This window comes from Prionailurus viverrinus, chromosome A2 (assembly GCF_022837055.1).
Source record: "Prionailurus viverrinus isolate Anna chromosome A2, UM_Priviv_1.0, whole genome shotgun sequence".
In the NCBI taxonomy this organism is placed as follows: domain Eukaryota; kingdom Metazoa; phylum Chordata; class Mammalia; order Carnivora; family Felidae; genus Prionailurus; species Prionailurus viverrinus.
Genome location: NC_062562.1, coordinates 148,203,001 through 149,150,979, shown reverse-complemented (window position 1 = coordinate 149,150,979; position 947,979 = coordinate 148,203,001). Strand labels below are relative to the sequence as shown.

Here is a 947,979-nt window from a genome sequence, read left to right as displayed (position 1 = left end):
ACTCACAGGATAATTCTCTTTTCCCCATTTCGGTGAGCTGTTGGAGCTGACCCTTTCAAGATTTAAGAATTAGAGCAGGTGAAGAACAATCAAAAGGGTAGCAGTAACTTACTGTGATTCAGACCAAGTGAACTGAAAACCAGGAGTTTGTTTTGAGTTAATATTCTTGAAAAGCTAACACTTTTCTTTTAAAAAAAATTTTTTTTTTCAACGTTTATTTATTTTTGGGACAGAGAGAGACAGAGCATGAACGGGGGAGGGGCAGAGAGAGAGGGAGACACAGAATTGGAAACAGGCTCCAGGCTCTGAGCCATCAGCCCAGAGCCTGACGCGGGGCTCGAACTCATGGACCACAAGATCTGACCTGGCTGAAGTCGGACGCTTAACCGACTGTGCCACCCAGGCGCCCCAACACTTTTCTTTTAGAGAGAGAGCGTGTGAGTTGGGGAGAGGGGCAGAGGGAGAGAGAGACACAGAGAGAGAGAGAGAGAGAGAGAGAGAGAGAGAGAGAGAGAGAATCTCAAGCAGGCTCTGCCCTCAGCATGTAGCCCGATGTGGGGCTCAATCCCACAACCCTGGGATCATGACCTGAGCCAAAACCAAGAGTCGGACGCTCAACTGACTAAGCCACCCAGGCGCCCCAAAAAGCCAATACTTTGAATGAATGAATTCATAATCCACTCTGTCACTGAGCCCCTACTTGGGGCTTCATCCCCTTCTCATCCATTTCTCTGCTTGCCCCCTCTGTCTTTTCCATATGTGTTTCCTCTTCTAGCTTCTTCTGTCTCTTTAAACTTCTCTCACCCTCCTTGGCCTTTCAGGTCCAGCTCCTGGGAGGTGTTATTATGAGAGTGCCGAGGGCATTATCTTGGGGGCAGAGTCTTGGGCTCTTACTCTGCTTCTGCTGCTCTTGCCATTTGGGGCAAGTCATTTCTCAGGTTTTTCACTGTACCGTCTCTCTGTCTCTCTGTCTCTCTCTCTCTCGACATAGACATAGATAGATATTTCTTGTTGTATTCTCTCTCTCTCTCTCTCTCTCTCTCTCTCTCTCTCTCTCTCTCTGTCTCTCTCCAGGTATTTCTAGCCTCAGTATTGCTGGAAGAACCACACCCCTCCTCCCCACTCCCCTCCCCCCCAAGTTGAATTACTTTAGGAAAGTTGTCATCTGAATCAAGTCTTCCACTTTTCCTATCAGTTGTCTTGAACCTTCCAAATAGACCTGCAGCCTTATTCTTGTTTTTAGGTAAGCTCCGTGCCCAATGTGGGGCTCAGACTCATGACTCTGAAGGTCAAGAGTTGCACACTCTACTGTCTGAGCCAGCCAGGTGCCCTAGACCTGCAGCCTTCTTTGGACCATGATTATATGCCCTGTATTTATGGAATAGTCCAGTATTAAGCCCAGTTTATTTATTTATTTTTAATGTTTATTTTGAGAGAGTGTGCATGCACGTGAATGGAGGAGGGGCAGAGAGAGAGAGAGAGAGAGAGAGAGAGAGAGAGAGAATCCCAAACAGGCCCCGAGCTGTCAGTCCAGAGCATGACACGGGGCTCAAACTCACAAACTGTGAGATCATGACCTGAGCCAAAATCAAGACTCGGACATTTAACCAACTTAGCCACCCAGGTCCCCCAAGCCCAGTTTAGATTCAAAACATATGGTCACCATATTTATGGCTTTTCAGTTAAGTTAACTGAAACTGTTAAGTTCCCAAAACTCCCTCAAAGCAAGTCCACATTAATGGAATGCCTCAGACCTCTTGAAGTGAGTGTGATTGGGCAAGGCCTCCATACACCAGAGAGTTTCCAATGCAGACAAGCTGGACTTCCCTCACCTATTTATTTCTACATGATCTCCCGGCTCCCTCTCCTGGGAGGATCCCTACTGAGCTGTGGTCACCATCCCTTGGCCGAGAAAGCAGTGTGCTTTGAATATAACTGTGTCTTCAAAGTAAGTTACCTTTCCATAATGGCTTTTAAACGCAAATGTGGGAACCAGAGGTCAGTGGCCAGTTGGCAGGGTTCCTACCGCTGCTCTGCTCTCGCTATGCCTCTCCTTCCTGGGCTTCGTCCTGGCATACATAACAGCCTTCCCCAGGCCTAGAGCCTCCTGCAGTGCCCTTCCTGTCAGGCCTGCCCACTGACCAGGCTGCTGCTAGGCTCTCCTCACTGGCCGCAGCACAGGTTGCTAGCCTGTGCTCACTCTGTCTGGCAAATATATGAAATCGGGGTTGAGGGCCAGGTGACTGGGGCCAGCTGCTCATTATCCGCCTGTGCAGCCCAAGGTAAAACCATTTTCTTCATTTCGTAGCCACAGGCTGCTTCCCTCAGTCAGCATCAAACCAGAAACCGAGTGCCAGCCAGCCTGCAGATTTCAGCTTTGCTTTGTCTCTCTTCCTGAGGCAATGTACACCCTAGCCTCAGAAATTCGTCCACAGAGTCATTGAAAATACTCTTCAACATAGGGTCAAAGTGTCCATGTCGTCTTATTTCCAGCTTGGAAGACAGGCTGCAGAGCAAGCACCCGTGACTCTGCTTTAGCTGAGGGTGAATGGGACGGCCGCTCACCTGCTGGTGAGAGTTTATTTTGAATTACCTTGGTGTTCTTAAAATGCCTTTGCAGCAGCCACATGTTCAGTGTGAACCCCAAATAAAAGAGCCACACTCGTCACTTTCGGGTGTATAACACAGCACTTGGAAATCTCAGTAGCTAAGGCAAAAGGTGATTTTCTTCTATTAGAAATGAATTTACCAGTGAAGTTAGAGAGATGTTAGTGTGTAGAAGCAGAAGAGGAATTACGGACCCCCATTGCGTGATGCTCTTTCAGGAACATCAGAAGTTACTGTCCTGAGTTTGTATACCCACTTACAGCTTCCTCCTCAGTGTAGGAGTGGCTTGTTCATCACTTTGTGGATCTACCCGCACCACTCTGCTCACCACTGCTGCATTCTCTTCCACCCCGGGGAGGTGGTTTTCAGCCACAGTGCCATGCCACACTGGCATTGACTGAATCATCCACACATTGATGCAGCAGAGCCTACCTTTGTGCCTTAGGCACTGTCCCCCGAGTCAGGGATACAGGGATCAACATGATAGAGAGGGTCCTGGCCTCTCGGAGTTTACACTGGGTGGGGGGTAGGGGAACTGAACAATAAACCCAATGGCAGGGCAAGGACTAGAGAGTTCAGGGAGAGGGAAGAGGGCTTTGGAAGGCGGGGGGATTGGTACTATGTAAGCTTGAGTGGTGAAGATAGCTAGAAAGAGGTGACAGCTGAGCAGATTCTTGAATATAGTGAGTGGTGCATTCCAGGCTGGGGAGAATAGTAAGCACAAAAGACCCGAGGTAAGAAAAAGTTTGGTGTGTTAGGGGAACAGAAAAGGGGTCCTTGTGGCTTGAGTGGAGTGAAAAAGGCAAATGGTATTGGGAGACGAGTTCAGGTAGGCAGGGTCCAAACAGGTGGGACTTCTTTGTCCATCGACAGAATTAAGTCTTACTCTTAGTGATTAAAAGCATTGGAAGATTTGGTGCAGGGCCATTAATTGATGGGAAGAACTATCTGAAGTTTGGGTTAAGTGGAAGCTGAGAGAACATTAGGAGGTGATTGCACTAATGATGTGCTGACTTGGTGCTAGGGTGGTAGCAGTGGGGAAAGTGAGAAGTCCTCAGATTTTGAACATCTGTAGATAAAAGTAGACCCAGTAAGACTGACTATGGCTTTAGATGGAGGGTGTGAAGGCAAGAGGAAAAGTGTAAGAACCCCGAGATTTGCCTGAGCAACAAGCTGAGTGGTGGTACCATTTACTGGGATGGAGACACAATACTAGCAAGATGGAGGCAGGGGCAGGAATTGAGGGGTCGATTTTGATCATGTTACATTTAGTATGTAAATTACAATTCCTAGTAGAAATGCTGAGTAGGCTCTTTGGTAAGCGCTGGGACTAGATAGAAGATGGAGGAATCCGTGTGGACATGAGACAAAGCCTTGGTACTGATTATGCTCACCTAGGGGGTGAACAGAGGACTTAGCCCTATGGCTCTCAGGAGAGAAGTAAGCAGAAAGAAATACGTGATTGGCCACTGAGGAAGGGGACAAACCAAGGCCAACTTAAAGGCCAAGGGAAGAAAGTGTTCAGAGGAGGAGGGAAGGCCCAGCTGTGTTAAAAGCTGCTGATGGGTTGAATTAGCCAATGGATTCAGCAATATGAAGGTTACTTGACAAGAGCCATTTTGGTGACTGTGGTAATGAAAGCCTGGTCCAGGGGGTTGAGGAAAGAATGGGTTTGGGAAGTGGAAGCAGGAGAGGCAGCACTTCTGAGAAGTTTTACTAAAAGGAGGAGAAGTAGGTGGAAGAGCTATGAGGCTCTAGGGAGCTTTCTTTTTAAGATGAGATATTTTAGCCCTTTTTGTATGCCAGTGGAAATAACCAGAAAGAGAAGAGAAATTCAGTGAAATGTTTCTGAGCAAGCAGGCCAAGAGGTGGGGATACAGTCTTGGATGGGCACAGTTTGTCCATTGTGATAGGAGGGAAGGTCGAGTTCATGAATATAGATGTAGACAGTCTATGGGTTTGGTCATGAGAGGATTAGGTCATTTCCTTCTGATGGCTTCTATTTTCTGATGAGCCACGAGGAGTGTCTCAAGTTAATGTTCACCAGTGATAATTAAGGTAGCTGAGCGCTTTCCTACTTGCTTCCTTTTCTTCCTTACTGAACAACTCAGTCCAAAATCCATTAGGTGGGATCTCTCAAGGAAGGCCTCCAGGCTAGAGGTTGCGGTGATGGTGGCCCACATCAGGATGCCTGAGCAGAGTGAGGAAGGACATCCATTCCCGGTAGGGGAACTTTACAATGTTGTGTCAGAGCCTGAGTGATTGGAGGAGGGTGGCTGTATTGGTAGGGAAAGAATAGAGTCAGTAGCAACGAGAAAGTGGTTACATACAGTGGATACTGATCTAATAAATATATTGAATGAAGATGATCAGAGCCAACTTCTTACTGTCAGATGAGGGAGTTACGAATATGGAAAAGGAAAAAAATTAAGGTGAAGTCTGTGGTTATGGTTTGGAATTGGAGGTATGGGTGTGATTATGGTTTTAAATATATATGGGTACAGAAATAAGTAGATATAAATGTGTGTGCATATTTATATGTACATATACCACTGTATATACTAAGTACATATATGTGTATTTATATTTGTGTGTATATTCATGCATATATTCTTTAGCTGTGTCACTGAGAGGACTGGGAAGCAACAGCATCCTAATAGCAATGAGCATCCCAGATGCCCAGATCTTGGTTTCTAAATACCATCCACCATGAAAAGGAACCATATCTTCTTGAAGAAGTGACTAACTCCAGGGTTGGGGCAGGGAAAATACAAGATGGGAACATATCAAAAGGACAGAGCCAACTTGAAGGGGATATCATTGTTCATAACTGGAACACTTTAAGTATCAAATATTGAGGGTAATCCATGGAACAGGTACCTGCCATGGGTAGGTAGGGTTCATACTGATAAATAAATGGATGAATAGATAGGGAGAAGGGAATACTTCTTCCTTAAGATAGAATGTAAATATAGGAAAAGAAATAATTGCATTATAAAATCATCACTAGAAACCATTTCAGTAATAATTCACCCAAGAAACATCAATGGACATTAATACTAGGGGTGAAAGTTTTTTTAAGAAACATAGTCTCAAACTGATGCCCAACTTACGAACTATAAAAGTAAAAAAGAATAACCTTGCAGTAAAGAAACCTGACATAAACCTTAATCAAGTGAGCAACATTCCCATTTCAGTAATGTGTCAAATCAAGATCTGATGAGACGCAGTGAGAAGAACACAACAGCGTCACCTCTGTGATATTCCTACCAAAAAGCCCAAAAATGTACAGTCTGATCTAATCACGCAGAGACAGCAGACAGACCCAGAGTGAGGGACATTAGACCAAAGGCCTCCAAAGTGTCAAAATTCCGAAAACCAAGAAAAAAAACTGAAGAACGATTCCAAATTGAAGGAAACAAAAGAGACACAATAATAACAGTACAGTATGTGATCCTAGACTGGATCTTTTGCTGTAAAAGCCATCTTTGGGATACTTGGCAGACCTTGAACAGGGACTGGACTATGGATTGGATGATAGTAAGGTGACTTTTTTTTTTTTTTTTTTTTTGGATGATCATATGATGGTTATGTAGGAGACTATTCTTGTTTGAGGTACTTGGGGTGATGGGGCACATCTCAGCAACTCACTCTTAAATGGTTCAGGAAAAAAAGTTACTTGTACTATTCTTGAAACTTTTCTAGAAGTTTGAAATTTATTTCAGAATCAAAAAAGAATTATAAAGTAGCCATGGATAAAGAGATTCACTTTTAAAAAAATTTTTAAAAAGGGATGGCTAAGAACTTTTTTGAAGAACTAGATGAGAGGACCTCCTGTTCTAGAGTCATCATCAAGTTACACTATTGAGGAGAGAATGACCTTGGACAGATAGTGGAATAGCATAGGGTGTCCACAAACGAAATGGCGCATAGGTGAAAGGTTGGTTTATATCCAAGGTGATACTGCAGGCCAGAGAGGAAGGACTGGTCTTTAAAACACATGTCACCTCACACCTATTTGAGTGGCTATTTAAAAAAAAAAGACAACAAGTATTGGCGAGGATGTGGAGAAAAGAATACCCTTGTGCACCTTTGGTGGGGATGTAAGCTGGTGCGGCCACTATTGAAAATAGTATGGAAAGTCCTCAAAAAATTAAAGATAGAACTGCCATATGATCCAGAAATTCCACTTTTGGGTATTAACTGAAGAAAATGAAAACACTAACTCAAAAAGATATATACACCCACGTTCATTGCAGCATTATTTACTACGGTTATTAACCATAATGACCAAGATAGGGAAGCGACCTGTGTCCATCAACAGATGAATGGGTGAAGAAAGGATCTATGTATAGACACACACCTGGGATATTATTCAACCATAAAAAAGAAGGAAATCCTGCCATTTGGGACAACATGAATGGCCCTTGAGAGCATTATGCCAATCAGAGAAAGACAAATACTGTATGATCTCTCTTACATGTGGAATCTTAAATAAACCCAAGCTCATGGATACGGAGAACAGATTGGTGGTTGCAAGAGGTGTGGGAGGAGGGATGGGCAAAATGGGTGAAGGTCGTCAAGGTACAAACTTCCCAGCTATAAAATAAATCATGAGAATGTAACATACAGCATGGTGATTATAGTTAATAATACTGTATTGTCTATTTGAGAGTTACTAAGACAGTAGGTCTCAAAAGTTCTCATTACAAAAAAAATGTGTAACTGTGTGTGGTGATGGATATTAGACTTATTGTAGTGAATTCTTCACAATATATACAAATATTGAATCATGTTATACACCTGAACTATTATAATTGTATATTTCAGTCATATCTCAATAAAAGTATATATAGTGCTGTGTCAATTTGATATCTACATGGAACACGGAAGGGAAATTGGACCCTACTTCATTCCATACTCAGAGGTCAATTTTAATTGGAGCGCGTTTAAATGAGTAAGTAAAACACTAACACTTCCAGAATACAATGTAGAAGAACAGCTTTGTGACCTCAGCATAAGGGAATATTTCTTAAACAGGATATTAAAAAGACGTCATAAGGGAAAAGGTTGATAAATTGGATCAATTCAAAATTAAGAATTTCTGTTCATCAAGACACCATGAAGAGAGTGAAAAGGCAGGCCTTAAGAGAGAAGATACTTGTGAACCATAAGCCAACAGAGGGCTCATATCCAGAGTATATAAAGAACTACAAATCAGTAAGAAAAAGGCAACTGAACAGAAAAATGAGCAAGAGACCGAAATAAGCACTTCACAGAAAGTAAATATCTAAATGGCCCATAAGCATATGAAATGTACTCAACAGCATTACTAATTAGGGAAATGCAAATTAAATTCACAATGAGATGTCACCATTTACCACCAGAATGGCAGAATTTTAAAAACATGGAAACTATGGAGTGTTGACAAGGATGTGAAGCAACTAGCTTCTAATACATTGCTGGTAAGACTGCAAATTGGTGTAGCCAGTTTGAGGAATAAGTTGGCATTATCTGTTAAAGCTGAACATACTGCCTTAGTTATAACAAAACTGCTCTAGAGGACTGGCTTTTAACATCAGAACAAAACAACAGAAATTTCTCTCTCACAGTTGCAGGGCTGGGAATTCCAAGATTAAGGTGTCTGTCTGGTGCAGATGTGCTCCTGGTTCTTAGATGGCCATTTTTCTCCCTGTACCCTCTGGTGGCGAAAGGGGCAAGGGGGCTCCATGAGGTCTCTTCTGTAAGGGCACTAATCCCATTCATAGGTGATCCACCCCCATGACCTAATCACCTCCCCTAGGTCCCACTTACAAATACCATCACACTGGGGATTAGGTGTCAACACTTGATTTGGGGAGGACGCACACTCATTCTATAGCACATACCCAGAACTGATGACCCAGCAATACCATTCCTAAGTACAGCCCAGAGAACATCCAATAGCATTCATAATAGCTACAAAGTGGAAACAACCAAATGTGCGTTGTAGTAAAAATGTATATATGGAGGCATGTGGACTTCTGTACATTAATACAGATGAATGAATCACGGCTACATGTAAAAATGGGCGATTCTCACAAATGTGAGGAAAAGAAGCATTAAAGAATACATGGTGAATAATTCCATTCGTTAAAACTTCTCAAAAAGGCAAAGTATGTGATAGCGTTTATGAATGGATACTTATGTGGTAAAACTATACAGAAAAATGAAATATTATCATTTCATAAATGGATAGGAGTTAACTTTCTGGGGGTCACAGGGGGTATTGATGAGAAGGGACACAAATGGGTCTTCAAGCGTCCTGGTAGTATTCTTTCTTTGCCTGAGTGGTTAATGGATCTATTTCTGATAATTAATCGGGCTGTACATTTATGTACTTACTGTGTCTTATACTTCACAATAAAAAGTGCTCAAAATAAATGTAAAGAGGTTTAAGGTTATCCCTATGACAAAGTCATTTCTGCTCCCTTGACAATACTTACTAATTAGCACTTGATATTCAAGGGTATTTTGAGCCAAGCTCTGTATTAAGCATTTTTATATACATCATCTTTTATTGCAGTAATCCGCTAAGTTAGGTGCTTTTATTATTCCCACTTTACAGAAAGGGAAACCAAGGCTTAGAGAGGTTAAGTAACTTGCTAGGGGTCACACAGCTAGGAAACTCAACCCAGTTGTGTTCTCCCCAGAAGTCTGCCTTTTAATTGCTACAGGTTCTCCTTTCTGTACATGCTCCATCCTGCTACCAAGACGTTTAGGGCATCCCCGTTTATTGTAAACTGCCATACCCCCCCACGGCCTCTAGCCCAGTGCATTGTACAATATAGGCCTTCAAGAAATGTTGAGTTGAATGAATAATGACTGAAAGCTCCGTTCGTTTCATCCACTTCCTCCCACGTACTGGCTGCACTAGTGCAAGGTTTCCTTGACTGTGCAAAGTCACTGAGGTTTCAAGCAGAGGAAAAATAACGGAAAGCTTCCTGCCTGTGGCTGATGCTACTTTTGCTTGCTGGGGTTTGTCAGACAAATTCCCTACTTCCTTTTTTGCCTTCCCTGAGCTCCAAGACATCTGCCTCACTTCCTCGTGTTCCCTCCCTTGGCCTGCCACCCAGGAAGCGATAGATGGAGAAGCAGCCAGGCTGCGTGCATGCCTGCTGCTTCTGCCTCCGGAGGGTGTCCCAGGTGCAACCATTCCGCAGGCCTTAGGCGGGCCAGGAGGGTGCAGGGCAGAGAGCCCAGCCATTCTAAATAAAGCTCCTAGTTCCATGTTGCGACTGGTTTCGGAAGGTCGTCTGAGGCAAGAAGACTTCCAAAGAAAAGTAACTTGGTTTGGAACTTTCAGGCCATATTCGGTGGCGATTTGTCACTGCCTTTGAAGCCGTAGCTGCTCAGTAATGCAAGTACAGAGGCAGGTGCGTGGGACTCCATGAAATATCACCAGCTCAGTCTTTGCCATTTGCCTTCACTGTATGCCCTTTGCCTATTGATAGAAGATTACAGAAAATAAACGACGGAGGTGCCTGGGTGGCTCAGTTGGTCGAGGGTCCGACTCTTGACTTAGGCTCAGGTAATGATCCCAGGGTCATGGAATTGAGTCCCATGTGGGGCTCCACACTGAGCATGGAGCCTGCTTAAGATCCTCTGTGTGTGTGTGTGTGTGTGTGTGTGTGTGTGTGTGTCCCTCTGCCCCTCTCTCCCAGCTTGTGTACTCTAAGAAAATAAACAAAAAGAAGAAATCAAATCCTGAGAACTCTGCATATTTTCTTGGACCATTTTTACCACAATCTCAAGTTGTTCAAAGCAGCTAATTACTTACAGTTCCCTCACCTCCGCTGAACTGGCTGCTCCTCCTGATTTTGATCCCTCAGCCACCTACCTCAGGTGTCTGAAGTCCATAACACTCCCTCCATTCCCTCCCACTTACCTGCTCTTGCCTGCCTTTAAGGTACCATCCATTTGGACCTGACAATCCTTTAGGTCCAGGAAAACTTGGGCCAATGCTTTGTTTTATAGACAGCTTCAAGTCACATGAATAATGTCCTTAGAGTGAGGATTACTAGGCACTAAAAAGGTTATGGGCGGTCTATAACATCCTTCAGGAAAATCTCTATAAATCTGTGTAGGGTGATATAAAAGGGTCAGAGTCTCTTCAGTGCTTTTTTCCATAATCTCTCACACAGACTGTAATAAATGATGTTCACTGTGTCCTACCTAAGAGTATCCTTCCTTGAGTTTGTTCAAGTATCAGGTGGCCAGGTCTTTCAACAGGAAACTTGCCTTTCCAGCTGCAGGGATGAATCTTGATTAATCTATGCCAATCATAGTAATTCATTTTCCTTGCCAGTGATTGGCTTAGGAGTGGACATGTGTAATCCTGGCCAATGAGGTGTGGGGAGTTTTCTGGGTGCTTCTGGGAGGGTCAAATACGTACATTAGTGAGGCTGGGTTCTGTGTCCTCTGATGGCTTTTATGTTGCTGTGTGAGTGCACAGGACTGGAGCTCTGGTGCCCACCTGTGACCATGGAACAACAGGCCTGAGGATGGAGACCAAGACAGGGGAGTAGCAGAGATAAAATGTGGGAAGAACCCAAGTGTCAGCCAAAACTGTTCTACCATTGGACATGGGGCTTATTGTTACGAGAGGTGATACATTGCTACTTGTCATTTATGTGATTGAACCAGGCTTACTGTTACTTGGGCTGAAACCTGATACATCTGCATTTAACAAAAATACAGCCTTCTCTCCCACCTCCCTCATTAGGGTACCAGCTTCAGGCTAGCTTTTGTCCTAGCAGGGGGTTGGGTTTTTAATGATATCCTCATATTCAGTCATCTCAGCCTCTTACCAAATGCTTGCTCAAGGTTAGACATTTATTTATTTGTTTAAAGTTCATTTATTTGGAGAGAGAGAGCTCACACATGTGAGTGGGGGAGGGGCAGAGAGAGAGAGGGAGTCCCAAGCAGGCTCCACACTGTCAGCACAGAGCCAGATGCAGGGCTCAATCCCACACACGGTGAGATCATGACCTGAGCCGAAATCAAGAGTCCAACACTCAACCAACTGAACCACCCAGGCACCACCTCAAGGTTAGGATTTTAATCTCTAGAATCCAACAGTATGAAATGAAGTCCCCCGAACAGGTACATCAGAGTCACATGGGAAATGGGCAGAAGATCCAGAGAAGTTAAAAAAATAAGACTATGAGAAGACTTTCAGCATCACTTATCATTAGGAAATGCAAATCAAAACCACAGTGAGATATCTATCACTTTCCACCCACTAGGATGGCTGTGATCAAAAAGGACAACAGAAGTGTTGGTGAGTATGTGGAAAGATTAGAACTCTTCATATGCTGCTGGGAATGTGAAATGGTGCAGCTGCTTTGAGAGAGTCTGGAAGTTTTCTCAAACGGTTAAACATAGAGTTATTATATGACCCAGCGTTTCCACCTCTAGAAACATACCTAAGAGAACTGAAAACATAGGCACACATGAACACTTGTGCCTGATTGCTTGTAGCAGCACTATTCATAATAGCCCAAAAGTGGAAACAGTCCAGATCTCCACCAGCTGAGGAATGGATAAACAAAATGTGGCATATCCGTACAGTGGAATATTATTTGATCCTTGTAAAAGAGAATGAAGTTCTGATACCTGCTACAGTACAGAAGAGCCTTGGAAACATGCGAAATGAAAGAAGCACATGTTGTGTGAATCCATTTATGTAAAATGTCCCAAAGAGGCAAATCCACAGAGACAAAGTAGATAGTGGGTGCTGGGGTAGGTGTTAGGCGCGATGGGGAATGACTGCTAAAAGGTACAGGGTTTCTTTTTGGTGTGAAGAAAATATTCTAAAATTAGATTGCGGTAATGGTTGTACAACTCTGAATATACTAAAAACTGTTGGATTTGTACACATTAGATGGGTTATATGATAGGTAAATTATATCTTAAAGATGTTTAAGAAAGGTCCAATTCAACCATTTTTGCTTTCTGAATTTATGAGAATTGGAATCACTCCCATTCGTTTGTTAAGTAACAATATGGGCAAAAACATTTGCTATATAGAATAATAATTAACGGACTTTATGCATCTAAAAAAAAATCTGGGAAGTTTTTTTGTTTCTTGTTTTTTTTTTTTTTTGAGAGAGAGAATGAAGGAGGGAGAGAGAGGAAGGGAGAGAGAGAATCTTAGGCAGGCTCCATACTCAGCCCGGAGCCTGACATGGGGCTCTATCTCATGACCCTGAGATCATGACCTGAGCCGAAATCAAGAGTCAGACACTCAACTGACTGAGCCACCCAGGTGCCCCACCCCAACTTGGGGAGTTTAAATTATAAATTCCTGGGCATCTCCTCATACCTACAGACCAGACCCTCTGGGAGTGAGGTCAGGGAATACATAGCTCTCCAGAGATGCTCCTCATGCTAAGGTTTGCCAACTGAGAGATCAGAGAGAGTTCTGGCCTTCAGAATAATGGTTCCTGCCTAGTGGGAAGTGTTTATTTGCAGAAAGGATGCTGAGGGTTGCATACATAACCATAGCATGATATATCATGAATACACAGTTATGGCAGAGTTTTAGCGTCGCAGACCTTCCTTGAGTCCTGGTTTTGTTAACCCAAAAGCTGTGTGAAGTCTGGGAACTTACTTAAACTTCAAGTCTGTTTCATAATCTGTAAATGAGGATAAGAACATTGCTCTCAGTGGCAACTGATGTAATAACAGTTAAAAATCTGAGGTGCTTCATACAGTGTCTGGTCCCCAATAAGCTTTCATCTGAGTGGCATGCTGAATTCAGTATATCCTAAAGTATATCCTTACATCAATTTAAGTCTTAGGAAGAGTCTATTTGAAGGGCATTAGCTCAAGAGCACACAGAAATGTCTTTATTGAATTGCTAGCCATATGGTGAAGTCCATAGAATATAAACCCTGTGAGAGCAGGGCTCTGGTTTTGGCTCCATGCTGTGTTATCAGCACCTGGAGAGTCGTTGATTCTTAAATATTTGTTGAGAGCAGGAGGGATATGGGGTTTTTCAGCAGTTGTGAGTTAATGTTCCCTGAGTCCCTTGCCATAATGTGAGTAGCTCCATTTGCCTGATTGTGGACACCTGGTGTCTTAGTTGGCTTGGGGCTCCATAACAAAATACCATTGCCTGGGTGGCTTCAACAACAGACAGTTATTGCTCACAGTTCTGGAGACTTAGAAGTCCAAGATCATGGCGCTGATTTGTTGCCTAATGAGGAATCTCTTCCTGGCTTGAAGATAGCTGCTTTCTGTGTCCCCACAGCTGTGTCTCTTTTTCTTACAAAACCACTAACCCCGTCATGAGGGCCCCACCTCCTATAACCCTCATTGCGTCTTAAAAGCCTTAAAAGCCTCCAGTTACCATCACGTTGGGGGTTAGGGCTTCAACGTATGAATTTGAGGGACAGAGTTCAGTCCATAGCACCTGGTTCCTCCTCCAGCCCCAACTCATCAGCTAATATCTGTGCTTCTTTCGGTACCCCCCAGCTAGGTCTGACAGAGATCTGCCCTTCTGCTTCTGCCCACTCCTGCACTCAGCTCCTGGCCAGCTTTTATTCACATTACGGGAACTGCTCACTGCCCTGCTCGGCTGACCCAGATCTAACCTATAAACTTGCAGTAGGCAACAACTTGTAGAGCCTTCTGTCCTGATAAATCTTTGTTCTCAAAAGTTCCTGTGAGTGCCACCTGCCATAGAAATATCTCTGAAAAGGTGTCATTCTATCATGGTAGGACCAAGATCTTTGCTACAAGAGTTGGCAGGTGCTGTTTGGACTGGCTGAGCTAATGGCTCCACGTTGCATGGCTATTTCCATTGATACATTCTCATCTCAGTTGCCGTAGATTATCATCAGGAGCTGACATCAACAGTTGTGCCTCCTGGGCCTAAAGGAACCAGCTTCTGCTCCTCTCTGCCAGGAGTGTTGGTTGACAGACATTGTTTTCCAACACACCTCGCTTGGTGATCATTTGCCTTGGGTTTCTAACCTCTCCCTCCACAGATAGTTTGCTTTCTCTGTTCGGGTCGGTGTTTCCTGCACCTCCCAAAATAGTATCATCTGTGAATTTCATCACCCACTGTTTGCCCCCACTTCTCCCGGCTCATTAATAGGCATCAAAGTGTAAAACCCTCTCCATCATGGCAGGAGAGACCGCCAAGCTGCCATAAGCTCTGGGGGTGGTTGGGAATGTGACTGCCTTCAGTGCTAAGAGCTATATATAGGCCTCTGCTGAGGAGGTGACACCTGTCTAGAAAAAGGAAACCTTGGAGCATTCTAGAAGCCAGTTGGGAGCTTGGAGAGTCAACAGTGGATAGATAAGAGAGGGCCCCTGAAGGCTCAGATGGCCTGGCCCTTCCTCTCTACTTGAGAAGCTCTCCTGAGCCATGAGCTGGGGGCTCAGAGACATCATATCATCCCCTGCTCCTGTCGGTGGCTCCTGTCCTGGCTCTCGTCTTGGCTCAGAGGCTCCTACCCAGCAGACCCTTTGCTACCCACTGTGTCTTCATCCTGACCCTGGGTGTTAGCACAAGGTCTGGCAGAAGGTAAATAGCCCAATGTTTGAGTGAAAAGTATCTAGGTCTACTAATCAACCTATATTCCATCAGTATTGATGACCATCAGTATTGCCAAGCTGAGGAAATCCCAGTGAAAAGCAAAACTGTACATTTAAGTTGACCTACTTGGTTTCATAACAGGGTTACACCATATTCTTAGTGTTCAAGAACAGCTTGTTGAGAGATCTGTACACCATACAGTTCCCCCTTTTCAAGTATACACTTCAGTGTCTTTTAGCATAATCACAAGATTCTGCAACCATCACCACAGTCTAATTTTGGAACATTTTCGTCATCCCAAAAAGAAACCCTATGGCCATCAGCCATCACTCCCCATTTCCCACACCAATCCTCAGTCCCCGGCAACCACAAATCTACTTTCTATCTATCTAGAGTTCCTTATTCTAGACATTTCGTAAAAATGGAATCCTACAAAGTGGGGTCTTTTGTGACTGGCTTCTTTCACTCAGCACAATGTTTGCAAGGTTCACTCATGTTGTAGTCATGTGTCACAACTTCATTTCTTTTTATAATCAAATAATATGCCATTGCACGAATACAGGAGATTAGGATTTCCACTTTTTGACTATTATGAATAATACGCTGTGAACATTGGTGTACACGCTTTTGTGTCAACTTTTGTTTTCATTGCTCTTGGGTATATACTTAGGAGTGGAATTGCTAGGTCATATGGTATGTATGCTTAAAATTTTGAGGAACTAACAAACTGTCTTCCAAAGTCTCTACCATTTTGCATATCCACCAACAGTACCTGGGGGTTGTAATTTGTCCATATCCTCATCAGTACTTACTGCCGTGTCTTTTATCATAGCCATCCTAGTTGGTGCGAAATGATGTTACACTGTGATGCTGATTTACATTTCCTTGATGACAAATGATACATCTTGTGTGCTTATTAGTCATTTGTATATCTTCTTTAGAGAAATGTCTGTTCAGATTATTTGCCCATTTTTAAACTTGGGCTACTTTTTAGTATTGTAAGATTTCTTTACATATTCTGGAAACAAATTCCTTATCAGATATATGATTTACAAATATTTTTCCCATTCTGTGAGTTGTCTTTTCACTTACTTGATGGTACCTTTGCAGCAGAAAGATTTTACTTTTTAATGAAGTCTAGTGTATCTGTTTTTCTTCTGTTTCTTGTGGTTTTGGCATCCTATCTAAGAAACCATTGCCTAAATTAAGGTTATAGCAGTTTACCTCTATGTTTTCTTCTAAAAGTTTTATAGTTGCATTTCAAGTTGATTTTTGTATATGGAGTGAGGCAGGGGTCCAATTTCATTCTTTTACATGTACAGTCATTTCAGAAGAGTGAAAATAACTCCACCCCCTTTAGCATGTGCTGTCAGGTTGTAACCCACGCCCTGGCCCATACCATCTCCCAGGGCATATAGCAGTAAGTGTGGTGATGCCTGAGATGCCGTTTGGGGAAAGATTAGCATAGAGAGTATGCAATAATGAAACAACAGACCAAGGGACCAGCTTTGGATTTCAACTGGCAGCATCTCTTTTGCAGCTGCCCACTCCTCTCCTGGTTATTAAACTGGGAGCAGTGTTACACTGGAGGTCAACTTGGACTTTTAAAAAATACCGGATGTTAAATGGTGCCTCGATGTTCACGCCCTTAGCAGAACACTGCCTGGGGGAAACCGCTAAGGCACAGTGTTTACTAAGTCTCAGACACCATTCTGGGCATATTACCCGCTTTTACTTACTGATCAGGGTTCCTGTGAGCTCTGCTTTTCAGGCCTGTGTATCTCCCCTTGAGGGAGGAGGGTGGAAGTGGTGGCAGGGGCTGGAGGGGGAGGGAGGGAGAGCAGAGTGATGTTAGGGGAAGGAATCCAGTAGAAGAAGAAGGTGGCATGTGTGGAAGAGAATGTGGGGGTAAGGGAGGATCTTAGAGCAAGCCTACCAGAGCCACTTGAAGGTTGGATGCGAGTGCATACGTGTGGAGGGGCACCTCAGTGTCTCTGCCTCCCCTTCCTCCCAGTGCCCCTGTGTCTCTGCTTCTCTGCACTGCTGCTGCTCAGGGTGGGCCTCACGCCGTGGGCACCCACCCTGCTCTGCCCCTGTCCCTCGGGGAGCACCTCCCCAGACAGTCACTTATTATCTTAGCAAATCATCTAAACCTCAGCTCTAGGTTAACCAAACCTGATGATTTATTTGCATTTTGGCTTATCAGGCTTTAAAATGCTTTAGCTTTGAAGGGGCCAGTGTCAGGGTCCAGTACCTCATTGGGTTGGGAAGGGAGAAGGAGAAGACCTGGGGGAGGAGAGGATTTTTTTCCTTGGTGCTCAAACCCACAGTGGCCTTTGTGTCTTAGCCCCTCACTCGTGACCCCATGGTGGGCTAAAGCCAGGCTCCCTAACCCAGAGCAGTGAATCTTCCTGGTGTGCCCCCCCACACCCCAATCTCTGCCTGCCCTGAGCCAGCCCCAACCTACAGTTGACATGAGAGGTAAGAAATGGAAGGAGCTCTGAACAAGGGGCCAGCCTATGTGGGCTTCAGCCATGCTGAATCTCAAACTACTTGTGTGCCCCTGGGAATTAGGTCCTCACCTGGCCTTCTCTGGCCAGGCCCTCACCCCCCATTTCTGGTTTTCCATATCGTCCTCCCAGGCACAGCTGGCCACTCGGGGTCCTGCACTGGGCTTCCATAGCCGGTCTCCTCCATCGGAAATAGATGCCTGCACCTTTCTCTTCCTCCATTTTCAGGGCACGTGGGGCCTGCCCTCTCAGGCGGATACACCTTGTCTGTCTCTCATGGGAAGCAGCCGTGGGACAGCCACTTACTAGCTCTGTGACCTTGGAGATTCTCTGTAGCCTCTTTTGCCACAGTTTATATATATATATATATATATATACACACACACACACACACACACACACACACACAGGGATGGGTTGTGAGGATTGAGTGAGTCAATCATAAAGCTCTCAGAACAGTGCCTCGCGTAGAGGTTAACCGAGGGCTCCCGTTACCACAACCACCACTTTTCTGCCTGGTTCCAACTGATCCTGCACATCCGCTTACCCTGTCTACCCTGGAAAGGCTGCCGAGTGTCACCATGCTGCTGTCCTGGTCACCATTCCCCACTTTGTGAGCTGAGTCCTACTCCCTGTCACATCTCCCTTCAAGTTCCCCAGCCTCTGTTCTCCTTCCTTGTGTAGTCTAGGGCACATGGGGATACACGTAAGTCAGACTTGGGACATCCGCAAGTCTCAGGTCCGGAAATCTGCGTATCTAGAACCTACGTTTTCATACCTACAGAATCACAGTTTTCAATACCTTCCAGTATGTTCTATGTGTACCCTGTAGGCCACACATTGAGGTTTTTCCTTCTGTTTCCTTGGCCCTCCATGGTCTCCTCTTGGTCCTACATCTTTAGCTGTTGGGTGGCAGATTATTTTAAATTATTTGTTTTGTATTAGTTTATAAGTGATACCTATTTGTAAACTTGGAAAATGCAAGGAAGTGAGATAAAATAAAAACAAAAGCAATTAATGTTTTCTTTATTAATCCTATAGGTAAAAATATACATGAACAATGACATGATTTAATCCTTTAAAGAGATTTAGCTGACGTACTTTTAGTAACAAGTTTTAAGAGAGGAGTTAAACATGCTTATTTGACAATGATAATGGTTTTAATTCCTTTTAATTCAATAATCCTTTATTTCTGTCATGGTGAACAAATGCCCACTGTAGTCTTAGCCACTGATGTTTCTACATCCTGCAGCACTTTCTCTCCAAACCAAGATGTTGATAGAAACATTACTTGTGTTGTCAAATGCTGAACTAAACAAATTTATAACCAGCTTCTTCACTGCAAGACTTTTCAGAGCCTTTAATTGCTAATTTCCCAGGAATGACAAGCTGTACATAGTATTACCCAAACTTGACTACGAATCCCAAACTTGACTACGAAACAATACCACACTAGTTTTAAAATGTACATTGTAACATCTTGCTAGGAGTTAGGATTCCCTGGCACTCCATTCGAGAAACACCACTTTATATTAAACCGTCCAAGTTTTCCCCTGGTTCACTTCACACCCCAAAACCAATAGCACAGGATTATGTGTAGGTGAGTGGAAGAGCAGCCTATAGCCATTACTGATTTCTAAGTGAAGCAAATCTTGGATGAAGTAGGACGTTGGACGTGGAATAGAACACAGGGCTTCATGTCTCGGCATTGTTGCTCAAAAACTAGGTGAATTTGGTTAATCACAGCTGAGGCTGTTTCCTTGCCGACACACTGGGAATAAGATGTGCCTCCCAGGGTTGTTGTAAAGAATAACTGACATTGTTTACGAAAGTGCTTAGTTAAATAAAAATGCTCTAGACAAGTAATTTTTAGGTGTTTATTAGTATAGGAACAAACCCAAAAATTGTAACCTTGTTGGTATTGTGTTTTATCAACTTGGCTCCTGCCTGGTGCTCCAGAATCCACAGGCCTTTCTAACCTGACAAACAGCATCCTCACTCTCTAGGACTTCCTGGAGAGAAACACAGAAGCACCTGCTCTGCTGTGCCAGCCCCACCCCAGCCTGCCATGGGACCCACTCCATCCACATCGGAAGCCCCTCTGTGCAAGGATGCCCAACTGCTGGGCCACGAGAACGGCTGCTCCATCTGTCCTGGAGGGTAAGAAGTAGCCAGAGCACCAGGAAGCCCTCAGTTCCCTTCCCACTCACTCTGTCAACACGTCTTCACTGAGCTGAGGCCCCGAAGGGAAATAGCACAATAGCAAACACTCAGAAGTAGAAACCATCCTCTCTCCGTGGGTGGGGCAGGGCGGGAACCACCAACTTCAGCGTCTCCATTTCTTCATCTGCCCAAATGTCTGATAATGTAGAAAAAAAAGAAAATGTCAAACTTCTAGCCCTCAAGGGGCTTCATTTTAGTGTGGGAGGAAAGTCTCGTACTCTAAGAGCAAGTGAGGGGTGCCTGGGTGGCTCAGTCGGTTAAGTGTCTGACTTCGGCTCAGGTCATGATCTCACAGTTCATGAGTTTGAGCCCCACATTGGGCTCTGTGTTGTCAGCTCAGAGCCTGGAGCCTGCTTTGGCTTCTGTGTCTCCCTCTCTCTCTTCCCCTTCCCCACAGGCACTCTCTCTCTCTCTCTTAAAAATGAACATTTAAAAAAATTTAAAAAAAGTAAATAAGTAAGAGCAAGTGACTTTTTATGATGAAGTAGCTGCCATAAGGCCCAATGTGGCATCCACGCATAGATGCATGGCTACCTCAGCTGACTGTGGCCGAAGAACCTAACATCACAGCATGGTGGTGGCTCAGCTTGGGATGCCATGACACAATACCATAGACTGGGTGGCATAAACAACAGACAGTTATTTACTCACAGTTCTAGAGGCTGGAAGTCTGAGATTAGGATGCCATCATGATCAGGTTCTGGTGAGGCCTCCTTTCCTGGCTTACAGACAGCTGCATGCTCACTGGGTCCTCACGTGGTCTTTCCTCAGTGCACATGTGAAGAGACAGAGAGAGAGAGAGAGAGAGAGAAAGAGAGAGAGAGAGAGAGAGAGAGAGAGAGAGAGAGAGAGAGAACTCTCTGGTGTCCCTGCTTATAAGGCCACCAATCCAACCAGATGAGAACCCTACCCTTATGACTTCATCTAACCTTAATTCTTAGTACGGTCACATTGGGGTTAGGACTTCAAACATATGAAGGGAGGAAGGGGCCCAACTCAGTCCATAGCAGATGGTAGTGAGGTCAAGGCTGTGCCTCATGTTCCCAGGGGATCAACTGAATCACCTTGGTTCTAGCCACAGGTAGCATTCTACCTAGGTCTGCTCACAGCATGGTGGGGGGGTGAGGGGGGGCGGCGGTATGGATTAGATGTAGACCATCCTAACCACTGGAATGGCAAAATGTTAGACCCCTAACTCTTTTAAACCCCTCACTTTGAAGGATGAGGAAATCAAAACTCCCAGAAATTAAGTGGCACTCTTGAGGTCCCACAATCCAAATCCTTGACCCCCCCGCAGGGATGACCACTTTAAAAATACGATTTCTAAAATCCCATGCCCATTTAGGGCACTGCAAACTACTCCCAGGGCTGTGCATTTCAGGCATCCCAGGAAGATACTCCCAATTGATCTTGCTTAATGTCAGGCCATTGTAAATATATTTTTAGCAGCCCCCATGATTAACTCTTAAGGCAGGGAACACCAAGCCCAAACTATTCTCTTCCTACTCCCTTCCCCTTTGAAGCTTCTGGAACCTCCAAGGAAACCCTGGGGCTTCTAGGACATAAGCAGGAATTCACTTATTCAAGTCCAACATCCTTATTTGAGAGATAGGCCCAGAAGAAAGTCACTTGCCCAGTGTTACATAGGAAATTAGTGCCATACCTGGAACAGAACCAAGGTCTCCATTCAAAATCATGAATTCTTCCAGTCCAGAAGACTCCAAACTCAAACAAGTGTCAGAATCACTTTAACATAGATGTCTTCAAAGAATTCAATTCAGTAGGTCTAGTGTGTGGCCCTAGTGTGGAGATTTTTAAGAAACACCAAGTTACTGATGTGGCTGCTCTCACTATAACCAGGTGTTTGTGTTCATGATGTGCAAGCAGCTTTATTGAAGGCAGGAATAGGAGTCTCTGAGGCTTTCAGGCCAAGTTGTCATTGGCTTTTTATGTCCCTATAAGCACCATGGGCTCTATTCCTGCTTCCACCAACTGAAGGGTGATTCCTTGCAATAGTTTGTGTCTGATCCCTCAGCATCACTTGTTAGACTCATCCAGAAAGTTCCCAACACGTTCCTATAGGTGAAATGTGTACATAAACAACAACAGGTGCAGGCAGGCGATCCCACTAATTATCACCATCTGGATGAATAGACTAAAAAAGAAATCCCCTAAAAATATGTGATGGAATTTTCCCCTTTTTGTTTTCTTATTTCTGGTGGCTTAAATGTTGTGTTTGGTTTAAATACAGGCATGATCCGACCACAAATATTATGGGCAGAAAAGCCAACACAGCAGACTCTGTGGAAAGACTTGCTTTCAGGTAGGACGTAAAAATAGTGCTCGCTGCGTCTGCAGGTGTTCCTGGCTCTTGTTGGAATGTGTCACTTTGCTCCTCCATAGGAGATCTCTGCAGTTAGTTTACTCCCGTTTTAGGGAGAAGTAATTGGGGAGGAAGAGGTTAGATTAAGGTCACAGAAAGTTGGTAATGGCATGTGAACATGTGGACGGCATGTCTTAGCTACAACCAGGTCTGGGCTTGGCGTCTGGACCCCTGAGGTGGGGCTGACAGGGCTGAGTTGTTGGCCCCTGGAATAAAGGAGCCAGGAAAGGAACTCCAGTCAAGTGGGCTTGTTTTTGTTTTGATGATTAATAAGGAGCCTTTGAAAGGTAATCATCTGTGTAAAGTACAGTCCAGTCCTGTGCAACGTCCTCTCAGCCCCCAGATAGTTGTTGCTACCTGTACGGTAACGGGGTGGGGAGTGTTGAGCTCAGCTGCCAGGGAACCCCCAGGGAGAGGTGTCTCTGATCAGCTGGTGCCCTCACTATTTGGGAAATGAGATTTTAATCCTGAAGATTCAGTCTTGGCAGATCGTCACGGTTTACATTTTGTTTCTGGGGACTCTGCGCCTGACCTTTTCCTACGTCCCACTGTCCTTGCAGAGAGGAGAACTGGGACTGACGTAGTCAGGAAATGAGGACAAAGTTGCCCGCTTTCCTCTCTTCCTGTAGCTCTGGAATCAGAACCAGGGCTGGTGTAGCTGGGGCGGGGCGGGGGGGGGGGGGCGGTTAATGCCGATTCCATTTTGACCTGCTAAGCACCATGGGACTCAGAGATATAAAAGATGAGGTCCCTGCCCAGCCCCATCCCAAACGTCACAGGATAATGTCAGTCAATGGGACACGGGACTGGGTCTGCTCAAGCACAGTTCTGTGGGACCGCCAGGGTAGGAAAGACCTTGTTGCAGAGGGATGAAGCTGGGGTAAGGCAGGGGTGAGCTGGCTTGTCCAGGTTTCTGGAATCAGACTTTGAAACATGGCAAACCCAGGTTACTTACAGAATCTCTTTATTTTATATCCATACAATATTGGTATGAAGACACTGAGCTTGCCTGTTTCTTTGAGTCTCCTTGCTTCTGCGGATGGGGTTCACGCCAGGCGAAGCCCATTACCTATGAAAGTGAAAACATCCCTTGGGCCACTGGTCTCTCTTGAATGAGGCATTGGAGCCCTTGTTAAAGGCAAAACATCATCTGACCACGTTATTAGTTGTAACACCTTAGTTCCATTCAGCAAAGCAGATTTGCTACTTCCCAGCCAGGGCCCTCGAAGGACAAGACTTGGGACAGGTCTTGTGTTAGTTGTGAGATAGAGGGAGGGAACCAGGAGGGTGAACTGACCCAAGTGCCCCATTCCTGAGGTGGAAGGAAGTTTGCTGGAGGATGCTGGGCAGATGCTTAGCTGGGGTGGGAGGGGCCCTCCCACCTTGCCAGTGATGCCCAGAGTCTGCCCTTGGGATGCAGCGTTTGTACTGTTTATCCTCGCACCTGTGGTCTGTCTGGCTGAGCCCCCACACAGGTGGCCCACCTGTGTGCCTCCCTTGCATCCTCCCTCACCACCCTTATCAGTCATCAGTACTGGCTTCTCTCATGTGACTCAAGTCCTGCCTGCTGCCGTGTTCTCTTCAGTCTGGATCCTCTGCCTTCCAGCATGGGAAAACCGGCTCATGGCTAGAGCCCGTAAGGAGTCTTCTTTTGTAAAGCTTAAGCAGTCTCACCACTTAATGCAAATCTGGTGAATTCTTTCTGACACAACTGTGGTAAGCTAGGCAGTTGAAAGCAGAGGCATTTTAAAACAAGCGAAGATGCCACCGTCCGATGAGCTGAGGTTGCAATAAGCAGAAAGGAGTGCGTTGGCTAGTTCACTGGGGCTGGAAGGTTCGGGCTACCCCCAGAATTGGTGCTAACCCCTGTAAGAGTGTACCAAGGAAGAAGGCCAAGGGACAAACCACAGCACTCCCTTGTGGGCCTCACGCTGACCTGCCATCTCGTTAAATGTCAGCAGTGGGTCTGGGGAGCAAGGAGTCCTCCCCAGTCCCTCTCCTGGACCCCTGAGACAAGAAGCTTTCATTTTCAAAAGTACCAGTCAGAGTTAAGAACATGGCAGGTGGCTATAGAATACTGCAGAGTTGAGTTGCTCCCTCTGATACGCCATGGGGTGGGTCTACAGTAAAGAAACTGAGTTTACACATAGAAAGGTCTAGCCTTTGCTCTCAGCTACTGGGAGCTGATCTCTACTGGGAGGTGATCTCTAGGCCCTTGGAATATTCCCCTTGATAGGAAGTGGAAGCCTTGAGCCACACTGGACAATGTGATTTCTGATAGGGGCTTTTGGCCATGTGGTATCCACTCTACTTCCAGAGGGGTCAGCCATGTTGGCAGTTCCACGGAGCCCCAGTGCAAACTCTACACACCGAAGCTCAGGCGGGCTTTCTCGGTTGGCAGTGCTCCGTGCATATGTCATACATCATTGCTGGGAGGAGTTAACGCGGTCCACGGCTCCATGGAAGCTCTGCACATGGAAGCTTCCTGGACTCTGCCTTATGTGCCTTTTCCCTTGGCTGATTTTAAGCTACATCCTTTAGTTGTAATGAACTGTAACTGAATATAACAGCTTTCAGTGAGTTCTGTAGGTCCTAGTAAATTATGCAACCTCAGGGGAGTCTCAAGAACACCCCCTCCCCCCAACACTAACCAATTGCAGTTGGTAATTATGGAGGGGAGTAAAATCCTTTATCATCTGAAGGTCTTTTTAATGCTGGCTTTGTGACTCAGCTAACTGACTGCAGACAGACAGACAGGTTGAACCTAAGAAAAATCCAAGAAAAAAGTGGTGGAGACACAGGCTCTTAGAGGCAGATGTCACAGCAGTGATACTGGGCTTTGGGCCAAGCTCACTGCATGACGGGCCGTGTGAGCTTCAAGTGCAAATACAAACTGAGCTAGCTGGGCTGTCACTGAAACACTTTCTGCTGCCAGGATGGAGAAATCTCAAGTAAATATGCAAGGTTAGAGTGTAATCATGGCCCAAATGACTATAGTGCCTCCTTGCTGGAGGGGAACTCTGATTCCTAGGGTTCAGCGGGCATAGCAGCTGGGTGGATTGGGGGTGGAAAGGTGGGTTGGTAACAGGAAGAAAAAGAATAAACAGGTGATGAGTCGGAAGCTGAGGATTTGGGTCCTAAGATTGTTATGGACTGGTCATGACCTTGGGCAGGTCATTGCTATTGCTGGATCTTTGCCCATTTGGCATCTTGCAAGCAGGTATTCATATGTTTTATAGGAAGATGAGATAGATCCAGGGAAGATAATGGAAGAGAATGAACATTTGGGTACTTTCTCTGTCAGGGGCCGTGTGGGGGCTGGACTTACTATCTTAATCAAGGTTCTTCATGGAAACAGAACCAATAGCACACACACACATACACGGAGAGATTGAGAGGCTTGTTGTAAGGAACTGGCTACGGAATCGTGGGGATTGGCAAATCTGAAATCTGTGGGGCAAACCAGCAGGCTGGAAACTCAGGGAAGAGTCGATGCTGTAGTCTTGAATCTGAATTTCTCAGCAGGCTAAAAAACTCACATAAGTTTTCTATGTTGTAGTCTTGAGGAGAATCCTTCCTTTAGAAAAGGAATCTCAGTCTTTGTTCTTAAGGCCTTCAACTGATTGGATGAGGTCCACCCACATATGGAGAGTAATCTGCTCCATGCAAAGTCTACTGAGTTAAATGTTAATCACATCTTAAAAACAGCTTCACAGCAATACCTAGACTGATGTTTGACTAGACAACTGGGTGCAATAGCCTAGCCAAGTCAACACATACAAATAACCATCACACTTTTCCATTTAATGCTCACAGCAATAACACAATGTAGACAGAAGTAGTAAAGCATAGCAGTGAGGCTGTCTAAGGTGTTTCTGGCTCCATTTTCACATGATACCATGCTGTATCTTGTACATAATCCCCAAGATCTTCCAACTGGATCATTTAAACTCTTTGTAAATCCTAACAGACCATTTTTCTTTCTGTCCCCACCCCCAAAAGAATTGTAAGTATTACTATCCCCTTCCTTCCTTCCTTCCTTCCTTCCTTCCTTCCTTCCTCCCTCCCTCTCTCTCCCTTTCTTTCTTTCTTTCCTTCTTTTCTTTTCCTTTCTTTTCTTTTCCTTTCTTTTCTTTTCCTTTCTTTTCTTACCTTTCCCTTTCTTTCCTTTTCTTTTCTTTTCTTTTCTTTTCTTTTCTTTCTATCCCCCACAAGGTAATGATTTAGTAGGATCCGGGAAAGCTTATTAGTAGCCAAACTTGTCCTTGTGTCCAGCCTCTGATACTTACTAGCTTCCTTTAATCTCTAAATTTGAATATCCACTGAATGGTTCAGGGAATGCATTTGTTCATTCAACAAAGTCTATTAAATATTTATGACGTTCCAGGCATTATGATGAAGCTTGGGGATGGAATATGGCTAAGACATATGGCTCAGTCTAGCCGGTCTTGAGAAGATTATGATAAGATGAGCAAATGTTTGGAAAGTGCTTTTGCTATTGTAAAATGCTGGCTCTAAATTTCTACATGCTCATTGTAGCCACTGAATGCACAGGCTTCCACGATCCTGCAGTCAAATGATGTCGTTGTACCTGCAGTCAGCATGGTTGTGACTCAACACTGCATGCATTCTGAGCATTTATTTGCCTAAAAGTTTAAGTATATCAATTGCTTAACCACCTGTAAAATCTCTGGAATCCCAGAAGAAATGCTAAAGAAAGATCTTAGCTGAAAGTCAACCATGAGCTTCACCAAAGAGAGGAGAGAGTGAATAGAAATGAAGAGTGTCATTATGCAGGACCAATTTCTTAAAATGCCGTATGTTAATAATCAAACTTTCCCTAATGGAGAAGAACACAGCAGAAGAGATGTTACATTTGTGAAGTTAAAAACTCTTCTCATGCCTAAATGACTCACATTCCATTTGGGAAAATGCCCCTTTCTAAGGAGATGAATTAACTAGGTAAATTGCCTCATGACTGGAGAGACACAGAGCACCCTTGTCATGTATTCACCTGTAATGTCATGGATGAGTCATTTTCTTAGCAGTGCAAACTTTGGGCTCAAGGGTTGTAACTGGAATGATATTTTTACCCTGAAACGTATGAATAAGTAAAATACATATTTTACCAGTGAAGACCAGTGCAGTTCCTTCATAAGTGATTTTGAAGATATTCCAATGGAGAGAAAAATCAGTTTTATCAGCTCATGTGGGCTCTGAAATAAAAGTGACCAGGAAGAGAGAAAGAACTCAGATGGGCCTGCAGAAGCCTAAGCTGTTTGTTTGTTTTTTTATATACCTGCAAACTTATAGGTTTTAAGAGGTGTGAATTTCATTGCTTCCTCTTCACCCCAACTTCCTGAGACCCCAGGGTGCTCACACTGTGCTCTACTCCTGGTACTACTCCATTGTTCAGGTGATGGGAAACCGGGACAGTCATTGCTGAAGGATTATCTCCAGCTTGACCTGGAGCTGAAGCTTTGTGCCCACCCTCATCCTAGCAGGTCCTGGCCATGGCTGGACTGGTGAGGGCAGGGAAGGGAGGCAGTTTCCCTGGAGCTGGGCAAGGTCCAAGGGCTTACTCCATCTCTCAGAAGCATCTTGGGACAAACATTTGCTGAGGCTGCAGAGGGGGGCGTGGAAAGGGCATTGCCATGGCAACCCCCAAATGTGTGCACTCCAGATCTGTTGATGTCTCCCTCTCTGGCTTTGTGACTTTTCTGAAGGGAGGGGACAGATAATCGGGAATGACCTGGGGATATGAGTGAGTTTCCACAAGTCATCTCGTAGCCCACAGCCTAAACACAGTTCCCGGAGGAGGGTCCAGCACCAGGACACCACGCAGCACATGTAAGCAGTGCTGCATCCCAGAAACAGTTTCCTGGTGCCTCTCAGTCTGTCTTCAAGGCCTGACCCAAAGCCCACCTGCTCTGAGGGGCCCGTGGCAGTCAACCCCCCATGGTTCTGTCCCTTCTCTGAATTCACTCAGCATGTATGTTGGTACTGATGTGCATTATACCTGTGTAAGTATCCTTAAGGTTTCTCAGCTGTCAAAGGTTTCAAAGCTGTCAATATAATAGTTAGCCTTAGTCTAAACTGTTTCTACGATAAATCATGTATGTAACCATGTACTGGTAGCATAGGAAGAAATGGGTGGAGTGAGCGGAGATCTGTGCTCAGGTGTAAGGAATAAATAAACAAGGAAAGGGAAGATCAGAGAGGGAGTCACCCAGAGAAGCCAGGTAGCTGAAGGAGAGGAGAAGGGGGTGGAGAAAGAGAGAGAGAGAAAAAGAGAGAGAGAGAGAAAGAGTGAGTGTCAAGGGATAATGGATCCCATGTGATTCTGGAAGGGAGGTAGGAAAATTAGAGGCAAGAATAGATACAATTTAATTAGGCAAAAGCTAAGTGTAAATAACATTGTTAGTTGCATCAAGGAACCGGTTTTGGTTTCGGTTCCTGAGCGTCAGGGCCTGCGGGGTGGGTGGCCACTGAGAGCCTGCTGTGTGGGCCGCAAGGCACGAAGATCACTTCTGCTTTTCCTTCTCGTGGCCCCTTCCAGCCCTGGAGCTGCTGCCCACCAGCCCCTTGCTGGTGCCCATGGAGGCTGGAGGGACTGACCACAGCGTTTCGGAGCCTCCGCTCCAGTCACCGCTGTTTTTAACTTAGAAGAAGTTGGCAAACAGACCCTCAGAATGGCCTCAGCTGCCCCCCACTTGTCCCCCACAAGCCTGTCCATGCTGAAAAGACTTCTGTTGTCCTGGCTGCTCCCGGGCCACTGAGTTGTCAAAGCAGGCAGCTGTTGGGCGGTGTATTCGTCACGCACGTGAGTTCACTGGAGTCTGGTGTGCGTTGCCGAGCTTCCACTCTGTTCTCTCAGCTTTTTCCTCAGACTCCGTGGCTTGGAAGAGAGCTCTGGCTTTCATATCTGTATGATATGAAAACAAGATTCTGTGTGTGCTATATATAGTTGTGCACAGGTGTTAGATAAGAAGTACATGTGTTATGAGTGTAAAATATGGTCTTAAGACACAGATGCATGTATCTATTTATTTCCAGCCAAGTGCATCTGTTTACAGATGACCCGGCGGTCCCTGCCCTGGTCCAGAGAATTAGTTAGGACCATTCAAAATGAACCATACTTGTCAACATGTTCTAAAAGCCAGTTAATAAAAAAAGAAAATGTCAAGTTGCTTCCACATTGATCTAAGTAGGATTTTTTTTTTTAATGTACCCAATGAAAGTTATTTATGAGACAGTTTCTATCATTTTACACTCAAAGAATTCCAATGACATCTCATTGCCTACAGTGAACAACCCAGATTCTGGCTGGTCATCCAAGGCCTTCTACAGTCTAAACCTAGCATTATTTATCTTTTAAGATATGGCCTCCACTGCTCATACCCCAGAGATTATTTTTGGTTGTATCCTTTTGACCATGTGAAAAATTCAGTTTCTTGGACAAATATATAATTGACACACACATCCATTTTGCAGATGGCTCAAAGCTAGAAGGGAGAGTGCATTCATTTATCAACTAATATTGACACCTAGGCTGGGCTGGGCTTGGTTCCAGCACTGGGGATGTAGCAGTGAACAAAACAAAGCCTCTGCTGTCATGGAGCTTACATGCTGGAGGGGGAGACAGACTGACATGTCAGGTGGGGTAAGAATGGATACCAAGCAGCTTGTGACGGGGGTTATTGCTGGCCTCAGAAAGACAGCTTCTCTGATAAGGTGACCTTTGAGCGGAGACTTGTGTAACGTGAAGAAGAGGGCCAATTAAGATTCAGGAGAATGGTGTCTTTAGGTGGTGGGAAGAACAAATGCAGACTCTGAGGCAGGGGGATGCTTGGGAGGTTTGTGCCACAAGAAGACGCAAGAAGGCCAGTTGTGGCTGTGATGCGGTGAGTGGAGGTGAGAATAGGAAGAGGTGAGATTGAGGGGCAGCTAAGGCCAGATCGTACAGAGCATTCTGGCCATGGTAATGGCTTTGGATTTTACTCTGGGTGACATGGGAAGCCACTGAGATGAGAGGTACAGATGACTTATGTCTTAAATGATTACTTTGGCTGCCATATGCAGAAAGGGCTAATGTGGGCTTTAAGAGCAGAAGCTGGGAGACCAATTAGGAGAATATTCTAACAGTCTGGGTTTGGGACTAGGTGGTTTGGACTAGGGTGTGCATGGGAGTGGTGGTGAAAATGGTAAGACTCTGTAGATACTTTGAAGGCAGAGTTGTAGGGATCTGTTGATAAGTCAGATGTGGAATGTGAGAAGGGAGTCAGTTTTTCCAAGGGTTTTGGACTGAGCAGTCAGGAAAATTGAGAATAGAGTCACCATGGAGATGGGGAGGAGAAGTTGGGGGGAGAAGTAAGGGTGGAGAGTTAGGGGTTCTATTTTAGATAGATTACATTCTTTTCTTTTTCTATTATTTTTTATTTTTTTAAAGTGTTTATTTAAATTCAAGTTAGTTAACATACAATAGAATATTATTTTCAGGTGCACAGTATATTGATTCAACACTTCAGTACAACACACATTGTTCCTCACAAGTGTACTCCTTATCCCCATTACTTGTTTAACCCACCTCCCCACCTCCCTCCCCTCTGATTCCATCAGTATGTTCTCTATAGTTAAGAGTTCGCCTTGGTTTCTTGGTTTGCCTCTCTTATTTTCCCTTCATATGTTTTGTTTCTTAAATTTTACAAATGAGTGAAATCATATTTGTATTTTTCTGACTGACTTATTTCACTTATAATACTCTCTAACTGTATCCATGTTGCAAATGGCAAGGCTTCATTCTTTTTTATGGGTGAGTAATATATTATATATATTATATATATCACCTCTTCTTTTTCTTTTTTTTTATTTCAAGTTTTTATTTCAATTCTAGTCAGTTAACATACATGGTAAAATTGGTTTCAGGTAGAATTTAGTGATTCATCACTTATGTATAATACCCAGTGCCCTTCCCAACAAGTACCCTCCTTAATGTGCATTACCCATTTAGCCCATCCCCCATCCACCTCCCTCCATCAACCCTCAGTTTGTTCTCTATGGTTAAGAATCTCTCATGGTTTGCTTTCCTTTTTTTCCCCCTTCCCCAATGTTAATGTGTTTTGTTTCACATATAAGTGAAGTCATATGATATTTGTCTTTGACTGACTTATTTTGCTTTGCATAATACTCTCTAGCTCCATCCATGTTATTCTAAATGGCAAGATTTAATTCTTTTTGATGGCTGAGTAATATTCTGTTGTGTATATATTCTACATCTTCTTTATCTGTTCATCAGTTGATGGACATTTGAGCTTTTTCCATGGTTTGACTTTTGTTGATAATGTTGTTATAAACATCGGGGTGCATGTGCCCTTTCAAATCAGTGTTATCCAATTATCCTTTGGATAAATACCTAGCAGTGCAATTACTAGGTTGTAAGATAGTTCTATTTTTAACTTTTTGAGGAACATCCATACTGTTTTCCAGAGTGGCTGCATCAGTTTGCATTCCCACCAACAGAATAAGAAGGTGCCTCTTTCTCTGCAAGATAGGTTACATTTTAAGATGCCCATTCTGTAGTTAAAAATCTTCAGCAGGCAATGGGATAATATGATTCTGAGATTCAGAAGAGATATTAGGATGGGAGAAATAGTGTTGGGAGTTGTTCAGTCTATAGATGGCTTTAGGGAGCTAGGTAGATAAAGAAAGAAGAGGTCCAAAGACCCAGCAAAGACTCAGAAGGAACAGCCAATGGGATAGGATGGAAACTGAGACAGATTTTTGTGAGGAAAGAAAGCATCCCCAGGAGGAGAGAGTGATCAATCAACTAGGTCAGAGGTTGTTGAAGACAGACACTTCACCATTGAATTTAATGTTGTAGAGGTCCATTGCTATATAGAGTTTGGGTTTCAAAAGTCCCCTACAGGCCAAAACTGTTATGACCAATTTAATAGGTACCTACACATGGGTTCAAATGGTCAGGTTTTCATGTACAAGATTTGGAAGATGTGGCTTCACAACTGTTCATGGGAAAGGGTCTATGATTTAAGATCCCAAGTGCCTTATGAACAACTATGTGATGGGGATGTCAAAAACGCCACACTAACACTGACTTTGCCACATGACCAGAAGCACAGCGTCTAGACCAATGCGATTTGCAGTCTCTCTGAGAGGTCCATGGTCAGAACACAGGTGCGTGTGTTTCTTTACTGAGCCCCACACTTGTAAAAAAGAGGGACAAACCAGAGCACCTTTCGCCTACTGCAAAAATTTGTTGAAGAACTAAAGGTGTTCAGAAGAGTATTTAGCCATTTGAAGGCCTGACCTGTGGAAGAAGGATCATTCTTCCTTTTATAAATGGAAGGTAGAAGTTAAAGGGGGAAGTATTTCAGCTCTCTATTTCTGTATAATGAGCCATCCCCAAAATGTATTAATTTAATACACTGGTTTATTATTTCTCACAATGCTATGAGTTGATTGGGTGGTTCTTCTGCTGGTTTTGCCAGGGCTGATACAACTATAGTCTGATTGTAGATTGGCAAGGCTCTGGGCTCAGCTGGCTCCCTCAGACCACTTGGTCTTGAATCTTCAAGGAGGTAAAATTGGACTTCCTCCAATGGTGATGGCAGTGATCCAAGAGGGTGAGCCCAAGGCACAAAGACTTGCATCATGTGTATCCCATTGGCCAAAATGAATTGTAGGGGCAAGCCCAAGGTCAAAGTGGGGAGACAATATCAGTATATGAATACCAGAGATATGATTCACTGGGGGCCATTAGTGTAAGATCTCCACTGGCAGATTTTGACTTGATATGAGAAAGAAGCTTTAAATAACTATAACCATGCAGTTAGCTGCCTTATGAAATAGTTGGCTTAGTGATGGTAGAGATATTCCAATTCTAATTCATATGTTCTTGCACTCATAATATTTTATTAAATATCTATGATGTGCAAGATCGTGGGTTAGATAGTATGGGGGATAAAAGATGGATAGAATGAATCTTTGGAATGACTTTTACAGACCACTGGGAGAAATGAAAAACAAAACAAAAAAGGAGAGACTTACAGATAAAGTACAGTAAGCAAGCAGAGAAGAGAGAGAAGTGGCTGAAGTCAGGATGTGGAGGGTAGAGGAGGCCTCTAGAGCCTTTACGGGAAAGGTAACATTTTAGTAGAGGGCTGGGAGCTAAGCTAATGATTATCAAGTTCTTTTTGCAAGGCAAAGCACTAGGTTCTGTGTGAATGTTTTACCCTTTAATCTTTATGGCAACTGCATCATTCTCATTCAACAAATGAGAACTGGATATCAGAGTGTTTGCAGATGAATTAACAGGCCAAGAATGTTGGTCTGGGTGGTCCAAAGTCTGTATTCTTTACAGGAAGCTAGGCTGCCTCTGTAAAATTATCATGGACATTACAATTCAAAGATTAAAAAAAATTTTTTTTCAATGATTATTTGTTTTTGAGAGACAGAGAGACAGAGCACGAGCAGGGAAGAGCAGAGAGAGAGGGAGACACAGAATCTGAAGCAGGCTCCAGGCTCAGAGCCATCAGCACAGAGCCCGATGTGGGGCTCGAATCCACAAACCATGAGATCGTGACATGAGCTGAAGTCAGACACTTAACTGACTGAGCCACCCAGGCACCCCACAATTCAAAGATTTTTAAAGTACTTCACATACAAAATTTCATTTGAACCTCACAACAAGTTTGAGGAAAATACTATCCCCATTTTATAGATGAAAAAACTGAGGCTCAGAGAAGTTAGGTCAGACAGATATGGGAGTTTTGCATTAACTCTTCCCTATGTCTGCACTGCTGTTTTCCATGACTTTATGTACCTGGCTCCCTCTGTCATTCAGATTTCAGCTTAAATGGCACCTTCCCTCATCACCAAGTCTGATGTAGCTCCCAAGTCCTAGGCTCTCACATCATCCTATTTAAATTCTTTATATAGCACATGTCATTTTTGGAATGATCTGTGTACAACATTTTTTTCCCCTCTTTTTTCAGTTAACTTGACTTCTGTAGTTTCATTATGACGTGCCCTGCTTGGAATTGTTGGGTTTCCTGAAACTAGGAAGTGTTGTCAACTCTGGAAAATTCTAACCCATTAACTTTCAAGTATTTTTTCTTTCTCTTTTTAGTTACATCTTTTGTAACCCCAATTATACTTAAGTTGTATCTTTTCCTTCTTTCATTTATGTGTCTTAATTTTATTTTTATCATTTTTTTTCTTTTTTCCTGATGCATTCGGATAAGTTTTTAGCTATATCTTCCAATCTAGGTATATATTTTTCCTGTGTCTAATCTGCACTTTAACCCACTCCAATGAGTTTTAAATTTCATATTATAATTTTTGTTTCATGAAGTTATATTTGGTTTCTTTAAAGTAAGTTTGTTCAACTTTGATAATCTTTTGCTCCTTCATAATACTGTGAATTACCTCTTATTTTTTAACCATGTTAAAAATCTTTCTCTGATAATTCAATACCTGTAGGTCCAGTGGGTCTGATTCTGCAATTTATTGTTTCTGTTGACTCTGACACGTATTGGCTTGTACTCCCCATGTGTTTTGTGATTTTGTTCTTCATTTGTGAAAATATCAAGATGTCTGAGTTGAGGGTCCATTATTTCAGAGAAAATTTGTATTTGGGATGACGATAACCCTGGCTATAGATCACTAGGAAATACACAGTTTTCCACAAGGAAAATGTCTCTGTAGCTTACTCATTCCCATCAAATTGCACTTTTTTATTTTTATTGTGTCTGATTGGTTCCCTTATTTTGCTGCTAGCTAAGCCATACTTTGAAATGTGTTCTTTGTTTTACCCAGCATTTTTAGGTATTCTCTACTGGGAAGATATTTTCTCTTCATTTATTCTAACATATTGCCGGAAGCAAAAGCACCTCTCCTTTTCCCACAATACACTGTGTGGCCTCCAAGCTTGACAAATACTTGCCAGAGATGTAGCAAAAAGTCATTTCTATTTTGAACAATGTTACCAGGATCCTATTCTCCTGATATTAAAAGTATCCCTCTTTCCTTCAGCTTCTCTCGCCATAAAAGAAACCAAAGGTCTTAATATAAAATGAAGGGATAATGCTGCTAGAACACAATAAGAAATGGGAAGAGAGGTACAAGAACAATTTGGAGATAAAGATTGGAATCAGATCAGGAAGGGCTGTTGTAGGGAACTGGGTTTTATTCTAAGTCAGATGGGAAGTTATTGAAGGGTGTTAAATAGGGAAGGGATGTGAACTAATTTTATTTAAAGAATATAATTGAGAGTAATAAGTTGTTGGAGAGCAGAAGTGGGAAAACGGAAACTATCACAGTAGTCCAGATAAGAAACGGAGGTAGGTTGGAGGGGCATGATAGCCATGAAGTGGCTGAGGTGTCAGCCATGAGGTGACAAAAATGCAGATGAGTGTAGTATCTATTGTCATATAACCAATTACCCCCAAATTTAGCAACTTAAGACAATAAATACTTGTATTATAGAGTTTCTGTGGGTTAGGGATCTAAGATCAAGTTACTTGGCTATTTCTGGCTTAGGGTCTCTCATGAGATAATAGTCAAACTGCTAGCTAGGGCTATAGTCATCTCAAAGCTTGACTGGTCTAGATACTCCACTTTAAATCTTATTCATGTGGTTTTTGGAATGCTTAGTTCCTTTTTTGGCTATTGGCCAGAGGCTTCTGTTCCCTACCACTTGGGCCTCTCCAAGGGCTGTTTACAACATGGCAGCTTGCAGCTTGATTCCCCCAGAATAGGGGTGGTAATGGGGAGAACAAGATGGAAGTCACAGTCTTCATAACCTAATCTCTGAAGTAACATACTATCAATTCTGTCATCTACTATTGGTCATGGAGACCAACCAAGTACAATGTGGGAAGGGACTATACAAGGATGTGAATACCATGACAATGGAATCATTGGGGCTCTTCCTGGAAGCTGCCTACCTTAACAGTTATGAGGTCTACTTTGATTGTAGAACAAACAGAACATTGCTGATGAATTTGGTGAGACATATGAGGAAAAGAGAGAATATCAGGATGGTTCCTAGGCTTTTGGTTTGAGCTGCTTACTACAATGAGGACTATTGGAAGAGAAACATATTAAAGGTGAGGAGAAATTAAGAGTTGTACTTTCAACTTGTGAAGTTTGCAAAGCCTTTTAGATATCCAAGTGGACATGTCAAGTAGGTAGTTTGAATGAATGATTCTGGAACTCTGGGTAGAGCCCAAAACAAGAGATTAAATTTGCTAGTATAGCCTATGGCTAGGATTTAAAACCTAGGCACTAGATAAGATCCCTTAGTTGCAGTTCTTGACCTTAGTGGATTAGGATCATCTGAGAAGCTTCAAAAAAATTTTTACACCAGGCTATTCTCCAAATCAACTAAATCTGGGGGTGCCACCCAGCCATTGGGATTTTTAAAACTCCCAAACGATCCCAATATGCAGCCATGGTTGAGAATCCTTGACAAGGGAGAAAATGCCAATGGAGGAAAGAAGGAAACCCAGGACTCTTGCATGTGTGTAAGGGTAGAGGATGATGTGGTGCTCCAGAGAGAATTATGGCAAAAGACACAGCTCATTTTGCAGTGCCTGAGAATTGGTTAATTTTGTGGTTACTGTGCCACTGAGCCAGTAACCAGCTGGGGACAATAGTTTGTGTACTTCACATGCAAAGGGCTATCATCTGTGGCCAGTGGAGAGCCTAGGATCACTTTGGAATTTCAAAATGTAAAAAGTTGAATACACTTATTCCATTTCGTCATGCAATCAGACTTAATTAGACCCAAAGTATTTACCAAGTATTTCTCTGGCCTTCTTAATTAGGGATAAAAGTTAAGCAAATTTGAACCTGACACTCTTTAAAGGGTGGATGATTCTGTGCAGAGATGTGGCTTGATTCCAGCTGGAAGCTTCTGAAGCCAGGCTGCAAGGGAAAAGAATTAAGTGTCCAGCCCAGTTCAACTTCAAATTAACAATTATGCCACTCTTTGCATGCAGAAAGAATTTGGCGCAATCCAGTGTTGAGTAGGTGTTTGGAGGTATTTTTCCATCTGTGGAGATTTGTGCATTGAGAGATCTCTTTTCTTTCTTTCTTTTTTTAAAATTTTTTTTAATGTTTTTATTTATTTTTCAGACAGAGAGAGACAGAGCATGAACAGGGGAAGGGCAGAGAGAGAGGGAGACACAGAATCCGAAGCAGGCTCCAGGCTCTGAGCTGTCAGCACAGAGCCCGACACGGGGCTCGAACTCACAAACCGTGAGATCATGACCTGAGCCGAAGTCGGACACTTAACCGACTGAGCCACCCAGGCGCCCCGAGAGATCTCTTTTCTAAAATTGAGGGCTCTATGTGTTACTTGCCCCCTATGTGTTACTAGTATACCTGAGTGAGCTAAGAGAACAATGGCTTGCAGTTATGTTCTCAATCCTGCTCCCTGAGACACTGAAACTGTGACTTTGATATCATTAATTAAGATTCTAGGACCGTTTTTTGTTTTTGTTTTTAGTAGGCTCCACTCCAAGTCCAATGTGGGGCTTGAGCTCACAACCCTGAGATCATGATTGCCCCACGGTGCCCCAAGGACTCTTGACCAACAAATCAAACAGGTCAGGTTTATAACTATTGAGTCCTTTGGAAGTACATAGCATATTACCTTACCCTATACAAAGCTGTCACTTTGTCTATGTTCCTATTTTTATTAAGGTCATTAAGGGAGCCCTAAAATACTCTATAGTTGGAGTACAAAATCCTCAGTTCAAGATTAGCTCTACCACTTGTTGGCTGTGACCCCTAGGGCAAGCCACTTAGTCTACAAATCCTTCTCCCCCTCTGTAAAATGGAGAGGATCCCTGCCTTACCTCTTTCCTGAAGTCATTGTGTAAAGAGAAATGAACGAATATAAATAGTCTTATCGTCCTGATGTAAAGACTGGCTGCTCTTACCATAACCCCTCCTTCTGGGCACATGTAATAGCCACTCATCTGCCTTGTACGTCTGCTTTGTCTTCTCACCGTCAAGCCTTTTTTTCCTTCCAAGTCTCAAGGCACAAACCTCACATTTCTTCATGAAGTCCTTGATTTACCCTATCTCACTTGGATCATTTTGTTTGTTTGTTCTTCTATAGATGTCTCTATAATTTGTCCCAAGTGTTCATTCCGAATCTCATTAGATCGTAAGTTTTGGGGGTGGTTAAGGACTGGAGATTTCTTCCAGCTTTGCATCAACTGATGTATATAAAAGTTCTGTCCATCACTGTGGACTTCTTCCTACATCTGATTTATATTTCTCACTGATCTTCACAAATCATGATCACCCAGAATGCAATCCAGTTTGAAATGTCTGTAGACATTTTCCTTCATCAGTCCTTCCTTTGTTAAAACAATTCTTGGTACCCGAGTCTTAGTGATAATTGGCTATCAGCCAGTGAGGGAGGGGATGGAAACATTCCCTTTTGCCTTTTGTAAGCAGGAGCATGTCTTTATCAGCATACTCTGCTGAGATTTCAACATCACTCTCCTTCCTTCTCTTTCAAGTTGTTCCAAACCCAGTGACATTCGAAATGATGAGTCATTGTCTAAATGTGGAGACCATCATTCTGCATGCACGTCCCAGGCTGTGATGGGAAGCATGACTCTGACCTCATGGGGGAGGGCATTCTGAAAATGATCCTCTGTGAACTTGAAAGTGGCATAAACCATGATCTGATATTTTTGGAACCTCCACAGGGACGAGAGGACTCAAGCTGATGTTTTATGGATTTTACATAATAAACCTATATCGTAGGCTTCTGTGGTATAGTAGAAACCACATCATCCTGGAAGACAGGAGACCTGAGTTGGGGTCTTGCCCTTTCACTAAGTAGTTGTGTGATCTTGGGTGTGCCATGTCACCTCTCTGGACCTCAGAGAGGAAGCAAGTGGAACTGGATCATCTTCATTTCCTTAAAGCTCTAAATTTCTACCGAGTGCTATGAGATCATGAGACCCAATCAACCAGGACTTTGCAATTTTTTTCCTGACTCATAATGTTTCTGTTGATATAGAGAGGTAGGAGGGGGACTATTCTGGGGTAGCTTTCCGGTTGTCTCACAGATACATATGCAACAGTGAAGGGATCAGATAGTGAAGGGATCAGAAAGCAGAAGGTGGTAATGGGGAAAGAGAGGAAAGAAAAACAGAAAAGAGGATGTTCTGGTGTTTCCCTCCATAGTGCCTTTTTTTCTGGTGTCTTAGTAGATTTCTGGTCATTTCCAAATGGTCAAGGGTGGTTGCTGATGGCACTGACTGCCTGTGCTCTCCCCAAATTCTTCTTTGTTTTTTAAGTTTATTTATTTATTTTGAGAGAGAGAGAGAGTGAGCACGAGCAAGGGAGGGGCAGAGAGAGAGAGAGAGAGAGAGGGAGAGAGAGAGAGAGAGAGAGAGAGATTGAGAGAGAGAGAGAATCCCAAGCAGGCTACAGAGCCATCCCCAAATTCTTAGGTCGAAGTCCTACTGCGATGGTATTTGGAGGTGGGGACTTTGGGAGGTGATTAGGCCATGAGAGTCAAGCTCCCGCAATGGGATGAATGTCCTTACAGGAAAAGGAGGGGGCTAGCCCATTCTCTCTCTGCCACGTGAGACCACAGTGAGAAGATGACTTGTGTCAGCCAGAAAGAGGAACTTTTACTAAGAACCCAACCATTCTGGCACCCAGCCAGCCCCCAGAACCATAAGAAATAAATGTTTGCTATTGAAGCCACCCATTCAATGGTATTTGCTGTAGCAGTCTGAGCTAAGACACTGATAACATCCAAAACATAGGGTGGGAACCTGTTTCAGCCCCAATTCAGGGCTGGAGTGACCCCCCCCCCCCGCCCCCACCACATCACTCTGTTTCAAGGAAAAATGTCTGCTTGGAGAGGCTGAATCTACTGCCCTTGGAGCCCCATGTTGCACCCTATTCCTCACATGCTTTTAAAATTAAAACTTTATATAAAGGTACCATTCGGCATAGCTTTCTGCAGCTTGCTTTCTGTGTGTGTGCATGTGTTATGCATCCATGTTGGTTCAAGTGGCTCAAGCTAGTTCATTTTAACTACTACATACTTTTCCATTGTTAGAATGCGACTGTGTATACATTCTTTTGATGGACATATATGTTGTTTCCAGTCCCTTTCTATTAAAAGCAAAGCTATGGTACACATTTTTAGTCCTATCTCCTTGAGCACATGGAGTTACTGGATCAAAGAATATGTAGACCTTCAGTTTTTTATTGCCAAAATGCTCTTAAAGGGGTCACACAAATTTATACTCTCACCGGCGCTACAGGAAAGTTCTTATTATTCCAATCCTTGTATCCACGCAGTATTTTCCAGACCTTTTAGGTTCTGCCAATCTCTGATATAAAGGGCATTTAATCTGCTTCCAGATTTTTAAGGGAATGATTTAAACATTTCAGCATTAAGTAGGATGTTTACCATAGGTTCTCGACAGATGTTGTATATTAGATTGAGGAAGTTACTCGTCTTACTTCTCTATGATTTTTTTAAAAAACACAAATGGCTATTGAGTTTTATCAAGTATTTTTGTTCTGCATATCTAGACGTGATCATGTAACATTTTATATAATCTTCCTAATGATATTAGATCCAGGTGACTGGTTTGATGGGAAATTGAGATGAGGTAAAGATTCTTATTAAGACAGATTCCTTCCAGGTTTTCAAAGCATCAACCTGCCATAGAGCGTCTCAAAAGTCACCTCCCACAGTCAGAAGGTTGGAAAGGAAGGTAGATATTGTCATGTACCACAAATAATCCATCATGTGGCAAAGTGGGGGATGTGCTAGGGTGTTGTTGTAACTGGAGACTATTACAGCATGCTTCACAATGGGTTGTTTGAACAATATACGATTATTATGGGCCGATGCCTCTGGCTTGGATATATTTTTGTTAAGGTGAAATTTTCTTTGTAATGGAGTTGGTTATAATAGGATTTGATCTCCATCCATCTCACTTACCCATTCTCCCTCTGGTGGCTGTGATAGCCTTGCTCCCTGTGCAGCAGCCAGCCCAGCTGTGTCTAAGGAGCCAAACGTGCCTCTAATTTGTGACCAAACGCTCTCCAATGGGGCTCTCCTCGTAAGCCCCAGATCTCTTTGATTTAGCAAATGTTCATCCATCATGGGTAACTCTCCTCAATCTGCTTTCCCAAGTTGTTTATGATCTCACTTAGCTCATCTCCCTCTGAACCCTCCCAGCCTATTTAGACACAATTCGAGCTTGTCACACATTGTGGATGATGAGCGGTTATGTCCTGGAGGGTTCTGAGTTTTTGCCCCTGGCTGGGGTGAGCGCCCTGTCTGCCTGGGTGGAATAGTAGTCAGTTCTAGGATGATGCTAACAAGCTTCATGTCACAGGTTTTGAGTAGAGGCACCTCTGCCAGCTACCTCATGACAATATTTGGAGCTTAATAAGTTTGGCCTAGAAGAAGGGTGTTCATGATGCTACAAGGCACCAAATCACCACTCCAGCCTGCAAGATTCACAGGACATCCCCCCATGGGCATTGGTTTGGTTGAACAATCTATATGCAAATTAGGAATTCCTCTTCTCCTGGAGTGCTGTATTAAGTATATTAACCTCATCATGCTTTTCTTTTTCTTATTCTGTACATGGACTGGTTCTGCAAGAAGTTACAGTATGGGCCATTGTTTATGGCATTCCACTGGAGGGGTGTTAAAAGGCCCCCTCACCAGATATATTTCCTCTGCCGAAGTGCCTGGGAAAATGTGACTGTCGTGGTTGGGGGACATAAATCATTGTCACTCTCAGGCTATGATTACTTAACTAATAAGCTTAACTAGAGAGTCGGGGCTCATAGGAAGTATAATGTAACGTTTATTCATTCATTCATTCATTCATTCAGGAAACTATTAATAAATAGTGAGCATGTGCCCATGCTCTGTGAGGTTCCAGTGAGCCAAAGATGTGCTGGTGTCCTGCTGTTGCATCCTGCCCCAGAGGAGCACATGGCCCAGCATGTCTCTGAAAGAGCATGGAAAGAGTGAGGGCCTTGGAATCTTGTACCAATCCCCTACCAGATCTGAGAGCCGGGTGAACCAGGGAACCTCTTTGGGTCACGATTTCCACATTTAAAATTTTAAAGCAGAGAAAGAGTAGAACAGCTCCCTGAAGTCCCTCGCAGTCCTGGCCTGCTAAGTGTAGAACAGGACTTACATTCACCTGGTTCCCACATCAGCAAAAAATCTCCCTTTCCCCTTCCTTGTGTGTCATCTGTCCGGTTCTGTCTTCCTATTCAAGGAGGTCACCATTGGTGTTAGTACTTGCTTATCCTTTCAGAGATTAAAAAAAAAAAGGTATGTACTAGCCAATTGAAATCTGTATTCTTTATCTCTTTTTCATGTAAGGCAAGATATAACATGCTGTCAACATGGTCTTGCCATTGCCTTTTTTTCCAGTTAACAACATATCTTGGATTTTTTTGTTTATGAAGAGCTTCTTCAATCTTTTTTGTTTTTGTTTTTATCATTCTATAGAATTCCATTGTATGCATGCCAGCAGATGCAAGCAGGGGAGGGGCAGAGAGAGAGAGGGAGAGGGAGAGAGGGAGGGAGAGAGAGAGAGAGAGAGAGAGAGAGAGAGAGAGAGAGAATCCCAAGCAGGCTCCACGACACAGGGCTTGAACTCACGAACTGTGAGATCATGTCCTGAGCCAAAATCACGAGTCAGACACTTAGCCAACTGAGCCACCCAGGTGCCCCATTCTTTTGCTATTTTAAACAAGGCCCAAATGTACAGGGTTGTATTTACGTCATTTTGCATGCTGGTGAGTGTATCAGCAAGGTAATTCCTAGAGGTGGAGTTTCTGGGTGGGTCAAAGATATACATACACATTGATAATTTTGAAAATGTGATGTCTTTTTTCTGACACCAAATGTGTGGTATCTTTTCCAACACCAATTCCCTGATTTCTCTGACACCAACTGGGTATCCAACAATGCAATTCAAGTCTGACACTGTATTTGTGGAGTTAGCATCGTACTCCACAGTTCTACAACACTGAGCTCACTTTAGATGCACTGAGGTTGCATATGGGGTGCCTGCCAACTACAAACCTGGGGGCTCTCATGGCGACTGGCGCCCCCCTCCCCTGCTCAAGAATTCTCTAGAATGACTCATAGAACTCAGGAAAGTGCTTTAACACTACTACCAGTTTATTATAAAGGATGCAACTCTGAAACAGTCCAATAGAAAGGCCAGGTATAAGGCGGGTGGTGGAAACTTGCGTGCCCTCTCCAGGGGCTACCTTCCCAGCAAGTGCATCAGGGTGGTCAGTGACCTGGAAGTTCTCTGGACCTCCTTCAGGGACCAGGGCTGATAGTTTCCACCCTTAAATCACGCCAAGTTTGGTGCTTTTGCTGACCTGGCCCCATCCTGAGTCACCTCATTAGCATAAAGTTAGGTGTGGTTTACAGGGCCTCCCTGTGAATCACAAAAGACACTCTTACCACTTAGGAAGTTCCAAGCTTTTCAGGAGCTCTGCGCCAGAAACTGGAGACAAAGACCAAACATATTTTTTTATTACGTTACAGAAAGATACAGTCAACATATCCTAATACATCAATTTACACTCCTGCTCCTGCCATTAGTGAATGAGCCTGCCTGTGTCCCCACGGCGTGGCCAGCACTGTGTGTTACTGAGCATTTGGCCTTCTGCCGCCTTGATGGCGGTAAATGGAGTTTCTCAGTAGTTTTAATTTGTCTTTCTTTTATTCTGAATGAAGCTGAGCACCCTTTCATATATTAGAGAGCCATCTCTATTATGAGTAGATACGTTTTGAGGGGGTAGGTAGGCGAGAAAGGAGAAGTCCAGAACTTGGTTCTCTTTAGGAAAAGGGAGAGAGAAGGGGCTGAGGGGTCCTGTACATGGGGCACATGCAGGGTCAGAAATGGACTGAAGGTCACTGGCTTTTTTTCTTACCATTTTTGTTAGAGTCGTCAGCCCCCTTCCCTCATGTCACTGTTGATGCTGGAGGGTAGAGCAGTTGTGGAGGGCTGGAACCCGGAGAAAGGAAGAAAAGAACAGAAAGGGAGAGAGAGTGGGTAATGCTGTTCCAGTGGCTGATAGTCACCGTCAGCTCTGGTTGGTCCAGACCCATGTATGTCCAGGGTCCCCTCATCCCAGGATGTGGGACGGCTGACCGCATCAGGGGAAGCATGCTGTGTGTGTTGGGGATCTTGGCGGGGGACTTGCCGGTTTGGTCTCTCTCTGGCAGCCAGGGCTGGGAGAGTGAGCTGTCCGTGGGGGGGGAACCCCACTTATCCACCTGGGGTGTCAACCCACGTGTTCCTGGAGGACAAGAGACTGGCCTCTTCAGCGGCATGGATGAAGGGTAGGAGCCAGTCCCTTTGAGGGAGTAAGATGCTGCTGGCAGGGTGATGGGCCTCGTGTGCAATTCCCATGTCCCTCCACCGAAGCTGTACCCAAAAGCAGCCTTAAGCATAGATGCTTGGCAAGTAAAAGGAGAAGCGCCTGTTGCTCAATGGTTGTTTCCACTCTGCCCATTTCAAAACACGGTTAAGATGCAGCTGGGGTTTATGTTGGTTTCTATCCCATGATGCACGACTCAGTTTCCACATGTGTGAAATACTTGTGAGCGTTCCCAGAACGTTCTCATTTCCAGCAACGTTAAGAGTCCCAAAGACCAGTTGCTCAGATCTCCTCCAAGGAGCAACGTGGGCAAGTGTGGAGTGTCGTCCCCCAGCAGCCATGGTCCCTACCTGAGTTTTTGTGTACCTGAGGCAGAGCGTTCCTGGTGCTGTGAAGGTCCCGGGCAGCAGGATCTTTTGGCAGCCGCCTGCCTGCAGTCTGACGAGCAGCCAACTCAGAATGAAGATAAAGCACCAGTGAGCTTTGATGGACGATGGGCAAAGCTTGTCTTGAAATTGGTCTCTCAAAACAATATACAAACTAATACACAAATCAATGCAAAGTGTTTAAACCGCCAGGAAAACTCGGCCCATCTATCACACTTAAGGGGAAGAGGGGGCCATGGAGTTTGGCAATTGCCTGAGTCCCCAAGGCCCTGGGGAAGGAAACTCTATCTCTGGGAACTGACAGCTTGATTCAGCATCTCCCTCCTGAGCATGGACCCCAATACGGCCTGAAGGGGTCAAAGGGAAAGAATTCCTGACCTCAGCCACGCACCTGTGCTTCATAGGAAGAACTGCGACTCTGGTCTCTTCAGTGCCCCCAGTGCCACTCACAGAGGGCCCACGGTTTGGGGGTGGCCATTGTATCAGGGGCCCTGAGGTAGGTGGTAGCTCCCAGGCCTGTGCTGGCGATGATACACAAGAATGGGTCTCAACTCGGGGTGATTGCGAGCCCAGCAGCACGGGCACCTGTGATCATGGGCACCTGTGATGCACAGGGACATATATTTTTATTTTTAATAAAAGTTATAAATATTTAAGGTGCAAAGCATAGTGTTTTGGTATACACACACAAAGTGAAATGCTGACTTCAATCAGCCTGTTTAACATAAACATCACCTCACATAGTTACTGTGTGTGTGTGTGTGTGTGTGTGTGTGTGTGTGTGTGAGTGAGATGGGAGTCCCTGAGATCTACTCTCTTAGCAAATGTCCAGTACTCAGTACAGAATTGTGGACAATAATCATCATGCTTGTACATTAGATCTCAAGATTTACTCATCCTACATAACTGCAACTTTGCACCCTTGACCCTCTCCCTCCCCCATCTCCCTGCCCCAGGTGACTGCCCTTCTAATCTCTGCTTCTATGTATTTGATTTTTTTAGATTCCACATATAAGTGAGATCATGCAGTATTTTTCTTTCTGAAAGTGGCTTATTTCACTAAGTATAATGCCCTCCAGGTTCATAGATGTCTGTTGCAAATGTGGGATTTCCTTCTTTTCAAGGCAGAATAATATTTCACTGTGTATTGTGTGTCTCTATCTATATATGGACACACACACACATACACTTAACAATTTCTTTATTCATTCATCCATCGGCAGACTCTTGGGCTGTTCCCATGTCTTGGCTATTGTGAGTAATGCCACAGTGGACATGGCTGACTGTTCTCCAGCTATGACTCCAGCCCCACTCCCCCTACCCTCTGCCCACATATGCGGTGACTCACTTCTTTCTTCGTTCTCTGAATAATTACACTGTCTACCTTGGACTGTTTCTTTCATTGAAATTAAGGTCTTACAACTTTGTATCAGCCTTATTCATTCTAGATATTGCTTAGCTAGAATAGGAAGTGAATAAACATAGCCATTTACAGCACGCCTTGGAGTTCACAGTCTTTTCATGTATATGGCTGACAGCATTGGTTCCGTTTAATGGGAGAAGAGAGTGAAGCTCAAAGAGGTTTAATGCTGTGACCAGGCTGCTAGACAAAAAAACCTTGTAGGAATATGGAGTTGCCTTAGTGTTGTATTTCTCAAACACTTGACCACAGTCTCTGGCAAGCACACTATTATCCCAGCTTCCGCAGAGGTTCTGGGGAAGGGTTAGCAACTTCCTCCTTTCCTTCTGTTGTTATGGTTTCTGACCTCATCTTGGTGGGTGCATGTGGGAGCAGAGCCAGCAGGCATAGGCATCAAACCCCCTCTACCTTAGTAGCCTAGGCATTTGGCCAGAGTAAAGGATGGTTACATTTTAAGGATTTTGTTCCATGACCAAAAACTGAAAGAACAATCCCATGTTCAGCAATAAAAACAAAGGTTTGGAGAGCACCCAGCAAAGGGGCCATGTAAGTCATAGGGGCAGAAAAGCTCCTGGAGGCTTCTCGCTCATCTGCTTCCAGGCTGCAGCCAGGCCATCCCAGCCAGGTATGCTTCTGACTTACCCTCAGAGGGAAGGAGATGAGATGACCTTCTTCTGGAACTTATCCTAGTGCTTTGCAAAGCCCACACTTGGCAGTTCATCCTAAATCCCTCTTCTGTGATATTGATCCATGGTCCTGGGTTGGTCTGTGTCCTGTTATAATGCCTCAAAACTGCAAAATCATTCCTGTAGTCTACGGGTTATTCTCTGTGCCATTTGAATCACCCCTGAAACATGTGGTCAGTCGTGGGTATCCTTCTCTCTAAAGGATGTGGACAAACTTGAGGCCTCCAGAAGAGAGTGAGCAGGACATGGAGTGGACAGGCCATGCTGCCACATTGAGAATAGTCCAAGAGTCTGAATTGTATGGAAAAAAGGCTTTGGCTTATTGGCTGGAATTTCAAAGGAGTACATTTGGGGAAGTGCAGGGATGCATGAGGGATTGGAAGGATGGAGATAGGGTGCTATGAGGAATGTGGCTAGAGAGATGGACAGGAATCAGGGCATGGGTGTGGAGTGTCATGATAGGGAATATTGTTCTGAGAGTGGTAGGGAACCAGTGAAGGTCAGTGCATGGCAATGACCTACTTAGATGTATGTTCAGAGGTCTTTACAAGGCTGTGTGGAGGAGAGCTTGGAGGGGACAAAACTGGAGGCAAGAAGGGCCATAGGAGGCTGGCAGAGTGTCCGTCTGCCTGTACCTGAAGAAGGAACTTCTGGCTCTTTCATGGGGCTCGTGAATGGCCCTGGGGGTTGCACGAGCTTCCCTCCACCTCAGGAGCCCTGATCTCAGAGGACATGTGGGGCATGGATGTGGAATGTAGATGGCATTGCCCGTGGAAGGTACTCTGCTTCTGCAATGGATCACATGGGGGCTGGTCATCAGTCGAACTACTGTCCTGAGAACAGCAACCATGTAAGAACCCACATCTCCCACCTCCCAACTTGGGCTCTCTGGTTGCTCCTGTTGTTCCAGCATCTGGGCCCCAGAGGATTCTGGGAAGGCCAGCTGGAACAGTTCACAGAGGAACACACAGCAGGGTGTTTCTTGCTCCCTGGTTTCTGTTGGCAGGAAGAAAATAATCAAAACTCCTATTTTCATAGATACATACTTAGGAGAGGCTGAAATTCATTCCAGAAAGCTGTTGGGGCAGTGGCTGTAATCTGTACACTGTCTTTACCTGTTGGGGCCCATGAAGGCCCAGGCCTGTCCCACCACAGATCTTTTTTTTTTTTTTTAATTGTAGTAAAGTACACATAAGATAAAGCCTGAGTGGCTCGGTCGGTTGAGTGCCCAACTCTTGATCTCAGCTCGGGTCACGATCTCATGGTTCATGGGATCAAGCCCTGTGCTGGGCTCTGTGCTGACAGTACAGAGCCTGCTTGGGATTCTCTCTCTCCCTCTCTCTCTCTGTCCCTCTCCTGCTCATACTTTCTCAAAAATAGATAAATATTTTCTTAAAATTAAAAAAAATACAAAGATAAAATTTACCATCTTAACCATTTCTTTTTTTTTTTTAAGTTTTTATTTAAATTCCAGTTAGTTAACAAATAGTGTTATATTAGTTTCAGGTGTACCGTATAGTGATTCAACACTTCCATACATCACCCGGTGCTCATCAAGACAAGTGCCCTCCTTAATCCCCGTCATCTATTTTACCCATTCCCCCCATACACCTCCCCTCTGGTAACCATCAGTTTGTTCTCTATAGTTAAGAGTCTATTTCTTGGTTTCTCTCTCCTGTCTCTCTCTCTCTCTCCCTTTGCTCATTTGTTTTGTTTCTTAAATTCCACACATGAGTGAAATCATATGGTATTTATCTTTCCCTCTTTTTTTTTAGTTATTTATTTTTATTTTTATTATTTATTATTTTTTTAATATGAAATTTATTGTCAAATTGGTTTCCATACAGCACCCAGTGCTCATCCCAACAGGTGCCCTCCTCAATGCCCATCGCCCACTTTCCCCTCCCTCCCACCCCCCATCAACCCTCAGTTTATTCTCAGTTGTTAAGAGTCTCTTATGATTTGCCTACTTCCCTCTCTGTAACTTTTTTTTCCCCCTTCCCTTCTCCCATGGTCTTCTCTTAACAATTTCTAAGTGTACATCAGTGTTACGCACATTCACATTGTTGTGCAACTAATCTCCAGAGCTCTTTTTATCTGGCAGAACTTAAACTATACCCATGAGCCACTCCCCGTTCCTCCTTTCCCTTGCTCCTGGCAACCACCATTCTACTTTCTGTCTCTATCAATTTGTCTACTCCAGGTGCCTTTTATAAGTGGCATAATATAGTATTTGTCTTTTCATGACTGGCTTATTTCACTTAGCAGAATGTCCTCCAGGTTCATCCATGTTGTAGCAATTGTCAGAATTTCCCCACTTTTCAAGGGTGAATAATAGTTTATATACGTATGTACCGTATTTCATTTGTCTATTTTGATGGACACGGGTTACTTCCACACTTTGGCTATTGTGAATAATGCTGCTGTAAACATGGGTGTTCAAATGCCTTTTTGAGAACTGCTTTCAGTTCTTTAGGTCATATTCCCAAAAGTGAAATTGCTAGATCATATGGTAATTCGACTTTTACGTTTTTGAGGAACCGCCGTCCAGCTTTTCCATGGCAGCTACACCAAGCCACTGCAGACTTTTTATGACATGCCTGTAAACTACAGGGCTACCATGGGAGTCGAAGACACGGGCTGAGTTACAGCCACACTGGGCATATAATTCAGTCCTCAACCACACCACTACACATTCATGAGCCCTGGAGGTGAGGGGCAGGGAGCAGTGGAATCTCTAAGCCACCCAGCCTAAAATTACTCTTGTTCAATGTCAGAGCCTTGGGTTTAAATGCAAAAATTTTCTCTAAAAGACTATTTAAGAAACAAAAAAAATTTTTTGAATAAGCTTTCTGAGTTACTGAACTATAGGTTGTTTAGGGGGCTAATTGCCTCACATCCCTTATTTCCTTTTTTTTTTTTTTTTTTACTGTGGGAAACTTCAGAGTGTCTCATTCTAAATAGGACTTTGTTTCTGAGAACCTCAAGAGACTGCAAGAAGTTTCTTGCTACTCAATTCCATGGGATTATCTTGAAGTCAGAAGACGTAAGGGCTGATACTCCCAATTTATGGTTGCTGTAATGAAAAGCAACGTAGTGGACCCTTTGTGGGGTGGCTCCTCAGACTCTCTCCTCTGAGAAGCCTCACCTCCAGGTTTTGGCTCTCCACAGCTGTGCTTCTGCTGTGTTTCCCTGACTATCTGGTTACTGACTAAGGAACTGACTACTTAGCCCATGCTGAACCATTCAGATTCTTCTGAAAATTTGGGGTTGTGTCTAAGGCAGGGATCAGCAAATTAGCCAAACCTCGTTCACTGCCTGCCCGTTTTCGTAAATAAAGTTTTATTGGAACACAGTCATATGCCCATTTATTACATATTATCTGGGACTGCTTTTGCATGACAATGGTAGAGTTAAGTAGTTGCACAGGGACTGTGTGGCCCACAAAGCCGAAAGTATTTTCTATCTGGCCTTTACAGAAGAAGTTTGCCAACCATCAGTCTAAGGGAAAGTCAGTCTCTCTGAATGGTCAGACCCAGTGTATGTGAATACCCAATCTGTGGAAGAGTCACATTCTGCCATGTAGACTGAGGAGAAGAGAAACTCAGTCTGCAGAAAGAGAGAAACAGGAGACAGAGAGGACTGGGGCTGGGAGATAAGAGAAGGAGAGCAAATCCTTTTCAGGATAGCCCCCAAGGCCTTTGTTCTGCACCTTTCTTAAGGCTACTGGTTTTCAGTAGTTACTCCCAGACCCTTATGGTAAAATCACCTTTTTTGATTTTTTGTTTTGCTTAAGTTAGCTCAAATCTGTTTCTGGTTTTGGCAATTAGACCCCTGAAAAATACTCTGGAGAAGCTCTGTGCCTTCTGCTACTCACAGATCAGTGGTGGACCAGCACATCAAAGCTAAGTCATGAGATCCAGCCTTTGCTCTGTCTTATCTTCTGAGCTGGTGAGTCTCTCCTGGCCCTGCTGGGGGAAGCAGGTATGCACAAAGGTTGGCAGCTAAGCTGACGCAGAGAAAAAGTTGCTGGTGAGGAGCCCAGGATCAGAGCTCCCGTGCATGGCCTCTTGCCCTCGACTGACAGCCACTGTATCCTCCTGGCAGGAGCTAGAGTGGCCTCCAAACCTTGTGCACTATAGCAGCTGCAACTGGGGGAAATGCCAGAAGCTGCCAACCCTGGCCTTTCTGCCCTTGAACCCTTTGAAACATTTCTCTCAAGTCTACTTTGAATTTCCTTTGTAACTTTTTAGTAAAAATGGACTCAAATATAATCTGTAGTCAAACACTGTTTTTTAAAGTAGGCTCCATCTGCAACAATGGGGCTTGAACTCATGACCCCAAGATTAAGAGTCACATGCTCTATGCCAGCCAGGTACCCCTCAAACACTTCTTATACCAGCAGCCTAGTAACATCAAACACAATGTTTGGCATGTAGCAGAACAGCATTCATGGTTTAAATTCATAGTGGAAGTCCAACAAATTTTTAATGAGAATTTCTGGTTCAAGATGGTGACTTGAGCTCATGCTTTCATCTTTGGCACTGAGATTTTACTGGAATAAAGCTATAATAATGTCTATTATGGCAAGGGATTGGAGAGGAAGATTGCCACAGGATAAGAAAGCTCAGTACTTTTCTGGAAGATGGAATGAATGCAATTTGTGATGCATGCAACCATCAAAAAAAGGCACAACCTGGAATAGAAGGAGGCTGCAATGGATGTGGGAGCCTATAAACCTGTTAGAGGCCAAGAAGGGTTCTGGTCTCAGACTTAGCAGGTGCAGTGGAAGGTAGGAGTAAGAGATGGGGCTCATAGAGGAGGGATGGTTAAATTTGTATGTGTTTTCAGAGGTAACCTGGTGTCTGCTCCAAGACCACATACAAGAGGTGTATCTTTAAATTTAAACTAGCCCTCTGACCTTTTGGGATGAGCACTGGGTATTGTATGGAAACCAATTTGACAATAAATTTCATATATTGCAAAAATAAATAAATAAATAAATAAATAAATAAATAAATAAATAAATAAACCAACCAACCAACCAACCAACCGACCAACCAACCAACCCGCCCTCTGGAGAATGCTGAAGCATCTAGTGTAGATTTGGGTGCACATTCTGCCCTTCAGGGAGTCTATAGCTTGACTGTCAAGGAAGCTTCTTATCTACTCACCCTAACACCAAACCTACCAGCCAGCATGCCACCAGGCAGCAATCCACACCCCATGGAGAGCTAATCAGACTTCTAGGGTAGAGACCTGGTGGCAAAATAGATCTCTTGCATTCCAACACAATGCAGAAGAAAACCACATCAGCTGCCTAGTCCTTTTAAACTATGGAATGACAGGGGCATCTGGGTGGCTCAGTTGGTTAAGCGGCCAACTTCAACTCAGGTCATGATCTCATGGTTAATGAGTTCGAGCCCTGCATCAGTTTCGTATCCTGGAGCCTGCCTTGGATTCTGTGTCTCCCTCTCTGCCTGTCCCTTGCTTGTGCTCTGTCTCTCTCTCTCTCTCTCAAAAATAAATGAACATTAAAAACAACAACTAGGGAATGACAAACAGAGGCCACAAGAATTGGAGAATAACCAGAATCTGAAAGAGACAGACCAAGATAAATACACTGACCCCAGTGGAAATTGAATTAATTCAGAAAAAAATCTTATTTATACACTCAGATTCAAGGATACATTTATACCCATTGAAGCAAGATAAGTCACAATAAAAAAGGAGCAGAAAGCAAATGAGACAGTTGTTAGGGATTATAAAATCTTGATTATCAAAATAAATTCAAAACAAGTTTGGAGTATAAAGTCAAGGGGATCTCTCAAAATGCAGAACAGAAATATTAAGAGAAGAGAAATATTGGAGCAAAGACAAGAAACATGAGAACTCATCCTGAGGTCAAACATAAAAGGAAAAAGAATTACAGAAAGAGAGAATAGAGAAGATAGAAGTTAGCAAAGAGATAGTAAAAGGAAATTTCTCAGGGCTGAAGAGGACTTTAATTTTAAAGGGCTCAGAATATCCAGCAAAATAAGTGCAAGCAACAATAGCATAACAACCCAACACTTAGATTCTTCTTTTGCAAAATCCTAAACCACCAAGGATAATTGGTAGATCCTAAAATCTCCCCAAGAGGTCAATAGGTCACCTCAGTGGAACGCAACTGACTCTTCCTCTTTAACTCTCAGTGCTAGAAGACAATGATGCTTTCAAAGAAGGCAGAAGACCTAACCTATTTTTTTTTTTTTTTACCCAGCCCAAATTATCAAGTATCAGGGCAAAATAGGACATTTAGTTTTCATATGCCCTTTCTTAGGAAATTATTTGAGGATATATCCCAGCAGCATGGGGAAGTAAACAAAGGAAGAGAAAGACATGGGATCTAGGAGACAGGAGAACAGCCCAATCAAGGAGAATAATTACAGTTAAGAGAATCCCAAAGTAACAACTAGGCAGCAAGTCTTCAGGACAACCAATCTCAAGGATAACCATCCAGACGGGAGCAGAAGAATGGAGTGCTCTGCCAGGAAGAGTGTCTGACCAAAAAGGCAGCTCCCTGGATAGATGGTATCCTTGGGAGAATGGAAAATGCTGAACATCTGAAAAATGCCCATTGTTCGTGGAAAAAAAGAATGTATTTGGGAACTCCTAGAAAAACAAGAATCTGTACCAGAGAGTCATTATCCAGGTGGCAAGAAAAATGTATCATGATTTTAAGGAGTTGATGGAATATCAGGAAAAAAATTCATTGAATTTTATGCTGAGCATTCTTCCTTCAGTGGCCTGGGGATTGTAATCTCAGATTTTTAGAAGAGGAATTGATTCAGGAGCCTTACTGAATTTGGGCAGTGAGCAATATGTCTATAGTGATACTAATGTAAACACTATTTAAAAAAAGAAAAAATTTGGAGTAACACTGTAGAAGCTTAGAAGGTGGGCTTGTGCTTGTGGAATGTAAATGTTAGCCTTTTCAATTCAATATAAAAATAGATCTGAGAGGGGTGCCTAGGTGACTCAGTCGGTTGAGCCTCTGACCACTGATTTTGGCTCAGGTCATGATCTCACAGTCATGAGATCAAGCCCTGCATCATTTTCAGCACAGAGTGCAGAGCCTACTTGGGATTCTCTCTCTCTATCCCCCACTCTCTGCCCCATCCTACTCGTTCTCTCTCTCTCAAAATAAATAAATTAATTTAAAATATATGTATCTGAGAGTAGGTTAAAGATTGAAGGGAGAAGAAAGTGTAGGGGCACAAATGTTACTATCTTTACATGAAAGAGAATCAAAATACTGACTCGAATTGATGGCATAATGAATGGAAACACAGTATACATGTGCCAAATATATTTGTAAAAAATAATAAGAAACCACAAACTTTGAGCTAGGTCTTAAAGGCAGGCAGTTTAAAAGGGTTTAAATCCTTACATTTTTACAGAGGGAAATCAATGGGTGTTGTTTAAAGTTGACAAACCAAGAGGTGGAGTTCTACGTGCCATTTAGATACATACCATTTAGATGAAGACATACCATTTAGATTAAGATTGAGCGGAGTTACACATACCATTTAGATTAAGATATATACCATTTAGATTGACTCCATTAGTGGAATTATACAAACAATTAAGATTAAGACCATTTAGATTAAGTGTACTGGTAGGGCATTACCTTGATTGTCTGGGTTTGCTGTGGGGCCACATGGGTAGCTGAGGTCGAGGCTAGCCTATGGCTGCTGTTGGCTCTTTCCATTTGCCCAGATGTACTGTGTAAGTAATATCACTTTCTTTATTTCTTTTTTTTTCATATTTTTTAATATTTACTTTTGAGAGAGAGTCGGAGTGTGAGCGGGGGAGAGGCAGAGAGAAAGGCAGACACAGAATCTGAGGCAGGCTCCAGGCTCCGAGCTGTCAGCACAGAGTCCCACGCAGGGCTCAAACCCACAAACTGCGAGATCATGACCTGAGCAGAAGTTGGACGCTTAACTTGACTGAGCCACCCAGATGCCCAGTAATATTGCTTTCTGTTTGTGCACTCAACAGAGCAAAGTTAGGGAGCCTTGTTTTATAGAAGCTGGGATGCCTTGCTCTTTCCCATCTCAACTGATGGTCTATCTTGGTTGCTGGCCCGTTTGCATTATAGATGCAGCTCTCCACAGGTCATATGTGGTCAGTTGTGGCCTATAGGATTCTGGCAATCCGAGGCAGACCTGCACTGCCCTTGGGAGCCACGGAGGGCCTGCTGAGTGCCACAGAAATGTCCTCCCACCTAGTCCTGGAGCTGCCGTGCAGTGTTCCAGCGACATCTGTGTGCTCAAGACAGGCCCAGGGCTCTGTGGGTTTCCCTGAGAGATCCTAGTGTGTCCTACAATGGTGGTTTTCATAGTAAAGAGCCAGCATACTTTAAGGAGGGAAGAAGAGGAAGAGCTAGCCAAAGTGCTTTCTGCCCCTGTGAGAGTGTATCGAAGAGCCAGTGGGTAGACTGGGCTAATGACAAGCCTGTGAACCCTCCAGTTGCCTGTGGTGGGGCCAGTCCTTTGCAGCTACAGATGCTGTGTTTGGCAGCACTTAATAAAATGCAGAACTGGACTTCACTTGAGGACACAGTAGACTTTCTTGGAAAAGGACAGAAAAGAGAGGCCTCTAGCTGGTGTAGTGACTCACCCAGGCTAGCGGTGTGCTCGCAGTGTTCAGAGGGGCTCAGTGTGCTTCCAGAAGAAAGGGGAAAATAGCTGCTGGTGAGATAACAGAACCCGCTGCACAGTGTCACTTTCCTGAGAACAGAATTCAGAACTGATGGCTAAAAGGGAAGCCGCACCAGCCTCCCAACTAATGCAAGATTCTCTTCTACACTAACCCAGCTTCCACCTGCTTGCAGTTCAAGCTGGGAAACTCACTCCTCCCTCAGTCGACCCGTCATGCGCTAATCATTTAAAAAACAAATTTGCTTCCCTGTTATCAAAAAGAAAAAAAAAGTGAGCTTTCTCAACTTGACTTCACGGACTGAGGACAACTCACCTTCAAAGATGGACGTGGCCACTCGAAGATGCACCAAAGTCCCTCCCAACCCCAAGTGGCTGAAGCAAAAACAAAAAGGAAAACACACCTTAAAAGCATCTCACAACAGTGCAGAAGAGCTTCAGAAGAACATAACGGATGGCTTGAATGAAAACACTAATCTTTGGGAGAGTCTAGAAACCGAGGGATGGAAGCAAAGGACATGAAGGAGCAGAAAGAAGGGTTGGAAACCCAAACGCTTGGATGAAACAAGTCATGGGTGAAAAACTGAGCCGGCTGCAGTCTCGGGCTGACACCGTGATGAGCATCAGAGGTTCGTCTGCTCTCTCTGTGGAGAATATCTCTACATGGATGGTGGACACTTGCAATTAGAGGAAAGAGGGCAGAGGACAGTGGAGGCCACCCAGTGCCCCAGTCCAGATTGATTTGAAGGGAATCAGGGGCCTATTCGTTTAGATGTGGAGAAAACCAAAATAGATCCGAAAAATGATGTGAAGAAAATGGAACAAAGAGCTTACAAATAAAATAAAATAAAATAAAATAAAATAAAATAAAATAAAAAGCCTCCAAACTGAGCAAGTATCTCTGTAGCCTGAGGTTCCGGCTTGAACATGAGGTTGAAAGTGAGATTCGGAAGCCCCAGCCGAATCTTGAAGTCCATCAAGAACATGTAATGCAAATTCAGGGGCAGCATGTTGAAAATGAACCAGCCTGCTCAGAAATAGAGATGAATGACTGGTCCCACAGACATGGACACATGAATCACACACATCAGAAGAGCAACCTCTATGGGAAGGTGGCTGAAGACCCAGACAGAGAGAATTGGAAAGAACCATTTCCTCTTATCAAAAAACCAGATTCTCTTCTATGAGAAAGTGCTCCAGGAAGTTGGACGATAGCTCTGTCCATAGACAGAAAGCTGTGGGCTGGGAAGACACAATGCTCACAGCCAGTAGTGAATAACATCGAGTTTCAGTTCCAGCCTTTCCCAAATGGCCCTTTGCTCCTGTTTCTCCCCATGCAGCCCACAGGGTCCCTGGTGTCACAAGTTCCCCCCTGGGTCATCAGGTCCCAGAGGAGAAAGGAGGTTCAAGTCATGGGGGCTAGGGGATCTGGGTCCTGAGGCAGATTTGCTTCAACTGACCACAGCATGACATTTGCCCATGTTTCCTCTTTATAGAAGTAATTTTGATTGATCTCTTTTTAGTTTAACTGGTGTTATTTAATTGATGCCACAATTGCTCTTATTAAAGTTTGATAGCATTAAAAAAAAAAAGATAATGGTCATCAGAAGAGCTAGAAATGGATCCGTTTTAGAAATTGTCTCTGGGAGGGGAGATGAGGATGAATGGAAGGTCAGGTCATCAAATGTGAATGGCCCTGGAGCTCATTCCTGCCCCAGGAGCGTAGAGTCTAGCCAGCCCCAGAGCTGACCACCTCTTTGTGGATGATGGGAACCCAGGGGACTGTGCACTCTGCTACTGCTCAGACTTGTGAATGTTCCCTCAATAACCCCTATGTTATGGTCACAGCACCTAGCATTAGCTGTTCATGTCTTCACACCCCCTTTTCACATAAGAGCACTCCTGCAAGATTTGATTTGTTATTGTCTGCATGTTATTTTGAGAAAAGTGAAAACTATAAAACCCTTTATTGAGAGCTCCATGAAGCTCTGTGTTTCATGGAACTTAACTAACATGAAATCTGTGAATTTGACAGAAACAGCTGCCTGCCCCCTGCACTCGCACCCATTGCCCTGCTGTGGAGAGAGTTCTTTGCTCAGGACACAGAGTGAGGGCTTCTAACATGACCAAACTTTCCATTTAGGCACATCTTTGATGAGCCTTAAGGAGGTCCTGAAAATGGCCATAGATTTGAGGTAATCTGAGGTTCAAGGTGACAGTTTGTAAGGGTTGAAGGAGGGGCATGCAAATTGGTACCTTTTGTATCTGAATGGCTTGCTGTCCCTGTAAGCTTGAACACCCTTTTCAAAACAAAACCAAAACCAAAATAAACAAATACAATCCCAACCATTTTTGTTCTGGAATGGTTGAGTTGGTTGGGGTCAGTGTGGCCAACATGATAAATTTGCCCCCTGTGTTCTGTGTCTGGACGTTAGTCAGTTTCCTAGAGGGCAAGGACTTGATGTTATTTATTCTTGAACCCTTTGTACTGAGGATAGTGCCAAACACATAGTAAGTGCTCAAAAAATTGTTAAATGAAAAGTAGTTTTTACTATATACTAAAACAAAAGTTGCCAACAAATCATTCACTAATAAATTTATCTCTCAGTTATAAGATTTGGTCCCGAATCCATAAAACATGTGGCCCATCCCCTCCCCTCCCCCAAAAGCTGAGTGAATGAATGGATAGAAGAATGGATGCCCTTGTTCTGACGTGGAAGTTTGCTGTGACAGTGCACAGTTATAGCTCGAAGTCCTCTCTGCTGTGCGTAAAACTACAGAGGAGTTGAGACACCATATACATAGGAGAAAGACAGTATATTTTATTGTCAATACCGCTTCAACAGAATTTCTTTTGGGTTTTTTTTCTGTATTTTAATGGTCTAACGTAGTGCCTGGCACACCACATAAATAGTAGTTTTCTTCCTTCTCATTTTTTTCTTTTTGTTTTTTCAATAAGCCACTGATCAAATGTCTTACTCCGTATTGCCCTTTATTTCTCTCCCATGCCTCCCCACCTCCCCATCTTAATTTTATTAGGCAGGGAGCTGGCATGAACCAAAGCAAAGAACACTCTCTCTCAGCCCCAGGCGCAGGGCAAAGGTGTTTCAGGGTCACTCATGGCCAGCTCCAAAGTATCTGCCACTGATAGGACCTGGTCCCGAGTTGTCAGAGAGAGGAGGGGGGAGAGTCAAGCAGCCCGTGCATCAGGGTGAGACCGCAGGCCCAGAAAGGGCTTTGGGAGGGAGAGAGAGCCCCGCGCTTGTCCTCCTGACTTGGGTGCAGCTGTCACCATGAAGTGATGCAGTTCTCTGCTCAGGGTCTCCTGCTCTGATCCTACCCACCAAGTTGTAGAGAGGCATGGGCAATATTTTATTATAGTTGAAGATGAAGAGTTTTGTTTTTGTTTTTGTTTTTTTTCCCTCGTGGGCTGGAGGAAAAGATCTACCCTCTGGGTCCTCTGTTTTCTTTCCCATCTATAAAATGGAACTCCTAATATGTGCTTGCAGAGAAAGGCAAGATGTGTTCTGGCAAACACCAGCCTAATGAAACTGATCTCATTATCCACCACTATGCAAAGAAACTAAAAGCCACAGGCAAGGCTGGCTTCCCTCCTGACAGAGATCTGAGCCCCTCGGGAAGGAGCTGCTTCCTGCTCAAAGGAGAGCCCTTCAGAGGGATGTTTTATGGGCATTGCTGAAAACATAGGGGATACAGTAAAACACAAAGACACAAGAGCATTGAGCGGGAGTTGTCATCCATTCTGCTTGACAGACATAAATTACTGACCAGACACAGGCATTTCCCCTCTTGGTCATCACCCGACGAAGGGGAGAGCTTTTATTTTCCAAATGATATATTGATCCGATAAAATTATTATTACATCATCTCTGTTGCCCATCACCACGCACAATGGGAGAGCATTATAGGGAAAATGAATGCTCCCACTGGAATAGGATATAGAAATGTGTGTGTGTGTGTGTGTGTGTGTGTGTGTGTGTGTGTGAAAGAGAGAGAGAGAGGGAATGAAAGTGTGAGTGTCCATGTGTGTAAAGATTTCTGACAGAGGAAGATAGGGAGTTTCATTAATATTAGTTGATTGCATTCCAGCACTCACGTGCCAAGCCAAGCATGTCTCCCCAGGCCTTCCTCAGGGGTCATGGTGGAAATTAGATGCTGTTAGGGAAAGGCCTTCAGGGCTTAAGAAGGGGACTAAAGGGCTTTTGTCAGACTCAATATGTCTTCCTTAAAGTAGGGAGGAGGGGAGGGAGGATCTACAAAGTAGAACTTCAGACATCTGGGTATGCCATGCAGGGGAAAGGGGTGGCTGAGGAATGAGGTGACTTAGTGCAGGCTCTCAGACTCTTAAAGCACCCTTTATGGCAATCTTGAGGAGAGAGCCTCCTTCACTTAAGAACTAAGGTAGCTCCAAAGATCATGGGAATCTATTTCCTCCTAGGAAAGTTGTTGGTTGGTGGGTTAATGACCTTAAGTCAAGTTGTCTGAGAGGAGCTTGGCCCTCTGTATTGACAGAGGGCTAGGAAGGGACAGAGTGGTGGTGTTGTGAGTGCGACCCCAAACCAGGACTAGCTTTAACCACCTGACCCCTGAAGGCTGAGCCCTCCATTACTTCTCTGGTCTTAGAAAGCTGAGGATATGATTTCTTCCTTAACTTCTGTGGGTCTCAGGCAACAGCTACATCTGGAGAATGTTTCTCTCTTGAGTAAATGGACTGGTTGCCAAAGTGTCACAACAATCTATAGGAAATACAGCCACATAGCCAAGCCTCAGCTTCGGGGGGACAGCTTTTGGTCCTGGGTAATCCCTAAGGCTAAGTATGTGCACAAATATGTGCATGGCCATGTACACACACACACACACACACACACACACACACACACAGACTCTTCCAAAAGATGTGGGTATTTGATAGTTTAAAGTGGCTATCCTGGAAAAATATCTGAACTGGGTTGGGCTTTCTTTTCCTTATGGTTTAGTTCTATTTTAATTTTGAGTTATATAGGAGGGGGTTCAGAGTGTTTTTATTGTTGGGGGCCTGGACCAATTTGGATGCTTTGTACCTGGAGTTCTCTGAGTGGGGGGTGGGACATCCTCTTAGGGGACCCTTGGGCCTGGTAGACTCGAGTGCAGCTTGATGGGTCATAGGCCTTATGGAGATTTTTGGGGTCTCTTGTCTCCTAAATTCTCATTAGCTGTATATTCAAGTTCATCCTTTTGGAATACAACTTGGTGGAGAAAGACATAGCAATACCAGTTGAGATGGGTAAACCAAGGGCACTCGACTCCTCCTCTAGGTCAGTTCAACTTTGTGAGACTTACACCACTATCAGGTCCACATGGCTTTTCCACTTCAGGACACTTCCTGCCCCTTAGAGGGGAGCCAACAAGCCAGGAACCGCTGACCTTCAAGGATGTGTTTCTCTAGGAAGAATGGGGGCCAACAGGTCCTGCTAGGAGGACTCTGTATAAAGACAGGATGATGGGGGCACCTGGGAGCCTCAGTTGGTTAAGCGTTTGACTCTTGATTTCCACTCAGGTCATGATCTTGCAGTTTGTGAGTTCAAGCCCCGTGTTGGGCTCTGCACTGAGAGCGTGGAGTCTACTTGGGGTTCTTTCTCTCCTTCTTTCTCTGTTCTTCCCCTCTCCCTCAAAATAAACAAATAAACTAAAAAAAAAAAAAAAAAAAAGGGATGGTGGAGAGTTTGTCCCAGGGAGTATCAACTTTCCAAACTGGAGAGAATGTCTCTAGACCTCTGTCCATAGGTTATTAGCAAATATATCCTCCTCAATAGCAGAGTTGTCTTATCAACCTTGTTCCAGAAAACCTATGTTAATGCCCTCCTTCAGGCCACAGACATGGGAACTCAACTTTCGAGGTCTTATACCCTCTCAACACGTCTTACCCACTCAGTGAGGTTGGTCTCTTTACCCCCTCCAACTCTAGCTCCGTTCCTTTAGAGACAGTCTCTTTAGGGTTCCTATATATGGTGGATTCAGTTCCAGAATTGGAGCGTGTTCTACAGCAGCTCCACTGCTTATGGCTAGTCCTCCTTCAGCCTCAGCTTTCCTTCCAATAAAGTGGATACAATAATGGTACCCACGTCTTTAGCCTACACTTATGCACCTGGCCAATGTCCACGGCTATACTACATACACTATAACAAATGTCAGTCGGTTGAAGAATCCCACGCTGCAGGATGAGTCTAATGAGTTTTGATCATGATTCTGGAAAAGAGTGCAGGTTCTGGAGTCCACCACAAATGCCTAATGAAAGAAAACCTCTTTGAATATACAGGCAGACACAACCACCTGAATTTTGAGGGTGTTGTGCTGTACCAACAGTCTCAGTAACATTGCTAACATTGTATACCCTGGCTGTCTATTTCGTGTTGACCTTAATCCATCTTATTTTCACAAACCCAAGCATGTTTCAAAAATGGTCTTTGTAGCTATCTTGAGAAAGAACGATGTGGTTATCTGTTAGCTGAACAGTGCAGTGGCCTTTACTGACATTGCTTTGTCTTTTTAGAGTTATCTTAAAAGCTTTCCAGAGATGGTAGGGAAGGATGGGACCCCCCAAAAAAGAAGGGAAACCAAGAGGGGACTGAAGACCATCAAAGCAAGAGCTCTAGAGAACCATTATCTATGAACATTATCTTGGAAGTCAAGACTTGGAGATCAGATGATAAGTTGTTCCCCTCCACAATGGAGGATTACTTTATAGTTGATTTGTGTGATTGTAGGAGTTTATTTGAAAGAAAAAAATGGAAAAAAAGAGCTGTAGCTCTAAACATTGGATGTCACTGGATGAATTCTGTCCTTTGATGTTATTTGTAGCACATCAGTTTCACAGAAAGCAGATCAGACACTTCCAGGTTAGACTACCCAACCCTTCGTGTGACCCCGCCCTCACATGTGAGGGTACCATCAGGGCTGATCTTGTCAAGTCTAGAAAACTCTAGCACCCTCCTGCCAGGATGCCAGAGCCCTTGTGTTCTTTTTCACTTCCCCTATTAACAACTGTGGTCAGGCTGGTTCTAAAGAGTCTGTTAAGCCCATTCACATTTAGGAGTCTGTGATTATCAGTAATTTAAGATTACCCTCTTCCAACTATGGGTGCTCCTGAAAGTTCAGGCAGTGCCTTCACCTGAAGGAATGCGTCTGTAATGGCAGAATTCCAGGCCTCAGGTGCATGCTGTGATTGTGAAAAGGCCCTGAGGAATGAGTGATTTAGGGCGAGGCCCTTCTCACAGTCTCTCCAAATTACACCCCACAAGTGCCCTTTGCTCTATCAGTGGTTTAAGGCTATAGCAGCAATTATGGTCTGTAGAAAGCCTGGTACCTAAAGGAAAAAGAAGGCTTGGAAAATATGGTGGAATCCTGTTTGTTGCTGTATATGTAATGTATATGTAATGTTGCTGTAATGTATATGAGGACCCCTGACATTCTTCAAGGAGATGGCCTCTCACCTTAGTGAGCTACCAAGTTTGAGAGTGATACTGAGTTCTGTGACTCCTACCCCTGCAAGGCAGTACAGTATAACTGAAAAATCTCCTGCCTCTTTTAGGTCCATGATGATTCTATAAAAATGGAACTTGGCTAATTTATAAAGCTACTTTCTGGCCTAGACCATCACATGATGAGACCCCTTTCCTCCCCCATTCTAGCAACCACCTTCCTCTTCAGACACACTTTCCCACAAAGCAGCATAGGCTTTATCACCTCCTACGTGTTCCTGCCTATGGATGACAAATGGAGGAGAACAAAGCCACAGCCAAGTGCTCTGTCCATGCACCAGGCTCAGAGTGCATGATTCAAGTTTGTGCCTTGGCAAAATGACTAATGGCTACACATCACATGTCATAAATTATGGGATCATTCATGAATAGTTAAAACCATGAAGGCTAAGTCCTTGAATGCCAAGGGCCTCCTGGGTTGATATCATGGAAATGACTTTAACACGTGGGCCTGAGGCTGAGAAACATGATGCCCTGTCCCAGGGCAGCCCAAGGGAAAGACATTCTGCCCTTTGTATTGTCCACAGTCACCTTGGTCTACTGACCTTTGTATTAGTTTCTTAGGGCTGTTCTAACAAAGTACTACAAACTGGGTGGCTTAGAACAACTGAAATATATTGTCTCATGGTTCTGGAGGCCAGTATGAAATCAAAGTATCAGCATCCGGGATGTGTTCTCTCTGAAGGGGCCAGGGAAACACCTCTGGTCCAGGCCTCTCCTAGTTTCTGGTACCCTTGAAGACTTCCTGTTTTATAGATGATTGTTTGCTCCCTCTGTGTCTTCTCTCTGTGTGTCTCCTCACATGGCATTCTTTTTTATAAGGACACCAGTCATATCGGATTAGGGCCCAGCTCACTACAGTCTGACCTCATCTTAACTGATTACATCTATAACGACCCTATTTCCAGATAAGGTCAGGTTCTGAGGTGCTGGCAGTGAAGACATGAACGTATGAATTTGGGGAGGACATTTTGGTTCAATCCATAACAATCTCATAAACTTCTTTTAAACCTCTGCTAATGTTTGTGAGGAGGCCACTTTCAATTTTTTTTTTTAATGTTTATTTTTGTGAGAGAGAGAGAGAGAGAGGGTGAGCATGAGCAGGGCAGGGGCAGAGGAAGAGGGACACACAGAATCCAAAACAGGTTCCAGGCTCTGAGCTGTGAGCACAGAGCCCTACATGGGGCTTGAACTCATGAACCGTGAGATCATGATCTGAGCCGAAGTCAGATGCTTAACTGACTGAGCCACCCTGGTGCCCCTGGGAGGCCACTTTCAGAGGGTGACAAACACCTGGGCATTTTAACATTCAAAAGAGTGATAAACACCACTCTACCTTGTTCTTACCTATCTCTTCACACATGTACACACACATTCTCACACCCACATTCACACATATCACACCTGCTGCTTTTAAAGAAGACTTAGCATCTCACACCCATCAGGGTGGCAGAAAGCTGTGTTGGAGAGCATGTGGGAGCCCCAAGCTGGGCGCTGAGGGGTTAAATGTGGAGGCTGGAATCTCCCTTCAAAGACCAGTATCCTTGGGGAGATCGGAGACAAGTCCTTTTGCCCTCTTTACCTCTGCTGGGGCTTGTTGTGAGGCTGTGTCCCTTGAGAGGAGGAACCTGATCACCCCCAAAGAATGACTAAGTGCCACAGACCACGGGGAAACAGGAAACCTCTGCAGTGCAGACAGCCCCTCCCACCTCTGCATTCTGGCGGGAGGAGTGAACAAGCTTCTAGGTAAGTCTATCCCTGGTCTTTTTTTTTGTCTCTGAGGCCGAGAGGACATGAGCGCTTCTCGGGGCATCCCGTCTAGAGCTGTACTCCAGAGCTGCAGAGCTGGGCCCTCCTCCAAGGCGCTGAAGCTTAGCCATGCTCTGGGTCCCGAGAAGGTAGATGAGAGATTGCTGGGCGTAGTCAATCTACATGTGCGCTTGGTGGTTCATGTTCCTTCTTGGCCTCAACACTCCATCTGCCCAGACTCCTTGGTCTGTCCCTCTGAACCCTTTTCCTTTCATTTCTGTTTTCCTACTATTCACAGACCTGCTACCAACAAGCTAGGAACCAAAACGGCCCCCAAGCCTGAGACCAGCACCTTCTTCAAAGGGAGTCAGGGTCACTGAAGTCTCTTTTCTTTAGAGGAGCCCTTGTCAGGGAGGACTATAAGCCAAGCTGGAGCCCGTCATGAACCCAGGGCCAGTTAACAGGTATTCCCCAAAGACTTTGGCTGAGGATGCCATTTCCCCATGCAAAGCCAGTATGACTGTTGAAAGGCCATCAGTGCTCACTGAGCTACCTATCTAGTCGAGAGGCTGGCAACAGGGATGGGTCTGCACGCTTGCCCAACCCCGCCTGTCAAGAAGGCAGGGAGCCATGGACAGGAGCCAATCTAATGTGCTAGGTGGGGGGTGGGGTGTCAGACCCAGTGTCAAGAGCTGCCTTGATGATACAGTCACAGACTTCAGAGCAGGAAGGAGGGCTCCTTTGATGGCGCACCCCTATGTGCAACGATGACATCAGGTGTGGTCACAGATGCAGTCTCACTTACTCCTCACAACAGTCCTGTGCAGCAGGTCTGGTCAGCTGTCATGTTTACAGAGGAGGTAAACAAGGCACAAGAATCACTCAGGGGAGCCTTAAAATGTTCACTGCACAAGACAATGTTAAATTTTATTTTTATTTTATTTTATTTTATTTTATTTTATTTTATTTTATTTTATTTTATTTTATTAATGTGTATTTATTCTTGAGACAGAGACAGAGCATGAACCGGGGAGGGGCAGAGAGAGAGGGAGACACAGAATCTGAAACAGGCTCCAGGCTCCGAGCTGTCAGCATAGAGCCCGACGCGGGGCTCGAACCCACGAACTGTGAGATCATGACCTGAGCCGAAGTTGGACGCTTAACCAACTGAGCCACCCACGCACCCCAACAATGTTAAACTTTAAACAACAACAACAACAACAACAACAACAACACTATTTTGGGAATCACCATAACAGAGAATTTCTCCTGAAACAAACTCTAATCAGGCTTCTCTGAGCTCTCTTTTCAACTAGACCCTGACTTTTAAGCTTCCGTGTCTGTCCCTGCATTGTCCAAATTTTAGAAAGAATCCAGCTAAGTCAGTTTAGCCAGAACCACCACCCCAATGTCTGATCACCCTAAAATCTGAACAGATTTCTCATCTCCCACCATCTCCCCCACGTTTTCAACAACATCCTATGTTCACTTTGGCCAGAAGCACTCCTTAGCCTCTGATGTTTCCTTTCAGTAATTTTCCATCCACTGACCCCACTCTGTTCCTGGCTATGAATTCCCACTTTTCCGTATTGTATTTGGAGTTGAACCCAACCTTTCTCCTCCACTGCAACACCCCCCCTCCCCAACTTTCAGTGGTCCCTATGCATATCACATTGTGATAGTTGACCTTACTATTTGTTAAGTAGTGTCATAAACAATTCTTTCTTGAACAACCCCAAGGGAATTACATACCAGTACCTTTAAGGATAGGAGAGGGGAAGGCACCTATAGTCCGGGAAGCCAATTCCAGCATTTATGATCTCCTTGGCCAGTAGGACCTTCCATAAATCTTCAGCCAGCAGGCCCATCACTGCCATTAGGACCACAGAGAGAAGGGAGGCATTTTCTGACCAATTCAAAGCAGCAGTAGCTTTTGTGGACAAATGGAAGGGTAGGTATAAAGCCACAAGGAGACTCCTGGGTGTTTTTTGTGAGGGTGACCTAGGGCCACAAAGAGAGGAAGGAGGAAACAGAGCAATTAGATGACACACTGCTCACCTCTCTTCTTCTACACATCCTTGAATACCCAGTTGGAAAAAGAGATCTAATATTATTTAGACAAGCAAAGAAAAGCAATCTGGGCTTTCGTTACTATTTTTCTCCTTTCCTGAGAGCTTGTGGAGTGGCTGCTGTTAATGGTGGGGGAAAAAAATCACCCAAAGCTCTAAAAAAAAAAAAAAAACCAAAAAACAAAAACAAAGCACCAAAAAAACCAATGACCCAATGATTGCTCTGGTACCTGCTCCAAGTCTGTCAGGCCAGGGTCTCTTGTAATAAGTCACCTCCGTGGCAACACCAATAGCCAAGGGTGTGTACCAAAGCTCTGGTGAAATGTGGTAGTGGTGACCCCTGTTTCCTGGTCCTCTTGGATCTGGGTACCAAGGTGCAGGAGTCAAAGAGCAGAATGGAAAGGCATAAGCCAAAGAAGCGTGAGGCAAGCAGAGGGCAAGGAGGAGCACATACATTAAAACCTCCATATGCTTAGAATCCAAAATGTTTACAAGGCTGGCTAACAGCAGGAATTGGCAAACTATAGCCCCATGGGCTAAGCATGGTTTTTATATTTTTAAATAGTTGAGAAAAAAAGAGTATTTTGTGACAAGTGAAAATGATATGAAATTCTAATTTTAGTGTCCATAAATAAAGTTTTATTGGAACGCAGCTGGTTGGTCTACATACTGGCTATGGATGCTTTTGCACTGTAATAGCAGAGTTGAGTGGTGGAAACAGACTGTATGACCCACAAACCCTAAAATATTTATTATCTGGCCCTTCGCAGAAAGGTTTTGTTGGCTCCTGGCTAAGCAGGGTTTAAATCCCAGCTATAACACTTACAGATTGTTTCACCTCGGGCTGGTTCTCTAGCCTTTGTAAGCCACAGGTTTCTCATCTATAAAATGGAAATACTAGTAACACCTGCACCTTGGGATTCCTAGGAGGATTTCCCAAGACAGCAGATGTAAAGAAAGCACTTAGCAAAAGACCTGGTGCAGAATGAATGCTTAGTAAAGGTTTGCTATTGTTATTCTGTTTGTTAACCTTCTCAATGAAAAGGGTTTGGACCCTGTGATGGAGATTGCTGGTTTGCCAACCCTATGGATCCTCCCAATATGCTTCTTCAGGAGCTACAGAGGCTAAATGTTTGCTTTTTCAGGCTCCTTTCCATCCAGGAATGGCCACATGATACAATTTGGCCAAAAAGACATAAATGGAAATTTGTTCTGAGTATTCCGGGAAAGCTTTTGTTTTCCTAATAAAAGGGAAGGCATGGTTGAACACTGCCACGTCTCCATCTTCTTGCTTTCACTATAGATGTGATATCTGGAGCTGCGGCAGTCATTTTGGGCCCATGAAAGCAATAGTCAATAGAATTACAGAGACCACTTGTCCTGGATCTTAAGCTGCTGAGTCAACTTTCTGTTGTTTGAGAAACATAGACCCTGATTTGTTTAAACCATTGTGGGTCAGGTTTTCCATGACATGTAATTGAAGATATCTCTAATTGTTCTATCCTTTTGAAAGTTGAGTGGAATGCAGAAGAACCATTTGTCAGAAGGGAGAGCTTCTGAGTAAGGAAATCTGAAGTAACCAGTAGATACAGGGATATAAGCATGTACCTTTCGAGAAATCCGGTTTAGAGACAAAAGACCCACAAAAGAGAGACAGGATTTCAGATCTCTGATCAAGTTCAGCTTTGGTAAAGAGAAATGTCATTGCCAAGGGATAGCAAGGATGTTAAGGAAGATTGTTGCTTTTTTTCAGTAGAGCTGATATGGAAGAACAGGGCCTGTGAGCATTCTTGAAACTGTTAAGAGGGCAAGGAAACTAATTAAAATACATGCAATACATTTAATTAAAATTTATAAACTTCTAGAAAACACAAATATATTATATTCCTCCTTAGAGTAAGTTATCAGTCTGAAGAAAGTCTACACATTGTATCTAAGGAACTCAAAATCAAGACAGCCCCTGGAGGCACATGGGTTAGAGGTATAGACTAGTGCAGGGAAGGGCAGTCCTTCTCTGAGCTGGCCTTCACCCCCTTAGATTTCTTTCTTTCTTTTTTTGGGGTGGTATATATGCATATATTCATTCTTTTAATTTAAATTTTAACTAGTTAGTAGACAGTGCAATACTGGTTTCAGAAGTAGAATTCAGTGATTCATCATTTACATATAACACCCATTGCTCATCACAAGTGGCCTCCTTAAATACCCATCACCCATCCACCAAAAACAATAAGATACCTAGGAATAAACCCAACTAAAGAGGTAAAAGATTTGTGCTCTGACAACTATAGAAGACTTAAGAAAGAAATTGAAGAAGACACAAAGAAATGGAAAGACATTCCATGCTCAAATGTATATACTACCCACAGCAATCTACACATTTAATGCAATCCCTATCAAAATACCACCAGAATTCTTCACAGAGCTAGATCAAATAATCCTAAACTTTGTGTGGAACCAGGAAAGACCCATAATTGCCAAAGCAATCCTGAAAAAGAAAAATGAAACTGGAGGCATCATGATTCTGGACTTCAAGCTGTGTCACGAAGCTGTAACCACCAAGGCAGTGTGGTACTGGCACAAAAACAGACACATAGATCAATGGAACAGAATAGAAAACCCAGAAATGGACCCACATCTATATGGTCAACTCATCTTTGACAAAGCAGGAAAGAACATCCAATGGGAAAATGACAGTCTCTTCGACAAATGGTGCTGGGAAAATTGGACGTCGACATGCAGAAGAATGAAACTGGACCGCTCTCTAACACCACACACAGAAATAAATTCAAAACGGATGAAACACCCTCTTAGATTTCTAAGAGTGTAAATTGTTTGTGGGAGGGGAGTGTAAGAGAAATGCCTCGATGGAAAGGGAAATAACAAATTCCAGCAATCTTTGCAAGTTGTTGGTTCTCCCTGGGCCAGTCTAGGAAGACTTTGCCAAGGAGAGGTAATGTGTGTTTGTTATAGAACATTCAAATGATACAGAGAAGTATAAAAAAAGGAAAATCACTCTGAAATCCCCACCTCCATCCCAGGCTGCCACAGTTTCCACGCCTCCCTCTGGGCACATATAGACTTGTAATTACAAGTGTTACGTAAATGAAGTCCCATTATGCTGAACATGCTTTCTTTGTGTTTTCTCCTCTCCCTCCCCACCCCCCTCTCTTTTGCATTCTGTTTTTTATGTGTTGAATTTTTCTTGTTGTCGACTGCAGACATGCATCATCCTTTGTGTTGTCCACATCATATTTATTTGAATGGCTCCCTTGGGGATGGAATTATTTGAATAGTGGGAAGGAGTGATCTGGAAGTTGCATGGCTGGAGTTGAAGCATCAGGATGGTGTAGATTAAGTTCTCAATGGGGTTTCCAGTGAAGATGGAGGTTAAGTTGGAGACAAAGAGGCAGGTAAGAAAAAGGTAGAAGTAGTTGATCTGGAAAGAACTGTATAATGTCCCCATCCCCTGTCCCCTCCTTCCCTAGCATAGTGGGAAGCCATCTCATTTCTCTCCTCTGTGAGCTATTAAGGTACCCACTGGCTGGCTGTGTGCCCACCTGCACCTTGGGACAGTCTGGTTCCTGTTCTGTTGGTCCGGTGCCCTGATGGTTATCTGGTTCTATCTGGTCAGAAGTGGGGCACATGCTTCAGTCCCCTGAAAGCCCCAGGAAGCTGCACTGCCAACGAGGAAATGAAGTGGATAAATGATCCTGGCTGGAGAACCAGCTAAGGGGTTTGCTCCAGGAATACCTCCCCAAGTAAGTAGGTCCTTTCAGAAAACCAAATGGTAGCTTAGAAGCTTATTTTATGGACACAGAACCAGAGCCAAAGGTATTATAAAATAATTTCTAGATTCTGTGCTGATTTGACACTTGGATATTCCACCTGACTGGTCTTTGAATTTGTTTTAATTGTTCTTTCTCACTTGTCCTTCAGTCACCTTTTACTCCTTACTGTAATGGTCATCAAAATGGCAGAATGTATTACTCTGCAAGAGTATGGCGTCCGGAGTCTGCCTGGCTACACATCCTGGCTCCATTACCTACCAGCTGTGTGACCTTGGAACAGTTATTTGACTTCTCTGAGCATCTGCTTCTTTATCTGTAAAATGAGGCTATCAGTGTTAGTGTACCACACAGGTGCTTTGAGCATGCCTTTATTTTCATGGCCCCCATTCATACTCAAAGGGAGTGTGCATCAGCCTGGTTTCCTACCATCCTCCCCATCAGCATCACTTTTCAGACTCAGGCAATGTGCAGATCATGGCTCGGCCTTCCTCTGTGTAACTGTGCTTCTGGTACTTCTGGTTTAAGGAGCTCAACACAGTGCTTTGGTTTAAATGCTGCCTACAGGCATCATAGGGGGCAGAAGCGAACACAATGTAGTGATTCAGGTCACTTCAGGACTTCATCCCTAGCTCTGCTTAAATATGTTAATGAGAACCAGGAATAAAATTTCAAAACTGGAAGGAGGAGATAGCAAGCAATAGTTAGGGCCAATGAGAGATGGGACCGCAAGCAGATGTGGGTGGGAAAAGAGAGAGACGTCTCTGGAGCACCAGGGGTGGGGGGACGGGGAAGGCGCCGTCCTCCGTCTCTCCAGGTGCCCCACAGAGGCCATGCCAAGCATGAGTCCAGCTGAAAAAGTGAATTCCCAGCCTCGCTGGGTGGGTGATTGAGCTGCTTCCTCCTTTCAAAACTGAATGCTGGGGCGCCTGGGTGGCGCAGTCGGTTAAGCGTCTGACTTCAGCCAGGTCACGATCTCGCGGTCCGTGAGTTCGAGCCCCGCGTCGGGCTCTGGGCTGATGGCTCGGAGCCTGGAGCCTGTTTCCGATTCTGTGTCTCCCTCTCTCTCTGCCCCTCCCCCGTTCATGCTCTGTCTCTCTCTGTCCCAAAAATAAATAAACGTTGAAAAAAATATATATATAAAACTGAATGCTGCAGGAAAATGCCCCAGCACCACAGCTCAGGTCCCAGGACCCCGGGGCTGGCTGAGGCCTTGGGTTCGGTAGCTCTTTCTCTTCCCCTCGCATGTTCTGGTGGCCTGACCCAGAGAGCCAAAGGGACTCCGTGTGCGCATGCAGAAAGAACAGGCAGAGAATCAAAGCTGGCAGACCCTCTGCCACTCAGCAGCCAGATTTTGACCAAGCGTGGCTTCCTGCCACCCCAGGATGCTTGTTGTGCTCCTAGCTGCCTTCCTTCACTGACTTCCTCTCTCTCTCCTCTTTCCTAAACTGTTTCCTACCCTTGGAGGGAAAAAGGAAAAGCTTCACTTGGAAAAAGAAAAAAAAAAAAAAGCCCCAGTGAATAGGAGTTTTAAGGGACAGATTCAGCTCCTGTAAACTTTGAGAAGGACTCTACCAAATTCGGAGGCTGAGAGAAGATCCCCCTGCCCCTCCACTCTGTGGCTTCAGCTCATGCTTTGCCTGGTGGCTTGGGGGAGGGGGAGCACGGAGGTGCCCTTCTTTCCCCTCTTGCTCCCCACTTCTCCATGCCACCCACAGCCAGACCTCAGGTGAGGCCTGGGCTGGGCCGGAGAGCTGGGCAATCTGAACCTCCGGCAGAGCTCACAAAACAGTCTGGCAAAAAGGAACACGAGAGACGCTTCTGCCGAGACTCCTCTCCCATGATCTCATGAGAAACACACTCAGCCGATTTCTGTGCCAAGAATACCATTCAGACATCATGGATGCTGCAAAGATCTGGCATGTTTTAGGGACAGGGTCCCAAGCACGGTGATGGGGGATGAATGGGGCCGAGCCACTGTTTTCCCAGGTGACAGGAACAGCCTGGCCATTCACCACCAGTAGCTTGTCTTGTTTTACACAATGAACTTAATCCACCTCAGAATAGAAAACAAGCATTAAACACAACACTTTATATCCCTCCACACTCTTGTCCATGATTTGTCAATAATTGTATACTTTCTTATACAGTTGTAATCAGTGTGTACACAGTATTTTATGATGCTTTTCCATTTAACATGATTCAGAATGCGCGTTTTCCATGCATCGACGGCCATTTAGGTAGCTGTATGACATCCCATTAAACGGATACCCTTTCGTTTATTTAGCCAAGCTATGTTGCTGGACATTTGGGTTGTTTCCAGTTTGCCACCATTGTAAGTAGAACCCGCAGCAATGTTTTGCGTTGGAACAATGATGATAGAGAGCTGAAACGTTGCTGACTTTATTTTCACTGGCAACCAAATTTAGAGAGAGCCTCAATATTGCTCCTCTCAAATGTGGGAGTAATTAAACAGCTGCCTTGAAGGATGGCTGGATGATTTATAGGCAGCTAGATGTGTTCAGTGGGTTTGTCAGTATCCTGCGGCATTAAGGATACGCTTGTTAATTATCTGTGGTTAATATGATAATTTAGGAAAAACAACACCTATTAAGAGTTCTTCATTAGGCAAAGGCTTCTCATTTTTGAACAAACAAAGCCTCCAAAATTAATGATCTTCACCTCTGATCTGTCACCGGGCAGGGACAGCAAAGAGTCCCATTTCTTTTTAACATTCCCACAGTGCCCTCGGTAAATGAGGCTCCCTCTTGGAAAATCCTTCTAGGCCCTGCCCGTCTTTATGGTTACCTCTTCTTAGAAGCACCAAATTAACCATCTTGGGACTAATTAGTTTTTTCCAGGTGTCTCAATAAACTTTTGCTCTTATCAGCTCAATTGAGAAACTTTTGCCTGCTAATTCCCTGGGACTTAAATGGAGTAAGAAGTAATACTCTTATTTTGTAGATGAGGACACTGAGGTCCGGGGATGGTGAGTGGCTTGCCTGGCGTCCCAGAGCCAGGTAGAAGATGGGCAAGGGGACCCGGGGCTCCCGCCTCCCCACCGAAGTCCTACCCCAGCCTCTACCCTTTCCCTGTGGTGTGCTCTCACTCAGCCGGTTCCATCAGATCAGGACTAAGGAGCTTCTTATTTGTAGGGAAGCATCAAACTTGCTTCAGTCCCCGAGGGTGGGGGCAGTGAGCAGAGAAAAAGGGCATCACATAATGTGATGCCGGAGATAATATCTGGAAGACCCGAGGAGAAATAACCCATCGGCGCATAACCTCATCTTTATACTTCAATAAGTATTGAATGTAACTCATGGGCGGTATTCAATCACCGCTCCCTGGTGTTACCCAGTCACCCTCCGCTGCCCCATCTTCATATTTCATTTTGGCCCGGACAGGGCAAACTCCATTGTAGCCATCAAGAATAATTTTTATATATGGGGCCTCTGCTGAGCCAGCATCTTGCTGCATACACATTCCCCGTTATCCTATTTGGTGGTGGTGGCAGGGGGGTCAGAAGCCATGGGGTGAATGGGGAGAAAACTTTTCTGAGCAAGAGGCCCCTGTGCAAATCAGCATGGTCCAGCATAGAGGCTCCCTGGCTCTTTCCTTCAGGGTAACACCAGCCCCGGTTTTAGGCAAACACCAAGACAGCTCCCATTGTGTTCCTCTGGAAGAGTCAGGAGGGAAAGGGCATACCACTAATCTCTAGGTATGGGATTTTCATTCATTAGCACATTCACTCTTCAGGATAAACTCAAGAGGCCTATGTTCTAATACTTGTCTAACGGATGGAGTAAGTGATCCTGGAAGAAGTTCAATCCTTGGTTGAGGTCACACCGGGATTAAGTTGCAGACTGGTGGATTTATACTTAGATGCCACTTTCCCGTGGGAGTCTTCCCTCACCCCACACCCTTGCTGACCCTGACATTGTTTGGGATCTCAAGCAGGGGGCGGCGGACAGGACAGGGCAGGTGTCACAGCAGAAGCCACCATGCAGTTAGGCAACTCAGGGTGTATGGAGAGGCGTCGGTACCCCACCAGCACTCGGGGGCTGAGCCCACGGGCTGTCAGGGACAGTGCTAGTTGTGGCCTCTGAGGACAAGCAGGATACTCTTTATAAAATTGCCTCCATCTGTGTGTGAGTGCCCACTTCGCCACCTGGGGAGGTCCCTGGGGAAGTCAGAAGAGGGACAGACTGGTTCTGGGTTCAAGTCCCCATTGCTATTTAGCTAAACACGTGGCCCCAGGCAACTACTTAACTTCTTCCAGAGCCTGCTTCCTCTTTGCAGGACTGAGATGATGAACATGTTTGGGCTACCGTCTTTGGGTGGCTGGCAAGATCAAGTCAGATGAGCCAGAAAGTGACTTGGAAACAGAAGCATCATCATTATTACAATCAAATAATGCGAGTGCTGAGACAAATGATTAAATATTGTCTTGCACTCCCTTTTTCTTCCTGACAAGTTTGCCTTCTGCGATTGCAGTAAATAATACTCTTGCCAGGGTTTTCCAAAGTGCAGCCCAGAGATGACCACAGGGAGAGTTGGCCGGAAATGCAGATGGCTGGAGCTACCCCCACACCTGCTGACCCGAAACCTGGGGAGTCAGGAGCCTGGGGAACCTGTGTTTCCAGCTTGCTCCCTGGATGGGATGGTTCTTACACCCAGGTTTTTGCCGTTCTTTTGACTGTACTTGCAGACCTTTGTTCCTCTTCTTTGGAACTTGGGGAAGAAAGAGGGAAAGGAGCATGTGGGCGTTTGTATTCATTTGTCTAGTTGTGCAGGTGGCTAGCCAATGTCGAAGGCTTAATTCCGGCCTGGCTCCCTGTTCTACGGAGGTAACAATCCCTTGACCTCTGACTTTTCAGTTTGACAAATCAAAAATGTCAGCCCCAGCTTGGTTCCCCTTTTTAAGTCTGCTAAGCCTCTTCCTGGGGGGTTGGAACGCTGACTTGGGAAAGGCTGATGGGGCCCAGAGGCTTGCTGTGTGATGTTGCCCAGTCCCCTGAGCTCTCTGTTCCTTGGGGCCTCGCCTGCCCCCAGTCAGGAGAGGGATGTGATCCATCAAGTGAGGCTTGGCTGGTTTTGTCTTTAGGGCCTCCTCTCCTGGGCTGCAATGTTAGTTTTCATCACATTTGTACCTTTCTCCTAAAGGTAAAGCTGTATAGCTTGAGGGAGCCCTGTCGTGGGTCAGAAGGCCCTCTCCCAGAATGTGGGAATGGATGAGACTTGCCACTTTCTGAATAGTGTCTGCCCCAAAGTGGACAGTTTGCTGCATCTGGCTTCCTTGCAGTAGGATTCTGCATGACAGAGGGCCTGTTCTCAGATGCGGGCAGTGAGGGTGCAGGGGAGGGCAGGAGGGGCGAGGGTGGAGGTTTGCATTACTAAAGAATGAGCAGGACCTCATTCCAAGACCAGAGTGATGTGTATATGTGTATACTTCTGTGTGGGCATAGACCACAGGGAAGCGGCTGGTTGTGCACTGGGTTTTTGATCTAGTGCTTGAACCCAGGACTCAAGGAGGCAAGTACTATGTCAGAGGAAGGAAACAGTGTGGCTGAGAGAGGCCTAGCAGAGGATGAAGGCTGACCCTGCCCCATCCTGGCTGGTGGAGAAAAGACTGGCTCATCCACCCAGCTAAGTTTAAGCCCTTAGTCTCCAGGCGCCCCCCCACTCCTTCCAGAAAGTCCTCATCCCCTGCAGACTGTACTCTGTGTGCTGGCTGCACACAGGCAGCCGTCCCCACTGCCACCCACCCCTCTGCCACGCATCCTCCCCTCCATCTGCAGGCGTTGGGCATGTTTCAAGGCTGCCCTGCAAACTGTGGTCAAAGGAGGGTTGATTTCAGACCTTGCTTCTTTCATCTTCCTCCATGGTTCCATGCCTGTTTCGTCACTCACAATTCTCTTTTCACCCTTGACTGATCAGGCCCTCTCTCTTAATTCTAAAATCTATTTTTTCCTCTCTCCATCCCCCCAGTCTGCCACTGAACTGCATCAGCGTTACTGTCTATTTCTAGATTTCTTTTGCAATTGAGCCTTTTCTTCCTGTCACAGCCTTTCAGGCCTGGTGCCTGGGCCTGTGAATGGTGGCGATTGTCTGTGCCATTCCTTCTCTTGCTTAGACACACCCAGATGGAAGTCCACCTCTAAGAGGCAATGTGGCCTGAGACCCTTGATTTCTTGAGTCTTGGGTTCATCATATGTGAAATTAGATGACCTGATCATCTCTAAGCTCCCCTGTTGCTTTAATATTGGTCAGTTCAGTGGTTCAGGGGACCAGGCTGATGATCAGGCTGATGGTGAATATTCACTCTATCTTGACACATAGGAAGATGTATGTTGTGGTGGCTCCCTCAGGCATTTAACCACCATCCAGTCAATGTGGGCTTAGGAGGTATAAAATATTGGTCTAAACCTGAGAGAAGGCCAAGACAGCAATGACCAAAGACCCAACTGCTGAGGGCGTTAAGTGATTCTTTGATTTATGATCCAAGTGTGTGCTCCCCTACCCTTTGGGGCACTCTTGAATCTCAGAAGTAGATCAGCTTGCCCAAGGTGATGTAGCTTGTTCACTGCGGAGTGGGGACTGGAACTCAGGCCTCAGGTCTGCGAGAATGCTAGTGAGGCACAGCTGGGCCCTGTGCTGTTGGCAGGCTGGACCCACTCGGGGGTTCTTGCTGGCCAATTTGATGGTTTTGAGCAAATTAGAAGAAGCTGTCCCCTTTGAATTGCCCTACCCGTTGTTCACGGCTTGACAAGTCTACATGATGGCCTTGTACAGGATGTCTGCCCAGACCCAGGGCCATCTGCCATTTTATCACTGCCTGAGACAGTCGAGTTCTCTTAATTCCCAGACACCCAGTAGGCCTGAGCTTGCTGTTACCCATGGGATTGTCAGATGGCTCTGTGTATCGTAGAAAGTCTCCCTTCCATGAAGACTTCCAGTTGCTCTTTTTCTGGAGCTCAGCCTTTTATATTCCTTTTTGGAAATTGGTGGGGGTATAAAAACGTACATTTGTCAAATGTGCTCTGGATTCCACCAGTGCTCACATGCAGAACCCATACCAGCCGTTATGCTAGTTGACACATGACTTAGGGTTGCAGGCTTGTTTCTTCCTTGAGTCTTAACTCTCCTGTTAGTGAAGTGCCTCGAGGGACAATAGTTCCCACTTAAAAAAAAACCAACTTCTCAAAATGGTTAGCCCAGAGCTCAACTTCCCAAATGTATTTAACAAATGCTGTTGAATTTGGTTGAGTTCAAGATGATCATCCTCAGAGGAAAGGAGGAAGGATGGCCCATACTTGGCTCTAACTCAAACATCCAAGACCCCACCATTGCCAGGAGAAGATATCTTCCTTCTCCTGCGGGTAATCCTGTGTCTCCCCCTCCTCCTCCCCCCACCCTGGCTCCAACAGTGGTTCTGAATGTCTTCTGGGGAAACAGTTCTTGGTCTTACTGTCAGTGAAAGCAGATAATGTGCTAAAAATTAACGTCTCCAATGTCTGGCCAACTGCTTTCAGGTTTGAAGACATTTTCCTGACAGAAAAGAAGGGAGGTGAACAATGAGGTGGTTTTTCCCTGAAAGTGCTTCAGACAGCAATTGGAAACCACTGGGACTTTCTTTCCTCCTTTGTCCTTTATCTCTACAAACCACTGCAGAATGCTTTTGGTGGGGAGAAGGGGATGAGCGGATGGCCTCCAGGGCTAGTGGAGAAAGGTGGGGTGGGTCGAGGTGTCTCTGTGTGAGTTATGACCAGACCCTTCCTCCTCACCCCTGCTCCGAGGATGTGGGGCACCCTGGTCCCAGGCGGCTCATGGGCTGGCTATAGCGGTACTCCACTTTAGCTGCAGCTTGGAATCCCTGGGAGACGGTGGTGGGCTGGAGCCAGTCCTTACGCTATTGTTTGCCTGATCTAGGCCCCAGCGAGCGTATTTACACCATGGAAATTGGCAGATGCTACAAATGAGAACTTCTCCATTTGGAGAGCTGGTTTACCGGCACACCACTGGGTAGAGAAATGGAAATAATTGCATGTCCAGACTGCACACCCAGAACAATTCAACTACAGTCTTTGCGTACAGAGCTGAGAAATGGAGCTTTCTAAAGCCTCCCAGGTGATTCCAATGTGCAGCCAAAGTTGGAACCACTATCCCAATCTAACATTCCTCTTTTACACAGGACTCGGGATCAAAGAGGTAGCAACTCCTTGCTCTATCCCAACAGCTTACAGGACTCAGTAGCAATTCCTGGACTTTAGAAAAAGCAACTGTTCCTGTGGCGAGAAAAAGGAACTCCAGGTGGCAGAGACTCACCTCTGTGTCATTTTCCCTCTCTTTTGCTGTTCTTTCTTTCACATTGCCCTTTTTCTGCCCCTTCCTGCCAGGGACTGAGATATGCTCCCGAGAAACTGACACTTAAGGTTGTCCTCAGAGTTAGGTCTCTCTGAGGAGACAAGGCCCCTAGAACAGGTAGGAGATGGTAGAGAGAGTCTATGATTGTGTCCCCCCCATGTGAGAGGTGCAGAATTTCCCATAGGAGCAGAGTGGCCCAGGACTGAGCAGAGCTGTCACTAGAGAAAGACCGGATCTTCACTGCAGAGGATCTCAATATCATTTCCATTCTGCAAAGTCAGAAAAAACACTGGCCTGGGATTTCTCAAGGTTAGGCCTGGGGCCTGCCCTTGAAGACTTGCTGTTCCCTCTGTTGCTGGGCAGCCCCCTTACCACTGGAGAAGACCTGGGGGTCCCGCCCCCAAGAGGGAATGAGTAATAAAAATAGTTTGGGAAGTGCTTTCACATGCATAATCTCATTTGAGTTGATGACCTGGGGCTCTTGAATGGAGAGGGAAGTGGGAGACTTGGGAATTCAAATTGCAGCCCCATTGTCTTGGGAAACCCTTTCCGGCAAATAGGAGCCAGCAAATCCCCACCTTCTCAGGCCAGGAGCATTTAGAACTAATTGAATCACTAGATTAGCTAATGCAGCCTCCATTAAGGCAGGAAGATCCCAGAGGAGAGGCCATTGAAGAGAAGCAGAAAGATCCACACCCAGCCTGACCATTCTCCCAGCCCCCAACACCACCGCCTTAGTCTCAGTAGTCTGAGGAGAGCCCCGTGGACTCCATGGCTGACCCCTTTAGACTTCCTGCGGCTCTAGGATTTATGCCCTCCGCTGATGCCAGTTGTTTATCCTAAGGAGCAAAAAGTTTGTAATAGATGATGATGTGTTATTTCATCCCTGGGTTTTCCTTTAGGGTAAACTCTTCTGGTTTGGGGAAATTGAATCCCAAGGTAAATAGCTGGCCTCCCAAAGTCATGAGGTGGATTGCGGGACGCTCAGGGCCAAACACTCAGGTCTACTAAGTTTCTTTCCACCCAGCGCAGCAACCTGTTCTGGTACAAGGTGGGATGGTGGTGGGATTTGCTCAGTGATTCATCGCATTTACCGGATGTCTACCAGTCCCTGTGCTAACAGCTGGTGGGGAGAAAAGAGTAAGAGAGGCCTTCCTTCAAGGTCCCCGAAGTTGAGGGTTTACTGCGCGCTGACTGCAAAAGGGATACTCGATTCAAACTTGTGGAATTAACGAACAAAGACAAATAGTTCTTTTCTCAATGCTCAAAGTGAACGGCAATCTCCCCAAAACGGGATGGCGATGGATGTTGTTTAATGCTGTGTGTGAACACTAAGATCTTGCCTATTCCCTCTAGAGCCCTTCAGCCGCTTCTTATTCAAACCTGCAGCCTTTCTGCCCTCAAGGCCTCATGTCACACAGCTGGTGCACACGCCCCTGCCACATACAATAAGTAGGCCCCCATCTCTTCTCCCAGCCCCTCCCCCGCTCCAGTGCATCTGTGTGTCCAAGCACTCGGTCTGGGTTTTCAGTCTTCTCTTCCTCCGTTTTCACCTTTCCTGTCTCCTCTGCCCTGGCTCCCCTGCACTGCTGGGTTTCCAGGAAGAGACAAGCTTGCGGGCAGGAATGGAGTTTTTCCGGGTTTCAGCTCACGATGAATTCCTCTAAAGAGGCCTGATCTTTCTTTTTAAAAGAATAATGCTTTTGTCTCTTTCCACAATAACATTCCGTTATGGAAAAAAAATTGTAAAACACGGAAAGTGCACACAAAATGGAAATATTATCTGCTGTTGTCCAAGAATGCTGTTAACATTTGGTGAATTTCTCTCCAAACTTCTCAACACACACACACACACGCACACATATGCACACACACACAACACGTGTTTGTTAATATATATCTATATACATACATCTATGTATGTGTTTGTGTATACGTTGTATATATTAACAAAAGCAAAACAAAAAGGAGGTCGAACACTGAGAGGTTTTGCTTTCGAAGAAAAGGGTTCAAGAGACAACCACTGCCCAGCGGGTGTTCTCTGTGGTCAAGGTGCCTCTTCCTGAGCCAGATGATATTCCAGCTCCCAGGCATGGGGCAGGTCTGTCCCGGCCAACTCAGTGAAGGCCTGCAGCACCAAGGACCATCGTCCTGATGGGCAGCCTGGGTGGGTGACCCGTCTAGCCCAAGTTAGGCAGACGTAGCCTCAGTTTCCTCATCTGTAAAATGGGGGCATTAATAGCACCCACCTCAAAAGGTTTGTGTTTATATCTGAAAACAGTGCCTGAGACAAACAGCTGGGTGCTGGTAGTTTCTTTGGGATCCCAGGAAGAAGGAGGAGGCAGCAGAGAGAAGGCAGGCCATGGGGTTGGTTCTATGCTGCTGGGGCCTCCTGAGCAGCTTAGTGAAGACTCCCAGAATTGGGAGATTGGGGCCTTTCCTGCCAGCTCCTGTCCCACTGTTTGAGACTTGCCCCCGGGGTGCATAAGCTGCCCTGGGCTCTAGGCTGCTTCCCCTTATTTGCAGATCAAACCCTGTGTGTTCCTGATAGGATGCTGTCAGTAGTGGGGTGGGAGAGTCGGAGCTGAATCTGATTGTTCCACGGCAGCTGAGGCTGAAGTCAGGGGGCCAAGGGTGTGACACGGGCATCCCTTCAGGGCCTAGCATGAGGGGAGGAGAGAAGAGACACAGGCTCTGAGAGACTCACACAAAGCCTCAGGAGACAGGTTTGAAGGCAGTGATTTTCTGAGGTCTCTGACTAGAAGAGAGAAAAGAGCCAGGTGGGGAGGAAAAGGAGAAAGTCTTCACAGGCCGTTCAGCCTCCAGAACTAAAATCAGATTGCACTGGAAAGAAGAGCTCTCCTTCCCTGCTGCCTCCAGAAGCAGCTGGCCCGCCCCCACCCCACACCTCTCTCCCCAGCCTCTCCAAGGAGAAGGCTCACATCAAACATGGCATGTGGGCCATGGGTGGAGAAGAGGCCCCAGCTCTGGCCTGTGCTCGACTCCTGGCTTTCAGGCAGCAGGTCTTTCCACATAAGGGAGACCCGGCATTCTTGGCATTCCATGGCTTATTGTTGGGGGCAAAGGCATGATTAGTCTCAGACCTCTTCAGGGCCTCCGTTTGTTCAGTTCTAAAATGGGCACAAATTCAGAACAAGACCATGACTTGCTAGCCCCGGTGTGGTTGAGCCTGCTCACAGCCTCAGAGCATCTGCGTTTGGTGACATCTTGAACTTGGCACAGTGGGAGTATTCATACCAGGTAAACGGGCAAATGCTACAAATCAGGGCTGTTTTATTTGGAGCACCAGAGGTCCCGGAGTCCCCAGCACGTCACTGTGCTCCGGGTACTTTGTCCATCCCTCGAGGAACTGGTGGCACTTGACCTCCGCATCCAGCCCCTGAGGAAGGAAATGGGTAAAGCCCCCGCCCCCCCAACCTTTGTGTTAAGGGGCAGAGGTGAAGCTTGGTGAGCCACTGAGGAATCAGGAAATGGAGTCAAGCTGGGGCCCACTCTTGCGCTTTTATGGTAATTTTCACTGTATCTTGAGCCCTGCACTCTCTCAGCCACCAGGACCTCTGCACCCATTTCAGGCATCCACACGGGAGCCTCAGTTTTGCGTCTGTGAGACAGGGTAATGACATCCTCAGTTGTCAGTCTGACAGTTTGTTGGGGCTCAACATAAAAGCGAGACAACGTAGGAAAGCATGTTGTGGATGGTGACATCCATTCATGGGCATGGGGCGATGAGTATTTTGACTGCGGAGCGCTGCCCATCACGGACACAGAAGACACCACGGGGAAATCTCTCTGGATGGAGCCCCTCAGACACTCCGGCGGTTCTGTCTGTTCTCTCTGCACTTTAAATGTATGATTCCCAAACACTTAGCTGCCTTTTACAGACACAGGCTGAAATGCCCCCTTGGTCCTTCCCCATCCCTGCAGCCCCCCACCCTCCCTGCCAGGAGCCTGCCTGCCACCAAACTGCCATGCCAGCAATTTTCTCAGCCGCTTAAAAGGCCATCAAGACGGCATCAAACTGCCTGTACATGCTAAACCCAAATGCTTATGGAGCAGAGCCCAGAGTGGGATGCTAAATTGGATTCTATCAAATCAACATCAGCTGCGTGCGAGCCGCTGCTAATGAAAGGCTTCTAATGATGGCGTTCATCGCTGTAAGGAGATGACTAAGCTGGGCATGGGTGGCTGCTGGCCCGGGCCTGGGTGGGAGAGGCCATGGTGTGGGACTGCCCCTGGGTGGATGCTGGCTGGAGGAAGGAGGCAAGGAGCCATGTCCTCCATTCCTAGAATGGGTATGGATGTAGATAAGGCATTCATAGTCTCCTGCCTATTGTACACACAAAACCCTCAGAAACACTGGACCTATCGTGAAGGTAGGTCCAGCCTAGAAATGGAAATAAATTGTACATTCTGATCTGGGAACTACTTTCCCATTGCTCCCTGCCCCCACACTTTTTTGAGCTCCTCAAGCCTGGTGGGGATTACTTAAAGAAGAGAGGAGGGGAGAAGAGCTAGTCTAGGAAGTTGGGGCCTATGGTTTTCTATTCATGCCTCTACCTTCACTGCAGGTCACACGAGCTGCTTCTTCCATATTCTTCTTGGCATGAGTACGAGATCCCTAGTGCTGCTCTAACAGATCACTGCACACTTAGCGGCTTCCAATGACACAAATGTGTTGCCTTATGTTTTTTAAGTGACAAGTCTGACATGGGTCTTGCCAGGCTGAGATCACGGTGTAGGCAGGGCTGCATTCATAACTGGAGACTCTAGAGGAAGATCTGCTCCTTTGCCTTTTCCTACTTCTAGAGGCAGCTTTCCTGCTTTGCTCGGCTCTCGGCCCTTCTTCCATCTTCCAAGCCAACATTCTCGCTTTCTCTGACTATAGCCAGGAGTGGTTCTCTACCTTTAAGGCCTCAATGGTTAGATCAGGTCCACCTGGGTGATCTAGGATAATCTCCTCATCTCAAGGACTTTTAACCTGAATCACATCTACAAAGTCTCTTTCTCCATGTAAGGTGATATATTCACAGGCTCTGGTGGCTAGCACATGGGCATCATTGGGAGAAGGGCATCATTTTTGCCTACCTTAGCAGGCGTAAATTGAAACCTTGTTCCCCAAATTCCTTTCATTTGGCTGGAATGCCTGTTGACCAGGATGGAGCCAGATGCAATCTGCATTCACAGCCTTAGGCGCTGTGGCCATGAGCAGACAACGCTGTAGAACCCCCGTCTGTGAGCATCACTGCCAAGGTCTGTACCAGATGGGATGGGGGAGAGAGAGGCCTGTGCAATGGGGGCTGCCTTGAGTCTCTGTCCTCAAAATAGTAAGCCAGCGATAGTGCTGCACATTTGTATAGTACTCAGTGGTTTTCAAAATTCTCTCAAAGATATGTCGAAACTGGGTGGTGTGCAGCTGGTTGGACTGGTGGAAATTAGACCCATGTTGCCGAATGAAACACTGGGATTCAAGATGAGTCAGTGATTCCCCCAACGTCATTGATGACTTCATGACCAGGATCCAGGACTTTCCATTCGTAGTTCAGGGCTCTGTTCTGCTGGAGGGAGCACCAAGAGATGGTGATGATGACTCAGCTTGGACAAGAGCTTAGTAGGACAGCCAAAGGGCTGCATGAAAGAGCAGGAAATAGGGAACAACATTAGCCTCAAGCTTCCATTACACTTCTCTGTGTTCTGTGCTTCTGGGCACTACCCCAAGATGGGTTTCCATTGCTCCCTTATAGAGAAGGTTCACATACCCCAGTCACATTGTCTTGCTGGGTCCTGTATACTGAAATGACCCACATGTGTTTTCAGGCCACTGGGTAGCTGAGTTTCTAAGGGCTTGTGTTGTGACTGGCCTGGGAGCTGAATCTGGGATCTCAGGCTCATCTTCACTCTCCCCTAAGCAGCTGACTCTTGACCAGCACTCAAAGGACAGCGTCCTGCACATGGCAGAGGGGACCTTTGTGAACAGGCCCAACCTTGCCACTGAGAACCTTCCTGGTTGGGTCACACTGACCCAGACTGCTTCTGGTAATCATGGAAGTGTGCATGATCACCGGGAAGAAAAGCGTTACTCTTGGCATCTCCTCCAGTGAGGAACCAGCTCCAGCTCTGGTATCACATCTGCAGGATTTTTTTCACAGGTGCACTTGTATTTTAGTTTGTAAGTGTGTACGAGCGCACGTGACTTGCTCACATTTTGGGCACCCTGCCTGCATATATCCCAGCTTCTAGCTATCTTGTACCCCAGACTTACCCTCTATCCTCACCTCTGCCCAGAGAGTGCAGCTGCTCATAACTAAGTGGTCCCAAGGAGCTGTCGGGAGAAGCGGAGAGGAAATTGGCTCTGGAGTCTGGCTGCAGTGGTCTTGAACAAGTTACTTTACTTGTTTGAGTCCTCAGTTCAACTGTAAAATGGGGCAATAATAGTTGCAACTATTTACTGAGTGCTTATTATATATCATGAACTGGTTTAACTGAAGTTGTATGTAGCTTTTAGACATGGCTTATTTAACTCTTACAATGTCGTTGTGATGGTCAATTTTATGTGTCAACTTGGCTAGGCTATGGTGCCCAGTTGTTTGTGAAGGCCAGTCCTACTATTGTCAGTGAAGGTATTTTTAGATGAGATTAACATGTAAATCAGTAGACTGTGAGAAAAGCAGATTATCCTCCATAATATGGGTGGGCCTCATCCATTCAGTTGAAGGCTTAACCTTAGACAAAAGACAGAGATCCACAAAGAGGAGGGTATTCTACCCCTAGAAAGCCCTGGGACTCAAGTCTGTGACGTCAGTTCCTGACAGAATTTCCAGCCTGCCAGCCTGCCCAGCAGATTTCAGATTTGCCAATCCCGTAGTCACATGAGCAGTTCTTTAAAGTATCTCTGTCTACATATCTCTATCTGTATCTGTATCTGAGAACTTTGACTAATACGGACATAATGAAGCAGGAAATATTGTCATGTCAATGACATAGATGAGTAAATAGGTCAGACTCTTTGCTACCTGTAACATGCTCCTTGACATTTCCCAGCCTCCTGTACATTGAGATTGGTCATGTGACTATTTATGGCCAATAGTATGTGGGCAGAAGGAAGAATGTCAGAACTGTAACTGCTTTGGAATTCCCCACCCTGTCTTTGCACTTTGGTTGGCCAAATGGAGAAGATCCATTAGATCTTAGAGCCCTCTGAAGACGAACCACAAGACGTCAGGAGCCTGGTCAGGAGCCTCCAAACCATCCTGTGGAAGACTACCCATGAGACCGGATGGGGCATGAGCAAAAAATAAACTTTTTTGGTATTAAACCACTGAGATTTTGGAGGAATTCATTGTAACAGATGGCCCCATGCTGACTAATCCACTGTCCAAGATCGCCTGGCCAGCAGGGGCAAAGTCAGGACTCAAAGCCAGGCAGCCTGGCTCGCTTAGCCACTACCCTGCCCTGCACAGAAGGTACCTTGTGGCATTGTTGTGAGGGTAAAACGAGGTGGTGTGCTGTAGGCTCAGAACTGGGTAGGCCCTGCATGCGATGGTTCTAAATATAGCAGGAGTTTTATTTGAGTTAGGGATTTGACGGTGCCTCTTGTAGTTTCATTGTGAACAAAACGGAGTAAGGTGGTAAATGGTGGTTTTCTTACTGGTTGAACAATTGTCCACAAGACGTGTCGACTAATGAACCGATGTCAACCGGAAAGTCCTCAGTGCTGAGTCATGGTAGGCTCATCTGCTTCCTTAAAGAACCATACAACGTGTCTGTCTTCTTTGACATGTTATCCTCAGATACATGAAGACATAGGAGGCATGTTTAACAAATTGATAGATGGAGCACAGCTAGATGGGAGAGCTAATATGTTAGATGACAGAGTGAAGATTCAGGAAAAGATGTGGGCAGGCCAGAACAATGGACTGAATCTAACAAGCCAAAAAACGTAGGAGGGATAATCAAGTCTTGCCTTTAGTTCAAAAAGGAACTGAAAGGGGCACCTGGGTGACGCAGTCAGTTAAGCATCCAACTTCTGCTCAGGTCATGATCTCATGGTCCATGAGTTTGAGCCCCATGTCGGGCTCTGTGCTGATGGCTTAGAGTCTGGAGCCTGCTTTGGATTCTGTGTCTTCCTCTTTCTCAGCCCCTCCCCCGCTCATGCACACACACACACACACACACTCTCTCTCTCTCTCTCTCTCTCTCTCTCTCTCTCTCTCTCATAAGTAAATAAACATTAACAAGAATAAAAAATGAACAGATGGGAGACAGGATGAAGGAGGCTTGACAAAGAAGTGGCTCATGTGGTCCTGGGGTTCGCATTGTCTGTTAGCCTGACATGAGTCAAAGGAATGATACAGACTCTTTAAAATGGAGAACACATTAGGCTGCATTACTAGATGCATCCTGCCCAGACTTCAGTCACTCATGCAACCAGCATATATAGAGTGCTTACTGTATGCTAGGCGTTGTGCTGGGTGCTGGAGATTGAGGGGTGAACCAGACAGATGGTTGCTGCCCTCCTGCAGCGGACATTTAGGGATGTAGTTATCCTGAGCTCTCTGCTAATTGCCTTTGACACCTTCCTTCACTTCCTGTATGCAACCACATGGCATAGGGCTTAGAAACCATGCCATGTGAGGAATGGTCCCAAGGAACTAGGCATGATGAGATTGAGGGAAGCTTAAATAGTATTAAGGGTTGTCCTTGCGAATGAATGCTACGCGTTTCAGAGGGAGAGAGGACCAATGGCTGAGAAAAGATGTGTGGTGTTTGTTGAGCTCTGGGCAAGGCACTGCATGCTCCTTTCATTTCATCCTCCCAGCAGCTCTGTAAGGTAAATAGTATCCCCTCATTTCATAGATGAGGAAACAAAGGCTCAGAGGGGTTCATGTGACCTGGATGTGCTTGTAATGCTGGCAAGTGGTTAAGATAGGATCTGAACCCCTCTGAATTCAAAACCCTGCGCTCTTTCCCGTTCAGCACCCAGATGCAGATTGCACCTTAATTTAAGGTGGATAATTTTGGCAATTATTTTGAAGCCCTGGGAATAGCCCACACCCACTGGGTTTTCCATCATGCCACTGTTTCAGCATGAAGCCGGGCCTGGGACTGGGCTGGGTGTGTTCAGCACAGGTGGTACTGTGTGGCAACAGGGCAGAAGGGAGCACAAGTGGCCACTGGCCCCAGCCCTGCAGCCTTCCCTACGGCAAGCTGATGGCCATGGAACTAGACCTGGCTGAGCAGAGCTGGTGAGAGGCCCAGGGATCTCACAAGTATCTGGGCCCCTTTGTAGGTTCTGGGCTATCCAGCACGTTTCCCTTTTCTCACAGCATCCCCCAGGCCCTGGCCCTTTGGATGTGAGGGTGCAGCTCATTCCTCTGTATGTCCTTGGCTTGACTTTCTGCGCAGCGGGCAGCAGGGAGAGAAGGGGGTTAACCATGGGGCTGGGATGCTGGGGAACGGAGAGTGATGTCAGCCAAGCTGCCCAGCAGAGACAAAAGCCTCTAATTGCTCTTTTCCTTCTTGTGAGAAGGCTGACTCCATAGTTACTGTAATAAAGGCTTGTGGACGGGGAGGAGGCCAACTAATAAGGGAGCCATTGTCCAGTGATGAGGAGAAGTGGGAGATGAGGAACAGCCCAGGGGCCGGGAGAAAGTCCACCAGGTCACCTGACCTGGGCTGGTAAGGAACGGTCAGCAGGGCACCTGTGGTCAAATTGCATGTGAAATGCCTTCAGTGTGGGAGCGGCTTGTCCCCCCACCCTGCCAGTGAGGTGACACTTTCACAGAGGATACTCTGAGGAACAAAACTGGGCATTGATGGTTTTGTTAATAAGCCGGGATGACTTCCTTCAGGAGACAGATTTTGAGAAGCAATTTGGTTTGCAGGGAATTGCTCTGGATGCTCGGTCACTGTCTTCTCTTTGAATGTGTCATAATTGCTTTTAATTCAGCAGTTCTTCCTGAAACTGCCTTAGAATCAGAGACTCCCAAGAGCAGGAAGATTTGTTCCTCTATCCATAAGAGTTGGGTGTTTTTGTTTTGGTATAATTCACAGAAATGGTTGTCTTTGCCAGGCTACCGTTCCCGAGGCAAGGGTACTCCACCACCCCCTCACTCCCCAGTGGGCCCAAGATCTTGTGGACACAATTACACACCTGTGCACAAGCAACCCTCTCAACCAGCTCACCTGCACACACTCCACATGGAACCCCCACTGAGCCATCTGGCTTCCCCACCCTCACCTTTACCTCCACATCCATTGTTACACCCTCTCTTCTGCCCCTTTAAACCTCACCTCTCGCCCTCTGCAAGAAGGCTTCTTCACCATTCTCTCTGCCCTGAGCCCCCCTCTTCTGGCCCCCAGACCCCCGATTTTAGTGCCTACTCAAACACTGCCTTGACATCAGAGCTACCAGTTTTGGTTTGGAGCCTGGTCCTGTTTCCCCTGGATTACAGTCAAGCCAGTGACTGCTTCTGTGATTGTCTTACATCTACCACAGTGTTATGGACCTGGACTTCAGAAAGGACTTGCTACCTTGAAGGAAATTGGGTTCTGGTTGGAATCCTCACCAGAAAACTACACTTTTCACTTGGAGTCCTTGAGTGTGTGACAAAACAGGTCGAAACAACTTTATTAAGGCCCCTGGCACTCCAGGACTCAGAGCCATCATAGCAGAGGCAAATGGGGTGTCGGTTCAGGAGGGGAAGCCACCTGAAGACAGAGGAGAGGAGTGTCAGGACATGGGTTCCAGCTGTGTCTCCCAGGGTGAGGTCTGTGAGACAGGGTTCTGTGGCCAGGTGGCTTTGGGCAACAGTGTAAGCCCAGGTCAACAGGTTTGTCCACAATGGGGCTTCTCAGATCCTTTAAAATACGAGTGTGCCTATGGATCTGCAAGAGGCCCATGTAGCACATGCTGCTTTCCACCCTTATGTCACCCTGCAGTCTCTTTTGGGGGAATCATCTCCTGGGAGCTGGCTCACTGTTGGGGAGCCCCTTATGTGGCTCCACTTAGGGGAAGGAAGGGTCCACACTCTCACATTAGGTCCAGGCCCTGGAAGACTGAGTGTCTTGGGTACACCCTGTCCCTCCACTGGCCTCCCTGGGTCTCCTCTGGTCATCCTGTCCTGGCTCACACTGGGGTGGACTGTGGGCTCTGCTCCCTTTTGGGTCTGCCTTGTATTCCTGCTCCCCCAGCCTGAAGCCCCTTCCACCTGAAATGTCTTTATCATGTCTCTGGGCTTCTCCAGGCCCGTTTGCCCCCCACTCTGGCCTGGGTGCTTTAATTTATTCAAACCTCCACATCTCCACATGCTCCTCTCTATTGCTGGCTCCATCCATGTCAGTCTTGCATTATATAAATGTACAAAATGTCTTGGGCTTGAAACAAAGAGGGAGCCACCCATTACTCCCTCTGAGTGCACACATTACTATAGGCCTTATGTATTTTTTTCTAACTCTTTGGAACTACAGAGAGCATTGCAACCATTATCCCAATGGCTCTTTCTTCATTTGGAAGAAGAGAGACCCACAGAAGGCCCAATGGGCTGAGGTAGGGAGGCCTTGGCTGTGATGTTACCAAAGATACCGCCCATGCTGTCATTTCAGAAGATGCCAGCGAAGGTCAGATGATCTGGGTGCTGATCCTAGCTTTGCTGCCAACTACCTGTGTTCTTCCAGTGAGTCCCTTTCTCTCTCTGGCTGTGGCCTCCTCATCTGTGAAGTGAAGGCATTAGACCATGTGGCTCTGAGGTCCCTCTCAGTGCACATGTGCTGTGATATGCCTCCTTATCCCTCCATGACACCAAAAGGGAAAAGAGTTAAAGGCAAGCCAACACACTTGTCAATTTGCATAGCTTTCAAACATATTTTAAAGGTCATGAGGAGCAGATCTATTATACAATGAGTTCATTGTTTGAAATTGTTTTGCCATAATAGGAAACCTTAGGTTGCCCAATGCAGAGACTGTTTAAATTCCTTACATTTATATAACAGCTTTATTTCTAATGTGCTGGGGGTACCTTTTCATGTTTGGTCTTCACAGTCTATTTCCAGAAGGTGAGTTGAGGAAAGGGAGAATTCCAGTTTACAAAAAGGGAAATGGAGGCACAGAGAGGCTAACTTCTTTCCCCTAAGTGACCAGTCTGCAAGGTGACGGAGAACGGGAACTTAGACATTATGTTTGCTGAGAATTTCTCTACTAGGATACCCCCCGCCCCTGCCAAGCCATTAGGCCTCACATGGTCAAATGGAACCCATCCTGTTCTCTCCCCAGTCTTTTCTTCCTGTTGGCCACTCCCCCAACTCCAGTGTCATCCAGGCCAGAAGTCTGATAACCATCCTTGTTTCTTTTTTTTTTTTTTTTTTTTTTTTTTTCAACGTTTATTTATTTTTGGGACAGAGAGAGACAGAGCATGAACAGGGGAGGGGCAGAGAGAGAGGGAGACACAGAATCGGAAACAGGCTCCAGGCTCCGAGCCATCAGCCCAGAGCCTGACGCGGGGCTCGAACTCACGGACTGCGAGATCGTGACCTGGCTGAAGTCGGACGCCTAACCGACTGCGCCACCCAGGCGCCCCACCATCCTTGTTTCTGTACTGCATCATGACCTGCATCCAGACAAACACCAGCTTACTCCTCTGGGAATTTTCCAAATCTTTCTTCTCTCCCCCTTAAAGGCTGCTGCCCTGGGTCAGACCTCTACCATGTCTCATCCAGACTGGACTTTCCCCATAGCTTCCTAACTGGTGTCTTTGCCCCTGGTCTTCCTCAAATTAATTCTGCAAAAGTTTAAACCTGGCTACATCCCACCTTCCTCCCCCCACCCCCATACAGAGTTTGAAACCCTTTAGTGGCACTGATTATTTATTAGGTAAAATCTATGTTTCCTAGCATACTGTCTGAGAGCTGCTGACTTCACCTTGGACATTTATCTGCACCATACCTTATGTTTTAATAATACTGAGTCAATGGTAATTCTCCAATTGAGCCACACAATTTTTTACCTCAATGATTTTGCTCATGCTGTTTTCTCTGCCTAGAGCAATGAATGCAGTCCTGTTCTTTTCTTGGCTATTTCCTGCCCCTTGTCTTTCAAGACTTAGTTGACATGACACAATGACACCGTTACACACCCCATGGCTGGATTAGGTGCCACTCTTCTTTGTTCACATAATATCCCCTACCTTCCTCCAACATGATGTTTGCACACCTATCTCCATTAGAAGATTTTAAATTTTTTGAGAGCAGGGACCATGTCTTTTATAGCTTCAGTCCTGCTACTACAAAGCAGAAAAGAGTGTGTGTGGTGGGGGTTTTAGAGAAAACACGATGTTTGCTTTTATTCTCAGAAATTGATGGGAAGCAAAATGCTTAAAGAGGTAGGGTAACCTCATGAAGATGGAATGCTTCTTTGTGCTGATCCCAGGGGTCTTTCCCTAAATGCTTTAGTGAGATGCAGATGCTCTGTCAAGGTCAACCAGGTCTGCTCAAGAGTTTCTCTGGTTCTGAGTTCAAGGTTGTGGACTCCACTCCCCAAAGGAGATGTTTACTTGGCTTAGTAAAAATGTCTTTCCCAAAGCCACAAATATTTCCATGACACTGGACAGCCATCTTGGAAATCTGTGTCCTTGACCATGAGAAAAAGCTGGTGAAAGATGATGGAGACATCAAACCCATCCTTTCTACAGTGGAGGACACATATAAAATTCAGTGTCACTGTCTGTTTCCCAGTAATGGTGATGGAGGAAGGGAGACAGAGAGTAAGTACCATTTCAGGGAAGTGTGTGTGTGTGTGTGTGTGTGTGTGTGTGTGTGTGTGTGTGTGACACACTTGTTTTCCCTGCTGCTCAGGGAGAATGAATCAGTGTTGGGACAGAGTCCAACAGCAGACAAGGTCTACCAGGAGCAGCAATTGGCTTTCCCTCCCACGAGGATACTTCATCTCTGTATATCCATGGGCCTAACAAAGCAATCACTGCCTCCCACTGTTTCAATCTTTTACTCAATCACTTAATTATTTCTCAGGTCTGGGTGGCATGGCCACCACCCCAGTATTAACCCAGAGTATAATTACCCATCGTATTCCTCACCACTGCACCTCCTGTTTAGAGCTCTTAACTGGGCCCAATTTCACCCGTCGTCTTGCTGTGGGCATAAAAAGGACCATGGGCCTCTAATCACTGCCTGGAGCCTTGGAGCAGCCAGCCATAAACTGCAATATCTGCTCAATCCTTCCTCTTCATTCAATTGGCTCCAAATTGCTCTGAATGAATTCTTGGGCTGTAGAAGAAGCTGTGCAGGCTTATTTTCATTAGTGTGGACACTGAGCAGGGAGCGAGGGAGAGAAGAGGAAAAAAGGAGAGAAGACTCTTGCTAGAGTTTTCTACACCCCTGCTCCCATCTCCACCCCCCCCCCCCCCCCCCCCCCGCCCGCCAGCTCCTCCGCACACAAATCCTCCCTTCTGTGTAGGAAACAGGCCGCTCTGCAGTGCCTGACCTTCTGCTGAGGCCCTGGATCTTATTGGCATAGACCCCTCACTCCCATTACATTTGTGACTTAAGTCTGTGATGGGAAGGATATCCTATACCTGTGTTCCTTTCCAGCAAAGTCATGCGTGAAGGAGGAGATGCTTTATCTGTGTTTTTATCTCTCTCAGAGAAGAGATAGAGGACTTGGTCAGGGGAGACATGGCCCCAGTGTGGTCATCTGAGCAGGACTGCAGGGTCAACTGCATGATGAGCCTAAAACAGTAATCATTTACTTCCCTCCTACCATCGACACTGTCCCCATAGGACCAACTCATCTCGGTACCCTTGGGCTGAAAGAAAGTCTCTGAGGCCAAGGCAACTGGTATCTCTGTCCTGTGTTCTTTCTTGACTTCCTGACTTAACTCTTTTTACAGTCTGGAAGTTCTCAGCGATGTCTGATCAGGATCTTCCTTATATAAGAGAACCCTGTTTCTCTTTTGTTCATCCTTGCCTGGTTGTCTCTGTCTGTAATTCTTTAAACTTGAAGGCAGTTGTGAAAGTCTTATTTCACTTTCCTTGGTCTTCTGTTATCTAGGCCAAATTGTCCTAATCCCAAGAGTCATAGCATCATGTAACTGAAGAGCCAGACAGATTTCCTTTACTCAGCTCTCCTCAGCTTGACTTTACTGCCCTTTATTTATGCATTTGAGGGACTTCCTTTCGATGCTGTCCAATTTCTGTGTAAGACTTTTAAAATGTGGATTGTCAACCTTCTATTTATAATAGCCCACGCAGTTCTGGGGGCTGGGCTGAATACTTAAAGAATGGTTCTTGTTCTCTAAAGCTTTACTTCTAGAGTTGGAGGATGGGCAAACATTCTTTATGGTTTTTTTTTTTTTTCTTAAGGGCAGGGCAGAGGGATATAGCCCTGGTGGCTCTACAGATTTTCAGAAGCCAGTTCTCCCATCTTAGCTTCATGAAAGAGGGCTTTCCAGAGGAGGTGGGGCTGTGGAAAAGAATACTGGGTTTGTATTCAGGATGCTTGGGTTCTAGGTCCAGTTCTCTTAGGTCTAGCTGGGACAAGTCACTCTACCCTCTAGATCACATGTTTCTGTCTAAGGACTTGGCTCATCTTGCAGATAATAAAAACTAGCCAACTCCAAGCCAGCCTTCCCTAACCAAACTATCCAACAACCGATATTTTCTACTGCCTTTTCTCTCCTAATGTTATGTAGATGGTGCATGTAGATACAGGAGCTGGAGTGATTTGAAAAAGGACCAAGACCCTATTTTCTGTGTCTGTAAAAACACTTTCCCATCACCTTTTTTGACATGGTTGGTTGGATGCTTTAATATCTTGGACCTTGATGAGCAGAGTGTCCACTGTGGTAGGCTTATCTCTCTGCCTCCTATCTCTCCTGGGCTCAGCCCAAAGCCTTCAACTCACAGAGAAAATGCAGCTTTTTTTTTTCCTAGTGATGGAGGCTGAAGTAGGCTTGGAGCCCTGCAGCTTGCCAGATAGCACCAGACAGTGCTGCAAATCTGAAACCTACTCTAGGGGCAAAGGCAGAAGAGACAACACGTTGACTCATGGCTGTTTCCCAGAACTGTAGATTTCCTAGCAGCTGAGCCAAATCTGTGGTAAGTCAGGAAAAAGGGCTGGCCAGAGAGCTGAGGGTGACATTCCTGTTCTTCACTCCAGTGGAATGTTCTGGGCATAATGGTTCAGGATTCTTAGGGCAAACTTCTTTGTCTGTGTCACCAATTTGATTTGCCTCCCTTTTCCTTTTCCCTTGGAACTTGCTGCCATCTGCCAGCTCCCCACCTCATGGTTGATATTACTAGTGCCAACTTACTTATTGCTTTATGTACCTGATTGCTTCTCTATTAAATGGTCATTATTATTATCCCATCTAACCGAAGAGGATACTGAAGATCAGGAAATGTTAAGTCATTTGACCCAGGTTTCAAAGAGAGCAAATAGCAGAGATAGGACTCAAACTCTAGTTGGTCTGATGCCAACACCACACCTTTGCCACCACAGTGTAGCAAAGATGGGAACCTACATTGCAAGAGACCAAGGATAAATATCCATCCGTCTGTAGGTTCCTGGTATCTAGACTTTGGGCACTCATTGCTTAGCTCAGCCACATACTCAGCCTCTCAAAGATGGCTTTCCTTTTAAAGATGTATCCCCATCCTTTCTAGCAAAGCCAAGTGGTCACCGGGAAAGAATTGGAACCACAGATTCTAGAGACCTTGTGTCTAGTTCTGGTTTCAGTGCAACTCACACAATTTGTGACCTTTGACAAGTCAGTTGATCCTTGTCTTTCTACAAAATGGGAATAACATCTCTCCTCTGGCTATAGACTGCATCCCCTTTCTGCATGGCATAGCATAAAGGATCATGGACCTGGAATCAGGCAGGGGGGTTCCAGTTTCAGCTCTGCCACATAACCACCTTGTGACCCTGGGCATCATTTTTAACATTGATAAGATTCAATGTATTCATCTGTAAGATGGGTTTAATAATATTTGCCATGACAATAGGGTTTTGTTTGAATCAAATGAGATAATGGTGTTTTGGAAGAGGAAAAGTCCCACACAAAGGCAAAGTAGGGCTAATGGCCTAGACATGCATAGGAAATTTCATGTGAAAGGCTTTGGGTTCTTTATCAGAAAGGATGTATATAAGGTTGTCATCAGAAGCTCCGTGTTTAGCAAGGAAGTGAACATTTTAGGCCTTCCATGGTGCTCAGGGCTCTGTGCTATCATTGTCATCCCCTTCAATGTCTACTGGGATCTGGGAATCAGTGAATCATTAGGACTACCCAAACCCTTATCTAGTTCTTCACCAAGCCATCGTGATAGAGGACTTTTGGGGCAGGACAGAAGAGAGGAGAATAAAGTGAAGAGGATAGGAGCCCTCCAAGTTACTCGTTCTTGGAGATCATGTCCCCACCCTGGTGATCTTCTGAATTCACCAGAAGCAGGCCAAAAACTACAGTGGGAGGACATACTTTATAAAAGGCTTGTTTCAGGGCTGGGTCCTGAACACTGGCTCATGGGTCCTAACTGAGTCATGGGAATCATGGAGACTTTGCACTAGGGTTGACCAACTCTGAGCTAATTCACTGAAGAAAATTTACATGTTGTGGATATTTTATATGGACAAAGAACCAGGCTGAGGACCTGTGCATGGACAGAGTTGCTTTTTAGGCCATTACTAGCATTATGAAGGCCGTGTTGGTACTTGCCTCTGCCTTTGCATTCAGGTGTGTCTAGGCCTGACATATGTCACGTGGATAGATATCTAGGCTATCCTTTAAAATCTTCTGGGAGAAGAGAGTCCAAAATTGCCATAGGGAAGACATACAAGTATTAGCAAATCTAAATCCTGGATTCTTTCTCATATTTAAGAGATATTCTTGGGTGTGCCTGGGTGGCTCAGTTGGTTAAGCATCTGACTCTTGATTTAAACTCAGGTCATGATCTCACAGTTCCTGAGATCAAACCCTGTGTTAGGCTCTGTGCTGATAGCATAGAGCCTGCTTGGGATTCTTTTTCTCCCTCTCTCTGTGCCCCTCTCCCACTCACATGCATGTGCATGCTCTCTCTCTCGCTCTCTCTCTCGCTCTGTCTCTCTCAATAAATAAATAAACATTTTTTTAAAAGATATTCTTGGATTCTCAAGAAGGGGAAAATAGTTTGTTGACCTCTCCTTGAAGATACACTATTCTTGGATTGAAACTTGTTCTTAAGCCTATTAATGTGGAATTTGAGAAACACAACAGATAACATAGGGGAAGGGAAGGAACAATAAAGATAAAATCAGAAAGGGAGACAAACCATAAAAGACTCTTAAATACAGAGAACAAACTGAGGGTTGCTGGAGGAGAGGTGGGGGAGATGGGGTAAATGGGTAATAGGCATTAAGGAGGGCACTTTTGGGGATGAGCACTGGTTGTCATATGTAAGAGATGAATCACTGGGTTTTACTCCTGAAGCCAAAACTACACTGTATGTTAACTGATTTGAATAAAAAAACAGAAACAAAGCAAAAATGGTGGAGAGACTGTAGAGATTTTACCCTACTTGCAACCTAGTAAATTAACCTGTTATTGTTTCAAGTTGGCAGAAGACATGAGATTCCTAGATGAAAGATGAAAGATGTTATTACAGCAAAAGCAGTAGCTGCTTTGTCAACATATTTTTGTTGGCCCTGAGCCCCATTTCCCACAGGGTGGGAATGAAGGTGTCCAGATGACACCTGTACACACAGGAAGTTCCATGGTAGGGGAGGAACCATGAGTTTAGAGAACCCAAATCTTTTATAACAGATAGTAAACATGCCTGCCCTTTGCTCTGGAGTGAGACCCTATCTCCATCTTCTAGGGCTGTTTGCTATGTAAATATTCTTGAAAAGGTGGTCTGGAACAAAGGGCACTCTTCACTCTGCTTTTAAGACATGCAAAAATATGAGAGTCCAATGGAGAATTGTCTTCCCAAATTTATCAGTTTTATTTTGTTTAGGTGAGCAAATTCCAGTTTCTTTAACCTTTTGGCTTGGGTTCTGTCTCCCAACCCCTTCATTTGTCACACATTCATTCCTACTCAGGCTCTTACTATCTTTGAATTCTGCGGTTTTCTACCCTCCCGGACAGCCCCGTCTAGACAGACCTGTTACTCTGCTGTAGGGGACTCCCTGGGGACTTCCATGAAGGAAATGTACCTCCTTGTTTAGGGGGGCCCAAGGAAACTGCACCTGGAAGACACATTGCCATCATCTCTTTAGTTCTTCAGTTCCAGAAAGATGAAGACAAATTGCAGGCAATTTAGAGACAAGTAACTTAGGTGATTAGGGGTGATGTCAGGGCAAAAGATGAAAAGAAGTGCATATGCAAGCGTCTGCTCAGAGTGTGCTGAAGAAATTAGAGGAAAGTGTGGGAGAAACATCCAGTGCCCCGCTCTGCAAGGCTAACCATGTCTTTCTAGATACAGACCTCTAAGTCTGTTCCTCCCTAGCCTGACCTCTCTATGCACCAGTCTCCTCTTTTTATAAGGCTAGAATGAAAATGGTATATTCTTGTTGGGGATTAAGGGACACAGTTCATGTTAATCACCTAGAGAAGTGCCTGTCACATGGAAGGAGTTTGAGCAGTATATACCATTAAAAGAAAGTTATTTATTTACTTTGAGAGATAGAGCATGTGTGAGTGAGTGGGGGAGGGGAAGAGAGAGAGGGAGAGAGAGAATCCCCAGCAGGCTCCATGCTTTCATTGTGGGGCTTCATCCACAAACTGTGAGATCATGACCTGAGCCAAAATCAAGAGTTGGACGCTTAACTGACTGAGCCACCCAGGCGGCCCTGTGTGCCATTTTAATAACAGAAAACTTGAGCAGGAATCTTAGAGAACCTCATACTGAGCATCACAGTCTACAGAGGAGGAAGCTAAAGCTCAGAGGGAAAGGTGACTGATCCATGGGTACAAATCTAGTCATCGGAAGAATAGGGCTAACTATAAGCCAGGTCTCCTGACATCCAACTTGGTGCTATGGGGAGATCAGCTAGTTTTTTGTTGTTTAGTTTCTCAAGCAAAGGTGTGATTTTCTAGACAAAAATTCACCAGAATATTTAAGGTTACTTGTTACATTAGGGTTACTTGCTATTTTAATGTGTTTTAATTGTTAATGTCCACACACTGAGAAAAAGTAATCCCAAGTCTATTTGGTTTCAAGTTTTCCTCTGGAGTTCCTTAAAAGAAGGTAAATGCTTTTATGACAGCTTTTCTGAGACACCACATGACGTCTTCTTTCAAAGGCCTCCTGGTGAGTGTGTCTTTTTTCTCACTTTGGATGTTGACATCGATAGCTAAGTGTATATGGGCTTTTCTTGTGTCGGCCAACTAGGGGCAGCCACAAGTTCCTTATTTTACAAAGTTCTCTTTTAGGGATGGGTGAGAAAATTTATCCCAACTTCCCCAAAATAAATTAAGCTTCCTCTGACAACATAGGTTAAGAGTGCCCATGCTGTTGGTTTCTAAGGAATCACATAGTTTTTTTCTTTTTTTCAACCAAGTTACATTGATGAAGGAATGATCATTTACCTGTCTTACAGTTATCAGTATTAACTGCCAACCAGAGCTTCTGACCTATATAAGACCATGGCTGTCCCACTGTGTTAAAATAATTCTAGGTCATAAGTTGAAACATGTTTTTTTTTGGTTTTGTTTTTTTTTTTAGTGTGTCTGGCGAGGCTTATCTTCAAAAAAAATTTCTGTTGCATACTTGCAAACACTGAAAATAGTCTAAAGATGTCTAATACAAGCAACACGAAGGCCCACCACCACTAACTATAGGATAAAGAAGCAGAAGAGCTCTTAGGAATAATAGAGTCCAACTTCTAACTTTATAGAAGGAACTGAGGCCCAAAGGTTTGATCACTTGTCCAAAGACCCTGGCAGAGACCTGTGGTGGTGGCTCCCAGCCCCATTGATGTCCCTCTTTTCTGGGAATGGCTGAAGTCTAGAGGGAAGCCCCAGGGCCATGTCTGAGCTGTTGTTCTATTCTGGTGGATCCCTCCTGTTAGACCTCAGAGACAGGTGGCTCTCGATCCTGGCCTAACACTGGGCTTATCTGTCTCTTTTTAAGAGTATGGCTTTCAAAACAGGGTCTAAAAGGTTTTTCAGATCAAGTCCATGAAGGGAAGCATGGGTGGAAGGAATTCCGTATTCTCCTGATGCTGCATGACTGTAGCCACTCTTGTGCCTTCTCTTTATATGTCTTGTTCAGCTTTTTCTTCTGTTTCATGAGATACCCCAATGCCCTTCCAGTGACTTCTTCCTAAAAAAAAAAAAAGATTATTTAAAATTGATTTCTGTTGCTGGCAACCAAAAGAACCTTAATTACAAGAGACACAGGATTAGTAGATAGCAACATTGGTGTTAGAACCCAGATCTCAGGGCTTTTATTCTAATGCTCTTTCTTGTATAGCATGTTGCCACTCAATAGTCTATAAATCCTTGGTATAACTCCTGCTTTGTCCAATAATACTTATTGGACAGTGGAAGTTCTAGGAAAAAAAGAGACTTTTCTGGGAATCCTTACTGAAAGCTCGTTTGGGAAAAAAAATTATGAGTTAGAGAAAATCAAAATCACACATATACCTAAATACTCTATTGCATTAAACTAGAATAATGGATTCAGTTTACTTTAAAATGAGATATAATTATAACACAATCTCTAGATTTACCAAAGCATTAATATACAAAATAGAGAGACATTCTCTGAATTTTGAAATATCTTTCACTGGCATGTTTAATAATACCACTTTGTTTTCTGAGTTCCTGGAGGGATGCAAATCAATGCTCTATAGACAAATGAAGATGCTTCTCTTCAAGGTTGCAAGGAAAAAAAAAATAAAATTTCTATTTTACTACTGTCCCTGTTTTATCAATAGAGAAACCAAAGCACTGAGCACAGTTAATTGCTCGAGATCTGCTGAGGGGAGGCAGAGGCGGGGTCAAGGGATGCAGCAGAATGGAAAGTCATGTGTTTTCTGGTCTCAAAGCTTGGGCTTAGCTTGTGAAATGTATTTTGAATGAGAGGAGAAAGGAGGTTTAGTTTGTGTATTATTTATCTTTATTCTCCCAGGGCCTAGCACATAAACAGGTGCCTAATAAGTATCAAAGGGAAGGAAAGAAGAATGGAGGGAGTGAAGGAGGGGAAGATAGGGGGAGGGAGGAGGGAAGAAAGTCTGCATGCTGCCTCATTGGGGGCCATGAAAGGAGTGCTCTGTTGCAAACTGTCCTATGAAGTCCTTTGGATACGTGCGCAGGTGTATTGTTGAGCACAAGTTGACAACCCTGTCACCACTGTGGCTGAAATGGGGTCTAATCTGCAGGGAGTGGAGAGGAGATACAGGGCGGGACACACAAAGAGGGAAAAGAGAAATCAAACTAAACCCAAAGAAAAGTAAAGAGATTGATCTTTACTCTGGAGAAATAATGGTGCAGCATGGGGAGCAAGTGTTGTGGCGCTGCTGGGCTCCTTCCATCCGACTTGCCTTTCAGCCTCCCTCCTTGTCCAGGGCGCCGAGTACTCTCCTGTTCTAGATCAAAACCAGCCTCCTGGCGGAGACACTTCCAAAACCGAATAAAACACCAATGCCTTTTTAAAGGGTACCAAACCCTTTGTGCCTTAACAGTTTTAAACCTTGGCCTACAGGACTGACTTTGTAGTGATGGAATTAAGATCATCAGCCAGAGGATTGGCAAGGTTTTGTTTGGCGCCTTGAAATGAATCTCACAGAATGACTCTCACTGGCTTCTTCCTGCTTTTCCCCCAGACATCCGTCCCCTTCCTACTTCTTGACTCAGCCCTCCTCCAGACACCTGGGCGTGCCTTGTCATCCATCTGTCCAGTTTCCTGCTGCTTACCACCTGACTGCTGAGCCAGGCTTGAAGGAGTTTTAGAAGCAAGCACACACACACACACACACACACACACACACACACACACACAGGGGATTGTTTGCTCCATTCAAAGGGGGTGTGTACTGTTCATGCAGCGTATAAGGGGCTCCTCTCAGAGTCAGCTGGGCCTGCTCTTGGGATAAGTGGATGGTGCTTAGGGCCCAGTGGGGCATGGCCTCCTTTCTTGAGACATGACTAGTATTTATCAGTGTCAGAGACTCACAGCACAATAGAAAACTTTAGGGAAAAAGAGTTAAGAAGAGCAGCTTGGGGATGGACTGAGGTGGACAGAAGAAGAAGAAAGAGAGGAAAGTGAACAGGATCAGGATGGGGCCATCTGGCCAAAGTGGTTAGATGTCAACAGACACTTGCAGGTGTCCACGAGGGGCAAGGCCACCTAGAAAGGTTCCTATTTTGGTGTTCCAGGAGCAGGCAATTGGGACCCAATGGGAAAACTTGGAATTCCACCGAATATGATGATGGTTGAGGGCAAGCAGTGTAGTTTAAGAGTATGAATAAACCGTGTGTGTGTGTGTGTGTGTGTGTGTGTGTGTGTGTGTGTTTTCCAAACTGATGGGAGGCTAGCCATTGAGACTTTGTTAAAGAGCCCACTATATCAAGAAACTATTATGTTTTTAATAAATCCGTATCAACTTCTGTTCCAGCCATGCCAAATGCTCCTGTAGGACTCTGAAATCAGACACTTTAAAGGCATGTCAGACCAATACTTTCATCTCTTAGTACCTTAGTTTCTCTCTCAGATGAGTATTTTATGGTGGCACCCTCAAGTTTGCTTAGCCATATCATCTATATAGCACAAACAATTCAAACTCCTGCCTCAGTAAAATTGTACATCACATTGGATGATGGACTTCCTGGGTCAAAATAGTGAAGGTTAAACCTGTAAATGCCAAGGTTCTGTCTACAGTATGGAAGTAGGCTCCCCTGTGAAGTGCTTTGGTGGTGGTAGTGTGGGGGGTGGTGGTTCCCACTAGACTCGGATCCATTTAAAGCTCTGAGCTAATCTGTTCTGAGATGAAGCGAAGGAGGTTCTTCACAGAGTCGTGAATCTATCTGAAAATTCTCCTTTCTTTAGGCTCTGGGGTGCACGATCCAGGCTGGCGAGCCAGCTGCTGTGTAGTTCCCTGTCCTTCTGGGACAGGGTAGTTTGGCTGTAGCGTGAGTCTCCCTGGCTCTGAGAGGGATCCTGGCATGGGGACCTGAGCAGGGGGGAAGCAGCAGACAGGGGGAGCCCAGCAGGCGAGCCAAGCCTGGAAAAGGCAGTAGCATCTGCCAAGTTGATAAAGAGCACTGTCACTGATCTTGAAATCTAGTGTGGAAGGAGGGAGGGAGCAGAGGGGGAGGGGAGGGCTGGGGTCCCAACAGGGGAGTCAGAGCACTTCTTTTCTGCTGTGATTCCAGGTCTGCCTAGCAGACAGAATCATTCAGAGAAAGGAATTGGGGAGGGGGGAAGAAAATCAATTGTTTTTCATTTGTATTGATTGCCTTCAATGAATCTCTGTGGTAATGTAGTGGGAGGGGAACGGAGGAGGAAGGGTCAGCCTCCAAGGGTGAATGTGTGGCCATCCAGTGTGGCAGCGGGAGGGCCATGAGGCCACAGAGGTCCCTAGGACTGCAACCTGCCCACAGTGTCGCCCAGAGGATGCAGAGGGGACTTCACTGAAGTCTATATATCAGGGGTTAGGAGAAAAACCAGAAGATGCTTGTCTCAATGTTTGGGGTTGGAGTCCTTTCCAGGTGGATTAGATTTTTACCCCCTATTGTAGAAAATGATACACATTAAAACAAAAACAAAAACGGCTACAGGAATGAGTAATATGGTAGAAAAATGCCTAATTGCACCAGAGTATTGTAACCATTTCAGTCCTATCTCTATACATGGTTTATACAGTTGTGGTAGAACTACATGTACTTTAATGTATTTTGCTTTTTTTTTTCTTTGCTTCTCTGTAAAGTGCATTTTCCACATTATTAAAAGCTCTTTTTTTAATTAATTAATTAATTAATTAATTAATTAATTTTATTTTTTTTTTTAAATTTTTTTTAACATTTATTTATTTTTGAGACAGAGAGAGACAGAGCATGAACGGGGGAGGGTCAGAGAGAGGGAGACACAGAATCCGAAACAGGCTCCAGGCTCTGAGCTGTCAGCACAGAGCCTGACGCGGGGCTCGAACCCACGGACTGTGAGATCATGACCTGAGCTGAAGTCGGCGCTTAACCGACTGAGCCACCCAGGCGCCCCAAAAGCTCTTTTTTTTAATTAAGTCTACTAATTTATTTTGAGAGGGACAGTGCTCAGGGGGGAGATGCAGAGAGAGGGAAAAGAGAGAATCCCAAGAAGGGTTGGTGCTGTCAGTGCAGAGCAGGATGACATAGGGCTTGATCCCACAAATCGTGAGATCATGACCTGAGCTGAATTCAAGAGTCTGGTGCTTAACCTACTGAGCCACCCAGGTGCCCCTAAAAGCTCCTTCTTTTTAAAATGTTTATTTTTGAGAGAGAGGATGCACATGTGTGCACAGGCATGGGTGTACATGTCGGGGGGCAGAGACAGAGGGGGACGGAAGATCCCAAGTGGGCTCTACACTGATAGTGACAAGGGGCTCAAACTCATGAACTGTGAGATCATGACTTGAGCCGAAGTCAGCCACTTAATTGACCGAGCCACCCAGGTGCCCCTTAAAAGCTCTTTAAAGGATGCTTTGAGAAAGACTTTTTTGAGCATAAAATAACAAATGGCCATTATAAAAGTTTGGAAACATTTTTAAAAATATGAAAAAGAAAGTAATGACACTCATAATTTCACTGCCCAGAAATGATTCCTCTTGATATTTTAGTATATTTCATTTTAAGCTTTTTTTCCATGCATATAAAGTGTATTTTCCTCCACGATCTTTTGATCATGAAGTATGTGCAGTTTTTTATGTTCTGCTTTTTCATTTATGTTATTACAATTTTTTGAATCATGATTTTTAATGTTTGCATAATATTCCATGGTATATGTGTGCACCAGTCTTTGTTCAACAGATCTGCTACTATTTCCAACGTTTTGAACATGGTGATCGCTATCTTTACATCTGTCCTTAATCTGTCTCTTGGTACCTAGAAAAGAAGATTATTTCTTCTTAGGTGGGCCTGGATTTTTCCCTCAGCTTCAGGTAGGAGCTCCCATTCTCAACCCAGTGAGGCTCTGCCTGTACAAAGCTCCTGACCTGGGTTCAGAACCTGGTGGAAACCTCCTATGGCAGTGGTGGGTCTCCTTCCAACAATCCTCATCTTTTTAAATTAAAACAATTTTTTTTAATGTTATTTATTCTTGACACAGAGAGAGAGAGAAACAGAGAGCATGAGGGTGGGAGGGGAAGAGAGAGAGGGAGACACAGAATCCGAAGCAGGCTCCAGGCTCTGAGCTGTCAGCACAGAGCCCGACACGGGGCTTGAACTCACGAACCATGAGATCCTGACCTGAACCGAAGTTAATTGGCTGACACTTAATCGACTGAGCCACCCAGCCCCTCCCCCCCCCAATTTTTTAAATTTAAGTGTTTTTCTAGAGCTTTGCTGTCTAATGTATTAATACGTAGCCACTAGCTATATGTGGCTCTTCAAATTTAAATTAATTAAAATCAAATAAAACTATAAATTCTGTTTCTTGGTCACATCAGCTATATTTCAAGTGCTCAAGAGACACATGGGATGCATGGCTACCATACTGAATAGTAAAGATATAGAACACTACCATGGAAAGTTCTATAGGACAGCACCAGGGAAACCATTATCCTGAGACTCCGGCAGCAAGTGGCAAAGCAGGGGCTACAAGGCTGATGCATCCAGGGAGATCAGGTATTTAGGGGTGAGCAGCTTAAACACACCAGGTAATTGGGAAGGAAAGGGCTTGGAACACAAGATACACACCAACACTCGTGGAAAAAAAAAAAAAAGCTACAGCTCCAAGCCATTTACACTCACATTTCAACTGCAGTGCCAGCATCCACATTCAAACTGCTGCCTTCCCAGCCCATGGCGTCAGTCAGCTTTATAGAAAGGCCTCCAGGCTTTCATTACTTTGGAGACAGGCTGGTGGCCACAGAAAATCTTGTTTCAAGCTATGAGTTGTTTGGGAGGCAGATGCTGGACCCCACAGGAGATAGTGTTTAAAGATCCTTCCCAAGTCAGGTCCTTATTTCTTGTCCACTGTAAGACATTAGCTCTGTGGGGAAGACAATGGAGGCATCTCCACACTCTAGGCCGCAGACTGGCCACCAGACTGTAAGTTCCAGAAGGGCAAGAGCAAGGAACAAGCTTGTCTTGTTCAGTGTAGGCGCTCTCTAACGTTTGTTGAAGGAGTGAACAAGCAGCGATTTGACAGCTCCAATTCATCTGATCTTGATCGGTCTCAACATGTTCCCAAAGGACAAATGAATGTATTTTAGGGGAGATTATGAGATTTGGGACTGTTGATGTTTTTCCTCATATTCTTTCCTAATATTAATTTTTTTATTATATAGTATTGAATACATACAGAAATATATGTGGTGTCCATATAATAAAGTAATACATATAGCATGGTAATAAAACACATAATGGTGAATTTACCACCCAAATTATGAAGCAGAGTTTTACTGACACCCTGGATAGTACCTGCATTCTCTCCCCATCCCCACCCCCGGATTGCTCAGCCCTGGGGCCCCACAAAGGTAACACTGTTTTCAATTTTATGTTTACCATTCCCTGGACATTTCTTTTCTTTCTTTTTTAAAATTTATTTATTTGGGGGGCAAAAAGGGGCAGAGAGAGAGGGAGAGAGGGAATCCCAAGCAGTGGGGCATGGGGCTCAGTCCCACAAACTGTGAGATTGTGACCTGAGCTGAAACCCGGAGTCAGACACTTAACCAGCTGAGCCTCCCGGTTGCCCCTGGACTTTTCAAACATAGTCACACCTCCTCATTTGTGTGAATCATTGGACAATATGTTTCATTTTGCTTGCTTTTGAATTTAAAAGACATATTGATTATAGTCCTTGGAGACTTGCTTTGTATGCTACATTTTGTTTTTAAGATTAACCTTGTGGCCATGGGTAGATGTATGACCTTCATTTTTCACTGCTACTTAATATTCCATGTATTCACTCTCTTGCTAATGGACATTTAGGCTATTTCAGGCTTTTGATTTTAACATCATACTTCCAAACATGTTGTCCTTTCCCGACACGTGTATGAAAGAATTTCTCTAGGTTGTATACAATCCCCTGCTGATGGGAAGTGCACTTTTAACTTTCAAGATGTTTTCATATTGTGTCCCCAAAATGAATGCTTTGACTTTTCCTCCCCCAAACAGAATTCCCCTTGCTTCACATCCTCACCATCACTTGCTGTTCTCAGGTTTTTTATTTTTTGCCAGTCTGGTTTTATATGGTATTTATCATGCGCCTAATTTGTATTCTCCTGATGACTAATGAGGTTGATCATCTTTTCATACGTGCTTGTTTTTTTGTGTTTCCTCTTTGGTGACATTTTTATTCCTTTCTTTCTCTGTTGGGTTATTGTCTTTTCCTAAATTGACTTGTAAGTATTATATCTGTGTTCTGAATACTAATCCTTTGCTGATTAAATATATTTCAAATGTTTTCTCCCACTTGCCATTTACTTATTTAACGGTATCTTTTGATAACTAAAACTTCTTTTGTATTTATGAACTGAAGTCCTTGATTTTAGAGTAGTCAGTATTTATCAATCCCTTCTTTTTGTTTAAGAAACTTTTTTATCTTGACTTTATAAAAAGACTCATCTATATTATCTTCTTTTTTTAAGTTTATTTATTTGTTTTTGAGAGAGAGAGGAAAGAAGGAGGAGGAGGAGGAGGAGGAGCAGAGAGAGAGGGAGAGAGAGAGGATCCCAAGTAAGATCTGTACTGTCAGCACAGAGCCCAATGTGGGGCTTGAACTCATGAACTATGAGATGATGACCTGAGCCGAAATCAAGAGTCAGGTACTTAACTGACTGAGCCACCCGGAGGCCCCTCTACCTACATTATCTTCTAAATGTTTTAATGTTTGCTCTTTGTATGTAAATTTTCAGCCACCCAGAATTGATTGTTATATGAGATGAGAGTAGGAATTTATATATTTACCTTCTTTGCTTCCTTCCCTTGGATATCCACTTGTCTTGGTACCTTTTATTGTACGTCCCTCCTCTCCCCAGTGACCTGAAATGCCAGTTCTATATCAAGGGCATGGATCTGTATGAGAAATCTTGAAAGCTGGTGAGGTGAGTCCCTCTACTTCACTAGTCTTCCCAGGGAGTGCCTTTCTCTCATTCTCAATGATCTGAGGAAAGGTGGTGCCTGTGCCCTAGGTCATAAACACCAGGGACTTGGAATGCAGACAATTTGCGTGTGAAACTTGCTTGTGAGGGCTGCACCAAGTAGACGAAACCAAAAACGTGTGTCTGTGAGGTCCTCTTTTCAAGGTAGGACATTTTGAAAGTCTTTTAGCCTTGGGCTGTACTTTCAAGATCCTTCTAAGTCTTGAATTCCTAAGACAGATGAGCCATCTGAGTGTTAGAGTTTACTCAAGGACAGGAAAAATATCGTTTGGCTTGTAAACCAGATGCACTGGATGTGAATGTCTCAGGAGGGGAGCAGCATGGTCTTAGGATGGCTCGTAGATCGTGATGCTGTGCTGTCATGCATTGGGAGGAGAAAATGAAGCAGAAATACCGTGCCTGAGATACTGAGCAAAGCCTTTTCCTCCATGCCTCTGTTTCTTGGCAAACAGATTCTAAGATGTATCTCCGGACTGTCCCTGATGTAGAAAAATCCAAGGTCAGAGACACATCAAGGGAGGGAAGAATCTATTCACTTATCCATGCAATAACTATTTCTTGAGATTGATAACTATTGAGAACCTACTGTGTTCCAGGCACTATTCTAGGCACTGGAGATAGGGGCCTGAACAAGACAGCCAAGGTGGGGGGAGGCAGGCAGTAAATGAAAAACAAATAAGATAGATGTGGATAACATGTATTTAGAAATGAAAATTGCATGACGCTCAGGGAATTTTTCTTTGAGAAAATATGAATGGCAGGAAGGGGCAGCCATGGGAAGGTCAGGGGGCCCATGCTCTAGTCCTGGACCAGCTGGTGATGCGGTGCTGTTTGGGGGACGTGGAGAGAGACTGGAGAGTGAATAGAAGGAGGACGTGGTATAAGATGAAGGCAAAAGACAGAGAGTGGCCAGATCCTATGAGGACTTGCTTGCCATGGTCAGGAGTTTGGATTTTATTTTAACTGAATGGGAAGCCACTGGAGGGTTTTAAACAGAGAGTGTATGGTTAAGGCTATGGCTTAAAATCACTTAGAAAGTGATTACCTTCCTCAAAAGATGAGGAAACAGATTTGGGGGACCTCAGGAGACTAAACTGAGACCACTCAGCTAAAAAGCAGCAGAAGCTGTGGAGTGGGGGTCCTAGGCGACGCCATCTTGAAACATGGCACTGCCTCCAGCATCATTCCCTGCCTGTAGGTCTGTCTCCCTGTGAGGCTGGATGCTCATAGCAGGAAGCCCTGAGGGGTTGCTGACCTGTCTGCCAGGAGGGGCTCAAGGCCACAGGAACAGAGCGATTCAAGCTTCAGTGGGTATGGGTTTTGAATGCCTGTGTATATTACACCATTCCTGTCTTTGAGGGTCTGTTTGGATCAGTTGGAATATTTATCAGGAAATTACTCAGTTTTCTGTAGAATTTGGAGTGTGGTTCTCCCAGGTCTGCCTGTCTCTGATGCTCCTATTAGAGCATGCGGGTTGTCCTCCCACAGCCTCTGATTTTCCCTGAAAATCCAGCCATCGATGTTTTCCCTTTTCTCTTTGCTGAGATAATGCCATAGCCAATAACTTGGTGCCTTAACAGAAGCCTATCAGTGCAGCAGCTGGGCTGAACTGCCAGCACCTCTGCTCCCTTGTCCTGGGGAGGCTAGCATGGGCTCCCATGCTCACAGGCGGGCCTTCACTCACCAGGGGCCTCGCCGTCAGATACCCTGCTGCTGACTATGAGGACCTCCTCAGGAAGCCGTCTGCCCAACTTTCCCTCTTCAGAGCTGTCCATTCTGTTCTTCCGGATGCCCCATCTGTATGAGCCATGGAACCATATGCTTTTGGCTACCTCACTCAGCTTGGCCTTCCCTGTTTTGCTGTCATGCTCTGGGCTCTCTGTGGATTCAGGGTTCTGTCACTGGGCCTATTAACCTCGTCCAGGACAGGAAGCCAGGAGACCTGGGTTCTCATTCCAACTTGCTGTGTGACCCTGCGAAAGCCTGTCGGGATGCACATCCATAAAATCCAAGGATTGTCCCAGTGATTCTCAAACTCTTCTTTGGGAGGGAGGAGCGTCTCCCTGTCTGTAGAAGCAATTTGAATTTCATTAAAAAACTATTTTTATAGCTGTAATAGAAAAACACAATGCCAAAATGCATTATATGCCAAATATAACATGTTAATTCGACCAACCAACATGTTAATTCATTTTTGCACATGAATTAACATGTAAGTCTCACAGATTTGTTTAAAATGCAGGCCTGGGCATGGCCACACTCAGGAAACAGGACCAGTGGGTACACTACTGCAGCACATACCCTCCATCCATCCAGGAGGAGCTCACCAGGCAAGGCTCAGACACGTGTGTTCTAGAAATGCCCCTTATCATACGTAACCTTGTCAGTTATGTGTGGCCGAGTGAACATGTAACACAATGCTTTGTGGTAATGTAGGCTGGGACCATGTTTTCCTTACTAAACATTTTGTTTTAGAATGATTTTAGGTTTGCAGAGAAGTTGCCAAGATAGCACAGAGAGTTCCCGTGTACCTCTCACCCAGCTTCTTGTCATGTTACCCTCCTACATACCCATAGTGCATTGCCAGAACGGGGAAATGAACATTGCTACAAGACTGTTAACCAAATTAGCCTTTATGCAGATTGTACTGGTTCTTCCTCTATAGTCCTTTTTTGTTCTCGGAGCTGGTCCAGGATTCCACATTACATTTGGTTGTCGTGTCTCCTTAGTCTCCAATCTGTGGTAAATTTTCAGTCTTATTTTTCATGCTCTTGACACTTTAGAAGAGTATTATAAGTCTTTTTTTTTCTTTTAAAGAATCTTCCTCAGTTTGGGTCTGTCTGATGTTTTCTCATGATTAGACCGAGGATTTGGGAAGCAAAACCATTTTAATGCACAGGAGTCTTATCCACTAGTAGCCAGATTATTATTTCCTCTTCTTGAGCAGGATTGAGGAAGGACAGACATAGAGGCTGAGAGCGTGAGTGATTCTGCTTCAATTCCCCAAAAGATAGGAAAAGGATTGTGTGGAGGAGGCCCCTCATTAGGAATCTGTGGGAGTATTGTGCAATGTCACTGTGGAGAGTGTGAAGGCAGAGGCAAGCCTGAGAAACAGCTCTTGGTAATGTCCCTGGGACCTTGGCCGTGGCCCCATGGGAAACTGCCAAATTCTATATTTTATGTCACTGAAAACTTGGTGATAGTTGGATACGGGGAAGGATCTCTGTATCACTCATCTCAATAATTAGGAATTATTTGATATTGTTGGAAATAGAAAGCAAGTCTGATCAGAAGGACGGTCATGATATGTGTGTGTGAAAGTACGTGAGAGCATGTGTATGTGTGTGTGTCGGCAGGTTTATGTGTGAGACAGTGAGAGTGTGAGAGAGTGTGTGTACCTGTGAGTGTGTGTACATGAGTGTAAATGTGTATGTATGATTGTAGGGCTGGCAGTGGGTTGGAAATTGGGGTTGGGAATTGGATTCTTGTCCTATTTTCATTTTATTCGGTAACTACGTCTCACTGTCCTCTATCCGTAAGATGAGGGTAGAAATACCTGCCCCCAGCAACCATTCAGAGTTACTACAAGGAGGAAGTAAATGCGAACCATGGGGAAATAAGTAGTTGGGGGTGGGGAATGTAGCATACTGTGCACCTGTAGGGATGCTATTATCATCAGGGGAGTAAAGGAGTAGGACCTGCCATTATTAGTCAGAGAGGTGAGAACAGGAAGTGAAAGGAGAGTGAGTCTCTAGAAACACAGGCTTGGTTAGACAGTCAAGTCTTAGGTTTTGTACTTGAGTCAGTGTGGTGAATTCCGAGGTCAGGAAAGCATTCTGTGTAGACCTGAGGGGCCACGGACTTTTGCATTCTTGCTCCTTGTATTCCCAATTGCTGGCCAGATTTCCATTTCTAACTGGCACTTGCTGCTGAGGTACAGTATATTATAGACTAATTAAGGCTGTTAATGATAATGGCAATCCAGTAAGTAATCTGTGGTATTACTCTGATCTATCTCTGTCACCCTCCTTTCATCAGGCCATTAAGGTGACAAGCTTCATAGAACACAGTAATCGCCCCTCTGTCAGTCCCGTCTGTACTTTTCTCCGTGGAAGAGCCATGGACTGACTCTCTGGGGCTGGAGCATATGAAGATATCACTAATGGGCCAGACTAACCAGGCTCCTTCTCCATCCAGTGTGTTCCATTCATGAGACTTGGGCACAAGGGAAATCTCTTTTTTATGTTCCCCTCTCCTCCCCTAGTAGTCTTGCAGAGACTGGGACAATGAAATGAGTGCAAAGGAAGCAGATAGCTAAGATCTAGTGCCTGCTCATGGTGTGGACCCTTCATGGCATCCTTGGCAACAGGCAGGTGACACTCAGCTCTGCAAGCTAAGAAACACATAACCGAGAGGGCATCCCAGTCCTCACTGGCCCACAGGCATCAGGGGTGGCCCTAACTCAACAGATGCATCTACTGGCTTTCCTGCATCCTCAGGCTCTTAGCTGCTCTGCCCACCTGTTCTTACTTGTGACTCAGGTGAGCACACTCGGTTGGAAGCTGGTTTGGGAAGTGTGAGAGAGGGAAGCAGGCTTTGGGATTTTACCAGAGGAGGTGACTCAGAACAAACCCTCCCCATTGTTCAAAGGCTGAAACTGGGAGCCACAGAAAGGAAGCCTTATCATTAAAATCCCTAGTATAAAGCACTTCCTTTCATTTTTGGACATTGATTCACTGACAGCTAATTTTGGATGGGGACATGTGTATCATATATTCTTTCAAACCACAAATCACTGCTATCTTTTTCTTCATCATCTTCCTCTTTAAATCTCCCATGAAGGAATCACAGTGACTGGGGACCATCTATTTCCCTGGCACTGAGGCTGAAAGGGGGCCAGGATAACAAATGACCTCTTGGAGCCAAGTAACGTTCTCCGCTGAATTGAGACACGCTTTTCCAGTGACCCAACCCTTTGATGGTTCAGAGGCAGGAAGCTGCCTGGGTGGCTGAGGGTGGAAGCTGAGGAGGAGCTGCTAGTCTGGAGCATTTTCAGGTGACCAGGAAGGTGGTGCTTCCTCAGAACGCAGGCCACCTCACACTCCCATCTCAGCCCAGATCACAGCCAAGTCTGTGGTCTGCTGGTGGGCCAGGAAGGCTCGACAAGATGAAAAGAGTATATCTTGGTGGCAATAATAACATTCTTAAATGATAATAATTTCTGAATTTTGACCATTGCACTAAGAATCTTATAGTAATCTCACGATACTAATGGATTGTGTATCCTTAGTTTGTAGACCCTTCCTCTCGGTGCCTGTGAGAGTATTTAAAAAAAATTTTTTTTAATGTTTATTTTTGAGAGAGAGAGCGTGAGTTGGAGACGGGCAGAGAGAGAGGGAGACACAGAATCCAAAGCAGGCTCCAGGCTCTGAGCTGTCAGCACAGAGCCCGATGCGGGGCTGGAACTTGTGAACTGTGAGATCATGACCTGAGCTGAAGTTGGACGCTTAACCGACTGAAGCCCCCCCGGGCGCCCCACCCATGAGAGCATTTTTAACCACAAAAGAATAATTCCAATAAGGGCACGTTTTTTCCCTGACCCTGAGACCAGGCAGCCGTGAGGAGAAGAGAAACTTCTCAGCTTGTTTACACTGCATTTGGGTCAGGGTAGACTCTTAGCTAAGGCCATTTTGTGGGGTGAGAGAGGAGCCAGCAAATCCGGCAACTGGAGTCGAAACACCCTTGGCTGTGTCTAGCATGGTGTTAGGCACTGTGGGGATGCTAAATCTGCACATTAGAGTTCCTGCCTTTGAGGAGTTTTTACTCTTTTCTCAGAGAACATTGCCATGTGAAATGACTGCAAAACAATACCAGACTGATAGAATCCTGGAGAAACCTGAAGGAAGCTGAAGGACTTTCGTCATTGTTTGTTCATGCAAAAGCCTTCCCAAAACAGAGTCCCTAATGAACTGCCCTGATACTTAGAACATCTTTCTTCTTCCTCATCGTCTTCCTCTTCTAGTCTCCTCCTCTTCATCCCTAATAGCTGCTACATTTGTGAGATTCAAGACTTAAAGGATCCCAAGGGGTAGACCACTATAATTCTACGTCCCATCTCTATCCTCGGACACCTAATGCCCTTCTCTGGAGGTAACCAACATTTCTAGCTTCTTGTGTATCTTCCCCAGAATAGTCTAGCCCCTATAAGCAAGTGTAAATTACTTTTTCTTTTTTAAAACACAAATTATACTCACTGTTTTGCATCTAGCACCTAATATGTCTTGGAGATCATGGCATATCGATGGATAAAGAGTTACATCTTTTTTTTTTTTTTTTTGTAACTCTAGCAACTTTTGTTTGGGTGGACCACAATTTATTTCACCCCTCGTTGATGAAACATTGAGATTATTTCTAATTATTGCCATGATAAAAATTGAAGCAACAAATGACTGGTGTATACTCGGTTATGTGTCCACGAGACCCAGTGGGCGTCTGCCTACATCTCCATTCTGTAGTCCCGCGTGCCGTCCCTTCCCTGGGCTCTCAGCTCCGAGTCTGTCAGCCAGCTTCGCAGTCCCTCTCTTCAGCCCTGAGGCTGCTGTATGTGCTGCTCCTCCTTCTTGGAATACACCCTTCTCTCCTGCGGACACCGGCTCACCTGCCAGGGCTCAACTTAGGAAGTATTTTCTCAGGGAAGCTCTGTTTATCATCAGAACACTCTGTAATCAATCACTTGATACTGTACAAGGTAGCTCTAAAGTCCTTACATAGTTTGGGAATTTTAATAAATTTACTCCTGTATGTGATATAAACAATCTCTGTACGATGAACCAAGGAGGGAATTTAATCATAATTTACTATATTTAATTACAAAAATGTTGGCTTTCAACATATCTAACATCATTTTAGATACGTTTGGATGTAACCATTCCATATAGCGTAGGCTTTATTACCTAGAAAATTAAAGAAGGAAATTAGAACAAATGACTCATTAAAAATTTTATTGAAATCTGAAGTAAATTCCTTCTTGGTTGCATTTTGCAGCTTATTTATATAGTATATAGAAGTTACTTTATTAAAAACTCAAGCTGCACAAGAACTTTATGAATATCCTAATTAAATTTCTTTTACCATATTTCATCTAACATGTACACACTTTTGTCCATATTTAACATTTCTGAAATTGGGATATGTCTTATGATGAATACTGTCTTGCAGTGACCTGGGTCAGGCAACAGTCCTGATGCTGTTATTGTCTGAGCAAGCACAGGCTAGGTCATGGTTGTTTATAACATCATCACTTCAATTGAGCTAGGAGCATTATTGACATTACATTGTTTGAGTTTAATTTACATTTAAAATATCTTCAAAAAGATCACACTCAGATTTGGCTCCGAAACAAACCATGTATGTATAAAGGCAAGGAAACAGAACTGCAGGTTGTCAATTTGATATTAGCAAAGCAAATTTTTATCAATGGGAAAGTCGTATTCATTTAATATATGTTTGCGATGTAACAATCAAATGCTTTACAAGACCGTTATGGGCTTAATTGTGTCCCTCCAATATTCGTATGTTGAAGCTTTACTCCAATAAGACTGCTGTCCTTATGAGAAAAGGAAGAGATACCAGCAGTGTGTACATAGAGGAAAGGCCGTGTGAGGACACAGCAAGAAGATGGTTATCTGCAAGCCAAGGAGAGAGGGCTCAGTAGAAGCCCACTTTGCTATACCTTGATCTTGGACCCGTAGTCTCCAGAATTGTGAGGAAAATAAATTTCTGTTGCTTAAGCCCTTGCATCCATGGTATTTTGTTAAGGCAGCCCTAGCAAACTACTACAAGGCCCTAAGAAAGACTCTCATTAGTAGATGAAACTATGTTACATTGTTACTGACGTTAGTGTTGAAGAATTGTCTATCACGGGGCAAGCACGAAAGCTCAACATCCATCTTGCATAATGGGTGTCAATGGCTTGGAAAAGTCTTGGAGACATTAGTGGAGCCTACTTTTAAGAAATGCTGCCTCATCCATCATCTATCCATGGTGCCGTTTTCTACTCTGAGATGAAAAGTGATTCAGGGGAGTTACTCAGAATAATAAGTTTTAGGAATTCTGTAACCACTTTCTTTTGCTTGTATTTCCCTTTTTGGCTGCCTTAAGCACCAAAAAAATGTGTCTAAATGATTCTAAGAGAGTCTTATGTTAAGTATAAATGTTTCAAGTGATAATAAAGTATTATGCTTAATTGGCAGGGTTTCTTTTTCTTTTCTTTCTTTTTTTAGTAGTACATTAAATAATGGCGTGTCACAAAGTCAGTGATACCCTGGATTTGATGTGATATGTTGTATGTCTCTATGGGCCGCCATAACAAAATATCACAGACTGCGTGGCTTCAACAACAGAGATTTGTTTTTTCACAGCTCTGGAGGCTAGAAGTTCATGATCTAGGTTTTAGAAAATTCATTTTCTGGTGAGGCCCCTTTTCCAGGCTTGCAGATGGCTACCTTCTTGCTGTGTCCTCATGTGCCCTTTCCTCTATGCATGAGCAGAGAGAGAAAGCTCTATCTCTCTTCCTCTTCTTTAAGGCTTCAACATATGAATTTGTGGGGAGGTGGGCACAATTTATCTACTACATATGGTGATATATATTTATTTTTGTGTAAGTCTTCCCTATCAATTGAAAGATCTCTGAGGCCCAAAGCTTCTTTGACTCGTTAGTTCTATAGTGACCACGTCTTCTTTGATCATCATTGTTCTCCAACACCTAGCATGTCGTCTGGCCCTCAGCAAACGCTCCACAGAAGTTTGTTATCTCACTGACAACTTTTTACGATTCTCTCTAAAAACTGAGCATGTTTCCACTTTGGGAAAGAATGCCAGAGATCTGCCATAGATGCTTCAGACACTGCATCGAGACCCCTGTCGGTCGTAATCACTGATCATGAAAGAAAGACAGTGAAGTGCTGGCTCATCAGAGCTTAGCAATCCTTAGAAATTCAGCCAAATCCTTTTAAATCACAGATGAGGAAACTGAGCAAAATCCTTACCCAAAGCTAATTAGAGGTAGAGTGGGGGCTGGAGCCATGTCTCCTCCATAGTACCCTTTTCACTCCACGACTCCGGTCATCAGTCTGGAAATTCACAAATGTCATACAAAACTGGGTGCCCTGGCCCTAAGGCTTTTGCAATGTGATGCACGGAAATTTGTCATTTGAAAAATTGCATGCAGTTTTTGTTTTTGTTTTTTTCTAGCTGGAGATGAAAACTTTAATAGTGTTTTTGAGAAGATTAGTCCTTTGTTCTGTAAGACCTCCTGAATGATTCCTCCCCTAGTGTGGTGTAGCCTATCCGTGCTGGGAAACTAGCAGGGGTGGGGGAGCATTGACTCAGTGTCAATGTAAAGCCTGAAAAGATAAACATTCATTTAAGGAACATTTTACTGTTGGTGATTGGGGTAGGGGATTTGGGGAACAGTAGGGATTAAGGAAGAGGCTGAAGGGTAGCCTTTTATTTTGTTTTCCCTAAGTCTTGCTTTTTCTTATACAAGTAAATGAAGTTATTGTACACACGTGGTCATGATGATGAGGAGGTGGGGGAGGCTGGGAGTTGTTTTCAAGAAAATGGGACTGGAGAGGCAAAGACCCAAGAGCATGAGGCTTGATCTTCACTTGGGGGTGGAAATGGAAACTGAGGCACAGGCTACCCTGCCACAGGAAGCAAGCACAAAAGGCCCAAGAATAGGAGGAAGCATCACTGCCCTTTCAGAAGCGGAGTCCTGCTCTGGGTGCCCAGCATTGGAGGTTGGATCTCAGCACAGAGGTGCGTTGCTGGTTTCACCATTCCTGGGATAATGTGCAGGGTCCCTAGGACTGGGTTGTGTGCTGCATTCAGTTCTGACCTCATCATCCCCAGAGTGAACTTTGATAAGGGCCATGTGCAGCAAAGTTGCTGCCTGGGGATGCCAACCTCGTAGAACACAGAGGAGGGGCGCCTACCAGAACTGGAAAGTGCAGGACACATAGACTCCATTCCGGAGACCTTAGGAATACTTGGCGACTTGGTAAAGATGAGATGTCTTGCTAGTCAAGCAGGCAGATGTAGAGCTATTGCTATTTGCGGGCTGAATGTCAATGAGCATTAGTCCCCGGGGCTGAGACATTCCAGGAACACACACACCAGAGCATCCCTTGTTCCCTTTTAGCTCACAATGCTTCCCTAACATCATTCCTTTATTTATTTCCCTTTCACATTCTCGGGGCAAAAGAGAGAGGAGCCGTGATTGCTCAGTAACCATGGGTACTAATGCCCAGTGTAATCTTTTGTATGAGCTTTATCCAGATAGTCTTATTTAGTCCTAGGCCTAGGCTTGCCATGACAAATGTGATCTGCTCATGACACCTTGGGGCAGGCAGGGAGGTGGACTGGGCTGTGCCTGGCCTGATGCAAGGGCCTGAAAGGGGGGGGACTCAGATGCAGTCTAGGTCCAGGTTAGGCCCTGGCCACTCAGGAAGTGTTGCTGTGGATGACAGTTGAGTCCAGCTGACTGTGGGGCTCCTGGCAGACTTCAGCACTGAAGGAGGCCAAGGGAACCCCTGCTCTGTATCCTTTTTTGGATTTAGGAGTAGAGATCAAAGTGGAAAACATTATGGGTGGGGCGCAAAGAGACTGAGCCACCTGTCGGCTTCCCATCCCCATTGGGATTGGTTCAGGATCTGAGCAGAGGCTGGGGCAGGGTCAGCAGGTGGGAAGCCCCAGTACTCAGTTTATAGCAGAGGGGAAAGCAGGGGCAGAGGATATGCGGGAAGGTCTGGAACTCATGGTTTTGGGAAGTCCTTTCACTATTTCTATTTATTTGCTTGTTTATGTATTTGCTGCCAGAGTAACTACAATAGAGTGGGGGTGAGGAAACGGAGGTACAAGACAAACCAATGGCCATCCTGCCAACGGTTTCTTACAGATTGGGAAGATAAGCCGGGCCTCTGTCAGCCTTCCAGAATCTTGGGCAGAAGCAGGGGCAGAGGACGAGGGGAAGCTGAAAATAAATCTGGGGGCATCTGTACTAATTTTTTACTCCCAGTTAAAGGGCCCTTCCAGTGTCTTAGAACTTGGTGCAGCCTTCCCCTTGTGCAGAGGGTGGAAAATTGCTTCTTGTGCGCCCAAGGCAGCCGAGGAGAGCCTGGTTCGTGTGCAGGGGCCCTGTTCGTGTCCCTTTGTCAATTCCTCCGTGACAGCTGCAGACTCAGAGACCACACTTCAATTATGTACCCAGCAGGTGAGGGGTGCTTGGACAGGGGCCATCACGTTGAGATCAAGGAGGTAATTCATCCGTTTTACACTCAAGGGACCAGAGGAAGGATTGTGCATACAGATTGTAGCCTTGGCCTGAGAGCAGGGGAGAGGAGAGGGAAACAGGGGAGGGAGAGAGAGGAATGGAGAGAGAGGAGGAAGGGAGGAAGGGAGGAAGGGAGGGGGAGGGAGATGAGGGCAAGGGGAGCTACGAGCTGAGAGACTGAAGAATGATCAGAAGGCTCTCTGGGAATGAACTTGTAGAACCATCTATCTCTGCATTCTCTCTCACCCATCCCTGTCATTCTGGGCATTTCTGCAAAGGACTGTTTCTGTGTCACACAATACCAAGAAGACTTGAGGCAGAGGCTGCCTGGGAGGGAGTTGGTGTGTGCCTGTGGGCTGCTGGATGGGGCAGAATTTTTCTCACCTCACCACCTCCTGTACCCTTTGGGTTCAGCCAGCCGTGCTTCTGGCAACCTTATTCAAATCCGAAAGGTGAGGGCAGGCCTGAATGATTGGGTGCTGGAGGTCGGTTGCTTTTGGGAACGGAATGCATCCAAAGCCGCTGCTTAGCCGAGAAGACTCTGCTCTGTTCAAAGAAGGCCGCCTTCCTGGGGTGCAGGAGAGGGAGGATAGGGTGGCCTTCACATAGAGCCTGACCCACTCAGGCTTTAAGTGAGCCCAGGAGCGCAGCAGCCAGAGCAGGATTTTTGGCAGGTGAGCTGCTGCCCCTGAGCCTGGAATGGCCTTGCTTGAAGCCCAGGTGCACCAGGGGCTTGGTCACTTGCACAGTGACCGTGGGTTGGAGGTGAGGGTGTGGGACAAAAGCCACTGGCTGCAAATTTCTATCTCCCTGAGTGACCCCTTGGGAGGATCTCTAAAGTGCACACATTCCTGGAAAACCCATTCCCCAGAAGCCCCATGCCTAGAACATTGGACTGTAAGGGGATCTTTTCCACCCCATGGACCTGGGATTCCTGGTTGCCCAGCTCCTCAGCTCCCCTCCTGGACTTTGAGAGACCCCTTTTCTCCTCTGCAGTGGCCCTGTTTCTCCTGGTCCCCCAACTCCTTGGCCCCTGCACTCACAGAACCCTCTTGGCTCCCAGTTTTAGGAGAATGTTTCTGAAGGGCTGTCCCAGCTTTATGGCTGTGAAGCCCCAGTTTGCTTGGGGTTCTCGTGCAAAGTTGAGCCAACCTGGGTCTTAGATCTGAGGCTTTGCACGGTAGAGGTTTGCAGCTCCCATTCTCTGTCCTTATTGCAAGAGATGGTGGCTGCCCTTCCTCACACCCCAGTGCACATCAGGGCTCTTTAAAGGGGATGCCTACTCCCCAAGCTCAGTACTCTGAGTTCCGGTGAAGGACTGCTCCTAACAGAACCTTGGAGACCTCTCCTTTATCCCCCAGCCTCCTGGCGGAGTTGCATCCCATCCTTGATGCCTGCAGATAAATACATGCCATTCTTCTCTTTAAAAGTTGCCAGAAACAGTCATTCAAAGATACTCATTTTCCTATCTCAAGTTCAATAACCTGGCACTCAGAACATTCTTGTGCTGTCAGATGGAAATGCTGGAGGCTTCTAATGCTGCTGCTGTTCGGAATTCTCCTGAGCTGGTGGAGTATTTGAGGCCAGCCTGGCAGAGACCTGGGACAAGGTGCAGCACAGTGGGTATAAAGGGCCAGTCCAGGGGGCTGAGGAATTGTCTAGGTAGTCCTTCTCTGTTGTCCGTGGAAGCTTTCTTAGCAATGACAGCTCACACTGTTTTCTTCTTTTTCCATTGCTGGGAACACATTGTGCCATGTGTTCTAGCTCTTAGTTATCTTGAATCCAGCACTCTGTCTTGTCTTCATACCTGAGGGCATATCATCTCTCCAGCTAACTTACCAGCTCCTGGGACAGGGACCATCTGGCTCTCTGCACACAAATGTACGGTTCAAAGAGCCTATTTGAAGTTCCTCCTCCTCATCATGCACTGTGTTGGCATTGAAAATGCAAAGACCAGTGTGATATGACCTTAGCCCCTAAGGGACAAGCAATGGAAAACATAATTTCAGTGTAGTGCAGTGACCACCATGATCAATGCACGAACGCATATCCATGCGACCCAGCCTGGGTGTGAGGGCAGTGGCCAGGGGAGGATCCCAGCGTGGCTCCCTGAGAAGCTGAGACCTCCATGAGCCCTTAAATGGTAAAGAGGATTACATGGAAAAGCGGGAGGATCATGTAGAAAGAACAGCCTGTGCAAAGTCGCAGAGTTACTTGTCCTGTGATGTAGAGAGAAGTCTACATTTCTGGAGGATTGAGTATAAGGTAGGTTATGCTGTGGGATGGCATGGATGAGTGGGTTCTGTGTGTGTGTGTGTGTGTGTGTGTGTGTCTGTGCCTCTCTGTGTCTGTCTGTTGCCATGGTCAACTAAAGAGATGACAAGGCTTGAGCCAGGGCAGAAGCTGGGGAAACATGAAAAATATCTAGGAGGTACAATTCTCAGGACCCGAAGTTCCCCTTTACCAGTTCAGTTGCTGAACAAATACTTGATGGCAGTCTCAAATGGAGGAAGAAATAATAAGTACAAGACTGAGAATACCAAGCTCCACTGTTTCTGAATCATCTTGAGCAAATCGTGCTTGTTCCCCTCTGTCCTAGGCAATTAACTGCCTGTTTCATTTTTATACTTTTCATGTCCACAGGCCCCTCAGAACACCAGCCTCACTGACTTGGTTTCTTGCCATCTCCTCACCCGCCTGCCCCACATACTGGCTGCTTTTGGCCCAGGAATACTTTGGGTTGAAGGGAGCATGGCAGGTCTGGTTAGGATGGAGGGACCCTTGAATAGGACCAGACACAGGCCTTCCTTCCTTGTAATGTCCCCAGGATTGAAGCTGAGAGTCTGTGTCTGTCCGCAATCTACCACACCAAGACGACTAGAGACCCTGCTCTGAGTCCCAAGAAAATGCACCAGGTGAGCTGATCCCTGGCTCCAAATGCTGTAATAGGGACACTGAGGTCCCCATCAGTTTTGACTGATGTCTTCAGCAAAATGGAGAAAACAGGGCAGATGTACTGTTTTGCACAAATCTAAATTTATTTAGTTTACATGTCTGCTTTTATCCTGAGATTATCTACTTCCCATTTTGTGGTGCTAACAAGTCATTTTAAAAATGATCTGATAGTGATCATAGGAGTTATTTTTAATGTGCTTATTTGGCAAAACATAAAGTTGGCAACCCTGTGTCGATCTACCCTTCCCCATATTATCTTGAAATTTTCTTGGCACGTGAAAAGTCAGAGCCTGGGAGCTCTTGACATAGATGTACATTTCTACTTTAGGAGGTAGTGTAATGGGTAAGAGCCTTATGGGGTTTAGGACACACCACCCCGAAATGTGGTGCCTTGGCATCCTGAATACTCATTTCAAACTAAAGAAATTTGAGGAATGGCAGGAAGGACTCTGGCCTTCCCCTGAAGCAGGTCATGGACCTTCATGTGAGAAATGCCCTCCTTATATCTGGAGGAAAAGGAGCATCTTTATCTCCAAAGACCAAGGGACACTGAGAAGAATTTGAAGGGACAGGCCTTGTTAACTTCTCTCCAGTTTACTACCCATAGCTCTTAGCCCTTTTGTCCTATCACGTTTTCCTACGACTTCCCACTCTTCATTGAACCTAGTGTAAAAGCCCTCAGCTATGATGCTTCTTTGGGTCTCCACTTCCTTATGAAGGCCGCTGTGTCACATAAAATTTATATAAAGTAAACTCGTATGCTTTTCTCTTGTTAATCTGTCTTGTTACAGAGACAGCTGTGGTCCTAAGACGGGTAGAGGCACAAAAGATATATTTTTTCCCGCCCACCAGCCTAACTGTGGAACCAGACAGTCTAGGTTCACACGTGGCTCCAGCATTTACTAGCTGCGTGACTTCTGAGTTTCAGCTTCCTGGTCTGTGAAATGGGAAAAATGGAGCACCAACCTTCCAGGGTTGTAAGGATGGAATGAGCTAATATGTGTTCTCTATTATTATTATTACTTCTAAAGATTTCCATTAAATGTGACTTCCTTCACTACCAAGGGCTTTCATTCCAGAAATTCTACCCAAGAAACTTGGGATGTTTTCCCCCAGCAGATTAGTCTTATTCCTTTGCCAGTTAGGGCTTTGATGAGAGGCAGGAGTAGAAAGGAGAAGGTGAGAAGATGCTCTGGAGCTTTTTGCATTTAAAATTACAAGGCCAAAATAGAAGGCTCAGAGAAGAGAACCGAAAGGACTGCAAATAGCTGCCTTATCTTCCTAGAAGCTGGTTAACTTTTTTTGTTTTCTTTTTTTTTGTACCACTAGACCTGCCTTTGGCCTTTGGCTACATTGGAAAGTTGAAAAGGTCTGTACTTACCCCAGTAGGAATTTCTCTCTCCTTGTGGTCCTCTTACTCCTAAGAGATAGGCAACTGCTTTTCTACCTATTCACTCTGGGATATTAAAGACTTTCCGTGGCACCCCTCCAGGGCCCTTTGCACAGTGAGAGGACAGTGATTCGAGGGAAGAATTTCTGACTTCAGGGAGATTCGCTTAGATGAGGGGATTGTCCCTGCAGTGCTCAAAGTTGAAGCCTCTGTGTTTCTCAATGTAAGGCCAGCCTTGCTTCCGAGATGGCGCTTCTGGGATTGGCTTGGACATGTAACACAGATTTGATCTTGTCAGGAGCTCTAATGAGGGGTGAGTGAGAAGCAGGTCAGAGCATGGCCAGGGGGAGGTTCAACGGTTAAATGCAGAGTAAAGAAACCTCAGTAACAATGCTTATCCAGGGACACAGATACCCTTGGATCTCAGGGAAAATATCAAACATAAGAACATTTGGAAAAGCTCCCAGCCTGTGGTACCACCCAGAACATACTCAGTATGTTCATTCCTCCCTCTAGAACTTGGCTTAGCTAAATGGTCTACTTGATCTGCCATATGCCCCCCTCCCCACTCCCCATCCAAACAAGACCCACCCTTCAAGATCATCCAGTTCAGTTCATTCATCAAACACATGTTAAGTATCTTCTAAGAGCCAAATACTGTGCTCAGTATTGGGGGCACAATAAGAATAAGGGCCGGACCTCTTAAATTGAGGTATATGTCTTATGGAAACTCAAAGCAGTGAGATAAGCATGAAGTCTTTCCCAAAGCATCAGTTTTACTTGAAGATTGGGAAAGGAAAGTAAAGGAAAGCAATTTAAGTGCCAATAATTAAAAATAATACTCATATATTAAAATAAACAGATCTATTATGGAAGAGAGATAAAATTTGAATATATTTAAAAAATAAAACATGAGATTTCAAAGAAATTGCATGCAAGTGGTTGACTTCTTTGGACTGTAGCCCAGAAGTTTGGTAGTACACATGTTAATTCTCTTCTGCTATGAGAAAATCCTGACTGCATGTCATGAGGAGAAATTGAAGGGGTTTAGTTAGGGAAGAGTCATAATAAAGGTTGCAGTTCAGATATATCACTCTCAAGGAATACCTGGTAAGCTTCCAGACCAAACACTTGCATTTCCTTCTACTCCCTCTCTAAAACCCACTACAATAACTATGAAGAGTTAGGAAAAAAAAGGACAAAGTACAGGAGAGGGGGTGACAAAAGGCAGAAGTCTACAAAGTTGTGGAAGCTGAAAAGCAGTGGCAAATGACTTACCAGCATGGAGAAAGCAAAGTGCTATGGGAAGAAACCAAGAAGAAGCAAACTGGTTTGCAGAAAGAACCAGGAATCTGACATAATGGTTTCCTTTGAGGTCCTCTGGTATCGACTGGGACTGCGTGCTATCGAATTGTGTCCCCACCCCTCACCCCCAGATTCACAGGTTGAAGCCCAACCCCCAGTGTGAATGTATTTGGACACAGGGCCTTTAGCAGGTAATTAAACTTAAGTGAGGTCAGAAGGGTGAGGCCCTACTCTGATAAGACTAGAATCCTTATAAGAAGAGACACTGAAGAGAGCTCAGACTCTCCCCACCACCCCTAACCTCACAGCTCTCATGTACACAGAAGGAAGGACATGTGAGGACACAGTAAGAAGGTGGCCGTCCACAAGCCAGGAAGAAAGGTCTCACCAGGAATCTTGATCTTGGACTTCCAGCCTTCAGAACTATAAGAAGATATTTTTATTGTGAGAAAATACTTTTGTTGTTTTTTAAAATGTTCATTTTTGAGAGAGAGAGAGAGAGAGAGAGAGAGAGAGAGCAAGCTGGGGAGGGTCAGAGAAAGAAGGAGACACAGAATCTGAAGTAGGCTCCAGGCTTCAAGCTTTCAGCACAGAGCCCAACAGGGGGCTCGAACTCATGAATCATGAGATTGTGACCTGAGCTAAAGTTGGATGCTTAACCAACTGAGCCACCCAGGTGCCCCACATTTTTAGTGTTTAAGCCACCAAGTCTATGGTACTTTTTATGGCAAGTTGAACTAAGATACCCTGTGGTACATCATGAATTTTCAAAATGCTATAGACAAAGAGCTTAAAAGCTGAGAGACACAGAGGGAGAGAAAGGAGGGATGAGGGAGGATGGTATATAAAACAGCAGGAGTCAACATGGTATGGGTCTTCTCATCAACATTAGAAGTTAGAGGACTACAGAGCCATGACTTCAGAATTTTAAGGGAAATTGTTTTTGAACCTAGAATTCCATACCCTGCCAAACTACCTCTATGTATGAGGTATAAAGTATGAAGATACATGATGGTTCATTTTATGTGTCAACTTGAGTGGGCTAAGGGATGCCCAGATAGCTGGCAAGGCATTGTTTCTGGGTGTGTCTGTGAAGGTGTTTCAGATGAGATTAACATTTGAATCCATAGACTGAGTATAGAAGATCTCCCTCACTAATGCTGGTGGGCATTATTCAATCTATTGAGGGCCTGAACAGAACAAAAAGTGGAAGAAGGCTGAATTGTCTGTCTTGAGCTGAGACATCCATATTATGCACCAGGACATCTGCACTCTTAGTTCTTGGGCCTTCTGGTCTGGACTGGAATTATGTTACCAGCTTTGCTGGACTTCCTGCTTGCTGATGGCAGATCATGGGATTTCTCAACCTTCCTTGTATGAGCCAATCTCGCATAATTAACAACCAAACAAACTCCTATTGACTCTATTTTCATAGGGGACACTCACATAAGATAGAATAAATTTTCAGAAATACAAGACTTAAAAAAATCATCTCCTATATACACTTTATTGGGAAGCTACTAGAAAATGTATTCCATAAGGATGAGGATAATTGAGCAGGATTAGAGAGCTTCAGTCCATGTTGGAAAAAGGAGGAGGAGTTTCATTAGGGAAGTCTCCAAGAAGAAAAATATTGAGTGGATTGATTACCAGATGTGTTTAAACATATTGAAAAGAGATATTCTGGTGGAAAGTTTGGAGAGGAAATAGTGTGGGGTACATAAAAAACAAGCAAATAAGAAAACATGGCAATTATTTATTCCAGGGAAAACAAAAACCTGTACAGGGAAAGAAATGTAATCAGTACACTGCATGGATCATCTGTGAAAGATACTATAAAGTCAAAACAACAAAAACAATGAAAATTGTGATATTACAATCTTGGGAAAATGAGGAGGGGGAAGTGTGTGTGTGTGTGTGTGTGTGTGTGTGTGTGTGTGCGCGTGTGTGTAAAAGACCTACCCCTTATCTTCCATGGTAGGATGTCAATATATATCTAACAATCAAAAGCATCAACAAATAGAAACATAAGTAGGTTATTCAGAAATATAAAAGTAAATGCCAGAAGATGATCTGTGATGGGTGGGGAAGGGAATGCCATTCTTCATTGTAAGTCTTAAGTAACATTTGATTTCATAAACTTTGTAGGACTTTGATAAAAGTACAAGTCAAATTTTAAAAAATCATAAATGTCACTTTTGTAGATATTCAGAGATGGAATTGGTGAAGCAATAAATGAAAGCAGAGAAGGAAGTAGAAGCCACTGCAATTATCTGGGTATCACAGGTTGGGTTCCAGCATGCAGGCTGTTTATCAAAGAGGGTCCTTGGTATTGACACCTGTGGAAGGGAAGGGACAGAAGTGGGAGTGGGCAGAGAAATATGCCATGCTGCAACAACAGCCTCTGTGGTTCCATGGGGAGCTCTGGGACTAGAACAGCCCTTCAGAGTTATTCTGGGTTAGGCTGAGATAGATGAGCCTTAGATAAGACAGCTCTCTGCAGCTGAAGCAACTCCTGAGGGGGTTAATAGCTGAAGCCTGGGCACCCGCAGTATTCCGAAGCAACAAGGCCTTCCTGGAAGGGGAATCTGGACTTTGCATGACAGTGTCCACTACTTACCTTCCTACCGAAGGTAAGACATAATGAAGTCTCGAACTAGGTTGTAGCAGTGGGAATATGAAGGAGGGAACAGATTTTGGAGGCAATTAGATAATATCACTCTGACATGCTGATTGATTGCCTACAGTGAGTGAAAGGAAGAAGTGCATTAGGAACATCTGGTATGTCTCCAGGTTTCTTGCTCGTAAGCCTGGGTGGATAGGGATGGTGACTGGGTTCACAGAAAGAGAGTCACTGATATTGGAAAAGGGGTGATGAATTCAGTTTGGGGTAAGCTGAATAGAGTCCTGTGGGGAAGGAGGCCTACAAGAAGCTTCTACCTCAGATCTCTTAATTACAGATGACTTTTATTTTCTGACCTCCACAGTCAAACCCGGAATTATATTTCCTACTATAAGGTAAACTCCATGAGAGCAGGGATTTTTGTCTATATCCCAATACCTAGAGCAAACCCTGGTGGTACTGAGTATATAACACATGTATATATTTTCTATTGATGCAATGTACTGTTCCTATTATTTTGGTATCTGTCCTCTTCATTGAGAGTGCAAGCTTTTTGCTGCCTGATATGACAAATCATTTTACATTCCACAGCACCTAGCATAGTGCTAAGCATAAAGCACACACATACCGATTGCAACTGATTTATGAGTAGCCAGGGGATCTCAGGTCTCTAACTGACAAGACTTCGCACACCCCACTCTGCCTCCAACCTGTTTCTACCTTCCATGATGTTCTTTCTGGTGCTTGGATGCAGTAGATGCTTTTCCAGATCCATGAAAATAGAATGAAAAGATGGTGCCCAGAGAAAGGGGAAAAACACTGAAATATTGCAGAATTAGCCAGTTTTATTGGAGATCAGCTCAGATTATGTGCATTAGCAGGGATATGGTTTGATTTAAGGCCACAAAAGCCAGAAAAGAAGAATTAGGTATCCCCTGACCACCACACTCTGCTCCTTCAAGCATTGTGCTGGGATAGGGGGTGTTTCTTATTATGTGGTTGTGTAATCCTCAATCTAGGGAGGCTTAATTCAGCACACCCCCTCCACCTGTCCTGGGCTTAAATCATTGGTCTTTACCCCATCAGGGGTGTTTAGGTTCTTGCAAATTACCTAGCAGTCATTTCTGAGATGGAAAAGCAAGTAGAGGAGGAATTTGAAGAAGGAAAGAAAAGGAAAGACCTTGAAGACGAAATATACTGCTTTATTGTTAGGGTTCAGTTTTCTGCATTTGAAAATGCACTCATAGCATTGGCTATTCATGGAAAGGAGTTATTTTACCTATATTATACAAGGAGAATAAATTGGGCAACATAGAAGTAGAGTCCCCTGACTTGGGTTCTTTGTTCTCTTTTACAATGGCTTCTATATACACATGCTCATTTCTTATGGTTGCTCATGGACTGACTTAGAGGTAGGTGAATTTCTAAGGGTTTATGGTGAAGGTGACTCTAAGAGAGGGTGGTAGGTTATGGTGAACCTAAATAGGGTAGCCCTTGACAATTTGCTAAAGGGGACTGGTGTTTAACTTTTAGGTCACTAAACACCGAACAAGCCACCTGTGAGTTGTGGACCAAATTCATGACCTATACCAGGACCGAGGAATTTTAGTTTCCAGACTCATGCTTCCTTATCAAGGCTGAATAATTCCTGGATGTAACTTCCCATGTGAAATAGGACTTGGAGTTTGAGTTGGTTTCCAGATCATGAAACTAACTTTTCATCCCATACTTTTCATGCCCCTGGAGTTCCCTGGCATGAATATTTAGGATGACTGTTTGATGTGGAGTATAATCTGTCCTCATAGAGCAACGATTGTCCTCCTCAGTGTAAAGAGATAGAATCTGCAGCCATGAGAGCTAATCAGAAGGGTTGTGCTTATGGTCAGAGACTGTAGTCTTTATATGCTTTGCATATTGCTGTGATCCTGCTAAATATTATACTACCATCCCCACCAATGGTTACGGCCATTAAGGTAGGAGAATCTAAGAATGTCAGTGGTGAGGACAGTAGAAGCATCATGGGCACTTGGAGCCAAAGATATGGTTCCAGTCCTGCAACTTCCCTTGACTAATTGTGTGGCATTAAACATGTTACCTAACCTCTCTGAAATTGTTTCCATCAAAAGCATGATAATCACTGTCTTGACTATATCACAGTGGGTTCTGAAAGTGCTTTGTAAATTGTAAAATGCTATGTGGCTAATATGCTGTAACTGCTGCTGATTGCAATGTGAAGACCAAACTTCCTTTCTTCTCTCATTTCTTGGATAGTAAATGCCTACTATGTGCTCCATGCTAAGCCAGGTACTGGGAATACACCAGGCAAAATGCAACCAAGTCTCTGCCCTCATGTCTTTATGGACCATTAAGATTCCTACCTCCAAGAAATGCCATCACCTTTGGAGGGCTGCTGCATGCTTTGGGGGTTGCTTCCCATTAGACCTTTGGATGGTCCACCTGGAGGGGCATGTAGAGAAGTGCTTTTCAAACTGTGCTCTGGGAGCCCAAGGGTCCCAGGGAGAAATTCACATGGCTGAGGGGCAGAGCAAGGAGGAAAGACTCTAGGTCTCCCTCCCTGCCTTCATCCAGTTTTGCTTCTCTTTTCCTGCTTTATTTGATTGTGTGAACACTGCTGCTTTGGTGGAAGGAGATGGACAGTCCAGTTTCTTGACCTTTTCTAACTTTTACATTTGACTCATGAGTGAACCTCTTTCTGAGTCTCTTTCCTTCCCTCCCAGTACTGCCTTTATTAAATGTAACCAGGATATGAATACTTTAATCTCAGTTCTTATGTAGAATGGGGGAGGGGCTGGATGGGTGACAAGTTGCCTGGAGGGATGGGTCAATTTCCTTTCATAGCCTTAGGACAACAACCTGCTCAAGTAGCTTTGACAGCCACCCTGTTGAGATGGCTTTGCTTCACAGGAAATGCCTAGTGGGACTCTATGTAAGGCAATTTCTCTTTTCTCAGTAGACTGTCAACCTCAACAGGGAACCTGGTAAGCCATGTGGTAGCCTCACCCCTGTCCCCAATCGCATGGATATCATTCTGATAGCAAATGGCATTCTGGGTAGTCTTTGACCACAGATGAAATTATTCTAGACTAGTGTCTAGTGTCTAGACTCTAGTAATTGACCCTGGTAGCTGAAGAGAATTTCCAAGTGAACAGAGTTCCCCAGGCCAAGTGCTGACCAACACCCAGAGTCTCTCCAGTAAGTGGTACTTCAGGCCACCGCGGGAACCAGAAAATGGATGAAATCCCTTTGCTAGCCAAATTGGGAAACATTTAGGATTTGCTGTCTTCAGCTAGCTCCTAATTATTTCGAGATTTTCCAAGATGGAGTATTCCACCCTGGGAGATATCCCTAAATATCTGCAAGGGAACTGTTCCCTGATTTTTTTTAACACCCGGCGGTCATTTTAATGAGTTAATCCTCACTGCATTGTATTAGCATACTTGATGGCTGTTGTAATAAACCCCAAAATGCTCAATCATACTAGAAGTTTATTTCTTTTTTTTTTTTTTAATTTTTTTTTTCAACGTTTATTTATTTTTGGGACAGAGAGAAACAGAGCATGAACGGGGGAGGGGCAGAGAGAGAGGGAGACACAGAGTCGGAAACAGGCTCCAGGCTCCGAGCCATCAGCCCAGAGCCTGACGCGGGGCTCGAACTCACGGGCTGTGAGATCGTGACCTGGCTGAAGTCGGACGCTTAACCGACTGTGCCACCCAGGCGCCCCTAGAAGTTTATTTCTTGTTCACACTAAATCTGAACCAAGTCTTTGGATTGGTGGATATCTCTTTTCCAAGTAGTTATTAAGGACCCAGGCATCTTTCCTCTTGCAGTTCTGGCATCTTCAACGTGTAGCTTCTAGGCTCACCATGCTTATCTGCATCAAGCCTGTGTAGAGGAAAAGAGCATGGAAGGTAGCATGTGGAAAAGTTTTATAGGCCAGCTGGGAAGTGGGACACATCACCACAATTAAGTTTTCATGTCTAGAACACGGTAACAAGACTGTATCTAACTGCAGAGAGGTCTGGAAATGTAGTCTGACTGTATGTCTTGAAGAAGAGAGTTGGTGGATAGCTAGCCATGTCCGCCACTGCCATCTGCTTAGGTTGTGTCTCCCTCGTTAGCAGGGGGCAAGACATAAAGCAAAGTGAAGACAACTGTAGCAGCCACGAAGCTGACCTCCTACATTCAAAACACGGTGGGGCAAAATAAGGCAACGGTGGGAAACTGTTTTCACTCATCCGGTAGGCCATCATCTTAAAGTTTGATGATGGTGGCAGGCATTTAGGGAGGGGGGTTCTCTCATATAGTGCTTATGGGCAAGTAATCCGATGCAGTCATTTTGGAGAGTTATTTGTGAGTGTTTATGCCCCGTGACCCAGCAATACCATTTCTCACTATCTTTCCGGAGTAACCCTCTCGTATGTATACAGTAAAGCCATAAATAAGATGCCAATTGCAGGCAATGTACATAAACTGAAAGATTACAGACCATCTAAATGTCCAGGAGTAAGGAACTAGATAAGTAAGCTATGGTACACTTGTATTGTGGAATATACCATGAATGGTGAAAAAAATAAGGTAGATTTATGTGGACAAACGTGGTAAAGACTTTTTAAGACCTATTCCAAAAGAAAAAAGCAAGTCATAGAGCAAAAGATCCCATAGTATACCATTTATAGAAATAAAAACAAGAACAAGATAAAACTATAAATGTCACTGTGTACATATACATTTATATGTTAAAGTATAAAGAAAAATCTGGAAGGATGCAAACCAGGGAAAAGTTACCTTGCAGGAGAGGACTGGGTGTGAGGTGATAATCAAGGGGACTTTAGTTTTTATTGTTTGGATTTTAATCTTCATAAAGCATTATTAATGTGCTACTTCTGTAATTAAAAATAAATTAATTAAAATAAAGAAAGTAAAATAAAATAAGAAAAATAAAAAAACCCAAGTATATTGGATTTTGCAAATACAAATAGCAATGTTATTTGTTATGTTTTATTGTTATCTCGGTGTTTTAAGATCATAAACAAAGAAACAAAAACTAAACAAAACAACAAGGACCCCCTGGAGGACCCAAATTCTACTCAGAAGCAGGCTACTTATTCAGGGTCACTTCCAAAATCACAGGAGTTCTTGGGATTAGGACCTCATGCATGCTGAGTGTGTCACTCAGTCTTTCAGGAACCCCATGAGCTAATGTGCCTTTGAGCATGTTTACCAAGAAAAAGAGAATCTCAAGAAAAACCACAAGGGGTGTTGCTGTTGTCCAATAATTTTCTTTTTTTTTTTAATTTTTAAAATTAAGTTTATTTATTTATTTTGAGAGAGAGAGAGCACAAGCAGGGGAGGGGCAGAGAGGGAAAGACAGAATCCCAAGCAGCCTCCTCACCATCAGTGCAGAGCCCAGTGCGGGGCTTGAACTCATGAACTGTGAGATCATGACTTGGGCTGAGATCAAGAGTCGGACGCTTAACCAACTACGCCACCCAGGCACCCCTGTTGTCCAGTAATTTTCAAATTATGTGCCCGTTGCAGCAACAGGTTCCATAGCTAAAATGCCAGAGTTGCTCACACATACCCCTAGAATGTCAGACGCTGGTGGTGCCTGGGTGGCTCAGTCGGTTAAGCATCAGACTTCGACTCAGGTCATGATCTCACGGTTTGTGGGTTCGAGCCCGGCGTCAGGCTCTGTGCTGATAGCTCAGAGCTTGGAGCCTGCTTCGGATTCTGTGTCTCCCTTTCTCTCTCTATCCCTCATCTGCTTACTCTCTGTCTCTCAAAAATGAATAAATGTTAAAAAAAAAAATGTCAGACACTGGATAAGAACTGAAACAGAGCAGTGAGTAAGACAGACAGTCATTGCCACTTTCTATGTGGAACTTACAGTCTAGAGATACTCTCCTCACTTACAGAAACTATGTAGTTAATGCACAGAATTTGCTCCATTTTCAGTTTTTTCCATATGCTTTTCCTTTAATTTTTGATATTGCTTGTATATCAGCAAGCACAGACAATGGCCATAAAGATAAACCAGTGGCAAATGGGGATGAACAGAAAAATTCTGTGAATGTTTCATTTGTCAACTAATCTTTTAGGACATGTGTGCCTGGTTGTAATGTCATATGACAGTATACATGGTATATTATACTGCATATACTGTCTACCAAAATTGTTTTATGAAATGGAATTAAAAATAAAAACATAAATATCTCATGGAGCTCTACAGAGGACATCATGATTTCGAGGCTGGGAAAGTACCTGAAAACATTTGAAAACCACTGCCATATTCTGCAGGCTTTTGTAGGGCCGTTTATTTTTGCCAGGATTCAAAGCAGAATCCTTGTTAAGAAGGTGTTCTGGGACGTATGCTTCCCTGACATTTTCCCGGTGTTCTGAGTCATCCTCACGCTGAGCCACAGCTTGCCTAGTCACAAGGCAGAGTCCGGGTCACAGAAACATCGCCTAACAAATTTCATTTTCCAAATAATTTGTGTCCTCTTCCCTGCATTTCTTATCCTGCCATGATGTCTGCAGTGATGCTTCTAAAATCTACTTTTCTTTCCTCGCCGCTTCTCTCACGCATGCGGTTACTCCAACACTGTCCCTCCAACTTCAGCCTTCTGCTCCTTTTCTCTCCTCCTCCTCTTTTCCTCACCACTGTGCATCACAGAAAGCCCAAAGCAGCAAAGAGTGAGCCTAGCCTAGAGAGGACTGAAAGAGAGAGACCGGGAAGACCGCGGGGCAGGCAAAGGTAGGCAAAGCCAGAGGGCAGTAGGGAGGGACAGACAGAGGAGGGTTAATAATCACTGTCCTTTCGCATAATTGGCGGTTCGTCCACTTAGTCAACAAATATTTACTAAGTACCTACTAAGTGCCAGAGCGTGGGGGTACCAGTGTAAACAGAAGGAAGTCAACCTGTGTGTTTGTAAGCTTCAACTGGTGGGACACAGAGAAGAGAAAGTAGGCATTTACGGTGCCCTGGACGAGTGCTGTGACCAGCAGTGCAGGACCAATATGGGAGCCCATGGGCCAGGGTGGGGATAGGAGGAGAGGCTTCCAGAAGATGGCTGCATCACACACTAGGGAACCAGAGCTGCTGGTTGTCTGCTCATCCCTTTCCTCCTTGTCTGCCTTTAATAATGGCATGTTCAAAATATAGCCGGCACCGTGGCTGCCCAGGTAGAGACTGTATTTTTCCAGCCTTCCTGGCAGCTAAGTTCAGCCATGTGTATGTCTGGTCATACAACTGGAGCACAAGTAATGTGTGTATCTTCTGGTAATGCCCCCGAGATGAAGGGTGTGCTCTCCTTCTCCTATTCCTATTGTGTGGAAAGTGGGCCTGACGGTGGTACCTGGAGCAGCCAGCTTAGACCATGGAGTAGAAGCCCAATGGGAACAGTAGCAGAGGAGAAAGGCAGAATGAACGGGAAACAGTACTGTGCGGCAGTTGCTGGCCAGCCCAAGGCCTGCAGAAAAAGAAAAATTCTGTCCAGTATAAGTTACTGTTACTTCGTCTCAGTTAGGGTAGCTGGACCAATCTATTAAGCCATATGTCCGGTTTAAAAAAGAATTCCGAGTTCCTAATCTCCTCTCCTTAACCACTTGAGATCCCATGCTGTAATTCAGTAGTGGTCCTTGCATCAGCCAATGTGGGAGGCATGGGGGAAATGGGCTGTAAATGTTTTAGATTCGATGGGGAGGTAGCTTCAGTGAAATAGGTACTCTTCCAATTCAATTCCCCTGAAAATTTCTTACAAGACTGAGATCCACTGCCTTAGGAGCCGAAAGAGTAGCCTAAAGGAGGAGGATTTATGTATTTGGTCTGAAATCGAACTCTTTTCTATTAGGAAGATACAGGGCATGCAGAAACCAGGGCTACAGAGTCATTTTTTACCCTCCGGCTTGGAGGTCTTCAGCCCAGAGTTCAGGGATGGCTTTTGGATGAGGGTGGAAAGCGCCCGTCAACTCCTGCCCAAGGCTGCCCAGGTGGTGCCTACCTGGTCCCCCTTGTTCCCTGCTTTTCCCACCCGCCCTGCCCCACGGCACTCTGGCTGCTGTCAATGCCAAGGAGTGCCCTTTTGGCAGGGTGAGTTGGGAGAGACGAGCCCTCGGAGACAAACCCATGACCGTGATGGCATCTGGTTCTTCACAAAAGGTGTCAGTCAAGATAAATCAGTTTGTGCCGTAGTAAGAAACAATTGCCAGACCTCAAATCCAACATGGCTCGGCAGTGTCTCCTCATCGTAGCCACTTGAGGGACCCTGGATGACCATCTTATGACACCACATTTGAACATGAGGCTTCAGGCTTGGTTGTGGAAGAGAGGGGAGGACATGGAGAATCACGGTTCTTCGTGCTCCCAAGCGGAAGTGACCATTTATTGGACACGCAGGTCACATCGCCGCTCTTACCTTCAAGGACTGGGCCGTGCAATCCTCTTGTGCATCTGGAAGGGAAAGGGGCCTGGAACATTGCCGAGCAGCAGCAATGCTGGCCACAGAGATCACACTGTGAGAACACTGATGGGTGAGCTCAGTGAGTCTTCAAAGCGGTGTGTGCCCAGGGGGAGCACAAGAGGAGCCACGGGGTGTGGGAAGGATATGGTGGAACTTCCAGCTATATTTACTCTTATCTTCCGCTTTGTAAATTTCTATTTTTTGAGTATGTCTATTATATCTATTATAATGAGTATGTCTATTTATAAGGTGCATAATGTATATGTAGTTTTACATGATTATAATTTATAAGTAAATAAATATGCATATGCTGGGGGTGGATGCTCAAAAAAATTTTATAAATGGGACGAGCAATCAAAAATGTTTGAGGACCACTGAACCAGAGAATAGGACCCAGAGATCCTTAGGTTGTGGGTGTTGAAGGCTCTTTGAAAATAGGGCCTAGAGCCCTTAAGCCTGAGGTGACTCAGTTTCCTTGGCTGTGAAATCTCTACCGTGATTCCCTTTTCAGAAGCTTCCAGGATTGATCCGCCAAAGATCCGTGGAGAGCAGAGGCCCAGACAGGGTAGGGTCAGGTCGAATGCTTTTTTTCCTCTCTTTCCAGTAGCCAGCAAACGCAAGAGCAGTCATGGCGCTTTGCAGGACTGCCAAGAGGCCATGTGCATTCATGACTGGGGTGCACGATGTGCAGTGTGGGTACCCTGGGTGTGCAGTGGCAGTCTGTGGCAGTCGAGAATGCTGCCTCAGTCTGGAGAACCAAGGGAACCTCTGTGTTATCTGCCATTGCTTTCACTCACTCACAAAGTTTCACTCCGGGGGAAGAATGTTCCCAAATCCACCTGGGGTAGAGAGAAAAAGAGTGAGAGAGAGAGAATAAATGCATGTGCATATGTGTATGTGCATGTGCGTGCATATCTGCACACATCGCTAGAAGCTGATATGGACGGAACGTGTCAGTTTTTCTTCCTGTGGCTAAAATAGGGTCTCCTATCTGTGGGACATGAAAAGAAGGGAAGAAAAACCACAGAGGGGGAGACTGGCCCAGGGAGTAAGGGCGCAGGTACCAGTGGGAGAGGTGTGGAGAGAAAGTGTCAGAAGACAGACCTGAAAGTCAACACCAGAAACGACTGTTGTATCCCAAACTATTAGCAGACGAGGAGACGAAAGCCTGTGATCCGGAGTCCTTGTGGGACTGTCCAGACCAGAGAACTCTGAGGATGGGCAGGAGCAGCCCCAGCCACCGTGTTTCACACTCAGCCACGGGCACAGGCGGCCCCATGTCTCCACAGTCCCAGCTAGGGCAGAGAGGCCAGGAACTCATGTCTATACATAATGCAGCATCATTTTTCCCTTAGAGACCTGCCCCGCTTCCCCCTCCCTCCCATCTGTGTGAAGGACACCATCAGTTTCCCAGTCATCCAGGCTCAAACCCTCAGCCATCTCCCTAATACCCATTCAAACAGTTGTCAGATCATGGCAAGCTCACCTCTCACGTGGATCCCTTTCACTCCCTCCCTGTGCTTCTCCGCAGGTTAGGAGGAAAAACAAACAAAAACCCAACAACAACAACAACACACTGCATGTTATAAAGCTCTGTACTAATAATATTTCTTAGGACTTCTAAATCTTTAGTTGCATGGAACAGAAACCAGCATTCTAGAAGAGAAGAAAGGGAGGGAGGGAGGGAGGGAGGGAGAGAGAGAGAGAGAGAGAGAGAGAGAGAGAGAGAGAGAGATTTTAGTTTAAAAGTAAAGGATGTCCCAAGGGCAGTATTTCAGGGGAGGCTCAGAAGAGTCTGGAAAGCTGGAACTTGGAAGCCAGAGGGCCATAGGCACCTTCTCGTAGCCACTAGAACTTGGTCTCTCTCTGCACACCTGCTTCCTTTCTCTGCAGCTCCTCAGTGGGTGGGTGCAAGTCTCTCTCTAGTACCTTAGCACTGCATCTCCCTAGTATTGGTATCTCCTCCATCGAGGAGACTCGAATAAACTGAACTAGTCTCACGTCCCTCGGAATTTACTTCTTTAGCCAATTTGGTGTGGCCAGGCATACAGGTCATTATGTGCGGTCGTGGCTTCTGGAGACACATACCTGTGTCCTCCAGCCTTGCCTCGGTGCTGTCCTTGTGGGGCTCACAGTCATAATCTGTGCTTTTGACCATGCTCCTGCAGTCTTCTGCCTTTGAGCTTTGTTTCGGTAACTTACGGTATGAGAACAGTACTACGCGTGCCTCTTCGAACTTCACCCTCTACCACGTTCTGTTATTTTCCCAGGGTAAGCCTGCCAAGTCCACAGTGCCTAAGTGCACTGGGCCTGTGGCCACATGTGATGACTGAGCACTTGAAGTGTGACCAGTGCAAATTGAGATGAGCAGAGTCAAATACACACCTGATTCTTAACACCCAGGAAAAAAGAATGTAAATGGCTCCTTAATAATTGTTTATATTGATCATATGTCGGAATGGTAGTATCTGGATATATCAAATTAGATAATGTATATATTAAAGTTAATTTCACCTGCTTCTTTTCACTTTTTTAAATGTGGTTATCAGAAAATTTAACATTACCTGTGTGACCCACATTTCATTTCTGCTGGAGAGTGCTGGACTGAACTACCTCTCAGGAAAAACCTGGAAGTTCTTACTCACTGCCTTTATTCAAGCTGTTTCTCCCTCCAGGAAGGTTTCTCCATCTCCCCCCCCCCCCCCAACTCCTACCCATCCTGCAAAACCCCCCTTCAATGCTGTCCTATGAAGCTCCATGCCCACAGACAGAAGTCTGTCCACCTTCAGAACTGTTGAAATTTTTTTTTCTTTTGCTTTTTTACTTTTTTTTTTTTTGTATTTTAAAATATACTTTTGGCACATTGTATCTTTAATATAATTATTAGTATGTGTGTGTGTTCTATATTATATTGTAGGTCCTGTGGCCATGCTTTATTTATTTGTCTCCTCCAGGTTTAGATACTTAATAAGTGCTGATAATGGGCTGGAAATACTAAGTATGTGAAAGAAAATCCTTCCTTGGCTGTGGCGTGCTCCAGTGAGGCTTTTGTTCTGATCTGTGTTCCAGTTCTCTCCATTATTCCTTTACCCACTCCCTCACACCCCCTGCACATACACGCTCTCTCACCTCCATTACCATATTCATTCATTCATTCATTCATTCATTCATACATCAAATATTTAATGGCACTTTATCGTGCCAGGTACTGGTGAATACAGGTGAATGAAGAGATATGGTCCCTGCCTCCATTTAGGTTACAGTGTAATGGGGAGAGTGATAACAAAAGTGAATAGATTAGTATATGCTTAAGGAACCGTGAGATGGAGAATTCAGAAGAGGAACCCGTCAGTAGGAGGGCAGGGTGACTTAGATTCTTGGTCAAGCTGAGGCAATGCCATTTAAGCAAAGCCTCAGCAGAGAGCTGAGGAGTCAGCTGTGTGCTGAGTGGGAGGAGGGCCCAGGCAGATGGAATCTGGTGTGGAAAGATCCCTGCGGGGGGAAGAAGAGAGATACCTGAGGCCAGAGGATATTATCTCTGGCCTCAAGAGATATTATCTCTGGCCTCCAAGCTCTGGATGGGCGAGAGGAATCTCTAGGAGGGCAATTTCCTCTCTGTTGTGAGTTTACTCTTTGGAACCTCGTGAGCATCAGAGGGTACACATTGGCTCTTCAAATCTCTCCAGATGCTTTTCAATAAAGCATAAATACTAATTCCATTTCTTATCATAATGTCACCCTTAGGTGAACATGTGTAAAATTCATACTCTTTCTGTATGAAAATCATGTGTATAATCTCATTGTAATGCCCTTTTGATATACATCAGTGGTTCTCAGCTGGGCGTGATTTCTGTCCCCCGGGGGACATTTGGCAATGTATGGAGATATTTTTGGATGTCTCAACTTTAGGGGGCTGATGGTGGTGCTTTTGGCGTCTAGTCAAGAGAGGTCAGAGAGGCTGCAAAACACCTTATAATACACAGGGCAGCAACCCCCCCCCCACCCCCCCAAAAAAGAATTCTCTGGTTCAAAATATCAATAGTGCCAAGGCTGAGATATCTTGATATATAGTTAGGGTAGACATTCTTTTGATGGATGGAAAGCTGAATCTCTGTGACAGAGACTGCTAGTTGTCCCCTCATATCCAGTGTTTCCTCTGTCCTTAGTGGATGATTCCCAGGGTTTCTGAAGACCACAATGCACCCAGCCAAAGGGCACTATTTCCCAGTGTCCCATGCAGTTGGGTTTGGCCATGTGACTAAATCCTGGCCACTAAGGTGTCAACAGAAATGCCTTTGGGGAAAGTTGCTATGAAATGGGGCTGCCATTTCCGTGGCCTGCAATGGTGTCATGGGGACATTTTGCTCTTCTCTTCCTCCTTGCTACCTAGCATGCAGTGTGATGGCAGGAGCTCAAACAGCCATTTAGAATACCAATGATCTAGGGACGCCTGGGTGGCTCAGTCGGTTGAGTGTCCGACTTCGGCTCAGGTCATGATCTCGCGGTCCATGAGTTCGAGCCCCGCGTCAGGCTCTGGTGTTGACAGCTCGGAGCCTGGAGCCTGCTTTGGATTCTGTGTCCCCCTTTCTCTCCGCCCCACCCTTGCTTGTGCTCTGTCTCTCTCTGTCTTTCAAAAATGAATAAACATAAAATTTTTAGAATACCAATGATCTTGAAGATAGAAGTCACGAAGTGACCTTGAGGTGACCTTGAAGATGATAGCGCACAAAGACAGGAGCCTTGGTCTTGGCTTCATGGAGCCCCTGACTGCCTTCCTGCAGACATCTTTTACATGAACAAGTGAACCTGTGTGTTAAAGTCTCTGCTAGTTTGGGTTACCCATAATATACCTCTGAATTTACTTCCAGCTGAGAGACCGTCACTGAGGAGCCTGAGGTCCACGGCTCTTTCGACCGGGTCTTGGGGACCTCTTTCTCACCCCAGGCACCTGCACGTCTCTCTTGGTACTGGTCTCCTCACATGCTACATTGTCAGCCAGCGTCAGATGCAATTTCACAATTTTTCAAGTTCTGGACCAGGCTCTGCATAAGGGGGGATGAGCGTGTGGCTCATGTTTCAGGATTGTGCCCTGAGATAATGAATTCCCCACCTTCGAGTGTATGTTACCGTGTGGATTTAGTACAGTAGCCTCCCTGCCCTGGGGTCGTTCAAGGAGCCCTTCAGAAGTTGCGAGCAAGTGGGTGCTTAGGCCTGTGCGTGTGCTGTCACTTTAGAAGCCTGAATTCAGTTCTGTGCCGGAGCTTGGATTTGGAAGCACGAAGACATGTTTGCCAAAGGCTGGAGTTTTGATGTGGAGTGGAGGAATAGCTGTTACTTTGTGGGGGAGAAAAACACCTTTCGTTTCTTTAGGGAAAGATAAGTACTGCAACTTTGTGGTTTCTCACTTCTGATCTTCTGGAGAGCAGATGTTCCTTGAGGAATGGCTGGTCCAGAGGCGACATATTTAAGTTCGCAAACACCACACATTTAGATGTTAGACATTTCAGTGTTGCTAAAGAAAACCACCAGATTAAACAGCCAACTTTCCCTCTTGGTTTTTGTCAAAGAGATTTTTTTAAAATTAACTTGGCTGCCGGCAGTGGGATTGGCTCATTTGCCAGTCTCAGGGATAGGGAACAGGGTAGATGTGTGATTGGGGTCGGGGGAGAGGAGTCACGGGAGGAGGTGGGCTGTGGGGTGCCTCGCCTGGAGGGAGAGGGACACTCCTGTGGGCCATGCATACTCAGTCTCCCCCGCCTCCCAAGAGGCAAACCTCTGCTCCTCCAGGAGGCCGTGTCATCATACTGAAGGGGAAAAACACCCCTTTGCCATAAGGGCAGTTACCTCCTGAGAGATGCGCCCTCCAGGGTGGGGGTGGGGGGGGTGGGGGGGGTGGGGGGGTGGGGAACCAGCAGGGGAAGACAGCCTTAGGTAAATGAGCGGAAAGTATTTCTTTGGATCAGAATGAAAGCCGCCCGGGGTTTAAATGGTGCTCTGTGGGCTGGGTAAATTGCTTCTCTTAGCCTCGTGACCCTCTTAGCACTTGTGCAAGCTTTAGTTGTTACAACGTGGGAGGGGCTGGATGTTGGGGGAGGTTGTTGCAGAGAGCCAGGAAGTGGAACTTCATGCAGCTGTATCCTAGCTGTGGTATGGATACGATGAAATACAGCTTTTTATTTTTAGCAGGGGTGGGGAAGCAGGGAGAGTCTTCGGTGTGGGGTTTAAAGAGCTTCTTCTGGAGGATGAGGATGTCAAGGTTAGGGACATTCCCTCCAAACGCCCACGGAAAGCACCACAGGAATCACCAGCAGCGGGGGCGGGCCTGCCACGCGGATAGAAAAGTGCCATCTCCTCTTCTTGGGAGCTCCAAACATCAGTGCCCTGGTGGAGAAACTGAGGCCCTGAGAGTTGCAGTGATTTGTCTGTCATCTCCCAGCAATTCCCTGGGCGGAGCGAGGCCGGCCCGGGTCCTCTGGCACCTAGTTTAAGGGTTTTGTCTGTGTGATTGCTTTGGCTTCATAATATCACTTTCTACTCTGGTACTTGGACATGTTCCATAAGTGCCCTGCTATGTGAAGCTCTTTCTTAAAATAGGAAAAGGATAAACTCATCGGAAGGGCTGGAAGGACCTTGTGAAGAGAGCCGGGCATGATTACAATTCACCCTGGTTCCACTAGTTCAAGCAGACAGATGGTGGATAGAACTGAAGCCAGACAATTTGCACTTACCGAATTAGCACCCGTCTGTTAGTCTGCAGAAATGGGGGAAAAAATGGGCATCTTTCTTCTCGCCATATAAGGTAAATAACAACCAGTGCTCATGGAGCATTGCCCCTAGGATTGCAGAGGCAGTGTTATCCAAGCTGCCCCCCTGTTGGCCACTCACGGGAGGCAGCTCAGAGTGATAGAAAGAACCCAGACTGTGGACCCAGGGAGTCACAGGTTCAAATCCAAGCTGTGGTACTTACTTAGCACGGCTAGCGTGGCCTTGGGCAACTTAACCCCAGAGAGGCTGTTTGCTGACCTATCAAATAGGAATAATAGCTATTAATCTGATGAAGTAAATAAATAAAAGTAAATGGTCAGTACCCAGTAGGTCTGCTACAGTGAGAACTCATCAGTGGTGCTGTCAGCCATACTCCGACCCTGTCTAGCCTTCACCTGCATGGGGCAGTGGCCACTGTGATAGAAGGGACCAAGGAGTGTGGCTGGCCTAGAGCAAATTCCCGCTTGCTCCAGGACATGCGTCGCAAACCACGTGTTTGTATTCAGCCTCGAGTAAAGGAAGGATGGGGGTTTTATGCTGCAGGGCTTACAGTCGCATAATGGAATCTCACTTACGTACTTTGAGGGGAGCCACTGGCTTTGGAACAGGCAGTTTGTCACTCACCGTGTCTTTTGCGAACCATTGCTGAGTCCATCCAAGCCATGTCAGTCCTGACCCGGTGCGGCGCTCGGGAGACTGGCCCTGCCCTCGAGGAAGTCAGAGTCTGGGAGGGAAGATAGTTATTCAAACAAACAATTACAACAAACTTTAACAACACTCTAATCATTGTGGTGAATCCTAGCTGGCATGAGAAGGAAGGTGTTGGGAGATCCCTCATGTGGACTCTGAGCTGGACCTTTTGGGAGGACAGGGATTTCTGCAGATTGCCAATGGGGCCCAAGGACAACGTGTGAGCAGGGCCTCCGGGTGTAGCAGGACCAGGCTTCCCCGGGAGCAATGAGCACCATGGGGGTGACGAGTGTCAGGCCCACCTGAGTGTCAGGTGTGGGCTGCTGAGCACGGCCGGGTCCCACCCTGACCCGGAGGGGCTTTAGTCAGGGGAGTGAGTGGCTCCTTCAGGTTTGCATTTTGGGAGGATCTGTTTGGCTGCACTGGGCATAAAGGATCATGAGAGGCAAGAGTGGGGGCAGGAAGACTGGTTTTGGCTATTATAGGAGGGCCTGGACCAAGGCAGTGGCCGAGGGACAGATTTGTGTCACCGTGAGAAGGGAGACGGGGCAGGCCTGGTGATGAACTGGATGTGAGGGATGGACGACAGAAGGCTGCGGATGATTACCTTATTGCTCTCTGGGGCAATTAGAATCTTAGGCCAACTTTCTCTCACGGCACTTTATGTTCTAATACTTACGGTTAGTTTCTCCTTTGCTGTTAGGCTGAGTGTTCCTTGAGTGTGGGGACTTAGGTTTTATTCATTCCACCTGTACCCTTCATGGTACTACAGAATAGGGACCAATTAATGCTATTAATATTAGCATTAATATTTTGATAAAAGAATGAATGAGTATTCTTTCTGCCTTGTACTGCACGTCTCTGGGACCAGAGCTGGGGAGAGGGTCTGTCCGACTTGTTACAGCTCCAGCATGAGGTGTCATAGATGCCTGTCAAACCCCATGGGATGATGATGGTGGTGGTGGTGGTGGTGGTGATAATAATGATGGATAGTGATGATGGTGATAAAGCCATACCGCTCACCTTCCCCTTTCCAGAACACAGTGCTTCTGAGCTTCCTCGGGGAGTGCAGGAGGCCACTTTCATTAACGGGAGCAAAGTCTCCTGATTGGAACTTCTTGGCCAGAAGAAGGCGTGGGCTCAGAGAACATTTCCATTCCAGTGATCGTTGCTCTCACAGCGTGTGAGGGGGCCCGTGAAGGCTCTTCTGTCAAAGGAAGATAAAACTGCAGTCCCCTTAGCCTGGTTACTACACTTCAGAACTATCCATCTCTCCATCTAGAAAATTTCCCCTTGATTCCTCATCTGCTCAGTGCAGATTTCCAGCTGCTATTCTGCTGTGCTTGCTGTTATTCCTGGGAAGGTGAGGGGAGCCCCCAGGGGAAGCAGGAGGAGGTCAAGAACTGCTGGAGGGGGGCAGAGAGGCAGTTTCACCCTAGACGATTTGAACCATCAGAGCAACTTCTCCAGAATTTTGAACTGTGATATATCTTACATGCTCAGAGGGCATGTATCCTGTGGGCATATGCGGGCAGCCTCTGGGAATTGGAAAGCTTGGGGCATAGGAGTTTTTGGCAAACTGAGAATTACCAAAATTCTTGTTTGGGTTAGCCTTGTTAAACTTCTTTTTCAAAGGCCTTGGTCCATTTCCCTTCCTTAAGCTATCTGAACACTAACTACCATTTATTCTTGATTTCCTGATTCAGAAAGCATTTAGGGTCATGATTCAGAATCCCATTCTGAAATGCCAATTTTTATTACATGTATGCACAGATGTGGAAGGCTAGGGGAACTGGGTGAATCTCTTTCCAGAACGCATTCTTGATTTTATTTGGCTAATTTCCACATATCAGCTTGTTTCTTGTGATTTGCTTCTTCTAAAAATTGAAGACAGATAATTCCAAATATATGAGGATTCAAGTTACTTACTGCTTAATGAAAGTTTTACTACCTATCAGATGCTCCCTCCTCCCTATCTTTTCTCAGGCTAAAAGTGAAAAGTGTCCGTGTGAAAAAGGAGTTGGTAGCATAAACTATGCCTAACTGGGTTGCTAACTCCCTATGTGAATTTGGATATACAGTCAGTTCTGTTATTAACGTTTGTTTTGGAAATGCAAATTTTTTCCAGTGCAATTCAATTGATGCCTTAGGGAACAATTTAACCATAACACGAATTTCACATTTATTTATGTGCCATTTACCATGTGAGAAGCACTAGGTGAGTGCAGAAAGCTGCACACGGCTGAACCAGGAAACCTAACAATGTATAGAACACACACGCCTATGCCTTAGACATCTCCCAGCTCCTGCAGTTCACCAAGTGTGCTGGGAGCCATGCCCATCCACACCTGTGTTTCCAACTCTCTGTTGACTCCATGTCCCAAAAACACAGCTGTAACCTTTCCACTGCCCATTTCTACAAGCAAACACCAAGAGTTTTTCAGGGTAAAGTGCCATTTTTATTGTAGTATTTATTAACTATTTTACATGTATAAAATTGTGCTACTATTTTTATCAGATTCTTCTTTTTAAAAAAAAAATGTGTCATTGATGGAGTTTTTGAGTGTTGTGCTTCTAACCCCATTTTCCCCCATAAGCTCTGTGGGTTTTATCATGTGATTTTGCACATGATGGTGATTTTTAGGAACATATATGTTGTGTTACGGCAAAACTGGCCATAACTTGGGGGGCGGGGGTCTCTGAGCTTCACTGTAACCTGCTAGGAAAGGAAGATGGTATTTATGTTGAAGAGAATGGACTTTACCAGTTATACAAGTAATATTTGATCTCTTTATTACTTTGATTACTCACCAAAGATACATAACTTATAAAGAACATTTTTAGAAGACTGAGTATATCTTCCAGTTAAAAGAAATGGAAAACCGAACAAAAGTTTAAAATAGATATGTAAGGTGGTATCACTTCAACTTTACTTATGGGGCACCCAAAGCATAGAACACATGTCCTCTCTGTTTTGCATGAGCTTTCTTTGTGAAATATAGGGAGTGTTCAGGGACATACAAGGGGCAGCTTTGGCACCTACTAAGTCCTTCCTATGGAGAATAAATGTATTATATTCACCATCTCACATAATCTTAATATCACATCGTTCCCATATTCTTCAAGTACTTGTTGAACCCCTGCCATGTATCAGGTGCTGATCTGCACGTGGTGTTATATCAGTGAAGAGAATACGTTGCTTATTCCAGGAGCTGAACTTCCAGTGGAGTGAGGTAGGCAGTAAGCCAACAAACCAACATACTCTTGGCTATAATGTGATAAGTGGAGGCTTACCATGTGTGGCTATGGAGAAAGATAGGACAGAGAAAGGAGTGTTTGGGGCAGAAGGAACAGAAAGGACAACGGAGGGGGCACCGAGCAGGGAACAAACAGCACTGTCATCCTCATTTCTATGGATGAAGCAACTGAGGTAAAGAAGGAAGGGTCAAGTTGCTCAGAGCTTTCAGTGGGCCAATTGGGATGAAGGGGGAGGGAAGGAAGAAAAGGTGGAATTTGTACCTTGGTCTGTAGGGAGAGATAGAAAGTAGAGTGAGGACTGTGCTAAATCTAATTTTACTTCAAAGTCTGTTTTCTTTCTATGCCTTTGAGCAGTTTCTACTTTTTGAGCTTGATCTTCCAAAAATATGGCTTCCCTCTCATTACCTCAGTCTTGCTCAAGGACCTGGGAGGTTTCTCTGATGATGACTATATTAGTTTTCTAGAGCTGTGTCTAGAAAACGCTCAATGTGCTTTCCTTTACTCTCACACTACCCTTTTCGTCTGACACTGGATGTGTGGATTTTCTACACATGTGTGTGCTTCTCTCTTGGCCTCCAGTGGTGGTCACCAATCCTTGGTGTTCCTTGGCTTGTAACTGTATCACTCCAATCTGCCTCCCTTTCTTTACATGGTGTTCTTTCTGTGTGTCTCTCTGTGCCAAATTTCCCTTTTCTTATAAGGATACCAGTCATGTTGGAATAGGGCCCACCCTCATCTTAACTTGATTCCATCTGGAAACACCTTATTTCCAAATAAGGTCACGTTCACAAGTGAGTGCTAGGGTGTTAGGACTTCAACATATCATTTGGGGTAGACACAATTCAACCTATTGGCCAAACTAAGTCCCAACTCTCTGCCTGGTTTCCTCTGTCTCCAGAACGTGCTCGGATCTACTAATGTCACCTGCCTACTTCCCAAAAAGCCCTCCACACGTGGTCACACCTCTGGGCCTTTGGCCTTTCCACCATCTGTCATGTCCCCTATCTATTCTCCAGGGCCAAGGGCCAAGGCCAGGGCCAAGGTCCTGTTCACAAATCCTCTCTGATGATACTGTCACTCCATACTGATACTTAGTCATCTAAGCATCATCTGTGTAGCACACACACACACACACAAAATCAAAGCCTAGCTTGAAGGGTCCTCTTTTAGTGCAGTTAAGAGGTAAAGCACATGGACCTTGGCATGTCACAGCACAGATTTGGGTTTAGCTCTGCCACTTCCTGCGTGACCTTCAATAAATGTTATCCTCTCTGTGCCTCAGCTTTTTCATCAGTAAGATGTGGATAATAATGGTGCCAATCTCATAGATTGTTATGGGAATTAAATGAGATGATTCCTGTGGAGTGCTCAGTGTGGGGACCGCACATTAGCTATTTTTATTATGAGTACCTGGGGAGCTTGCCTTTTAAAAGCACCCCTTTCTCGGCTGGTGCTGAGGCTGGGCTGCTCTACACCACCAGCTAATGAAGGAAAGGCCATCAAGGGCTGGGATAGGAGGAAAGTCCAGGACCATGTAGGCCTTGTCCCAAGAAGTGGCTGCAGCCACTCTGGAAAACAGTGTGGAGGTTCCTCAGAAAATTAAAAATAGACCTACCCTATGACCCAGCAATAGCACTGCTAGGAATTTACCTAAGGGATACAGGAGTACTGATGCATAGGGGCACTTGTACCCCAATGTTTATAGCAGCACTGTCAACAATAGCCAAATTATGGAAAGAGCCTAAATGTCCATCAACTGATGAATGGATAAAGAAATTGTGGTTTATATACACAATGGAGTACTACATGGCAATGAGAAAGAACGAAATATGGCCCTTTGTAGCAACGTGGATGGAACTGGAGAGTGTGATGCTAAGTGAAATAAGCCATACAGAGAAAGACAGATACCATATGGTTTCACTCTTATGTGGATCCTGAGAAACTTAACAGAAACCCATGGGGGAGGGGAAGGAAAAAAAAAAAGAGGTTAGAGTAGGAGAGAGCCAAAGCATAGGAGACTCTTAAAAACTGAGAACAAACTGAGGGTTGATGGGGGGTGGGAGGGAGGGGAGGGTGGGTGATGGGTATTGAGGAGGGCACCTTTTGGGATGAGCACTGGGTGTTGTATGGAAACCAATTTGACAATAAATTTCATATATTGAAAAAAAAAAAAAAAAAAAAAGAAGTGGCTGCAGCCAGGCGCAGAGTCTGGTGTAAGCAAGTCATGTCCAGGGGACATGGATGAGAGATGTGGACATCTGCACATGGAAATAGAGGTCTATCATGGTCCCTGCCCTTTGTCCTTGCCATTTGTTCAAATGAACAAATTACTGAATAATGATAAGTTTGGATCAGAATTGTAGGAGGAGACATGTATATGGTGGGGCTCCCAGTAAATAAATATTTCACATAAGGGACTGGGAGAGTGGGGGCAGAATCTGACATCACTCGGCCAGTTCTGTCATTTTATATAATGGTGTAAACTTTTTAGTGTGTAATGATATAAACGGTTTGCTGTCTATTGAATAAGCAACTGTTTGCTAGATTATTAAGACTCTTCTCTATCATATGTGAGAACCAGCCTGAGCTGACTTTGACAAAAAGAAACCAACCGCCAAAAAACCCAAACACCTTATTTTGAAGCACAGGGGTGTGAGTTTCATGTAACCCAAGGGCAGAGATGATCTAGGGGATTGCAATGTCATCTGCATTGTCTCTTTCCTCCTCTTCTGTCTTTCCATTTGAACACTAGTCTCTCCAGCTGCTCTGCCTGGCAGAACACAGAGTCCCCATCAGCTCCTGGACTCATGGGAATGCAGGGTCCTCTATCCAGAGGGAGGCCCATCTCTCTCAGCACACATCCAATGCCAGGTACTCGGGGAAGGGACTCATATTGGCCTGCCTTGGGTTAGGGACCCACCCTGGACCACAGAGAGGTAGGGGAGTCTGTATGCTGGGACTGACCACTGGGATCATGCAGACTGGAGACAAAAGGGGGACTTCTCATAAGAGGGTGGTACACAGTGATGGGCACAACTGGGCAGATGACTCAATCAGAGCCTAATAGAACCAGATAGTCCGCTATGTACTTTATATGTATAATCTTTTAAATCCTCATTACCACCTTGCAAAGTATGCATTAACCTTCCCAGTACTGGTGTAGAAACTGAGGCTCAGAGTGATCATGTAATTTGCTCAAGGTCATCATTAATATGTAGTGGATTCAGAGTTTTAATTTAGATCTGTGTGAAACCAAGCCTCACAGTTAAGTGATTTGCCCAAGGCCAGAATTAATTGATAGCCAGAGATGGACTAATCTGTGTGATACATTCTAAAAAACACAAAACCACACCCAAGGAAAATGTATCAACAGACAGCAGCCTCACAGCTGGTGGTCTAGTATATTTGATGCCAGTTAGAGATCCCATCTCCCAAGTCCTAATGTAGGCCCTGCCCTCCTACATGCTGGATGAGTTGGGCCCTGGGACACGGGGTCTCTCTCCCTAGCAGAGACTATACTTTCAGCAGTGCTTCCCGAGCCAAGATGTTTACCTGCAAAGCTGAATCCTATCCTGAAGGTGGTCACAGAATTGGCACATACTGGGGCTGGGCTCCCCAGTTTCTTCTTGCAGCCAAAGCTGGTACCAGAATCCTCTTAGGGAAGGTCAGTGAAGCTTCTACTTGGAAACCCAGACACAATCACCGTCTGGATTATCTGCAACACAAGGCTGCAGAGTAGCTGGGCAGAAGTGTTTTATGGGGGAATAATTCCCAACAAGGGATTCTGGTGACCTTATAAACCAAGAGACTGAAGCAGCTTGGCTTCTGTCTTCCCAGGATGGGATTAATTCCACCTAACTCTCTATAATCCATTTGGTGTTTTTATTTTTCAACAAAAAGAATACAGATCCCAGGGGTCTGTGCTGTTTCTTTGAGACATTTAAACTACCAATCACATCAGTGTGGGAGCTACTTGAAGGAAGATTGAAACCAGCAAATTCACTACGTGAAGAATAAAAACATGGCGTAGAAAGGAATGAAAAAAATAATTAATACATTCATTTCAAGGCTAAGAGCTCTTTTCTGGGCCCTTGTGGGGTTTCTTTTATTTTTTATTGATTCATTATAAGTGGTTGATGGGATACACACTGGAAATTTTTGGTTATGGTGGGAGAGATTCTCTTGCTCCATGTTTCTTCTGGTTCATAGAAGTGTACCAACACTTCTTGATAAGTTCCGGAAGAAGCTTCTTTCTACTTCTCACTGGCTCCTCCAAGGGTGGAGGGGGATTCCACTGACAGGGGAGATGGTGAGAGTCTGACTTTCTTTGTCCATATGTCCCCATGAGGCAGGATCTGCATCAGAGAATGATTTTTTTTTTTTTTTTTTTTTTTTTTTTTTTGTCTCTGGTCTCTTTTGTACTTTCTTCCCTGGCTACGATGGGAGACAGGTCCTTGTTCTGTAGATCCAAACCTCCCCTATGTGTGAGCATGAGGATTGGGACTTGGGAAGAAAGAGTTGGAAGTTTGTCTTGGTCTTGCTTCTAAACCGTGTCCTCTGCTCTTACCAGTAAAAATAACTCTTAATATTTTTATTCCTGTTTAACTTTATATCTCAGCTGATTTTGTCATCAGAGAGGGGACGGCTATCATCAACGGTCCATTTTCATTGAGTGCCACAACCACTAGCCATATTAGTGACCCTGATATTAAGTACTTTTTGTTATAAGGAGTACTAAATTGTGTTTGGAACAATCATTCAGGGAAAGGTTTGCTTTCTGGAAAATGGCTGGAGCAAAGATCAAGGAGGCTGGAGTTAGATGAACTTGGGTTTGAATCCACCTTCCTCCACTTATTAGCAGTTGACCTTGGAAAGTTATTTTAAGTCTCTGACTCTTATATCCCATAGCTTCAAAAGGGGCATAATAAAACCCATTTCAAGGTGTCATTGTGATGATTAATGATAATAGCCAGCAAGCAGTTATTGAGATCTTATGATGTGACCTGCACTGTTCTAAATACCTTGATCATATCAACCTTATGAGGTAAGAACTACTTTACCTCTTTTTTACATGAATCTCAGAGAAATTAGTAATTCACCCAAGATCATATAGTTAGTAACTGTGCCTAACCTTTGCATTATAGTGCCTTTTAACTGAACAAGAGATTCAATAATGTATGTGAATATGCCTGCTACAGCTCATGGCACATATAAAGCTCCTAGTAAATATCATTTTTTTTCTTTTCTTCTCTACTGGTGAGATGACTGGGTCAGAGTCCACTCACTTTTAAGAGCACAAGGCCATTCATACTCCTTTGAACTCCCCTCTTCCATACCAATCCCCAAAGGCAGAGTTTAGCTTGGACTTTGGATTCTTTGCATTATATATCCTGGCCCTGGTATCCAGGAGACATAAACCCTTTTATTGGACCTAGAAGTGCCTATTTCTTTCCTGTAGGATTCTGGGGTCAATCCAGAGCTGATGTTGATGGTGCCCATTGATAATGATGCCACATAAGAAAAAACACTCCTAGAAGCCTTCAGTAATAGCAAAGAGACTGTAAGGACATAGAGAAGCTGATAGCAAGACAGAGGAAACATGGCCATTTGATTTTATAGATTATAGAGCATGTAGGTGTTATCTATGAAGCTTGCTCTAAAGTGTGGAAAGCCATGCTGAGTGTGGACCCTAAACCACAACTCATGTGGGAACAGGTGGAGCAGTACTTTGAGAGTCAAGGTCATCAGCTATGTAGTGGACAAAGTTTTCATCATTTAATTTAAAAAGTTTTTTTTAATGTTTATTTATCCTTGAGAGGCAGGAAGGGGCAGAGAGAGAGAGAGGGAGATAGAGGATCACTGACAGCAGCGAGCCTAGTGCGGGGCTCGAACCCATGAACCATGAGATCATGACCTGAGCGAGCCAAAGGCAGACACTCAACTAACTGAGCCACCCAGATACCCCTTTCATAGTTTAATGTAATTGTGTTTGATCTTCTTGAAAAGAACTGGGAACCTGATTACCTAGTTAGCCAGAGTCAAGCCTGAGAAAAATCATACCAGAGTCTAAAAATTTGAGGTTTACCTGGAATATTCCCAGACAATCACTGGGGCTGCATATTACTGGGAGTTCACATGGGAAAACTTAAGATTTTCCTGTGTTAAGAACCTTTGGGAGCAGCCTTTTTCTAAAGAGGTAAATTTGGTCAGCAAATTGGGATCTGAGTGAGAATGAGAGATGAGTCTTAGTCTCGGCTACCTCACTGATTTTCCCATGTGTGAAATGAGGACTTTATCATCACCTTCTTTCTTAGGTCTTTGTTGTGTAAGGAAGGACATACTTTAGAAAAGGATCAACATGTGACCAGTGAATCAGCTACTAATTTGATGATATTATCATCAGTTAATATGTTCAGCTACATATGATAGAAGTTCCATCCACCCCAAGAAAAGACCCCAAATAAATTATTGAACAAGATGAGAATTTGTTTTCTTGTCCAAAAGCATTCATCTGGGGCTGCCATAGAGGCTTCCTGGTGCAAGAAACCCAGACTTTTTATCTTATCCCTTTGTCATGTGGGTTCCATTTCCAAGGTCATTTCCTGATCTATTATAACTAACTGAAACTCCAACCATTGTATTCACATTCCAGAAAGCAAGATGAAAAAAGGGGAAGAAGAAAGGCACATCTCCTCCCTTGAAGTACACTTTCTCAAGTTGACCCCACCATTTTCACTTGTATCCCATTGGCTAGAACTTAATCACTTGGTCTTTATTCCAAATGGTTTTGTGCCTAGCTAAGTTTAGTAGTTCTATCACAGGAGAAGAAGAAAAGAATAAGGGATCACTAGGATTACCAATGGTTTCTACAACACTATCAGAAATGTCTTTTTTTTTTTTTAATCACAAGTGTCAATTAGATGAGTTCTGGAAGTTCCTTTAGGACGGAGTATGTATATTTCTTTATATTAACTATTCCCTCAGTAAATATTCTCTCAGTCTTTACTGAGACCTCTTATTTATTAGGTAGTATAGTAAGTTCTTTAAGGACTATGAAGTTGGATAAGACATATTATCTGATCTCAAGGTGTTTATAGTTGATTCATTTATTCAATAGACATTTGAGAAAAAGCTTCTGTGTACTAAGCATGTGCTCAGCTCTGGAGATATAAAGTAAAAAAAGAAATATGGATCTAACCCAAAGAAAGAAGAATGGATGAAATAATAAGTATAATAAAAAGTTTTTAAAAATTGAGTACAAAAAAACATAATAGAAAAGATTAACAAAACCACAAGCTGATTCTTTGATATCATTAGTAAAACAGCTATACCTCTGAAAACACTGATCAAAACAAGAGAGAAGACAAAATAAATAAAATGGAATGAAAAAAAGAAGTAACTATTAAACAAAGCAGAGATGAGAATAATAATCATATTATGAACAGTACTATGTAATATATAGTTATAATTACATATATAACTATGTAATAATAGATGCAATGGATACATTTTTAGGAAATATAAAATTCCAAAATTAGTGTAAGAAAAAAATTTGAGAATAGAATTAGAGCAGTAAGTATTAAAGAAATTGGAATGGTAACCAATGACCCCTTACCCCCGCCCCCCCAAAATCCAAGCTCAGTTAGTTTTAAGGTTTCACTCTACTGCATTTATAAGGAACAGCATATTTCTACTTATATATATATACAATTCTAGAAACATATATATAATTCTAGAAATATATATACAATTATATATATGCTAGAAAACATCATGAACATGTGACATTATCTATTTATGTAAATAAAAATTCCATGTGCATAAAGATATATATATACACACACTTTATAAGAATACATATAGACAAAAGAGCCTCATTAACTTCATTATAATGGTAGCCAATGATCAAGGTAACAAGATTGGGACAGGGGAACAAAGGGAATAAATGAATACAAGAATGAGTGAATGAATGGAGAGAGATCATGCAGGGATAAATGTGTCATGAACTAGGAGTGTGGCTGACTCAATTCTCTGACCTGCGGTCTAGTAGTATAGAAAAGAAGTGATCGAATTGCTGTCATTAGGGCTTACAATTTGGTAAAAGTAGATAGACCTATGTCATTTAAAAAGTGGAATAAAATGATGTAGGTATTTTGGAATAATTCTGGTCATGGTAGGGTGGGGACACAGATCATGGTATAGTGACTTCTCTCTGGATGAGCTTGTAGAGACCACACACCAGTAGAAGAGACCAATTTGGAATAAAGAATGTGATTCAAAGGGGGATAGAGAAAAAAAAATAAAAGTGAGTACTAAAAATAAGTCCAATGGGAATGCAAAGGCAAGGAATGATAACCCAGTCTAGGGCGTAGAAAATGGCCTCTTAATACCTCAGCTGAGCCCACAGAACTGGGCAAATGACCCAGCCAGCCAGCCCGCCAGGGCCGCGTCTAGGTGCAGAATTGGATGCTGATTTGGGCTCCAGACTATCCGCGGAGCCCATGTTAAAACTCTGCACAATCATGCACCGCACAGAATGTGGCCCGTGAGCCAATCAAATGATTAGTAATAAAACATAAACTTGTATCCTGTTGCTTCAACTAGGAGGTGAATTCCTTTAAACCACTTCCCAGTGCTGGTTGTTTGTTGTTGGTTTTTTTTCCCATGACCATGGCATTTAGATTTTGCCTTCAAATTGCAGATATAATGAGATGATTTATCATGGAAAATTATTGCATGATCATCAAAAAGTAATGAAAACTGTCACAGCCTCTCTTCTTAATGGTATTTCTCACTGACCTCCTTCCCCCTACCCTGAAAATGAGCTCTAGGAGTCTCACATGGAGCCAACCCAGGGCTCTGACACTGTTTAATTCACTCAGGCAGTCAACCATAAACACAGTTTTCCGAAGTAAAGACAACTTCTGTAACTTTCTAATTAAATCATAAAAGCCCGTAATTAAAGAGACATAAATCACCTTTACATCTTTGGAATCTTTTGCGGCGTTGCACGCATGTTTCCAGCTGTGTTCACTCGGACCTCAGAGGCAATCTGTTCCAGAGAGGGAGGGGACAGCGCTGCTTTCCGGTGGTCCTGGAGCAGTGGCTCGCCAGGACCAAACATTTAGTGGCAGTGCCCTGGTGGAGATGCTGGCATGGAGCCTGCACTTGATGGAGGGGACATGAGAGGACCTCAAACAGGAGCATTCAGTACTGTTTCTCCCTTAACTAAGTCCACTTTCAGTGTTTGGTGGGTCAGGATGGCAGCTGCCTCCAGAGAATAGAGGGACAAGTCAACACCATGAGGGGAAACAATCACATGGTTTGAGACTATAAAACATTCTATGAAACCATCAGCCTGGTTCCTCAAAAAGTCAGTGTCATGGCAGAAAGGAGTTGGAGGACTAGAGTGGATTAAAGGAGTTCAAACAGACGCCAAAACCAAATGCAGCATGTGAACTGTGATTGCATCCTGATTAGAAATAAACACCCAAACTATGAAAAACCTTCCTTCCTTGGGATGATGGATAAAACTGAGTGTAGACTTGACGTTAGATGATATTATGGAGTTATTAATTAATTTTAGGTTGTGTGATCATGGTACTGCAGTTAAGTAAGCTAATGTTTTATTCTCAGGTGTGCTGAAGGATCTAGAAGTGAAATTTCATGATGTCTACAAATGTGTTGGAATGACAAATATTGGGCATAGGTGGAGGGCATCCATTGGTTCGTGTTAGTAGTTTTAAAACTGTTTATGCATGTATGAAACAATTTTGTACAAAACTTGGGGAAAGAAAGAATGGGTCTCTTAGAGACCTCCCCCCACACGTGGGTCATACATCTGACATGGGAGCAGAACCAGGTTGGACAAGTATAACTGGACAGGTCTTCCTCTCTGCTGTCTGGATGTTGTGAATGCGTTTCTTTACAGCTTTTAAAATAACATAGCCAAAACAAAAACAAAAGCAAACACATGAGCTTTGGGAAGGAAGTAGCTCTAGGAGGTAGGTAACAGAATCTTTCGACTGGCTGGATCCACTGGGGAACTCAAGGTGATGATGAAGGTCTGGAATGGGACTGAGTCTGCAGGACCCAAGCCCAGCAAAGATACAAGTATCTGAGTGGAAATGCCACTGGGCTAGACCAAGAAATCTGCAGACTTTCTAGCCACTGGTAAAGTGGCCTCACCCTCCTGGGGCTCAGTGGCTGACGAAGCATGGCAGATGTGTGTGGTATGGAGATGTGTATGGGGCCAGTTAAGGGACTGGCCTGTCCTCATAGCTAGACAAGTAAATGTCCCTGGAATGTCCTTTTCAAAAATCTCAAACATTCCTCTGTGAAAACTGAAAAGGGCTTTAATTTAGAGAGAGGTGGACCTTGGAGATCACCTGGCCTCATGGTTTTCACTTTTTGCTGCCAAGAACTTCTAGGACTCTGGGGACTTTCCAATTTAAGTCAAGACTCAGTCTGAAAGTCACAAACCTGGTCCAGAGCACTTCAGAAGCAGAAGCAATGTGTCAGCTTCCTCTGAAGGTGCTAGAGGAAGGTCTGCTCCAGGCCTCTTTCTTAGCTTTGGTAGTTCCTTGACTTGTGGCAGTATGGCTCCGACTGTGGAGCATTTTCCCTGTGTGTGTGTGTCCATGCCCAAATTTCTCCCGTAAGGTCACCAGTCATTCTGGAAGAGGGAACCACCCTATTCCAGTGTAACTTCGCCTTAACGAATGACATCTGCAATGGCCCTCTTTCCAATTAAGTTTACATTCAGAGGTATTGGTGGTCAGAACTTTAACATGAATTTTAGAGGGGCACAATTCGACCCATCGCAGTGAGCTATAGGCTCAATAGTCTTGCCTGGTGTGGGCACCCACATCTAGGTCTGGGACTCCTCATTCATTCCTCGAGAGCTCTTTTCATTATTGTAAGCCATCTCCTATGGGGTACCCAGACTAAACAAGGCATCCCCAGCATGCTTTGCTTAGCCCTATTGTGTGAGTCATTTGCCACTTTTGGGGTGCCCATCATTCAACCTCTTTTTATTAGCACCTGATCTTCCTCGTGGGAAGTTTCCTTTAGTGTGACACTTTCTGGACAGAGAGTGCTCGTTTTTCACTCCCAGAACTGAAAGGGCAGAGCCTCTTCCTATCTGCAGTGAGCCTGGATGGATGCACGCCTTGGGTTCAATCTGTCAGTCCCATTCTCCTGGGCCTCATCCCTGGAATGAGTAATACCATGAGGTGGGGGCAACACCCAGACTACCCTGTTCCAGTAGAGTGGCCTTACTGGGCTTCCTCCTGGTCATCTCCAGAACACCCTGGCATCCCATTCCTGTGAGTCCCTGATCTTTTCTAGGAAGTCCCATTTTTGTTTAAGAGAGGCAGAATCCATGTCTGTTATGTACAGACATAAGCTGACCAATACACGAGTCGTCACCGGTTACCTGGAGAGGTGTCACTAAATTCATTTTATTTAAAAAAAAATTTTTTTTAACGTTTATTTATTTTTGAGACAGAGAGAGACAGAGCATGAACGGGGGAGGGTCAGAGAGAGAGGGAGACACAGAATCTGAAACAGGCTCTAGGCTCTGAGCCATCGGCACAGAGCCCGACGCAGGGCTTGAACTCACGAACCATGGGATCATGACCTGAGCCGAAGTCGGACACAACCGACTGAGCCACCCAGGCGCCCCAATTCATTTTAATTTAAAATGAATCGAAGCACATCCTGAGACCCAGAAGATGACAAAGTATCATTATGTGGATTTGGTTTGGGATCCAGGTCTGAGCTAGGACCTCCAGCATGTGCTCCGCGGGCCTCACTAACCCAACCTGGGTGGAGCCGGGGTGAGCAGGGCAAGGAGGTGACCGCCAGCCAGCCACCACATGCTAATCCATATTCCGTGACAGCCCGCGTTGCATGTCAAGTGTGTGGAAAACAGCTTCGCCAGTAGCAGATCACAGGGCCTGACGATTTTATCTTGTTAAAATCGAGCCTACACAAAATAGATAAGCACTCTATCATCTTCCGGGATTAATCCACATACAGTTTATCTTCTGAGAGGTTTGCCATGGTGGCCATGGTGCCACTGTAAACATAGGTTGGGTGGGTCACTTATTTATTTAATTTGCTTTCAGATGTGTGTGTGTGGGACCTCCCTACACCAAATAGTTTGGGATAATAGCAAGATAAAAGCGAGTGAAATAATATACGTGGTAAACCAAGATCTAAAGTTTTTTGTGTTTTTTTTTCTTTTTTCCTGAAGGAAAATAAAAAGGACATGTATGGCATATATATATTTATTTATTTATTAAATGCCTTAGCCTTGCTTTGGTATTTATCTTCCTGTGGCAGCCCCTGATCCGGTCACAATGTGTAATTCCATTAGCATTATCTCTCAATTCATTGGAGGGGGCTTCAGCCCGGACAAGAGCGGCAGAAAAGGCTGCACTGTTCAGGAGGCTTCTTTCTTGTTTCTTCAGCAAGTTTATGCCTTTATCGGCAGCTCGTTTAAAGGGAACTAAAGGGGAGCCGGTCAAATCATTAAGTGAGAATTTAACATGGTTTTTAAAGGCAAACGCAGAAGCTTTTTGAGGGGTGAAAAATGGTTAAAGTAAATAAATGAACGATGCCCGCACTGCTAGCGTAACTGTTGGCAAAGGATGCTATTGAAAGGCCTTGTATTTGTAAAGAAGGTTTTATCTTTGTACGTTTGATGAGAAAAGTGATTTTGATCAGATGTCAGGGCTCCTGGGTGTATTCCAGCTGAGCCACTGAGTGACTCTGTGACTGTGTCCCCACTTGCACCCCACTCCCATCTTTGTCTCTTGCCCACCACAGAGGGAAAGCGGGGAAGAAGAAAGAGATGATCTTCTTCCCGAAGCTCCTCGAGCACCTGTAGAGAAGGATGAGGGCAGATGGGAAGGAGATACGGGTACTTCCTGTTTGTCCGTGTGAACGGCAGGTGGGGTTCACAGGGAGAAATGAATTGCACAGAAAATCCCCACACCCCATTGGTGTTTTAACCCTCCCCTCTCAGGGGGACCTTTCACTTCGTGTGCCAGCCATGTCCCCTCCCTGGCTTTGCTTCCCCTCTTCCCCTTGTTTACCGTTCACAGAAGTGCCCACCAGCTCTATTCAAAAGATAGACAGCAGGTGGAAAGGGAAGAAGATGCCAGGGGTGGGGAAGCTACGTAATAGCGACTCCTGGGAGCTGCTTGTACAGCATGGTGCTTGTAATCCTGTTTTCTGGGAGAGGGATTTGAGGTGCCAAAAAAGCACATGGTGTGCGGCATTTTGACAGTGGAGTTGGGAGCCCTTGGGACAGATGCCTGTCCTTGCCATTAAAAATTGCAAACCTAAAACATCTGAAAGGCAGCCCAGGAGTGAGCCTTTTTCGAGGGTTCAAAGTACATCCAATCTTGTGCTAAGGGCTTCATATACATTATGTTCTTTAAAAAGTGTTTCCAAGCTGGTTTTTTTCCTTAAAAATTGGAACCCTTATCTGTAAATGTTTTGAGCAATCCCAATATCTGTACATTTATTTATTTATAAGTTATATATATATATACACATATATATACACACATATATGCAATTGTTGTGATGTATTATGCATATTATGATACATGAACAACTGTGTGTATTTCTGAAGAATGAGAAAAAGAAATAGAAATAAAAGTTACAATACTTTATCCTTGAATCTCCACAGAGTCTTGGGGATACGCTGGGTACTCGCAACCCACTCTGACAATTTCTGCTCCTCACAGCCTGCCTGACACGTAGGTGTTGTCACTTCTGTTTTATAGATGAAGAAACCGCGGCTGAGACTGTTTTAGTAATTTGCTCAGGGCTGGGATTGTAACTCATGTCTTCTGATTCCAGATGCAAGATCTTTCCATGACACCGCATCCCTCCCTTCTCTCCTCCTGTCTTCTTGCGGGCCCTAATGAATAGCCCTGCATTCCTATCACCCACTATTCCCTCCTCTTTCTGTTCCAAGGCTCTCCATGTTGATTGAATCTGCAGGGGATGGCTCTGAATCTTGACCAGTCCAAATCAGTGCCAGTGATCCCATTCCCCTTTGCCAGACACTCATTTTCCCAGCTTCCCTTGCAGCTTGGAGTGGCCATGTGACCCAGTTCTGGCCAATCAGACATGCGCAAGTGTTCTGAGAGATTTCACCTGCTGTTAAAAGGGAGAGCCACTATAGAAGAGCGCCCTCCACCCCCCAGCACTTCTTTTCTTCTCTTGGGTCTTAAATATGCTTACGTGAAGGGATGCTTGGAGCTGATTTGGGCCATGGGGAAATGAGTCTCAGGGCAAAAAGCCAGCTTGCTAAGGATGAGACACAGACAAGACAGAAAGAGACTGGCTCCCTGATAACCTCACTGAGCCCCTGCACTATACCAGGAACCACTTACCTCCAGGCTGCTCATGTGAGATATTAAATGTCTTCACTGCTTAAACAGCTAGATGGATATTTTGTTACTTGCAGACAAAGCCTTGATAACTGATGTAGTCTCTGTTCTACAATTTTGGTTAGCATTTTCCATCCTCAATTCGCCATTTTGTCAGTTTCTTCTGCTCCTCAGTCTTCATGTTAACCTTTATGGAACCAGGCTTGATTCATATGGTCCAAGAAGTCACATGACCTAAAGATCTTCAAAGACTAAGCACTATTTTCCTGACTCTTCACTGTTTTGTTTTCCTAATTGTATTACTACGTGTGTGTTTGTGTGTTTATAATGGCTTATTCTAGTTCTTTGCCTGGGACAGTTCTGCCCACATTGGCCCTTTCATGGGTCCCAGAGCTTGCCTTCTTTGGAAGTATTATTCTTTTGCTATGACCCACTCCAGGGCCCTGGTACTGGCTGCTTCCACTCCCCACATCTTCACTTACTTGGTTTCTTCTTGTCCTTCCATCCTCAGCTCAGATATTAACACCTCAGAGAAGTCTTTCCTAACCTGTGTGCCTTCACCCCTTACAATACTATGTTCCTTAATCTTCTTCATAAAACTAACCACTACGTTAGATTATCTTGTTCATTCATTCAACTGGTTCATTCTTGCCTCCGTCCTCAGTGCATACTGCCCAAGAGCAGAGACCTCATCTGTCTGGAGTTCTGCTTTATCCCTAGATCCTAGAAGTTGGCACATAGTAGGAGATCAGAATATATTCGTATAACAAATGAATAAAAGGAAGTATGAATGGGAAGCTCCTTTTTATCTATTAGATTGGATGCTGCTTAATTTATGAATCGCTGAACAAAGCCAGTAAGATCTTTAAAATTAAAAAAAAGAAAAGAAAAAAGGAAAGAATGAATGGGTATGAGGTACCTGCTCATCTCAATTCTTGGTTTTGTTCCCCAGGGGAATATTTCAGTATTTATGAAACAGGGGTATTTGAAGCGCTCAGTCACTCTATGCAAGTGCTATATAAATACTGTACCGTCGTGAACTTTCTACAGCTTAAAATCCTAACTTAGAAGACCATATATTAGTGTTGTTATTATTTCCCATTTAGATGAGCCTTATTTTAAAAATGTTGAACCAGCAGAGACACTTCCAATAAAAGAAGGAATAGTTGTAATTATAATGTGGTGCTATGATCAGAATTAAGAATAATTGCTTTCTGAATTGAGTGACGCTCTCTCCCTTACAATTCCACACTACCTGGTGAACACTTTTATCTTAGCATTAATAACATATTAGTGCACTTATTTGTTGATGGTGTTGTTCTCCATTCACCCGAAAACCCCTAAGGGTAGGGACTGTGCCTGAAACAGCTTTGATCCACAGCGCAGTGACATATGGTAGGCATAAATGCTTTTTGAATGGATAATTTTAAACATGATATGAGTTACACAAAGTATCCCCTTGGCACATTTCACTCTCCAATTACAGTGAAATTAAAAAAAAAAAACCTTTATAGTTCCACAAAAATCTGTAATATCTGTTTTGATCTTTGGAAGATATCCTTATCATTGTTACCATTATCATTTCACCCTTTTTCTCTTAAGATGTATTCTCTCTTTCTGTAGTATTTATGCCTGAATAAGCGTGAAGAGTCAGGAAGGGACGTTATGACCACACACAAAAGGTGTTGATGAAATCACTGGAGGGAAAAAGATAGGACGCTTTCATTTTCTTTGCAGAAGAAAATGATGTGAGTATCAATGATACTGATCATAATATGGGAGGAAGCATATTAGGAAAGGCAAAGGGACATTTAGGTTGGAAGTTTGGAAGTCCTGCAGAAGGAGCAAACACATTCCTTCACAGAGAGGTGCATTTGATGATGGAATAATTTCCCCCAAGAGAGAGAGAAGAATGCCGTTGTTCAGGTCATTTAAGACAAACAAGAGGATAAAAGAGCAGTCATTATTTATAGTTTGTCCAGTGTCCACAGTATAGGTGGATGTAGGACAAAAGCCTGTTTGGCCCCCAGGTGTACAGTCTATGGGACAAGATGCCATGAATTGACATGGAGCCTGTTACCTGCAGTGTCTCTGAGACACAGGGACCCCTGGCCTGGTTTTTAGGCCTGTAATGGCTGTAGGAAGTTCTTGAGGCTAAGAGGTAGGGATAGAACAAAGGACAGAACCCCCCTCAGAGAAGTAGAGGCTGTCTAGTTGAGGAAGGACGGAAGCAATCCGAGCACACAAAAGGAATGACTGAGGACTCAGGGGAGTAAGGATTCGGGGGAAAAAGAGAAAGGGAAAGAATGAAAATTCAGAAAGGTCAATCATATGAGCCTCCACTGGACAGATGATATGGTTCCATATAGGCCTGCACTGGGCAAAGGACAGTATATCTGGTGAATGAGGTACACAGTACAGAGCAGGGAAGAGGCAGTGTTTAATGTAGCTCTGAGTCTGCTCATTCCCTTCATCCCACTCACTGACTTGACCATATTCCTGACTCCATCCTTGACTTCTCTCCCTGGTGTTGGTCTTGAGTGGGACATAAGTTGGCTTCCCTAGATATTTCCCCCAAAGCATTGAAGTTCAATTCAGTAAACATTGACTGAGTCCATGCAAAGCACATGGTGTGGAGGATACAACAACAAACACGTGACAATTAAAATATCAGACCCTTGAAGACATCAGAGATCATTTCATCCAAACTCCTGTCTTCACCTAAGGATCACCTAGTTCTCCAAGTGACAGAGAACTTACTACCATCCAAGGAAATCTATTCTGTCTTTAGAGAGCTCTATTAGAAAGGTATTCTTTATATTGGACCAAAATATCTCTACATAAGATAAATTTTACTAATTGATCCCACTTTGCTATCTTGAAGTTATATAGAGCTAACGCAGCAACTCTTCCCCTTGACAACCCTTCAAATATTTGGAGGTGTCCTATTTCTTTGAGTTTTACTTTCCTGAAGCTGAACATCACCAGTTTCTTTGAATGTTCCAAATATAATAGGGTTTTAAGTCCCTTTGGGGCTTGGCCACTCCGTCTTAAATGTGGTTCAATTTTTCTTAAAGCACAGGGCCTGGAACTGTGTACAAAAGTCTGGGTATGGTTGGCTATCGCAAAGCAGAGCAGGGCTATCACTGCGTTCTTTGGGACTCTGTTCTTTATTAATAAATACAGCTTGTAATTTCATTGACTTTGGCAGCATCTCACACTGGCAACTTATTGCCAACTTTAGCTCATACTTAAAAAAAATGTGGTCACATTTCCTTGATCCGGTATTTACAAAGTTATTTCTATACCCATATATAGGACCTTGTTTGTATTCATATTACATTTCATTTTGTTGAAATTTCCCCATAATTTTAGCACAAAAAATTACTTTTGAATACAGACCATATATTCTATGTTGCTAAGCTTTGATCATATACTTGTAGCCTGAATAAAACAGGTTCTTCTTGATTCTGCGTTAAGATCCATGGCACCTTGATAATAGATCCAAAATAAATGCAAAATCGACCCTTTCAAAGCATAGAAAAATTACAAAGTTCTATACTGATGGTCTTTTGAGGAGGCATCAAAAGAAGGAATTACGTCATACCCTCTGAAAGCCTTTCTAGAAACCCCTCTTTTTGTGACTGATGCTCACGTACCTCAGTCTTCACCATCATCATAGCCTTCCTCGTACCTGGCCGCTCTCGTCCTAACCCCCCACTTCCCTCCCAGGCTGCTGCTTTACTTTTCTCTCATTACCACATCCTTTTTCTTTCTGGAGTATTCCACACATTTTCTTTTTTTCTTTCTCCCTCTGTCCTTCCCTCTTTCCTTCCTTCCTTCCTTCCTTCCTTCCTTCCTTCCTTCCTTCTTTCCTTCCTTCCTCCCTCCCTTCCTCCCTCCCTCCCTCCCTCTTTCTTTCTTTCTTTCAATTTTATTTTATTTTATTTTATTTTAATTTTTTTTTCCAACGTTTATTTATTTTTTGGGGGGGACAGAGAGAGACAGAGCATGAACGGGGGAGGGGCAGAGAGAGAGGGAGACACAGAATCGGAAACAGGCTCCAGGCTCCGAGCCATCAGCCCAGAGCCCGACGCGGGGCTCGAACTCACGGACCGCAAGATCGTGACCTGGCTGAAGTCGGACGCTTAACCGACTGCGCCACCCAGGCGCCCCACTTTCAATCTTATTTTTAAGTAATCTCCACACTCAACGTAGGGCTTTAACTCACAACCCTGAGATCAAGAGTCGCATGCTCCACTGACTGAGCCAGGCAGGCACCCCTTGTTCCATGAATTTTCAAATGTTAATCAGCTAAACTTTCCTCACCTCTTCCATTCCTCAGCGTAGTGCCCCAAGTCAACACCAAAATGCCTTACTAAAGCACCAAAACTGCCCAATATAAAGCAAAAGTATCTTTCTCCTTTAGAAAGGAGGAAGATTGTAAATGTATATTTATATTTAATATTCTTCTTTTATTGCAGTCATAGACAAATTTGATGGCCATGTCTCCTATGTCTTTACCCGAGTTGTTAGTAAATCTGTTAAACAGGTTAGTTTGAGGACAGAGCTTTGAGACAGATCCCAAAAAAATCTTCCTGCAGATTGTCTTGATGCATTAATGAGCATCTTTGGGGGTTAACCATTCAGTCAGCTAATCCATTCAGCCTGCATTGCCCCGTGTTATAAGGATTTTATTAAAGAGTCTACTGAGCTCCTTGGTATGATTCAGATATTTTCTTGTGTTTCCTCGATCTAAAAACCTTACTATCTGCTGATTTAGGGAGCAAGAATAGCCTGACAGAGTTTGTTCTTCGAGATCACAGACTGATTCCTAGTGATCATTGTATCACATTCTAAATAATCACGTCTACCTTTTACTGAACGAGTGGTCAACATCTGGGCCAAGCTCATTTGTTTATATTTTTCAGAACTTAACATTATTTTCACCTTTCACAAAACTGGAATGTTATTTGCCTGTTAACCCTTCTTTGTCTCCCCCTGCATAGTTCCTGAGAAGATTAATCACTAGGGAACGTTTACCTGTTAGTATCTAAATCACGGCATCGTGGTAACTTTAGCCTGGACCATCTCTGGGTATTAGCTTCCAGGAGTTTACTGATCCCACTGTAGAAGAATATGGCCTTTGACTTGACCTAAAGCTGCTTGTTTTATCCCAGAAAGGATGTTCTGGATCATTCCTGGAATCTCTCTGATCAATTAGGGCCAAATAGAAGTCCCTAGGCCAAGAAGGGCACTGGGTGGTCTTTAGAAGATGAGAGCGGAGGACTCAACCTGTGGGATGTTTACCCCATCGTGCCTGGCAGACAGGATGCCGTGTGACCTTCAAGGCGGCCCACAAAAGAGGAGCAAGATGGCACCGATAGTCGGAAACTGGAACAAAGGCAAGCTTGACTGTGATACAGATGGGGTGGAGGAGTGGCTGGCTGGATTCAGGAAGAGAGAGTGTAGAGGACTAGAGGCGTGATGAAGATGCTTTTAGCAGCAGTGTTTTTTGTTCCTTTTAAAGTCGCTTTTCTAAAAAATGGGGAATGAAATACTTGCACATGGTAAAATGTCAAAAAGAACAAAGGATGTACAGTAAAACAATGAAATATATATCGCTCTAGCTCCCGCTCTGAGGTTTCTGCTGGTAACTTACAAAATGTTCTATGTATATTTAAGCCTATATAGATATATGCATACTATTCTGTAGGTTAACAAATATGCAAATATGTATACAAATACTCTGCGCTTGTTTTTTCAGAGCATAGATAACATAGATTTACTTCATTTGTTTAAGGTTAACACTGGTTCTACTGCATGACTGTACCCTGATTTTAACAGCAGTGCTTTGAGGGGACGAAAATAGAATTGTTGCCAAACACAGAGTGTTAATCTTAAATTTGAAGCCGAGGCAGTAAATGACAGGTGTGAACAAGTTTACAGTTTGGATACCTAAGTAATCTGAGATATATCACTTCAATGACCCTTGCCTCAGTTTACCTAGCAGGGAAGGGAAATCACTTTCCTTCTTGATTCTGGTGTTAGAAAATATGAGTCAAATCCCCTTAAATATAGGACTTGGGAAAAACAGCTACTGGAAAGGGTATATATTAATTTTTTCTTATTATCGAGAGGTGGGGTATGGGCAGAAGGCAGCCCTTACTCTGATTACAGCTACACTAAATTGAGCTGACATTGGTGGTGCGTTTTCTGGGTGTCTGTGAATAGTCAGCTGAGTAATGAAGCAGGACTGATCTGGGCTGACCCACCTTATTCTTGGCGTATTGCTGGTCCTGGGGTGCACTGGGAAATGTTTAACAACTGGCTGTCCACGAAAACAAAAGCCCCGGTGTGTGGTTTGATTCCCATGGTGTAAATGTTTCCAGCTGATTGCTGGCTATCGGTACACTGTCACTGGATGCACACTTGGGGAGAGAGGCACACAGTTGGCTCTCCCCCCAGCTCTTCAGCACCTGTATACCACGGTGGCCTTGGGGCTCACAAAAACCTCACAAGGACCTCACAAGGGACACTCAGAATTTGTAAAGACTGCAGTCAGTGGAGGTGCACTGGGAGGAAGCCCTTTAAAAACAGGGGAAAGAGAATGGGGCCAGAGGGAGAAAGGAGTCAGGTTTCAGAGTCGTGGAGGGAGATGTTAAAGAGGAAAGAGGTCATGACAGGCCCTTGCACCATCTCTGGAAACTCCCAGAGGCCGTCCACAGCTCTCTTTCTACTCTGAGTTAGTATGGTCACCTCTGTCCTTCTTATTCTTCTCTATTGCTACTTTCTTCCTTCCCCCTTTCTTCCTCGTGCATGCCTTGGCCTCACTGCCAACCCATAGGCTCTGCTTAGTTTTCCAGAAGCTGCTCAGGGTTGAGGAGATCCTCTGAAGCCCGAGAGAAGATGATGTGACCCAGTCCTCATGGGGCCCTGTGTGGACGGAAAACTGCAGTGTCAGCTTCCAGCCACTTCTTATTTCCAGTCTCTTCTTGCTGTGACAAGAAGAGTCCCTGGACTTCCCTCCTCCCCTGCAGGACAGTAAAGGTCAGGGTCAGGGCTAGGGAACTCTCTTAGCACCATAGGGACTGGTGCTCACACTGAAGTCCCACACAGTCTGACCTCCGAGAGGATCCTGGGAAGGCAGGTGCCAGACAGCCGGTTCAAGAGAGCAGGATCCAGTACCACTTCACTGCTGTGTGTCCCCGAGGCTGACTCTCTGGAAGTGACTCCCCCCTGGGACTTCAGGTGAGTGCTTGACTTGAGCGTTCCGTGGGCTGACGGTTTCCAGTGCCCTGGCTGGTTTTTCTCATTTTTACTTAACACGTTGGGATATTCTAAGATGCTTGATGCGAAGAGCTCTGAAGGGAGTCCCTGGCAGGGCACATTTTGGTGCCCAGTCCTGCCCAGTATGGTCACTACCATGCACCAAGCATGGCCTCCTCTGCCCTTCTTCTTCTAAAGCCAAGTGGGCTCAAATAATAAGAGTAAGAGGCTAATGAGGCCAAGGTCAGGGGAAGGATTCCCTCTCTGTAAGTCACTGTATTAGTTATCTATTGCTTCAAAACAGAGCACCTCCAATAACATCTAGTTGCTGCTCCACAATGTCCAGGATCTCAGTCGGAAGACTGAAAGCTGGGATCATCTGAAGACTTGAACAGGGCTAGAGAATCCTCTTCCAAGGGCTCACTCATGGGATGTCAAGTTTTGCCAGGAGTTGGCTGGGAACCTCAGTTCCTTTCTACAAGGCTGCTCAAGGGTCCTCACCACAGGGCAGCTCCCTTGCCCCAATGTGAGTGATGCAAAAGCCCAGGCTGGAAGCTGCCATGTCTCTTGTGACCTAGCTTGGAAATCACATGTGGTCACTCCTGCAGTAAAGTCTTCTTGGTCACCTAAGTCAGCTCCAATTCAGTGTGGGAGGGGACTGTGTGAGGGCATGAGTACCAGATGGCAAGGATCTTTAGGGCCATTTTGGAGGCTGGCTGTCACAGTTATTTAGGCGGTTGTACTCAGGCTACCTGGCAATCATCTTGGAAATGTATGTTACCAGACAAGACTGTTCAACCTATCAGCACAAACCCACCTTCATTGCAAAGGAAAGTGACTTCAGGCCTTTCTGTTCTTTGTATCCTAGTCAGAGGGGCCAAGTGACTCACTTAAGCTACTTGGCAAGTGCTGGGAAGAGGCAAGATGGAGCCTTCATGTGGGAGCCATGAATTGCATTTGGTCCGTGAATTCAGGCACACTGTAGGACCTCGTGCCTTCTGGGACTGAAGTGTTTACCTTTTCTTGTTGAGCAAGATAAAGAACTGGCCAGAGCTGGGACTCTGCTATTTTCTGGCAAACGAGGTTAGGTCACATCCCCTCCCCCGCCACCTCACCCTCCATCCTGCTTCTGCGTCCTGTAATTTCTGGTTCCTGCAGTTGAAAATACAAGTTTGTGTGTTAGCCGAGAGAGAAGGAAGAATTGTGGAGAGGGTGTGGTGGATGAAGGGGTCTGGGGAGGTAGGGGAGGAAGAGTTGGACCACGGGAGCTGCTTCAGGGCCCGGATCACCAATACCTGCACAATGTGTGAGTGGGGGTAGGGGAGGCACCCTCCCTACCCTGGTACCAGCTCCCCCCCCCCCCCCCGCCCCTGCCGTGTAGCCTGGGAAACCACAACAGAGCAGCATGGCCAGTTGTGTCCAGCAGTATAGGTGGGCAGGGGCGATGGGAGTGATGTCCTTCCATCAAATGGCTTATGTAGGCAGTAGACTTTTGTGATGGACCCTATGGAGAAAAACATGATCAGACTGGTTCCTAAGCACAACCACCACGGTTGTGCGTGGGGGGGGGGGGGTGTCCTGTGACATAATGAGGGGAGACAGGGAGGGAGTTGTCAGCAGAGGCCAGGTCTGTGTGAGCAGGGGCAGGCTGGGAGCTGCGATTCAGGTGTTAACATCTCTGTATCTTTGCTAGCACCCACAGGCTAGAGAAGCCTGGGACAGTGTGGGTCTACTGACCGTACCCAGCTACCAAGTTCAAGCCACAATTCGGGACTGTGGTGACCCAGGGAGACTTCTCCCTCAGTTCCAAGGGCAGCCATTTCTCTGTCCTCTTTTACTGTTCTATGGCCTGGAGTGTCAAAAATAGAACCGTTGGGTTAGAAGCTTAACCCCTTAGGCATCAGAGGAAAGAATAAGTTTGTTTCAATGGACTGAGAATCTTGAGAACAGCTACATCGAAGTGTCAGCTTTCAAGGACGCAGAATTGAAGGTCGCTGGAATGTACAGTGGACATCTGGTGACACATCCAGGAATCAGGGGGCAGTGGGGAGTTGGGGGCCCTTCCTACTGTCTGCATCGCATCCAGGGAGGTGTCACCTGGGAAGGCTCTCCCTTGCCTCCCAGTCTCTGCGCAGTTCGGATAATGTTGGTATTTCTACTTTCCTGAAGGTGGCGCCACAATTTAGGTTTTTAAGCTGCTGCCTTCCTGTGGTTTTCATCTAGTGCACTGGGTGCTGTATAAAACCCAGCCATGGGGCCAGCTCTTGGGGGAAAAAATTTCTCTATAGAACCACCAGGCTCTGGTGATTTATTTAACAAGAAAATCTGGCTTTTATCAACTTAAATAGCGGTTCTGTTCCTAGGCTAATAAAATGGTGGTAGCTAAGTGAAGGAAAACTTAAGGATTTCTTCTCCTCTCTCCTATTAAATCTGGCCCTTTTACTCAGCTGTGAGTGATGGGCCAATACTTTTCTCCTCAAGCCCCTCAATAAACCACAACCAAATTGCCACAAAAAATCGCCTCCTTGGAAGACAGGACGTTATGAAACAATATGACATTTCACTTCTCCCTCTTGTGGCCATGGGGCCAGGCAATGACGACTGGGTTTCCTCACTGGCCTGGGGTAGAAGGGGTGACTTACAGATCCGATGTCAGTTGGAGAAAGTTTGGGTTCCTCTTTGCCCCTCACCAGCTGGCAGGGGCTGCAGGAGGTATGAGACGGAGAAGGGTTTGTAACTCATGCAGAAACCCATTTTGAGCTGTTCTAGAGCTTGCCCTTCCCAGTGTGTCTATTCATAGAGAAGGGTCAAGACAACAGAGGACTTTCCTGCCCCCCTGTACTGTGCCATTAAAAAAGGGGGGGATATGTCCTTCTGCAAAGCAGTGCTAATTCCTTGGATGTGTATTGCACGTATTCGAGAGTTTCCAAGTGCATGAATAGGTAGCATTTCCTTTGAATGTCACTATCTTTAAGGGGTAAGTGGGGCAGATGAGAACGTGAGATCTCCAAATCATAGCATTCGTGGGTGGCGGTGCCTAGGTCTAGGACCAAGTCTTCTTGCTTCCAGTGTAGAGTCCTACCCATCCTACCCCATCTCACTCTCCAGCTTTGAAAGAAGAAATCCAAGAGGCCATAATAATAATAATAATATCAAGCCCCACACTGCTGCTAATTTGACCCTTCCTGTTCTCCCTTACAATGGTATTCTATAACCACCCATGCAACATAGCTTCCTCCGTGTTACTAACTAGAGGGGAAGGAGGGAGAACATGGTTGGCCATATGGCCCTGTTAATGATGAGAGACTCAGCTGGGGCCACTCACCGTCCCGTGGTTGGGCCAACTTTTTGCCTCCCTTCTTTTCTGTCATTTGGTGGTACTCTTCAGGCACCACATGACATCCGTTTTTCTGAATGAAAATAAGTGACATCATACACTAGGCAGAAGATAAAGAATAATAAATATATTTTATTTGCCACCTCTAAAAAAGGTGTTTGACTTACCATCCATCCATCCATCCATCCATCAGAAATTGACCCTGGGGCTCACCAGCAATATTCACACACACACACACACACACACACACACAGTGCACAAAGAGGCTACAGGAGGGAAAATCAGTTATATTATAAATACATGTTAGGGGTGCCGGGGTGGCTCAGTCGGTTGAGTGTCTGACTTCGGATCAGGTCATGATCTCACGGTTTGTGGGTTCGAACCCCGCGTTGGGCTCCGTGCTTATAGCTCAGAGCCTGGAGCCTGCTTCAGGTTCTGTGTCTCCCTCTCTCTCTGCCCCTCCCCTGCTCACACTCTGTCTCTGTCTCTTTCTCAAAATAAATAAACATAATTAAAAAATACATGTTAGAATGGCTGAGAATGGAGGCAAAGATGTTTTCTTGCTTCTTCTCACTTTCAGCATTTTTATGACATACCCTGAAAGCTGAGTGGCAAACACATTTGAAAGGCTCGCCTCCTCCCCCACAACCCCACTCTGCCTTTATTGAGCTATATTCCTTAAGTAACCCATTATGGTTTTCCATGGGGTTATCTATCTGTGCTGTCACCTCTGGGAAAGGCTTGTGATGATCCTGTGCAGAAATTTTAGAGCAGAAACCTTAGAGTGGGACCAGGGCCGGTGCGAGGCCAGCCTTACAGGACCCTGAGCCTGAGCACCTCCTTAAATTTTGCATCCTGGGTGCCTCACCCTAGTCTCAGTCCTTCCTAGAGAGACATTTGGCCCTGGGCTTCCTCAGCCTGGATGGAGGTCCAAGGAACAGTGGCATTGAGTTATTTTGTTATGTGTTTCTCCGGACTTCCTAAACTAACCTGATATTGCGGGCTTTATCTAGAGTCTGGGATCCAGGGTTTCTGAGAGGACAGGAGCCAGATCAATGTATTAAGGCACGCTAATGAGATAACTCCTTGCTGCTTTCTGGGCCATGCAGTGCTCAGCAGAGAACCAGAGGCCACAAGGGCTCCACGCTGTCTCCTGGAACAACCTCTAACCAAACAAGCAAATGTCTGGTGTCCTCCTCGCCCCGGCTCTGGCTTGGCTTATCTTTTCATTGAGGCCCCCACCTTTGAGAGCAAAGCTTCAACAAGGTGCTGTCTGGACGGACCTGCCTGACCTGACTATGTTGCCTTGGGGCTGGTAGAGCTGGTCAGCTCCCAGCGCCTTTCAAAGACTCGCCAGTTTACAACTTGGATTTCTGTGAAAATATAACCCCTACAGGAAGGTGTCAGGATTTATTCTGTCGTCCATCACGTCCACCTAATGGGAAGATTCTCAAGAGATGTTTTGATGGGAGGGACAGTAAGGGGCAGGAAGTTGGGCGCTATAGGAAAAGGAAAGTTGAGGAGTCCTGAGAGAGGAGGCCAACAACTCTGGCTCCTTTGGATGGTCCTCAGCGACTGCTGCCCACGTGAGGAGGCACTTAGTGACACAACTGATGGTTCCCTGGGACTATGTTGGGGGTGGGGGGCAGGGCCTTATGCAGAGCTGGTACCTGAGTGTGGGAATCTTTTAGGCTTCTCTTGGTGGGAGGGGGCACACTCCCCGGAGGATCTAGGCAGAGGTTTCAGAGGTGGTGCTACCCACTTCCTTTCCGCATATTTCCTCTCTGCCAGATGGCTGTCAAAACCACAGCAACGTGATTTCTTTCTTCGGACTTCCGAAACTGCCCTGATGTCGGCATTGTCTGTTCTGTGGTCGATGTTTCTGAGAACAGGAGCCAGGTCAGCCCCTCAATATAAACATGAATAGACGCGTCAGGTTACTGAGTAAGCTCCAGGGCACTCGGCCATTCATGCTGTCTCGCCCGGGCCTCGGTCCTTGGGTGCCGCGGAGGGGTGCTGGGGTTCTGATTAGGGATAGGTGCGTGCGCCTGTGTCAGCTCTGCGCACCTGAGGGTCCCTCCGACCTGCAGCGCCCGCATCCCGAGGAGGCTGAGCGTGTGCCTCCTTCCGAGTGGGCGCCCCGCGCCCGTGTCACCGCGTACCCGTCCCTCTCTGCCCCACATCGCCACCGGCAGGGTCGTTGGGCGCGGGTCGAGGGGACGAGGGGGGTGTCCGCCAACGTCCGTGCGGGGGGGAGCGCCGGCGGGGCGGGCGGCCGCGGGCGCGGAGTGGGGGAGGCGCCCCCTGCCCCCTCTGCCGGCCGCCCTCCGTCGGTCTAGATGTCAGCCGCGAGCTCCGAGCCAGCCCGAGCGAGCCAGAGAGGGAGCGGCGGCGGGCGGCGGGCGGCAGGGGAGGGGAGGAGGCGAGGCGAGGGAGGGAGGCAGGGAAGCAGGGAGGGCGGGAGGGAGGAGAGGAGGACCCAGAGAGCGCCAGGCAGCTGGAGTTTTTGCAGCGCTTGGCCGGGCTTCAATGCACAGCAGCAGCGAGCCGCGGCGGCAGCAGGCAGCCCGGGAGCTCCGGCGGCGGCCGAGCCAGCGGCGGCCCCGCTCCCTGCCCCCTGCAAACTTTGCGAGCAGCCCGCCCGGGGGGCCGGGGGCGCGCCCGGGAGGCCCGGCTCCGCCCGCGGCCGCGCTCTCCGCCGCCGCAGCGCCAGGCGCCGCCGCCGCCACCGCCGCAGCCCCGCGCCTCCCCGGGGAGCAGCCGGCGGCTCCCGCGGCCCCCCAGCCCCGGGCCCTCTGCACCGCCCGGCCGGTCCCCCGGCGGGGGCGGGGGCGGCAGCGGCGCGGCGGGTCGCGGACTGCCGGGGGGCGGCCGCCGCTGCCCAGGGAGGCGCGCAGAGGCGCCGAGAGCGCTCTCCGGCGGGTCCCCCGCGCACTCGCCGCGCCCGGGCAGCGGCCCGACCGGGCGAGCATGGGCGGCGCGGAGTGACGCCGCCGTGCCCGCTTGGCATCAAGGACATTCAGCCCGCGGGGGTGGGGACGAAGGGGGGCAGCCCCGCGTCGCCACCGCAGCCCCAGAGAGCCGCCGCCGCCGCCGCCGCCGCCGCTCCGGCTCCGGGCTAGGTGGAGGAAAGGGGTGCTTGGATTCGATCCACATTCTCCGACCTTTTTGTTGGACATTCCGCCCACCTCGGACGCCGCCGGAGGAGCTGTCAAGCCCCGCGGGCTGTGATTTCGCCCTCCGTTTCCCTTGCCTCCTCCCGGGTTCCCGGTGCCTCGGCGGAGTATTTGCGTTCGGGGCTGGGGCTGGAGGAGGCAGCCACACGCGCGCACACGCACACGTTCAGAGGAGGACGAGAGGCAGCGGCACAGGCACCATCTGCAGTGTCAATGCGGCGCTCCCGCTGAAGGAGGCAAGAGCGGCGCTTCCAGGTAAGGAGCCGGCGGGAGGGCGAGGACAGCGCGGGCGGAGGTACCCGGCTCGGTCCGGGAGTCCTCGGCTGCCCTGGAGCCAGCCCGCTGCACGCACGCACACACACACACACATACACACACTCGCGCGCGCGCGCATACACACACACACACACACACACACACACACACACACTGGCACACGCCGCGCACACGCACCTGCCCACGTCCCACCTGGACACCCGCGTAGGTGCGGCGCGGCCAGAGCAGGTATTTCCCCCTGTTCTTTCTCCTCTGACGATCCGGACTCACACTTCTCTTACCTAGGACTTTCAGGGTGGGATTCTGCGTATGCCTGCCTCTCCCTCCCACCGGGGTAGGCTGAGGGAGCGATTTTTCAGTTCCCGGCCCCTGGTATTTCTAGCTGGTTTTCAAAACGGGAGAAGTAATGGGAGGTTTGGGGAGACCCGCCCAGCGTCATCTCCGCTCCGTGGCCTTTGGACACCCTGGGATTTTGAAGGGAGACAGACCGACAGATAGATATTCTGACAGATATTTGGAGAGCGTGGTGGCCCAGCGTGCAGGGAGGAGGCCACATAGGCAGATGGGGCTGCAGTTCTGTAGGGCGGTGCATATGGAACAGGCACTGCGTTTCCCCAGTAAGAGGCAGCACAAACGCCTTTCTGAAGCATTGCACTGCTTCCCCGGGAATGCGCCGGGATTCCAGGCAGGAAGGGGCTTCCGCATGGCATTGGGTGTGTGGCTGGTCTAGGGAGAGCATATGGGGGTCAGATCCTCCATAAGAGGTACGACCTATTCACATCTCCAATCTCTCGGCAACAGCAAGCCGCCAGGGCTTAGGGACACAGGTCTTGGGTATCCCTTTCACCTCTCTACTCTTCCCTCTACGCTGTGTGGGAAAGCATGGGGCTGTTTTGCTGTGCCTCTGGCTAACACCTGTCACATGCCTTTGGAGGTGTGTGTCTGAGAAATAGAACTGAAAGGGGGCGGAGGAGGATGTTGTAGGGAAGGGAGGAAGGTCCCCTCTCTCACGACCACCTCAGCAGTGCCCCCCTGTCAGGAGGCCAGGCATTCTTGGGTTTGCCAGTGTTCCCCAAAGCCAGGTTGCTTTTGACTGTGCAGAACGACTCTCCAGAAGCCTGTGGTTCAAGGTTCTATTTCCCTAAAGCCTTTCCTTTCCTTTTCTGCCCAGCTGGAGTTTCACAGGCTGCTCATTTTCAAACTTTTTCTGGAGGAGGTAGGAGGTGGTTGGGGCTCCAAAAGGGCTTTTTTGCAGTTTCCATCGGGGGTCAAAGAGCAATTCATTCGGGCTCGGTTGTTGTAGGGAGAAGAATGTGAGGCCCAAGTAAAACATGATTTTGGAGTTGCACGTAAATATAGCAGGGCCCCGAGTTTCTCTAGCTGTCCCTTTTGGGGTAGCTTGTGGGGCAGCCTGGCAAGAAATGGGGTGAACTTGTACCCTTTATATAAGATCATGTGTTCAGAGTGTCCTACAAACTCACCAGTGGGAAAAATATGTTGGGAGTCTTCCAGAGTGCTAGGGGAAAGGAGTCAACATTCTTTGGAACAAGGGGCCTCAGTGTTGGGCACAGGATTCGGTTGATTCTGTGAATCCTGAAGATGGGTGCTGAAATAAAGGGCCCTCTGCGCACCCCCATCTCTGCTATGTTCAAACTTTTTTCGGCTCCTGCAAAGGTCTCTCAGCTAGGCTGGGGAGGAGAGGAGCAGACGCCCCTGGGGGGGAGATTGTATTCCTGCCGTGTGCTGTGTGTAACCGCCCTTTGACTGATTGGAAAGGGTAGATGGACTAAAGCAAAGCTCTCACAATGGGGAGAACCCAGTAGGGGGAAGAAACATTATTTTCTTCTTGAGTGCACACCCAGATACATGCGTGCTTTCTCAAAGGGTCAGTTCAACGCGATCCGCTCGTCCAGAGTGTGATGGCGGGACCCACCTCTGTCCTCCAGGCTGTGGACGAACTGGAACGTTTCCACACGCGTACCCTATGAGTGCGTGGACAGGGAGGTCCCACGTATGCGTAGAGGAACACATGGTTTTCAGAAGAAATAGCCCCAGCAACAGTGGATGGCTCCCGGATAAACATTCTCTCACTGGACCTTGATGGGGCTGAAGCATGGTGTACCGAGCTTCCGGAAATGTCTGTGTGTCTTCCACACAGACTTCTGCTCCCTTCCCCGCTTCCCTCTCTATCTTTCCTTCCTCCTGTATTTGCAGCCTTAGGATCCGTCACGTTCATGCAAAGCCAGCAGTCATGCTAGTTATAAGCTAAACATTTTTAAACATGGGTTCAAAAAATCCCCACACTTTTTGCACTTAGAATTAGGTACCGATTTGGTTTCTAGGGCAAAGCAGGCATTAATTAACATCTGTGTAAAGCTGAGTGTACATCATCTAATTTTTTCCTGGCTCTCTCGCTGAGCCCTGGAGCATGGCACGTTGCCTCTCTCAATCTCTCTCTCTCTCTCTCTCTCTTTTTCTCTCTCTCTCTCCCACCCCTCTGTGGACTTCCTTCTAAGTTCTCTAGGGTCTTTGCACTCGCAAGGGAGTCATACTAGAAAAACCCCAATCACGAGTGCTTCTTTTCAGCGGACCCTGGCTGCTGCTAGGCTGTGCCCTAGGGGCTCCTCCGTGAGCGTGGGTTGCCCGCGAGTGCTGTTCCTTCTTGCCCAATCTGGGACTCCCTTGTGGGCTCGCCTCTGTCCTCCCAAGACTTCATCCTGGATGCCCACTGATGCCTGCAAACATTTCCAGAGGCATCTGAGGCCACCAACTTGTTTCCTTTCTCCTCTGCTCCTCTCCATGGCTTCTGCTGCTGCTGTGCCCTGCAGACAGGGAGATCTGCACGGCACAGTCTGCCTGCACTTGGCCTCCGCATCCTTTTAATCACAATGAGGGCTGCTGGGAATTGAGGGGGGGTGCCTTCTAGGGAGGCAGTGGTCCTGAGGTGGGGAGAGAGCTGAGGGGGCGGGGAGATTAACCGCTCTTAGCTCCTAGTTATCACTAGGCTTTGATGCAAAGAAACTGCAGCCAATCTCTCTCCTCCTAGCCAGCTAGGGGGCATTTCTTAGCCGCTTCTCCCCATCCTCACTAGGAGAAGGCACTACACAGACAATGCCACCTCAGAGACCTGTTGGAGTGGCTCCGTGATGGGCGGGGATGGGCGGCAGCCCTACGGAAAACCGGCTCGAGATCCACGCTGGGATTAGTCTGTGTGACAGATGTACCATTCTTTTTTAGGCTCTCCCCTCCTCTTCTCATTTGTGTCGATGTGAAGCTCGGTGGACCCTGGGGTAGTAGAACAGTGCTCATTTCCTTCCCCTGACACCCCGTTCCTCCTTCTGCATCACTCCCTTCCCCGCCCCCCCCCAACTTGCTAATTCACCTCTTAGCTTTGTGCGCACATCCGACAGCCCATTCGCCCTCAAATTTGTGGCACTCCAAGAAATCAATATGACATGAATTTAACGACAGCTGGATGATTAAGTGTTATTTATATTTAAGAGCGGCATTTTAAAAAGACGTCGCGCTAATAAATCAAACGGCTGTTTGGGAGATGCACATGATTAGGGTAATTGCCCTACAGGCCCCATTGTGCAATGCCTGGCCCGTGCAGAGCCCTGCGGACAGTATCTCTTTGGAAGCTACCGGCTCTGCTGCTGCCTACCCTGACCTCCCGCATGATCCCCTCCATCCAGACTTACTCTCTCTCGTGCCTCTCTCCTCACTTCGGGCCCGCAGCCTTCCTTGGCAGGAAGGTGGAGTCAGTGGGAACACCGAAGGGGGCTCTGCTGCTAAGTGGTAGGAGATGGGTCTTAAAAGCGAAGGCAGGCAGGAGGTCCTCATTGGCAGAGCAGAGGCCTTGTTCCGCAAGGAGGAGGCTGCTTCTCTGCTTCCTATGAAGCAGCTTGGGAGAAAGGCTGCCTGAGTCCCCGCGAGAGTCTGGGCCGGCTCCCAGACCCTTGTCCTGAGGATCACGCGGCATCAGCCTCCCCAGGGAAGAGGCTGTGTGGACATGAGTATTTGCCCTTGTGAAAGCTAGCAGAATGGAAAGGAATAATAATCAATGGTGATGGCGGTGGCTAATATCTATTCAGCGCGGACTTGGATGGGGCATCATTTTAGTGGTTTACGCAGGTTGGCCCTTATCCTCCATGTAACTACCCAGAGAGCCAGTTACTGTTATTATTCCCATTTCCTGCATGAGGAAGTTGAAAGGCCTGAGGCCAAAGACTTTGTCCAGGATCATACAGTTGGTGGGTGGTGGGGCCACATCTCAAGCCTGAGCAAACTGACCTCCTTCCTTATCACTGCGCTGTCTGCCTCCTTAGGTCTGTAAGGAGCATGTTGTCACCTGGGGAGGTTTGTGGGAGAGTGTGCAGAGGGAGCAGAGGGCATGTAGCTCCTCCCTCGGACATGTCTGTGACCCCAGGTGAATCTGTTTGTTCTTGGAGGCTCGAGTTCCCCATGCATCAAGTGGGGCTGCTTTGTCCTTGACTGTTGGTGGGCTGTGAAATTGCACGGGTCGTTGTAACAGAGTGCTCAGTTCCTGAGGGTGACTCTTGCCTCTTTTGGTAGCTCCCATCTCTCCCTGGGAGAAAGTAAGGAGGAGTGAATGAGTGCAGATCTCATCTCTTCTTTTGATTCTGTGAGGCCCTGAGTCTTGTGCTGGTCGCAATCTAGCTCTCTCCAGCAACGGCTTCAAATTTGCTGGCATTGTGGAAATACCACTCTCTCATTTAATCCTTCAAACCATCCAGCAAGGGAGGGGGGCACTGTTTATTCCCATCTTGATGCTGTAGGGACTGAGACCCAATGCCCAAGGCTCTAGGACACTACATAGCGGATGGTCTTTTCACTCTTGGGGAAGGATGCTTACAATAGGGACTTGTTGGTTCATTCATTCATTAGCCCTCGGGTTCATTAGTCCCAAAGATTCCCCAGGGAATCTTTGAAAGCCAGGAAAGGAGTCTTTGCCTGTGGGTGTCATGCCACGCTGGACGCCTGGCACATGTAATTGTGGGAGCAGAGGTTCACTGGAGGTTGGTGCCAACGGCTGTGTGTGTGGAAGGTCATCCTGTGCACTCAGTGTGAGTGGAGCACTTGATTAGGAATGACATCCGGATCCTGAGCGGTGGACGCTTGGAAGTCCTGAAGGAACCTGTAGACCTGGCCGGGGGGTGCTGTCCCATCCCAGAGCCAGCCTCAGCTGCCTGACTTGGTGTCTCTGGCCTCAGCATTTTAGGGAATAGCCACAGGTGATACTCTTGTGGTTAGTGGTTTGTTCTTTTTTTCCCTCCAAAGACAAACTTTTATTCTGCACTTCTTTTGGCTTCTCTATGCTGTAAGGTGAGCAGAAGTTTCTGCCAAACTCGAGGTGGCTCCCAGGGGTGCATTTTATCACCTCCGCTCTGGCACAACAGTGGGAGTGGCCGAAACTGGTGGATGCAGGGTCCTGCTCAGACGTGCAGCAACAGGTGCATGCGAGGTGTTCGGCACCCTCTCTTTGCCGGCCAAGCTTGGCTAGCCCCTCCCGCTCCACAGTGCCTTCTCCATGAACCAGGATTCGCAGCAGCAAATTGGATTTTGGAATGTTTTGTCACTCCAGCACAAAACAGATCACTAGCTAAGAGGATATCACCTCTGCAGTCGATGCACTGAACGTAGACTAGCGGAATCAATTCCGAGGTCTTACAGGGAAGAGTATTTTCATTAGGAAGCATGAGGAGAGGAGCAGTGGAGGAAGAGGGCCCTGGGACTCTAGGAAAGGAAAACCATAGCATTTCAAGGGCTTTCCTGGTCTTCGCTCAAGATCAGCTTTACATCTGACATACTCGTTGAACTTGCCTTTTACGAGCACAGCTGGATTTCCCTCATGGTGAGTGGGGTCTAGAGCTAGAGGCTGAACAAACCATTCCTTGGCTTTGGCCCAGAGGGCGAGGAGAAGGAGAGTAAACAAAGCAGACTTGGCTGATTGTTTCCTTCTCATGGCAGGAGTAGACAGTGAGAGGAGGGCATGTCAGGTCAGCAGCCATCGGGACGTATAATTGAACCAGCCTATGTAGAACGTCAGCTAACCTTGCAGACATAGTTAGGGTTTATTTCCTCCCTCTCCATCTCAGGCTTGCTTCCTGAAGGCAAATTTAAAATAGAGCAGAATTTCCCCAAGTTCATTCTGTGGGAGTGAATGGGTGTTACATACACAAAATGTTCTCATGGCCACAGTTGGAGAAACCCTTAGTGTAAAGAAAAGCTAGGGTTCCTTGTTGCAGAACTTCTCAGAGCCTTCAAACACAACTAACTTGGATTGTGAAACCACAATAAGGAGATGTACTGTGTGGTGGCCCTGGGAATCCACTGAGAAAGGCTGGCCTAAGACAAGCACTTCATTTTTCTATTCTTGACTGAATAAAGGATGGATTCTACGAGGACAGTTTCAGCAGAGCATTCATTCTATATACACAAAGTACAGGGTTCTAGTGATTAAGTAGATATGAGGGTTTCAAGCAGAATTTTGCCAGATGGGCAGGCAGTCTGACTCCAGGCTCGGTGTTTGCCCCTTGTCCTTCCTAGGCAACAGGGAGGTTCTCAGGCAGGAGTGAGGTCCAGGCAGGTGTATATTTTCTCAGGTTCCTAGACAATTCTGGTGTGTTCCCCCTGGTTAAAAAGCAGTGGTGTTGTGGGGAAAGCTGTGTTTTGGGGAAAAATATGTGTAGACTGTCCCAGATCTGTCACTTACAGCCAAGGGGGCTTGGGAAAAATCCCCTTATGTTTCAGTATCACCACTGATAAAATGAAAGGGTTGGTCTAGCTCAGTGATTTTAAACATTTTAATTTTTTTTAATGTTTATTTATTTTTAAGAGAGAGAGAGAGCGTGCTCAAGTGCACAAGCGGGGGATGGGCAGAGAGAGAGGGGGACACATAATCTGAAGCAGGCTCCGTGCTGTAAGCTGTCAGCACACAGCCCAATGTGGGCCTCGAACTCATGAACCTCAAGACCATGATCTGAGCCGAAGTGGGATGCTTAACCGGCTGAGCCACCCGGGCACCCCAAAACACATTTTAATATGGATGGGGTGGAGCTCTTTATTCAAATGAAGTTCTATATGGGATTCTGACCCACAGCACAGATGGGAGAAGGACTGTTCTGGTCAGAGCTGTGGAGGAGCCCAAAGCCTTGTACTTTCCGTCTGTCTGCCCCTCACCCGCAGTTTTGGCCTGGGCTCTCTAGCAAGCAGAGCCTGAGGCAAAAGCTGACGTGGGAACACTTTCTTGAGAGGTGGAAGCCCAGAGCAGCAAGAGTGAAGGAAAAAGGGGGAGAAGTAGGGAAGGAACAGAAACACCAAATGTACAAAGAATCCAAAGAATGTGTTGCCCAGCCAGCCAGAGCTTCCTGAGGAAGCACAGCTGGTGGTTCATTACCTAGACAAGCCTGATGGGAGCATAGCCTCAGAAGAGTCTGGAGGGCAGGCACAGCCAGCATCTGTGCTGGGACCTTGTTGTGAGCTGTGGTTCCTTGGGCACCATTCGCCCCAGGAGGCAGGAACTCCCCCTCACTTTGAGGTTGTGAAATTAGCTCAAACCAGAGCCTCTGTGGTCAGGCCCCTCGGCTGGGGCTTCAGTGGCTCCCCCCACAGTGGACCTGCTGGAGCTTGGCCTTTGCCCTGAAGGAAGAAAGTCTTCGAGAACTTTAAGAATAATGCGAGGCATTCCAGGGGCCAGTGGCAAGTGGCTGAAGGCCAGAATTGGGGGTGAGAGTGGGACTTCAGGAAAGATCTGAGCAGGTACAGAAATTGGGGGTCTGGGATAATGGGTTCTGCATAAGACGCATGGTTCTTCAGAATAGAATCAGATAGTGAGCCAGAGCAAGCTGCTCCAAGAAGGTATCATTCAGCCCCCAAAATTCTTGACTCCATGGCCACAATGGCCAACCACACTGTGGGTTACCTAGTTAAGCCACATTAAGAATGGGTTCCAGTTAGGGAGTCTAGGTGGCTCAGTGGGTTAAGCGTCCAACTCTTGGTTTCCACTCACGTCATGATCGCACGGCTTCGTGGGTTCAAGTTTCACATCAGGCTCTGTGCTGGGAACGAAGAGCCTGCTTGGGATTCTCTCCCTCCCTCTCTTGCTGCCCCTACCCCACTCGTGTGCTCTCTCTCTCTCTCTCTCTCTCTAAATAAATAAATAAATACATAAATTGAAAAACATTAAAATAAAGAGAATGGGTTCCAGTTAGGCTTCAAGAGGCTTTTCCTAATTTTTAGGCTTTTTAAGCCAAAGGAGTGCCTGCCTTTGATGGTGTATGGATATCTCAGACACTTCTGTCTGCAACGGCTGAGGGGCATGGCTGCTTGGAAGCTGGGGTCAGAGGCAAATGCCCTCTGCCTTTCTCCTGGTTTTAAGAAATATTGTAAGCACTGAAATATAAAACAAAAGGGGGCATTTTTGCATAAAATACTTCCCATAAGTCATGCCTCCAGCCAGTGTCCCTTCCATTTTACATCTCTTGGGCATTGAAGCCCCTCCCCGGTCAGGCGGAGCAAAGGAGCGATGCTTGCCCTATGCTTGTGACCCCTTTCCCCGCTCTCTTCACCATTAGATACTGACCCCCGCCTTTCTTCCCGAAATGCACTTGCCTTTAACTGCTGATTGATGTGAGCAACTCGCTGACTTGGAGACATGTGTCTGCATTAGCATGTCTGCCTGAGATTTCCGGCTCCTGCGGGTCAGGACCAGCCGCTGGTTGAAGTGTGTCTTGTGTGATCAGAACGTAATTCATACTTTGTAATAAAGGTGAGGAAGCTGATGCTGGTGGTAGCGATGATGACCATAGCATTTTATTTTCTTATGTCGGTAGATGAGAGAGACCATTTCTTACTTCTCTTGTGTACTTCGTGCCCAGATTAGGGCCTATCATACTGGAAGCAGTCAATAAATATTTGCTGAGTAAATAGAATTAATAAATGGAGCAGGAGAAGGTGGAGATGAATGGCCTGTAAAGGACAGAAGTAGGGGCATGCGAATCAGCTGCTATGGCAAGCGCTTGCTCTCCGGCAGGGGCAGGGTTGGAGCCACATCAAGGAAGGTAGCTCTTTGAGAGGATAAGATGAACAAAGATGAGTGCAGGCTGAACCCAGCCGTCACCTTAGAGTGTCCTGGGTGATGGTGGTTTGGGGGCAGGTGGTCTGTTGACACTGACCCACATGGAGTTGAGCTCCTGCTTTCCATATAAAACTAAGTGTGGGTTTGGGTGCTGGGAGATCGGGTGGAATAACCAGATTGCATTTCCCAAAGCATTCCAAAGACAAGTCCCTTCATGGAAGAAGCATCCGTGGCCAAGTAAGCCTTGCAAACACCTTATGCTCTGTCTTCCTCTTGGAGATTCAAGACTTACGTTAAAGGCATAGGACGGGCATCTGGGTGGCTCAGTTGGTTAAGTATCCGACTCTTGATTTCAGCTCAGGTCGCGATCTCACAGTTGTGAGATGGAACCCGGCACTGGGCTCTGCACTGTCAATCTGGAACCTGGTTGGGATTCTCTCTCTCCCTCTCTCTATGCCCACCCCAGCTCGTGCACACCCTGTCTGTCTCTCTTACTCTCTCTCTCAAATAAATAAATAAACATTAAAAAAGGCATAGGAATCCCACTGTAGAGACACCTGTTTATTCTTAGCCAGCCATTTTTCAGCTTGCTTGGTGGTGTGTGTTTAAGCCAATCAACAACTCCTGGAACAAGTGTTGGACAGAAGACATTTTGGTGAAATCGTTTCAAGTGAAAGCTTTCAGGTTTGAGTTTGGTCCGGAGGAGAAGAAACAGGAGAATGAATGTACTGAACTGTTACACAGGGGAACATGTGGGCTCCAACTGCCTTCTTCTGGTCTTTGTCATTTGCCTTTGAGACTCTCAGAAATGGCTGTGAATTGTTATGAGATATTGACAACCATGGTGTCTTCTCATGTACCTTCTCTAAAGGGACCGTTTTAAGGAGTGTGATTGTGGCTCCAACAGGTTTGTGGAAATGTCTCCAACACGTAGCACCTTTTGGTTGCATGTAATAGATCAGGATGAATGTTTGTAAAGTATGTAATGACATTCACCTTCTCGATATTGTTTTTTTCAGCTACATTTACCCAATAAGAGGTTTCAATAGAACTGGCAAACATACACATTCTCATTAACAAAGAGGGCTTGAGTTATTAAGACATACCTTCCTAGATTTTGGGTAGTTGAAACAAAGGATTTTCTCTTGGGGAGGAAACTTTGCTACCCCAGAGAGGCTAAAGTTTTATAATTAGACAAGAAACCCATGGTTTTCATCATTGGGTACTGACCCGGAGAGTGGAGTTAGACATTTCCCATGGGCAGCATTTCAGTGCCCAGTACTCATCTTACATAGGTAATGATGTGTGTGTGTGTGTGTGTGTGTGTGTGTGTGTGTGTGAGAAAGAGAGAGAGAGAGAGTGAGTTGGGGTGGGAGTGGGCTAACACCCCAGTGGTATTTGGATTTGGTTCACGTGGGGACACAGGCTAGTGACCCACATGCCCAATTATAAGCCCTCGGCCATGCTTTGCCCAAGCACCATGCTCCTTTCCAAAGTGAATAACAGTTGCTAACACACCCTTACTAACAAAATTCCCCTGATGCCCATTCATGAAGCATTGCACTGGTGATTCTATCAGCATTAAACTGTTTGGTGACGGAGTTTAGAATTATAGGAATCGGAGAAATGAATTAGCAGTAAATCAAGTCCCAGCTGAGTTCGAACCCAACTGCAGTGAGTTTTAAATTAAAAATATCTTGCTATGATGAAGCAGTTGTAAGTCAAGAACCAGAGCTCTGTCACTCTTGACTTTGGAGAACTGTAGCAGTCACCCTTTGAAAGAAAAACCCTGGCAATGGCTTGTATTGATTCCCAGCCATGCTGGGAAATTGCCACTTCATTTCTTCTTCATAAACTGTTGGCTTTCATTTTTTTTTTTTTTTTTTGAAAAGGAATCCTATTTGCAGGGACCTGGCAGAGCTCTGGGAACAGGGCAGGTGGGAGAGGGCTCCAGCCCAGGGGGCTCATTCATTGCATTCTCTTTGGTCCTTCTCAGGAGGAGCCATGCAGAAGGGGAATCTAGGTCTGCGGGTGTTGTGCGATTTGTTTTCCTGCTCGGACCATATTTGATTCTTCTTTCTGGGGGATCTGTACAGAAAAACAACAAAGAGAACACTTCAAGGAGGCTGCAAGACTGTCATGTTGCAGTGACAATTGCGGTGTAATAGGAAATCATTTATGTAAGTTACGGTGCCCTCTGAATGGAGCTTGTCAGAAATGTGGCTACAGCTTCTCAAGGCCTATTTTTTTTTTCTCCTGCAAAATAATCCCAAGATTTTCATTTTCAGAGCAATTGAAGAAGTATTATGTGCCGACCAGGGAATAGGGAGACCCAGCTTCTAATCCTAGGCCTGCTGAATGTCTTTCAGCAAGTTCCCTCTCTGGGATAGGCCTCAATTTCTCTTCCTTTAAAGCTGGAATAAGCCCTTGCTGTTCCTGACCTGAAGCCCAGGAGGTGAGGATGAACGTGGCCATGCATATTAAAGGACCAGGTGAGCAGCAGAAGATTCTATTTACATGCAAGGTCAGAGAAAATCAAGAAGGAGAGAATGAAGTCTAAGCTCAGGCCTCTCGCCGTTACACTTGTACAAGTTCCTGTGTGCTTGCGGATCTGGTGAAGAGCTGTAATGATGAAAGCAACCTGCAGGGTTCGAAAGGAGAGTGTATGTGGGGGAGCAGGAGACCAGGGGAGGGGATGGTGAGTACAGGAAGACGGAGGCCTAGGTAAGAGGGGAGACCTGATCCTGGCACTGGTAGGTTAGTTCAGGACTTCAGAGAAAGGAAAGGGGTCATGATTTCCCTGGAGTCCTACCTTTCACTTTGCTCCATACAGATATATTTACATATTATAGTTACAGTGCATTTAGTTCCCAGGTGTGCACTTAGTTTCCACGTGTGCACTTAGTTCCCACAGGTATAATATATAATATTATATAGTGCACATATAATATAGTTACATATTATAGTTACTATAATATTTACATATTATAGTTACAGAAGTAGAGGTGAGGTTAAAGAATATTTAACCAACAAATTGATTGGTCAGTTAGTCAATTCAGTCAATATTTATCGAGTGCTTACTATGTGCTAGGCACCATGTAAGAGCTTGGTTGTACCGAGATGAGATGGTTCCTGCCATTAGGGAGCTCACAGCTTGGCGTGGTCACAGCACCCACATCTATAGATAATTTAAACCCAACGTGGTAAGAAGTGAGATCTGTGTGCACAAAGCCATCCTGAGAATACGTAAGAAGGGGCATCCGTCCACAAAGAAAGGCAGGACGTGGAGAAGGTCTTCTGGAGAAAGATGAGGGTGTTTTGAGGGGTGTGTGGGATTGGAACCTATGAGGAAGAGGTACCCGGTGGGGGAAGCAGCACAGACCAGGCAGGGAGGTGAGCTCACTAGCACCAGCTGCCTGCCGTAGTGCAAGTCAGGCTGGGAAATAGCACAAGATGGAAACACAGGTGGATGCCGGGTCAGGACCAGTGTGCTGCAGGCGGTGGCCAGGCCTTGGGGATTTCCAAGTAAGAGATCAAGATTTGCCTTGTAGAAAGATCACTATGTTGGCAGTGTGAGAAAGGGTTGGAAGTGGGGGGCTATGATAGAAATTCAGAAGGCATGAGAGAGGGCTAATCAAAGGTAGTGGCAGAGGAGGAAAGGACAGATCTGAGAGGCACATAAGAATTTGAGTTGACAGGTGGGCTTATGGCAGTGAAGAGGTAGGGAGCAAGCAGAGGGGGTGTTGGGAGGCCTCATAGGTGGAAGGTGACACATTCACTGAGCTAGAAATTTCTAGACTGAGACTTGGTTGAGGGGAAGTAGTGAGGAAGGGGGCTGTGTTTGTTCTGGACATGATGAATTGGGGTGCATATGGGATTTCAGGTTGAAGGGAGCAGGAGGCCAGCAGACATATGGCCCTGTGTCCCTGGCAGTTTCACCTAAGTGCTTACCATGCTGAGCCCTTCTCAGGTGTACACTTAGTTCACACGTGTGCACTTAGTTCCCATGTGGGCACTTAATTCCCAGGTGTGCACTTAGTTTCCATGTGTGCACTTAGTTCCCATGTGTGCACTTAGTTCCCACGTGTGCACTTAGTTCTCACATGTGCACTTAGTTCCCAGGTGTGCACTTAGATCCCACATGTGCATGCAGTTCCATGGTGCGCACATAGTTCCCAGGTGTGCACATAGTTCCTAGGTGTGAACTTAGTTCCCAGGTGTGCACATAGTTCCCACGTGTGCACTCGGTTCCCAGGTGCACACTTAGTTCCTACGTGTGCATGTAATTCCATGGTGCGCACATAGTTCCCAGGTGTGCACATAGTGTCCAGGTGTGCATGTTGTTCCCAGGTGTACATTTAGTTCGCATGTGTGCACTTGGTTCCCATGTGGGCACTTAATTCCCAGGTGTGCACTTAGTTTCCATGTATGCACTTAGTTTCCACATGTGCATTTAGTTCCCAGGTGTGCACTTAGTTTCCACGTGTGCACTTAGTTCCCACATGTGCACTTAGTTCCCAGGTATGCACTTAGTTCCCACGTGTGCACTTAGTTCCCACATGTGCACATAGTTCCCAGGTGTGCACGTAGTTCCCAGGTGTGCACTTAGATCCCACGTGTGCACTTAGTTCCCATGTATGCACTTAGTTCCCACGTGTGCATGTAGTTCCATGGTGCACACGTACTTCCCAGGTGTGCACTTAGTTCCCAGGTGTGCACATAGTTCCCAGGTGTGCACTTAGTTCCCACGTGTGCACTTAATTCCCAGGTGTGTGCTTAGTTCCCAGGTGTGCACTTAGGTCCCACATGTGCACTTAGTTCCTAGGTTTGCACATAGTTCCCAGGTGTGTACTTAGTTCCCAGGTGCGCACTTAGTTCCCATGTGTGCACATAGTTCCCAGATGTGCACTTAGGTCCCACGTGTGCACTTAGTTCCCACGTGTGCACTTAGTTCCTACGGGCACTTAGTTCCCAGGTGTGCACTTAGGTCCCACATGTGCACTCAGTTCCCAGGTGCACACTTAGTTCTTACATGTGCACATAGTTCCCAGGTGTGCACATAGTTCCCAGGTGTGCACTTAGTTCCCAGGTGCGCACGTAGTTCCCAGGTGCGCACGTAGTTCCCAGGTGTACACTTAGTTCACACATGTGCACTTAGTTCCCAGGTGTGCACTTAGTTTCCATGTATGCACTTAGTTCCCACATGTGTACTTAGTTCCCAGGTGTGCACTTAGTTCCCACGTGTGCACTTAGTTCCCACGTGTGCACTTTGTTCCCAGGTGTGCACGTAGTTCCCGGGTGTGCATGTAGTTCCATGGTGCACACGTACTTCCCAGGTGTGCACATAGTTCCTAGGTGTGCACTTAGTTCCCAGGTATGCACTTAGTTCCCAGGTGTGTACTTAGTTCCCACGTGTGCACATAGTTCCCAGGTGTGCACGTAGTTCCCGGGTGTGCATGTAGTTCCATGGTGCACACGTACTTCCCAGGTGTGCACATAGTTCCTAGGTGTGCACTTAGTTCCCAGGTGTGCACTTAGTTCCCACGTGTGCACTTAGTTCCCACGTGTGCACATAGTTCCCAGGTGTGCACGTAGTTCCCGGGTGTGCATGTAGTTCCATGGTGCACACGTACTTCCCAGGTGTGCACATAGTTCCTAGGTGTGCACTTAGTTCCCAGGTGCGCACATAGTTCCCAGGTGTGCACTTAGTTCCCACGTGTGCACTTAATTCCCAGGTGTGCACATAGTTCCCAGGTGTGCACTTAGGTCCCACATGTGCACTTAGTTCCTAGGTTTGCACATAGTTCCCAGGTGTGTACTTAGTTCCCAGGTGCACACTTAGTTCCCACGTGTGCACATAGTTCCCAGATGTGCACTTAGGTCCCACGTGTGCACTTAGTTCCCAGGTGTGCACTTAGGTCCCACATGTGCACTTAGTTCCCAGGTGTACACTTAATTCACTTTGGGATCTGGTAGAAGTTGGGTAAGGAAGCAAGAAGACCCACATAGATAGACAGTTTGGCATTCTTCAAGTGGTTTACTTTTCAAATTAAACATACTATCTTGAACCTTTTGCTTGAGAGTGTTCTGAAAACACCCAGATATCCACTTCTCCATGGGAGATCCCCACTATTTTCCAATGGGAAAACAGTGGTACCTGGAGGTTGAGTCCTACACAGAAGATGACTGAGCCAGCTCAGGATAAAGGTAGAGTTTCCATAATAGAGAAACATCAGGCCTTTGTCCTGGACATGAGCTGGTTCCCTTTTTTTGGCATGTGCACCCCATTTTCAATGTGCACACACTCAAAGCAGCATGGTCTGCCGAAATGCACTCTACCAGGAGCAGAGAGGTAGTGATGAAAATCTTGACCCTGCCCTTTCAAAGTCATGTCTTGTTTTCTAGGTGTAGGAGCCAGTCTGCACATGTCTGGCCTGCAGGTGGGATCTGGCCACTACATAGGTTTTGCTTGGCTTAAAGAATGTTCAAGAAACATTTGTCTTATTTGAATGCTGTTAGGTGTGGCCATCCCTCTCTGGGGAGCCATGGTTTCTACTCCCTGTAGTCACACCTTTGCTTCACACATTTGTGGAGAAGGTAGTTGGATGAAAATACCAGCAGCCTAGTACCTGGTAGATACTCCAGCAGTGTCCCTTGCCCCTCCTTCCAATACGTGGGGGAGAAATGAGTTAACATATTAGCGTGGAGCACTTTGCATTCTGCAGGGAAGCTTTGTAATTTAGTAACCCTTATTAATCCCAGCAGATGTAGAAGTGGCTGGTGGCAAATCTTGTAGTCTCCCCATGCTAGTGTGTTCATACTATGGAAACTTTAGAAAACGGGCCATTGAGTGTGAGCAGTGAGTGGAGAGAGAAGTATGGAACTCCTTCAAGTCTATGCAGACCTTTCAATCCCTGGTTCCTCTGTGCTGCTGTGGAAAGTCTCCAGGCTTGTGGAGAAGCGGGGGTAGAAGTCCTTAGACAGGGTGAGGTGTCCAACTAGCATGGGCACAGTTTCAATAGGTCCTCCAGAATGAGGAACTCTGAGCGTCCAGCCCCAAAGAGTGTCTTAAACTGCAGATTTGCAGTGCATTTTCAAGTGACGCAATGCATCTACTCTCTTCTCTGGATTGCTCCTGGGTATCATGGAGCTAATAAAAATGGCTTGTGGGCTCTCTTATGGAGTGGGAGCAGGGACCCCGGGTTGGTATTTTGGAGTTCTAGCCTTTCAAGAGCCCCAAAGAGGTGGTAGGGTTTCTGTACTTCCCTCCGTCATGTCTGTGCACCCAGCTCTCGTGCATTTGGTCAGCTGCACTTAGTATATAATATTTTTACGTGGCTACACTTTCTGTCTCGGGGAACTCAGCAGTTTTTCCCAGTTTATCTGGTGGCAACTTGTTTCCCCAGGAGGGGGCAGAGAGCAGGGCCTGGGGTCCTAAGAAGGGAAGTGATCTAACCGCAGCGATCTGTGGTTAGGACCAAAATAGTGTTGTTGACACTACTCTGTGGCGCGCCCCGTGCATGACTCTGCTGGGGGTGATGTCCAGGACTGGGGAGCTGAGTCCTCTCAAAGGCTGCCTCAGAGTCTGGCAAAAATGTAGGGAACCCATGCTGTTTTCTGATGCACTACCCTCTTGTATTTCATTGTAGAGACTTTCCACTGACCCACAGGTTATCAGATGTCCTCCAAGGGGCTTCTGGTTCTGTGCTCAGATGAGAAGATCTAAGACAGGTACAGATACTCAAGGTGCTGACCATGTGCATAGTGTCTAATTGGCTGTTGATGGCCTGGGGCTGGGTGGTGGGGGTGGTAGGAAAGAGTAAGCTTTGCTAAACCCAGGACTGACTTCATGAAGAAGTAGCTGTGACTCATTCTCACCTCTGTTCCTTCTTCCAGGAGTTGATGCTAGCAAGATTCAATGCTTCTTGATGAATACTTAAAGATTAAATATTCTGTAAAAACCCGTCTTTGTATTTATGGTTATTTTTATTGAGTAAAATGGTATGTTCTTTGCCTGTAGGATTTGAGATGTGGCAGAAGCCCTCTGGCTTTACTTTGGTGATGGCCATGCTTGGCTTGTTTATGAGAGCTCGCGTCAAAAGCTTGAGGGATACCGCATGCCAAATAGAGAAACGTAACTTCTAAAAGTGTCAAGCAACATCTCCTCAGCTCATATTGTTTTTAAAGAATGGCATTTTCATCCCCAGCTTTGTATTTGCAAGTTAAAAAAAAAATCTTTAGGCCTGGAAGAGTTTTTACCAGCTGACACATTTTGCAAGCAGCCTTGTTCACCTTCCAGATGTTAGCTAGATCTGAGTATTTTTGTATCAAGACAGTGGCATACCTAGAGACTCTGCAAATTCAGGCTGCCAAGAATTTATTTGTAATATGCGGTTTATTGACATCTATTTGAAGCATTTATATCTCATGTTCCCACTTAATTGCAAGCACCTTGAAAGCAGGCACCTGTCTTAGACACATATGCAGTTCCCTTTGGACCCAATATTAGGGTGGTTTGATTTTCTTCTCATGATCCCCACATTAAATTTGGTTTTCTAGGGGCATCTGGGTGGCTCAGTCGGTTGAGTGTCCGACTTCGGCTCAGGTCATGGTCTCGCGGTCTGTGAGTTCGAGCCCCGCGTCAGGCTCTGTGCTGAGAGCTCAGGGCCTGGAGCCTGCTTCAGATTCTGTGTTTCCCTCTCTCTCCGACCCTCCCCCATTCATGCTCTGTCTCTCTCTGTCTCAAAAACAAATAAACATTAAAAAAAATTAAAAAAAACCTTGGTTTTCTAAGCTTAAAACAGAAGTGTTCTAGAATGGCCAGACAGTAGAGGGTATCACACATACTGAAACCACTGAAAATCCACAGGAAGCAGGAAGTAGCTTCATGGGAAAGTCTGGACGCAGTGATGGCTGCATGCAGGCAGATAGTCTTTTATTTAATTGTCATTGCCTATGATTGCAAATGAGCATCTACTAAGTTGGAGTCTTGACCACAGACTTACCATATCGCCTGGGAGGCACATAGGAGCAGCTCTTACTTCCTTTCCAAAATGAAAACTTGGCTGACTTCTTGTTGTCTTTGGCCAGAAGGTTCTGAGGTTTTGTAAAGGTGAAAAAATAAAAGTGATAACATCAAAGTGCAATTCAAGGAAAGAAAGATTTTTATTGAGAAGCACAAATGGTTGTCCCTTGGTAGTTGATTGACTGCTTTTAAGTCTTCTGTCCCCCTGGGCCCCCACTCCTTTCATCTTCTATGAAGAAAACTTACCATTTCAGGCTTTTTATCAATTCTCCTTCCACCTCTTGTCTCTGAGCCACACATCTGGGCTTTCCTGGCAAGTTGGGCATCTTTAGAAGGCATGGGAACCACCTCATTTGGGGAGCAATGATGGAGGGCTTTCTCTCTTCATTATTTTCCACATCGATTGAAAGCTCATTGCTGCTCATGGCACATCTAGACCTGCCTCCACATCTGACTTTGGGGTGGTGTGTGGAGAAGGTCAGAGTCTGGAGGAGGTGGGGCAATGAAGCTCAGGGTCGGTTTCTGTGTGTGTCAAGGTTATTGGGCACAGGCTCCCTTAAGCACTCGGGCCAGTCCTGTCCCACGGCTGGTTCATCACTGTTGGGTTTCTACACTCCCAGGCTCACTTCATGTGTATTTTACATGAACTTCTGCCATCTGGAATTTTATTCATTATTACCTTTCGAAACTTATATTTTGAACATGTTTACCACATTAAATTTCATTTTGGGGTCCAGTTTGGACCCTCTTCTAGCCTGCTCAGATAGTTTTGAACTATCGTCAATGGATAAAGACTTCTTACAATAATACAGCATGACTTCTCTCATACTATCTCATTTGCCCTTCACAAATCTTGGAATTTGTCATCTGCTAATTTGATAAGTGTGACTCTAATCTTTACTCCAATTACTGATAAAAATGTGAAACAACATAGCACCAAGGACAGAACCCTTTAGCATGGCATTTCCTGGAGCGCTTCCCTCATTGATTTCACACACACACACACACACACACACACACACACACACACACACAATTTGATTAATCTGCTTTGGGCCCAAGAAGCAGTGGGGCATCCAGGACCCAGCATAGACACTGGAGGCACACAGACCTGGCATCGTAACCTGGCCTACACCAACTTGGCCATTCCCAGTGATCAGATTATTTGGGGCTCAGTTTCTAATGATTACAGGTAGTGAGAGCTATAGGCCTCTCCTCCACAGGCTTCCAAACAAATCAGGTGTCAGACTCAGTTCTACCATATATCAACCTTTGCTCGTAAGCAGACACAGGAGCAGTCACACTACCTGTTCTTGAAGTTCAGTGAAGACCCCACCTTCTGTTTCGGCTAATGTGCCAGGGCTAGTGAGTGCCCTCACACCTGAGGGTAGAGCCCCTGGGCCAGCCCTCTCTGGCCCCAGGGTATAGTACAAATATCATCTTCTGCATGTTCCAGGGAGTAAGAAAGTTTGGGAAGCTCTGACATGACTGTCTTAGTCAGTTTAGGCTGCTGTAACAGAATACATTAGACAGGGCAGCTTAAACAACAAACATTATTTCTCCCAGTTATGGAGACTGGGAGTCCAAGATCAGGGTGCAGCATGGTTAGGTTCTTGGTAAAGACCCACTTCCTGGGGCGCCTGGGTGGCTTAGTTGGTTAAGCCTCTGATTCTCGATTTGGGCTCAGGTCATGGTCTCATGGTTGGTGAGTTAGAACCCCATGTCAGACTCCATGCTGCACGGAGCCTGCTTGGGATTCTGTCTCTCTCCCCCCACCCCTCTCGAAATGTAGAAATAAACTTAAAAAAAATAGACCCTCTTCCTTGTTTACAAACAACTGACTGTCTTCTCGTATCTGAGAGAGAGAGAGAGGAAGAGAGGGATACCTAGTCTCTGTCTCTTTATAAGGACACCAATCCCTTTTTCAAGAAGGCTCCACCTGCATGACCTGATTCCTTTCCAAGGGCCCCATCTCCTAATACCATTATACTGGGCGTGAATTCGGTTGGACACAAACCTTCAGTCCATTTCAATTACTCTGAAATCACTTGTGTTTATTTGCAAGAAGGTTTATTTGAAGCAGCTGCAACAATAATTTGGTTTTAGGTTTCAGTTCACCTTCTAGTGGTATTGGAGTTCAGAATCTTTGGAAAGATGAAACATAGACCCAATGGGAGCCCTAGACCAAGAACAGAGCCAAAAATGCTCTGGGCTTGCCAGATTTTTGTGCCCACAGGGCAGAGATTCCTGGACAGTATTTCTAGCCAATAATTCTATCTTTGACACCACTTAATTTCCCACTGAAAAATTATTTCTAACATCTCTTATGCTCTTTAATAAACCCAGGAGTGCTGGGGCGCCTGGGTGGCGCAGTCGGATAAGCGTCCGACTTCAGCCAGGTCACGATCTCACGGTCCGTGAGTTCGAGCCCCGCGTCAGGCTCTGGGCTGATGGCTCAGAGCCTGGAGCCTGTTTCCGATTCTGTGTCTCCCTCTCTCTCTGCCCCTCCCCCATTCATGCTCTGTCTCTCTCTGTCCCAAAAATAAATAAACGTTGAAAAAAAAAATTAAAAAAAAAATAAACCCAGGAGTGCTGATGAAGATAGTAGAGTTGAAACACTGGGGTGAACTCTAATGTGAGTCTATCAAAAGCCAGCTTACCAACCCTGGAGTATACCTTTTTGATGACAGCACTTCAGGTGTTGACTAACCATTCTTGGGTGCAAATTAAAACTAACTTACACGCATTCTACCACAAGTATTTTTGGTAAATTACAGACATCATCAAACCCTGGCTTCTTAGCTGTATGACCTTGGGCATGACCTACCTTCTCTGATGTTCCATTTCCTTATCATTAAAAAGGTAAGAGAATACATGACGGGGTTACTATCACAATTAAGTGACATAATGCACACTGCTTGGCACATACTAAATGCTCAATAAATGGAGGCATAATATCTTTAAAATTATGGTCTACTCTTCAGATACCTAAAACTTGGTAGTTATGCTTCTTACCACTGTGCATTAGATTAAAGCTCTTCAATTTTCTTGGTTTATAAATAGTCACATCTGCTTCTAACACTGGGCTTCTGTGGGACTATTGCTTTGAGGTTCTACAAGCAAATGGCAAGACAAGAAGGGAAGGGGCTGGCTTTTTCTCTAAGGATGACTTTTTAAAAAAGATTTAAAAATATATATGGCGGGTTCCTGGATGGCTCAGTTGGTTAAGCATCTGACTCTTGATTTCAGCTCAGGTCACGATCTCACAGTTCGTGAGATTGTGCCCCACATTGGGCTCTGCGCTCTGATAAGACAAGCTGAGCCTGCTTGGGATTCTCATTCTCCTTCTCTCTGCCCCTCCCCTGCTCACACTCTCTCTCACTCTCAAAATAAATAAACTTTGGGAAAAAAAAGAATTGCTTAACTTCTGCCACAAAACCACATACACACACCCACACACACATACACACACCCACACCCACACACCATTAAAATATAGACACATATGTATTGGGATTCCTTCATTTCTGGAAGATCCAGCACTTGCCTGGAGTTTAGACTTAACAGCTGTATTTATATATCTAATCTGTGCATAATACAGCCATCCTTTTTACCAGTGCACACATGTAAACATACATTGTTTTTATAGGACCTCCACCTATAGCTTAGATAATGTCTTTTTCTTGCTAGGCAATGGTGCTAGTTGGGTGTTTTGTTTTTTTTTTTTTCTGGTTTACTACCCAGGACCCTGGATTTGTTTTAAGAGGGGAGCAAGTAGAAGGTTCTTGGCTTTAACTCAAGGCAATGACTAACCATTAGCTGGTAGTTATTGCCTGATACCTACTTGATTATCATGTCAAGCTTTGCCGGATGAAGCATTTGCTAATGTTTGCCAGTGACAAAGTCATAAAGCTGACATGGTGTCCACTGGACAACAGAAGAAGGGGTCATGTATGCGTGGCATCGACCACCTGGATATGCTCACCTGCTTCCAGTGGGATATTTATGAAGACAGCCCATCTCGCCTGTCTTCAGTCCCAGGCCTCTGTTTCCTGGCAAGATAGACTTAAATGAGATGGTAAGGGCCTCTGGGATTTTCTCGTAGTTTACACTGTGTGTGTCCCACAATCCAATCCGAGTCCTTTGCCCTGAGGCACTGTGGTTATCCGAACCGGCCCAATTCTTCGAGGCCCTGAACTCAGTAAAATCTCTGCATGCATGATGACCAACTGTTAAGCTTGAGACATTGCATTATTCCCAACAGCACTCTGGCTGAGAAAGGAAGGAACCAGTGGTTGGCTGTGGAGAAAGGTGATTAGCTACCATGGAGGGGACTGGACACTTGGGGAGTCTGGGAACTTCCGGTGCGTCGGTGTATTTTGGTGATGATGGGGCCTCGGTGAACAGACTTCAGGCCAGCTCTGAATGAGATGGTCCTTCTGCTGCAGGCACAACCACGGAAAGACTTGCTGCTTCTCCCTTGTCTCCTGAAGGAAGGGAGGCTTCTCACTGGCACACTGTCACCCAAGATCCTTGTCACGGCCATCCTCTGTTCTTCAGCCCATCTGCAGTGACCGTAGGCTCTGGAGTTAGAATAGCCTTCACTTCAGATATTCCATGCCATTGACAGACCATGTGTCCTGATATTTTTGGTTGGAAAATGGTTGTTTTATATATATAATAACATGTAAATATGTAATATAATAATATAGTAATACATAATTTTATATATAATATAAATTTGTATTTATATATGTATACATAGATATACATATATACATCTATCTATCTACCCGATTTCCAAAGGGCATCCTTGGACAAAATTGGAAAGTAGTTGGTTTTTCCTAAACACTCCATTCAGAATGAAGGTACTTCCTTTCTGTCTTTCCTTTTCCTTCCTGAGGTAGGGTCTCCAGTTCTATCCACTGTGGTTTGTGTGCCCGTGACCCAGGGGCGAGTGAGAACTGGCATTCAGCCCATGCTCTGTTGGCCAAGTCCTGCTGCATCTTTTGCTGGGGACAGGGTTGCCTTTTCTTCCACCAAGATACCTTCTGCCCACCAAGCTTGGCAGGCAAGAGATAATGGCTTCCCCTAATTTTCACCAAGTAGCCTTCTAGACCAGTGGGGACCCTGCTGTTTGTCCCCTCTCGCTTCTTCTGCTTACTACTGTCCTCAGCGTCCCCTTGGCCACAGGGAAGGGGAGGTGATGGAGCAGTTGCACTAAGAAGGGGGTTGTTGGAGGAGAGAGTGTAATGCTTGACCCAGAGAAACAAGATCCAGTGGTAGCGTTTCAGGCATTCGGCGGAGGTGGTGAGATGTTGATTGGCACAGGGAGACTTTTCTAGAACCTCTCAAAGCAGACAGAGAGGCCCCTGAATACCAGCTCTATGTGTCTGTGGTTTGGATTAGGACTGGGGACAGGTATCTCTGGCCCTGCCTTCTGCATTCCGTTTTGTGGATCTGTCAGGAAGCCCTCCCCAAGCCAATGGCTATCACCCTTTGGCTTCTCTGATGGGTATGGGGAGGTCTGGGGGAACATGGAGATCCTTCCAGCAGTGTTTTGGGTCCCCCGGGGCAAAACATCATCAGTATTAATGTGGAAAATAGCTCAAAGGTGGTGGGAGCCACTGTTCCCCCTGTCCCCACACTTCCTTTCATCTGCCTCCTCTCTGTCATTCCAGGAAACGCTGACCTCAGGGTGAACAGATCACAGGCCACACCTGGGGCTGGCAGAAACAGACCTCAGGATGCAAACTCTGCTTCTAGATCATCCGGGTGTGGATGTAGGTGCCAGAGATAGGTATTCAGAGTAGCAGGGTTTCTGTCTGTGAAGTCTACCCAGAGACACTTGCTTGTCCAGGAATTACAATTAAAGAGAACCTCGTTTCCATGGCGTGGGGGCCCTAACGTGCCCCAGAGCACAGGCAGAGCACTCCATCCAGGGCTAACAAGCCAGTCCCCTCACTCCTGGCAAGACCACCCTCAGGCAGCTTATGGTAGCCTGTGCCAGACCCGGGGCAAGATTTCTGGCTTCTGCTGGTGTCTTAGCTGGCATTGGGGAAGGCACTCAGGCTGTTACTCCGGATGTTAATCTCCATGGAAATGAAGCCACAGGTTCCCTTAGTTCTGAGTTTCTGGGCCCAGGGCTGTGTGTCTCCAGGTGGGGGTATATTGGTATATGGGTGCTGACCTGAGCTCCTGCAGCTGGGGTGGTAGGGGGTGGGGGAGGGGTGGGGTGGGGGTTGCACGTAATCAGATCACCACTTTAGCTGGAAACCTCATACCTGCAAAAGAATTTCTTCTTCTCACCTTCCAGAGCCTTTCTGCTCTGAGATGTGCCACAGGAAATGGGGAGCTGATGGAGGAGTGGGCCCATCCCCTTCCCATCCCCACGGTGGTCTCTAGAGCATCCAAGCCCTTGGCTCCCCAGCGCCCCATCTCCTGGGGCAAAGGTGCTTGTAGCTACTCTTGATGGACCGGGATTTCTGAAGGGGAGTGAACCTCAAACAGACAACTCCCCTTGTGGCTTCTCTCTTAGAGCAAGTATTTGCTGAGAACTACAACAACCCCCCCTGGCTTGTTCTTTTCCGGGATTTTAAATAAAGGTCTAGGAGTTAGATGTCCAGCACCAAGGTCCTGGGTAAGTTTTCCAGCTGTGATCTGGACACACGGTCTCTGAATGTTTTTTTCCAGCCCCAATATATATTGTCTCTGCTTGTCACATCAACCCTCACAGGGAGCTTTCCTGTCCAAGACTGGGAGGCGGGACCAGCACTCAGCTTTACCTGCTCTGTCAACGCATCTTGGTTGCATGTGGGGCATTGATTTTACATGTCCCTCGTCAGCAGACCCGCTAATAAGATTCTTTTCCCTCTCTCTCCTCCCCCCCACCCCCTTCAACCTGGCTCGACTCCTGGTCAGACCTTGATTACATGTCTCATTGATTCCATTCAGCTATTTATTAATACGCTAATTAGTATGTTCATTTAAAGGAGAGTGACACCGCTTTTTAAAAATAAACGTACAGAGGTGCAGGTTAATGGAAATTTCTGTTTATTTAACATTGATGTCTGGTGTGAGAGGATTAGTTTTGGATGTTAAAAGGACATAAGGGTTTTTCCAGGGTTTAAATCACTTTCACTGACAGTCACTAACACTCTTTGAAAGGTGACGCCTAGAATCGTATTGCACTTTCCTTCAGTGATCACAGGCACTCAGCTTTTTGGGAAGGGAAACTGTGGGGGAGGAGGGGTCGGCCGAGGGGGTGTGGGGCTGGCTGTACAGTCTTTCACAGACAGCTTGGATCCATGCGAGGATAGCTGACTGTCATGGTCGAAACGAGTCAGGCACACTCACTATTCTGCCTGTAGGACTGTCTGGAGTTTTGTAATTAAAAGTCTATGATTGGATGAATGTTACTTTTCTATTATAGTCTCGTTCTGTTTGTTCTTGAGTTGCTTGGGAGTGGTGTTTTAATCAGAGTAGGCGAATTCTATCATGGACAACCCCTAAATGTCAGTGGGTTCACACATTGCAGAGTAATATCAGTTAGTATGTGGGGGGAGTTTTTTCCATGCAGTCATCTAGGAAACTCAGTTTCCTACTGGCACTTCCGCATCTGGTCAGGAGAGGAAGAAAGAGAAAGTTATGTAGCTGGTGTGGGGATCAAGATGTACCCGGGCCCACTGCCTTCCAGCCCAGCAGTACTGGGACTGGTCACTGAGTCTCTCTTTATGTACAGGAGCCAAGGGCACCTGCAGACCAGCTCAGAGGCAAAACAGCCCTGAGAAAGCCCACAGGGCACTGCCAATCCAGGGGAGAGAGCATGTAATGCTACCTACCTTAGATCAAGGAAGACTTTCCTTAACAGGTAATTTCTAAACTTTGTGGACGACAAAAAAGATCTGTAAATTGAAAAGGAAAAAAAAAAAATAAAGCAAGTAGAAGAGAAATTCGTAAGATCCCAAAGGGAATAGATTTGTGTTTCAGAAGTCTCTAGGGGAACATTTTCCCTTTAGTTGGCTAGGTGCTGGGCTCCTTGCATAGGGACTGAATGGTATCTTTGTTACAGAGAGGAAGACAGTGTAATGTGTCTGGGATGCTGGGAGCTGCTGGGGAGTCATGTTATTATGGGATGCATTGGTTTGGAAAGAGGAGTTTTGAGGAGATTCAGCATTATCTATCTCTCATTGCCCCCAATGTTACAAGAGTGAGTCTTAGCCAAGGGCACCATTATGGTACCTTCTGCTTTTCTCCATTGACCTTGCCCTTCTACCTTTTCCCCAAAGCCCATGGCAGCTTAATGTATAGTTCTGGCATCCTTCATCTCACTTCTGGGTCAGACCACACACACACACTCTGGCATCCCAGTGATATCCTCTCTTAGTAAGAGGAGGTGCCTACGAGACTACCTTATGGGTTAAGTCCACTTGGAAGGTGGCACTGATTGTGAGTTAACTGGGCCCACATGAAGAAGGCAACAAAAATGCACATGGCAGTTTGGCAATGTCTAATAAAATAGTAATTCCTGTTCCCAAGGATATAGTTCAATGAAATAGCAGTACTAATATGCGAGAATGTATGTGCAAGGATGTTTATATGGAATCAATTTTTGCACCAAAAAGAGGAGGGGGCAGGCTAAAGAGAATGCCCATTGACAGGGGAATGGCTGAATAAATTAGGGTACATCCATGCCATGGATTATTATATAGCCATCCCCAAATAAAGTCATAGCTAAACCAGGTGATTTGGAGGGTTTCCATGAGGTATTGTTGAGGGAGAAAAGCATGTGTAATATGACTTTATGTGTGTGTTTGATTCTATGAGTGTGGAGAAACTTGTGGAAAATACTCAGATGTCAACAGTCTCCTGGAGAAGGGAGGTGAATGGGGGACGGATGGGAGAAAGGCAAAATAAAATATGAGTTTAGATTTCTTTTATGCTGTAGGATGTGGGTACCTATAGAAGGGGGTTGGCAAGTGAAGTAACCTAATTTCATTTACTTTTTAGAAAGATCCCAGTCTTGGGGGTGTGGTGGGTGGTGTGGCAGAGGATGACCCTGACTGAGTCGGAGTCCGTAAGGAGGCTAACACTGCAGTCTGCGAGGAGGTGAAGCCATTGGAGTGAAGGAAGGAGAGGAAGGGTCCAGAAGTGGGTCAGATGGTGATGAACAGGTCTTGATGGTAATTAGATGAGGGGCTTGAAGACCCTGTGGGTGATGCTACACCAACAAAAGGAGGGAGCACAGAAGGAGCAGGTATAGAAGCGGAGAGGCTGGGTTTTGATGAGTTGAGTTTGAAGTGCCTGTGGGATGTTGACCAGACACGTGCAGGATGTGGTGTGTGAGTGGCTGGAGGCCAGGGGAGAGGGGACTGAGGGCTAAACTAGAGATGGGATGAGGGGCTTTAGGCAGAGATGTGGTCATTGTAGCCTGATGGGAGTGTGTGATTTATCCGAGCCCTGGGCCAAGGTGGGTTTTGGGGGTTGTGGTGGGCAGAGGAACTGGATTGTCTCCCCCCTCTTCCCAGTAGGTCTCTCAGACAGAAACCTTGGGGGCAAAAGGAGGTGATTGTGTACAGCAGGCCTCAGTGCCTTGTGAATACAAAACAAAATCGTATTTTGGTTAAAATCTAAATTATGATGATTTTTTTAAACCAGCAAGCTGTACTCAGAACTGCTCTAAGTGTTCAGTAATTGCCTCCTGCAGCTCAAGAAGTGCTGACTGACTCCCTGATGTTGTGCTCCCCATGAATCTAAGCTCCCACATCCCTCTCAGCAAGAGGGCAGGCTGTAACTCTGAATTAACTTTACCAATGGGTCCAGGTTAAGGAAGGGAACAGGAGAGTGACATAGAGGGTTACTTACCCTGATTCACAATGCAAGGGCAAGCCCCTGACTTAAGAGGTGACTCATTCCTCATTTCTGGGCATCTGGAAAGGGGGGTGCTCATTCTCATGCTCTGGGCTGGGGGTACTGTAAACTCCAGTTGAACCCCCACATTCCAGCCCTGACTTTCATCTCAGGGAATGTCTGCTCCTTGAGGGGATGCCTCCCTATTGGATACAGGGGTGGAGTATGGCCTTAAGGCACTAACAGAGAAACAAGAGAAGAGCAAGATTGTCTAGCACTAGTGTGATTCCCCAAGTCTGGGTCATTGCCCCAAGCTACACCTGGATCTGGGTTCAGCCTCTCCTCCTGGTAACGGGAGGACCCACTCACCTGTTCTGTCTTCTCCTGCTCCTCCTTTTTCTACCTCATGCTCAAACTGTAATTCACATGTCCCTCCTCAAAAATGAGTGAAGCATTTGAAAATCATTTTAGGAAAAAAATAAATCCCAGCCCCCTCCCCCCACTGCTCAATAAACAATCAAACAAACCTCAAACCAGGGAATATTAAATATGTGGTGGTAACTTAACCCAAATAGTAGTTTGCATAACTGCTGAGGACATCTCTCTGCAGTCAATGTACTTTACCATTTTCTAGAACACCAAAGTGGGTAGTGGTTCAGGCAAATGGCTCTCCCAGAATCAAGAAATCTACCCGCTGGGGTATTTAGTGTCCACTCACTTTTAAAATTTTTCCAGCATCTGTGGTTCCAGGTTTCAAAAATCTTAGGAGAGACCAAGTATAATGAAGTCACTGGGGCTGGGGCCCAGGCATCACGTTTTATAAAGCTCCTCAGGTAATTCTCATGTCCAACCAAGTTCAGAGCCATTTCTAGTGGTTGAACTACACAGCTGTCTGTCTCTGCCGGAGACATCTAGGAGGGAGGGAGTCATTAATACATGGTTTGTGCATGGGGTGATTAGGTTGCATGGGATTCTCCTTTCCTTGGATGTGATGGAGATAGGAGTGAAATTTTATTCATATCAGTTAGGAAAAACACATTATTGATTCGAGCCCCATTTCTAGCTTTGGAAAGAGCTAGGTTGGGTATTTATTGGAAAGCACGATAGAATGTTTGGTCTCCGTCTTTGGCGAGAACATGCCCAACTCTGAGTCAGAAGAGGTTTTTCTGGGATAAGAGGTGGGAACAGAACCCAGACTGCCTGGTGTCCATCCAGCTGCAGGCTCTCTCACTGTTCTCAGTATCTCCAGATCGGCGCCCCTTTTCCTGGACCCTCCCTGCCAAGCAAAACCCCCAAAGGCATACAAAATGATGGGACATTAAATAAATAAATAAATAAATAAATAAATAAATAAATAAAACCTTACATGTGCTTGATATTGCCCTGGGCTCATCAGCTTATCATAAAAATCCTTTCTCAGTCATCTCGAAGTTAGAATTAAACCCTACTCTGAATTAATTTTGCATTAGGATTTAATTTGATTAAAGACAGGGCTGGGTGAGTCTAGAGCTCCACTTCCTACTATGACAACTAAGGGCTGTTCAATGTGCAGGGCTCTCCAAACCCCTCACAAACCCCACCGGATTTGGGACGTGGCATTCCTAGAAACTCCTTTGAGTCTTTCCAAAGCGAGGCTTTGTCTCTCTTCACTCTGTCCCCATCCGCGGCCCTGGAGTGAAGCCACCAATTCAAAGGGCTCTGTTTGGCTGTGTGTTTTCTTCGGTTTCACGTTTTGTTCGACAGCATTAGATGTGCTCACGCTCAGACTCCCCGGGGCCCGTGTGTGCGTCAATGATGTCTTTCCATCCTAATTTGGTCATGGTGATCTTGGGATCTGTAGTTGTGGCTACAAAGAGAGGTGCTCTCTGGTTTCTTGCCATCCCAGGGCTCATTTGCAAGCTGCTGCCTAAGCCTGAAATAGAGATCAGTCCAAAGAATAGAAATCCAGGCTACCAACAAACTCTCTTGTTATCTGCACCCCTGATCTGATACTCTTGGCAGGTGTCTGTGGGGTCATGATGGCTTTTACTCCTTCCCTGTCTTCTCTGTGGATCTGGAATGCCTGCCCTTTGGCTCTTGTGCACGGTAGACAAATGAGTCAGAATCTTTGGAACAGCTCTGTCCTTACCAGCTGATTCCAGGAGGAGCCCTATGTAGCTCCCAGGCTCTTCTCTTGACTTCTATCCCCCGCTGCATCCTCAACCATTCATGGAAACCCTGGCAAAGGTACAGAAGGAACTACATCGGCACGGAGGAGATGTTTGTTAAGTGACCTTCAAAGACCTAGAAACTTAAACAGAGATGTAGACATCGGAAGGTTTAAGGAAGCAACATGCTGCAGGCTTAAAGGTAAAGGCTCTGGGATCAGATCTAGAGGCAATTCACATCCTAGGATGTCCTACTTAGGCAAGTTACTGAAGTCTCCCTGAGGCTACTTCTTTATCTATAGAATGGGATGATGATACTTTCCTTACAGGGTTAAGTGAGATGACTTATGTCGAGTGCTCAGCACAAATTCCTGGCCCACGACAAACATTGTTAAAGAACGGGCCCTACTACGTCTTCCTTTTGGGAAGAATTTCAGCTTCAAATTATCTCTGCGAGCAGGAATCAGGGAAAATATCAGTGTGGAGCTAGCCTCTTATAATTCAGTTTAATATGTCAGGAGAGGAAGTATTTGAAAAATAAATGTATTTTTCAGGCCACTTGTAACAGATTGGCATACTTTTGGCCTTCCTTTCCTTGAATAGTGAAACCAGATGGGCTAGTTTGGCATTTGACTTACATATTTTCATTTTGTGGATCTCATGGGTTGAACTCATGGTTCCCAAGCCCTGCTTATCCTAGGATTCAACGAAGGAGTTTCTGAGAAAGTACAGATTCTCTGGCCTGATCCCAGGCTGCTTGAATCAGAATCTCCAAGAGTGTTGGGAGGGGAGGTGGAGATGGAGAACCTTCTGGAAAAGGTTTCAAGGGGGATCTGGTGATCAGTCAGTTTAGGAAGTCCAAGGAAAGATCACTGTTACTGGTGTCGGTTCACAGGTGGGGGATGAGGTGCAGCCATTCGCACTGATGGTGTTTCTTCCCCGCTCAGATCTCCAGTGTATCATTAAAAAGTCTCAGTACTCGAGGGATTATCAACACCTGACCCCCTCTGTTCCTGAATCTAAATGACTGTGTCTGGTCCTGAATTAACGGTGGCCCTTTTTGGCCACAGTGACACTACATTGTGGAGGTCTTCTCACAAATAGCTTTCGTTGAAATTCTCCTTTCATTTAGGCTTTTACATTTGATACATCCATTGGATTCCTTCTCTTTTACTTCCTCCACCCTGCAGTGCAACATGCTGAACCCACTAGGATGGGCAAAGGAGATTTTAAGGTCAAAACCACCTTATGCAAATCCATGTCAGTGTGGCACCCTCTCTCTCTTCCCTTCCCCTTTCTTGTCTTCGAACCTTCTTGTGAGGACTCTCCCCTGCTGTGACCCTGGGGAGGTGTGATGGAAGAGAAGGGAAGCATGAGACTGTGTGCTTATGGGTGTCCTTCCTTGACCCTTTCTTGCTGCTTGGGTGGAAAGTAGTAACACTCAGGACATGATGCTCAGTGGCTCCTGCTAAAGTTTGAGCAATGGCTCTCTGCTCATCCTATCAGCATGCTTCTATGCGTGTTCTATGCATGTTCCTATGCAGAACATGCTTCTGAAGGGTTTCACTGATGTCTGTTAGATCCACTGCAGGGAGAACAGACTTTAGGAGATACAGAGTTATTTCTTCCTCTTTTTTTTTTCTTCTCAAGGACAAGTTTTAGATGTTGTGAATGATCATGTTTTAGAATCATCTCAGTTTTGTTTCTTCTATAGATTATGGGCAAGGGAGGCTCAAGTCTATGAGTTTCTAAGGATCTTCAAGGACTTTGACATATGAATTAGGACATCAGTGAGGCATATCCCCTTCTCAGCAGCAAATACCCTGAGCCAGCAGTGGGTGCTCTTGTGATAGGGGTTGTGGAGTCCGCCCCTGGCCTGACAGTGAGCTAGTGAGACTGGATCACCTTGAATGATGATCTTAAGAATGGGATCTTCCTCCCCTTCCCTTGGAGGAGCCAGAGGGCTACCTTAGAGCAGATGACGAGGCCACTGGCTCCTTTTGCATCAGAGGGTTGGCCAATGTTATCCGAGGAGAGGAAGGAGAGAGTCTTTCTAGGCATGGTTGAGAAGCATTCTCCCAAAATTTAGTGATTCTCAAATTGGCCCTAAACCAGTGGTTCTCAAGTATGACTATTAACTGGAAACCCACAGGCCAAAGCACAATTGTGTTTCATTTAGCCCATGGAATGTTTTGCTATTTGACAGATGAAAATAGAGTGGATTCTGACTTCAGGGCTCAGAGATTGGAGGAGCAAGAGAATAAGCCCCACCAAGGGGATGTCTAATACTTGTCCCCTCCTGGATACTAGATTTCATGTGGTCCTGGAAACATCCATTTCCACGTATCCACGTTCAAAACTTTTCTGTAAGTGCCACCATTGGTTTTTATTCCAAAAATTAGCTTTGGGAGTAGGCATGGTCCTGTTCCTGAAGCTGTCACTAGAGGACAAGGCCCCAGGTCTGAGGGTGCGGGGTGACCAGAACATCACATGTCGAGGGAAACTAGACATATGTCTGGCTCAGACAGGTGCACCCTTCTGGAGCACCTTGTCCATTGGGGCAGTTGTTAAAGCAACTGTTGGACTAGCTAGTTAGCAAAGATGACTGACCATTCAGTACTATTCAGTTTCCAGGGTCAGTGGGTTACTGGTGGTCCCCTCCCCTGCTCTGACCTCAGTTCTAAATATGTAACATTGTTTCATCAGTCAACAGGAATAGTCTGCGAGGTCCAGACCCACAGGTGTTGGGGAGCTTTGTGGCAGATGATGTCAGCCAATCAGCCAGACCTTTCTGTACCCTGTTATACTTCTTACACCTTCACCCCAATGGATCTTATCCTCATCTTCCTTCTTTGCTTACATAAAACACGGCAAAGTCATATAATATAGCCCTCCCTTTCTGAGGAGTCTGGAAAGGTACCCTCCTTGGGACTGTGTAATGAAAGAGTGAGAAAAACATCAGGTCAATCCATTGCCCTGCTCCCAGGTGGCAAAACGTTTAAGAATTATTTGAAGAGAGGTGATGCCTGGCTTGCTTTCCTCATCCCAGGATCTCAGTTCAACAGCTGCAGTATTGATGCTGGATGATGTCTTCTTTATGCCGGGGACAGTGCCAGGAGCTGGGGTTTGGTGGTGAACTGGCAAACACTGCCATACCCTCCGGGGGCTTGTGGACTATCCCTGGGCCATTGTTGTTTTGGTGGCCTCACTCTGCATCAGTACCCATACCTACTGCCTAGCTTTCATTGGGTTAAACTAAAGCCACCCACAGGAGCCTAAGAAGGGATGGCAGGAGGTGGAGTTCTTTTGGGAGAACTACTAGGAACTTTTTGACCCCAGAGGATACTGGGAGAGTGGCTGGCCCACTCTTGAATTCAGGTCTGAAGTGGGAGAGAGAGGAGTCCTAGGATAGGACAGGAAGAAGAAAGTGCATTTGTTTCCTGCAGATCTTATTGATTCCGTACAGACAATTAATAAAACAGGCAGGAGCAGACAGGTTATGCATGTGTGGTGAGCCTTGCTCGATGTGGCTTGCTGCTCTCCATCTGTAGCACACGTTCGGCTCAGATCAATGCCAAGGGCGGTAATTTATTTATGAAATTATATAGCCCTTCCTCAAGTAACATTTTACTTTTATTTTATTTCATCTCCCAGATCCCCACAGTGAGAGCAGAAGTTATTTCCTCACAGGTAGCTACCTTTTGACACTCATTCATATAAATGGAAGGGAGGATGGGGAAAAATATCTGTAGTACGTGGCAGACATCTGGGCTGAGAAAGACGTGATTATAGTTTAAAGGTTTACATTTCCATTGGATTCAGTCTTTACCTAGAAACCTGGGAAGTTAACCCTAGTGGGCACCTTCTCATCACTCAATGGAACCGATAATGACAGACCTAGGAGTCCCCCAGGATCATCTGTCACATAGTGATGGGATGTGCACCTCTCACCCTCTGCACACTTGAGTCTGTTTCTGTGAGCTGTTTATTTTCATGAAACCTCTTGGCTGTGTTCTGATGCTCCAGGATCTCTAGTTATTAACAAGGGGACCTGGGAGCTTTCCTCTTGCCCCAAGCAAGAATTGTGCTGTCAGCCAATGTCACTTATGGGATCTCTGATATCACAAAATGGGGTGACCTCCTTACCCCCCAAGAGGCTGTTCCACCTGCTTGTCCATGTGCCACTGAGAGTGGATGTGTTCCAGGGGCAGGCTCTTCAGTCTCACATGCCGTTCTCTCTCCTCTGGGACGTTTCTGGGCTGCAGAGTGACCACTGTCACTAACTTCCAACTGAAATCTTGTCTTGGAGGTATTTCATGACTAAAAGGAGGATGGGTGTGGTGTGATGTAGACTCCTTCTTCTCTTTCCCCAAGCCCAAACTTTAATTCCCATCTTTGAGTTTTTCCTGTTCAAAACCTCAGTGTCATCTTTGGCTCTTCCCTCTCCTTCCCTCCACCCCCCACTGTCACTCTCCATAACTGAGTAATCGAATCATTCTACTTTTCTCCTAATTCTGTTCATCGGGTTTTGTCCCCTGAGCCAATTCCTGTTGCTGGCCCCTGGTTTGTGTCCTCACTCACATGATGCCCCTGTGTTTCCCATCTGCCTCTCTTTTGGGTCTCACCGCTATACCCCCAGTTCCTGTGTATTTACCTTTTCTCTAAAAGCTTGATAAAGCCTGATAGCTCTCCTTCCTGATTTTGATTTCATGCCCCTCCAATATATTAAGCATGTGCAGCCCAATTCATTTTCCTCAAGGCTAGCTCTCAGGTAACCCCTCCCTTGCTCAAGAATCTTCAATGGCTCCCAATAGATGATTGAACACCGTTCCCTTTTTAGCCTAGGTTATGAAGTTAGAAATATTTTAGAATCAGCCTATATTTGGCTTTATCTTTTACTTCCTCCCTAATATAAATCCAATGTTCGAGTCATGTCATGTATTATTTGCGGGACATTTGTTTCGGAGAATGGCAGACTAGCTAATCCAGACTGACCCACCTATTGAGAAACATACAGCGAGTGGGAAAGATCTTTTCAGAAGTGTGCTTGAAAACATGTAAAAGCTAGCAAGGTGGTGGGGATTTACAGGGCCAGATTTTGGAAGAAGATGGAAATCAAGAAATAAGTTACCAGAGGAGTGAGACTTTTTTGCTGGTTTCTAAAGAGGCAGATGAAGGTCTAAGAATTGCATTTCACAGCTTTCTGGTGGGTAGGGGACAAAAAAGCTGCAATTCAGAGCCTATCAAGGTTATAGCATTTGGGGCTGAAACTATAAGTAAATCAGTTCTTGCAAGTTTTGAAGTCCAACTTTGAGCCATCGGAGCAGCTGAGAGAAATCTCTGTCCCTGAAGTATAATTAATGTTATGCCATATTGTAAGTCAGTCACCTGGCAGAAGCATTAGAACACTTTCTGGAAGAATGTAGTAACATTATCTTAGTCATCAGATTATTCCCACAAACAGATCTTTGAATACAATGTCAAAGCACACGAGCAAACAACTAAACATGAGTAAGAACCAAAAATAGACCTGCAAGTTTTTTGGATACTGCAGGGATCAGGCACTGGCTTTAAAATAACTCACCATTTTCAAGTAGAAATAAGACAAGATTACAAAACCCGGCAGCAAACTAGAAACTATAAACATGACATAGCAGATTTGAAATGTGGACCAAAAAGAAATTCTAGAACTTAAAATATAGCAACTGAAATTAAGAACTCACTGGAGGTATTTTGCAAGAATTTATACACAGCTGAAGAGGTAATTAATGAAGTGGGGGACAGGGCAAAACAATCCATGTGAAATGAGGGATAAAAAATACAAAAAAGGGGCGGGGGTGAGAGACATAGAGGATATCATGAGAAGCTCTTTACCTATTTAATTGGATTTCTACAAAGAAGGAGAGAGAATGGGGAAGAAATATTATTTGAGGAAGTAATGGCCGTGAATTTTCTAAAACTGAAGAAAAATATCAATACACAGATTCAAGGAGGCCTACAAACTCTAAGCAGGATAGATAAAAAGAAATCTACATCCAGACATGTTGTAATACAAATGCAGAAAGTCAAGCAAGTCCCCAATTTCTTTGCATCTGTACCTTCGTGTATACACATTCCCTACTTCTTCAGCTTCACCTGAATAGATGTTACCTATCATCTATCACGCTTTATCCAATAATCTTCCTGTTTTTACCTTCAACCAGATTTATGATTAAAATTATCAATAATAAGTTAATGTCAACAATATTAATCTTACTTTTTGGACTCCTGCTACCATTATGGAACACGTATTTAGTTCTGGCCATTGTTCTTGGCATTCATCATACATGATTTCATTTCATCCTCATAAAACTCAGCAGGAGTTTTTACACAAGAAAAAAAAAACTGAGGCCACCCGCCTCTCCTATGAACTTAAATAGGAGCATTTTACCTATTTTGTGCCATTTATACCATTTTTTCTTGAACTACTGTATTTTGTATAGAAAGCCCATCTCATCTAGAAGATGAACTTCATTTTCCTTTTGTGTCTCCTGCTGTGCCTAGGACCTTAGCTTTGCACGTGCATAGGAGGTGTCCCTTCATTTGTTGAGTAAGTCTTGCACGTGACATGTCCCTGAGATGCCTTAAATGCCTGTGGATCTGTTAAAAGTCTGAGCAGACGCACCAACGGAAGTTGTGAGCCTGTCCCCACACCTTATCATTTCTGCCTGCCTCAGCGGCTCCCATTCACACGTTAAATTGAAAGCAGCGACCGATGCTCTATTTAAAGTGTCCTCGAAAATGGTACTCAAGTGTGGAACACAGCTATTTCACTGACGTGGGCAAGGTATTTATGGAGAGGTTGTTTTTCCTTTGGATAGGGGGGTTTGGAACCAGGAGCCATTATATGACACCTGTGTGGATGTCAAAAGGAAAACAATGGAAAAAAAACCCCAAAAATCTCCTCTACCAGTTACCTCCATCTCTATCAAGACATAATCTCCCCGGTTATTTTCTACATCAAGCCATGTCTCTTCCATCAGCATCCAAAGATCACAGAGTATGACCTCGGGGCAGCAAAGTCGAAGCAGGAATTGTCCAGAGCAGAGAAAATAATCACAGTGGTCGCCATTAGCATTCCAGCAACAGCTCTCTCTGGATTTGTTCTCTACCTCAGCTTGACAGCTTAATGGTTTGCGGAGAAGGAATATTTTAGCACGGCCAGTCTCTACCTGTTGTGGGGAGGGGGTACCTGGTGAAAGTACTAGGTGAAATCTCTAGAGGAAGGGGGCTGCTATGGGAAAAGAGGTGCTAAGTTAGGGGAAATGGCCAATTTCATCATAGCTGCATGCCATCCCTGCCTCCAGCAAACCCATGATTTGAGTGTGCTTCCATGTCCCGTGGCTAATCTTTCCCTCCCCAGCTCTCTGTCTGGGCACCTTTTCACTTGGGCATCCTTCCAAATAAATCTTTATTGATTTTACTGATTAAACCCACTGCTTGCATTTTTGACAGCCAGGATTTTTTACTTTCTGAACAGCACCTCCCTCACCTGCCCTTAGCAACAAATAATAAATAGCACAAAGTTTTTAAGGCAAGTTCACACTTCTCCTTCTACTGTCTGGACCCAATGTCCATTTCCTGTAAGAGCTTTTGGAGAATATGGGGGGATCCCTAATACCAAAGTGCTGGAAAATGTTTGCCTGGGTCATGGAGGTGCAGACCTAGTGTAGGTTTGTTAGGGAGTGGTTGAAGCTACAGGCTTTAGGCAATTGCATTTGAAGGTGAGGACAGAATGCCTAGACTAATAACTAGCCCTCAAAATATCTAAAGTAGGAGTTCTGGGGACTCCGGCAACAAATATGCCCCATGAAACTTCTGGTACTGCAATGCAGTTGCTGTGATTTGCTTGATGGACTCTCCAGGCAGCCTCTGACATGGTATCCTACTGGATATCTCTGTGCCTCTGGGGCAGTGTTTTTCAATGACATTTTGGGCAGGACAGTTCTTCTGTATGAGGACCATCTTGCACAATGCAAGATGAGCATCCATGACCCTCTGGGTGTTGAACACCAGGAGCACTCAATCAAAAAAAAAAAAAAAAAAGGCTCTAGACAGTTCTAGATCCCCATGGGAAGAAACTGCCCAGATGAGAGCTTCTGCAGGTCTGAGAAGAAGTTTATGGTTGATACCTGTACTTCTTCCTGAGGAGGGGCACTGTTGAGATACCTTTGACAGCTGAGTGGCCTTGGACAAGTCACTTCACAAGCTCTCTCAGCCTTCAAGTTTCTTACACATTGAATGGTGATAGTAGTAGAACCCATCCCTGAGGTTTGGTAGGAGGATTGATATTAGTGAAACTTTATGAGTGTATACAATGTCCTAGGCAATTTGCTAAGCACATTATATGTGCGATCTCATCCTTATCTTTGCAGCCAACCACCCAATGAAGTAGGATCCATTATTATTCCCATTTTACAGATGATGAAACTGTTTTTAGCCCCATCTCATGGATGCAAAGACTCAAGGTTATGCAGGTAGTTGAACTATAACTTTGGTTAGTTGTTCTCAAACTTCAGCATGTTTCAGAATCTCCTGGAGGGCTTGTTAGAAACCACACATTGCTGAGATCCACCTCCAGAGTTTCTGTTTCAGTAATTAGGGGACAGGCCTGAGGATTTGCATTTCTATAAGTTCCTGGGAGCTCTGGTGCTACAATTCTGGGGACCTCATGTTGAGAGCCACTGACCTAAGTCTTCCAATTTATAACTCCTAATAATCTGCAGTGTGTTATAAGTTGTAAGTAGGCAGGTGGAAAGTATGTCCCCTTCCTCCATGCACACACAGTGCACATCAAGGGATTTTTGTATGTCCTGTGTGGCCTTGGACAGTGCTCAGTCCCTGGGGCAGGGGACAGAGTATTACTTGGATTCTACCTTCGCTGTCAATCTGTGGAGGTTTCATGTGTCCCTTAGCCCTGGATGAAGAGGCAGGTCCTAAGTAGGCACTAATGATGTCCTTGAGCCTTGTAGAATGGAGAGAGAAGGGCAGAATGGGTGACAGGGTGGCAGCCGCCACAGGGAGACAGACAGGGGCAAGGAGCTTGGGAAGTGCTGTAAGATGTGAATTATAATAGGTTCAGAGACCTGTACACAGAAAATGTGAATTTTTTTTATTGTGCCTGTGTTTTCTGTGACTATCAGATTTTTATTCTCATCTGACAATGTCAACTTGTGCAAAGAGGAAATAAGGAAAGAGATTTTTCTTTCCTCCATACTTGGGCCAGGGTGTTGGGTGGGGGGAGCAATGGCTCGCTGTGGTTGGTCATGGTAGTAACAAAGTGTGAGAATCCCAAAGAGAGGTAGACATGGGGTGGGGCAGTCACCAACAGCATCCAGGCTTGCTTGGTCCAGCTGCCCTCCCCATCTGGAGAGCCTTCCAATAACAGTATTATAACCACCACCCTGTTTATTGATTGATTACTTTGTGCCAGGGCTTATGCTGAGAACTTTAAAATAGTTGTGGGGATGAATCCTATTTCCAACGCCATTTTCTAAATAAAGAAAGTAATTTTGGAGATTCAGAAATTTGCTCAGGTTCATGCTGTGAGCAAGTGACAGAGTAAGACCTGGAGCCCAGGGCTACCTGGAGTAAAGCCCATCCCCTTAACCACTTTGCACCAATGCTCAGTTCCAATGTTGGCTCTTGGGTTGTCAGAATTTGGAAAGACTCTTCCCTCACTGCACAGAGACCATAGTTCCACTCTTCCTGCCTGGAAGGAGGTACCTCCTAAGACTTATGGAGCTGCTCATGTCCCAGGCGTCAGACCAGCCTCTGCCTACGACCCTGCCCATGAACGTGAGTTGGTCAGACAACCTCACAGAGTCTGAGTGTCGCCTCTTTGTGAGCACCAAGGCCCCTCTCCTCTCCTGTGGGATTGCCGTGTGGATGGCCAAGTCCAGGCTCCTGGGAGTAGGTGGTAGTGGTGTCCTCCACCACAGGGGCTGTCACAAGGAGCCTTGGCTCTAGCTGCCACCCCTGGTGTTTGTGAGCCTGTCCACGTGCCTCCTCTTCTGCGTAGGTGGCCGCACTGGGAGTGCTGAGGAAGGGGAAAGTAGGGGATGGGGCTGTCTTGATGTCTTTTCTAGGAGGAATTGAAATGCAAGCAGGTCCAGGGTCAGAGCAGGATCAGTGATGCTCAGCATGCTGTAGGGGAGTTGCTGTGTGCTGGGGATTTTCCCCTCTGCTGGTTTGAGAAATGATCCAGGGCTAGGTGTCCAGGCCCAGCATGTGGGTCATGGTGGCCCCCACTGCCCATGCACTTCCCTGTGAAATTGACAGCTGAAGCTCCTGGCTTGAAGGGCTTGATCCAGATAATGACTCCATTTTTAAACTTTTTAAATTTATTATTTATTATTACTTTTTAAAAATTTCATTTCTATTCTTACCAGAGGTTTCCTGCCATTGTGGATTTGACACCTCACTCTCAGAGGGATTTTGGCTTCTGTTTCTCTCTTCCTTTCTGTGCCCCCTCCTCCCCATCCCTCTTTCCCTGAAGTCCTGTCTCAGGATGTCTGTCCCAAGCTGGGAAATCCCAGCGAAAGCCCTTTAAACAGGTTTTAACTTTTTTTGGAATAGTACTTTGGATGCTGAAAATGATCTCATTCAGGCAGTGAGTAGACCTAGAAGATTAAGACCCCTTCCCAAAAGGCTGGCTTTATTACTTTTGGCTACAAAAGAACTACAAAAGTCTCATCACTAGATCAATAATGACCATAAAAGCGCTCAGGTGTTGAGTTGTCAGTAGGTGATTCATGCTGCTAAGTGCTTCTGTAGGCATCACCTGGTCCAACTTCCTGCCCCACATGGGACTCTATGCATAGCATCGCTGCCAGACAGATGCTTGACCTTGGACTGGGCAGCCTCTCCCACAGCTGGGCTGGCCCCATGGACTCAGGCAGGATGGGAATCTCTGCCCTATGATCTCCACTCACAGGCCCTATTTCTGCCCTTTGGAGTGCTCTAGAAAGGTCACTCTCTCCTCCAGGTGGCAGCCCCCAAGTTTAGTTTAGACATCTCGTCCCTTCAAGATGACCTGGCCCTCCATAGTTGTTTCTTTTCATCTTTTAATCAGCTTGATGCCTCTGCAGGTAAGGCCAAGGTGGTAGCCTTCCTTTGCAGAAAGCAGAGTCTGAGACACAGAGTGGAGACTCAGTAGTTCATTCTCAAAAGATATGTTTTTCTTCTGAAATACCCCTCTCATGAATATCTCTTTTCCCCCTAACTTCTTGGAAGTAGGACTTTCGACTAGGCCAGGCCAGCCGTCTGTATAAGGCTGCTTCTCCACATTTCGGGTAATGGTCTAGGAGTCCTGGCTGGAAGAGGCAGCTCCTTGCGCTGGCTCTGAGATTACAGCCCCTAGCCTCTCTCAGCAGCTGCCTCCTGCTGGGGTCCTCTGGGCTGATTTGCCCAAGGACTGGATGCCTAATTAGTCTCCAGGCATCTGTAGCCTCAGTGGAGCAGGCTATATTGGGCAGGCCTACTTGGAGCCATAGGCTGCCTGTGCCAGGTGGGGGCCCCACAGGGGCTGTGGGAGGCCTTGTATGGGAGCCTTCTCCATCTTTCTTCAGCTCTATTCACGTCCTGGGCCATTTGCTGAGCCCTGGACATGGCAGTGGGGTGTGTGCCGCAGCAAAGGTGGGGGCAGGGAGGGTAGTTTAGTCTCTCCCTTCTGAGATCTGCAGCTTCTCCCCAGGCCTGGAGCAAGAGTCAGGATTGGGATAAAACGATAAGGATTAGTCTCTCATAGGGAACAAAAGGAGGAGACACTGAGCTTACCGGAGAGAGCAATATAACATGAGAAGGACTGCGGCAATGATGGCTAACACTGATAGAACAGCTATTTGTGCCCAGCACTGTTGGAAGCATTTACACCTATTAACTCACTTAATCCTCACAAAATCCCCATGGGATATGTGCTATTTAACTCCATTTTATACACAGGGAGCCTGGGGTTCAGAGAGTAACTTGTCCAAGGTCATAATACAGATGCATGCTTTTCTCCAAGTTCGGCACTCCCAATCTCAATGAGGAGCAGAAGAGAGGTGGGGAGCAAAGGTTCTGACCCTGGGATAGAGTCTGGGCTCTGGCCCTGAAAATTGCCTACCCTCTGTGAACTCCAGTTTCCTCCTCTGTCAAAGGGTAGTAGTAAGAGCTCCCTTGTGGTGTTGTGGTGAGGGGTGGTGGTGTAGTAAGATGATGGGGTCAAGTGTACAACCCAGTGCTGGGCATGTGGCAAGGTCTCAGTAATGTGAGAAGGGGAGGAGCCTCGATTCTCAATCACAGAGAAAATATCCTAATGGTGGGGCCTGTGGAGAGGGTCTTGGTCAAGGAATAAAGTAGAGTCTGGGAATGAAGAGACCTGGGTGCTCATTCTCTATGGTATATTTTCCTCTTGACTCCCTTGGGTGAATTGGTGGGACAGTGGGTCATGGCCTACAGGGTGGCTGCCACGGAGGCAAATGAGATGAATAAAGTGCTTGGATAGGAAGGAACCCCTTCCCCTTCCCTCTGGGGCCCCAAGTCTGCAGCTGACATGAGGTACGGGGTAGGAGGAATGGTGAGTCCCATTAGATGGGCTCAGCCACAAGCGCCTTTACTAGAAGCTGGGTCTTGAGATTCCTGAGAGTGTAATGTCACTTCTTATTCTCCTAGCCAGACCACCGTCCCTCCCCTGCACAGTGAGCCCAGCACAGCCCTTGAAAAAGAGAGGCAATGGATATAGTCTGCCATGTTGTTGGTATGCATTGCCATCCATTGGGCAATATCTCAAAGTAAATCAGTGCTTAAGAGAAGGTTCCTTATTAATGATGGTAACAATAATAAATCAAGATATGAAAACAGTCTTCCTAATAATTTTGTTTTGGAGAAGAAAGTGATGAGTTGGTGTGGTTGGTTAGTTGGTCCTGTAGCTTCTAATGTAGATGATGAAGAGTTTGTGCTGGCAGGATCACCTCTTCATTTTCATATTGGCCACTGGTTCCTGCATTATCTGTATTATTTTCTATCCATACTCTCCTTATAGGTATCCTTTTTCAGTTTATTTATTTATTTATTTTTAAGACAGACAGCATGAGCAGGGGAGGGGCAGAGAGAGAGGAAGGGAGAGAAAGACCCAAGCAGGCTCCATGCTGCCAACTGTGGAGCCCAATGCGGAGCTCGAACCCATGAACCAAGAGACCATGACCTGAGCTGAAACCAAGAGTCAATTGCCCAACCAACTGAGCCACCTAGGAGCCCCTATCCTTACAGGTATCTTTTAAGGTCACTTAACTAATTTTTAAACACACTGGATTATTAAAGTGAAATAATGCAATAAATAATAAATCCCCCAGTTGGCACAGGTATGCAATAATAACTTGCAAATGCTGATGGGAAGCTAAGGTATGAGGGAACCACGTCAGCCTTTCAGCATCATGAGAACCCTTTGCTGCCCCCAGGACACCGCTGTGCCCTGTCGGACATAGGCCTGTCAACAGAGCAACCTGTGGGCCGGCCAGTTCTATATACAGGATATTAGTAGAGCTGTTTTCTTTTTGATATATATATATATATATATATATATATATATATATATATATATATATATATATGTTTTTTCTATGTTTTTCTAGTATTTTCTTCCCATATCTCCTGAGATTGGAGACCACAAGGTAAAAGACCTTCTGTGCCAGCCAACCCAGTATCTGTCCACTTGCTCTAAGTCCTAGCTGTTCTTACTCTGGAGACTCTATCCTCCTCCCTTTGCTCTCTCCATGTCCCCTTCCCCCACTGCTGTATCTCCACACACTTGCACACTTGTGTGTGTCTCCATTAGTCCCTAGTAGCCAGGCTTTTGTCTGTGCACTAGGTGTAAACGTGTGGACACTAGGGTAGGGAAGTCTGAGACAGGAGGATCCCCAGGCCATGCTTCTTTCTCCTGGAAGATGAGATGCTCCTCCTTCACTGAGACTCCTACAGCAAGGAGTGAGTCCAATGATAGAAAGAGTTAGGAAGACAGGTGGCCCTATAGCAAGTTAGTTGGAGACCCTGGATTAGGATCAGGGAAGAACTGGAATTGCTGGGGGATCTTACTAGGTATCCCTGTTATAGCCAAGAAGCAGAGAGAAGAAGTATTATATCCTTTCTTCATCTATGCTGATCCATTTTCCATTTCTGTATGAGCTCCTTCTTCCCACTCTTCTTTACCCCTACACGCATGCATCAAGCTGTGGCTTCCTCTTTACCGGCTTTCTCTTGGGGAGCTTGGGTGGCTCAGTTGGTTGGTGGCTGACTTCGGCTTAGGTCATGATCTCACAGTTCATGAGTTCAAGCCCTGTGTCAGGATCTGTGCTAACAGCTCGGAGCCTGGAACGTGCTTCAGATTCTGTGTCTCCCTCTCTGTCTGCCCCTCCCCTGCTTGTGCTCTGTCTCTCTGTCTCTCAAGAATAAATAAACATTAAAAAAATTTATTGGCCTTTTCTTCTAAATAGTGTTAGCCCTGGGAGTCATCACAGAATGGCCATTTTGTTTCCCAGCCTCCCTTCAACCTTCTCCTCTCCTATCAAAGGAACGTCTCCAGTCTCAATGCATTGCCTGGTGAGTTGCCAAAACAACAAACAAACAAACAAACAAACAAACACTCTTCTCTTTGGAACAACTCCATAGGGGTCTAGTTCTGTAGGCCATGGGCTCAAACCAGACTTCTGGGCCCCCAAGATGAGGACGTGTCCAAGGAGATGGGTTGGTATGGGGTGATGGCACTGAGGCACGTGGGAGCAGAGGAAAGGCGAGATGATGAGGGCAGGTGAGGAAGGGAGCGCAGAGCCTGCTGGGCCTGCACCCTGTGTGTGGGAGAAGCCCGAGGACTCCACTGAGTCAGAACTCCCCAACATGGGTAGGCAGCTGCAGCCTCACAGACTAGCAGAGCAAAAGGAGAACAGAGGCCCACAAGCATCAAATGAGAGAAAAATGGTTTTCTTGTGGAGCCAAGGTTTTTTGTTTTAAGTATGCACAAGGGACTCCTGATGTGGAAGGGAATCTTTGAATTATTGGAAAATGCTTTGGGGATGGAAAACTGGGCTGAGGCTGGTCTCTGTGGATTTGGGGGAACTCTTTGAACAGGGGGTATCTGGAGACCCTTCTCCAAAGCTCAGCGGCTGGTTCACAGGACAACTTAAATCTTTTCATGTTGGAGGCCTTGTGCCCATCCAATTCCTGAACTAATATCCTACTCAAGGATTTGGCTAACTTTGATGGGGACTTAGAGCAGTGTGAGGGATGCTGTAGGGTCTGTTTAGGGTCATATGAGACTGATCGTTTCTTCTTCCAAGTCCTATTGGGCACTTACGCTGTGCAGAGTACTGTGCACTGAACTATAAATAAGGAGCATATTTTCAAGTCAGGAGGGTTTATTTAGCAGCAAAGTGAATACAGATGTAAACATTATGGCAAATGCAAAGTAGAAAGTGATCCGCTCTGACATTTGCACACATTGTTTTGGAAAGTTAGGGAAGGAGAGAGATTCCTTTGGCTTGGAGGTTAGGAGGGGTTTGTGATGGTGGTTAAAATGGATTTCCTCATTTATTCCTCACCACCACCTAGAAGGCAGGTCCTATTGTCATTCCCATTTTATAGTTGAGCAAACTGAAGCCTAAAGGGAATAGGTCATTTGTCCAAGGTCAAATTTTCAAGTGTAGAGATAGGGAAGCAAGAAGGAGAAGGGAATCTCAAGCAAATGGAACAACTAGGTGAAGCCATGAAAGCAGGAAAGCACAGGACATGTATGGGCAGTGAAGAGTAGTTCTATTTGAGTGGAAATGATGAAAGCTAGGTGGAGTAGGTCTTTGAGTATAAGGCTAAGTCTGTCCTCCATTCTGTAGGCAATAGTGGGAGAGTGTCATGATCAGATCAGACAAGTGGTTTGGAAAGAGGAGAATCAGAGATGTATAAAGCATTAAGTGTTGACTGTAACAGAACATGTAGGAAGTAATGCACTGTGCCCAGAGGACATTATAAAGAACTATTATCTTGGACAATGCAGGGGAGAAAATTTCTCTTCGTTTTGGTAAGAGGCAGCTGATTTCATAGGAATGATGAAAAGTAGTTCATATTCCAATTCCTTCCAACTCCATCTACCCATTTATACATATTCTCCTAACCACTAAACTAGAGCCTACTCATTACTGCTCCACCCTTTTTCTTTCTGCTTACTGGATTTCTTTACAGAAATGCAGTCACTCTAACACCAGTTCATTGGAATGAATTAAACATTCTTTTTAAAAAATGTTTATTTATTTTTTGAGAGAGAGACAGAGTGTGAGCGGGTGAGGGGCAGAGAGAGAGAGGGAGACACAGAATCTGAAATAGGCTCCAGGTACTGAACTGTCAGCACAGAGCCCAATGTGGGGCTCGAACTCACGCACCGCAAGATCATGACCTGAGCCCAGGCTGATGGGCTCTGCGAGATCATAGTTTAATCAACTGTGCCACCCAGGCACTCCTAAACATCTTTTTTTTTAAGTTTGTTTGTTTGTTTATTGAGAGAGCAATCACGAGTGGGGGAGGGACAGAGAGAGAGAGGAGAGAAAGAATCCCAAGCAGGTTCCACATTGTCAGCATGGAGCCTGATGTGGGGCTCGATCCCATGAACCATGAGATCATGACCTGAGTAGAAACCAAGAGTCGAACACTTATCCAACTGAGTCACCCAGGTGCCTCTGAATTAAACATCTTTATGTCTTCAGACATGTATTGGCTTTGAGCCACCCAGGTACCCCTGAATTAAACATCTCTTATGGCTTTGGACATTTGTTGGCCTTGAAGGAGGTGGTATGTGAGTGCAAAGTTGGAATATGGAAGCATCTAGATCACTGGAGTACAGGTATTGTACTGTAGTGAAGAGCATTGAACTCAGGTTCTACATAGAGATGACAACTCCTTTGGTGGTGCTAGGATGTGTGATCTTGGATTTTGAGTTCTATACCTGCAAGATGGGGATAAGAATACCTATACTAGTGATGGACATTTGGGCTCTTTCCATACTTTGGCTATTGTTGATAGTGCTGCTATAAATATGGGGGTGCATGTGTCCCTTCGAAACAGCACAACTGTATCCCATGGATAAATGCCTAGTAGTGCAATTTCTGGGTCATAGGGTAGTTCTATTTTTAGTTTTTTTGAGGAACGTCCATACTATTTTCCAGAGTGGCTGCACCAGCTTGCATTCCCACCAACAATGCAAAAGAGATCCTCTTTCTCCTTGCCAACATCTGTTGTCGCCTGAGTTGTTCATGTTAGCCATTCTGACAGGTGTAAGGTGATATCTCATTGTGGTTTTGATTTGTATTTCCCTGATGATGAGTGATGTTGAGCATTTTTTCATGTGTCGGTTGGGCATCTGGATGTCTTCTTTGGAGAAGTGTCTATTCATGTCTTTTGCCCGTTTCTTCACTGGATTATGGATGAATGGATAAAAAAGATGTGGTATATATATGCAATGGAGTATTACTCGGCAATCAAAAAGAATGAAATCTTGCCATTTGCATCTACATGGATGGAACTGGAGGGTATTCTGCTAAGTGAAATTAGTCAGTCATAGAAAGACAAAAATCATATGACTTCACTCATATGAGGACTTTAAGAGACAAAACAGATGAACATAAGGGAAGGGAAACAAAAACAATATAAAAACAGGGAGGGGGACAAAACAGAAGAGACTCACAAATATGGAGAACAAACTGAGGATTGCTGGAGGGGGTGTGGGAGGGGGGATGGGCTAAATGGGTAAGGGGCACTAAGGAATCTACTCCTGAAATCATTGTTGCACTATTTGGTAACTAATTTGGATGAAAATTTTAAAAAATAAAAAATAAGACAAGTTAAAAAAAATACCTATGCTAGTGAGAAGAATGAGATGGTGGTAAGATAAATGAATGTGTATGTCAGTAGTGCTCCCAAGTGTGGTCAGGCCAGCATCATCAGTGTCACCTGAGAACTTGTTAGAAATGAAAGTGACCAAGTCATGCTCCAGGACCACTGAGCCAGAAACTCAGGGTGGGCTTTCCAGGTGCTTCAGTGCTGCATGGTCAAGTTTGGGACCCAGCATTCAGGCTCATATGTGAACTCTACCTTGATCTGTAACAGGAGTTCTCAAACCTGATTTTTCTCACAAGCACCTGGAGGCTTTGTTTAAACACAGGTCCCTTAGGTCTGGTGTGGGGCTTGAGAATTTGCATTCTAGAAGTTTCTTAGGTGAAAACCCCTGCTCTGTTACATGCTGACTTCTGTGGCTTTGAACATAAATCTGGCTGTAACTCAGTTTCCTCACCTGTAAAATAAGGATCATAATAGTTTCTACCTAATAGGCTGTTATGAAAAATAAATGAGGTAATTCATATAGAGTGCTTAGCCATTGTACCTCCCTAAACATTCTCCTCGTTATTAATGAATTTGTACATGCTTTACAGACAGAGAGGATCATTGTGAAAGCTGGATCAGAGGACTACAGTGGGTCTACTTAAACATTTCTTTGTTGTAGTAAAATATATAAAACATAAAATTTGCCATTTTAAGTGTACAATTCAGTGGTATTAATTACATTCACAGTGTTGTGCAACCATCACCATCATTCAACTCCAGAACTTTGTCATCTTCCCAAACTGAAACTCTACCCATTAAGCAATAACTGGCCCTTTCTCCCTCCTACCAGCCCCTGGTAACTGCCTAATCTACCTTCTGTTTCTCTGAATTTGCATATTCTAGATATTTCACAGGAGTGGAATCATAGAACATTTGTCCTTTGATGTCTGGCTTCCTTCACTTAGCCTAATATTTTGAGGTTCATCCATATTGTAGCATGTATCAAAACTTTCTTTTTTTAAATCAATAAGTCATATTCCATTGTATTGATACACCACATTTTGTTCATCCATTCATCTGTTAATGGATACTTGGGTTGTTTTCACCCATTGGCTCTTGACCACCGGCTAAATGAACATTGGTATACACATATGTGTTTAAGTCCCTGTTTTCAATTCTTTTGGGTATATACCTAGGAGTGTAATTTCCAGATTGTATGGGAATTCTATTTTTAGCTTTTTGAGGAACCACTGAACTGTTTTCCACAGCAACTGCACCATTTTACATTTTCACCAGCAATATTCAGGGTTTCCAATTTCTCCACATCCTTGAAATCATTTGTTATTTTTCATTTAACTATAGCCATCATGGTAAACATGAAGTGGTATCTCATTGTAGTTTTGATTTGCATTTCCATAATGACATCTTGTCGTGTGCTTATTGGTCATTTGTCATTGGTCATCTTCTTCAGAGAAATGTCATTGACCATTGGTCATTGGTCATCTCCTTTGGAGAAATGTCTCATCAAGTCATTTGCCCAATTTTATATTGGGTTCTTTGTTTTTTTGTTGTTGGATTGCAGGACTTCTTTCTGTATTCTAGATACTAGACCCGTACTAGATGTGTGATTTGCAAATATTTTATTCCATTCTATAGGTTGTGTTTTTTAGTCTGTTTTTTAAAATACAGGTTCATTGAGATATAATTGATATGCCATATATTACATCTTTAAAGTGTATAATTTAATGAGGTTTGACATATGGAAACAGCTGTGAGATCATCGCCACAATCAAGATAATGAACAAACCTATCACCCCCAAAATTTCCTCATAACCCTTTGTAATTCCTCCTTCCTGCCCTTCCTCTATATGCCTGTTAATAATAATGCTCTAAATACCCTGCAGTTGAAACTGAAGTATGATGGGAAGATACCTAATCTGGGACTCAGGAGACCAGACTCCTGGTGCTCTTGCTCTGTTGTTGGTGGATGCAGATTTTCAAACAGCCTGTCCACTTCCCTGGGCTTGTTGTCTGACCTGCACATGACAGGATCCTGCTATCAGTGGTTCTCATCCACCCTGGCTGCATATTAGAATAATCAATTGGGAGACAAATAACCATTGCTTTTTTTTTAAAGCAATGTTTTAATAATTATTTTATAGTTAATTTTTAAAAATTACTGATTTTTGAAAAATACTGATGTCTATCCCCCATCTTTTGAGTGAGAGTTTTTGGGGGTGGGATCTTGGTGTCTATGCTTTTTTTTCCCCCAGTTTATTTATTTCTTTTGGGAGTGTGTGTGTGTGTGTGTGTGTGTGCAAGCAGGGTGGGGCAGAGAGAGAGAGAGAGAGAGAGAGAGAGAGAGAGAGAGAGAGAGGAGAGAGAGAGAATCCCAAGTAGGCTCCATGCTGTAAGCGGGAGCCCAGTGTGGGGCTCAGATCCCTCGACTGTGAGATCATGACCTGAGCACAAATCAAGAGTCATACATTTAACTGACTGAGCCACCCAGCTCCCCCTCTGTACTTTTTAAAAACCTCCCCCAGTGATTCTGATGTACAATAAGTTGAGATGATTTTCTTCTTATTCAAAATTCCATGGTTTGTATATCACTTTGTATTTTTCATATTGATTTCCTTTCATGCTCCCCAAAACACCATAAGGTAGGTAAGCAAGATATGGCATTTTTAGAGACAAGGACACATATCTAGACAGTGGGTAATGGACTCGAGTAGATAGATGTAAGGTAAAGACTGCAAGATAGCACGTGTTTTCTGTTATTCCCCTCGATTGCTATTAAATGAGATTATACCAGCATGCAAGTGTTTGACTTTGCCATTGTATCCAGAGATGACCAGATTCTCAGGACTAAATCTCTCTAATTCCTTAGGACATTGATATTTAAGGTAAAATGTCACCTTATTCTTTGCAATCGAGTCTGTTTTTATTTGGTTGATGAAAGAATGGTGATTGCTCTCCTAGACACCCTTCATGGCCTTCACAGTAGCAAGGTATCCAGAGAACACCTGTAACCTGAAGGTGTACTGGGTGAGTCAGTGATATGTGTTCAGATGCTTTCAGCTGTTGGTACTTTCTTCTCTGCTCAGCCATGGTGGACATATCGGCAATGTCTCCCCTCTTTGTCAGGAGAAGTCTGCAACAGTTGACGTCACTGTGAGTGGTGGGCAAGTAAGGACAAGGGGTGCTCTCCTTAACATGAAGTCCCCAGCAGGCTTCTGGTCCAGTGGCCAGGTTTGAGTCTTGTGAATGGTCAAAAATGTATTACTGGCAGAAGGGAAGGAGACCATGACGACTGGTTTAATCCAGTCTCGATTAACCACTGGGGCTGGTAATCACTGCCTGATTCTAATCATGACTGACCCCCTTCTGAGGTAGGGCCCCAGGTGGAGGATGAAACCCTGAATAAATTGGGGAATATACCAGTAGGAAAGAATCAGTGGAGTCAGTTGCCTCACTGGGGGAGCATATAATGGGGACCAGGAGGCTGGTGTTTTTGAGAACCATGTCATCTGTTTCTTGGAGAATTTTGATGGCCAGCTGTCATCTCTTCTTGGAGTGCACTTCCTGTGGAGCCACATACTCATGTCTGGAGGCTATAACAGCTCGCTCGCTCTCTCTCTCTCTCTCTCTCTCTCTCTCTCTCTCTGGTTGGTATGAGATTAAAGCCAACAGTTCTTTGCTGTTTTGTTTTGTACTCCAGGCTGACCATCCCGAGTTGGTTAACACCTTCTTTATTCAGACTCTTTAGATTACAGCCTTCTTGAGTTACATTTTTGTCAGAGGAAGAAACTGTGTCACCTGAGTGGGCTTCAAGTCCCTGTTATTTCAGCAATGATTTAGGGACAACTTGCCCCTGTAAGGTGGCTTCTGCAGATATCTAGTGCTTTGTGCAGATGTCTTGTTACTAAATTAACTCTCAGAAGGTCACCTTATCTCCTTGTTCCAGGGACTTCTTTCTATAGCCTCTGTGTTCAGACTCCATCAGCTACCTCTCAGCTCTGTTTGAAGATGTTGATTAGGTCAGGTGGGCGCCTGGATGGAGGTTGACTCTGGCACCTGGGCAGTGTGCTGGCAGGTGGCATGGGGAGTCGGTTTGGGCATATACAAACATGACTGTGATGTGGTCGGGTGTCAATTCAGGTGGGAATGCGGGTCATTGGTTGGTTGCTGCATCGATCTTTCCAGGCTGAGCATTCTGCCTCATTGATTTTCACTGCCGACTGACTCTTGTTCATCTGTTCACTTGGAGATTACTTCATTTCTTTTCAGTTCATTTTTCTGTGCGCATTTGACATTCGGCCACATTGTATTGCCCTTACTTGCTGTAGGTGCTGATCACCCCTTTCCTAGGACAATCTCTGTGACCTTGGCAAAGGCCTCAGTTTCCTTATCTAGATAACTCCTGCCTAAAGAATCGAGAAGCTGGGGAGGAAACTGGGTATCTGAGAGAGTAACCCCTGAGAGGTGGTGGTAAGACTCGTTTGTTAGGGAACTATGGCCTTGCTCAGACTTGGCATGGAGGGAGAACCCCCACTTGAGGAGGGTCACAGAGATCCCATGGCCCCAACTCTTAATTCTGTTGCCACTGCCTATAGTTCCAGCCATGCTGGCTCCCAAGAATGGGCTGTATCTTCCTTGTAACCTCAGCCCAAGTATGGATTTATAACTGTCCATTAATATCTAATAGCACAGCTGACATAAAGCTGGACATTTTAACAGGACTTTACTAAGGGTCTGGGGGTAATAAAAGGGAAATAAATAGAGTTACTATAACAAGTCAATAGAGTTACTATAACAATAACAAGTTATGGTTTATTTTGCTTCATCAGTGGATGAAACCCCAGTTTAACACCTATTGTGCCGCCATGGAGCACTGTCCATTTTTGACCCTTAGCTAGAGACAATAGATCCCTTGATGTTTAGGCATAAAGACTGAGGCCCAAAGGATGGGCGTTCCCTCTCCTACCTGCAAAAAATGTGCCATCAGACCTAGTGACCATCTTACCTGGATGACTTACATCATGAATGTTCACTCTTCATGAGCCTAGCCTTACATGACAGATCAGGACAGAAGAGTCATTGTCCCTAAATAAAACAGCAGCCCCACACGGGCACCAGGAACACCGGCATTATAGGCAGTAAAGAAGTGAGGCATCCAGACAAGGTGCTTAGAATTGAACCAGCCCTTTGTGTGCGAGGGTGACAGGGCCTTTAGGTCTGGGAATAAGTTAGGAATGGATGAAGCAGAAAACCATACTTTGTTTGGATAGACTCATTTTATGCTTCTTCCTTTCTCTGTGTTTATTTTGTTTTCCCGTCGATTTCATGTAATCACAGAGAAAATTATGGCCGGCCTCTCTCAGCTGTACTAAGAGGAACCAGGGGGAGAGGGTTGTAACAGGTGTGCAGTGTTCTGCCAGGAGGTTAAAGGGAGGAGTGCAATGTACCCATGGGGCTCTGGTGATGGTGAACACAGTATGTTTGACAGTGGACCTTCAACAGAAAAGGGAAATCAGGGGACAGGGTCTCAATCACTTGTTCTAGCTGCTTCTCCTAACCTAGAGATTTTCTTAGCAGACCTACATCTTGAAATCATTTTTTCCTTTTTCACTAAGTGAAGCAAATTAACTTAAATTTCTCAATCTACTTGACAGAAGTTTTATAAAGACTAAGTGAGAAAATAGATGTAAAAGTGTTTTCAGGCAGAGAAGCCAGCATACCAGCATTTCTCAAAGTATGTACCATGGAACAGTGTTCCTAGGGATAGTAATAGGGGTTAAGCAATAAAGGATTCCTTAGTCAAACACATTTGAGAAATCCTGGTTAACAATCCTACAACAGGTATCTTTATCAAAGGACTTCTTGGGATATTTATGTATGTATGTATGTATGTACGTATTTATTTATTTATAATTTTTATTTGTTTTTGAGACAGCAAGCATGGGGGAGGGCCAGAGAGAGATATTTGAAATCCAGAAAAGTATTTTTTGAAGGGGGAATCCTTTTTTTTTTTTTTAAGTTAAAAACTGTCTTAAAGCACATGCTTGAGTGTGGGTGAAACTTGAAGACATTTTACTAAGTGAACTAAGCCAGACACACAAAGACAAGTACTGTATGACTCTACTTAGATGAGGTCCCTAAAGTAGTCCAATTCATAGAGACAGAAAGCAGAAGGGTGGTTTTCAGGGGCTGCAGGGAAGGAGGTTTGGGAAGTTTGCAATTGATGGGGACAGGGTTTCAGCTGGGGAAGATGAAAAGTTCTGGAGATGGATGGTGGGGATGGTTGCACAATAATGTGAATGTAATTAATGCCACTGAAGTATACACTTAAAGTGGTTAAAATAGTAAATTTTATGTAGCATACATATTACCGAATTTTTTTTAAAGTTGATATTACAAAAAATCTTGTCCTCAGTCTGAGTTCTTTTTTTATTTTTTGTTTTTTAATTTATTTTTTTAAATTTACATCCAAGTTAGTTAACATATAGTGTCATAGTAATTTCAGGAATAGAATTTAGTGATTCATCACTTACGTATAACACCCAGTGCTCATCCCAACAGGTGTCCTCCTTAATGCCCCTTACCCATTTAGCCTATACCCCCACACAAAACCCCTCCAGCAATCCTTAGTTTATTCTCTGTATTTAAGAGTCTCTTATGGTTTGTCTCCCTCCCTGTTTTTATATTATTTTTTTCTTCCCTTCCTTTATGTTCATCTGTTTTGTGTCTTAAATTCCACATATGAGTGAAGTCAGATGATACTTGTCTTTCTCTTATTTCGGTTACATTAATACGCTCTAGTATTGATGCAACATCCATGTTGTTGCAAATGGCAAAATTTCATTCTTTTTGATCACCGAGTAATACATTGTTTATATATACCACATCTTCTTTATCCATTCATCAGTCGATGGACATTTGGGCTCTTTCCATGCTTTGACTATTGTTGATAGCGCTGCTATAAACATCCGGGTGCATGTGCCGCTTTAAAACAGCACACCTGTGTCCTTTGGATAAATACCTAGTAGCACAATTGCTGGGTCATAGGGTAGTTCTATTTATTTTTTGAGGAATCTCCATACTGTTTTCCAGAGTGGCTTCACCAGTTTGCATTCCCACCCGCAATGCAAAAAGATTCCTCTTTCTCTGCATCCTCGCCAACATCTGTTGTTGCTTGAGTTGTTAATTTTAGCCATTCTCACAGGTATGAGGTGGTATCTCATTGTAGTTTTAATTTGTATTTCCCCAATGGTGAGTGATGTTGAGCATTCTTTCATGTGTCTATTAGCCATCTGGATGTCTTTTCTTAGAAAAGTGTCTGTTCATATCTTTTGCCCATTTCTTCACTGGATTTTTTTTTGGGGGGGGGTGTTGAGTTTGCTAAATTCTTGATAGATTTTGGATACTAACCCTTTATCTGATATGTCATTTGCAAATATATCCTCCCATTCCACTGGTTGCCTTTTAGTTTTGTTGATTGTTTCCTTTGCTATGCAGAAGCTTTTTATCTTGTTGAGATCCCAATAGTTCATTTTTGCTTTTGTTTCCCTTGCCTCTGGAGACAAGTCAAGTAAGAAGTTGCTGCAGCCGAGGTCAAAGAGGTTGTTGCCTGTTTTCTTCTTTCTGTCTTATGTTTAGGTCTTTCATCCATGTTGAATTTATTTTTATTTATTATTTTTGTTTTATTTTGTAAGAAGGTGGTCCAGATTCATTCTTCTGCATATCCCTGTCCAGTTTTGCCAACACCATTTGCTAAAGAGACTGTAGAATCTATAGATCTGTAATCTGTAGAATCTTCAGAATTTTCCATTGGATATTCTTTCCTGCTTTGTCAAAGATTAGTTGTCCATACATTTGTGGGTCCATTTCTGGGTTCTCTGTTCTGTTCCATTGATCTATGTGTATGTTTTTGTGCCAGTACCATACTATCTTGATTACAGCTTTGTAATACAGCTTGAAGTCTGGAATTGTGATGCCTCTGGCTTTGGTTTTCTTTTTCAGGATTGCTTTGACTATTTATGGTCTTTTCTGGTTCCATACAAATTTTAGGATTGTTTTTTCTAGCTCTGTGAAGAATGCCAGTCTGAGTCCTTTTGAGACCTTCGCTTGTTTGTGTAACTGAGTGCCCAGGATGCTCTTTATAACTTGAGTGAAGAGAGAGCTCTTTGCTAAGAAATATGTGACTGATGCCAATTATCCCTTGAGAGTTTTACTCTTTTCATATTATTAATTTTCATTGGAAATTTATGAAGTTTACAAATTAGCTTGTACTTCATAAACATTTGTAAGTTTCCTTCAGTAAAAGGGAAAGTTTGATGTGACAGTTCTATCACAAAAAGTAACTGTAAAATGCCAGCCCCTTAAGTGAAATATGTTTTATTTTTTATTGGCATCAACTTCTTCCAGTTGAGGTCATTGATACACCATCTGCATCACCAGGGAACTGTCAGAGCAGAGGGTCCTGATGACTAAGGGCCTTTCTGTAGGTCTAGGTTCAGGTCTTAGCCTCATTTTATATTTCATTATGAAGAATCAGTTTCTCATCTAGGAAATAAGGATACCATTACCATCTTTTTGGGAGTGTTTAAATAAGGTGCCTTGTGCAGACCACACAGCTGGGTTCTGTGTCAACCACTCCTTTCCATGATTCCCTTTCACATCAACCTGGGCAGGACTGGCTCTGCAGATGATCTTGCCCTTGATGTCCCAAACAGAACTCTTGATTTCTTTGCTCCCCTGCAAAGTTTTCCCATAACAGTAACATGGCACTACTACCCACCCAGTTCAGTTGCTCAAGCCCAAATCAAGGAGGTGTTACGCATTTCCCTTCCTCCCTCCCCTCTCATTTCCATACTCACCAGCAATGCTGTTGGAGCAGGTTCTCTGTTTTCAACACTGGCACCTGATCCTGGCCACTATCACCCCTCAGTGAACTACAGGTCTTCTTTTCCACCCACAAACCATTATCCATCTAGCAGCCAGACTGAGTTTGTCAATGATAAACCTGACCTTGCTTAAAACCTTTTCATGTGGGGGCGCCTGGGTGGCGCAGTCGGTTAAGCGTCCGACTTCAGCCAGGTCACGATCTCGCGGTCTGTGAGTTTGAGCCCCGCGTCAGGCTCTGGGCTGATGGCTCAGAGCCTGGAGCCTGTTTCTGATTCTGTGTCTCCCTCTCTCTCTGCCCCTCCCCCGTTCATGCTCTGTCTCTCTCTGTCCCAAAAATAAATAAACGTTGAAAAAAAGTTTAAAAAAACAAAAAACAAAAAACAAAACCTTTTCATGTGAAATTCACATTTCTTCCCATAGCTTTTATTTTTTTAATGTTTATTTATTTTGAGAGAGAGATTGAGTGCAAGCAAGGGAGGGGCAGTGAGAGAGGAAGAGAGAGAATCCCAAGCAGGCTTCGCACTGTCAGCACAGGGCTCAACATGGGGCTGAAACTCACAAACCAGGAGATCATGACCTGAGCTGAAACCAAGAGTCAGTCACTTAACCGACTGAGTCACCCAGGTGCCCCTCCCAGAGTTTTAGATGTCCTCTGCCATTTACCCCCTGCCTTCCTCTCTGACCCCATTACTCACACTTCTCTGCTCATCAGTGCCTTCCAGACCCTCAGTCTTCTGCCTTTTTCTTGCTAAGCCTGCCCCTCCTCAGAATTTTTCCCTTCACTTTCCTTTGGCCTAGAATGCCCCTTCCCCAAATCTTGGTATAGCTGACTCCTCTTTGTTATTTATTTAGCTCCTTTGTAAGCATCACCTCAGAGAGACCTCCACTGGTCACTCCAGTTGGGGACTCTGCCCCCTACCCCACAGCTACTCTGTATCAAATGGCCATGCCTTCTATTTTTTAAAGTCTTAACACTATCTGAAAATAATTATGTTTTCTTATTCATTGTCTGTATTCTCCCTATTAAGTGTAAGCTCTGACATCAAAGACTTTTGTCTTACTCATTGTGTACTCTTAGTACCTGGGTTCCTGGTAGGAGCCAAGTAAGTGTTGTTGAACAAATGCATAAATGGACTTGGGTCATCTTCCCTGCTTGGCCATTTCATATCATCCTTTGGCCACCCAGGCCTTGTCCACTTGTGTCATTTCCCTGGGATGAAGGAAAGGGGTCTCGTCTCTCCTTCACATGCAAGATATCGAGGCCTATCAAGATGATGGCACTCCAAAACAGTTCAGTTTTTATATTCCAATAGGCTAGAAGGACTTCCTTCCCTCCCATTTAACAACGACACATGGGTCAGAGGCCTCCTAGACTCACCTGCCCTCCTACTTTTGATATAGAAATGTCAGTGATGACCTCTGATGGGTGACTTTGTGGTTTACAGAGAAGTATTGGATCTGTCAGAAGACTTGAGTTGTAGACATAGGAAGAGCATGGCTTTGGGCAAATTAATGATATTCTCTGAGTCTCTGTGTCCCCATCTGGACATTAACAATCATTGGATAGGGATGGATATATATTTTTGGAGTCATGAGTGTTTATTTCATATGAAGGAGCTTATGGAAGGCAAGGTTTACACACAAATGAGAGGTAGTGGGGGTGGAATCTCAGGCCATGTAAGAGGAGGAGGTGGGTGGAGATGGCAGGCATTTTCCTCTCTGTGGAGCACTTCATGTTTCCGTCCACTGGGCAATGTGCAGAACAGACTCATAAAAGCTATGAGTCTACTTAAAGGCCTCCTGGGTTTTGCAGTGGATTCAACCCTGTATCACACCTTGGATCCATCTCCTGGCCTCTTGTGCTACCAGTGATACAGCTTCTGAGCAGGTCCTGAAAGTGGGTGTCAGCAGTATCCAACATGAATCTTCCTCTGCCTGGCCTTGCCGTGGGCCCTCCACCAATATGCCCCACCTGTATTCTTTCACCTGGAGGAGAAGGGCACAACTAATTCACAGGGGTGCTCTGGGAGGGAACCAGTCCTGTCAGGGGTGAGGGCAAGAGAGCCTGGCATTGATGTTGGGGCAGAGGTTGACTTGTTGAGGACCATGTTCTGTTGCTACTTTATGGTGATGGACACCTTGGAGATTGACATCTGAGGGTCTTCACCATTCTGTGACTTGCTTGTGAAAGGGTGGTGGGATGGGGGTAAAGATTTCCTACTCCTTGCCTTGTATGTTTCTGGTATAAATACAGAAGTAGGGTGAGGTCTCAGCAGAGTGGGGCAGGCAGGGGAGAAGGAGTTGGGAGATGGGAATGTGTTCATTACTTTAGAATTGTTGCCAGAAAGCACACATGTCTCCTTAGTCATTTGATTCATAGGTGTGTTCCCAGCAGGTAGGAGGAATAGTATGACTTGGTGGCACAAATCCCCACTGTTGGGGACCCAATACCGTAAAGCACACAGGAATAAGCAGTAGGTGAGCCAAGAACAAGCATCTTAATAGGAATAGCATACTATACTAACATTACTTGATCAATACTAAATACTTCAAAAATTCAATGTTGTCATGGTGATGGGAATTATTTCCAAACTTGAAGATATAAGACCTATTCTTCTACCTCCTTGCTTACTTCCAGGTAGCGGTGTCTGGCCCCAGAACTTTGTTGCAATCTTTCTGAACACTTTTTTTTTTTTAAGGAGCGAATATAGCTCTGTTCAGCTTCCGGCTGCAAGGGAGATTTCTGCCAAGATTTGTGGCACGCAGCTGAAATATGTTTTGTATTTTATGAGCTTTGGCTCATCGTGGAATTAAATAGCACTAATTACATGAATATAGACCAGCAAGGGAGACAACTGTTCACTTCCTGATTTTTCCTGGAATTGAAAAAGAAAGGGAGGAGGTAGAAGGACAATGATGGGACTGGGAAGAGAACCCTCCTACTAGACATTAGATGACAACAGAAGTACTGTCATTTGGCCCAAATGTGCCCCAAATAGGCTGCTCCTTCACAGTGCCACTCTTTGGTGGAAATACTGGCTTCCTTATATGAAGATTGTGTGGGCAGGAAGGGCGGTGGCCCTGATGCGGGCAGCAGTCACAGGGCCTGGGGTCGGTGGGGGGACATTTGGGGAGCCAGGTGCTAACTGGGGGAAATGCTGAGGCCCAAGGATCTGAGAGCAATGGGCTCCCAGCTGGGATCCCCCAGCACCCTGTATTTAGCATCCTTTCCAAACCTCTTAACCTTTTTCAGCTAGAAAAGTCGAGTTAGAGAGTTCACACTTGTCTAAGGAAGGGAATTTTCATTCCTTGTTAACATTTATTTTCTTACTAGTGAAAGGGAAGGAAATGGGCAAAATCATTCTATCACGGATGTAAGTTAAACCCTTGGGTTGGGGTTGGGGGGGGTGCTTCAGAGTCTAGAGGACTCCTGCTGACTTTTCACTCAACTGTTGTGGGTGGGGATCCCCAGAGGCCAGAAGAAGTGAAGACCCCTCCCTGAAGGGCTAGTTTGCTCACTTGGACCTGGCTCTGTGAGATGGGCCAGAACCCGAGCTGACAAAGTACGCCCCGCTCCAGCCTTCCTTATTACAAGAGAGAAAATGGCTCAAGGCGGGTGATTTAGGGCCACTTGACAGATGAGTGCTCCGCGTTCTCGAAGGGCAGGCAGTGCAATCCGACCGTGGCAGGCTCTCCCAAAGCACTCCACAATTTAGATTTAGGCCGCTAGAAAGCCAGTTTAAGCAAAGATGCAAAGAGCCTCAAGAGAGAAATTTCAATGCCAGCCTTTTGTTTTCCAGTCAACACCCTCCCACCCCCTACCCTGGGTGTTGTAATCGTCACCATTATGTGGTTCTGTGGCACGTGCCATCTGTGGAACCTTCCCAACACAAGTGATGGCCTGTATCCCAGAAGGCCTAAATGCCTTACTCTCACTTCGAAATTTAGCCCAAGAAGGAACTTAGTGATCTCTCTTGCCTTATCACCCTATTTCCTGAAACACTATTTTACAGATGGAGAAACTAAGGCATTAAGAAAGAAGGGCAGCCACTGAGCAGGACTGTGACCAGTTGGGATTACCATTCCTGACTTCTGTAGCATCCTTGCCATGGTGACTCAGAGAAAGGAGGCTTTTGTGGGTGACTTTGGGTGACACATTAACCATGACCCACTGTGGGCTAAGAAGATCCTGCTTCTTCCCTTGACCATGAGAGGAGAGGAGGGTATGGAAAGGAGGAGCTCATTGGGGTGAAGCCATGTGATATGGTTTTGCTTGCTGCTGCCACACTGGGAGTCCAGGCAGAGGGGATGTCAGGGCTGAGGGAAATGTGGCTGGAAGAGCTGTAGTGAGCCTTGTCTCCAGATGAAAATCAGTCAGCTAAGCAAGCCTTCAACCTGCTTCCCCCCAGGCCACATGTATGTGAATGGCTGCATGGAGCATTGACTGTCCCCAGCCTGTGATGGACCCCCAGCCCCATCTCTGTGATCTGAGTGTCCACCCAGATCTTGGAGCAGCAAAAGTGACAGCAAATGCCCTTTTGCTATAGCTTTCGGGTGTCATGAGCACCTTTGCATGATGTCCCTCCATTTCTATACATCCCGAGGGAATAGGAACCCTCAGAATACTGGGAGCCAGCCCCCTGGGTAGGGCATTCCTCATGGGCTGGGCCCAGGGTTGGGGTGGGAGAGAGTGACCACATTGATGCCAAGTCCAGCTGGGGCATCTGACCCTGAATTCCTGGCCAGCCTGTTTCTTTAAATGAGACACTGGAAAGTTTATGATTCTGTCCTCCCAGCCCAGACTGCTATTGAGAATGTTGTGTTTTTAAAGCCTCACAGCCAGACTTGGAGTAAAGAGAGTCATTGCTTAGTGACTCCCCCACCCGGAGCACAGTGCCTGGAATATAAAAGGCTGCTGCGATGTAATAATAAGAGTTCCATCTTGAGCTGCCTGGGCTCGCTGAAGCTCCCACTCAGCTCTGCTGGGAACGGCAGACTTGGCCAGAGAAAGGTGGTTTTGTCCCTGGGGGGCTCCCTCAAGGCCAAGGACAAGGAGGCCTGGGGGAGGGGAAACCATAGATGGGGACCTCAGGGGTCCAGAGACGACCTAATCTCTGAATGGGGGTGGCTCACAGACTCACCCTCCTGCAGAGGCTTCTTCCAGGCTGGTTCCAAAGGCTCTGTCCATGGTAATCAGATTTCGCCAGCCCCCTTCAATAAACTGGGAAGTAAGGATTAAGAGAGCCCTGAGCAGCTTGAGCTTGGTGCTGAATTTCCTGGGGACCCGGGCTGGTTGCCTGGAGGCACAGGGACTCTAGGTCTGTGCCTGGCTCCCCATTCCTCTCTCTTCCCCGCCCCTGATGGGGCCTCCAGCCCTTCCCCCAACCACCAATGTCACATTTCTCCTTGTTCAAAAGAACAGAAGCAGAGCAGAGGGAAAACAGACTGGAGGGATTGACTCCTGTGCTCCTGACCTGCCCTAGCTGTTGTTGCATTCTGGTTTTTGCTGGGTTATGGCCACGTTGAACTTTCAGAGTCCTGCATGCACATATGACTGTCCGATGACAGTGCTGTGACCTTCTCTTGGAACGACAGTTGCTTTGACTTGATTTTTCCCCCTAGCGGTAGTAATGGATTGCACTGCAACATTCACACCCTCAGGCACTTTTCCATTTATGAATGTGGCACTCATTTCTGAGATGGCGATGGGGAGGGGGGCAATGAACACATGCTGCACGCACATCACAGGCTTTGGGGACAGCCATTGCATGACTAGACTACAGATGTCACATGTAAATGATTCTTGAGAAAAATAAAATAACAATTCATGGCTCCCACTTAGAGAAACTAAGAGTTTAATGTGAGAAAAGCAGACACACACAAAAATACTTACTGAGGATGTTCTTCTGAGCACATAGATTATAAACTAGAGTAGGAATCTAATAAAGGCATTTGTCCATTTTGCTAATTTGGATCAATGGATGTCTAGTGTTTCTTGAATTAAATAGAAAGGAGACCTGTGCTGTGTCCCCAGCCCTCTCTCTGCCCTCAGCTGCACACACATAATGCCTCCCTAGTTCCCAAACTTTGGGAGGACCACTGAGGAACATGAAGATTTTTCTTCCTTGTAGGCATCGGCATGGTCATCTTGTACCCATCTAGGCACAGATACTTGAAATATGGCTTTAGGAACAAGGAGGGGGCTGCTGGAATTTAAAGAGGTCCCCCCCCCCACCAGGGGCAGCCTTATGTGCTACAAGAATCAGAGCCCCTACAGCACCCAGGCTGGGGTTTGAATCATGGCTCTGATATGCTGGCTCTTTCTGCATGTGTTAGTCAGGGTTGTGCCTACAGCTGTCACACAGAAATCTACCATTTCAGAGCCTTGTTCCAGTAAAGGTTTCTTTCCTGCCTTGGTGGATGGGTCCTTCCACCTCTAGGCTCCATAATCCTGTAGAGCCTCAGAATCCCCTTTTTCCAACTGGTGAAAGGCTCTGTAGGGAAGACATATCTATTTCTTAACTGCTTTGGTGCAGAGGTGGAACCATGACAATTCTTCACTATTCACAGGGTCACACCTGGAGACTGTGTGAAAATGTAGAGGCTGGGAGAGGTGGCTGGTGGCCCCCTCTTACCAACAACTTCACACAGTCAGCTGCATGGGTGGAGAAGCACACATTTTTGGTGGATCATTAGCTTTCTGTCCTCCAGCCTTGTCTCGACAAGAGATGAATTACATAAAGTGGGGCACTGTAGAGGAGGCTAAGGGAAATGAGTTTCCTGGTTCCTAGCAGGGGCTGGTCAATGGAGCTCTGCAGAACTTACTAGTGACTGGAGATGACCTCAAAGGGGGACAGCTAGAGGGTCCTGTAGGAGACCCTCAGCCACCTGAGGACAGGGGTACTGTCTTCTGCTTTGGAGTGTCTGTACCCCTTGCAGCCAGCTCAGAACGCCTCGCATGGTACATGCTCAATCAGCATTCGTTGGCTGAATGAAAGAATGGGTGCTGATTCTAGCAACTATGTCTCCTGCCTCGTCTAAGTTTTCCTCGATGCAAGTTTGTCTTAAGGCCCAGCTCCTTCTCCTCAACAGGGTCTGTGCTAATTTTCTCAGCTGAATAAGTGGTGGTTCTCAAAGTCTAGTTCGTGGACACGGCAATTTGTTATGATATTCCAGCTGGTGGACTGACAGTTCTCGTTGTAAATCATGTACGAAAGATGTAGTTTTCCTGATGCATTTGAAGTCATGCTTTAAGCAGATAAAACTGAGTATTATAAGTGGTTCTAAGCCCTAGATTAGAGCAAGGGAAACCCAACATTTTGCGTTTGGTCACTGTTTGAGCTAAGTGGCCCAGCACCAAGATTCATTTTGAACTTCAGCTGTAGGTGATCCCAGCTGCCACTTCATACATACTGCTGTGGAGTAGTCATTCATTCATTCATTCATTCACCCAGCATTCATTTATTTATCCATTCATTCATGTGTTCTCAAACATGGATTACATACCTACCATGTATTAGGCTCTAGTCTTGGACCTGGAGAGGATAGTGGTGAAAAATACATAATTTCTGACTTCTAGGAGCTCATATTTTTGGAGAGGGGACAGCATATATGGGCAAATACAACATAATTTGTAAAGTGTGAGCCTCTGGTGGTAACTGATTCCTGTTTTAACATATCACAGGGGCATCCTATGCATTGCCAGGGTCAGAGCTGGCTTCTTTGAAGATGAGATCCTAGGTGAGGGGGGTTGAAGGGTGGGGATTCGGGGGGTATAAACCACCTATGAAGAAGACACAGAGGAATGGCCAGGTGGAGAACACCCCAAGAGACCTGCCAGCACAGCCCTCTAAGCAAACACCCAGCAGAGAGAGGAGCATTGTGTTTGAATACGAAAGTCAGCACACACATACATGCACACAAACCTTCCCACACCCAAATCTTACCTGAGATAAAGCCCCACTATTTGCAAAATTCTAGATTATCTCTGTGGCCAGTGGGACATGGAGATATCTTTGGCATGCTTTCCTTTTCCTGTGAAAGAATAGTCTAATAGAGAGGATGTGGTAAGAGACACTGTCGTCTTTTGGCTAGAAGGCTGGATTTTTCTGTATATGGGTTAGGATTCTTTCATTAACAAATTCCAGAACCCACACTGGCTTGTGCAAAAGGGAAATTTTGGCTCGTGCAACTGGAAAGTGTAAGCATAGAGCTGGCTTCAGCATGCTTGATCTAGACATCTGTGTGATGTCACCAGGCCCCGAGATCCAGTAGTTTCCAGTGGCTCAGCTCTGCTCTTCTCCGTGCTTTGGCTTCATTCTCTTCAGGCTCACCTTCCCATCTTTCACCCCCATGGTTATAAGATGGTGCCTGCAGTTCTCAGGCTCACACCTCTCCAAGGTCACATCCATGGAGACCTAGAACTTTTCCCTCAGGCCGTGATCTCTCAGAGATTCTGATCAGACCAGGTAGCCATGCCTGAACCAATCACTGAGACTCCCTGCCCTGCCCTGCCCTGCCCCCTGCCAGCAGCTCTGTGCGGATTGGCTTGGGCCCAAGTCATGTGTTCCCCCTTGAACCAGGGGTGGTGACCACTCCCCCAGAAGCTTTTGGGCTGAAAGAGGGTGAAGAGGTGGGTCCCTAGGGGGTAAGTGAATAGGAGCAAAATAACAGATATCCACTATCTCTAACGGTGTCTTTCAAAACTCTTTTTGATCATGACTGCATTAGTCAGGTTCTTCAAAGAAACAGAATCTGTGTGTGTGTGTGTGTGTGTGTGTGTGTGTGTGTGTGTGTGTAGAGAGAGAGAGAGATTTTAAGGAATCCTACAATTATAGAGTCTCCAAGTCTAAAATCTACAGGGGTAGGCCTGCAAACTGGAGACACAGAGGAGAGCCACATAAGCCCACAGACTAGAGACTCAGCAGAAAGCCAAACGCTATCTGCTGGCAGAATTCCCTCTTGCTCAGAGAGACCAGTCTTCAACTAAATAGATGCCCACTTTATAGGGGGGAGTGTGTATCACCCCAAGTCCCCTGATTTAAATACTAATTTCATCAACAGGGACGCCTGGGTGGCTCAGTCGGTTAGGCGTCTGGCTTCAGCTCAGGTCATGATCTCACAGTTCGTGAGTTTCAAGCCTGGAGTTGTGCTCTGTGATGACAGCTGGAGCCTGGAGTCTGCTTTGGATTCTGTGTCTCCCTCTCTCTGCCCCTCCCCCATTCTCTTTCTGTCTGTCTCTCAAAAATAAATAAACATTAAAAATTTTTTAAATATTCATTTCATCTGAAAACATCCTCACAGAGACATCCAGAATAATGTTTTCCTGTGTACCTGGGTACCGTAGCCCAGCCAAGTTGACCTATAAAATTAACCATCTCAGTGACTAACAGGAAGAAATACATTCACACCACATTCAATGCATACATATATATGGCTGAAACAAGAGTCTCACTAAATAGTGGTTACCCTTCCTAAAAGTGGCATAGTCTTATTTTTATCTTCTACTTTATTTCATAAAAAAGCTCGTGTGACTCACTCAATTGGTTTCTGGGTTCACGGTATGTTGTAGAGATGGTCTTTTGAAACATCATCCTAGAATATGTCTTCAGAATGTTCTGTTATCCCATTGCAAAGGTCCTGTGGACAACTGAAGAGCTTTCCAAACCCCAGCATGACTTTGTGTTGCCTCAGCCCAGACCTGACTTGTATCTGCTCATGCCTCAGTTTCCTTATTTATAAAGGAGGCAGACTTACAAATACTTCTTCTACCTAACAGTGAACAATAAATCCAGAACAAGGTAATGTATATGAAAACATTTTGTAAACTCTAAAGTAATTTCGTGAAGTAATTGCTATTTTAAACTAGTCTGTAATAACTTTCCTCTCTTCTACTTAGGAATCTGAGAGGAGGGTGCTATTTCATGAAAATTAGTTTGAGCTCTTCAACACTTGCCACATAAAACAAAGACAGCCCCAATTTCTTTAATCAAAATGATGATCAGCTTCTAAAAATGAGTCCCATCTCCCCTGAGATCATTCAGAATTAAAATCTGATTTCAAAGAAGGGAAATGTGCAGTGTGTTTGGGTTTGATCCAGAGCCTTTTTGTTCCCCAGCTTTCCACTCATTACCCATTATGCTGGTTCAGTGAGGTCTTTGGGGTGATCTTGGGGTGACCCAGTCACATCACTTGCCTTTAAGAATCAGAGTTGGGATGAAGGCTCCCTCCAATACTTTGAAAAGCAGCTAATTGATGACCGAGAGAGAAATGATGTGGGTAGGACGTGCCACTGGGGGCAGGGGTTCCTAGGTTGGGTCACCACTTATCAGGACAGATGTCCTGGAATGGAGCTACCCTGGAGACAGAGCAGCCTCAGGCAGTCCTAGGGAGCAGGGGACTGGCAGCTCTGCCCACTTGTGGGTCTGGAGCTTGGGGGGTGCCCTGTGTTTGGGTCACCCCTGCAGTGGCGGTGCCCAGCAGGGTCTCCAGTGAGGCAAGCCAGAGCCCGCACCCTTGCTTGTTCCTTCTCTCTTCCACTTCCCTGTTACTTGTTTTCTAATCAGTCCTTTCGTGGTGTGTAAAAAGGGAGGCTGGTTATTCCCATCATATGTTATTGTTTTCTGTGTGTTCCCCTCTCTCCAGGCACAGTAATTTCACTATCCCTAGATGAGGGTGATAAGTGTTTGAGATGCATAACTGTGTCTCATTTCAGTGTCTAATAGAAGATGGAGAGAGAGCCCTGGCACCTTTCTGCTCAGTAAATTCATAATTACAGGCTTCCTTGCCTCGCTTCTCGCAAACTAGAGAACTGTTGATTGGCGTGTGGGCCCATGAGTGTGTACAGTAAGGCAGGGGGTGTGGCAGGCACACTTCCCTGGTTCCTGGCAGGTTCCAATATGGGAACTGCTGAAAGTTCCCTCCAGAGAGTTGGTGGCTGAGTCCTGACTGGCACCTGCCTGTCTGGAATGAGGATTACCAGCCTTGCTGGAATTTCATTGTTGCCAGTAATGTTCTGAGAGCTGTGTTAGCCGGGCGTATGGCACCCAAGACAAAGGCCAGGGAGCAGGTGCTGAGGTGGGTTCAGACAAAGCTGGAAGACAGGCTGCAGGTGGTAGAAAGAGCACTGGGCTGGGAGTCTGGAGACCTGAGCTCAATGCCATCCCCACCTTCAACTCACTATGTGACCTTCTACAAATCACCTCACCTCTCTGGATCGCAGCTTCCTTGTCTTTAAAATCGGGGATCGGAAATCATTAAACTGGATTATCTCTTTCAGATGAAAAGCTTCTAGATTCTTCTCTGATGTTTGGATTTGCACAGGCAGCTCAAGATGAACCATCCTGAGTCCTCATCACTCGAACTGAGATGGTGCCATCACGTACTATCTCGTTATCATAATCCTAACCCTTTTCATCTCATTTCGTCTTGTCGACAAGAAGAACTATCATTTAATAAGTAAAATGCCGTGTGCCAGGCCAAAGGCCCTGTGCCAGGCACTTTCTGTCATTATCACTTTTTAGAGGTGAATAGTGGTGCCCGCCTGATGGATGTTATCTGCCAGGTTATGCCCTGTGGGTCCCAGGGGCTAGGCTTCCTCCTACAGAGCAGGTGGGGAGGTGTTCCTGGGTGATGTCCTGGGGCTTTTCTGTCTGGGGACTTACATGGATTAGAAAGGGCTTCCAAGTGCTCTATATTCTGGACTCTGGAATTGTGTGTCTCTAGGAACAGTATGGGTTTTATAGGGGTGCAAACCTGGGTTTCAGCCCCCAACTCTGCCATTTATTAGCCCCATGCCCTTGCAGACCCTAAGTTTCCTCATCTGAAAAGCAGATGGAGGGGCGCCTGGGTGGCGCAGTCGGTTAAGCGTCCGACTTCAGCCAGGTCACGATCTCCTGGTCCGGGAGTTCGAGCCCCGCGTCAGGCTCTGGGCTGATGGCTCAGAGCCTGGAGCCTGTTTCCGATTCTGTGTCTCCCTCTCTCTCTGCCCCTCCCCCGTTCATGCTCTGTCTCTCTCTGTCCCAAAAATAAATAAACGTTGAAAAAAATTTTTTTTAAAAAGAAAAGCAGATGGAACAACCCCAAGCAGAGCAGACAGCTGTACTGATTGGGTGAGGTAGTCAGTGTGCAAGCATGTGCGTGGGGCCCGGGTGCGGCATATGACCCACACATACTGACATTCCTCCTGGCTTCCAGCCCCTCTCTCTGCCGGTCAGAAAGTAAGTCTTGAGTTTCCGCTGGACGTCGGGCATGAGCCCGGCACTCTGGACTCACCAGTGAACTCGGTGGGCCTCCTTGCCCCCACGGAGCCCACAGCCCTCAACCCCAAAGTCAAGTCCTTCTGCAGAGGCTAAATTGAAGCATGGGCCCCTTCTCTGGGAGCATGTGCTCTCTTCCTTTAAGTTTCTCTCCTCAATACCATGAAGTTTTTTTTGTCTCCCCCTCGCAGGGATGTCCTGACAAGGCTTGGGGCTCCTCTTTTAGCCCTGTCTCCTACCTGACCCTGTTCTCCAGACAAACATTCCCTGGTGAATATGCCATTTGATATGTTCAGACTTTTGCTACACTGACCCCTCCCCTTCTCTTCTGGCCCCACGTGTCCTCCCCTAGTTCATGGCCTGGCCCAGATGCCATCCCACAGCCTTGTCCTTGCTCTCTTACCCTAAGGTAGAAGTCAGCGTTCCTCATGGGAGCTGCCGTCACATAACCTTTCACTATCTGAATAAGTTAGATTCTGGTGGCATCTACTGGGACCTGACCCCAGCCTCGGCTGTCCTTGGATCCTGCAGCATTTTGCAAATTCTGTGTGTGCCCTGAGCAGACATTTCCCACATGGGGGTGTGAATGAAGGTACTGGACTCACAGGACTGTTCTGGGCTGTGGGTGTGCAAACCATTCTCCTCTCTGATGTTCACTCGAGAAGACGTGTGGCTTTGGTTGGGATCTTAGCTGACGACGTCATGTCTTTGCTTTCTTCTTTCTTCTCTTGATCTTTGTGTAACCTCGCACTCTCCCTGTGGGGTGTTCTCTTGCTTCCTGGTCTACCTCTTCCCACTGCTCCATTATTGAGGATTTGGGTGAGAGAAATTCCACAAAGCTGAGATGCCCCCAAGTAAGATGCAGGCCATTCCTGCCCTGCTTTCTCTCAAACTGGAAGAAATATGAAGCCGTCCTCTTGAATAGAAATGAATAAGACCATTAGGACCAAGAGCTATTTTGTTCCATGGGGAGTTATTTATTTATTTATTGGACCACTTCTTAAACCATTTGTTCTCTCCTTTTAATGAAAACCTCTCAGAGGAGGCCCCAATATGGGAGGTAGCCAAGATCTGCCTCATTAAAATGACATCAGGGCTCAGAGCCAGGCAGTGTACCCGGAGGACCTGGTTGCTGTCGTGGTGCAAAGGGATCCAGGATGTGGTTTTAAAGTTTTGACCTCATGCACTATCTGGCAGTGGGGAGGTGCGAAGGAGAAGTGTCCGCTGCATAGGTGTAGACCTAGAAGACTGGGGCTGTGACCAATGGACCCCAATAAAGGGTTGTTTGGACTATTCTGCTGCATATAAACAGTAGCTGGTGCACATCCCCATCTGTTCCAGGCTGGGGTAAACTGAGATGGGTTAGCAGTTAAGAAGGAGAATCCACTGGGGGTGCCTGGGTGGCTCAGTCGGTTAAGCATCTGACTTCAGCTCAGCTCACGATCTCACGATTTTGTGAGTTTGAGCTCCGTGTCAGGCTCTGTGCTGACAGTGCAGAGTCTGCTTGGGATTCTCTCTCTCTCCCTCTCTCTCTGCCCCTCCCCCGCTCATGCTGTCTCTGTCTCTCTCAAAATAAACTTAAAAAAATTAAAAATGGGAACCCACTGTAGACTTGCACACCCAGGTTTGAATCCACTTCTGCTTATAGCTATGCAAGTTGTATAACTTCCCTAAGCTGCAACACGGGGATAAAAGTACTACTTACTTTAAGGGGACTATGAATCAGGGTCCCAGCAGGAGATAGTGCGTGCAAATTCAGTTGTTTGTGCAAAGGTCAATATGGGAGCTCTTCACAAAGGTATGGCTCCCTAAGAGCAGAGCAGTATTTGGGGGTAGGAAGAGTGAGGCCCGTTACCTCCTCTAGGACTAAGTGGGGTCAGGCAGGAGGTGGTTCACAGCACCTGGAGACAGAGAGGCAGTGTCTGGAGACACGCCTGGAGCCACTGAGACCTGTGGGTGAGCATGGAGGCCCAGCCCCATCCCCTGTCCCCTCCCCCTCCTGCCAGCCTTCTGCTGATGCTCCCATCTGGCTGTACCTAACCAGGCCTGAAGGCAGGCAGCCCACAGATATAGCGTCCATACAGGCTAGCCTCTGAGGCACAGAGAAGGGTGGGAAATGGATCTGGAGGGGAAGGTAGAAGATACCCAACTCTGAAGGGTTTGTAAGATGAAATGAGATAGTCTCTGGAAGGTGCTGGACAGTGACTGCTATGAAGCCAGGCGCTAGATAGCCAATGGCCGTGCTTCATCGTCATCATCATCGCTATTATCGTTATTATTAGCATTGTTGTTATTGTTGAAGTTGCCCTCCCGGCCCTGCTATCACCCAGACTTGGGTGACCCATACATGCATGGGGGCCGAGTCCCATAGCCTCCAGCTTTTCCAGTGCAGTTCTTGGTCTCAGCATGTGCAGAGGGCTTTGAGGGCCCAGCCACACAAGCCCTGTACCATTATTACCCAGTATTACATCCTTCCTTTCCCCCACAGGGAGCCTCCACTCCTGAGTCCTGGCCCTCCGAGGAGGCCCCTGTGCCAAGTGCTACCGTGCCGCGAGGACCCGTTTCTGAAATGAAAGCCATGCCGTGGAATTGGACTTGCCTGCTCTCCCATCTCCTGATGGTGGGGATGGGCTCCTCCACTCTGCTCCCCCGGCAGCCATCCCCAGTGTCCCAGAAGCGGTCTTTTGTTACGTTCCGCGGGGAGCCAGCCGAGGGTTTCAATCACTTGGTGGTGGACGAGAGGACAGGGCACATTTATTTGGGGGCCGTCAACCGGATCTACAAGCTCTCCAGTGACCTGAAGGTCTTGGTGACCCACCAGACAGGGCCGGACGAGGACAACCCCAAGTGTTACCCACCCCGCATCGTCCAGACGTGCAATGAGCCCCTGACCACCACCAACAATGTCAACAAGATGCTCCTGATAGACTACAAGGAGAATAGGCTGATTGCCTGTGGGAGCCTGTATCAAGGCATCTGCAAGCTTCTCAGGCTGGAGGACCTCTTCAAGCTGGGGGAGCCTTTTCACAAAAAGGAACACTACCTGTCTGGAGTCAACGAGAGCGGCTCTGTCTTTGGAGTGATCGTCTCCTACAGCAACCTAGATGACAAGCTCTTCATCGCCACAGCAGTGGATGGGAAGCCAGAGTACTTCCCTACCATCTCCAGCCGGAAGCTGACCAAGAACTCAGAGGCGGACGGCATGTTCGCTTACGTCTTCCACGATGAGTTTGTGGCCTCGATGATTAAGATCCCTTCAGACACCTTCACTGTCATCCCTGACTTTGATATCTACTATGTCTATGGCTTCAGCAGTGGCAATTTTGTCTACTTTTTGACGCTTCAGCCTGAGATGGTGTCTCCACCAGGCTCTACCACAAAGGAGCAGGTCTATACATCCAAGCTTGTGAGGCTTTGCAAGGAGGACACCGCCTTCAACTCCTACGTGGAGGTGCCCATTGGCTGTGAGCGCGGCGGGGTGGAGTACCGCTTGCTGCAGGCCGCCTACCTGTCCAAAGCCGGGGCTGTGCTCGCCCGGACCCTCGGAGTCCGTCCAGAGGACGACCTCCTGTTCACTGTCTTCTCCAAGGGCCAGAAACGGAAAATGAAATCCCTGGATGAGTCGGCCCTGTGCATCTTCATCTTGAAGCAGATCAACGATCGCATTAAGGAGCGACTGCAGTCCTGCTACCGGGGCGAGGGCACGCTGGACCTGGCCTGGCTTAAGGTGAAGGACATTCCCTGCAGCAGTGCGGTGAGTCAGGGGAGAGCCTGTGGGCTGGGATGGCATGACGTGGCAGGGGGACACTAGCCTGTGGTTTCCATGGGATGTGAATCACCCATCCCATTTTGCCAATGGGACAAACACATCTCTGGGTATGACTGGACTCAGATCAGCACCAGCTCAAACATGCTATGGCTATGGCGCTGAGCTTATGAGAGCTGGAGCTAGAGCTGCAAGGTAGATTTCCTATTTGATGCTTTTCTCTATTCTGTATTAGCTCATGGCTCTAGGAGGGCATGCTCGAAATAGGTGGGGATTGTGTCATACAGATGTCACATACACCGGGCATTGTTAAGACAAGATTATTGTGTCCTGTGGTATAAGACACATATCCATCTTTCTTACTGACCATGCCAAAAATCACTTTCCTGGGAACTTAGAATAAAACCATTACTGGGAGTAATGGAGCCAGTCATTCTATACTTGGGATAGATCTAGGGCTTCAGGAGCATCACGTTTTTGTCCCTTGAGGATCCTTAGGAAATGGCTAAATGAGAGCAGTGGTATGGTGGGAGTCCAGGGAACACAGAGGTGAAAACAGAGCTTGCTGAGAAAACTGCATTTATGGGGCACCTGGATGGCTCAGTCGATTAAGTCTCTGACTCTTGGTTTTGGCTCAGGCCATGATCTCATGGTTTGTGAGATCGAGCCCCATGTCAGGCTCCATGCTGACAGTGCAGAGCCTGTTTGGGATTCTCTCTCTCTCTGCCCTTCCCCTGCTCACTCTCTCTCTCTCAAAATAAATAAACTTAAAAAAAACTGCATGTATTAAGCATCTTCTGTGTGCACTGTTCCGCGGAAGAGGTATGGCAAGCAGCCTCGGAACCCTACTGAGTGACAGAAGTGCTGAAGGAAACCAGAGAAAGGGGAGAATGAAGGACTAGTTTAGAAGACCTTTCCAGGGACACATGCAACAGGTGACCCATCCTCCTGCCTCTCCCAACCTAAATCACTCGTGATCCAGGTTGCTATGGCTTGACATCTGTTCATCTTAAAATGGTCCAGTTTTTTCTCATTGTTCCAGTGACTTAGAAGTCTGGTTTATGAGCATCTTCTATGCCCTGTGTCCCTCTCCTTCTCCCTCCTTTTTTTTTTCATTCACTTAAAAACCTAGTTTGAGAAAAGTCTATCCTAGAGAGAAGAAAGGAGAATTGACACACAAGTGGAACATGTGTTTGCACGGATGTGATTCTTGACTGCTAGCCCAACTTTGGTGGGATTCCACATTAGTGAAATGTATTTTGATTGATTTAAAAAGTCTAAGTTTCCCTTCATGAAATATGGCTACTTGCCAAACCCATCTCAGAGGGTGCTGGCACCCAGGCAGCTTGTGGGGGGAGGGGCTGTTCTTGCGGGCTCTGGGACTTTGAGGTAGGGGTTGGGGAGATGGAGAAGAAGGAAGGGACTTGGCAAGGTTTGCCTTTGGTGCCCTAACATTTAGGCTCATGCTGTTTTCCACTGGTGAGTTTTCTAGGTAGTTGGGCTGAAACTAAAAGATGCCATTTATTTTAGATATTCTGAGAAGCCTAGTGTCACAAAGGAAATGAGAGAAGCCAGAGAAGGAAGCAACAAGTTGACAATCTTAGCCAGGCCAGAGAGTGGAGGGGACTCCACTGTACCTGCTGAGCCTTAGTGGGTGGCATATCTTTGGGAGCCTTTGGTTTAAGGCAATGGCGGATTCACTCAATAGAGTCAATGAAACAAGACAGGTTTATGACCTGGGGGCCATGGGCTTCTCCCAAATGCAGGCTATAAAAGCCAGGTGCTGTACTGTATGTACATATATTACAGCCTCAAGCACAGCTCCCTGGGGAGATGCAGTAGGGAGCCGGCATGGAGAAGGAAGGCCCTTAGAGACCCTCTGATCTGTACCTTCATTCCGAGGCCCAACAAGGTGAATGAATTGCCCAAAGTCACATAGTTTGGGAAGGAATGGCAGACACAGCACTCGAGGAAAATTTCCTTTGCCTCTTGAGGAAAATCACACTTGCACACATGCATGCACACGCATGCACACCTACACATGCATGTGTGCACACGTACAATAAATACCCCCACGAGCATGCACACAAGTATGCACACCCTATGTTTGAAAGTGCAAGTCTATGCGGTGTGCTTACCAAACAGCTAGTTCTTTTGAGATCAGATGGGTTGGCTATTTTTTCCATAGATGCTTTTCTGTAGAAAACTGGCTCAGATTCTGTCTTTTCGGGTGATGCTTTTGGGAGTAGACTCAGCTGCAGGGATCAGCCTGGCTGCCCATGGGCAGGTGTTTGCCCCGCCCTTGCTCCCTGCCACAATACAAAAAGCAAAGTTCATCATGGAAGTCTGCAGAGCTGCGGGTCCTGAGACCGCATGGTGGCCTTGGAGAGAACAGAGGGACGACAGCTTTGCAAGACAAGCTAATGCCAGGGCTGGGAGTCATGGAGCCAGATAACAAGCTTTTGATTTTTCTTTGGGCTTTAATTAGCCCTTTCAAGTTCGAGGCAAGTTCAGGGCTGAGAGCAGAAAGGAGGAGGCCAGAAACTCCACACCAGGCTGGGCTGTCTCCCCAGCCAGTATAAAAGGCCACACCAGCTTGTAATGTCAAGTATCAGTTTCCTTTGATTCGGCCGACGCTCGGATTACTTTGCTCCAGTCCTCAGGTGCTCGGCTACAATTCATTTGGCCCCAGCTCAGACCACACATGCGCCCCGTGCCATCAGCCAGGCCAGGCTCCTGGGCCTCCCCAGGGAGGAGTCCTCGTGGGCACACCACTTGCAAACCCAGCTTGTCCTCCACCTATTCATGTGGCTGTTGGGTTCCTTTCCTCTCTCCCTTTCCTGCCTTGAGGCAATGATGGACTAGATGAATCTAGAGTTCTCTTTTGCCTGTGAGTCCAAGATTCCCTTGAGGCCTGTGAGGTGGGATGGAATCTCGGATGGCCTCTGTCCTGCAGCCTGCCCTTTGTAAGACCACGGTGGAGGGAAGCGTAGGCCCAAGAGATTGACTTTTAAGACTTGTGGTTTGTAGGCTAAGGGATTCCCTTAGCTTCATCATAATTACAATCCATAGAGCTTGAAAAGGTATGATTAGTGGTTCATTTTTTCAATTGAGACATAATTGACATACAACATCATGTTGGTTTCAGATGCACAACATGACAATTGAGTATTTGTATGTATTGCAAAGTGATTGCCACATGACATCCAGTTATCTACACACAGTTACATGTTTTTTTTTTTCTTGTGGTGCCACCTTTTAAGATCTATTCTCTCAGCCACTTTCAAATATACAATGCAGCATATCAACTATGGTCAATCATGCAGTACATTACATCCCCAGGACTTATTTATTTTATAGCTGGAAGTTTGTACCTCTTGACCAGTGACTCATTTTTATTGTGTTCCTGTTTTCCTAATTCCCTACGGTAGACCACTCATCCCATGGTATTCTTCGGGGTTTTCTGGCCCTTCCCATTTCTTGGGATCCACATTCCTTCCCCTGAACTCAGGCCTCCCGAACTCAGAGCAGGAAGCAATATAAGCCCTGGGGCCTCTGGCCCCCTTATTATGTCCCAGCTGGTATTTTGCCTGTGTGCAGGGAAGACCAGGTGGAGTGGGAAGAAGACATCTGTGTGACTCAGCCTGCCATTCCATGGGGCATTCGTGGTGGGCCACAGCCTGGTGAGCAGAGGGGGAAGGTTTGTATGTGAGGAGGGTTCTCAGTCTGCAGGTCCCCAGAGAGCTCCCCATTGTTTTGATTTTATTCCAGGTGAATCAGGGAAGGGTGGTGGAGTCCACATCAGAGATAAGGGCTGGCAGGCTTGGAGTGGCCTCCTCACGGGGATGTAAATGCACGTCGCAAACACAAATCTCTGAGTGGGTGTTGGGTGTAGAGGCTGGCGAAGCAGCCCAGGTGTTTTCTGGTGCTTGTGGGAGATGGAAGCAGCTTCCCCCTTTGCCTTCTAGGCCATTCTTTTCCTGTGTCCTGGCTTTCCCAGCCTGAATGGGAAGAGGTATCCAAGAACAAATGGTCTGTTGTCTGAAAATTGCTTTACAGGTCTCAGGAGGGCACAGGCAGAAGGAGGGTCCTAGAGGCATCAGCTGGGGGTCCCATTCTATCTTGGGACTCAGCAGACTGAAGACCGACCTGAGTCCCTTTGCTTCTGAGCGTTCAGGAGGGTTAATGCTAATGATGTAATCTCTGTTTCTGCTACTCAGCACGGGATGGTCTCTGTCTTTCCCTTTTGAAGGCTGTCATGTCACCCAGGCTCCCCAAACCCTCTGTCTACAGAGCACAAGATGACTGGCATGAGAAGCCCATTGTCTCTGGCTTCTGTCATGTGCCATGGCCCTAAGCAGGCCAAGGTGACAGTTCCCAGCCCTTTCCTGGGAGCCCTGACACTCCTGACCCAGAGTGGGGCAATGAGGCTGGGGAGTGTGCTGTTGTGGGCCAAAGCTCTTGTGTTCACATGGGCCGAGTGGCCTGGCCTCCCAGATCCCCCAAACAAGCTATCTATGCCTCCTCAACCTTTCTTCAGCCTTCTAGGGTAACCTCATGGAACACTAGCCCTTCCACCTTCGAATTAATTAATGAATCGATAAAACATTTGTCAGGCCCTTGGCTACGTGCTCCCTCCTGGTGGGTGCCAATCATGAAACGACATCGGTCTCCAGGGGCCCAGGATCCCAGGAGGGAGCTGCGCCCCAGCAGGTGATTATGGCCTGTGTGATGGGAACAATGGCTGTGGTCATGGGACAGGTCATTACTCATGCCACTAAGTCTTCCCTGAGTTTGGATCCAATTGAGAAGTGGACATAGGAGTCAGGCAATGTCAGCTTTAGTACTGATAAGGCCATATGGGGCAAAAATCAGCTTTTTAATCTTCCCCTTAAAACTTGAACTTCAAGTGACCTTCCAATACAAAAATGTAGGTGCTCAGGGCAGAAACTATTATCCAGAATCATTGCCTCCCACCGGTCACGTCTCAGTAGTGGGAACAGAGAGTGGTGGCCTCTGGGGTGCCTCAGGAGTTCATCTTGTGCCTGACAGTTTACAGAGGGGTTCATCACCTCCTTTTCTTCTCCCAACAGTGCAGTAGGATAATAGAAAAGGCAGGCATCCCCTCCAGTCGAGGAGCTGGAGGAACAGAAAAGTCAAGTAGATCCCTCAAGGTCTTATGATTGGTGAACTAGAACCTACATCCTAATTCTCAGCCCAGTGCTTTCCCCACTTGTGCTCAGTGGTGTGCCAGTGGCATCCAGTGTGGGGCAATATGGTGCAGGCACTGTCTGGGCATTGCAGGTCATTTATGATCCTGGGATCTCAGGCTCTAGAACACTGAGTGCCAACGGGACCCTCATTCACTGCAAGAACTAGAAAAGCCTCTCACATTTCCAGAAGTCCCTGGTTGAGAACCATTGCTAAACCACACCTCTCTATAACTCGGGGTTTACCCGCCAGTCCTGCTCCATCCCACAACATTCACAGAGGCACAAGGACTGAGCTTTTGATTTTTAACCCCAAGCTTCGCTTCATGTCTGACAGTGAGGAATAGTGAAGGAGAACCCCGTTCACAGGTGCCCTTGCTTTGACTTGTGTATGCATTGGTTTAGCAGGCACGGCAGCCCTGGGAGGAGACAGGGTCACCCCCTGCCCCTGGACATGGGCTGGCCTCCCATCCCAGCCTGGATGGTTACTCAGGTTCGTCTGGCGCCTGGGATCGTGAAAGTCCATGAGAGTGAGCATCCGGCATGGTCAGGAGGCCGTCCCAGGCTCCGGGTGCTGGTTTCTGCTAGTCTGCTTAGGGTGTTTTCTTTTCCCAGTCAGCAGGAAGTGCCGCTCTGGCTGGATGGGGTGTATCCTGTTGTTCATGGTGCTAGGCAGCTTTCTCTTGCTGCTCAGACCAGGAACTCCTCCTCTTGCCTGCCCCATGCCTCCTTCCTCAGCTCCACTCTATCTCACACACACACACACACACACACACACACACACACACACACACACTGGGCCCATCAGACATGCTCACCGCACACCACACTCTCACCCAGTGAGAGCTCACATCACACTACTTTCTCATTGGTCCAGGTACCCACCCCTCATGGCCCTTTGACCCAGTACTCCAGACTTCAAATTTGGGATTTGGGAATCTGCCATATTGCAACTGCCACATTGCAAACTTTATAGAATCAAGTTTTCCCTCCCTCCCCTTGACATGGCTTCTGTTCCAGGTATGCAGGTGAGAAGGCCACCCACCTTCCTCTTTTTGGCCAACGGGGTTTGCAATCAAAGTCATATCCCAGCTAAGTACACACGGTTCTTTGGGATACAGGATGGTGGCTGAGCCTTAGGTGGTGTGCTGGGCCAGGTGAAGGGACATGTCCTCCCAGAATGCTCTGGAACCTCTCGAGTCGGCAGGGAGAATGGCAGGACCCAGGAGTCCCACACACAGAATTTTAACAAAGACAGCTGCCAAGAGACCTGAGGAGGCCTTCATCCCTGTCTCTGCTGCTCTCTCTGCTGTGTCCTGCTATCTCACTTGCGCTCATCCCCTGGGGCCCTCTTCCCCCTCCTTCTGTGACACATTCTCCCTCCACCCACACACTACATGGAGCAGCTAATGCGGCAAGATCTCTGTCACGTGCACACACATGCACACACATGTGCCCCATACGGTGTGTTAGTAGCCCAGCCGAAATGGGCATCCGGGTCTCTTGTTCAGTGAGCACGCAGACCAGCCGGGCTCCACGGTCCGCATCTGCATTCTGGGCCTTTCCTTCAACTCCTGTCATCCTCACAGGGTGGTGTCTTGGCTGGGATTCTGAGAATTTGGACCTCTGGGTCTCAGCCAGTCCTCGCTCGTGAGATACCACTGGGCTGGTGATGAAGCTTCCTTTTTGCTTTGAACTATGTGTCTCATCTTCACAAAGGAGGTGAGAAAAATAATATCCCTTTCATAAAGTGTGTTGAGACTCCTAAGGAAAGAGAAATACGTAGACATTAATAAATAATGAGAGTCGTAGAACACTTTTTGTTTGTAAGACGCTTAAAACCTCCACGGCCCCACCTGTATATTCTCCTTTGGTTATAATAACCACCCGATGGGACAGGAAGTAACTTAGTGACATTACTAGGATTTCATACTTGTATTTTTTCTTCACCAGGATCTGCTTTTGAGAGATTTGGGCTCTGCCTAACCCAGATGTCATGTTCCATATCCCAGGCCTGGTGTGTACCCTGTTCGTCTTCCCCTGCATCTGGCACATGTTATGAATGCTCAGTTAAGGCATTTGAAAGAGAGGCTACATTCCAAGCCAGACTCTCCCTGCTGTTCCCTTCAGGTGTCCCTCAGCTTTTGCAAGGCAGAGGGGAATGACCACACCTCCGTGCGGGGCGCTTGCTTCTTTTCATTAACAAACTTAGTGGAGAGAAGGGGAAAAGACAACTAAGAGAGTTTTTCACTCAGCCTCTCCATTTACATTCTTTTTTCCCCTGTGGATTGGGCCCCCCATGCTGTCCACGTAGATGGAACGGGATCAGGGGGAGAAGAAAGCCCACATCTTTTCCCGGTCTCGGTGTCATTACTGTGTCTCTGTCAGTGTTCCAAAATATAATGGGATTTGTTTGGCTGATTTATCCCGCATGCAGGCAACATTATCCAGACTCACTCACGAGCCCGAGGAGCAAGAGGGGAAGATGCACGGCAACAAGAGTGGGGCTAATAGAATTTATTCCCACTAACAAGGGAATGACCTACCCCATAATTCAGCCTGGCCAGCGGGGCCGCTGCTTCCCGGCGCCCGCCAGAAAACACACAAACTTAATCATTGTGGCGCGCCCCACTCCAATTACAGCCCTCGTGGCGCAGGGGCTGTCTGCTGCGTTCTGGAAGGGGGTGGGAATGTGGGATTGATGAGCTTCTTTGCCCTTGACAGGTAGCCACCGGGGACCTCTGAAATTAAGGTACAAATGGAGAGAAGCGGCGCCCAACAAGGCTGTGCTTGGTACCATTCCCAACGCTAGGAAGCCTTCCCTGGTATTTCCCACAGGTCCAGTTTGGACTACTGGGCTAGCCCCAGCATGGTGGCCATCTGCAGAGCTGGGCCAGTGGGGTCCTGATTCTCTTGCTTGGCTGGACTATAGCTCTGGCCATGGTACCACGAGCCTGTCTGCTTATCAGAGGATGGAACCCAGGGCTCTCAGCAGCTGAGCTAATGAGGAGAAGGTCATGGGTTCAACCCCCGGGATCCGATCCCTTGTTGGAGCTACTCTTTGCTGGCTGTGCTCAGCAATTCCTAGGAGGGGTATGTTGCTACAGCTCACTGTTGGTTACAGCGAGGCCTACAGAGAGTGTGCTTGGCTTAATGCCTCTCTCCTGGGAAAACAGCTCAAGCTACTGGCATTAGTTTCCTATCAGAAGGATAGCTTATTATGATGATGAGGGAAAGACCACTCAGATACCTGGTGCGATTGGGCACAGACGATCTCAAGCACATGCAGAAATATTAAAATGAGTATGAAAATGAGCATTGCTTTTAGCAAATCATTCCCATTGATCCATAGATAGTTAAGTGCTTTCATGGTTGTTTGCATTAGAAGCCACAAATACACACATAACTCCTAAAACACAATGACCTCTGTCCTCTATTTTAGTACCCACCCTTTTTAGATGCTTAGAAATCTGGCACTTGACTCTTGGGATCCTTGGTGTGATTTGTTGGGTTGTCCTTCCAAGCCCGAGATACTTCTCATGAAGCCCCTTCAGTAACAGTCTTGTCTAACCAGGTTGTTGTGACTGTGGTTTGCTGGCTTCCCCTCTCTCGGTCTCCGTATACATTCATTGTCCCTACAATCTCATTGGAAAAGACAATACAGGAATCATTCTGAGATAGCACTTTGTAACGAGGTGGATGGGGCCTCATTCCCTCTTTCCGCTTCCGATGTCTGTGCTCACAGCCAGGGTGAGAGGGCCGGCCTTCACTTGCTGCAAGGCTTTCTCTGGCTCTCAAGAGAGTTCACCCATGGGGTCAGCATGGGCCACAGGCAGACTTTCAGGGGAGGAGAGGTTAGAACGAAAAGAGAAAGGAAATTTTATGCAGAACTGTAAAGGAATCGGTGGGTCAGGGTCCAACTTGGGGGATTTTTCCTTGTCACAGAAATGAGCACTCGGGCACATGGGACTATTTTATGGAGTAAGAAGCTTTCTGATAAGTAAATCTAAAACCTACCAGAGCCACCTCAAGATGTTTCCACCTCCCCGAGGATTCTCTTTGCTTACCTTCTCCCCCTGCCATCAAAGTCAGAGTCATCTCAAGGGATAGATCCACTGTGGGCATCAGACGCTATTGCATTTATTAACCCCTTAGGGGTCAGTGGTCATATCTGAGCTATGGCCCCCAATAAGTGGGTGATTATTACCTTCCTATACTGCAGGGCTTTACAACTGGAGTCTGTATTTAGACATGAGCTACTTCAGCTTATCTGATCAATATCTCCCTTTAAAAAGAAATCCCACATGTGTAATTCACTGATTCCCTATTTCCAGTGGAAGTCTGCTATGGTCAGCTTTCAGGATGTGTGTGTGTGTGTGTGTGTGTGTGTGTGTGTGTGTGTGTGGTAATTAACAGGAAGAATTTAGGGCTGCTGAGCATGAAGAATCTAAAGACCTTTTCTTTTCCACATTAGCAAGGACCTCATGGGCCTTTGATCCTCTTTTTTTCCTAACTTCTATTTCTTTTCAGAACTTCAGCCCTCACTTTCTTTGGGACCAATAGACCCAGGAAAGGAGGAAGCCCTTTTCTGATGACTGGCCAAGGGTCTCCTTCGTAGGGGAGAGTTAGTTGCTTCCACAGGTCCCAGAAAGGCAGAGCACATATCCTGCATGACAGGAGAAGTGGAGGCAGGGGCTCTTCCCTGAGTAGTCTTTGGCCCTGGAATAAGTTCCTTTGGGGTCACCCTATAGCATCCTTGCAGGAAACCCCTACGTAAGATCAGTTTTTGTCCCTCTGGACTGAGGATTTGGAGTTCTGGTACCATTTTCCCATCAACTTACTAGGTCACCGGTGGTGGGGACATTGTCGTTGGACGCTATAGGCCTCAATTTTCCCTTCTGCAAAATGAGGCTGTTGGATTCTAAAATCTTGAGTTATTTTCCTTTTCTGAAATAGCTGATATGTGGAAGAGTGGCCATGCCCTGTGCTGGATGGAGCTCTCTGAACTGAGCCCAGATGTCAGCCCTCCTGCACAACCCTGCTGCTGCCCCAGGTCATTGGTCACCATGCCCTCTGTACCCCCAGCACTGGGTACAAAACTGAGGCAGGGCATGTGTTGCCTTGTCTAGTTGTAGCCCAGGTCTGTCTGTCTCCACTGGGAAAGGGGCAGGGACAGATGAAATGTTTCCATCTTTATATAGTTGAGTCCTCACCTAGGCTTTTATTTAATTGTTCCTTCCTACACGTTCTTAAGCATATTAATAAGTGAAGATCAGTAAGTAGTGTTGTCCTCACTCACCGCCTCAGTTTCCCCTAACAGAAACAGGAGCTCCAATAGCCTACGATACCAAAAGTTTGACGGAAAATGGCCCAACACAAGGCTCTTCAGAGGGTGAGCCTGGGCAAGTCTCTGGCACCTTCTCTCCCTGTGTGATGGTCTGGCCTTCCAGCTCTGTGGCGGGGATTCCGGGGTGCTCAGAACTCCTCTGCATGAGGTTGAGTGCTACTTTTGCATTCAGGAAGGGCAGGAGAGCTGGTGTGCTCCCACATGGAAGGACTCCTCTCTTTGCTGGACCAGGAGCTGCCCACGGAGCAAGGGAGGACCAGGTCTGACTTTGTATTTCCACGCCAACCCAGAGCAACTGGGTCCCTGTTTGGGAGACTTGGCTGTATCTGTCCCTCCCTGCTGGCTCACCTGGTCGGCCTCTTTTGGATCAATTTGGGATATTTGTAAACAGTCGATGCCCGGGGTAAGGGGGGCAGCCTGTGGCTATGGAACAGGCTGTGTCCTAGAGCTGAGCTAATTGGCCCACAGGGGGATGGACCTGGTGACCTTTACCTCATTAGCACCACATTTGGATCACTGAGCTCTGGCCTAGTTCTGACCTTTCCATAATAAGGACTCAATGTGGGGTTTCTGCAAAGGCGGGGCAACCAAGGGCAGGGCCACGACTGTTCCACTTGACTGGGGAGCTGCCAGCAGGAACCAGACTAAGGGCCACGCTAGCCGGGGTGAGAAGTGGTTTCAGGACCAGATCGTGTCCTACCTCACCACCCATGGCCTTCAAAGTGGATTGGCACACGTATCGGGTGACAGTGGTTCTTTATGAATGTGTCACCAGGGCGTGGGGCTTGGGGGCAATGCCAAGGAACTCCTGAGGAGATGCCCCCACTGTGTCCCAGCCCTGACGTCTTCCTCAGCCCTCCTCAGAGTCTCCCCACTGGGGTTCGCCAGCGACCGCTTTGGAGCTCCGGCCCCCGGAGCCTGGGGAGGCTGTTGCAGGAAGGATGCCGGCAGAATAACACCCCCTTTCCACGGAGATGATAGAGCTTTTCAGAGTGCCAGTCTCTCTACAGAGTGGGAGCAATTTCCCTGTAATTGGTAAAGTAACCGTAACTGCTCTGTCATTTGTATGTAGCGACACATAATTGCACGGTAACCTTTGTCGCTGTGCGCGAGGGAAGCGCAGGAAGCTATTAGATTGTAATTTGGAGTGTCAGCTCTGGCTCTCCACACCACCTCCGCCACCACCGCTGGGGAGGCTGCCGTGGGGCCTCTGCATCCCGGGCCCAGTAGGGCCTGCTCAGAGTGGCTGTGCTTTCTCTCCCCGGGCCTGGTCTGTGGTGCCCCTGGCAAGGAAGGGGACCTCCATGGCGATGATGCAGGTCCCTGAGTCTCACTTCCAGGGGTCCCGATCCAATAGATCCGGAGGCCATGCAAGAATTTGTGTTTCTTTCTTTCCTTTTTTTTTTAAAGACACAGAGAGAGTACGTGCACATGTGCAGGGGGCAGAGGGAGGGAGAGAGGGAGAGAACCCCAAGCAGATTCCACACCTGGCTGGGAGCTGATCTGGGGCTACGTCTCACCAGCCATGAGATCATGACCTGAGATGAAATCAAGAGTCAGACGCTCAACCAACTGAGCCGCCCCGGTGCCCCAAGAATTTGCATTTCTGATGAATAACGCTAAATGTTCTGGATCTTACACTATTCCTCTGTTCCTTCCTACAGCCTCATAGGCCTCGTAGATCTTTAGGAAGTACCACTTTTGAAATTTCATCTTGATAACATTAGTCTTCTTAGTTGTGATAACACCTCTCTGAGGTAGATACCATGAATTTCCCTAAAAACATGAGCCTCCCAAAGGTTGTCTGAATTGTCTAAGGATGACAAACGATATGAGCTAACATTCCCATAGCACTTAGGGAGCGTCAGACAGTGTTCTACGTGCATTAAATCATGTAATCCTTACCACAGCACTAGGAAGTATATACTCATATTATTATCCCCATTATACCAATGATAAGCTGAGACACAGAGAGGGTAAGTGACTTGCCCAAGGTCACACAGCGCTAAGTGGTGGAGCTGGGATTCAAATCTAGACATTCTGATTCTAGTTCCTCAGTGTTAACCACTGTGAAACTCAGGCTTTTATTTGCTCATCCATCCATCCATCCATCCATCCATCCATCCATCAATTTAACATCCATCTTAACCTTCTATGAAGCTAAGGCCACAAAGACACATAAAACATGGTCCTGTGTTTGAGCTCATAGGCCCTGGAGTCCTGTGGATCACAGGTCTTAATTTAACCTTCTATGAAGCTAAGGCCACAAAGACACATAAAACATGGTCCTGTGTTTGAGCTCATAGGCCCTGGAGTCCTGTGGATCACAGGTCTTAATTTATAAGCCATGTACCCATGAGGACATTTGTGGAAAGCGAGTTTGAGATCTTCCTGATTGGGGCAGAAGGGTGTGGGCCCTGGCCTGTTCACAGGGTTGCCCAAAGAGACACCACATATATTTTCATGGAACAGATCCTTATTTTTGCCTTGATAAGAATGAAGCTGCTCTCTAATAAATAAGCATTATACCAATGGCCAAAGGTCATTTGTGGGCATTTGTGGAGCAGCTGAGGGAGAGGTGTGGCTGGGCTCCTGATTACAGTGGGGTCCAGTCCACTCCTGGCTCCTCTGGCTGCCACTCTAATCTTGCCGTTAATGGGGCCCAGGGGAGGCTCGGCCAGGGCAAGAGCAGGCACTCTCCTCCCCCACTGCCCAGGGTGTTCTGGAATCCACACCAGCCCTCACCTGTCAAAGGCTTTCACCAATTAGCCTTTTCTTCCAAGGCCCACACGGCCCTGGCATCTGCTCCTTACACCTCAGCCTCCCGGGTCTGTGGGCCCTGTGGGGTCCTCCCTCCTCCTCCCCCTGGTGCTCTAATTACCCTGTGGCTGCTCAGACCCAGCATGGTGGTGTCCTTAGAGAGCCTGCTCTGGTCAGGAGCCATGCTAGGGGCACTCCCTGCAGCCATTCTGTCCCTGTTCTGGGCCGGATTTCCATTAAAAAAAACTAATATGAAATATCACCTTGAATTGACAAAGTGCTTTCCAGTTTACCCAGTGTCTTCACTCCCGTTTTCTCACCTGGCCCTCATGACAGTCCCGTCTTGCTGTATTACAGTCAAGGGGAAGTGAGGCTCAGAGAACAGGAATGCTAAGTTGTATAGTTAGGAAGCAAGCTGCCGTGTGAACCCAAGTCATGTGTTTTTTTTTTTCTGTTATTTTAGTGTTAAAAACCCCCTTCCCGTTGCCCCTGCTTTGAGGAAACAAAGAGCAAGGACCCCTTGTGCCATAGCATCCATGCAGACCTGGGCTGCACCTGGTCAAAGGCCTTGCTCACATCTCTATCACCTGGGGCCCTATGTAGAGGGAGAAACCCATGCAAGGTGGGGGTGTGGGAGAAAGCCATCATTGTCCCTGGAATCCCAATGTCACATTGGGAACTCCAGCTGCAGCCTTGGCCTTCTTGGAGCCTGATGACGACACCCTGAGGTAGGCAGTGTCAGGCACAGGTGAGCTGACCAGCTGCCTCCCTCTCAGGGAGCTGTCACGAGCCGAAGACAGGCAGAGCCCTGGCCACCAGGCTTCCAGGCTGGGCTGTCCTTGCTTCTTCCCAATGAAAACATGTCTCCCTGGACCCCTTGCTGCTCAAGGTGCCAGAGTGGCAGAGACTTGCTGCCTCTGAGCAAGCAATGATTTAATGCTGCAATTGGCCAACTCTTTGTGTAGGTGGTTGTTTATTTATTTGCTTGTGTTTTGCTCAGCCAAGGGGAAGAATGGTATTCAGTTACTGACCACTCAGAAATGTAATTCTGGGGGCTGAGGAGCCTAAGTCTCCCAGGTCAGTGAGGCACGCGTTTGTGCCAAGGGTGGTGGGAGACTGTCAGACATGGCCTGCCTTGCTCCCTGCCTTAGTTTCTCCTTGTGTGGCGTGACCAACCATTTAGCCTTATCTACTTGGTAAATGGTTCATAATAGGCAAGATATGTTTGCTAATGGCAGAAGTCTCTTTGGCACAGCTTAGAGCCAAGAAACCTGGGGACAAGGGCTCCTTATGAAGCGGAGGCAGGAACATGCAAGGCCATGAGGATTCCCAGCATGCCTTAAGCCTCCCCTGACATGCCTTTCTGGCAGGTCACCCTACCATTATGTCCGGCAGGGAGAAGACACCATCCTCCCTTTATCTGGATTTTTCTTTCTTTGTTTCTTTCTATCCCTTTTACCCTCCACCACCTGTCTCCTCCCCCATTTTCTCATTTAGGAAAGAACCATAAAGATGAGACTAGACCTTGAAAACTTGCTCCTAACTTTGACTTTTTATATTGTTTTTTAGCGGGGAGGAGCTGAGGGTCGTGTTTGGCCTGGGCTATTTGACCAGACCAAGCAAGAAAGGCCAGGGGGGATCAAAGGCATGGAGCAGACATCTGCTCTGCACGTGGCTTGCCCGGGCCTTCCCCTGCTCTCTCCAGCCCTACCCTGACTGCCCCCATGATAAGAAGTAGGGGAGAGGTAAGGGAGAGGTTTTAGATGCTCAGCGTGTTGCCTTTCCTGAGATGGACAATCTTGCTCCCTCCGTTCTAGGAGGGAGACAAGGGGTCCCCCAAGTCTCCGGAAAGCTCAGAGTTGGCCACTTTCACATAGCTCTGCTGGCAAGAGCCTGCATGCTGGTTCTCCAGATGCCTTTTCCTTTGGCTGGATTGAAGCCTTTAAAAAAGTGACACCTTGTATTTTATTTCACTCCTTTTTCTGCAAAGTCCAAAGACGTTTACAGGCATGAGCTCTATAGGCTTTATGGAAACCCATCAAAAAGCAGGGGTTGTTTCCTTCATCTTTATAGAGTGGAAAATAAAAGCACAGGAAGACAGAATAGCTCTTCTAAGGCCACACAGTTCTTCTTAGAAGGAGAGAAAATCGGCGTAGGTTCCTAGAGCCTTGGAGAGGTCTGTGCCAGACCAGAGCTGTTCGGTGGTGGTGCTGGGGGCCCCTTGCCAGCCACGGCAAGGTCTTCTCCACTTCCCAGTAGGACAGAACCCAACTGTGACCCTGTGCTCATGTGGGGATCTGGGAGCCTGGAATAAAACAGGGCGAGATTCAGCCAAAATGGGCCAAAGGTTTTTCCTGTTGGTTCCCTGGCTCCTGAAACTGTCTGGGATTCAGGAGCAAGAATTGGATCCATGAGTCTCACAGAGTATCTAGGGGATATTCTCTTTAAGGAATGCTAACAGGTGTCCCAGTCATTTTTAGGGAATATAATGTTTGGGAAAGGCTAAAGGAATGTTAAACATATTTCTTCTTAAAAAGACTTTTCAGACCTTTCCTATAATCGTTATGAGCCTCCTACATAGTGTTAGAATGTACTGTGTTTCAGTACAAAATAATTTGCCCAAGGAGCCCTGTTTTCATAGAGAATCTTGGGGAGCTTGGCTTCCACAGAAGACACTTTGGCAAATGCTGGTGTAGGTATGACAAGGCCAGGGTTGTCCACCTTCACTGTGGTTTTGAAAAAGGCAGGGCACTTGAGATGGGGCATCATGAGGTACCATTGTGGTTTGTTGAGTTGTTTGTGAGTCTTCCACCTCTCCTATTTCTCTTTCCCCAACTGATTGTCTACACATGCTTCTGTCATGATATTGTCATTCACATGTTAATGTTTCTAGTTCTCTATTCTACACTCTTGAGTCTTCCTCTGTGGTCTGTTCAATAGGAAGGGTAGATGTGGAGGCCATGTTCCCTCTTATTCCTAAGCAGAGCTGCCTGGAGCCCATGCTCATGGGTGCTGGCCGATGTGACAGTGATGATGGGCCATCTAAGTTACCAAGATGGCGCCTGGAGGGGTTGGAGGTGGGGCAGAGAGACCATGGAGGCCAAGAGAGGAAAGAGACTCTAGGGATCTGTATTTTTTTGCCATGGTCCTACCACCTACTTAGGTTGACTGTTAACAGGTCACCTAGTTTCCCTGGAGCTGAGTTTTTCTTGTATAAAAGGATTCTTCTAGCCCTGTAGTTCCCTGACTCAGTATTTCTGCTTATTGCCCTGATGTTTCCTCCTAATTTTTCATTTCTTTCTTTTTTTTCTTTTTTAATTTTCAGCTCTTAACCATTGATGATAATTTCTGTGGCCTGGATATGAATGCCCCCCTGGGCGTGTCTGAGATGGTGCGTGGCATTCCCGTCTTCACGGAGGACAGGGACCGCATGACTTCTGTCATTGCCTACGTCTACAAGAATCACTCTCTGGCCTTCGTGGGCACCAAAAGTGGCAAGCTGAAGAAGGTAGGAATGAGATGCCGTCGTTTTGGTTATTGTGAAGGCAATCTATCCCCGCTGGGATAGACATTATCTCATGCTTTCTTACTACTTTGGGCCTGGTGGGCAAGTGATACAAGTTTGAGCTAAGGAGGTATGTTGCTCTTGAAGTCATGAATGACAACCTGCCCCTTCTCTGCCTCAAGGTGGAGGGTTATCGTGGGCATCACAGTGGGTGAATGTGCAGACTTACTTCTTCCCTAGGGCTGGTATGCACGTGGAGGAGTTACCCCGGCCTCACTAGGCCATCCTAAATGGTGTGCTCTGTCCACCTTGGGTTCGTGCGCTAATGCAAAGGCTTTCTAAGGGCTGGGTGACTGGGGAAGGTGGGCAGCGGCGAGGAAGGTACCTTTTCCTCTCGCCTCATCCCTTTTGACTGGTGCATCCATCTGGAATCCATGCAGGGAAACAGATGGGGGGAAATTCAGGACCTGCTAGAGTTGGCGACAGGGCTAAGAGCCAGATCATGGGGTGAGGAAACCGTGGATATTATTGGAGCATAGAAATTGTTTGAGGTGGAGTAGAATGGTGTGATCTGAGACATGAGCCTTTCCTCCTCGTCTTCCAGAAGTTGCTCGCCTGATGTTGGCCCATCAGCAGTTTGGGGGCACCTTTCTATCCAGGACTCTTCTCTCACCTGTTATCCTTCTCAGGCTTCTCATCTCAACGAGTTAGAGCTGGTGCCCTCAAGAGCCCCCTTGATTGGATCAAAAGCCTTCCTAAGACTAAGCAGTATGTCCCGTTTTATGTTGACTGGTAGTCTTGTCCCAGGGAAATATTGGTGAACCCACGTGGAGCTCCTGCTTGTTTTATTTAATAGGCTGCCCTTGGAATTCTTTGGATATTGTGTGATTTACATCGAGAGAGTGGCACTGCCAGACCTGAGACAGCCTTGAGTTCTGCTTTCTCTTTGCCGGGTTCCTGGGTATTAGCTGGACACGGTCAAGGGGAAGTGCTTTTGGCAAATCTAGAAGACTTTGCCGACTCTCCCATCCTACTGTGTAATGGCCTGGCAATAATTTCTTTCTTTAAATTCTACAACTCTTGGAACAGGCAGCGGGGCTGGTGTGTGAGAGTACGGAGGGGGAGAGCCAGGGGGAGGTGTGTGTGCGTTGGGAGATGTGTGGGGAGTAGTTGCATGGGTAGTATCTGGAAGAGGAAGCCTGTGTTGGTGAAATGCCATAATGCTCCACAAGGATGATGCAGGCGGTGTGCTACCGTCTGGTACTGCCCAAAGAGGTAACCAGGAAATTGTAGTGTATGGCCTTACACGTCTAAACAATGACTAATTCAACCATCATCTACATAGCTTTAAGAACTATATTTCATAGTTCCCTGCCTCTCTGTGAAGAATGTATTAAACACAGTTGAACGTTTTGTTGCTACCTTGGCCTCCTTGTTGTGATTACTGCTTACGCATCGAAATGAAGCTGGTGGACGCCCAAGAAGATGCCGCGTGCAAGGCGTAGATGCGTTGTCCTGGCACGACTCCCGTGTCTTATTGTCGCTGCCTCCTGCCTCTTCCTTTAGTGCATATCGTCGCTCGTCACCTCCAGCTGCTGTCAGGAACCCTGGGCAACTCCGGTCTTTCTTCTTCCCTTCATCTGTGGCTTCCAGCTTTCTGTGAGCTGAGTGTCCAATATCCAAACTTGCTGAAATTGTGTCCGCTAAGCCTCAGTATAAACCGAGGAGGGAAGCACCCGAGCTTTGGAGCAGGGGCCTCGAGGGTGTTTCTGTTGGGTGCTCAGATGGTTTCATTCTTTATTATGATTCAGTGAGTTTGGTTTGCTAGAAAAGTGAGTTCTAAATACCAAAGGCATTCCCATATGCAGTTCATACAATGAAATGTCTGTTGACCTGCTCCGCCTGGCCCGATGGGTGAATAAGCACTATTGAGAGTAAAAAATAAGCAAGACAATTTGGGCTGCCTTAACTCTTCTCTCTAGTGAGCCCTGTCTCTGTGCAATGGAGAAGTAACTTACCTCAGTATGCTAAAAGATTCCTGTCCGTTGACCTTCCTACTCGGTGCAGCAAGATCATTTACTTCCTGGCAAGACTGAATAGATCCTGGAGGAGGTTTTTTTTTTTTTCTTTTTTTTTGGTCATTGAGCTGGTCAGAATATGGTGTCCATGAAATAAACATTGATTGAGAGTTCGTGCACATAACAGAACAGTTATTCTCTCTTGGGGGAGAAAAAGAGACATGCTCCCTGGCCATGGCTGCATTGTAAACCCAAGACAGTCAACTTGAAAATATGTGCTGTTGGTCAGTGGGTGGATGGAGGTCAGTGGGGGCTGGCTCTCTGGTGCCCGTGGAAGCCTGGCCCCTGATGGGGAGGTCAGAGTGCAGCAGATCCCCATGACGGTGGCTGAGGATGCCTCTAGGAGTCCGGGCACACAGAGCGCACAGGGACAATCCTTGTGGGGTAGGCTGTAGGCAGATCCTTGCCTTCAGGTGTCCCGGGAGGTTGGCCCAGCCAGCAACGACAGGCATCTGACCAGGAGGCTCGAGACTTTATAAACCTCCGCCGGCATTTCCCATTTTTTACTTTGGGGAGTTTATATAAGAACAGTTCTGTTTCAGCCACCTGGGATGTTCCATTTAATTTCCCGAGCAGTGGTGGGATTGGTGAAGCATAAACATTTGAGAGGTAAAGAGCAGAGAGGGTCATGTGGGGGGAATGAGCCAGCGGTCCTCCTGGGGAAAGCTGGGCCATCGGGGCAGCCAAACTTTCTGCTCCATGAGCTCAGAGTGGCAGACTTTTTAATGGTTTTGCTGGAGCTCAGCTACTGCCGCTGCAGACTCAGCACAGCCGGCCCAGGGGACAGTCGGAGTTGGGAAAGGAAGGCTGGGCCGCCGAGTCTGTTGTTTGAAATAACAAAAAGCAAAACTGGCCAGTTTATTTATTTTTTCTGAACAATAGAATTTCCCACCACCCCTGCTCACTGAGCACTAACCACTCCCCTTTCCTTGCCATGACTCTGTATTGCTTTTCCCAGAGGTTATCAGACCACATTCACCTTTTGGGCAGAGGCCCAGCCATGAAATGCTTTGGGGCTACAGGAGGATTTTGCGGGAAGTTTTGTGAGCTACTGCAACCAGGGGGTGAGAATAATGGAGATCACACTGTAGCCGTAATTACAGAGTTGTCTCCTCCGAGCCCTGTAATAATCTCCTGTGTGTATCAAGGGCTTCACAGGGTTCTTTGCAATATGACAAGGGACTCGAGGTGGGGAGGGTGGGTGGGAGGGCTTGGGGGTTTGCTGTGGGTTTCAGGGTCTGGGAGCTAGACTGTAGCTATCCATAGGCTGCCCTCAAAATTACTGACTTTTCCTTTTGTTTGAAAGGTGTGGGTCCCCATCATTTGCAACCTTGCCTCTGATGACCATAATTTCACTCCTTTAGTGCACACATCACATGAGGCAGAGGGAAAGGAGGTGAGGAAAGTGCCAATTTGGATGTCTTTTATGTTTTCCGTTATGTGAGTGTGTGTGTGTGTGCGCGTGTGTGTGTGTGTATGTTATGGCTAGTATTGGCAGCTTTTTCATGGTGAGCATTACAGGCAAGTGCTGGTAAGCAATGTGACATATAAATGCTGACATATAAATAGACACCAGGAGGTACCTAGGAACTTAGAAATAACCCACAGACTGTTAAAATTTCACCTGCAGGTAAAAAATCTTAAGGCAAACACCATCCCGATCTGCTTTAGGGTGTCTGTATAAACCTGACAATCTTTGTCCCAAGATGGGGTAATGAGGTCAGTGTGACAAAAATCTCTTTGCTTAAATACTTGGGCTGGAACCCTCTTTCCTTGCCTCTTGCATTCCTACCACTAAGTGATCCTATTTTATGGCTGCTGTTCAGCAGTGAATTACTGCCTGACATTAGTGGGAGAGACTAGTGTTCATTGTGAGCCAAAACATCGTAAACTTCCACTTGACGTGTGATTGCTCCTTTCATTTGGTGAATGCATCGTTCCTGAGTGTTTCGCTAGGTTAAACTACTCACACCTACTCACGGAGTACTTTGTGGATACTGGTTAAGCAGAAGTCTGGCTGGCCCAGCCACTGGCTTGTAGTATGATATGTACCCAGGTGTGTGACATACCAAGCCTTACCAGCCTCTCATGATAGGAATTGAGTGTGTGTCTGCATGGAATGTCAATAGGAGTCGATGTCACAAAAGAATCATTCTCATTGGGAATTATTATGCACATTAATTTAATCTGCCTAATTTTTTTTTCTTGACCCTGTTTTGAAATCAGTTTGCTTGTGTTCCATATCCCCTGATCATGGATCAAGAAGGGCAAATAAACAGAAGTAGAGTGGGGTAGAGGGAGACCCACCTGGGTCTGTGTCATTCTGACCATAAGTTCTCAGCAATGGATGCTGTGTGTGTGTGTGTGTGTGTGTGTGTGTGTGTGCGTGCACGTGATGCTCACATCAAAGAGCAATATCAGATTAGAGATGTATAGCCCCTGCTTTGCAACTTCCTGAATGTGTCTGAGAATTCTTAACATTCACCTGGAAATCTGAATCAACTTTAAAAATAAATTCATGCCATAGAAAGGACTCCCAAGTGGGTGAAGACATCACGAAATCGGATGGAGAGGTAGTGTTACAACTCAAACTTGCCTGGGGACCCTGAGATTAGAGCACAGGTGCAGGTATCTGGTAAAGGACTTGGTCAGTGAGCTCTGCAGAGCTGCTGGCTAGTTTGCATGTGCTTAGGCACTCAAGCAGAAGGGAAAAGAAATATGGAAGAATCAATGCTGGACAATTTCCATTATGGAAAAAGACCATCAAAGCATTTTTGTCTGATTGTTTTGTCATGTTGTCTTTGCACTTCCCACTGCTGGCTTTGCAAGTATGAAGCCTGTATAGATCTTAAGCCATGGGCTAAGTGGAGAGGAGCTGAGGTTGAAGGAGCTGCAGACAGAAGAGCACCACAGATATTCCAGGAACTATCATGCTCCTTGCACTGATGTCAGTCACGTCTTAAGAGATGGCTGTTCTGTCATTAGTTCTTTAAGCCTGGGGACCAACCTCACCTCATGTCATCTGCCCACCTCTCATCCACCTCTCACCTTTTGCGGTCTCCCCTGCTGCGTTTTAAGTCTTTTTGTGCATGCTGTACCCAGGAGATGTGGACAGCAGCTGAGCTGGTCGATGTCCTCTTGGGCGTGTCTTACATTCTTGAGCAATATGAAGTTTTCGCCCAACCATCCATTCTACATAAGTGTATCCCACTGGCACTCATTTCATACTCCTTCCTACTTTACACTAGTCTGCCCTTGGGCCCACCCACTGTCTCTGCATGGCCTGGTTGGGGCGGGGGGTTGGGTCTCAAGTGATCGCTCAGAGCAGACCTGAGCAGGCATGGGGGAGGTGTCCTCGTGACGGAGTTCCGGTCTCACCCACTCTCAGAGCAGCTTGACATCTTAAGCTGGGGAAAAGCCTCCCTCTTCTCCTGGCATCCTCTTGAAACACACTTTGGGATCCCCAGAAAATACTACCTCAGGAACATTTGTCATTTTATTTTCCAAATGATCATTAGTAGTGCACATGATTTAAGGAGATAGTCTCAAATGAGCTTTGCCAATTTAAGATTTATTGATACACGTGTGCCACTTTTTTGAATCATATGTGTGTGTATATATATACATTTGTGTAGAATGATCCTGATCATAAATTAAAATGCAAACACGTTAAAATTGAAGAGAGTGCTACAGAAACACCCCAAATCATAGAGCACACTCAGTCAGCTGATGCTCAAATGCCAGACACGCTGGAGGAATTTATCCAGTGACACATGCAATTGAAGTAAAATATTGTGCTTTACAAGAACATATCATTAAAATGAAAACTAGCAGCATATCAGGAGTCTGGCCATGTAACCAAGACAACAAAAATGGAAGAGTATGAAGGACACGGTGTACCAGAGCGAGAGGGGGGAGCAGGGGCGAGAAGAGGAAGGGGCCCCCAGCTGGAAAGGGCCCCTTACTGCTGGGCTCACGTCGGACAGATTCTGCACCAGAGGAGAATAGAACCTTTCTGTCAATACCGATGAGGGCTCTCAGTGAGGGGCAGGACCAGGGAAGGTCTTCGTCACCTGAAATCACTGCACTTCCCCAGCCACTTTGATGGGTGGACCGACGCAGGACCCACCAGTCGGAGCTCTGACTGGGAGGTCTGCTTAGAGTCCCTACTTGTTCACAAGTGACTTCTGCGAATGTGGCCACGTGCCTGGCCTCTTGGGAGTGTCACGGTGTTTTTCCCAGCAGCTTTGGCTTCTCGTAGAGGCATCCATGGGACTTTTAAAATAGTTCCCTTGGGGCGCCTGGGTGGCGCAGTCGGTTGAGCGTCCGACTTCAGCCAGGTCACAATCTCGCGGTCCGTGAGTTCGAGCCCCGCGTCGGGCTCTGGGCTGATGGCTCAGAGCCTGGAGCCTGTTTCCGATTCTGTGTCTCCCTCTCTCTCTGCCCCTCCCCCGTTCATGCTCTGTCTCTCTCTGTCCCAAAAATAAATAAACGTTGAAAAAAAAATTAAAAAAAAAATAAAATAGTTCCCTCAAGCCTGCTGTATTCACTCCACACCTTGTACCCTGCCCCAGGTGACCAAGGGGTATTAGTTAATTGCGGTGTTAACAGATTACCCCAAAACATAGAGGCTTAAACAAAACACGTGTTGTCTCAGTGTCTGTGGTCAGAACACTGTGGTCCCGGCGTAGCCGGATGGTTCTGTTTCGGGGTTACTGACAGACGACAGTCAAGGTGTCGGCTGGGGCTGGACGGGGGGAGGATCCATGTCTCAGGTCATTCACGTGGCTGTGGGCAGGTCTCAGGTCCTCACTGGACACAGCACACACCACGTGGGCCTCTCCATGAAGGCTACTAACCCAACATGGCAGCTGAGAGAGAGACAGGAGAGGGTGAGCAACATGAAAGCCCAGGTCTCTTTGAAACCTAATTTCAGAAGCAGCATCCTGTCACCTTTGCTATATTCTATTCCTTAGAGCTACCAGTCATGTGGTCCAGCCCACCCTCAAAAGGAAGGGCTTCCAGCTTCCACAAGGACATGGATATCAGGAGGCAGGGGCCACGGGGACCCTTTTTGAGGCCGCTTACCACACGAGGGCTCTGTGTCAGAGCCTTGGGGGGCACCTGAGCCAATACTTTTAAACTGTGAGTGATGTGAGAAGGGACACAGCCTGGCTCAGGGACAGCTGTGGCCCGGGCCCTGAATCCTGCTTCTGGCTCCCTAGGGTTTGATTGTACAGATGTGTTCAAGAGTCCGGAGGATGAACAGGAAGAGGCCATGTGGCCTGCCGTGCCCAGGGCCAGAGGGTGAGGGACTGTCCTCAGCAGGAGGCCTGGGAGCTCAGAGAGGCAGTCCCAGGCACTCTACTAATCTTAGGGCAACAGCGATGGTTTAGGATGGTGGGTGAGTGATGTGTCAGGTCTGAGAGCTCTGCATGGCCTTAGAGAATCTGTGCCTCCTGGCTTTGCTAGGAATCACCTACCTCCTTTTTCTTTTTTAAAGTTCTACATATGTATGTACGTATGTATGTATGTATGTATGTATGTATGTATTTAGAGCATGCACAAGCAGGGGAGGGGTAGAGAGAAGAAGAGACAGAATCCCAAGCAGGCCCCTCACCATCAGCGCAGAGCCAAACTCATGAACTGAGAGATCGCGACCTGAGCTGAGATCAAGAGTTGGATGCTTAACTAACTGTGCCGTGCCCCCCCAGGCAACCCGGGAACCACCCTTCTTTAGGAAAGGGGTCACTTTTGAGGGATGGAGCTGGCAGGAAAGGGGATGGGAAGGGAACCTGAGTGCTTTGCACGGGGGCAGAAGTCCCAGGCACTGTTCTAGGTGATCCACATGCACAATCCTCAGCATTTCCTTTGGGGTACATTCTATGACCTCCGTTTTACACAGGATGCAAGAGATTGAAGAATGCCCCAGAGGTCACATGTTTTGATCTAAGATCTGCCCTTTGATCCATTTATATAGTAATATCATGGACTCTACTGGGGTTGTGCTGTCCTGGGTAAACCTCACCTCCACAACCATGAGTGAAAGTGGTCATCTGGCCTCTTGCACCCGGCCAGTGTGCCTGATGGCCAGAACCTTCTTTCATTCCCTCTGCCACTACCCTGGCTCGGGGCCCTGTGCTCAAGCCTGAGTGGCTGTAACTGATTTCCCATCTCTAGGTCCCTCCCCTCTGTTAATTCTCCTATAAATGGTGCCAGATTCATCTATCCAAAACAACTCCAATCCCGTCTGTTTCCTAGTTAAAAAAAAAGAAAAAGAAAAAGAAGAATCACCTCATCCAAGCTTCTGTGGCCCCCGTGCCTGTTGCCCTGCATGTAAATGGCCTGACCATCCTGTCCTGCAGTTCAGCCCTTCAGCCTTGGCCCCTCATATTTTGAGTCCTTGAACGCCCTGGCTAAATTTAAATACCAAGGAAGAGGCTCCCACCTGAGAAACAATGGGGCTCCCACCTACATGGAAGCTCTCTCTCCTCCATGACTTCCCTCTGGGGGAGCAGTTATGCTGGGCCCCGTCCTGCAGCAGAGTGGGCGGTGGCCTTGGGGAGGGCCGGAGCTTTCTGGGAAGCAGACAGGCTGTGCTTTTCCACTTGCGCTGACCTGCCGCCCAGGACACACTTGGCGTTCCTTTGTCTTTCTTTAGCTTCCCACCAGAATGCTCTCTCCCAACAGCCTGGAGGACAGGGTGTAGTGGTTCTAGAGGATTTTTCCCATTACGTACGGGTCATCCAGGGTCCCTGTCTTTACTCATTTGGAGGATGGCTGCTTCTACATAGATCCCAGAACTGCTTTGCAAGCCCTGTGGAGCTTAGGACCTAATTACACCGTCTCCTTACCACTCCCGGTCATTTGACCACCTCCCCCAACCAGTCCATCCCAGGCTTCTTTTTCTCCCTAAATGCCCATCCCTCCAACCCAGAATTCTTGGCTGTGCCCTCAGCCCTCTCCCCACTGCCCCCTCTCAGCTCTTGCCCATTTCTCCCTGTCGTTATGTAATATTGTACTTCTGCCAAACAAACATCCACTCACAAACATTTTCTTGTCCAATTCACCCAGGACAACTAGTGAGGCCTGGGACAGCTCAGCCTCCACAGTTCCTTTCTAGATTTGGTGACCTGGAGGACAGTGACTTGAGGGGCACCCTTTACCCCCAAGCCACCCCTTGATGCTCATCACCAGGTGGCATTATCTCTATTGTTCATTGGAGAGCCCAAGGTTCAGGACGGTGAGGAGTGGGAGCCAATCTTCATCATATCCCGTGTTGCCGGCATAGCTGGATGGGGACCCAGGTCTACTCTGTTGACCTGCTTTGCTCCCACTCAGAAAACAGGGCCAAGAAGTGGGTCTGAGAGCAGTGAGTGTTGGCTCAGGGGTCTCCCCCACCCCATAGGCTCTCCCTTCCTTGAGGCCACTCTCAGGCTACTGAAACACTGGCATCCCCAGTGCCTCCCCTGGTCCCGGTTTTTCTGCTTTCCAGAAGACTCTTTCAGAAGCTCCCTCCCCTCCCCTCCACCCAAGGCTCCTGAAGCCTTGGAGGCAAGGAGGGTGGAAGGGAAAGAGAACAGGAAGGAGAAGACTCTCCCTCCTGCTCTTGCCAGGAGGATGGATTGTCTTTCTGCTCATCTACTCCCATCTCCCCACCAAGATGTGAGCATGCTGGGGTGGGGGCAGCTGAATCAGAGTGTGCCCCCGTGGTTGGACTTGAGAGGCCAGATGATGCTGAAGCCACTGTACGACTTGCTCTCATCACAGCATCTGGAATTTCACACAAGTGCTACTGCTTTTCAAGTCTTCCCAGTGGGAGGCCCCGATGCCAGTGGGTTTTCAGGTAGAATTATACCCAAGATCCTATGTTTTTGATAGTACGTCTCATGTACTTTATGTTTTCGATAACAGTGAAGATGGTTAGAGAGCTCTGGTTTATTCTTTAAGATCTGTGAGTTTATAAATTCTTTAACTCAGTCTCTCTGCCGGCTCACCAACATTTCCTCCAGTGATCATTCAGCTCTTTCCATTTTCTTCAGCCTACTCCAAAAGATCATAAACATGATTTTCTACCAGAAACAGGACTCCTCTATGGGGACTTCTCACAATGTGTGAGTAGGTTTTTTGAAAACTTGTGTGTAATTATATTTTAAATGCTTCAGATTAGCATACATAGACGATCTTTGTTAATCTTTATGTTCACAGTTGTTTTGGGGCCTTCCCTCAGACATACTGGATGTGGAAGAAGAAAAGACATTTTATACCTCACTTCCAGGGTGAATTTCTTTTAGATCCTATGAGGTTTTTCAGGCAGAATCAGCTTAGGCCTTGGGTAAACCAGAACTTGCACATCGTTGACCTTAAGTGCCACCATGGCAGCAGGGAACACTAGATCCCACCATGATCTGGGCAGCATCAGGCCGCATGGATTCCAACAGTACTATTTCATTGCATCCAATGGAAAAATCGTGGGCTTTGGAGGAAGAGATATGAGCTCATTGAAGGAAACCAATGAGTACTTTTCCAAACGAAAGATCCTTTTCCAAAATGGATACATAATATATCCATTTTCTCAATTTGAGCTGTTATTCAGTGCTGTTTTGATGATGCAGAAATTGCAGGCAATCAGAGATTTCAAAATCTGTAGTCGAGAACATCTTCTGAAGGCAGTTTGCTTATTTTCTTCACGTAAAAGAACAGTTTATTAATATCACTGGATCTTTGTCCTGGTGTGTCTAAACCTTCCCACTTAGACTTCAGGTGCCCCATGCAGTGCTGTCTGAAGGTAACAAATGTATCTGAAGACCGACTGTTGAGGCTTACAGCACATGGATGTGTGAGGAAGTGTATCAGCTAGCTTAGGCTAAGTTATGCTGTGGTAACAAATGGCCCCTGAATTTAAGTAGCTTACCACAGTAAAGGTTATTTCCAGCTCACGTTCACGTGCACCCTGGTTGGGTGGCAGCTGTACTTCACATGATTTATTTGGGACAGAGACTGAAGAGCATCCCTTCTGTCTGGAACATGCCAATCTTCCATCAGAAGGAAAACAGAGATGGTAGAGCTACCTGATGCCTATTCAAGCTGTTTCTTGGAAATAGTACTCATTATTGCCACTCATATTTTATTTTATAAAACCAAAATGAGTGGTGTGGGGAAATATAACCATGCCACAGGAAGAGACCTGGTGTGTACATGTGTAGGGAGGAGGCGGGGAGGGGCAGAGAACATTTTGTCAATAACACAGTTTATCATAAAGACTATTCATGTGAATGTCAACATTGAGTCAAAGGAAATATCAGGTTGGTCATCTGTAATGCGCAGGATGTTTCTTGACTTACAGAGTTATGGTCTCTTCTGGCTTAATATTGGAGAAAATGTGTGAGAAATATAGGATATGGCTGATTTCATATCATCACCCCCAGACGTGGTGTTGGAGATTTTTTAAAAACTAAATTGTCCATAAGCTGGTTTTTTTTTTTGTGTGTGATTTGCTTTTTCTCCAAAAACCAAAACTAGAGTTGTTCAGTTCCTTCTATTAGGCTCTGCATGCTTATATTTCCCTGGATTCAGTTTTCCATAAGACTGAGGGCACTTTTCTACTTAAATACAAAGATCAGATTGTGCTCAACAGTTATCTCTGGGAGGTAATTAAATTGTCCAAATTTATTAGATCATTTCTCTTACCTACTGTTAAATGGAGCCTCCCAAATTAATTTTCCCTGAGTAACTTAACCCCCAAAGATCCCCCCACTTTCCCCTCTAAACTCTGCTTTTCTAATTGTGAATTCTGAAATTCATTCTGGATACAGGCAGGACCGCTGGCCCCTAAATTTCATTCCTCTGTGCAATGAATCCAAGCTGGGCATTCTGGCTCCAAAGCTAGCTCCCTACTCACAGCTACCTCATGGACCTCCTTTTCAGGGCTCCCTACTATCCACTGCCCTCTGGAAAAGGCAGAAGAAGTGCAGAGCTGGAATCCTGAGGGGAGGAAGCCATCCTGAAGACTGGTTTGAAAAACATTGATTTTTAGTTCTCAAACTTATTTTGTAGCCTGCCAATTTCTTGGCTGACATGTCTTAAACTTGCATCATATTGATGATGCATGAGAGTCATTGAGCATCCATAACTGAGGAAAATGATATGTATTTTCATGGCTGAGCTGGTGGCAGTGATTGTGAGGGCCTTGGCAATCACAGAAAGCTGATGGAGGAGTTGCCTTTTTGCAAATATACTGGGAGGGGGGTCCTCATATCCTTTCTAAGCTCTCCACCTTCTATTTCCAGGTAGGTAAGACATATACCCACATATGCATGTTTCTGCACGCCCTCCCATATATATACACACATTCATGTCATAAACATGTGCATGCACCTAATCCTCATGTGTACCTGTGCGCACCGAGCATGCTCACTTAGGAGCCAGACCCTTCTCTTTGCACTGAAGCCCGGGGCTGGTCTTCCCGTGTGCCGCCCTCTCTGACTGGGCCCCACCTCCCTCGTGTTCTCTCTGGGAAATTAGCAGCACAGCATCTAATCAGTTTACCTCTGACTCTCCCACTTTGGCTTCAAGATGATGACAGAGTGGAGCTATTTAGCTGTCAAATGTGCTGACTATTGCCCAGATGGACAGCGTCTCAAACATCAGAGTGGGTTCTTTCTCCTCTGTGTGTGTGTGTGTGTGTGTGTGTGTGTGTGTGTGGTGGGGGTGGGGTGGGGTGGGGTAATGAGTCTCCCAGTTGCTTTTTTAAGTGCTTCTTGCATCTGCCTTTCATTTTAATGCCTCCTGCCTGCTGACCTCGCTTCCCAGCAGCCAGCCTAAGTGTGATTCCCATAATTAGCTTAGTGATAATTTAATCTCTCTGCTTTAAATTTGATTGTTTTTGAGAAGCTTGGGTCTGGGGACAGAGGAAAGGGGACCTTTGTGCCTCCCTGGACCTTTGCTTTTGTCTGGACTTTCTCTGTCAGGGGGCAGGAGCCGAGAGGAGTCACTGGGTTGGGGTGGGGGTGGGGATAGTGAGAGAGAGGCCCATGGCATTGTGGGTAGATACTGAACAGGAAGCCAAAAGCTCTCCTTTCACTCCTCCTCTTGTAAAGGGGTTCCCTTTATTTGTCCCCAAACCCCTTCGGAGTATGAAGGCATGTGGGTATGGATATACAAAGCCCTTTAAGATGCTTAGGTGAGGAGCAGCTCAAAAATGGGAAAACAGTATACTTCTTCCATGGTCATGGCAGCCATTTTCTTAAGCCAGAGAAAGGCAAGGAGCAAAAGGAGCCACTGAATGCCACCCTGTTGCTTCCCACACTCATTCCTCAGCATCACGACAGTCTTCATGCCCAAGAGTCTGTATCTGTGGGTTGCCCGTGCCTCTCCATGGTTAGGAACCAGACCTGCATGTTACATGAAGAGTTGGAACTGACATCCAGGAAGGCTCAACTTTGTTGCTGGCAGCACATTTTGGACAAATTGTTTATCCATATTAAATTTCACCTTCTGAGCATTGAGCATATTGATATATGCACTCTCCATCTCTCTTATGAAGAGCTCAGGATAATAGGACTTCACATCTGGAGAGCACTCTTTGATTCACCAGGAGGAAAAAAATAATAAAAATTAAGAAGATGGTGAGGATCATATGACTTTCTGTGCTTAGTAAACTTCTAAGAACAGTCTTCAAAATCCATGGATGTAAACACCCCCGTGAACCCAGGCAAGGAGTGTGAAAGGTCTCCAGAGATGGGAGTCTCTAGGGGAAACCTCAGATGCTCCAAATAGATGCACTAACCAGTCCTTGTGGGGTTTCACTGTGTGTATGTGTGTGTACCTACACACTCAAGATCTCTTTGGCAGAAGTTCAGACGCCCAATGAGGAAGGTGAAAGATAAAACTCAGCTGAGTCACCCTTAGCTACTCACTGAGCTGCTATGACATGTGAGATGCTGTAATGGGTGAATAACCTGGGCAAAGAGGGGGCACAGGCAGGGTACCACTCAGCTCTGAAAAGCTTGGGTTCCCTCCTACCATCTCCTGCAGCCTGGAAACAAGGTCTTTGATTTATGAGCTGACTTTTAATTAAAAGAACAGCAGAAAAGAAATCTCATTTTGCCGCGACAGGATAAATGGTTCACAATCTGAACTAATTTTGTTTCTTCTCCAGATGTCCCAGCACTGCAAGTGTGTGTGTGTGTGTGTGTGAGTGTGTGTGTGTGATGGGATGCTGGCCCAGTGCTCTGGGTCTGACCCCTCTAATGCTTCTTTGCTCTCAGCACTGACCTTGCCTCCACATTTTGGGTCCTGCTGTGCAGCCCTAACGCCCACTTCCAGGTGTACATCCTTTCCCTGAGTCACGATTTCTCTTTGCAGCTTTCCCCGGCATCTCTCCTTGAAGAGACGCTGTCAGTTCTGTTTGAAGTTGCTTGTAGAACTTTCTTTCCTTCCTTCTTTCAACCATGTTGATGCTTATGTTGCTCTTTGTCAGAAGAGATGTTATTTTGGTGGTCACCCCAAATTCTCAGGATGTTTTTATTTCACTGACAGCCCCTCATGATGCACTTCCCAGGGTGGAATTTACCAGACTCGCAGCCCCTGTTCTCCGGGACTCAATCTGCACTAATATGACTGAATCTGACATGGGAGTAACCCCCACCCCCACCTCATGTGTTTGGATGCAAACTTGGCCTTTCTTATGTGACAACATTTATTTACCATCACTATCCATCACCTTTAGCAATATGATATGGGCTGCTCTTTTCTGCAGTCCCTATGTTCTAGAAATATCGATATTTGCTATTTAGAAGTGTATTTCCTTCTATCTGAGAAGGTATCATGTCTATTCTTAGTATCTTCATCCTTCCCTCTACCAGTGAGGTTTGTCAGGCCCTGTCCACTGGCTGAGGAAGCAGAAACCAAGGGTCCTTATCCCAACCAAAGCACCCTCCTGGTACTGCCCTGCTGTGACTTTTGGGCACTATTAGAGAAGCCACTGTGGACGCTTTGTTCAAGAGAATAAGAGAAAATCTGCTCACAGAACATACCGAAAAACCTCAGGGGACCTGGGCAGCAAAAACCACCAGCTAAGATAAGCCAGAAAAACAACTGCAGAGCCATGGAGATGAGTCTTGAGCCAATGGCAAGAATTTGGGTTTGCACTTGGTGACAGACTCTCATCCTTCTCTGCTGCTGATTCACTGTGAGGGACAAGGGACAATCACCCCCCCCCCCCCCCGCCTTTGCAGGGTCTCAGTCTTATTTGCAGTAAACAACAGAGGGAATGAGCTCTAGTCCTCCCCCACCTTCTGTCTGCTGTTGCATTTATAAATACTCAGTCACATAATGTCCTGGTGTCAGCACGGGGGAGGTTCACAGGGACATAAGCCACCACTTCACAGTTAGAATGTTTGCCTGCCACTCACATCAGATGAAGTATGGGTATCTGTGGACTCCCTTAAAGCACCAGCTCATGCAGCCTGATGCCCGCTACCAAGCCCGGCCATCACCTGCACCTGCTTTTTCGTGCGTGGAGGGAAGGACCCCTATACCCTCCACCTATGTTATGGGACCAGTAGTGACGTCCACTTTCCAACCTGTCGAAGTGATGCTTCCCAGAGCCCTGTGAGGCCCTGGGGGCTGTTCTGCCTGATGAGATCACTGGTGTTAAACTTGTCTTTGCTGACAGCCCGGAACCGGGTTCCAGGGTTCCTGGCAGGCTTGGGAGGTAGTCAGCTCAGTGGGGGGTAGTCCCACAGGTGCCCCAGCTCCTGCCACCACGGCTGTCTGTTGAGAGGGACTTCCTTCTCCTCTGACAGTTCTCTCCTCCCCTTTTGGCTTGCCAGCTTCTCTGTTCTGAAGATGTGGTTCTGGGGCATCTCCGTGGCTCAATTGGCTAAGCATCCAACTCTTGATTTCTGCTCAGGTCAGGATCTCATGGTTTGTGGGTTTGAGCCCCACATCAGGCTCTGTGCTGATGGCATGGAGCCTGCTTGGGATTCTCTCTCTCTCTGCCCTTCCCTGCTCATGCTCTCTCTGTCTTTCAAAATAAATAAATAAAACTCAAATCAAAACAAATGAATAAAGTGTTTCTGTGCCTGCCACCCTGCCCTGATCCTGGTGACCTAAAGTGCTAGTATAAAGCAAGGTTGGAGAATGCACACGGCATCGCTCAGAAGTGACATGTCACTTCCCTGTTCCTGCGTGTGGATGGTTGTCTTGCATCACAAGCACTGGGGTTTTGTGTTGTGCAACTCTGCCTCCAGGTAGGGGCTGAAGGTGGGTACTGGAGCCTGAAAGAGCTCCTCTCCTCCTCACGCTCCTGCATGTCTGTGGTCTGGCATTCTGACAAATGAGTTTGGGACTCGAAGGGTCCCAGAAATTTAGAACAAGACTTGGGAATCCATCATCAGGAACCAGGGCCATTTGAAATGGAAGGAGAGGGCTCTCCTGGCAAGGGAGCTGGGCCAGGGAGCCCCCCACAGAAGCAACAGGTGAGGTAGATGAGCTTCCCTGCTGGGAGGACTCCACCGGGAGCACCATCAGGGAAGTCAGCTGTGGAGGGGTGAGGGGAGCTAGCACCAGGCACCTCGCCAGAGACCAGTAGTGGGTGTATTAGTCTCCTATTGCTGACGTAACAGATTATCACAAACTGACCGACTTAAAACAGCACCGATGATTCTCTTATAGTTCAGTAGGTCAGAAGTCTGAGATGGGTCTCACTGGGCTAAAATCAAGGTACCCGGCAGCTGTATTCCTTTCTGGAGGTTCTCAGGGAGAATCTGTTTCCTTGCCTTTCCAGCTTGCAGAGGTTCATTCCTGGTTCAGGACCCTCTCCCTCCATTTATAAAGCTAGCTATGCTGCATCTCTGGAGACTTTCTTCTGTAGCCTCTGCTGCTTCTAACCACAGCTGGGAAAGGATTTCTGCTCTAAGGACTCATATGAGTAGATTGGGCTCACCTGTGTAATCATCAGCGAAAGCTGAGTCCACTGCGAAGGTCAAAATCACTACTTCATCAGTCAAGGCTGGGGAAGGGAAGAGAGGAAGGTGAGAGAAAAGTGAGCAGCTACTATGTGCTGGGCCCTCTGCTACCCAGCCCTTACATGTGAAAGTCTAGGGCTCTCACGGCAGCCCCACGTGGTAAATGTGTTTGCTACAGTTTTTTCCCCACAAGGACACTGAGATCCAGACCCCAGAACCCACATCCTTGTATTATATTATGTTCCCTCTCCTTTTATGGACATAAAAGATTTTGTATGTGTGTGCCCGTGTGCATTTTAGAGTTAGATTTCGTTTCTTCACCCAAAATCCAGCTTTGTGTAGGGGTGAGGCTGGGCATGTGGAGACTTTGAGGCTCCAGAGAGGAAACCCTTGGTACTAGCATCTTGGGCAGCTTCTGAGCATTCCAGGGCCCGTGTTCTGACCTCAGAGCGCGTGGGCCTTTTCTCTTGCTGCTTGTTGAAATCCCAAATCCCTGGACTCTCACCACAAGCTTCTATACTTACAGGACTGATCTCAATTGGGCTTGTGAAAAGGAACAGCTGATGTGTTATATAATTCCCTTTCAAATGTGTGTGTAACAGTATGTGCGTAAATATAGTGTGTGTATGTGTGTGTGTGGGGGGGGTTGTTCCTGGAAAAGCTGAGGAGGACCTGTTTGCCATTTTTGATGACTTCTTCTAAAGCATTCCTTTGCCTGTCTTCTCATTCCGTTCTCCGTCTCCGACTTTTGAGGGAAGAGGGAGAGAAGTCACAGTGCACAACAGCCATAGAAAGGGACGTTGGGAACATTGTATGGGGTTCTGACCGCCTCTTCCACTTTGTCACCATAAGGCAAAGTCCTCTCCATCTGACCTCGGCTCTTTGGATTGTTGAGATGAGCAATTTTGCCTTCAGGCTTCACTGGGATAGAGTGTGCAAACAAATAATACGATTAGGAAAAGTTATTTGTGTAGAATATGTATGGAGTGTGTATAAACATCAGTTTACAAATAATAAATGGGGACAATTTCCAAATAGAGTCTTCTAAAGATGAATTATATTTTAAATTTTCAACAATCCCGTGTGTGTGTGTGTGTGTGTGTGTGTGTGTGAGTTAAAACGTTGACGGTGTGAATGTTCCTATGTCCATTGTAATTACTTTAAACTTAACTTAGGCCCATTTGATTCCAGACTAGAGTTTTGTGTGACAGTTTTCCAGAGAATTGAAAACTGGGAGGAGCTCTTGCAGCTGATTGTCACCAGGATTGATCAGGGAGCACACCCAGGTCTATACCCAGGGAACCAGCCAATGAGCCAGCTGGAGTCTGGGTGTGTAAGTGTGTGTGTGAATATGTGAAAGCGGTGTGTAATTACTTCTGATGGTACCTTCTGCATTAGGGGGACAGGTGTTTCATTAAGTTTGAGAGATTTGGAACATGTCAACCATGCCGTGGTGGGATCTTGGCATTCCAAAGTGAGCAAGCAAGGATCCCACTGCCAAGAAGCTGGTTTTCTCAGCAGTGCGGTTATCCAAGGATAGCATATTTCACCACTTGGACACCACTGTCCTGAATGACGAGGTTATTTAAAGTATTAGAAAAACTGAAACAGTGTGCTGCCACACCGCCTGTGGGCATGCTCTTTTGGGCATGGTTCGCTGGGTCCCTGGTTCACTGCTTTTTCATTTCGTGATCTTGGGCAGTTACCTTGCCCTCCCTGTGTGTTAATTTCCCCACTGTCTACTGCAGACCAGAAAATGTGCCAAGGAGCAGCCTTGGCGAGAGCAGCCTGGGAGTGGCTTTCAGAGCCTAGGATCGGTGGCCAAGTTGGCTGAAGTAAGACTGTAACAAGGCCAAGGTCTCTCACGTGCCTTCCCCCCTCCCCAGCAGGGGGACAGCAAGTGACTCTGGCCACTGGCCTCAGGCAGAACCCTGAGCTCTTGCCTCATGGGTCACCTTGGCCTCAAGAGTGTGTGACTGATTCAGCTCTGGAAAAATAATGCAAACTCCATCCGCTCCCCATTATAGGTCAGTGAGCCTCACACCTCTTTTGGCCCCAAGACAAGCCACTCTGCAAAGCTGTGGGGATGACTCCAGGCGGGGGGCAGTGGGGGGTGGGGGTGGTGAGAACTCCTTCTCTTGTTTGGTTGCTTTATGAATCTCAAGGAGAAGAGCGGGCAGGCAGGAAAATCAGGGACCTCAACCCCCTTCCCCACCAATAACTTCTCAGCCTGCCTTCCAGCTTCTCCATGTGTGAAACGAGTCGTGGGCAGGTTTACCTGACAGAGCTGCTTAGAGAATTGCTAATGATTCTGATGGCCAGCTAAGAGTGGTGACAAGGCATATTTCTCTAAGAAGCTAAGACACATATTAGCCAGGTGACTTCCCCCAACAGAAGTCTCCCGCTAGCTGCCCAGAAAGCCAAGAATCTGTGAACAGGCACCTACATCTATGGTCATACTTATTTGGACTTCTTGATAAATGGTTTGGCAACTCAACTTTACTAAAAGAGCACACAGGTAAACTTAGAGATGTTTTAACAATTTAAAGAGGAGGGAAATGGAGGGATCAGGGAAAGGGAAAGATGGGGATTCCGAGATGAGCGAATGCCCCCAGGGGAGGGGCTACACCTAGAGAAGATGGCAGTTGGGGAGCTGTTCACGTCCTGCTGCTACTTTGACCCACACCCACGCGGTTGGAGGAGCTGAACCTGGTGGGGTGCACTGCCAGGGGGGCTTAACCATGCCCTCTCTGGCCAACATTTATCTCATGCTTGCTGAGTGCAGGCACTGCTTGGGTGATAGGCCTCTATTAATTCAGTCCTCCGAACTGCCCTGCAAAGTAGATATGCTTGTGATTGCCAAGAACAGTTGAGGAAACTGAGGCCCAGAGGAGTTAAATAGCTGGTTCAAGACTATGTGATTAAAGCCAGTACAGGGTCTGGGTCTAAGCCCATGCTTGTTGATCTCAGGCTGAGTGTGGTCCCCTGCAATGCCCAAGGGAGGCCTGCAACCTCCCAGAGATGTCAGACCCCAGCCTCTCTTTTGTATCTGTCCCTTGGACTAAAGCAGTTCCCCCAACTTGCATTCTCCTTGCCTTAAGATCTTTGGTGGCCAGGCAGTGATGGATGGCTCTTCCCTGCCTGTCGGGCTGATGGCTTCTTTCTCCCAGGGGGAGACCTGGGTTGCTTACCTCCTGGGTTTCCTGGGTTGAGACCAGGCCCCCTGGTCCATGTGGATACCTAGATTGGCCTGGTGTTGCTCATGTGCTTTCTACTCCCTTAGAAGGGGATACTGTCTGCCTCTAAACTGGTATCTTTGCTTCCCTAGCCTTCTCCTCTTTTTCCAAAAATGTGCATTTCAAAAGAAGCAGATGGGCTTATGGGTGCTCTTCTGGCCCCTCGCTCCTCCCTCTCCACAGGGAGAGGTTTTCTTCTCTTGGTCTTTTTGTTTTCCTTCCTTCCCCTCAAACCTTCTGCCCAACAGCCCTGCCAAATATGTGGTCACACTTTGCTCATTTGGGCCCATGTAGCCTGGGCTGACATGCCTGGTCCCCATGGCCTTGAGAGGAAGAAGGACTTTTCTGTGCAATAGGACAACCCCTGGTCTGCAGGGACAGCAGCCACAAGTCCAGAGAAATTCTGGGTGGTGTTACTGTTGAACTGCATTTTCCCCGTAATGAAAACATTACCACTATTTGGGTGGGGAAGAGACCTTTAGATGGCTTCACTCCAGTCCAGGGACCAAGGTCCTCTCTCCCTAGACTTCAGTCGTGGTTCTTCAGAGCCTCTAGGGCAAAGATTTTGAAGCTTTTTAGACAGAGAAGTCATTCTCAAATAAAATCCTTACATGGGAGCCAAACATAAAACTGATACAAATCAAGTCAGATTGACGTTGATGGATGGGGCGGGTGGGGGGGTGGGGGGGAGTGTGGGGTGGGGAAGTAGTTTCAGAGCTTCCCTTTCTATCTTCCTAATGTCTCCCCAAGACCCTGGGGTACCCCGTGGAGCTCAGGGAGCCCTATGGAGCACAACTGCTACACATTTGCCTTGTGGGTGGTCTAGACTTAGTCATGACATCATCCCAGTGTATGGACTGTGTGTCCTGTGTTGCTGGGGTGAGGTCTGGGGAATGCGGGGTAGTGTGTATGTAAAGGAATGGAAAGAGGGAGGGGACCTTCCACTGCTTCTCCTTTGCACTCTTACCATAGATGGCCCCTGGGCCTCCTGGGACTGCTTCAGGCCTGGCATGATGGTCCTTAAGTTCTTTCTTTCTTTCTTTCTTTCTTTCTTTCTTTCTTTCTTTTTTCTTTCTTTCTTTCTTTCTTCCTTTCTTTCTTTCTTTTTTCTCTTTTTTCTTTCTTTCTTCTTTCTTTCTTTCTTTCTTTCTTTCTTTCTTTCTTTCTTTCTTTCTTCTTTTTTAGGGAGAGAGAGACAGAGAGAGCATGTGAGCAGGGGAAAGGGGCAGACGGAGAGAAAGAGAATCTTAAGCAGGCTCCATGCTCAGTGCAGGACCTGACGCGGGGCTTGATCCCACAAACCTGGGATCATGACCTGAGCTGAAATCAAGAGTCGGACGCTCAACCAACTGAACCAGCCAGGTGCCCCTGGCGCGATTGTCCTTAGAGGGAAGCCAGCCCTCAGGGAATGTGCTGAGTATGATTGTGCATCTTCTCTCTTAGCCAAAAAGCTCAGAGCTATGAAGAAAACAGCTTCTGGCCAGGCCACCTGTGTCTTTAGGACGAGATGTTTCCATCGGAGAAATATCCGTGAAGGTAGCTTCCAGCCCGTGTGCCTGGGTTAGGAACGGTGTCTCCTGGGCTCGTGCAGGAGAACACCTGTGGGACCAGCGTGTTCCTTTAACCTGCTGAACAGGGTGGGGGCCGACTCGGGGCGATTTTCATTTTGGTAATCCGTGATGGCTGTGTTGGCAAAGGTCACCTGCATCACCACCGCCACCAGATACTCAGAGATCTCCTCTAACATTTGAATCACACGTTGCAAATTTGCAAAGCCCTTTCATAGGCTGCCACATTTACATGGCACACCCGCCTGCCAGGTAGGGGCCTTGATCCTCAATGATTCTCCGTTTTATAGATAAGGAATCAGCTTGGAGGGGTTATCTGACTCAAGCAAGGTCACAAAACTAGTTCGTGGCAGGGTGGGCACGTTCCCACCTGACAATCAAGTCTCTGATTCTGAGTCCAATGCCACCTTCGCTTTCCCACAGGTGCTTTCAGCTGTCAGACGTAGCAACTCCGGCTGGGAGAGGAGCAAGGTGCAGGAAGGCCCTTAATTCTAGCGGGTTCTCTGCAGCCCCTTCTAAATCTCCCATGATGCTGCCTGCCTACCCCTCCCTCCTTCCCAGGCTAGGTAGATTGGGGCTCTTCCAGAGCACATTCCCATTGTTATTTTTTGCGCTTCAGCTCCACGTGTACAGCTATTTTTATCCTGTACTAGAAACTATTAAGAGGGGGAGAAATGTTCATTGGTATTATTACAGCAAACTGGGTCCTAGTAACATTGCAATTCAGAGGTAAGCTCTCCGCTCCCCTCCCCTGCCTTTTAGGCGAAGGTAGGGATTTTATTCATTTGGCTGCCAGCCAGCACAGGTTTCCTTGGCTGGTGCGGGGCCCGTGGGGAGAAGTATTCAGGACTCTGACATATATTGGACAGGCTGCTGGGCCTGCACTCCACGGTTAGTTTATGAGGGAAGGATGTGGGGGCGGGTGAGCTGTGATGAAATTGGTTCTGTTTGATCCACCGAAACTAGACTGGAAGGGATAGTGTGTCTGCTCAGGAAGCTCTCCTGGGGTGCAGCTTGCAGGGTCTTTGTGAGAGAATCTGGGGCATTTGTATTCATGGCCCAGCTGAAAGCAAGAGATAGCAGCGCTCACAGTTGTGTCCTCCTAAGCCAGAGTGAAGAATGAACAGATTAGAAAATAATAGCAATGAAGTCAGACAAGTTTCGCTTAACTTCCAGAAGGAGGAAAAGAAATGGGATTCAACGAACAGGCTGTCTGCTGGCTATCTGGGTTCGGATCCTGACAGTTTCCCTTCCCCACCATGTGACCTCAAGCAAATCTCTCATCCTCTCTGACCTCAGTTTGCTCATCTGTAAAATGGGGCTGGTATATTTGCCTCTTGAGGGTGTCGTGAGGATTCAAGCATGTTGCACACGGCATATAGTAAGGATTCTGAAAAGTGAAGCTTTTCTGGTGAGATTTTGCTCATGTGTCTGGAAACTCCTGAGGGAGGCAGCAGGAGATGGAAAATCCAGATTCCAGCCCAGTGGGGTCTGCTGACCGCTTGGACCCAACCCACGGCCCATGATATCTTCCAAAGTCTCTCAGTGCCCTCTTCTCTCCCTTTTCTCAGTTTGATTTTGTGGGACCCTAAAACTTTTATTTTTTTTTGTAATGCTTATCGCTTTTTAAAAATTATTGTAGCGATATATATTGTGTGTGGAAAACATAGAAAAAGAATAAATAAGAAAATGACAATCACCTGAAGTCCTATCACTTTCAGAAAATTATGATTGATACTTGAGTGTATTCCATTTCTCTGTCTTTTTTTCTATAGACATGTACTTTAAATATATACAAAGTGAGATAATATAACATATAACATATATATATATTTTTTATATCATGTCTTCTTCTTACTTTTTATTGTGAACATATTCCCATGTGATTAAATATCCTTCAGGCTCGATTTCTAAAGACAGCCTAGTGTTTCATAATGTAATCTTTGCTCTTCTGTTCTTTATCTTTAAGGTTTCTGGTTTTCTTTCTCAATGCTTTTTCCTTCCTGTTTCCTTTTTACCTGTTAATTTTTACTTTATGGATTGGATTTGCTCTGCTTTCCCTCCTTCTGGTGATTTGGGGAGTATTCATCCTACTTAAACTTAATAATGATTACCCTTAAGTTTTTGAAAGCATATTTAAGCCCATAAGCATCAAAGTTAAGAATTAAACAGTATGGTTTTATGTCCTTCCCTTCCCCATTTGCCCATTTTTGCTACTATGCTTTAGGTTTTAAGACCCATGCTAATAATTTTTACATTCTGGTCACTTCAATTTCCCTTCATTCCTTTCAAAGATTATTCTAAGTAGTTAGACAGCTTAACCAGCTTATCATTGTTCATGTATCTTTTACCCTGCACATTACCCACTGCCGGGTACCCATTACCCATTACCGGGTTCTTGATTTTGCTTTGTCTCTTGGTGGATCAGCATTCGCCTTTAAAACTTTTTTTTTTCTTGGCCAAGAAGGAAATATTTGTAATGTAATTTATTTAGCTCTTGAGTCTCTGAGAGTGTTATTCTGTTGACTTTACATGTAAATGACAACCTGGGTGAGTATTTTTCTTTCCTCAAAGTTCTTGAAATTTCTCCATTGTCTCTGAGCAATGAATGTAGGAGAAAAGCCTGAGACCCATTGGATTTTGATTACTTTTTTTTTTTAATTTTTTTTTCAACGTTTATTTATTTTTGGGACAGAGAGAGACAGAGCATGAACAGGGGAGGGGCAGAGAGAGAGGGAGACACAGAATCGGAAACAGGCTCCAGGCTCTGAGCCATCAGCCCAGAGCCTGACGCGGGGCTCGAACTCACGGACCGCCACGGACCGCGAGATCGTGACCTGGCTGAAGTCGGACGCTTACCCGACTGCACCACCCAGGCGCCCCTGATTACTTTTTTTTAAGAGAGACTGAGAGAGAGAGGGAGAGAGAGCTGGGGAGAGGAGCAGAGGGAGGGAGAGAGAATCTTAAGCAGGTTCCACGACTAAGCGGGGCTCGATCCCATGACCCGGGGTTCATGACCTGAGCCGAAATCAAGAGTTCGCCCTCAACTGACTGAGCCACCCAGGCGCCCCTGGATTTTGATTCTTTTACAGGTTTTCTTTTCTTTTTACCTGTTTGAAGGTCCTAGTATTTTCTCTAGATATTAAAAAAGTTTATCAGGATATGTGTCCATGTTGATTTAATTTCTTTTGCATTGCATTTAAATATGCTCTTTTAGGGGCGCCTGGGTGGCGCAGTCGGTTGAGCATCCGACTTCAGCCAGGTCACGATCTCGCGGTCCGTGAGTTCGAGCCCCGCGTCAGGCTCTGGGCTGATGGCTCGGAGCCTGGAGCCTGTTTCCGATTCTGTGTCTCCCTCTCTCTCTGCCCCTCCCCGGTTCATGCTCTGTCTCTCTCTGTCCCAAAAATAAATAAATGTTGAAAAAAAAATTTTTTTTAAATATGCTCTTTTAATCTGCAGACTCAAGTTTTCAACTCTGAAAGGATGGTGATGATGATGATGGTGACTATGATCATGATGGTCTCTGCTCTGGGCTGTTCTCTTCTTGAAGGATTCCTTCTCTGCATGGATCAGTCCCCTGGTTTTGTTGTCTAGGCCTCTCTCTTTTCCTCACTGTCATGCAAGTCTTGGGAAAGCTCTCCAAGTGTATCTTTCCATCTTGAACTTAATTTTTTGCAGGACGCTTTTGCCGCTGACTGCTTTCCGTGAGGTTTTAACTTCAACCTTTCACGTAAAGTTCCATGACTCCACATCCTCCCTTTTAGATGAGCTGTGGCGGGCAAGCTAGGGCTGAAGTCTGTGTCTGGTCCCAGCCATTCTTTACATATTGTCTACTGCTTTGGGGAGCCCAGCTGAGGAGTTGCAGAAGAGACCATGTGGCCATCAAAGCAGTTAATATTTACTATCTGGTCTTTCTTTCTTTTTTGTTGAATTTATTTTTGTTTGTTTTATTAATGTTTATTTATTTTTGAAAGAGAGAGAGGGAGACACAGAGTCCGAAGCAGGCTCCAGGCTCTGAGCTGTCAGCACAGAGCCTGATGTGGGGCTTGAACTCATGAACTGCTAGATCATGACCTGAGCCGAAGTCAGACGTTTAGCCCACTGAGCCACCCATGTGCCCCACTACCTGGTCTTTTAAAGGAAAAGTTCATTGACTCTTGCTGTAGATACTATTTAGTCTGATTTTTTTCCCCAGCAAAAGTCCTCTTGAATCTTACTGAAAAACGAGTAAGAAACATTTCCAAATATTCCCTTTCCCTTTTTCATTATGTTAAATCTATCTCATAGGATGATATTTCTTGTGATTCTTTCATCTTTTTATTTTCTGGACCTGTAATATCCCTTTTGCATATTTTTTTTTTCTGTTTGTTCAGCCCTCTGTGGAGAGGTTGTATGGGGAGGTGAGATGGGTCTACCAGAAATCAGTGTGGGCTCCATTCTGAAACATTTAGATTTCCGATACCTTTCTCTCTCTGTCTCTTTTTGTATGTGCATTTGTGTTTCACTGAAAAGTCAAAGTCACCCTCATAGTGAGTGATATGTGAGATTAGCAGAAGGTGAGATTCATTCTTCCCACTTTATGCAGGAAAAGAAGGAAAGAGAGACACAGAAAGGCTGTGATGAAAGGATCAGAGTTTTGAGTTTAAACCCCGCCTTCTTGCTTTGAAGTCCCTAGTCCCACTTCCCAGCTGATAGCCCCACCTCCAGCTGTCCTGACCTGTCCTGACCTGGTTTCCGTGTGGCAAAACCTTCCCCAGAGTTCTTTGGCAGCTGAGGCTCGGGGAAGGCTGCAACTCTGTCGTTCCAGGGATGAACTGGATGGACCCCCAGGAGGGAGGGGGAGCCACGCAGCCAATGTTTTCCATGCAGCTATTTTTGAAAACATTTGGAGAATTTATGATTTGAATTCTTGTTATGTTGTACCTGAATACACCCATGACCATAAGCGTTCTTGCCATTGGCTTCCATCTGGTAATTCCCACACCTGGACTTTCAGAAGCAGAAGGTGAGAATGTCTACCTGCACGAAGCCCAGTATATTTGCTGCGCTTCTGAGGAAACATAAAATATTGTTTGGATGTGGTTCCCCTTCACTACATATGTTCTCACAGGCTAGCAGGGTGCGTGTGTGTTAAGTGTGCTTGTCCAAGGGGAGAAGGGAAGAGAAGGGGCAGGGCGTGGGCGTGCTTCTTTGCACAAAGGTGAATTTGAAAATCAGGCATTTTCACAGTTTGGTCAACCCCAATTGTCTGCACTTCTGGAAAGGAGATGTGAGGCAGATCATTGAAACCAGCAGATAACTTAATGAATTATTTCTACTTTGTTTTGGGATACTTGGTATTATGTGCAGAGGAGACTGTCAATTCACACTGGCCTGCCAGCCCTCGCCCCTCACAGATTTCCCCTCTGGTCTGGTGTTAAAGCAAGCCCAGATTCTCTGACATGCTGACCGTAGGTCCGAATGTCATTGGGGCAGGGGGTGTGGGAATATGAATTGAAAATGCCCAAGGGGGTGATGCCTGGGTGGCTCAGTTGGTTAAGCGTCTAACTTCAGCTCTGGTCATGATCTCACCGTTCGTGAGTTCCAGCCCCGCTGACAGCTCAGAGCCTGGAGCCTGCTTCGGATTCTGTCTCCCTCTCTCCCTGCCCCTCCCCCGCTCACACTCTGTCTCTCTCTCTCCCTCTCAAAAATAAATAAACAAAAAAATGCCCGAGGAGGATAAGCTCCGCATAAAACCTCAGGACTAGACCTCCACCCATCTTCTTCTCAGGGTGTCGCTAACACCGTTTTGTGCTTCCCCTGAAAGAATCTCACAAAATCAATTTCCTCCAGCCCACTTACTGCTTTTCAGCCTGTCCCAGGTTCTTCTCCGTACGGCCAAGGATATATGATCATCCCATGTCACATTTACTGCCATTCAATTTGCTCCCAGCTTCTCTTGAAGGATAGATTATGACCACAGAGGTTGAATTTCAAATAATAAAGGAAGGTGGGAAAATCTCTTCCCAAACAAAAAATCTTATTGGTGTTGAAAACAACGCCAACGTTATTTAAGTTCTCACCCTGTGCTTCTTCATGCAGTTTTTAAATTATGGGCTCTGTCCCAGAAAACTGTCTGCTCAGGAGAACTTGTCCTCCGAGTCGCTGTCTTTGTTCAGACAGGCAGCCCAGAGGGTCCGAAAGCTTCATGGCCGCGTGACAGGAGGTAGGCGGCAGCTGTGACGAGCTCTCTGATTTGGTCACGCCGTGTAAATTACATGCCTCACCTGGGCTCACGTAGATGTGTGTATTGACACTTACTAAGTTGCATATTTCAGGGTTGTAATTGCATCCCGTGTCCCCACATTAGAGACGTGAAGGGAAAATGAGGGCTTCACATGTCCCTAGAGATGTGATTATGGTAACAGGCAGACCCTGTTTGCTGTGCTTGTCCCGTTCGACATTTAGCCCGGCTCTCTGCTTCGGGAAGCGTCATGAGTGGATGCGATTGGCGGTGGCATTGCTTCCCACCTTGGGTTCCTTGGGTAACTTTGAGCTGAACTTTCATATTCACGTGGGATAGCGTGTTCACCGTTAAGTGTGCACCTTAGTGACTTTTCACCTGCAACCTGTACCCAAGTCAAGAAATGGAATGTTGCCCGTTCCCAGAATACCCCCCGGTGCCCGCTTCGAGTTTCTACTGCCGCCTTCCCAAGGACGGCCACCCTCCTGACTTCTCACGGCGTAGATGAGGTTCTCCAGTTTTTCCATAAGTGGGATCATGCGGCACACACCCTCTTGTGTCTCATTTCTTTTGCTCTGCTTTATGTTTAGGAGACGGATCCCTCTCACCGAAGTAGGTATCGTTTGTTCATTCTTATGGTTGTATAGCATTCCGTTGTGTGACTCTACTAAAATTTGTTCTCCTGTTTTATTGTTGATGAGCATTTGAATGGTTTCCAATCTGTGCCTTTTATGAACGGCGCTATTCTTAATACTCTTGTGTATGTCTTCTGGAGACCACAGATTCAAATTGCTACTGCGAACATACCTAGGAGTGAAATTGCGAGGCCGTTGCGTGCTTTCAGCTTTAGGAGATACTGCCAAATATAGACTATAGATGTTTTTAAAGGGCTTTTTAGTTGTGGGAGGCTGGCTGATATCCTCAGCAGAAAATAACAGGAAGAGGGGGAGCTTTTCTTTTTTCAGACAGGCCAGCGTTGTGGATTTCAGAGGGAAATAGACCTGGCATACTAGTTCAGCAAGTGTTCATTGAGTGTCCACTGTTTTAAGTGGCGGCTATAACAGATTAGCACATAGTTGGTGGCTTAAGACAGCACGAACTTATTCTCCTGCAGCTCTGGAGGTCCACAGGCTCTGGAGGGACATCCATTTCCTTTCCTTTTCCACCTTCTAGAGCTGCACTGGCTCACGCCTCCTCCCTCCATCTTTAAGGCCAGTAATGTAGCATCTTTCAAACCCTCTCTGCCCTGTCTCTGCCTTGCTGTCTCCTCTGTGTAGTAAAGTCTCCCTCCACCACCCTCATACAAGGACACTTGTGATTGCATCTAGGACCCACCCACATTATCCAGGATAATTATCCCATCTCAGCATCCTTAACTTAATCACATCTGTAAAGTCTCTCTTGCTATGTAAGGTAACGCACCTGCTCCAGGGATTAGGGCCCGGATCTCCTTCGGAGCCATTACGAAGCCTACTGTACGGGGAGATACCATCCTCTCTTGATTTGTACCATGTCATCTACAGAACCTGTCTTCATGGAACGTCAGCTTCCTACGTCACAAAATGGCCCAGCTGTTCTGCTATTCCTGATGATTTTTATTGCATCATGGGGAAAGGTTGATGGAAGGGACCAGAGTAGTGTATTTAAAGGATAGAAGACAAGATTTGTTCCATCAAATTGTAATTTATTTCCAGTGATAATAAAGACTCTTAAGCAGGTAAGAAGAAAACATTAAAATACAAGACGCCATAAGTGCAATGTGGGATCTCAGATTGGATCGTGGAACAGAAAATGGACATAAGTGGAAAAATTGTTGAAGTCCAAATGTAAGTTTATAGTCTAATTAATTTTGTTTTCGGAATTGTACCGTGGTTAGGCAGGATATTGCCATTAGGGGAAACCTGGTAAAGAATATGTAGGAGCTCTCTGTATTATCTTTGCAATTCTTCGATAAATCTAAAATTACTCCAAAATAGAAAGTTTTAAAAAATTCAAGGCATCCACTCAGGTATAGTAGAAAAGCTCAAATTCTACTTGTTCATGTGGTTTAGGAGACAGGGTCCAATGTTGGCAGAATGAATTTCGAAGATCCAAATGGTAAGGATGAGGCTTACCAAATACATAACCATTGAAGTATAAATGGAGATGGGTGGGTGTGAGGCCAATAAGATGATGCATGTTATCTTGGCGGGAACATATGGGTCCTCAGTACCACCCAAGCCCCCCTCCCCACCTCCACCCCACTCCCCCTGCAGGGAAGCTGGAGCTGGGGGCTAAGGGTGCTGCTTGGGTGTGAATGGAGAGAGGCTGGCCTTCAGTCTCTGATTGATTCATCAACTCCTCCTGCCCTCCCCCTCCTCCCTTCCTGGCCCATTGAAGGGCTCAGTGTGTTAAGGGCTCCCCGGTGGCCAGCCAGCTCACAGCTGAGTTGTTATCTTCCCGCACACACTTATCTGGGCACGGTTAGAGCTTCCTAATAAAATTTGTCACTGAATTTAATCCCATCACTGTCCAGACCCGGTGATTAGTCCCTCTGGTTGTTTTGGCTTTTGCTGTGTACCTGCAGCCTCTACCGAGGAAATTGGTAGAGATAGGAGCTCACAGAAAGCTCCTGGCCCTATAGAAAGAGAACACAGAAGAAGCAAGCCAGGACCACGAATCATGCTACAATAATTAGATACAAATGGCTTCGTCTCCCTCCTGCCCTCTAGTCAGCCCCATTTCAGGCCCATGAGGCACAGAAGCAGGAGAGGGGGGCTGTCTTCTCTGGTCTGTGCTGTGAGCTGCAGAGGCTGGTCTGATCCCCACACTCTGGGCAACTCCACGTGCCCCCCGTGTTCCTCCTTGGTCTCCTGAGATGGGGAGGGGGTGATGGACGGGTCTGGGCAGGGGAGAGGAAGCTTTTAGTCAGCTCACCTGGAGCCGTGCACCCACACCCCGAAACTGGGTGTGGAATTTCTGGGCCTCATTTCCCCTCCCCTCTGCCAGGCCCTGTGGAATGTCCTGGCAGGCTTCTGTGGTTGTATAACTCTCCGTGCAGCTGCATACTTGATGCACAATTTTGAAGCCCAGAAAGAGAGTGAGTGTGGAGAATGCAAACGGGAATTCTCTAAGGGGTGCGTTTACTCAGCAGATATACTATGGGTGCTCCCCACCAGACACGTAGACTGTATCTGGTGTGTGTGTGCATTAGTGCACTGAGAATCGCCATGTCTCCAGGTTTGAATGCAAATATTCCCCCGCTGTGTGTGTGTGTGGGGGGGGTGGGGTATGTACAAGGGCACACTTTTCCCTGTGCTGATTCTGCTGTGCCACACAGCTGCTACCTGCCTCCCTCTCGTTCCCTCTGCGCCATCCTGAGAGTCAGATGCCCCTCCCACTTCCTGAAGGTAAACCTGTTCTCTGTAAATCTGCGTGTTGTCTCAGCTCTGTAGTTCTCCTTTCTCAGCCATTGGGGCTTCATGCTCTGTCTTTGGGCACCTGCCAGAAAGGAGGCAAACACCGGAACGGCAGGAGCAGCGGGTGCCTGCCATGCGTGTGCAGACAGAGCCCATGTGAGACTGGAGGCAGCCGGCCCCAAGGCAGACAGCCAGGACTGCCTCTCAGAACTGCCTGTCTCTGAGGTCCTGCTCTCAGTGCAGCTAGGAGGTGGCATCTTTGTCATCTCCAGCCCCTGCCCGGGGCCAAGAGGCACAGAATCTCTGCTGCCGGCTAGAATGAGACCCTGTGGGGGCACCACAGGAGCTGTGGGAGGGTGGACAGCTCACACTGGGGACAGGAAGAGGTCAGTCATAAGAAAGCATCACAGACCAGAATGGTATCTATTGACAAACAGAAATGTATCTATTGTCTCATAGTTCTGGAGGCTGTAGGAGATCAAGGTGTAGGCAGGGTCGGTTCCTTCCGAGGCCTCTCTCGTTGATTTGCAGGTGGCTTTCTTCTCCCCGTGTCTTCACATGGCCTTCCCTCTGTGTGTTTCTGGGTCCAAATTACCTCTTCTTATAAAGACATCAGCCATATTGGATTAGGGCCACCTCAATGACCTCATTTTAACTTAATTACCTCTTTAAAGATCCTATTTCCAAATACAGTCACATTATGAGCTGGGGTTAGGATTTCAACACATGAATTTTAGGGACACAGTTCAATGCATAACAAGGATGTCTCTGGCTCCTCTCTGTAGGGGCCATTTCCTAGCTGGCTTCGGGTTAGAGCCAGTGAGCCCCCTCCCCAACCCACAGAACCCTAGCTCTTTCTCCTTCATGAGTGATAAGCCAGTTTTTGGTGTGGTAGCTTACAAATTAACTGCAAAGAAAATGGAGTGGTTTGGGGGGCTATTCTTTGAATAATTTTGGATTATTCAAAATGTAGTGGCACATACAGGAACTTTGTGATCCAAGACAGTAGTTGTGTGGCCTTGACCAAATTACTTCACCTCCCTGAACCAGTCTTTTTTTTTTTAATTTATTTTAAATGTTTTATTTATTTTGGGGAGAGAAAGAGACAGAGTGTGAGCAAGGGTGGGGCAGAGAGAGAGGGAGACACAGAATCCAAAGCATGATCCAGGCTCTGAGCTGTCAGCACAGAGCCTGATACGGGGCTCGAACCCACGAACTGTGAGGTCATGACCTGAGCTGCAGTTGGGCACTCAACCGACTGAGCCACTCAGGCGCCCCTGAACCAGGCGCCCCTGAATTTTATTTTTTTTAATTTACATCCAAATTAGTTAGCATATAGTGAAGCAATGATTTCAGGAGTAGATCCAGTCATTTAAATCTGTGCAATGAGGCTATTGTTGAGGCTTGAGATAATGTGTATGAAATGCTCAAAACTTCTTTGCTTCCTTTACTGTAAGTTATGTTACTGGTGCTCCCACCATTTCTGCATATAGGAAAGTGTGACAGACGCTGAACCCAATGGGCTACTGGCAAATACCCGCTGTCCACACAAAGGAGCTGAAACAACGGATGCTGAGTACGTGGTGCAGACCTAATTCTGCTGTTTCCGAGTGAACCACACTCAAATGTCGTTTCTGCTGATGGTGGGTCAAAGACAAAACCTCTGTGCAGAAATGGTTATTTTTCATTGAAAGCAATGCCTGGTCTCAAGGGGGACTTTTAACACAAAATTTGAAAAAACTCATGCGGGCAAAGGCTGGAAACAAAAAAGGATGGAGTCCCTTTTCCCTACAGGGGTGGCTCTCAGACTTGAACGTGAACCAGATCCAGCTGGGAGGGCTTGTTAAAACAGATTGCCGGGCACCACCCCCCCGGGTTTCTGATTCAGCAGACTCAGGGTGGGGCCTGAGAAGTTGCATTTCTAGAAAGTTCTCAGGAGATGCTGATGCTGCTGGTCCAGGTACCACACTTGGAGAAGCCCTCCTGCACAGGATTAGTCCTGGTTTAGGGTCCGCAGTCTGTTCCTCCAGTCTGTTCTGTCTCTGCTGTTGTCCTGGCTGCCTGATCTGATTTCTCAGCCTTCATTGAGGGGTGGGGGGCAGGTTTGTTGTAACTTCTCCATCCTTTCCCTGACTTACACAGGATTTTCACCTGTTAAGAGACAACTGTTCCTTTGGCCCCTATTCTTCTCTCCTTTTCTCTTTTTTTACCCCTTTTTCCTATTTGGGCCTCCATATATGAAGAGTAGGCCACGGTGTAAAGCTTCCTCACTGATGCCAGCACTGACCCCAATTAGGAGGAGGCAGATGCAAAAACAGCATCTTTCCCATCACTACCCTCATCTTCTGTGCTCCATGTGCCTCTACCCCAACACATCAATTCCCTGGCCCCAGTTCCCTAATCACTTTGCCAGAGTAAATAATTGCTGGTGTGTGATGACCCAAGGTCATCGCCAATGGAGGAATGTAATTAGGGCCTTCATTTCCGACCATTTTGGGAGCTGTCTTCCAGCTGACACTTGTTCCTCTGATCCCTTGTGCTAATGTTCATGTCTTCCCTCATCCCCGGCTTTGGAGACCGGAGAGCTTGGGCTGGAATGGAACTGTTCGTGCGCAGCGTCTTTCCCCACAGAAGGGAGAGGGCAGAACATCGTGTTCCAGGGACTGGGAGCTTGGGCCTCCCACCTTTCACGCACACCTCATAACGTGTGAGTGCCCTCTCATGACTATTTCCGGGAGGGACGTGGGACTAGAAACTTGCCCTGTGCCACATCTTTTTGGACTGTCCAGCACCTCATGGCCACCACTGCTTTTTTCAGTGTTAGACCATCTTCCTTTTTCCTTGCCTTTGGAGCCCTGCTTGATTTGTGCTTGGGAGAGATGGGCACGCTCTAAGCTTTCTGGGCTGGGAAGGCCCGAGTACCTCGAAATGTGTTACAGTGGGTGGGGTCCTTCAGTGGGAGGCAGAAGCCTTGCCTTTTATTCCTGCCTATTCCATCTCTTGCTGCTGGTGCCACAATGCCTTGCTGGGAGAGATGATGAAAGATAACTGCATTCCAGGTTCTTCTGGAGATGCTTCTCCTGGTCAAAGCAAGGGAGGAAAACATCTTCTTGCCTTTACTCTAACTCCCAGAGCTAAGGCAAGACTTGAGACAAACTCCATGAGAAGAAAGGGCCAAGACTCTCGTGCGTGTCCTTCCAGCATGCCTTTTGGAATGGGGAGGGGGATGTCCAGAAAGGAAGAGGGCAGTGAGTGATGCCATGTTTTGGTATCTGGTTCTTTCAGCCTCATTTTGGAAGAATGTCAGTTTGAAGACTGAGAGAAACAGATTTAAGAAAAGGAGGCCCATTGGCTGTCATCTCTAGGAAGATCATTGCTACAATAAATTTGCAGGGCCCCACATCCCTGTGCCCATGTGCAGATCCCAGCCTGGTGTGCTCGGTCAGTTCTGCTAAGGAAGCTAAAGGCTGTGAGCCTATTCTTGCTCTCTCTTAAAAGGGCCTGGCCTGGCCTCCCCTTCCTGGAGCCCCCTGGGTCCAGGAACCATGCTGTCCCTTACCTTCTTCTCTTAGAAAACTTTCCACAGACAAGGATGTGACCTTGATTGCTTGCCCCACTGTTCCCTCCCCACTGGGCACCTCAAGCACAGAAAACAAACAAAATATAAGCCTTTTTTCAGGGGTGGCTGGGTAGCTCAGTCAGTTAAGTGTCTGACTCTTGATTTCAGCTTAGGTCATGATCTTGTGGTTCGTGGGATTGAGCCCCACATCAGGCTCTGTGCTGGTAGCGCAGAAACTACTTGGGATTCTCTCTCTTCCCTCTCCTGATCTCTGTTTCTCTCAAAATAAATGAATAAACTGTAAAAAAAAAAAAAAAGTAAATAAAAAGGTTTTTTTTTTTTTTTTTTTCCTTGCTGGAGATCAGTGCAAGAGAGCCCTCTTTGAAACTTTGATTTGGGAATAGGCTTCTATGTTGCTTAATATTTGTTCTCTCCATGTGTATTCCCACATGTTCTAAATTTCCCCAACTGTCTGAGGGCTGGAACTGTCAGTCCTTTTAGACTTTCTGCCACAAACACCTCCTAAGCTGCTCAGCACATCAGTTATTGTTGGGGGATGTGATGTGGACTGGGAAAACAATGGCCGCTGCCTCCAGCTCCATTCCCCTGGTAACCCCCAGAGACCTCAAGGAAGGACAGTGAAAAGGGAGCCCAGAGTAACAGCTGAGCCTGAAGGACCTGAAAGTGGAATCGAGCTGTCCCCTGACTGCTCACTGGGTAAAGACTTCCAGATCTGCATCGATAGGCCTCAGCCGTGAAGGGTGAGCCCTCATCCACCTGCTCTCACTTGCTTTTCTTGCCCATGGTCTCCTGAAGGTTTAGACATTCACCATTGAAAAAGACAAGGGGGGGGGGGGCGCCTGGGTGGCGCAGTCAGTTAAGCGTCCAACTTCAGCCAGGTCACGATCTCGAGCCCCGTGTCAGGCTCTGGGCTGATGGCTCAGAGCCTGGAGCCTGTTTCCGATTCTGTGTCTCCTTCTCTCTCTGCCCCTCCCCCGTTCATGCTCTGTCTCTCTCTGTCCCAAAAATAAATAAACGTTGAAAAAAAAATTTTTTTAAATAAAAAAAAGAAAAAGACAAGGGGCGGGTGGGTGTTGGTGAGTCGGGACCTACCCTGAGTTAGCAATGAGGACCTTTAGGTGTGTACCACCCATACCTGAAGCATGTGGACACAGAAGGGAATGTAACCTGAGAATTTTCTTCAGGCTTGAGTCATCTCATTTCTGAGGCCTCTAAGCCTTGGGTGGTAGAGTGCCCAAAGATGGGGTCCCTGCCTGGCTTCCTGAGCCATGAAGTGAGAGACCTAGGATCAGACTTACTCACCTGGGCCTCTCTGGTTTTCCAGCTTTCCCAGAGAAGCCCCAGGCCAGAGTGGAACAGAGTCCTTACTCACAGACATGCAGAGATCATCCTGGAATCTCAGAGAGAGAGCTGAGAGGCTGAGAGGTCATGAGTCCAAGGGGACAGCATATCTGCCTCCTTGGCTGTTGGCTCTGGGGCAGGCTGAGCCGGTACCTTCAGCTCCATCAGTGCTGCACTGAGGGGAGAACTGGCCTCTCTGGTCCCCCAATTATCCCTGGTCCCTGCAGCCACCTTGTGAGGACAACTCCTCAGCAACCAGGTGATGGAAGAGTCGGGGAGGGGGAGTGAAGTGAACATGATCACTTGCTGCTGATAGAACAGTAATGAAATTACCGGGCAGTTAGAGCTGCCCCATTAACAGTGGAGTCAGTGTGTCAGAGACACTTAGGGTATTAGCGCTCCAGATGTCATCCTGGGACAGACGTAGAGCTGCTCACGTGTCCTACCTGCCTTTGTGGGAAGACCCACCTGCTCTGCAGGAGGAGCACTCCCTTCCCTTTAGAAACCTTGCTGTGTACCCCTAGCTGAGGAGACATAGAAGGCCAGGGTTTTTCTCGGGTGCTTTCTGAGGCCTATGAAAGCTGGTGATGTAGAAGCATTATGTAGAAGCTTCTTTGAGTGCCAGAGAGAACCACAGCCTCCTGGACCTGCACACGGCCTCTATGGATGCCAATTTGTTCATCTGTAATGTGGAGGGATCCTATGGAACAGTCCTCTTCCTTCCAGGAGGAGGGAAGGGATTTGAGATGCAAAATAGGAGCGAGTGTCCAGGAAGGAAATGGACAATGATGTGACTGAGAAGCATTTCATCTGGTGTCCTTAATCTGGAGTCATTTGGCCTGCACTCCACCCCCCCCACCCCCCCACCCCCCCGCTGCTGGGCTTTTGGAGAATGATGAACTCTGTGAAATTGTTCATAAAAACAATGGATGAAGGAGCATTTTCCAGAACTTTTGAGAAGATTCTCAGAGAGGTCTTGGCCCTTACAAGGTGAACACCCACTGGCATCTTTTTGTGGGAGCAGCCTGGACCTCAGCCACTAGATTGGGAAAAGAGGCTTCCCCTTAGAAGTGGCACCCCACTCAGCAAACTTGGCCTTTCATCCAGCAGATGGAGAGAGGCTTGCTTCTGATTCTAAATGAAGCTGTCAGGGAAGATGGAGAAGCATGACAAGTGGAGGCAGTCACATGTGACAGGGGAGACAGAGAAGTAGAGATTTCTGAAGGAGCTGTGTTTGCCTCCTCACCCCTTTATAGGAGCAGAGCTGGGACCATGAAGAACAGGATGTAATTTCCCTGGGCGCTGGTTTCCCTGAAGTGGATCAACTGTGGATTGAAGTGGATCAGTGAAACACTGATCAGGCAGAAGTTTCGAAGAGATGGCTCCTCCTAGCTTCTAAACCCCATTGAATGTGAACCTGGCAACAATTCTTGGCCTGGATGGACTTTGGGTTGCCCTTATTTGTGGGTGCTCCAGGTGCAAGATTGAACATTGTCAGGGATCAAGTTGCCAGGTTAACTAAGACTCGCAGTATCAAACCACATGGCTCCAAATAAGGGGCCAGAAGCCTGGGAAACTGTGGAGAAGGAAAACAGTCAACTGGACAAAGTGGGAATGAGGTAGAGAGCCATAAGCACAAGCCCAGGTGAAGTTCTAAGGTCAAGCTTATGCCTGAGTATCTATCCATCTGGCAGCTGATTTTCAGCTCATTGGAAAAAAGGGATTTGTAAAGCTTGACCTCTGGTAATAAGCCAGTGGTCTGCCACCAATTCAATTCCATTTAAAGCAATTCAATGAGCAAACCAAATATTTGTGAATTACCTTTTGTGTCTTCAGTACCTTACCAGGTACTATCAAAGATGTCTAAGAAATAAAAGGTATTATCTCTGCTTTGATGAGCTCATCAGTTAGTTGGAGAGAATAAATGTGTATAGAAGGAATAGCTAGAGAGAACCATGGCTGGGCTATGTGTAAATGTGCATCAAGAATTCAGTGTCTGGTTAAGAGTTCTTTGCTGTTCTTATACCTCCAGTTTACGGCTTCTAAGAAATGACAGAATCCAGAGTCCCTTGTGTCTCTTCACCTTTTTCCATTCCAGGCCTGAAAACATGACCAGTGATTGTTTTCCTCAGGGGATAAATAACATATAGGTGCTGAGGGAATGAGGTTGTGCCTGATTAGGAGATGAGGAGGTGTGGCTGTTCGATTAGAGGTTGCTCTTTCCAAGAGATCAAAGAATGTGGTTTCCTTGACTTCCCTCCATCTCTTCCACCTTGCCCATCCTTCCTATGCCTTCTGCCTCTGTCTAAGCTGACCATATGACTGGCCACCCTCTTCAGTAAACCCCTCGTTCTCCAGAGGGGGAAAAAAGCCCTGACTTATAGCATATGCCAATCTCTGTGGTGTAAATAGTCCCATTGTGGTGAGCTCACGCTGTTTTAACAACCAGATCACAAAATTCCTAAAAATGTAATAATTAGCTTTCCTGAGGTGGCAACAAGCTGGCTGCAGCCCACCACTATTGGCTCCAGATCACCCTGTTGATCTGAACATCACTGACCACTTCATGGAGCACTGGGTCCAGATCTTACTGGAAGAGTAGTGGCTTCCATAAAATATGAGCTTAAGCACTCACTGGGCAGTATCCAGTGGGAATATGAAGTTCAGGGAAGAAAATGTAGCTCCATTTAGTACCTCATAATCCAACATAATTATCAGAGACATAAACCGAACATTGAGAGAGAGGGAAGGGGGGGGGGCGGTTCTGTGTGCTTGTTTGGGTTCTTAAACTTAGGAGAAAAGCCTATCTTTTTGAAATATGCTGTGTGACCTGGACAGAAAAACTGGTTTAGATGACCTCTGAGGATTATTAGAAAACTTTTTTATTAGAAAACTTTCCATTTTTAGAAAACTTATAATTACATGAAGTCTTCTGATGAATTAAGGGATTAGGGCCCCTCTGTTTGCAAGATGGTAGCCTGGTCACCTTCCAGTCTCTTTCACTGAGCCCATCTTCCTCATACCTTCCAGTCTATTTTGCTCCAGGGTAATCCCCTTCCTCGTCCACAAGAAGTCAAATTACCCCTAGTCCCACTTCACAGGGCTACCTATTTCCTCCAGCTTCCCCTTCCCTCCCCTCCAAGTTGAGAGCCCTGAAGGATTGAGGAGAGCCTACCCATCAACTGGATAACAGGGACTGAGTCTAGGGGGTTATGAGCACCTGCAAACAGGGAAAGAGGGGAAGAGTCCAGTTCAGCTTCTCCAGGTGATGAGCTATCCCATCCTGGGCCCCAGTGGGAGCCTGGCCAGCCAGCTGAAGGTCTCTGAGGGGAAATCAACCAGAAATGTCAGTCAGGCAGTGGAGCGGGACCAGAAAAATCAATGCTGAATTCCAGATGCCAGGAGGGCAGGGGAGGGAGGATGGAAGGATGAAATGAGAGCATTTGTTTGCAATTCTAATATAACAAATCAACAGATCACCAGGCAAAGATGCCTAATGAAAATGCACATGATGGACGCGGGTGGGTGGAGAGAGGAAGGGAGGGAAGGAAAGCCCAGGCACAGGCCTACTGAGGAATTCAGAGGCGTCTGTGTCCACTGTGACCCTGCTACCAAGAGCAAGGGCACCAGGACCAGCTAGCCTGAGGCGGGAGGCCCAAATCTGCCCCTGACCATCATGTGGCCTTGCCCCAGTTACCTTACCTTCCTGTTCCTTCATTTCCTTCTCTGCAAAGGGGGGCCATTAGGAGCACCCACCAGATAGGGTTTTCATGAGGATAAAATGAGGTAACTGGGATAGCCAATGCCTGTTGTATGGGAACAGCTATTATTTATTTTCTTATTTAAAACCCTCATCAGGGTGCCTGGTGCATAAAGTTAATGCCCTTCCCCTCCTCGGGGCAAATTGAAAGCTAAAGAAGATGGAGAGGTTGGAGCCCAGATATCACCATCCAGGCCACGTCAAGGCCTTCACCAGGTTTCCTCTCTGGGCCCCTCAAATAAAACCAACAGATCCAGTCTTCTCTAATTCTGCTTTCAAATCACCTTCTATACAACATGGGATAGGTATTTAATAGCACAGGGTCTGGATTTCCTCGTGTGTGACGTCATGGTAACGGTGCCTAGCTTAGCAGGCTATTGCAGGGGTGAAACGCAAGGTATTCTGGGAAGGTTTTTTGTTCTTAGCTCACCTTTACTGGTGTGTATGAAGTGTAGTCTCTGGTGTGAGTGGGCTATGTGCACTATCTCATTTAACCGTTAACAACCGCAAGGAGTTTGTACTGTTGTTCATTTATGACTTGGGGAGAGTTAGTCTGACTAGTTATGCCCCAGGCCATACCTGCCCGTTCTTAGCCTCAGCCTGGTGGTCGCCCTGCCCTGAGGCCTTCTCTTCCTCCAGCTGAGCTGGTGTGCTTTTCTCAACATGGCACAGAGCTGAGTTGGACCTATTAGGGGGATAGCTCAGTTTTCAGAGCTGGCCGAACAATCCCCTTCATCGAGAAGTACCTGTGAGTTTTTCCCCTGTAATTGTGGCCTTGATTTTTACCAGCTTATCATGTGAGCGTGAGAGACTGTGTCAACCACATCAGAAGGCAGAATCTCTGAGGGAGGACATAAGGAGAGCCCAGCAGGGTTCCCAGTGACAAGGAGAACTTCCTGACATTCTTCGGTACCACCCAGAGCACTCCATCCCGCTGGAGGGGGTGAACAGAATCTCTGAGGAGATCCACAGAATTTTGTTTTCATGCTTCTCTCTTTCTTTCCTTATAGACAGAAAAGTGAGGTACTTAAATGGTCTGACCATGAAATTGGGCAAGATTTTCCAAACCGTATACTTGCCCTCTTTTCACAACCGGGCACGTCGCAGAGCATTTTGGGTGTGAAAGATACCATTATCTACCCAGGAGTGAGTATCACAGTTTTGTAGGGGTGATGTGTGCTATAGAATAAAAGTTTGTGTCCCCCCTCAAAATTCATAAGTTGAAAACCAATCCCTAATGTGATGGTATGTGGACAAGGAGATTTGGGGGAGGTGATTAGGTCACGAGAGTAGAGTGCCCTTATACAACAGGCCCCACTGAGCTCTCTGGCCCCTTCTGCCTTATGAGGACGCAGCACGGAGAGGGCTGTCTATGACCCAGGAGGTGGGCTCTCACCAGTGAATCTGCCGACACCTTGACCTTGGACTTCTCAGCCTCCAGAACTGTGAGAGGGAAAGTTCTATTGTTTATGAGCCATTCATTCTATGGTATTTTGTTACAGTAGCCCAAATGGACTAAGGATGCAATAATTGCTGATTCATCCCCTGGAGATAGGTCATTTGCATACTCTCACCCATGGCAATAGGCAACTAGACGTGTCTGTGTATCTGTGACGTGTGTTCCTTGGACATGCCCCACAGGGGCTCTGTTGAGGGCACATGAGTGGATACTGAGGCAGGCATGCCCACTCAACTATTGTGAAGAGAGGGCTCCAAAAGCTTAAGACAGAAAAATCAGATGGTTTGGGATGTGAGTTACTCCAGAAAAAAACAAAACAAAACAAAAACCTCTTCTCATCTGCTTCAGAAATAACAGAAGGAGCAGGGGGCAGATTTGGAATAATCCAAATTAGATGTGGCGAGGTGATTTGGTTGGCCAGATCGGGGATTTAATGAGAACCAAGCTTAAGGAGAAGCCCTTTAATGGGCCTGATGGCGCCAGTGTTCGCTGTGTGGGAGCAGGGATGGTGACTGTCAGGTTCTTCTGCACTTCTAGAAAAATGGACTCGCATGAACACTCTACAGGTGGTGGGTAGCACAGCCCTCAAATGTGGGGAAGGCGGAGAATGTGCGTGGCTTAGTGGACTTGGTGCCTACCCACTGGTAGTCATACCCTCACTCAAACCTGACCATCCCTCCCACCCCACACCAGCACGAGCCTTCACAAGATGTGCACCAGGCTGCCTGGGGTTCCTAGACCGTGTATCCCTTGCCACCTGCCGCTCAGGGTGCTCAAAATGCAGCATATGGTCCTCATTGTCCACAAGGGAGTTAATTCCTGAAAATATATCTGAGTAAAAGGGCATTGCTAAGGAGGGTGAGGTAAGTGTTTGGTTCAATTTCCAAATTGAAGAAGTAAAGTATGTGTGGGAGAGAATTTCAAAATAAAAGTTTCAGGTTCTAGACAAAAAAATAATAACGAGGGCTAAAATTGAGCAAGAGAATGCTCTTAAGTTCACCGAAATGTTTTGGATCTGGCTCAGTTTGTGGGCCGCGCTTTTGGGGAGAAGGGACCGCGTAAGGGGGGTCCCCTGGAATTCACAGAGGAAATGTGTGGCCAGTCGATGCCGGCTTGAGTACACAGAACGATGATAATTGAATGGGTTCATGGTCCTCTCTGCTCATTGATAGGATCAGCCTATTATTGTGTTTCCTGGAACGGAAGCACACATTTTTAAAAAGAAGCGATGCCAGGTTCGTTTTAATTTGAGAGAAGTGCCAATTTAGAAAATGAAGGGGAACCCTGGAGATGCTACATGTTGGTCTTCGGAAATTTTCTCTGCTGAATCCTCCAGTGACAATATTTTCCCTTCAATGTAATGAAGAAAAGATACAGACGTGAGGTTAATTAAGAGGGATGTATCTAAAGGAAGGCTGAGTAGGGAGCAATCCAGGGGGACGTGGCATGACCACCAGCAGCAGCAGCGTCACCACCCTTGATTCCTATCGACTGAGCACGTGCAGGGAAACAGATCATGGGCCCACTGGCAGCTAGAAATCGACACTAGAAACATCGGGCTGAGAGGGCATGGAAGTCACAGTCATGAAGCCATCAGGCTGTCTTACCATTCAGAGGGAAAAAAATAATATACAGAGTGTCAGTAGAATTGGGTCCTGGGAAGAAAATTGCCCAGCTGATTTGAACTTCAGGTAGCAAGACTCCTCTTTCTGAAGGCTTGGGACTTGACAATGTGCTCACAAGCAGCCCAGGAGATGGGAATGCTCCCCCAAAGAGAATAAGGTGCAAAACAGATGATGCCACTGATTGGATTTGCCTTTGCTGCAGAAAGACAACCACGAGGGGAGGGCTGGCTCTGAGCACCAGTGAAGGAATATCTTCCAGTGAGGTAAAGCTTCCTGCTCCTCCACAGAACTTGGGGGTGCTGAGCCCTGAGAGACACCAAAGGTGTGAAAAGCAGCAGAGAGGTCTGCTGTCCTGGTGGTTCTCCTCGGTGACGAAGCCTGGGGTGGGGGCAGGCGGGTAGCCTGTTGCACAGCTGGACCATCACAGGCTCAGCCGGTTAGAACTAACACTGTGGACAGCCTCTAGGACCCTACTAGCACCACCCTGCCAACATCAGTCAGCCTCGGGCGTAATGTAGGGGTTTGACCTCTCCGGGCCATACCAGACCCAACAATCTAGAAGCTCAAGTCCACCAGATCAGGGCGAGATGAGTCAGAGAGACTCCAAGAAGAAGCCACCCAGAAGAATCCAGGGCATTGCTTCTGGCGCCCTGTTGAATGCCCGTCTTTCATACTAATTTCTAAGCTCCGGATGCCTGGGATTGTTTTTGTTCCACACATGGCTGGTGCTTAGCCCAGTGCCTGGAACACAGTGGGTACTTGGTAAGTGCTTATTAAATGCATAAGATGAGTTTGTAGAGGGAGACTTCTCTGAGCAACAACATTTGGGAGGGCAAAGGTCAGAATCTAAAATAAAAATGCAAAAGAACAGGAATGATCCCATAGAGAAGCAGCAGATTGGAATCCAGAAAGAAAACGTAGGTGGTGGGGAAGTTGCCCATTCGCGAAAAGTAAAAATCTTGAGGCATTCCCAAGAAGCAAGGGGGTGGAAAGGACATCTGTTAAAACTTCTGAAAATGGACTGGGTGCTGGGTGGGGGAGTGCTTCTTTCGATCTTTCCAGGTTTTTAAGCTCTTTGTTTTCTGTTTCTCTGTTTACTTACATGCAGTCGTACGCACAACTGGCAGGCTCACCTCTCCTGCCGTCATCTGGGACCTCTGTGGTCCTGGGCCCTGAGATCCAGGCTGGTGACTCTGAACGTATTCCTTTCATCTCCAACTCTTTGCTCCTGACTGATAACTTCCTCTGCATTCCTCAGACCTAGATTTGTCCTCACTTTTGTCCCTGGGTCTCCCAGGACAGCCCTGAAGGTCAAGTGTAACCATTTGGGGTCTGGGAGCCTCCTTTCACCTCTGACTCTGACAGAGTGGTGACTTGAGGGCAGGAATGTCACCCTTGATGCTACTTTGTAAAGCAGTTGGCACTCCTCACCCTGAGGGGCCCTCCAAGTGCAGCCTGGTAAGACCTCCGGCCTTATTAAGCCGGGTCTACCTTTGGGAACACCATTCTCTGACATTCAGCCTTTATTGGCCTTGGGCAAGTCATTTGTTGAGAGACCTTTGTTCCCCTGACTGGTGGCCAAGCAATAGGATTATTATTTGACTGAATAGGTATTTTAAATATGGTACAGTCAGGATATGCATATACGTATATATTTATAATCAGGATAATATAGGCAGGATATATATCTGTATATCTACATAGACATGCTACCGCTCTACAAGCTTGGGATCCCTGGGCCGTGTCCAGTGCTTCTAAGCCTGGGTTCCTCACTTGGGGCTGTCCATGGGAGGTAAGAGATTTCTGTTATTATTCTCAGTTCAGTTCAGTGAGCACATATGGAGGACACACACTAGACCAGGCACTTTGCTGGGCCCTGCAAACCCAGAAAGGTTTAACTGTGGCCTGAGAAACTCCCAGCCCCACTTACAGATCAGTCTTCTAAACCAGTGTAAAGGGAAGCATCTTGTCTAGGACCTCGTAGCAAGCTCAGCGACAAAGCCATGTTTAGATATCCCTTTCAGAATTTGTATGTTGTGCGAGGCAGGTGAGACGCAGTCTCATGGGGCAAAAGCCAGCTTGGGGGATTGTCTGTGACTGATTTGCAAGACATAGGTTCTAGCTCTGTCTCTGATGAAAACTCACCACATGAATGTGGATGGGCCATAATGTTGTTTACCCTGGAAGGAACCGTGGGGCCCCTATTGCTGTGATAGGATTGAAGAAGGTGAGGTTTTGGTACTCCAAGCCTTAGGTTGCTCCATATATAAAATAGAAATAATAATGCTTACCTCCTTTACCTTACATGGATTTTAAGAAATAAAACGTGAGAACAGCTGTCAGAATGTTTTGGAAGAATCAGCATATAGCCATCTTGATTCTGCCTCTGGAGGCAAGCGTTGCCCTGCTCACCAGCCTTCTTCGCTCCTCATTCCCTTCTCTATTGAGTGCCCAGTGAAACCCTATAGAGCCCAGCAGGGCTGCCTAAAAAGAGAGTCAGATACAATTTTAAAAACATTCTACTTACGGGCAAAAATCCCATAGCAGCAGTGAGGCCCTGACCCCTGTATAGTTGACTCTTTCCACAAACAAGCGCCTGATAATCACCCTTCATGGTGAAATATTTGATTTATTCTATGGAGGTTCATTGAAGGGCCTTTAAAAAAGGAAGCTGTGTAAAAACATTTGCTAGCAGCTTTAGGGAAAGGGAGGAAGGAGCAGAAAGAATTACGACCACACATCCTTGGAATTGTTATCATATTAAGCCTGTTTCCATGAGTGGATGGATTTTCTGATGCAGTCGGGTATCTTGCCTCTGGACAGTGAAATTGCTATCCTCTGCCACAGAATAAATTACCTGTCAGGCTCTTTTAAGCGGTTTCAGGATGGTTAGTTTGAAGACAGCAGCACACGCTGGGGAAGGCAGGCGGGTCCAGGGTGGGGAGAGTGTACTTTCAAAAGTTACCGTTTGTGTGTCATAGTGTTATTTGCTGTGTCGTGTTGATCTGGTGTGATTTGACAGCTGCGTGTGAGAGGCAGCAGCCTCAAAGAATTGTGAACTGCCCTCCAGGTGTTTACCTGTGCAACACATGTCTGTGCAAGGCAGTGGGGAAGGGAAACCGAGCCTCCCTTTTTAAACACAGGAGTCCTGGCATTTTCCTGCACGATGAAACTCAGAACTTTCATGGTTGCCTCATTGTGGGGAGATGGGAGGATGTAACTGATTCCTAAGAAGTGGCAGCAATGCACAACCCACACGGACCCATGCACATGCACGCACACACACATGCACACACACAGAGTAAGGTTTTCCAATTAGCTAGCCAGAAGCATATTATCCTAATCCCATAAAGCTTCAGAAAGCACCACACTACTCATTCAGCTTTAGGACATTTTCTGAGGCCAGGAACCAGATGCTTCTCACCCTGGTAATCTCCCACTTGGCAGGGCCTGGAGGACCACAGGTAAAAAGGCATCAGTATTAAAACATTTGCTAGTGGCTTTAGGGAAAGGGAAGAGAGAGCAGAAAGAATTACTGCCACGAATTTTGGTTGATCACCTACTGAGTTCAGGGCTTGCCCCTTTCACCAGCGGTTTGCCAGTGTTTGGGTTCCAGAAGCTGAGCAGAAAAGGACCCCCTGTCTCCCACAAACACCTCTACCCAACGTGTCACCTGAGGTGAATAAGGAGTGTAGTCATGCATTGGATATATGCATAAGCATAGGCTGATGCATATGTATGTGTATGTGTATAGATATGTATGTGTATAGATGTGCGTGTGTATGTGTGTGTGTGTGTGTTATGTAGCTAGCCAAGTAAATTACTTATTCATATGTTCTAAAGCATGGATGGTCACACATTCTGAGAGACCTATCTGTAGACAGCCTATATGATCTTCAGAGGCTTCCAGAGATGACTTCTTTCTAAAGGGCTAGCCTTCAAGATCGCCGAGCCCGAGCAAGGTGGTCCTGCATCTGTGGGCCATGTGTCTGAAGCTCCGGCACCTGCCAGCTGAGCTTCAAGTCACAGGGCAGCTGGATCTGGCAGAGACTATTTTCTGCTTCTCAATTCCCTCCAGGCCAAAGATAAAATGAAAACTGCAGTTTTGAATGATACCTGGGCTGCTGAATGAACCAGAGACGGTTAACATTCTTGCCGATAGTAAAGCATGTTATACGTGGTAATAATTGCAGGTTATAGCTTGCTGCCTGGGATGAAGGGTTTAAAATGGACATTCCAGTTCATCTCAACGCCGGTTGAAGAATTAATATGTTCATGTGTTTCAGAGCGTCATGGCACGTTAAACCTTAGACACCATCCTGTAAAAGCCTTTCAACGACTTGCTGTCCAGCGGTGGCCAGTTGATTTGGGACACAGTTTTTGTTTTGATATGCTGACAATCAGTCATCAGGGAGATTGGGGAAAAAAACCCATTAAACCAAGAATAGAATTGTCGATATTAAGCACATCTAAACCTATACAGAATTGTATTTCTTTAAAGCATCTATTAGATTGTTAGCCAATGCTGGGCATTGGGCTAAGGCAGGCTGATGGTTGGCAAGTGAAAACTATGGGTTACTGCCATGGCTTGACATCGGAGTTTTTGCTTTACCATGACACTATATGACACTTCGAAATATATGTTGGACTGAGGTTGTCTGACTACAGGTATCATTCTATGCTAATACTCATTGTGTGGTCATGAAGTGGGCATTTGCGTGTTTGCCTGGGAAACACGAACCATGGCTGAGCTGCAGGTAATAACATCTATCTGACACTCCCCTACTTTTGCTGCCTCATTTTAGACCTTTGATGGGGGCTCGAAAATAATAAAATGAATATGTATTAAGCACCTAGTACATGCGAGGCACTGTAGCCAGTGCTTTATCTATGCATTATATCATAAAAGAAACCCTCTGAAAGAGTTGCTTAATACGACCTACATCTCCTAGATGAGGAAATCAAAGCTCCAAGGGGTCACAATTTAACCAGAATCTGTGGTCTTAACCACTTTTAACCTCAAGTTATTAGGGCATGCTTTTGGCACTGTTTGTATGTTGTGCTGAGACCTTCCCATAGAGTGCACCAAAGCCGTGGCCTCCCCCATGGAAGGTCCCAGGTCAAGAGTGACCCCTTTTCAGGAGGCGAGCATCATGCCCTTACAACCGCGAACACACACGCAGTGTGGCTCCTGCCACCAACCTTTTCCTCACCCCCAGCCTTCCTCTCGCTGAACCCGTGGCTTTGTCTTGGCTCTTGCCTGCTCCCGCTCATGCTCCTTCCCCGCCCCCCCATCTTCACCTCCCTTTCTCCAGGGGACGATGGTCTCCACCTGCCGTGACTGAGTGACCGCCAGCGTCAGGCTGCTCTCCCCCCTCGTCTGGACACCACACAGGGCGGTGGGAGAGACTCTGTTGGTGTGTGCGCATCATCCTGGCTGCAGCCTCTGGGTTCTTCTGTACTTTCAGGTTGTGTGTACTTGGTGGCATGGGCCAGCCCAGGGAGGGAGAGATTGGGGGGGGGGGGTCTCTGTCTGCTTTGCACTGAGTGAGGTGAGAACAGGAGGAGTGGGAAGAGACCAACCAGGGCATGGCGGGCTAAGGATCTCTTGGAGTAAGTATAGATCCGGCAGGGTTTTTTGTTTTTGTTTATTTCCACTCAGATGTAAGCTCTCTTCCCATTCTACACTGTTGCATACAGTCACGTGCAGCACCCGCCCCCCCCCCCAACTTTCACACATACACCCACACTCCACCAATGATTGCGGTTTCCTTTGTGAGAATGTGTGCGTGTGCACGCACATACCTGCACACACTGTGATCGCATTCCCCCCTGCTAGATTCTGCCCCTCAGAAGTCAACGTCATTAAGCCCTCTAATGATGTGAGCTGGGGACCATGAAGGGGAGAGGCAGCTACTTTCCGGCCGTAGGCAAAGATCTGTACTTTTTCAGGGTTTGGCTTTTTATGCTCCATATCCTGACCATTGCGCTTCTGGAGAGTCTCTTTGAAGAGCAAAACAGACATGCCATAGGGACGCCTGGCTGGCTCAGTGGGTAGAGCATGTGACTCTTGATCTCAGGGTTGTGAGTTCAAACCAAAGCTTATGAAAAAAAAAAACAACTAACCCCCTCTACCGCAAAATAGTCATGCGGTACTAGTTGGTGGGTCACGTGACCCGGGTTCTCTTTTCCACAGGGACAGCTAGTAGCTGTTTCATCTGAGGACTCAGGGAAGTGGGAGGAAGGAACTTGGAAGGAATGCTCTTCTGCATCCATGATGTTGGGTCCAAAGTCTAGATGGGCATCATCTCTGAACAAGTAACGCTTGCGTAAGATGGAGCGCTGAGGGGCACTGCGGCCAGGAAGCCCAGTAACATCCAAGCCATGTGGCTTCACATGGTCTTGCAGTGATGGCGCCTGAGTGGCCAACAGTCCAAGTGTCCTCAAGCCCTGAAACTCCCCACTTTTATCTGTGGAGCATGGCAGCTGTGACCTTTTCAGTGACCTATTTATTTATTTTGATTAATTTCTGTCCTTTGCTGGTTTTAGGCCTCCCCACGTCTCCTGGGTGGTCAGCCATCAACTGAAATTCAGGACCCCGATTTCTCCGTGTAGCAACTTAGGTGGGGGGTTGAATTGAAACATTTCTCTGAGACTCTCCAAGGGCTGGAAATTGGGGGAAAGATCACCTTGTTGGATTGGGCCCTTCTACCCCGCTGGCGACTTTTCCTGTGCCTCCAACAGTGGCCGTGACACTTGCAGCTAGGGTACAGGTGGAGAGCTGGAATTCCTGAAGCCGACTGGCTCAGCCCCCACACCCATAATCTATGGGGCAAGCCTTCCCCTGTGCCCCACTGCCCCGGCTCCAGGATGGCTAAGGCCAAGTGATTATCCTAGACAGCTGCGCTGTGTTCACTGCCATGGCCCTTACCTCATCAGCCCCCTGTTTGTGACTCTAGCTGCTTAAAATATAAACCAGATCCCTCATCCCCCTGGACGGACTCCCTCCAGAGCAGGACGGAGTGCGGCGTGTCATATGTCATCTGATTTGCAGCGTGTTTGGGTGATTGCCAGATGGGCATAGGAGGAGGGAGAGGGTGGCTCTGAGCAAGCAGAGGGGAGCTCAGTTTTCTGGGGACAGAGTCTCCAGGCCAATACCAGACCCAGTGGGTGACTTTGACAAGTTGTTTGCTCCTGAGGCCCCACCTGTGGGTTGCTGGAAAACCTGTAAGTCACCAATCATTTTCTGGGCACTTGAGGAGTCTGGAGTCTGGGTAGGGAGTTGCTGAGCCATAAACCCTCCACTTCAGCGGAACTCTGGAGAACGTCAGTGCAAGTCTTCGCTCCATCTCGGCTCATTGAGAGATGGTCAGAAGCTGCCAGGGCCTGTTCCCGGCTGGGCACCGACCCTGGCCTTTTGTCTTACAGGGGTTAGCCTTTGGCCTGCAGCCTAGAGCTTTTTACAGGAGACGAGAGAGAAGAGAACGTTCCATGGTGTCAGAAAGGAGGAAGAGAGATGTGGACAGTCTCAGGTGACGTGCCCACAGACAGCCACACTGGCATGATGGCCAGGAGCTGTGACATGTCACCCACATGGCCAGGGGCCCCCCTGCAAAGATAAGCATGCCCTGACGTGCCTGCGTGTGCACGCACACACACACACGCACCCCATTCCCACACTTCTGTTTTCTTCCACTTCCCACACACTTCACCCCCATCTTCCTCTCCCCAGCAGACCTCACCCTTCCTGCCCAGGCATATGGGGGCATTCACGGACTGGGGCCGAAGGCTCCATCGGCAGCGCTGATTAGAACAGGCTGCAGTTTGAGCAACTGTAATAAGGAGCGGTTGTCATGGAAACCGGCTCTTGATGTTGTCCAGATTTCAGAATCTCTCCCCTCTCCCCACCTTGGTTATTTTCCTTCCTTCCTTGTTTTTCCCCCGAGGCTACAGCTACACGTTTGGCAGGAGTTTATGGGTCCACAACCGAGGATAAGGACTGTGGATCTCGGCCAGGCTCCGCCATGCGGCCACCCTTCTAAATGAGGATATGGCCCTGTGTGGCCAGGAAACCGGAGGCAGGGTACACGCGCTTCGTGCTACAATCCTAGAGATACAGTCCGGTGTGTCGGATGCCAGAAGTGTAGACGGGTCCTGAGAAGTGCCCTTCACACATGGGTGGGTCGGGAAGCTGAACCTCAGCTCTGCATACTCCCCAGTAGCGCCCCCAGAGCAGAGCAGCTGGGAGGAGGAAGTGGACTTGAACTGTCCATCCTGGGTGAAAAATGAGAGTGGGACCTTGGTCATAGCTGTCTTCAGGGCCGGAAAGGCAGGTGTGCCCAATGTTCCACCTGCACAGGGGACTCATCCTCTAACTACCCTACACCTGCACTAGTCGGGGTCGTGCTCATGCAGCTGAAGGCGGTCAGAGCCCAGCATAGCCTGCCAGTCCGATTCACGGGGCTGTGTGCCTCAGCATCCCTGAATGCAGCAAAGTGGGCATCATGTTCCTTGATCTGCCTGCATCCATCTCCAGGATATTGGGAGGCTAAGAGGACAATAGGTGGCAAGCTGTTTGGAAAGGAGCAAGTCTTATACAAAGGGAAGAAACTGTTGTTGCTGGGAATCTACCGCAAGACAGAGTTGGAAACGGCAGGACATAAGGAGAACCCCAAGCTTACCCTTGTTGTAGAGAACCTGAATTTCTAAGTTGGAGGGTTTTGTTTTCGGTTTTTTGTTTGTTTGTTTGTTTTTCACTTTCTGGGAGAGAGACCGCAAAGCGCCTACCGCATGTTCGCCCACCTGTCCTCCCTCTTTGCCTCCCGCTGTGACAAGCGGGTACAGGTGTGGCAGAAGATGCCAGCCAGACTGGTCGATGTGGGCTGGGCCCCAGGGACAAACCACGTGACCACCCTCAGTGGCCAGAATATCATGGGACTGGGGGTTGAATGCAAACTGTGACCAAAAAAGAGCACCGAAACTCAATGCTGGGAGCACCAAATCGGACGCCAGTGTGGGAACTGGGGATGGGGGATGGGAGGCAAAAGGAAAATGTCAGGAGCTAAGGAGACATAGGACCAGAAGTTGGGGGGAGGCCACAGGTGGCCGGTGGCCCTGGAGTCAGGTCAGGCTGTGTGGTGGTGGGCGGGCCAGCCCGGGTTAAAGGTCCAGGTTGGAGCCATCACATAGTAATTGCACTAGAAGGTTCTGAACAAGCCTTTGCCCATTGAGTGACACTGGTCATCATCCCTAGGGCCTAGATCTTCAACTGTTCCTTCTGCGTGTCCTTAGACTGGATTCTGTCATTGTCAGACACTTTTATTTCTCATTTTCCTTCCCTGCCTACTCAATGGAGTATAGCAAGGGTATGCAGGGAACTTCCCAATATGGTGGTTCTTTCTAGAAAGTGGGGAGTGGTAGATGAGATGTCGGGAAGGCAAGGGACGGCCCGACTCCTTTCACCGCCTTCTCAGGTTTGGGGTACCACAGGCGGGCACCCCTGTCTGGGGGCCTCTCCTTCCAAGCAGTAAAATGCCTTGCTGTTTGTTAGGAAAATGGTGAAAGATAAGGTGGTGGCCAGCTGATTCTCTGTTCCGAGAACAGAGAGGAGGCTTCAGAGGCAAGCCAGCCGCTCTCTTATTACAGTGCTGTTTGTGCTGTGTCCAAAGGGAAATGAATGCTAGGCATAAAACGCAGAAAAACATCCCACTTAGAACGGTTCTGCCCATGGTCACGTGTTTCCTGTTTCAGGTGTATTTTACTTGTTGTCCTTTACCTCCGGCCACCCGTGTTTAGCACTAACCAGCAAGGTGGGCACCAAAGCCTTTGCTGGTGTTTAGGATGGAATGTGTTGAGGATGGGCCTCGTCTCCTTCGGGGACCCCAAAGGCGTGTCTCTGGCATCACTTTGGTTGTTACGATAAAAGGGTGACGTCAAGCCAGTTGCTGCAGGAACAGATAACATCACAGAGTTGTCAAAGTGATCCATGATTTCGCACTCAAAAAAGACTGATTTTTTTTTTTCTCAAACTTTTTACTCTGGTGAGGGGACATCCATAGAAATTTGGGAATTTAAATAAAGCCCCCAAGTTTGCGAAGCCAGCCCGAAGCTTTAATCTTGTCATTATTGTTCCTGTTGCCCATTTAATACCGGCATCAACCAGGATCCGAGAGAATTACAGATGTCAGAGTGACTGGCAGAATGATGTGGTGTGACAGCAGCACCTAGAAGAGGCAGGCTAGCTCTCGCGCATTAGAATTCTTTGCAGAGATACCGTGGGGAAAACACAGGAAACAAGACTCAGAAGGGTTCGAGTTTCAGCAATGCGATTTCTAGGTGTGTGACCTTGGACAATCGCTTCGTCTTTTGGGTTTCATCTGTAGGAGAAGTGAAATGAGCCTACTTCTCAAGGAGAAGGAATTGAGGGAGTATTTGTAAAAAACAAAACCAAACCACGTTTCACACGCTAATTACTATTAACCATACTCGTCTCATGAAGCAATTCTTCACGGCTCCCTTTCTTACCCCTTCCCTCAGTTTTTCCATCTGTTAAATAGAGGCAGTGGCTCGGCACTTCCCCACCCAACCCCCAACATGCACACTTCCTCCCTGTGTCTCCCCCTTGTTCGTGAAGAAAGAAATAATAGATGTGAAAAGCTTCGAGTTCCTTGAAACCAAGAAGTGGGATAAATACCCTATATTGATTATGATGATTATATCTGGGACTAGAAAAATATGATTGCCTGGTTGCCAATAGCAACCAGATGGCAATGCAGGAGTAAGGGGCTGCGCTGGGAACAGAAGCACATTCCTTTTCTTCTTCTTTTTAAAGTCCCCATTCCTGCTCCCCTGGTCTGGCTTTGCTGCTCTTGGGAGATGTGGTCGATTATAAAATGGGATTTTGGAGGGAGTTGTGGAGTAGGCAGGCTAAGGGTTTCTTTGGGAATGCCACGAGGGGCCGCGGGGCTGGTGGGTCCTCCTTCAGAGATGTTTCCTCTTCAGATACGGAGGTGAGAGAGCCAGCTGGTTGGCAGTGAGGTGGGCAGGCGGCCCCCGGGCCAGGGAAGAGAAGAGAAGCACAGGACTCACAAAGGAGATTGGGGGCCACCTCAGAGTAGGTGAGTAGAGCCCCCCCCCACAGAGGCCCTCTGGGGAGTGTTCGAGCCACTTGGTTTGAGCCACTTCCCCTCCCAGGTCTGAGGAAGGTGTTGATTAAGAGGAGAGGCCCTAACCTCATCGCAGATGGTGAGCCAAACCTGTCACGTCCCTGAATTCCGGATTCCTGTGCCTTTACGCCAGAAGTCCCAGGTCCTGGGCTACAGTATGTGCTGAACACAGATTATCTCACGTACCCTCATTTAACTGCGGTCCTTGTTTACGGTCACGTGGCCAAGGAGTGGCGACATCAAGATTGGAACTCATGGCTGCCTGCATCCAAAGCCCGTGCTGATCATTTTCCTAGCTGGTCAGAGGATTGACAAGTATCTGATCACTAGCCTTGAGCATGATCCCCGAAGAGAGCCTCTGAGTATTAGAGAGCCCCTGTGCTTGCCACTGGTTGTAAGCTTTGGCTTGAATCCCTCTGCCTTGCCCCTGTGTTCTAAGAAAGAAGGCATCTGACCTCTGGGTCAGGACTTCCTCCCTCCCTCCCACAGTGTTGGGGGCTGTGAGTATTCTGTAGAGCACATTGACTCTCTTGACAAAGGCGCCATGTGGAGCCATACATTTCTTGCTGCTGGCTGCCACTGGCTGACTCTGGGAAGTGACAGGGAGGGCGTATGTCAGCTTCCAAGGATGTGGCGAGGGCCCCACCATCCAGGGTTTGGAGGGTGAGAAAGGGGGCAAGTGGGAATTGTAGAATTTCCACCCTCCCCGAAAAGAAGCTACTTTGGCTCAAATGTGACCTCTGACCAGGGGACACAATCTGACCGCTGGTTATACAGAAATACCTAGTATTTATCATGGCACTCAAAGAGCAGTTTAACTGATTATGAATTTACCTAGTATAGTAAAGCTATTCTGGTCTAAAAGTAACAATAATAGCTAATGTTTATTGAGCACACATAAGCACTTCGCATGTATAACCTCAGCTGAATTTCACCACGGAGTTTGTTGTGAAATTTACTCCATTTTACAGATGGGGAAGTTTGGTCCCAGGGAGGATTGACCGTTTCCAGTAAGTGCTTTAGCTGGACACAGCCTCCAGGCTCAACAGTCATAGCCACTAACCTTTACAGGTCACCCCAGGCCACTCTTGGGCTCCCCCCGCCCACCCAGTGGAGTAGCTCAGTCTGCCTGCTCCTGTCCTGCTTGAGGGTTTCTTTAAATGGACTCCTTTCTCACTCCAGTCCTGATGCCAGATTAATCTTCCTAACCTCATCAGCACCCAACCACCTCTGTTCAGAAAACCCAACCCCTCCCTCCACCCACATAAGTTTAAACTCCTTTGTCTGACATTCTGGGCCCAGACAGACAGAAGTCAACTCTGAGCTCTTAGCACCCATTGTTATTCCTCTAGCTGCATGCATGGATCAGCAAAGCTAAACGACCGATGTTCTCAGTGTTCTCTTATCCTTCTGGCTGGAATGTCTCCTCTCTCTCTCTCTCTGCCCCAACTACACATGCCCAAACCCCACCCATTTTGTCAGGCTTGGCTCATCTGGGTCCACTGTCATGGGGCCTTCCTTGGTGTCCCTAACTGGGCACAAATTCTCGTTCCTCTCAACTTCCATAGGATTTGACCTATCTTCCGTATGCCCCTAATCATTTCCCTCTTGCACTTACGTTCACTTACTCATTTATCCACCATTTACTGAGCCTCTCCTTGTGTCCCATGCAGTGCTGGGTGCTGGGGGTGAAAGAGGAATAATAGGGCCCAGTCCTCAAGGTAAGAAGGGAATGGAGACTTGGTATCGGTACATATCTGATAGCCTGTGCCCACCTGGCATCTGGCACAGTGCCATAGGAGGCAATCCACACAATACGTTTGCTTTAAATGAATGTAATTGTAGCCCCTGATGCTAAAAGGAGAGGATGTGGGGGAACACGGTGGTAAGCTGGGTTGTGCTGAGGGGAAAGCCTAGGGGTTGGTCCTTTACTGCCTTATATGCCAGGAGACCCACTGTCTCGGCGAGAGAGGGCGAATTGGAACCCAATCCCTCTTCCGTTGATTTCTGAAGAGGGATTACTTCCTCGGCTAGGGAGGTCTCTCCTCTACTTGTCCAGTTCACTCATATTTGGCATTGATGTCAAATCACTCTCACAGGGAGATTTCCTGAGGTTTTTGCATGATTGGTGGGGCCTGGCCCACCATGCCAGTGTGGCCCAGCGAAGACTGACCATCAGGACTCTAATGCCAGGCTGAGTCCATGAGTCATGTCTAAGCGGTGTGTGTGAATCAATCGGAGAACCACAGTCTTCTAGCGGCATGTAGAGTAGGTGTTGGCGAACTCTGGTCCACAGCCCAGTTTTGGGCCACCTGTTTTTGTACAGCCTGCAAGCAAAACAATGGTTCTGACATTTTTAAATGGTTGGAGGAAAATGTTTTCAAAAGAATAATATTTTGGGGCGCCTGGTTGGCTCAGCCCATTAAACATCCTACTCTTGATTTCGGCTCAAGTCATGATCTCACGGTTCATGGGATTGAGCCCTGCATCAGGCTCTGTGCTGACAGTGCAGAGCCTCCTTGGGATTTTCTCTTTCTACACCTCTCTGCACCCCTCCCCATGCATGCACTCTTTCTCTCTCAAAATAAATACACATTAAAAAAGAATAACATTCCGTGGCATATGAAAATGATACGAAATTCAAACTCCACTGTCCATAAATAAAGTTTCGCTGGAACAGAGCCATGCCCATTTGCTTACATTTGTCTGTGGTTGCTGCATGCTACAACAGCAGCAGTGAGTAGTTGCAACAGAGGGCACATAGCCCACGGGCCTCAATATTTGCTCTCTGGCCCTTTACAGGACAAGTTTGTGAGCCTTGTTGCAGACGACAAAGTTCTTCCTATACTCGTCCTTTCTGATCAAGAATAAAGGACTTCCCAGACCTCTCCCAGCACATAGGGCCGATCGGCTGCTGGGATCAAAGGCTGGTGTTAAGGAGCCTACAAGTGGACAAAGCTTGGGTGGGGGTTTGGAATCCCGAGTTCTATGTGGTTTGGGGCGAGACCTTTTCCATAAGTTTGGGATGCGTGGTCTCTAAGGCCTTACTTCCCTGCAGGTGAGCACAGTTCTCTGGTCTACCTGGTCTGTTCTATAGAATAGTCTGTGCAGCATGAGGATGGCCCTGGGCCCCTTGCAGATTTGTCCTCTGAGGCTTTGGCCTGGCCAGCAGTCTGGACCCAGCCCACTGGACTCAGGAGCACCCCTCACTGCGGGATCCCAGCCCTTGCACCCCGCTGCTCACCAGGAACACCATCTTTTTCTTCGCGTTGATTCCTGTTTGGACTCAGCTCAGCCATTTTTTTTTTTTTGAAGCGCCAGAGATCTAGACGGACTGTAATTATGTAATTCTTTCTCGTTATCTTTTCTAATTGTTCTCAGAGCTGTTTCCTAAACTGATTGGAAACAGTTGCAGACAGGGAATGGAGCGGGAGGTAGGTGAGGACCTGGAGGCTGGCCAGAGCCAGCCTGTCTGCTGGAGGCCGCGTCTGAGCAGGGTAGGTCCAGGGTGGGGACCGAGAAGAAGCCACCGCTCACAGTTCCTCGTGTCTGGGTGCTGGGGTAGCAAGGAGAAGGACTCATTGAGGTGTTGGGAGCGTTGGTTTAATCATTCACAAATAAATCTCCCTCCTGCTCCAGGCCCCGCAGGCCTGGCTGTTTTCCCTTTCTCTGCTGCCTCTGTGACGTGGGTAGGGCTCCCTGGGGATCCTGCCAGTGGCCAATGGGGAGCAGGGCCCTTTCCTCCTGGCATTGAATTGTTTGTGTGTTCCTGACAGAAAAAAAATAAAATGCAACCTTGAGCCCTGTATCACCCCCAGGAAGCCAGGGAGGGGCCAGTGGAGGGAGAATGTGGGGACGTCCTGCTGATTTGGGCCCGAGTGGGTAAAATGCGGCTGCTGGTATGTGGTCCTTGGGAGAGCAGGAGAGGTGCCACCTTCCTTGGGCCGAGACCAGGCAGGACAAGGCACACAGAGCATGTGAGGGGCACCCGCGGCCATCGCTGTCGCCTCGGGCCTTCTTTGTGGTGTACCTCAGTTTCTCTCTGTGATGACGACGCTCTCCCCTCCCCCATTGCTCTTCTCCCCTGCTCTGCAGAAACCATGTGAGTCGGCTTCGAATAAAAGCGCTGAGGTTCTTAGAGAAGACAAGGTGGGACAGGGCAGGGCCGCCTGCCTCCCCTCCCCCTCGCACTTGGTGAGATTCCCCCCCAGGCCCACCATCCACATCATCTCTTTTACCATTCACAGAGCCCCACTCACACGGGGGAGAGTATTGTTCCCATTCTCCTTTTGAGAAAACGTTTGAGAAAGAATTAAATTCAACTCCACTGCTGGTGTGTGACAGGCGCTAGAGAAGGTATTGGGCACAGAGAGCCCTTCTCCAGGGACTTGACTTTGTAAGCTCCCGTGGATGTTCGTTCACAGCAGGCTGGGAGCTGGCATGTGAAGCCAGCATGTGGAGCTCAGAGCTCTTCCCACCAGACCCAGAGCTGCCCGTCGAGGCCGACCCTGGTCAGGCGGGAAGCCGCACTGCTTGCTTGGAGGATTCAGCCCAGGGTCGCTTGCAGTGGGGGTGGGAGGCAGCGGCTGTCCTTCTGGGTTTCTCTCTCTCTCTCTCTCTCTCTCTCTCCTCCTTTCCAGCCCCTGTTCAGAGTGGGGAGTAAAGGGGGAGGATGAGGGGTGCCCATGGAGTGCTGGGGACCCAAAGATCTCTTGCCGTCCCTCAGTCCTCCACCCAGAGCACCCAGGCTCCACGGGCCCTGAGTCCTCTCAGCCCCAGACTTTGTTCCTGCCTCAGGTTGTCTGGGGCACGTTCATTGGGTATCCCGTTTCTTTCTGGGCTTAAGGTCTGGGCTGAGGGGTGGGAAGAGGCTCTTGAGGTGGTTTGTGTTCTGGAAGCTCTTTCCTCTGACCTGACGGAACATACAGGGTGGCAGCTTTCACCAATGGTTGCCCTGCTCTCGGGCTACTTCAGTCACTAGGACAGGCTCTCTTACCACTTTTGTTTTTTCCTTTTTGAGACAGAGAGAGAGAGAGATAGAAGGGAGCGCACAAGTCGGGGAGGGGCAGAGAGGAGAGACAGAATCTAGGGCAGGCTCTGTGCCATCAGTGCAGAGCCCGAGGCGGGGCTTGAACTCACGAAACCACTAGATCATGACCTGAGCCGAGATCAAGAGTCAGGTGCTTAACTGACTGAGCCACCCAGGCATCCCTCTCTTGTCATTGCCTTCATGGGGACATCTAGAGGTCACTGACCATCTCGGGGCAGAGTCCACTCCCATGTCCAATTTCTTGTTCGTTCCAAGGGGATGAACGTGAGTGGCTTCATGTCTGGCCTGTGTGGCCATGGAGTATGTCACCCTGGGGCCACTGCCCTGGGCCAGCGTTTCTCAAACTTTCTTTATTATTATTATTATCATCACCTCTCATTAGGAGAAAAATAAACTAAATGTAAATTCTTCCCAACAAGAAGTGTTAACAATTCGTCGGGTAGGGTTGAGCTTTGGAGGGCCACATACGGACGGTAATATGTAAGATTTTTGTTTGCCCTCTAATTTTCACCCTCTTGGGGATACCATTGCCCACGTTGATGCTGTAGGCTTTCCAGAACGTGTTTCCAAACTGTGCATGATTTCTGTTGTCTCTGGTAACATATAGAAACAAGGGTCTGGTTGAAGAGCACGGTTTCAGACATACAAATTTGGTACTAAATCTTCTACTGGAGTGGATGGCTTCCCATTTCTGGGTCTCACTTTTTCCACTTGTAGAACTCAGGCACCTGCTTCTTGCCCCCTCAACCAACTAGGAGGCCAAGCTAGGGTCAGGCCAGCAGGACCCAGGCCACACATGTGTGCCTCGCATAGGGACACCGGTCAGGGCAAGACAATAGCGTCCTGCTCTTCCCTCAGCCTCTACCCCGCCACCCAGCCAGACACGTAGTCCTCCAGATGGTGGGGGGAGGCCCCATGCTTACCCTCTTGGTAGCTCTTCTCGTGTGTCACGGTGGGGCATTGAAGGGCTGGTGACTGGCTGGTGGCTGGGGTCTTCAGGAATACTGGGGGACGCTGCAATCTTCCCCTCCTTGGCCTCCTTTTAAGTATCCCTGTCCGCACACAGATGTCCCTCCGGAGGACATCCCTCCGCGCTGCCTTCATCCTAAACAAGGCCCCTCAGAGCCTCGTGCCTGCACTTTATGACATTTCTGTCTCAGGACCCGGGAAATTTGAGGCCGCCAAGCAGGGTGAGCCTGGGCAGCAAGCCGACGGGCCGCCCTGTCAGCCTCAGCGTGAAACGGGCTGAGCAAGTACAGCCCAGAGCCCCAGCCCAGTCGCACACACGATGCACAGTTTAATAGGAGGCACAAATGAGACACAGGCTTCTGGAATTTGGCTTCGGTTCCTCGCTCTTAGTTTCCTCAACTGTTTCTTTCTTCTCTACTTTCCCTCCTGTTCTTCTCTCTTTTGGTTCTTTTTCTGCCTCCTTGCATCATTGCCTGGCTACACGTCTGCCTGCTGCCTGCTTCCCATTCAACCCCTGACCCACCAGGTACAACCTGAGGTGGGATGGAGGGAGGAAAGGTGGGGGAGGAGTGAGCGGAGGCCCACTGATTCCAGTAAATAGAAATTAACCCTTTCCTGGCCTGAGGAGGTCAGCCAGTCATTTCCTTCCCCTTCCCACCAAGGTCATAAAATCCGTTTCTAACTTTTACCAATTCCCCTGTTAGTACCAGAAACACACAATTAGCTTTAAAAAGTGTCTCCAAGCTGTGGCCAGTTAGAAATTTATGACTTTTTTTTTTTAAGCTTTCCTTTAAAGTGGCTAATTAGGTGTATTTCTCCAATGGTAATTTTTAAAATGCTAATTGGTCTACACTCTGGAAGGAGGAGAAAAAAACTTCCCCCTTTTATTGTCCTGGCGCTAGGGAGACATAAAAGAGACTGACAAAGCCTGAACAGTGAGAGCAGCCTCCAAGGACAGGGGCCAGGTGCCGGCCCTTTTATGGGTTTGGCAGCCAGGAGGAGGCCAGGGAGTGTGGCTTGCTGGGTTCCAGACAGTTTCCTCCGGGAGGGGATACAGTGCATCTGAAGAGGGCGGCGAGGGTAGGGCAGGGCCAGGCACCGCCCTTGGGGGCAGTGGCGCTCTGACACCAAACCCCTAGGGTGGGCCGGAGAGAATCCTTCACTGTGGCTTCCAAGGAGGATGGGTGGATGGGAGGGGAGGGTGCATGGAGGGCTCGCCCCAGCCAGGACCCTGCTGTAGCACAGAGCTCGACAGTTGCCAAAGCACACGCTGGCAGAACGCGCCATTTGGGGGAGGCTGTTTATTCTAAGGACAATTCCAAATTGAGCCTATGGGGACAGAGTCCATGGTTCTCACACTGGAGGTGGGATGTTGCAAGGAACCCCAGGACAGGAACTCTGCCAGCAGAAGCTCTGGCCTGGGTGGGTGCCACCCACCTCCTGACTTGCCAGACAGGGTGGGGGCTACCCAGGACTTGTGGTCCCCACGGATGGATGGAAAAGGCCTCAGCCTGACTGGGCGTCCTCTAGAGGTGCTGCCTCCCACCCCCTCCCGGCTGGGCAGTCCGCAGCTCCCCAGCTGAGCTCCCTTTTCTGCTCCCTCCACCACAGCCTGTCTCAGGACTTGGGAGTTGGCAGTGGGTTTCTTCGAACTGCCTTTTCTCCAAAAGGAGCTCAGAGACCAGACAAAACACAGCCAAGGAACACCAAGGCAGCCCAGCAGAAGCAGCGTGTGAATCCATAACTCTTGCATTTCCAAGGCGTGAAGTTGGAAGACGGGGGTCAAGTTTACCTCCTTCTTGCAGCTGGGAAGTCCAGAGACCCTGCTGAAGAGGAAGCTTGGGTTGCTTCCCTTCTATTTCTTGCTTGTTCTCCTTGGGACAGCTCAAGTGGAGCAAGCCTCCAAGGGCAGGCTCAGGAGATGGTGCGGGGGCAGTGCAGTCCTGGGACGGGTGTGGGGGGTGCCCTGGGTGCTTCCCAGCCCAGCATGGAGGGGCGGGATGGGGGTGAGCGGTACGTTCTCTTGGAGAGCAGTCACGTTTTCCTCTTGGCCCAGACGCTGGTGGCTCTAGTCCTGCAATCTCCGTGCGTTGCTATGAGAATAATACAATTACGAAGACATAGGACAGGGATAAACAGAAAACATTCTGCAGCAGGGAGAGCGAGGGGGAGGGCCAGTGACAATCAGATATTTTGTTATCGGATCATTTCAGGGAGGAGTAGAATTCTTTAAAACCCTGTGCTATTGCGGAGAGGAGGAGTGATGAGCAATTAAACAAATTACTCCATTTATTTTTCAACATTAGCTTTTATCAGGCATCTCTCACAGTTCACCTCCTCTCTTTGGCTCCATTACCATCTCTAGGAAAGCCAAATGGAAGTGGGACTAGAGTGCAGCCCCAATTCTCTGCAGCCAGTGCCCTGCTCTGCTCATGGACTCAGTGTATCCATCGGTAAATTGGGAGGGGGAAGCCTCCGCATTGTCTCCGTAGCAGCGGGATGGAGCTGTTAGGGTGGGTGGAGCAGGGCCCAAATCTGGACTCGGCTCGCTCGTGAGCCGGGGAGGATCACTTTACCTTGCAAGCTTCGGTCACTTGGGAAAAATCAAATGAAATGTACAAATGGTGCAAAATGGAAATATAGGCTTGATGCAATTGTTACAAAAATGAAAGGAGACGGTGGATGCGAAGAATCTAACACAGCGCTGGGAGGGCGGAGCCCTCCCTAGTGTAGCTTTTACCTTATTACTGACTCTTCTTAGATAATTCCACTGTGTTCACGTGGGAAGCTGAGGAGGATAAACAAAGCTGAGGAGTTAGGTAAAGAATTCTGAGCCACCCCGAGGGGCTGGAGGGGCAGGGATGATAAATGTTCTTAATCTGAACCCACCACATGATCTGTTTTATTCTCCCCGCCTCTCCAAGGCTGATGAGGCCAAGAGGCTTGGCTCCTTTGGCTAAGGGAGGGTCTGCTTGAGGGTTCCACCTTTAGTGGTTCCCCGAGTTGCGGGGCCACTTGGTTCATCCATCTTCTGGGACGTCCAGAATAATTTAACCTTTTGGACCCTGTGTCCGATGGGGTGATAATACCCACTTTACAGTGTTATTATGAGGATTAAGAGGGCTCATGTATGGCCAAAAGCTCCTGGAACAGGGCTGGGGTTTGGAAAGCATTCAGTGAATGCTGCTTCCCTTCCCTCCGCAAACCCAATAACCAATTAATCAGCAACTGGACATTGGACTGTGCACATCACTAATTAGCTTGAGCCATAAAGGAGATGGAAAGGAACAAGAACCAGGCCATTAGATAGGACCAATGTGAATCCATCTCTGAATGGGTTTCTGATGGACAATTAGGACGGCTCCTTACTAATAAGGCTGCCTGGAAGCATGGACACTTCATAGATTCTGGAGGGAGACAAACCTGTTTTTGATCAGCTTTATGATATATCAGCTGTGTGCCTTTGGGCTGAACACATATTCTCTCTGTGCTTCTATTTGTCCACATATGAGGAGGATTAAGTATCATTGTGGATGGAGAACACCACAGGTCCCCAATAAATATGACTTTTCTCCCCTTCCTCCTCTCTCAGTTGGGATCAGTTTGGTCTGCGTAAGGTCCCCGTCGCTCTGCAGTAAAGTCAAAGTCTTTGGATCACATATGTGCCCCGCCACACGCGGCAATGAGTGCAGGGGTTACTAGTTTATCGTTGTTCCCTAGCCCCTCAGATGAGGCTTGGCATACGGTGGGGACTCAAAGCATTCAGTGACCAACTGAGTGAATTGGTTCCCAAGGTATCAGCATTTGTCTGTAACCACAGGTGTATGTTGAACAATGACTTCCCTGTGAAAGGCTCAGAGCCCTTTGAAGACATTGCCTCGTTGTGGGGAAGATTTTAGAGGCATTATTTGATCTACTTCACAGAAGAGGAGGTCGAGGAACAGAGAAAGACAACGGCTTGCCCAGGTCACAGGGAAGCAGTGGTGTGTATATAACACCTGAGTCCCAGGCCCGACTGTGGGACTTTTTGTAGTAAATCAGTTGGTGTCTCAAAAAAAAGAGGTTCTGGGATTCTCCTGGGGGGATTTCCAGGAATCATTCTAGGAATCGGACTATGACCCTGACACTAATTGCGCTAATAATAATATTTATTATTATTGTTATTGTTATCATTTTGAGCACTATATTCTAAGCTTTGTATTAGACATGTTGTGCCTGTCAGTTCATTTTTACCACAAGTGTTATACTATAAGGCCGATATTTCCATTTTATAGATGAAGCTCTGGTTAAAACCTTTAGCTAATGAAGTGAAAAAGCAGCTAAGATTTAAATTCAGGGGTGCCGTAAATAAAGCCTGCCCCCTCTCCCTGACACCCCACTAACCGAGAGCCAGAGGGCGAGCAGGACTGGGGTGGGGGGTGTTCTGAGGACACAGAGTGGACGAGGAAGTGGATATTGCTAGGGAGAAAGATGAAGAGTTTGCCTTGAACTTTTCATGTGTTAAAACTTGAGAAAGGCCCAGTTATGCCCTCACTTCCTAGGAAATTGGGGGACTCATCTTTTGAAAGTCAGCATTCACTTATTCGTCCGTAAGAAGGAAGGTAATTCTGGCACACGCTGCAACATGGATGCACCTGGAGGTACATCATGCTAAGTGAAATAAGCCAGACACAAAACGACAAATACCGTCTAATTCCACTCCTGTGATACCTAGAGTCGTCAGTCCATAGAAACCGAAGCTAGAATGGCGGTTTCCAGGGGCTGCGGGGAAGGAGGAGGGGGAGCTGTTATTTAATGGGTACAGAGTTTCTGTTCTTCAAGGTGAAGAGAGTTCTGGAGATTGGTTGCACAACAATGTGAATGTGCTTAACGCTACCACTTAAAAATGGTGACGGTATAGGTTTGATGTTATGTATGTTTTACTACAATTGTTTAAAAAGTGAGGGTTTTCATTCCTATTCATATACTCAGAAGTGAGGGGCCTTTTGTTGTGCGGGAGCATCTGGGGGGCCACCCAGGACCACGTGGTTTGAGGTTAGGTGATGGAGCTGTGATCCGCTAAAGCCCAAGGGTAGTCATGAAGGAGCACTTGGGGATGAGCTCCTGGAGTAGACCGTGTACAAAAAGCCAAGAAAACACTTGGAAAGAGCAGTCTCTCTCCCTTTTCACTGGACTAGCAGCTTCTGGAAACTACTGGCTCACAGTCTCATGGAGAAGATAAGCGACACAGATAAGTAACACAGAAAATACTTTTTCTCTGAAGAAACCATTCAGGGAAAACAGGGGCCAGTAATGAAATATGTTATAACTCAGACTAACGCAGAGGCTGTAGGTCAACATGCGCCTGTCCTTGACTTGTGGGTAGCTATGGCGAGCTTGTTGGGACCTGTTGCTAGAACACTTGAAGAAAAGAATTGGCAGCATGCCATAAATATCGGCGACACTGTCTGGGCTGCAGGTTGGCAAACAATGACCTGTAGGCTAAATCTGGGTCACCCCCTGATTTTGTATAGCCTGTGAGCTAAGAATAGTTTTAACATTATTTAATGGTTTAAAAAAATCAAAAGGAGAGTATTTCATGACACATGAAAATTAAATAAAATGTGCCCTTTAGTGTATGTAAGTAAAGTTTTATTGGAACATGGTCACACTGGTTTATGTATTGTCTGTGGCTGCTTTCATGCAGCAATGGCAGAGTTGAATGGTTGTGACAGATAATATGGCCTGCGAAGCTGAAAATATTTCTCATCCGCCCCTTACAGGAAAGTTCATTGACCCCAGTCTAGTCTAGTATTTTTTTCAAACTGTGGGTCACAACCCATAAGTCAGTCGTGAATCAACTTAGTGGAACATGATCAGTATTAAAAATAAGTTAAAAAAAAATAGAACAATGGACAGAAAATACAAGCGTACAATCACTTGTTGTAAGGTTAATTTCTCCTTACACATTTTGTTTTCTTTCCTTAAGCTTTTATTTCAGTTAAATGTGAATGTATATACTCACTCATGATGAGCCCTGTCTTTCTTATTTATGGGTCTTGGTGAAAATGTTGGAGAGCTATCGGTCTAGGTGAACCTACGAAATTTACTATTGTTCACTTGGATATATGGGATAAGATTTGGATGCAGGCCTCTCAGTGACCTCCGCTCAGGGGTGCAGTATTCTGTTCCTATAGCCAAGCTCAAGCTAGGTTGATGGGTTCAGGATTCTGTACTATATCCCCCCACCCCTGCCCCAGAGCACAGTTGTCAACAGTGGCCACGATGTGACCCCAGGTAAAGCTGTTCCCTTGTTTCCACCCAGTTTTCTCCCCCTTGAAGAGGAAGGTTTCCTTTACCCCAGAGGGCAAAGAATGAGGAGTGCTCACTCTTGGACAGAAAAAAAAAAAAAAAAAAAAAAAAAACAACAAGCAAGGCCAGGGCCAAGGGTATGTAGCTCCCTTACTGACTCCTTCGATTGACAGCTGATACGCAGTGATGAAGGACAGCTCTTGTGCAAGGTGACAAGAGGCAAGATCTGAGAAGGCTTTGTGTTTACAAACATATTGCCAAAAGTGTCACGGATATAATTGAAAAACATCAATAGTGATCAATGGGAACAAATCACTGGCCCAGCCATTAGAAAGGAACAGAGATTCAGGCATGGAGGAAGTGAAGGGGAAGAATCTATTACTACCCTCCCCCTCCCTCCTTCCTCTTCCCCTCCTTCATTCCCCTCCCCCTCCTGACCTCACCCTGTCCCTTTTCCTTTCCTTCTGCTCCTCTGCCCCCTCATCACTGCCCATTTTTCTTTATGCAGTGGAAGGAAAACCATTGATTTGTGCAAGAGAATTTGCCTTGGTCTTAGAGGCAGAATGAGAATAGGGCTACCTGCTTTCCCCTTCCTCTCTCCCAGCTGTGCCCAGTGTGTCTGTTGAATTTCAAATAGTGAGTCTGTGAACAAGTACATAGCCAAACTTCATATTCTCAAAGCCATTAACTCTAGGCATCCTCCATTAAGGCCTTAAATGACCAAGTAAGAACGGTTGCTGTAATACAATATGCTTTGTCTGAAGCATACTATTCCAGGTCTTAAAAGCTAAGCTGGGTTGGGTCCATCCTGATCCTGAAACTTTTGGAAGGCCAAGGAGGCATCTTCATCAGGAGGCTTTCAACCCTCACATCATGATGGAAAACAGACTGTGGTCTCCTTTAAGTTAGGAGCAACCAATAGGGGAGGATTCCAAGAATTTGTGGTGAATATTATTGTAGTCTGAGAGACTGGTGTAGACATCTGGGAAGGTGAATCTTGTAGGTAGGATGAATGAACCCGGATGGACAGTAAGGAGAAACTTTCTTAAAGTTCAAGTCATTTTAGGACCTTGAGAAAGGGTATGATCTTTCTTTAATAAAATATAATAAAACTGGTAACAGTAGCAAGAGGGTGGCTAGGTGCCACCTACGGGGCTACAGGGGAGTTGGAGAGCCCAGGCGTCTGAGGGCAGGGTTGGCTGGGTGCTTTGACTATGGGTGATCACTAAGAGTCCTTCAATGCCCGGAATCTCCCATGCTAAATTCGCTCAAGAAGTATCAAACACGAAGAACAATGGGTTCAGAGAATTTTACCCAAATAAAACAAATGACCAAGGAAGACAGACTTTCAGAGGATGAATACCAGGCAATTACAGAGAAAGCAGTGTCCCCATAGAACTGAAGGAGATAGATTGGGGACCACAAGAAAGAAAACAGACACCCAAGGACCAAGAAGCAAGTAAATTATCCTTCCTTGGGATGAAACAATAGCAGACTGGGTACGAGCCAGAGTAACAGGTTTAGTGCCAATGGGCTCCCTCCTTCCCTCCTCTCTCACTCTCTGTGTCTCTCTCTCTTTATGTCTCTCACTGTCTCCATCCCTCTGTCTCTGTTTCTCTCTGTCTCTCTATTTATTCTTCCATTATATTGGTTGTTTATTATATATGCCTGGCATTTTCCTGAACATCGGGAGAAAGATTTAAAAGATACAGAATTAAAATCTCTACCCTCGAGGAATTTGTGAGCTAAAGCATTACCTCATTCCTTATCTACCGCACAAAGTCTATATTCTGTCATTTCTCATTCTGTCTCCAAACAGTTTTATCATTTAAATGGCTAAATATGGAATTTGAAGGAACACGATGGAGCAAGGATCTAGAGACAGGTGAAGGAGGAGCCCCAAACCCAAGTGCAGGCCCTCTGTGGAGGGGAGGGAACCAGCTGTTTTAGGTAGCAGAGAAAATAATGCCCAATAATGCCTTCAGACGAGGGGTACCTTCTGCCATCTCATCTCCGGCTGTCAGAGGCTCCCCGACAGCCCCGGTCAGTAAGTGAGATGTCAGGAGGATGGACTGGCCACACACAAGGAGATAGGTAATGATCTTTGAGGCCAGAAGGGAAGAAGGGGTCCTTGTAGAGTGGTCATAAACTTAGCCTAAGAGAGAGTCTGTGGCTTTCTAGTGCAGGCAAAACAGCCATCTGGCAACTTTCCCTTGCAGAGACACAAACCCTTTCTTTGTCCTGATTATCATCTTTAATGTTGGGCTCTGAACTGCACTTGAATTTGTTCCATATTCTGAGACATTTTCCCCTTTGGGTGGTTTGTGGAGAGGCACCTGTGCATGCATGAATAGCAGTGTGTGGGAGGTGGGGATGTGGCACTAGTCTATAAAGTGGTAAAAGGACTCTTTGACAGATGTCATCCATCCAACCAACCAGTCATGGGTTCACTTGAGAAGTATTTACTGGCTGCCCACAATATGCCCTAAGCCATACCCTGGGGACAGTAGAGAACAGAATCCTACTTGGCTGCTTTCCAAGCTCCAGGTTTGCCGCCGATCTTTCCAATGGCTGCTCTTTTACAAAGGCCCAACTTCTCATTCTTGGACAGCCTTGTGCCCTCACAAGAAGGGAAGACACAGCATTAGGGGTAATGACGTTATTGCTCTCAAGCAAAACCTACCTGTTAGGAAGCAGAATAGTATGAGGTTAATGATGGAAATAGCCTCTGGGCACACATCTCAAGAGCAATCAAGAATAAGGACAAATGGGAAGGGCCCAGGGGGACAGGCTGGGTGGGAAGGGAAGAGCCCTGGACTTAACTGACTGTGTGACCCAGGACAAGTGGCTTCCCTAGTGGTCACTGACCTCGATTGTAATGAGAAGGGGTTGGGCCTTCAAATCCTCAAGTCTCTTTCTTCTGTGACATTGGGTGAAGTCTCACTTGTTAATGACGCCAACCGATTGATCTTTGTCTTGCTGCCCTCACTTCCTTCTTGTTGCCCCATTTCTTTTCCTTTCTAGATGCGATCCGCTCACCTGTCATTGCAGTCCTTTTCCTGAAGGGCATTCCCTCTTGCCAATGTCTTGCACGGTCCTCTCACCCAGTGCTATCCAGTAAAACTCTCAGGGATGATGGCAATATTCACATCTGCTCTGGCAGACGCTATGGCAGCCGCGAGCCACATGTGACTACGAAGCCCTTGAAATGGTGGCTAGTGTGACTGAGGCACTGAATCTTAAATTTTATTTAACTTTCACTTGACACCTGTGTCTAGTGACTACCTTACTGCATATCACTAGCCTCTGTTCCCAGCACTCGTGGGCCATTATTGTGTTTGTCTATTTGTTTCTTCTTATGTCCCCGATTAAGAGCTTGCTGTCTGTAGTCTCACTTCCTTAGCTTGAATCTTCGTGGCTACTCACTAGTGCGGGACCTTGAGCAATTTACTTCACTGTTCCAAGTCTCAGTTTCCTTGCCTGTAAACTGAGGGCACTTAATAGTCCTACTTGCTGGGATGGTTGTGAGCATTAACCTGATAATGAAGGTAGAGCGTTTAGCACAGTGGCTGGCACTCTGTAAATGTTAGCTGAGAAGGAGGGGGAAGAGGAGGAGGAGGAAGAGGGGGAATATATGTCCTTCCTTTCTCTTCCGCTAGAGTGAAGTCTTGAGGACTCAGACTATCTAACTTTGAGTTATAACTACTTAGCATATGGAGACAATCCAGTGTCTCCGTGGGCTGACATGGGTGTCCTTTTTATCGGATTCCTATTCTCCCCGCCCAGCTGCCAACTCTCCCCACACCTCTGTGCTCTGTACCGGGCCAGTAACAGCGCCTGCCCACCCTCACACATGTATGTGTGCACACTCCTTCCCAAGCAGTTGGATGTGGGATTTCATTCCTTCAGACACATCTGTGTCTCCTGTCTCTGGCTCTTCCTCTTCTGGGTGATGGGGAGCAGGGTGATGACCCCATTAATTCTAGGCAGGCCCTTGTTACTCTGCAGGTCCCACTCCCTTCAGACCTTGCCTCTGGCCCACCCTATCTCCCAAGTGACACCTCTCAATCCTGCCCCAGGAATCAGGTGTCTAAATAGCAAATGAAAGATTAATGCCAGTGGCCAAGATTGGGGCGTGAATAATTTAAAGGGGAGAATAACAGCCAGCTCTGCTTACCACCGGGGCCGCCTGGGCAGAGGTCAGGGAGGGGATAAGGGCCAACTTCGGGCCAAGGATACAGGTTGTGGATACTAATGAATCGACTGGGAAAGGATTTGCTGTCATTGGCGTTTGGAAGAATTTGTAGTTACAACCAGAAAATGGGTTCTTTGGCATTCTTACTGATACAAACCTTACGGTTTTCATGAGGAGTGTGGGAAGTTTTCCGAGTGGGTGCCATGTTTCCACAGACATTGCAGCACCAGGAACCACCCATCGGATGAATATCCTGAGCCCCCCACGATGAGGACTCCTCACACGAGGGTCTCTGTTCTTATCACCACCTTGAACCTGTTGGGCTATGGGATTCCACATGGCTGGGATATTTGGCGGAATGCTTTGTGGGGATATGGGCTTTGAGGTGAGGAGGGAAAAGCGGCCTAGTGTTTGTGAAATGATCAGAGTTTTTACAGACAGTGTGGCTCTTGTCCAAGCAGAAAACCTCTGGGTGGATATTTTCCTCTCCTCTCTCTAGCACCTCGGTCACCTCTCTGCTACCCCAGCCTCCTGTTAGGTTTACCGCAGTCTCTCCTTTGATGGTTTGGGGTTTGATAAATATTTTCCCCTCCGGAAGTCTTTAGCAGTGCAGCAAGAAGGTTACATGATGGATTCTCCCCATCACTTAATTGAAGCCATAAAAAATGGAAAGAGAGTTTCCAATAAACCAGACCATTACTCACTGGTGGATAGAGAGGGGATCCCAGAACCAGGCCCTGGGAGGCACAGCTGGGAAGCCCTCCAGCTGACTGTCTATTATGATTATTAATCACAACGGCAACAGGGTTCATCTGCACAGAGCTTCTTAATGAACTTGGACTCATGTCCTTACAAGGTTGTAGCCATTAGAGCAGCCAGGGCCTTTCTATTTTAAATCCCCGAAGGCTTGGTTGACTGGGATGGATGTCCAAGGGGGAGCATTTGTCTGGGTGCTCCCCAAATTATGAGATATGTGTGGTTGTGTGTCGGCCTGAACAATGAAGGGGAAAAAGCCACATCCGCTGTGCCTGGGAGACTCAAGTGTTATTAGGAGTAAGAAAATATGGCTTGTGGCTGGGCGCATGCTGTTGATGCGTGCCAAATTAATGGTTACATGCTGTGTATGGCGCAGTGAGAGTTTTGGCTGGTGGGTGGTTGATAGAGGCGTGGGAGTGAGGCGTGCTCATGGTAATGGGTGTATACACTTTAAAATAGCATCATCTCTATGGGGATTCCATAACATTTGCTTTTCCAGGTAGGTGCTTTATAAGCAGGAAGACCCTGGAATTTGTTGTCCAGACTAGACGAGTCTTGAAGGTAAAAGGGGACACTCCTACCATTTTGCCGGGACCACTCACATAAACCAGGACTATTGCAGGCAACGACAGATGTGTGCTAACTCCACATACAAGCTACCACTGAATTGCTCAGGTGTGTTTTCCATTGAGTTTGACCTCTAGTTGGGTTTATGTTGAGAGAGAGTCTGTCAAGAGTTTGAACTTAGAGGCTCGGGCAGAGGGTTGCCTCTGAGGTGGCATGATAATCACTGGCACCTTCCCTGATGGCTGCCACAGGGTGGGAAAAGCAGCCCCTGGACTCTTCCCCGGGCCCATTGCTCTAGCTTCAGAGATGCCCTGGTTGTGTGCTCAGGTCTCCATACCTGAGGGACTCTGACTCCCACTCCAGGAACCCTGTGCGCTCAAGATGGAAAGGGTGGCCAGCAAACCCGTGGGCTGCATACAACCTCACCGTGCTGAGAACGACTGAACTGACCCGACCCAGGGAATCTTAGTTTAGACCACAGGTTTGCTGTGTTATGCCTCCTGGGTCACACTGCAGGGAGCTAGGAGCCAGACTCTGTTCCATTGTGGTTGGGTCTGACTTTGACTTGACCTGGGCCTCAGTTTACCCCTATGTGAAACTCAGGGAAGAGCAGTATCTCCTAACAAGAGTATTAATGTTTGAGACAGCATTTGGGATGAGCTGTGTAAGACAAACACACCTTCTTTTCCTGCTTCCTTCCCTCCTTCTTTCCCAGCCCCTCAACTCTGCAGCTCTATTGTGTATCAGGTGACTTTGCCTCGAAAGACCCCAGACCTCTGTTCCCCAGAGTTCCTCCATATCAGCAATAATTTGCCACCCTGCTGGCAAATCCCTGAGGTTTGGGAGGAAAAGAAAGGGGAGCCTTACCGGAATCTTGGCTGGTGCTTCCCACATGGAGGTCCCTCCCCAATGCCCTGGTTTTCTTTCCAGCTTGCTCTGTGACCCACAGCAGGCAGTGGCTCCCCAGAATAACACCCAGAAGAATTCTGCCCACGCTGCTTTCTGCAGACGCTCTCTTTCCCACCTTCTCCCTGAAAACCAAGAACTCCCCATGCCACAAGCAACTAGATGTAAACAGACGTTAATCCATCTGCAAAACCTCAACATGTCACCTGATCCTTATCAGGGCCTCATAATCGCCTCCAAGGAAGATCTTCTTCTATTAAAAAGCAGTTGCCCTCTCTGCTGGTAACACTAATAGATTTTGTGTGATATTTATATCAGACTTTGCTTTCAGCACGTGAGAGGCTGTCCCCTTCCTTCTGCCTGGGTCTCGGCCCTTAGCCTTTGCAGATGTCTCTCACGATTTCAGTTTCCTGCAGGGCCTCTGCTGGCAAGATGCTGAGCTCCATGAGGCCTCTGTCTTGTTGAATGTTGTATCACCAGCACAGAAAGAGCGGTTAGTGTACAAGAGGCATGTGATTTCCTCCATCTGTCCAGTTCATTCATTCATTCATTCATTCATTCATTCAACAAGTGGAGCCAAGGTCTAGAGGGGGAGACAAGACCAAAAAAAGTAATAAAAATAATAATAATGACAAGCAGTTACAAGGACTTTGAAAGAACAAGTAGGGGTTTGAAACAGAGAGTAATCAGGTTTGGGTTCTACCTCAAGTGAAAGGCAGGAATATTCCTCTCTGAGACCTAAAGAATGACAGGGTGTGGTCATGAGAGAGAGCGGAAAGAGAGGGGTCTAAGGAGAGAGCTCCACCCGGGGTCTGGGAAGTGGGGAGAGAGCTGAGCTCCCTTGACAGCCTAGGAAAAATTGTGGATAGAACTTTTTGAAAGGGAGCATTTGTTGGGTTTGGAAAGGTAGGGAGAAGTGAGGACATTTCAGAAATGTCTGGGTGATCAAGGCACTGGGGTATGTGATTGGTGGGTGGAACTTGAGATCTATCCTACTCAAAGCAGAAAGATCTAGAGGATCCAGAGATGAGGCCCCTGGAAAGTCTGTGTATGGAAGCGAAGAGTGAAGGTGATGAAGAACGTAATCTGAATAAGGGATGTTGGGCAGTGGGTCGGATGCCAGAACTTCTGGGTCTCCTTCTCTGCTCACACTTTGATTGACACGCTGTTTGCTTACATCTTCTGTTCCTCCACGTTTATCAAGATGATGTAGCTCCAAATAGAGCATCTGGACTCATAGAGCTCTTGCTCAGACTGGGGCAGAAGTTGAAATCAGGGCCCACCTAAAACCTCACAGTAAGGCGACAAGACCCAGATTTCAAAACAGCCGTGATTGTAACCATGTCAGCAATGGCCCCTTCTTACCTTCTGGGCTCTTTGGTGTCAGTAAACGGAAACCAGTTTAACTTGAGACAGATTTGGTGGCGAGAGCCAAGCCCGTAAAATGCCCTGCAAAGGCTATGGCCTTGTCAATTAAGCATCAGAACAAGTTGTTGATGAGAAATTTCAGGGCTGAGGCCCAAGCAGGGTGGCGATGTGGCAGCACACAGTCAGATGGGTGGGAGTTGCTTCACGGAACCCAGGGAAGTGTAGCCTTTGTGGAGAGTCACCCAGCTCCAGGAGAACTTGGGCCCCCATCTACAGAGAGGGACATGGGGGAATTGTCCGGACAAGAGGAGCAACTCATTAATTAGAAGTTAAACGTCCTCCTCTCTCTGCCAGATCTGAATACATTCAAGTGAAACCATATGAGCACACCCCCCTTTCTTTCATCCTCTCTCCATTTCTAAACATTTCCTTGCCTTAAACCCCCCTGTGTTCCTTTTTAATTCATGACAGCTAAATCATAGCACGCACAAACATAATTGGGGTGACAGACGAGGCACCAGAACTTTTTCTACAAGACACTGCTGAGGACTGGGCTGTTATCTCCTGGGGCTCATGTCTGAGGTTTTGGCTATCGGTGGAGTCCCTGTCCAGGAAGGATGCTAGCCCACAGGGACAGGCTAGACAGATGGATGGATGGACAGACAGAAAGAGAAAGACCAGGAGTCCAGGAAGTCCCATCCTCTGGCCCTCCTAATGGTGGTTAGTGAGAGTAGAAAATGGGGGTGGACCTGGGGGTGGGGTGAGTGCTTGGTGGAAGGCAACCCAGCCCCCCTCTCCGTACCTATTTGCCCATCACTGTTGCCATCCCCCAGGCAGTAGAGACAGCTTGGTGATCCAACCCAACACTTGTCCTTATTACTTTTAAAACAACTCTCCCTGCAAGGATTTACTGTCCTAGCTTCTGTCAACCCAGTGGGCTCAGTTCAGGAAGAGGGAACAGGAGAGGTGAAATTCAACACATTTTTACCACCAAAGGCATGAAGCCTACTGCTGGGTCAAGATCTTGAAGGCTACCTGCTGGGCCAGGCATTAGCCCTTTAGGTGATGGAGCTTAGGGAGGTCCTTGGGGAATCCCCTCCAGGAGAGGGGCTGGGGCAACTGGGAGGTGTTGGAAAGCAGTGGCTTCTTACTAACCAGTGTGGACATATTTCACTATGTAAACTTCCTGGCGTATAACTGGCTGAATATTAAGTCTAGGAGCAAGACGTTGTGAGAAACTTGTGAGAAAGGTGGTGCAGGTCCAAAGGAGAGATACAATTACATGTAAATATACATGTAAATATTCCATCTCAGAAGAGAGCTGAGAGATTCATTCATCCTCTCCTCCTGGGTGGGAAGCTAGTTCAGTATGTAGATTCTCCTCATTTCCCCTCCCTGTGAACTCTGCAGGTGCTGTGGGCTCATCAAGACAGGGACAGACTTAAGGGAACGGCAGGTAATGCTACCGAGGAACTGGAACTCGGAAGCATGACATGCAGCTTGTGAGGAGGTGCCCTCATGCCCAAAACAGACAAAAAAAATCCATGGAGTTCGGTCAAAGGGAGATGTCTGGGGGCCAGAGCTGTCAGAGGGAGTGTAGGCTGTGAGAACTGTCCTACTCCCAGCGTGGCTCATCCTGCCGCCTGGTCCCAGCCCTGGAGATCAGTGTCAGTGGGGCTGTCAGACGGGGAGACCCAGTGCTGAGGACCCGCCTCCCCCAACAGCGATTCCCGGCTTCACGGCACAGCTGCCGGCAACCCCCTTCATCTGGGTGTTTGGCTCCAGATGTCTAAGCCCAAGGACACCATGTCAGCACGTTTCTCTGCTGGCTGTGAGAGAGCAGCTGTATCTTCTCGCAGACCCTTCCAAGTCCATCGCTGATCACGATGATTACAGTATTTCATTCGTAAGATGGTTACGCCTCTTAGGCCCCTTTCTGAGATCCCGTTCTCAAACACAGGAAGAGGGTATTTCAAGGCACCGAGGGTTAAAGCAGAGTGGGTTTTAGAGGTCATGTGGCCCCACACACTCATTGTGGAGGTGAAGAAGAGGAGTGCAGGGGCGAGTGAGGCCGGCAGAATGGTCACATAATGTCCCTGAGGTCACCTGTAGAGGTGGTGGCAGAGATGTGACTGGCCCTTCCTGTCTATAACACACCTTTTGGTTGAAGTTTTAAAAAAAGTTAAAAGAAAAATTATTCTTTTTTAACCTGGAAAATACAGAAGCATATAGAAGAGAACACATACCCAGAGTGCTACCACCCACACCATTGTTAATATTTCCTTTCAATTTTTTACATTAATTATTTCCCATAGTTAAGATTATCATATATATTTTTTTCACTGACTAGGCCAGAAAGAAAATCATATATGTGTGTGTGTGTGTGTGTGTGTGTGTATGATTTTATATGTATATAATCATATGTGTGCGTACATTAATACATACACAGACATATATGATTTTCTTTCTGGCCTATTTAGTGAAACATTATAACTCACGTAATTTCTCCACTTGTTATAAACTCTTCATAAACATAATTTTCAGCATGTGCTTAATATTCTATTACGTGAATGTATCATAATTTACTTACCACTCCCATATTGTTTTATGTTTAAGTAACTTCTATTTCTGAAATTATAAATAATGCTAATATGAAAATGATTATGTGGAAAGGTTTGCTTTTCTTTTTTAAAAAAATCCCTGTATTTCAGACTCTATTTCCTTTGGCTGGAGTCCCAGAAGTGGTGTTTCTAGGTCAGAGAGTATAAACACGTTAAGGATTGGCAATCTATTACTAAATTGTTCTCCAAAAGTATTGTTCCAATTTATGTTTCCACTAGAAAGCTATGAAATTTTATTAAATCTTTGTTAATGCAGCAGACAGTCCTCATTTCTGATGTGAAAAATCTCAGTGTTCTAAGTTCAAGTGCAACTGCGTGAACAGAGATTTTGATGTGAATCAACAGTCCCATTGAACATTTTTGAGAATTCAACAAAACCCTGGATCTACTCTAGACAGCAAAGAATTGGCCCCATTTAGCCCAGTTGGCCAGGACCAGGCCCTAAAAGTGATGTCTACACCCCAGACCAGATTAGATGCGCTGACATAGCCCAGGGAATACAGATAAAGCAGAGTAGATTGAACTCCGAGGGACCTGCTAGAATGAGGACCTGAGCAATCCTTGTGCTCATGTGTGTGTGTGTGTGTGTGTGTACACGGTTATGTGTTATGTGCGTGCATAGACATGTGCACATGTCCATCTTTCTCAGCCCTGCTGTTCAGAGGTTGTCCGGGTCCTGGGGTGGGTCTCCCAGCAAGGGTCAGGCCATTTCAGCCAGGCTAGGGGAAAAGGCTGGCTGAGCTAATGAGCCCCTGCTCATGCCAGGGCGGTCTGGCAGGCAGGGACCTCAGAACAAATGAGAATGTTAATATCTGTCTCTCCACACCCACAGATGAAGGGCTGTCAGCGTAGATGTTTCTAGAGCCCCCATTGCCCCTGCAACTCTGGAAGGAACATGAAGATGCTAGACGTGGAGATCCCACTCGGGCTTGTTTTTTTTGTTTCTTTTTTGTTTTTTGTTTTTTGGGTTTTTTTTTGTCTTTAGAGAAGGGGACAATGAGACGGTTGGGTTTTCCCCTCAAAGTGATCACCCACTCCATTTTAGTTCCCCTGGGATACCCTCAGCCTCTCCTGCTCATACACTGTGGGTGACCCTTCTCGTTCTTGTTCATGGGGAAGCTGCGGGGGAGGTAGGGACCTGGGAGACAGAGCAGCTGAATCCTGGCCCTGACTCTGGCAATCTGTGTGGCTCCGGGCAAGGAACCAGCCTCCCTGCATCAGGCTCTTCTCCGTGTAAAGTAGGAATCGGGGTTAGCTGAACACTAGGCCTTGGCCTGAAGTTTTATATATTAGTAATATGATTTTTAAAAATCAAGTATGCCTAAATGAGTGACATTTTGGCCAGAAGGGAGCAGCTGCTCTGAATCCAAGAGGCCAGAGGAGTGGCCCCTCCTATAAGTCATGTGTTCAGGAAGCTCCCGGGGGTCATCAAAGAGTGGGAGGGAGAGCTGAGGGTGAAAAATTGGTAGATTAGAAAGGATCTGGGTCCCTGTAAGTCCTAAAACTCTCAGAAGTGAGGGGGAAAGGTACCAGATGAGTGACTGCCTGTGCTCTTGGACAGCATCAGTGACTTAACTAAAGCTGCTTCATTCGTGTCCCACGAAGAAGGTACATGAAACACTGTGTGGCAGGCGTGTGCCACCCCTTTCAAGTGAGGCCGCTTATGCATGTGCTGAGAATTAGTCCGGAGTGACAGAGGGAGTGTGGTCTGTGCTGTGGCCCAGGCAGTGGGGAAGACTCTCTCCCCCTGCCCTTTAGTCCTAGGCCCATGTGGTCTGTGCATTTGTCAGGCTATCTGTCCCTCTGCAAAATGGAGTCATTGTGTTGTAGCCTTGGGAAGTCCTTGTCACGTCCCCGCCTCTCAAACAGTGCTTCCCAAACTTAGGGTGCTGCTGAGGCCAGTTAGTGGACTGTGACCAACATGTTAAATAATGGACAAGAGTCAGAAAATAGAGTGCATTGCAGGTAGCAAGGGTAAGTCTTGTCTACCTGAACATTTTTTGTTTTATCCTGGGTTGCAATGAGAGTAGGATCTCCTGGGTAGGTCTCGATCAAAGCAGTTAAAACTACTCCACAGGAGATAGGATCTGAGGGAGAAGGACGCCGGGGGCCCTGCATCTATCTTCACAGTGTATATTTCGTGCCACCACGGTAGGTGTGGTGACAGCCAGAAATACCGCCTGGCTGGGGGCCTGGGGGGTGGCCACCCAGCCCCCTGCCTCCTGGCTTTGTGGCCCGGGCTCCTGACTCAGTCGTCTTGCTGTGCCATTGCCCACCCCACCCCCACCCCGCCGGGGGATGACAGATACCTGTTACCAATCCTTTCCAGGCCAGCAGGCAGCTGGGACCCTCCATTTCCCTTTGTCCCTGCTCCTCTGGCCGTTTTCAAGACCAAGGAGGTTGAATCAAGGAGGAATAAAGTCAGAGAGAAGCGGCTGCTCAGCACCTCCTGGTGAGTCCATGCGGCAGGGATAGAGCCCCAGGAGCTGGAGCTTAATAACTAGAAGGGGCTGTACGAACAGCCTCGTCCTGCCCCATCATTTTGCAAGGAATCTGATACTCCGTGGCGTGATGGGCAAGCAGCGAGTAGTGGTCAGTTTAAAACCCAGGTTCTCAAGCAGCAAATCTCATGGACTATTCCTGTGTGCTGCCCCCGTCCTGCTGAAAGCATCATATTTTAGCAAATAGCTTCTGAGAGCTTTGGGGTGAAAACATACATCCCTGAGAAGGGAACGTGAATAACACCCGCACCTGCCCCCCACATGCACCCACCCCCAGCTGCCCCTTCTGTCTTCTCTGGAAACAATCCATCCCGGGATGTTCTCACAGAGCAGGATGGTAGCAGCAGGTCTCAGCTCAAAAAGCAGGACCAGCACTGGGGTAGCCAGAGGGGATGTTGGGGGGGGGTGACAGCGAGGCCCCTAGTATCCCTCCCTCTGCACTGCTCACACATGGTGCACCCTGCAGCCCCATCGTCTTTCCATACCTCTGGTCTCAGCCATGAGAGAGTGAGAGAGAGAGAGGAGAAGGACAATGAGGAGGAAGAAGGGGAAGAGGAAGGACAGGAAGGAGAAGAGACGAGGAGGAGGAGGAGGAAGAGAAGGAGGAGGGACAGCAAGAACAACAAGCATGGTAATCAGAGTAGCGATCAGAGCCTACACGGGGCACTGATCCAGGCTTGGCGTTGTTCCAAGCCCTTTACATGAATTATCTCAATTAATCTTTATGCCCCTGGGAGGTAGCACCATTGCTATCACCCCCTTTAGCAGTAGACAGCACCAGGCACAGGAAAGTTAAATAATTCATTGTCACACAGCTCGTTAGCATCCCAACCAAGCAGTCTGGCTTGGGGCCCCACTGTTAACCACTGCCCTGTATGCGTGGCCGCCCTGTTGCCCGGTTCGTGGCCAGGTGCAGCCAACAGGGTCTGAGCAGCCTCACTGGCCCTGCAGTGTCCCAGTTCTGTCACGGGTGATGCCTGCCTGGCCCCTCCCAGGCTCAGGGTCTGTAAGCGCTGGATTGCGACAAAGGGTGAATGGAGGCAGGTCCTGCTGCTGTCTTGCTCTGGCCCCTCCTCCACCCCATGAGAGCCAGGGGCAGGCACCTTGTCCCCCATGAGGTTCGATGGTGAAGTTACTGGGGTGAATCTCCCATAGCTCAGTGGAGAGGAGTCTTTCGAAAGATTTCGGGGGGTGTTTCCCGGAGTTGTGCAGGGCCCTGCGGAGATGTAGTATCATGTACGGCATCAGGTCAGCCCGCTGGAGGGTTATATAAGGTGCGGGTTTCTCGTGGAGCTATTTAGGGTCAGGCCTCCAGGTGAATTCCTCAAGGGGATCTGACTTGTACTGCATCACGGAGGTGTTAAGGGACCCGTGGAAACAAAAGAAGTGAAACAAATCCTTCTCTGCCCACCGCCCACAGAGTCTCGGGCGATTCTCGCTGCTCAGAATTGACAGAGTCAAGTACAGAGCCCTCCCCCAGCCCCACTGTGTGAGCCCCGAGCCTCCCCAAGGCTTCCTGAGTCCAGCCCACAGGGAGGAGAGCGTATCTGCTGCGAACTTACCTGGCTGCCCTGGGAACCATGAAGGCCTCTGCCGGGAAGGGGCAGTGGCCACTGAAAGTCTGCAGTGTGGGTCCAGGTGGCCACCCTCCCCCTCACTCGCTAGCGTCCTGCCCCCCAACGTGGGTGCCTAAACACTCCCTTCCTTCTCTCTCCCATCCCCTGCCTTCCCTTCCCTCAAAGTGACCTACCTTTTAAACTTTGTATTCCTCTGTCATCACTTTCAGTGGGGATGGCAGTGGAGAAGGAGGTTGAAGAGAAAGAAGAAAAAAAGCTGGGAGAGAACAGAAGTCCCCATTTAAACCCAGGCCAGTGTGGGAATCCAGCTGACGCAGCAAGAAAGCAAGATTAGTAAAAAGTGAGAGAGAGATGATTTATGTTTTATGCCTGAGGATACACAGAAGACTTCCTGGTGTCACCCAGGCTGCCCTGAAGTCTGTAGCAGCAATTAGACTGTCCCAAAGCCCCTGGCCCCTACCTGCCTTCTTGGTCTTAGGCTGATGCTTTCGTTTACTCCCATGTGCACGGGGGCTTCCAGAAGCCTCCCTTCCCTGCCTAATTTGTCTTTCTCAGCTCACCGCTTTGGGTGAAAACAGGACATGGCTTCCCCGATGGGGTGTCGGGCTAGTGGAAGACGGTGCATGGCCACACCTCAGGGTGCCTGGGTCTGGAGCCTCCATTCCCTTCCTCGGGGCCATATCCACGTGTTCAGGCCTCCAAGCCCAGGGCAGGGACCAGGAAAGACCAACCAGTCTTCCCTCATCTCCCGGCTGAGCACTGTTTCCTGCGGTGTGGGTGTGGAAAGGGAAGTGGGGAGGCTCTTTCTCTCCGGCTTTGAGCCACACAGAGAGCAAGGGCCACGTAGCTGACCAAGGAGGGGCTCAGGGCCAATACTGAGGGGAGAAGACTTCCAGTTTTTGCACATGGACGTAATGGCATCGGGTCAGCTCAGTGGTTTGTGTTTTGTCAATGAGCTCTTCCACACTAGCTCCTTGGATGGTGGGTCAGCGGGTAGGGGTGCTCAGCACGGGAGATGAAGCACCCGGGTCAAGGACACACAGCACGTTGACCAAGCTGGCTGCAGGAGTTCACAGCCAGACCCATCGCGGGCAAGGCGACGGTGCCTTCCTTGAGCATCTGATTGACCCAACAGACTGAGCAGTTTGAGGGCAGCCTGCCCTTTGCTCTGCATGCCATGGGAGGGCCGTGGTGGGTGCTACAAGGGAAGAAAGCAAGCTTTGAGAGGGGCACTGGTGTTTCTGGCAGAGGGCATTCTCTGGAATTAGAAAGGCTAGCCAGCTGCCCCATACCTGCCAGCAGCTGGCATCAGGACACAGACACTCACCTTTGCACATACATTGGACCAATTAATAACAGGCACAAGAAAAAGCAAGGAGAGGCTCTGTAAGCCTTTTAGAACTTGGGCTTGGGCATCCAAACGTTTTTTCCCCACCTTCACAATGGAGCCCCTCCACCTTGCTACAGTGGCCTCTTCTGCCAGATGAGTGCCCCACATTGCTTTCTGTAGATTTATGTGTACCCCTCTACTGTGGGGGTGTCTGTCGTCTATCACTTGTCACTGTTGTCGGCAATGCTGTCTGATGCATCACCTGTTTAATTTTTCCTTTTTAATTTTCTGTGAGCTTAGAAACAGATAATCAAGCTTATTAGAGTAGTGTGTAAAGCAAGAAGAATGAGGTGTTGAGCGAGTACTCAAGAGGCCTGCTGAGCCAAGTGCATTAGCTATGGTGCGTAGGTGCTGAGATTTCTATTTTGACCCTTTCCAGATCATTTCTGGCATTTTCTAGTGTTTGGCTGGATTCTAGATGGGGATACCTACGGCCAGATGAGTGCAGGTTGGCCAGAGGTTAGGAGCCACGAGGAGGACAACTTACTTTCGTATTCATCCATGCTATATTCTGAAGCTTCTCCAAGTTCTCCACGTTTTGGTCACCTGAGAGATGCTAAATGTCTTCTGGAAAATTGTCTTTTTGCTGACAATTGCTCTGGGCAATTTGCAAGGATTTAAAGCTGTTTCAGGCAGTGGAAGGCAGGGATGGAACCAGTTTATTATTAACCGTTTTGTCCACCCTCACTCCTCAGCCATGTCCAAGTTCAATCCTCCTCCTTCTCCCTGGTATGACCACACCTTCTCCAAGCCTTTCATCCTTGACCTGCACTGCCCTTTGCCTGCTCCTGCATCGGAGATCCCCCCACTCTGCTGAGTCCTGGCTTGATCCCACTTCTACATGATGCCTTCCTCCTCCTCCTTTCTTTGATTGCCTGTAACAGTTCAGGTAGCAGTTCATTTATTTATTCAACAGGTACTGATGAAGCCTTTGGTGCCAAAGCATATGCAGATTGCTACCGGATTTCACATGTTTGTAACTTCTCGGCCAGCATCTAGGCTCCTGGAGCCGCACTTCTCAACCTTGCCCGCACATAGGATCACCTAGGTAGCTGTTAGAACTTTGATGGAGAAGGTGCACCCTCCACTCATTAAGCCAGACACCAGCATCCTTTTTTATTTTACTTTTTTTACTTTCTATGTTGAAATTATTAGGGATGTGCATGCAGTTGCAAGAGGTTGCACAGAGAGGTCCCTTGTACCCTCCACTCAAGTTTCCCCCCATGGTCACCTTTTTACATAGCTAGAGTGCAATAGCACAAGTGGAAAGTGGGCACTGGCATAATCCACCAAATTTACCCATTCACATTGTACCAGTTTTATGGGCACTTGCGTGTGCGCGCACATACGTATTTAGTTCTGCACAATTTTATCACACGCATAGATGCATGGAATTACCTTGTGATCACATTGTCTTTCAAAACTCTCGGGTGATCTCAGTGTCTGACGGAGGTTGAGAACCGTCGCTCTGTGAGCCACACCCCGTTGGTAGCCAGCATGCCCCCCCCCCCACCCCCAGTCGATGTTCTCTGTTTCCTTTCTGGTTCGGGAGTTCCTTCTCCACACCTGGCGCACCTGACCCTCTGGGACCTGGCTGGCTCCGCTCACCCTCTCGGCTGCTACTGTTCTCTCTCTCCCTCAACGCCCGACCCTGACTTGGGACCCATGTGTCAGGTTGCTGGAGTCCTGCTCTGTCCTGCTTGCACAGATAGCTATTTCCAGGGCTTGAGAATGAAATTGAAAATAGACCAAACAATGTGACAGTTTTCTGCTGCTATTTTTTCTTCCATGAACAGAATGTTCAGCATTATTTTTTTTCTCTTTGTGCAGTACTGCAAGTGAGAAATAATCTGATTGGAATGCTGGCTTATGCTGTTTATAAGCTGCACTCACCAGCAAGCTGTGCAGAGGGGACTTTCTCAGGGACTCGGTGGGGGGGAAGGTGTTGGCGAGTCATGGTTTATGGCCACAGCGGGTGCTGATTAGGCTAGGAAGTAAATGCCCACATGCAGTTGGATGCTCCTTCTTGGAGCCTCTCTTTTCCTGGAAGCTTTATGATGCTTTTTCCTGGGAGTGATCAAGGGGTGGTCTGGTCCATGAACAGTGGGGAAGGGGCTGGGAAGGAAGAGAGAGGATGTCTGAGGTTGGGGCACATTTGGCCTCAGACGTTGTCACTGAATAACCTAGGGATAAGATGGGTATCCCTAATCCCCTAAATTTGCTTTCCCAGAGAACCTGGAATTTGAGGCCTGTGGCGGACTGTCTGTAGAAAGCACAGTAGAGTTCGGGGGTTGAGGGCAGTAACTGGAAAATGCTCTCTGGCATCCTGTTGGAGACTCCTTTCCAATCACAAGAGAAGGTACAGGAGAGTTTCATGACTGTCAGTGTCACATGGGACCCTAGAGAAAGTGGAGTCTATTATTTCCTAGGAGACTTGAATCTGAGGACATTCATTCCTTCCCTTATTTAAGAAACATAGGGATCAGCCCCTCTATGCCACGTGTCGAGCTTGGTTCTGGGGACACTAGGCATTTATCTCTGTAGATATGGGTTAATTTAATTTAATTTTTTCTCCTGGGATGGGAGGGTGACCAGGGGTGGTCAAGAGAGGAAGTTGATTATTTTGATTCATACCAATCCACAAATGCCTAGAAGATGTAGGGACAGAACAATCAGATTCTAAAAGTCACCTTCCTTATTCTTCAGGCACTATGGAAGTGTTCTAGATCTTGACCGGGGTGAATGGGTGTGTTTGCTAAAAGCTCATCAAAGTGTACACATCAGATCGATACATTTCACTGTGTGTAAATTTTTCCTTAAAAGAAAAAACTCACTTTCCCGACAGAAATGGAAAAGAAGCACAGTTAAGCGAAGAAAACTTTAATCAAGAATAAAACCCTGACTTTGAAATTTCATATCCTAGCTGCATTTTCGTAAACTACACGTTGTGGCCCCAAAGCACAGGCATGCGCCCATCAGGAGACTTGCTCTATCCCTGGCCTCGGTGTGCCTGCTTCTGCTTCTGGAACATTCCTCCCACACTCCAGTTAGGGCCAAGGTGGTCCTGCTTCCCCCATGAACGCTGTCTCAGTCTCTCCAGTCAGTGTAAGTGACAGTTCCCTTTCCTGTTTCTCCTGCATTGACTGTCTTAATATAATTTGACCCTTTGTTAATCAGTATCTTTCATTTTTATTTACTGAGTAAGTTAGTATGTTGAAAGGGCTTGAAACAGTTCCTGGCACAAAATAAAGGTCAATAAATGGTCATTGTCATTGTTCTAGTTATATTTTACGCTTCGGGACAGTCCCCCCAGGGCCTGTGTCCCGGACTGATGTTCAAACGCAGTGGGGGCTGAATCGTGCTTACTGAATTCTGCACAGATGTGTGTAAACTCCAGGTAACTCGAAATCCATGAATTTGGTGAATCTGACCACACCAGAGGTGACTGAGGAAAATTCTAGAAGAGTCTTCTGCACTGAGATGCAGCACCAACCAGGTGGCATGGGGTAGGAGGGCATGTCAGGATTCTAAAACCTCTTTGGGCCCCACGCTTGAGAGAGAAAAGCCTGGTCTCCAACAGAGCCAAGGGGCAGAAGGTTGTGACCTCAGAGTACCTGGTCTTTGTGGATGGTCTTTTGAGTCTCCCATGGCACCCTGGGGTGGGGTAATGAGATGCCACATGATGACAGCAGCCCTGCTTTTCAAAGTGACACTCAGCAAAAGGGCAGCGTGACAATGACACCTGCTCACGGGCCCCGCCCACCTCAAGACTGAGGGCTGGGCCACCCCGCTCATTAGGTCGGCATCTGTCCCCACCAGCCTGCCTACAGCTGATGCTCATTAATCCCAAAGCCCTGAGCCTGATGGGCCGAAAGAGGCTGAGCTTTTAGAGCCATTTATGGCAATAGGCTTAGCGAGAGCTGCTAGATTGATTTATAATTGGGCTGAAGGGCCCGCCCTGTGTCCCTGGAGCCCAGGCTCCCAAACTAGGCCAGCCCAGGAGGGTGGTTTTGGCTCACTGGCTTCATGAAGAGTCCCATTGCAGGGATGAGTTTCCTGCCAGATCAGCATGGTGGCCGTGCCACGGAGACAATTCCAGCGCACCCTGGGGCCTCCTGGCTTGGCCCTCCTGGGATGGGAGACTTAACAGAACCTGCCCTGGTGAGGACACGGTCCCCTTGGGAGGGCAGGACGCTCGTCAGGGTCTTCACTGGCCAACTCTGGGATTGGCCTTCTGAACTCAGAGCAGTTTCGCGGGAGAATAACAATAATGAAAACAGCAGCTGATATGTATTGACTCCTTACTATCTCCCTGACATTGAGCAAAGGCTTCAAATGCAGTGTCTCCTTCAGTGAAGCTCAAGAACTGTTATCAAGCCCATTTTGCAGATGAGGAAACTGAGGTACAGAAGGTAAATAACCTGCTTAAAGATACACCTTCCTAGAGGCAGAGCTCAGCTTTGTACTGGGTGGCTGGGCTCAGGGTTTTCGTGCCTTTGCTTTCTGCTGTCCCAGGCATAGGACTTGGAGTTACCAGCCTAAGCAATGAGTCCAATGTGTGTCAGAGATGCTAGGATTCTCCGCAGTGAGATCGGAAGCCCTGGCTGGTGGAAGAGAGCCTGGAAGTCAGGAGACTGAGACCCCGGTTTTATTCCAGCCACCTAGCAGCCATGGGATGCTAGATGCATTACCTCCCTGCTTTGTGCCCTCAGCCCAACAGGCATGCTGCTTTTTTTTTTTTAATGTTTATTTATTTTTGAGAGAGAGGGAGAGAGAGAGAGAGAGAGAGAGAGAGCATGTGATCAGGGGAGGGGCAGAGAGAGAGGGAGACACAGAATCCGAAGCAGGCTCCAGGCTCTGAACTGTCTACACGGACCCCAGCGTAGGGCTCGAACTCATGAGCTGTGAGATCATGACCTGAACCGAAGTCAGACGCTTAACCAACTGAGCCACCCAGGAGCCCCAGATGCTGTTTTTAAAATAAGGATACCACCCTGCAAGAAATGTGCAAACACTTAGCAAAAAGTTAACAGTGACAGCGGTAACGGCCCCTGGCCCAGCAGGAAGGCCCCACCGCTGGAGCACCCACCTGGAGGTGTGACACATTTTAGGTGGTAGAGATGATGGGTGATGCGTCATTCGCCACCGGGGTGAATTCCCAGCCGTCTTCCTTCCTTTTTGGGTGCTGTGGATGTGGCCGGACCTCCAGGAAGCTCATATGCGCTCACCTTGTCTCGGGGTCTTGTCTCGCGCCTGGCATGGGCTCTCACGAGTGTGTGGTGAGGAGTGAGCTCATCTCATCCCTTTCCCCAGATCTTCCCGTCGGCTTCTCTCCACTTCTCCGCGCCTCTCTTTTTCTGCTGGTTCGCGATCATCAAAGACAGCTCTCAGTCTCCAAACTGTGAACCCAACTGTCTCCATTGCTGCAGGTTTCAGAGCAGCCGTGTGACAGTGGCGCTTTTTATGGCAGCAGAAGCTGCTGATGCATAATTCAACAAACAATCCAGAAATGCATCAGAATCCAAATTACTCACATCAGAGGGATCTTGATGTTAAACACGGTCTCTTAAAAACCCACTCCATTCATGCCAGCCCCTGTGCTCTTATCTTCCAGCATTTGTAAAAGTTTGGGGAAGGCTGGGCTGCGGTGGGAAGTTGTAGCCTAAAACGGCTGGCTGGGCGTCCCTGTGGAGAATGTGGGTGCTGCGAGGTCCCCAGCCCTTAGCCCCAGGCCAGCTGTGAGAGTGGCAGGTGCCTGGGGCTAGGTTTGGGGGCTGGATTCCCCCAAGTCCCAGGCAGGCGTGGGCCCGGGCTAGCCCTGGAGTCTCCAGTCCTTCTGGCAGGTTACCCCCACACAGAGGCAGGGTCCTCCCTAAAGGAGGCAGCATCCCGATTCACTGTGGAGAGGCTGTGCTGCATAGTGGTTAAGAGCACAGGCTTTGGAAGAAGACTCTGGGGTTCGAAGTCTGGCTCTGGCATTAATCATCTATTTAACCTTGGGCCTGTTTCTTAACCTCTCTGTGCCTTTGTAAAATATGGAAAATTATAGTGCTTATCTTACAGTGCTGTTGTGATAACCAGAGTTAATTTATGTGAGTGCTACATAAACATGAGCTATTGCTGTTATTCTAGAAACTTCCATGAATGTCTAGGGAACCCTTGGGTCTCCCCATCCCTTCCATGGGATCCCCAAATTTCAAAGCACTCAGGTTCTGCCCCAGCAGCACATCAGCTGACACATGACCAGATTTGAACTCTGTAGGCTAGAAGGGCCTGCGTGCCTGCAATACTGTGAAAACAACTCCTTGTCCCCAGCCCACAGTTGCATTCCTCAAATTTATCCTGGTTGGCACTCTTCATAAGGAGGACTCCCTCTGGGGTCTTCTCTCTCATGTTTTTGTTTATTTTTATTTGTTTAATGTTTTTATTTAGTTTTGAGAGAGAGAGACAGAGAGACAGAGCAAGCAGGGAAGGGGAGAGAGAGGGAGGGAGACATAGAATCTGAAGCAGGCTCCAGGCTCTGAGCTGTCAGCACAAAGCCTGATGCGGGGCTCGAACTCACGAACCATGAGATCGTGACCTGAGCCGAAGTCAGACGCTCAACCGACTGAGCCACCCAGGCGCCCCTCTCTCTCAAGGCTTTAAAATTTTATCTCCTCCCTCATGGGCTTCAGGGTCTAGAGAAGCTTTCAATCTGTCTTGCCCCACCCCCACACTCTCCTCTGTCCCCGGACGGCCACCAAGCAGCCCCTTATCCTTAGCCATGCCAACTAGCCTCCCTGTCGATTTGTAGCAGACACACCAGTACATTTTCTGAGAGTCTGGAGGGGCTGCTGTGGCTCGTCTGTGCTCAAGTCCAGACCCGAATGCCTAACTGGGTGTTTCTATCTACTACTTCCAGGAGTGGAAAGTGCGGTTATTTGATCAATAGCCCTCGTGGCTATTTATCAGTGGCTCTGGTCTTTACCCATTTGCTGTGGGGCTGCAGACAGGCACAGCATCGCTTCACTGAGTATGCAGCTGGCCCCACCTGCCCCTGCAAGGCAAGACCAGGTTTACACAAGGTGAGGACCCAGCTCCCTAAAGGCTGAGAATCCCCACAGCTGATCGCAGACTCACTGAGCTGGCAAATCTGAGCCACGGATGACAGCGGAGGACTCTGGCTAAGCAGAGGAAGATTTGTAAGTGAGGAGGAAGGGCAGGAGTCCAGAGGAGAACGGAAATTGTAACAGGTGGACCAGGAGCTTCCTTGCGGCTGGGATCCCAGCATAGAGGCAGCGGGAGCATGTGGAGAAAAGTGTTTCGTGGATCCTCGGGATTTCTTCCTGCGTTCAGTGTGACCCTTATTTTACACCAACTCAGTTTTTTTTTTTAAATATTTTTGAACGTTTATTCATGTTTGAGAGACAGACAGAGAGAGACAGAGCACGAGCGGGGAAGGGGCAGAGAGAGGGAGACACAGAATCGGAAACAGGCTCCAAGCTCTGAGCGGTCAGCACAGAGCCTGACTTGGGGCTCGACCTCACGGACGGCGAGATCGTGACCTGAGCTGAAGTCGGACGCTCAACGGACTGAGACACCCAGGTGCCTTACGCCAACTCAGTTTTAACCCCATGCTGTATGCGATGTGACCTGTAAACTTGTGCTAACTTTAGCGCAGAGAGGTGAGGGAATTTACCTAATGTCACACAGCAGGTTAATGGTGGAATAAAAGTAAGAACCAGGTGCTTTTCTTTCAAAGCAGTGTATGCTGTCCCGACGGCTAGAATCTCAGACTCAGACAATAGGAACACTTAGGTTCGGAGAGGTGAAGTCACTTGCCCGATGCCACATAGCTCATTCATGGCAGAGTTGGGACTGGAACCCAGTTTTCCTACTTCTTCATCTAGTGTTTGTTCCACTTCCCACCCCTGATCGCTTTTGCTGGTTTGTTCACCTGCTCCCCTCATTAGCTAGGGAGGAGGGGTCCTCCTAGGGACTGGCATCTGCTGGTGCCATCTGCACTGAGATTGGCCTGGGTATCTCCAGGGGGTAGGAGAGAAGCAGCCCTACCGGCTGGGCATCACTTCAGAGGGAAGCCAGCCCATCCCGGGGCTGGGCTGAATGGAAGGGAGGCTTTGCATCGGCACAAACTGATCCCACCCCCTCCGCCCCCCTCCCATGTGTCCTGGGTCTCAGCCAGGGCTTGGAAAAAAAAAATAAATTCTGGATGGCTGCTAGCCAGGCAGACACCCAGGTTGTCAGGGGATTGGGGAAGGTCAGACAGGGATGCCAGTTAGCATGAAGAAAAAAAACAGAGGATGGGTGTAAATTCGTGGCCTGTGTCTCAAGAGCTCTGTGCCTGGAATCTGTAATGGGCCTCAGCACAAGTTGGCTGGGGATTCTAGATGATGACACAACCCTCCCTCTGAGTCAAGCCCTGGTTTTACTGCCACATGGAAGATGACGTGGGTCAGTGTCCTGGTAGCGCCCTGCCCTCCCAGTTTCTTCCCTGCGGAACTGAACTGACTCTGATCTCCCTGGGCGCCCTCTGTTCCCAAGTGTCGTCAAGCACCTCGTCTGTGGATCAGACAGGCCGCTCTGCTTCCCCTACCAAGTCTGTTCCCTTTTCTGTCTCTCCTTTGAGTCTAAGGGTTGCTAGGACTTCAGGGCTGTGTCTTTCCCCCCTCTGAATCCCCAGCACATAGCAGGTGCTCAATAAATATTTCTCAGACGAACGAATGGCTGAATCGACGAATTAACAACGAAGGAATGCTTAGCTAACAAAATGAGGACCTGAGAGATAAAATGACTGGGGCTTCCAGCAATAGCCCTGTCCAAAGCTGATACGTGGTATAGTTTGGTCTCCACATGTTGGTCTGATATCTAGGCCAGAGGCTCTGATTTCTGGCCCCTTGAGGCTGAAGCCCATCCAATAAAGTACTAAGTGCCAGGTCCTGTCTTAGGTGCTAGGCTGATAATAAGATGAAAGAGATGGCTTCCCTGGCCTCGAGGGGCTCACAGTCTGGTGGGGGAGGACAACACAGAAACCACCCATTATACGGGTATAATCCAGGGTTCACCACCTGCTGTGGGAGCCTGGAAGGGGAGTAAAGAGCCTTCTTAAGAGGGTGGGGCTGGGTTAGGCTCTGGCTGCAGTGGTGTGGAAAGTGTGCTGGCAGAGAAGAGCATGAGCTGGGTCTGGAGGGATAAATGAAACTTTCCAAATGAAAAGTGGGGGGAAGGAGGGGAACACACTTGCAGGAACATACTGACAGCTTATATGAGGGATTACGATAGCTTTGTTTGGCTGGAGAGGAGTTGGGGGGTGCTCCCGTGCAAGAAAAGCGCCTTCCACGGACCTGACCACGGGACGTGGGTGCTCAGAGAGTGGCAGAGAGACAGCACATCCCAGGGATGTAGGGCTTTGCAATTGGTCATGTCTTACCTGCGGACTGGCCCCAAGCTCAGCCGGATGCTAGTCTACACGCACACCTTGGTTTGAGGCCCCCGGATTGCCACAACCTCCAATGGCAGGGCTCCTCGGACAGTCTAGAGGAGGCTGAATGCTGGCAGTTAACATAAGTAACTGCCGAGCAAGGCAAAACACGACGCTTGGCTTCCCACCTCGCTGTGAAGGGTGCTGAGTTCGACGGTGGCTTCCAGGACCTCTGGGGCACCCAGCCACCCGGCCAGACCATCGGCTCCCCCAGATGAGGCTCTTTCCAGCTTGGAGTATCAAGACTCTGGTCAGCGAGAGACCTGGGAAAGTCGGGGAGTGGTTGCCATGGAAAGATTCAGAGGACGGGTGGGGAATGACAGCTTCCTCTGCACACTGGAGAGTGAACAAGTTATAGGTAATAATAACCAGGTTCATGATTAGATACTGGATGAGGGGTCGTTTGCACTCTTGGTGGCATTCCTTCCTTCTTTCATACTTTCCCTTGTTCGTGGAACAAATATTTATTGAGTGTCCTTTGAGCACAGGGCACATGGACCCTACCCTCAAGGAACTCGTGGTCTAGAAGGAGGACAGAAATATAAGTGATTCCCACATGCTGTGGTGCATGTCTGTCTCTGCCTGTTGTTTGTGCCCCAGACCCTCTGCATCCTCCATACATTGTAAAGGCCACCTCAGTGGACTCCCTTGCCTCTGACTTCCAGTTGATTTGAACAATAAGAAGTTTGGTAGGAGATTGGGGTGGAAAACAGAGAGTCTGGGAGTTTTATTCCCTCCCATTCTGTCCTGGGTAGCTTCGGGCTGGTTGCATCCTTTACCTATGAGTATTTCTCTCAAGCTGGTCATGTGATCCTTTCTCCTTTCAATTTCTGGTAACCATTCCCATCCGTTTCTCCCTCAAGTCCAAGGGCAGGAAGGGTCCCCCCACTTTCCCAATCCTGAGATACTGCACTGTCCCATGAGGTTTCCCTTTAGTTCATATTGGGAGTCGGGAAAATAATTGGAACCTATCAGCACGTCATTGCCACTAGCAGAAGATAGACTCGCAAAGGTTCCATGGTTCTCTTCCACATTCCTTGCAAGTCTCATTTGCACCAATACGGAAATGAGAATGGGGAAGCTCAAGTAAGAGAAGAGGAGCGGATTCCCCAGCCCGGATTTTCCCCATCCTCGCCCTGCTGAGGGACATCCCGCCTTGCATTTCCCACGTGTGATCTATCTACCTGATGCCACGCTGGTGCACGGCCACGCACACCTGCTCCTACCGGCATCTGGTACTCTTCATGCTCCTGGATTAGGACATAATCACCCTTCTGGGTTGATGCTGGGTTTTGGAGAGGAGCAGAAACGACTAGGACATGCTGTCATTGCTTTGCTTCGTTCAGAACGAGAAGGGTGGGGCAAAAGGGAAACGCCCTAAGATCGGTGGTTCTTGGGAGAAATTACTTGAGCTCACTCTCCACCAGCCTTCCTGCTCCACGGTCTTCTCTTTCACTGACTTTTAAGTCTCCAGAAAAGCATTTTCCTTTTTTACTGTAGGTATCCTTTCCCGAGATTAAAAGCACAAAAGGAGAAAAGGAAAGCCTTTGCTCCTCTCATACCCAACCAATGAGAGGAAGTAAAAACTAAGTTGAGCTGTCGAGGAATCTCAAAAGTATGCTGAAATGCTGAGGGGCACGGGCATTGCTTAGGAAACACCGAGTGGGGTGTTGCTGGGGAAAAAGGGGGTGAGGACGCACGGGGCAGAGAATTTGGGGTCATGCTATGGCGTGTGTTGGAGCTCACAGTGTCAAAAGGAAAAGTTAGTGAGAGATGTATTTGTACCTGGGTCTTTTCTTTTGAGAATGCTGTCATTTCCAGCCAGAGTTCTGAGAAGGCCATCACCTCTGCTCGGAGATGCTTGTCACTGCTTATGTGATTCCAGTTCCTTTCATAAGTTATAGAACTTGACAAAAAGAAGCCCCACTTTGAAGCATAGAATAATGAAGGCCAGTGCTCCCTAGAATCTCCCTGAACTAGAAGGGATGAGACAAGGGGATTGATCTGATGAGCCCCAAGCTTGAATGGGTCCTGAATCCCACAACCCAAGGTCGACATAATTCCTGTCTTGACCCACCGTTGAAGCCAGTGGGGTCCCAACATGGGCCCTGGGGCCTTTAGAGAAGTAGTTGAGTGAAACTTCTTTTATTCTCCAAAGGGCTAGATGGCAGGACCCTTTCATTGGTTAGATGAAAATACATGGATGGTCAGGACCAGAGGAAGTAGGAGGAGACCATTTTTTCTGAGCCAAAATTGAGAATCGGGGGTAAATTCTTATGACAAAATATTGGGTGAGGAAACTGTCACTGGGATGGACTATCTGGGGCCTGGGGTCAGTACAGGTATGTGACCCCCAAATCCTGTATCTTTCTGTGTTATCTTAGGCAGCAACACAAACCAGCTGGGTAACTTTGAGCAAGACATGTGGCCACTGGGGACCTCAGTTCTATGAATTGATATTCTATGAATTGATGATTTTGGGTGAACGAGGAGAGAAGTCCTGTGAGGGTCAGACTGAGGTGATGGTAACAGTCCAGGGGGGCCATGAAGGCACAGGGTGCAACTGGCAAAGGAAGCCCAGGAGTGGCTGCCACCCACTCTGCCCCCAGAGATAGGGGCCTCTCATGAGTCAGTGCCCCTCCCTCATGATTTCCTGGGGCTGGACTAATGGGGCTGTGGCTTCTCTCCTCCCCTGTGTGCAGGTTCAATGTTTAATTAAGGACCGGGGCTGCTCCTCAGTGGGAATTGATTGAAGTAGGTCTGCAGCCCCAGACACAGGCATAGACATGCTGGAGGAGGGGTGCAGAAAGCGGGCCCCAGGGGCTGCCAGCCTCTTTGGCACACTGCCGGAGACAGAGCAGGGCGCAGAGAGCCCTTAATGGCCAAGCACATTAGGAACATGGTTCCGGCTGAGGGCGCAGAGCCCCGGAGAATGATAATCAAACTCCTTGCAGCCAGTCAAGCAGCTAAGCAGACAAGATCTAAATAAACACGCTTCTGTCTCCAGTCGGGCGCCCCCCTCCCTCCTCGGTTGTGGAATCAGGTTGTCTCCTCCAACATCCTGACCTTGGACTCCCCACTGGACCCTGGTGAAGTGCCAGATTTTCCAGCGTCAGATTCACCAACATCCCTCAGCCCTGTGCTCAGTCTTCTGCTCATTTTAGATCTGGCAAGCAGATGCAGTCATTCTCCGCTGGTTTCTGACCCCTAGCTCTGTCCAGCCACAGACGGGCTACATAGAACCCTCAGCTTTTCTCCTCCACCCGTGCCCAGTTACCTAAGTCCCATGAAATATCTTAGCCTGCAGACTCCACTGAGTTTTCCACCCACTCTCCAACTTAGTCAAGATGCTTCAACATTAAGAATCTCAAGTGTCTTATTCAAAGAGACTTGTAAGGGTAGTAAGGCTTGGATGTGAGGAAAACATTTGTAACCTATCAACGCATGAGTCTGGTCTGCCCCAGTGCTTCTCAAATTCTAATGTGCACTTACACCAGCTGAGGATTTTACGCAAGTGCGGATTCCGATTCAGTAGTTCTGGGGTGGGGAACTAGGATCCTGCACTTCTGGAGAGCTCCTAGGTGATGCAGATGATATTGGCCCTTAAGCCACACTTTGAGGAGCAAAGGTCTTGGCCAGTGTCATTCAGAATATGGTCTGTGAACTGTTTATTAGTGGTCTGCCGAGTGGTGGGTACAGACACTGAGAGCGAGCACTTGGGAATTTATATAGCAATTCGACATGGCTGCAATATCCTACAGTGTGGTCAGTGAGTTTGCATTTTGCATTTTTAAATTTCATTTTTCTAGTGATTTCTTTTTGTGGTTTTGACAAAAGCATCCATCCACAGTGGGTTGGAAATGTGAGAGAATAGCTCTTCAGCACAGATAACAGGAGAAGCAACGGACTGGGTGACTTCTGGCATGCTTCGCCGTCTCTGAGGCTCTCCTGTTCTCGGTAGCTCATGCACAAAAGTGTCTCTTGGGGGGTGACAGCCCCTGGTAGCACGTGATCCCTGCAGAGGACCCCCAGCCAGGTCTTTGGCATGTCCTCACCTCGCCTGTTTTCCACGGGCAGTGTTTTCTTTCCCAGGCAGAATTCTGGGTATTTCGGACAAAGGTTAAACGTGTCAGGGGAGTTCAGCCTCTGATGATGCCAGGAAGTGCCAACTAACGAGAGAGACGGGCAGCCCGAGAGCCTCTGAACACGCAGGCTCGTGGGCATCCACACTGGCACCGAGCAGCCCACTACCCTTGTCCCTAAGCAGGATCTCACTCCACCTTGGCAACCAGCTGCCCCACTTCTGAGAAAGAAAAAGCCAAGCTGTGAAACGGGCCAGTGACAAGGCTTCCAGCCTCACATGCCCACAAGGGAGGGCTGGGTGTTAATGAACCTAAGTGCAGTCACAACAGGAATATGGGGCCAGCTGGAGCCCGCCCATGTTTGACCTGCGGTCATTTGGCAGGCCTGGGACTGCTGGGGGAGTGGTCAGAGACGAAAACACAGTCCGGTCTGCTTCCTGCAGCGGCAGCCTCTGTTGTACTTGGCCCACTGTGGGCTGTCACAAATGCTGGCCAGGACGGCGGGGATGACCCTGCGGGGGCAGGGCAGGCAAGACTCATTTCAGATCTCACCTTCTTTCTCCCATCCCCCAGCCTTGGTGCCTGGTCCAATGTTGGGCAGCTCCCAGGTGCTCTCCATCAGTGCCGTTTCACGGATTGATTTCATATGCTCCCCTATTCTGAGGTAGAGGTAATCCCCTCGGTGATAGAAGCTCTATAGAACATCTCGCCATCTTTACTAAATGCTAATTAGGTTTGAAAATCACAGAGAAAAGGGGTTGATATTGAATAACCATGTGTTCAATGATCTTCTTACATCCTTTGGAAATCAGCCACTCCAGTGTTCAAAAAGGATATGATTTCAGCTAAGCCGGATTTAATTGAGTGGTTAGATTTTTATTTGTGCCTGCGATTTATTAGATGACCCAAAGCTGCTTTACCTTTCAATTTGTATGATTTGTTAATGATGTTCTAGGTTGACCACAGGAGGACTTGTGATTGAGAATGTATGTGTGTGCACACACGTGAGACTTCGTAGAAAAGGCGGTGCTTGCTAAGGTGGGGATTTTGAGTTGCTCTCTTAGGGGTGGGGATGAGCTGACCTAGCCTCATTTTTCCCCGTTGTTGTCTAAGTCAGATACCACCATACATCTTCCTGAGACAGGTGCCTGGGGCTGGGGCTGGCGTCCATGGTCAAGGAACAAAAGCAAAGCTATTTGGTTGATCCAGGGCTTGGACCCATGACCATGGCCTTGTTACGACTACAGCCACTCCACTAAGCCTCTTAACGTATTTTGTGAAACTGAACTTTTGTACACATATTTACTACAAATGAGAAGGGGAAGGGGAAGAAGGGCCTTTATGGCAACATCTGTGTACCACAGTCCAAGTCTGTTAAGACACTAAAAGGATTCATCTTATTTAGCCTCTTCCCTACAGCGGCCCCCTGGCCCCCTACTACAGATGGATCCCGGATTCCTCAGAGTAACAATGGCTCTGGAGATCCTGCTCTCTAGCTATAACCCAACTGAGAAAAACTTCAGAGCTTGTCCAGCATATTGTCTGCTTTGAATGTTGCAAAATGGAAACAGAGAGCCAGCACCTACACAGTATGACAACATTGGTTGTATCCTGCCACCTCATGTCTCTAGGGAAAAAAAGTCTTCTGAGAACACCTCCCTGCCGAGCTCAAGGCTAGAGAGTTTGTCTCTCTTCCCTGCCCCAGACACCATGGGTGCTCCCGGACACTGGAGCTCAGGAATGGGCCATGTGCTCACACTTGTATGTTCCAGCCAAATGACGCTCCCATCAGAATACAGTTGTCTATTAGACCTGGTTTCTATCTTTCGTAGTGTGATAGGATAATCTCATGCTCAGTTCCCCACTTCTGCAGCCAGAGTCACCCGGACACGTGTGTGTGTGTGTGTGTGTGTGTGTGTGTGTGTGTGTGCGCGCGCGCACAGGGCAGGGCACATGGAGCCCACCTTGTAGTAGCATTAAGTCATTACCTCAGTGCTCAGAACCACAGCATCCCTGCAGTAGGAAAGAAAGAGGAAACCGGAAGCACATACTAAGTCTGATCATATGTGCTAAAGCTCTGTTAGCATCTGGAGCAGGAGAGCACCAGCAGAAATGCTAGGTTGTCTAGTCTCTTTTCTCTAACACTGGGGCCGCAGCTGGGCATGGCCGCATCTCTGGCATGACCAGTAACCAGTATAATTCTGTAATGCTTGGTCAGGAAAATTGGGGAGCAAGGATGTGGCCCGGAAGGTGAGAATACTTGGTGTCATAAGCTCCCATAATTTCTACTAGTTCACTAGGAAAAAAGTGGGGTGAAGAATACATGAAGGCAAAATGCAAAAGTTAGAGATGGATGCGGTAACCTGATTACTTGGAAACAGTTGAAAATGTTGCGGTTATTCTTCTGCTAAGCACCACCTTTCTCCCCTCCAGCAGATCCCTGTGGGATGCACTGCGGCCTGGTGGTCCAGAGCCCCCTGGCCTGCAGGAGGGGATGGGGTGGCAGGGTCCTTGAGAAGCCCCTTCTGGGTGGTTGCTCCAGAGCTGGGGCTGGAAATGAGTCCCCAGACTAGAGAGTTCATGGAGGGGGGGATCCCCCTCTGTGTCACGCTGTCCGTATCTGGGGGGCAGAGGCTGTGACAGGCCATCTGAGCCTACAGGAGGACAGGTGGACAGAGACTCTGAAGGAGTCAAAAGCAGTATAAACAGTTCTTCAGAAACAAGTCCCAGGAGTTAGATATGAAGCTGACTGCATTTGAAGTGTGGCTCTTGGGAATTCTAACTAGTACAACACTTGGAAAACAATTTGTAAATATTTAACAAGAATATTAAAAACATTCAGGTCCTTTGAACTAGCAATAATTTTTTATAGGAATCAATTTTATGTTTAAAAAAATGGTCCTAATCACCAAGATACATGTTTCAGCATTATTTGGCTAAGTTGGAATTGTTCTGAAGACCTGTTTATAGGGGAATGGCTAGGTAGATTTGAAATATTATGCAACCACTAAAAATTTAGTTTATAAAGGCCAGTATTATAATCAGTTCTTGTGCAGTAAAAATAAGTAAAAATGCACAATTAAAACCTTTTATAATGCATAAAGTAAAAACTAGAAGGAAATCTACCCAAATGCTAACAATAATCACGCTTGGAAAATGGGATATGATGGGACTCATTTTTTTGATGTATCTACATTTCCCCCAAATTTTCTTTAATGAGTATTTATTGCTTTTATAAGGGAAAAAAATAAAATTAAAAAAAAAAAACATTAAATCCTGGAGAGTTTTTAGGTAACATAGAAGTCTGAGAAAAGATACCAACATTCAACCCAAAGATCTGCAGTCAGCCAACCAGTTGACTCCATGGTGAGGAGATCTTTTTCTGAGTAGGTCAATGGTGGCTGGGCCATCGCATGACATGTGCCCTGAGTGGGCCTCAGACAGAGGGCGTGTGAGTGGAGAAATCAGCATAAAGCTTCCCCACTGTTGGGATAAATCCACCAGCCAACTAGAGTTTCTTAAGGGCTTCCTGTGAAGGATGCACCCTGTTTTGAATGAAGGATGGTATAGAAAAAGCAGAAAGGAAAATCGTTGCCCATAAGAACTTGCCTTCTTATCTAGGGAAAAAAACACGACTCAGACACACACAGAAACAGTTCGTGAACACGATGTTCTATAAGTATGTTGTGTGTATATGTATTTGTGTGTGTGTATGTATATATAAATACACGCACACATACATAGGCACACACACACACATGCACACCGCAAACACTCTCTCAAATATATTGGTTGCTCGGACAATACATGATAATTGTGCAATGGAAAATAAGCACTTATTGTACTATGTTAGCAGCATTGTCTTTGAATACAAAGGACAGCATATCATTGCAGATAATTTCGATAGCAATAACAATGATTGCAGACCATGCCAATACTCTCTCTGTTATTAATGAGCTAATGCCTTAGCAATCTCCATTTGCAAAATGCCACACATAGCAATTTAAAATCTTGATCACTTTGACCAAATTGGTGAGGCATGCTTAGGACGAAAGGCTTGTGGAGGCTCTGGAGGCCCTGCCACAGAGATCTCACAATTGGTTCTCCCCTGCGTCTCTCCAGGTGAGTTTGAATGGCTCTCTTGGTTTTCCAGAGGAAGACCCGGAAACTGGAGCAGGCTGGTGCCAGGCGGGAGCCAGCAACAGCATGATTCTTGCTTTGGGGCCGCACTCTTCAGCTGGCCAAATATTACCCAGGCAGGCACAGCAAACAACCTCGAGAGAATCTCACTGGAGCCTGGGACGGCATTGTCCCGACCCCTGAGATTGGCTTTGGTCTCAACTCTCTCTCTCTCTCTGCTTCTTCTCGTGGCTTCGGGGAACGAAGGAACCTCTCCCATTTGCTTAGTCAGAGACAGCAAATGCAGACAACTTAGAAAGCTCCTGACAGGTCTAGCCTTACATCCTGCAGAGAAAAAAGACCCCTGGCCTCCTCTTCCCCCTTCTCCCACATATTTTCTCATCCCTGTGACTTTTTTCTTTTTTTCCCCCCCTCCATACAAGCAAACAGACAGAAGTGTGAATAATTGATTGAGAGATGCTGCAATGACTAACAGTTCTAGTTGGAATCTCTAGCCCGGGAAGCCTGGGGAGGTGCAGAGGGGAGGTTATCTAAATGACAGCCAGGCCCCCCTGCATCCTACCCTGGAGGGTCTACAGGCTGCAAGGGGCTCCACAGAGCCATGTGGCCACCAGGCTGTGTCTGGGCCCTCCACTAGAGGTCTGTGCCCTGGGCGAAAGGTGCAGGATTCTGGAAAGTTCTCCTCTGTTCTTCTCCGACTTGGATCACATCAGACATGGTCTGCATGTTTACCCCAAATGTGTGTGTGTGTGTGTGTGTGTGTGTGTGTGTGTGTGTGTGTGTATTTGCGTGTGGAGTAGAATATGGGCTGGCAGTGTAAATTCTTTGCCTTATTAATATTGATGCCAGATGTTACCAGACTGGGTTCTACATAACAGTCATGTCACTTGAAACTTAAATAGTTGCTTTTGAATAAGCATTATCAGATCAAATTTGGGAAATGCTATCTAGCCTCCTCTTTGAGATTCGCTCTTCACTTAAGTTTATTAAAATACCCAAAAGGTCTCGCGGTAAATTCTTGGTTTCCATTTGTCTTCCCCAAACCTATTTGACCATGGGATCACATTTTGGGTCACTTTTTTTTTAAACCTCTTGTAGGACACTGTCACCCCGTATAGGAAAATATTGGTGTGTGTAGCTCTACAGACCTAAATACCTAGAAGAAGACACAGTGAGATTAGAGATGTACGTTTGAATCCTTTTCTACCTCCCAGCAGCTGAGGGACTTCGTAGGAGTCTCTGAGCCTCAGTTTCCTCATCTATACCATAGGAATAAAAACCAACAGTCAACCCCCAGATTGCATGTGCGATTGCATATAATAGCAACTATCACAGTGCTTGGAATGTAGGAGACTCTGTAATCTTGTAAAGAAACTGAATATAACTATAACCCATGGTAAATAAAAGTGTGCCATAGCTGAGCAGAACTGATTCAGATCCTTTGCAGAAACGTGAGCATCCTGCCCAGGAGACTTCCCCACTGTCTTTGGTAACCTGATCTCCTGCCTCGTGCCTAACGCTGTCTGTAGGAAATTCTTCCTGGTATCTCTATTGCCTAGTACCCTGTAGTTCAAACTAACCCCATTCTCCTCTAAGGCCGTGACTCCTGGACATCAGCATCAGCATCACCTGGGAACTTGTTAGACATTCACATTCTGGTCCCAGCCTTACAGAGGCAGGCACTCTGGAGTTGGGGACCAGCCATCAGAATTTCAGCAAGTTCTCCAGGTGATGCGGATGCTCACCAAGGTATGAAAACCACAGCCCTGAAGCACTGTCTACACTGACTTTGCCAAAACCCGTCAAAGCTCACTCCCATGTGGCCCGTCCCCTGAAACTTAAACCTGACCTATGTCCTTTGTAGCCTCCACACAGAGGACGGCTGCCTATTTCTGGGGTTCTTGGAATGTTGGCAGATTTCTTGAAATCAGGGTTATGAAATTCGAGGCTGGCCGTTTTCTGTGCTTAGACAACGGACTAAGGGATGCAGGGCCCCATCACCTCATCTGCTCCCTCCAAGCCTCACTCTGCATCCTGGGCAGGTTCTTGGCTCCACTTATCTACTCCCAGACACCAGGGCAGTTAAACCAACAGCGGAGGAAGAGCAAGCTCTCCAGGGAGAGGGTGGGCTGGGCAGGTCTCCTGGTTGTTACCATGGAGGTTGTTACCGTGCCGCCCTTTCCATGTGACCGCAACGCTGCAAATTCCACAGGCTTCTCTCTTGGGGAAGTTGAGCAATAGGTAACAACTGTCCAGAGGGTTATTTCTTAGGTATTTTGGTTCATTAAAAAGTTGTCTGCAGTTCCCAGAAGCCCCCAGGGGGAAGGACTGCTTCTACTCCTGGAATCCCATATGGGGCCAGTTTCAGCAACGTGCAGTCAATTCTCAAGCCATAAGTGAGTCAGCACCTTTATATTATGTGGTGAGTCGTACCTCAGGGTGCATGTGTTGTGGAGGGGGGAGCTGGCTCCAAGATCCTGTGTGCAAGTAGTAAAGGTCGGGCAAGACCTGAAGGACTTGTCCCGACCTCAAAGGCCTTGAAATCTAAAGATCGATTTTTAGCTTGCATTGCTTGTAAAATTTGTAGAATTAGCATGAAGAACCATACCCCAGATTTCAGGAATCCTGGGATCTAATACTGACTTTGTCACCGATGGTTTGTGATATGAACAACAATGTTTCCTCACTTATTCTTTTATTCTTTCCTCCAGCATTGGATTAATGGTGATTATGTTTCTTGGCACTATGCTGGTCACCTGGGGAAACATCAAAGGGTGAAGCACAGCCCTGTTCTCCAGTAGCCCACGGTCTAAGTAGGGTCCATGGATGTACTCTCGAAGTCCAGTAGGAAGTGGAAGAACAGAGCCATGGATGCTTTGGAGAGAGGAGTGCTTCTCAGACAAAACTTTGAGATGTTGTCTCCATTTCTTCCTCTCCCGCAGTGGTTTTATAAAAGACAGGTTGTATCCATTGAGTCCTAGCTCTCTCTTCCACATCACAGGCTCCCAGAGTGAGAAGGGAGAGAAAAAGTTGCCTAGTTGAACCACTCCTTAGATGCTCACACACACCCCCTCCCGCAATATACACCCACCCTTGCCCACATGCAAGAACCCAGCCAAGTTTCTGGATTACAAGCCAACCTATCCTTGAACATCTCCAGTCTTGGGGAACTTTTACCTCACATTTTATGGACATCTGTTACAAATAAGAGAACTAATGGCCACTTCAGAAGTTTTAATATATGTGCTGCTGAAGCGAGCACCATTTCAGAAGTTTTAAACAAGAGGAAAGACACCCATTTCAGAATGGGGTTGGCCGCCATTTTGGTTTAAAGTCGACTAACTCTCTACTAGAGATTTCAGTGGTTCAAAGACAATTAGACATGGGAGGGGATTTTGAATATTCTGAACCATTCTCATTCTCTCTTTCCCTAAACCCAATTTTACAAATGAAGATCTGAGATCTAGAGAAGTAAAATGACTGATCCAAGTTAGTAATTTACCAAGAAACTTCTTGGAATATCTGGTAATTTTTCAGGGAATGCAGAGCTTGTAAGGGTACTGCTCTGGCCTCCTGAAGTCAGGGAAGGTCAGAGTCTGCAGAAATATGCCGCTGAAGGGGAGCAGGGATGGCTCACAGCACACGCTGCGTGCCTCCTCCTCAAACCACCCTGATCTCCAGTGGTTGCTCCATTTGACATTGACCAAACACTTGAGGAATAATCACCCAGAACATACCATGTGCCAGCCATGGACCAGAGGTGGTGAGAACTCTGGATTAAATACTCTTCCTCTTCCCGCTAAAGCAGGTTTTCTTTCTTTTTTTTTTTAAATGTTTATTTATTTATTTTGAGGGTGGGAGGGGCAGAGAGAGAGAGAGAGAGAGAGAGAGAGAGAGAGAGAGAGAATTCCAAGCAGGCTCCGCATTGCCAGCACAGAGCCTGACATGGGGCTCCATCTCATGAACCGCGAGATATAACCTGAGCCAAAATCAAGAACTGACGCTTCACCGACCGAGTGACCCAGGTGCCCCCTAAAGTGGGTTTTCGATCCTCAGTGGGAAGAAGAAATAGTTTTTATGGGTGGAGAACACTAGACCTTCAGCACACGAGAGAAAAATCACTTGTGCGTTGTAAGACACCGAGCCATAACAATTAGCGCCCACTTACAGGTCGCGTCGTGACTCGAGAATAACTTAGGCGTTTCTGACAGAAACAAGATAATTGGAGAACTCTGGTGACAGCATAGATGATTTTACCAGAAGCAGGTGATGGTGGGGGCAAGAGATGGAGTCCCCAGGGTGTCCCTCCTGCCTCCTCCCCTCATCGTCAAGAGAATACGGTGCCTCCAGTGGGGCGGTTGCTCCAAAGGCCATGGGCCCTCTCGTGGCCTTCCTCCCTCCTCTTCACACCCGGAAGTACAGCCCTGAAGCCCCAAAGCCACAGGTGATGTGCGGTGAGCCACAGGCGTGGGCGCCACAGGTGAGGAGCAAGCCACATCTTCCACCTCAGGTCCCATCTCCACGTGGAGATGATCATCCCAGCTCTCTGTCTTCTTTTCCTTTTATTCTGAGCCGGAAGAAGCCTGTGTCTGTAAAAGCTCTGTGCTTATCGGAGAAACACATTCTGTAAGTGCCATCCAATGAGAGTCTATAAACAGGAGGCAGAGAGGGCATTCGGCTTGGAAAGATGATCTTTAGGATTGAAATCGCTTGAAACGATTTTGGTACAAAGAGGAGAGAACTTATTTATTTTCGGACCTGGCTTTTTTCCAACTGGGTCCCAGTAAACAAGGCTATTGGGCTGCTGTTTTATAACAAAAGCATTTCATATTCACCGGCCCTTCCTCAATAGCTCTTCCTATAGCCGAGAGAGAGAGAGAGAGAGAGAGAGAGATCCTCCCATTGTCTCATAGAGAACATCTGGGGAATACCATGTAGGGTTTTTTTTCCCTGTGTTTTGTTTTTTACAAAATTCATGAGGCCAGGAGAGGAGTTTTTGCTGGCATTCATGTTTGATGAGGAGAGAGCAAGGCAGGCAAGAGAAGTTTCTCCGTAAGCAAACATAGCCCACGGCGGATTCGGTGCTTCCCGCTGAAAGCAGGAAGGTGATTAACCCTGCTTCCCACCCAAAAGCCGAAGGTTGACCTAGAGGGGGAGAGGCACAAGGAAGCCTAGGTGTGGGTGAGGCCCTGTCGGGTGACAGTCACTTATGTCCTTTCTAGGACATTCACACAGAGACCCCAAGCCCAGACCGAAGTCGAGGGCAGGGCCTGCATGATGAAATTAGCGGCGATGGGCTGCCTCCATTGTGGGATGGAGATGTTAGGAGGCTGGGAGGCTTCTCCTGTCTGAACAGTGATTGATCAGGGCTCCTGAGAAATGGTTATCACTGAGCAAATCACTTCCTGCAAGCAGGATTTCACAGCAGCAATTTTGTTTCCTTACGGTTGCTTCTCACTGAAGGCGCCTTGCCTGACATCACTGTCTCTAGTTACAGAGCTTGAAGGGCCTTCAGAAAAGAAAAGAAGAACCGGAACCGTTTAAAAATGAAGGTATTTGGGAGAACCAAGATGAGTCCGCCTGATTGGGAGGCAGTGGACTAGGGGACCCCAGCCTCGCGCCCCTGCTTGGAGCAGATGCGGGGTCTGGAATGCCTTCCTCCCTCCCCTGTGTCCACACTGGCTTGTGCTCTGCCTCACTGAGCATGGCGTCGTTCTCCCTCTGGCATGTAAACTCGAGGACTTTTCAGCAAACCTTGTATAGCCCCCCGGGTCAATACCGACATGCCCAGTGATGAGTACTAAAGCCCCGCAGATTTCTTCATTCTCTGCCGCCATATCTACATTTCATTCTCATGCATGCAAACACTGGGAGGCAGGTAGCCCTTCCTGTGTTACCAGTGAGGAAACTGAGGCACTGGATGATTCAGGCGTTAGTCTGAGGTCACGTCCATGGAACTGGGATGCGAACCCTACTGTCCACTCTTTTCTATCACATGAGCTGGCAAGAAATAATTGCTCTCAGCCCCTCTTGGTTCCTGTGAATCTTCTTCCTTTCTAAGTTCTATGCAAGGCCCCCCCTACTGTCCACTTTTACTCCAGTGAGTTTAGATTGTGTTTTGTCTCCCCAATAGGCCACGCTGTTTCCCACCTCTCTGATCGAGCCTATCTTGCTTTTCCTGTCTACAGCACCTTTTTTGCCCTTTGACTGTTCTAGGAGCTCCTTCTCAGATTAGATGTGACCTCCTCTGGGAAGTCTTCTCTTATCCATTCTCTCTCCTCCTCACCCTCAAAGCAGAACCAGTCACCCCGATTCTGGGACTATTGATACATCCCTTAACGTTTCCATATTTGTGTAGATCACCCTGAATTATGGTTATTTAACCATCTATCTGTTTTTCTTATGGAGCTTTTTGTGAGATCCTGTGGGGCAGGGATTGACATATAACTTTAGGTCCCCAGTGCCACACACTGAAGAATGCACATAGAATTTGTTTTTGATGAAGGGAGTTGAGGGCTGGGGAACCATGCCTATATGGCATGTCCTTGAGCCTACAAAGACTTTTCCACTTCTTGGGGGACAGCCAGACTTCTAGACCCCTCAGAAAGTTGTCTCTGTGAGTTTAGTGACACTGTCCTGAATCCTTCCGGAGGCTGGGCTGGGACGAAGCTGGGAGTGGTTTGAGTCTCTGGAGAATGCTCAAAGGCAAAGACTAAGATGACATGGAGGATGAGTAAGCACCAGTCAGCACATTCCAGAAAACTCTCCAGCCTCGCTCTGACCAGGTACCTATGCTACCACAATCCCTCCTGGGCCTCCACCAGGACTCAAGACCCCGGCCAAACTCTCTGCTGTGTAGTGAGGAACACAGACAGGTGGGCCATCAACATTAGAGCCCTGGCCTAAGTGAGTTTGTGACATCCAGCTTGGAAATGGAGGAGGGCAGGAAGGCAGCCCTGCCTCTGTTGGTCTTTACCACACACACTCAGCACACCGTTTATCGGGGCATCTCTCTGGCACCTTGAAAAGGATGGAGAGCTCATCCCAGGGGAGAAATTAACTTGCCATGGCCAGAACTAACTCTTGGCTCTCTACTTACCCCTTCACATATCTTTTTTGTTCCCCTGGAGAAGGCTGGAACGTTGTTGTGGATTTAAGAGTAAGCATGCCTGTTTGAAATGACAAAAAAAAATGCAAGATGAAAATGATATGCTCTCTGTCGGTGCAAGCGCTGCCCACAGATTTGCCTAGAAGTGAAAACTGTGTTGCTAGTCACGGCCTTTCTGCTTGTCTTGGGTTTAGGACTCAAGTGCTCAACAACTTGTGTGCCTTTTGCAATAGTGGAAGAAGAGCTCAGAACCAACACTAGTGCCTGTCGAAAACCCTGGGCATGTTCATCTCTACAGGTTTCCGATGGATGCGCTCTGATACCCGCCAGTGACTTCTACTTACGAGCTGTCCTTGTTCACTTTCCCCTCAGCCTCCATTGGCTCGGGCCTAGCGTTTCCCAACAGCTTTGCCTTTGACGTCCCGCTTGTCTGGGGAAGGAGTCTGTCATGTGGTATTAGGTGTGGAGGATCAGCCTCTCCGAACTGAGAGTGAGACCCCCAGATAGAACTGCCTGCGACAGGAGAGATGAGTTGGTTACAATCCGCAGCTCCTAATGAACGTAGCCATCCAATGCTGATGGGAACATTAAGGACTCAGACATGGATTAAAGCCACAGAGCCTTTCAAATGCGCATGCCCTCTAATAAACCACACGTTGAAACTGGGCAACTTACTCTTTGGTCCTCTCTTAATAAAGACCAAGACAAGCTTCCTGTTTCTCAAAGCAGGAATGCATGGGAGCCAGGCTGCCATCTTCGTCTGGCCCAGGTCAGGGTGAAATGGTTCGAGGTTCTTCTCTGATGTGCCACGTCTGGTGTGTTGCTGGACCGGCTGCTTTGCAATCGATCCCAGCTGCTGGGCAGGAGGGGTGGGGGTGGGGGCCCAGCCACCTGAGCCTCAGGTTGGAATCATCTCTTATATCCCCATTAAACTCTGAGCCCCTACCACATGGGAGAGTTTAAGGGGAAAATGAGATTTTATTAAAGCCAGGGGACCTCCCTGACTGAGCAGAAAGCCTAATAAGAGCCGTAAGGGTTTCTTATCTCGGATGAAAGTTTCCCATTTTCCCAGATTCCTCCCTTTTGTTGCTGCTGTATCGCCCCTCCTCCACCTCCTCACTTCCATGGGTGCCTCATTATTTAAAGCCACCGCTATAAAGTCAAAAAGCAGTTAGTAGCCAAACCATCCAACAGCTTTTTCTCCCCCTAATGAAGGCCAGAGGTTTTGTGTGTATGTGTTTTATAGTGTGAACACAATGACTTCAAAAGGCTCCTGAGTTTCAGAGCAATAATGTAATATGGATTTCAGGGGGGAAATAAGACAAGCCAGAAAGGTGGATGTGCGTCTGTATCTCCTGCTCTAGGAGGTGTCCGTGACCCAAACAAGCCACGCTGCCAGCTGGTCTCAGCGGCTCACATCAGTGCATCTAGAACTCAGCAGCCTACCCCCAGTCATAGCATCCCAGCATGTAAGGAATGGTCACTTTCCCCCCTCCCTGCCTCTTAACTTGTCCCACAGACCCTGGGGAGGACGTTGCAAGACTGGGCTTGGCCAATGACTGGGTCACCGGTCAGCCGGGACTGGGGATTAGCTCAGCCATGAAGTTCAGCGAGGACAGGGTTGTCTGCCTGCCTTATAGGCTTCCTCATTACGTCTTCTCTCATGCCCTGGCCACTTTCAAAACTCGAGATTGTTGCCCATGCAAAATGGGGATCATGATATTTATCAGCCACATAGCATTGTGAAGATTAAAAAGGATCATGGATTCTAAGCTCTCATTAAAGTGCCTAGTAATAGTAAGTACTCACTAAGTGTTTAGTATTTTTTCATAGGCATCGCATTAAAGTGTTTTGTGATTTTGCTGGCAGACACTTGAGAAATCCCAGTTGCCTTAGTGCTTCCCTCCTTTCCATGCCAAGCCCTCTACTGAACCCACAGACATAGACGATTTTCTTTAAGCCTCCCAACCTTCCCTGTTCATAGGTGAGAAAGTTGAGGCCTTGAGAATCAGCTCAAGTCACACCATTGATGAAGGCAGAGCCAAAATTTCATTCGTCAGATATTTATCCAGTGCCTACTATGTGTCAGGCACTATTCTTTGTAACTTTGATTCTAAGCCTTTGTCTTTCCTACGCATCATGCTGGTTTCCAGTGTGCGAAATGCGGGAAATGGTGAACGACATCTCCTGACCCGGGATGGGCTTAAAGATAGAGAAGACAATGGCTTAGCATAGAGCTTCTGCCCCTGCTTGAGGAAGGGATGGAATAGCTGAGCAGATGTCATTCAGAGGAGCGATCTGCTGTGGGCCTGTGTCACCTCTGTTAGAAGACCAGCACCCCCCCCCCCCCCCCCCCCCCGCAGAAAAGGAGCCACTTAGGTATCCAAGACATCCTCAATGAGGAAGACACTGCTTGAGGAAATATGCACAAACCACATCGTGTGTGTGCAGAGTATGGTGATACAGAACGCTATGCAATTTATTCAGGTGAAATTTAAAAATCAAAATGGCAGAACCACTTAGGGTTATCATCTCTGGCTTAGCTTAGCCATTCCTTTCTGCTTCTTTTTTTATGATTGAAGTATAATTGACATATGATATCCTACTAGTTAAGGTGTACATCATGATGATTGGATATTTTTATACATTTGGAAATGATCCCCCACAGTAAGCCGAGTTACTATCACTGTACAAAGTTATCACAATACTATTGATTATATCACCTATGCTGTGCATTACATCCCCATGCCTTATTTATTTTTAACTGGAAGTTTGTACATCTTAATCCCCTTCACCTATTTCTGCATCTTTTGGATTGGAAAATTTAAGCTCTTTGCTGTCAGGAACTTAAATATTTGCTCAATATCTGGCCCCACATGGTATGCCACGTGAATATAAGTCTTTTTTCCCAAAGCATACTTGTTTGTCTGGTCACTGGAACACTGTGAGTTGATGAATATGAGATAAGAGCAAGGCTGGGGCACAAATAAGACGGGTCTCAATCTAGAGGCAGTCATCAACAATAATTAAACAGAGTAGTGACACAGATAATGAAAAGACTGTATGGTTTTGCAGTTTCTTTTTTTTTTTCTTTTCTTTCTTTTAGAGAGAGAGAGAGAGCATGAGGGGGAGGAGGGGGCAAATAGAGAGGGAGAGAGAATCTCAAGCAGGCTCCACACTCAGTGCAGAGTCTGACCCAGGGCTTGATCCCACAACCCTGGGATCATGACCTGAGCCAAAACCAAGAGTTGGACCCTCAACCGACTGAGCCATCCAGGCACCCCAGACTGTGTGGTTTTGATCTGGGAATGCTCAGTAGCAGGCTTTCATACCAGGTTGAATTTCTTACCTTCACAATTAAGTTTCTCCAGGGTTATTTCTCAGCCTGTTTTTGTGGACTAAAGCACTCTTCAGAGACTGGGTGTGTCCTTGACTTTGTGTATGTATTGAGGGTGGGGACAGACTGGGGAGGCCCCAACCTTGGGCTTGATAAGGGAGCACTGTCCCTGTGCCTGGACCTCTGGCACAGTCTCGCAGCCCCCACCCCATGCCACCCTGCTCTGGGGCTCCTTCCTGAGGCTCACTGCCACTATGGTTTTCCTCATTCGTTCCCTCAGTGCCTTGGCTTTATGAAGCCCTCCAGGTGGGTGAATTCCCCACCCCAGCACTTCCTTCTCAGAACTACGTCCAGAAATAGGCTTTTGTCTGAGAGGTACTGAGCTCTTTGGAGAGAAATTTTCATAAGAAGTGATTCAAGATGCTAGAGGCTATGAAACAGGCAACTGAAAATGGTGGGAACACTCTTTCTTTGAGGGTCCTAGGCAATCCCTGAGGGGCTCCTGGGGTAGTTCTTGGTAAACTTCTTTCTTGTCCACCCAAATGGCTCTGGTCTTCATTTTCCATATCCTTTCCTTCTGTTGTCTTCCCTGCCTCCCTTCTTCCCTCATCTTTGTGCCTATTGCATATATAACATGGAGCCAACTTAAAACTCAGTTCATCATTTCCTTTTTTGCTCCTGTCCCCGTCCCCACCCCCAACTCCTTCTCTGTTCTCACCTGCCTCCTCTCCCCCAAGTCCAGAGGCACATTCATTAGCAGCCAACTCCACCCTTTCTCAACTGCCCCCCCAACCCCCGCCATGTTCTTCTCCTCCAGGATTTCCTTTCCACTCTCCTGTCCTCTCTCCAACTCTGCCTCTGCCCACCAGTGAGGCTATCCACACACAGCCCACACTGCCCACACATTCAGGTGCTCCCACAAACCCAGCACCAGTTCCCACTACCTGTCAGGACATAGCCCCTCCTCACTGGGGACCCTTGGGGCCAAAATTGGCTTTCACATTGGCTGAGACACATTATGCCCTTTGGGGAATATAGTTGTATCTACAGACAGGGGCTGGCCTAGCTTAGTCATAGCACCCAGCAGCTGGAGCAGGCTGGGGAGAAAGGACTCGAACAATGAGTCAACAGAACCCAAGAAAGAAATCTGCTTCCGGCTCCATTGAGTGAATTTGCTACTCACTGACATTTAGTTAGGTTCTCTTATGTTAGTGGTAGGAGAGGAATAGAAATAGGTAATACACGCCGAGCCCAGGAGAGTTGGCATTGTTAAGTATAGGCAGAGCGAGGCAATTTTACCAGCTAAGTAGAGACATTTTCTTTAAAAACCTAAATGGACGATTTTATAGAAGTTATTTTCAAGAGTTAAGAATTCTAAATAGGGCCAGGGGAGGGGTGGGGTCATCACCAAAGGCCGAGAGCTGATGTCCTCCAGCGTTGGTTACATCCAAGCTAAGAAACCACGGCCACTCTGTCATGGAGGCCTGTGGGCTCTCGGGGAACCCCACTCCCACTGGCTGCCTTTTACATCCTGGGGTCTTGCGCCAGCATCTACACCGTCCGGGACAACATCGCAAGGTGTAGACTCTCCGAATCCCAGCAGAACGGCATTTGGGCAGAATGGGTCTGGATTTTTCTCTGCTCAGATTCCCAAACAGGGTTAAGACGGGGAAGGAAGGACACCCAGGTTGACTCTGTCACTTCAACACTAAGCGCTTCGGTTCTCTTGCTGGGGGACCGGTGCTTCAAACTTGCTGTTCCAGGCCACACTGCCTCTACCTCTTTGTACATACTTCCTGGGGGGCCATAATGGATAGATTAGGCATCAAAATCACTCCTCTGCAGAGAGTCTACAAAATTCTCTCTCTTTGATGAGCTCATTGTTCAAAGCAATGGTTTCAGGGCAGACATGAAGTGCCTGCTTGTCAGCGGAAACTCTGGTGGAGTTTTTCTCTGTCAACAGGGTAGGTGCTTGCTCTTTTTGGTGAATGTTGCATCCACCTGGGGCTCTTCCATCCTTTGCATACAGCCCCCTGGCTTCTCCCATCAGCAGAGCCACGGGGATCACTGGCCTATGCCCCCTGCAAGGCTCCTCTGGACAGTGGCTGAGGAGTAGGGGTCAGGGACGTGTGCTCCTGTTCTCACCAGGCTCCGGGAGTTCTCTGCTCACCCTGCTCCTGGAAGCTGCTCCTGTCATTTTCGCTGAGAAAGAGAAAGTGCACACAGTACCAGCAAGTGGTCTGGTGCTTTGTCTTAGCAGGTTGCTAGCGCCTGGGTGGCTCTGGGGGCCTGGGAATCAAAGGAGGGGCTTAGGCCACTCAGCTTAGTGCTGTCTTTGCTGCTGATTTTGCCCGAGGGGAAGACAGAAGTTGAAAGGAGCTGCCTTGGTTGAATGGCAGAGAGCTGGGATGCTCTCATCTCCTGTTAAAGGGCCAGGAGAAGCTCTGTGCCTCTCTGAGCAACTGGGCTCAATCAGGCCCACAGACCCAAGAAGGTAACCCAGATGAGAGGCAGAAATGGAGAGGAAGAGTCAGGGCACGGGGTGGAAATGAGCACTGCCAGGAGAGGCCCTCAGGTCGCACTGAGAGCTGCAGACATTTATAGAGTGGCGTGTGAGGTGAATGCAGATGCCAGTTACAGTGGGATGTGGGTCCCAAGGTCAGTGCTTGAAATCCAATGTCACCACGTGACTCGGGGCTGGCGACTGCAGGTTTCACTCTGGCAACCTTGCTGTTTGGGGGACTGGGCCACAGTCCTTCAGGGCTACACCTGGCTCCTCAGCAGATGCGTGTGTGTGTGAACCCCCCTCAGCCCAGGCCTTGTCTGCAACCGTTGGCTGAGATGGGCACAGTGCCCAGAGCAGAGCAAGGTGTCCTTGAGCGAGGCAGGACAAGCCTCACCTGTGCACAGGTGCTCTGAGCCCACATGGCTGGGTGGGGGCCATGCTGTCATCCCCTTGCCGCTGAGGTTCCAGCCCTGGACCCTTCCATGTGCCAGCTGGAGCAGGGGCAGGGGTGGTAGGAGGGAGCAGGGCCCTGGCTCCTCCTCTGGTCCCCAGGTCAGTGAGGCATTACGCCAGCTGGACCCGGGTTCACACAGCTGCTCCTCTAGATTCAGGACAGGCCCACGGAGCCACTGGCAGGAAGGAGAGTGACAGGAAGCGAGACCTGTGTGGACGCAGCCCCTTCTCTCCCTCCTCCCCTCCCCTCTACTCTCTCCTCCTGGCACCATATCTCTTTGCTGCTTTCCTTTTCTCTCACACCCTAATGATTGATCAGATACTTTTTGTACATTAACTTAAAAAAATAACTAACTGGAATAGAGTAGGCACAAATGCTCTCATTCTAACTCCTCCTTATTCTGTGTCATCACAGAAGACTCCTTGCTGTGAGCTCTGCCCCTTCCATGATCTCTTTCTTCCGTTGGGTCTGGAACATTTGGAGAAGGGTGTCACAGGGGAGGAGGGCTCTGGCCAGCAGACCTGGGTGGGTTCCAGTTCCACTACTCCCTGCCAGGGGACCGAGGGCCAGCCCTTTAGCCTCTGGTTCTTGGCTTTCTTCTGGACCACAAGCCTGAACTGCGGGTCTACTGTGAGCACTCAAATCAGTTGAAGGACAGGGCTCCCAGTGGCCATTCTGTCCCTGCTTATCCCCTTTGTTCACTTCTTCCTCCCCTCTCTGTGCCAGTCCCCAGGGATGCTCATTCTCCAGGGACATGCTGCCTCCATATGTGGTCATGGGTCCCAGCCAAAAGGGTCCTCCCTCTAGACCGAGCCATCTGCGATATTCCCTGCACATGGGGGGGTGGGGAGGAGGGGTGGGTCATTGCCGGTGTCCTCCTTCCCCCACAATTTCTTTCCTGTTTCTCCAGCTTCTCTGTGCCTCCCTTCATCCCTCTCCACTTATTCCCGGCAGGCCCCATCTCTCGCCAGTCCACCCTCCATCCTCTCTTCCTGGGACCGCCACCCTCTTTCTTCTTCCGCATTTCCTTCCTCCCCACCAACTTGTGCTTGAATCCTTCTTGAGGGCAGTATGGTTCACACCGAAGCCGGCAGCCTGCAGTACCTCTTTGATCATCGTCTGTGGCAGAACCACCAGCCCGGCCTCCTGTGCAATGTCTGGTCCCAGGCAAGGGAGTCTGTGCAGTGTCCAGGGCCTGGCCCCCTGCCACTGACCACACCCGTACGTTTCCACCCCTAAACATAGCCAACCGAGTTCCCGACTTGCTCTCTATCCACGGGTAGAGTGCTATCTTTAGCAAGGGTTTCATTTCTAGGTAAGTTTAGCTGTCTCTTCCTTGGCTTATTTAAAGCTCTCATTTCCGTATCCAGTCAACAAGTCTCAACTGTTTTCCAGTGAATTTTTCCAAGGTGAATGTAAGTGGCCCTTTGTTGGAGTCTCTTTTCTGGAATACCAGCTGTCCATCTCCTTCCCAGATGGTGGCTCCTGATTTCCTGGAAAGCTGGAGGCTGGCTGGAGAAAGAGATACTTCTTATTTAATTCTCTCTCCTTTAGAAGGTAGGAAAACCCGAGGCCTAGGAGGCATAGGGCCTATGTCCCTAAAACACCGGCCTTCTTCATCCAGAAAGTGAGAAAAGAAGCGAGGACTCCTTCTCCAGGTACTGAACCACATCTTGTAGGGCTCTGAGCACAATGAGCAAGGGGTGAAACACACCATTTCCTCCGGGGTCATCCTTGGATTACAGATTTCTTCCAATTTCTCTCAGTGTGAAGCTCCCTGTAACCAGACAGTCATCTTTGAGACAGGTTCACGGCTTCTAACTAATGGAGCTGTTCCTCTTCAGGAGTCGCCAAGCTCCCTGAGAGGTAGGGAGGCACCCAGGGGACTGGGAAGCTGAAGGAAGCTACCTCCTGTGATTAGTGATATGAAAGGAAAGGTGGCAGGACACCCAGCTTTCTTCCTTGCAGAGTGTTCTGCTAACTCATATTTTAAGTTCTCAGAGGAATAGAGTTTCGACAATGTCCTTAGTGATACAGGTTTCTATTTAAGAGGACTTGGCAGAAGAAATATTTCCTTGCTGCCGCCTGTCTCCTCCCTCTGAATCTCCTTCTCCTCTACAGCCTGGGTATCAGCAGTCCTGGCTTTGGGCTCCATTTTTACCCTCTGCCTCATGGAAATGCTCTTTTTTCCTTTCCTGTTACTTGTATCCCATCAGCTATAGTCCCAGAATTGTGGATCCATGAAACTATGGAGCATCCTAGAAATTAATTTATGCAGACCTTCATTTTAGAGATGAGGAAACGGAATCCCCAAAGGGGGTGTGTGAGGAAGGATAGCCACATAGGTGGGCGTCCGTCAAAAGGGACTCTGGATATGTTCCCCAAGGGGAAGGCTCCACTGGAAAAGATCTAACCTTTGTCACTTACATTGCGCTCTTGTGTGCCAGGCCCCTCACATTGCTCAATGAGGTAAGGCTGGCGTTCTTATTTATCTCCAGTTTACAAATGAGGAAGGTGAGGATTAAGCAATGTAGTAATTGTAGTAACTCCCTGAATTTACAAACTAGTAAATGTCAGTCCTGCGAGTCAACCTGAGTTGGTCAAATCCCAGAGCCTGCCTGCTTAACCACAGCATTTAACTATGAAGACAGTGAGGAAAAGAAGCCATCTTTCTCCACATCCCCAGAGCAAGAGCACAGAATGGGAATTTTTGGTAGTAAGAAAAATTCCTGCTGGTCTGTGATGATTTTGCTAAGGTCTGTTCTAGGCAGGAATGTGGGCTAAACCCTTCGTGGGTCCTGGTAAGTCCAGTGACTTCTAGACAACTTTATGGAGATGGAAAGAGACCCTCAAGCTAATCGTCACTCCCAGATGCCAATGGCACCCTGGGATGGGACGTGTCCAGGAAGCTCAGCCTCTTAATGGCTATGAGCTGGCATTAAATCGCTGGCCCATCACAGGAGGACAAGAACTCCAAAGCTTTGTACTCTGGCAGGCTGGCTCTGATCTCGCCAGCTGCAAGGCCTTTGTGGAACAAAGAAAGGCAGTAGCATTTCTTTCTTTTTAGCCCATTATTTGAGAGCTGAGTCTCTCTATCAGAATATCCTGTTATTTGCTCCACATGACAAGATCTGAACATAAATATGTCGCAACCAAAATGCTAATGGCTTCCTCCCACCATGGCTGCCCATCCTTCCCCAACCTTCCCTCCCCCTTACCCTTCCCATGCCTGGGTCTGTGTTCCAAGAGGCAGTATGTGAGCATTCCCCCCTGCCAAGGGAAACATTACTGCCAATGAGTGGAATGTGCTTTCCCACTAGTGCGCTGGTCCTGGCCCAGGGACCACATGCCCTCCACATACCAGCGGGTGGCAGGGCGGATGGGATCAAGCTGTTGCTTCTCCGACCTGGTACTCTGCTGGAGCAAGACAGCCTGCCAGCCAAAGCCTGGGCAGCGGCAGCAAGGGAGGGGAATTTGCCACATGCTCTTGGCCAGGCCTGGGCCATACCTGGCCAGCTTCAGCTGGAGTTTCATCAGCCTTTGTTTCCTTGTGATCTTTCAACCTCTCCATAAAGTATTCCACGAAGTATTGAAATGTTAAAAGAGGTAGTGACAGTACGATGGTTCCTCAAAAAATTAAATATAGAATTTCCATATGACCCAGCAATTCTACTTCTGGGTATTACCCAAAAGAATTGCAAGCAGGGACTTAAACAGATCATTTGTATGCCCGTGTTCGTAGAAGCATTATTCACAATGGCCAAAAGGTGGAAACAACCCAAGTGTCCATTAACAGTTGAATAGATACACAAAGTATGGTATATGCAGATAATGGAGTAGTAGTCAGCCTTTAAAAGGAAGGAACTTTGGGTACCTGCTACAACATGGATGTATTAGGGACACATGTTAAGGATATTATATTCAGTGAAATAAGCCAGACACAAAAGGACAAATACTGTGTGATTCCACTTTTATAAGATACCCAGAGTAGTCAGATTCATATGGATGGAAAGTAAAATGGTGGCAGAAGGGTGGGGAGAATGGGAGGTTCGTTCTTAATGTGTACGGAGTTTCAGGTTGGAAGGATGAAAATGTTCTGGAGATGGATGGTGAGGATTGCAGAGCAGTGTGAATGCACTTAATGCCACTGAACTGTACACTTACAAATTTGTTAAAATGGTCAATTTTATGCTATATAATTTGCCATAATAAAAAAGAAATAACATACTTGAACACGTTTCACAAATTGCAAAGTCAATATACAAATGCCAATTTTCATGCCATTCATATTATTTCCAATGACAGGGCACCTGTGGCTCAGAAAGTTGTCTTTCCTAAGGTCATGGATCATGAGCCTTGGACTCCATATCTGGTGCTGTCTTCAACGTACCAGGGATGGCACATTCATGGCACGTGTACCGGTGCTTTCTTCCACCCCTATGGCAGACACCAGTTAATAGATCACCACGCTGTTTCGGATGAAATTCACACTGGACCTCAGAATCATTCTTAACATAGCCCTCCAGGCAGTTACTACCAATCGGTCAGAGTTATCCAGGCAAGTGGCAGCTTACTTCTCATCCCTGTACTTCTGGCATTTGTATTCGTTTCTTAGTCCAGGTGCCCCATTCCCCTAGGAAGTTTTGAAGATGCAACAGACTGGTGTGGAAGGGCAGGAGCCTTCTGCAGAGAGAGCAGGGGGGCTAGTTACACAGGTTCCCAGCCCAGAAATGAGTCAAGTGCTTGCCGCTTTGTCTTACATGAACACTGCCTCCAGCCACCTCGTCAAGATCAGTGTAGCAGCCCTACCACATAGGGGGCACCCCTTCCTACAGGTGGCTCAGCAGAGAGTCCATTCAAGATGGAGACATGAATTGAAGGCCTCTCAATCGCCTGTCCCTCCCACCGTGGTCTGACTTGACCATGCGACCAAGACCTGTGTCTCATGCTTCATGTGGGGACCAGGGGAGGGGACAGGATCTGTGACTGAGAGAGGATCTTTGGTGACCTACTGGCCTTTTGAACTCCCTTTTGTTATAAGCTCCTGGTTTCTATTTGTGGGAAGCCTGGACTCAATAGCTGTTCAGACCCTACTTCATTTCCAGTTGAGTTATTGACACAAGTGAAGAAAAGAAAGGAAACAAGATTGGTGTCAATTTCCCTTCTTCTTTTTCTTTCTCTAATGTTCTTCTTTACTTCGAAAGATCAAAAGAGGGCCAAATAGGATTCTTTTTTTTTATTTTTTTACACCCTCCCCATCATAATAGAATACAGGAGGGAAAACTCCAGCAAACCAAATTGTTCTCAGACATCTTTTTATTTTTCCTTTCAATAGCTTTGATTTAGGTCCCATGGCTTTAATCCAAGTGTTCAGGGGGCACAGAACTGATTCTGTGAAACGAAGTCCTTGCTGCATTCACTCTTCCTACCCTAACCCTTTCTGCTCCTGTCCCGCTCGCCACATTTGTTATTATTGGTTTTTATTAATGTGGTTGGAAAAAAATATTCTCCCAACAAAGGAGAGAGGACTGGAGAGAAATTTTATTTTCAGAGCTAATAACTGGAAGCTGGCTCAGCCACTCTGCAGCTGACAGACTGTTATCCAAACCCAAGTCCCTTCTCTCCTCCTCTCTCTACTAAATTCATCCGTCACTCTGGGCAAAATAAATAAAAGGCCCCAAAACAAATCAATCCATCCATCATTTTCTGTGAACTCACCAGGCATCTAAGGTGGGCACACGAATGGGTTTCTGTGCTCGAGGCAGTGAGTGCCCACACCAGGCATTGAGGGCCCACGGGGGCCTTTGAAGACGCTGGCTTCCGTCATTGGATGGCACAGTGAATGGCCTCTGTGGTTGCCATCTCTGCCTTCTGCCTGCTTGAGACACTTCCCTCTCTGCCAGCTCCTCCCAGTTTTCCCTGGAAGGTACCCTTTGAGTTTACCTCTAGAGTACAGCAGCAACACACCCCCTGGGGCTCATTTATGGCTGACTCTTTGGGCAAGGGGATGGCATCGGCGACCATCCATATAAAGTCCAGTTCCTGGGACAGGCCATCAGGCAGCTCACAGTAATACATTTACTCACCTCTTTGCCCTCTTTAGCATTCGTCCTGCAAACACTTAATGAGCAACTGGGCATGGTTAAGAACAGGGCCAGCCACCGGGGGTACAGGTGAATATGGCAGGTGTGGCTCCTGTCCTCAAGCCACATGCACTCAGTAGACTGACTTAGAGGGGTAGGGGCTAGACAAGGGTGAGTGTGCAGGGCTCTGCATGCTAAAGTCAGCAAAACACTAGGGGCAACACCCACCATCTCCCTCTTCTGGCATACCTCCCTGCCATGTTCTAAGCCGCAGTGTGGACTGAGGCACTGGCCACTCTGCAACACTTCTATAGCAGGTTTGGCTTTCCTCTTCCAAAGCTGCTCATTTTTATATTTTTATTTTTTGGTTGAGAGAGGCACCATTTAATTCTGAGGGCCATTGCTAAGCCTGTCAAGAGTATTCAATGTTCCTACGAAAGAAAGAAATCAGGATTCCCTCCCTGCTCCCCACCACCACTTTTTAGTCCCATCGTCCTGGGAAGTAATTGAGTATCACTGGTCTCCATTTTTAGGATGAATCCTACCTCTGATTTGATATGCACAGTCTTTTACCTTGGAGTTGCAGGGAAGGGGTGATGGCTGGTACCTGGCGGACAGAGCATATTCTCCCAAGCCTTCTTGGAGTTCATTAGGAAGGCCTGAGGGATAGCAGGAAGGCTCGTATCTATTTATAGATGAGGGGCAGGTGCACCTGGAGGTCCTGACCTTGATTTCTCCCATGCCCTCTGAAACCGTGTGGTCCTGAGCAGCCGGCCCGGCAGAAAGGCAAGCTAAGGAGGAAAAGGCACCCATGGTTTGGGACGTATGTAGCAATGGTCCTGAGAGTTGTAATTTGGCAGGATGAGGGAAGGGATGTTGTGTCTTTAACATCAGGTCCCTAAAGGGAGTATATTTGTTAAACATTATAATTACCCTTCAGCTGCTGAACTCCATGGCAAATGAGAACTCCATAGCAATTGAGAACGATATAGCAATTGAAGCCACACCGAGGCCCATTACTGTTCTCAAATGATGCTTTCATTTAGATAAGGCAGATAATTATACATCTTGATTAGGTCACTGCTCCCAAGGGGATACAGCGGTTTGTTATTTTTTTTCCAGGAGTGCCCCCCTCCCTGTAAATAATGCCATAGAGCTGCAGCCAATCTTCCAACTCTCTTTCCTCTTTTCTCTCCAGATCTAGATAATGAGATCAAGAGACACAGACACAGATGTATATACATACATATGTATACGCAGGCATGGCTCCTTTTTTCTCTCTGGTCTTAGTCCTTAGGGACACTGAGATGCGTGAGTCTGTGGCCAGGATGGAAGAAGTCAGAAATAATCATAATAATAGTCATAATATCGTCTTAGGTGTGTATATTATCCTTTATTTTATGAAATGTATTTGCATGCATTATTTCTTTTGATCACTGCTGCAATCAAAGCAGACAGAACGGGTATTAGAAGCCTTGATTTTTTTTCTTCAGACCTAGGAGGGAGCTGGACTCAACAACAACAACAACAACAACAACAACAACAATAACAACCTTCTGAGTGCCCTCCAGTCCCAAGTTTGAGTCTATTTGTGTTACTGTTTTATAAATGAGAGGACAGAGATTGGAGAGGCCCAGTGGCTTTCTCAGGGCCACTGGCGGGTTAAGATGTTGAGCTGGGTCTAGAGCCCAGACCTTCTGATTCTGATGTTTCTTCCTTTCTCTGATTCTAAACCCTTCAGTAGATTCTTACTGCATTCACAGTAAAACCAAGAGCCCCTTGTGTGACCAGCAAGATCCTGGCTACTCCAGGCCATGCCTTGTTCGACCCCTCCTCCCCTTCACTCTTCAAGCCTCAGCTCACCTGCTCTGTCCCAGAGCGATGCCACCCAGGTGTGCCGACAAGAGCATGCCCACCCGAACTCATTCGAAGTCGTGGTTCCTTTCAGCTTGACATCACAGAATTTACACAATTGTAATTACTTGTAAAAGTAAAAAAGAGGGGCCCCTGAGTGGCTCGGTCAGTTAAGTGGTTCGGCATCCAACTTCAGCTCAGCTTGTGATCTCACGGTTTGTGAGTTTGAGCCCCATGTTAAGATCTCCACTGTCAGCACGGAGCCTGCTTCGGATCCTCTGTCCCCTCTCTGAACCCCCAACTCACTCTCGCTCGCTCTCTCTCTCTCTCTCTCTAAAATAAACATAAAAAATTTTTAATTAAAAAAGTAAATATTAAAAAAAGAAGGAAAGTATGTTTTCATCCCTTTATCTCTAGCACCTACCAGAGCTCCAGTCATATAGTAAGCATCAAGTCCATAGTTGTTGAATGAATGCATGTGTTAAGAAATTAGCTGTGAATAAATAATGGTCTGGATGCTCTGAAATCAGCACACCTGAAGATCCTGTAAGGCTAATTGCTTCCAGAGAATTTAATAAAACACAATCATTCCCTTGCTTAGTTTTGTTCTCCACCAACTCTCCCCCAAATTATTTGGCCAATTGCTACTATATTTAGAGACCCTGCTGCTGTCTCCTTGTATGGGAAAGACGTATTCTTCCCAGAGCGTGCAGGCTGGGGCTTCAGGGCCACTTGTTAATATAAAGGGCATCCCTGTGAGATAATTGAGCTCGAATCCTCCCTGGTTTTCAAATGAGAAACCTGAGTGGCAGATACTCTCTACAGATGACAAACATCTGGGTTAAATTGGAAATGGGGGAAAAAAAGGATTCCTAGATTTCAAAATATCTGGATAATTAAATAAACCTCTCAATCCCCTTCCAGATGGCTGATGCCACATAGATGCAGAAAGACTTTGTTTTGGAATCTAAAACACAAGTTCGTGGTGGCAATGGGATTTGAATCTTGGTCATAAATCGTCATCGCCCCTGAGGTAGCTGTCCTTCCCTCTCTGTGGAGTACCCTTTGTCCGGCAACCTCCTGCTCTCTGGTGTGGGTTTCTCCATAATTCCTTTCCCTGACTCTGGCCTAAGAAAAGCCTGTACTTAACTCCGCCCGGCGCTCAGCCGAGCACTGTTATTTATTTATTAGAGTTGCCTGCAGAGTTCCAAGACCACCAGGCCTACGCGCAAATCTATAAAAACACACAATGCAATTTCCAAACACTGCAGTAAACTCCCCCTGAAGAGTCTGCTGTCATCGAGGATCCCAGACTGAGAAGGTTTGTGTAAAGGCAAAGAGAAGGCCGGCTCTCTACGAATTGAATGCTCAGGGAGATGTGAAGCCCTTAATTCTTTCTTGGGAAACGTTCTGGACCCCCCCACGTGCCTGAGATGAGATGAAATGTCAGAAGCTCTGGCTGATCCCCCAACATGCCTGAGATGAAATGTTGAAGGATTCCTGGCAACCTGGGTGGAGAGACAACACAGTGGAGGGCACGTAGTTTGGAGTCTTGTTATCTTAAGACTCCAAACTGGACATGGACTCGGGACCAGGCTACTGCACAACTCCAAGGGGGCGTCATTTCCAAAGAAGGCATGAATTGTGTCCTCAAGAGTTATTTGACACAGTGGCTCTGGGGTTACTCCCATTGGACTGGGACCCTGGGTAAGAGCCACTTTGCTTGAGTCATATATGCCTGACCACCAGGAGAAGGTGAAAACAGCCCTTTGTGAAGGGGATTACAAAGGTGAGAAGGGGGGCGAAGAAGAGAGGGAGGACAGGGGACAGGCAGGACACAGAACCCTGCACTCAGTACACCGTGACAGGTCACAGGCACACCGACAGCATTCTTGGCTGGGCAGATCTGGCTCATAAGCAGCCTCCTCTGTTGACCCATGTGTCTTCTGCAGAGATCGTCATTCCCTGGAGCTGCATTAAACACAGGCTAGGGAGTTCTGTTTTTAGATGGAGATGTCTCTGGACAAAAGTAAATTTTGAGGCTTCTAGGTGACCAAAATCCCTTCCCTACCATCCCTGTCCATATAGACAGTGCATCTCCTGTAAGCAAGGATGATGCCTATTGGGTGAGCGCCCTTGGAAACAGGTGGATTCACAAACTCTCCTTGATAATCTTCCCCAATGTTTCTGTCTTCTTTATTCGCTAATGTGAATCCCTCGTGGAGCACTTTTGACTCTCTAACATGTGTTAGATTAAAAAAAAGAAAAGAAAAGAAAAGGCTGGCCACCAACATTCCTATGAGAGCCCCACATAGAGATAAGCAGTTCTAATTCAGTCCTGCCCCTGATGTTTTGTTTGGTTTAGAGCTTTGAAAAGTTCTCTTTGACCTTTAAAAATCCTCGTTGCTTGCCTCTGGACTTCTTAGGACTTGCTGAGGATATAGAACCAATATTTCCTGGGCCAGAATAATTATCCAGTCTTTGCTCCTGGGTGATCACTTCCATAATGCTCTCGCCCGGGTCTTACTTCCGTTATGGTCTCGGGCAGCAGTGGACTTAGATCTGTCTTTGCAAAGCAACCAAAACAGCTATGGGTGATAAAGAAAAGAATGGGGCTACTCCCTTGCAGGGGTTTGCCCTTATGCGGTTTTCTTGGTTCAGAGTAGGAATGAGAATATGAGACTATTTAAAATATGAACCTTCTACTTTTGTTTTTTAAAAACAGCATTGACCGAATGCAGGAAGTTCATCTTTAATATCACTGTTTATAAGCTGCTCAGCAATGTTTACCGTGGTTATAATTGGTATCATTAAGCTTAGGTGACATTATTAATGCTGCTGATTAAATTGCTATAAACCCCACTTCACGATTTATACAAACAGCCGAGTCTGAGCTCCCAGCGTTGACACTTGAGTACTGGGAGAGGGAAACAAACCCATTGGGGGGCACAGTTGGGAAGGAAAATGGAACACCTATCCATCAGGTAGAACTTCTAAGAAGCTCCACCTCAAAATATCTTCACCCACTATTAGTAAAGTGTGTTCTCTTTGTAAAGTGATTCTTTGCAGCATTGGACTTCTTGATTCTGTTTGTGCACGTCAATAAGGGACATCAAATATCTCCCTTCTTGCTCTCCTATCTCTGGATCTCTCCCTGCTCCTCCCTTCAAACCCTGCATCCATCATCTGCTGCCATGCTGGGGTCTTTGTCTGTACCCCAGTCTACCTCTCTACTACTCTACCACTTAACAAGATGAGTACCCCCTCCTTTTAAAATGTGATTTTGTTTTTTTATTGTGGTAAAAAAACACATAACATGAAATCTACCCTATTAACAAATTTATAAGCGTGCAGTACAATGTTAGTAACTAGAAGCACAACGTTGCACAGCAGATCCCTAGAGCATTTTCATCTTGCATGACTGGAACCTCAATACAGCAGCCACCCTCCCCCCAACTTTCCTCCTGCTCCTGGCCCCTGGTGAGCACCCTTCTACTTCCTGCTTCTGCTTTACATATCTCATATAAGAAGAATCATACAGTCTCCGTCCTATGGCTGGTTTATTTTGCTTAGCATAATGTCCTCAGGGTTCACCCATGTTAAAGCATATGACAGGATTTCCTTCTTTTTAATATTCCATATTATGTAAATCCCACCTTTTCTTTTTTTGCCGATATCGAAGTATTTTTATTGAGTTATAATTGACATACAACATTATATTGTTTTCAGGTTTACAAAATAATGGTTCATGGGGGGCCTGGGTGGCTCAGTAGGTTAAGCGGCTTGTCTCCATTTCGGCTCAGGCCATGATCTCATCGTTCATGAGTTCAAGCCCTGTGTCGGGTTCCACATTGACAGTGCAGAGCCTGCTTGAGATTCTCTCTCTCTCCTTCTCTCTCTGCTCCTCCCCTGCTCATTCCCTCTCTCAAAATAAATAAATAAACTTAAAAAAATGATAATGGCTCAAATTTGTATATATTGTGAAATAATCACCATGATAGGTCTGGTTATCTTTCATCACCAAACATAGTTACAGCATTTTTTCCCCTTGTGATGAGATCTTTGAAGATTTACTCATTAGCAAGTTTCCAATATACAATGAATATTATTTAGTTGCCATGTTGTACCTTACCATCCCCATGACTTTTTTATTTTCAACTGGAAGTTTGTACCGTTTGTCTCTCTTCACCCATTCTACACCTGACTCTCTTCTCTGTATCTACGAGCGTGTTTTTCTTTAGATTTCACGCGAGTGAGATTGTACAATATTTGTCTTTCTCTGACTTCTTTCACTTAGCATAATGCGCTCGCCATGCATCCGTGTATATAATATACACACACACAAGTCTTTTGCCTCCTTGGCTAAGTTTATTCCTAAGTATTTTATTCTTTTTGATGTTATTATAAGTGGGATTGTTTTCTTATTTGTTTTCCAGATAGATTGCTGCTCGTGTAGAGAAATGCAACTGAATTTTTTATGTTGATTTGTTGTTGATTCTGCAACTTTGCTAAATTCATTTATTAGTTCTAACCCTTTTGGGGGAGTCTTCAGGGGTTTTCTACATAAGAAATCATGTCATCCGCAAATAGAGATAGTTTTACTTCTTCCTTTCTAATTTGAATGCCTTTATTTCTTTTTCTTGCTGAGTTGATCTAGCTGGGACTTCTAGTACTGTGTTGAATAGAAGTGGTGAGAGTAGGTATCCTTGCTTCGTTCTTGATCTTAGAAGAAAAGCTTTCCGTTTTTTCCGTATGACATGAGCAGTGGCTTTGTCATATATCAGCCTTTGTTATGTTGAGATAGTTTCCTTCTATTCCTTGTGTGTTGAGTGTTTTTATCATGACAGGGCATTGAATTGTGCCAAATGCTCTTTCTGCATCTTTTGAGATGATTATGGGATTCTTAACCTTCATTCCGCTAATGTGATATATCGCAGTGATACCACACTTGTATCCCAAGGACTAAATCCCACTGGGTCATGGTGTGTGATCTTTTTAATGTGCCATTGAATTCAGTTTGCTAGTATTTTCTTGAGGATTTTGGCATCTTTACTCATCCAAAGATATTGGTCTCTAGTTTTCTTATAATGTCTTTGTCTGGCGTTGGCATCAGAGTAATGCTGGCTTCAAAAAAAGAGTTTGGAAGTGTTCCCTCCTCTTCGATAGTTTGGAAGAATTTGAGAAGGGTTGACATTAAGTCTTCTTTAAATGTTTGGTAGAATTCTCTGGTGAAGCCATCTGTTCCTGGGCTTTTCTTTATTGGGAGGTTTTTGATGACTGATTCAGTCTCCACACTAGTTCTAGGTCTTTTCAGATTTTCTGTCTTCATGATTGAGTCATAGTAGGTTCTATGTTTCTAGCAATTTATCTTTATCTTCTAGGTGATCCAATTTGTTGATGTACAATCATTCCTGGTAGTCTCTTATGATCCTATGTATTTCTGCGACATCAGTTGTAATGTCTCCTCTTTCATTTTTTATTTTATTTAGTTGAGGTTATTTTCTTAGGCTAAGGGTTTGCCAATTTTGTTGATCTTTTCAAAAAAGTATTTCTTAGTTTCATTGATTTTTGTTCTATTCTTTATTTTGTTTGTTTCTGTTCTAATTTTTATTATTTCCTACCTTCTGCTAACTTTGGGCTTGGTTCTAGTTTTTTGGGGTGTAAATTTAGGTGTTTATTTGAAAGCTTACCCCCTCCTTCAGACACTTTTTTCTCTTGGCCTCAGGGGGTCTCTCTCTCTCTCTCTCTCTCCCCTTCCTCTCTCTCACTTTCCCCTCCTCCTCTCCCTTTTTCTCTCCTTTCCTCTCTCTCCCCCTCCCTCTCCTCCTCCTTCCCTTTTGCTCTATCTGGTTTTGCCTTCTTAGACCTGTCTGCTAGAGTGCCAGGCTCCTTATCCTTGGATCTCTTCTTTTCTCTAACTCACTACCTAGCAGGCCTCATTTACTTCCCTGTCTACAAACACCATGTAGACATTGGTGGCTCCCCAAATCACGTCTCCGACCTCAAATCTTTTCCTTGAATTCCACGCTGACACCCATATGCTTGTTCAGCATCTCCGCTTGGGAGTCCAATAAACATTTCAGACTTAACATGCCTAACGTCACACCCTTGATTTCTCTGTAAAACCTGACCCTCCTTCCAGTCTCCTCCAGCTAAGTTAAGAGCAACCCCATCGCCTAGACCTGTGGCAATAACCTCCTCACTGGTTTCCTTGCTTCTTCCCCTTCCCCACCCCAAAGTCTATTCTCAGTACGGCACCTGGTGGAGACCCACCAGTGGGGTCATGTTGCTCCAGTGTTCAGCATCTTCCGGTGGCTTCCCAACCCGCTTTGTGGAAAACCCAGGGTTCTTCCAGTGGTTCTGGAGGTCCTTCCCCCGGAGACTTCCTGCTCTCTCCAAGCTCACCTGCCACCATGTTCCCCCCTGGCCCGTAGTCTCCAGCTTGGCCTCCTGGCTATTTCTTCAGCACACTTCAGACTCCCACAGAGTCCCTGCATCTTTGGTTGCCTGTTCTAGGGACTGTCTCTCCCCCATGTCTGCCTAACCAGCTCCCTTCCTCTCTGGAAGTCCCAAAGCCATTTCATCAGAGAAGCCTTCTCTAGCCCCACTTTATTAAGCAACCACACTGTATCTCCTGTGCTGTCTATCCCTCTTTCCTGGGTTTCTTCTCCTTCACAGCACTGATGAACACCTGACACAGGAGTTATTTATCTGCCTGTTTGTGATTGTTTGTCTCCCCAACCTCAACCAGGACATAAACTACATGAAAACAAAGATGTTCTCTTATTTGTTGCTGTATCTCTTGTACCTAGAACGGTGCCAGGCACCTAGTTAGTGCCAGGTAGATGCTAATTGAATGAAGGAAGGAAGGAAGAAAAGAGTCTGCCAAGCACTTGATGGTCTCATTTATCTGAATGTTATATGGAAATGGAGACGATTGGGTGCATTTCTTGCTCATAGCCAGTAATGAAATCTGACGTCAGCTGTCTTGGGGATTTATCAGTTAGGATGTTTCAGTTGCAACTAACAGAGACTGACTCGGGTTATCTTAATCAAAAGGAGAATTTATGGGGAAGGATATCAGGGCCTCCCAGAATGGATGAGTAGCTTGAGGAACAGGTTCGGACGAAGTACAAGAATCAGGGCACTCGGGCATCTGGAAGTGTGACGGGCATCTTTTAGCAGGAACAGTCTGCAGGATGTGCTGTCCCCACTGTGACTCACCACGGCCATCCTGAACAATTTCTAACCATTCTTCCATATGTGTCATTGCTGGAGATCCAAAGTCTTAGAAGCAAGACTTCATTGACGAACCCAGGGCTTTTATGGCCAGAGGCAGGAAGAGGGAGCATCCAGCCCTTTCTGCCTCCAAAGTGAGGGCACTGGGTCCTGGCTGCCACCAAGACCTCCCTTTAATGGTGGGGGGGGTGGTACTCCAAAGGAGGGGATGCTTGGGTCCTGGACTACCCCCGCAGTAAGTCCAGTAGAGGAAGGCATGCATTTGCCTGATCTTTTGCAATCATTTTGTTTCAAAGCCACTCAGAGAAGCACCCTAGAAAGGCGCCAGTGCTGACAAGGAACTCAGGCGCCTTCTCCACGCTTTCCTGGGGCTGTCAGCAAGTTGCCTCCCGGGAGGCCTTTGTGGAGCTTCAGACCACTTCTCTGGTTCTCTGCATTTGCCGCATCTGTACGTGCTGGTTGCTAAGCAGAGGGAGGAGCTAGATTGTCTTCCCTTTTGAAGGCAAAGAATCCCTCTCCAAGAGCTTTCCTTGCCCAGACTAATTAGAGCCATCTGCAGAGAAGGGGTGCATTAGGGACACACACATATGTATACAAACAAACACACCCACGGAGCCATGCACTAAGCAGCCTGCCCCTGCGTCCGTAACCTACACATGTTAGTGCTAAACAATGCTGACAATGTATTCTGATAAAAGTTATTTTTATTAAAGACTCTAGCCTACCACCTTCCACCATCTGAATATCCTATTCCTCGATGGGAAAAGCAAAGCTGTAATGGTAGAGCAGCAAAAATGTGAACATAAAGCACTTCAATTCCAGATAACTGAGCCCTAGAAAGATCTTAGACCCCAGTGGGTTTCAAATAAAAACTTGTCCTGCCTTAATTATGAAGTCCATGAGTCCACGATGATACAATACATGTTTGTGGATTTGCACTCATTCCTGATTTAAACCCCTTGCTATGCATGTATTCAGCACATGCACATGTGCACACACACACACACACACATACACACACACACGCACACACATTCTGCCAGTGCCCCCAGCTTGCAGGCGTGCACAGTTCTGGCTGTAATGATTCAGATGCCATTAATCCAATCCCAGCAGGACAGTTGCTCCTTTGATGTTCCCTTGGGGGAACATTCCAGGAGGTCCCCCTCTTACTGATGTGGATCTCTCTGGGGGTCAGTGAGCAATGAGGACATGTGTTGGGGGTAGGGAAGAGAAAACCCCTGGGGCTCAGGCTCCATGAGGGAGACAGATCTGACATGAAAAGAGCACAGACACCAAGGAGGTGCAAAGCGCCCAAGAAGCACAGCAGTCTTGGTGAATGCCTGAGTAAGAGGGCCTTCCCTGCAGAGAACAGAGCAGCAGGTACCCACCCGCGAGGTCAACCAAGGTACTCTCTGTCCTTCTGCCTCAGTTTCTCCCCTTGATTAATGGGGGGGAGGGGCGGTGCAGAACACATGCTTTCTCTGCCTCTGAGATAGAGCCAAGTCATTCATATACTTATTGACTCAAGTAAGACAGGTGGAGGAAGCTACAAATTGCAGAGCTGAGATCATGCTTGTCTATTTGTCTTTGTTCTTTAATAAGGTTTCTCCTCAGTTTCGGGACATTCAATATCCCAAATACACTGCACTTGCCAAACAGATATTTTAAGGTGCGACAATACGTATTGGGGGGGAAAGCTTCCTAGCGAATATAAAAAAAAAAGATTCCGTTTGTAAATATCAGATCGACAAGTGACTTTCCCGACATCTATCCGTTACATGGAACTAAGTGCACACACCTGTAATTAAGTAATAATGATAAGATTATAGCAATTGGCATCACACTGATGCTAAGTTTATACTATACAATTAGCCCTTAAACGTGAGTTAATAAGGGCATAAACACATATTTAAGAGTGGATCTAAGAACAACTTAGAAAGTAATCACAAAAAGTATTCTGGGATGGAGCCATAAAATCTAGGCCAATAAATCTCTGCCAACCAACCAGACATTCTGTTATTTGATAAAACTAATAATGCAAAACTTATTGCTATAGCAGAAACGTCATAAAAATGTAGTAAAAATAAACAAGCACATGGCTCTGGCAGAAGAGCTAAAAACAAGTGTGGAAATTGAAGACATCAAAGGAAAGCCAAGAAGCATCTTGGCAAGTGGGAGCAGGCGATGTTCACATATATTAGTGGAAAATCTTAAGGAATTTGGGATTTTTTTTCATGTTTGAGCAATATTTTGGGAAGTGGTATTTCATACATACTTGTCTGTGTACCAAGATATTTCTCTTCCCAACATTATTTTGTAATGTACTTGACTGGTGAGGTCTGTTACTGTTATGATGCCTTTTGGTAGAAATATTTGAAATTTTTCAAGCAAAGGAGAGGCACTAATGTTCTTAAGACGTACACTCACAGTTACCTGCATTGTCTCAATTCTCAAATCAACCCTGGAAGTGGAAGGAAGGGGTGTTGCCATTTTACAAAGGAGTTACAAGGAAGTTGATCACATGGCCCAATGGTAGGCAGGGGTCTGTCTGACTCCAGAAGCCATAGGCTTGGCCACGGGACTAGCTGCTTCATACTCCTAGTCCTCGGCAGAGATTGCAAAGGATAAAAGAAGGAGGTTCCTGTAGAGCACCATTCTGGGTGTTCAGAGCCCAGTGTCTGCTCAGTGAACATTCGTGAATGCTCATCTCCCCATTCCGTGTGTGAACTCCTTTCCACCTTTCTTCCACCTCAGACTCAACCACCTGCCCCTGGGGTGCAGCCAAGGACTGACTGGAGGGAGTTATTTCCCAAAGTCTAGCAGTTGTGTTTGGGGCAGGCGATGAGAGGGGATTTGAAGGCCAAGGCCAACAAATCCCCCTCTTCGTCAGCTCCCTGTGAAAAAAACCCATCTTCCACTGTGGCTCAGCCTTTACATCCACAGCTGCCTGGAACCAGAATAGGTGAAGCTGCCTGTCTCTCTCACTCTCTCTCTGGGACTCTACTCCTGCATCAGACAGATGTCTGCTGCCCAGCCTTGGGGGTGCCCACAGCTCTGAGAATGGGAGAGTCAGTGATGGGTGCTCATATTTATGGGAGGGGCCTGCTGGGCCTCTGGGCAGTTTATCAAAGGAGGAAGAGAGAGAGGAGGAAGAGGAGGAGGACAGCTGTGTTTTGGATCTGAATGGGTCACAGGCCCCGTTTGGCTCTCCGAGGGCCGCCAGCAGGGGAAGCGGGAAAGCCGTGAGGAGAACGCCAAGTCTCCCCTGCAGGGGCCTATGCAGCTGAGAGCAGCCTCCTCACCCTCAAATCCAATTAAAGGCCAGTACTATGTCAGTGGAAATGTATGCCAATCCTAATACAGTCTAATAAGCCTTAAAATAGCACTCTGTAAGTGGAAAGCCCTGTGGTTTAATTTGATTCACAGCCTAATAACAGGCTTAATAAGAGGGAATTGGCCCCCTTTTATTTTCCAACTGGTCTCGGCATGCTCTTTTCTTCCCTTCTTTTTTTGCCTCCTCTTTCTCTGGAGCTCTGATGAGTGACAGAACGACGAAGGAGTGAAAGGCAGATGGACACTCCTTTCTTTTCAGAACTTCTGGCTGAAAAGCCCATGGCTCCTGCCACTTGAGGGAAGGTGGTTCTGGCAAGCGGCCGGGACTCTACGTCCTTGGTCCTATGCTTGCCTCACTTCATGCCTGGACAGCCCTGGCTGTTTGCGTTGCTGCCTTCCATCGGCAATGGGGCAGATGGACATGGGGCTCCTCCAGACACATCCTACACACCTGCCTTCTTCCTGGGCCCAGGGTCCTCCCTCCCAGGACAGTAGAGCCAATGGCCATTCTCACATCCACTGCCGGCGGTGATGGGATGGCCAACTATGGGCAAGCCTTAAGAACACGGTCCAGAAATTGATCCAAAGACCTGTTTTATGGAACCTTGGTCCAATTCTCAAGAGAATAAAGGATTCTCAAACATTTATTAAGCAGAGTTCAAGGATTTAGTATAGTGTTTCTTTTTTAAACAGGTTTAATGAGCTATAATTCACATTTTACACAATTCACCTATGTAAAGAATACATTTCAGTGGCTTTTAGCATAATTACGGAGATGTGCAACCATCACGGCAGTCGATTTTGCAACATTTTCATTACTCCATAAAGAAACACCTAACCTTAGCCATCACCCTCCCCGGTCCCCATGCCTCCCATCCCTAGAAAATCACCAGTGTGCCTTCCATCTCTATAGATTCTCCTGTTCCAGGTATTTCATAAAAACAGAATCAGGGGCGCCTGGGTGGCGCAGTCGGTTAAGCGTCCGACTTCAGCCAGGTCACGATCTCGCGGTCCGGGAGTTCGAGCCCTGCGTCGGGCTCTGGGCTGATGGCTCGGAGCCTGGAGCCTGTTTCCGATTCTGTGTCTCCCTCTCTCTCTGACCCTCCCCCGTTCATGCTCTGTCTCTCTCTGTCCCAAAAATAAATAAATGTTGAAAAAAAAAATTAAAAAAAAAAACAGAATCATACACTACGTGGTCCCTTGTGATTGGCTTCTTTCATTCAACATAGTGTTTCCAAGGTTCAGACATGTGGTAGTATGTGTCCACACCTCATTCTTTTTTATGGCTGAGTAATATTCCTTTATATGATTATGGCACATTTTATTTATCCAGCCCTCATGTGATGGTCTTTTGGGATATTTTCACTTTTTGGCTATTATGAATAATGCTGCTTTCAACATTTGTGTATAAGTTTTTACGTCAACATATGTTTTCATTTCTCTTGGATATGTAGCTAGCCCTGAAATCTGGGGATGATACCCTCAATCTATATTGACATTCCCACTGGAAACGTGTGAGAATTGCAGTTTTCCCAGCTCCTCGCCAACACTTGTTATTGTCTGTCTTTCTTCATAGCCATCCTGGCGAACGTGGAGTGATATCTCAGTGTGGTCTTGATTCACATTTGTCTGGATGGATTTAATACAGTCTTGGTCTGAACGGGTCTGTGAGCTAATCAGCAGTGAGTGACCACTGCAGATCTGAGCTATGGTGATTATGAACCGGATAACCTTGAACAGGTGACTTACTCTTTCTGAACCTCAGCTTCCACCTCTGTGATTTGAGGCTGAGATACCTCCTCAGGCTGCGAAGAAGGAGAGGATCTAGGGGGGAGCAGCCAGCTTGCAGGGGGTAGGCGCACAACACAGGCTCCTTCCCTTCCCCCACTGCCAATACTTCAACCTCTACTTTGATGCTGGTGCAGTGGGAATGATAGTTATATGTGCTCCACCGATCTTACAACAAGGCTGGGAGAAAGACTGTAACTTTAAAAAGAAAAGGAGGATGATGATGGACTGGGATGAGTTGGGACAAAGAAAAAAGGCGTTTGCCACTACAAAGAAATTGGAGTTTTTTGGTTTTGTGGGTTTTTTTTTTAACAAGGAGATGCAAAGGGTTAGGGGTGACATAATAACCATCGTCAATATAAGAGAGGTTATTAAGTGGAGGAGGGTGACCAGCTGTTCCCCATCTCCACGAAGGACATCAGAAGGCAGAATGCATTTAAGCTGTGGGAAGCAGCCTGTAGCCTAGTTATTAGGAAGAGCTCCTTCGCGGTCAGGGTCGTGAAGCGTTGGAATGGGAATTTATCAAATTTCCTGTCCCTGAAGGTCCTTCCCAAATATGATGAACTGCATCCGGGAGCATGAATGAGATGCCCTGAGGGGATTCCTTCCATCACAAAAGTGCTACAGTTCCTGCCGGTGCCCGCCCTTGGCGCGTGCCCCGTGTAAGACCCCCCTCTGCCCACGAGGGAGTGTCTGTCGTGGTGACCTCTCTCCCCCTTCCCCATTTGGGCTGGACCTGGTCGCTCTCCCTGCTCTCCCGAAATGGTGCGGGGGAGTTGTACAATCTCTATTTTAGTAGTGAGTGATGTGCTTTCTATACATAGCCCTGGCTCAGAACTTCTTTGGCAGCTCCCGGGTTGAAAGGTGCCGTGAAGAGAGAGGGAGAAAAAGAACTAAATAACCCTTTTATTTTGGAAAAAAAAAAAAGTCTTTCAAGAAAAGCTCAAATGTTTGGTCCTTTAATAGAAGGCTCACCGCAGCCATTGTTGTCCGTGGCAGATCTCTCGGGGCTGGAAACCTGGCTAGCTACCTCTGTTTTACAGATGAGCAGACCGGAGTGTGTATTGGGGAAAGCATCACAGGGGGAGTGTCCCAGCCATGGGATGTCGTTCCTGTGAGGATTCCTGTCCTGATCCGTCTGTGGTGGGCACTGTGGGAGGTTCCCCACCAGTCATTCATTGCACTTTCCTCCCAGAGCATGGTGACCAGAAATGTAAGGAGGGTGGCCTCTACCCCCAAGACTGCAGGTGGGTCCCCTAGGCCTGAGCTAACCAGGGGAATCCTATCTGCCTTGTCTGGCAGGGTTTGATGCAAATAATCCTAAACGAGAAGTGCCCAGAATTTCCCTGGCCCCAGGGTCTGGGGTCTCCCTAACCTGCTTTACCCTGCCCTTACCCTTATTTGGGGGGTTGTGCTTTCTTGCCCCTTGTCTTGGTTGCAGTGTGCCTAGCTATTGATCCCTACAGCCCTGGGAGCCACCAGGAAGGGCCTGGGTAGCCAGAACCCCTGGAGCCATCCGCCTGCCTCTGCGAGCAACCCTCCAGGTTACCTCGGCACACACTGGAAATATGCAGGACTTTGCTGTGTGTGTCATGATGGGGAAATATTTGGGAAACACCGAAGCAGAAGAGAACAGGTTTGGAAAGAGAAGGATCGATGGGCAGTCTCCCATCTACTTGCTCACATGCTGGGATGTGTCTGCTGTGTCCTCAGACTGGACTGCCCTCAAGGCTGTAGGAGAATTGCTAGCGACAGCACTGGCCTACGTGGGTAATGTTATTACCCCGTATTAGCAATTAGGGAACTGAGGCAAAGAGGTTGTGTGGGCGAGGTTATACAGTTAGCAAGTGGTAGGGCCAGAACCCAGGCAATCTGGCCCGTCCACCTCCGTCTTTCCAGCTGACTAGTGGGCAGGTGGAGGAGGGGGGCAGGTGTGCGTCTGACACCTCCTACCCCATAAATCACCCCTCCAGCACCAACCTCAGGAAAAACTGCGAGGCAAATGAAATTTGTCCCTCCTTCCCTTTCAGGGTTCTCCCATGTCTGTCCCAGAAGAGCTGTGTCTGGGAAGGTACCCACATCATGGTGTCCAACTGTCCCCTGTCCGTGCTTCCTTGCAGGGGAAATCTGGCTAAAATGAACATGCCAGGAGCACTGAAGTGCCTCTGAAAAGCAAAGACTGCCTGGACAAGCTGTGAAAGGGGGAGAAGGAGAAAGTGAAGCCAACTGAAGAAACAAGGAGAGCCCTGGGCCAAGGGTTAGAAGCCTGGGATGAGGTCCAGGCTCTGCCTCTATCTGTGTGATCCTCATTGACTGCCTTCCCCTCATCCCCCAGACCTCAGGTGTCGTTTTCAGACACTTCTAGGAGAACACAAGTGCCTGTCCTCCTGGGCAGCCAGCTCAGCACTGGACTCTCAGCCTGCCTCTCCTTCTGTGACCGCCCCATCTCCTCCTGCTTGGCCATCTTGGACAGCTCTTTCTCTGGGCACCAAAATCTCTTCACTGAGCTGGCATTGATTTTGTCATTTCCCAGTCCGTTTCTCAATTTGTTTCTTCCCCTTCCCTCACCCCACTCAGACACTCATCGACAAACACACACATGCACATACAAACAGGTTCATCTTAGGAGAATCCAAACTCCCCAACAGCTACTCCCTCCGTCTGTCCGTGTCTTGTTTAGTTTCCAGGTGATGAAACTGGCCTTGGGCCTGGGTGGTTGTCATGGAGATGCATCCCAGCTTCCCACCCCACATTGGCCCTTGAGCTCTTCCCAGCAACCTTTCTGGGCTAGAAAAGAAAGATCTGACCTTGCCCTCTGTTTCTCCTTTGTGGGGAGGGGCTTCAGCTGTGAGGGCCTGGATGCTGCCTGTCCCGGGTCATGCCACTGGGGAGGGGCAAAGGGCAGGTGAAAAATCCGAAAGCTTTCTATTGGCCTTGTTTGTATTAGCTAATCGTCCCAAGTGACAACCAGAAAAAAAGAAAACGTGGTAACGTCCATGATATTTATATTTTATCATCTTTGCCAAGGTCATCAGAGGAATGTAGTTTATTTCTCTCTGACCCTTCACTTAATGTCATCTTCTTGCTGCTGAGCAAGTCTCACCACCTGCTGATAGCACCATCAAAAATACCTCACCTTTTCATTCAAGGCTCTGAATAATAGACAGCTCATCAATAGTATCTACCTGAGCCTTTGCAAAGGCACGTCCTTCAGGAGCTTAGACTGGTCTGAGTTTCTAGGAAAGTGTGTGTGTGTGTGTGTGTGTGTGTGTGTGTGTGTGTGATTTATCCAGAATTAATCTCTAAGTATCTCAGAGGACTTTGGCCAGTGCTCTCCATAATCCTGACCATTTTCAGTAGGAGAGCGGCATCTGCTCCCGCTGTGGTGGGCAGACAGAGGGAAGCTGAAGCACAACGTATAAATGAAGAATGGCATGTCCTTTCATGGAGTCCAACAGGTTGAAATCTAGTGGCTGCAAGGGGAAAACAAAGGTTTCCTGATTGTTCTGTGGTCTTTCCATCGTGTTAGGAAAATAGGCCTACCACAAAAATTGTAGCCACAGGACTTACTTTTACAGAGAGAGGGGTGAAATTAGCCCTGGAGGGGGAATCTGGTAACCTGGGTCTTAGTCCTGCCTCCTCCATTATTGAGTTGGTCAAGTCACATAATATTTCTAAACTGGGGGGATTTTTAAAAATTTTTTTCCTTAAAAGTTGAGTTAAAATACCCACCTTCCTCCCTCTAGGTGATCCAAAGTTGTGAAGATACTTTGAACCTTTCAAGGCATGCTAGAAATGCTAAGTTTAATTAAAGCTATGAGATATCTCATTTGGTGCTTACAACCCGCCTGTGAGGTTTGCATTATTTTGCAAGGCTCAGAGAGATCAAACATCTTACCCGAAGTCACCCAGGTAGTGAGCGGCAGTGTCTGGATCAGGATCCGCTGACTTCAACTTGAAAGCTTTTCATCTGCCCACAGCTGTCTGTCTGTCTAAACCAGCGCAGAGACTCAGATCCAGAGAGAGGGTCATTTCAAGGTCATCCCAACAAACAGCCTGCTGTACCAGCTCTGGAATGATATGCAGCTCCAGTGACCAGGAATTATAGGAGCCTTATGGCTCGTGCAGCAGATGGGGAAAGAGGAGAAAGGGATAGAGTGGGGACTGGAGGAAAAGTGGAGGAAAGAGGAAGCCATGTGAATTCCCATGCTGGCCTGGAAGAGGGGAGGGTAATGTGCCACGCTGACGTCTTTGAGCCAAGAGAACATGTGTGTCTTTATCTCTGTCCGTACAATTTATGATCCAGCTGGGCCCTTCCGCGAGGCACTGCCAGGAGAGTTACTCTTGGGGCCAAACACTGGAGCCCCTGGGGCCCTGCCAGGAGCGTACTGTAGTCATGGTTATTGGAAGGAAGCTCCTGAATGGGGTGGGCTAGTAGCGCCCAGATTTAGAGGGCACCACTCTGTGGAGTTCCCAGAGCAATTGACTGGCTTGAAGTCATGTTAGAACCACGGATTGTATCATTTCCTTCCCTGTGAGTTGTGACAGATGCTCTTGTTGACCCATCCATTCATTCATTCAACAGAGATTCATGGCAAGCTACATGGTTATTATCATTGTAGTTGAGATATGACATGTCTTTCTGTAGGAGAGCTCAATATACAGGGTACATCTGAGTTTTTCTGCCCTCAAGAGGTAGGCAAGAGACAAATGTTAATGTGGCAAGCACCCATGGATGTACAAATTATTATAGTTCACCATTATCCAAATGGCTCTTTGGAGTTGTTCATTTACTGAGATTAATGATGATATTTTGGAGTGTCGGGTTAGTGGAATAGGTAACCAATGCTGTATATTTACATGTGTTCTGAGAACTCGAATATTAGAGTAACCAGGCCTAATGTGCTGTGAATCTGGACTTTAATGCCTGTGTCTTGTAGATTATTAAACACTCTGCCCATCAATGAATTTCCTACTTTCATACCTACAGGCTTCCCGAAAGCAATTATTTTGAAGATCTAAGATCTAGCCAAATATATGTGTGCATTCATCCATTTGTTCACTTTACCAACATTTGTCAGTGGTCAGTACCTATTCTGTTGAGGAAATATTTATTATGTACAAATTTCCAATGAGAAAGCTGAGATAAGATGCTTCCGAGGACACACTGGATCCACGATGATCCTCATTTCTCTTATTAGAGGAGATTTTCTCCTTGCTATGGCCTGCATTGCTGTGGCTTTAGTTACAGGATCCCTGCGTGCCTTGGAGATATTATTAGCCCCTTGTTCCACTGAAAAGTGAGTTCCTCTCAGCTCTCTCCATCCTTGACACATAATTAAATTGTAATACAGACAGTGACATGACAGTACTTTGAGGGCAGAGGTAGAAATATAAGATGTTTTGATGAACAGCTGTTGGGAATCTGCATCAAACCAGTCACATAGATAATGAAACAACATAAAGGAGAGCAAAGGAAGGAGGAAGCTGAAGAATAACACAGAGAGAAGGGGTGAGGGTGTGGACACCAGCCCTGATTTGCAGGGGTGAGCACACTATTCTGAGTGCAGAAAGTAGGCAAGGCTCATGGTCCTTGCTCTACAGGTTGAGGCTCTAAGTGATCCTTTGTTGCACTAGTCTCCCCTCCCCACAGAGAGGCTCGGTATTCTGAGTGTTTTGTCTTGTGGGATGGGAAGATTCATACTTCAACAGTAGTATTATCAACAGTCCTTTATCATATCATGGCACACACAGGAAATGATCATCTCTGGGGGGCACACTGTGTCTTAGACACTGTTGGGATGCACTCATTCAGGTGACTTGTCTCATGTGTACAAGAGCAGGTGATTTTGAGGAGGCCATCTATTCCCCTTCCTCCAGACAGGAACTGCACTTATGTCATCCTGGTAAGGCACAGTAGTCAAGTTGACAGTGGGTGTTACGGGAGCGAGGGAGGGTGACAGCTGTGGATCCAGACTGAGTACTTCTTATCAGAGAGGTGGTACCTGCCTGTGCACTTAACCTATTCACTACTCCCAGGCAAGCCTCAGTTTCCCACTTGCTCTCTTACCAGTGTTTCTCTAAGCCAAGGACTCTGGAAGGATGACCCTTCCCTCTCAAAGGGTGAAAGTTTCAGAAGGACTTTAGGCTCCCTGAAAGAGCAGTGCAATAATGATTATGAAATGGTCCATTTAAAAGGGACTTTCCAGACAGAAAGAAGGGTGGTTGTCAGGGGGGTGGGGCCAGAGAGGACTGGGAGGCTCATATTTCATGGACACGGAATTTCAGTTCTACAAGACAGATGGCTCTGTGGATGGACAGTGGCGATGGGTATAGAACAATGCCGACGTATTTAACACTGTTGAACTATGCACTTAAAAAATGGTTAAGATGGTATGTGTTACATTATGTAGGTTTTACAATTAATTTTTTTAAAAGGACTTTCCATCAAAAGCATATACCCTATCTACTCTTTGTCATTTCGAAGTAGCTTCCTTTCTTTTTATAGTATTTCTAACCTTTAAAAAAATCTTACTCTGTCAATTGATCCTTAACACTATAACATTGAGTGCTGTTTCTCTTACCCTTTTTCCCAAGAGACATCTGCCAGACCCGGTCACCCTCAGTCCTTACAAACCTCCTAGGGAGGCTCAGCCAGGGTACCTTCTCTTGAAACCAACATGCAAAAGTCAGAGATCAGGGGCAGTGCCTGGGTGGTTCAGTCGGTTGAGCATCCGACTCTTGATTTCAACTTAGGTCATGATCTCATGGTTTGTGGGATTGAACCCTGGATGGGGCTCTGAGTCCGGCTCTGCTTGGGACTCTCTCTCTTCCTCTCTCTGCCCCTCCCCCACTAGTATGTGCACACTCCTGTGCTCTCTCTCTCAAAAATAAATAAAAGCATTAAAAAAAAGTCAGAGATCACCCCCACTCTGGCCTGTGAGGGGACCAGTGGGAAATGCTGGCCTCTCATCTGTACCCACAAACACACCTAAGTCAGTGAAGCAGGAGACAGGACTCTTGCTTTGGGTTGTGCTTTTCAAGTTTTCTATAGCATGATACCTTAAAGCCCAGCTTAACTTATAATAACAACAGCAACAATCACAGAAGCTTCTTATCTTATAGCTAAGATTAATCTGTCTGTAACTCATTATATTCACAGAACCCTTATTTGCCTAAGTATATTACTATGGCTCCTGAATTCTATTGTTATGATCAGCATTGTTATTCATAGGTTTATCCAGTGTTACTATTTTTATTGAGTTGCCTTTTCCCCTCCTTTTCAGTAACGCCTTCAAAGTCCGTGTTTTACTTCCAATCATAAATTCCCCAACAGCAGGAATGATTTTCCCGATGTTACGGGGCAAAGGAAGAGGGAGCCACAGAGCAAGAGTAAACAGTCTCCTCGAGCTCTATCGATGCCACAGGGAAATCCCATGATGGATTGATCGTTCCTGTCCCATGCATTTACTGAGTATTCACTTTATGCCACTTGCGATGCTGGTGCTTAGGCCGCTCAGATCCAAAAAGATCAAAAATGGGGCGGCGGAGTCACCCAGACCTGGGTTTGAATCCCATTTAGATGAGGTACTCTACTTCGTCAATAGCTTGTGTGAATGTGGCACAGCTGCCTTCTGTTATCTGTTTCCCTCATTGCATAACAATAGCACCCGCTTGCAGACAGAATGCATGTAGCCGTATACACTTCTATTACCTGGCATGTAGTGAATACTCAGTAAACATGAACTATCGTTCTGTCTTCCTTGAGGCACTCATGACCTACAAAAAGAACCTAACCCTGAAATACTCACAACTGTGCTGTGAAGGAATGGGGTAAGGGCCACAGGAGGATGAACCAAAGGGTCAGACGGGCCCAGAGGAGAGGGGGAGGCTGGGGCCCAGGGCGGCCTTGCATGCAGAAGGAGAAACATCGACCCAGGCCCAGAATTGAGAAGGTGTGAGGGTGCCGAAGAAGGAGAATCAGGTCTGGCTGAAGTGCAGTCCACACAGCGTGGGGCCTGAGCATGAAGCTAGACGTGTTGATGAGACCATTGGGAAGGGCTTCAATGCCAAGGGATTTAGATTTTCCTGTATTTTAATACCTCTAAGACACACATTTTCCCACACATCTTAACATCTCCAAACTGAACGTATCTTATAATCAATGTGTTGTCCTAGTTAATTGCCATCATTTTTTTCTTTTTCTTTTCTTTTCTTTTTTTTTTTAGTAGTACACAAAATTATAGTGTACTTTGCAATTGGTACCTCAGATTATAGATGAAATATGGTGTGTTAAAGGCCGTAGGACCCAAGGTCTGATTGGAGCAAGTTTCATGTGCTATCGTTTCCTTTCCATTCCGGTAACTTGTTCAGTGCCCCATTGTGCTCACCTGTAATTCAGTGCTGGTACAGGACACAGTCCTCCCAGCTCTTAGCAGTGGTTGCCTCGGTGGAGCAGCCCTGGCCGGGATCGAGTCTCCCCACCCGATGTGAACTCTGAGCCACATGTGGAAAATAACAAGTGCAGGCAAAGAGACAAAACGACCAAGAAAAGGCGCGGTATGTTCCGAAGACAATTTACAAACAACACTCAGAAACCTGCTCTCTTGTCCTCCACACACACTCACCCACGTGCCCCTTGAAATGTCCTACAACCTCCTCCCAGACTGCTTCTCGCCGCCTGCACACCACTGCCAGTGGGGTCCGCGGGATGAGTTAAGAGCCCGGGCAGAAAACTGGACTCCAGGGGTGATGCTAGAGAAGAGATCTTTTGCTGTTTTCAATTTCTTGGTTCTTTCGTATGCTTCCCCATCTCTTTTGTTCCCCCATTCTTTATGCCTCTCTTTTCTGCTTCTCTGCACTGAGTAGAGCTGTTCTTGGGGCACAGTAAATCCATGGCTCACCTGTTGTGGGGACAGGGGCAGGGGCAGGGGCAGCAGGCAGACACTGGAGAAGAACTGGGAGGTCCTACCAACTGATGCTGAACTAGCGGAGGCTTATCTACATCTGGTCCACACAGAAGCGCCACCACCTCTTTGGTGGGGGGGAGGGGCTGATTGCCTAGCAACAGTTCCCTCTGCTCTTTGCTCTTTACCCTCCTTCTTCTAGACATCAGGCATCATTCCTTCTCCTTGCTTCCCATCAGACCAGCCTATGAAACTCATTTTTATCCAGCTTTAACTTGAGTAAATAATTGAGAAGTGTTTGATGTGATATTCCTTAGACACTCAGCCTTTAAGTTCAACCAGGCCACTGAGGGCTGTGCATGGAATCCCCCGAGTTCTGAAACTTAGCTGTGCCACAGACTCACTGTGGGACTGGTCAAAAGCAAAGGTTGTGGACAAGACCTAGAGAGTGCAGAAAGCCACTTGGGATCGGTCAGGTCCAGAATCCCACTGTCACCCTTTCCCTGTTATAGCCAGGCAGGGAAGCTGAGTAAGTGTCTAGTCCAGATCTGTATTATCTGTTGTATATAATATGTATGTTCATTACAGGATCTTTAGTGAAAAACAAGTCTTCATTATTAGGTTCAGTGTCTCTGCTAGGTTCTTTCAGTTAAGAATCATTGGAAGATCTGGGACACCTCGATGGCTCCATCGGTTAGGCGTCTGACTCTTGATTGCAGCTCAGGTCATGATTTCATGGTTCGTGAATTAAAGTCCTGCATCAGGCTCTGCGCTGATAGTCCCTCTCTCTCTCAAAAATAAACTCAAAACAATCATTGGAAGTTCTTTTCAGAGCTTTCAAAGGAACTTTCAGTGAGAACCTAGTCTTCCACAGTCTCATCACAATAAATCCTGAATGCAACGTGGTATATAATTCAGCATTTAGACCGAGTGTGGGGGCCTTTTGAGTATTCTCTCCTAACCTAAAATGATGGAAAACTCAGGTCTAATCAGTTCCAATTTCTGTATCCCAGGAGACAGAGAAAAGTTATATTTTTAAAGTTTATTTGTTTATACATGAGCAATACATTCCTAATTGCTACTTTTCATGAAGTGGACTGCTTTTTCCTTTTTTTTATCAGTGGCTTGCATAGGGTAAACACACAATAGATGTGTGTGAATGGAAGGAATCTCTTGTCCCATGACTTTATTAAAACACTTCTGATGGGATAAAATATGGGAAATTGATCTGTGGGGTACATGATCAAAACCTGAGATTAAGTTGGGGGATTATGTCGTTCGATAAGTTTCATATATGTTTTACCAGAGTTGTGTGGGTGGGAACAAGTCACATTATCTGGTCAGAGTTTTCACTTTCAACATGAGGGGTGGGTTGCAGATCTCTGACTTATTGACCAGCTCTAACGTTCATGATTCCAGGTGTCGATCACTTCCTTTCACTGGTTTCTTTCCCAGTTTGTCTTCTGGTCCATAAAATGACACGGATGCCACTTTCCCTATAGTTACTAGCTGAATAATTTCCTGAACCAGAGTGGACTCCATGTGAGGTCCTTCTCCTCCCTGGGATTCTTGACATTCCGGGAGAACCTGTGTCTCATCACAGAAGGATCTGTGGGCTTCCATTTCATCAGCCATCACATCCCCTGACAGGTGCCTGGCATAGAAAACAGAGATGGGGGTGGGGGTGACTGTGTCATCTTGCTATCAGTGATGTGAGCCATCCTTCCTCCTCCATTTGGCACAGGGGCAGCTGAGTACCCAAATGTCTCTTTAGGATGCTGCTAGGGCCCAGAAATTTATCTTCTTGGGGAAGAAAAGGACTATTTTCTTGTCCAGAGGACAGGAGCTAAATGCCAGATGAAGGAAGTGGGCGGTTGGGGTCATCAGTTTCCAGTTATTTTTTGAGAGCGGATCCTGTGTCTTGTGTTCAGTACTGAGTCCCCAGAGCCAGACCACCGCCATGCCCCAATATTTACAATGTGGTCACTAAGTAATTATTTGTTGAACGCTGAGTGTTATAAAAACATTCCACGGCTAGACTCCAAAGATATCTAGCTGTCTATAGAACATCCTCCTGTGATTTGGAGGGTGAGGATGTTAATCACTGTGTAAATATCTGGGTAATTACTGCACTAGCCGCATTTTTAAGACAATTTGTCCCCAACCTGGGGTGGAGCAACCCATTCTTCCCAGTTACATTTCATCCAGACTTAACAGTTGGCTGGCTCTGACAACTTCAGGGGTATTCTTTTTTGTGGGCTCTGTTCTCCATAAAAGCAAGGCTGGCATTTGCTGGTGGATTTCAACACATTCAGGGGTCACAGAGTTTGGGGGTGGGGGGCTCTGATGCGCTGGAGTGACCCTGAGGGATTTGAGTTTGCAAGATTCCTGTGCTGGTGGCAAAAGCCAGCTCTCCTTACTCCAAGCTCAATGCTCCTTCTTCACAAGGCATCCAGAGCCAACCATCCCACAGTCCTTGCAGAAACTCGAAGTGGTAGGATCTTGACCTCACCACAGTCTGCAGCTGGAAATCTGCGAAGAGGAGACAAAGTCTTAGTGACTTTCAGAGAGGAGCTCACCATCTGAGAGGTGAATGAATAAATACATTTCTACAGTGTAAGCATAACGAGTGTGACGAGCAGCTGTTTTCTCTGACCGCAAGAGGAAATGGACTTAAATCGCTCCAGGAAGGACTTAGGGCAGACAGTCAGGGGAACTTCCTGGCTCTGCGATCTCTGTAAAGACAGACCTGTCAGCTACTGACTCACTCACTGCCGAGGGTGGTTTTCTGTTCTTGCACACCCGTGTTCTTCCAAAGTGCAAAGGAAGCCCCTTTCGTGAACAGGGCTGCCTGGAAGTATGTTAACAAGCAGAGCCTCATTCCCCCTCGGGCTCGTGGGTCTCAGGTTGTGAACTGGGGCGGGCTGCATCATTCTGCGTCCAGCTAAGCCAGCTGAAGCCTTGGAACTACCTTGGCGGAGTCTTCTTAGCAAGAAGTCAGGAAGACAGTGTTCCAGCTTTTCAGCCTTATTCCTCACAAATGGTCTGAACTCACTACTACTGGGGGTGCAGACATTTCCATGGGGATATTTATGCGAAAAGGGGATTAAGCACATTCTCTCCATATGACCGTCCATTTACACACGTGTGTTGTGCAAGTGTGAATATGTGCATTGCAGGGATATGTGCATGGGTCCAGCTGTGTGTTTTTGCACATGCACCTGAGTATTTGTGTATATAATTGTGTGGGCTTCTATACCCAGGGCACATGTGTGGACACGGGAAATGTGTATGTGTATATGTGTGTGCAAACATGCACATGTGACCCTAGTCCGTTTTTTATTTTCACGTCACCCATAGCTTCTTATATGTACAGGTATCTGCAGCACATTTGCAGATGTCCATGCTATTTTTTGCTCATTTATTCTCCCTGCCTTTATGGGGGAGAAATTGTTAAATGTTGGCAATGCAATAAAGAGAAACTGATTTCAATGGAATGTTCCCTTGCCCTGCAGACACATTGCCACTGCTTTTATGCTGCACATTACACCGTGGTGAAATTTAGTTAATTTTATGGTTTGTTATTACAACAGCAGAGTGGATTGAGAGAGGCAGCTTCTGTTGACTCCATGTCCCAAATTTCCTGGGTGTGATGGGAGTGAGAGCAGGAAACAAAGTCAACCCAGAAGCAAAGTGGCTGCCCTAATTGGCTTTCAACTTCCCTAACAAGAGGAATTAATTGGTCAGCAGAGGCTTGGCTGCTGCCCTCATGGAGTGTATATTTTGATCAGGGAATCAAGACGCATGTTCACAGAAACTGTGAGAAAACAACCAGGGGCTCGACTATTTTGCTGAAAAGCAACACGTTTTGGTGAAAAGAGCTTTGCAGTCTGAATATCCCACACTCAATGTCCAGCTTTGCCAGCTATTGGCTCCCTCTTCTCTAACCCCAACATCTTCCTCTGGAAAGTGGGGATAGTGATGAACTCCCTCTGAGGTTCCTGGGAGGCAAGCGCCTAGAACGTAATGGGTGTTCAGGTGGAACACTTCCTCACTTCCTTCCTCACTTCCTGCCTGGGAAAACCCCTCTGCTCCAGAATATCTCTGGAGTCAAGAGAAAGCCAGAGCAGCGAGGTTTTGAAATCAGACCAAGTACCAAGTGGGAAAGGAATAAGGATACACAAGTGATTGTGCCCATAATGTCTGAACCCGCAAATTAGGACACACGGTCTGAAAACTTTGCAAGGTCCATTCTGGAAGATCCGCAACAAAAATCGGTATTGCCTGCATCAGATGCTGATCATTCTGAGTGTGAATGTGACTGAAACCCGTTAGCTCATTGAGATATATGCCATCAGTCACTCTGAATGAGGCAAAGCTATTAACATTCTTATTTATACTACTAATGAAGCTAATTAAATCTTACATCCGAAACAGAGTTGGTGTGGACTAGAATACTTGGAGAGCAGAAGCTGTTTCCACGAGAACATGGCTTTTCTTGTTATTCTTCTCAGCTGGGTCCTTGGATCCCACCACCAATGATAGGACAAGCAGACGACAAAGAATATGTCAGCCCTACTATCATTCCCCCGAGGTCTGGCAGCTTCTTCCCCAGGCTGGGAGACTGTTCATCTCTCTACTAGTCACTCCTTGGTTCCGAGCGTCAGGATCCCAGCAACTTCTATCGGTCCTCCCAAGCATCATGTGCTGGCTGGGGTAGACCCCACTTCCGTCCCAGCATGGGGAGAAGGTTTCGATGGGAGGCGAGTAAACAAAGACTTACAGATTCAGGTGCTTGGGTTAGCTTTTCTTCCTCCACTGATTCAGCCTCTCATCTTAGGGAAGTTTCTTCTTTGGGAAGTTTCCTTGCCTGTCCTGTCTTAGAACTCTGGGCACATGGAAATACCATAAATTTATAGTCTCTGCCGGTTTGGATGAGAGAACAAACAACGATACCTTTGTTTCCTGAGCTGAAATGCATCATTTCATGGATAATGTCAGAGCTCATCATTTTAATATAGAGTGGCCTTGAGCTTTAATGCTCAAAAAAAAAAAAAAAAAAAGGTTTCTATTTTGGCCCAGGAAGCCCCAGAATGAAAGTATTCGAAAACCACCAAACAAGGCTGACTCATTTAAAGACCGTTAACTCACGTGCTGTGGGGCAGTGGGGAGAGGAGGGCAGGGCTTGGGGATGAACACTGAACACCCTCTGGAGGAGAACGCAGGCTTCTGAGTCATAGCACCACAGAATAATTTGATTTGGGTGATTTTAGCTGTCACTAAACCAACCCCCTTATGGTAGAAAAGAGAACACTATTCATTTATTGTTCTCCCTCCAGATTCAAAATATTCTTACTGTACATCGTCCCCACTCCTAACTTTTTTTAAATGTTTATTTATTTTCAGAGAGAGCACGAGCAGGGGAGGGGCAGAAAGAGAGTCCCAAGGAGGGTCCATGTGGTCAGTGCAGAGCCCAGCACAGGGTTTGATCCCACGGACTGTGAGATCATGACCTGAGCCGAGATCAAGAGTCAGACATTTACCTGGCTGCGCCCCCCAGGTGCTCCTCCCCAGTCCTAACTTTTCAATAAAGCTTGTGTAAGGTGCTAAAGAGAACTGGTCATTTTTGAAGAACAGGCTTAGGGAATAAGGTATCGTGAGTCACTGAACTACAGATTTGGGGTAAGCGGTGACGACTTTTCAACAGATTAAAAAGCAACACATTGGCCTTCATGATAGCACTAGCTGAATACAATGTATTTTTAAAAATTATTTGGAAGCCGTCAAGATGTTCACAGTGCTTAGAGCAAATGTTAACCTGTCAATGCAAATGTGCAGACATGTGGCTCATAGAAAGATCTGGTAAATAGAACAACAAACATAATGTACGGTATTGAATTTTTTTCCGAGGTGTTTTGTAATCTGGCTTATTTTACAATCAGAAAACTAGACTCTAGTGAGAATCCCCTGTTATATTCCCATGCAATCCTGATGGCCCAGGCACTGGGGAGTGGGGTCTCTGAGGGTGGGTTTGAAGAAATGTCAGAAAGAGCATTTCTCCGGCAGTCCACAATACACATGGATGCGAGAAGGGCTTGAGGACACTCCCTTTCCCTCTTGCTTAACCCACAAAGTCCAGTTCTGATTCTGGCCCTAAGATAACGAGTGGTTTCTAAGTCTTGACTTCCTCACTGCTTGCATTCAGGCCACAGAATCTGAAGTGCCATTTTCTAAAGTACCATAAAACTCCAGAGGACAATTCTTAGCAAAAGATCTACCTCTTTTTAAGCATCATCACTGTGGGGCCCCTGGGTGGCTCAGTCTGTTAAGCGTCTGACTTCAGCTCAGGGCGTGATCTCCCCATCTGTGAGTTCGAGCCCCCCGTCGGGCTCTGTGCTGACAGCTCAGAGCCTGGAGTCTGCCTCGGATTCTGTGTCTCCCTCTCTCTCTGCCCCTCCCGTATTCTTGCTCTCTCTCTCTCAAATATCAAAAAGAAACAATTTTTTTTCAAAAAATAAATGTAATCACTGAGACGTCTCTGGGAAAATAATAATAATAAAGACAGAAAGAAAGAAGAAAAAGAAAAAAGACTGCTTTCCACTCTCTGCCACTTAAGTATTTACACCCAGCCACAAGAATGCCATTAAAGGTATGCTACCTAGTGTGAAAAAAAAAGTTACGGATGTTATAAAATCATCACAATGATCAAATGCAATTTAATTAGTGTACCAACAGTAGCTAAATATGTGTACAAAACACTGCTATGCTCAAAGCACCTTATAAACAGGGAAGAATTAGGTCTTACAGGACCCTGGGGAGGGACTGGAGTTCTTTCCCTGTAGAAGAGAGGAAGAAACAGAGAGGCTGGCCGTGGGAGTGAGTCCTGCGCTGTGCCAACATCTGGCCCTCCTGCAGAGTGCTGCTGTCAGTGCTTATGAGACAAGGCAGGACGGGTGGCATCGCCTTGGACAGTTTCTCACTAGCAAGTCCCCACAGGACTCCTGGGAAGTGGGTAACTGTGCTGATTCTCTTCACTGAAGGGGAGACGCGCTTCCTTCTGACTGCTTTGTTCTTCTCTGGGGACCCCAAGCCTGGACTCTCACCCCTCCAAGCCCAGACACCTCCTTGAGGACACCCCACAGTGGCCACATCCCTCCAGCAGCTGAGGGCCAGGCACAATTAGGCAGCCCGGTGAGCTCCAGCCCACCTGCTCCCCCCGTGGGGCTGTTAGCAGCAGGAACCAGCGACAAGTTGGGGGGGGAAGCTGGTGCCTTACCTTCCACAGCCTCCCCGGGTGCTCACCCTTGCCTAGGTCACAGTTTCTTGGTGCTCGCTGCTACCTTCCCACCTCTCCGTTTTCCCTCCTCTTCCTCCTTGCTGGGGTCCAGGGGAGCACCAGCTCTGGGCTGGGAGCAGGTGCAAGATAGGCAGGAGCTGGGGGAGCCCATTATCACTCTGCACGCACATTGTCTAATTGGCATCAGGCGGGAATCCTGGCAACAAGATGGTGCTGGAGACTCCCACCCCACAACCCCCCCCCCCCCTCCACCAGCCACATCCGGGGAAGACTGCTACAGGGGAACAAGTAGACGAGGAAGATATCTGCCCATCCGGATTTCAAACCACAAAACTGGAAACTGGTAATGCCCTTTGAGGTCATCAAACGCGATGACTTTTAAATTGTGGCATGAGACCCATTAATGTGTCATGAAAGCAATTTAGTGGGTCGTAACCATCATTTTTTTTAAAAGAGAAAATATCATAATGCAGGTCACATATAAATGAGATTTTCCTTCAGTTGTCTGTGAGCATGTGTGTCCTGAGTTGAGATGTACTGGTGATGGCAAGTCTCAGAGAAAAAGCTGGAGAAAGGCATGGTAGCCCAGTCCCACCTCCTTCTGCACCGACTTCTCTCCAAGCTCCCTGAGCCATTGAGAACCATCCCGTCTGCAAAGATCTCTGTTCAAGTACCTCGGCTCCATTGGCAAGCCTGTCCTGGTTTCATGAACACTCCTCACTTCCACCAAGTTTCCCCTGCTGTCCTGTCTGAATACCAGTCGACACCACCTCTCTTCCTTGGTTATAGAAATCTGACCACCCTTCACGTAATAATCCTTGATTAAATTCTCCCTGTGAGGAGTTTAGAAATCCCAGATCCTCGGGTTAAGAATTGGGCACACTTTCAATAGATAATGTCTCCCCTTGCCACTGTTGTTTGGTTTGTTTTTTTTTTTTTTTTTTTTTTTACCCAATCTCAGCCACCCTTGAGTGAGGCTCTTGCTACAGTTAGATAAGAACTGGGGTGAAGATGTTCTTGCTCCCAAACACAGACGTAAAGACCAGGGGCCACAGAGGACAGTAGCAAGGAGAGAAGCCTCCTGATTTCAGAGTGGACCGGGTCCCAGGAATGGAATGGGCAAAGGCTACGTCCAGGAATGGAATGGGCAAAGGCTACGTCCAGGAATGGAATGGGAAAAGGCTACGTCCAGGAATGGAATGGGAAAAGCCTACGTCCCAGGCACAGTACATCAGCCAAAATCTCAACTTAAATGGCAAGAACGTGCATTCCCTGGCCTGAGGGTCTCAGTTGTTATGGCAAAGAATGGTGATGTCTTTTTACAACTGAGGTGGACACAATGCTTCCATCCCCTCCCTTCATGAGTAGAGAGAGAGCAGAGTCAGAGATTCCAGAGGCTTTCAGAATGCTCCCTTAATGAACAAGTAACTTGTTAGTAAAATGTAAGTGCTTGAAGGAAATTCAGAAAAAATCTGTGCATATTTCATAAAGGATACACATACAGCCTGTTGACGTTCAGTGCTTTGCCCAGGGTCACCCAGAATGCTGTGGCTGAGCAGAGTCTGGAGTCCAGCTCTCAATGCCCAAGCGCCCCTTCTACTCTCCCCGGATCCTCAACTGTCACTACTGGGTCTTGTGGCACTCATCACCCCATCTCCTTCAGGACAAGGAGAACAGGACCAATAGTTGTCTCTCCACAGGACCCAACTGCACATCGTTTGAAGCACATGGCTGACTTCAGGCTTGGTCATCACTTTGCCCAACAGTGGTGCTTTGGCCAGCGGGATGGAGAGCTGGTGGCTTGGGACCCCTGAAGGGGAGACGTGGGAAGAGAAAGCCTGAGAGCAATGGCCGTGCATTATTATGATGAGAGAAATACTGTAAACTCGAGGTTATTACCTTTATCATTGTTACTATTAGATTTAATGGCTGAGTGAGCAGTTCGCTTGGCCCCAATAGAAAATTGCTCCTGACAACTCTCCATAACCACGTGATCTGGGGAAAGGCAATGGCAAGAAGTGTTCTCACCTTTGCTGGGGAGTGACATGTGCAGGGCTCAGACACGGACGGCCCGGGTCCCCGAGCAACAGAGCAGAGCATCTAGCTCCTTCTCTGGCCTGTGACTCTAAGCAGGAAGGAGTGGGGTCAGGGAGCAGGGAGGCTGCAGGCCCCAGTGACCCTTGGCAGAGGCGAGCATTCTGTCCTTGACAAAGGTGAGGTGTGTGTGCAGGGGTCGGTAAGGTTCAAGTGGCCAGGGCCAGGAGAGACTCCCATATATATCTTCTTTCCACTCTCAGCTGAGCCCATTAGGAATGTATCTCTGCCTCCCGATTGCTCTTCTGTGCTATTAATTTGCGGTTGTATTAATTCCTGCTGTTATTATACAGCTAGGTGATGCAGAACAAAGCTTCTCATTAACGTGGCCAAGGAGCTGTTGCTGCTGCCAGGGTTGATGCCCCCTCCCCCACTCTGTCCCATCGCAATCTCCACTCTGTCTTGACACAAGCAGAGGCTTGAACCTTGGGAAATGACTGGTGGATCCTGAGACCCAGGCTGCAATTCAGACGCCAAAGGTGACTGGGGAATCTCAGTAAAAGGAGCAGCTTTGCTCTGTCACTGCCCTCGGCTGACCTACCCCTTTATTCAAAAAAATTGGATTATACTCTTAAGCACCGCCTGTAACCCCTTATGACAGGCGTCTTGGACCGCTTTGGTGATGAACAGAGAAGCGTGGCACACCAGCTCATATCCACAAGGTGACTGCCTGGGCCAGTGGTGCTGTGACGCTGAACACATCCCTCTGTTTGAGCCCAGTTGACCCATGACCCAGATCGAATCCAAGCCCAGCTCAGGCGCTCAGCCCCCAACCCACTGTACCATTCACCGAGGGGTCTCTGTGGGGACCACTCACCTCCGCACAGCCAAACACAGGCACAATTTGGAACCGGGGAGGTTCCCTTGTGGGACTCCCTGTCATGTCAACTTCTTTACATGTGTACATTTTAAAGCGTGCCTTGAAGAAATACTCAGGACTGCTACTGGGCAGAAGGCAGGTTTTATTTCTAAGAACTGAGGACATTTTCCACCCTTTCTCGTTCCTGTCCCCTCTGCATCATTCACTGGTAAGTGGGTTATATTTCACTCTGAGTGGTGATTCCTGGAAAGCGTGAAAGCTTCGTTCTGATGGTTACTCTGCCACTGTGAGGCAATCGATTAAATCCCTGTGGCTGTCTCTGACGCCCCAATGGGATGTGGCCAGCACCGCTATGGCCTCCCCTCCTGCATTCACTTTCTCTCCATCACCCCCCTCAAGCGTTCTCTGCTCAGCTGCACTGAATGCCCCGCTACCACCCAAACACCCCAAACAAGGCGCGTCCTTCCCGCCTCCAGTCTTTGCACATGCCGTTCCTTAAACTGGATTTTTCTCCTTCTTTACTATGGGCAGAATACTCACTCATTCCCTAAGAATCAACCCAGGGCGGGGCCGCCTGGGTGGCTCAGTCGGTTAAGCGTCTGACTTTTGATTTCTGCTCAGGTCATGATCTCATGGTCATGGGATTGAGTCCCACATGGGGGCTGGAGCCTGCTTGGATTCTCTCTCTCTCCCTCTGTCTCCCCCCCTCTCTCTCTGCCCCTCCCCCATTCTCTCTCCCTTTCTCTCTCTCTCTCAAAATAAATAAAAATAGCAAATTTTTTAAAAAGAATCAACTGAGGCAAATCTGCTCTGTGACCCCCTCCCCCTTACCTCCCAGCGCCCACAGCACCTCCTCGATTGCAGCTATAACCCTGAACACACAATACACAGCTCCCCTTAAAAGAGTCTGGTGTCGTGGATGCTGTGTGTCCCCAGTGCCTGGCACAGCACCTGGCCTCTTGTAAGCTCAAAGAGTATCTGTTGAATGAATGAGGGAATCTTCCCTATTTTGTAAATAGAAAATTTTTATCACAGGACTCAGAGCGACTGGGTCTAGGTCACCAAATATAGATATAGGGGCGGTGGGACTAGAACTTGGGGACCCTCCCTCCACTCCAGGCAGGTGGCACCTCCATTCATCTGTCAGTATCCTCGAATTTCCAGAGTGGGTCCAGAGGCCAAGAGCCAACCCATTTTTATCTCCGTGTCCTGTGATCCCTTGAGAATGGCTTGGTGCACAGGGATTCAGATTGTCATTATTTCGGTAATTAAAAACAACCCGTGAAGCTGGAGGCCCATGATGCAAACAAGGAAAAGCAGCTGGAGTTGGCTCCAGACTCTGTGGCGATGCTGCCACAAGTAAGGGTTGTGCTTAACTGATTTTCTCTGGTTTCCATCAAGGCAGGGTGTGACAGACACGGGATCCTGGGGACGTGGGGCCATAGCAGGAGGACAGGCAGGCGGAGGGATGAGCACCCTTGAGCAGAATCTTGTGGGGACACAAACTGGAGGAGCTCACCAACCATCTCCTTGTGGCAAAGGGAAACACAAACAAAAAGACAGAAAAATACACTGAGAGTCAGGGGCGCCTGGGGGGCTCAGTCGGTTAATCATCTGACTCTTGATTTCCGTTCAGGTCATGATCTCATAGTTTGTGAGTTCGAGCCCACGTGGAGCTCCACGCTGACAGTGCAGAGCCCGCTTGGGATTCTCTCTCTCTCTACCCCTCCCCTGCTGCACTCCCTCTCCCTCTCTGTCTCTGTCTCTCTCTCAACAGAAACCAATAAACTTAGAAAAATACACTGAGAGTCAGAGAGTCAGGCATGGGGTGAAAGAATAATGATGGTTGTTCCCAAAGAGCAAGGGAGACTCCAGAGTGGGTCTGGGGTAAGTGCTGGAAGGGTAAGGTTGGAGCTGGATTCCAGGGACAGACTCAATTTTTAGGGCATTTCGACTTTGCCTAGAGGTTTCCTGAACGGGTTGACAGTAGGGTATGCTTTGAGCAGAAGTTCTCAGACTTGGGTGTGCATCAGAATCGCCTGGGGGGCTTGTTAGAACACACATGGCTGGATCCACCCCTAGAGTTTCTGATTCTGGTCTGGAGTGGGTCTGCAAACTTGCCTTTTGAACAAAGCAAGGGACGCCGATGCTGCTGGCCCCAGGACCAACCCCTGAGAACTACAGCGAGCCACCCCTGGAAACGGGATCGTGCGAATCTCTTGGCCGGCTGTGGCATTCTGCACGGTTGGGTTCTGAGTAAAGACAGCCTGTCCTCATCTGCCACGGTTTCCCCCCCCTTAGAGGTGCCACAAGCATGACCTAAAACAACGCATGTAGTGGTGCTGATGACTCTTGTCTGCGTCAGCTAGCAGGGTCAGCTCGAGACGGTCAGCGAGGTGTCCCTAGCGAAGCCCGGTTCTGATTCATGCTCTCCTCCCCGCCCCCCCACCTGAGAATGATTCTCATAAGAATGGGCAGTTGGGGGGCGCCTGGGTGGCTCAGTCGGTTGAGCGTCCGACTTCGGCTCGGGTCACGATCTCACGGCTCGTGGGTTCGAGCCCCGCGTCGGGCTCTGTGCTGACGGCTCAGAGCCTGGAGCCTGCTTTGGATTCCGTGTCTCCCTCTCTCTCTGCCCCTAACCCACTCGCATTCTGTCTCTGTCTCTCTCAAAAATAAATAAACATCAAAAAAATTAAATAAAAAGAACGGGCAGTTGGTGGCCCAGAAGAGAGTGTGAGCACCTCTCCACAGGCCGTTCCTGGGTGGAAACTGCACCCAGTGGAGGGGCACCCCCTCCATGAAAAGCCACCCCCCATTCAGGGCTGTGCCCTCCACCCCCAGGCATCAGGAACCCTCCTTCTCAGTGGGATGCAGAAGTGAAGGGGTTGATTTTCCTAAAAGCAGGCTCACGGCCGCCCCTCCCAACAACAGGTGCTGCCGGCAGCTGATCGGAGGGTAGAAGTGCTGTATTTATCCCACACGCCAGGCAGTTGGTTCAGCGCTGAGGCCGCTGCCCAGTAACACAGCCTGTAGTGCTGACTCCAGCATCCACTTCCTGTTTTTTAATTTCTTAAATGTTTTTATTTCGTTTTGAGAGAGGGAGGCAAGCAAAGGAGGGGCAGAGAAAGAGGGAGACACAGAATCCGAAGCGGGCTCCAGGCTCCGAGCTGTCAGCACAGAGCCTGATGCGGGGCTCGAACCCATGAACCGTGAGATCATGACCTGAGCCGAAGTCGGACGTTTAACCGACTGAGCCACCCAGGCGCCCCTCCAGCATACACTTCTTAACGCCTGCTCTCTCTGCTTCGCGAGCTGTCTCCCCCAACCCCCAGCCCTCCTCTACCCAGCCCAGCCTCAGGGAGCCACTCACTTATGTCCTGCTTGCCCAGAGAATGCCAGGAGTACAAAGTGAGGGGCCTTTTTATGGGGCCCGGATGGTCCACACTGGGTGAGCCGTGGAGGCTCAGGTTGGTGGTGCATGTGAAGTGGCGTGGGTGACAGGGCAGGGACGAGTGCTTGTGAGGCACGCGTGGCAGATATCTGGGAACGTGGAGGCCGTCTCCTACAAGTGGACTCATAAGGTCTTCCCGAGAGCACCTTCCCCTGAGGGCTGTGGAGGGGAGCTCTTCCTTTCTGGTATGTTCTTCCTGCTGCTGTGGCGCTGGGGACTCCTGGGTGGTGCGCAGTGTTCTGGATTTTGCCGGCCTCCCCCAGTCCCTGGGAATTCTGCAGGGCCGATCCGGGCCGATCCAGGCAGAGGGCACACCCTCTCTTGTTCTTCATCCCCGTTTGGCTCCCATCACATCCTAAGGAATTTTCACCCTTCACGTGCTCTGAGGCCAGGGCTCTGTTGAACTTTATGGCTTCTGGTAATAATCCCTCCCAGAGTCGAGACCCCCTGCCCTCTGGTCCTTTCCCACCACCCACTGGACCAGAGGTAGGAGGTGTGGGGCAGGGTTAGGCGGCTGCCCCCCGTGTTGCCCGTGCTCAAGCATCTTGCACAAAATGCTCCTTTTGTCCAGCCCTCCCCCAAACCTAGAAGCCTCAGTGACGTCGCGATGGAGACTCGGTGGGGAGGAAGGGGTGGGGGGAGGGTGTCATGGGCCAAGAGGATCAGAAATGCAGCTGAGGAGGTGGCTCAAAATAGCTCATGGAGAACAGGCTTCTGCTTGACAGGCTGACAAGGATGTGCCTGGAGCCAAACACTCCTCTTTGAATGCTCTGTCTCCTTCTAATTATGGATCTGTCAGGAGGAAGGGAAGCCAGTGACCGCCGGACCCCAGTGACCCTTCACTTAACTTGGAGACGGAGAAGAGAAGCTCAACCCCCATTAGCAAGGCCAGACACCTCACTGGGAAGACATCTGCCCACCCCCATCCCTTCCGTGGGGACCAGAAGTTCTTTTTGCCCAATCCACTGGCTTCCTTCCAGATGGCTAAGAGAGGTCACCTGTGTCCCCAAGCAGGGACAGGTCTCTCTGATCTTAGAGCCTAATAGGAAGAGTGAGGACCACCTCATCCAACAGGTGGATGAGGAGTCTGGTCCACAGAGGACTTGCTCGAAAGTTGTCTGCCATCAGGGACTGACTTCGCATCCCTTCTTTATAAGGTGTTGACTTTTATATGAAAATCCTTTTTAATTTAGCACAGTTTGGTGACTAAGTCATACACAGTTAAGACTGTATCTTCTTCACACAGAGCATTCACTCCTGTGTCCTGAGGATTTAGAGAATAGCAAGCCTTCAGTGCATGTTCTTGAACGAGTGGCCGATGCTGATGTTACCAGGATGACCAGCGGAATGCATTCAGAGAGGGCCCTACTTTCTAGGCCAGCAGGCTGTAGATCTCTTTCTGGACTAATTTACCACTTCAGAAGGTTTAGAGGTAGAGGTGGGGATAGGGGTGGTCAATAGATTTTGATAATTAGCAATTATAATCTTCCTTGGATCTCTCTCTCTATATATATATGTGTGTGTGTGTGTGTGTGTGTGTGTGTGTGTGTGTATTTATACAACTGACTTATCTCTTGACACTTCCAACCCTAGACTGCAGCCTTGTCTTGGAGTGACAAACTATGGGATGCTCTAGGCATGAGCAGACCCCGGGGGCCACCCTTGGGTGGTGGATGGTGTGGGGTCAGGGTTTGGGCCCGCAAGGCTGTTCCCCTCCCTCCCTCCTTCCTTCTTTCACTCTGTCCTCACTCCCTTCCAGCCACAAAACTTATCAAGTCCCCACTTTGTGCCAAGCTCCGGGCACAGATGCTGGAGGAACAGTAGGGAATAAGACCAACATGGTCCCTGCCTTCAGTAAGTTTATATTCTAGCAGGGGAAGTGAGCAGCTTTAGTTTCAGGTTGCATTGTAAAGAAAAATTAAACTGGGCAAGAGAATGGTGACCTGTCAGAGGGATGGGAGCCATTAGAATCGGAAGTATGAGGGAAGACCTCTCCGAGGAGAGATGATGTGCGAGTAAAGGAGTTGCAAGAAGTCAGGGAGAAGCTGCCTGTGCATCCCAAGAGGATAGAGTGGTCCTGAGGCCAAGGCCAAGTTGGGGGGGGCATAGCAGGAAGGTGAGAAAGATGAAAATGAAGAGAAGGGGTAGGTGGAACGTAGGCCATGGGAATGCCTGGGACTCATTAGTCGAGGGCTTCCAGGCATCTGACTCCGGGATTTACTGTCTGGGTTCTGCACAGAAACAGAACCAATAAGAGGTACAGACAGATGATAGATAGATGGGTGGATAGATCGATAGATAGAGACTTATGATAAGGAATTAGCTCATATAATTACGGAGGCTGAAAAGTCCCAAGGTCTGTGGGCAGCAACCTGGAAACCCAAAAGAGCCAATGGTGTAGATTTCCATCCATATCTGAGTCTGAAGGTGGAAGAGTGATGTCCCAGCTTGAACACAGGCAGAGAGAATTCTCTTATTTGGCCTTTTTGTTCTACTCAGACCTTCACCAGATCAGGGGTGGCCCACCCACGCTGGAGAAGGCAATCTGCTTTACTCAGTCTACCCATTCAATGTTAATCTCACCCAGAAATACCCTCACAATGTTTAACCAAATATCTGGGCACCCCGTGGCCCAGTCAAGTTGACACATAAAACTAACCATCACATAAGGTGACTCGATTCAAGGCCTGTGGAAGAAAAGAGAGACTGGGTGGGGTCAGGGAGGGCTGCTGTGTCCGAGAGGCCAGCTTCTGCGGCACCCACTGCTTTTCTGGCCCTGAGGGCTCTGCACACCCGTGCCCACCCCTCCCCTTTTACAAGACTGTCCCTAACTTCCGCAATGCCCTGCTAGGCTCCCTTGTACTCATCTCCTAGGTCTGCTGTAACAAAGTGCCACAAGGTGGATGGCTCAAAAGAGCAAACGTGTATTGTCTCGCAGCTTTGGGGGCTAGAAGTCAAAAACCAAGGTGTCCACAGGGTCCTGCTCCCTCTGAGACTGGGTAGCGCCCTCCTTGCCTCTTCTGAGCTCCTCATGGCAGCCGTCCATCCTTGGTGCCCCATGGCTTGCCTCTGCATCACTCTGATCTATATCACATGGCGTCTTCCGCTTTTATAAGGACCTAGTAATACTGGAGTAAGGCCCGCATGAATAACGTCATCTTCTCATGATCACATCTGCACAGCCCATACTTCCAAATAAAGCCACCTTCATCGGTACTAAGGGTTAGGATTTCAACATAGCTTTGGGGCAGGGACACAATTCAACCCATGACACTTGTTTTCCTGAGCTTCCCACAGGAGCCAGAGACACATCCAGAGCGGTCTTGAGGATTAAAATTTCGAAAGTTCCCCTGCCATCGTTCAGTTACCCACAAACCCACTGACTATCGCTGGCCAGGTACTCCAAAGGTTCCTTTGAAGCTCTGAGGCAGCCTTGCTCATACCTCAAATCCAGGAGAAGTTTTAGGCACTCTGGAAACTAACTCTAAGAAATTGGGTGGTTAAACTGGAAACGCAGAGTGAGTGTCTCTTTCTTCTCCCGCACTAAGCTAAGAGTTACCCCGAAGAACGACCCTTCTGAGGAACCACAGAAGTGAAAGTGGCTGGGGGGGCGGGTGTCTCAGCTTCTGTGAGAGTATTGTGGGCAGTTTGCCAGTCAGAGGACCCCGTCCGAATTCCAGCTGGGGAAGAGAAGGCTGCTGTCCTGTTTTGTTCTCTATGAAGGACTTCCGATTCTTGATTTTAATCTTCCCCAAGGGCACGAGAAAGGCTCGTGGGTTTGAATCTGATTCCTGTCACCCGTCACCCAACACTCATTCACCTTTCCAGGAATCTGTAATGCTTATGTTTGGGTAGAATTCGGTTCTCATCCATTTTCCAGTGCCCCTGCCACCCTGCAGCATCCAGACAAAAATCCTGCCGGAATGAATGCTGGGTTTAGGCGTCTCTTCCATTAGCCCTAGGGAAAGGCAGTTTAATCTGCAAAATTACTTTAAAGTTATCAGGAGGCCTCTCCAATTCTGAACATTTTTAATAGCCAACACTCATTCCTTTCCCAATGCAAAGAAGAGATTTATTCTGGCCAGCTTATCCCAAGTAAATCTTGGGTATCTCAGCTTTACACTTTAACGAGAAACAAGCACTTTATAATAACCGCTCAGATTAAACTCCAACGTACTTTCAAACCATTAACCTGGAAGGAATTGTAACGATAAATTAAACATATTAATGAAGCTGTACTACAAGCTCGGAATTTGTTAGGTAAATTGTAGCATTATTAACAACCAACTTGACTTATCACAATCTATCATTGGAGGGAAATGAACTAAAACAGTGATTACATGACACAAAACCCCGCCAGAATAAATGGAAACAGAAATGATTGTTAACAGCAAATGAAAATCTGCCAGGACATTTTCATGTGAGTGTCAAACCCGGCAGATCTTTAAAATTTCTCTTTTTCTCCTTTCCCCTCCTCTCCCATCGCCTCCGTCCCTCTCACTCTCCTCTTGGGAGGATCTGAGAGCCTGGTTTGGGGTTTACCGGTTGACATACTTGTCTTCAGTTCTGTGTGCACTTTGCAGAGAGAGCCTGGTTTCTGCACGCAGCGTAAATCTCTCCGGGCACTTGTCACCTGTTGTTTGCCTGTCTCTGTCCCTGCGTGGCTCTTGGCTGGCTACAGCCCCACTGCATCTCAGTCTTCAGGCAGATGTTGTGATTATTTGTGTCTGAATCAGTTTGCACCCTTGTAGGGGCACAGAATCTTCTGCTTGGAGGAACCTCAGAGATACAGAGGGCCTCACTTCCATGTGAGGGAGCGAAGGCACAGAAGGTGGCCTGTCTTTCTTAACAGCCACCCAGATAATGAAGTGGCAAAAAATGGAAGTTACAAGTCTCCCAAAAGTGACATGCCCGTACATGAGACCTCAAGTTTCTCAATCCTGGGCTCAGAGCTTTTGGCAGAACTTGGTCCCAGTTCTGAGGGTGGTCTATGCTCTAGGGGGCTCAGCCTGGCCACCACCACCCATGGCCCAGGGGAGTCCCTGGTGCACTGAGCCCCTGCACAGCAGAGCACCTGCCTTGACCAAGGATCTGGCAGACCTTCTTTGGAGGGTCTGCCTAGAACTGTCCTGGGAGATTGCAAGAGGACCAGGTCAGGCCTCTGGGTTGGGGGGTTTGGTGTTGACAGTTTTGCTTTTACTGCCTCATCATAGTCCTTGGGGATCCTAATGCCTAACTCCTCAGATCGCTGTGAGGACCGGATGGTACACTTCACAAAACCACAACGTAAGCAAACGGCACGGTGCATTGGTCACGATTGTTGGCATGTCAACACACCCTGTCGTCACATTGTCTGAAGAACTAAGCACAAAGCAGTTATTCCCACCATCAGCCCCTCCCCCACCACCACCATAGGTAAACTAATGAGGAGGGAAAATGTTGAGATGTAGGGCAGGGGGGAGAGGGGAAGAGCAGGTCATCTGGGGAAGGAAAGCAGGTGTAAGGGGAGGAGACTCTTGTGTTGTCTCCCTGCAGCGAGTCTCAGCCAACTTAGCCAGGCTGGCAGGAGCCTGCAAAGCCAGTGGGTAAAGAAGACAGGTCCTGGACTCTTGAGCCAGGAGGGTGGAGGCACCCAGAGAGGGTTGTGGAAACCACAGGGCTGGAATCCTGGAACCTCCTGATGATACGCCTTGACCCTTCAGCCTCATGTTCCCACCAGGGCATCTGTCTGTTGGGTTTCATGAATCAGTCACTAGCTCTCAGCAATGTACACATACAGATGATTTACAGCCAGGTTGGGGGGAGGCGGGAGGGAAGACAGGCTGGACAAGGTGAACTCACGGGATCACAGCTCAGTGGCCACCTGAGTTATGAGTCTCTCCTTCCATAGATCTCTTCCCTCCATGAATTTCCATTATGTCACCCAGCGTACTCCATTGATGCCAGAGGAGAATTCACTGATATAAATGTGCCCCCCCCTTCCCAACCTTTGTGTTTCCGATCTTAAGGCCCCGCAGGACTACACTGTCTAGTGGATCAATTGTCCTGTTTAAAGTCTGAACAGATCTGTAAGTCACAGGAAGTTGAACCCCAGGATAGTGATATCTATACCTGGGTTTGTGACATTTCTTCTTCCTGAGGGTCTCTGGCCATTTGGAAGAGTGACCCAATGATCTAAATCCCTAAAGAAAATAAGTCACCATAGTTTTGACAATGCACATGGTGCATGATGGGCTTAAGAAGGGAGGAGTATTTTAAACCGAATGAACAATAGTGGCAGAGTGGTCAACTCCTAAGCGGCCAGCCACTGTTCGGGGTTGGAGGCTGGGGAGGTTGAGATCAGATCAGAGCTGTGTCTGGTTTGATGCTCAGCCATGCCACCTTTTTTGTTGTGTCACAGAATTTGGCAACAGCCTCTTGCATTCTGACGCTCCATCTTGGAGAATCGAATTGAATAAGGCAGCCCTCTTAGGGAATTGGAACTCAAGCCTTTGTCTATTTGGTTTCCAGACTCAATGCAAATTGTGTCTTAGACCAGAGTGCCTGCATGCAAAGATTTCCAGATTTCTCTGCCATATTCCTTTTGCAAACCCTTTTCCTCACCATATTCATTTTGATTGCATTTTTTCTCACTATGACTCTACTATAATTGTGCCCAATTTAGCAATTGGGAGAAAGAGGCGTGGAAACTGGAGGGTAATTTGCCCAGACATCAAAACAGTTGGCTAGATAGACAAATATGCCAGCTTCTGCTTGTTGCCTCCTTCTCCTGGGTGTGGAGCTGTAGCGTTCTCTACACTTCCTCCTTCCCGTATTTGGCTTCCCTTCCTTCCCCGTGCTCAGCTGGGGAGTCCCTCCAGGGGCTTGCAACTGGGCTAGGAGGTAGATCACCTGCACACAGGCCTTTCCAATACCCACGCCTTCGCTCTCTCCCAAGTGCTTTCTGCTCCTCCCCACCCCCAACCCACAAAAATATCTTTAAAATTTTGTCTTGAACGTTCACCAGACTCCAACACATGTCCCCCAGGGCTCCCTCCTGCCAGTCTATCTGCCTTCCTGCAGGTCTGTCTGCCAGTGCATGCCGGCTAGCAAACACACATGGTGCACCAAAACTTCAGCGTTGCTTTGAACAAGCCCTACCAGGGGATCAGAAATGTGGAGAGCAGATGTCAGAGGTGACCCACCGTCTGCCGTTTATGGGAGTTGCTCATTCTCCGGGTCGGGCAATGTGTACGGAGACTGTCACCGCCAGTGCAGTGAGCATCCAAGAGGTTGTCACTGGTACCTCTCTGGGAATTGGACCGTGATTTTGAAAAACTAAAATAAAAAAGCTTGCCTAGAACACAGACATGCTAGGGTAAACTAGATTTTACGTTCATGCAGATCCTGGGTCTGACATCCTTGCCTTCAGCAGCCTGGCAGATAGAAAAATAACAGTGTGTTTTGCGTGTGATCAAAGTTAAGTAAACCAACCCCTGCCAAGCTCTTCTCTTTGTCAAAAGAAAGAGAGGGACGGAGGTGAGGGCATCATAAGTGTGTGTGAGGGGGCGGCAGGAGAACCAGGTGAGGAGAGAAAAATGCTGGCTAGTGAGTGTGCAATGAGTTGATGTGCTGGCATCTGACACCCTCTCCAGGCTAGAGATGGGGCAGAGTGGCTGGGGGCTGGCATTGCCAGGGACGGGAGGGCAGAAGAACAAGGGCATTTCGGGCAACAAGTGGTATCAGCCAGTGGCTCCTCTCCCTGGGGACACCCTTGTGCCCCCTCTACTGAAGCAATCATTCCCAGCCTTCAGTGAATTTCACGATTGCCTCGAGGGCTTCTTCTATCCAGATTGCTGGCTGCACCCTCACCCTCAGAGTTTCTCAGCCAGTAGGTCTGCCGTGAGGCTGGAGAAATGTACATTTCTAACAAGTTCCCAGATGCCGCTGGTCAGAGGCCCACGCTCTCAGAACCACGGTGCCAGGGAAGTCAAGAAGCCGACTTGCTTTAGATGCTTCTAATCCAGGAAGTCACAGGGGGCTATGTATTAACTGGGCTTTCATACTGTGTCCACCAGAAGAAATGTTTTTATTCATATGAAGTATGTAGAGAGGCACTAACCCCCTAAAGCTGCTCTCTTTTTTCAATCATAAGGTAAAACATGACAGCAGTGCCTTTAGCGTATGGGTGTGATAGGCTGAATTGTATGTTTCCCTCCCCCCCGCCCCTCACCCAAAGAAATGTTGAAGTCCCAACCTCTGGTGCAGGTGACTGTGACCTTATTTGGAAACAGAGTCTTTGCAGAGGTAACGAAGTTATTTAGATGTAATCCAAGTCATGCTGGATTAGGGTGGGTTCTCAATCCGACATCTGGTGGCTTTATAAGAGAACAGAGTGAGAGATTTGGACTTAGACACAGGGAAGAATGCCCTGTGAAGACAGAGGCAGAGGTTGGCTTTATTCTGCCACAGCCAAGGAAAGCCAAGGATTGCCAGCAACCACCGGAAGCTCGAACTAAGCAATGAGAAATTCTTCCCTAGAGCCTTCAGAGAGAACATGACCCTGCCAGCACCTTGGTCTCAGGCTTCTAACCTCCAGAACTATGAGAGAATAAATGTGTTGTTTTAGGCCACTCAGCTTGTGGTATTTTGTTATGGCGGCCCTGGCAACCTTATGCATAGGAGCTTCAGAGTTTGACTGTGTTATCTTAGGAGCAACCAGCACGACCACTTTGGGTGGGTTTTGTGTCTGCTGACTTTCAGGGAGATACCCTATACCAAATACATCCACGTTCGGCTTTGGGCGGCTTGACTGTGGAGCCTTGCCTGGAGGACACCCAGGAGTGGAAGCTTTTCCCAGGCAATCGGATGGGATAGCAGGGAAATGGGAGAAGGAAGGGGTGTGCCCTCCCCGACCCTGCACAATGCCTGCAGAACCCCATAACCACTGAGGTGGGGGAGGGTGCTAGGCGTTTCAGGGGTTCACACAGAATGAAAGAAAGGCTAGGGTGACAGCAAGTTGGAGAAAGCCTCCTGGAAGAGCCGGAAGTCAATGATCTTAGAGCACCAGGAGATTAGCATAAGGAAAAAGAAGTGGTCTCTGAGGAATGCAAAGCTTGAACAACGTCATGGCAGAGGAGTACGGCGATGACGTGTTTGAAGAGCAGGAACCAGGTGGCGAGAAGGAGAAGTTGCACAAGGCCTGAGAGCAGATGGTCGTATGAAGGCCTCCTCACCACACCTGGGATGTCATAGTTCCCTGTTTCTCAATTTGGGGCTCCCTGGCCACTGCATGGCAATCACCAGTGGTGCTTATTGGGAATGCAAGTTCCTGGGCTCCAACTCGGCCATGCTGAGAGTGAGAATCCCAGTGAAAGGGCCTGGGAAGCTGTGTTCTCACCAACTCCGAAGGTAGATGGTCTACCCATGAAGTCTGAAACCACTGCTGCAGATGCTTCATCAACGCTAATAGGCTTACCCCTTGCTAGATAAAATTAGGGGAAATTCAGAAGAACAGAAGAGAGAGGGAAAGGAGAAGAGGGGGTTTCTGGAGAGTTTTAGGATAGCCCTTCCCCAGTCGTCTTGCTCAGGACCTCTGTGTGGGCCACGCCGGCTTCCCAGTGCACACACCTTCCCTCCCACAGTTGGACCACAGCCGACTGGTGCGGTTCAGGGCTAGTAGACTGGAATCACCGGCCCGTCGCAGCTCTGCCACCTACTGGTGGTAGGGGGAGATGCAGAACTCAACGCGGAGTTCCCGCTGATGAAAGAGCAGTTTCCGAAAACACACACACACACACACACACACACACACACACACACTCACACACTCACACACTCACTCACCCACGCAAGCGTGCGCACACGGACACCACCCACCAGGGCCCACTGGCCCTGCGAAGCCACAGCAGCAGCTGTTGGTTCACCTGTTGCCACAAGTACAGATGCATTAGATTTCTCAGTTCAGGGACTGATGAGATCGGAGGCGGGGGAGGGGGTAGGAAAAAGGAAAGCAAAGCGCAGAATGGTCACCAGAGGCTCTGAAAAGATCTCTTCCTCCTTCCTTACTGTTTTCCATGAAGAACACAGGAGGTAAGGATGATAGTGAGAGTTGTGAAAAGTGTCCTCTGTGGGGGAGGGGTGGGGGGGAGGCAAATGTAAGCCGCTGAGGTCCTCCTGGCTCCCAGCCCTAGGGGCAGGGAGCAGGGAGAGGGGGTGTGAGCAGCCCGCCCCCCCTCAGCTGGGCTCTCCTGCACCCAGGGCACATGAGCACAGACTGATCTTATGTCCTTCCCCTGAAGCATACTGCTGGCCAGTATTGTGGTCTCGTCTGCCTCAGTTTCCCCGTCGTAGCCTCTGCCTCGTGACTACCTGCACTGCAGGCCCACTTGTTTGGGGTGAACTTCTGTCCTTGCCTTGTCTCATGCGGTGATCTTACGTCAAAACTGCTGGGGGTTGAGTTTCATTGACCAGGTTACCTTCAGTCTTTGGGAAAACAGTCAACAGATCACAGCCATTCTCAGGAGTCACAGATACTTAACACTTGTGGAGAATGCTCCCTGGCCTGCAAACTCTGCCGGCCAGTCCCCTTTGCTCTGACGGTTTCTTGTTCTCCCTCCCTGCCCTTGGCTCTCTTCCTTCCCCTCTCTGAAGCTGCTTGGCTGGCTGTAACCTGAGCCAGCTGAGGGAGGGAGCAGCCTGGGAGGGTCTCTGAAGTGGGTGTCCAGGCAATGAGCTCTGGCCTTTGCTGGTGGTGCCCTACTTTGCTCTTGCCGTGCATGACTTGGTCATTGTGAAACCACTGTGGCTTGGCAAGGGCAAGCAAGTGGACACTGAATGCCACAAAGCATACACAATCAGGGCAAGCTTTGTCTCAGGCCAGTAAATCAAATCCAGCCCGACCCAACACATTCCAACGCCACACAACACAACACGATGCAATCCAATCTAACCAATGCAACCCAATCCAACCCAACCCATCCCAACCCAATATAACACAACACACCAAAATAAAATAAGCCCAACCAGCAGGCAGTCTTATAGCACCTTATTTACTCACCTCACTCTGCATCGATAGAACTGGGGAGGTAGGAGACTGGGGAGTGGATTTTCCTGGTCATATTCCATCCTTTATTTATAGGATGGTTAACAACAAGGGAATGTCGAGGCGGCATGGTGAGAGCAGCAGGTTCAGGAGTGAAGAGAGCGGTGCCATGAATTTGGGTATTCACTTAACATCTAGGATTTTGTTCTGCATCTGTTGGCGTGCTGGGGCCTAAAGACATGTTACTAACCTGGCTCACCACACTGTGAGGATACACTGAAACAATGGACCCAAAAACTCTTTTTCAAAGTTTAAAGGTTTAAGCTATTGTTAGCTGAGTAACTGCTTTATAGACAAGTTAAACCTATGTTTTCAAATCTTAGCCTAGAGGCCTTTAAGAGCTGGGGTTTCTACCCCGCAGTGACTCAGTCGAGGAAGGCTAAAATAAAAAGCTGTCACTTACTCCACCATTTTTTCCCATGACTCCAAATTGGTTGATTCCATTTATTCTTTTTAATTAAAAAAAAATTTTTTTAACGTTTATTTATTTTTGAGACAGAGAGAGACAGAGCATGAACAGGGGAGGGGCAGAGAGAGAGGGAGACACAGAATCTGAAACAGGCTCCAGGCTCTGAGCTGTCAGCACAGAGCCCGACGCAGGGCTCGAACTCATGGACCGTGAGATCATGACCTGAGCCAAAGTCGGACGTTTAACCGACCGAGCCACCCAGGCGCCCCGGTTGATTCCATTTATTAAAGAACATATCAAGGATTTCCAAAACTTCAGTTAGAAAGCTTGCCTTGAAGAAATGTGTTATTCCCTTAACGCTCACACAGAGGACCCAAACACAAGAAGTTGGCTATGACAGAACTGAGAGAATGTGGATTATTCTACATAATCCACCTCCGACACAAGGTAGGGAGCCTCTTGGTGGTGTAGTATTTTGTGTTTTTGGTGCTTGAGACAGTAAGTAGATTCTCACCTTTGTTGAAGGGATAAAAATGCTCACCTTCAAGGGTCTTCTTGTAGGTTCTCCAAATTGGGAAAGTAGAGTATGGGTGATTATCCCCTCTTATAAAAGTCAGATTCTACCAGTTCCCGCCTCTGAAACATACACTTCCGCCTTGGCTTGCGGCATCAAGCCCAGTGCTTGGAAGAGCATTCAGGGGTCTCTTGTACCTGCCTCAAAACTACCACCCCAGGCTTCCTGCTCACCTGTCCCTCTGAAGTCATCTGTCCTGGCCATAGCTGGCCAGTCCCCACTGCACACACATGACACCGTCTTCCATCCCCACCTGCTCATGCCAGCCAGTCCCAGGACACGTTCCTCCTTATAGCTCCTTCCGTGTGAATCATATACCTCCTTTAAAATTCAGCTCAAAGCACCACAATTCTGCGCAATGCTAACCATTCTTTCCTTCTCGTGGCCACACACAGCCTGTTATCTCTGTACTTCCCTCAGGAGGAGCTGGGTGTGGGCGATAGGACATGTTGGCAGAGATCGGGTAGAAAATTCTCAACTTACCACCTGTTGGCTGTATCTGACTTCAGGTATGTCATTCAACCCCTCAAGTCTTGGTTTATTTACACCTACGATGTGAATAAAAATAACTCTCTCCCTTATTTCATCAGAATTGTAGCTCATTTATTAAATCAACAAGTGTTTATTGCAGACCTACTAAGTGTGGTGTGGATTAAATTAGATAATAGATATGAAACTGCTTTCTAAATTGTGTTTTGTATCTGAGTTGTTTTAGACAAGAAACCTTTGAGGGTAGAAAGTAGCCAAATTCCCTTTGAATCCTTCGATTCAAAGATTGTATCTTCTGTGGCAACAGTTGACTGTGTAAACAGTAGGTGCTCAGTTAGTGTCCAACCATGGCACAAACTAGAGAAAACAGGACTCCCAGAGATTGCGCACAGTGGCCGATGGAAGAACCCACAGGGTCCTCTGTCTCCTTGGCCTCAGTCACAGAAATATCTCCCCTGCTCCCAGACCCTCCGACCAGCTCATCTCAGTCGCCAAATGAAAAAGGCAGGGAGAGAAAACCATAGAGGAAGAGCATAGGTTTCCATTGGATAAACAAAATGCTTGGGAGAGTGAAGAATAGATTATTGTTAATTATCTGACGCCCTTATTTATGTAGTGTCTGTGATAATAATAATAATAAAAACTCTCTGGAGTACTTGCAGCCCATTGGAGGCTGAGGAAATAATTACCTGCTTAGAAATCTGGGAGGAAATTAAGTGACGTGAGACAGTTTTGTTGCTGGCTTCTTTTTGTCTACCTTTCACTAGTGCAACACGACAAGCTGACATGAGCAGAGTCCTCTGGGCTGAAGAGGAACAAAGGAGTGTTTCCATCCTGCTTTTCCCTGGTCTACCTTGAGGGACAGGAAATAAAGCTCGCTGCCTAATGAATGCAGCTACAGGTCAAGCCAGTGGACTTCATGCTACAGACCAGGGATGTAGGGACATTCTGATCTAGCGCCCAGGGCCTTGTGTGGGGGGGGGGGGGGTGGTCAGTGGGGCTTGTCTTGGAACCTGGAGAGTAATGGCTTGTACAATCTCCTTCTCCCTTCCCGAGATTTCTTGACGCTCAGTTCTTCCATCTTTCCCCTCCCCTCAAGCCATTGCCTCCATGTCCCCTCCTTGCTAACTGGGGCGAAAGTTGAAAGGCCCCAAGAAACAGAAGGGAACAGTGACCCCTGGTGGTTGGTGCTGGCATGAGGCCCACCAAAGGTAACCAAGGGAAAAGGTCTATGAGGAGGAAGGGCCCAAACGCAGGTTCCATGCTTAGAGTCAGCCCTCAGAGTATACTTCACTTTGTTTTAAGTCTTAGGTCAGTAAGGCACATAAGCTCTGAGTTGTTGGTGGCTTTTGTTTGTTTGTTTGTTTGTTTTCATAATGATACATAAATTAGGGTTTTGAAAATGACATAGGATTTGGAGAGGAGTTCCAGAACCAGCCCCTAAGCAAAATTTTGGTGGAAAAGGAGACTTCTCTTTAGTTCTTCAAAAATGCCACCACTTCTCCAACCTGAACCATCCTGGTTTCTGTTGTTCCCTCCATTAATCTTTCGCCAGGCACCCCCATTCTCTTCTGTCGTGGAAGAACTGTAGCTAACGAAAGCCCATATCTAGCCTATATAATCGTGTAACCTGGACCAGAGAGTGCACCTAAACCCGCCATTTTGTTGATGGTACCTAGAGAGACAGGCAACCTCTTCTAGATCAGGGCCTTTCTCTTTACCCCACTCCACCCCACCCCAAAGGTCAGCTTCCTCTTCCTCATCAGAATATTTGTATCTTAAAAGATGCTTAACCCAAACAAAAGTGCCTCAAATGCTGGAATTCGAAGATGGCAATGACTGTGTGGAGAAGATATCTTTTGTGCCTTCCTCAAAGTGACTCCCTATTCATTTGTAAGTTTACGTAAGTTAAGGCATGGAGCCTACTTAAGCTGCTGGGCTGGGAAACGGGAGAATGTTCTCATTTCTCAACTGAGTGAGCCCTCTGTGGTTGTTCAGAGGCAACCTGAAGGGAAGTGGAAAAATGTGACTTTGTGTTCTTCTCTTTCACCACTGACTTGCCAAGCTGTGTTCTTAATCCATGAACTGTGCCAGACCTGATCTCAGAGAGAAGGTGAGAGGTACAGCGGTCTAAATTCTGGCTCTGGAAAATGTCATTGTGTCGCGATTTCACAGTCCACCTCTAGCATGGCAGTGGCCAATGGCAAGTCCTTAGCAACCACTTTCTACCTAAGCACCAGTCCTGAATCTCCAAAGGCAATCAGACACCATCAACTGGCCGTGCCATCATTATCTCACATTCAGCAGATCTCAGACTCCCTTTTCATCTTGCCACCCACACCAGTTCTCCAACCCAACTTGCCCTTGGTCCCATCGGTCCCTTGGTCATCCAGACATGACAGTTCAGAGTTGTCACTGATCTTCAAGCTCCATCACCTTCTACCTTCCTTCTTTTCCTCAATTCCCACTGCCTGGAGGCTAGACCACAGTCTTTTACTGTCACTCCATTTCTGGTCTCTCCCATTCACACCACCTAATATAAAACCTATGTTCCAGGACCACGCAGTTTCCTACAGCAAAAAAAAGGCTTGTAAAGGAGAGTTATTTCTGTATGATCCCAGACTGCCAACATTCATCACATTTGATCCCTTAAGATATCCTCAGAATACATTAAATAATACTTCAACTAATTTCATCCATAAGACTTTGAGTAACCATTATTAACTTAATAGTGACTCTGGACTTGAAGAAAAATGATAGGGATACAAGGGCATATTCCTGGAGTGGAATGTGATAAGCAGAGGGGGTGCATGGAGTTCAAGGACCATCCCCACCCATATTCGGGAGGCCAGCTCCACCTTCAGACCATCAAGAAAGCACGAGTGTTACTCATCCTATTATGAATCTCAGTGTCAATATGGACAGGAGACCAAGCCTCTCTCCCTTACCCGTGATGCAACCATGAAACATGAGTGAGAAGAGAAGGGTCTTGGAGTACCCTATGGACCTCCTGTGATAATAACTGAAAAATTTAGATGAGCAATGATGATGACGGTGTGCTAAATGCTTTTCATCTACTGACTCGTTAATTCTTCCTGTCAGCCAAATGTGGTCGGTGCAGTTATTCCTCGTATTTTACAAATGAGGACACTAGGGGTTGGAGAAGTTGACTCATTTCCCAGGAGTCTCATAGCTAGGTCATGGCAGAGCTGGGTTTGGAGCCCACGTTAATGGCCTGGGGAACCCATGTGCTTACTCACTACATAATTTCTTGGCCAAGCCTGGAAAGCAACGTCCTGACAGAGTAAGTGTTGGCCAAATAAAGAAAGGAACATAATATTATTAATACGTTACTGTAACATTAGTATATTATACTAACATATTGATTCTTAATGTTGGTATTCCAACCAGTGGCTTTCCTGCTCTAGTGGTTACCTCCCACTAGGTCTAGGTTTCCACATCTGAGCATGAGGAGAGACGGTTCCCACAAGAGCAAGGATGGTTGCTGTGGGTTTTGCGCAGCGCCTCAGAGTTGTGAGATCAATAGTTTAATTGCTGTGAAACATGGGCCTTGGTGATGCTGTATAAATAATTGTAATAACTGTGGCCAGTGACGGAGAGGATGGTTTTCCAATATCTTATTTTAAAATGCATTTCTCTGCAATTAACTCCACAAGCTTCTGGCAGAATGAGTATCCCGTATAGGCACTGTTTTTCTTTTTTCTTCAAGACCCTTCAGCTCTGATACCTCATGCTTTTTCCAGACTCTCCCTCACTGGGATCAAAGTTCACCCATCTGACTCGAGGAGAGTGTCTTTAGGCCCCTCAGCGGAGGGTGGGGGCGGCTTAAAGCAGAGTCTCTGTGGTTTTCCTAGGATGAAGGGTGGTCAAAAGACCCTTTGTGATAATCACAGCCAAACTCCCCCTGGCCCTGGGGCCCCTCAGCTTTCTGCATCTGTGAATTCCAGCGCTGTCTGGTGATGTCATCCCCGGACAGGGACGCCCTTCTCCACTCCAGAATTCTAAGCCCCAGGAAGGCTGTTCCCCACAGTGTCTTTGGGAGCGGATTTTCTGACTGCAAACCATTCACATGCCTCACCCAGGCCTCATGAATTCCTGGGTTCTCATTTGAAATAGTTCCAAGTGTTTCTTTCTCAGAGTAGCTGCTAGGAAGAAAGAAAGAGAGAAAGAGAGAAAGAGAGAAAGAGAGAGAGAAAGAAAGAAAGAAAGAAAGAAAGAAAAGAAAAGAAAAGAAAAGAAAAGAAAAGAAAAGAAAATGTGGGCAGTGGCTGCAGGGGAGATGTGTGGGAATAGAGACAGGGCGAAATAAGTAACACTTGGTGATCAGTGAGACAGTACTGAGCAAAGTCCATTCCTCAGAAAAGATCCAGATAGTTTTTGCTGGACAATAATGAACCCTGTCACTATGGTGCACGGCAATACCTACTTTTTTGTCAGTTAAGCAAACTTAAACTCCAGTATAGGGTTCTACTCCCTGGCTTTGTGACCTTGGGTTAGATGAGTAAGACACAGCCCTGCTCTCAAGAAGCACACAGGCAAGTAGAAAGACGGGTACACACACAAGACCCCGTGTTGTGATGTGTCACAAGTGCCCTGATCAAGGCACGCGGGTAAGTGCTTCTAAGGTACCTGCAGGAGATATCAAGTCTATCCTGGGAGACGGTGGGGGAAATTTTTGGAGAGAGTGAAGCTGAGCTGGGTCTTGAGTAAACACCAAATGTATCCCACACTTACTTCTGACCCTTATTTTGTCCATACAAAAAAAAATTCCTAGATAACCCAGGAGCTGGGGTTACTTCAAAATTTTGGTATAGATCCCAAGTGAGCAAAATTTGACTCTCTGCCTAGTTCAGGACTTTGTAAGTTTACTGACATTTGAAAGGAACCCTTAGCCATTCAGCCAGAAGCCAGATGGTGTCACTGTGACCAAAGTCCTTCCCGAGGTGGGGGGTGGGGGGGGTGCCATGTGGTCTGCAGGGTGAGCGGCTGATGCCCCATCCTTGACTGAGGAATTGTGTTCACCTTCTGGGAAACCAGCACCTTGGTACTTTGCACTAGTAAACATAAGCTGTTCCCAGCCTCACAAAAATACACACAGGTGTCCTTGGATGGTGCCCCTCGAAAGGGCTGATGTCCCAACAGCTTGATGAGGCTGCAGGGAAAGAACCCAGAGCAGAGCTCATCAGAGAGAGCAGATGTCGAGGTGATAAGCACTTGTCTGACGCTCCCTGGGTTATTTATTTGTCAAGGAAATTGCCAAACTGTGCCTAGGGGCTAAGCGGCAGTCCCGTGGCTTCATGCAGACAGCTCTGAACAGTCTGACAAGTGGGAACCAGAGAGGGCTGGCTGCTGCCACCGCCCTTAGCGTTAGAAACGGCACTGATGGTCCTTGTAAGGGCAGGACATCAAAGAGATGTACGCTTGGGAGAATCTCTGAGGAGCTGGGGCGCTGGATCTTTTTTCCATTGTGAATAGAACTCATGCATCCTTTTGTTAATTTGCCAAACTTCTATTAAGCAACTCTGGTGTTCACAAAGCTCTTGGGGTCCTTTCTAGAGGTCTGTGCTCTGCTGCATTAGCATCATCTTCATCTGCCTCCTAACGGACCGTGCACAACTCCATGCTGCCTAGACTACTTTCTATGTACTGGACACTTGAGTCAGAGCGCTTCACAATCCGCCTGATGAAGTCCAAGCCTTGAGCTTGGAATTCTGAGCCCAATATTTCAGATGAGGACACTAACTCAATCCTCAAGTTCTGCCTGACGTCACAAACGTTAATAAGAGGCAGAATCAGGAGGCCGGCCCGGCTGGCTACGCAGCCGCGCGCATAAGCCCGATGCCGCAGACCTGCCCTCAAGGTGCCGACTCTCGTGGCTAAAGCCGACACCCTGGAAGCGTGGGAGCAAATCGGGAGAGACTTCCACGTGGGCCGAGGCACGAGGCAGCTTCAGTGGCTGCACGGGCACCTTGGGTGACGTGACACGAGACAATCAGAGCGGGGCGGGTATTAATGAGAGAGCTTTTTGGCCGAGTGTCTCGCGCCAGGTTCCGAGGGGCACCTGGGGTGGTTGAAAGGCAGCAGGGAGGAAACCGGAGGAAGAAAGCAGGTGAGGGAAATGGTGTGAACAGGAGTGTGAGTGGACTGATCCCGTTCCTGGAGGGAACCTGCCTGGCAGGAGGCTCAAGGCTGTACTGAGGAGTGAGGGGATGCTGCACCTACACCTGCTTTGCCTGGGCAGTGCCACGTGGTTGCTGGGTGAGGAGGAGGATGGACGGGGTGGTCCCTGGAGTGAGCGAGGGGTATGGGGGAGGCCTGGGGCGCAGACCTGGGCTCTGCTCTAGGGTGCCCATGGCAGAATATAGAGGATGGTCTGAAGACGGAAATGGCTGGCTGAGGATGAGAAAAATAACTAGGAGACCCGAAGGGTGGGGGGCTGCCTCCGAGCTGGGAGAAAACTGGACAAAGCCTACAGCCTTGATTCAGCCACCACTTGATTCTTGAGTCTCTACTCTGTGACCAGGCCCTGTGCTGGAAGCTTCTGTCCTCCGAGCCAGGAGCCAGCTGGTTAGGACCCCTGAAGATCCTGGAGGCCCTGCCACAGCTCATGCAAGAGTCCATCCATCTCCAGGCTCCGCTCTACTTCCATTCTCCCTGGGTGCTCCAGCTGGACAGGGGTTTCTTCTCGTTCCGGCACAGCTGCGTGAAGCACCTGCTGGGTCCCACTCCGGAGGAGCTAGGTTTCCAGCAGGAGAGGATTGCTGACTGCACACCAGCCTCTTGCTGTCATGATGCACCTCTGTGCATTAACCCCTTTGTGACTGCAACCGTTGGGGGAGTGCAGAAGAGAGGGGATGGCCCCTTATTTGGCAGGGGACACATGGAGCTCAGAGGTGTGTGGGAGGACAGGGTGAAGAGTGATTTGTCTCTCATAAAAGAGGCAGGAGGGGAGTGTGGAGGAAGAATCAGGAGCACTGATTCTGGGTCCAGGACTCTGTCCCTGACACTATATGCAGCATGGCTTCATCTCTGGGAAACTGGATGCTTCTCAGCATCCTGCCAGCTCTGACTCTGCCTCCTGCCTGCGATGGGTCCTCAGAGATGCCTCTGCTGTCTGTGAGGCCAGGCTGTGGTACTCCACTTCCCCTCCTGTGGCTTGCCCAAGCCATAGGCATGAAGCTGCTTTCTTCTTTCTCCATAAAGTCGCTGGCTTTCTGAATCACACCAAAGTGGAGACAGGCTCAGGGTTTCCCAGACAATCCCCCAGCTTCAGGACAGCCGTGTGAAGGTGTGTGCCTCCATGTTGGCAGAATGCCTGTCTGAACATTCCATCTATGTGCACAGACCCTTCTCCACCCACTTTCCTATCTTCTGTCCAGCAATGCCTCCTTTCTCATCTGCCTCAGGTGGCCCAGAGTGGAGCCATAGGTCCTCTTCTGATTCTAGCGCCTAGGTGACCTTGTCGGATGCTGGAGTCTGATCTGTGGGCCACATCTGATCTCTCTACAGCTCACACGATCGCTACTCCCACTGGGGATGAGTGGGAGTCACGGGATCAATTCATTTGAATTGCCTCCATAGTGATCATGGCTAACTTTTATGGAAACTTAACTGTTACCCCTTTCTCTGTGCTAAGTGTTCTACACGCTTGCGACATGATCAGACTCCCACAATACGAATAACAATATCTGTTTGACATCTGAGGGAAGTGATACTCAAAGTTTGGCAGATTTATCTACGGCCACAGAGTTCCTGAGTGGCAGAGGTGGGGTTCCCGTTGTCTGCTCCTGGGCTTACCCCCATGCTCTTCTGCCTGCAGCCCCATCTCAGGAGCCAGAGGACTCGGGTCTTTTGTAACGTGGATGAGACCACGGTGCATCTGCCAAGCACCGGAACCTGCCGATGTGTGTAAAGCACATGGCGTGGCTCGTGGCAGACGGTGAATCAACTCTCTATTCATCCTGTTTTTCCAGGAGTGGGTGCGGTCTGTCCGGTTCCTTTGTGGCCAGAGGCATGCGGGAAGTAGCCAACCAGGCTTTGGGGTACAGGCTACTCAAACGAGTGGTGACTCTGGGGTTACACTCTGCATGACCTACCCAGGCTTCAAACCTGTAACTTGCCCCATGCTCTTTGGAAGGGTGGGTCTCTGGAGGGGAGCAGCAAGAGAGGCTGGTTTTAAATATTTTACATTTGAGATGTGCTGGTTTGAGCCTTTTTCTGGCACTTCCTTGATATCCGCCATGCTGACCTTCCTTTTTATTCCCTCTCTCCTAGACTTGTTCTTTGTGTCAGCACCCAAACAGGTCGGGGGAGGGACGGAGGCCACTGTTCCCAATTTTCTCTGTTTGGGGCAGTGCAAGGCGACACGTCCTAATGGCAAGCTAGAAATCATCATTCAGTTTCATGAGTGTGTGTTGACAGACCCAAAGGGACCCATTTTCCCGACAGCGTTCGGTAACACGGCACGGGATTCACGCACGCACGGGGCCTAATTAATTACTGTTTACACTCCTGCAGTTCCCTTTGCATCCTTTTCCTCCTGGCTGGAATCAGGAAATCAAACCAAAGCGCCCTCATTGTACTCTTCTGGGGCAGCTGAAACTGTGTGAACACGGAAGCAGGGTCTAAGCCCACATTCCGAGCCCTGGGAATGGAGGCAGGAGGGTGGCTACAGCAAGAGTCCACTCTGTGGAGAGCCAGGGCACTGCCGGCCCGCTGGGGTCTGGGCTGCACAGCTCCGGCTTCTCTCCCGTGGCTGAATCTCCCAGTGAGAACACCCCCGCCTGTCTGGGTTCCTTGCTCCTTGCTGGAGCTCTGCATGGTGAGGACAACTTGAGGTGTTGATGAGTAGTCGGAGCATTTCCATCCATTCATTTATTCAACCAGCATCTATCAAGCGCCTACTACGCGGTGGGGCTCAAGGGTTGGGATGCGTCCACCAACCACAAAAGATAAAGACCTTTCCTTTTTGGAGTTTACATTCTAGCAAGGGAGACCAACGATAACGCAATAGATGAGGAAGTCCCAGAGTAGGCGAGAAGCTTGCAAGTGCCGTGGGAAAAAGAAAAGTGAATCCAGGAAAGGGGGTGGAAGCTCCAGAGAGGGAGGGGGAGGTTTTAGAGTGAGAGCCCTGGGGGCCCCGGGATGTTAGGAGTCAAGTTCTGTCTGCAGGTGGCCCGGGTTTGGGGCCAGAGGAATATTGACAGTGAGTGCCTGGGGCCCGAGGGAGCTACCCTTGGCAGAGGGTAGACTTATGGCCCTTGAGTGTGACTGGAATCTGGAGGTCATGATGTTCACCGCCCTACAAGCCAGGGAACTCTTCCATGGGCACAGGGAGATGTGGTAGGGGCCCCTTTCCCTGGACAGCTTTACCCCTGCAACCAGCAAGTCACCATGATGCTTAGACCTGATGTGGGTGTCTGTCTTCCTGCAGGCCCCATACACCCTTCCCGGGCCCTCCCCATCCATGCAGGGGCTGAATCACCTGCCTTCCGTCCCTTTGTCGTACACTTATAAAGGGGAAGTTCTCGAGGCTGTGTGGGAGTTGAGACAGGAGACAGAGAGATCATGTGTGTGTTGGAGTGTGGGTGTATGCCCAATGGTTGCAACTGTAGCAATTGAGGCCCAGAGTTAGTTTCTCAAGTCATTCATTCATTCCATCATTCATTCATTCCATCATTCATTCATTCATTCATTCATTCAACAAAGGAATGCTTACTGTGCCTGATGCTGGCACTCTAGGGCTCTTCAGCCTGTGTGGCAAAATGCCAAGTGACAGTGACCAGGTGACATCACTCAGAGCCTTGGGGGGCCAACTGAATTAACTGTATGAATAAGATCCAAAAGGCTCGTTATTTTCCTCCTGAGAGACACCGTGGCCCTTCAGTGTCCCAGGAAAGTGGATCCTGGTCACTTATTCCCCACCAAGTGTTCTTCCTGCTGTTTCTGCCTCAGTGGGAGACAGGTCGAGGCCAGCACAGGGAGCCAGGACACCTACAAGAGCCAAAGCTGTGTGCTTTAGACTCTCGAGGGGAGCAGAGCCTGAATCCCTCACCTCTTCCTTGGCCACGCCGCCTGCCCCCTCTGGTTTACAGCCTGCCTGCCCCGACACAGGCTCCATTTTGCAAACTGACTCCTCTATGGGTACTTGTACAGGAGTCCCTTGAGATCCTGGGTACTTTGGAGACTTGCCTGAAAGGGACACAGGCCTAACTCCGGCTCTGGCATTGCCTGAATGTGGGGCGTACCTCTCTATAAGCCCTGCCCCACTAAGTCTGTGAAGGAGGCCTGGCCATGCGGCCACCCACATCACTGGGTTTCCCACTTTCCTTCGTGTTTAGGTCTGAGCGTCTAGGTGGAAATTCAGTGTCCTGGGGACGTCTGTCCTAGGCTTTCCTCAGCCCCAACCCCACCTCTCTAGTTCCAGTTCCAATTGCAGGCCTGCCAGAGGAGACCCCACCCTCTCCTTCTTGGAGCTGGGCCCAGCCCGGAAATCTGGCAGTATAGACCTTGACCAGGAAGTTTAGGGCAAGTGAGAATGGAAAGAGGGGATCCAGGGGGTGGCCTGCATCTTTAAAGACGAATAGCACTGTTTGCTCATTAGGGAGATTATTCTAAGCAAGAAGGCAGCCAGAACGGTCTAGTGCAAGCATCTGCCTGCTACTGGGAGACGGTATTTATTGTTCAATCCTTCAATGGATGTAAATAAACAGCCCGGCCCAGATAATGTTCCAATAAACAAACAAGCAGCTGCCAGGAGCTCCCCGGATGGCTGACCTTTGCAGAGGCCACCCTGCTGATGTTTTAATAGCGCTCTGCCTGGCAATGCAGACAGTCACCGTGCCAGGGAGGAGGAGAGGTGGCAGCGGACTGGCAGAAGGGCTGGAGGGAAAGAGGGCCTCGCCTAGGAATATCCCCGGGCTGCAGATAGAGCGGGAAGGGCAGGCTGGGGACGCCTGTGCACCTAGAGTAGGTGTGCCCGTGCATGCTTTCCGGCTGTGTGGGCCTGTCCCTGGTCGGCCACACAGAAGGGACGGTGCAGGGCGTCCTAGACGCTGTGATGGAGGTTCCTGTGTGGTCCAGGCAGGACCGGTGTTCAATCATTTGGTCCTAGTGTGGCCCCACCCATCGTTGCTTCTCTCATCTTTATTGAAGAATATTTGACAAATGAAAATTGTATACATCTAAAGTGTATGACTTGACGTTGTGATATATATATACATACATTGTGAAATAGTGGGTACAATTGAGCTAATTACTATATCCGTCACCTCACACAGTTGCCCTTTCTTTCTTTGTGTGTATGGTGTGTGAGGAAAACACCTGGCAAATTTCAAGTATACCCTATGGTCACATTGCTGCATATTAGATCTTTAGAATTTATTCATCCTGTATAACTGAAACTTTGTATTCCTTGACCAACATCTCCCCATTCACCTGCTCCCCAGCCTCTGGCAACCACCCCTCTACTCTCTGCTTCTGAGTTTGACTATTTTAGATTCCACATATAAGTGAGATCGCCAAATATTTCTCTTTCTGTATCTAGCTTATCTCACTTAGCATGATGCCCTCCAGGTTTCTCGATGTTGTTACAAATGGCAGGATATGCATGTATGTATGTGTATATGTATGTATGCATCATGTGTATGTATGTATGTGTATATTATATATATAATACATACACACTGTATCTATGTGATATATAGATCACATTTTCTTTATTCAGTTGTCAACAGACATTGCGATTACTTGAATGTTTGGCTATTGTGAATAACTCACAGTTGTTAAATATTGAAAGTCTTCCCTGTGATTGGTAGCTAGCTGTGCCCCCAGGACCCTGAGCGCCCACACCATCTCAGCCGCCCTTTGCCCCCAACAGTATCGCCTGGTGCAGCTGGGAGCTTCTGAGATCCTGCCCCTGCAAGCATGTCTTCTGACTGCTTGGTTTTCCCTCAGCAGTTCTTAAATGTTTTGACCGTCACCCAGGGTACAGGGGGTTCCTGACATGCAAGAGGTGTGCCCAGAGTGCCTGTTGCCTGAATGTGGAAAGAGGCATGGCTGCATCAAACGAGCTTGCTGAGCGCTAGACTGGACCAGAACCGAGCACCCACAGCTGCATGTTGTAACTTGCTTGGGCTGATGGGGCCCACACAGTTCGTTGGAGCTTACAACTCGTGAGCTCCAGAAAAGCGAAGACAGTTAGGCACATGCATCTTGCTATAAATTGAAGGTCCCGGGAGACACAAGGGCATTGTAGCAGGGGAAGGAAGTGAGCAAGATCTCAACTGAAGGCACCTCCAGAAGAATGGTCAGCAGCCAAATTATTAACAACACTGCTTGGAGAGTGTAGATCAGAACACAGGGGTGACAGTAATCTAGAGGTGTGCCATCCAATATGATAGTCACTGGTCACACGTAGCTATAAAGTACCTGAAATATGGATGGTCCATTCTAAGGTTTGCTTCTAAGTATAAAATATATACACATCAGGTTTTCAAAGATTTAGCACAAGGAAACAAATGTCAATTTTTCACTTACAGTTTTTTATACTGTATACACGTGAAAATAATAATATTTGGGGCACATTGGGTCAGATAAAGTAGATTATTAAAACTAATTATAATTCATTAATTAATTTTACCTGTTTCTTTTTTTATGTTTATGTATTTTTGAGAGAGAGAGAGCAGGGAGAGGCAGAGAGAGAGGCAGAAAGAGAATCCCAAGCAGGCTCTGTGCTTGTCAGCACAGAGTCCAATGCAGGGATCAAACCCACGGACTGTGAGATCATAACCTGAACCCAAATCAAGAGTCTGATGCTCAACTGACTGAGCCACCCAGATGCCCCTACCTGTTTCTTTTTTAATGTACCCACTAGTAGAAAATTTAAAATTGCGCATGTGACCCACACTTATGACTGGCATTATATTTCTTTGGGGCAGCACTGGTCGGAAGAACGTTCTGTTGGGTCTTTGGTGAGACCTGAAGGGACACCACGCCCTACCACAGAGAACACACTTACACACTCAGCCTCCTCAGGACAGTGCTGCGTGAAGACAACCACATTTTCCCCCTCTGACCCCCTTTTTCGTATTTTTACTCTGACTTCCCTTGGCCAACATGGATATATCTTTATAAAATCTGTTAGTACCACTAATTGTGCTACTCCAGGTCCATCTTCCTATGGACCTATGAGACTTTGTCTCCTAGGGTGGCTTTTAAATAAATCTGGTATTACCCACTATGTGTTTTATTAGTCAAACTTTCGAGAGTTGGGGGTGCCATGTTGGTAGCCCACATGCTCCCTTGAGCCTCTCTTGGGGCTGGGCTGATAATTCCTGGTTACACTCTAGTCAGTGGCTAGGTCTCCTGGGAAGAAGGAACAGAGGCCTATGAACACCCTCTGTTGTAGCATTTGCCACTTGGCCTTATTTGTGTGATAGCTGAGCACTTCAGGAGGTCTCCTGGAGGGCAGGACGAAGACACCCCTTTCTTCTCCAAACGCTAGCTCGGAGCCTAGAACACAGTGGCATTCCATAAAGGCACTTTGGATGATGATGAATGAATGTGGAATATCGCTCTGTCAAGGGACGTGTAGGGTTAGGATGTGATTTTCTCTTCGGTGTTAGCCTCAAAGAATAACATCTTCTAAACACCCAAATTTACATTAGCAGCATCTTTACATTTTAAAAAAATGTACTTTAAAAAAAAAAATCTACTTTGTCACTGCTTAGGTGATCCACAAGTATCATCTGCATTGTGTAAAATAATAAATCTTATTTGTCCTGATGTGTACAATAATAAATCCTGTTTGTTCTTAGCTGTCACCTCACAAACTTCAGGTGGCCCTTGAATTGCTAACTGAACCACAGCCACTGGCCAACGCATCTCCTTTGATCTCAGCTATGTCTTTGTGGCCTGAGGCATCTTTCCAAGGCTGTTCTCGCAGGCATCTGGATTATGTTTCTACCTTATCAAGAGTGAAATGGACGTGATATTCTGTATTCAAGTGAACTTGGCCAGGAGAATGGCTTCTGTTTGTCTGTTTTCCCCTGAAATCCTATTTGAATGCTCCTTGAATGTTGCTGGCCATGGGACTGTCACAGAGGATCTAGAACAGTGAATGATGACACTAAGCTCTCCTTTCTTGGTCCTGCCTCTCACTTTGAGTATTCCTTGGTCTCATTCTGATCAGTCCACGGTCCCATTGGTAGAATGTAGCTTGTTTTTCCCATAGGGAATTAATCATTTATGTAGTAACTACTTATTTTTTTCCCATCTTTTATAATTACCAAATACAAGTTGTATGTATTTAAGATATACAACTTGATATACGGATGTATTGTGAAATACTTGGCACAATCAAGTTAATTAACATATCTATCGCTTCACATAGTTACTGTTTCCTTGTGTGTGTGTGTGTGTGTGTGTGTGTGTGTGTGATCAGAACACTTAAGATCTACCTTCTTAGCAAATTTCAAATATACAATTCAGTGTTATTAACTATAGTCAATTGCTGTATTAGATTTTCAGAACTTATTCATCTTATAACTGAAACATTGTGCCACTTGACCAAGATCTCCCCATCTTCCCCAGCCCCCAGTCCCCCGGCAACTGCCATTCCATTCCAGTCTTTGCTTCTATGAGTCTGACTATTTTAAATTCCACATGGAAATGAGATCATGCAGTATTTGTCTTTTTGTGTCTGACATATTTCATATAGCATAATATTCTCCAGGTTCATCCATCTTACTGCAAATGGCAGGATTTTCTTTCTTTTTTAAGGCTTTACATATATGTACATATACATATACATATAATATGATTATATATACACATATATATGTTTTGTATATATATACATATATAGTAAATATATATGTATATGCATATGTATATGTGTATGTGTGTGTAGATATAGATATAGATACATATGATCTTTCCTTATCCTTTCATCCATCTATGGATATTTAGATTGTTCTCACATCTTGGCTATTGTAAATAATGCTACATTGAGCATAGGAGTGCAGTTATCTCTTTAAGATACTGATTTTGTTTCCTTTGGATAAATACCCAGGAGTAGGACTGCTTGATCATAAGTACTTCTATTTTTAATTTTTGAGGACCCTCATACTGTTTTCCATAGTGACTGCACCAATTTACATTTTCAAATGTTTATTTATTTATTTTTGATAAAGAGAGAGAAAGAGAGAATGCATCAGGGAGGGGCAGAGATAGGGAGAGAGAATCCCAAGCTGGCTCCACACTGTTAGCACAGAGCTGGATTTCATGAACCATGAGATCATGACCTGAAATGAAATCAAGAATTGGATGCTCAACCACTGACTAAACCATCCAGGGCCCCCCCCCCAATCTACATTTTCATCAACAGCGAGCAAGAGTATTCTTTCTCCATGCTCTCGCTGACACTCATCAGGAACTACTTGTTAGTACCAGCCATGTCCTGGGTGCTGTGCTGGGTGGGGCTACAATGCTGAGTCTCTGTGCCCATGAGACACGCAATCCCAGGCCTTTTGCACATGTGCAGCTCCCCTCCCCAGACTTTGCTGAGGATGCCCCATCTTTCTGTAGTCGCTCTCCATCATTGGCCTTCTTGCTATCCCAAAGGGCTTAGAATCATCTCCCTAGTTTCCTGCTCCCTCCTTGAGACCACTTATACAAAATATTAAATAAAACAAGTCATAACACCAGTGCTTGAAAAGTCCCCCAGTGCCTACTTCTCCATGCAGAAACGGGTCTTTTTCTATCTCGAAGTCAGTTCTCTCTCCTTGGTCAAACTGCCCAAAGTCCCACAGAGACTCATTATTTTTAAATACCTTTTCATGTGGAACCTTGTCAAAGGCTTTTGGAAAAATCTAAATCGCTAAGAGGCAAGCACTGAGCTAGGAATCAGGAGACCTGAGTTCTAGACCCAACTGTCACTGGTTTTATCACTCAACTTTGGGCAATGCATAAGACAGCTCCAACCTCAGTTTCTTCATCAGTAAAATGAGGATTATTATGCTAGTGGTCAACATCATAAAAATCTTATAACCAATGTTATTTAAGAATGCTGTGCAAGGTATAAAACACAAATGTAAAGGATCATTATTTGAAAATTCATGACAGCATCTTCTTCACTCATGTGCATGATTCTCTCCCAAAAGAACTGTAGTGGATACAGAGATGGTTCCTCCAGCACTCTAAGGGTGCTGTTTGTTTAATACCAACTGCTTTCATTTCTTAAAGGGATGCAGGTTTATATAGCTGAAAGAACCTGGTTCAACATGCACTGGTGTGGTATGTAAACACAAGGAGGCACGGACAGAATCAGTCAGACCTTGGTATGGGTCAAGGCCATGCTGTTCGCTAGATGTGTGACCATGAACAACTTACTAAACCTCTCTGTACCTCACCTGTAATTGGGACACTATCAATGCACAGAGTTCTGTGGTTTAAATGAGAAGCTAATATATGTAGAAAGGCTGGCATGAGCGCTGGCACACACTAGCCACCCAGTTATTAGCAGTTCTTGTTGCTATTGTTTGTGGGAGACCAAGGGAGCCCACAACTGGGTCATCCTACCTCAATTTTATGACTGTCCATCACTCAGAAAATCCTACCACAAACTCCTTTTATCCAAGATCTGTGTGAGATTCTTTCAGCAGGGAGATGAACGAATGCTTTCCTTTCTGTTTTCTGAGATAAGTAGTGGACTGGGGAGATGTATGAGGAGAGGGAGCTCTGCCTTTCCAATTACTGATTTCCCACCCAGGTGGAGGGTGGAAGGGGGGTATCATAACCCCATCCTCCCTCCCTGGGGAAGGCTCATGAAAACTTGCCCTAGGTACTCCCTGGTCCACCCCCTCTGTCCCTGCCCCAGCTCACCTGGCTTCCTCTGATGTCTACCTATATCCAGCCTGTCACCTTGCTCTAAAGAGCAGGGAGTGGGGGACCAATGATAAAGAAGATTGATCAGACACTGAATCTAATTTCCCTTGGGGATTAGACCATGGGCACTGGATGGGACTCATATCTAGCAACATTCCCTAGGGGAGCCTACTCCTGCCGGCAGCCTGAGGGGGCTGGAGACAAGCCAGGGTGCTCAGTATCACTCTTGTCATTCTTGTGCTGCTGCACCAGAGTTGACTCACAGCTGGGGATGAAGCCTGGCTGGGCTGGGGGCCAAGGCCATCGCCACGCGGTCAGACTTGGGTGGTAATCCCAATTGGTTTTGCATGAACTCTCATTTCATTCAGATTAAGGAAAGACCTGGCCAGGATGGACATCTGGTGGTGTGGGGGTGGGTACAGAAGCAGGAGGGCTATTGGAATCTGAGGCATTTTGATTTTCAGAGCTAAAAGTATTTTCTTTAACTCCTTTATCAGTTTTGGTTTTATTTTTGTTCTCATGAACTTAATGGGAAATCTGCAAAGAGGAGGTTTAACTTCATTGATTTATTTCTCCATTTTTAAAATAAATATTTGTCAAGCTCAAGTATTTCAACATCAAAATTAGGAACGGCTAGTGAAAACCGCTGGAATTGTGTAGACCAGAGACAGACGCTGACCTCAGCGCCCTGCCTTTATTTGGGTGGCACCCCCCAGGGAGTAAACATGAGAGCCATCAAGGAACAAGGTCTCATGTAATCGATGATAGGAAAAGCATGGACTTCAGAGTGGAACTGGATTCTCATTCTGTCTCCAGATTTTAGATCTCAGGCTAATTGTTTCATGTACCTCTGCCTCATTTTCCTCATCTCTTATATCAGTATATCACGTAGGACTTTCGACGTTGCGAAAGCCCTTTTGTTCCTTTAACGATAAGGAAATAACTTGAGTAACTAGAAAGTCCTGACATGGGGCAGGCTTTGGGGTCATTTTGTGCCTCGGGGATGTCACCAAAGACCAATTTTTTTCCATCTCTGTACCTTCCCTGGTTTCAACTCCTCCCTTTATTACAAGACGGCTGCCCACAGTTCTGGGAGCTAGCTGTTTCTTTGACCCTTTTGAGGATGAGGAGAAATTCTCTGTTCTCTGATCAGAAAACACTGTCTTGCCCTGCTTTGCTCTGAGTGCACATGTTGATTGGCTTGGGCCTGTTTTCTTTCAATCACTGTGGCAACAGAATGAGATTAAACTGATTTGCTTGTGCCCATCAGGGAGCACCCCCAGGAAGCAGGGGGTGGGTCCAATCTTGCCCCAAAGGTGAGAGAGGGTGGAATGGATGCTAGAGGGGCCATGCAAGTCAGGACAAATGACCACTAAGCCCACAGGATTGAGAGGATTACACCAATAAGGAATTATGTGCAAAACCATTTCTCAGTGCCTGATGTGTAGGAAGGGCTTAAAAATAGTGCTTAAGAGGAAAGCAAACAAACAGAGCCTGGAACGAACCTAAAATCAAACACATAAATCACAAAATAACCTAGTGTCAAAATTCGGTGAATTCAAAAGAAACGAGAAGCAGCAGACTTTCAGATGAATTGATGTCATCAGTTGACATTACTGTGGTTTTTCCCTTCTGTAATTTGGTTCCTCTGAATAATTTCTCTTCTCCTTGATCTCATGAAAGGTTAAAAATTAAAAGTAAGAGGACATTATGGGAATATATGGAATATAATTATTCTTTAGTTTTGTTATTGAAATCTCTAAAATTACATTGCAGGTACCTTACAGAGTCATATACAAATGGTATCTAATCAAGTTTGGTGACCCCATAGCTACTGCCTCTTCCTGTCTCCCTCCACTGTTCCCCTCCCCTTCCCATGTTCCCTTGGTCCCAACTTAGGTGAGTAAGTAGCATTATTAGGGCTGGGCAGTGATTGTGTTGAATCCATGAGCCCAGACTTTTGACGATTCTGATGCTGGAAACCTGGGCCAGCACCCAGGGTCGGATGAGCATCATGTGGGGTTGGGAAGTCCCTGTCTTTCTAGATTTGTCCTCCACTATGGGGGATGTGAGCAAAAGTCTCTCCTGGTTGTCTCCACATTGTCTAAGCAGTTCTAGGAAGTCCTGTGGATGGCCCAGGGGTAATCTACTATGCTAAGTGTTCTCGGAAGTTTGGAGATGACTCATGCCCAATACGCATTTTCCTGGAATACTCATGTCCCCTTCTTTGGGGACATAAATAGAACCTCTAGGGCCTACATCTACTCTAAAGCTTGAAGCATAAGCCAATGGTATAATCGCCAGAAGTAGCCCACTCAATGTGAAACTGCTGGGGTTGGCTCCTTGCCTGGTTCCCCTCAACAGTATGGCAATGATAGCTGGGTAGAAGTTTCAAAGAATCAGCCCACATCCTTACACCCAATTTATTTCCTGAGCACAAATGTAGCAAATAATATTGCCTTTCTATTACATGATGGCACTGATCTGTGGCAGTTTCAGTTACCCATTACTCGCCCAATCCCCAGCTCCCACTCCCTAATACCAACCCCATCCTCTTCTCCAAAGATGTACAAGCCAGGCCTCAAAGACTTAAGTCTGAGGCAGAGGTAGCCAGAGAGGATAACACCGGAGAGGTAGCCAGAGAGGATAACATGCTTTGTGGAGCCCAGTTTGGTCTCCCTGCCTTCCTTTCTCTTTGCCATTCCCAGCAGGAAGCCCATGGGGGGGCTTCTATCACTCAGGCTCCTCAGAGCCTGGCCTCTGGGCACTGTGGAGGCAGAGCTCACTGCCTCTCCCTTAGCTGTTGGGAGGGTCTCTGGACTGTAGCTTGACTTATAGGATCTGAACTCACATCATCTCTCCTTTTCCTCTTCTCCACAGATCCGGGTAGATGGGCCCAGGGGCAGTGCCCTCCAGTATGAGACTGTGCAGGTGGTAGACCCCGGCCCAGTCCTCCGGGATATGGCCTTCTCCAAGGACCACGAGCAACTCTACATCATGTCAGAAAGGCAGGTAAGTCTCTTGGGCTCTGTTAGACATTAGTCTTGCAGCTAAATGCTAGCCTGTGGCTCAGTAGAAACCTACAGGAGGCCAGCTGCAGAGGGGATTTGATTTATTTGGCTCAGTGTGTATCCTTTTGGTTAGCTGCTTGGGGACTGAGGCTGAGTACACTGAAACAGGGGATGAAACATTTAAAATATCAAAATATCTGGGAGTCTAGAACAAATCCACTAACTTCAAAGTGATGGTGAGTATAGATTTAGGGCCAGCATTTACTCTCTTTTGAAGAAACATGGTACAGGTACCCAAGTTTTTTGTCTAGATTTTCTTACACAAAGTACAATCTACTACCAAAGTCAGCTTCCTGGACCCTGGAGGTCTATGGTGGGCAAGGATTTGCTGTCCAAAAATCTTGGTTGAGGGAGCATCATAGAACAATCAAATGGATGGAGATTCAAAAAACAGGGTCTGTGTGTATGAGGTGAGATGATATAGCTGGTGTCCTGAGCCTTCCTGTGTATACCTATAACTCTAACATGAAGTTCCAGCAAATTCCATGAGGCCAAGCCAGGAAGAACAGAGGGTGCAGACATTACTGTTAACTGACATTGAGTAGCAAGTAGCAAAGCTGGGATTGTTTCTGGAATTCAGCTGAGTACTATGTAAGTTCTTCAAGGGTCCTTGAGCTTATACAAGGACTGATAACGTCTGCAGCAGGCAGAAGTATAAATAGCACCTTGAAAATTCCATATATTTAAGAGTATATCCTGGAGTGCACAGCCCAGTGTTCCACCCCGCAAGACACACCCACCTCAAGAGTGGATTAGCACTGCCATACCTCGTCTCTCTCATCTCTATGTAGGATGGGTCATTCCCAGGAGCTGTCCCTCCAGTCCATGAATATGTATGTGACAAAGGCAGCAGCCATGAGGGGCAGATCCCATCTCTTTATTCATCTTCATTAACAAGGCCTGAACTCCCCAGAGGACCTTGCCGACAGAGTCTGGATTGTTCTGCCTGTCCCCTCTCTGCACAGTGCAGGAGATGAATACTACATTATGCCACCCACAGGGCTTGTGCATTATGCCTTGGCAGCCAACAGCAGCTCCACCCTCCCCAAGAGCTTGATGACATCTTCTCTTGGTGTGGGACTCCCCACTCAACCACACTGGGACCCATTGTGGTGCCCTCATCGAGACTGCCGTGGCTTGGGAACTGTCTGGTGTGGGGCTCACAGAAGAACATTTTACCCCAGGAGCCAGGACGGGGTATGAGGCTGCTCCTTTGCCTTCATTCCTTGCTCTTTTCCGATGGGGCCCACACTCCCTATTCCCTGCCTACCTTTGAGGCCCTAGACGCTGATGGGAAGCAGCTTTCCTTGAGTCCCTCAGAAAAGACTCAATACCTCTACAAGGCATTAAGTATTTCAGGATTTCTTGCCTTAATGTAAAAACCAGGATTCCTGAACCTAGAACTTTGAGAACTTCCAAAGATGGAAAATATATGCTGTGTGGAGCCTCCTCTGATAACTGAGTTGGGATTCTGAGCTCCTTCTCCTCTCCCATTCTGCTTCCCTGAGAGCACAATCAGTGGTTAGTACCTACCCAAGCAGGGAGAATAAGGTGCACTGAGAGCTCTGGATTATAGAAAAGAAAGGAAACAAGAATGGATGGGGCCAGGGCATTCATCCATTCTGGGACTGCTCCTCACAGAGATGGAGGGCAGCCTGCCATCAAAATAAAATCCCAGATGGCACGACACTGGTATCCAGTGGGTTTGCACATTCTTTGTGGACAGTGGTAGCATAGCACAGTTAAGCGCGTAGGCTTTGGTGTCATAAATTCTGAGCATGAACCTTAGCTCCACCATTTACTAAGTATGATCTCAGGTAAGTTCCTTAACCTCCGTAAGACTCAGTGTTCTCAACCATTGTATGGAAGTTAATAATAACATCCAATAGTGTTCCAAGAATCAAACGATGTAACATGCATAACAAACATGAACCAAGCCTGGCGTGGAGTAAGGGCTTGATAAACGGAGGCTCTTATTTTTATGACATTGCAACAGAAGCGTCTGGACATTGTGGCTGTGTTTGAAGTCAGGCATGGGGTGGCATCAAGATCCTGGGTGATCTATCAGGTATAGAGCATAGGAGTTCAGGTCAAGGCCAAGGTGGGTAGGGAACAGGGATTCAGTCCCAGTGGAAAGCCCATCAAGGACCCAGAGCCTGCTTTGAGGGCATGTACCAAGTAGAGTTCGGGGCAAGAGCAGCCTGGTAAATACACTGGGGACCCTCCAGCCTCTGTCTGCTGGCGGGTTGGTCTCAGCCACATTGTGTCAGGACACCTGAGTCTACAGGTTAGTCTGTATACGCTCAGCAATGATGTCTGCTCTGCCTGGAGGGCACTTCCCTTTCTCATCTGGGTAATTCTGACTCGTTTCTCAAAACCTAGCTCTGCTGTCATGCTCCACAATCGGTGATTGCTCACTTGTGGTTAGACACCTCTTTGGTAGCTCTTCTCATACTGGGCTTTCTCTCCTTGTCTTTCTCTCTTACCAGACTTTCAGCAGCTTGAGGGCAGCCCTGTGTCTTCTTTGTGTGTCTAAACCTCACCGAATAGGCCCTTGAAAATTATTTGATGAGTTAATTAACTAATTAATTATTGATTGAATCCCCACTGTCATCATTGACCCAGAACTGGAAAAGAGAAGGACTGGAGTGCCTGGGTAGCTCAATGGATGAAGTGTCTGACTTCGGCTCAGGTCATGATTTCATGGTTCATGGGTCCGTGCGCCGCATTGAGCTCTGTGCTGACAGCTCAGAGTCTGGAGCCTGCTTTGGATTCTGCTTTGGATTCTGTGTCTCCCTCTCTCTCTCTCTGCCCCTCCCCTTCTCACGCTCTGTCTCGCTCTCCTTCAAAAATAATAAACATTAAAAAAAAATTTTAGTGGGGCGCCTGGGTGGCTCAGTCGGTTGAGCATCTGACTTCAGCTCAGGTCATGATCTCATGGTCCATGAGTTCCAGCCCCGCATCGGGCTCTGTGCTGATGGCTCAGAGCCTGGAGCCTGTTTCAGATTCTGTGTCTCCCTCTCTCTCTGACCCTCCCCCGTTCATGCTCTGTCTCTCTCTGTCTCAAAAATAAATAAACATTAAAAAAATATTTAAAAAAATTTTTAGAGAAAAGAGAAGGACTGATACAAATTATTTATTATTTATTTATTGCTTAATTCCCAAGTTCAAACTTACGTATATAATTAAAAGACTACACTTCAGCCAAAGAAAGTATCTCCCAAATTTCTACCATCTGTTTATCACTGCCATAACTCCTGCCCTGTCCTGAACTAATTTTTACCTTATGTTTTTATTTAAGTAAACATACTGTTTAAACCTAAAAGCCTAGGGCACCTGGGTGGCACATCCCATTCTTGACTTTGGTTCTCATTATGATCTTACATTTCATGGGTTCGAACCCCACATCAGTCTCTGTGCTGACAGTGCAGAATCTGCTTGGGATTCTCTCTCTCTCCCTGTCTCTCTGCTCCTCCCCTACTCATGTGCGTGCTCTCTCTCTCAAAATAAATAAATAAAAAGCTTTTAAAAAAAGATTATAAAAACCTAAGTAGCCTACTTTAGCCATCTCTTAAATAGTAGTATTGTAGATCTGATGTGCTAGACACATATAATATACTGAATTGCAATATTGTGACTTATAATAAGAAACATATATTTGGTCTTCATCCCTATTTCTGGCACTGAGTTCCAGGACCCTTGGAGTATCCTGAGTGAATAGAGCAATGGGAGAATCTTTTGTTGTAATATTTGGTCTCTTGCCCTCAGTTTCTGAAATCTTTGGGATCTGTAAAAGTGGAAGGGGTGTCTTGTTATTCACAATAAGCCCCTTTCAACCACAACTGAATTTATGTTAATTGAGTGACTTTTGGAAATCTCCTAAAGATGGAGGGGGTGGCTGGTTGTCAGGGGAGCCAGTCATCATGTGATTAGAGGGTTGGAAAAGGTAAGGATGGTATAAGAGTAGAAGTAGAGAATGGAGAGTGTGTGTGTGTGTGTGTGTGTGTGTGTGTGCATACAAATACTATATAAGTCCTGGCTCTGAGACCATAGACAAGTTACTAACTCTCTCACTACCTCATTTATTCATTCAATATTAAATATTGAGCACCTACTATGAGTCGGCACTTTCTAGATACTAGAGATTCAGTGGGGAACAGGATAGACAAAATCCCTGCCCTGATAGTGCTTATATTTTAGGTAGAGAGACAGACAATGAATGAGTAAATGAATAAATGATGTATGTTAGGTAATGGCGAATACAATGAAAAATTTAACAGACTCGGTGGGAAGGCAGTGGTTTCCAGGAACATGATGGGGAATGCTCCTTTAAGGAAGGTTGTCAGGGAGGTGCCAAGAAGGGAACTTTCGAGCAGAGAGAAGGATAAAGTGAAGGGCAGGAGGCGACTAGGGATCAGTCGTCATCCAGGCAGAAGGAACAGCTGGCACAAAGGTTGTGAGATGGGAACACGACTTGGTGTTTCTGGGGATGCAGACGGGCTTCTCTGGAATGGGATGCACTGGGAGAGCGGCTGCACCTCAATTTGTGACCTGTAAAATGGGGAATGTAATAAAGGGCATTGATCTCCTAGGGTGCCGATGAAGACTAAATGAGATAACGCCTGTAGGAAGAGCTTGGCTCAGCATCTAGAAGTGAGCGCATACCCAACCTATTATGATTATTTGCAAGTTGAATAATTCTAAGTGAGGATATTGCTTCTGCTGTTGGGAGTATGTGACTTCCTCTTTATTTCTCACCTCGAATGGCTTTCACTTTCCATATAAATTTCTCCTTGGAGTGTGGCAGTGAGTGTCCGCTGGGTGTGTTCACAGGGTGTGCGTGTGTGTGTGCACACACATGCACGTCTGCTCCCATGTCTGTCCCCATCTGCGTGTCTCCCATCAATCTCCTTCTTGCTTTGTACATGTCTGTGTGTGTATATGGTGTGTATTTATACGACTCTAGTACCCCCGAGGGAACGTCTATGCACACTGAAACTGTTGTGATAAAAACCTGCCAAAGCTATGGCAGGGATGTGAGAAAAAATGTCAGCGAGGCAGATCGATGAAGAGATGTGGTGGCAGAGCTGGGCTGTCCTCAGGTACCCTGGAACAGCCCCCCTCCAGGAAAGAAGCAGCTATCCCCCACGCAAGGCAAGTCTCTTCTTTGAAAGGCTCCAGAACAAGTGGCAGATTCAGCGTCCCAGCCATTTCACACACCAGCTCTTCCCTGCCTGAAAGCCAGAGGCCTCAAACGTGTGTTTCTGCATGGGAGATACACTTTGGTTGTGTCTGGGCCAAAGCCATCTTTCATAGCGTCCTTTGTTTTACCGACTCCTGTTGATAGTGGGTCTGCTTCCAGGTGCCTGGGGACACTCACATGACTTGGTGACACTCACAGTGCTGGCTGTGATCCAAGATAGGATGCCTGTGGGGGCCAAGGAGGTGGGTCATGCAGGTGAGTCCACCTGCTACTTGGAGTTACTAGGAAGGCGGGACCAGGTGGGGTAGCTCTACTTGGTTGCTTCCGGCATAATCCAGGGGTCAAGTAGTGAGCGCCATCTTGTTTTATAACGTATTACCTAGGCCTGAGTCATCCATTCACTCAGCAAATATTCACTAAGCATCTGCCGTGAGCCGGGTGCTAGCCTTGGCATTGGGGCTACAGCAGTAAAGAAACAGGTAAACCACCTTGACTGCAGGGGCTTGCAGTTTTAGCAAGAGGACAGAGCAAAGAAGCAATCAACATACCAGATAAATCACACAGTAGGTTAGGGGGAAAAGGATATGGAGAGGGGTAAATGGGATCTGGAGACTTAGTCAAAGCAAAAGAGTTGCCATTTTAATTTTTTTTTTAATGTCTTTCGATTTTTGAGAGAATGAGAGGCAGAGAGTGCAAGAGCAGGGAAGGAGCAGAGAGAGGGGGAGACACAGAATCCGAAGCAGGCTCCAGGCTCTGAGCTGTCAGCACAGAGCCTGATGTGGGGTTTGAACCCATGAACCACCAGCTCATGACCTGAGCCAAAGTTGGATGCTTAACTGACTGAGCCATCCAGGTGCCCCAAGAGTTGCCATTTTAAACAGAGTGGTCAGAGAAGTCTTCCCAGAGAGGCATAGGTGTAAAAGGGGGTGAATGGGGACCTGTTGACCTATCCCCTTCCTTGTTCTTCGTGTTTCTTTACAAGCTCTTCACTCAGGGTTGTGAAACAGAGCTGGTCAAGTATGCCTGTTGGGAGGAAATTGGTGAGAGGGTCCCTTTGTGGTTGGGATGTTTACCATGTTGAGTCTTTCACGGGCAAGTTTGGTTCAAAGGGAAGGCGATACTGTGCTCCCAGACAGGCTCAAGCCACTTGGGGCCAGAACCTCTAACTGGATGGTGCCTCTGCTGGTACCCCTTGTGTGATGAGGGGCCACTACTGCTTCTCTGTGCCTCAGTGTCCCTCCCATCTCCAGCCTGCCTCCCAGGGGTGTTCAGAGGACAGCCAATGAGAATTCTGACAATCTTGGATGTCTGCAGACACCCATCTCATATAAGGTGAAGCTGCGAAGATAGTTTCTGCCCCCACTAGGCTCCCGTAAGAGAGATTCTGACTCTCGGCACCAGGTGCAGGGCCCGTCTCTCGTGAGGTGCATTTGCGGTGGGTGACACGGCCGTCTGGCGTCATTCCTCCAGCCCTTGCAGGGGACTGAGCTGATGCTGCAGCTCGTGTCTGGATGGCTGACACTGTAACAAGCCCATTTGGACGTTTGCTCCTGGCATCCAGACCAGGCTGTTCTGATGGCTCCTGGGAGAGAGAACTTGAAGCACCGACCTGAGAGTGAGTGACAGGAAACGGAGCCACCTCAGACACTCGGAAAAAGAGGAAGCCTGTTGCGGTGTTTTACCCAATTTCACTCAGAAGGAAGCCTTCCTGCTCGTCTGGAGCTGATCCCGAAGGTCCCAGCGTGTCATTGCTGAGATGCTCCCACCTCTCACCTCCTTCTCAATGAAGGCAGAACATCTCCATTTTACTGTCGTGGAACCGGGGGGACGACTTCCTGCCCCAGCTTCCCACACTCACTAGGTGCCTAGAGCCTGGCTTCTCCCTTGCATCACGAAACCCCAGAACTGGAAAAGCCCTCGAGGCTTATTGGGTCCTCCCCCTCCTACTGCCTTATCCCAGTGTAGCTGAGGAGCCCACTGACACCCAGAGAAGTTAATGGCTTGTCCAGTGTCACACAGCAGGTTGGCCAAGGAGCCAAGTTAGAATCCAACTCCATTTCTCTCGCGGTGTCTTCTCCAGCCCCTCCTTGAGGGACATGGGGCTCTCTGTGGGGGCCAGGGACACGCTTCCCCTTCTGCCCTTGCCAGCCGAAAGTTATATACCCTACTCCTCAGGTGTCAAAACAAGCCTAAGAGGGCAAAAGAGCTTACTGAGGGTGGAGGGCTGAATGGGGCAGCGGGGGCGATGGCAGGAAGTCAGAGGTGCCTTGGCTTATTCGTCCTTGCTTCCAGCCTGATACAGGTTGGGACAAGAGCTTCCTTGCAACATTTATTCTAGAGCATCTTGGGGCACATGGGACCCCAGACACAGTCAGCCCATCCCATAGAGGGAGTAGGCAGGGGAGTCCCCTCCTCTTCCGACAGACATGCTTCTAAGTGGTCACTCGTGTAGGCACAAAGTCTTGAACTCCTGAATATGATTGAGTTTAGTAACCTCCCCAAGAGGAAACATGACAGTGGCCTGACGTTTCCCAGACAGGGTGAGTGGAAGGCAGTGCAGGATGGAGACCACAGGGTGGTCACAAATAGGCCATGAACTCGGGCTTTCGTCCTGGTCCTTTGCTCTCACCAGGTCTGCCACTGGAGCAAATCACTCATGCACTTTGTGCTTTAATTCCTTCATGTGTAGAATGCAAATGATAATAACTACCTTTCAGGGCTTTTAGGATTAAAGGTAATAATGTGAAGTGGCTAGCATGCAGTAGGCTTTCAGCAAGTTGTGGGAGTTATCTCCACCGTTATCATCATTATTATTAGCAATACTCTTAGAGAACGTATTGTCGCCAGGGAAAGGGACGCCTGGACAAACCACTTTGGTCATTAAAGGCCAGTTCAGCTCTGGGCACCAGCTTCCCAGGACGCCCTGGCACAGCCGCCCCTGTCCATTTTGAAGTCCCCCGGACGATACTAAAGCTGACCGTTCCCTTTATACCTGCTGGTGCTGCCCTCCAGGAGACTGAAGGGCCAGGAGACCATGGTCCCCCACCCCAGTCAACAGAGCTGTGCAGCCTCTCTGGGAGCTGGGTGGGTTTTCCTCTGTACTCTACTTCTGCTCGGGGGAAGGAACTTTAGTGTGTTTGAGTCCAGTCCACTGGACTTGAGGTTATCACGCACTGGGCACCTGGAATCGCTTCCGGCTCCTCATCTGTCCGGACTTGCAGGGCAGAGGAGAATGGCCTGTTCCCCTTCTCTCTGTCCAGAACAGCAGAAGAGCTAGTATGTAAGGGTAGGGCAGCAGGGAGAGGGTGGAGTGGGAGGAAAGACTAGGCAATCCAAGGAGCAGGTGATTAGGGAAAAGCTTTGGCAGCTCCTAATTCTGAGCTCCATTAAGCATCTGTCTCCGGCAATTGCCCTGACAGTCCTATCTCCTCTCCACTCGGTGCCTGCATCCCAAGACTTTTGGGGCACTTCAAGTGCCATTTTAAAGACAACCACCTGTAATATTCCACTTAGCAGCGTATGTGAGGAGACTCTAACAGTGTGGGCAAACAGGGCCAGGGGCTCCATCTCTGCCACTCCAGTTCCTTCCTCCCACCATGTGTGTTTATCGAGTGCCCACTACGTGCCCACCCAGCACAGGCGTAGATGCTGTGCAGAATAGAAAAGAGCAGAAGGAAGTCGTTGTTCTGGGAGCCTCTGTTAGGGCTGAGGTGGGAGCAAACTCCAGCTTGCAGGACATTGAAACAAAAGTGGTTCTACTGCGAGGATTGCCCTGGAAACCCAGCTTTCTTGTATAGTCAGGGCTTGGGTGGGGTAGAAAACAGGATGTCAGCCTGAAGGGCACATTCTCCTGGTGCATTTGGGTAGGTATCATGAGGACTCTGGTCTAGAGGCCAGAGATCTTGGGTTGTTTCCCAAGACAGTTCTCAATTCTTCAGGCACCGGTCAGCTGCCATCTCCTCTTACGTAGGGTGGGTGTGGACGGAAGCTGACTCCTACCATCGTAGCCTTCTGCTCTGTCCTCTAGGGATGGCATCTGAATGGAAGTGGTTCTGGTCGGTGAGACTGATGGACTTGTGCTTGAGTCCCACAGAAAGAGAGGCTGGGAATATCGGATACTTAAGTGAACTGCGTACTCACTTTGAATATTGATGGGACATTTTCAAAAGTAAATAGATGCATGTTAATTTGTGCCATTGTTCAAGATGACTAGTTGGCATTAGTGATGCCACATGACTTTACCAAATACAGTATAGGTATGAAAGGAGAAATTACAAATGGCAGAATTCTATCCAATCTGAGTCTCTTAAGTGCATTTCAAATATTTTGCATAGACAATGGAGACATGAATTTGAAACTGACTCAAAGGTGATGCCGTTGTTCTAAGGAAATGCATCATAGTTAAGGGGAGACTATCTGGATATTTATTTAAAGTTATGCACAATAGCAAAGGGGTGGAGAAGCAAGTGTGAAAATCGGTGTGTCCTCTTTAGAAAGGATTTCGAGGGGCACCTGGGCGGCTCAGTCGGTTAAGCTTCCACTCAGGTCATGATCTCATGGTCTGTGAGTTCGAGCCCTGCGTTGGGCTCTGTGCTTCGGATTCTGTGTCTCCCTCTCTCTCTGCCCCTCCCCCACTCACACTCTGTCTCTGTCTCTCAAAAATGAATAAATATTAAGAAAGAAAGAAAGAAAGAAAGAAAGAAAGAAAGAAAAAGAAAAATGATTTCGAGCTCATGCTAATATTTCTCTAGTTTATCTGCTGAATGACTTGAATGTGGTTCAGAGCAGCAGCTGGAACCACCCTTGTTTTGGGTCCTAGCTCTGCCACTTGCTACCTAGAGGACCGTGGGCAAGCTATTTAATCTCTGGATACTTCCGGTTTCTTGACAGTAACACTTGCTAGTGCCCACTGCCTGGGTGGTTGAGAGTAAATGAGAAAGCATATATAAAATTTTTAGTGCAGTGCCTGGCACATAACGAGGGCTCAATAAATCTTAGCTTTCATCTTTACTATTTTCAGTATGCTGGTCTAGTAGGATGGTGTCTCCATTTTATTTTTTAAAATCCCACCCATAATATTTTTACTTCCTTCATAAACTCACATCTGTCTCCTCCGAGGCATATCAGGACCCTGGTTTTTGGTGCCCAGAGCAGCAGAGAGCAGAGCAGTCCGCCTCCCTTGACCATACTTCCCAGTCCGCTGAATCCCCAGGTTCCAAGGGTCTCTCACATGTAGCTGTGGTTATTGACTGTGCCCAGTTCACTTCTTGAGACACTGCCTCTGGCAGGGGTCACTGCTCACACCAGCGTGTACCTGCTGGATAAGAGGAAAGGCCCCTCAAGGGAAAGTCCTACTGCCCTGAAGCCACGTTAGTCTGCAAGGCTTGCAGAGACATGCTACTCTCATTAAGATGAGGGCATCTCAGGACACAAGCAATACACACATGAAGCGTGACATGTAAACGACGCCTCCCACCTGTCCCTCTGCCTTGTTACCGCTTTAAGCATCAATTAGTCCAGGATTTCCCAAATTTTCTTCTCAGAACCAAAGTTTTGCAGGATTTTTTTTTTTTTTTTTTTTGGTCAAATACATTTGGAGAAATCTGAGTTAAGCAGATATCTTAGAACATTTGGTGTGCTAATGAGTATTATGACTCTCCAAGCTGGGGGGAGGGTGGCGAATTTAGGAGGTAGTGTCGCCCAATCTCACGTGATCACAGAACTCACTTTACCAGGAGCACCCAGAGCTGTTAGCGGAGTTCTGGATCCTTCACTGGAAAGACTTCATTTTGATCTTTCCCAGGGTTTTCTCTCCCTGCTCACTGGTGATCTCGCTGGCTCTAGGCCTGGCTCTGGTCTCCCTTCTTTTGTGCTCCTCTCTCTCCAGGCACAAGCTGAATTCTCTGTCTCAATTCTCCTGAGTTTAGGAAAGGAAGTTTCTTTGGATCCGAGTCTCAAGTTTACATCTGGATGTCGGGCTGTTCTTTTTCCCTTTCAGCTCACTGACCTCTGGCTTCCTGGTGCTCACTTGAATTCCCAAGACTGTCCCTCCTCTGTCCTAGGTGCCTGGAGCCCTCTTCAGCTCTGAGCTTAGCCTCAACTTTAATCTACATAACTCATTGTCCTTCTCTGAAAGCCACCAATTTTGTTAAAATTATTAAACTCCTGCCTCTTACCTACTGTTGCCATTCAAAGTTATACATTTGAGATTAATGGAATTAATGTATTACATCATTTCACATCTGCTCAGATGGTTCTTAATTTAGGGGCCACTGTTCATGCTCAGGTATTTATTACTCTGTCTTCAACAATTAAATAAATGTTAATGACCCAATATACCTTCAACTCACATGACTTAGAGAAGGCAATTCATTTATTTGTTTATTATTGTTTTGCTCCAGAATACCACAGACCAAACTCTAAAACATTGAGTGCCCTTTTTGCTTCTCTAGCGTAGGGGTGTTTAAGCACACTTTGATGCTGAGTTCCCACTGAAGGCAATGAATGAGCCAATGGAGTCTAACAAGAAACTATTAGAACTTCTTTTTTTTTTTTTTCTATTTAAAACAAGAAATTAGGCTTTACTCATGTTTACTATACAGTCGATACTGGATATTGTTTCCCTGCCTTGGTCTGTATGTCAGGCATTCACATGTCAGGAAGTCGTGGAGGTACGTGGTAGTCCCACATCTCCCAGTGGTAATACTAGTGTTCTTACTGGACGGTTCAGATTCAGTATATTACAATAAGTTTGTAATTTATGTCCAACTGATATTATCAATATTGTAAAAACAATCCTCGAAATAGAATCTTTACAATAACTTTGCAATGAGACGGAAATGACCATGAAGATGTTTTTGTACCACCCAGAGGTTTGCTGGTTATGGAAACATAATTAAACATTTTTCCTTTAAAAGAACCAATATGTCCCACAGTTGCTGATCTTTCAGTTCTGACAAGCAGCTGTCAGGAGTATGGCACTTTGCCGGTAACTTCAAATAAATTACACACATCATCTGCCCCCTCAAGATAATGGTAATACGTTAACAAAGAGAAAGTAATCACTTTTAGGAAGAATTTACAGCATGGGGACACCATTTCGAAAGAAAAAAAAAGAATGTTTGGAAATATTTTCATCTTTATGTGATTTTGTTGTTGGTAATGAGTAGGTGTGACACTTTAAAAACTTTTATCTAAAAACTTTTAAAACTTGGAAACAGAATCTTCTACTCGCCTAAAACTCTTCAAGGAAGAGTTTTAGAGAGTTTTGACCTGTTTTTAAAAAATACATAAAAATTCAGCACCTTTCGATTAGTTGAAGGAATAGCTGATTGACATCAGAGAAGATGGAAATCTACCAGGTGAATTTCAACAACAGTCTTCGCATAATTGGTGCATGAGACCCAAGAAAAGTATCTTGATTTAGTCAGCATAGCCAACAATGCTCTTTTTGCATTTCTGTGTCTATGAGGTGTCTTTTTCCATCATGACAGCTACGAAAGCAAAGTTTCAAAATAAATTGAACTCTAGACCTCAGAATCCCACATCACTAAGTGCTCAAAAAGATTTTCACAAATAATAAAGCCAATCCCAACACACCAGTCCCATCATTTTTCATAGTAATTTTCTTGATGAGAGTAGAATGTTTCATATCATCCATTAATAAAATAAAATAAAAATTAAGATGCTATTTTGTCTTTATCTCATATATTTATTTCTTAACCTTGTGTATAGTTGATAATGCATTAACATCAGTAAGTAGAACATGTATATTCTTTATAAATAAATATGTGTATTATTAGTGCATGCTCAAAAAAACTTTACTATTGGGTATGCAATCAATACTCTTTAGTATGTAAATTTGCAGATGTGTCATAAATTAATCTCATTCGATCTCTGATCTTCACTTTCATGTTACCTTTAAAACTACCTCCTCTGTACCCAAGAGTTTGTTGTTCAGACCCAGCTCAGAAATCCTTAGGGCCCCTGTACATTGGCACATCGGTGTGGGTGGTGCCAGTATGGGCAGCTTCTTTATCCTTGGGTAATTTACCCAGTGTCTTCTAGATTTTTCTAAAGCCCAGATCCCTGAACAGCAGACAGAACATTCTCTCTGGAAGGGATGGTAAGGAATTTGAGATGGTACTGAGAGATAAGACAATCTCTAGACAAGCAGATAGCAAGATCGTGGCCATGGCCATACAAGCTGGCAGGGAATATTTTTGTAATAAATATGGCCAAAACGACTGTGGGTTTTGAGAACAGTTTGGATACGCATAAATCTGTCAGTCTAGAGTTAGCCTTTGCTCATTATATCTCCCATTTTCCATTCATTTTTCCTTTGTCCCATTCTCTTCTTTCTCCCATTTTCTGGTATTACTCTCACCTTCCTCCTTCTTTTTATCTCAGTCTCTTGTCTGACTCTTCTCTGTACCCACCTTCCATTTTCCCAGTCTCTCAGGTGGGAGGGAGATCTGGAATGGGGTCAGGCCTGTGTTTTTTAAACTGCCGGTCATGACACATTAGTGGGTCGAGAAATCAATTTAGTGGGTCACAAAATCAATTTAAAGGGTCATGACCAGAATTTTTTTTTAAATGGAACAGAATAAAATCGAACAGAACAGTGTCCATCAAGCATAGTAAGGATAAGTACTATTTGTGAAACTATATATGTGCATTTATGTGTGCCCAGGGTTGCAATGTAAGATATCTCTTGCAGTGGGTCATGGTCAAAGTGAAAGCCACTGGTCTAGGGAATAACATTTTGCATGTACCGGCAATAAGTTTACTTAAGCTTTGGGCATCCAACTCACATTTCAAGCAGTACTGATGACATCATCTGACCCAATGCTGGTTTTTATTCAAGTGATTTCTCAATTTCAACAACTTGGCCTCAACAGTTATTTGTTGACAGTTTAGTGTGGCAGCTGTGGAGTAGTGGATAAGGCATCGGATGCAGAGTAAGGTCAGCTGGAATCAAGTTCTTGGCTCGCAAGATCTTGAATTCTGAGTCTTAGTTTTCCCACTTGTGGACCATCAATGCATTCCAACCTGTTATTTCATTAAGTACCCATGAAAATAAATGTATTTCCACAGCTCACTGGGATGATGGAGGTCCCCTCATAACTAGAGGGGACCAGGCTCTTGGGGTGCAGTCCTCTCCAGGTATTTCCCAGCTACTCTAAAGGCTAACAAGACCAAGATGGTAGCACACCTATGGCTAATCCATGGCGACACAGCACATGTACCAGTAGGGAAGCACTGTCCAGATGACCGTAATGTACGATGTTGGCCTAGAAATTGTCCCCGCAGCTCTGTGTGTACTCCCCATGCTGGGAACATACAAAGATGACAAGACACCTGTGCCCTCGTGGAGCTTACTATTTAGTGGTTGTGTTGACCACTTGCAGTTTGCAAAGACACACTGGGTGGTACAGGGCCGGCTCAGTCATGATTAGCTTTTCTTTGCAGTGGCCTCTCCTTGTCTAAAGCCCTGGCACTCGAAGTTTCTTTTCTCTCTGTGGGGACTGAACACAGCCCCTAAACTGCCTTCCAATCCTGATACTTCTTAGTTATAGATGTAAACCTGAGTCAGGTCAAGATGAGAGGGCAGACTCCAGTGGCTCTCCAAATGCCAAACTCTGCTGCATTCACCATGTGCACCGAAGGGAATAAAACTAATTACTACCTTCCTAAAGAGCTGAGCATGGGTGGATACGCCCTTGAAAATGGCCAGCAGAAATGCTTCTTGCAAACTGTTCTCCCCATGCAGCTGCCTGCAAGTCTCTTTGCTACAGCCTTTGCTGCCCAAGGACCCCTTCCTCGGGCCATTAGCGAAGAGGCTGGTCGTTATTAACTAGCTGGCATTGACTGATGACACTAAGCCTTTTTTTTGGCCTTGTGTGGGCTGGTGGCAGGCGCTTAGTTGACCCCTGGAATTTGGAGTTTATTCTGCCATGAAAACAAAGAAATAAATTAGAGGAATGAACAGAAGCCCATATGGTTGGACAGTAGTTAGAGACAGCTCAACAGCCTCAGCTGATCCCCTCCCCAAGTGTCACCAGAAGACTCCTTCCGCCATGGCTCTCCCTCCCAGATTCCTGGTCTAGTGCTCCTGTCGAGGCTAATGAAATGAGGGAGAGATTCCTGTTGTCGTTGTTGGGGTGTGTGTGTGTGTGTTTGTGTGTGTGTGTGTGTGTTTTCCCCTGGAGTCTGGTACCGTGGAAAGAGAAGGTGTCTGCACAACAACTTGCATACTGAAGAAGATTTAGAACTCCCAGTTTCATGTAAAGGACTCATTCTTTAAAATATGCTTCTATAATAGATTGTATGTTGCGAGTACCACAGAAATCTTTCTGCACAGAAAATAACTCTTGAGGTGCCCAGCTGGCTCCTGTTAGAGCGTGCAACTCTTGATCTCAGGGTTGTGAGTTTGAGCCCCATGTTGGGTAGAGAGATTATTTAAAAATAAAATCTTTTGTTAAAAAAGAAAATAACTCAACATGTTCTGCAGTTTTTTACTTTGTTGGTCATAGTTGATGTATTTTTTAAAGTGAGATGCACTTGTTATTAAATGGTCTCCTTTCAATTTAATTCAACAAACACTTATTGTTGACCTACTCAAGGGGTTGACCAACTATAATACAAATCTGATGGACCCACAGTTTTTGTAAATAAAGTTTTATTGGAACCCAGTCACACCCATTCATTTACATATGGTCTATGGCTGATTTTGACCACAACGGTGAAGTGGAGTAGTAGAGACAGGCAATATGGCCTTTGCAAAGTCTGAAATAGAAACTATCCAGCCTTGGGGCGCCTGGGTGGCGCAGTCGGTTAAGCGTCCGACTTCAGCCAGGTCACGATCTCGCGGTCCGGGAGTTCGAGCCCCGCGTCAGGCTCTGGGCGGATGGCTCGGAGCCTGGAGCCTGTTTCCGATTCTGTGTCTCCCTCTCTCTCTGCCCCTCCCCTGTTCATGCTCTGTCTCTCTCTGTCCCAAAAATAGATAAAAAAACATTGAAAAAAAAATTAAAAAAAAAAAAAGAAACTATCCAGCCTTGTATAGAAAACAAGGTGGTTTCTCTTGGTGTATGTATTAAACCTCAAGGTCAGGAAACAAAGGGATGGGTACAAAAGAAGGTTCGGGAAGGATCCTTGTCCTTAGAGAGGTTACACGTTCATGAGGGGAGAAGGATCTTTTTTTTATTATTATTTTTAATGTTTATTTGTTTCTGAGAGAGAGAGAGAGAGACAGAATGTAAGTGGGGGAGGGGCAGAGAGAGAGGGAGACACAGAATCCGAAGCAGGCAACAGGCTTGAGCTGTCAGCACAGAGCCCAACGCAGGGCTCGAACCTGCGAACTGCAAGATCATGACCTGAGCCGAAGTTGGACGCTTAACTGACTGAGTCACGCAGGCCCACCGAGGGGAGAAGGATCTTTAAAGCTTAAACAGCCATCAGCTGCCTGTTTTCTGCTCAGTCACACATGTGTGTCCCAACCCTTGGGTCTCTGCTTCTGTCCTACTATCTGTCCAGGATGCCCTATGACTCATGTCACTAGGGTTATCGTGTGCATCCTTCAAGCATCCTCACTCACAACCACTGGAGTGTGAGCTCCTCCTTAGGTTTGTCTTGGCAACCTCAGGAGGGCGGCATGGTGATTTGGACCATGCAGACGCTCGATAAGCATTTGGTGTAATTAAATGAATCCTCCCACTATTTGGGGGAAGATGAAAGACACATGAAATGACTTTCTCTTCACCAATTTTTTTTTAAATCACAAATAGAGGTCAGACCCATGAGATCAGTCTCCCTACATATTCCCTCAGGTGAAGACCTTGGCTTTGGCTTTAAGCCAAGTGCCAAGGGTCCCCCAAATAACTAAACCATTTTGGTAATTGTCTTCTAAGCCAGTCACTGTTTTTGGAGGACATTTGTACATTTTTATCTCATAGATAAAAAGGGGGCCAAATAACTCATCCGTCTCCTGCTTTCCCACTAAAATCTCCTAAATCCCACTACACAAAAGGACATTTTTTAAAAATCAAAATGAGAACAATAATTTTATGTGACAGGATTATTTATATGGCTGTTCTCCCCATGATGAATCCATCTAGGGGCGCAGCACCTACCCCAGATGCCAATTCATAAATCAGGAAATGCTATTACCCACTGGCCATAAAAACAGAGCCCACCCCAATGCAGAGCACTCGTTTCAGAAGTGGCTGCCCCATTTCAGGATAGAAATGAGTTCAGAAAATCCACCTGGCTGTCCAGAGAGTGAAGAAATGTCTTTTACTTGATAAATAATCAGTCTTTCTTTCCTCTCAATCCCTTTTCCCCTAGAAATATGTAGAATTAATGGCACAGATATATGCCATTCCACAGAAAAAAATAATAACAGGGCTAACTAGATTGAAATGAGGCAAAGGGCAAGAGTGAGAATGGCAGGAAGCCTGCAGATTTCCTGAGAAACCTTTCTTATTAGCTTAAATGCAGCTCAAGAATAAACAGCTTAGAGAAAATTTAGTGGGAGTCCTCCTTTCTGGGCAGTCCTCCTGCAGGCACCCATTAAGGACAGGCAGAGAGCCAAGGAAAAGTGTCGGGAAGGGGAGAGTCGTTGCCAAAAAAAGCCGAGAGTAAAACAGGGTAAGCTGAAGTCTTTGGAATTGTCTGTGGTTCCTCCAATGTGGTTGTGTACTTCGTTTTTATCTCAGCAGATATAGGTTGTAATGCAGAGAGGACATAGAGTTAAAGGAAAGAGAAGAAGGGAAGGGGGACAATTAGAAGTAAGGTGGCAGGAAAAAGTCTTCTGGGGGGGGGTATGGTCACAGTCACTTGGCAATAGTGAAGATCCAGCTGTAGACAAAACAGGTGATACCCATGCATTTATGTAGCTTTGTGCTAGGGGGATGGACAAGAAACAAGCCAGCAAATAAATAACCAAGATAATTTCTTCTGGTGCTAAGTGCTGTAAGAGATGGACAGAGTCAGTCACACAGCAGAAGGGGCAGGTTTGGTCTATAAGGCTTGGGAAGCTCTTTCTGAATAATGACAATAATGAGCTGCCTACTGAATATCTATGAGGTAGACATTCTAGACAGAGGAAACAGCAAGCGGCAAGACCCTGAGGTAGGAAGCAATTGGCATATTCAAATAACAGAAGGATAGTCACCATGAGAGAGAAGACAGGAGCAAATGTGGACCCACACTGGGGCTCCTGGGTGGCTCAGTTGGTGAAGTGTCTGACTTGGGCTCAGGTCATGATCTCACGGTTCCTGAGTTCAAGGCCACATCCAGCTCCACACTGACTGTGCAGAGCCTGCTTGGGATTTTCTCTCTCTCCCTCTCCCTCTCTGTCCCCCTCCCCCACTTGCTCGCTCTCTCCCTCTCGCTCTCAAACATACATACATACATACATACATACAAAATAAACTTTAAAAAAGTTTTAGAAAAATGTGGGCCCACACTGATGTGCAGGAGGTAATTTGGGGAGTCTCCAACAGTGCTAGAGTAGTGCCAGGTCGAGATATTGGTGATTCATGTTTTGTCTAATTTATCCAGTATAATAACAGTCAGGGAGCCATGGGGGAAAAAAAAGGTGAGGGCCCTTGTGCTTTTATTTTATTTTATTTTATTTTATTTTATTTTATTTTATTGCCTGTACTGGGCTTTATTTTGAACATCTCAGTCTACAAGTACCCCCTAGTACAGGAGAGAGATGCTCCTTGAGAAAACAGCAACAATGAGAGCTAAGTTACATACTGCTTACTGTTACCTTGGCAGAGTTTGAGGGTTTTTTGTGTTTCTACACATACTTTACGCCAATGTCAATGTCTTGGTTTTGATTTATAGTTGTGTAAGGTGTAGCCATTGGGGGAAACTGGCCAAAGAGTACCTGGGACCCTCTCTGTACTATCCTTTCAATTTCCCATGAATTTATAATTATTTCAAAATAAAATGATTTTTTTTTAAATTTTTTTTCAACGTTTTTTATTTATTTTGGGACAGAGAGAGACAGAGCATGAACGGGGGAGGGTCAGAGAGAGAGGGAGACACAGAATCGGAAACAGGCTCCAGGCTCCGAGCCATCAGCCCAGAGCCCGACGCGGGGCTCGAACTCACGGACCGCGAGATCGTGACCTGGCTGAAGTCGGACGCTTAACCGACTGCGCCACCCAGGCGCCCCCAAAATAAAATGATTTTTAAAAATAAAAATTTTTTTTGATATAGAAAGAGGAAAAGCCTTTTAAATTGCACTACAATAATAATTGTTCCAGAGAATTATCTGCCATTGGATATAAAAATCAGTGGGCAAAGGTTTGAGGAAAAATGGGATATTTTCAGTCTCAAAGTATTTCCTCCAAGATATTTATTAACTACAAAGGGAAAAATAGTAACTTTACAGTGAAGAAACCACCTTAGCCAAGTGATTGAGGTTAACATCATCCATAACAAGACATATCATTATCATGAACCCCTTGATAAGATGCACTGAGAAGGAGACAATGTTACTTCTATGATATTCTTGCCAAAAATGCACAACCTCATTCTAATTATGTGAGAATCTCAGACAAACCCCAGATGAAAGACATTCTACAAAGTGACTGGTATTCATGAAAAGTGTCAAAATCAAGAAGACAAGGGAAGATTGTTACAAATTAGAGGTGACAAAGGAGATATAATAACTAGGTGGAATGCGGGATCCTGGAACAGATAGGAAATTAAGTAGAACTGGGGACATTAGAATAAAGCCTAGACTTTAGCAAACTGCATTGTACCAATGTTAATTTCTCAGTTTCCATAATTGTAACATAGTTACCTATGCTTTTAACATGATGGAACCCTGGGGGAAGGCGCTATGGGACTCTCTACTATTTGTGCAACCTTTTCGTAAGTCTAAAGTTAGTTCAAAATAAACCCTTCTTAAAGTTGCAAACAAAAACCTACACAATGATGCAATCGCTCTTACAGTCCTGACATAATTTCCATCACCCCAAAAAGTTCTTTCATGTTCCTTGGCACTGGATATTCCCCCACTTCTCCAGCTCCTGGAAATCACTGACCTTCCTTCTGTCACAATAGTCCTTCCTTTTCTAGAATTTCAGATGAATGGAATCATATAATATGTAGTCTTTGTATCTGGCTTCTTTTACTCAGCACAGTGCTTTTAAATTACAGCCATGCTTAGCTCCTTTTTATTTGCTGAGTAGTATTCTATGACATAATTGTACCTCACTTTGCTCATTCACCACTGAACGATATTTGAGATGCTTCTGGTGATTATAAATAAAGCTCCTATAAACTCCTATTAAATCTTTTGCCCTTAAAAAAACAGATTGTTTGGGGCGCCTGGGTGGCGCAGTCGGTTGAGCGTCCGACTTCAGCTCAGGTCACGATCTCGCGGTCCGTGAGTTCGAGCCCTGTGTCGGGCTCTGGGCTGATGGCTCAGAGCCTGGAGCCTGTTTCCGATGCTGTGTCTCCCTCTCTCTCTGCCCCTCCCCCGTCCATGCTCTGTCTCTCTCTGTCCCAAAAATAAATAAATGTTGAAAAAAACAGATTGTTTGTTTCCTTATTGTTGAGTTTTAAGAATGATTTGTAGATTCTGAAACCCCTTTGTCAGATATATGATTTGTAAATATTTTCTCCTGGTCCATGGCAAGTTTGGGGCCCATCTTACAGAATAGGAAATGGAGACACAGACAGATTAAACACCCTCCCCAAGATCACACAGTTTATGAGGGTGAATACAAGATTAAACCTCGAGTCTATGCTCCTAGCCACTCCCCAGTGCTGCCTCTACAGACAGTCACTGTTCCAGGTAGACACATGGAAAATCAGCATTATCAGGGGTACTTCTGGTGGACCTTTCCACCTGAGGAAGCTTCACGTAACCCTGGAATAGCTACTGGGAATCTTATAAGTGGGACCAGCTAGAGGCCCTGACATTTTTACGTGGGGAACTCTGCTACAGAACATTTATTTATAAATGGAGGACATGCTTTGGCAGCCTTCTGGATTCCATAAAAATGGTCAATCATTGATTAAATTATTTTTAACTACATATAACAATCACTTCTTCAGAAAATAAAATATCAACTCTTGATTTCTAATGATAGCCATGCCCTGGGTTTATTTTAGCCTCCTCTACCTAACTTCTTTGGAGTTTGGTTTGATAGACCCAGTTAGATAGTTCTTCCAGTGTTCAGAAAGGCAGAGCCCATCACACACATCTGCAGAGGATGCAGAAGACTAAGGATTTTTCTGTAACTGGAGTTTCCTCAGGTGGGATTTTGGACTCCAATTTCTGCTTAAAATCCCTTTCTTCTTCTTAGATCTAGAACCTGTCTCTTCTTGTTTTGAACCCTTGTGGCTAGGTGCTATCTAGAACTATAAAATTCTCCCAATTTTATATTTAGAAAAACTATACTAGGGCGTCATAGTAAGGCATGGCCATAAAGAGGAAACATATCCACGGGGTCCTGGGCTCCTGGTCAGGGCCGCAGTCATCAGCTTCCCTGGAGGCAGGTGCCTCTAAATCTGCATTACCATGAAGCATGAGAGTACCCTTAGTGGGTACCTGTGCTTAGTGGAAAACGAAGTATAGATTCTGTTACTCATCAATATAACTTTCTGCACATCTCAGAATCAAGACCTCAGGTGGAAGGAAACATTGAAAATTAAACATTTGAGTTGAGTCATCAAAGCTGCATATAATTCTCAAGACTGGAATATGGTGTTAAGATTCTGGAGCAAAGTGACAGGAGGGGTGTGTGTGTGTGTGTGTGCGCGCGCACACACATGTATGTTCAAAAACAAAAAGGCACGAATTAAAGAATTTCAGGTATGACCTTAGTGTATTGTATTTTCCACTAACTTTGAGTTCCAATGCTGCTCCTTTCAATAATTACAGAAACACACACATCACTTAGAGCAGACAATGTCTGCTTCATGAAGATGTAGACTCTATGGGATGATCTTACACCCTTCTATTGGTTGTACAACTTGTCTACTTTATTATCACTCCATGTAGGCAAATTCATTCATTTGATCATTTACTTGCCAAGAATTTGATGAGTACCTACCCAGTATTGGTACTGTCCTAGGCAAGACAGTTATAGAATTAAATAAATCATATCCCTTCCTTCAAGGAGTTCAAGTGATCTTGAAAGCCAGCATGTAAATACATGAATGCAATCCAATGAGATAAGTGTGACAACAGAAGTGACTAGATTGTAGAGCAGTAGCACAGAGAAGGAAGTAATAGAAGAAGCACCTGAAGGAGGCCACATATGAGTCAGGTTTCAAAGATGAATAGGAGTTTACTGAGAGAACCAGAGAGGAAAGGAACATTCCAGGCAGAAGGGACAGCATTGCAAAGTCAAAGCAAACTTGAACATTATGCTGTCTTAAAGGAAGCTATAAGCAAGTTAATGTCATTGGAACATAAATTGAGATGGGGTATTGGTGAAGGCTGAGGAGTTGGACAGGGGTGAGATCATACAGCTTGCTAAGTGCCAGACCAAAAAAAGAAAGAAAGAAAAAGCTTGGATTTTAATCCATAAACAATGGATTCATTGACATGATTTAAGCAGGGGCAAGACAATGACAGACTTGAATGTCAAACAGATCATTCTGGTAACAATATGGTGAGTGAATTAAAAAATGGGAAATCCATTTTTTTTGGACTAGGGATAGCCAAGTGAGAAATTTTTGCTATCACTGTGTCAGGTACTTATTTAATTTAATCTTCACAGCAGTGCTACAAAGTAGGTATTTTTATTTCCATTTTACAGATGGGAAATTGAGAGGTGTGTAATTTACCTGAGGTCACCCAGCTGGTAAGGGGTAAAATTGTGATTATGATAGTTCCATCAGAATTTAAAGTTTCACAAAGGTGTAGATTTAAGGGATATTTAGGAGGTTAAATAGCCTTTGCGATACAGTGTGTAGGGGAATGTAGAGGAGATAAAGAGGTTCAAGATGATTCTGGAGTTCTCAGTCAGTAGAAGTTAGTTGCATGATGATGTCATGGACTCAGATAAGAAATAAGAAATGCAAAGGGAAGCCTTTCCAAACTCTTATATGTTCCCCCTCCTTGTAAAAAGTGCCATCCACCCGTGCTCTGAATCCTACCCTCTTCAAACATACAAAGGATTTTCCATCCACAGTTTTTCATCTTCTATTTCTTCCTGGTATTTGTTGTTGTACCTCCATCTTCACTCAAACTCAAGTTTTGTTTTTCTCTTTTTAACGACAGCCTCATTTCATTCCTTCACCACCAATACTTTGAGTTTGTGGTTTACAGTTTCTACTTTCACTTTTTCACCTCTAAATCTTTCCTCAACCCTCTGGAATATGATTTCTCCAATGAAACTACTCTATTAAAAAGATAGCCTGTGACTCCCCATGGTCTCTGTTCAGTTCTCACCCTTTTTAACCTCTGCTTGATGGTTGCATCCATCATTTCATGGCAATGATGTTGACCTTTAACTTGGCTTCTTTATGCACTGTACAACTCTGATCATCAGAAATTAAAATATATTCTTTCGCCATTTAAAAAAGGAAGTTCAGAAATATAATTTTATGCCAAATAGAAACTTCAGTCTCTGAAAGCATTTCTATCATAGCTTTCCTAAATAAACCAACATCCAAGATGTCATTGTGGGGACATTGTGAGATAGACTTCTCTTTCTTTTTCCCCTAAGTGAACAAACTTCCCCTTCTTCCTTTTTTATTTCTTTGATATCTTTGGTAGAAGTGTAAAATTTTATTGTGATGGTCTTGATTTTAGACACCAAAATGAGTAACCAAGTGTATCAATGAAGATGGGATAGAAGTGTTAATTCATATCATGGCAGACTTCAAATGATGAAAGTAGTTCAATGTTTCAGCACCAGAATTTGAGGACAGCTCCCCCCCCACACTGTAAATGATCCTGCCTGGATATCAGGTTTCTTAACAGTACCAATTTCCTGAATTTTTATATAGGTTTGGACATATTCAGAGTCAAATATTGCAGTTAAAACCCTCTCTGCTTTCATCCCTCTATCCTAAAAATTGGAGCAACTTCTTTGGTGAGCAGGAGCAGACCATCAAAATGCCATTCTCTCTCTAAGTGTTTGGTTGACAAGTCCATCTAAATTTTAAGTGACAACCTCTACTCTCTGCATTTATGAGGATGCACTGCCTTTCACCCTAATGAAACTGCCAAGTAATTTTGGAACCATGAGGGAAAGTCTGGCTCTAGCCCCCAGGGGATATATTGAATAACTTGGTTCTTGCTGACCTCAATCGGTCTATAATTTCTAGACGTTAGTAGCTATCATCTGAATCTGTCCTTCTCTCCCAGTTCTATTTGGAAACCATCCCCATGGTACATTTAACTTAAGGAGTCACAGGCACAGCAATTACTGATGAAAGAAATTCACGTGTGGCAGCTCCCTCCATACATGGTATGGAAATTAACAAGCATTTATTTTATGGCAAGATGATAACAAAACTGTAGGTAGAGATAAGTCCTCATTTCTCTGTATGTATGTATCTCTTTACATGTAGTATTTTTTGTCCAAATAATCATTTAGGAAGATGAGTCCAGCTCTTAGAAAACCTAAGGGTGAGCAGAATGGATTTCTGAGCCATGCTGGTATTCTCAATTATTCCTGTCAACCCCTCAAGCACGTTTCTTTGTCATTCCCATTAAAGGTGTGGGCCTCAGCACTGACTTTCCATAATGTGCTAAGGGCAGCTTCTGCTACCCTCTGCAGGTCCCCCTATTTGCCTTATTCCTTTCTCTTTCTAGTGATAGAAATATCAGACGTCCCAGTATTGTGTCCCTGTGTGTCCAAACCTGGCAGCATCTCAGGGGAGAGGACAACAAGATAAAGCCAATCTCTCAGGAAAAAAATAAAAATAAAATAAAACCATTAAAGAGACATGTTGTTTTTGGAAAGGCAGCAGTTGGCAGAAAAATGCCCTTGGGAGGGGGCAAAAAAAATTGTCAGAGTCACATCACTGGGTCACCTTTTTGCTGTTTCTACATCAGGACTGTATCTGTACCTTTGGATCTCCCTGGCTTTTCCAGACACGTTATAACCTGTCATCAGAACACTATCCAGTTCTGAAGCAGAGCTGATGTGGTGTTCCACTCTGCTCTGGGCCTCAGCAGCAGAGTCTCTGCACTCCTTCCCCATCTCTAATGTTTGTTCACCAGTGAGCACATCTGGAAACATTCCAAAAATTAAGAACATAAGCTAATAGAATAATAATACCCTGTTTTTATGTAGCACCTTGCTTGGAGGTATGCCAAATCCTCTACCAACTGCATGTCGTCCAGATCCACCCCCACCCCCACCCCCACTGCCAGCTCTTAGTGCAGAGCTACTGCCCCTTGCTGTAAGCACAGACAGCTTAGAATCAATAGGGGCAACTCAGGAAAGGGGACATGACACTCCTCTATCCCACATCACATACTTACCAGCCAGGCCAGCAATTAATGTACCAGAAACCTGCCTCAGTTGACCAAGAAAGCAACAGACAACATCCAAGTGAAGAATGCTGACATCTGTGTTTCCACCACGTCTGGCAACCTGCTTCCTCCTGGAGGTACCCACTGTCTGACCTGTCCAGTGGGAGTGGCTTATGCCTTGGGCACCTGCACTTTGCATATGAGGCAAAAGCATGAACTTTTAGCTACTTCTCTTAGCAGACTATGAGGTGTTCCCCTCAGCCACCAAGTAAATAAGTCCTGTGCCCCTCCCACTAGTCACACTTGCTTTGCTTACAGTAATTTTTCATAAGTATTTAATGACCATATCAGTAATCCATACATAGTTTCAAACTCATGATGAATCTGATGAGGATAAACGAACAGAGAACAGAGAGTGAGCTAGGAGCCAGTGAGGATAAAAGAACAGATAACAGAGAGTGAGCTAGGAGCCAATATTGTATTTGGGATTGAAGGAAGTGAAGCAAAGGGGTAAATGGTCATGATGGTCTCCTGATTGGTGCTCTGGGTATCTCTCTCTCACACTTGTGAGGAGCTTGTGACAAGCATGGAGTAACTCTACCTGCAAAAAGAGACTATCCTGTATATTTCCCTGTGTAATATGTTCTTTTGCCAAAAGACCAGGGCAACCATCAACAGGTTAGGAAGTTCTGTGCCAGCCATATTATATCCCAAGACCCCACAAACCATGGAATGGCACTAGAGGCTGGCAAGTTCATAAATTATCCTCCCACTGGATTGCATTTTTAATCAGGGTGTGCACCATGATCACTAATGGCCCTTGCTTACAGGATGAAGCCCCAGTATTTATCTTGTTTTAATTATATTAGAAAGCAGTGATATTCAATTAACCAACTAATCAAGTAAGCCAATCAATACTGGTCCTGGCAGGATACTCCATAGCCCAGCTCCTTGTTCTGGGTGGTAGTCCATGCTTTAGAGTCAGATGGAGTTAACTCTTGATGGCCAGGGTCATGCTGCTGAGAAGTAGGCAGGAGCAAGGAAACCAGGATTCAGCTTTCAGACATGGGCAGAACCCCTACATATTCTTTCCTTTGCCTGATTATAATGGAGATTTGCAGCAGCCTCCTTTAGGTTAAGGTGTTATTTGTTCTACAATGTATGTATTGTTTTCCAAGTACATGTAGGAGACATTTTTCCCATCATGTGGATTGGAGATATGAAATCCCCATATCCTATAAAAATACAACGGCAGAGCTCTAAATATTGAGTGGATCTGATCATGGGATGACAGCATGAAGTAACCTGTGATGTTCCCAAGTCCCAAAGACTGTCCAATGGTTACTAACTATGTGAAGTAGTCTTAACAGCAGGTGCACCAACCTGGAAAGCCTCCACCAGGACCACTTTAGGTATGTGTGTCTATATTTGTGAACAGCTGGGAGACACAGTGAGTCAAGAGCAGAGCTGGTCCCAGGGTGAAGGCTCAGTGAGCAGGCACACCCTTTTCTCCATTCACATGTCCAGGGACACCTGGCTTTGTGACTGTGTGGTTGTCCAAGGCTAGGGAGTGGTTGCTGCCCAGAGAGGAAAGTGCATCCCTTTGGCTATACTCATGCTCCTTTAACTTTCACCCAGCTCCTCCTACAGACACACACGGACCTAAATGTTCATGTACCAAGCCCGCTTCTCAAGGTCAACCAATGACTGAAATTCAAGGAGCAGTGCCCAGTCATCCCATTATTTTTTCTGACTTGTGGGGCAAGAACCAGGGTAGAATTTTCCCTGGATGCTCCCTACTTGGGTGGTTTTGTTATTCTTGGACCCCAAGCTCCATGATGGTTTCAGGAATCCCCACCCTTTGCAAAGCTGAGGATCTCAACTGGAACCTCTGAAAATGGTCTACACCTAGTTGAGGATGGCGTTGGAAAAGGATAAATGTCCAGAGAAGACGAAACAGTGGGTTCCAGGATACTCATCTCATTAGCTCACAACTGCCCACACACAAGTTTAATCGCTTTGCGGACCAGTCAGATCATCCTAAAAAGGGAAATAAGTCTGTTTGATGACTGCAGACTACACCCTAGTAATGCCTTTTCAAATGCATCAAAGTTCCTAAGGCAGCCTTGGAAGGAAAGTAGGAATCATTTGGTACAATCAGAAAGCCAATGCTTTTATGCAGAAGAACACCACGTTGCCAGTTGGAGGAATCATCCAAGTACTCAAGTTCTTGCGCCTCTGTGGACTGTTGACTCCCTGCTGCTTCAGGTGGGCTAAGAATTAAAACCTGATTCCCTGTATGTGGCTGTCTGAGCCTAAATGAGTGTAAGGGAAGGTGAGACATTTCACACAGAGATACATTAAAAGGGAAAGAATCTTAAGACTGCTGTTCATTTCCAAACATTTGATGAGTTTCCATTCATTAAGAGTTTTGTAGGCTTGTTAATTTAATAAGAGCAAACGGGGCCCTAATGTCAGACAACAATCAGTAATTTGAAGGGGGTGAAAAAGAATAAGAAGTAAAACAGTCATTACCTAGCACAATGTTTAATCAAAAGACACCAGGAACTTTCAACTTCACAGTAATGTTTTCAAAGGTTGGAGATTTTCAAATGTACAGTCTTTGACTCTGGCAGGCAGGCTGGAAAAATGGACATAGTTGTGATAATTGGCTGTGATGAAATTTAAACGTTCAACCCCAACTCTCTCCCCACATGTGTACAAATGCCCACACTAAACCTTCTCTCTTTCCCTTGAGCTATTCAGTTTGAGTTTCAGCCCAATACTTTAGGAAGCAGGGCTTTATTATTGCATGTGAGGCCTGCTGAGCCCTGCACTCATATTAAGTGACGATGTTCTTGACTTTGAACCATTCAAGACCTCCTCTTCTTCTAATGAATTTTTCTGTATTTTCACCTCATCATTTCCATGCTATAGTTAGGACCTCTGTGCTTTTGCATTTACCCTGCTCTTCACTTTTCACAGGTGTGAGTATGTGATATGTGGGTTTCCTGCTCTGGCTGCCTGCCTTTTGATGGTTGCCTGGGATATTAGAGCCTGTGTGAGTGGCCTGGCAGGGTCACAGTGCACAACACTTGCAGCTGTGCCCTATCCTCTTCTTTGAGGAACGTCAGTTCACATTTTTTATCTGCTAGGGCCTGGGCCTGAGTACCCTTGCGTCATCTATACAAGACCTCTAGGTTGGGAGTCAGAGATCTGTATCTGCCTAGGGAGGACAGCATGGATCTCATCTGCCCTATTCTTCTTTGCCCAAGACTGAAAATGACCCTAATCCTAGCTTATTGCTCTTTTCCTGCCATCTGATCCTTTCTACATAGCACCCTGCATATTGCCACCCAATCCTTTTTTTTTATTTATTTATTTATTTATTTATTTATTTTTGAGAGAGAGACAGCGTGCGAGCATGGGAGGAGCAGAGAGGAAGACACAGAATCTGAAGCAGGTTCCAGGCTCCAAGCTGTCAGCACAGAGCCCGATGTGGAGCTCAAACTCACAAACCATGAGATTATGACCTCAGCCGAAGCTGGGTGCTTAACCGATTCAGCTACCCAGGCACCCCTGCTGCCCAATTCTTTTTCTTTTTTTTAAGAGAGTTCAGCTCTCATAATTTTTTTTAGTGTTTATTTATTTTTGAAAGAGAGAGACAGAGCACAAGCAGGGGAGGGGCAGAGAGAGAGGAAGACACAGAATCCGAGGCAGGCTCTGGACACTGAGCCATCAGCACAGAGCCCGATATGAGGCTTGAACCCATGAACCGGGAGATCATGACCTGAGCTGCAGTTGGACACTTAACTGACTGAGCCACCCAGGTGCCCACCCCCCCCAACTACACAATTCTTAATTGTTTAATTTATCATGCCATTTGACCATCCAAGAATGAATAATATTTCAAAGGCCTCTCTTTGACTTTTAAGATTTCTTCTTGCCTGACCTGACTGATTATATCATAGTACATAGCCTGGGATAGAAACCCCACAAGTGCTTGGTAATTGATAAGCAGAATATTATTTTAAGTATATGGAATCGACTCATCTACTTGACCCAGTGCTTTAGAATGGTTTTGAACCCTGGAGAGTCAGGCCAGACTGAATCAGGCAGGACTTAGCTGAGACCAAGGCGCAATTCAGAATTACCACCCAGGATTTCCCGGATTTATGAACCTAATACATAACCTAAGTTCCTCCAGGGCTCTTTCCACTATACCAAACTATCTCCTGCTGCCCCTGCTGGTTGCCTTTCGTATCCATTGTTTTAAACATGATGAAAAGCTTGCTATTATATCTACTTCTGGGATCTAGTTGCTCTAGGGGCATCAAAAAGGGACAGACTAGAGGCACCTGGGTGGCTCAGTTGGTTAAGCATCCGACTCTTGATTTCAGCTCAGGTCATGATCTCATGGCTTGTGAGATTGAGCCCCACGTCGTGTGGAGCCTGCTTGGGATTCTCTCTCTCCCTCTCTCTCTGCCTCTCTCAATCTCTCTCTCTCTCTCTCTCTCTCTCTCTCTCTCTCTCTCTCTCTTTCCCTCAAAATAAATAAATCAACTTAAGAAACTGGACAGACTAGGTATTTTTTTCTGCAGCCAATTGGTGCCCAAGGAGCAGATGGCAGTAGCTCAGGGGCATCAGGAACCTGGTGGTGTGGGTGACATTAGAAACCATCCTCCTTATGTACAGAGAAGCAGTAGAAGGAGTCCAAAAGCGAGCATTGCGTATGTTATGTGTCCCTGATAACCAGCCCTGAGAGAGGGCATATGTTGCCCTTTGGCAGAAGAAATGAATGAGCTCCAAGTCAAGGAGGAGGTCAGGATCAAGTTAATTTGCTGCTGCCCCCAAAGCCTCACACCAGACAGTCACCCCACAATAATCTCTGGGCTCTGTGGCTGCATCTGCCTAAAGATAGAAGCAATTTTAGTACCCAAAGCAGAGAAAGCAGAGGGAGCAAACTCCAGGGGACAGGGTTCTGATGGGATATAGATTCCTTAATAACAATTACCACGAGCACCAGAGCTTTCAATTTAATTAAACCAATTCTTCAGCGTGGGGATCCATTCCTGGGCTTAGTTGCTTTTTTCTTCCTCTTTCTTTTTTGTTCTTTCTTTTTCATAATGTGCTTGCCTCCTCGGTGTTGTATCTCAGTGTACCAGGATATCTGAAATGATGAGTGGATGAAAAAAGAAAAATGATTTCTCTTCTGGAGCCTTAATGGAAGGTAGCAAAAGAACTGAATCGAGAAGTTAATAGTTACTATCATTTATGCTCCCTGGAAAGCCTGATCCAGGAGAACTCTAAATTATCTTTGCTAATGGGACAGGGGAAGCAAATGAAATGATGTCATGGTTCTGTTTAGCACCTGACATCTCCAGCGTCCTTCCCACAGGATATCTCACTGAACATGCCCAGCAGCTCTCAGAGTCCCTATTATCTTACATAACAGATGATAAAGGTCAAATGGCTTCTCAAAAGTCACACAACCAGTGGCATGGTGGCACAGTTGGTCCCAAGCCCATGTCTTTTGATTTTAATTTTTTAAATGTTTATTTATTTTTGAAAGAGAGACAAAGTTCGAGCAGGGGAGGGGCAGAGAGAGAGGGAGACACAGAATCTGAAGCAGGCTCCAGGCTCTGAGCTGTCAGCACAGAGCCCAACGTGGGGCTCGAACCCACGAACCGTGAAATCAGGACCTGAGCCGAAGTCGGACATTTAACCGACTGAGCCAACCAGGCGCCCCAAAGGTCTTTTGATGTTAAATCCAATGCTTCTGCAATGACTCCATAAACATTTCTCATTTGGTGTGTCACTTTTAATTGTCCCTCCCACAAAATCAATGCAAGCAAATGGCCAATTTGATAGGTCGTGTTATCTCCTTTCTGTCTTCAAGGAAGGGATGCTGATGAGTCATAAAATGTTCCAAAGCAGACCTACTGCATGAAGTGCTGTCATAACAACCAAGGCAGGGATTACTATCCCTGTTTTACAGTGGAGAAACAGGCTCAGAGATATTAAGGAACTTGCACACGTCTAGTGAGTAGTACGTAGAGCTGGCCAGCCTGCTCACTGACGATGTGCTGCCTGGCTGCTGGCTTGGCCAGTTCAAAATGCTGTCCATGCCCACTTGCTGGTAACCCTGTGCCAGGATGGCAGTGAATTTACATGACTGGAACACATTCTAAAAGCCGCTTGTGGCCCCTGCCCCACCGGTGGTGGGTCAGCCATATCGGCTTCCCTTCCACACAAGCTTCCCTGTTTTCCATCTCTGCTAACTAGATTTGGGGGACAGAGGGCAGGGGAGAAGTTCAGCCTCTCTCTCCCATCTGGACGTACCATCTTCACCAATGCTCCTGTGCAGGCTGTGCGAACAGAAGTCTCAGGGTTTAGTTCTGTGCTTTACCAGAAGCACACTGAGGGCTTTCCATGAGCTGCTCCCAGGAAGGAAGTGAGGCTTTGGTCTCACTGCTGCAAGGAACTGGTTCCAAGAGCAAATCGCTGCTTGTTAGCTGCCTACCCTACTCCGTCCAAGCCCCGGGCTGTAGTGCCACATGGATGTGTATGAACTTGAACCCTTGACTTTAGCCAGGGGTTCACGGATGACAAGTGACCTCTAGGGCCCAGCAGCACCCTGATGCTTTAAGCCCCCTTACACCCAGTACCTTTTATCTTCCTCTCTAGGTATGTCATTGAGCTCATGCCAGGATGCGGTCTCTCCCTTGCCCCCAGATGCCCATCTGAAACTGATGCTTCCAGTCTCCTAGAGCACATAAGGAATAACTCTAACAGCAATAGTAATTGATCAGTTAATTAATTTAAAAGACTCATGGCCCTGGGAACCTTATTTATGTATAACACTGTGCTGTCTCTCCCTGTTTGTCTGTGTCAGTGGCTCTTTTAGACCCCCAGACAAGGAGCCATTTCAAAGGACAGTTCTACTCCCCCATTATGCAGCCCCCCCTCATCCCTGGGAAGAGGGGGGAAGGCCCATCAGGGTCTCCTGTCAAGGGGTCAGCTAGAAATCAAGTTACAACCAGCACGACGTGTTTCAGAGCATCTTGGTTCCCATGCATCAGCTCAAGGAATCATTAATAATCCACAGCCTAATGACGGAGATGAATATTGGAGCAGGGGGGACAGCCTCGGTGCAGTGAGGCAGAGGGAGAGAGTGACTTATTAGCCCTGCTCCAGGTGTAACCTTCTCCCCACAACCAAGCCAAGGCCAGGATGATTTATTAGTACAGTAAACGGATTTTTATAATTAAAATTGATTTTTGGTTTCAGCCTGGTCTGAAAGGACCTGGTCAAGTTCAAGAGGGGAGAGGGGGGCAATCTAGGGAAAGAAAGGGAAATGTGCTCTCAATTTCCCATATGTCTTAGATTATTAGAGCAGGAAGAACCTCTCATTTTACAGGTGAGGAAACAGCAGCCCTGGGAGGTTGACATCTTTGGCCAGCCTCACATGGTGAGATAAGGCACAGCTGGGATTCAACCTGGGTCCCCTGAGTCTCCTGGATCCCTGATACACTCATTTCCCTAGGACTATGTGTGTACATGTTCATAGAACCACAGTATACTGTGATGTAGGTTGTTCACTGCACAAGGATAGCTAACCAAGGGGATTCTCGGGGCTGAAATCCAGCCATGTCTTGTGTGCTAGGGCAGGGCTGATGCTACCCAGAGGATGTGTTGAGGGGCCATTTGAGACTGTTTCCTTTAGTGGTCAGCTCTTGGCCAGCCAGAAGCTGCCTCGGTCATCTGGGGCTGTGCCCACTTGATCCTCACCTCACAGCCCAGTGCCTGGAGGCTACAGTGGGCTATTTATTTTAAAACCTGAGGGCTCTGCCGTAGATGGTGGAGACACCCTGGGCTACTGTGCGTCCAGTCCAGGGCAGGTCACCACACAGGACACTGGGAGCAGCAGAAGCTAACCTCAAGGTGGTGTTAGTGTGTCTGCATACTCAGGAACACGCAAACTGGGCACATCTAGAAGACATGACTGCTGTTGCTGGCATTACCGCGTGTGCATGCTGCTCTTGACCACGCCCTCCGGGGAAGGCCCAGTTGAGAGAAAGAAGGTAGATCCCATGTCCACATCAAAGTCCATGCAGCAGACTTCTGTTCCAGCCCATCCCAGGGCAGTACAGGCCCAGGACTCTGCGTCCTTGCCCATCGCTGGCTCTCCATGCCAGGTCCCTCATCCTGTGCTGCTTCCCAGTGACTCTGGTGGCTGATCATTTTTTACTGTCTCCATAGTTCTGCCTTTTCGAGAATGCCGTGTGGTTTTAATAATTATGTAGCCTTTTCAGATTGGCTCCTTTCACTTAGTAAAAATACATTTAAGCTTCCTCCCTGTCTTTTCATGGCTTGATAACTCATTTCCTTTCAGCGTTAAATAATATCTTGTTGTCTGGTTCTATCACATTTTATTTATCCATTCACCTCCTGAAGGACATCTTGCTTGCTTCCAAGCATTGACGATTATGAATAGGGCTGCTATACTCATCCATGTGCAAGAATAGTTTGTTTCTCATCCACCTAGCTGGGTACCGCCCACCATAGGGAAAAGACCCAAGACTCAGATGCACAAAGACTTCAGGGAGTCCAGACTGGCGGAAAGACGCCTCATCGCACAGGTGTCCAACCCACACCTCGCGCTCAGAAAGGGCTCAGTGTCTGTCTGCTAGTGATGGAGGAGGGGCCTCTTTAGAAGGCTAAGTGACTAAGAAATGTAAAGAATGCCCTCGGTCCTTTGTTTCTGCAATTATGAGTAGACTACCATGGTGCACGAGCAGTAAACTAGGGCACCAGTACAGATAAGCACAGTTTACTTCTGCATCAAACTATTTCCTAAGTCACAACGGATTACATTTAATGGTGTGCGTAATCCTTATCATTTGTCCTTCGCATTGGGTGTAACTGGCAAACATGTTGCATAAATGGCTGTGGTGAGTACTCGTAGCCAATAAAAGCCTGGATTCAGAGGCCTGAAGGTCTCATCCAATGCGGGGATTCTTTGCTCCTTGTGTTAGGTTTGAGCAGCCAAGTCAGGCTTTCACAGCAACCTGTCTCTCCTCCCCATGTATTCCTGGAGCTGTGGTCTTGCGTGGGTGTGGCTACTCTTTCCAAGCATCACGAAAAGTCTAAGCTTTAGACACATGCTGTCACGTATGTGAGGGGAGACTGGTCACAGGGGACAAGGAAGACGAGATGGGAGAATGAGGGGAAAAGCCTATTTGGAAGGCGGAGGCAGTGGTGGGGAAGGGAACCCCTCCTGGGGTCGTGGGGACCAGGAGACTCTCACTCCCATCCCCTGTTTCCCAGGAAGGAGCCTTCAGCCGCTACTAGGAGGGACAGCTCATTCAGGCTGAAGTGTGAATCTGTGACCCTGCCAGGCCATTTCTGATAAAAAGTAAAAGGGAGAAGACAAGGGAAGATCCAACTGCAGGGAGGGAGGCACTGCCCAGGCAGGAAGAGGGACCCCCCACCCCCCATGTATCTGCACCTACTTCGTTCTGCCTCCAGCCCTCCCTTTTCAGACATGGGATGCCCTTTGATTTGCACCATCCCTAAACTCCCTTTGCTCCTTGAAGGACCAGAGGACAGAGAAGCCCTGGTGTTGGAGAGACCCTGTTGAGGTTTTGCTGAGTCTAAGTGAATAGGATGCCGGGCCAGGCCTCTTGCAGAGACTCCATGGGACCTCTGTCGGGAAGCTTTCTCATCATCTTTTCTGCCTTAAATGCCCACCTCTCCAACTGCACCCTCCATCCCCAAGTCGTGGACTTACTGAGGCTTGTCCTGGCAAGGAAGCCTTTGGGTGTCTATGGTTTTGCTGGGTCCTCCCTATATTTAGGAAGCTGAGTTGACAGGAGGAACTGAACAGCACAGAAGGGCAGGGTGGACCCTCCCAGTCTTCCCCTTCCTCAGAGAGGCTGCAGGGTCAGCACAGGTGGCAAGATCACCCAGGCCAACGAAAACCCGTCCACGGTACCCCTCAGGTCCAAGGCCACAGCCGAGCAACTGAGAGCAAATCTGGGTCAGAACAAGCCACGCACGGGAGCGCCTGGGTGGCTCAGTCGGACTCTTGGTTTTGGCTCAGGTCATGATCTCGCAGTTTTGTGAGTTCAAGCCCCGCCTCAGGCTCCACGCTGGTGGTGCAAAGCCTGCTTGGAGTTCTCTGTCTCTCTCTCTGTCTCTGTCTCTCTCTGTCTCTCTCTCTGTCTCTCTCTCTCTCTCTCTCTCTCCCCGCCCCTCTCCCACACACACAGTCTCTGTCTCTCTCAAAGTAAAATAAATAAAAACTTTAAAAAATTATTTAAAAAAAAGACAAGCCACCTACCCACTTCCGGCATGCGAGCGCTGTGAAATTCAAGTTAGCCCAGGCTTCTGGCCAACCTATGGGCCCAGGCTGCTCCTTGTCTTGAGACCAGACCCCTGAGCCCCAAGACAGGATGTGGATTCACTACTGAGCCCTAGGTAGCAGCGCCCCAGGACATAGGCAGGCTCTGAAGTCTGCAGCCCCCAGAGCCAGTGAAACAATTCCATAATTGGTAAAGTCTCTGGAGGTTAGGTATACCATCCCCTTCCTGCTCCTCCCAGGGTGACACTGTGCCATGCCGAGTGATAGTCTCGGGTCCTGCCCTGCGTGAGATGATAAAGCCATATTTGGAGATGAGAATCATGGGTGTTGAGGTAGACCTTGCCATGGAAACATGCTGGCCAAGGAGCAATTCTAAGGGATGTTTAAATGGGACCTCTCCAACCCAATTCTGCCTTCATCAATTTCCATGACGTTTGGATCCGGCTTAGGCAGCTACTGCTCTTTGCTGGGGACTTTTAGGTTCTTGGCCCCAGGCAAGAGAGGGGATTCCAGTGGAGAAAGGAGGCTACGCCAGCCGTGGAGCAGTTATAGGTCATAGGTTCTGAGTCCTGTGTCAGAGTCCTGGCTCTGCCCCTCACTGGCTGTGTGCCCGTGAGTAAGTCACTTAACCTCCTCCAGCCGATGACCTCATCTGTAAAATGGAGGCTGTGCTTCCCGGCCTGGCTTCCTCACAGGGTTGGGGGGGGGGGGTGCGGGGGAGGTCACACGTAATCATGCCTGTGAAATTGCTTTGTAAATTGCGAAGCCAAGTACGGCAGCCAGTATCATTGTTATGCCTGCTCTGCCTGTCTCTGTCCTCAGAGCCTCTGACCTTCTGCATCTCTCAGACTCCAAGGCAGAAATACATCAGCCTTAGACCCCAACTCCTCTGCCACTGTGCCTAAGGCCAGCCTATCATCAGGGTCATCAGTGGGGGCCGAGGGGAAAAGCACTGTGCTTTAAGAAAATATAGATGCCTGGCTCCTGGAAATTCTGATTTTGCTGGTCTGAAGTTGGCCTGGACATCAGCGTTTTCTAAAAGCATTACAGTTAGGTTTTAGTTAAAAGCTCCACTAGGTTTAGGGGCGCCTGGGTGGCTCAGTCTGCTAAGCGTCCAACTTCAGCTCAGGTCACGATCTTGCTGTTCATGAGTTCGAGCCCCGCGTCAGGCTGTGTGCTGACAGCTCAGAGCCTGGAGCCTGCTTCAGATTCTGTGTCTCCTTCTCTCTCCGCCCCTCCCCACTCACACTCTGTGTCTCTCTCTCACTCTCAAAACTAAATAAACATTAAAAAAAATTTTTTTAAAAGACAGCTCCGCTAGGTTTGGAACCCCTTAGCCTAGACCCCACTTCCCTGCCTTTCCCCTCCTCCCTGGCACCTCCCATGTACCCTGATTCTCCCCTTGGCTTGCAGAGGCTCCCTGAGGGTGGTCCACACTCAGCAAGTGGTGGCATGGGGAGCCGGAGAGGGGAGTCCTACACCCCACACCACCCCCTCACGTGCCCCAGACACTGGTCCAGCTCAAGCTCTGTTTACGGCAGCATCCCAGGCAGGCTTAATGGAGTAGAAAAGCTTCTTCAAATGAATGCCACTTATGGCATGCTACCTGCCCTAAATTGTCACAATTTGTTTCCTTGCTGCTGCCTCAGTCCTGCATCCCGCAGGTTTGTTTGCAAACTCAGCAAACGCCCCGTGTTTAATCGTGTCTGGAGGCTGCCTCCTCACGTCCCTGTCACAGCAGGGTCTGCTGGACTCTGTGCCAACGCCACCACGCTGAGCCTCGCTGCCCGACCCTGGCCTGCCAGACATGCCGTGCCAACCAACGTACCCACGTGCCGGCACACAGCGTGGCCTCTTGTGTTTGGCCGGGAGCCAGCATGATTTCCTGTCCCGGACCCACAGCCAACTTTTGATTATGCCTGTTCACAGAGGTCAGGGGAGAAGCGGAATAAATTAAGGCCGCAGATAACCCTGACCTCATTTCATCTAATAGCTGGAGCGGCTCCCTAGCTTCACCTAACTTTCCCCGGTGCTGTGGGCAATAAAACAAATTCACTGGGGTTTCCTCCTCTTCCTGCCCTCCGCTTGCTGTTCAAAAGCCCAGGAAAGGCTATCAGAAAAGCTGGAGAAGGGGAAGGGGAAGCAGGGAAGTGGCTGGAAAGTTCTTAGCTGGCTGTGGGGCCAAGCCCCCCTTCCTAGGGCCAGGAATGTGGGTCTGGGGACCAGAGGGGTTCACTGGGTGGGGTTGACTGGTCAGGAATAAGATCATGAGGTCCCACTGAGAGTCCCCTCAAGCCCTAACTCCTTGTCCAGCACCACTTATAAGGTAAACAAATGGCAGAAACGTTCAGCTGTCCCAGGGACATACCTGGAAACCTTCAAGGTTGAACTTTTCATTTAGGGGAATGCTATCTGCCCCCGAGGAGAAGCAAACCAAAAACGTGGACCAGCCATGGTTGTCATCCCTGTAGTGACAGCTGCCACGTGTTTGGTGAGGATGTCCAGGAGCCGTGTGCAGTATTTTACAGGTATTATAGTATTTAGTTTGCATAACCTTTTGGAGGCTGGGGAATGTTAAATGCCTGCGCAAGCTAATAAGTGGCAGAGCTGGAGTCTGAATGCAACCCCTGAGATCACCAAGCCCAGGTCCCAACAGCCACACCGCCTGGCTCCCCAGTGAACTTCCCTCCCCCCTGTGGGTTCTACACACCCAGATCCTTCTCCCAGGCCCTCTGTCTGCTGATCGTACCTGTCATATGTAACGAAATTTTGGTATTGGGGGCTGTCTGTTGCTGTAACAAAGACTTGAGTGGACAGAGAAGGAGTGGCTGAGGCTCCTAGCCTCCCCGACCCCAGGCCTTCCCACACACGTCCACGGAAAATGGGTACACGCTAGCCAACAGCAGACGCCTCCTCCCCCCGACCCCCACCCCAGGGCCAGCAATCCTTTCTCCCTGAGTCCCCATCTAAAGATAGCCCTGACCAGCCGCTTTTCATCTGTTTCAAGCCTTAGCCCAATGTCGATCGGATTCCCCAGCTGATGTGCAGTGGATGAGTTACCACTACCACACCCCTCACCCCTCAAGGATGAACCTCCTAATGGAAACCAAATGACCCACAGCTACAGTGCTATGGGGTCAGCTCCTGGCAGATGGATGCAGGAGGCCCCACCTTACCTCCTCAGCTTTGCTGCCTGGACACACGAAGGCTGGTGTGGCGTGGCTGGGCTGCCCGGTATAGCGTGGTCCCACTTAGAGAAAGGCAAGAATGGGCATTGTCCTCTCACATCTGCAGAGCTAGTGCAGAATGCCCTCGGGGCATCATCTCTTAATGAGGAAAACACATTTGCCCATGCAGACCCATGTCCAAGGACACTCAGACATTAGAGGACTATCTTCCTCTTTCCCCAGCAGTAGGCAGGGCCCCTGACCCCACAGGGGGTCTCTCATAGGTCCGGGAGAGTTCTTTGGCTGCCTTGAGGCAGGAGGTGAGGGCAGAGGAAGAGGATCTAGGTTCCTTTGGGGCACCTGTGGCCTCTGTCGCCTCCTTCTTAAGCCAGCAGCACCTGACTGCCTGAGATGCTGGGGCCTAGAAGGCCCCTGAGGTATATCAATTTCCTTTCATTTGGGCCCCATGATTTTTCCCAGGGTCAGACTCCTTTTTGAAGGAAGATGTTGGCCCACTATCCAAAGGAGCCTCCTGCCCAGACAGGAAGGTCTGCAAGGAAAGTTGTGTTTATTTGCAAACATGCTCCCATGGCCCTGAACACTCCCGCCCACCGCCGTGTGCAAATGCCGCACCTGTTACCAGGCACACACGTGTAGGCACACACCCTCAGGCTGCCGTGCACCCATTCACACCAGTGTACCATTCACACACAACCACTCTTTAGTTTGAGCAGTCAGATCATTGCTGGGGACGCTGGCCAGCAGTGCCCTTGACAGAAGGCAGTTGGAGGGAAGGGTTGGGTGCTGGGTGGAGAAGGGAGTGACTGCCCGGTCTGCCCTGCCGCTTCCCACAAAGAGTCATGCCAGAGAGCCAGAGGGCCTCGGCATATGTCTCAGAACTCATTTGGCTCAGCTGCAGGGGCCTGGATAGAGGTGTCGCCGTGCCAGCCCCTCCCCCTCCCTCTTCTTGGCTGCTGAAACAGAGGCCTCTGTTGAGCAGGCTGGGCTTAGGAAACTCACACCAGCAGGTCCCCAGTCCCAGCTCAGATGGGACCGTGGCCTCTGTAGCCTCCGTCAGCAGCGCCTGGTGAAAGATGGCTGGAATGGGAATGCTTTGATCCCCAGGAAAAAGGCTCCTTCCCACCTGTTGGGCTTGGGGGTAGGGAGGGAGGCTCCCAGTCCCCAGTGGTATGGGTCCCAGAGGCTCTGCCTCTTCCTTCAGCCCTGACCTTGAAGCTAGGTCAAGAGCAGACATCTTGGGCAGGAGTCTGTATCAGAATAGGGTCTCAACAGAATAGTGTTGGTAGCCATGTGGCTTTGGACAGACCCTACAACAACTGAGCTTCATCTGAAAAATGAGGGGGCTGGCAGCTGGATTGTTCCCAGGGTCCCTTCCAGCTTATTAACTCTGTGAATGCCAGAGCATTCCTCCCATCCTGGGTACCTTCCCTCCAGCATGGTGACGGGGCGGCTCTCAGGGTAACATGTGGGTGCAGCCACCAGTCTCCTCTGTCAAATGCACTGAACTGACCTGCCTGGGAAAACTCACACCTTGCAATACCGCAGCTCTAGAAGTCCTGCCTCCCGGGGCACCTGGGTGGCTCAGTCGGTTAAACATCCAGCTCTTGATTCCGGCACAGGTCACAATCTCACAGTTTTGTGATTTCAAGCCCTGCATCAGGCTCTGTGCTGACAGTGCAGATCCTGCTTGGGATTCTCACTCTTTCTCTCTCTGCCCCTCCCCCACTCACATTGTGTCTCTCTCTCTCTCTCTCTCTCTCTATATATATATATATATATATACTAAAAAAAATATATAGATCATCGTGTGAATGTGAGCATAATAGTCCAGAGAGGGGAGAGAAGTTGACCTTTAAGAGATGAACTTGTGGCAATACTCCCGAAATTATGGGTTTTGGGGTAGAGCCATGATGGTCAGATCAGTTAATTCCATGGGGTTCTTGGAACATGAGCTCAACAGGAACCAAATTCATTCATTCATGTGACCCTTTACCCTCTTGCTTACGGATTCTCGTTTGCTGTGCCTGAGCTGGGCACGAGGTGTGGAAAGATGAAGAGAGAGGACTTCACAACACCCCTCAGGGGAGCCTTTTATCTGGGAGAGATGCTGGAACAACAGACTAAGTTGTTACTGGCATTGGACTAACACATTCCTATGTATCCTCCCAATTAATCCTTGTAGCAGCCCTTCAGGGTGCTTCGTTGTCCTCAGATGAGGAAAGGGATGCTCGGAGAAGATGAGCTGTTCAAGTCACACAGGAAGGGGCAGATCCAGGATTCACACCCCTATCTATCTTTCCTCCAAATCTCTGCTTCTCACGAAGCACTGAGATAAAGCTATTCCAAACTCCCTTTTTTCTCTCCAACAACATTGGAAGGAGCCAGGAAGTCTCCCTGGAGGAGGAAGGCTGCAGTAAGATCTACTACAGGTCTCCCTAGGGCTGCTACTCCATTATGGACCTCTTTGCCCTCCGGAGGGGCCCTCAGCCCCTCGACTTAGCCAACCTTTCCTGGCTTCCAGCAAGAAGCCTGCTATACTGGGAAACCTTCAACCTGAGAACCGGGGTTCAGTGGAGGTACCGGAGGTTTTTCAATCCCCAGGGCCGGCAGCAGGGGAGTCGGTGTGTTGGAGCCTGATGTCAGGCTGCTGACCCTGCTTCATTTCAATTTCTGCCTTTGCCACTGCCCTGCTGTGTGACCTTGGCCAAGCTGCTCAGCCTCTCTGGGTTGTGGCTCTTCCATCTGTGCACCTGAGACGGGGATGGCTCTCTCGCTTGGTGAGGGGTCTGGTTAATAACAAACACTGGCCACTGTGGTGTGGCCCACACGGGGAGGCGGAGGACAGGGTGATTTCTGGAGGCTCTGCAGAAATCACGCTGAGAGCTCCTCGCCCAGCTACTGCCGTTTGCTAATGAGGAACAGCATATGTTGATGATTCCGGCGTCAACACTCGCTCCTTGGCTGTCCGAGTTCCCAGAGCAAACTGGCTTCCTATTAGGCATTTATACTTATTAATAGCAGCAAATTGCAGCCCTCCACAACATCTGCTACTTTTCATTTGCAAGAGCTTCCCAGACCATTTGTATTAGTAGTATTTTGCGACCGGTTCTCCTAGGCAGAGTAGGCCTGGGTCCCCCTATCTAGAAATCAGTCAGGGGAGGTTTAACGAGAGAAAGGATTTGTTCAGGGTTATCCAGACACCCAGAATGGATTAGAGCTCGGGCCTTCAGCTCCCAAGCCTCGTGTTCTGAGGCTGTTGCCCTTGTTCTTGACGTTGCCCTCGACGACCTTGACCCCAGAACTCCTGCCTACAGGCAGGTGGGGACAATGCTGACAGCCAGGGCTGCTGCCCTTGACCCTGTGCATGAGTCTGCTATCGGGGGAGACCCCTGCTGGATTAACCCCATGGTGAGAGCAATAAGCAGGAGAACCTGCAAAGTTCAAGGCAACCCATTCCTGAGGGGCTTTTATTGCTGCTGAGCAGATAAAACCATCTCCTGGCACTAGGGCAGCCAGGAGGCCAGCATGGGGGGTCCTTTGAGCATCTGTGCTCCGGGCTGGCTGTCCACACATGAAGAACCACATTCTCTTTCCAGAGCCTTTTCTGGTACTTTGCCCAGGGGCTGGGCCTCCCTGAGATCTATAGATCTATGGTCCTAGAATTAGGAGAGCTTGGTCAGCATGGAATATACTGGGAAGATTCATTTATGATGTTAGACCCAGCTTTTAAAACAAAGTAGAGTGGCATCTGGATGGCTCAGTCAGTTAGGCGTCTGACTTTGGCTCAGGTCATGATCTCACAGTTCATAGGTTCAAGCCCTGTGTCGGGCTCTGTACTGACAGCTCAGAGCCTGGAGCCTGCTTCAGATTCTGTGCCTCCCTCTCTCTCTGCCCCTCCCCTGCTTGCACTCTGTCTCTTTCTCAACAATAAATAAACAATTAAAAAAATAAAAAGAGAAGAAAGTAGAAAGTACCACACTGCAACCTTTCCCTCCTCCATTTAACCTCTCCCCTCTACCTGTCACAGGACCTTTATACCCTAATGTGACTTTATGGCCAGCATCTGTGTATCAGTTAGCTATTTCCATAAAAGAGCTGTGTAACAAACCACCTCCAAAGTCAGTAGCAGATAATAATAAGCATTAACTTCCATAACCTGCACATCCATTGCATGTCAACTGATCTGGGCTAAGCTTGGCTGGGTGGTTCTGGCTCAAGCTTCTGCACCAGCTGGGCTTGTCTTCTGTCTGTGGGTTGGGCTCAGGTCTGCTCCACACGGGTTCATTTGGCTGAAGGAGAAGCAGCTACATGGGAATCTCTTTTCATGGCCATGACAGAAACGCGAGAGGGCAAGGCCAACCACAGAGGCACATCTCAAGCCTTTGCCTTGTGCTTGTTGTCATCCCATTGACCAAATCAGGTCCTGAGACCAAGCCCAAGGACAAGGGCCTGGAAGTACACTCTATCTCTCCATTCACCGTGAGGCCAGGTAGGTAGGGCCCCGGGGACGTAGGAGGCTACTTCAGGGGAGTGAAGAGTTGGGACTCATGACACGATCTGCCATAGCCTGTGACCAGCCTCCTGGCCTCAGCCTCTCTGACCAGCCTGCCAAGGTCAGACATAACTGCCATCTCTGAGCAAAGAGGATGTGAGTGACTGTGTTCCAGGCACCTGGCATGACCTGAAATAAACACAGCTTCCTGAGCCAGCGTTCAGCCACCACAGGTTCAAGCCTTGGCAGTGAGGGGGTCAGAGGTCATCACGGGAGACAAGAGCTCTTATGCAGCCCTGGCATGGCCCCAAGTCAGTAGAAGTGAGGTGTGGAAAGGCAGCCAGAGGCCACTAAAGGAAAGAAAGGGCCCTGGAGAGGTTTGGAGGGGCGCCCCAAGACCACGATGCTGAGATCCATATGGATTACCGAGTTACTGATGTTCTGGAAAAGGACTGGCTTTTCCCAGCTCTACTTCCTTTGCTCAGAGACAGGCGGACAGGACGGGGATGGATGGGACAGCACCAGGGACGACAGGCACCAGGCACAGTCCCTGCACAGCTTGATAGCTCTGCAGCAGCCCTTCAGAGTTTCTTAATGGGTCCTCTTGCATCTTTTTTTCCCCTTTTTTGACAATTTTGAAGGAAACTAGGTACTTAAGGAGCCTCTCGGACATTTAAATTAACCCCCACCATCAGACTCAGCATAGGCACGGCAGCATTGGCATCCAATTATAAGAGGAGAGACGGAGGAATAACTCACAATTCGACGAGAGTGTCAAATATTTAAAGAAATGAGAGCTATGCACAGAGATGGTAGGCTGTGTCTATGGAACGTGTCTGAATGCAATCCACAGAGCAGCAGGCTCCCTTTGGGACGCTCACAGCAACAGGCGGAGTGGGACTCGACTGCCAGAAGAAAGCATCTTCCCGATATCAGGGAAACCAAGCAGAGTCTAGACAGTCGGGGGCCAGGACTCAAGAAAACTCCCCCAGCTGCCTTGAGCACACCCAGGGCCTGACCGCTCCAGGCGGTGGGCTCTCTTGATCAGAGTACAGAAGCTTGTCAAGGTCAAGGCCATGAGCTGAAGTCCTGTGTGGGCTCCTTCACTCTGTCTCAGTCAGTCCTTATCTTTCTATCCCAGGCCACTGTTTTAATACATGCACGGCTTTGTTCGTGGGGCCGGACAGGTGAGAGAATAGAGATGATGATTCTATTTACAGTATTTAAAACCCAGACGAAGCTACGCTCTATGATTTAGGGAAGTTTACCTTGGGGCAAAAGGGCGAAGAAAACCAATGTGAGTGTCAGAAAGGTAATGGGGGGGTGGGGGGGAGAGGAATAGAGGAAGACAGAGATAGATACCAGCACACAGGTTTCCTGCTCATAATGGCGACTAAAAAGTGCCAAAGTAGAGGCAAAGCAGTAACCGGAGTATCTTATAAAATCAGAGACCATTTGACCTCACAAAACCAATTTGAATTCCGAGACCCTGCCCCGTGCCTCTTGGATGAGGTGGGAGGTGAGAAAGGGTTCTGGGTAGAACAAAGCTATGACATTATTTTTGCAAATCAGGAAATGGAGGCCCAGAGCTTGCGAATGACAGATCAAAGTTACATCACAGTCCATGATAAGAGATACTCATCCAAAACCCTTTTGTCCATGTGAGATTAAATTGAAACAGGTAACATGCCAATCTTTGCACGCAAGGATCTCAGAATATTTTATACACATGAATTTATTAGTCTAATCAGAAATAGTTGTCTTTTTGCGTCTGGCGTATTTCACTTAACACGATGTTTTCAAGGTTCATCCGTGTTGTGGCATGTGTCAGAATTGCCTTTTTTTGAAAAGCTGAATATTATAATAGTCCCTCCTTATCCACAGGGGATATGTTCCAAGACCCCTTGGTGGATGACTGAAACCATGGATCATACAAAACCCTAGATATCCTATTTTTTTGCTACATATACATACCTATGATAAACTTTAATTTATAAGTTAGGCACAGTAAGAGATTAACAACCATAATGAATAGTAAAATAGGACAATTCTAATAATATAGCATAATAAAAGTTATGCGAATGTGGTCTCTCTGTCCCCCAAATTTCTTATTGTACTCTACGTCTTGTGATGATGTGACATGATAAAATGCCTACATGATGAGATGCAGTGAGGTGAATGACGTAGCTGTGACATAGCTGTTGACCTTCTGATCATACATCAGAAAAGGAGATCATCTGCCTCCAGACTGCGGTTGACTGTGGGTCACTGAAACTGCGGATGGGGGGGTGGGGGCAGGGGGCCGACTGTATTCCTTTGTCGATCTGTACCACACTCATTTTGTCCATTCGTCTGTTGGCTTGCTTTGGCTATGGGTTGCTCTGGGTTGCTTTCCCCCTTTTGGCTATTGTGAATAATGTTGTTATGAACATGGGTCGATAAATATCTGTTTGAGTCACTGCCTCCAGTTTTCTGGGGTGTGTACCCAAAAGAGCAACGACTAGATCGTATGGCAATTTTATGTGTAGATTTTTGAGGAACCACTACTATGCTGCCCCATAGGACTTTGCACAAACCCAGTGGCATATGCAAAGACGACCCTGTGCCGGCCCTGTCCGAACCCCTCTGCCTGAGGAGCCCCCCGCTCTCCCCCAGCACTGCATAGGCACACACAGAGGTTCTGCAAGGTGGTGGGGCTCCTGTCTTTAGAAGCAGTGAGGGAGCTCATGCAGACACATCAATCAACACCTCTCCTGGAGTCCAGTGACCAGGGGACAAACCTCAATCTTTTGTGGTGTCTGAGACCATCCATCACTAGGATGGCTTGGGTCACATCGCCATCTGATTTGTTCTCCAAGCGGAAGCCCCCCTCCATGACTTTCTTTTCTCACCTCTTCCTGTGGTCTGAATTCCCTCACTCAGTTAATTAGCATGCCTGGCACTGTAGCTTAAGACTTTAATCAGCGTGGGGTGGTTTTAATTAATCGTGTGGCTCTGCATCTGGAGTGGTTTGTGTTCCAGGGTCAGAAGAGGAGCCGACGATGGGGGAAGGGAGAGGCGGCTTTGTTTGGTGTAAGGTGTGGGCGGAGAATCTGGGGACTTGGGGGGAAAGAATCGCAATGCCACGGTGCTCGGAAGCCACCTGGGCACCCGTACAGCTTCCTAGCAAGGTGCGGAAGGCAACCGCATGAGGGTTGCCATGAGGGTATAGAATCGCACCAAGATAAAATGATGGATAATCCGTCTAGTTTTCAGAAGTGACCTCAAGTGTCAGAAAGTTTTCTGATGCTTTCCAGAATTACCCATGGGGTGGGGAGTGAGGCAAAGCAGTCGTATAGATGGGGAGATGTAGAGTCAGTCTGGAAGGGGTTGGCCGTTCTGGGGAATGCTGCCGAAAAATGGGCCTTTGAAGGTTTCCCAGGACCGACCTTCCTTGGGAAAGGCGAGGTGAGTGACACCTACCTCTCAGGTAATGGTAACCTTTTTGCCTGGTCTAGAGCATCCGCACTTTAGAAAGAATGGGGGGGGAAAAAACGAGATAAAGCTCAGGAGAGTAATCAAAAATGACTGAGTGTATACATAGAAAGATCCTAAAAGAAAAGGTCGAGAGAGGCTGGGTCTCATGATAACTGCCTAGGAAGGACTTATGCTCCTGTCCCACAGGGATCTATCTAGATGAAAAGCAGAGAAAAAGACAAGTCTGTTACAGTATCTGGTAAAAGCACTGAATAAGTCCAGGAAGCAGGGCTGCCCCGGAGTTTCATCCCAGATGAAGCGATGGCTGCTGGTTAGGGGCAGACAGCACAGTTCAAGGAGGAAACGGTAATATCAAGGTGCTAAAGAAGAAAAATTTCTCCCAGCCTACTATACTCCTGGTGGAGTTCGTGGGTCCAGGGAAACCTGCCGGAGCAGTTTCCTGTGGTGTGGTAGAGAGGTAATGTGTCAGTGCAACGAAGAACGAGACATTAAGGACAAAGATGACAATAATAACCGTCACTTATAATGTCCTTGTGTGTTTACAAAGCAACTTCACACCTATCAGGTGATCTGTGCTCTGGGAAATCCCGTGAATTCGGGAGGTGCAGGGAGATTTTTATCTCCGTGTTTAAAGACGAGGGAAAATGAGACCCAGAGGGAGAGGAGGACCTCATTGCTGGTAAGTGGTGGAGTCAGGATTTGAATCTCACTCTGTGGGCTCCTACACTCTTTCCAACCAAACTAAAATCACTCTCATTTAGAATGGGGAGAGGAAGGAGTTTATAATTCTAGGTATTGGCGTTATTAAACACCAGTTGCAAGATATTTTTAGAAATCTGAATGCAAAGCCTTTTGAGAACATCAGGTTCGCCAAGCAGCTGGCATACCCCCAGAGCCCCATGGCCCATCCATCTAAGACAGATTATAGAACATGTCAATGGGAGAAACTGGGGAGGATATTAATTAAGTTTAGACCAAGAAAATGCTTTTGATTGAACAAGCCATGATTTTCTCCTTAAGCCCATGCAAAATATGGAGTGCTAGACAAGCATCTGGAACACATGAAAACATTATTATGTACTTGTGTTACCAACTTTCACCATCTATGGCCCCTTTTATTACTTTTTCCCCTCTAGGCATCATGTTTTCAAAGATTTTTGCCTGCTAAACAAGCTGCATTTATTAAGTAATAATATATTTCCTATTCTTAATGTGGGACATACATCACTGAGTATGCACACAAAAAAGAAAACAGCAACAATCCAATTTCCATTACGCTTTGGGAAATATTGAAAATAGCGTGAGGACCTTATTACCACTCATGGATTCCGGGGAGTCCAGGTACTCTGGGCTGGGAACCCCTATTTATATGCTTACATGAACAGCATGTCTGTGCCCACTTAAGGGATGAGGAGAGACATTAAAGAGGCAATAGGAATAGGGTAAGTTCCTGGCTAGGTGTAGAGCCTGCAGGGTAATTTGTACGAAATTGATTGTCAGAATTAATTGCAAGAATGGGAAGGTTGCATGTAGGCAGAGCTCAGGCGTGGCCCCTGCAGCTTACATGAGCAGTAATAACGGGAAAGATAAAATCCCACGAGTGCCAAAAGATGTCTGAGAGGGCCACAAAGGCCAAGGGCAAAGCTAGAAGAATGGGAGGAGGAGCCCAACAGGTAACTAGGAAGAAGTAAAAATGTAGCACACGGTCGGTAAGATGGCTCAGCGGGCACCTGAGGAAACAAAACAAGAAGGTATATAAAGGGAGTAAGTAAATGAAGGTGGAAAGGGAAGAGCGATCATATGGGGTTTGGTTTAATTATTAATTAATTCCAAAAGACAGTCTTGAGACTAATTGAGCAGACCCTGGTGCCAATTGGCCTGTGCGTGAGCTACAAGTAGCCCCTGCCAAGTGTACATCATTTTAGGGAGTCAGATGCCCGTGCAGCAGCAGGGGATGCAGCCTGTGCATTTGCCTACGAAACACGGAGGCTCGGTCAGGTCGGTGTGGTTTGTACTTCTTGGTGCCTGTTGTCTGATGGCGAAAAACTAAAAAGGGGTGGCCACATCAAATTCTCTTAGCACAAGCTGAAAAATTAGGTAAGAAGTCTTCCGCTGAGATAAAAAGGTGCCCCAAATAGAAAAGGATGATTAAAAAAAAACCTTTTTGTGAGGAAGAAACTGGCAAACTAGAGAATAAAGACCAAGGCTATTGAAAGAAAATTAAAATTCATTTGATCCTGGGTATCGTGATTAAGTACCTCCTATGTACCAGGCCCTGAGAAGTCATGTAAAAAGACATCCAGGCGAAGCTACATTGGAGAACAAAGAAATGCAAAAGATCTTTCCGAGCGTGCAGGCAATGGAAGCAATTGGGCTAGGCAGAAACGTCACGTGGAGCATTTTACATTAATAAGTGGCTGGCAAAAGTGAGTGGAAGGTTCTGGGGTTGGAGAGGAAGCCTCCAGTCATGAAAAGGGTGTGAGCAGGAGGAGAGGTAGCAAAGGCTGTTCTATGAAGGCGCCAGAATGAAACACCTTTAGAGCCAGTTGGGCAACAGCATGAGAAAGAGAGAGGGCAGGTTAACAGCTACAAGGTGAGGTCAAAGGCATGGAGAACAAGAACGAGAAGAGTCTTGGATTTGGCTTGTGTGCTCTCTGGGACCGCACAGATGATGAAACAAAAGGAGGGGACCCAAGAAGAAGGCAGAACACTGTATGGAAAGAAAGAAAGAAAGAAAGAAAGAAAGAAAGAAAGAAAGAGGAAGGAAGGAAGAAGGAAGGAAGAAAGGAAGAAAGAAAAGAGGGAGGGAGGGAGGAAGGAAGGAAGGAAGGAAGGAAAGGGAAAAAGAAAAAGAGAGAAAGAAAGAGAAAAATAAAAAGAAAGAAAGAGAGAAAGAAAAAGAGAGAGAGGGAAAGAAAGAAAGAAAGAAAGAAAGAAAGAAAAGAAAGAAAGAAAGAAAGAAAGAGGAAGGAAGGAAGGAAAACAAGAATGAAGAAAGAATAAACATTTGGGTTTATTATATTAATAATAATATTAATATTATAAGTCAGTAGGTCATGGATTGGATGTTTGTAGAGATATTTTGGGGTTTTGACAGTGGGAAAGTTTTTGTTTTTTTTTTTTTGACAGTGGGAAAGTTTAAATACGTCTATATAAATATCTTTCATAACAATTTATGTGAACTCTAAGGAGGTTGTTTTCAAAGACTCCCAAGAGAATCACAGGTGGCTGTCTCCCCTGGATGCTTATGTGGCCACCTGCTCAAATACTATTTGGGGGTGCCTGGGTGGCTCAGTAAGTTAAGCATCTGACTTTAGCTCACGTCATGATCTGGCAGTTTGTGAGTTCAAGCCCCACATCAGGCTCTACACTGACAGTGAGGACCCTGCTTGGGATTCTCTCTCTCTCTCTCTCTCTCTCTCTCTCTCTCTCCCCCACCTCTTCCACTTGTGTGTCCTCTTTCTCTCTCTCTCTCAAAATAAATAAACTTTCTTTTTTTTTTTTTTTAAGATCCCTTCTGGTTCTGGAGCTCTGGACCTCTTCACATTCCTGCAATGATTTAGGTGATATATCTCATAGAATAGTGTCTCTTCCTGGTGAACGCTGGGTGTTCTGCAAAATCCTAATCACCCTTTTCTTGTCCTCCTGTCCTAGCTCACTAGAGTCCCTGTGGAGTCCTGTGGTCAGTATCGGAGCTGCAGTGAGTGCCTTGGCTCTGGTGATCCCCACTGCGGCTGGTGTGTGCTCCACAACACGTGAGTACCTGAGTACCACTGGGCAGCTTCCTCCTGCCTCCTACTTCCCCACCCCACCCCCCACCCTTGCCCTCCCATAATTCTCTTCCTCCTCGCCTTCCCTGTCACCAATCTCCTTCCCTTTGATCTCTCTTCTCTCCCTGCCTTTTCTTACTCTGCCTTTTTTGTATCCTTTGCAAATCCTATCCCCTTCTTTTGTTCTGACTTCACTTTAAATTGCCAAATTCCCATAAGAAATATATGCAAATATCAGCTTGGGAATGATGATGAGTTAGGATATGGAATCACAAGGGCAGTAACATTCTAGAGGGCTGGAGGGAGGTTCCTGGATATTTCTGACTATGGCTGTGGACTGATGTTCCAGGACTGAACACCAGGAAAAAGGCACTGATTGGACTTTTTTCTCAAGGCTCACGTAAGCCACAAAATCATGTGCGAGGTACACACTCTCCATTTAGTGATTCAACATCCACATAACACTCTTCAATATCCACCCCCCAAAAAAACTTCTGGTATTTGAGGGGTATATTTTGAGTGTGTAGCACCCAAAGACCCTCCCTCTGCTGTCCATGCACTCATCTGGCTGTCAGGGGACCCTGGGCCTGGGGTCACTAGGCCAGTGAAGCCCCGTCCAAGCGCTGGGTGCTCTCCCTATGTTCCCCTTAGTGCTGGTTCCACGGTATTCTCTAGAAGCCAGGAGAAGGCAATAGTATATACAATGGAGGTAAATGGTGGTCTGATAAGTGATCTGAGGACTGGGATACAGGGTATAGACAACCAAGCCAGACACATGGAGGGAACTAAAGGCACTTCTTTGGAGATCCAAAGACCCTTAGCATTGCTGACCGGAGAAGCCAAAAATAGTTGGGCCCCACTCGGAGGGAATTTGATCCCAGTTAAACTACTGTTGCTGGAACCCCAGACTTCTAGTCAACACTTGAAACAGACATGTTGCGTGTTGGACACAAGTGTTATACATTAAGGAGAAAGGCTTTAGTCTTCCTGCGAAGACTCTGAACTATGTGTGACCAACGACAATTTCTGGTCATTTTCAACTGTGAGAAGGTGGGGGGTGGGCAGGATCTTGTTTGCAGGAATGCTGGCTCAGAATTGAGGAATGCTTCTGAAAGTGAGAAATGTCCTCTTAGGTGTACATCCTCTCCAAGGGAGTGGTCACCCTCCCATCCCTGGGGAACAGGCTCATGCATAATGAGTCCTTGTGCTCTTTGAGGGAAGGTCTGAAATCCCGCATGTGTATTACGGTGGGAAAAACGGAGACCCACTGACCCACATAACTGAGAGATGACTGGAAACTGGGGGTGGGAACGTACTCAAATGTGTGTATGGTAACAGAGAGTAGCAGAGTCCAAGAGGCGCCGGCATAACAGAACAGGGGAGATTGCATTCAGAATTCAGATCAGCTCTGATCAGCACAGAGAAGTTGCCCAAATGGTACTTTGCAAGGCAGAAGGGAAGTCATTTCCTTTTTCCCCCACAATGCATCCTCTCAGAAAGAGACCGTGTTCCAGACCCATTGGTTCCTTTGGGGCCTAGGCCAGCTGGCTTTCTTCTCAGCCAAGGGTGGCTCAGCTGCTCCTGGCGTGGGGTGCTCACACCTGGCTTCCTTCAAGGACAAATCAGGAAAGCCAGCCCCTCTTGGACACCCTATGCCTGGGGGAGCCAAAGACAGGTCTCCATGTCAGCTTTGATCCTACCTAGAGAGACTGACCCACCCCACATAGCGCTAAGCCCTATGAGGAAGAGGGACCCGGAGGCTCTGAGAAGGAAGCAGAGAGACTGTGAGTACCCCTGTATCCCATCCCCAGAGCTGAGCCAAACAGGAAGAAGAAGAGGAGGGACCAGAAATTACTTCCTGTATGGCCTCAGTTTCTCCTTCAGAAACATAGTACCTGCCTCCTGTCAAGTGGCAGAAAACAGGGGTGAACTGAGGCCAAGGAGAAATCTGGACAGTTCATGAAGGAGCCCATCAGTCTGCACTGGGAAGCCAGCAGCTCTATGCTCAGTGAATGTGGCCTAAAGAAAACAGCCATGGGCATGAACTTTGGGAATCTGCCACCAAGGCCAAATTCCACATCGCCCAGCTGTGCAGCAATCTGGGGCAGCCCAGCTCATCTGTGAATTAGAGATGGCAGTGCCGGTCTCACCCACCTCACCAGGTCAGCGGAGAATGAGATGAGATCCCGTTGGCGAAAGCATGCCATGCACTGTGGAATGCTATGCAATGTAAGGCGGGGGTTGGGGCAGGAATCGTGACGCAGCTGGGAAAGGACTGAGAGCCCCTGGGTGTGGGCGCCCTGCCGCTTATGATTTCGGTCAGCCCCCATTGATTGTCCAGATGGCTCCACTTAAATTGCATCCTTCCCTTCCCATGGGCATCCCAGCCTCAAACCGCCTTCCTCTGAGTGCTAGATGCTCCTGCTGGATCCCCCTCACCTCTGTTAACCTGGCATCCCATCTTCCTTTGAAGTTTACATATCTTATTCGTATGTGTCGTGTGGGAACAGCCCTTACTAGGCACACGTTCTCAGAAAGCAGGGGAAGGGCTTTCTCTGTGCTGCTCAGCACTGAGCGGCGGCGGCTGCTGCTGCTGCTGCTGGAGCTGCTGGCAGCTCTTCCTTTTGCCCAAAATGCCACGGTGAGAACAGGCGTGGGAGAGCCAGGAGGGACCTAGAAGGACGACGGGGATGGAAATCACTGAAGTCTACTTCTCACTCTTTGTAAAAGTGCTATGGGGGGTTGGAAAGTATAGGCAGCTCCCATTACTCATGGTGGTTCTGTTCTGTAAGTCACCACAAACACCAAATCAGAGAATACCGATCCACAGCTCCTGGGGTGGTTCCCGGGTCTGGGTTCCTATGAGCCTCTGGTCACAGCATGTCTGTCAACCAGTCAGTACATAACTGCGTTCTGTTTTAAAAACATTTGCGGTGGGGGCGGTGGGGGGGTGGGGAGCGCCTGGGTGGCTCAGTGGGTTAAGCATCTGACTCTTGGTTTCAGCTCAGGTCACGATCTCACGGTTCATGGGTTCGAGCCCCGCATGGGGCTCTGTGCTGATGGCACGGAACGTGCTTGGGATTCTGTTTCCCTCTCTCTCTGCTCCTCCCCCGTCTGTACTCTGTATAAACAATGTTTATTTATTTATTTTTGAGAGAGAGAGAGAGACAGAGACAGAGATAGAGTATGAGTGGGGGAGGAGCAGAGAGAGAGGGAGACACAGAATCCAACACAGAATCATGGGGCTTGAACTCGTGAACCACGAGATCATGACCTAAGCCAAAGTTGGATGCTTAGCCGACTGAGCCACCCAGGTGCCCCAGTGCGTCTCTGTGTAAAGCCACCTTATTTAATAGAAATTGTTTCATTAACACGGAATTCACGGCCAACAGCACCACATGTCTTGCCTGAACGCAGCTTATCTAGCACACGTGTTTTCCCCATAAGGCATATCATGGTCTTCTCATGCTTAAGAGCCCTAGACAGCACTTCAGCACAACACTTGGGGGCCATTTTAAAGGGTGAAGTCACCAAGAAAATGCACAAAAATGCGAAACAAAATGTGGCACTAAATAGACCATGAAAAGGACATGTGTTTATAGTATGAGCTGAAACAAGAAGGCAGAGTATCACTACCTTGTCCAGCCTCTGATGGAAATGTGTGCATGTGACCACTCCAGTTTTTCTCCACTCTGCTCATGTCCAGGAATGACCACAAAGGTGCCATAAGTATCAGTGTGGGGATTTTAAAGAAATGTCAGCAAGTAGGTGAATTTACAAAAATGGAATCCACAACTAATGAGGCTCAGTCGTAATTTGGCATCCTTGTTTATGAAGAGGAAACAATACCTTCTCGTGGTCGTGGCAAGTGGATGAAATTAGGTAATAAAGGACGTTGTAGGTCAAGGTGATGTTCTCTGAAATCTTGAGCCTCCTGATGCTGGGGTCTATGCCAGTGCATGGTAAATCTCAACTCCTCTGGGAGGATACAGCTTATGAGCACCCCCAGGTCAAGACTGCCTTCCAGCCTGCCCACCATGACACTCCCTCCCAGGGTTAATGACCAAGGAGAAGCTCTGGTCCACATGGCTGGATGAAGAAGAGAAGGTTCCTGGATCTTCTAAGATGCTATAAATCAGAATATAATGTTAAATATAGAGAGAGTGAGATAAGCAGATCGTAAGCATACAGTTTGAACAGGTTTGACAAATGGGAAGGCCCAGGTAATCCACACTCCCATCAAGATACACAAAATGTCCTTCATCCAGAAAGTTCTCTCATGCTCCTTCCCATTCTTTCCAGTGGACTTTTCTTCTGAGTTGCTTAAGTTCAGGTTGAAGCCAGACACTATTTCTTCTGATACACTCTCCATTTCATTTTATTTTTATGTATTTAATTTAATTTTAATTGTATTTATTTTATTTCTATTTTATTTTTATTTTTTATTTTATTTCCTTCCTTTCATTTTAAATAGATGCCAGCCAGACATTCATGGTTGGGAGAGATGCATGAGGATGCGGCCAGAGAAAGCTGGAGCAGGCAGATCAGAGCAGAAAGTGGCAGAGGACCAGAGGGAGCCCGCAGATGCTTCCCCTGGGGCCCCTCTGTTTGCCAGGCAGGGAGCGTGGTGACAAATGCAGGGGGTTTTATCATGCATGGGGTGCCATGCCCCCGTAGCCCTTGTCCATACACCTTTCACACTGGCCCTGCTCCCTTGGTGCCAGGCACTGTGCTAAGCTCAGGAGATCCAGGGGGACTACGTTAGACTGGCTCTGCCCTGAAGCTTCATGGGAACTGGGGCCCTTGGGCCAGGGAAGGGATGGGGGCTGCAGACTGCACTGGAATCAGTGCATTTGGTAGGGCCGCATCATGGGCAAGCCCCTGTGCTAAGTGCTCCATGGCCCAGCAAGACTGACCCTAAGGAAACCAGGGCAAAAGAGCATCAGGAAGAGGGTTCCTTTGAGTATCAAGACATGCCATTTTTCTGTCACTTTTGCCAACTTTTTATGGTTGTAAGAAGTAGGAGGGTGGGAACTTGGTAGCAAGCGAGCAGCAGAAGCTGTGTGTGTGTGTGCGTGTGTGTGTGTGTGTGTGTGTGTGTGTGACAGAGAGAGAGAGAGAGAGAGAGAGAGAGAGAGAGAAATGGAGAAGAAACAAGGAACAGAAGGAGAGAGCATAAGAGAGAGAGTGAATAGTCTAAGGGCAGGGCCCCTATAACAGGTGGCTCAAGTGGCTGAAAGGGTCCTTTCTACCAGCAAGGGCACAGGTGGGGTGCAGACTGAACAGGCTTAAGAAACGCTTGTGTAATTGAAGCCTCCCTCCTGTTACTCACTCTTGATTGTCTCAAAGCACGGGCCTGCCAACCCAGTAGCACAGAGCATCGCCCCTTTGTCCTCTCATACGGTCCCTGACCCAGCCTGCAAGCTTGCTGGTTTCCAATGGCAACGACAGTTTCAACAAGCTGGGTTTTTGTTTGTCTGTGAATCTTGAGCTTGTATTCCCAGGGCATTTACCTTGGGCCTGACCCTACCTATTCCGACTTGGGGGAAGGTAAAGGAAAGCCTCCAGCCCAGCCTCACCTGTCTTGGGCCTAGAACATTCCCTCCAACCAGGCTTGGCATGTCCCCAGGCCTCCCTCCCATCTTCCCCCGACCAGGCCCAGGCTGAGAAGCCGATCTCAGTCTCAGCGGGTAACGGGATCCCATGGCAGACCCAGCCACATCGATTGGCCCAGACGTTACCTTTCAGAAGAAGGTTCATCAGCGTCACTCCTGGGAGGCTCATGCAACCCAAGACATCAACAGGGGAAAGACAAGACCAGCTTTGCCCACGTCTCTCTTGCCCCCTGGTGTCCCCACCTCTTTGCAGATTTCTTCTGTTGGAAGAATGCCCACCCTTCGATGCTTGGCCCAGATTACTGCTCAGTATCCACTCCTTTTCTTCTCTGTATCATTTCTGCCTAGATAGAGAAAGGGAAAGGGAAGGAGAGGAAAAGTACTGGCACCCAGAGCAGAAGGGAGGGGTTAGAGTGACGTGCCCTCACTGTGCCTGGAGGTCACCCTGATTGCACTGACTGCGGAAGCAGAGGCAGTGGGTCAGACCCCACGGCCTCCTCCCTGGTCCCCGGCCCTTCCTGTCCTCTCCAAGACCAGAAAGCTCTGGCTGAGCAGCCAGAACAAACCCACCACTGGAAAGTTTCCCTGCCTTGAGCAACTCCAACCAGCTACACCATGTAGGCAGTGATTAGGGACCTCGGTCTTCACTGGTCCCTGAGAAAATGCACAGTTTGTCCCATAGCCATGGCCAAGTGTCCCCTTAATGGAGCATAAATGGATTCTAAACAGGTAAGTCCTTCCTTGCTGCCTTTTGGTATATCCCATAGCCTGGTTTCATTTTCTCCTTAAGCTGTATCGAAGGACTACCTAATACCAACCTGCTAAGGCACCGGTGTCTCTGAGAGCCGTTTGCAGGATGCCCACCCACTCGTGAGGAATTGTTAGAATCACTTCTGCCCAGCAACCTTTGCAGTCTATACTCTGGTCTTCCCTCTTTGCCAAAAAGTTTTCAGCCTCTGGTCCAGAGGGAAGAATCCCAGACTAGATATTGGTACAATCGAGTTTTTCCATTGGTGTCCCAGCAGATACATAGTATGAGTTAAGGAATCTTGCTTTTTCCTCTCCCAACTACTGCCTCCCCACCCCCACCCACATACATGTGTATAACACATGCTTTCATGACCAAAGGATGTTCAGTCAGCACTGCCATCAGCTCATAGGAATTAGGAAAGTCCTGTGGTCCATATGATCTCGGGGTGCCCCTCCCAGTCTAATGACTTGACTTTCTGGGGACAGCCTGAGGGGCTGGGCTGCCTCTGAGGTTGAAGTGCAGATGTGCACAGCCATATACCAGCATTCACACATTCTAGCCACGTGTGTCCAGCCATGTCACCCTGGCCTCATGGTGTGGAGAGTGGCCCAGCTCACACAGAGCAGAGTGCTGCCCAGCACCTGACTTGGTGACATTAAAGAAAGCTCCAGGCTGTTGGGTAATGTGTGGTGTGCAAGCTGATCAAATCAACCAGAGTAACTGGTCAGTGCGTCTCAAGTAACATACAGCAGCCCCCTTGTTACTGACTGGATTGAGGGGACAGTGGACCAGGCTGCTACACCTTGCCTTTGCTTTTTCCTCCTCCTCCTCCTCCTCCTCCTCCTCCTCCTCCTCCTTCTCCTTCTCCTCTTTCTCCTCCTCCTCCTCCTCCTTCTCCTCCTCCTCCTCCTCCTCCTCCTCCTTCTCCTCTTTCTCCTCCTTCTCCTCCTCCTCCTCCTCCTCCTCCTCCTCCTTCTCCTCTTTCTCCTCCTTCTCCTCCTCCTCCTCCTCCTCCTTCTTTTTCTCTCTCTCTCTCCTTCTCCTGCCCTCTGTCCCTCTCCCTCCCTCCAATCCTACTCTTCTCTCCACCTCAACTTTCCTAACCTCCCCTCACCCTCAATAGAAATAAGTAGGTCCCAACAGTACCGATGAAGAGAGAGACCATCCCTGCTTCCCCCTCCAGTTGGGCACCTGCTAAATATAATTCTCTTCTCAGAACGTAAATTCTCTTCTTAGAAAAGGGACATCCCCTTTTTTGTGTGTTCAATATATCATTTGTTTGAAGACGGGCTGAAAGGAAGGCGAGATAAGACTCCCAACTGGGACCCAGGGCAGAGCTCAGCCCCTCTGTGCAGCCTATGGTGGTGGGCCAGGACCATGTGGGCCACATAAGCCCACAATGGCTCTTGGGCCTCCTCTGGACTCTGAACCTGCTGGTGCCATTAAGTCCTGTGCCTTCCTCCTGTTTTGGCAAGTGAGACCCAGGAGGCGTGGTACCCCACATCTGCTGCTTAGGTTGGCTTTGGAGCCTTAGAGAAGGCAAAGGGTGGTGAGTACAGTTGCCAGTTCAGCAGCTGATGGCAAAGGGGACATTTCTAAGAACAGCCTAAATCCTTAGGTCAAGACCATGGTGTTAATCACCAGATCCTAGAATTGTGACACTGCAGGGATCACCTGATCCACACCCTTTGTGTAAGAAACCTCTTGCACACTCATCTGCCTGGAAAGGGTCCCTTCATTCTGTAACTCACCTTCCTTTAGGCTGCACAGATGTGTCTTCCCACTTCTGTGGGCTTTCCTAAAGAGGGCAAGGCCAACGGTATTGGCAAACCCAGTTTCTTCCCTCATCAGGGTTCCCAGATGTGGATACAGTGACCTAAGAGCCCCTGCTAGTAAGCATTCCTCTTAACTTTTCTGGAAAGCTCATTTGGGAAACCCTAACCCCATCTCAGTTTTTTCAACCTCCTCATGTTCTAAACCCAGCTCCCCTCAAGGGTGCACTTAAGCCCAAGCCATGACCAATGCGAGATGTTTAAGGATGGGGGAGGGGGTCAGCTGTGGAGAGAAGTCAGGAGACATTCTGCGAGGCAAAGCGGGTGGGCCCCTGCTGGAGGGCCAGGGGACAGACCAGCACCTACCCCCCAAACTGGAGACTCACCCAGACCCCACCTCACCCAGACCCCACCAGCCCCAGTTCCAAATTGAAATTTGCTCACCCAGTTGGTGGCACTGGACGTTAATATTTCTATCGCTGTCCTTAGGAATTAATTTCTAAAGAACTTAATCACCACCTCTTCCCTCTCCCTCACCCCCTTCCTTTCTCTGTTCTTCTCTTTTCCAATTTTCCACTTGGCTGGGAATTCTCCAGCAGCGAAAGTTCAGGCTTAGGGGAGGGCGGAGGTGGCTGCTTCATTAGAGAGGATAATCTCATTGGAACCACTGGCTTGAATAATAACCCCTCCAAGGGCCAGACCTCTGTCCCCATGGCCTTTCAGCACCTCTGAACTGGGGCTGGAGGGCCCAACTGCAGAGAAAGTGGAATGCAGAAGGGGCGTAAGACGAAGTTAGTAGAGCCAGACTCCAATTCTGGGGGCCTGAGCTGTCTTCTCGGGGGCCCGCTTCCTGCTGGCCACATGCAGATCTGTGTTGTGAAAGGGCGTGGTGATGGCAGCCCCATGGATGACTGTCTGAAGACTCCAAGTCACCTAGCATGCGCTTTTTGAGTCCTGCCTGGCAAACGGATGAAGCAGGTCCTTCCTCCAGCTCCAGGGTCCTCCCACAGTGGAGTTGAAGGAAATGCCATAGGAAGTACCTGGAGCCCTTTTGAAAGAAACAAGCCACCACCCCGTGACCCCCCAAAAGTCATGACTTAATCCTTTGCACACTTCCCAACTCTTGCCTGGGCTAATGAGAAATCACAGTCCTGGAAGAGTAGGAGGCCATTACCCTGACATTCCCCATAAGGACTCCGAAGGAATCCATCCTTCCCCCTCCATTACCCTCTCACATCTAAGGTCAGCTGTCTGTGTTTTGGGGCATTTGCAGCCTCGGCCCTCATGGGCCCTGAGGGGTAGTAGAAATGTCAAAACATCCCTGACACTGACCTTAAACTTGACTTTCCACTAACAGAGCTGAGTACTCAATACCCTTTGACAGCTACTGAGAAAGCAGAACTCCAAGCGAGCCAGACCACTCTTTCCCTCTTTCCTCCCTCCTAGTCTCTGGGGCTCCCCATCCCTCATTAGGAGGAAAACTGCTGGAGCCATCTCTGTCTTTTTGTCTCTGGTTTGCCCCATGGGCCAGTCTGGAAAATCTGTGCTTCTGTGTCAGCTGTGGTTTAGAGAGCTTGCATGAGGAAGGCGGAGCATTGATGGGGTCACAGTGCTAGTGGACGTGTACTGATGGCTTATTGCGTACGAGCTATGCCCTGTTCTAAATGTTTTACATGCATAACTTCATTGAATTCTCCATAGTAACCCTATTTGTTAGATACTGTTTTGTCCCCATTTTGTAGAAGAGAACATTGAGGCATGAAGAGGTTAAGTTATTTCCCCAAGATTACACAGTTAGATGGGATGTTTGAAATTATAAGCTACAGGTGGCTTCCCTGGAAAGACCTAAATTGGGGGTCAGGGGGATAACGAGTGTGTGGTTTTGGGGCTCTCAAATTTGGGGAGCCATGGCAGGATGCAGCCACACCGACTTTGGAAGCAGCAAACCGTGCAGGTGTACCTCATCTTGAGACCCCCCCCCAACCAAGTACCTTTGTACACCTGCAAGAGAAGTAAAGTCCTCTCTTCTCCATCTGAGTCTGTATTTAGTAACTCCAGGTAAGGTTTGGCCTGGGTGTAGGTTCATTTTTCTCCCTTCATAATTTGATCAAAGACATTTTTCAGACCTACTGATTGCTGTTGGAAATACGAACTTCAAAGTTGGGGAGTCAGTGAATAATTTAAGCCTGTACCAGCTCTCTGGGTCTGCTGTTAATGGGAGTAATAACACTATTAATAGCGATGTCAGTGCAGACACCCTGGAAAAGTCCATAACATTAGCTTAATGGCTGGAGGTAATGAAGTCCTCACAGAGGAGCTAGCCTGGTAAATTAACTTCCAAGACTTTTAGGCAGACGCCCTTGTTGCCATGGTCGGCTAGAGCAGGCAGGGAGTGCCAGGGAGGTGACCACATTCATGTCTGACCCTTCACTCTTGGGTTTCCTAGAAGGATCCTGGAGAATTCACAAGTTGCAATAATATTCAAAGTGCTTCCCAGTGGCAGGCAAGAAGAAAAAAAAAGTGATTAGCTTATAGAGACAAAGCTTGAAGGGAAATTTTGAAATTGCCTTAAGCAACATGAATCGAACATCAAGATGGCAGGGAAATGGGTTTAGTCTGCAGCAAGAGGGGGTCTGTCCTTCCCTCCTCAGTCTCGAAGCTTCAGGGAGGTACAGCACGGCAGAGGCTCCAGGGTTCATCTGTGTTCAAATAGTGGCTCTCTCTGTTGAGCTGGTGACCTTGGGCAAGTTACCTACCCTTCCTGCAGTTTCCTGGTCTATAAAATGGGTTTTTATTTTTTTATTTTTTTTTTTATTTTTTTTTTCAACGTTTATTTATTTTTGGGACAGAGAGAGACAGAGCATGAACGGGGGAGGGGCAGAGAGAGAGGGAGACACAGAATCAGAAACAGGCTCTAGGCTCTGAGCCATCAGCCCAGAGCCTGATGCGGGGCTCGAACTCACGGACTGCGAGATCGTGACCTGAGCTGAAGTCGGACGCTTAACCGACTGCGCCACCCAGGCGCCCCTAAAATGGGTTTTTAAATGGTACCTGCCTTGCGGCATTGTTGGGAGACTCTTTGACATAAACCGCAAGCCTCTTACCAGGGAGCCCAAGAAACGCTCAGTGACTAGTAGCCATGATTGTATTACTTAGAATTGTTTTTCACTTTCACGTTACATGTCCAATTTACTCTGCACTCATCATTTTTGTCCCTGCGTCTCCCCTTCTTCCTTTAGTCCATGCCTTCAGTGACTTCTTCATTTGCTAAGTTCTCCCCCCAGACTCGCCACTGTTGAGCCGTCCCTCCCACAGAAGCCAAAGCTGTCTTCCTTCCCTGTGGCATTCTTCCTGATGACTCAGGCACCATCTCCCTGCTGCCCCAGCTTACCTCAGCTTGTCCCTCTAAGGACCCTGCTTTCCCTTACCCCGCAGCAGAATCAGGAGTCCACAGCTTCCAGATCATGGCCACTCAGCAAAGGTCCACATTCACATGGCTTATCGGATCTGCATTAAAAGCCTGTTCCCCAAAGCTCAGATACCTCCATGCGGTGAACTCCCACTGTAAGGCAAGGATGCCCTGGCCCTGGCGGAGAGTTTAAGCACCTTCCCCCATGTGGGGTGTGCACATTTGGGTGAAGGTACATGATTCTCATGTGCATGTTTCACAAGCTCCATCAGTGAAGACTGTAAGATCCCAGATCACCCTGGATGTAGTCTACCCGTGACGCAGTGTACTTTGAACAACACAGGACGCTAAGCAATAATAGCAAACCTTCTCTAACGGTAACCCTGGGCCAGGGAGCTGGAATTCCCATCCAAGGCGGTCTGGCTCCAAAGCATGCTTTGAACTGCTACACTCGGCTCTTTTGATCCTTCCTTCCCTCCCTCCCACCCACCTACATTTGTCCTCTGGCTGCTGGACATGAGGTATACAGGGGGTTCCAGAATAAGTAGGCATCATTTCTTCTTTTGAGCTCACACCTGGTAGGAGAGGCTGCACTTAACCCAATAATTATAATATAATCAAAGACTTTCTAGACTATAGGAAACCCCCAAATGCTCTGAACTCTGCCTCAGGTGGTAGCAGGGAGAGATTGCAGATGCACAATGGTTGAACCACATCTGGAGGGTAGGTAGAAGCTGGACAGGGGAAGTGTGGGAAGAAGGTGGTCCAGAGAGAAGTGGCCAGCACAAGGCAAGGAAATCGGAAAGAGTATTTTGTATATCGGGTGAGAGTAAGTCTCAGTTTGCCTAAGAGGGGAGGAGAGTTACAGGGCTGAGGATGGTTGGGGAGGTAGAATAGCAGGACTTTGCAGCTCTTTATGTTAATGAGGAGTAGGTGAGGGGTCTTTAGGATGACCCCCAAGTTTCTGCATTTGGCAACAAGTGATTAGAATAACCATCTTTTTCACATTCAGGCACGGTGGGGGAGGAACAGGCTGGAGGAAGGAGGCAGAGGGCAGTTCTGGACACATCGAGTTTGAACATGTCCTGGGAGCCACTGGCAGTGCCTGACCTCCGTGCCAGCCCCTCACTGGAGCGAGTGGCCTTCTCCTAAGTCACTCATTGTTCGTCCCTCCCAGGTGCACCCGGAAGGAGCGCTGTGAGAGGTCCAGAGAGCCCCGCAGGTTTGCCTCTGAGATGAAGCAGTGTGTCCGGCTGACTGTCCATCCCAGCAACATCTCTGTGTCCCAGTACAATGTCCTGGTAAGGGCAGTGGGATCCGGGTCCAGGGTCCTGGGAGAACCCTCTCCCCACCAAAGCCCCCCAATGTCCTTAAGAACTGGGCCAAGCCTGACCAGCAAAGCTGCTCGAGAGCAGCTTTAAAGAATGTGTCCCTGGAGATGGAAGAGGGGGACACGCACAGGAATACTGGGGCAAGGCCCTCTGCATAATGGATGGAAAGATAGGGGAAAGTGTGACAGCAAAAATGATTGAATGGGTGACCAAGAGAGGGAGGACGATGAGAACTATATCTTTGTCTGCAAGATGGGAAGGATTCATGTGCAGAGGAAGAAAGGGGCAGGATATCGCCCATGTTCACGCACTGGGCACTTGGCGGTTGGTTTGCCGTTTTTCCAAAACAGGGGATGATGGAAGAGGAGCTTGGCCAGCAGTACCTCAGTCCTGCCCGCCTTTCTTTCTACAAACAAATCCCCTAAGCCCTCCCATTTGCTGGGCCAAATCCATTCATATGTAACGAAGTCTCCTCTGTGTCTGTCTCTTTACCTCCCACCACCTCTGGTCTTGTGATCAATCGCGGCTTTCTTTATGTTAATATCACCTCCAGTTTTCTCTCTCTTCTTTCTCTCTGATCTCTCTTGCTATCCCTCTTTCTCCTTTTATTACATACCCTTCCGTGCCCCACTTCACTCTCTTCCTCTCTCTCCCCTTGCCGGGGCTGTTCGCAGCTGGTCCTAGAGACATACAATGTCCCGGAGCTGTCAGCTGGAGTCAACTGCACCTTTGAGGACCTGTCAGAGATGGATGGGCTGGTGGTAGGCAATCAGATCCAGTGCTACTCCCCAGCAGCCAAGGAGGTGCCCCGAATAATCACAGAGAATGGTGAGTGTTCCCCAGAGGCAAAGCTGGGTGGCATGTCTTTCCTCCTAGCCTGATGAGAACTCAAGACAGGCGTGGGGCGGGGGGGGCCGCGGAGGAAGCCCAACTGGCAGGGGAGAGTCAGAGGAAGGGGGTGCTTTGGTGGGTATGATACAGAACAGGAGGATGAAGTGTCTTTTTGCTGCTCTCAGAAATGACTGTTGAAACCAGGTGAGCATCCTCGAGTCGGCCTCATCCTAGGTAGGAGCAGCTGCAGAGAGCACGGAGAGAGGCAAGGCCACAGCATCAGAATGTGCCAGCTGAGTTTAGAGATTGTCCTGGAGCAGGAGAGGGTGGTGTGGAGGGGCAATGCGGGAGGGGCAGCTGGTCAGGAGCATGGCCGGGGGGTGCCTATGTCAGGGCTCTTATGGCTCTGTCCCCTGCCTGAACTGCTGGGTCACTGATCTCAAACCACTGCCTCCCATCCTCACCCTGCCCTGCCTTCCCAGAGCTGCACGTTCATGGCTAGCTGCACTGGGAGGAACAGGGGTGGACAGAGGCCCAACGCCAGTGAGGGACAGGCCCAGCCTGGGCAGATTGATTCCATGTTGGCCCTCCCATTTGGGCTTGTCACATTTGTTCCGAGCTGATTGATTAATGAGGCTCTCGGGGAAGGCACAGAACAAGGCTGGAAGTGGGGGCCTGGGGTCAGGGCTGTGAATTAAACATGGGCTTCCAGCTCCTCCCTGGCGCCAGCTGAGGGTTCCAGGGACACCCGCCTGAATGGAGCCCTGAGCCCACCAGAGGAGGGGGTGTAAGACCAGGGTGTCTCCTTACCGAGATGGGGAAGGAAGTCGTGTGTGCACATACATGCACATACATGCAAAATGTCTTGCGTGGCTTGTGGCAATGTTACAAAGCGTCTACATGTTTGTCCTGGTAGCTAATCAATGTGTATGTTTATAATTCTGTGAGTCTGGTGTGGACACCATGCATGCAAGCCTGTCAGGGTATGTGCACATGAGAGCTGGTGAGCAGATGAGGGGTGGGTGCCAGGAACACAGTGTGGAAGGAAGAATAGACCAGAAGCACCCTCTGCAGATGTTCTCAGGGCTGTCCTGGGACTGGGCCCCCCTGAATCAGAGTCCTGTTAGGGGAGCGGCTCCCCTTTCCCAGTGCACATCACTCTCAGTAGGACCCTCACATGGGATCCTGGCCTTTTCCCTGACCTCGTGGTTGGCTCTGCCCCCCAGGGGACCACCATGTCGTCCAGCTGCAGCTCAAGTCGAAGGAGACGGGCATGACCTTTGCCAGCACCAGCTTTGTCTTCTACAACTGCAGCGTCCACAATTCGTAAGTGCCTCCCAGCCTCACTCAACTCCCTGTTCCTGGGGTCCGTGATCATCCAGCGATAGAAGATGCTGGCACTGTTTGCAAGAAGCCCTATAAGGAGGAGGATGAAACAGACCCCTTCCATGGCACCCACAGGGTTAATAGGAAAATCAGAGCTGGAATGAGAAGAGTAAGAACTTGTAGGGTGGGGATCTCCAAATCCCTGACCTATACATCTCTGGCATCAATCTGCCTCGCCTGATTCAGTTCCCACCATCTGTTGAGGAGGAGGGTGTCCCTCACCTGAACAACAGAGCAGCTAGCACCCTGGGTGAGAGGAGGGGTGTCAGGAGGGAGAGAAGCCCCACGTATGTCCAGGCCAGGGCAGGTGGTCCAGCAAAACCTTGAATGCTCAGCTCTCCCCAGTGCCCTGAGGGCTGCTGGGTCAGGACTCAGGCTGTGGAGAGTCAGAGCAGGGCAGAAAGGTCCATGCTGGCGGGCTCTGGCCTGGGAAGTCTTACTCCGGCTCTAGCTCTGGCCCTGGCCCTGTTTGACTGAATCGTCCATTTCCCAAGGGAAGGCACAGAGGACAGAGTCTCCGGCTCTCGGGTCAGACCAGCTGGAAACTTAACCATTCTGTGTCCCAGTGTCCTCTGTCAGTGGGGAAATAATAGTCCTCCTTCCAGGACTGTCACCCACATATTCCACCTCTGACATGGCAAGGGCACTTCCAGGCAGAGCTGTGGTTGGCTGGGACACCCCTGGTTGCTGTCCCTGCACATCAACCCAGCTTGGCCCACAAGACACCTGTGAAGACTAGAAGAGCCATTATAAGCACAGCAGTTAGAGCCACTGTCCAGGCGCTGCTCGTGTTTTTGCTGTTATTTTATTATTATTTCCTCTGTAAAATGATGGAGTTGGACCAGACTGAGAAGGTACAAGCCTTCTTTTTTTTTTTTTTTTTATCATAGAAACCTTTCTCCAGCCAGAATTAGATGTGGAAGCCCAATATTCAAGACAGATGAAAGTAGGAGCTACTCTGGTTGAGGGTTGAGGGCTTCTGGAACCCCTCTGTCTTGGAATCCCATACATCTCCTCGTCTCCAAAGAAGCTCCATGGAGCCCCCAGGGTTCCATAGAGCACAGTTTGAAAACCACAAAGCCCTGCTTGTTTTAAAACGCTATCCTGTTTTCCTCTCCCTGTGGGACAAGCTAGTTAACATAACCCAAGACATTTTGGGACTTTAGGCCAGTGGAATGTTAGTCTACCTATCTGGTTATGGCAGCTGTGAATCCAGAGCTTGGCTCTCTATGGGGCTCCCAATAAGAGGTAGTCAGGCCTCCCAGCCAAAAACAAGTTGCCTCAATGCCAGAATTCTCTTCCCGCTTCTTGTCATGGAGCTGCCCGTGGCTTTACCATTTGGTGGCCTGATCCCTCGCTCCCCTTTTGCCCCTCTAGGAAAGCAGAGTGTAGACAGATGAAATCATGTGTGAAGTTCCCATGCAGTCCACAAAGTAATTTTAAGCATCTACTTTGTGCAGGGCAATGTGTCACTCATTAGACAGGAAGGATCAACAATTAATAAGACTCAAAGACTCAGTCTCTGCTTCCCAGAGTCGTGGCCTTGTGGACTAGTGAATGAACTGGACAGTGAATAAGTAAAATATGGTACAACAAGGCCAGTACTGCCCCAGAGACATAAACAAAGTGATTAATGGGAAAAGGGCCCAGTGTGACCAACTCTCTGTTGGTCAGAGAAGGAAGAGGAGATGGCCAGGTGAACGAAGGGAAAGCGGTACTCCAGGTAGGAGGACAGCGTGGGGAGAGCATAGCCTGTTCGTGGCAGAAATGCCAAATACATGTGGAGACAGTGGACCTGGACATCCTGAGGGGCTTAGACTGCATGGCAAGGCATTTGGGTTTTGCCCTCTTGAAGATGGGAACCATGCTGGGTTTTTAGACAGGAAGGAGCTCTTCTAAAGTTGTCTTTGTGTCTTGGGGGTGAAGTGTGAAGCGGGGTCGCCAACTGTACAGGGACCCACTGCACTGAGAGAGAAGCCTCAGGACCTTCCTCTGCCCAGGTGGGACCATGTGAGTCCCTGACAGTGAGACCCTAGAGTCAATTTGAATTAAAAGTCAGTTTCTTTCTTTTCACTAACTTATATGGGCCCTCTGAATGAAACCCCCTACTTCAGACCTCATTGCTCCCCAATTCAACAGAAGAGGTCAGCGTCCTGTGGAGATGGAGAGTGGTTGATTAGGCCCTTAAAGATTAAGGTTTTCAACCACCTGAGTTGGGGGTGGGGGGAGGCCACAAATTCTGGGCATCCTGAGAAATTGGTGCAAAAAGGGTCAGATTTGTATCAGATTTGCCCTTCATGAGGGTTTGAAGGTGATTTCTCTTAGCATTAAAAGATATTTTACTAGACCCAGGAGTCATAGGCCCTCTGCTTTGGGTTCACCCAGGTTCTGTGATTTGTGCCTCTTCCTCCTCTGTGCCCAGGTGCCTGTCCTGTGTTGAGAGCCCATACCGCTGCCACTGGTGTAAATACCGGCACGTCTGTACCCATGACCCCAAGACTTGTTCCTTCCAGGAAGGCCGAGTGAAGCTGCCTGAGGTAGGTCCTGGCAGCTAGAGTGGTGAGTGCTGCTTGCTCTGAGCATGGGGCACAGAGGGCAGGCCTTCCCTTAAGAAGAGAAAACAGGCAAATCCCACGGGACACCTGCTTCTGCCCCAACCACAACTCTTAAGGGACCACTTCATGAAAGCAGAAAACAAGCAAAGCTCTGTGCTGGGGCCGGTGGGCTCTGAGTCAGTCCTGGAGGCTGAGCTACAGGCAAAGGTACATTCCAGGTCACTCCAACCATGAAGACCCTCCACATGCCAGGTGAGTTCTAGAACAGTTCCAGACAGATGTGTGTATGTGATTGAAATAATTGTAAGTCCACAGCAAGACTCTCTATAGACTCCTTGGCTGTCCCTTGGAGCACTGTCCACAGAGCATATCTGAGATCAAATAGGACAAGTTGGGTCAAAGGGAGACAGAAACAAGAAAGAAAGAATGGTCAACTTACCAACCGGAGTTGTGGTTCTCAAAGTGTGATGCCCAAACTAGGGCATCAGCATCACCTGTGAATTTGTTGGAAACTCAGAGTCAAGCACTCCACCCCAGACCAACTGGACGAGAAAGTCTGGGGGTCGGCTCAGTACTTGGTGATTCTGCTACACAGTCCCATTTGGGCATCACTAAAGTTGGCTTCATGGTGAAGAAGCTGTGTTTTTATTCTCTCCTAATCTTTATTCTCATCCTTGAACATTATTCATCACTCTAATAGAAATACTCTATGCCTCTGCCGTTGCCTTTCTTAGGCTGTAAGTTTGTGGGCAAGCACCTTAAAGATAATGGGTGTAAAATTACTTTGGAGAAGTCCTGCTATTGTCCAACCATTATGGTGCTTGTGTGACTCCAACTTTCAGGCCAGTAGGACTGAACAGAGTGATTGCCTTAGAATGTTGTTATTTAGACTAGAAAGATATTTATGTATATACAGTGTTGGTTAGACCCCACTCAATGTAGAGCTGCCAGCCTGGCCCATGCTCTCTTGGCCAACACTGGACTCAGACAGTTTCCAACATCTTCACCCCCTTCTCCAGCCTTGGGTGTACCTTCCAGCCCCCTTCGCATACCCACACATGTGCCATGACCATGTGGCAAACCCCACGGCTTTGAGAGCATTGTCCTGGGACAGGAAGCAGAAAAGCTGTTTAGGGTACAGGAGGGGAATGGGGAGCACAGAGGCTCATCCCAGTGCCCCTGTCCCAGACTTCTACCCCCAGGGGTTTGGCCAAACCTTTAATGGCAGGAGGGAAGCTGTCTTGTCTCTGAGACTGACAGGTCAGGGTGATGTACGCTCTACTACCAACACCTGTGGCACGGGGCTCTGCTAAAGGGAAAATGACTGGACTCTGCCTGGCATTGAGAAAGTCCGAGCTCCAAATCATATTTTCCCAGGCCCTGATGACTGAGCAGGAGTTCTACAGGTAGAGAGTGAACAGACCAATTCATTTTAGAGGTAAAGGCAAGGAATGGTGAGGTTGTCAGGGGGAGGGGATGATCCCAGTTGAGAGGGAAGACACGAAGAGCAAACAAGAAAGAAACAAGAGAGGAACAAAGAAGAGAAAGAAGAGGCTGTGGCAGTCTCCGAACATAAAGCTCTCTCCCTCTATGATGGGGTCTGTCTCTGGCTAGCAATGGCTACTCTGGATCATAATCAAGAAGAGACCCACACTTAGATTGCCCTTTTATGGGGAGAAGGAGGAAAGAGAATACATGTTGGCTTTCAAAAGGAACGTGAAGCTAATGTGTATGTGTCAGTTCTGTTCTTTAAGAGAAAATGGATCTAAAGCTCGTAGGACAGACATGGGTTTGACAGCCGAGGGGCGCACCACTGACATGAAGACCCTGATAAAAGGTTATACAGTTTCCTCAACCCTGAGCCTTTATCTTGGGGCATGCAGTCAGGAGAAGAAGGTCTGCTTCACCCACCAAGACCAGGGGCTGAGGGCACAGGAAGAAACCTCTTTCTTTGTTCGGGAACCTGCAAATGACTTGATGGGAACAGAAACGAAGAGGTTTTCAGCATCTCTCCGGCTTCCTGGACCGGTGTATCTGGCAGAGGTTTCATGTGGGGAGAGGCCCAAGGATAAAATAGATGAAAGCAGAAACAATTGAGCGATCTGGTGGATTTCAAAGACGCCTAATCATTTAATTACCTTGAAGGAGGTTTTCAAATTTCTGCTTTTTCTTTCTTGTTTGCTCCTCTTGTCCCAAGTTTGTCTTTAAATACATAAAAGCAGCTTGCATCTGCCGCTCAGAAGGAGGAAAAAAGAACTAGAAGAGAATTAAACAAGAGCCCACCATGTTTCCCAGTGCAGTTCAGAGATCCCTACAGAAGAACGCTGTCTTTAAGCGCCCAGATTGCCAGCCAGGCACAACCCCCCATCTACCTCTGGGGCTGAGAAGCCTGCCAGAGAGTCACAGCACCTCATAGGACGTGGTTCCGGAGCCCCTAAGAAAGGAAAAGGCCTGAAGGAGCTTGGCCAATGGAGCATGGTGATGAAGTAACCTACCACAGCCACCCTCAGACACTCTCCATTTCACCCAAGCTGTGTTATGGTGAGCCTGGCAGACCACTGCAGCCAAAGGCCCCCATGCCTCCCTTATTACATCACCGAGTGGAAGCAACTTTTGCTCCTCTTTTGGATGTTTCTTTATCCTAAGAAAAGGAAGCTCTGAGGCCGTGTTTCTGGTCCAAGTTTGGAGGCTGCCTTCTACCCACCTCAATATGAGGGCCATTTTGAGTATAATGTAGTGGAGAAGCTGGAGTTGACCACTTGACGATGGGCGTTGTAGCAGCAGCATCCTGGGAAATGTACTGAAGGGAAAAGAAGTGATAAATATTTGTGGACTATTGACTAATCCAGCTATTTGGGTCAGTGGAAGGAGGTCATTGTGCTCAGAGCTTAAAAGGAAAGCCCCTGGCTTCTAATGGAAATAAGGTGATTTTTTTTTTTTAATGTCGTTGTTTTGTTTTCTATGTTTTAGTCCCTGGGAAGAGCTATAGCAAGAATAAGAGGTAACAAAAGAAAATTACACATTTGAAAGGTGATGTTATAGAAGCTTCCAGACACAAGTGTCCCCTCTCCCTGCCAGGGGAAGAGCTAATTCATAGCATGGTACCTGAAGCTTCGCTGCGGGTCAACGTTTGTCCTACATTACCCAGTTCCTGAGCATTTCCCATATGCAGGGCATTGTGAGAGGTTTCGAGGTGTGTTAGAGATCTGTAGTCTACATTGAGAGATTAGTAAAATGGGACCATTGGTCTACATGATCTTTTAGGTTCTTTAATTGTAAGTGGAAATAAGCCGGAAAGCACCAAGGAGGAGTCCATGCCTAAGAAGTGGTCTTACAGGATGAAGTTAAGTCCAGGCTGTGGTCTCCTTGTTGTACCTACCAGGGGACTCCCCCTCAGCCTCAGGGGACATCCAGGCCCAGACCCATCCCCACAGGATGAGAGTGAGGCCCAGGCCCAGAGATTCTTCTGGAAGTCCCTGGGTTTTCATTTCCTTTCAACCTTTGAGTGTGGGGACACAGACAGGGCCTTTTTGTTAGCCAAGAGGGAGTCTGCCAGGTGGCTCTTCGGCTCTCCAGCACCATCTTTTATCCCCAGGAAGGCTTTCATCCATGCGTCTTCCAGTTTCAACACTGGCTTTGTTGACTGTCACCAGGGATGTTGAATTACCTCTTTTTTTCCCCCCTGAACAAAGAGTGCATTCAGGTGAAGTTATTGGTCTGGAACAGAGAACTGGTCGGTCATTGTTGTTATTATATTAATGGCAAGTATTCTAGCATAATTACAATTATTAGAAACAGAATGCCCAATAAACGTATGTTGTTTACAGTAACTATATTCCGGTTACAAGGAATGATATTGTTTCAACTAATGATGGCATTGGGATAACAAGGCTGGGTCTTTAGATCAACTGCCAGATCCTACATACCAAAAAGAAAAGAGACAGGAAGTCAAGGAAAGCAGAAGTAGGGTGAGTCTTCCTGTGCTCAGCCCTTCTCCCAAAGTCGGGACAGACTTCTTGCTTCCCAGTGGAATGGCCTTTCCCAAGGCAGCCATTAACCTGGCCGTGACCCCATATCTACTAGGCGGGAAGGGCCTCTGGTCCCTGAGTGGCTCTGGAATCCCCAGGCTCTGCCATAGCCTCCCCTGAACCCCCATCAGGCCCACACACTTAATAACAGTGATCCATAGGAAACAAAGGTGAACTTCCATGGAAAAACAAATCCACTGACAAGAATTTATCCTCCATAGACTATTGTACTGTTATTCCTCATCTAAACTGGGATGCAAAGTCAGCTGCAGCTGAAGCTGTTCCCTAGGAGCCAGACCAGATGGGCTTTGCTAGGAAGGCCCACGGTGCACAGGCTCAGAGAGAAAGTTCCTGTAGGCCCTCCCTCTTCTTGAAGTTCAACCAGCATGTACTCCAGAGAGCAGGTGTAAGATCAGAAGAGGCAAAATGAATTCTGTCTGATTTCTGAAGCAGTGCTCGTAAGGTTCTCCTAACATCCCCTACCGACACCCCGAACATGAAGCTGTGGACAGATGGGTATTGTAAAATCTGCTGAACCCAATTGTCAGTCCTCTCCAAGACCGAAGTGTTGGCAGGGTGAGGATGGTCCTAGCCCCTGGACTGCTGTTTGCCCCTCGTGCTGAAATAAACCCCATGTCCTGAGACAGGGCAGGCCAAGGGCATTTACCTGCTGTTGGACTCTGGAGAGAAATTGGGCCATCTACCTTATAAGTGATTCTGGCAAGAGGAGCCATTCCTGGGGCCCAACCCAAGGGATGAAAACCATCCTTGCCATGCCCTTCACCTTCCTTTGAGAAAACAAAGCCAAAGCCAGCTAAAGAACTTGCTTCCAATCCATGCACCACCCCCACCCCAGGTATTCCATTACTGGGTTGCCGTTTCTCCAGACAATTGCACTTTCCATCAATCTCGTCTGCCCCACCACCCCCCTTGAGGTTATGGGTATTTCCTTTCTGTATTATTACTTTGCTCTCCCCATAAACCAGCCCATCGTAGATCACGCTAATGGCATTATAAACTTGGGGAACAGCAAGAAAATATATGGTGCGTTACATTTTTGTATTGGGCATCATGGGTCTGAGAAGGTGAGTGTAAATTTGGGGGGTTGGCTGGGGCTAGGGCTGGCTTCTTTGGAATTGATGGGGGCTGAGGCGACAGTTGTGGCGAGTGATGCCCCGCAAATCACTTATTCCTTAGCTGCCCCTGCCCTGCACTCCCCCCAGAGCTTCACATTTCCCCAATCTTGCTGTAACAACTAGGAGAATTAGAGCCCTCATCTTGTACACACACGGGGGGCTGTAAATCCACAAGCCTACCACCTGCCTCCCCAGGCAGCACCAGCCCTAAGGGCAGTCTTTCTTTTCTCTCTCAGCTCAGCAGCGTGCTTTATGTCCTTATTCAATTATTTAAATATGCAATGAAACCTCTGTATAAAGCAGCCACTGACATGCTGGACATGGTAGATAGAAAGGCATCTTTGTGCTTTCATACTTTGGCTTGATGTTCCTGCTCCCTGCCATTAGCATTGCTATCTTTACTTCCGTGTGCATTTCCCTGAAAACCAAAACGTGTGTGGGGCTGGACAGTCGACCTGGAGCCCACCGGAGCCACCTCCTAAAAGCCAAGACACTGAAGATTTTCTTTCACTTCACGCCACGGCCACTCTCAGCCCTCAGTTCTTACAACTGTAGAATGTAGCCACAAGCAAAACAGCCTCCAGGGGAATCTGGTTCTTGAATGTATGCATTTGTCTCCAAATAATCTTGTTAAATGCAGGGCTCTCCACCTCCGAGAGCTTGCCCTTTCCATTTATAGTTCAGAGAAATCTCTTCCTTGAAAAAAGGAGAAGAAGAGGAAGAAGAAGAAGAAGAAGAAGAAGAAGAAGAAGAAGAAAAATATTATGTTTTTGAGGAATTCTGTATGGGGGCCAGATAATCATCTGGGGACAAAAATCAGTAAGATGATCTGGTGAAAATATTTTGTTCCTTGTCATTGTGGGAACTGAACGAGGTCATGGGTGTCCTTGGTTCTTTTACCATGAATGTGGCCGTGATCGTATGTGTTGGCTGTGAAACAAGATAGCAAACAGGAAAGCGCGTGGAAGGTGATGGAGGTGGCGAAATGTGCACTGGATTGAATCCTTGAATCCCTTGTACCGTGTTGACTAGAATCATAACAGCATCACACACTGCCTGCCAGAGCCACACCGCCTGTATGACTGTACCAGGTTGCAATGCGCCAGTTATTAAAATATTAAAATACTTCCCTACTGATAGGTAAATGGCCGCTTCCAGAAGGCTCCCCCTCCAGCCCCTCCAGTGTTCATTCAGCTGTTCGATACTTTGAATACCACACTTCCACCTGGTTGAGCAGGCATTGTTATCCCAGTCTAGAGATGGGAAAACTGAGCTTCAGCAAGGCTATAAAATGATATGTCATAGTTCATCTATTGGGTTAATAATAGAACTAGGACCATAAAATTCACTGGATCCAAACCAGCTTCTCTATTCCGTGGCCAAGGAGACCCAGAGGGTTTGAGGGGGACTTGTCCAAGGCCACGTAATTGGTTGGCAGAGGTCCCATCACAGAGCATATGGAACACGCAGCTATAGGATGTCACCTTCCAGAAGAGGGAACTGCTGTTAGAGAGCAGTGGATGGACCCGGGGCCTCTGTACCTGTCCCCCTGTGTTTGGGGCACTTAGAGCTGTTGGAGTTGCCAGGCTCTGAAGCCCAGAAGGGGTGGGAAGAGCCGGACAGTGGGAGCTGATGGGGTGTTTATGGAAAAGCACACAGAGGTAGTAGCAGGGGAGATGGATCCTTTGGAAGTGAGGTAGGAAAAGGGAGTAGATGAGGGACAAGGTGCGACCTGAACTGGTCAGGCAGTAGATGAGGAAAGAACAAACATTTGTGGAATGTTTGCTGTCTCTGTGTCAGGCACTTTATATGTGGTAGTTCATGGAACACCTCCCCACCAAAAACCCTTTGGAGGAGGAGCTTTTAATCCCCACTTTCAGCTAAGCCAAGCAATGACTAGAGCCCTTGCAAGATTCTGAAACTAGCAGGAAGAAGATAGCCTTGCATTCAGAGATCAGTGGCTCCCCAGCCAGGTTCTTCCGGTTAAGGACTCTCAGAGGTGATTGTCTGAGCCCCAGGCTGCCGTGGAGGTGCTGGGAAGTCAGGTCTGGAGACACGGTCAGAGAAACAGGGAGGTTTCCCTGCACCTTCCCACGAGCAAGAGGTGGTTTTGTACCTGAGATCTCAGCGTGAGGCAGGTCAGGATCTGAGGAGCTGGGATGGGAGGAAGGGGCAGTGTGGTGGCAATGGTCCCTTCATGCCTTGCTGCCTAGAGAAAAATTGCCATTTTACATCTCAATTAGGAGGGACACTGGGGTCAATCGGCAGTACCACCAGAGGAAAATGGGCCCAGCCCAGCCCTGGGCCTCTCCAATTATTATTAATGAACTTACTCTCAGACCTGCCAACCTTTTTATATGCAAACTAGGGGCCACTGGCAATCAGGACTCATTAAAGAACGTGTGCCAAGCCTCAGAGAGAATCTTCCAGAGGAAGAGAGGCTTATGCTTCTACCCACATCCTATCACATCCACTAGAAGCAGCCCAGCCGGAGGCCAAGTCCCAGCCCCCACAGGAGGGTGTTGCAGCTCCCCTGTCCTGCTATGCTCGGGGAGATCCTTCCGGACCCGCCACCCCATCCTGAGGGGGTCCCGGCCCACCAGTAGGAACTTGCCTCTTTCATTAAGGGTAGGAAAGATAGTGGGTTGGCATTCAACTTCAGCTGCCAGCATGTCTGCTGAGACTGAGCCATTATTTGTCCTCTCCCTGACTTGATTTCCCCTTTGCAAAGTAGAAGGGATCCATTAGGTTGGTCCAGAGGACTCTCAGATTCGAGCCACTTTCTGAACATCGTTCAAGGGCAGCAACATTTTGCTGTAGGAGGTGGAAGTGAGAGATCCAGGACTTCTCTTACTCCAAATGCAACCATATGCAGACATGGATGCAGCAGGAGGGAAGGTCAGGCTTGTGCTTGCTTTAGGGAGAGGAGAGCTGCCCAGGGCCTCAGGTAAAGGGAGGAGCCGAGTCAGGACCCTCTGGCTAGAAACTCCCTGCTTTTCGTGGATCTTCTCTCTTGATCCTCCGCCATCACACACCGCCTGCCCCAGTCCTGAGCTTCATCCTAGTCACTATATCATTCCTGTCTTCTACGTGTCCTGTGTTCTTATCTTGCTGGGGCGGGGGACACAGAATGGAGCTTCTAAGACTCTCTCCATGTGGGACCTCCAGGCCCCTGGAGACCGTGCACTTTAGAGCCTTAGGGCCACATGCCAGGTTCACTGCTCTGCTCCTTCTCCCCTCCTGCTGGCCTGCCTCCTGCTGCTCCTCTGTGTTTTCGATTTTTAATCATGGAAAAATACACACATAAAACTTACCATCTTAGCCAGTTTTAAGTGCAGATCTGTGGCATTAAGTACATTCACACCGTTGTGCAACCATCCCCACCATCCGTCTCTGGAACATTTTCACCTTCCCCAACCGAACGAAACTCTGTCCCCCTGAAACACTAACTCCCCATTTCCCCTCCCCCAGAAAGCACCATTCTGTCCTTATGACTTTGATTATTCTAGGTGCTTCATATGAGTGGAATCATGTGATATCTGTCCTATTGTGACTGGTTTATTTCACTTAGTATAACATTTTCAAGATTCACACCTGTTGTGTGTTAAAATTTGCTTCCTTTTGGGGGGGCCTGGGTGGCTGAATTCGGTGAGCATCTGACTCTTGATTTCGACTCAGGTCATGATCGCAGGGTCATGGGATCGAGCCCCGTGTCGGGCTCCACGCTGATTGTGGAACCTGCTTAAGATTCTCTTTCTCCCTCTGCCCCTCTCCCCTCCTAGCAAGTGCTCTCTCTCTCTCTCTCTCTCCCAAATAATAATAATAAAATTTTTTCTTCCTTTTAAGATGGAATCCTATTCCATTGTAAGTATATATGACATGTTGTTTATCCATTCATCCACTCATGGACACTTGAGCTACTTCCACCTTTTGGCTGTTGTGAATAATGTTACTACAAACATGAGTGAGCGAGCATCTGTTCTAGTCTCCGCTCTCAACTCTTTTGGGTATATATCCAGAAGTGGGCTTGCCTGATCTGCTGCTCCCCTCCTACCTGCCTTTTAAAATAAAGGTATGGGCAGCCTGAAGGAGAGAGGGGGTTAGTTTCATGGGCCTGGGACACTTGCTCCTCTCTGGTCAGGCTCCATGGTAATCAAGAAGGACAGAGGTGAGACCACCCCAAATCATGGAATCAGGACTGGTAAGAGCTGAATGGGTGCTTGGAGCCCATCGGATCGAGAGATAAGGAAGTTGAGTCTCCAAGTGGGGATGTGATGTATTCAGGGTTCCATAGCTGTCCAGAAGCTCAGGAGGCACTAGAGTGTGGGTCTTCTCCCTCCTAGTTTTCAGTGACAGAAGGGGTTCGTGTTTGCCTTCAGACCCAGGAGGGACAGCTGCCAGTTGCCTGATTTCCTGCAACCCCTCCAGTCTGCTGTTCTGCCTCAACCTCCTTTCTGCCTCAGTCTGCTGAGGAGGAGTGCTGGGGTCAGGAGCCAGCAGCCTCTGCTGAGGGCAGCATCCTCAGGAAGGATGTGTATACCGTGCTTTGAAGCCATCTGTCTCAGCATGCCCCGAACAGTGCCACAGCAGTAGTCTGGGGGATGGTCTGTCTGGGGGACCCAGGCCCTGCTTGTGTCCTCACTCCTGCCCATGCCGATCAGGCCTGGCATACTGACTCTCTTCTACTCGGCTCCTCAGAATCCAGCCACACGCCAGCCCCCACCTCTGCAAAGAGGACAGAACACCCACACTCCGTATTTGACCCATTCCCTGCCTCCCAGCCCTTCCTGGACAGAGCTGATTGCCTCAGGGAAAAGGGCCCAGTCATTTCCTCCCTCCCCCCAAGGCCCAACGGACCCCACTCAGCCTGAGGAATGAGTGTGTTCATTGCTAGCATCCCAGGGGTTCTCCCTGTGTATCTTCTCTGAGGGGCATTTCCTTGGGGTCAGGCCAACCTCAGAGGGCAGTCAGAAGCTTCTGGATCTTAAAAGGCCTCTGGGCCTCATTCCAGAACATTCCCAATTGCCAGACTCAGCCACGTATGGAAGACCCTCCTGGCCCCCCCCCCCCCCCCCCCGCTGTGGTCCAGACTCACATTCCAGAGCTGGGGCCCACAGCTCACTTGTGGAGGGTCTCTCTGTCCCAACTCTTGGCAGCCTAGGACTGAAGCCTGAAGTGTGACCCGGGACACCCAGCAGCTGAGTGTGTCTCCGCTAGGGTCGGAGGGGTGCTGGGAAGAGGCAACCAGGAGTGTCAGAGTCTGGAGGGCATTAAATTGAAAATTGAAGAGGGCAGGAGACAACCTCAGTGAGAAGTGGCCTCCAGGAGGTGACTGTAGAGTCTGGGATTTCTCGGACCATTCCCTCCCACACAGAGGCTGAGGATGGGCCCCAGTGCCTTGAACCTTCTGTGGGTGTGTCCGAGGGAGGGTGGAACAGGGCAAACATCGGGGCTGTGTCCGGAGAGACCCCTGCACCTTTGGCTTCCCGCTCCCCGGCCTGAGCTGTGCTGTCTGTTCCAGGACTGCCCCCAGCTGCTGCGAGTGGACAAGATCCTGGTACCCGTGGAGGTGATCAAGCCAATCACTCTCAAGGCCAAGAACCTTCCCCAGCCACAGTCTGGGCAGCGCGGGTATGAATGCATCCTCAACATCCAGGGCAGCGAGCAGAGGGTGCCCGCCCTACGCTTCAACAGCTCCAGCGTGCAGTGCCAGAACACCTCTGTGAGTGCCCCTAGCCCTGCCTCTCCCGGGCCGCCTGAGGCCCCCTCGTGCACCCCCAAATCAGCTCAGCTCTGCAGGGTTTCCCCAAACACCCACAAAATGAGCTCCCTGCCTCACTGCTTCCCCTACCCTTGCTTGCCCGGCCCAGCCTCTTACGCCCACCCCGGCAGAGTACTAGGCTCTGAGGTCTGTCTGCCCATGGTTATGGTAAAGAGGGTCCTCTGTCAAAGGCAGGGGCCGTGGTGGCAGGGGATTATGAACCAGCCATGGGGCTGCTGAGTGCTGTCCGTGGGCAGAGAGAGGTGTTTGCATGGTGTGTTCGGCTCTGGGGACATCTGTGTCCATCCTCCTTCCAGAGACCAGCTCTGGAGTCCCTGGGCCCTGTCCTCCCACCGGGGCTGACCCGGGGGCCTCATCTGAGCCGGCAGAGACCCACTGCTCCCTTCGTATCTGCACAGAGGCCATTTCCCAGCAAGACAGACCCAACACCTGCAAAGGGAGCAGTGGAACAGGATGGAGCTAGCCAGGGGGGTGCTGCTTGGATCAGCACAAACCTGCCCGGGGCTTAGAACATCCACATCAAGCCCATGCCCAACCAAAGACAGGTCAGCAGCCCCGGCATCACCTTTCCTGCGTGGCTGCTCCCCTGCCGACCGTGTGGTCTCCCCAGCCACTGCTCTGTTCTCTCTCTCATCCTCTTTCTGGGCCACCTCTATGCACCCAGACCACTCAGAGACAAACATTAGGCTTATAGACTCATAACATGTTCAAGCTGTAGGAAACCTTAATATTCTTCCTCACTGTGCGAATGAAAACCTGGAGGCCCAGAAGCAGGGGCAGGTCTAGATTCGTGGGGCTGAAACTTACACAATCTGGGGGACCCTCTTTTATGAATAAAATGTAATAAATACAAAATTTGATATATAGGCAGGCCTGAGAAGGGGCTGAAGTTCCATGCGCCTCAGGGTAACCCACCCTGGCCCAGAAAAAGTTCAAAATGTCTAAGGTCACATGGCTAGGCAGGGGCGGGGCTGGGCCTGGATTCAGGGTCTCCTATGTCACACTGCCTCCCATTCATCCTTCATGTTGCTGCGGGGTGCTTATATGTGGTGACTGTATTTAGGGATGTGATATGGGACCAGGAGAGTCCTGAACAAAGCAGCTCACGGAAAAACTCTACGCGTAAGTGGAGGTCAGAGAGGCCCACATGCTTGCCCAAGGTCGCTCAGCATTACAGGGACTGAACTGGCAATTAATGTCCCAACCCCTGAAACCCCAGATGTGTCCCCACAGCTCCCACAGGTACATCTCCCTCCTGTCCTGGTGGCCAGGCTGTTTGGCAGATTTCTGCAGCATTCCAGATTAAACCCACAAGCAAATGGGATATTAAACACCTCCTGTTTCCTCATAAATCCTGAAGCCAACCAGACCAGCCCCAAGGGTTTGGCTCAAGTGATTCTCCCCTAAATAAGCAAGTTCCTGTGGGAAGAAAAAGCCTGAGCTCCACATGTGAGTCAGCAGAAGGCAGATAGGGGTTTAAACGACGTAGAAAAGTCTGTTTCATCAGAGATACTGCCCCAGGGAACCTGGCCCAAGAGGGAGGACAGAGTCTGTGGCCTCTGATGATGGAGAGCCCTTGTTCCCCAGACACAAGACTGGGCCTCATGGCCCCGGGCTTCATCTGGCTCAGTTAAACAGACGAGGGCACCCCATATAGCAGCCTGAGTTCATCCTATAAACTCCTTGGTCAGAACTCAGTGCCTCGGGACCCACTGCCTTTCTACGAATGGCCCTCAGCACTCCTGAGCCAGGCCTGACTCACTGAACGAGCCCCCTAGGGGTCACATTGCCCTGACTGTGGGGGCAAAGTTGGAGCCTCCTGAGAACACAGAATGGAGCCCAGCATCCCTGACAGGTGGGGTGGGTCCCTCGTCTGGGGTGCCTCCGCAGGGTGCCTCTCCTGACATCCTAGTCAGTACCATAGGGACAAGGGGGAGGTGCTGCTGGACATCTGCTTGTCTGACGTTGAATCCTGGGGATTGACAAAATCTGCCGGTCACACACAGCTCCTTACTTGGGGATTTCACGATTTGGAAGCCTGATGCCCCAGGACACAACGGTCAAATCTGCTTTCAGCCCTGAGAGGCCCCAGGCCCCCCATAGGGGTCTTGCCCAGCTGGCTGGCTTCCTGAGTGCAGGGGCTCAGGCAAGTTCAGATCCACTTCCAGGAGACTTCTCGTATCAGCAGGACCACAGTAGAAACATGACATTGGGGCTGGAGGCCTGTGGCCCCAGGCTCTGACCACCAACGAGAGGACATGATTCCCAGGCTCCCTGCACATCCCCCTGCCGTCCCTGCAGGACCCTGAACTCTGGCCCTTGGAGCTAGGAATCTGTCTGAGGTCTCCCACTTGCCATGGGCTGGTTTACAGTATCTTACTAAGGTTGCTGCTCCCAAAACAGCTCAGCCTCTCTTATTTCAACACGCTCATGAGGAAGGTGATGGGGAAGTTTGTTTCTGTACCATTTTAAAGTCTTAGAATGTGAGGAGGCAAGAGGTACACCCCACAAAGGGTAGATTCTAGGAAAAGTTCCCTGTATCTACCAGAACTTGCTGGAATATCATGCACTTCAGGAGGGCTCAGCCCTGGCTCTTCCCAGGAGCCTCTTTTTCAAGGATCTCAGTTTAAATGCTGTTCTTGGCCAGGATACCACTTGCCATCAAGTGACGTCCTTAAAAAACTTTGGGGTCATGATCAGCCGCAAGCCTCTGTTACCAGTTATAGAGGACAACATATTACCAGAGCAGGAATAGACTTGAGAGGGTGTCTGCTTGTGATCTGTAACAGAGGGGAATCTCTGCAGCCCAGAGAGGGCATGTGACCAGCCCCAGGTCACACAGCAAGTAAATAGCAAATTCAGAAGTTCAACCCAGCTTCATAACACACACCCCCACCAATCAAAGGTTGGGCAAAAAATAGCAACTGAGTGCTTTATAACCAGCCTTGGTGCTATCCTTGGGAACAAGGTCTGATGTGCCTCAGACAGGACTGTGGGAGGAGTTTTGTTGTTTCACTTCTTCAATCCCTGAGCTTTCTGGAATGGAGGGGGGGCCACTGGAGAAATCCACAAAACCCCCGAGTTTGTGATGACAGAGGAAGAGGGGTGACAGAGATCTCAGAGGAAAGCAGAGGAGGAAAAGAGACACAGGAAAACTCCACATGGGTGGGATACTAGGCTGGGTGGGCAGGCAGGTCGTCTCCAGGCCACATTTTGGGGACAGGCCCTGGGCCATCGCTGGAGCCCTCGGTGCGGGGGGGGGAGGCAGCAGTGGCTGTAGGAGGAAAACAGGGCAGCTCACAGGCAGCAATTGGAGGGAGGAACAACTGTGGGTATTCTTGGCCTCCTTTAGACCAAGGCTCCAGGGAAATGACAAGTGCTTCTAATAATAGTGCCCAGTCCCCGCCTCTCAGGCACCAGCAATCACAGGAGCAAGGGGGCCGCAGGGGGCAGCCAGCTCCATCCCCCCCCCCCAGCCTCCACCAACCCACAGCAGCAGCCCATCTCCTCGCCGTGTCCCAGTTTACTAGGTGCAGAACAAGGATGGGGAGGTAACTTGGCCCCCTCCCTGCTCTACTGGAACACAGCTGGGAAGGGGTCTGCTGAGCCATCGGGGGTCCTGGGGATGGTCTCGGAGGATACACAAGCTTCTTCCGTTGTTCAGATCTGTCCGCCTGAATGGTAGAATTTTCCAGCACAACATCTCAGAGCTCAGAACAGGGAATGGTTAGTGGAAAGAATGTCCAAATTAAATAGGTCTTGTCTTTGCTTGACAAGGTAGAGGCTCACCCTTTCCCGAGGTAATGAACAACATCATCCCCTAGCTGGGCTGTGATGTGCCAGACCTTGATTGAGACACTTAACCTCCTGGCCCCTGAGAGCCTGAAACATTCTCCCCTTAGTTCTGGGTTTTGTGCAGATTAACTGCCCGCTGATTGCGGAGAGCTATATAAATGCTAAATGAAGCAGAGGTGGGGGTTCCTGGGGGATGGGAGCCAGTGGTCCAGGCTCCCCAGCTGTTGGCCCCCTCCTGCTGCGGGACGCAGGTCATGGGGAAAAAACTTCCAGGAATGACAGTGACCTCCCTAGAGAGGGAGGAGGTGGTGGGGAGCACCAGGGGTTAATGGCTTCTATAATATTTCATAGTCAAGATCCCAGGGATGGGCGATAAAAAGATAAAGCAATGCCAAGCATAGTTGATCCTTGAAGTCTTTTATTTTCAATTTTCCTTGAAAATTAAATGCGTGCAAACACACACATGCACTCCAAAACACATAAGCATGCTCATGTGCGTTCATCCCATATGTACCAAGAGTCTGGTGCATAAACACTCAATAAATGCCTGCTATTATTACTTCACATAAACACAAACACAGGGAACACAAGCATATTTTTGGATGGCATCCCCAAATGTATATGCATAGACTAAACACACAGTCATATTTGAGTGCTCATTCCTTGTGACAGGCACTGTGCTCAGCGCATTGGATGGTTATCTTGAACCCTCAAAAGAGTCCTGTTGGGGCTGCACTGTTCATAATTCCCACGTCACAGATGGGGAAACTGAGACTTACATCATTTCCTCACATTCACACAGGCGGTCACTGCAGAACCCCTCTGTTGCGGTATGTGCCCGTATGTGTGTGCATGCGTGTGTGAACACGCAGGTAACATAGATTTGTGCTGTGAGCTCTTCTCAAGTCAGCTGCATGTGAATACGTGTGTGCACACAAACACACATGCATACGTATGCAGAATCTCTGGGGGATTTCCGGGCCTTTCTGAGAGAGGCCTGAAGGTTCTATTGATCTTTGGTTGATGGGACCCCTGGTCACCACCTACTGCTTCCACATTGAATCCTGGCCAGACCCAGGCCTGAGAAGCAGGAGCCAGGCTTGGATCCTGACTTAGGCACCACCAGCATCCCTCCTGGAGGTAGAGGCAGAACAGCCTCAAGCCAGCCCTTAGCACCTTCCCTTAGCAGTCTTCCTGCACTGGGGCCTTGGAGGAGGGAGATGGAAACAGGGATGGGAAGGAGAGGAAGTGGAGCTTGGCTAGGGGAGGGAGTGGGAGGGAGATCTGGAAAAGTCTGTCCCTCTCCCCTTCCCTCCCTCCTCTCCCCCGCCCTGTCTCTTGCTCCTGCAACATCTCTCCACCCTCAGGCCACTGTCCCCTGCTTCTAGCAGACCACAAGGAGTGTGAGTGGTGAGTCTGTAACTCCCCGAAGTACTGGAGTCACAGAGTTGCCTGTTTGAAATGCATTCCCATCTTCCAATCCAGCAGGTGTAGGGAGAGGCCCTGGGATCTGTGGTTAGGCCCCCTGAGTGATTCTGAAGACTGTGGCCCAAAGACCACCCTGAGAACCACCAGTCTAGAGAGGAAGAGGTTTTGTGAGAAAGCTCGGGATGCCTTAGAAGGACTCAGTCTGACCCAGAAGCAAAGAACATCATCTCTGGGGAGTTGATCAACTGCACTACAGGGCAAAGGGCTTATGAGTCACCAGCTGAGCTGAGCGATCATGAAAGTCCCTGTGGTTGTTTCTTCAGGGCTGGGGAGATTTGCTTTATTCTACGGCTTGAGCCCAGACCCTGGTGTCGTGGGTCACAAGGGAGATTCTATGAGAGAGTGGATGGTACAAGCAAACCACCACCACTGTGGGGCAAACACTGAATGTGGCTCCCTGGTCTGGGCACGTGTCTCCAGGGAGTTAGTGAAAAATTTGGGAGTGCTAGGGTAGAGCCTGAGGAAGGCTAGACAACCATCCCACTGATGTTGTGTATGAGGATAGTGTCATGACGTATTCACACTGGAGCACATTCTCAGCAATAACTCAGGAATTTAGGGCGATTTCCCAGGTTAGGATTGTAACATCTCCTCTAGAAGTCTCTATGGATAGGCTCCAGAGGCAGAGGCACCATCTCAAGCCCTGAGACCCTTCACAGGCTGTGCGTTCCCAAGGTTCTGTAGCCTCTTAGTGAGAAGCTAGCAGCTCACTTGCTCTGGGGAGGGGGCACCAGCTACCTCCATAATATCCATCAACACCCCCACGCCCCAGCCCCTCCAAACTTCAACTGAGTTGAAAGAGCCTTTGGCTCTGCAAACATCACTTCCGGCCAGGTCTCTTGGACTGAGCCCCTCTAGCAAATTGCCAGCTCTCAGCCCCTCCTCTGCAGAAAACCTGTCTCTGTTCCATTCCTCCATTCACCCCCTGTGGAGGGCAGAGTCTGGTGGAATGATGAGAAAATCACCAGGTACAGATTGGAAATGCTGCCCTGGGCAGGGTCTGATTCCCTGCCACCTACCTCCTTCTCTGGGGATTGAGAAGTGTCTGCTGTCAGAAGGCAGATATGGGGGAGCTGGCACTCCCTGTTCCCTCCCTGCCCTGCCCCAGCACTCAGTCCCAAGGATGAGACCCAGCCAGGTGGGGCACTGACTCCGAAGAGAGCTGGGCAGGGACCCTGTCCAGGTCTAGAGGTAGCTCCCGCATGGGCAGCCACAGAGCTGGGGCCTGGCCTCTCTGAGCCAGTGCATGCCTTTGGAGTCTTGACCCAAATTCCCAGGTTTGGTCCCTAGGGTGTCCACAGGATTTCCCACCTCACCTCTAAGCCACATCCAGCTCTCCTGACTCCTAACCTCCATCAGCTCAGCCCCTGAAGAGTACGGCCCCTTCATTTCTAGTGCCTGCACCCACTACCCCTGCCTGGAAATTGATCAGCCCTCTCTAGGTCTTTGATAAAGCACCCACCCCCTCTGACCTTGTCCTAGGAATTAACATTCCCAAGTTGAATCAAGGGCCTGGTGGGGCCTAATGACAAGGTTCCCCTGGACAGTGAGGGAGGAAGATGGGAAGCGACAGCTGGTGTGAGCCAGCGTCCGTGGAAGAGGGTTGGGTAGCTCTGCTCTAATCTGCTCTGTGAATCCATATTCTAAATGCATGTCCCATCCAGGCCTGGCCCCTCCCCTGCCTTAGTATCCTGCCCCCCTCTGCCCTACCCTGTTCCCCGAACCATGCTTCCCCACACATGCCCTCAAACACAGGCACAGTCACAGCAGTTCCTTAGCCCCAAGCACCTCGCGGGCTCCAGGCCAAAGAGCTGGCTCTCCCTAGAAATTTCTGTAACCCAACTTTTTTCTTTCCTACCCCCAACCTGCCTGCAGTATTCCTATGAAGGGATGGAGATCAACAATCTGCCTGTGGAGTTGACAGTTGTGTGGAACGGGCACTTCAACATCGACAACCCAGCTCAGAACAAAGGTGTGGAAGGTGGACCCCAGGGGCAGGGAGATAGGGCAGAGGGAGGGGGAGGCCCTGCATTCGAGGGCACACATTATTCCATCCCTGCCCCAGTGGTGACCCTCTCCCTCTGGCTCAGAGCCTGCCTTCTATGCCTGTGCACTGCTCCGTGACCTCTCGGGTGCAGGGCCACCATGGGCAGGGGTCCTGGGTGTGGCGGAGTGAGCAGGACCGGCCACAAGAGCCCTGATGATTCTGGAGGGAGACCCACTTCTGATTAAGTTTCGCTGCCTGGGGCCCAAGTTCTCTTTTGCTCTTCTCTGTGTCCGAATGGCTAAAGGGACACGGCTGCTTGGGTCTCATCATCCGAGGCTGGGACTGCACTCCTTGTCCACAGTCCCATCCCCTCCCGCTTCCCCTCTGCCCTTCGCCCGCAGTTCACCTCTATAAATGCGGAGCCATGCGGGAGAGCTGCGGGCTGTGCCTGAAGGCGGACCCGGACTTCCAGTGCGGCTGGTGCCAGAGTCAGGGCCAGTGCACCCTGAGGCAGCACTGCCCCGTTCACGAGAGCCCGTGGTTGGAGCTGTCGGGCGCAAACAGCAGGTGCACCAACCCCCGCATCACAGAGGTAAGCCATGGTCCTCTGGGCCGCTCCGGGTGGCCGAGCCGTGCCCTGCCATGGCCTGGGGCCTCACCAGCCATGCCCCGCCGTCGTGTCAGCCACCCCAGTGATTACCAGGGCAGGCTGGGGGCATCCTCGTTTTCCTGCCCTGCTTCTGCAGAAGCTGTGGGTTTGGTCCAGGGGTGTCTCCCTTATCAAGGAAGGTTGAAAACAGAGAAGGGCTCCACTGTCCTGTTGGAGTCTCCATGTTAACAGTATCAAAAATGACTCTAAGTCCTGGCCACTCTCCCTTTGTCTCTCAGAATCTGGGTGATGAGGCTGTTAAGCTCCATCGGGGACAACCTCACCGATCATTCAGCCCTGAGCAGAGGGTGCATGGGGTTCCAGGGCACAGAGCCCAGCCCTCGGGAGGTGGAGAAGGTGGAAACGGTGAGACCTTGGGACTCACTCAAAGCAAGACCTAAGCCAGTAGATGGCAGAAATGGATTTGGAGCACAGTTCAGGGGACATAGGCCATGGAGCAAAGACCAGTGAGAGGCAGGGAAGAGCTAAATGTGCCGAGAACAGGGCTTGCATCCCAGCTCTGCCAGCCAGTTGCTGGGTATCCCGGGGCTAATTTATCACTACCTTCATGCCTCAGCTTCCTCATGTGTGCAAGGGGTCTAAGGTTCCATCTCACAGAGGAGTCACAAGGATTGTCTGAGATCTGAACCATGCAAAATGCTGGCTCTGTGCCCAGCCCACAGGGGTCTCACCATCCTCCTCTTCGTCCATCATCAACGTTGTTAAAGCTGTTGCCATCCATGTCTACACCGAGGGGTTCACTGCCCCTGGGGTTTATTTAGGCCACTGGTGTCTTCATCTCCCCACTCTCCACTCCTGGCAGAGAGACCCCTCAGGCATCACCTCCCACCGTGTTCCCCTGGTACAATAAAGAAGGGGCGTGCATGTCTCAACAGCACGACCCTCTGGGCCTCTAGCACAGCGTTTGTACATTATAGGTACTCAACGCCCCCTTGCTCTAGTGGCTGCTGATTTTAACAACAAAGCAGAGAGGGGCAGAGAAAAACACAGGAAAGGGAGTTCTGTCTCGCCTCCATACATAGTAAGGATAGACAGGTATGTGGCTCTGTGCAGAGTTTCACAAACACACACGTATCCAATAGCCTGACCGTGGCAGTTACCATAATAGGCCAGATGTTGGTGTGGTCCTTCACAGTTTGCGAAGCAGTTTCCTGTTCCTTGCTTTGTCCGTGCTCACAGCAACCCCCCCACATGGTTTCTGGGGCTACCACCACACAGTACCGCAGACGGAGGGGCTTCAGAGACAGAAATTTGCTATCTCTCAGTTCTGGAGGCTGGAAGTTGAGACCCAGATGTGGGCAGGACCAGTCCTTCGGAGGGCTGTGCGGGAGGACCTGCCCCAGCCTCTCTCCTGGCTTTTCTCCCTGAATTTTTCTCATTGTCTTTCTGCGTGTCTCTGTCCAAATTCCCTCTTCATATGGGGACACCCACCAGTCATGCTGGATTAGAACCCACCCTAATGACCTCATTTCAACTTGATTACCTCTAGAAAGACCTTTTCTCCGAATAAGGCCACGTTTGGAGGTACTGAGCATTTGGACTTCCACAGGTGGATTTGGAGAGGACACATTTCAAGTTATAATGCTTGCCAAAGCCAGGGTTATCAGCCCCCTTTCCCAGATACAAAGAGTAATGCCCAGAGATGCTAATGCCCTCACACCAAAGCATAAATCAAACGGTCCCTGAATCCCTGGTCTCTGGATTCTTAGATTAGCGCTCTCTCTCACCACAAAGGCAAGACACCCATAGAGATACTCCCTCACCCCTCCACTCACAAGCTGTGCACACCTACAAAGGATGGAGAAAGGCAGGTAGGGAGCTTGACCTTTGCGAGTGCACAACCTCCTCCAGCATAGTGGCCCCACGGTGGTGGCCCCCCACTTCAGTCCCTTTGTCCTCCACATTCCTGGTTTTCCAGACACGGGGAGTCTCCCTCAGACTCTACTTCAGTCTCCTGCATGGGTAGGAATCTCAACAGCAGTTCTCGAGTTGGGGCAAAACACATGCATTTAACCTGGGGAAGGAGGGCACCTGAGCCCTACGTGCCCCAGTCCCCCTCCTTTACAACTTCCCCCACCCGCAGAGCCTTTAACGCAGAACCACCCCCAGGGGCCACCACACGTGACTGCTAACCGTGTGTCTGCAGCAAACAGTACGACTTGCTTCCTTCTTGGCCTGAGACCAAGAAAATCACAGGGAGGAGATGGCAAATTAAACAAATCTCCCTGTGACGGAGGCTATTTACTGGCTCCATACTGGCGTCAGCCCTCCGGGGAGCCCGGGGAACCAAGGACTGGGCCAGAGATAAAGCTCCTTTTTCAGGACAACACGCCAGGGCTGGAATATCATGAAGCCACTCCTGCCAGGTGCCAGTGGGGCTTTGGGGACTGGCTGGACAGGCATTTGAGAACATACCCTCCGCCTTCCAACCCTCCCTATATCTGCCCGCCTCCCTCTCACAGAAACGGCCCCTGCCTCCGAGGGATCTGTCTTTCCACTACAGTGGGAACATGCATTTGAAAACCCTCACACTCACGTGCACGCTCACTCGTGCACATGTGCACGCATGGGTAAGAAGCAGGAAATATCTTAACTCCTAGGTGAACAGACTTCCCCAGCAAAGCCGCCCCTCCAGCCTGGTTTCTCTCGCCCTCCTCCAGGGTGGAGCCACCAGTTGTGGCCCTTGGGGGTGGAGAGAGTAGGAAACATTAAGAGGTGGGCCGTCTGGGCTCCTTCAGTTGCGATCCCATTGGTGTTGTCCAATATCCAGTTGCTGGTGTTCAGAGACACCAGGAATGGGAAATGTGCCCTTCTCTGGTCTTTCAAATGCCAGGAGAGGCTGGCACAGAATGTCTTCTGCCACTAGGGTCACTGCTGCGGGATGTCATAATTAGATCGCATGAACTGTATGGGGCACCTACCTCAAAGCAGGCCCTTGGTTGTTGGTTCCCAGCGTCTCAGTCATGGGTTTTTAACACCAATGGTGACATCTTGGAAGGAAAAGCCAGTCATTTTGGCCAGTATATGAGGGTAAAGTCTAAATTAATCCCATCTCTGGTAGAAACCAAGCCAGACAATGAAGGCAAAGGGCTTGTGACAAATGCTCTTCTTTTTTTTAATTTTTTTTTATTTTTAAAAAAAATCTTTTTTTTCAACGTTTATTTATTTTTTGGGACAGAGAGAGACAGAGCATGAACGGGGGAGGGGCAGAGAGAGAGGGAGACACAGAATCGGAAACAGGCTCCAGGCTCCGAGCCATCAGCCCAGAGCCCGACGCGGGGCTCGAACTCACGGACCGCGAGATCATGACCTGGCTGAAGTCGGACGCCCAACCGACTGCGCCACCCAGGCGCCCCGACAAATGCTCTTCTAAATCCAGGAAGATGCTTGGGTAGTTGTGGTTTTCAGCCCAATGACAACTTGAGAGATAAATATAGTGCCATCACTGAGAAGTCCATGGGAAGTAAGACACCATCCCTGAGCTCAGAGACACAGGATCTGAAGGATGAGGAATCAGACACCAGTGACTGTTACCATGACAGTGGTACATGTCGGTGGAGAGAGAGGGGACAACTGCTTATGGGGAAGTGACATTTGAGAAGGATCTTGAAAACTTGCTGGTTTGCCATAGCGTGGAGGGCAGTGGGCATCAAGAGGGTTGTTCATTTTCCTTCAGAATGAAACAACACAAGCAAATGCCGGGAGGCTTTATTCCGTGATTTTCTATGAATCACCCAAGAACGGTGTATATCATGTTCCATCCCCTCATCTCTTCCACAAAATAGGAAGGCGAATGAGGGGATTTGAACACTGTTCCTAATACCACACCCAAACACGGACTTCTCTACCCGAAGTTCCTGCCATTAAGCGTCCCAGACCTGGGTGCCCTTGTGGACAGCGGCCCAACTCGGGGAATGGGGCAGAGATGGGGAAGAGCCAGAAGCCTCTCCTTGCCCCACCAGCAAGTGGGTAATGGCTCTCTCTCGGTGCCTGTCAAATTACCGCGCTTCCTCCCTCCAGATAATCCCAGTCACGGGTCCTCGGGAAGGGGGCACCAAGGTCACCATCCGAGGGGAGAACCTGGGTCTGGAATTCCGGGACATCGCCTCCCATGTGAAGGTGGCCGGTGTGGAGTGCAGCCCTTTAGTGGATGGCTACATCCCTGCAGAACAGTAAGTGGAAGCCACACGAGACGGCTCTCTCTTGTTGTTGACCCCCCTTCCCTGGCCAACAATTGACAGCCAATGGCAAAAGGTGCTAGAGACCCTTGGGGTGGGGGGAGTAGAATGCCCCTAATATTCTAGTGTACTCCCTACCCCTGAACTAGCTAGCTACCATATTGGCAAGTGTAGAAAGGGGAGGAGGACATGGGGCTGGGAGGGAAGAGAAAGTGATCACTACCTCCTTGGGGTGTGACTGTGGGTAGTGGTGAGACAAAGCAAAATGAAACTCTGCAAGAGAAGTGTGAGTTCAGTTCCCGACCCCCTGCAGTCCCTAACTCCCCGCTCATGTCCTCCAATTATGAAAGAAGCTAAACCTCTGGTCCTTTCTGTGGAGACTGAAAATGAAACCCCACACCCACTCTCTGGCCTGTGGGCATTTTGGATTGTTTTTGTCTCTGTGCAGTTTGCTGGTGCCTGGAGTGGGTCATTCCATGATTGACCTTTACCTCCCAATCCACCTGTTAGAGGACGTTTGTGAGTCATGTATCATTGCCTTGGGAATAAGTAAGCACAGTTCTCCAGCCCAGCAGACTCTCCCATGAAATGTTTACCAGCACGATAGAATCTATCTTCTATGCCATCTTGCTGCCCCTCCCAGAGTGACACCTTACCACCTGTCCTGTGTGCGTGAGTTACTGACCCTTTGCAGGTCTCCCCTGGGTATGTCAGTGCGGTTTACCTGTCAGCTTGCTGGTCTTGCGCAGGTTTCGTGATTCTGGAACCATCAGTACCACCATCCTCACTTCCTCCTGATTTCCCTCCAGATCTTCCTAAAGTGCTCTTAGTAGATGCTATGATAGAAGGATCTATTCTTGATAGAACTCACCTCATGGCCCGTCACTGCTTCTTTGCCCAAAGATCTTTCTGTGGCTCTTTCAACTTTCTGAGTCCTTCCTAGAACAAAACCAAAAGCAAGCTGCTACTGATATATTGTGATTTGGGGAACTTTAAAGTGCCCTCCTCTGGACCTGCAAAGCCAGACAGAAAATATATTACTATAAAGTCACATGATTGAAATCTTGTGGTACTAGTTAGATCAGTGGAATAAGACAGAATACCCAGGAAAAGAATCCTGATACATAAAAAGTCAGCGATGTGATAAAGGTGACGTTTAGAGGGAAGCAAAGATCATTCAATAAGTGGTCCTCATTAACTCCCTGAAAGAAATATACGCCAGACTCTTATTTCACATTATACGCCAAAATAAATTCCAGACGGATTAATGAATTAAGTGACAAAAATAAATCTGTGGAATGACTAGAAGAAAATGCAGGTGAGAATTTATTTGATTTCAAATAAGGGAAGTATAACTGTGCTAAGCGTAACAGCAAAAGAAAAAAATTATAAAGAAAAAGATCAGGGGATTGGAGTATATAAAACTTAAAATTTGTTCATCAAAAATGAAAGAAAAATATGAATGATAAACTGGGACTATTGTTATAACCAATTAGAGTTAATACATGCTTTTTCTTAACATACAAAGAGGTTCCATTAAAAAAAAAAAGTAAATATCAGAAAATGAGCAAAGAGCATGACTGTGCAATTCACAAAGTAGACAAAGAACCAAAAGCCATATAAAAAAGTTAAAATCATTAGTAATCAATGCAATGAAAATTAAAATAATGGGGAACAATTTTTAAAAATCAATGTCCAGTGCAGAGGAGAAGCAGGAGAAATAACATATTCATACATTCATATTGAGAATGTAAATTGGGACAAATTTTGTGGAAAGAAATTTTGAAGTGTGGATTGAAAGTCTTAAGTCTGGTCATAATATTTCTAGAACTTTACTTAAATAACCAGAATGCACAAATATTTATTTGCAAGAATACTTATTTTGGCCTTATTTTTAACAGTGGAAATTTGGAAGCAATTTGTGTATTTTAAAATAGGGAATTAATCAATCCCATCAATTATTGTACATGCACAGGCAGGTAACTATATAGCCATGAAATCTGATCTTACAGAAGAATCATGACCAGGTGTATACTCAAGGTGTATTAGTGAGAACATCATTTACCAAGCAGACTCGAGTTTCTAATTAATTCTATAAAAGATAAAGAAGACTGAAAACGTGTACATCAAAATGCTGACAGCAGATACTTCTGGATGGTTGAAATGGGGTGGGAGGAGGTATATGTACGGCAAGTGTTTTCATATACTTTCTATCTTTTCTTTACACTGGACGTGTGCCAGGTATGCTATCTGGACAGAAAGGCTTATCTTTTTACTGGACTCTCACCCAGAAGTTCTTTCTAAGACAGACACAGAACCTGGAAGCCACAAAGTAAGAGAAGGAGCAGTTTTTACCACAGATACTTTTAAATGTTAGTGGAGCAAAAGACATTACAAACAAAGTTGAAAGACAGATGACAGGCTAAGAGAGAATAATTGCAATACTTACTACAGACAAAAGTTAATACTGCTCATTCAGAAGCTCCCACAAAAAGACAATCCATTAGCAATATAAGGAGACAGCTTCAGACAAATCAAAGGAAAGGCTGTCTAAGATTTTTTACAGCCACACACACATGCTTGAAACTATCTACATGACTGGTAATCAGGGAAATAACAATGAAAACAAAAAAGGAGATCTTTTTTCCCTATTACATTGGAAAAACCGTCAAAGGATTGATAATATCTAGCTTTGGAAAAAGAGTGAAAGAATCTCCCTCTGTTGCTTTTGACAGAAGTGCAAATTGGTAACAACCCTTTTGGACCATTATTTTCTTCTACCTATCAAACATTAAATGCCTAAACAACGACCCCGCAAGCTCCCTCCTCAGAGATTTATTCTAATAAATGTGCAATGCTTCGGGACGTATGTGTAAAAAGTTGGTTCATTTTGCAGGGTTATGCGGAGTAGGAGAAAAATCAGGATAAGTTAAATGTACATCAGGAGGAGGATAGTTAAATAAATAATGGTGCAGCCATAGTATAAAGTACAATGAAGCTGTCAGGAAGAATACAGGAGGGCTGTGCCTGACACGAGGCAAATCCACGCTGTGTCTCTGAGTAGCACAAGACGAGCTTGGAACAGTGGAGAGCCATGTTTCACTTTTATTTTAAAAATCCTGTGTGTGTTTATATATGTATGTTTGTATATAATTGTTCATGTGTATGTACATAACACTTATGTTTATGTGTGTGTGATATCACACATTATACACACACACACACACACGTGTGTGTGTATATTTGCAAATATATATATTCCGGCAAGTTGCCTTTTTCTGTGCCTCAGTTTCTTCATTTGTAAAATAGAGATCCTAATTATATATTGATCTTGTGTGTGTGTGTGTGTGTGTGTGTGTGTGTATGCACACACACACTATATGTGTTTGCATAGGTCTAGAGAAAGGTCTATGAGGATATATACATATACACCAAGCTTTTATGAGAGATTAGGAGTGAAAAAGGGACATTTAATTTTACTGTCGCACTTCTGTTTTTGAGGGGTATGAACAAATTTTGTAATTAAAACAATGAGCATTTTTAAAAGGGACAAATGTGTGACTCTCCTCCATCCTTCCCCCTCCCCCCAAGCACAAGTCTCTCCATCCAGCCAAGTGGCCAGCTGGCACCGAGGGGGCAGAAAATACTCCACTGAGGCAGTCCATGCAGTGGGAATGAAGTGCCCCTGTGTGAGGGTCTGAAAATTTTAATTAAGTCTGCTCCAGGGTCCCTGTCTGACATGCTGTGGGCCCTTGGGAAGGTCACTACCTCTCTGGGCCACGCCAGCGGTGTTCCCTGTGCTATTTGGCTGAAACATTTCCCACCCTCTGATTCACAATTCAGTGGACAATTCCTGAACGAGGGAGTGGGTGTCTAGGGTCAGGACACAGGGACCCTCCCCTAGGCTCCTCACTTTCCAAGGGTCTCCAAGGAGACCCCTGTAGGTTGTATTTCCTCATTTCCTGAGAACCAAAGGGGAGCCTTGCAAGGAAGAATCGGGTGTCTTTCCCCTCCTCCTCCCCTGGCCACCCCTGAGATCCTACTGCAGAGAAAAGGCCTGGGTAGGTATGGGGCCCAGGGGTCACATCTGGGAGTCCTGTGACCACAGGGTCTGTCCTCTCCTCTCTGCAGGATCGTTTGTGAGATGGGGGAGGCCAAGCCGAGCCAGCACGCAGGCTTCGTGGAGATCTGTGTGGCCGTGTGTCGGCCCGAGTTCATGGCCCGGTCCTCACAACTCTATTACTTCATGGTGAGTCCCATCCGTCGGTGACCTGACCAGCACAGGTTACAGACCTCGTGACCATGGTTGTTGCCCGGCTAGATCTCTGTGGGCAGACTCCAGGCTGCTTGTGGGAGTCTGTCTGGCAGTGTGAGAGCACAGCCCTCTAAATCTGAAAGCCTGGGTCCCAATCCAAACCTGCGGTGGCTGGCCCGGCCCCAGGGAAGCTGCTGTGGCTCCCAGGCCCAGGGCCCCCAGCTGGCCCAGTGGCAGCGTGGCCAGGCTGGGGTTTGAGCCCTGGCTCTGCTGCCTACTCGCTGGGCAAACTTGGGTGAGTTCTTTAACCTTCCTGTGCCTCAGTGTCTTCATTTCTAAAACGGGGGTGATAATACTTACATCTACCCCATGGTATTGTTGTGAAAATTACACAAAATGGCTGTGTCACCTCTCTCATTTCTTGTACGGGTTCTGTGGCAGCCGGTGTTTCTACTATGGCCTGCCCTCTCCTTGTACACAGTCACCCTGGCATTTCTATCCCAGAACCCACATTCATTCTGCCTTCCCCCTCACCAGCACCCCTTCCCATGACCTCCTTAACCCCACCCCAACCCCCACCTCACCAGCACCCCTTCCCATGACCTCCTTAATCCCACCCCAACCCCCACCTCACCAGCACCCCATCTCATGACCTTCTTAACCCAACCCCCACCTCACCAGCACCCCATCTCATGACCTTCTTTACCCAACCCCCACTTCACCAACACCCCGTCCCATGACCTCCTTAACCCCACCCCAATCCCCACCTCACCTGCACCCCTACCCCACCTTCCTTTCCCAGGGCTTGTCTCCAGACCTCACCCTGACCTCCACATCCCCTCCAGCCAGGACCCTCCCTGGCCCTGCAGAGGCGGCCCCTGGTGAGGGGCTCTGTGGGCTTGGGGCTCTCGGGACCTCTCAGCCTTGTCATGTCCAGCAGGTGTGCGGGAGGCATGGGCGTCTCTGTTGCCTCTCACGCTGCCTCATTTTCAAAGTTTGCCATCCAGTTGATTCTCGGGTTAATGACGGCCGTGATGGGGTAGTTTCCTCATGATTCTAAGCTGCTTTTGGAAGCTGGAAGCCTGAAGTGATGGATGGGCATCAAATGCTCCAGAACAGTCCAGGGGAGCCCACTTTCCACCCTCCGCCCCTTCCTCCCTCCTCTTTCATCTGCCTCCCTCCCCCTCCTCCTTCTTTCTCCCTTCAGCTGACAACTCTTTAGCACCACCTGGCAGGATCCTTCTCATGAAATTGTTTGATAAATATTTGCTTAATTGGTTGAATTTCATAATTTAATTCAGTGGCCCCGGCTTGTGGGGGTTACAGTGATGACCCAGACCGGGCACAGCCCATCCCTCGGGGGCCTGAGGTCTAGAAGGAGAGGTATGGCATACGTGCAGATGGGAATGGAGACGCGTGCATCAGACGCCCCTCCAGCCGGCACCCGCGCTCTCTGCTCCCCCTCTACTCCTGAAAACCTCCCCTCCTTCTAAACACAGTTGGCTCTCACTGCACACGCAGGAGCTCACGTAGAAGAACACGCATGTGTAATGGATGGGTTTAATGGACGCGTAGGTTTACCTGGCTCTTTAGGATCTGTACCCCCACCTTCTTCTGAAAGGATTTGAGGAAGTTGCCAAGGGAAACCCAACACACGTGAAGGCAATCAGCAATAAATGTGTGTGTGTGTGTGTGTGTGTGTGTGTGTGTGTGTATGGAGAGAGGGCATCTATACCATACGTTATCTGTATGTATATACCCAGAAGTTGTTAATCCAGCAGAGTCGAGATACTGAGAGGGAGACTCAGACAACTGAGGCAGAGACGGAGACAGCGCTCCCCAAGTGTTTAGAGGTGTGGCATGGATGCCAAACTTGGGCACAAAATCCGGCTCGGAAATTACCTGGCCAAAGCAAGCGCTGGTCAGCCAGTCACCTGCCCTGCAGTTTGTTTTATGTATTGTTTATTTTTTAGAGGGAGAGAGAAAGAGAGGGTGCAAGTGAGCAAGGGGCAGAGAGAGAGAAGGAGAGAGAGAGACAGAGAGGGGGAGAGAATCCTCAATCCTCCAAGCCCTGCTTGTGAGCCACTCCACACCTTCTCCGAATACCCAGCCCACAGCACCCATGGAAACTGGCTTACTGGGGATTCCATGGCATCTGCCTGCATGACACTCCGTGTTGCCTCTTGGAGCCCCTGCTCCCTCTGTCAGACCAGTAAGTCTTTGGAGATGAAGCCCCTACTGTTTATTTCTTTGTTAGCCCCCATGGTCCTTAGACAGTTCTAAACCTTCCTACATGTTGGACTCTCCCAAGGAGCTTCAAACAAAATGCTCCAGAGCCCCCCTGAGCTAAATCACACACTACAGGTGGGGCACAAAACTCTCCGGGAGATTCCAACTCAGCCCAGCCTGAGGGCCACTGGCCTAGGAGAAACAATGTTTGTAGAACAGCTGCTGTGTGCCCGTTGATATCCGGTTCCAGGCTTAATTCTTACAAGGAGCCTATGTTGTCAACATTCAAAAGCCCCTTCGGCTCTCAGGTAAGGTCAGTCTTGCCTGCATGACAGTTTCTGCCCCAGAGCAGGATGTGGTTAGATGCAGGGCATCAAGGTGAGGCTTCATGGAAGAAACTGGATGGAAAGGCAGGATAGGATGTTCCGTGTGGATCTCGAGTAGTGGGAAGCTGTTCCTGGCATAAGATAGGAGTGCACCTAAAGATGGAAAAAGAAGGGAGGGAGAAGGAAGGGGGTTGATGGCAAGGGAAGGGGTTGGGACAGAAAGAGAAGTCAGTAAACAAAAGAGCTGTTGCCACAAGGCAAGAATGCACCGGCCCAGTGGGGCCCCGGGACTTGGCGGTTTGTGAAGGACTGTGCTGATGCCACGTGTCCACTGGGGAAGATGTTCAGGGAGGGGAATGTTGCTGGGGAGCTCGGTCTCCTCCCCCGTCCCTCCTGTGCATTTAAGGGCCCAGTCATTGAGGCTACCCCCAGAACTCCTCAGGGTCCAGGGAGGGAATGAGGGGCAGAGGTTCCCATGAGTCTCAACTGAGAGGTGGGAAGAGACAGAGTGACCCTCTCTCCAGCATCTCGGAGCCCTCATAGCCTCCCCACACAGCTACGCAGCTTGCAGGTGGCCCTACTTGGGCCCCACAGAGAAGCCCGTGACTCCTCTGGGGTCCTGGGACAGTTCGGGAACCCCTTCCCAGGGGTCCTCTGGAGACATGGGGCACGCGGGGGAGCCTCTTCTTCAGGGATGCCTCTCAGGACCTGGGGCATGCTGGGGAGCCCCCTTCCCTGTGCTGAGATTGGGAGTAAGGTTTGAGTCTGATTCAGTTTCCCTCCACAAATCAGGCCAGACTCCGATGTGTGGGTTTATTCACCCAAAAGCCAAAACCCGACCGCCAAGGCCAAGGGATCAGCATCCTTGGTCTCGTCACCCGTTCTGTCCCTAGAGATCTCCACGGAGGGAATCTTTCCCTTCCCTACCTCCATCCAGGAGCCAAGTGAAGGGGTGGCAAGTAATACAGAATTTGATTTCCCGTGCAAACCCACCGTGAAATATTTATGAAGCATGGCTTGAATAATTAATAGTTTCTCACAACTTTAAAACATGTCTCAGTATCATCCACTCCTCACCCCCGCCCCCAGCCCGCCACTGCAGAGCCAACAAGGATTACTCCCTTCCACCCCTTCTAGAACGCCACCCACAGGCTGCCAGAGAGCCTCTTCTTCCCACGTTGCTGCCACCCCCATCTGTCTTAACCTGCCTGTTTTTTTACTTTATCTCCAGGCCCCCCCTTGCCTCGCACAGACAGCGCCCTCTTTCCCTTCCAGACAGTGGGACAAAGGCACCATGTGGGGGAGGTGACTGCAAGTTACAGAACCGGAAAACCGGCAGGCCCCTTTGAGATAACTATGTTTTGATCCAGCTCCCTGATTTTGTGATCAGAGAGGTTACATGGTTTGTCCAGAGTCCCACAGCATGATCTGGGCAGAGCTGTTCTCCACTCTTTCCACAGCCTCACCCCACCTGTGTCCCAGTCTCCATTTGAGCCAGCTGCAGCTCCAGAAGGAGGGGTTCCTTAGCATTGTGGGTACCAGGGGCTCGGGATATGCAGGGACCCGGTGGGCAGATGGGACCCGCGTGTGGGGCGGACACTGGGCGGTGGGCAAGTGTCCCCACGGGCCCCCCATCCCCCGCATACCTGCCAGCCTCACTGGGGCTTCTCCCCTCCTCCCGAGGTGTTAGTGAGGCCTCTCCTGGGGAGGTCGCCTGCGGGCTGGGAGCCCAGTAGGTTCAACTTTTGGTGCAGAATTCTTTAAGGGGCAGGGGAGAGCGAAATCTTCATTTAAATGCAGATACGGGCTTCTCACCTGGGACTGAGGAAAGTTTTTTTCCATTAAAATGCTAATGAAAGAGCAGAGCACAACTCCAAATCCTCAGCCCACAGGTGCCCCCTCCCCATCCTCACTCCATCCCTGACCCTTCTTCACTCCTCCCCCTGGGTTTCCCTGGGGCCCTCGCCACCCATCGCTCAGGCCTCTGAGCGTTTGGACAGCTCTCTTAACAGGCCCGTGGAAGGAACAGGTCACCTTCCCAAAAGCACCCGAGACTGGAGAGGTGTTGGAGAACCAGAGCTCTGGAGTCAGATCTCAGATGTGCCACTTTTTAGCTGTGTGACCTCGGGAACTTTACTTAACATCTCTGGTTTTTTTCTGTAAAATAGGTAATAATACCCACCTTGTAGAATTGACTGAGCAAATAAATTATATAGAGATGGATGAAGATATAAAGCGTGCCAGTTAAAACGTCAGCACATAGCAGCTGTTACTACTGTCACGAATAGAGAGGTGTAAGCTCTCAGGGTCCAGAACGTCGCTTTCCCACACAAGCTCAATAAAATCTTCATGGGCTCTTTGGGAGGCCACCGTTACTGAGGATTCCAGAAGGCAGCTCCGGGGAGCGGGGTGCTGCCTCTCTTCAGACCCTGCCCCAGTTGTGTCTCAGGCCAGATCCTTTCCTGCACAGACGCTGACTCTCTCGGACCTGAAGCCCAAACGGGGGCCCATGTCGGGGGGCACCCAAGTGACCATCACGGGCACCAACCTGAACGCGGGCAGCAATGTGGTGGTGATGTTCGGGAAGCAGCCTTGCCTCTTCCACAGGTAACTCAGCTCAAGGCAGGCCTCAGGGGCCCACAGCCCAGTGGGTGGGGCCGGTGGGGCAGCCTCAGGGCAGCAGAGGACCAGGGCTAACCTCCTAGAAGTGCCTTCTCTTCCCTGAGAAAGTGGCCTTTCTCTTTGAGGGGGGATTTGATGGGCAGAACTGGCTGTGGATGTTTTTGCCTCAGTCTGGAGAACTGCCAGGCACCCCATTCATGCTGCTGCCCACCATTTAGCCTTTGTGCCCCTATACCAACCGCTGTACAGAACCCTCGGGTTCCGCAGGACTCCCTGGGGAATCTAGAGCCCCTGCCTGCAGGCTAGCCTCTCTCCAGCTGCTGCAGAGCCAGCCAGGCCTGCTGAAATCTGCTAGGGGCCCCTACCCCAGCTGGCTGAGGTTCAACCTCCAAGGGCAGCCGACTTTCTCCCCACTGATTCCACCATCCAGGCCCAAAAGGGCACACCTTCTGTAAGCCAGGAGCCTGGGGTATAGGAGGGAGGTGGGAGGTTCGTCTGATGCAGGACTCAGATTTGGTGGGGACGTGACATTCCGCAGGAGAGGTTTTCCTGGGACAGAACTCTGCTGAGGGCTGTGACAGATCTGAAGTCAGGCCAGTGATCAAGAAAAAACTGTTCTGACACTTGCTAAAATGGTAAGGAAGAGTTCACTCAGGATTATTGCAATAGGCGTCAAGAGTATCACACGGGGGAAGGAAAGAAATCAGGTTTGACTCCAAATACGGCAAAGACATGGGGGGATTTATAGCCAAGCAGCATAGTGAGGGGGTCAGTGATGGCAAATTACTAAGATGAATAGGAATAGGGAGATTCTTGCTAAACGGACTTAACAGGATTCTTGCCCAAGGCAGCCCAGGGTACTCAGGTATCAACTGGAGGGGGGTCGGGAGTTTTGACTTAGCAGGATTCTTGCTAAAAATGGGGCTTGACAGGCCCAGGACAGGGCCCAAGGATAAGGCCTTGTTGAAAAGAGGGCTCAGAGGAACCTGTCTACCGTTGGGTCAAGTCTTTGCAGTAGTGCCTAGAGCTTTATATCTGAGGCAGCGCTGACTTATTGCCTCTGAGGAGCCTGACGAACAGGGAGGGGTGGGAGGGCCCTGACCCGGACCCCTGTCCCCATCAACACCCGGAGCCCAGCTCCATGTCTGCCCTCCCTGCAGACGCTCTCCGTCCTACATCGTCTGCAACACCACATCCTCAGATGAGGTGCTAGAAATGAAGGTGATGGTGCAAGTGGACAAGGCCAGCATCCACCAGGACCTGTTCTTCCAGTATGTGGAGGACCCCACCATCGTGCGGATCGAGCCAGAGTGGAGCATAGTCAGGTAGGGGCAGCCCTGACCTCAATTTTCCTTCCTCAGCTCTCAAGAGCCAAGGACAGTTCTGGGGCCCAGTTCTGCTTTGAGGACTGATGAGTCGGGGTTGACTCAGAGCACCCCCCAAATCAGACCTTCCTCCCAGGGTGCCCTCCTTCCACCGAGAACACCTCTGAATGGGACCCGGCCCCTGAGGCCAAGCTCTGACCGGCAAGAGCCCGTGACCCCTAATCTGAGCATTGGTGGGTACACCCGGAGGAAATGATCCCGTCATAGTGACTGCTGAGGGGTTGCCAGTCCTCTTCCCCGGAACCCCCCTTCTGCCAAATATGGGTGATAATTCCAATCCTGCTGAGGGATGCAGGAGAAAGAGATCAGATCCAACTTCTTCTTGGCCTGCTCTTGAACAAAAACGTGCCCTGACCACCAGGGTGCAATTCAGATGTCTGTCCTCTGGGCTTCTGTAGCATCCTGCCATTCCTCTGTCCTGCTCTGTCATGACCCCGAGTTGTCTGCTTGCTTCGACCTTCCCTCTATTGCAAACTCCTCAAGGGCAGGGAGTAGGTCTTGTTCCCTGCTCTTTTCCCGGGGGCCCAAAACAAGTATAGAGAGCGCATGTCCTAGGAGGGAGCCAGGTATGTGCTGTTACAGCAACATCCTCTAAGGCCACCTCTCACTCAGCCATTCGCAAGCTGACTTGTACCAGCTGCGTAACTTCCCGGCCTCCCCTCTGGAGAGATTCCCAGGGGGCTTTGGAAACTCCAGGATCCCTAGGGACCCTCCCAGTCCCCGCTTGGTGGGGCTGTGGAGTGTGGCATCTCCCTTCAGGGTGTGTATCCCCTGGGGGATACATTGTAATGGGAAGGCAATGCTAAGGGCATCCTGACACCAAGGGCCCTGCTGACCATTGGGAAACTGCTGGGTCAGGGGCTGAGGTGGAATGGAACAGGCCTTGGGGTCAGAAGGAGTGGGCTCAGCCCAGCTCTGCTTCTAACCAGCCAAAATAACCAATCACCTTAAAGGTTACTTGACTTCTCTGGGCTCATGGTTTCTCCTCCATCAGCTCCCTCCTGGGGCACTGGGAGCGGTAAGCAGAATGCATATGCACAGTGCAGTGCCTGGCCCAGCTCTCTCCCACTGCCCCTCACCCAGTCCTTAGCCCTCCGCACCGTGGGCTTCAGTTCTAGAGGACATCTGGCATCAGGGAAAGGGGGAACGCATAGAGATGTGGTCTCCCTGGCTGAAGCGGGGGTCAAGGACAAGTCCAGTACAGAGAACAATCTTTTAAACTGGGGTTGAGCAAACTCCAACCTGGGGGCCAGATCTGGCCATCTGCCTCCTTTTATAAATAAAGTTTTATTGGAACACAGCCATGCTCATTCATATATGTTTTGTCTGTAGCTGCTTTCTCAACACAACAGCAGAGATGAGTAATTGCAACAGACCATATGGCCTGGGAAGCCTAAAATATTTACTCTCTGGCCCTTTCCAGAAAGTTTGCCACCCCCCGCCTTACAGCCATGAAAGGCAGCCTTTGCTGAGATCAGATGTGGTTGTCCTCAGCAGTTACCTCCTAAGACCCAAACTTTATAAGCTTTAGCCGTGATTTTAAAGTAGATGAATATGAGGCACAAAGAGGGGGGAAATAGTCTGTAGAAAGCTATTCTGGGATTTGCCCCCCGAGGCCCCGGGAATCTAGGAAGTTGGTGTAGCCCTTTGCCTAGACAAACTCTACAGTTCCCTAAGGAATTCACAGTCTGGGTTAATTCAGCTCTTCCTCATGTCATTGTCACAGAAGTAGAGGTGTTGTCCTTCCTGGCGCTCAGTAGTGGACTCTGAGTCACGTTCATAACAAGAGGGAGGTTGGAGGTTTGGGGCCTGCCAGCCGGCCCTAGAGGTTTTGTTGCAGTGAACAAATTCTCCGATGGGGTGGGGCTCTGCAGAGTGAGGCTTCAGACTGCTCCCAAGAGTCTGGGCTACTAAGGATCAGTGATGGGGGGGGGGGCGGGTCCGTTGGTAAACGCGTGTTGAATTGGTGATGGAGAAGATTGGGAGATGGCCAGATAGCAGAATCCCTTTGTGGAACACCGCCATGGGCAGAAGAGCCTGTCTGGGTTTTACAGGAATCTCCCAGCATGCATGTGCACGTGTGTGTAGGCGCATGCTTGTGTGTGTGTGCACGTGTTGGGGGGAGGGAGAGGGAGCGGGAGGGGCAGGTGGAGGGCGAGAGGAAGCCAGGGAATAACTGGGAGTGCAGAGATGAGCAGATGCATAGAGAGGTAGAAATGAATGTGGGTGACAGAGATTCTTTATTCGCCAAGCTTGTAACTGTTGCGGATGAAATTGTAGTAATTTCTGGGGAGGAGACAGTGCTCAGACCCTGGAGGGTCTGGTGGGGGGCGTCTTGGAGCAAGGCTCTCATTAGGCCAAGGCTAGTGTGAAAATCTCCCTGAGATCGGTGAGGGCTGGGGCAGACACACCAGGGGCTGCGGAGAAACATCTGGCTCCAGTCAGGAGGCTTCAGAGCCTCCACGGGTGTCCAAGCTCTCGATGAGCCCAGTGCTGGACAGCCGCAGACATCTGGTTATCACTGTCGTCCCCTTGGCTGCTGAGAGCTCATCCTTATCATTATTCAGTCAGTTTGTCATCATTGTCCCTGTGAACATTATCACGCCTCCTGGCTATCATTGTCTTTAATGTCAGAGCTCAGCCTGATTGATCATCATCATCATCTTCAAGTGCCTTTGCTATTCCTATCCCCGTGTTGACACGCCTCCTCCTTTCTTCCCCGGGCAGTGGAAACACACCCATCGCCGTATGGGGGACTCACCTGGACCTCATACAGAATCCCCAGATCCGTGCCAAGCATGGAGGGAAGGAGCACATCAATGTGAGTCCAGGGTGGGCAGGGAACACGGGCAGGGAGCATGAGCACCACTCAACATGTCCTGATGGGACCCAGACACCCTGGAGCACTGGGACGATGGGATGAGGGAGCAGACATGAGGGCATTTTCATACCTTGGGTACAGGCACGGAAGAGCAGTCACTTCTGGGGGTTCTGGGGTTTCATATGCTCATTCCTCCACCTTTCAGACCTCCGGTGCTGCCCCTTAGCTTAGAGATCCCCTAGTCACTGCCACACCCGCTGTGGACAAAGCAGATCTAGATGTCACTGCAGAGTCTACTGCTTGAGGGCCCAGGTTGTGTGGTCGTGGCTGCGGAGGGGTGGCGGCCCAGGTCAGCACCATGCTGTTTGATGGCACTGGGGGGACCCTGGTGGGTGTGTTGGGGCTCTATGGGTTCAGGCACTGCATAAGTCCCCCTTTCTGGCTCCTCCAGCTCTGTGAGGTCCTGAACGCCACTGAGATGACCTGCCAGGCTCCAGCCCTCGCTCTGGGGCCCGACCACCAGTCTGACCTGACCGAGAGGCCTGAGGAGTTTGGCTTCATCCTGGACAACGTCCAGTCCCTGCTAATCCTCAACAAGACCAACTTCACCTACTATCCCAACCCCGTGTTTGAGGCCTTCGGGCCCTCAGGAGTCCTGGAGCTCAAGCCTGGCACTCCCATCATCCTGAAGGTAGAGTGAGGTGGTGGGCGGGAGGTGGGAAGCCGGGAGGCTGCCGCATGGAATGGGGATGCTTTTCAAGTGCCAGAGAAAGGCCAGAAGTCATGGGCGCTGGCCCAATTTCATGACTGCCGTCCCTAGCAGAGGTTGTGTTATAGTCCAGAGCGTGGAAAACACTGCCTCCGAGTTTGTATTGGGAGGCGAACTCTCTTTACAGGCTGTAGAGACCTGATCGGGGCAGTTGGACCCATCCTGGCCATCTGCCTCCCAGGCTTCCTGTGTCCCCCGAGTCCAGGACCTGGGAGGTCAAAGGCACACACTGCTTCCTCCCGTGTAGCCCTTTGCAAACCACAGCATAGGGTTTCTTTGGAGCATGGGTAGCAAATTAATTTTAACTCCTGTGACAATTTCAATCAATTGGTACCGATTGACTGTAGCTCTGTGTTGAGAGGGATTCTGAGGCTGCACTCGGATGAGCTCAAAAGAGTGCCCCGATCACTGACTCCCCACCGAGGAAAGGGGAATGGCAGCGTACGTGTCACAAAGCTTTTGGACTTGTTGTGGAAGGTGGCCTCTCCACCAGCTCGCCAGCAGGATGGGACCTCTGGGCGGGAGACGTGGCAGCCAGCCAGGAGCTATGATGCTGACTCTGGGGTGGGAACCGAGGCTCTCCTGTCCCTCCAGGGCAAGAACCTGATCCCACCGGTGGCTGGGGGTAATGTGAAGCTGAACTACACCGTGCTGGTTGGGGAGAAGCCGTGCACGGTGACGGTGTCGGATGTGCAGCTGCTCTGCGAGTCCCCCAACCTCATCGGCAGGCACAAAGTGATGGTGAGGCCGACGGGGCCCCGATCTGGATGGGGCGGGCACTTAGGGATGCAAGAGTGTGAGCGGACCGGCTCCATGCTGGGCTGCCAGGGCTTTCCGGGAGGCGATTCTGGCCCGCTCGGAACTTCCTTCGTGGCCACCCATCACCCCTTGTTCCTTCTCTCTGTCATGCTTCCCACCTCCTTCTTGTGCATTGTCATTCTTTCCTGACGCTGGTGCTACAATAAAGGCCATGCAAAACAGCTCTAGGGATGTGCTGCATGGCCTGTTACAGGCTAGAGACCCTTCCAGGAGAGCACCTTGTTGGCCCCAGGACGGCCATAATATGCTCTGCCTCAGTCTTCCAATCCTTATGATGAGATGAATCTCAGGGAGCGGTCATTGAAGACGGGTCAGACTTCTTTAGGTCCCAGTCGTGGGCTGTTTCCTTATGAAGATGGACGACATTAGTCCTGGCTGAGGGAATTTGCAGCTTCCCGTCTGCGGGGGTGGCCTGCTCTGAGCCATCCGAACCCATCCCCAGGCCCCCACACACCCTCTCCTCTGTTCCGACCCGCAACGGTTTTCCTCCCTCGAGCCCTTTCCTTCATCCTGCCCCTGGGCTGCTTCCCTGGGGTGCTCCGCGCCCGCTCCCAGCTTCCTCTCGCGTGCTGTGCCCCCAGGCCCGAGTCGGTGGCATGGAGTACTCCCCGGGGATGGTGTACGTGGCCCCGGACAGCCCGCTCAGCCTGCCCGCCATCGTCAGCATCGCCGTGGCAGGCGGCCTCCTGGTCATCTTCATCGTAGCCGTCCTCATCGCCTACAAACGCAAGTCCCGCGAAAGTGACCTCACGCTGAAGCGGCTGCAGATGCAAATGGACAACCTGGAGTCGCGTGTGGCCCTGGAGTGCAAAGAAGGTACTGGAGGACCGGGGACCATCCCCCCGCCCTGAGTCTGTGCGCGTGTGCCTCACACAGGGCAGCGGGCTGGGCACCTGCAGTCCGCACTGGGGGCCGGGTGTCTAACTCTGCTCTCCGAGCCTGTATCCAGACAGATCCGTTATCCCAGCAGACCCACCCCTTCCCGGGCGAGGCCGCCCTCCCCTCCCTCCAGGTGCCCCCTTCCCCTCTTTCCCCAGGTCAGGCTGGGATCATCCTAAGCTCCGTGAGAGCAGTTTCCAGCTCAGAATCCTGGCCGCCGGGGTTTTATGCTCTCCTCTTGGGGACACCTTGGGGTGTCTTGACATGACACATTCAGCAACCTGCAGCTCCCTTCCTTGAGGAGGAAGGTACGGCTGTAGGGCTGATTTGAGATGTAGAAGGAAGAGGGTTTCCCAGCCTGTATGTTTAAAAATTACCAACACCGCCATGATGTGAAATCTGCTGCGCTAAATCCAAGAAGGAAATTTAGGAGTCAGACTCTTGTCGCCTGCCAGATATCATGATATCATTTCGTGAGTCACCCTGGGAGGGTCTGAGTGGATTCTTTGCCGTGGATTTATTCTCCGAGCCAATCCGGCCTGTACCTGGGGCTCTCCCGTCCCCACTAGGGAAGCCGCAGCTCCCTCTGATGGGGAAGTGGGCCCATCCCGTCCCCTCAGTACATCCTTAGCTGTCAACACTGGCATCTGCCTTGTGGGACTGTTAATTACTGCCTTTTATTATATTTACGCTGCTTAATTTTTTTCTCCGCAATGTACTCTTCCCTCTAATTAGGTGTAGTGATTAGAATCTCTTTTATGTGTGGCAGGCACGAGGCTTTGAATGTTGGAGGCGCTTAGTGACTTGAAGGAAAGCTGCAGACAGATTAAAAAACCACCCCCCTCCTACTCCTCTCCGCCAGCTGAGCACCCCCAACGGGGAGCGGGCAATGTGAAGCCAGGTTCCTCTCAGAAAGTTCTGGAGAGGGAGGAATTAGCAGTCAGGGAGTCCAGCCGAAGAGGGTCAGCGGAGGCGCCAGGAGAGGGCCTTGGCTTCTGGCTCGGGAGAGAGCTCTCCTGCGTGAGTGAGACGAGAGAGGTGTAGAGCAAAGTACACGGAGATTCGCCATGGAAGTATTCGTCGGGGTGCCCAGAGCTGGCTCTGGAACATGTAAGGGGCAGCTTGGGTTCGGGGAGGGTGACTCCCCAAAGACTTGAGAGTAAGCCGGGACGTCACCCACACGCAAACCCAGGCCCTGCGCTGGCCTGGCCTCTTGACACATAAACACACACACGCGTGCTTACACGGCCACAGCTACTCACTGACACGCACACACACCCAGACGGTCACTCACGCACTCGCACACACACTCACTAATGCCCACGCACACATTGCACACATTCCCACAAACACACACGCGTTCCTCACTCAGGACATACATGAATGTTCACCAGTGCTTTCGGTGACAGCACGTGCCAGACGTCTTACCGAGTCCTCCTCCTGCACACGTGTGCACACACACTGGTGTGAGTTCTACTTGGAGGCATTACGGTTGCTCTGCCTTTGGAGTTGTTTGCCTTGGCAGGGCCCCCCCCCCCCCCCCCGGTGTCAGTGTGACCAGGGGTGCGGACGGAGAGCAGTGCAGGGGAGGTCTGGAGCAGCCTCTCCGGGGGCCCGGGTGGGGTCCTCACGATTCTGTCAAATGAGAAGCAAATGAGAAGCCTCGAGGCCTGGAGACCCAAGGTCCGTGGGCCCAAGTTGGCACTGTGGGGTGCAGTGGGGCCCCCGTCCACAGTGCCTGGGGCAGCCGTGTTGTGTTTGTGTCGTGTGATCAGTATAGCCCATTCTTGTGTTTATGGAAATCGTAAGAAGTATCGTTTCGGCGGTGCCCACTGGCTGTGTTAATCCACGCTGGTTGTGTGTGAACGTGCGTGTGTCTCACGCATGCATGCACGCGAGTACGTGTGCGTGTGCTCTGGAGGAAGATGGAGCAGGGGGACATTTCTGACGGCCATCCCGGAGCAGAGGGTGGCCTGGGAGGAGGGCTGTGCTCAGGACAGAGTGTGGCCACAGCTTTGGCGCTGTGTGACCACCTGGGCCGTGTGCTAGACTTCCTTGGGGGCCGGAAGGAAGGGCGTCTTGCAGCTCCATGACCATCTGGAGGCCTGAGCTGCCTCCACAGACAGCAGTGCCCACATGCAGACCATAATTCACTGTGGAGTGGCATCACCTTGAGGAAAGAAAGACAAAGATACACCCTGCATATCTATCCAGAAGGAATACAGTAATGTGGCAGAGCCTTCGTCTTGGCTCCATTGGATGGTTTGTGGTTTGAAGGCTCCAGTGAGCTGTGTGGCCCAGAACTAGGACTGCAGAAGAAATTGTTTTTTCACTTTTATAAGAAAGCCCACTATAAAACACAGAATTAGGAATAGACCCTCCACCACTGGAACCTCTCCCCTCCCTCCCCCATCCTTTGACGCCCCCCCTACCCCCCCAGCATATTCTGTAAACCAAAACCATTCAGGCCCCAGCAGCAGGACAAATCTATGGACAGCCACCCCCACCCATGCTTTGGAAGGGATTTGGCCCAAGACAAGCCTCCTTGTGACACATTCTGTCTCTCCTTCCTATATCATTCTCCCCAGCTACTTAAAACATCCCATGTTATTCCTGCACACCTGCAGCCTATTGCCCGTGTGGGCCTAGGTGAGGGTTCCTAAAGGCCTGGGTGAGGGTTCTGAGCCTCAGACTCGGGGCCCACCCCAGCCAGCAGTCTCACGGGCTTCCCTTTGTACCAGCTTTTGCCGAGCTGCAGACGGACATCCATGAGCTGACCAGTGACCTGGACGGAGCTGGGATCCCCTTCCTGGATTACAGAACGTACACCATGCGGGTGCTGTTCCCAGGGATTGAAGACCATCCTGTGCTCCGAGACCTCGAGGTGAGAAGTAGGACCCGTAACCAAGCCTTCCCCATCAAGGTGCTAGTGCAGAGAAAGGTGTCGGTGACCTGCAAATGCAGCCACCTCATCGGGAGGTGAGAAAGCTGAGGCCAGGGAGGGGATGTGACTTGCCCAAGGCTTCTCCCTACCCCCCCCCCGCCCCGCTTGTCAATGGCAGCCAGCCCGTCCCTCGGGAGGAAATGGGGCCGAGCCAGGGAGCCATCTGAGCAGAGATGGGAGTAGATTTGGGTTCTAGGGGTCATGGAGCCCTTGAGAATTGAATGGAAGTTGAAGAAAAACTGTACATATACACAAAACAACACATCTGGCAGCTAATGTAACGAGCTCACGGACTCCTGTTTAGGAAACTCCCATGATGTAAGGGATTTCACCACATAGTTGGTGCTCAATAAATACATGTGGAAAAAATAAGTGATGTGCTGGGAAGGGGGGGGTGGAAGCGTGAATGATAAGAATATAACTGTCTTTTGTACCAGCAGGACCTCATCTTTTGAACATTTTATCACTTCCTGTCTAGCATAGTATCTGGCTTATGCATATATTCATACTGTGCTTTGTTCCGAAAGGGATTTCGGATGACTTATCAAGATAAATACCAGAGAAAAGTGAAAAATATAAATGAGGAAACCAGGGCAAAATAATAATCGTAAGGCATAATCGCTGTTAGCGGGCTGCCAACTAAGCTCCCGGTCCAGTTGTAAGTACTTCATACGTGTGTGCGGATTTACTATCTCACAAGCAGTCGGAAGAAGTCGCGCTTCTTTGAGAGGCAGCAAAACTAAAGGCACAGAGAACTCCGGGGCCACGCAGCTGGAAGGGGGTGGCACCAGGATTTGAGTCCTGCAGTTAGACTTCAGGGTCTGTGCTCCCAATGATGAGTCTTTGCACGTCACTGTCGTGCCTTCGGGCTCTGGATACTTATTAGGACGGATCAAAACTCTCCAGGCAAAGCAACAGTAGAGATTAAGGCTAATTCCAAGACTTATGTCGTGCATAACATAACAACAGACGCCTCGCTCGGGGGTCGCACGGGTTTGCAGGTACCGACCCCTGCGGGAACGTCTACACGGTTGTTCAAGGGGGTGGAGACGCTGTGCATCTCGACAGAAAACACAGCAAGTCCCCAGGGACTTTGGGGCCCATGTGCATTTCTCCATAATTGTTGAATAAATTGTGTGCCTGTGTGTGTGTGTGTGTGCATGTGTGCACACTTCTATAATGAGGGCACAGTCACTTCTGTCTGGAGGAGGGTCTCCTCGGCTCCTCAGTGGATAGATACCAAGAGGCACTTCCAAAGGCCATAGGTGGTAGGCTCTGTGTCCTCACTGATAACGCACCTCTGCTCCGTGTGCACGTCTGCTCTTGTGTGGACACGTATAAGGTATACAGGTGTGTCATGTGAACAAATGAAAACATCGGCTATATCATGATACGCTCTTCCTTTTCTTGGTCTCACCCTTTTTTCTAAATGAATATTATCTTGTTTATTCATGTGTTTACTTGTTTACAGTTCATATCTCTGTAACCCCCTCCCCCCACACAGGCTGCATTCGGGCAATAACCGTGTTTATTTTATAGACGTTAATACCAGAACACCAGGTGGCACCAATTTGGTGAATGAAAGAAGTCACTCTATAGCCTAAGACATATAAAATCCACAATTGTTTATGAAATTAAAGCACCATGCCTATGAGTTGACATTTTAAAAGGATGTAGGTCTTAGATCTAGCAAAATAAAGTATTATAGTTGACATATGGCTCTGGTAAGTTAACAAATAATTGTTTAAAAATATCATTTGGGGGCGCCTGGGTGGCTTAGTTGGTTGAGCATCTGATTCTTTTTTTTTTTTAATCCAAGTTAGTTAACATGTAGTGTAATGATTTCAGGAATAGAATTTAGTGATTCATTACTTATATACAACACTCAGTGCTCATCCCAACAAGCGCCCTCCGTAATGCCCATCGCCATTGAGCCCTCCCCCCACCCAACACCCCACCAGCCGCCCTCAGTGTGTTCTCTGTATTTCTTATTGTTTGTCTCCCTCTCTGTGTTTATCTTATTTTTGCTTCCCTTCCCTTATGTTCATCTATTGTGTTTCTTAAATTCTGCATATGAGTGAAATCATACGATATCTGTCCTTCTCTGCCTTGGTCTCACTCTTCATGCCTATGCCCCTCTCTCATTCTCATTCACTTTTCTCTTACATTTATGCTTTTTCCAGCCTCATTTTTCACCTGCTTCAAACTACTAGGGTGTTAGTCCATGGAAGAGTACACACTTTCCACATGCATTTGCATCTCCAGGGATTCTCAGACTCTCAAGCCTGGCTTGGCATGAGTTTAACACACAGACTAGGGCAGTACGTTCCCAAGGACTGCCCGAGGTGGTGGCAGGAGAGTTATAGGGCTCCTTCTCCTACAGGAATGCATGGGCAGTTGTGCAGGTTGAACACTGCAGTGCTCCAGATGGCATCATTCATATGCAGCACCTTTGGGGTTGTTCAGTGCACAACCTGCTTCACTGTCTACAGCAGCCCTGTGTACCTAGGACCAGAATACAAATGATTCCCTCTCATTGCCCTTCCTAACTGTACCAAGTCTCTCGCTGAAAGCTGTTGGAGTCCCTAGCTGCCCTGCCGGGCTGTAACCACCTGAGATGCTCTCTGGGTAGATACCCCGCCCCCGGCCGGGGCGGTTCCGACGGCCCCAGTATAAATCACATCACACCCTACCACGGCCTTATTCCTCATCTGGCACGTTAAAGTCTCCCCTCCAACCTGAGTCTTCTCTCTTCTTTGCCTTTATCATGAGGACAGACTCGCAGCTCCCACCCTCCTGCTCACGAAGGAGTTACAGCCACCTGCACCAACTTCCTGAGTGGGAGCCCACACAGGACGGCTCACTGTCACGTACACTCTGCTTCACACAGGGCACGTGGCTCTTCTTTGTTTGAGTGGTGGTAAAATAAGCATAACATGCAGTTTGCTATTTCAACCATTTTTTACATGTTCGGGGCCATTAAGTACGTTCCCACTGTGGTCCAGCCATCCCCACCATCCATCTCCAGGATGTTTTCATCTTCCCCACTAAACACTAACTTCCCATTTGCCCTCCCTCAGAAACCCCCATTTGATTTTCTGTCTCTATGAACTTGACTGCTCAGCGTCCCTCGTGTAAGTGGAAACACACAGGATTTGTCCTTTGGGGACCGGTTTATTTCATTTAGCAGAATGTTGTCAAGGTTCATCCATATTGTAGCATGTGGTAGAATTTCTTTTCTTTTTAAGGCTGAACAATAGTCCGTTGTGTGTGTAGACCACATTTTGTTTATCCGTCCATCTGTCAGTAGACACAAGGGTCACTTCCACCTTTTGTCTGTTGTGAATAATGCAGCTAAGAACGTGGGTATACAAGTACCTGCTGGAGCTCCCGCCCCTGGTCTTTTGGGTATGTGCTCAGAACATACGACTCTTCATTTCTGTTAAACTCACTAATTAATTGACAGAAGTCAACTTTTACCATCCCACATTAGCCTGGGGCCATATGAGATCCGGCATCCTAGGCAAGACCCTGGGATCTTGCCCGGATTATTCTGATTTGCTTCCAGCCCCGCCTTGCCACCGAAATAGTTTCTCCCTGTTGGCTTTCCTAGGATGGAAATATTCCCAGGGAAGCCACTGATAATCTAAAGCGATGTTTCCTGACCTTTCCAGCCACTGGAATCGGTGCCCACTGATTGGGCATGAGCGGCAGATGTGTGTGAAGGAGGAGTTATCCTCCGGCTCTATCTGTCCTGGACTTAGCCCTGGGTGAAGGGATGGCATGTGGTTAGGGGGCTGCCCAGGCACTGGGGACACACCAATCCTTTAAAGACAGAGAGCAAACAGTAACCACACACCCCGTTTTCAACCTATCCTTGTCTCCTAAACTCTAACCTGTAGGGTTACAATTAAAATTTACTATCGGTTTTTAACTCACAAGCTTCAACTAAACTGTCGAACCATCTGGTGAATAAAGAAAGTCTTGTTTCAGAGTGACATTTGCTTAGGGAGCTGGTTGGGGGGAGGTGGCAAGTTACAAAGGGGAATTGTGCTGAATACTCTTCTTCACCGAGACACTTCACCTCTATCGCCCCCTTCATCAAGTGGGGAGAAAATTCCTACCTTCTCCACCCCCCAGACACTGGGCTGATGCATTCGATGTCTTAGAAACTCCTGGGCAAGAGGGATGGGTGAAAAGCAGCCAGTGGAAGAGGAGAGGCAGGTAATAAAACTGCCGTTAAGTGCACACTGTGTGTGCCAAGCACTTTACATACATTATCTTATTTAATGCTCATAAAACATTATGACATGGGCACTCATATTCTCATTTTACAGACGAGGCAATAGAGCCCAGAGGTGACAGGGCTTTCCTCCATGTGTGAGTCAGTGAGTCTTTCTGATTCCAAAACCCATGCTGCTGACGGGGTTCACCCCACAGCTGGCTTTGCTAACCCTTCCTCCCCAAGGGCCTCAGTCCTTGGTGCCCCGGAGGCGTGTGCAGCCAAGGCAAGAAGTCCAGAGCACGTCCTCTCCCCAGACCTGCCCTCTGGCCAGCCCTGTGCCCTCTTCCTCCTGGTGCCAGACCCGGACGTGACTCCCCTGCCCTCGATGGCCAACCTGAGTTGCCAGGAGGCCCTGCGTGGGAGGCTGCAGGGGAGACTCAGGGCTGTCTCTCGGTCCCCTCCTAGGCCCAGGGGGAGGACTAGGTGTGGTGAAGGACGGGCAGATGGATGGGGACTCGGGAGCCAAACAAGCTTGGGTTTGGAAGTCCAGCACCATCCCGCACCAGCTGGCTGGCCTTAGGAAGCCCGCGGTACCTTCTCTGAGAGGCTCTCTCAAGTCTCTCTCAAGAGGACACCCAAGAGTCTCTCTCAAGAGGACACCCTCACCCTTGCGAGGTCCTTAAAGGCTTAGATGGAGCCATGATCGCAGTGTGCCAGCACCGTGCATTGCACGTGCTGGGTGCCTCGGAAGTGGCATTATCTATCAGCAGTAGAACGAGTTGTGGGCATGTTGCTCCAGCGGGGCGGGACGGGGGAGCGGTGGGTAGGGATTGAAGGACAGAGGAGGTAAAACGTGCACACGTGTGTTGGAGGCCGTCACAAGGTGAGGAGGGAGGTCGGCGGGACACAGACGGCTGGGTAGATTGAGGCCAGGCTGACGGCAAGGTGAGGCTGTCTCATACCCTTGTCTTTTTCCCTTGTCAGCCCCTGTGGAGAGGGGAACTGGGGATCCGGGCAGGATGCCAGCTGAGATCGGGCCCACCTTGGGGAATGAGGAGTTTGCCAAGGACAGCTGAGCCGAGAGCCGGGACAAGCGGGGCCCCGGCTCTGGCGAGTTCCCATCTCTCTCCTGAGTACCGCCTTCCCACATGGCCTTCCGGAGGGGCCTCCTGCTGACCATCCAAGGGCAGGCAGGGGCCTGCCCCGTCTCTGCCTCCTCCAGGGCCTTGCCTCGAGCCTGGGACACAGGGGAGCTCAGGCAGTGAGCGGCGTGAACATTCCAGCTCTGTGCCTGCCACCTCCTTGGACCTTGGGCACACAGAGTTTCTCCGCTGCCTGCATCTTCCCCAGTTTAAAACTTCTGGACTAGAGTGGGATGCAGTTGCTACCATTCGGGAAAGGTGACTGTGTGTCAGGCCCTGCACTGCCAAGGTTTTCACGCACCTTCTTCTTCAGGGCTCACGCCAGCCCCCTGAGATGGCAAGATGCATTGCTGGCTGCCTGGGTGCCGTCCCGGCTCTGACACTCCTGTGTCTTGGGATCCCGGGAAAGTTCCTCACTGTCACGAGGCCCTGGGATATTAACAGTACCCAGCTCATAGGGGGTCATGTGGAATAAATGGGTCAACATTTCTCAAGCATGTAGAGCCGTGCTCAGCAAAGTACGGTCTACAGACGCATTAGCTGGAGTACCTTCGTTTCGCTGTTGGAGGAATGGAGCCTTCTCAGGGTCCCCGACTAGTCTATGGCTGTGACAGTGAACCCAAGCTTGACCCTCCCCGAAACTGCTGGCTTTCACTGCTGCCCACAGGACGCTCCTTTTCCAAGACCCCCGCCGGGGGGGGGGGGGGGCAAAACCCTCCACACGGCACCTCGTTTGAATGTCCCTGCTCCTCCCACGCCCCACTCCACGACACGGGTGCCCTGCTCTGTTCTCCGAGGGCTTCACCTTGAGGGCAGAGGCTGCACTTTATTTGTTAAGCAACCTTCTTGCTATAATGAAAGAACACCTACAGAGCAAGGCACACGTTGTCGGGACACAGCCCAGTGCATTTTCCCTGAGTGAACACAGCCAGCAGGCCAGCACGCAGATCAGGAAGCTGAACCCTACCAACCCTCCACAAACGTCCCCGAGTGCCCCCTTCCAGTCACCGCCACCCCCGAGAATAACCATTTTCCTGCCACCGTTGTTTTCTTATGAATCTTTATGTAAATGGTACTACACGGTACGCCCTCTTCTTCCTGACTTTTTTTCATTCCATTGTCTGCAAGATGCATCCGTGCTACCGTGAGTGGTAGAAAGCCCTTCACTGCCAGTGGTAGAAAGCCCCTCACTGCCGTGGTCGTGTGGCTTCCCGCTGGGCGAATGCCCGCACTTCCTGGAGCCCCTCGCTGTTGCCGGGCACCCAGCTGATTCCAGTCTGGGGCCCTGACACGCAGAGCTGTGGGGCCCACCTGGTGCATCTCAGAGATGCGTTCTCCAGTTCTCCATGCCTCCTCGCCCAGTGGCTGGCTGCTGTGAGCTGGGTAGACCCTGCCCCCCCTGCCGGCCTCTGCCGGTGGACAGAGGACGCGGGCAGGAAGATGAAACTTCCTTCCCCGTCTTCCTCCCGTTTCCCTGGGTGTGGCAGGGTCTCAGAGGAGTCTCTGAGAAAACATCAGATGCTAGGGTCTGTGGGGCTTAATCTTCTTTCTTTAGGTGAATCACCTTGGGGCCCCAGAGAAGTTGCGGGACCTGCCAGAGGTCCCACGGGGTGGCAGAGTCAGAGCCTGTGTGGACCCTGGAAGTCCTGACTCTGAGGCCACTGGTCTGTCAACAGGATCCCCGTGGCCAGAGAAGGGTCAGCATGAGGACAGGTGGAGGCTCAGGTGTGACGACCCCTCCGGGAGGCCCCCGGGGGCTGTCCGTAATGTCATGCGCCCTGGCGCAGGGCCCCCCACCCGCCCTGTGCTGCCGTCAGGGACGAGCTCGCGCTCAGCAGCGGACTCAGATCCCAGCGTGGCCATTATCACTCAGGGTGCCTTCTCTCTGTGCCTCACTGATTCACCTCCAAACAAGAGGCAGTGAGCCGCACGTGGGTTAAGGAAATAGGTGGCACGGTGCCCAGGGCCAGACGAGGGCAGGGTCCACAGCGTGCGGCACCCACCCCCTGGGGAGGCCCCTGGGCCCGGCTGGCCTCTGCCTCACGTTGGCGGTCGGCAGTCAGGACTCCCCCGGGGGCTCCTCCGCAGGTCCCGGGCTACCGGCAGGAGCGCGTGGAGAAGGGCCTGAAGCTCTTTGCCCAGCTCATCAACAACAAGGTGTTCCTGCTGTCCTTCATCCGCACCCTGGAGTCCCAGCGAAGCTTTTCCATGCGCGACCGCGGCAACGTGGCCTCGCTCATCATGACGGTGCTGCAGAGCAAGCTGGAGTACGCGACCGACGTGCTGAAGCAGCTGCTGGCCGACCTCATCGACAAGAACCTGGAGAGCAAGAACCACCCCAAGCTGCTGCTCAGGAGGTGAGGGCCGGGCCGGGCGGGCGGCAGGGGGCGGAGGTCGGAGAGGGCCCCTGCCCAGCCCAGCCCGCTTGGCCTGGATCTCGTGCCTTCTGGGGAGACGGGGGCAGAGCTCCCAGGAGGAGCGGCCAAGTCCCGCCAAGCTTAGGAACCAACCTGCCCAGAGACCAGGGCGCACCCCATGCCCTTTTGGAAGAACCCGTCCACCCCGGCCCGTCCACTTGCCCTGCTGCTTCTCTTTCACCCTCTAATTCCGCTCTGCCTTCTTCTCTCTCCATCCTTACCCTTCCCTGGTTACAGCCCTTTCTACCGGAGTTCTTCCCTCGTGGAATCTTCAGAGGTCACTTGCCCAGCCCCCGGCCTTATCTAAATCAGAACATGAGTTAGGAGAGATACCCCAGGGCCTCTCTGGGGACCATCCTCACCATCTTAAGACTGGAAACTTTAGGGGCGCCTGGGTGGCTCAGTCGGCCAAGTGTCCGACTCTTGATTTTGGTTCAGGTCATGAGCTCATGGCTCATGAGTTGGAGCCCTGCGTCGGGCTCAGCGAGAGCAGTGCGGAGCCTGCTTGGGATCTTCTCTCCTTCTCTCTCTGTGTCTCCCCTGCTCGCTCTCTCTCTCTCTCTGTCTCTCTCAAAATAAATAAGTAGACGTTAAAAAAGATTGGAAACTTTGGCCCTGGCCCCTCTCACTGCTGTGAGCACCACAGCAGCGAAGCCACTGGGAGCTTCTTGCTAACACAGAATCTCAGGGCCCAGCCGCCTGGATCAAAATCTGTATTCTAACGAGAACCCTAGGTGATCTGAAGGCACAGCGAAACCCGAGAAGCACCCGTCTGGCCTGCGTTCGAATGAAAGCCCTTCAGTGGCCCCTTGCCTGATGCAATGCACCAGGTGTTTCCTGGCACCGGCTGGGGACTCTGCACGGGTCCAGGTGCACCACGGCACACTGCTGGACGCCTCATCCTTGACACTGTGGAGACCTGAATGGTCACATGTGACCGCAGAAGCCATATCCTGTGGCTTCGGCTTTATGGCAAATAGAGGTTCTCCGACTCCATCCATGCGGCGTTTCACGTTTTCCTCCTGCTGGAAGGCCATTTCCCCTCTAGGCTGTTAGCGCGGTGTCTTTAGCCTTTCTGTGGACAAAGCTGGGAAACTCCCACATCAGGCCTTTGCGTCCAGCCCTCTGCCTGGACCGCCCCAGGGGCCGTCTGCCTCTGCCTGTCCTCTGCCTCCGTCCTGGGTGTCTGGGTCTGAGGCAGGGCCCCCTGCTTGGTCCAGTGGCTACATTTGGCTTCCAGAAGTGTCTCCTTCAGGCTTTTTCCTGGGGCCGTGGGCATTCGCCTGCACAGCTGCAAAAGGTTGCTACATTTCGGAGCAATCAGACAGCTTTGGAAACAGCAAGGTAGATCATTTTGATTTTTGTTTTACTTCCACCACGCAGCCACCCACCGGCATAATTCTAGGGTTGCCACTGCCTGCCAGAGCTCCCACCGACAATTTCCCCGCGTGGCCTGGCTCTGTATCCGTGCGTCTCCACCTCTTGTTTTCCACTCGCTCCCCCCCAGATGCCCTCTCTCCTTCTGCCCTCCTCCGTCTCCCTTTCTTTTCCTTGCCCTTGGCTGGGCCCCTCATTTCAACAGTCTTGCGCTTCTCTTCTTAGTTTCATTTGTGTGCTGGCAGCTGCCTCAGGATCGTACTTATCCGTATCTTCTGCCAAGCGCAACTCTCCAAGCCTATCCACACATACCCGAACGGGCCCGTGTCTCCATGGAGGAGGCCACGAGCTTAGCGCAAGTTCGAATGGCGTTTGTTTCCTCTAAAAGGGTGCAACCAGAAGTGTCTTGGGGCCATAACAAGGCCGCAGCGTCCTTCCCTTCCAAAGTAAAAGAAGGGGGCTTGGGTAGCAGCACAAAGGGTGCGAGCTAGACTCAAGAAGGCACTTCCTGCCGTTGCAAATGAAGCACTAGCGAGGTTCCAGGGGAAGTTCCAAAGTAATTTGAAACAGGACAATTTTGGCATCTCTTGGGATGAGCTAGGTATTAGCTCTAGGAGTCTTTAGCTTTAGGGGATGGGGTCCGTGTAATCCATCTGGTTTTTGTCCCACGACCCGCTTCTCCCGCTGCCTTCCTTTCTATCCCCTGCCAAATTAGTATCTCCCCGGGTTTCTTATTCTTCTCTTCCCCACCCATAGGAAATTATAAAGTTCTCTACGCTTGCACTGTCTGAGGTTACAGCTACAAGCTACACGTGACCTTGCAAATGTAAATTGATCACAGGTCAAGAAAATGTAAAATTCGGCTCTTCAGATGCACTAGCTGCATTTCGAGTGCTCAGTGGACACGTGTGGCAGGCAGGGGGCTACCACGCCGGACAGGACAGTGTTTTCCTCCTCGAGGAAAGTCCCGACGGGCAGCTGGTCTAGCGCGTTCCCTCCAAACGTGCACCAGGGAGCCTGGCACCAGAATGTCATCTCCTGGCTTCGCGGGCAAAGCTTGTCCTATCATTACGGGGTGTCTAGGAGGCTATGGAATCCAAACGTTCTTTAGCACCTCAAGATGGGGCCCAAAAGCCGCAAGCAGCAGAATCAGTGCGGAGTTGTTCCCTTGCCTTCCCAGTCCTTGGGGGTCTGACCAGCTGCTTCTGTCTTTGTCTCGCTCCATCGGTTCCCTTGGTGACTGGTGACAGGACTGAGTCGGTGGCTGAGAAGATGTTGACCAATTGGTTCACTTTTCTGCTCTACAAGTTCCTCAAGGTATGATTGGATGTGGGGGTATCTCTGGGGGTACCCCCCTACCAGAGCCTGCATGCCCCCAAGCCCACATTCCCCACGGCCTGGCTCGTAGGACCCCACCAAGAAATGCGGTCCCCCTCAGCACTGTCACTAGCCCGGAGGCGGCAGACTCTTGACCATCTCAGGAGACAGAGCGTCTGTCAGCCCTTGCATGAGAGATACCATCCCCTGTCCCCCAGGCCGCTTTCTCCAGAGCCGTGAGAGCATCCTGTGTGAGCCCTAAAGCCAAGTTCCCCTTGTGAGCCCAAAACATTTCACCCCTTATTTCCTTGCTTTCCCTCTTCCTCCCATCCTACCTCTCCCAGCCCTCAGGCCCATAAGGGTTCCAGGCTGGTACCTTGCAAGGCACGCTGCCCGTGTGGCTGGGAGGTAGAAAATCCGTTCCCCTCCAATTATTACCTGTTTTCTAAGGCTTTGGCACCACCAGGGACTGACCTCTGTCTCATGATGGGCAGGGGTGGGTGGGGTGGGGAGGAGGAACAGAGAAGGGACAGGAGAAGACAGGTGGTCGAGAGAGCTGAGAGAAATGCCCATCTGAAGGGGGAGTTGGCACCAGAGAGGAGGATGGGGAGCAGGAGAGAAACGAGACAGAGGAGTGGAGAGCAGCCCTGTCCAGAGAAACGGGCTCCAGGGGGCTGATCCGGCGTCCGCCCAGCACGGCTCTTCTCTGTGTCCAGGAGTGCGCCGGGGAGCCCCTCTTCTCGCTGTTCTGTGCCATCAAGCAGCAGATGGAGAAGGGGCCCATCGATGCCATCACAGGAGAGGCCCGCTACTCCCTGAGTGAGGACAAGCTCATCCGCCAACAGATCGACTACAAAACCCTGGTAAGCCGGCCTCAACGCCGCTGCCCATGCCCCTGGACAGGGGGCTCTGGTCCCACACAGCCCCTGCCCAGCAGAGGGGATGGCTGAGGTGCTGGCGAGCCATCTGTCCTTACCTGCCGCACGGGCCCAGCCAAGCGTCCCACCTGTGCCCGTCACCCCCAGGCTCCCTCAGTTACCGCCACACCAGGGCAGCTGGATTTGGGGGCCAGTCGCTCAGGCACAGCTCAGCCACACTTCAGCAAAGACTAGTGTGGTTCCAGGCCAGTGCACTGAACGTGGGGTCCCAAGCCCTTGCCAACAGCTGGCTGGCTGATTCCCCAGAACAAACTCCTCATCAGGAATCCCAGCGTGGAGAGCGAAGGTTCCATGCAGAGCAGGTGGAGGCCAAAGGAGAGGAAACCGGAAAGAGTTCCTTATGTTTCAGAAGCCCAGCTCTGCCTACAGTCTAAGTGCAAATACGCCCATGACCCGAGCTACAGACCACAAGGCCGGGATAGACTAGTGGTTAAGGCACTTGTCCAGGGAATGTAGGGGTTCCCTCTGTCAAGGTTAGACCCCCTCTTCTAATAGCAGCTGTCACCCTAGGAGGCAGCCGAGCTCAGCATGTAGGAGCATGAGGTCTGGATTAGAGCCCTGACTCTGCTTCTGACCAGCTGGCTGATTTGGGGCAGATCCCTCAATCTCTCTGAGTTTGGGTTTCTTTATCTGGAAAAAAAAAAAATGGAGGATAACACTAGAACTGATTTACCCAAGGATAACAACCGTGCATACCTCCCAAAGTTGTCCAGAGGATGGGGTGTGGTGAGGAGCACAGGGCAGGGAGCCCACTCTTTCCCGCCATGCCTGTCCAGCAGGCTGCCACTGTCCCTCCCAGCAGGGCGGGCACTCACACAGCTCTGGGCTCTTGTGTATGGAGGTGTGATCTCCCACCCGGCCTCCTCTAGGAAAGGGGTGGGGGGATGGGAAAGGAAGGAGGTAGAACGTAAGATCACAGATAAGCGCTGCAGGTGAAGCATGGGTGGCCTCAAGACCGGTGGACAGACAAAAGGATTTAAATGCACTTACGGGGAGATGAGACCCATGCAGGCTGGGCCGGCACAGGGCAGAGTCGGGCAGGAGCAGTGAGCCCAGGGCGAATCCCAGACCCCATGGCCAGTGGGGAGACAACCCCTTCTGGCTGGGAATGATGCACCTGTCCCCCTCCATCTTCAGAGGGCCGGCGAGGTGGGGAGGCACCCAGTGGGCATCTTGACAGACCTGCTGGGATGGGCCCCACTGGGGAAACTTCAGAGGAGCAGCGTGTGACCGAAGGCTTGGCTTCCTTGAGTCACATTCTGCTTCAGAGGAGAGAGTTAGAGGCTCTGATTAACATGAGAAGGGGCAGGGGGGGAAACCTTCCCAAAATAGAGACCCCAATAGATTTTTTAATGAGCTAGAAGTACCATTGAAATGTCTCCTGCCTGATCTCCCCCGACCCCTTCCTTTCCCGTCCCATCCGTGGTTCCCCAATACTGAATCCAGCACCGTGAGCTGCAGTGATGCTCTGTCCCCAGATCGCAGCATCCTTCCTTCCAGAGGCCCCGGCTACTGTTCACACGCCAGCCTGGTTTCAGACGATGTCAGGAACTAGGAGTGGGTCAGAGGAGCGCAGCCATCAAGTGGAGAGACCTGGGGAAGAGGCGCCGTGTGGGAAGGGGGAGGAAATTGCAATTGTTTTGCCGGGGGAAGAAAAGGCTGCAGGGAGACAGGCTGCTACCGCAGGCCTATGAAAGGAACTCCTAACAGGCAGAAGGGGAACAGCCCCTGGCTGGCAAGAAGGAAAAGGAAGACAAGACAAGACAAGACAGCCGCAGACAGGGCTGCCCCGGGCCGGAGCCACCGAGATGAAGGGGTCAGATAAAAAGAGGGGAAGTCGTGGGATTCAGCAGTGCCGGAAGAGCCCTGGGCAGTTTGGGCCAACTGCTGCTGTCCTTGTCCTGGTCAGGAGGGGTACCACAAAGGAGACAGGTGCTGAGAGGCTCAGGGCTGCATCACGTTCTAGTTAGGTGCCCTCAGAGGTATTGAGTGATTAATTAGCTGGATACTAGAACTTGGGCTTGCGTGTTCCAGGGCCCTGCTGCTGGGAGTGGCTATTGCATCACCCAGGAGACTGCTAGGTGCTGGGTGCTCACCCGGGAGCTTGCTAGGTGCTAGACCACTGGATGCTTCCCTGCCACAGTGCAGAATCGCAGGCCCCACCCCAGACCTCCAGAGTCAGAATCTGCATTCTAACAAAACCCCTGAGTGATCCTATTCACATTAAAACACCAGAAGTACTGAGTTAGCAGGGAAAAAACCTCAGGCCGTTTGCTCAGAAACTAGCCAAGGGGCATAAGGAATCGGTGTTCTGGGTGGAGCTGTGGCTTGGCCGGTGGCCAGGCAGCCCTGTCCCTCAGTACTTCCTCTTCTTCTCCAGATGCCCCGATGCATCCCACGGGGTTCTCCTAGGGCCACCATGAACCCCTGGGGCAAGTAGAAACGTCAGAAGGGCATACTCTGGGGTGGGGCAGCCTCTGCCTCGAGGTTCTAGTGGGAGGAAACCCAGAAAAGGCTGCGTTGCTCCTGGAGGAGGAGGCTGAGTCCAGAGCACAGGACGGCAGGGGCAGCCAGGGCAGCACCAGGTGGCAGGCTGTGCCCAGCCATGGAGGGGACAGTGAGGGTCCGGGAAAGCTTTAGAGCGAAGGGCTGGGAGAGGGCTCAGAAGGGACCCATGGTCCAGAATTCCTTCCACCATTGTTTTCATTTTAGGACACGTTGAGGGTGAGAATCTGGATTTATAGATTTAGGAGGGTTTTTTTTTCCTTCTTAATGGAAGAAGCATGTTCCTGTTTGAGCTCACAGCAGTCTGGCTGCTAATAAAAGGCAGGCGTCCAGGGGCCAGGGTTCTGATTGCAGCCACATGGAGCAGAAGGGGGTGGGGGAGGAAGCTGTCGTCTGAGTCTGCAGACATGTGACATCTGAGATCCGAGGTGGCAGGGGTGCAGGGAAACATCAGGGAGGGGGCACAGGGGGCTCAGGCGGCAGGGGCAGAGGGAGGGTATGGGAGCCCAGCGTGCCAGGCCGCCTAGTCCACCCGCGCCCCATGGCACCCACCCCACCCCACTGTGGCCGTCCCCCCCCCCCCCAGCATCCTGCACAGCCCCATCCACGTAGACAGAGTCCTCTCTGAGAACAGCAAGGAACGAGAAGCCTTGGGAAAGAGCCCAGAACTTTTTAAAGGAAAAAAAATACAGCTTGCTGCTTTAAGAAGAGCCTGAATTTTTCTGACTAGTTCCAGAAGGAGACTTTGAGGCCCTGGGCCAGGGTGACCACTTTCCCTTAACACAAGTTTGTGGGTTCAGAGCCAGGAAGGGATCTCAAGTGGTTTGAACCTGCACCTTTTTATTTTTAAAGAGCCCATTAAGCTTCTTATAGATTCTCCAACCTCCAGTCAGCCCAAGACCGTCACAAAAATCGAAGCTTATGAAATCTCTTGAGCAAGGAGCCAGATTCGCATGAGTGCGTGTACATTGAGGGGGAGTGACCGGGAGGATGGACCCACACACGTGGAAGGGGAGAGTTCAGAGGGCAACGGGCCGGGTGTGCTGCTGACACAGTGCCGTGTACGTGGGAGAGAGAGCGAGTGGGGGTGTGTGTGGTGGTCTGAGGATGCCCCTGGGACTCAGCTCTTCCTGCTGCCCTCCCCCACGCACCTCTGCTCCCCCTTCACCAGGTGCTGAGCTGTGTCAACCCAGACAATGCCAACAGCCCCGAGGTCCCAGTAAAGATCCTCAACTGCGACACCATTACTCAGGTCAAGGAGAAGATTCTGGATGCCATCTTCAAGAATGTGCCCTGCTCCCACCGGCCCAAGGCTGCAGACATGGACCTGGGTGAGTAGGCTGCCCACCCAGGACTGTCCTGGGACTGGTCAGAAGTACCTCCTACAGACCAGGGGGGCCAGGAGGCAGGGGGCAGGCACCCCTCCGTGTCTGCTCAGTGAGTAATAGGCACACAGGGGACTGCCACCTGCTGGCAGCCCCACTGCCTCTGGTGTCCCATCGGCAGTGAAGGGGACGCAAGCTGAGTCTGTGTGGTCCAAGCTCCTGCCACCACCGTCATTAGCCCCCCCGGGCCCTTCCCTTCCCCTCTGTTCTGTGCGTGTTGTTTTTGCTGACTACCTAAGGCAGAAGGGATCTGGGTCAGTGATGGAGGATGGAGAAAAAGAAGAGAGGAAAATGAGAGGTGACAGCCTGCTGGGGAGCCGGATGACATTTTATTTGAATGTTCCATGAATAGATCGCATAGCCTACATAAACAAGGGCATGCCAGTTTGGGCCAGCTGTACTGAGATCCAGTTACGGCTCGCCTGGGTGTTGAATGAGATATTGTCCTGGGGAGACCCTAGTGGGGAGCTCCAGGCTCCAAAGGGGCCAGGACTGAAGAGAGGCAGTTTGGCCTCGTGGCTCATTCTCACACCCGGATTGGAGTCCTGACGCTGCTAAGTTGTAGCTGTGTGACCTTGGTCAAGTCACTTAACCTTTCTGTATCTTAGTGTCTTTACCTGTAAAATGGAGATAATAACAGTGCCCGCCTCACTGTAAGAAAGAAATTAGATGGTGCTTGTAAAAGCCTCTTAATGCAGTGCCTGGCCCATAGAACCCACTCAGTTAGTACTCGCTGTTGTTACTGCGGATCATGAGAATAACACCAGTAAGGAAGTGTTGTGTGTCTGTTGATCCCGGGCATGAAGAGAAAGGCGTTTATGTGTATGTGCTTATGTCTGGAGATTTGTGGCAACGTGGGGGTAGGAGGGCCTCCAGGGGCCCCTATTCCATCCATCTGGCCTCTAAGCTGCCTTCAGTTAAGCCATCCAACACAGATGGGCATCTATGCTATTTTCTAAAATCCAAAGGGACTTTTCATCTCCTCCTGCTGTGCCTGAAGACTCAGGGTCAGGAAGTGCCGCTCACTCACCTCAACCCTTTCTGCTTCGTTTAACCCCACCTCCTCTTGCTTGGCTCTCGGCGGGATGTGTTCTGCCCCACGCCCAGGGCTCTGACACCCAGGGAGAGACATTGGGCGAGCACGTGGTCCCCTTCCCTTGAGAGGTGTCTCTGTGCATGCTGCTCTCACGGGAGAGAGTCGGTGGTGGTGACGTGTGTGCAAGCGTGTCCACGCGTGCGTCCCAGGGCACTGGGCACTCCAGTCAGAGTGAACACGTGTGTCTGCGTGCAGGTGACTCTGCTGCCGTGAAGATCCCACAGCCTGACGTAGGGAAGGGGCTCCCGCTACGGGACCAGTGGGAGGGAAACTGACTCCCGTGTTCCCCACCCTCAAACACCTAAGTGGGTGGCTCCATAATGGGTTTCTTGGGGAGAGTTGCGTTCACCCGGGATGCCAGGTAGCACCCACCACTCCTTTTGTTGATTTATGGAAGCCCCATCAGAGAGCTTATCTGTGCTTCTCGGTGTCCTTATCTGCACAGTGGGCGGGAGGGTGACCCTGACATCATGGGGCCAAGAGCAGGAGCTGTTGTAAGAACCTTCACGCCAGAAGGTGAGTTCCGAAAGGTGGTGTTAGAACACAGGAAGAGCTCTTGTGAGCAGGTGCATATAGGACTGTTGCTTCTCACGCTTGGGAAGGGGTGACTCCTCGGGAGGGAGAGCAGCAGGTGGCTTCGTAAGCCTCCACCTGAAGCACTGAGACAGAGTTTTTGCTCCGGAACTCCTCTCTTCCTTACCAGAACAGGGCAGATGGGTGGTAAAGAACACTACCTCCTGTGGTGGTTCAAACACTTAGTAGATTTCAGGAAGGGCGGGAGCCAACGTTCTCCAGTGTCCTCTCCACCCCAAGCTCAGGGGACAGCGGCTGGAAGCAGATTCAGGGGCCACACCTTCTGCACCTGCTTGATTTCCTGGAGGGAGGAATCCAGTTTCACAGTTCAGGATCTCTCTCCCTCCCTGGAATCTGCACTGCCCCCCGCCCCAGCTTGGGAGGGGAAGGGGCCGCTTCTTAGCCTTAGAAAATTGCTCCCCTAAAAGGCCTGGAGATGCAAATGCCAGGCAAAGCAGAGCATTAATGAATAGATATAAAGCATCCGGCAGCCATCGCGGTGAACCATTTGGAGCGAAAGTGACAGCCTCAGAGCACCTGTGGCTCTTCCCACGCCCCCAAGGCGGAAGGACCTTGCAGCAAAGCAGCCAAGACTGCCCCCCGGGGTGCACATTCTCAAGCAACAAGCTCCTTCCCAGAAGGGGCGGGGTCTCCTGTGACTCACCGCCCACCACGGCTGCCCACGTTTCAGGTCCCAAGACAACAAAGAGGGCACCCCTCCCATGGGAGCTGCTGCTGGGAAGGACCCAGGAGCTACCCTGGAGGGATGAGGCCTCCGACAGCAGGGACAGACAAGGGGGAAAGCCAAAGAAGTGGGGACCTCAGGCGGTTCGAGCCTCAGGGCCCCATCTCCCTGGGGGAGGAGCCTCTTGCTGGACTCCTCATAAAGGCCCCCTGTGGTGGGTGCTTTTCTGAGGAAGGTCCTTTTTTCTATGAGATCCAGGGCTTGGAGCCGCCCCCAAAGCTCTGGCCTTCTTTCTCCCAAAGCCACATTGCATAACAAGGAAATGGGGCCTCCTCAGAGATCCAGATGCTTTTTCCACATGATTCACCTCAGCCTCATGCCCCCAAGGTGAGTTTTTCCGCATCATGTAGGTGATGGTGCTTGAAACGCCTAAAAGCAATTTACAAATGTAAGGCGTGATTACTATCAAAAATTAATTTATGCCAAAGGGACATAACACATAGGCACGGAGAGGACTCAGACCCATGCTCTGGACAGAGGCAAGATAGCCAAGCATTCTCCTTTCATCCCCCTCCCCACCCCCCGCCCCCGCACCCCCCATAGGAGGGCATTGGGCCAAGACTTCCTTCCCCCTCCCGATGCCAGCCAGCCCCTGGCAAAGCAGGGACACCTGTCTAAGAACAGCTCAGAAGGGGACAAAGACATTTTAAGCCACCCCTGTCACTGTCCTAAGTAAATCCAGCCCCAAACACCTCCTCCTGCCTTTCATCATCACCCCTGGCCTGGCCCCTCATTCCAGACACTTCCATCCACTGCTCCTCAGACTGAAGTTCTCTCACCTCCCCACCCTACCCCCATCCACCCTTTCCCTAGACCTTTCCAGGTGTTAAGCAACCAAGATGGGGAATGTATTAGGGTTCTCCAGAGAAAGAGAACCAATAGAACATGCACAGAGAGAGAGGTTTGTTTTAAGGAATGACTCGCGTGATTATGGAGTCTTAGTCCGTTTGGCCTGCTATAACGTGATACCATGGACTGCATGGCTTATGAAGAGCAGAGATTTCTTTCTCACAGCTCTGGAGTCTGGGAAGTCCAAGATCAAAGTGCTGACAGGTTTGGGTCTGGTGAAGATCACTTCCTGGTTCATCGGTGATGCCTTCTTAGTGTGTCCTCACATGGCAGAAGGAACAGGAGAGCTCTCTGGGGTCCCTTTGACAAGGGCACTGATTCCATTCATGGGTCTCCACCTTCATGGCCTTTTATTTGACATAGAACCCACCTCCAAATCCCATCACATTGGGGGCTAGGATTTCAACATGGTAATTTTGGTGGGACTCAACCATTCAGTCTATAGCAAGGGGGCTGGCAAGTCCAATGTCTGCAAGGCCGGCTGGCAGGCTGGAGACGCGGCGAAGAACCCACCCTGCAGTTCAAGTCCAAAGGCCTTCTGGCAGCATTCCTTCTTGCTCACAGGAGGTCAGTCCTTTCTTGTCTTCAGGCCTTCAGCCCAGTGGATGAGGCCCACCTACCTTATGGAGGGCAATTCACCTTACTCAAAGCCCACCGATTCAAGTGTTAATCTCATCTAAAACAATTCACAGAAACTTCCAGAATAACGTCTGACCACATAACTGGATGCCTAGGCCCAGCCAGCTTGACACATAAAATTAACCATCACAGGAGCCAAAATGAAGGACAGGAAGGCCTGCTTTCATTCCCGTCTGTTGGAATCTAGGGAAGGAAGGAAGATACCACAGGGCAGGGGTCTGGGGCCGTGCTGGGGCAGCTACAACTTCCGGAGCTCTCAAAGCACAGTGGCAACGGTACCCCACTCTGTTACACACGAGGCTGTCCTCACCACGTTTATGTCCCTTTCCACCCCTGGGGCACTAAACTCTTCCACAAATGTATCAGAAGAGCCTAACTTGGGGCACGCTCTGTGCCAGGCATGGGATGTAGCAGTGTGAGCAGGATGATTTCCTCATTTCTTCACACAGGACACCCCTCCCTCTGAGCCGTGGGACTTTGTCTCAGTAAAACGAAAATCGTTGGTGCCGTTCTGTTCCACGGCACGGGACAACCCGCCACTCAGAGGCACAATGCCTGGGCCCTGGTCACACAGCAGGAAGGTGGAGAGAACACCCATTTCCTCCCCGTACACTCACCCCGTGGACCTTGACCTCCAGAGATTCCTCTGGTTTCATGCAAATGCTCTCTCATAGCCCCCAACTCTGGAATGCTCTGCCACCCCCTCTGTCTTGCCGTTCAAGGTTCAAGTCATGCTGTAAGGATATATATATTTTTTCAAACGAGTAATTCCTGCATGCAATAAAAAGATACACTATCTTCTGAATGAAATATAAAGAGTTCACAGCAGCTGTCTCCCCAGTTTGCATTTTCCGCTGCAGCTGATAGGAAGGACAGATAAAGATAATGGGATTTTTTTTTTTTTCCTTTCTTCTTTCACCTCCCTCTCTCCCTGGAAGGTGGAAGTGTAACAAATTGGATTGTGAGTGTGTCTGTCCTTTGTGCTTGGAGCCGGGACCAGGGCACCGGGCTGCCAGGCAGGAGCTGCGAGGGAGAGGTCAGAGCCACCAGCTCTGTCTTGGTGCCGTGCGCCGTGCATATGAACCCCGGGCCCCTTCTCCTCCTCCCCAGTGCCCACCACCTGCCTTCTCCACTCTTCTCTGACCTTGCACACCACAGCCCCGCTGGACGGCCACCGGAGCCTCTGTGTCCCATACTCAAGAATGTCCATTAAGCCCTAGCTCCTGTGTCCTAAACTGAGTAGCAGAGCACAGCCTCCTTCTGCCTTCAGCTCTCCAGACTTCCCCCAGATAGCAACAACTCGCCAGTGCAGGGCACTTTACAGTTTGCAGAGACCTAGTACCTTAAATGCAGACGGCAAGTTCTACCTGAGAATTTCGTCTACTTCTTGTTCTTTTTTTTTTTAATGTTTATTTATTTTGAGACAGAGAGAGAGCACGCGCATGCAAGCAGGGTAGGGGCAGAGAGAAAGGGAGAGAGAGAATCCCAAGCGGGCTCCATGCTATCAGCGCAGAGCCCAAAACGAGACCCGATCTCACGAACCGTGACATCAGGATCTGAGTTGAAATCAAGAGTGGGGTGCTCAACCGACTGAGCCACCCAGGCGCCCTGGGAATTTCTTCTTTTAAGCACCTTTTGTTGTAGTTTGGTTATTTTATATTTTAGAACTTGCTCTCACAATAAATAAAATACTTCCTTTTTTTTTTTTTTTTTTTTTAAACAAAACATAGTTAGACAGTACCTCCTCCCGTGCCTGGGTCAATTTCCCAACCTTGTTTGCAGTGACACTCTGATCCTGTCATGGCCCCTCCCCGTTCTGCTTTGACGCACGTTCCTTACCCTGCTGAGTTGCTGGAAGTTGAGGGTCCCAGGGTCCCCTGCCAGGTGTCTCCTTGGGGTTCACCGGTCAACAGGTGTGCAGCAGAACCCACGTCTCCTCCAGCCCTCTGCTCAGGGTCCTGTCTTTGGGGGCAGAGCAGGCGCTGTGCAGGTTGGCTGTGCTCCTGGTGAGAGCCTGCTCCCCGTGCCCCCAAGGGGAGACAAGGTGGCCTGGGATGGCAGCTCAGGCATCCACTGGGAAGGTCCCCTGTGGATCAGGAGGGCTGGCTCAGCCAGTTCTGATGAGTCTGCCTCTTCCCCTGCCCATCTGGGTCAGCCTTTCTCAAAGCTTCTGTGATAGATCTGAGGAGAGGTGCTGATAAGAAGAATGGAAAGGGGGGGGCAAGCCTTGAGCCCCCACCCTAAGGTAAAATGAAGTGCATGCATGAATGTGTGTGTGCATACATCTATGAGTGTGTGAGTGTGTGCACGCATGTGTATGTGTGCCCGTGCACACACGTGCACACACACACAAGGGAAAGAGCTTGTGCAGGTTTGTGCTCTACGTAGGGTGTGTCCCTCAACATAGCACCTGCTGGGAGGCAGGGGAACCTCCAGGAACCAGTCCAATGATGTGCTTGGGGCCAGTGCCTCCTTCCAGGGATTTCCTGCACCAGAATCCCTCCCTCATCTATGCCCCAGCTTCCAGCTATTCCCTCAGCCACCTTCTCAAAACTTGGGGGACATGCCGTGGTGCTCCCATCTCCTCTTCCCTGAGAATTTCCAAGCACTGTGTGGTCTATCTCCTGAACACCCCCTACGTCTGTACCCCAGTCCCTACTGCTTAGCTCGGGCACTCACCATCCGCCTTGGCCAAGGGCAGCCATCCTTGGTGGGGCTTCCTACCTCCGTGTCCTTCAAGAGCTCCCCCCTTCTCATCCACCCCGTCTCCCTGCCCTGGAGCTCACCCCCAGATGCCTTAGCCTGGCTTGCCCCACTTTCTTACCCCACTTCTGCCTTGCACATGGCTCTCCAGCCTCCCAGCCTCTCCTTTCCACTGCCTCCCACACTGACACACATCTATGGGTCCCCAGAAGCATCACATAAGTGGCATCTTCGGACCAGAGCACCCGTCCTCCTGGCCGCCCAGCCCTCAGCCCAACAACCATCCCTGGACACCCCCCCCCAGACGCTGCTCATTCTCCCCCCTACCCCCCACCCTGATCCCAGGGCCCCTGATTCGTCCTGCTTCCTCACAGCCTTCCCCTAGAGAGCCCTTCAGGAGCCAGGGCTTCAGTCTGATGAAGCGTCATGTTGTGCTAGCACAGGACCTGGCACGCTGTGGGCACTGAGCAGACGGTGCTGGAGTGGGTGAGTGTGAATGGGGCTCTGAGGTTTCCTGGATCTGGATTTTCAGCACGGGGGCCGCAGGAGATGCGTCTTCCTAGATGTGCTGGTCCAGAGCGTGCCCTGTCTCAAGATTCTCTGGGGCCATCTCTGAGCTCAGTGTCTCCCATCATTTGGTGTCTGGAGGTATTTTCTGGTCCCTCCCTGTGCCCCAAGGGCAGGCAAAGCTGTGTGGAGGCTACGCACTCACCCGGAGGATGCTGGCCATTGGCCCAGCTGTCCCATCACCCCTCAGCTATTCTAACAGGGCCACCTCATACATACATAGCAAGGTGTGGACACAAAAGAGAGATATTTTTAGCACTGTTTTTATAGGCAAGACAGAAGGAGCCTATCTGGTGAAGAGAGTGCTGGACTTGGGATTGAGAGGCCTGGTTCTATTGATTTGCATTACCATCATTAACACGGAGCGTGTGTCGAATATACAACAATACACAGGGCGCAAAATGAGTTACGTCCTCGTTCAGGGGCCTCCTGAGGATGACCTAGCCAGCCACACGCTGCCAAGGGCATGAGGCCACTGTCCTTCAGATCTGAAGGTGGCAGGCCTGCCTTACCCTCAACTGGTGCAGCCTACCCTTGGGTTCCTCGCTGCTGGGCGAGGACGGTATTTCCGGAAGCCAGCTATGGCCTGCGAAGGGTGGGCACTCTGAGATGGGGAGAAGCCAGCAGCTTTGGCCTTTGACCTTGTCCCTTCCTGGTTCTGGCATGACTCCGTAGAGCTCCAGTTCCTGCCTCTGTTGAGACAAGGTCACGAAGCTATGCCAGAGCACTCCAGAAAGCCGAGCCCATGTCTGCTCTCCTGATTTTCTGGAGACATTCCGTGATGAGTCTGGGAAGAAAAGAGAGACCATGGCTGATGTGGATGAGGGATTTCAGGAAAGGAAGGAAAGTGTAACACAGAAGCAGAAATGTGTTCAGGCCAGCAGGTAAAACTAAGGACTCCGGCCAAGAAGAGTGAGTTTCAGGAATGAGTTCCCAGGTTAGCCCAGGTTAAATTACTCGGCACTGGGCAATCCCCTGCCTTCCTGCTGCACTCGAGTCCCCGCCTCCGCTGGGGGTCAGCTTGGCCGGCTCCCCATGGCCTGGGTCTTTCTTGTAGCCCAGGGCTGGAGTTGCCAAAACCAGGCTCCCTCCTCCCTGGGTTTCCATCCATTAGGACTGATTTGGGGGCGGGACAGAGAAGTTCACTGTTTTATCTTCCTTCTATTTCAGCGGGATGGAAAGCAAATCCAAGTTTTCTCTTTTTTTTTTTTTTAAGTTTATTTTTATTTATCTTTGAGAGAGAAAGAGAGAGTGAGTGGGGGAGGGGCAGAGAGCGAGGAGACAGAATCCCGAGCAGGCTCTGTGCTGTCAGCACAGAGCCCGATGCGGGGTTCGAACTCACAAACCGTGAGATCACAACCTGAGTTGGACGCTTAACCGATTGAGCCACTCAGGTGGCCCACCTCCCCCGGTTTTTCTGTGTAAGAGGTAATGAGAAGAAACAGGTTCAAGAGATCTAAAAAGCAGGGCTAAGTGCTCCCCTTGATTCCAGCTCACCGTCCTCATGTTGGTACTTGGGGGAATATCCATAACTTTTTGAGATAACTGCTAAAAGACTTGGTTTTATGGACAGAAAGCTGCTGGGGCCTGAGGGACACTGCCTTCTCGGGTTCGTAGAGCTCCCACGTCTAGAGAACACGCAGGGCACGCACGAGGGCTCCTCTCATGTCACTGTATCCAGATGACCTAGTCCAGTGTCCTGCCCAGAGAAGGAGCCCAGTTAGTGCCCGTGGAAGAGAACTCAGCTGGTTATCAGAAGGAGCAGTGGCCTGGGGATAAGGACTTCTGCATCTGTCTTCCCAACCTGTTTCTCTAATTTCCTGGTCATAACACTGGAAGAATGAGTGGCAATAATTTGAGACAACTTTCCTTCTGGCACTGGCTATGCCTGGCTGTGTTTCTGAAGATTTCAGATCAACCTTTGACCCAGGTTGCTAAGAGAGTAGTTCACGGTTCCCCTTTAACTGCAACTCACTGCCCACTGTGAGCACCAACACAGAGGCAGAAAATTCTTTTGTACTGCCTAGAAAATAGGCCATCATCACTCACTCGCTCATTCTTCTCCTTCCTTCCTTCATTCATTCACTTATTCATTATTCTTTTAATAAATACTCATCAAGTACGTACTGTGTCCCTGGTGCTGGGCCAGCACTGCTGGTAGACATTTAGCAACATCAAATTTTTGTACTCCCAAGGACAGGCCATCATTCCTTGACTGCCCTGGGGGAAGCATAGCCATACTCTGCCCTACTTTTTTTCAGTTGGGGACACAGATACAGACTGATTTTCATTTGCTTACATAATTATTGGACATGACTCAGAAACAAGGCTGCCGAGTACAGCTGCACAGGCTGCGCACTGCACAATTTCAAGGGGAGTTGTGCAACCGGGAAGCGTTCCATCGGGCTCCAGAATCAGTCACCAGCTCTCATGGCTTAGTCCACCAGGCTGTGTGGCTTGTTCAGATCCTACTGAGATGTGCTACAACTCCATCAGCAAACAATGCCAGGGTAGCTGCTAAACCAGAAACCTGGTCCCCATCTAGTCCTGGCAAGCCCACAGCCACTCCAGTGGAGGAGAACTTCCTCTCCCTTAGGAGAAGCCAGTGGACCTAATATCCCAGCCAGTGGACCTAATATCCAGAGTCCTCCCCTTCTTCTCCCCCAATCCCTGTGTGGGAGAATGCAGAACACTGTCTTCCGTGCCCCCAAGCTGTCTCTGTACTGTTCCCGCCATGCAGCTTCTGACTTAATAGCCCTGGAGCTATTCACCAGGCAAGCAGGAGAGACCCCAGAGGCTCTGTCTTTTGGGACTGGGGTAGAGCATGCCACTGCCATATTCCTTAGCCCCAGGCTGGGCTTCACCAAGAGTCGGACTGCACCACGTATCAACTGGCTGACCAGCTGCCAGATACTCCGCTTCGTGTTCCCCACCACTCAAAAATGCGTGCATCCGCACAAACCCACATAAAATGAAAAACAAAAACAAAAAAAACACAACCAACAACACACTGCCCTCGAGGTGCCTCAGTGGGGCATTTCCCCTTTAGTCTATCACCCTACCTGCCCCGAGGCTCTAATCCTTGCGCTCAACTCCAGCCATGCTTTCCACGGCGCTAAGTGATAGGCAGTGCCCAGGGACCTTCACTCCAGTGAACAGGCACCATTATCCTCATGCTCTCATTCCTTGGGCGGCCTGATGCTACATGAAGCTTTAAACCAGGCAGCAGACAAGCCCACGACCTCGAGCAGGGACTGGGGTATTACGAGCATCTCTGCTGCCCCTCAGGGCAGGCAGCTCTCTTTCTGGGCCTGTCTTTCATCCACAGCACTGGTCATGCCAAGTGCACAAGGCAGGGAGGAATCAGTGCCCTCTGCACCGCAGATGTGGCCAGTCATGGGCCCACAGCTCAGCCTTGACCGGAGGGGACAGTGGGGCTGGGGGTGGGGTCTGAATCGGGTCTCTGTAAGCCATAGGAGAATCCACAGCGGGGTCAGGCAGGGATGTCAGGTGACTGCAGCACCTGACTGTGCTCCGTGAATCCCAGGGCTCTTGCACGCTTCAGAAGTACTGGCGTCTGTGCGGCGTTGAGCGGGGTCATGATTGCCTGGAAGCCAGATTCGTGGCTTCCTGGCTGGAACACATGTTGCATTTGAATTTAAAAGGCCGTTTTTTCCTCTCTGGTGTGTGTATGTGAACATACGTGTGTGTGTGGGTGTGCACGTGCCCCTGCACTGGAGAGCTGGCGTGCGCCTGGGTCTCCGTGCGCGCACATTTCAAGACTGGAATGTGCACTCCTTCGTCTGCATGTGATTTGTACCATGGGTGGTGATGGCAGTTTGGTTGATGGGAAACAGTCCCCTGCTTCCCCGTGCGGGAGCCATCAGAGAGCCTGTGTGTCGGTGGTGTCTGGGCCCCCGAGGAGAACGTATGGATAGAAGTATATACCTAAAGCATCAAATAATGAGGTGTTGGATAGATCACCAAGACGCAGGTATTCACATTAAGTCCGTGGGGATGGGGCTGGTCCTGGGCACGAGAATGGCTTTTGCTGATCCCTCCACGTGCATTTACCCGGCCTCCCTGCCAAGGGTGTGACCTACCTCCTCCCAGCTTTCGGGTGCAGGACACAGCCCTGCAACAGGACCAGGGTGCACAGAGACTGAACCTGCAGCCTCTCCTTAGCTCTGAGACCTTGCAATCGAGCAAATGATCCTGTGGCGGTGATGATGCCACCTGGCATTTACTTAGCGTTCTTAAATGCTTTGACTTGCCTCATTCACTCAGCCAGTTTTTATAAGCACTGCTCACGGATGTGGCCGCTCGCAGTGGACAGGTGAGCAGGGGAGGACAGGGGATGTTATCCCACTTGTGGCACACAGTGCGTTGGGATGAGAACCGGGGCTGGGACCCAGGGCGCCTCTGCACTGAGAGCTTCTGCACCCCTCCTCAGGGAGTGTCTCGTAACACCTGTTGGTCCACGGATGCACCCTGGAGATCATGCATTGTAGTTGTCCGCACAGGGGTCCTTGGGAGCACCGCAGGGAGCTGTCCTTGGGAGCACAGGGGCCCGAGGGCCTCTCTGAGATGCATCTGCTCTCCCTACAGAGTGGCGACAAGGAAGCGGGGCGAGGATGATCCTACAGGATGAAGACATCACCACCAAGATTGAGAATGACTGGAAGAGACTGAACACGCTGGCCCATTACCAGGTGGGGTGACTGCACAGGAGGGATGGGGCTGGTAACCTGCCGTTCCCTCAGAGTCTCAGTCCTTGAAGGATAGGGTCACCTTGAGGCCGGACACCAAGACCTGCAGCCACCTCTCCACCTGCACTTCTGATCCCTTAGCGACCCAGGGAAACTTGGTGTCCGTCAGCCAGGAAACCCTGACCTCTTTGGAGATGGGATGCCAACATGCGTGCTTCTGGCAGGGTGTGCTTCCGGCGGGGTGTGGGCAAGTCCCCAAGAAAAGGCCTTTCTTGGATGATCCCTGGGGCGTAAGGCCGGGTGCTCTCCCAGGGAAGCATCAGGATGGAGGGTGCTGGTGAGACGCTCTTGCCAGAGTTGCTCTAAGAGTTAGCCACGGCGTAGGATGCTGTTCAGCGTTCAGGTCTGTCTTGTTTCATCGAAGAAAGCCGACTGCCTCCAAAGCCCCCCCTGTTCTTGGTGAGGCACTGATTGCCCCTGAGATCCAAGTAAATTCCTGTTGTCCTTATTTCCTCAGGTGGCAGAGTTTCTGTGCCCAGTCTCTTGTAAGCCTTTTCCTTGTAGGTGCCAGATGGCTCTGTGGTGGCTTTAGTGTCCAAGCAGGTGACAGCTTACAATGCCGTGAACAACTCCACAGTCTCCAGGACCTCGGCAAGTAAATATGGTGAGTTCTGCCAATCGTCCTGGGGAGGAGAGGATGCCCGAGCTTGTTGGGGTGATCGTCACATTAACAGCACCGCTGAACAGCACTGGACCCCCAGACAGGGAGGGGGAGAGGGAGGCGGGCAGGCGGACCATGGCTGGGGAGAGCCTGAATGGGGAGGAGTCTCCTCGTTCTGGAACTCTGGTGCAGGAACAGGACCTTCAGCCTTGAAAACAAGAAGAAAATCTAACCTTCACGAGCACCTCACAGTCTACGACACGGTGCTTTCACTTTTGCGGTCTTCATTATCGCACGTCATGTTCGTGACAATCAGCGAATTAAATAATTATTATTTCCCCCTATTATGCAGATTAGCAAATTATAACTCAGATGCTCAGAAGCTACACAACACGTAAAGGTCACACAGTTATGAAGCGGCTGAGGGAAGGTGCAGACCCAGGGCTCCAGCTCCGGGATGCGGGGTGGGGAGAAGATGCTGGGTCCGGGCCGGGGGCCCCCGGTGCAGCCCTGTTCTGCCTCCACCTGTGTGCTTTGGGGCCAGCTGCCTGACCGCCGTAAGACCTGGTTCTCTTACCAGCAAAACTGGAGAGGAAAAAATGACCAATTCCCCAGGATCACTGTGAAAAATCAGTAGTAAACACACGGTGGTGCCCGCACACAGTAGGACCTTTTCTGCTCCACACTCATTTCGCCACAGCCCACAGCAAGCCAGTGGGAAGATCTGGCCCGGGCCAGAGGGGAGGATGCAGGTAAGCAGGTGACAAGGTGATCACTCGGCTGCTCCACGGCATTAAGGGAAACACAGCACACGTCCTGAGACATCACCTCAGAACCCTTACCAGGAAAAGTGTAACGACGGACAGGCTGATAGTCTTACAAATTGAATAATTAAGGGCTGGAGAGATGCAGGTACAGGAGGGGGAGGAATCTCAGCAGGGCAGAGTAGCCGCGGAGGGTTTCCCGGACGTGGCGGGAAAAGCATCCCACTCGCGGGGAATGGACCGATGCAAGGCAGGCAGCCAGCAGCACCCGCAGATTGCAGGCAGGATCAGACGGTATTGGCCACGGCCGGAATGGGGGGCGTGTGATGGGTCATGGAAGGGCCTCACACACGCGGGGTCATTGCCTTGGCAGAAAACATGATCCGATACACCGGCAGTCCTGACAGCCTCCGCTCGCGCACACCCATGATCACCCCCGACCTGGAGAGCGGAGTCAAGATGTGGCATCTGGTGAAGAACCACGAGCACGGGGACCAGAAGGAGGGCGACCGGGGGAGCAAGATGGTGTCTGAAATCTATCTGACGCGTCTGCTGGCCACGAAGGTATGGGGCTTCAGACGGGCTTCGGGGCATGTGTGGGGTGTGGGAAGGAGAGTCATCGGCCCACAGAAATGCCAAGCTGGCGGATGCCTAGCATCTGTGCTCGCCCCACCCGTTATCCACTCAGCCCCAGTGCTCTTTCCCAGCACCGAAACTCAGAATCCTCAACCTCGCACTTCAGGCAAGCCCCACGCGTGCATCGGTGTGCAGCCCGAAGCACTGCTTCCATCCTGCTCTGTGCCCCGTTCCCAAATATGGAGACACTAGCCACATCTGTTCATGTTCTTCTGTCATGCCTGTGAGAGAATGCCTCCTTCTCAAGGGTGTCACATACAACCCCTAGTGAGGCAAAGTGGGGCTCCATCAGTGACTTTCCAGGCACCATTTCTTCTTTTTTTTAATGTTTTTATTTATTTTTGAGACAGAGAGAGACAGAGCATGAGCAGGAGAGGGGCAGAGAGAGAGGGAGACACAGAACCCGGAGCAGGCTCCGGGCTCCGAGCCGTCAGCCCAGAGCCCGACACGGGGCTAGAACTCACGGACTGTGAGATCGTGACCTGAGCCGAAGTCGGACGCTCAACCGACCGAGCCACCCAGGCGCCCTTCCAGGCACCATTTCTGATCCCGGTTCTGGGAACATTGTGTGCCTGCGCTCAGCCCTTCAACTTGCGAGGCTGGCCTCCGCTCTGAGCTCTGCAGAGCTGACTGTGTAACTGCTCATCAGCCAGCGTGAATGATGCCCAAACAAAACCAGCAGATTGTGTTTGTCTGCTCCGACCGAGTGAGTTGTTCGTTAGCATTTGTGAAAAGTGCTAAAATAACACCACCAAAGGGTGTTAAACCAACCCATGTTGTTGGCAGAGGAAGGCTCGCTTAGGTCCAGTCATCAGCATTATATCTATTTTCCACGTGCACGGGAAATTTAAAGCTGTTGGAGGAAGGTGAAGACTGTAGGAGACTGGATGCAGGCACTTGCCCAGCCTCCGCTCTCCCCCTCCCCAGCAGGCCACGCACCCTGCCCTCCCTGCCCCTCTCCTGGTCTGCCGGGCAGATCTGAGACCCTGTCCTGAGGGCTCCCTGGGTGGAGCTGTGTTCTGAACCAGTCCCCCTCCGCAGGGCACGCTGCAGAAGTTCGTGGACGACCTGTTCGAGACCATCTTCAGCACGGCGCACCGGGGCTCGGCCCTGCCCCTGGCCATCAAGTACATGTTCGACTTCCTGGACGAACAGGCCGACAAACACGGCATCCACGACCCGCACGTCCGCCACACCTGGAAGAGCAACTGGTGAGGGAGGCCGCCGCCCCCGCTTCCTCCGCAGGGACCCGGAGCAGGCCCTGCGTCTGGGCCTCCCTGCCCTCTCCTACTGCGTCCGCGCTGGCTTCCTCTCTCACTTCCCTCCACCCAAAGCATCCTTGTTTCCTATCCATCAGTCGAGCAGGTTGCAGACACTTATTGAACCAAGTAAGTGAGCGAAAACTTAACACGCCAAATGTTGCCACCAGACCCCTGTCACACCCAGAGTATGCCCGACACTGTGCCTGGTGTGTGCACACACGGTCAGGCATGGCCACCGCCCTCGGTGGGCTGACAGGCGTGGGTAAGAGACAGGCAGGTGGCTGTTGGGACAGGGAGGCCGAAGATGCACGCATGCAACCAATTCTAGAGCCAGCACCTCAAGCACGGTTGTGACCTGAGAGTCGTCTAGGCAAACAAAAGGTGTTTCCGTTCTATTCGAGAAGCAAGGGTCTTCCCTTCTGCCAGACTCATCTTCCCAACTCCCTTTGGGGAAGAGACCTTCCCGTACCTGCTTTGTCCTTCTTTGAGGAAGCAGGACTCTCTGAGCCCTGACACCCTAGATGTCTCCACTATGGTTCCTGTGTCCTTGAACATAGGCCCTCCTGTCCCTTCGTGGGTGTATACTCTGTGTTTCCATTTGCGGCTGCAAGGTCAGACATCAGTATTCAGCACTTGGTGTGGAACCTCGCACAAAGCCGTGGCTCGATAAATATTGATGAAGATGTAGGACCAAGGTGGTCTCTATCTGAGGGCTCTGTCTCAGGCCAGGCCGGCTTGTATTTGGTCCCATCAGTTCCAGAATTGCCTCCCTGGAGCTTTTCGACAGTCCCTGTCCCAGGTTGTTCTTCCCTAGAACATTCTTCGAAGGCAGCACAAGCCTGCTGCCCAGCACCTGCGGCCGACAGCCGGGACGGGCCCGGCTCTAGGGCTCGGCCAGGCACCCCGGCAGCCAGCCTGGAGCCCCAGACCAAACACGGATCACGGCAGGAGTCAGAAGTGGCACTAAAACCTCACTTAACGTCATCTGCTCTGGCTTCTCCTCTCGTCTGAAGAGTAGTGCGATCTCTGCTGAAACTGGAAATGCGGGCAGGAACAGAGGTTTGGACCATAGCACTAAAGAGTTGGGTTTACGCCCCCATTAATTCTGGGTGAGAGATCTTGCACTGCCGAGTTCCTGCACCCTTTCTGAAATAAGATGGTTAGACTCCGGATTCCTCAGGGGCACGGGGTGAAGGCTCTTCCCTGCTGAAGGCCTGCCAGCCTGGTCTGGGTAAGAGTGCTTTGAATTCTGCCCATCCTCTTAGCGCGGCTCTGCAAAGCCGTTCCGTGGGCCATGTCCCTGACCTATCCAGTCTGCTTCTCTCTGCCAGTCAGTCTTCCTACTCCCCACCTCATCTGAATGTTAGCAGACTCCACAACACAAAGAATGCTCTGCCCAGCCCAGCTCTTGGGCCTGGCTGTGGAGGGCTGGTATTTCCAAAACACTCAAACACCCCTACATGCCCTCGTAGCCCCTTACCAGCAGACCACCTGAAATGGTATCTAAATCATTCGTCTTCAGCCCATACTTTGGCTGGGGTGAGCACCGCCCCTCCCCCCCCACCACCGCCCTCCAAGGATGCCATAATGCCCTTGGCGTGGGGCCAACCTTCCCTTCACACCAGCTCCTCCCAGTACTCTGGTGTCATCACAAGGAACCCCAGGGCGGTCGTCCGCAGTACCCGGCTCGAGTTCTCTCACCCAAGGACATGTGCCCCCTGACCCTGCTCACTGCCCAGGCAAGAAGCAGTTCATCTGGGAATTATGAGATCTGCATCATGACTTAGAGTTCATCGTCCCTGAGTAAAAAAAAAAAGATGATTTCTTGATTCCTGGCCAGAGTTGCAACTCTCCTTCTCCCCACCCGCTTCCTCCATGTTCCCCTACCTTTTCTCTTTGAAATAAACCTCCTGCTCATTTAGCCTGAGTGGCTGCAATCAACCAGAGATTAGTGCCACCACCAATGTTAATAATATGCTAATATTTCATTAGGCAGGAGCCTCGGTGTGGTGCTCTGGTGCCCCCGTTTGATTTGCCTGTCAGCACAAGTGGCGTAAGCAAGGGATACGACTGTGTAGCAGATATTAGACTCCCCGAGACCGTCTTCTGGATGAGACGCCCAGAAACAGGAAGGTGTGGACAGACCCCATGGGCGGAGCAGCCTGGAGTCCATGCAGGGCTCTGACCCCAGCTGTCACGGTCTCCCCTGGGCAGCTATGATGACCCTGACTTTCACCGTGTGTTGCAACTTTCTGTGTCACCCCCTTATTTCCTAGTCCCTATTTCAAAGGACGAAACAAGTGCCACTTAACGTTGTCAGATCTCAGTGCTGCCTGAGATCTGACAGTCCTGTGCTGCACATTTTGTAGGAACGTAGTACTTGCTGGTCGATCGGCAGTCTTGAATATGAGGTCTTACTGTAGTTTAGCATCTGTTGTATGGAGGTACCGGCCACTGGGAGATGCAACAAATAGAAATGTATTGTACTCGCCAGATTGAAGTAAGTAATTCAAAGCGCTGAAGTTTTCAAGAGGCGAGTCAAACAAATAGGAACGCTGTAACTATTACCAACAGTGAGAACAGCTACCAAAGCAATAAAACTTCAGGGCAGAAGGCAGGAGGTGAGGAGGAGGTGGGGGGGGCAGAGGGAGGGAAGCAAGCGATCCCTTGCTTGGTGCCATCCCGCTTCCTTACCTGCATCTCAGTAGGCCGGATGGAAGCCACAGGATGCGAGAGCCGGCAGAGTGTGGCCAAAGGGGACAGGGGACAGGTCTCTCCCAACCTCCCTTTCTGGCAACAGAGAGTGTGACTTGTGTTTATCAGACCACACTGAAGTTTTTCTCCTCTTTGGCTTGGTTTAGGTGACTCCTCTCCTGCTTCCTCCAGGTTACTCCAGCTAAGGAATGCATCTGTGTCTTTAAAACTCAGACCATCTAGTGTCTTTCCCTCCGTGAAGACTTTCTGAACACTTCCCTCTGCATAGACTCGGTGACGCCTCCCTGTGTCCCACATCAGACCCTTCCTGTCCTTGGGTTCCAGCACTGATAGCTCTCAGAGCACATACTTGGTGGCAGGCCTGACTCCCCCACGAACCCACCAGAAAGCTGGCTTCTTGAGGGCAGAGGATGTATCCCCAGTTGTTAGCGTAGTGCCTGGTATGCAGTAGGCGCTCAGTGTAAGAAAGAGGGAGGGGAACACAAGGGGACAGATGAAGGGCTGTGAATGTGGGTTTCTAAGCATGCCGGCTCAGGGAGGAGAAATTAGTTAGCTACACTTCAACTACTCAGCCCCAGTGCCTTCACTGCGTAGGGTCAAACTGTACTGTCAGGCAGGGAGGAAGGATGTGCTCTCTTCTGGGTCATACCATGGATGGCAGAGAATAAGATACAAAGCCTGTATTCCAGGCTATTCTTTAAGGTTTGCCGATTGGATGTGCATTATATCCAGCATAGGGGGTGGACAGTGGAATAGAGTCAGAAACTCCACTTTATAGCACCCACACTGGCCGCCTCTGAGCCCAAGCCTTGTGCTGCCAGGGAAGGTTGTAGTCCTGCAGTCTTCAGGCTGGGCATCCAGCCCTCCCCAGTGCCCATTAAAATGTTGATGGAGGGTGGAGTAGTCAGCCTTGCTGGTCCTCAGTTTCCTGGCAGGTATGTTAGTGGCATAGGCTTTGCTTTTAAGAACAATCGGTTCTCAGCCTTTTCTTTTTCCCCAGAGAACTCTCCAGGCCACACCACACCCCCTGCCCTCTCTTCCTGACCATCTGCCTCTTCCCTCCACACAGCCTACCCCTGCGGTTTTGGGTCAACATGATCAAGAACCCTCAGTTTGTGTTCGACATCCATAAGAACAGCATCACGGACGCCTGCCTCTCCGTGGTGGCCCAGACCTTCATGGACTCCTGCTCCACATCAGAGCACCGACTGGGCAAGGACTCCCCTTCCAACAAGCTGCTCTATGCCAAGGACATCCCCAGCTACAAGAACTGGGTGGAGAGGTGAGTGCTGGGCCTGGGAGCCAAGGTAGGACCCCTTGCTGAGCAGGCAACTGCCCTTGATTTGGGGTCCCCTCCCCTCCAAAATGGGCTGGTGCTTACAGACGGGTCATTCACGGAGCCCGATCCTGCAATTGGCAATACCCACACCCCCACGTCCCCAGTGGTATTGTCAACTGAAATAAGACCCCAGGGAACCTGGCTGGACATAGCCTCTGTGCTCGGCTTCCCTGCAAGGAGGGTCCCAGATCTTAATGGCCGAAACGCCTTCAGGACCAGGAAGGAAATCCAGTTCCTGCTCTAACCCCCACCAAAACAAAACAGAACAAACAAACAAACAAATGCTCAAGGAAGCAAATAACATCTTGGCACAGGAAGTCTGGAGTCTACCCATCTGTCGCTGTCTATCCAGTAAGCCTCTCTCCACATTCTGTGGGGATGTTGTTCTCATTCTGACACTTCTGACTGCCCCAGACCCTTGACCTTCACAAGATGAGCTCTTGATGCCCTGTGCCCTGCAGTGCTTTCTCAGCCATTGTAGCCATGACCTTAACCATGGTCTCACACATTGTCCTGTGACTGGAGGGCCAGTTGTAAGCTGGGGACCCCGTCTTCATGCAAAGTTAACTCATGGTAAAGAACGTTAATGGTGTGTCTGGGCCAATCGGCTCCAGGTAGCAAACACCTGAGCTAGGCAACCAGCCAAAGCCTTATTTATTTATTCATCACCGTAGTCCTGTGTCCAAGAGGATAGGATTAGAACCTCATTTTCTGCCCATGGAAGCGAAGAAATATACATTCAGAAAGGCCAAGATGAGAGGTGATCCCCAAACTCAACTAACCCCTACTTTTGTACCATCAGTGATGCTTCTAGCTGGGGCCTCTGCCAACCTCTGTGGTGCCTCTTTGTGAATTCAACAAGGTGCCCTTTCCTACCGGAGGATATAATTCCAAGCCAGGGTGCATGGTTTGTTGAATGATGGACTGGTTGTCAGCCCAAGCTCCTTTGTGCAGTGAACAGCCTGCACAACTCCACAGGGCAGTCCTGATTTTAGAGTCCCTTTCTCTCATTACCATGAAGCTCAGATTTGGTGCCTTTATTAAGAGTAAAAGATGCCAGAAATTGTTCTTGACTTAGTAACTGAAGACAAAATGAACAGTATCATTTCACCCATGGGAAAGAGACAGTGTCCATCTTCATACTTGAAAATTGCCTTCCTTTGTAAAGAGGGACTAAGAGAGAGTGGAGTCTTGGCCACCTCAGCAACATAGTTCTGCTAGAAAGCATTGAGTTTTGTTTTTCCTCTCCCCTCTGTTCTTTGATATCCTCCCTACCCCTTCCTGCTGATGCATGGGCTGGGCATCAGTCTTGGCCGTCAGAGAGAGAGAGCTCTCGTGTCCTTGTATCTCTTGATGTCTGAGTCACTAGGAGAGGCTCTCAGCTCCCTCCACATATATGGTGGCCCATTCTTCTGACAACAGAGCTGCCAGGAACAAGCCCTCCTCTGTGGTCACCGGCCCTTCAGCAAAGATAGGAGAAAGGCGACAGTGGGGCTCTGGTTATCTCAGCACGGGTCACGGCGCTAGGACCTCAGGCGGGAAGCGAGGAAGCAGGGGTGTGGAGGGCTGGAGGCGTTTATGAAACACCTGCAGAGAGGACCCTCCCCAGGACACGGCTAGCTAGTCAGAGGTGAGAATAACGCGTGCGCGGGGCTAACGGTCTTCCTTCCGCCTGGTGCTAAATGAAATTTGTGCCACGCAGCTGCTACAGGTCATGAGTAACCCCAGTCCATTTGGTTATTTTTAGGAGTGGCTTGATGGTTTCCATTCCTTATCCCGCCAGTTTCTTAGCAACCGGTGGTACTCTAGGGAGAGTCATCTCTCACTAGCTTGAGATCCCACCCAACCCCTTTCTCCTCTCATTCTGGGATGAAGTACAGGGACGGAGGGATCGGGAGACACAGCGTGAGCAGGTCTGGAGATCAAGTCTAGAGTGCTTCTTCACTTGGTGACGGATGGATGAACTCCACTGTCACTCGCGAGGAGCCTGGCCTCAGAGGTTGTCTGCCTGCCAGAAGGTGAAGTCGAGCAGCACAGAACTCGCTCGGGGTGCACAGCAAGCCTGGTCTCCCACCTTGGCCCACCACAGGCACCGGCAGCATGCAGTTCAGAGGAACAACGGTAGAACCCAGCCTCTCATGGCCGGTGCTTACCCACAATGCTATTGGCTGGCAGCCCCCACTGCACACTCCCAGTCTTTACCGCCTCTGTCCAAGTATGCAGGCTTTTGCTTATGGCCACATCTAGAGAAAGGGCAAAGGACCTCCTGGCCCCCGGTAGCCATCTTAAAGATGCTACACTTCTTAAAGAGCTACACTCTTTAGATGGCCCCCGGTAGCCATCTTAAACCGCTACACTCCTCTTAAAGAGTCACCGCGAACAGTGTGTCGTGACCAGTTATGTTTCCTATTTCATTAGCAGTAGCAGTAAAATTTGCATGTCGGGGGGGGGGGTGATTTCCTCTCTGCTTAAATTGGAGGAGGCTCAAGGTTATTCCTGTGGCCGCGTTAGCCTTTCTCGCCTGCCCTCAGGGCTTTGCAGGTAGGGCTGAGGGGAGCGGAATCGCAGCCGACCCGCTCAGAACCGGACTGGGGTGTGCCACACATTTCAGGGCCATCTGTCACATGTGTCACAGTGTGAAAAAGGTTAAGAATTTTGAATATTTAAAAATGCCTCTTAGGAAGCCATCCATTCAAAACATAAAACGGTGACAGTTCACCCTGGGAGCAATACCAGAGGTGAAGTATAGATATTTCATTAACTTATTCATCAGTCCATGGGTCAAACATTTACGGTCTCCATCAGAAGCGTATGGGGCACTCGGGATATATTACACTTGATCCTTCCCTTGTGGCTCTCGTGGTCAAGGAGGACACACAGACAGGCCCTTGGCAAACCCCGTGGAGCTGTGATCATGCGGCTGGGGGAGTGAGAGCCTGATTCTGCTGGGCCTGGAGAGGTCCGTGAGAGGTTCTCAGAGATGAAGATTTCTGTGCGGGGCCTTCAGGCTCTAGATGTTTCTCATATCTACACCTTCATCCTCGAGGTGTTTGGAGGGATGACAAAACTTTGTTCTTCTAAGAGTTCAGGGCATTAGAGACCACCTTCTTGATCACTGGAACCATCCAAAGGCAGAGATGAGACACCCACCATCACTCACTGGGCCCATCCCCTAGAAACCCACAGACAGACCGCTACAGTTGGGCCGACAGCGAGACATTCAGCATTCCAGGGCCCTGTCCTTTATGACAGCTCCCCAACGACCCATAAGGGTACTGGCATCCCATCTGATGTGAACAAACTCAGCAAAGAAAGCTGAGTAGGGCCAGTGGTGGGACCCAGACCTCGTCAGCAGGCCGGACCTTGGCCAGCTGGGAGCGGGGGGTGGTCTTGGGGGACTTTCCAAGCGTCAGTCCCTTTTGAAGAGGCTCACTTGCAGGCAGAAATCCCACGGGAGGAAGTTCAAGTACAGGAGCCCAGGCTGACCTCTCCCTTCCTCACTGCACAACCTGCTGATAAGAATACTTGTTTGAAGCTCATGAATATGGGGCATAATTGCATTCTTCACAATCAATAAGCCTTCTCAGTGGCGGAGCCCGGCGCAAAGGCCAGCCCAGCGGGAGCCGAGAAGGAAGCAATTGCCCACACAGCCGGGGAATCCAGGGCAAGGTCATTACTGGGCTCAAGGGGTGCCGGCAAGGCCAGGGAGAGAGGTGGGGCACAGCCCTGGATGGAAGCGAAGAGAGGTCAAGGCAGGGTCACATGCCTTGTTGGGTGGATGGTCCCGGCTAGCACCAGGCAAGGCTGGGGTCAAGACCCAGGCAGAGTGTTAGCCGGACCACGAACGCCACACTCATCTGGGAAATCGAGCTGTCCGGGGCCACTCAGCTCAGCTGTTCAGTACTTGCTGAAGATGAAGACATGTGGTTGGTCCATTCAGGGGCTAGTGCGTGGCCTCAGATGTGCACTGGTCCAATCCAGTGGCCTCCGCATGTAGGCAACAGAGGAGAGACTGGGCCACTCTGTGCAGAAAGGACCTCACTGTTAGAATAACGCAAAGCCATCCGGGTGGCTCACCACCCATTTCTTCAGGTGAGAAGGTCGGAGCCCCTGCCCTCGCCCCACTCCACTCCCAACCCCTCCCTCCCTCTCTTTCTCACACACAGACACATTTGTAAATATTCTCTTTGGAGAAATGGACTGGGCTTCTGGCACACACCAAGACAAGCCACGTTAAAGGGACAGAGTGTTGGGCATCTGCTGTTTGCGGTGGAGACAGTGGTCCCTAACTTGGACCCACAGGAGGCAGTTCAGGGTGCAGGGTGCAGGACAGACCATCCATCTACCTGTGAGAAGTATCAGAAATGGCAGGAGTCTTTGCTTCTGAAGACAGTCACGTCCTGTCAGTGAGGACCTGGGTTTTTCATCCCGGTCAGTCTCTCTGACCATCTACTGGTGACAGAATATAACTGTCAGGAGGAAGCTCTGGACCCAGGCAGGTTAGCAGAGATGCGCCTGGTTGCTGGCCGTGGAGAAGCCAGGGAGGTCCTCTGTTCATGGTTTTCCCCAAAATGACCTGATGACATAGCCCTTGACCCCACAAACACATGTACCTCGGCAAGTGTGAAGAGACAATGGTGCATAGCTCCTTAGGAGGGGCAGGGGTGGGAACCGTCACTGAAACCCCTAGGTCTCCACCATAAAATGGAGCATTGGCATTTATTGCCTTCCAGAAATAGTGCCAATGAATCGAGTCTCTCGCTGGAACGTTTATACCTGGAATGTCATTAAATCACCCAGAACCCTGAGGAATCTGAGGATGTTTAGGGGGTGGACCGCAGGTCTGGAAGAGAGTGGGCTCATCTGGGATGGAGTGAAGGAACCAAATTGCACCAGGATAGGGAACGGAGGGCACTGAATGTGAGAAGCGGTGGGGGGCGGGGGGGGGGGTGGGGAGCCACCCACACTAGACAAAGGTTGTGAAGGATGAAGTCCAGGTGAGGCAGGGGGCAGGCCGGCCTCCTCTGAGGCCGCAGGCTCCTCTGAGAAAGGTCATTCCATTACACTCTTGTCCCCAGGCCCAGACCTCCCGCCAAAATGCAATCAGCTCAACAAAGCAGTTGGCGAGCGTGTCTGTGTGTGGCTGGCTTTCTGAGGTCGGAGGAGGCCCCCTCCGACCGGCTCCCTCCCTTGCCAGCGCGCTCTGCTTTCATCTCCCTCCCTCTGCCTCCCTCGGAAGGTTTCCAGAATGAACGACGAGTCTGCGGTCACAGCAAGGCCGTGGCTTGGGGCAGGGTGGCCATCACCGCCCTCACTGGCCCAGGAATGCTCTGGCAGCAGATTGAACTGTCATCCCACTGCGAGCCTCTGAGCGTGATGGCTCGAGGAACACAAGAGTGCCACGTGTGCTGGGCTGTCCCCGAACTCCTCGGCCTGGACTGGGGGAGGTGGAGGTGTGGGCATGGCAGAGGATCTATGGATTCATGGTCTCGGTGCACTGAGGGATTCGGGCCAGGGTGAGACTGTACCAGAGCCCCCGAAGATGCCACTACACTTGTCTGGTCAAGCCCAGTTCTGGGACTGCCCAGGGCCTGTCATTGGTACCTGCACCTACACAGCTCGCCAGTGCCCCACGTGCCTCAGCCTGGTCCCTGCAACCCCCCCCACCCCCCACCCCACCGGTGGTCCCATCACCCTCCTCTGTTCTAGATGCTCAGGCTTGCTTTCACCGGCTCCGAAGCCGTAAGCATTCAGCTGCAGGCCGAGCTGAGATGACCGAGACTCCTGGGTGCTCCCCCGCTGCCCTGATGGCTCCCTGCTTTTGTAGGTTCCTGGCCCCTTTTATGTGGCCCACAGTGAGCAGGCAGCTGGGGAGGGGGGTATAGCTGTCTCTGGGGGGCACCGGGGCCCTTCTCTTCCTCATTAGGAAGCCGCACCACTCCCCTCTGGCGGAGAGGTTGGGGTTTGCCGCATAAAATGTCAAATTGCAGAAATTAAAAATGTAAATGCTGGCATCTAATTAGCCCGTTGACAGCAGCACACAGCTGCAAGTGACAGTGACTGATTGCCTTCTGCCAGCCTCTGTCCCCAAGCAGCCCCCGGCCCCGCCCTTCTCCCGGGTAACCCCCCCAGAGAGGGGAGGGCATCGAGGCAGAGCAACTGCTTCGAAGAGCCTTTGGGCACGGGGGGGGGGGGGGGGGGGGGCAGCCCTTGCGTCTGTGGGAGGAGGTGTCAGAAGGACACCAGAGACACACTGGACCACACTTTGGTGGCCAGGAGCAAGGCCCATGCAGGAGACGGCTCCTCCGTAGTCCTGCTTCCACCCCAGTTCACCCTCTGCCCAGGTCTGGGCCACATCCCTTCCCTCTGCGCCCCCTGCATCCAGAGCTGTAGAGGGGCTCTCCGGGGCCAGCCCCTGAAGCACACGCGGGAGAGAGCCCACCAGGTCCCCAGGGGATCACGCACAGGCATCCGCTGGCCCCAGTGCTGGGAGGATCCATCTGTCCTCGACTCTTGCATGCACGGCTCCAGCTCCTTTCTTCCGCACTCCCTTCGCTGGTAGGTATTACTCGGACATCGGGAAGATGCCGGCCATCAGCGACCAGGACATGAACGCATACCTGGCCGAGCAGTCCCGGATGCACATGAATGAGTTCAACGCCATGAGCGCACTCTCGGAGATCTTCTCCTACGTGGGCAAGTACAGCGAGGAGGTGAGCCCACCCTGCCCGGCGCCTGCTGGGAAGGACAGGGAAGCTACGGAAAAATCCCCGCCTGTGGCAATCTCTATGCACAAGAGCACGGGAACCCCAGACCACGCTCTGTGTCTGCTGGGGAAGCTGTCTGTCGCCCTGGATTTGGGGGCTCTGTGCCACAGATGGGGATCGTAGGAATGCCCCATTCTGTAAATTCCGCATCAGTCCTGTTCTCAGATACTTAAAGTGTCTGTTTCTTTCCTTTTCTTTTTAAAATTCTTATTTCTTCCCTGCTTGTCCCTCCTTTTATTTTTCCCTTTTCGCTCTCTGATCTAATCCTCTTTAAACAAGCAGTTTCCCACTCTCGTGGCAGGCTGGATGGTATGGTATGGTATGGTGGGATAGGACAGGACAGGACGGGATAGGACAGGACAGACCAGATACAGAGCAGAGTGGAATGGCATCTATTTTACTTGCTGTGTTCCCCAGGTGGAAAACCTCACCTGGGGTCATTGCCACTGCAGACACGGCCTTCTTCCTGGCCAGTACAGAGGTGCTTCCAGATTTCTTAGTCATGCAGGCTTAGCCCAAGTGGGTTCAGAATCCAGGCTCCCTCTGTCTGAGCAGCAGCATAACCACCTTCTCCTTGAGCAGAAGGTAGTAACAGGAGGTAAAGCCAGTGCCCCCCTTCTCTGCCTCCTCTCTATCTCGTCACTGAGAGAGGGTCTAGGAACCCCAGGCTAAGGAGGGAGCCCCAGCAGGCCACGGGCAGCATAGTGCTGTGAACGCCAAGTGCAGGGGAAGCCAGCCGTGAGTCCCTTAGGGGAGGGACGGAGACTGCAGGCCATTGCTGGTCTGTGGCAAAGTTTTCACCTGTCCGTGGCCATGTGAGAGAAGTAAGGACGATGCGGAGTGTGTTAGGGTGGGAGTGTAACGGCCTCATCTTGGAAGGGCTGCTCTTTAGTCTACAAGGACACTCATCTGCTCGTGGTATGAAAGTGTCCCATCCTCGTGAAACGCTGGTGCCAGTAACTGGCAGTTCTTGGCCAGCTAAGAAGTTGGCAATTCCATCTTGGTCTCCCCCATTAAAACTGCATTAAGTGGGCCAAGAAATCCAAGGCTCTAGGAGTCTCCCTTCGAGCCTTCCCCCTCCTCCGCCTCCCTGCCCCTCAGCCCCAGCACCGGCACAAGCATGCCTGTTTGTCTCACGCACCCCTTGTGGAGCAGACTTTGTGGGAAGGGCACACGCGTGTGTTCTGTGACTCTGTCCTCTGCACTGGAGCAGCCCACGCGGGGACCAATAGTCCCCCCATTTTATAGATGAGGCAGTGAGGGTTCAGAGAGGTGACATGTTTTGCCCCAGATCACCTCGCTAGAAACTCGTTATTCAATCCCGTATCTCCTGAGTCTGAGTCATATTCTAACACATTTTCCATCGTGCTCCTCAGTTGCTCACCGTCACTGTCCTCAACCAACCATCTGATCTCAGAAAAGGCTTTGGCAGACTTTGTCATGAGGTGCTGATGACCAGGAAAGCTTGAGATAGGGCTCTTTGAAGGATATTTGTTTGATAATGCACAGTAAAGCCAAACGACTTTCTAAATGTGGGACGTGGGGCTTCGTGATGCTGATAAGGAAGATATTCCTTTTTTTGGATGAAGGGTGGGATTTCTTAATATCTGTGAGGTCCCATTCCCCAGAGACACAGGGCACCGGACTTTACAGGGGTCACTTGTTAACCTGCAGGTCACTGGTGCATCTTTGCACAGGTGTCTTTGGCCCACTGCCAGCTGTCTTCCGTGGACAGTGAAGTGCACACATTTATTCAGACATGCTGATGTAGGTGCTGACACCCTGAGCTCACTGACACAGGGCTACCCACACACTGCACCCCGCGCCCGCGTTAGCCAGGCTGCCTGCTGACCCAGCAATGTTCCGTGTGCATCTGCACATACACATGGCTTCCCAAGCCTGACCGCACCCGCCCTAAGAACGCGAACGTGAACGCACAGACTCGTAACCCCCCTGTTCTTGGCCCTTCAACAGATCCTCGGACCTCTGGACCATGACGACCAGTGTGGGAAGCAGAAACTGGCCTACAAACTAGAACAAGTCATAACCCTCATGAGCTTAGACAGCTGAGAACCGTCCTTCCAGGGCCCCTGGGGGGAGGGACACACCAAGCCGTGCCTCAGTCTAGATTATCATCTTTACCAAGTGCAAGTTCCGACTGGCGTCAGCAGCATCCCCTGAGCAGCGCTGTCTCTCTCTCCGCCTCTTTGCGTCTCTCCCTTCTCCCTGCATCCCTTCTCTCTCAGTTGCTCTGCCAACACGACCGAACCACACCGCCACCCCTCAGTTAGTCCAGGATGGCCAGGCTCAGGCGAGGGGCCCAGCCAGAAGATACCAGAGGGGCTCTCTTTACCGGGTGAGCCCAGGCGTCAGCAGCGGGGCCCGAAAGATGGCCGAGGAGCCGCGGAGAGAGGATGTTCCTGTGCTGCTGCTTCCCCCCTCGCACGCTGGGCCGGACCTTGGTCTAGGGAAGAGGCAATGAGCTCAGTATTATCTTCACTGGGAAGACATCACCTGGCTCTCTCCCTTCTCACATTTCCACCTCCAGGGGGTCCGTCCGTGTGTGGCTCTGTTGTAACTGTGAGAAAGGCCACAGCTCCTGCATGGCCAGAGTGGGGGCAGGGGTGAGGAGCTGGGAGGTGCTTTTCAAGCTGCCTCTCACTTGTTGTGTTGGTGTCCCGAGGCTTCCTTGTCCCCTTCCGGTCTTCTTGGAGCCCTTCCCAGTGCTCCTAGGGACCTGCCTGTCCCATCTCCTCCCCTGTCTGTGGAAAGCCAGACAGGAGAAACAGCAGTTACCTTCCACGATGGAGAGCCTCCAGACCTTCTGGTCTGGCTCAAAGGGGCAGAAACATAACATGGAGGGGGAGAAAGGGAAAGAGAGTTGCATCCACCCTGGAAGCAGAATTTGTTGTTTTTCATTCACCCCCCCCCCCAAGTGCAAGTGAAGCACGCCCGTGGTCATGGGTCTAATCGATTGCCAGATCTTCGATGCTGTCCAGAGAAAGCACCTGCATCCTCCTTGGTTGGCGCTCATCAAGGGTCAATGTAAAATGCAGAGTACATCCAGGAGATTCTACCTCCAGCTGCCTTTATGGCTCCGTCCTCACCACCCTTCCTGAGAACTCTAGAGAATGCTGGGGCAGAGAGCCGAGCCCCCGCCCCCCTGCAGAGCCTGGTGCCATTGCTATGCAGATGACTTTGTCATTCCACTGTCCAGACCTCCTTGGCAATGACTCCTTCAACATCCTCTGTCTCCTCAGTCACTGCCCTTCCTCACCTCCTCCCCAGTCATTATGGAAAGAATCACACTCAAGCACAGCCTCATGGAGACAAACCAAAATGCCAGCCAAACTCAGCCCCCAGCTTGCCATGTCCGGGACGGACCGAGAACTCTAGCTGAAGGACGTGGCCAGCAGCGACAGAAGAGATATACAATGGACCTCAGCCCTGGCGTCTGTTTCTCCATCTGTCCCTCCATCTCTGGATGGATCATTTCAGCTTGTCAGGCAAATGTGTGCTGAGACATGGGTGAGCAGGGGCTGTGGTAAGAGACGGTCTAACAGAGGGTCACGGAAACCTTCATCCTGAAGGGACCTTAGATGCCATCTGACCCAGTTTCCCACCATAAACAAGATTCTCTCCTGGCAGCCTTGGTGGCTAGTTGTACACCACTCTGGGAGACGAGAAGCATCATCTAAGGTGCGGTTATGGGTGAGGGTTCCAGTCTTGCCTTCACTCCCCGAGCATCAGACGTTATTCCCTGCAATCCACTCAAAATGAGCCCCCATTGGAAAGAGGAAGGAACCGCTCCATTTCCAGCAAAGTCTATGGAGCACCCTGTACTTTTAAGAACGCTAGCCCCTTTGGGTCTGAATATGTGTGCATGTGTGAGTGTGTGTGTGTGTGTGTGTGTGCACGCGTGGGTGTGTCTGCCCCAGAAGTAGGCAGAGAGCTCAGAAGGATTCCTTGTCCTATGTAGGGGACTGTGAAGTGTTTCCCTCCTCCACCCTTGCTCATTCATCGCAGCTTCAGGACATTTCAACGCTAGCTTTCCATGCTGAGCACGGGTGGATAGGAGAGCCACCTGTCTGTAGGAAACCAGGGTGGTCACGGGCCGAAAGCGGCCTGGACTTGACTAGAGGCTGGGGGGAGGTGACCCACAGCAGGGCATCATGTGGCGTCAAGGAGGACAAATGGGGACAAGACGCAAGTAGCCTAACAACAGGAAGGGGAGGACGGGGATGAGACACACGCCAAGGGGGAAAAATAACCAAAGGTTTGGCAGATAAAGTGCCAGGTGAGGGGCGTGGGATTTCTACCCTTGACCATTTTATTTCCTCCCAAGAAGCCACGGGCCCTGGCCGGAAAGCAAGCACGTGGGAGGCAGGCGGAGGAGGCTCCACGGCCACTGAGATGTATTTGCACACATGAGGGGTTGGGGAGGTGAGAGACACAAACCTATTTAATAGATCTGCTGAATGCAAGCGAGTGTATGTGTGAGCGCATGTATGAGTGAGTGTGTTTGATTTATTTTTTAAGTTTTGCACAGTTAGAAAAAAATGAACAGGCAGACAAGAAGACTGTTATCATGGTTCTGCTGAAGCTTTTATTTTTTACCGGATTATTATTATTGTTGTTACCGTTCCTTTGTCGGTACAGAACTTCCCCCCCGACCCCCGCCATGTTTTGTCACAAGAGAAACTTCAAAACCCTCAGAGAAACCTCAATGTCAGGGAAGAAAGAGGAGAGGACAGTCTCCTGGCTCTCCTCCTTTCTCCCAGAAGAGGGTTTGAGGACAGATTTTACCTTGTTGGCGGGGGGCAGGTGTGGGTCGCTGCTGGTGTTTTGTTTGCCGAAGCCTCTGCAGCCTGCTCGGGCTGGAGAGAGAGGATAGACTCACCCAGAGCTGCAACCTGTCTTGCCCACAAAAATTCTCTTTCCTTTCGCTGTTTGTTTTCCATTTCTTCCGTTTGGATTCGTGGTGCATGTGTGATACGTTTCAAAGTACAGACAAGGCAGCATTGTCAAAAAGCTGTCCTTGCCTCCCCCATGTTCTTTCCAGAACTCCCCTTGGGATCCCCGATCTCCTCCTGGCAGGCCAGAGACCCCGAGAGCTGCCCGGGGGGACATGTGGGCCAGCACACCGCAGAGAAGGGAGCTGGGCAGACTGGTCCGGTGGAAGGGAGCCCCCTCGAGGCCTCCCCCCCCCCCCACCGTGACAGTGAATTTCCAGGGTCATAACTCTGTTTAAGGTGGAATCTTTAACTCCTTGAGTCCCAGGCAGAGAGGAAGGGAGACAAGGCCCATCTCCTCTCACCTCTCCCTTCAGCCACCTCCTGCACCCTCCACCCCTGAGATGGTGCTGGGAGATCCCACAGTCAGAATAACTGACATGGGTTAGGTGGGGATTTTGAATGTAGAAAGGAGATGGGCTGAAGGCTGGTAGTGGTAGGAGGTGGGAGCTTGGTGGGGTCCCGAACTGAAAAGGATGGATGGATAGAAGCTGAGAAAGACAGCTGCAGGCAGGTCACTCCTCTCGCGGGGCATGAGTCTCCCCACGTGTTGGCTTTGCCATCCTTTGTCCTTCCACGGAAGGAGAGACCCCCACATCTCTCGGTAACTGCAGGCGGTGCCACTAAGTGAAGTTGGCTATGGTGTCAGTTAATTCCTCAGGAAAATATTTTTTTCTTGCCTTCTTTCGATGTGGTCTGAATTTGGGGACCGAGGACAACCTGAGTGTTCACAGGCCAAAGTAGGCTCACACCCCCAGGGTGCCCTAGACCCTCCCTCTCGGGAGCTGGTGGGCTGGCGGGTCAGGCCCCGGATGCTTGAGCAGGGCTACGGTCGAGAGAGAAGTCATTTTCAGTAATCCCAAAGTGAAGCAGACTGTCCAGGACTGTGCCAGGCAGAAACGGGAGTCGCCGACAGGTAAGGTCGCTGACCTGGTCCGTTCGGGCCCCCGTCTCACCCCGCCCCCTGCCAGCCCTGGGCTAATGTCGAGGTACTGTCCCAGCACCCCACTTCCCCCTGCCCGAGGTCCTTGTGCTCATGTCCCTCTTGCATGTCTGGCTTCTGAGGGTGTCCCTCCCCTGCAGAGGGGAGTGTGTCCCCTCATCCCCCTCACCTGCAGTCTCTGCCCCAAGGCTATGCATCCACTCTTACCCGGAGCCTCTGACCTCACAGCCCAGCACCCCTTCCCCTGCACCACCCTGGGGAGGCCCTAGGCCCCTCACACCCTTTTGACAATGCCTCCATGAGTAGTTGGGGGTCTGGCCCTGGGGACCCCCAGCAGAGGAGCCACAATGATTTCCCAAGCACCCTCCAGTCCAAGAGGCAAGTCCTGCTGATGTTTCCAGAGCCCTTAACCTGTTAAGATGGGGCTCGCTTTGACCTAATAGACAAAACCCTATTTTCCATCTGTCTCCGTTCTTAGGAATAAGGGGACACTGCCTTTGGTTTCATAGGATGTAAAGTCAAATACTTAACCTAGCGAAGGTTAAGCTTAATTATTCATCAAGAACAAACTTTCCCACCTCTCACAGAGCAAGGAGGGAGGGGAAGAGGCAGGGAGGCCCAGAGACACCCCTTCCCTGGCCCTTCCAGGAATGGGCCACCCCAACAGGCAGTCCCAGCGAGAGTCTGAAAGGCCTCCAAAAGGCATTCCTGGGAAAGACTAACCCCCAGGCACCAGAGTCCCCAAGAGAAGACCCTACCCTGGGCGGATCCTGGCTCCTTCGTGGCCTTTCTCCTTGCTCCTAGTTCACATCAAGGCCCTCCTGTCAGCCCCCCATGCCTCCAGTCAGCTCCCAGGACAGGTGACAGAGGGCCCTTGACCCCTCAGCCCCTCCTTGTTTCTTTATTCTGTATGCGGGCTGTTTATTTGGGGTTGAGGTTATTTTTCGTCTGTATATGTTAAGCGTTTGAGATTAAGGAGGGAGCCCAGGTGTGGATGTAAAGTCCAAATTGCTGGAAGGAAGAAACAAGACTCTTCACCTGTGACTTGCAGGGATGAAGACAGCCACAGGGCTGGGGGTGGGAGGGGCTCCCCGTTGTTAGAAAATGGATCCAAATAGTTCCCAGATGTGGACACGCCAGTCCTGGGGAAGCTGATACTCTTGGTGCTTCCCCTGCACCTCTGATAGCTGGGGCCTGCAATGCTACCCCTCCTCCACCTGCCTCCTGCCACCTCACCCCTACAGGTGTGGCAAACGAGAGCCTTTAAGGAGCAGGAAGCTGAGGTATGGCCACAGGTGACATTGGAGAGGCAGCTCCAGAGGCTGGGACACCATGAGCCTCTGAGAGTAGGGGGCCCTCCGCTGGAAAACTTATAAAGAACATTCCTCCCATTCAGAAAGGAGTCTCTGTAGTAAAAATTTCAGACTTTCAAAAGCGACCTTTTTTTTAACTACAAATCTTTGCTCCCCGACAAAAATTGTGGGGTTTGTGTTTAGTAGGGGGGAGTATCCAACTTTATAAAATAGGATTTTTTTGGTTGTAGAAGTAATCATACTCATTAGAGTCTCAAATTCCTTGAGTAGACTGGTGACAACCCCCAAAGCAAAGCTAAATGAAACAAAAGCCCTAATAAATGAAAAGAGGTGTCTGTATTGGCAGAGATAGTGAGGCGGGTGGGGGGCTCTGTGCCCTCAGCTGGGTGCACCCCACCTTCCCTTCTCCTCACCCCCTTTCGCTTTGTCCAGTCTTGGCTCTCTGGGCTGCCCCTCGTGTGGCTGAGTCCCGTGCGGTTCCCATCAGCTTCCCTCAAACCGTAGGGACACCCTGTTAAGGATCGGTCGTGGAGGGATGAAGTCCCCTCCCCTGAGAATGCAAATGCCCATGGCAAATAGGCACGGTCTATGAAGCTCATCTTCCACCATTTTTTTTTTAATCTGGAATTAGAACATCTTTTGTTAGTATCTTTGATCTTATGACTCAAGCACATTTTGGAAGGGCTCCCTTCCAAGAGTGGAATTCAAAACAGAGGATATGGCTAAAGAGCAACACAAAGGACGCTTAATAAAGTGAGACCGTGTACCAAACAGGACTGCTGGAGGCAAGTCAGGCCCACGACCAAGATGGGATACGTGTCTCGTGTGTTCTCCTTCCTTCTCCCTTCCCTGATGTTCTCCCCAGCTGTTGGCTCGTTCAACCTTCCGTTCTTTAAAAAGAAAAGCTAGTTTACCTCAAAGAATCTTGTTTCCATTTGGAAACCAATGACTTTGTGTTCTAGAGTAGATGACCCTCCCCTCCATCACTCCTTGCCTGGGTCTGGTGTGCTTGAGGCCTGAGGTCCTTGCTTAGTTGTGTGATGGCTACGTTGACCAAGAACAAGAGCCCCAGGCCCTGAGATAGACAGGAAGGGTTGGGTGCAGCTGGCCTCCTCCCCACCTTAGCTGGTAAGGACCAGCCTATCTCTGCCAGCAGGGTCCTGCCAAGTCACCATTGTAACCAGCAACTCCAGGGTACCACCAACAGAGAACGGCTCCATGAGCCGAGGTGCAGGAGAAGCGGAGTCTGGCCTGGTCACACAACCCAGAGTCAAGTCAAATACTAGAGGGAAGAGGAGAACAGGAAAGAAGGAATGGGTGGTTTGAGGAACAGGCAGAGGCCTTTGAGTCTCAGAGAGAGGCTGCTGAAGGAGGTAGGGCGGGTCATTCCTGCTCCAGTCACCCCCTTCCAGCCCCGCCCCACCTCTGTTTCCATAAAGCTCCCACCTTGAACACTGACCCTTTGTTAGAACAAAGCAAAACATATCTTTAGACAACAGTGTTACAATGAGCCTCAAAGATAGGTGGATGAAATCTTTTAGAGGAAGAGGGTCTTCTGGTTTTGATTTAAAAAAAAAAAAGAGTATCCTAGCAAGATTTAAAAAAAAAAAAAAAGATTTAAAAAGTAAAGTTTTTAAAAAGGAAACCTATGCTATTTAAATTGGAGCCCAGTTGTAACTTGGTAAAGGCAAGCTTCTGTACCTTTGTTATAATTAATTGTATACCTGTGTATGTAAATATAAGGCATTCCTATTTTGCAGTTCAGAACAAAAAAAAAAACCTATTTGTAATATAGAATAAAGTTTATTAAAAAATAATAAAAATGCAGTTTGGGATTTGGGTCTTTCTTCATGTGTCTGGCTGGAAGGGGGGAGAGGGGAAAGCTGGCCATAAATAGGCCTCCATGGTGCACAGATATGGAAGCGTCCCTCTCCAGCTCCATGATGTCTAAACTCAACCACCAGAGGTCAATTCTTCCACTTAAGGCTCTGGCTTCGGTTACAAAGCAGCTGTCTCTGGAGGTGATAGTCCTCCCAGCAAAGGAGAGCAAGCATGCTTCCGGCCAGTGCTGTCCGCACACATCACTTCCACACGAAGCCGGATCAGCCTCTGAATCCTTCCCAACACAGCCCTCCAGGCACGCACGACTGACCCGCTAGATAGAGTTGGTGCCGGAGAGAACACGAGTTGCCATCCCTGCTTTAAGTCTTCTTAAGCCAACTACACCTTAGCATACGTGATTGTATCAGTCTCTCTGTCCCCGAGCGTTCTGATAGAGGGTAGAAATCCTGACCCCAGTTGTGCCCCTAGTGTAGAAGTGGGACAGGGGGAGAAAGAGAATGGGAGGCGTGGCGGTGGGGGCAGGGAGCAGGGAAGAGGCGGCCGTCTGCCCCCCACCCACGTCCCTCTGTGGTCCAGGCTGGCGTCCAGGTGGCAGCGCGAGGGGGAAAGGGAAGCGCAAGCAGACGGGGCGGTGTGGGCCCCAGTCTGGGCCCGGGGACTCTGTGTCCTCTGCTGTATGTTCAACTGGCCGCCCTCGGGCAGATGCTTTTGCCTCTCTGAGCCTCACCCAGGTCAGCAGACAGAGAAGGTTGAGCTCCACGTCTCCACCCTTCTTACCATTCAAGGTGAAAACCAGAGAAGAGAACAGGAAGAGGATGAGGAAGGAAAGGAAACATGGAAGGGGGGAGAGTAAGTGAGGAGGAGAGGTGGGAGAAGACAGACCCTAAGCACTCAACAGCAAATCCTGCCCTCCCCCCGTCTCCCTGCTGCCCCTGCGCCCCCGCCCCTGCAGCCCCTCAGCTCCTCCAGCCTTCAAAGCAGAGCCCCCAGAGTGTGAGGGCGGGAAGTTCACCAACAGGGGACCTCTGACTTGGTGCCAAGTCCACAAGTCCTGGCTTGCCTCACAGAACTCTCCCACCTTCCAGAAGAGACCCCCTCCTGAGGTAAGAGGGAGCTGCTAAGGGGCCAGCACAGCTCCACAGTGAGACCAAAACACTATCACCTCCGGGAGACACCTCCTATAGCCGGCGACCAATGACGGGCACCTTCAACCTGGGGACCATGAGGGAACAGATGACAGCTAGGAGGGAGAGCGGGAATTAGCGACCCCAAGACCAGCCCAGACTGCGCGGATTGAGACCGGAGTGGTGGTTTTTGTCTCTTTCAGTAGGTCCAACTGACGAGGAAAGCGTATTTCTCCCTTTTCCTACATCATGAGGCAGGCTGTGGCAGGGACGATGGTTTAGTGTGAAAGTTCCAATCAGATTCCACACACGATCAAGTTCCTGCCACGTCCGCAGACTCCTTTACCTGTATGACCTCATACTTTATCACAAGCAACCACCATGACCTTGAGCAGACCGCTTCTCCGTGATTTGGTTTCCTTATCCATGACCTGAAGACACTTCTAGCTGTTCTATGAAACCCAGGAGATGGGGCGGGGGGGGGAAGGCCGATTTAGATAACAAAAGTGAAAAAAGACCCTGAGCGCCAGGAAGGGTCACACGTGCGTGCATGCGGTATTGTTATTCGTCATAAAAATGATACTGTACAAACAAAAGAGTGGATCCAGCCTGGGGCCTCAATAACAAATTGAGAATATATGCCGTATTCCTCGGCTCAGGCTGCTGTAACAGAATACCAGCCTGGGGGGCTTACACCACAGGCATTTATCTTCTCACAGTTTCGAAGGCTGGAAGTCCAAGATTAACGTGCCGGGATTGGTTTCTAGTGAGACCTCTCTCTCAGGCTTGCACAGAACTACCCTCTGTGTCCTCACATAGCCTTTCGTCATGTGTGCATGGAGAGAGGTCTCGGCTGTCTCTTTTCATCAGGTTAGGGCCCCACTCTGTGGCCTCCCTTAACCTTAATTACCTCCCTAGAGGCCCTACCCCAAAATTCAGTCACATTGAGGGTTAGGGCTGAATTGGGGGGGGGGGGACACAATTCATTCTGTAACAGTGCCTTATTGATTCATTGCCAAAAAGTAAGTATCTAACATCTTATGAAAAAGGACATGTATGTACTTTGATTGTTAGACTGTAAGACTGTTGAAGGCAGAGGCCATATCAACCGAATGTATGTTACCCAAGCTTAGCAAGCATCCAGCACAGAGCGAGTGTTCAGTAAATCACGAATGGGTGGCGGGAGGAACGAGGGCAGTGGGACTGGCAGAAAGCAGTCGGCCACAAAGTTGGTCACTTGGTCGTCTCCCCACCCAACTACTATGCCACTATTATTTTCCACATCAGGCCACATCCTCTCCCATGAATATTTTCTCTCTAGGAAACGAATTCCTTGCCTTGCAGCCAGCGGCTTATCTTTTGCAGGTGTAGGGAGCCAGGTGCTGTGGTCAAGCACTCTCCCGGGGTTGGTAGGGCTGCTGTTGGCCCGAGCAGAATAAGTGGAGGCAGGGGCAGGTCACTTGCACACCAATCACTTTCTCCAAACCTGTCCTGCTTTCCTTACAACAAAACTCATACCCTGAACACTGCCCCCAAGCCTGCAGGGCTACAGGGAGTATGTGCTAAAGGTGAGGCAGGTGTACGAGGTTGGGCCGTGCATAGGTGATAGGACTGTGTCACTGTTCAGCAATAGCCGCCCTCCCTCCCTGAGTGAGCCTGACGGCTTCCCACCCCCTTCACGGCAGGCTGGCCAAGTCACTTGCTCTGGGCCATGGCACATGAGCACTCGTGATATGCTACCAGCGGTGTTCCATCAGCCTGGACCGTGAGGACGATGACAACATAGAGCCGAGATACTCGATGACTGTGCTGGTCATGTAGCATGAGTGGAAAATACACCTTTGCTGTTTTAAGTCGTTGAGGTGGGAAGGATATTTGTTACCGCAGCATGACAGACGATCCTGACTGCCACACCAGAAATTTAACCTGACCGGTAGGTAGCCCCTTAGTTAATAGCTGATATATGAAATCTTACCATCCACCTATAGAGAATTATTCTTTTGACCTAAGTCTGTTGTTGTTTTTTTTTTTTTCAAGACGTTGTTAGCTATTTATACTCAATGTGACTTACTGTGTGGAAATTCCTAATTTTCCTGAGCTGGGTTTTTGGGCAGGCGGGAGAAGAAGGGGAAGACTCAGAAAATGAAAGAGCAAATCTATAGAGAACAGCGAAAAGGCAGTGGAGGGGAGGGAGGCTAGCGGGAGAGAGAAATGAGGAGGATTAAGACGATCCGGAAGGACAGCCTTCGGCCAGCTCTGTGCCAGAAACTGCCTGGTGCTCACCCAGCCGCCTGCAGTGGTGAAGGGTTTTCAGCCTCAGGTAGAGGTCACAGCACTCACACCCCACACTGCCCTACGAAGCTGTATTTGCCATCTAGGGATGAATCCAACCAAGGTCGTTTTAAAGCACAACGTATGGTTTTCTATATACGGTAAAACCTTGCACCGCAAGTAACTTGTTCTTGCAACAGAGCAAGCCTTTCTGATCAATTTTAACTTGATGAACAAGTGACGTCTTGCCATAGGAGTAGTACATGACGTCAAACGCCACATGATCACAACTGAGCCAATGGTTCTGGAAATTCGCTTTGAAATACAAGTGCTTTGGATCACAAGCATGTTTCCGGAGTGAATTACGCTCAGAAACCAAGGTTTTACTGTACTTGGATTTTCAACAATGGTCCGCTTCCAGGAAAGCAGGGAACTTGTCCTCACTACGAGGCACAGACCATGTTCTCAACACAAGTCCCACTCAAGATGGCAAGCCACCCTTAGGAGGCCACAAAGAACAATGTCTCACGATGCCTAGAAAGGCCCATCCACACACAGATGCTGGCTTTCCTCAGCAGCACCTACCGCTGCCTGGTACTGAGGCCTGGTGGCCCCTCTAAAATGCAGGCAGGGGAGCAACTCGTGCCCCCAACCGAAGAGGGCCATTCTTGCCCTTGCTCCACATTGGAGCACACACCGGGACCACTGCTTCCCCATCTCCCAAGTCCCCAGCCATTTCCTAAGCCTGCCTAACTCTAATGGGCAAGGACAGGACCTGGGGGGACAGGAAGCAGAGGGATCATAGAGGGGAAGCTGGCCAGTCACCAGGGATGCCTCCACCCCATTCACCTGGAGCACATCCTGTTGCCTGCACTAAAAGGACCAGAACCCCCCCCCCCCAACCCCCGGCCCCGACCTTGAGTGCCAGCCTCCATTGCCCCTAACTCCACACTGATTCTCATTCTTTCTTCTTCTGTAGTTTGCCTCTGCAGGTGACACAGGCTAATATGCCACGAACTCAGAACTGGGTGAGCACACCCGTCCACACTGCTGTGACGTCAATCCCCTCCCTAATCCCCCCTTTTGCAGCCTGCACACCGTCTCTACCTAGAGTAATGGTGAGACACTGCCCACCCGTGTCCAGCCGTGTTACCCTGCGTGAATTCCTAACCGGCTCCACATCCTGGTCTCATCTGTAAGGATGAGAAAAAAATAACACCTTCCTCCCAGAAGATCAAGTGAGGCAAGGATTACAAAGCTCTCAGAGCAAGCCCTGACATCATCTCACAAGTTTCTAGTGGATGGTAGTTTTTCCGGTACCGAGTGACAGCCTTCTTGAGGAAAAGCCCACATGTTCTCCCTCTGGCCCCAGCTTCTGGGACAGCATATGGTGGTCACTCTAAAAACGTTTGTGAAATAAATGAACAGAGAGGGTCGAGTCAGCGCCAGGATGTTGCAAATGCCCAAATCCTGAAATGCAAGCCGAGATAAAAGCTTCGCAATAAAGTATAGACATGAATAATTAAAAATGGTAAGTGCCTGTGGTTCCCACAAAAGCAGAGCTTGAGACAGGGGCTTGCGAGCAGGTGGCTTATTTGGGGAAAGTGGTCCTGAGAAACAGAAGTGGAGGTCGGGGGAGGAGGACAAGCCAGTGCAATGCTGTGTCACCAAGCCTGTCCCCACCGTGGGCAGCAAGACTCTGTCTCGCTGGGCACCCTCAGAACAGAACGTGTCCGCTGGCTCCCATTCCCCGCTGCTCAGAGGCCGCCAGAGGGGCCGTTTATCCCCACGGACTCCTAGATCTGCATCTGGAAGAATGGCTACGCGGGTCCCCCCAGTGACTCCAGGGACGGGAGCAGAGGGGCGCTCACGAAGAATGCTGGGTGGATGCAGCGTCCGTCCCTAACGCAGGTGCGGTCTGGCTACCTTGCAAGCCACCTCGTTGCTGTGGCAACAGCTGGGGTTGAAAGGTGGGTCAAGAGCGTACAAGGTGGAGCACGAGGAAGTCCCCAGCACCATACAGAGCCCTTTAAAGCCCTTAATAATTCTACAAAGGCAAGATTAAAGTCATTTCGAAAAGTATTTTCTCCGTAAGGGCCCTCGCTTTTCTTCTACCTCTTCACTTTTCTATTACTTCCATCACCAGCTACAGGCCTTGCCTTTGTGCCTCCTTTCCATTATTCACCACAAAACCAAGTTTTATTCCACCTCGAAAGTTGTCACATGTGTGAGACAGGGAAAGAGCCTCCAAGCAACAGGAGACCCGATGGGATGTCGGATGTGAGGGTTGGACTCGCCCGCTGGCTCTGTGACTCATCAAACTCGCAGGTGACTTTTCAGAGGGACTTGTTGCTAATTTAACCTTCCCGGCACCTTCCGCCTTGCTCCTGTGTGTTACACAATTAGCACCTTATCCCCGATGGCTGCAGCTCTAATTGCCTGTAATGTGACACTCAGCACCTTATTTTCAGAGATCAATGCTGATACGTACCTGATAATTTTATTCCCTAAAAATTTTACCTTCTTTTCTACTTCCTCATCTCAATGCATAGACCAGGTGTTACATTTCTTTTATTCTGGGTTGAACACTGGATACATAGTAATAAGATAAGTGCCCACTGTTTTCTCTAAAAAAAAAAAAAAAAGCCGCAAGATTGAGTACTTCAAGAAGCACATGTAATGAAACCAAACTGATCCTGAAGATGAGGGTTCAAAATGACCAAAGTCTTCTGTATTCTATAAAAAAAAATTGACTTGGGGTGCCTGTGTGGCTCAGTTGGTTAAGCGTCCAACTTGGGCTCAGGTCATGATCTCATGGTTCGTGAGTTCGAGCCCCGTGTTGGGCTCTGTGCTGACAGCTCAGAGCCTGTAACCTGCTTCCAATTCTGTGCCTTCCTCTCTCTCTGCCCCTCCCTCCCTCCCTCCCTCATGCTCTGTCTCTCTCTCTCAAAAATAAACATTAAAAATAATAAAATAAAATATAACGACTTCAAGAAAGGTAGTGCTAAGGGGTGCCTGGGTGGCTCAGTTGGATGACAACTTTGGCTCAGGTCATGGTCTCGTAGTTCGTGGGTTCAAGCCCCACCTCAGGCTCTCTGCTGTCAGCACTGAGCCTACCTCAGATCTTCTCTCCCCTCTTTCTGTCCCTCCCCCACTTGTGTGCACATGCTCTCTCTGTCTCAAAAATAAAATATTTTATGGGAATGCAAGCTGGTGCAGCCACTCTGGAAAACAGTATGGAGGTTCCTCAAAAAACTAAAAATAGAACTACCCTACGACCCAGCAATTGCACTACTAGGTATTTATCCAAGGGATACAGGTATGCTGTTTTGAAGGGGCACATGCACCCCCATGTTTATAGCAGCACTATCAACAATAGCCAAAGTATGGAAAGAGCCCAAATGTCCATCGATGGATGAATGGATAAAGAAGATGTGGTATATATATATATATATATATACACATACACACACACACACAATGGAGTATTACTCGGCAATCAAAAAGAATGAAATCTTGCCATTTGCAACTACGTGGATGGAACTGGAGGGTGTTAGGCTAAGTGAAATTAGTCAGAGAAAGACAAAAATCATATGACTTCCCTCATACGAGGACTTTGAGAGACAAAACAGATGAACATAAGGGAAGGGAAACAAAAAAAATATAAAACCAGGGAGGGGGACAAAACACAAGAGACTCTTAAATATGGAGAACAAACTGAGGGTTATTGGAGGGGTTGGGGGAGGGGGGATGGGCTAAATGGGGAAGGGGCACTAAGGAATCTACTCCTGAAATCATTGTTCCACTATATGCTAACTAATTTGGATGTAAATTGAAAAAAAATAAAAAATAAAACAAGTTAAAAAAATAAAATATTTTAAAAACAGAAAGAAAGGTAGTACTGATAAGATGCTTGGAGTAGAGAAGAGAATACAAGAGTTGGTTGGGGCCGTAACCCTGATTCAATGCCCGATGACAAAGGGTCACCCCTTTCCAGGCCACAAAGACCTACTCAGAGAGATGATTTCATAAAATGAAATGATTTTTTAAAAAGTGAAATTATTCACTCAATTCTCAGGATCCAGCCATATGTAGTAGCTGCCATTACTATGCCCATTTTATAGATGAGTACGCTGAGGCTCACAGCAATAGCTACTTCAGTCCCTAAAACAGGAACAGAGCTGACATGTGAGCCTAGGTTTCTCTGCCTCTAAAGCTTATGCTTTTAGCTATTGTGCTGTGGTATAGCAAACATTAAAGTCTCTCTCCCATCAATGGGTTGACTGATTTTCACCACAGCACCGGAAATACAGAGGACGTTGTGAGAAAATGAGCAAAGATGGGATTGCAATTGTGAAATAAAGCAGGGCGGGAAGAATAGAACTTGAATGGGGGGGCGCCTGGGTGGCGCAGTCGGTTAAGCGTCCGACTTCAGCCAGGTCACGATCTCGCGGTCCGTGAGTTCGAGCCCCGCATCGGGCTCTGGGCTGATGGCTCAGAGCCTGGAGCCTGTTTCCGATTCTGTGTCTCCCTCTCTCTCTGCCCCTCCCCCGTTCATGCTCTGTCTCTCTCTGTCCCAAAAATGAATAAACGTTGAAAAAAAAAATTAAAAAAAAAAAAAGAACTTGAATGGGAATTTAACTGACAGATGTAGGGACTGCCATTCACAGGGATGAGACACCAGCAGGCCTCCTGGCAGGATGCACAATAATTACAGAGGAATCGGGCCTAACTCTCCAACACCATACTCAACCGTGTTGTGTGTGTGTGTGTGTGTGTGTGTGTGTGTGACTTTCGACAAGTTGATTTACATCTGTCCCTATGCCTTACTCCCTTCATCGGTGAAATGGAAGTCATTTGTGAGAAAGTTGTGAGAATTAAGAGTGATTATGTGCACAACGTCTGACGCGAAGTAACCCCACCTCAGGAAAAGTAGCTGTTGTTTAACCTGCATCACTGACTTGCCATTGAAGCCTGCTTCCGGAACTCTCTCAACCTTTTTGTTTTACCCTGATTGTGACAGAGGCTGCAGCTAAAGCCAGGGCAGGGTAGGCATATTGACAGCCACCCCCTCCTCCTCCCGCGGCACATCTTCTCAGCTGGAGGAGGGTCACTGCCGCCTCCCTCAGCAAATGATCTGCTCTCCTCTGTGCGCTCTTCAGCAGCCCTGCTGTGTGTTTGCTCCCTGATGAGAGGCTGGTGGTCGCCATCTTGTAAAAGGGCCAACTGCAGACGTGGCCCAGACAAAGGGAGAAGCGGGGCACCCTCATGCCGCTCCACCTCATCCGGTGAGAGATCCAGAGTCCTTGCTCTGTGGTCCCTAAGCCCCTTGCGGAATGTCACTGCCCACCCCCCAGAACCCCTTCCATCTGGTGTTGGGCCTTGTAGTGCTGCAGCTGGCCTCTTTGGTCTCTGTTCCTTGGAACTCACTTTGACAGCATCTCGAACACTGAGGCCCAGCTGCCAGCACCCAGTGCAGCCAGCCCCTCATATTCCTCAGGGGGCCTAAGGGGCCTGCGTGAGGCCTCCGCCAAGGGAACCTCCCGTTGCTGACACCCTGACTGGGGCCCGGAGTAAGAGCTCAGGCCGGGCTGGACGAAAGCACAGGCCCCAGTGAGTTATGAGGCTGTAATTCCACCAAGGGCTTCTGGAGAAATCGTAAACTCACGTCCTACGTCTCCCGTCCCCCTGGCCCCTTTTTTCCCCCAGAGTGATTTATGACCCTATAATTATGAGGCAGGACTGCTTCTTATTTCATATAATCCAAATATTGTCCTAAAGCAATACGGGTCCTTCCTTCTCTTGGCTTTGAACTTCCTGCCTCAGTGCTCAAGAGTGGCAACAGCGCCGTCTAGTGGCCGGAGACCTTGGGGGGGGCTCCTGGGTGGAATCCCAAGCCGCACCCTTTCTGCCACTTTGTGTAAGTGCTGCTTTGAGCTGGCATGCTCTGAGATGGCATGTGGAAACCCACATCACACCTGAAACCCCGAATGGGTGTGAAGGGCCTCACCAGGGGGTTCAGAGACGTGCAGATGTGGCCCGGAGGGACTTACCAAGCGTTAATTTCCATGGTTCCACAGACTCAGTTGACAAGCATCTAGTGAGCCCTAGTTTATGTGGCGCTTGCTAGCGATCCAGTGATCGCCAAGCCCGGCCTTCTCTCTGTGGCTGGGTCCTGGCCCTTCAGATGCCTTCAAGTACTAAAGACTGTGTGTCAATTTTCTACCCTGGCCCCAGGCCTTCCTGGCCCGGTACACACGCTCGGGCCAATGGAAGGTACCGTTACCTGACGTCATAGTTTATGCTTGTGCCTTTATCATCTGTGTCTCCCATTAGAATACTAGCTTCATGAAGGCAAGCACTTTCTCGGGTTGGCTTCTGCTCTATCTCCAGCATCTGGAACAGTGCCTGGCCCCGAGCAAGCACTCGAAACATGTCTGTCGAGTGAATGAATGAAGGCATGAGCAAGTGAACGAATCCGCAAGGTGGCTGTCTGGTCGGCAGCACTGACCCCGATCAGCGATGGTGAAACTGAGGCTTGCCTCAAGTCTTAACCCCAAGCCTGAGCAGTAGCTGGTACAGGAACCTTCCTGCCATCTTTCCCTTATTGCCAGTTCTGCTTGGGGTGTGGAGTCCCACAGTGGGTGGCATCATCGTAGAGGGAAGAGGGTGACTCCTGGAGCTGGCACAGGTTCAGGGCCAGAGTGGGACACCTGAAGGGTAGCAATCCATCCTGCCAGCTGTGCTGAACGCCTCTTAGCTGCCTCAGTGTCCTTCACAGAAAGCTGCAGTGGGTGATGTGCTGTCACCGGATCCCCAGGTATCTGCCCCTGGGACGGAGACAAGAGCTAACAGCTGCAGCTGTGGCCACGCTCTCCGGCCCAGACCCCTCCCCACCCACCTTCTGACTTCCTTCTGCCTGTGCCTGCTTTTCCCCTTTAAGATCTGCTCGTGTTCTCCACGGTGGTGGCTGGTAACTATGGAAACTTCAATTAGGCTGTTTTGCTCAGTGTCTCTAAAAATTGCCAAGTGCAGGCAGCAGCAGCCCCTGACTTACCAGGGACCCAACCTGAGCTCTTCCATATGTTTTGTTAGGACACGCCCTCTGAGCATTTAAGAAAATACTCCTCAAGCCACCTGTGACGGAAGGCCAGTTTCTCTTTGTAAACATTTCCAATTCATCACCGTCCTATGCTTCTCTAAAATACGAGAACAAATCAGAAAAATGAAATTTAAACCAAAAAAAGACATACAACAAACAAGCCCCAATAATATAACATAAATTCAATAGGCCCGAGAGTACTAGAATAGCTATAGAAGCTTCTCAGTGCCTGCTCTCAATTTCCATGCTATATTACCACGGGTGAGTATCAGTTTGTGGCGAGACTCAGTAACGGACCACACTTCGAATAGCCCTGACCTGGAACCCCAGGGAGACGCAGGATGCCACCCAGGGTCTCCCCTAATCCAAGGGCATCTCTGACCAAGCCTGCTGACCCAGTCCTGCTTTGGCCTGCCCTCCGGCATGCCTCAGGCTGGAGGGTGGAAGGTGGGGCTTCGCAGGGGAACACCATGGAAACCTCTGCACCTGAACTAGAACAAATGCAAGACGGAAGCAGCTGCCATGCCAGGAAGTGCCCAGAATCCTGGGCTTGATCATCCCATCACCCTGAATCCCTGGATTCCAGCAGGGGATCTGATGGCACAGGCCAGGAGTCACTCAGAGGGGCTCTGACCGAGTTTGCCCTGCCCTGGGTTACACCAGATACCCTACCACTTTCCCCACGCTTTCTATAGGTACAGTGATTGCTGTTTGCATGACCTGGGTGAGCATCCAACATTTTTCTGCCTGGCCCCTGAGCCCCTTTCCTCTTTTAAAAAATTAAGGTGCACTCTTTGTAAGTAATTACACAAATATTGAGCATAGCTCTATGAATTGTTGCACACGTATACCAACGAGATGAAGATATAGAACACATCCAGAACGTGCTCTCATGCTTGTTCCTAGTAGATACTAACTTTCTCCATCCCCTAATTAATTACTATTCTGATCTTTATCATCATAAACTAGTTTTACATTAACTTCATATAAATGAGGTCAGTGTATACTCTTTTTTTTTTTTTTTTTAACTTCTTTCACTCAGTATAACGTCTGTGAATTCATCCATGCTGTGGCCTGGTATCTGGTTCTTTCTTATTGCAGTATTGTATTCCATCGCTGCTGTGAATGTTCTTGTATGACTTTTGGGGGGCACACACATTTCATTGCTTTCAGATGAATATCTACATTGCTGGACCACAGAACAGGCTATGTTTAGGTTTTAAGCAGATACCGCCAAATTGTTTTCCAAAGTAATTGAGGAAATTCATACTTCCGTCAGAAGTGTCTGAGAATTCAGGTCCCTCTAGCCGTTCACAAGACTTGATTCTGCTGTTCTTTTCATGTTTGCCATCCTGGTGGGTAATAATGGTGTCTCAATGTGGTTCTAACTGCACTCCCCGGATGAATAATAATGTTGATGACCTTTTCATATGATCACTGGCCATCAGGATATCCTCTTTTGTAAAGTAGCTGTTAATTCTTTTGCCCTTAAAAAAAATCAGATTCTTGGGGCACCTGGGTGGTTCAGTCGGTTGAGTGTCTGACTTTGGCTCAGGTCATAATCTCAGGGTTCGTGAGTTCAAACCCCACATCCAGCTCGCCGTTATCAGCACAGAGCCCGCTTTGGATCCTTTTCCCCCCTCTCTCTGCCGTTCCCCTGCTTCCGCTTTCTTTCAAAAATAAATCAACATTAAAAAAAATCAGATTCATTTTTTGTAATGTTTATTTATTTTGAAAGAGAGTGTTAGCAGAGGAGGGGCAGAGAGAGAGAGAGAGAGAGAGAGAGAGAGAACACCAAGCAGGCTCCTCACTGTCAGCAAAAACCCCAACTCAGGGCTCAGTCCCATGAACCATGAGATCATGACCTGAGCCGAAACCAAGAATCGGATGCTTAACCAACTGAGCCACCCAGACCCCAAAACCAGATTCTTTATTGGAGGTACTCTGAGTATCTTCTTTTAGTCCACGGCTTCATGGCTTACCTATTCACTTTCTAAGAGATTTTTTTTGATGGCAAAAAACAAGGTCTTATTTTAATGTAGTCCACTGTATCACTCTGCTCTTTTATGGTTAGTATTCCCGTGTGCTGTTTGAGAAAGTTTTGCACATCCCCCAAGGTCATGAACAGTTGTTTGTTGCCCTTTGTTTTCTCCTAGAAACTTTGCTGTTTTATTTTTCACATTTCGATCTACGATCTACCAACTATTAATTTTTGTGTATGGTGCTAAGGCAGAGGACAAAGCTCATTTTTTCTCTACAGATATCTAATTGTTCCAGTACCACTTATTGAGAAAAGGCATCTTTTCCCCACTGATTTTCAGTGGAGCCTTTGTTGTAAATCTTGTGACTGAATATGTGTGGGTCTATTTCTGGATTCTCTATTCTGTCCCATTGATCTATTTGTCTCTCCTGCACCAAGAGCACACTGTCTTAATTGTTACAGCACTATGGTAACTCTCAAAAGCTCTTCTTCCACCTCTCCGTCAGGGTTTTACAATCTCTAGTGTAGCAGTCTCACACGTCTTTTGTTGAGTTTATTGCTTGCTATTTGATATTTTTGATGCTACTGTAAATAGCTTTTTGTGTGTGTGTGGTAAGAAACACGTAACAAAATCTACTACCTTAAACATTTTCAAGGGTACAGGACATACCCTTGTGTGTTAACTCCGTGCAGGTCGTGCAACAGATCTCTAGGACTTTTTCATCTCACACAACTGAACCTGTAAACTCATTGAACAGCACCCGTTTCCCCCTCTCCCCAGCGCCCCCCACTTTCTACTTTCTGTTTCTATATATTTGACTACCCTGGGTTCCTCACCAGTGGAATCATACAGTATTTGTCCTTTTGTGACTGGCTTATTTTGCTTAGTATAATGCCCCCAAGTTCATCCATACTGTGGTGTGTAACATTACAATAATATTAACAATATATATAATTGTATAACAATACAATAATATTCAAATGCATGTATATACCTCATTTTCTTTACCCATTCATCCATCAATAGACATTTAGGTACTTCCACATCTTGCCTATTGTGAACACTGCCGCAATGAACTTGGGTGTGAAAATATCTCTGATATCCTGTTTCCAGTTCTTTTGGATATATATACCGAGAAGTGGGATTGCTGGATCACATGGCAATTCTATTTTTAATTTTTTGAGGAACCTCCATACTGACTTCCATAACAGCTGTACCGTTTTACATTCCTTGTAAGTAGCATTGAAAAAATCTTATTGTCCAATTGTCTGTTGCTATAGCATCAAGAAATGCAACTGATATTTTTGTATACTGACCTTGTATACACTGATCCTTGCTAAATCCAGTTGCTAATTTCAATAGTTTGTAGGTTCTTTCGGATTGTTTATGCATACAATTATTACATCTGTGAATGAAGAGTTTTGCTTGCTCATTTTCAACATTTACGTCTTTTGTTTCTTTGCCTTGCCTTACGGAGCTAATGAAAACCTCCTGCACAGTATTGATCAGGTGATAGTGTACATCATTATCCCTCCCTAAGTTTAAGGAGTCTCCCACCTCATGAGCCTTGCTGGGAAGCAGAGTCCCCCTCCCCTCTAGAAGCCACAATGCCAGATGCTTCCTCTCTCAGCTTCTTGTGCAACCAGGGCATAAGGAACAGAACGCACACTCAGGGTTCAGGAGAGAGGCTACCAAACGGACAGCCTGTAGTAATGTGGGCGGAGCTAAGGAGCCCATAAAGGGTCCAGGCAATCAGAGACCCACAACAGTAGGAAACTGGCCTGGAAGGGGCAAGGTGAGGAGGTGGTGGAATGCTGCCTGAGGCTGCCACGCGGGCAGAGCTAAATCCGAAAGAGATGCGCCTACAGCCACAACTGCTGTGCTCAAGTCAGAGGGAGTAACTAGGGGTAGAAATGCCCAGACTTCTCTTTCTGCTCGTCCTTCAGTCTCCTACTGGTGGCTGCCATTGGTCTAAGCAAATGGAAACCTGATAGCAAGGGAGTCTATCAGGAGCAGTGGAGCAGTCCCTGGATATTCAACCCTGGGACAAGAAACTGCCAGAAAAGGGTGGAGCATAAATGGGGTGGGAAGAAGGGTGATGACAAGAGCTGACACAGGCAGGAACACATGGCCTAAGCTGACCCAATCAGATACATCCTTCCCAGGCCATGAATCAGAAGCTGGTGATGCTAAGAAACACAGGATAGCAAGAGGGATAGCAGCAGAGTCCAGAAGCAGGGATGCAGTGTCACTGGGGCAAGCTGAGACATCTGCCGCGACAATTCTGTGAGCTGCCTAATATCTGTTCAACAACTTCCTCTTCTAAGCTAGCCAGAATTAACTTAGTGGCAGCTAAGAACCTCGCTGAAGCCCGTCCCAGTGATGGCAACTTATCTCCATGCCTAAAAGATCTTAAAAGCGTCACATTCTAGCACCTGATTCAGTCAACAAATATTTCCTGAGTACTCCTCATGATCCCAGCCTAGGCTGGACATGCGCTGAGATACCTCCAGTAGAACTCAGTGCAGTAAGCACACGTGGGGTGAGAAGTAGAAGCTGCATTTTAGGGACAGGGAAGGCCACAGGCTAAAAATGGAAATCTCGAACAGAAATTTCACTTAACATTTTTTTTTGAGATAGATTACATAATTTTACTAACGAATACATAAAATGTTTTTATATTGAAACAATCATGCATCTTACGGAGTCGAACACAAAATTCACTGGGTCTCTCAAAACAAAGCATATGCCTTCAAAGAAATTCCAAGCATACAGTGGTCCGCTCTTTGATATAAAATGTCAGGAAAACCCATACTGGGGTCTCTGATTCCCGTGCCCATGATGTGGAACATCAGATTGCTTTGGGGGCCTGGGGTCACTTTCAAAGTACTCTTGATATAAAGAAAAGTTGATTATAATCTAGGCATTAGGATTTAGATATGAGTGCTATGTCTGAAATGGAAGAGCATGACCGACTTTTATTAATATATTTTTAAATGTTTGTTTATTTTTGAGAGAGAGAGAGAGCGCTAGTGGGGGAGGGGCAGAGAGAGGGAGACAGAGGACTAGAGTGGCATCTGTGCTGACAGCAGAGAGCCTGACGCAGGGCTCAAACCCATGAGCTGTGAGATCATGACCTCAGCCAAAGTTGGACGCTTAACCAACTGAGCCTCCAAGGCGCCCCTATTAATGTATTTTAAAAGGTTTGGTGAGGGTCTCATGCCCTTAAATGGTGGTAGATGCTACCAGTTTGACAGTCCCCTTTGGTTGTTGCCTATGAGACAACCCTCACTTGGCCCCTGTATTAGTCGGGGTTCTCCAAACAGAATAGGATATATAAAGACTGATTACAAGAAAATGACTCACATGAGTATAGAGGCTAAGAAGTTCCAAGAACATAGTGGGCAAGCTGGAGACCCAGGAGAACTGATGGTGTAAGTTCAAGTCCAAACGCCAGCAGGCTTGAGACCCAAGAAAGACAGTGTTCCGTGTAATTCTGAAGGCAGGAAAAGACCAGTGTCTTAGCTCAATCAGTCAGACAAGCAAGAGTTCCTTCTTACTCAGCCTTTATGTTCTATTCAGGTCTTCAGGTGATTGGGTGGGGCCCCCTACAGGAGGGAGGGCAGTCTGCTTGACTCAGCCAATGGATTCCAAAGTCAGTCTCACTCAGAAATACCCTCATCCTCACAAACACACCTGGCATAAGGCTTGACCAAATGTCTGGGCACCCTGTGGCCCAGTCAAGGTGACACATAAACTTAGCCAAGACAGCACCATCCAGAAGTCCCAGTGGTCCCCTGGAGAGGCAGCAGGACCCACAGCTAGTGTAGGTTCCCTTCGATGCACTCACCAAGACCCCTCATGGGAGTGCTTTTTCTCCCCTGGTCGCATGAGGCCAAAGCTTCCATGAGGACTATGGACTTCTATGACGGACTACCTTTCCACCATCAAGGTGCAGGCTAGGGGACCAACCTGTCCTGGTCTGCCTGTGGCTTTCCGGGTGATAGCACTGAAAGTCTCATGTCCTGGATTTCTTAGGGGACCAGGAGGCCTGGCCACACTAATCCAGCCTCCCCTTGGAGTGGTGAGAAGCTTCAAACCTTCACACCCCATCTGGGCTAGGAATCTTCATTGTCTTCCTCCTTGGTCTAGGGAGGATGGGTGGGAACATTAAAGCTTGCTTTCATTTGACCTCCACCAGGTTAATCACACGGTCTAAAGCCCAGCCATATAGAGAACAGAGAAGATGCTTTTAGTCCCACATTTAGATCTAAGAAATTAGTTCTTAATCAAATGAGCACTATCAATGCGGCAATGTGCTCCCCAGCCCCTGCTTGTCCTCCCCAAGGACAGAGCTGGTTCAGGGCTTGCTGGGCTGGAAGTCACCTGGTCACTGTTCCCCAGGATCCTCTTGAGGGCTACTGATTCTTGGGATCTCTTTTGTGCTTCTGAAAACGCTCTCACACTGGCATCTGCTTTATGGATTCTTTCCAACCAAATGCAGCCCTGAACAGGAGTTGAGTTTTGATATCCTCATCAAAGAGTACTTAGTCTGTGCAAAGGAGCTTCAGGGCCATGCAGTGTGAATCAGAAAAAAACTTGCCCCCTGACCTCCCTGGGAGTTCCCCCCAACCCCCAAGCCAATAATACTACCAGAAACACACAGATGGGGCTCTGAACAAAGAAGGGAAACAAGAGTGAGAGAGAGTGAGAGACAGAGCAAGGTGATGGGGTTTTGTTTCCCTTTCTCTCCTTGGACAATTCGGGGCCATTATGTTATTGCTGTTGGTTTTCATGTTTTCACAAATGGGACATTGCCTGCTTGCACTCAGAGGCTCTGTCAGCAATGGGAAAACAGAACCTCTGTTTCTGGCAGAAATGACCCGGCCTCACATAGGTCTGGTAAGCCCACAGGGATGAGCTTAGGGGAGCTGGGGGTATGACCTGAGAGGAGATCCCCATGTTCTGCTGAGATAGGACAGCACCTCCCTCCTGCCCCTGACCTTTGCCACACTTTGGGGGTGATATAACTGATTATTAATTATTGTTATTGCTGTCACAGGGAAGACATGTACATGACACTCAAGTCAAGAAGCACAAAAGGGCGTCCACCCTATTCACGTTCCCCGGCCATCAGCTCCCTTCCCCGGAGGCAGACACTGCCCCTGTCTATCTCGTCCTTGTCCAGGAACAGCCCACACGTACTTTGTGCTGCACTTATGCAGTTTGATGTTTGCAGGAGACACTGGCTCGAACTCAGGAAACAGGGCTGTAAGGATCCAAAGCTGGTTTGGGTACGTGTCAGAGCTCCGGAAGCAGGGGTTTTGAGGGCAATGGGGGGTATTTTCTCAAAGGAAAGACAGTGCCATGTGAGAAGAGAGATAAGCAAGAGCAGAAAGGAAAGGAAGAGAGGCTGTCCTGTATCAGAGTGCACATCTCCCCACTCTTCCAAGTCCGAGGTCCAAGTTATAAGCACTCTCCTGCTCCTCGGGGCTCCGCCTTGACTTGGCTAGTGGTTCCTGGAAGCCATCCTTCCGTGGGTTCAGACCGGGACCTCCTCTCCCACATCCAGGGCTCTCCCACCACGGGGCCGGAGCGCTCACTAGTTTCCACCACGCTCCTGGAAACCTTGGGATTATCTGCAAGTTACTTCTTTTTCTTAAAAAAAAAAAAAATTATTGTATAGACTAGACTCTCTTCCCACACAATTACATTGAAAGGCTCACTCTGCCTTCTGGAACCAAGATGACAGCGTGCATGGGCGGGCTGGAGGTGGAAGGGAGATACAAAATGAAGCCAACTTTCCAATCATGGATTTGTGAAAGCAAGGGGACATTTGGGGGACAAGGTCAGTGGGAGCGGCAGCTGCCTGGCCCTTGTCACGGGAAGGTTGGGCTTGCAAGACGGGGCATGAGAAGCGCACGTGGTGGGTGGGCTGCTTCAGACCAGCCCTGCCCTGCTGTCAGCCCTGGATAGCCTCCTAGCAAACACCTAGAGGCAGCCACAAAAGGCAGTCTTGCTCCCAACTCTACTTCCCAAGGGCTCCCCAGGGAGGAACGAGAGTTTTAGGAGGAGGCCATGCCACAGAGTCTGGGTCTCCTGGGCCTTCACACTAAATGCAAGAGCTTCACCACTCTGGGCACAGAGCAGGAGTCCAGACCATAGGAGGCCGGTCCCTGCCCTTCAGAGGTCCCAGTATAACTTGACCAGACCACAAACGGGGTGAGAGTCAAACAGATGACTTACCCACACTTTGATGGCAGCAGAAAGAAATGCTACAAGACAGTCCATGATTCATTGCTAAATGGGGCAGTAAAAGTGTAATTGCCACAGGGGCTCCATGGACGGAGCAAAGAGCAAAGGGTTTCCAGAGGAGTTGGGACTTGAGCTGCGCCTCGGAGGGTGGTAAGTTGCAAACAGGAGAGAGAAAGTGATTCAGCCCTGTCAGAGAGAGTCAGAAGTCACCCCTGAGCTCAGGGGACCTGTTCCCTGTCCACCCACGGACACTCAGGCCCTGATACCTGGGAGAAGTCAAGACCCTGACCAAGTTCAACAGCCGAGGCAAGTCAGGTTGTACGACTTCAAGTTCTTGTGTTGGCCCCAATTACGCCTCCCAGAGCCTTTCTCCCTTTCACACGTTACGCCCCGTCACGTACGCTCTGCAGGAGCCCGAGAAACAGTGGCGGGCAGGCCGCCATCCTGGAGGCGGTGGCAGGAGAGAGTGTCAGCAAAGCCCTACTATGAGTGTCTACTCCTCTCTGCCTTCTGCTGGCACCTCAGCCCCGCATCTTCTCACTTGCCTGCAGCTAAGTGGCATAAACTGCTTTTGCTGCTCCTTTTTTCCCCCTTCTTGTGTCCCCTCACCTTCAGGGAGAAAGAAAGAGCTAAAGACACAGAAGAAAATTGCCACTAATGTTCCCTCCTCTCCCTCCATTAGAGTTAGCGCTTATAAATATTGAAGAGCTAAGCTCCGCCAACCCCTGTGAGTACCATTGTCTGGTGGCTGTTCCCTCCCCCTCCTCGTCTCCCAGGGCAACCCTCCTGGGAGGTGGAGGAGGGACCGGAGGGACCCACTCTGGGAAAGCCAGGGAGGCCTGCTGGAGCTGCCCTGCCCCGTGAGCTGGGCCACACATGGGGGCCCGAAGGTCTCCTCCTACTGGGGCAGCTTCGAGCCTGGAGGAGGAGTGGTGGAGAAAGGCTGCAGAGAAGACGAGGAGAGGGTCAGGGAGCTGGGGTTCTCCAGAGGACACTGGGAAACAGGTTACTAAAATCAAACGGCCCTGGTAGAAAGAAAAAAACAAAACTCACACAAAGGCACCCACTCCTCCAACGGGCTCCTGGGCGAGATCCTGAGCTGAGAGGCAGGACTCAGGAGGTTCTGGTGAGCTCTGGAACACCCAGTAATGGGGGCTCCCACCTGCCTTACTCATAAACCCCGACAGGGAGGCCAGAGAAGGAGGGACCCTGCTAGTAGAGAAGGGATGGGGGTGAGCAGGTTCCTGGAAGCGAGACCCAGGCAGCCCCCACATGCCTCTCTCCAGTTGACAGAACTTCCCAGTCCTTCATTCTTGCAGTCAGGATTTCCTGCTCCAAACACACAATCCCTTTCCCAGGCCCTCTCCTGGGGTGCTCCCAAGCCTGGCTGTGGGCCCTCCGGACGGTAGCACATCCTTTGAGGGCAGGTGTGGGGCTGTCAGGAGATGTTCTGTACACTAATAAATCAGGGGGCCCGGCCAAGGCTTGTGCCCACATTAGCTTAGCATGGATTACCATATAAATTGGATTTTACTGCCATTTCCAGTTTCCCCTTCCTAATTTACCTTTTCTACTTCCTTCTGCCCTAGTGAACCTCTCTCTGGAAAGTCTTCTGTTTCCAAGGGGAGAGAAACCCTTGCTGTCTGGACTCCAGGCCCTCTGGGTCTGCCCCAGCCAGCCAGAAATCTTCTTTTCCCACCCATCTGATCCAATATGGTGCCGTCTCTGGATTGTGCCTACAGACTGGCTCTGAGTTAGCCTGATCTGTCATTCTCGAGGCCTTTGTATTTTCTAAAGTACACCTACAGCCTGTTTTGGCATTGCCCAGCTTTCCAGCTCGGATAGTGTTCTGGGAGCAAACCACAGGGGTTCGGGTGCTTTGCCCTACACAGACTCAGGTTTCCTTGACTCAGGAACGATCAGTGGGCAGGATTTTTGCCACCCTTATCACCTCAGCCTCTCCAGCACCAAGCTGTCTCATTGCAGCAACTAGCTACAGACCATCTCTGCTCCGAGTGGCAAATCACGAGTGGAGACTGGCCCCAAAAGAAAAATGAACAAGAAATGCAATATAATGAACGCAGGGCTCTGATGATTCCCGTTCAATGCCTTGTCTTTTCCAGGCTGCCAGGGACTTTTGTCTTCTCACCAAAAGATTGAAAACTGTCACTCTGACTAAGGCCCACAGTTCGACTCATAGAAGAAGCAAGGAGAGGCCTGGCCCATCGCCCACCATCTATCTACCCCTTTCCGATTCCATCAGCTATAAGATGCTGAACGGGAGTCGGGGGAATTCCCACGGAGGGAACTTCAGCCCCGATCAAAAGAACGTCGGGCTCCCAAACCAGTAGCTTTTTATCTTGCTCACTATTTGACAGCCAAATCAATCCTCCTTTTGTTTTTTGTTTGTTTTTTTTTTTTGCAACAGTTTTTGTTCTCACTCTGATCAGCTCACAGCTGGTGGAGAGAGATGCTTTTCTCCTAAGGCCACTTCCACACTCTTAATTTGTGTTTCTTAGGAAAAGGAGGAGAGGACCCTAACTGCTTGTGGTCATTCTGTCTTGGCTTCAGGATTTCCGCTGGTCTGGTCTCAGGGAAGCCACTAACAAAAAGATCTCTAGAAACTGAACAGTTAATATGCTCCGTGAGAGATTCACCTGAAAACAATGCAGGCAAAGAAAGGAACTGGAGAGAAGAAACGTTAACTAAGCGTGTAGCACGTGCAAAGTATTGGGGGAGGCAATTAACATATAATAGGAATATCATTCATTAACATGTCAGTTTACCACCTCTTGCCCCACCGCCCCTGGCCATCCAGACTTGCTTCTGCTTATGCCCCCAGCCCTAGCCCTCTGCATACTCATAAGCGGAGACATTTCCAGCAAGATTCTTCTGATGTAATTGGGAGAGTGGGTAAGTAGAAAAAAAAAGAGGCTAGAGGCAGGGAGTAACAGGAGGGTTTGGCCAGAAAGGCTAAGACCATATACATCACTTTAAAAACAACAACAACTAAAACAGACTAAGAAAGCCAGAGCAAAAAAAGTCAAAAGGTACATGGCTCAAGAGAAGGTTTGGGCGGGTGCCTGGGCGGCTCAGCCAGTTAAGTGTCTGATGTCAGCTCAGGTCATGATCTTGTGGTTCACGAGTTCAAGCCCCACATCAGGCTTCGGATTCTGTGTCTCCCTCTCTCTCTACCCCTCCTCTGGCTCCCACTCTGTCTTTCTCTCACTCTCAAAAATAAATACACACTAAAAAAATTTTAAAGAAAAGAAGATTTGGGAGATTAGCATGTAGCCTCTGGAGAAGTACAGATAGAAGAGAAGAGGCAAATGAGGAAGAGCTCTCAAGAGTTACTATGGGCTTGGGCTTGTATTCTCCTTAACGTTCCTCAAGGGGTGCCTGTGAAGTTTGGAATTCCTTTTAAACTGCCCTTTGGCTAATGTTTGTCTGTACTTCTTTAAATGCAATTCTATACAAAGACTGGGCTCTGAGGGTTCACAAGATTTATTCAGGTTACATATCAAGACCCCTTTTGAACCTACGGCACAAAATTTCACTGCACCTCAAATTACAAACTGTATCTTAGACTCAAAACAAGAGCGGCGAGGACAACTTCTCCCAGGCTACTCAGTTACTGGAGTCACCCTGAAAAGGGAGGGAGCGGGTCGAGTATTAGAGCGGCAGAGTATTGCCTTGAATGGGTCTAGACTGATCGGGCATTGACATTCTCTCACTGCTCAAAAATGATTTGAGTATCTTAGGAAAGTCGGTTTATTAGGGTTGGGATAAAGAGGAATCGCTCAGCTTTGTAAGACTTTTTTCTCTCTCTCTCTTTTTTCTTTCTTCCCCCCACTTTTTTTTTTTTTTTTTTTTTTGGCATTTTGATTCAGTGATCTCACATAATGGCACATGAAACATCCTTTTCCAAATCCTCCATTCTCCTGCAAATTGCAATGCTGGCTTGCTCATCACCTCCCTGATTTCTCTGACTTTGAGGTTGCAGTGAATGAGCCATATGGGGCCTTAGGATTTATTTTGGGTGCGGATACCGTTATCCCTTAAGGAGATGAAGACGCAGTATTGTCTTTCGAGTCTACTCTTGGTACCTAATTCTTTAAAATAAAATTGTAGCATCTGACTCTTTTGAATCCAGGAAAGCCAAGATAATTGTGAATTTAAAACAATTCTAGCTATTTTATACAAAATGAAAGAAAAAAAAAGAACTTCTCTTTTACCTCAGGTTGCCCCATCTTATTTTGTCCCACCATTTTTTATGAAAAATAGTCACCCATAATGCAAAGATGATACATTTCTACAGTGAACACAATATACCCACTAACTAAATTCGTCCATTAACATTTTACTAGACTTGCGCTGTCGTGTTTCTCTGTCCATCTATCCATCCATCAACCCATCTTATTTTTTTTATTTTACCATTTATCTTTATTTTTTATTGAAGTGTAATTGACATATAAGAATGTGTAAGTTTAAGGTGTAGAACATATTGATGCATCTATATATTACAACCTGATGACCCCACTGGCATTAGCTAGCCACTGCTATCACTTCGCATAATTATCATTTCTTTTTTGTGGTGAGAACAGTTAAGACCTATCTCTTAGCAACTTTGAAGTTTATGACACAGTATCGTTGACGGTCATCACATTAAATCTCCAGGACTGGTTTGTCTACCGGTTCCCAGTGTACCCCTTCGAACAACAGATGCCCAACTCCTCCGTGCCCAGCCTCTGGTAGCCATCATTCTACTTGCCGTTTCTATGACTTCAGCTTCTTCATATTCCACGTATAAGTGACATCCTATAGTATTGGTCTTTGCCTCATCTCAACATAATGTCCTCAAGAATTTCCTTCCTTCCCATGGTTGAATAATATTCTGTTGCATGTACACATCACAGCCTCTTTATCCATCCAACTGTGATAGGCAGTTGGCTTGTTTCCATATCTTGACTGTTGTGAATAATGTTACACTGAACATGGGAATGCAGATACCGGTTTGATATCCCGGTTTCATTTCCTTTGGATAAATACTCACTGGTAGAGTTGTTGGATCACATACTAATTCCGTTTTTTAATTTTTTGAGGAAATTCCGTACTGTTTTCCATAGTGGCTAAACTAACGTACCTTCCCACCAACGGAGATCCAAGGAGCCAAGAGTGCCCAAGGGAGAAAGGAGGGTCTGACGGGAAAACTGGAGAGCCACATGCAGAAAGATGAAGTTGGACCCCTAGCTCAGACCACTCCCAAAAATTAACTTGAGATCGATTAAAAACTTAAACATAAGACCTGATGCTATAAATCTTATTTTGCACGAGGAACCACAGAATAAATTCTCTAAGTTATCTTATTTGTGGTGCATTGCACATGTCAGTACAATTCTCCCTAAATACTTCAACATGGGTGTCATTAACTAGATGTAAGGATTTGTTACAGATTTCTTTTATTTTTAGATAAAATTTATACACAATGAAATGCACAAATCTTAGGTGTACTTCTGCTAAGCTGGGATAAGTGAGTGCATTATTTGTTGTAACTTAAATCCTAATCAATACATAGTAGAATTTTGCCATCACCCCAGAAAATTTTCCAATGCCTTTGCTCATCAATTCCATCACTCCTGCTCTCCAGAGCAACAGCCATTATGAATTTTTGCTGCCATAGATCAACTTAGTCTATTCTAGAACTTCATAGAAATGGAACCATACAGTATACTCCATCCCATTTTACTTGCAAAATAAAGTAACCTCTAGCCCCCTGCAGTAGAGCAAACACTGGGGCATTTTCTCCTCGCATGGTTTTAGAAAACAGGGAGTCTGCTTGTTCCCCATAAAGACCAGAGTTCTGTGGGTCATCAGTCCTCATGTTGGATGCACGCTACCTATAGGCTCGAGTGGGTTAGCTGAACCGTCCAGAACAGGCAAAGCCAGTGAAAACATAGGATATCTGTGGTTTTAATGGGCTCTGTGATGGGTTCCTGTAGCCTTCCACTCATCTGTAGGAAATATTTCAGGAAGCTTCATTAGCATTGAGATCTTCCTGAGCTTCAAGGGACTACGTGGTCTTGCTCAAGGTTGGAAGTCAGGGTGCACAAAACACTTGGCATCATATAAACCCAGCCTGGGTCCTCATTTGCTTCATCCCTTTGACCCAGAGGGTTGCAGGCATCACATCTTGGGTTCTTGGTCCTGGAATCAGCACTGCGAGGGCCCTGCGGACCTTGCCATAGGGGAGAAACGTCTTGTTTTCCTTGTGCTCTCTACAGGAGGGAGCAGCCAAAGGAAGGAGCTGTCTGCATTGCCTGTGGTGTAAGACCACCCGCCAGCACAGAATAGGAAGCCGAGGGAAGTAAACAAACCAAATTCTGAAATGCGTTCATCAGTGCAATCTGTCCTCTGAACGCTTTTGCATCGAGGGATGGTTGAGACGCAACCAAGCGGAAGGACCTAATCAGCTGGCCTCAATGACAGCATTAAGGAGGGGAGGAGAGGCATCCAGACAGCAGTATCACCCCCTCCCCCAGACTCAGCAGGGCAGGATGCTGTGCCTCCAGTGCAGTGGGCTATCTGCTTTAGACAGTCACATTGCTTCCCTGCACATGGGAGGTTTTCCCTCATCACTACTGCCCTGAGTGTAGGCACTGTGCTCCTATGTGCCTAGTGCTGAACCCAGGGGTGGCACAAATGGGAATCACGGTGGTGATGGTGGTGGTGATGTAAAGGGAGGATTCTTTGGAAGCTCCTATGCCCATATCTCAGGGGTGGGTGAGACTGGGCACTAACAGAATTCTGCAGCCGACCGAGAGAACAGTCAATGTTAGTCCACATGGTCAATGGAATGGGGGAGGAAGAGGGGTTGCCTCTCCTTCGCAAGGCTAATTGAAACTCGCCTGATGTTCATAAACGTTAAGACCCAGATCCTGCCTTGATAGGGCCGCAGCTGCAGAGACTGCCAAAGAGAGGAGTCCACAGGTTCAGAGTTTCTGGTTTGGACCTAATAAGAATGATAATGGTGGTAATTAGAGACCAATCGATTATCAAGGATGAATTGAGAAGTGGCATAGGTTGGTACGCATTAAAGCTTGAGGACCATGTGTTCTGGAAGCATGAGCCAGATTGTGCAATCCCCAGCTTCTCAGGATGGGGTGGTGAGGCTCGGAGTTCTGCACACCCAGCCAGCAAGGGAAACCAATCTGCAGCAGGTGGCCATTGAGGAAGGACCAACAACTTCACCGGGAAGCCGAGGGCCAGCCAGTGGGAAAGCATGAAAGAGTTTTTTCCTATGTCCTCCTGACTATAAATTCCCAATGTCGAGCCTTAGTTCTCCTTGGATGCTTCATTCAAAAACTATGTAATGACCCTGTACCTTGTACCAGAAAGGACCCTGTCCTTGGAGCTCATAATCTAACTCAGGAACAATTCCTTACCCCCTTTCTGCTTCCCTGTCAGCTTTACTTCTCCTCTCTTTTTTGACACCAGTGCAGGAAAGAGAAGGGGCCTGAGTATTTAAAAACTGAAGCAAAGGCGGGGCCCCCGGGTGGCTCAGTCGGGTGAGCGTCCAACTCTTGGTTTTGGCTCAGGTCATGATCTCACAGTTCGTGAGTTCGAGCCCTGCATCGGGCTCTGCGCCGACAGCCCAAAGCCTGCTTGAGATTCCTCTCTCCCTCTCTCTGCCCTCTCCGGCTTGCTCTCTCTCTCTAAAGCAATAAATAAATAAACATAAAAACTAAGGCAAAGGAAGGAGAGAAGTGAGTGAGCATTACCCTGCCTCCTACTGTCTAGATGTATAATAAAAGCACACACATGGTTACTATCCTCAGGACCTTCTTATCAAGTGGCAGGCTAAGAGACAAACTAGATGACTCAAAAGTTGCAGATGAGGCATCTGACGCGGGGACTAAGGGACAGTTCCAAGTTCCAGTGCCAAATACCACAGCCAAGAACTGATTCCAGCATTCCACAGTCTACACTGAAATTAAGAACCCTCTAGAAGAAACCGCCTTGAGGACTGCCCACTATTACCCCACCTGTTCACACCTTTGTTCTCCTGAGACCCAGTCTGGGTCCACCTGCCCCTATCGCACACTCTTTCCCTTCCCCAGGCTTGGCCAGGCTCTCCTCCCTCCCAGGCGACCTCTTCACCAGGACCGGGGAGAGCGTGGAGAACTCCCCACACTTGTGCTTCCAGATGGTTCTATTTATATAGCTCCTGACTTCTGGCCTTCCCAGCCCTGGGCCAGCTGTCTGATTATCCTGGTGGCGTCCTGACCATCCATGCTTGGGTCACCAGGGGGCACAGCCACATGACTCAAGGGCAGAGTCATGGGCCAGGGGCCAAGGCAGGGCTCGGCCCTTCTGTGCCCACAGAGGGTCTGCTGCATCAGCTCGCGAGTGCCGGTCCCAGATGGCGCAGCCAGGCCTGCCTTCTCGGGAGCCTCACGGCCTGACCATTAAATGGCCTGTTGTGCTTATATTGTCACCCACCCCGTCTACCTGTTTGTCTCCCTGTCGCTATTTCATGCTCCCTGAGCATTCACAGAGGCAGGGGCGACTCTAAGCAAGGTCCCCCTGCCCTCCCGGCAGCTGCAGTTCAAAGCACCTTTTCTTCTTTGACAATTTAAAGAGCAAGAACTGTCATATCCCAAGTTTCTGTGCTCAGTGAAGCATTGCCAATTAAGTCTCCAGGGAGACTGCATCTTTGGGGAGCCACTCACGAGAGGGCTGAGTCTCCAGGGCTGCAAACAAGGGGCCCCCACAGGGGGTGCTGAGGGGCCAGCTCCAAAGAAGGGGTGCCGAAGAAGCTGTTGCTTCCTCTTGGAAGCCTGGGCTTCCTTTCTAGAAGCCTGGGCTAATGTAAAACTTCCCCTTCTTCCAGACATTTGAACGCCTAACCAACCACCTCCTTCCTAACCATACACACGTACACACACCCAAGCACATATGTGCACACACATATGCACCACAGGGATGCACACAAATGCAAGGTGGCTTGCACCTACACACACACACACACACACACACACACACATATGAGTCTCCACTATCCAAGCAGGCGCGATTACCCTCGGTCATGCTTTCCTACCTGAGACAGTTCAAAGTGAAACAATTGCCTGATATAAAAAAAAAAAAAACTACAAAAATAACAATTTTGCAGCGTGTGACCATGTCTGAGTTATACGGACTATGTCTATTAGCTCATGCACGTCACTGTCATCGGTCTGACAGAGGGTGCACCTGAAGGGCCCTGACAGTGCTTGTCACTGGGGAGCTCAGTGCCTGTGCAAGCCACCTCGCAATTATTCTAATAAAACAAACATGAATCCAATTCTAAAAAGAGTATCCCCTAAATCACGCTAATTGGAGTTTAAGGGAGCGATTGGATTTTGTGGAGAGTGCTTTACTTCATATAAGAGCGGTTTCAAACCCCTGAGTACACATTGGCTCTGGGATATGGTGGGAGGGAGCGAGTGTGCTGGGAGGTGTGGGGGGAAGCCGTCCTGGGACAGGAAGATGCTCTAGGAGGTCGCTAAGGGCTTTTCTTCCTGCAGGTGAAGACAGGCTTTCCGGGGGGCCAACAGTTTGGGGAACCACAGCAGCAGACCCAGAGGGACCCTCAGAAATAAGTTCTTCCAACCAACCCACATACAGAGGAGGACGCCCAAGCCTGAGAGGCGAGAATCTGAGGAAGGATATGAGTCACCTAGTATAAGGGATGGGACCAGGACCGGCCTCAGACTCCCTACTGGTCCTGCGTCCCCCGCAGCACACAGGTACGGCACGGTACAGCTCTGCCCCAGCGAAACACATGTGACAGAAGCCTCCCTCAGCTTGACAAGTGGAAAAGGCAGATTAGTTGTATCTCCAACCCCAGGACAATGGACAGGCTCCTCTGCTCCCGTCTGGACACAGGGTCCTGGCGGTCTCTTCTGCGCATCCTGTGGGTCTCCGGGAAATCTATCTCCATAGCCAGGACAGCCAGTGGGAGTGACCCATAAGAAAGCAGGGAGACAGAGTCCCTGACTACCCGGAACCCAGTCCTCTGCACACGGGCCTCCCCCGCCCCCACACACCGCTGCTGCCACTATCCACTCCCTGCCCGACCGTGTGCTCCTCAAGGGCAGGGACCGTGCAAACTCAGTGCTACCTCCAGCACCCAACTGGAGAATTCTACACGCAGGTGTGGGGCATAAATTAAATCAAACTGGATTGGATTAGCCGGTCAACGGTAGCTGGCTTTGTGGTGAGTTGGACACATCAGGGACAGCAGCGGGACCTGGAAGAGGAGGGGCAGGCCCCTCGCCAGGCTGCAAGGACCGAGAAACAGGTCAGAGAGCTGACTTAACGGTGGGGCCGTGGCCTCACTTGAGGAACAGTGTCAGTTCAGGGGAAATGCCCTTTAAATTGCACAGGAATTTACAGGACGCCTCTTTGCCCACATGTAGTTTAGAAGCGGGATTTCCAAAACGAGACGAAAGCCTTGGTGGGAGAGTGACGTGGCCTAAACCAACTAAATGCAAGGCCAAGAATGCAGGTCTTGAGGAAGCACACAAACTGAGAAATACTGGGGTCACAGGGACCCGGGGAGTCATGCAGTCGGGCCGGGCCCCTTCAGATGAGGAGGCCATTGGCTGGAGAAGGGAGGCAGGCATGAAGTGAGTCACCCATGGGCGGGAGCCCCATCTCTTGCCTCCGGCCTCGGTGGCTGCTTCCCCACTCTGCTGCAGCGGGAGGACACCACTGACCTCCAGAACCCAGGGCTCGGGGACAGAGCTGCGGAGACTCCCCAGGGTCAGAGTCGAATGGCCCTTCACAACCCCACAGAACTTGAGTAGTTAAACAACAGAATCCAAGCCAGACCTCAGAAGACACCAGAGGGCACACGAAAGGCCCGATCCTTCTTTTCTCCCCACTGCCTCCTCCTGGATTCCTCCAACTCATGGCCATGCTCCCCACTCATCGGGCCAGAGGAAGAGCAGAGAGGAAAACACACAAGCACAGGGACAGACTGAGCAAGCAGGTGGCACGGGACAGAGCAAGAGCTCCTTCCAAAGAGGCTATTCCAGCAGCAAGGATTGCCAGCGCTGTGCCAAGGACTGAGGGTACAGTGGGGAGAACAAGACAGAGGCCTTACACTGGAAACTTGGCCATCAGGGCACCTCACTCCTGCTCCCTTCTCCCATCCCACCTCAAGAGGGGGACAGGTGTTCTTCAACAGGGTATGGCCCCCAGGGGCAGGGTGGCAGGTCAGGGGACATGCAGCACCACCTTCCTTCTGATACGGCCACCGACCCCCACTCTGGTCCATGTGGCTCTGTCCACACCCGCTGGACTCTGGGATCACAGTGGGCAACAAGAGTCTCCACCAAGGGCCGAAGGGCCCGACCAGCTGCACGTTCCCCAGAGCTTCCCAGACAAGGGAACAGATGGCACTCCAAGTGGAGGGGCCCGTGAGGCAGGTTAGACATTGTCAGGACACCTCACCTGTCCGTGATCACAGGATCAGCAGGGGCCAGGTGTGGCGGCGGCTTTCTCGCCCTTCCACCTCCCCTCCTGCTCTCACGGGATGCAGCTAAGTGTGGTAGACACATCACAGAACTTGAAAGTCTGTGGACGCGACTTCCAATTCCAGCTCTACCTCCTACCAGCTGGGTGGCCTTGGGCAAGGACCCTAAACTCCTTACACCTCCCGGTATCTATCTATGTCTGTGCAAGGAAGATAACACCTCGTCTCTCGGGCTCCTTGTGGGGATGAAGGGAACCAGCAGAACACATGTGCAGGTGAGCTCTGGCCCCTGAAAAGTGCGCAGTGAGGGCTTCCTTGCCTTTCTGCTTCCTTCCATGACCCCTGGAGGGCTTGGTACTCCTCTCAGGAGCCCCTTCCCCAGCCTCAGATGTAGTGAGGAAGGGGGGAGGCAGCAAATAATAACATTTATGTAAAGTTTACAACAAGCGAGACACCATGCTCAGTGGTTTGTAAGGATCTCCCACAACTCTGTGGACACAGCTTGTAAATGGCGGAGCTGTCTCTGTGGTCAACCATTAGTAAGAGGAGGACCATGGTGAAGAAACCGTGCACAAGGAGAGAGCAGAGCATTTGGAAGAGGATTCGGGCTGCTTGGTGCATCTAGTCCTGCGTGTGAAGTGGGGGACAGTGAGGCTCGCTCTGGTCACCTCTGTCCCTCCAGGAGCCGGGCTGTGATTAAGCATGTTTGATGAGGGCTGTTTGTTCTGGAAATCACCTAATGAGCTACAAGACCGTTATCTAGCACAAAAACAGTATTATCATAAATATTACAAATTAGATTAGGCCACCTTTGCGAAATCAAACAAATAATAAGAGTAACTGAAAAAAATGAGAATAAATCAGCCCACTCGGTTCCTCAAGATGCTCTTGTTGATTTGTGTATCCGCTTTGGACCATGTGGGCTGAAGACAAAAATTGATCCAGTCATCTGTCAGGGCTGTTGTCTGAATGAAATTCTCCCAGGAACGAAGTGAATCTACATGTATAATGTGCACAAGCATGCACACAGGAGAAGCTGTCCCACCGTGCCACACTGCCAAGTGACTTCAGGCCTTCGTTCTCTGGCAAGATTACACCATTCTCTACTTTCAATTTGCAGATGGAAATGGATTTCATTTTTGACATTTTTATCCATAGTTTGAGAGAACAACGTTTTCTGTTGGGATTGGCTGGAGTGAACGAGACGATTTTATTTATCCTCATGAAAATGTTGAAGCCCTACTTCAAGTAGTTTCTTACAGAAGAAATCGGTCTCTCTTTCCATTACTGGGAGTTCACCCTCTCTCTTCTTAGTCTTTTCAATTCAACTACTACTTGAAATAATCGATATTTGATTTTTACACAAAAGCACGTGGACAGTTCCATTTTCACCAGCACAGAATTGGATGGCATTGGAAAAATTATTTCTGAACCCACAAACTTTTGTTAAGATGACTGTTCAGAGACTATGCTCTGTGCTCACCTCTCTGCTTCCTCTTTGTAAACAGCAGGAAGGCTGTCTCTCCCAGGCTCCCCTGCAATCAGGCAGCGGCTACGTGAATGAGTCCCGGCCAAGTGGATGTGAATGGAGATGATGTAAGCCACTTCTAGGTCTGATCCTCTACTACGGCGACCTTGGAGGTCATGTGTCCTGGGTGTTGTATCTGCAAGATGAAGACCTAAGTGAAAATCTTTGCTGCAGTAAATGCTCATGACTGACTAACACAACGAGGATGCAGTATTTCAGTTCCAGCTCACACGTACAGACAGCTTCCTCCATGGTGTGGGTGATAACGTATCTGAGTATGAGAAGTCCTTTGTGTCTATCCTCATCACCAAATAATCTGATCTAATTCTGATCACTTTTTGATCAAGAAAGCAAGAAGGTTTTTGTTTTTATAAAGAACGTATGCCTCTGGCAGATTACTTGGCAATAAAGAAAGCTCTTACCTCATATAGTAATGAGATAGCAACTGCTGGTTTATTCTAATACAACAACCTGGCGGATAAATATCATTATCCCCATTCTACAGATAAGGACATTGAGGCTCAAAAACCTAAACAACTTGTCCAAGTGACATCGCCACGTCAAAAGAGGAGCCAAGGGGCACCCAGGTGGCTCAGTTAGTTGGTTAAGCGTCCAACTCTTGATCTCAGCTCAGGTCATGATCTCAGGGTCATGAGTTCAAGCCCTGAGGTGGGTTCCATACTGGGCATGAAGCCTACTTAAAAGAGAGAGAGAGAGAAAGAGAGAGACAGAGAGAGAGAGAGGATCCAGGATATAAACTTAGATCTTCCTTGTTTCATGAACTTGCTTTTCTTAAGCCACATTGTCTCTTGACTCTATTATATTCAAATAAGGTAGAATTGCCAACATGGTATGATGAAGGGTCTGCTTTGTATATCTTTAAGCCAGAGAAACCTGAGGCTGAAGATAAAGGAATGAGCCTTGAAGGAATTCACACACATGCAGATAGGTCAGATTTTTTTTTAATTAATAGGCTTTATTTTTTAGCAGGGAAAGTCAATGGAAAGCACACAAAGTTTCCATACACCCCCTCTTTCCCACCCTATTATTGCTATCTTCTATAATTGTGGTATATTTGTTACAATTGATGAGCCAATATTGATATATTATTATTATCTGAAGTCCACAGTTCACATCAGGGTTCACACTTTGTGTTGTACAGTCTATGGGTGTTGACAAATGTATAATGATTTGTACCCACCATAACAGTTTCACATAGAAGAGTTTCACTGGAGCGAAAATCAGGGAAGGATTTCATGGAAAATGTGAACACAGGTTGGACTTTCAAAAATGGATAAGGGCACCTGGGTGGCTCAGTCGGTTAAGCATCTGACTTTAGCTTAGGTCATGATCTCACAGTTCATGAGTTTGAGCCCCACGTTGGGCTCTGTGCTGACAGCTCACAGCCTGGAGCCTCTTTAGATTCTGTGTCTCCCTCACTCTCTGCCCCTCCCTAGCTCTCTCTCTCTCTCTCTCTCTCTCAAAAACAAATAAACATTAAAAAAATTTTTTAAATAAAAAATAAAAGAATGGATAGGATTTGGGGCACCCGGGTGGCTCAGTTGGTTAAGTGTCCAACTTCAGCTCGGGTCATGATCTCATGGTTCATGGGTCTGAGCCCCACATCAGACTCTGCTGACAGCTCAGAGCTTGGAGCCTGCCTCGGATTCTGTATCTCCCTCGCTCTCTGCCCCTTCCCCTCTCACCCTCTGTCTCTCAAAAAATGAATAAATGTTAAATAAATAAATAAATAAATAAAGGATAGGTTTGTTAGATGGATCAAGAACCATGAACAAAGCCAAAGAGAAGGAAATGCACAAGGCGTTATTCAAGAGGTAGTGGGTTTCAGTTTGTCTTAAGCACGGGGCTCACACTTGGGAGATAAGAATGAATGCTTATTTGACACAATTATTTGACACCAGGCAATTGCTAAACATTTTACATGGATTAAGTGATCCACAAAACGATTTATAATAGAGATGCACTGTTACCATATTTAATGAAAGGTGTGCAAGTTAAAGCTTAGAAGCATTTTTTTTTAAACATTTATTCATTTTTGAGAGTGAGAGAGGCAGAGTGTGAGCAGGGGAGGGGCAGAGAGAGAGGAAGGCACAGAATCCGAAGCAGGCTCCAGGCTCTGAGCTGTCAGCACGGAGTCCGATGCGGGGCTCAAACTCACATGCCATGAGATCGTGACCTGAGCCGAAGTTGGACACTTAACCAACTGAGCCACCCGGGTGCCCCAAAGCTTAGAAGCATTTTTAAAAACTTCTCTGAAGTGACACAGTAGATATCTGGAGCATCTGAAGTACAAACTTAGGCTGAATGAGTCCAGAGCCCTTTGATTCAGTCACTGCACCATAATGCCTCCCGAACAAAACAGAACAGAGCAGATAAAATGGAAAAGGTAAAATTGGGGACCATTTGAGATGGACTTGGAAGTCAGGCTTAAAAGTTGTTTTCTTTCAGCAATATAATTTTCAAGAAAAGTATATACTAGTATTTCCTTTTGGTAGTTGAAACCATGGGGAAAAAGGATAAGTATGAATCTACAGAATCTTGTCTGCTTTACAACAGCTTATATAGGCTTAAAAAAACCTCTATTTAGGAGAATGACATGATAAAGTCATATTTGGGGATGTTATTTATCCTGAAGACGGTATGTCAAGTAGATTGGGGAGAAAGAAAGCTGAAGGAGAATCAGTTAAAAGTTTACTGAACATCATTCAGGTGGTGAGCCAGAAAGGTTTGGACATGAAACGGTGGTCGTATGAATCAAAATAAAAGGATGGTTATGGCAAAAAAGAATGTCAAGAGAATTGACCAGTCTGGGGGATGAGGGAAATGTCCGAAAGAGTTAATGCTGGAACTATTTTCAAAAACACTAAAGGTTAGAGAAGGGGAGCTTGGATCACAGCCATGGTTATGATTCCATCATGATGGAACTGTCCAGCAGAGACATGGAAATCAAGTCTGGAGTTGGGTGAAAGGGTCAGGTGCAGAGTCACAGATTTGCAAGTCGCCTTTGTAACAGTGATTAGAGTGAAGGGTGGAGAGAGGGAGGGAAGAGGAAATGATTGGACCATGCACGGAGGAAGGAGGACAATTCAGCAGACGCAGGAGAGTGAGAAGATCATCGCTATGGCAGGGAAGCTGGAGTCCAGGACTAAGTGGGCTTCGACAAGAAGATCGAGACAAGACTGTCAGAAGCTACCCCACCGAGAGACCAGAGGCAACACGACCAGGAAAGGGCCTCTGGAGTCCTTTAGTATGACCTGGAAAACATCCAGAAGGGAGAGAACGGAGATGTGGATGGCTTGGGAGCGGTGAGCGGTGTCTGGGGATGCTTGAAGCACAGGAAGAACATGACTTTTCTCTGGCATCGAAGACCCAGGAGGATAGATTTCCTCAAAGCTGTTGTTGAGATGCCAAGGGAATAAGCAGCAGCACCAAAGCTCAAGTGACTTCGAGGAGAGCCGTTTCTGAGCAGGTGAGTCAAGAAGAGACACCTGAGGCACGTTAGGCAGTAAGCACTGCAGGGGAGACAGGCCACCTCTGGAGAGAAGGGGTGGGAACGTAGTGGGAGGGAGACTCAGCTGCCACCGTACTGCATATGTTGAGTTTCATACCATGTACAATTATTGCTCATCTGAACTGGGCAAACAGGTGAGACCATCACCCTTCCCCGCGATGCTGCATCAAGCTGGAATCAGGGGCTCTGAAGTTATATATGGGAAAGCAGATCTTTCCCCTGAGCAGAAAATGTGCAGTGGGCTTAGGTTCTGAGAACTGACTCCACTTTGCATTCCCTCACTAGTTGTGGCAAGAAAAATCAATCAGAGGCAAAGACGAGGCTCCTCCTCCACCACCTTCTTCTTTTGTCTTTTAGCCCTTTTTCTCTCCTGTGCGTTTTCTCCCCAGGTATTTGCATCACACGCAGTGGATTCAGTGCTGTATTGAGAACTGGTTTTATTTTTCATTGGAAAGAAATGTTGGTTTTAACATTAGTCCAAGAAGAGCATGATTAGGAAGGCAAATCAGCTCCGATGAATGATCAAATGGTACATTTCAAAACCAGATGGTAATGATTTAAAGATTATCCACTGGCTTTGGATTACCCGTGCTATTGCTCACCTCCATCAGCACTGCTAACCATGAGGTGACTGGGATCCATAAAAGCCTTTAAAGCAAATGCAAAACTCCCATCTATTGCCTAGTTTCGCTTTTCCCCCACAGCACTGATTTAGACTGCAATCAATTGTATATGAACCCAAAGCAGAGAATGTTCAAATTAGCACTTGCCAACAAGTAATCAGAATCCCAGAATATTCTGTTTTGAAACTCATTTTCTTCCCTCTACACATACACACACACACACACACACACACACACGCACACACACGCACACACACATATACATACACGCACTACAAGTGTGGAGAAACCCACATTAATCTGCTTGCTGGGTACTGATGTTAATGATGGAATTACTCTCTCGAAATCCAAATCTATGTGTTAGAGCATCATGAAAGGGAAGCCACTTTGCTTGGTAATGACTGAATGCTGCTCTTTGCTCCTTTAGACATTTCTATTTTGGGTGTCCAGACTCTTTTGAGCTCTAGACGCAAGTCCTTAAAACAGGAGAAAAGGTCAGTGACAGAGAAGGCAATCTATGCATCGGTTCTGCCAGGAGCTCAGAGCTGGGAACCAAGAGCTAAACTGGAGCCAGCATGTAAGTCATCGGCTCCATTTTCTAATCCCATCATGGCGGCCTCACAAGGCAAGTGAGCTGGCCCTGGTCCTGGGCCAGCTGGGGCCAGAGAAGAAGGCAGAAAGCTGATGCCCAGCTGCCCTTTGCTGTCTTTCCAGGCACCAGGACCAGACTCCAACAAGTCAAGTACATAGCTTGTGGTCAGGCAAAATTTCATGCATTCTGAGTGTGAAAGACAGCCTTTGAGATACAGTTTGTAAGCCAGAAATTCCAGCACTTGAGGGACATTCTGAAGTTTGTGGAAACAAGCAGCCCATGTGACACAGCCAGCCTGCCTGGACACTTCAGAATGTTTATTCATCCTATACACCAAATTCACTTCTCACTCACCAGATTTGTCTTTTACCTCATGGTTCCCAGAGGAGTTCCTGGTAGCAGGGACCAGCATCTGCCAATTACCTTCAGAAGTGAGCTCAGAAGCCCAGAAGGAGCCTTCCTCTTGCGAATTATGCCTTCTTTGGGCATAATTGGGTTCCTGTGTTTGGACTTGCAAGGCTGGATGTGGGACAATCTGCTTCTTTGGATGACTACACCAACTGGAGAGAAACCAAGTACCCTTCCTGACCCCAGGCAGCAGGATTGGGATATAGGATGTTTTGCACATCCCCGGAGCCCTTTTGGCATAAGAACACTAGAGAGGGAGAATTACTAGAATTAAAGTTTAAGATTCTGACATCCAGACAGGATCTTGCACTCAGAAAGTTCTGGCCCACCATGAGAGTGGCCCACCATGAAAGACAGCAAGGAAGAAGTATGTCAGAGAGTGCTTTATCTCCCTCCCCAAGAAGCCTGCAAAGCATCACAATGCTTATCTCTTCTAGGTGGACCTGGGACACTAAGAGTTCCAGATTCCAAGACGGTCCCATGCCTCTGGCCCAGGAGAAAGGGGCTGTGCCAGAAGGCTAGGGTTTGAACATTAACTGTCCTGCTAAAGCCTGCCAGCCATGTGCTCTCCGTGCTCCCCAAGGACTATTTTACTCTTTGCAAGGGGAAAGAATCAAAGACTCCCTTTTATGCAAAAATACCACGGAGGTGTTTAGCACATACTCTTCCCCGGCTATCCGTGCCACTGAGGCAGTCCCACCCCCCTGTCAGAGGGTGCCTGGCAAGAGGTCAGCAACAAATGAGCCAGACCAGGATTATCAGGATCCAGATGTAGGCGTGAAGGCCAGGAAAGGCAATCCAGCAGGGCGGGAAGCATCTGGAAGATCCATGCCTCCCTCAAGGCTTCAGGGGATGGAGGTCATCCTGTCTGGTCTCAGACAACAAAGCTCCAGCCATGAGCTCCAAGGACCTGATGAAGAACTGTCAACCACAGCAGCACAAAGAAGAGCAAGACAGGACTTCAGCCGACTGAGAGCAGAGAAATACACCCGGGGGTGGAGAAACGGGAAGGTCCATCCCAGGAGTAAGGTACAAGTTCAGGGCTTGAATGGATCAGTACTAGGAGGCCAGTAATGGGACCAGGGAATAAAGTCAGCGTGAGAGCAGAAAGAGCTACTTGGTGCTGAGTTGGGTTGGGGAACTCTCGGCACAAGATCAACATTATAACTTAATAGCCAAATACAGCACCAATGGTGGAAATAGGGGTTCATTCTTCTAACATCCAATAATCTGGTTATGCTTGTGGGGAGACAGATAAATGAGACCATTCTCTGCCCACCAAGGAGCTCACAGCAGGGTGGAGAAAGACACCTCTGTGAACTGGTAATCAGAACAGAGTAGCTGGAGTGTGGGGCACATCCACAGAGTATGAACATCGGAACTTAAGAGGGAAGTGGAGGGTGGGTAGGCTCTCAAGGTGAGCCAGGACCAGGTCGGGGGGGGGTCCCTATAGTCCATCTCACCCTAGACCTGACCTACAGATGGCAAGGGGCCATTGGGTGGCCGTTGGCATCCATTCAGGTCATATGTAACAGAAACCAGCTCTCACTTAAGTAAGAGAACCCACGTTGGGGGCGCCTGGGGGGGCTCAGTCGGTTAAGCGTCCGACTTCGGCTCGGGTCACGATCTCACAGTTCATTAGTTCGAGCCCTGCGTTGGGCTCTATGCTGACAGCTCAGAGCCTGGAGCCTGCTTCAGATTACGTGTCTCCCTCTCTCTCTGCCCCACTTGAGCTCTGTCTCTCTATCTCTCTCTTTCTCTCTCTCTTTCTCTCATTCTCAAAGATATATAAACATTAAACAAAATTTTGTTTTAAAGAAAGAAAACCCATGTGGAAGGATAAAGGTGGCTCACTTACCTGAAGCCCAACCAGGAGTCTAGGAGACAGATTCAATCCAGGGCATCTCTGGGACTCCAGAGATTTAGGGAGCTACCAACAGGACAAATCAGCCACACCCCCACTCGACTGGCAAGTCACAGTCCCAGGGAGAAAGTCCACTGCCAACCTGTGGCCACATGCCCGCCCCTTGGTTGGCGGTCCCACTAAACACCAGGTGCTGTGAGTGGTACTTTCCCCCAAAGACGATCAGGTTCTAGAGTCAAAAGGAAGGGATTGACTCTTGGGTGGCCAAAAATTAATTGAGAGCATGCCTTAAGTGTTTAGGCTGCAGAGTGACATAAACACATGTATGGTTTAGAGCAGAGGGTCAGCAAACGTTCTCTGGAGAGGGCCAGAGAGTAAATATTTTCCGCCTTGTGGGCCATATGGTCTCTGTTGCATCTACTCAATGCTGCTGCTATAGCACAAGAGGAGACAGACAGTATATATACGAATGGGCGTGGCTGGGTTCCAGTAAAGCTGTATTTATAAAAAGAAGCAGTGGGCCAGACTGGGGTGCTCTCTGTGTATGATTCATGCCACACTGGGGTAGAAGCGAGGTACAGGAGGGGAGAGAAAGAAAGCAAAGAGAACAAATACAAAACCATTCTCTCCATGAAAATATGCCCTGTGGGTTTTCTAGCAGAGTGCAGCCTCTTGGGGAAAATTCCCTGTTTCTCTCTCTTTGGGATAAAACTACCCCTCGGTAAAGGGTCCCTTTATACATTTTATTTTCATGAACATTAAGTTCGGTTTCCTCTTGCATTTAACTTGTTTCTTAATGGTTTGTTCCTGTAGGGGGTTCTATTTGTTTGCTATCTTTCGTAGGCTTTTCAATTCCCGCAAAGGCAGCAGCAACCTTCCTCAGCAGGATGCCAGCAGCGTATTGACTCCCCCCCCCCCACCCCAACCCTTCTTATTGTACGGAACTGTGGGTTTCCCAGTGTGGGACACCTGTATTTATTTGAGGCCAATCTCAAAAACACAACACAACCACATCCACACTTTCCGGGTTGCCATCTTGCTCACGGCTGGCAAGCCCGAGAATCTTCCTCCGAATCGCATCTCAGCCATTCCGGCTCAGCCAAAGAGAAGGCACTGGGGACTTGGAGACAGCGTGTAGAGTCACGGCAAGGCAAAAACCTAGCCCCTCTTTTGTAATCACCTCTTCGGTATGAGGCAATATGCTGTGAATTAGTGTGTTCCAGGCCTGGAGTGGTAACATATGGTGTATCTCTGCTCATTCTACATTAAATCCTGACATTTTGCAGCTGTCAAGATAAAGCTGTTTATATGAGTAACATTGTAGTTTGTTTATAGGGAAATAATGTGTAGCAAGTTATGATTAATCAAGGTGTCTAAAATCTGCTGGAGGCTTCTAAATAGATTTGTTTTCACTGCCGTGCTTTCTGTCTCCTAAATCAGGGGGTTAGTGGCCCTCCGCCCCCTTGGTACCCCATGAACATTTTGGCCCTGTCCCCTGTGGGGCAGGTGGAGAGGGAGGCCGGGCCTTCCTGCAGAGGCAGGAAGAGCGGGGTTGTTGCATGGAGTGAGGAGGTGGGGGGTACTCACCTTGACGTCCAAACTTCAGGAAGCCCCTCAAAGAGCCTCTGTATCTTCATTCTTGTGTTTAGACTCCACGTCTCCAATTGGATTGTCCCCCGAAGAGCAGCCAGTAGGTGACTGAGTCTCCAAGGAAACAGACAGTGCACCTAGCTTTGGTTTTCTGGGGTCCCAGAGGTCATGGGCCTGGAGGCAGTGCAGATTTGAGGAGTCTCACCTTCTAGAGGTTATTTCAACTCCTCGTGTCTGTGGTTGGGGGTTCCAATTTCCTCTTTGGGGGGTAATTGGTTAGAACCCAAGGCTCCTGAAAGAATCTAATGTGTCGCCTTGCTGAGCTACTGTCCCAAGGCAAGAATCCTTCAACCTCGCTGACAGCCGGCGTCAGGCCACCAAGTGATCTGTCTCAGCAGAAGAAATGAAGCCACCTGTACCACCGGGGGGAGGGTCAAATGCTGGGAGGAAACTGCCTTCTGACCCTGAGCTGTATCTGCCCTGTCTTGCCCTGGGGAACAACTTGGGGCTGGCTAGCCACTTTTCCAAATGAAAAACTTTCTGATCTTGTCAACAGCCACCATCTCGTCCACAGGCCAAACTTCACGGTCCCCGAGCACTGCTTGCAGTGCCTAGCCCCCCTCCGTCCTGGCCACGCTCCCCCAGCGCTTGCCGGCTGGTCGTGACGCACCTGGAAATGTCTGCTCCAGGATGGACCCATCTCAGTGTCCAAGGTGGCTGGAAGCCTCAACTGAGCTCTCTTGCCCTTTGTCCTCCTTTCCGAGGCATGCAGTAGTCCCTGCCCCACTGCTGGCCAGGTGGAGAGGTGGGCAGTAAGCCCCCACCAAAAGGGCACAAAGAAATCCAGGACCCTGTGGAGGTGGCTTCATCCACGGATTGGAAGATGCACAAGCAGAGACGCGTTCCCCCAGCAACGCCTGTAGTGCAGCGGCAGGGACCAGCTGCCTTTTGGCCACAGAGACAGAGCCAGCAGTAGTGGCAAGAAGAGAAAGCAAGTTGCCGTAGCATCATGGGCCTGCGCCCCATGCCTTCCTGGGCACGCGGAAGGCAGCTGGCAGGAAGGCAGGCAGGAGGAGAGGCAAAGGATTTGCTGCCTGAGAGAGCAGGGCGATTCCACAGCTGTGGATGGGACTTTGAGTCATCACCCAACCCGTTTTCAGCAGACAGCCTGCCCTCCCCCAAACCACTTGTACCTTGGATGTGCTTCTAGAAGTGTCCACGGTGAAGGCTCACAGAAAACAGCAGATGGCTCATGCTGGAGTCTTAGGAGATGCCCCGGTTCAGGATGGAGGGGAGGAAATGAAGCCATTGGTGGAGCCTGGGCAGGACCGGGCCCAGGGGCAGAAGGAGAACTGTTTTGAGGTGTTGAGGAGTAGTCAGCCCAGAGATGTAAGTTAACTGACCTGGCCAGGGTGGAGCGGTTGAGCTCGCCTTGGAAGATACTGAGTTTAGCAACACGGAACCCTCCCTTCTGGGGTTAGGAGGGTCCCCTTAACAGTTCAGAGGTTATTTCTTCTCCTTAACTGGACATCTCTGAGACCGTCTTCAGTGTCGCCATGCGGCAGAGAGAGAGAGGCACTGAGGCCCCCATTTGATAGGTGAGAGAACACAGGGAAGACCAAGGAAAGGGCAGAGGGCACGGAGCCAGGGACGAATGGTGCAGGAAGAAAGGAATACAGCAGAAGGTGGTGCCTTCTGAACGCGACCAGAACAGACAAAGAACTGAATCCAACCAGGAACCTTGGACCCTCGGTCCACCCCCGCCACCCCCCACACCCCCTTTTCCTGTAGGGACAGCAGAGTGAGTGAGCCTCTTGTCAGAAATGAATATCGCACGGGACAGTTAATCAAAGCTGAACTGCCCCCTGCCCCTGTGAGCGAGCAGTGCTCGGAGGGGAGTGGGCAGCCCGGCAGATGGAGGGGAGGCAGTGCCTCCCCCGGCCGCATCCACCTGCAAGGGGGGGGGGGGGGGGGGTGGCGCTGTAGGGGAAGCATAAAGACTATTTCTTCCCATAAAAAATGATATGAGGTGAAAAACCGTTTACTGCACATTAGGATCCACGGTTGGGCCATTTGTATGTTTTACTGGGATGGTTATGTCACTAAACGAAGCCTGAAAAATCCATCATGGGCAGGGAGCCTGACAGTGGCCTGGTCACGGGAGGGGAGTTGGGGGATGGGGGGGCTGGGCAGAAGAGGAGAAATGGGAAGGGATAGATACTGGTGTCTGGGGGGACTCGGGTCCATGCACTGTCCCAAATCACTGGGGTTCATGTCGGAGGGCCCGGTGAAGCCCCCACCAACTCTGTAGTTACTATTCTTCCTAAACAGGAAGCCCAGAGGTTCCCTCTACCCCAGTCCCTCTCGGCTGTTTCTGGGGATGCACTCATGTGCCACTTCCAATTCAATGACTGACTTTTAATTAAACTCCTATGTGCTAGGCGGGGGACCCTGTCACCCGCGTCACCCATCAGGACCCTTCCCCTCCATCCTTTGAGCCATGACCAAATCACCACACTTGTGGTTAGAGAAAGAAGTGACTAAGAAGGCCCTCGCAAGTTGGGGAGCAGATATCCAGGGAGCGGAACTCGGCAGGAGGGGAGTGCAGAAATGTCATTCGCGTGGCTGCATTTAATCAGGAGCTCTGTTAATGAATGCCAAGGCCGGCCGCCTGAAACGTCAATTCTGACTTTAATCATCCACCTGTACCTCTCTCCCCTTGCCTCTGAGCAGTGTCTAGCTTTAGCAAAAGGGTCAGGAACTGGGGGCCTTCCTGGCCTCCCCAGCATACCTCTGACCTTCCGTTATGTGTGACCCTCGGATCCCAGAGCTAGACAGGCCAAGAGAATGTCTGAGTGGAGCCTCTTGTTATCCAGGTAAGAAACCCAGGCTAGTACTAGAACTCTGTTCTCCTAATTCCCAGCACCTCCCCACCCCCCATTCCCACACCCTGCTGTGCCCACCCCCCCCCCGCCGGGCCAAGCTTGCAAACGCAAAGGAGCCCCAAATCACTAATAGCCATCTTCCCTGACCGCCCAAGGTACAACCCACGACACAAGCAGCCAGGGCATTTGCCAGAATGCAAGACGTACTCATCCCAGCCTCCTGGTCTACCATTTCACTTTCCCTTGTCATAATACATCGTCCCCGGGCACCACCACACTGAGAAATAAGGACACAAGCTGTAGGCAATGGACAAGCAGTTCCCGGTGCCTGAACGAGAAGGGCAGGATGTCACTAGATGCCAAGTGAGGAGATACGCTGTTGGGACGGCTGCCCGGACCCAGAACCTCCAACAGCCACGAGGCAGACAGAGCACAAGATGGAGAAAACAGCCACCGATGGTCCTTGACCACACCTGGAAACAGCGTGCGGCCGCCAAGTGGACTGGCGGGATGCTGGTTTTCGCTACAAGTTCATCTGAGGACAAATCAGATGCCGCATTTTCACAGAATCGACTCGGCTGTTCAATTCATCCTTCGAGGTGAAGGAAATGGATGCCAGAAGAAAAAACAATCCCACATGGCAGGTGGGTAGCAAAGAAGTTGTGTGTCCAGTCCTGACACGTGCAATTTCCTGCAGCGCGAGAGTGAGCCAGGACTCTCCCGAGGCCCTGAGACCAAGAGTGGATGGTTCACAGAAGAGGCACGCAAAGTCTGGCACCAGGAGGCCTGGGTTCTAATCCCAATTCTGCCACTTACCGGATGTGTGGCCTGGTGCAATTTCATTAACCTCTCTCTGCCTCAATTCTCCCATCTGTAAAATGGGCAGAATAATAGCACTTGCCTTTTAAGGCTATCTAAGGATTTAACAGATTCCTACTTGCAAGTGGCTGGCATGTGATCAGTGCTAGAGAAGTCTTAGGTGATATAAATGAGTCTGCTGTGAACCAAGAACACCGAGCCCTGAAACAAAAGGCAGAAATGGTTCTCAGTCAAGAACTTCTCTGCAGGTAAAACTGGGAGTGACTGAAGGGGACACTGCAACCACACACACAATGACTGACATGATGTCCTCATTTGCCTTGGTTCCTGTCATGTGTTGCCTGTGAAATGACATGCATCTTATTTTCTTATTCAATTTCAAGATAAAATTAGGGTTGTGTCCCTTAGGGAGATGTGCCCCCCCCCCAAAACAAGAGGCTCCCTAGAGAAAGCCTGTTTAAATCACATATTTAAAGAGACATCAATATTTTTCTGACAGAGTATTAGTAACAATAAATAAATTGCCAAATAGGGCTGCAAACTAGCAGGACTGCTCAATATTTGAGTGACAGTTAACATCTCATGGGAAATAGCAGTGACAGCTGAACATGTCACCAATGGCACGGCCTCAATTGCACAGTATATGAGGGACTCCTTCCGGGAGACAGGGGAAAGCCAGGGCCAATGACAGCCAAGGCGAGGGAAAGCCAGGAGGTAAAGGTGGGCTGTCCACTGTGGGACAGCCTCTAGTCCAGAGCTCTGTGGCCAGGAGGGGACAGAGGGCAAGGTCCAGGGCTGAGAGTCATGGGGACAGATCTAGGCCTTCCTAGCCTTGTGTCAATGTGCTGGAAGCTGATCCGAGTGGGGAGGCAGGCAGGGCATAATTTAACACTCGTAGGGTTGACGTTGTTTGCATCAGGGAGACATTCAGGTCACTTAGTGGGGCTGATGTGGGAAAGACCCAGAAACTAGGGCTGGGCTCTGGGAAAACAACTAGCCAAGGTCAGGAGGCTGGGGCATGGGGGTAGAGCCCAATCTCTTCCATGGAGACAGGGAAGGGAGAAAAAGGAATAGAGGGAGAGGCTGGGCACAAGAGACCCAAATGGGAGACCAATGGGGTTTGGGTAAGGAGGCTGCCATTTTCAAGGGTCTACATCCAGCCCGAGGGACATGGCGGAGGTGGGAGGGGAGGGAAAGGCAGGGGCAGGGAACAGCAGGAGGATTCCAAACTCCTTCAGGCAGTGGAGCAGGGGCAGAATGAACAGGGCTGGGGTGGTTGGGGACAGAGAAAGACTGTCCACTACAGTGATGGAACCCTTGACTCTTGGAGCTTCTACCAAATTTTCATAGTAAGCTGATATAGAGTCATGGTCATAGCTTAAAGCCCGTCTTCAGCTATGAAAAAGGATGCCCCAGAAGCATCTGTGTGTTAGAAATGAGTCGGTAACCTGGAGATGCAGAAAGCCAGCCTAAGGCAAACATTCCTGACATGACAGGAAGGAAACGGGTAGAGGTGCACAGATACTGGGACTTGCTGGGAGAACAAAACTAAGCAGGTATGCAGTGCCCAACCCGGACGGATGGCCCAGAGCACCTGGAAATGGCTTGTCTGTATCTCACTGACTTAGCAAGAGGGCACGACTAATCAGCAGAACCCTTGGTCAGTAAATCTTGTTTATACAAACTGCTTAAAAATGTTCCGTGGACACAAAACTTGTTAATGGACTTTTGGCTGGAGGAGAGACAAGGGACATTGATTACAGACTGCAGGGGACCATCACCTGGTATATATTTCTTTCATGTTCTAATTTTTCACAATAACCATGTTTCTTTCATAATAAAAGGCGATATTAAAACAGAATGTGTTATGGGAAGACATATAGGACTTTTTGGAATAATTGGAATAACTTCTGGAAAGCTTGTGTAAGAGTCAGTTCATAAGGGTTTCTGGTGGCTTCACATCAATGCAGTAGCTGTGGGGTGCAGAAACAAGGGAATTTTTTTTTAAGTTCTTTATTTTTGAGAGAGAGAGTGCACACAAGAGTTGGGGAGGGGCAGAGAGAAGGGAATAAAGGGTCCGAAGCAGGCTCTGTGCTGACAGCAGAGAGCCTGATGCAGAGCTCAGACTCACAAACCATGAAATCATGACCCGAGCCAAAGTCAGCTGCTCAACCGAGTAAGCCACACAGGCACCCCATTATTTTTATTTTTATTTTTTTAGAGAAAGAAAGAGAAAGAGAGAGGGAGAGCATGAGCTGGGGAGAGGAGCAGAGAGAAAGAGAGAGAATCTTAAGAAGGTTCCATGCTCAGCGCAGAGCTCGATGTAGGGCTCAATCCCACCACCCTGGGATCATGACCTGAGTTGAAATTAAGAGTGGAATGTTCAACCGACTGAACCACCCAGCCACCCCCAGAAACGAGGAAATTCTTACTAGGAGGTCAGAGTGGGGACCACACTCTCCCTGTCCCTGGCTTCTCAACTTACCTCAGGAATTAGGAATTTGCACCCTTGCTGAGGAAAGGAAGGAAGGAACCTTTTGCCCATTCCATTCTGCCCCTAGAGTCAGCCTCTCCCACTCTGAAAGAAGAATCTATGATCAGATTAGCAGGCTTCAAACCCCAGGGAGCTGCTTTTCTGCACCCAGCAGAGCTCATGTGTCAAAAATGGCATGCACCTTGACCTTGACCTCTCTAACTCGTGCAGTATCTTTGCCCTTGCCTACTGGACTCCCCCCAGAGCAACTCCTGGCCCAGAGTTGGGGGAAATATTTGAAGATGGGTTTTTTGGGGTCCCTTTGTCTTTCCTTAACCCAGCTTTACCAGCAATGAGGCTGAAGTTTTTAAAATTTTTATCTGACCTCTGGTCTATTTCTGAAAGGATTCAGAACTCATGGAGGGATGTGATTAAACGTCATATTTCTAGTCCCTCAAAAACAAAAACAAAAACCCCACAATTATCATTAAAGCAGATTGGCAGAGAAAGCTTCTGATTGGAGGAAAAGTGTCAGAAGGATTTACCACAAATAACATCAATGTAACAACTAACTGTGATATTGTGATAAGTAATATATATTTTGGTCTTCATATACTGTCTTTGGCACAGAGCTCCTAAAACCCTTGGAATTTCCTAAGTGGTGAGAGAGATCATGATATCTTTTGTTATGTTAATGAGGTGACTTTTGGAAAGCCTCTAGATAACCAAAGGATGGGAGCTGGTTGCCAGGGGAACCAACCATGTGATGAGAGCCCTGGAACTTTCAGTCCTACCCACCCTCCAGGGAGAGCTGAGGGGCTGAAGATTGAGTTCAAGGATTTAATCGATCATGCCTAAGTAATTAAGTCTCCATAAAAAGCCAAAAGGAGGGGTCTGGAGAGCTTCTGGGCTGGTGACCACGTGGAGACCTGGGGAAAGGGGTGTGTCTGGGGAGGGCATGGAAGCCCTGAGCCCCTCCCTACACCCTACCCTATGTATCTCTTCCGCCTGGCTGTCCCTGAATTATATCCTTTCATAATAAACCAGTAATCTCGTAAATAAAATGTTATGAGTTCTGTGAGCTATTCTAGCAAATTAGTCAAACCCAAGGAAGGACTCTTGGGAACCTCTGGTTTATAGCCAGGGGGTAAGAAGCACAGGTGACAACCTGGACCTTCAATGGACATCTCAGTCTTGGGGGACTGAGACCTTTCCCTGTGGGATCTGATGCTGTCTCCAGGTAGTATCAGAATTGAGTCGAACTGTCGGACGCTCAACTGGTGTCAGAGAATTGTTTGGTATGAGCAAAAACCCACACACATCAGAATCGGTGATCAGAACATTTGTTTATTGAGTGTTTACCAGAAGCCAGACACTGTGCTAAGTACTTTACATGGTGTGTGTGTGTGTGTGTGTGTGTGTGTGTGTGTGTTGTGTGTGTGTGTGTTTTAAACCGTTATCACAACTTTCCAAAAGAGGAAATGGAGACTGATAGATACCAGGGTGGGGATTTTTATGGCAGAGCAGATATTCACACCTAAGCTGACTTCTCAGGCCACCTTCTTCTTCTTTTTAATTTTAGAGAGTGCACACATGCATGCATGAGCATGGGGGAGGGGCAGAGGGAGAGGGAAAGAGAATCTCATGCAGCCTCTACACGCACCACAGAGTGCGACTTGGGGCTGGATCCTGAGACCCTGGGATCATGACCTGAGCCAAAATCAAGAGTCAGATGCTCAACCAACTGAGCCACCCAGATGCCCTACAGGCCACCTTCTTAAGCATCACCCATGATAGTGGGTGATTTCACCTTTTCCTTATGAGAGGGAAGTCAGTCTGCTTCCTAGGCTGGTGGGACAGACAGCTAGTACAGGTGGAGATTTGCTGCTCAAATAAGCAGTAAAAGGTGCAAAGGGCCAAGGGCAGGATAAATAAGGGCCAGGACACGTGTGCACCAGCCAAATGACTGGGGGTGACGACTGAGGCAGTCTGGGGAGCAAGACAGGCCTGGGCCATGATCCCCAAGAGAGCTACACAGAAGCAGCCCCTGGAGAGGAAGGTCTGCAGAAATCCCTCAGGCTTGAAGTTTAGGCTCACCTGTTGGCCCAACACCACAGTTATTAAAATACCCTCGTTCCTTTTTTTTGCAGGCTTGGCCACAAGATCATGGACACTGGAACTTCAGGGAACCTTAGAGAGTCCTTCAGCTCTCTGGTTCTAGGGATCAGTAAATGGGCCTAGGAAGGCTGAATGAATTGCCAGAGGTCACAACACGAACTAGGGAGGGAAACCCAGGAGTTCTGACTGCCCTTCCAGTGCTCTTTCCATGGTACCAACTCAAGGCTTGGGATTCTGCCACATGTCTGGTCCTACTATTATGAAACATCTACTTTAGGTGGGGCACTGTGATAAACCTGAACTTGGGAAAAGCCCAGCTCTAGACTTCCAGTGTTATTCATGAGATTGTAGCCATGTTGTGGGATACCCCAAGCGTACGTTCAGCCCTTTGACTGGCTCTTAAACCTTGTCAGTTGTAAAGATGACAACAAATGTGACAGAGAAACACAAGATTGATTTTCTATGTTGAGAGCTACTCCTAATTTATCCACTCTATAACTGCCAATATTCCATACCTTGAAAGACATCTATTCTAGCAGCTAAAGGTACGATCTTAACTCCCTCTTCCCCCCACTCACCTCTCCCTAACACATAGCCCTTGGACTGCAAGAGTTCAATAGTCTTCCCAAGGTCACAGAGCGAGCCAAGGGCAGGACAGATAGAGAACATCACGTCTTGACTTTCCAGGTCTCCAGTGCTGAACCTCCTCTCAACACTACCTCACCTTGCACAGATGTCTGTCAGCAGAGGAGAAAAGGTCATGCAAGCAGAAACTTCATAAGCCACCGGAATAAAGCACACACGTGGGTCTCGTCCTTGGGGAGGCCCACTGCAGGCAGATGGAGGTGCAAGAAGAGAGGTTCACGAAGCTAAGAGTGTCTCCAGGCCAGATGGTACTGATTTAACAAAGGGTCTGTTTGCAGTGACAGAGGAAGACCCCAAACTCTGCCCCTCCCATCATGCAAGCCTCCCTGCTCTTCTTTTAATAGAAGCATTTTCCCTGCCTTTCTCCCTTCCCTCCAAAAAACCTCACAAATATGTTGTGTGAAATATCAGAACTAATTAGACCAAATGGTGTTCGTATCTGTCACTGGTTTTTCTGGGGGAGAGCAGGCTGTGTCGTGGAGGGATATTTTGTTAACTAATTAAGGACAGTTTTTAGGGGAGAGTGTCATGTCCCTGTGGGAAAGAGGGATGAGACGACTGGAGAGGGTTCTTGGATGGGCCAAGAATGGAGATAAAGGGCACAGTGACAGCTGGGTGACCGGGAAGGTGGTGTGGGAGAGACAAACAGGACTGAGTTAGCCTTGGGGGCAGCCCGTTTCATAGTTCTTTGTACAGTCAAAAGAGGACACCGCTTGCACACAAGTGTAAGCACACTCGCCGCACCAATGAAAAATATCCATAGGAAGGAGGAGGTAGTTTATCCGGGTTAGTACTTAGCAGTCGTCACTGCTGCTCTGACACAACCAAGACAAGGAAACTGATCTTAGTTTCTTTATATCATACAACTCTCAACACAATATATGACATCCGTAGTTACCCCAAATTTTTGACTGGAATACAATAGAGGAAGAAGAGGAAATGTTTGTATGGGCCTAGTTTGTGCTGGAGACAAAGATCCTTTGATATCTTTTCTCATAGAGGAATATCTAAATAGAAGTAACAGAAAAGAGAACATGAGGCTGTCGAGTCAGAAGAAGACAGGAGGAACTTCTAGCTGCCCTCATAAATTCAAAATAGTATCATGTGATAAAGGGAATGGATTAATTCCAGGAGATCAAACTAGGACTCACTGGTAGAAGATATCAGGAGGAAGACTTTGATCCTAAGTAATGATTAGGACTGTTCCAGAAATGGAGCAGTTCGCTGTGGGCCGCAGGCAGCTCCCGAGCTCCTCGGCATTTGAGCCGAGCTGCCCAGCATTGATCAGAGCTGTTCAGGGGGGGACGCCTGGGTGGCTCAGTCGGTTAAGCACCTGACTCCAGCTCAGGCCATGATCTCACGGTTCATGGGTTCAAGCTCCGCGTCAGGCTTTGCTGACAGCTCAGAGCCTGGAGTCTGCTCTGGATTCTGTGTCTCCCTCTCTTTCTCTGCCCCTCCCATGCTCACACTCTGTCTCTGTCAAAAGTAAGTAAACATTAAAAAAAAAAAAAAAAGCCGTTCGGGAGAGATTTCTGCAGGAGGGCTTTGACGCTAAAGTTCCCTAAATGTGAGCTTCCATGAGTCTGTTGTGCGTCCACAACAGGCTGGGTGTCAGCTCCATGCCACCACGATGATTTTCCCTGAGAAAGTCTTTGAAACCCTCTTCGCTGGGAAGCCTTTAACAATTTGAGGGGGATAAACAGGAATCCTTCTGGAAATGTCAGGGTCTGGCCATGGTCCAGGCAGAAGGTGGGGGAACAGGTGCATAGGGACACGGCTAGAAGAAGCACCCCGCAGCACCCAGACTTACAAGGCCAGGCCGGGAGGAGGAGAGGGGAGCCGAGGACCAGGAAGACACATTTCGTTCAGCAGGTGTTCAGTCCCCCAGTCGTGCCAACGGCGTCCTTTCCACACTTCTGCCACACGGCCGCCTCGCCTGGCCTGCGGTCTCAGCCCCACAGTGACTTCCAATGAGGTCCACACTGAGCGGCACGGAGAACTGACCTTGCTTCAGGCGGAGGCACCAGACAAAAGGTGAGCCCCACCCTAAACTGCCTTCAAATTCTGCCTCTGCCACTCATCAGTTACATGGGCAAATTTCTTGGCCTTTCTGGCCCCCTCTTGCTCTTAAAAAGGGGTGATCGCATTACTTAGTTCATGGGATCGTTGTGGGGACCGTGAATCTGCGTGGCGGATGAATGCCAAGAACGCACGTGACACCCAGGAAGCGCTACGTGAGCGGCCAGGTTTGCAGGGGCACTTGGCACTCTGCCCTCCAAACTGTCACCACTGTCCTTGGAGGGATCAAAGAGAGAGGCCACAGTGGTCTTGGGTTACAGGAAGGCCTCCCTCAAGCGGCCAAGAGGGCGTGTGTAAAGAGCTGTGCCAAGAGTGGAGATGGTTCCAACAGCAAATTTCAAAGGAAAACAAAACAAACCAGGGAATGATAGAAGAAAGCCCAGAGCGGAATGTTCCCCGGGGACCGGGGGGTGGGGGGGGGGGGGGGTGGGGGGGGGGTGGGTGGGCTGTCTGCATACCATGTCTTTGACTGCTGTCCTTGCTCTGGAGGCCACGTGGCCATTCTGCCAGGGGCTACCCGGGAGGCCTCCTCCAGCAGCCAGACTCCTCCCGCCACCCCCCCCACCCCCCCCACCCCACCCCCCCGTGCAGTCATCCCCGGGGCTTCTCGCCAGCAGTGGTTTCTCTCCTAAGAACTTTTAAGCGCCTCCGCGATAGACTTTGGGGGAACTGAGACGGGTGGCTTCGGCTTGCCTGGAGTCACAGCATGAGCGTGTGTCGGGCCCGGGGCCGGCATCCCCTGCTCCCCCTCTGCTGTCGCCAGGTCCCGCGGCCATGGCTCCTCTCTCTGCCTGCCTGTCTGCTCTATATCCTTCACAAACGTTCCTTTTGCTGGACTAATACCGCTGCCCCTGCTCTTTGGCTCTGCTTACTTTAATACACACATAGATTACAGCTACATTAAAGAAGCCTGAAAATACCAAAGCAGAACTAAAGCAATTATTATAATGCAGCCCTAACAGCAGCCGTAATGAGACAGAATTAAAAATGTGCCAGTATAATCACAATTCACTGTTCCCGACGACCTTCCAGAACTGCTTTCATTTGGAAAGTAACATCCAGTCCTGAACTGTCAGATGGAAAGGAAAAATTCAATTGTGCCTCCCAGCGTGGCCTGGTCCCCGGCCACCAGGAGATCTGGCTCTTCCACATGAAGACATCTGTCCCCTGGCTAACGCTACACGCTATCATCCATTTGCTTAGTAGGGGGCAAGGGGAAGGGACGCAGGGGCTGGGTGTTCCTTCAACGGCACGCAGGCTGGCTTATGCCGCTCCCCTGCGTGTGTCACCAGGCCTGCCCGTTCCACAATGGAGCAAATTCAAGTCTGAGCAGCACCGTGCCCTGCACATTGCGGGCACCACTGTTACAATGACAACTCACATTATTTCAGTTGATTCCCACAGTCACCCTGCGAGGCAGATTCTATCATGCCCCCATTTGATGACCAAGGAAGCAGAGGCTTGGAAAAGTTAAGTGATGGCTCAAAACCACGCCCAGGGGGTGCCAGAGCCATGACTCAAATCCTTGTCTTCAGACCCCAGAGCACAAAATCTCACCCTGACTTTATGAAGCTGGTATCCTAACAGAAGCAAAGGAGAAGTCTGTTTAGACGGCCTTACGTTCCTTTATTCCGATGGCCGGGGATGGTTGGGGTGAACCAAGGGGAAGAGGCAGAAGCCACACCCAGCAGGAAAGGCTTCCTCAAGGAGTCAATTCTGACGGAAGTGTTGCAGGGCGTCCGTGGAACAGAACCATTTATTCATCCCTCCTCCCCAGGTTCTGCGCGGGAGGACAGAAATAAGAAGGCAGAGTGCCAGGAGATAGAGCGGCCGGTGGGGGCGGATGCAGAGAAGGTATGGGCTCCTCTCCTCTAGGACGCCCAGGAGAAAACACTAAAGCTCCATGACTTTGCCGAGCTGGTCTCTGCAGCTGAACTGAGCTTTCTGGAGCCTCACGCAAAGGCAAACCTGACCACGTCCTGCAGGGCATGCTCAGTTTACTCAGGAGTCCCAGATGGGAATATTAAGACAGAAATGGGGAAGTTCCCTGGCTCTTCGTTTGTGTTTGGTTTTCACAGACCTGCCTTCCCATCTACGAGTGGGAGACGGCTTGCATCATGTCACAGTGGACAGGAGCGGGCACAGCGGGCGGAAGGAGGGTCAGGAGCCAGCCCCTTATCTTCCTTCCTTCAGGGGGCAGTCAGCCTTTCTTCTTTCCCCCAGTTCCGGGCAGAGGGAGCCCTGCCTGATGCTGGGGAAGATGGCCTGAGCACTCTGGGTCTGGAAACTCTACAGCCTGGAATGCCTTCTGACGCGCCTCGAAGGCGTTGAGAGTTCAGAATGACTCTGTCCGGCCTGCCAGGGCCTCTGGAGAGGGTCTGGAGCCCCAAGCTGCAAGCTCTCCATGGGCCCCCTCACCACTCCACTTGAATTGGCTTTGGGAACTGTGATCCCCCCACCTAACCACCTGGGGTTAGCAACGGTAACAAAGCACCTTCCAGTTGGACAACAGTTGCATGTGGGTTCACAGTCACCTCCAGGAACCTAGGTCTAAAAGGTCATTATAAAAGTGAACTATTTGCCGTACCGAGGTTGCTGATCGGCTCACCCTGCATCCCAGGTGAAGAGGCCGAAGAATCAGGCCGAAAATGCTGGCCTCTCCACTTGTCTCTCTGCTGGGAAAAAGAGCCATTGAGAGAAGCCACCCCCAGCTCTTTCCGGTGCGCTGGCAGTCCCTCTCTGTGAAAGTCCTCCTTCCCCATCCCTATTTTATAGAGAGAGCACTGCTTGAGAGTAATCTGACTCAAACCGAGTAGAACCATGTGCCTCTTACTGCTAGGCTAGAACAACCTGGGCGGGAAAATCTGGGGAATGTGAGAAGGTAGTAAGCCCCAGCACTGGGGGCTAGAGGCGCTACCTCGTCACTGGCCCCTGCTCCTCCTGAGTGACAGATCCCCTCCCAACTGACAGGCCCAGCTGCGCTTTCTCAGAAGCTGGGAACTTGGGAAGACAAGCACGAAGGAATGAGGAAATAAGAGCTGGGGAGAAATGAGGAAACTGCTGAGGAGTTGGGCTAGTTTCCAGCATGGAAAACGGGGTGCCTTCTAGGGGTGAGAGGCTCCTGAATTTGGCGCTGCGTGGAGGTGACTGTGGAGAGCGCCCTGACTTCCAGCCGGCAGTGAGGTCAACTGAAGATACACCATGACTCTGTGGCGGCCCACCTTTCTTCATGGAAATCGTATTAAAACCCCCAAGGTCGGTACATGTGAAAGAGATTTTCAAGCACTGGCTACTTTGAGGAACGTGAGACCAAAATGCGTCCGACACAATAGGATTTAGGTACCCGATACGTTCCGTGAAGATGCACAAGGGAACAGATGAACAAGCACAGCATCTGAAAGGCCTTTCGTAAGCAGGGAGGGGGGCGCCTCCCGTCCCACGTCCCACCCACCTCTGCTGGCCCGCACTGGCTTAGGAGAGTAGGTGGAAGCCGCCAGCCCCCCTCCCCCAACCCCTCCGGGGCGCTAATGAGATGCACGGAGGGGTCTGCAGGCCTGGTGGAGTGGCTCGCAATTTTTGTTGCTGTTGTTTTGAATATGTCTTTCCCTAGCGCTCTGCCAACAGCTTGTTAGCACATGGCTCTGGTGAGTGAGAAGGCTTTAGATGATGTGACGCCCTGCCCCAGCCCGTGCGGGGGTATTCAGGACATTTGTCCGCACTGTTCCCAGACAGATGCTCCAGAGCCTCCCCAGCAGCCACGGCCACATGGACACCAGGAAACCCCAGGCTTCACGTCCAGGAGCCACATCTTAAAGCCCATCCCCCACCAAAGTTTCTTTTCCCATCTGTCTTGCAAAGGTGTGAATGGGTTTGACAAAGGATGAGGAAGGAGAGGAAAAAGGGAGAAATTAACCGTACCCCCCTATTAGCACATCACCATCACCACACATGTGGGTGCATGTGCGCACGTGTGCACACACACACACACACACACACACACACACTCATACAAAGGCAGCCAGACATCTGCGAAAGTGGGCGCTGGCCAAAGCGCTAAGTCCCAAAGGGCAAGTGGACAAAGCTTTCCCACCATGCGGTGTAGTGTCCACAGAGGGTAAGGAGATTTGGATTCACGTCCCAGCTCTGTCGTGAGCTAGCTGACCTTAGGCCAGTCACTTCTTCTCTCTGGACCTCAGTGTCCTTCTCCTCACTGTTAGTCATCTCTACTCTTCTAGAAAGCACCAGGATCGTACCATGCCACCTGTAAGTTAACAGCCAGGCACACCCAGAACCACCTCTATCCACAGAAGGCACAACAGCATCAGAATCTGTCACAGATTTGAGGAGCAGAGGAAAACACACAGGCCTTTATAGCGATAGGACGGCTGATCTTAGCCCGCCAGCACCAAGACCTCCAGCTGCCCAAACCCTGGGGTCCATGCTGTGTGTATTTCCTCCCTTTGTGTATAAAGTCCCTAAATATGTATTTCTGTGTCTCAAACAAGCTGCGGTTCACTTTTTACATGCTTCATCAGCCACCCTCAGGTGGGACCGATCTAAAGCCATATGTTCCTTATCCAGAACCCATTTCTGGATCAGTTCACCCAGATCCATCTCTCCTTCGTCTGGATTCCAAATGTTTGCTGTTTGGACTTCTCACCCATCTTACTCTCCCTTATATGGGATTTGACTTCGAATGTTTCCTCTCAGCTAGATTGCTCTGTCTGTCGCAAGGTAATGACGTGTGTGGTTCTGAATTGGTTTGAAGGCGTTTTTTTCCCCTTAAATATAGTTTATCCGCTATTTATTTTAATGCTATTAACTTTGTTTTGGTTAGTATTTTCACAGTATGCCCTTCTTCGTTCCTGCTACTTTCAAACTTTCTGTATCTGTGTTGCAGAGGTGTGAGTGGATTTGACAAAGGGTGAGGAAGGAGCGGAAAAGGAGAGAAATTACCTGCACTCCTCCCGCTAACACATCACCGTCACCACCAACACACACGTGCATGCACAGGCACACACACAAACACTTGTATTACACAGGCAGCCAGATATCTGCCAAAACAGAATATGGCCAAACCACCAAGGCAAAAAGAGCACACTGCGTTTTAGGTGTTTCTTATAAATTGTATAGTTTTAGACCCAAAGGTAGAAATTCTGTCTTTAAAAAGGCAAAGTTAATTGATTTCTATTTATTGTAATTGCTAATGTGTTTTAATTCATTTCTATCACCTTGTTTTGTGTTTGATCATCGTTTGAAGAGAAGCTCAATGAGTCACTCATGCTTCTCCACGTCTACTGCGTATGCCACGAATGTAAGGCTCTGAGCTCGTTACCTGGTTCACTTCTCACAGTTGTGTTCACATAAAGAAATCTTACAGGTAATCTGTCCCTTTTGAACATAGCACATGCTCACTGCCTGCTCAGAGATGGATTCTCCAAGCACTGTGCTCTTCAGCTGCACACACATTCATTGCACATGCAATGGTCCCTCTGCTTCATCTTCCAGGGGACGTGGGGGCAAAGATGAGATGAAGCCCACAGGATATTCATGGTGGTTGCTGCGTGTGAGTCTTAAAGTCCTTTGTCTCTGACCCAGGAGCCTCATGTCTTCCAACAGCATCCATAAAACAGTAACAGGCTAGCTTAGTTGCTTGAAGTTGAATAAATCAAATCCCAGACTCTTCACAGACCTGGTAATAATTAGCACAGTTATTTTCTCCTTACTTCCTCATATCATGCCTCCTATGGGAGTGATTCTTCTTTCTTTCTTTTTTAGCTTCTATTGCTTTGAAAGTTGTGCATTGTATTTGTCTTCTTTTAGTGGCTAATCCTAAGGAACTCCTTTTTTAAAAAATTATGTGTAACAATGTTTAAAGTCAATCACTGTCTCCATCTCCCTTCAGGACAATAAGACGCTTTCCCACCATGCTGCCACTCCTGTCTTCCATGCTCTTTATTGTTATCCAAGATTTCACTGTCACCTTGTTTATAACCACTTTTTCTTATTGTTGCTCTTGTAGTCAGCACTTACTTACATTTACCAAAATGTTTATTTTTTTCGTTGTTGTTGTTGTTGTTGTTGTTGTTGTTGTTTTTCTCACCTTTGCTTCTGCCTTCCTACTCCTCCCACCTGGTTTGGTTTCTATTTCACTGAGTTACATTCTTCAGTTGTTCTTTCCACTGAAATCTGTGAGTAAAAAATTCTCTTGGGCTTTGTTTGTGTTAAAAACTCCTTTTCTTCATCTTTAAAAATTTTTTTTTCAACGTTTATTTATTTTTGGGACAGAGAGAGACAGAGCATGAACGGGAGAGGGGCAGAGAGAGAGGGAGACACAGAATCGGAAACAGGCTCCAGGCTCCGAGCCATCAGCCCAGAGCCCGACGCGGGGCTCGAACTCACGGACCGCGGGATCGTGACCTGGCTGAAGTCGGACGCTTAACCGACTGCGCCACCCAGGCGCCCCTTTTTCTTCATCTTTAAATGATGCTTTGGTTAGAACCCGAATTTTAGGGTGCTAGTTGCTGTCCAACAGCAGTGCAAAGGTCCTTCTCCTATTTTTATCTATTTTTGCTGGTGATAAGTCTGCTTTTACTTAAATTGTCATTCTTTTGTGTTGTCTGACTTTTGGCTGGAAGTTTGTTTTTAATTTTTCTATTTCTTATTTCTATAGCATATCTACAATGTGTCTAGATATGCATTTGTTTTTACTTATTATTCATGGGACCTAATATTCTTCCATTTTAAAATTTAAATGTTTCTTTCATTCTGGAAAATTCTCTTATGATACCTTTTCAAATATTACCTCCCTCAAATATTCTCTGTTTTCTCCTTCTGGCACTTGACTAGATGCATTTCGACTACGTATCTATTAACTCCCTTTCATATTTTCCATTTCAAATTCTAGGTGATAGTCTCAATGTATCTTCCAGATCACTAATTCTCTCTTTGGCCAAATATATACTACTATATCCACCCCTCCCCACACACACATACACTACTAATGCCTAATACACTAATTTACACATCTAATAATTTTTTATTGTAATGTTATAGTTTTTATTGCTAGAAACCATCTGTCTCCTTTTTAAAACTGTTTCTGTATTGCTCTGTCCTGTTCTTATAATTTTTATTCCTCCTTTTTAAATAATTTAAATATATTCAAGTCACAGTCTATTTAAGATTATTTCCCCCTAGATCTTGGAATGCTAATTATTCAGGCTGCTGCTGCTCCTAAGTGTCCCTCTTCATAGCTTGTAGCTTTTCACAGATCCTACTTTTTATTGTGAGTTCTTCACAAATGGCATTTGCTTACTTAGGTAATCTCATGACCATGGTACATAAATGGTAGCATCATCTGTCTATATAATACTATATATTTACCTTTGCTAGCACCCCACTGGTTTTAGCAGTTCTGAACCTGAATTTGTGTTAGTTCCTAGGCATTACTTATGTGGTGTAAATTTGTACACATAGTGAAAGCTTAGGTTTCCAACTGACTCTCTTCCACCCAAGACATTGATAGATGACAAACTTTCTTGAAACTTTCCCAAAAAGGTCTGCTTAGTTTTCCAACTACCTTCAGAAGTTCTAAATTTATGCCTGAAGTCCTCCATCATTTTCTCCCAACTCATTGAGATTTGAGACTTTAACTCCTATCCTTGGATGGATATTAAAACCCAATCTGAACCCCTAAGGTTTATGTCCAGGTCTTAAACTCCCTTTGGACTATCGTGGTCCCAGCTCACACCCAACACTTGGGCTTTGAGTTCCTGCCTCATAAATGACACCAGGAAGTTCTGTAATTGAATTTATTTTTGTTATATGCAAATTTATATATGGGTGGGTGGATGGAACACCTTTCCATGTCCGCTAAGTCTGCCACATTGATTGGAAGGCCTCAGTTAAATTGTAAGTAACAGCAGGAACCATGTCTCTTCTTTCTGCATATGCCTCAACCACAGAGCAGGCCCAGACTCACACACAAAGACAGAACTCAAAGAAGGTTTGTAACAGTCTTGGGGTCTGACCCAGGGGCTTTGTTAACTGGACTATCGTGCAACCGTGTGATGGATGTGGTGCTGCCATTTTAAAAGATAAGGAAAATTTGTTAGTGATATGGGAAAATATTTTCCACATCATTTTTAAGTGTAAAAGGTAGGTTAGATAATAATATGCACTGTTCTATTGTATAAAAAATAGACTGGAAGAAAATACACCAAAATGCTAGCACCAGTTTGGTCCCTAGGCAGTGAGAGTATGGACCATCTGGGTTTTAGTCTTTTGATTTATATTTCCCATAGTTAACATTTATTTCTTAAATAATAAGTGCAATGAATATGAATTTAGGGTAAAACCTGGTAAAACCACAAATGCCAAAGAAATAGAAAATAGATGCTCTCTTGGGTTCCTCCCTCTCCAGAACATTTGTGGCTTACAATGTCTCAAGTGTCCATTTGACATCCACACCCAGGTGTTGTTTCTTTCTGAGCTGTTCACAACTGCCTTACTTCTCCCTGACTCTGGAGGGGTTTTTTGACCATTGAGCACTGGGCCTCCCCAGAATGGCAGTTGCCCATTTGTCCTTTTCATGATGCCTCTTTGGCCCATGTTCCCATGGTAGCCCTTAAGGGAGAATGGGCCAAGGACACTCCATGCCCAGCACCCCTCTTCAGTTCCTACTCTTACCCTGATTGTACCCCTGACGAGTGCTGTGCTAGGCTGGTGGGTCTGGTGGGGCTTCTGACAGCGTCCCATGCTGTACACAAACCTGCCCTCCTTCACCACCCTGGGCTCTTCCTCATTAACCCACGTTCTTTCCTTCTTCAAGTTTTGTTCTGGACCTCCCTGCCCTCCCCTTCCACTAGACTTTGATGGGAAGCTCTCTATTCTATTCTTAACAGATCTCCATGGCTTTGAACTGTAGGAAGCAGGGACTGGAGTATCTGTCCTCCTTATCCACAAGGCCCTCTGGGCTCCTTTGGAAAACTAAGTCAACTTCTCCAGTGACCAGCTTTTTCAATTCCAGTAGAGGTATCCTTGCTTGGGTCACAAGAGTGTTTTTATACCGTGACTGCAGAAAGGGGGCTTCCTACCATCCATACAATTGGCCAATTAGAAGGCAACTCGGGTAACCCTAGGCTGGATAAACGCCAGCATTTCTTGTATATGTAATGTTAATTAAAACAATAAAGTACTGTAACTTGACTAACCAGTGTAAGGATTTGTACCGTGTCTTGCAGATGAGGGTGGGGTTGCAGAATGTACTACCCATGACCCATGACCCATGACCCAGGAGAGAAGCCAGGTGGTGCTGAGGTTCCACCTTGGGATCTCAACCCGGGCCAGTCATCGGTATCACCCACCTATTTAGTGGAGGCTAACGAGCTATGTAGATATTAGCGGTTTAGATTCTCCCTGTGGCAAGGTCCTTCTTTTCCTAGCTCCATTTTGGGCTGTTTTTGTTCCCTGAAGCATCCTCCAGGCAGAGATCAATTAAAAGTAGGGGTAAGGACCACAGGAAGGACCGAGAAAAGAGGTCTATGGGAAGCCCTGGAGTTCCTTTGTCTGAGGAATCATTTTTTCCCCCTACCTCTCTCCATTTCACTCTCCCTCCACTCCTCACTCTTGCCTCTGGAAGTCAGGGAGGGGCAGACACTGAGCAGGTGGCCTTGGCTGGTGTCTGAGTCAATGGCAGGTTGGGCAGGAAGATGCTTGTCAGCATACGGGCCAAGGGAACACATGGCCCCGACTTCCTGGGGACAGGAGGGGAACAGGCAGGAGCAGATGAACTGCTAAGCAACAGGGTTGGTAATTTCAGCCAGGGAACTTTCCAGCGATAAGAAATAAGGGAAGGCAGCCAGTGGGGGAGCATGGGAAGGGAGGCTGAGGGACTCGGTAGCCCATCTCTGCACAGTGATATCTCTGTTTATGTTCTTTTAAAAATAAAATGCTATTCTCTGTAGGAAGCTTTTGCTTTTCCCAACTCACAAAGCCGAAGACAATAGAAAACCATCAACACATGTCTTCGCCCTCTGCAGAGGACAAAGTTCCTCACACTCACATTTAAATTATTTCTGAGCTTTAGGTAGGACTATGGCTGAACTTAAACACAGATCAACATACAGGAAATGGAGGTGTTTGGGGGGTTTTAAAAGAAGCTCAGAAGGAAGTATACCAGAGTGTTAATAGCAGTTGCCTCTGGGTAATGGGATTATGGGTGATTTTTCCTCCTTCTTGATCTCTTCCATAATTTTCATGTTTTTATGATGTGCATGTGTTGTTTTACGACTTTTAAAAAGCTATTTTAAAACATAGACAAAAGCAACACCGATTACTGAAAAGAACACCGATGGACTGCTGTTTCCAGAACCTACCATGTGGCAGAATCTGGGCCTGGTTTTTAAGTCTGTTATTTGATTTGACCATCACAAGCATCCTGTGATACTGACTGTAGCCTTCATACAGATGAGGAAACTGAGACTGGGGACGTTAAGTAGATTGTCCAAAGTGACATAGTGGCAATTAGCAAAGTGAGATTTCAACCCAGGTCTGCCTGACCACTTGCTGTTTATGGGAGTGGTGGACAGAGTACTGCATGCCTTCCTGCCAAGTGCTTCTTCAGGTACACATATCTTCATGTTAAAAAGGCCAGGGTAAAGAATCAAAGTGCCCAGGCTCTGAGTGGGAATATGCTTGATGTGTTTGAAAAAGAGCCTCAGGCCAGCTGGAACAGAGAGAGCAAAGAGTGAGGTGGGGAGCGTAAACAGAGGTGGGGAGTGGTGGGGCTGGATCCTACAGGGCTGAATGGGCCTCAGAAAGAGTTCTGGAAAAACTCATAGTTTACGCTCCTGCAAATATGCCCATGGCTGAGCATGGTTGCCTGAGCCCCTGGGTTTTCATGACCTTTCAACACAAATAGCCAACAACTAGAAATTTCTTCTGCTTCTTTTAGTTCAAATTCCCAAGAGTGGGAATCTAGTTGGCTGAGCCCAGCCTGGGTGGGCTTCATTAGGTGAGGATTTTGTGCCCTTAACCAGGGGGTTGCAGTAGGCCAGCTGCCCTGACCTTGGCCAGGATCTGGGCAGTCAGACAGTGACAGACATCCTATGAAGAGAAACTCTGAATGGGACTTGGGTTGTTAATGGGAGCCAGGCAGTCAATTCAGAGACAGAATCAAGTCAAGGGGAGAAAGCACCTCCTTCGTCCCTCATTCTGCTGTTGTCCCTTGACATTACTCACTTGGTGAGACACGAGAAAAGGGGCAGAAAGTCTTCTGTACACATGGGTAGTTAGATCCTAATGACGGATAGGAATAGGCAAGGAGAAAATATCTGCATTTTTGGATCTACTTAAAATTACAATAAGGAGGAAAACACACCTTTCTGGAAGTGAAAGATTCAGAATCAGGGTTCGCTAAGTCTCTCCAAAAAAGAAATTTTTCTGCTTCTCGTCACCTGCTGTCTTGACAACTTTGTGTCTAAGTTTCCTCACGTAGCACACAATGACTTTCTAAGCATCAGGAAAAGCTTTCATGAACTCTGGCACTGAGTTCCCATCTGAATCTTCTCAGCTGGGGCATGGCATAGCCACCTGTCTCTCAGGCCAACTGAGCCTCAGAAGCCTCCACAGGCTGAAAACAACACACAGGCTCCAAGCCTAGAGCAAGGGGCCAGTGAAGGTTGTGGCCCAGACTAAGTCGTTTCAGCCATCCCTGGCCCCAGGCCCTGGATAAGGCATCCCTATCCTGAGCCCCACAGAGACCACAGAAAGACAGTAGAGTAGGTCTGCAGCAGGGTAGTCACTCTGTCTGTTTTCTCCCCTCCCTGGAGCCCCCACACTGGGCTGTCCTGGTCCTCCCTCCAGCAGACTGAAAATCTACCACTTGCCACTCTGGGCTTTACCAGATCTTAGTTTCCTAGTATCAGGAAGATCAATTTCATGTTGCAAATCTCAGAAGCAGTATTCCTCTTTCTCATACAAGAGCCAATGTCTCTGTTGCTGCTTTCTCCCTTTCCCCACTTCCCTACTTTCTCCCTCCCTTAGACCTGAGGCTAATAATCACGGGGATGCGAAGCAATATGAAGTGACCCCAGCTCAGTCCCACATCTGTTTGCAAACTACTTGTGGTGCACAGCTCATTCCCCCTTCACCGTGGCCCTATACCTAACCCACTGCATAGCCAACCCACTGCTCTCTCCTCATTGGCCTCTTAGAATCAAGCCCAGAATTCGAATTCCCAGCTGCTGAATGAGGAACAGTTATAGAATAAGGAGAGGGAGGGGGCAACTTCCCACAAGATAGGACAGACCTTTGAGTGCAGTGTACTGGTGGGATAACATGAAATGATACTGGAATACAGAAACCCTTTCACTGAGGATGGGGAGGGGGGTGCCTAGTTGTTGGGTAGTAGGAGTCTGATTTCTTGTTTTGCCAATCCATTGGGGTTTTGATCATGAGGAGGTGTTGTCAAGAACTGTGGAGGGTGTGAGGCGTTACCCCACTCACAGCTAATGAGTCAGCCTGTCAGAGTTTCATGGATTCTGTCAGAAGACAGGAGACTCCTGGGTCAGAGACAAAGGACTGTTGCTCGCAGCAATAACAGTAGCCAGAGAGTTGGCATTTATACCAAGTCCTCAGGCCATAGTTTTCACAGGGCAACCTAAAGAGGACTATGTGATTGATACCTGCAACTCAGTGGCTTGAGTTACAGGAGAAGAACTTGGAAGCTTAGGGAACTCAATTCTGTTATAACAAGTGGTAAGCCTGCTGGCTCTTCATCCCAGAGAGAGAAGTACTCTTTATTGACTGGAGGGTAAACAGAACTGCCTTCTGCCATAGAAGGAAAAATTATCTCTATCTTCCAAAGAAGTTTGCTATACAAATATCATTAAACAGCCCAGAACAAAAGCAGTCAGTGCTTCTACTCACAAGATGTTCAGAAACACAAGAGACCTGTTGAGAACTCTTTCTGAATAATGGTTACACAGTGCCCAGTTTCAGAGAAAATGGTTACCAGTGATGTCAATAAATAATATGGGGGACCTGACAGAACAGATAGAAGCTAAAGTGTAATCCAGGTATGTGAACATAAAACAATAAAACATTGACCTACAGGTGTAGTATTTACCATTTGTGTCTGATAATCAGGCAACACATAACAATTATGAACATCAGTAAGGATGGGTCAGATAAACCTTTCAAGGCTTACATTTGACGAAAAAGTTGAATACCCTAGATCACTTGATGTGGTCCCACAGTGAGGCTTTATTCATTTCTCTCTCTCTATTCTTCAGATTACATTATTTCTGTTGATTTCTCTTCAAGTTCAATAACCCTTTCTTCTCTAACTCCAATCTAAATTACACATTATACTTTGTAGTTCTAATGTTTCTATTTAGTTAGTTTTCTTCTTTTCTTCTTCATTTCTCTTCTAAGACCCACCCATCTGTTCATTTTAACCATATTTTACTTCAAGTCCTTACACGTACTTGTAATAGCAATGTTAAAAATCTTGTGGCTAATTCCAGTATCTGGGTCATCTTTGGTTATATTTCTTTGGACTGCTTTTTCTCTTGACTGTGGGTCATATTTTCCTGCTTCTTCCACATCTAATAATTTTTTGTTCTACACTGGGCATTGTAAATGATGTGTTGTAGAGACTCTGGATTCTCTTTCTTCCTTGGAGGAGTGCTGATTTTCATTCTAGCAGGCAGTTAAATTTGACTGGACTCAAACTCCAAAGTCTGTCTCTCCTTGTGGCAGGAAGCACCTGAAATCTCTCCTCAGTTCATCAATCTTCCAGCTTTGCTTTCTTTTTGCTGACTCCCTGGAGTCTCCCTACACATGCCTAATTGTCCTCTAAGGCTTTGGTCAAAGCTTACATGTAGACTTGAGACTACTTTCTTGCTGGCCCCTTTCTTTCTGAGATTTCCACCCTCATTCAGTTATTGTGGCTACCCTAAACTTGTCTCCCTACTCTGCCAGCCAGTGGTTCCCCAGCTTTCTGCTGGAGTTCCAGCCATCCCAGGTGGAGTGCTTGGGAGTGCCCCTGAAACAAAAATACAGGAATATGAATCTCTACCAAGTGCAGTTCCCTACTTTCAAGGATCAGCCTCCCTCTAGCAATGTCTGCCTCTTTGGTCACTCTCTAGTGCCTTCAAATTATTGTGTTTTATACTTTGTTCAGAATTTATAATAATAATCTCTGGGAAAGTTGGTCTACTATAAGCTACTTTACCATTAAGGGGAAGTAGAACCACACACAAACTGTTTCAATAACCTGCTTATTCTACACTGTTATTTAAAATGCTGTACATTATTCCACCCTATTGACCATTGTGTTAAACAAAATTTATGTACACTTAACTACTGGTAGACACTTAGGATATTTCCAACTTTTGATGTAATAAAGTCAGAGGCTCCCACCACAGAGCTGCACACGGTCATTGATTTCACAGGGAGAAATATGTCTTAGTACTTCCTTTTGTTTCCATTTACCTAATCTTTTAATATATCTATCTCATATGTTTTATATTGTATATAATATATTATTACAGTAGTATAAGAAGGTAACTTATAAAAGATGTATAGATCTTTGGGGTATCTCCTCAATTTTACTTAATTCTGTTTTACAGATGGAGTATATGATTTAAAAGTTTAGAGGGTACAATTATAAATGATGCTTTACTGACTGTATATGTACCTACATTCATAATATATGCATATATCCATATATATGTATATATATGTGTGTATATGTATACATACACAGATACATACATACACTTTGGGCATAATACTTACATAAGACAGTTACCCAGAAGGGGAATTGCTGAGTCAAATGTTGTGCACATACATTTTTTAAAAATTTTTGACTCATTCTGTCAGTATCACCCGGTAGTCCTCTAAAAGGATTGTATCAATTCACCCTGAAGCTGAAGAATATGAAAGTATACTTTCTCCTATAGTCTGCTAACACTGACTACAGTTGGTGGTCTTTTTCCATCTTTAAAAAGGTTTTATTGATGAATAACAATATTTAGGTTTAATGAGCGTATCTTCCTTTACTCATAGAGATGAACATTTTTCATACATTTACCATATTAAATGTCTTTTTAAATTGCCTGTTTATTTCCTTTGCTTTTTCTATTAAGATGATTCATCTTTTATTTAAAAATGAATTTTAAGGGATCTTTTTATAGTATCTCCATCCTTTGATACGAATGTTACAAAAATGTTTTTCAGTTTATCATTTCCCTCGTTATCTGTTGATGACATTTTCACATGCACAATACTTTTATGTCACCAAATTTATTAGTCATTTTCTTCATGGTTTCTGTCTTTAGAATTATACTTACAAAGTCATTCTACACCCTTCGAGTATATAATCATATCAATATTTTCTCTTAGGACATTCAGTTTACACTGAAATCTTTAATCCATCTGGAATTTATTATGAGAAATTATGCAAGGCAAAAATCTTATCGTACCCTAAAGTCTTGTACATATATTTGGGGCTGTTTCTGGATTTTTTTGTTGAAATCCAACAATCCATTGAACTACTACTATGTTGGTATTATAATCCTCTATTTTTGGGGGGGGGGGGGGGGGCTAAATGATGCATTTTTAACATGGGGCATTACATTCCAAGAATGACATGCAGAGTTTGAAAACTACTTCGTGTAATAAACATTTTAAAAACTAGGAATGTTTTACTTTGAGAAGAGAGGATTCAATGCCTGTCAAAAAGTTGGAATTCAGTAAGCAACCTAAGGCGGTTACGGCGTAGTTATTTTTCAGATAGGTAAAGATCTGTTATATGGATTGAAACACATATGGATGACTCTAGCGGAAGGAACCAAGGCAAATGGGTGGACATTAAGAGAGGAAAATTCTGGTTCAACAAGGGCCTTTCCTGACAACTGGGTTGTTCAGCAAGAGAACAGGCTGTCTCAGAGTGGGGTGGGGTCAGAGGTCCCGTTCACAGAAAAAGTTAAAAAACCAGGTAACTAATTTTTCCAGGATGCAATAAAAGCAGCATTTACAACAAATAAGGGTCTGGGTTACTTGAAGGACATTCATACTCTAAAGCCCTGGTGTCTATGATCTTATTTCCTAAAAAGACCAACGTCATAACTTCAACTGACATCAAGCCTCAACAACTGAGAAACCAGCAGCGAGTGATCCCTAAGGCAATAGGGCTGAGCCACTGTTTTCCAAAACTTGAGAAGCTCTGCTTTGTTACTTCTTCGTCTAGGAGGTGGTGGGTGCAGGGCTGGGGCTGGGCTGCAGGATATAAAACACATAGAAATTTAATAGGTCCCCACAGAGCCCTCTTTTTTGTTTACAGTTGTAGGCGTGACTCTGGGCGCCCAGGTTACAAAGGGGTAGTTCCCCAAACCAGAAGAAGAAAAGTGGCCCCAGAATCTTCGGATCTCATTTCCATCTTCTGTAGACACCAAAGCACTGAGCGAGGTAGATTCTGTACCCTCTTCACCTCCATGAGGTCTGAAGAAGAGAACTCTCCTTTTAATTCCTCAGTGAAATATTCCGAGGTCCCGAGAGCTGTCCTATTCAAATACAGTGATTTCATCTATTATTTAATCCACAGCTTGGGGAGAGGAGGTGTCTCAGCCATGCTGAGAGACGGAGCTTTGAAGCCGCCTTCTTTGCGCTGGTTTCCTTGGGAAGAAAGCGGTAGCCCAGAACAGGAGGGCAGAAGTGTCATCCCTCTGGGGCTGGCGTCCCTGTGTAGGACATCTCATAGAGAGGACACTGGCTCAGCAAGTGTCCAGTCACCTGGGCACTCTGGTTATAGTCTTCTGAAGACCCACGCTTCTGACTTCATTAAAGGCACTGGTAGAGGATAAAGCACCATATGCCATCAGCTGTCCAGCCTGCAGGGTAAAGATAAACACTTCCTGGGCACAAGGCACGAGGCAGAAAGTGGGCAGTAAAAGGTGCCACAGACTATTAAGATGGACACGATTAAGCATTAGAACAGAAAGAGAAAAGCTTATGGGCTTTATAAACATAATGTTGAGTAGGGAAAAAAAAGCCAAACATAGAAGTTTTGTATTAATCCATTTATATAACATTTAAAACAAACACATGGTGTCGAAGTCAAGGTAACAGTTATCTTGGGAGGGGTGCTGACAGGTGTCTGGAAGGGGGTACATGGGGGCTTCTGGGCTGCTGGTCACGTTCTGTTGCTGAAACCAACTCAGTTTGTGAAACTTCATTGATCTGTGCCTTTATGATTTATGCACTCTTCTTTATATGTTACACTTCAATAAAACATTCCAACCAAGAGGAAGGTGGTAACTTGGCCCTTCTCGGCCCTGTTCCGAGGGCTCCCACGGGTTTATGCCATTTAATTCCCCCAGCATCTGTGTGTGAAGGAGGTGATGCTTTCTTCCTCTCTCCAGTGAAGGGTGCGGACGCACGGAGGATGGGTCGGAGTGGACTCACCTGGCTGGCAAGTCAGATCAAATCTCGGTCTTCCACACCTGAATCCTAGGCTCAAGTTCTCACTAAATATTTACCATATAGAGAGCAAAGTAATACCCCAAAAAACCAAGGAGGGGAGGATAACTAGGATTTAGACCCTCTTCAGACTTAGAAACCGGAATCCATGACCCCAAGGAGACCTTGCAAATCGGGGAAGAGTCCGAATGCTCCCAGGGGCCCAGTGAGGCCCGCGTTATTCAGAGACTGATCCCTCGTAGGCTCTGTGCAACACTGGAAACTCGTTTTGGGGGTTCCCTATCACCAGACCATAGGGATCCCTCCACTTAAGGGCTGGAGCTACTTCACAGACTCCTCCCAGGTCAGAGTAGTGGGGGGAAGGGGAAAGACATACAGAAAACGCAGGTGGCCTGCCCCGATTCAGATGCTTAATCAGATCAGTTAAGCAGAAACATGGCCTCAGACAAAATTAAATTATGGCTTCTTCATGCCCTAGTGGAAAGTTCATTGCCCCAGGCTTCAGGAAACTGTTCCAGTTACTGGCTCTGCCATTAAGTATCTGCTCTAACCTCTCTGGGCTCCGTTTTCTTCATCTGTAAAATAAGAAATTTAAAAGATATTTTCCTTACATCCTTTTCAGCCCAGACGTAGGATCTAAATTACTGGGATTTAAATTTCTACCAGGAAAAAATATTCTAACCCCAGATTTGAGCACAAGACTATGAGATTGAGTTTAAGTCTTGACTCAAAATGCAGTACTTTGCAATTTTTTGGGAGTCTCAGTTTCCTGTTCTGTAATAAGGGAAGATGAACACTCTTAGAGATTGTTGCTAAGATTCAATGAGTTAATGAATGATTCTCAAACTTGACCTTGCTACAGAATCACACTGTGGGGGCAGGGGGCTTATTAAAACACCCTGCTGGGCCTTCCTCCCAGTACCTTTGACTTATCAGGCCTGGAGTGGAGGCCAGGAAGTTGCATTTCTGTCATGTTTCCAGGTGATGCTGATGCTTCTGGTCCCAGGGTCATCCTTTGAAGACCCCTGAGTTAGTATATTGAGAAGCTCCTAACAGAGTATGAATCTAACATGTTTTGACTCAATCTAAATAGGAACTGGTTCCTCAGTGCTAAAATACAACCATATGGATGACTCATGTTCTTATCCGACAGGCAGTTGGGGTGTAAACCAAGTGTCCCCCGGCTCCATCAGCCTGTAGATTCTATTGGGACATTACTAGCATTGATAACCAAACTTACGGTCTCCTAGCTCTGGACTACAAGTTCAGGGCCAGATATCTGGGGGACTCTTCATAAGTTTATGCATGGTCTCATGTTCTTCTACAAGGTTCTCTCCTTATTGATGTTGCTCCTCCCCTGCCCTCCAAACCACTCAGCAGCGGTCCTTTGTCACAGCTATTCCTGCTGGTATATTCTGGGAGATGTTGCTTTCCTGGCCAGGAGCTGTCTCCTCACAGTGCTGCGGCTTCAAAACCCTGAAGGTGCCAAACACGGCTACCTTCCCTTCAGCACCCCCAGAGATGTCATTTCCTCACAGAAAAGCAAGAATGGCTCTCTTCCACCCGACCACCCTTAGCACTGAGCCCTAACGTAGCACATTTGTGCCCTTCATGGATATATTCCACTGCAGAGAACATGCCTCTTTCATTTCACATGACTGGAATGCCAAGCCTCTCCCCCAGTGAAGTCGGAGCCATGCGACCAGTCTGCCATTGGTTTATAGGGGGGAAATGTGTGTGTAACTTCTGGGTCAAACCACCGAAGAGGGGCTGTGAGTTCCCCATGCCCCACGTTCCTTTCCCAGGGATGTGGGTGCCACATGTTCCAGAGGCATAGAACATGCAACTGTCCTGGGTTCCCAAGTCATTCTATAGAGGCAGCAGCCTTGGAGACATGCTGCCAGCACAGACTTAGTGAGAAATACACCTTTATGTGTAAAGCCACTAAGGTTTTCCCCCATAGCACAATTTAGCCCAACCTAACACAAAGTTCCTTTAGCCTTGCTGGGACCTCTAAGACTTGGCCAAAAAGTTGGAGAGAGGCCAGAGAAGAGATACCGTAAAGCCCTTCCCATCTCCACATCTTTCCCTTTTTCCCCCCTAATATGTTTCCCTCTTACTCTACATAAACAGCATTTGCACATAGTCCCAGGGGAGCCATGCCAGAAGCTCACCGCTCAGGAGATCAACCAGGTTTTAGGTTCCAGTTGGAGCTGCTACTTGTCAAGTATGAAGATAAATCATGTTGGAATTTTTATTATATGTGTGTTGAATTTATAGCCTAGTTTTGGGAGAATCGATATCTCTATAATCAAGACTTCCCATCTACAAACATACTGTATCTCAATTTATTCAATTCCTCCTACATTACTTGAACTTTCATAATACTTACCTTATTATAAGTATTCACATGTACTTTCTAGTGTTTTTTTTACTATTATAAATTGCATCTTTTTCGAATTAAATGTTCTAATTTGGTCATTACTGTTGTGCAGAATGCAACAAGTCTAGATAAGCTTATCCTTTTTAAAAAAAAAACTTTTTATTATTATAATTGTTTTTCAGAGAGAGAGAGAGTGCGTGCACCCATACACAAGCAGGCACAAGCTGGAGAGGAGCAGAGGGAGAGAGAGAGAGAGAGAGAGAGAGAGAGAGAGAGAGAGAGAGAATCCCAAGCAGGATGTGCACTGTCAGCTGGGAGCCCGATGTGGGGCTCGATCTCATGAACCATGAGATCACGACCTGAGCTGAAATCGCGAGTCAGACACTTAACCAACTGAGCCACCCAGGCCCCCCTGGATAAGCTGATCCTTTACCCAGCAGATCTGACTTAAAAAAAATATTGATACCTTTTCCATCAGCCATTTGGGTTCTTTGTAGAAACTATCAAATAATGTGTAAATAACAATTACATCTTTAACTTTCCAGTTCTTATTCTCTCATTTTATTTTTGTGTTTAATTGCATTTGTTACAAACTTAAGCACAATGTTCACACTAGCGATGATGGATAGTGGACATTCTTGCCTTCTTCCTTTAAATAGGAATGTTTCTGGGGCAGCTGGGTGGCTCAGTCGGTTAAGCGTCCGACTTCGGCTCAGGTCATCAACTCACAGTTTGTGGGTTTGAGCTCCGCACGGGGCTTTGTGCTGACAGCTCGGAGACAAGAGCCTGCTTTGTATTCTGTGTCCCTCTCTCTCTGCCCCTCCCCAGTTTGCCCTTTGTCTCTCTGTCTCTCAAAACTGAATAAACGTTAAAAAATTTTTTTCGAGTAAAATAAAAATAAATGGGAATGTTTCTAATCTTTTGTAATTAATTATAGTATTTGCTATAAGCAGTAGACATTATTATTAGATTAAGACACTACTCTTGCTAAGGGATCATATTTTAATCACAAATGAGTATTGAGTTTTATCAAATCCTTTTTCTACATCTATTAAGATGATCGATTTTTTCCCCTCATTTCATCTTTGAAGAAAACAAACTGATGGCTGCAGCCAGGATAGAATCAGAGTGTCAGATTATCAGAACTGGAAGCTTCCTGAGATATCATCCAGTGTTCTCAGTGGGACCGTGGCATGCAGGCCTGGGGAAACTCGTGCTGTTCAGGATTGTACTACATATTACAGGAGGGCTAGCAAACCTGGCCTTTACTCATTAGAAGCAGGATGCACCCTCTAAGTCATATGGAAATCAAACACTGTCCCTACATATTTACAAAGGTCAGCAGAGGTGCCAACATGTAACTTGGACACCGCAAGGACCCAGAGTTGTCCAGACCTGCAGGGCTCATCCTAACCCTGAGTTACCAAGTTCTTCCTTCTGATTCACTTTAGAGTGGGTTTTGACTCCTCCCTGCTGTGAAAGTTCCACTCCCGTGCCCCCAACCCTTGCTAAAGAGGTGTTGAATTGTTTGGATTCCTTCTAATTTACTTTTGCTCCTGCCCTAAGCAATCCTTCTGGGGATCCCTATTTTCTCTCACTGTAAATAATTCTAAACACCCATCTCTTCTCTCACTCGCTCTTCTCTAGAGTGTCATGCCTGACCTGATACCAACCAGTCCTGCCAGTCACACTTCTCAGATGCAGTGGATCTCAGCAGTAAGAGAGCAAACAAAGTGACTTCTCAAGGTTGAAGACACAGGGGTGCCCCCTTGCATTCCGTGCCCCCCCCTCACTTAGCCACAAGCCCTCCAGTAAGAGCAGAGCATCCAACTGCCCCACGCTCTCTCCCTACCTCAGGCACACACACCGAGTGCCAACTCGGTGCTACTCAATGAGGGCTCTGCCCAGGCTTCCTCAAGCCTGACCTTTTGTGGGTATCGAGGGATCAACCTGCAGCCCCTTGGGAAGAATTGGTGCGAAGGTGAATCCTTACCGTACATCCTTACTTCCCAAACCACTGCATTCGGGGACATGGAGGCCCTGGGCCAAGGACGGGGTGAGAGGAGGGGGACAGCGGTCATGGCAGGGGTATGTGGACAAAGTTCTGTCCAGAGGACCGACTTCATTGCCTTCCCCTTGGAAAGGAAAGCCAAAGCAGCCAGCTCCACCTTGGGACCTGGGAATTCACCAGGAGCCTTGTGAAGTCATTTTGTCCAGTCTGCCCAACCTAACCAGTACATGTAAACCAGGAGCCTTCCTAGTCTCAGGGCACTTAAGCTCCCTCACTCGTGCTGTTATTCACACATTCAAACATTTCTTGAGTATCCACTTTGTGTTCAAAGGTTAACAATCCAGTTCCCATACTCGAGTGCTTCCCAGTCAGCTGGGGAGAGATACAGGAACATGATTCCAGGAGAGGGTTCCCGGGGCCCCAGCGGCGGTACATGGAACATCAACAGAAGGGAATGACCATCACCAAGGGGCGGGGGGGGGGGGGGGCTGGGAAGGCTTCACAGAGAAGGTTGCTGCTCCCTCTGTCTGAGGCTTGTCTGGGGAGTGGGCGGGCAGGTACAGTCCATCCCGGCACCCACTCCACAGCTCACCCATTCCCAGTTTTTCCTGCTTCTCAGGAAGACTTCTGCCCCAATCAGACTGAGGATCTGGACTCCACCCTTCAGTCAGTAAGCATCTGAGGAACCAGGGGGAGGGAACATTAAGATACTACCAAAGATGCCGGCGCTAGGGGAAAAGGGGGTATGTGCAAACCTGGCTGGCTGGCTCAGCAATGGAGAACTGGCTGCAGGTGGATTCGGAGTCCAATATGGGCTCCTTTTGGTTGCCAAAGGATAAACATTCGAATCACAGTTGCAAGCAACTGGAAGACATTTTAGAAAGCATTATTCCAATACTTTGATATAAAATCTGCCATAATAATTTCCTCAGCTTAAATTGTCCAATTTTTTGATAGTCATGAAATAAATAAAGATTGTCAATGATGAAGAGAGAAAAAATAGAATGCCTAAACCCTTTAATAATTTACCCCAATGGACAGCATGATACAAAGGGCATTCTTCTCCTGTCACTTGCTAGCTGTGTGACCTGGTACAAGCCACCTAACCTCCCTGAGCCCTCTACTCATTTTTAAAATGAAGACAAGGATATATACCATGCATGATTGTGGTAAGAATGAAAACAATGTGCATTTGGCAGGTGCTTGATAAATGGTAGCTAGTACTATTATTCCTACGAGCTCAGGAGCAGGAAGATAGCTCCTGTGTCTACCATTTCTAAGAATAATTTCTAAGCCAGAGCTGTAGCCCAGACCATACCTAGTAAGGATGACATTCCAGAGAAAATGGAAATGGAATTCAGTTAACGGAAGACTTGCCAGGTCAATAAGGCAGAGTGAGGAAGTTAGCATCGGTTTCCATATTAAAGGACTCTAAGGGGAAATTCCAGGAAATGCAGCTTACGCATCCATCCACCATCCATCCATCCACTCATCTATGCATCTATCATCCATTGATCCACCATTCATCTATCCATCCATCCATCCACCATTCATCTAACCATCCACCCACCATTCACCCATCCATCCATCCATCCATCCATCCACCCACCATCCATCCATCCATCCATCCATCTATCCATCCATCCACCATCCATCCATCCATCCATCCATCCATCCATCCATCCATCCATCCCAGGAAGGAAATGGGAGCAAGAACACTCAAATTCCACGAGTCCCTGGATGTCAAAAACATGTCCCACCCCAAAGGATATGGACAGGGAAGTCAACAAAGACGAAACGCAGGTGGCCTGGTAACAAACTTTAAAGGCTTAAAATTTATAAATAAAAATCATACCATTCTTTCCACCTAACCTGTGGCAATGGTTTTAAAACGTGAAATCCTCATGTTTATAAAGGTGCAAGAAACGGTCACTCTCAAGAGTGGTTCTGGGAATCCAATTTGAGGTAACCTTCCCATCGGACAGGAAGAGAGGTAGGGGGTGAGGCAGCTGTAGAGCAGGTGCCCCCCCGCCACAACACCTCCAGATGAGATCCGTCTGTGTGCGGTGCTGCCCCAAGCATATGCTCTAACTCCAGGAAAATGTGTATTTCCTTTGACCTCTCTGCCTCATTTCTAGAAACGTATCCTTGCACGTAACAACGGCATATACAAAATGTACAGCTATAAAGATGTTCCTCACAGCTTTGTGAGTAATATTTAAAAGCTACAAATCTCTAAGTGGTGGCAATGGGCACTCAGCCAAGGTGGCAGTGCAGCCTGCTAGCTCCTAGACTCGAGAGCCAGGAGGAATGCACTGGGGTTCAAACTCCAGCTCTTCTGCTCACTCCCTATGCAACCTTGGGCAAAATATTGCCTAATAACTTGTTTTCTCATTGATGAAAGGTGCATAGTAATGGGATTTACCTCGTAGATCTCAGTAAGGAATGAATTAGATGATGCCTGTAAAGCACAGCCCATAGGAAGCACTTTATAAATATTTGCTATCATTAAATAAATTACACTATAACCATATGATGAAATTCACTGCACCCATAAAAAAAGATGTAGAAAACTATCCAATGATGCTAGGAAATGTTTATGGATATTGTTACGTGTAAGAAGCAGGTTATTTACTGTGGGATATCTGGTTTTGCTAAAATATTTTTTTTGCAGAAGGAAAAGAGCAAAACAATTTACAGCAAAATGCTAACCATAGTTACTTCTGAGTGATGGAAGGATAGGAGATTTTTGTTTTCTTATTTGGGCTTTCCTATATTTGCCAACTTTTCCTCAAAAGGGAGGTAGAAAGAGGGTACCATCAGCAATGTGACACTGCCTCCTATTTATTTTTTATGGTGGTGATGGACAATAATTGATTTTACCTGTAAAGACATTCTAGAAAATAGGGGTAGAGGATGGCGTCCTACCAAATTCCTAACAAACTGTTCCTGTCCCAGCCTTTTTGGGGACGAAATAGCCTAAGAAATCCCCTCACCCAGAGGACGGCAGGTTCCCCAGCCTGTAGGACCCGAGGGGCCTCACCTGAGTCTGTGATGCTACTGAGCACCCACCCTTAGTCCCCTGACCGAAAACAGGTGAGGCAGAGGGGAGGTATCTTCCTTCAGTCTGCACACCCCTCCCTCCCCCTTCACCCTGGAACTTGCCATCTTCTTTGTTGCTCTTTGATTCAGCCTGCCCAGGGGCCACTATTTTCCCACTATGTAAAGCTTTTATGTGTTCTTCTTGACCACTGGATCTTTCAGGGCAAAGCAAAGACCCCAGAATTCCCCCCATTATCTAACTCGGCCCCAGTATACAGTCCAGGGCAGGACTGGCTATTTCCTGGCCATGTTCCCTCCAGGTCAGGCCAGAGCCAGGAGGAGAGGAAGAAAGAACAAAAGGCGAGGAGTGATGAGCACATCCTTTCCTTTGGGCAAAGGAGGGAGAAGGTGAGTTTGAGGCCTGAGAAAAGTCACCTTCACACCTCCCCCCAGATTCACCCCAAACCCCCAAGTTAACAATGTTCTCCCAAGAGCACAGAGAGGTGGAGGCCAGTGGATATGGGTGGCACACACAAGTAGCTTTTGGGGTTTTGTTTTTTCAGGCTGGAAGCCATGGGTGGGCGGGGAGTCCTGCTCATTTCCAGGGGCTCCATCATCCTTACTTAGCATTTATACTGCACGGCTCCACCCACAGAGCGCCCCCTCCCATCACCTTTAGAAGGTATTCATGGAGCCACAGTGACTTCCGAGCTACCTGCAATTACTCTCCGGCTCTCTCCTGGGTATTTGCACACTTTGGAATGGCTTTCTGAGTAGGTTTGTTTTTTAGATCGTTAACTCCTGATTGGCTGCACCTAAACAGACGTTTAGGGGAAGAGAAAGCTTTTCTCCCCTGTCTATAAAGTAAACACGACGGGAGTGTCTGCTGACTTGCCAAAACCACAGACTATTGGTGGCGAACGAATGGGATTGTCCCAGAGAGACTAGAAAGTCCCCTGGAGAAGAGGCATTTTAACAGAGAGAGAGGTCTGAGGCCCAGTTCTGACTGCAAAGCCCTGTTCTTAACTCCTACATTCCACCACCTTGGGAATAAACGTGGCTTGCAGACTGAGCTGGCTGCTATGTTCCAGGGAACCCTGACTGGAACGACCACGTTACAGCAGCAGCCTTAACCTCTCAGCCTTCAGTACCTTCAAAGGCCAAAGTGTCCCTTTCTGGACTGTCCCTACCTGAGAACTTTGACTCCCACCTGCCTCATCCTTGTCATTTTTTAATTTCAGGAGGAAAGTGGCAAGGGATGCCATCTGGGGATAAGGGCAGAAAAGAGAGAAGGCACGGTGAGCAGAGCCAGGCGGTGGCAAGTGGCAGCCATTCCCTTGGTGTCAAAAGCCTTTGTTCTCTCCTGCTGGCCCCACCTCCCTGTGGCATTGGCTGCAGGGCACGGCAGACGGGATTTCGTCCCACCGTTGACTTATTAAAGACCCCTCCGTTTGGGCAGGAGCTGTGTCTTTTGTCTCTGAGAGCGTATGGCATCTTGGAATGCCAAATGGTAAGAGCTGGACTCTGAGGGACCCCACCTGGGGCCCCTCAGGACCGGGTCAGAAGCTGTGTTTGCCTAATTGAGTTAGGACCTGTCAGGCACCAGTTAGGCTAGAAATACACAGGAAGCTGGAGGAAACTTGTCAGATAGGAAAACAGAAGAGAGGCTGCAGGCAGAGTGGCAGGTGTCTGTGGGACCTCCAGAAGGCAAACACACCCACCCATCGCCGCAAGAGTCCTTCTCTCTCCTTGCGGGAGATGTTTTCACACATCAGACCGCACTACTGTAAACAGTGCGATAAAGCAATACGGTGCACATGAGCCGATGCAGCTTGGGGTGAGGGCAGGACGGGTAGATGGGTGGGGACCTGTTCTTGGGCATGTTTGCTTCAAGGTTTTGGCAAATAGGATTCTAGAGCAAGCTCCCCTCCCTCTGGGACCCCATAACAGGCTCCCTGTTGCCAGGAGTGGAATTTCCCATCATGCTCCCTTCCTCTTGTCAACTGCTGGCACTGCGAGCGCCGGAAGGCGGGCTGACAAGGTTAAGGGGAGAGAAGATCTGATATGCTATCATGCTTCTCCGGTCCATGACAGGCAGGCTTGTGTGGAGTGGGCCCATGGCTTTCCTCTGCTCCCCTCCCCAAATAACCCTCCGGTGTGCCAATCAGAGAAGAAGATAAGAAGCTGACTCTGAGTCCTGCTCCCAGAGCCTAAACCTTGAGGCAATTATTTATGGGAGCTCCGCAGTGTCGATCAGCCTCAAGCCTGGGGCCTCCTTTCCACGTGGAGCTGTGGCAGCACCACGTGGAAGCTGTCACAGCAGCGGGGACTGCATTCAGCAGGGACAGGAGGGAGCTCTCCCGCATCCCCTGTGCGTCACGCTGGTCCCCATAACTCGACAATGACAACCACTGGGAGAGCATGCCCGCCACTGAAAATCTGGCTGTGGGACAGACCCGCCCCTCTGCGTGGGGGCCAGTAAGCCCCCAAGCAAAAGTCCACACTGACGCCCCAGGTCACCTAGGGCAACTCGAAGTGCCTATCAGGGTCACGCTGAAAATTATTTATTGCTGGTCCACAGTGAGGTAAGCACAGAAACTGAGCTAGCATTTTGAGACTGTTACAGCAATCCAGAAGAGTAATTTAGTAGGTTTATTCTAGTAACACAAAGGGGACTTGTATTTTCCTATCTTTTTATTTCACTTTCCCAGAAACGTATTCTAAAAAATACATTTTTAAGAAAAACATAGATTTTATAAAAATACCATTCTGCAAGAAATTGTCAAAGAAAAACCCTGTTCCTTCATCCCAGATGGTTCGAGAAGCACGAGTCTAGATATAGTCCACTGCTCCAAGTATATGGCACCGAAGCCTCCAGGCCACTGCCTACTTGTCCTCTTTCTTAGGAATTCTGAGAGAGTTGCGAGAGCGGAGAACGAGAGAAGAGGAAAGAGACAGGCAGGCTGTCCGACAGGAAATATTTCCGTCCAGTAGAGCAGGCTCCACCTGAAACCAGAGAGCCCGTATTCCAATGAAGAGGCACAGCAAATCCAGTCCTTTCTGGAACCCTTTCCTGAGATGATGACTACGGGGCAAGTCAAAACAAAAGCAACTCTGCTGAAACACTGCAGGCGAGGCCCCTCTGGGCGGCTACCCAGAAAGCCCAAAGCAAGGCCGTCAGCGCACCAGCCCTGAAAACATTCACTCTCGGCCACGGCCACTCTCCTCGCACGGCCTGGCTGCCTCGATGCCCCTCAACGCTTCCTTTCCAGTCGGGAGGTTCTCGCCTTTTGAAGAATACAGGCAGATCAGGACCCGCACCCCCACCTATTGCTTCGGCTGAGGAAGGCTTCCAGAGAACATTTTCCAGCTCGAGCAGAATACCTAGTGACTAGAAAACGAAAGCACTGTGGTCACACATACTTGTGCTTGGGTTCCGACTCCTCCCCCCCCACCCGTGTGACTTGGGCCCTCCGCTTACTCTACTGGGGCCTCAGTGTCTGCATCTACGGAATGGACATAACAATACCTAATACCTACGGAATGAATGGCTGTACTGTATGCTACATACTGGCTATTTGCTTTAGCTGGAAAATCTCAACCGTATGAGATAAGCACGTCTATTCCTGCAGGTGAGGAAACGGGTTTAGAGCAGCTGAGAACTTGCCACGTTCCCACAGCGAGTGAAAGTCAGGACTCTGCGTCCTGTGACCCTCTTCCCAGAGTTCTTGTGTTCGATTATCGTGGGATGTTGTCGTAGCTTCACAACCTGCCTCACGGGACTGCGGTAAAGATGAAGTGATGCACTTATCACAATACCTTTCCACGTACGAGTTGCTATTGCTTCTGACATGGTTTTCCGAAGGTTCCTCCGGGCCTCTGAATGTCCCCTGGCTTCAAGGCTACCACCTAGGGCAGCAAAAGCTTGGTGAGTTCCAGAAGGAACCAAGCCAGGGTTTCCCTGGCAGGTGGCCCAGCCTGCACATCCTTTCACAGTCCAGGGTCTCCTAGAAATATGCCAACAGCAAATCAAAGGCTCCGAAGCAGATCTCAATAGTTACTCAATTTCAGGCTCTAAAGCGTTTCCAGCCCTGCACCTCACATCCAAGCTCTCCCATGTTCCCAGCTCCTGGATCCGTCCACTACATCTTTCTAAATGCTGAGCCCCTCTCTGCAGAAGACCAGAGATACCAACTATAAAAAAGGGGAGTAGGACCAAAGGGTATGGAAGACACTTGGGGAGGTTGCCTGAGTGTCCATAAATATTTATGCCCTTTTGACGAGTCCATGTTGGAGCCAGGACTCTCGCTGGGGCTTTCCGTGGAGGATTTTTAGTGCACGATTAGGGAAAACTGAATACCAGCTCCTTTCCCTGCCGTGCCCTTGAAAACCGCAGACCCATGCTACTGGCGCATCCTGTTGAGGGTCAACTCTGTGTCAGGCAAGGTGTCCCTGGCATCTCTAACCCGTACAACACACTGCGGCATAGATATTAGTATTCCCACTTTACAGATCAGGAAACTGAGGTTAGAGAAGATACGTAGCTGGCCTAAGGCGAAGCAGCCAACAGATAGAGGAGCCAGAATACGACCCAGCTCTGATGAGTACTTGTGTCCGAACCTGTCCCCCTCCCAGAGGCTCTCTGTGCCCTCCTCCTGGGACAGGATCCTGGATCCCTACTAGGTTCTAGTTTCCTCCCCCTTCTTCCCCCTTCCCTGAGCTCCTGGAAGGACCATCAACATCCCAAATGATCCCTCATGAATTCTAGCTTCCACATCACCCTGCCAGGAGGTGGATGTGTGGGCTCTTCACCTGTCCCTCTTCGAGTCTCATTTGTTTTACTTCCAAGGTTGTGCTACCGAGAGGAAAAGATAGTCTCATTTATTGGGTTGATGCAGAGTGTCTGCAGCCCTTGCTCATCGGTGCTTAACCGCCTCCCAATTTACAGGAGGGACTCATGTCAAAGCCTCTATTGGAGATACCCTCAGCACAGCTTTGTTCCAGGCTTATGGGTTTCTGGAAACACAGAGCAGGAAAATGTCATATCCCTTGTCCCCCAAAGGGCAGTGATGAGTATGTCAGAGACACAGGCTAAGCCTCTGAGTGACTACGTCCCATGTCAGTGATGGCATAGTGCCCACAGTGCCACCAATACCAGAATCCCCTTGGGTGCTGGCTTGTTAAAACATAAATTCTTGCATAATAATGCCATCTGCAATGGAGTCCAGGAACATTCCCAGGCTTCCAGGTGATTCTGACATTTACAGAAGCTGTACAATCTTTGTTTTTTTTTTTTTTTAGTTTATTTATTTATTTTGAGAGAGAGAGAGAGAGTGCAAGAGAGAGCGTGAGCAGGGGCGGGGAGGAGAGAAAGAGAGGGAGAGAGAGAATCCCAGGCAGGCCCTTCACTGTCAGCACAGAGCCTGATGGAGGCCTTGCTCCCCACGAACCACAACCTGAGCCGACATCAAGAGTCAGATGCTTAACCAACTGAGCCACCCAGGCGCTCCCAGAAATTGTACGATCTTTGACTTAGAGCCGGGTTTCCGAAGCAGAACCATCTGGATTCAGGTCCTGACTTGGGGCAAGTTGCCTCACCTCCTTAAGCTTCGGTTCTCTCCTATTATAAAGCAAGAAGAGCCGTAATGTCTGCCTCCTCAGGCATTGGGACGAGACGGAGAGAAAGGGCTTCGTTCGTGACAGCTACGGAGCCCCTCTAAGGTTGTCCGCTTCAGTCCCACCACCCCACCTTGAACACAGTGCCCAGACGTGCTAAGTATTCACACGGCAAAGGTCAGACACCCGTTGGATTTTGCTCTCACAAACCAGGGGAAATTGAGGAAACTCACCAAAGAGATCATTACAGGTGAAGGACAGTGACTAGAGGGCCAAACCCTTTCTAATTCTAAGCAGTCAACCCACAAATACATGGTGAACACCTGCTCTGAGTCTAACAGTGCAGGGCAACCACTGTTCTTAGCCACCACAACTCAAATTTTACTCGAGGAGATGAGGTAAAAACATAGAGGCACAAGTAAAATAAGAGTGAACTAAAAGAACAAGACAGTCATCGAAAGATGCTCCCTGTTGGTTTATTCATTCAGTGTATGTATTCGTGAATTGCCGATCACGTGCCGTAGACTATACTAGAAACCGTAGAAAGAAGGCTGAATAATACAGTCCCTGCCTCAAGATATTTAAAGGCCACAAAAGGAGACCGATCAGCAAATACAATGAGCAAATCAATGTTCGTGATCAATGTTCTTCTGGCTACATGTACTGAAAAAGGTGAAGTTTCACAATATTCAAAATACTTCATTCAGACACTAGGAGATCAGCCCTAATACGTAAGGAAGGCATCTGAGGTCTGGTTTCCTGTCTCAGAGGGTGCAGCGCTTTGGACTCAGAGTCTAGAGACAAATATGCCAAGTAGACCAGGATCAAAGTAGCAACGGCAGAAAGTTTTGAAACTCTTTAATCTAAACTTGTATCTTATTTCTGTGGAGTGTGAAAGCACACGTAAATCTGTTCTCAACAGTTACCACAAGGCAAGGCAAGGGGAAACAGAGAGAATGCCAACCCACCTTTAATAACCCCAATAGTGGGAGGAGGCAGAGGGCTTGGAGGGAATCCAATCACATCCACACTCTGCAGACTCACAGCTTGGTTCCTTGAGGCACGGATTAGCATCTGCTCGCTGCTATCTAGCCAGCGCCTAGCAGAGCGTCTCTGCACAGTCACTGGTGTCTAATCAACGCTCATTGAATGACTGAATGATGCATCTGTCCAGAGGAGAGAATGCAAAGTGCCCAGGAGGCAGCTCACCATCAGGCCAGTGGGTTGGTAGCAAACAGACCTTTTTAAAGTCCGAACGTCTCTGAGTTCTGGACCTGTGTGTCCATCCAACTGTCTCTCTGTCATCTCGTCTGAGATGTCTCTTAGTCACCTCACACGGGGGATGAACCTGTCATCCTTCCTTGCACGTACTTCCCTACGGCTCCGTATCTCAGCGCATGTTACCACTCTGTCTCGTCACATATGCCAGAAACTAAGGACGCAGCATTGCACAGCGCTCTCCTCGCGCCTTATCACCCATCCATCCCCCAGCGCATTCTAGTTACTTCCTTAAATTCCCTCAAATTCATCCCCTGCCATTCCTCTAATCCAAGCCGGCATCCTTCTCTGGAACTTCTAGTTGCCCCCTGGCTCATCCGTCCACATCTGCTGTCCCTAGCATCCCTCCATCTCGCTCCCCCTCTACCTGCAACACCCTCTCTTCCCATCTGCACCTGGTTAACTCCTTCTCATCCGTCAGACCTCAGACCCGTCCTCTCCTGGACTAGGACAAAGCCCTCTACACACTCCTCTCTCATAATATTTGTCACAGTTGCAATTCTCTTTATGCTCACTGTCCACAGGCCAACTATATTCATGCACCCGGTACCAGGCGGAACGGTAGAAGAAAGACAGCTCCCATAGTAGGGGTTCAGTTTAAGCAAAAGCCTTATGAAGAGAGGGCGGGAGAAAACAGTCATTTTGTGCTGCAGAAGCTTTTAGGGCTAAGAAGGGAGTGAGCCCCTGGCCCCTGGCCCGCTTGGGAAGTGGCTCTGACTCAGCAGTTGCAAATTTAAATGCTCACAGCACCCAGCCAGGTCCCATCAATGAGCCAAGCCGGCTGGGGTGACAAGAGAAGGGTGGGGGGGCTACAGACCAGAAAGCATGACCCCTCAGAGAGCAGCTCCAGCCCCAGTGCTCGAGCCTTGTCTTTCGAGAAAAGTCCAAAATCGAAATTTTCTATGCAGCCTCCTGCCTTTCGAATGCTGGCAACTAATTCAGAAATTACAAAAACAATGTAGGAGCCAAATAAAACATATCTGTGCTCAGGTTTCTGCAGGCCGACTCCAGATTGCCACCTCTGCACCAGAGATTTCTCTGTGTTCCCAGCCCCAGCCCGACACGGCCTCGTAATGAATTCCTCCTGCACCCCTCCAAGGACTTGGCATAAAACAGACCTGCTCTGCCGTCTGGTTAGCACTGCGCTAAGCTCCTTACCTCAGTCCTCAGCGGATGCTCCCTGATTTGGCCCTCCCCTCCCCCCCCTCCCCCACTAAATTTCATTCAAGCCTCCTCCCCAGAGCTTGAACATCTCTGGACCCAGGCCAACCATTTACCCACAAATGTCTTTGCTTTCAAGACAACTTTTTAAAAGAGTCTTTCTTTGTGGGGGTGCTCAGAAGGGCCGAGCCCACCCTGGATCTCCACTTGGCCTCGCCCCCTCTCCTCCTTTCTCCTCCACCTCCACCCTGTCCTCCAAGTCTTAGCAGCTCCCGAGGCCAGAAAGCTAGGGCTTGAAGGAACACAGTTTGAAGACTGTTGTCCAGTTCACCCCCCAAAGATTAACAGTGAAAATTAGCTCGCAGAGACCAAGCTGGTAGAATTGAGAGCACTCACACCACGAAACTGGATAGCCTCAAATGCCACCACCAGTCATCCTCCAAACCCACTACTGGGGGACTACTGCCAGGAATGGGGGCGGGGGAGAGCCTCGGATGGAAGGCTCGGGCAGCACCCAGACACTACCCACTTCAGGAGGCAGGAGTTCGCAGCAAAGGGGTTGCGGGGAGCCCCTGGGTGGCTCAGTCGGTTAAGCACCCGACTTTGGCTCAGGTCATGATCTCACAGTGTGTGACTTTGAGCCCCGCGTCGGGGCTCAGAGCCTGGAGACTGCTTGGGATTCTGTGTCTCCCTCTCTTTCTGCCCCTCCCCCCATTCGTGCTCTGTCTCTCTCTGTCTCTCAAAAGAAAAAGAAGAAAGAGCAAGAAAGAGCAAGAGGGAAAGGGGTGAGGCTCCAAACTGCCTGATATCCAGACGTCCTACGGTTACCCAAAGCCCTGCAGGTCCTCATTTGTCCCCTTTGAGCATCCGAAGTCCCCCCTTTTCCCCTCTCCTTCCCATCTCCGAGGATGGCACCCCGCCTAGTCACCAAGGCTGACTCTTAACAAGATGCACTGAAATAGTCACCCAGTCCCCAAGATGACAAATTCCATCCCTCAAGACTTCCCAAATCCATCTCCTTTTCTCCATCCTCACGCCCAGAGCCTTAGTTCAGGTCACGGTCCCTTTCCCCAGATGACTGCCCTCGCTGTTCAGATGACCCCTCTTCCTCCTTTCTCGCCCCAGATCTAACCCCACCATGCTGCTAGAGCAAAAGGCTGAATCAGATCTGGCCATGGTGCACCCCATGCCGCAGCCTTACGGGACTGCCTGGGGATGCCCGGGCTCCCTCGCGCGTCCACATCGCCACACCTGCTATTCCAACCGCCTCCAGGGTCCCTTCCCGACCTCCTCATCAGCATGATAGGGCCTGGTATATATAGTCTGTTGGTCCTGGGGCTCCGGTGAGGCATCTGATCCTACAGAAAGTCTTTCCTCATTCCCCACTCCCTCTTCACTTTCCCTGCTTCCTTCTTTTACCCTCTTTGGATACTGTCATAGAATTACTTCTGCTGTAACGTTTGTCCTGCAACGCTCTCTTTAGGCATCTCCCTCCTTAGACCGGGAGACGCTCTAAGGCAGTGCCCATGTTTCAGACACACACTGGAAGCCCAGTGCCTAGCACAAAGGACAGAATGAACGGCTGGAACATTCTAGCCTCTGCCTTGTGCCTAGGGTCGGCCGTTTGCAGTCTGAGTCTCAGCACACACGGCTGCTTTTTAGCATTTGTAGTTTATCTCCCTGTGAAATTTGGTGCCAGCTGTGGTCACCTGTTTGATTGCTCTTTGAGCTCTGCCTTTAACTAGAAATTAATTTGGATTACTTAAGCCTTTCTTGCCCACCGGAGAAACTCTGGCTGGGTAAATCCAAAGCTGCCGGCGATATTTCTTTTTCCATTTAATCTCTTTCTCTCATGTGCCAACTCTAATCTTGTGCTTTCTGGATTCCTACCCCCCACCCCCCAGGGCTTATTTTTAATCTGCCATCTCTGACCCTTCACCAAACGTTGATTCACCATGGATCTCCACCTTCCCACCTGCTCATCTCAGGGAAACTCAGGCCAGCCTTGCCCAGAAGCTCGGCTGCATCATGAGGGAAGTCTGGAGCAACTGTGAGAACAGAGACCAGACGGGAGAAGTCCTGAACCCCAGTCTGCCAACCCTCCACCCCAGATGACACCTCATGGCTCAGGAGCATCAGAGATTTTTAAAAGCCAATTCTTCGGCGAGGAGTTCTGACCACCAGCCACGAGGGCACAGAGCACAGTAAAGAGGTCAGGATGGGCAGAGAACCTGGCACTCACCCATCCTATGTTTGGCAAGATCGTGTCCACTTCCACTGGGGGTCGCCCCACAGTCTGTGCCTGACATGGAGTACTTCCGCTTCCGGGCTGATCCAAGAACCCCGTTTCATCATCAATACCTCCTTCTCCCCAGTCCTGGTCCCCATCAATCTCCTGCCCTGCTCTCTTGGCAAGAGTCCATTCACACCTCACACAAGCTCCAAAAAGCAAGACTGGCATGTGTCTGTTGAGAAAGAAAAACCACCTACTGCTCCTGCATGGGACTCAGAACCTCCCAGGAACTTCAGGGGAATCAAGAAAAAACGCCTGATAAACTGTTCAAGGGATTCTGGCCCAAAGGCACACGGGAACTGTGCAGAGGAGCCACCAGGTCCAGGTTCTGCGCAGACAGCAAATGGTTTTATACACACAGTCCGTGGCCTCTGCTGCATCACCCTGCAGACAGTTCCTGCAAAATGTACGTTCTTATTTGGGGGAGAGGACACTGCCATGTCAGTCCAGATCAGAACTCCTGCTTTGAGGAACTGGCGCCTATAAGAATTCCAGAGGAAACCTCGTGTGGCTCCCCCTAGCGATCTGAAAAGTCCTCGGCACTTGTCTGGGCAGCGCACCATGCGCATGCTCACTCACAAGGCAAGCCTACTCTCAAGAAGCTTACGGTCCCGTGGGGGAGATGGCAGAGGCATAAACAGAAGTGTGAACCTTAACATTAATGTAGAACATTGATCAGTTAAACCAAATTTCTAGGTATGAGATTATATAACCCTCTGGAGTCCATAAAAAGAAACCATCAGACAAATCGGCCACCTTACCATTTTCACTCAAGTGCCTAAACAAGTTTCAGTTCTGAAAATAGAGAAATTCTGGCAGCACCTGGGTGGCTGGGTCAGTTAAGCGTCCGATTTCGTCTCAGGTCACGATCTCACAGTGGGTGGGTTCGAGCCCCGCATCTGGCTTTGTGCTGACTGCTCAGAGCCTGGAGCCTGCTTGGGATTCTGTGTCTCCCTCTCTCTCGGCCCCCTCCCTTTCTCGTGCTGTCTCTCTCTGTCTCTCAAAAAATGAATAAAGTTAAAAAAAAGAAAGAAAATAGAGAAATTCTAGCTTCATGCTTTTCGAGGAGTACGCGAGGCAGTGTGCAATTTACCTTTGGTGGAATTAGCAGAAATGGTTGGGATTTGTGAATTCTCCTTTCATTTATATTTAAGAGAGAGAAATCCAACTTATTCCATATTCATTATCCACAAATAGACAGGATTTGCCCCTTGCTCCAATCTAGTTTTAAAGGTTATAGGAAATCATAGAGGAGATATGTAAACTATCCTGACCATGAGATCACATGTTGCAGATAACTGTAGAGAAAAGGGTCCCTCCTTGCCTGCTGATACAAAAGTCACCATCACTGTGTACAAACCCAACTACAAGGCAAGGTTCTAATTAGTCCTCGTTCTCACCCCAAAACTACAAGAATGGCAGATCAACCCCTCCAGCAAACTGTCAGGAGCAGAAACTAAGAGATAACGATGCTAACTGGGATGTGCACCTGTGATGTCGTCCCTTACATATTCTTAAAATGCCCTTCTCTCCTGCCTGCCACCCCCCTCCCCATCTTTCTGCTCCTCATTCCTTCTCCTCTCCAGCATCTAACTTTTCTGAGCAAAAAGAGGCATTCTTACTGAGAGGATAGATCAATGGATCCAGAAGGGGGTGAAAATCAGTGGCCTTGATCTGGCAGGACTTAATCAATGTTTAGGAACTAACAGGAAATAGTCAACAATGAGTATAAATTTGTATCTGCAAATATTGTTTAAAATAATTTAAAAATGAAAAGCAACTTAAATCTTCATAAATGTTGGCTTTGGGGTGCCTGGGTGGCTCAGTCAGTTAAGCGCCAGGCTTCGGCTCAGGAATGATCTCACGGTTCATGGGTTCAAGCCCCGCATCAGGCTCTGGACTGGAGCCTGGAGCCTGCCTCAGATTCTGTGTCTCCCTCTCTCTCCCTGCCCCTTCTCGGCTCACACTCTGTCTCTCTCTCTCAAAAATAAATAAATGTTAAAAAAAAATTTTTTTAATAAAAAGATAATAAATATTGGCATTAAGTAAACTATGATATGCCTGTACATAGAATTGAAAGTAACATAGAAGCTATAGAAGAAAAGATGAACGGTTTTGACTATATAAAAATATGAACATTTTCTATGGCGAAAATAACATTTACAATGTCAAAGACAAAAGGGTAAATTATTTGCAGCATATATGACAAGAAAGCTAATTTATCTGATATAAAAATAATTCTTTAAAATCAATAAGGATGGCACAAAAACAGACACTCAGATCAATGGAACAGAATAGAGAACCCAGAAATGGATCCACAAACATATGGCCAACTAATCTTTGACAAAGCAGGAAAGAATATCCAATGGCATAAAGACAGTCTCTTCAGCAAGTGGTGCTGGGAAAACTGGACAGCAACATGCAGAAGAATGAACCTGGACCACTTTCTTACGCCATACACAAAAATAAACTCAAAATGGAAGAAAGACCTAAATGTAAGACAGGAAGCCATCAAAATCCTTGAGGAAAAAGCAGGCAAAAACCTCTTTGACCTTGGCCGCAGCAACTTCTTACTCAACACGTCTCCGGAGGCAAGGGAAACAAAAACAAAAATGAACTATTGGGACCTCATCAAAATAAAAAGCTTCTTTCTACACAGCAAAGGAAACAATCAGCAAAACTAAAAGGCAACCAACGGAATGGGAGAAGACATTTGTAAATGACATATCAGATAAAGGGTTAGTATCCAAAATCTGTAAAGAACTTATCAAACTCAACACCCGAAAAACAAATAATCCAGTGAAGAAATGGGCAGAAGACACGAATAGACACTTTTCCAAAGAAGACATCCAGATGGCCAACCGACACATGAAGAAATGCTCCACATCACTCATCATCAGGGAAATACAAATCAAAACCACAATGAGATACCACCTCACACCTGTCAGAATGGCTAACATGAACAACTCAGACAACAACAGATGTTAGCGAGGATGCGGAGAAAGAGGATCTCTTTTGCATTGTTGGTGGGAATGCAAGCTGGTGCAGCCCCTCTGGAAAACAGTATGGAGGTTCCTCAAAAAATTAAAAATAGAACTACCCTATGCCCCAGCAATTGGACTATTGGGTATTTATTCAAGGGATACGGGTATACTGTTTTGAAGGGGCACATGCACCACAATGTTTACAGCAGCACTATCGACAATAGCCAAAGTATGGAAAGAGCCCAAATGTCCATCGATGGATGAATGGATAAAGAAGATGTGATACACACACACACACACACACACACACACACACACACACACACATATACACACACAATGGAGTATTACTCGGCAGTCAAAAAGAGTGAAATCTTGCCATTTGCAACTACGTGGATGGAACTAGAGAGTATTATGCTAAGCAAAATTAGAGAAAGACAAGTATCATATGACTTCACTCATATGGGGACTTTTAAGATACAAAACAGATGAACATAAGGGAAGGGAAACAAAAATAATATAAAAACAGGGAGGGGGACAAAACAGAAGACACTCTTAAATATGGAGAACAAACAGAGGGTTACTGGAGGGGTTGTGGGAGGGGGGATGGGCTAAATGGGGAAGGGGCATTAAGGAATGTACTCCTGAAATCACTGTTGCACTATATGCTAATTTGGATGTAAGTTTTAAAAAAATAACATAAAAAAAGAAATTATTAAAATCAATAAGGAAAGAACAACCCAGTTTTAAAAAAAAAAAGGCCAGGGGCACCTGGGTAATTCAGTCGGGTGAGCATCCAACTTCGGCTCAGGTCATGATCTCACTGTTCGTGGGTTTGAGCCCCGCGTCTGGTTCTGCACTGACAGCTCAGAGCCCAGGGCCTGCTTCGGATTCTGTGTCTCCCTCTCTCTCTGCCCCTCCCCAGCTCATGCTCTGTCTTTCTTTGTCTCTCAAACAAACAAAAAAAAGTTTAAAAAAATTTTTTTAATAAAAATTTTTTTTAAAAAGGCCTATAACCATGTGAAAAGATGTTCAATCTCACGCAAAGAAATGTAAACTGTACCAGTATCTAGATTCAATTTTTCATCTATAATATAGGCAAAGTCCAATGATAACCAGAATTTTTAAAAATTGTTTTCATTCATCTTTGGTGTTGAACACCTGGGTGGGTCAGTCGGTTGAGTGTCCGACTCCCGATTTCTGCTCAGGTCATGATCTCACAGTTCACGAGTTCAAGCCCTGCGTGGGGTCCGTGCTAACAGTGCAGAGCCTCCTTGGGATTCTCTCTCTCTCTCTTTCTCTCCCTCTCTCTGCCCCTCCCGTGCACATGTGCTCTCTCTCTTGCACAAAATAAATAAACTTAAAAAAAAATAGAAAAAACAGAAAATGTCTTGAAAGATATGAAAGAAATATAAATGGTGGCAAAGGCTAGCACTTGAGGGGAAGGGGGATTTTATACTTTATTTTACATCATTCTGAAACATTTGATTTTTTTCTTTCAAGGATTATGTATTATTCTTATAATAAAAAACAACTTGAACCATTATTAAGAAGCTACTCTGTTACTGGAATTGTTTGGAGACTGGGATACAGTGGTGAATGGATAGACATGACTTCTCAAGTCAGAAATAATACCGTGAGATGAAACAGACTATTGCCATAGGGGGAGGGAGACGACAGCACTAGAAAGAGTGCTCCCACCTGAATTCAAGCAGAATTTTTATTTTGTTGTTGTTGTTGTTTTTATTTAAAAAATTTTTAACATCCATTCATTTTTGAGAGAGAGAGAGAGAGAGAGAGAGAGCATGAGCAGGAAAGGGGCAGAAAGAGACAGAGACAGAGAATCCGAAGCAGGTTCCATGCTGTCAGCGCAAAGCCCGATGTGGGGCTCGAACCCACAAACCATTGAGATCATGACCTGAGCTAAAGTCAGACACCCAACTGTTTGAGCCACCCAGGTGCCCCTCAGGCAGAATTTCTAGAGAGAGGAGTAAACCAGAATTGGGGGTGGGGGACAGTATGTGCAAGGAGTGTGATCAGATAGTTGAGGAGGGACTGTTTTTCTTTGTGGTCAGCCTATTTTCAGGAGGGGTTGTGAAGGAGAGACTCCATATTCCATTAATGGCTCAGCCTGAGCATGGGTCAAAATTCAAGGTTCAGGGTTGTGGAGGGTGGGGTGGAGAAAAACCCTAACTAAAGTTTGGCCAAGGCAACTGAATGGGTATCTTGTCCACATTCATCAGAAACAAAGAGTGGAACTAAACATTTATGAGACAAAGAATGGGAATTTGGAGGGTCTGTGTCTGGCCTTGTCTTAAGTTAATAGGAGTTCACCCCTGAGTCTTAGCTCACACTGGGCAGTCTGCTGCTTTGCAATCAGCATTTCCAGGAACACAAAGGAGCGGGGGACTTCTTGACCATTGCTGTTTTCCAGGAAAACAGGGCTCAGGTAGTATTGAACCTTGTCAAAGATAATCACAGCCTTTAAAGAGCTTTAATTCTCGGGAATTTAATAATTAAGCAATGAAATAAGTAAATAAATACAAGTTATATAATTGTCATCAGACGCTTTCAGAGAGAATTGGCTCTCCCAGCCCCTGAGGAAGCTATATCAAGACCACAGTTAGCTCCTTAGCTTGGCAGATTCAAAAACTCATCTGGATTTGCCCAAGACCAGACTGAGAGATCACTGTAATAGAACAGATGGCACTGAAATGGACCCGATTATGTACAAAGATGTAAGATTCATTACAGCTCAATGATGGAAAGAAAGGATTACCCAATAAATGGTGTCGGGACAATTAACTAGCAATTTGGAGAAACAGTAATTTCAGAATCTCGCTTTATATTATGCACTAAAATAAATTCCAGTTGAGTGGAAGAGTCAAATGTGGGTTTTTTTAAACATCAAAATCTCAGAAAAATAGAATTGAATATTTTCCAAATGTCTATAGGAAAGATAACTTTATAGGCTCACAAGCAATACAAGGAATAAAAAAGAAAAAAGAGGAAGATCTATAAATTTGACTACAAAATAGAACGTAACCCATAAAAGCAAATGGCAGACAAAAAAATACTGCAACAAATGTAACAAAGAGGCACTATATCTAGTATTTAAGACCTCTGTATATGGGTCCGAAACAAATTAAGACACTAAAAGGGCAAAAGACACTCACAAAAGAAGTGATATAACAAGCAAACAAGGATTTGAGATGTTCAGTTGCCAGAGAATAAAAAATATAAATTAGAGCACTGAGTTCCCATTTCCCTCTCTTAAATTATCTCGAACTGAAAAATAATCCCTCTGGGGCTTCTGTTTCTGGTTAGGACGTGGAAAGCCTGAAGTGACTGTTGAACCTGCCCTAGCACCGAGAACCAGCCAAGCAAGCCTCATAGTCGTGGTTGTAAAAATCATCAGAGTGCTCAGGATGCAAAAAAACAAAAAGCAAAAAACAGAAACCAAAAAACTAAATAAACCAGATTCCAGAAATGACAAGCTCTTCCTAAGATAGAAGAGACGCATGGCTGCTTCTATCTATGAAGTGACAGGTAGGAGAGGAATCGGTCGTAAACTCGGGTAAACAAGTATGAGCCCAACTTGTAACAACATTTAACGGGCACGTGTGAGCTCGTGTGACAGATCAGCATTCCAACGGCCCCGGTCATAGAGCAAGTGTATGCCCACCTGCGTGCCAAAGCTTTCATAGACGTCTTCATCAAGTACACAGGTAATAGACCAAAGGCAAAGGGCAAGATAGAACCGAGAGAATTCCCTTTGAGGCATGCAGGATCTTCCCCAACTACACGACCTGCTGTAGACTGGGGGTAAGACAGAAGGCTGAGAAATCCCTTCAAGGGAGCCAGGGTCTCCACCAAGTGCAGCACAGTGGCCTTCCCAAGACATGGAGCAGGCAGGGCAGAGGATGAAGAGTTGCAGAAATCTGGGGGAAGGCCCTAAAACTCAAGCCCACAGCTGGCTGCAAAGCGGAAAGACAGAAAGCTTTCCATGGTTCAGAGAGCTCCAACAGAACTGGGCAGCATAGAAAGATCTCTTGAGTCTCACTGGTGCTCAGAGCCCAAGCCCTAACGAAGAGAGCCTTGGTACCATCCTCAAAACATCGGAAGCCGGGGGCGCCTGGGTGGCGCAGTCGGTTAAGCGTCCGACTTCAGCCAGGTCACGATCTCGCGGTCCGTGAGTTCGAGCCCCGCGTCAGGCTCTGGGCTGATGGCTCAGAGCCTGGAGCCTGTTTCCGATTCTGTGTCTCCCTCTCTCTCTGCCCCTCCCCCGTTCATGCTCTGTCTCTCTCTGTCGCAAAAATAAATAAACGTTGAAAAAAAAAATTAAAAAAAAAAAAAACATCGGAAGCCAGTGGTGAACTAGATCAAACTAAAGCTGCAACCAATCCATACCCTGTTCAGACAGAGCCTTCATATGTCTCCTTCTCTCACATTAGCAGTCTAATGGAAGGCACACAACCTTTCCTGTGGGTAAATATTCTTTACTTCAGCTTCTAGTGATTTCTTACACACAGTGCCCAACATAAATAAGGAATTAAGAGACCATAAGACACAAGCAAACGTGATAGGGTCAAGGGAGGAAGAGTAAATAGAATGAGACCCGGAGATGGCTCAGATGTTAGAATTGTCTAGACAGTGATAGTGAAACAAACAGAGTAAGTACATACAAACAAATGGGGAATTTGGAGAGAGAGAAACACTATAAAAAAAGAACCAAATGGGCATGTAATTAATTCTTTGAAAGACCACTAATTCTGTTTAATATAAAAAATTGTAACAGCAGATTAATAGAGTTTAGAGCATATATAATTCTTTGTTATCATTTTTGTTTTTATGAAGTCCAAAATAGGCAAGAGAATTTTCTTGAGTAATGAAAACATTCTATAACTGGGCAGAGGTGGTTTTAAAAGTGTCTATAATTGTCAAAACTCATCAAACTGATCTATTAAAATATGGACATTTCATACAACTTACACCTCAATAAAAAAATTTTTTTAATAGTATCTTAGGCTGCTGAGGGAGCAATGAAAGCAATACTCCTGTAAATTGGACGATCATTTTCGACAGCAAATTTTGGAATATTAATCAAGAACTATTAAAAGTCCAAATGTTTTGGGGCGCCTGGGTGGCGCAGTCGGTTAAGCGTCCGACTTCAGCCAGGTCACGATCTCGCGGTCCGGGAGTTCGAGCCCCGCGTCGGGCTCTGGGCTGTTGGCTCAGAGCCTGGAGCCTGTTTCAGATTCTGTGTCTCCCTCTCTCTCTGCCCTTCCCCCGTTCATGCTCTGTCTCTCTCTGTCCCAAAAATAAATAAACGTTGAAAAAAAAATTTTTTTTAAGTCCAAATGTTTTAAACTTTTTTTTAATGTTTATTTATTTTTGAGAGAGAGAGAGACAGAGTGTGAGTGGGGGAGGGGTGAAGGAGAGGGAGACACAGAATCCGAAGCAGGCTCCAGGCTCTGAGCTGTCAGCACAAAGCCCAACGTGGGACTCGAACTCACGAACTGTGAGATCATGACCTTAGCTGAAGTCAGATGCTTAACCAACTGAGCCACCCAGGTGCCCCAAAGGTCCAAACGTCTTAACAATTTCATTTAGGCAAATACTCTTAAGAAAATTCAAAATAACAAAAAGTAACATGCACAAAAATGTTAACCATTGTATTTTTGTAATAGGGTAATCTGAAGTGCTTCAAAATCCAAAGCTGGATGATAATTAAACACTGTGCAATAAATATACTTAACAGAATGTATTTTAGCCATTAAAGTTATATTATTATGACTACATAACAGGCTGAAGACATGTTTATGGTATAAGCCTTCACATCCTTGAAAAAACACATATGAGACAAGCACTAGAAAGAAAAAAACTATAATGATAAGTCATTCTTATGTTGGGCCTGTAGAAGTATTTTCTCTTTTCAGCTTGGTTATCTGCATCCTGATATTTTTCTTTCCTTTAAAATGTTTGCATGGATGAGCTACTTGGGTGGCTCAGTTGGTTGAGCATCTGACTTTGGCTCAGGTCATGATCTCATGGTTTGTGGATTCAAGACCCACATCATACTCTGCACTGACATTGTGGAGCCTGTTTTGGATTCTCTGTCTCCCTCTCTCTCTCTGCTCCTCCTGCACACATGCTCTCTGTCTCTCTCTCACTCAAAAATAAACATTAAAAAATTTGTCTTGAGTAAAAAACTAAAATGTTTGCATGGGGTGCCTGGGTGGCTCAGTTGGTTAAACATCCAACTCTTGATTTCAGCCTTTCATGATCTCACGGTCATGAGATCGAACTCCATGTTGGGCTCCGAACTAGGCGTGGAGCCTGCTTAAAATTCTCTCTCTCTCCCTCTACCCCTCCCTTGTCCCCTCTCTCTCCCTCAAAAAAATAATATGTTTTCAATTTTTTAGCTTTCATTTCTTTCTTGATATTTTTGCAATATTGCATTTTTCTAAAAACAAGTTTTCTCCAGTTTTTCTCTTATCATTTACATCTTTCCACCATTTTCTTTGTTTAAATTTTTTTTATTGCACAACAAACCCATGATTACATTTTCATAATTTTTCCTGTATATAAAAGGACCTCAGTCTTACCTGATAGTTTTTGATTTCTAGAAAGCAAATGTGACTGGATTTTGATTTGTGAAAAGAACAAATGGGATAGGCCTTTCCAATGACCTAAATATTTATGCCTGCCAGACAGAATCATGATATACAGCTAAACATTATGTCAATTAATGTAAAACATTAAATACATTTACTCGGAAAACATCTGAAAAGATAGCAGTGGTTAGTCTCTGGGTAGTGAGACAAGGTCAAACTTCTTTTTCCTTGTCTGCTGCCCCTACAGTAAACATGTATTATTTTCTGGGCCCACTCCTGGCCCAAGTCAAGATCAGGGAAATGCAGTGGTGCCCCAGGCCAGAAGCTTCCCCCACAGCATTTCATCTACCTATTCATGCTCCATTTCCTGTCCCTTGACCTTGCACTACCTGTCACACTGTCCACATGCCCCAGATCAGTAAACCTGTTGAGTAAGTGCAGGAAGCAGAGACCCTCAGTCTGGTCTCTCTGTTGGTCCCCAGGCTCGTTAGTGTCACCTAGGCAGCCGGAAAAATAGCTACACCTACTTTCCCTCCCCGAGTCCCCAACACCAGAGCCTGCAAAGCCATCCTAGCTCTGGTTCCTGCCAGACCTTTATTAACCATGACAAGGGTTTGGAACGCCTGTGCAACATCATAATCTCCCCGTCTCCCTGTAGAAGCAAATAGAGTTGAAGGAGGCTGTGGAGGGTGGACTGGTGGCAGATGTCTCCCTGGAGAGCCCAGCTCCAGCCTTCCTGGCCTACCCGTGTCTCCCGCTCTCGGCTCAGATCTCCTCTCAGGAGTCTGGCCAAGCCTGATGAAGGGGAGCTGAAGGGGTAAACTGCAAATCAAAATGAACATCCTGCTGAAAAGAATTCAGGGTGGTGATAGACGTCTGTATAGGGCCCTGGCATATTGCAGACAGCACAGAACTCTCTCCCCATGCACCCTGGAGTGTAAATTAGAGAGACACCCTTCATCCCTCCTTCTTCCTGACCCCCAAAGTACTCAGAAAAAGGAAGCGTGACCACGCCTAATGAGGAGGGGTTAAGGAACAGCTCAAATTAGAGGGAACCTCATTAAAATCTGTCTCCTCATAGCTATTCAATCACTAATTGACTTTTCCTCCTCACTTTAATTTTGACATTGGTGTCTTGATTAATTAACTCTGTCACCAAAGCCCTAGGGTGTCACAGAAGGACTCACCAGGAGTTTATCTTGCCACGTTCCAGCCAATTTAACAGGTAGGCTCTCCCTGGCCAGTTCCATGGGTAATGGCCTGAGCCTGTCGTGGTCCCTTGAGCCCTAGAAGAAGCAGAGACATGTTGTCATTCTCTAACCGTTGGCCACAGGGCCCAGCCAGCAGGAAGAGAATCAGGAGGCCTAGATTGTTGCTTTCCCTCTCTGGCAGCATAATAAATTTCCTTCTCTCCATCTGCATTCTCATATGGGCACGAAGTTCATCACCGACACCGTGGCCAGTGGGAGAGACGGATCACAAGGGTGGTTTCTGGGTAAGCCTTCTGGGAAATCATTCAGTCACTCCCTCGTTTATTCATAGAAGTATTTAACTTGCTTCTGAATGGCCTGTGCTGGACTTGCCCGGAAGGGTGGAGGTCCAAAGAAGTATAAATTATGGGCTCTACCCATGAGACGTTTATAATTTTAGTTGAAGAGCTGTGACATTCTCTTATAAAAACAGAAGCCAAGATTTGATGTTCAAAGAAAACCCCCAGGCAGCAAAGTCAATCGTCCTGGATATTTTGGCCATGTGTCTCCCACCACCCCCACCCCCACCCGCCACTTCTGCCACCTCCTGGCATGTTTCGAACATGTGCTGAGTAACTGCAATGGAGCCACCAGCAGGGGGAGCTTTGGCAGGAGAACTTGAAAACTCAAAGTTCTCTTGTTCAGACTGGCTTTCTCCATTCTCCCTCCTGGAGTGGAGGGATTAGGGAGCAGGCAAGAGACAGCATGTGAGGGAAGGTAAGCTCCCCATTCACTCCCTCTTCAGCCCGCCCCGCAGAAGAGGAAGGTTGATCCAAACTCACCACTTTGGTAGTTTGGACTGGACTACCTGTGGACGGAGCTGCTCCGCCCTACAGATGGGCTGGGACTCCGCTCCTGGTCTACACTGTACTGGGAGCTCTTTGTCATCTTGTGTTTTCTTTCTCTTTTCTCCCCAGCGGCAGAAGTGGCATCCCGCCCCGGGGGCCCACCATCCTGGAGCATCCCACCCATCCTGCCCTCTTCTTCTCTCTCCTTTCCATATAGAAAAAAGATTCATGACCAGGGATTGAATCTTCTCCTGTGGCATGTGGCGTGGGGAGGAGGAGAGAACAAAAGGCATCATTGTAGGTTTCCTCCAGCCTAATTTATAAAGCCCTCTCTATTATGGTTCAGGGTCCACTCTCACTACCATTTAGGTGCTATTTTCCTTTTACTGTTTTCTTCATCTACATCTTTCTCTAGGAGACTCCTAGAGAGGAATGTTGTGATCGTGGGCAGAATACGGCTATTCCAGGGTGCCTTGTCCAAAGACCATCCACGAGTGCCTGATATGCATGGAGAGCCTACAAGGCCAAGTCATAGGGTCCTGTCCTGATAGTCTTTTCAGGGCTCTACCCTAAAGGAGCTCCCTTGCCATGTGCTCGTAGCTGACACCCAGTTTCCCAGATTGCCCTGCTTCTCGTATCTCCTATTTTCATCCTTGATCTACTTTTTAGCCTACCTTGGCAACCTACAATACCCTCTGTTTAAAAAAAAAAAAAAAAAACCTACTGGTTTTCTATAGTCCTTGGAATAAAATCTAATCTCCTTACCATAGCCTACATGGTAGGCTGCATTGTTGATCTCAACTCCTGCTGTTCCTCTTGTGGAAGGATTATGCATCCCCAACCCCCGACGACATCACTTTTAACCATGTAACTTTCTTGGGCCAATAGAAGTGGCACATCCACTTCCATGCAGAAGCTGGAAGGCCATCACACCTCCACCTTCTCTTTTCCCTCTGCTAGGAAACCGGCGGTGTCCCAGGTAGGAGCTGTCATATCTACTTGGGTCCTCGAGTGAAGAAAATTTGCAGCCAATCCACAATGGACATACAGTGTGAGTGATAAGTCAACTTCTCTATTATATACTATTGAGATTTGAGGGTGATCTGTTACCATGCAGATTAGTCTCATCTGACCGACACATTCATTCTATGGTGCGATCTGACCCCCGACCACTTCTCCAAACTCGTGCCTTACCTTCCATTCCCTCACCCACTACATTCCAAACACCGTGGACTTCTTTCTCTTCCTTGAACATGCCATGTTTGTTCTCACCTCAAAGCCTTTGCATGTGCTGTTCCCTCTGCCTGGACTACTTTTCCTCCAAGGTCTTCACACAGCTGGCCCTTCTTCATTATTCAGATCTTGGTTCAAATACTAACCTCTTAAGAAATGCCTGCCCTGAACCCCATCTGATGTACCCCCCCTCCAGGCATTCTTTGTCACGTTACCCTGTCTTATTTTGCGTCTGCCCACTAGTTTCTTATTTGTTTTCCCTCCTTGGGAATGAACGCTCCATTAAAGTAGAGATCTTGCCTGTCACAATCACTGCTGTATCCCCAGACACTGGAAGGCCACCTGACACATAAAAGACACTTGTAAGTATCTGTGTCATGAAAAATACACGTCTCTCCTCTCCTAAACTTTAAACCCATTTTCAACTGCCAACTGCACACCTCTTCCCTGAGTTCCTGACTCAATAGACCCAAAGCAGGATTCCTGATGCTGTCCCCTCTTCGCGCACTCCAATCTCCTCCTCATCCTAGTTCCCAATTAATGACCCCATCGTTCACCCTGCCGCCAAATTACACACCTCACCTCGGGTGCTTTCCCGCCCCTCCCCCTCACTCCCTTCCCCCCGACTCCCAATCAGTCACCAGGCTGACTCTCTTTTTTCAACCTCTCTCTAATCCACTTCATCCTCATTCCGACGCACCTGCCCTCACCGGGGCCCTCATCATCCGTTGCCTGGATTATCACAGTCTCTGCAGAACAGGGTTCCCTGTTTCCAATTCTCCCCCCTCCCATCTGTGCCGCACACTGCCACCAGAATTATCTTTCTAAAATCTGATAATGTCACTCCCCTGTTTAGAAGGATTTAAAAGGAGCTCCGGGAGAAAGTTTAACCCCTTAAAGGCCACGAGATACCTCTGCGTTCTGGCACCTGCCAACTTCCCAGTGTGTCTGCCACCCACGGCTGGAGCCCTCACCCCATCCAGCCATGCTGACCAGGGCAGCAGATCCTATGTACGTTTGCGCTCACCGCTCCCCTGGGATGCCCTTCCCTCCTTTGCCCCTTGCCTCCCCAAACACACATACCCACGAACACACACGTGTGCACACACTCCCATCAGCGCCCACCTACTGAGAGCCATCGCTCTCGGCTATCATCACTCCCTCCCTTCACTACCCCCGTGTAGCCCCTCCCAACTCCTCCGTACCCTCCTCCAGAAAACAAGAAAACAGCTCTCATGATGAGCTGGATGCGAACCTCTCTTGTAAGATCGCATGGCACCGTGTGCGCTTCCGGAACAGGTGTGTGAGTTGCTCAAGGGCTAAACAAGCAGCCTTTCTTGTTTGACTCCCCAGTGCTTCACACTCCCGACAGACACATAGCACGTGCTCAGTAAATCTTGTTCCGGTGACTAGACGGATGCATAGAGAGAGAATGATAGATGGACTAATTACACTACGGAGCCCTCGTCTGCGTGACATGACCAGGAAGAGAATACAAATGACAGTTGAGTCAACTCTTCGTGTCAGTTCTGTCCTGAGAAAGCTATCCCACAAAATGGATGCTTGCTTAGTATAACAGGAAGAGGGCCCCAGGCTTTTAGGAGCCCTCAGCTCCCGGCCTCACCAGCACGCTGACCGGCGGTATGGCTCTTAAGCTCTCTGTCGTGGGTGTCCTCGTTTACGGCTGCTATAGCTTTCTCCCACGTGTGGATTGCAAGAAAGGGCTTTCCTAACATTGCTCCTGTTTTACAGATTCTAAAAGGGGAATACAGTGATGTCCCCAAACCGCACAATTGGAAAGCAGCAAAGTTAGAACTTGAACTAGGGGTCTCTGTGAGCTGTGTGTCCTCCTCACCCACCTGGGCCACCTTCTCCTCCAAGAACACCAGTGTGTGGATTATCTCTCTTGCCATCACCTCTAAGAAGCCCTAATGCCAATACTTTCTTCCCTGAGGCTGTCTTGAATTGCTTTCCCCACCTAACCTTTCACTGTCCCAAGCGCCTATTAGGGCCCAGCCTCTGGGGAGTGGGCCAGGACCCCTGGCTCCTCACCCAGGAAACAGAGGCTCCCCTCCAACAGAGAGCAGCAAGATCCTCAGCACGGCCGCTCAGAAGTCAGGCTGTCATTTCAGAAGATTCAGGTTCCAACTTAATACTATTTGAAGCTCAAAATAACCCCTCCAGTCTTCCTGCTTATTTCTAAATTCAGTTCTTAACAGTAATGATGGCACCTGTGGGGGAGGAAAAAGAAGGGATTTAGGCTGAGAGTTGGTTTCATGTCACCTAAAAGGATTATCTTATACCATCAGAAAGATAATTCCCCTCCTACTGGGGGAGGACGGATTAGGTCTCTACTTGAGATGGTACTTTATGAAAAGATTACTTAAAGATTATAGGACAAAATGGATACATTTGACAACATCTGCTAGGGTTGGGTTTTTTGGCCGAGAAACCATTGTTATTTATGCAATTAATAGATTGCTTGCATTGATCAATGCTCATCTCGAGGCTGTCAAGTAGGAGTGTCTACACAATCCTTTGGTGGAGTTTCCTTCCCCACCCCCACCCCCCGATTTTTGACGAAGAATGACACAAAATGACACCGCCTCCATGAAGTCATCCCTGGTCTCTCCACTTAGAAGTGGACACTCTTGGGGCACCTGGGTGGCTCAGGTGGTTGAGCACCGACTCTTGATTTCAGCTCAGGGCACGATCCCAGGGTCATGGGATCAAGCCCCATGTACGCTTGGGATTCTCTCTCTCTCTCTCTCTCTCTCTCTCTCTCTCCCATCTCTGAAGGTGTTATCACCATGCTGTTTTGTGTGGGAACTCCACTTGCCTGTGCCTTCTCCTCCTGGACCTGAAGCTTCTTACACACATCATTACTCGGGGCCCATAAGGCTGTGCATACACCAGACAGTGAAAAATGTAAAGGCTCCTCTGTGCCTCCCAGGTCTCAGGTATCCCCCCAGGCGGCATAGGGAAGGAAGGTCTTGGAGGCTGGCAGGGTCAGGAGGGCACTGGTGTTGCTGGGGTGGGGCTCTGCCAATCTGAATCCTGCCAATGGCTATGCAGTCTTTCAGCCCCTCCCCTGTCACTGCCCTCCAGCCCATGCCAAACTAATGCCAGCCCTAACCCGCATGCCTCAAACTCTTTCCTGCATGAAACAGTTTCTTCAGCCTGGACTGCCCTTCCCTTAGTCCTTCTCCATCCCATGAATTCTTCCTCTGCTCCTTTAGACTCAGCACAGATTACAGGTCCCCTGTGAAGCCTTCCCTGATGCCTCTAATAGATTCAGGGCATCCTTGTTTTCCTAGTATACATTATCTGAGACCTAGAAATGCAAAAATCACCATATCTGAAAACATTCACTAATAAACGGCTACTCATAATAAATACTACTTAACAACTATTTACTGAGAGCCCATTACGTGCCAGGCACTGATCCCCACACTTGGAATACAGCAGTGAAGGAAACAAATACCCCCACCCTTGTGGGCTCACACTCCCACAAGGGGCAGAGGGACAGGATATCCATGCAAAATAAACACAATGACAAGTAAACTAAGTAACATGTTAGAGGTTGATAAGTGTGTGCAAAAAGGAAAAAGAAGAGAAGGATAAAGGGGATGGAGAGAGTTGAAGGTGGCAGGAGAGAGGCTAGGGCAGGGCTGAATGGGGTTTTCTGGACAGGCCATCTTCAAGAACTCAGAGAAGGTGAGCACCTGTGTGGCTCAGTCAGTTAAGTGTCCGACTTCAGCTCAGGTCATGGTTTTGCGGTTTGTGAGTTCGAGCCCCATGTCGGGCTCTGTGCTGACAGCTCACAGGCTGGATGGAACCTGCTTTGGATTCCGTGTCCCCTTCCTCTCTGCCCCTCCCCTGCTCTCTCTCTCTCTCTCTCAAAAATAAATAAACATTAAAATTAAAAAAAAAAAAAGAACTCAGAGAAGGAAAGAGGGAAGCGGCAGAGGACAGCACACTACAAGGAGTGTCCAATAAGCAGCTAGAAACGAAGCCAAAGTGGAAACCACGTGCAAAGCCTGGTCGAGGAGGAAGGAGAGATCGTCCCCGTCTAACACTGCCACCATGGAAACAGAATGGACACTAGGAGTCACTGATTCAGCAACACAGAGGGCATAGGAGGGCTTTGCAAGAGCAGGTTTGGTGGGGGGACCGGAGTGAGAGCTGACCGAAGTGAACTTGACAGACAGTGGGGAAATGAGAATTTGGAGACAGTGGGTGTAGACAACTTTTGAGGTTGCTGCAAAAGGGAGCAAAGCAAAGGGACATGAACTGGGGAGGAAAGGCATGCCAATGAAAATAATCTAATAGAATGCAAAGCGCCGATGCCACAGGACAGGGGGACTTTTGCTAGGGCAGAGGAGGCTGACAGAACACGTGCACGTGTGCAGAGGCCATGGAGAGTCCTCACTCCCCATGGAACCATAGCTCCGTCCATATTCACCATGTTAGGGACTTGGTTCATTCATTCATTCATTCATTCATTCCCCTCTACCTGCCTGGTCGGGTGCTAGGCACTAGGGAGGCATCGCACAGACAGGGGCAATGGTCTCTGCTCTCCTGTAGGTTACCTGCTATCGGGGGATGCTTGGATGCAAAAGACAAGGACATTTAGTATCTCCTATAATAAAAGTCCTGATAAATGTTCACATTATGTCATTATTATAGCTTCAATCAAAATGTATCACCATTCTCTGTCCCCTACACTGACAGCAGTTTTCTTTAAAGGCGTAATATTTATCACTCCAGCACCTAACACGGTTTCCGACACAGGCAAGGAACTTGTGAAATGCTTGTTGAATGAATACGTGAAAAACCTGAGAGATGAGGGGAAATCCTCTTTTAAAACTCCTCCGTAACAGTCACCTATGTGAGATACTAAGCTACACTTTTCAAAAACAAAACATCCCTGTGACATCTAACACCTCTGTGCAAGCAGTTCCTCACGCTGAAGTATGGAGCAGTTTCCTTGGACACTTTTGACAACCAGCTAAGATGGACTGTCCCTTATCAACTGGATTTTTCCATGGAGTGGGATGAAGTGGAGAGCTGGGAGGGACAACTTGGAAACTGAGGCACCACCAGGTAACAGAAGACTAGACGTCCCGGTCCCGGGGTTGGTCCTGCTTCAGCATGACAACATCAAATACCACTGGAGGGGGCGTGGGCGGTGGAGCACGAAGGGCGAGAGAGAAGAGAGTTTGAGGACACTTAGAATCCCCTTGGCTGATAGTCCTAAGCTGCATCCCAAACCATCTCCAGGTGGCAGGAAACAAAGCTTCTAATTCTAAATTGGTGTTTCTGATTGTTTTAATTAGTAGGCTGTCTATGTCTGATTAATTTTTTTGCCCTTCCCGGCTTCCCATCCGTATATATATTTGGCATCATGCAAAAGCTGCTGGCCTTTAAGTGATGTGCTCTGTGTGTCTGGAGATGGGCCATCAAGGAAGAACAAGCAAGATAGCGATTTTTTGAAGAAGTGATGGGGAAGCTGGGGCTTGATCTTATTTCTGACCAATTTCCTGCTTTCTCTTTAAAAATACGAGTTCTGGATCACTGAAAGTTAGGGGGACTCATTTTTAAATTGTACCTTCTGTGACTGTAAGGAGAATTAACTTATAAACCGAAATCTCATCATGACACGAGTTTCAATATGAGATCCTGTCATCCTGGATCCATCCGACCAGGGTCTTAACTGCTGAGGCCACCAAGGGAGCTCATTACTGAGACTTCCACTCTTTGTGGTCACACGGTTTGGATACCAGGGAGGGTCTCTTCGAGCTGATGAGGTACAGTGCATTGTGCAGACGGCTGGCCTCTACAAAAGACCCACCGCGTGGCTGGTGGAGGCCAGCCTCCACCATTACTACTCCTGTGACTTTCAGCCCATACTTAACTCTCAGAGTGTGGGGCTTTTTCTTGATTTTTTTAATTGAGTAAAATACACATAATATTTATTAATTTAACCAATCATAAGTGGGTCATTCAGTGGCATTCCATACATGCACAATGTTGTATAGCCAACACCATTGTCTATACCCAAAACATCTGCATCACGAACAAAACCTTTGTGCCCGTGAAACAGGAACTCTCCCTTCCTCTCTCCCCAGCCCCTGGTAACATCTATTTAATTTCCTGTCTCTGTGAATTTGCCTATGCCAGGTACCTCATATAAATAGAATCGTACAATATTTGTCCTTCTATGTTTGGACTGTTTCACTTAGCATAATGTCTTTCCAAGCCCATCCATGTTGTAGCATGTATTACGATTTTATTGCTTTTTATGGCTGAATGTTATTCCATTATGTGTGTATGCCTCACTCTGTTTATCCATTCATCTGTTGATGGACACATGGACTGTTTCCACGTTTTGGCTGCTACGAATATGGGTGTACAAGGATCTGTGTGAGTCCCTGCTTTCAATTCCTTTGGAGACATACCTAGAGCTGGAAATACTGAATCATACAGTAATCGTAGTGACCTTTTGAGAAAGTGCCAGAACGTTTCGCAAAGTGGCTGCACAATTTGATGCCCCACCACCGATGCGTAAGGGATCCAATTTACCCCACATTCTCACCAACACTTGTTATTTGCTGCTGCAGCTGCTGCTGTTTTTATAGCCAGCCCAGTGGGTGTGAGCGGGATCTCACTGTGGTTTTGATTTGCAGTTCCCTGATGACTAATGATATTGGGCATCTTTGCAAAGCCCTAGATTTCACCTACAAAACAATAACAAATATCTGTTCTGCTTACTTCAGGATTTGGTGACAGCGGCACACGACACCAGGGAGGTGAATGCACTTTGCAACACTCCATGCAAGTTACTAATAAGATGACGCTGCCACACGAGGCACTGATGTGTGACTTTTCCTCGAGGTTTGAGTGCTTTGGAACAAAAGCAGAACTGTGCAGTGCGTGAGGGCAGTAAGAGAGGACAGGTGTCTCGTTCTCACTGGGCAGCCCGAGCCACTCCCACATCTTCAACTGCTGAAGGCTAAGTTCTGATAACACCCTCTTGCAGATGTTTCCAGATGTTTACAGGGGCTCCCGGCCTGAATGTCAACCCTCTCCCTTAGCTGCTGTTCTGGTGCTACAGAATGGAATAGGGTCTGAGAAAGATTTTAAAATTTTTTTCCAGGCACATTTATGTGTGGATTTGACCTTGCAGTTTTACATGGTCTTATACCACCAATACCAATCCGACACTGTGACCATGTGACCTGAGAAGACTTTTATATTCTGGCTTGTGAAACACCAATGATTCAAATGTCACTGGCTAGAGCTTAATCAGGAGCTCAGAACACCATCAGAGGCCCCTAGGCAAAGTGTTTCTAGAAATTCAGGCCCACAAGAACCATCCCTCCGGGCATCCCATGCCCCAGAGCCCTCATGGTGCTCTGACTGAAGTCAAAAATGGGGAGAATGTCTCTCTCCTCCACTCTGGATACCTGGGGACCCACGCAGGGCTGTGAGTGCCCCAACCTCACACACCCCTTGGAAAGAATGACCCCAAGGACTTCCGTCCACACCACAGGCTGCCGACCCCAGTCTGGGAGTCAGGAGGAGCAGACCCCAAGCTGTCTGTCTATACCCCATCTCCCTCCTTCTCTGGCTTCTCACACCATGCCCATTCTCCTATCCCTGGTGTGGCTCCTGCCTCACCTCCATTCTGTACGGACCAGTCAGGGATAGCACAGTGCAGTACAGAAGCCAAGGTCACGTGTTCTGCAGTCAAGACAACCAGGGTTTCAGTGACAATTGCACTAGTTAACACACTGAGCCTTGGCCTTGGGGCTTACCTCCATAAGCCTCTGTTTCCCCAGACGCTAACCAGGAACAAGGAGACCTTCCTTCAGAGTTGGTATGAGAATTAAGGGTTTAGGGTAGCAGCCGGCACGTGGCATGGCTCGGTCAACATTAAGTAACTTTATTTTTATATATATTTTTTCTTGCAGTTGCTCCATGACTAAATCCAACCAATTCTCACCCCTCCGCCATTAATATCTCGGACTAAGTCCCCACCATCTCTTGCCGGATGGCTCTAAGAGCCTGCTTACGTTTGCTCCTGCTTCCCCGCGGTAAGCTTGCACACCGCAGATGGAATGCACCTTTCCAAATTAAGTCAGGTTACGTGCACCCTCCACATAAAACTCTCGTCACCTTAGGATAAAGCCAACCCGCCCTCTCTGCCCTGCCTGTTCCTCCTTCCTCCCCTCCCCACCCTCTGCCCAGCCTCCGAGGCCACCTTACTTTTCGCAGGCCCACTGTCTTGTGGCCTATTCCTTGCTGTTCCCGCTGCTGGGACTGGTCCCCCATGTCCCTTAAGTCTCCGCTCGAATGTTCCACTTTGTCCTTCCTCGTCCACCTTATCTACAATACGTGCCCCTCCCCCAGGGGCACTCTCCGTTCCCTTGCCCTGCTTTAAGTTCTTCATTGTACTGGTTACGGTCTGAATGTTTGTCTCCCCAACAGACTCTTAACGCTGAAATCCCAATGCCCAATGTGATAGTGTCAGAAAGTGGGGCCTTTGGGGGGCTGCTTGGTCATGAGGATGGAACCCTCACAGATGGAATTAGTGTTCTTCCAAGAGAGACCCCCAAGAGTCCCTCGTGCTTTCCGTCATGTGAGGACGCAGCAAGAAGTCAGCAGTCCACAACCCAGAAGAAGGCCTTCGCCAGAACCCTACCACGCTGATACCGTGATCTTGGACGTGCAGCCTCTTGAACCGTGAGAAACGCGTTTCTGTTGTTTATATGCCATCCAGTCTATGGCATTTTGTTATGGCAGCTCGAACAGACTAAGAAAGTACTTATCACTATATAAAATCATACCAACTGTGCATTTATTTAATGCATAGTATTTATTTTGTGCAATATCAATTTAACGCATAGACTAACACCCTCCTAACGGTTCCTGTCTCTTTATGGTGCTTTATTCATCTGAAGAGCATTTATCACCATCCATGTGTTACTCATTTCTGCCTTTTTCTTACTTACAGTCTGTCTCATTAGAACGCAGTCTCCCTAAAGGCAGGACTCTTGCCCAGTGCCTATCCGTGCTTAGTATGGAGCAGGCCTTCAGTAAATATGTGTTGAATTAGTGAAGAAACTTGCACCCACTTCCTGTCTCCTTTCTAAAACACAAGTTGCCTCTCTGGATCCATACCCCTATCCTCCACATCCCAGTTCTCCCCGTGTGGGAGGCTGGCTCATTGCTGGTTTGGAAGGCCTCTCTAATCTCTGGGCACCAGCAATGCAGATTTATTTCAAGTCGACACAGGCCATGTTGGAGCAGCTGGTGACAAAATTCACTGCTTGTTCAGTGTTCTGGGTTCATGGTCATCAGACACGGGGCCAGCCGTGTGGACACGCAGTGTCTCAGAGGGGCCTCTGAGGAGATGGCAGCCACAGGCCAGCATCTCTTCCCTGGCGTCAAGGTTGTAGACTGCCATAAAAAGAGTGGAGCCTTGACAAAATGGCCTGGTACCTCTCTGGGCTCAAGAGCAACGTGCCCAGGGCCCCCCCCCCCCCCCCCCCCCGCCCTGTGCCTGTGCACAGACTTGCGGGAGGTTCTCTTCAAGTGCCCGGGAATGTGGCCTTAACTCCTGGCCCATTCGGGCCCTTCATCTTTTCCATTTTGAGCTACTAACACAACACGCTCTCAGCCAGCATACACAAATTGCTACCTCTGCATGTGCGTGTGGGTGGTAAAATATACATAAGGTTTATCATGTTAGCCATTTTAAGTGTACAGGTAAGTGGCATTAAGTACATTTGAGAACTTGATCCTTCGGCCTCATTTGGCTCAGGTATAACACCTTCCTTATTGACACAAGTCTGCCTTCCCCTGAGGGTCCTTCTTCCACCCTGGTCACTTCCCCATCTTCTTTGCAAGCATCTCCTCATTACCTGCCCACCAGATGTTAGCCTTTCCCGGGGCTTAGCCTACTGATCTTCTCTACACCCTCTCTTGGATGATTATACACATTCTCGCTGCTCTAAGTACCGTCCGTAATTTGATGGCCCGCAAATTTAGATCTGCAACTCACATCCCTCCTCTTGAGTTCCAGACTCATACACACAACTACCTCCTTGAAATGCCCACTTGGATGCCTCATGGGCATCTCCTAGTTAACAAAGCCAACACTCAATCCTCAATTTGTCCCCCTCAAATCTTCATGCTCCTCCAACTCTATAAATGGCACCACTATCCACATAATTGCTTAACTAAGGAAACGAGGCCACCTCCTGAATTATAATCTGTCTCTCTGCCTTCAGTTCAATCCACTACCAAGTCCTGTTGGTTTTGTTTCTCCCTCCAAAGTATTTCTTGACTCCATCCACCTCTCTTCCAGTCGCTTCCAAATACGTGATTCAACCCATCACCAGCTTTCACCTGGATGGCCTCCTCCCCAGATGTTCTCACTTCTGGTCTTGCACATCCACAACCTATTATCTCTGCAGAAATTAGGTTATGGGACATGCCTCCTCCCTAAAACCTTTAATGGTTTCTCATTATACTGCAAATAAACACGAATGTCTCATCATGGCCAATAAATCCTAAGTGATCTGGGCCTTGCCCAATGCTCTAAGCTCATTCTGTAGCTGTCTCCTCTCCCCCTACACTCCAGCCACCTGGAGTGGCTCCAGCCACTCCAGCCTCCTTTTTCCCTTGAACATACAGTACTCTCCACTTCGTGGACTCCCGCCCAGTGCCTGTCCGTGTTCAGTATGGAGCAGGCCTTCAGTAAATATGTGTAGAATTAGTGAAGAAGCTTGTACCCACTTCCTGTCTCCTTTCTAAAACACAAGTTGCCTCTCTGGATCCATACCCCTATCTGGGTTTGCATATACTCATTTGTTTCCCGAGAGATACATTCACCTGCTCTCCCCCTGGTTGCCGCTTTCTCCTCCTTCAGAACTCAGTTGCATGTTATGGCTTGAGAGAGGTTTCCCTGACCACCCTAATTAGCTACATCTTCTACCTCTGCATTCTGGTCATTTCTTTGCTGGCATGTATTACAATTTATGTTCAGTTGATCATTTGAATATATTTTTTACACCTCCTTAGTGTCAGACACTAAGGTAGGCCCAGGGGATACAACTGTAAACAAAATCTGATATAGCCCATACTCTAATAGAGCTTTAACTGTAGTAAAGAAGAAATATACTAATTTCTGTAAAAAATCACCACTGTGAGTATGTAATACAAAGGGCCTTAGCACTACAAAGAAATTTCTACTTCAGAGCATAATTAAGAAGCTAGCCATGGACTATGATGTGGGTAGGCTTCCCCAGAGAAGTGACAGGCTTCAGCCGGCATCTGAAGGATTAGCAGGGGGTAACCAGGCAAGAGGGAGCAGAGTGGCTTTCCAGGCAGAAGGAAGAACTTATGCAAAGATCTTTCAGGAAGATGGAGCAAAATGCTAGGAAGGTCAGGGTGGCAGCTGCGGAGAATGAAGCAGAGAAAGGTGTGTGACATAACTGGGGAGCTAGCCTGGAAACACCACGCTGGCATTCGTACACCCCAGCGAGGAACATGGGTCAATCTCAGGAAGCAAAAGGGAGCTGTTCAAGGGTTGTAGGTATGAGGTAGGTTAGAGGTCTGGACTCACATGATGGCATCTGCTTTTGCAGAAGATCACTCTAGCTACAGTGTGGGAGGCAGTTTGGGGAGGCTGTAGGAGAGCTGAGACACCAGAGGGTAGCTTTCGGGCTGGCTTGGGGAGCCGTGATGGTGGCAGGCATCCTGGTGGCAGGATGGTGGCAGCAGAGGCAGGGAGAAGAGGACAGATACAGTGGGAGGGTATTCAGAAATCAAATCAATAGGGATTGAAGGTAGACTCGATAGACTTGACAGAAAGAGAAGAAAGGTTCAAGGAAAACTTGTAGATTTCTGACTTAATGGACTGCACGACCACTCACTGAAAGAGGGAACACTGAAAATGAGAAACAGAAAATTAGACATGAACTGGGCAGGGGTTCTCAGAGGGAGGTGATCATGAGTTGAGTCTGAGGTACCTTTGGGAAATGCAAATGGAGATAACGTAGGATTGAGAAGCAGTGGTACAGCAGACTTGAGTCAGCAGCCCTGCAGAGGTGTGAGCTGAAGCTCTAACTTAGGGGTTCACAGATATATATGCAAGGGACTGAAAATCTGTGCCTCCCCCCACCGCCTCCGCCAAAAGTCATATTTGAAATCTTAAATCCCAGTGGGGCCCTTGGGAGGCGATTAGTTCGTAGCATGGAGTCCTCGTGAATACGATTAGTGCCCTCATAATCAAGGTGAACCCCATGGTTTTGAGTCAGAGGAGCTGAGAAGGTGGAGTTTATCTTTAGCTGAGATGAGAGAGTCTGTAGGAGGGGAAAAGTTTTGAGTGAAGATCACTAGCTCGGTTCTAGCCTGTTAAGTTGGAGGCGCCTAAGAGAGCTGCCGCATGGCTATTGAGGTAAGGAGTTCCAAAGAGTCGAGGTGACCTCATCCGATCCCATTGGTTTTAAAAACCATCTATTTAAGTGCCATCTATGTGCTGATGGCTCAACATTTTCTACCTCCAGCCCTGAGAGTAAGGGTGAAAAAGAGAAGAGGTCTGAGCATGAGGCCCTGGGACATCCCCAGGTTTAGAGGGCAGGAAGATGAGTGAAGCCAGCAAGGAGACTGAGAAGGAGAGACCAGAGAGGAGGAGAGCCAGAAGAAAGGGGTTGTCTCAGAAGCCAAGAGAAGAAAACCCCTCAAGGTGAGGAGATGGAACCACTGAATTAAGTACAGCTGATAAGTCCAAATAGATGAGAACCAAGGAATATGGTCACTTGAATAGCAGTGTGGACATCACTGTTGACCTTGAAAAGATTTGTTTCCACAGTAACCCCCAGAGGAGAAAGACTGGGGCCAGTGGGTCCAGACAAGTTTTCTAGGAGTTTCGCCGTGAAGCAAAGGAGATGAATGGAGTGGTAGCTGGAAGGGAGAGTGAGGCTCAAAATAGACTGGAGGTTTTTTTAAATGGAAGAAAGAGCAACATATACGCAAGCTGATGGGAATGGTTGGCATAATACAGGAGTAAAGTGAATCGTGAATACAAATGAATAATTCAGGACAGAATGATGGGAACTGCTGTCGCAATGCTCTTGAGTAGGAGAGGGGAAGGGAGCAAGTCCTCAGGTGGAGGGGCCGGTGGAAGGCTAGAGCAGAGCCCTACTTCAGCGCTACTGGCAGGAAACAGGACAGCAATGTGGGTAGGTGGATCCATATGCGGGTGGGAGCTTTTGCAAGTTCTCTGCCAGTGGTGTTAATTTTCTCAGTAAATTGGGGGAAAAGAGCATCAGTGGAAAGTGAAGGGAGGGATGGAGAGAAGGAGGGCTGAGAAGAGAGAGGGAGACACAAGGGTCATCTAGGAGAGGGAAGGACAAACAGAGCAGGAGGTACAGGATAATTGCTGGGCAATGTTATGGCTGCACATAAGGTTAGTGATCAAATATTTACCGTGACCTTGAAGATTAGGGGGTTTATTTATTTATTTATTTATTTATAATATGAAATTTATTGTCAAATTGGTTTCCATACAACACCCAGTGCTCGAAGATTAGGGATTTTAAATTATTGATCTTGAAGGTGGAACAGATTCAGGTGATGCCAGGTTATACTTGCAGACATGAGTGATTGAGATGGAACGAAAGAGGGTATTTGGTATTATGGTTCTGCTCATTGGCTCATCTCCGGGCAGGAACTATGCCCCTCCTTTACCACTCAGTGCCCACTACCCTGAGTACCTGTCTCAAAGGAGGTGCTCAATAAACACCGGATAAAATACAAACATTTTACAAATTACAAAATATTTCCCATATTACATTCTGCTCTCTCCTCCTCCCCACATCCCTGTTCTTCGTCTTCCACACTGACTCTTAAAGGTTACTTATGAATTCAACATCACATTTAAAACACATCCCTATTGGGGCGCCTGGGTGGCTCAGTCGGCTGAGCGTCCGACTTCGGCTCAGGTCACGATCTCGCGGTTTGTGAGTTCGAGCCCCGCATCGGGCTCTGTGCTGACAGCTCAGAGCCTGGAGCCTGCTTCTGCTTCTGTGTCTCCCTCTCTCTCTGCCCCTAACCCACTCGCATTCTGTCTGTCTCTCTCAAAAGTAAATAAACATTAAAAAAAAATTTTTAAACACATCCGTACTTATGGATGATTACAGCAGTTTCTTGGGAGAAGAAACCCAAGGACTGAGCTTATGTGTAAAGTTAGGAAAGAGGCCATTTATTCACACCAGTCACTTATTTTATGATAACACAAAACTTTTTATAGGACCTTCTGGATTAAAGCATGTTCACAACTATCGTTACCTCTCATCTTCAGAAAAATCCCAAGAGGCAGGTGCAGGGACGGCATCATCCCCATTTGACAGGCAAGAGAATGGAGGAAAGTGCTTTTCCTGGACACATGGCCAGTTAGGGGCAGAGCAGGAGGAAAATCTGCTCAACCCCCACCCCGGCGCTGCACGGGCTGTTCACCTTGAAAGTTCTCGCGATTTTGCTGCTTCATGTGACCCCACTGCCCTCTGAATTTCGGATCTCTTTCGAGTACCTGCCCTCACAATCTCTTTTTCTCCTGTTTCCAGCCTCCCTCCCGGGGATATATCTCAGATTTGGGAATGCGGGTTGGAAAATCCAGATCTCAGGGACACAGCTGAAGACAAATTGGCAGGGTATGTGTCCATACGACGATTCAGCAGCTCCAAATCCAGTCAGTCACAGCTAAGGTTCTTTACAAGAAGTGGAGCTCCTGGGCCTGCACCCTTTGTCGCTTTGCCCCAACACCCCATCCCTACCAAGGGTCTGGGTGGTTGCCGACATCTATTTCTTTCCTGGAATCCCATGCTAAATACTTCTTACCACTTACTGTGTGATCACTGTGTGGGGGTGCTCTGTTAAATACCATGTGTATTACAACGTTTATTCTTTTACACTGAAAACACTGCAAAAAACAGGATTCTTGCCCCACTTTCACACATAAGGAAACTAATGCAGAAGGAGGTCATAACTTGCCAAGGTCCCACAGCAATTAATTGGCAGGGCTGAGACTGGAACTCAAGTCTGAACCCAATGTCCTTGCTTTAACTGCCATTATACCGTCTCTCCATTTCTTGCTGAAGAGCAAGAAACAGAAGGAACTTCAGTTAAATTTCTCATGTTAATTATTGCCTCCTCCCCTACCCTTACTGCAGAGCCAGTTTTCTCTAAGGTGACATCTCACCCCTGGCTTGACTGGGGAACAGATCTACACATGAATGGCAGGTCCTGGCTGGAGATAAACAGTTAAACGGCTACTTCCTGCCACTGGGGGGAAGTAGGAAGAGAGAGAGAGAGAGAGAGAGAGAGAGAGAGAGAGAGAGGAAGTTAGGGACCACCACAGTAGTCCAGGTGCTTTGTCCAGGACCCTGGTGAGGGAGGTGGGACACTGGGAGGGATGGACACTCCCACCGTCTTTCTCTAATGAGTTCCCCATCACTGTACTTCCCCAAATGTATAGTATTTGCTACCCATTATAGTACTGCACCTACAGCTTGCCATCCCAGCCGAGACCTTAGTCGTGAGCATTATGACAAAGTATTCTGCTTTCTCCAACTGGTCTTACCCTGACATGGTGGCCACCTGGGGCATTCTTTTCACAATATGCCACAATCCAAAACTGAACTGCCAAAGAGCGGAGCACTGACAGAATGAGGAAACAGAGGTAAGCCTCACAGGCTTGCCTGGAGATTCCCTGCAGGGTCCATGACGCAGTTCTAGGCTCTCCCAGGCACCAAGGCAGGGAGCAAAGGGCTATGGACATCACATTTTGCTTACCGCTCCTCAAGATATACATTTCCGTGGGCAGCGGGGAGGAGATTACATCATCTTCTGAGTAAATACAGACATGTGATTCCTTTCCCTATTAAACTTAAGCCACATGACCTCAAATTGCATTTTACTTCCCACGACTTGCTATATTTCTGAAGATTTCTGCAATAACCCTGGCATTATGCTTATAATGGAGACAGGTATGAAGATTTCATTTGTTTTGCAGGGACAAGCTGGAAATAAGATGCCCGAGAAGGTAATGAGGTGGTGGGTGTGCAGTAGGAAAGATGTCGGCTCTAGCAGAAATGCCTCTCCCAGGCTGGAATCCCTCTAGCTGGTGTGTCTAAAAGCCATAAGCACAGATGCCGTGGTAGCAATTTGGATCATTAGCGGGATGTGCTGGGGGACCGCACTATGCTCAAAGCTGGCAGGAAAGATATTGGGCTGGTCTTAGGGAGCCGGGAAGAGCAATTCCACTCATCTCAGGCTACTTAGTAAGGAGAGAATTCACCCACACAGGGAGCCCGCCTAGCAATGAGTGAACCAGTCCTTTTCCTCGCCCTCAAAGCCCCGCTAAGTTGCTTTTCCTTTCAAGGGGAGTGAAGGATTTCCAGGCATCACAAGGCAATCTCACTGTATTTAAAGAACATACGTGTTCTCAAAAATCTGCTTTCTGCAAATTAAATTTTCATATACCAAATCCTACCTTCCCATACCTTTTTTTATTATCAAATCAAGTAACGTTCTTGAGAGAATACGGTCAACCCACTCTTGGGAATACAACACAAGGCGAACGGCAGCACATTAAAAAAAAACAAAAAAAAAACAAAAAAACAGGAGTATTTTTTAAATAAAACTCTCAAAATAAATTACATGTGATAAGTTTCTCAAAATAAGTTATAAACTATGAATGTAAGTAGCCAGAAATATCTGTCTCCTTGGCCAACAGCTTCATGGTCCAAAGGAAAACCCATAACGATAGCCGAGCTAAATAAAAGAGACTATTCTCTAGTCTTTTAGTCTCTAGAACAGTCTTTAAAAAAAAAAAAAAAAAAAAAAGAACCAGGGTGTTTGGATATTAAGCTATTGTCTCTGAGCTTTGTGATAGGGGTGCTTGCAGCTCCAAAAGCCACGTTCCCTGCTTAGCCAGCTGGACTCCCCATAGACTAGGTGACAGGGGCACTAGAGGGACACGGGGCGGCTGCCAGAGGAAGAAAGGATGTGACCCTCCATGTTTGCCTCACCAGCAGTGCCTCTGTATTCTGGAAGCAGCAGCTTGGTTCCAATTTCCAGTTTTCTCCATGCTCCCAGAACGAGCCTCATTGTGCTCCCTTCCTTGCAATGATGTGTTGGAACAAGCTTGCTCAAGAGAATGTCAGGGATTTTGTAAGCTAATTTTAAGCAAAATTGCTATTAAAAATCAAATTACATAAACTCAGTGTATTAGTTAGAGCTGTACTGTCAGAGCTGTGGTAACAAAGCACTCCAAATCAGGTGGCTTAAATAGCAGAAGTTTATTTTCTCACAGTTCTGGAGCCCAGAAGTCCAAGATCAAGGTGTCTTCAGGACTGGTTCTTTCTGAGGCCTAGGAAGAATCTGTTCCATGCCTCTCCCCTAGCTGCTGGTGGTTTGTTGGCGATCTTTGGCCTCTGTTGGCTCATGGAAGAAACACTCCTATCTCTGCCCTTATGTTCATGTGGTGTTTCCCCATTGTCCCGTATGTCTCCAAACCTCCCTTTAGAAGGACACTAGTCATGTGTCCTAGGGCCCATCCTACTGACCTCGTTTTGACTTGATTACCTCTGTAGAGATCCTGCCTCCAAATAAGGTCACATTCTGAGATCCTGGAGGTAAGAACTCCAACATGACTTTGGGGGGGACATGATTGACTCCATAACCCAAACAAATTACGGAGAGGAAGAACAGACAACGATTGCCAGGGTTACAGAAGGGAAATGAAGGTGTGTCTATTAAGAGGCAGCAAAAGGGAGTTTCTTTGTGATGATGGGACGGTTTCATATCTAGATTGTGGTGGTTGTGGTTATACAAATCTCTCTAGGTGATAAAATGTCCTAAAATTGAACACAAAGACACAACAAAATGAGTAAATGCAAAAACTGGCCCAGGTCTGTACTCAAACTAATCATATTTTGCCAACGTATTTCCTGGTTTTAATGATGTACAGATGTCACTATTGGGGAAAGCTGGAGGATATCGCAATTGGTACAGGGGTACTGTTTTTGAAACTCTTGTAAGTCTATAATTATTTCAAAATGAAAAAGCCTTTTTAAAGAAATAACAGACTCCCCCCAAACACACACACACACACACACACACACACACACACACACACAAAATCCAATTAAAACTGAGCAGAAGACCTGCGTAGACATGTCTCCAAAGCAGACATACAGATGGCCAACAGACACATGAAAAGATGCTCAACATCACTAATCATCAGGGAAATGCAAATCAAAACCACAATGAGATATCCCCTCATACCTGTCAGAATGGCTAGTGTCAAAAAGACAAGAAATAACAAGTGTTAGTGAGAATGTGGAGAAAAATGAATCCTCACGCACTTTTGGTGAGAAGGAGAACTGGGGCAGCCGCTGTGGAAAACAGAATGGAGGTTCCACAAAAAAAAAAAAAGAGAGAGAGAGAGAGAGAGAGAGAGAGAGAAAGAGACTGAAATACCATATGATCCATTAATTCCAGTGCTGGGTATTTACCCAAAGAAAACAAAAAACACTAATTCAAAAAGACATACGCACCCCTATGTTTATTTATCCCAGCATTATTTACGTTAGCAAGATATAAAGGCAATCTAAATGTCCATCAAAAGATGATATATAAGCGCCATTTCCCCCGCCCATCCCCCAGCCGAAATCCCAAAGGGAACCGGTTCCTGCCAGGGAACTTGCTCGCTCCGCGCAAACACCCAACTCTGCGCTTCGGCGGAGCCAAACCTCCGGCAGCGGATCTGACTCCCTCCCGCTGCCACAGGGCCCCTCCTGAAGTGGATCACCTAAGGAGAAGCGATCTAAGCCTGCCCCTCCTGCCCCCGAGCACCTTGCCTACCCACCCCAGCTAATACGCCAGATCCCCAACATCACAAGCCTGGCAGGGTGCAAGTAGCCCAGACGAGCCACACCACCCCACAGTGAATCCCACCCCTAGGAGAGGGGAAGAGAAGGCACACACCAGTCTGACTGTGGCCCCAGCGGTGGGCTGGGGGCAGACATCAGGTCTGACTGCGGTCCCGCCCACCAACTCCAGGTATACACCACAGCACAGGGGAAGTGCCCTGCAGGTGCTCACCACGCCAGGGACTATCCAAAATGACCAAGCGGAAGAACTCCCCTCAGAAGAATCTCCAGGAAATAACAACAGCTAATGAGCTGATCAAAAAGGATTTAAATAATATAACAGAAAGTGAATTTAGAATAATAGTCATAAAATTAATCGCTGGGCTTGAAAACAGTATACAGGACAGCAGAGAATCTCTTGCTACAGAGATCAAGGGACTAAGGAACAGTCACGAGGAGCTGAAAAACGCTTTAAACGAAATGCATAACAAAATGGAAACCACCACAGCTCGGCTTGAAGAGGCAGAGGAGAGAATAGGTGAACTAGAAGATAAAGTTATGGAAAAAGAGGAAGCTTAGAAAAAGAGAGATAAAAAAATCCAGGAGTATGAGGGGAAAATTAGAGAATTAAGTGATACACTAAAAAGAAATAATATACGCATAATTGGTATCCCAGAGGAGGAAGAGAGAGGGAAAGGTGCTGAAGGGGTACTTGAAGAAATCATAGCTGAGAACTTCCCTGAACTGGGGAAGGAAAAAGGCACTGAAATCCAAGAGGCACAGAGAACTCCCTTCAGACGTAACTTGAATCGATCTTCTGCACGACATATCATAGTGAAACTGGCAAAATACAAGGATAAAGAGAAAATTCTGAAAGCAGCAAGGGGTAAACGTGCCCTCACATATAAAGGGAGACCTATAAGACTCGTGACGGATCTCTCTTTTGAAACTTGGCAGGCCAGAAAGAATTGGCACGAGATTTTCAGGGTGCTAGACAGAAAAAATATGCAGCCAAGAATCCTTTATCCAGCAAGTCTGTCATTTAGAATAGAAGGAGAGATAAAGGCCTTCCCAAACAAACAAAAACTGAAGGAATTTGTCACCACTAAACCAGCCCTACAAGAGATCCTAAGGGGGACCCTGTGAGACAAAGTCCCAGAGACATCACTATAAGCATAAAACATACAGACATCACAATGACTCTAAACCCGTATCTTTCTATAATAACACTGAATGTAAATGGATTAAATGCGCCAACCAAAAGACATAGGGTATCAGAATGGATAAAAAAACAAGACCCATCTATTTGCTGTCTACAAGAGACTCATTTTAGACCTGAGGACACCTTTAGATTGAGAGTGAGGGGATGGAGAACTATTTATCATGCGACTGGAAGCCAAAAGAAAGCTGGAGTAGCCATACTTATATCAGACAAACTAGACTTTAAATTAAAGGCTGTAACAAGAGATGAAGAAGGACATTATATAATAGTTACAGGGTCTATCCATCAGGAAGAGCTAACAATTATAAATGTCTATGCGCCGAATACCGGAGCCCCCAAATATATAAAACAATTACTCATAAACATAAGCAACCTTATTGAGAAGAATGTGGTAATTGCAGGGGACTTTAACACCCCACTTACAGAAATGGATAGATCATCTAGACACACGGTCAATAAAGAAACAAGGGCCCTGAATGAGACATTGGATCAGATGGACTTGACAGATATATTTAGAACTCTGCATCCCAAAGCAACAGAATATACTTTCTTCTCGAGTGCACATGGAACATTCTCCAAGATAGATCATATACTGGGTCACAAAACAGCCCTTCATAAGTTTACAAGAATTGAAATTATACCATGCTTACTTTCAGACCACAATGCTATGAAGCTTGAAATCAACCACAGAAAAAAGTCTGGAAAACCTCCAAAAGCATGGAGGTTAAAGAACACCCTACTAACGAATGAGTGGGTCAACCAGGCAATTAGAGAAGAAATTAAAAAATATATGGAAACAAACGAAAATGAAAATACAACAATCCAAACGCTTTGGGACGCAGCAAAGGCAGTCCTGAGAGGAAAATACATTGCAATCCAGGCCTATCTCAAGAAACAAGAAAAATCCCAAATACAAAATCTAACAGCACACCTAAAGGAACTAGAAGCAGAACAGCAAAGGCAGCCTAAACCCAGCAGAAGAAGAGAAATAATAAAGATCAGAGCAGAAATAAACAATATAGAATCTAAAAAAACTGTAGAGCAGATCAACGAAACCAAGAGTTGGTTTTTTGAAAAAATAAACAAAATTGACAAACCTCTAGCCAGGCTTCTCAAAAAGAAAAGGGAGATGACCCAAATAGATAAAATCATGAATGAAAATGGAATGATGACAACCAATCCCTCAGAGATACAAACAATTATCAGGGAATACTATGAAAACTTATATGCCAACAAATTGGACAACCTGGAAGAAATGGACAAATTCCTGAACACCCACACTCTTCCAAAACTCAATCAGGAGGAAATAGAAAGCTTGAACAGACCCATAACCAGCGAAGAAATTGAATCGGTTATCAAAAATCTCCCAACAAATAAGAGTCCAGGACCAGATGGCTTCCCAGGGGAGTTCTACCAGACGTTTAAAGCAGAGATAATACCTATCCTTCTCAAGCTATTCCAAGAAATAGAAAGGGAAGGAAAACTTCCAGACTCATTCTATGAAGCCAGTATTACTTTGATTCCTAAACCAGACAGAGACCCAGTAAAAAAAGAGAACTACAGGCCAATATCCCTGATGAATATGGACGCAAAAATTCTCAATAAGATACTAGCAAATCGAATTCAACGGCATATAAAAAGAATTATTCACCATGATCAAGTGGGATTCATTCCTGGGATGCAGGGCTGGTTCAACATTCGCAAATCAATCAACGTGATACATCACATTAACAAAAAAAGAGAGAAGAACCATATGATCCTGTCAATCGATGCAGAAAAGGCCTTCGACAAAATCCAGCACCCTTTCTTAATAAAAACCCTTGAGAAAGTCGGGATAGAAGGAACATACTTAAAGATCATAAAAGCCATTTATGAAAAGCCCACAGCTAACATCATCCTCAACGGGGAAAAACTGAGAGCTTTTTCCCTGAGATCAGGAACACGACAAGGATGCCCACTCTCACCGCTGCTGTTTAACATAGTGCTGGAAGTTCTAGCATCAGCAATCAGACAACAAAAGGAAATCAAAGGCATCAAAATTGGCAAAGATGAAGTCAAGCTTTCGCTTTTTGCAGATGACATGATATTATACATGGAAAATCCGATAGACTCCACCAAAAGTCTGCTAGAACTGATACAGGAATTCAGCAAAGTTGCAGGATACAAAATCAATGTACAGAAATCAGTTGCATTCTTATACACTAACAATGAAGCAACAGAAAGACAAATAAAGAAACTGATCCCATTCACAATTGCACCAAGAAGCATAAAATACCTAGGAATAAATCTAACCAAAGATGTAAAGGATCTGTATGCTGAAAACTATAGAAAGCTTATGAAGGAAATTGAAGAAGATTTAAAGAAATGGAAAGACATTCCCTGCTCATGGATTGGAAAAATAAATATTGTCAAAATGTCAATACTACCCAAAGCTATCTACACATTCAATGCAATCCCAATCAAAATTGCACCAGCATTCTTCTCGAAACTAGAACAAGCAATCCTAAAATTCATATGGAACCACAAAAGGCCCCGAATAGCCAAAGGAATTTTGAAGAAGAAGACCAAAGCAGGAGGCATCACAATCCCAGACTTTAGCCTCTACTACAAAGCTGTCATCATCAAGACAGCATGGTATTGGCACCAAAACAGACACATAGACCAATGGAATAGAATAGAAACCCCAGAACTAGACCCACAAACGTATGGCCAACTCATCTTTGACAAAGCAGGAAAGAACATCCAATGGAAAAAAGACAGCCTCTTTAACAAATGGTGCTGGGAGAACTGGACAGCAACATGCAGAAGGTTGAAACTAGACCACTTTCTCACACCATTCACAAAAATAAACTCAAAATGGATAAAGGACCTAAATGTGAGACAGGAAACCATCAAAACCTTAGAGGAGAAAACAGGAAAAGACCTCTCTGACCTCAGCCGTAGCAATCTCTTACTCGACACATCCCCAAAGGCAAGGGAATTAAAAGCAAAAGTGAATTACTGGGACCTTATGAAGATAAAAAGCTTCTGCACAGCAAAGGAAACAACCAACAAAACTAAAAGGCAACCAACGGAATGGGAAAAGATATTCGCAAATGACATATCGGACAAAGGGCTAGTATCCAAAATCTATAAAGAGCTCACCAAACTCCACACCCAAAAAACAAATAACCCAGTGAAGAAATGGGCAGAAAACATGAATAGACACTTCTCTAAAGAAGACATCCGGATGGCCAACAGGCACATGAAAAGATGTTCAGCGTCGCTCCGTATCAGGGAAATACAAATCAAAACCACACTCAGGTATCACCTCACACCAGTCAGAGTGGCCAAAATGAACAAATCAGGAGACTATAGATGCTGGAGAGGATGTGGAGAAACGGGAACCCTCTTGCACTGTTGGTGGGAATGCAAATTGGTGCAGCCGCTCTGGAAAGCAGTGTGGAGGTTCCTCAGAAAATTAAAAATAGACCTACCCTATGACCCAGAAATAGCACTGCTAGGAATTTATCCAAGGGATACAGGAGCACTGATGCATAGGGCCACTTGTACCCCAATGTTCATAGCAGCACTCTCAACAATAGCCAAATTATGGAAAGAGCCTAAATGTCCATCAACTGATGAATGGATAAAGAAATTGTGGTTTATATACACAATGGAATATTACGTGGCAATGAGAAAAAATGAAATATGGCCTTTTGTAGCAACGTGGATGGAACTGGAGAGTGTGATGCTAAGTGAAATAAGCCATACAGAGAAAGACAGATACCATATGGTTTCACTCTTGTGTGGATCCTGAGAAACTTAACAGGAACCCATGGGGGAGGGGAAGGAAAAAAAAAAAAAGAGGTTAGAATGGGAGAGAGCCAAAGCATAAGAGACTGTTAAAAACTGAGAACAAACTGAGGGTTGATGGGGGGTGGGAGGGAGGAGAGGGTGGGTGATGGGTATTGAGGAGGGCACCTTTTGGGATGAGCACTGGGTGTTGTATGGAAACCAATTTGTCAATAAATTTCAGAAAAAAAAAAGATGATATATATCTTCTTTATCTGTTCACATACACAACGGAGTACTACTCAGCCATAAAAAGAGTGAGCCCATGCCACTTGAGACAACATGGATGGACACAGAGGGTATTCTGCTAATGTGAAAGAAGTCAGACAGTGAAGGACAAATATAGGATTTCATTTATATGTGGAATCTAAAAAGAAAAAAAAAACAAAACAAATGAACAAAGCAGAAACAGACCAATAAATACAGACCAAAAAAAAAACAACAACCCTAAACTGGTGATTGCCAGAGGGGGTAGAGGGATGAGAAAAATGGGTGAAGGGGGAGAGAGATACAGGCTTCCAGTCATGGAATGAATATGCCATGAGAATAAAAGGAACAGCATAGGGAATACAGTCAATGATACTGTGACACTATACCGTTGTATAGTGACAGACAGTAGCTACGCTTGTGAACGTAGCATAATTTACAGAGTTGCTGAATCACTACGTCGTGCACCTGAAACTACAATAACATTGTGTGTTAACTATACTTCAATAAACAATAAGTAAAATCTTAAACAAAACCAACAAAGGTAACTGATATCCCAAACTCATTACTTCCTAAATATTTGCATTTTGCTGTCGTCTGTGCTCTGAGGTCCCAGTTCTGCAGATGCCTTCTTCCCAGCTTCCAACTTCTTCCCTTGTTGCCCCCAGCCACAGAGATGACAGCTGTTTCCCACAGTCGTCTATCTCTGTGCTGCCTCAGTGTTCCCTCTTGCCTTCTGTTCCCTAATACCTGCATTAAGTAAATCCTTATATTAAATTCTCTGTTAATTATGTCTGTTGTTCTGACTGATAAACCAGTCAACACAAATGTTCTCCAAATGATGCAAATGGCTCCTAAGATGGTAGAAGATAAAGCATTTTCATTTCCCAAAACTACCAGAGGCCCAGTCTACGTGCCTCTTCTGATTATACTAGGATTTCATTCTGGACAATTGGCATTCCCAAAGGATGCTGGGAACAGAGCTTGCATGACCTCAAAAGCACCACAGCAATAGCTGTCCCAATAGCCCAAACACATAAGATTATAAAGCAATCGGAGAATACTACTTTGTTTTAAAAATTAATAACGATTTTCTCTCTTATTATAAAGGTAATCCATGCTGCCTTGTACAGTAGAGTATAAAGACACAATACCAACATCCAGAGGAGATAACCTTTAGTATTTTATGTGCTTTCTTCCATAATTCTTGTGATACGTAATATAAACAATTTGTATCTGTCTAAATGTGTAGCTTTTATTTATTTTTATTTTTTTAACGTTTTATTTTTGAGAGAAAGAGCACGAGCAGGGGAGGGGCAGAGAGAGAGGCAGACACAGAACCTGAAGCAGGCTCCAGGCTCTGAGCTATCATCACAGAATCTGATACGGGGTTTGAACCCACGAACCATGAAATCATGACCTGAGCCAAAGTTGGACGCTTAACCCACTGAGCCACCCAGATGCCCCTATTTTTTTTAATTTGTTTATTTTGAGAGACAGAGAGAGAGAGAGAGAGAGAGAGAGAGAGAGAGAGAATGCACGTGCGAGAGGGGGGCTGTGGACCAGAGAGAGAGGGAAAGACAGAATCCCAAGCAGGCTCCATGCTCACAGCTCAGAGCCCAGTGCAAGGCTTGATCTCACTATGAGATCATGACCTGAACCAAAATCAAGAGTTGGATGCTTAACCAACTGAGCTACCCAGGAGCCCCTAAATATGGAGCTTTTAAATATGTAAAATGAGATTGGGTTCATTTATAGATACTGCTACATTTTGAAGATAATTATCAACCACTCTTTTCACTTTGATGAATAAATATAGGCTTTAGGCTTTCAGGGCAAGCTGAGAGAACACGGCTGGAGTTGGCAGATGGACTTATAATTCTCATCCCATGCCCAGCCCAGTCTTCAGAATGGGGTTCTCAAGGCAGACCCTTCCCTGGTCAGCTGCACATGGGATGATTTTGCTGCTTCGGACTCTCCGATCCCCAGAGCAGGGGCAGAGCCAACCTCAGAGGGCAGGCCTGGCCCCACCTTCTGCACACACACTGGGAGGCAGGAACAGAGCACCTGCCACCAGGGGGGGCAGACTTCTCCCCAGCATCCAGGTCTGTCCCCTGGGGAGCACTCAAACCCCCCACCCAAAGGAGGAATTAGGAGCAGTGGAGTCTGACAGCACTTATCTCACCTGCTAAATAAATCATCCTTTCTCTCCACAGAGAAGCAAAGCGAGTGAGGACAAACAGAGAAAAGCTGAATGTATTTTCTTGCCAAAGCTCCCTCTTGGCAACACAAGGTCCAAGGAATAGGAAACCCCTCACAGACAGTATTTGAATCACATTTTTTTCAGGTAGTGCTATATTGTGAGCTTATCTGTCATCAAAATATCTTCAAAAACATGACTTTATACTTTTGGAATTTTTCTTATTATAAAACAATACAATGTCATTGTAGAAGTTTGAGAAATAAGGCAAGCTCCAAGAAGAAAATGAGAAGCATAGTTAATCCCATGATCCCGTATAACTACTGCTAGCATTCTGGTATAAATCATTCCTTGTACTATGCAAAGAATTACACGGCATATAGCGTTTGGTAACATGTTTTTCATTTAATGTACCTACAACACCTTTACATATTTTCTCATTCATCTGTTGCCGTGTAACAAAGTACATCAAAACTTCGTGATTTAAAAGGATAATTTAATTTTGCTCATGGTTTTGTGGATCAGGGCCCAACCACATTCCAGGAGACAGAGAAATAGTCTTCATCCTTCCAAGGCCATTCAGCAGAAGAGCAGGTAGGATGGGAGGTAGCCATCTTTGGAAAATACAACATGCTGCGTGTTGTTAAAGATTCTTCTTTGTAACTGGAATAGCAGAATAGTATGTATTTTTAAATGTGTTCCTCATTGATTTAATGAATTTCAATCTTTGCAAAATTTAGAAACAGTATGGTAAACACCTCCATGATGAACATTCCTGTACATAAAACTTTATCTGCATCTCTGAAATTTTTATTAGGATAAATTATTCAAGGTGGAGTTACTGAGTGATAGAGTTAAAGCTGCTTGATATAAATGGCCAAATTAATTTCCAGAAAAACCCTAATTTAGATACACTTCACTTGAAAATACTTTGCTCTCTGAAAGAAAAATAGTCCCATCAATACTTTTCTTTGGAAATACAGTTGACTATTTTCATCTGTTATTTTACTAGATACCTGAAATTTTTACTGAAGATTAATTAAACCTATAAATGAACCTGGGATAAACTGGTCTTTCTTCAGTATTCAGTCTTCTGGAAGTTTCGTGTTCTGCTTTTCCTTTGTATTCATCAGTGGAAACTTACTCGTTATTGAATCGTCCCTAGCACATTACACCTTTGTCATTGTTTTAGGTAGGATAAAACTGGAGACGCCCGGCGGCTCAATCGGTTAAGTGTCCGACTCTTGGTTTCGGCTCAGGTCATGATCTCACGGTTGATGAATTGGAGCCCCATGTCAGGCTCTGTGCTGACAGCAGAGAGGCTGCTTGGGATTCTCTCTCTCCCTCTCTCTCTGCCCTTCCCTTGCTCACTCGCATGCGTGCGCACTCTCTCTCTCTCTCAAAATGGCAATAAAGTAAACTTAAAAAGAAAAGTTTAAACTGATTATCAATGTTAAATTGGGACAGCGATTATTTTGAATATTTATTCATAGTCATCCGTCTTTCTAATTTGTTATTAGTTCCAGTAACTGGTGAACTGCTTCTCTTAGGTTTTCTGGGTAGATAACTGTATTAACTACAAGTAGGGGCACCTTTGATCTCCTTTGCAGCCACCCAGCTTGTTTCCTATCTTTTTGTGTTAGCTAACATATCCAGGACAGTATTAATTAATACACTGACACAAGACATTTTTATCTTATTCTTGATTTTAAATAGACTACATCTGGTGTTTTCCCCTTAAATATGGTATATGCTATTGTTTAATATAAATAGTCTTTATCATTTAAAAACACCTCTATTTTGGGGCGCCTGGGTGGCGCAGTCGGTTAAGCGTCCGACTTCAGCCAGGTCACGATCTCGCGGTCCGTGAGTTCGAGCCCCGCATCGGGCTCTGGGCTGATGGCTCAGAGCCTGGAGCCTGTTTCCAATTCTGTGTCTCCCTCTCTCTCTGCCCCTCGCCTGTTCATGCTCTGTCTCTCTCTGTCCCAAAAATAAATAAACGTTGAAAAAAAAATTAAAAAAAAAAAATAAAAACACCTCTATTTCTAGTTTACTATATCTGTTTATTCACAATTGGTACAGAAGTTTCTGAAATGCCTTCTAGACATCTACTGTGATGATGGAGATTTTCCCTTTAGACTTACTGATATACTCTTCTGTTTCCTAATATTAAATGATTTTTGTATTCCCAGAATAACCCAATGGACTCATCATAGATTGCTCTCCTTATATATTCTTGAAATTGATTGGTGAGCACTTTAGAAATTCTGTGTCTATATACAATGAGAATGGTTTGTAACTTTCTATTTTATGATATCTTTCTCAAGGTCTGTTAGAGAAATATATTTCTTTTGTGAAGGAATGGGAAGATTTTTAATATTTTCTCTACTCTGGAACAGTTTAAATGGCATTGGAATTATTTGATCCTTTAAAAATTAAAAGCAAAACAATGGGGTACCTAGGTGGCAAAGTCAGTTGAGCCTCCAACTCTTGATTTTGGCTCAGGTCGTGATCCCAGGGTTGTGAGATCAAGCCCTGCTGACCATGGAGCATGCTTAAGATTCTTCTCTCTCTTCCTCTGCCCCTCTCCCCTACTCATGTTCTCTTTCTAAAATTAAAAAAAAAATTGGGGCGCCTGGGTGGCTCAGTCAGTTGAGCGTCTGACTTCAGCTCAGGTCATGATCTCATGGTTTGTGGGTTCAAGCCCCGCGTCGGGCTCTGTGCTGACAGCTCAGAGCCTGGAACCTGCTTTGGATTCTGTGTACCCACCTCTCTCTGCCCGCCCCCCCCCCCCACTCATGCTCTGTCTCACTCTGTCTCTCAAAAATAAGTGTTAAAAATTTTTTTAATTAAAAAAAAATTAAAAGCAAAATCAACTAAAAGTGGAGTGTGTTTGGGGGTCAATTCTTTCTCTTCTTGTTAATCTAATCAGTTATCTGTGTTGTTTTTTTTTTTTAATTGGACCAGACTTATTCATTTCAGGTAGATTTTTTAATATATTAGCATAAAGTTGTTTTTAATTATCATTTGAAATTATTGTATCTGTTAACACATTTCCTTTCTCATATGTTTTTATCTATGCATTTTCTCTTGCCATCATAGTATCAGCCATAAATTGTCTAGTCTGTGATTTATTTATATTCGTTCTTAGATTTGTCTACTATTATTGTTTATAAAAGAATTAATTTTTAAAATATTTTATAAATACTGAGTTCCTTATGTTTGATGGATTATTTTTCCAGTTTCTTGAGATTATTACTTAATTAATTTATTTTATTTTTTGTTTCATTTTTTAAAAGCATTTCAAAGCTATGCATATGCCTTGAATTAACAGCATTGGTTGTATCCCACAAATTTAAGATACTGTTTTTATTTTTGAATTGTTGAATACTGAAAATGTCCTCTCTTAGTAATTTTTAGGGGAATATTTTAAATTTTCAGGTGCTTGAACTATTTATGTGCCCTCTGAGATGATTTCATTATGGTATGAAAATGTCTGCCTTTATTATTTATTGATGTTTATTCTATGAGCTAATGCCATATATATATATATATATATATTTTTATGTTGTCAGCACAGCCCCAGAGAAGAGGAAAAGGCTAGGAAGGCCCCCTCCCACCAAAGTATGGTATCATTTAAGTCCGTCCATATTCCTCCACTTCGGTGCCCATCCTAGAAAGGAAGACAGAATGACAGGAATAAATGTGAGAGAGCAAGTGTCCCAAGAATCTTAGGTTAAGTTACTAACTAACATTATTCTAACATTATTCTAACTAATGGATGGATGGCCTCAGCTCTGAGGAAATGACAAGGACAGAGAGAGCAATGGACTGCTAGATCAATAAGAACCCTTGAACAGAGCATCGGGGGAGTAAGCATATGGTTTTTCCTTGTCCTGGGTTCCTGAGTACCTAGGGCTTCCTTCTGAGCAGTAGCCCTCAGAGATACAATAAGGATATATGTTTTTTACACATTAACAACAATAGTCAAATTCAGAAGAAACAGGTTAACACTGCTCAAAACACTGTAAAGATTATGTGGATTTTATATGACATTTTAAAATGTTTATTTATTTTGAGAAAAAGAGAGAGAGTGTGTTAGCAGGAGAGGGGCAGAGAGAGAAAGAGGGAGAGAGAGAATCTCAAGCAGGCTCCACGCTGTCAGCACAGAGTCCAATGAGAGCGCCGAATCCTAACCACTAGACCACCAGGGAAGCGCAGAGTCCAATGAGGAGGCTCAATCCACGAACCGTGAGATCATGACCAGAGCTGAAAGCAAGAGTCGGACGCTTAACTGAGCCACCCAGGTACTCTAACGTGACATTTTTACACCCGAGCCATATTCTTCCTCTTCGTGACATTTTGTTGGCAGCGGTGTCTCACAGACTCTTCACTAGACTATTCCCCAAGATGGAGCTAAGGAGACACATAGAATTTACCCTCTTTAGTGGTAAATTCATTTACCTGTAGGTTTTCTTATCACATCATTTCTTAAAGGCCAGAGCAACCATGCATGGATACGCACAGGACAGTGCGAAGAGGGTACAGACTTCTTTCTAATCAGACAGCACATGCTTCCTTCAGGATTTGCACCCAGTATCCCTTCTGGCCCCCAGACCACTATCTAGAGACAAGGTATAACACAGCCGTTCCAGTAAAGTGTTGGTTGACTTAAGAGAAGAAAGGAACTATATCTCACAAGAGCCGCAAGATGTCACAGAAGGATGGTCTGTTTAGTGTTCGGCTGAGACCCGGCCTGAAGATGTTACCTGCAAGGATCGTGTATCATCCCACCCTTCAGGGCACAACGTATGCCTCATCGCTATGTGGGGCTCTGAGGTGCTATGGGGTGCTGTGGGGGCTATGGCCCTCAACAGGTACAATTCCTGACAGTTTTTGCCAGCGTTCTTATCGCTTTTCAGCAGAAACAGATTTTTGGAGTTTCTTTCTCTGCCATTTTAGAAGTCGACATTTTCTTCATCCTCTCCCCTGCTTTGTTCCATCGAGATAACTTGAGGTTTCTGCTAACGCATTTCCTTCGGACAGAATTTACATTTGCCTCTGGCAGGAGACACGGGGCACCATCAATCCCCGATCGTATCAATGCCAACAGGGATTGAGGTGACTCGAAGCTGGCTTCAGTCCCTGCCAGGGACAGACTATTCCTGCTTCATGTTATTCCAATGATGTGACCACTCATGGTCTTAACCCAGCTCGTGGGGTTTTATCAGAGCCTCCCACCCCTGACAGGCTCCTAATTCCCTAAGTCTGCCAAAAGTTCTGCTCAGCATCTTGGCCCCTCAGCCATGTCAAATGGACTTTGCCAGACATTCTTAGGAGAAAGGAGAAAACTGGCCAGAAGATCCAGGCTCACCTTACTGGGCTTCTCTCTTCTCAAAGAACTCGGCCCAAGAAATCTTCAGTGCCTAGTGATTTCTCAGATTCTTACAGATTTCTAAAGATCTAGTTTGCCTAGCTTTTCTAGTAATTCTCAACAGGAGAATGGGGCTGAACTGCCAATCCAGCTACTAGGGGAAACAGCACCGTGTTGGCTGTCATTGCTGCAGGAAGTGTATAAAGCAGGAGAGATGACAGGAAGGGTGCACCTCCCAGCTGAGTCAGATACATTAAGTGACACTTCTCAGATGGTCCACACACAGTCCTGCCTCTATCCCATCAGCCAGAAGTTAGTCACGGGCTGCATCTGGCTTCAAAGGGAGGGCCGAAAATACAGGCCATTCACATCACTTATATTGCCACCCTAAACGAAATCTGGGTTTTGTTATAATGGGAAAAAAAAGCAAAGAATGGATTTTGGGCGAGCAACATGGTCTCTGCCACATTCCTCATCCATAAAATGGGAATAATATTTATACCTAACTTATAAAATTGATTAAAGGATATATATAAAATGCAGGTAAATGTCTTCACACAGAGCCTGGTAAATGGTGAACAGTGAGTAAGTGTTAGCAACAGTACAATTTATATAGTATAGTAGCTTGAATACAAGTATAGATTATCTCATGATAAACACAGAAAGGAACAATCCTTCAAACTTCCTTTCTCTATTTTCCCACAGTCACCTGAAGCCAGTTATAAACTCAGTCAGACAAACTTAGGGATAAAAATCCCCGTTACCATTGCTTTGTTTCAAATTGTTGAGAACTTGCTTGGTTTCTAACCGCCGATTATACATTTAGCCCATATTAGGTATTAAAAGGCATGTAAGTTTCCCTTATAATTACACTCCGAACTTTCTCAGACTGTCCACATTTTTATATAGTTTCATCCTTTTCAATCTAACAAATATATAAACAAATGTGGGTTTTTTTGGTACCTTCATAAGACCAGTAGTTCAGGACAAAATCTTTTGTCACAGGAAGGTCCTGGTTTTTAGCTGCTCACCACACTCCTTAATAATTTCTGTATGATATTTGGAGATATTCTGAAAGTTCTCTGCTCTTATTTCTACTTCCTATGAAAACCACACTCAGAGCGTCTTACACATATGGTAATGAGTAAATTATAGGGATCACAGAATTTTCACTCCAACAACCACAACAAAACAACAATACAAACTCTCACTTCCACCTTGTTCCAGGGATTGGATACAAGTGAGTGAGTGTGTGTGTGTGTATCAGTGTGTGTGTGTGTGTGTGTGTGTGTGTGTGTATCTATGTACTGGAACCCCAGCATGGCAACAGTATCACTGTTGGTGATTATAAGAAGGAGAAAAATTACCAGAGTGACACAAATTACTAATTACTTTATTATGCAGTGAGAAGAATAAGAAGCTGTAAGTTGTTTCAGCAAATTCTATTTTTAAGCAAATAATTGTTGGGTTTCCAATGCTCTAAATTAAGTAATTCTCCTCAAGACCTTCCTTAAGTCTCCCTCTTTGAACTCCAATGGCTGGCAGAGAATTGCAGCTGGCTCTGGGATGGGCTTTGGATTTCGTTTGTAATTATTTTTTTTTCCAAACATGCTATCCTCAAAATGAGATATATTCAGAGGCATTTTTCTTCCCCAGCAATTAGGAGTGGTCTTACTGAGTCATTCCCAGCTTTCCCTCTCATTCTATAGGAGGTGGCATTGAATAATATAAAGATATTTGAAAAAAAAAACCTTGGAACCAAGATTAAGACGAGGCACTGCCACCTCCCTGATTTTGTGACCTTGGCCATTGCCCATAACCTTCACCCATGTTGAAAAAGTGAGATAGCATATTAGCACTTTTTAAACTGAGATAAATTATACATACTCTACGTTGTTATTAAGATGGCCAAGAATGGGAATAGCAAGATAGCAGCATAATCAGAATTATAACAGTAGCTCTCATTTTTCTGGACACTTTGAGGATTTATCATGTGCTTCGCATGGGTCTAAGTGCTTTATAAGCATTAATTTATTCAACCCTCTGACACAGGCACTAGTGTGCCCACATTTTACTCATCAGCTAAAGACAGCGTGAGTAATTTGCCCAACATCACAGAGCTAGGGAGTGGCAGAGCCGAGTTCAAACCCAGACACCTGGATCTAGAGTCCACACCACTGCCTGTCTGGGCTGTAAGTGACAACTGGCCCACAGGCCTGAACACACTGGCCCAGTTCGCTAGCCCTATGCTTTTCAACCACAGGGTCAGGCATCCCCTTGGGGCATCACAAAGATGTTCTTACGCAGTGACAGTTACAAGAATGGCCAGTTTTCACTAGGAGTAACCAAGATGGCGAGAGAGCAGGAGGGACTTGTGTGAATAAACTGTTGGGGTGCAGGACAGAAATAGGTATTGGGTTGGCAAGTATATATGGGAGCCCAGGGCTGCTCACTACCCCCAATCCACCATCAGCCCTGGAAGAGGGACGGTCTTCGGGACAATTTATGTCTCATTCTTAGATCCTTTTTTCTGGTCACCAACAGAATCTGAGAGGATGGATGGGTCTGTAAGAGTTGATCAGGGTGGGCAGGCAAAGAAAAGACAGTCTACTGAGAGGCCCACGCCACCATCCTTGTAAGAACAGGCATGTCGGTGGGCAGCTTTGGAGACAGCCTGTGTGAAATAAGATGACTTCAGGGGACAGCAGTGGACAGAGCAAGAGGCTGAGACAACCTGTGTCCCTGTCGGGGTCCTGTCTCTGTCATATCTACAGGATTCCCCTAACAAGAGGTGGTAGAGAGCACAGAGAACCCCTAACAAGAGTGGTTGCATGTGTACATGGGGTTGTGGAAGGCTCTGTGGAAAGCACAAACGGGAGAGCCTCAGTCATGGGCAGAAGGCCTGGGTTGGTGTCTGTGGATGGCCTTGGTATGTCGGGTGCATCACTGAACTACAAACTAGAGATAACAATCCCCAGACTGCCTCGCCAGGCACAGTGGCCATGAGCAACCACCATGACAACGTACTTTGTAAACAGCATCAGAGAGGCCCAGCGAAGACGCCAACCACGAGAGAGGCACTGGGCCCCAGTGGCTGGACCCTGGCACATAGCATTTCTGCCAGGTCAGACTTCAAGTTAGCTAGCAACGTTTAAGCTTGAAAAGAAAGAATAAAGGAGGACCACATAAGCGAAGCATGGTATGCGCAGAAGATCACCTTGCCTGGACTCCAAAGTCAAAGGAGCTGAAACACATAATGGAGTCTCTGCAGCCTCTGGCAATTTGATCTCATTGAAGGACAACATTAAATAGAAGAGGTGTTCCCGGGCCCCAGGCAGTTCAGAATCTTGGCCAGATTGGCAAATATTTCAGCAGGAAGCTAAGCAAAATTGATGCCAACTTCAATGAATCTCCTTTGTGGCTCTGCAGGGGTCCATGTTTGCTCTGCAATATTTCCCATTACTATGCATAGAAAAGAGAATGTTCCAGTGCCTCATCAGTGCAGGCTTAAGTCAGCAAGCACCTGCAAGGGAGGTGGACAGAAAGAGGTGTTCTGAGGCATGGTAAGGTAGGTGAAGCTAGTGAACCCTGGCAGAGCTGTGGGAGCATCCCCAGCCTTGCAGGGCATCAGGAGCCTGTGTTGCTGCAGGAATGTGGGTGCCCTCAGCAGAGCAAGGTGGGTGCCCTCAGACCGCCAAGATCTATGAGAACACAGCAAAGGAGCTTCCCCTCTCTGAGCCTTCATTGCCTCGTGTGTGAAATTAATATAATAAACCTAGTCCTGACCCTAACCCAGATTCCAACCTGGTTCCTCTGGGCTGGATAAGGAACAGATATCTGGGTTACATGGTCGTTCAGTGGGGTGATGCGTGTGCTACAGCCTAGTTCGTAGGATATGCTCAGTCCTCCTTGGTACCTGTGTCTGTCTCTGCCCAGACTAACCAGTTCTACCAGAGACAGTTTCCAACCAGTAACTGACAGGCTGAGTCTAAGGAGGTCGAGACACCCTGGAGGGAGGCGGGCGTCCTTCAACCCTAGCTTCTTTGGAGGGTCTCAACCTCAAGGGGGTGTTGTGGGTGGGTGGGCATGTAGGCAACTGAGCCCAGGAATCCCTGAGCATCTTTCTCTGTGCCTGACTCCCTTAGTCTCAGGAACGAGGCCCGAAGGACAAATGAAGAAGGACACGGAGGGTAAGGAGTAGGTGTGCTCTGGGAGCAATAGAGATTAGCGTCAAGCCTATGGGGGCTGAGATCTCAAGGGCCTCTCAGCAGAGTCTGCCCTGAGGCCCTAAGTGTGCAGACATCCCCAGCTGGAGGTAGTGGCGGGGAGTTAGTGGGCAAGCACCCAAGGGCAGGGAAGGGAGACAGCATTTCAAGGATTCTCCCCACCACATCTCAGACCACCTCCTATTCCCACAGCACTGTGTACACTGTTTAGAAGGTAGCCCCTTCAAGAAAACTGGCAAATCAATGGGAGTGGGGAGCCCAGAGAGTGCGGGGTGGGGTGGGGTGGGGTGGGGGACAGAGCTCTAGAGCTTATATGCATAACACAATGATTTCTTTAAATGACACAGCACAGGTAAAAGAGGTCATCAGGTGGATGCGTGATGTGTGTTTATGTGATGTCTGTTCTCGGCCACAGGGTGTTTAGGGACAGGCACAAGCATCTACAATCCCAGCACAGTTCCCAGCACATGGGAACTGGAGCATAGTAGGTGGCAACAGGAAATGTTTTGCTTGGGTTTTTTTAATGTTTATTTATTTATGGAGAGAGAGAGAGAGAGAGAGAGAGAGAGAGAGAGGCAGGGAGGGAGAGAAAGTGTGCATGGGGGAGAGGCAGAGGGAGAAGGGGAGAGAGAAACCCAAGCAGGCTCCACGCTGTCAGTGCAGAGTCCAAAGCGGGGCTCGAACCCATGAACCGCAAGACCATGACCAGAGCAGAAATCAAGTGTTGGATGTTTGACCAACTGAGCCTCCCAGGTGTCCCCAGAAAACGTTCTGAAAGAATGAGTGAACATGGAAGCAGCTTCTCCAGCCCACGTATGGGTTGGGTCCAGTCAACACCCACATGGAAGAGGCCTGAAGCAGAGCAAATGTGGGGGAGGTCAGATGGCAGCAGCCCTTCTCGCCTCTTCCCCTCCTCCCAGACTCTTCTCCTTAGCACTTGTCAGCACTCACTGGCCTAAAACACAACTTCATCCTGTTTCTCCCTGCTGGAGAACCTTCCATGGCTCGCTATTTCTCATGACATCAAAATCCCGTTCTGGCTTTTAGGCCTTTGCACTCTCCCACCCCGTGGCGCCATCCCACTGGCCACTCATCTCAGCCAGCCCTCCCCCTGGCCACCATCACTCCTGTGACTCCCCCATCACCTCGGACCCAACCCAAACTGTCTCCAAGAACTCTGCTTGTCTGATGGCTCCAGCTGCCGGGAACCGGCCTCGCCTCGAAAACCTCCAGGTGTCTGCGCCACACGAGGGGCAGGTTGTGGGCCCTGTTCTCTGAGTCAGTCCCACCTCAGAGACTAGATTCCCAGAGAAAGGGAAAACTTATCACACATTTTCTGTATCCCTCCCCACAGTATTCAGTCTGCAAATGACTGACAATAATGTCTAAGATTGCAACATAATCCATTAAATTCAATGTAAGCACCTACTGGTCTCCAGGTTCTGGGGATTTGCAGACGGGCTCCCTGGGGAAGGACAAAGGACACCGACAGCCAATTCTGACACAGTGGTCAGGGCTCAGGTGGAGGTGTGCACGAAGATGAGGCACCAGCCCACTCAACAGAGCTGAAAGAGGCTGCTGTCCCTAAGTAGGTGAAGGGCAGAGGGACTGAGCGGGAGTTACAGGGCAGGATGTCTGTCTACACGCAGAGGTCACTGCTCATATAAAGGATGGGAATGGGGTCAGAGACTGCAAACGGAGCAGGTGGTCAGCTGATGAAGTAGTCAGGAGCCTCATGGGTCCCACCTCAGGGTTCTGAAGCTTACGGGATATTAATAAGGGAAATGAACCCAGTGGCGGATGCTTGACTTACCCACCCCTTTAATGGGAATATACCATCTCTTAGGGTTAGCAGAGTAAGTAACGGACTTGTGGAAGAATATTCAGGAAAGTGTCTCGGAGCATTATGTGCTCAAAGAAAGGATTTCCCCTCTCTACTTAAGACTGACTTTTGGGGTGCATGGGTGGCTCAGTCAGTTAAGCATCTGACTTCAGCTCAGGTCATGATCTCATGGTTGGTGAGTTCGAGCCCCGTGTCGGGCTCTGTGCTGACAGCTCAGAGCCTGGAGCCTGCTTTGGATTCTGTGTCTCCCTCTCTCTCGGACCCTCCCCTCCTCCTCAAAAAATAAACATTAAAAAAAAAATTTTTTTTTTAATTTTTTTTTTTCTTCAACGTTTTTATTTTATTTTTGGGACAGAGAGAGACAGAGCATGAACAGGGGAGGGGCAGAGAGAGAGGGAGACACAGAATTGGAAACAGGCTCCAGGCTCCGAACCATCAGCCCAGAGCCTGATGCGGGGCTCGAACTCATGGACCGCAAGATCGTTACCTGGCTGAAGTCGGACGCTTAACCGACTGCGCCACCCAGGCACCCCCAAAAAAAATTTTTTTTAAAGACTAACTTCTAATCTCAAGAAACAAGCTTTATGAAAGACAATTCGTTTTTACAGATTACTAAGAATACTAAGACTAAATACTAAGAGTGGCCCCTACCAGAGTGGGAAATGGCCACCTGCCCTTTCATGGAACCTCTGGATCCCCTCACCACACACACCCCCATCTCACCCCCCATCTCACCCTCCCTCCCAAACCCACCTCAAAACTCCTCTTTCTTGGTCCCACTCGGCCATGCCCTAGGTGCCCACAGATCTCACCTCCCAAAAACCTGTGGGCAAGTTGCTTATGTCTCCAGGCCTTTATAACCTCATTTGTGACAGAGTGATGCATGATCACCAGAATTATGTGATGAGTAAGCCATATACAGCACCTGCCACACTCAGGGCATAGAAGTCTCAATCATTACTGGTTCCTTTGTCCTCCCCCACTCAGATCACAGCCCTAAAGTTCAGTTTAACTGGGGTGTGTATTCAACGTTTGTTCAGTGCAGGGTGCTCAGAGAAACTGCCCAGCTAAGCAGATGTTCAAGTAAACTGAGATACGTCTGCTTAGGGACTATCATGCCTAAGAATCCACTTAAATACATATCTCCAGAAAAGAGGGAACATTTCTGGAACGTTTTGCACATCTGCAAAAGTGTCAAGCACTTTTTGGACATTTTTTTGGCTAATCCTCCTAAGAATTGTGAACGTGGTTTTTAATCCCATCTAACAGATGAGGGAACTGAGGTTTACAGAGGTCAAGTGTAGCTCATTTTAGTAACTACTTGCAGCCAGGTTCATTTAGGATAAAGAGAGAGAGTACACACACGTGTATATGTGTATACTGGGTCACAAACAGGAAGTCACCACCAAGCCTGTCCTATCACTGGTTGGTTGGAAGACTTTAATTATCTCCCCTCTCTGCGGATCTCAGAGTTATTTTTTGCTTGTGCGTTTGTTCGTTTTTCAAAGCAGCAAAATGGAGGTGGAAGTAAGTAGGGGAGGAGCTTGGAGCAAGGAGGGGCAACATCAGATAAATGAGCCCCCCACCAGCAACCACCTTACAGGGTTCTCTGCAAGACTTCCCCTAATTTTTACACAAATCACATTTTTCATTTCCAGAACCAGTTTCTCAAAAGCCATCCACCAAATCAGGCCCCGGGCTGTATTTCCCAGCTTTGCAGTCCACACCTTCATTTATAACCAATGCTGTCAAGCTCACCTGGTAGTTAGCTGGTCAGGACTCACTGCCTTCTCACCCCGAGGATGGTCATAAATGTCAGGAAAGGAAACAAAAAAGAGCACCGTGGCATGTTAGAGCCGGGAGGCGCCTCAGGGACCATCTACAATCCCCTCATTTTACAGGCGAGGAGTCGGGGCCCCAGAGGAGTTGAGGGACTCACCACGGCTCCACCAGCAAAAACCGTGCCCAAACACCGGCTCCTAGCCATTTGAAGACTAACCGCGGATCATGATTTCACAGAAATTAGCCAGACCAATAGGCAGTGGGAATTGAAGGTAGTAGGCTACAGGCATGGGGGCTGTCAGGAAAGAAATGCTCAAGGTGATCAAGGTATTTCTTCCTGAAATACACATGTTGTGAAGCAGGCCATTGAAGGGTGTAGCAAACATCGGAAAGAACTTGCCTGAAGACTCTGAAACAGAAATATGTCTCAAAGGCTACAGCACAGACCTTCACTTGTAGCTAGTCGTCTCTGCCAATATCTAATCTCCACTTCCTCAGAAATAGATTTCCTGATATTTTTCCATGGGGCACATGAACACCCACAAGAAAAACTACATTTCCCAGGCTCCCTTGTAGGCAGTTATGGCCAAGTGACTAAGTTTTGGCCAATGAGAGATAAGACGGAAGTGCTGTGTACCACTTCCAGGAAGTGTCTGTCAGGGAATGACCGTGCCTTTCTCTCTTCTCTTTCGGCCGTCTTCTAGGGCAGACGTGATGCTTGCTGGATCCTGAGCAGACGTCCTGGACCATGAGTGGCATGAGCAACCAGTGTTGGACTGCCTATCTGCATGGTACGTGCTGGATAGCTAGTTTGTACAACCATACCCTAAACACCCCTGCTAATAACTACCTTGAGAAGGTAGGGATCCCGTCCTCCCTTATATTCCCATCAAGCATAATGTGCAGAAGAATGTGTCGTTCAGCATTCAAGGTCAGGAGCTCTGGATATGGCCAACCCAGAGCGTCTCCCTTGTAACGAAGAATGTCAAGTTGGCATGCCTTGATCTCCTTGGAACGTTGGCCGTGCACAGAGGGGAGGGCTAAGTTGCTAAGCTACAAAAGCTTGCTGCATGTAGACCCCAGCAGTGGATGCTTTATCCAGTCAGCCACTCCTGGACTCCCCGCACAAAAGTTGCCCCAATAAACCTGTATCTTGATTCCTGTCTCTGGACCTTTTCTTTGGTTTCACTAGACCATCACCCACCCTCGGCTTAGAGTCCACTGTGGTCAGCTACAACTATCCTCAACTTCCTTACATTAGAACTTCTAACTTGGTTAAGTCACTTATATTTGTCTCTTTTTTTTCCTCCCCGATTGAATCTAATTCTAACTAAAACAGAAGTGGAAGAGGGATAAATTCAAAAGGCCCCAATAAAATCCAGAGATCTAGAAAAAGGAAGCTGGCCCTGTAGAGAGTTAAAGTGAATTGAGAATTCTGGTGCGGACATTCTGGTGGACCTAGAGAATGTTCTAGATAGACCAGTGCTTCTCAAATTTGTGCATCAGAATCACTTGGAGAGCTTCTTAAACCACAGACTTCTGGGCCCCACTCCCAGTTTCTGATTCCATTTTTTCAGGAGATAGAGTCTGAAACTTGCATGTCTAATGAGTTACTAGGATGCTGATGTTGCTGGTTCAATGGACCACACTTTGAGAACCATTGTTCTAGACTTTTCAAAAACACAAACCCAAATTCAGTTTGGGTGGGTCTCAGCTTTGCATCTCGAACATGGAAGCGTAATGATTTTCAGCTGCTCTCAAATATCTAGGAATGTGGGGAGCCAGGAGAGGGTCTGAGCAACAGCTTGGCCAAGCTGAGCATCCAGCAAAGAGATTTGTGATGCAAATGATTTACTGGTGTTCAGCTGGGAGCAGAAGGGATTTCAATATGGTGAGCCAAATCGAATTCATTACCTGACAATTAGCTCTAAATTAATGCAAGACTGTGCCGCCCAAATGTGCTCTAAGGAAGAGGGTCCCTGACAGCCTGAGATGGGCAGGAAGAGACATCGATCTTAGCTGGATGGAGAGATGGCATTTTCCCAGGATGCCAGCATACCCGGAGCTCAGAGAAGGGCCAGTGCCCACTTGGAGGCCCTCTCCAATCGCACTCCCTCCAGATTCAGTGCTGAGTGACCCAACTCAACCCCATCCAGAGTGGACCTGGTCTCCCAATGCCCTTGCACCTCCAGGTTTGTTCTTCAGAAGACTGCCTCGGGCTTGCTCAAGGGCTGGCTGTGGATTCCTCTGCAATGAGATGCTGCAGGATGAAGCTCATTAGGCTTTAGAGGAGCAAACTGTTAGCACTGTATGAGTATATTTGACTTCCTCAATGGAAGTTGCAAATCCCTGAAGGATGGGATTTATTTTCTTATTTCTTTAATTACCTCCCCATTCTTTCCCTCCCCTCCCGGTCCCTCTCTTCCTCTATTGCAGGGCCCCTGAAATGATGCATACAGGAATATAACCAGAGTAAATGATGGCCAATGGATTGGGCATCTTTAGGACTTCATTTATTTATTCATAAACATTATGTGCCAGGATACAGATCATGATGGCCTCTGACCACACAAAACTCATAGCCTAGTCCAAGAGACAGGCAAGTAAGCAGTTAAAAAACAGGAAGGTATGTCATACAGTCCTAAAGGCCTGCATATAAGGGAGTTAAGGCCCAGGGCACTCGGCAGAGCACTCTGTTTGCCAACTGAAACATCCTACATAAGCATTCCAGCTCACGATATGGACCCTTCCCCTTCCTCCCAGTATAATCCTCAGCCTTGCCTACAGCTCCCACCCCCTACTTAGCATGCAAACAGGTCCCTGTCCAAGGGCATTCTCCTGAGTCCTACCATGACTCCAAATCAGGACCACTGACTCTACAAAGTCAAGGTGAGGAAGCAAGCAGAGACAGGAACACCACTAAGCTAGCTCTGCCCCTCCTCCCTGTAACTCGCCCAGCCTGAATGCCTGACCAAAGCCCCTCCCCACTGTTCTTCCCAGCGTTGCCTGGGACAAGTTCAGTAGCCTCACATTTGCATCCCTGCTAGACCTCATTGAAAGTATTTAACTGGTTTTGACGAACAGCCCCCATTTGTTTCTCCTCTGGTTTGAACTGCGTTGCGCTGTCATTCAGAGGAAGGAGAAACAAGCCCATCTCCACCCTTGATCGTACTCTCTCCGAACAATAATTACCTTAGACAATTTGTGGACTGCATCTGGATTTTAAAAAACTAAGAGATACCAGATTACATGCGTCTCGTTTTACAAAATCCCTTTCACTCCATTCCCTGTTTTCTTTCTTTTTCTTTTTAAAAATGTTTTAACCAGAAAATGTGGTATATGCACAATGGAGTATTACTCAGCAATAAAAAGGAATGAAATCTTGCCATTTGCAACTAGGTGGATGGAACTGGAGGGTATTATGCTAAATTAAATTAGTCAGAGAAAGACAAGTATCATGTGATTTCACTCATATGAGGACTTTAAGAGACAAAACAGATGAACATGAGGGAAGGGAAACAAAAATAATATAAAAACAGGGAGGGGAACAAAGCATAAGAGACTCATAAATATGGAGAACAAACTGAGGGTTATTGGAGGGGTTGTGGGAGGGGGGATGGGCTAAATGGGGAAGGGGCATTAAGGAATGTACTCCTGAAATCATTGTTGCACTATATGCTAATTTGGATGTAAATTTTAAAAAATAAAAAAAAACTGTTTTAACTTTATTAAGGAGTAATTGACAAATATATCTATTCAAAACATACAATGTGATGATTTGATATACATATGCATTGGGGAATGATTACCAAGGTCAGGATCATTATAACACATCCATCACCTCACAGAGTTAACGTGTGTGTGCACGTGTGTGGTGACAGCACTTAAGATCTACCCTCAGCAACTTCCAAGTCTATGACACCACGCTATTCACTATCGCCACCACGCTCTACATTCGCCCACAGAACTTCTACTTTGAACTGAAAGTTTGTACCCTTTGACCGACATCACCCATGTCCCCTCCCACCGGCCCTTGGCAATCACCATTCCATTCTCTGTTTCATGAAATTGGCTTTTTTTGTGTTTTAAAGATTCCACATACAGGCGGCATCATACAGGATTTGTCTTTCTCTCTCCGTGACCTTATTTGACTACCTGAATCCTTCTCGGAGTTCTGTTCATGTTCCAGAAGAGCAGTGGTCAGTCATTGAACCAAGGCCTCAACACTGGCCCAACTCTCTGCCAGGTGCTCTTTCCATAGACCACGCCCTCCTGCTCACCCACAGGAGACACAGTGCACACACAACATGGCGCATAGAACGTGCACGTGGTTCTGCATGTCAGGCCTCACCTTCCACCCACTCTGCCACCATGGTCATCACACCTGCTTGAACCCGTGCATCAAAATTGTTGTCATGGAGAATAAAAAACATTGGGACAGCACGATGTAGTCAGGACAGCATCTGTATCAGGCAGTGTTCTCCAGAGAAAGAGAACCAATAGGAGAGGGGTGTGTGTGTGTGTGTGTGTGTGTGTGTGTGTGTGTGCGTGTGCGTGCACATGTGCATGTTTAAGGAATTGGCCTGTGTAATTGTGGGGCAAGTAAGTAGAAACATCAATAAAGCAAGCTGCAAACTCAGGCGGAATATGATGTTGCCATCTTGAGGCATAATTTCTTCTTCTGGGGGAAACCTGTTTTTACTCTTAATGTCTTCAACTGATTGCACGAGGCCCACCCACATTATTGAGGGTAATCTATTTAGTTGAGTGCAGACAGTAAAGGCGTTTACAAAATGCCTTCGCAGCAACGCCCTGGTTAGTATTTTGTTGAATAACTGGGCACTACAGCCTCATCAAGGTGAGCCATACGACTCTCATGTGACCTACAATGCTGTCTCTGACATCTGGAAGGTCTGAGCTAGAAGAGTTTTGGGAAGACAAAAGTGCCTCTTCTCACCAGAAACCGAGATGGAATACAAAAGAAGAATCTCCCTTTCTGTGGCTCAAGGGGAGGGGGACTACTTCCGTCCCATCCTGTCAGGCAGGGCGGTCTGGATAAAACTCTCCTCTTGGGGCACCGCCACCATACCCTCCCTTGGCAGCTGCTTGCCTTGGGGCAGGTACAGAGAAGATGGGAAAAAACACCTGCTGCAAATAGGCTCCCAGACCCCCAAAAATGCTCACTGTCTCATTTCCTTCAAATCCTGGAGCACCAGTGAGCTAGGGCTCCACACTTTCACTCCCCCTCCTGTAAAAATCCCACCCAGGATCGATTTTCTTGATTCACTTATTCCTCACATTTGACAAATAACACCTGCCCTGTTCTAGTGCTTTCCTCTGACTCTGTGTATTAAGAACGTTCAAGATTTTTCTTCTCCCGTGATGGGTACTAAAGGCACAAAAATGCAAAACTGATCACACAGAGGAGAGGTCCCCAGCCACCCATGGCTTTGCGCCAGGCAGAGACATTTTTATTTGTCAAGGGCTGACTGAGGCAGTACAACTTTCATGGAAAGAGTTCTAGCTCTAGAGTCAGATCCAAGGGTCATCTTGGAGCTGCCTTGAACTCTATGTGGTCTTGAGCAAGTATATAACCTCCATGAGCTCTGACCTGAACAGAGGGGTCAGAGGGGCTCAGCGTCTGGTCACTGAGGACCTGTTCACTCACACGTCTGGCTATTGGCTGGGCCTCACCTGCAATGGCCAGAACACCCCCCCCCATGGCCTCTCCACGGGACTGCTTGGACCCCTTACAGTATGACGGCTGACTTCCCACAGCAAGTGTCCCAAGGGAGCCAGATGGAAGACGTGTTGCCTTTTATGTCCTGGCCTCAAGAGTCACAGAGCATCACCTCATCTGTGATCACACATCGGCTCAGATTCCCAGGGAAGGAATACAAGCCTCCACCTCTAGCTGGCAAGTCCCACTGCAGGAATAGCATGTGGGATGGGAGATATTGCTGCAGCCATTTTTGGAAAAGTCCATGTAGTAGGAGGTCTAAGTCACTAGATGAATGAACAAGCTGGCAAGTTAGAATTTGGGACCAGAAGTGAAACCTGACAGATGCTGTACCCTCCTGACTCCAGGTGTTCATTGTGACGAACACAGCTTGTACCCATATCAGGGAACATGGCCTGCACAAAGTTCAAAGCAGGATGTGTCTGGGGTGGGCGGGGGAGACTGCACGCCTGCCCTTTCCTCCCACCCTTGACCCCTCTGCTTCCTCCAAGGCCTGAGCTAGTCTGGTATTTACATCTCCCTATTTTCCACCATAATCTCAGCCTCCCAATCTATAGGCGCTGCTCCCCAGGGTCAGCCCCTTTGACATATTTGCAGAGTATCCTTGCTGCTACAAGTGTGTTCCAAGGAGAGCAGCACTGCCGTTACCTGGGAACTTACTAGAATCTCTCACCACACCCTACACGTATGGAAACAGAACCTGCGTTTTAACAAGATCCCTAAGTGATTCTAAGGCTTCTTAGTTGGAACAGCACCAACAGCACCAGAATAGGGGAAAGAACTCGATTTTAAAAACGCAGGCAAATAGGTTTCAGTTCTGGCTTTGTCCATTTATGAGCTGGGCAAACTCTGGCAAATTATTTAGCTCTCCAACCTTCAGTTTTCCTAATAACTGGGTATCATAGCTACCTCAGACGGGGAGTTCTGTGTGTGTGTGTGTGTGTGTGTGTGCGTATCTATGTGTGTGTGTGTGTGTGTGTGTGTGTGTGTGTGTGGCTGTGTGTGTGTGTGTGTGTGTGGCTGTGGCTGTGACTGTGACTCCCACAGCTGGCAGCCCTTAAAAGTTCAACTCTGAGGGCCAAGAACAGCCTTCAGCCCTCCCGGACCCTGGCTTGGCACAGACTTCCCCCCAAGTCTCCCTTCTGCCATGAGGTCCGTCAGGAGACAGCAGGAGTCCAGCTACAAAGTCAGAACTGCAGGGAGATGGAAAGACAGACATCCCCTCAGGAGTCCCCCTCCTGGGAGAGATCTGTCTCCTGGATCGGTGGGAGGGGCTCAGGGAGCCTGCTCTCCAAGGGAGATGTTATTTATTTTCCCTAATAGACACTGTTTATTACCCACTTACAAGAGTTCTGGCTGGGGCCTCTGTCGCCCTTCAGATTCCGGAAATTAGGTCAATCCCTCTAGAATTTACTTGCACTGGGAAACAAACCTGCCTTGTCATGGCAGCAAGAGGGCCCTGCCAGGGACAGGGTCTCAGTGAGGATTCACAGAATCTCAGTCCCTGCACCCAGGGGCAGTCCCAAGGTCACCAAGGTCACCAAGCTCTTCCCACTGCCAATGCCCAGGTCTACCAGGCTCCAGGTGTGTGTGGTGGGAAGTGTGGGGAGTGTGTGCAGTGGGGAGCTTTACATAGAAATCATACATCAGTACCATTCTGGAAAGCAGAAGAAGGGCTGCTAAAAAATGTTAACAGGACAATAAAATATTCAGCAACTCTAAGCCTTTATTTAAAATATGCACCAAAATGGTTTCATGCTTCCCTCACACGACAAGCATTCAAGTGAAGTTTTAAAAACAGTTATAAGTTGGGGGTGCTTGGGTGGCTCAGTGGGTTGAGTGTCTCTTGATTTGGGCTCAGGTCATGATCCCAGGGTCATGAGACTGAGCCCTATGTCAGTCTCCGCACTGAGCATGGAGTTTGCTTGGGATTCTCTCTGTCTCTCGCTGAGGGCCAAGCACAGCCTTCAGCCCTCCCGGGCCCTGGCTGTCCCTCTGTCCCTGTCCCCCCACTCATGCACACTCTCTTTCTCTAAAATACAGTAGTAATAATAATAATAATAATAATAAGATGATGATGATGATGAAAAGAAAGCTCAGTTCTTACTCTATCAGTACTGAGAGATGTAAGTCCTTCCTTAGATCTAACTTAAGTCTTCCTGCTGTGTGTAACCCGAAGCTAACTGTCCAGCACAATAACTACACAGCAAGAACACAGCACACTGTAGTTCTGGAAGACTATCTCCTGAGGGGGCAGAAAAACCTCTCTACATCTTTTGATTGTCATTCTGTAGGGTCAGGTCCAGGCGTGGTAAGGGTCTTGCTAAGCCCAGCCAGCCTCCTCCCCAACCTAGAGTCCAGACAATCAGCAACGTGGAAACTGACCTTCAGAGGTGGGCACAACGCTGTGGGGACGTTTGATATTTCTTTTTCCTAAAGGAAATTGGCATCGAGGCTACCTAGTGAAGTAGATATAAAAACTAGGGAAGTACTAAACCACAGAGATCAGGGACTTTCTAGAAGGCATATGTTATAGAAAATGACTCGACTGTTAATTGGCAGGATGACCAAGCTTCAATTTCACTTCCGGACCTTGGCCTTTATGTCAACATCTAACGGGTCTCTCGGTTAGCTGTCCTCTATAGTTTGGAGGGTCAAATCTTTGCAATTCTACAGACACTGTCCTCCACAGTCATTTATTAGAATCTTTGAGAACATTCAAACCGAGTGTGCAAGCACTATGTAAATGTTAACAATAATTCATAGCAGCCACTGGAACTGAGCATCCCGGGAGGTCACCCGAGGGTCCTTGGAGTGGGGACACAGAGGTCCAAGCTTGGCCTTCTCTGACTCACCATGGGGCTGTGGGCCAAGTCTCGTCCCCAGCCCAGGCCCGTGAGAGGAACCCATCATCCCCACCTCCCACCTGATGGAGACACGCCAGAGACCAAATGATGAAGTGAGCTCTGGGTGCCTGGAGTGGGAGACGCTGGTGGCAGGTGCCCCGTGGGGGGCCAGGCCTCCTCCACTCCTTCTGGCTGATCCACAGTCACATAATCTGGTTAACTCAGATGAGTTCTGAGGAGTGGGTCCCCACAAGCTGTGGAAGGGCCAGATCCCCATCTTAACAGAAAGGGCTTGCTCTGGTTCTTGCAGAGGTGGACCTGGCTTCTTAAAGGCAGAGGTGAAAGGGGTCTCTCCTAGGGAGGTGGGAGCTCTCAGGTCCCATCCGTCTCTAGGCGATTTGGAAGACTTGCTAAACTTCCATCCCAGACCGAGGGCTGATTATTGGCTACAGTATTAACAGGCCACACTGACTGGCCGAGGGGGTCAGTGTCCATGGCCCATGGCTGATCAGGTTCCCCTCCTGCCTTACCCAGATCTATCTCCACCTGCCCGCAAGTTCTTCCCTACTCTCTGTCCTACCTTCACTGCTGAGTAGCGGTTGCTCTGGAGAGTGCTTTCTAAGCTTCCAACATGCCAGTCACCCGTCCATTTATATGGATGTGCCAACAGGAGAGCCTCCTCTTCCTTCCGGAAGCTTCCACCAGAGGCAGAGCAGGACAAGGAGAGAACAGGAGGGGAAGCTTGCATGACCAGGCAGCCAGCGCTGGGGTGGTTGGGAGAGGAGAGGAGAGGAATTCCTGGCAGACCTGGGGAGGTGGTGCTTACGACAGATGGGGACCTTTGCAAGGTGATACCTGTTCTTCATAGATGCCGAGTCAGACGGTTCGGGTATCTGCCCAAGAACCTAGCTCCTGAGAGCCTTCCTAAGAGATGATATTAAGCCCTTGTGTGTCATTTCACACGATGACATATATGTGCCTATGTGTGATGCAAAAAGAAGAAAGTTCACGTGGACCACTACAAGAGTTCCTATATACAGGATATGCCCATAGAAGTTTCCAGAACCCCAACCTTCCCACCTGGCCTGCCTCACACTCCCAGGTACACCCCCACTCTGTGTTCTCCCCACCCCCACCCTCCATCAAAACGTCCAGGCCTAAGCTCTCCAGCTCACTTTTCATCTGTAGCCCCTGCTGGGGACTTCCTTCCAGGGGCTCTGGGGACTTCTTTCCAGGGGCTCTGTTAGAGCAAGCTCATGTATACAATAAACGGAGTCACTCAGCAGCAGCTGGCGAATGTTTTCAATGAGTTGGAAAATCAGGTTGAATGTATCATGAAATATGGTGCTTACACCGAAGCCCAGACGGGTGGGCTAAGTGCTTTGTGATCAGGGCTGCCTTTACCCATTCCCCGTCAGCCCCTTCGCTTCCCCCGCCACCTCCCCTTCTCCAGAGTTTCTAAAGTTGAAATCTGCCTAAGTATTTTATTAATATCTTGTCAGAGACGCTTCTTCAAGTAAATGGTTCTTTGCCTTTAGGGGCCAGTGTGATCTTTTGCTTATAGCGGGTGTGTTGGCTCGTGCTTGTGCACGACTCTATGAGTGTGTCCTTGTGTGCGCAGGTGCTGAACGAATGTTCATTGATCTTGCGCAAGTCACCGTGCTTGTGTTTTTGTTGGGTGAATTTTTGCGCATCACACACAACTTGGCCTCCGAGGCTACATATGCTCTATTTTCAGTTTCTGAATGTCTCGAGACACACTATTCTGTCCAAATAGATGCACAGAGAGGACACTCGGATTGCTACCAAGATGTACTTTCTTAAAAGTAAAGAACCTCCTCCCACCCCCTCCCACAGCCACAGGGCTTGCAGCACGGGGAAGTCAAGTCTTTAAAGGCCAGCCCCCCACTTCCAAGCGGGGGCAAGGAAGGAAACATACCCTTCCTTCTTTCCTTTCACCTCCCTCTTCTGCCCTCTTCCTAAACTGTCTCTTCCTTCCCAGCCTCCTCCTTCCTTCTTGGTTCTCCCTTCTCCAAAGAGCCAGATGTTAGACATGCTTGACAAGGATCCACACAGCACAGACATGAATGTACAAGAGGGCCACAGAAACTGTCTCCAGCCTTTCATTTCATGGATGAGCAGACTGAGGCTCGGAGATGCTGACAGATTTCTCCCATGTGCCCAAGGAGGTAATAGAGAGCCACAACCAGAGCCTGGGTTTTCCCACTTTCTTCACCACTCTGCCCTGGGGGGTGAGGGAGAGGAAAACCATTTCACAGGCTCTTCCTCACCCCCAACTCAAGCCCCACCCACGTCAGAGCATCTGGATAACATCTGGATAACGGGAGTGTGGCCCGTGAGTGTCACCAATGAGTAAAATGAGTCTAGCATCTGACCTCGGCTAACAGCCCATCAGCTGCTTTCCAGGATGTAAGGACTTCGTAGGATTCTTTCTCCAGTGAGCAGGAAGGAGTGGGAGCTAAAAAATACAGGAGCAATGATCCTGCTGCCATCAGGCCTCTTATGCGACTCAACAGAGGCAACCTTGGTTCCCACATGCCCCCAGCTCTGGCAGAGTGCCAGTGCCAGCAAAACCCACAGAAAGAAATGAGGAGAAAATGCAAGCACAGAATCCCAGCTTTTAGCCCGAAAAAGGACTGAAGACATGACCCTCTAATTCAATTCCTCATGTTGGGCAGGAACTCAGCACAAAGAGGCTCAACGACTTGCCCAGGGTCCCACACTGAACACAGGTTCAGTGTGCATTTCTAGAACATCCTTCTGTTTGCAGACCCTTCCCATCCCTTCTCCCATTTAGAACTGGTCCTTATGACACTTCCGTGAGAGCAATGCTGGGCAAGGCCACAGGTTGGACCTGCCTGCAGATAAAGACACTATTCGAGATCACTCACCTACATGGCCGATAGTGTCCCCACAAGCCTAGCTCAGTTGTCTTTCCTCTTTCTACCACACCCTACCATTCCTCTGTTTCACTGGAGATACAGCACATGTCAGAGACACACAGAGGGAAGAAGCAGGGACACACGGGTGTGCCCAGGACTTTCCCTATGCCTGGGACTCCGCCCCACGAAGCACTGATCTCCCCTGCCTCCTGCACCCAGCCTGTAAAAAGCCAGACTGACCAAGGGGCTGCTGTGAGAATAGGATTCTTCTCCAAAGTCAGGAGCGCCCTCTGCTGTTAGCACGGAGGATTGCATGGCCCCACTTGGGGTTCAGAGACTGTCCTTTGAAAATCAAGCACCTGGCCTACATCTTGCCAGAGAAAGGAGAAAAGGGTCAATAGACATGGAACCAGAAGCCCTTCCTTTTCCTAGGTGTCTAAGCTGAGTCTATTCTCTGAGGACTCAGGGAGGGTGTAGGAATCTGGAAGGAGAAAGAATAGGGCCTACCTTAAGTCTCTGGGGGGAAAATCCTTTCGTTTGGGATTTAGGGCAAAGGTCAAAGCTCTAGCTCCCTGTGCCCTCTGTCCATGTATTTCCAGAAGCTCCTCTCGGTTCAAAGACTGAACTGCACCAATGGAGAGAATGGCCCAATAAGGAGGCCCAAGGAGCCACGGCATCTGTGAAAAGTTTATCACCTTATCAGCCTAAAAGTTCGAAAAATGTTCACTTTGGCAACTCTGAGCCTAGGTCACAGCAGAATGTATCAGCAGAAAGAGTACAGGACTCGGAAACATGAGATCTGTTATGTGCTACTTATTACTCCCCTTTATGCCTCAGTTTCCTCACTTGTCAAATGGCCCTTATAATCCCTGCCTTACAAGTCAGCGCTATGTTCTGCAAAATTCAGTTACATAACAGGTATGGTGCAGCATTAACTAATGGGTATTGTGTCACCCTGTGCATTTTTCCTTCCCAAGAATGGGTAGCCATGGCAGGAAGGTGTGGACAGAGCCACGGCCATCTACCCTGTGCTTCTTCCCTGCCTGGATTCTGGAATGTCAATGGATGAAACCATCTTAGCTCCTGACAACATCACCAGTTTCCCACCTTAAGGCAAGGCATTCTCAAGGTTGGATAAATAAAAATGCTTTTGCGGGGTGGAGAGCAACACTTTCCGTGAAAATCAGATGATCCCCTTAGGCACTGGCCTCCTGGCAAGCAGGGCTGGGAGCCAGGGACACTGTCCCGAGCTGGTCCAGAGAATCTAGAAGGACTGGGGGGGGGGGGGGGGATGCTGCTCAAGAAAGGCAGGAAGGAGCAGGGCTGAAGTCCTGGGGACAGCACAAGGGCCACAGAACAGGGACACGGGGGGAGGAAGGAGGGAAAAGACAGATTTTTCTAAGTTTAGAATTTTCCTGGGGCCAGACCCGAGTTGACTTCACCTGGCACAGAGGTCAAGAGCATGGGCTTCGGCAAGAACTAGTTGCAAGGTGGCATTTCTTCTCTCTTATGCCTAGAACGGTTGCTGAACCTTCACTGACCTCATCCATACACTAGAGCCATTACACCTGCCTTGACACCCGGAAACTGTTTCATCAGTAGGCAGCATCTAGTAAGTGCACACAAATTATTACTGTCATCATTATTGGTGTGACCGTCACTGTCATATCTTATTATGACATATCTTATTTTCTGCATGATTTTCCTTTATTTGAATTTCTGTTTTCTCATCAACAAAAGCGAGAATGATCTTTGTCCCTTCTTAGCACCCAGGGTTGTGGTGGGGAGAGGGAGAGAGGCATCCCAGGTGCATCTGCGGAGGAAGGTTCCAGAGGGACCCAAAATGCTATTATTGAAGGCTAAATGTTCCGTGGCGAAAAGCTGCTGTAGCAATCTTTGCATCCACTTGATTTGAATGGGCACATTACTGTAATGTCCCAGTGCTGCAGTCAGCACGGGAAGGTTGAGCTATTTGTAACCACGAGACACATGAGCAGCATGAAGATCAAATGGTGGAGGGAAGCTCATCTGGCTCACCTGAGAAAACAGGGCTATTTGCTTTGAACACGACTAGAATTGATCCATGGCCACCTGCCTCCGACAGCACTGCCCAGGGCTGCCCGTAGGGAGGGCAAGAGAGACAAGGCGGGGGCAGGGAGAGAGGACAAAGGCAAGCAGACATGCCTCTTGGTCGGACACCAGGAGGGGGAGAGAGAGAGAGAGACAGAGAGAGACAGAGAGAGACAGAGAGAATCCAGTTATAATTCCAACTCCAGTGCCATAATGGATACTGAAAGTCCTGTCTTACACCTGTTGCTCTGAGAACACCATCTGCCCTCCAAAAAGCTTCCCAGACCCCCTCAGATCTGGATTGAGTGCCTCATCCTTGGATTCAAGCTGTTCAGTGAGCAGCCCCAGGCTATTTTGCTCCCTGCTCTCTCATCCAGAGGACAAAAAAACCCTAGGAAGCCGGTCTCCAAGGTTCAGCCAGGGTGGGATGGTAGTGGGGGTGATGCCCTGGACAAGAGGTGGAAACAAGATAGGCAGGATAGAAACATGTCGAGACCCTCCCAAATGTCCCCTGAAGGTTAAGGCTGCCTTGTAGTTACACTGAGCCCTCTCCCACCAGCTAGTCCCTTCGTGGTCTGGTGGGTCCTCCAGCTTTCCCTATCAACACCTCCCTTGATGTTCACTTGAAACTGTCTCCACTATTGAGAGGGGGCTGGGAGGGACATCATCTCGCCTAAATCTAAGTCCCCACAGGATGCCCAGACTCACCTTAGTTTTGTCATCTGTAAACGAGAGCAGCTGTCAATGTGCTCCAAGGACCCCACTCACCCCTGATGTTCTAACCTTCTCAGCCACGCCCTCTGTTCCAACCGCATGCGCGGTGCCCAATCCCAATCGCACTCAGGGCACTGGGCTTCATTTCCCAACCTTCTCTCTCAACTTAGTATCCCTTTGCCCTCCAGGCTAGCAAGGCCCTTCAGTGATGACAATCTGATGGTCACCTCCTTCTCCTCTCCCTCACACCCTATCACACTATGAACTGCCTCCTCACCCATCCCCACCACACTTGCTGCTTCATTTCACTCCCTTCTTTTCTTGTGGCAAAACATACAGGACGTGATACTTATCATTTTAACTATTTGTAGGCATATAAATTGGTGCCATTAGGTACATTCACAGTGGGGTGCCTGGATGGCTAAGTTGGTTAAGCATCTAACTCTAGAATTCCTCAGGTCATGACCTCATGGTTCACGAATTCGAGCCCCGCATTGGGCTCCATGCTGGCGGTGCACAGCCTACTTAAGATTCTCTCTCCCTCCCTTGGGGCGCCTGGGTGGCTCAGTTGGTTAAGCGTCTGACTTCAGCTCAGGTTATGATCTTGAAGTTCATGGGCTCGAGCCCTGCATCGGGCTCTATGCTGAGAGCTTGGAGCCTGCTTCTGATTCTGTGTCTCCCTCTCTGCTCCTCCCCTGTTCTCTCTCTCTCTCAAAAATAAACATTTAAAAAAAATTTTTAAAAAGATTCTCTCTCCCTCTATCTCTGCCCCTCCCCCCCTCTCTGAATAAATAAACATTAAAAAAATTTAAGTGCATTCACAGTGTTTTATATGAGAACTGCTACCTATATTCAAAAGTTTGTCATCCCCAACATAAACTCTGTACCCACTCCCCTTATCCCCATCTACTGTAACCACTGTTATACTTTCCATTTCTATGAATTTTCTATTCTCGATGTGTCATATAAGTGGAATCATACAATATTTGTCTTTCTGTAGCAGGCTTGTTCCACTTAGCGTAATATTTTCAAGGTCCACCCATGTTATGGGATGTATCAAAATTTCATTCCTTTTTATGGCTGAATAATATTCCATTATATGTATACACCACACTTTCCTTATCCATCTGTCAGTGGATATTGGGTCGTTTCTATCTCTTGGCCTTTGTGAGCAGTGCTGCTACAAACATGGGTATACAAATATCTGTTTCCCATTCTCTGGAGTATCTAGGAGCAGAAGTGCTGGGTCACATGGTGATTCTCTGGTCAACTTTTTGAAAAGCTGCCAAACTGTTTTTCCCAGGAGCTGAACCATCTTACATTCCCACCAGCAATGCATGAGGGTTCCAATTTCTCCACATCCTCACCAACACTTGCTATTTTCATCTTTTTATTCTAACTATCCCAGTAGGCATTCAGCTATTTCATTTCACTCTTAACTCCCCTCAACACCCAAGATATTGTAATTTTGTACAACAGTTTTGTAGGACCTGATAAGCAGCCTAATCTTATAGCACATTAATATAAATAATGCAGTTTGACCGGAAGCTCCCAGCAGGCAGGAACTGCGTATGATTCGCCCAAGGCCGCCATCTTGATTTCCACACACTAGGCAGCGCCCAAGGGTGGCATGCAGTGGGCATGACTGTTTTCCTCATGGCTGACGGCCTTAGGTCCCAGAGTCCAGCTGTCTCAGCCCTTCCCACTGACAGAGGCTGGAATGCCACAAGACTCAAAAACAGTTTTCCATGAATAGAGAGGAAAAGGACTAAAAGAGGATTTTTAAAAAAGTTGGACAACATTGAGGCTGAAAGGGCAGGCCCCAAGAGTGCAAATGGGGAGAGAAGAGAGATTGACGGAGGGAACTAGTCACACAATCAATTCTCCAGAGAGGCAGATTCTGTAGGCTCCTTTTGAGCACCTGATTCTTATGCCTCACAGATCTGAGCTGGAAAATTGCAGAGATGCTGCTGCTGGACCCCCTACCACCCTAGCCCCAAACCAGCTACCGTAAATTGAGGGGGGTGAAGTAGCCCCTGGGCTCCTCCTCAGGTGCCCCCAAGAGCTCCAGCTCAGGCCCCAGCAAACTGGAGAATACAGCTGTTGTCAGTGTCACTGCGGGCCCTTTGGGGGTGCAGACTGCTCCGGAGTGGGAGGGCCTAGAAACACGGCTGCAGAGGGACCTGTGCGGTCCGGTTAAGTAGTCAATGGCTACGCCCCTGCTTCTTCTTGTCTGGACAGCCATGCAAAAGGCTGAAGAGATGCTCAGAAGCTCACTCACCCCAGGGCGGGATAAGGGAGATGCACGGAGACAGACATGATGAACACCAGCAAGACAAGAGAGGGGACTGACAGCAAGCACGCATGGGGGCAGAGGCAGGAACGGCACACCGGTCAAAGGCAAATCAACTGTGTAGGTCTACATGACCAAGCTTTCTCTCTCCCCGTCTCTCTTCCAGTTACTATCAAAGCAAAATTTATGAAGGGCTCGAGGCATTGGATATTCCTTGTATTTCAATCTAACTTTTTGCAATCTCAAGTGAACAGCTTGGCTGCTTCTGCCTGTCAGGGAATTTAAATTGCAGATGGGACGGTGAGCCAGCCGCCTTGTACAGGAGCAGCCCCGCTGGTGCGCACCATCATTGCCTAGCAACCAGGCTGGGGAGAACTTTATGAAGCAGCAGAAAGTTCCACTCTGGAAAGTGCCCTTGACCCAAGGCACCTCATGGGAAAAGAGGGAGTTTCCAGAGAGGGGATACAACCAGGTAAGAGGTCTGCTCATGTCACAACGGGGTCAAGGAATGCAACCAGGGAACCAACCAGCATGGCTCCCCCCAGCCACCATCATTAGTGTACCCACCTTTGACACAGAATTCCCACTGGTCTCCGCATGATTTTTGACATTCCATTGTTCGAGAGATTGTTTTAAAACCAAAGATGACTCCCTTCTTCTCTAGGTGGTCTTCACCCCTCGCACACCAACAGTGAGTGGAGAGAGATGGGAATGGATAATGCCAAGACACTAACACTCACACAACACACATACATACACACAGTCACACACATAGATAGGCAGGTGCTTACGCTGCTGAAGAACAAACCGCCAGCAAGTACCCAGAGCAGACTAAAAGGAGGAGCAAACCTATTAAATTTGCTTCCATTTGGATCTCACTTCTCCAGGATGGAATGTGTGTGATTATGGCTTTTGACCGTGATCAGAGTCAGTGTTGACTCAGTAAAGCGTTAGCTGAACTTTAGCATCCTAGTCTGAAAGGAAAGGACACACCAATGTGCTTAAGATTGTCATCAAGGCATATGCTTTTACTTAAACAACCAGCTTGGAGAATAAAATGTAAAGAGTAGCCCAATGTGTCTGTTTGGCCAAGTGTGCACATACCAGTGTTCCACCAGCTTTGAGGCATAACGTACCCTCTGCACATACTCGTGGAAAGACAATGTCACATCAGTCACCCCCCTCTAGCCTGTGTCCAGGAGACAGCTAACGTATTTACCGGCTTCCTATCATGGGTTGAATTTGCACCCCCTCAAAAAAAGAGAGAGAGATGCTGAAGTCCTAACCCTCCAGTACCTCAGAACACGACTTTACTTAGAAAGAGGGTCATCACAGATGTAATTAGTTAAAATGAGATCATATTGGGATAGGGCATCCAATATGACTGGTGTACTTCTAAAAAGAAAGGACGGCTACACGAAGACACAGAGACACAGGGACAAGGCCACGAGAAGATAAAGGCAGAGACTGGAGTGATGTAGCTGTAAGCCAAGGAATGTCAAGGATGGATGGCCACCATCAGGAGACAGGAAGAGGAAGGAAGGATTCTCCCCTACAGGTTTCAGAGGGAGCATGACCCTGCCAATACCTTGATTTTGGACTTCTAGTCTCCAGAACTGTGAGACGACACAGTTCTATTATTTTCAGCCACCTCGTGTACAGCAAATAATACAATTTGCATTGCATTATTCTGTTGAAAGGGACCAGAAAGGCCCTGACAGTGACAGCATAGTGTGAAACAGGAATGAGTCTGCACACAGGACAGAGCTCAGGCCTTCTGAATGCAGATGCTGGCATGGAGCTTGAGGGCTTGAAAATCTCTGTGACATGAGCCAGAGACATGGATGATGACTTTTTGGCTAAATTGTTATTTTTTCATTAAACGTCCATTCCGTAGACGATCTATGGACTTTGAGCATACTGTCAGGGGGCAGTGCTTTCCAGAGTGCTAAGGCTGGTGGAGGGCCAGGAGCCCTTGCCCTTGTCTTCCTCAGACCTATCTGTCCCCCTCACTGAGCACTCCTCAGATGTTGGCCAGTCCTGTCATTTAGCTTGTCCTGCTTCTCCAGGACAGTGAGCATCTTCCAGGGCTGACACCACGCTGTATCCTTCACTGGATCCCACAGAGTAATGTGCATGGCAAACTGATGCATGGAGCATACAAACATAAAAATCACGATCGGCACAAAGACTCCTAGTCAGTCACCAATGTAATTAGTCCCTGAACCCATTCATTTCTGAACTCTTATTACTGCTTTATTATCAGTACCCCATTCGATGTGAAAATAATTGTATTTTTTTTTCTTTTAACTAATTCAAGGTATGTTCACACTGGATGGAATTCAGTGAGGCAGGTCTAGTGGGTGTGATCAGCCCTGAGGTCAGAGACAGAGACAAACATGGGATCCAAGCACCAGACCACTGAAGAAGCTGACGTGCACGCAATCAAGCATTGGGAAAAGATGGTTCTAGACCCTTTCACTTCCCCTGCCTGAGTATACGTGTCACCAGCCTGGTAAATGAAGGCATTTGCACCTTTAGCATTGTTTTTCTTTAAGTATAACTTATTGTCAAATTGATTTCCATACAACACCCAGTGCTCATCCCAACAAGTGCCCTCTGCATATGAGTCTTTGGCCTTCAATCTCTCAGCTGTCGTAGACACAGGAAAGCATCACCCAGCCCCTTCTTCTGTGGTCAGCAGAAGCCCCTGTAGCCAACAGCTCCTCCAAGGTCAGCCTCGGCTAAGGGGGTCGAGCGAGGCATGGGCATTGAAGGATGGGTCATTGCCTCCCTTACTGTCATTTCTCACTTCAGAGCCTCCAGGTGTTTGGGGACCCACATCGCAGATTTAGTTCAACTTGCACCTCTTCCCAGCCCTAATTCCTCCCCCTTCCTCCACAGGTGCTAATCCCTAAAAATCATCTTGCCACCCAAACTCCACCCCAGCATCTGTGTCCAGATGGCCCACACTGTAAACCAACTTGCTCCTTTTTTAAAATTGTGGCAAAATATGCATAACATAAAATTCACCATTTTAATCAGTTTTAAGTGCACAGTTCAGGGGCAGCAAGTACATTCATAATGTGTAACTATCATTGCCATCCGTCTCCAGGACGTTTTCATCCTCTGCAACTGAAACTCTGTACCCATTAAACACCAACTCCCCACTTCTTCTCCCCCAGAAACCACCATTCTACTTTGTCTCTATGAATCTGGCTTATGGCACTTAGTGCAATGGATGAGTCTCCAAGATTCATCCATGCCATAGCGTGTGTTAGAAAACCCTTGCTTTTTAAGGCTGGATGATATTCCATTGTATGGACGCACCACATTTTATTCATCCATTCATCTGTCGATGGATACTTGGGTGGCTTCCACTTTTAGCTACTGTGAATAATTCTGTGCATATATGCTTTTATCTCACACCAGCTCACCCATATACAAATGGGTCTGCCTAGTCCCTTTGAGGGTGACCAAGAGGTAAGAGGAATGGCAGGCATCTTCACAATGTCCTAATCACGAGGCAAAAAGGGGTGAATGCTCCAGTCCCCCACCACCTAAAGGATGGTTAGCTGGCAGTTCTTGGGAACTGTGGACAAATGGACAACACAATATTTGTTCTCCAAGGTGCAAAAAGTACACAAGGTGTAGACGTGAGGAATGACAGAAAAGCAGCAGCTCAGAAAGGAAGGGCTCACGTCCCCAGTCCTTTCTGGGCCATCTTCCCCCCTAGAACACTGCCTGTGACATTCCCTGCAGAGGTGACAGGAGGTGGACAAGGGGCTCCCCACTCTGCAGTTTGCCTTGCCCAGCATCCCCATCCACACAGCCCAGGGGAGACCAAGGACGATCGATATATTCAACATAATAATCCCTGACCTAAGGGGAAAAAAATGACTGAATGCCTTAATCCAAAAACAGTTTGGAATGCCTGATGGGCTCCAGGCACAGTGCCAGGCATATGCAACGTTGCCACTGAGACCACCGTTCCACGAGCCGGGGAACCCACTACCTAGGTCTCCACATAGAATAGGGTGAATAACCCAACTAGGCACAGGATAAATGCCCTAGTATGTGTCCTCTCTGGGGGGATAGACTATCCCTGCACCACGGACCTATGTTCCTTGACTTCAGGGCACTCCCCGATTCCTTGCCCTATCTAGTCATCCATGCAGTCATTTCATAGTTTTGTTTTCATCTGCCAGGCACCGGGTGGAGGAGGCAAAGGTGAGAATGCCTGTCCAAGTGGGTGAGAGGAACCCCACACACATGATGAGAAATGTGGCTAAGTGATGAAGATCTGCTCTCATCTCAAAACTCAATCAGAGCCTCTGGCCCGAGTCCAGAAACATAAGCACACATAGCCCCCTGCACCCATGGCGTCAGCAGTCAGCGGGTTTGGGAGCGCCACCTCCGGCTGCTCTCAGTCAGAGACCTTGGGCTGATCAGCATTGTTCAACCATCAAGAGAGCAGCACGCCAGCCCTGACCTTCAGAGGCTCCCCCACTACATCCTAATGCCCGCCTCTGCACCACATGGCCCCTGGTGAAGCCTCAAGGACCACCCATCCAAGGAGGGAGTTAGCCGACAGTTGTCATCCCCCAAAGGAAGGCATGCGAGCTTCCCCTCTGTCCCAGAAATCCCACTGCCTGTTGCAAGCCAGACATGATGTATAGGAATAATAAGGCCCCCTTGAATTCCGCATTAAGTGCTGTCAGCAAATCACATGATTTCTTTTTCAATATTGTACATATCTGGTCCCTGGAAAATGATGAGGATGCCAACTCCCCCCAGTTGTATGATAAGCAGGGAGGCACGACCCCTCCCCCAGAGCCAACTCTGAGCAAATGCAAGGAAAGGAAGAGGGAGAGACTGCCTATATGTGTGTTCCCGCATCTCACACTTGGTGCCTGCCCGCTTCTGACTGCCTTGCAGAGAAGAGAGGGTCCACAAACTTCCCTATCTGGTACCTCCTTCCAGCCAACTTTCCATGGCTTCCATGAGAGCATGGCTGCTACATAAATGTCACGCGCTCAGAGTCGCCTTCCCAACCTCCCCATCTAAACCAGGTCCCCTCCACGATTCTCCCTCCGAGCCCCTGCATTTCCATTCCTGGCTTCCCACCTGTTTGCTTGCTCAGTGCATCGCTCATGAGACACCATGCCTAGTGAGGGTGGGAACCATGCTGTCTTGTTCACAATTCAACTTGCAGGGCCCACTACATTGCCTGGCACACAGGTAGGCGCTCAGGAACCATTTGCGGAGTAACCTCATAGTAAATGCTCAGAAAAACCCTGCTCTGGTGAGTTGAGCCACATTTCCTAGAGTCATCAGCACGTCTAGAACTTCAGCATGCATCAGAACTACCTGGAAGGTTGGTTCAACCAATGACCACCGGTCCTGCCCCCAGGTTCCAATTCAGTAGGTCTAGGTAGGGTGGGAGGGTCTGTGTTCATGTTTCCAACCAGCTCCCGGGTGGATGCGGTGCTGCTTGTCCAGGGGCCCCACTTCAAGGATCACACCCTGAGAGAACTGGCCATAAATGCAGACACTCTTCTCCTGACCCTCTGTCTTCTAGTCGGAGCTGTCTGTGTGAATACAAGTGACAGAAGCAGACAACTGGGTTCTTCAGGACCAATCTGTGCAATCAGAATATTATGCCTATCCCCAATAGTGGGAAGGTAAATTGAGGCCAATGGATGCAAAGTGAGGTGAGCTGTTCAGGAAGTCGTGGCAGAAAAGGCATAGAACCCTGTGTACCAGATACACAGCTTCCTATTCCAATCAGTGAGCTGCACTTTTCTGACACCAACTGTAGAAATGAGTTGGCTTCCAAGTGGCTTATTAGAGAACAAATTATTCCCTGTTTTGCCACTCTTTCCATTTGAGTTAATCTGCAAGTCTAAAGTCCAAGCAGGTGCCAGAGTTATTCCTGCAACTGGCACCAAATTGCATTCAGAAAGCACAATTAGCACTTCGTTAATGTGCCTCAAAATGGGATAATCTACATATTACCCAAAGGCGGCCTCGGTCCCCACTGCACTTTACCTTAATGTGCCAACGTACAGGTTGCCCTGCTAACAGGCCTTTGCAGACCCTAGCATTTGCCAGGCAGCAGTCCCGGCCTCCTCAATTGCACAGAGCAAGAAGGACGCCCTGGCGATTGAGATGAAGAACCCTAGATGCATTCTCTCTGCTTCTTCTTCCTGTTCTTTCTCTTCTTGAACTATTCAGGCCACGCACCCATGGGGATGGGGAGAAACGTAGGCACCTGGGCCGGGGCGGAGGGGAGGTGCAGAGGCCCAGAATGGGGCGTTGGAGGCCAAGTGGAGAGAGGAAGGCCCCGCCGAAGGGCAGCTCAGTTCAGGGTTTGGAGCCTGAGCACCGTGAGGGGTTTCTCATGAGACGCTGGGGTGCCAGGGGAAGCCTGGCCTGGGCTGTTGGAGCTTCAGCCAGGTGATGAGCTTGAGGAGGTGAGAAGAGAGTCCCTGCAGGGGCAGCGGGCATGGGGTGTGGGAACAGCTGAGCACTGGGAAGGGCTTCGAACCAGGCTGAGGCAACAGCACAGCAGAGTCTGGGAGGCCAAGCCAGATGAGGAGAGCATCCGTGCCACGAAAGGGTGTCAGGAGCAATGGAAGATTGATTACATACAGGGCTGCCAATCAAGTAAGAAAATATGTTAGAAATCACAGGAGCCAGATTTCCCACTATTAGAGAAGGAAGCTACAAATGCAAAAAGGAAGAAAACTACAGTGAATTCTGAGGTGCTAGATTAGAATTTGGGAATTGTACGCGAATGCATGGTTTTTAGTCTATCAATAGAAAAATACATACATACAGACACAACTGTGTAAGTACACGTATCTGCATATAAACGCACGTGCAGGTACTTCTTCGCTCTGTCCACCAAGAGGGTCTGGGAGCCATGCCAATACCAATGAGCATACTTAGCCCCCAGATCTTGGTTTCTTGGTATCACTGTCCACTGAAAGGAACCAGGGTCCTTGGACAACGGGTCATTCCGGCCAGGAGCAGGGAGAGTGCAAGATGAACCTGGGCATCCCACTACACCAGAAGTAAGGAAGTACTCAGAGAATGGTAGGGACATCTGAGAAGGATACCAAAGCCAACTTGGAAGGACTCCCACTGGGCAGCTCTAAGACTATGGGAGTATCAAAATAAACAACAATAAGTTACCATCCACTGATGAAAATATGAAACCATGAGTTCATACTACTATAGATAAATGAACAAATTGAAGTTTGGTAAAAAATGGGCTATTTACCTAATCACAAAATATCTCCACACATTGCTATTACAAAGGGGAAGAGAGTCACTTTGCATTGGTGAAGGGAGGCACACACCACCTTAAGCAAGAAATAGAAGTTAGTATCAATAGGATGGAGACAAATCAGAATTTTGCACCACCCGCAAAGATGCAATGCGTCCCATAGGCTCTCCCACTCTGAGGCACATTAACGAAGTGCTAATTGAGCTTTCTGAATACACAGCAAAAACTGACTCACAGCATCACTTCATGAAACTCCTGCCAAAGATGCATAGTCTGAATCTAATCATGAGAAAACATCAGACAAACCCAACGTGAGGTACATTAATCAAAATAGTTGGCCTGGAGTCTTCCAAAGTGTCAAGGTCTTGAGAGTTAAGAAAAGACTGGGAGTCTGTTCCAGATTCCAGGAGACTGGGGGGACGTCCCAGTGAAATGCAGTGTATGAGCCTAGACTGGATCCTTTTGCTATAAAGATTATCGCTGGAGCAGCTGACCAGGGTCTGAGGATTAGAGGTTAGTGATGTATCCATCTATTTCCTGCATTTGATGATTGTTTATGGCCATATAAGGGCATGTCCTTATTTGTAAGATATATAAACTAAAGGGTTCATGGGTCACGGCCATTATGTCGGCAACAAACTTGGAAATCATTCAAGAAAAAGAAAGGTTTTTTGCACTGTACTTGGAGCTTTTCTATATGATTATTTCCAACAAAAAAAAAAATTCAAGAAACTCTAGCAATGATGACCGCAAAAGATCGCAGTCTCCTTCAGCCAACATTGTCTGGCCATGCTCTCGATGAGCTCAGTCTGCCTGGGGACTGAGTGAGTCAGCCTCATGCCACTGCAGGGAGGTCATCACGGCCGTGCCCACTGTTAACTGTATCCTGAGTATAAGAGTGGCTGAGGGGACGTTGGTGGATTCTGTGCCTTCCAGGAGACCTACACTGATTTTGGGAAGGATTCAGACTACTCAAACTGGGAAGACGGAAGCCTCTATCACTGACATGAGCACTGGGTCTTGGGAAGGAGAACACGATCCTGGTGTCCAGTCCCGTGTCTGGTGCTCATGGATGTTCTGCCCTCCTCGGCTGCACGCTGAGAAGCTCTGTGCCCTCCTCCTTCTCCTGAGGAAGACTGGCAGGGCAGGACTGTCTACGCTGGAGCATATACTGGAAACCAATGTGCTCCTCTCAGGGCTCTGACCTCCTCCCTGCCAAGGATGAGAAGCCTCCTTCAGTGTAGACTTGAGTTCACACCTGTGTGCCACAGTGTGAACACAGCAACCACTGACTGACTCACACCCAGGACAGAGTAACCAGGTGGCGAGGGGTCTGAAAACCATTGGTGGGAAGAGAAGACGCAGGCGAGATGAGGCATCTGCCTTTCAATATTTCAGGACACGGCCCAGGGAAGAGGTTGGATTTTCCTTGTATGATTCCAGATTAAGAACTAGAGCGGGGGGGACCTGAGTGGCTCAGTTGGTTGAGCACCCAACTTTTGATTTCGGTTCAGGTCACGATCCCAGGGTTGTGGGAGCCAGTGTCTTGTCAGGCTCCCCAGTGCTGTGTGTGGAACCTGCTTGGGATTCTCTCTCTCTCTTTGCCTCTGATCCTCTCTCCTGCTCACACTCTCTCTCTCTCTCTCAAATTAAATAAATAAATAAATAAATAAATAAATAAATAGAGCCAATGGAGGAAGCTGAAAGGGGGTGGAGTTGAGCTCCACATAAGGAAGGAATTTTCTAGTACTGGATCTCTCTGTGGGCTGAGACCCCGGCAGTGGGCAAGCATCCACTGAAAGACCACCCATGACGGGAGCCGCAGCTATGACCTCTCCAAAGTCAGGATTCCAGGGAAGACCACCTCACCCCGGCAGGGCGCAGAGTAGGAAAAGGAGCCACAGGCTTCGTGAGCAGAGTGAAGGTGGACATTCCTGGGCTTTGCTCAGGCCAGTAGGACAGTCCCGTGAAGTCAGAGCACCCCTCTCTCACCAGCAGCACACGCTCTGCCACCCCCACCCCCGCTTCTCCAGCGTCTAAGGCGAGTAGACACAGCATAAATGCTGAGGTCGGCATTTCGGAGAAAGAATTGGGACTTCATAGCACATCAATGCACCATGTCTAGGACTTCGTGACCTCCCAGATGTGTCGCTTCCCCCCTCCCACCACCACCACCGTGGAGGCTACCCTGAATCCCAGCTTGGCCCATAGTCCAGCCTGTTCCCAAATATCTCTGGCAGCTCCAAAACATAAGGCGGGTCACCTACCTAATAAACCTTGGCCCCAACCCTCCGTTACCAGTTTCTCCTACTCCAACCCTTGACTCACTGTCCCTTAGGCATCATACAGGTGAACAAGGTTCAGGCTGCAAGTTACAGCTCCTAAGTGGGGCAGGAGACTGTGCTCTGCCTCCCATGTCACCAAGAGCTGGGGAAAACAATAAAAGGACACGTGAGTCCCTGGAAAGAAAGAGTAGATGCTGCAAGTCTTGTCATCACCATGGTTCACTTGGAGACCAAGTTTAGGCCAGCGTGGAAAGTTTTCCATGGACCTGTCATCCACTGACGAGTCCGGCAGATACATATATAAAGTATGGTCTCCAATTTGCATTCACTGCTTCAGTTGGATTGATTAAAAGAAGCAGACGCCATGATTTAAAGAAGGCAGAGGAAGGGGCTTTTCAATAGCACGTGGTGGAGATGATGTTAGAGTTTATTAGATTGTCACATTGGATACATTATTCCCCAGGGGCCTGAATAAAGAATTAGAGCAGCAGCGAGATCTTATTTGACATTTGATGTTTCAATTTCCCAGGCAACATTATGCCTGTTGAATTTTCAGCTTGGATGCAGTACTAAGCCGACTCGCATGGCCAGCCCCTCCCTCCTCAACACCCCCACTACGAGTTTTAAGGAAGGGCCAGTTCAGACTTATTAGACATTGTTATTATTCAACTTATACCCCACCCCGATCCACCGGCACAAATCACTTTTACATAACTCATGGATTCACGTCACATATAGTTAGCAGATTTGTGTCTCGGAGTTTATCTAGCGGCAAAGCCCAAAGTTGAGAACAACTGACAGCCGGACATTTTTTTTTTTTCTGGAAACGATGCTTAATTTACTTATATACTATTTCCGCCACACTGTGTGTTGCATGAGACTGCTAACTGATAACCCCTCTCTGTGGCATCATGTGCCCAAGGTGGAAACACCAGCGAACGTGCCCCTGGCAAGAGAGGACAATGGGCTGAACTGGCAGACCCGAGCCCTGGCCTCCGCCTTGGCTCTGCCTCTAACTTGCTCAAAACCTCTAGAAAATTCCCTTGACCTTCCCTGCCTCTGTGATCATACCTGTTCTATTCACTTCATAGAGGAATGGGGAAGAGGTAATGAGATCGTGGATATGAAAGTGCTCAGAAAAACAGGCAGTGCCTGAAATCCATCAGGTTAGGTATCATGTAGGTAGGATCAGGTTTAGAAAATGGGGTTTGAACACCGGGCTATAAAACAAATGTATCTGAGCCACACTCTGACCTCACTCCTCATTTTAGAGGCAAGAATGTGGGTACCAAGGGGTGTCAGGTGGGGCCAGTCAGGTTTGCATGAAACACTAAAGGCTCACGTTACACCTGAATGTCCACCCAATGACCATCGAGCTTCTGCTTGATTATCTGATTTGACAGGGATCTCACTTCCTCAAAGGTAACACCTTCCACCTTTGAAAGGTTTAGGCGCCTTTTCAGAAACACGAGGAAGGGGAAGGAATTTGTGTGGCCTTTTTTCTTCCAACCACTGGTCCCAGTGATAGTTAACAGTGCCCCGCAGACTGCATCTGCTCCCTCTTCCGTGCGGTACTCGGTCGGCTAGTTGTTCTCTGTCACACTCCTCCCGTCTGGGTATCCCTACGTTCTTTGTTCACCCCTCATGTGAGTCCCTCTGTCATCCTGGTTACCCTGCAATCAACATGCTCTAATTTGTCCAGAACTGACTCCAGGCTCATCTTTGCCGTGGCCACCTTGTCCTTGGCAGTTGACAGGACATTCAGGACCTGTTCGGTCACCTTCAGTCTGAGCAGCTACCGTCAGCGGCTCTTTAAATTCAGCAGTAAGCCGGGGGGGGGGGGGGGGGGTCAGGCATGGACAAGTAGAGCCTCACGAGTTCCTAGTCCACTGCTGATACCTGGCAAAAAATTAAGGCCTTGAAACAACCCAGAGAGGCAGATACAGAGTCTTCAGCTTGGCTGGGCGCTGGTCAGGGGCCCGCCCTCCTCCAAAGAGGCACCCTGCACTTGTAGAAGATGGAAGGAGAGACCCGTTGCCATGGAGACCATCGGGCAACCTAGACTGCCTGCAGCCTGTGAGGAAAAGGCACTGGGAAGGATCACAGTGAGATGCAGGAATTCACCCACAACCACCACTCACCCCGCCATGAGCAGTTACCTAAAGCAAGCAGCACCTGGGCAGTCTCCACCATGGCCCAGGAGGGGGCACAGCTGACGTGAGACATTCTGTAGGAGGTGGGAGGCCTTCGGGGGTGTGCCTGTGATAGGGGTGTGATGTGTGTGTGTGATGACACAGCAGCAATGCCTCCTTGGACAAAGCTTCTTTTTCGGGGGCACAACAGTGATATTAACCCTCTTGGAGCAGCTGGAGGGTGGTGACTTGAGGCTTAGCTGGTCACTTGTTTGTGCCCCAGAGCACTCTGCACACGCCTCCCATTAGCACTAATTACACAGTGCTCTAATTATTTGTTTAGACATCTGGCTCCCCCACTGGAGCAGCTCCAGCCCAGGGGCTCCATCTTGTGTTTCTGTCCCTGATTCTCAGCACTACTACGTGTCCCCGGCACATAGTAGGGGCACAGTGGGTGTTGCCTGACTTACTGAACCTCTGCCAAGGGCAAGATCAGAGTAGTCTGGATTTAAAACAGCAGCACCCAAGATCAAGGCTCAGTTCAAGCAGCATCTGTGGGGCTCCTGTTACATTGGGGCACAGAGCTGTAATGCAGCCAACCGTCACGGGGCACACGCCGAGCTAGAGGAACACACAGACTGCAACCCTCCCTCCCTTGTGACAGGGACACAGCCGCAGAGGCAAGCATGATGTGCTCTTGTCACAGCACTCGCTAGGAGAGAAACCCAGAAGACCTCACCACTGGGGCGTCCATTTTGCAGGTTACCAAGGGAAGGATTGGTCTCATTTCACATTCATCTAGTTGTTTCAATTTACATACAGTGCAACCACTCTTTTTGGTTGTACGGGTTGATGCATAGATTTTGAGTTAACTACGGGAGATACAGAACCAGTCCATCACGGGTCTATTTTATTTTGCTCTGTTAAGTAACTCCCGTATTTTATCTGGTCCCATTTTTGTGTCCTATCTGCTCTTAGAGACCTGTAACTGCAAACTGAGTCAGTTCTGTCCAGTAGCCTAATCATATCTGCCCCTAACTCTGAGTCCTATTTGACATTTCAAAGCAAAAGAGGACAGTGCAGGAAAAAGAAGCAAGGTGAGGTGTACCCACTTACCCTGAGAAAGGACTTTTCCTCTAGAATCGTTGGAGCCAGAGCAGGAATCCCATGAGGATGAACTTTGCCCTACACCACTGGTGAGCTCCTGAAAAGTTACACCTGATTCCAATTTTATCAAACTATCTACCAGTCTGTGTTTCTGCTGGTCACCAACCCTCGGCCCCTTTTCCCTCGTCCTCCCACCCCCTCTCCCCATGCACTCCTCAGGGTTTCAGGTAAGCAGAAAATTGATAAAATTGCTTGCAAATAAACTTGAATGTGGTGGAGAAATTGCTATTATTTACAGGGAACCTTTAAAAATCATTTCTTATGGGAATAAATATTTCCCCAGGAGACTAAGCATATGTGAGCATTTTTTTTTAAGCCACAAAAGGTTGGAACTTGGACGTTCACATTATGTTGCTCCTCAAAGCAGTTCTGTGGGATGCTGTTGACTCCTTCCAAGTTTACTGCTATTATCCCGAACACAGTTGGAACTTTGCCTCAGAAACTGCCTCCACAGTCAATATATGAGCCCACACAAGAAAACCAGCCTCATTTTTTTTTTTAAGTCACATATGTTGTTGTCAAATATATTTTCTCCTCCCCAAGACTTGAGGGCCGGTCTCCATTGATTTTCATTAACCTAATGTCCCACCTCAAGGTCAGGAATAGAGCAGTCAAGCATCATTAATTTGGAATACACTATTTTAGAATAAGAAATAATTCAGCCGGTAAACTTCAGCCCATACACTTGCTGGTCTTGAAGGAAGGATTTGGTAAGCAAACTAATCATATATTGTAAATCTGGAGGAAACTACTTAAAGCTACTTTAAAAAACAAACTTCTCAAGAATTCTCAAGTACACCTTAGATTAAAGCACCCTTTACAAAACCTACTTGTGGATTCATTACAAATTGCCTTTATTAACCAAAGAAATCCCTCCATGGACTTGTAGAGGACCTTATTTTGTTGACCTATTTCCTGTTCAGTGCAATAAAGCTGCATCTGTCTAAAATGGTCTCATAATTCAGACTTTTTGCCACACTCCAGCAAATTCTGACAAAGCTTCCTCAAATTAGTCTGAACTAATGAGGTTTGATTTTACTAGACTGAACCATATGAAATCAGCGATATTTAACCATTTTTGACCTATAAAAATGGCAACTTTATGGCGCAATCTATTTCTTCCCTGGTGCTCCTTTCCAGGAAACAAAAAGCACTCTACATTTCTAAGCTTTCTTCATATATTTTAAAGATAAAGTAGGAGAATAGGATTGACTGCCTCAGGCCCCGACCCCTGCCCTTCAGTTCATAAGTACAGAAACTGGAAGATCTTGCAGCAAAATGTCATTCAAAACAACCACTGCAAAGTGGGACACAAAGAATACTAAAACAAAAATAAACAGAACTTAAAACAAATGATCACTTCTGCTTTGCTATCATGCCAACGCACACCCTCTCCTTTATGCCAGCGTGCCCTGAGCAGATGGGTGGGCAATCTAAAAATCACTTCAGAGACAAAATGCATCTTGCCTGCCCATAAGTGTAACCCATTAAAGCCCAGAGACTCTACTCTGTCTGCATGAACAAAATCTCCAATATAAGACTCTGAAAGGCTTGGGATAAGAGGGGAGCAAATTAAAGTTTAATAGAATGGAACCTCAGGAAATGGACAAATGTAAATTAGGATAGAGAGACAGAAATTATTCTCATTTTTACAAGGCTCCTCATTAATGTATTTGATAGCATTCTCAGAATTTGTATAAGAAATGCAGGAATGTGTAAACTCAAGAGTTTGAGAACGACTCATCTCTGCTTGGGGCAAGGAAATGGATTTGCACTGCAGCAATAAGGGTTTCTGATGTGTATTGGGAACTTCGTGGATTGTGAAAATTAGGAGAAAATGAGTGGGGGTCGGGTAGCAGCAGACCATGAAATGTCTTTGTCTGGAGGTATCATAGAAGAGAAGCCCTACTTTGGGAGATCAAGAGTTGATTCTGTCTTCATCTGACACCACCCACCTTCTGCCAGAGTCCACGGTGGCTGGTGAAAGACTAGTCCATATGGCACCTCTTCAAGTAGCTGCGACCACTGGGAAGCAGGCAAATAGGCATCAGACAGTGGTTTCTTCTGCAGGGCCAGGGAGTTCATCCAGCCCTCAGGACAGCTCCTGCAAAATTATCCTTCTCAATCCTGTTGTAGGAGCCACTCAGGGTTTACCACCATCAAAGCATATACTTCCTGAAAGAGAAAAGGAGAAAGAGCTGAAGGGGCATCTCTTTTGCACTGTGAGGCAAGGGAGTAGGGGGCGTGATTTGTGTTTAGTTTATTTTTAACTAAGTAACATACAGACATGGAAGATGACAATTTCAGGTAGATCTGAAGCTACAACCTTGCTCCACGAAGCTGCTACAAAAGGCACTTTCCAGGGGCCAGCCCGGTTCACATGCCCTGCATCACAGAAATGAAGTTCTTCCCACTCCTGTAAAGCCAAACAAACCTGCCACTTGAGTCCCCATTTCCCAGTGACTTGGGTACAGAGTGGTAGTTTATGGCAACAGAATTAATGTGGCTCTATAGGTAATTTGAAAACGCCAAGAGTGGCGAATTATCACATGAAAATGCAAATTGTTCCTTATCTAGCCTGTTCCACAGATGCTATGATTCATCATTGACTGTTCAGCTGTATTTCCAAGTAAGATCTCAGTGAGAAGGGTAGAAAGGCAGGGCCCAGTCATTCTGCCTGGAGAGATTTATAGCTCCTTTTATCCAGATGTAAAAGCACAGGGTGTTGGGTGGGAATATTAAACCTATAAAATCTCAATCTATCATGCAGTCCTTATTTGAAGAGGGCCAAAGGACCCATAAGCATATACTTAAACCCTCCAAAATTTCCTCTCTTCAGCCATGTACACACCTGTCACACAATTCACCCTTCCCTTTGCCTTCTTACCTGAGTAATGGCAAACTCTTTCATCTATCCACCCATCCATCCACTCACCCATACACCCATCCATCCATCCATCCACCCACCCACCCACCCACCCACCCACCCACCCATCCAGTTTTCTTTCATATCTTAACTCATTTTTAGTGGTGTTTTGAGGAATCCATCCAGACTTTACTGCTGGCCACATACACAGTTTCTGATTAAGAAAAGGAATCCAAGTGGGTTTTCCTGTTTTCTCTTTTCTTAGCATTTCCAAAGGATGTTTGTTAAAAGAGGAAACACCAAACTTGAGAAGTGGACCAGGACTCAGTGTGTAAAAAGAAAGAAATCATCTAAGTGCTGGAATGCAAGGGAAGCCATCCTTTACTTAGATAGGTCAGGAGGTAACACATAGCACTCTCTCCATGCCAGCCTGGTTCTAGGGGCTCTATGAATATTAAGTCATCTACAGAACCTGGCGGATGGGTGTCACCCTGAAAGTCACCAACATACCACACCCCACTTCTGAAAACTATCATGGAAAATAATCACTTAAGCTCAGGGTGCTCCCTGAGGGGGCCACACTCTGCGTCTTATGTGAGCCTCTGCACACCCTAGTATAGGACAAACAAGGATCCAGGTGACTGAGCAGCTAAATGGTTGGTTTTCTAGCTTCCCCTTGTCCCCTTGTAATTCCTTGTGTTTCCTTGTAATTCTCTGTGTGTCTCTTTGCCTCACAATCAGAGAAGCCTGACTAGTAAACAGTTACGCAAAAGTTATTCCACAAATAACTTCCTGGACACCAGGGTTTCGGGCAAAGAATTCCTACAGGGGAAGGGTGGGTGGTCACAGTGGAAAGGGAAGCTGCAGCCAGTACCAAACTACAATGGTTTTTGATGGCTGCTGTTAATAAACTGGGTGACTCAGAACAGCAACACATTAAATGCAGCTGGCAGAGTTACATCGTTTATCCAAACTGTGATCCCAACCCTCTGTCCCTTTCATACTCAGTTTTGGGTTTTTTTTGTTTTTTTTTTTTTAATTTTTTTTTCAATGTTTATTTATTTTTGGGACAGAGAGAGACAGAGCATGAACGGGGGAGGGGCAGAGAGAGAGGGAGACACAGAATCGGAAACAGGTTCCAGGCTCCAAGCCATCAGCCCAGAGCCTGACGCGGGGCTCGAACTCACAGACCGCGAGATCGTGACCTGGCTGAAGTCGGACGCTTAACCGACTGCGCCACCCAGGCGCCCCGACATACTCAGTTTTAAGAAAAGCAGAGTTTCTCCTTTCCTTAAACACGCTGGATGTCCTCCCAGGGTGAAGGTGCACCGAGGATGAGTTTGTGGTCATCCTCATGCAGTAATACCACCCCTCCTAGATCTCTACATGCTCCACCCCATCCCCTCCCTGCAAATCCCTCTACCCCGCCAGATACCAGTAATCTACACCATAACAAGTGACATCTGGTTGAACCACTTCTGGAAGGTCATCTAGTACTTTCCTCAACTCTCCGAATCTAAATCAGGCCAAGTAGGTATCTTACTTTTAAATCAGCTTGAATCAAGTATAATTTACACACAATAAAACTGACCAAATTTTAATATCTAATTCAGTGAGTTGTAGCAAACATACATATATGTGCAACTACTACCACAATCATGATATAGAATACTTCTGTCACAATAGAAATATTGTGCCTGTTGGCCACCTCTCCTTCCCCTACCTCTCTGGCAACCATTGATCTGCTTTCAGTCTCCACAGCTTTGCCTTTTGCAGAAAGTGATATAAATGAGATGATAAACTATGTAGTCTTTGCGCCTGGATTTCTTTACATATCACAATGTTTTTGACATTCTTCATATTGTAGCTCAGACCAGTAATTCATTCTTTTTCATTGCTGAATAGGATTCCATCATGCGCATTTACTACAATTTGTGAATCTGCTTACTTGTCAATGGATATCTGGGTTGTGTCCAACTTGGATCCAGTAAGAATTAAAACCACTATGGCCACGTTTGTTGGTATTGGGACAAAGACTTCAGAGTATGGTGTAACGTGGCATGGGCTGTGTGTTGTGAATTGTCACAGTCTCTGAACCTCTGCCACTGCACAATCGCGGGAACATTTTCTGGGGGTACCAGCCATTCCTTAGTGAAACCTCACCCAGAGAGTAGAGCGGGCCCAAGACACAGGTCTCTAAAGTGAGGGGATTTGAAACACAGCCCCATCTGTGATAAAAGTCTGGATGGAAGTGCCACCTGGCAGGAAGATGGCTTGGGCACAGACAGGATATAGACTGGGTGTGGAGGAAGGTCTGAGACAAAGGAGGGGTGCTTGATTTCAGGTGAAAGTGCAAAGTTCCTGTGCCAAAGACTAGGAAGCTGCGTGAAACTATTTCCAGGCCTCCCATACGTGCACATATGCACCCAAAAGCAATCAGACCACACTGATCCACCCCAGTAAGCTAAGCAGCACCACCTAATTGAGAAAAGAGCCATTACACCAAGTCCCACTCAACTGTACCCTCCAACCACATCTCATAGAAGAACAGCACAAGTCTCTTCATCTGCTTGGTGTATGGACTATACAGTGCTACATAGTTTGAGTTCTACAGGAAACTGGATGCAACTTCACTTGGGTTTCATTCTGTTTGCTAGTTCATTTATTTCAGGTTTTTCTCTTCTATTCTTATTCAAATTGTTTTTTATGAATTTGTTTTGTTTTGTTTTCTCCTTTCTTTTCTTTTTCTGGGATACAGAAAGAGAAAATTATAGTTTTAGTTTCTCTTTTTTTAAATTAAAAAAAAAATTTTAAATATTTTTTGTTTTTTATTCTTTTGTAAATTTTTATTCTATTTAACTTTATTTCATTTTATTCTACTTTATTCTATATATGTTTTAATTTTTTTCTTATCTTCTTTTTTAAATTTTCTCTCTTTTCTTTCCCTTTTTTCTCTATTCTATCAAGCTTCTTTCAACAAGCAGAACGAAACACACCCAGGATATAGCTTCCTTTATTTTATTTTTTGTATTATTTTTAATTTTTTAATTTTTGCTTTTTGTTTTAATTTTTGTCTTCCTCAAAAATGACAAAATGAAAGAATTCACCCCAAAAGGAACAGCAGGAAGAAATGACAGCCAGGGGCTTAATCAACAGAGATACAAGCAAGATGTCGGAACTAGAATTTAGAGCCACGACAATAAGAATACTAACTGGGGTTGAAAAATGCATAGAATCCCTTTCTGTGTAGATAAAAGAAGTAAAATCTAGTCAGGATGAAATTAAAAATGCTATAACTGAGATGCAATAGCGAATGGATGCCACAGCAGCAAGGATAAATGAAGCAGAGTAGTAAATCAGCGATACAGAAGACAAAATCATGGAGAATAAAAGAAATGATAAGAGGGGCACCTGGGTGGCTCAGTCAGTTGAGTGTCCGACTTCGGCTCAGGTCATGATCTCATGGTTCGTGAGTTCGAGCCCCACATTGGGCTTTGTGCTGATAGCTCATAGCCTGAAGCCTGCTTCAAATTCTGTCTCCAGCTCTCTCTGCCCCTCCCCCACTTGTGGTCTCTCTGTCTCTAAAATAAATAAACATTAAAAAAAAATTTTTTTAAAGAACCATATGATCCTCTCAATAGATGCAGAGAAAGCATGTGACAAAATACAGCATCCTTTCTTCATAAAAACCCTCAAAAAGGTAGGGATAAAAGGATTATAACTCGAGATCATAAAAGCCATATATGAAAAACCCACTGCTAATATCATCCTCAATGGGGAAAAACTGAGAGCTTTCCTCCTAAGGTCAGGAACATGACAAGGATGTCCACTCTCACACTGGTACTCAACATAGTGTTGGAATTCCTAGCCTCAGCAATGAGACAACACAAAGAAATAAAAGGCATCCAAATTGGCAAGAAGGAAGTCAATCTTTCACTCTTCACAGACGACATGATACTCTATGTAGAAAACGCAAAGACCACTAGAAAATGGCTAGAACTTATCCATGAATTCAGCAAAGTCACAGGATATAAAATCAATGCACAGAAATCGGTTGCATTTCTCTACACCAATAATGAAGCAGCAGAAAGAGAAATCAAGGAATTGATCCCATTTACAATTGCACCAAAAACTGTAAAAATAGCAAGGAATAAACCTAACCAAAGACATGAAAAATCTATACACTGAAAACTATAGAAAGCTTATGAAAGAAATTGAAGAAAACACAAAATTAATGGAAAAACATTCCATGCTCACAGATTAGAAGAACAAACATTGTTAAAATGTTGATACTACCCAAAGCAATCTACATATTCCATACAATCCCTAGCAAAATAACACCAGCATTCTTCACACAGCTAGAACAAACAATCCTAAAATGTGTATGGAAACAGAAAAGACCCCAAATAGCCAAAACCATCTTGAAAAAGAAAACCGAAGCTGGAGGCATCACAATCCCGGACTTCAAGATGTATTACAAAGCTGTAGTCATCAAGACGGTATGGTACTGGCACAAAAACAGACACTCAGATCAATGGAACAGAATAGAGAACCCAGAAATGGACCCACAAACGTATGGCCAACTAATCTTTGACAAAACAGGAAAGAATATCCACTGGAATAAAGACAGTCTCTTCAGCAAATGGTGTTGGGAAAACTGGACAGCGACATGCAGAAAAATAAACCTGGACCACTTCCTTACACCGTACACAAAAATAAACTCAAAATGGATGAAAGACCTAAACGTAAGACAGGAAGCCATCAAAATCCTCGAGGAGAAAGCAGACAAAAACCACTTTGACCTTGGCCGCAGCAACTTCTTACTCAACACGTCTCCGGAGGCAAGGGAAACAAAAGCAAAAATGAACTATGGGGACCCCATCAAAATAAAAAGCTTCTGCACAGCGAAGGAAACAATCAGCAAAACTAAAAGGCAACTGACAGAATGGGAGAAGATATTTGCAAATGACATATCAGATCAAGGGTTAGTATCCAAAATCTATAAGAACTTACCAAACTCAACACCCAAAAAACAAATAATCCAGTGAAGAAATGGGCAAAGACATGAATAGACACTTTCCCAAGGAAGACATCCAGATGGCTAATAGACACATGAAAAGATGCTCAGCATCACTCATAATCAGGGAAATACAAGTCAAAACCACAATGAAATACCACCCCACACCTGTCAGAATGGCTAAAATTAACAACTCGGGAAACAACAGATGTTGGAGAGGATGCAGAGGAAGAGGACCCCTTTTGCACTGCTGGTGGGAATGCAAACTGGTGCAGAAACTCTGGAAAACAGTATGGAGATTCCTCAAAAAATTAGAAATAGAACTACCCTGTGACCCAGTAACTGCACTACTAGGTATTTATCCAAGGGATACAGGTGTGCTCTTTCAAAGGGGCACATGCACCCCAGTGTTTATAGCAGCACTGTCAACAATAGCCAAAGTATGGAAAGAGCCCAAATGCCCATCAGCAGATGAATGGATAAAGATGTGGTGTGTGTACGCGCGCGCACACACACACACATTGGAGTATTACTCAGCAATCAAAAAGAATGAAATCTTGCTATTTGCTACCACATGGATAGAACTAGAGGGTACTATGCTAAGCGAAATAAGTCAATCAGAGAAAGACAAATATCATATATGATTTCACTTATATGAGGAATTTAAGATACAAAACAGATGAACATAAGGGGAGGGAAGCAAAAGTAGTATAAAAACAGGGAGGGGAACAAAACATAAGAGACTCTTAAATATAGAGAACAAATAGAGGGTTGCTGAAGGAGTTGTGAGAGGGGGGATGGGCTAAATGGGTAAGGGACATTAAGGAATCTACTCCTGAAATCATTGTTGCACTATATGCTAACTAACTTGGATGTAAATTAGAAAAAATATAAAAAAAAAGTATGAAAACAGTTGACAATTTAGATCTACACAGAGGAACAAGGAGTTCTGTAAGTGGTAAATATATGAATAGTTATAAAGTGTTTCTCATTTTTATATGCATTACATAATAATTGACTGTTTTAAGCAAAATAATAACAGTGTAATTTTGGGGTAGTAGCATCACTTAAAATAAATGTATGACAATAGCCAAAGAGAAGGTGGGGAGAAATGGAAGTATACTCTTGTGAAGTTCTTACTGGCTCTGTGAAGAGGCATAATGTTATGGGAAGCAGGCTGCAACTAACTGACTCCAAGGCAACTGTTAAAAATATAAAACAAAGAGCTATAGCTAATATTGGCAATAAAATGGTTTCATAAAAAGTACAATTAATAAAAAAGACAAACGCAAGAAAAAGAGAACAAATGGCACAAATAGAAAGCAAATAATAGGATGGTACATTGAAATTCAATCATATAAGTAATTATATTAAATGTAAATAGTCTAAATATTCCAAGTAAAAGGATTTTCATGGTGGATAAAAAAGCAAAACCCAACTATATGCACCTACAAGAAACCCACATTAAATATAAAGAGCAGGAGATTAAAAGTAAAAGGGTGGAAGGAAATGTACTATGCTAACACTAACTGAAAGGAAGCTGGAGACACATAAGACTTGAGGTTATGGAAAACTGCCAGTGATAAAGAGGAGCATTACATAATGATAAAAAAGTCAATTCACCAAGAAAACACAAAAATCCTCAGTGCTCAGGCATCTAAAAATATTGCTTCAAAATATGTGAAGCAAAACTGATAGAACTGGAAGGAAAAATAGAAAATCCCACAGTTACAGTTGGAGACTTCAGTAGTCCTTTCTCAAAAATTTATGGAACTATTAGACAAAAAGTCTGTAAGGTCAAGGGTTTTTGAGCACCATGAACAAACTTGACCTAATTGATATTTATAAAACATTCTGCCCAGCAAGAGCAGACTACATATTGCTTTCAGATGCATGCAGAACATTCACCAATGTTCACCAGATTGTATTTTGGAACATAAAACAAGTCTCAATAAATTTTAGAAGATCAAATTTCTGGAAAAAATAGTTTCTGGTCAATAGAATTAAAGTAGAAATTCACAAAAGAAATATATTTGTAAAATCCCCAAATATTTGGAAGTCAATAATATAGCTTTAAATACTCCATTGTTCAAATTATGTGGAAAATCACAAGGAACATCAGAAAATATGTTAAATAAGATGTAATTACCAGTAACAGGAATGAAAAATGGGACATTACTGCAAGTCTTGCAAACATTAAAAGAATAGTGAGAAAAAAACCCAACTTTATACCAATTTGATAACTTAGACAAAACAGACCAATTCTTGGAAAGACGCAAACTACCAAAGGTCACCTGAAAATGAAGCAGTAACCTGAGTAGCCCAATATTTATTAAGGAAATTTATTCATAGTCAAAAATCTTTCAAAATGAAACAAAAATCTCTTTCCACAGAGAAAACTCCTGGCTTGGATGGTCTTACTGATTAATTCTATCAAATATTTAAAGAAAAATAGTATCAAGTCTACACAAACTCTTCCAGAAAATAGAAGAGGTGGAAATACTTCCAAACACATTTTTATGTGGCCAGTATTACCTGGATACCAAACCAAAGACATTACAAGAAAAAGAAACTATATTCCACAGGAACACAGGCACCATCTCCATAGCAAAACCTTAACAAATTAAGAAACTTCAACATATAAAAACTATATCCTGACCAAGTGAGGTTATCCCAGGAATACCAGGTTGGTTTAACATTTGAAAGTTAATTGGTCTAAAAAGGAAAAGCTGTAGGATCATCACAATTAATGCAGAAAAATATGAAATAGTTATGGACAGCTTAACAAAATCTGTGCATGACCTTCACACTTAAAATTACAAAATATTGCTGAAAGAAATTAAATACTTAAATAAATGGAGATATATACCATCTTCATGAATCAGAATTCCTAAAACTTAAGAGGACAAACACCTTGGTGGAAAATGGGCAAAATATTTAAACAGACACTTCACCAAAGTAGATGTATTGAGTAGCAGATAAGCACATGAAGAGATGATCAGCATTATTAGTTATTGGGGAAATGCAAATTAATACCATAGTGAGCTACTAGTATCACTGAAATTTAAAGGGCTGACAATATTATTGGGTGTTGACTAAGATGTACAGCAACATGAACTCTCACATCTTGCTGCTGAGAATGCCAAAGGGCACGGCCACTTCAAGAGGCAGTTTAGTAGTTTCTTACAAAGTTAAACATTCTTTTACTCTTCCTTCCAGAAATCCCACTCCTAGGTATTTACCCAAGAGAAATGAAAGCATGTATTCACACAAAGACTTAACACTCAGAGGTTCATAGCAGTTTTTTAAATTATTTTTTAAAATTTCATCCAGGTTAACATATAGTGTAATAATGATTTCAGGAATAGAGTTTAGCGATTCATTACTTGTGTATTACACCCAGTGCTCATCCCAACAAGTGTCCTCCTTAATACCCATCACCCATTTAGCCCATCCCCCCACCCCACCACTCCAGCAACCCTCAGTTTGTTCTCTGTATTTAAGTCTCTTACTTTGTCTCCCTCTCTGTTTTTATATTATTTTTGCTTCCCTTCCCTTATGTTCACCTGTTTTTTATCTTAAATTCCACATATGAGTGAAATCATATATTTGTTCACGTTGTTGCAAATGGCAACATTTCATTCTTTTTGATCACTGAATCACTGAGTAGTATTCCATTGCATAATACACACACACACACACACACACACACACCCCACATCTTCCTTATCCATTCATCCGCTGATGGGCTCTTTCCATACTTTGGCTATTGTTGACAGTGCTGCTATAAACACTGGGGTGCATGTGCCCCTTTGAAAGAGCACACCTGTATCCCTTGGATAAATACCTAGTAGTGCAGTTACTGGGTCACAGGGTAGTTCTATTTCTAATTTTTTGAGGAATCTCCATACTGTTTTCCAGAGTTTCTGCACCAGTTTGCATTCCCACCAGCAGTGCAAAAGGGGTCCTCTTCCTCTGCATCCTCTCCAACATCTGTTGTTTCCCGAGTTGTTAATTTTAGCCATTCTGACAGGTGTGGGGTGGTATTTCATTGTGGTTTTGACTTGTATTTCCCTGATTATGAGTGATGCTGAGCATCTTTTCATGTGTCTATTAGCCATCTGGATGTCTTCCTTAGGAAAGTGTCTATTCATGTCTTTGCCCATTTCTTCACTGGATTATTTGTTTTTTGGGTGTTGAGTTTGGTAAGTTCTTATAGATTTTGGATACTAACCCTTGATCTGATATGTCATTTGCAAATATCTTCTCCCATTCTGTCAGTTGCCTTTTAGTTTTGCTGATTGTTTCCTTCGCTGTGCAGAAGCTTTTTATTTTGATGGGGTCCCCATAGTTCATTTTTGCTTTTGTTTCCCTTGCCTCCGGAGACGTGTTGAGTAAGAAGTTGCTGCGGCCAAGGTCAAAGTGGTTTTTGTCTGCTTTCTCCTCGAGGATTTTGATGGCTTCCTGTCTTACGTTTAGGTCTTTCATCCATTTTGAGTTTATTTTTGTGTACGGTGTAAGGAAGTGGTCCAGGTTCATTTTTCTGCATGTCGCTGTCCAGTTTTCCCAACACCATTTGCTGAAGAGACTGTCTTTATTCCAGTGGATATTCTTTCCTGTTTTGTCAAAGATTAGTTGGCCATACGTTTGTGGGTCCATTTCTGGGTTCTCTATTCTGTTCCATTGATCTGAGTGTCTGTTTTTGTGCCAGTACCATACCGTCTTGATGACTACAGCTTTGTAATACATCTTGAAGTCCGGGATTGTGATGCCTCTAGCTTCGGTTTTCTTTTTCAAGATTGTTTTGGCTATTTGGGGTCTTTTCTGTTTCCATACACATTTTAGGATTGTTTGTTCTAGCTGTGTGAAGAATGCTGGTGTTATTTTGATAGGGATTGTATGGAATATGTAGATTGCTTTGGGTAGTATCAACATTTTAACAGTATTTGTTCCTCCAATCCAGGAGCATGGAATATTTTTCTGTTTTCATGTTTCTTCTGCCTGAAGAATTTAATCTTTTATAGTTCAAGCTTGCTGTGGTATATTCTCTCACCTTTTTTCTGGAAAAGTCTTCATTTCCCCTTCATTGCTAACATATATTTGTTAGGTATAGAATTCTAGGTTGAGAAGGTCTTTTATCATAACTTCAAAATGTTGCTCTCCAAAACCTTCTAGTTTGCTTTGTTCATAGTAAGAATTCTGTTACCATTCTTATCTTTGCCCTTTTATACATAACGTGTCATTTTTTTTGCCTGTTTTTGTTATTTCCTGATTGTCTCTGGCTTTTAGTCATTATTATGATGTGCCGTGGTGTGATTTTATGTTTCTTCTTCTTTGATTTGGTTGAAATTGTTGGATCCATGGGTTCCTATTTTTCATCATAATTTAGAAAGTGACTATTATTTCTTGAAACATTTTTCCTGTCCTACCCTTTCCTCTTTTCCTACTTCTAGAAGTAGAAGGAAAAATATAAAATCTCACAGTTACAGTTGGAGACTTCAATAGTCCTTTCTCAAAAACTTATGGAAGAGTTAGACAAAAGTCTGTAATACAATAGGCCACTTCATTTTGTTGCATAGGTCACTGATGTTATGTTTATGTTTTTTAGTCATTTTCTTCTACACTTAATTTTGAATCACTTTTATGCTTCCTCAAGTTCACTGATTTTAGTTCTGTAGCATCATGTCTATTGTAATTCCATCTAGTATACTTTCCATTTCAGATACTGTGTCTTTCATCCCTAAGAGTTCCATTTGGTCTTTCTTTATATCTTCCTCCTCACATTTACATTTTCCTATACTTTTTTGAATAGATGGATATTTTTATAATAGTGGCTCTAAAATCCTTGTCTACTAATTGCATCATCTCTATAATGCCTGGGCCTATTTCTATTAACTGATTTTTCTCCTGTTATTCATTTTATTACCTTCTTTTAATGTCTTATAAGTGTGTGTGTGTGTGTGTGTGTGTGTGTGTGTGTGTGTGTGATTTTGCTCTCATACATAGTTAAGTTACTTGGCATCAGTTGGATTCTTTTGAAATTTGCTTTTAGTCTTTGTTAGGGCAGGTCCACACCAACTATTAGTCTAGAGGTATTTGAGTTCTATTACTGAGAAAATATTCTTCTGAGGATTCTACCCAATGCCCCATTTATTAGATCTTTCCACTCTTACTGGTGGGAGCACGAATTATTCTTACTCCTCTGTGCACTCTAGAAGTGTTACAGTCTACTGCTTTCTAGTGGGTTCTTCCAGCCATGGTGAGTTTCCTCTCATGCACGGGCAGATCTGTAATCAGCCAAACATACAAGGAGATTTCTCTGCAGACTTCCAGAGTTCCCTCTCTGTGAAATTCCATCCCATTCTCTGTCCTATTCTACCCTGAAAATTCTGGCTACCTAGGCCTCCCCAAACTCTGATGCCTGTCTTCTCAAGTCACTAAGGTCACCAAGCCATTTTGTTCCCATCACCCTCACTTCACATTAGCCTAGAAACCACCTTCAGGAGTAAGCTGGGGCAACCCCAGGGTTCACCTCTTTTGTTTCCCTTCTCTCAGAGATCACACTCCTGTGCTACCTGTGGTCCAATCTCTGAAAACCATTGTTTCATACATTTTGCTTTGTTTTTCAGTTGCTTAAAGTCAGAGCATAAATCTGGTCCCAGTTATTCTGTTATGGCTGACCATGAAACTCAGCACCTATCTTTGAAGAATTTTGAATATTAGATTCCCATATTTTCTGCACTGATCCATCCTGTTTCCCCACTTAACCTCACTATTTTCTCTGGACTCTCTTCTGAACTGCTATATTTTAGATCTACTGGAAAGGATTCAACATAAGTAAAGTGTCCAGGATACTGGTTGGGCTCTACAAACCTCAAGTATGTACTCTCCAGACTGCAGGAAAACAAAAATAGCTTAGCATAATGATCCCATGATCTCTTATTAGAGACAAAGGGCACTTGGTCAAATGACCTGACGCTAATCAGTGAAAATGCTGAAAGTCACCCTGGACTGGAAGTTGAGCAAACCTGGGTTCAGTTCCATTCTGTAGCTTAGTAGCCATGTTCATTTGGGCATTTCACCGAGCTCAGTTTTCTCACCTGAACACTGAAGGGGTGGAACTAGATAACCTTTAAGTATCCTTATAATTTTAATTAATTATCTTAGAATCTATCTGCAAAGCAATCCTGACTGTGGTCCCTTTCTGTCCCCTTTTCCACATGGGCAAGTTATACAAGAACCAGCTTTGCCCTGGTTGTGAGCCACTACTGCCCATCAGTTTTCTAGAAGGCTGAAGAGGATCTTCTGGGTTGGAGGAACCTCAGTGGGACTATCCTGCCTCCATGCTCTAATATGAGCTGAACGCAGAGTCCTCCTCTTAGTGGGCCCACCCTTTATTTTGTTTACTCAGAAAGACATCTCCATGATTTCATTTGCCAGCTTCTCCTTTCCCTTCAACAATTTGCCACCATATAAACACAAATTCCATATCTCTGCTAACTCCAACCCTGACAAATCCAATTTCTACTCCCCTCTGCAACAGACACAGGGTTAAGGATCTTTCCTTCCTCACTCCATCTGTCCCTACCTTGAAAACCACCCACTAGGCGCTCCAACCACCACTGAACAACAGCTCTGGGCCCAACACAGGGAACAGAGGCAAAGAGTGAGAACCAGCAGGACGCTGCTAAAATCACTTACATTAATAACCCCAGTATCAAATGCTCCCGAGGTTCAGCAATCAAGCCCTGAGAACACATTACATTCCCAGTGGAAATCTAGAGTAGGAAGCCTAAGGAAGCAAACAGCCATCTTCTGGCTCTGGCCACTCCATCTGGGTGACCTTGAGCAGGCACCTTCTTTCCTGGAACCTTGGTTCCCTCCCATCTAAAATGCGGTACACCTTTTCTGGACCCTCATAACTCAGGACTTTTGATAGAACAAATAAGATGATAACTAAAAGGGCAGAGTTTGCTGAATGAAAAGTGGTGGTGACAATGCTGAGAAACTAGCTTTCCTGAGCTGATGAGCTGCAAAGACATGCACACACACATGCACGAGAACTTTCTTTTCAGGCTTTCAGGCTGTTAAAAGGCACTGTGATTTCCCAATTCACCCGTAGAGTTTCTTTGTGTTGTCCTGAAGAAAAAGAGAAGGAAGGAGGTGGGGATGGGGGCAGATTTACTCCACAGTTGCTATTTTAGTATCCAGAGGAGCCAGGCTTGTTGATTGCAGACAGACTGTTATCTCTCTTAGGGCTCAATAAAGGTCACCTTCAAATCTGTTGCTACACCAGATGCTCCTTTTCTCATGGTGCTCAGTCCAAGTGGAACCTGGAACCATATGGGGTTAAGAGCAGGTGGGATGTGTGTGTGCAAAAGATGTCCTGAGAGCTAAAAGAAGAACCCAGTTGGGGGGACAGGTTTGAAATAGGGTGAGGAGGATTTTCAGTGCCCTTTCCTCCAGTAGCTATAACAGAGATCTGTGAGGGTGTGATAAGTTGCTTTTAATAATAATACCTTGCCTGCACTGGATCCCCCCAGGGAGACAGTGGCCTAAGGGGAGGGAAGAGTTACACATGGAAGTCATAGATCTTCCACTGGACACAGTCACTGCCTCAGAGGCAGGAGCTAAGGAGAGAAACAGAGCCAACAGAAGATTCCCAAAGATGTGATATTAGTTGCAGGAACAGAGAAGAAAGAGGCCATTCAAACACTGATCCAGGCACCCCTCAGCTTTAGGAGGGAGAAACAGTGGGTGCAACCCATGAGGTAATGTACAGAGAAAAGGCCCCTTGGGATAAGATTCATCATCACCCAACCTGGAATCCAGACCCTCATGCCAGCACTGCTGTGAAGGATCCCTGAACTGTAGTCTAAGCAGGACAGCTCCTCATTATCCAGCTGTGTCTCTGTCAGTCTCTCCCTACCATGTGTCTGTCCTGTCCCCACGTACCACTCCACCAAGGCAGATCCCAGAGTGCTGGGCTCTTGGGAGCAGACCTTTGTTGCTGCCTCTGTGCACCCCTAGCAAGCTCTGCATCTCTGAATACAGCCATCCAGCCCGCGCTGAGTCCCTGAGGAAAGGGCTTTGAAATGGAAGGGCTTTCTTATTGGAAGCAGTGGGGCGTTTTCTCAAGATCCTATTTCTACCTTAAAGTCTGAGGAACTCCATCTCTACAGCTCCCAGTGGGTCTGGGGATCAATCGGGTTGGGGTGGGAAGAGGGTATTATTAAGAATCAAATCTAGCACATTGTGCTTTAATTCTCTCCCATTTCACCCTGTGTCTCTGGGCCTGGCCTCTGGGACTAAGAGAACAGCTCAGGTTTTATTTGGGGTGTGTGTGTGTGTGTGTGTGTTGGCAAGTATCCATGTGTAAGCTCAAATTTATGAGCTTACCTTGCCCCTGGGGGTATCTCTAGTCTTCAAGTTGGATGCCTTTGATGGCTGAGTCCTCTCCTGACCTCTCAATCAAACTCTACCCTTGGTGCAGTAATCTGTCTTTAACAACTCCCACTGCAAGTCAATAAAATGTCAATTTAGATCTTCTTTTGTTAAATCTTAAATCTGTGTAATACCTCTCCTTTCCCTGGCTTGTTAAATCAAGCTTATGTTTACCTGCCTCCACCCCCACCTCTTCCCCACCCCACAGCAGGACCATCTGCATTTGAGCAAAGGAATGAGATGCTCCAGAGGGGAATTGATAGAAGAGTCTTTTGAGAATTGGGAGACCAAAATGGTGGAATCCCTGAACGTCTCTAGTTTCCTTCTACTCTTGGAAACCCTGAGCAAACCAGCTTTCTTTTGTACTACTCAATTCCCTGATTTTCCCCAAGTTGCTTTTCAAGTGAACAGTAGTAATGTGGACAGTAGTCCATAGGCATTAAGAACCAAACTCTGACTCAAATCCCAGCCCTAGCACTTGTTTACTATATGATTTAACTTCCTGGGATCTCAGTTTCTTATCTGTCCAATGGGCATGATAACAATATCCTCATTGCCCACAGAGGAAGATTAAAGGAGTTAACATACGTAATGCACTTAGAACAGTGGCTAGTTTATTCTAAATGGTATATGCCTATATGCTATTGCCATGATTTGTATTATCTGGCTTCCTACTAACTATTTTCTCTTCAGCTCAGTTCCTGAATCAGAATTGCTTCCTGTCCACTAGGTACAACCTGGGGGCTAGGTAATTAGAAGCTCCACTCTTTCCAGGCAACAAAAGAGCATATGATGGAAACTATGCCATCGGATACCCCTCTCTGGAATTTGTATCTTGAGCAACAGAACAAAGAGACTGAAAACAACTGGTTGTAGTTGCGTTGTGACCATATGGTGGCTGCTTTCAGGCAGGCCTCGGAGCACTGCCTTGGTGCTCGTCCATCCTTGAGTCCCTTCTCCAGCCTCCTTTCCATGCTGAGGGCACCCCTTAGGTGAATTAACTACTTTGTTTCCTTTGCTTACAAGCAAAGAATCATGACCCCCTACAAGAGGAATTCAGGGTTCAGATGCCTCTTCATGACACGAACTTCTAACCTGTCACCTCCTGCAGCCATTACCTTTGCCTTCTGACTCCATGTGCCACCTGGCCCCTTCTCTTTTGTTTGGCAGCGAAAAGAACGGTTAGAGGAGGAGATGAGAGAGTCTCCAGGGGCCTGGGGAGAAGCACCAATAACATCAGTCTTCCCTTCCTGGAGGCTCGACTTCCCCTTCAGCAGCCTCCCTCCTCTCCGACAAGAACTTCTTCATGGTGATGACCACAGTGGTGGCTGACGCAGAAGCAGAAATCGGGAGAGGCAGCTCTGACATCGGCCACAAACTGCAGGGCTCAGCTTTCAACATATCGCACACTGCTTCCTACTCCTGAGCAGAGCATTTACTAAACTTGCATTTGGATCAGCCCAGTCCACCCAGAGAATTCCTCTAGGAGGCAGGCTCACTTGCCAAAACTAATTTTCCCAACGCTCAATGGATGGGAAGCCAAATCGCCAGTTGGCAAAATAAAAGTGATGAATTGACTTTCCATGACTTGATTTTTGATGAATTCTCTCAGGCCCCTTGTGCCCAGAAGCACACATAGAGAACCACCATCCTACACAATAAAGTTTGCAGGAAGTCCCAAAGTGTGTTCTAAGGGGGAAGGCTGGGAAGGTGGGTAGGGATTCACCTCACATTTAGAGATCAGCTACTGTGTTCCAGAAGCCTTATGTACCCTGTTTTTCATTTTACCCTCCACAATGAGCCCAAGGGCTAGGACACATGGCTTTTATGTGAGAGAAAACTGAAGCTTGAGAGGTAAGTAACTTGCCCACAGTTTCTGACTCCAGAAACCCAGACTGCTCCTTTATGTCATGCAAGCTCCTTGTTAATCCACCGCTTTCCCAGCTCTGGCCAGGGTGAAGGGAAAACAGTCCAGCTGGAGAGAAACAGTGCCAGTGGGCCACACAGGCATGCAGGAGCCATGTTAGAATGGTAATCCTGCATATATCCATACCCAGCCCGAACCACCACTTCTACTATTTGGAAACCAAAAGCCAAGAGGGAAAAAAAATGATGTTCTGGGAGAGTCCTCCATGGGCTAGGCATTGTCACACATGCTCATTTACATAATCCCCCATCTATGAGGCCATTAGAGACCAGGAGACAAGGGCTCCCCGAATAACTCAGCTGGGGTCACGTAACTCCCCAGTGGGGGATGGGCTGCTCAACAGCAGTGTCACTTGGTTTCTTCACAGCAGCAGGTTTGCCCCCACCTTAAGACTCATTTAGTTGTATACCACCATGTTATAGGTCAGTAAGTGAAGGCCCAGGAAGGGGGAGCACATAGGCAGGCAGTTGACTTGGTGCCCCGACGAGGCAAGCCTTTCTTTTCCCTGAGGTGGCATGTGACCTCCTCCTAGCCCAAAATACTTTAAGCCTTTGTCTCTGTGGCCTAATACATGGTCTTCTTTCCCAAAATCCAAGGATTGAGACCTTGCCTGTTGCCAAATTACCCTCACGGACTGTGGTTCCTCTAAGCCCTCTCTATAATCCATCTGAAGCTCTCAATTAAAAATCAGCTGTGGAAGCATCCAAGGCCATTGACTGACGGGCTGCTGTCAGAGGAAACAGAAAAGTCCAAGCTCAGGGATCTGAGAGGCAGCTCTATCACACTTTCCTGAAAGTCAAACCTCACCCTCAGGAGCGCCAGGCTGGCTCAGTCAGTAGAGCATGTGACTTTTGATCTCAGGGTTGCAGGTTCACACCCCACATTGGGTGTAGAGATTACTTAAAAATAAAATCTAAAAACAAAACAAACAAACAAAAAACCCTCTCACCCTCAAGCCATACTATCCTCCAGATTTCAGTTTCCATCATGGGCTGCTGGATTTCCCTTCAACATCTGAAGGTGGTCAGCACTACCAATTAGTCCTTCCGTGAGTGAGAACCAGATTTAAGGCCGTAATTGCCCTGGGACCCACATAAAAGTGTCAACATTCTATAGGGATTCTATAAGAAGGTAACACGCCCAATAGTTTGGAGCAAATAGAGATTCCGGCTCTAAGAGAATGGTAGTCGTTAGTGGAGAATAATACATATACAGTTCTTTTAGCTCCTGGGTGTTCTACTCGGAAGGAAACTAAGCCCCAAGAATTCCTTCTCTTACAGACTTCTCATATTCCTTGCTTCCTTCCCTTTCCCAAGAGCACTCTGTAGGCTCTTGTCCTTTCTGACTGGGAGTGAGTGTATTGATAGCCTCCCAAATGCTCTTGAGAGAATTTGATTTTCCCATGCCAACTGAGTGATTCATCTAAAATGCCAATTCATCTTCCCCATGCCAACTGGGTGATCCATCTAAAATGAAAGTTGGCTTAAAATTCCAATTGCTTAGGGCAGAGGCATGTATATGCCCCAAGGAATACACAAGATACATTGGGGTGCAGGAAGAAAAAAATAAAACTTCTATTTCACTTTATTTTTCTAAAAACAAACTTAGAAGCAATAAAGCTCTACTAATAAGTAATAGGCATCTTGACATTGGTACCTCTCCTCAGTCCATGAAATGTCTTGGTAGACGGGGGGGCCTCACAACAAAGGGACTGACAGTGGTATCTTCATGTAATCCTTTGTTTTCAGCCCTTTTTTGTATAATTGACCTAAACTGCATTAAGTCCAGATTAATCATAATCCTCAATCCACATAACATTTCATCATTAGTCATTTATTCATTTGAGTATTTATATGTATTTTAACAATGCGGGGCACCTGGGTGGCTGAGTGAATTGAGCATCTGACTCTTGATTTCTGCTCAGGTCATGATCTCCGGGTTCATCGGATTGAGACCTGTGTTGGGCTCTACACTGATATCATGGAGCCTGCTTGGTATCATCCTCTCTCTCTCTCTGTTTCTCTCTCTCTCTCTCTCTCTCTCTCTCTCTCTCTCTGCCCCTCCCCCACTCATGTATGCTCGCTCTCTTTCAAAAATAAATACATATTTTTTAACAATGCAATAAGCACTCATAAATCCACCACCCAATGAGAAATCTAGACCTCCACAGTAACTACCACCTAGCTGTGCAGCCATTCCCCATCTCATCCTCCTGCTATCCCCACCTAAGGTAGCCATCATCCTGAATCACAAGTCTGATGTTTCTTACTTCCTTTTAATATCATGCTCTTTATAGATTTCTTAAAGCAAAGATTTTTATTTTAGTTGTTTTTTGCATTGTGAAAAAGAGCATTATGCTGTATGTACTCTTCTGAACTTTTTCTTCCCCAACTTAATATTAATTACTTTGCTAAGATTTACCCATATTGCTTCATGTTACAGAAAGAGATTCATTCATCTAGGCTGCTGTGTAATATTCCTTTGTGTGATTATATCATAGTTTATGCATCTGCTGCTCTCCTGTTCATGGACATTAGGGTTTTTTCATTAATAAATAAAATCTAAGTCTATTTTAAAATTTAAATGGAAATGCAAAGATCCAAGAATAGCCAGGACAATCTTGAAAATATATATATATATATATATATATATATATATATATATATTCTCCCAAATACACATATCTTGAATATACAAATCCTCCAAAGGTCTCATATTCAGAATATATAAAGAGTATCAAAATTCAGAAGGAACATAAATGACACAAAAAAAGTGAGCAAAAGCCTCAAATACTTCATAAGAAGAAATATCCAAGTGACCAATAAATATATGAAAAGATGCTCAACCTCATTAATGTCCAAAGGAACACAAAATCAAACCATAGTGAGATATGATCTCACACCCAACACAATGATGAACACTTCAATGGCTGACAATACCAAGTGTTGGCAAGGATGTGGGGCAAGTAGAATCTGAAACGTGTTGGTGAGAGTGCAGATTGGTACAATCACTTCAGAATACTAGCAATATCTACCAAAGTTGAACATACATGTAGTGTATGGCCCAGCGATTTCACCAGAGACATACAGCCACAGGAAATGTATGCATATGTACACCAAAAGACATACGGAAGAATGTTTACAGAAGCACCATTTGTCATAGTTCAGTACTAGTTATAGAGGGAAGTTCTGTCCAATAGTATATATACTTTATGCATCCTTCACACACCTACACCAGGATGTAAGAGAGACCGGAACATGCCTCTCCCCAGAAGGATGTAAGATGCTACTATCCTCTGGGCCTAGTATGCTACAGAGGCATCCCCAACACCCTTAGAAAAAACTTACTGACTTTCTAGAATATCAACATGGGGAACTAGTGCCAAATACCCATTCAACATCACGCTTTTCTTTAAATGAAAAAAAAAACACTGCACTTTGGATTCTAGGTACTCAACTTGGACTAGTCGTCATCCTTGCTTATGACCCTCTACCAGCATTATTTCGTGCATGGCCTGCATGTTTGCTCATTCATTTATTCATTACATATTCATTCATCTTTGCTCACCATCCAATTCCAAATCTAGAACAATATGAGTAACACGTCTGTGTATTCCTCACCTAGCCTGGCCCCTGCCCCCACTGCTCTCCACCTGTGCCACAGGTAATCATTATAGCGATGCTTGTGTTTCTCATTCCTTTGCTTTATTTTCCAGTTGTATCACCTATATGTGTAGACTTTGTATTACATTGTTTTGTTTTAATTTTGAAGTTTAGAAAAGGATGCCGTACCGTATACGGATTTCTAGGACTTGCTTTTTTCCCACTCGTTATGTTACTAAGATTCACCCATGCAGTTACTTGTGAGTCATTTCCACTGCTATAAAATATTCCACTCTGTACAGATATCATAATTTATTTACCCGTTTTTTATTCTGCGGGCTTCTGGGTTGTTTCCAAACAGTGCTTCTGTAAGCATTCTTATTCATGTCCTAACACCCATCACTTCTCACAGCTATCATTAAGACTGTGTTGTTTCTGGACATGTATTTCTGGGAATGTGATAATGATTATAATAATAATAATAACAATGTGATGGTGACAGCAGACATTTGTCTAACGTGTTACCTGTGACAAAGCACTTTCATCAACCTGATCCAATTCGACAACTCTAGGCACAGGCCAACCTATCACAGGGTTGGGAAGTAGCCAAATCCATGGTTTCCAGATCTCATTGAATGCATTACTCGGACCCACTTCAGGGCCTCAGGATTTAATTATCATTTCTGCCACTGTAAAAGCTAGTTTCATCACAATATATCATTCAAAATTGGTGGGACATTTTATGTCAGTGGGCATCTGAGGAAACAGGAATCCATCCACAAAGCTCATCGGAGAGAGGCCAGGCCTGGTGCCATCTCCAAAGTTCCTATTCCCCTTCTCTAGCCACAGGATAGAGGTCCCGGGGCTGCCAGGGAGGTAGGACTCCCCCTAGTACCATCACCAAGCATCCTTTCTCCCAGGATGTGAACAAGTCGCCCTTGACCCTTTGCCGGCTGCCTGTCTCTGCCAGTCCCCACGTCATCTCCTCCCCTGGGAGGCCAGGTTCATCGGCAGAGTGCCAGCCCTTCTCTGTTCTCCATCCCCATCACTGAATAATGAATACCAGCTAAGTGATGGGCTGGTGCCAGCGAACTCCTAGCAAATCTTCCCGCTGGAGTTTGGATCAATAACACTTAGCTGCTCCTTTTCAACTTAGAAGGCAAGCAGCTGGAAACCCAGCCTGGGCCCTTCCCCTCAGGGAGATGCTGTTCTGATAGCCCCCGAGCCCACCCTCAAAGATTCTTGCTGGTCCCCAACCCGCCGTGGAGTGTGGGTGCAGGAGTGAAACAGTGTATCTACAAAGGACTGACTGCCTCTCTGTCTGCAGCCCAAGCCCCGCATCTCCCACTAGAATGTGACTGTTAAACTCCATCTCCAGGAAAGGGCTCTTGTCCTGGGAGCTCAGACTTGGGCAGCCCACAATGGCTAAGGGGAGACTGTTCTGGAACCGTTGGGAGCCATTAACTGTCCCATAACCTTGAACTTCTTGGTTTGGAATCAGGGAGGAGAAGTGGGAAAGGGGAGGTGTTTACACATAGGTGGTTGATTCAACAGCCTTGCTTGTGCTCCGTGTCTAGTCTAGGCACTATCAGGTCCAGGCTGGTTCTGAGAATCCCATCCTTTTGTCCTTGAGAGGTCAGGTTGCAGAGTTGAAGGAAGAGCAACAGCCAACACTCACAAAGTGCTTCCTTTGTGCTAGGCTCTGCTCCAAGCACTCTTACAACTCTGAATGCTCACAATAACCCAGGGACATGCTATGGTCTCTACCTCAGAGATGAGGAAACTGAAGCACAGAGAGGTTAAGTGACTTGCCCAGGGTCACAAGGCTAGTAAGCAGGGGAGCCAGAGGTTGAACGCAGGTAGTCTAGTTCTAGAATGTGTGGTCTACACCACCATATCAAGCCACCTTCCAAGGTATTTCACCACCTGGGAAAAAAACAGAACCTCTGGAAGTAGGTGTTCTTGACTGAATCTAGCTGCCACTCACCAGTGATGTGATGGCCAAGGTTCTCAACCTATTTCTCTGAGTCTCCTCTTTCCTTATGTGAAAAGTAGAGATAATACTATCTCAGAGTTGTTGCAAAAATAAAATGAAATAAAGTACAGTGCGGATGTTCAATAGGTATTAGTTTCCATATTGAGGGACTAGTAGTGTCCCTCAATCCTCAGTGCAAAGGGAGGCCTTCTGATCTGGGGCAGGAAAGCCCAGGCCACATTCTGGGATCTGGTGTCACCTCCCTGGCTTGGCATCCCAGCCTCTCTCTCTTCTGTGGTCTCTGTTCCCAGGTTCCTCTTGCTGATCCTTTCCCAATATCCTGGCTCTCTTCAAGAGCAGGGGCTTAAACCGCTCTCCTCCCCTGGCCCTGATATCCCACCAACCACCCTGGCCACAGACCACATCGGCCTGTGTACACATGTGAGACCACTCTCCACTGCGGGCAGGGCCTGTGCCCCTCCCAAGGAAGTCTTGGCCATGTAACTGGGGACACACCTCTCTGCTGGTGCACAGCTTAGCTCAGTGGCCAAATGAGCTCCTCAAAATGGCATTCCTCCTTTACCTTGACTTAACTGTCTCAGCAGACCTTATATAGGCTATCTAATGCCACACAACAAATCGTCCCAAATGTAAAGCCTTAATAAAACAGTAATCATGTATTATCTCATGGTTTGGGTCAGTTAGGGATTCATATACACAGAAGGGAAATCTTCACTCTGCCCCATGACACCAGGAGCCTCAATTGGAGAACTCTCGAAGGCTAAGAGGCTGGAATCATCTGATGGCTTTATTGGAGCAAGAAGATCCATGTTCAAGGTGGTTCATGCACATGACTACCAACGAGGTTCCTCTCCACATGGAGAGCTTTGCAGGGCTGGCTGAGTGGTATATTAGTTTTCCTGAGCTTCCACAGCAAAATACCTCAGATCGGGACCTTAAACAATAGAAACGAATTTTCTTCACAATTCTGGAAGCTAGAAATCCAGCATCAAGGTACCAGCATGATTACTTTCTTCTGAGGCCTCTGTCCTTGGCTGTAAATGTGCTCTCTCTCTGTGGCTGCACATGATCTTTCCTCTGCTTATGTGTCCTCATCTCCTCCTCTTAAAAGGACAGTACTCATATCAGATTAGGGCCCACTCCAAAGACCCCCTTCCACCTTAATTACCTTGATAAAGGCCCTATGACCAAATGCAGCCACATTCTGGGGCATTGCAAGTTAGGACTTCAACATATGAATGGGGGGCGGGAGGGGACACAATTCAGCCCATAACAGGTGTCTGTGGGAATGGTGGCTGGTTTCCCCCAGAAGGGGTGATCCCAGAGACCAGCTGAAGCTGCAATGTCTTCTATGGCCTAGGCTCAGAAGCCACACCACATCACTTCTGGACCCTCCTGCCGCTGACACAGGTCGGCCCTATTCAGTGTGAAAGATGCCATGTAAAGACATGAATTCCAGGAGGCCAGGATCCGTGGGCGCCCGCTAGAGGCCAGCCACCACAGCTGCACAAATAAAGGCCTTGTCCCACATTATCACATGCAGAGGAGGGGATCCCGTGCATGAGAAGAACAACCTCCTCAGGAAGAGGGACCCCAAGGGCACCAAGTCCCACTGCCCAGGCTTCTCTCATCCTCACCCGGCAGACAAGGTGGGTCCAGAGAGGGAGCAAGGAGAAAGGGCTGGAAGTGCCTCTCATACTATTACCTCCTGGGGAATAAAACTTCCATTCCCTCAATGGCAACCTGAGGCTAACGTCCCCACCGTGAAGAGAGGCTCAGTTCTGGCCCCTGGCTCCCCCATCTGCTCTTCTGTGTGTCTGCCACGAGCAGCATCGGCCAAGGCTCAGGCAGAGTGGACATTGCCAAGTGGACGCAGATAAATGAGATACACAATGTCTTCGAGGAGCCATAACGTAGCCACGGCATAGAACAAGTGACGAAATAACAACAGCTCACCAGTTAGATCCGGACTGTTCACTCCCAGAGCACACTGACCTTTATCGTGGCCGGAAGGAGGGGGCTCTATTCCTTCGTCCTGAGTGGATGTGACTTAAAAGCAGAATCATGCTATTCTTTCTCTCTTATCTGGTTAATCTGCAGAGAGACAGAATCACTGCCATCTAACATCTGCTAGGTAACCTACTGGCATGGAGGTCAAAGATCCGTGTCTGGGAGCCGGGATGATATGTAATTCATTTACGGAGTCCTCGCTGGGTATGTGTCTGTAGAAATGTACAGTAAGCTCGAGATTAGTCCCAGCACAAGCCTGACTTAGAAAGAGCTACTCAGCTCTGGTGGAGGCTGGCCTTCTCCAGGTGGATGTGGGCGTGTTAATGACCTGGCACTGACGTCAGGAAGCACAGCTCTCTGTCCTGCCTTGGAGTCAGTCCCCCATGGGGCTGCCAGTCTTTCCCTCTTCCCTCACCATGTATTGCCGCGGCTTCACACCAAAAGGGCCAATTCTCCCCACCTACCACCCTCCTTCTAAGCTAAAATCAACTGGGCCAAGTATTAGGGGACAAGAGGAGAGAAGAGCTCATTCTGCAATGGTCCCTTCCCATCCTCTGAATCTTTGAGCTTGATTTAAAGTTCCCACACACACACTCCCACCACCCCCTTGGAGAGCAAGGGAGGATTCCTCAGCCCCAGCTGGCCACCTCTCTCATTCACCTCATCCATCATCCAGACAGGTGAGCCCTAGAGAGAAGCCACAAGCAGGACAGGGGTAATTAGGATCCATTAAGGATTGAGGCTGAGCTGCAGGGGTGGGGGACCATTCACTCCCCAGTCTCGTCTTCTAAATGAAGCCCATCAGCCACGCTGAGCCTGCTTTCTACCTGCTGTTTCCGCCCCCCCTCCCCATTCCTGGGGAGGCTGAGGCAGCAGCAGGGTAAATAAGCATCTTGAGGACAGAGACCCCGATTTGAGGTGAGGAACCACAGGTCACATTCCAGCAAAGAAGGGAGAAGGCAGGGAGCAGAGGAGGAGAAACATGACCCCACCCCCAACAAGATGCAACTTAGGGGCTTGTTCCTAAGTCAAGACCTCAGCATGAGAATCCACATGCTGCCACTGAAGCTACTTTCGGCACCTCCCACGTGGCCCTGTCCAGGGCCGGCCTCTGAAGCAACGGAGGGGACAGCTCCGTGGTGCCTGAGCTCTCGTGGCGCTGTCTGCAGAAGGCTCCTGCAAGAAAGCGAATGTGCTCCTTGAGAAGGGTTACAAATTAACCTCTCAGCAGTCTCCTCAAGCACCTTCTTCCTGATTAATTTGTCAGACTGGCTGCCTCCCTGAGAAAATGGCAATGCTCAATAGCCAGACTCGATTTTTTTTTTTATCAGATCAGAAAATTTGGTGGTGGGCACGTGGGTGGACGGTGATGGGGTGGAATGCAGACAAAGGGCTGAAGTGTGAGAAGCACCACCTGGAGGAAGACCAGGGTCCATGTTCCCCTTTCTCCTAAAGCCAGGCCTGCCTCAGTTGGAGGAAGAGCAGAAGCACTCGTCCCAGATACTGGGACAACCCTGGAGAGGACCAGTGTCCTGCATACGCTCACGTGCCCTCTATGCACAGGGTCATGACTGATCTTCCACAGCTCCCAATCTTTAGGCAGTACCGACTACCAGAAGCCCTCAGAAGCCTCTGCAATAGACTCTGATTGTCTTGTCCTGGCAGCCCCTCCCCCTGGGGCGGTGAAAAGGGACATGTGCGTAGCCACAGCCCAGATGCAGGTGTATGGAGAAACTTCAATGATTCCTAAACTGAGGTGCAGTGCCCTGCTATCCATGACCGGCTCCCTTCTTGCGGTGGTGGCAGAACATTCATTTCCATCCTGCCTCCAGCAGACAGGTTAAGAGATGCCCAAAGTCATGTGACATGTGACATGCCCAAAGTCACAAAGTCAGTAAGTAGCAGAGTCTGGAATGCTTCTTTAATCGTAAGACCTGTTCCAGCATCTGAACCCCAGCAAATCATCTAAACATTCATAATTCAGTCCCTCCCTCTGAGTCTGAGCCCTTCATTCATTCACTCATTCATTCATATTCATTCTTAAATATTTCAAAGCTGATAAGAAATGGATCCCACCTTCTTGACATCAACATGCCACACCCTCAGTGGTGGCATTCACCCAGTGGTGGGACAGCCAGCTGGCTGAGCCCTGATTTAAGCCAGACCATGGAGACACATGAGCAAGGAGTTACTAAAGTGAAGTCTAGTGGATGAGGGCCCCAGACCAACACATTCTGTGGCTTGAACTCTCTTAAGAGGCCAGAAACACAACTTTTCTCCTTTGGTCATTTAGTTGAACCCCGTGTTTCTTATGTTACAAAGCAGGAAGATGTATTTTGAATATAATGCAGTGTTTTTTAATGTAGGCATAAATGCGGTCTGAAATGTGTTGGTTGGGTCTTTAGCAGTAAGGGCCAAGGTCACCCAGTTCCATAATCTCTGGCTAGGTCACGTCTGAAAGGAGCAGGCACACATCATGATTCAGGACCACAGACAGCAGCATAACCCACTAGCACGCACTACCCTGAATCCTGGGGCCCAGGACCCTCTGGAAGGTACTTCTTAGCTTCCTCTTTCCCAAAGCCCTTACAGAACAAAACGGAGTCAGACTTGAATCGTGGGTGCCTCTGTCTGGGGGAGCCTCCTGCAGGATCCAAGCTACCTTTGCCATTCTTTGCTGCTTTTAGTCAAGATAGCAGTTAAGCCCACATGAGACCAGGATATGGAAGAGGCCAATTGCCAATTGCTAATGTGCTGAGGGGAGGAAAAACATAAATAATTGTACAGACGCATGATATTAAGTATAGAGGGACTAATACTTCAGACAGGCAGAAACTTCTGAATATACCGTGAGGCTCCCCAAGGCTGAATGGCAGTGAATGGACGCACATTTGCATAATAGCTTTCTTGTTCCCTTTGTTCTTTTGTTGCTGCAACTAATTGCTTTTAAGCACCCTGTTATTTCCCTCCTCATTCCTCTGAAAAGAAGGAGCCCTCGCAGTCTGTAAAATACGGACTTTCACCAACATGATGCGGTTATACATTTATGAATTTGGAGACAAATTCATAAATAAATTTACGAAAGGAGACAAAGCTCTTGATCGAGACAGCGCCAGTAACCTCTCCTTCTGCCCCTTTAGGAAAGGTTGTGGAGGCTTCCCCCCCACCCCCCGTCCTGGCTTCACAGCTGTCCCATGCTGAGAAGGTTCCCATGGTCAGAAAGGCCCTCCACTTGCTTTAAGTCTCCGTAGTCACTCTCTAGAACTTCTCAATAGTTTTTTAACAAGGGGCCCCATTTTCATTTTAGCACTTGGCCCTGCAAATTTTATCTGTTTCCCTGAGTCAGGTTTGGCCAGGATGTCAACTGACTCTGTGGCAAAGGAGACATAGCGAGACAAATCCACCCAGTAGTTAATCCATCACACCATCTCTGCCTCCTCTGGTATTCACACAGGTTCCCAGCACTCTCCATGGCCCCGACTCATAGAAGAGGGGTAAATCCTGTTAGTCAGGACACAACCTGATGCCAACCTTCCTGACCTCAGTAGACAACCTAGCCTGGCCCATTCACAAAGTGATGGAACAAACAGAAGCACAAAGATTTTTGTCTGGATGGGGCTCTTAATAGTTGAAGTCACTTCCTTTGTGCAGAAGCCCTGAGTGAGTTGAGAGTGATTTATTTCCCTGGTCCTAGACCTCTAATGTACCCATTAAAGGAGCATGGGACTGCACTAGTCTGCTGCTCATTCCTGCTTCCTCCCTACTTCTCCACTCTTCCAGATAATCATCATTAATCCATTTCAACAACAAGCATTAATAGATTACTCCAGGCTGTGCTGGGCAATGGGGACCCAGTGGGAAGAGATCAGTCTATACGTTCATGGATCTTATGGTCTCATCACAAGTGAGACCCAAATGCCACCTACATTCACATGCACAATCATGAGGAGAGGTCAAATTCCCACATTCCTGCCTTGGAACCTGTTGCTATCCCATCTCGAATGTCTACTCCTTTTTTCTGCCGGCCCATGCCTAGTTAACTTGTTCTCCAGAATCAAGCTCAAAATAGATTTCTACCAGGAGTCCTTTCCGATCTAACTCCATATGGATCACTCCTCTGTGCTGCCCCACTGAGCTGCCTCCATGCCACATCCACCTGGGGACTCAGGTGTTTCTGTGACTATTTGTGTTCTTCAGTTATTCCAAGGATTATAGGTTTCTTGGCTTGATAGGAAGTTCACACAGAGACCTGGGGTCTGTTTTCTCTTGCACCCTCGTCACTGTGCTGGATGCAGCAGGTATAGTTTGCCGACCACACGAACCCATCACCCTCTTCTTCCGGGCCAGCAGATCCTAATTTTGCTTCCATATTCACACTGTTCTCTGGGTCCATGTCCTTGAGAAAGGTAACCTTACGTCTATCCTCCTTACCCAGGAGGGCAAGACATGGATCTTGGTCTGTGGTAGGGTTCTACCATAGGGTTAAAAGGATCATGTGACCATAGGGTTAAAAGGGTCATGTGACCTAGTCTTGGCCAATGAGATGTGACAGGAATGATGGGGTAGTTGCCACAAAAAAAAAAAAATTTTTTTTCAATTGATAAAAAAAGAGACTCCTGTGAACAAATGGTCCCTGATCACATGGTTAAATAGACATTAACCAACCTGGAACCACCCTACCTACTTACAGGATTCTTGGTATGTAACTGAACAAATTTATCACTTAATACATCATTTACTTAAGTTTTCTGTTTCTTTGTAGCCAAAAACATCCTAAATGATTAACAGGGTTGTGCCTATCAGATTTGCTTTATAAGTTTTCTCTGAATAAATGTTGGGCACTGGGCAGGCGAGCAATAGATACTGCTGGAACTGAGCTAACTGGACTGTTTATAAGGAATATGAGTGGCCCAACAGAAAATAATAGAGGTGTCCAGATATTTCTGAGGTCCCGTTCTCATTCTGTCCCTGACTGTGACTGACAGGATGGAATATGAGAAACTAAGGCATTAAGGAGGAAAATCTTGATCTCTGTTGCATTATGAATGAAAGAAACTCAATCTAGACCACCTAGTTGGAACAAATACCAAATAAAATCAAGACATACGAAAAGTCTGTCTTTGGTGAACCACAATTATTCTGTATATAAATTTGTTCAACTCTTCGATGACAAGTTCATCCCAGGTAAATTGTTCTCTGCCCCATTTTCTATAACCTATTTCATGCTCAAGAAAGGGGCCTACCCGTGAATAGGGATACTTGCATTTTAATTATTTTTAAAGACAATATATATAGCCAAAAGAGTGAATCTGTAATGGTAGAATTTCAGACCTTATCAAATTCTAGATGGTGCACTTTTAGACAGAGTGATGTTGCTAAAATCCCACCATATTCAACCAATTTCTCCCGCGTGAAAGCAGGCCTCACTCCTGCCTTACTCTGCTGTGACAGCTAGGCTTATGCTAGCTGTCAGGACTCTTTGCCTACAACTCTGCCCTTAGGCAGATTTTAGCTGACCCCACTGGTCAGTGAACGTTTGTGTTTGCCCCAATTAAAAAGGTCTTAGCTAGTGAAGGGGAAAGGAAGCGGGGAAAGAAGGCCTGCAGGCATGGGTCTGGGTCTGGCAGTGACCCATGCCTTCATCCCCTCCAGGAACCAGGAAGAAACAAGAACTAGTTAGTCACTTCAGTTAATGCAGTGGAGTGGCCACAACACTCTGGCCTGCCCTCAGCAGAGTCAGGAAGCTCACAAGCCTAACAGCCCTCCTTCAGCATCCCCCTGGCTTCAGGGAAAAGAGGAGGCCGTTGGCCGCAGGTCCTGTGTGTCCTGCATTTCTACATCTCCCTTGCGGCCCTGCTGTGAAAGTCCAGCCTCAAAAAGACCCAGGAGAGGGGTTCGCTGAAGACGCATAACTGTTGCCAGGGAGACAAGATAATGGTGAGGAAGAGACACAGGCTCCTCTGCCTACTATTAAGCTTTCACAGCAGAAGGGAGGGGGAAAAGCTCAGGCAAGAGGGGAAGGTCATCACCTTCTAAGCACGAGTCCCAGTGTGGAGGCTTCTCCTGTAAGTGTCTACCCAGTTCATCTCGGCAGCCCTTCCCCAAAGCGGTGCTCTGCTCTTCATCCCACATCTAGACTCAGTTCAGCTTATGAAGTATCTTTAAAGAAAGGGCAACGACAACTTCAGGCAGTGCTTCTCCTGGAGCAAGTCAGAGCTTCAGAGAGGAGCTGGGATTCCCGTTGGGCTGGCAGACCGCCGTGATGGCTCTAAAAGGTGGCCTTTAGAGAGCATGGAGCAGATGGGAAGGGCTCGGTGAGCAGGTGCCTGATGCTAGAAGACCAGACAACATCAGCAGCCACCTTGTCCACACACAGATGAGAGAAAGACAGCATAAGAACCGACCCTGTTCCAACTGCAGGCCACAGGTCTGATGACCCTACGGAAAAGGTACAGGAAGGTGAAGGAAGGTGGACTGATTTTTCTGCAGTGAGCCAGAGGGCCATGCCATGACCAAACCCACCCACATGCTCCCCAAATGCAGTGGCACCTCTTGCCCTGGAGGTAAAGCTGTCAAAATGCAACCAACCCTTTGCATGGCTAGCTCAGGGAGTCACGTTCCCTATTTTGGTTCCACTAGACTGAATCCATTTGGCTCCTGGAACGCTCCCTCTCATATCCATGAGGGCTCTGAAGAGCTGTGGGCTACCTGTCCTCCCCTAACTTAAGGTGCCTGGTATTTCCCAGTGTCTAAGAAGCATCATTTTAAAGTGGAAAGATCTAGGGTACCTGGGTGGCTCGGTCAGTTAAGTGTCCAACTTTGGCTCAGGTCATAATCTCATGGGTCGTGAGTTCGAGCCCCACGCTGGGCCCTGTGCTGACAGCTCAGAGCTTGGAGCCTGCTTTGGATTCTGTGTCTCCTTCTCTCTGCCCCTCCCCTGTGTGCTCTCTCTCTCTCTCTCTCTCTCTCTCTCTCTCTCTCAAATAAATAAGCATGAAAGGAAGGAAGGAAGGAAGGAAGGAAGGAAGGAAGGAAGGAAGGAAGAGAAAGAAAGAAAGAAAGAAAGAAAGAAAGAAAGAAAGAAAGAAAGAGGAAGGAAGGAAGGAAGGAAGGAAGGAAGGAAGGAAGGAAGTGAAAAGATCCTAGCTCACACACCTCTGGTCCTATAGCTTTCAAGAAACACCTGGGCACATTGGAATAAAACTGTGCTGTCCAATAAAACTTTCTGTGATGATGGAAATGTTCTGCCTGCATGCTGTTCAATACATAGCCACCAGCCACCTAGGGAGCTAGAACAACTAAAGAACTGAATTTTTAGCTCTATTTAATCTTAATAAGTCAAAATTTAAATTTAAACAGCCGCATGTGCCCAATGGCCTACGGGACAAGGCAGGAAAACGTAAGTCCTCCCACAGCCAGTACCAGTGGGCACCAAGTAATAGGGGAATAACGTGCTACCCACCCCAAGAGGAAAACACCAAGGGAAGACAGCTTATCAAGGGAATTCAAAGTCCCTTTTGATCAAAATGGACAGCTTCCCAAGGGTATCTAAAGTCTCCACTCAGTGCCCTTTTCCTGTTAAAACTTCCAGGCGTCAGTGACATGACACAAGAAAAACATAGGGAAAGAAATGCCTGCACTTCCAGGCCAGCTCAACAAGCAGGAAGAGTGGGCACAGGGCTGGGGAAATGTACTCAGCAGGCTTGCAGAACAGAGAGCCTGGAACCCTGTCATTTTCCACTTAAGTCCTGCAGGGATTTGATGCTGTGAAAAAGAAGAAGATAACAATTAAACCCCAGTGTGCACAGACGTTGGGGTGTAGGATAAATTGAAACCTTGCCAGGCCTCTGTTTTGGGGACCCCTGCTGTGGGGCCATCTCACAGGTCAAAACTTCCCTGTAATAAGATCCTTCTGGTTTTTGCGAAGTGCCTGCCTAGGCCCTACTCAGGCTTTCCTTCTATCGCAGCAAGTCAAGGTAAAACAGGGCCCCAGCACATTCACATTGGGCAGTTCCAGGGTCGTGCGAGGGGAAACAGCTATCAGTCGCTTGCACTTAGCTCAGGTCACCTACATGATTTCTAGAGGCTGTTCCAGGAAGAAAGGCTGGGTATTTGGCAGACAATTAATGTGAGGCATGCATTCCAGGCAAATGGAGCTGAGAGAAGATGCCATGATTATGGGGGAAGCCAGAGAGCACCATAGGACTCATCACCACCCCACCCCACCCCCCACCCCACCCCCACCCCCCGCCGCCACTTAAACCTGGTTCTTTGTCCTGGGTTCCCATCTCAAGAAGACAACTACCATCTACGCATACCTTGCAGAGAGAAATCTGGCAGGGATCATCTCCAATGCCTCCTGGATGCCTCCTTTTCCCTCACCTCCACATCAGATTGGTCACCAAGCCCTGTTAGTCCTACCCCAGAAATGCCCTTGAATGCCCCATCATCCACACCCTCACTGCCTCATGGGACCCTGGCCATTTCCCACTCAGGAGTCCACCTTTGTGATCACCCCGAATCAGTCCATCCTCCCTCACTTGCCAGAGGAACCAGACTAAAAATCAAACCATGTGGCATCTATCACTCACCTGCTAAACTGAGGTTCCATTTAACCTAAAGGACAATACTATCACTCCTCCATGTGGCAAGCAAGGCCTCTAAGGAGCTGGCCACAGTTTTCTCTCCAATGTCACCTCACACAGGTCAGCCTGCATGGACCCACACTCCAGCACATTGCACTTCTCACCAACCGCTCCACATGCCTGTGTGTTTGCACAAGCAGTCCCCCTTGCATAGATGTTCTTCCCTTCCCAACAAACTCCTATGCATCCTTCAATAACCAGCCCTAATATCCCCTCCTCTGTGAAATACTTTTGGATGCAGGTATAATTGTATGCTTCTCTCCTCTGTGCTCCCACAGACCTCCAGTACAGATTATGTTTATTTTGTTCCCAAAGTCTGTCTTCCCTTTAGATGGGGAGCTCTGAGCTTCTCAATGCCTGGGACTATGGTTTCTTGGTCATTTCTGTTTTCCTCTTCTCCTGCATGGGCCTGGGGTATAATGACTACACGATGAATGAATGAATGAATGAATGAATGAATGAATGTTCATCAGACTAAGACCACAAGACTGGACCCAAGCTTTTCAAGCCTTATAATGTAGGTGAGTTACCTCGGAATTGTATTAAAATGCACATTCTGACTCAGTGTACACTCTGCATTTCTATCAAGCTCCCAGGTGATGTTGATGCATTAACCATGCATCCTGTTGACCACACTTTCAGCTGTGAAGACACAGAGATTCCACAGGTGAGGAATAAATAAACAAAAGAACTGTGTCCATCATTCAATCATATAACAACATATTTCAGCTATTTTAAATGATATTCTATTTAATGATATGGACGTATGCTAAGTGAACAGGTATAGAAAAGATGTAGAATAGAATCTCATATTGTTTAAATATAACTAGATAGATAGAATGACAGAACTTATCAGATAGATGAGGGAGAGAAGGAAGGAAGGAAGGAAAGGAGGGAGGGAGGGGAAAAGGGAGGAAGGAGGGAAGGAAGGGGGGAGGTAGAAAGGAAGGGAGGAAGGGAGGTAAGAAGAGGACAAAGAAAAAAGCATATATCAAAGTGTTGGTAGTGGTTATCTCTGAAGAATGGAATTGCAGGCATTTAAATTTTTTTCTTTGTAAGTATGTGAATTTTCCCATTCTCTTCAGTAACCATGCATTCTTTTATAATATTAAAGTTATTTTAATCTTTAAATGCACTCTCCCATTTGCCGAGAGTAGGTCTACTCATTTATTACATTCCCTAAAAACAAAATGGCAGCTGGAGGTCCTGCCTGGGTCCCTCTTCAGGGGTTGGTCTTTAGCCCTTTGAGAAAGGATATTATGAGGTCAGGCAACAGCTGTGAAATGTCTCTGCCCAGGCCACTGCGACCTCCAAAAAAAAAAAGATGTTTTGAGCATCCTGGACCATGTGAGTCGTCCATCCCCACCACTGACTGTGGTACCCTACCACTTATGGGGTACCAGTGACAAGACAAAAAGTGACCCTGGGCCCTGGGATGGGGCCAAACACTGTAACTAAAATAAGTGTGTGGCTTTACAGAGGGAACAGTGTCTTTCTGCATCCCTGACTGACAGGCCCATTATATTAGCATTCCTGTCATGTCCTCTGGATTCTCCCCAGGGCTCTTTCTTTCTGCACCACATTGTTTCATTCTCTCCCCCTTTAAATAGTTTATTTTAAGTCCCTAAGATGCTGTCCTTAATAAGCCCTTCCTTCTTATACCACAGGGACACACATCACCCTGATTATTTTAGTTTTTCAAATGGGAAAACAGGCAGAGCAGTGTAAGGACCCAGGGAGAGAGACAGCAGGGGTCATGTTGCAGCTGTAAATCTGGGAGATCTGCTTTCCATGAGAAAACTCCCTGACCTTATTCCTCTCTCCATCTTTCCCTTATTCCTTTGGGAACCAGAACCTAGAGCCTGCTGTACAGGTCTTGAAAGCAGATGTCTAAAGGGCGGGAGGAATGTATATCTAAGAGCAAACGGGCTCTCCTGCCTAATCTAGCACCATGGGCTCCGTAAACACACAACTTTTCCTTGGGTTCTGGGACCAACGTGCTGATAAACAAGGCCCACAGTCCCATGGTGTTAGTTATGGTAACAGACCCAAAGCATTCAGTGACTTGAAGAATAAGCAGTCTATTTCTCCCTCCTGTAATAGTCCAGGGTGAGTTTTCAGGTTGAATTCCAGCTCTATGCCACATCACCATTCAGGACCCTGGCCAGCAGCTGTCCTACTGTCTTCAGTGCCTGACTTTCAAGGTTTCCTTGGGCCATTGTCATTCTAGTCAGCCAGAAGGGAGAAAGGGCACAGAGCAAGCACTGTGGGAGGTTTTGATGGGCCAGGTCCAGAAGGGGCACTCATGATTTCTGCTCACGTTCTGTTACTAGATCTCAGTCCCATGTCCAAACCTAACAGCAAGAGAGGGAATTTATTCTAGCTGCATGCCCAGGAAGAAGACGGACAGATAGCAGTCTCCACTGCATTTATTACCTAGAGTCAGATTCCAAACTTCAGGTTCACAAGCAATTATTGAGCACCTACCATGTGCCAGGCACCGTACTAGGAATTAGAGATTCAGAGACAAGTAAGACAGAGTCCCTGCCCTTGAGGGTCCCTACTCAGGGGAGGTACTCACTGTAGAGAGCTACTGAGACCCACATCATAGGGTTTGGGTATGAGGAAACCCAGCCCCTGGGTACTCATCAGTTGCAACACAGATAATAAGAAAAGGGATTCATGCACACAGGGACTAGTGGAAACCTGCGGGTGACATATGAGGGCACCTATCAGTGAGCAGAGTGCCCCACAACATGGATATGTGTGTGTGTGTGTGTGTGTGTGTGTGTGTGTGTGTTTGAAGGTGTGTGTGTGCGCACACATGCAGATATGCACATGCTTGAGTATGTGGCCAGGTAAGAGAGAAAGAGAGGATAATAAAGGATACTTGGGACTACTAAACATTCTCAACTAACATGAGCATTTCCTCTCTATCGTGAAGTCCAAAGCGCTGGACTATCTTGATCTACAGGTCTAACTTTCTCTTTTCCTTTAATATTTTCTCTTACCCTTAGATTCCTACCCAGAATAACTCAGCTGCTTGTTAGAGTCTGTAAAACTCACTCCCATAATCCTCTAACCCAATGTCTTAGTATCTCATCGTTTCATACTTCTCCATCCAACAGGGAGAAAATGGCAGACATGACTGGGTGGGGGCACAGTGCCCAGTAGTCCAGGCCCCACAAGGAGCTGAAAGGAAAGCTTTCTGTTTCAGTGCTTCCTCAAAGACCTACACACATGGGCCTCAAAGCCTACAGCATAACTGGTGTGGACTGAACCATTTCCCATAGAACAGACCAGCAAATAGCACTGGGGTACAGGGAAAATAGGAAAGAAAGTCCCAAGCAGATAGAAGATCTTGCACACCCTTATAAACTCAGGGTGAGTGGGATGTCCTCACAGGAGGCTGGAAAAGAACAGGCTCGCACTGGAGGAATGAACTGCAGACAAGCAACCAAGCAGTAGTTATAAGCTCAGGGGTCCATGAGTTTTCAGTATTTTTAGGCAAAGAACAGGATCCAAGGTGTTTGGTTCCAAGGCTAGAAGGAACCTACTGCAAGGCATGATGAACTCTTGCCAACTGCAGACCCCTCAGAGAGATGCTAAGGTTACTTCTAGGCGACCCCACTCTGTCCCCAGATGAAGAGGAGCATTGGGTAGGCTCCAGCTTGCAAAGTCGAAGGTGTTATCACTTTCCCTTCTGCAGGGGAAAAACCCCACTAGCCAGCCTCTCACCAGCACGCAGTCCTCCTCCTGCTTCTAGGCTGAGGGCTAGAGAAGGGATGAGCCTGGGGCACAATCAGATGGGGCCAGTGTCACCTTGAGTCCGGTTGCTGCTGGGAAAGCTGAAAACTCACAGTCATATTAACTATAATAACAAAAGGAATCACAATGATTCTTCCTACCTGCGCAGAGCCTTTTAGCTAGCAAGACCCTTTCATTTCTACTGTCAACCCCACGTTCCCGGGTGGTGGGCCGGGTAACAGAGGAAAGTCCCTCTGACTCATCCCTCATCTGCCCAGACCCAGGCATCTCCACTGACAGAGGAAGATGGGCCACACAGGGTCGGGCCCCTATCTCCACGCTTGCACTGTGGCCCTTGGTTGGCTGTGCCCTTCCCACGTGCTGGTGTGCCGTGTGCTCCCGTGACAGCCCCTGCCCTGGAAGGAGGCACAGTCAAAGCTCCCTGAGGCTAGAGGGATCCTCGGAGGACATTCAACAACTGCTCCTGCCTCTGGGAAGGACAGGCAGCTCCTGAGTCACTGCGGGCAGATGGGAAACTGTCCTATTTTTTCAAAATATCCACGAGAAATGCCACCATCTGCTTAGGTAGTCAAATGTGTCTGATGATCTGACAAGGCCAAATAGGAAACTGTGATTGCACCATTTACCGCTGGGAGCAGCAACTTCTGGCAAAACAGCACTTTCCAGTTTGCAAGGCACTTTCTGGGGAGCTTTACAGTTTCCAAGAGACCTGGCTGTGGAACTTTTAAAAGAAGCACTACTTTTAAATGTGGATCCCCACTCTCACCGCTGCTGTTTAACATAGTGCTGGAAGTTCTAGCATCAGCAATCAGACAACAAAAGGAAATCAAAGGCATCAAAATTGGCAAAGATGAAGTCAAGCTTTCGCTTTTTGCAGATGACATGATATTATACATGGAAAATCCGATAGACTCCACCAAAAGTCTTCTAGAACTGATACAGGAATTCAGCAAAGTTGCAGGATACAAAATCAATGTACAGAAATCAGTTGCATTCTTATACACTAACAATGAAGCAACAGAAAGACAAATAAAGAAACTGATCCCATTCACAATTGCACCAAGAAGCATAAAATACCTAGGAATAAATCTAACCAAAGATGTAAAGGATCTGTATGCTGAAAACTATAGAAAGCTTATGAAGGAAATTGAAGAAGATTTAAAGAAATGGAAAGACATTCCCTGCTCATGGATTGGAAAAATAAATATTGTCAAAATGTCAATACTACCCAAAGCTATCTACACATTCAATGCAATCCCAATCAAAATTGCACCAGCATTCTTCTCGAAACTAGAACAAGCAATCCTAAAATTCATATGGAACCACAAAAGGCCCCGAATAGCCAAAGGAATTTTGAAGAAGAAGACCAAAGCAGGAGGCATCACAATCCCAGACTTTAGCCTCTACTACAAAGCTGTCATCATCAAGACAGCATGGTATTGGCACCAAAACAGACACATAGACCAATGGAATAGAATAGAAACCCCAGAACTAGACCCACAAACGTATGGCCAACTCATCTTTGACAAAGCAGGAAAGAACATCCAATGGAAAAAAGACAGCCTCTTTAACAAATGGTGCTGGGAGAACTGGACAGCAACATGCAGAAGGTTGAAACTAGACCACTTTCTCACACCATTCACAAAAATAAACTCAAAATGGATAAAGGACCTAAATGTGAGACAGGAAACCATCAAAACCTTAGAGGAGAAAGCAGGAAAAGACCTCTCTGACCTCAGCCGTAGCAATCTCTTACTGGACACATCCCCAAAGGCAAGGGAATTAAAAGCAAAAGTGAATTACTGGGACCTTATGAAGATAAAAAGCTTCTGCACAGCCAAGGAAACAACCAACAAAACTAAAAGGCAACCAACGGAATGGGAAAAGATATTCGCAAATGACATATCGGACAAAGGGCTAGTATCCAAAATCTATAAAGAGCTCAGCAAACTCCACACCCGAAAAACAAATAACCCAGTGAAGAAATGGGCAGAAAACATGAATAGACACTTCTCTAAAGAAGACATCCAGATGGCCAACAGGCACATGAAAAGATGTTCAGCGTCGCTCCTTATCAGGGAAATACAAATCAAAACCACACTCAGGTATCACCTCACGCCAGTCAGAGTGGCCAAAATGAACAAATCCGGAGACTATAGATGCTGGAGAGGATGTGGAGAAACGGGAACCCTCTTGCACTGTTGGTGGGAATGCAAATTGGTGCAGCCGCTCTGGAAAGCAGTGTGGAGGTTTCTCAGAAAATTAAAAATAGACCTACCCTATGACCCAGCAATAGCACTGCTAGGAATTTATCCAAGGGATACAGGAGCGCTGATGCATAGGGCCACGTGTACCCCAATGTTCATAGCAGCACTCTCAACAATAGCCAAATTATGGAAAGAGCCTAAATGTCCATCAACTGATGAATGGATAAAGAAATTGTGGTTTATATACACAATGGAATATTACGTGGCAATGAGAAAAAATGAAATATGGCCTTTCGTAGCAACGTGGATGGAACTGGAGAGTGTCATGCTAAGTGAAATAAGCCATACAGAGAAAGACAGATACCATATGGTTTCACTCTTATGTGGATCCTGAGAAACTTCACAGGAACCCATGGGGGAGGGGAAGGAAAAAAAAAAAAAAAGAGGTTAGAATGGGAGAGAGCCAAAGCATAAGAGACTTAAAAACTGAGAACAAACTGAGGGTTGATGGGGGGTGGGAGGGAGGAGAGGGTGGGTGATGGGTATTGAGGAGGGCACCTTTTGGGATGAGCACTGGGTGTTGTATGGAAACCAATTTGTCAATAAATTTCATAAAAAAAAAAATAAAAAAAAAAATAAAATAAAATAAAAAAAATAAAATAAAATAAAATAAAATAAAATAAAATTAAAAAAATAAATAAATGTGGATCCCATCCTCAAGACTCTGAATGAGTAGCTCTGGGGTGTGACCTGGGCTTTTCGTCATTTTAAGAAGGTCCACACATGATTCTAAAGAACTGAGACAGAATTGAGAGCACCGTCTCATTACTTCCTTGAAGAAAGAAAGACTTCCCTGAAAGACAGAGGACACGTACTGTTATTCCCAATTTATAGATGAGAAAACTGAGGCTCAGGACACCTACATGGCTTATCTAGGGCAGCACATGTAGCTTAGCCTAGACCTAAGAGCAAAATCCAGGTCTACAGTCGACTGGTTCACACTCCCCCAAGCCGACACACTGCCCACACTTCCCATCAGAAGGCGTATGAGGGGGACACTGGGAAGTACCAAAATGTACCTCCTAGGAGGGTGGAGACTTTGAGTCATTCACACCTTACATAACTTAACACGCTCTTACAGTGTTCAGTCATGTCAAGCTTCTACATCACTGTGGGAGAGAAGGCAATCAATGAAACGAAGGTTATCTTTCCAAACCACGAGCAGTGTCAGTGGAAGACCAGCCCCGCCCAAGAGAGGTGCATGATCACTGAAGCTGTATCAGGACATTTCCAAACTTCTGATGATAAAAATCATCTGGGACACTTACTCAAACTGCAAATTCTTTTTATTGTTTTTAAATGTTTCCTTATTTATTTTGAAAGAGAGTGGGGGGGGGGGGATGGGCAGAGAGGAAGAGAAAAAGAATCCCAAGCAGACGTGGGGATCAATCTCATGACCGTGGGATCATGACCTGAATCAAAATCAAGAGTCAGACACTTAACCGACTGAGCCACCCAGGCGTCCCCACAAATTCATTATAAAATTTTTTAAGAAAAAGAAAAAAACCTGAATCAGAATCTCCAGGAGAGGGGATGGAGAAACAACAGCTTCAACCAGTGCCTCCATGATTCTCATCATCACAGAAGTTCTGGGGAAATTGCTCAAGGCAGTGGTTCTCCACAGGGCAGGGTGGTTACTCAGGCATGACCGGACTCCACCTCAGCACTTCCTCCTTTAAAGCTATCCTTGAGCCTCTCCAGGTGACAAGAAGTTCCATCTTAGAGCAGGATTTCTCACCCTTGGCATTATTGACCTTTGAGGGCAGATAATTCTTTGCCATGGGGGCTGTCCCGTGCACGGCAAGATGTTTGGCAGCATCCCTGGCTTCTAACCGCTCAATGCCAGGAGCACCCCCAACCCAGCTATAGCAACCAAAAATGTCTCCAGACATTGCCAGAGGCCCTGGGGAACAAAGTCTCCCCAGTGGAGAACCACTGGTCTAGTGGAAAGGGTGGAAGCCTGGATGCGGAAGGCCCCGCTGGCCTTGGGCCAGCTCTGCTGCTGACCCACTATGCACACTGAGGCCATACTTACAGCTTCCTGGAGCCTTAGTCGTTCTATCCACAAAGCAGGGATGATGTATGTCTTACAGCAATGATGTGAAGATAGATTATGAGCCAGAATATAAGGGTTCCGGTTTACTTAGTAAAAGCCATTGGAAGGTGGAGGGAATTAGCCATGGGTCAAAGCAGCTAGGATTAATCCAATGATAAACACCATAAAGGCCTGGTTGTAGACCGAACTGTGTCTCCCCGCCCCCCACTAAAAATTCATATGTTGAAGCCTGAACCCCCTGTCCCAGTACCTCAGAAGGTGACTTTTGTGGAGATAGGGCCTTTCAAGAGGTAATTAAGTTAAAATGAGGCCAGTAGGTTGGCCCTAATCCAATCTGATGGTGTCCTCCTAAGAAGAGAACAAGGGGACAAAGAGACACTTTGTGTGTGTGCACAGGGGAAGGACCACGTGAGATCCCAACGAAAAGGCGGCCATCTGTGAGCCAACGGGAGGCCTCAGAAGAAACCAACCCCACTGGCACCTCCGTCGTGGGCTTCTAGGCTCCATCACCGTGAGACAGTACCTTTCTGTTGTTTAAGCCAGCAGCTCTGTGGCATTTTGTTATGGCAGCCATAGCAAACCAACGCAGGCTTCTTCCTTGATTCTGCCACCACAAGTGCAACGATTCCAGAGCCTGCTTCTGGCATTGACCGTCTCCACCACTGCTCCACTGGACTTCAGTTCCCCCTACTCTTCCCTGGGCAGAGGACTGGGTAGCAGGAGGAAACGACACAGCCCCTCACAAGCAGGTCGGGGGGTGGGGGTGGGTAGGTAATCCTCTGTGGCCAGTGCGTTCACTCTCTCTCTCCTCCCCAAAGCCCATTCAGGGCAGCTTAACAACAGCACGCAGGGCTGAACCCCCAGCACAAACACTTAGCTAAACACAGGTTTTCAGCTAAGGTAATAATACCCTACCTGCCTGTGCTATGGTGATAAAAAGCAATCTAGGTGAAGGTGTGCTTTCCCAGTGCTTAATGATCAGCATTTCAGTAGAACCTGGTCAGAAATTTAATGTTCTGGAGAGGGCACATGGGGACCAGACTTTTCTTGATAGGTTAAGAGCCATATACCATACAGTGACCCTCGACTGACACAGACCTACAAAATATAAAGCACGTCCTAGTAATACCGCTAACCTAGGGCGGTCGTGCTGGGGACCAGGCACGGACGGACGTGCTGCCCCCACGTCCTCCTCACAACCACCTATGCAATCGGTACCATTGCTATCTCGTTGCAGGTGAGGACACTGAGGCACAGAGGGGTCACACAAGTTGTCCAAGGGTCACATCTAGTGAGGGGCCAGACCAGGAGTCAAAGCCAAAGCGCGTGAGGTCTTGAGGAGAACTGAGTCCAGCTCATTCAAATTGCTGCCCTCCTCCTGCCATACACGGCTGAGCCCACAGACGAGCCGACTCCCGCTACGCGAGCGCTCCCAAGACGAGGAGCGCTACGGAGTCATGGAAAGAGCGTGAGCGCTGACCTCAGTTGTACTCAGCTGCGAATCCTGGCTCCTTCTGCCAACGTGCTATATGATCATAGGTAAGTCACTTACTCCCCTAATCCTTTGTTTCTTCTACTGTGAAAGTGTGAACACACCTCACACGACATATTTTAAGGGAAAAATGAGAACACATTTGTGATAAAATGCCTAGCATGGCGCCAGGCATGTTGATTCTCTTCCCTTTTCCCCACTTCCTGTCAAAATCCTCATCACTAACGCCTCAACAGGAAAGAATCTCCCTGCCCTGTCAGAAATCATCCCCCAAGCCAGCGGCTTAGTAAGAGGCAACTGGTATCTCCAGGCGCTCGGGTGACTGGCGCACCTAGCAAGGGGCTTGCTATTCTCTGCACTGAACCTGGCTCCACAAGTTCCCTTCAACCCGTGGAGCACCCACCATGTGCTGTCCCAAACTGCTGGACTCATCAGTGAGCAAGACAAAGGCAGATTTGCCCTCCTGCAAAGTGTGCATTCTAACCCAACAGCAAACTGGGTCTGCTTAACTACTGATTATTCTCCAGGGTCGTGTTCACCTATCCCCAGGTCTTTTCTGAGCCTATGGAACATTCCAGGGGGCTGGATAACCACCCTCCACATCTTCCACCCTGGAGTCGTTCTCCTGCTCTAGGAGAACATCCATCCCACTGCACGGCCTCGAGTTATGCCCTTACCCGTCACGAACACCTGGAGTGAAAGAACTTACCCAAGGAACACAGCACCACACCCTATCTCACCAACCCCCAGCAAGCCCTACAATGTGGATTCTGAGCCACAGAGACCCAGTTTTACCATCTCTGCCACATGGGGGGGAAGACACCAGAGCCAGATGGGTCTCTACTCTGAAAGGGGTCTGCGACCATCACTCTGGTGCCTCTGTTTCCCTCCCCCTCCCCAGACTGTGTGAGAGCCTGGGGAAAGAAGCCCTTTTATTGCCAGGAAGCAGACACTTAAGTTTTAGAAACCAGCCTTCTCTGGAAAATGCGACGCCTCACCCTGCTGTCTCCGGATGTCATGGATACAGAGAGGAGTCATTCCTAGCCTTGGGGAGAGAGAGAAATTGAATCTAGAGACATCACATGGATCATCTTAGCAGCATCTCCGATATTAAAAAAAGAGAAAGGAAAAAAAAAAAAAAAAAACACCGAAGAGGCAGTGGCCAAATTAATTGTTTTCCTGATTAACAAAATACAATTAAGCCCCAAATGCTGCTGCTCAGGGGAAGGTTATTCACAGATTTTTCTAGGGGCCATTCTGGCCACAGAGCAATGACAGCTTCATTCTGATGCCTGCAAGACGGTCCAAGGGAGAAATTACACCACAGACTCATTACGGCCACACTGTCTAATCCTCTCCAGGGAAGCCAGATCCATCCCAGGCCAGAGCAACACCAGAGCAGAGGGGAGGGCTGCCACTGGGCGGCCAGGAGCCGCATCCCTGGGAGTGGGTGAGCGGAGAGGGGTGCATGGTGGTTGGTGGACAGGTTAGACTCCTGGGAGGACAGGGACCCTAAAAGTGTAAAAGCCTAGGACTGCTCTTTATGGAGACTAGCCTCTCAATGAATATTTGTTCAACTGGGAAGGAAAGAAGGAAGGAAGAGAAGGAGGAAGAGAGGAAGGGAGGAAGAGACTGATGTGTCTTCATGAAACTGCACAGTGGGGACACAGAAGCACATTTCCCAGTTTTGAAGGCAGTGATGATAATGATATGATGATGATATGAAGATGTCACTTATTGAGTAACTACTATGTACCAGACCCTCTGCTAAAGGCATCTACGACCTCATTTTACCTTCTTGACAATCCTGCTCATTTTATTTTTTTTAATTACTCATTACTGAGGCAGAGTGGGAGTGGGAGAGGAACAGAGAGACAGGGAGACAGAGAATCTGAAGCGGGCTCTGCACTGTCAGCACAGAGCCTGATGTGGGGCTCAAACCCATGAACCGTGAGATCAGGACCTGAGCCAAAGTCAGAGGCTCAACCGACTGAGCCACCCAGGCATCCCGATCCTGTTCATTTTTTATGTAAGCAGACCTAAGCTCAGAGAAGTTGAATAATTTGTCCAGGGTCATATCTAGTAAGGAAATGTGCCCCCAAGTCTCTTGGACTCAACTTCCCATGTCATTGGACACAATCTCAGTGGCCATTTCTCAGAGACCACCAGCCTAGGGTAGCACCAACACTCACAGGGACAGGGCTGAGCCACCCTATTCTGCTTCACCAGCCCCTTTTTCTCCTGGCCATGGGTTTCCATGGAGCTAAATCTCTGTGGCTGTAGAAAAGCTTTGGGGACACGTCCTGAAGACAATCTCCACCCTCATGCTGGTCTTTAGTGCTGAAGGCAGCTTTTTACCCATTGATATGGAGCTAGTGGGAGGAAAGGCAGGATGAAAGAAGGAGGGACAGCCAAGGGCAGAGGAGGCCGAAGAACCAGGGTGGGCAGAGCAAGCAGACACAGGTTGGGGTTTTTAATCAATTGGGGCCCAAAACATGCCACCAGACCCTGACGCACTACATCCCCACCAGCCTGGGCTCCAATCCCTTTAGTGAGAAGACCAGTGGACATTCCTGTCCCCATGGGCTCCCCACTATCCAAATTCTTCAGTCATACAGAGAAACCCTGAGAGCCAGATCTGGAGCAGGCAAAGCCTCCCACGGAGGAAACTGTGAGAGTTTAAACAGGCGATGACATAGAGCTAAGAACTCCAATTCTCAGCTGGAGCTGCGTCTCAACAGTGAAAAAGCATCTTAAACCACTTGACTTCATCTTAGCTCTTCAGATATTTTATGCATTAAATAACAGCTAGATCTTAATGAAAGCTAGTTACATAAATTTGGGGAAAACAGCAACAAAAGCACTTCTAATAACACAAGACATCAGCTTCTTTATTGTTTCATTGCTCTTGGCGTGAAAGCGAGTTACTGAGAGCAAGCACTTCAGAGGGATACATAATTTTAGTTTTTTTCACCTTACCATCAGAGGTACTGACTCCAGAGATTATTTACCATCAGCAAAGAACAATCCATTTCCAATATGCAATATTTTTTCCCCTGATCTCCTTTTTGACTGATTCAACACTCATCAGCTAATAGGGCACGTTGCTTGCCTTCTTCCACAGCTCAGGAAAACCCATGTGCCACAACAATTGCTTGGGCCACTAGACTCTAGACTCATAAAAGAACCACTTAGAAAGTCATACAAAGCTTTGTACAAATTCCATCACAATGAAGTCCAAGGGGATGGACTAATGAGTGGGGGTGTGGGGAACAATACAGTGTTGTGACTAAAACCCATGAGCTGGGACCCAAACCCTGCTTCCACCACCTCCTGTTTGGGTCTGAAGAGTCTAAAAGCATCTTAAGCCAACTGACTCCATCCCAGATCTTCAGATATTTTATGCATCAGAGAGCAGCCAGATCTCAATGAAAGCTGTGAACCTGGAGCAAGCATCTAACCCAAGCCTCAATTTCCTCATCCACAAAATGGGGCAATGATGGTATCTACCATAAAGAAGTGTAGGGACGTTAAACGCACCAATCACTGTAAAGCAACTGACACAGAAGCCACTCAACAGAAGTTATGGTTATTAGATTTTTGTCACAATTTAAAAACACCTGAAAACAATTGGGCTAATTGGTTAGGATTGTGCATGTTCACTGTTATGATGACATCCATGTTGTCACAGGTCAGCGGAGTGGCACCTAAATGAATGCTATAAAATTGGCTTTTGCACCTAAGCCTCCTGTGATACCACTTGATGAGAGCTGCCTCCATGACTGTGTCTGCCTGGGCCCAGCCCACTTCCTTTTCCATGATGTGGGTTAGACTAACACTTTTAGAAGTCCCTTCCAGCTCTGACACGGTGTCCATGTGCTGGGGGAGGAAGACACAGGGAAGATCCACATCATCTGCACTTCCTTGGGAGAGGAGGAAACTCTGCTTGGAACAGACCGTCGTAATCCTGCCCAGCCAATCTTCCTCTAGTTCACATTCTTCCCTCCTGCATGAGGCCGCCCCAACTTGCATGGGATGGGAGGCACTGGAATGATGGGAGAGTGCCCCATTGTACACACACACACACACACACACACACACACACACACACACACACACACATGTGCCTCCTCTTGGAGCCTGATGACTCCAATGCACAGGACAGGATGATTTAAGCCTCCTCTGGGGGCAATGTCTGCACCAGCTGGTGAAAGATGCTGTTAACCCTCCCACAAATTGTCTGGAAATGGAAAACAGCTGGATTTCTGGCAGGAAGAAGAAGAAGAGAGAGAAAGTAGATCTACTCCAGTTGTCTTGCTCAGCTTTCTCTAACCCAAACATTTAGGTCAAATTCAGGCTGACACCCAGGCTGAGCTGGAATGGAGGCAGAGGGTGGGAGGCACAAGGGGCTCTGACCTGGGAAGCCCATGTTTGGCCTTGTCTCCCCAGTGCAGAAGGAAGTCCAAGGGTGAGATGCTCACTGAGGAAGGTGGAAACAGGAGACTGTGTTCGAAGTGAGCCTAAACTCTGGCTCACTGTCATTCAACCAGCCTCCTTGGGCCTCAGTTCCCTGGATAGGCTTTACACTGGTTGTTCAGGCCCTCCCACGGGGTGCTCAAAATTGAGATAACATATACATAGTATAAAGATGGTTTAGAGAGCCAATCCCAAACCTCAAGATGAGGCCATCAGGACCTACAAACTTATTTCAAGGCAGTAGCGCCAGGGCTAATCTGCCACATTCATTGCAGGATTTGAACACAGAGGCCTCCCCCAGGGCCATCCGTCTGCCCATCACTCCTAGGGGGCACCTCACACGGAACTTCAGATCTCCTCTGCGAAGCAGGTCAAGCAACTCACTGATATCTCTTTCCATTCCAGACCTCCCATCCTAGGCCTGCATGTGCTGAATCTTCTGCTCTCCTAGGCTCTGTCTCCCCAGGCCTCCCATGGAGACCAAGGCAAGGGGGCTCTCCTACTCACCTGGCTCTGTTCCCTTGCCTGATGAACAAGCACTCTTGGTTCCCTGTGTCCACTGCGGCCTCTGGGAGCCCAGGGCCATCTGAGTTTCCCCTCCAGAAAGCAGGGAGTGTCGGGAGCCTAGATTCCCAACTCTGGGGCCACCCAGATCTGGGGTAAATCAGTTCCCTCTCTGCTTCAGTTTCTGCATCTGTGAAATATGGACAATAATCTCTGTCTTGCTTAATTCCAAGGGACACTGTGAGAAGCAAAACGAAGGTACCTCTGGTGAAAAAGTGTTATTTAAATGTATGCTATTTGCAAAGATTTTTTAACTCCTTTCTCTTTTATTACTTTGGGTATGATCACTTTGAAGTGAGGAGAAGATCTCTTTAGGGGTCCTGCTGTCCTACTAAAAGTTAGGGAAAAATAGTAGTAGCAGTAGTAGTAAGACTTGGGGGGGGGGGGGACAAAACAAAACAAACAAAAAACCCCTCCAGAATCTAGGGACCTAGAATGTTCCCACATCCTCTGGATGGTTCCTCTCTCAAATGTTACCTTCATCAAAGGGGAGGTAAAGGTATGTCAGGATCAACACGCTGCCCAGACAATCCCTGTAGGATTTGACCCTCCTTCTTGTCATGGAACTCTACCCACAGGTCTAGAATTCGGATAAACAGCCAAGAAAATAAGAATGTATAAAACCAAATCTGTCTCCCCAGGTCATGAGCACTCGCAGAGAAAGCATGGTCCAGGTGGTCATTCAAGCCCTATACTCTTCAGCGTTGTGAGCCATATGTCTCTCAAGCTCAAAGGAGCTCAACAGAAGACACGATGAGGGTCCTGGTGATGAGCGACTCTAATGACCATTGCTTACTGAATAGCTCACATGTGCTATAAACTTGATCTGTTCAAATGATAAGCTCTACAACACCCTTAGAAGGCTGACGGTACTATTAGTTAGAGCATTACTTCTCACACTTAAGCATGTTCCAGAAGCACCTGCAGGGCTTTTGAAACCCAGATTGCAGGGCCCCACCCCCTGAGTTTATAATTCAGTCTACAGTAGGCCTCAAGAATTTGTATTTCTAACAATTTACCAGCTGCCACTGAAAAAACACACACAGACAGCTCCTAAGTGAGGTGTTCAGAAGAGATTCCATTCAAATGAAGTCATCTACCAAGGGTCATCTACCCACAGCGACACAATTTTAAAACACCTGTGCTGAGATTCAAACCTAAGTCTGCTGATTCCAAATCCTGCACCAGTTCCTTGCTGTCTCATGGTCCCCTGGGGACTGAACCCAATGTGGGTGAAGTGTTCAGAGCTGGCCCTGAAGTTACCTAATATCAAAAGCTTTTCAAAGAAAAGGAAGGGAAGCAGGGCCAGATGTGTGAAATTGGAAGACGCCTGGTAGCCACTTAGGCCAAATTCTGTAGGCAGGAAAGGTTTACAAGAAGTCATCCTGGCTGCTTTATTTCTATGCCCAGTTCCACCACTAGCTGGATGTGGTCTTCATGGAAGCTGTGTCTATAATCCCAGGTCTGGATGTGTCTTCATGGAAGCTGTGTCTACGATCCCAGGTCAAGTGGTCAACCCATAAACTTGCATGGAGGTCGACCTCTAAAACCCACACCAATACCATGAGACAGAATCCAAGCTTTAATGAAGTCGGTCTGACTGGTTACTGTGACTCAGTTTCCCTGTTTATTAAAAAGGAGAATGATTCCTGTCACCTCAAGGTCCCAGGACAACTGTGTCAACGAGTAACACTGAAAAATAAATACCCAGTAATAACAGCTCTTTCTCGATGGATGTTCTATAAATACCAGCCAATATCACCACGTTAGCGATGTGGAGCACTCTGTGAACTGGGAGGTTTGCAAAGCGCTTTCCAAATGTGCTCCTCATTATTGAGGTTGGCATGAGCTTTAAAAGATCCCTGGATGGGAACATTTCCTGTAGATTTTAACTTGATCCTCTCCCTTAAAAATTTGATTAAAAGAAAATAAAATAACAATTTTGCCTCGTGGTTCTCCCATTTCAATAGCTCCGTCTCCTGGCCCCAACACCCCTGTGCTTGCCACCACTAAATGCCATGTCAAGCATTCATTAAAAGCACACTGGGTTTTTAAAAATAGTGAGACATCTGCATAAATGTTGTTTTAGCGTTATCATTAGGCAAATTGGCTTCTAAAGCAAATGTAAAATCATTTCAGGAGGATTTACATTCAGCATAAGATAAACAGGGCAAAGCAGGCCTTGGACAGGTCAGCTGCAACCTTGTACATCATCCAGCAGAGCGATGGGAAAGGGAGGAGTGGGAGGGAGAATATGGCGGCAGAGCTTCTGGCTTGTCCTCAGGGCATTCACAGTCCCTGTGATGCTGAGTAGGGGGGGGATTCCTGGCTCTTAGAATCCTGGAAGAGGTGGGATCCTTTCATGTGTCCTTCTGGGGACCTCCTCAAATCCCACCCAATGGGGAGGCATCTATTTACTTATGAAAGGCACCAGCCTACTGCTACGTAGTCCTGAGAGCAGGTGTCTCTCTTCATCCTGCCCCAGATAAGCTTTCAAAACCCCAAAGGCAGTTTTCAGAGGCAATTACGTAGAGAGAAGGGGTAGGACCACTATGCCCCTCAGCAATTCTTGTCCAATAAGCCCCTGGTGATTTTTTTACACTTATTATTCCCATAAACAGTTAGGACGCCCTTACCATAGGCCTGCCATCTTAAATTAGATAATGAGATGTGTGTCATCTGTTCTATTGCCCTTTTTTGCTGTGGCTGCCAGACATCTCAAAACTAAGTTTGATATTCCATTAGAGTCACTTAGGTTGCCTTAACTTCTAGTACAATTATCTCTGCTTCCACTAGGTGGTTTTGAGCTTCTATCTTATGTCTTATTGAACACGCGCCAGGCTCAGAGCTAACATTTACCCTCCATTTCAGCAGGGATGGAAAGGATCTTACTATGTTTTAGGGTGCTAGAAGTGGCCCAAATTATTAAGGAGCTGAACCACAGACCAATATTCCTAGTCAGAGTTCTTACAGTGTTAGAATGATCCCAAAAGGGAATTGAAAAGAGAACTCCAATATTACTTATTGAGTGCCTTCTCTGTCCCAGTCACCTTAAATATCTTATTTCATTTAATCCCCACAAGCCTATGAAATCAGTTCAATCAGTCCCTATAACCCTCAGTCGCCTCATCTGTAATCTGGGAACAGGTTTCTTATTTCAGTTCTCATGGCTAATTAGTGGAAGTGAAATTAGATACAAGGGCATGTATCAAGCCACTGTTAGCCTATACAGTGCTTTTGTGGAAAACAGAGTAAGGCCCCCTGGGCAGACACAGTCTTGCAGGGACAGGGGCAGTGTCTTCGTATGAGTAGAGCATAAGCTATTGGAAGGGCAAGGCTAGAAACCCTTCTACTTCATTCTTAGAGACAGCCCTGAGATAGGAGAGACTGCTAATCTCACCATGATCCTTGTTGTGCCTCTCTTTCTGGGCCACAGCACCGGACGGTATCTCCCAGTGCCCACGCATGTAGGTGGCGCATGGGACCGCTCCTGTTGAAGGAATGAGGGCAAGCATCGTGTATGTCCAATGTAAACTCTGTGCAATTCTCGACTCTCTCCCCACCCACCGCCTGCAAAGGATACTCTGAGGGTGAGGGAAGGATGGAATCGTGAATTGGAAGGAGTCTTGAGTCCCTGAAAGACAGTGGCGCTGAAGGCACTCCATCTCCTTCAGACTGCATGGGACTGTGATAGGAATAAAAAATATAATTCTATTGTATGTAGGCCCCTGACATTTTGGGGTTATGTGTTATGCTACGTATTGACTTACCCTAATGCAAGCCCAAACTATCTTGTTTCCTTTTAATAGGACTGGCTGAAAAAATTCAAATGACCTATGGTTAAAAGCAATAAGGTTCTGATTCAAGTGGATGAAGGCTGGGGATTGGAGGAGGGGGGAGATAATGCCATTTCCTTGTTCCCCTAAGTAAAATTCTCCACAAATCATCCCTACTTGAAGCCCAACCTTCAAGAACATTTCAAGTTAATCTCACTTTCCGTTCAGAGCTTCAGTCATACTTATGAGTCACAGAACTGCAGGCTGTTCAAGCTGAAAGGCACCTCTGAGATCATTATTACAAATTTTGAAGATAAGAAAACTAAGGCCAAGATGTATGGCTTTCCTGGGGTCTCAGAGCCAAGGCTAAAACCCAAGGCTGGGCCACGGCTCTTTGCCGTGAATGGATGGAAGCCATGCCCAAGCCGCTCAACGGATGAAGGCAGCCCAGCCCCTGCCGGTAAACCCTCACCGGGAAAGCCAGCAGTGTTCACATGGAGGCTGCTCTGTGGGTGGAGGCCGCTGGCGCCCTCCACTGGACAAACTTGCCACGTCGTCCGCAGCTAGCCCTGTGCAAATTGCAGAACTCCAAAGAAAGAGCAATGGAGCTATGGCAACGCTCTCTAGGTGTCCGCGGCCACAATCAGCGCCCGTGTTAAAACCGCTTTGAGACGGTGAGCTATTCCCTGGCACGTCCCCACGTTTTCCAGTCAATGGATCCTGCCGCCTGTACAAATGTAATGTCACTTCAGGCGGGGACAGTCAAGTCTACTTCTCTTCCACGCCAAGAGCATGGGGCACAGCTCCCAGAATCGCTGCATCCCCTCCTCCTTCTTCTGGTTCACTGATGCTGCAAAAAGAAAAAAAAAATGTCCTCCCTCCATGGACCCTACCCCATTTTTTAAAAATTTGGTCTCCAGGTCTCGATGAAATTAGTATTTTTTTTTTCTAGCTGTGTTTGCAGCAACATCAGAGTAGGACAGGAAGGAATCCGAGGGGAAAAAGAGATCATAAAAGCTTCCGTCTAAATGACACTGGAGTGGGAAAGGAGCAGCAGGACGGAGGGGCCATGGGCTTATTCCAGCCTCTCTGCATGCTGCTGGGAACAAAAGCCTGCTGGGGACGAAGCGTGGTCAGGCAGCAGCCAGTGGGCTGAGTGGGAAACCGGAGAGCGATTGTAGTTCCGTTCTGTATTCCAATGGCAATTTTCTCAGAGGTCGTAAGAAGCCTCTGTCTGACACTGAACCTCAATTTACCCGGCTCTGTAAAGCCAGTGACTAAATAATCATGGAAAGTCAGAGATGAGTTTCACCTCGCCAGTTCACTTTGCACAGGGGCAAACCCAGGCCCAGAGAGGGAAAGGATTTGCCTAAAATCACACAGCTAGTAAGTGGCAAAGGTAGGCTGGGGCTCAGGTCTCCAGAGCTCAGTCCTTGTACAAGAAATGTAGCTCTCCACCTGCCTACGTGCAATCTTGTCCATCAACAGAGGGACAGAACAAGAAACATTGGGGGCCGGTGTACTTCGCCCACAAGATTTTAGGAATCAGGAGTTTCGGTATGCACTGAACATGGAGTAAGGGGCTGATTCTGGATGTCTTAGATGAGCCTGGAGCTGTGGGCCAGGGGACTCCAGATTCTAGACGACTCCATCATTAACGCCCTTTGTGGACCATAAGCCTGGCCTACCTGCTTTCTAAGACGATCATGAAGATTTGGTGAAATAACAGAACCCAAAGTTGCATTTTACTTTCTTTCTAGAGAGGAGACTCTCAGAGTAAATTTCATCCCACTCCTTTATGTTAGGACCACTTTAGAAAAGCAGAACTCAGAGAAGATAAGCGCTATAAACTTCAGAACTCTGCTCCCTACACCAGGGGGGCCCCTGTGGTGCACACTCCAGGTATGGGGGCTGCACAGAAAGCGGGAGACCTACAAAACTCTGCAAGACTTTGTCACAGAACAAAAGAAGTCTCAGCGCGAAGCCAGTGGAGAGCTGGGATCCAAGGTGCTGCTGAGAGCCACAGTTCTCCGGCCTAGAGTTCAGCCACGTACTAGACCCAAACCCCCTCCTCCATGCTGATTTCTACTCTAAACGGCAGGCATGTGGCTAAAAGTTTTAGTAGTTTTTCTAAGACCCACCACCAAGAACTGTTCACAGACGTCCTACTCCAGAACCACCTGGGGAGTGTTTTGCAGATTCCAAGGCTTTATACCAGATTCACTAACAGAAACATCTTCAAGAGGGAGGCCCAAAAAATTATGTAGATTTATTCGTCCTAAACCAACAGCTTCCCATGTACTTTAAGTAAATAAAATAAAACAAGTCGCTTCCCATGCGCTTAAAGTAAATGAAATGAAATAAAATCCAAATGACTTCACACCACCTTGAAGGCCCTACAGGAGCTCCTCGGGCTCACTTCTTATCACGCCTCTGACCCCCACTGCAGACACACTAATCCCTCCTGCAAAACTCATTCCTGCCTCAGGGCCTTTGCACTTATTCCTCCCTCTGCCTGAAGCAATTCTTTTCCTGATGTATTCATGGCTGGTTCCTCTTCTTTATTTACAAAATAATTGTTTATTCAAGTATCCTCCTCATGAGGTCCCAAGCAACCCATTTATGGATGCCGGCCGGCCCATCCCATCTAATACTGCATCCTACCCACCAGGTCCTTTTCTGTCATCAGAATGTCCTTGAAGACAGAATCTTTGTTTTGTATCCCCAGCAACAGAGCAAAGGTCTAACATGCCATAGGTACGCAGTAAGTATTTGTTGGAGGAATGGGTAACATTACCCTGTTTTGTTCAAAGATTCTCTCATTTATCGGTTTACTACCTATCTCCCCCATGAGAGTGAGAATTCCCTGAGAGCAGACATTTGTCTGTCTTGTTCCCACCATGTCCTTAGTGCCTAGAATAAATAGCATCTGACCCATAGCAGGTGCTTAGTAACGAGCTATTACATGAATGGACACACAAATGAATGTTTGAGAATCCTGGAGCTGGGACCTCTGTTTGGGCTTGGGACAAGGTAACCGTTTCAATCAACAAACATTTCCAGTCACGTGCAAAAGTCTGGGAAAATTTTTAAAAGGCATAAAGCATGCACCTTCCCCCAAAACTGCCCACAGATTCATGGGAGACAGAAGCACAAACAAATTACTGTGCTAACACACAACAAGGTGCAGGCAAGATGTTTTAGACGTACAAAGCAGGAAGCTGGAAGTCTTTGGCGAGGCTGTCAAGTCTGGATCTGGTCTTGAAATAAAGATGGAAGTAAAACTAGAGGGTGGAGAAGTGGGGAAAGACCATCAGACAAGGAATAGTTTGCAGGCAGATGGCATTTTCAGGAAAGAGCTCAACAAGTAGAAGGGTGGGGTGATGTGACTGGAACAGCTGCTTGAGGCCAGATCCTGCTTGGAAGCTTCATTTTGTTCTACAGGCCGACAGTTCCCGAGCTATTCAAGTGGCAACAATCTCTCCCCATCTTAAAGACTCCTCATAAACAAGCTGCGTGAAGATCAAATATTCACACAGAATGCATAAAACGGTGAAGTCCAAAAAAAAAAATGTGAAATCCCATATTTTTACTCCAGAAACATGAAACAGAGAAAGATCAGCAACCACAATTTGAGAAACAAATCATTTCTCTGTGTCCCACTGGCCGGGATTCGGTAAGTATACTTTTTAAGTTGGTTAATTAGAAAACATGAGAGAAGTGTAACTTTATCACATACGCAATGCTCTTTAGAAGAATCTGTTTTGTGCTGCACTGATGATAAGAGCGTAAACCTGTGTTAAAAAATGACATGCTGTCTGCTGGCTGTATGGACAGTGCAGGGACCACCTGGGGGTTACGGAGACCCAGCTCTCCCAGGCGTCCTCTGAGGATGGCACCAAAGGTAGTAAGAAGCCACAGAAGCGGGGTGAGCAGCGGCTGATTTTGACGGGATTTGGGAGTTCACCACCAGCTAATGTGCAGACTGGACAAAGGTGGACTGAAAGGGATCAGCAAGAAGGCCAAGTCGTGTATGGGTGTCCACAGTGCAGGGACAGAGGTGTCCTCAGTCATGGGAGATGCGATCTTATGAACAGAGGCACTGATCTCAGCCCCTGCTGTCTGCACATCCTACCCCAGCTCTGCAAAACAAGTAAGTCATGCCCCATGGGTAAAGGTGGTCCAAACTTCACTTCCATGCTGATTTTCAATCACCGAGTCCTGACCATCAGAGGGAGAAATTATTTTTTTAATTCTTTTTAATGTTGATTTATTTTTGAGAGACAGAGCACCGGCAGGGAAGGGGAAGAGAGAGGGAGACAGAGGATGCGAAGCAGGCTCCAGGCTCTGAGCTGTCAGCTCAGAGCCCAACGCAGGACTCGAACCCGTGAAGCACGAGATTGTGACTTGAGCGAAGTCAGACACTTAACCGACTGAGCCACCCAGGCACCCCAGAGAGGGAGAAATTCTTAAGCGAATTCCATGCAGCCCTGCAGGTGGGGTCCCACACTCTTCCAAGCACCTAACATTTGGGTGGCTTTCCTTCTAGACTTTTCCCTGTGGGCATTAGGACCACACTGCCATGTATCTCCCCCGCCCCCGCCCTCTGTATTGTTCATACTGCTGTGTCATAAAACATTTTTCTATAAACACGATTTTTAGTTGTCACATAATATTCCACTCTAAGAATGTCCCATAATTTACCATTCTCCTTTTGTTGGACACTTAGGGAGTTGCCAATATTTCACTATTATAAATAGCACTGTAATGCACATCCTTGCACATAAATCTCTGTGCACATCTCTGATTATTTCCTTGGGGCAGATTCCTAGAAGTGTGATTGCTGGGATGTTTGCCATTTTGATGGATTTTGTGTTGCACTGTTCCCCCCTGCCTGGTGTCCTAGTGGCAAAAGATAAATGCCCATGAAAGGACGCGTGTGGGGGGAAAAGGGAGCTCTAAGTGAACACTGACTTACAGATCTGAGCAGAGAGGAGACACTTCCCATGGGCTAATCTGGGTGACAGGCAAGACTATTTATTTATTCCTGGCATTTACCTGACCCCTTCTTCCAAAGGGGACTGACCTAGAACAAGAAGAACTAATATATCATATGAAAATGTCAGAGGGGGTGGGGAAGAGGAGGTTGCCAATAGTGGAGTGACTTAGCTGCTCAAGACCCAAGGAGAATAAAAACCAGAAGAGGAAGGGGGCTTTTCGTGATCAGTTCCTCTGCCTCTAGGGTCGCCAGATAAGACACAAGATGCCCAGTTAAATCTGAATTTCCAATAAACAACAAATAATTAGTTCAGTATAAAAAAGTGTGTCCCATGAGATATCTGGGACACATTTGCACCGAACACACTGTCGCTCTGCAGTTCTGATTGAACGCGCATCGTGGATTCGAATTTGCTCAGGCTGGCGACCGTGCCTGCTGCAGTCATTGCAGAGCAGCTATTAAGAGAAGGGCAGCAGCCGTACCGTTTGGAGGGCAAAGATGGATTGAGGGGCACAGACTTGGTGTGCAGGAAACTGAGGGCACCAGTGGATGGAGGCAGGGCTGCAGCTCCTACCAACCAGATCCCCACCCTCAAGAAAGCCACAGAGAGATGCAGAGATACTGAGGTCGCTCTGACAGAGGCCACGTTGGGGCACAGGGCTCTGGGCATGCGCTGGGATCACCAGCAAAGAGATGGACAGAGCCACACAACTCTGGTGAGGGACGGCGGCTCCCTGTGCAGTCTGTCCAGGTGGGACGTGAAGGGAGCAGCTGAGGACAGGCTGATGCCACAGACCCTGAAAAATCGTTCTCTCCCTGACCTCATCTCTGCCGGAAAACTGCTGTATTTAGAGGAGGAGAAAAAGAAGGCGCTCTCTTTACACACACACATACACACACACACACACACAGCACCTTCCTGTGGTCGTGCCTCAGCAGTCCCTCACACAATATGCTCTAAATTAATAGCTTCAGGGAGATAATGGTTTATAAAGCAGGAGTTTGTATGCAACCAAGGAAAATGTTCTCCTCCTTATTATACAGCTATATTTTGTTTGGAGGCAGATTATGAGCAAACAAGGTTAAATGCACACACAAACACACACACACACAGGCAAATAGGCTTCAATTTTCTACTCCACGACCTGCTGCCTCAAATTTCCTCCTTTGCCTTTGTTTTGACTATTTCTCTTGCTTCCATTTTTTTTCTCCTTGTCCTTTCTTTCCTCCTGCTCATTATGCTTTATCCTGTTTATTTTCTTTTCCCTTTTATTTTCTATTTCTGTCCTGTCTTGGTTTTCTTATTATTCCTTCTTTTGTCTTTCTCTATGAGGCAGAAAAACAGCTCAATCAAAAATAAATTTTAAAATCACGGAATGTTTGAACGGGGAGGTGCCTCAGAAATCGCTTTGCAAACAAAGAAACTGAGGCACATAAAAGTGAAGGGACTCGGTCAGGATAACACGGTTTCTAGCACTTAGGCTGGTGTCCAATCACCTCTCTCTCTCCAAATTCGGTCCCCTTTCCACTGTATCAAACGCCTTCTCATTAGGTATGGCATAATTTCATAAGGTGAGTGGCTTTCTGTCGTGAGGTGAATTGTGTCCCCCCAAATAATTTATCCACCTCTTAACCGACCTCCCTCCTCTTCCCTGTGGACGTGACCTTATTTGGAAATAGGGGTTTAGCAGATGTAATTAAGATGAGGTCATCCTGGAGTAGGGCAGACCATAAATCCCGCCACCAGTATCTGTAAAGAAGGCTATGTCGGGGCGCCTGGGTGGCGCAGTCGGTTAAGCGTCCGACTTCAGCCAGGTCACGATCTCACGGTCCGTGAGTTCGAGCCCCGCGTCAGGCTCTGGGCTGATGGCTCAGAGCCTGGACCCTGTTTCCGATCTGTGTCTCCCTCTCTCTCTGCCCCTCCCCCGTTCATGCTCTGTCTCTCTCTGTCCCAAAAATAAATAAACGTTGAAAAAAAAATTTTTTTTTAAAAAAAGAAGGCTATGTGGAGACACAGACATACGGACGCACACAATAAGAAGGCCACGTGACAGTGCAAGCAGAGACAGGGCAATGCAGCTGCAAGCAAGAAGCCAAGGGCACCAACCACCGGAAGCCGGGAGGGCAGGAGGGAACAAGTTCTCTTTCAGAGCCTCCGGAAGGAACCAATCCTATCAACCCCTCGACTTCTAGCCTCCAGAAGTGTGAGAGAAGAAATCTCTGGGGTTTTAAGTCACCCACTGCATGGCACTTCGTTACAGCACCTTCTCACACTCACACGCTGCAAACCGTGGAGCGGCCCGGAGCCTACAGGGCAGGTCTGCAGCTGGCCAGCCCCAGGCTCCCCACTATACCGCGCTGCCTTGGTCATCTAGAGAAAAAGTATCACGTGGACATTTTGCGCAGGGAAGAGGCCAGACCTGGGGTTTCTGAGATATAAAGCAATACAAGACACGGTCCCTGCCTTCAAGAGGACTCTGTAAGACTGAAATAAAGAAGGCCATGCTAAGACAGGACTATCGGGGCTTCAAAGGCGGGCCAGGCTGCCAATGCCCCCAAATCAAAGGACCTCCTGAACTGCAGCTCCATCCAGAGGAAGACAGGGCAGCCCTATTCTCCAGAGCAGGGACACCCCTCAGGTTCTGAAGAGAAGCCGACTCTCCAGGGGGTGGCAGACACACTCCCAGTATCCTACCAGATGGACATTTCTTCGGGCCAGTAGCTGCCTAAGGCCTGGAAATGCAGGTTTCAAGGCTGTGTGTCCAAAGGCTGGAGGCCTGCCCCACCACCCAGCCCTTAGTGCCCCTGAGGAAACTCAACACTCCTCGGAGCTGGCTTTTGCTTGATTCTGAGCCAGGGAGGAAGGGTGGGAGGGCCTTTCGGAGTTGTGAGGAGGGGGTCTCCAGGCTGGGAATGACCCCCACTTTGAACTTAACATACCCCAGGCCTGCATTTTGGCCTGTCCTCTGAGCCCTTCGGAGGTTGGTACTGCTGCCAGAATTACCACGTGGAGGTCTGCCTGGCCTGCCCAGGGCCAAGTGGTGTCTGTAGGCCCAGAGGGGAGTGCTTCTTCCTGTGGATGTGGGGAGAGGGGTGAAGGGTTTGGGGGAGGGCAGGAGAGGAGAGGGGAGGCTCTTCCAAAGCCACCATTGTGCTCTTTCCCAGAGCTGCGGAAAACAGGTGGCAGGGCCCGGAAGAGCCCCTGTTCAATCCTGACTCTGGGTGATTTGCTTGTTCTTGGCTCCCAGCAAATTAAAATGTCCTTTATGTTTATAACAGGGGCAATAATCCGCCTTCGGTTTTGAAACCAAGGTGGAATAGTCAATCCTACTCTCTTGTCAGATGCTAATCTGACCCACTGATAATGAAAAAGGGAGAGGAGAATCTGCTTGGTCTGCAGAGTCAGAGGATTTGCAAGGGCGGGGGGGGGGGGGCTTTGGATTAAAATTAAATATTAGGAGGTAGAGAAATCACATTGGGAAAGACTGGCCGGGAAGTAACACAGGAGTTGGTGTAGAGGGGGTGGGGTGACAGCTGGGGCGGCTTAGGCAAGAAAGGATTGGCAGAAACACAATAATCATGCCTCAGACTACATGTGACATTAGCTCATGGCTTCCTCTCCTGAATTAACCTGGGGAGTGACCGGGGCGGGTGGGGGGGATGCTGGTGACCATGGGGTTTTCCAGGAGTGTTTCTTTTTTATTTTAGTTTCTCCTAGTTTAGCACTAGAGCTTGGGCTTGTTGGCAAAGCGTGAAAAGTTAAAGGGGGAAAAGCAGAGGGAAAAAGGGAAAAAGGAAAAAAGGAATCTCTCATGTGTGGCTCGAGAGAAAGTTGAGAATCGGATTAGGGCTGTTCTGCCCAATTGCCCGAACTAAAAGATTAAACAAAAGCCAAGTACTTTGGTTTTGGGGTTTTTGTTTTGGTTGGGTTTCCATCTAGGAAACGAGGAGGGCATGAGAACAGTCTCTTCCCAAAGTTTCAATTTACATGTGTTAATGCCACGGGTGTCCTTTGTTCCTCCCCGTTGGGGGCAGTACAGGCTCTTTGGGATGTTCTGGAGACCCCTCAAAGTCAGATTTGAGTATATCCCGTAGCACCTATTTGAAGGCACAACATCCCAAACATGCCCTCCAAATTCAGTGAGAACTCACCTTGCTGTTTTCTCATGATGTGGTAAGGGGCTAGGGGAGAAGTCATTTTATGTATGTATGTAAGACCTGTCCCATTGTCAAATCACTCTAAGTGTAAGACAATGATTCCTTCTCGATGTTGAGCTCCAGCCAGGATCCCCATAATTGCCACCCACTGGATGTCCACTCCACCTTCTAGACGACAGCTGCTCCCATACATACTGGAAGGTGGGTGTATTGCCCTATATGCTTCTACATATAAATAAAGCTGGGTACCTTGACTCTTTGCCACTGTCTTAGCCCAGGCTGCTATAACAAAGTACCATAGACTGAGTGGCTTACAAACAACAGAAATCTATTTCTAATAGTTCCGGAAGCTGTAAGTCCCAAATCAGGGTCAGCACCTTCTTCTAAGTTGCAAACTGACATCTTCTTGCTGTGTCCTGACATGGTAGAAAGGGGAGTGACAGCTCTCTGGGTCACTAATAAGGTCACTAATCCCATTCATGAAAGCTCCACCCTCATGACCTAATGTCCTCCCAAAGGCCCCACCTCTTACAATCATCACATTGGGAGTTAGGATTTCAACCTATGGATTTGGGGAGGACACAAACATTTAGCCAACCGGACTCATATACCATGTTTTCCTGATTTCTGGCCACCCTGGTCAACTACAGTTTGTGTTCCCTTTAAAGTATGGTTCCTATAACTTAATGAGAAATTTGGTGTTTCTTCCTCCCTCTCCAATCCACCCTCCACACTGCCACCACAGCAATCATTAAAAAATACATATGCCCCACCAAGTTATTCCCCTGCTGGTCAAAACCCTTCACTGGTACCCCACTGCCTATGAAAAAAGACTCCTCAGCATCCCCCCATAAACCCACCATCTCCGATTACTCCGGCAGCTTCCTAACTGGAGTCCCTGGTCCCATCTTGACCTGCCCACCCCATGAGCCATTCCCTAGAGCTAGGACAAAAACTGTGTACCCTCCATATACCAAGTAGCATATATCACATTGTGTCCCCTGCTTACCACTCATTAATGGATCTCTCTTATACTTGGAATAAAATTCAAATTCCTCCCCAGACCCTACTAGTCCTCATCACCTGCCTCTCAAGTCTTATGCGTCCCTCCTCCCTGTCAATACCCAAACCACAGGTCTTCCTTCATGTCTTCACACAGGTCAACCTCTTTCCTGATGCAAACTCTTCTCACATACTGTTCCCTGTCTGGAATGCCCTTCCCTCCTTCCTCACAGGGCAGCTCCTTCTCACTGCTCAAGAGTGAGCTCTATGCCACCTCCTCCAAGAGGCCTTCCCTAATCCCTAGGTCATGCTCGTACTGGCACACACACTCACTGTCCTCCTTCAACTCACTGTCATCTTGCATCGTAACACTGTTTTGAATTTGTAATACAGGGGGGTGGCTTATTTCTTTGTCTATTTATTGGCTGTCTGACTCTCCCACTAGAATATAACCTCCACGAGAACAGAAAGCATGACAGTTTGTTGATCCCTGTATACCTTGTATCTAGTTAGTGTCTTACACACAGAAGACGCCTAGTAAATATTTATTGGATCAGTGAAGCTCTCAGATACCTTATCTGCTATCCTCCTCCTATTCCTACTCATTCCCTAAGATCCAGGTCAAGAATCCAGTACAAAATCATCCCTGACTTCGATGAACAGAGGTTATCATCCCCCCCCCCCTTAGCATGCAGGAAACAATGACTGGAGACCCACTCTGTGCCCAGCATGATGATGCCTGCTGAGAACACAGGATTCATCTACACACATCCCTTGGCCTCCAGGAATCCCCAGCCTAGTGGAAGCTATGCACACAGAACAAAACCTTAAAACAAAACATTGAATACTTGTGGATGACACAGGAGCATAGGGGATATCTGAGCAGGGCAGGGTGGCCAAGCAGCAGGGTTTAGATTAATGATAGCACAGGACCAGGTAACAGGTACTTTCTGCCCACTCTGCACTTAAGCAGCTAACACATAGCATTACCATTTATTCACGTGCCTCTTGCTGTTCCCTGCCAGAGCCCTTCAGGACAGGGCGGCTGTCAAACATAGCCTAGGGTCCCCAGAACATCCAAACACGGCCACTGCGAAAGGCAAGAGTGCCATGGCAACAAACTCCGGGGACTTGCACTTGGCCTAAGCCTGCTCTGGGCCCTGCTGCTAGGGCATCTGCATCCACACAAAAGAATCCCCTCACTCAAAAAAAAAAAAAAAAAAGAAAAAGAAAGAAAAGTCTTCCCTGGAGAAAGCCCAGCTACTTATTGAGTGCCACCTGCCACATGGGTTAATCCAGCCCTGGATTTCTCCTTTACGGCCAACCCCATTTCAACCACAGCTGATCTCCCATCTGACCCTCGGCACTGTTGAGAGATGAGGGGCAATAAATCGGCATCCACTTGCCCGGCCCTGGACCACTGCCACCGCCACTGCCTCTGCCCCCACACCTCAGAAGAAAGACTGACGGGAGCCGCAGATGACGCTGAACTTCAATTAGGCCCTGCTGGCAAATTAGTCACGCAGGGTGACATTTTCCAATCAGGGAACATTAGCATCCTCCCTAATTACACAATCGTGGGGCCGACAAGCTTGGGGGCAAACAAGACCAAGGCGCTCAGCAACTTGGGTGTGGGCACGCACACGCGCGCACACGCATGCGCACACACGATGCCACCGGACAACGGCATCCACCTCTCCTCCGACGCGGCTTAAAAGCTGACTGTGCACGTTGCTCAGAAGGAGAGAGGAAAACCACATGAAGGAAATCCCTGTATCTCGGGAGCATTTCCAAGAATTTCACAGATGAGGAGAATTTCATTTCACGGAAAACAAGGGCTGTAATCCTAACAGTCCTAACCAGCCTCAGATAAAAACTGTCTGCTCTTTGGATCCAGGCCTGGTAGCGAATGGTATTCACCAGGGACGCGATGCAGCAGGTTCTCTTGGCCACACACCTACTCTGTGACCTTGTAGAATTTGTTGAACCTGCACTCCCTTCCCTCACCTGTAATACAGAAACACCCACTTCTCCTCATTCATTCAATCAACCAACATTTATTGTCTACTCCATGCCAGGCATTGCTTGAAGCCTTGGAGACGGTGGTGAACAAGGAAGTAGAAATGCATCTGAACACATCTGAGCCACAGCGGATGCTGTTACAACTTTAACACAAGAGATGCCAGGCATCATGGCAGGAACGTCAGTGACCACCAGTCCATGGGGGCTGCCTCATGAGGTTGGCTTAGGGTTCCCCCTAGTTGAATAGGCAGCTCTTCCAGGTCAAGAGTCTGTTCTTGGGGTGCCTAAGTGGCTCAGTCGGTTAAGCACCAGACCTCAGGTCATGACCTCACAGTTCGTGGGTTCAAGCCCCGCATCGGGCTCTGCACTGACAGCTCAGAGCCTGGAGCCTGATTCAGATTCTGTGTCTCCCTCTCTCTCTCTGCCCCTCCCCCACCTGCTCGCTCGCTCGCTCTCTCTCTCTCAAAAATAAATAAACATTAAAAAACATTTTTTAAAGAGTCTGTTCTTCACAGCTTCTCCCTGCTCCAGATAGTTGAGTATTGGATACATTTTGTGTCATTAGAAAGGAAGGAAGGTTTACAGGGCATTACAAAAAATTAAGTATATAAATGAGTAGAAACAGGCATTTCCAAATTTTAAAAAAGAGAGATAAAGAGAGGATAAGTGATTTGCAATTACAAAAATGTGTGTGTGTGTGTGTGTGTGTGTGTGTGTGTGTGTGTGTGTGTGTATGTGTTCATCTAAATGTGTAAGGGCGCCTGGGTGGCTCAGTTGGTTAAGCGTCCACCTTTAGCTCAGGTCATGATCTTGGTTTGTAAGTTCAAGCCCTCCATCAGGCTCTGCACTGATAGTACAGAGCCTGCTTGGGATTCTCTCTCTCTCTCTCTCTCTCTCTCTCTCTCTGTCCTTCCCAGACTTGCATGTGCACACACACTTGCTCTCTCAAAATAAATTAAAAACTTTTTAAAAAATAATAAATATGTATATGTGTGTTTATATGTGTGTATGATGTATACGTATGTGTGTTTGTGTTTATATGTGTGTGTGTATATGTGCATGCATTCCTATATCCACTGCCATGTTTTGTTTATCCCAGGGTTACTTCAAGGGCTAAATATGCAAATTCCCTAGCAAAGGATCTAGCACGCAGTGGGCACTCAGTAAGTATTCTGTGTCATTACTCTTGCTGCCTTCATTATGACAATCTGAGTTGATGGCGAGCCTGGCTCCTCCGTGCTGCATCGTCCGCTATTGCATTTCTGCAGGACACATCTTCACCCGCAGTTATACAAAAATAAAGCTTCCCAATCACTTCTCCGTAGCATCACGTCCTGCTGCAGCCTGGAGCTGCCACCTGCCTCTTTCACAGCAAGATCCACTATATCCTGTCCTGGGGAGGCCACGACCAAGTCTCCACTGGAACCGAAGACAGCCACCATCTTGCCAGCAAACCCAGCACTGCCTCCCATCAAGCATGTAAAACACGGTTAGTCATTTGGATTTACTCTTTGTCATTCCTCATTCCTCCCATCTGACATCACCCCTCCACGCACGCTCCACCAGGGCAGGAACAATGACAGGAGCTCTGCGCGCTACAGAGCTGGCTCAGGCTCTAGAGCTACATGGCGTTAATCTCCCGCCTGCCCATTCTCCAGTGTTCCGAGCATGCTGGCTCCAATTATCAGCCAGAGGCAGGACTTCTAGGCCAGTGTTTGTTTACCTCACCCCTGTCTCCCCTTCTGAGCAGCAACAGAACAAAATATCCTAGACGGAGCCCGGCCGCCTCCCCATGGCGTGCTGCCAGTCATAAAGACGTCGTTGGAATGTCTCGTCTTTTTTTTTTCTAATGCCGCTCCTTGTCGCCACAGATTGATCTGCCAGTTAAATATTTAGACATGCTCATCTGCCTTTGTCATGAAACACCACTTGACTTTGAGCGATGAGAAAGGAGGTACTGAGGCTGAGCTACTCCCTGCCTGGGACATGAGGAGAGATGGAGGCAGTGAGAAGACAACTCCCCACCCCAGGGGTCTGCACATCTCCATCAAAACCCACCCGATCCAACATCAGCAAGGTCAGCACCCCCAACCTCCAGAGCCTGAGAAGGGCCGAGAAGGGGGAGCCAGGTCCTGTCCTTAGATCACCAGGTGCATGAGTTTGCTCGGTCAGCCCCGTCCTGCCCTAGCCTTCCTGATCATCAAATGGCTTTCATGTCAGTAGCTCACGCAGTCTTCACAGCATCCCTACGACAGCTACAAGTGCCAGCAACATATCACAAACACGTATTATCTCATTTAATCGTCACGACAACCCCCCCCCCCGCCCCGTGAAATGGGAATTATTGCTCCAATTTACAAACAAGGAGGCAGAGATGCACAGAGTCTAACTTTCTTTTTTAAGTTTATGTATTTATTTTGAGAAAGAGTGTGCAAGCAGGGGAGGGGCGGGGGGGGGGAGAGAGAGAGAGAGAGAGAGAGAGAGAGAGAGAGAGAGAGAGAATCCCAAGCAGGCTCTGAGCTGTCAACACAAAGCCCAATGCGGGGCTCAAACTCACAAACCGCACACAAGATCATGAGCCAAAATCAAGAGTCAGATGCTTTTTACTGACTGAGCCGCCCAAGAGCCTCTCACAGAGTTTAAATGAACGGTTGGCCCAACATCACTCAGGAGGGAAAACGCGGTCTGTGACTGTGGCCCGGCTCCCAAGGATGTGTTCATTTCGCCAGATGTCCACAGAAGGTCACCACCAACATGGACCCTCTAAACTCATGCTTGATCACCTCGGCCAGAAAAACCCCTTTATTCCTTTGCAACTTCTGCAGAGGCTCAAGATCTTTCCTGGGAAATCTGGCTTGCTTCCTGATCACAGAAGAGGTCAGGGGCCAAAGAGACCAAACCACTCAGCTCCCGGCTTATGTGTTTAAACTATAAGGTACTTTTCAGAACAGTGTCCATCAAAGCCTGGGACCCTGCTCTATGTTGACTGCAAGAAAGTGAATTTCAGTAGATGGAGGGTCATTAGAACTCTTCAAGGGCAGCCTGGAAAGGCCCTGGGCAAATTGAGGGCAAGGTGGTCCCACAGTGGGCACAGAGGACAGGATGGTACGGAAGCTAACAAATGCTCTCGGGCCCACGGTGCCTCAAGCCTGGCGTTTGTTCTGACAGCAAAAATAGTGTGCAGAGAAACCCCTTTTTCTTTTCATTCCCCTGTTTCAGAAACACACAGGTGCTCTTTCATCTAAGCAGCTGGCAGAGGAAGGGAGAGGAGAGGCAATGAGGTTGGAAGTGTCTGAGAAGAAGGGACCAAAGACTCCAAGAGAAGCAGCCAATGCTGAGGGTGGTGACAGGTGCTGCGGTGACCAGCCAGAGGGAAGGGGATGGTTACTGAATCCCACTTTCTCACTCCCCACATGGGAAAACTGACGCTTCGGGAAAATTTTAAGTGCCTTACAGAGAGTCACACGCTGGTCAGTAGCAAGAATTCAGATTTTCTAACACCCAGTCCAGCTTCCCTCTCTCCCTCTCCCTCCCTCCCTCTCTCTCTCTCTCTCTCTCTCTCTCTCTCTCTCTCTCTCGCTCCAGCCCTTCCATCTATCAGCTCTGCTTCTATGTGCTGTCTTCAACCTCTTTCCTACTGTATATGGTCTTCTCCCATGAAATGGTTAGTGGCTCTAACTCACACAGCTTCCAGAGTGACGTGCAAAAAGGAAGAAGACTCCCCTCTCCCAGTCCGTAGATGAGCCTTGTTTGAGCCACGTCCACACTCCTTGCCCAGTCAATGCGTCTATGGTGGGAGACGGATGTAGATACTGGAATCCACCAGAATGACCAGAAATGAAAGAGACCCGTTTCCCAAAATAAATGGCAGTGCCATTGCCAGAAAACAACAGAGACAAATGCAATAGATGTACACACACAAAGACAACCTAGCAATTCTCGCTTCATGAATTGGTTAAAAACAAACCAAAAAAAACCACACACCAGATTCAGATTTTTCTACCCAATGTTTTATGTTCTAGGTTCAAGGAATAGGAGGTAGGAAGCCAAACTTGGGCCTCCTGGCCCAATTCATACTTTCAAAACCAGATTTTTCTTTCTTTTTTTTTTTTTTAATTTTTTTTAACGTTTATTTATTTTTGAGAGAGACAGAGACAGAATGCGAGTGGGTTAGGGGCAGAGAGAGAGGGAGACACAGAAGCAGAAGCAGGCTCCAGGCTCTGAGCGGTCAGCACAGAGCCCAACGCGGGGCTTGAACTCACAGACCGCGAGATCATGACCTGAGCCGAAGTCGGACACCCAACCGACTGAGCCACCCAAGCGCACCAAAACCAGGTTTTTCTACAGAAGGCCTGCCTTTGGAGTAATCAGTGGCTTACCAAGCCACTAAGAAAGTGATATGCTTTCCCAACTGACTCTGCGTGCCTTGCAAATACCCTTCCTCCACCAGGAGCCTTGAAAGGGAAGCATGGTGAAGAACATGACTCCATCCAAACAGTCCATCCAAATCCCTGACACTCCTTCAACTCTCCGCACCCCGCCACGCGACTATGACCAGTCAGCTCACACTCTCCTGAACCTGTACTTGTAAAAGCCAAACAGAAGAGACAAAGGGAGAAGGCAGGGGAGAAGAGAATAAAGCGGGAGGTGCCGTCAACAGAGGTTGGCGCCTGCTCCCACCTGGGAGGCAGACTTCGAAAGCAGCTAAACAGAGCATGTGAGCTCTTCCCCACCACCCCCACCTCCACATTAGCTGGTTGGAAAGCTCTGCACTGGGAGAGTCTCACAGATCACAGCTGATCAAGGCACAATAATGGATAACAGTGCTAAACAACTCAGGAACAAGCATTCATTCCATCACTTACCAGCTGAATGATCATTAGCAGTCACTTAACATCTGTGATCTTCAGTTTCCTCACCTATAAAATGGGAAGAGTGATTGTTACTGATCTCACAGAGTTGTCATGAGGAGTAAGTAAGATAGTGTCTTTAAAATGCTGGGGTGCCTGGGTAGCTCAGTCGGTTGGGCGTCCGACTTCGGCTCAGGTCATGATCTCATAGTCCGTGTGTCTGAGCCCCGCATCGGGCTCTGGGCTGACCGCTCAGAGCCTGGAGCCTGCTTCTGATTCTGTGTCTCCCTCTCTCTCTGCCCCTCCCCCGCTCATGCTCTGTCTCTCTCACTCTCAAAAATGAATAAATGTTAAAAAAAAAAATTTTTTTTTTTAATGCTTAGAATGGTGCCCGGGACATAGTAATGCTCAGAAAGTATTAGGTATGTTATTGTCATCAGCAGCCACATACATATGATATCCATAAACTATAGAAAAAGTATATTTCAAACATATATGCACCATTTTCAAGTGTGTTTTAATGGATTAACTCCAAATTCATTGAAAACTAGTAGTGAACACAGTGTACTTTATATTTTTTATATATTTTCCCAGTGAGCATTCAGACTATGGCTATTCCCATGATGAGTTTCCTTTTTTTTTTTTTTAATTAAAGGACTCCACATCCTCAAAAAAGGTGGAAAAGCACCAATACACATCAGTGTTGTCTTTACCGTAACTGAGATGCTGTAGAAGTTATAACTCAAGTGTGACATTTAGTACTTGACCTCTAACATTTTCAAAGAATGATGCTCTTTCTCTATTGCCCTTTGCTACTGTTGCTTACAAAGAAATTAGGTAGAATTCATGGCATCAGCAAGCATTAAATATCCCCATCTGTCCTGCTTACCCTAGAAGTTTTGCTCACCTGGATTTTTCTCTCCTACCCATGATGGATGGGCAGGAGCCACACTGTCAGATTGACTGCCAATCCATAAATAGCTCTGCCACTTAGATGCCATGGGGATAACATTAATACCAAACACAAAGACTAAATAGAAAGCCTTTAGCAACTGAATGGCCCTTAGATTTCAGAGGTATCGATCCAGTGGAGCCTGCTAAGTTATTATGGCTACAGTTGTGCTCAGAGAAATCTGTGATCTTGAGGAAAGTTAGAAGTCGCAATCACCCTTCACTACAAAGTACAGCAAAGGGGCTGTGGGGCAGCTCGCTGCCTCCTCTGTCCTCTGCTTGTCCCAGGGCCGCATCCATTCCTCCCATTCAGAGCTAGCCACGGAAACATCATCCGTGGCTCAGTTTCCCCAGACCAACAATAGCTCAAATTTTACAACACTCCTAGCTTCTGTTTTCTTTATCTCACACAACTTCTCCAAGATGGCATGGATATTATTACACTTCTGTATAATAATGAAGAAATTAGGGTCAAGGGATTTGCCCCAGATCGAGCACTAAGCAGCGGGCAGAGCGAGGGCAAGAATGGCAGTCTGCTCCGGCCATGGAAGCCCCCAAACTGGCTCCTGAACCCTGTACCCATCCCTTTGCAATGTCTCCTAAATTCCTCCCCGACTGACGGCTCGAACTCTGCCGTCAGAGAGTTGCTGAGAGTTGCTGTCACCTAGAGTTATCTATGCCCCTTTCGTTTAATAATCTCCCCATACTCCAGGCTTGCACCAAGTTTATCACACTACTTCAGACTTGGGGGTTCGGCAAAAGGCTTGGGGTGAACACCAGGCGGTGTGGCTTGGGGCTGGCTGAAGCTCATGGGCAGAAGGTGCTGGATTTCCATGGGTCCTCCATGCTCTAGGCGTCTTGAACAGAGGCATGTGGGGGCTGGGTTGTAGATTAACACAGGACAGGGCTGTGTAATAGCAGAGGGACCCCCACACCCTGGGGTTCTCCTTTTATGGGGCAAGTATGACAGTGGCCTGAAGGTAAGGCAAAACCTGTCTGAGTTTGGGTACCAAATGCTCTCAACTTGGGTACCAGCTATTTACAGGAGTCTCTAGGAATACTGGCTGTCTGGCACCCGGAGCTTATGGAGACTGAGGAGGCTGAGCGCATGGGAGAAGGGAGACCCTGGCCCCAGTTAGCTTGTTGCCAAACTATCTGAAGAGACTCTGGGGACATTCAGCGGCCAATACTACTTGCTCTCCACACTTGGGTTTTTGAACTGTCCACCTGTATAACAGGTTGTATAAGGGAGAAAGAAGGCATGAAAGAGTTTCTAGGGCCCCAATGAGTTTCTCTCTCTCTCCTCCAATAGGTTGTGTGTCCTGGGCCATGTAATTCCTCATCGAGACAATGTAAAGAAACCACACTGGAGTAAAACACAAAGGAGTGGTGATTCACGGTTGTCCCCTGCATGGAAGCACTCCTGAAACATGGAGATTTGACCCATGGCGCCTGGCCATGGCTGATGGATCCATCCGGAGACCCCGGAGTACATCTGTGCAATCACATTTTTCTTCCAACTGGGGATTTACCTTATGGGGTAGGGTAGTCAGAGCCCAGGCTGGGAAATTCGAGAACTGAGTCACATGATGGCAGTGACCAACCAGGGGAGGATGTTCAGGTCCTTCTAATGTGGGGTATCCAGATGCCCCAGTTTTTTCCCCTTTATGGGTCTTAATTGTTTAACATGCTTCTTTGAGCCATGGGATTCCCCATTATCCCTGCAAAAAAAATTCCCTTTTGCTTAAACCCGCCAGAATTGGTTTGTGCTATTTGAAAACAAACAAATCTCTTAATTAGCGTTCACGGAATAACTGTCTTCAAACTCTTCTGTATTGTTCTCATATGCAAACTATTCTGCAGATAAATAAATGGTTCCTTTCATGAGTCTCTGGGACCAAACATCTTTTACAAAAAGATTAGCAGAAACCCATGATTTTCCAAAATTTCCATTAATGTAAAAGATACGTTGGTAAAGACAGAAAAGAAAAGTTGCTTGGGGACTTCTATCATAAGCTCAAAGACTCGGCCTCCAAGGGTTTTTTCTCTCTCTTTGCATAAGAGTGGGAGCAACCCAGGGAAATAGAAGAATAGAGCTCAGGAACACAGCTCATGATTATAGATTGGGAAGAGCTGGATTTGAATCCAACGTCTCCTACCTCACTTGCCCTTTGGGAGGCAGTTAGGGGCATGGGCTTGATTGCCATTTCTCAACTCCAAGATCTTGGGCATCCTTCCTGGCAGCCTATAACACATTCTGTATTTGTGCCCACAGGCATGCACAGCGCCTGACAGCGCCACCTGGTGGAAAGGACAGGTTCTGAGTGACACTGCCCACATTTGAATTCTGGCTCTATAGGGGCACCTGGCCGGTTCTTGGCTAGATCAATCCACACAGCATACAATTCCTGATCTCAGGGTCCTAAGTTCAAGGCCACACTGGGCATAGAGCTTACTTAAAACAATAAAATAAAGGGGCGCCTGGGTGGCGCAGTCGGTTAAGTGTCCGACTTCAGCCAGGTCACGATCTCGCGGTTCGCGAGTTTGAGCCCCGCGTCGGGCTCTGGGCTGATGGCTCAGAGCCTGGAGCCTGTTTCCGATCCTGTGTCTCCCTCTCTCTCTGCCCCTTCCCCGTTCATGCTCTTTCTCTCTCTGTCCCAAAAATAAATAAACGTTGAAAAAAAAAATTTTAAAAAAAAAATAAAAAAAAAAATAAAAAAAAAAAACAATAAAATAAAATAAAGGAAAAATGTCTAAAGACCTTGAACAGATACTTAAAGATACTCAATATCCCCATCTTTAAAAAGGGGGTAATAGCAACCTACCTCTGAGGGGTTTTGTGATAATTAAGTAACAGTTAACATGTAAAGCACTTAAAAAGGCACCTACCAATAAACTAAGCACTCACAAAAACACTGGCTGCTACAGCTATTCCATTATACTCCAGCACAAATTTGCATTAGATAGTTTGCTCGAGAGAAAGATAGGAAAGGCCTTATAGGAGCAAAACCTAGAGAAATTTTTTGAAAAGCGGTTTATTTTTGTGAAGAAGCTATTATTAGCCTCTAGAACTAATTTACAGAAGTGGTGAAACACTTAACACTTTGCCTCCTCCAGTAAATCCTAAGTAGGGTTATTAGAGGGATCCACAGAAGAAGAGTTAAACGTGATTTTCTAAAAAAAAAAAAAAAAGAAAGAAAAAGAAAAAGAAAAACTACACACCAGGCTAAGGGCCTTTTTGACACTTGAACCACCAAAAGGAAGTTAAGTGTTCTCCTTGAGGATGCGTAAGGAGAGCAAGAAGAGGGGAAAGTGGCAATTCAGGGCATAAGAGGATGTGATGAAAAGGTACTTAATTTGAAGACAGACATTTTAATTTCTCTTAATATTGTTCTATATTGTTTCCCCTTGTTTTAGCTCATAATTAAGAACTGGTAATTATATTGACAAAGAGTTATGTTTCTGGAGGAAAATGTAGAAGAGGCTTGATCAAATGGTGCATTTCTCTTCCATTCCAGTAATTCACACGCTGGGTCATGCCAACTCTTTTAGGCAAGCGGCACCATTCACCTGGGGAAGGCTGATGCCTGAGATATTTTATCATTTATTTCACGTCATGCCTTATTTCACTTCATTAGTTCGTTTAATGCAAACAACTCGATAAGGGAGGCCCTGCTAGCCTCATTTTACAAGTAGAGATACAACAACTTGCTTCAATTTATACTAGTGGGGCAGTAATAATAAAAGCAAACATTTTTACTGCGAGCTTTCCACATGCTAAGCACTGTAGAAAGCATTTTTGCAGACATAATCTCTTTTCCCCTTTATGGGTGGGGGCTGGACGTGAACTTGACTCCGGCGTTGACTTGATGCCAGTGCTGTAGTAGAACAAGACCCGAACCCAGGTCTTTAGTGAGGACCCTTCTCCCCCACTTCTCTGTGACTTTCAGGTCCCAGCAGGGACAATCTGCCTGGATACCCTCCGAATCCAAAACGCTGTTCTCCAAGGGTTGGCAAACAAAGCTGTTTTCAAAACAAAAGCATTTTCAGAGTGTTTTGCGAATAGCTTATCCTTTTGCTCAGAAGAACCAATGGGGGCCCCGAGCGGAACATGGGCAGTGACTGTACAAAGTCAAGGGAGCTTCAGAAGAAGCCTGGTACTTCCACAGCCACGACTCCCATGTACAGGCCCTGTGAGGTCTGCACAGTTTGCATCCCACAACCTCCCCTGTCTGGCAGCTGCAGCTGGAGAACTCGTGTAGATCTGGGCACCAAGAAAAGACCTGAGACCTGTCTTTCCAGTTAACAAAAATCTTCAGAGGATAAAGGTGGAAGCATAAGGTTTATGACACTTTGAGACTGAGACCATAACAATAATGATGCTAATAACGCCAGTCTAGAAGCTGAGGCTCAAGCAGAGCGTTTGGTAGTGTCTCCACCTGAGACCCGCACCCCCGTTTGTATTTTCTCTCTCTCTCTCTTTTTTTAATGTTTATTTTATTTTTGAGACAGAGAGAGACAGAGCATGAGTGGGGAGAGGGGCAGAGAGAGACACACACAGAATCCAAAGCAGACTCCAGGCTCTGAGCAGTCAGCACACAGCCCGACGCGCGGCTCAAACTTGTCAACCTCAAGATCATGACCTGAGCCGGCGTTGGAGGCTCAACCGACTGAGCCACCCAGGCGCCCCTGTATTTTCTCTTAACCTTGTGTCCCTTATTGCCTCCATGCCTCAATTAGTTTTATGTGGCCTTCAACAAAGGAAATATGTTTTATTACTTAATGTCCAATTTAAATTGAAAATTGGGAAATCCAGGGGCGCCTGGGTGGCTCAGTCCGTTGAGCATCTGAATTTAGCTCAGGTTGTGATCTCACAGGTTTATGACTTCAAACCCCTCATCGGGCTCACTGCTGTCAGTGTGGAGACCGCTTCGGATCCTCTGTCCCCCTCGCTCTCTGCCCCTCTCCCATTCACACTCTCTCAGAAATGAATAAACACTTACAAATACATAAATAAAAGAAAATTGGGAAATCAGGAGGAGGAAGCAAGCATGTTTTACTGTGACGGCCAGCATAGGCGTGGGTTCCGAGCCTCAGAGAGGCACGGCAGCAGCTAACCCGTCACCCTGCCCGCTTCATGCCTCATGCAGAGGGCTGGCTGTGTGGACGGGCAAGGAGGGGCCCGGAGACTGCACTGCCCCAAGGAAGGCCTCCCCTGTTGCAGACCTCATTCCTTCAAGGTCCTGAATGCTGGGCCTGTGGCAATAAATTGTATTTCATGGGTGGGATGGAGACGCCGTTTTTAAAAACTTCTCCCTTATCTGACATAAAAGTCCTGTGGCCTAAAGACCAAGGGCCGAATGTCAACTGCAGCTGAGGCTGCCTGCCAGGACGCTGACAGAGCACTCAGGACAAAGGAAACCCACCACCAAGGCTGAACAAAACTTTCCAGCTCCTCCCCCATCCCTTACACAAAAAGGAATAGGCCAATTAGTGCACCCAAAAATGTAACTGAGCAGGGAAAGCATGACTTTCTGGACAGGGCTCGGTGTAGGTTCGCAGGACACTGGGGTTCAGGGTCAGGATTTCGCCAGAATCCTGAAAAGCAGCCACTTGCAAGCAGCCTGCCCAGAAGCAGAAGCGAGGCGTCATATATTAGAGGGGGTGCTGACAGGTTAATGGCAGCGCTCTCCCCAGCTTTCCGACGTACATACACCCACTCACTCTCGTCCCCTCCCCCCAGGGCCTCTTGCTAATGAGAACAGATTTATAAGGCTGCTTCTGGGAGAGAGCCGCTCAGCTGTCAACCTGGCTTCCCCCCAGGTTCTCAATGGGGCCTCCAGTTTCCAAGGCCAAGCGGCAGGGTTTGACTCACTTAACATGCAAGCAGCGCTGACACGGCCAGATGCTGCGCAGAATTCCCGGGACACAAAGAAGGGCAGGTCCAGCCCCCCAAGGAGCTCAACAGCCAGTGGGGAGCCAGACAAGTGCACGAACGACCTTCAGACGGGCCCCTGTTGACTTGCCTGCCCCAGGCTGCCCAGACCTCCACAGGAGGTTAAGGAGCTCCACGAAGGGGCTCCTCAAGATGGACCAAGTACACGAGCTCCACTCAACCCGTCACTGAGCCCCACTCAGATGTGAGCAATCTCGCCAGGAAGACACTGGGGGGGCCATGTTTCACATCTGTCCCCAAAGTACAGTTTCTCAAGGTGGCACTAAAACAAAAATTACGTATCAAAAAGAGACCGGTGGGGGCGCCTGGGTGGCGCAGTCGGTTAAGCGTCCGACTTCAGCCAGGTCACGATCTCGCGGTCCGTGAGTTCGAGCCCCGCGTCGGGCTCTGGGCTGATGGCTCGGAGCCTGGAGCCTGTTTCCGATTCTGTGTCATCCTCTCTCTCTGACCCACCCCCGTTCATGCTCTGTCTCTCTCTGTCCCAAAAATAAATAAACGTTGAAAAAAAAAAAAAATTTAAAAAAAAAAAAAAAAAAAAAAGAGACCGGTGTAAATCGTCTCAATCAACTTGAACTAATTCAGACGGATGAGCCTCTACCGGCTCTGAAAAACAGCGAGCCTGCATGAAACGGCGAGGTCAAAGCCGACTGGTTTCTCCCTGATCCTCCTCATATCTCAGGAAGCCAAAGAAAGAGCAGTATTGGACCACTGGACCACTTCTTACCCCGACCCCCACTTCACAAACTATATTCCCAAAGGACCCTCCCTTAGCTGGCTCCACCCCAGCCCCAGACTTCAAACCCAGTGTCAAGCACAGAACCTTCTCTGAACATAGAGGCTGTGGCTTTGCCAAGGATGGAAAGAAAGGGATGATTGATGTGCCGTGTGTGTGTGTGTGTGTGTGTGTGTGTGTGTGTGTGTGTCCCAGGGAGGGTTGGGGGAAGTCCCCTGGAGCCCTCCCGGGGCAGGTAGAGCGCGGTGTTCAGGGAAAGGCAGGTAATGAACGGAATTGACAGGCCACGCGCCTGTCGAAGGCAGAGCCTCCTCCCCCAAGCTCTGAGCCCGACCTCACCCAGACCTCCCTCTACCTGCCTTGAAACCTCATATATTCCATGTAGACATGTCATGCCACCTGGATCACTCACCTGCCACAACCTTCTTCCAAATTAGGTCAATTACTTTTCTATCCCATTATCAACTTGGCGATAAGTTTGCTTTACGTGAGTGTATCAGGGAAGGACCATTTTCCTGGGGTGAGACGTTATCTCATTTTATTGTTGCCGCAAACCTGGGGGGATGTTGGGTCTTTTGGTATGTTATTATCCTCATCTGGCCAAGAGGAAACTGAGACCCAAGGATGTTAGAATAAAATAAAATAAAACAAACAACTTTACAGATGCAGAACTAGAACCTACGTCTCCAGGCTCCTAGCCCTTTGCTTCCCATGGCCGGCCATGCACAGCCTACTCAACTGTGATTATCTTTCATTTCTTTGACTCTGCCTTCCCCTCACAGAACATCAAAGATGGCTAAGGATGTGACACACATGCCCCTGTGCCAATGCCCGGCTATTTATGAAGACCTCATAGCTTTGTTCAAGCTCATCACATGGACTTGCTGATATGCTGTGGGTGTTCTGCATGTGAACGGACAAGGCTGGAAACTAGCAGTAGAAACAGGACTCTGGGGAAGCCCAGCACCTGGAGGGCAGGATGGTCAAGACCCTAAAAATGTGGGCAGAGAGATTCAGCAGCATCTGTAAGCTCTCAAAGATGCCCAGGCCTTGTGGCCAGCAGGCCAGCGCAGAGGGGCCTGGAGCAGAGCAGTTGAGGTGGGCAGGAGGTAGTCACGGTCCAGGGCAGGCCCTGCCTCTTGGGAGTGCTTGTCTGAGAGCTGGGAAGCTTTTGGCCCAGAAGGGCCTCTGCTGAGCTGATTTCTGGAAATATTTGGCTTAGAGCCTCCTCTTTGATTTTAACATCCTAGTGTCCCCAAATCCTTAGATGGCTGAGCTCACCAAGTAAGTAAGTAAGTAGCTCCAGGAGGAAAGAGAGGGATGTCACCAGTGCTGGGGGCAGAGACAGTCACGACCAGGGGAAAAGGACAGGAAAGGGAAGTGGGAGGTAGACGTCATGGTGGCAGTGGGCTGACAGACTGGCCTGCTCTGGAGCTGAGCTAGACTAGAGCAGATAGTAGTTCTACCTGGCACTCGGGGTCAGGGGCTGGGGACAGGACTGCAGTTCCCAGAAAGGAGAAGCAGGAGTCCAGGCTGACCCCCAGCCTGGAAGAAACAGGGTATCTATCAGGAGACCAGGCAGAAACTCAGCCCCAGAGGAACAAGCCTGGTCACAGCAAACAGGAAAGGGGCCACTTTGGCCAGCAGGACAGAAGGCCACCTCGAGCCGACAGGCTTAAATCTCCAAACTTCTGGCCTAGGCTCCTTGGTCCTGGCGAGCAGCCTCTTCCAATGTCTTTGCTGCGTGTTTCTTTGACCTTCACCGAGAGGTCACCACTGGAGCCCGTTCTTAGACAGCCGTGGCCCCGCATCTCCCTACCAAGGTCACCCCGTGGTTACAGGAGTTGCGACGCTCCTCCTGAGGTGGGTGGCATTGCCAGGAGCTCATGCTTTCTGAGGGACCCTCATCTGAGAGGTAAGCCCTCTCACTTCTTTGCCCTTTGGGATACAATTCCAAGGCCCATTCCCACAGCCCCTCAGAGGGTTCCACAAGGATTGAGTCTCAGTTGTCCCAGTGATAACCCACTCGTTAACTCATTTTTTTTTTTAAGTTTATTTACTTTGAGAGAGAGAGAGAAAGCATGAGTGCAGGAGGGGCAGAGAGAAAGGAGACAGACAGAATCCCAAGCAGGCTCTGCACTATCAATGCAGAGCCTGATGTGGGGCTCAAACCCACGAACCACGAGATCATAACCTAAGCCAAAGTCAGACGCTCGACTGATGGAGGCACCCAGGCACCCCATTAACTCATTCTTTGTTGATCCTTTCCCCTCACCATGCATCCTGGGGTCACCTCCCAAAGAAACCACTTGCACCAAAACACTGGTCTCAGAGTTTATTTGGGGAGGAATCCAAACTAAGACATCCATCATGGATTAAACTCTGTCCCCCAAAAAGGTATGTTGAAGTCTCAACCCCCAGGACCTTAGAACGTGACCCTGTTTGAACACAGGACCATTAAAGATGTGATTAGTTACGAATAGGTCACACCAGAATCGAGTGGTCCTTAGCCCAATGACTGATGTCTTTATAGGAGGAGGAGAGGGACACACAGGGAGAAAACAGTCATGGGGCGACGGAAGAAGAGATTTCAGTGATACAGTCTGGAGGCCAAGGAACGCCCACAGACACCAGAAGCCAGGAGAGGCGAGGAGAGATTCTCCCCTACAGGAGTGTTTCAGAGGGAGCGCGGCCCTGCCTGCACCTGACTTTTGAATGGCCAGCCTCCAGAACGTGAGCCAAGAAATGTCTGTTGTTTGGGGCACCTTTGTTATGGCAGGCTAGACAACTAAGCCAGCACCTGATAGCAGAGTATGAGGGGAGGCCAAGCCTGAGTCTGGGGGTCAGTGGCTCTTGTTATGAAGCTCAGAGGGGCGCATGGTGCCCCTGACATGGTCACCCCCACCTCAGCAGCCCCGCACGAAGCAGGAGGACAGGAGCTACTGGGTCTGCGCCGGGCTGAGAGGCAAAGACAGCTGCGGCCCAGGCGGGCGGCCTCTGTGGATTGCCTGCACCCTCCCTGCCCCCACCTCCATCCCCCTTAAACCTAATACCACAATCCCTTACTGATATTAAAAACTGACAAGGAATTTTGCCACCGGCACTAGCATTTTAATATTGAAAGGTTGTGAAATCTAATAAGAGCTACAAGGAGGTTGATGGGGATGGCGTGATTCTTTTTCCCCCTTTCGAGCTTCAATAGAACCGAGATTCAATAAGCAAATGTGACAGAATGTGTGATTTCCCCTTGATCTGCCGAGGCCAGGCATTTCCTGTTTAATAACCTTAAACCGGTGGCCCCCCTCCACTCCCAGAGCGTCCCTCCCCCAGCGTCTCTCCTCCTCATCTTATCAGAATAATCCTTCATTTGAACGCAGCTCAGACTGGCACTTTGGTGGCACCTTATCACCGCTTGAAGACACAAAGAGAACACGCTGAAATATTATTCTTCCCCTTTGTGGGAAGGTGCTAATAAGATCTTCCTGCCGTTGCCCTGCCTGAGATGGCGGGAGATCCCAGATCCCAGTCCCTTCTGGTCAAATCCCAGCTTTAAAACCTGTCGGTAAAAGAGGGTGTTCCTGGCCCACAGCCTGCCCAGACGAGGGGAGACGGACATAGACAATTTCCAGCTAGAAAGTGACAGGCGGGGGCGCCTCGGTGGCTCAGTCGGTTAAGCGTCCGACTTCGGCTCAGGTCATGATCTTACACTCTGTGAGTTCAAGCCCCGCGTCGGGCTCTGTGCTGACAGCTCAGACCCTGGAGCCTGCTTCGGATTCTGTGACTCCTTCTCTCTCTGCCCCTCCGCCTCTTGCGCTCTGTCTCTCAAAAATAAACATCAAAAAAACATTTAAAAAAAAAAAAGAAAAAGAAAGTGATAGGCAGTGGGAGGAACCCACACCTGACCTGAGATGTTGGGCTCTGCAGGTCCATGTGACATACACATATGACAACGACAGCAAGTGCTCCTGGGGCAGTGGAGAATGCCTAGGGCGGGGTGAGGTGGGGGGGGGGGGTCTGGGCAGGCCAACAAGCACAGAGTGACACTCCAAAGAGGTGTCCTACAGCCTTTTGAGGCCACCTGCCCCCAGCCTCTGAATGGGGTCCCGGCTCAGGACAGCTGAGACAGGTGCTTTCTGATGAGCTGAGCCCTTGCAGGGACAGAATGAAATCCTTGGTTCCTGTTTCAGTTTTTCTGGAGTAAGGCAAAGACAACTTTGCTAGTCCTCACAAAGTAAATAAATAAATAATTTTAAGCCTGTGGAGTGAGAGTCATTAACCATCTGTTATGAGCTGAACTGTGTTCCCCACCAAAATCCATGTGTTGAAAGCAAAACCCCCAAAGTGACTATGTTAGGAGACAGGGCCTTTCAGGAGGTAACTAAGATTAAATAAGGTCCAATATGGTCCAATAATCCCTCATGTCCTTGACCGGTATCCTTGTAAGAAGAGAATGTGCACACAGAGGAAAGGCCATGTGAGGACACAGTGAAAAGGCAGCCATCTGTGAGCCAAGAAGAGAGGCCTCAGGAAAAACCAAACCTTAACCTTGGACTTCTAGCCTCTAGGACTGTGAGAAAATAAAACTCTGCTGTTTAAGCCGCCCAGTGTGTGCTATTTTGTTAGGACGACTCTAGCGAACTAATACACAATTCTTCATTTTTACTCCAATCCCCTCACTGAGGCCCAGAGAAGGTAAGTTACTTGTCCACGGTCACACAGCTTACTCATGGTAGAACCAGAATTAAAGTCCAGAACTCTGCTTTCGGTTCCATGCTAATTATGCTACACCAGCTTCTCCACAAAAGAACAAAGGGCTTGTGCCCAAAAGTCAGCTTTGCCCATTAAACTTCAATGCACACACTCAAAAACACCTTAAGTTTTAAAAAAGGAATAAAACGGCCCCAATCTCCACTGCTCTGAGTACCCTGAGGCAGGAATGATAGAGCTTTTTCACTCCCTGCTGCACAAACCACCGTCGTGAGGGCTTGGTATTTACTTGGATAAACGGTAATCTTCTCCAGAATGCCAGCCTGCCTCTGAGGGTCACCTGACCGATCACATTTGCTGTTGCTATGTTACTTCAGCTCCTAATTTGCTGTCGTTTGTTACTTGGAGTTCCTGGAATTCCCTGCCAGGTTAAAGAGGCAGACAAGGAACCATGCCGGCTGAGAGTGGGTACCACCGGACTCCCAGCCAATTGCACCCTGGCACCGTGAGTGTCCGAGCCAGGGTCCCCAGTTCTGATGGCACACTTGCCCCACACTTTCCCTATTGGGTCACTTCTCCTTGGGCCACAAGAGAAAGCATGCTAACAGGGATGGGAGAGTCAGGGATGCTCCCCCATGTTGATGGAGTAAGGAGAGGGGCATTTAATGTTTAATATCAGAAGTCAGAATACAGGGACTGTGTGGTGTCATGGAAAAGAGCGCTAGATTTAGAGCCCAAAGACCTGGATTTGAATGTAGGCTCTACTAAGAATAGCTGTTTGCCTTGGGCAACTGTTTCAAACTCTCTCAGAGCTTTGGTTTCGTCATGTATACTGAAGATATGGAATATAATGCACGAGACAGCTTTTAGCCGTGCCTGGTGCATGATGGGCCAACATAAATAATTGGTCCTTCTTTTGTCCCAGCCGTAAATTTGCCTTGGAAAAGGGGTTGGCCTTTAGATCTCAGAGGGCTGGGAACAAAAAGCCAGGAAGACCATAATGACAGGGAAGGCAAGAGAGACAGGCACAAAAGGAGAGAAATCAGGTAGAGACAAGAGCAGGCCACATCCTGGGAGTCCCACGCTATGCCAGGTAGGGCCAGGGCACTCTGCCTTCTTCCTTCCAGTACATCATGGAAGACTCTTCAGAGAAAGAGTTTTCAGTTAAGAGAATAACTGCTAGTAGAGACAATGATACGGCAAGTGTGGGAAGCTGATGAAGAAGTGACAACGGATAGGGCTGGAAGGGGCAGGGCATGCTCGGCTCTCCCCCTGGCCTCTTTAACTCCACACCAGGCGCAATCTCAGTAGAGGCCTCCTCCAGCCACATTTTCCTCATCCACCCTCTTCTGCAAATAGCCCAGAGAAGCAGGGAGGGAGGAATCTGTATAGCCAACCCCAAAGGACTCCCAGCCAACGATAGGTAGTGGTCTGGGGAGGCCTAAGAAAAGACCCAGGGATAACAATCGAGACATAGGTTTATTAGGGGAACTTACGTACGGGGAGTCCAGGAGTGGCTGACTGGATAAAGCATCCACTGCTGGGATCTACATGCAACAAGCTTGCCATCCGGACAGTCCTCCTTACCAAGGAAACACTCTGGGTCAGCCACCCCTGGAAACCCCTGACCTTGAACCCTGAACAACACATTCTTCTACACATTCCGCTTGGTGGGAATACAGGGGCAGGACAGGATCCCTACAGTCTCAAGACAGTGACAGCACGTACCACACAGGATCCGAGGACAGGGTTTGGAGTTGGCATGGAGAATCTTACCGATTCACTCTGCCAGCGCTGGTGGAACATAGCTTGTACAAATAGTGTGAACTGGCCCATGTACAGCAAAGAGGCTCAGTACAATTCTGGTAAAGTGGATGACACAGAGCTTTCCCATAAGAACTTCATTTTTCCCCATTCTTCCGCAGAACCTGTGCATCTTCCATCTGCCCACACATCTCCTTAGAATATTTAGGAACCGGTTCAAGGAAAAGATCATCCTCCAAGAAGAGTATTATATTGTTTATGAGGTAATTTAGCACATTTCGGTATAAACAAGATGATATGTGTATAAGACTATCTCCTAGTTCTGTTTAGAGGTGGTTAGCATTTGAAATACCCTAAAACTAACACTCCAGGCTGGTCAACTAGCACACAGAGGCCCTAATCAGGCACCACCCCCTTCAGAGCTGATCATTAGCATTTAGAATATCAGTGCCAAAAATCCAAGAAGTCAGTTTGCCACATGAAGACTGACACAAGGTGGGCGAGCCTGACCATCAGCATAAGTGCCCATGACTTGAACAGAGGCTTGGAGGCTGATCTAGCCAGATCTGATCAAGGAGACCAAGGACTTGATCTAGCCAGATCTGACCTAGGTGACCAAGCAATCCAAAGGACGGGCACGCAGCTAACGAAGGCTGCAATGTAATCAATGACACAGCATTATGCCCACCACCATCACAAAGCCATGCTCCCTTTTCCAGATTCTCCATACAGGATCACACTTCTGTGAACACATCTCCCCTTCAAGGATTCTGACAGCACTGGCCAGGAGAGAGGGGCTCCGACCACTCCCAGGCATTCTGATCCACACAGTGAAAGACTTGTAGAGCTGGAGATGCCGTTGAACATGGTCATCAGGGCCAAGCTCTGGAATCAGACTGGCTACTCTAACTACCGCCGCCACTGTTCATTAGCTGTGGGCCCTGGGCAGGTCACCTAACCTCTCTGTGCCTCAGTTAACATAGGCAAAGGGCTTAGACTCACGCTCAGCAAATAATGAGTGTGTTATTAGTCAGCATTATTATTATTACCCGAAAGAGGAGAGTGTAGCACCAGCCCATCCAAGCTCCAAGACACCGGGTTTTGTTACGATAATAATAATTGCCATGCAATGAGAACCTTAATCACTATATATAAGCACATTCTACTAGCTCCTTTACGTACACACTCTATTAGCTCCCTGAATCCTCACAACTCCGTGGAGGTAGCTATTACCATCCCCATCTTAGGGATGATGAAGATGAAGTTTGGAAGAAACTTGCTCCCTGCCACGGAGCCCAAAGCAAAGGAAACTAAAGCGAGTCCTGTGTCATCCCAGAGTCTGTGTTCTCAGCCACCACAAAGCCCACTTCTCTCTAAGAATGCTACACTACTTTCTGGGAAGAGTTTGGCTCTCTGTGTTGACTTTTCTCCCAGGAAGAAAACTCATGGACAAGAGAATGGCTCACCTCCCTTGGTGATTCTATTTCTCACTCTGCATTAATAAATGCACATCCAGGTTTATGTGTCAGTCTGTTATGACCGAGGTTGGGTTCACAGTTCCTGGCCTTGGCTTCTTAGATTCGCCTTTAAAAATCCCAGTGCTACAGCCATGCTCCGGACCAATTAAATCCAAATCTCAGGGACTGTGACCCAAGCATCTCTATTTCTTATAGCTCCCCAAGCGATGACAATGATCCCGAAGGTCATGAACCACTGGATTGAGGTGAGCCAGCAAGGCTGCATCTACAGACTCTATAAAATTAAACACCTGATCCTACAACATCTGGGGCTCAGGGTCCAGTCCCCATGGCTAGGCGCACTCCCATTGACAACAGCACCCTCCTGATTCTTGGAGGGGAAAACTGGGCTCAAACCAAGGCTTCGCCTGCCACCCCACAGGAAAGGCGAAGGCCCTCTTCCTTCACACCCTCACACCCTGCCCCAGCACCAACCTAAGTGCAGCCCCTCCTGGTAGCTCATACCAGGCCCCCTCATCCGTCTCTCCAACTCAGCCTCAGACAGCCCATTTGAATGTGGCTTACTCTCAAAACGAAGGATCGGGCTTTGCCTGGGACATAATGGGTTGAATAAAATTTTATGGGTCTCTCTGGGAAGGCGGAATTGGGGGCTGAAGGCAGAGGAGGAGGGGGAGGGGGAGGGCAGATGGGTAACAGCTCCTGGGTCTCTCTCCAGGGGCAGATAGAAAGGCTAAAGCAGAATCCTCACAAGGCGCAGGCAATCAGCAGTATTAGCATACAAACTGCCTGCTCCAGACGTCAGCTCCTGGCAGCCAAGGACCCGTCAGGGGCAGCAGGCTCTCATCCCAGCAATAAATACTTATGAAAGCTTGCTGATGCCAAACCTCATGGGAGGCCCGTTGGTGGGGACAGAGCTGCCCAGAGCTGGGGGCTCGAGATTCGGCAGTGGACACAGACAGAGCTGGGGTCTGAGGGCAGAGAGTGGATGGGTGGTGATGGAGAAGCCGATGCAGATACAAGAAGCACGTTAGCACCCCCGGAGGGCCTGGGCAAGTCGTGAAGACACCAGCTCCTCCACTAGAAAGCTGTGGGACGCGGAGCCTGGCACCATCTCTCAGCACAGCATCTGCTTCTGCGAAGTGGGGAAGAAAAGCCGCTGCCCAAAAGATGCTAAAGCGGGGCTCCTTGCAGTCCTCACCTCCAACAGCACAGACCAGAAGGCCTTGTCGTTACCCCAGCTAGACTCAACTTCAGATGGGGTTCTTCCTGAACGCAGCCCCACCTCCCTTCCCATTTACTCTAGAAAACTCGCCATTGTAAATTTTTTCCCTGCCATTTTAGCACCTAAGTCTTCTCCCAGCCGCTGGCCACTTTTACAACCCAGGAATGTCTTTCTCAAAGGCTTGGGAGGCATCCCTCAGAAATGTAGTCACCTAAGGAGACAGCATCCCCAGTCCCCCTTCTCTGTGGGAGCATGGGTGCCTACCTTAAGGGACCATTAGCAAACACAAGATGTCTAATCACATTAACCAACCCCCCCCCCCAACATCCTCCAGCACTTTCCACTAGTTCACCGCAGTGCTTAAAACTCCCCTGCCTTTGTTTCCACAAAACTGAGTCCAATCTCTCTCACCTATTGCCATAGTCATGAATAAAGTCTTCCTTGCCTGTTTAACTCTGCCTGGTGCAATTTTTCTTTGACAAAAAGAACTCAAACAAAAAAAAAAAAACAGAGAGACCAGAGGCCTCTGAGCACTAGGAATCATGGGCTGGCTGGTTAATCTCTACAGACCTCCTTTGGGAAAATGTGATCAGCCACGATGTTCCTTCGGCAAAGGAGTGAATCCTGGAACATGAGCCCTGGGAGGTACCTCAGAAATCATCAAATGCAAACCCCACCTTGTGACAAAGGAGAGAGCTGAGATTCAAGACCCAGACCAGCTACATAATTTGCAGGCCCCAGTGCAAAATGAAAAAACTAGGCCCCTTCTTCCCTTCTTCTGCAGGTCCTTTCTCAGCCTGTCTTGGTGTTTATATGTGCTATTTAATGTCACATTCCCTGGGGCACGAGATACTCACTATACTCATTGGTGGGGTGTATACACCAGTACCAACCCTCACTGGCCCCACACCCAGAAGAGGAGAGCAGTAGAGGTCCCTGGGCTGGAGCGGGGAGCAGGCAGCTGAGAACCCACTGCAGGGAGGAAGAAGGGAGGTGAGGAGATGGCAAGAGACAGGACATGCATGAGCCAAGATTCCCAGCCCCCAGTGTACACACCATTGCCCCATGGATTTCACTCGCAAAACACAAATTTGAAGAGAAAAGTCTTGAAATCTCAAGACGGTAACCCCCTTTCTTAGCCCAGGGCCCTGTGCTACTGCATTAGTCGGACGCCCAGGGAGCCAGCGCCGCAGAGACCTTCACTACTTTGCCGGTGGTCACAGAGCCGCCTGTCAGCAGAGCAAAGACTAGAACCAGGTCTCCGAGTCCCACTGCTGCCAGATTGTTCCACAGCAGGCAGTGCCTAGCACTGTGCCGGGGCAAGCAGAGACCCTGGCTCCAGGCCCCGGACAAGCGACTTCATCAAAACTGTCTAAGTACCTGCCTGATGCCCAGGACTAGCTGGGCCAGTAGTGCGGTCTGGGCAGGACACTCCAAGCCAGAACGAAGACCCACGAGCACTCCCCTCCCCACTGGAGCTCTGGGACTCATGGCCACAGGCCGTCACGTGACCAGGCTCCCAGGAGGGAGACCTGTCAAGTGGACCATTCCTGCTGACCGGTGTGGCAGTGCTTCCACAGGATTGTGTGAGATTAGGAAGCCGGAACGGTGCTGATTTGGGGCGGACTCTCCCTCAGATCGGCACAGGAGGAGTTCAGGACTCTGGGATACCCACGAGCTACTGCCACGTCTTGGGCCTGAGCGGCACGTAGGAGCCTGTGCGTCTGCAATCTGCCCCGGTGTGATGGAGCGGCAGCGGGCATCCTTACCCTGTGTGCCCTCCAACACTGGGTAAGGTCGATGGGGGATGGCAAGACGGTCTCTCCCCCACTGCAGGCTCCACACACCACGTGTCAGGCAGTCCTCGGGCAACGGCTGTGCCTATTCCCTCCCAGGGTTTTCAAAAATCCCGCTTCATCACACTAACAGGCCCTTTCTAATGGATGTGCCCATACCGCGCTCTCCTGGGTCAATCCCAAACCGTGCCAGAGCAAGGACGGACATGGTCTGCAGGAGCAGGAATGTGGCTAGAAGCAACAATGTGGGGATGGTCACCAGCCATAGGGGTCGTCACCACACCACCGCCTCGGCTTCAACCCCACAAACCTTACCACATGGGCAAAATCCTCTGCTCTTTTTGAACTCTAGTTTAAGGAGATTGATTTTCAGGTGCAGCTTAGAGATCTGGTCGTATGACTTCATTACCACATACTTCTCGGTCAATAATTATGGACCATCTCTGTCCTTATTGAGGTTGGAGTTTTATACATCCAGGAGTCCAACTAGACAAAAAAACAAATGCCTTATTTGTTAAGATATTTAATGGTGGGGGGGGAGACGAACGATTAAAATAGAAAATTTTATTTAGCACTCTCTATGTTCCAGCCACTGTGCTAAACACCTAATATGAACTATCTCATTTAATGTTTTCAACCCCGCAATGAGGAAGGCACTAATAAAATCTATTATAGCAAAGAAAACTAAGAGAAGTTGAGGGGTTTGCCCAAGATCACACAATCAAGTGCTAAAGTCTAGATATAAACCCAGATTGCCTGTCTCATACAGGCATGCTGCTACCTGCTCATGACAAAACTTCAACATCCGTGCCCTCTAGATTTAATTCGTCTCTCCAGCCACAATCAGAACGTATCTTCTTGGCCTATATTCTCAGGCTGCTTCTGCTCAGAGAATCAGCCACATCAAAAAGATCCACTGTTTAATGGACCCATCAAACAGCAGACTATCGATCTATTGCTGGCATTTTATTGATGTGTTATTACCACTCTCCCAAAACATCTTCTATCAGCTGTTTTATAATACTGTAATGCCCATATGGCCTGGATTTTCCAGAGTAATCTCGATTTCAATATTGTGACCTATGCTTTACAGAAGCCACACAACATTAGAGAAATTATGGTATAGTCACATCCCAAATAGGTTCCCCACCCTGTTTCTTACATCCAAAAGAGTCCCAAATTCCTTTATTAGATTTCCTTTGTCAAAATTCCTTGGACTCTGAAAACACAGTCATGACATCATGTTGATGGAAGAGTTTTGGCTCACTTCTTACAGCCGAGGCTAATTTACACTTTAGCAAACCCACTGTACCACGTGGTATAATCACCACAGCTGAGTCAAAGCAGCTTCCAGTCACAGGCTCTGGTGTTTAATTAGCCTCCATATACCTATTGACTGCAAGCATCATCACTGAGCCAATTCTTATTCATATGGACTTCTGGTGGTGGTACTACTATTTTCCAGCAGCCTGATTTTTCTCCCCTAGAGAACAGACAGCAGATTGTCATAAAGCACCGAAGCAAGACCTCACCACTCCCCATGCCGGGCTACTGTGCCATGGCTCCAAGCCCTATAAAAACTGGCCAGGTCACACAGACTGGAGGCCTAACCTGGTGCCAGGAACACATGTGGCCAGGCATTCTGTTGGTCCTGGAGTTTATATGGACTGCACACCACCTTACCCACCCACCCACCCACCCACCCAACCCTTTCATATGCGTTTACACAGAGCTCCTCTCTGTCATGTCCAAGAAACATGGAAAAATATCCTTGGTCAAAAGCCATGGTGACCGGTGGTTCCAAATGACTGGTTCTCAATGGAAGGCAGAGAGTTGTACCTTCTCCTACGAGTATCTGTCCTCCAGGAACCGCTTGACAATGGAGCCTTTAATTAATGTCACCAGCTTCCTGAAAGCTGCCTCACTCTGTTGGATGAAGCATGGTGCTCATGCCACAAGAGGCACAGGACATGTGGCCTATAGTTCTAGGCTTCCTCCCCTGCGCTGCAATAAGTCCTGTGTATTTTGATATACATGAAATGAATTAGCTCTCTGCTTCCGAAGTAAAAGGAAGTTTCTACTAAAATATAGCAGCACATGTCAAGGTATTCAATACAAATCAAAGGCTCTCTGTGTTGGACTTAGAAGAAAAAGGGCTCCTGTCCTCCAGAGCAAGAGCTCCAAGCCTGCAGAAGAGAGGGTGGAGGGCAGACAAATGACGATCTGGGGAGACAACAGATTGAGGCAAGCATGACTTTATTTGGCCACCGCTGATCCATCACACAAGTTCAGACAGGCCCATCTTCTACACGCTAGTTGACCTGCATGGCCGTTAGCGGAGCAAGACCACTACAAGCTGTCAGCAGTGAGCTGGGAGTAATGAAGGCAAGACCAGAAGGTGAGCAGTGTGGTCCGAAACTCAGAGAGAAAGAGCAAGATGTCAAAGCAAGTCTCTGTGGCAGAGAGGAGTACAGGGCATGACCACGGCTGGACACCGAGAGAGCAAAACAAAAGATGCTGAATCCAGTAAGGGTACAGGAGTCGAAGTTGGCACATCTGAGGGGAGGCTGGCAGGAGCTGGTAGTAGCGCAAGATACTGAGATCGAATGGAAAGACAGTCCAAGAGAGCTCGCACAGAGTCACGAGGGTCTCTCATGCCCTCAATAACCACCATTTTAGTATGTTAACAAGCCTCTTTGATTTTTTTAATTTGTATATATTCCCGGAAAATTCATACCATGGTTCTGTATGCATGCATTGTTTCATTTATATGAACATGACTGTGCTATATAGATCTCATTCCCTTTTTCTTCATCCTTTTCAACAACACTCTGTTTTTAAAACCCTCCCACATTGAGGGGTGCCTGGGTGGCTCAGTCGGTTAAGCATCGGACTTTAGCTCAGGTCATGATCTCACAGGTCCGTGGGTTTGAGCCCCACATCAGGCTATGTGCTGACAGCTCAGAGCCTGGACCCTGCTTCTCCCTCTCCCTATGCCCCTCTCTCCCACACTCTCTGTCTCTCTCTCTCTCTCAAAAATAAATATTCAAAAAACCCCTCCCACACTGATATGTACACACCCAGCCTCTGTTTCCAACCACTGCACAGTGGCCCATAGGGAGCATCTGCTACACTGTGCCATGCACCCCCTGATGATGGTCACCCAGACTGACTCCAGCTCCCCCCACCCCCACCTCCAAACAATGGGGCTATGGGTACCCTCACACCCTGCCACTAGGGACTTGTGAAAGAATGTCTTTGGGATATGTGCCCAGGAATTGCTGGATCTCATGGAAAACGGATTCTTATTTTAACTGAATAGTGCAAGATGGCTCTCCAGAACGGCTGCAAAATCTATGTGCCCACCAGCAGGGCAGGCCAGTTCCTGTATCTGAGGGCTCTCTTTTGAAGATCAGGGCTCTGCCCCTTTCAGCTCATCTCTTTCTGCACCTAATATCAGTCAGACAGTCAAACAAGAATCATCATCAACTTCTTCCCCGGGCGACCACGTAAGTGTCCCAAGAGAATGTATGTTTGCCCACAGCTGTGAAAATTCTTCTAGCCCCACCTAAATGTTCCCTCCTCATTGTCAGGGTTTCGAAGCACAAAATAACCAAGGCATATTTTCAGGCAACATGTTTCTAGCCTGCCCCAAGCCCCTCGACCTACTGGCTCCAACTGCTGGCATCTGTAGACAGCCCTAAGAAAGTAACTATTCAAAACTCTCAACTGCATTAACTATAGCTTCATTAGTCCAGTAAGACTCTTTACTAACACACTGTCCTTTAGGTTGGTGTTTTATTTAGTATAGTGTGTGGCCTTTCTTATAGGGAGTTATCTTCTGATGTCCATCTTATTCTACCACTGATATTTTCCTTTTATTATTCTACTCTCTTCTAATTAAACATATGTATATGTGCATATGAATAATTGTAATATGTATGGATTTGACTCGGCTTCTGCTGCCAAGAACTCAAAGCATAAAACTGTCTAGTCCTGGGGCACACAGCTCTTTTCCAGGCCTCTTTTTACTGTACTGCTCTCTAACTGCACTCCCTCCTGCCTAAAGGTGGAGAACCAGTTGGTGTTCTTCATGTCTTTATTACAAACGGGCTAGTCGCAGTAGCTTCTATTTGTTCCCCAACAGCTATTCTTTATGTGCTCATGGTAATGGGATTTTCAGCTCATACATGATAGCCTTGGTGAAGTCTGTAACTCCTTGCAGGTGGATGTGACCCTGTGAAAAAATTCTGACCGATGGGATGTGTATAATTTCTAGGGCACATGCTTAAAATGAACCCTTCCTTCTAACTCCCCTCCCACTGGCTGGAAGAGGGATGTGATGATGAGTGCTGGGTGCCATCTTGGATCATGGGATAAACATGGCATACAGAGGATGACACAAAACCCACAGGGCCGTATCCTGCATCTTCAGTAAATGTGGAGCTACCCCAGAAGCCCTGGAAGGCTTTTTCCTCTAGCCGAGGAAAAAATGAACTTCTGTTTTCTGTAAACAACGAATACTATAGATTAGCCTGACCAATACACATATGTGCCAGGGGACAGCAAACTTTTTAGGTAGAGAGCCAGGTGGAAAATATTTTAGACTTTGCAGGCCATTCTCTCTCCGTTGCAAGTATTCACCTCTGCCTTTGTAGCACAGAAGCAGCCAAAGACAATAAATGGGTGTGGCTGTGTTCCAATAAAACTTTGGCCCACGGGCAACAGTGTGCCACCCCTGATACACAGTATCATTTACATGTTTTTAGACTTTATGTAAATGGTCTATATGTATCCTTCTGCTACTTGCTTTCTTCACTCAACATTATGTTTTGGAGTTTCATCCATGTTACACATGTAGATTTAATCATTTCTATCACTAGAAACAATAGCATTGAATGAATGTTTCACAAATTTATTCATTCATTCCTCTGGGATGGACATCCACGTTGTGTCTAATTATGTCCATCTCCCAAAAGTGTCACAGTGTTCCAACCAACACTCATGGAAATGCCCACCAGTGCATATGAGTGTCTCTAGAATTCACAACCGAGAGTGAAGTTACCGCATATCCAGCTTTGCTGGATGTTTCCCAACTTTCTCTCCATGACCGTACCAGTGAGACCTTCCATCAGAGTGTGGTGGTTCCCCTTGCTCCACACTCTTACTGATCAAACCTCAGTATCAGCAGACTTCCGAAATTTGGCCAATCTGATGGGTCAGAAAGGGCTCTCAGTGTGATTTGCATTTGCCTGTTTACTAGTGAGGTTGAGCATTTTCTCATGTGTTCACTGGTTATTTAGACATCCCTTTTGTCAAACTCCCTGGTCATATCCTTTGTCTCATTTTCTGTTACATTATTTGTAATGTTCATATTGATTTGTAAGAGGTTTTCTCATATTCTGGTTACTAATTATGTATCTTTTATAAGCTTTACAAACATCTTTCCCAAGTCTGTATCTTGACTTTAAGCGTGTATTTTGATACATGAATATTTTAAATTATAATATAGTCAAATCTATCAAACTTCTTTTGGTTACTGCTTTTGGCATCTTGTTTAAGAAAACCTGCCTACTTCCAAGGTCAGAAAGATATTTCCTGACAGTCTCCCCCAGTATTCTGAAGTTCTCCTTTTCACATTTAGGTCTTGGAACATCCTGGAATCTATTTAGTATCAGTCTGAAATAGACACAGAATTTTTTTCCCATTACAAATGACCAGATATACCCCTGCCATTTTTAAAATAGCCCATGCATTCCTAACACTGGTAAGGCACTGCGTCACCTCCGAAATTCCCCTACAGTCACGATTTTATTTCTGGGATCTCTTTTCTGTTTCTTTGCCAATACCAACCCCCCTAATCATTACGGCTTTACAATCAGCCTTGACTTTTGGTAACTCAATTCCCATCATTCTTGTTCTTTTTCCTCAAAATTCTCTTGTATATTCCTGGTCCTTCCTTTGCTGTCCCAAATAAATTTTAGAGTCAGCTACTCAGGTTGTATGAAAAAAAGTTCTTGGGATTTTGCCTTGAATTGCATCCAATTTGATCTGGAGATAATTGACATCTTTACAACACTGAGTCTTTCCAAGCACCCCATCTCTTGCACTCCCACGGCATCAGACGAAAATAATCTGAGGCAGAGTTATGGCAAATCGAACTGCTTTACCCAAAGATTGCTGATTAATGGTTCTGTGTCAATCCAGAGAAAAGTTCTCACTGCATTGCTACAAGATTCTGTCCTTGGCCCCGTCCTTTTGGAAATATGTCAATCAATTATTCAGATAACACCAACCTGGTGGGGAGAGCACATGCCATAGATGACATAATCAAAATTCAGAATGATCTCAAGTCTACAATGCTTGGCTGAAGCCAGGAAGATAAAATTTAACAAGTATAAATGCATAGCCCAGCAGCAATTTCTGAAATTCACTTGCACAAATGCAGAATGGTTGCAGAGGGAGTAGTGGTTTGGCAGCAATTTATGTGAAAAGGATTTTGTGGCACAAGAGAGGCAGTTAGGTAGTCATTGATCACAAACCTAATACGAGACAATAATATGACGTGCCCGTTTAAAGAGCTAATGCAAACTTATTAAAGTGCAGTATCCAGTCCATGTGAGGGACAGCCCTTCCGTGCTCTGATGTGATCTGATCATATCCTTGTCATTTGCTTCATCATTCGATACCACTGCTTATCTCAGAGCATCTAAAGAAGGATAAACAAAACAGCGAGAGATGTGGAAAACTTCCCATCCAGCCTCTGGACAAAGAGACGTTCATGCTGTCACCGCTCTCGTGCTAGAGCGACCAAGTAAAAAGCCACAACTACCAGCCTCCATGGGAGAAAGCTCTCTGCCTTCCCCTGAAGATGTCCCCAGTGGAGGAATAGTCAGGGGTGCAGGAGGTAGTGAATTTCTGCTGCTAGAGTCAGACCAGCAGTTGCTTAGTGACCATCTCCCAGGATGCACCGGGTGACTTCACATGCCCTTCATGGTCAGGGACCACGAAGGTCACACTTTCTCTCTCATTTCTGCCTAGTCCAACATGAGCTTCCCGAATCACAGATCTGAGAAGGAAATAATACACATGTAAGCAAGTGCCAGAACATAGAGTAATTACAAAATCCAGTCTTGCCCAGACTAGGAAGGATTTCGTTATCTTTTTTATTTAAACTAATGCAGTTATGAAATATTTCAAACATACAAAAAGCACAGTGAATAATAAAACAAATACCCGTGTATCTGCCACAAAGGGTTAACAATTGCTAAATTGTGCAATATGGATTTCTTGACGATTTTTTAAGAAAAATAAGACATGACAGGTATAAAGTCCTCACCCCTGCCCTGTCCCCCTTCCTATGAGTCTTACTACATGTGTTTTCCATAAAAGTATACAGTTCTGTTTTATGCTTTTAAATTTTACTGAACGGGATTCGTGCTATGTATGATACTCTGCGAACTGCTTACTTAGGAGACCATTTTGAACAGTCATCTCTGTAACACCTCCTCGTCCATGTGTGACTGTCTCTAGAGCATATACATCTAGAGGTGGAACTGCTATATCATCAAGTCTGCATATCTTAAATTTTACTAGATACTGATGAACTGGCCATAACCACAAGCATTATAAGACAGTTCCCATTATCCTACCCTCTTGCTGCTAGTTAGTATTATCAAACTTTACATTTTTGCAAAACTGGTAGCCAGGAAATAACACCTTGCCATTGTGGGATCTTTTGTTTTCTGGGTCCTAGTAAGAAGGAACATTTTTTCGTATATTTCTTGGCTATCTAGGATTCCTCATCTGTGAATTGCTTCATCTTTTTCCTTTGACTATTTTTAGTGACTTTTAATCTTTTTTTTTTTTAAGTTTATTTATTTTGAGAGAGAGTATGCACGTGCGCAGGGAGGGAAGGGGCAGAGAGAGAGGGAGAATCCCAGGCAGGCTCCGTGCTGTCAGCTCAGAGCCCAACATGGGGCTCGATCTCACAAACCGTGAGATCACGACCTGAGCCGTGATCAAGAGCTGGATGCTTAACCGATTGAGCCACCCAGGTGTGCCTGTTTATCTTTTATAAGAACTGCTGATTTATAGAATTCTTCATATATTGTGGATATTTATCTTAGATGAGTTGTGTATGCAAATATCTTATCCCACTTAGGACTTCACTTTCTCTCTAGCTCTGCTCTGGGGCTATTCTCACTCCACACTAAGCCACTCTTCCCAAATCACCTGTGGTATCTGCTGTCACAAGGCATGGTTTTACCAAGCAAGTATTTTGGTGATTGCTTGTTTTTATCTTTGGCATGGAGTCTGCAATTCTAGTAACTTCCACAGTGGGTGTTTTGGTTTGGTTTGGGTTGGGTTTGGGTTGTTTTATTTTTTTATGATTGGTAATTCAAGGATTAAGCCATTCAGGGTTTCTCCCCACCCCACACCAGCCAGTTCTAATTCTTTGACACCAACTGGGTGTCCTACAATTCAATTCTGGCACTATCTCCCCAGAATTCTTCTAAGGGATCAGTCCCACAAGAAGGCCCGCGCTTCAGACACCAGTTCTAAGTATCAGGCCGCCAGCACACCCACGCTTCTGTGTGGCATGGATATAAATTCAAGAGTTCCACAAGGCCCCCTCCGGTTCTATAACTTGCTAGAACAACTCACAGAACTCAGAAAAGTACTTTACTTACTAGTACTGGTTTATCCTAAAGGATACAACTCAGGAAAAACCAAATGCAAGTGATGCACAGAGCACAGTATGGCACAAGAGAGGAATGGGGAGCTTCCCTGCCCTCCCCGGGCACAATACCATCCCAGCAACTCAACGTGTTCACCAGCCCAGAAGCTCTCCAAACTTGATTATTTAGGGGGTGACAGCAGTTCCATTATCTAGGCATGATTACTTAAATCATTGGTTAATGGTGATTGAAAATCTCTAGCTCCTCTCTCCTCCCAGGAGGGTGGGGGCGCAATCCCCCAATTCCGTGGTTGCTTCTCAGATGACCAGCCCCATCCTAAAGCTATCCAGGGGCCCACCAAGAACCACCTCGTTAGCATAAAGTCAGGTTTGGTAACGGGGGGTTCATCACACATAACCAAAGATGCCCCTATCACTCAGGAAATTCCAAGGGTTTTAGGAGGTCTGTGCATATGCTCTCTCAAAATAAATAAACTTTAAAAAAAAAAGATAAACAAGTCACTAAAAATAGTAAAGGAAAAAGATGAAGCAATTCACAGATGAGGAATCCTAGATAGCCAAGAAATATACAAAAAAATGTTCCTTCTTACTAGGATCCAGAAAACATTAAAAAATCCCACAAGCCAGGGCAAAGACCATATAGTGGGTCTTATCATACCACAGCCATTAATGAGAAAGATGAAGTCAGGTTTATAGTCAAGTCAATTTTAATCTATTTAATTTTTCAAAATGTTTATTTATTTTGAGAGAGAATGAGAATGTGAGCCGGGGAGGGGCTGAGAGAGAGTGAGACAAGAGGATCTGAAATGCACTGTCAGCAGAGATCCTCAAACTCAGGAACCCGCGAGATCATGACCCGAGCCGAAGTCGGAGGCTTAACCGACTGAGCCACCCAAGTGCCCCCTATTTAATTTTTTATTAAAATATCACATTCATTGTTTTATAATTAATGAGTAGTTGTCTAATAAATTCAGAACAAAGTTAAAAGAGATATGACACCCAGGTTCAAGTCATAGATATTATTGACAACCTCAAGAGAAACAATCACTGTCTATTCAGTAACTCCAGTTTCCTTTTCTTCAAGAATTACCCTTGGGGCGCCTGGGTGGCGCAGTCGGTTAAGCGTCCGACTTCAGCCAGGTCGCGATCTCGCGGTTTGTGAGTTCGAGCCCCACGTTGGGCTCTGGGCTGATGGCTCAGAGGCTGGAGCCTGTTTCTGACTGTGTCTCCCTCTCTCTCTGCCCCTCCCCCGTTCATGCTCTGTCTCTCTCTGTCCCAAAAATAAAATAAAATGTTGAAAAAAAAAAAGAAAAAAAAAGAATTACCCTTGATTTATGCCAACTTCCCTTGTCTTCAGCTCCGTGGCCAGAGCACCTACCTGAGGCTGCTGTCAGCACTAGCTATATTGAAATTTCAAGTCAGCAGGGCTTGAGGAAGGAAGGGAAGGAAAGAGACAAAGCCAAGAATTCCTAGCTTGCTTCAGTTATCTTAATTAGGACTTCTCTCCTTTCCTGCTTGGGGCTACACTGTATCACTTATATAGAAAATGTTCGTGTACCAAAACTCAAAGCTGGGCAAGAGTGTGCTGGCTCATAGGCATACCTGAGTTCCTTTCTTTGTCCATCAGACAAGTTACTATTAGCAACCCACTTGAAAGTTCATTCATTCAACCTAGTTCTACCAGTAGCCTTCGCTGCAAGGGTTGGTTTTCTAACCTTGACAACCTGGCTCAGACTTCAGACAGACACCGCTCTGGTCACACATTTTTCTTAAAGGGAACGTTTCTTAAGCATTCACTCTCTGAACATTTAAATTTACAGTCTGAACACAATAAAACGTTAGTTTAGTGTCCAAGATGTATGACATCCCTTCTGCAACCTGCCCCTACTCAGACCAGAAAGAAATGTCCACCAAACAACCCAACCTCCTGCAAAGCAATGATCCTCTGATCATCTGATCTCAGTTCCCGCTGGACTAATTCTCCTCCAAATTTCTCCTTCTACCTCTCATCCTGTCATTTAGCTTATTATATTATTTCACTGTTCCTGGAGACCCAGAGCAGGGAGGGATGAAGCCAACATTTCCTTTCAATCTACTAATGAATAACAATGAGTTAAATATACTGCATGAGAAATACCAAATAGATATGGTCAAATGGGACCTTGCAATGGCTCACCTCATTAGGACTAAAAACAAAACAAAACAAAACAAAACAAAAACAAAACTTTAGATCTACCCCAGCCAAGGCTGGATTGCAAATGCCTACCCCAGGGTGTACTGTTAACTTAAGGAAGAGTGAGCAAGACCACAGGAACACATAGTAGCATGACTCAGAGAATTGCTGGAGGGAAACACGGTAGGCAACAAGGTATGCTGTGTTCCTCTCTTCAGATTTCTCCACCAGCGCAGAATGAAGGAGGCCTTCTTTCTCCCCCCAGAGGAGGAGGGGCACTAGTCCGCTGGGTCAGAGTCTGGGATCGCATAAAGCCTTATTCCCTAGAAGCCAGGTCACTGAACTGAAAGCAATTTATGAATGCACTCTCTATTCTACCCAGGCCCTGATGGTGTTGGGCAGACCACCCTCACCCATGCAGCTGGTTGGCTAAACCCACAAGGCTCGGACTTAAAAGTTTTACAAGTATTACCTTCATCTACAAAATGGAAATAAGCCATTCCTTCTTAAATGCCAGAGAGTAAAGAAAACATTTTACCATCACCCTCTGCTCCTAAATCTCTCCTCGGCCAAGACAACTGCCGCTCCCTTCTCTCTGTCCCCAACTCCTACTGTAAGACCCAGGAGCAAATTTAAATTGTTCCCCACTCTTTGGTACCATTTGTTTAGGAATGGCTGTCTTGAACCACAGGGTTCTAATGAATATAACTATTCAGCAGGGCCCAGATGCTGCTGTTCAGGAATGCTGGGTCCTGAGATGCAGAACCAGACCCAGGGAGGACAGGGGCCATCCCTTCCACTATTCTATAGTGGACAGGGGGCCTTGTGTGACAAGCTGCTTTGTCATTTTTTTTTATGGCTCCGCGTATGTGCTGTTTTTACGTGATCCAGGAATTTTTAAAAGGCCACGTCCTTTGAATATTATTCAGCCTCAGAAAAGAAGGGAATGCTCACACCTACCACCACACGGATGAGCTGGAGGACACAATGCTAGTGAAAGAAGTCAGACACCAAAAAGACAAATACTGCGTGACTCTACTCACAGGAGGTATCCAGAGTAGTTCGATTCACAGACACAGACACAGACACAGACACAGAAAATGGCATGACGGTTGCCATGGGCCACAGAGGGGAAGCGGGGAGTTTTTGTTTCACAGATACAGAGCTCCAGTTTTACAAGAGAAAAAAAGTTCTGGAGATTGGTTGTACAACAGTGCGAATGTACTTAACGCTACTGAGTTAAACACTTAAAAACGGGTTGAGATGGTAAAATTTGTATGATGTGTGTTACACCGCAATTTAACAAGAAGAGATCCGTCCACATCTTTCGTTTTCTTTTGTTTGATTCTCCAGTGACGCCTCTTACCATGCACAAAGATGCTACCCCGTTCTTCAGCAGGACGTTTGTATCAGTCATTGTAGGCATTTCTACAGCCATCATTTTATTTAATGTCATGTAATCTTCACAGTAACCTTGCAAGGTAAGTATTTTAGCCCAGTTAATGGATAAGGAAAGGGGCTCATCGATAATATGTGACTTGCTCACAGCTCCTTGGAAACAAAACCAGGGGGACCCAGGTCTCTGATTCCAAGTGAGTATTATCTGCACAGCTGTACCTCAGCTTCTCCATAACTGGAGCCTCCTAACTCCACAGGCTAGGACACATCCAGGAAACTCCTCCAACATCAACAGCTGAGGATACATATTCATATGTTAACCAAGATGCAGGAAGGGACTATTCACGTGGGGGGCGGGGTGCATGCGTACACGTGCATGTGCATGTGAATCTTGCCAGGAAAGAAAAATACCACCTCTTGTGCAGAGAGGAAAACCCACAGACTCTCAACACCCCAAAGAAAGTGCAACAGTTCTCAAACACAGGCGTGACCAAGCCAGAGGAGAATTAGCCTGGGAATAGGTTGCCATGGGCAATATAACACAATTCAGTCTCCCTGTCCTTGGCATACATGTGGCTTGCTGTCTCCAGGCCTCACAGTCTCAAGTATCTGAGCAAGGACCACAGACACATGAGGGAGGACATCCTTCTTCGAGGAGCAAACCCACCCCCTCCCTTTTAGCTCCAGGATGAAGACAGCTCTGAAGACAACTCTGGGACAGAGCCCCCTCTAAGAAAGCAGAGGGAATCTTGGAAAGTAAAAGAGAAATTGTGAACTCGGGTCAACAGATCCTACTAGAATGGGCAGGAGTGTATATATGGCTCTGAAAACTGGAGGAAGGGATACTTCTAAGGTTGAAGATTCTGAAGAAAACCCTGACCTACTGTTGCTGACAGATGGTCATGCTCTGGGGGCTCTGCCTGGGTCACCACTCCTCCATCCTCTCTCATTTTTTTAATGTTTTATTTTATTTGTGAGGGCGAGTACAAGCGGGGGAGGGGCAGAGAGAGAGGGAGACAGAGGAGCCAAAGTGGGCTCCACACTGACAGCAGCAAGCCCAATGCAAGGATCAAACTCACAAACCGTGAGATCATGACCCGAGCCAAAGTCGGACGCTCAACCGACAGGCACCCAGGCGCCCCGCCCCGATCCTCCTTCATTTTTTAAAGGTAGCAAGTCTCTATTCATTAATGCTCTCTATTTTAGCATCTTAGTCTGCTCCAAATCAACAGCATGATTCACTGCGCTCCCCTTCTCCTGGGCTCCTTATTCTCTACTCCCTCCATTCTTACCTCTCTGTCATCTGCTTCTATGATCTCCTGTACCCTGAGAGGAAACCACAGGGTGAATGGGAAACAGGCAAGGAGATGGCCCCACAGAATGACAGAGGGATGGAGTTCAACCTGTCCTGGAATCTCCTAGGCCTTCTTACATGGGAATATGTAAAGCAAGACCTCCAACTTTTTGATTTCCAGTAAAACCCACTGTCTTAACATCCCAATTCATGCTATCTTCTCTGTCACTCAACAGCTAACATATAAAATTAGGAAAATGTAAGAAAACAGCAAAGCTGGGATATTTCAATCAGCAGGCAAATGTCTTTGAAGTCCCTAGGTCCATCCCTAAGGTACTTACACCAAGCTCAGGTAAGCAGGGTTGATGTGCAAGAAATGCATATCGTCCTCGTATATATTATTAATGAGTTGTATCAGTCAAGACCCAACCAGTGACCTTAGATAAGTTACTTGACCTCTAGGATCCTCTAGTAGCCCCGTACATAAAATTAGAAAAGCATGTGGAAGAGGACACTACCTCTCCTCCTTCTCTGGGTTATGGAAGATCACAGACCTCTGCAAAAGCTGTCAGAAAGGTAAGTGAAGACCATCACTTTTTTCTGAGCCCCGCTTCATCTCTCTCCCCCTCCCCCTCTCCAGGATCCCAGAGCAGTGTCAGATGAAGAGCAGAGGGAAGGGGGCGGGGTGTAGAAGGAGCCAAGTAAAATGATGACAGCAACAAGAAAGCAAACACAAATGAGCTCTGCAAATGCTCGGGCGCATTCTGTACTTATAATAAGTGCAGGGGAGGTGGAATGTGTATGCTGGTATGCAAAGTACTAGCTCCCAATCAATGCCTCTGGCTGCCTACATTACTTGCCTGTTCCCCTTGGCTTCCTGTCCTGCACAGAATGTCCTGGATGCTCAGTGGACGATAATAGCATTGCCTTTGATGCTAGTGAGAATGGGCCTCAGATGGCAGCTTTGAAGCCACGGGGCCCGAACAGGCTGGCTCTGCAAGGGGCAGAGACCTGGCTGGTGGTCCTTTGAGTTCCAGGTAGGACCCCAGGGAGGGCCAGTATAGGAAGCCCCACTGCATTACAAACGTACCTGGAGGCTGCGACTTATCCCTTCTGTTTCATTGCACTTTATTAAGGAGACCTCAACTAGACCCTCAAAAATGCCTTTTTAATGGCTATTATTTCATCCAGAGGCCTTGGAGCAGAAGGAGGTTGAGGAGGAAGCAGCCATGTGCTAGGTCATCAAGGGCCACCCCAAGCAATACCAAGCTGTCTACAGCCCAACAGAGACGTCTGCTGCTAGTCTGCAGGAGGTCAACGTAATTCAGGTCAACAATCGGCTGGTCACTTCTGTTGGTCAAATAAAATTCCCAGACAAGCCCATGTTACCACATTAGGCACTTTTTCCTAGATGACAGGACCTCAGAGTCCTTACTCCTTGGGAGGGAAGTTATTTAATCGCCCCTTCTGCCTGCACCTAGCTCCTTAATGATCAGCATGGCTTGGGCACTGTTGGTCTCAGGCTATCTACCTAGTGGTCTGTTTACCAATGATCTAGAAGAAAGGCAGGTAAAACTCCTCCCCAAAAAAGGTACCAGTTATTTACCTTATCTGGTAATAATAACAATAATAGCGGCTCACAGCTTTCACAGCCTTTACTCTGCACCAGGCTTTCTCCCAACTGCTTTTCTTTTCATGTATTAACCACTAAATCCTCCCCCTGGTCTTAATAAGGGTTGCCCATTTCAGAGGTGAGGAAACAGCTCAGGCGTATTTATATTTTAGATTTTCAGAGAGGCTTCTGTGATCAGGAAGCCCATGAGATCTGAAGGAATAAGGAGTTAAGGGTGGAGCTCCAAGCTCCCTGTGAGGTCATGAGACCGATGCTCTACTTGAAGGGAATGGACGAGGATGCTGGGCGTACGGTTATTCCTGGGCCCCTGCTGTACAAACTATGTCAGCCGAAGCTGGCTCTGCCCACCCTGCAGTAACAGGACTGACGTGCTTCCCAGAGCAGAGGTTCAAGGACATTTGTGTGCCCTGTGGCAGAACCAGCCTGAGTCACCCCAGACTTAAGAGCTGTCAGCGGAGAACCTACTTCTAGCTCTGCACCCAACCCGTGTGAACATAATGCTTCCTCATGCTGAAGTGAAACTAGCTTTGGGGGTTTCCACTGTTCTGTGCTTGTTGAGCTGAAAGGCCTGGCTACCACCTGTGGCACCACAGCGGGCTGTAAGTCCAAGGAGGGTCATGTCAGCTCCTAACCTCCTGGACTGTGAGCCGGCCACAGGTCGGTGGCATGTTTGGGCAGACCAGGCAGTCACCACAAATCCAAAACGGGTAGGAGAGTTCTATTTCTAGCCTCAGGGTGCAATGTGTGTGCACAGGACAGTGTCAGAGACCAGGATATTAATACGGCCCTGTTCTCCACAGCCTGTGGACACAGCAAGATGGGATTCTTAGCTGGAAGTGTGCTGACAGCAGCCTGAGGGTTTCTGCCGCTGGTCTCTTTATTAAAAAAAAAAAAAAGAAAGAAAGAAAAAAAACTACAGCACCTAAAACCTGCTATCCAGACTCTGCCTGACTGGCTGGCTGGCCAGCCCTATGGACTGAAAGGGACTTTTGGGAGAAAATCAGGGGACGTCACAACAGGCCCCTTGGGAACCCTGGTTCTCCAACTTACCAGGACATTAAAAAAATCATCCTTGGTGTTTGGTTAAATGTGCTGCCTGATCCCATCCTCAGACATTAGAATTCAGTAAGTCTGGATAGGAGCCCAGGCATTTGCATGTTAATAAACATCCCAGGTCATTGTAACACAGGGAGCCTGAGGCCTCTGGAGGCAGCCTGGCGAGGACAGCAGAGCTCCTCACCCCTCCAACATGATGAGTGCACCAGCAGCATTTTTATCATCATTGAAAGCTCCGGCCCCAGCCCGGAAGTATTGAATCTATACCTACATTTATTTAGCAAGATCCCTAGGTAGTTCGTAGGCACACTACAGTTTGAGATGCACAGCCCTGAGGTTCTCAAAGAGCATGAACCACAAGCACCCAGATAACCTCTTACAATACAGATTGCTAGCCCCCCCACTTACAGAGTTGCTAATTTGGAAGGTCTGGGATGGGGCAAGAGAATTTGCATTTCTTGCAAGTTCCCGATGGATGCTGATGCTGCTGGCTCAGGGACCAAACTTTGAGGACCACTGCTCTAGTCTAGAAAGGTTTTTCTCAGCCTTGCTGCGCCCTGTCATCACCTGGGGAGCTTTAAAACTTGCTGCTACCTGGGTCCCACCCTCAGAGGCTCTGGTTTGACTGACCTGAGGCCCAGACTGGGGACCTGGACATTTAGGGGTTCTCCAGGTGATGTTAATGTGCAGAGAACGTTGATAATCAATGTTCTGGAGTCAGAAACCTGGACACAAATTCCAGCACTTGCCAGCTGGTGACCTAGGAAAACTGACATAGCTTCTTCTGTTGCCCACACGCCCCACTCACAGGTCTGCCTGAACAGGAGCTTCATTACGCTGTCCATGAACCTAGTAGATGAGAACGGCATGGAGATTCAATGTATATGCTCTAACGGATATCAAACAAGATGGCAGCAGTTCAGTCTCCATGTCTGTGGTTCACAAGCACCTGCTACCCTGCCTTCTACTTGTTGCCATATATCATCTCTGCATATGAAGATAAGAAAAGGACCCTTGACTGGGTGCTCACCATGTGGCAAGTACATCATCTCATCTAATTTAGTCTTTACAACAACCCTACAGGTCTGATATTATTATGGCCATTTTCCCGCTGAGGAAACTGAGGCTCAATGAGGTCAAATGACTTGCCCAAGCTAACATGTCTAGAAAGCGAAGAGTCAGAATTTGAATTTCAAACAGTCGGACTCTAGAGTTGTCTCTGCTAACCATTCACCATGCTGCCTCGTGTCCCTGGTTGGTCTTCCCTTCCACCACCCAGAAACTTCTGCAAGGTGGTGGGCTGGGGAGACAGAGGTCACATCCAAGGGCACATCCTCTCCTCCTAAGTGAACCTAATATCAAGAACCTCCAGCTTCCTTGAGACTTGAGTTGATTTATCATCATTACCCACCCAGGGACACAGCCACAGACACAAATAAGGTTACATTTCCCGACATATACAAATGGATTTTTTTAAAGACATCAGAACAAAGGCACTCTGCTAAGCCCTCCATGAAGGTGCAAATTGCTAATCTGATCTGAATGTGTCACTGGTTTGTTTGGGCTTCATCAAAAGGTTTTGATACAAGAATTGAGGAATAATAAGTAAAAGTTTCTGATATGAGTTCTACTCGTATTTGAGCTTGAAATGAATTCTTAGTTGTCTGTTGTGGGAGCCGATTTCTGGATTTTCAAACGGGGTTGGCAAGCAAGACAAGGACGAGACAGAAATGAACCAATAAAATCAAGAGTAAGGATTAATTAAGGGAGTTTGCCACAGAACAGGGACAAAGGAAAGATGGTAATAGTGTTTCTTCCAAGAAAGACGAGTTGGATTTTTATATACATGTAAGTTTCTGGGAAAATAATTTAATTTTGACACCATCTCCGCAAATCGACTGGGCTTATCTTTCTCCCATGGAGAGTGAAGATTGCCCTTTTTCTGGCCAGAGGGGAATCTCATTTCCCCTCTCCTTATCAGTTATTAGAAATCAAAATATTGTTTCAAATGGATGTGTTTAATATTTCAGACTACATAATGTGTCCCGCACAAAAGGGCAACATCACTAGACAGGCAACAAAGGGTACAGCAGAGATGAAAAAGGATCCGGAATCGCATGACCGAAGCCTTCTCTCCAATCTGCACCCCCCACCCCCAACCCTCGTTCTATGAGGCCTGGCTTATTGACCATCTCCTCATTCTTAAACTTCCTCAATCCTGAAAATGGAGAAAATAACAAATTGGATTTCCCTCCCCTACTCTACAGTACAGCTATGGTCCAATAACACTGATTTTTAACATCTACTGTATGAAGCAAATTCCCAATGATTCCAAGTGATTTTGGTCACACAGAAACTAAGATGTTTCCCACTGAAAACACCACCCCGTATTATAGGTTGAAAATTCTGGCAACAAAAACTTGACTTAGGTCCAATCTGTTAGCAATAAGGTCCAAATTAGTGGCTTATTTTTCTTTTGTAGCTTTTTCTATATTTCAGATATATTTCAATATTTCTATATTCCTGCTACCTCTGTCACCTCCTCCCCTATCTAAGGATTTGGTGGCACATCATCTCCTAGACCTCAGCTCCCTAGTTTGTTCTTTCCACCCATGCTGGATGGAGCCAACCTGCAGTGTTATGCCTCACAGGTAGCTACACCCACAGATCACCTGATCCACCCCAGCCCCCAGATAGCTTACGTTCTAGACTCGGAGGTAAATAACACATCTTTCCTCCATGTTAGCAATTTGTAAGTTTAAAATTCAGTGTGACAAGTTTACCTGTAATGAGGAACACTTCTGCTAACCTATATGACGGGATCAGCATGGGGAATAGCGACAATGCAGCTAACTCAATTACCAAGTGTTCTGAGCGTGTGAAGTGTTATGTGAATGCTAAGTAATAATGTTATGGTTTCATCTGAAAGATGTGTATGTCACCCAGGAGCTTCCGGTAGTCAGTAACATAATTTGCAATAAGTCATCATTAATTAATGCTAAATTACCAGGCCCTTCCTGGGGAAGCTGCATATTAAACTGACATCAGTATGTGAAGAGTTCATTATGGCTAATGTTATGAGAACACAAACTGAAGGACTTAATAGCGGAGTAGAAGGTATTTATGTCCAAACACCTCAATGTGGGCTCCACAGCTGCCACACACCAGCAAAGATACTGGTTTGTCACTAAGGAGGATGACAGGAGACTTGGAAACATAACAGGTTCCCCAGCATGGGATAATGGGGTATTTGGAAGCACTGAAAAAAATAGGAGGGGCACCTGGCTGGTTCAGTCAGTAAAGCATGCAACTCTTGATCTCGGGGCCATGAGTTCAAGCCCCACATTAAACATGGAGCTTATGGGGCGCCTGGGTGGCGCAGTTGGTTGAGCGTCCGACTTCAGCGAGGTCACGATCTCGCGGTCCGTGAGTTCGAGCCCCGCGTCGGGCTCTGTGCTGATGGCTCAGAGCCTGGAGCCTGTTTCCGATTCTGTGTCTCCCTCTCTCTCTGCCCCTCCCCTGCTCATGCTCTGTCTCTCTCTGTCCCAAAAAAAATAAATAAACGTTGAAAAAAAAAATTAAAAAAAAAAAAACATGGAGCTTACTTTTTTTAAAAAATAGGGAGAGGGAGAGCTCTCAGCCACCCGTTTCCCTCATTCTTTCCTCTAACATGCCACTTCCACCAGAGCCTGGGGGAATGAGACAGAAGCAATGAGCAAAGAGATGGGCTACGGAAGGACCAGATGCACCCAGAAATAAGGTAGGATTGGGTGGGTGTCAGGTGATGGTGGGAGATGGGATATTTGGAACTCTTCAGGTGATTCCGTTTTGCCACGCCACCTTCCTACCCCCCGCCCCTGCTCCTACCTACTGGCTTATGGTGATTTTACGACGTTTGGTTATTGTTGCAAATCCAAAAGCAAAATGATCCTAACTCATGTAAATCTGTGAGGCACATGATCATAAATCAATACTGCCATATCTAACATAACCACTACTCTATACATACATATTATAAAATAAAATGAAAGAATGTACACAGCACGAATACTGACTCCCCAACACCTGCACTTGGGTGACCATAAGACCGATTGCGAACAAAGGCCAAGAACCCCAGAACACACAGCCAAACAATGGACGCCATGGTGCAGCCTTGATGTGTCCTCTCTAATCTCCCAAAGGGAAAGGACCTAGTAGCACTTTTTTCCCAAATTTCTGTATTTGGTCGCAGGAGATGCTTCCTAAAAAGATCATTTCTTCTGCATCTAACAAAACGGTGTAAAAACAAAAGAGTGCAAAGCCTTTGTTTGATAAAATCTATTGTTTTTCATGCATTCATTCACTCAACAGACATTTATTGAGCGCTATGCCAGCTTTCAAGATACAAAAAGGAGAGAGACAGAAAGTCTTGCCCTCGAGGCACTCCCACGCTGGTAGGACACAGTTAAGGACCCAAAGAAGCAAACAGTGATAGGACAGTGAAGGAGAAGAGGGACTGATAGGTTGTGCAGAGCAGGTGGAATCTGATGACCTCTCAGAGAAAGATACTGTGGTAGGGTCCCCTCCCTAAGGAAAAAAAAAACAAAACCTCAAGGCAACCTTGCTATTCAAGTACTTGACACAACATCCCTCACAACCTTGCAACATGAGACCACTTAATCAGACTACATGTTTGTGTGTTGCCATATATGGGAGACAAAGAAGTAAAACATGTATTAAAAACTACACCACGTGGCGTTTGGGGCTCAGTTCTTTGGGTACGAACCCAACTGAGCGGTGCCGGCAGAAATACAGTTGCTTCCTGGACAGAAAAGCCTCGGAGAATCCTGCTACAATACATGGGGGCTGAGGACCCTCTGGCAATGACTTGGAAGGTCATGCCAAGTAAAGGGAACCACCTAAGCAGAGATACAAAGGCACAAAACCTTCTACGCCCCAGAGGAGGAAGCCCTTCCTACCACCATTTCCCCGCCTCCACCAAAAATGACACGAACCAGTGGTGGACACCAGTCCGAGCAAGAAGCTGAGCCAGTCGGCTTCTTCATATAGGATAACCAGACTCAATGAATTGCCTGCCCTGAAGCTGGAACTCAAAAGTCAAGATTGCCATCTGGGAACATGGATCCAGAGAGGCAAACAGAGAAAGAGGTCCTTAGAGTGGAAGGATATTAGTACACAGAGAGGGGCAGCCTCAGGAAACTGTGTGATTCCCAAGCAAGAAGGAGAGAAAGAATAATAGCTTTGCGGGACCCAGTTCTAGACCCTCAAAGGCTCAGCTTTTCTTGACGGTCTTGAATCCTGTGAAATACTCTCAATTCCTTTGACGGAAGTCTCCTTAGTTTTAGACTGCTGCAGTGGGATTCTGGTCAGGGCCCTTGTGAATAAGAGATACTGAAGGGTCCTAGGGACAGGTGGGCTATCCAGCACCCTGGTACATGGCACCACTGCAAGGGCGGGCTCGGCCCCGTTCGTGTCAATCATCGTAACCAGAAGGAAGTCGGAGGACCGTGGGCAAAATGAGTGGATCAGGGACAGCCTGGCTGAGTTCACCAGAAGGTCTTCACACCTATTCGTCAACTTTTCATAAAGATGGAATCTCCAAAGCACTCGTAGCTCCTCTGGAGAAAGACGTGAGATAAATACAAGGCACTGTTAACAAAAGGGTCTTTCTTCTTTATTATAAAGCTGTTGGAAAGAAACCGTTCTACCGGGCCATGAGGGAGCTACAGTCCTATCTCAACACGTAACCTTGAAAATCAGGCAGAGTCACTGTCCTTCTCCTCAGTTCTGATTCTCCTCTTCCCCACCATTCCTCCGAAAGCACACGTCTCCATGAAGAGCCTTTTTCACGTAATGAGACTAATGACACCTCCTGTGCACACAGAGCAATCACGGCTGCTGGCTGGGCTAGACCCTGTCCTGCTGTCACATCAGTGGCCACCCCTGCTTGTCCCAGGATGCTGCTGACTTCTGGGTGGGAACACCTGTGACAGAAAGGGAGATTTCCAACCTATTATCCCACAAGGACCAGCTACCCAAACTGAAGGTTACAGATAGCAGTGGGAGGAATTCTGCTTTTGAAACAACAAAGGCAAGTTCCCTCCAGTATTGCATAATTTCTTCACAAGTCTTTCTATGGGGACAGGATGTTTGCATCAATAAAACTGTACTTAGGGGTACCTGGGTGGCTCAGTCGGTTTAGCATCCGACTTCAGCTCAGGTCATGATTTCTCAGTTCATGAGTTGGAGCCCTGTGTCAGGCTCTGTGCTGACAGCTCAGAGCCTGGAGCCTGCTTCAGATTCTGTGTCTCCCTCTCTCTCTGCACTCTCCCCCCCTGCTCACGCTCTGTCTCTCTCTCTCCCTCAAAAATAAACATTTAAAAATTTTTAATTAAAAAAATAAAGATAATTAATTATGAATAAATAACAATAAATATACTTTTTAAATTGTACTTAAATATTTCAAATATATGTTGTCATTGGGCTGCAAACTGTAGACCCACAGAAGAACACAGATGAAGAATTAGGGAAACATCTGTGAGGCAGATGAGGGTCTCCCTAAGAGGAAATAGTTAGATACGTGAGTTTTGTGGAGCTGAGGCCAACGGGGGAGCAGTAAACACTGAAGAGCCCTGCAAACATTTTCTTGGTATTCCAGGATCTTTAAGGAAAACTGTGCCCTGAGGGTAGAAGCAGCAAGAAACTCTTCTCTCTGAACACACTCTCTGTGAGCTTACTCCCCAACAAAAGAACATCCTAACAGATCTGTGGAGTCTACTGGAGGATACAGGATTTTGAGGCATCTATACGGAGACTTCCTGAAATGCCCTCCCTGTGAAACAGCTCAGGAGAGCAGCTTGACTACTGGGTCAAGACGTCTGAGCCTAATCATGCCCGCGGTGAGACTCTGAGATGTAACCGTCTCCCGTGTCTGACCTTCCATCCCAGGATGTCCAGAAGCCTGAGGCTTCTCATATGGCCCACACCAGCCATATGGGGAACTGGCCACAGGGGTCTGGCATCCATGGGCACATACTCAAATTCTCTGCCATTTGGAGTTGAATAGGACACTAGAATTTGCCAAGCTCAACCCTCTACACATCTCAGATACTACATACAGCACAGGCTGAAACATTTGGCTGTCACCTGGGGTTCTCTAAAAAGGAGTCCTTCCTGTCTGCATTTTGTAGATCCACAATGTCGTCGTTAGAAACTAACTTCTGTCCAGCTGGCCACGTGAGAGATATGGTACTGCTGCACTTGAGCTTGCTCACCATGCTGGGAGAGACGGACTCTTTGGCCCAAACAAGTTCTCCAGGGTAACTCCTTGGGTCATATGACCTCTTACAAGTTGTTTTGAGGTAAGCCTGGGTCCTGTGCTTCGACAACAGCATTATTTAAAGGACCATGTCTATTGCTGTAACAAATTAGTCCAAAACTTAGCCACATGAAACAGTATCTCACAGTTTCTGTGGATAGGGAACCCAGGCATGGCTCAGCTGGGTGTTTCTACCTAAAGGTGCCTCACAGTCTACAACCAAGATGTCACCAGGGCTGGAGTCATCACCACAAGCTCAGATGAGAAGTACTCCCAGCTCCCCACACGGGCTCACATGTTGTTGGCAGTAATCATGTCTTCAAAGCTGTTGGCCAGAGACCCATTCCTTGCCACATGGGCCTCACCTTAGGGCAGCTCACAAGGTAACATTTTTTCCATCAGAGGCAGCAAGGGAGAAGGTAAGAAAGGACACAGAGGATGGAAACCAGTCTTTGATAATCTAACTCAGAAGTGACATCTCAGTGAGTCCTAAATCCAGCCCACACTCAACAGAAGGGGGTTGCACAAGGGCATAAATTCAGGAGATGGGGCTCATTATAGGGCCACTGAAAGGCTGCTTACCACAGGCTACATATTACCCTCTTCATGTCCCTATTGTGGGAACTGACAAACAACAACCCATCTAGTCAACAACGTCTGACTAGATGCAAAGAGTGGTCAACCACCCCCATCAAGCCTGTGTGAAGGGGTAGGTAGGCCCAGATACCGGTCTTCGTATATTGGACCTTCCTTTATGTGACACTGTTAGGGAATCTGACCCAAACAGGGCCAATCAGAACCCCCTCCAGCCAATGAGTCATTTAAGTATACAAAGTTAAACCAAATGGTGATGTAGAAGCAAGGCCAGAGCCAACATGGTGTACTGAGCAAAGCCATGCTCAAGCTGAAGTCATGAAGAACAGAAACCTTCATGGTTTCCACATAAGCGGGAGGAGCCAACCTACAAAGAAGAGCCTAGAGAGGTATATAGAGGGAGATACAAAGACAAGAGATCATAAGGCCTGAAACAGAGACAGAAACAGAAAGAAACTGTTTCAGGCTTTGCCTCCTTTAATTTTTCCTATTTATTCAATCTTACAGTGTACATTCCCATCCTCTTTTTGAGCTAAGTAGGTTTCATTTCTTTACAATCGATCTCTGACTCAGCCAAGTCCTCCTCAGTCTATTTCTTCTAGAAAATGGTTAATATCAGTTCAATTTCACCCCAGAAAGTGACCTTTGAGATGTGAAATAATGTGCAGATTCCAAGCAAAGCACATTTTTGTTCAAGGTATAGATGTGACTCAATTCATTTCCATAAGCCTGTATTAAGATGGTTATTGTTGTCTCCATGAATCCAGGGGAAAATGTAACTAAAGAAAACAGGAATATGACTTATCCTAAATCAAACTGCACAATGGTCATGAAACAGAACTAGAAGACTTAGTCCTCTAATCCCGCAATAACTTAAAATGCAAAAACATTACACACTCACATAAATGTGCATTTACACACTCACATACGTATATGGCCACAAACACTTCACAAGCAAGGAAAATGAGGTCCCGAGCAAATAGCGGCCTCTCTCCACTTCTCTTGATGCATCACAAGGCAGTATGTATCCCTTGAGCTGACTCCCATGTGGATTTGCTTTCCAGAGCACATTTTCTAAGCATTCAACAGTCTGCCGATAGAGAAACCAACTCATAGAGTAGTTTACAGGACGCCCCCAGGCAGTTCACGTAAATATTGCAAACATCAAGTTTATACTGCCAACTCACTGCAGAAACCCAAAAGGATAAGGTTTTACAAGTTCTCTTCCCAAAAGAAATCAGACTGAAAATACAGAGTGATAGCAGCTGGAATGGTGCTTCCCCCTTCAATACACGTAGCCTGAAGAAATGTCTTCTTTTTTTCGTACAAATAATATTTTTTATGGCAAAGGTAGTATGTGCTCACAGTGGGGAATTTTGAAATTCCAGAACGTATGGAGGAGAAAATAAAGCTACTTATAAATACTACCATCAAGAGACACGTAAGGTTGACATATTTCCTTCTAGTCTTTTTTCTATATATATATATAGAGAGAGAGACATTTCATTCCCTATATACATATATGGGTTAATGCCTTCTGTTTTGCTTTTTTGTAACCTGATATTATATTGCATGGAGGCATGGGGGAGAGACTGCTAAAAGGTACAAGATTTCTTTAGTCGACATATAAATACTTTAAAATTAGATCATGTCAATGGTTGCACAAATTTTTAAATATACTAAAAACACTTAACTATACACTTTAAGCACATAGATGATATGTCAATAGAGCTGGGTTTTGTTTTTTTTTTTTAATTTTGAGAGAGAGGAGCGGGGAGGGGCAGAGAGCAAGGGAGAGACAGAATCTCAAGCTGGCTCTGCACTGTCTGCATGGAGCCTGACGTGGGGCTCAAACCCACCAACCATGAGATCATGACCTTAGCCAAAATCAAGAGACAGATGCTTAACCGACTAAGCCACCCATGTCCCCCAATAAAGCTATTTCCTTAAAAAAAAAAAAACAAAACTATGAGATACCACTACATACCTATTAGAATGGCTAAGATTGAAAACAAAAAAATAAACTGATTTTATAAAAACTGACACTTCCTGGGGCGCCTGGGTGGCTCAGCCAGTTGAGCATCCAACTTCAGCTCAGGTCATGATCTGATCTGACAGTCCGTGAGTTCGAGCCCCGTGTCGGGCTCTGTGCTGACATCTCGGAGCCTGGAGCCTGCTTCAGATTCTGTGTCTCCCTCTCTCTCTGTGCCCCTCCCCTGCCTGCACTCTGTATCTCTGTCTCTCTCAAAAAAAATAAAATGAAAACATAAAAAAAAAAAAATTAAAAAAAACAACTGACACTTCCAAATACTAATAAGGGCATACACTAACTGGAATTCTTGTGGGAATACAAAACAGTGCAGCCACTTTGGAAAAGTGTTTGGCATTTTCTTAGAAATTTAACCACACATCTACCCTACAACCTGACCATCCCGCTCCTAGGTATTGACCCAGGAGAAATGAAAGCATGCGTCCACACAAAAACCCATAAACAAGTGTTCAGAGAAGCTTCATTCGTGTTAACCCAAACTGGAAATGACACAAACATTCATCCACAGGAGAATGGATAAATGAATGAGGAATATTTATTCCATGGACTACTATGCAGCAATTGAAAAGAACCATCAACAGCAGCATAACATAAATGAATCTCAAGACCACTGTGCCAAGTGAAAGAAGCAATACAGAAAAAAATACGCATTGTTCCATCTACGTGAAAGGGCCCAGAAAAGGAAAATCCTACAGAAAACAAACTGCTGGTTTCCCGAGAGCAGGGAAAAACTGCAGAGTATAAAACAGCATGAGGGCATCTGAGGGGAGTAACAGAAATATTCTATGTCATGACTGTGGGGGTGGTCACATGACTGTGCACATTTTCCTAAATTCATCAGATTATACACTTCAAATTGTTCCACCTTAATTGTATATAAATATACATCAATGATGTTTATTTTAAAAAATAAGGAGAAAATTCATCAAGCTATACACTTAAAACAGGAGCATTTTTGGTATGTAAATTGTACTTCAATAAAATTGAATTTTTTAATGGGAAAAAATATACATTATATTGTGCTCATTTTCACAGGCCATTAAATACTTTTCAAAAGTACCTTAATTTGAATATTACGCAGCTATACTATTCAATGTTATAGATGTGCCACAACTTAATTGGCTGGTCCATTATAGCCAAACACTTAGGTTATTTTCTTTTTTGCCACTGAAAAAAACATTGCAGTGAACATCTGTGTGCATAAAACTTTGTCTGTATTTTTGATTCCCAGAAAAGGAACAATTGCATCAAAGAGCAGGAATATTTTCAAGGTACTCAGTACATTTGGAACAATGTCATCTTAAAGCTGATTCCTTCTAACTGTGGTGGGAGGAAATCACAGTGATAAAAAGAGGATGGTTGTTTTCTCTGCAACACCTTCCTTAGTGAACAGGAGAACACGATGCGGGTTCCCAGTGAGTAGAGCACGGACCTTGTCCTGGCCTTGTCACTTAGTGCGTAACCTTGAGTCATTTTCTGCCTTTGGATACTATCTTTTTACCTCCAAAATGAGAATGGTAGCGTATGGTAGGCAATATTTCCCATACAGGGCAGAAAAGCCACCAACTGTAAAATAAACAATTGATAACTGGAAAAAGAAACTTGTGTTTGTGCTGAAAAAGAGTAAGAAGGATGAGTAACATGGATGGACCTAGAGGGTATTATGCTAAGTGAAGTAAGTCAGACAGAGAAAGACAAATACTATATGATTTCACTTATATATGGAATCCAAAAAACAAACAAAAACAGATTCTGAAATACGAAGAATAAATTGGTGGTTGCTGGGAGAGGTTGATGGGGAGGTGAGGGGAGATACCTAAAATAGATAAAGGGAATTAAAAGGCCAAAACTTCCGGTTCTAAAATAAATAAGTCACAGCCATGAAAAGGCACAGCATAGGGACTACAGTCAATAATACTGTAATAATGTTATATGGTGACAGATGGTGACTACACTCGTCGTGGTGAGCACTGAGGAAATGTACAGAATTGTTGAGTCAATATGCTGTCCACCTGAAAATATAACACTGTATGTTAATTAGACTTCAGTAAAAAATTCAATTTAAAAAACTTGTGTTTTCAAAAGACATTATTAAGAGAAAAGACAAACCGGACTGGAACAAGTTATTCACAAAACATATATTCAACTAAGGACATGTACCCAGAATTCCTAACTACATAAAATAAGAACAAAAACCAAAAAAGTAGGCAAAAGACTTAAACATGCACTTCACACACAAATTGACACACAAATATTCAAATAGCCAACATGTGGATGAAAATGTGCTCAATATGTTTAGTCACATGGGAAATCCAAAGTAACACCACGTGAGGGGCATCTGAGTGGCTCAGTCGGTTAAGTGACTGACTCTGGGTTTCAGCTCAGGTCATGACTTCGCAGATTCATGGGATGAAGTCCCACATGCGATGGGGCACACATGCACTCTCTCAAAGTAAATAAACAACAACAACAAAAAAAACAAACATCACATGAAATACCACTATACATCCAACGAAACGGTTAAAATTTAAGACTGACAACACCAATGTTTAGCGAGGAGGTAGAGCAACTAGAACTCTTTTACGTTACTGGGGGGGGGGCGGGGGGTAAGTGTGTAAAATGGTACAATCGCTTTGGAAAACTGGAAGTATCTACTAAAATTAAACATATATATATCCTTGAACTCAGCAATTCCACTCCTGAGTATGTATGTATTCTGGAGAAATTAGTAAATATGTCAGTAAAGGTCATGTGCAAGAAATTCCATAGCAGTTTTATTCATAATAGCCAGGACTTTTTTAAAAAACCCAAATGTCCATCAACAGGATAATAATAAATTGCAGCATATCTATTTAAAAGAATATTACACAGCAAGGGGTACCTGGGTGGCTCAGTCGGTTGAGCGTCCGACTTCAGCTCACGTCATGATCTCACGGCTCGGAGTTTGAGCCCCATGTCAGGCTCTGTGCTGACAACTCAGAAACTGTAGACTTCTTGGGATTCCGTGTCCCCCCTCACTCTCTGCTCCTCCCCCACTCACATGCTATCTGTCTGTCTCTCTCTCTCAAAAACAAATAAACGTTAAAAAAAAATTTTTAAGAGTATTACACAGCAAGAAAAAACCAACCTTACGCTTAATGCAATAACGTGAATAAATCTCTGACATAATGTCAAGCAAAAGAAGCCACACTCAAAAAAAAAAAAATACTGAAGGGTAAGATTTATGTGAAGTTCAAGAACAGACAAACTAATCTGTGGCGGTAAAAGTCAGAACAGTGATTACTTCTGATATGTATGGTGGAGGTACTGACCACGAAGAGGCAGAGGGAACCTTCTGGGGTCATGGAAAGGCTGAATGAGAGAGGAAAGAGTTGGAGGGAGAACCAAGAGGAGCCTATTTCAAAGTGGCTCAGATTAGCATTGACCAAGATCTGGACATAGGCATCAGTCTTGAGGGCTGGAAAGGAAAGGACTGGCTGACTTGAGAAAGGTCTTAGGCGTGGGTCAGACAGGACTCAATTGAAACAGAGGGGAAATCAAGTTGAAGAGGTAAAAAGCTCAGATAATGCCATTTCCTGTTCATCAATGTCAGCTCCCATGAGCTACTAGAGAATGCATGCAGGCTCCTTGGTTGTCATCAAGGCCCTCCACAATGGCCCCAACTTGCCTTTCTAGTCTCCTCTCTGGCTTTGTTAGTCCTCCTACACCACGCCTGCTGCCTTCCAGCTGTACTAGACAACTCTCACACTCCCAACATGCAAGTTCATACCACGGGACCATGGCTAACATGGCTCCCTTAGTTTAAATGTCCTACTCCACCCTTCCCACCCCCACATCCTCTGTGACTATTGAAACCTCACTCATCCTTCGAAGCCCAGATAAAATGCCAGCATGTATGTGAAGCTTGCTCTTTTTCGAATGCATCTCCAAAAAGTGTTTTATTCATACTTCTGTTATGAGTGTAATTCCTGACCTTGAGTGACAGGTGTTTGCATCTATGTATGTCCATCTCCTCCAGGAGACTAGCTTCTTGTGAGCAGAGACCACATCTTGTTTCCAGCTGTATCCCTCCTGTCCACCACAGTCCCTGGTATGGAGTCAGTGCTCAATAACCAGGCATAGATTGAATTTTCTTAAGCTGCCTAAGCTGCCATGAAAAAAAAAAAACCCATGAAAATGGGATCAGAGGGATGTGGACAGAGTCACAGAGGGTAGAGCAACCTAGAAGTGTGAAAGAACAAAGTGCAGAGGGAGAAAATCCTGAGGAAACAGAGCTCTCCTCCAGAACACTTTTATGACCAAAACAGACACATGCTGCTCAGCTTACCCACCACGGCACCGGTACTACCAGGAGAGGGCACATGGTGCAGGTGCCAAGGCTGAAAACAACAAGAAAGGCAAGGGGCACCTGTTTGCCCTAACATGGCTCAGAAACCCAGCGCCCTGTGCTAGAAGCATCACTTCAGCAGCTACCTGTCCTAAAGGACTGGTTCGCTCTCCACTACCCAGGGGCACATCAACCAGCTCTTTTTAAAATCAGCAGAGTGATGCAGAAAGAAAAATCCTTCCATGATGTTGCCACCCCTGGAAGACAAATGATGGAAATAAAAGAAAAAAGAATGGGATGGTAAAGCCAATCTGAATCTCAATAAAACGCCCACGGGGACTAAGACTTTCAGGCGATGGAGAGTCAGCAAGCACGGTACCAATCTCCCTAGGAAAGGGGAGTTACAAAGTGACAATAGGGAGGGGAGGGAATAAAATGGCTTTTTATAGCCCCTAATATCTCTTCTGATAGCAGCCTACACGGCTTCCATGTGCCAGGATGCTGGGAAGATGAATGGATTTGTCTTTCTGTTAAATACCATTACCCGGAGCACTGGGGAGAATGAAGAATGGGTTACAGACTCACATCCCAGCTTGCATCTCTTTTCTCCTAATTAAAAAAAAAGTTGCAAAAACAACTCCTATATGTTCTCTCCAACCCATTCCCACCACCTACAACATGTATAACCTCAGGGGAAATAGGTAGCCCACTGATCTACAAAGTTCACCTGCCAGACCAATACCCAGCATACAACCTGTCCTGAGAAGCTGAAGTTCAAATCTAGATAATCAGCATGGTCAGGTCCACACTAGATCAATGACATACTTCAAGATCCATTAATTCCCTTGTAGGATCCTGTCACCTTAAAGCCCAACAGCACTTTCCATTAAAAGGAATCACAAGGGTTTACTCTTTGCCAGAGGGGCAAATGATTCTGTTTGTTGATGGGACTCTGTTTTTTGAGTGATCTGAGCCATCCACATGCACCACAACAAAACAGGAAAAACAAATAAAATTAGTGGTCCCACCTCTAGCAGCATTCATGATCAGTCCTCAGGCCAGAGGAGCTCAACCTCAGCTACACCTGAGCAAAAAATGATCGGAAAAGGAAATGATTTTAAAAGACCATTGACAGTAGCATTCTCAAAAAAAAAATTCTTAAGAAAAAAATTTGAATACGTGCGAGATCTGTATATTGAAGATCATAAACACTGCCATGAGAAATGTAGATATCCCATGACAAGTAACAGAACTAATACTTAGTTTTATTAGAATTTAGCAAGGTCATAAACTACAAGGTTAGTATACAAAAATCAACTGCAGTCTTTTTTTTTTACTTTTAATTTAATTTTATTTTTTAATTTACATCCAAATTAGTTAGCATATAGTGCCACAATGATTTCAGGAGTAGATTCCTTAGTGCCCCTTATCTATTTAGCCCATCCCCCCCCCACAACCCCTCCAGCAACCCTCAGTTTGTTCTCCATATTTAAGAGTCTCTTCTGTTTTTTCCCCCTTCCTGTTTTTATATTATTTTTGTTTCCCTTCACTTATGTACATCTGTTTTGTCTCTTAAAGTCCTCATATGAGTGAAGCTGCAGTCTTTTATATCAACAGCAATCAATCAAAAAATGAAAATTTAAAATAATTCCATAGACAGTAGCACCAAAACCATAAAATACTAGGAATAAATCTAGTAAAAGTTGGCGAAGCCACACACACACTGAAAATTACAAAACACTGCTGACATAAATAAGACCCAAATAAATGGAGATGACCTATGTTCTGTTTGGAACACTCAATATTAAGGTATCAATTCTCCCCAAACTAATTTGTAGCATCAATGTAATCTCAATCAAATTCCCAGCAGGCTTATTTTGTGGAAATTGACAAGCTGGTTCTAAAATCCATATGGAAATGCAAAGGATCTAAAATAACCAAAACAATTTTGAAAAAGAATAAACTTAGAGGTTTTGTGCTGACTGATTTTAAGATTTCCCATAAGGTTACAATAATTAAGGCAATGTTTATGGACCAGAAGAGCAAATTCAGAAATAGACCCACAAATAAATGGCCAATTGATTTTTTTTTTTTTACAAAGGTAACACCATAATTCAATAGAGAAAGGATAGTCTTTTCATAAATAGTTTGGGACAACTGAATATCCATATGAAAAAAAAAAAGAAAAGAAAGCCTTGGCCTGTTCCTCACACCATACACACACTGACTTAAAATTGATCATAGACCTAAACAAAAAAGTTAAATTATAAAACATCTAGAAGAAAATACAAAATAAAGACTTTGTGACTTGGGATGGGTAAGTCTTTCAGTCAGGACACAAAAAAACATGAATCTCAAAAAATTGATAAACATCATCAAAATTTTAAACTTCTGCTCTTTGAAAGACAGTGTTAAGAAAATGAATAGGCAAGCCCATGGAGAAAATATTTGATGTGGGTGTGTGGGTGTGTGTGTAAATGTATATATAAATCTATACCAAAGTCTTATCAAGAATATGAAAACAACTCTTAGAACAGTAATAAGAGAACAATTGAAAGAAAAGAAAGATACGTCAGAAAATCAAGATCTGTGAATAGGCAATAAGCATATTAGCAGATACTCAATACCATTAGTCATCAGAGAAACATAAATTGGAACAAAAATTAGATGAGCACTACACATTCACTAAAATGGCTAAAATTGAGAAGCCTGTTGGCAAGAATGCAGACTAACTGGGACTCTCGGACACCTGCTAGTAAGAATGTAAAATGGATTAACCACTTTGGAAAATAATTAGGCAGTTTCTTGTAAACATACACTTTAATATATGACCTATTCATTCTACTCCAAAGTTTTTACTCAAGAGGACTGAAAATCTGGGTTCCCACAAGATGTACACAAACACGTACAGGAGTATATTCATAAGAGGTGAAAACTAAAAAAACAAATGTCCAACAATAGGCAACTAAAAAGTGCCATTTTGTGATATCCCATCAAAGAACACTACTCAGCAATAAAAAGGAATCAACACAGATGAATCTCAAAAACAGTTTTCTGTGCAAAAGAAGGCAAAGGAAGATTTCATTTTATGGAATTCTAGCAAAGGCAAAAGCAATCTAAGTGGCAGAAAGCAGAGTTAGTGGCTTCCTGGGAGAGAGAGAAGGGGACTGGCTGCAAAGGGGCATAAGGGAATTTTCTGAAAAGGTTCTATCTTGATTATAATGATGACAATTACGCAGGCATATATATTTGTCAAAACTCATCAAATCATGTACGTAAAAAGGTACATTATGTTGTGTATAAATTATACCCAATAAATTAGATTTTAAAATACTTATTTTTTTTAAACATTGATATCCCAGGGGCGCCTGGGTGGCGCAGTCGGTTGAGCGTCCGACTTCAGCCAGGTCACGATCTCGCGGTCCGTGAGTTCGAGCCCCGCGTCAGGCTCTGGGCTGATGGCTCAAAGCCTGGAGCCTGTTTCCGATTCTGTGTCTCCCTCTCTCTCTGCCCCTCCCCCGTTCATGCTCTGTCTCTCTCTGTCCCAAAAAAAATAAATAAACTTTGAAAAAAATAAAAAAATAAACATTGATATCCCATATATATTATTTAATTGGTCTGAGATGTGTCCTGAGCATCAAGACTTTTTAAATTTTTCCCAAAGATTCCGACTTACAGCCAAAGTTGAGAACCACTACTCTAAAGGCCAAGGAGAAAACAAAATGACCTAGTGTTCAGAGACGCAAACAGATGATGATTGGCTCTCTTGGTGTGAGCATGGCAGTCACAGAACACCCATCCCAATGTCACAGGCCACTGCCAGAGTACCTGTGCCTTTGCTTTATTTGCTAATTGGCACAAGAGTCTCCACAAAAGCCAGGTCATGCTACTTTACGGATCCAGAGCAGATATTGCCCTTAAAGACCCCTTGTCCGGTCTAGCAAGGCAGCCAGACAAGAGTCACTCCAGTTCCTGGCCAAGGATGTGCATGCAAGCCTGAGCCCTCGGGCCCAGGTATGGACCAAACGCGCAGACCAGCCAGGGGGCATCCGAAGGGCCTTCCAAGTAATGCTCCCAAGGCCTCCCTCCTCCCTGACCCGGCAGCAAAGGAAAACTGCCTGGAGAGACCAGTGTGCCGAGGGTCATGTCCAGGTCAACAGAGGCCACGGTGGAATGTCCAGGCTGGAGCTCACACGGATCGCTTTTCCACGCCTCACTTTGCCATCTGAAATTTATCGAAATGACAGTGTCACATTCTAGAGGTTTCGTTTGTAAATGATCGGCGGCCTCTCTAAAGAGGAAAAGCCTTTCTCCGAGTGCTGGCTGAGAAGAAAGTACAGAGTACAGCCACGAAACTCTCCATGAATCTTTTTCTCCCTGCCCTCTCCAGCACGATGATGCACCCACCTGTTGCCACAGCCAGGGCTCTTCCCCCACCCGTCACTCTCTGTGGAACCACACACGCTTGTAGTAGGCCACGTGACATAGTTTAGCCAGGGTCCCACCCTGTTGCCCCCAAAACGAGACACCCACTACTCAGGATGCCTGGCTCAGAACTGGCTTTGTGACTCCTACTAGAATGGTAAAACCAGCTGCCGAGCCACCTGCAGATACTGAGTGAGCTCCATGAGGAAGATATAAAACTGAACAGAGTGCCTGCCCTCAGGGAGCTCGTAGTCCTGTAAGGGAACCGTGAGAAACACACAAATCTTATGACACCAGGTAGACTGAGGTAGCACCATGGGAAACATCTAGAATACAGACCACACAACACCTGAGGGCAGAGCATGCACATCTATCATCAGGGGACTTCACCTCCTTTGGTGGGTGCCTATCTCTCGTAGGATAAAGCCCAGATTCTTTAGATGAAACCCAAGGCACTCCGTGGCCTCGAGTTTGCTGGCCCTCCCTGTACAGGTCACCCTTCGGCCACACTGACCCACTCCCAAGCACCTGAAAATGGCGTTCTCTGTCCTCCAAGACTTTGTATATACTCTTCTCTCTCTGTAGAGTATTATTAACTTTCTTCTCGTCTCTGCTGTGTCACTGTGAGATGCAACACAGGGGCACCTCTTTTGTGAAGTCTTTCCCAATCCTCCCCCTCCCTGCCCCACAGAGAAGCAGGCATTCCCTTCTCTCATTCCCATGACACATACTTTCCTGCCAGGGTGGACAACCCGTGCTCTTGTGGCTCCCACACCACACTGCCACCCTCCTGACGGCAGTGACCGGGTCTTTCAGCCACGCATTCATTCATTCAACTGCTTTTCAACATGTATTTAGCAAGGACCTGCTATGAGCCAGGCACTGTTCCAGGCTCTCCAAAGAGAGACAGGCAAGGCCACTGTTTCTGTGGAACTTATGTTCTTGGAGGAGATGGGAGATGGACAGACATCCTAAAATAAATTAATTTTCTAAAAGCATCAGAGTGATAAATACTATGTGTAATATTATTTACAAACACAGCGACCTGACAGCGACAATATGGCTACTTTAGGTGGTGGCTACGGCAGGCTCTCTGAGTAGATGACATTTTAACAGAGGTGGAAATGACAAGGACTTACCCATTGAGAAAACTGGGAGAAGCATTCTAGGTAGAGAGATCCACCAGTGAGGGCAAAGGCCCTGCTATGAACCAAATTATATCCTCCCTAAAACCATATGCTGAATCCCTGATTCGCAGTATGGCTGTATTTGGAGTAAGGAAGTACTTAAGGTTAACTGAGGTCATGAGGGTGGAACCCTGATCCAATGAGATTACTGTCCTCATAAGAGGAGGCACCAGAGAGCAAACACTCTCTCTCTCTCTCTCTCTCCCCTGTCCTCTCTCTTTCTGCCATATAAGAACACAGGGAGAAGGTGGCCGTCTGTAAGCTGGAAGAGAGTTCTCACTGGGAAGGAAATACCCAACACCTTGATCTTGAACTTCTCAGCGTCCAAAGCGTGAGACCCAGTGTTTACTATTTTGTTATGGCAGCCCTACTTAACTAACACAGGCTTACCATGGAAGAAGGCAGGTCCAGTGCAGCTCACCCAGTGGGCGAGTAGCAGAAGATTATGCAAGAAGTCTTGCAAAACTGAGGGAGGCCTTGCTTATCTGGGACTCCCGTGAGATCTCCAGATATCACTCCTGGTTAGCCAGGGATCCCTACTGCTTGGGCAACGTCCTTCCACAGTACAGATATCCTGAGGAAGCCTCGACTTGGACCAGGGAGGCCCAGGAAGCAGCAGGTGGACACTGGACGAAAACAGCAGGGACCCGGCAGTGAGGGTACTCAGAAACAGAGCCACTCTGAGATCCACAAAGGCTACCAGATGGGCACCATCAGGGAATTCTGTCAGTGAGGGGCCAGTCCCCAGTCTCAGAGGTGGGGAATGACCAAGAGCCAGGCAGGGCCCCAGTTTGGCCCTGGGGTCCTGGGTTGCTTAAGAACACGTAGGCCCAAAGAGCAAGCCAGAATCCAGAGACAACGCTACTGCAACCTGCGTCTTCCCACAGAACGACCTGCAACCCTGGGGCCAGTGAGACCCCAGAATCTCAGACCCCACCCCAAGCCTACTGAGCTACATCTGCATTTGAGCCAGAGCCGTTGGTGAGTCCGTCGAAGTCTGAGCAGCACTGCCCTCTTGGTGACTCATCATGACCCTCCCACGGAGTATTAGGGCCTGGAACACAGTAGGTGCTCAATTAAAAATCGTTGACTAAATACTGAAGGGAGTAAAGGTAAAACTGTTTTCCTTTCAGAGAAGTCATTACCCAGTGTTGCCCACGAACCAAAAACTCAAGCAACACGTTGGCCTCTGAGGTTTAGATGTTGGTTACGCTCTGGGCGACGGTGGGCACCCCCGTTCCTTTCTTTTATTACCAAATAGACATATGCGTGTAAGGGATGGCAGACTGACTCAGAAATTGTTTTTCAAACCTTCCATTCCCAAAGAACTGAGTGAGTCCAGAAGACTCAGAAAAAGGATGAACTGATAGGAAGAGACTGAACACAGCCAGCACACAGGAAGACCTGCAGCCCCCTCATTCCCTCGGCAAAGACACGTCGTGGATGCCTGCAGCCCACTCCCCAACTCCCCCTAAATGACCGCTCTTCTGTTGTCCCACCACCAAGACCAGCCTTGCTTGTGACCCTTGGCAAACTCCCTCCCCTCCCATCTTCCCAAGGATTAGCTGATGCAAAGGCTTTGATAAGCATCTGTTATTTCCATCACTTGAATTAGGTACTTGGTAAATAAAAGGACAAGGATAAGCCTGAGACCCAGCTCGAGAAGAAAAGTGCTCTTTGACTCAGGGAGAGATGAAAGAATCAAGAAGAGGGGTCAGCTGACCACAGGCCCCAGACGAAGGCAGCAGGGAAAGGGCAGAGTGTGCAGGGTTCCAGCTCCGATGGCACACAAGGGCAGCCCAGGGGAGGGCTGTAGCAGGCAGCTCAGAGAGGGCGCAGAGCACAAGCCCGGGGGCAGCACAGGTCATGTTCTCACGTTGGTGACGGCAAAACGGAACAAGCCACTGGCTCTTTCCCAGTCTCTGTTCAAAGTCAGAATGGAGTTGGGGTTGAGGCATAGCATCAGCAATCACACGGCCTGGGCACGAACTCCACCTTTGCCATCTGCAAGCTGTGTGATCCCAGGAAAGTCTATTAACCTCTCTGGGGCCCGGTTGCCTCAGGTGTGAAACAGAGATAAAATAATGTTACCTCAGAGGACCATCAGGAGAGATAAACATATCAATACATGCAAAGCACTGAGGTCAGTGCCTGGCATAAAGGAGATGCTCTGGAAACCATTAGCACCTCTTATCTGTGACATGCTAATAAAATATCTCCCCACATACCTAGCAGAGTTGTTTCAAAAGTATTTTATAAATAATAATGATTATACCATTATGTATTTTAACTGAAAATATTGTCTTATTAATATCTCATTTGAACTTCCCAGTAAACATATGAAGCCAGACGTAGCAGGTAACCCCAGGGAACACAGTGAAACATTAGATGTAAAAGTGCTTTGGAATTATAGCAGACTTGTCAAGCTACTTTTTTTTTTAATGTTTATTTACTCTTGAGAAAGGGACAGACCATGAGCAGGGAAGGGGAAGAAAGAGAGGGAGACACAGAATCCAAAGCAGGCTCCGGGCTCTGTGCTGACAGAGCCTGACACGGGGCTCAAACCCACAAACTGTGAGATCATGACCTGAGCCAAAGTTGAACGCTAAACCGACTGAGCCCCCTGGGTGCCCCTGTCAAGCTCCTTCTAAGGGAAACCTGGCTCAGATCTGCCTGTGGCAGCCCCTAAGTGAGTTTCATACCACCTGACCCCCCACTCCACGCCTCACCCATGACTGAAACAGGGACGGGCACCTGGCCCAGTAACAGCCAATCCATAAGCTACACGGTGGTCTTTACAGCAGACTGAAGAAAGAGAATTTGCTCCATGGAGTCATACTAGGTTTATCAAAATCTCAATACTTAATGGAATCAAAAAATGATGACTCTAAGAACATAAACTGGCACAACCACTTCAAAGAGCAACGTGGCAATGTCTATTCGAATTTTTAAATGTACATGATCTATGACCTAACGACATTCTCCTTGATATTTACTCTAAAGAAACATATATGACAAAAAGACATACCCATGGGTGTTTATTACAACATTACTTAAGATAAAAAAAAGTTTGGAATTTGGAAACAACCTAATTACCCATTGGTAAATGACCAGATATGACATAGCATTCGACAGAGTGCTAACAGCAGTTAAAGGAATAAATTACAACCATAGGCATCAAAGTGGTTATATTTTGCTAACGTTTATTTTTTTACATTTATTTATTTACTTTTGAGAGAGAGACAGAAAGAGTGAGAAGGGGAGGGGGAGAGAGAGAGAGGGAGAGAGAGAATCTCAAGCAGGCTCTGCACCGTCAGCACAGAGCCCAACGTAGGGCTCGAACTCACAAACTATGAGATCATGACCTGAGCCGAAACAAAGAGTTGAATGCTTAACTGACTGAGCCCCCCAGGCGCCCCTTAATGTTTATTTTTGAGAGAGAGAGAGAGAGAGAGAGAGAGAGAGAGAATGAAAGAGACAAAGAGAGTGGGGGAGGGGCAGAGAGAGAAGGAGACACAGAATCCAAAGTGGGCTCCAGGCTCCAAGCTGTCAGAGCCCGACGTGAGGCTCGAATTCATGAACTGCGAGATCATGACCTGAGCCAAAGTCAGACGCTTAACTGACTGAGCCATCCAGGCGTCCCAAGGTGGCTACATTTTAAAGCTTACTATGAGTGAAAAGACAAGCCTCAGAATTGTACATACAGTTTTAATATTTATCTTTAAAGAATACAATATGTAACTTCCACTTCTGACAGTATGGCACTTTAGGTATCCTGGCCAACTGTCCCACTTGAAAACAACTAAAAATGCTTGAAAAAATATTTTAAAATATCTTTTTAAGTGTACCACTTAGCTTACAGGGCTAGAAAGGAACCTTCAAATTGTAGATCAAAGTAGAAGTCAAAGAGGTAGGTGGAGTCCTGAAACTGGCTTCTGCTTGCCTACATGTGCCTAACCAAGTGAACCTGAGCTTCAATTTTCATGGTTTCACCAGGCAGGAGAGAACACAAAGTCAGGGACCATACCTGATGGAAAAAAATTGGTCACGAATGTGATAGATTCTCTCTGGGCTCTATTCTATTGTATGTTTGTCTACACTGTCACCAATAAAGCTGTTTACTAAATCCCACACTCAGACAGTGTGATTCCTTTGACTTTTTTTTTTTCAAAGTTTTTTTGGCTCTTATGAGTTCTTTGCATTCCCACATAAATTCTAGAATCAGAAACTAGAGAAAGTCAGATTATCGATGACCTAGGAAGATGTGATGTGGGAATAAAAGGCAGAGTGGCAAACAGGAGGGAAGTGAATGCTAGAGCTGTCCTCTTAATCAACCCTCGTGTCTGGGGCACGATGTCCTGACTCTGTGGCTCAGCTTACAGGGCAGAGTATGGAGTGGAGTTGGCCTAGACAAGGAAATACAAAAGCTCTCTTTTGTATGTGAGGATAATCCATCCACATGTAGCATGTGCGCAGGGCCATTTTCCCAGCAAGTTCCCACAGCCCTCCACCTGGCTCTCCCTGAGGCCAGTGATCCACATTCCAAATCCGAGAATGTTAGGGGGCACATGGGCCTGGGAGATCACCTAGCCCAATTCCTTCATCTCGCAGATGAGAATCCTAGGTGCAGAGCTGGCTGAAAACAAAGCCTCTTTAAAAACAAGACTATAGATGCTGGAGAGGATGTGGAGAAACGGGAACCCTCTTGCACGGTTGGTGGGAATGCAAATTGGTGCAGCCACTCTGGAAAACAGTGTGGAGGTTCCTCAGAAAATTAAAAATAGACCTACCCTATGACCCAGCAATAGCACTGCTAGGAATTTACCCAAGGGATACAGGAGTACTGATGCATAGGGGTACTTGCACCCCAATGTTAATAGCAGCACTCTCAACAATAGCCAAATTATGGAAAGAACCTAAATGCCCATCAACTGATGAATGGATAAAGAAATTGTGGTTTATATACACAATGGAGTACTACGTGGCAATGAGAAAGAATGAAATATGGCCCTTTGTAGCAACATGGATGGAACTGGAGAGTGTGATGCTAAGTGAAATAAGCCATACAGAGAAAGACAGATACCATATGTGTTCACTCTTATGTGGATCCTGAGAAACTTAACAGAAACCCATGGGGGAGGGGAAGGAAAAAAAAAAAAGAGGTTAGAGTGGGAGAGAGCCAAAGCATAAGAGACTCTTAAAAACTGAGAACAAACTGAGGGTTGATGGGGGTGGGAGGGAGGGGAGGGTGGGTGACGGGTATTGAGGAGGGCACCTTTTGGGATGAGCACTGGGTGTTGTATGGAAACCAATTTGACAATAAATTTCATATATTGAAAAAAATAAAAATAAAAATAAAAATAAAAATAAAAATAAAAAATAAAAACAAGGCTCCTAAATTCTGGCCCATTACTGTTTCACCAGAACACATTTTTTTTAATTGTGGTAAAATACACACAACATAAAATTTACCCTCTTACTCATTTTTAAGCATACAGTTCAACACTATTAGATGCATTCACATCATTGTGCAACCAGCACTGCTCTCCAGCCCTAGTATCTCTTCATCTTATAAAACTGAAACTCTGCACCCACTAAACAATAATTTCCCATTCTCCCTCCTTGGTCGCTGGCAACCATCATTCTACTTTTTGTTCATATTCTTTGTCTATTTTCTGTTGACTATTCTGTCTACTTCCTGCAAATGGGATCATATAGTATTTATCTTTCATGACTGGCTTATTTCACTTACCATAATACCTTCAAAGTTGATCCATGTAATAGCATGTGCCAGGATTTCCTTCCTTCTTATGGCTGAATAATATTCCATTGTCTGTCTATACCCTATTTTGTTTATCCATCCGCCCACTGATGGACACTTAAGTTGCTCCAGCCTTTTGGCTACTGTGAATAATGCTGCTATGAATAGGGGTGCAAAAATTAAAAATAGGATTGTTATATGATCCAGTAATCCCACCTCTGGACATTTTTGAACAACTTCCATAATGTTTTATACAGTGACTGCAGTGTTTTACATTCCCGCCAACGAAGCCCAAGGTTCCAATTTCTCAACATCCTCACCAAAATGTATCGTTGGCTGTTGTGTTTCTTTATTTATATAGTAGCTATCCAAATGTGTGGGAGGTCATATCTAACTGTGGTTTTGAGTTGCATTTCCTAATGATTAGTGATGTTGAGCATCTTTTTGTGTGCTTATTAGCTATTTGTATAAATTCTTTGGAGAAATGTCTATTCCAGTCTTTTTGCCCATTCTTTAATCAAGTTGTTTTCATTGCTGTTATTGTTTTTGTTCCTGTTGCTATTGTTGAGTTGTAGGAGTTCTTTATATATTCTGGACATTAACCCCCTATCAGATATATGATTCACAAACATTTTTTTCCCCATTTCACAGGTTGCCTTTTCACTCTGTTGACTCTGTCCTTTGATGCACAAAACACAGGCTTCTTTTTCAAGAAGACCTCAGGGGATTTAGGGAGGTGGGGGAGGGGAGTCGCGAGTTAGATAATACAGGTATTTTACTATACAAAGCTAAATGGTACACATGTGGATCAAATTCTGCTTCTGACATAAAGGCCAAGGTGAGGACCATGGACAGCACCCAGAGGGGTGTGTGGTGTGGGGTGTGTGTGTGTGTGTGTGTGGTTTTTTGTTTTGTTTTTTGTCATGGTAATTTGTGCTGAACCCTTTGATTACTGAGCATTTGTTTAGTGCTCACTCTACTAAAATTGAAATCTGAGTTCTACAAACAGCATAACAAAGAACTTCTGTCCTCAGGGATTTCATGGTCAAGTTGGAGAGCTAGGAAACAAAGGACACAGAATGCTGAAGGAACCCTATCCTTAAAAATACTGTGGAACTGAAGTCCATGATCAGATGATTGGTTTGCTCTTGAAAAGATCTTGAAGAGACGGGGTGCTCAGTTGGTTGAGCATCCAACTTCAGCTGTGGCTCAGGTCATGATCTCACAGTTCGTGAATTCAAACCGTGCATCAGGCTCTCTGCTGTCAGCATAGAGCCCACTTCAGATCCTCTGTCCCCCCTCTCTCTCTCTGTCCCTCCTCCTCCTCTCTCTCTCTGTCTATAAATAAACTTTTAAAAAGTTTAAATAAACTTTAAAAAACTTAAAGAGTGCATTGAGGAGACGTGGTGGCACTGAGACCTGAAAAGGTGTGGTGGATATAACGCGATCATAGAATCCAAGTAAGAAGTTGCAAGAGCTTCAAGTCTTCCAAGAGCAATGGAGTGGATGGAAAAGAGGACTTGAAAGAAATCAACATACCTTCAAAACTAGATGGAGCAGAGGAATATAAGATGACCCCGATGTTTCTCGCTTAGTTTGTTTACTAATTGCCACAAACCAAGGCAATGAATGTAGGAGGTGGAGCTGATATAAACGGAAAGATAGTGTGTCTTATTTTAGACATTCAGAGTCTAGGGTGCCTTTAGGACAGAGGGAGATATACAATAGGCAGTTAGAAGTATGGATCTGGAGCTAAAAAAAGAAAAATAAATTAGAAAAATAAACATGGTAGCAAAAGACATGGGAGCAGATAAGCTCACTCAAAGAGATTGGTTTGAAGAAGGAAGAAAATCTGGGAGAAGACCTACATCTAAAAAGGGAAGGGAGTGGGGTGCTTGGCTGTCTCAGTCGGTGGAGTGTGCGACTCTTGATCTTGTGGTCATGAGTTCAAGCCCCATGTTGGGCATAGAGTTTACTTCATTAAAAAAAAAAACATATATATATATATATATATATATATATATATGTGTGTGTGTGTGTGTATTAAATATATAAACATATATGTATTAAAAATATATATGATATAAATATAAAATATATAAATATAAATATATACATTAAATATATATAAACATATATAAACATTTATTATACATAAAATATATAAATATATTTATATTTATATTAAAAAGGGAAGGGAGAGGAGGAAAAGACTTCAATAAAGGAGACTTGGAATTTTGAATGGTCAGAGGTTTACCCAAAGTATGCCAACATTTAGTTGAACTGATCAGACAGTGGGTTGGGCAACAGGACCCTTGGGGTCCAAGCCTTTCAAGGGAACACTGAACTAGAATTTCTTTTGTGCTTTCTGTAAAAGTAGAAGATTCAGAAGGTCCATCCAATTCTTCAGCTCCTGGGGATTCTGTAAACATGAATCAAGTCTCACAAAGCTTTTTAGAGAAGGGTCGATACGCAGTAGATATGGGTGACCCCAGGAGACACAAGCCCAGAAGATCCCAACTGTCTACATCTGCGCACAAGACCCAGGAGACTTCTCGAACAAAGAAATGTTTCCCGTTCAATTCAGGATCAATACTTACTTTTCTCCCATGGGCCAAATTTCTGTGTATTTTTATTAAAGCAGAAAAAAATTCAGTCCTGATGAGTTGTGATTCACCTCAGTGTGAGCTGTGACGGACGCTTCAGAAACATGTCTAGGAAATTACTACCTCACACATCTTTAGGCTTGATTACCAGGACCTCAAAGAGTCACTTTTGCTGAGTTCAGTGATGACATCTGATGGCCTCTAAAGTGTTATATGAATCAAAGTAAGTTCCACAATCTATTATCTTAACTCCTGAATCAGGGAGCAACCTGGTAAAACTTCTAAGGATCGGACAAGCAAGCCATTTTTCAAATGAATGACAGGGCTCGACTAAGAAGGCCGGGTAAGGGAAGGGGAAGGACAATGAGCATGAAACCCTCACTGGTCTTGATTCAGGTCCTTGAAGATCTTGAGAAACACACACCATGTACACATCATCAATGGCTGATCTGTCAGAAACACCAGAAGCTGAAATGAGGCAGAACAGTGGGCTTCCAAAAAGGAAAAATAATAACAATCTCACACTGAATGGATTTAGAGTTATGCTTTCAAGAAATAATGTATGGGGATGATTATTTCACTGAAAAAATGCACATGGCAAAATAGCTAGCTAGCCAGACCCGCATTGACATGGATGTGATATAGGCTTACATATTTATTTGCAAAACACAATGTAATAGAAACGGACATCATACTTTGCATTTATATAGCAACTATTTCTCCAAGGACCTCAAAGGATTCTGCAGCCATTACTGGATTCATCCTTGTTACATGCTTGTAAAATGAAGGAGAGGCAAGGATTACACATCCTATTTTACGAAAGAGGAAGCAGATACCCCAAGAGGATATACGGATTGGCCAAGGGGATATGGTGAGTCATTTATTTGCTCAAAACCACGCAGGGACTGAAATTAGTCCCAAACTCTCCTTATACTTGCTGATTTTTACCTACAGACTTCTGAAAAGGAAATGATTCTGTTCCTCAGCCTTGCGTTTGTGATTCAGGCCATCAGACAGCCGGTGTCTAGGGCAGGGTGTGAGCTACAGAAAGGACAAGGTTAGCAAGTGTCTGGCATTTCACTTTTCCTTCAGTGGGCTGCTCTACCCATGTTCTTATGAAAAGATACAGGGTTCTTGACAACACGGAGGAGAAAACCTTCCTGCCATTACTGCACCAGAACCAAACGACAGGACTCCATGTTAATCACTGACATTTAGTGACTCCAAAATGTGCATTTTCAATGTGCACTTCAATACACTTTGTCATTTACCTTACAACTACTACGTGAGGTATTATTTCCTTGTAACAAGAGATTGTATGACTTATCCATGGTCATGTAAGTAATAAATTTTAGGCTCAGGATTTGAATGCATTTTTGCTGATTTGAAAAGTTGTACATTCCTACCCTGTTTTCCTGACGTGACTTCACTCTCCCACACAATGGGGGTGCTAGAGTCATAGCCTAGAGACCTTTAAAAATACTAGAACCAACCTGGGGCTACATACACACGCACGCGCGCGCGCGCACACACACACACACGTTCCAAATGACAGCCCAGGGTGAGTGCTATTTCCCCCCGTCTCCCTGGACAAATCCACTGGACCTGGCCCTGTCTCGGGCCACTCTGAGCCCCAGGATAGTTTGAGCCTTCTCTTGCCCTAGATTCACAGACTTGTCTGACCCAGGCCTGAGCTGGTGGCAGAACCAGCTGAGTTCCATGAACAGGAAGCAAAGGGAAGACAGAAGATGATAACCCGGAAGCTGCCCCAGTGCAGTCTTGTCCCACCTACACTGAACACCACTAGCTGGCAGGGGAGCTCCAACCATCACCAGCAGCATGGGTTGGGTCTGTCTTCTGGGGGCCTCACATTCTTCATAGAGAGAAAAACTGAGGTACAGACCTTGCCCCAAGCTACCAAGGAAATCAGCAAGTGGAAACGCAGCAGGGACTATTTTCCCTCATGTTTTCTCTAATCTAGATTTAGAATGTGATATATTCACTGGTAGAGAAAGCCATTCTCTGAAAATCAGCATTGGAAGGGAAAGGACCAGCGTCTTCAGTGGAACCTTACTGTTTTAAGTGCTTTGTAGGCAACATCTCATTTATGCCCACACCCAGAGGTATAGCTATTATTATTCCCACTCTCCACACAAAGCAAGTGATGCTCAGAGTCCAAACAGCAGAGCTAATAGGTAATAAAGCCAGGATTCAGACATGGATCTGTGGGGCTCATACCCTTCACAGTAAGCTTCACTAACCTCCTCTAAAGAGTCTGATGGTGTGCCCTTCTCCTGATGATGTCATCCCAGTGGTGGCAGGGGAAGCTTCTGGCTTATGATCAGAGCAGAGATGTGAGTCACAGACGCAGGCAGGCCCATGTGTGGGCGAGAGGCCCTCTTCACGAGGCACTGCAGGCACTGGGCCTGGACCTGGGATGCAGTCTCAACAGCACTGGCACTCTCAGGCTTTGCTTTCCAGCTGGCACCTGACAGTACAGAGCAGTGCTGTCCACAAACACAAGTCACATAAAAAAAATTGCCGGTGTTGGATGTGGAGAAAAGAGAACCCTGTGCACTGATGGTGGGAACGCAAACTGGTGTAGCCACTATGAAAAACAGTATGGAGGGGCGCCTGGGTGGCTCAGTCGGTTGGGTGTCCGACTTCGGCTCAGGTCATGATCTCGCAGTCCGTGGGTTCGAGCCCTGCATCGGACTCTGTGCTAACAACTCAGAGCCTGGAGCCTGTTTCAGATTCTGTGTCTCCCTCTCTCTCTGCCCCTCCCCCGTTCATGCTCTGTCTCTCTCTGTCTCAAAAATAAATAAACGTTAAAAAAATTTTTTAGGGGCGCCTGGGTGGCGCAGTCGGTTAAGCATCCGACTTCAGCCAGGTCACGATCTCGCGGTCCGTGAGTTCGAGCCCCGCGTCAGGCTCTGGGCTGATGGCTCGGAGCCTGGAGCCTGTTTCCGATTCTGTGTCTCCCTCTCTCTCTGCCCCTCCCCCATTCATGCTCTGTCTCTCTCTGTCCCAAAAATAAAATAAAAAAAAAATAAAAAAAAAAATTTTTAAAAATTAAAAAAAAAAAAAGAAAAACAGTATGGAGGGGCCTGAAAAAATTAAAAATAGAACTACCATATGATCTAGCAAATCCACTTCTGGAAGTATGTCCAAAGGAAATGGAAACACTAACTCGAAAAGATATCTGCACCCCCACGTTCATTGCAGCATGACTCACGATAGCCAAGACATGAAAACAACCTAAGTGTCCACCAATGGATAAACGGATTAAGAAGTTGTGATAGACATCCAAGGGAATATTATTCAGCCATTTAAAGAAATCCTACCATTTGCAACAACACGGATGAACCTGGAAAGCATCACGCTAAGAGAGGTAAGTCAGACAGAAAATGACAAACACTGGATGATCTCACTTATATGTGGAATCTAAAGAAGTTTTTTTTAAAACACCAAACTGTTAGAAAAAGTGATCATATCTGTGGTTAACTAAAGTGAGGGGTGGGGAAACTGAAGGAAGTTGGTCAAAAGGTCCAAACTTCCAGTTATCAGATAAATAAGTACTAGGGATGTGATGTACAACAGGATTACAGCTAACACTGCTTTATGATATACGAGAAAGTTGTTAAGAGAGTAGATCCTAGAAGTTCTCATCACAGGGAGAATTTTTTTTTCTTTTTACTGTATCTCTGTGAGATAATGCATGTTAACTAAACTTGTCGTGGTAATCATGTCATAATATACGCAAATCAAACCATCATGCCACCATATACCTTAAATTTATACAGTGATGTGTGTCGATTATTTCTCAATAAAACTGGAAAAAATATATGTAATGTGAACCACAGATGCAAGCCATATGGGTAATCTTAAAATGTCCAGTAGTTCATAAAATAAGTAAAAAGAAACATGTGAAATTAATTATAACAATGTACTTTATTTAAACCAATACATGCAGCAGATTATCATTTCAACATAGAGTCAATATAAAAAATATTAATGAGTATCTTACATTCTCTTTTCCGTACTAGGTCTTTGAAACCCAGAGAGTATTTTACACTTACAGCACATATCCATTTAGACAAGCCACATTTCAAGTGCTCGATAGCCACACGTGGCTAGAAGCTACCACACTGGCTAGCACAGATGTGGAAAAACAGTGTGTGGAAGGAGGCTTGGAAAGCTCGCATGGTGGGTCCTCAACTGACCAACTACCATGGTGGTTTAGCATAATGGTGAGAGGCTGGACCCCGGAGTCAGAACTGCCTGCCTTTGAATTCCAGTTCTACCAGATGCCAGCTGTATGTCCTTGGGCAAGTTACTCAGCCTTTGTCACCTCCTCTGTAACATGAAGGTGACAATATCTACCTCAAAGGGTTCTTTAAGGATAAAAAAAAAAAAAAAGAAGCGTTTAGAACAGTAATGGACACAGGGGTGCCTGGGTGGCTCAGTCAGTTGAGCGTCCAGCTCTTGGTTTCATCTTAGGTCATGATCTCACGGTTTGTGAGATCAAGCCCCCCAATGGGCTCTGTGCCGATGTCAGCCTGCTTGACATCCCTCTTTCTCTGCCCCTCCCAAAATAAATAAATATTAAAAAAAAAAAAAAAAAGAATAGTAATGGGCACGTAGTAAGTAATGTAAAGTCATTTGCTGCCATTATTATTACTATTATTATTATTATTATTATTTATTTTCACTGGGACCCAGTTACCTTCTCTGTAAAATAAGGATGTTAAAAAGAGATGATTATTGAGATTCCTCCTTCCTCTGTTATTTAATGGAAAATTGGGGTAGGAATTTAATGCCATGTTTAATCTCTGAGTTTCAGTTCTGGAGTACCCACTGGGCAGGACCTCAGATCCAGTCTGTTTCTATAGGGAAGAGTTGCAAGACACTCCTCTGGCTGGGCGAGGTAGATGGGAAGAAGAACGTGCCGCCTCATTTGTCATCAGTGTTAGAAACGTGCTCCCTCCACCCTGGGCTCATGCTGACTTCCTCCATGGGCAGCCTCTACATTCCTCCGGGCATCCTCCACAGACACTTACAAAGTCCCCAGTTATAATCCCTCCACTATTTGAACCTGTGAGCTAGAAGAAACCTAAGCTGGGCCTGCAGTTTGGAGCAAAACTCATCCTTTTCCGAGTGCCTCCAGCACCAACTAATAGAAAAGAATCCCCACAGGGGATGATGGCCCGGCAGCTTTGCCCATCAGCTGTCCTCAGGGCCGAGAGAAGAAAAAGAAGCCGGGTGATCAGAAGGCCGAACGCTTGCAAAGCTGTGAATGAAGATGCCAAAATTGTAGCAATAGCTATCCCAAGGGGCGCAGCTCAGAGCCTTCCACCTGTCAGGCTTCCTTCCCCTCGAGACCAAACTGATCGATTGTGGAAATTCAAGGTGGAAACAGCCCAGTGGGTCAGGCACCTCATCCCTGGGGAGACTGGTAGGGAGAGCACGTCTCCACACTCATCTCCAAGGACTGCTCCAATCCCTCCTGGAATGAGTCAAAAGCTGGCGCGTCTGCTACTTCTCTTGAAAGGCAGGAATCTGCAGTCTAACATGCCTCAGCACCAGGAATTCTTCCTCCCCAGGATACCAAACAGAAGGATGACAGGGCTGCTCATCTCAGAAAAAGAAGCTCAACAAGCAAACCACAGCCACCCCCCCCCCAGTCCCCCACCCTGCCAAACAGTGGTTTCTTCCCAACTGTTCGCATAGATTTGCTGAGAGCTACATTCTCCCACATCAGCAAGCCCTTACCGAGAGCCCACCCTGGAAAGAGAGATGCCAGAGAACTGGGAATCACAGGCCCACCTCTGAGAAGGGACTCAAGCCCAATCACCAGTCAATGTAAGGAGAACAAAGCACCATTCTCGGCCCTGGAGGAGGCGGGGACAAAGTTGAGACCCTCACGCTCAGGCCCACTGGGAGCACCAGGGCCTGGTCTCAGGCCGAACTGGGGAGATGTTTTCACACATCCCAGACACACTGACTGAATCTGAAATATTTCCGTATATGGCCTGGCTGAGTGCCCTCAACACCCATTGCGAAGGGGCCGCCTTCTCCCTTTGTGACTTGCTGAGAGCTTCTTGGCCCCTGGGCTGCACACAGAAAGAATTCCGGAATCCCACCGTCTAAATGCAAGGGGCTGGTCCGAGCTAACAGAGTTGCCACCACACCTTTATCATTAGCGCCACCACCGCTCGCCCACCCAGCTCACCCACTCACACCCCCTGTAGTCCTCCCAGGTAAGCCGGTGGGGGCGGGGGGGTGGGGGGGGGGGGGCGGGGTCTTCTTAACTGCAGCAGCGAAACACCACCCATGCAGGCATGACCCGAAGGGACCTTCCTGTCTGCCCAATGAAGGAAAGTGAAGGTCCTACAGGACCTGGACCAATGAGAAGTGGAAAATGAAGAAAGAGGGCAGAATTCTTCACACTGCAAGATGAGCGCAAGTTTTTTGCTCCGAGGCCACCTGTTGTCCTCAGTTTCGGTGCCTCTCCAGGCCTGTTCTTTTTGCTCATTAGGTAACTGTGCCAACACAAAGAAAGAAATCAAGATCTGCTTAGCTTTCCCCACTGGCCCTGTCAATTGTTCCGAGGAAGACAGTTCCTTCCACACAGTTCGGGCAATGGGTCCCAGGGGGGCAAGGAACGGCTCCGTCCTGTAAATGTATTTACACAGCACAGGGCTTGTTCTTCACGTGTAGCCAGCAGCCCCCCTCTCCTGAGGGCTCCCAGGAAATTTTATCACCTGGGAGGGACCTCAGCCGCTGCTCTCACCAAGTCCCTCCTCGATCATCAGAACAGACAGATTGTCTAGCTCTGCGGAGATGCGGCCTCCCCCAGTGAGCCGGCTCAGTGGCTGACAGAAGGTTCACCAGCCATCTGAGGCAGGCGGCCTCCTCTGCACACCGTCTGCACTCCCACGCCAGGGCTGCCTCCTCAGACTGTCTAATGAGGTTCTCTTCCCAGGATGGAGGGAGCGGACAAAAGCCCAGATCACAGCATCTTTAACAAAGGCACCACTTAGAAATACGGGCACTGGGGAGAGGTAGCGGTGGCATCGAGGTCAAGCCAGACAGGCAAGGCTGAACAAAAAAGGACTAGATCTATTCCGGAGAGTTTCAGAGATGAAAAGGGAGTTCAAAAGCCATCCAGTCCTGCAACCCACTGTACAGATGAGAAAACTGAGGTCCAAAGAAAATAAGTAAGAGTATTACACAGTAGTTAAGAACAAGGGTTTGGGGACTTGGTTGTAGCCCAGCTCTACAACTTGCTTGCACTCTATGGTCTTTGACCTAATTTCTATGAATCTCTCTCATCTTTAAAATGCCTATAATAAAACCCACCTCATATGATGGTTTGTGACGCTCACGTGGGATAATGAAGTAAATAAAGCACAGTAACTCATAATTAATGGTAACAATTATCACTATTACTAAGTAATTTGGCCAAAATCACTCAGAGAATGCATCTCAGAGGTAAGACTCGAATTCAGTTCTTTGTATTTCTACATCAGTGTTCATCATCAGATGGTCAGGGACTTCAAGTCCCTGACACTTTCTGTGTCAATTAGGACCTCCATTCCTCTGCTGGACACAGTGGCTTAAGAAACTGGAGGTACAGTCTTTCACAGAAGTAAAACCAAATGGGGCGCCTAGGTGGCTCAGTCAGTTGAGCGTCTAACTTCGGCTCAGGTCATTATCTCACACTCTGTGAGTTCAAGCCCAGCGTCAGGCTCTGTGCTGACAGCTCAGAGCCTGGAGCCTCCTTCAGATTCTGTGTCTCCTTCTCTCTCTGCCCTCACCCCCTTCCACTCTCTGTCTCTGTCTCTCTCTCTCAAAAATAAACAAACATTAAAAAAAATTAAAAAAAAAAAAGAAGTAAGACCAAATGTTAGAAGCACAGCACTGGCAAGGGGGCCCCATGAACACAGCCTCCTATTTTTCTGCCATCCTGAGCTCTTGGCTTACATCCTCAAGGTCACAAGATGGCTGCTGGGGCTCCTGTCACTGGCAGGAAATGGAATGAAAAGAGGCAATGAGGCACTCCTCCCAGTAGAGTCAGCCCCCTTCCCAAAGACTTCCTGGAACCCCATTCTGTAACTTTTGCTTATGATTGCCCACCCTGGCTGCAAAGGAAGTTGAACAGCACCCGAGAAAGCCGGGGTTGGGTTACAAAGGAGACAGATACTGAAACGGAAATGAACAGTCTTGACTTTGTAGCCACACTCTCTATGATAACAAATTAAGTCAAGTCACCCCTTGCATCTACTTCCCATCCAGGAGCTCTTAAGGGAGAATCCAGATGCTCCCCTTCTATGCCTATGGCTGCCCCAGTGACACACCCTGGTCCAGAATGGGAGTCTCAACACCCCTAGACATGCCTTCTACAGGACTCTGTAGAAAGAAAGAGTGAGCAAAGGATGGTGCTCTGGGTGGACCCCACATTGTCCACGGCCTGCCTAGGTGTCCTCAGGATTTAGAGGTTGAATTCCTGTTCCTTGCTCCGATTAGGGCAGATCTGAGCAATACTGAGATGACACCTTTGAAAGTCAGTTTCTAAGTCAGATTGTCTCTTCTGCTCTACACCCTCCACAAGTGCCCCATTTCTTTCACAGTAAAAGCCAGAGTCGTCACACTGATCTGCCAGGCCCCGCATAATCCCTCCAGGCACCTCTTTTGTGTCATTCGCTCCATTCTACTCCCCCCAACTCACTCCACTCCTACCACAGCAGCCTCTTTGCTGCTTCTCAAACATGCACATACATTTCAACCTCAGGGTCTTTGCACTTGCTGTCCTCTTACCTGGAATGCTCCTTTCCCAGATATCCAAACATTTCATCCTCACTCCCTGCCAGGCTTTATTTAAATATCACCTTCTCGGGGCGCCAGGGTGGCTCAGTCGGTTGGAGGTCTGACTTCGGCTCAGGTCAGGATCTCACAGTTCATGAGTTTGAGCCCCACGTGGGGCTCTGGGCTGACAGCTCAGAGCCTGGAACCTGCTTCGGATTCTGTGTCTCCCCCTCTCTCTCTGCTCCTCCCCCGCTCATGCCCTATCTCTCTCTCCTTCAAAAATAAATAAAAACATTTAAAAAAATGTTTTTAAATAAATTTAAATAAATAAATAAATATCACCTTCTCAGTGAGGCCTACATGGACTACTCTCTTTAAAATTGTAACCATGGCACCCCCAACACTGTCACCCTCTTCCGCCTTCCCGGAGTACTCCTCATCGTCTAACCTACCATACCCTTTAGTTCTTTATTACATTTATTCATTATGCTTGGCATACTGCCATGCAATTTATTCACTTCTCATCTTTATTTATTTATGTGTTTTGAGGGCAGGGATTTGGGTCTGTTGTGTTCACAGCTACACCCTCAGCACCTAGCACAGAGCCTGACACACACAGCAAATGCTTCATAAATATTTGTTGAAGAAATGTATATATTAATGTAGCTCTGTCTTGGGGCAAATTAGAATTGCCAATTAGGAAAGGCAGTTGACAGGAAAGGAATAGATAAGAATCTGGCGTAACCAGCAAGACAGAAGCATCCACATTAAGTCAGATCAAGGAAACGGGCCTTCTGAGAGAAGACACGGAAAATTAACGACCTAGATTCATGTTATACCCTTCCTAGCTAGATGAGTAAATACATTCTCTAGCGATTCTGCAGACGAGGGTCAGCATACCCATTCAGTGGACAGGGAAACTAATTACCAGCAATGGGGAGTCTAGTATCTCACATGGTCTTACTAAAAATGATTCAAAACTCAGCCCAGACTTAGGGTCTACAGCCTAAAAGAAAGCAGGCTTATTCTTCAAACGAGCTGCCACTGGGGTAATTGCTCATTTTGTTCCACCTAAAACTTTCTGTCCCTCCTCTGGAGCTGCTGTGTTATTGTGTGGCTCTCACAAGTACCTTTCACCTCTGGGAGGTCACTTTTCAAAATAAGTCCACCATGCCGTTGAAAGCCAGAGAAAGGCTGGTCAGGTCCAGGTAATGTTCCCTCCCATTTATATGCCCCAACACCACATTCGAGGGATGCCTAGGTGACAACGGAATCGATTCTCTGTCCCTAAATCAGCTAGAAATGGTTTTTTCCTCTCCTGCTGAATAATTTGGAAGTGATTTTGAAAATGCAATGCAAAGAGAGCGGTCTTTTTTTTTCTCCTAGCCATGAAAACACACACTGCTTTCCAGAGCCTGATTAATGTTAAATATGACCTTTTGCAAAGTTTCTTGGCAGGTTAATTTATGATACTCCCAGATTCTAATGTACCAGGCAGTGGCTGTTTATGTGTTTGATGAAGTATTCTTTGTCCGGAGTTGATATGTTTTAGCAGATCTTCTGGAGCTCACTCCCCCTTTCTCACTCTTGCTCTTTCAATCTCTCTTTTACTCTAACTTTGTGCTTGGGCATTTAATCAATCTTACTAGGGAGAAAACATGAATATATTTATGAATCCTCGGTCCCTAAGTTGTCATGCATGCTGTATTGGCTTATTACTGTATCTCCAAGATAATTCTTCCCTCTCATCTCCCTACACCTGTGCTTTTGAGTTCAGGGAGATCTCGGCTCAACCAAAATTACTTTTAATGTATGGTTTGCTACAAGAGCTGCTTTGAGGGTCTCCGTCTTGAACAGGTGTATCTTCTCCTTATTGCCTTTGCCTTTGTTCTTCCCTGTCTCAGAAAGAGAAATCTAGTGAGCTGGACTTGAGCCCCAAGAGGTTGCTTCAGCCCATGAATATAACTAAGTTTAATAAGCATGTAGACACATTCAGGGAGGAAAGACCAACAGAAGTGCATAGGGATTGAGGTTGCCCGGGAGGCACTTTACCCTTGGAAGATATGTCATGGAAGCCAACTACTGCTTACATGGCAGTTCCAGGATATCAAAGGTTTCAGCCTTCCTTCTACAGAGCCTGGACCAGCGCTTGGCACACAGTAGGTGCTTGGTTCTTGTTGAAAGACAGAAAGGAGGTGAGATAGCAAGGAAGAAAAAAGGAAACATGAAGACCATAGTGTGTAATACGGTGACCTTCAAATCCTTGATCAGAAGTGCAGGGGCAAGCATCTGAGCACAAAGACAATTTTTTCATTTCTGTAAAAGCCCAGGTGGCCGTCAGTACCTCCATGACTGTCACTACCTGAGAAGCCATTATAGGTGCTGAGACTACCTTACCCCAGAGCTACAGCCCCCTCTATGTGGTCAAACCAGGCATGTGCATTCGGACTGGCAGTTTTAAATGCATCATGGATGGCTTTACTACATCAGTGAGGATGGGAAAGGGCTGAGCAGAGCAAAGCAACCAGAGCAGACCAAAAGGATCATGGAGCTGCATCACAGGCCTGGCTGGGGCAAGAGGACACAGACTGTACAGAGGCCAGACAGGAGAGCTATGTGATTTCTCCAGAAATACTCTGCCACCTGGAGGAAGAGCAAGAGAAATGGGATAACTGAGTTTGTCCAAGGTCAAGAGTCAACCAGACAAGTGCAGCACAGGCTCAAGAGGACAAGAAGTGGGTGGAGCCAGAATAAACACAGAGTCCGGGCTGCAAGCAGAGTGGGGAGAAACCAGGGGCTTGTGATCTCTGTTAGCATTTGGTCCAAGAGTTTTACATTTGGAAATACAGAAATCAGTGATGGGACAGTTTATTATTTCTAGCCATTTGGGCCCCATTTATATACATCCCATCTTTGTCCACCCAAGGAGAAAGTGGAATTGAGCCGGGCAGTTTCCATTTGCACTACATACCTTTGGGAGCTGCTTCTGCAGTGTGACAGCTCCGTCCCAGGACTCTAGAGCTGATGGGCCTCACGTGTGAGAAAAACAGACAGATATCACATCTCCACAGTGAGATGTGAAGGGCGAGGGCAAAGCTGCATAGCCTCCTCACCCATGCCTGTTGCCACCCTGCCACAGTGCCCGAAATTTCCCTGTTATTTTTCACTGCTCAGGTTTACTAAACAGAAATACTAATAAAGCACAAATTTTATCTGAAGGGAGTCATGCAACCGAGGTGGTTCAAAAACGTGAGAATCAGACCAAGCTGGGTTCAGATCCCAGCTCTCTGTATCGCCGTGTGATACCTGGCAAATTACTTAGAATCCCAAAGACTCTGTATCCTTATTTATAAAAATATGAATTCTATCAAATTTGCAGTGTTGTTATTAAGGATGGACTGACTGACTGATATGTAGAGAACAACTAACAGAGACTGACACATGGCGGGGGGGGGGGGGCCCTCAGGAAATGTTCATTCTTTTTACCTTTATCACCATGAAGGTACAGTAGGAAAAGTACCAGACAAGAGTAAGGGCCATGGATTCTAGATCCTGCCCATCCATTAATGAGCTATGTGACCTTTTTTTTTTTTTTTCTTTTTAGAGAGAGAGAGCACACAGGTAGGAGAGAGAAAATCTCAAGCAGGCTCCACACTCAGCCCAACATGGGGCTCAATCCCACAAACTGTGAGATTACAACCTGAGCTGAAATCAAGAGTTGAATGCTTGACTGATTGAGCCACCTAGGCACCCCAAGCTTTAGGTCACTTTACTTCTCAGTTTCCAGAGGGATTTGAACTAATTTCATCTATCCAACAAATGTTATCAAGCTTTTGTTTTGTACCAGGTACTGTTCATCTGCTTGCATGATCAAAAAATTAATAAATACATATGTGAAGTACGGGTAATAAGCAGATAATTAAAATACAGTCTCATGATGGAGAAGTACTGGGAGACCACTTTAGATTGAGTGCTCAGGGAAGACCCATGTGAGGAGGTGATTTTTATAATGAGGCCTCCAACGACAAGAAGCCAGTCATAGAAAGATCAAGGGGAGATGCTGTACAGGCAGAAGAAACAAAAAAATGCCAAGGCTGCCCCAAAGGAGCAAGCTCAGATGGTTTCTTAAATTCTTTTTAGCTCCAACAGTCATTACCTTGTATTCTTTATGACTTTTATGTATGTCACTGAGATAAGTCAAGTGACAGTTCTTTGATGGGCTGATTACTGTCATTAAGAGGTAGCAAATGATCTAGTTAGACTAGTTTTGCTGGGGCCCAATTGAGCAATGGGAAAATAAGAACAGAGACCAGAAAGGAAAAAAAGTATGGTTGAAAAAGAAAAGAAATAATTGGGTGGTGGGCTAAAAATGGGATTGTGGAGACTGACCCCAGCTTCCTTCCAATCGGCCATCAGATCCTTATCACAAGACTTGGAGAAACGATGACAGAAGCTGGTGGTTTATACAGCTGGATGCTTTTGTGACGTCCCTTTGCTAAAGCTGAAGAAAGGTGGAACCACGTGAGGAAGAAGCTTTTCAGATAAACACAGAAGTGTAAGTCTCAGTTGGGAAAATTCTGGTCTCAGATGACAGAACAGAGATGGTCATTCATTCACTTCCTCATTTACTCATTCAACCAACACTCAGCGAGGACTCACTCTTCTAGGTCTGCTCTAGTTGCTGGGGTTATGTCCTTGAACAAAGCAGACATTCCAGTGGAGGAGACAGATGTATACTGAGAGGCCAAGGTCTTTAACCTATACAAATCTAGACCCTTTATTTGCCCTGCATATTGAGTAACCAGTCTGTGCCTAGTGCTGGATTAGTTGCTGGGCTCTATGCTTACCATTATCTGGCCACACAAACACACAATAACATACTCTATAGAGAGTTTTATGACTCCCAAAGCACGAAGCTCCTTTCATCCTCACACCACCCAACAAGTTCACAAAGCTAAAGGGGCCTGCTCAGGCTCACCTCGCTGGAAGTCTATGCTCTGACCCAAGTCATCTGCTTGTCTAGTGGTCTTCCAGTTATATCTCTTTCTTACTTAATACAGCAGGTGCTGTCACTCTGTGGAACTACCCTATAGGAGCTCTCCCTGACTTTATACTGGAAGCAAGGACGGAGAAGAGGCAGGAGCTGAGAGAATCCATTCTGCCCATGTGTGGCGGCTGTTTCTAGTTAACCAAGACAGCATCCAGCGTTGGTGGTGACTTCAGGGCAATCTACAGTGTCAGTGCCCATGGCAGCAACATGGTGTCTTTGCTGCCTTAGTTTCGGTGTGTGTTTTGGAACACTGTTCCCAGGTGTGTAACCTACAATCCAGGTGACCCCCTCCTGAAGTTATTTTGAACTCCCCAATGCTCCTTTTAATAAATTCTCTTTCTGTTTAAATTAACTGTATTTGACCTCTGTTGCCTAAAACTAAGAACTATAACTGCTGATCCTTTGTCTCCATTTACCTACAGGACAGGCTAGTCTTTCTACAGTTGAAAAAAAAAAAAAAAACTCCTTAGTGGCTCAAAATAACAATGGTTTCTATCTTGATCACACTTCTTGTGCATCAGGTTGGGGGGATTTTTCCTAGAGAAACTTAAAAATATTTTCAACTGAATGAAAATACACTAACTTACCAAAATTTGTGGGATGCAGCAAAAGCATGATTTAAAAGGAGATTTGTAACACTGAGTGTATATATTAGAAAACAAGAACAACCTAAAGTCAGTTACCAAGCTTCCACCTTAGGAAATAAAAGAAAAGAGACAACATAAACCTAAAGAAGCAGAATAAGAGAAATAATCAAACTAGAGCAGAAATCAATGAAATTGAAAATAGGAAATCAATAGGGAAAAGTCAACAAAACCAAAAGCTTGTTCTTTCAAAGATCGGTAATATTGATAAGCCTCTAGTCAGGCTAACCAAGAAAAAGAGAAAGAAGACACAAATTATTAACATCAAAAATGAAATAGGGGTTACCTCTACTGATCCCTATGGATATAAAACCATAATAAAGGATTACTATGAACAACTCTATTTCATACAAATTTGACAACTTACATAAAATGGGTTAACTCCTTCAAAGACATAAGCTACAAAAGCTCATACAAGGAGAAATAGGTAATATGGATAGTCCTATATAACCAAAGAAATTGAATGAATAATTAATAACCTTCAAAAGAAAAAGCAAGCACTAAATCCAGACGGTTTCACTGGTGAATTTTACCAAATATTTCATACAGAAATACTAATTCTCTATCGTTTCTTCCAGAAAATAAAAGCAAAGGGAATATTTCCTAACTCTTTCTACAAGGTCAGCCTTGCCCTAACACCAAAACCAAACAAAAACATTCCAAGAGGAGTGCCTGGCTGGCTTAGTCAGTAGAGCATACAACTCTTGATCTTGATCTTGGGGTTATGAGTTCACACCCATATTGCGTGTAGAGATTACTTAAAAATTAAAAAAAAAAATTAATTCCAAGAAAGGAAAACTACAGATAAATATTCCTCATTAATACAGATGCAAAAATATTGAACAAAATATTAGAAAATCAAATCCAACAATGTATTTAAAAAATTATACACCATGGGGCACCTGGGTGGCTCAATGGTTAAGCACCCGACTTCGGCTCAGGTCATGATCTCAGTGCCTGAGTTCAAGCCCTATATAGGGCTCTGTGCTGATAGCTCAGAGCCTGGAGTCTGCTTTGGATTCTCTTTCTCTCTCTGCCCCTCCACCCACAAAATAAATAAACATTTAAAAATAAGTAAATAAAAAGATAAATATAATTATACACCATAGTTAAATGAGATTTATTCCAGATATGCAAAGCTTCATCATTCAAAAACCAATTAATATAATCAACTATTATAACATCAACAAGCTAAAGAAGAAAAATTAGAGGCACCTGGATGGCTCAGTCGGTTAACCATCCAACTCTTGGTTTCGGCTCAGATCATGATCTCGCAGTTCATGGGATCAGGCCCCGTGTCAGACTCTGCGCTGACAGTGCAGAGCCTACTTGGGATTCTCTCTCTCCCCCTCTTTCTGCCCCTCCTCCACTTGTGTTCTCTCTCTCTCTCTCAAAATAAATAAATGTAAAAAATAAAAATAAAAAAAGAAGAAAAACTATATGATCATATCAATAGATGGGAAAAAAGCATTTGCAAAAACCTCCCCCCAGTACCCACTCAGAATAGAAACCCCAAGCAAGCTAAGAATAGAGGACAACTTTCTTAACTTAAAAAAAATCTACAAACCCTTCCAGCTAATATTATAATGAGAAACTAGATGCTTTCCCACTATAACCAGTAACAAGGAAACAATGTCTCCTCTTACCAATTTCATACTGAATGTCCTAGCTAACGAAGGACATCAAATTTATATAGATAAAAGAGGAAGAAATAAAACTATTTTAGTTTGCAGATGACCTGATTGTCCATGATGTCTAAAATCCCAAAGAATTGACTACCCCAAAAATCTCCACTCAGGAACTAATAAACAACTATAGCAAGGTTTCAGGATACCAGGTTAGTATATAGAAGTTGATTGTTTTTCTATATAGCAGCAATGCACAATTGGACTTTGATGTTAAAAACACAGTATTACCCACATAAGCACCAAAAAAAACTGAAATAGTTAGATATAAATCTAACAAAGTAAGTACAGAACCTATATGAGGAAAACTACATAATTCTGCTGAAGTAAATCAAAGATCCAAATAAATGGTAAAATATTCTATGTTCCTGGATAGAAAGACTCAATATTGTTAAGGTGTCAATTTTATCTATGATCAATTTGATCATAGATTTGACACAATCCTAATCAAAATCCCAGCCAAGTTATTTTGTGAATATCAACAAGGTGATTATCAACAAAGTGATTCTAAAGTATATACCAAAAGGCCAAAGACACAGAATAGTCAACACAATACTAAAGAAAAACAAAGTCTAAAGACTGATGTGACCTGACTTCAAGGTTACTCTAAAGGTACAGTAATGAAGACAGCTTGGTACAACAGAAAAAAAAACAGACAAATAGATCAATGGAATATAACAGAGTCCAGAAACAGACCCACACAAATATAAGCCACTGGTGTTTGACAAAAGAATAAAGGAAATCCAGTGAAGAAACAATAGTCTTTTCAACAAATGGTACTGGAACAACTGGACGTCCTTATGCAAAAATTTAATCTAAATATAGACTTTCCACCTTTCACAAAAATTAATTTAAAATGGATCATAAAACATAAAAGGCAAACCTATAAAACTTCTAGAAAATACCACAGAAGAAAAATCTACCTTGGATTTGGAAATGAGTTTTCTCATACAACACCAAAAGGGCAATGCATGAAAGGAAAAAATTGATAAACTGTACTGTATCAAAATTAAGAACTTCTGCAAAAGACACTGTTAGGAAATAAAAAGACAAACCACAACCAGGGAGAATACATTTGTAAAACACCATCTGATAGAGCTTTTGTATCCCAAATAGAAAAAGAGCTCTTAAAACTCAACAATAATAAACAACCTGATTTAAAAATGGGTGAAAGAGGGGCACTTGGGTGGCTCAGTCGGTTGAGCATCTGACTTCAGCCCAGGTCATGATCCCAGGCTTCATGGGTTCGAGCCCCACGTCGGGCTCTTGTGCTGACAGGCTCAGAGCCTGAAACCTGCTTCAGATTCTGTGTCTCCCTCTCTCTCTCTGCCCCTCCCCTACTCTGTCTTTCTATCTCCCAAAAATAAATAAACATTAAAAAATTATTAAAAATAGGTGAAAGATACTAACAGCAATTTTCACAGAACTAGAACAAATAATCCTAAAATGGATATGCAACCACAAAAGACCCCTGAAGAGCCAAAACAATCTTGAAAAAGAAAAACAAAGCTGGAAGTATCACAAACCCAGATTTCAAGTTATATTACAAAGCTGTAGTAATCAAAACAGTATGGTATTGGCACAAAAACAGACACACAGATCAACAGAACAGGATAGAAAGTCCAGAAACAAACCCATGATTATATGGCCAATTAATCTTTGACAAAAGAGGCAAGAATATACAATGGGAAAAAGACAGTCTCTTCAACAAAAACTGTTGGGAAAACTGGACAGCTACGTGCAAAAGAATGAAACAGGACCACTTTCTTACACCAGGCACCAACATAAACTCAAAATGGATTAAGGGCCTAAGTGCAAGACTTGAAACCATAAAAATGCTAGAAGAGAGCACAGGCAGTAATTTCTCTGACACTGGCTGTAACAATATTTTTCTAGATATGTCTCCTAAGGCAAGGGAAATAAAAATAAAAATAAGCTATTGGGACTACATAAAAATAAAAAGCTTATTGACAGCAAAGGAAACAACCAACAAAACTAAAAGACAGCCTACTGAATGGGAGAAGGTATCTACAGATGACATATGTGATAAAGGGTTAGTATCCAAAATATATAAAGAACTTATACAACTCAACACCAAAAAAAAAATGTCTAATTTAAAAACTGGGCAGGGGGTGGGGGAGAGGGGGACGGTGCGCCTGAGTGGCTCAGTCAGTTAGGCATCCGACTTCAGCTCAGGTCATGATCTCGAGGTCTGTGAGTTCAAGCCCCACATCAGGCTCTACTGACAGCTCAGAGCCTGGAGCCTGCTTCAGATTCTGTGCCTCCCTCTCTCTCTTTGACTCTCCCCCACTCACGCTCTGTCTCTCTCTCTTTCAAAAAAATAATAAATAAACATTTAAAAAAAATTTTTTTAATGATTTTTAAAAAATGGGCAGAGGGGCACCTGGGTGGCTCAGTCGGTTAAGTGTCCAACTTCAGCTCATATCATGATCTCACAGTTTATGAGTTCAAGCCCCACATCACGCTCTGTGCTGACAGCTCAAAGCTTGGAGCCTGCTTCAGATTCTGTGTCTCCCTCTCTCTCTGCCCCTCCCCCACTCATACTTGCGCTCTCTCTCCCTCTCTCTCTCTCTCAAAAATAAACAAACATTAAAAAAATTTTTTTAAATGGGCAGAAAACACGAGCAGACATTTCTCCAAAGAAGACATCCAGATGGTCAACAGACATATGAAAATATGCTCAACATTACTCATCATCATGAAAACGCAAATCTAAACTACAAGGGGTGCCTGCTGGCTCAGTCAGCAGAGTATGCAACTCTTGATTTTGGGGTCGTGAGTTCAAGCCCCACATAGGGCATAAACCTTACTTTAAAAACAACTGCAGTGAGATATCACCTCACACCAGTCAGAATGGCTAAAATCAAAAACATCAGAAATAACACGTGTTGGGGAGGATCAGTCAGAGAAAGGAAAATATCATATGATGTCACTCATATGTGGAATTTAAGAAACCAAACACAGGAAAGAGAGAGAGAGAAACCAAGAAAAAGACTCCTAACTACAGAGAACAAACTGATGGTTACCAGAGGGGAGGTGGTGAGAGAACGGGTGAAATAGGTGATGAGGATTAAGGAGTGCATTTGTCATGAAGAGCACGGAGTCATGTACGGAATTGCTGAAACACTATCTTGTATACCTAAACTAATATAACACTGTATGTTAACTATACCGGAATTAAAGTAACATGCTTAATTTAAAAAAATACTTAAGAAAGCTCTAAACAGACATCTCACCAAAGAAGATACACAGATGACAAACAAACATATAAACAGACGTTGAACATTATATGTCACTAGGAAATGCAAGTAAAAACAACGAGATACCACTACATACCTGTAAGAATGGCTGTCTAAAAGAAACTTGACAACACCAAATGTTGGAGAGGATGTGGAGCAACCAGAACTCTCATTCATTGCTGGTGGGAATACAAAATGGTACAGCCACTTTGGGAGACAGTTTGGCAGCTTCACACAAAGCTAAATATAGTTTTACCATACTCTCCAGCAAATGCACTCCTATGTATTTACCCAATTGAAATGAAAACTAACATCAACATAAAACCTGCACAAGAATGATTACAGCAGCCTTATTTACAACTTCCAAAAACTGAAAGCAATCAAGATGTCCTTTAATAGGTGAATGGAGGGGAGCCTGGCTGGCTCAGTTGGAAGAGCATTCATTCGGCTCTTGATCTCAGGGTCATGAGTTCGAGCCTCACGTTGGGTGTAGTGATTACTTAAATAAATATTTTTTTTAAAAAACAGGTGAATGGATAAGCAACTTGCATTCCATATAATGGAATATTATTCAGTGAAAAAATAAGTCAGCTATAACGCCGTGAGAAGACACAGAGGAAACTAAAATGCATACTGCTAAGTGAAAAGAACCTACTATAAAAAGGCTAAACGCTGCAAGGATTCCAATGACATGACATTCTAGACAAGGAAAAACCACAGAGACATTAAAAATACCAAGGATCACCAAGAGTTCAGGACAAAGGGGAGAAATTAATAGTTGAAGCACAGGATTTTTAGGTCAGTGAAACTATTCTGTATGACCGTGTAGTGATGGGCATATGACATCCATTTGTCAAGCCCATAAAATGATACGATGCAAAGGGTAAATCTAATGTAAACTGTGGACTTTGGTTGACAATAATATATCTGGGGTGCCTGGGTAGCTCACTCAGTTAAGCGTCTGACTTCAGCTCAGGTCATGATTCCACAGTTTTTGAGTTTGAGCCCCGCATCGAGCCCTGTGCTGACAGCTCGGAGCCTTAGAGACTGCTTCAGATTCTGTGTCTCCCTCTCTCTCTGCCCTTACCCAGCTCGTGCTCTGTCTCTCTTGCTCTCAAAGGTAAATAAACATTAAAAAAATAACATATCAATATTGGTTCATTAATTATAATAAATACACCACACTACTGCATGATGTTAATAATAGACGAACCTGGGAGAAGGGAGGTATACGGAATTCTCTGAACTACCTTCTCAATTCTGTAAATCTGAAACTGTGCTAAAAAATAAAACCAATTGATTTTCTTTAAAATACCTGGGTGGCTCAGTCAGTTACACAACTGATTCTTGATTTTGGTTCAGATCACAATCTCATGGTTTGTGAGTTCGAGCCCCACATTGGGCTCCCTGCATTGACAGTGCAGAGCCTGCCTGGGATTCTCTCTCTCCCTCTCTCTCTGCCTCTCCCTCGCTCACTCGCTTGCTCTCTCTCTCTCTCTCTCTCAAAATAAATTTTAAAAACTTTAAAACAAAATAAAATACTTGGTGGCTTAAAACAATAGTGGTTTCTTTCTCACTCCCACTTCACGTCCATGGCAGGTCGGCTGCATTTTCCTCATCAGGGACAGCCTATTTGATGGGGCCTCCCCATCTTTAATATCACCAGGCACCATGGCAGAAATAAAATAGAAAATCATGCAATAGCTCTCAAAGCTTTCTTCCCAGGAGTGCATCACTTCTGCTCATACTTCACTGTGAGCAAGTCATATAGCCACAATTCCCTTCACGGGGTGGGTAATGAACTCTTAACACATGCCCACAAGAAGAAAAATCAGAATACTAGTCATTATTAGTCCTAAAGGCTCCTACTGCTTTCTTTGGACTACTTGGAACTATTGCTAGTTCCATCCCCCTGGCTCAGCATCTTCACAAGGACACAGGGCAAGACACTTGTGCTCAAGGAATTTCAGGGCCAGTGTAAGGAAACAATGGCTGCTCTGAGACAGAGGCTCTGCAAGCCCACTAATCCCTACTAGTGGCATTTCTGTACCTCAAGCAAGTTCCACCTGCTTAATTGCTTCTTCACTCTGAAATCCCCCCTGAAAAACCTAGCTCTTTTATGAAGATCTCCCCTGGCTTCACACTCTCAGGATCAATTTACACAAGGGAGTCTAAAGAGAGACAGAAGCAAGGCTGAGAAAACTGTGTGTTTCCAAAAGCCTTTGTAGGTAAGAAGATCAAGGACCTCAGGACCAGATTTCACTCCACCCAGTATTGCTCTGCAAGCTACTTGACCCGTCTCTTCACCTGCTGTCACAAAAGTGGATGGCAGGCTACAAAAGGACACATTAATGGTAAAGAACTGTAAACTTTTGTTCTGCTCATGGTAGCCAAGAATGCCTTAAGTATTCTAAAGCTGAGCTCAGTGAAGAAAAGGTGGTATAGACTACGTGATGAACATGTGACAAAAATTTGACTCTAACCAGGGGCACCTGGCTGGCTCAGTCGGTAGAGCATGTGACTCTTGATCTGGGGGTTGTGAGTTCAAGCCCCATGTTGGACAGACAGACTACTTAAAAACATTTTTTTTCCACTCTAACCAGCTTAAACAAAAAAAGAATGAGCTTGTCTGTATAAACAGGAAGTCCAAAGGGCAGGATTCATCTCAGAAATGTCTAGATTCTGGGATTGATTTAAACAATGTCATCAGATTCTCTCTTTCTCCCTTCCTCTCTCTCTCTTCCCCCCACCCCCTGCCCACCCTCAAACTCCACCCTGGTTGATTGACTTTGCTTTTCTGTGTTGATTTCATTCTCGGGTAATTTTCCCCCTTATGCTACAAAACTGGCCACTCGCACCTCTAAACTTAGTGAGTTTAAACTATCCCAGACTGTTAGTTCTTGCAGGAAAGGAGTCAGAGACAGAGAATACTTCTGTCACTGGTTCCAATAAAAGTACCTGATGGATGTTGATTGATCCAGCCTATGTCACATGACCATCCTCAGACCAATCGCCATGGTCACTGTATTCTGATCTCACTGGATCCACATGGAACAGGCTTCTTGTTAGAAAAGGGATTTGTTTCCATAGGAAAGAAGAAGGGAAGAGACTAACACTATCACTATTAGAGTCTATAGAAATGAGGGAAGAGGCTCATGCAAACACACACACATGAACACACACACATTCAAACAGTCCTTCCATCCCCAAATTGCCCATCTTGAATATATGTTATGGCTCCAGGATCTTCTAAGGCTGAAGATGATAGAATCATTCCTCCAAAGCTGCAGCCCTGCTCCCATCCCCCATGAAGATGGGACAAACTGTAGACACTCAGCTTCCCCTTGGTTGAACCCATTTATAGTATGCATATGAACCCCATGCCCACCAAAAGCCCCATGCGCACCTTGAAGAAAACATTAGTCTGTGTTTTTCTTTGCCTTCCATCACATGGCCCAGAAATAGTCATTCAACCAGCACTGAATGGATGCCTGCGTCTATGGATCCGTGGATAGACAGAATAAGGAGTTTTTAAGAAAATAGAAGACATGGGGGCACCTGGGTGGCTCATCGGTCAAACTTCCGACTTCAGCTCAGGTCATGATCTCATGGTTCCTGGGTTCGAGCCCTGCGTCGGGCTCTGTGCTGACAGCTCAGAGCCTGGAGCCTGCTTCAGATTCTGTGTCTCCCTCTCTCTCTCTGCCCCTCCCCTACTCGTGCTCTGTCTCTCTCTCTCCCAACAATAAATAAACACTAAAAAAAAAACTTTTAAAATTAAAAAAAAAAAAGGCACGTCTCTGACTCTAGGATCTTTTTACTTAGAATGCCTTTTAACATAACAGAACATAACAGATTTACAAATAAAAGCAGCAACAAGTATAAATTAACTCCGTATGATTTGAACCCAATAGTGATCAGAGGACGCCAAGTAACTACATAAAGAAAGTCAGGTTTTCACAGTTACGGAGTTCACTTAGAGACAGCGTTTGCTTCTTGTCATTTGTGCTCAAATCTTAATCACGATCAGTAATGTGATCCTCAAATGAGAGGGACACATGGTGGAGGCAAAGAGCATCTTGGATTAGAAGGGCTCATGGTGCTTTGATTAGTAGAGAGAAACAAGCCTTAGGGCTCTAATTCCTGCCCAGGTCTAGAAAAGTATATAGCTGCTTCCCTTCCCTGGCCACCAGTGCCCCAGTCATCCATCTTCCATCTGGGAATAAGGAATTTTTCCATTTACAGAGAGTAAAAGTCCCTCCAATTCTTCCTCCTCTGACATATGCAGACTGCACATTAGCATGGTAATGTCTCGTGCCATTAGTGAGTAACGTGCTGAATAATTAGGCTATGAAATCTAACGGCAGGGATTTTTGTTTTATTAGCAATTTTCCATCCTATTGTGTTAATTTCATCTCATGTCAGTCGGCTTTCTAAGTAAACAATGATCACAGGCAGACATCATTTCCCAGCACATTGTGCTGCCGTGGGTGACTTAACAGACCAGAAAATGGCTTAAGTTGTCTTTTGTCTTGCAGTCTTTGCCTTCTGTTGACGTCACAATATCTGTAGTCCCTGGTCTCTTATGGCCCTGGAATACTCATTTCCTTTTTGTCTGTGTGTGTCTGCCTCTGCCTGTCTGTTCTCAGTCTATCTCCACGTCCACGCTTTCCTTCTTCTACCTCTCTCTGCCATCTCCTCTCCCATACCTCTGCCTGTAATGATGCTGCACTTGTCCAGACCCTTAGCCTATTCAAAGAATTTTCACATCCATCTTGCTTTTCCTCCCCTTCCCTTTTGTTTTCTCCATACACCTTTCATTTCTTTCACTTTCCTCTCAAATTCATCTCCTTTTCTTCCCACTCGGCTATCTTCTCAGCATTCCTCCTTCCTCCCCCACCTTCCACTCCTCATCTTACCTAGCACTTGAAGTGCTATCTCTCAGACTCTCCCCCACCCCCGCCAACTCATTCTCTCCTTCCTGCTCACTGTGATTCCTGGCTGACAGATGATTAATATTTGGCCCAGCCGTGTTGGAAAGTTTAATGCTTTTTCTGAGATATCCCCACAGTCATCAAACATCTCCAAGTTTCTCCCAGAGCTAAGAAAAAGTTCTATTACTTAGGATGCCGTTGCTGTCCAAGTTACAAAAGCAGCTGCCAAGCCCCTGAAAAAGATGGTGGAGAAAGATATTGGCAGCATTTACCTGGGTGACCATGTGGGGCAGATCTGGTGGGGAAGGGGTCATGCTGATCAATGGTGCTTCTTCCATTCTGCTCCTTTCTCTCTGACTCCAGGAGAATATAAATCTAGATTCCTCCAAGGCAGGATAGTGCTTACTGGCACTACTCAAATATGCAGGCCAAAGACTAGAACAATGAGGTAATATCTACTTAAAAATATATATGGCCAAATGCCAGTAACTCAAGTGCTTAATCTATGCATCCATATAAGACCAATAACCTGGCAGGCTGCCATCTGGGGCAGCAGTTTGAAAGAAGCCAAAGTAATCCGTAGTTTTCATAATTAACCTACAAAATGCAACACAGTTACTCTCCTTGCTAAGAAGCATCAATAGTATCTCTTTTATTTTACCCACCCTTGACCCTTCATCATTCAGTCACATTTCCCTAGCCCTCCTCTATAATGCCCAGTACATGCCTGGCTCTTTTGCTTTTTTAAAAATCAACTGGCTTAACAAATAAAATGTTAGGGGCACCTGGGTGGCACAGTCAGTTAGACATCCAACTTCGGCTCAGGTCATGATCTCACAGTTTGTGAGTTCAAGCCCCACTTCGGGCTCGCTGTTAGCAGTGCAGAGCCTGCTTCAGATCCTCTGTCCTCCTCTCTCTCTACCACCCCCCACTCTCACATTCTCTCTCTCTCTCTCAAAAATAAATAAACATTTAAAAAAATTTTAATGACATTTTAGCCACAAAGCCTGGCATGACTGTTGTGCAAAAGAATCCAGGAAAGGTACAAGGAGCTTTTGAAAAGCACCAAGACCCAAAAAGATCTGATATTTTTTGTGAATCTATCATGTGCCCAGAAACATGCAGTGAAAAGTACAAAAGAAATGAAGAATAACTTCTGTGAAGAATAACTTCAAGAAATGTTGATTAGACAACAGAATAAGAATCAATGACTGTTGGATCATGTGAAATAAGCCACACATAAAGAAATAGGGAATGTGGTTTCAGAAAGTCAATAATGATTTAAGTCGGGTTTTAAACATTACTGAATGGAGAAACAATCAAAGCACAAAAGTAGAATACACCCATGTATACTGAATTCCACAAATGGGGCTAGGAAAATTGATAGAAAAAAGAAAAGCACAAAGGTAGAAATGTGGAAATGTACATGGTCTGGGATCCCAGAAAAGGCAGCCTTGCTGATGTAAACAGCAATCACTACTGGGCAGTAGGAGGCTGGTAGGTGCTCCCAACTGCTATCCCGGCACAGCCACCTAGCATCATCCCAGTAAGGGACCACTAAGACCATTATATGTAGTTCACCATGGACGAATCTTACAATCAGAAATGGGCTCTCCAACCGTCACTCCTGCCACACCTTCTTCCTTTCAGCTCTCACCACCTGTCCATATCAATATCCTGTATCAAGCACACAAACACCGCCTACACTGACTGCTGCACCAGCTAAAATCACCAGCCACAGATGACTTCGCCCAGCATTCAGCACATCAGCATTCAGCACCATGGCCAGCGCCTGAGGCAGCAGAAAGGGCAGCCAGGAAAATGGAATCATTCTCTACCTGGTTAACCATGGGGCCTCCTGATTCTTTCTCTTGTCTCTGATGCTTCTTCCCCAGAGTCCACTCAGGACCACTGTGTCCAGGTGACCATAAAGATTGGCTGTGTTCTGCTAACATATTTACGGATTAACCGGTAGGGAAGGAGAAGGGAAAGCACTCCAATCCCTGCACTGCATATATTCATAGCTCCTTTCCCCTCTCTAAGAAGCTGACTGTGTTTGACAACAACTGCAAACTCCTTCCCACCCTCTGCCGTTTGGTGACTAAGAGAGCAGGCTCTGGAGTTGAGCTGTCTGGACTAAGTTCCCCCACATAGTGGCTCTGTAACCTTGGGCGAGTTACATAACCTCCCTAAACTTCAGATCCCTCATCTGCAAAATGGAGATGATAATACTATCACCTTACTGGATCAATAAGAACTAAATATAGGATGTCTACACGCCACTGTATACAAGCACAGTGTTAGGAACATAGAAATTACTCCATAAAGTGTTTTGCTGTTATTATTGTTACTCTCATTACTGTTATCTGGCCACACTGTTGGTTGGGTATACTGCTGCCTCAGAGCCTTTTCATTGGCTATTTCCTACGCTTAGAAGCTTTCTCCCCAAATATCCACATGGCTTACTTTGTCACTTCCTTCAGGTTATCAATGAGGCCTTCCCTGGCCACACTCCATAAAATAATACTTACCTCTCTACTATGCCCTACCTCCACTCCTGCCTTCTCTTTCTAAAATATACCACATTCTGAAGTACCAAAGAGGATCTTTATGTTTTTACTTTCTCTTTCCCTTTTTAGAATATAGGCTCCATGAGATTACAGATTTTGTTCACTTTTATATCCCCAGAGCCATTCAACAGTACCTGGCATATCATTAACGCTCAAAACTACTTCTCAAATGCATTATTATTATCAAGATGATTATTCAGAATTTTTTTTCTATTTCATACAGGACCAAACTGAGACATTAAAAGAATTTTGTGGCCTACATGTAAAATGTAAGTCACTAGATGTCCAGAGAATAATGAATTGAAAAACAACCTTTCAATCCATTTCACTAGAATAGCTCATAAACTGATGTGCTATTCAGACACAGCCTGAGAAGGAGGTCCCCACAGCTCACGGAGAATCATTGCGTAAGTTTTCATCTTTTGCATTCCCACCCAGAGGCTAGCCTGGGGCTCTGGGGAGACTGCTGAAGGCTGGCAAAGCTTTAAGACGTCCTTTCCTGGGGGGGGGGGGGGGGGGGGGGGGGACACGACACACTTAAGAATCCCACTTCTCATGGTCCTGTCTGGCTCCAGACCTTGACATGGCACCTGGCTAAAACTAGCTAGACAGGGCTCAGCATGGAGAAGTCTGTCCTCCAGAGTTCCATTAAGTCAAGGCTTACCTCTTTTACAGCAAACAGTGTTTCCATGAACCATTCTGTTCATGAACCTTGTTGTTGCCCTTCTGTCCTCTAGGGAGAGTCAGTGAATGTGAGACTAATGTTCCTTCTTTAGCCAGCAGATTATCAACATGAAGGGCACAGAGTATGCATCATTCTGAATCTCCTGCAAAGGAGCTTGCTTCTGAAATGGCCAGAATCCTCAATCTATCCTTTTTATGTAAGTTCTTGTCTCAGAGCCAAGCTGAGGGACAGATGAGCACAAAAGAAGACAAGCTTGATCTCAGGATGAGGTCACATGAAAACTCCTGCACCATGATTGTCCTAGTGAAGAAGGAACTTGCTAGGGACAGAAAATTCCAAATGTGAGCTGCTAAAGCCAATCTGAGCAGTTAGTTTTTCTGAACACTGAGTCTGGGAATGATATAAGAACATCAGAACAAGACAAGTTTGGGGGTGCCTGGGTGGCTCAGTTGGTTAAGCGTCCAATTCCTAATTTTAGCTCATGTCATGGTCTCAAGGCTCATGAGATCAAGCCCTGTGTCAGGCTCACATTCTAAATTAATTAATCAACTAATTAATTAAATAAAGGTTTTTAAAAAGAAACAGGACAAGTTAAGAAATAGGTAAGTGACAGGAAGCACTGGCTATGCTATGGGAGAGCCTTTAAAACCAGACTCAATCCAGTAAAACTCAGTCTTGTAAGGAGCAGGAAGACAGAGTCACAACCCAGGTCCCTATTCCCATGCCAGGCACAAAGGACCACCTTCCACTAATGAAGAAGTCAAAGGAGAACCTCCACGGTCCGAAAGCCATTGGCTCCACATCACACAAAAGAATGGCAGGCTATTATTTGTATAGCACCAACTGGAGAGTTTGGTGAATGAGAATCTCTGGGGATGGGCCTAGGAATGTGCATTTTAACATCCTGTCCAGATGATTCTCATCCACACTGAGTTCTGTAAGCATTGCCATAAATTGTTCTGTTGATGCAGAACAATTCAAACCACTCCAGCAAACCTTTCATGAAGCCTTCCATGCTCTGGACTCTGCACTAGCAGCTGACCTTATTGGCATATGCAGTTTTGCGGGGTGCGGATGACTTGTGTGGCCTCCTATCCATATAATGGTAGGGAGTAGATCCCAGGGAAGGCTGGATGCATCAGCTGAGAAGCTTCATGAATTAGGGCAAAAGAAGAAACCGTTGCTTAGTTCAGGAGAGCTGCCTCTAGAATTAGAAATTGGTAAGTTATCAGACCTTGGATTTTGCATCAGACAGGAGCTCATCTTCAGGGCACTGTGGGGGCAGCAGGTGGGTAAGAGGGAGGGGCCAGGTCACCCTGAGAAACTGGTTCTGACCAGCTCCTACCTCTCACCACATTTATCACATTCATATTTACCTCTTTCTATTCAACTATTTACAGAATCACAGACACTCACATGCAGAAGGAATTTTAGAGGTTATCCAACTCAGGCCCCACCCAATACGGTCCTGTCCTTCATTTCTCTGTTGTCTTCTCCTCCCCTACTAACCATGAGGTCTGCTCAGATTCATACAAAAAAGGCATGCACCCATCTGCACTACTTAGCACCAAAAAGGCTGTTGATCCATATCAAC

General features: G+C 47.3%; 1 protein-coding gene across 5 annotated transcripts; it reads left to right on the top strand.

Annotated features, from left to right (window-relative positions):
• The first annotated feature begins 19,730 nt into the window (after positions 1-19,730).
• On the top strand, positions 19,731-616,036 carry PLXNA4 (plexin A4). Of its 5 annotated transcripts, XM_047848901.1 has the most exons (33): positions 19,731-19,866; positions 22,181-22,252; positions 247,689-248,954; positions 265,609-265,791; positions 454,698-454,829; positions 505,736-505,836; positions 518,576-518,699; positions 519,404-519,557; positions 520,787-520,886; positions 523,369-523,483; positions 534,187-534,387; positions 541,606-541,702; positions 542,119-542,309; positions 546,408-546,559; positions 550,697-550,814; positions 555,846-555,982; positions 557,158-557,322; positions 560,110-560,203; positions 560,655-560,894; positions 561,567-561,713; positions 562,373-562,607; positions 565,412-565,554; positions 573,070-573,338; positions 576,026-576,092; positions 576,809-576,955; positions 580,707-580,866; positions 592,701-592,804; positions 593,366-593,465; positions 594,600-594,790; positions 595,904-596,073; positions 599,909-600,121; positions 606,741-606,891; positions 608,920-616,036. In XM_047848901.1, the coding sequence occupies exons 3-33, from the start codon at positions 247,770-247,772 to the stop codon at positions 609,013-609,015; spliced, it is 5,682 nt and encodes a 1,893-aa protein (XP_047704857.1). In that variant the 5' UTR covers positions 19,731-19,866; positions 22,181-22,252; positions 247,689-247,769; the 3' UTR covers positions 609,016-616,036. The 5 variants fall into 5 exon arrangements, with proteins under 5 accessions (XP_047704857.1, XP_047704856.1, XP_047704858.1 ...); XM_047848900.1 differs by lacking the exons at positions 19,731-19,866; positions 22,181-22,252 and adding an exon at positions 168,827-169,234; XM_047848902.1 differs by lacking the exons at positions 19,731-19,866; positions 22,181-22,252 and adding an exon at positions 174,422-174,488.
• Positions 616,037-947,979: the final 331,943 nt, after the last annotated feature.

What these genes read in the sequence shown, in the direction of transcription:
- PLXNA4 (XM_047848901.1), top strand. Translation starts at nt 247,770, where the DNA reads ATGAAAGCCATGCCGTGGAATTGGACTTGCCTGCTCTCCCATCTCCTG. An exon ending in ACATCATGTCAGAAAGGCAG is followed by an intron (nt 454,830 to 505,735) that starts GTAAGTCTCTTG and finishes CTCCTGTCCTAG; the next exon opens with CTCACTAGAGTCCCTGTGGA. An exon ending in GGCCCTGGAGTGCAAAGAAG is followed by an intron (nt 562,608 to 565,411) that starts GTACTGGAGGAC and finishes CCTTTGTACCAG; the next exon opens with CTTTTGCCGAGCTGCAGACG.